This window comes from Capricornis sumatraensis, chromosome 22, assembly GCF_032405125.1.
Source record: "Capricornis sumatraensis isolate serow.1 chromosome 22, serow.2, whole genome shotgun sequence".
NCBI classification, from domain to species: domain Eukaryota; kingdom Metazoa; phylum Chordata; class Mammalia; order Artiodactyla; family Bovidae; genus Capricornis; species Capricornis sumatraensis.
The window spans coordinates 7,802,091-8,955,523 of NC_091090.1; the positions used below are offsets into that span (position 1 = coordinate 7,802,091).

Sequence of the window (1,153,433 nt, forward strand, 5' to 3'; positions counted from 1 at the left end):
GAGTAGCACTATTAGTAATAACCACAAGAATGAAAACAAAACCCAAATGCCTTTCAACAGCTGGCTGGGATAAATTGTGATAAAAACAATCAGAACTGGGATGAATCAAAATCATATGTCACCTGCCAGGATTCAGTGAAAAGAACACAGCATCACTTCTATGATAGTCCTGCTCAAGATTTATAACTATACTCTAAACATGCAGAAACAACAAATCTGAATCGAGAAAGATTCTACAAATACCTAGCCTGTAATGCTCAAAAATAGCGAAGTCACATAAGTAAAGGAGAAATTAAGAACCCCTTCCAGACGAAAGGAAACTAATGTGGCCTTAGCGAACAGTGCTTGCCATTTACATTAGATCTTTTTAAAATAAAGGACATGACTGGGTCAAGTAGTGAAAACTGAACGAGATCTGAGACGACAGCCGTGTACTGGCACTAAGCTTTTGTTTTGACAGCTAAACTTGTGATTATATGGCAAGACATCCTCATTTGTAGAAATTACATACTGAAGTACTGGGAATAATGAGATCTTACACTGAGAACTTACTCTCAAATGTTTAGGGGAAAAGTTACTGTTTCTTTACCTGTACCTTTTCTGTAAGTTTCTCATTGTTTCAAAATTCCAAAAATTTATTAACCTTTTTAAAAAGTATGTTGGAAGAAGAATGAATAACCAGGAAGGACAGCAGGAGAAACGAATTCAAAGTTCACATGCTATATTTCTTACCAAGAAAATACAAAGCTTAAGTGAAATTTGTTGGAAAAATTACTAACTTAAGAACTCATTGTTTTATCTTTAATCTCAGTACATTTAGATCTCCATATTCTATCCAGAAAGAAAAAATTTATAAAATTTGCAAATAATTGCCACATACCCTTCTGTGTACTTTAGATTATTGGGAAGATACACTGAACAGCAAATATACATGGTCTTTTAGCCCATTTTTATCAGCAAGGAAAATGTTTTTCAAAAGCTCCCCTCAACAACTTCTCATATTTTCAGTCAGAACTGCACTGTCTCACATGCACAATTTGGAAACGAGAAGGAAATAGCCATGATCAGTTCAAGGTGGCACCACAAGCTTCCTGAAATTCATGGTGGTATTTCTGGCTGTCATAGGGCTAGAAGGCCAGTATTGGCATTTAGTGGATGACAGCTAGAGATGCCCAATGCCCTAGAAATTATACACCTGCCTCACACAAAGAAGTGCTGCCCAGAATGTTGCGAGAGAGAGAGAGAGAGAGAGAAAGAACAAAACCAATCATAATAAAAGAAGAGGGGCAGCCAGTCAATAGGCAGACATCAGTGTCTCCAGAGAGACGTTCAGCTGTGAAAGGCACAGCCCTTATCTGTGAGCACATGATGATGCAGGCTAAGTCACAGTAGAAATTGCTAGTAAACCATCAAGAAACTACTTAAGGAGCTTCCTTGGTGACTCCTAGTGGTAAAGAATCTGCCTGCCAATGCAGGAGGCACAGGTTCAATCCCTGACCCTGGAAGAACCCACATGGGCCGGAGCAACTAAGCCAGTCCACCACAACTGCTGAGCTGATGCCTGAGTGGTCAGGAGCCGCAACCACTGAGCCCACACGCCAACAGCTGAAGCCTGCACACCCCAGAACCTGTGCTCCACAACAAGACACCGTGCAATGAGAAGCCCAGGCCCGACGACAAGAGAAAAGTCCACACAGCAATGAAGACCCAGCACAGCCAAAAACAAATGAATAAAATTATTTTATAAAACAGAAACTGTTTGAGAACACTAACTTTACTGACGACAAAACACACACACACAGATACACATAGGAGGAAGGAGAGGAAGAGCACCCAATACGCTATGTGATTTCATAAATGGCCTCATTTAATACAAAGTTAGTATTTTAGTGTTTCCAAATGCTGATATAGCTAAACTGTATATGTGCAGGTAACCCCAGGGTCAGGAAACAAAATCATTTATACCAGAAAACAATGTAAGTTTTAACTCAAAAGGAAAGGTTGGCATTTGCTTATATTATAATCAGTAAAGCTTAAAAAAAGTGACACAACATAACTTTGAAGCTATGTACTAAACAGTCAGTTCAGTTCAGTCGCTCACTCGTATCTGACTCTTTGAGACCCCATGGACTGCAAAACACCAGGCTGCCCTGTCCATCACCACCTCCCAGAGCTTGTTCAAACTCAAATCCATAGAGTCAGTGATGCCATCCAACCACCTCATCCCCTGTCATCCCCTTCTCCTCCAGCCTTCAATCTTTCCCAGCATCAGAGTCTTTTCCAATGAGTCAGTTCTCCACATCAGGTGACCAAAGTATTGGAGTTTCAACTTCAACATCAGTCCTTCCAATGAACATTCAGGACTGATTTCCTTGAGGATGGACTGGTTGAATTTCCTTGCAGTCCAAGGGACTCTCAAGAGTCTTCCCCAACACAACAGTTCAAAAGCATCAATTCCCCGGTGCTCAGGTTTCTTTATAGTCCAAGTCTCACATCCATATATCACCACTGGAAAAACCATAGCTTTGACTAGACGGACCTTTGTCAGTAAAGTAATGTCCCTGCTTTTTAATATGTTGGTCTAGGTTGGTCACAGTTTTTCTTCTAAGAAGCAAGCATCTTTTAATTTCATGGCTGCAGTTATCATCACCTGCAGTGATTTTGGAGCCCAAGAAAATAAAGCCCATCACAGTTTCCATTGTTTCCCCATTTATTCGCCATGAGGTGATGGGACCAGATGTCATGATCTTTGTTTTTTGAATGTTGAGTTTTAAGGCAGCTTTTTCACTCTCTTCTTTCACTTTCATCAAGAGGCTCTTTAGTTCTTCTTCGATTTCTTCCATAAGGGTGGTGTCATCTGCATATCTGAGCTTATTGTTATTTCTCCTGGCAATCTTCATTCCAGCTTGTGATTCATCCAGCCCAGCATTTCTCATGATGTACTCTGCATATAAGTTAAATAAGCAGGGTCACAATATACAGCCTTGACGTATTCCTTTCCCAATTTGGAACCAGTTGGTTGTTCCAAGTCCAGTTCTGTTGCTTCTTGACCTGCATATCGATTTCTCAGGAGACAGGGAAGGTAGTCTGGTATTCCCATCTCTTGAAGAATGTTTCACAATTGGTTGTGACCCACACAGTCAAAGGCTTTGGCATAGTCAATGAGGCAGAAGTATGTTTTTCTGGAACTCTCTTGCTTTTTCAATGATCCAATGAATGTTGGCAATTTGATCTCTGGTTCCTCTGCTTTTTCTAAATTCAGCTTCAACATCTGGAATCTGACAGTTCATGTACTGTTGAAGCCTGGCTTGGAGAATTTTGAGCATTACTTTGCTAGTGTGTGAGACAACAGTGACAGCATTTAACTTTGAAGTTATATACTAGACATTAAGCACTCAAAAAATACCCCAAAAAAGTACAAAAGAAAACCAGACTCAAATTAACAGACAATACCACTGAAAAATGTGTATATTTTTAAGATATGATCACTTAAGTGTCTGTTTTTAACAAGTCTCTTAAAAAGCACTGATTATGGTACTTATTTAACAATTTCACCCAGCAGTGTTAACCTAGCACTGCTTTTAGTAATTAAATATAAAGACTTTCTTCTACATTGCCCTCTACTGACACAAAATTCCAGTTTAGAACAGAAATCTATGGGTTTTATTTACCACAGGCACCACTAACTGTTAACGGACATACACAACATCCATCTCCAAGGGAAAAAAGGCACAACCTTGAAGAAACAGAGATTGCTCACAAAATTAGTCATCTCACCATCAACATTATCAGAAGAAAGAAAAAATGACAAGATTAACCATGAGTTGGACTGTGAAGAAAGCTGAGTGCCAAAGAACTGATGCTTTTGAACTATGGTGTTGGAGAAGACTCTTGAGAGTCCCTTTGGCTGCAATGAGATCAAACCAATCTATCCTAAAGGAAATCAGTCCTGAATATTCATTGGAAGGTCTGATGCTGAAGCTGAAACTCCAGTACTTTGGTCACCTCATGCAAAGAGTTGACTCACTGGAAAAGACCCTGATGCTGGAAGGGACTGCGGGCAGGAGAAGGGGACGACAGAGTATGAGATGGCTGGATGGCATCACTGACTTGATGGATGTGAGTTTGAGTGAACTCCGGGAGTTGGTGATGGACAGGGAGGCCTGGCGTGCTGCGACTCATGAGGTCGCAAAGAGTCAGACACGACTGAGCGACTGAACTGAACTGAGAAACAAATAAAAATCTACTCAAAGATTTAAATATAAGACATGACAACAAGAAACTCTTAGAATGGAACACAGGCAAAACATTCATTGACATAAACTGTACCACTGTTTTCAGTTTTTAGGTTAGTCTCCCAATGTCATACAAATAAAACTAAAAATAAACTAATGGGACCTAATCACCCTTATAAGCTTTAGCATAGTAAAGGAAACCATAAACAAAACAGAAACGCAACCAATGGACTGGCTGGGAGAAAATATCTGCAAATGATGCAATGAAGAAGGACTTAATTTCCAAAATATAAACAGCTCTTACCACTCAATAACAGTAACAAAAAAAAAAAAAAACAAATAACCCAATCAAAAAATGGGCAGACTATCCAAACAGACATTTCTCCAAAGAATACATACAGATAGCCAAGAGGCATATGAAAAGATGTTCAAAATCACTAATTACTAGACAAATGTGAATCAAAACTAGAGTGAGGTTATCACCTCAAATCAGTCAGAATAGCCATCATTGAAAAAGTCTAAAAAAACAACAAATGCTGAAGAGGGTGTGGAGAAAAGGGAATCATTCGTGGGAATGTAAGTTGGTACACCCACTATGAAAAACAGCACGGAGTTTCCTCAGAAAATTTAAAATAGCATTGCCTTATGATCCAGCAAACCCCCTCCTAGGTATATACCCAGAAAAAGATCTATCTTAATTCAAAAAGATCTATGCACCCCTATATTCATAGCATCACTTATTTATAGTAGCTTAGAGACAGAAACAACCTCAATGTTTACTGACAGATGAATGGATAAAGAAAATGTGCTATGCATATACAATGAAATACCACTCAGTCATTAAAAACATATATATGAAATAATGCCACTTGCAACAACATGGATGGCTGCTACAGATGAGAACGAAAAAGACAAATATCATGTGACATTATTTATATGTGGAATCTAAAACATAACACAAATGAACTTATCTAGGTCAAAGCCAAAGAATGTTCAAGTGAAAGTGAAAGTAAAGTCGCTCAGTCGTGTCCAACTCTTCGAGACCCCATGGACTATATCCTACCAGGGTCCTCTGTCCATGGAATTTTCCAGGCAAGAGTACTGGAGTGGGTTGCCATTTCCTTCTCCAGGGGATCTTCCCGACACAGGGATTGAACCCGGGTCTCCCGTACTGCAGGCAGACACTTTACCCTCTGAGCCACCAGGGAAGCCCACAATTGCACCCATTTCACATGCTAGCAAAGTAATGCTCAAAATCCTTCAAGCTAGGCTTCAACAATATGTGAACCAAGCACTTCCAGACGTTCAAGCTGGATTTAGAAAAGGCAGAGGAACAAGAGATCAAATTGCCAACCTCTGTTAAATCATAGGAAAAGCAAGAGAATTCCAGAAAAACATCTACGTCTGCCTCACTGACTATGCTAAAGCCTTTGAGTGTATGGATCACAACAAACTGAAAAATTCTTAAAGAGATAGGACTACCAGACGACCTTACCTGCTTCCTGGAAAATCTGTATTCAGAAGCAACAGTTAGAACCAGACATGGAAAAATGGACTGTTTCAAAACTGGGAACGGAGTACACCAAGATTGTATATTGTCACACTGCATATTTAACTTTTATGCCGAGTATATTATGTGAACTGCTGGGCTGGATGAATCCCAAGCTGGAATTAAGATTGCCAGGAGAAATATCAATAATCTCAGACATGCAGATGACACCACCCTTATGGCAGAAAGTAAAGAGGATAAATAGAAGGATAAATAGAACATCTTGAAGAAAGAGAAAAAGGAGAGTGAAAAAGCTGCCTTAAAACTCAACATTCAAAAAACAAAGATCATGGCATCCAGTCCCACAATTTCATGGTAAATAGATGGAGAAACAATGGAAACAGTGACAAACATTTTCTTGGGCTCCAAGTCACTGCAGACAGTGACTGCAGCCATGAAATTAAAAGACGCTTGCTCCTTCGAAGAAAAGCTGTGACAAACTTAGACAACATATTAAAAAGCAGACATCAGTTTGCCAACAAAAGTCCATATAATCATAGCTATGATTTTTCCAGTAGGGATGTATACATGTGAGAGTTGGACCATAAAGAAGGCTGAGCATCGAAGAATGGATGCTGCTGAACTGTGATGCTAAAGAAGACTCTTGAGAGTCCCTTGGACTGCAAGGAGATCAAACCAGTCAATCCTAAAGGAAATCAACTCTGAGTATTCATTAGAAGGACTGATGCTGAAGCTCCAAAATTTTTGTCACCTGATGCGAAGAGCTGACTCACTGGAAAAGACCCTGATGCTGGGAAAGACTGAGGGAAGGAGGAGAAGGGGATGACAGAGGATGAGATGGTTGAATGGCATCACCAACTCAATGGAAATTAATTTGAGCAAAGTTCAGGAGATAGTAAAGGACAGGGAAGCCTGGAATGCTGCAGTCCACAGGTTGCAAAGCGTTGGACAATACTGAGCAACTGAACAACAACAAATGAAACAGAAAGAGACTCACAGATATAGAGAATAGACTTGTGATCGCCAAGGAGGAGGGATGGATAGGGAGTTTGGGATTATCAGACACACACTATTACATATAGAATAGATAAATATCTAGGTCTTACTGTATAGCACAGGGAACTATAGTCAATATCCTGTGATCAACTACAATGGAAAGGAACAAAACAAAGAATATATATATGCATAACTGAGTCACTTTGCTGAAGAGCAAAATTAACAGAACACTGTAAATTAACTATACTTCAATAAAATAAATTCTTAAAAAAATTAAAACTTAGGAGTTCTATAAATAACACAAGCAATCTCAATATCATTATAATAATTATATTATTTCTTAAGAAGTACAGAACAAATCAATCGAGAGTATGTAATTGCAAACATGAACATATGGAAATGAAGTGAATATGGAAACTAAATACTTACAGCCAAAGCCTTAGACAGCTTGGTTCTAAACTCATTCAGGATGATCGCAACAATATCCTTGTGTGGTACATAAGCAAAGCCATTTTCCAAATAGACTTTCCTTCCTCGGAATAAATCCAAAGCTTCAGCAAAAGGGATCTGAATTCAGAGTGGAACATGGAAAATAAGTCATTACAAAATTCTCCTAAAACTTCGTCACTAAGGAATCTAAACAAAATGCCTCCTTTGAAAAAGTCATCAGTGCCAGCAGATCAAAAACAAACAACAAAAAAGCAAGATCAATTTGTACTCCCTGTGAGTAAACAACAGCATTAGGAAGGAGTGGCAGGCCAAAAAAGGTTTTGCTTCAGAGTAGATCTTTCAAAAATGAATAAGCCAAGTTAGAATGGATTATTTCTATTCTTATCAATTTACAAATTATAGTCACTAGAATTTCAAACTCTAAGCTCAAGCCCTCTAAGTACATCACACTGCCCTCATACAACATATTTTCTGCATCAAGTAGAATCCAATGTATATACAGTATGCTCAGTGCTAAAAACTGCTAGTAAGTAAAGTGGTTCCAAATTTCTTCATCTATGTTTCCACCCACTCTTTCTCCACAGGAATATATTAGAAAAGTTAATCTCAATACTAAGAAAAGGAAATAATAATAAATGTCCAGCTTTGCCTTTAAAATAATTATTTGCCAATAAACATTTTTTTTTAACTGAATATTATTCTACTTCAGTTCAGTTCAGTTCGGTCGCTCAGTCGTGTCCAACTCTTTGTGACCCCGTGAATCGCAGCACACCAGGACTCCCTGTTCATCACCAACTCCCACAGCCCACCCAAACTAATGTCCATTGAATCGGTGATGCCATCCAACCATCTCATCTTCTGTCATCCCCTTCTCCTTCTGCCCTTAATCTTTTCCAGCATCAGGGTCTTTTCAAATGAATCAGCTCTTCGCATCAGGTGGCCAAAGTACTAGAGTTTCAGCTTCAGCATCAGACCTTCCAACAAACACCCAGGACTGATCTCCTCTAGGATGGACTGGTTGGACCTCCTTGCAGTCCAAGGAGACTCTCAAGAGTCTTCTCCAAGACCACAGTTCAAAAGCATCAATTCTTCGGCACTCAGCTTTCTTCACAGTCCAACTCTCACATCCATACATGACCACTGGAAAAACCATAGCCTTGACAGACCTTTGCTGGCAAAGTAATATCTCTGCTTTTTAATATCCTGTCTAGGCTGGGCATAGCTTTTCTTCCAAGGAGCAAGCATCTTTTAATTTCACGGCTGCAATCACCATCTACAGTGATTTTGGAGCCCAAAAAATAAAGTCTCTCACTGTTTCCCCATCTATTTGCCATGAAGTGATGGGACCAGATGCCATGATCTTAGTTTTCTGAATGTTGAGCTTTAAGCCAACTTTTTCACTCTCCTCTTTCACCTTCATCAAGAGGCTCTTTAGTTCCTCTTCACTTTCTGCCATAAGGGTGGTGTCATCTGCATATCTGAGGTTATTGATATTTCTTCTGGCAATCTTGATTCCAGCTGGTGCTTCTTCCAGCCCAGCATTTCTCATGATGTACTCTGCACAGAAGTTAAATAAGCAGGGTGACAATATTCAGCCTTGACGTACTCCTTTTCCTATGTGGAACCAGTCTGTTGTTCCATGTCCAGTTCTAACTGTTGCTTCCTGATCTGCATACAGGTTTCTCAAGAGGTAGGTCAGGTGGTCTGGTATTCCCATCTCTTGAAGAATTTTCCACAATTTATTGTGATCCACACAGTCAAAAGCTTTGGCACAGTCAATAAAGCAGAGATAGATGTTTTTCTGGAATTCTCTTGCTTTTTCAATGATCCAGCAGATGTTGGCAATTTAATCTCTGGTTCCTCTACCTTTTCTAAAACCAGCTTGAAGATCTTTTTTGTACAATTCTTCTGTGTATTCTTGCCACCTCTCCTTAATATCTTCTGCTTCTGTCACGTCCATATCATTTCTGTCCTTTATTGAGCTAATCTTTCCATGAAATGTTCCCTTGGTATCTTTTAATTTTCTTGAAGAGATCTCTAGTCTTTCCCATTCTATTGTTTTCCTATTCTACTTACATTTTTTAAAGTCTTATAAACTGCCATAAAATTTTGAGATGAGCAGATTATGATAACAGTATTAATAAGTTGAAAAAAGTCATCCTTACTCTTCAATAGTTTTTCTACTTCTTAAAAATGAGGTAAAAAAATAGGTTAAAACAAAAAAAAAGAAAAGACTCCCCATATAACCTACTGGCTCAAGTTTTATGGAAGAGTTAAATGTATATGGCCATAATTCTTCAGTGTATTCAATGACACCACACAATAATCAGATCATGTGTTTTTGCAGAAAGTTTCTGATTAGTTTACACATTTCTACATCTACCATACAGTTCCTGCCCTGAAACCATTCACCGCTTGGTTGAAGCAACAAGGTGGACCCACGTGGCAGTCCCGCAGCCACAAAAAGCAGCAGTGACGCAGCTTCATGTGGGGTGACACAGGACACAAGGAGGCAGGAAGAGGGTTTAATTCCATAATCCTGGGAAGGACTGGAGCAGGAAGTCTGAACAGGTGGCTCCAGCAGAGGCTCTTTTCTCGTGAGACTGAGCCTTCAGTACATGTCATGACGCTTGCCAGGTCCAGAACACCGCTGAGGGGCAGAAACCCTGGGGGCTCTTTAGCATTGCTGCCCCGTGAGAAACGCATCCCCTGCCACCACCCTGCATGTGAGAGGCAAGACTGCACACAGGGAGGAGAGCTTGGCCGCAAGCAGTTCATCACCCAGGCAGGGCCCAGTGTTGCTGCAGTGCAGCCTTGAGCACAGCAGCGGGTAAAAACAACCTCCGAGCAGGAGGGGCGAGGCTGCGCCCCAGAGGCTTCACAAATGCACCAGTTAAGCAGCATGGACCCTCGGGAGTGCTCTAAAAGTGCACCTACCTTATAGACTGACTCCAGACCTGACGGAGCCCCACCCAAGCTGGGCGATGAAGCCACAATATCCTGTTCTCGGAGAGCCTTTTCTTCATCACTTATCTAGAAGGAAACATATGTCATTTAAAAATTAAAACTCTGCATTCAGTTTCAATAAAGTACTTCCTGTTCTAGCGAAGATTCTATACTTTTTTAAAACTCTTGAAACCCTGATATCTCAAATCATTCCTAATACAATTACTAGGTGATTTTATAATCATTAATGAAGCCAAAATATGGACGAAAACTCAAATTCAATACACTTTCAAATTCCTACTCTGCCAATTTCTGAGGACACATACCAAAAGAACAGTAGCAGAGAAACAGAAAGTATTATAGTATGAAACAAAAGAAATTATAATAAAAATTAAGGTAATACAGACAAAAAAATGAACATTACCTCAATGTGGAGTTATGTTAATTTATTAAAATACCTATTTGAACTAAGAGTGGAATTTTCTAGCCACATAAAACAATTTCAAATTTAAATAAAACACTAGTTTTTGTAAGAACAGCTACAGTCTACTATCGCTGACTAATTATGGCTTTGAAAAAAAATACTGATGGATACGACAAGATAAAAATTGTAAACTTCTATACAGAAAAAGAAAAGATCTACAAATGAAGATGAATTATAAATGATAAACTGTGGGAAATATTTGTATCATGTGACATCTGAGTTACTCTCAATAAACCCCAAGGTAGTAGGGCATAAATACTAATAACCCAAAAGTAAAACAAAGCCAAGATTCATATAACTGAAAATAATGAAAGTAAATTAAAATAATAATGTGACATTATTTTCTACCTATTAAAATGGAAAACATTAAAATCCACAGGGTTGGGACAATCCTTGTATACAGTACTTTGACAATACACATAAATAAGCTTTAAAATACACTGATGCTAACAATTTCACTTCTAGAATTAATCTTAATAAGAGAACAAATACACAAATTGGGAAATTTTCTTTCATCACAATGCTATTTATAATAATTTTTAAAAGCCTAAATGCCCAGAACAGGTGTTTGGTTAAAGTACAGTACAATGTGATATTTAAGCAAAGCAAATCATCCTATTCAGATCAGCTTCTCACAGAAATCAAAGAAAATACACTGACAGAAAATGTTAAAGCATCTTCTTTAAGGCAAAGAAGATTAGTACATAGAGTTGGGCCCTCTTAAGGTGGGCTATCATTAATAAGAGATGCTCCTGCTCTAACACTGCAGGTCATTAGAGAAATCCCAAGCACTGAACTTGTTTTAAGGTCATCCCTGATTCAAAGGCCCCAGACACCTGACAGAAGCTCAAATCCTCTGTGAGCAAAGGACATCAGCAGCATGCCTCAAAGGATTTCTGCAAACACATTTACAAATACTGTACCAAGCACACTGTATTTGACAACAAAGCAAACAGCAAAACATCACTTCATGAGCAAAAACAAAAAGATTCATAAAGTACATAGATAATAACTGTGTGAGGATTATAAAAGACAAGGATAATGATATCTGCATGAATGAGAAAGTGTAAAAAGTGACTTGACAAAGTGGCAGAGACAAAAACAGAGTATCAGACGGGTGGCCTAGTGCTAAAGACGCGGCACTTTCCCTGCCACGGCCTCGCATTCAACCCCTAGTCAGGGAACTGAGACCTGCAAACCTCACAGCGAGGCCAAAAAAAAATTATGAGAGAAAGAGAGGCTTTTATTTTGGCTAATTCTGGTGAAGCAACTTCAAAGCGATTCTACCACAACGGGTAGACTGTCTCTTCTCTCTTAAACCCAGGAGGAGTGAGGAAGGGGCACCAGAAGCTAATCAGTCTCGGTAAGGATCTTCAGCGCAGCATCCAGGGATCTCAGATTCTGGATGGAAATAAACAGTATCCTGTCCAGCTGCACCCACAGATTAATGAAAGGAGCAAATAAAAACCTTTCCAAACAAAGATACAATTCTCCTAAAGCTCAGTACACTCCTCCAAATACAATCTCTAGCACACAGAGAAAACAAACACACAAGGAAACAAGGCTCCATGAATGGAAACCAGATTGGTAAAACCAAAAGAAAACTGTAAGAACTGGAAAACAAAAAACAAAATTGGCTTTATTTACAGATTATATGAGTAGAATCCTTAGAAAATTCAGAAGAATCCACAAATAAATTATTAGACCTATTTACCTAATTAAGCAAGGTTTATAGATACAATGTCATATACAGAAAAACTAATTATATTTCTATCTGCCAAGAGCTAAGTTTAATAATGGATTTTTTTAAAAAACTATCATTTATAACATCTGTTAGATCACTGAAAAAGCAAGAGAGGTTCAGAAAAAAATCTACTTCTGCTTTATTGATTACACCAAAGCCCTTAACTGTATGGATCACAACAAACTGGAAAATTCTTCAGGAGATGGAAATACCAGATCACCTGACCTACCTCCTGAGAAATCTGTATGCAGGTCAAGAAGCAACAGGTAAAACTAGATATGGAACAACAGACTGGTTCCAAATCGGGAAAGGAGTATGAAAAGGCTGTATATTGTCACCCTGCTTATTTAACTTACATGGAGAGTACATCATGTGAAATACTGGGCTGAATGAAGCACAAGCTGGAATCAAGATTACCGGGAGAAACAGCAATAACCTCAGATAAGCATACGACCCTTATGGCTGAAAGAGAAAAACTAAAGAGTCTCTTGATGAAAGTGAAAGAGGAGAGCGAAAATGTTGGCTTAAAACTCACAATCAAAAAACTAAGATCATGGCATCTGGTCCCATCACTTCATGGCAAATAGATGGGGAAAAAAATGGAAACAGTGACAGACTTTATTTTGGGGGCTCCAAAATCACTGCAGATGGTGACTGCAGCCATGAAATTAAAAGACGCTTGTTCCTTGGAACAAAAGCTATGATCAACCCACACAGCATTTTAAAAAGCAGAGACATTACGTTGGCAACAAAGGTCCGTGTAGTCAAAGCTATGGTTTTTCCAGTAGTCATGTATGGATGTGAGAGCTGGAACTATAAAGAAAGTAGAGCACCAAAAAATTGATGCTTTTGAACTGTGGTGTTGCAAGAGACTCTTGAGAGTCCCTTAGACTACAAGGAGATCCAACCAGTCCATCCTAAAGGAAATCAGTCCTGAATATTCATTGGAAGGACTGATGCTAAAGCTGAAACTCCAATACTTTGGCCACCTGATGCGAAGAACTGATTCATTAGAAAAGACCCTGATGCTGGGAAAGACTGAAGTTGGGAGGAGAAGGGGATGACAGAAGATGAGATGGTTGGATGGCATTACCAACTCAAGGGACACAATTTTGAGTACTCTCCAGGAGTTGGTGATGGACAGGAAGGCCTGGCATGCTGCCGTCCATGGCATCGCAAAGAGTCGGACACGACTGAGCAACTAACTGAACTGAACCATTCATAACAAGATTAAAACTAGTAACAAAATAAATGTAACAAAGAGTATGTAAGGCCCCAGAAAAAAAACTATAAAACCTAACTGAAGAAAACCGGAGAAAACCTAAATAACAGACATATAAACATGCACCAGAATAAATAATACTATACCAATTCTCCTCAAATTAACCTGCAGATTCAATATGCTCTCAAGCAAAGTCACAATAGCTCATGTGTCTGTGTTGCTTCTAGAATATACAGGGACAGACAGTGCCAAGGAAAGTCAAAACAGAAAAATAACCAATAAAGTAAGAAACTGACAGGGGAGACATGGCAAAAGGGAACAAGAAATTTGTACATCTTCATGATAATCTTTCTTTATTAAGTGATTTCCAGTTTAAATACAAAAATACTTCAAATATGTGCAAAGAATACTTACTAATTTTAAATTATATAAAAAGTTAATATACATGCCTGTTCTTCCCATCATTAATGGGGATAATCATAAGCAACTCTATGGATTTTTTTTTTTTTTTTTGCCCAAATGGTTTTCACAGGATCTGGCAATACTAAAGTTGACACCAAATGTGTTAATCAATCATGTCTCTTTTACAATCACTTATTACAGCAGCAAAGAATTAGGGAACTCTGAACATACAGATGTTTATCATAATAATATCTGGGATTTTAACTGAACAAATTCCACAGCAATATAAGCACCACTAATACTTCACCACCACTAATCCGAAACTGGGAAAAGAGTATGTCAAGACTATATATTGTCATCCTCTTATTTAACTTATACAGAGTATGCCATGCAAAATGCCAGGCTGAAATCAAAATTGCCAGGAAAAACATCAATAACCTCAGATATGCAGATAACATGACCCTAATGGCAGAAAGTGAAGAGGAACTAAAGAGAGTCTTGATGCAGGTGAAAGAGGAGAGTGAAAAAGCTGGCTTAAAACTCAACATTCAAAAAACCAAGATCATGGCATCCAGTCCCATCTGGTCCCATCACTTCATGGCAAATAGATGGGGAAACAATGGAAACTGTGACAGATTTTATTTTCTTGGGTCCAAAATCACTGTGGGTGGTGACTGCAGCCATGATATTAAGATGCTTGCTCCTTGGAAGAAAAGCTACGACAAACCTAGTTAGTTAGTGTTAGTCGCTCAGTCGTGTCCAACTCTTTGCAACCCCTATGGATAGCAGTCCACAAGACTCCTCTCTCTGTCCATGAAATTCTACGGGCAAGAATACTGGAATGGGTTGCGATTCCCTTCTCCAGGGCATCTTCCTAATCCAGGGATCGAACCTGGGTCTCCTACACTGCAGGCGGATTCTCTGGTGTCTGAGCCACCAGAGAAGCCCAAAAGGCATGTTGCCTCCCCGTTGGGGAATCAAATCCCAGTCTCCTGAGTGACAGGCAAGGATACTCACCACTGTACTAACAAAAGCAGAGATATCACTTTGCTGACAAAGGTCCATACAGTAAAGCTATGGTTTTTACAGTAGTTATGTACAGAGTTGAACCATAAAGAAGGTTGAGCACCAAAGAGCTGCTGTTTTTGAACTATGGTGCTGGAAAAGACTCGAGAGTCCCTTGGACTGCAAGGAGATCAACCCAGTCAATCCTAAAGGAAATCAACCCTGAGTATTCACTGGAAGGACTGATGCTGAGGCTCCAAAACTTTGGTCACCTGAAGCGAAGAGCTGACTCATTGGAAAAGACCCTGCTGCTGGGAAAGATTGAAGGCAGGAGGAGAAGGAAGAGGATTAGATGGCTGGATGGCATCACCGACTCAATGGACATGAGTTTGAGCAAACTCTGGGAGGTAGTGAAGGACAGAGGAGCCTTGCATGCTATAGTCTGCGGGGTTACAAAGAGTTGGACATGACTTAGCAGTTGAACAACAAAGATGTTTTGCTTTAACTCAGGCATATAACTTGAATTGAGACTGGAGTCTCAGGAGTCTAACACTTTTCTGTACACTAATAACTATCAGAAAAAGAAATTAGGCAAATCCCATTTTGCATCAAAATAAAGATAATATCTGGAAATAAATTTAACCCATGAGGCTAAAGACCTGTACTCTGAAAACAGTAAGACAGTGATGAAAGAAAATGAAGACAATATAAGCAATTGGAAATACATTAGATGATCATGGAATGAAAGAATAAATATTATTAAAATGTTCATAATACTCCCAAAAATCTATAGTCAATGCAATCCCTATCAAAATACCAAATACCAAAAAATACCAAAATGCCAAGAATAGCATTTTTCACAGAACTAGAGCAGTCCTAAACAGTCCTAACTAGAATAAGCCCTAACATTTGTGTGGAGTCACAAAAGACCCCAAATAGCCAAAGCAATCTTGAGAAAGAAAAAAAAAATTGGAATGAATATCATGCTCCTGATTTCCAACTGTACTACAAAGCTACAGTAATCAAAATAATATGGTACTGCCACAAAAACAAACAGATCAGCAGAACAGAATTCAGAGTCCAGAAATAAGCCCACACTTTTCTGATCAATTAATTTACTACAAAGGAGCCAAGAATTTACAACAGGGGAAAGACAGTCTCTTCAATAAATGGTGTTGGGAAAACTGGACAACTACATACAAAAGAATGAAATGGCCATTTTCTAACACCACATAAAAAAAATAAACTGAAAATGGGTTAAAGACTTTAATGTAAGACCGGAAAGCATAAAACCCCTTACATTCCTATACACTGACAATGAAAGAAACAGAAAGATTAAGGAAACAACCCCATTCACCATTGCAAGAAAAAGAATAAAATACTTAGGAATAAATTTACCTAAATAAACAAAAGACCTATATATGCTGCTGCTATGTCGCTTCAGTCGTGTCCAACTCTGTGCAACCCCATAGATGGCAGCCCAACCAGGCTCCCACCATCCCTGGGATTCTCCAGGCAAGAACACTGGAGTGGGTTGCCATTTCCTTCTCCAGTGCATGAAAGTGAAAAGTGAAAGTGAAGTTGCTCAGTCGTGTCCAACTCTTAGCGACCCTATGGACTGCAGCCCACCAGGCTCCTCTGTCCATGGGATTTTCCAGGCAAGAGTACTGGAGTGGGGTGCCACTGCCTTCTCCAAGACCTATATATAGAAAACAATAAAATACTGGTGAAAAAAATCAAAGATTACACAATAGATGGAGAAATAAACTATTGTCATGGATTGGAAGACTCAATATAGTGAAAATGAGTATACTACCCAAAGCAATCGATACATTCAATGCAATCCCTGTCAAGATACCAAAGGTATTTCTCACAGAACTAGAACAAATAATTTCACAATTTGTATGGAAATACAAAAAACCTCCACTAGCCAAAACAATCTTGAGAAAGAAGAATGGAACTGGAGGAATTAACCTTCCAGACTTCAGACTGTACTACAAAGCTACCAAGACAGTATGATACTAGCACAAAAACAAAATATAGATCAATGGAACAGAATAAAAAGCCCAGAGATAAATTCACGCACCTATGGACACCTTATCTTCGACAAAGGAGGCAAAAATATACAATGGAGAAAAGACAATCTCTTTAACAAGTGGTGCTAGGGAAACTGTCAATCACCTGTAAAAGACTTTCTAACACCATACACAAAAATAAACTCAAAGTGGATTAAAGATCTAAATGTAAGACCAGAAACTATAAAACTCTCAAGAGGAAAACATAGGCAGAACACCAGCTGACATAAATCACTGCAAGATCCTCTATGACCCATCCCCCAGAGTAATGGAAATAAAAACAAAAATAAACAAATGGGACCTAATTAAATCTAAAAGCTTTTGCATAACAAAGAAAACTATAAGCAAGGGAGAAAAAAACAGCAAATGAAACAACTGACAAAGAATTAATCTCCAAAATACACAAGCAGCTCATGCAGCTCAATACCAGAAAAATAAACAACCAATCAAAAAATGGGCCAAAGAACTAAACAGGTATTTCTCCAAAGAAGACATATAGATGGCTAACAAACACATGAAAAGATGCTCAACATCACTTATTATGAGAAATGCAAATCAAAATCACAACAAGGTACTATCTCATGCGGGTCAGAATGGCTGCCATCAAGTCTACAAACAATAAATGCTGGAGAGGATGTGGAGAAAAGGGAACCCTCCTACACTGCTGGGAATGCAAACTAGTACAGCCACTATGAAGAAGAATGTGGAGGTTCCTTAAAAAACTGACAACAGAACTGCCTTATGACCCAGCAATCTCACTGATGGTCAAACACACCAAGGAGACCAGAACTGAGAGAGACACGTGTACCCCAATGTTCATCGCAGCACTGTTTACACTAGCTAGGACATGGAAGCAACCTAGATGTCCATCAGCAGATGAATGGATAAGGAAGCTGTGGTACATATACAAAATGGAGTGTTACTCAGCCATTAAAAACAATACATTTGAATCAGTTCTAATAAGGTGGATGAAACTGGAGCCTATTATATAAACTGAAGTAAGTTAGAAAGAAAAATATCAATACAGTATATTAACACATATATATGGAATTTAGAAAGACCCTATATGCAAGACAGCAAAAGAGACACAGAAGTAAAGAACAGATTTTTGGACTCTGTAAGAGAAGGCGAGGGTGGAACGATTTGAGAGAATATCATCGAAACATGTATATTACCATATGTGAAATAGATGATCAGTGCAAGTTCAATTCATGAAGCAGGGTACTCAAAGCTGGTGCACTGGGACAACCCAGGGGGATGAGGTGGGGAGGGAGGTGGAGGGGGTTTCAGGATGGGGGACACATGTACACCCGTGGCTAATTCATGTCGATGTATGGCAAAACCTACAATATTGTAAAGTAATTAGCCTCCAATTAAAATAAATTAATTAAAAAAAAAAAAAAACCTCCCAGAAGAAAACAAAGGCAGTATGCTCTCTGACATCAGTCTTGGCAATTTTTTTTGGATCTGTCATCCCAGGCAAAAAAGACAAAGGCAAACATGAGCATGTGGGACTACATCAAACCAAAAAGCTTGTACAGAACAAGAAAAACTATCAACAAAACAAAAAGGCTGCTTATTAAATGGGAGAAGACATTTGTAAGTTATAACTGATAAGGGATTAATATCCAAAATATATGAACAATTCATATAACTTAATGTCAAAAAACAACTTGATTAAAAACTGGGGGGACTTCCCTGGTGGTCCAGTGGCTAAGACTCTGTGCTCCCAATGCAGGGGGCTGGTGTTCAATCCCTCATCAGGGAACTAAATCCCACACGCTGTAACTAAGAGTTTGCATTACACAACTAAGACTGAGAGCAGCCAAACAAATAAACAGGTTTATAAAAAGAAAAACAAAACAAAAATGGGCAGACGAACCAAATAGATACCTCTTCCAAAGAAGACAAACAGATGGCCAACAGGCACATGAAAAGATGCTGAACATCATTACTCACCAGGGAAAGGCAAATTGAAACCAGAGATATTACTTCACACCTATCAGAAAGGTTATTATCAAAAACATGACAAATAATACACTGTTGGTGGAAACGCAAACTGGTACAGCCACTATGGAAAACAGTATGGAGATTCCTTAAAAAACTGAAAATAAACCTTTTGTAAAATACGTCAATTCTACTCATGGGTATTTATCCAAAGAAAACAAAAACACTAACTCAAAAGATATATGCACCCCCATGTTCAATGCAGCATTATTTACAACAGCCAAGATATGGAAGCAATCCAAGTGCCTACTGACAGACAAAAGGATAAAGAAGGTGTGGTGCACACATACATGATGGAATATTACTCAGCCATGAACAACATCTTTCTGCTGTGACAACATGGGTGGATCTAGAGTGAAATAAGTCAGAGAAAAACAAATACCATACGATCAAACCTATATGTGGAATCTAAAAACCGAAACAAGAGAACAAACACAGAACAGAAACAGACTCATCAATACAGAGAATGAACTAGTTTTTGCCAGAGGGGTGCAGAATAGGGCAAAGGGCAAATAGGTGAAGGTAATTAAAAGGTACAAACTTCTAGTTAAGTCATGACGATACCATGTACAGCATAGGGAATACAGTCAATACTACTGTAATGACTTCGTATGGTGACAGATGGTAAACAGACGCATAGTGGTGATCACTTTGTAGTGTACATAATGAATCATTATGCTATGTAACTGACACTAATATGACACTGTGAGTCAACTATGTTTCAAGTAAGTAAATAAATAAAGTGAAATGCTTCCTGAAAATAAATTGGTTTCTAAGAACTTGTCATTTAGGGGGGTGTACAAAATAAGTAATAAAGTTAGCTAGGCTATCACTACAGCACCTTACAATCAAGGTGTATTATGCCTCCCAAATTAACATCTTCCTGAAAAGAAGTATATAACAAATTGCTCTAAATAGAACTGCATTTCCAGAATGACTTACTTTTTTATTCCAGGGGTGCTCCACCTTCAGTCTGGTTAACTGTCAATCAGCAAAGACCCTGAACATTTGAGCCCTAAAGTTTTCTTTCCACCACTACTCACAATCCCCCACCTTAACCTCCATTTTCCACACCACAACTACCCACCAAATACTAAGTACTTGAATGTTTCAAAAGGTATACGGGGTAGTCGTATAATCTTTTCTCAGGCAAAAAATTACACAGGGCTCTAACAGTTTTGATAAAGTTATATTTCCCTATTTTATAATCATGCTGTTTTACATGCTTCTTAGTAGCAGAATTAAGGATTTGGGCTGTGGTATCTTTTTCTTTTTGGTATTCTTCATCAAACCATAGAATAGGGAGACCAGACTCCCTCTGCCAGCACTCCTGAAAGGGTCAGGAGTTTTGCTGCTGGAGCAGCAAACACCCCTACACTGAACAAGCAGGTGGTGGAGGCTGGCTATACAGACTGCCCTCTGCTCGCCCGTGCAGAGTCCCTCTCTGAGGGGGTTACACAGCCGCTACCTGCTGCACTCAGAAGCAGTCACCCGACTTGCCAGAGAACTATGAGCAGAAGTGACACATGTCACTCCCAAGCCAGCGCTGTCCAAATGTGTGATTAACCGGGTTCTCTCCTTCCTCCATCACAGCAACTGGTGAAGTTCCAAACAAAGACTGCTTAATCCACCTGAGTCACGGCACCCAAATGACACAGGGAAGGGCCACCACTGGCCCACAGGAGATGCAGAGCAGGAGCAAGAACCAAACCTTTGAGCGGTCCCTGAGGCCTGGGGTCACTGGCTAACACAGCACCACCTATCTTGACTGACCAGTCATCTCCCACCTCTCTGAATCACACATTTTCATCAGTAAATTATCTTGAGCACGTAATTCCAGTATGTTTATAAATTACATATACATATCACTGTACATTAGGTACTGAAAACATGCCCATCCACCCCCCTAAAATGTAAAAGGAATAATATTAAAAATGTATAAGTTGTATTACTTACATCCTTCCCACACTCTCAAATGATCATCTTGGCCACACCACTTTGAAACCACTAGGCCATTATCCTGGCTGCTAAAGCAAAGAGATAAACAAATGCTTTCCAGAGATTTATTCTATAAACTTTCAAGCATCAATATTCATTCATGTTAATAAACAGTTTGGCCAGTTTTCTCCTTGAATCCACACAGCTCTCTCAAGCCCTGGTCCTTAAACATGGCTATACCTCAGATTCGCAGTGGAGCTTTTCAAAATTACAGATCCTTCATACCATTTAGACCTACAGATGGAAGCACAGAGGTGTGTATTTCTTTAAAAGGTCCTTTAATGACTCTGTAACATACCACTAGTCTAAAACAGTAAGTACCAGGGAAGGAATCTTCTTTTTTAAAATAAATGTATCATGTTGTAGAAATAGTGCCATCAATTCTAGCATTTGATTATTTTGCATGTAGAATTCACTCATTCTGAAACACTGAGGACCTACAATGTACCAAGCACAATTTCCAGCAGATGGAATCTAGCTATTAAAGAAGCCAAAAAAAAAAAACCTACTGCTTTCAAGCAGCTTATATTTTAATGGGGTGACTCAGACAATAATAAACTATCAGGTTGTGATCGATGGTGAAAATAAAGCAAAGGGATGTGCTCCGGATGGGACAGATTTATACTTCAGCTGTGTAGTCAATTAAAGCCTCTCTGGAGAAGTGACAATTAATTGGAAACTTGAATGACAAGAGCATCCGAAGCAGAGGTAATAGCTCGTGCTGAAGTGATGGAGAGAAAGAAGCCTAGTGGGCGAGAGGAACGGGAGACCATGAAGCTAGGGCCGGAGTGGGGCAGACAGGGCCTGAAGCCAGGACAGGCCTTTGTGCTAACAACGGTGCACTGCGCTGAAATTTGAGGCAGAGGAAAGCTCAGATCTGACTTACCCCGAGATTTTACGCTTGCTCTGGTGCTGAATGGAGAAGGGATTGTGTTGTAAGGAACTGTACCGAGGGAGAAAGAGCTCTACCGGTAGCTGGCAATAGGGAAAAGATACAGGCCTCCAAGAGGGAAGCACATCAGGAAAAATACAAGTGGCCAGAGCTCAGGCATGTCTGCGAGGCAGCAGGGCTGACAGGCTGCAGATAGAGGGGTGGAGAGACAGACTCCCGGGTGTGGGCTTCAGCCATGGGACAGATGCGGACACCACTTACTGACTTATCTTTTTCTTGATCCGCATCCTCCACTACCATTTATATTCTGTCTCTATACATACTTATCACACGTGCCTTGTTGCAAGTCACCTCAAATCCTTTGAGGGAAGGGGCATGGCATCAGTCAGTTCAGTTCAGTCGCTCAGTCGTGTCCGATTCTTTGCAACCCCATGAATCGCAGCATGCCAGGCCTCCCTGTACATCACCATCTCCCGGAGTTTACCCAAACTCATGTCCATCAAGTCGGTGATGCCATCCAGCCATCTCATCTTCTGCCATCCCCTTCTCCTCCGGCCCCCAATCCCTCCCAGCATCAGAGCCTTTTCCAATGAGTCAACTCTTTGCATGAGGTGGCCAAAGTATTGGAGTTGCAGCTTTAGCATCAGTCCTTCCAATGAACACCCAGGACTGATCTCCTCTAGGATAGACTGGTTGGATCTCCTTGCAGTCCAAGGGACTCTCAAGAGTCTTCTCCAACACCACAGTTCAAAAGCATCAATTCTTCGGCGCTCAGCTTTCCTCACAGTCCAACTCTCACATCCATACATGACTACTGGAAAAACCATAGCCTTGACTAGACAGACCTTTGTTGGCAAAGTAATGTCTCTGCTTTTGAATATGCTATCTAGGTTGGTCATAACTTTCCTTCCAAGGAGTAATTTAATTTCATGGCTGCAATCACCAATAAATACAAATCAATGATTTCAAACACCTGTTTTTCTTAAAATGGAACATATCTATATAGCAGATAAAAAGTAATAATCTAACAATATTAAAACTTCTAGTTCTATTAATATTAAATATTAATATTTAGTATTATTTACTACAAAATTAATTTAAAATATTGATAGTAAAAACCTAACTGAAACAATAGGAAGACTGTTTAAAGTATCCTATATATAACAAAACAATTAGGAATCATTTATAATGAAGTTAACAATTTGTGGGAAAAGCAATTATCATGATGTTAATAGTTATCACTGTTTTTAATAAACATTGGTCCTACATGGATAGTAAACATTGTGATCTGTGGAGGGCATGCATTTCCCAAATGCCTTGTGACCTAATCATTACCCCTACTGTGGGGACTGAGGATGGTGGCAAACGCCTTGACTCTCCCACTGAGAGTTGCGATCTATTGGCCTCCCCGTGACTGGGCTGGCCTGGGGCTGCCTGCTCACCAGAGCACAGAACGGGGTGCCATGCCCCTCCAAGCTGCATCTCTGAGGGACTGATAGCTTCCATCTCCCGGAGTCCTGGGCCACCAGAAAAGAAATCCACCCCCTCATCTACAGGACGCCATGGAGAGGATCTCAGCACTGGCCAGCCTTCTAGAAGTCCTCACCCAGCACAAGGCATGTGTGAAGCTGTCCTGGACAACCTAGACCAGACTGGCTCATGGAGCCCACATGACACCATGTGAAGCAGAAGAAATCTGCTGGTGAGCCCAGTCTGAACCCCTGACCCTCAAAATTGTGAGATATAATAAAATGGAATTGTTTTAAAACAGTAGGGTTAGGCTGTGGTTTTAAGTTTTAATGTTAGTTTTCAGAATTGTTGTTTTAAGCTTGTTGACAAATGTTACATAGTTATAAATAACCAGGCTTCCCTGGTGGCTCAGATGGTAAAGAATCTGCCAGCAATGCTGGAAACCCTGGTTCAATCTCTGGGTTGGGAAGATCCTTTGGAGAAGGAAATGGCTACCCACTCCTGTATTCTTGCCTGGAAAAGCCCACGGACAGAGGGGCATGGCTGCTACAGTCCATGGGGTCGCAAAGAGTAGGACATGACCGAGCTACTAACCAGAACACTTATCTACCTAAAATAAAAGTTCATTTAAAACATTTTTTTTTACTTACAATCCAATTCTTATAAAATACTTCCTTCATTTAAATGTCCAGAAGAGAATCAAATAAAGGGAAGTATGAAAAAAATTGAACTGTTAATAACTGGTAAATCTCTAGGGGAAATCTCCACTTACAAATTATCTGTCATTCATTTATAGTTGCCCAAAACATATAAAGTTAGAAAAATGAATAATAATTTAATATCCTGACATTCTAATTAGTATGTTGATGTCTCAGTAACTTTGCCAACATGATCCATGTAAAAATCAATCATCTGGTTATTTCATTACTGCCCTCTTCTTTAATAGCATAGGCACATTTGGAATACACTAAAATTTATACCAAAAAGGAAAGATTAATCACTTATATTCAAGCACATTTCTTCTCTCCTAGAAAACAAGCCTCAAAAAGCTGGGTAATTTATACATGACTTCTTTAAGTATCCTAAATAAAAGAGCAGTCAGTCCTGAGTTGGGCATAACAAGCCTAGACACACACGCAAGCAGCTCAGTCTGAGAGGAAGTATCAGAAAGTATTCCACCCACCCCACCCCACCCAGCAACGCTCCCGCAGTACCTTCCAGGAGGGGACAGTGCCAACAGGTGACACGAAGAAAAGTAAGGTGCTACTTGTAAGCAGTGTGACTCAACCACAGCCAAAGCTTACGAAAGACAAGGAGACTCCACCAACAGCAACACTGGAAAGCGGCAGTGACTCACAGAGGAGAGGGTGCGTGCCCTCCCACCACTGCAGGACAGGCGCTCCTCGACGACCAGCGTGTCCCAAGCCTAGGGGGCGGGGGTGGGACACACACCCACGGGCGGCCGGGTGAGGGGTGGGACAGCCTCCCAATGGCCCAGGAGCGAGAAGTGTGCAGACGGAAGGAAGTATGTGCCACAGTAGAAGATAGGTGACAGGGGGTCCACTCCAGGCAACTCCAGGCACCTGCCTTCAGAGACCAGCATAGCGACCGCTCACTCCAACAGCTGCGGATACACCCAAAAGGCAGCAATGGCACCACTGGGCAGTGGCTTTGGCAGAGGTTTATGGATCATCACTAACAGGGCAGCCAGGCAGCTCTCACCATCAAACACTGAGGTTTATTATGAACAGCTTGATGCCACTGAAAGGCCAAAAACCCAGGAAGTCACATGGAACACGGAAGACGGAAGAAAGTCCTTCCCAGTTAATCAACCTCCATTAATTAATCTCGCTTGCTCTCTCTCTCACACACACACTCCACCCCAGATCTGAATTGAAAAGCAGGACTCAACAGTGGCCACTTTATGGGCTGAGTCACTCCTAGGCTGGTGCGGTCTAGGAAAATGCCAGTAAATATAGCAAAATATAAAGTAAAGTAACAATGAGTAAACAACACATTATGTAATAAATGATGCTGAGTACACAGAAAGCAATGCTAAGAAAAGTTATTTAAAAATTCACCTCTAATCCTGAGACCAAACATAAAAATACATCACAAAAGACAATGGGTTAAATATAAAAGTACTGAACCTTAGTGTAATAAGTGGCAGAGAAAAATCAGATTATATTATTCCACCTCAATTCAGTTCAGTTCAGTTACTCAGTCGTGTCTGACTCTTTGCAACCCCATGGACTGCAGCACGCCAGGCCTCCCTGTCCATCACCAACTCCCAAAGTTTATTCAAACTCATGTCCTTTGAGTCAGTGATGCCATCCAACCATCTCATCCTCTGTCATCCCCTTCTCCTCCCACCTTAAATCTTTCCCAGCACTGGGGTCTTTTCCAATGAGTCAGTTCTTCGCACCAGGCGGCCAAAGTATCTGAGTTTCAGCTTCAGCATCAGTCCTTCCAATGAACATTCAGGACTGATTTCCTATAGGATGGACTGGTTGGATCTCCTTGCAGTCCAAGGGACTCTCAAGAGTCTTCTCCAACACCACAGTTCAAAAGCATCAGTTCTTCAGCACTCAGCTTTCTTTATAATCCAACTCTCACATCCATACAAGACTACTGGAAAAACCATAGCCTTGACTAGATGGACCTTTGCTGGCAAAGAAATGTCTCTGCTTTTTAATATGCTGTCTGGGTTGATCATAGCTTTCCTTCCAAGGAGCAAGCATCTTTTAATTTCATGGCTGCAGTCACCATCTGCAGTGATTCTGGAGCCCGAGAAAATAAAGTCTGTCACTGTTTCCCCATCTATTTGCCATCCCCCAACCAACAGGCTAAAAAAGCCTGAGTCAGAAACCTAGAGCCAGAACTGAAACAGCTTTGACCAAAGTTCTCAATGAATCTCTTGCACAATTATCTTCACATAAGTCCCTTGTCCTTGCCCTTAGTACCCAAACTCAGGCCCTCCAGAGACCCCACCGTTCTCCCAGTCCCTCTCATCTCTTTCACTCGGTCCTCTACAAGGCTCCCACTTTTGGCATACCCACTCTGAGCTCACGCCAAAACATCTCCCACTGTGCCATCCTAATCAGCTACCTACTCCCTTCCCAGGGCTCCTGCTCCACCTAAGTCAACACAGACTTACCCTCCTCCCCCGACTCCAGCCAGCACCTCCACACATCACTCAAGGCCCCAAAAGCATCAGCCCTCCCCATGGAGACCCCCGTCCCAGTTCTCACAGGACTTAGGGTTTTTCAGGATGTGGGATTTTCAGGGCTAAAACCAGGAGAGACAGAATCCAAATCCAAACTTTGCTGACCCAGTATCAGCTCCCTTCTTGCCACTGTCCAAAGTGCCTCTCATATCCACATGAAGACCAGAACATTCCAGGTTCATAGTCCCAGCCCACTGCCCAACCACCCTCCACTTCAGCAGCCCAGAACCCACACACTCTCCCCAGCCGGATGCTTCATCCACCACTCACGGCCCATCGTCCCCACTCCACACAGTCCATGGGCCCATCAAAGCCTAGTTTATCCCAGGTCTTAAAACTCATCCTGGTTTCCATTTTCATCCCCCAGGTGCTCTGTTCTCCGATGATACCAGCCTATATGATTCCATGGCACCATGACTCTCATCACTTTGATTTTGCACGTATTTTCTAGATCTGAAATGTCCTTCCATACCCTGCTTTTCTACAGAAAAATGGCTATGCGGGTAACAGTATCTACACAGAGTTTCCCCCAATTTCATCAACAAGTTACTCTCTTTTCTGTGCTTGAACATGCAGTGTTACAGCATTTACACACTGTACCACAAGCACGTGTGTACCTTCCTCACCATAACACAAACCCAAGCAAAGATATAGGGGCTTTCCCTGTGGCTCAGCACTAAAGAATTCGTCTGCAATGCAGAAGACGCAGGAGATGCGTGTTCAATCCCTGGGTGGGGAAGATCCCCTGGAGGAGGGCATGGCAATGCACTCCAGTATTCTTGCTGGGAAAATCCCATGGACAGAGGCGCCTACTAGGCTACGGTCCATGGGGTCACAAAGAGGTGGACATGACTGAAGCAACTGAGCACACATACACAAGCAGAGATAAATGTGTTATATTCATTTTTATATTCCCAGCTTCTGTCATAATAACCTGGTAAAACGTTTACCTACTAGCATATACAAACTACAAGAAGTGACAATGTTCAAACAGAAAAAGAGAATAAACATTCTGTATAGTAAAACTTCAAATGACTAAAAATTTTTGAGAGCATATAATAAAATAATTCATCACATGATAAAAACAGATAACTCACACAAGAGGTCATAAGAATTCATAAAAAAGATGTTCAATTTTCACAGTAATCAAAGACTACTCAAGAGGTTACTACAGTAGACCAACGAGCAACAGTAAGGTAATCTAAGAATTAGGGCACTGTGATAGAAATGGAGGAAAAAGATAAGCAGTAAAAAAGACGGAAAGGAAACCCTCAGAAATGAAAGTCGAAGGGTCATGCTGGGTGAAAGCATGAGCAGTGCCTTATTAAAGTCCCGGTTTTCCTGACACAGTTGCTCCATATGAGCACGTGGACAGTTCAGCAAATTAAAGCAACAGCACCCTTAAGAGCGGTCCTCTCTGCACCCAGCCTGCACAGAGGCTGCTCAGTCCCCGCTGGGGGAGGCAGTGTTTACATTCCCAACAGCCAGGGAGCTAACAGAGGCTCCTGGCTCCAGCCCTGGGCCCTTAGTCAGTTTCTGATTTCTTAAGTTACTCAGATCTACTTCCCACTGAAAACAATGAAAAATACTGGATAAACCATTAAAAAATAAAGAAGGTGAAAGTGAAGTCACTCAGTCGTGTCCGACTCCTAGCCACCCCATGGACTGTAGCCTACCAGACTCCTCTGTCCATAGAATTTTCCAGGCAAGAGTACTGGAGTGGGTTGCCATTTCCTTCTCCAGGGGATCTTCCCAACCAGGGATGGAACCCGGGTCTCCCACACTGCAGGCAGACGCTTCAACATCTGAGCCATAAGAGCACTAAAAAAGTGACAGAACAAGGGAAACTGCCAAGCCAAATTTTGAGGACACCTGAAACCCAGGAGAACCAATGCTACTTTCGCCCTGAGGGCATTAGCCATCTGCTTCTGCTCAGAACCACAGCCTCAAGGAGCAAGGCTGCAAAAGTCAAAATTAACGCCAGAGGACCATGGCCTCCTGAAGGAGACCTTGACCCTCCCAAAGGAAGACACCCCAGGGGAAGAATGAACTAGCATGACTAACTGATCCTCCCCCAACAACTCGAGAATAAAGAGCAGGCTCTTGAGGCATCAGACAAAGAGGAGAAGAAAAAGGCAGGAACACAGTCCTGAGAAGCTGCGGCCACTCTAGGCAACATGCCACGCACGCAGCCAGAGGGCACACAGGCCCAGGGGAACAGTGCTAAGATGACTTAACAAGAGTCGCTGACTGGTGACACTCCGGGACTGTCAGAGGCCACACGCTGCCTCTCAGAGAACACACTCATCCTCAGAACACCCACAATCATGTACGGACAACAACCAGACATGGAAAACCAGGCTTATGGAAAGTAAGGCAGCACAAGTTAGAGATAAGCACAGCCTGTAACATTTAGAAAAGAGAACAACAAATCTTCAAATATCAGCAAGGAACAAGAATCTATAAAAACTAACAACATTTCTTTAGAAGAACTTCAAGAAACTACAATGGCCAAAATTTAAAACACAACGGAGGGACTCCCCTGATGGTCCAGCGGTTGGGAATTCGTCTGCCAAGGCAAGAGACAAGGATTCAATCCTCAGTCATGGAGCTAAGACCCTACATGCTGAGGGGCAACTAAGCCTGCAGGCTGAAACCACTGAGCCCACACACTGCAGAGGAAGTCATTGCCACAGTAATAGACCCACGTGATGCAACTAAAACCTGATGCAGTCAAATAAACAAACATTAAAAAAAACAAACACATGACAGCAAAACAGACAAAGCAGGACAGAGAGATAACAAACTGGGAAACTGTTCAGGAGAAATCGGTAATTCAGCAGAGATAACGATTTAGAAAAGGAAAAGGCAGATATGAGAATGAGATGTGAAGGACTGGCTAAGAAGGTCTCCAATACATTAACCGGAATCCCAGACAGAAAGGAGAAAGAATGACTGGAGGGAAATTTTAAATTAGTAAAGCCGACAATGTCCAGAATTAGTATTAGACCCCAATCTACAGATCCAAGAAACCTAGAGAAACTCTAACAGGATAAATTAAAGAATTTCACTCCTAGTCGAACTGAGAAAGTTTAAATTAAACAGAAACGAATCAAACAGTATTTTAAAAGCATACAATAAGTAGGCTGGTGATCTGACCCTCAAAGGAGTAACAGTTAGTCTACCAGCTGACTTCTCAGCAGGCAAAGAAGCCAGAAGACAGCAGTCATATATTTCCAATGTGCTAAAAGTATCTGCCAACAAAGAATTCTTCATCCAGCAAAAATATCCTTCAACAGAAAACAATGCAATCTCCTTTCTTGTTTTTGTTTGGACGAGAGGCATATTCATTCAAACAAAAGAATAATAATAAAGCCTAAAAAATTGTACTTTACCTCAAACTAGTACAACATGAGAACAGCTTAACATTTACGGGAAGATTAATATTTAATGCTTTCCTGTACATATCTTATACATACAATCACATATTTTCTATTATTATTAACTGGTTACTTACATAATTGTGTCATGGTTCTTCAACAGATCAGAAGACCCAAGGGTCAGGAACCATTTACAGGCTTCAGTGGGTGGCCCTCCTACATACTTACAATCACTGTGCCTAGTTTGAGAAATATTTACTGGCTGCTGACTTAGTCAATACTTCAGGACTGAATGCCTACCATCACAATTCATTTTCACCCAAATATATGTGGAATTTTATTTTAACAGTTTGACATAAAATATTAAATTAACAATTGCTCTGATTTTACATTATTATGCTTTATAATTAATAAATATTTTAAAGCAAAATTTTAATAAATGCCAAGAAGACTTCACAACTAAAGCAATCTGAAGTGTGTTCCCCTTCTCCAGTTTTCCTGTGAACTAAGTTAATAAAGTGTATGAAATTTGGAACTGTTTCTTTAATTCCAAACTATTTATTTCAAGCACCCAGTAAACTGGCAGAATGCCTATACCTTCACATGGCTTTCTATTACTGAACTTCAAATTTGCCACTTTATGACATCTCCTTATGTTATCTTCTGCAATAACCTTTTGGTGCTCAATTAAAGGCCTCTAAACTCAATCTTTGTTGAGGCTCCAACTGGCAAATGTTTCCCAAAAAAACACAAAGGAAAGTAATTTTCCTTCCCACTTTTACAATGTAGCCCAGTAGAAAATTGTTCAACTTTACTTAGTTCTATGTTTTTTCTTTTTTTAACTCTGCAACATTTTGGACATCTTCAAGGTCACTGGAAGAGAGGCAGCCAAACTCATACACAAAAGATAGGATAAGATGGAAGCTTTCCAATGTAACCAGCTAACAGTCAGATATGATAAGGCTTTACTTTTGTCTGCGGAGGAAATGATGAAGCTTGCTTACAGTCCGTACAGACTAGCAACAAAGTCATGTTCATTCAAGCAAATGGAGAATGAATAAAATAGGAGGAGAAAATAAGGTCAGAAAAAGAAACTGAGTTGTTATAAGCTGCTGCTGCTAAGTCCCTTCAGTCGTGTCTGACTCTGTGCAACCCCAGAGACGGCAGCCCACAAGGCTCCCCCATCCCTGGGATTCTCCAGGCAAGAACACTGGAGTATGTTGCCATTTCCTTCTCCAATGCATGAAAGTGAAAAGTGAAAGTAAAGTCACTCAGTCATGTCCAACTCTTTGTGACCCCATGGACTGCAGCCTACCAGGCTCCTCCATCCATGGGATTTTCCAGGCAAGAGTACTGGAGTGGGTTGCCATTGCCTTCTCCATGTTATAAGCTATGGGATATCAAATCTTAGAAATTCAGTAAAAACTAAGTTGTGCATGCTCAGTTGTGTTCAACTCTTTGTGACCCCATGCACACCAGGCTCCTCTGTCTTTGGGTTTTCTCAAGTAAGAATACTGTAGTATGCTGCCATTTCCTTCTCCAAGGGATCTTCCCAATCCAGGGATCGAACCCATATCTCCTGAGTCTCCTGCATTGCAGGCAGATTCCTTACCTCTTGAGCCACTAGGGCTTCCCTTTTGTAAGTTAGGTGTTATTACATGTATATGTTTATCATGTATTCTAAATTCAAGCAGACAGCAGAATGTGCTGTGCTGCGCTTAGCGGCTCAGTCATGTTCAACTCTTTGCGACCCCATGGTCTGTAGCCCGCCAGGCTCCTCTGTCCATGGGGATTCTCCAGGCAAGAATACTGGAGTGGGTTGCCATGCCTTCCTCCAGGGGATCTTCCCAACCCAGGGGTCAAACCCAGGTCTCCCAGATTGCAGGAGGATTCTTTTACCATCTGAGCCATCAGAGATGACCAAGAATACTGGAGTGGGTAGCCCATCCCTTCTCCAGAGGATCTTCCAACCCAGGAATCAAACTGGGGTCTCTTGCATTGCAGGTGGATTCTTTAGCAGCTGAGCTACCAGGGAAGCCCAGAACAGCAGGTACTTTTAGTGCCTGGGTGAAGGAAAAAGGAAGTGTTTACTCCAAGAGATGCTCAGACACATACGTTTGTAGCTGAAAATTTTAGAAATCAGCTTTATGGCTTTGAAAAAGGGGTTCTAATTGGTGACCCAATTCAACAACTTTCGTTCCTCAGAAAATTACCAGACATTTGAGGCTGCAGCGGGCATGGAAAACTCCCATCAGAGCTTCTCTGCCATCTCCTTTCTGCCTTCTTGTCTTTTAAGATTCAGATGAAATACCGTTAGCTCAGTGCTACCCTCCTAGATTAATCCAGCCCACAACAACACCCTCTTTACTGTTTCATAACTTTTACTGACAGCATCAGACATTTCACCTTGTTCTATCTCCTTAGAAGTCCCTTCTTCCTCTCCCCACTATAAACATGTTAATGCAAATCTTCCATCACACACTGCTGGATATATAAGCTCTTATTAAATACTGGTTACGAACTAATATAAAGGATTTCTAGGTAGGATGGACTCAGCAGTGAATTCTGGCAGCTAAAGGATTTATCTTACAAACAAGTTTGCCTTGCAAGCACATTTCTTAAAAACTGTGTGTGAATCTGAGGACCCTGGTAGGAAAGGAGCTGTGCAGTCAAGTCCTCTCAGTCCACCAGCTGACACTGACAGAGACGCAGACACGTGTTCCCCAGGATCTCCACACACGTGCCCGCAGACAGACGCTGCTCACCGTGATCGTGTCCAAGTCCTCCCCGGGTATCTCTCTTCCCAACTCACAGTTCATCCCTCATTACAGTCCTACAAGCACTCCATCTGGACTCAAGTACATGAAATACGGATTCAAACACAGGAAAAGCCGTAACACAACTAAAGAGCATGTGTATCTTCAGGAATATCCAGTCTCCAGCTCTCCAGGCTGCGACGCTGCAGCACACAGGAAGCACCCTGCCCACACTACCTGGGGAGCTCTTCTGGGCTCAGTCAGCTCACAGCCCTCCTTCTGTTCCTCCACGTCAGAGACATGAGGAAAGAGCTCCCGTCAGCCCTAAGGAGCCTGTGATACTAACATGATCCTCCCTGAAACAGATATTAATCTTGCAATACTGTAAGTACATATCTCATCCACACAGTGTCCCTCCAAAGCCTGAACTCCCTCAACTAAATGGAGCCATTTTCATTCTATATGTCCTCAAAATTGCAAGAGACAGAACACACTGAATTCATACCTTATATTGTTCTCTGTAATAAACCTGACACTGATCTTTTATTCAAAACATCGGTCACTTGGCTCCTTAACTGCACTTTCCTTGCTACTGTTAGTTTAAAATTACCCACAAAAAAGGCAAAATTATTAACTATTAACTCAACTTTATAGAAATAAAGAAGACAGTCTTTGAAACTTACAAGAGAATTTTATGCTATATTTCAGTCACTTTGTTTCCCACATTGAGTAGATTATTACAACCCCAAAGTGGTACAGCTTAAGGGATCCAGAGAACTAAGCAGCAAATTCAAACAGTTGTTTGTGTTTGCATTCATCTACAATTCTCTGGTTCCTTAAGCAAAGTGTTATAATGGCAGCAAATGTGTCTGTCAACATACAGAAAGAGGTTTTATTAGATCTCAACTGTCCTACTTCCCTGGAATTATGGAATAGTTTTTAAACACACTTTCAGTTTTTCAGAACGAGATAATTTCAATACATTTTCCACACAAAGTCTCCCTCTAATCCCAATTACATAATATGAAGAGCCAGACAAGGCATTAAAGGCTGAAAGAAAACAGGAAAGTAGCAGTTGTTGCAGTTCAGTCGCTCACTTATTTCCAACTCTTTGACGATCCCATGGCTGCAGCTGCAGTCTGCCAGGCTTCCCTGTCCTTCACCATTTCCCAGAGTTTGCCATCCAACCATCTCATCCTCTGTCATCCCCTTCTCCACCTGTCTCCAATCTTTCCCAGGATCAAGGTCTTTTCTAATGAGTCAGGTCTTCATATAAGGTGGCCAAAGTATTGGAGCTTCAGCTTCAGCAGCCATCCTTCCAGTGAATATTTGGGATCGATTTCCTTTAGGAATGACTGATTTGATCTCCTTGCAATCCAAGGAATTCTCAAGGAAACAGGAAAGTAAAAATCTACAACCATTTCAAAATAGGTACACAAAAATCAAGGAGCTGTTATAGTATGCTGTCTACAGTAACTTAGGGGTGCTTTCATCATTTATGAATGCCCCTTTCTATTTAACAAAGTGCTTTTAAATCCCCCACAGCACCTGAACAGTTCAGTTCAGTCGCTCAGTCGTGTCTGACTCTGCAACCCCATGGACTGCAACACGCCACGCTTCCCTGTATATCACCAACTCCAGGAGCTTACTCAAATTCATGTCCATTGGGTCCGTGATGCCATCCAACCATCTCACCCTCTGTCATCCCCTTCTCCTCCTGCCTTCATCTTCTCCAGCATCAGGATCTTTTCCAATGAGTCAGCTCTTCACATTAGGTGGCCAAAGTACTGGAGCTTCAGCTTCAGCTTCAACATCAGTCCTTCCAATGAATATTCAGGGTTGATCTCCTTTAGGATGTACTGATTTGAACTCCGTGCAGTCCAAAGGACTTTCAAGAGTCTTCTCCAACAACACAGTTCAAAAGCATCAATTCTTCAGCACTTAGGATTCTTAATGATCCAACTCTCACATCCATACATGATTACTGGAAAACACAAAGCTGTGACTAGATGGATGTTTTTCACCAAAGTAATGTCTCTGCTTTTAAATACTCTGTCTTGGTTTGTCATGGTTTTTCTTCTAAGGAGCAAGTGTCTTTTAATTTCATGGCTGTAGTCACCATCTGCAGTGATTTAGGACCCCAAGAAAATAAAGTCTGTCATTGTTTCCATTCTTTCCCCATCTGTTTGCCATGAACTGATGGAATCAGATGCCATGATTTTAGTTTTTTGAATGTTGAGTTTTAAGCCAACTTTTTTCACTCTCCTCTTTCACTTTCATCAAGAGGCTCTTTCGTTCTTCACTTTCTGCCATAAGAGTGGTGTCCTCTGCATATCTTAAGTTTTTGGTATTTCTCCCGGCAATCTTGATTCCAGTTTATGCTTCATCAAGTCAGGCATTTCACACGATGTACTCTACATATAAGTTAAATAAGTAGAGGGACAATATACAGCCTTGATATACGCCTTTCCAGATTTGGAACCAGTCCATTGTTCCAAGTCCTGCATAGAGATTTCTCAGGAAGCAGGTAAGGGTTCTGGTATTTCCACCTCTTGAAGAATTTTCCACAGTTTGTTGTGATCCACACAGTCAAAGGCTTTAATATAGTCAGTGAAGCAGAAGTACATGCTTTTCTGTAATTATCTTGCTTTTTCTATGATCCAACTGATATTGGCAATTTGATCTCTGGTTCCTCTGCATTTTATAAATCCAGCTTGAACATCTGGAAGTTCTCAATTCACATACTGTTGAAGCCTTGCTTCAACAGAGAATTTTGAGCATTACTTTGCTAGCACAGAAATGAGTGCAACTATTGTGGTAGTTCGCACATTCTTTGGCACTGCCTTGCTTTGGGACTGGAATGAAAACTGACCTTCTCAAGTCCTATGGCCACTGCTGTTTTCCAAATTTGCTGACATATTAAATGCAGCACTTTCACAGCCATCATCTTTTAGGAATTGATATAGCTCAATGGGGATCCCATCCCTTCCACTAGCTTTGTTTGCAGTGATGCTTCCTAAAGCCCACTTGACTTTGCACTCTAGGATGTCTGGCTCTAGGTGAGTGACCACACCACCGTGGATATCTGGGTCATGAAGATCTTTTTTGTACAGTTCTTCTGTGTATTCTTGCCACCTCTTCTTAATATCTTCTGCTTCTGTTAGGTCCATACCATTTCTGTCCTTTATTGTGCCCATCTTTGCATGAAGTGTTACCTTGATATCTCTAATTTTCTTGAAGAGATCTCTAGTCTTTCCCATTCTATTGTTTTCCTCTATATCTTTGCACTGATCAGTGCAGAAGGCTCTCTTATCTCTCCTTGCTATTCTTTGGAACTCTGCATTCAAGTGGGTATATCTTTCCTTTTCTCCTTTCCTTTTCACTTCTCTTCTCAGCTCTTTGTAAGGCCTCCTTAGACAACCATTTTGCCTTTTTGCATTTCTTTTTCTTGGGGATGGTTTTGATCACCACCTCCTGTAAAATGTTATGAACTTCCATCCAGAGTTCTTCAGGCACTCTGTCCTTCAGATCTAATCCCTTGAATCTATTTGTCACTTCCACTGTATCATCATAAGGGATTTGATTTAGGTCACACCTGAATGGTCTAGTGGTTTTCCCTACTTTCTTCAATTTAAGTCTGAATTTGGCAATAAGGAGTTCATGATCTGAGCCACAGTCGACTCCCAGTCTTGTTTTTGCTGACTGTATACAAGCTTCTCCATCCATAAAGAATAAAATCAATATGATTTTGATATTGACCATATGATGATGTTCATGTGTAGAGTTGTCTCTTGTATAGTTGGAAGAGTGTTTGCTATGACCAGTACACTCTCTTGGCAAAACTGTTAGCCTTTGCCCTACTTCATTTTGTACTCCAAGGCCAAACTGAACAGTACCCCGATATATCTCCTTGTTTACTACCTCTTGCTGTTGTTAAGTATCTAAGTTGTATCCAACCTCCACAATCTTTGGAAGTTTGCTCAAATTCATGTTCAATGAGTCAGTGATGCTATCTAACCATCTCATCCTCTGCTACCCACTTCTCCTTTGACTTGAATCTTCCTCAAAATCAGGGTCATTTCCAATCAATCAGCTCTTCACATCAGGTGGCCAAAGTATTATAGCTTCAGCATCAGGCCTTCCAATAAATATTCAGGCTCATTTCCTTTAGCCTTGATTGGTTTGATCTCCTTGCTATCCAAGGTACTCTCAAAAGTCTTTCCCAACACCACAATTTGAAGGCATCAATTCTTTGGCACTCAGCCTTCTTTATAGTTCAACTCTCACATCCGTACATGACCACTGGAAAAACCACAGATTTGACAATATGGACCTTTGTCAGCAAAGTGATATGTCTGTTAATACACTGTCTAGACTTCCAAGGAGCAAGTATCTTTTAATTTCATGGTTGCAGTCACCATCTGCAGTTATTTTGGAGCCCAAGAAAATAAAATCTGTCACTGATTCCACTTTTTCTAATTCTATATGTCATAAAATGATGGGACCTGATGCCCTGATATTGTTCTTCAAATGCTGATTTTTAAGCCAGCTTTCTCACTCTCCTCTTTCACCCTCATCAAGAGGCTCCTTAGTGCTTTTTCAGTTTCTGCCATTAGAGTGGTGTCATCTGCATATCTCAGGTTGCTGATATTTCTCCCGGCAATCTTGATTCTGGCTTGTGCTCCATCTAGTCCCACCTTTCCTATGATGTACTCTGTATATAAGTTAAATAAGCAGGGTGACAATATACAGCCTTCTCATACTTCTTTCCCTATTTGGAACCCATCTGTTGTTTCATGTCTGGTTAACAGTTGCCTCTTGACCCACATACAAGTTTCTCAGGAGTCAGATGAGACAGTCTGGTACTCCCATCTCTTTAAGAATTTTCAAGAGTGCTGTGATCCCCCACAGTCAAAGGCTTTAGTGTAGTCAATGAAGCACAAGTAGATGTTTCTTCTGAAATGTCCTTGCTTTCTCCATGATATAAAAAATGTCAGCAATTTGATCTCTGGTTCCTCTGTCTTTTCTAAATCCTGCTTGCACATCTGGAAATTCTCAGGTCACATACTCCTGAAGCCTAGATTGAAGGATTTTGAGCATAACCTTGGTAGCATGTGAAATAAGCACAACTGTAGTTTTGAACATTCTTTGGCATTGCCTTTCTTTGAGATGGGAATGATAATTGACCTTTTGCAGTCCTGTGGCCACTGCTCAGTTTTCCAAATTTGCTGACATATTGAGTGCATCACTTTAACAGCATCATCTTTTAGGATCTGAAATAGCTCAGCTGGAATTCCATCACCTCCACTAGCTTTATTCATAGTAATGCTTCCTAAGACCCACTTGACTTCACATTTCAGGATGCCCAGTTCTGTGTGAGTCACCACACCATCACGGTTTTGCAAGTCATTAAGATCTTTTTTGTACACTTCTGTGTACTCTTGCCACCTCTTTTAATCTCTACCGCTTCTGTTAGGTCCTTGCCATTTCTGTCCTTTATTGAACCCATCCTTGCACAAAATGTTCCCTTGATAGCTCCAATTTTCTTGTAGAGATCTCTAGTCCTACCCATTCTATTGTTTTCCTCTATTTATTTGCACTGTTCATTTAAGAAGGCCTTCTTCTCTCTCCTTGCTATTCTCTGGAACTCTGTATTCAGTTGGGTATGTTTCCCTTTCTCCCTTGCCTTTCACTTCTCTTCTTTCCTCAGCTATTTGTAAAACCTCCCAAGACAACCACTTTGCCTACCTGTACTTCTTTTCCTTTGGGGTGGATTTGGTCACTGCCTCCTGTACAATGTTACAAACCTTCATCTACAGTTCTTTAGGCACTCTGTCTACCAGATCTAATCCTTTGAATCTATTCATCACCTCCACTGTATAATGATAAGGGATTTGATTTAGGTCATACCTGAATAGCCTAGAGCTTTCTACTTTCTTCAATTTAAGCCTGAATTTTGGAATAAAGAGTTCATGATCTGAGCCATAGTCAGCTCCAGGTCTTGTTTTTGCTGACTGTATACAGCTTCTTTATCTTTCACTGCAAAGAACATAATCACCCTAATTTCGGTATTGACCATCTGGTGATGTCCATGTGTTGTTTCTTGGGTTGTTGGAAAGGGGTGTTTGCTATGACTTGGTGTTCTCTTGACAAAACTCTGTTAGCCTTTTCCCTGCTTCATTGTGTACTGCAAGGTCAAACCAGCTTGTGGGAGAGATCTGTCCTGAAACCAGCATGGCAGCTGCTAGTTTATGCTGGTTTCAGGACAGATCTCTCCCACAAGGTGGTCTCAGCACGTCTAGCTGGACATCTTACAGGGCATCTCAGAATGCAGGAGGCAGCAGCGGCCAGTTTGCAGGCCTTCCCTGGACACTGGCAGGGCACCATCACCCCCATATTCTATGGTTAAAGTCCCTGTGGTAACAAACCCTTTTATCCTATTAGATAATAGCTTGTTTTTAATCTTCTGGGAACTAGAATATAACTGAATTTTAAAGTAAGCTCTCCTTTCACCTTCTGAATTAAAATGTAAACAGTGCTCATGATCGGAATCATCTAATTATCTAACGCATACTTGCATGTATCCCTAACCCCTTACACTACACACAGAAAAGCAAGATTTGGACTGAAATCTGTGCTCCTCTGTCCATCGAATTCTCCAGGCAGAAATATTAAGAGCTGGTAGCCGTTCCATTCTCCAAGAGATCTTCCCTACCCAGGATCAAACCCAGGTCTCCTGCACTGCAGGTAGATTCTTTACGGTCTGAGCCACCCGAGAAGTCCATTCATTTTAATGAAACACTCATGTTTCACTTATCTAACTGAAGTTCTTATTATTTTTGTTATTTTACATGTACTTGTAGCCATCACTTTTTAATTGAAGCACAGTTGACTTACAATGTTGTGTTAACTTCTGCTCTACAGCAGTGACTCAGTTATACACATATTTTTTAATATTCTTTTCCATTATGGTTTATCATAGTATATTGAATATAGTTCTTTATGCTATACAGTAGGACCTTTGTTGTTTATTTATAAAAGCTTACATCTGCTATCCCCAACCTTCCACTCCATCCCTCCTGCTTGGCAACACACGTCTGTCCTCTATGTCTATGTCTGTTTCTGTTTCATAGGTAAGTTCATTTGTGTCGTATTTTATACTCTTCTTATAAGTGATATCATATGGTATTTGTTTTTCTCTTTCTGATTTACTTCACTTAGCATGACAATTTGAAGTTGCATCCACATTGCTACAAATGTAGGCATGATTTTTAAATGGTTCAAAGTGCTACTGTGGGAAATGATCCAATATTCTCTGTATACACCATCTTTTGGAGATCTTATGCAAAAGCTAGCATGGCAACTAAAAATAATAATAGGCGGAGATAACATTTATTATGTGCTTGCTACCTGCCAGGCACTGTTCTAAGGAGTTTCCACACAGTAACTTATCAAAGCTTCCCAACAGATGAGGTAGTGCTGTTACAGTTTCTGTTCTGCAGGCAAGGAGCCCACAGGAAAGGAGGAGGACCAGTAAAGTGGTGGCACCACAGTCAACCCTAGGAGGTGCAGCACTGAGGCCCAGGCCGAGCGACCTCAGACAACCCCACTGAACCAGCACCCCATCCTCAACCCTGGCACAGATCAAAGCAGGTTTCCTGTAGATACAAGTCCCCTTCCTAACACCCTAGGTCTCCACTAAAAAACCCCAAACATTCACTGTTACTCAGACTAGGAGTAATGCATTCTTTATCTTAGTTTCCCTAGTCTTACCCCTGAATCAGCAACAGACAATTGACCAGTCTACAAAGTGTCTTGTCCTGCTCTTCCTGGTTTAAAAAAAAAAAAGCTAGGAAGAATGCAAAGGCAGGGATCCAAATTCTTGCTCAGGTACTGAACCAAGATGCTCCCATGCCTCCTGCATTAACACTGGCCCGTACCTTTTGACTGTCTCCGGCCACATCTCTCGGCCTTGTCCCGGGGAGGATCTGGTCAGCTGTGAGGAGAGCCTGGCAGCCCTGCCTGTTTCACACCTGCCTGTCCCCATGCTTGGTTTGAAGGCACATGCAAGGATTATTACTGGCTCCCTTGTACTGACTCACAGCGGGAGGAAAAAGAGCCAGGAAAAAAATTAGAGACCCAAGAGACTAACAAAGTTAGGACTAGAGACTCTAATGAGTTCAGTAAGATAAACCAAAGTTCAACTCTTAAACCTTGGGAAAAATGAAATTCATAATGACATTATACACCAAGTCTTCAGCCCTGGGTTATGCTGCCCTGTATTACACTGGAAATTTACAGATAACCACTGGTATTTGTTATCCCTTAAGTTTATGTCTACATTAGTTTGACAAGTTGATTTTAAATAATGAAAGCTATCTTTGAAAGGTCCGTTTAGATTTTTGCAGATAATCCACATCTGTTTCTAATCAAACAGAGATGATTAGCAAATTAAACTCTTTAATTAGTATTTTGCATAATTCAGGCAAACTATGCTTCTTAGGTTTAAGAAGGTGAAACAGGGTGAGTTTATCAGTTAGATATTTCTTTAAATCTTTATTAATTATCTAATTTTACCACATAAACAGTAAAAATAAAAAAACACAAATCAAGACTTCTCTAGTGGTACAGTGGATAGGTATCTTCTTGCCTTGTAAGGGACACAGGCTCCATGCCTGATCCAGGAGGATTCCCACACAGTAGAGCAACTAAGCCTGTGTGCCACAATCCCTGAAGCCCACACACCCTGCAGTCTGTGGGCGATGAGAAGCCCATGCACGACTAGAGAGGAACCTCTACCTGCCACAACTAGAGAGCCTGCATGAACCAACGAAGACCCAGCGCAACCAAAAAATAAATAAATTAAAAATTAAAATTTTAAAAAAGTTTTTGAAGAATCTTTTTCAAAAAGAAATATAAATTAAGTTCAGCTTAGTTTGCTAAAACCTAGCACTTCACATTTGGGCTAATTCTATCATTTGGGGAGAATTTAACACAAGGCTCAGAAAAGAAGAAAAAATAAGTATTTTATTTCAGTTTTCTCTATCAACACCCCCAGAGGTCAACTTTACTTGAACTAGGTTCAAATAGCATTATTTTAAGAAAAAGGAAGGAGGAGAGAAGGAAGGAGGGGGTTTTCTTCCTTTCACTTTAGCCATTCAGTACTAGAGAACCCAAAGTCAATTTCACTAGGCATTCAATCACAGTTTTTTAAAGAAAAGCACTCAAAGTCAGTTTTCTTTGTTAGATGAAGAGAAGTTAGCAGACAATACAGTAGCAAAGCTGCCATCACAACACACCCAACTAGCCCATTGCTTTTACCTACAGCAACTATGTTCTCTAACACAAAGAGTTATGCGAGCTTTTAAAAAAATTATTTCCTCTTTTAACTGACCCAAAATACCCCAGTAGCTAACAAAAATAAGCCACTTGAATTTGATCAACAATAGTCACGTAATAAATCAAAAGCATGAACAGGATGTGGAGGAAGCATGTGTCATGTCTGACACACCGACTCCAGCTTTGGAGGAACATGTGGTCTTGGAGACAGCCCTGTGTGCTAGAATTAATCCTCTCACAACAAAAAAGGGTCAAGGAAATTCCAAAGTAGACTTTTCCCATGACTATAGATAACGACCTACTAAAAACTTCAAATAGATCATATCTTTATCCTGCCATAAATTCTACCCAAACCGCAGCTCTTCCTTCATGTATACACATGCCCGTGTGTCAGATACGGTGGTAAATAAAAAGAGGAGGAAAGAAATCATCCCAAGGTTATATTAAAAAGAGATACTAAATTGAGTTCTAATCCATATTAAAGAGTACACAGCAAACTACACAAAAAACAAAGACACGGTATAAAACAAACAAGAGGTTATCATCTCCAAATCCAAATTCCAATCCATCTGTACACAGATGCTTTGCATCTCTGAACACCCTGGATCTAGAAAACCCAAACAATAGCTCTGATATACACTAATCAACCGGACTACCAAAAATTGTTTTTTTACAGACTTACTCAGGTGGCAATATTTTTAATATAATTTACAGTGCTCTGCATCTAGAGGCCCTCAGAAAATATTAGTTATATATTAGTTAAATAGGAAATGGCAACCCACTCCAGTATTCTTGCCTGGAGAATCCCAGGGGTGGTGGAGCCTGGTAGGCTGCCATCTATGGGGTCGCACAGAGTCGGACAAGACTGAAGCGACTCAGCAGCAGTAGCAGCATCTAGAGGCCCTCAGAAAGTATTAGTTGGTTCACTGATTGGAAAAACTAAGTCTCTACTTCAAGGGCTGCTTTTTTAGGCATTTTATGGTAATCTCAATTAGACAGGCTTCCCTCCCTGGCGGCTCGGTGTTAAAGAATCCGCCTGCCAATGCAAGAAATGCAAGTTCGATCCCTGGATCAGGAAGATCCGCTGGAGAAGGAAATAGCAACCCACTCCAGTATTCTTGCTTGGAGAATGCCACAGAGGAGACCAGCAGGCTACAGTCCATGGGGTCACAAAGAGTGAGACACAACTTAATGACTAAACAACTCAATTAGACATGGAATCAACAGCCTAATTCAGAGCAACTAGAGCTCTGACGTGGCATGACACCCATCCAGCTGAAAAAGACTAATTTTTCTTAACCTCTAAAGTATCAAGAGGACAACTAAAATGCAAGCGTAAAAAGTTAAAACTCTAGATATGTACCTGACTCTTATGCATTTAATATTTAACAAAGCCCTCTAAGGCCATTTCTTACAATTAAGGCAGAAAGAAGAAACATACAAAATACCACAAAGCATGGACTTCATTTCCCTATCTGCTTCCCCTTTCCACTAAACAGACTGCTGGAAGTTAAAGCACAGTGCTTTGGCTCCCCCAAACGACACTTCCAGAGCACAACAATCCTGCCCCAGAGAAAAGAAAGCGACGCCACATCAAAGTGGGTTCCTGCAGTGCGTTTGCATTAGGAGAAACCTATGAAGCATTCGATTCAATTTTGGAACCATCATCTCGCATCTACCCCACTATCAACCTAATCAAAGAAAAATATATTCGACGAAGACTTTATCTCTAAGTCTCAAAAGGTGAAGGATATATCAAGAAGAAAACTGAAGGTGAAACTACTGTACTGAAGTTTGCGTCACAGAGGTATTAATGTTCAAGAAAAATGGGAGCTTTTTATAAAAACACCTTAAAGTGAACTGTGATTCCCTGGTGGCTCAGTGGTAAAGAATCTGCCAATGCAGGAGAAACAGGAGACACAGGTCCGATCCCTGGGTCGGGAAGATCCCTTTGAGGAGAAAATGGCAAACCACTCCAGTATTCTTGCCAGGAAAATCCCATGGACAAAGGAGCCTGGCGGGCTGCACTCTGTGGGGTCACAAAGAGTCGAACACAGCTGAGCACACAGCACACACCTATAAAGTGAATTATATACAGGTGACCCTTGGACAACAGGGTTTGAACTATGTGATTCCACTTATATGGGGGTTTTTTCCCAACCAATGTGTACTACATTCCACACAATCTACTGTTTGTTAAATCCAAGGATGGGGAGCTACAGCTGACTATAAAGTTACACGTGGATTTTGACGTGTAAAGAAAGGGGAGAGATGTCATCGCCCCGACCCCCATGTTGTTCAAGGGTCAACTGTAATTATCACAAAAATTAGTTCCACAATTATAACCAACTAGACCTTCAGAAACCAAATGCAACAGCTAATTAGATCACTTGCTTAATTTTAAACATTCAATACAACTTCTAAAGTTAGAAGTATTACTTAGTTTTGATTTATATATATAAACAAAGTACTTAATTAATGATAAGATAGCTAACCTTTAGTAAATATTTACTATGTACCAATAATTATGCCGCTTACACAGATAATTACATTTGGTTTCACAACAATCGTCCAAAGGCTATGACGTTCTAATGAGGCGCTGAAAGGTTAGGCAAGTTACCCAGGGACATGAATCCACCTTGAGATTACTCTTCCTAGGTCTTCTCACTCACACTCTCTCCCTCACCAATCTCCTTTTCCACCATTTCCAATATTACCGTTGCACGGTATTCTGATCATGGATTCCCATGATCTCTTGAACACATTTTGAACTGTCCACAGCCAATCCTGGTGCACCAGCTCTCACAGAAATATTTTCGTGACTGAAAGTACTAATACTTCAGTTCAGTTCAGTTGCTCAGTCGTGTCTGACTCTTTGCAACCCCATGAACTGCAGCATGCCAGGCCTCCCTGTCCATCACCAACTCCCAGAGTCCACCCAAATCCATGTCCACTGTGTCAGAGATGCCATCCAACCATTTCATCCTCTGTCGTCCCCTTCTCCTCCTGCCCTCAATCTTTCCCAGCATCAGGGTCTTTTCAAATGAGTCAGCTCTTCGCATCAGGTGGCCAAAGTACTGGAGTTTCAGCCTCAACATCAGTCCCTCCAATGAACACCCAGGACTGATCTCCTTCAGAATGGACTGGTCGGATCTCCTTGAAGTCCAAGGGACTCTCAAGAGTCTTCTCCAACACCACAGTTCAAAAGCATCAATTCTTCAGCGCTCAGCTTTCTTTACAGCTCAACTCTCACATCCATACATGACCTCTGGAAAAACCATAGCCTTGACCAGATGGATCTTTGTTGGCAAAGTAATGTGTCTGCTTTTTAATATGCTGTCTAGGTTGGTCATAACTTTCCTTCCAAGGAGCCAGCGTCTTTTAATTTCATGGCTGCAATCACCATCCACAGTGATTTTGGAGCCCAGAAAAATAAGGTCAGCCACTGTTTCCACATCTATTTGCCATGAAGTGATGGGACCAGATGCCATGATCTTAAGTTTTCTGAATGCTGAGCTTTAAGCCAACTTTTTCACTCTCCTTTTGACTTTTATCAAGTGATACTAATACTATCCTTCCCCAAAACGTCCTCCTATTTCCGTACTCCCAACCACCACTGACCTGACACTGTCCCTGCACTCCACCCCACAAAGCCTGGTCCCGTCCGCCCCTCAGAAGCCATCAGTCCTCACACCCCTGGGCAGCTCCTGTAACTGCCGGCCTTGCCCACTGCTCTCCACTGCCACAGCCTGGCTACAGGTCAGACTCTCAGCAGGCCTTCCGTGGGCCAGTCATTCACCCACAAACTCTTCTCTTTACTAACAAAGAAACTGGCGATATCCTAACAGAACCCCAGCAGAAGTCTCAACGGGCTATTACTTGGCAATCCCTTTTCTTTTTAACTTTTAATTTTAAAATAATTACAGACTCACAAGACATTGCAAAGGCAGGGCAGAGAGGCCCCGCAGGTCGCTGCCCAGAGCCCACAGTGACCCATCTCATCAGCTGCAGGCAGCACCTCAGGCAGGACAGGTGACTTCAGCAAACCAAGCACACTGCTCCGCCCTGGCGCCATGCCTATAGATCTGGAGGACAACCGCCACTGACACGAATCACTTTTACCCCAAGGGTCTCGGTGCTAATTAATCCATCCCATTAAGCCTTTAATAGACTAATTCTCATGTGTGGCTAACAGGCAGCTTCACTGTAAGATACACATCAGAATTATGTGGCGATCTAAATGACATTCAGTGAAGAGTGTGTGATATCTAGACCTCCAAAGGGGCAGGGTCTACGCCATGGTTAGCAAAGTGCGACAATGGAGCCACATCTGTGTCCCAGCTGCAAAGCGGAGGAGGAAGCCCCTCAACCCCCACAAGAAGGAGGAGCTGTTCCTGGAGCCAGAGAGGGGGGACCTAGACCTGCACCAGCCGGTGCTCAGAACGCAACTCCAGCAGCCACTGAGCCTCCACAGGAGCAGAGAGAAGAGACCACTCTAACCCCCATCCCCTTCCAAAGCATCACCCCAGTCTATCTTCAGGACCTGCAGACTGACAAGCTGAATGAATTTCACAACTCCGAGGTCCAAAGGCAACGTTCTCTCAATGGTTTATGATGCTTTGAATTCCTCTCTGATGCTGTTTACGCCCACTACCGTTATCATCATAAATTATAAATAAATTCTGAAAACATACAATTCTTCTTATGATTAACATTCCTCAAGACTAGTTTGTTGCTGTTTAGTCACTAAGTCATGTCCGACTCTTTGCAACCCGTGGACTGCAGCCGCCAGGCTCCTCTGTCCATGGGACTCCCAGGCAAGAACATCGGAGTGGGTTGCCACTTGCTCCTTCAGGGCATCTTCCTGATCCAAGGACTGAACCTGAGTCTCCCGCACTGGAAGGCAAATTCTGTACTTGTGAGCCACCAGGGAAGCCCCTCAAGATGGGCTACTTTAGGTCATAATCATAAGTTTATAATTTCTAGGAATTATTTCTACACTAAAGACCAGAAATCCCTATATGGATAGCACAATCCCAGGGAAAAGACACCTTCCTGTCTGTTCTATGAAACCAGCCCTCCAAGGGACAGATAGACCTGAATGTCCTGCCCCGGGCCTCCCCAAGGACCTCAGAGCAGCCCGAGTCCTCCCTGGGGATTGGACAGCCCGACGGGCAGAGCCCTGTGCTGCTGCGGGGGGCTCCTGAGAAGCAAGACTGAGGTGCTGCTCTTGGCTGCTTCCTTCACCTGCTATGCTCACAAGTCATGCGTGTCCTAAAAATAGGCAACACTGAGGGCTTAATTTAAGATTATTTTTTAAAAAAAAGGAAGACATCCAGATATAACTTTAGTTATGGGAACAGTGTACCTGGGATGACAGCTACTTTGGTTTTAGTGAGGTAGAAAAAGTATTTTTTTTCAAGTGGGGTAATGCCATAACCATTCAGCAGGTGGGACAGTGGTAAAGAATCTCCCTGCCAATGCTGCAGACCTGGGTTCAATCCCTGGGTCGGGAAGATCCTCTGGAGAAGAAAACGGCAACCCACTCCAGTGTTCTTGCCTGGGAAATCCTGTGGACAGAGGAGCCTTGGCAGCTACAGTCCATGGGGGGCAAAAGAGTCAGACATGACTGAGCGACTAAACAAAAACAATACTGGAACTAGGATTTTTTAAAAAAGGAAAGCAAAGTAATTTAAAAGAAAATAACTGACACAGATACCCGATGCGGCCTCACGCGCTGCTGACCCGCTCAGGAGTCAGAGGCCGTCTCCCGCCAGGAGCGCCGTGTGGCAGCCCCTCAGCAGCAGGCAGGGGGCCCTCAGACACTGCACGGAGGGGCTTCCTCCTCCTCCTGCCTGGGATTCAGGAACAGCGAGCGCACAGACACCATGAGGAGACATGTGGTGTGTATCTACAAACCATGCTTGATTCTAGATTCAGGTCATCAGAAACAGGTCTTCATGCTCCACAACAATATAAAAAAGAAACACAAAACAGTCAAGAAGATACAGGCAAGTCCCTGTGTGTGCAGAGCTGCCCAGAGCACTGCAGGCAACTCAACCACCCCTCACGGTCATGAATGTCCACACTTCTCCCAACCCACCCCTCACCATCACAGTTGCTCACACTTCTCCCAACACACCCCTCACTATCGCAACTGCTCACACTTCTCCCAATACACCGCTCATGGTCACAACTGCCCACACTTCTCCCAACACACTGCTCATGGTCACGACTGCTCACACTTCTCCCAACCCACCCCTCACAGTCACAACTGCCCACACTTCTCCCAATCCACCCCTCACGGTCACAACTGCCCACACTTCTCCCAACCCACCCCTCTTGGTCACAGCTGCCCACAGCCCCACAGAGGTGTCCAGAATATCCAGATGGGAACACGACCCCTGTAGTCCAGAACCCCAAAGCTGGACAAAGAATCTATCCTCCTAAAAATCTGAACAACCAGTAGCCTCCATAACTTCTCCTGACTGGTGCAATTCAGTTACTCCCATCCCAGTGTAAAATCTGCTCATGGATTGGGTTTACACTGATTTCTGAGTATTACATGAGTCTACTGTTGAACATGAACTAAAACATGCAACGTGAAAAAAGAAATGTTTTTTAAAACATTTCAGAGAAGAAAAGCCAAAAGCGTATGGAAAAGTCATGGGCTGGATAAACAGCACCTCCCCAGTGATGTTTTCCAAGAGGCAGCACACATATTATACAGGAAAAACCACTTATGGTACATTTATTAATAACACATTGGTTTCCATTTCTGCTCAAAACTGGCAGCTGAAATAAACATCTCAGTAAACTAATGTTACTGCTTTAATTTTCACTTTGGTATAAATCTCCAGCTCATATCTGTGTTTGTATATGTCTCTGATGGGTCATGTCAGCATCTATTCCATTTCACTGCCAGCAAAGGACTAACTGGAAAGAAATCTGCTCACATATTTAGTAACAAGCTTCATGATTTACACATTTCAAAAAACCCAGAGGTCTGACTTTTGGATTCCAATTCTGTCACTCAACTCTGGGGAGGTACCTAACCTGTCTGAGTTTCAGTTTCCTCGAGGAGCTGTTGTGAGGATTAAATTATATAAAGCATGGAAAGTGTACAGCTCAGTGCCTGCCACTCAGTAAACACATAACAAACGTTAGCTCTTAGTGACTGACTCTTTCCCTCTGCCTCCTTATACCACTGGGCAGAACAAACCTCAGTAAGTATCTGTCAACCCAGTGATCCACAAGTAGCCCTTCCCCAGGGAGCAAGGACCTGTGCAAGTTGTCCACAGCCCTCCAGGTTTTCCAGCGTGTGTGCAGAGGCCTCACTCCTTGGGTCAACTAAGGGAGCTGGGATTCATCCGGTCACCGGGCTCCAAACAGACGACAGAGAGAGTCTCGTGCCCACAGGCTGCATGGGTCTCAGACCTAGACAGCACGTGCTAACCAGAGAGGAACAGGGGAAGAGCCACCCAGCTGCTGGGTATCAGGGCTGAAGTATGGCAGGAGGAATCTGAGAGCCAGGAGATTCGCAATCGGGGCAGCCAGAGAGCAGATGGGGAGAAGCTCAGAATCTTAAGACCCGTGACAAGTCAGTGATGCCTCAAGGGGCAGTGGAAAGAGCGCAGGAGAAGGGACACACGGACACAGCCTGGGCTGCCGGGGTAACCGTCATCACTGCAACCACTTCCTGCCTCTGTACTCAGACCTAGCTGCTTGGTAACTGGGAGCACAATGGCTCTTTCCGCACTTTCATTAGCCCTCCACACTCCAGGTCCTGTTCTCATTCACAGATCAAGATAAGGTGACCTGACCTAGGCTCTAAACTAGTCCATGACATGACTTAAACTGAAAAGGATTAAACTTTCAGGGAGCTTGGGGGCAACAGGAAAAGGCTGGAGAGATTATGGAATGAAAAAATAACATGAACATTAAAAAACTACCTCTTTTGAAACACCTTCAGAAAACATGAGTAACACTTTGCAGTGTATATGCTTAACTATAGAAAATGTTAGAACACTAAAATGATATTTAGTAAAATTAATTTAATTCTTTTAAGAGCTTATTATTAACTTATATATATATAACATTATAAGACAATTAGGACATAGCTCTATATATGGGAAACTAGTTAATTTACAGTCATACATTCTTTTCAAGGGCAAAGTCACAGGCATGGACTCATCAACAATGAGAATACAAGGAACCCTAGACTCCTTGTAAAAGTCACAGGGAATTTTTTGTAAAAGATGACTTTCCTGGGACTTCGCTGGTGGTCCAGTGGTAAGGAATCCACCTGCCAGTACAGGGGACACAGTTCGATCCCTTGTCTAAGAAGATCCCACATGCCGCGGAGCAACTAAGCCCGTGTGCCGCAACTGCTGAGCCGGTGCTCTGGAGCCCAGGAATCGCAACTACTGAGCCCACGAGTTCCAGAACCTGTGCTCAGCGACAAGAGAAGCCACCACAACGAGAGACCCGCGCAGCACACCAAAGAGTAGCCCCTGCTGCCCACAACCAGAGAAAAGCCTCAGCAGCAATTAGGACCCAGCACAGTAAATAAATAAATAAAATTACAAAAAAAGAGAAGACTTTCCCAAGTTACTCAAGACTGCTTGTAACCCTATAGGCAATTCAACTCCAACATGCCTGCTTCACAATCTTGGAACATCCAACTTACTTTCACACCCAAAGGCAAATGTGCCCTTTCATCAGGTTATTAATCTTCTCCCACTCGTCCCCGTCAGGTTTGAAAGCCCACCAAGTACTGAGTGAGTCTAACCACTGCTGCCCCCTCCTCCAGGCCCCTCTCTACTCCCATCACAGGCAACGCCCCATCAGAAGTTCTGGGGAAGGCGTCCACGCTTTTCACACTTGTGTTTTTTAGTGTGTCCTGTTCTTACATCTGTGTGTCCTGTCTCAGCTGTATCATCACACTCACTACTGGCTAAAATTCATTCTGTGGCAAAAGGAAAGATCAAAGGTACACGTATTTCTCCATTTTGCAGATACCGCATTAAAATCATTTTGTCTTATTGGTAGGTTTATAATAACTTGTAAGTATGTCACAGAGGGTAAGGCATGAAGAGAGTCATGTACATCACACGAATGGCTTTTTCATATTTTAAGTAAGAGAAAAAAAGAGTTGACCACAGGATGGATGCACATTCCACAACAGCTTAAGCAACCTGAATGAGATCAACCAACAATACAATAAGGGCCAAAATGATCAGAAAACCATGTCTATTTCAAGGCCAACTTGCAAAAATCTAAGAAATAAGCATACGGAAGGGAACACCAAAAACTATCTTAAAATTCTACACACAAAACTATTAAATCAATATAAAATCAATGTTCCAATGCTAACTGCAAAAAAGCATTCAAAAGTCCTAATAAATTCGCATAACTGAGATTTTCAATAACAAATGACAAATTAAATTTCAATTCATGTTCATTGAAAAGAAGTTATCAGTCAAAAATGACATAAAATAACATCTACGATAGAAAAAATTCAGATTTCAAACTAAATTTGATAAGAAACAAATTATAAATGTTAGATTCAGCTATTTTAAAATAAGCAAAAATAAGCAATTCAAAGTTTTACACATACTTGTTTTCAGTGAGTCAGGCAATAAGGGTAACAACCACACTTGCTTTCTCTCAAAACCCTCACTCCCTGAACATATTTGGCAACTGACCAACACATGTTCTATTTAACATGAGGTAGAGTTTTCATCTGTGACACACAAAATCCTCTCCATCCTGGATACTCAGCCTCCGTTTCCCTGCCCTTCAGTACTATTCTCATGAAAAGCATCCTGCCATTAGCCAGTGGCATTTAAAATCAAATGAAAAATATGTGATTGTCCTGAGGTTTTTAAAAACATCAAGATAAATTATAAGCTGCTATTAGACTCTGAACTGCAGCAGCACAGGGACCCTTTGTCGGGGAGGCTGTCAGCTGTCAAAGCCTGACCTTTGCCTAACTGGTCAGCTGAAGAAGCGCTGAGAGAATCTGCTGCGCCTCCCCATTCACCTTCAATGTGACATGGGGTTGAGTCAATCAACTCCGCAATGAGAGGCCCAAAACAGTCCCAACTGACAGAAATGTCTATTCATTTCTTATCCTTCCCAGAAATTTCAGATTGAAAATCCAAGTTAGCTACATGTAAGTGTAAGAATGAAAAATATCAGCTTTTCCTTTTGAATACTTCATATTAAAGTTTTCTGTTGTGTGTCATGAAGATTCAAAATCTTCTAGACATTAGAAAAGAGTCAGATAACAAAGGACTGCTGGAGCCAGAAAGAGAACCAAGAGTCCTACATCTGGTAACTGCTCCATCCTCATCTCCTCCTATTTTTATCCAATAAAACTACATCAGCCATAGCAAAGTGCACAAAAACAAAATTTTAAATAAAAAACTATGCAACAAAATTATTTTTTGCATACATATTTCTCCACAAAAGCAAAAAGAATGCAATTTAATTATAACATCGCATCTCCTCTTAACATAAAAATGTCACTGCAGCATTAATGAAACAGAAAATGAAGAAATGCACACAAGCACAGCACACAAGCACCTGAAGTCCAGGCAGATACTGAGATGTGGCACAAGCGGCTATCCAGCTTCTGTGACACGAAAACCAAGAGGGCCTGTGGCTCTCCATCCTCTGCTGTTTCCTTCTGCCTCAACTTAGGCAAGAGTCTGTTATACACCAAGACCAGTTTATTGACGAATTCTAATAACTTTTCCCTACCCCTTGCTTTATCCTGAGTCTAAAAACATGGATCCTGAGCCTAAAAGCATCACTGACACCTGTTTTAACAAAGAGCAAGCCAAAATGCTAATCAAAGTGAGGAAAACAATAGAAATTAGGACTACAGGAATCGAGGGGCAAGCTCATCAACAGCACCAGAGTTCAAAGCCTTATCTGCCAGGAGGAGGTGCCAGGGAGGGCCCCAGGGGAAGGGGGAACAGGTCTCCACAAGGAGAGTGATGACAATCTGTCCCACGAGTGACTTTTCTCCAGGCCCCCTACAACACTTTCTCACTCCACATGCCATGCATCCTCACCAGCTACAAATACTTGATCACGTTTTACCTACAGTGTTTATTTCAAAAAGAAAACATGTAACACACTACACACCGCCATTCACAGTTCTGATAAACAGTGCTCTACCCCTCTGCCCCTCAGAGAACTAGCTCTAGCCTATCGACCCACCTAGAATCACTGAAATAGAAAAGCCAAACAGTCACCCAAGAAGCCAAAGCTGCTGTTGTTTTTAGAAACTGTATGGGACCCCTGTCCACCATGATGTACAAATGTAAATAATAATGCTCCCTTTAGCCAATCTTCCATTTTTATCCATATTTCTACATCTTACTTTAATGTATGTCTATTAAGATGTCCCTCAAATGGCATGGAGAATGAAACAGGAAATAAACAGTTATAGCAAACAGACTAGAAGCAACCAGAGTAGTATTAAAAACCAATCATGACTGGCAATAGACTTGTTAAATGTATATATTTCCTATAAATTACTGTTTCCTAAAATAAAGACCCAAAATAGATTTAATTGTTGTAAAACATACCAATCTAATAATCTCAAAATTCTCTAACATATATGCATTTGCTGCCTGTGAATCCTCCTTAATATCACTAGTGAACATACATGTTAGCCACAGTACTAAACACACCATATACTCTATCTCATTTAAACCTCATAAATCAGTGAAGTGGGAACTGTGATTATTCCCACTGTGAAGATGAGGAGACTGAAGTACACATTCAAAAATCACATAGCTAACTATCAAGTCTAGATTGGCTTTATGCTACATATAAACCAGCAAGTTCACCCATTACTGCTTAATGCAGGCTGACAGAAGACCCTTTGCAACCCCATACAGTCCATAGAATTCTCCAGGCCAGAATACTGGAGTGGGTAGCCTTTCTCTTCCTCAGGGGATCCTCCCAACCCAGAGATCGAACCCAGGTTTCCCACATTGCAGGCAGATTCTTTACCAGCTGAACCACCAGGGAAGCCAAGAATACTGGAGTGGGTAGCCAGTTCCTTCTGAAGGGGATCTCCCTGACCCAGGAATCAAACCAGGGTCTCCTGCATTGCAGGGGGACTCTCTACCAACTGAGCCATCAGGGAAGCCCCAACAGAAGGTACAGGCTCCTGCATTAGGGACACAGAACTTCTATTACTCACATCACAGGAAGGAGCACAAGAACCAGCATGTTTCTGTGGTTCTCCTCCCCCAAATTCCTCAACAGCATCATGACACAGCCCAGACGGATGCTTCAGTACAGTAAGCTTGCACTGCACCTGAGAAGCCCCAACTGTATGTAACAGAAAGACATTACCTCATCCCTGGAGGCTGCCTGCTAAAACACAGCTGTGAGGAATGGCCCAGGATCAGGACCCTGCATTCCCAACATACCCGGCAAGGTGTATAGGAGCAGAAGAGACCTGTGGAGGGAGGCTTTTGCCCAACACTGATACATGCTGGACTGTTAGGCACTATTAATAAAATACATTCCAAAAGTTTAACTTTATTCCCTAAATTTAAAACTGTAATAATTGAGATTGCTGACGCTTCTGGTTAAAAATGACAAACTGAACATAAATACTTTCAATTTACTTTTTCATATCTCAATCATAAACAAAAACAAAGAAACAATAACAAAATAATAATAAGGGACTTTAACACTCACTTAACATTAAAGGATGGACATGACTGAGCGACTAACACTTCCACTTCCACAAATCATCCAGATAGAAACTCATTAAGAAAACACTGGCCTTCAATAACACATATAAACAGATGAACTTAATATATAGAGAGCAATCCATCTAAAAGCAACAGAATACATTCTTTGCTGCTGCTGCTGCTGCTGCTGCTGCTAAGTCATGTCAGTCGTGTCGGACTCTGTGCGACCCCATAGACAGCAGCCCACCAGGCTCCCCTGTCCCTGGGATTCTCCAGCAAGAACACTGGAGTGGGCTGCCATGTCCTTCTCCAAGTGCACACAAAACACTCTCTAGGACAGATCACATGCTGAGCCAAAAAAGAGTTCCAAAAACATTACGAAGACTGAACTCATATCAAGCATCTTTTCTGACCACAACACTATGAGACTAGAAATCAACTACAAGAAAAAAATTACCAAAAGAAAAATACATGGAGTCTTAACAACATGCTACTGGACTTTCCTGGTGCTCCAGTGGTTAAGAATCCACCTGCCAATGTAGGGGACATGGATTTGATCCCTATCTGGGAGGATTCCACATGCCATGGGCCAACTAAACCCAAGCACCACAACCACTGAGCCACAACTACTGAGCCCAGACTGAAGCCCACGTGCCCAAGAGCCCAGGCTCGCAACTAAACAGCAGCTAGAGAAATCCCACCCCAACTAGAGAAATCCCGCCAACAGCTATGAGACCCAGTGCAGCCATAAACGAATACACACATACATAACAAATATTTTTAAATTAATTAAAAATATATGCTACTAAACAACCAATGGGCCCCTGAAGAAATCAAGAGGAAGTCAAATTACATGGAAACAGATGAAAGGGAAAGACAATAATCAATCAAAACTCTATGGGATGCAGCAAAAGCAGCTCTAAGAGGGAAGTTTACTGCAATATAAGCCTCAAGAAACAAGAAAGGGACTTCCTTGCTGGTCCAGTGATTAAGAATCTGCCTTCCAGTGCAGGGGATATGGGTTTGATCCCTGATTGGGGAACTAAGATCCCACATGCTGTGGGACAATGAAGCGCACGCACTGCAACTACTGAGCACACACACTCTACAGGCACACACCACACCAGAAAGCCTGTGCACTCTGGAGCCCACGTGCCACAGTGAGACAGGAGCCGGCACACAAAGAACCCACGTGCTGCAACTAACAGCAAACAGCCAAATACATAAATAAAAATTAACAAAAAAGAAGAAAAATCTCAAGCAATTTAACCTTACACCTAATGGAAGTAGAAAAAGAAAAAGAAAATTCTATTAGTAGAAAGACATAATAAAAATCAAAGCAAAAATAAATGAAATAGAGGCTAACTTAAAATCAGAGAAGATCAATGAAACTAAGAACTGGTTCCTTGAAAAGATAAACAAAACGGACAAAGCTTTAGCTAGACTCATCAAGATAGAAAGAGCAAACTCAAATAAAATATTAAGAGAAAAAGGAAAAGTTACAATGTCACCGAAACACAAAGGATCACAGGTGATTACTACAATCATACACCAATAAAATGGACAATGTAGAAAGAATGGACATATTTCTAAAAATGTACACTCTCCCAAGACTGAATCAGGAAGAATAGAAAAATGTGAACAGACCAATTATCAGCATTGAAACTGAAACACTCATCAAAAATCTCCCAGCAAACAAATGTCCAGGACCTGATGGCAACTCCGGTGGAGCATACCAAAGATTTAAAGACCTAAAATCCATCCTTCTCAAACTACTCCAAAAACTGAAGAGGAAGAAACACTTCCAAACTCATTCAATGAAGTCCACATTACTATAACAGCAAAACCAGACAAACACATCACACACACACAAAAAAAAAATCACTGATAAACACAGGTACAAACATCCTCAACAAAATACAAGCAAAACAAATTCTATCTCTTTGGTTAGAAATCTGGGCTCCCAACAAGTACCTAAGCTCAGAAAGATGCTTGTAGGATCAGACCCAGCCTTGTGTGGACTTCTGGCTACAGCTTTTGAACAGTAGTAGCTTTACATTGGGTTTCCCTGGTGGCTCAGTGGTTAAAGAATCCATCTGCCACTTCAGGTTCAATACCCTGGGTTGGAAAGATCCTCTGGAGAAGGAAATGGCAACCCTCTCCAGTATTCTTGCCTAGAGAATCCTAGGGATAGAGGAGCCTGGCAGTCCATGGGGTCGCAAACAGTCGGACACGACTGAGCAACTGAACAACAATAAAATGGGCTTCCCAGTTGGCACTAGTGGTAAAGAACCTGCCTGCCAATGCAGGAGATGTAAGAGACACAGGTTTGATCCATGGAACAGGAAGATCCCATGGAGGAGGGCGTGACAACCCACTCCAGTATTCTTGCCCGGAGAATCCCATGGACAGAGGAGCCTGGACTCCGGTGGGCTAAGGTCAACAGTGTCACAAAGAGTTAGACAGGAATGAAGGGACTTAGCACATGAACAACTATAAGCACCAGTTACATAACAGATGCAAAGGACAAATCTCCAGAAAACAGGAATTACCACAACTGACTCAAGAGGTAGAAAATCTGAATAAATCTGCAAGTAAAGAAAATGAATCAGCAATTTTAAAACACCCCACAAAGAGAAGCCTAGACCTAGAAAGATCACTGGTAAATTCTACCAAATGTTTAAAATTTAAGACCAATCTTTCACAACTTATTCCCAAAAATAGAAGAGGAAAAACCACTTCTCAATTCACTATATGAGACCAATATTACCCTAACTTTTACACTCTGCTCCTTCACTTTCATCAAGCGGCTCTTTAGTTCTTCGCTTTCTGCCAAAAGAGTGGTCTCATCTGCGTATCTGAGGTTATTGGTATTTCTCCCGGCAATCTTGATTCTGGCTTGTGCTTCATCCAGCCTGGCATTTTGCATGCTGTATTCTGCATATAAGTTAAATAAGCAAAGGGTACAGTTTGATATACTCCTTTCCCTATTTGGAACCAGTCCATTGTTCCATGTCCAGTTCTACCTGCTGCTTCTTGACATGCATAGAATTTCTCAGGAGGCAGCTAAGGTGGTCTGGTATTCCCATCTCTTGAAGAATTTTTTCAGTTTGCTGTGACCCACACAGTTAAAGGCCTTGGCATAGTCAATAAATCAGAAGTAAATGTTTTTCTGAAACTCCCTTGCTTTTCCTATGATCCAATAGATGTTGGCAATTTGATCTCTGGTTCCTCTGCCTTTTCTAAAACCAGCTTGAACATCTGAAGTTCTTAGTTCACATACTGTTAAAGCCTAGCCTGGAGAGTTTTGAGCATTACTTTACTAGCATGTGAGATGAGTACAATTGTGCGGTAGTTTGAACATTCTCTGGCATTGCCTTTCTTTGGGAGTGGAATGAAAACTGATCTTTTCCAGTCCTGTGGCCACTGCTGAGTTTTCCAAATTTGCTGACATATTAAGTGCAGCACTTTAACAGCATCATCTTTTAGGCTTTGAAATATCTCAACTGGAATTCCATCACCTCCACTAGCTTTGTTCATAGTGATGCTTCCAAAGGCCCACCTGATTTCGCACTCCAGGATGTCTGACTCAAGGTGAGTGATGACACAATTGTGGTTATCACAATATTAATATAATAAAGGACACAGCCCTATGATCATTTCAACAGGTGTAGAAAAAGCACAAAATCCCTTTCACAATGAAAATGCTCAGTAAAAATTATAAATCTTCTCAGTCTGTAAAGACTATCCACAAAAACCCCAGAGCCAACATCATATATCTTGGCAACAGACTGAACGCTTTCACCCTAAAATCAGGCACAAGACAAGTACTTCCACTACTGCCACTTCTATTCAACACTGTACTGGAGATGCTAGCTAACAATATAAGGCAAAAGTAAATACAAAGCATCCAGATTGAAAAGTAAGGATTATTTCTTTATAAGAGCCAATCTCCTAAGGAATCCGCTAAAAACTGTCAGAATAAATGATTTTGTAAGGGCGCAGCATACCAGATCAATATACAAAAATCAACTGCATTTCCATATGCTTGCAATGAACATTTCAAAAATGAAATAAGAAACTACATCTATAATGACAGTAAAGAATAAAATACTGAGGTATAAATAAGTACATAACTGTTAAAAAAAATTAAAGCTCTCAAGCAACAAAAAAAAATTCCCATGTTCATTGATCAGAAGACTTAATATTTAAGACAGCATGCATGCACGCTTATCTGCTCAGTCATGTCCGACTCTTTGCAATCCCCATGGACCCCACCAGGCTCCTCTGTCCATGGGATTTCCCAGGCAAGAATACTGGAATGGGTTGCCATTTCCTATCCTAAGGGATTAAGACGAGGAGATTAAGTATTGGGCAATACTGCCCAAGTGGATCTTCATAGACTTCATAATCCCAACCTGAACCCCAGCTCATTGGTAGAAACTAACAAGTTGATCCTAAAACTCATAAAATATAAATAACCCAGAATAGTGAAAATAACCTTGAAAAAGAAGAACAAAGTGAGAAAATGCACACTACTGAATCTGAAATCATATTACAAAACTAGAGGAATCAATATTTAAGACCACATAGTACTGACATAAGGAGAAACACGTGGGTGCTAAGTCACTCAGTCACGTTCGACTCTGCAACTCCACGGACCGCCAGGCTCCTGTCACACAGCACTAATAAAACTGAGTCCAGAAATAAACTAATTTATGGCCAAATGACTTTTGACAAGAGTGAAAAGACAATTTAAAGAGGAAAGAATAGCCATTTCAACAAATGATGGTAGGTCAACTGTATATCCACAAGCAAAACAATGAAGTTGGGCCCCTACTTTACACCATACACAGAAATCAACTTAAAATGTAAATAGACTAAACAGACCTAAAAAGGACAGAAACTATAAAACTCTTAGAGAAAACCATAGGCATAAATCTTCATGACCATCTGTTAGGCAAATCCTTCTTAAAGCCAACAACAAAAACATAAACAACAAAAGAAAAAGACAACTTACACTGCATCTGCATTAAAAACTTTCATGTTGCAAATGATCCTAACAAGAAAATGAAGTGACAAGGACTTCTGTGGTGACTCAGTGATAAAGAATTTGCCTGGCAATGCAGGGACATGGATCCAATCCCTGATCCCAGAAGATTCTACACGGCAAGGAGCAGCTAAGCCCGTGTGCTACAACTACTGAGACCCGCACTTGAGAGTCCACAAGCTGTGTCTGTGAGCCAACTACTGAGCCTGTGTGCCTCAAGCCCTGAAATCCACATGCCTAGAGCTTCTGCTCTGCAGCAAGAGAAGCCACTGTAACAAGAAACCCACACACTGCAATAATGAAGGGTAGTCCCTGCTCGCTGCAACTAGAGAAAGCCCACATACAGCCATGAAGACCAGTGCAACCATAAATAAATAATTTTTTTTTAAAAATGACAATCCTCAGAGTGAAAGAAAAAGATTTCTAATTCATAGAATTAGACCTTATAGTGGCTGTGTATTCAGAATATGTAAAGAATAGTTAACAATAAACCATAGAAAGACAGCTCAAATAAAAAATGGACCAAGGATACAAACAGACATTTCTCCAAACAAAATATACAAATAACCAATAAGAACATGAAAAGATGCTCAACCTCATCAGTCACTATGAAATCAGTCACAAATGAAAATCAAAACCACAATGAAGTATCACTTCACACCCACCGGAATGACTAAAATCAAAAAAAAGACAGAACCAACTGCTACAGAATGTAAAGAAACTAGAATCCTAACAAACTAGTGAGACGTACAACAATGCAGCCCCTCCAGAAAAGTTTGGGAGTCCTTCGAAAGTTTAAATATAGAATTACTCTATGACCTAACAATCCCACTCCTAGGTGTATATCTGAAACAAATAAAAAGATCTCCACACAAAAATGCGTATACAAATATTCACTGCAGCATTATTCATCACAGCTAAAATGATGAAATAATCCAATGTCCATCAACTACTGAAAAGAGAAATGACTGTAAAATGAATGAAGTGCTGATATATGCTACATATACAACATAGATGAAACCTGGAAATATTATGCTAAAAAGAAGCCAGTAACAAAAGACCACAAACTATATGAAATGTCCATTTATACAAAATGCCCAGAATAGGCAAATTCACAAAGACAGCAGATTAGTTGTTGCCAAGAGATGACAGAGTGACAAATTTAGAATGACGACTAGTGGGCACAGCTTTCTTTTTTAGGGTAATGAAAATGTTCTAAAATTAGATGGTGATCATTGCACAACTCTATGATCATACTAAAAAGCCAACAAATTGCACACTTTTAGAGTGAAGTTTAAGGTATGTAAACTCTATCTCACTAAAGCAATTATAAAAAAGTATACTTGTGATCTCACTTATCTGTGGGATCTAAGAGTCAAACTCAGAAGCAGAATAGGACAGAGGCTGCCAGGGATTGGGCAGCAGAGAAGAGGAGACCCTGGTGGAAGGGCGCAAACATCCAGCTACAGAAGTGGGCTCCAGAGATCGCATGATAGCCTGAGGCTGCAGCTGAGGGCCCTGCACTGTGCCCCTGAGAGCGGCTGTGAGCGGGCCTCAAGGGCCTCACCACCACCGCAACAGAATGGTGATTGTGTGAGACTGCTGAGCACCAAAGAACTGACACTTGTGGACCGTGGTGCTGGAGAAGACTCCTGAGACTCCCTTGGACTGCAAGGAGACCCAACCAGTCCATCCTAAAGGAGATCAGTCCTGGGTGTTCATTGGAAGGACTGATGGTGAAGGTGAAACTCCAATACTTTGGCCACCTGATGCAAAGAGCTGACTCACTGGAAAAGACCGATGCTGGGAAAGATTGACGGCAGGAGGAGAAGGGGACGGCAGAGGATGAGATGGTTGGATGGCACCACCGACTTGATAGACAACAGTTTGAGCAAGCTCCAGGAGTTGGTGAGGGACAGAGAAGCCTCATGTGCCGCAGTCCATGGGGTTACAAAGTCAGACACAACTGAGTGACTGAACTGAACTTAACTCACATAACATGCTATGTAAGGATCTGTTAACCATCTTTATAGCAGTAAACATTTCACAACATATATATGTATCAGATCATCACACTGTGTACCTTAAACTGACACAACATCAATATATCATCATATTTCAATAAAGCTGGGGGAAAAAAGACACACCATTAATACTATTTACATAAGACAGGAAGCCACACTGATTCTTGTTGCAGTGGGGCACATCCACTTCTCAGTAGGATAATTCCTTCACGTACTCCTATTTCTACTTTTTTACTTTATTTGGCCTGGAGTCACCCAAATACACACCACGTAATACTATTTACACAAAGTTCAAAGACAGGCAGAATCATTCATGATATTAAAAGTCAGGACAGTGATTATAAGAGGGAGATGGGGTGGTAAAGAAAGGAGACACAAGGCAACACCAGTTGACCGCAAGGTTCTCTTCCTTAACCTTCATGCTACTTCATGGAGCTAGACAGTTATGAGCTGTGCAGTTTTCTGTGTATGTTATACTTCAGTAAAAAAGTTTTTTTAAAAAAGAAACAAAAAATTCTACCTGACCTATTGAGACAATCTAGAATAAACACAATCTCAAAAATACTTCTCTATGACCTACTAAAACCATAATTTCAACAGCAAAAAGAAAAAAGCAACTATTTTTAATATGAGAGGATCAATGAACTATAACTGATATTAGCAGTAACAGACTTCACTCAAGATCAGAGTTCTAAGCTAAGCAGAAAGAGCATGGGGTTTGGGTGAGATGGTACTGGGACCAACACTTTTCTCTGTCTGAGCAGACGCTACAAGAAACCTCACGGGATTCTCCGAAGTGAGTGAAACTTTGGAAAGTGCCTTGCTCACAGATGACACACTAAATGTCCACCAAAGGTTTACGTATTACTCTTCACACATCTCCTTATCCCCAAAGCAGAAAGCCACACTGGTTCTTGCTGCAGTGGGCACATCCACGTCTCAGCAGGACAATTCCTTCACCTACTTCAATTTCTACTTTTTTACTTTATTTGGCCTGGAGTCACCCATTCTAACGCCCAAATACAGTCCTGACCATCCTACTGCCATCTGACTGCTCTAAGTTTCACAAAACAGAATTTTTCTTTCTTCCCACTGCAGCACAGGCCCACCTAAAAGACATAAATTCTGTTTCTATCCACAATAAGTATCCTTGCTAAAAATATACCCAACGTTTCTTCTTTCTTATATAATTCCTACATGTAACTCATTCAGATCTGTCTACAGAATTATACCTTACAACTACTCAGACATTTTGCTGACAAATGACTTCTAAAATAAAGTATTACCGACCCTAAACCTCATTGCTGGAAATAAGTGCTACCACTTTTCTGTTTTCTGTGGAATATTACAAGCTTTAAATTTTTGGCCTAGAAGATTCTGGTTAAAGATGAACTGTTATAAATTAAACCTTTTTGTGCTTTCATAAATCACATACTTAAAATAGTAACTAAACAAAAGTGATGCTCTGATACTAAGGAGCCCCTTTTCTTCTAGTCATCGAAGAGAAAGGTTCACTTTGTGTGAAGCCAAAGTGACTCATTCTTTCAGTCAAGTCTTCAGGAAGAAAATGTAAAGAGAACAAACTCCACATATTAACACCAGCACTGAAGGTCAAGGGAGGTGACACAATTGGAAAGACTATAAAAATATACTTACAGCCTCAAACTGTAAATGGCTATCCTTTAAGAAACTCTGAATTTTGTCCTTGGGTAAAATACTGAATCGAAATCGAAGGAGATCCATTTCTTGCTGAATAAACCAGCGCCTAAGATCTTCACTAAAACAGAGACAAGAAAACTGTAAGTGAAAAGTTTAAAGACAATTTTAAAAGTCCACTGATTATTAAATCCAAGACATTTCTATGAAACAACATTCAAATGTGAGCAATAGGCCAACAGACTGAAGTTCATTAACAGCATCAAGCTCTCTACTATGGTAAGAGTGTGAATACAGGTAACATGCCACAATCTCCCAGGACTGAGTAGAATATGGGGAAGAAGGATGTTTTGAACATAATTAAAAGAAATAAACACAAAGTCTAGCTGCATTATCATCAAATAACATAAAATAGTACACTTCGTTTAATCTAACTGCGAAGTATTTGTTTACATCAGAAAATGGAGTATCCCTCCTATTAATGCCAAAGAAACATCACAAGTTTTCAAAGGTAATTTTACCTCTGAATAGATTATGATCAGATAAACTCTGCAAAGTAAACTTTGCTTACAGCTTTAGAGTTTATAACTTCACAAAATTTAATAAGCATTAAGATACCTCAACTTTTTAAAAGTCAACATTTGTTACTGTTTAGTCGCTAAATTGTGTCCCACTCTTTTACAACCCCATGGACTACGGCCCACCAGGTTCCTCTCTCCATGGGATTTTCCAGGCAAGAATACTGGAGTGGGTTGCCATTTCTTTCTCCAGGGGATCTTCCCCACCCAGGGGTCAAACCCACATCTCCTACTCTGGCAGGAGGATTCTTTACCACTGAGCCACCAGAGAAGCCCCAGACGTCGATATAGAACATTAATTTATAAGACAGGTGGGCATTATTGTTGTTATAAAATAATTAAGCTACTCAATGTAAAATATGGTTTCTTTCCTCATTTGACTTTCACATTGTCAGCAATTCACTTATTGCATAAACTGCATAAACTGCATATGCTTTTTTAACAAAAGAAAAGCTCTAGGACCAAAGCTGGTCAATAATTTCTCAGTCATTATCTTGGGATAGTAAATAATTCAAGATTCCCATTTGATAAGCCTATTGCCAGAAAATAAACATAGTAACTATGTAAGTTAGCCAAAATAAATATAAGAAAAAAACACAGTAAAAAAAAAAAAAAAAGCAACCAACTCCTTCCTCTGGGTGGCACTACTGACTTCCATACAAATCAACCGCTGAAACCTGTGCAGATTCAAGTTAAGTGTTTGATTCCAGAATCCTTCTTCCTAATGAAATCACCTCTAATTTTAAATCCTAAATGAAGAATCCCTCCCATAAGGTAAAAAGTGTTTAAATAGGCAAAATCTGCAAAAATATTTTATTTTTTTAGTCAACAACTTGTTTCAAACAATTCGCTGCAACAGCGTTCAGCCCATGAACCACTGGTTTCTGATGTTATCCTGGGATTTCCTACGATGAGTACAATACCTGTCGGCCCTCCTGCACTAGTTTATAGCCCAAGATGTCAGATTTGTCTGTGGAAGATAAAGGTATACTCACGACTGGCAGTAAGCAAGGCGCAAAATAAAGTGAGAAATGTGATCTTTTCTTCGAGGTTCATATTCATCTTCCAAGCTTTCCTGAAAAACAATGGCAAATGAAGAAAATAAATGCAAAACAGTGAAAGGTGTAAAGAATTACTGAGTCAGCATAAGCCAATAGTGAAGCAGAAGTTCAACGACACAGATTTCATAATATGCTCCCCAGGATGAGCATCACTTTACTTAGGATGACAACTGGGTGAAACACAATTGAACACCACCACCTCCTGGGTTTGGATCCCACTGTTTTCTTCCTCTTCTAACTTTCCTTCTCGTCCAGCCTACACCCAGCCACTCACCTCTTCCACCACTTCTCAGATAAACCCTCAACTATTTTCATTTCAACCATTTGGCAAAACCTAGATTATAAACAAATCCATAGCTATACTCTGCAGTCCTGCTCCCAAAATGCTGAGAACTTCTGGGAAAAAAATATACAATTATAGGAATTTGGAACATTAAAAATTCACAGCCTCTATCCTCAACTGGTCACAAAGAGTCGGACATGACTGAGCAACTGAACAACAACAAACCTCAACTGGACCTTTATCAACACCCAGAAATCTTTTTTTTTAATATATATATCTTATTCAAGTATAGTTGACTTACAGCTTTTCAAGCGCACAGCAAGATGATTTAGTTACACAAATACACATATATTATTTTTGAAATTATTTTCCATCATATGTTATTATAAGATATTAACTATAGTGTCCTATGCTATACAGTAAACCTTTGTTGCTTCTTACATATCTACTAGAATCCAGCATTCTAGTCATAATAAGTCAAACACCAAGGAATCTTTCCTCAAGTTCAACACAGTCAGAGCAAACATGTCCTGAGCACTCCCAATGTACCAGGCACTGTTATAAGCATTTTTAATCCATTAATCCACATAATCCTTTGAAAGCCCCTATGAGGAGGGCACCACTATATCCCTATTTTAAAGATGAGGAAACTGACTTTGTTCCAGGTCACAAGCCTGTAAGCAGCAGAGCTGGGATCTGGCCCCATAACTATTCCTTCCCCCATCTCACAACAGCTGTTTTGATCTTCACTAGGTGGCCAGCGCTCCCCAATACACCATCGTTCCCTTCTCTCATCACAAGACCTCATCTACTTTACGGAAAGCAAAGGCCTCAGGCCGACTCCTCAGCCCAAACTCCTGCCACCGCGTGTGGTACTGCCTTCCCCACTATCCCTACTGACAGACCTCTCTCTCCTCCTACACACAGCTGATCCCACACAGAAACTCCGTAGCCCACCTGCTCCTGCCTCCTAAGGATCATGACTAATCCAAAGTTCTCCCAAAGTATCTACAATCGCCCTCTCTTCTCTTCCAGATCGTTCTGCTCAGCTTATAAATATGTTCAAATATATGCTGTAATGTGTACGTGTGTATCTTTTCCCTTCAAATTTTCCTATACTCAGACCTACCTCCCCGGTCTTCTCAGCTAAACATGTTAGAAGAGGAAATATTCCACATTCATCTCTCACCTTTCTCCTCCAAACACTACCACTGTTCCACCGCCTGTCTACAAGCCCAGATCTGCTGCACACCCTGCAGCCCTCAAGATAGCTCCACAAGCACCTCAGAGTTACAAGAACTAAACTGTCTTCTTTCTAGTAAGACTTGCCTCCTCTCTTGTATATCCCACGATCCACCCAGCTGTCATCACCAGAAACCCAAGCATCATTCAGAACTCTTCTGTCCCTCCTCCTTGTACTCAATCTCTATAATCTTATTATTCCATCTTCTCACTATCTCTTCAATCAGTCCTCTTCACTCCATTCAATTTACTTGTCATCTCCAAGCTCCTGATTGGTATTCCCATATTCATCTTCTCAAAATAAAAATGAGATCACATACATTGAGATTCGGTTCCAGCACTATCTCATCTGGGAAGCCCTCCCCAACCTGAGCTAATTCCCTGTACTTTTGGAGTTCCTGGTTGTTATTTAGTTGTTAAGTCATGTCCCACCCACTCTTTTGCAACCCCATGGACTGTAGCCCACCAGGCTCCTCTGTCCATGGGATTTCCCAGGCAAGAATACTGGAGTGAGGTGCCACTTCCATCTCCAGGGGATCTTCCCGACTCAGGGAGAGAATCCACAACTCCTGCGTTGGCAGGCAGATTTTTTACCACTGAGCCACCAGGACAGCAAAACAGAGTTCCTGGAACACATCAAATAACAGCATTTGTCACCTTGACTGCACAGGACACATCTGGCAATATCTGGAAACAGAGCCCAGAAGCCAGAGATGCCAGTGAGCCCCCTAAATGCACCATGGAATCATCAGGTCCCGCATGTTCACATTCCTAAGGTTGAGACACCCTGCCGCACTGGAGTTTGACTGTATGTCAATCATCCCTCGTGGTCGGTAGGTTCCTTCAGGAAGAGTTTTTTTTAAAGCCCTGTGCATAATACAAGACCTTTCCCATGGTCACTACCAGTACACACACAAACTGAAGGAACATCTCTGTCCCTCTTTTACTTACTCTGTAGGAAAATTTGAGTTTCCGAAGCTCAGCCTCCAGCTTACTCTGATACTGTTCAGTTCCCTTCATGTAGCTCACACCAAGATTCTCAACTGTTTTTAGCACTAGAAAAAATTTGAAAAACAGAAGAAGGGGGGTGGAAATGTATAAATGCAAGGTAATCTTAAAAAACTAAATCTAAGACAAATCTATGGATAGCAATTCCATACTTACTTTTTATGACAATACTAAAGCTTCATTTTCTGCAAGCAGATTACATGTTATATATGTTTATAAGAGAATAACCTCCAACCATGTGCAGAAAATAACCACATCCCACAGCACAACCTCATACCAGGGATTCTCAACTGAAAGGGAGAGAGGGATGGGGACAATCATGATGTACTGAGCATCACTGCTGAGGGATGCACAAGTGTGTCAGCGTGCGCATCCATCCCTCGTGCAGAGCCGGTTGTGAGGCGGGTGCTTCACCAACTCAGCACAGACTCTTCGGAAGATAGCCCGCCCCTTCCTGATGAAGCAGAGAAGACACAGCAGTAAAGAAGAAAACAAGCCACTCTGACTAGATGCTTCGCTCTGTCCAAAGGCTCCTGAAGCCCCTGTCAACTCTTCCTCAGATGAATTCTTCTTCCATTGGTAGGAAAAGAGAGATTAATTCAAGAATGAAAAACTTCTGAAATGAATCCTGAAGCCATGTCCAGCAGGGACTCCGTATTATGGTCTCCCAAACCAAACTCATTCTCTGCCCCTCAATCCTGCTCCTCTTCCTGCCACCCACCTCTAACAGCAGCATTTCTACCCACGAGATCAGCCACCCTGGAACTTCAGCCCTCCCCACCCAATCCCCTGTTCCTCACACCCAAGTAGTCATCAAACCCTGTCACTTACACCTCCTTGGTATCCCTTCCATGTCTCCCTTCCTGTCCCTGCCTCACCATCTCACCTCCAGGGTCAAACTGAAGGGACCCTTTTCAACCATTTAACCTCTGTGAGGCATCGCAGAACCCATGCTAAGCTTCCCAGAACCCATTCTCCCTGTCCTTTACTCTTTTATTCAGCAAACAGATAATACAGGTACTCTGTACTAGCAATTCTCACCCAGCTCCTCTAAGAATGACTAACAGTATCTCACCTCTACTTCTGATCTCGCCATCAGGATATGCTTTGGAATATAAACTCTGCAGGCAGTGCTATTGTTGCAGTTGACACAGAACTTCTTTCTTTCTTCCACCAACACATAGAAGACAAGCAGGCTCAAGAAAATCGCTACATCCTTCTTACACCCCAGTATCACATCATTCAGTTCAGTTCAGTCACTCAGTCGTGTCCGACTCTTGCGACCACATGAATCACAGCACACCCTCACAGCGCGCCAGGCCTCCCTGTCCATCACCAACTCCCGGAGTTCACTCAAACTCACGTCCATCGAGTCGGTGATGCCATCACAGCATTAGCGTGGTACCAAATGTCCTTGGTTACCCAAAGCTCTCCACTCACCCTGAACTTGCCACTTTCCCCTCCAGTGTTTCACGCTCTCTGGTGCTTCCAACTCTTCCTTCAGACCATTAGCTCAGCTTGCCAAAACCGCTCTCTTCCTCTCTATTGAGAAACAGCTACTCCTGCTTCAAGATCCAGGTCACATTTCAACTTTTCTTAAGAAGTTTTACTTAATCAGACTAGGTCAATCATTCCCATCTCTATGTCTCAATAACACCTCTACTAGAGCACTTAAAATACTAAACTATAATTACTGCTTTGAACATGTCTCCATGTATTAGAATACAGCTTCAACAAAGATGACAATTTCATTGCTCAGCTCAAAATCCCTATCGCCTAGAATAAAGTGGCACTCAATAAATATGCACAGTACATGGAAAAAATGAATGAACAGCAAAATCTCAACGAAAAACCTCAGCAAATATTAGTTTAAAGAAGGAAATAAATTACTCTAATTTATCTCTACAAGGTATAAGTGAGGTTCTCAGGAATACAAAAATTCAAATTCAAATCACTCACATTTCACTCTATCGATAGCCAACGTTTCAAATTCTGTCAAAGACACGTTTCCAGAAGGTGGCTGCAAGTAAAACTGAAGGCTATGTGGGTAGCAAGCATTCCTCTGGTCATCTGCCAACCTCGGTTTCCTCCGTTTTCCTCCAGAAAACTCCATCTTGTTACCCTGGAAGCAAGCACAAAAAACGGTGGGAAATGGAGTTAAAAACAAAAAATAACTCTACACACAAAGGAAAACATTCTGCCACCTTTTGCCACCAAAAGGTGGCAACTGATTCTGAAGAGCACGCACAACATGTTAAGAGTCGTGTCCCTATCTTCCAGACCTTCGACAACACCGCTGGAACCACGGTGCACAGGAGGTGGGGAGAGGTGAGCCCTGCGGAGACGCGGGCAGCGGTCCTGACTTCCCGCAACGTCCACAGCAGGGGACGCGGGCTGTTCTCCAGGCGTCTGCGCGCTCCGCCTTGAAGGCTCTGAGCTCTCCAGGGTCAGGCTGAGACTGCCCGAGGGCTGCGACCCCGAACTCGGAGGAAAGCGCGGGAGCTTCAGGCTAGGAACGCGACTCGGTGGGCTTCTTCCCTGACAACCCCTGAAAACTGATGGCTGTCTCTGAGGCGACGCACGTCGGAGCGTCCAGCGGCGCCGAGTGACACGCCGCCTCCGCGGTCCCTCAGCCAACGCGGTCTGTCAGCCCCGGCACCTGCCTGCGCCTAGACAAGCAACCAGGACGGACTCGCGCCCCCCGCGCCCGCCGCTCTCCCCATTCTCTAGGCTCGCACACCTCAACCCCAGGGTTACTGTTCTTCGCAAACCCCGGCGGCTCCTCTCACCTGCAACTACACCAAACACAAATAAACACAACGACGACAGCTTTCCTCAGGTGGCGGGAGAGTTCGAACGGGACCGGAAGCGGAAATGGCCGGACCGCGGAGCCCGCCCTCTCCCCAGGCCCGCCCAGCCCAGGCTTGCGCATGCTCAGTGGGGCACTCTGGGTGGGGCGGTCTCTGGATTTCTGTCGTAGGTATTGCACAATGTATCGTGGCCGTGATAAAGCGCTGGATTAAAGATCCAGTCTCTAGGGGTCTGGAAAAGGCAGCGGCACCCCACTCCAGTTCTCTTGTCTGGGGAATCCCATGGACGGAGGGGCCTGGTAGGCTTCAGTCCATAGGGTCGCTAAGAGTCGAACACGACTGGGCGACTTCACTTTCACTTTTCACTTTCATGCATTGGAGAAGGAAATGGCAACCCACTCCAGTGTCCTTGCCTGGAGAATCCCGGGGACGGGGGAGCCTGGTGGGCTGCCGTCTATGGGGTCGCACAGAGTCGGACATGACTGAAGCGACTTGTCAGCAGCAGCTCTAGGGGTTGGGTTCGAATCCCACCGCTGCCAGATGATTTTGGGTTTCCCTTGTGGCTCAGCGGGTAAAGAATCCGCCTGCAATGCAGGATACTAGGGTTCGATCCCTGGGTCGAGAAGGTCCACTGGAGAAGGGATAAGCTTCTCACTCCAGTGTTCTGGCCTGGAGAATCCCATGGACTGTGTAGTCTGTGGGTTCGCAAAGAGTCGCATACGACGGAGCGACTGTCACTGTCATTGCTGCACTACGTGTGCGTGGGTCTGAGCTGTCGGCGCCGGGTCAGCACCGGCTCCAGACTGGGACCCTGGGTGATAATCTCAGAGAGCCCGGCGAGCGGGAAGCCCGGATCACCGCTCACAGAGGCGGCGGCTAGGCGGCCTGCGTACCGCGGGTCAGCCCGCTTTTCTCCTGGTCTGCGAGCCCCTTCCGCACACTCGGTGCGCGGCGAGCGTCCGCAGGGGGACCTCCGTCGAGCCGGGACGCACACCTTGCGCGTGCGCACTCAGGAACGCTCGGCGTCTGCGGAAGGGGGGCGCGGGGCGGGGACCGGCGAGGGGCGCGGGGCGGGGACCGGCGAGGGGCGCGGGGCGGGGACCGGCGAGGGGCGCGGGGCGGGGACCGGCGAGGGGCGCGGGAGGCGACGGCCCCCACTGTGCGCGGCAGCGTTTCGGAACTGAGGCCGCCAGGTGGCGGGTCTCGCTCACAAAAGAGGCCTGTAGAAGTCCCTGTCAAGGTAGGAGGGGAGGAGCCGTCAAGACGTTCAAGGTTTCGGAAATGCAGACTGAGTTGAAACAGTGTCAAGCTTCAGAGCATCTGCCTAGCCTGGGCCAAACAGGGGTTGACCCTGACCTTGTACCAGAACGTGTTCTGAGGGACTAACATGTCAGTTCATTGTATTGCCATAACCCATTTAAAAGGCTCATTTGAAAAGACCCTGATGCTGGGAAAGATTGAAGGCGGGAGGAGAAGGGGAGGACAGAGGTTGGGTGACATCACCGACTCGATGGACATGAGTTTGGGCAAGCTCCGGGAGCTGGTGATGGACAGAGAGGCCTGGTATTCTGCAGTCCATGGGGTCACAAAGAGTCGGATACGACTGAGTGACTGAACTGAATCCATTTAAGGTTCTGTTCTGTTCAGTTGCTAAGTCGCTTCTGACTCTTTGTGACCCCGTGGACTGCAGCACACCAGGCTTCATTGTTCTTCACCATCTTCCAGAGTTTGCTCAAACTAATATCCACTGAGTCAATGATGCCATCCAACCATCTCAACCTATGTCATCCCTTCTGCTTTCAATCTTTCCCAGTATCAGGGTCTTTTCCAGTGAGTCAGCTCTTCCCATTAGGTGGTTAAAGTATTGGAGTATTCCATATTCAACATCAGTCCTTCCAATTAATATTCAGGGTTGATCTCCTTGCAGTCCAAGGGACTCTCAAGCCGTCTTCAGCACCACAAGTCAAAAGCATCAGTTCTTCAATGCCCAGCCATCTTTATAGTCCAACTCACACATCTGCACATGACTACTGGAAAAACCACAGCTTTGACCATATAGACCTTTGTTGAAAAAGTGTTGTCTCTGCTTTTTAACCCACTGTCTAGGTTTGTCATAGCTTTCCTTCCAAGAAGCAAGCATCCTTTAATTCCATTGCTGCAGTCTCTGTTATTAACCCACATTACAGATACGGATTGTACAACAGAGAAGTTGAGTCACTTCAAAGGTCACTTAGTAACTGGCAGAGCCAGGTTCAAAGTCTCAGAGACTAGCCAAGCACCACAGTGCTAACCACCAAACTACCAATTTCACTAATATGTCAGTTGTTACCGTTCAGTCATTAAAGGAAAGTGAAGTCGCTCAGTCGTGTCCGACTCTTTGCGACACCATGGACTGTAGCCTACCAGGCTCCTCTATCCATGGGATTTTCCAGGCAATAGTACTGGAGTGGATTGCCGTTTCCTTCTCCAGCAGATCTTCCCGACTCAGGGATGGAACCCAGGTCTCCCGCATTATAGACAGACGCTTTACCGTCTGAGCCACCAGGGAAGTCCATAAGTCCTGAAATTAACTTCAGTCGTTAAGTTGTGTCTAACTCTTTCACCACCCCATGAACCCATGAGCCTACCAGGCTCCTCTGTCCATGGGATTTTCTCAAAGGGATCTTCCCAATCCAGGGATCAAACATGTGTCACCTGCATTAGCTGGCATATTTCTTAACCACCAAGCCACCAGGGAAGCCCTGTGAGACGTTACACAGGCTTAAAAAAAATTTATTCGGGTTTACTTGCTACAGAGTTGTGTTACTGTCTGTTGTAGAGCAGAGTGAATACATATACATATGTCACCTCTTTGTCACCATAAAGCATTGAGTAGAGTTCCCTGTGCTGTACAGTAGTACGTTCTCACTGGTTATCTATTTTATACCCAGTAGCATATATATGTCAATCCCAGGCTCCAAATTCATCCCACTCTCCCTTCCCCTCTTAGTGTCTGTACCTTTGTTTTCTACATCTCTGTCAATTTCAGCTTTGCAGATAGGTTCATCTGTACCATTTTTCTAGATTCCACATGTATGTATTAATAGGTGATATTCATTCTTCTGACCTTATTCACTCTGTATGACACCCTCTAAGTCCATCCAAGTCTTTGCAACTGGCATAGTTTCAATTCTTTTTATGGCTGAAAGTATTAGTGTTAGTTGCTCAGTTGTGTCTGACTTTTTGCAACCCATGAACTGTAACCTGCCAGGCTCCTCTGTCCCTGGAATTCTCCAACCAAGTACACTGGAGTGGATTGCCCTTTCCTCCTACAGGGGATCTTTTCAACCCAGGGATCAAACACGGGTCTTCTGCACTGCAAGCAGATTCTTTACCGTGTCAGTCACCAGGGAAGCCTTTTTATGTCTCAGTAATACTGAGTCATACATATGGACTACATCTTCTTTATCCATTCCTCTGATGATGGACTTTCGGGTTGATGCCATGTCCTGGATATTGTAAATATATATGCTTTTGAACAATATTGACCGGGGAAAATGTTTAGGATGCTATGAAGTTAACAGAGCAGAATACATAAAACCATGTATGGATGGGTATGACAGTTGGACTGTAAAGAAAGCTGAGCGCTGAAGAATTGATGCTGTGGTTGGAGAAGATTCTTGAGAGTCCCTTGGACTGCAAGAAGATCAAACCGGTCCATCCTAAAGGAAATCAGTCCTTAATATTCATTGGAAGGACTGATGCTGAGGCTGAAACTCCAATACTTTGGCCACCTGATGCGAAGTACTGACTCATTAGAACAGGCCCTGATGCTGGCAAAGATTGAAGGAAGGCAGGAGAAGGGGACGACAGAGGATGAGATGGTTGGATAGCATCACCAACTCGATGGACATGAGTTTGAGTAATCTTCAGGAGTTGGTGTTGGACAGGGAAGCCTGGCATGCTACAGTCCATGGGTTCACAAAGAGTCGGACACAACCGAGCAACTGTACTGAACTGAACTGATGTATGCCATATGATTTCAAGATTGTAAGAACTTACCATTACAATTTTCTGCAGTGTTTCTCACTACTGTGAGTGGGCTGCCTTCTTCAACTCCCATTCTTATCTTACAATCCAGGCATATATTATGTGTTGCAATCAAAATTTGAGGTGCAAAACCATCCCTCTCTGCTATTGTTTTTATTTAACTTTTCTTGGCTTTGTCTTCAGCCTGGTTTTAAACTGGCCCTTTTTTAACTTAAACACAGGCAGTTTCTTTACCATCTGAGGAACCAGGGAAGGAGTGCTCACATCCCTATGATGTATGTCTGTGCTAAGTCACTTTATTCATTTCCAACTATTTTCCACCCTATGGACTGGAGCCCACCAGGTTCCTCTGTCCATGGGATTGTCCAGGCAAGACTCCTGGAAAGAGTTGCCCTGCGCACCCCCCCAGGGGATCTTCCCCATCCAGGGACCGAACCCATGTCTCTTATGTCTCCTGCATTGGCAGATGGGTTCTTTACCACCTGGGAAGCCCTTTCCTGTGATTGTTTTGGTGTGTCTGACTTTGTGACCCCATGGACTGCAGCACGCCAGGCCTCCCTGTCTATCACCAACTCCTGGAGTTTACCTAAACCTTGTCCATTGAGTCAGTGATGCCGTCCAACCATCTCATCCTCTGTCGTCCCCTTCTCTTCCTGCCTTCAATCTTTCCCAGCATCAGGGTCTTTTCAGATGAGTCAGCTCTTCACATCAGGTGGCCAAAGTATTGGAGCTTTTCTATGATAGATAATATTAAATACTTCTTTGGACAATTTAAAAATTGAGTTCAGTTCAGTCGCTCAGTTATGTCCGACTCTTTGTGACCCCATGAATTGCAGCACGCCAGGCCTCCCTGTCCATCACCAACTCCCAGAGTTCACTCAGATTCAGGTCCATTGAGTAGGTGATGCCATCCAGCCATCTCATCCTCTGTCGTCCCCTTTTCCTCCTGCCCCCAATCCCTCCCAGCATCAAAGTCTTTTCCAGTGAGTCAACTCTTCGCATGAGGTGGCCAAAGTACTGGAGTTTCAGCTTTAGCATCATTCCTTCCAAAGAAATCCCAGGGCTGATCTCCTTCAGAATGGACTGGTTGGATCTCCTTGCAGTCCAAGGGACTCTCAAGAGTCTTCTCCAACACCACAGTTCAGAAGCATCAATTCTTCGGTGCTCAGCCTTCTTCACAGTCCAACTCTCACATCCATACATGACTCCTGGAAAAACCATAGCCTTGACTAGACGGACTCATGTCAGCAAAGTATTGTCTCTGCTTTTGAATATGCTATCTAGGTTGGTCATAACTTTTCTTCCAAGGAGTAAGCGTCTTTTAATTTCATGGCTGCAGTCACCATCTGCAGTGATTTTGGAGCCCAAAAAAATAAAGTCTGACACTGTTTCCACTGTTTCCCCATCTATTTCCCATGAAGTAATGGGGCCGGATGCCATAATCTTCGTTTTCTGAATGTTGAGCTTTAAGCCAACTTTTTCACTCTCCTCTTTAACTTTCATCAAGAGGCTTTTTAGTTCCTCTTCACTTTCTGCCATAAGGGTGGCGTCATCTGCATATCTGAGGTTATTGATATTTCTCCCAGCAATCTTGATTCCAGCTTGTGCTTCTTCCAACCTGGCATTTCTCATGATGTACTCTGCATATAAGTTAAATAAACAGGGTGACAATATACGGCCTTGACGTACTCCTTTTCCTATATGGAACCAGTCTGTTGTTCCATGTCCAGTTCTAACTGTTGCTTCCTGACCTGCATACAGATTTCTCAAGAGGCAGATCAGGTGGTCTGGTATTCCCATCTCTTGAAGAATTTTCCACAATTTATTGTGATCCACACAGTCAAAGTCTTTGTCATAGTCAATAAAGCAGAAATAGATGTTTTTCTGGAACTCTCTTGCTTTTTCCATGATCCAGCAGATGTTGGCAATTTGATCTCTGGTTCCTCTGCCTTTTCTAAAATGAGCTTGAACATCAGGAAGTTCACAGTTCACATATTGCTGAAGCCTGGCTTGGAGAATTTTGAGCATTACTTTACTAGCATGTGAGATGAGTGCAATTGTGTGGTAGTTTGAGCATTCTATTTTTTTTTAATTAGTCTGTTGCAAACAGAAAAATGCTTACATTGTTGGTAACTAAGACACTGGCAGTGGAACGTTTTATGATATTTTTAAAGTTCTATTTTAATTTTATATGAAGTTCTCTATAAATTTTAATTCAAGAAACATGTGAAACCTTCCCACAGCATGGCCTCAAGATTCAATGACTTTCTTGCCTATATCTGGCCCCAGCCTCTGGAATGACCTACCAGCTCTTCTCCAAAGAAGGCCTGGAAGATCCTACCTGTGTCTTTTTGTGGTGACCTCCCCACTCTAGGAGCTCCAACCCTCCTCAATCAGTATTTCAGTCACCACCCCACTACCTGCCTCCATCCTCCTGAGCCTTTGCTTATGCTGCATGGTTTTCTCCTGGGTTATACCCCAGTACTTCCATGTCATATGATTTCTTCCCTAGTTCTATCCATCTACTCAGATAGCCTTCATCTTTGGGGATCATGAGCTACTGGGTGATTCGATGAATGTACTCCTCAGAAAAATGCACCTACATACTAGCTTTGTTAAGTCTTTCAAAAATGTTTGTGAACACATGTGTGGCTGACTGTGTAGCACCACCAGATTTTCAGCTCTTTTTGGACAGGCCACTTTTATTGTCTTTGTCTTCCCTAAACTGCCTGCAACATGTCTTTTAAATTAAAAGATGAGATAATAAATGTCATTTTAGGACCATTTCAGAGAGAGCTGGTTCATTTCAGTTCAGTCACTTAGTCGTGTCTGACTCTTTGCGACCCCACTGACTGCAGCACACCAGGCTTCCCTGTCCATCACCAACTCCCAGAGCTTGCTCAAACTCATGTCCATCAAGTCAGTGATGCCATCCAACCATATCATCCTCTGTCATCCCCTGCTCCTCCTGCCTTCAGTCTTTCCCAGCATCAGGGTCTTTTCCAAGGAGTCAGTTCTTTGCATCAGGTGACCAAAGTATTGGAGTTTCAACATCAGCACCAGTCCTTTCAATGAACATTCAGAACTGATTTCCTTTAGGACAGACTGGTTGGATCTCCTTGTAGTTCAAGGGACTCTCAAGAGTCTTCTCCAACACCATAGTTCAAAAGCATCAATTCTTTAGTGCTCAGCTTTCTTTATAGTCCAACTCTCACATCCATACATGACTACTGGAAAAACCATAGCTTTGACTAGATGGACCTTTGTTGGCAAAGTAATGTCTCTGCTTTTTAATATGCTGTCTAGGCTGGTCATGGCTTTCCTTCCAAGGAGCAAGCTTCTTAATTTCATGGCTGCAGTCACCATCTGCAGTGATTTTGGAGCCCAAGAAAATAAAGTCTGTCACTGTTTCTGTTGTTTCCCCATCTATTTGTCATGAAGTGATGGGACCAGATGCCATAATCTTGGTTTTCTGAGTGTTGGTTTTCAAGCCAGCTTTTTCACTCTCCTCTTTCACTTTCATCAAGATGCTCATTAGTTATTCTTTACTTTCTGCCACAAGAGTGGTGACATCTGCATATCTGAGGTTATTGATAGTTCTCCTGGCAATCTTGATTCCAGTTTGTGCTTCTTCCAGCCCAGCATTTCACATGATGTACTCTGTATATAAGTTAAATAAGCAGGGTAAAAATATACAGCCTTGACGTACTCCTTTCCCAATTTGGAACCATACACTGTCCATTTTTCCATGTCTGGTTTTAACTGTTGCTTCTTGACCTGCATACAGATTTCTCAGGAGGCAGGTAAAGTGGTCTGGTGTTCCAGTTTGTTGTGATCCACACAATCAAAGGCTTTAGCATAGTCAATGAAACAGAAGTAGAAGTCTTTCTGTAATACTCTTGCTTTTTCTATGATCCAAGAGATATTGGCAATTTGATCTCTGGTTCCTCTGCCTTTTCTAAATCCAGCTTGAACATCTGGAAGGTCTCAGTTCACAAACTGTTGAAGCCTAGCTTGGAGAATTTTGAGCATTACTTTGCTAGTGTGTGAAATGAGTGCAATTGTGTGATAGTTTGAATTCAGTGTTCTAAATGTTCAACATTTGAACATTGAAAAAAGAAAAGCATTGCCTTTCTTTGAGATTGGAATGAACACTGACCTCTTCCAGTCCTTTGGCCACTGCTGAGTTTTCCAAATTTCCAGTCATATTGAGTGCAGCTCTTTCACAGCATCATCTTTTAAGATTTGAAATAGCTCAACTGGAATTCCATCACCTCCACTAGCTTTGTTCGGAGTGATGCTTCCTAAGGACCACTTGACTTCACATTCCAGGATGTCTGGCCCTAGGTGAATGATCACACCATCACGATTATCTGGGTCATGAAGATCTTTTCTGTACAGGTCTTCTGTGTATTCTTGCCACCTCTTCTTAATATCTTCTGCTTCTGTTACATCCATACCGTTTCTGTCCTTTATTGTGCCCATCTTTGCATGAAATGTTCCCTTGGTATCTCTATAATAGCAAGGAGAGAAAAGAAACCCTTCCTCATTGATCAATGCAATGAAATAGATGAAAACAATAGAATGGGAAAGACTAAAGATCTCTTCAAGTAGAGATACAAAGAGAGAGCTGGAAAAGCATACAAACCTTAAAGTTAAACATGTCACATAAGAACTGCCTTTTTATTGTATTAAAGACCTGCTTTAAGCTTCGGAGTACAGAATAGCTTGTGTTCTTTCCAACTATTTTAGCATCTTTATTGCTTTCCCATGCCACAGTTTTGATCACCACTTCACTGTAAACAATGTTTTTGGCAATTACATTAGGAACCTATATATTACAGGACCAATAATACACAATAATGATACATTTCAGTTTGCTGTATCTGGTAAATCACTGTGAGTTCCTCCTGTGTTTATTTCACCAACAAAGTGGACTTACCCAATGCTTAGCTCTGGCAACCAAGGTGCATTTAAATTACAGATCTCAACCTCAAAGTCAGGGAGAGGAAGACACATATAAATGTATAACTTTTACTTCTACCAGACCATAACCATCTCTAAAACAGGGACCACTGTGTCATTCATCTTTATATCCCTGGTGACTGGCACTCAGTGGGCTCTCAACAAATATTTATTATCCTGAGCTGATGTCAAATATGAGAAATATCTGAAAATAAGTGATGGTTTCAGCTGAATGTTCAACAGATGTTTTGAATCAAATTGAATTCCAACCTATAAAACTTGAAGTCCTCATCTGAAAACTTTGTACACATTCCTTCCAGAATGATTTGGCTACCCCAGTTTAGTCTGTAATAAAGCACAGAGTACCTTCTCTAATGGAATTTCCATGAATCATCACTGCTTAATTCAGTGCCTGCCCTGGGCATTACCCAGCTGCCAAAAGACCATCCCACGGAGCTTCCACCCTTAGGTGACTCCAGTTCCAGGACTTTAGTCCTGTTGTATGTCATACTTACAGCAGAGATTTTAGTCACCATGCTTTGTAAATCAAAGAGGTTTCATTTTTATCCTGTGCAGTTTGTGTTGCCCTAAAAACTGAAGGCCTAGTAACTTTCTTTACCCAGTAAAGAAACACTGTAAACACTGGGTCCTTCCAGCTCCTCTTGCCATGTAAAGCAGAGGAATAGGAGGCATTCCCAGAAGGACAGCTGACCCATAAAAGCTGCTGCACACTTAGTCAGACACATGGTGTGAGGTCCAGGTCTGTAATTTCCGTGTATCTCGGCTGCCAATGCAGAGCAGTGTGTCACCCTACCCTTTCCACCCTGAGTCTGCCATCCTTTCCATCTTACTGCCCACCTCTGGGAAGAAACATAAAACCTGTCCTTTCTTCCTTTCTTTCAGATTGCTTTTATTAGTCAGCATCAAGAAGCAAAGAAACTAAAAAGAAAGCATATCTTGAAAGAAAGTACAATGCAAAAATCCTGAACAAAATACTAGCAAAGAGAATCCAAAACACAGTAAAAAGGATCATACACCATGATCAAGTAGGGTTTACTCCAGGGATGCAAGGATTCTTTGATGTATGCAAATCAATCAATGTTATGCACCATATAAACAAACTGAAAGATATAAACCATCCTATAATCTCAATAGATGCAGAAAGACTTTTGACAAAATTCAACACCCATTTATGATTAAAAAAAAATTCTCCAGAAACTGAGCATAGAAGGAATCTAACTCAACATAATACAGGCCATATATGACAAATCCACAGCAAACATTATCCTCAATGGTGAAAGCATCTCCTCTCACATCAGGAACAAGAAAAGGGTGCCCATTATCACCACAAATATTCAGCATAGTTTTGGAAGTCCTAGCCACAGCAATCAGAGAAGAAAAATAATTAAAAGTAATCCAGATAGTAAAAGTAAAACTCTTACTCCTTCAGATGACATGATACTATACATAAGTGAAAGTGAAGTCACTCAGTCGTGTCTGACTCTTTGCGACCCGTGGACTCTAGCCCACCAAGCTCCTCTGTCCATGGGATTCTCCAGGCAGGAATACTGGAGTGGGTTGCCATTTCCTTCTCCAGGGGATCTTTCCAACCCACGGATTGAACCCAGGTCTCCCACATTGCAGGCAGACACTTTAACCTCTGCACCACCAGGGAAGCCCTTAAATACATAGAAAACCCTAAAGATGGTATCAGAAGATTACTAGAGCTAATCAGTGAATTTAGTAAAGTTGGAGGATACAAAATTAATACATAGAAATTTCTGGCATTCCTATACATTAACAATGAAAAATCAGAAAGAGAAATTAGGGAAACAATCCCATTCACCACTGCAACAAAAAGAATAAAATACCTAGGAATAAACCTACCTAAGGAGACAAAACACTTGTACACAAAAACTATAAGATGCTGATGAAAGCAATTAAAGACACAAATAGATGGAGGGACAGATTATGTTCTTGGGTTGGAAGAATCAGTGTGAAAATGACTATACTATAACACACAAAGCATTCTATAGATTCAATGCAATCCCTATGAAATTACCAATGGCAGTTTTCACAGAACTAGAGCGAAAAAATCCACAATTTATGAGGAAACACAGAAGACTATATAAAGCCAAAGCAATCTGGAGAAAGAAAACTGGAGTTAGAGGAATCAACCTTCCTGACTTCAAACTATACTACAAAGCTAGAGTCATCAAGACAGTATGGTACTGGCACAAAAACAGAAATATAGATCAACAGAACAAGATAGGAAGCCCAGAGATAAAGCCACACATCTATAGGCACTTTATCCCTGACAAAGGAGGCAGGAATATACAATGGAGAAAAGACATGTTCTTCAATAAAGTGGTGCTGGGAAAATTGGACAGCTATGTGTAAAAGAATGAAATTAGAACACTTCCTAACATCATACACAAAGATAAACTCAAAATGAATTAAAGACCTCAATGTGAGTCCAGAAACTACAAAACTCTTAGGGGAAAACACAGGCAAATGCTCTTTGACATAAATCACAGCAAGATCCTCTTTGACCCACTTCCTAGAATAATGGAAACAAAAACAAAAATAAACAAGTGGGACCTAATTAAACTTAAAAGCTTCTGCTCAGCAAAGGAAACTATAAACAAGATAAAAAGACAACCCTCGGAATGGGAGAAAATAATTGCAAATGCAACTGACAAAGGATTAATCTTGTAAATATACAAGCAGGTTATGCAACTCAATACCAGAAAAACAAACAACCCAATCAAAAAGTGGGAGGAAGACCTAAACAAACATTTCTCCAAAAAAGACATACAGGTGTCCAACAAACAGGCAAAAAGATGCTCAACATCACTCATTATTAGAGAAATGCAAATCTAAACTACAGTGAGGAATCACCTCACACCAGTCAGAATGGCCACCATCAAAAAAAATCTATGAACAATAAATGCCAGAGAGGGTGTGGATAAAAGGGAACCTTCTTGCACTGTTGCTGCTGCTGCTAAGTCACTTCAGTCATGTTCGACTCTGTGCGACCCCATAGATGGCAGCCCACCAGGCTCCCTCGTCCCTGGGATTCTCCAGGCAAGAACACTGGAGTGGGTTGCCATTTCCTTCTCCAGTGCATGAAAGTGAAAAGTGAAAGTGAAGTCGCTCAGTCGTGTCCGACCCTCACCGACCCCATGGACTGCAGCCTACCAGGCTTCTCCATCCATGGGATCCTCCAAGCAAGAGTACTGAGTGGGGTGCCATTGCCTTCTCCGCTTGCACTGTTGGTGAGAATGTAAATTGATACAGCCACTATGGAGAACAGTATGGAGATTCCTTTAAAAACTAGGAGGGAAACTACCATATGACCTAGCAATCCTACTATTGAGCATATACCCAGAGAACACCATAACTGAAAAGGACACATGTAATCCGATGTTCACAGAAGCACTATTTACCATAGCTAGAACATGGAAAGTGAACATATTAGTCACTCAGTGGTGTCTGACTCTTTGCAATCCCATGGACTGTGGCCCACCAGTCTGCTCTGTCCATGGAACTCTCCAGGCAAGAAGACTGGAGTAGGTAGCTATTCCCTTCTCCAGAGGATCTTCCCAACCCAGGGATTGAACCTGGGTCTCTTGCATTGCATGCAGATTCTTTACCATCTAAGCCACTAGGGAAGCCCAAGTACATGGAAGCAACCTAGATATTCATCGACAGGTGAATGGATAAAGAAGTTGTGGTACATATATTCAAGGTAATATTATTCAGTCATAAAAAGAAATCCCTTTGAGTCAGTTCCAAGTGGATGAACCTGGAGCCTATCATAGAGAATGAAGTCAGTCAGAAAGAGAAAAACAAATTTTGTATATTAATACATATGTATGGAGGAGCCTGGAAGGCTGCAGTCCATGGGGTCGCTGAGGGTCGGACACAACCGAGCAACTTCACTTTCACTTTTCACTTTCATGCATTGGAGAAGGAAATGGCAACCCACTCCAGTGTTCTTGCCTGGAGAATCCCAGGGACGGGGAAGCCTAGTGGGCTGCCGTCTATGGGGTCGCACACAGTCGAACACGACTGAAGTGACTTAGCAGCAGCAGCAGCAGCATGGAATCTAAAAAATGACACTGATGAACCTGTTTGTAGGGTAGGAATAGAGAAGCAGACGTAGAGAACAGACTTTGGACATAGCAGGGGAAGGAGAGGGTGGGGTGCACTGAGAGAGGAGCACTGACACATACACGCTACCATGTGTGAGATGCGCTTCCAGGTGGCACAGTAGCAAGGAATCCGCTGGCCAATTAGGAGACAACGAGACGGGGTCGATCCTTGGGTCGAGAATATCCTCTGGAGCAGGAAGTGGCAACCCACTCCAGTATGCTCCCTGGAAAATCCCACAGACAGAGGAACCTGGTGGGCTACAGTCCATGGGGTCACAAACAGTCGAACATAGCTGAGCACACACGCTAGTGGTGGTGATGTAAATTAGCCTGCCGGTGGGGATTTGCAGTATAGGCTCAGGGAGTTCACCCAGGTATTCTGTGACAACCTAGAGGGGTGGGACGGGGTGGAGGCTGTGGGGGGCGGTTCAGTAGGGAGGGGGCATATGTATACTTACTGGCTGATTTATGTTGTATAGCAGAAACCAACACAATATTATAAACCAATTATCCTCCACTTAAAAATAAACTTTTAAAAATTCCACCTAGAAGAAAGAGCAAAAATAAAAAGAAAGTACAGAGAGGGTGGATCACCTTCCACATATCAACATTATGTGATTTGTTTCAGGAATACTAACAGAGCGTCTGCTAAGTACTAGGCAGTGTTTTCTCTGCTGGGGATACAAGAGTGATGAAACCACCTAAACTCTTGCCCTCATAAATGTTATAGTCTATGGGAAACAGAGACAATACACAAGAAAACTGTGCACATGACTGTGTTAAATAAGAACTGCTGAGCTGGAAATAGAGCAGAGGAACAGGACATTAACTTTTTGGAGGAGGCATTGAAATTTTAGAAAGGGCAGCCAGGAAAGGTTAGCTTAGAATATGATCACAAAGGAGAAACTAGAAAGAAAATAGGGATTTAGTCATGTGTATTTTTAGGAGAATAACAGTTTAGGCAGATAGAAGAGTTAGTATTTAAGACAATGTGATATTAGCATAGAAATAGACAATTCAGCCACTCAAACAGAATAGAGAACGCAGAAATGGGCCCATAGTTATAAAGAAGCCTGGTATCTGACAGGTCCACTGTACAACTCAGTGGAGAAAAGATGGGTGGTACTAAATGGTGCTGGAACGTTGGTTATGGGAGAAATTCTGCTTCCTACCTCCTCCCGTCCACAAAAATCAACTCCAGATAATTTAATGACAACTGTGAGCTGCAAAAATAAGAGTTCAGAACAAATATATAGATGTTCTTGATGTAGCAAAGAATTTCTTAAACAAATCATTAAGGAAAAGCACAAACGGGGACGGATGGTGGTGACGATCGCACAAAAACGTGAAGAAACAATGCCACTGAGTTGTACACTTTAAAATGGTAAATTTGACTGTGGACAGGCTGACGGCCATTATTCAAGAGCTGCTCCCAGCTTCTGTTAAAGTTGTCTGCTCAGGAAGACAGGAACTCTAGCTGAAATACAGAGGGCGGAGCCCCAACCGCCAACCCTGCGTGGACAGAGGTACCACTCAGGGCAGTCTCTAGCATCAGTTACAGGAACTTTGAGTGAACCTCTATGAGCGTCCCTCAATGCGGAGAAACTTTTCGTCTTTAACCTAGATGTTTTATCATCGGTGCTGTATAGATGGAGAAGTCTAGAGGCTACTGTAAAAATAAAACTGAAGACCAGAAGCAGGAGGCTTAAATCCAAAGCCTGAAAACATTAGAGAACTCTTGAATTCACGGAACATTAAGCAATAGGAGCTCATCAAATGCCTTCATACCTACACTGAAACCAAGCTCCACCCAAGGGCCAACAAGTTCCAAAACAAGACATACCGCTCAAATTCTCCAGCAACACAGGAACACTCCCCTGAGCTTCAATATATAGGCAGCTCAAAATTATTCCAAAACCTTTGATGTCTCATAACCCATTACTGGTCACTCCACTGCACTCCAGAGAGAAGAAACCCAGCTACACCCACCAGAACTCCAACACAAGCCTCCCTAACCAGGAAACCTTGACAAGCCACTGATAGAACCCCACCCACAGTGCGGAAGCTCCATAATAAAGGGAACTCCACAAATTACCAGAATATAAAAAGGCCACCCCAAATGCAGCAATATAACCAAGATGAAGAGACAGAGGAATACTCAGCAGGTAAAAGAACAGGAGAGTTGCCCACCAAACCAAACCAAAGAGGAAGAAGTAGGGAATCTACCTGAGAAGGAATTCCGAATATTGATAGTGAAAATGATCCAAAATCTTGAAATCAAAATGGAATCACAGATAAATAGCCTAGAGACAAGGATTGAGAAGATGCAAGAAAGGTTTAACAAGGACCTAGAAGAAATAAAAAAGAGTCAAAATATAATGAATAACGCAATAAATGAGATCAGAAACACTCTGGAGGCAACAAATAGTAGAATAACGGAGGCAGAAGATAGGATTAGTGAAATAGAAGATAGAATGGTAGAAATAAATGATTCAGAGAGGAAACAAGAAAAACGAATTAAAAGAAATGAGGACAATCTCAGAGACCTCCAGGACAATATGAAACGCTCCAACATTCGAATTATAGGAGTCCCAGAAGAAGAAGACAGAAAGAAAGATCATGAGAAAATCCTTGAGGAGATAATAGTTGAAAACTTCCCTAAAATGGGGAAGGAAATAATCTCCCAAGTCCAAGAAACACAGAGAGTTCCAAACAGGATAAACCCAAGGCGAAACACCCCAAGACACATATTAATCAAATTAACAAAGATCAAACACAAAGAACAAATATTAAAAGCAGCAAGGGAAAAACAACATATAACACACAAGGGGATTCCCATAAGGATAACAGCTGATCTTTCAATAGAAACTCTTCAGGCCAGGAGGGAATGGCAAGACATACTTAAAGTGATGAAAGACAATAACCTACAGCCCAGATTACTGTACCCAGCAAGGATCTCATTCAAATATGAAGGAGAAATCAAAAGCTTTACAGACAAGCAAAAGCTGAGAGAATTCAGCAACACCAAACCAGCTCTCCAACAAATTCTAAAGGATATTCTCTAGACAGGAAACACGAAAAGGGTGTATAAACCCGAACCCAAAACAATAAAGTAAATGGTAACTGGATCATACTTATCAATAATTACCTTAAACGTAAATGGGTTGAACGCCCCAACCAAAAGGCAAAGACTGGCCGAATGGATACAAAAACAAGACCCCTCTATATGCTGCTTACAAGAGACCCACCTCAAAACAAGGGACACATACAGACTGAAAGTGAAGGGCTGGAAAAAGATATACCACGCAAATAGAGACCAAAAGAAAGCAGGAGTGGCAATACTCATATCCGATAAAATAGACTTTAAAACAAAGGCTGTGAAAAGAGACAAAGAAGGCCACTACATAATGATCAAAGGATCAATCCAAGAAGAAGATATAACAATTATAAATATATATGCACCCAATATAGGAGCACCGCAATATGTAAGACAAATGCTAACAAGTATGAAAGGGGAAATCAACAATAACACAATAATAGTGGGAGACTTTAATACCCCACTCACACCTATGGACAGATCAACTAAACAGAAAATTAACAAAGAAACGCAAACTTTAAATGATACATTAGATCAGTTAGACCTAATTGATATCTATAGGACATTTCACCCCAAAACAACGAATTTCACCTTTTTTTCAAGTGCTCATGGAACCTTCTCCAGGATAGATCACATCCTGGGCCACAAATCTAAACTTGATAAATTCAAAAAAATCGAAATCATTCCAAGCATCTTTTCTGACCATAATGCATTAAGATTAGATCTCAATTACAGGAGAAAAACTACTAAAAATTCCAACATATGGAGGTTGAACAACACACTTCTGAATAACCAACAAATCACAGAAGAAATCAAAAAAGAAATCAAAATATGCATAGAAACTAATGAAAATGAAAACACAACAACCCAAAACCTGTGGGACACTATAAAAGCAGTGCTAAGAGGAAAGTTCATAGCAATACAGGCATACCTCAAGAAACAAGAAAAAAGTCAAATAAATAACCTAACTCTACAACTAAAGCAACTAGAAAAGGAAGAATTGGAGAACCCCAGAGTTAGTAGAAGGAAAGAAATCTTAAAAATTAGGGCAGAAATAAATGCTAAAGAAACAAAAGAGACCATAGCAAAAATCAACAAAGCCAAAAGCTGGTTCTTTGAAAGGATAAATAAAATTGACAAACCACTAGCCAGACTCATCAAGAAGCAAAGAGAGAAAAATCAAATCAATAAAATTAGAAATGAAAATGGAGAGATCACAACAGACAACACAGAAATACAAAGGATCATAAGAGACTACTATCAGCAGTTGTATGCCAATAAAATGGACAACGTGGAAGAAATGGACAAATTCTTAGAAAAGTACAATTTTCCAAAACTGAACCAGGAAGAAATAGAAAATCTTAACAGACCCATCACAAGCACGGAAATTGAAACTGTAATCAGAAATCTTCCAGCAAACAAAAGCCCAGGTCCAGACGGCTTCACAGCTGAATTCTACCAAAAATTTCGAGAAGAGCTAACACCTATCCTACTCAAACTCTTCCAGAAAATTGCAGAGGAAGGTAAACTTCCAAACTCATTCTATGAGGCCACCATCACCCTAATACCAAAACCTGACAAAGATGTCACAAAAAAAGAAAACTACAGGCCAATATCACTGATGAACATAGATGCAAAAATCCTCAACAAAATTCTAGCAATCAGAATCCAACAACACATTAAAAAGATCATACACCATGACCAAGTGGGCTTTATCCCAGGGATGCAAGGATTCTTCAATATCCGCAAATCAATCAATGTAATTCACCACATTAACAAATTGAAAAATAAAAACCATATGATTATCTCAATAGATGCAGAGAAGGCCTTTGACAAAATTCAACATCCATTTATGATAAAAACTCTCCAGAAAGCAGGAATAGAAGGAACATACCTCAACATAATAAAAGCTATATATGACAAACCCACAGCAAACATTATCCTCAATGGTGAAAAATTGAAAGCATTTCCCCTAAAGTCAGGAACAAGACAAGGGTGTCCACTTTCACCGCTACTATTCAACATAGTTCTGGAAGTTTTGGCCACAGCAATCAGAGCAGAAAAAGAAATCAAAGGAATCCAAATTGGAAAAGAAGAAGTAAAACTCTCACTGTTTGCAGACGACATGATCCTCTACATGGAAAACCCTAAAGACTCCACCAGAAAATTACTAGAGCTCATCAATGAATATAGTAAAGTTGCAGGATATAAAATCAACACACAGAAATCCCTTGCATTCCTATACACTAATAATGAGAAAGTAGAAAAAGAAATTAAGGAAACAATTCCATTCACCATTGCAATGAAAAGAATAAAATACTTAGGAATATATCTACCCAAAGAAACTAAAGACCTATATATAGAAAACTATAAAACACTGATGAAAGAAATCAAAGAGGACACTAATAGATGGAGAAATATACCATGCTCATGGATTGGAAGAATCAATATAGTGAAAATGAGTATACTACCCAAAGCAATTTACAAATTCAATGCAATCCCTATCAAGCTACCAGCCATATTTTTCACAGAACTAGAACAAATAATTTCAAGATTTGTATGGAAATACAAAAAACCTCGAATTGCCAAAGCAATCTTGAGAAAGAAGAATGGAACTGGAGGAATCAACTTGCCTGACTTCAGGCTATACTACAAAGCCACAGTCATCAAAACAGTATGGTACTGGCATAAAGACAGACACATAGATCAATGGAACAAAATAGAAAGCCCAGAGATAAATCCACACACATATGGACACCTTATCTTTGACAAAGGAGGCAAGAATATACAATGGAGTAAAGACAATCTCTTTAACAAGTGGTGCTGGGAAAACTGGTCAACCACTTGTAAAAGAATGAAACTAGATCACTTTCTAACACCGCACACAAAAATAAACTCAAAATGGATTAAAGATCTAAATGTAAGACCAGAAACTATAAAACTCCTAGAGGAGAACATAGGCAAAACACTCTCAGACATACATCACAGCAGGATCCTCTATGATCCACCTCCCAGAATTCTGGAAATAAAAGCAAAAATAAACAAATGGGATCTAATTAAAATTAAAAGCTTCTGCACAACAAAGGAAACTATAAGCAAGGTGAAAAGACAGCCTTCTGAATGGGAGAAAATAATAGCAAATGAAGCAACTGACAAACAACTAATCTCAAAAATATACAAGCAACTTATGCAGCTCAATTCCAGAAAAATAAACGACCCAATCAAAAAATGGGCCAAAGAACTAAATAGACATTTCTCCAAAGAAGACATACAGATGGCTAACAAACACATGAAAAGATGCTCAACATCACTCATTATCAGAGAAATGCAAATCAAAACCACAATGAGGTACCACTTCACACCAGTCAGAATGGCTGCGATCCAAAAATCTGCAAGCAATAAATGCTGGAGAGGGTGTGGAGAAAAGGGAACCCTCCTACACTGTTGGTGGGAATGCAAACTAGTACAGCCACTATGGAGAACAGTGTGGAGATTCCTTAAAAAATTGCAAATAGAACTACCTTATGACCCAGCAATCCCACTGCTGGGCATACACACCGAGGAAACCAGAATTGAAAGAGACACATGTACCCCAATGTTCATCGCAGCACTGTTTATAATAGCCAGGACATGGAAACAACCTAGATGTCCATCAGCAGATGAATGGATAAGAAAGCTGTGGTACATATACACAATGGAGTATTACTCAGCCATTAAAAAGAATACATTTGAATCAGTTCTGTTGAGATGGATGAAACTGGAGCCGATTATACAGAGTGAAGTAAGCCAGAAAGAAAAACACCAATACAGTATACTAACACATATATATGGAATTTAGAAAGATGGCAATGACGACCCTGTATGCAAGACAGGAAAAAAGACACAGCTGTGTATAACGGACTTTTGGACTCAGAGGGAGAGGGAGAGGGTGGGATGATTTTGGAGAATGGCATTCTATCATGTAAGAATTGAATTGCCAGTCTATGTCTGACGCAGGATACAGCATGCTTGGGGTTGGTGCATGGGGATGACTCACTGAGATGTTATGGGGAGGGAGGTGGGAGGGGGGTTCATGTTTGGGAACACATGCAAAAATTAAAGATTTTAAAATTAAAAAAAAAAAAAAAAAAATAAAAAATAAAATGGTAAATTTTATTCATTTAGCACAATTTCTTTTTAAAAAGCACAAGGTATAAAAAGAAACTTGATAATATTAACTACACTAAAAATTAAGAAATTTATTTTTTAAGTGTTATTGGAGCATAGTTGATTCACAATGTTGTGTTAGTCTCAGATGTACAGCAAAGTGAATCAGTTATACATATACACATTTCCACTTTTTTAGATTCCTTCCCCACACAGGCCATTACAAGGTACTGAGAAGAGCTCCCTGTGCTAGACAGCAGGCCCTTGTTAGTTACCTATTTTATATGTGTTGTGTGTATATGTCGATCTCAGTCTCCCAAATTATCCCTACCCTTCCTTTTCCCTCTGGTAACTATTTGTTTTTATATCTATGACTATTTTTGTTTTGTAAATAAGTTCAAGGAACTTAACTTTAAAAAGAACATAAACGTACATTTTTAAACCAACTGCAAGTTGGAAAAAGGAAATTGTCAGAAATAATTAACACAGAGTTAGTATCCAAATGTAATCAATAAGAGAAAGGCAAAAACACAGTAGAAAAGAGGGCAAAAAAAACCTTAAACAGATGCTTCACAACAAAGGAAACATAAATAACCAATAAAATATGAAAATATGTTCAACCACATTAGTAACTGGGGAAATGCAAATTAAAACCACAATGAGATAAATCTTGTATGCCCATCAGATGAACAAAAGTTTTCAAGTTTGAAAATATTGTGTGGCCAAGGAACTCATATACTGCCAGTAGAAGTATTAATTGATGAGACTACTTTGAGAACAATTTGACATCATCTGGCAAGTTTGACCGTTTGTCCCAGTATTGTAATTCGTATTGTAATTCTACTGTAAGTATATGCTCTGGAGAGATTTTTGTACATAGACATGAAAAAACATTGACAAGAATGTTTATATCAACATCAAGATATTAAAACATTGGGAGAGATAGATGAAGATGGCACAGAGAAAGATGAAGATGGCGGAGGGATAGGACAGGGAGACCACTTTCTCCCCCACAAATTCATTAAAAGAACATTTAAACGCTGAGTAAATTCCACAAAACAACTTCTGAATGCAGGCAGAGGACATCAGGCACCCAGGGAAGCAGCCCATTGTCTTCGAAAGGAGGTAGGAAAAAATATAAAAGACAAAAAAGGAGACAAAAGAGGTAGGGAGGGAGCTCTGTCCTGGGAAGGGAGTCTTAAAAAGAGAGAAGTTTCCAAACACCAGGAATACTCTCACTGCTGAGTCTGTGGCGAGCCTTGGAAGCACAGAGGGCAATATAACAGGGAGGAAAAATAAATAAATAATTAAACCCCACAGATTACGAGCCCAGCGGCAACTCCCCCAGCGGAGAAGCAGTGCAGACGCCTGCACCCGTCACTAGTAAGCCGGGTCTGGGCAAGGAGGTGTGGGCTGCATTGCTTAGAGTAAGGATCTGGCCTGAACACCCCGAGCGCAATCAGAGCGAGCTAACTTTGGCTAACAAACCAGACTGTGGGATAACTGCCACGCGAAAAGCCAGCCCTAACCTAAGACACCGCCAGGCCCGCGCACAGAACAAAGGACTGAACAGAGATAGCTGGTTGCAGACCATCCCCCTCCGGTGACAGGCATCCAGAGCCAGAAGGGGGCAATCGCAGCCCCAGAGAGACATTATCTACAAAACTGTAAGCAGGCTTCTTTGCTAATACCTAAGACTTCTTGGGGTTCTGGACGGTCAACATCCGCCTGAGAAGGTATACCGGTTGTACACCCAGAAAACTGAGCGGCAGGAATGGAGGAGGCGATAAGTCGCAGCAACCGCGCTTGCCAAACACCTCATCACTGAGCTGCTCGGACCTGGGAAGGGCACAAAACACAGGCCCAACCGACTGCACAAAATGCAGTCCGCCTCTGGGGACTACCCGAGTGCCTGAACCTGAGCAGCTTAGACCTGGGAGGTGCATGCAGCCCAGGGCCGGCCTTGGACGCTTCCCGGTGGAGCAACCTAGAGACTGAGCAGTGTGAGCAGGGAGGGTACACGTGCCATAAGTGGGGGCAGGCCCGGTGCGGCTGAGGCACTGCAAGCACACGCTAGTATTATTTGTTTGTGGCATCCCTCCCTCCCCACAGTGCAACTGAACAAGTGAGCCTGAAAAAATGTCCACCACCGCCCCCTTTGTGTCAGGGCAGAAATCAGACACTGAAGAGACCAGCAAACGGAAGAAGCTAAAACATAGGGAACCGCCTTGGAAGTGACAGGTGCAATAGATTAAAACCCTGTCGTTAGTACCGACTACACAGGAAGGGGCCTATAGATCTTGAGAAACATAAGCCGGACCAAGGAACTATCCGAAAATGAACTGACCTGAGAATACACACAACACCAGAGAAAGTCCTAGATATATTTTTACTATTTTTACTATCCTTTTTTTTTTATTTTTAAATTTTTACTCCTTTAATTTTCACTTTTATAACCTATTACTTTGCAAAAAAAAGACCCTATTTTTTAAAAGCAAACTTCATATACATATATTTTTAATAATTTTTGTAACTTTTTTTTTCTCTCTCTTTTTTTTCTTCTTTTCTTTAATATTGTCTTTTGAAATTCCAAACTCTACTCTAGATTTTTTATCTTTGCTTTTTGGTATTTGTTATCAATTGTGTACCTTTAAGAGCCCAATCTTCAGTACCCATTTTTATTTGGGAGCGAGATTACTGGCTGGAATGCTGTCTCCCTCTTCGGACTCTCCTTTTTCTCCACCAGGTAGTCTGTGTCTACTCCCTACCCCCTCTCTTCTCTACCCAACTCTGTGAATTTCTGTGTGTTCCAGATGGTAGAGAACACTTAGGGAACTGATTACTGGCTGGATCTGTCTCTCTCCTTTTGACACCCCCCTTTTATCCTCCTGGCCACCTCTGTCTCCTTCCTCCCTCTTCTCTTCTCTGTATAACTCTGTGAATATCTCTGAGTGGTCCAGTTGTGGAGCACACATAAGGAAGTGATTACTGGCTAGCTGGCTCTCTTCTCTATTGATTCCACCTCATCTCATTCAGGTCACCTCTAACACCCTCCTCCCTCTTCTCTTCTCCATGTAATGCTGTGAACCTCTCTGGGTGTCCCTCACTGTGGAGAAACTTTTCATCTTTAACCTAGATGTTTTATCAACGGTGCTGTATAGAAGGAAAAGTCTTGAGACTACTGTAAAAATAAGACTGAAAACCAGAAGCAGGAGGCTTAAGTCCAAACCCAGAGAACTCCTGACTCCAGGAAACATTAATTGACAGGAGGTCATCAAACGCCTCCATACCTACACTGAAACCAAGCACCACCCAAGGGCCAGCAAGTTCTAGAGCAAGACATACCACGCAAATTCTCCAGCAACACAGGAACACAGCCCTGAGCTCCAATATACAGGCTGCCCAAAGTTACTCCAAAACCAGTGACATCTCATAACTCATTATTAGACACTTCATTGCACTCCAGAGAAGAAATCCAGCTCCACCCACCAGAACACCGACACAAGCTTCCCTAACCAAGAAACCTTGACAAGCCACCTGTACAACCCCACCCACAGTGAGGAAACTCCACAATAAAAAGAACTCCACAAACTGCCAGAATACAGAAAGGACACCCCAAACTCAGCAATATAAACAACATGAAGAGACAGAGGAATACCCAGCAGGTAAAGGAACAGGATAAATGCCCACAAACCAAACAAAAGAGGAAGAGATGAGGAATCTACCTGATAAAGAATTCCGAATAATGATAATGAAAATGATCCAAAATCTTGAAACCAAAACGGAATCACAGATAAATAGCCTGGAGACAAGGATTGAGAAGATGCAAGAAAGATTTAACAAGGACCTAGAAGAAATAAAAAAAGAGTCAATATATAATGAATAATCCAATAAATGAGATGAAAAACACTCTGGAGGCAACAAATAGTAGAATAAATAGGCAGAAGATAGGATTAGTGAATTAGAAGATAGAATGGTAGAAATAAATGAATCAGAGAGGAAAAAAGAAAAATGAATTAAAAGAAATGAGGACAATCTCAGAGACCTCCAGGACAGTGTTAAGCTCCCCAACATTCGAATCATAGGAGTCCCAGAAGAAGAAGACAAAAAGAAAGACCATGAGAAAATACTTAATGAGATAATAGTTGAAAACTTCCCTAAAATGGGGAAGGAAATAATCACCCAAGTCCAAGAAACCCAGAGAGTCCCAAACAGGATAAACCCAAGGCAAAACACCCCAAGACACATATTAATCAAATTAACAAAGATCAAACACAAAGAACAAATATTAAAAGCAGCAAGGGGAAAACAATAAATAACACACAAGGGGATTCCCATACGGATATAACTGCAGATCTTTCAATAGAAACTCTTCAAGCCAGGGGGGAATGGCAAGACATACTTAAAGTGATGAAAGAAAATAACCTACAGCCCAGATTACAGTACCCAGCAAGGATCTCATTCAAATATGAAGCAGAAATCAAAAGCTTTACAGACAAACAAAAGCTGAGAGAATTCAGCAGCACCAAACCAGCTCTCCAAAAATGCTAAAGGATATTCTCTAGACAGGAAACACAAAAAGGGTGTATAAACTCGAACCCAAAACTGAAGGGTTAATAGGGTAGCAGAGATGTGCCTGCAAACGGGTCTCTCTGCTCAGGCTGAGCATCCTTACATACGAGGCGTTCTGCCAAAGAGTCTGGACACAGCCTTGAGTTTAACGGTCCCTTGCAAACGAGGAAGCATTCCCTTCTTGAGATAAGAAGGAGATGAGGGCTTTGGGAAGACTCTTCAGTAGACAGAGATTTCACTCCCCTTTGCTATACGATAACGTATGCACCTGCACTGTACTGAAAAGGCTTATTCTTACAGTCTGGAATTCTGCCTAAGGAGGGCTTTATAATAATAAATGGCAATTAGTTTGCCCCGTTGTTCCTCTGGCCAGAGTGGTGTCCTGTCTGTCTTTTGTATGTCTTGTATGTTTTATGTTATTTCACTCGTAATCTCCAGAAATCTCCTACACAAAACAATAAAGTAAATTACAATGGGATCATACTTATCAATAATTACCTTAAACCTAAATGGGTTTAATGCCCCAACCAAAAGATAAAGACTGGCTGAATGGATACAAAAACAAGACCCCTATATATGCTGTCTACAAGAGACCCACCTCAAAACAAGGGACACATACAGACTGAAAGTGAAGAGCTGGAAAAAGATCCATGCAAATAGAGACCAAAAGAAAGCAGGAGTAACAATACTCATATCAGATAAAATAGACTTTAAAACAAAGGCTGTGAAAAGAGACAAAGGACACTACATAATGATCAAAGGATCAATCCAAGAAGAAGCTATAACAATTATAAATATATATGCACCCAACATTGGAGCACCACAGTATGTAAGACAAATGCTAACAAGTATGAAAGGGGAAATTAACAATAACACAGTAATAGTGGGAGACTTTAATACCCCCGCTCACACCTATGGATAGATCAACTAAACAGAAAATTAACAAGGAAACACAAACTTTAAACGATACAATAGACCAGTTAGACTTAATTGATATCTATAGGACATTTCACCGCAAAACAATGAATTTCACCTTTTTCTCAAGTGCACATGGAACCTTCTCCAGGATAGATCACATCCTGGGCCATAAATCTAGCCTTGGTAAATTAAAAAACATTGAAATCATTCCAAGCATCTTTTCTGACCACAGTGCAGTAAGATTAGATCTTAATTACAGGAGAAAAACTATTAAAAATTCCAACATATGGAGGCTGAACAACACGCTTCTGAATAACCAACAAATCACAGAAGAAATCAAAAAAGAAATCAAAATATGCATAGAAATGAATGAAAATGAAAACACAACAACTGAAAACCTGCGGGACACTGTAAAAGCAGTGCTAAGGGAAAAGTTCATAGCAATACAGGCATACCTCAAGAAACAAGAAAAAAGTCAAATAAATAACCTAACTCTACACCTAAAACAACTAGAAAAGGAAGAAATGAAGAACCCCGGGGTTAGTAGAAGGAAAGAAATCTTAAAAATTAGGGCAGAAATAAATGCAAAAGAAACAAAAGAGACCATAGCAAAAAAAATCAACAAAGCCAAAAGCTTATTCTTTGAAAGGATAAATAAAATTGACAAACCATTAGCTAGACTCATCAAGAAACAAAGGGAGAAAAATCAAATCAGTAAAATTAGAAATGAAAATGGAGATATCACAACAGACAACACAGAAATACAAAGGATCATAAGAGACTACTATCAGCAATTATATGCCAATAAAATGGACAACGTGGAAGAAATGGACAAATTCTTAGAAAAGTACAACTTTCCAAAACTGAACCAGGAAGAAATAGAAAATCTTAACAGACCCATCACAAGCACGGAAATTGAAACTGTAATCAGAAATCTGCCAGCAAACAAAAGCCCAGGTCCAGATGGCTTCACAGCTGAATTCTACCAAAAATTTCGAGAAGAGCTAACATCTATCCTACTCAAACTCTTCCAGAAAATTGTAGAAGAAGGTAAACTTCCAAACTCATTCTATGAGGCCACCATCACCCTAATACCAAAACCTGATAAAGATGACACAAAAAAAGAAAACTACAGGCCAATATCACTGATGAACATAGATGCAAAAATCCTTAACAAAATTCTAGCAATCAGAATCCAACAACACATTAAAAAGGTCATACACCATGACCAAGTGGGCTTTATCCCAGGGATGCAAGGATTCTTCAATATCCACAAATCAATCAATGTAATATACCACATTAACAAATTAAAAAATAAAAACCATATGATTAACTCAATAGATGCAGAGAAAGCCTTTGACAAAATTCAACATCCATTTATGATAAAAACTCTCCAGAAAGCAGGAATAGAAGGAACATACCTCAACATAATAAAAGCTATATATGGCAAACCCACAGCAAACATTATCCCCAATGATGAAAAATTGAAAGCATTTCCCCTAAAGTCAGGAACAAGACAAGGGTGCCCACTTTCACCATTACTATTCAACATAGTTTTGGCCAGAGCAATCAGAGCAGAAAAAGAAATAAAAGGAATCCAAATTGGAAAAGAAGAAGTAAAACTCTCACTGTTTGCAGATGACATGATCCTCTACATAGAAAACCCTAAAGACTCCACCAGAAAATTACTAGAGCTAATCAATGAATATAGTAAATTTGCAGGATATAAAATCAACACACAGAAATTCCTTGCATTCCTATACACTAATAAAGAGAAAATAGAAAGAGAAATTAAGGAAACAATTCCATTCACCATTGCAACAAAAAGAATAAAATAGTTAGGAATATATCTACCTAAAGAAACTAAAGACCTATATATCAAAAACTATAAAACACTGGTGAAAGAAATCAAAGAGGGCACTAATAGATGGAGAAATGTATCATGTTCATGGATCAGAAGAATCAATATAGTGAAAATGAGTATACTACCCAAAGCAATTTATAGATTCAATGCAATCCTTATCAAGCTACCAACGGTATTTCTCACAGAGCTAGAACAAATAATTTCACAATGTGTATGGAAATATAAAAAACCTCAAATAGCCAAAGCAAACTTGAGACAGAAGAATGGAACTGGAGGAATCAACCTGCCTGACTTCAGGCTCTACTACAAAGCCACAGTCATTGAGACAGTATGGTACTGGCACAAAGACAAAAACATAGATCAATGGAACAAAATAGAAAGCCTAGAGATAAATCCACGTACCTATGGACACCTTATCTTTCACAAAGGAGGCAAGAATATTCAATGGATTAAAGATAATCTCTTTAACAAGTGGTGCTGGGAAAACTGGTCAACCACTTGTAAAAGAATGAAACTAGAACACTTTCTAACACCATACACAAAAATAAAATCAAAATGGATTAAAGATCTAAATGTAAGACCAGAAACTATAAAACTCCTAGAGGAGAACATAAGCAAAACACTCTCCAACATACATCACAGCAGGACCCTCTATGACCCACCTCCCAGAATATTGGAAATAAAAGCAAAAATTTAAAAATGGGACTTAATTAAACTGAAAAGCTTCTGCACAACAAAAGAAACTATAAGCAAGGTGAAAAGACAGCCTTCTGAATGGGAAAAAATAATAGCAAATGAAGCAACTGACAACTAATCTCAAAAATATACAAGCAACTCCTGCAGCTCAATTCCAGAAAAATAAATGACCCAATCAAAAAATGGGCCAAAGAACTAAATAGACATTTCTCCAAAGAAGACATACAGATGGCTAACAAACACATGAAAAGATGCTCAACATCACCCATTATCAGAGAAATGCAAATCAAAATCACAGTGAGGTACCATTTCACACCAGTCAGAATGGCTACGATCCAAAAGTCTACAAGCAATAAATGCTGGAGAGGGTGTGGAGAAAAGGGAGCCCTCTTACACTGTTGGTGGGAATGCAAACTAGTACAGCCACTATGGAGAACAGTGTGGAGATTCCTTAAAAAACTGGAAGTAGAACTGCCTTATGACCCAGAAATCCCACTTCTGGGCATACACACCGAGGAAACCAGAATTGAAAGAGACACGTGTACCCCAATGTGCATCGCAGCACTGTTTATCATAGCCAGGACATGGAAGCAACATAGATGTCCATCAGCAGATGAATGGATAAGAAAGCTGTGGTACATATACACAATGGAGTATTACTCAGCCATTAAAAAGAATACATTTGAATCAGTTCTAATGAGGTGGATGAAACTGGAGCTGATTATACAGAGTGAAGCAAGCCAGAAAGCACCAATACAGTATACTAACGCATATATATGGAATTTAGAAAGATGGTAACGATAAACCTGCATGCAAGACAACAAAAGAGACCCAGATGTATAGAACAGTCTTTTGGACTCTGTGGGAGAGGGCGAGGGTGGGATGATTTGGGAGAATAGCACTGAAACATGTATAATATCATATATGAAATGAATAGCCAGTCAAGTTCGATTCATGATACAGGATGCTTGGGGCTGTTGCACTGAGATGACCCAGAGGGATGGTACGGGGAGGGAGGAGAGGGGGGTTCAGGATGGGGAACACGTGTATACCTGTGGCGGATTCATGTAGATGCATGGCAAAACCAATACAATATTGTAAAGTAATTAACCTCCAATTAAAATAAATAAATTTATATTAAAAAATAAAATAAAATAAAACATTGGAAAGTTGCCATCATCAGGAAAATGGTAAATTAACTGTAGTCCATTCACACAGTGGAATATAAAATACAACTGAATGAACTACAATTAAACTCATAAGCACTGATGAATCCCAAAAAGATGGTATTAACTGAAAAAGCAGGTTGCAAGAGAATCCACACGTGCTGGGATCTTCCACAAGACCCCTCAGCCAGCTGGCTCATGTTCTCTCATGGTTTTTGTTTCTGGCTTCTGCGACTCGTCCCTCCTGCGCATTTTGCCTCCAGAAATTCTACAGGATGAGAACCAACAGAATGTGGGAAGGAGAGGAGACCCTGAGAAAACATACCTGCGCCCCTGGCTGCCTCCTCACAAGCCTGCCTGTGTCCCTAGGCCTGGCACTGCTCCTCGAGGTAACCGCCAGAAAGGACCTCCTCCTTCACCTTGCACGGCTCTGTGCGGTAACCGTGTTGACTTCACTGAAGCCCGGCTTGAGTGACAATGCACCCTCCGGATTCCCTTCTCCTACATCTTCGCAAACACTCTGTGCAAAAGCCATCTTTGAATCCACCTGTTCTGAGTGTGCCATCTGTCTCTTGCTGGACCCTGATGAATAAAAATCAGCATTAATATGAAAGCTTTTTTTTTTTAAAAAAAAGGGGGGGGGAATAATATATGCTTTAGGTGGGAATTGTCAAAAAAAGCAAGAGAAAAATTAATATCAAACTCAAGATACTAGTTAACTCTTGGAACAGGGAAAGGATGCACTGTTGTGGACACAGAGGTTTGAAGGTTCTCCTGTGGTTCTGGGATTTATGCTCAACAGTAGCTACGCGAGTTGAGTTTAGTTCAGTTCAGTCGCTCAGTCATATCTGACTCTTTGTGACCCAACGGAAGCAGCACAACACGCTTCCCTGTCCATCACCAGCTCCCAGAGCTTGCGCAAACTCATGTCCATTGAGTCGGTGATGCCGTCCAAACATCTCATCCTCTCCTTTTCCTCCTGCCTTCGATCTTTCCCAGCATCAGGCTCTTTTCCAACGAGTCAGTTCTCACATCAGGTGGCCAAAGTATTGGAAATTCACCTTCAGCATCAGTCCTTCCAATGAATATTCAGGAATGATTTCCTTTAGGATTGACTGGTTTGAAATCCTTGCAGTCCAAGGGGCTCTCAAGAGTCTTCTCTAGCACCATAGTTCAAAAGCAGCAATTCTGCAGCGCTCAGCTTTCCCTATAGTCCAACTCTGACATCCATACATGACTAGTGGAAAAACAATAGCTTTGACTAGATGGACCTTTGTGGGCAAAGTAATGTCTCTGCTTTTTAATATGCTGTCTAGGTTTGTCCTAGCTTTTCCTCCAAGGAGCAAGCATCTTTTAATTTCATGGCTGCAGTCACCATCTGCAGTGATTTTGGAGCCCAAGAAAATAAAGACTATCAGTTTCCATCGTTTCTCCATCTATTTACCATGAAGTCATGGGACCAGATGCCATGATCTTCATTTTTTGAATGTTGAGTTTTAAGCCAGCTTTTTCACTCTCCTCTTTCACTTTCATTAAGAGGCTATTTAGTTTTTCTTTGCTTTCTGCCGTAAGAGTAGTGTCATCTGAATATCTGAGGTTATTCATATTTCTCTCGACAATCTTGATTCTAGTTTGTGCTTCTTCTAGCCCGGCATTTCGCATAATGTACTCTGCATAGAAGTTAAATAGATTTAAGACACATAGATTCAAGGGATTAGATCTGATAGACAGAGTACCTAGAGAACTATGGACAGAGGATCAAGACCATCCCCAAGAAAAAGAAATCCAAAAAAGCAAAATTGTTGTCTGAGGAGGCCTTACAAAGAGCTGAGAAAAGAAGAGAACCTAAAGGCAAAAGAGAAAAGGAAAGATATACACATTTGAATGCAGAGTTCCAAAGAAGAGCAAGGAGAGATAAGAAAGCCTTCCTCAGTGATCAATGCAAACAAATAGAGGAAAACAATAGAATGGGAAAGACTAGAGATCTCTTCAAGAAAATTAGAGATACAAAGTGAACATTTCATGCAAAGATGGGCACAATAAAGGACAGAAACGGTATGGACCTAACAGAGGCAGAAGATATTAAGAAGAGGTGGCAAGAATACACAGAAGAACTATACAAAAAAGATCTTCATGACCCAGATAACCATAATAGTGTGGTCAACCAATTAGAGCCAGGCATCCTGGAGTGCAAAGTCGAGGGGGCCTTACGAAGCATCACTACAAACAAAGCTAGTGGAGGTGATGGAATTCCAGTTGAGCTGTTTCAAATTCTAAAAGATGATGCTGTGAAAGTGCTGCACTCAATATGCCAGCAAATTTGGAAAACTCAGCAGTGGCCACAGGACTGGAAAAGATCAGTTTTCATTCCAATTCCAAAGAAAGGCAATGCCAAAGAATGTTCAAACTACTGCACACTTGCACTCACCTCACACACTAGTAAAGTAATGCTCAAAATCGTCCATGCCAGGTTTCAATGGTACGTGAACTGAAAACTTCCAGATGTACAAGCTGGATTTAGAAAAGGCAGAGAAACCAGAGATCAAATTGCCAACATCCATTGGATCATACAAAAAGCAAGGGTGTTTCAGAAAAACATCTACTTCTGCTTTATTGACCATGCCAAAGCCTTTGACTGTGTGGATCACAACAAACTGTGGAAAATTCTTCAAGGGATGGGAATACCAGACCACCTGATCTGCCTCTTGAGAAATCTGTATGCAGGTCAGGAAGCAACAGTTAGAACTGGACATGGAAGAACAGACTGGTTCCAAACAGGAAAAGGAGTACATCAAGGCTGTATATTGTCACCCTGTTTATTTAACTTATATGCAGAGTACATCATGAGAAATGCCAGGTTGGAAGAAGCACAAGCTGGAATCAAGATTGCTGGGAGAAATATCAATAACCTCAGATATGCAAATGACACCACCCATATGGCAGAAAGTGAAGAAGAACTAAAGAGCCTCTTGATGAAAGTGAAAGAGGAGAGTGAAAATGTTGTCTTAAAACTCAACATTCAGAAAAGTAAGATCATGGCATCTGGTCCCATAACTTCATGGCAAATAGGTGGAGAAACGATGGAAACAGTGAGAGACTTTATTTTCTTGGGCTCCAAAATCACTGCAGATGGTGATTGCAGCCATGAAATTAAAAGATGCTTGCTCCTTGGAAGAAAAGCTATGACCAACCTAGACAAGATATTAAAAAGAAGAGACATTATTTTGCTGACAAAGGTCTGTCTAGTCAAAGCTATGGTTGATCCAGTAGTCACGTATGGATGTGAAAGTTGGACTGTAAAGAAAGCTGAGCACCAAAGAATTGATGCTTTTGAACTGTGGTGTTGGAGAAGACTCTTTAGAGCCCCTTGGACTGCATGGAGATTCAACCAGTCCATCCTAAAGGAAATCATTCCTGAATATTCATTGGAAGGACTGATGCTGAAGCTAAAGCTCCAATACTGTGACCACCTGATGCAAAGAGATGACTCATTGGAAAAGACCCTGATGCTGGGAAAGATTGAAGGCAGGAAGAGAAGGGGATGACAAAGGATAAAATGTTTGGATGGCATCACCAACTTCATGGACATGAGTTTGAGCAAGCTCTGGGAGTTGGTAATGGACAGGGAAGCCTGGCATCCTACAGTCCATGAGTCACAGAGTCGGACATGACAGTGACTGAACTGAACTGATAGAAGGTAAATAAACAGGGTGACAATACTTGACGTACTCCTTTCCCAATTTGGAACCAGTCCATTGTTCCCTCTCCAGTTCTAGCTGTTGCTTCTTGACATGCATATAGATTTCTCAGGAGGCAGGTAAGGTGATCTGGTATTCCCATCTCTTGAAGAATTTTCCACAGTTTATTGTGATCCACACAGTCAAAGGCTTTGGCATAGTCAATAAAGCAGAAATAGATGTTTTTCTGGAACTCTTTTGCTTTTTTTGATCTAATGCATATTGGCAATTTGGTCTCTGGTTCCTCTGCCTTTTGTAAACACAGCTTGAACATCTGGAAGTTCTCAGTTCACGTACTGTTGAAGGCTGGCTTGTTGAATTTTGAACACTACTTTGCTAGTGTGTGAGATGAGTCCAATTGTGGGGTAATTTGAACATTCTTTGGCCTTGCCTTTCTTTGGGATTAATATTCTTCTTCAAGCAGTAGGTAAATGTATAGTGGACATTTAAGAGGTACACAAGCGTTCCTCTTTAAATTCTTCTTCAAGAGGTAGGTATATGTACAGTGGACATTTTAAAAGAAAACACAGCAGGGACAGCCCAAGAAAGAAGAGAGCCCAGTCATTCTCCTTGTGGGACCGTACTGGGAAATCTGGGGAGTGATTTTCACTTCTGTCTCCTGTTCCCTCTACACCACACCTCATCCTCACTTCCTATCCTTCCAAAACCCTTCTCTCTTCTTAGATCCAAGATAGGGCTGACTAGTAGGAGGGACTGAGGTGTCAGAGCATAGACTACTGAAGTCTTGAGATGGGGGTTTCCTGCAGACAGCCATTCACAGCTGGGGTCCCCTGTCTCCCATCCCAGGGTCCTGGCACCAGGGCCTCACCGTGACAACACAGGTCTTCCTCCTGCCTACCTGTCTCCCTGTCTCTGAGCCGCTCCAGGGACCACATCCAGAGGCCCTTTCACTGAGAGTCACCAGCCTTGCCTCAACTGTCACCCTACTTGCCAGTGTAATTCACCACTTGCTATAATGACCTGGGAGGGGGATCACCTGGGCCCCCCAAGCAGCTCGTCCTACCGGACTCTCTCAGCACCTAGACACATCTGCAGGAGTGTAGGGGGAGGTAGATTACTGGTCTGACCCTCTCACTTAGGGTAGCATCATGTGGGCCGAGGACAGAATCCTTAATATGGGCCAAGGGTAGAGGGAAGAAACTTTGGATGGGAAATACGTGGTATCTAACCTAACACCTCAGCTTCGAGTTTATCTGCCTGGATAAGTGTGGGGGCTGGAGGGACATGGGTGTGAAATGAACCCACTGTGGACAAAGTATCCAAGAAAGCTGTTCATTTTTGGTGCTGTTTATGCAACTAGGAGACTAATAAAGAGAAAAAGATCTGACCTCAGTTTAGCCATGCCAAAGTATCTTCAATACTGCAATCTATGAGTTCCACTTACTATTATGGATGGTACATATGGACCATAACTTTAGGCATTTGATTGCTCTCTGTCAGATAATTTTTTAGCAGAATTTTTATTTTCTCACAGTCCTGATTATTCATGCCAGGTCAGAGCATTCAAAATTGATAAGAAATACCTGTATTAGTTCATCTTACAACCCAGTTTGAAGCCTAACAATTTAGTAGAATGTCCCTTATTGTTCTTTCTCTATTTAAATTTAAGCTGATTGGATTCACTAGGCTAGACCAGTCTACTTAGCATCATCTTTTGGTTTTAAAAGGAATGTAGTTGAAGGAAGGGAACTCCCCTCAGACACAATTTTGTTTTATGCTCTATAACTGATGGCATTTTCGATGTGTTGTCCATATAATTTGCTAAGCGGGAACGTCTAAAGTAAACCGGTTTTTTTACATGAATTCAGCTAGATCTTGGCGATATCCATTGTTTCTTGGATGTTTGTTCCTTGGGCCCAAACTCCTCTAAATATGTGAATTTTTAATATGAGACTGATGAGTAGACCGTGAGCTCCTCAAGGCCAAGTCGACCAGCTCCTGGCGCACAGCAGATTCCAGAGCATCTGCTGAACTGACATGAACTGTTCTGTATTTATCCCTGATTCCAGATGGGCTCTCGTATGCTTTATGATGTAATCCTTCACAGGATATGTGTTTTCACTCTAGACTTTGGCTTTCCCACTCAAATTCCTGATCAAAATATTTTCTCTCTGTTGGCTGATCTTTGGAAACCGAAGTAGGTGTAAATGTGATCATGTTGTTGTGCCAAGATTTCATTCCAACTTGACAGGCTGACTGATAACCACATCCAAAAGTTAGCATCCTCAGCTAGAATATGATTTTAACATTTCAGAAAATGGAAATGTAAAAATAAAATTTGCCTTTACACTGACTAATCTAAACACTTCGGGAGCAATGTTTAGGGTTATCCTGAGTACAGAGAAGAAATGGGCTTTCCTGACACACATATGACTTATCTCATCTGCATTTTCTTCTCTTTAAACAGAATCTGCCAGTCAAGGGCCCATGTGGTAAAAACTGCATCCATCTACAGGAAACATGGTTTTTTCCTTAGGAGGTTAATATTTCAGGGTTGACACCCTAGAAGGGGTGTGTACTCTGTGACCCAGAATGGGCTTCTCATCTACTGCTCTTTTTCCAGCCTCCCTGCCCAACAAGGCACCAGAAAGTGGCCCCAAATCAAAGTCTCCAGCTTCTTCCACAGGGACGTTCACCACCACCTCCTGCTCGCCCGACCCACCCCACATACTCAGGCCACACAGCAACGCCCAGAACCAAGGTCAGTCTTCCTCAGAGTACACTGATGAAGGAATTAGGTTCTTTTACCTTTTTTCCAGGAGAGTGATAGGAGCAGCTGTTTCCCTGGAAACTCAGTTTAATGACCTTCCCTGTGGGAATTCTCTGTCTGCTCTGTGGAGTTGATCCGAATTTTTTTTCTGTTGTGTTAGCTTCAGACTTTTCCAATTATATTTGTTTCCTGATAATCACAGTTTGGGCATCTGTGAGGCACATTATCACGTTCACAGCAATTTCATTTACGTGAGACCCAGGGTTTCTCAACTGAATTTCAGGGAACCTTTCATTCCAACCTTAATTTCCATTTTTTCTCTTCATTTTTTCCTTCCTTCTTTATGACAAGCTTTAAAGGAATTTTTAAAAAGCATATCCTGCATCAACAGGAAGCCTATGCTATTCCACATACGCCCTCAGCTTGGCCATTGCATGTGACACCAGTCCCACTGATGACGTGTGACCACCGGAAATGGCAATTGGGCCATGTGCTCAGCCCTCCATATCCACAGCTCTGCATCCCTGGATTCAGCCAACCGAGAAGGGGAAATATTGGGGAGGAAAACTTCCAGAAAGGTCCAAAGTGCAAAACCGAAATTTGTCACATGCTGGTAACATATTTACATAGCATTTACATGTATTAATTATTATAAATAATATAGAGATTATTTCAAGTACATGGGAGGATTGCATACGTTATATGCAAATATCACACTATTTTATACAAGGAACTTGAGTATGCTCAGACTTTGGTATCCACTGTGAGTCCAGGAACCAGCCATACATGGATACAGAGGGATGACTGTATCAGTAAGCATATCCAGCTGCTCGTAGATTATTAGCAGTTGATAAGTCAAAATTCCAGTAATCATCCTGCATCATCATTGTTCTGAATTCCAACAGTTATACAGACAAAACTAACTTCTGTCTTGCAGTCATAATTTGCAATTGTAAGACATTCTCATGAAAAAGCCTATAGTTTCTTAAGATATTCAGCAAGGTTTAGTTTGATAAGAAAAGAAAACAAGCCAGGGTAGAAAAGTCAGGTACTATGGAAAGCATGATAGAGATTAACTTAAACATGAAGAGGATTCATTGGTGCCAAATAAGATTTCACAGCAGTTGGAATAGAGATTTCTGGGGAGACACTTGGATTTTCAAAAGACACTTAGTGATTTCAAAGAACACACCCCATCCCTCCACCCAGTGCTCCATCAGTGTTGCAAGTAGAAGTATTGATCTGATTTATGGATCAATCTGCAGCAGTATATGCACAGTATGCAGAAAAGTAAACTAACAATGACATAATAAACTTATGGTTATCAAAGGAGAAGTGAGAGAGGAACAAATTAGGAGTTTGGTATTAACATAACTGTAACATAACTATAAAATAGTTAACCAACAAGGTCCTAGTCTATATCACAGGGAACGCCACTCAATACTTTGTAATAGTTCAAGAGGGAAAAGAATCCGAGAAAAATATATACACATATGTGTGTAATTGAGTTGCTGTGCTGTACATCCAAAACTAACACATTGTAAATCAAAAATACTTCGATTAAAAAAAGAGAGAGAAAGAAAAAGAAAAGTCAGGCTACAAAGAAGGATGTTAATTTTGTGGTACTTCTAAATTTTGCTCTCCTGAATTTTTCAGTGAACAATTATCTTCATTGGTCCTCCAATCAATTGTTGTGATTTTAAAAAATCATTTTTAAAAAATAAATAAGTAACCAACTACATTGATGACGATTCAGATGATGATCCACTGTGCTATCCTGCACCAGTCATCCAGTGCAGTGACCCCACAAGAGACTGACCCAGACTTGCCTGGGAGTGTCAGGTGTCTCTAAGGAGACTCCTGTGTCCGCAGTGGCCTGCTGCAGGGTTGGGGGCACTGAGTGGAGCAGTGCGTGAATGAGACCTTTTGGAAGGAGGTCGCCATTATCTTCATCACCTCCACCATAGTTTGGTCTCAGGTCAAACAACAGGGAGGGAACATAGCCCAGCCCATCAACAGAAGATTGGATTAAAGATTAACATGGCCCCACCCATCAAAAAAAGATCTTCAGGACCCAGATAATCACGATGGTGTGATTACTCACCTAGAGCCAGACATCCTGGAATGTGAAGTCAAGTGGACCTTAGAAAGCATCACTACGAACAAAGCTAGTGGAGGTGATGGAATTCCAGTTGAGCTGTTTCAAATCCTGAAAGATGATGCTATGAAAGTGCTGCACTCAATATGCCAGCAAATTTGGAAAACTCAGCAGTGGCCACAGGACTGGAAAAGGTCAGTTTTCATTCCAATTCCAAAGAAAGGCAATGCCAAAGAATGCTCAAACTACCGCACAATTGCACTCATCTCACATACTAGTAAAGTAATGCTCAAAATTCTCCAAGCCAGGCTTCAGCAGTACGTGAACCGTGAACTTCCTGATGTTCAAGCTGGTTTTAGAAAAGGCAGAGGAACCAGAGATCAAATTGCCAACATCCGCTGGATCATCGAAAAAGCAAGAGAGTTCCAGAAAAATATCTATTTCTGCTTTATTGACTATGCTAAAGCCTTTGACTGTGTGGATCACAATAAACTCTGGAAAATTCTTCAAGAGATGGGAATACCAGACCACCTGACCTGCCTCTTGAGAAATCTGTATGCAGGTCAGGAAGCAACAGTTAGAACTGGACATGGAACAACAGACTGATTCCAAATAGGAAAAGGAGTACATCAAGGCTGTATATTGTCACCCTGCTTATTTAACTTATATGCAGAGTACATCATGAGAAACGCTGGACTGGAAGAAACACAAGCTGGAATCAAGATTGCTGGGAGAAATATCAATAACCTCAGATATGCAGATGACACCACCCTTATGGCAGAAAGTGAAGAGAAACTAAAAAGCCTCTTGATGAAAGTGAAAGAGGAGAGTGAAAAAGTTGGCTTAAAGCTCAACATTCAGAAAATGAAGATCATGGCATCCGGTCCCATCACTTCATGGGAAATAGATGGGGAAACAGTGGAAACAGTGTCAGACTTTATTTTGGGGGGCTCCAAAATCACTGCAGATGCTGACTGCAGCCATGAAATTAAAAGACGCTTACTCCTTGGAAGAAAAGTTATGACCAACCTAGATAGCATATTCAAAAGCAGAGACATTACTTTGCCGACTAAGGTCTGTCTAGTCAAGGCTTTGGTTTTCCCAGTGGTCATGTATGGATGCGACAGTTGGACTGTGAAGAAGGTTGAGCACTGAAGAATTGATGCTTTTGAACTGTGGTGTTGGAGAAGACTCTTGAGAGTCCCTTGGACTGCAAGGAGATCCAACCAATCCATTCTGAAGGAGATCAGCCCTGGGATTTCTTTGGAAGGAATGATGCTAAAGCTGAAACTCCAATACTTTGACCACCTCATGCAAAGAGTTGACTCATTGGAAAAGACTCTGTTGCTGAGAGAGATTGGGGGCAGGAAGAGAAGGGGACGACAGAGGATGAGATGGCTGGATGGCATCACTGACTCGATGGATGTGAGTCTGAGTGAACTCCGGGAGTTGGTGATGGACAGAGAGGCCTGGCCTGCTGCGATTCATGGGATTGCAAAGAGTCAGACACGACTGAGCGACTGAACTGACTGAACTGACTGACCCATCAGAACGTATTGCTGAAGCCTGGCTTGGAGAATTTTGAGTTGGTGATGGACAAGGAGGCCTGGCGTGCTGCAATTCATGGGGTCACAAAGAGTCGGACACGACTGTGCAACTGAACTGAACTGAACTGAACCCATCAGAACAAGACCCTGTTTCCTCTTCAGTCAATCTCTCCCATCAGGAAGCTTCCATAATCCTCTTCTTCTTATCCATCAGAGGGCACAGAGAATGAAAACCACAATCACAGAAAACTAACCAATCTGATCACATGAACCACAGCCTTGTCTAACCCAATGAAACTATGAGCCATTCTGTGTAGGGCCACCCAAGATGGACGGGTCATAGTGGAGAGTTCAGACAAAATGTGGTCCACTGGAGAAAAGAATGGCAAACCACTTCAGTATTCTTGCCTTGAGAACCCCATTAACAGTATGGAAAGGCAAAAAGATATGACACTGAAAGATGAACTCCCAAGGTTGTTAGGTCCCCAATATGTTACTGGAGATCAGTGGAGAAATAACTCCAGAAAGTATGAAGAGACAAAGCTAAAGCAAAAACAACACCCAGCTGTGGATGTGACTGGTGATAGAAGTAAAGTCCGATGCTGTTAGAGCAATATTGCATAGGAACCTGGAATGTCAGGTCCATGAAGCAAGGCAAATTGGAAGTGGTCAAACAGGAGATGGCAAGAGTGAATATCGACACTTTAGGAATCAGCAAACTAAAATTGACTTGAATGGGTGAATTTAACTCAGATGACCATTACATCTACTACTCTGGGCAAGAATCCCTTAGAAGAAATGGAGTAGCCATCACAGTCAACAAAAGAGTCTGAAATCCGGTACTTGGATGCAATCTCAAAAATGACAGAATGATCTCTGTTCATTTCCAAGGCAAACCATTCAATATCACAGTAATCTAAGTCTATGTCCCAACCAGTAATGCTGAAGAAGCTGAAGTTGAACAGTTCTTTGAAGATCTATAACCTTCTAGAATTAACACCCAAAAAAGATGTCCTTTTCATTATAGGGGACTGGAATGCAAAAGTAGGAAGTAAAGAAATACCTGGAGTAACAGGCAAACTTACTGCCTTGGAGTACAGAATGAAGTAGGGCAAAGGCTAATAGAGTTTTGGCAAGAGAAAGCACTGGTCATAGCAAACACCCTCTTCCAACAACACAAGAGAAGACTACACATGGGCATCACCAGATGTTTAATACTGAAATCAGATTGACTGTATTCTTTACAGCAAAAGATGAAGAAGCTCTATACAGTCAGCAAAAACAAGACTGGGAGCAGACTGTGGCTCTGATCATGAACTCCTTATTGCCAAATTCAGACTTAAATTGAAGAAAGTAGAGAAATCCACTAACCATTCAGGTATGACCTAAATAAAATCCCTTACGATTATTCAGTGGAAGTAACAATAGACAGAGTGCCTGAAGAACTATGGATGGAGATTCATGACATTGTACAGGAGGCAGGAATCAAGACCATCCTCATGAAAAAGAAATGCATAAAGGTAAAATGGTTGTCTGAGGAGGCCTTACAAATAGCAGTGAAAAGAAGAGAACCTAAAGGCAAAGGAGGAAAGGAAAGTTATACCCATTTGAATGCAGAGTTCCAAAGAATAGCAAGGAGAGATAAGAAAGCCTTCCTCAGTGATCAATGCAAACAAATAGAGGAAAACAATAGAATGGGAAAGGCTAGAGATCTCTTCAAGAAAATTAGAGATACAAAGTGAACATTTCATGCAAAGATGGGCAAAATAAAGGACAGAAATGGTATGGACCTAACAGAGGCAGAAGCTATTAAGAATAAGTGGCAAGAATACACAGAAGAACTATACAAAAAGGATCTCCATGATGTAGATAACCATGATGGTGTGATCACTCACCTAGAGCCAGACATCCTGGAGTGCGAAGCCTACTGGGCCTTAGGAAGCATCACTACAAACAAAGCTAGTGGAGGTGATGGAATTCCAGTTGAGCTATTTCAAATCCTGAAAGATGATGCTATGAAAGTGCTGCACTCAATATATCAGCAAATTTGGAACACTCAACAATAGCCACAGGACTGGAAAAGGTCAGTTTTCATTCCAATCCCAAAGAAAGGTAATGCCAAAGCATGTCAAACTACCACACAATTGCACTCATCTCACACACTAGCAAAGTAATGCTCAAAATTCTCTAAGTCAGGCTTCAACAGTACGTGAACTGTGAACTTTCATATGTTCAAGCTGGATTTAGAAAAGGCAGAGGAACCAGAGATCAAATTGCCAATATGCATTGGGTCAAAAAAAGCAAGAGAGTTCCAGAAAAACATCTACTTCTGCTTTATTGACTATGCCAAAGCCTTTGACTGTGTGGATCACAACAAACTGTGGAAAATTCTGAGAGAAATGGGAATACCAGACCACCTGACCTGCCTCTTGAGAAATTGTATGCAGGTCAGGAAGCAACAGTTAGAACTGGACACGGAACAACAGACTGGTTCCAAATAGGAAAAGGAGTTCATCAAGGCTGTATATTGTCACCCTGCTTATTTAACTTATATGCAGAGTACATCATGTGAAATGCTGGGCTGGATGAAGCACAAACTGGAATCAAGATTGTTGGGAAAAATATCAACAACGTCAGATATGCAGATGACACCACCTTTATGGCAGAAATCAAAGAACTAAAGAGCCTCTAGATGAAAGTGAAAGAGGAGAGTGAAAAAGTTGGCTTAAAGCCCAACATTCAGAAAACTAAGATCATGGCATCTAGTCCCATCACTTCATGGCAAATAGATGGGGAAACAGTAGAAACAGTGACAGACATTAGTTTTGGGCTCCAAAATCACTGCAGATGGTGATTGCAGCCATGAAATTAAAAGACACTTGCTCCTTGGAACAAAAGCTATGACCAATCTATACAGCCTATTAAAAAGCAGAGACATTACTTTGTCAACAAAGGTCCGTGTAGTCAAGGCTATGGTTTTTCCAGTGGTCATGTATGGATGTGAGAGGTGGACTATAAAGAAAGCTGAGCACCAAAGAATTGATGCTTTTGAACTGTGGTGTTGGAGAAGACTCTCGAGAGCCCCTTGAACTGCTAGGAGATCCAACCTCCATCCTAAATGAGATCAGTCCTGGGTGTTCATTGGAAGGACTGATGTTGAAGCTGAAACTCCAGTACTTTGGCCACCTGATGTGAAGAGCTAACTCATTTGAAAAGACTCTGATGCTGGGAGGGATTGGGGGCAGGAGGAGAAGGGAACGACAGAGCATCGATGAGATGTTTGGATGGCATCACCAATTCAATGGACATGGGTTTGAGTAGAGTGTGGAACTGGTGATGGACAGGGATGCCTGGCGTGCTGCAGTCCATGTGGTTGCAAAGAGTCGGACACGAATGAGCGACTGAACTGAACTGAACTGAAAAAAGTGACTAAATCTTTCTGTCATTAACCTCAACATATACTCTTTAATTTTAGTAAAACATCTTCTAGCAAATCAAATTACTGTTGTTCATTCAAATTCTAGGCTTCCCAGGTGACACAGTGGTAAAGAATATGCCTGCCAATGCAGGAGACTGGATTTCAATTCCTGGGTTGGGAAGATCCCCTGGAGGAGGAAATAGCAACCTACCCCAGTGTTCTTGCCTGGAAAATCCCACGGACAGAGGAGCCTGGTCAGCTATAATCCACGGGGTCACAAAGAACTAGATACAACTGAGTAGTCTCAGGCAAAATTGGAATTCTGTCAGCTTTTCAATTTTGACATGTAAAGGTATTTAGGTTTGGGGAGATTTGTTAGCTACTCACATGGTTTCCCTGGTGGCTCAGATGGTAAAGGATCTGCCTGCCAGTGCAGGAGACGCACGTTTGATCCCTGGGTCATCCCCTGGAGAAGGGAATGGTTACCCACTCCATTATTCTTGCCTAGATAATTCCATGGACAGAGGAGCCTGGTGGGCTACAGACCTTAGGGTCGCAAAGAGTCAGACAGGACTGAGTGACTAATACACTCAAAGTAAAGTGAAAGTGAAGTCGCTCAGTCGTGTCCAACTCTTTGCGACCCCATGGACTGTAGCCTACCAGGCTCCTCTGTCCATGGGATTTGCCAGGCAATAGTCCTGGAGTGGATTGCCATATTCACAAATAAAAAACTTTTGTAACAAGAAAAAGGACATCAAAATGGTATATACTCAACTCTGGGTATCCTCGAAAATGTTGTTCCTCTTAAGGGCTTCTGTACCTTATCTGAGTTTGAGAGATGTAGTCTAATCGAAAATTAGATTACAGGAATACTTTTGATTTATGCTACTCAGGATAAATGCTTCCCACAGTGATTTAAAACAGTTTTCAACAAATTTAGAAATGTAAAATTAATTTAAATTTAAAATTTTTTTAATTTAAAAGTCAGTTATTACTTCCTACTCCAGAAATTATTGTATTGGAATTAAGGATAATGGATTTTATGACTGAGTTATTTCCAGAAAGTATTGGCTTAGGGATAGAAATACTGGGTCTTTGAAGTGTTTACTCTGTGGGAGATAAACAATGTGATTTAAAAGCACTCTTCATAATGGCTCAAGGTAGTTTAGAACATCCATTAACCCTAATGGATTTACAAAATATTAAAGTAGAAAAATGTGTTTTAACAGTCTTTGAAAAATAAACATAATACCTTGAGTCTTTGAGAAATAAACACAATACGTTCATTGCTAAGAAATTTTTTATCTTTACCTTTTAGTAATATATGAAAACCAAGAAACAATTTTCATATCTCTTTTGGACCCTAATTTTTAATATACTACTTAAAATTCAACAGCTACCTTGAAATCAACGAAATTCTGAGAAAACACTGTAAAGGCAAAATTTAATGATTAAAGGATGAACTAAGGTGGAATACTTAAAAATTCAAGAGCTAAATAACTTGAAATGAAAACTATATATACACATATGCACATAAATGGACTTCCTGGTGGTCCAGTGGTGATCTAGTTAAGACTGCATGCTCCCAATGCAGGAGACCCAGGTCTGACCCCTACTCAGGGAGCTAGATTCCACAGGGCTTCCCTGGTGGCTCTGACGGCACAGAATCTGCCTGCAGTGCAGGAGACCCCGGTTCAGTCCCTGGGTCAAGAAGACCCCCTGGAGAAGAGAATGGCTACCCACTCCAGTATTCTTGCCTGGAGAATTCCATGGACAGAGGAACTTGGCAAGCTACAGTCTGTGGTATTGAACAGAGTCAGACACAACTGAGCCACTAACACTTTCACTTTTCATACACACATATACACACACCCACATATATATATATAGAGAGAGAGAATACATATATAGTCTACTTTTATATATATTAAAAAGTAATTCTGCTTAAAATACTAAACTGCATAGTAACTAAATTATTTGGCAGATATTTGTATTTAAAGGTTGAGGTGTTTTGGGGTTTTTTTGCCCTTCAGGATGTTATAAAAGGCCCAGATGAGGCAATGTTGCATATTTGGTGTCTCAAATTTGGAAGTGAAATCAGTTCAGATTTGGAAGCAAGACTCTTGAGACCCCTAAGGGTGGAGGCTGAAGATTCTTTCTTAGTCATAGAAGGTTCTATCCCAGCCAGTAACTGGGAGTATCTTCTGAAATATCTGTCTTGAGTGGTTGCCATGGAGACAGCAAAGGTAAACAGAACCAGAATTGCATCAGGTTGCACTCTTTACTCATTCTTGTCTTTACAGAGAGATCAGACTCTGACTCACAGGCTTTCGCCACTTCATTCTAAGATCATTTCAAATCATCAGATATGACACTTCTAGGGCTGTTCTCCCATTCTTAAGACTACTGTACTAGACAATGATTTGAGCTCAGGGCCAACGGAAGTTTCAGCCCTGGCAGCAGAATTTGAAAGGAGAGGATAATGAAGCCCAGAAGAAAACGGGTCTTAACAATGGGTATCCTGTGCTTGAGATAGATAGACGTCATTTCTATCTCTTGTAACAGAAACCTTTAAGGGGTTAAAAAAAAAGAAACCCTAAAACATCACAAGGGCCTCCCTGATAGCTCAGTTGGTAAAGAATCCACCTGCAATGCAGGAGACCCAGGTTTGATTCCTGGGTCGGGAAGATCTGCTGGGGAAGGGATAAGCTACCCACTCCAGTATTCTTGGGCTTCCCTTGTGGCTCAGCTGGTAAAGGATCCGCCTGCAATGCGGGGAGTCCAGGGTTTGATCCCTGGGTTGGGAAGATCCCTGGAGAAGGGAAGGGCTACTCATGCCACATGCTTGAAACCAACTACTTTCTTTTCCAAATTCAGCTACTCTCACCAACAATGATATAATAGTAGGATGGCAAAGATAACTGGTGACCCTCCCTCCCTGTCCCCTTTTGATAAGAGGGAAATTCTTTTAATTGAGGTGCTTTAATACAGATCAGTACCTTGTACAAGTTGAGGCAGAGAGCAGCCATTAAGGGTCCCAGCAGCTGCTGCTGCCTCCAATATCTCAGCACAAGAGAGAAAGGGCTTCACAATTCCTAGGCTGCGGCTCCCTCTTCACCTCTTCCCTGTGGTCATCCCCAGCTATCCACAGGCAGTTGGAAGACGTCCAATTTTGCATCTCTGCTTGCAGATGAGGACTGTTGTTTCTAAAGGTAAGATCAGAACTGTGCTAGGAGGGAAGATGACAAGTTTAAACTGAGATTTATTCAGGAAACTAATACCTCTGAGAAATGTGCTCATTTATTGTCAACGTATCAAGAAACCAACAGCCTCTTTACTTGTATTGGAAGGAAGATCGAAATCAAACCATTAGATACACAGTAACTCACATGCAGGGGACCGGGGTCCATCTACTGCCCAGTCCCCAAACCCAGCACACAGAGGCCCAGCCACAGAGAACGGTCACAGTCACAGTGGGACCTGGGCACCTTTGTTGCCTTGCTTGCATCTGGACAAACCTGTCTGAACAACAAAATACAAAGAAACTGTAAAGGATGAAAAATAACTGCGTGAGTGTGCAGTTAGGGCAAATTCAGAGCAAAAGATGCATAGAGACCAAAAAACCCAACTACCACTTTTGAAAAGACCCAAGCAAAAGCTGGGTACTGTGCATGCCCCCTGCACCCAACACCACCAAAGGGGTGGGCAAACTACCTAAGCCACTCCTCCAGCCCCACCTGGACATATCCCTACCCTCACCCCATGTAAAGAACCAGCTTGCTCCCCCCACCTTAGGGAGCAAACAAACAGGCAAGGGAATCTATTCTCACTACCCACTGCTGCAGCAGAGGCCCAAATAAAGCCTTGTCTGAATTTCTTGTCCGGCATCTGGTCAATTTCTGTTGATTGGGGAAGGCCACAGTATGAGACCAGGACAAGAACCCAGGCCTTCTGATTCCAATCCCAGAGCAAGAACTCGTGTGAAGCAGAGTTGGCAGTGCCTGATGACAGACGGGAGAACAGGACAGGGAGGCTGGGCCTCTAGAGGGCAGAGTCCAGCTGATTCTAATTTGTTTGGTGTTGTTTTTTACCATTCCTGTATTTTATGATAAAATGCACTTTCTGAACATTGTTTTAATGCTTTCTGTACATTATCTTTAATTTCTATAGCAATGTATGAGTTTGAACTTGATGGTTATCTTACGTAAATGAGAATAGCTTAATAAAATGACAATGTTTACTGTTTAAAAGAAAATGCTTCTCATAATTTAGAAGGAGAGGAGAATGAAGAGAAATCCACTGCCTTGCAGGAAGGCCCAGTTTTGTCACTGCTAAAACTCTGTTCTCAGGGTAAGAGTCCACGCCTCTCGGGTCTGGTCCAGCCCTGCCTCCAGGGCCACCTCCCCGACAGCGGCAGGTGCCCAGCTTTCCCACAGCGGCTCCCATTCCTGTGTAGTTCTTAGGTCTTGTCATTCTCCCAGTACTGAGTGCCAGTCTGTAAACTGATATATATTTTACCTGATATTTACATTTAAACTTTTCACTTTGAAATAATTCAGGCTTGTTAAAAAGTACAAACCAGCACCAAAAACTGCCTATCAGCCTTCATCAACTGACCCCAAAGACATGGTCCCGCTGCCATTCGCCTTCTGCATCCAGGATCCCACATTCCACGCAGCTGTCCTGCTTCCTCGGTCTCCTTTACACTGGGAAGTTCCTGAGCCACTCCTTGTCCTTTGTGTCCTTGGTACTTCCGAGGAGGATTGGCCAATGACACTGTAGCTTGCCCAATTTTCCTTAAGATTGAATTCAAGTTGTACAATTTGGGCGGGATTATATCTTTCCACAAAAAATGTTGTGCCCACTGTTGTATTCTTTCCATCAAAATTACAGGTTATCTAATCAGGGTGTTGGAGAGGATGGTTTTGTTTTGGGGTCTGTTGGGGAATCAAAGAATAGATGGCACATTTGTGGGAAGGAATTGATGCATTCAGTTTTTAAATGAAGAGTCAAAGTGCCTGTGGACCTGCTCACAAGAGGATGAGCACCAGGATTCTGGCAAATAAAAATTGCCACTCAGAAGAGATGTAAAGCAAAGAGAGAAGCAGTCCTTCTGTTGTGTCTGCAAGATCTGTATTTTCTTTTATTGCCTCCATGCACTTTCTTTTTATTTCCCTAAAATCAGTCAGTTCATTAAGAACAAAGAACTGTAATTCTAACCATAGCATGCATGCCATAAATCAAATATGTAACTGGACTTTTCTCATGCCAGTTATTTCCTTTGACAGAAGAGAGATTTAGGACTCACACTATGATGCTGAAGAAAAGTGACAAGAGTGGACATCCTTGTCTTATTCTGATCTTAGAGGAAATGCTTCCAGCTTTTCACCATTGAGTATAATGCTGGTTGTAGGTTTGCCATATATGGCCTTTCTTATATTGAGGTATGTTCCCTCTATACTCTTTTTTGAGAACTTTTAATCATGAATGGATGTCAAATTTTGTAAAAGCTTTTTTTACATCTATTGAGATGATCATGTGGTTTTTATTATTCAGTTTCTTAATGTGATATACTATGTTGGTTGACTTGCCAGTGTTGAACCATCCCTGCATCCCTGCAATTAATCCCACTTGATTACGGTGTATGATACTTTTAAATTATTGTTGAATTCATCTGCTAACATTCTGTTGAGGATTTTTACATCTATATTCATCAATGATGTTGGCCTGTCATTTTCTTTTTCTGTGATGTCTTTGTCTGCTTTTGGTCCAGAGTAATGTCGTCCTCTTAGGATGAGTTTGGAAGCACTCCTGTTCAATTTTTGGAATAGTCTGAGAAGTCTATGTGTCAACTCTTTAAATGTCTTGGAGAACTCAGGAAGCTAGCTAGTCCTGGGCTTTTGTTTGTTGGGTGTTTTTTGATTGCTGATTCAATTTCAGCACTGGTAATCTGTCATATTTTCTGTTTCTTCTTGATTCAGTCTTAGGAGATGTCACTTTTCTAGGAATTTATCCATTTCTTCTAGCTTTTCAATTTTATTGGCATTTAATTGTAGTATTATCTGAGATCCTTTCTTTGTATTTCTGTGGTATCAATTGTATTTCTTCTCTTTCATTTCTGATTTTATTTATTTGGGCCCTCTCTCTTTCTTTCTTGTTGACTATGGTTCAATATTTATCAATTTGTTTCTCTTTTCAAAGAGCAAGTTTATAGCTCATTGTTCTATTCTACTGGGGCTTAGTCTCTATTTTATTTATTTCTGCTCTGATCTTTATGATTTCTTTCCCTTTACTAACCCTGGGTTTTGTTTGTTCCTTAAGGTATAAAAGTAGATTTTTTATTTGAAAAATGTTCTTGTTTCCAGAGGTAGACTTGTATCACTATTATATAAACTTTGCTCTTAGAACTGCTTTTGCTGTGTTCCATAGTTTTTGGAGCATTGTGTTTCCATTTTCATTTTTCACGAGGTATTTTTTTTATTTCCACTTTGATTTTTTTTTTTTTAGTGACTCGTTGGTTGTTTAGTAGCATGTTGTCTAGCCTCCATGTCTTTGTCTTTTTTTCCCAATTTTCTTCTTTAATTGAGGTCTAATTTAATGCTGTTGTGTTCAGAAAAGATGCCTGATACAATTTCAGTCTTCTTAAATTTTTTGAGACTTATTTTGTGACTTAGCATGCAGTCTATCCTAGAGAATGTCCTATGTGCACTTGAAGAGAATGTATATTCTGCTCTTTGGGAATGAAACATTCTATGTATATTTAATAATTCTGTCTACTCTGTTGGGGCATTTAAGGCCAGTGTATCCTTACTGATCTTCCATCTGGATGATCTGTCCATTGATGTAAGCAGAGTGTTAAAATCCTCCTCTACAATTACTGTTACTGTCTGCTAATATTTGCTTTATGGGTTCAGCTCTCCTTTTGTGAGGCACATAACAGTTACAACCGCTACAATCCCTTATTGGATCAATCCCTTTATCATTACGAGATGTCCTTCTATATCTCTTGTTACAGTCTTTGTTTTGGAGTCTGTTTTCTGTGATATAGATATTGCTACCCCTGCTTTCTTTTCATTCTCATTTGCATGGAATATCTTTTTTCCATCCCCTCACTTTTCAGTCTCTGTGTGTTTCTAGATCTGAAGTGAGTCTCTTGTAGGCAGGAAATATGTTGGTCTTGGGTTTTATCTATTCAGCCACTCAATATCTTTCAGTTGAAGCATTGGTCCATTTACATTTAAAGTGAATATTGATAGGTATGTGCTGATTGCTATTTTGTTAATTGTTTTCAGGTTGTTTTATAGTTCTTTTTTGTTTTTTTTCTTCCCCTTTTGCTGTCTTACCTTGTGATTCAGTGACTAGTGTTATATTCAGATTCCTTTTTCTTTTTTGATTGTGTATTTATTTGATAAATTTTTTGCTTTTTGGTTACCAAGACAAGTTATACATACATGTGATTATTTTATGTAGTTTATTTCAAATGCATTCTAATCATACTACATTTTTACTTTTCACCTCATGTTTAATGTCTTCAACATCATTTTTACATATTTTATTTTGTGCATCCTTTAAGCACTTATTGTGGATATAGATAATTTTACTACTTTTGTCTTTTAACCTTTCTACTAGCTTAATATTTTGTTAATCTACTATCTTTACTGGATGTTTTCCATTATCAATGGTATTTTTCCTTTCCAAACTTTTTTATTTCTAATTGTAATCTTTTCCTTTCCATTTACAGAAGTCCCTTTAACACATCTAGTAAAGCTAATTTAGTGGTGCAGAACTCCTTTGACTTTTGCTTTTTTGGGAAACTCTTAATTTCTCCTTAAAATCTAAATGATAAGACTATCAGAGTATAGAGTACCAGATAAGACTATCAGAGTATGCTGGGAAGAGTATCATTGGTTGTAGGTTGTTTTCCTTTCATCACTTTGACCATATCATACCACTCCCTCTGGCTGCAAAGTTTCTGCTGAAAAGTCAGCTTACAGTCTTATGGGAGTTCTCCTGTCTGTAACTGGTCTTTTCTCTTGCTGCCTTTAAGATTTTTCACTTTAATTTTTGTCATTTTAATTATAATGTGTCTTGGTGTGGATCTCTTTGAGTTTATCTTTTTTGGGAATCTCTATGCTTCCTGGACCTGAATGTTATTTCCTTTCCCAAGTTAGGGAATTTTCAGCTATTATTTCTTCAAATAAGTGATCTTCCCCTTATTCTATCTTTCTTTTCCTTCTGAGGTGCCTATAATGTGAATGTTAATATACCTGATGTTGTTTCAGAAGTCTCTTAAACTGCCCTTTTTTAAAAAAATTGTTTTTTCTTTTCTATTCTTACATGATTTCCACTGCTCTGTCTTCCAGATCATCAAACCATTCCTCTGTATCATCAAATCTACTGCTGATTCCTTCTGGTTATTTTTTTCTTTCAGTTACTGTATTCTTCAGCTCTGTTTGGTTCTTCTTTATAATTTCTAATTCTTTAATAAAGTTATTGCTGTGTTCATCTATTATTCTCCCAAGTTCAGTGAGCATCTTTATAATCATTACTTTAAACTCATTATGGATAACTTGCTTATCTCCACTTCATTTAACTCTTTTACTGAAGTTATGTCTTTTTTCTTTGTTTGAAGCCTATTTGTCTATCTTCTCATTTTGGCTAATCCTCTGTGTTTATTATATTAGGTGGGTTGGTTACATTTTTCAATTTTGGCCTTCTATAGGAGACGTCATACAGTGGCATTGTATAGGGGCCCAGCAGCATACTTCCCTCTGGCCACCAGAGCTATATGCTCTGTGGGTGCCCCTACTGGGCCCTGTTGTAGCAGGGCCAGCTATGTGAGAGAGCTGGTAAGGGGCTGGCCTCTGGCCCAGTAAGCTGGGAGACCATCTCTTGTGCTGTCCTGGAAGGTGGGGTGCTGGTGCCCTTCAGAGAATGGGACTGGTCTCTATTCAGCTGTCTCCACAGCTCTGTGGGAGCATGGGGCTGGTGCCGGCCTGCTGGTATGCAGAGCCAGGTCCCTGGTACTATTAGGCTGGAAGGAAAATTCCAAAACGGCATTTGACAGTGCCAGTGTTGTTTCAGTAGATCAAGCTCCCAAAATAGCTGTCACCAGCAACTCTGTCCCCAAGAGGAGTCCCAGCTGCCTCCTGCCTCTCCAGAAGGCTCTCCAAGATCAGCAAGTGAGTCTGAGAAGGCTCCTTTCATGCCATTGCTTCTCTGCTGGGACTGAGAACATGTCAGATTTTGGACATGCCCTTTAAGAGCAGACCCACTCCAGTATTCTTGCATGGAGATTCGGACACAACTGAGCAACTAACACTTTAAGAGCAGAACCTCTATTTCCTACAGCCCTCTGGTTCTCCCAACATAAGTCTTGCTGGTGTTTTTAAAGGCAAGTATTTTGTGACCACATCACCTCAATTAGGATCTTTATTCTGGGGAGCCTAAGGGAGGGTTTGGGACTTTTACTCCTTGGGGAGAACCACTGACAATTGTCAAATTGTACATCACATCCCATTTGTACATCACATTCCTGGAGTCGTCAGTCTTGATTAGACCAAATCTCCATCCCTCCTACCTCTCTCATTGTGGTTCCTTCTTTATTCCTTTTATTTGTGGAAAATACTTTCTGCTAGTCTAGTCATTCCATAAGTAGTTGCTCTGGAAGTAGTTGTAACTTTGGTGTGTCCATGGGAGGTGAGCTCAGGGTCTTCTTATTCCATCATCTTGGCCACCTCTGCCTCCATGTGTTTTTAATGGAAATATATAAATGTTTAAAGTTTATTTATATATGTACAATGTGTGCTTATATATGTATATTTATATATGTTATGTATATATATATATATATAGTCATACTATATAAATTCTTTTGAGTCTGCTTTTGCTCATTTAGCTACATATTATTACTTCATGGCAAATAGATGGAGAAACAACAGAAACAATGACAGACTTTATTTTCTTAGGCTCCAAAATCACCACAGATGGTGACTGCAGCCATGAAATTAAAAGATGCTTGCTCCTTAGAAGAAAAGCTAGGACAAACCTAGATACCATATTAAAAAGCATAGACATTACTTTACCAACAAAGGTCTGTGTAGTCTAAGCCATGGTTTTTCCAGTAGTCATGTATGGATGTGAGAGTTAGACCATAAAGAAAACTGAGTACTGAAGAATTGATGCTTTTGAACTGTGGTGTTGGAAAAGACTCTTGAGAGTCCCTTGGACTGCAAGGAGATCAAACCAGTCAATTGTAAAGGAAATCAGTCCTGAATATTCATTGGACGGACTGATGCTGAAGCTGACGCTCCAATACTTTGGCCACTGATGGGAAGAACTAACTCAGTGGAAAAGACCCTGATGCTGGGAAAGGTTGAAGGCAGGAGGAGAAGGGGATGATGAGAGGATGAGGTGGTTGGATGGCATCACCGACTCGATGCACCTGAGTTTGAGCAAGCTCCAGGAGTTGGGTGATGGACAGGGAGCCTGGCATGCTGCAGTCCATGGGGTCGCAAAGAGTCAGACATGACTGAGTGACTGAACTTACTGACCGTGGAACTAATACTAACAGGAACTCTCTTCCTATCAACAAGTGTAGTACTACATCATCATCTTTAATGACTCCGTGTTACTCCACTGCATAATTATACCATAATGTATTTAGCCAATTTCTTGTTAATGTTACATTAAATCACATCTAGATTTTCATTAGTACAAACTGCACTGCAACTAATATTCTCTTTTTTTTTTCTTTTTTATAATTATGGCATGCGAGCTCTTAATTGTGATATGTGGGATCTAGTTCCCCAGCCAGGGATCAAGCCCAGTCCCCCTGCATTGACAGCAGAGAGTCTTAACCATTAGACCAACAGGGAAGTCCCTTGCAATGAATATTCTCATGTATACATCATGTAGAATGGTGTAACCATTTCTTTGAATTGAAATTCCTGAGTCAAAGAATATGTATGTTTGACACTTTGATACTTTTGCCAAATTGTCTTCTTGAAATTGACTATCTATTAAAAATTACTAATTTGTTATATTTATAGGACATTTTAATATTTATAATTTAGTTGTATTCAATCTTTATTTTGTGTAATTTTTGGTTAAAATTGGCTTACATGTGGAAAAGTGAGATTGGGTGGGTAAGAGATAATGACAGGGGAGAATTTTTTTTTTACCTTATAGTTTGACAATCATTTTAACTACACATAACATAAATGTGTACATGTATTACTTGGGTAATTTAAAACAAGAAAATATTTAAAATCAGAATATCGACATCTTTAACTTTTGACAACACACATTTTAGCAGTTCGATTAATAAGTTTTGAGTGGTAAAGCCTCCAAGTGTATCTACCAAGAGTTAAAGGCTAAACTTGGCAATATTGCAGCAAAGTGCAGCTGGTTTATCTTATTTGACATCCAAACATTTAAGGGAAATCCATTTACCCACGGGCTTTATTATGTCCATTAGCTGAACTATTCTCCCAAATAGAAGTTTTACTTTTGGCTTCATTTGTATTTATCTTCAGGCTTTTCTTCTTGCAAAGGAAGTTTGCCCTGTGGCCTATTATCGTCATGAAATAAACTACCACAATTCTGTTTAAGCAGTCATTCATGGTGAGGGTGACCATATAATTTATTACCCAGATAAGTACATTTTTGAGAGTGAGGAGGGTGCTATAGTAATCATGCTAGGGAAACAAGTATAAACCAGAACATGTAAAGTGGATGAATAATCACCCTACTTATAAGGTTTTTCATCTTCTGTGATTTTATGACTTAGCTTTTAAAATTTTTTCAATATTTATTAAGAAACAACTAGGTGCTATAGGAGTCAGAAAGAATACATGACACATGATCTGAGTTCACAAAGAGGTTACCAGGTACCTGGGAAGACAGGACCAGTGGCAATAAAACGGCAATATGGGAAATTTCAGGAAGGCCAACGAACAAATAACCCCAGATAGTGATTTCTTAGTGCCTTACAAATTTTAATATATTTAATCTATTTTTCTTCATAAAGCTCAAGTGAAATTAAATACTATTATCTTCACTTCAAACCAGTCAATCCTAAAGGAAATCAATCCTGAATATTCACTGAAAGGACTGATGCTGAAGCTCCAATATTTTGGCCACCTGATGCCAAGAGCCAACTCATTGGAAAAGATTCTGATACTGGGAAAGATTGAGGGCAAGAGGAGAAAGGGGTGACAGAGGATGAGATGATTGGATGGCATCACCGACTTGATGGACATGAGTCTGAGCAAACTCCAGGAGATAGTGATGGACAGGGAGCCTGGCGTGCTGCAGTCCTTGGGGTCGCAAAGAGTCAGACATGACTTAGCAACTAAACAACAAATTTCACTTTAGAGTTGAGACCAGAAAAAATGTTATACCACTCTTCCAAAGATTCAAAGATAATAAAAGACTGAGGCTCAATCAAAAGTTCTAACGTGACCCTATGTGAATTGTCAGTGTCTGCCACCTGTATCTGTAGTAGGTTATAAGGAGAAGCACCTCGTTGGTTAGAAGCATCAGGGGGTAGTCAAATTAATTTAATATTCTATACCAGGGGTACCCAACCTACCATAGACTGGTACCTCCTGTCAAATCAACAGTGGCATTAGGTTAGAAATAAAGTGCACAATAAATGTAATGCATTTGCTGCCTGCTGCTGCTGCTACTGCTGCTAAGTCGCTTCAGTCATGTCCGACTCTGTGCGACCCCATAGACGGCAGCCCACCAGGCTCCCCCATCCCTGGGATTCTCCAGGAAAGAACGCTGGAGTAGGTTGCAATTTCCTTCTCCAATGCATGAAAGTGAAACCATCCTCACTCACCCTGGTCTGTGGAAAAATTGTCTTCCATGATACTAGTCCCTGGTGTCAAAAAGGTTGACAATTCCTGCTCTAAACTATAGCTGGTATAGAAAAAGAGCAGAAAGATCAGAACGAGCTTGAGACTCGGAATGGTAAGGACATACACCACAGTCAGGAGTAGAGGTCAAATGAGAAGTGAGCAAGAAGATGTGGACTTACATGTCCAGAGCCACAGATGGCCAGGCCACAGAGAAGGGAAGAAAGGGCGCCCCCTGCAGAGGTAACAACGTGAGCTAAAATGTGGTCTGACGGTGATCATTCCATGTGAGATGCACCCAGGGAACATCTGGGCGCGTGCCAAAAAAGAAATCGGAGGTGGAGACCTGTATATGAAGAGGAACGTGTGCGGACTGTTAAGTAAGGCTCAACACTGAGCTGGACTGGAACAACAGCAGTGTCAGTGACACAGAGGAAAAACGCACAGCACACATTTAGTGGTGATCAGAGGAGCTGAGAGCTGGAAAAGAGGCCTCAGGTATGTGTGCCTAGAGGGGGTTAGCAGGCGGCAGAAATACAGAGGTGCCCAGGGAATGCCAGCTCAGAGCCTGGGTGAAGGAAGTGTACTCTCTGCTTGGCTGCCCCACGAGTACTGCAGACTGAGCAGCTTAATAAAGGTAGTCCCTTACAGCTTTGAGGCAAGCAGTCCAAAATCAGGGTGTCACCTGCACTGGTTCCCCTGAGGTCTCTCTCCGCAGCTTGCAGAAAGCCGTCTCCCCTCTGTGCTTGCCTGAATCCTAATCTCCTCCTGTTACTGGGGCACCTAGTCATGGTAGATTAGAGCCCACCCGGGTGACCCCATTCTACCCCATTCACCTCTTCAAGAACCCCATCTCCAAACAGTCATAGTCTCAGGTACCAGGGGTTAGGACTTCAACTTCTGAATATGGAGGGGATGCAGCTCAGTCCATCACAGGAAGAGACTGAAAGAGGGGTTTTTCCCACTGTAATTCTTTTTGTAATTTGCATATTATAAATTAGATTACTAGATCTAATTATTGGGTCTAAACTATAAATTAGATTATTAATGTAGAACCAGTTAGGAAGCGGCTGGAGATCTCACAATTTACATACTGAAATGTATTACTAAAATATATTTGTAGAAGCTGTGGGCCTCCATGACTTCTCCAAGGGAAAGGGTGTAGAAATAATAAATTTAAATGAAAAAAATTATTTATCATGTAATAACTGGGTACTGTTCTGGGCACTGTGTAAAAATGAAGAGGACAAGAAATACACATATACACCACACACACACGCACACACACAGAACATGAAAATGGTCCTAAGAGAGAACAAAAAATGACAAAGCGTGTTTTTCAAAGGAAGAGCTCACAGTGGATGGTGAAGGTACAGAGGCCAGGGCTGGGCTCGGGGATGGCTGTTTACATCATGAGTGATGACTTTTGCCAGCACTAAATGCTTTGCTTGGACAATCTGTGAGGACAGTGATTTACCCCAGGACTTTAGAACAGATCGTAAATCATTCTGTACTGGCTTTGAGCAATGCCAGTAAGTGCTGGATCAGACTCTGGGTTTAAGCTGGTCAAGATCATGCAGAAACTCTGCTTTATTGCTTTTCTAAAATATAAGAAGCATAAACAGATGACTAATCAACATCTTAGCGAGTGAGCACTGCCCTGGAAGCCGTGCGCAGAGTTGTTTCTGCCAGGCCAGGCCGAGGGTCCCGGGGTGCCATCTGACCAGCAGCATGGCCCCCCCAGGCCAGGCCAAGGGTCCCGCGGCACCATCTGACCCCCCAGGCCTGCTTCTGCCCAGAATACTGCTCCTCCAGGCCCAGCCGGTGACCGCAGGAAAGCTCTGGCCAGGTGCAGCTGAGCCTCACAGGACTATAGGTCAGTGTTTCAGTTTAGTTACCAGTCACTTTAGAAATCTCAGGGGAAATGTGAGGGAAGGAACTAAAGACATTTGACAGAGATGAGAGTTAGAAAGTAAAATGCTAACTATAAGGACAGCTCAGTGAAGGACATACAGGAACTCTTGCACAGCCTTCAATAAATCTAAAACAATTTCACATTTTAAAGATTAATTAATTAATGTATTTATTTATTAAGGCCACACCCCACAGCTTGAGAGATCTTAGCTCCCCAACCAGGGATCAAACCCTGGTCCTCAGGAGTGAGAGTGCAGAGTCCTAACCACTGGACCACCAGGCAATTCCCATTTCTCATGTTATTCATAAAAAAGAATAGGAAGCAATAAAAATACCCAGGAATTAGTATTAAAAGAAAAATGTAGTTTTATATATAGATGACCACAAACATGCAAAAATTTCTACACCATATATACCAGAATACTAGCAATGGTGATTTCTGTGTGGTGAAATTAGAGCTGATTTATATTTTCTCTTGACTCCTTTCCCACCTCCACAGTTTCTCCAATGAGAATTTTTTAATTTTGTAAGATAAAATATAAAGTCTAAAGAAATAAGCCCCTTTGGAAAGCCCCCCTCCTCACTCAGGACCCCCACAACGCTGTGGAGAGCCACGGAGGCATCTGGTTCCTCCGCCAGCAGAAAAGGGGTTCAGGCTCCTGGGCTGCCCCTCTCTCTGCAGCCTCACCCTCCTCCTCCTTGTGGTCATCCTGAGCCACTCACAGGCCCTGGCCTGCCTCATGTGTGGGCAGGAGGCAGTTCACAAGGTGAAAAAGCCCTTTCCTCCACCTCTCTCGGTCTAAGAGACCTCCCTCAAGACTCAGCTGAGATCTCCCCTGAGACCCACTCAACCCAAGCATCACATGAAATGTCTCACCCGTTCATCTCTGAGCTCCTTGAAGACAGGCCTCTGTGTGACTTTACACTTTGGAGCTGAGCACAGAGGATATCAGGCCTCAGATTTTCTGTGAATGACATAAATTTCATTCACGATATTCATGAGTTTCCCTCTAGCCCACCCCACCCATTTCTCCTAAATTTCCCTATATGCAAAGGGAAACTTGCCTCAGTCTAGTCATAGAGTTCTCCAAAATGGGAATGACTACATCTTCCCTGGGGTAGATAAATCCAGCAGTCATAAATTCCTGGAAATTCTCCCAAGGGCACTGCACTTACTCACCCACAAAAGATTTCTGTGTTCAAAGTGCTGAGAGAAACTTCTCCAATAGTTCCCTCAGCTATTTTCCTGGAGCTTAAAAGCTAATTACCCTATCTGGGAACTGCAAAGAAGTGAAGCTGAGATTAACTTTTCCTCCCAGACCTACAAAATGCAGTTTCCAGACGTTTAAAAAAATAGAAAGAGAAAGAGAAACCAGTAAAGGAAACAATAAGATTTTCCAGCTCTAACGGGTGTTTTCTGCCTTCCTAAAGCCTTCTTGAACTCAAGTCCTTTTTAAGATGGGACTTAGAAACAGGATTTTTAAACCATTTTGGAAGCCTAATGTCTAGTACCGTGGCTTCAATGAGTTGGGCTTGGGTTTTCACAAACAACAATCCCTTTGAGCAGCAGAAAAAACACTACAGGTGGTCTCTGCTTATCGTTTCTAATGAATGCTTCAGGTCCTGCCCCTGGGCCATCCTGGGGCCCCAGCACATAACTGGCAAGTGGAAAGCATAAAAAATCATCAATAAATGCACACATAGAGAGTATTTTCTTATTTACTTCGTGCATCAATACAATTGTCACTCAGGGAGGGGAAAATACCCCCACAGAGCTCCAGAGCAACGTTGATGAAAAGAGTGGTTCCCGATCAGGTTCCTTTTCCTTCCCCAACTGCTGACACCCTTCCTTCCTGTCCGAGCTGAAGACACTCCCTCACCCACACCTCCTAAGAAAGCAAGAGCAAGGACACATCATCTCCATATTTTATAATAAATATATCACGTCTCTCTGAATGTCACAGATATTGATGTCATTTTGTTAATGAGACATTTTAAGACATAGCTGTTGGTGGTGCAGGGGATGTAAGAGATGTGGGTTCGATCCCTGGGTTGGGAAGATCCTCTGGAGAAGGGAACAGCTACCCACTCTAGGATTCTGCCCTGGAAAATTCCACGGGCTGTACAGTCCACAGGGTCTCAGAGTTAGACACAACTGAGCGACTCTGACTTTCACTTTGTCGCCCCTGGAGCCACAGCTACAGCAGCCCTGGCACCCCAGAGCCCACCCTCCGCAACAAGAGAGGGCACTGCCCTGAGAAGCTCACACCCCGGGACCAGAGCAGCCCCTGCTCTCCGCAGCTGCAGAAAGCCCTGGCAGCAACAAAGACCCAGGACAACCAAACATAAATAGAATAATTTTTTTTTAAAGAAGGTAAAAAGCCTGTATTCCGAAAACTGTAAGACACTGATAAATTGAAAATGATACAAATAAATGGAAAGATACACTTTCGGACTGGGAGAATTGATGTAATCGGGAAGGGTTAAATTTGACTCTTGAATTTGTTTCTCACCCTTGTGGAGTCATTTATGTTATAAAAGCATACATAATGACCTGCCTCAGGGAGCCCTACCCATCTCTGCATGACCCTCAACTAAAGTGTCTTTGTTTAGCTCACGGGGAGAAACCTGACCCTGCCCACCTGTGAATGACTGTGACATCCTTAAGTTTCTTGTGTAAAGAGCAGCACCGCTTATCAGCCTGGCTCAGAAAGTCATGTTTAGAAGGCCAGAATCACAGATAACTGTGACATCCTTGTTCATTGATGTGGCAGAAGATACTCCATTTCACATGACCTGTGAAATAAATGGCGGTAAGAAAATGAAACTGACACATCCCCCTGCCTAGGAGATATTTGCGAGAATTAAACAGTCTTTCTACTTTGTTTCCTCATCTCCCCCATCTCTGATCCATAAAAGATACTGACATCCAGGACCAGACAAGATGGTTATTTTGAGACACTAGTCTTCCAAATTCTCCGTCAGCTAGTTTTCTGAATCAAGTCATATTCCTTGCCTCAACACTTCATCTCTCAGATTTATTGGCCTATCAAGTGGTGAGCAGAGCAAGCTTGGACTTTATAACAATACTGTTGTCATTATATATGAAAGTTAGGAAAGTAAATCCTGAGTTCTCATTACAAAGAAAAAAGTATTTTTTCTATTTCTTTAATGTATCTATATAAGATGATGCATGTTCACTAAAGCTATTGTTGTCATCATCTCATGCTGTAAGTAAAATCATTATTTATATACCTTAAACTGATACAGTGCTGTACGTCAATTATGTCTCAGTCAAACTGGGGAGAGAGAGAGAAAGAGATGTCCTGAGCCATGGAGTAGAGTTCTGGTCTTCCCTGGTACACGCAGCTCACTTTACATATATGCTCCACAAGCAGAAGCTTTCATTGACCTTACACATATGCTACACAAGCAGACTCTTTTATCTACTTAATGAGTAACTGACTTAACTGTGGTGAGCCAAGGATGAAAGAGCAGATAACCAAGGAGGGTCTTGGAACGCAGGAATGGAAAACCCAGACCCTATCATCTTTCCCTCCCCCATGCTGTAACTATTAACGGAACAGCATCACCCTTCTCCCCTCCTACCCCACAGGGAGGTGGTGTCTGCCCTACTCTTCCCCCACCCAGTATACATGCCTCATCCAATCAGCAAACAGTGCGTAAGACCCCTACCCACTCCTTGTACCCTGGCTATAAAAGTGGACTAAGGACCCCTGTTCAATGTCGGATCTCCCTTGAGCTGGCCCACTGTTCTAACAGAGTCTCCCACTCTAATAAACTTTATTTCCCTCTCATTCTGCCTCATGTCTGGAAATTCTCTTCCAACGCTCGCATGGACCACGACATCAATTCCCACCATTTTTCTGCAAGACCATCAACTCTATTTCCAGGCAGAAGCACCCCCTCCACCTCTGAGTTCCGGGCTACCTAGTGCATCCCTCCAGCACCCTGCTTGCAAAGTATAAGTGCACACACGGTCCTCCCTTAGACAACTGTGAGCTTCTTGAAGGCAGGGACTCATCTCATCTCCCTGTGTGAACACACCATCTCTAAAGTGTTTGGTGCATATTTGCAGGATAAACCCATCTCCCTCCCTTCTTGGATGCCCAGATTGGAATTTCACAAGTTGGACACAGAACAAGTTCACCTGTGACACCTCAACCCTGTCAGGGTACATGCTTGGCTCTTTTGTTCACTGCTGTGTCCTGAAAGAGGGCAGGGCATGTACAGCTAATAAATCTTTAATACAAGTTGAATGCTTGAATCTGCTCAATTTGAAAAGGTGCCTTCTTACCGTTTCTATTGTGTCTTATTTCCTAGCAGTCACACACTCTGGCTGTAGACTCCTCCTCTTGGTGGTCCCTGTTTTCATACTGAGTCTCTGAGATGGTGACTTCTGGCCTAAACCATAAACCCCGTGGACCTCACTGGCTTGTGAGTTCCTGGTCCTGGTCCTTCCGAGTTGGTCTTCTTCCTTTTCTCTCCTCCCCTCTTAATGTCCTCCTCATCTTCCCGCATCACCTGTCCTCCACCTTCTTCTCCCCTGTTCTCCTTCTAGTTATTTGAGACATGCAAAAAAGTGTACAGTGTGTCTTAATGATCATGTCTCCACCCAACACTCAGCTCACAAATCAAGATTTACAGTTATAACCGAAGCCCCTGTATGCATCACCCCCAACATGCTTTCCCTTCATTAAAGTAGCCACTATCCATTATTTTTTTTACTACATATATGCATGTATATGGAGAAGGCAATGGCACCCCACTCCAGTCCTCTTGCCTGGAAAATCCCATGGACGGAGGAGCCTGGTGGGCTGCAGTCCATGGGATCGCTAAGAGTCAGACACGACTGAGCGACTTCCCTTTCACTTTTCACTTTCATGCACTGGAGAAGGAAATGGCAACCCACTCCAGTGTTCTTGCCTGGAGAATCCCAGGGACGGGGGAGCCTGGTGGGCTGCCGTCTATGGGGTCGCACAGAGTCGGACACGACTGAAGTGACTTAGCAGCAGCAGCAGCATGCATGTATATAATCAGTGTGTTTATATATAGAATTATTTCAGTTATTAAATTCCTGTTATATATAATAATACTCGCTCATTTTCAAGGGAAGCGTGCAGTCTAGTTCCTTCCTTGTCACTGCTGTAACTTGCACAAATGTATCACAGATCATCAGTTTGCTTTGTTACTAATTGATGTGTGGATTGTTTTCAGTTTTGCTATTAGGAGAACCAAGTCTATGGACATTTTAGTTACCCTTAGGAGGAGGTGAAGAGGAGTTCCAGATGGGGCCTTGGGGGAAAGTCCACTGGCTTCTTCACGAGGACTCAGAAAGAGCTGGCACCCTCCAGCCTCGTCAGACCCAGGAACCGGGGGCTCAGAGGAAGCTGTGCCAGGGTCATACTGACAGCGAGGACAAATGTGTTCAAGCTGCCATCTCTCCAAAATTCCAAGCCTCCGTATAAAACTTTGACTTTTCATGACACCAAAGCAAAGCCCTGCTGTGTGATGCTTCTCGAGCAGCTTGGCAGCTCAAGTGCAAGACTGGAGAATGCAAATATTTGGATTGACCCATGAGTTTGGGAGGAAAAAAAATTATTCTAAGATTGTGCCCTAGGTGTCCGAAACCATCCAGCAGGAACATCACAGAGAGAGGAGCAAGCCTGACCCCACGTTGCATCTGTTCCTTTAGCTCTATCCCTGTGCTCTGCTGCTGAACTCAGTATTGTGAGCCCTGCACCTTCTGTAAACGAATGTCGCTTGCAGCCTGGAATATACAGGAGAGCCCACTTTCAGGACTCTGACCTTTAAAAGTATAAGGCTTTCCCATTCATGTAGAGATAAAAAGTTTCAGATCAGAGAGTAACGCTTGTCTTGTGGAGGTTTACACCACAACCTGACCAGACCTACATGGAGAGCTGCAAGAACAAAGGTTTATTACATATCCTCCGGAGTCTGGCCAGCACCTAGAAGCCTGCAGCAACCAACCGTACCCGCTCCCCTTCTAGCATAAAAGAAGCCTGCATTCTAACTCGGTAAGATGGTTCTTTAGGACTCTAAACCACTATCTTCTCCACCTGAGGGCTTTCTGAATAAAGTTGCTTTTCCTTGCCCCAACACCTCCTCTCTCAATTTATTGGATTATGAAGGGCGAGCTGTACAAACTTAGACACAGTAACACCTTCTGCTTTTAACTGTAGTCTTGTTTTCTTGGTCCCACAAGTGGAATTTCATTATGCTTGCCTTTTTCTCTTTTTCTCTTTCATTGCATTTGACAGAATTACTGATCCACGACTTATCCACTTTGGAGATGAAATTGAAAGATTATGTACAAACGTGGAAAAACAACTTCTTAGTGGTGTTGGCAGCCAAAAGATATAATAAGTTAACATCCTCGTAAATGCTCAAGTACCTGGTGTATCAGAATTTTTCTTAAAGCTTAATAGAAAAATGTTGAATGAAAGTCCCTTTGCTACCAACGATGTTAATCTTGACTATGAGGTAGATTTTTTTTTCACCTTTTGTGTATAGACATTTTCATGTCGCATGATGTTTTAAAAGCCTTGATATTTTAAACACTCACTTGAGTTCAAAAGAATGCGTCCTCCCTTTGGTCCTAATGTAATATCCTTACTTCCCACTAGAGGGCAGTAACTGGCGCACCACCCGGCGGGCTCGGAGGGAAAGAGAGACGAGGCCGTTTCTTTGGACCCGGGAGGAAGATGGCGCCCTCCCAACCAGGAGACTGGGGGAGTGACAGCTTGCCTGATTCACAGACCCTTCCGCCCACCCCAACACTTTAATAACTTTCCCTGGGATCTTCTAAATCCATCTCGTGTAAACTGCAAAGCCAGAAACGAGAAGCGTCCTTCTTTTCAAGCCCAAACAGCAGCGCGCACACTAAGAGGATGGTTTCCGCTCCCACACGCCCAGCTCCTACGGCTCAGCGCCTCCCTCTGACTTCAGTCTCCCTTCATGGGTCTCTCACATCTTTCCCCGACAGAGTCCAATATAATCTGCCTTTCTGCATTTTCTGTCTGGGTTTCTCTTGTGTTTCCATTTCTAGCCTTTATTAATTTACAAGTTTTCTTACTGGATTATTTGTAATCACCTCTGGTTCCCTAAACTGATTCAAACAGCATATGTCAGCCTCCTTAAAGAAAGATGCTGGGGCTTCCGTGGTACTTAGGCATTAAAGAATCCACCTGCAATGCAGGAGACCTGGGTTCGATCCCTGGGGGGGAATAGCCCCTGAGAAAGGAAATGGCTACCCACTCCAGTATTCTTGCCTGGAGAATCCCATGGACAGAAGAGCGGGCTACAGTCCATGCAGTAGCAAAGAGCTGGACACAACTGAGCAACTAACACTTTTAAAGAGAGATGCTAATAATGAATAGTAGAAACAGTTAACAAAACAGGCGTTACTAGTATCAAATCAAAGGTAACTCAAAACAACCCACTAAAATAAGAATTTAAATTCTTAAGAAATAATTCTTAAAGGAAGGAATATTGAGGGCTTAGCACACGACAGTTATTTTACCAATTTACAGAATCATTAATGGCAGAAAACTTGGAAGCCATTTTACTCTTTTACTGTGGTATGAGAATCCCTCCTGATTTCCAGGTATTCTACCAATCTCTGCCTGAACACTTCCTGGGAGACAGAACAAGTTTGGTCTGGAATGAAGAAAGGAGCATGGGCTCCAACACAGACAGCTCAAGTCCGAATCCATGTGCTTGCTGTTACTAGCTTTGTGACCTTGGGTAGTATCAGAACCTCTGAAATGTCCTTTTTCTCATCTAATATAGTATAGTTTGATTGGGGTTGAGGAAAAAAGTAAAGGTCTCAATCTCCGAGACTATTCTAGAATCAAGTGAGCTAACACACTGCCCTTCACAAGTGGTCCGTTTCACTCTGAGACAATTCTGATGGCAACTGGTATTTGCCTCCCTGTGTTTTCCCCCATTGACCCTGTTTTTACCTGAATTTCTCTTTCCCAGAAGTTTTCTGAGTAGACAAAGACTTTAACCTCCAGCCAACCTCACACCTCCTGACCCCTCAACTTCATTCAGATGTCCCCCAGTCCCGGTTAGGACTCCACATCTCTGTCAGCCATCCTTCATAGCAACACTTCCCAAACTTCCTCACGTGGTACCACATGTGGAAAGTGATAAGATTTGAACAGTGCAGGGCTAGATGGATAAGGCTGCTCAACATTCTCAGGTTCCAGCACTGTCCCGGGGGACCCCAGTGGGGCCGGGCTCAGCTGACCTTGGCAGTGGCTGCTCACCAAGGCGCCCTGAGTGGCACTTCTCTTCTGGCAGCCTCACTTCCCCCTCCATGATCACATTAGCTGGTTTCACTTCCCAATGAGCTTTTTGCACCCAAATTCTTATTCCGTCCTAGTAAATAACGAGTACCCAAAGAACTGGCAAAATGAGAATAAAAATAATATCCAAGTAAAGTAAACCTTTGTGGACTTCCCTGGTGGTTCAAATGGCAAAGAATCTGCCTACATTGCAGAAGACCCAGGTTTGATCCCTGGGTCGGGGAGATCACTGGAGAAGGGAATGGCAACCCCCTCCAGTATTCTCGCTTGGATTCAATGGACAGAGGAGCTTGGTAGGCTACAGTCCATGGGGTCGCAAAGAGTCAGACACGACTGCGTGACTAAAACCCACAAAGTAAACCTTCGTGCATTAAATTCTTCTCCAAAGCATGTATCAACCATTAAGGTAAACAGTATCTTGATTAATTAATGAGGGTAATTGTTTAAATTCTACTTTGCATGTGGAGGTAATACATTCATTTTAAGAGCATTTCCAGACTCATACTGAGACATTATCTTTCATGGCTAAAGAACTAGGCTGCAAAAGATGTAATGACTTTCAAGGTCCCATCTTTAACAGTAAAAGTACTAATTGTTGTTATCGTTCAGTCCCTAAGTCCTGTCTGACTCTTTGAGACCCCATGGACTGTAGCATACCAGATTCCTCTGTCCTCTACCATCTCCTGAAATTTGCTCAAGTTCATGTCCATTGAATCAGTAATGCTATCTAACCATCTCATCCTCTGCCACTCCCTTCTCCTTTTGCTTTCAATCTTTCCCAGCATCAGGATCTTTTCCACTGGGTTGGCTATTCACATCAGGTAGCTAGAGTATTCAGAGAAGGAAATGGCACCCCACTCCAGTAGTCTTGTCTGGCAAATCGCATGGATGGAGCCTGGAAGGTTGCAGTCCATGGGGTCGCTAAGGCTCAGACACGACTGAGAGACTTCACTTTCACTTTTCATTTTCATGCATTGGGGAAGGAAATGGCAACCCATTCCAGTGTTCTTGCCTGGAGAATCCCAGGGACGAGGGAGCCTGGTAGGCTACCGTCTATGGGGTCGCACAGAGTCGGACACGACTGAAGCGACTTAGCAGCAGCAGCAGCTAGAGTATTAGAGCTTCATCTTCAGCATCAATCCTTCCAATGAATATTCAGGGTTGATTTCCTTTAGGATTAACTGGTTTGATCTCCTTGAAGTCCAAGGCATTCTCAAGAGTCTTCTCCAGCACCACAATTTGAAAGCATCAATTCTTCAGTGCTCACTCAGCCTTCCTTATGGACCAACTCTCATATCCGTACATGACTAATGGAAAAATCATAGCTTTGACTATACGGATCTTTGTTGCAAAGTGATGTTTCTGCTTATGCTGTCTAGGTTTGTAATAGCTTTCCTTCCAAGAAGCAAGCATCTTTTAACTTCATGGCTGCAGTCACTGTCCACAGTGATTTTGGAGCCCAGGAAAATAAAATCTGTCACTGTTTCTACTTTTTCCTCTTCTATTTGCCATGAAGTGATGGGACCAGATGCCATGATCTTAATTTTTGAATGTTGAGTTTTAAGCCAGCATTCTCACTCTTCTCTTTTGCCCTTATCTAGAGGCTCTTTAGTTCCTCTTCACTTTCTGCCATTAGAGTGGTATTGTCTGGATATCTGAGATTGTTGATATTTCTCCCAGCAATCTTGATTCCAGCTTGTGATCCACCCAGCCTGGCATTTCACATGATGTATTCTGCAAAGAAGTTAAATAAGCAGGGTGACAATATATAGACTTGTCATACTCTTTCAATTTGGAACCAGTATGTTGTTCCATGCACAGTTCTAACTACTGCTTCTTGACCCGCATACATGTTTCTCAGTACGCAGGTAATGTGGTCTGATATTCAAATTCCATCACCTCCATTAGCTTTGTTCGTAGTAATGCTTCCTAAGGCCCACTTGACTTCACATTCCCGGATGTCTGGCTCTAGGTGAGTGACCACATCGTGGTTATCCCAGTCATTAAGATCTTTTCTGTATAGTTCTCCTGTGTATTCTTGCCACCTCTAGTTAAGATTTATTGAGCATTTACTATATGCCAGAAATGCGTTAAATCCTTTGCATCATCCCACTAATCATCACAACAACCTTATATTGTTTAGAGGTCTTACTATACCTATTTCAAAGTTTTGAACTGGAAAATAGAAACTTTTCTATAAATAGGCAAGGTAAACTATTTTTACCCTACAAAATATTATTCTAATAAAGGCTACATACACAGGTGAAGTAAAGAGGAAGAAGGAGGCAGGTAAACTGATCATTCAACAGCCACAAATTATCCTTTTCTCTGGTAACTTATGAAGAACATTTTGCAGATGAATTATCCATGTGGTTGAATCAAATCTCCCCTACATATTGTACATTCAACTAAGTTTAGACTTCATCTTAAATGACCACTGAGGTCAGCCCAGTAATCAATAATGGCTGCAAAATTGTCAAGGTGATTATTTGATTTAGTAGAACTGAAAATTTGCATACTTTTAGAGCTGACATTATCGAAACTTAAGTAAAATGAGTTGTTTATTCTTGACTTAGTAAGACTTCTGGGTTTGTTTTCTAGATACAGAGATGGAATTTGCACCAAAATTCTAAATACAGAGAAACAGTCCTGAGCATATGGCCAAGTTTTCATGTCGAGATGCTTAAATACTTGTCTGCCCACATGAAACGGCTGTCATCTTCCATGAAGCCTTGGCTCCTTAGTTTATATATATTGACTCACATTACAGCTATTTTATATTTAAAGTAAAATGGAAATTTTGCTGCATTCTACTCAAAACCATGCAGGTTACAGATCTCGCTTTTGTTTCTGGGTGTCTCGTTTGTTCAAGCTTCTTAGAATAGCAGTCCCAAGCTTGGAAAATACTTAGGTTTCTGGATGTTCTTTTTTTTCCCTTATAATTTAAAAATCAAATTATCTGACTTCATTCTATTTCTGTAAGAGCAGGCAAAAAGCCTGTTCCCTATTAATGATGAGTTGACCACATTCTGACAGTATTTTAAACAGAGTTGGATGACATATTGGCAGGAAAAAGTCAATTGGGAAAAAAAAATGTACTCATATTCTGAAAATGAGTCAGTGTCTGGGAACCAATTGCATTCAACACAGAAGACTGGCTCTGAAGGAGCAAATTGAAAATGTGTCAAGAGAAGCTGCATATTAAATATATCTAGAGTTGTCAGGCAGGAAATTCTTTATAAAGAATTCTGTTGAATTGCAATGACATCAGTTTCTGGAGCATCTCTAGACTAAATTGGTAGATTTAAAAAAAACTAAAATACATTACTAAACACATTCATAACTTTCCCTAGAATGATTAGAGTCTGCATGCCTAAAATGTGTTCTGGTAAGTCACTGAGTGTCTATACTAAAACAAAATACATTAAAAACACACACATAAACACACTTTTTAGAGAAGCAAAATTATAATGGTGCATGCCAACATGCCAATCAAGCAACAGGGATATCACAGAAACTGTATATTAAACAACTAACTGGAAAAAGATATCCAAACCATCAAGATTTTTCCTCCATTTCAATCTAATAATAAAAGTCACACTATCCGTTCCCTCCCCAAAATAAAAGAGGAGGAAAGAACAGACAAGGTTAACATACAAAATGATACTGAAATGCTGTGAGACGGCCTGTTTGCTCAGGTGGTTCAGGAGAGAGGCCAAATCAGGTCTTCAGATTTAAGCTGCCTCCCCCTCCCCAGGTCACAGGCAGGCCCAGGACTATTGAGATTCTACTTGCTATGATGCATATGACATTGTGAGCATTTGTAGCGCTGTGAAGCTTACAAATTGCTTTCATAGACATTAATCATATTATCCTTATAACAATCCTATCAAGAAGGCAGGACATAGTTCACTATTACTGCTTCCCTTTCACAGAAGAGACCAGAATCCAAGTCTCTAGGCAGTTCAGTTTTCTCTCCTCCAACCATTCCTCAAGCTCAGCTCTTAAACTGTATGTACATCCTTAAAAGAGTTCAAGTGCTTTCACAAGCTTAGCTTGCCCCTTACCACACTGATATCAGAGGGACTGCATCTGTTTACCGATTTATTCAATGTCAAGAGAATGAGGCTGTTTCTGTCATTACACTCTGTGAAATAATGGGTTGATTAAGATGATGAGCACTCCAGAACCAATGCGAAAAAAAATCTATGATAAATCAGGAGACTGAAATAAACATGCATCTTTTCCCTGATGACAACAAGTTAGGAGGCCGGAAAACTAGCAAATGAAGCACCCCCAGCTTAGGTAGTGTCAGAAACCACACTAAAATGTCTCCAGGCACCGCCCCACCCAGCACTGCAGAAAATATCAAAATACTCCCATAGCAACTGTAACTAAGCCCATCATCAGAACATTGAAAACCGAAATGAAAAAAACCATCATGAACTGGGAACAAACAACGTTGTTTCCTGGTAGCATGAAGCCCCCTGTCCACTCCCAGAAAGAATAAATATTTAACCATCTGAGGCAGACTGTAACCAGCTATTTCAGCTGGCCAAAACCATCCTTCTAGTTTATATTCTTTTTCTTGGCTACAGTTCTCGGTTTATGGGATCTTAGTTCCCCAACCAGGCACTGAACCTGGACCACAGCAGTGAAAGTGCCAACTCTAACCAGTAGGCATCCAGGGAACTCCTTGATCTGTATTCTTTTAAGAAAAGAAATCAACCAAAGGGTTAAAAACACAAGAAAGTCAGAAATACATGTTCTAAGCATGTGGTAGCATGCTCTAGCCTGATGGATTGGTCCTGAGTCCGTAGGGGAGCCCAGTGACTTATTAACTAGTAACCCTACTATGGCCAGGTAGGTATTGTAGAAGACTCGGAAGTGGATCAGAAATAGATTCTGTCTTTGGAGTGTTCCCTGGTGGCTCAGATGGTAAAGAGTCTGCCTGCAATGCTGGAGACTCGGGTTCGATCCCTGTGTCGGGAAGATCCCCTGGAGAAGGAAATGACTACCCCACTCCAGTACTCTTGCCTGGAAAATCCCCTGGACAGAGAAGCCTGGCGGGCTACAGAGAATGTAACAAAAAGTCAGACACAACTGGGCGACTTCACTTTCTTCTTTGGAGTGTTCAGTGCTATAGGTAGAAATAAATTACTATAAAATAAGCTAGAATGTTATGGTTGTCAAAAGAGAAATAAGATTATTGCCATTTGATTTTAGATGATTGGAGGGTCTTATGGGTTGAATTGTGTCCCGCCTCCCCCCAAATATGTTAAAATCCTAACCCCTGGTACCTCAGAATATAACCTTATCTAGAAATAAGGTCTTTGCAAATACAATCAAGTTAAAGTGAGGTCACTGATATGGGTCTTAATCTGCTGTGACTGAAGGAGAAGAAAAGAAAAGCCGTGAGTGACAGAGACACAGGAAGAGGATGGAGGAGGCAAGAGCGGAGGGATGACGCCGTCAGCCAGGGAGCACCGAGAGCGGCAGAGACCAGCGGACGCCGGGGAGAGGCAAGGACGCACCAAACAGACAGGGAGAAGACAAATCGCTTACACAGCGATTTCAGACTTCCAGCCTCCAGACCTGTGGGAATAAATTTCTGTTGTTCTAAGCCACCCAGTTCTTGGTAAGTTGTTACTGCAGCCCTAGGAACCAAACACAGAGGGAGAGAACATTTCGTAGGAACAGATTATTGTAAGAAGTTCTTCTAAATGGAACCTTGAAAAACCTTGTTGCTGTTCAGTCGCTCAGTAGAGTCTGACTCTTTGCAACCCCATGGTCTGCAGCACACCAGCCTTCCCTGTCCTTCACCATCTCCCAGAACTTGCTCAAATTTGTGTCCATTGAGTGAGTGATGCCATCCAACCATCCCATCCTCTGTCGTCCCCTTCTCCTCCCGCCTTCAATCCTTCCCAGAATCAGGGTCTTTTCTAATGAGTTCTTCGCATCATGTGGCCAAAGTATTGGAGCTGGCAACATCTAAATGGCAGGAAATGGGATTTCCTATTTCTATGGTCATAGAGTCTACCATTATGAGGTCACACCATGTGCCAATATTGTACCAGGAATCATTTGTGCATCACTGGCTCGGCTCCAGCTTGTAAACAGAGGGCATCTAGACTCGCCTCCCTAGCTGACCTCCCACTTCACCCGCAGTGGTTGACATGCGTGGCAGCTTCAGTTTGGTAAATGGAAGAGGAAAGGCGGGGGGGGGGGGCGGGGGTTGTGGGGCTGAGGAGGGGGGAGAACAGTGGGGTGGCCGGCACAGTGTGCGTCTCCACGCAGCCCTGCCATGATACCCCTGAAGAAGACAGGATGAAAGCAAGGTCCAGAAGCTCTCTGACCTGTTTTGTTCTGATGTGAAACCAAGTGCAGGAGGCTCTGCACTCGGGGCTGAGACAGCTTTGAGGCAGTGGAGCCCGTTCCCTCCCCCAGCGTGAGGCCACACAGAGGAACACAAGGAGCAGGCTCTAGGGGAGTTGACCCTTGTGGGCCGTGTTCTCATGGTGGACGGTGACCCTGGAGACACTCCGGCCTTGACGAAGCTGCAGCCAGCGGCCTTGCGAGCAGATGGTAGGCATGTGGGAGATGGGCAGGAGCACAGAGCAGGGTGGAGGCCTTCAGGAGCGTCTGCACAGGCAGGGCGGCAAGAGAGTGTCTTCAGGAACTTCTAGAAATACCTGGAAATACTTTGAAGGGACTTCATTGCCTGCAACCAAGTATGACGAGATTCATGCCATAACAATTTGAATAGGAAGGGAATGTGAGACCTTGTTTGGTGATAGCAGGCGAAGGAGGCCCAGAACACATTGGTCAGGACAGATATTTCCCACTCGATTCACCCAAAACCCATCCCTGTCCCCCTTTTCAGGCCCGAAAACTGAAGCTCGGGAAGTTACATAACCTTCCCACCCTGTGACCCAGTCACCAAGTGACCGAACCAGAAATAAAACCGCATTTGGCTTCCTGTGCTCTTTCTATTGTCGCATGTTTGCTGATCCAGGCAGGGGGAGCGCAGGACACTTGCAAGGAGTTTGGAGAAGACTGCAGGAGGTCAGGACACCAGCCGGAGCTCTGGCAAGAAACAGAATGCAGCCCAAGGTGTTTGGGCGAAGAGAGGAGTAAAGGCACGTGGGCGCAGCTGTGCGCAGGATCAGGAGAAGCGTCGGGGATGGCCGGACGCGCAGAGCCCAGCAGCGGACAGGAACCAGGGCTGTCCCGGGGGTCCTCGTAGGACCTAGAGCCACAGCGGACAGGCCGCCAGCCTCACCCGTGACCTGGAGGCACACAGCCCTGCCGGGTGCGGCTGCGCAGCAGGGGGAGGGCGGACAAGGGTAATCCGACCTCTCCTCTCACTGCCCATCTGCCCCTGCCGCCTACCAGCTGTGCCCGCTGGGACCCCTGTGCCCGCTGGAAACCCACTGTCAGGGAGCCAGGAAAGACGGGAGGCGGGGATCAGAGCCTCCCCAGACCACCGAGAGGGCGGACGCATCCGTGGAGAGAACGGCGCTGAGGCACACGCTGGGCGGCCCCGCCCGGCCCTGTCTGGTGTCACGGGTGGGGGGCGCGGCTCTCCACCCCCAACCCCCGCCTCCTTCGCCCTCTGTTTTCTGTGTCAGTTCAGCTGGAGGCAGGCCCTGTCGGAGACGCTGGGGCAGGAGACTAGAAGCAGGGCATCTGCCCACTCTCCGGCTGCCTCGGGCACTGTCTGCAGAAGTGGCTGCCTCTCCTGTAGGCCCTGCTCTCGCAGCAAGAACCACCACGGCCCCAGTTTCTTCCTGGCAAGCCCGGTCCTTTCCCCTTAAGCTCTAGGGAGGGGCAGCAGGGTCTCCTTCCGATTGACCTCGAAGATGCCTCTCTGTCCCACTCCAGGCCTCTCTGAAATCTCCTGTGTAACAATTCCCTGACACGAAATTCTCTCTGTTTAAAATATCAAAAATATTTGCTGAACCCTGAATGAATGATGAGGCTTTACAAATAGCTGTGAAAAGAAGAGAAGCGAAAAGCAAAGCAGAAAAGGAAAGATATAAGCATCTGAATGCAGAGTTCCAAAGAATAGTAAGAAGAGATAAGAAAGCCTTCCTCAGCAATCAATGCAAAGAAATAGAGGAAAAGAACAGAATGGGAAAGACTAAAGATCTCTTTAAGAAAATCAGAGATACCAAGAGAATATTTCATGCAAAGATGGGCTCGATAAAGGACAGAAACGGTATGGACCTAACAGAAGCAGAAGATATTAAGAAGAGGTGGCAGGAATACACAGAAGAACTGTACAAAAAAGAGCTTCATGACCCAGATAATCACGATGGTGTGATCACTTATCTAGAGCTAGACGTCCTGGAATGTGAAGTCAAGTGGGCCTTAGGAAGCATCACTACGAACAAAACTAGTGGAGATGATGGAATTCCAGTTGAGCTGTTTCAAATCCTGAAAGATGGTGCTGTGAAAGTGCTGCACTCAATATGCCAGCACATTTGGAAAACTCAGCAGTGGCCACAGGACTGGAAAAGGTCAGTTTTCATTCCAATCCCCAAAGAAAGGCAACGCCAAAGAATCCTTAAACTACCGCACAATTGCACTCATCTCACACGCTAGTAAAGTAATGCTCAAAATTCTCCAAGCCAGGCTTCAGCAATACGTGAACCGAGAACTTCCTGATGTTCAAGCTGGTTTTAGAAAAGGCAGAGGAACCAGAAATCAAATTGCCAACATCCGCTGGATCATGGAAACAGCAAGAGAGTTCCAGAAAAGCATCTATTTCTGCTTTATTGACTAATACCAAAGCCTTTGACTGTGTGGATCACAATAAACTGTGGAAAATTCTTCAAGAGATGGGAATACCAGACCACATGACCTGCCTCTTGAGAAACCTAAATGCAGGTCAGGAAGCAACAGTTAGAACTGGACATGGAACAACAGACTGGTTCCAAATAGGAAAAGGAGTACGTCAAGGCTGTATATTGTCACCCTGCTTATTTAACTTATATGCAGAGTACATCATGAGAAACGCTGGGCTGGATGAAGCACAAGCTGGAATCAAGATTGCCCGGAGAAATATCAGTAACTTCAGATATGCTGCCATCTATGGGGTCACACAGAGTTGGACACGACTGAAGTGACTCAGCAGCAGCAGCAGCAGCAGATATGCAGATGACACCACCCTTATGGCAGAAAGTGAAGAGGAGCTAAAAAGCCTCTTGATGAAAGTGAAAGAGGAGAGCGAAAAAGTTGGCTTAAAGCTCAACATTCAGAAAACGAAGATCATGGCATCCGGTCCCATCACTTCATGGGAAATAGATGGGGACACAGTGGAAACAGTGTCAGACTTTATTTTGGGGGGCTCCAAAATCACTGCAGATGGTGATTGCAGCCATGAAATTAAAAGACGCTTACTCCTTGGAAGAAAAGTTATGACCAACCTAGATAGCATATTCAAAAGCAGAGACATTACTTTGCCAACAAAGGTCCATCTAGTCAAGGCTATGGTTTTCCCAGTGGTCATGTATGGATGTAAGAGTTGGACTGTGAAGAAAGTTGAGCACCGAAGAATGATGCTTTTGAACTGTGGTGTTGGAGAAGACTCTTGAGAGTCCCTTGGACTGCAAGGAGATCCAACCAGTCCATTCTAAAGGGGATCCGTCCTGGGTGTTCTTTGGAAGGGATGATGCTAAAGCTGAAACTCCAATACTTTGGCCACCTCATGCAAAGAGTTGACTCATTGGAAAAGACTCTGATGCTGGGAGGGATTAGGGGCAGGAGGAGAAGGGGACGACAGAGGATGAGATGGCTGGATGGCATCACATCACTGACTCGATGGACATGCGTTTGAGTGAACTCCGGGAGATGGTGATGGACAGGGAGGCCTGGCGTGCTGCAATTCATGGGGTCGCAAAGAGTCGGACACGACTGAGAGACTGAACTGAACTAAATGAATGACATAGAAAACTCACATCAGAAACCTCACCTTCCCAGCAAAGCAGGAAGAAAAGGAATGTAAGTGTGACTCGCAAACCATCACAGGGCCGAGCAGATGGCTTTCATGAGCCTATCTCTTGCTCTCAGCAGGAACCCCGCTTCCCGAAGCCCCAGGCTGCCCATCTGCTTTCTGGCCCAGCACGCCCTTCTGACCCCTGGGGTCACAAACAGCCATGTAAGAACTATGCTACCAGAATTCTTGGTTTTCTTGCTAAGTTGTCTTCCTGCTACAGTTGTGTTATCAATACCATCCCTGAATAGAGCAAATCGTCTTCTTTCTCTGTTCCTGCTTGTTTACCAGAGAAACACTACTCGGTCAAAAATCTCTTCTCTTGGGATGTTTTTCTGCTCTGTTCTCTGTATCCCACAGTCCTGCACCCATATCTTTCTCCAGAGTCCCTTAATCTGCTGAGATTCCTATCTGTTGATGCAAAGGAAATCTACTAAGAATCGAAGCCCCCAAATTGATGACAGTGTGCTGTAATTTCACACGCAGAATTATAAAAAAGTGGAATGGGTTTATAAAAATTAAGTAAATGCTAATACAGAAAACCGGGCATAGAAAAATCGATGTGATTAAAGTGATAGTCCACAAAATAGTTCCATGCCTTTTTTACTTTAGAATACCAAACTTCCACCTGCTACTGCTAAGTTGCTTCAGTCGTGTCCGACTCTGTGCGACCCCATAGACAGCAGCCCACCAGGCTCCCCCGTCCCTGGGATTCTCCAGGCAAGAACACTGGAGTGGGGTGCCATTGCCTTCTCCAATGCATGAAAGTGACAAGTCAAAGTGAAGTTGCTCAGTCGTGTCTGACTTAGCGACCCCATGGACTGCAGCCTACCAGGCTTCTCCGTCCGTGGGATTTTCCAGGCAAGAGTACTGGAGTGGGGTGCCATTGCCTTCTCCGACCATGCACTTGAAATTTAATTCAATTTACAAAGCTTCCATTTGCCCACGCTTCAGGACCACCTACCTTTGCAAACTGAGTTCCAGTTCTAGTCAAGGGTCCGAGCACATATTAGGACATTTCAGACAGTGTTCAGTTCAGTGTTTCTCTAACACACACTTTTGTTCTAAGCTGGGATGCGTTTAGTTGTTGAATGAGGAGGTGTGATTTGTAGGAAATCACCTTCTTGGTGCGATTCTTCCCACACTCCATCCATACCCTCTGGCACCGTCTTTGGAATTTCTCCAAAGGTTAGATGTGTGTGTGTGGTCGTTACTAAGAAGTACTCTTAGGAGCAGCACTTTTTACAGAATGAGAAAGCAAGATTGGATGGAGAGGAAAGGGGGCTCGGTTAGATGCAACTGAGGCTTCAGCCAGTCCCACGGGGAGCTCTGGAGCTCATGGCCCTTCAGAGATGTTCTGGGTTAAGGCAAGGTGTCAGGCCTTCACTTGCTCACATCTGACCCCGTCAGTGTGGATGGGCCGCCCGAGGCGGGCACTCAAGGGCAAGGCCGTGTCCTTTACCTGAGGGCCATGCCTGGCAGGCAGTGGGCTGGGGGACCAGGGGTAAGAGTGAGTTTATCTGGGAGCCGCCGTCAGCAAGCACTGCTCCCAGCTGCCCAGTAAATCAGAGCCTTCTTTCTGAGAAGGGTTCAGGACCCAGAGTACAGACAGGGAGAGGTGTGTCTTTCTTCTTGACACCGGGTTTGGGCTGGTGATTGGCCTTGCCCAGGGAACGGGGCAGAAGTGGACGTGCAGCACCAAGCGTCCGCCTTAGGAGAGCTCGCATGTTTCCATTCTCCTCCTCGTCCCGTCCAGGCGGCCCTGCTGCTCTCAGGCACGTGCGCGTCACCTTCGGCCGCAGCTCCCACAGCCACCCGGCCCAGCCCGGCGCAGACCCACCGACCCCCAGGGAGGCCCATCGCAGGCATCGGACAAGCGCTAGCTGTGTACAATGAGGTTTTTATGCTTTGACAGCAAGTGGCCAGGACAGACTCCGTCTCAGCCAACCTGGTCCAGCATCCAGTACTTGTGGCGGTTAAATCTATGTGTCATTGTGACCAGCTGTGGGTGCCCAGAGTCAGCGTGAATCCTGGGTGTGTCTGTTAGGGTATTTCCTGCTGAGACTCACACTGGAGTCAGTGGACTAACTTGCTCACCCCTCCGCAGCCCCCCCGTGTGAGTGGACAGCATCCACTGTGACCGCCCTGGATAGGGGAAGGCAGACGAAGGAGGAATTTGTTTTGTTCCCACCTCACTACTTGAGCTCACTACACCTCAAGACATCGCCCCCTATCTTCTCCTGCCCTTGGACTGCGGTTTGCACCATTAGATCCCCTGGCTCGCAGACCTTTGGACTTAGACTGAGTCACACCACTGACTCTACTGGGCTCCAGCGTGCAGAGAGCAGATACCACCTTCTTAGGGGGCTTCTCAGCCTCCACAAACCCTCATAAGAAATCTCCCCAGGGCAACTCAGAAGCACCTGATCACTGTGAGTTACAGTTCATATTCGCTTGCTTTTATTTCTAGTCGCAGGGATCCTGCCCCTGGAAGGCCCTGTGGGTGAAAGGGGCACAGAGGGCTCAGTCCCTGCTACCCTCCAGCTGCTGCGGCCTAGCCCTCTGCCCTCCACGTGTAGGTTCTGGCTGTGGACGAGCAGCTGGAGTTGGGTGCGGCAGTGCCCGTGGTCAGCTGGAGTGTCTGCTCATGGGTTCCTGATCCTTGAGCCAAAGACAGTGTCAGACGGAAGAAGCAAGGAGGAACGGGGGAGAGGGACCCTGTGCCTTGCCCCGTGGCTTCCAGCCTCTGGGACTTGCTTCACTTCGAGTCACGTTGTTCCCTGAGGCATCAGGAACAGCCCATGGGGCCTCACTGTGCAATCACTTCAAACGCTGCTGTGGCCAGGGAGACTGTGTTCCTGAAAATTCTACTGCCAGGTTTTGGCAATGTGCTTTGCTTTTTTCTCTTCCTTTTAAAGCTGACAAGGAGAGACAAAGTGCAGAAATAATGTTGACCAAATAAAGAGACTTTTTTTTAACCTCATTTGCGTCAGAAAATCCATTCCTAAATGAGCCATAACCAGATGAGACTCCACGTCCCCCGAGTCTTACAAGAGAAAGTTCTAATTGCAAATTTCATATTGTTATGTGCAGGAGATTCAAAGGCAGTTGAGACTTTGAAATTGTTCACGTCTCCAGTTCTGAAATCCTAACCATGGCACGCTATTCCTAATTATTAGGTTATTTCGTTTTAAACATGAGAGACACTGAGAGCCATCCCCCTTCACTCCCCAAATTCCTAAAACAGCCACTCGTTGTTTGTAATGGTGTTAGGAAAAAAACAGAAAAACAGTGCATTCCTGAGACATTACAAAAGGCCGACAGAAGCCGAGCAAGGGCAGCACACTGGGGAAGGATCGGGGGAGGGCTTCTCAGACGCCTACCCCGAGCCACCCCGCAGACGAGAACGGCCCCAGCACACGCAGCGTACAAACAAAAGCGAACAGTCCTCAGATCAGTGACAGCTCGCTCTGCGCCCGCCCCTCTCCTCGCGTTCAGTGTGTGCTTGTCCTTTATTCTCACGGTGGTGACCTCGCTATTACGTCCATTTTATAGATGAGAAGATCGAGAAACTAGACACAAAGAGGTGAAGCTACATCCCAAGACCCCCCAGCTAGAAAAGGATGGGGCTGGGATTCAAAGTCTCGCTCCAAGCTTGCGGTTTCAACCGTGAGTCGCCATGAGCGGTCTGTCACCAGTTAATGCACGTGGAGGGCAGGAGACGAGACGTAGGGTAGAAGGACTTGAGCTCATCTCCTCTTGTGAGCGCACCAAAATCACAGCTAACAGCTGAACAGCTATTGGAAAAAGGCTGGAACCTACCTAAACAGATCCTACATCCAAAGACAAAGAGGATACCACAACAAGACGGTAAGAGGGCCACACTCATGGCACAATAAAAAATTCATATAATAAAAAAATGAATATTTTATTCTGGTCCATGATATCTACACATGTGCTTTAAGTTCAAAATGCTCTTTCAAAGGTTTTTATCTACATCTTCCAAGGTCCTACTTACTTCCCTTTCAAGTAAAACTGATGCTCCAAGAAGATCCACCAAGCATCTGAGGTGACTGCACAGTTTGAGAAGTACTGGCCCAGGGTAGCTAACTTTCCCCCACAAAATAGAAATACCTTCATCGTAGCAGTCATAATTAATGTGTTCAATTCACCAGATATATAAGAAAGATTCGTTTCTTCCCCAAAGTCAAGGCAACTAATTCCAAAGGGCTATGGGCACAATGGAATCAAATAAAATAGATTAACAGTAACTTAGCAGAAGAAAGGAGGCAAACACGTGAGTTAGATGCTCACCATGGCTAAATTCAGCATAAACAGAGACTCGACATAAGGCAGAGCACCTTATAAGCAGAATATTTTTAGTTTGGACTGAGATTCAGGCCATGTAAGAAAGAGAGAGAGAGAGGAAGAAAGTGTGTGTGTATGTGTACGTGTGACTTTCTGTGTGTGTGTGTGTGTGTGTAAGAGGGAGAGAGAAATTTTGGAGAAGGAGCACAAAGTCTGCTTTTGCTCAGAAAGCCCATGCTATTTAGGCGGGGGAAAGGTACAAGATTCAGAGAAAATTCAATCCTGAGTGAGAACAGTGTGTGTAATACTAAGAGTGCAACTTACTTATCAGTCCTGCAACATCATCAATGACAAGATCCATTCAGGGGGCTTCCCTGGTGGTCCAGTGGCTGAGACTCCGCGCTCCCAATTCAGGGGGCTTGGGTTTGATTCCTGGTTGGGAACTAGATCCCACACTGCTACGACTAAGAAATTCCACGTGCAGCAGCTGAAGGTCCCGCAAGCTGCAGTGAAGATGAGAGATCCCAGGTGCCACAGCCAAGACCCGGCACGACCAAACAAGTAAATAAAACTTCTTTTTAAAAGATTCATTCACATTTCAAAGATCAAGAGCATTTCCTTAAATTTCATTTTGGAATTGATGAAATACAACCATTTATCAAAATCCCACTTGCGAAGTGAAGTTAATACACAGTACAGACTTGCAGGGTGGTGGTGGGGAAGAAATGAGGTAACATATGCCTAACACATGGTAGGTCCTCAGGAAACATAAGAAGTATTATTATTTTTACCCCTTTTTGCCAAAAGCAAGTTGATCTCCTTCTTCTTCAAATAATATTTTAATTTTTACTACAAAAGCTTAAGTTGCAAAAGGGGGCATTCCCCTCATTGCACAAATAAAAACATCATGCTGATGGATAAAACAAGGCACTATTTATCTTCCTCCCCAGATTTTTCAATCTTTACAGAACAAATATGTATATATAAGTATCTACACACACATAAACAGTAATAAATCACTTTTTAAAATGTATTCATTGACACACTCAGGGTATTTCACACTGTACTGCATAAAAGATAAAGTATCACATTAGAGAAGACACAACTCATTAATGCTCTTGTTAAAAGTGTTGGGTACTATGAGTGAAATGAATCTAAATTACAGCATTCTTAAAGAGCTTTAGAGACTAGCAGTGTCTCTCTTGTATTTGTGTCTTGAAAATTTTTCTGATCGTCCTAGATAGTCTTTCCCAGTTTTGCAAGTTCATGGATCTCTGTATTACGCTTATCATTTTTACGGGACACTGCGTATGGTGGGTTAACTATATTTATACCTTATCACCTCTTCTAGCACATTGAACAATAGTCATGATAGGCTGGAAAGGGCAGTGGAAAAATAAGATTGGAAATAAACGGAGAGTAATTCTAACAACCAGCCTTGGGCTCCAGGCCATATAGGGTTAGAAGAAGGGCGAGAAGGGCTGAATTTGTCCGAGACATGTCGACATCCATGGACCTTCAGGAATTAAAGTAGCAGGAAAACAGCAAGCTTAATGCCGTTAGATCTTCTGAGAGAGAGTGTGTGGGGTTACTGGGATGTCTGTGAAGCCCGGCCACAGGTTGGAGAATGGGTAGCAAAGGAAGCAGAGCATTCAGGCTGAAATAGCAAGGAATCTCATACTGGGTCTCAAAGTGTGGTTCCTGAGTTGCGTCACCTAGAAATCTGTTAAAAATGCCCATTCTAGGGGCTTTCCCTGGAGGTCCAGTGGTTAAAAAATCCACCTGCTAATGCAGGGGACATGGGTTCGATCCCTGGTCTGGGAAGATCCCACTTGTTGGAGCAACTAAGCCCTTGCGTCACAGCTGCTGAAGCCTGTGCACCCAGAGCCCATGCTCAGCAGCAAGAGAAGTCACCTTAGTGAGAAGCCGGGGCACCACAAGAGAAGGGTAGCCCCCACGCTCCCTGAGTGCAGCAACCAAGACCCAGCGCAGCCAAAAATAAGTAAACACATCTTTAAAAAAGAAAAGAGAGCTGGAGGAAAATATCTTCTCTAATTGAAGAGTCCACGCTGATTTCCCTGAAAAATATGCACATTCTAGGCTCCACCCCAGAGGGACAGAATCAGAAACTGAGGGCAAGGCTCAGAAATCAGTGTTTAGACAAGCCCTTGGAAAGATGCTGAGGTTTGCCAAAGTGTGACGGCCACTGGTCCCAAGGTGGCCGTGGGAGGACTGAAGGGCAAATTGGTACCACCAGCTGACCATCACACCATCTCGTGAGTCACCTGGGCAGCTTAAATTCCAATGAAAGCCAAGAACTGCAGGGAGCATCACAGAGAAAGTCTGCAGGGAGAGAGGAGATGGTCACAGTGGAAGGAGCTTCCAAAGGCAGCCTGAAGTGGACCCTCTGCTGTCCATCCTCAGCCGTCCATGATGGAAACTCGGGGCCAGTTGGACCACTAACTATGTGTCAGTGCTTTATAAAACGGCCAAACTTATACCTCGTAACTATATGTAATTTGTAACTATTAACCCCAGTGCAATTATAAAATCAGCAGGCCAAGCTCCCGGTCCACCAGGGCAGAAGGATGGGACATCGGTTTTTCAGATGAAACAGATAGAGCAACACAGACGGAAGACTGTTCAGCTTAGCCTCAGTCCAGCAGCACATCAACAAGCCTGAGTACCTAAGAAGCACCCAAGTTCATGGAGTGATTTATACTCAGAGATACAAATTCCTCCTGAACCACCACGGGGATCACCCCCAAACAGAACTAAATACGCCTCTCGTTGCTTCGGCCCTAATTACACAAGTTCCTTCATTGCTGTTCATGTCATCTGCATGTTGCTTCCTTAGGAAATTGAGGAGGAGTCCTGGAACGCAGACCATGGAGAGGGATGGGGTGGGGGCTGGCGCCTGCAGGGTGTATATAGTTGGACTCTCTCCACTCCTTGTGCATGACACTTTGCTCTCAGCTCTCTCTGCTTCTGAGACCCCGCACTGTACACTTTGGGAACTTCACCCTCTTCACCTTGTCTGAAACTCCCAATGTCTCCCTTCATTTACTGCCCTATTTCAAATAACTATTAGCCAAATACATTTCTTTCCTTCAATAAAATAGATCTCCTTTCTCATCAATACAACCCCCAGTGGGGGGTATTTTCACTTCTCTGGGAGTCCAGTGGCTAAGAACTCCCAATGCAGGGGACCAGGGTTCCCTCCCTGGTCAGGGAACTAGATCCCATCTGCCGCAACTAAAAGAGATCCCACATGCAGCAACTAAGGTCTGGAACAGCCAGATGAATAAATATTAAAACAAAACAAAACAAAATACAACCCCAGTGGACATGGCAGGAAGGTAGGATGGGGCATCCACAGTGAGGAACGTGGGGTCTGAGAACACCCGGAGCCTCACTGGGAATGTGCTGAAGGCGAGAGTTTGGAAATGTAGACAGACTTGGGTTCCAGAAGCAGATGAGCCAGGAATTAGCCGTGTGACCCTGGAATAGTGATAGTGTTACATGTTACAAGATAATGCATATAAATGTGCAGGGTTCTCAGTAGAGGGGAACCTCAGTAAATGGTAACTTGAGTTTGCCCTTCTTATGGATGAATGACACCATCCCACAGGCCAATTAAGAGACAATGCACAATACAGAATCAAGTGATAACTGAGTATTTGCTGCTTTTGATGAGCATAAAAATATTTCTGAGGAAGGAGATACTATGAAGTCTTCAAATAAGATTCAGTGAAAAATAGTTGTAAAAGAAGACATCCTCAAAGAAGATATGTCTTCTTTCTCAATGGGGAAGACAGGGAACTTTTAAAAGCTTAATTTTTTGGAGGACTTTTGGGTTTACAGCAAAACTGAAAGGTATAGAAATTTCCCATATATGCCTTGCCCCCACACATGCACAGCCTCTCCCATTATTAACATCACCCAGCAGAAGGATATACATGTATTTTTTTTTTTTTTATGGAGGATGAACCTACATTAATAACATCATAATTACCCAAAGTTTGTAGTTTACTATTGACTCTTGCTGTTGTACGTTCTGGGTTTCCCTGGTGGCTCAGATGGTAAAGGAATTTGCCTGCAATGCAGGAGACCCAAGAGACAAATGTTCTATCCCTGGGTCAGGAAGATCCCCTAGAGAAGGGAATGATAACCCACTCTGGTGTTCTTACCTGGAGAAGCCCATGGAGAGAAAAGCCTGGTGGGATACTACCCATGGGGTTGCAAAGAGTCAGACATGACTAAGCGACTAACCACGCACACACGTTGTATTTTCTACAAATTTGAACAAAACTGAAAGGCACATATCCATCATTAAAACATACAGAGTATTTTCACTGCCCTAAAATCTCCCTGTGTTCTATCTATTCCTCTCTCCCACTCCCACCCTGGCAACCACTGATCTTTTTATCATCTTCACAGCTTTGCCTTTTCCAGAATTCTTTATAGTTGGGTTTATACCATATACAACCTTTTCTAATTGGCTTCTTTCACTTAGTAATGTGCATTGAAGAGTCCTTCATGTTTTTTCATGACTTGATAGCTGACTTATTTTCGGTGCTGAATAACATTTCCACTGTCTGGATGAATCACACTCATCTACTGAAGGAAGGTTGCCTCCAAGTTTGTCAAGTATAGATAAAGCTTCTATAAACAACTACATGCATGTTTTTGTGTGAACAAAAGTTTTCAGCACCTTTGGGTAAATATCAAGGGCAAATACCTCGCAATTGGTGGATCATATAGTAAAAATATGTTTGGTTTTTATAAGAAACTGCCAAATTGTCTTCCAATGTGGCTAGACCAGTTCGCATTAACACCATCATGTTCTGCATTTTGGCCCTTCTAATAGTGAGTTGTGGTACTTCACTATTGTTTTAATTTGTGTTTGCGTTTCACTGATGATACACAATGTGAAGCTTTTCATATGCTTATTTGTCATGTGTATGTCATCTTTGGTGAGGTGTCTGTTAATGTCACTGGCCCATTTTCTAACTGGGTAGTTTGTTTTCTTATTGTCAATGTTTGAGTCCTTTTATATTTTAGATAACAATCTTTTATCAGATATGTCTTTTGCAAATCTTTTCTCCCAGTGTGTGGCTGAGTTTCTAATAATCTTGACAATCTCTTTCAGGAGCAGACATTTTTTTACTGTAATGAAGTCCAATTTCTCATTTTTTTTCCTTTCATGGATTATGTCTTTGGTGTTGTATTTAAAAAAATACCAGTTTACCTAAGATCATTTAGGTTTTCTCTTATATTTTCTTCTAGGAATCTGTTAGTTTTGCATTTCACATTTATTTCTATGATCCATCTTGAACTAATTTTTGTAAAGCTTGTAAGGCAAGATATGGAATTTTAAATGCTGAAGATTAATGCTAAGCAACTGTCAAACAAGGTTAAAAGCTGTTTGATTGGATAGATTGAGCTATGTAGGCATTGGGAACGACAGAATAATTAGTAAGGAAAGGACTTAACTAAGAACCTCTCCTTAGAGGAGATAAAGTTTAAAGGAAATTTTTAACTAGGATTTTGAGAAGAATGTTGACTAACTAGTGTAAATAACCTAGATTGTTCAGGCTCTAGAAAGCTGACAACATTTAAAATAAAGCTGGTGGGAAAGAAAAGGATTGGATGATTTTTCAACCATATGAAGAGCTATTATACAAAGTAAAAGTGGCTGTCTGAACAACACCCACTTTCATGGTATCTGCCCAGCTCCTTCCCCCTCCTGCGTCAATGGTTCCAATCCACGAAAGTGACCACCACACCTATGTTTGAAGGACTTAACCATCCCCCTCCTTGGCCTCAGTTGATGGGACCAAAGAAAGCATCTAATCCAAGCATTCAGATTCTCTCTTCTGGAAATCTGAACTTGGTCCAGCAGGAGAGTTAAAAGCCTGGTGGTGACTTACCCACTAAGCAGAAGTGACCCAAGCCACGAAATGACTGCCGGAGCAGAGCTCCCCGGCCAGCCCGCACTGGACTCTGAGCAGCAGGAAGCAGCGTGCCTCGCGTGAGGCCCCCAGGACTCGGGGATGTCTGCCGCAGCGTTTGCCCTGCTTGACAGTACAGAAAGCCAGACTGTCTCACCTTTAAATATTTCAAATCCTTTGAAAGCTTCTATTTGTTAATGAAAGTAAGATTTTTGAAAAATCTAATATATAGATGACCTGAAAGATGCATCAGAGGGAAAGGGAATTTGGCAACAGAGAAGAAACAGAAAACAAGATATGACGGAAAGAAGATTACAAAACATAAATCAAAATAACTAACTGCATTAATCATGTCTGTCTATAGCCTGTGTCTCTGATGCTTTGGCATCTGGGGTCTTTCTGACCCTGGGGAGCCTGGCCCTTCCAGGGCTAACTAGTTCCTAGAGATGGAGACGCCCAGCCAGTCAGCCCTCCTGTGTAAACCGAGGCGTCCAGACCCCACAGGGTGACTACCTGCTCTTCACCTGCCCTTATCACTCAAGGGCCAGGGACAGACAACTGGAGATGACCCTGGTGCCCCGGAGCCCACAGAAACCCCGCCCATGCGTCACCCTAAGCCCGCCGCCGCCCCACACCTTCCTCCCGCGGAGCCAGCGCTAAGGCTCCCGTCCTGTCCTCCCCTCCTCGCTCTGCCGCGACCGCCCTGGCGCTTCCCCGCAGGGCCCACACGGCCCAGCACGGCACGGGCGCCCCTGCTCTCCTAACTGCGTAGAGCAACCTCTCTCTTCAGTGGCAGTGCCCCTGACCTGTGCATCCTCACAGTGCCTGAGTAATAATAAAATTTATCCTGAAACCCCAATCAGGTATGATGAGTGAGAAGGAAACAGTCAAGTGCTACCTGACCTTCACCCTCTCCACCTGCCCACTGTCGTTAGTGGTTGCTCAGAACCTTGAACACGCTGAGCTGTCTCCTGCCTCAGTCCTTCCTGTTGCTTGAAATTTTCTTTTTTAGCATTACTACAAGCAAAGCTAGTGAAGGTGATGGAATGCCAGCTGAGATATTTAAAATCCTAAAGATGATGCTGTGAAAGTGCTGCACTCAATACGTCAGCAAATTTGGAAATCTCAGCAATGGCTACAGGACTGGAAAAGGTCAGTTTTCATTCCAGCCCCAAGGAAGGGCAGTGCCAAAGAATGTTCAAACTACTGTATAATTACACTCACTTCACATGCTAGCAAGTGAAAGTGTTAGTCATTCAGTCGTGTCTGACTCTTTGTACCCTATGGGCTATAACCCAACAGGCTCCTCTGCTCATGGAATTTTCCAGGCAAGAATACTGGAGTGGGTTGTCATTCTCTTCTCCAGGGGACCCTCCCAACCCAGGGATCAAACTCAGGTCTCCTGCACTGCAGGCAGATTCTTTACCAGCTGAGCCACCAGGGAAGTGCTACACAACTTGCTAGCCCAGTTATACTCAAAATCCTTCAAGCTAGGCTTCAGCAGTATGCGAACTGAGAGCTTCCAGATATAAAAGTGGGGTTTTGGAAAAGGCAGAGGAACCAGAGTTCAAATTGCCAACATTTGTTGGATCATAGAAAAAGCAAGAGAATTCCAGAAAAATGTCTACTTCTGCTTCATTGACTATTCTAAAGCCTTTGACTGTGTGGATCACAACAAACTATGGAAATTTCTTAGAGATGGGAGTAACACACCACCCTACCTATATCCTGAACTTTTTCTGTCACAGTATTTACCATAAATCACTATTTAAGCTGTGATTATAAACATCTGTAGGTATTTGTTTACTCACAGTCAGTGTCCCCCTGGGTGGTTAGTGTCATGAAGACAGCCACTCCTTTATACTAAGTCCCCAGCATCATACCTGACACTAGCAAATACTCCATAAATACTTGCTGAGAGGATGAATGAATTCCCAGACTTCTAACCTGAAACCCTGGAGAAATGATACACACTAACTGACCCAGTACTCACATGTTGAAGAAATAGCAATATTTGTAGAATCAAATAATTAAAGCCTTAGGGAATAAGAGTGAGTGAGTCAGGGAAGGTCAATGGTCAGGTGCCATGTCCAGGGCACAAGAGCAGTCTCCTGGGGCTTGTGCCCCAAACCGGCAGGCGAACCGCCCGCCACCATGATACTCCCACTGAAAGAAGAAAGATGGCTTTTAGATACTGATCTTCCTAAATCCAAGAAGGCCAAAAACTAGTCCAGGCAGGATGGAGTGACCTTAGGCGCTTCAGGCCTGTAGGTGAGCAACTCTCCCCTTTGGCAATGACCAAGACTCCACGTTAAAGCCTCTCCTGCAGGCTGTCAAGCCTAGGGCACCAGCTCATGGGTCTCCACAGCCTGTGGGCTCCCAGGCTTTGACCAGCACTTTGACCTGAAAGTCCGTTCTCTCACTAGAGAGCCTGTGTCCCCTCTTAGGAAGCCTCACCCTGCTCTGACCAGGGAGACTGGGGCTAGCCTTACTTCCAATATCCAATTACAAAAGGACTTCTTTCTTCCACAGCTGGCCTATTTTTCATAAGAGAGAAAACCTTCTCAGCAAATATGTGGGCAAAATATGATCTTTGCAGAAGCAAAGGAGGAAAGAAAAAGCTAGTTTAGATTTTCCTAGAATAGTTCACGTCTTATAAAATGTTCGCTGAAACCAGCGTGTCACATCCCAGATGCAAATGTTTTTGGAGAACAGTTTTTACAAATTTGTAGCGTCATAGTCCAGTCTTTCAAACTGACATTGTTTTATAACTGTCCTCTGCACGCTTGCATGCTTAGTCGCTCAGTCATGCCTGACTCTTAGTGACCCGTGGCCTGTAGCCCACCAGGCTCCTCTGTACATGGGATTGTTCAGGAAAGAATACTGGAGTGGGTTGCCATTTTCCTCCTCCAGGGGATCTTTCCAATCCAGGATCAAACCCATGAATCCTGTGTCTCCTGCACTGCAGGTGGATTCTATATCCACTGAGCCATTGGGTAAGTAAGCCTCAAATGTTCTCTGATCATTGTTCAAAGAGAACCGAGTCATTTCCCCAGTATATTAACATGGCTTCAATAATGTTGAGAAGGGGAATGGCAGAATAGATCTACAGAAATAACATGCTGAGAAAGTTGACACAGTGCCAGTCAGTGACTATCAGTGTTTTAGAGTAACAACTACTTAAAGGGATGAAGAGATACCACTAGCCCCGCTGTCAGGCACCATCTGAAATATCGCACTCCCTCTCAGATGGCTGTCAAATGAGAGCTAAAGGGTCACAAAGCTGAACCTAAAATTCTTAGCTAAGGACAATTAGGTAAGCTAATACGTGTGATTTATCTCTCTCCATGGAGAGCAAAATGAATTTGAAAATCTCTTTATAACCCAGAGAGTTGGCTTAGGTTCACACTGCTCCCACCATCTGTTCCCAGTATTAATTTGCCGAGTGACCTGCTGCCGTGTGTTCCCGGCCAGCTCTGCAGTCACAAGTCAAAGCCGCGTGGATTTACATTTGGACACATTTGGTCAAAGCCCGTGACATGCATGTTATATGATTTGGTTATGCCACTCAACAAGATTCTATATAATCCAAGATTTTATGTATATTCCTCACATAAAAGGAATGGTCTCATTCTGACCATTGGCATCTGTAACAGATTCAATTCTTTTTTTGGTTAAATTCAAAATTCCCAAGCAAAGGTTGAACGGCATGCTATGTTGACTAGTGTTATTGTACCTCCAGTCTTTTCTTTAAACTCACTATTCTCTAAGGATTTCAGAAATAATATCATGCTCACTCACTAGCTAGGGCTACAAATACATGCAGAGAGAGATTTTTTTGTTTGTTTGTTTTTTAAAGCTTAAATGGAGGCTTCCCTTGCTAGGCTAAATCCTTTGAGTTATACAGAAATCAGTTGCCAGAGGTTTCTAGGCCATGTCAAAAAAAAACTCCAAGATTCTTTAAATTACCACTTGAAAACTTTAGGATCCTAAATTACATATATATATGTTTTTAAATTAAAGTATAGTTGATTTATAATGCTGCGTTAATTTCTGCTATATAGCAGTGATTCGGTTATACATACACAGACATTTCTCGTCATATTCTTTTCTGTTATGGTTTATCACAGGATATTGAATGGTTCGCTAGTGCGGCGCTGTAGGACTTTGCTGTTTATCTGTTCCGTATATAACAACACCTGCTGAGCCCGCCTCCCACTCTGTCCCTCGCCCACCACTTGGCAGCCACCAGTCTGCTCTCTGTCTGCAAATCTATTTGGTAAATAAGTTCATTTGTGTCAAATTTTAGATTCCACATCTAGACTACATTTTAAGACATAATTTTGGTAGTCTTGTGAAACACTTTCTCACACAGACCACATAGAGAGAATTTCTGTTTTGTCTGCAGCAGCAGCAAATGTGAATTCATGCCATTTCAGTCGTATTTGCTATTTATCATTGGTTTCCTCGACATTTATCTGGTGCTCAAACTATACCAGAAATAATTTTTCCCTGAATAAGTCTAAATTATAACTTTGTCATTTATTTCACAACACTTTTTCTCTTCCTTGAAAGTTACTCCCTGATGGGTAATTATTAAGCACTTTTCAAATTCCTAACACTAGGTGTGGTATGAAACAGAGCCTTGAAATTTGACAAGCCCTAAAACTCATTACAATACATTCAGGGCAGAGAAGACTTCCACCCTCAACCAGCATCACCTCTGGATGTAAGGCTAGTTTCCCAGCAAAGTGGGAGAGGTCGTGGATACCCTGGCTCCATGTGATCAAGGAATTATGTCCGGAGATGTCAGCAGGACAGGCAGGAGCACGTGAGGACGGCAGCGGCCGAACTAGCAGGGGAGGGGATTGCAGGCGTGCTCCCTTGGTAGGCGTCTGCCCAGTGTAACAGAGCAGCACCCTGGGGGGCCTTCCCAGAGCAGAACACCCCCCCACACACACACCCCACCTCTTGTCTGTAGAAAAACGTTAGCCTCCAAATTCCAAGGAATGAATTTAATCAGAAAAGTGAGAAAATGCAGAAAGGAAAACGAACAAGACAAAATAATAATAGTTTAGCCATTAAACAAAATCAAGGACCTTTCATTTCTCCTCAGGGCTTCCCAGGCAGCACAGTGGTGAAGAATCTGCCTGCCAACGCAGGAGATGCAAGAGATGCGGGTTTGATCCTTGGGTTGGGAAGATCCCCTGAAAAAGGAAATAGAAACCCACTCCAGTGTTCTTGCTGGAAAATCCCATGGACAGAGGAACCTGGGGGGCTACAGTCCATGGGGTCACAAAGAGTGGGACACAATTGAGCAATAGCACCCATGCACTGCACGCAATGGCTGTAGATAATATTCTGAGCCATATCCTTGAGCTGTTTTGCAGATACTGAAACCCCCACCAAGTGGGAGATGTTAACAGCACGATGCTCACAAGCACATAGACCCTCAGGCTGGTTGGAACAGAAAGGTTGATGCTGTTGACTCCCAATTACCATGCCACCAACCAATCAGAAGAATGTCCACGAGTTGACCACACACCCAAACCCTCCTCCTCACCTCCGCATCTTTAAAAACCTTTCCCTGAAAGCCTCCAGGGAGTTCGGGCCTTTTGATTACTCGCTGCCAGAACTTCTTGCATGGGACCTGAAGCAAACACTTTCCTTCACCATGACCTGCTATCCGTGCACTGGCTTCACGCGTATGAATGAGCAGACCCCCGCCGGGCGGTGACCCCAGCACTCCTGCAGTGGTGAGCGCCCCTCAGCCTCTCCTTCCCATCCTCCCAGCACAGGCTCGATCCACAGAACAGGCTGAGTAAACGAACACCACCGCATCAGGCTTCACTACGCTCCTGGTCCTGAGCTGCGGCAACCCTGCCCTGCCTTCAGCTCCTGCCCTATCGTCAGAACAAGCATTACTTAGGTGGGCAGGTTGTTGGTAGGATCCGAGCCAGAAAGGAAGGAGCGGCTGCTTTTTCCTCCCGGCTGAAGCGTGTCTCAGTTGTATCTAACGAGCATCCCAGGACACGCAGGCACAGCGAAGGTAGAATGGTATTATCTCAAGTTTCACAGACATTTTCTTTTGGCCTCTGGAGGAAAGAAAATCTATGATTTCCTACTGTTTGTCACTTGAAGAAGTAAGTTATACAGGAATAGAAGGAATAGATGCCTTCGGAATAGAGACCAAGAAAACTTAGGCTGAAATACACTTCTAGACCCAAGACGGAGCTGTTCCTGCCGAGGGCCAGGTCAGCAAATCAAAACTTCAATAACCTTCTCTGTCCTATGTTCAGAGGAGCTGGCAGGCTACAATCCATATGGTTACAAAGAGTTAGACACGACTGAGTGACTAACACTATACGCTATAAGGATAAACAGACTTAGAAGTGATACAGGAAGTGAGCAACTCTTGACACAAAACCAGAGCTAGATTTTGATGTTTTCTCTGACTACCTTGACACTCTAAACAATCACCTGGCCTTTCTGCATAATTTGACAATTGTAATTATGGACTGAAAATGCAGTCTGTGTTTCAATACATTCTGTAAAACAGAAATAGTCAAGCCCTGCCTTTTATCAAGCACTCCAGGGCCACTCTTTCCCCACCCTACCCCCTCCATTTCCACCCTCTGGCACTCAGAGCCTTCACACCTGCAGGGACTCAGGACCTGATCGTTGTGTTTTTACTGAGTAATTGTTTGGTCCCTCGGAGCTCTGAGGTCCCAGCAGCTGTGTTAAACCAGGAACCTGGGCCACAGTCTCTCAGAGCTAGAGGAGAAGAATCAGGGCAATAATGTGCAAAACTGAAACCACGGAGAGCAGGACTGAGAGAGTGGAAACGGAGCTTTCTTGTGATTTCTGGAGCTTACTTGGATAACTGGTTACCAGGCCCCAGGCAAAGTGAGCTTACAGGTACGCTTTCAGAGGACCGATAGAACAGTCTGTAACAGGAGGTCGGCAGAGTGGGCTTCATGTGTGAGACTCAGGCTGTGCTCTCAGAAGGACTCACACTGTCTCGAAATTATTAATAATTTCCCCTTGAGCTTGTGCTTTGTAAGTGAGGTGCACAGGCGGGCTCAGGCCAGGAGCAAGGCCTGCACAGGAAGCCAAGCCACCCAGCGCCGGGTGACCTGGAGGGCACCTGTGTGCCCTGGGGCAGGCAGCCGGGGTGTGCGGGGTCCCAAGGTGATCGGAGACTGGCCTGGCAAAGGCTGGAGCAGCAGGGAGTGAGGAGGGCCTCCACTAGGGACAGTGCTGGAAGGATCACTGCCCGTCCATCCTCAGTGGGTCCCGGGGCGCTGCATCTGAACAGACATTGTATCAGCTCAGTGGGGCAGGAAACGCCCAAGCTCAGGCGGTAAACTCCGTAAATTTTGTCTTGGTAAACTTTTATTTTGCAGTATATTACAAAATAAACAAAATTATTATGCAATAAAAATATAGACTTAATAGACACTGCATTAAGCATTTTTAAGGGAGTTATTTCAATTCTTCAAGGAGTTTGGAATCTTTGGTTTTGAAAACTGCTACAGGCTTACAAATAGAAATTAAGTGCAAAGATTGTTCTATTCAGTGGTAAAGAATGCTATTGGATTCACCAGAAAGTTTGCTTGGGTTTTTCTGGAAGACATTATGGAAAAACCAGAGTGCAGTTTTTGGCCAACACAATGGCTTTGGATGAATGAATTGTTAAGGAAGATAACTTTAAAATTGCTTTTCCCTTGAAATTGAAGATACACAATGCCTGTATAAATGGGTCTACTGAATTTTATGAAAGTCATGAAGCCACTTTAGGTTCTTATAAGACCTCCACAGTTAAAGGAAATGTCAGAAGAAACATTAAAATGCCATCGTATGGAATACCATGTAGCCATAGAAATGAATGAAATAATGCCATCTGCAGCAACATGGACCTAGGGATTATCACACTAAGTCAAATAAGTCATAAAGAGGAAGGCAGATGTCATGTGATATCATTTATTGGTGGAAACTAAAATATGACGCAAATGAACATATCTCCAAAATAGAAACATATTCACAGCCATAGAGAACAGACCTATGGTTGCCAAGAGGAAGAGGAGGGGGTGGACTTGGAGTTTGGGATGAGCAGATGCCAACTGTTACACGTAGGACAGATGAACAAGGTCCTGCTGCACAGCACAGGGAACCATATTCAATACCCTGTGATAAACCATAATGGAAAAGAATATGAAAAAGAATATATATGTATATCTGAGTCACTTTGCTGTACAGTGGAAATTAATACATTTTAAATCGACTATATTTTAATAAAAAATTTAATGCCATATATACATTTTCATTGAAAATTAAATTTCCACTCGGGCTTACACAAAATGTATTGGTATGAAGAATTAAATCTTTCTAGAAAAATTGTTCCACAAGAAGCATGAGATTTACATGTGTCACAATTTATATTTCAAAATAATTAATCAGAAACATATCACACCCTTGTCACAGCTTATAAGATACTCTTAAGAGCTTCAGTAACAGCTGCATCAGCAGACCTCAAAAATTTTAACTATAAAAAAATCATGTGTGGTCTTGTATTTGCCAAACATGACTGATACTACTTTCTGTTATATCAGTTGAAAACGAAGTTGCTAAAAGTGTAAATTTGATGACCTAATAAGTTAATTTGCAGAAAGCCAAGACAGAAGTCTTACGATCATTCAAGATATTATATTATCATGTTGTTATTTATTGTAGTAATGAAAATTATGACATCAAAGACATTATTTTCAGTTTGAAAGTTATGTTGTTACTTAGGTGTCACTATTTCCCAGCTCATCTTTAGTAATAAAAACATTAAGAAAAAGCATTATATTTTAGCTCCTTTAGGGGCACTTTTCCCCTATTTTTTGAACAAGGGGCTCCACAGTGTAACTTTGCACTGGTCCCTTCCGATCATATAGCCAGCCTGAAGATAGGACTAAACCAAAGAACTGGCTGTCTAACAGTTTGATTTTCTGTATCACCCCAGAACTATGGGAGTAAATTTTTTTTCTTTTGAAAAGAGGTGGAACAGGAAAGCTTTCACAGTGTCTGTAAAGTTACATCATAAGAACCTGCTCTGGTTATTCATGATTTATTCCTAGTGACCTTATTCATCTGTATGGTTAAAAAAGAAAACAAACTAATATTCAAAATATAGAAAAATGATTCATTGAGACAATTATGCTTAGATTTCAGCAGCCATTGTCACATTTAGCTATTTTTATCCAAGAGTTTACTGAATGTCACCATGTCAAAGTCATGTGAAGTACAAAGAAAGATTTCTTTTTTTGTTTTTGTTTATTAGAGGGGTGTTTTGTCTGTCACACAGTGCAGCATGCAGTATCTTAGTTCCCCAGTCAGGGATCAAACCTGTGTCCCCCTGTGTTGGAAGCCAGACTCCTAACCATTGGACAAACAGGGAAGTCCCCAAAGTATAAAAAATATTTAAAAGGATGTGGAGGTCAAGCATTAGGATATGGCTTTGAGGCAGGAGACAGAGGGACTCCAAAGTAGGCATTTACAACTAGCCTGCTGTTCGCATTTCCTGAGACACGCGGGCTACAGGCATCTGCAATCTGCCTCTTGTCCTCCAACGTGGAAGTAACAACGGAAACGGTAAATAGCCAGGTTTTGTCTCCTATGGACACTTCAAGGTAACAGTCATGACGAGAATGAATGATTAAGGGATCTCTACTTCCTCCCTTCCTTGGGGCAGGGAGACACTACACGCTCCTTGGGGATCAAAAGCCAGAGGACAATGCCAGGCCCTAATGAGTTTTGCTTCTTTCCTCCCAGGCACCTTTGTGTTGAAATCCATCTTGGCTGAGGATACTCAGAACCAGCATAGGCTGGTTCCACGTGGCTGTTCACAAAAACAAAGAGGGTGGTGCCATGTTATACAAGGATCCGTTTCCTTTGCAAAGAATCTCTCTCTCTCTTTTAAAGTCAAGAAGAGCTAGCAGTGAGACACAATAATCTGTGACACTATCTGTGCGTCTAGGCTGTGCGCACCCAGGGGAGGGTCCAGAGACAAACCAGCCAGGGGGGCAAAGCAAGATGATTGGCCAGAGGGAAGACAGAGACCCAGAAAACTGCCCCCTATAAAGGATTTAAACTTCCTGAAGGCATGACTCTCGGGACTCTCTGGCAGAGTTCGCCCATGCATCTTTCTCCACGTACTCTGCTTTCCCAATAAATGTTTTACTTTTCTCTTTACCTTCCACCTTCTGGTCAGAATTCTTTCTTGTCAACGTAGTCAAGGTCTGGAGGACTTAGGCCCTAGCCACTGAACTCTGTCATAGACAGTTAGGACTCCTGGTCAGGGAACTAATATCCTGCTTCACACTCTTTGAGACCCTATGGACTGCAGCACACCAGGCTTCCCTGTCCTTCACTATCTCCTGGAGTTTGCTCAGATTTATGTCCATTGAGTTGGTGATGCTATTTAGCCAACTCATCATCTATCCCCTTCTCCTCCTGCCTTCAGTCTTTCCCAGCATCAGGGTCTTTTCTAGTGAGTCAGCTCTTCACATCAGGTGGCCAAAGTATTGGAACTTCAGCTTCAGCATCAGTCCTTCCAATGAACATGCAGGACTGATTACCTTTAGTTTGGTTTCTTTTGGTTTGATCTCCTTGCTCCAAGGGACTCTCAAGAGTCTTCTCCAGCCCTACAGTTCAAAGGCATCAATTCTTCAGTGCTGAGCCTTCTTTATGGTCCAACTCTCACATGACTACTAGAAAATCCATAGCTTTGACTATATGGACCTGTGTCAACAAAATGATGCCTTTGCTTTTTAATATGCTGCCTAGATTTGTCATAGCTTACCTTCCAAGGAGCAAGCATCTTTTCATTTCATGGGTGCAGTCACCATCTTCAGTGATTTTAAAGCCCAAGAAAATAAAGTCTCTCACTGTTTCCACTTTTCCCCATCTATTTGGCATGAAGTGATGGGACCAGATGCCATGATCTTAGTTTTTTTTAAAGTTGAGTTTTAAGCCAGCTTTTTCACTCTCCTCTGAGTCCTCTTAGACAAATACATCAGTGGTTTTTGTGTATTAAAGGAAAAAGAAATAAAAAAGACAAAATACTTCCTTACCTTTTCACACTAAACAAGAAGAAAAATCTATTTAAACAGTGTCATCTTCCCTCAGACTCCTGCCATGATGTTCAGAGATCATCCCTCAGTATCACCCTCCTGCCTAGAAAAGCGCACTCTTAATTGAATGTTTTGTATCATTGGTGAATAGAGTTCAGCTTTGGGCTGCAAGACAAAGGGGGAAATGTCACACAAAGCAGCATCATTCCCCAGGTTACTGAAAAGAGGTCCAGTCTATCCCAGTGTGTCCCTGATGCCCTGTGAACGAGGCCGCAGGCTGTCAGCATCTGCAGGTGCCTGCGAGGCAGGACACTGATGCGGGGCCTCTGCTGCTCCCTGAGTGATGGTCCTACTGAGGTACTGACCCTAGTCTAGAGAGCAATCGGGGTCAGTTCTCTTTTCACCAACATTTCCTCCTCATGAAGCCTTCTTCAAGTGACTTCAGGCTCCTGAGATGTGAGTCCAGGATGGCGGTTTCCTTTACGTGTTCTTTCTCTTGTCCGCAAGAACTGGACCCCATTCTCCACTTCTTCTCTATCCAGACGCGTTCCTGAGCTCCCCTTGCCCAGTTCTGTGACTTTAGCCTCGTCACCATGAGGACTCACGTTTCTCGCCCTCCATCTCTCCCCTGAACTCCAGACCCACATACCCAGCTGTCTATTCAGTGACTATTCAGGGCTTCCCTGGTGGCTCAGATGGTAGAGAATCCACCTGAAATGCGGGAGACTGGAGGAGGGCATGGCAACCCACTCAGGTATTCTTGCCTAGAGAATCCCACGGACGGGGGAGCCTGGTGGGCTGCAGTCCATGGGGCTGCAAAGAGTCAGACACAACTGAGCAACTAACCACACAGCACACTCAGTGACTCAACTTGAATTTCCATTAGGAATCTCCAGCCTAACACATGCACGTACATGTTCTGCCGGTTCTCCTGTGTGGGGTGGGAGACCCTGCCATTTACAAGGTAGAGCCCCTTCCTCTATAGAGGCTGCAAGTGCTGGGTTCCACTTTCCCAGCCTCTCGCTGCTGGAGTGTGAGCATGTGAACAAGGCTCTGCCAACCACATCCACCTGCGCCAGACTCTGAAGCCACAGCTAAGCACATGGAGAGGCCGTGTCCACAGGGGGCCCTTTCCAGGGACACGCTGTGGCAGCAGTGGCCACAGCTGGTCAGGACACTAACGTGAGCAACAGCAGCAGTGCTGAAGCTGCATCCGGTTCTGGGTCCTGATGAGATCAGCCGCGGGGGTCGCAGTGTCTACCCGGAAGGGAGAGTGTATCTTCACAACACCCGTTTCTGAACACGATTTAGGGATTGGTTTCTGGCTTTGTAGACTTGAGGCCTTGCTTCTTCATCCTCCCAGAGATTCTCAGAACTACTTAATGTTCATTTAATGAATTATTTTTCTTAAAGTATCTGTTGCTTACAGCTAGGAGTCCTGACTTCTAAAATATCTAAACTCAAGACAATTAATCCTCAAGGCAACAACTTCTTTTCCACTAAAAGTGCTGCTGCTGCTGCTAAGTCGCTTCCGTCGTGTCCGACTCTGTGCAACCCCATAGACGGCAGCCCACCAGGCTCCCTGGTCCCTGGGATTCTCCAGGCAAGAACACTGGAGTGGGTTGCCATTTCCTTCTCCAATGCATGAAAGTGAAAAGTCAAAGTGAAGTCGCTCAGTCGTGTCCGACTCTTAGCAACCCATGGACTACAGCCTACCAGGCTCCTCCATCCATGGGATTTTCCAGGCAAGAGTACTGGAGTGGGGTGCCATTGCCTTTTCCGTTAATTTTGCTCAGAAATTTAAATTTCTCTAATATTTTCTGTAACATTGTTAAGAAATTTAAAACAGTTGCAAGAAATAAGTCCAGTTAACCAGTTGTAACTAACACAGCAGTGCTAGTAATCCTAAAATATAAGGAAGTCCAGGCTCTGGTTATAAATTAGCATCCTTACGATAGATTTTAAACACTGACTTCATTGCAGGCTTCTTTTTCTTATATTTTTTAAACTTTATTTTTAATTGGAGGATAATTGCTTTACAATATTGTGTTGGTTTATGCAGTACAACAGCATAAATCAGCCCTAAGTATACATATAGTCTTTCCCTCTTGAACCTCCGTCCCACCCGCTTCCCATCTCATCCCTCTAGGTCATCACAGAGTACAGAGCTGAGCTCCCTGTGGGCAGCCTTCTATTAAAGAAAAAACTCCTATGTTGTACTGAAACTACGATATGATGTGATGACATGTTATATTCAAGCAGTTATTCATGAACACTGCTATAGCCAAGAGCAAGTAACCCTGTACAGCTTCTGTACCTCAATGGGTGAGGACGGAATTCTGACTGGTCCTCTGGGTGAATTTAATTTGCCTTCCAGTAAATTCCTCAACAGAGACGCTAAGGAGTAGGTCAGAGTGGTTTCAGCCAGGTCATATTTGAGGAAAGCTTATTCCACAATTGCTTTTCTGTTTTCACAAACTTACTTCTCAGTATTTACAAGATGTGAGCTGAATATGATTTTGGATTTTTACCAACTTGTTTCTCACACTAAAGCTGACCCATGGTGTCCTCAGGGTGAGTTCTTTGCAGGGCTCCAGGAGACCTCTGGCTGCAAGATTCCCAGAAGACTGTTAGGTGTGAGGTCCAGTTCTGGTTTATCATCCCTGCCTGCAGCCTCTCCTGACGGTAACTGGCAGCTGCAGCCCACTCACCGGTGAGCCACCCTGGGGGCGGGGGGCGGGGGGTAGGGTACCCGCGAGATGGCGGCAGCCCAGCCCCCTTCAGCATTGTTCACCACGTCTGCTGGAAAACTATGAATCCTTTCAACACAAAAGCACAGGTGCGCAGGTTGCATCTGCCCTTCCTCGAAAAGGCACGCTCCACTGCCCTCCCTCATTCAGTCGGCACAGGGCACACAGCAGTACCGCCCTCCCTGCGGGCACCCTCCACCTTTCTAAACCGTTTTGTTAGCACTCCCACAGCCTGGTTTAGAAGGGGGGACGCAGTGTCTGCCCCATCACGGAATAGTTCCCCTCTCACAGTGAAGCTCTTTCTCACCGGTGCTCGTCTTGACTGTCTTGACTCCACAGCCGCTCCGTCCCCTTCTCCTCCCCAGCCTTCTGCTCAGATGGGCTGGAGGGAAGGGAGGTAAGGTGTTGTCTTTGAGCCAATGCCTAGGAAGCCCAGAGGGCCCATATATCACAATATATCATAATTGTGATACATTTCATATATGATATTAAACATAATTTCATAATTCACTTATGAAGACTGTGGAAGTTTCTTCAGGGGGTGGGGTCCTTGGCATCTTTTGTCATAGTCAGTGATCCTGGAGAAACCTGCATCGTCCCATTCATCACCCGGTGCAGTTATTTCACTGAAGTGCCCCAACCACAAGTTGACTATGCTTGAGGGCAAACATGCCTTTTGGGCAACAAAATCCAATGTCATCATGGGACAATTTTAGTGGTAGAATCTATGTGTTTGCTTCCATAGCAGTGACTTCTGTTGAGGTAAAATGACCTTTCTAATTAGAATGTATTCTTTTTAAAATAAAATATTTCTTTTAGTTTTAGTTGTGGCGCGCAGGATCTTTGATCATTGTTGGGGAGTGCAGATCTTTCAGTTTTGGCATGCAAACTCTTAATTGCAGTATGTGGGATCTTGTTCCCCAACCAGGGATGGAACCTGGGCCCTCTCTGTTGAAAGTGCAGAGTCTTAGCCACTGGACAACCAGGGGTTATGTCTAGTATGTATTCTTATAGTATGTATTCAATAGTATGTATTCTTATTGATTCATTCGATAACCATTTGTGGAAAATCTACCCCTAACCAGGCACACTGCCAAACACTGGGTTTCAATTCTGAGCCAAAAATAGATGAGGTGCTTCTCTCTAGGGAACTTACAGTCTAGGGGGTGAGAATAATGAAATAAAAGAATCACACAAATACGTGTAAAATTCAAACAATAAACTTGTGGAAGAAAAGACTATAACTGAGAGGATTGGGGAAGCAGGGAAAGTGTTCTCAGGCGATCAAAGCAGTACTGTTTCCACATTATATTAACTGGATTCCAGTGACACAGAAAGAAATAGATTGTGAGCCTAAAGCTGAGTCAAGGCCTCATTCTGCCAACATCATTTGCCTTTTTCACTACCTGCATTTTAAGAAGCTATGTAATATTGATATTCAGGAAATGTGAAAATGTGAAATTATGAATTGTAAATTGAAGATGAGAGTGGGCTGACATTAGGAACCTTCTAAGATTCTCTCAGTTTTTTTTTCACAGGTGACCTGCCTTGGTATGTGGTATTGACATTTGATACCAGGTTGGTGCACAAGTAATACTATATTGATTGAGGATGTTAATGAAATTCCCCAAGCCATTTAAAACAAAATTTCTAGAAAGATCTTCTTTTCCATGCAAATTCATTCCTAAAACACAAAATTCAAACTAACTATGAGATGACATGTGATTATTCCATATACAAATCCAAGTCAGATCACATCATCACTTAATTATAATGTCAGAAACCTGGACTTTTCAGGGCTCCAAACAAAGCCTGGGTATCAACTTGGTTAAAAAAAAAAACAGGCACATGATATGTCACTAATCGTCCTCTGAGAAAATACACACCCTAAAATGTCATACAGTAAGAACTTTAAAATTGTTTCTACCATATTAGGACAAAAGCTTATGCTATGATTAACTGGCATGATTTCCCCTTTGACTTGGTAACCATCATGTTGGTTTGGGAAAACATGAAACAATTTAAGTCAATTGTAAGCTATTTGATTTTCATTTTGTAGGTACAGAACTATAATTTTTCAGTATCAAAATATTATTTTATATTATGATAATTCTCTCAAGGAATATTTATTGATAGATCCAAAAAACAAAGCATATCACTATTCTCTTTTCTTTTCAAATTTTTGTATTTGTTAACCCAGTTATTCTATTGACAGGAAATTACTAATGCTTTTAATAGAGGCTTTTAATGTATTTTGATATGAGGACAGTTTTTAGGTACTTTGATTTAGAGGTATAGAAGAAAGGAATCTTTATTTATTGATCTTATGTGTCAAGCAGCAGACATGAGTTGATCTTATATCATGTGTCAAGCAGCAGATATCAAAAAACATATTATATTTATTGATTTTATATTATGTGTCAAGCAGCGGACATTATATTGACCATGCCGCGGACATGGGTGCAATCCCTCCTCCAGGAAGATCTCACATGTCTGGGAGCAACACATCCTTGTGTGCCACAACTACTGAGCCTGGACTCTAGAGCCCACCAGCCGCAACTACTGAAGCCCGCACACCCAACAAAGAGGAGCCTCCACTCACCGCAGCGAGAGAAAGCCCACAGAAAAGCGAAAAAGACCCACCGCAGCCAAAATAAATTAATTAAAAAACTGTAGTCATGATAATCTCTGTCACTTTAGTTTATAAAGAAAATTTAATGTAATTTTCTTTATGAGTTTACATAATCATAGTTTTAAAAATTAAATAGCTGCACAAGTTTATCGTGAAAAATAATAAAGCAAAAAAAGTTCATATGCTCTCTTCCCAATTCTTGTTCCCAAAGCACTAGTGTTCAACCCTTTTCTGTTTCGTTTAGTATTTATAGCTGTATTTCTATATTTGGCCAATAACTTTTAAACAATTTTTCAGTTTTATATATCAACTTCCTGTTATAGAAGGTGAGAACGTGTTTCTCCTACACATTTATTGCCCCTACACCGACACATACTCACTTATATGTCTCCTTCTTTCTCTTAATGTGATGTATTATTGTCTCATCTTTGACTGAATCAGTAGTCAGTACCTGCATTGCTACGACTGTGAAACATTTTTTGATACTCAGCCATATATGATTATGTTTCCTTTCTTGTACAACTTTGTTTTTCTGGTGTTTGATCTGTCATTTGCTTAGTTTTCTGCATAGCTTGCATTAGTTTACCCTGAGCGCCCTTCTAGAACATGTCTTCTCTCACATCCTTTTCCAGCATGCTGCACCCTCCCTCAGTTCTGTCTCCTTGGAGACAGCCCTTCCTGCCTCTTCCTCTTCCACCAGTCGGGCTGTGCCTGTGCTCACGGCTCTGACCCGGGCTCTCCCTTCTCGCTCACCTGCGCTGGATCTCCATTTCCTGGAGCCCGCACACCCAACAAAGAGGAGCCTCCACTCACCGCAGCGAGAGAAAGCCCACGGAAAAGCGAAAAAGACCCACCGCAGCCAAAATAAATTAATTAAAAAATTGTAGTCATGATCATCTCTGTTGCTTTAGTTTACAAAGAAAATTTAATGTAATTTTCTGCATGTGCCCCTGCATGTGCCCCTTTCTTTGCTGACTCTTTCATTTTAATAAAGCATCGTCTCCATCAGCTTCCTGAACAAATGTGTATCAGTTCAGTTCAGTTCAGTTCAGTTCAGTTGCTCAGTCGTGTCCGACTCTGCGACCCCATGAATCGCAGCACGCCAGGCCTCCCTGTCCATCACCAACTCCCGGAGTTCACTCAGACTCACGTCCATCGAGTCAGTGATGCCATCCAACCATCTCATCCTCTGTTGTCCCCTTCTCCTCCTGCCCCCAATCCCTCCCAGCATCAGTCTTTTCCAATGAGTCAACTCTTCGCATGAGGTGGCCAAAGTACTGGAGTTTCAGCTTTAGCATCATTCCTTCCACAGAAATCCTACAGAAGATAATTTTTCTAGACCTTGTAATGTCTAAAAATGTTTAGACTTAAAAACAATGGGACCTAATCAAACTTACAAGCTTTTGTACAGCAAAGGAAATCATGTGCTCAGTCGTGTCCAACTCTTTGTGGGCCCATGGACTGTAGCTCACCAGGCTCCTCTGTCCATGGAATTTTCTAGGCAAGAATACTGGAGCAGTATTTCCTACTCCAGGGGATCTTCCTGACCCAGGGATCGAACCCACGTCTCTTGTGTCTCCTGCATTACAAGCAGATTCTTTACCACTGCACCACCTTTTTGCTTATGGGAACCCCATAAGCAAAACGAAAAGAAAATCTATGGACTGGGAGAAAATATTTTCAAATGATGCTGCTGACAAGAGCTTAATCTCCAAATTACACAAACAGCTCATATGACTCCATAACAAAATAACAAACAACCCATTTTGAGGGGAAAAATAGGAAGAAGATCTAAATAGATATTTTTCCAAAGACACACTGATAACCAAAAGGCACAGGAAAAAATGCTCAATGCCACTAATTATTAGAGAAATGCAAGTCAAAACTATAAAGAGTTCATACCCATCAGTATGGACATCATAAAAATTCTACAACTAACAAATGTTGGAGAGGGTGTGGAGAAAAGGGAACCCTCCTACACTGCTGGTGGGAATATAAATTGGTGCAGCCACTATGGAAAACAGTATGTAGGTTCATCAAAAAAACTAAAAATAGAGACTTCCCTGGTGGTCCAGTGGTTGAGAATCCATCTTGCAATGCAGGGGACACAGGCTCGATCCCTGGTCCAGGAAGATCCCACCTGCTGAGAAGCAGCTGAGCCTGTGCTACAGCTAGAGAGTCTAGTGCCCCACAAGGAGGATCCTACCCTTCAAAACGATGCCTGCACCCCTGTGTTCATAGCAGCACTATCTACAACAGCCAAGACACAGAAACAACCTAAGTGTCCGTCAACAGTGGAACAGACGAAGATGTGGTACATACATGTGTGTATACACGATGGAACACTACTCAGCCCTAAAAAGAATGAGTAATGCCATTTGCAGCAACATGGAGAGACCTAGAGAATTTCCAGGAATTCTTTCTTTGTTCTCATAAACTTCTTTTTTGTACTCATCTGGTCATTTCATGAATGTACTATTTTTTCCTTATATTTCTGTAGATCGAGTTGAGGTTTTTTATAACTTTTCCTCTCTCTTAGTTTCTGTTTTCTATAAGTTCTAGCTTAAATTTTTATTCTGTCTCTGTCACTGGTGTTGCAGACTTTTCTCTGTTTGGAATCCTTGTCTGTTCACTTCATCTAAGGGTGAAAGCGTTCAAGTCCAAGTTGAAGCTCTTTGTGCATGGGCAGGACATATTGACTGGTGGGCTTCACTACAGAGTGATCTGGCTGAGGGGAATTAGGAAAGACCCCCAATTAACAGGATGTTTAGGATGGTCTTTGGGCTTCTTAGAGTTGCAGAGAAAGTGTGTCCTATGTTTTGCTTGGAGGCTCTCAGTCTGTTTGCTTCTGATCTTGGAGTGGAATAAATCTATGGTTTCTCTCTTCACTACTAGACTTGCACTTGCTACTCTTGTTTTTGGTGTAGTGGCCTCACTCCAGGGCCTAGTGCTCGCTCTGGTTCACTTTTGTTAGAAAGCAAAGTTTCTGCTGAGGAGGGGAGGGGGGTTGAGCAGCCATGCCTGGTGGCAGGTAAGGGGGTGGGGGAACAGCCAAGGACAACTGGAGTGTCTAACTGCCTCTTATATAAACTCCCCAAATCCTCCTGCTTTACCTTCTTTTTCACTTTAAAATTTAGGTTTTATACTTATCCATATACTGTGAGGCCAACAGCTTAGGAAAAAACTGCCATGGAAAAGACAGCCTGTGATTCGCTTGTCCTGAGAGGAGGAGCAGGCCATATGCCTTAGAACCACATGGGGAAGCTCCAGGATTGGAGGGGAATGAGGGGAATGGGGAGCTGGGGGCAAGAGCCTTTATTGTGGTTTTCACGGGAGGCGTGGTGGGGCAGGGCGAGCAGGCTGAAGACTGGGCAGCTTGATTAATTTCAGCTCTGTGGCATCAGGGCTGTCCCTAGCCGCCCGGTACCTAGCCCTGGGGTATAGAAGACGTGGGGGTGATGTGGGCTCAGGATTGGTTGGTTTCCAGTTGAAAGGCACATCAAAAGGGATCTTTATCATCTCCAGGAATTGGCTGGTTCTGGGAGGTGCAGTCTCCTCATGAAGTAAGGCCCCAGACGTCAAAACATGGGAGTAAAAAGGTGTGCATAATGTACTTGGTATCACCAGTTCCCCAGCCTCTGAGAAGGACTCTCAAGATGGCTCCCTTCTAGATTTCGTCCACTGCTTGTTCACAGTTCTGCTTTCATCGATAAAAGATGATTATGACAAGTGAGGGTTACTCATCCGTCCATCTACTCTCCAGCTTCCAAAATCTTTTCCTGCTGTACCTCCATCATTCCGTTTGAATGGGAGAGATTTATGTCTTTTTAAAAAATCCTTTATGGTCATTTGAGTGGGATTTGGAGAGGCAGCAAAGGTGAGGGCTCAACCTACCGCCTTTAACTGGTCATCAAATACTACCTCTTAAACAAATGCTTTTTCCTTCTTACTTTGAAGGAATGGGGATATTTAACCACACCACTCCACTCCGCTCCACCCATTTCTGCCCAAAACAGAATATCAGTCCAGTTCAGTTCAGTTCAGTCGCTCAGTCGTGTCCGACTCTTTGTGACCCCATGAATCGCAGCACACCAGGCCTCCCTGTCCATCACCAACTCCCGGAGTTCACTCAGACTCATGTCCATTGAGTCAGTGATGCCATCCAGCCATCTTATCCTCTGTCGTCCCCTTCTCCTCCTGCCCCCAATCCCTCCCAGCATCAGAGTCTTTTCCAACGAGTCAACTCTTCGCATGAGGTGGCCAAAGTACTGGAGTTTCAGCTTCAGCATCATTCCCTCCAAACAGGATATACACAGGGCCATACAACTTACTTATCTTAAAATACTTGAAGAGCTAACATACAGAAGGAAGAGTGAGCTTATCCTGAGTACCTCCAGACCATATGTAGGAACAATGAATAAAAATTTTAGAGAGATTGTTCAGATAAACAAAAGAAAAAAATACATTATACACTCAGAAAATTTAAGGGACTTCTCTGCAGTCTAGCGGTTAAGATCCTGTGTTTCCATTGCAGGGGACACAAGTTCCATTCCTGGTCAGGGAGCTAAGATTCCACATGCTGCAACAAAGACCTGGTGCAGCCAAATAAATAATTTTTTTTAATGCATGTTTTAAATTTTTTTAATCAAAAAACAATAATAAAATTTAATCTGCTGCCTCATGAAATAAAGAACTTTGCATCATAGAACTCATGAAAATGCAGTAGGCAGAAATCTCTGACCCTAAAGATTCTTAATCCCATGGGTCTTCCTGTAACATCTCTTTTGTAGCACTTATAGTTGCTGTTTTCTCTTCAGGCTATGAGCTGTATACGAGCAAGAACTGTCTTTATTAATCACCCCTTTACCAGTTAGATTTAGCATGGGGCCTGATACATTGTAGGCGCTCTAAAGCAAACCAAAATTTACATAGCAGATTAAGAACTAGGACGATATTAAATGCATCATGATACTAGAAGAGGATTCTAGAAGAACTAGAATTAAGTAAAGATACTTAATTCAATGTGGGATGATAAGGGAGGACTTCCTAAGGGTGGTGGTGTTTAAATTAATTCTTAACATAAGAAGAGTTAGTAAGGCAAGGAAGGGAGGGAAGAGAATTCTAGGAGAAAAAACATCAGATCAACGTCACAGAGACATCAGATAACATGATGTATTCTGGGAACTTATTCCAAACAGCAGGGTAACCTGGAAGACATGGAGGGATTCAGAGAGAGAGGAGACCAGAGCACAAGACCAGGTAAACGTCATGCTAAGAATTTGACAATTATGTGCCGGAAAGAGTTGCTCCAGACTCTGAAGCAGAAAGTCTTACAGTTCAGTTTGGAAAGGTCATCCTGGCAGCGACCTGAAAGGTGCATGAGAGGCAGAGGCTAGAGGTACAGGAGCAAGTGGGAAGTAGACACCGGGACAAAACTCTAGAACGAGAACATAATTCAGCCAAGTTCTCTGATACCTGATAACAAGAATCACCCTTTCTCCAGCTTCCAAGAACATGTTCCCCATTTCTGTCTGGATCTTCCCAGAATGGGCTTCACTGTCACCGTACTCTTAGGTACCTTGTAAGAAGACTATGGCTGTTTCCACAGCCCTCCTGCTTTCTCTCTTGCCCGTTCATGTCAATGTACTTTCTCCAGCAGGAACTTCATGTTGCCAGAACTTTCTCTGCTCCTAGAAATTCATTCCTCAGGAAAGGAATTATGAGAAGCCCTACATGTCTTCCTTTGATCTGATCCCACATATACTGAGAGAAATTCCTCCACATTTGTAGCATATAGATGGTATTTTTCTTCATATTTCAGTATCAATTCCAGCTGTTTTAACTATCAAATGCTGTGTAATACACAGCGCCCAAATTTAGTAACTTAAAACAATAACTATTTCTTTGCTTGTGATTTTGCGACCTGGGCCGGCTCCATGGGCAGCTCCTGTCTCCTCTACGTGCCACTGAGGAGGCTGGTGAGACTCAGTCTGGGGGCCACGTCTAAGCTGGCCCTCAGCTGTCATGTGGGAGCTCAACAGGGCCGCAGAGGCCTTCATTCTCAGCCATGGGAACCCTCACTTGACTCAGACATTTCACTGCAGCATGGCTACTGAGTCTCAGAGATAAGGAGGAAAGGGAGCGGGGCTTACTCGTGCCTGCGCTCAGAGACCCCGAACCTCACTTCTCTGCGTTCCCCTGGACAAAGCATCTCCAGGCCCAAGTCAGACTCAAGAGGAGGAGATGTAAGCTCTCCTGCCTGAGGGAAGGATGTGCATGATGTACAGGGATGGGCAGAATTATTTGGAGGCATCTTCAGAGAGTATTTACTACTCAGGTTGCTCCTCAGTGTTATATTTCACTGGTCATATTACTAAAGCGGTGTCTCCCAGAAAAGAAGCACAACATTGCTTTTCTAATTTTTTTTACTGAAGTATAATTTACATTCAATGAAACAAACAGTCTTAAGTGTACAATTCAATGAGTTTTGGTGCATGTACACAGTTGTGTAACACGTACCCATGTCAAAGTACAGATTATGTTTCTCACTTTAGAACATTCTCCTGTGCTTTTTCCTTGTCAAGACATGTTTCCAGAGGGAACCACTCACTGTTCTGACTTTTTTCATCTTAGACTAGATTTCCCTGCTTTAGAACTTAAATGAAATTATAAAGCACCTATTCTGGTGTGCTAGACTTTTGTTCGTCATGAAATTTTTGAGACTCACTCATGTTGCTTTGTGTATTATTTTGCTCCTTTTAACTATGAGTAGTGTTTCATTTCATGAATATGCTTTAGTAACTATTCATTTGTTAGTGGCTACTTGAATTGTTTTCCCTTCGAAAGTCAGCTGCTCAGTCATGTCTGACTGTTTGTGACCCCATGGACTGCAGCCCCCCAGGATCCTTACTCTGTGGAATTCTCTAGGCAAGAATCCTGGAGTGGGTTGCCTTTCTTTTCTCCAAGGGATCTTTTCAACCCAGGGATTGAACCTGCTCTCTTGCTTTGCCGGTAGACTTCACCATTTGCGCCACCAAGGAAGCCCTTGATAGTACAAATAAAGTGGTTTTGAACATTCTTGTACAACTCATACACGTACTGTTTCCTTTCTTTTGGGTTAGGACTAGGAATTCACCTGGAAGTAAATTACTAAGTCATAGAGAGGACATTTCTTTAATTGTACAAGAAATTGTCAAACACTTTCCCAAAGTGGTTGAATAGAGTTCCAGTTGTTCCACATCTCTGTAAGTATTTGGTGTTGTCAGTCATTAATTGTAGCCATTCTGGAAGTGTGAGTGGGCTTCCCTGGCGGCTTATACGGTAAAGATTCATCTGCATGCAGGAGACTGAGGTTCGATCCCTGGGTTGGGAAGATCCCCTGGAGAAGGAAATGGCGACCCACTCCAGTACTCTTGCCTGGAGAATTCCATGGGCAGAGGAGCCTGATGGGCTACAGGTCACAGGGTCACAGAGCTGAACAGACTGAGCAATTAACACATGCTTAGAAGTGTGGTGGTTTGGGAACACATGTACACCCGTGGTGGATTCATGTTGATGTATGGCAAAACCAATACAGTATTGTCAAGTAAAATAAACTAAAAGAAAAGAAAAGTGTGGTGGTATCCTACTGTTGTATTAATTTTCATTTCCCTGATGACTAATCATGTTGAACGCATTTTCATGCATTTATTGCTCATTCATACACGTTTCCTTGTGAAGTGTCCATTAAAGTATTTTGCCCATGTTAAATACATTCACAGTGTTTCAGGTGTGCAATACAGTGATTCTGTTTTTAAACTATACTTCAATGAAAAATAAATTAGAAAGAAGAAACCCTGATCTCATAATTCGAGATGAAAAGTGGCCTAATTAGAACCCAAGTGTTGTAATTCCCCCAGAACTACTTCCACTACCCCAAGATCCTGCCGCCTTTCAAAGGGAAGTGCTGAGCACACCCCAAGCACAGATGGTGCTGGGTAGCCAGGCCCTGCACCTGGCTGTGGACAAACAAGGAAAACAAGTACAGACAAGGGAGCCTCCTCACCCAAGTCTAGTTCTCTGATTACATCTCAGCAACGCTTTTCTAACCTCCAGCAAAAAATCAGAGTCCCTCATAGACAATATCCATATTAATACCATCCAGTTAATACCCTAGGACCCTAATGTTACATCATCAAGAAAAAAAATAAAGTGTATTATTAAAAATCCTTATAATTCAAGAATAGACAGTCTCCATATCAAGTTACAAAATATGAGATGAAAGCATTCCTGTAACTATTTATCAATACATAAATCTACTTGTGCTGTTTGCCTTTTTATAAATGAGTTTTACACATTTTTGGAGAGAACTGACAAAACATAATATACGATTCCAATCACATACATAATATATCTCTCTAGTTAAGTCTTCTTTATCTCAGCAATAAGTATCACATATTTTAATTTAAAATGTTTGTTTATAATCTGCTCTAATTATTGTGATTTTTAATCTGTCTAAAAGTTCTGAGAGGAAATTTCAAGAGAGTATGATAAATTTTTCCCTACAATCTAAAAGAAGACACAGTAGCTTCATTACTATTTTAGAAGTAGAAACTTTGGAATAAAATTTTTTAATTAAAAGAAATGAAATATGTACACATTTAATAATAGTACAAAGGTAGAATTTGATGAGTTATGGAAGAGTTACACATGGTACAATACAAAAGTCAAGGAGAAAGCAAATTCAGCCTTTGATATTTCTTAACCAGTTAAAAATAATAGAAGCATACTTAAGCAAATCTGTCTTAAATATATGAAAAACTGAATTCTAAAAGATGTGAGAAATTGGGAAAATAAAAAAGATTCTTATGACAATTCTACATCCAAGATGGCATTCAACATGGATAAGAGTCCATTTTTTAATTTAATGTTTTCATATATAGAGACTGCTCTTCTTACTTCATTAGATGATTTCAGCATTTAGTAATCAACATCACCAAGCTTAGTCCTTCAGATTTGCACTTTCACTATAATTAAAAGTAGCTGGTCAGTAAGTAGACATTTCTTCAAAGAAGACAGACAGAGCCCAACAAACACATGAAAAGATGCTCATCATCGATAATTGTGAACACAACTTAGTGGCCAAACAACAGCAACAACAAAGTCAAAACTACAATGAGGTACCACCTCACACTAGTCAGAATGGCCATTGTTAAAAAGTCTACAGATAACAAATGTTAGAGAGAGCGTGGAGAAAAGGGAACCCTCTAATACTGTTGTAGGAATGCAAATTGGCGCAGTCATTATGGAAAACATTATGGAGTTCCCTCAAAAAGGTAAAAACAGAGTTGCCATATGATCCAGAAATTCCATTCCTGGGCACATACTCAGATAAAACTGTAAAGATAAAAAGTAGTCAAAAAGATACTGCAGGGAGGCAATGGCGACACAGACAGAGAGAAAAGACTTGTGGACACAGGCGAGGGAGGAGAGGGTGGGACAGATTGAAAGAGTATCATTGAAACATATATATACCATATGGAAAATTAGATAGCCAGTGGAAATTTCCTGTATGACACAGGGAGGGATGAGAAGGGGTAGGAGGTGGGAGGAGTTTCAAGAGGGAAGGGACACACGTATGCCTATGGCTGATTCACGCTGATATATGGCAGAAACCAATAAATATTGTAAAGCAATTATCTTCCAACTAAAAATAATTTTAAAAATTAAAACCAATAAATAAATAAATAAAATAGGCAGGCAGCATGGCACAGGCAACATAAGCAAAAATGTATACTCAGGCCATAGGGGAAAAAAAAAATCCTGACCTCCTCTCTTGCCAAGCAACAATTCCATAGAAAGTTTGTGTTCTAATGGTATAGGGAGTATTTAAAATTTTCATATCCCAGGTATGTTTTATTTTTTCACAGAATTGTAACCCTTTATTTCCTTCATAAGTGCTTCTTACATGGATAGAGGAGCCTATATATTTCATAAAACATTCTCAGCTCTAATAACTATTAACATAGTTAATAAGACACATACAATGTGATGAGCCCATAAGCATGTGCTGGGAAATAAAGCCAGACTTTCCCATCTCCAGTGTTATTCACACTTTCTTTAAGAATTACCTAGGAACTGTTAACAGTTTCCCTGGTCCTGGCCTGAGATTCTGACTTAGTGGGTAAAGGCTGAGCCCTGGAATTTGCATTTTTAATAAACACAGACATCATCCTAAAAAAAAAGATATATTGACCCCTATGTTCATAACACTATTCACGACAGCCAAAACATGGAAACAACCTAAAAGTTTATTGAAAGATGAATGGATAAAGATGTGGTATATATACACAATGGAACATTGTTGTTGTTGTTCAGTCACACAGTCATGTCTGACTTTCTGTGACTACATGGACTGCAGCACGCCAGACCTCCCTGTTCCTCAAAATTTGCCCAAGTTCATGTCCATTGCATCGGGGACACCATCCAGCCATTTCATGCTATGACGCCCTCTTCTCTTTCTGCCCTCCATCTTTCCCAGCATCACAGACTTCTCCAATGAGTCGTTTGTTCCATCAGGTGACCAAAATACCGGAGCTTCAGCTTCCTCATCAGTCCTCCCAATGAGTATTTAGGGTTGATTTCCCTTAAGATTGACTGGTTCATCTCCTTGCTGTCCCAGGGACTCTCAGGAGTCTTCTCCAGCACCACAGTTCAAAGGCGTCAGTTCTTTGGAGCTCTGACTTCTTCACAGTTCAGCTCTCACAAATATACATTACCACTGGCAAGACCATAGCCTTGACTATACAGACCTCTGTCGGCAGAGTAATGTCTGCTTTTCAACACGATGTCTAGGTTTATCTTAGCTTTCCTGCTGCGAAGCAATCGTTCTCTGATTTCATGACTGCAGTCACCATAAGCAGTGATTTTAGAGCCGAAGAAGAGGAAATCTGTCACCGCTTCCACCATTTCCCCCTTCTATCACATAGATAGGGAGTCCATAGGGTCGCAAAGAGTCAGACACAACTGAGCAAGCAGAGTACATACAAGCACCATGGAGCCAGATGCCATGACCTTATTTTTTTTTTAATATTTAGTTTTAAGCTGGCTCTTTCACTCTCCTCCTTCACTGTCATCAAGAGGCTCTTTAGCTCCTCTTCGCTTTCTGCCCACCTATCTTGATTCCAGCTTGTAATGCATCTGGCGCAGCGTTTCTCATGATGTGCTCAGCATATACATTAAACAAACAGAGAGACAGCAGACAGCTCTATTGTCCTCCGTTCTCAATCTTGAACCAATCAGTTGTTCCATACAGGGCTCTCACTGTTGCTTCTTGACCCGCATCCAGGTTTCTCAGGAAACAGGTAAGATGGTCTGGTGTTATCATCACTTTAAGAGCTTTCCACAGTTTATTATGATCCACACAGAAAAAGGCTTTAGTGTAGTCGATGAAACAGAGGTAGTTTTTTTTTAAATTTACAGTTTGATTTATAATTAGATTTATCCAACTGTATAAAAAGACAAAAAAGACAAATGAAATATTACTCAGCCATAAAAAATGAAATAATGCCATTTGCAGCAACATGGGTAGATCTAGAGATTTTTACACTAAGGAAAGTAAGTCAGACAGAGAAAGACAAACACCATATGATACCACTTATATGTGGAATCTAAAACATGACACAAATGAACATATCTACAATAACAGAAACAAACTCAGACATAGAGAACAGGCTGGTGGTTGCCAAAAGAGTTGGGGTGGTGAGGAGGGAAGGATTGGGAGTTTGAGACTGAGTTCAGTTCAGTTCAGTCGCTCAGTCGTGTCTGTCTCTTTGGGACACCATGGACTGCAGCACGCCAGGCATCCAAGTCCATCACCAACTCCCAGAGCTTGCTCAAACCCATGTCCATAGAGTTGGTGATGCCATACAACCATCTTATTCTCTGCCGTCCCCTTTTCCTCCTGCCTTCAATCTTTCCCAGCATCAAGGTCTTTTCTAGTGAGTCAGTTCTTCACATCAGGTGGCCAAAGTTTTGGAGCTTCAGCTTCAGCATCAGTCCTTCCAATGAATATTCAGGACTGATTTCCTTTAGGATTGGCTGGTTTGATCTCCTTGCAGTCCAAGGGACTCTCAAGAGTCTTTTCCAACACCACAGTTCAAAAGCATCAATTCTTCATAGCTCAGCTTTCTTTATGATCCAACTCTCACATCCATACATGACTACTGGAAAAACCATAGCTTTGACTAGACGGACCTTTGTCAGCAAAGTAATGTCTCTGCTTTTAAATATGCTGTCTAGGTTGGTAATAGTTTTTCTTCCTAGAAGCAAGTGTCTTTTTATTTCACGGCTGCAGTCACCATCTGCAGTGATTTTGGAGTCCAAGAAAATAAAGTCTGTCACTGTTTCCATTGTTTCCCCATCTATTTGCCATGAAGTGATAGGACCAGATGCCATGATCTTCATTATTTGAATGGTGAACTTTAAGCCAACTTTTTCACTCTCCTCTTTCCCTTTCATCAAGAGGATCTTTAGTTCCTCTTTGCTTTCTGCATATCTGAGGTTATTGATATTTCTCCCAGCAATCTTGATTCCAGCTTGTGCTTCATCCAGCTGGGCATTTCACATGATGTACCCTGCATATAAGTTAAATAAACAGGGTGACAATATACAGCCTTGATGTAGTACTTTACCAATTTGGAACCAGTCCATTGTTCCATGTCTGGTTCTAACTGTTGCTTCTTGACCTGCATACACATTTCTCAGGAGGCAGGTCAGGTGGTTTGGTATTCCCATCTCTTGAAGAATTTTCCACAGTTTGTTGTGATCCACACAGTTAAAGGCTCTGGCGTAGTCAACAAGGCAGCAGTAGATGTTTTTCTGGAACCTAAAAAGGTACTTATGACCAAACCTGTTATAAAGGATGTAGATTTATTCAAATAGACTCAATGACCTTAGGCAACGCACACCTCAGTGATTACTACAGTTGACTGTGTCAGAGGTGTTTCCCCAGGTTTTGCAAACTGTGCAAGCCTCTGACAAGTCTTGCGGTACTGTGGAAAGGGGAAGGAGCTCATAATTTAAAGACTGATATTAGCTATTTTAGGGTGTCCCCAGGTGGTGCAGTTGCAAAGAATCCTCTGGCCAATATAGGAGACACAAGAGACACACATGCAATCCCTGAGTAGGAAAGATCCCCTGCAGAAGGAAATGGCAACCACTCCAGTATTCTTGCCTGGGAAATCCCATGGACAGAGGAGACTAGCAGGCTATAGTCCAGGGAGTTGCAAGAGTTGGAACGACTTAGTGACTAAACCACCACCTATGACATTGGATATCTTACAACCCTAACAAGTGAGGGCTCAGATCAGAATTAATGTGATATGAAAAATAGAGCAAGATTTCCTGTTCCTGTAACAAAGCTGACTGAGCTGATCTCAGCCCTCCCACTGGGTATACATAAACTTGACAAGCTTAGATGAACAGACACAGCTAGATAAACTATAAACACACACACACTCAAGAACACATAGCCTAAATCAAGAGAAAGAAAAGGAACAATCCAGGACAGTGCCATTCCTGAGTCTCAAAACAGAGGTTTTAATAACTCCAAAGAATTGAAGATATGTTTTGGTCTTGGTGAAAGACAGAGTTGGAAGTGAGACACTTACATAAAGACAAGCTGCTAGAAGAGCCACCAAGCTGTGAAAAGAGAACTAGAAAAATTAGATCAAGTGAAATTTCAGAGAAGCAGCAAGGAAGCTTGTCATCCTCTAGGGTTCTGAATAGGCAAGACATTTCTCAAGAGTCAAACCCCAAATTTATACCATGTGTGGGTATGGTCTCTTAATTCATACTATCCATGTAATGTGGTAACTACAGCTGTGAATTTAACATAAATGCTAGTCCCAGATCCATGAATATTTTAAAACTCTGACTTTGGAAAAAGCAAACATCAAACGCAGATATTAAATCACTGTGCCGGGGCTCAGCCCCAGTCACATAGAAAACGCAGCCTCAGTGAAGATGAGTTCACATTCCTAAACTACAAATCACACAAAGACATATAATAAGGCAGAGTCATCAAGGGAAACAAAAAAGAGAATTAGAAATAATGGAAGAATCTAAAAGGGACTAATTAACTGTGTTCAAAATAATTACAGCAATGCAAAAAAGATTCAAAAGCATAAGGAATAAAATAATTTGACTACAGGGAAAAAAATAGAAATTTTAACATAGTAGTGGACATCTAAATTTTTTTTAAACATAGTCACTGTAATTACAAACTCATTGGACACATTTAAACTGTAATTGGAGAGATTAGTAAACTGAGAGATCATCCATCACACACAGTGAAGCCCTAAACACAAAAGATATGAAAAATATAAGACAGGGTTGACTTCATGCAGTAGGAGCTCCAGTTGAAGAAAATAAAATAGGTTAGAGGCAATATTTGAAGAGATAGGGCTGAGAATTTCCTAGAATTGAAGAAAGACATTATTACAGTAGCTCATCAGATATTGTAGGTAAAATAAAAACAACTCGTATTCAGACACTATACAACAGTAAAAATGAAGAAAAACTCTTAAATGCAACTAGAGGGGAAAAAAAGAGGTATGCCATTGGCATTTCTGGAAATGTGCTCAATCAGAGGTATTTCTGCACATTCCATTGCCATAGTGGCTTTCAAATATGAATACTACCATCTGGGACACTCCCACACTGCACGAGGTATCAGTGTAAAACTGCCATGGGTATCTCATCTTAGAGTTAATCTTCTGTTCATTCCCAAACGCTCCCCTTTGCCTGCCCAATCCATTTCTTTGTCCCTCTGGTTGATAGTAACTCAATTTTTAAAATAGCTTCAGTCATAAAATCCCAATCTCTGATCAATGTGGAAATGACTATGTTTGAGAGGAAAAAAATTCAGTTGTGAGCAAGGATTTGATTGTTACCATAAGTAGAACATTTCCCCACCACTGTATGTGGCTTAATAATTGTAAATCAAGGGAATGGACAACTCAATGAACTTGAATTCATAACTGACCATTAAAACAAATGGATTCCTATACCTAATCTACCTGCAGGGCACATCACCTAGGGCAGAGGGATGGTACGGGGAGGAAGGTGGGAGTGGGGCTCAGGATGGGGAACACATGTACACCCATGGCGGATTCACGTTGATGTATGGCAAAACCAATACAATATTGTAAAGTAATTAGCCTCCAATTAAAATAAATAAGTTTAAATTAAAAAAAATAAAATTAGGGTTGATCATATACTCCCCTACTTATTTGGTGATAACATTGAGAAGAATTTAAATGGAATGGGTGACAAAATGCTGAATGTGAATAAGGTCTTGAGAATGCATTAACTGTCAGATCATTAGTATGATGTCTAAACTAATATTCCAGTAGATGTACAAGGAAGACCATCACACTCTTATGTACCATCAATGAAGTCCTCAAAAATCAGAGTTGTCTAAACAATCCAGCCCTTTCAGAGATCTTTCAGTACATTAAGACCATTTCAACAAAAACAAATGTGTATATGAGAAAGACTTGGGCAGTGAAGGAGAATAAAGATTTTTATGTTCTAACAATTTCTTTATTAATAAGTGCCTTAAATCTAGAAGTGTATGGATGGTATAGTTAGCTCATGTGAGACAAAAACAATCTGTGAAAAACCAAAAAGGAATCTAGAGTGAACTGACTATTCCCTGACTCACACTGGTTAGCAGTTGTCATTAGCGTCTGTAGTGACCACTATCAGCAACGTGTTGTGATATTGTGATTTGTAATATGAAAACTATGTTTGGTCTTTTTCCTTCTTAGCTCCTGGGATAGACTTCCTAAGACCTTTGGAATTTCCTTCGGGATAAGAGCCTTAAAGGTGCTTTTTGTTATGTATAGGAGGTGACTTTTGGAAAATCCCAAAGTCACCTGAGGATGGGAGCTGGTTGCCAGGGGAATAAACCCAATAATTAGAGGGTAGGAACTCTCAGTTCCAGCCCCTGACCTCTGGGAGAGGAAGGGGGACTGAAGATTAAGTTCAATCACGTATGGCCAACGATCAAGTAAATTATGCCTATGTAATGAAGCCTCCATAAATCCCAAAAGGACCAGCCTGGAGAGCTGGTGACCACATGGAGATGCTGGGAGAGTAGGCTCTGATAGGCATGAAAGTTCCCCAACCATTCCCCATAGCTGGCCCTATGCGTTACTTCTATCTGGCTGGTCTGAGTTATACTCTTTTTTTAAAACATTTTTACTTTTTATTTTTGGTTGTGCTAATTCTTTGTTGCTGCACACGCTTTCTTTAGTCGTGGTGAGCAGGGGCTACTCTCTAGTTGTACTTCACAGGTTTCTCATTACAATGACTTCTCTTCTTTTGGAACACAGGCTCTAGGCTTGCAGTCTTCAGTATTTGCTGTGCACAGGCTTAGCTGCCCTGCGGCACGTGCGATCTTCCTGGACCAGGGATTGAACCTGTGTCTCCTGCACTGGCAGGTGGATTCTTAACCACTGGACCACCGGAAGTCCCTATATTCTTTTTATAATAAACCAATATCTAGTAAATAAAATATTTTTCTGAATTCCGTGAGCCACAATAGCAAATTAATTGCCCTCAAGGAGAGGGTGGTGGTTGATTAGAAACACAGGTGATAACCTGGACTTGTGATTCGCATCTGAAGTGGGGGTGGGAGGTGAAGAGGGCAGTCCTCCAGGACTGAGCCCCTAACCTGCAGAATCTGATGCCATCTCCAGGTGGATAATATCAGAACTGTATTGAATTGTAGGACAATCTAGCTGGTGTTTGAAAACTGCTTGCTGGCATGTGGAAAAAAATCAGAATTTCAGGGGATCATTCAAGAAGCCTGTGAGTCACTGTCGATGTTCCCTCTGTTCCTGCTCCATAGCTAAGTCCAGGAGATTCTACCTCCAAACTTAAAAACAAATAGATCCACTTTTCCGTATCAACCCTATTACCAGCTCAGCAAGCTTCCATCATTTCTCCCCTAGATCAGCCTCCCACTGGTCTATTTTTCTTCTACTCTATCCTTTCGTAGCAGCCAAAGTAATCTTCCAAGTGGATCTTCTTACCATCACACTAAACATCCTTCAAAGGCTTCCTAATATTCTTAATGTAATCCAAATTGCCTATGTGACCTACCAGGTCTGCACAATCTGGCCCCTGCCTCCCTCATGCCTTCGTTTCATACCACTTCGTTTTATACCACTCCTCCACACTGGCTCCCTTTCAATTCCTCAAACTCACCAGGTTATTTCCTGCTTTGGGCCATCGTGCTTGGTGATTTCTCTCTTTAATATCTTTTTCTGCCTATACTTTGCTCAGCTGACTCATTTACCTTACAGATAATAGACTGAATGCCACTTTGTCAGAAAGGCTTCTCTGGCTCCAATTTAATTTTATACATTTCTATTACACTGACTAATATTCTTCGTATGAGATATAGCCATAATGTCGGTCTCTCTTCCAAGACTATAAGCTTCAAGAGGGCACAAATCATATCCATCATTCAGTGATGTTTGTCCATCACTGAATACCCAATGCTCAGCACAGAATTTGGCACAATAAATTTTTTTTTTGAGTGAATGATCCTGTAAGGTAGATTATTCCATATTACAGGTGAGGATATTAAGATCCATTGTGAAACAAGGGGTCTGAGTAGAAAGTATTACATTTAAAAATTTTCCAGTATCATTTATTTGATTTTGTTGACTATTAGATGCTACCTGTTTAGACCAATACTGTGGCTTCCACTAAGCTTCTCATGAGGCTCATGATGCATTCACATGTGTTTACAGACCTGTGGTCTAAGTGGTAAAATTCTCAAGGATTTCTTAAGAATGTGTTCTAATTTTTCTTTGATGGTTTTCATTTCATTCATCTACAATTTGTGATCTCTGAAAAGTATTTAATTCATTAGAGTCAGATGCAGGAAAATGACTAGCAAAGATCAATAGACATTTTTCTTCTGGGTCAGGGAAGGTACTAGATTCAGACAATCATTAAATGACTTAAAAGTATGACTTTTCAGAATGTTTTCCCTAAAACAATTTTGTGCCCCTCATTTCTAGTCACAGTAGGTAAAATTTCCTTCCAAGCCCTTCAGATTAATTCTATTGCCATTTTTGCTAGAGCACAACTGCAGGACTTTTACGTAGGCTTTCCTTATCTCACTGAAAGGGCTTCCCAGGGGGAGCTAATGGTAAAGAACCCACCTGCCAAAGCAGGAGACATAAGAGACGTGGGTTCGATCCCTGGGTTGGGAAGATCCCCTGGAGGAGGAAATGGCAACCCACTCCAGTATTCTTGCCTGGAGAATCCCATGGAGACAGAAGACCTGCGTGGGTTACAGTCCATAGGGTCACAAAGAATTGGACACAACTGAAGAGACTTAACACGCAGGCATGCATCTCACTAAAGGGAGTATAAGAAGCTCTGCTGTGTCCTTGGGTACGGACTTGAGTTAAATAAAAGGTGGACTTTACTGCACTGAGAATGTCCAACAATTCTATGGAAGTGCAAAGCAGGGCAGGAGGTGGAGAAGAAAAATAATGATTTGGGGAGGATCTCCTTGAAGACGTTTTTCTCAAAAGAAGTTTCTCTCAAATTTGAATTTTCAGATTTATTCTCTGAGATTCACTAAGAATTTTTCTTTTCCCCTTTCAAAAAAAATGTGGTAAAAAGTACTTAACATTAAGTGTACAGTTCAGGGGTACGAGAAATAGTCACATGGTTGCACAACCACGATCATTATCCATTCCCAAGACTTCATCTTGCAAGAGTAAGACTGTACCCATTGAATACTACGGGTTCATTCTTACCTCCCTTCTGCCTCTGGCAACCATGATTCTACTTTGTGTTTCTATGAATTCGACTACTTTAGTTACTTTATATAAGTGGAATTATATTTGTATTTGTCCTGTTATGACTCAGCATGTCTTCAAGGTTCACCCACAGTATAGCATTTGTTAAGAATGTGCTTCCTTTTTATTAGTACTTTTTTTTTTTTTAAAAACTGCCGTACTGTTTTCCATAGTTGCTGCCCCATTTTACATTCCTATCAGAAAGCAGTGTGTCAGGGTTACGATTTCTCACCATTCTTGCCAACATTTGTTATTTTCTGACTTTTGTCTGTTTTATAATAGTCATCCTATGGGTGTGAAATAGTATCTCATTGTGGTTTTGATTTGCATTTCCCTAATGATTAGTGATATTGAGCCTCTTTCCCTTTAATTATTAGTCATTCGTATATCTTCTTTGAAGAAATGTCTATTCAAGTCATTTGTCCATTTCTTCAATGAGCTTTGTTTCTTCTTTTAAAGGGGGTGTCTATACTACTTAAGTTTACCAGACAATACTAACCAAATCCATCAGATAAGGTGGTTATCTGACATTAAATTTCTTGCAAATAATTACTATGTTTACAAGACTATACCAAAATTATAGCTAAAACAATTTGTAAATTTTTAAACTAAAAAATTTAAATTACTGCACCACATAATTCATATACATAAATATGTGCGTAAGTGTACAGTTTAGTAGATTTTCAGCAAATCATGTGTAACTAGCACCAAGATCAACCACCAGAGCCCATTAGAAGCCCCTCCCCCATTCACTAGCCTCTCCTCACCTAGGTAATCACTATCATAAATTTTAGCAGATTATTTTTCCTATTTTTGTGCTTTATAGAGATGGACTTACCCCTATGTCCTTTCTTGTCTGACATCTTATGCTCAACTTTATGTTTTTGCAGTTTATCCATGTTGTCGCCTGTAGTAGGTCATTCTTTTCATTGCTGAGAAGTATCCCATTATATGAACACTGTGAATGTATTACCTTATTCTATCTTTGATGGCCTTTTTGGTTATTTCCATTTGGGGTTATTAAAACAAATGCATCTGTCAACATTCTGATAACTGTTGGTGCCTTGTAAGCACACATTTCTCTTGGCTGTACACATAACCATGGAACTGCTGGGTCACAGGGTTGGCTTCTATAGTTTAGTTCAGTTCAGTCGCTCAGTCGTGTCCGACTCTGCAATCCCATGGACTGCAGCAGCCAGGCCTCCCAGTCCATCACCAACTCCCAGAGTTTGCTCAAACTCATGTCCGTTGAATCGGTGATGCCATCCAATCACCTCATCCTCTGTCATCCCCTTCTTCCGTCTTCAGTCTTTCCTAGCATCAGGGTCTTTTCAAATGAGTAAGCTCTTTGCATCAGGTGGCCAAAGTATTGGAGTTTTAGCTTCAGCATCAGTCCTTCCAATGAATATTTAGGACTGATTTCCTTTAGGATGGACTGGTTGGATCGCCTTGCAGTCCAAGGGACTCTCAAGAGTCTTCCCCAACACCACAGTTCAAAAGCATCGATTCTTCGGCGCTCAGCTTTCTTCACAGTCCAACTCTCACATCCATACATGACCACTGCAAAAACCATAGCCTTGGCTTCTATAGTACAGCGCCAAATTGTTTTCGAAAGTTGTTTTTTTTTTAGTACTTTATAGTCCAGCAGCATGAGGAATTCAGTTACTCCACATCCTCATCAGCACTTGGTATCCGTCTCCGTGAAGCAAAGTTTAGGTTGCTTTGGGGGCGAACCTCCGGATTTTGGTTTGGTTGTCTGAGTTATTAACCACCGCAGACTTCCACTTGGTCCAGCCACAGCGTGAGAACTCAGCGCGTTTCGACTTCGCTCCACGGTTTTGCTCTCCCTGCCCCTTTGAGGTCCTCTCAGGCGCGTCAGGTGCGCCCAGGGCGGCCGGTCCTGTGAAGACTCTGAAGCCCGCCCCCGGTGCAGCGGAAGCGCGTGCAGCGCCTTCCCGGCCGCCTCCTCGCGCGCCAGGTAGCGCCCCGCGCCCCAAGCGGCGGCCGGCTGGAGGGCGGGGCCCCGCGCGCGCGTGCGCACCGCGAGCCCGGCGCATGCTCTGAGCGCGGAGGGGCCGGGCTGAGCGGAGGCTGGGTCCCCGCTCCTGGCCCTTCCCGGCGAGGTACTTCGCGCCACCCGTTCCGAGTGCTGCTGCCAGTAAAGTTCCCGAAGCATCACAGTCACCCCTAAAGAGCGAAGAGGGCGCGAGCTGGCCGGACGCCCGGCCTGGGGCCGGCGCGCGCGGACGCGGCGAGGCGGCGGTTGCGCCGCGCCCCCGAGGAGCTGTGGCGCCGGGCGGCGGGCGGCACAGGGAGGGTGAGTAGCGGCTCGCGCCCGGGCCGGCGGCCGCTCTCCTCGCCCTCGCCGCGGCCCGGGACGCGCCCGCCGGGTCCTGCGCAGGGGCGCGGTGGGGCCTCCAGGCCGGGCGCTCGCTCCCACCCGGCCGCCGCGCGCACGCCTGGAGCCCGGGCCCGGGCTCGGCGGCGGCCTCCCCGCCCCTCCCCGCGCCGCCGTCTCCCCGCGCCCCGCGTCTCCCCGGCTCCCCGGTCTCCCCGCTCTCCCTTCTCCCCGCGCCCCGCCCCCGGCCCCGGCGTCTCCCCGCGCCCGGGTCTCTCCTCGCCCCCGTCTCCCTGGACGTGGCGGGCCGTTCAGTGCCGGTCGGGGCTGGCTGGGAAAGGGCCTGAGCCCACCCTGACTTCCAGACCGGGTCCAGGCAGCGGGCCCCTCCCTGCCCGGCCGCACCCTGCCCGGGGTGTTGCCGAGGCGCCCCTGGAATACGGAGGAGCCGGCTGCGCGCTCCCCTTGACACCGGGCGCCGCAGAGTCGCTTCCCATGGGGACGGGACCCTGAGGGTGTGACACGGGGACAGCTTCCCTGTCACGGCCCGGGCAAGTGACTTTACAGTCTGAGAAGGACTGTTTACGTCTCTAGATTTCATACAGGTCAGGATATCTTCCAGGTAACTTTAGTGAACCTGAGGTTTTCCGTGTTTAAGTATACTCATACATGTGTTGAAGTACAGGCAGTGATGGAAAAACCACTGTTTTGATCATTGAGTTAACTCTTCCTTTTTTTAATGTATTGGACTGCTGTTGATTGTAAAATTAAACTTGGGAATAGAACACATACACAGTGTTACTGTCAAGCATTTAAGGTATTATACTTACAATTATACTTTTCTAAGAACTTGATTGTGTTGGTTCTTTTTAGCCTGTAGAGAAGTGAGTGGCTGATAATCACAAGGGTCAGACTGCCTGTGTTAGGATCTGATTCAACTTATTTTTCTTTATATTTTATTCTTTTAAACATTATCATGTGGTAAAGTGGACTTTGTTGGGGAGTGTGCAGTTCTGTGAATTTTAGATTCATGTAACCACCATAATAATCAGAATATCACGCAGTCTTGTCGTCTCATAAGCTCCCCCTTACTCCAACCCCTGGCAATTACTGGTCTTCTCCAGAATGTCATGTAACTGGAATCATACAACATGCAAGCTTCTTTCACTCAGTATAATGCCTTTGAGATTCCTGCAAGTTGCTGCATGTATCAACGTATCCTTTTTTATTACTGAGTAGTATTTATTCTGGTGGATGGATATGCATTCACTGGAGGACGTTTGGATTGTTTCTAGTTTATGGTGACTATAGCTGCTGTAATCATTCCTATGCAGGTTTTTGTGTGAATGTAAGTTTTTGTTTCTCTAGGGTACTGCTAGGATTGGGGTTGTAGGATCAAATAAAGTATGTTTAACTCTATAAGAAACTGTCACACAGGTTTCTAGAGTGACTATCATTTTGCATTCTCACCGGCGAAATGTGAGAGTTCCAGTTGCTCCACTTCTTGTCTAGCACTTGGTGTGGTCAGATTTTTTAATTTAGCCATTCTGATAGGCATATCGTGGTAATGGCAACCCACTCCTGTATTCTTGCCTGGGAAATCTCATGGACAGAATGTGAGCCTGGTGCTCTGCAGTCTGTGGGGTCGCAAAGAGTAGGACGCAGCAGTGGACCCCAGTGTGTCTTTAACTAATGGCCAAAGCTGTTGAATATCTTTTTGTGTGCTTATTTGGCATATATAATCTTGGGTGAATATCTGGCCAAGACTTTTACCTATTTTTAAATTTGGTAGTTTCTTATGTTGACTTTTAAAGGTTCTTTATATGTTCTGGATACAAGTTGTTAGGTATATTGTGCAGCTATTTTCTTGCAGTCTATAACTTGTTTTATTGTTTTAACAGTATCTTTCACTGAGCTGATATTTTTAATTTTGATGAAATCTAATTTATCTATATTTCCTTTTGTACATCTTTTGGTAGCATGTCTAAGAACTTTGCCTAATCCCAGGTCAAGAAGGTTTTCACCTTCTAGATGTTAAAGTTTTACATTTAGATCTGTGATCTATTTTGAATTATTTATATAAGGTGTGAGATTTAGGGGAAGGTTTACTTTTTTGCATATGAATGTCCGGTTGCTCCATCACAGTTTGTTGAAAAGACTGCCTTGTCTCCATTTAATAGTTTTGCATTTTTGCCAAAAATCTATTGGCTGTATTTGCATGGGTCTATTTGTGGGCCCTCTGTTGTACTGGGCCTGTGCTGTGTATCACTCTTTTTTGATGAATGTAGCTTTATAGTGTCTTAAAATTGGGTGGTATGGTTTTCTCCAACTTTCAGTCAGTTCAGTCACTCAGTTGTGTCTGAATTTGATTCATATTAAAGAATTTCATTTTGAGAGGATGCTATTGTAAATATCATTTAAATTTTGGGGGGCTTCAAATTGTACCTTGGTAGGATATTAGAAATACAGTTCAGCGTTGTGTGTTACTCTTGTATCCTGTGTCCTTGGAAATTCACTTACTAGTTTCAGGATTGTTTGTTTGATTGCTTGGACAATCCATAGACAATCATGTCATCTGTGAATAGGGATAGTTTTTCCCCAGTCTGTAGGCACTTTGTGTATTTTTGTTGCTGTTGTTCTGTCTATGCCTAATGATAAACAGGAGTAGTGGAAATGAACATCCTTGCCTTGTTCTCACTCTAAGGGGGAAAGCAGTCTATCTTTCAGAATTAAGTATGATGTTAGCTGTAGGTTTTTCTGTGTGTTTTTTTTTTTTTTAATAGATGCCCTTTATCAGGCTGAAAAAGTCCCCTTCTCTTTCTAGTTAGCTGAGAAATTTTCTGACAAATGGATGTTGAATTATGTTAAATATTTCCTCTGCATTAGTTGATATGGTGATGGGGTTTTCCTTCTTTATTCTGTTAATGTGCTGGACTACATTGATTTTTTAATGTTGAAACAGCCTTGCATTCCCAAGTAAAGCCATTTGGTCCTGGTTATTCTTTTTATGCATTGCTGGATATGATTTACTCATATTTTGTTGAAGATTTTTGCATTATGTTCATGAGGGGCTGTCTGTCTAGTTTTTTTTGTGCTGTCTTTGTGTGGTACTGGTATCAAGATAATACTGGCTTTATAAAATAAGCTAGGGGATGTTTCCTCCTCTTCTATTTTCTGGGGGGATTGTGTATCATTCTTGAAAAGTTTGGTAGAATTCTTCAGTGAAATCACCTGAGTTTGGAGCTTTCTTTTTGAGTTTTTAAAGTTACAGGTTTTATTTTCCTAATAGTTATATCAATTTTATTGATTTCTTCTCTTTATTATTTCCATCCTTTTGCTTGCTTTGGGTTTATTTTGTACTTGTTTTTCCAGTTTTTTGAGGTGGGAGCTCAGGTTATTGCTTTGAGACTTTTCTTTTCTAAGGTAAGCATTTAGTGCTGTAAATTTTCTCTTTCAGCACTAAGTTAGTTGTGTCCCACAAATTTTTGACACATTGTATTTTTATTTCAATTCAGTTATTTTTAAAATTTCTCTTGAGCTTCTGCTTTGGCCCATGGATTGTTGAGAAATCTGTTTTTAGTTTCCAAATGCTTGGAGACTTTGCTGTTATCTTTCTGTTACTGACTTCTAGTTTGATTCCACTGTGGTCTCTTTATTTTAATTTTGTTGAGGGTTGTTTGATGGCCTAGACTATGTCCTATCTTAATACGTGTTCAGTGGGTACTTGAAGAGTGTTCTGCTGTTGTGTGGACAGCTCTATAAATGTCAATTATATTCTGATATTTTTATGGTGTTTTTAGAGTTTCATTTTGTTTTATCATGTTTTTTAGTATTTTTGAGTATTTCTTTGTGTAACTTGTTTAGCCGTGTAGATAATCTATCACAGTTTATTGGTGTCAGCATTTTACTAGCTCAAGCGAAGTATGGAAACCTTACCTCCCTTCACATTCTTTTGTCCTCTCCCATGTATAAATAATTGTCTTAAATGTTTTCTCTACGTATATTGAAAACCACATCGAACAGTATTATGATTTTTCTTTCAACTGTCAAATGTAACATAGAACATTCAAGAGGATAAGTCTTTCTGTATTTATCCATATTTTTGCTTCTGTCATCTTTCTTTTGTTCTGATATTTTAGGTTGTTTTAATAATTGAATTATGTCTGAGGCAGAGACCTAGTCCTTGTACTTTAACAAGTACTTTTAGATGCTTCTTAAATCATGCAAGTTTATGGAGCGCTAGGGCCAGTTACTGTGTCTCCATTAGGGACAAAGAAAGGAATGCTCTTCACATTTCAGACATGTTTTGTGTAGTGGTTGTATAAATGAATTTTTGGTTCAGGTAGCTAGAATATAATAGTTAAGTAGGTAGGAACTTAAATAGCATTAATAATTTTAAGAAATGTGAAAAGATTAGCCCTCTGTTCTAAGGGTCTAGACAGTTCATTCAGTCTAAAATGCAAACAGTACACGTACTACTACTTCCATTGTGTGAATAACTAGTCTGAAAGTAAAGAAAAAAAAGTATGATATAAGATTATGTGTAATGGATTCATTGTAACCTAAATACTAAAGGACTGTAACTTAAGGGCTGGATGCTATTACTTGGTTGCATAGTATTACACAAAACTCTTCTTTTGGGTGCGATCTAGGGATGTTAATTATCACCTGTGAGGATGATGAGCAGTTTCCTTAGACTTTGTATTTGTTTCCCATTTGGTGTTGACTGTCTATGGAGGATTTCTTATGGTATATGAAACTACCATTTTTTCAATGCTTAACTTCCACTGTGCTAAGTGCTTTATATGTATCGATCAACGATCCTGTGAGGTTAAATATCTTCAGAAAACTGAAGCTTGAAGAGGATAAGCAATAACTTCACGAAGTGCACAGACCAGTAAAAGGCAACTTTAAATCAGGCCTCAACTCTAAAGCCCATAGTCTTTATGGGCTAATCTTTGTGAAAGGCAGAATCTACTCATTTATCACTACCTGAAAGTCATACATTGTGCTGATTCAAAAGTGAATATTATTGTCTCTGTTTTCAAAGAATTTAAGTTAAATGAACAGAGTGGGGAGGGGGGCCCTTCATCATGGAAACAAATTCTTGGAATTCAGTTTGATTATTTCTTGATGAAATAATTATAGCTTATTTTTATGTCATGAAAAGAATAATTTCATTTTAAACCACAGGTTTGAGAGAGAAGATCTGATCACCTGGAATTAAAGTTGGCACAGAAACCTTTTCAACTCCAAAAATGTTGGAGGAAGACATGGAAGTGGCCATCAAGATGGTGGTTGTAGGAAATGGTGCAGTTGGAAAGTCAAGTATGATTCAGCGGTATTGCAAAGGCATTTTTACAAAAGACTACAAGAAAACCATTGGAGTTGATTTTTTGGAGCGACAAATCCAGTATGTACTTGGCCACTTTATCCTCTGGGTTTTGGTTTGTGAGCCATGTCCGACGACAGTGTCGGAACGCCGGTGACTGGTCACAGCACAAACACTAGGCGTCGGGTGGCAGCGACGTTCGGTCACTCACTCCTTTGTGTGTCTTCCCGTCCTTCTCCCCCCTCCTCCATCTCTCCCTGTCCTCTCTCATTTTTCTTCTTTTTTGCTACCCTTCTCCCTTTTTTCTACTTATATCTGTTTTATATTTATTGGTGGCACCTTGGGCACGTTTTAAACAGTCTTACTGATTTTTTGGTTGTGTTGGGTCTCAGTGTGGCGCAGGGACTCTGGTTGCAGCTCATGGGCTCAGTTGCTCCGTGGCTTGTGGCCCTTGGCTCCCTGACCAGAGTTGAGCCCTTGTCCCCTGTGCTGCAAGTCGGATTGCTAACCGCCAGGCCACAGGGACGGCCCATCGCGGGCGCTTCTTAAACAGAAAGCAGTGCTTGATTCTGCTGAGACTTCTGTCCACAGTTTTATTTGGAAGGAAAGTTACCTTTCACAGTAATTTTCATCTCTCATATATTAAGGGATCTGTTTGTATAATCTTCTCTTTTTAAAACTGGACAGGACTGTGTAGAAGCTAGAGAATTATAATTTATTTTTACTTTAAAGAAATAAGAGAAAGACTTGAGGGGATTAAATACGCCTGTGAAAAGGAAATCCAGTTCTAAAACACATCAAACTAACAATTTATGTCCTTAGTCCTGAGAACTTTTGAGGTCATTTTAAATTGTAGGAGACAAACTAAAATTTATCACAGAGAAATAAGTAACATTAAACAAATCTGACTTAACTGTCCCAGACATTAGCATCAGAGATAATTGTGTTCATTGTTTTTAAAATTGTTGAATTTATAATCTGTTTATCTTCTTTCTAAAAATACTTCTGTTTTTGCTTCCTTTCTTAGATGTCTTAAGAGGACTCATTTTAAATCTTGATGATGTTTATTTTTGTACTTGTTATCTGGACCCAATTAATATTCCAAGTATATAATTGATCCTCATTACTTGTAGATTCCATGTTAATATTTTAAGTATGCAGTTACTTCTCATTATTTGTGGACTTTATATGTTCAGATTCACTACTTGCTAAAATGTATTTGCAACCCTAGACTCGGGACCCCATTCATGGACATGCACAGAGCCTCGAAACATTTGCATCACCTGCACACACAGGTCTGGTTGAGGCTGAACGAGACGACCTCCACCTTTTTGTTTCATCTCTCATAAGTACATAAGTGGCCTTTTCATGTTCTGTTTTTGTGTGTTTTGTTGGTTTTGCTGTTTAGAGGCCTAGAACTGAAGTGCTGTCTGGTGAGTTGTGATGTGCCTCATGGGGAAGACACATGTGTTAGATAAGCTTCTTTCAAGTACCGGTAATAGTGCTGTTGGCCATGAGTTCAAAGTTGATGAATCTACAATATATATTAAATAAGATGTGTTTAAACAGAACAATGCAGAAAAAGAAGTTATATATTGATCGGTTGATACAGTAGTAACCAGGAGCTTGAAGGCCCCTTGCCGGGTATTTTCGCTCAGAGCGGTGGTTCAGGACTTGCGGACTGGCTGTTGGCAGTGGCTCTATAAAAGGACTGCTGCCTGTGAGTAAGACAGCAGGTGCGACAAAACAGTCAGTGTCTGCATTAAGGGGCCAGCGAGCAGTGAGCTGCTTCGTTCCCTCCCCCTCTCCCCCTTAGAGTGGGGCTACCGGAGGGGGCAGCTGACCTGAGGAAGCTTTCTCAGGACAGGCCAGGATCCTGTGGATACCAGCCTCCACAGACGCTCAGTTCCATGTACAAGATGGCATAGTATCTGCATTTAACCTACACACGTGCTCCCATAGACTTTCATTATCTCCACATCACTTATAACATCTAATACAAGGTAAATGCTGCGTGAGTAGTTGCACATGGCATGTTCAAGTTTTGCTTTTGGGAACTTTCTAGAGTTTTTCCCACATATTTTTAAAAAATAATTTTATTTATTTATGGCTGTTCTGGGTCTTTGTGCTGAGTGGGCTTTTTCTCTAGTTGCGGTGCGCTGGCTTCTCATTGAGGAGGCTTCTCATGTGCGGCACAGGCTCTAGGGCGTGACTTCAGTGGTTCTGGCGCGCGGGCTCGGAAGTTCCGGCTCCTGGTTCTGGAGCCACAGGCTCCATAGTGTGGCTCACAGGCTCGGTGGCTCTGCTGCCTGTGGGATCTCCCAGGATAAGGGATCGGACCCATGTCTTCTTTACCACTGAGCCGCCCAAGAAGCTCCTCCCAGTACATTGTGTGCGGTTGGTTGAATCTGCAGGTGTGGACCCTTCTGATGCTAGTCCTAGAGCCACCACTATCTGTGACTGTTGCTGAAGGAAGAAACACGACAGGTGACTCCAGATCGTGTAAAGTGACAGCGTTAGGGGGTGTCTTTCACCCTTTACTCTCACTGTGGCTAATGGTTTCAGCATTTAAAAGCACTTAAGACTTTTTCTGATTGAAGCCCACAATGTAGTTTTAATACCTCCAGATTTAGAAATAAAGACATTTCCTTTGCATATAAATTAAATTCATCTCTTGTTTCAGAGTTAATGATGAAGACGTCAGGCTCATGTTATGGGATACAGCAGGTCAGGAGGAGTTTGATGCGATAACCAAGGCCTACTATCGAGGTAAATTGTGGGTGTCTTTAGTCTGTTTGGATGTGTTCTTTTGGCTGAACAAAGAATTTTGCCTTTTTTGTTCCCCATAGAAAGATTTCTCTTTAAGAATATTTACTTTAATTCCAAAGTATTTTTTAAAACCCCAAGCCATTATTCTTATGAAGATCTTGTTGGGTGGTAAATAATGCTTTATACTATAGACTGTTTGTCTCCGCCTTAGAATTACATGACTCATACAGGCATTCCCAGACCTAGTAAGTCAGAAACTATGAAATGTCTTCTCTGACTCCAGGGAAGTGACTATATAGTCAGAGAATGGAAACTAAAAAAAAGGAAAACTCCAGCAAACAAAATGGCATTTTGTAATGACATTAATGTTTTAGTCTTAAAGCCTTTTCAGGGCTGCACAGATTCAGAGATGTATGAGGTACAAGTGAAAGGAAAGAGCTACCATGATAGGATCTAAGACTAAATTGTGGGCAGAATTCCTCTTTTTACCTACCTAGCTTTTTTCTCTAAATTCTCAGTATATAATGTATTCTTTTTGTGAGAAATAGGTTGGTTTATTTCTTTTTAAGCTTTTAACACTGTGATTTGTCAGTATTACTTTTTCACTAGTGTGGTTATTTTTTGAGAAAGTAATTACCATTATGTATTTCTAATAAGACAAAATTGTGTGAGTCTACAATTATCTCAAAGTTAAAAAAAGAACTGGTCAAATGTGAAAAATGATTTTATTTGTATATGAATAAAAAGGAGAAGATGTTGGAATTGTACAGTTAAGGAGATCATTTGGGTCCCTAATTTAAAGAAAAAGACCAGGTAGCTAAAAATATTTTAATTTCCACTGCAGTTGAGGTTATAACCCTTTTTCCAGTTTTTGCCATAAGACTGTGTTCATTATTATCTGTTAATTTTTTTAACTTGGCTCATCCAGTTTGTCACAGACTTCTTGTTTTAACTTGTTCAGTTTAGTTCAGTTGCTCAGTTGTGTCCAACTGTTTGACCCCATGGACTGCAGCACGCCAGGCTTTCCTGTCCATCACCAACTCCTGGAGTTTACTCAGACTCTTGTCCATTGAGTCGGTGATGCCATCCAACCATCTCATCCTCTGTCGTCTCCTTCTCCTCCTGCCTTCAACCTTTCACAGCATCAGGGTCTCTTCCAATGAGTCAGCTCTTGGCATCAGTTGGCCAAAGTGTTGGAGTTTCAGCTTCAACATCAGTCCTTCCAATGAACATTCAGGACTGATCTCCTTCAGAATGGACTGGTTGGATCTCCTTGCAGTCCAAGGGACTCTCAAGAGTCTTCTCCAACACCACAGTTCAAAAGCATCAGTTCTTTGGTGCTCAGCTTTCTTCATGGTCCAACACTCACATTCATCCATGACTACCGGAAAAACCATAGCTTTGACTAGACGGACCTTTGTTAGCAAAGTAATGTCTCTGCTTTTTAATGTGTTATATAGGTTTCTCATAGCTTTTCTTCCAAGGAGCAAATGTCTTTTAATTTCATGGCTGCAGTCACCACCTGCAGTGATTTTGGAGCCCAAGAAAATAAAATCTGTCACTATTTCCCTTGTTTCCCTATCTATTTGCCATGAAGTAATGGGACTGGATGCCATGATCTTCGTTTTTTGAATGTTGAGTTTTAAGCCAGCTTTTTCGCTCTCCTCTGTGACTTTCATCAAGAGGGTCTTTAGTTCCTCTTCCTGCCCTAAGGGTCATGTCATCTGCGTATCTGAGGTTATTGATATTTCTCTTGGCAATCTTGATTCCAGCTTGTGCTTCATCCAGCCCAGCATTTCTCATGATGTACTCTGCATATATCATCCATTCTCTTTCATATGTTTACAAAAGACATTCTTTGCCAGAAACTAAAAAGAGAGCACATAATTATTAGTATTTACCCCTTAACGGAAGGACTGATGCTGAAGCTGAAACTCCAATGGCCACTCTCACAGCCACTTCATGCGAAGAGTTGACTCATCGGAAAAGACCCTGATGCTGGGAGGGATTGGGGACAGGAGAAGGGGACGACCGAGGATGAGATGGATGGATGGCATCACCGACTTGATGCACATGAGTTTAAGTAAACTCCGGGAGTTGGTGATGGACAGGGAGGCCTGGTGTGCTGCAGTTCATGGGGTTGCAAAGAGTGGGACACGACTAAGCGACTGAACTGAACATCTTAATTTACTATGGGTGATATTCAAATTTCTTTTCTCTTTGTTTCAATTGGACTAGAAGGCTTTAAACAGATTTGATCTCCCTGTATTTAACATTTTAATTTAAAGCTATCATAAGTGTATAAATAGATCTGTTAAAAGCTTTTCTTAAAATGTAACTTTTTTTAGCCAACTCTGTTAAAATAGCAGAGGGTGGATACTGAGCCAGGTCTTAAGCCTTAGCTTTTTTCCCCCTCACATCCCTATTTGAATTAAGGAACAAATAGTAGCAACATTATGTCAGCTTGACATATTGGACATTCTTTTATGCTTTTTTTTGAGGCTCCATAAGAATGCTTTTGGCTACTGACAGCAGACAGTTGATTTCAGACTGACTTATTTACCGGTCTGTTGACTTGTCAGTGGGAGTAGCTTTCAGTTGCAATTTGTTGGGACGGTAGCCTCGCTAATCTCTGGGCTGGCACCCTCCCCACGTGGGGTTCCTCCTCATGTTGATTTTCCTCTAGGCTGCAAGGTTACAGTGCCTTGTTCACATCCTTGGGGACCCAAGGTTACTTCCCACAGCTGTGCATCAAAAGTCTGCAGCTTTTATCTGATCAGACCACCTTTGACCAGATTACAGTGAGAAGTCAGAGGAAGGTGATTAACCTAATCAGCTTGGTGCACATGTGGCCCCCCCCAGGGCAGATGGTAGGGTTGGCTGCCTAAACTGTAGGCTGCTGTTCAGAGAGGGAGAGGTATCAGAAGCAGGGACGCAGGATGACAGTTGGCACCAGGTAACATCTGCTTCTAGTGTAGATTCCAGTGATGATTTAATTAAGCAGAAATAAAGAGTAGGGAGAAAAGGTAAGATGGGCAGAATGAGTTCAGATGGAGATTCAGCAACTGAAACACTATGCCTTAAAAAATTATGACCTACTAACTTTCATTCTAAAAATGTATTATTCAAGATAACATAAAAATTATATTAAAAAAATTTATTATAATTCATTTAAAAGACCTATTACAGCAAGATTGTTGCTCCAAGAGATCATTATGTTCTTAAAATACTGGCTTAATTGCACAGTGAGGCATGGTGGAAACATGATTTCCTTGTCAGTAGGTTAAAACAGTGCAGATCATATTAGGAAGCCTTTAGCATCCCAGATGACTCCTCTTAAACTCTTAAGAAAGTCCACCCTTGGCAATAGGAACTATACTTAGAAAGTTGCATACAACATAAAAGAGATTTTCATTACAGTTTTTTACTGTGACTCGGTTCTCAGGGAAAAAAAGCTTCTGACTAAATATATGGAAATGAGGTTTTAGACTTAAGACCTGTTATTTCAGATTATGCACATAAATAGCTGAGCACTAAGAATTGATGGTTTTGAACCGTGGCGCTGGAGAAGACTCTTGAGAGTCCCTTGGACTGCAAGGAGATCCAGCCAGTCCATCCTGAAGGAAATCAGTCCTGAATGTTCATTGGCAGGCCTGATCTAAAGCTGAAACTCCAATACTTTGGCCACCTGATGCAAAGAGCCAACTCATTGAAAAAGACCCTGATGCTGGGAAAAATTTAAGGCAGGAGGAGAAGGGGACAACAGAGGATGAAGTGATTGGATGGTGTCACAAACTCAGTGGACATGAGTTTGAGCAAGCTCTGGGAGTTGGTAATGGATAGGGAAGCTTGGTGTGCTGCCGTACATGGGGTTGCAAAGAGTTGGACATGACTGAGCGACTATACTGAACTCACATAAGTAGAAGAAAACACTTATTTTCTTAAAAAACAACTTTATTTCACAAATATAAATGAATATAAATTGTTGGAAATTAAATAGCTCTGGACAAGAAACTGGTTGTAAGTTATAATTATAAACACAAGAATTAAGGAATAACAGAATTAGATTGCAAGTGTCAGGTTTGTTTTGAAGTTACATGAGCATAGAATCTGTGACAAATTGGTTCATTGAATAATTTGTGTGCTTTAGGTTATAAAGTGTCAAAAAGAATAGGGGCCAGCATTTTAAATCCTTAGTAATATCTATAATAGTGTTTTTAAAACCTTGTGAGTCTGACTGGGCTTTTCCAGTGTTCTCTAGAACAGTGTTTCTTCAACTTGCTGTGCACAGGAATCCCCTGAGGAGTTCGTTAAAATGCAGCCTGACTTCCCTAGATCTGCGGCTCCAAGAGCCTGCATTTCCACCGCCTCCCAGGTGACACTGATGCTGCTCATCAGGCACTCTGGACCAGCCTGCAGACCGTCTTGTAGTATCTGTCAGTGGTTTGAGGACAGAATTAACTCTGCATATTACGTATCTTGGAGAGTATTTTCTGAATTGTATTAAAATATGGTGACTTTTTTGGAATGATATTGTTAATGAGGAATAAATACTTGCTATTGGTGATCTTGTCATTGACACCAAAAATTTATTCAGAGCTCTGTATTCTGATCTGTGCATAAGTGGGGTAGTTTATTAACTGTTAGAAGTGATCCATTTATGTTATCTATGATGTTGAAGAAACTTTTCCAGTGCTCCAGTTTTTAGGGTAGGTAGTATTGAAGGTATGTTGAATAATAGGAAAATAAAGCTCTTTGTAAAATATATGGATAGAAGACATTAGCTGCCTTTCAGTGTCAACAACAGAGAAATTAAAACATTAACTTTTCCAAAGATGCTTAGCACTAACAGAGCTAGAGGCTGGAGGAAGAAAAAGAATGGAGAGCAGCATGGGGTCATTTTATTTTATCTTTTTATGTCATTTAAAAATTAAATATAGTTATAATTGATATATGGCAGAAAACAACACAGTATTAGAAAGCATTCCTCCTCCAATGAAAAATAGACACATTAAAAAAAATAGTTACAATTGTCATGCTGGAGAGGCATCGCTCCTGAAGGTAGGGAAATGCAGCTCCCTACCTCTGTGTCTCGCCTCCTCTTTATAGGAGGAGAAGGCCTTTCCTTGGCGATGCCCTCAGCTCGTGTCTCCTCTGGCCGCTCTCTCTGTAACGTTATGTTGGAGCATAGCTGGTTAACAGTGTCATGATGGCTTCAGATGAGTAGCAAAGGGCTTCAGCCATTCATGTGCATGTACCCATTCTCCCACAAGCTCACCTCCCATCCAGGCCAACTCCTGGTCACTCTTCAATAATTTTTCTCGGCTGCCTCAGTGATTTCTAGTCACAAACATGTCTCAATTTGGTAGTAGGAATAGCCAGATAATGTAAGTTAAATCTCTTTTTCTCTGGGACCAGCCTGTGGTCTGGGAGGGGAATGCCGATGGCTTCACTCCCAGCTCCTCCCGAGCGGGCCTGGCCCTGAGGCCCCTGGAGCAGGCACGGAGCAGGGTGGTGTGGTGCCGGGGCCTCTGTGTGCGGATGGTGGCAGGTGCTATTCTCTCTTGGACTTCATCCTGGCTTCCTCGGTGCTTCCTGGTCTTGGGGGACAAATGTGTCCTTGATTCTGTCAGCTGACTTCCTTTTTGTGGGAGTCAGCACTCCACTTCCATCTTACCTGGTGCCAGCTCCCAGTGCCCCGAAGTGGCCCTGCTGGACGTGGTTTGAAGTGGTCCTGCGCTGGCTTATGTCTTGGACGTGGCTCACCTCTGCCCATGTGAGACCCACGTGTGCTGTTGGTCCTGCTGTTGGTGGAGGCACAGTTACCCTGCAGATGCAGCTCTTGTCTGCTGGTCCCACCAGCCCATGCTTTCTCAGCTTGGATGCGGGCAGTGCTTCTATAAGGAAATCCTTCGAGAATCTCCTGCCTTTCCACTTCTCAATTTTTAAAAAATCCTTGAACAGCTTAAAGGAGTTCCAGACTTGTATAATAGGTTTGTAGGCATTTCTTTGTAAGTTTGGCAAATAATGATCTTCTCACACACATTTTGGAATCTGACATTTGTCATCTGTTTTGTCAGTGCCTCAGTCAGAATTCTGTAAGAGTCTTCTTTTTTTTTTTGGTTTTTTTTTTAGTATCTTTTAGAAAGGGCTTTTTTTGTTTATTTAGCTTTTTGGGTTTTCTGCAGTCATGAAATTAAAAGACGCTTGCTCCTTGGAAGGAAAGTTATGACCAACCTAGATAGCATATTGAAAAACAGAGACATTACTTTGCCAACAAAGGTCCGTCTAGTCAAGTCTATGATTTTTCCAGTAGTCATGTATGGATGTGAGAGTTGGACAGTGAAGAAAGCTGAGCGCAGAAGAATTGATGCTTTTGAACTGTGGTGTTGGAGAAGACTCTTGAGAGTTCCTTGGACTGCAAGGAGATCCAACCAGTCCATTCTGAAGGAGATCCGTCCTGGGTGTTCTTTGGAAGGAATGATGCTAAAGCTGAAATTCTAGTACTTTGGCCACCTCATGCGAAGAGTTGACTCATTGGAAAAGACTCTGATGCTGGGAGGGATTGGGGGCAGGAGGAGAAGGGGACAACAGAGGATGAGATGGCTGGATGGCATCACCGACTTGATAGACATGAGTTTGGGTGAACTCCGAAGTTGGTGATGGACAGGGAGGCCTGGCGTGCTGCGATTCATGGGGTCGCAAAGAGTCAGACACAACTGAGTGACTGAGCTGAACTGAAACTTAAATATCCATAATGCATCACAGTTTCATCTGTATGCATGGATAAAATATTCAGTTAGAGGGAGTTAAAATAACTAGTTGTCCCTATTTGTCAGGATTATCATAACTGCAGAAGTAATCTGGGTGGTCTTTTTTGTTTCTTCTTTTTCATTTTGATAGTATACTTAGGTAAAATGAGATGTTCACATAGCTTAAAAATGGGTAAATTCTAAACAGCTATACAAATATAAGGTGATTTTATTACAAATTAAAAAGTAAAAAGATGAAGTGGTCACAATATCCACTCTGAAGGCTTCTGTCAGGTGAACCTTCCTGCTTCAGATATTTGTGTCCCCTTTTTTTCTGGAATTACTCTTGCTATGATACTTCTTTCATTTGAGTTCAAGTTTTGTATTTTTGTAGGGCTATTCAGTTTGGTAGTTTCTCATTTAAAATTGGATATTTCTACTTTTCTCCTTTGGTTTGATAGTCACACATTCTTTTTATTCTTAGGGTGATTCCTTTTAGCTTAAGATTCCGTGTTGGGTTACAAACCGCCTCCACACACACACACACCCACCCCCCCCACACACGGGGTGGGTGTGGGGTGTAGAAGTGAGAAGCCAGGGAAGGAAGGAGAGCTACCCGCAGAGGGTGCAGTGATGAGCCGGTTACTGCTGCAGGCAGCTGGGTGTCCACCCTAGTTAGGTGCTGGGGAGACAAGCTGAGGTTTTTACCCCCCCGACTCCTCCCTAGGTGTCAAGGCCTCACGGGGTGCACTAAAGCAGGGGTCCTCTGAGGCCTGGGCAGACGAGCACCCCTGCAGCCTGTGCTGGAGGTGAGAGGGGGCACCCAGCTCTCCTGCGTCCACCTCCCTGTGGATTAATTGAGTCCAGGTCCCTCTTCCTCCTCCTCAGCGGGCACTGTGCCCCTTCCCAGTCCTGTGGGTTCTCTCCACACAGCCCCCCACTAAAGAATTTTGAGTTTTATGGACAGATTTTTATCCTTTGATCCTTGATTTTTTAAAAACAAAATTGTGCTTTCCTTAATCGTCCTTACTGCCCTTACCTCTGGCGCTGTCTGCTCAGATTTCTGTTGTTTGTTGGCTGCTTTTGTTTGTTTACATACTTCTCTGAATGTTTGTTTGTTTTTTGTGACTGAGACCTTGCATACTTGGAAATACCCTATTGGACCCTCAAATTTAAATGACACTTGATATAAAATTCTGTGTTTAAAGCTAACAATTTTATTAACATAGAATGGTTTCTTAAAGTATGAGTAAATAATGTTCTATTTATAGTTTAAGTAAATATGAGAGTTAAACATAAATTTATTGTCCAGTATGCTACTGTGATCGCTTCAGTTTCTTTCTCCTTCAATTCTGAGAAAGTCTCAGGGTGTGTCTTATCAGTCTGCCTGTCCCCTGAGTTTTGCACAACTGATTTATTCTTTGGTTTCAAGCCTGTTGTAGCGGAGGGAAGCATCTGCTTTTCAGCCATAGTGAACTGCCAGTTTTTCCTTCATTAATTGTTCTTTGGCTTTCTTCCAAATTCCCTCGGGATGAGCACCTCTGTTTTGGCCTCAGAGTGTCCTAGTAGCGCAGTGTTTGTGTCTGGCCTCTGAGTGGCAGGAAGGTCACACCTGAGGGACTTGGAAGGAAGGCGCAGCAGTGAGGAGTCCTCTGGCTCCAGCAGAGTCTTCTCTCGTCACCTGCTCTTGTTACCAGGCTGCCTGATTCCAGAGCTAATCGTTTGTCAAAACCCTCTTCCAGAAGATTGTTGCTTATTTTTAAAATTAGATATTACCAACCTAATATGATAGTTGATGATTAAAATATTGTCAGTGAGTATGATATGGGAATTAAGTTGAACAGGATGAAAAACTAAAACTTTCTTCCTCTCTGTCATATATAAATATTTTACTCTTGGCACTGCACTGATTGTGTTTTTTTTGACATGTAGATATATTATATTTATTATTTGTTTATTTTCATTTTCGTCTGCACGGGCCTTTGTCGCTGCACACGGGCTTTCTCTAGTTGGGAGAGTGGGTCTGCTCTCCCGTGCTGGGGCACTGGCTTCTCACTACTGTGGCCTCTCTCGTTGCAGAGCACAGACTCTTCATACGCGGGCTTCGGTAGCTGGAGCATGTGGGCTCAGTAGTGGCGGCTCATGGGCCCTAGAGCACACGGGCTTCAGTAGCTGGAGCACGTGGGCTCAGTGGGGGTGGCTCGTGGGCCCTAGAGCACGTGGGCTTCAGTAGCTGGAGCACGTGGGCTCAGTGGGGGCAGCTCGTGGGCCCTAGAGCATGCAGGCTTTAGTAGTTGTGGTACTTGAGCTTAGTTGGTCCTCGGCATATGGAGTCTTCCCTGACCAGGGATAGAACCCCTGTTCCCTGCATTGGCAGGCGGATTCTTACCCATTGTGCCACCAGGGAAGTCTGGCGTTGGTTCTTAAGTTGTGTTCTTTAGCATCATTGGTATTCTTCTAAAATAAAATAATACAGATTTTTTTGAAAGTAAATAGAATGAGAAAATTGTGCTTTTTCTTAAATCTGCACTGAAGGAAATTAAGAAAAAGGTGACAGGGATTAACAGGAAGAATTTGGCAACAGCCTGTTATTCATGCCTAGTTTACTGTTCTCTCTGGCTCTTATGGTATCATTAAACTATTAGTATTTTGTGGTATTTCACAAGGAATGTGTATAATTTTGAGGGCACCTTGACACTTGCACAAATTTGAGAACCACTGTTCTTGGTAAAAATTGGTTCTCTGAAATGGAAAATAGAGTTTATACGTTAAAAAATTAAGCAATGCTACAGAGTTCAACATTTACTTACATAAAAATCATTTTGAGTACATAAAAGTTGCCTGCACCCTGCATAGGACTGTTTCATTAATGTAAATAACATTTTTATTTTGTGACCTTACAGGAGCCCAGGCTTGTGTACTTGTATTTTCTACCACAGACAGGGAATCTTTTGAAGCCATTTCCAGTTGGAGAGAGAAAGTGGTGGCTGAAGTTGGAGACATACCAACTGCACTCGTACAGAACAAGATCGATCTCCTGGATGACTCTTGTATAAAGAAGTAAGATAGCTATTGTTGAGGGGGTGGTGGTAATTCTAGAAAGATAAAACCTATTTTATTTCTTTGCATAGACTTACAAAAGACAGGTTTATACTTAAAATTTTCTGTGAGCTATTGTGTGACTGGTTTGAGTTTTTAAAAGTTCACACTGAATCAAAAGTAAAGAAAATTAAAGGAATACATTTTGGAGACCCTTTTAGAGTTCTAGGTCCTTGCAACTCAATCCAACTCTGTGTGAAGTCAAATCTAGACAGAGTATGAGTGTTAACTCCCTATATTCTAGTATCTAGCCTAAGTATGTTGATGAATTTAAATAGGTAAGCAGTTCAGATTCACACTGTTTTGTGTACTCAGTGCCATTATGTTCACATGTGTGAACAGCATTTGGCATCCAGATAATTTCTCTCTGTAAGTATTAGTTTGTTGCATTATTGACGTTTTGCTGACTTTGAAAATAGTTGCCTGGTTCTTACCTTATTTTTTTTGGCATGTTCATTAGTCATCTGATGCTATGTAACAAATTAGCCCAAAACTTAGTGGTTTAAGACAACAAACATTATTTCATAGTTTTTGTGGGTCGGGAATTGGGGAGTGGCTTAGCTGGGTGGCTTCGTTGTGGGTGTTTCATGAGGTTGCTGTCAAGATGTTGCTGGGGCCTTGTGGTCACTGGAAGGCTTGACTGGGGCAGGGGGTCTGCTGTCAGGCTGGTGCCCTTGCTTGGCTCCAGGCAGGAGGCCTCCCTTGAGCTGGGAGTGTCCTTATGGCGTGGCAGCCTCTGTCCCAGGCATGTGATCCCAGAGAGGGAAAGGCAAAAAAGCCTCAGTGCCTCTTAGGGCGCTTATGAGGGAATCTGAGTCACACACTGTTGTGTTATTGATGACACAGACCAACTTGATTACAGGGAGGGGCAGTGTGGGCAGAGGAATCACTGGGAACCCTTTTAAAGAATCAGGAGCTGTAATGAAACTAGAATTAGGGGTCTTCTCTTGGAGACATTTGAACATACTGACTTTGGCTTAGGCAGCAAAGTAGTTTTGTAGCCAATAACAGTAAAATAGGTAATGCAGTTAAGACTCTTGGAGTGTAATTAAATTCAAGTGTTTTTAAAAATGGAAGAGGGAAAATTAAAGTATTAGATAAAGAAAAGTGATATTTAGCTATTCTAAGGCTAGAATTAATGACTTTATGGAAAAGTGTCTTTTACAATTACAGTGAGATGGCTGGTGTTTACCCTCCAAGAGCAATGACAACTGAAAATCCTCCTCAGGCACTACCCACCGTGGGCACTGACCCCTGCTCAGGCACTGATCCCCCCACCTCAGGCACTTACCCCACCTCGGGCACTCACCCCACCTCAGACACTGACACCCCCCCAGACACTGACCTCCCCGCCTCAGGCACTGACCCCCCACCTCAGGCACTGACCCCCCACCTCAGGCACTGACCCCTCCCTCGGGCACTGACCCCCCCTCAGGCACTCATCCCACCTCAGACACTGACCTCCCCCCTTCAGGTACTGACGACCCTGCCTCGGGTACTGACCCCCCACCTTGGGCACTGACCCCCCCACCTTGGGCACTTACCCCCCCTCCCTCAGGCACCGACCCCCACCTTGGGCACTGACCCCCCCCCCAGGCACCGACCCCCCACCTTGGGCACTGACCCCCGCCTCAGGCACTGACCCCTCCCCCTCGGGTACTGACCCCCCACCTTGGGCACTGACCCCCCCCTCCCTCGGGCACTGACCCCCCACCTTGGGCACCGACCCCTCCCCTTGGGCATTGACCCCTCCCCCTCGGGCACTGACCCCCCCTCAGGCACTGACCCCCCGCCTCAGGTACTGACCCCCCCCCTCCTTGAGCACTGACCTCCCCCTCCTCAGGCACTGACCCCCCTTAGGCACTGACCCCTCCTCAGGCTGTATGCAGTAAATGTAATAAAACAAGTGCTCAGAAAGTACCTTTACATGCATTTTTTTTTTTTAACTTGATGTGTAGTGAGGAAGCTGAGGCGCTGGCAAAAAAGTTGAAGTTGAGATTCTACAGGACTTCAGTGAAGGAGGATCTGAATGTCAGTGAAGGTAAAGTGCCTTCTTAACACTAATGGCAAGACGTTTGTTTTTTCTTCTTATGCCTTTTCTCTGTGTTGTTTGGAAATCATGTTTGTATTTTTAATGTTTTTATTTAGTTTTGCTTGCACCGGCCTTTGTTGCTGTGCAGGCTCTTTCTCTAGCTGTGAGGAGCAGGCTGCCCTCTGGCCGCGTTGGCACGGGCCATTGTGGAGGCTTGCCTCGTCGTGGAGCACTCTTGGGCGCCGGCTCAGCAGCTGTGACCACAGGCTTAGTTGCTCTGTGGCACGTGGAATCTCCCCCACCCAGGAATCCAGCTCGTGTCCCCTGAATTGGCAGGCGGGTTCTTACCCACTCTGCCACCAGATAAGTTCTAGAAGTCTTATTTGTAATGAGAATAGGATTTTTCTCATTGTTACATGTCACCAAGTAGTGTAAAGGCTTGATGCTGCTCTGGGTTTGAGTCCTCAGTTATTTACTAATGTCTTCGAATAGTTCTTATTCTACAGAAGAATTCCAGTGGGCTTTTGTTCTGTTCTTTATCTTCAAAAATACAGCTGACTGTGTGTGTGAGTGTGTATGTGTGTTTTTCAAGCGTACCTTCTAAAGTTGCTGCATTGTCCTGGAACATAGCAGTGGACGCCCACTAGGTAGTTACAGCAACCTTAACTTGTATTTCCTACTTTCTGGGATTGGAGAGAGATGATGGTTATTTTTCTCATTCTGGAATTGCTACTTATTTAGTTACATTGCAGCTTGATTGTTGCTTCAGTGTCCCAAGTAATACTTCTCACCTAAAGAAAGAGGCATCTTTTTAAGACTGAGTCAGATTAGTGTTGCTGAATATTAATCACTATTAAGGTATACTTAAAACTAAAGAGCCAATGACTATAGTGTTATTTTATTTCTTTACTAATAAAATGCCACTGTGTATTTATTAGTATTACCATCGTAATTAGGTATTACTGAGATAATTTTTAGAAGTTGAATTTTTTTCATGTCATTTGTATACTTCTAATTTTAAATTTGTTTCGTAAATATAAATATTATAATAAGTGATGTAAAATAACAGGTTTTACATGCATAGATTATACTGACCTGGCAAGGTTTCTGGTTTTGTTTTCATTCCAGTTTTTAAATATTTGGCTGAAAAATATCTTCAAAAGCTTAAACAACAAATAGCTGAGAATCCAGAATCAATGCATTCAAGTAGTAACAAAATTGGTAAGTACCCAGAATTTTAGCCCCATGTTTACCTGGCAAATTTATTTTCCATCCATTATCATATTTACTTGAAAAGATACAGTATGCTCATTTCTTTAAAGAAATGTGAGATTATTAGGAGTGTCAGCTCTCTTATTAAAGGTATATTGAGTTAAAAGATTGTTTACCTGAGGAATTTTCTAAAGGTCTCTCCTATTTGACTTGATAGCTGCCCTGTCTCGGCACCTTTTCCCTTTCCTGCTGCCTTGCTTAGTACCCAGCCTGGTTTTAGCATGCGATGCCAGCAGAGTGTTGTGCTCGCCAGGGAGCAGGGACCACCTGCCCGTGTCGTGACTTTGGACGGTGGATTTCTGGGAGGACAGGTACCAGTCCTGTCCTGAGGACCCTTGCCTGCACCTTCACCTACACATTCACACACGGCATTTTCTTGACCTGTTTTAACTTTTCTTCACCTTTTTTATTGCCTGTGTTCCTACTGTCAGACCCCGCACGTGCTCTGACCCATGCCCAGGCAGTAGTGCCAAGCTGCTGTCGTGTCTGGCCTCCTGGGCCCGCTCTGTCTCCTCCAGTCCGCTGAGTAGAACCTTTTGCTAGATTCTGGTTGTGGAACACATTCAGTGCAGGCTCACCGCATCCCAGCATTTGAAGGCTGTGTGGTCCATCCTTCCTGCGCAGCCTCACGCCATCACGTAGCTTGTTTACTGTTCCACTGAAGGCCCGCTGTTAATCTTGAGTCTTCTCTTTTGCTCATGTTGGCTCTTCCATCAAGAATGGCCTCCCCTTCCCATCTTCTGTCTGGAACTGTGCATCCTTCGAGGTCTGTGTCCAAAGCTCTTGACTCTGGCTGGAGCACGGCCTTCACTTCTCTTAAAGGAACAGAGACCTGAGTGCAGGGTGTGTCCAGGGCCCAGTCCCTTCTTCTGTCGTTTGTCCTTCTTACAAGTTAGATGTGTTGACCTTTCCTTTGAGCTGTCTGTGGGACCTCGCGTCTCTCTCATGACACCTAACGTCATGTCCTGCAGCATCACTGCACCCCTCAGAGTGTAAGCCTCTTGGGCAGGAACAGTCTTGGTGGTCATGGTATCGCCCAAAGTGTCTGTGGCAGAGTCTTGTGTATCATGGATGGTAAATAGCTCATGGATTGGAGATTACATTGTGGGACCCTCATAGTGCAAAATGAAAACTGTAACAGTTGAAAGTTTTTCTTTAGCTCATCCCTTTCGTCTGCTTATCACTTTGAGGATCTGCAGACCGTCTTGCCATTGTTTTAGGCTGGACAGAAACATCTGCCATCACTGCCAGCTCTTACATGTGTGGCATCTTCATTAATATGACATAAAACAAGACAGATGCTATTGAGGAAGTTCTGTGATGTGAAGTTAGTAAGTGAAGTTTTTAAAGTGATCATACAGATTTTAAATTTCAAAAACCGATTGTTACTGAAAAGAGGCAGAGGGATGTGCAGAGAGTGTTGCCTTTGGGCAGCAGAGGCAGGAAGGCCTCCATGCACTCTTGACCCCACATAGGCGTCCTGCAGCGCTGCGGGGCTCTGGGGGACTGGCGGGGAGAGACTTCACTTCCACCCTCCTGGTTCCTTTTGAACTTGAACTCTTAATTGTCTGTTAAAAATGGATGAAGTGAAAACAATAGCTTCATATTGTAAATACTTGCAAATGTCGCTAATTTACTAAGAAGCTGGGAGCACAGTCTTGAGTCGATGAGCCTGCAGTCCTTCAGTGTCAACATCTGTGTTGTCCCTCACTTTATCCAGGGGTCTTTAGCACGTCTGCTGGGAGTCACTTGGGTCAGAATTCAAGTACCCTCAATGGTGGAGATGTCATCAACCTCAGGCCCAACAGACAGAGGACCAAGAAAAACCGAAATCCTTTCAGCAGCTGTAGCATACCCTAACAGGCCTCAGGGAGGAGGAAATGGAATTACATTGTGCAGTAAGAAACGTCCAGCTATCACGGTATGTTACACGATGTTTTGCAGACTTTGCACCTAATTGGCTGAAAATTGACAGACTTAAACATTATTCTGCAGTGCTTTTCAGAATGGAGCAAGATCTCTGAAAAATTACTGCCCTGTGGACGCATTTTAATTTTTTTACATTAGACGAAGCTTCTCCTGTTATTGAAGGAACGATATAAGAAACATCAAAAACAGGTTTTGCTGAATTTGAAATGCAGAAACACATAAATGAAATGCCTAAATATATTGGTATAGATTTTAATATTAGGGGTCAAGGAAAGATAGCAGGAATTCTTTTTCTGAAATTGGTCATCTAGCTTTTCTGGGAAATAATGCTGACTCTTGAGTACTTAGAAGAATAATATTGAAAGGCGAGCGCTAATCTTGCCAGACTGCATTAGTGTGTACTTTACGATGTTACTTGTGCAGTGTCTGTATATGTGGAACATGGAGGTGTGTGCATGCAGATCCCTGGTTCTGGAGTAAAGGAAGGTATGTGCAGTGTTTAAGGAAACATGGAATCTAACTTGTTCATTCATGAAACCATGTACACACTTATGTGTATGTTCTAAGTTTTTATTTTCAAATGAGAAATTCCAGGTAGATACTTTGCAGAATGAGGTTGAATTTTAAAAGTGCTTTGTGCCAAAAATCTCATACCTAATTCTCAGTGCTTTACCAGAATTTATACTGTTGATAATCTCTTTTAAAAGCAGCTCTCCTCTCTAACAGGGTAGGTGAAAGAGGAGTGTAAATGCACCAGTGCTAGAGCCCCTCCCAGGTGGCACCGGTCACGGGATCTTGTCCACGTCCCTGCACGTGGGTGGCAGGCTCACGCTGGCAGATGCAGGACCCCTGCCCTGGGCAGCGAGGCCACCCCACACCCGGGGCCTTTTGCTGTTGACAACACAATTCTGAACTTTTAGGATTATACTAGCAATTTTTTTAAACATACAAGAGGTGATTTTTTTTGTCTTAAACCACATTACGGATTTTATAATGCCCTGCAACTCTAAAGCTTCTTTTTGTTTACACATTTTCGTATGTTTTTTTTCAGATTATAATTTTAAAATTTCTATAACCTTCAGTTTGTATAGAACTTTCTCAAGAGCTCTGTCAGCACCAAATACAAAGTAATTTAAGAAGTGATTTTAATATGTAATCTTGTGGCAGAGCATACATTTTGTGATTTGGACAGTAGCTTTCCAGTGCAGATAAATAATTGCATGAACTGTACTAAAACTGGTTATCATTCATCAATGACTTGTTTTTAACCCCTTGCAACATATACCTGGTCTTTACAGGATTTAAAAATATGTGAAAATAACTTTTCTTAGAAAGTGTGTCACGAAGTCATTTTTCATTATTTGTACTAAATGCATAATGTTTTATATATTCCTTTTATATGTTTTCTCTTTTTTTTAAGTCTGCCATCTGTACCACCCTCATCCCCCTGTCCAGATTAATGCTGAGAACAGAATAGAATTTTTTAGGGCATGTCTTTAAATGGTCAGGAGTGAATGTTTGCTTTTCATAATATTGAAATAATCTGGCATTATCTATTTCAAAGTAATATAAAATCTTTTATTTTTATGTCACCAGTTGTCACCACTCCCACTGCTGGCAGTGGGGTAGGTGTTGGGAGAAAACCCTGTTCCTGACGTTGGGTGCCCACTGGCAATTCATCTTCCCTTTTCTACTCTCTGGAAATACAGTCCCTTTAATTTTTGCACAAAATATATTTTTCAGCAAACAGTCTTTATAGCAGAAAAATCATAGTATATAAAATGTTGTAGTTCTATTTCACATTAATTAAATGTATGTGGGTAAAAGTTTGTTATTTTTCTATATAAAAAATGTAATCTCTGATGATGGTTGCAGTTCCCTTGATATCTGTAATATAATCTTATGTAGTTTTATTTTTTTAAGGAGAACTGGGATCTTTGTTACACGTTTGAATTTTTAATTTGCAATTCTGTGTTTTACCTAACCATAATTGGTTAATTTAAATAATTAAATAGGCCACAAAATCAGCCCCAAGTTACTTTCTCAGTTTGTAAAACCTTCAAAATTGACACTAAATTTTTTTTGCCAAGACCTTTAATTCTTTTAAATAACTACTAATTTCTGAACCGTGGCTGCTGAAGAAATAAGGCCCCAGGACACTGTGCATCTGTGCACTGATACGCTTTCCTACATCGTGGCTGGTCCTCAGCTGTGGTGTGGTTGCCTTGTCTCAGAATGCTCAGGATTCCTTTTCCTCTTACGTCTGCCTATTGAATTAATAGCATATGGAATAGCCCACATGAAGCAACAGAATTATATTAAATCAAGCTAAATGGTTTCCTTTTTATCTGCCCAAAGTTGACAACACTCATATACTTTTTCAAAACCAAGTGAAACTATCATTACCAAGAAGAGACCGTCCCACCGTGGCCTGAGGACACGCTGGTCTGGGTGTCCCCGGAGCTGGCAGTGCCATGCATGGGCAGGATCACTGAAGGGCCCCTCTGTGCCCGGAGTCCAGGCTGGGCTCTCCTCTGAGATCCTGGACTCGGCTGCAGTACCTGACATCCCATATTAAAGACTGTCAGATTCTTGCCTCCTTTTAAACACCTTTCAAATAGTTGACTGGTAACTTGCTGAGGTACTCCCGTCACTAGGGTGTTTTTCTGGAAACAAAATGAACTGATCGGTGAAAATCTGTCCCACATGCACTCATCTGGTGAACGAGGCAGTCCTGGGCTGAACTGGAGTGAATGGGAAGGGCAGGATTCCCAGACGCTGACAGTCTTTGAAAACTTGAGGAAAACCTGGTTGTCTGCTGAAAGATAAAGATGGAACAGAAAATCTTTTATCTCATAGTGAACCTGATGATAGCAAATGAGTTTGACAAATCAAGAGACTTTGCTACAGTTATCAGTAAGGATTAATGTCTCCCATGAGAAGAGATTTACGTAAGGTGGACTTGGGCTGGCATTGAAACTACCATGAATGTCCTCAGATTATAACTGCTTTTTATGAAAAGACATATAAATATGTAAAACCAGTCTGGAGCTTGAGTGTTTTTTTTTTCTTCCCAGTCTGAAGAAGTACCTGCCTTTTAATGAAAACTGAACGTGATGTATTCATTTTGAAGTATTTGGGGAAGGTAGTAGGCACTATCAGATAGTCTATAGTTGTGCTATTTATACAGATAGAATAATCAGTACACTGGTTATCCTTGTTAGCGAACAAAATGCAATCTAAATAAAAGTATTTCATATGTAGTATTAGGAAAAATGCTCAAATGCTGCAAAGTTTTCAGTGAAACAGCTACTTTTTAATTATTGAAGACATATAAATTGATATAACTCTCATACAAAAAAAACTTTGGAAACATACCAAGCCATGAAAATGCATACACCCTTTGACTCAGTAAAACCAGTTGCTAAGAATTTATATGAAGAAAATCGGAAACAAAAGAAGGGAAAAGCTTGGTGTGCATAAATCTGTTGCATTGATAAGCAACAAACTGGAAACCACCTAAACGTTCAGTAAGTGGAATGGGAGGCAAATTGTATAACTACACAGGATAGAGGCTTTTGAGAATTAAAAGCAAACTTTAAAATAGCATTTTTCTTTTTAAAGGCAAATTACAACATCATATTTCTCTAATGATTAAAACTTTAAAGAAATGATGCACTTTGAAACGGATGAAGGGGATGAAGTAGTTGTTCAGAGTGGCAACATCAGAGGCGGGGTCTCCCATCTGATGTCATGTTTTCATGTCTTACCAAGAAATGCATATTAGGAGTTGTGTAAGTCTTTAAGTTCAAAATAATTTGATATAGATGACTAAAAACCTGCTGAATGAAGGCGATGTGTTGTACCGAAGGTTCCTTCCCATCCCTCCAAGCTCACTGCCGCGCACTCAGCAGAGGCGCAGTCAGTCACTGTGTAGCTGCTTTATGAACAGGCTGTCTGGTCAGCCGAAAGCCCTGTGTGCCCATGTGTCTAGACAAAGTCCAGGAGAGGACCATAATGCTTCTGCCCCTAGCCAAGCACTTATTTCCCCACATGCTGTTATCCACAGAATAGTAAAATATAGATATATACGAGGTGCTAGATCCTAGTACAAGACAAGAATTCAATCTAAAAACTTCTAGAAAGGTAATCAAAATATTTCTAATTTTAATTGTTATTCACAAAACTAACAACACTGAGATATTTTGTTCTTCAGAAATAACTATCAGTATCAAATGAGTTATATATGACATACACAACCATTATCATTTAAGACAGTTCTTTATCGTTTTTACATGATTGTTTATAGGACTGTTAGGTCTGAACACTAGTTGAATCTGGCTTCAGCGTTCTGCTGCAGCGTTTTGGAAGCAGCCCCTTTAGAATGCTCCAGCAGCTTGATAGCCTTGTCAGAGTTTTCAATGTTCCTAAGCAGAGTCTCTAGTCGTCTCTTAATTTTCTTCTGATCCTCGAGAGCACAGCCGATCACAATGGACTGGAACTTTTGGTCCACCGGCCCCGCAGGCACCTCGGAGGAACACGCGCTGTACAGTGACATCAGGTGACTCCGGGCGTTTCCCAGGTCGTCCAGAAACTTGCTGACCACCTCATCGATGATCCGCGTGGCGTGCTTGAGGGACTCCTGCTGCTGGGGACTCCTAATTGTTTCTACTGAAACCTCCACAGTCAGGGTTCGTCCCATCAGACGGTTCGCAGTCAGATTTAGTTCTTCTCGTTCTCCTAATCATAAAAAGTTTGAAATATCAATCAATATGAGACACACCTACATCCATGTCAAGAACACTAAGGCATTTGTGTGTGGTTAAATCTAGCCTACGAGCACCTATACATTTCTTAAAGGTATATACTGTTAGCAATAAGATTAACTTAGGATGCCAGGGAAGACTGAGGGCAAGAGGAGAGAGGAGGGCGGCAGAGGATGAGACGGCTGGATGATATCACTGACTCAGTGGACAGGAGTCTGAGCACACTCAGGGAGATGGTGAAGGGCAGGGAGGCCTGGCGTGCTGCAGTCCATCGGGTCACAAGGAGTCAGACAGGACTGAGCGACGGAACAGCGTCAGTGGTGAAGAGGATCAGCCTGGACGCCAGGCGACTGCCGCGGTCGTCATGTCTGCAGAGGCTGGGGCAGGTGTGCTGGTCAGAGCAGGAAATGATGCCCTGCGTCTACACGACTATGTGCACTAGAGGCGGAAATGGTAACTTCTGCCTCTCTGAGCTTTTAGCTGAGACCCTGTAATAAGAGAGATTAACAAGCAAAAACAAAACCAGAACCTTATCGTGTAGCCCTCATGTATACATGGGAGACCCCCAGGGAAACTGAGTGACTCCTAGAGATGGCCCAGGCCTCCATCCTCAGGTGGAGATGGGGAGGGAGGCGAGTTTCGAGGGCCTCAGAAAGAGGACCACAGAGGTGAGGTTTTCATGGAGACCCCTCAGAAGCAGAGGTTTCCTTTAGGAAGTGTAAATGTACATTTCTCTTACAAAACTGTGACCTCAGCTATTTCCAGAGCTGCTCCTGTGCCTGTGGTTTCTCAAAAATGACCAGCCCCGATAATCCTTAGGGCAGAGGCATGTTTTGGGCAGCACATCCCGTGTCTGTGAGCACACCGTGCCCAGCTCTGGCGGAGGAAACAGAGCCAAGACCCTGGGAGAAAGGCTGGCCTGAAACGAGGCGCTGACCTCATCCTGTCTGACCAACTCGGCCTGTGGTCTGAGTCTCAGCCAGCACGAGGAGGGTGCTGGGTCATCCTCTCACTGTGCAGCTCTGCGTAACGCTTTCCAAGTTCACTGCTGGTTGGCCGGGGCGGGTAGCGGGCAACGCTGACCCACTGAGGCCGTGTGACGGTTTGGGTCCAGGCCTGGGCTCACCAGCCGGGGCTGCAGGGGCGCCTGACCCCCGTCACGCCTCACCCCGCCCGCTCGCGCCCCCGGCGGGCTCACCGTCGCTGATCTGCCGCATGTCCTGGCTGTTCTGGATGCTGTGGATCATCTCTAGGAGCACCTCCTTCTCCTGTTCCACGGCCGTGGCCGCCTCCCGCAGAGCCTCCACCCTGCGGGCGGGGACACAGTCAGCCACAGAAGCCTCGTGCGCCCCTTCTGCCTTTCCCTCCAGCGTAGCTGACAGGATGATCAGGGGCACGCCCCTAACGCTTCAGTCCTTTTTCTTTCTTATTCTGTACTTTTGTCCTTCTTCATCCACTTGCCCCGTGGCTCCTAGTTGCCTCCCTGCTCACAGGGCAAGCGTTCTGTTTAGTGCTTTTCTGTTTGTAGATAAACATCTGTACTTGTTTACTGTCCCTGCTTCTTCACTCAGCAGCATATTTCACTAAGACCCGCCGGGTTCCCTTGTCACCCAGCCCCCAGCTCCCCTCACCACCCGCCCGTGACTCCTGTCCCCTGAAGGCAGGCCCACCCCAGGGTGGCACAGCTGAGACCCCAGGGTGTGTCACCCTCTGGACTCCTCTCCAGAGCACCCGCACGGGGCGCCCCTGGGCCCCAGGAGCCCCGCCAGCACTCGCGTCCCCCAGTTGACAAGCGGGGTGTCAGCACTTAATCTGTGTTTCTTTCACTGCTGATAATTTTGGACCTCTCTGTATTCCTGTGAGCCTGCTCACAGCCTTTGCCTATTTTGCTCTTTCTTTTTTAAACTGGGGTTACTGTCCTCTTGGCTTATCTCCCATCCGACCCCATATAATCTGTGTCTGGGATGTCCTTCACTGAACACAGAGCCTTACTTTGAAGTGATCAGACCCATCTTTTTCTTGGTTTTGTTCCACCTTCTGGCTCACGCAGTGAATTTTTGTTTCAGGGTCCTCCCATCCCGAGGTCGGAACATACTTGCTTACATCTCCTATTAACTTACCCTCTCACTTTCCTCATACTCATGTCTTCATCCACTCATAATCCACCTCTGTTTATGATTAGATAAGGATTTTGTTTTTTCTCCAAATAGTGAACCATTTTCCCCAACACTATCCACCCTAAATCCATCTTTTCCTCAATGATTTGCAGACTGTCTGCCTCTGAAATCGATTCCTAAGCACCACTTGCCCCAACTCCACCCACCCCCCTCACCTAGACACACATTCACTTACTACACAGACACACAAACACAACCAGTGACTAAAAGATCGAGGCTGTGAAATCATCAGAGCAAGAGAAAACAGAACCCTGTGGGGTCCCCGCCCCATCCCAGCCACACCCAGGCCTCTTCCCCTACAGGCACCCACCTGTCACCCCCAAAATAGCACCAACACACTGTAAAGTCACAAGGTTTCGATTCTCGAGATACTAAATATATGCTGGACTCTGCTTGTGAGAGCAAGTAGAAGCACAGAGCTTGTAAGAACCTTGTGAGACAAATGTGGCTGGAAAGCACTCAGAACCGGGGGAACTCTACAGGACAGTGGCCACGCATCGGGTGGCCTTCCAGTCACACCTTCCACACAAGCAGACTCGGCCTGGGCCACACGAAGGCGGTGGGGTGAGCACGAACCAGAAACGCGCTACGAAAGTGACTCTAGGGTTGAGATGGCACACGAGTCACCGGTAAAGGAGGCCACAGTGGAAGAAGAGCTGGACTTCCCAGCACTCCTGAGTTTGTATTCAAATATAAGGTGACAAAGAGGATTGTTACTCGAAAGAAGTATAATAATAGTAATTTATAATAGTATGTTCATGGAATTGTAACAAGAAAATGGCTTGAAAGGAGACACTCCAAAAAAAAAATTTAATCTGTCATATAAAGATGTTTTGTCATTAAATGAAACCAAATATAGAGGAAATTGGATGGGACTTTTCTCCCAAGGTTAGAAATTGCCAGGCATTTTCCCTGTGAAAAACAGATTTTATTTTTCTAGACTTTTTAATATATGATTTTATGTAAGCAAAGATACAATCCCATTCTTCAGAACGTAGATCCCCAGGATCTGAGGATCTGCTTTCTGGCAGCGTGGCCCTCTCATCTGCTGCCCCTCACCTCCTGAACATTCTTTATCCCTGGCTCAGGTTCACTAGGTGGTCCTTTTTCAAAAGCCAGTCCTTTTGGCAGAACTGTTTCCTTAGCAGCTTCCTCCTTCCTCTCCCTGGAGGCATTCAAAACTACATCTGTCTAGTTTATATCACAGGCTTATCAGTTTTTTATTTTAAAAAGCTGGACCTGGGACTTCCTTGGTGGTTCAGTGGCTAAGACTCCAAGCTCCCAGTGCAGGGGGTCCAGGCTTGACTGCTGCCCAGGGAACCTGACCCCACACACTGCAACTGAAGATGCTGCGTGCTGCCATGAAGACCCGGTGTGACCAAACGAATATTTTCAAAAGCTGAACCTCTACTTAGTTTGCTTAAGTCATCTTGTTACTGTTTATCAGCTACTGGTCTTAATTCAGCTCACATGTGCTGTGTTCAGTCGCTTCAGCCGTGTGCAACTCTGTGATCCTATGGACTGTGGCCCACCAGGCTCCTCTGTCCATGGGATTCTTCAGGCAAGAACACGAGTGGGTTACTGTGCCCTCCTCCAGGGGATCTTCCCAACCCAGGGACTGAACCTGTGTCTCTTACCTCCCCTGCGTTGGCAGGTGGTTTTTTTTTTTTACCACTAGCAACACCTGGTAAGCCCTAAATTCAACTTATATATACATCTTTTTGTCTCTGTCCCGTGTGTTAGTTTTAGAACAGTTAGTTACTAAATATTCAAATATTTCCCACCCGCCCTTCCATGATTTCTCCTGGAACTTTGCCCACAAGAGCCTTAGCCCATTTCACTTTATCCTTCACCTTCTTAACACATCACTTGACAATGCTCCTTGGCAGAGGGGGCAGCTCTGTTTTTACTAGCGGATCCTGCAAGAGCTATGTGTCCAAATTGGGAAAGAACTGAACCTCACAGCAAGGCTGGCCTGGGCTGTGCTCCTGGAAAACTCTCTGCATGAGATCACAACTACGCTTTAACTACGGAGGAACTGTTCAGAATGTTCCGTGAGGACAAAATCGGGAGTGTGTGCCTCCTCGGCTGGTCTTGGCAGCCCGGGGACCAGGGGACGAGGTGCCGGGAGACAGACCCAGCAGGCGCCCCAGGCCGGGTGCGGGCCCGCTCCTCATACCAGCTCTGCTGCTGCGTCCTAGCTGAGTGACCTCGAGCAGTTGCTGACATTCTCTCTGCCTCAGTTTCCTCATTTATGACACAGGGATCATGAGACAGTAGGTGTGACTGAATGAAGTCAACGTGGTTAACTCACCAACTGACAGCACAGACTAAATTATGAGTTAACTGAGATACAGAACCACGAATATGTAGGGCTGACTCCTACACCATTTTCTAGGAAAAATCGGAGCATCCCTGGTTTCTGGTACCCAGGGGCCCTGGACCAATCCCTGCAGTCACCAAGGGGCCACCCCATGCAGCACGTGCCCAGAACTGGGGCCGTGAACACCAGCTTCCGGGTGTTCTTATGCACTCAGCACTATGAACTCAGGATTGTAAGTAACAAGGCTCCTAATCATCACCCAAACAGTAAGGAACCCTCACTGCTGAGACACTGGCGTTAAAACGGGCCGAGGCTCCAGGCTCAGGAGCTAGTCCTGAGCAGGACGGCCTCAGGCGGCCGCTCAGTCCCTCTGGACCTTTACTGCTGCTAAGGGAGGCAATGGATGTCCTCCTGCCTTGGAGGGTTTTGGAAGGTTCATATGATACCGTCTATGAGAAGTGACCTTTTAAATTACAGGCTCTGACACAGTATTAACTGGGGTGCTGTCTTCTGGCTCCGGGGGTCGGGTCAGCCCAGCAGGAAGCTCAGCTAAAGGAGCCAGGTCCCTGCTCCCTCCCTTGTTCCTTGGTGGCCCGGCGCCCAGAAGGCCGCTCTGCGGACACTTGTGAACAGCCAGCTCCCCGTCCCGTCCGTCCCCTGGGCTGCTCTCCACACCTCGTGGCCAAGCATCTTCACCACCAGCCGGAGCTTCAGGGCCACTCACACCCTGCAGAGATGGCATTCAATAGCCCCTGATCTAAACCCAGATCTAAGTGGAATTTTCACTGCTTTCAGTAAAATCATATACTATTCCTACACTTTGAAATATGACATAGTAACTCAAAAAATTCAGGCGTAAAGCATTAAGCTCTACAGCCACTCCTCCTGAGCTCTTTTAACTTCTCAAGCCTCAATTTCCAGCCTGGAGAATGAGGGTGACGTAATTTCCACAAAGGCACAGGACCTGTAGAGTCATGCTGGTTAACTAAAATACCTGTTAGAGGGTATCATTTATGAATTACATGATCACTGCTAAAATAGTAACAATCGTGAGCAAAGTGCTCAGAGCCACTGACAAATGGAAAAGTCAGAGGCCATTTGCACGGTCACGAAAACCCGTAGAGAGAGACATCACCTTTTTAGGAGGAAGCAAAAAAGGAGATCTAGTTTCGTGCTAACGCATTAGAAACAACTGGAGTTTCTTCAGCGATTTGTGAGATGCAGTCAAACATTTGAAAAACTTCAAACACCGTGGACACCAGTTCACATGGCAGGTCTGAAGCACTGAGCATAATTCTATTTTCGATTTCATGCGGAGAAAGTTTTGCTGAGACTAGCGCAGCAGAGGGACAGTAAGCACAGGCCTCCCGGTAGAGCCTGTGACTTTCAGTGTGCCTGCGACACTGCTTTATTAGCCACTCGTGACATGAAAGTAAATGACAGCTAGCACATGAATGTCTTGCTTTCTTTTTAAACTTGATCTTCTGGGCCTGGTTCTAGTTTCTAACAGCACAGTGCTCTCTTCCATGACCCAGCTGCTTTCATAAACTTCTCTATTTTTTACTTAACCTTCCAAAAGACTTAATTTTGTCAGCATCACTTTTTTTTAAAAGAAAGAAACAAAGCTCATCAGTCTAAAACTAGAAAAGTCCTTAAAATGAACAACTGAACACACATTTATCAGTCTCAGCTCAAAGGTTAATTCAGCAAGTGATTAACCACTTGTACACGGTAATCAGAATTCATTTCACATTAAGGAAGCCCTAGAACGTAATATTTCAAACAAGAAACTTCCTTTTAAAGATGAGCCCCTGCCCTGTGTGAGGTATCAATTCAAGTCTTAGAACAATGACTCGGCTTCAAGAAAGGAACTGTGTCCTGCCCGAGCCGAGAAGAAAACATCCTTTCTTTCCAACTAGGGAAGAGCCCCCCTGAAATGGCTGAGAACATGCCCTCAAAGTTCTTGAGACCAGAGATGCTCAGTCACTTGTTAACGCTGCTACATAAAATCATCCACAGGAGCTGCTCTGCCTGTTCCACCTGCTTCAGCTGGAGAAGGACCATTGTCACTCTCCGTGAAATCGTGGTGGTTAGCGTCTCATTTTCTGAGAAGACATTGTTTCTTTCAGTAATAATAAAAAGAACTATACAATAAATGATGAAAGTCAACATAAATATTAATAAATGATAATAAGTGCCTCATTTGGTTATTAATGTACTTTACTGGCAAACAGACCCCTTGTCCTGTTTTGAGATAAAGACACATATGCAGCCCTTCTTAAAATTTTGTCTTACATATATTCCTTTGCTCACTCAGAGTCTGGTAACTGTGGGAAAAATTACCTGTGGTTTTAGGGAGTTTTGGACGCCTTGGTAAGATTTTCCTGTAATTACACCTGCACACAAGTTACACAAACTTCAATGACAATAAGCAGTTATGGGAAGTACACAGAAGTCTTCATTCACTGTTAGAGAAAAAATTATTTCCCAAATTTCTTACACATTATTTAGGAATCCTATACAAGCCGGTGACTACATTTGTCACTAAGGAGTGTCCCCACACCGGTTTCTATAGGAATTGACAGCACAGCCTGGAAAGAATTTAGGGAAAGAGCCGGGGTGAGGCACTCTGTGCTCTGGGAAAACTGGCAAAACAGGCTCTCAGGTTTTCAGGAACTCAGATTCCTAAATCTTCTCAAATTCAGAAAAGCACTAAAAGCCTTAAGGGAGACAGCAGCTCCTTCTGACCGGTGGTAACCTCCGCGCGCCTGACCCCGGGCCCTGCTCCAAAGTCACATCCTCGCTGACCTCGGCCCGACCCTCGCCGCCAGGGCTTCCCTCTGCGCGCTGACCGCCGTGGACACCCCGACCGGGAGGGGACACGCCGACCGCAGTGACACCCCGACCGGGAGGGAGCGCTGCGGCTCGGGCTCTGGCGGCCGGGAAGGTGGGACGGCGCCCGGGTGAGGCCGAGCGCGGCTTGGGGAGACACCTGTCCGCTGCTCTCGGGCCTGAGGCCAGACGGATTTTTCCGTTTTGCAAAGGGCTCGGTCGCCCAGCACGGAAACCACTAACCGGCCCCGGCCCCAAAACCGCACGCGGCGGGGAGTGGGCTGGAAACACCTGGCCCCACGCGGAAGGTTCTGGAAGCTCCGCGGCGGCACGGCCGTCGTCTCGAGTCACGTCCCCCCTACCTCCTCTGTTCGGGGTCGCGCGGTCCCGGCGCTCGGGGCCGCCGAAGGGTGGGGGGCCGCCGCGCCGACCCAGCGCCGCGCTGCCCTCCGCTCCGCCCTCGCCCCCCGGTCCTCGCCCGCAGCTCCGTCCCCGCGCGGCCCCCGCCCCGCGCACCTGAGCTCCAGCTGGTCCAGGCTCTCGAGCAGGCGGCTGGAGCGATCGGCCATGGACGAGGAGCGGCAGAAGCGGCCCTCGTTGGCCTTGGCGCTGATCCTCGCCTGAGCCATCTGCGCCGGGCGGGCGGCCCGAGGTCACCGCCGTCCCCACGCGCCAACCGTCTACTCGGATGCGCTGCCCGCAAACCCGAAGTCGGGGGCCAGGGCACCCAGATAAGGGCGCGAGGGCTTGGCGGCCGGACTCCGACCGCGCGAGCTGCCTCGGGGGCGGCGCGGCGGGGCGGCTCCGCGTGGCGCCAGGCCCGGCCCCGCCCCGAGCACGCCCCGGGGCGAGGCCCGCGCCAACCACGCCGTCGCCCCGCCCCGACCCGCGGAGGCCCCGCCCCCAAGCATAGCCGGGGCGGAGCACGCGTGAGCCACACCCCCACCCAGGCTGGCCCGCGGGGCCCCGCCCTCGATCACGCCCCGGGGCGGGCTCGCGCCAGCCCCGCCCTCTCCCCGCTCCGGGGCCCTCCGCCGCGAGGAAGGGGTCCTTTGCGCAGCCGTGGTTCCCGGGCACCTTCCCGAGGTGAGAACTGGCGTCTGGACGCCAACAGGGAAGCCAACAGAGCAGAAGACAAAAAGCCGCCCTGTCCAGCTGCGTGTAGGGGTCAGGGTGAACCTCATCGTTTTCACACCCACTCTCATGAAAGCATTTGTAATGACTTCTCTGTTTAAAAGTTATTGGTTGGAATTCGAGAGAAATGATTGTTATTTAAGGCCGTTTCTAGCCCCATTTGTATAAACCTCCTGTTATGAGAAGACCATGGAGGCCGCTCGGCCACCGTGCAGGTCAGGGAGTAGCAGAGTGGTGGCGGGGCCGCAGCACACTAGGCCTTTGCTCGCGTTTCCTCGTGGCGCTCTGCCCAGCAGTACACGGAGGGGATGCACAGGGCACCGGGAAGGGGATAATAACAGTTCAAGGCTGGAGCCCAACCTTTAATCTGAGATCAAAGTCGAGGTACTTGAACAGAGAGGAGGCCCCTAAGGCTAGATCCCAGTTCCTCTGAACTCTTAAATACTAATTCACAACTGCTGTAGGGAGTCATCTGGCCTCATTCGACGTTTTACTGTATCATGACAAACCTGGAATCCTTAGACATTTTGTCAATGTGCTAGACTCTCTCACACCTCAGACTCCAACTCCAGAGAATACCCAGGCCCGTCTTCACTCCCCACTGGGCCAGCATCCCAGCCCTGCCCTCCCATCTGGTCTGGTGCTCTCTGCACCACTGTCTGTGCTCAGCTCAGCAGCTGCAGTGATCCAGAATAAGGCACAGCACATGACTCCTCAGAAACCTTCAGCGGCTCCTCACTTGTGAAATGAGTAAAAGCCAAGGCCTTCAGAAGAGGCCTCAGAGGACTCTCGTCGCCTGCTGCCTGCACTGGCCTTGCTTTGCATGTCTGGATAAGCTCACTCCCTACCTTCAGGCCTTTGCTCAAGTTCTCTAAGGACCCAGACCACTCTAGTACGAACAGCAAGCCCCGCCCCCGCCTCACCTCCACCGGTTCTCAGCTCATTCGGGCGGCTGTTTTCCTTCCTCATCTCAGCACCCCACCCCCCCAAGTGTGCCCCACTGCGGAGGTGAGGGCTTCCTTTTGCTCACTGATGTATTTCAAGTGCTTAGAATAGTCGCTAACAAATGTTAAGTACTCAATAAATACTTTGTGAGTGAAAGAATAAATGGTTTAAAAGAAATTTAAAAGAAAAAAAATTGATGGGAAAAAAGAAAGCTCTTTCAGTTGAGGGCTATGCTACTGGGTTTCTGGTTACCCTGCCCAAGGAGTCCAGGAGAGTCCTTGCACCTTGTTCTTGGGAGAGGTCTGAGTGGCCAAATGGTCAGGAGTCGGAAGAACGGATTGGGCTGGTAGGATACCAAGCATCCAAAAACAAACTCTTTAAGGAAGAAATTTTTATTTAAGACAGTCAACGATACCACGAACCCGACGCTGTCAGTACATTACCTATATGTCCTTTTTAAAATAAACACGGTCATTCATCATTTCTTTGACAAAAGCAGTTATTCAGGTATAAGGCGGCATCACAATAAAAATTTTAAAAGAAAAAAAAACCTATCAGTAAAATGAAAGACGAATAAAAGCAAACAAGCAAGCATCGTCAGAAACATTTACTCTTGATAATATTCCCCGTTACTTTATGTAACATCCACTCTCCTCCATGTGTCTAAATGAAGTTCAAATTACGACGCAAGCTGGTTTCATAATTATAAGAGGAACCAGAGATCAAACTGCCAACATCTGCTGGATCATCGAAAAAGCAAGATTTCCAGAAAAACATCTATTTCTGCTTTATTGACTATGCCAAAGCCTTTGACTGTGTGGACCACAATAAACTGTGGAAAATTCTGAAAGAGATGGGAATACCAGACCACCTGACCTGCCTCTTGAGAAATCTGTATGCAGGTCAGGAAGCAACAGTTAGAACTGGACACGGAACAACAGACTGGTTCCAAATAGGAAAAGGAGTACGTCAAGGCTGTATATTATCACCCTGCTTATTTAACTTATAAGCAGACTACATCACGAGAAATGCTGGGCTAGAAGCACAAGCTGGAATCAAGATTGCCGGGAGAAATGTCAATAACCTCAGATATGCAGATGACACCACCCTTATGGCAGAAAGTGAAGAGGAACTAAAAAGCCTCTTGATGAAAGAGGAGAGTGAAAAAGTTGGCTTAAAGCTCAACATTCAGAAAATATTCAGAAACATTCAGATCACGGCATCTGGTCCCATCATTTCATGGGAAATAGATGAGGAAACAGTGGAAACAGTGTCAAGACTTTATTTTTTGGGCTCCAAAATCACTGCAGATGGTGACTGCAGCCATGAAATTAAAAGACGCTTACTCCTTGGAAGAAAAGTTATGACCAACCTAGATAGCATATTCAAAAGCAGAGACATTACTTTGCTAACAAAGGTCCATCTAGTCAAGGCTATGGTTTTTCCAGTAGTCATGTATGGATGTGAGAGTTGGACTGTGAAGAAAGCTGAGCGCCGAAGAACTGATGCTTTTGAACTATGGTGTTGGAGAAGACTCCTGAGAGTCCCTTGGACTGCAAGGAGATCCAACCAGTCCATTCTAAAGATCAGCCCTGGGTGTTCCTTGGAAGGAATGATGCTAAAGGTGAAACTCCAGTACTTTGGCCATCTCATCCAAAGAGTTGACTCATTGGAAAAGACTCTGATGCTGGGAGGGATTGGGGACAGGAGGAAAAGGGGGCAACAGAGGATGAGATGGCTGGATGGCATCAGCGATTCGATGGACCTGAGTTTGAGTGAACTCCGGGAGTTGGCGATGGACAGGGAGGCCTGGCATGCTGCAAATTCATGGGGTTACAGAGTCGGACACGACTGAGAGACTGAACTGAACTGAAAAATGATTTTTAATTTTGTAATAAGTATAAATACAATCAGTAACAATTATTAAAACATTAAGCAACCCAAGGACCTTATTTTAAGGATCATGATGACTACCCCTTCCCCACTGTGTCACTCTGGACCATACACATCCGTGTGTCACAGCAACACAGCGCCCCCGCGTGGCGGGCGCCTCCAGCACAGCCGTCTCCTGGACACCCGTTCAGCTCCCACTGCTGAGCAGGTTCCCCAGACGTCTTTAAGGTCCAGCTCTGTAACCACCTCCCAAAACCTTAAACTACTCTAACAAATTAACAGTACAGTGTGCTCACTTTGGAAAAATGACTACGACATTCTCAAGCTATGACGTCTACTTAAAAAGCAAGCAGGGAAGACAGAACTGACAGTTTAAGAAAGAAGTAACACAAACTGGGGTTTCCAATGTGGACTGAAAAGACTATATAATAATAATAAAACAAGTCATACTATTTAACACTAAATTATCTAGTTGCAGAGAAAGACCAAAGTTCTAGCTATGATTTTTTTTTTTTGTCTTAAAGAAAAATTTGTATCTATAGAAAATTTTAAGTTTGGTAAATAATTACTACTCAAAATTTTTAGAGATGACATTTCTGGTCAAATAACATGAAGTATATTCACAAAGACTGTATGACAAGCCCCTTCTTAGTCTCCTAGTTATATAATATTTTTTATTATTCATCATGGGGCTTCAACATTTAAAAATTAAATATGTAATACCAATTGTAGGACATTGATATTTTAATGAATAACTAACATGAAGATACTTCCATATGAAATAAAAATTTTAAAGGGTTAAGATTACGCCTGAGTAGAATTTCAACATTATTTTCTAAAGAATACTATGTTTACACAAATATATATATATAAAAGGACTAATATTAAAAGTATGCCTAATTCTATGCAAATACTTTTACATCATTCCCTTTAAACAGTAAATAATACAAGTCATATGAAAGTCAAAGTAGGTAAAAAGAATGGAAAAAGTTTCTTTTTACTACTTTCAAAGAAATTAGGTTAGTTTTCTTTTTCATTCCAGCAATGTACAGCTCTAATTAAAGCAGGACTATACATCTGAGTGAAAACCACAAAGAACATTGGTGATAAAATTTTTCATCTGTTTTCACAATCAGTTTCCATTACTCTCTTCCAATGATCATAAAAAGACCTCAAAGATTATATATATTGGTGCCACATGAGAAGTAAAATTTACAGAAAAAATGAGCTATGATAGCTTTATTTATATTCATTTTCACTCTTAAAAAAATAAACTAGAATCATCTGTACAGTACAAATAAAATTAAAGAACCAATTCTATTTGGGAAACATATAAACAATAGTCAAGGGCTTCTTTATTTCTTTTTTTAAAATCCTTTTAACCTAAGTATATGAATTCAAGGTTACCTGGGAAACATGATACCAATATTAGAATATATGATTTGTATTTGCATTAATATATTCTGTTCCTCTATACATTTTTGCAAGTGGCACAAAAACACAAAGCAATATCAGAGTTTGAACATACAAAAGCAAAAACTGTGTGTTTTCAAATACATTTGTACTAGTAGATTTGTGGTCTCCTTTAGGAAACAAACTCAAGAATTCATCATCCTGAGTCTCTTCAAGGCCACTTGATGTTGTGTGGTAATACCTTTAGTTACATTTCCTCAAGACTTCTTCTAATAGCTTCTTCTAATTCCACATCTGCATTAAAAAAGAATTTTAACATTTAGGGCAGAAAACTGATAAAAATGTACTTAATGTAAGTCTCATCAACTACATCTGTATTTTCAGGAAGAAAAGCAAATACAACTTGGAGAAACTGAAGATAACTTGGCAGTTTCATCATAAAACTTGACTATTTTGAAATATGAGATATGATCTGGATACGATCTTAAACTGAATTATAATATATCTGAGCTAAATATGATAAGAAACTTATTAGTTACTTCCATTTAGGGACATAGAAAGACAACAAACTTCTAGAATGACTGACAGGTAATCACCAGACGTAACAGGGGAAAAAAGAGTATCTATTTCCAAAAAGATCTGAGTTAATACACATAAAACTTACCAGTGGAAAAAGAAAGGCAAAATCACAAAATGGCAAAACCTCAAAAGCTATTAAAATTTTAGTTTTAACTTTTCTAGTATCTAAGACAGAGAGTCAAATTCAAGGCTATTTAATATCTTCTGAGAAGCATTTAATATATATACATATGTACTCACTGAACAAATTTATTGAATGCCCACTGTATATCAGGCACAAAATACAACAGTGAACAAGACAGACATTCTTGGGTTCACTGGTCTTTTTCTCTATTTCCTGAGAATGATGCTAAAAACTCAAGAGGGTAATTAGGTGTCAGTTTCTTGGCCTCCACTAGCTTCTCACACCAGATTTATCTAATCCTGTCCAGTCCACGGTCTCCCGCAGTCTACTGAGTTCACAAGCACAATAATTCCTCTAATATGCAGCCACCTCTTCCTATAAGCTGGGGCACTAGTGTTATATCATTAGGAGTTTAGAACACTACAAACTACTCTACACTGTGTTAAAGCTAGATTCTAGCTCCAGTGCATTGCCCTAAGATGAATTCAAAGGGATGAAGAAATGTACAGAAAAGCCAAGCTGCTCTTAGCAAGCAAAGAAGAAAAGGGTGACAAGATTTGTTTTTATGAAAACTTATTACCAAGTTTTAGTAATTAAGAATGTGGTACCAGTGCAAGAGGGCTTCCCTGGTGACTGAGCAGTAAAGAATCCAACTGCCAATGCAGGGGATGCGGGTTCGATCCCTGGGTCGGGAAGATCCCCTTAAGAAGGAAATGGCAACCCGCTCTAGCATTCTTGCCTGGGAAATCTCAGTCCATTGGGTCGGGTACCAATGAGTTGGACACGACTTAGTGACTCAACTACAACAAACCAGTCCAAGAACTGGTGAACAGACCAAAGTGGCAGCACAGACAGCTCTATGAAAACCTGATCGATGACACAGGCAGCCTTGCAGAATGGTGGGGCAAGGTGGGGTTTTAAATACATGATGGAGAGACAACTGGTAGGCCATATGGAAAAAAAATAAATTTACCCCTACTTTATGGAATATACAAAAAATACATTTCAGATTTACTGTGTATTTACTGCATAAGAGCAGAGGTGAAACAAAACAACAAAGGACATGGGAATATGCGCAGCACCTTAGCGCAGGGAAAGACATTAAACAGAATTCAAAAAACAGTATGAAAAAGAATGGTACTTCGGAATGCATTAAAATTACTTGAATCCATCAAAAGTGAGAGTGTAAAAAGACAAGACATAAAGAGAAAATATTTGCAATACCCAGATCTTATACCTAGAAAGATTTTCAACCCAGAAAAATCAGTAAAAAGATGGTCAAAACTGTCAAGAAATCTACAAAGGCACTGGCAAAAGATGTCAAAAGGTCAAATAAACATTAATCACCAGAAAAATGTAAATTCAAACCACAAAAAAATGCCTATCACTAGGTAAAATTAAAAAGACCAGTAATTCAATGATTAGTGAAAATGTAGATCAACAGGAGCTCACATTCACTACTGGAATGAAAAAAACAATGGAACCACTTTTGTAAAAAACCTTGCCATAATCTACTAGAACTGAATGTCAGCAAGTCTCCACCTCAGTATATATTCCTAGAAATGTGGGAATTATTTCCAACAGCCAACCAAATGTCTGTAAGTGATACATGAATTATGTGTAAAATTATCATACAGGTACTGGAAATGAACAAACCAAAGCTACATGCTAACAATCAGATGAATCTGTAAAACAATGTTAACTAAAGGCATTCGGACCCAAAATATCAGTAATATAGACCACGACTCTGCTGTTCAATACGGTGCACACTGACTATATGCGGCTATTTGTGTTCTGAATAACTGAAATTAAGTGAGGGGGATGCTTCTAGGGAACTGACCACTGTGGGCTGAATTGTGGCCCCCTCAATATATGTTCTTACCCTGGTATGTGTCAATGTGACCTCATTTGGAAACAGGGTCTTTGTAGGTGTGACCAAGTTGAGGTCACTAGGGTGAGCCCTAATTCGGTATGACTGACGTCCTTACTGGAAGAAAATGCCACGTGAAAATGGACACACAGGTAGAAGATGGCCTCGTGATGATGGACGCAGAGACAGACAGATACGTCTACAAGCCAAGGAATGCCTACTGTTGGGTAAGGGAGTTAGAGAAGGCAAGGTTCAAAAAGACCCAGACCGGCACTTTACAGGAACAGATCACCTTTAATGAGGCGAGAAGGGGGAGCAGTCAGATTAGTGAGCTGCTGCACTAACCCAAGAAAAGAGTAAGTATACACTGGCATGTATGTGGAAATCTACCATTTTAAGGGGGCCTGTTCTTCTCCAGGGTTGTTCGGAGTAGTTATCTCTTAAACAGCTGCGGCAAGGAATTTTGGAGACTGGCCAGAGGCTGCACCGGCTGGGAGCTGGGAGTAATCAACCTAATGTCCATTTTTTCTTCTGGTGATAGAGTACTCTGTTTTGCATAGAATGGTGGGACCTGGAGGGGAGTTTTAACTCCAGGCTACCTTGAGCCATGCAACTTTCCTTCACCTACAGTTGACATTAACAACCAGAATCTGGGAGAGGGACCACGGCCCTACCAACAGCTTGACCTTGGATGGGTGAACTCAACAACTGTGAGACAATTTCTATTGTTGTGTTTTTGTTATTTTTTTAACTTTACAATATTGTATTGGTTTTGCCATACATCAACATGAATCTGCCACGGGTGTACACGTGTTTTGTTTTAAGCCACCTAGTTTGTAGTACTTAGATGAGCAGCCCCAGGAAATCAATCCACTGGTAATGCTCTTTTTTAATCTGAAAGATGGTCACCTGTTTTGAGATGTTTTGTACAATTTCTGTGTGTATTATATACACATATACACACAGAGAGAACCAAAAATCTGGAGGACCAGCATATAAGTTGGGGAAAAGGATCAGAGTTGAAGTGTTCCAGAGTGCTTTTATTGTTTCATGGAGGCAGACAATATGTACATACGCTTTAGTCTTTAAGTTACATATAAAAAATGTGATAAAATGCCAAGGTAACCACAGAAAGAACAGAAACAAATACACAGCATACACACCAACTTGAAAAAACAAAGAGAGGAAGCTAAGAGTGAAATAGCAGAAATAAATACAAAAACAATATCTACAGTGAACTTACGGGAATTAAACTTGCCAGCTAAAATGGATAAAAACGAAAGCAACTAAATGGTTCCACTTCCAGTAACAAGAGAGTAGCTTATACTGGGGAGAAGGCAATGGCACCCCACTCCAGTGCTCTTGCCTGGAAAATCCCATGGACGGAGGAGCCTGGTGGGCTGCCGTCTATGGGGTCGCTAAGAGTGGGACACGACTGAGAGACTTCACTCTCACTCTTCACTTTCATGCACTGGAGAGGAAATGGCCACCCACTCCAGTGTTCTTGCCTGGAGAATCCCAGGGATGGGGGGAGCCTGGTGGGCTGCCGTCTATGGGGTTGCACAGAGTCAGACACAACTGAAGCGACTGAGCAGTAGCAGCAGCTTATACTGGATTAGATCTCCCCTAGATAACAATTATAAACTATTTTAAGGCACTAAAGAACAACAAAAATCAGGTAGAAACAGGACAGAAGTTAATTACTGAAATAAATGAATTACCCAGGGCTAAATATGCAGCTTTACGCTTTGTTCCTCATTTGCCTACATCCCTGTGAAACTAGATGCAAACTGAGTCAGACAGATGACAGAGGGTGCGAAGGGGAGCTGGCGGCAGGAGGGTAGGAACAGCAGAAAGAGATCCCAGCAGAAATGAGAAAGCAACAGAAGAGGATCCTCCGAATCTACAAATCCTTGGCTGACTTCTGAACTCTGCATAACGAGAGAGGAACCAAGATTCTCGGTGAGCAACAGCAGTCGGAAAGCTAAAAGAAGCAAGTGACTGCTGCTTGTGGCAGAGAGAGAGTTTGGTGTCCGAGTCCAGCAAGTTAACTACCTACAAGAAAAAAAGAAATTCCTCAGAGGAAGTTAACAGAATTCTGAGAATCTATAATTTACATCACAAACATCCAGCATACATCAAAAATCATGTGACTTGCAAAGAAAGAAGAAATGAGACGCGCAGTCAAGAGGAAGAGCAGTCAAAAGAAACTGCCCCGCAAGATAATCAAGCTATTGGGATTAGCAGAAAAGAGATTTCAAGAAAAGTTAAAACTATTCAAGGACATAAGGTTGAGTGGATAAAAAATCTCAACAGAGAAATAAAAACTATTAAAAAGAAAACTAAGCAGAAACTCTACAACACATGAGAAAACACATGTTTGAAACTGAAAATTTACTAAGTCAGCTTAACACTGGAGGTGGCAGAAGGCTGAACAATAAACTTGAAGACTGGATAATAGAAGTGATCAAATATGAACAAAAGAGAGAAAAAATACTGGAAGAAAATGACAAACCTGTGGATAAATCTAAACCATCTAACATGCATAACTGGAGTTCCAAAAGAAAAGGAGACAGAAAGTGGGACAAAAAATTGTGAAGAAATAACTGGGGGAAACTTATAAACTTAGAGATAACATGAAGCTAAGAAAACTCCAAGCAGGATACAAAGACAGCTACATCTCGGGACATTATCAAAAACTGCTAAAATTCAAGGACAAAGAGGAAATATTAATAGCAGTAAGAGGGAAAAAATGACATATCTGCATATAGGGGAGCAATAATAGAAATTATGGTCATTTGTTATGACAAACAGAGGAGGCCAGCCACAAGACAAGAAAACGGAGTTCGAGCTCTAAAGTGCTGAAGAAAAAAACACTAGTTAACCAGAATTCTAAAGCCAGAGAAAATACACTTCAAAATTAAAGGGAAAATAAAGATACTTTCATAAATGAAACAGAATATTCAACACTAGCAAAACTGCATTACATTAATATAAAATAGGACAGGAAATTCTTTAAGCTGAAGAGAAAGGACATCAGATAGAAACTGTAATCTACTGGAAAGAATGAAAGGTCATTTGAAATGGTAACTATGTGGATAAATATTAAATAGTCTATATTTCTTCTTTTCTTTCTTTAAAACTCAAAGCAATGTTTAGAGCAAAAAGTAATATTTTCTTATAGTGTTTATAACAAAAGCAAAAAATATATATATTGTAACCTTTAGAGCAACCATAAAAAACTGGACAGATTGTCAGAGTAAATCAAAAAGTAAGATCAAACTGAGAGACGTAGTTTCAAATTCAGAATCAAGTTTAGAGACGTAGTTTCAAAATAAAGATATAAATAGACTGAAAGTAAAAGGATGGAAAAATATACACTGTGTAAATATTAAGCATAAGAAAGCTTGAGTAGCTATGTTAATATCAGACCAAAAAAATTTTATGATAAAAGATATTACCAGAGATAAAGAACAGTTCATAGTATCATAACGCTAAATAGATCAGTTCATTAGGAAGACACATCAGAAATGCGTATGCAACTAAAAACAGAACTGCAAAACACAAAATACAAAATGACAGAACTAAAGAGAAAAAATAAATCTACAATCCTTGATGAAGAAGCTCACTGTTACTACTGTGGTAACTGATAGGTTAACTAGACAAAAAAAAAAAAAAATCACTGAGGATGAAGATCTGGTATTATCAACCACCTTGACCTAACTGACATTGATAAAGTCCTTTACTCAAAAAACACAGAAATAATTCTTTTCAAGTGCATACAGAATATTCATCAAGATAGACCACAGGTTGAGCCATGTAAGTCTCAATAAAAATAAAAAGTTTTAAGTTTTACAGAGTATATTCTCTTACCACAACAAACTTATATTAGAAATAATAAGACGTTCAAATATTAATATTTGTAAGTTCAACAATATATCTAAAGAGTCAATAGATCAAAGGAGACAATATAAGGAAAATTAGAAAATATTTCAAACTGATAGCAAAAACATGAAAATTTGTGGAATACAGTCAGTTCAGTTACTCAGTCGTATCCAACTCTTTGTGACCCCATGGACTGCAGCACGCCAGGCTTCCCTGTCCATCACCAACTCCTGGAGTTTACTCAAACTCATGTCCATCGAGTTGGTGATGCCATGCAACCATCTCAGCCTCTGTTGTCCCCTGCTCCTCCTGCCTTCAATCTTTCCCAGCGTCAGGGTCTTTTCCAGTGAGTCAGTTCTTCACATCAGGTGGCCAAAGTATTGGAGCTTCAGCTTCACCATTAGTCCTTCCAATGAATATTCAGGACTGATTTCCTTTAGGATGGACTGGTTGGATCTCCTTGCAGTCCAACAGACTCTCAAGAGTCTTCTCCAACACCGCAGTTCAAAAGCATCTATTCTTCTGACACTCAGCTTTCTTTTAGTCCAACTCTCACATCCATCCATGACTACTGGAAAAACCATAGCTTTGACTAAATGGACCTTTGTTGGCAAAGTAATGTCTCTGCTTTTTAATATGCTGTCTAGGTTGTGGAACACAGTAAAAAGTAGAACGCTGACAAACTACAGTCTGTGGGCCAAATCCAGTCCACGAGTAACTTTTGTAAATTTCACTGTATACTTCACACTCCTTTGTTTATGTATTGAGAATGGCTGCTTTCATGCTTTCATTTTACAGAAAAAGCTTAAAGCTTGCTTATCCTGGCTTAGAGGGAAATAAATATCTTTAAATGTTTACATTTAAAAAACAAGAAAAAAAATTCAATCAACAGTCTAAGTGTCACATTAAAAAGCTATAAAAGATGACAAAATTTAAGCTCAAAGTAGAAGGAAGGAAATAATAAAGAGCAGAAAATGAAATGGAGAGCAGACCAAAAGGAGAGGAATTAACTAAAAACAGTTCACTCTTTGAAATGACCAAATAAACGGATAAACTTCAAGTCAGTGAAGAGGAAAACAAAAATTACCAATATTAGGGGGAAAATGAGATGATATCATCAGTGATCCTAAAGAAATAAAAAATATATAATAAAGGAATACTACTGTGAACAACTTTACACTGGTACATTTGACAATCAAGGTAAAATGGACAAATTTCTTGCAAAACATTATTCTCCAAAACTGACATGAAGAAAAAGAATAGGTCCTAGAGTGAATATTCAACAAATTAGTGGAACAGGTAGCTCCAAACACCCGTCCTTCCACATAAAACACTGAAATACATGCCTAAACTGTTGGGCAGAAACAACTTTCTCAAAAGTTTGGAAAATCCTCAAAGGGTCACAGCAACGAAGCAAACACTGAATCAAGACAAAGATCACACAAACACCAGTACGGGGACTGCCCTGGTGGTGAAGTGGATAGGAATCTACCTGCCAATGCAGGGGACACGGTTCCATCCCTGATCTAGGAAGATTCCACCCACCTCAGAGCAACTAAGCCCACGCATCACAACCACTGGGCCTGTACTCCACAGCAAGAGAAGCCAGCGCAACGAGAAGCCCGTACACAGCAATGAAGAGCAGGCCCTGCTCACTGCAACTCGAAAAAGCCCACACAAAAGCAACAGAGACCCAGTGCAGCCAAAAATAAATAAAATAATTTAAAAAAAAAAACACACAACAGGAAAGCCTAGTGGTATCTTCACTTGCCCTTCCCCGACCACCTCCCTATCCCTCCCTGCAGCAGCCCGTACTCCTAGTGTGGGACCCCCGTCCCTGGCTCCAGGCAGAGCAGAGCAGAAGTCACAACTTCTGAAGGCATCATCTATTTTACCAAGCTCAGGCCCCACACCGAGCAGAAAAGCAGTCTGCATGGCTCAGAAACACTGTGAGGCAGACAAAAAGCCCATGGCCTGGGATAAAAGATGACGGGTGAGACATACAATAGAACACCTGATATCTGGGAGGAAAAGCCATGAAGAGAATGTCCCTGGGAAATTAGGAGATTCAAAAGCGCCTCTGTGTCCTGGAGAGTTCAGAAACCAGGCACATAGCCAGTACAGGATGCATGCTCAGCAAATGCCCGAGAAGACACTGAGCCTTCACCACTGGCTGGTCTGCAGGCTCAGTGCACGCGTGCGTGCTAAGTCACTTCAGCTATGTTGGACTCTGGCCCGCCAGACTCCTCCATCCATAGGATTTCCCAGGCAAGAATACTGGAGGGAGTTGCCATTTCCTCCACCAGGGGATCTTCCCGACCTGGGCATGGAACCTGAGTCTCCTGTGGCTCCTGCAGTGCAGACAGATTCTTTACCACTGTGCCACCAGGCTCAGTGCACAGCTGGCTACATGTTGAAGGTGCTAGCACACAGCTGAAGCTCAGGAGAGATTGCTGTTTGCTCCTGGTATTCAAGGAAATCTCTGTCAAAACAACAGTTGAAAACAAGCTAAAGGAACAGAGACTTCAATGACCAAACATAACAAGGAATACAGTTTTTGCAAAAATAATCTGGAACTAAGCACATGGACAACTACAGCCTTTGACAATCACAAACAGCACACCAAGGGGAAGACAGAGAATCTGATTTCCAAAGTACTACATTATAATATTTGCACATCCAATTTTCATCAAAAACACAAATAATACAAAGAAACAGTAAAGTATACAAAGTGAAAAAAATTGAATTAAACTGTCCCTGAGGACACTTAGATACTGAATTTACTAAGCAAAGACTTTAAACCAACTGTCTTATGTTCTAAGACCTAGAGTAAACCATGAGCAAAACAGTAAAGGAAATTAGGAGCACAAGGTATGAACAAAATGAGACCGTCATAAAGAGGCGGGTGTCATGAAAGGCCACCAAATAGAAATTCTGGAGCTGAAAAGCACAGCTAAAATGAAAGAATTTGTTACAGGAGTTTAACAAAACTAAGCAAACAGAAAAAAGAATCAACAGATTTTTAAATGTTCCAAATTTGATAAAAGATATGAATCTACACATCCAAGAAGCCCAACAAACTCCAAACAGGAGAAACTCAAAGAGATTCATGTTGAAGACATGTTACAGTTACACTGTCAAAAGCCAAAGTCAACAGAAGCAGCAAGAGAAAAGCAACTCATCATGTGTAAGCCGTTTTTAATAAGATGAGCAGCTTATTTCTCATAAAAATCATGGAGGCCAGAAGACAGTGAGAGAACATATTTAAAACGCGGTAAGAGAAAACAAACAGAAATCTGTCAAGTAAGAATTCTATATCTAGAAAGAATGGAGAAGTAATCAAGACCTTCCCAGACAAAAACTAAAGGAATCTGTTACTAGCAAATCTGCCCTCCAAGAGATGCTAAGGGAATCCTTCAGGTTGAAATGATAAGAAATTTAGACAGTGATTCAAAGCTACATGAAAAAATACAGAACACTGACAGCAGATATGTCCTCGCTTTTCTCTGTTACGGCTAAGTCTGTATTTCCCTTATTCTCTTTTCTCTCTGCCTTTATTTCATTCTCTTTGAAAGAGAGGTAATATGACTAAGAAAGAACTCAGCAACAGGAGTTAGAAGGCCTATACTAAATCATGCTCCACTCATTTGGAGGCTATGAATCTGAAAGCAAATTACTAAATGTTTGGAAAACTAAGTTTTTATGAAAAATAGGGGAAATATTCTAACTCTTACAGGTTGTTAAAATTCACAGCAATTTTAAATGTGTTAAGTTTGTTTCATACACAATTCAAGTAAAAACTGAACACAGCAGTCTCTTCTTTCTCTATTCTTTAAACTGGCCACAGAGGGCTTCCCTGGTGGCTCAGGCGGTAAAGTGTCTGTCTACAATGCGGGAGACCTGGGTTCGAGCCCTGGGTCGGGAAGATCCCCTGGAGAAGGAAATGGCAGCCCAATCCAGTACTGTTGCCTGGAAAACCCCATGGACTGAGGAGCCTGGTAGGCGACAGTCCATGGGATCACAAAGAGTCAGACACGACTGACCACACTTTCACTTTCACAGAGTTATACTGTTTGACTGTTTATATTATAGTTTTACTATTTGTTATAATTGTATGACAACTGCTATTAGTTGAAGGAACTCTTAGGCAAACTGCTGACATTTACAGAAAGATGGTTTTACATTAGCAGCGACCCACATAATGCTGTCTTACTTCTTTTCCAGGGATTTGGGTCAGAATATCTCTATTGAACGTGTATACTTCAGAGCAGATCTTAGGTGCAGGCAAACAGTGAATAATGATAATAATCACCATTATGGGGAATTCCCTGGTTCCATGCTTTCACTACTAAAGGTGCGGGTTTGATCCCTGTTTGGGGAACTAAGATTCCCACAAGCAGCAGCAACCTATACACGTACTGCTTACCATGTGCCAGGTAAGGCAGGTATACTAGTATTTCTGTTTTTAAAACTGAGGAAGCTGACACACAGTGAAGTTAAGGGACTTGGACAATATTATATCCTCATAGAGAGCAAAGCTGAGACTAACCAGGATCTTTATAATGGGCTTGGGTAAAGACTCGTGATAGGGCTACAGAAAATAACAAAGATTGAGATAATCACAGTGGGGGGAGAGGAGGGAGGCGGCCACAAAAGAAACTGCCTTTTCCCAGGGCAAAAAGTCACAAGCAAACTGACCCTGCTTTTTACCACCGATTTGTCAGGCTTTTAAAATGCTGTGTTGAGAAGAGAAGGAATGAGAAGAGATCTGAGAAGTTTTAAACTCTGAGTTTTGCTATGAGGTTTGGGCCAGAACATCACTTTGCTTCCATGGTGCAGGGTTAACTCAATCACCCAATATTCTCCAGCCAAATGGTTTCTGTCTTAATTTCCTTTATCCAGTTATAGGGAGCTGGGTCCTAGCAGCCCTAACTTGTTTGTTAGAAGTTTATTTATTCAACAATCATTTAGTGCTTAAACCCTGTGCTAGGTGTTATTGAAATAAAGATAAGTAAAACAGGATCCTACTCCTTGACTGGCTCACAGTCTGGTGGACATGAGAAATACAAACACAAAAATGTTTAAACCCAGAGGAAGTCTAGAGATGGGAGCGGTTAGCTTTCTCTAAAGATGGAAGATCTAAGAGGCAGCGATCATACAAAACTGTCTACAATGTGGCAATTCAACCTAAGAGGATATTTGAGCTGGTTCTTGCTGGGTGAAAAGGAAGGGAAAGGAAAGCATTGGAGGCAAGTACAGAGGAGGCCACGGCTCAGTAACTTACAAGTGGACACTGTGTGCTTCTCATATTCATTTTACATAAAGCAGGAAATGAAAACACACATGACACCACTTTGATTTTTCTTGGAATTAGAGCATTATATCTCTGCTTCATAGGACAACTAATTAAAAGTTTAAAGTATCTTTACTTGAATCCACTAATGTAATACTTTTTCCAAACTAAGAAGTGATAAAAATGTAAAAACTATCAAAATCTCCCAGCCATAAAATGTATAACATAGATACAAAATGCTAGAAATTCTGATACATATTCAGTGATACAGATCTCAGATTTCCTGGGTTAGCTAGGAGCCCACAGGACTGTGGATGTTTCTCAAGTGTGGTTATTTAAAAGCTATAATTTTGTTTGGCATTTTCCATGGGATTAGTCATGGGTAGTAAGTGAAGACTGCGAAGTCTTAAGTACTTAGGTGCTCAGTGGTATTTCTCTTTTCGTGGACTTCATAAACAACTTAGCTGGCAGTTTCTGTTTAAAACTCACAAACGTTCTTTCATCTGTTTAACCTGTCATTACGTGGCTGCTTAGCACCGAGCCAGACCTCGCAAGACCATGTTGGGAAAACAAGCTGGTCAGAAAACTTGCTTCCAATTAAGTCACTGACTTACTGCCAATTTTGTTTACCTAATGAATTTTGAATATGAGAAAGATCAGTCTTCTCTGAATAGAATCTGCACTGAATAGAACCAATTCCTCTGCCAGACTCAATTCCCTGCCCCAAACAGCACAAAGTGCGCTCCCAGTCAGATCCACTGTATTCTAGAGCAGCGCCAGCACACAGAAGTGCAGCAGCAGGCCGTTCTGTGCGCCTGTTTTGCCACGTCTCCTTCCCTAAGTATACATTTCCACTCTCAAATCTCCACCAACAAACACCACGTTGGAACGTATATTGAGACTCCTACTGTGGCAATTCCCTGGGCGTCCAGTGGCTAAGACTCCACGCTTCCACTGCAGAGGGCATGGGTTCTATCCCTGGTGGAGGAACTAAGATCCCACATGCTGTGTGGCATGGCCAAAAAATTAAAAAAAAAAAAAAAAGACTCCTACTATTGTTCCTGAATGTCAAAGATGCCAATATGAGAGTTTCAACTTTCAGTAAGCTTATGTTCCAAAATCCTGTTGTTTCATTTCCTGCCCAGGATTATTAAAAAGCACAATTTGTTATGGAAAAACCACAGTAAAAGCTGGGACTTACACCACAACCAAACAGTGGCAGTTGGTAAATGATTTGATGTGAAGTAATATAAAAAGTTCTCTTAAACCTATGAAGGGAAACATAAGTAATTTATAGAAAAAAATCTTGTAATATCCAGATATAAGTGCTTGCTTTCTTAGTTCCACTGCATAACTTTTAATATTTTTAATTTAATACTATTTAAATAAAAATTAGGAAACCAAAATCCCTTCTTAGCCCCAGGAGAGCAACCTTTTTCTGCAAAGGGTCAAAAAATAATTATTCTAGGTTTGGCTGCGGGATGGGGCAGGATCTATACCATCTGTGTCACAACTGCTGTTCTCGCGGTGAGAAAGCAACAGCACAGCCCACACTCACACAAGAGTGCGGATGGGCTCCAGCAAAACCACACTCATCCTGGCCCCTAAATCACCTTACACAAGGAAACGCGAACTACCCTTTAAATGAAAGAACAGCTCTAAAACACAGAACAAAACACAGTGGGAGGAGGGGGATGAAGGGAGGAAGAAGTTAAAAAACATAGAATCAAGTAGGTGAAGGGTTAACTCCATCAGGTTACCTTCTGTGGATCTGAATTCTTCTCCCACTGAAGCACTTTTTATACCCAGGTTATCATCACTGTCACATTCTGTAAGGAAGAATCAATAAACGCAAATGTACTTCTGAAAAAGTTACTGTGCCATTAATTTACGTACTCTAAAATGGTATGACTTTCAACGACTCCTCCCATACCCAAGCTTCCTAATTACAATCCATTAGTATTACACATCTTTCCCTAGTTTTTTAAAAGAATGATTACCAAATACTACTACTTAAATCAAGAAAAAATAAAAATGAATGAAACAGGTAATTCACTTTTAGCTCTATATGCAAAAGATTATTTGAAAAGGTTTTTTTGTATGTTTAGGAAATAAGTTCCAGTATTTTTTTAAAAACTGTAAATTTTAAAAAGCTAATTTATTTGGACCCAGCAAATAAACTCCAAGTTTCATTTGCATTAAATCATCTTTAAAAGATTTTTTAGAGGTGACAGAAAAAATTCTCCTTTAGTTTGAAAATCATAAGCATTTATCTCAGTTGATATCTTATATGCTTACTAATGAGAGACCTAAGGCTTTAAAATAATGAATGACATGACTGTCAAAAGCCACTTAAAACTTGAACATGGTACCATCAGGGACCTGGCTTTCACTTTCACTATATTTAAATCAATTTCTATCAGAGTGACTGAATCAGGGTTTAAATAACTGAATACAAATCATATGGACGTATATATGAAAATATGTAAAATCCTAAAATATACATTTAAAGTTAATCAATTTACCATAGTCTACAAATAGAAACCACTGTATAACTCTTATATTCCTTTAGTGCAAAAATTTATTATGTCATCTTTTGCTATTCCAGCAAAAACAATGTTTTTTTCTACAATATATTATATACACTTACTACTTCAAATATTTCAAGCTCTGTCTTAGTGAAATAAAACATTATATTTACAGTTTGAAGAACAGAAAAATTAATTCTTCAAATATTAGGAACAAAGAAAATGCCCAAGCTTTCTGTTATTATAATTCAAAGTCAAGGCCAGTCAAAAGCAGCGTGTTGTAACTGGTCTAAATAACCCATCACTGCAGTGAAGGCCTATGCAGTCCTGAGGGCTATGAGTTTGACACTAGGTTGTAAACATTTTTAAAGTTTTCTTTTGCCTCAATCAGCACCACCCATAGAACAGAGAAAATCATGAATAATTTTTTCTGTCTTCAGTACCTTGCATAGAATTAACTGTATCATATGGAAAGAGGCAGACAGACGCTCAGAACTAGGTCTAACAGCTATTTCACGTAATGCCTATTCGACAGTGCATGCCACTGCTTCAGTCACCTGCACTTTCACAGCAGGGGTAAACTCATGTGCTCAGTTTTTAAGATGGCTTTAGAAACCTATGTAACTGGTACCAACCTCCATCCAATTCATTTCAAAATGAAGACACAAACCAAAAAAATACAACAAAGTCCCAGGGTCATAAACCAGATGGCCACAGACAGTGTTCAGATTCAACAAAAACCATCTTGAAACATATTATGTTTTAAAGAGACTTTACTAAAGTCTTTAAACAGTAAACAGACTTAAAGTCTGTTTTCAATTTAAATTCAGTAATTATAACAGCCTATACTCTAGTTCACCCTTGTATTACTGAAGAAAAATATTCTAGGAAAGTTCAAACTTTATATAAAATTCAAAGAAAGATGTTTAATTACTGAAGAACTATAAACACCTGAATACACAAACTGTTTTTAAAGAGAAAATCTTACATAAAGCAAATCAGTACTCTTGAACCAACCTATAAGATAATGTCAAGTTCTTTACACAAACAGATCTTTAAGAGCTTATATAAAAGCAAGTAGCAGTTATTTTATCTTACAAAGAGCGTGACAACCAGGAGCAACATCACACAGTGCAAATAAAAATGCTGCTGACATGGTTCCTTTAACTCAGGCCGCCCTCACAAATGGTGACTGCATTCTACAGTCGAAAGAAAGAAAACAGGGCTTCCTAGTTTACTTACAAAAGATCCTAGGGAACTTACAATGACAAGTTGGCTATGTTTGACAAACAATCAGCTTACTTTTTAAAGGACCAGAATGGACAATCAAATCTTTTTATCTTCTACAAAAAGAAAAAGCATCTTCCTGTCACTATTTTAAGCACTCATAGTTGGTATCTACACATACTCTGCGAAGTCATTAGACTGCAGCAGAGCGTCTCTCATCTTCATTCTTGAAGGACGTGGTAAGAGCCAACAACGCACACTAGATTCTCTAACATAAAGTCGCGGCTTTGCATCAATGAAAACCTCAGTCTTCGCAGATGATGGCTGCCTGGCCCCACGCAGCTATTTCAACGTTTCTGGGCCTCTGTTCCGTCATGTACAAAAGGGGGCGACCTAACATATCCCACCTCACAGCGATGCAAGGAGGATTAAATAACACATGGAAGAAGTTCTTTGAATGTTATAAACATCTTCAACACTACAAATACAAAAAACACCTAGCACGGCAGCTGGCACACAGTAGGTCCTCAGTAGCAAGATTAGTTCCCTTTTTCTTCTTTAAAACAACACTGAAGTGACAAGTGATGTCTGCATCTCTGAGATATGAGGCTTGAGTTAGAATGAACACATATTCGTGAATAAAATGTGAAAGGTTTAAAAAAAGAAAAAGCCTACCAGGCTCCCCTGACAAGGATCTCTAGAAAGCATCCATGTATCTTGGTAAACTTTTAAAAAGTGAATGTCAGTACAATATAAAACAGAACTAAAAGAAGGATAAGGGGGCCATGGGTGTCAACTCAGGACAGGTCAGTATCGTTACATGTCTCCACAGGGATATACATATACTGCAATCAAAGTGCTGCTGCTGGAGCCCTGATGCACAGGACACTGAGTCTACAGGGCAGAAACCATGACACATTCAAACCTTAATCTTAACTTAAAGGCTCATCCTGCTACAGAGAGTAACCAATTTATCCCAAACAGTACCCACAGTAACATTGAGCACCTGTGAGAGCGTGCGGGGTACACGCCGACATTTGTGCACCGAGAGATGCTTCTCAGTTCTAATGCATATTAAATACCATTTCTTAACAAAAACTATTATTATTCTTAAGGCCATTTGTTAGGAAAGGTGAAGGAATAAAGTTACTCACAAAAATCACTGGTCTTTGATAGTTATAAAGTTTATTACCAGGCCCCTTTCACAGTCTTCCATGAAGGGGGAAAAAAAAAAAACTGTCTTAAATCAAACTGAATCTGAACATACTATGATTCAGTATAACACTGTTTGAAATTTCAGAGTTATAAAAGCATCTTTGAATTCAGACCTAAATGAAATATGTAACTTAAAGGCTATACTTCTTTGGCCACTTAATTTTAATAATTTTCACTACTTTTAAAATGCATTGGCTATAGCACTTGAAAAGATGCTCATTTGGAAAATGGAAATGAAGACCCAAATGAGATACCACTGTGTACCCATTAGGATGGTTATTATCAAAAACAAAAATCAGAAAATAACAATTGTTGGCAAGGATGTAGAGAAACTGAAGCCTTCATGACCTATCGGTGGGAATGTAAAATATTAGTGTCCATGTGGAAAACAGTACGGAGGTTTCTCAAAAAATTAGAAATAGAGTTACCATGTTACCTAGCAATCACACTTCTGGGCATATACTCACAGAAACTGATCGGAGGGTCTGGAAGAGATGCCTGCCCCCACGCTTACAGCAACACGACTCACGACAGCTAAAGCATGAACACGCACCAAGTGTCTACCAATGGGTAAATGGACAGCAAAAGGGGGCACAGACATACAACGGAGCACTACTCAGCCTTAAAAAGGACCCTCTGACACAGGCTATAACATGAGCAAAACCTGAGAAAACGTTTTTCTCAGTGAAATAATAAGCCAGTCACAAAATAGAAAGGCTGCATGATTTCACTTACAGGACACACTCAGGGTAGTCCCATTCATAGACAGGAGACAGGATGCTGGCTCCCCATGGGCTGGGGGAAGGACAGTGGGGAGTTTCTGTTTATTGGGCGTGGGGTTTCAGTTGTCAAGATGAAAGGAGTTCTGGGGATGGATGGTGGTGATGGCCACACAACAATGTGAATGCAGTTAACACCACACAACAGGTTTCCCAGGTGGTTCAGTGGTAAAGAATCTGCCTTCAATGCAGATCTGGGTTCGATCCCTGGGATGGGACGATCCCGTGGAGAAGGAAATGGAAACTCATTCTATTTGCTTGAAAAATCCCATGAACAGAGGAACCTGGCAGGCTACAGTCCATGGGGTCACAAAGAGTCGGACGTGACTGAGTGACTTCATACAAACACACCACGCAACTGGACATTTCAGAATAGTTAGCATGGTAAATCTTATGTGTGAAAGTGTTAGTTGCTCAGTCATGTCCAACTCTGAAACCCCACAGACTGTAGCCCCCCAGGCTCCTCTGTCCATGGAATTCTCCAGCAAGAATACTAGAGTGGGTAACCATTCCCTTCTCCAGGGGATCTTCCCAACCCAGGGATCGAACCTGGGTTTCCTACATTGCAGGTGGGTTCTTTACCATCTGAGTCATCAGGGAAGCCCAAGAGCATGTATATTTTAGTACAATTAAAAAAAATAAAACAATGGAGAGAAAATCTAAAAATATATATAGTGGCTGGGAATCATGTTTCCTTTCTATGGTAGTAATAATTAATAATACCTGCTATTTACTGAGCACCTTTCTCGGCTTCCCTGATAGCTCAGCTGGTAAAGAATCCACCTGCAATGCAGGAGACTCTGGTTCGACTTCTGGGTTGGGAAGATCTGCTCGAGAAGGGATAGGCTACCCGCTCCAGTATTCTCGGGCTTCCCTTGTGGCTCAGCTGGTAAAGAATCTGCCTGCAATGCAGGAGACCTGGGTTCGATCCCTGGGTTGGGAAGATCTGCTGGGACGGGAAAGGCTACCCACTCCAGTATTCTTGCCTCAAGAATTCAATGGACTATAAAGCCCAGAGGGGTGCAAAGAGTTGGACTCTAGACACTATACATGTCACTAATTCTTAAAGACTTATAGATATGAAAGTGAGACTCACAAAAAGTTGAATATCTTTGCCTGAAATCACACTACTAGGAAGCAGCCACCTTAGCATTTGAACAAATGCCCATGCCCTTCTTTATACACTGCATTGCCTCTGTTTATCACAAAAATTCAAAATAAAGTACACATGTGCCCCCAAAGAGCAGTAAGTTCAAATGAGCACTGACTATGAATAAATGATTTTAAAAATACGCAGAGTATAAGAAATATTCATAAAAGAACTTCAGTATATAACAATAACCTACACCTTACCTCTAACCCTAACATACCCATTTATATGCAGCTTTCACTCCAAATAAAGTTGAAAAAAAGGCAAAATCATTACAGCTCTCAATACCAAAGCAACGCTCCCAAGAGCAGCAGGAGGAAGACAAGGGGGTTGGCCTGGGTGGCAAAGGTAAAAATTAAATATTTTATGAAATATTACATAGATGTTTTTAAGGATCGGGGAAGGGATGATAAAAGAATGGAAGAAAAAAGTGGTTAAAAAAAGTTACGGACACAGGGAATTCTACTCAATACTCAGTAATGCCCTATATGGGAAAAGAATCTAAAAAAGAGGGTTTACAGGTATATGCATAACTGACTCACTTGGCTGTACACCTGAAAACTAACACAACATTGTAAATCAACTATACGCCAATAAAAATTTTAATTAAAATTTTTTAAAAAAGAAAGAAAAGGAAAAAAAGGCCACAAACAGAAAAAGCAAGTGAATGAAAACAAAAACTACAGAATAGGAAGATAACATTCAGTACTACAATATGACATAAATAAGCAAAATAGAGTTGACTTTCCTTTAAAGAGCACGAGTGTGCCAGCAGCTCAATGGTTCCTAACTTTGAATTTATCCATTGCAATGAGTGACCAGAGCAAAGTTCTTCAGAACAGATCTTCAATCAAAATGCAGCTCTACATATATGAAATGAAGAAATTAGCAAGGAGGAGGGCATACTTGGGAAATGTAAAGGCAAATAATAAACATTCCAAGAAGTAGTCAGTTTCTCACTGAAGTCATTCATCAATATCTTTAAACTCTTTTCATGGCTGCAACTTATTAGGATATTTAAAAACTATTCCTTTATTTTCTCCTACCCACATTTACTTCAGAAATTAAAAAAACAAAAACAAAACCATCTGGGTCCCTAGAATTATACCCTTTCCTAAATATTGGTTAGTTAAACTGGCCACCAGCATGCCCATTCACTGAACAATTTCAGAAAGGCAGAGAGAGTGCAGGACAGGGGCTCCTAGTCCTTCAAGGTAATCAAAATCGCTCAGGGCTTCGTTCTGTCACTGTCAACCTCCTAAATGCTTTTTTTGGGGGGGGGCGGGTATTGCCATATTTACTGCTTTCTGGTTTCTCCTATAAGCACTTTGCTTTCTGAAAAACTGAAGATAAATTTAGAATTTCGAAAACAAAATGAAGATCCAGATTCTGAGCTTTACAAGACTCTAATAGCATATTTCAAACCACTAAATATACGAACATAAATTTTATCCTTTAGATGAAAAAGGGCTCCAGAAAAATCACGAATTCATTCTCCTTCTAATACACTCAAAATGAAAGCAGATAAGGAATGAAACACAACAAGCATGAGCGCGGGGCAGTTTAGTAAGCAGGCGCAGGGCGAGAGTGGGCAGCAGTTTATTGGCTTCTCTCAGCAGTGAAGTCTCCTCCTTTTGGGCGGTTTGCCCCGAGGCTGCAGCTGCATACCTTTGGTGGTGTCAGATATGCTATTTAACAAGGCACACATCATATCTCCCTCTAAGTGGTGAGGGTTGAGTATATGTGCTGGCCTCTGAGTCTTCTTAAACTGATTCTCTAGCTCCAGAAAACCTTGATCTCCTGAGAGGATGGTGAAAGGAATCTGCTTGGGCAGCTGTTCATCTAGACGGCCAGCCTAAGTTGGAACAAATGGCACACGTCAAATCAGCATCTGTGCTTCCAATCAAGTTACAGCTGTTTCAGAATGAACACCTACCTAGAAAGGCGTATTTCGCATGTCCCCTTGCTCCCATTAAAGTATGATATAAAGATCTCATTCATAAATAAAATATATTAATACCATATTTTAAAAATGTAAAGTGCTGTCAACTTTAAGATAAACTGTTTAATGTGCCACTAAGAGAGAAAGAAAAAAAGAGGAGGCCCCCATATAAAGGCGGAACAGTAGTAACAGGGCTAAAGTAAGCAAAGTCACAGTAGAGCAAGCAAGCTCAACCTTAAAACTGGCTAGATGGAAAAAGAAATTATCTTGTGGTTTAAAATATAAGCAGCAATCAACAAGTCTACAGAGTAAATTCATGTTATCAGTGTGACACAGAAAAGCTTAAGCAGAAAATTTAATTTAAACTGGGTCTCAAGTGGGTCATTTCTCCAGGCAACTAGCTGAGACAGAAGCAAATGCAGATTTCACCTGGGCCAACAGTGACTGTCACAGGGCCTGCTCATTTCAGAGATGTTAAATGTGGAAGCGCCTCATGCGTCAGAGAGTGACGCCGCCTGATCATTTATTCTACAAACAGGTAAGGCTCTCCTACGCACAGCCGAGGGCTGGCTGGAACCGGGGATGAAGCAGTAAGCACGTGCTACACGTTCCTGCTCCCAACGGTCTCAAGTAGAACTTGATGCAAAAGGTTTTATGCAAAAGACCCAGCACTAGAAAGGAACCTACAGTGTCATTACGATGTAAGTGGGAAGATTAATCAGATGGGTCCTAGAGTCACAGAAGATTCTGAATAAAGCAATGACTCACATGCATACATATGGCAAAGTCGGCAGCATCTTTTCTCTTGCTGCAGCGAGGATGCAGGAAGAAGCAGCCGATGCGGTTCAGGTAGTTGTAGACCTTACAGTGGGCCGGGGGCTTCCAGTTGGTGTTCCCCCCTGTCGTGTTTAGAACAATAAACAACACTGTTGTTTACAACAGGCACACACGAGGAGTCAAACAAAAGAAGCCAGAACAGAAGAACAGACGTAACTGAAAACTCCATAAGGAAAAACAAATACTAGGATAAAAATGTTTCTGGAAATAAAGTACCAGAGTAGAAGGCAGAATAGGCAGTTCCAGCACAGGGTGCTGCTGAAACCTCAGGAAAGCAGACAACTGCTCCAAACCTGACTAGTAAGCAGAAGACTCACAGGGACGTTCAGCAGAACCACAGTAATGTGTGTGAAATTCTTTGGTGTTGTTCTACATGAATGTATGCACTAGTGGATTTTTTACAAGTATGTTAAGGCTGCTCGCTGAATTAAAAGAGTTGTCAATCAGGAAAGCTGGACTTACTAAAAGCCTTATCCAGGTCAGTGGGTTTCTATCTTAAATCCTAATCCTCTTCTTTGTATACAGTTTCCTATCAAATGTGGCAAATGCACCATATTCCATTCTACTGTGCTTTAACACTATTTTTTATTACAAATTGAAGGTCCGTGGCAACTTTGCCTTGACTGGGCTTATCAATGTCATTTATCCAACAGCATTTGCTAACTTGCTGTCACATTTCAATGATGTTCATGATATTTCGCACTTTTCCATGATTATTATATTGTCATGGTGATCACTGATGTTACCACTGTAATTGCTTGGGTACACCACAAACCATGCCCATACAAGACAGCAAACTTAACTAATAAATGTTCTGTACATTCTGATCACTCCGCCAACTTGCCCTTTACTGCCTTTCTGCCCTTTTGGGCACCCTACACCTTGAGACACAATATTGAAGGTAGGCCAATTAATAACCCCACAATGGCCTCTAAGTGTTCTAGTGAAATGAAGAGTCTCAATTTCTCAAATTAAACCAAAAGCTAGCAATGATTAAGCTCAGTGAGAAAGGAAGGTCCAAAGACTAGACAGGCTTAAAGGCAGGCCTGTAGCTAGATGACCATCATATGATGACCATTGTATCTACTACTGTGGGCAAGAATCCCTCAGAAGAAATGGAGTAGCCATCATAGTCAATGAAAGAGTCCGAAATGCAGTACTTGGATGCAATTTCAAAAATGAAAGAATGATCTCTGTTTCCAAGGCAAACCATTCAATATCACAGTAATTAAAGTCTATGCCCCGACCAGTAATGCTGAAGAAGCTGAACGGTTCTATGAAGACCTACAAGACATTCTAGAACTAACACCCAAAACACATGTCCTCTTCATTATAGGGGACTGGAATACAAAAGTAGGAAGTCAAGAAACACCTGGCGTAACATGCAAATTTGGCCTTGGAGTACAGAATGAAGCAGGGCAAAGGCTAAGAGAGTTGCCAAGGGAACACACTGGTCATAGCAAAAACCCTCTCCCAACAACACAAGAGAAGACTCTATACATGGACATCACCAGATGGTCAATACCGAAATCAGATTGATTGTATTCTTTGCAGCCACAGATAGAGAAATTCTATATGGTCAGCAAAAACAAGACCCGGAGCTCACTGTGGCCCAGATCATGAACACCTTATTGCCAAATTCAGACTTAAATGGAAGAAAGTAGGGGAAACCACTAGACCATCCAGGTATGACCTAAATCAAATCCCTTACAATTATACACTGGAAGTGACAAATAGATTCAGGGGATTAGATATGATAGTCAGAGTGCCTGAAGAACTATGGATGGTGGTTCGTGACATTGTACAGGAGGCAGGGATCAAGATCATCCCCAAGGAAAAGAAATGCAAAAAGGCAAAAGGGTTGTTGGAGGAGGCCTTACAAATAGCTATGAATAGAAGAGAAGCAAAAAGCAAAGGAGAAAAGGAAAGCTATAACCATTTGAACACAGAGTTCCAAAGAATAGCTAGGAGAGAGAAGACAGCCTTCCTCAGTGCTCCATGCAAAGAAATAGAGGAAAACAACAGAATGGGCAAGTCGGGAGATGTCTTCAAGAAAATCAGAGAAACCAAGGGAACATTTCATGCAAAGATGAGCTCAATAAAGGACAGAAACGGTATGGACCTAACAGAAGCAGAAGATATTAAGAAGAGGTGGCAAGAATACACAGAAGAACTATACAAAAAAGATCTCCACGACCCAGATAATCACGATGGTATGATCACTCACCTAGAGCCAGACATCCTGGAATGCGAAGTCAAGTGGGCCTTAGGAAGCATTACTACGAACAAAACTAGTGGAGGTGATGGAATTCCAGTTGAGCTATTTCAAATCCTAAAAGATGATGCTGTGAAAGTGCTGCACTCAACATGCCAGCAAACTTGGAAAATTCAGCAGTGGCCACAGGACTAGAAAAGGCCAGTTTTTATTCCAATCCCAAAGAAAGGCAATGCTAAAGAATGTTCAAACTACCACACAATTGCACTCATCTCACATGCTCAAAATTCTCCAAGCCAGGCTTTAACAGTACATGAACCGTGAATTTCCAGATGTTCAAGCTGGATTTAGAAAAGGTATAGGAACCAGTGATCAAACTGCCAACATCTGCTGGATCACTGAAAAGCCAAGAGAGTTCCAGAAAAACATCTGTTTCTGCTTTATTGACTATGCGAAAGCCTTTGACTGTGTGGATCACAACACACTGTGGAAAATTCTTCAAGAGCTGGGAATACCAGACCACCTGACCTGCCTCTTGAGAAATCTGTATGCAGGTAAAGAAGCAACAGTTAAGAGCTGGACACGGAACAACGGACTGGTTCCAAATCGGGAAAGCAGTACATCAAGGGTGTATATTGTCACCCTGCTTATTTAACATATGCAGAGTGTATCATGCAAACTGATGACAAGCTGGAATAAAAATTACCAGGAGAAATATCAATAACCTCAGATATGCAGATGACATCACCCTTATGGCAGAAAGCGAAGAACTAAAGAGCCTCTTGATTAGAGTGAAAAAGCTGGCTTAAAACTCAACATTCAAAAAACTAAGATCATGGTATCTGGTCCCATCACTTCATGGCAGACAGATAGGGAAATAATGGAAACAGTGAGAAACTTTATTTTCTTGGGCTCTAAAATCACTGTACATGGTAACTGCAGCCATGAAATTAAAAGACTCTTGCTCCTTGGAAGAAAATCTATGACCAACCTAGGCAGCATAGTGAAAAGCAGAGACATTATTTTGCTGACAAAGGTCTTTCTAGTCAGAGCTATGGTTTTTCCAGTAGTCAAGTCTGAATGTGAGAGTTCAGCCATAAGGAAAGCTGAGCACTGAAGAACTGATGCTTTTGAACTGTGGTGCTGGAGAAGACTCTTGAGAGTCCCTTGGACTATAAGGAGATCAAACCAGTCAGTTGAAAAAGGAAATCAGTCCTAAATATTCATTGGAAGGACTGATGCTGAAGCTGAAACTCCGGTACTTTGGCTACCTAATGCGAAGGGCTGACTCACTGGAAAAGACCCTGATGCTGGCAAAAACTGAAGGTGAGAGGAGAATGGTTGGATGGCATCTGAAGTGTTACACTGAATGTCATGCTGTTTAAGTGCTCTGAAAACAGAGGATGAGATGGGTGGATGGCATCACTGACTAGATGGATGTGAGTTTAAGCAAGCTCCAGGAGTTGTTGCTGGACAGGGAAGCCTGGTGTGCTGCAGGCCATGTGGTCAAAAAGAGTTGAACACGATGGAGCAACTCAACTGAACTGAGGCCCCACATCACGCTTTTCAGCTGGGGATCAGGCAAGCAGACAGGTAATCCCCAGAGACTCTGACTTTGAAAGCCAGTGAGATTTGAAATTCCACAGGACTGAGAGAAACAGAGACTCTGTTCTTGGAGGGCAAAAACAAAACCGTGTGTCCACCAGGACCCAGGGGAAGGAGCAGTAACCCCACAGGAAATGGAGTCAGACCTACCTTGAGTGTTTCAGGATCTCCTATAGAAGGCAAGGGTTGGGAGTGGCCTGCCATGGGGAAAGGGGTCCTGGTAGACGCATCTTGGTGTAAGTTCTCCTACAGGCTGTGATTAGCCCTACCATAGAACCTACAGACTCTAGGACTGGGTGACTCAGGTCAAACAACTAACAGGGAGGGAGTGCAGCCCCGCCCATCAGCAGACAATTGGATTAAAGTTTTCCTGAGTATGGCCCTGCCCATCAGAGTAAGACCCAGTTTTCCCCACAGCCAGTCCCTTCCATCAAGAAGCCTGTACAAACCTCTTATCCTCATTCACCACAGGGCAGACAGAAGAAACAAGAACTACAATCCTGCAATCCCCAAGAAGAAAACCGCAATCACAGAAAGCTAACCAAATGAAAAGAAACAGGATTATATACCAGATGAAGGAGCAAGATAAATCCCCCAAAAACAACTAAATGAACTGGAGATAGGCAACCTTCCAGAAAAAGAATTCAGAATAATAATAGCAAAGATGATCTAGGATCCTGGAAAAAGAATGGGGAAGAGGCAATGAATGTTTACCGAAGACCTAGAAGAATTAAAGAACTAACAGAAATGGACAGTACACTCAGTTCAGTTCCATCACTCAGTTGTGTCCAACTCTTTGCAACCCCATGGACTGCAGCACACCAGGCTTCCCTGTCCATCACCAACTCCTGGAGCTTGCTCAAATTTCAATCCATTGAGTTGGTAACGCCATCCAACCATCTCCTCACTAGAAGGAATCAATAGCAGAATAACTGTGGCAGAAGAATGGATAAGTGATCTGGAAGATAGAATGGCAGAAATCATGCTGCAAAATAGAATATAGAAGAAAGAATGAAAAGAAATGAAGAGAGACTAAGAGGCCTCTGGGACAACATTAACCACACCAATATTCTCATAATAGGGGTCCCAGAAGGGGAGAGAGAGAGAAAGAGAGAAAGGACCCAAGGAAATATTTGAAAAGATAACAGCTGGAAACTTTCCCAACATGAGAAAGGAAACAGTCAACCATGTCCAGGAGGTGCAGAGTACCAGGCAGGATATACTAAGGAGAAACACACTGAAACACACAGTAATCAAACTGACAAAAATTAAAGACAAAGATAAAATATTAAAAGCAACAAGGGAAAAAGGAAAAATAGCATGAAAGGGAAATCCCACAAGGTTACCAGCTGATTTTTCAACAGAAACTCTACAAGCCAGAAGGGAATGGCATGATATAGTCCAAGTGATGAAAGGGAAGCAGCAACAACCAAGAATGGTAATAGGATCATACATATCATTAATTACCTAAAATTTAAATGCACCAAGCAAAAGACATAAGACTGGCTGGGTGGCTACAAAAACAAGGCTCATACACATGTTATCTACACGCAACCCACCTCAGATCTAGGGACACTTACAGACTGAAAGTAAGAGGATAGGAGAAGGTATTTCACACAAATGGAAATGATAAGAAAGATGGAGCAGCATTACTCATATCACACTAAATAAACTTACAAAGACCGTTATAAGAGACAGAGAAGGACACTACACAATGATCAAGGATTCAATCCAAGAAGAAGATACAACAATTATAAATATATATACACCCAACACAGGACCACCTCAATGCGCAAGGCAAATATTAATGAACATAAAGGGAAAAATCGACAGGAACACAGTATTAGTGGGGGACTTAATACTCTACTTTCATCTAATGGAGAGACCATCTGGACAGAAAATTAATGAGGAAATAGAGGCCTTAAATGACACTTTAGACAAGTTGGACTTAATTGATATTTATAGAATATTCCAACAGACTGCACATTCTTATCAAGCATACACAGAACATTCTCCAGGACTGACCACATGCTGGGCTATAAGGTGACCCTTGGTAAATTTTGGAAAATTGAAATCGTATCAAGCATCTTTTATGATCACAATACTATGAGATTAGAAATAAACTCTAAGAAACATAAACATGTGGCAGTTAAGTGATATGCTATTAAACAACCATTGGATCACTAAAGAAATCAAAGAGGAAATTAAAATACCTAGAAACAAATGAAAACAAAAGCACAACGGTCCAAAGCCTATGAGATGCAGCAAAAGCAGTTAGTTCTAGGAGGGAAGCTTACAGCAATGCAATCTTTACCTCAAGAAACAAGAAAAGTCTCAAACAGACAACTTAACCTTACATCTAAAACAACTAGAAAAAGAAAACCTAAAGAGAAAAACAAAGAAAACCTAAGCCTTACAAAAGGAAGGAAATCATAAAGATCTAAGCAAAAATAAATGAAATAGAAACAAATAAAACAATCGCAAAGATCAATGAATCTAAAAGCTGGGTCTTTGAAAAGATAAAAATTGAAAAACCTTTAGCTAGACTCATCAAGAAAAAAAGAGAGAGGACTCAACTCAATAAAATCAAACCTGGAAAAGGAAAATTTACAACTGACTCCACAGAAATGTCAAGGGTCATAAGAGACTACTATGAAGAACTGCATGCCAATAAAATGGACAGCCTGGTAGAAATGGACAAATTCTTAGAAAGGTACAGTCTCGCTAGACTGAACCAGGAAGAAATAGAAAATATGAGCAAGCCAATCACAAGCACTGAAATTGAAACCATGATTAAAAACCTCCCAATAAACAAAACTCCAGGACCTGACAGCTTCACAGGCAAATTTTATCATTTAGAGAAGAGTTAACACCTATCCTTCTGAAACTTGTTTCAAAAAACTGGAGAGGAAGGAAAACGTCAAAACTCATTTTATGAGGCCACCATCACCCTGATACCAAAAGCAGACAAAGATACCACAAGAAAATTACAGAATTACAGGCCAGTACCACTGATGATTTCCTAGTGCTTTCCTAGTGGCTCAGTGGTAAAGAATCTGCCTGCAAATGCAGGAAATTCAAGTTCAATTTCTGGGTCGGGAAGATCCCCTGCAGAAGGAAATAGCCACTTATTCCAGTATTCATGCCTGGAGAATCCTATGGACAGCGATGCCTGGCAGGCATCTTGCGTCCATGTGGATGCAAGAGTCAGACACGACTTAGTGGCTAAACAATAACAAAGCCACTGATGAACACAGATGCAAAAATTCTCAACAGAATACTACCAATCCAACAGTATATTAAAAAGATCATAATGATGATCAAGTGGGATTCATCCCAGGGATGCAAGGCATCCACCAATCAATCCATGTGACACATCGTATCAGCAAACTGAAGAATAAAAACCATACAATCATCTCAACAGACTAAAAAGCTTTTGACACAGTTCATCACTCATGAATGAGGAAAAACTCTCCAGACAGGGGGCAAAGAGGGTACACAGAACACAGTAGTGTAACTGCCCAATGGTGTCCAACTCTTTGCAACCCTATGGACTGCAGCCTGCCAGGCTCCTTAACATAATAAAGGCCATACATGACAAATGTACAGCTAACATCATACTCAATGGTGAAAAGCTGAAAACATTCACTCTAAGATCAGGAACAAGACAATGATGCTCACTCTGGCCACTTTTATTCAACACAGTTTTGGAAGTCTCAGCTATAGCAATCAGTGAGAAAAAGAAGCAAAAGGACTCTAAATTGGAAAAGAAGAAGTTAAACTGTCACTGTTTGCAGATGACCTGATACTAAATATAGCAATTCCATTTACCATAACATCAAAGAAAAAAAAACAAACAAACCTAGGAATAAACCTACCCAAGGAAACAAAAGACATGTACTCTAAAAACTATTAAGATGCTGATGAAAGAAATCAAAGAACACATAAACAAACGGAAAGATATACCATGCTTGCAGATTGAAAGAATCAGTACTGACTCAAAAATGACTATACTAGCCAAAGCAACCTACAGATTCAATGCAATCCCTATCAATGACATTTTTTCACAGAACTAGAACAGAAAATCTCAAAATGTGTATGGAGAGACAAAAGACTCTGAATAGTCAAATCAATCCTGAAAAAGAAAAATGGAGCTTGGAGGAATCAGGCGCCCTGACTTTACAATAGCAAAGCAATTCAGTATTCTTGCCTAGAGAACCCTAGGAAAAGTATGAAAAGGTAAAAAGATTTGACACTGGAAGATAAACCATGCAGGTTGATAGGTGTCCAATACGCTACTGGGGAAGAACAGAGAAACAGCTCCAGACAGAATGAAGGGCTGAGTCAAAGTGGAAATGACACCCAGTTGAGGATGTGTATGATGGTGAAAGTAAAGACCAATGCTATAAAGAACAATACTGAATAGGAACCTGGAATGTTAAGTCAATGAATCCAGGTAAACTGGACGTGGTCAAATAAGAGTGACTATTAACATTTTAGAGATCAATGTACTAAAATGGATGGGAATGGACAAATTTAAGTCAAATGACCATTATATCTACTACTGTGGGCAAGAATCCCTTAGAAGAAATGGAGTAGCCCTCATAGTAAACAAAAGAATTCGAAATGAAGTACTGGGTACAGTCTTAAAAACAACAGAATGATCTCTTGGTTCATTTCCAAGGCAAACCATTCAACATTTTAGTAATCCAAGTAACACAGTAATCCAATGACTAATGCTGAAGAAGCTGAAGTCACACAATTCTATGAAGAACTACAAGACCTTATAGATCTAACACCAAAAAAAGATATCTTTTTTATCACAGGGGATTGGAATGCAGAAGTAGGAAGTCAAGGGATACCTGGAGTAACAGGCAAGTTTGGCCTTGGAAGCAAGGCAATAACTAACAGAATGTTGCCAAGAGAACACATTGGTCATAGCAAATGCCCTCTTCCAACAATACCAGAGATGATTCTACACATGGACATCACCAGATGGTCAATACAGAAATTAGACTGATTATATTCTTTGCTGCCAAAGATGGAAAAGCTCTAAACAGGCAGCAAAAACAAAGATGAGGAGCTGACTACTGCTTAGATCATGAGCTCCTTACTGCAAAATTCAGGGTTAAATTGAAGAAAGTAACAAAATTAGTCCATTCAGGTATGACCTAAATGAAATTTCTTATGATTATATGGTGGAACTGAAAATTCAAGAAATTAGACCTTATAGAAGAGTGTCTGAAGAACTATAGATGGAGGTTCATAACATGGTACAAAAGGTTCTTAACATGGTACCAAAACCATCCCAAAGAAAAAGAAATGCAAGAGGGTAAAACGGTTATCTGACAAGGCCGTACAAATGCTGAGAAAAGAAGACAAGCAAAAGGCAAAGGAGAAAGGGAAAGAAACATCCAACTGAATGCAGACTTCCAAAGACTAGAAAGGAGGATAAAAGAGTGTTCTTAAGGGAATAATGCAAAGAAATAGAAGAAAACAATACAAGGGGAAAGACTAGAGATCTTTTCAAGAAAATTAGAGATAGCAAGGGAACATTTCATGCAAAGATGGGCTCAACAGAGGACAGAAACAGCAAGAAACGAACAGAAGCAGAAGAGATTAAGAAGAGGTAGCAAAAATACAGAACTGGGAAAAAAAAGTCTTAAGGACTTAGATAACCATGATGGTGTGGTCACTTACATACAGTCAGACATCCTGAAGTGTGAAGTCAAATAGGCCTTAGGAAGCATTAACTATGAACAAAGCTAATTGAGGTGACAGAATTCCAGCTGAGCTATTTCAAATACTAAAAGATGATGCTGTTAAAGCACTCTACCCAATATGCCAGCAAATTTAGAAAACTCAGCAGTGGCCACAGAATTGGAAAAGGTCAGTTTTCATTCCAATCCCAAAGAAGGGCAATGGCAAAGAATGTTCAAACTACCGCACAACTTCGCTCATTTCACATGAGGGCAATATAATGCTCAAAATTCTTCAAGCAAGGCTTCAGCAGTACATTAACTGAGAACTTCCAGATGTACAAACTGGATATAAAAAAGGCAGAGAAACCAGAGAGCAAATTGCAAATATCCACTGGATCACAGATGAAGCAAGAGAATTCCAGAAAAACATCTACTTCTACTTCAGCCTATGACTGTACGGATCACAAGAAACTGTGAAAAGTTCTTCAAGAGACGGGAGTACCAGAACACCTTACCTACCTCCTGAGAAACCTGTAAGGCAGGTCAAGAAGCAACAGTTAGAACTGGACATGGGACAAACGACTGGTTCAAAATTGGGAAAGGAGTATGATAAGTCTGTATATTGTCACTCTGCTTATTTATCTTATATGCAGAGTTCAGTTCAATTGCTCAGTTGTGTCAGACTCTTTGCAACCTATTAGACTGCAGGACGCCAGGCCTCCCTGTCCATCACCAACTCCCAGAGTTTACCCAAACTCATGTCCATTGAGTCGGTGATGCCATCCAACCATCTCATCCTCTGTCATCCCTTCTCTTTCTGCCTTCAATCTTTCCCAGCATCAGGGTCTTTTCCAATGAGTCAGCTGTTCGCATGAGGTGGCCAAAGTATTGGAGTTTCAGCTTCAACATCAGTCCTTCCAATGAACATTCAGGACTGATCTCCTTTAGGATGGACTGGTTGGATCTCCTTGAAGTCCAAGGGACTATCAAGGGTCATCTCCAGCACCACAGTTCAAAACCATCAATTCTTCAGCGCTCAGCCTTCTTTACAGTCCAACACTCACATTCATACATGACCACTGGAAAAACCATAGCCTTGACTAGATAGACTTTTGCTGACAAAGTAATGTCTCTGCTTTTTAATATACTATCTAGGTTGGCCGTAACTTTCAAGAAGGAAGCATCTTTTAATTTCATGGCTGCAATCACCATCTGCAGTGATTTTGCAGCCCCAAAAACTAGAGTCAGCCACTGCTTCCACTGTTTCCCCATCTATCTGCCATGAAGTGATAGAACCGGATGCCATGATCTTAGCTTTCTGAACGCTGAACTTTAAGCCAACTCTTCACTCTCCTCTTTCACTTTCATCAAGTGGTTTTTTAGTTCTTCTTTACTTTCTGTCCTATGGGTGGTGTCATCTGCATATCTGAGGTTACTGATATTTTTCCCAGCAATTTTGATTCCAGCTTGGGCTTCACCCAGCCCAGCGTTTCTCATGATGTACTCTGCATATAAGGTAAACAAGCAGGGTGACAATATACAGCCTTGACATACTCCTTTTCCTATTTGGAACCAGTCTGTTGTTCCATGTCCAGTTCTAACTGTTGCTTCCTGACCTGCATATAGGTTTCTCAAGAGGCAGGTCAGGTGGTCTGGTATTCCCATCTCTTGAAGAATTTTCCAGTTTATTGTGATCCACACAGTCAAAGGCTTTGGCATAGTCAATAAAGCAGAAACACATGTTTTTCTGGAACTCTCTTGGTTTTTCGATGATCCAGCGGATGTCGGCAATTTGATCTCTGGTTCCTCTGCCTTTCTAAAACTAGCTTGAACATCTGGAACTTCATGGTTCATGTATTGCTGAAGCCTGGCTTGGAGAATTTTGAGCATTACTTTACTAGTGTGTGAGATGAATGCAATTGTGTGGTAGTTTGAATATTCTTTAGCATTGCCTTTCTTTGGGATTTGACCTTTTCCAGTCCTGTGGCCACTGCTGAGTTTTCCAAATTTCTGGCATATTGAGTGCAGCACTTTAACAGCATCATCTTTTAGGATTTGAAATAGCTCAACTGGAATTCCATCACCTCCACTAGCTTTGTTCACAGTGATGCTTTCTAAGGCCCACTTGACTTCACATTCCAGGATGTCGGGCTCTAGGTGAGTGATCATACCATCGTGATTATCTGGGTGATGAAGATCTTTTTTGTATAGTTCTGTGTATTCTTGCCACCTCTTTTTAATATCTTCTGCTTCTGTTAGGTCCATACCGTTTCTGTCCTTTATTGAGCTCATCTTTGCATGAAATGTTCCCTTGGTATCTCTGATTTTCTTGAAGCCATCTCTCAACTTGCCCATTCTATTGTTTTCCTCTCTTTCTTTGCATGGAGCACTGAGGAAGGCTTTATCTCCCCTTGCTATTCTTTGGAACTGTGCATTCAAATGGGTATAGCTTTTCTTTTCTCCTTTGCTTTTTGCTTCTCTTCTATTCACAGCTATTTGTAAGGCCTCCTCCAACAACCCTTTTGCCTTTTTGCATTTCTGTTCTTTGGGGATGATCTTCATCCCTGCCTCTGTCTAATGTCACAAACCTCCATCCATAGTTCTTCAGGCATTCTGCCTATCATATCTAATCCCTTGAATCTATTTGTCACTTCCACTGTATAATTGTAAGGGATCTGACTTAGGTCATACCTGAATTATCTAATGGTTTTCCCTACTTTCTTCAATTTAGGTCTGAATTTGGCAATAAGGAGTTTATGATCTGAGCCACAGTGAGCTCCGGGTCTTGTTTTTGCTGACCATATAGAGCTTCTCCATCTTTGGCTGCAAAGAATATAATCTATCTGATTTCAGTGTTGGCCATCTGGTGATGTCCATGTGTAGAGTCTTCTCTTGTGTTGTTGGGAAAGGGTATTTCCTATGACACGTGTATTCTCTTGGCAAAACTCTCTTAGCCTTTGCCCTGCTTCATTCTGTACTCGAAGGCCTCATTTGCCTGTTACTCTAGGTGTTTCTTAACTTCCTATTTTTGCATTCCAGTCCCCTGTAATGAAGAGGACATGGTTTTTGGGTGTTAGTTCTAGAATGCCTTGTAGGTCTTCATAGAGCCATTCAACTTCAGTTTCTTCAGCATTACTGGTCGGGGCATAGACTTGGATTACTGTGATACTGAATAGTTTGCCTTGGAAGCGAACAGAGATCATTCTGTAGTTGTTGAGACTGCAACCAGTACTCCATTTTGGACTCTTCTGTTGACTATGATGGCTACTTCATTTTTTCTAAGGGATTCTTGCCCAGAGTAGTAGATATAATATGCAGAGTACATCATGCATAATGCCAGGCTGGATGAATCACAAGCCGGAATCAAGATCACAGGAAGAAATATCAACAACCTCAGATATGCAGATGATACCACCCTAATGGCAAAAAGTGAAAAAGAACTAGAGAGACTCTTGATGACAGTGAGAGGAGAGTGAAAAAAGCTGGCTTAAAACCCAGCATACAGAAAACTAAGATCATAGCATCCAGTCCTATCACTTCATGGCAAACAGATGGAGTAAAAATGGAAACTGTGACAGATATTTTTTCTTAAGCTCCAAAATCACTGTGAATGGTGACTACAGCCATGAAATTAAAAGACATTTGCTCCTTGGAAGAAAAGCTATGACAGACCTAGACAGCATATTAAAAAACAGTGACATCACTCTGCTGGCAAAGGTCCATCTAGTCAAAGCTATGGTTTGTTCCAGTAGTCATGTATGGATGTGAGAGCTGGGCCACAAAGAAGGCCAAGTGCCAAAGTATTGATGCTTTCTAATGTGGTGTTGGAGAAGACTCTCGAGAGTCGCTTGGATAGTGAGGAGATTGAACCAGTCCATCCTAAAGGAAATCAACCCTAAATATTCATTGGAAGGACTGATGCTGAAGCTGAAGCTCCAATACTTTGGGCATCTGATATGAAGCATCAACTCATTGGAAAAGACCCTGATGCTGGGAAAGATTGGTGGAGTGGGGAGAAGGGGACAACAGAGGATGAGATGGTTGGGTGGCATCATCAACTCAATGGACATGAGTTTGAGCAAACTCTGAAAGATACTGAAGGACAGGAAAACCTGGTGTGCTGCAGTCCCTGGGGTTGCCAACAGTTGGACATGACTGAGCAACTGAACAACAATGCAGTTACAGTCAACAAAGCAGTATGGTAGTGGCATCAATATAGAAATATAGATCAACGGAACAGGACAGAAAACCCAGAAACAGGCCCAAACAGTTAAGGCCAGCTAATCCATGACAAAGTAGGCAAGTTTACACAACGGTGGAAAGACAGTCTCTTCAACAAATGGTGCTGGGAAAAGAAGACAGCAACATGCAAAAAAATTAAATTAGCTCATTCCTTAATTCCATATGCAAAAATAAGCTCAAAATGGATTAAAGCCCTTAATGTGAGACAAGACTATATAAACTCTTAGAGGAAAACATAGGCAGAACATGCTCTAACATAAATTACAGCAGCATCTTTTTTGATACATCTCTCAGAATAATGAAATAAAAACAAAAATAAACAAATGGGACCTACTTAAAAACTTTTGCACAGCAAAGCAAACAATAAACAAAATGAAAGATAACCCAGAAAATGGGAGAAAATATTTGCAAATGATGTGACTGATAGGGATTAGTCTCCAAAATTTATATTTTATGACACTTAACAGCATCAAAACAAATAACCCACTCAAACAATGGGCAGAGACTGGAACATACATTTCTCCAATGAGGACATACAGATACACCTATGAACAGATGTTCAGCATCTCTAAGTATTAGAGAAATGCAAATGAAAACTACAATGAGGTATCCTCTCACACCAGTCAGAACAGTTATCTTCAAAAAACCCACCAGCAACAACTGCTGGAACGAGTGTGGTGGAAAGGGAACCCTGTTATACTCTTGGCTGCAATGTAAATTGGTACAGCCAGTATGGAGAACGGTATGGAGGTTCCTGAAAACACTGAACAGAGCTACCATATGACCCTGCAATCCCACTCCTGGGCATACAGCTGGAGAAAAATGCGATCCGAAAGGAGACACGCACCCCTGTCCTTCACTCACTGCAGCACTGTTTACAATAGCCAAGACATGAAAGCAACCTAAACCTCAATCAACAGATGAACAGATAAACAAGAAGTGGTACATATATACAATGGTGTATTACTCAGCCATTAAAAAGAGTGAAATAATGCCATTTGCAGCAACATGGATGGACCTAAGGAATGTCATACTGAGAGAAGTCTGTCAGACAGAGAAGGAGAAATATTGTATGACATCCCTTACATGTGGAATCTAAAAAGAACTGATACAAAGGAATTTACTTACAAAACAGAAAGAGACTCATTGAGTTAGAAAATGAACTTATGGTTGCCAGGGGAAAGGGATAGTTAGGGACTTTGGGAAGGCCATGTACAAACTGCTATTTAAAATGGATAACCACAAGGAACTATTGTATAGCACACGGAACACTGCTCAATATTGTGTGTGCCAGCCAGGAAGGGAGGTCGTCTCGGGGGAGAATGGATACATGTATATGTACGGCTGAGTCGCTTTGCTGTTCACCTGAAAGTACCACAACATTGTTAATTGGCTATACACCAAAACAAAATTAAAAATTTTAAATTAAAAAAAAAAACTCATGATTGGGAAGATGTGAAGAGGTCAAAATACCAACAGCAACAGGAGTTTGGAAGAAGTTGATTCCAACTTTCACGGATGACTTTGAGGGGTTCAAGAACTCAGTAGAAAACGGAACTGCAAATGTGGTGGAAAGAGCAAGAGAACTAGAATTAGGAGTAGAGCATGAAGATGTGACTGAACTGCTGCAATCTCAAGATAAACCTTTAATGGATGATGAGCAAGGAAAGTGGTTTCTTGAGAAGGAATCTACCCTAGTGAAGATGCTGTGATGACTGTTGACATGACAAGTAAGGATTTGAAATATTACATAAACTTAGTTGATAAAACAGCAGCAGGGTTTGAGAGGATCGATTCCAGTTTTGAAAGAAGTTCTACTGTGGGTAAAACGCTATCACAAAGTACTGCAGACTACAAAGAAGTCAATGCAGCAAACTTGACTGCTGTCTCATTTTAAGAAACTGCCATAGTCGTCCCAACCTTCAGCAACCACCACCCAGATCAGTCAACAGCCATCAACATGAAGGCAAGATACCACCCCCGCCAGCTGAAAGATTATGACTCACTGAAGGCTAAGGTAATAGTTAGCATTTTATAGCAATAAGATGTCTTTCAATTAAGACATATTTTAAGACATAATGTTCTTGCCGACTTAATAGACTAAAGTACAGTGTAAACATGACTTTTGTATGCATAGAGAAACAAAAAAATTCGTGTGACTTGCATTGGTCTGGAATTGAAACTTCAGTTATCTACTGGGTATGCCTATACGCAAGAGGCTCACTGTACTAAATTTCAGTTAATCAAAGAGAAGTCTCTCTCCCAGGTTTGGTCAATGGCTTATAAAGAGATTTAGTGTACGGCCAAACCAACCTGAATGTACCCGATCTCATGTCATCTCTGAAGCTGAGCCTGGTTAGTACCTGAATGGGAGATTTATACAAAGATGCACATTTATAAACAGTAAGGAAAAACTGAAGAGGCAGTTATGTAGAAAACACAGTAATTCTGTAGCTACAAGGTCCAAGTTCAAAAGCTAACTCTATTATTTTATTTTTATACTTGGCAAAAAAAAAAAAAAACTTCTCAGCCTAATTCCTTATATTTAAAGGGAGAAAATTATAATAATCAGTAAGCATGGGCTCCCCTGGTGGTTTCAGGTGGTAAAGAATTCGCCTGCACTGCAGGAGAACCAGGTACAATTCCTGGGTCAGGAAAATCCCCTGGAGAAGGGAAATGGCTACCCACTCCAGTATTCTTACTTGGAGAATTCCACAGACAGAGGAGCCTGGCTGGTTATAGTCCATCAGGTCACAAAGAATCAAAAACGACTGTGTGACTATTTTTCTTTTTAAAAAAAAAAACCACAGTACCTGGCATACTGTGGGTATTGAATAAAAAGGCTCTTTCAATCTGTAGCTACAGATTTATAAACTGTGGGTCCACCAAAAAGAGGTAACACCTATCACAGAAAAATGCAAGGAGAAAAATATTCTAGTACTGTAACTATAATGCAAGGTGACAAAATTTCAATTTTGTTTCTATCTCCTATTCAAAAAGGTTCAAGAAGAGTCCTTTTAAAGCAAAACATATTCTAAGGCGTGTGTAGGGAGTGGGAGACGTTGCCTCAAATGTTTTTCTTATTGCCATACCTTGAAAGCCCCAAATAAATGTTCCTTGGTTAAGATGCCCTGGTAGGTGACCAAAAAAGTTGGACCAGTTATCGAAGTCAACGAAGACTATGTGAGTCATAGTTCGCAGGTAATCCAAGTCTGGGAGCTCAACAAGCTCTTCATCTGAGAAAAAAGAAACATTGACAGGAATTTGAGAAGAATTAGCTAAAAACTTTTCAACTTGTCAACTTAACATTAATCTTGCATGTTTTTTTTTTACTTCTATCTAAGGCATGTTGTGAAATCCAAATGACACAGTATATTTAGATAAAAATATTTTGAATATTTCAGAAATGACTGTCCTTTCTACAAATATGTGCCACTGATCCTGGCTTTCTTAAAAAGTCATTGATAAAGGGAATTTTTTATTTTTTAATTAGTGTACTGGAAGATCTAAAAGACCAGGCTTTAAGGCTAAGTAACAACTAAAACTTGAACCATTCATCAAAATAAACTTTAGTGGTTACTTGCTAAGAACTTTCTTGCTACCAGGAGTCTGTTCTTTTCCTAACCTAGACTGATCTATCGCCACGCCTCTGGCTCTATGCTATGCCCTGGAGTGCAGACACGAGACAGCCCACCCGCTGCTCCTAGGCGCCTCCCTCCAGAGACACATCTCCGCTCTCCCAGGGCCTCTCCGCCCTGACCCTCTCCGGCTCTTATTCTCCCTCCTCTTCCCTCCTGTCACACCTCTCTACTTTGACAGGGCCTTACAGTTTCTAGTGGTAGCAATGAAAACCCTGAATGTTTAAACTCTTTTTAAAACAGACAGCTTCTACTCCACCTAATAAAGACTGCCTCAGAAAGAGCCTGCCATTCTTTCTCATTTCTAAACCATGTATTTTCTTATCTCTCTTCTTAAAATACTCAGTAATTTAGGTTTAGATATGACAGTGACCTCCTGTCAAACACAGACCAACACAAATTCCCCAAAAAGAACAGAACAGAACATAAAACAGTATGGCCACAGTTTCACTGTTGTTAGAAGAAGAGTTGAATGGGGCTGGAGAACATCATTTAATCAACATAAAACAAATGCCTAATGGTGATGACAAGAGCTACCTGTGCTACAGAGCAAGTCTAAAAATTCAGTAGTTCTTAACAATACTTTACTAGCCGAAACTTTTACATATCCTCATTTTTCCACTCAACACTGCATAATTTACAGTCAATTTTTATTTAAAAGAATATATAATTAAAGTTATACTCAAAAGGAAACAATCGTACTTCTAAACAAAATAAAAACATTGCACTCTTGTAGAGTTCTTCAATTTTATCATAGAAGGAAAGTCTACGGTAATCCACACCTCAGTATTCTGCCTGGTTTCTTGTTTCCACTTAACAACTAATTTCTAATTGCTATTTTAACTCTAAGTAAAAGCTTTTCTTCCAAAAAGGAATAAGGAAAATAAATTCTCAAGTGACCTTTAAGATTTCTCAGAGAATAAGGCCAAAATAGAAACAAAAAGAAATCACTGACTTATCCTTTTACTGAATTTTAGTCTAAATGATAGTAACGTGCAGTGTACTTTCAAATCTGACTTTCAGAAAGACCATCCATTTTCCTTATCTTTCAAAATTCCCAAGTCTTTTGGAAAAGAAAATAAAACGTTATCTAAAATACCTATTAGTGTAACAGGTATTCTTTGTCCCCCCAGGTTGAGAGGGCAGTTGGGAAGCATCGGGAGGGAACACGGATCTCTGTACCCGCTGCAGAAATGATTACCCCGTCTCACCCAACCCCGAGCGGGCTGCCCCCTGGCGCGCGCCTATCAATCACCAGCACGTGGGACGCCACGCGTCAGGGCTGGTTACCTGCCGTACCTGCGCTCTGGCCGCTGAGCTCCGTCTCTGTGGCTCTCTCCGGTTCTGCAGTCTGCAGCCCGCCTGCGGTCTGTCCGGGCTTTCTCTCTGCCCGGGCGGGTGGTGGGCTCTTGGGCTCTGCCGAAAGGCGGGCCCCCGCCGGCCCCCGCAGCGAGCAGTGCTTCCTGTGGAAGTGCTGCTGCGCGCTCTCGGGGTCCTGGAAGGCCTTGGTGCACGTGCCGCACTTGATGAGGCCCCGCGGCGGGGCCTCCAGGTCCGCGTGCGCCTGGCGCACGTGCGTGTGCAGGTCACCGAGGCTCTGAGTTGTGGCTGAGCAAACGCCGCAGCGGAACCACAGGCGGCCCTGGCCCAGCAGGGTCTGCAGACAGCGGCCGTGGTCCTCCCGCCTGTTGACTTTGCAGAGGTAGCTCTCGCGGCAGCCGCAGGTCAGCAGATTACCCGTCTCTATTACGGGAAAATCACTCTCCGTTTTAATGGAAGGTTCCCTTTTTTCTGACACAAATACATAGTCTGTACTGTGGTGCTCCTTATAATGAGTCAAAAATGCATCTTCCACTTTAAAACTCAGATCGCAAAGCCCGCAGAAGTACTTCATCTTCACCTCATTGTCGTGCTCATCCTGGCAATGTCGTTGCAGTGTTTCCATCTTGTGAAAAGTCTTTTTGCAACGGGTGCAGCTGTACCTGTGAAACTGGTGACTTGTTAAAGACATGCAGTGTTGCTTTACGCATTCTTGGGAGTCAAACATATCTTCACAAATTCGGCATTGCCATTTACCCCTCAGAGGACTGTTTGCTGGGGAGTGATCAACAATAGTAATAGCTGAAGGATTCTCAGCAGTCAGATCACTCACCAGCGCTGTAGAGGATGATGGCAAAGTGTCACCTGCCACCTCATTCGTCTCATAAAAATACCTGTGTCCGCTGTGAAACTCAGTCACATGGGCCATTATAGCCTCTTTCCTCCTCAACTCCTTTTTGCATGTCCGACACCAGAAAAGAAAGTTATTTAAATGTGCCCCTCCATGAATGCGGCTCATGTGTAAACGGATGACTCCCAAATCTTCACAAACCTTCCCACAGACCACACACTTGTAACACATTGTGTTTGCTGAGAAAACATGCTTTTCTACTGCATCTTCACTGGGGAAGCGTTGATGGCATTCACAAAACCAGGTTTTAACAAGTGACTTTTCCTTCTGAAAACAAACCACACCCCCAAGGCTTTTAACTCCTAAATTCATCTTCTTTTTTGGAACAGTGCTACAATCCTGTGAGCTAGATTCTTGAGAGGACATATTTCTTTTCAGTGATGAAAATTTTGACTCATCTTGCAACAGGTCCAAGTCAGAAGGAGGTTTGTTCCCTTCACTGCTGTGGCAATAAAGTAAGATTGATTCTTCCATTGAGTTAATGAGTCGGACTTTGTGTCCTGAATTCTGTTTGTGATTCCAGGTACCGGTTTCATCCACAAAGACATGGTTGCAATGTGGACAGTAACCTCTCAGGAGGAATTTCTCTGCCACCTGAGCAATGCTCTTCTCAGCTAGAGCTACAGGACCGGCATTTCGACAACGAACTCTAAATTGGATAAAAAGATAAACTTGTAAGTATTTCTAAATGCAGTATCTCTGCTTTTTATTGTAGTAATTATTAAGTAAACGTGTACATAGCACTAAAGATTGTTTTTCAACAAAGAGGCAGATGATATAATAATATCCTATCTACCTGAACATTACCTACATTTTGTCTGATTTTAATCCATATACCAAAGGATAAAACTAGAATCAAAAAAAAAAATTTTTTTTTAATCCAGACAAATTTTAGAAAAGTAGAAACAATGTAAAATGCACTGATAGGAATGTTATGAGACAAGCAGGTAACCAACTTCTCTATGGTACAGAGGAACACGACAGTGACATTCTCAACAACCTGGTACCTGTTCTTTAAGAATGGACTCATTTTAGGTCAGGAGCATGCCATACTCATGGTTGCTTTTACACTAAAAAGTGTCCGACATCACTGTTCATCAGGGAAATCCAGATTAAAACCAAATGAGACTCTCCAAAGAACAACTAAAATGAAACAAGACTGGCAACAGCAAACCTTGGCAAGGATGTAGAGAAAATGACACTCCAGCTGGGAGAAACATGCACCAGTGCACACTGGGAAAATGTCCAGTAGACTTATAAAACTAAATACACATCTACTCTTTCATCTCGCAATTCCAATCCTAGATATTTATCCAAGAGAAATGAAAACATATGTCTATAAAATGATTTGTATAAGATGCACATAATAGCTTTATTCACAACAGCTAAAAACGGAAAAAAATCCAAAGGTCCATCAACATGAGGATGAATAAGCAAACTGTGCTGTATTACTCACAAATAAAAAAGAACAATGAACTAAACAATATGGATGAACTGTACAGATGCTATGACAGACACAAAAGAGTGCATACTATACATGATTCCATTTACATAAAGATCTAGAGGAGATACATCAACGTAAGGTAGAAAACATATCCGAACAGACTGCCTGGGGATGAGAGGGTGGGAGATGACCAGGAAGGAAGGATGGGTTGACAGCTGTATCCACTCTACAAATCATAAAGGTTAAGGGGGCAGAGGGCTAGGAATGAAAAACACATGAAAAAAATCAGAACGGTTAAGATTTGTAAACTTCAATAAATTGAAACAATACGTCAGAAACAAAGAACTATAAACAATCATTAAGTGTGATAAGGCACATAAAGATGTATAAGAATGGTGGTGTTGAGCATTATCAAAGTTGGGAGATGGATGAGAATTGATGCTTTTGAACTGTGGTGTTGGAGGAGACTCTTGAGAGTCCCTTGGACTGCAAGGAGATCCAACCAGTCCATTCTGAAGGAGATAAGCCCTGGGATTTCTTTGGAAGGAATGATGCTAAAGCTGAAACTCCAGTACTTTGGCCACCTCATGCGAAGAGTTGACTCATTGGAAAAGACTCTGATGCTGGGAGGGATTAGAGGCAGGAGAAGGGGATGACAGAGGATGAGATGGCTGGATGGCATCACTGACTCGAAGGATGTGAGTCTCAGTGAAGTCTAGGAGTTGGTGATGGACAGGGAGGCCTGGCGTGCTGCAATTCATGGGGTCGCAAAGAGTCGGACACGACTGAGCAACTGAACTGAACTGAACTGACACTAGTCTGTTGACGTGCATATAGTGAAATTTTCCATGAAATAATTAAGAATAAAAATCCTGGCAGGATGAGGATTTGAACTCATGAACTCAAGAAATACAAGTCAGAACTAGAACTGTTAACATCAGTAATTATACCAAGTTTATACAGAGTAATTATACTCAGCTGCCTGATTTTTAGAGAATGTATTTTACTTGAAAGTTTGTGAAAACAACTGTTCTAAGTAAACAAATGCAACTGTATCACTTAGTAGATACGAACTTTTAATGCATTTTAAAGAAATAAGGAGGGGGGAGACCTAAGAGAGCATCAAATGCAAACTACAGTCTTTGAATTATGAATCCAACAAACCAAATGTAAAAAACGTCATGAAGTGACCAGGGAAAATTTGATAACTGATCAGATATTTGATGATATTAAAATACTAGTTTTTTAGGTATCACAGTATTACAGTTATTTTTCTTAAAAAAAAAAAAAAGAAAGAATGCTTATCATCCATAGGTATATCCTGGAGTATTTACAGATAAAATATCAAGATTTGCTTCAAAAGTAAGAACTTGCAGGGATGAAAGTGTCATGTAGTGACAACTACTGAAGCCTGGTGACAGGTGTATTAGAGCTTATTATACTCATTACTTTTGTATATTGCTTGATAATTTTCATTGTAAAGACAAAAATACCACACTCGATTATTTGATCAATTTGGCCTTTGATTGACATGCAATTTTTCACATGTTTGTCATACTTTCCATGCTAGCTGACTCAAAGCCAACATTCTGTGTTAACCCTCTCCTCCCACAGGCACAGCCCTCAGCAACCCATACAAGACTTACAACTGTCAGCTTGTTTAACGTCTACAGCAGTATCAATGAATCCACTTTCCTCATACCTCTCCTCTTATTATGGTAAATCTGGGTAACGTCCAGGCAAATATCCATTCTCATTTTAAAGGAGAGAAACACAGAATATAAAACTATTTGTTGAATCCCCCTGTTGGTGAAGAGCCTTTTGGGCAGGACCAGTACAAACCTGAAATGGGCAGTAAGCTCCATGTGGGAACGTAGGGTCTGGTGGCAGGCCACACACTTAACTTGAAATGGGACATCTTTGCACAGAGAGATCAAAAGTTTCTTTGCAAAAGATGGAAATGATATTGGCTGTGCCACTGCCTTGTCATCTGAAAGACAAAATGAACTATAACTTGCAAAGATTCGAGTGGAGTGACCCGGCCTTCCTCCCTTCTGCCTTTCTCAACATCCGGTTAGTAAGTGAAAGAAGATAATTATTTATGTGATAAAAATCTAAGAAAAGTCATTTTCTAGCTTCAATTAAGTGTGATGGATGCTGAACTCATGCTCAAACTAAAATCTGAGTTTAAATGCAGGCAAACACCCAACTTCCCAATGGATACACAAAAACATTATTGTGCATAAATGTTTTCTTCCCAAGTTTGTCTTCATTCCTCAAAGTAAACCTTACTCTTAGGTACAGATAAATATTAAGAATCTTTTTTGAAAAAGAAAAACTGAGATAAACATATTTCACTTTCACGGTTCTCAAAATTAATGTGAAAATAAGTTATCTCAAGAATTATCTGAGATGTATAGTAAATCGTCAAAGGTTAAGGGAGTTTACTAATTTTCATCAGAAGAGAATATGAACATACCACCCAGTTTAAAACTCTGATGGAAATGATTCTTTCCAGACATGTGCTTCAAACACTCATCCTTGCTGCTAAAAAGGAGGAAGCAATTTGGACACGCAAAACACTGAATAATCTGAGGAAGAAGGTTGTTTTTATGTCCATCATCTGCAGCTTCCTAAAATACAAGGCAAAGCTATATTATAGACAACTAAAATCAATATTCAGTTTAAGTCAACTTTCAAAATAACCTATTTATTATACATTTGGAATATTTTGTATCAGTTTTTAACATGAAAACTTTTCTTCCCTGTGAACTGTGGAATTGTTTTATCATAAATAAGGTCCCATATATGAATTTTTAAATTTTTTCCTTAAAAACAAATTGTTTCCATCTTTCTGTGACAATAAAGATAAAAGTATGTTTGCTTTCTAGACATTTTTATATATATGCAATATTATATAAATGCATAAGTATTTTCATATCACATATATGTTTTATGTTTTGCTTTGCCCACTATGCAATATAACCTATGTTTACAAATATGTATTCCATAAATTTCTCCATGTTGGTCATTTATAAAAAATATACAAGGGGAACTGCCATTGTTTTACCAAATATTGTCCTCTTACAGATCTTCTGCCTCTCAGTTTTCTTATTCCATAATACCTAACAGAAACCCCTAAAAATCAACTGGTGTCACTCTAGTTCATTCTCTGTAATGACCACAAACTACTTCATGGTGTGGCTCTACTAAGATTTAGCCAACTATTCATTTTCAGGCTTTTTTTTTTTTTGCCACTACAATGATTTTGTAAACATATTTATAAAAATATATTGTTGACTACATATCCTTATTATATACTGCTTTCCCCTCATTATCAGGAGTGGCCCTACTGGGTTAAAAGTTTTTGGTAATTAAAAGATATTGTGTAACTGCTGCTCAAAAAGATTCCATCAATTCAGGTTCCCTAGCACCAAATGAGTCTGGTACAGGCGATTATGGACCTTATTTTTGTGTCTGCAGTCTTACGGACATGTGCTGTGTTAACCTGCCTTTCCTGTCTACTTGTGCTATGAGCTTTCATTCATATAATTCTCTGTGTTGCTTACTCCATTCCAGTCTCAAGTTTTATTTTTTCCCCTCTGGTCAACCTGTATCCATTCTCTGTTATCAAAACTAACTCTGTCTCATCCTCCATCTTTAAAATATTTTTCATCAAACACCTATCTATTAAGTTTGTATATGGTCACCTTAAAATTCTGATAGTCAAATGGGCATGCCTTTTGTAGTGTCCAGGTTTCCAAACCTGGTTAAGAGCTTCCTCTGTTTATTTTTGTTTTTATTTCCATTATTCTAGGAGGTGGGTCATAGAGGATCTTGCTGTAATTTACGTCAAAGAGTATTCTGCCTACGTTTTCCTCTAAAAGTTTTCTTGATTCTGGCCTTACATTTAGATCTTTAAACCATTTTGAGTTTATTTTTGTGTATGGTGTGAGAAAGTGTTCCAGTTTCATTTTTTTACAGGTGGCTGACCAGTTCTCCCAGCACCACTTGTCCTTTCTCCATTGTATATTCTTGCCTCCTTTGTCAAAGATAAGGTACCCATAGGTGCATGGATTTATTTCCAGGCTTTCTATCTTGCTCCATTGGTCTATATTTGTTTTTGTGCCAGTACCATACTGTCTTGATGACTGCAGCTTTGTAGTACAGTTTGAAGGCAGAAAAGTTGGTTCCTCCAGCTCCATTCTTCTTTTTCAAGATTGCTCTGGCTGTTCATCAAAACTTTACAAATTATAAACACTGGATAGGGTGTAGAGAAAAGGGAACCTTCTTATACTGTTGGTGGGAATGCAAATTGATAAAGCCACTATGGAGAACAGCATGCTGCTGCTGCTGCTGCTGCTAAGTCGCTTCAGTCGTGTCCGACTCTGTGCGACCCCACAGACGGCAGCCCACCAGGCTCCCCCGTCCCTGGGATTCTCCAGGCAAGAACACTGGAGTGGGTTGCCATTTTCTTCTCCAATGCATGAAAGTGAAAAGTGAAAGTGAAGTCACTCAGTCGTGTCCAACTCTTAGCAACCCCATGGACTGCGGCCTACCAGGCTCTTCCGTCCATGGGATTTTCCAGGCAAGGTACTGGAGTGGGGTGCCATTGTCTTCTCCGGAGAACAGCATGAAGATTCCTTAAAAAAAAAAAAAAAAAGCTAGGCATAAAACTGCCATCAGTTAAGTTTAGTCGCTCAGTTGTGTCTAACTCTTTGCAACCCCATGAACCACAGCACGCCAGGCTTCCCTGTCCATCACCAACTCCCGGAGCTTACTCAAACTCATGTCCATTGAGTTGGTGATGCCATCCAACCATCTCATCCTCTGTTGTCCCCTTCTCTTCCTGACTTCAATCTTTCCAGCATCAGGATCTTTTCCAATGAGTCAACTCTTCGCATGAGGTGGCCAAAGTACTGGAATTTCAGCTTCAGCATCAGTCCTTTCAATGAATATTCAGAACTGATTTCCTTTAAGATTGGCTGGTTGGACCTCCTTGCAGTCCCAGGGGGCTCTCAAGAGTCTTCTCCAACACCACAGTGTTGGTGAAGTTCAAAAGCAGTTCAAAAGTTCAATTCCAACAGTTCAAAAGCGTCAATTCTAAAGCATTCAGCTTTCTTTATGGTCCAACTCTCACATCCATACATGACTACTGGAAAAACCATAGCTTTAAATAGATGGACCTTTGTCAGCAAAGTAATGTCTCTGCTTTTTAATATGCTGTCTAGGTTTGTCATACCTTTTCTTCGAAGGAGCAAGTATCTTTTAATTTCATGGCTGCAGTCACCACCTGCAGTGATTTTGGAGCCCCAAAACACAAAGTCTGTCACTGTTGCCATTTTTTCCCCATCTGTTTGCCATGAAGTGATGGGACCAGATACCATGATCTCAGTTTTCTGAATGTTCAGTTTAAAGACAAATTTTTCACTCTCCTCTTTCACTTTCATCCAGAGGGTCTTTAGCTCTTCTTCATTTTCTGCCATAAGGGTGGTGTCATCTGCATATCTGAGGTTATTGATATTTCTCCTGGCAATCTTGATTCCAGCTTGTGCTTCTTCCAGTCCAGCATTTCTCATGATGTACTCTGCATATAAGTTAAATAAGCAGGGTGACAATATACAGCCTTGACGTACTCCTTTCCCAATTTGGGACCATATTGTTCCATGTCCAGTTCTAACTGTTGCTTCCTGACCTGCATACAGATTTCTCAGGAGGCAGGTCAGGTGGTCTGGTATTCCCATCTCTCTAAGAATTTTCCACAGTGTGTTGTGATCCACACAGTCAAAGGCTTTGGCACAGTCAATAAAACATAAGCAGATGTTTTTCTTTGGAACTCTCTTGCTTTTTTGATGATCCAACGGATGATGGCAATTTGATTTCTGGTTCCTCTGACTTTTCTAAATCCAGCTTGAACATCTGGAATTTCACGGTTCACATACTGTTGAAGTCTGGCTTGGAGAATTTTAAACATTACTTTGCTAGCATGTGAAATGAATGCAATTGTGTGGAAGTTTGAACATTCTTTGGCATTGCCTTTCTTTGGGATTGGAATGAAAACTGACCTTTTCTAGGCCTTTGGCTGGAAACTACCACATGACCCAATAATCCCACTCCTAGGCATATATCTCAAGGAAACAGTAATTGAAAAAGACACACGTATCCCAGTGTTCACCACAGCACTATTTACAATAGCTAGGCAATGGTAGCAACCTAGATGTCCACTGGCAGATGAATGGATAAGGAATACTACCCAGCTATAAAAAGGAACATGTGTGAGTTAATTCTAATGACGTGGATGAACCTAGAGCCTATATTACACAGCATGAAGTAAGTCAGAAAGAAAAAAACCTGTATATACTAACACGTTTATATGGAATCTAGGAAGATGGTACTGATGCTCTATTTGTAGAGCAGCAAAGGAGACGCAGATGTAAAGAACAGAGTTTTGGACACAGCGGGGGAAGGAGAGGGTGGCATGGTTTGAGAGCGTAGCACTGAAACATATATATTACCATATGTAAAACAGAGAGCTAGCGGGATCTGCTGCTGAGAACCTAGAGAGGCAGGGGTGGGATACTGTGGGAGGTGAGAAGGAAGTCCAAGAAGGAGGGAACATACGTATACCTATGGCTGATTCATGTTGATATATGGCAGAAACCATCACTATATTGTAAAGCAATTATCCTCCAACTAAAAATAAAAATTTAGAAAAAGAATATCATGATCCCCACAAAAATAAAAATTTTAAAAAGAGCCTCCTCTATCCCAAAATTGGAAGTATTTTTCAGTGTATATTTATATGTGTATGTATATGTACGTGTGCTTGTATATAAATATAATTTAACTTGTTAATGGTCTTTAGAGTAATAGCCTTAAAAGTTGTATTGTGTCTTCCTAAGTTTCTATCATTAAGTATACACAATAGTTTGTGTAGTTGCTTATAAGATGCAACAGGAGGGGGGACAGGAAATTCACATTCATACTAAGTACATTATGGTTCAAATGTGCTTTTCCAGTTAATCTACAATAACCCATGAAGTACTATTTTCATTATTTACTAATGAGAAAGCTAAAGTTTAGGTAAGTCAACAAAATCAGCACCACCCTTTCAGCTGCACCCTCAGAAGACAGAGGGCTGCCATTCACCCAGCTTCACAGCTTTGGTGGGAAATCCTGTGCTCTTTTCGTTACTCTTCACCCACTTTATTTTGGTGACAGCCGTGTAAAAGATAACCCCTAGTCTGACTTTCTACATTCTGATTAGAAGGTTCCAAACAAGAGCACTAAAAGTATTTACTAACTTATACACATAACTTACCAATTTACACAATGGTCCCTACTTGAAGAACTCTAAGAAAATAAGCTGTAGTTCAAATGTGAGCTATAACTGAATTCAAAACAAGCTTGTTTAAATTGTTTGCTCAATAGAATAAAATTGTGATTCCACATAAAATTTTATGGGAATATACCTAATTGCAAAGGTATAGCATATTTGCAAATATCTTCCAAAAACCAGGAGAAGGAATGGGAAATATGATGTCCAGTAAGTTAAAAGTACTCAAACCCTTTTACCACTGTATTTCCAGTCATACTAAATCAAAATACACCATAGAAATTAGAACCACAACAAGATACCACATCACAGACACCCCTAGGATGGGTATTTTATAGACAGATAATAGTCCTGGCAAGGCTGTGAAGAAATGGGAGCCATAGGAAGGCAAGCTGACACACTGCGCTGGGTAACAGTTTGCAGTTCTTTAAAAACTTAAGCATAATAACTGAATGGCCCAACAATTAGCTCATTAGAGAACTGAAAACATATGACCACACAAAGACTTGTACATTTGTTTCTGTCAACATTATTCACAACAGTCAAAAGTGCAAATAACCCACGTGTCCACCAGCTGAACTGACAAACAAAAGTGGCATATGTTCACACAATGGAATCTTATTTGGCAATAAAAAGGATGAAGTATTGACACAAGCTACAACATGGACGAGCCTTGAAAACACTGGGAGGTAACGTCTGTTCACCCACAAGTGACGCTGAAGCACCCTTGGGCTTACAACACGTCCACCACCACCCCCTGCACCAAGAGGGAGAAAGGCAGCAAGCTACCTGGGGACAGACCCACTAGCCTGAATGTCAAAAAAAAAGGCTAACCACTTGCTGCTCAAAGTGTGACCCAAAGACTAGAAGCACTGCCATTACTCAGAAGTTTGTTAGAAATCCTGACTCTAAGGCACAACATTAACCTGCACTTTAAATGACTGGTGTGCATTAAGATTTGAGAGGCACCAGTCCAGACAGAAGACACTGGAGACAAAAAGAGAAGGGCAGAAAGTCAAAAATAAATTATGAACAGTTTCACAGTTCACTGAAGAACATCATCTTTATGAAACAGAATGCACAGCTAAGCAATCTTCTAGCGACCTCTTCTGGTTGATTCATGATACGCAATGACAGCCCCATGCACGCTAGCTCATTTTGAGTCCTTGTGACGGACACTCCAAAGAATAAGCAATAAAAAGTCTTTATTAAATACTGTATGGCAGGCCCTAAGTGCTTTATAACATGTTATGCTTTCTCTCAACAATTCTGGATGAAAGTGTAATGACTTCACTTTAGAGATAAAGAACTAAGCTCACAGATGTGCCGTAACTTGGTGAGAACACACAGTTAATAAACCTGATATGGAATCCAGGCTTTGACACCAAAGACTTTGCTGTTTCACCATACTGCCTCCGGGAAGGCTGAACATTACAAACTTACTTCCCAGAGAGATGGCGAAAGGGAGGGCAAAAGAGCATGGAACGAGCAACTCCTAGAAAGAACAGAAAACTAATGAAATTCGGGAAAACTCAAATGAGAGTGAGTATTCATTAATTTTAAAGGTTAAAATGCCTATTCAGATTTATTAAAGGAAAAGGATAAACATACTTACAGCATGGAATTAAAAAAAAAAAACATGTCCTGAAGGAGTTCTAGTTCTGAAAAGGGTAGAATACTAACAACTCAGTGCAAACGATTCACAACTGTGTGATGAAGTTGCACCTTTTCCCCTTCTCTCCCCCCACCTGGATCAGGACACTCAACAGGTCTACCATTTCTTTCTTCATGGTGTCTTCTGGGTCCACTTTAAGGTCTTTATTCTAAATACCCTTATCTAAGTAAACTCTTCTCTCATCTCAAACCTGCATTACTGCCAAAGTCACCTAAACTGGTCTCTTTGTCCGTACCTTTGACTCCACCCTCAACACGGGTGCCATTCCAATACTACTCGGTCTCTGGTGTCCACCCCCTCCCCTTAAAAGGAGAAGGACTTCGGTTCTAGAATTAAAGCACTCTAACTCTGAAGACATAAGCATTCTTCTCATCAGGTCACATCCTACAGTGGTGCCAGGACCTGCCCAATATCAAGTTTAAATCCTGTAGCTGTGCAGTCCAGTTATGACTTGAGTTGGGATCCCCAGGACCACCCCCAGGGCTAGGGGTTTGGCTGGGACTTACAGAACTTGGGGGAAGGCTATACTCATGGCTATAATTTATTAGAGCAAAAGGAAACCAAGCGGAAAGGCACACTGGGCAGAGTCCAGAGGAACTAGCTTTAAGATTCCAAAGATCCTCTCCATGGAGACAAACAACACACTTGACAATTAACACCACCTTAAAGACTCAGTGCCTGCCATGCGTGATTCAAGTCAAGCCAGGGCAAAAACCACCACAATACTGTAAAAATGATCCACAAACTGCAGTACAATTATGCCAAAGAAATTCCTGCACTGTTAAGAAAGGGCTAGGACCCACAACAGATTCTCCAGCCCGGGGATCTGGCAAAGGGACTAAGAACCCGCAGGGAATTTGACTTTGGAGGCCAGTGGGGTTTGACTACACAACTTACACGGGACTAGGGAAACAGACTCTTGGAGGGTACAAACAGAACTTGTGCACACCAGGACCCAGGAGAAAGGAGCACTGACCCAGCAGGAGACGGACCCAGACGTGCCTGCAAGTGTCCAGGAGTCTCCGGCGGAGGTGTGGGTCGGCGGTGGCCTACTGCAGGGTCAGTGGCGCTGAATACAACAGAGCATGCACAAGACGAGGCAGAGGAACCAGAGCTCAAACTGCCAACACCCGCTGGGTCGTCGAAAACCCAGGACTTCCAAAAACACATCTATTTCTGCTTTATTGACAACACCAAAGCCTTTGCGTGGATCACAATAAAATGGAGAATTCTTCAGGAGATGAGAATACCAGACCACCTGATCTGCCTCTTGAAAAATCTGTACGCAGGTCAGGAAGCACAATTAGAACTGGACATGGAACAACAGACTGGTTCCAAATAGGGAAAGGAATATGTCAAGGCTGTATATTGTCACCTTGCTTATCTAACTTATATGCAGAGTACATCGTGAGAAACGCTGGACTGGAGGAAGCACAAGCTGGAATCAAGATTGCCGGGAGAAATATCAATAACCTCAGATATGCAGATGACACCACTCTTATGGCAGAAAATGAAGAAGAACTAAACAGCCTCTTGATGAAAGTGAAAGAGAGTTAAAAAGTTGGCTTAAAGCTCAACCTTCAGAAAACGAACATCATGGCATCCGGTCCCATCACTTCATGACAAATAGATGGGGAAACAGTGGAAACAGTGTCAGACTTTATTTTTTGGGGCTCCAAAATCACTGCAGATGATGACTGCAGCCATGAAATTAAAAGATGCTTGCTCCATGGAAGAAAAGTTATGAGCAAACTAGACAGCATATTAAAAAGCAGAGACATTACTTTGCCAACAAAGATCTGTCTAGTCAAAGCTATGATTTTTTCCAGTAGCCATATATGGATGTGAGAGTTGGACTATAAAGAAAGCTGAGCACCAAAGAATTGATACTTTTGAACTGTGGTGTTGGAGAAAACTCTTGAGAGTCCCTTGGACTGCAAGGAGATCCAACCAGACCATTCTAAAGGAAATCAGTTCTGAATATTCATTGGAAGGACTGACGCTGAAGCTGAACCTCCAATACTTTGGCTACCTGATGCGAAGAATTGACTCACTGGAAAAGATTCTGATGCTGGGAAAGACTGAAGGCAGGAAGAGAAGGGGACAACAGAGGATGAGATGATTGGACGGCATCACCAACTCAATGGACATGAGTTTGAGCAAGCTCTGGAAGTTGGTGATGGACAGGAAAGCCTGGCGTGCTGCAGTCCATGGGGTTGCAAAGAGTCTGAGTGACTGAACTGACTGAGGGCAAAAATTACCATAATATTGTAAGGAAATTATCCTCAAATTAAAATTAATTAGTTGATTTTTGAAAAGAGTTCAAATTTTTAAATAAGAGTTCAAAAAAAAAAAAAAAAGACTCAGTGCCCAGGGAGTTAGGTCATACCCGCCTAGTACAGACCAAAATGCTATAACCCCACATGGAAAGCAAGTGTTCAGCATAAACCACACCACCTGCACCTACAGTTCAGGCACAAAGAGCCACTCATCAGAGACTCTTTGGGAAACTGCCAATTTCAAGTTCCCAGACAGCTCGGTGCCAGCCTCACAAGCAAGTCCATCTAGGGATGGAAGTCTCGGGCCTGCTGTGTACCCTGCTCTCTGCACCGGCCCTATTCCCTACCTGCTGTTCTCTGCAGGCTCCTTTCCACACCTTGTCCTTTCCATCTATCTGAATCCAAGCCTGGAAGACCACTTCTCCTCCGCAGGGCTCTGCCAACTTTTCCAGCTTCTTCTGTCCCCTTCCTCTGAACCTGTTTCCTCTGACGATTACCATTATGGCTTATTCATTCTAGAACACATGGATTCCCCTCATACTACAGCCACTCGTCAGGGGTCAACAACACACAGGCTCCCCAAAACTAACGATGGAGCAGACAGCAAACTGACTGCCAGGAGGCACGTCTACTCTAGGAACAGAGAACTCAATGAGAGACAGCTGAGAGCACGAGTCTCCACTCTGTGTGAACCTACACAGGATCCAGGGCATTACTGACATGACTTTCAAGAACAGGTCACAGACTAGTGAATTCTGAAAATATGGCTTAAAGAAAAACCTTACTAGTCTTTGCACATTAGCGTTTTACTATTTCAAAACCTAATATTTACTCAGCAAATACCTGAAGTATCAATCTTTTCATAGGTTTTTAGCTACAAGGGTATTTAAGGTGTTATTGTTTATAATGACAGAAAACTTTAAACTAATACATCTAATAGGAAATTAAAAGAGAGGCTTCTCAGGTGGCTCAGCGGGAAAGAATCCACACTGTCAATGCAGGAGACACAGGTTTGATCCCTGATCCAAGAAGATCCCACATGCCGCAGAGTAACTCACCCAGTGGCCAGCTACAGCGACAGAGCCTGTGCTCTAGGACCCGGGATCACAGTCACTCAGCCCATGCTCTGCAATTCCTGAAGCCCCTGCACCCAAGGGCCCATGCTTTGTAGCAAGTGAAGCACCACAGTGAGAAGCCCGCACGCTACAGAAAACCCACACAGCAACGAAGACCAGCACAGCCAATCACTAATAAATAAGTAAATAAATTATAGTCATACAGAATGCCATTCACTTATTTTAAATGTACATACTGATTCAACATTTAAACATTTATGCTTACAACACACTGCTTTTTTAAATTATGAAATAATTTAGATACCTTATCTTATATAAAAATATTTATGTATGGAGAAATAACAGAAATATATATATAAATGTTAATAATGCTTATCTCTATGGTGACATTAGAGTGATTTCCCAGTGGTTGCCATGGGGGAGAGGGGGTGGAGATGGGATGGATTGGGAGTTTAAGGTTAGTAAATGCAAACTATAATGTTTAGAATAGATAAACAAGGTCCTACTGAATAGCACAGGGAACTATATTCAATATACTGTGATAAACAATAATGGAAAAGAATATGCAAAAAAATGTCTATATATGTATAACTAAATACTCTGCTGCACAACAGACATTAACACAACACTGTAAATAACTATACTTTAATAAATTTTTTTTAAAGGGGGTTTCTTATTTTCTTTCTTTTTGTTAGTATTTTAAAACTTTTCCAGAGTGAAAATATCACACAATTAACATTTTGTAACATAAATAAGTGAGATACCTGCTAATAACATCAAAACACATATTACAGGGCTCTTTACTACACTGAATTTGCTAATAGTATGAATCAATCTCATGTCCCTTGAGATTTCACACAATGTGAGTCATGTAACACAACCTTTTAAATACCTGATCTCCTAATACCAGCACTGATAAAGGATCATCACTGACTACATGGCTCTGACATGTCAACCAGCACTGAACAGCAGTGTCCTTAAGAATACCATTCTGATTATCAAGAGATTTACTCACAGAACATCTTGAACAAAGTAAGTCAATTTCATAGAGCAATTCAATAAAAAGAGTTTCAATGATAATCTTTAGGACTGTTAGCTTCCAGCTATCAGGGTTAACTGCCCACAATAACATTCCAAATCATTTCATTTATCACAGACAATCACAGTTTTGATCCTTATGTGCATCACTATGGACTGCAAGCTTAAGAACAGCAAGAAAACACCCCACAGATCTCTAGAAAAAGAATACCTATTCTTACCTTAGGACATGTTCTTACCTTAGCAAAAAGGTGATCCCTATACTGTTGCTGAGTAACAAAATTTTTATAACATACTACACAAGCAAAGGAGCTGATGAAAGGTCCATGCAGTGTAATTGTTGGATCACATGGAGAGTGGTCGAACCTACTTGGCAAAACAGAGGTAAAATTAGAAAATCTGACATATTCTAGAGGCAGCACTAAGTTGCTTCATTTGTTAAGTTAGACACACATATTCAAGTGTTTACACTTCTTCTACTGAAGTATTAAATAATGTTCTTTATATTCAAGAAATATCAAGTGGTTCTTGTATACCATGCTATCTCTTGAAACAGTGACCAACAGCTTAAAATTTCAAAAAAGTACTCAAGATACAATAAAATGGATTTAAGCATATTTCACCAAATTGGTAAACTGCCAGTCTGAAAACTGTACAGCCATTATCCATTTCTTCTTGCAAGGAACAAAATAAAACTCAGAAATAATTGTAAATGAATCACTAGAATAATAATGTAATGTCAAGCTTTCTGGTACACACCTATTTCCTAAAAATGGCTTTTAATCCTTTTAATGTCATTTTAATCATTTAACAAATTTGTGTCATTGAAAACTGCCTCAAAGACTTTTTAAAAATTAAAAACACTTAAAATACAGTTATCTGTAGAATACTGAACCCCTCTCCAGAAGGCTCTCACAGCAGGGTCAGGCATAAGCAGGGTGAGACATCTGGAGAGGGTCGAGAGCCCCAAACTCTCAACTCCCCTCTTCAAACTATAAAAAGGGGAGACTACGAAGGTAAGGACTATTTAACTCCTTTAATATTGCCTTCTCTTGATATTTACTTTCTCAAGCTCTACTATTCAAAATTCAGTAAATCATGGCTCTCATAAATAGAACATTTATTATTAACTTTGCTACACCTGGTTTGCCTTTAGCATTTACTTTGCAATGACATATTATCTTTCTTTGGGCTAGCCCACATATCTGTAAATGCTCTGTGTCTCTTAAAATTTGCTAACGGACTGAATTTCTGTAAAACTGATCCAAATGTACATCAATGCAAAGAGTCTGGTCAGAATTTTATGAAACATATTAGGACTGAATATCACTAGAATAATCTGACTTCAAGCCTCCTAGGAAGCCTAAGAAATGTAAATTACCGTAGGAGTTTGGAATATAAAGCTACAATCACAATGGCAGAGGTGCCTCACGCTCTCAGTTCACCTTCAGCACCCACTGTTCTGAACATCACACTTACCTTTTCAAATGTCCTAAGAGAAGGTGCCCATTATCAAATTCCTTGTTACAGTGCATTATGGGACATGAAATTGGTTTCCCAGATGCTCGAATTTGGCTTCCTCTTCGGAATGAACCTTTTGTTCCAGAATTAACTGTGCCTGTTTTGAGTCCTGTATCATCAGAATATAAACTCTTAAGTTCCTATTTCAGGTAACTGTCCTTTAGAGTGGTAATCAAAAGTATGAAAAAACAACAGAAAAACACTGCTGCTGCTGCTGCTGCTAAGTCACTTCAGTCGTGTCCAACTCTGTGCGACCCCATAGACGGCAGCCCACTAGGCTCCCCCGTCCCTGGGATTCTCCAGGCAAGAACACTGGAGTGGGATGCCATTTCCTTCTCCAATGCATGAAAGTGAAAAGTGAAAGTAAAGTCGCTCCGTTGTGTCCGACTCTTATCGACCCCATGGACTGCAGCCTACCAGGCTCCTTCGTCCATGGGATTTTCCAGGCAAGAGTACTGGAGTGGGGTGCCATCGCCTTCTGGGCAGCATCAAATGGGTGATGCTACTAGTAATTAAGTGCTTACAAACTTTCTTATAAAAGATATAACAACCTACAAATAAATAGCTATTTGGGACAAGGAAAGCCATTAAGATCTCCAAGTAATATTATCTTGAGGAAAAGAACTGTTCCCGTAAGTTCAACAGCCGAGAAATGTCAAAGATGGACTATATCACTGTACCTGCCTCCCTTCTGTTCATTTATATAAGCTGACAAAGATTTTTTCTTCTAATTCTTATTTTCTCTTTTAAGTATCTTACACACATTATAAGGTTCAGTTATACAAGCTGTAACTGAGACGGGACGGGAATGGGGAGGACAAGGAGAATGCCTTCACCAGTCCTTTTATCTGGTGAAGATTATCCCTTTCCATCATAATCTTGGTCTTACAGTCACACAACTTTCCAGCCTCAGCCAAATTCTGTTTCCAGGCAAACTCCCAATGCATGTTGTACAGTGAAAAATTTAGAGTTAAGTTCTATAAACAAAGAATTTAAAAAGTGCTAGGAGGATTCTGATATATAGTTTGATTATTATTATTTCTTATAACTTGTTTCACTCAAATACTTTGAATACTTCATATAACAAAAAATTGTGTATTTATCTTTATGGCAATTTCTACCAAGTCCTTAAGCATTTAACTGGAATAAAATGTTATACCTTTAACATCATCTAGTTAAGATCCCCAAATGGTTATCTATGTTGAAGGTTTCAATGCTCTTCTGTTTATGGAAGAAATGGCTCTATTAAATGCTGTCAAAATGCTTATAAATGTGTTCTATCAATAAAAAAGGACTAACAGCATTAATCATATTCAAAGAAAAATTAATGACAATACACCTTTTTTTGCTTTCATTTTTTAATGCAGTCAGAATTAAGAGTAATTTTTACTGTCCATCCACATCCCAGGTGTTGCCTTTACTTAGCCATAGAGGTTCTGGATAAAAATTAAAGTGGAGAAAGCAATCAATTAGAAGAAAATAAGCTTTATCCAGGGAAAGGCAAAATACAGAGAGATTTAAACAGCTCTTTTCCTTAAATAGTATAGCGTGTTGTTTTTAAATGACTATTCAAATGTGCGGAAACTGGTCTAACTATAAATATCTATAAAAAAGTTGGATTTCCAAAGCTTGAATAATTATAATGTCCTTACACTACTTCTAATCAAAGAACTGAATTATAATGGCTGGATACTTTGGAATAGATTGAATGGAGTCCCTTAATGCTATTGAGAAGTAGAATCTCACTTTTTATAATTGACAGCAAAAAGACATCTCTGTTTTCCCCAGCTCTCCGCTCCTCAAAGAAATGGCACCACAGCAAGTACAGCCCAGTGCTAAAGCCGCTATGCCAGCAAGAGCCCCCTAACTCTTCAGTGCTACAGTGTGGCAGGGACCAAGCAAGAAGATAGAACCACCACATAAAAAGAATGTAACTAATTGGTGTGACCTGAAGTGATCTACAGTACCACATCTTGACAAGAATTATAAAGACAGCGAACTGAGTCATCTGTTCCCACTTGATCCATTCAGAAAAATATATACTCAGATGTTCATGAATTCAATTTACAGTGAATTAAAATATTCTGAAACTCCAGTACTTTGGCCACCTCATGTGAAGAGTTGACTCACTGGAAAAGACTCTGATGCTGGGAGGGACTGGGGGCAGAAGGAGAAGGGGACGACAGAGGATGAGATGGCTGGATGGCATCACCGACTCAATGGATGTGAGTTTGAGTGAACTCCGGGAGATGGTGATGGACAGAGAGGCCTGGCGTGCTGCGATTCATGGGGTCACAAAGAGTCGAACACAAGTGAGCGACTGAACTGATCTGAACTGAACTGAAAATATTCTGACAACCTGAAAGCCAGAGATTAGGCTTAAAGGGATATATTACTGACCCAGCAATCATTCTAGACAAGACTTGAAAGTGTTAGATTCATATGAGAGAAACAATTTTACAAGAGATCTTGTAAGCCTTGTAGTTCTACACCATTTTTGTATCAAAATCTTCCCAGATCTACAGATACCCTCTAGAAGTGAGGCCCAAACGTGTATTTAAGACTCCCAAGTGATTCTGATATAGCTAAAGACAGCAATTTTCAAGTAAACTTTTCTAAAGTAGGTTTGGAATACCAAACAATTCTTTTGTTTAGTTGAATGACAGTCACATTTGGAACATGATTCTAGGCTTCCTTTCTGTGTTCATATGCAAATACTCATTGCCCACTCTGGTATAATATTCAACCAACACTTATTGGACATTTCTGTGCAGAGCCTTCTTCTTAGGCACTGACACTAAAAAAATTAATTAGGCTTAGCCTCTGTCCCCATAACATATAAATCTAGTAAAAGACACAGATATGTAAACATATCAATCCAACACAACAGGGTAAAAACTATAGGCAAAAAATGAATAAAACACTGTAGCATCAAAGACAACTGGGCAATCAAACTTAGGCAGACTAAAAAACCTAGCACCCTCTAGTACTGAATGTAGTACTTACTTGCCTGTGGCTAACCACATAGGCAAGTAAGAAAAAAGTTAAAGGTATTTAAGAGGGAGGATAGGGCAAGGGGGCAGTTTGCCAGGCACAAACATACTGGGAGATAAGAAATGCAGTGTCAGGGAGTAGCCAAGTGTCAAAATACCTACAAATTATTGGAATTATTTTAAAAGTGGCAATTTTATTCTGTTCAAAGAAAAGCGCTCTGAAAACTACAGAACAAGATATCCAGGTTCAAAGTTGAGCACTGCATACAAAGATTATTTCTAAGACTTTTTGCAACTAAACTTTTGGCTGGATTAAATCCACAGCTAAGGTTTCTGTGAGTAACCCAAGCCTCTAAGAGCTCAGTGGGTCTTGTACAAGACAGGCTAGAAAAGCTGCCATGATGGGACTATCCTGAAAGTGTTAGTTGCTCAGTCATGTCTGACTCTTTGCAACCCCATGGACTGTAGCCCACCAGGCTCCACTTTCCATGGGATTCTCCAAGCAAGAATACTGGAGAGGGTTGCCATTCCCTATCCAAGGGATCTTCCCAACCCAGGGATAGAATCCAAGTCTCCCACATTGCAGGCAGATTCTTTACTGTCTGAACCACCAGGGAACCCCAAGGGACTGTCCTACTGACTCAAAAATTTTACTAAATTATCTGGTGGAAGGAAAATGCTCCACAGTAATTCTTCCAGGAATCTCAGGTCTGTAGAGTTATTAATGAAGAAGCTACCCACTGCTTTAGATGAGCCTCCAATGTCAACCCTTCCAACAAAATATCTACACAGGTTCCATGGACAAATAAATAAGTAAATGCTAATCATTTCTATCTCAGCTTAAATTCCATTTCCTTACAGAATCCTGACCTCAAATAACCTGTTACACACCTTCACATAGTACTATTTCATGTAGGACACACATGAATGAATAAATGAGCAATATCTAATCAGCTCAAGGATTACTTTTATTCAAAATACACTTTTGCCAAAATAGGAAGACAACTGGTAGGTATAGCAGGCCTCCAGTTAAGTAAATTTCAATACTTTATATACTTACTAGCAACTGAACAAACAGACACAATGCCTTAGGGCTTCAGGGAAGCCTCTGATCTCTAAAGAATACCTGGCATTTTTAACCACTGGTCCACACACAGTCTGGCTGCTTCTGTATCAGAATGTCCTCGAATAAATTCCAGTTCTTGTAACCCATGAGCATGCTGAAAATCGATTTTTTCCTAAAGATATTAAGAAAAAAATCAATTAAACTGTGATTACTAATCTTGTTTCCTTAAGAAAATGATTTTGTCACAACAGTGATCAGAAAATACTGATTATCCTTTATACCTGTAACTCCAAGTCTAGAACTCTATCCTAAGGAGCTAAGTCAAACCAAAGTTTCCTGCTCTAAATGAGATGTTGATCCCAATGTCATCTATATTTGCACAAAGTTTGCAACAACTTAATCTCCAACAACAGGGTACTGTTTAAGTAACTTATGGTGTGTACATTTCATGAAAGTCATTAGAAACACTAACCAAACTTTTCAATGAATTAGGAATATACTTTTGATATCAAGTATGTTACCAAATAGTATTAAATGAATAGGGTCAAATATAAGCAAAGATTATTTCAAGCGATATGTAACTCTGCCTGCAGAGAGGGAAAAAGGCAGACAATAAATATGATAAAAGTCAATGGTTATCTCTGGAATGGAAATACGAATGATTATTTTCATCCTTACATTTTAAAACACTTTTTTTAAATGTTCCACATGTAGTCTGAAGTATATAGAAGCCTATTAAATATTTGTTCAATGAACAGTGTAAGAGCAAACCCTCATTAGTACTTAACATGTACCAGTACAAAACATCTACTCCATCTAGATCAAAGATTTTTTCCATAAAGGGCCACAGGATAAATATTTAAGGCTCTGCAGCCCATACAGTCTCTTTTGCAACTACTCAACTCTGCTGCTGTAGCACAAAAACAGCCATAGATAATATGTAAACAAATGGGCATGGCTATGTTCCAATAAAACTTTATTTACAAGAACAGGCAGTGGGCCAGTGCCAACTACTAAACTAGATGCTTTAGACTTTTACAGTCTCTAAATCTTTCTGGTTATGTTACTGATGAATCTATTTGCATACTCTAATCATGCTGTATCTATAGGTTGGTACAAAAGTAATTGTGGTTTCAGACCATGAATTTTAAATCATTATAATTAGGCTCAACACATCTTTATTAATCAAAATAGGAACGATTACAATCAACACATTTTTGCCAACAAGAAATGTTTATTCCTATAGCGTAAAAATCCATGCTTTGGGATTCAACAAATTCTAGGGAAACATTTTCTGCCTCTTGCTGTTGTGGAAGTGTTTTCGCTGCAAAAAGTTGTTGAGATGCTTGAAGAAAGTGGTAGTCGGTTGGTGAGACATCAGGTGAATATGGTGGATGAGGCAAAACTTTGTAGCCCAATTAGTTCAACTTTTGAAGTGTTGGTTGTGCAATGTATAGTCCAATGTTGTCATGGAGAAGAACTGGACCCCTTTCTGTTGACCAATGCTGGTGCCAGGCACTGCAGTTTTCAGTGCATCTCATTGATTTGCTAAGCATACTTCTAAGATGGAAGGTTTCACTGGGATTGAGAAAGCTGTAGTGGATCAGACTGGCAGCAGACTACCAAATAGTGATCATGACATTTTTTTGGTGCAAGCTGGACTTTGGGAAGTGCTTTGGAGCTGCTTCTCAGCCCAACCACTAAGCTGGTCGTCACTGGTTGTCATAAAAATCCACTTTTCATTGCATGTCATAATCCAATCCAGAAGTGATTCATTGTTATTGCACAGAATAAGGGAAGACACTTCAAAGCAACAATATTTTTTATTTGGTCAGCTCACGAGGCACCCACTTTATTGAGCTTTTCCACCTCTCCAATTTGCTTCAAATGCTGAACGACCATAAAACTGTCCATGTTGAGCTCTTCAGCAACTTGTGTAGTTGTAAGAGGATTAGCTTCAATAAAGGCTCTCAGTTGGTCACTGTCAACTTTCGTTGGCTGGCCACTACACTCCTCATCTTCAAGGCTCTGGTCTTCTCTGCAAAACTTCTTGAATCAGCACTGCACTATACGTTCGTTAGCAGTTCCTGGGCCAACTGCGTTGTCGATGTTGCAAGTTGTCTCTGCTGCTTAATGAACCGTTTGAACTCGAGTAAGAAAATCGCCTGAATTTGCTTTTAGTCTAATATCATTTTCCAGTCTAAATACATATAAAATAAACAGTAAGATATCAGAAAAAAAATATAGCAGGAAATGTGCATTAAAATGATGCATAACATAACCACATTTGTTTAAGAATGTATTTCAATATCAAATGGCAAAGTTCAACAATGCAAAACTGCAATTACTTTTGCACCAACCTAATAACAATTAACACTTATTAACCACTTACCATGTGCCAGGCACTATTCTTAAAGCATCTTAGATCTTATTTTCTCAATAACTCTGTAAGATGGGTACCAGTATGGTTCCCATTTTATAATGGGAAAACTGAGGCATAGGAAGTTCAAATAAATTGCACAAGGACAAATAACAATGCCAGGATTTAAACTTTCATTCTGTAATCTGATTCTAGAACTCATGCACTTAACCAGTATACCATACTATATCTCAAAAAGGTTTTTATATCCTTAAAAAGAAATAACAAAGCCACAAACGCTAGATTTGCAAGAAACAGACCTGGATACTGAATGACCTTGTTAGCAATGCAACAGGATCTTCTATCAGCACAGTTAAGAGGGGGGCAGGCAGATTCAAGATTGTAATCAGAAAAAAAATCAGCTACACAACACTGTTCTAAGTATAGCCATAGAGTACTAATTCTCCAAAGATGCTCATATGCATTATATAGCTATTCCTATGCATGTTAGGGGCACATTCCCTCTTGTGAGTCATTTTAACTCCTGGAATATCAACAAGCAAAGCTGGTAACTGGTCAACTAGTCAAGCACAACACATTATCTCCGAAAGTGATTTATTCAATGAAGATTTTAATAGATAAAAAAAAAAAATTTCTGTCTAAAAAGATGGACAATACACTTTAACAGTGAGACATCAAAAATCAAAAGGCCTAGACGAAAAAAAAAATTTCTGTCTAAAAAGATGGACAATACACTTTAACAGTGAGACATCAAAAATCAAAAGGCCTAGACAAGCTGGAAGACGTTTTCTACTATCTTCTGTAGTCAGAGTTAACACCTACTACAATTCTTCAAGAATTAGTTTTATTATCTTTCTAGGTAGTTTATTTTGTTTTTTGTTTTCTGTCATCTATCAATAGTTTTTTTTTAATAAGCTATATATAAAGGAGAACCAAATTTTCAAAACATCATGAATGCATAGCAAGCAAGGAGCTACAGAACCTGTGTGAGTCACTTTCTCTCTTAGAAAGAAATCTAGAAAAATGCATTCTTTAAAATTGGCTAAGTAAGAATTTCAGTTTTAAAAAACTTTCTCCAACAACAAGCTAAAGTCTTTAATACAATGGATGAACGTTTGCAAAGGTAAAAGCTGAAACTATCCTTGAGAAAAACCCTTACTGTCATACCAACTACTCTGAACTCATCACAAAAGCAGTGAGCATCACTGAGGAAATGGGTGGAAAAAGAGGATATCTTGATAACCACTCCTCTCTCAGAGACTTTCCCCATACACACACACTTAATGTAATTTGCGGAAAGAAGCTTCCTTAAAAATGAATAGTGTCTCTGCCAGGAAAGAAATAATCTGTTTTTTTTTAAAAAAAAAAATCACTAATGTATTAAGCATTTTAAACATACAATTAGAATACTATCCTCTAGTTTAATTGGCATTACATTATAAAATATTAATAAAAGTCCCCAAACAAAGGTACTTCTAAATTCAAAGATTAAGGTATTTTACATTAGATTAAGGAGATACTAAAACAAAGGTGACAGAAATATATAAATTCCTTTATAGTAACCAACGGAACAAGGAAGCAAAAACATACATGGTAAAATTATGCTGTGATTTGTACTTCCATTTTTAAACTCCCAAGAGGAAGTTTTTTTACCCAATTGGCCAACATTTTACTCTAATAGACATCTGGCAGTATTGGGAGAGTTCTCTAAGGTAATTTCATTTGGTAACCTTCTATAAAGCAAGTCAAAGTTTGAAATGGTTTATATCATGCAAGATTCTAAATCAGGCTTCATCTTCTACTGCCGTAATTCAATAATCGAAGGAAGAGGATGAAGTGAAAGTGGTCTGGCTCTACTGCGTTTCAAATAACCTTTCAACAGCTTGTATCTACAGAAGCCCTGATAAACTGTGATAAAGTAACTAGAAGCTTATATAATCCCATGAATTTAAATTCCCAAAATAAAGTCCACTCAAGTCTATTTTTTTTTTTTTTTGGTCTGTATACCTATATGATCAAAATCCAACAAACAAAAACAGATATAAAGAGCCATCATGAACCACTACTAAATCATGAGCAGATTTCATGCTGAGCTTGTATCCGATTACGCATCTTTTGATTATATAAGTATCTATTTAACTTTCTTACAAACAATTCTATAATCTGGTAAAACATCAATGAAAGCAGCCACATACCCTGAATGCCCTATTCTTTTCTTCTTTCTGCTGTTTCTCCACTTCAACATGGCGGGCTAGGCGTGCCAGAGTCAAGGCGACTTTATCCTTCTGATGGTCAATATGGTCTTTATGCTTATCCTATAATTGAAAACAATTTTCATTCCTTTTAGCTAACAAAATTAGCTTTGGGATTACATATATCCATTTACCGAAGAGTTACTAAAGAACCATTTACAGAATTTCCCTGGCGGTCCAATGGTTAAGACTCTGTGCTTCCACTGCAGGGGGCATGGGTTTGATCCCCAGTCAGGAAGCTAAGATTCCACATGCCATGTAGTGCAGCCAAAAAACTAAAAAGAACCACTTACTTTTTTAAATTTAATTTTTATTTTCTATTGGGGCACAGGTGATTTACAATGTTGTGTTTCAGGTATACAACAAAGTGATTCATTTATACATATACATATATCCATTCTTTACAGATTCTTTTTCCATATAGGTTGTTATAGAATACCGAGTTCCCTGTGTTACACAGCAGCTCCTTGTTGATTAAGGAACTATTTACTCTTATCAAATTTCTAAGAACTTGTCTTGTTTATGTGTAAATTGTGGTAGTCTGCAGGACAGCTAATCACCCACCAGCACCTTTGATTTTCACAAAGTTACATAGCCTATCAATCATCCTTATATCCTTCTCTTTTTAGGTTTATTCATTTATTTTTTGGCTGCGGTGGGTCTCTGTTGCTGCACATGGGCTTTCTCTAGCTGCAGCAAGTGGAGGCTACTCTTACTGAGGACAGGCTCTAAGGCGCGGGGGCTTCAGCAGTCACAGCACACAGCCTCCATAGTTGCAGCTCGGTGGCTCTAGAGTGCGGGCCGCAGCAGGTGTGGCCCATGGGCTTAGCTGCTCTGTGCCATGTGGGATCTTCCTGGAACAGTGTCCCCTGCATTCCAAGGTGGATTCTTAAACCACTGGACTACTAGAGAAGTCCCATCTTTATTTCCTTTATAACCATCTGGATACTGAAAAGTTTGGCTCTGCTTTGCTCTTAGCCTGTAAGGTAATTTTGAGCCATTAGTCCACCCACTAAAAGGTCTGACAGTGCAAACACTCTTGGCTCTGGATTTTTAGCAATTCCTGGACAGTATGTATATAAGAGAAATTACTGATTAAAAAGAAATGATCTAATTTCTGTTTTCTGGCCCAACATACAAGGAAGAAGCTTAGAAACAGCCACTCAATTATAACAAGTAAAAAGCTTGAATGAACTGTGAAGTCAACTGAGTGGAGCAGAAACCCATGCATGGAAAGCTCAATGGGACCAGTGCTGGTGTGGGGACCTGGCCTGGAACTGACCAGGCACTGGAAGCTCAGTGTGGGCAAGTTTTAACCTGACTTAAATGCCAGAGGAACTCAGTCATGGGAGGGCCTCACCCTCTCGTGAGGCCCTTCAGAAGCTTTACCAGGTCCTCAGTGACAACTGAAGAAAAATCCCATCATGTTTCCAGTGGGGGGAGAAAAAAGTGAGTATTTTGAAATATGTCAAGAGCATTAAGTTCTTATTGATGTGTGCCTTTCAGAGAAGCTACTTCATGAGAAACTCCAACCTGAGAGACAGGAAACAGCCATCCTCCCAGGAGAGCGGAAGGCCTGGGAAGCCCCGACACGGTTCCAGCCCAGGGTCGCAAGCTCTCCGCGGCTGAGACCAGTCACAGAGCACGACCCTTCTGTTTACTGCAGCTCCTTTACCTAGGACAGCATGTCCACTTTCAAAATGAAAACTGCAAGCATACCAAAGGGCAGAAATACAATTTGAAGAGCAAGCAAAGAATGGCAGAGCTGGTACGGATGTTGGAATTATCAGACCAGGAATTTAAAACTACCAAGATTACTATGCTGAGAGCCCTAATGGAAAAAGCAGGCAACATGCAAGAACAGATGTGTAATGTAGAGACAGAAATCCTAAAAGAGAACCAAAAAGAAATCAGCCATCAAAACACCACAACACAAGTGAACAGTGCTCACCACACACTGCACACCACAAAAGAAAAAAATCTCTGAGCCTGAGAGTATGTCAACAGAAACTTCCAAAACTGGAAGACAGCGGAAAAAAGATGGAGAAAGAAAACATATATATATATATATAAGAACTGTTGGGCTTCCCTGGTGGCTCAGGTGGTAAAGAATCCCCCTGCAATGCAGGAGACCTGAGTTCAATCCCTGGGTTGGGAAGATGGCCTGGAGAAGGGCATGGCAACCCACTCCAGTATTCTTGCCTGCAGAACCCCCATGGACAGAGGAGCCTGGTAGACTACTATCCATGGGATCACAAATAGTCATGACTGAGTGACACAGTTCATGGGGTCGCAAAGAGTTGGACACAACTGAGCAACTAAGCACAGCACACACACAAGAACTGTTACGAAAGATATAGCAAATGCATAATAGGAATGCCAGGAGAAAGAAAAAGGAACAGAGGAAACATCTGAAGCAATAACAACAATTTCCCCAAATTAATAGCAGACACCAAATCAGAAATCAAGGAAGAAATAAAACCTTACTTTGCGGATGACATGCTTTTCCTAAGAAAAAAACATGCAAACAAACCAAACAGTAGTTAGGGGTGAAGTAACTCACTACGAACAAAGCTAGTGGAGGTGATGGAATTACAGTGGAGCTATTTCAAATCCTGAAAGATGATGCTGTGAAAGTGCTGCACTCAATATGCCAGCACATTTGGAAAACTCAGCAGTGGCCACAGGACTGGAAAACTTCCGTTTTCATTCCAATTCCAAAGAAAGGCAATGCCAAAGAATGCTCAAACTATCACACAATTGCACTCATCTCACATGCTAGTAAAGTAATGCTCAAAATTCTCCAAGCCAGCCTTCAGCAATACGTGAACCGTGAACTTCCTGATGTTCAAGCTGGTTTTAGAAAAGGCAGAGGAACCAGAGATCAAATTGCCAACATCTGCTGGATCATCAAAAAAGCAAGAGGGTTCCAGAAAAACATCTATTTCTACTCTTTTGACTATGCCAAAACCTTTGACTGTGTGGATCACAATAAACTGTGGAAAATTCTGAAAGAGATGGGAATACCAGACCACCTGACCTGTCTCTTGAGAAACCTATATGCAGGTCAGGAAGCAACAGTTAGAACTGGACATGGAACAACAGACTGGTTCCAAATAGGAAAAGGAGTACATCAAGACTGCATATTGCCACCCTGCTTATTTAACTTATATGCAGAGTACATCATGAGAAACGCTGGGCTGGAAGAAGCACAAGCTAGAATCAAGACTGCCGGGAGAAATATCAATAACCTCAGATATGCAGATGACACCACCCTTATGGCAGAAAATGAAGAAGAACTAAAGAGCCTCTTGATGAAAGCGAAAGAGGAGAGTGAAAAAGTTGGCTTAAAGCTCAATATTCAGAAAACGAAGATCATGGCATTTGCTCCCATCACTTCATGGAAAATAGATGGGGAAACAGTGGAAACAGTGTCAGACTTTATTTTGGAGGGCTCAAAAATCACTGCAGATGATGACTGCAACCATGAAATTAAAAGACGTTTACTCCTTGGAAGAAAGGTTATGACCAACCTAAATAGCATATTGAAAAGCAGAGACATTACTTTGCCAACAAAGGTCCGTCTAGTCAAGGCTACGGTTTTTCCGGTGGTCATGTATGGATGTGAGAGTTGGACTGTGAAGAAAGCTGAGCGCCGAAGAATTGATGCTTTTGAACTGTGGTGTTGGAGAAGACTCTTGATAGTCCCTTGGACCACCACGACATCCAACCAGTCCATTCTGAATGAGATCAGCCCTGGGATTTCTTTGGAAGGAATGCTGCTAAAGCTGAAACTCCAGTACTTTGGCCACCTCATGCAAAGATTTGGAAAAGACTCTGATGCTGGAAGAGATTGCGGGCAAGAGGAGAGGGGGACGACACAGGATGAGATGGCTGGATGGCATCACCAACTCGATGGACGTGAGTTTGAGTGAACTTTGGGCGTTGGTGATGGACAGGCAGGCCTGGAGTGCTGCAATTCATGGGGTTGCAAAGAGTCAGACATGACTGAGTGACTGAACTGAACTGAACTGACTGAACCTGTGTAATGAGACATTTACAGCAGTTTTATTCATAACCTTAGAAGCAACCAAGCACCTTCAATAGGTAAATGGATAACTGTATATATCCAGATGATGGAGTATTATTCACTGCTAAAAAGAAATACTCAGTGGAAGGACTGATGCTGAAGCTCCAATACTTTGGCTACCTGATGCAAAAAGCTGACTCATTAGAAAAGACACTGATCCTGGGAAAGACTGAAGGCCAGAGGAGAAGGGGACGACAGAGGACAATGGCCTCAGCATCACTGGTTGGATGGCATCACTGACTCAATGGACATGAGTTTGAACAAGCTCCAGGAGACGGTGAAGGACAGGGAAGCCTGGCGTGCTACAGTCCATGGGGTTACAAACAGTCGAACATAACTGAGCGACTGAACAACAAAAAGGAAATGAGCTACCAAATCTTTAAAAGACATGGAAGAACACCTAAATACATATTCCTAAATGAAAGTAGCCAATCTGGAAACACTACATACTGTATGGTTCCAACTATACGGCATCCTGGAAAAGGCAAATCTATAGTGACAATTAAAAAAAAAAAAAAAATCAGTGGTTGCCGGGGGAACAGCAGAAGGAGGGATGAACTGGTAGAGTACAGAGGATTTTTAGGGTAGAAAATCTATTCAGCGTATACAGGTAGGTATCTTACTACATTTGTTCAAACTCATAGAATGTGTAACTCCAAGAGTTAACCCTAATGTAAACGATGGACTTTGGGTGATAATGTGTCAACAGGCTCACTGATTATTCCAGATGTACCACTATGTTGGGGGAAGTTGACAGTGAGGGAAGCTATACATTGTGGACAGAGGTATATGGGAAGTCTCCTCCTCTTTTCTTGCTGTGAATCTAAAATAAAAGTTTTCTTAAAAAATAAACTCTATTAAAAATGTTTTCTACCAGAAAGATTGGTTTAGTAAGATATTAATTACACACGTACAAACCAAAGTTTATCTAAAGTGGGATTGAGCTGCATCAAGCAAACCAAGGAGTGGGTGTGATTCCGTAGGCACACAGGAGTTCCACTGAAGTGAACACATATAACAAGACTGACTGGGGTTTCTGTGAAGGCTGCATTTCTGCAATAAAGAGTGTTCACAGGATCACTCTGGTTGGGAGTCATCCCAATGGCCATATCACTGCACCAGATAGTAGGTGGCATCCTACCAACTTCAAAATGTCCTTTTACAAGTCAGAGGACAATGCAAGGGGTGTGGGCTGGATCTCTGGTCAGAGAGCTAAAATCCCACAGGCCTCATGACCAAAAGCCCAAAACATAAACAACAGAAGCAATACTGTAACAAATTCAACAAAGACTATAAAAATGGTCCACATTAAAAAAATCTTTCAAAAAAGCAAGCAAGCAGAAAAGCAGATCTGGGAGATACTCTGTTAGGAGTAGATGAAAAGAAATGCTAGCTAGAGAAAGGAAGAACTTCAACTTTGAAATCTTTGCATTTAAAAATGATAAAACCAAAGTACTTTAAACAAAAATGTTTTCTCTTAAAGGGTAAAGAAACAGACCATGTGCAGCAGGGTGATATTCACTTGATACTTTTCTACCACAAACTTGGGTTTGGGGATCAACGTTGTTGGTTAAAGCCACGCATGAATGGGTTATCTACGAACACCCACTCTCTCCGGAAAGCCAAGTCCCAGGGATCTCCGTGGTTAGTGATCCAAGATGAGAGCTGGCCTCAGATCTCACTTAATCCCACAACAGAGGGAATGCTGATATTAAAATGCATGCTAGGAAATTCACCGATTAGGTCAGAGAAGGCCTTATTTGGGACAGAAGTTTTAACAGGTAATCCAAAGGTTCAATAGGTTCAGAAATAAGTTTTAAATAATCAGAACTCAGGAGGGAGAAACTTACTGCAGGCCACCTTGTTGGTGACCCAACCGCAGAACCCAAGCTTCAGGATCATCAGGCACACGGGCAGAAATTGAATTAGTTTTAGGCTAGATGAAAATGTCTTAAAGGTTTCCTGTAGAACTAAGATGAATAGGGACTAATATACTCTTCAGTTTGGGAATTTCCACCATTCCATTAGTGCCACAATGCTTGGAATTTAAGGTGAACTCACAAAATTCCAGGACTCTTCCTAGGCTAGATTTGGCATTCTCCTCAAAATCCTATAGTCTAAAGAAGTGTTTAGGCCCTTGGAGATTTTTCTAAGATAGGTCAGACTTTCAGATATGTAACTTCTCAAACTAGAACTGGAACTGGCTCTGGTAAGAACAATGTGCTTCATGTTTCATTTAGAAAGTTATTCACAGCTGTAGATTCTCTTCTTGAAGCACTTGCTGTGATTACCCTGGATTAACTTCTGTATTAAATACTACTACAAAGTAACACTGGAGAAGGCAATGGCACCCCACTCCAGTACTCTTGCCTGGAAAATCCCATGGACGGAGGAGCCTGGTGGGCTGTGGTCCATGGGGTCACTAAGAGTCGGATACGACTGAGTGACTTCACTTTCACTTTTCACTTTCATGCATTGGAGAAGGAAACGGCAACCCATTCCAGTGTTCTTGCCTGGAGAATCCTAGGGACGGGGGACCCTGGTGGGCTGCCGTCTATAGGGTCGCAGAGTCGGACACACCTGAAGCGACTTAGCAGCAGCAGCAGCACAGAGTAACATTGGAGTCCACAATGATAGCAAATTATCAGCAAGAAAGTGTATCCATTGTGTTATTTGCAGGGAGATGCACAGGAAAGAAAAGTCCTATGAAATATACTGGGGAGGGAGGGTCTCTACATGCTCATATATAAATATATATATTTTTGGCTGTGCCACATGGCACACAGGATCTGTTTCTAGGGATTGAACCTGTGCCCCTGAAGTGGTAGCGGGGCATCTTAACCACTGGACCACCAGGAAAGTCCCTGTTTGTCAATACCTTACATCTGAGTCAGTTTTTCTTCCATACCTACCCCGTCCCACTGGGGAAGCTGTGTAGGGTCCTAACAGAATTAAGAAAGTTTCAACACCAGAAAAAGCAGATTCTAGTTAGTCCCTATGAAAAATTTTTTTAAAGTAAAATGGTTTTAAGTGAGAACCAGAGGTATGATTCCAATGACATAGTCTGACATACAAATCCGTGGAGGAGCTGGAAGGTTACAGAATGAGGACCACACCGAGGAAGGAAGAAAGACTGCTGCAGAGCCTCGGAAGCCAGGTTCCCGTGGCCTGCCCCTGCAGCCCGTCGACATTCACCCCTGGACACTAGGAGATCTCTCACACACAAAGCAAATCTGAGTTGTGTCCTAGAAATGGCAGCAGACTAAGGATACTGGTTAAATCTGAGTGCACATATCCACAAAAGATAAGCCTATACAGGAGACAGTAAGCAAGAATTCTTCTGCTCTAAAGGATAATGTTTATCTTTTAATGGAGTTTGGTAGTTACCATCAAAATTCCAAGTCTAAAAACATACAGCCTGGGCAGGACAGGAGGAAGGCTTTCTCCTGACATCTGATCTGCAGTAGTGGGGTTCAGTGGTGGGTGTCCTAACTCGGGCAAGAGCGAGGGAGGGAGCAAAGCCTGACAGCGGGGTCCCTCATTCTGCCACGTCCCTCCTCTCTCTTCTGGCTAACAGAGTACAGGGGCTTCCCAGGTGCCACAGTGGTAAAGGGGCTGCCTGTCAGTGCAAGAGGTGCAAGAGACACAGGGTGGTCCCCGGGCCAGGAAGGTACCCTGGAGTAGGAAACGGCAATCTGCTCCAGTATTCTTGCCTAAAAAATTCCATGGACAGAGAAGCTTGGTAAGCTACAGTCTGTGCGGTCACAAAGAGCTGGACAGGACTGAGCACATTTTGTCAAGTAAGGGCATTTTCAAAAGGGAACTAGTATCAATTTGTGTCTTTATTTTATAAGAATGAAGACACAAATTCAAGCTAATACTTCAAAACCTCCCTCAGAAGTCTCCTTACTGAATAAACTTAACCTTGTGAAAAACTAGCTACACTGTCCTGATCTTTCTTTTTGCTACAGATGAATACACTGCTTCAAACTTGAAATCAGTTCAAATGAACTTGAAATCAGTTCTGACCATGAACTCATAACTTTTATGAACTTAGCTCATAAAAGATCATCATGTCCAATGAGAATTCCAAAATTTAGGCAAAAATTTTACCGAAGAAATTAATACTTTCATATACTAATCAGTTTAATGAGCTAACAAAAATTTCCTGGTAACTTAAAATTTCTAGCGTTGCTATGAAACTGTGACCTGCTATATGAACCGCAAAACCATTAACCATGCGAATGACGCGGCACAATAATCCCACCTAGAAGCTCTAACATACATGTTCAATGTCTTTCTTATCACCTGTATTTGTTTTAAAATGAAAACGATCCTATTTTTGGTAAAAATACTTAGAAGCAACCAAATCTAGAAAGCTAAAAATCAAAATGTTAACAGTATTTATTTCTGTCTAGAGGGACTTTTTCCTTTTCTAAACTGTTTTCAAATATTTCTACATCAGAATATGCAATAAAACTGTTAACGTAATGAACAACAAAAAGTGTTGAAGACTGCAACCTTCTGTTTGGAAATGCAATGCATGCATGCATGCATGCAAAGTCGTTTCAGTCGTGTCCGACTCTGTGCGACCCTATGGACAGCAGCCCACCAGGATCCTCTCCACGGGATTCTCTAGGCAAGAATACTGGAGTGGGTGGCCATTTCCTTCCCCAGGGGAAATGCAATGGATTTGGTTTAGATCACTACTTTTTACCTTTTAAAAATATAAGTTTAACATCTATCCTTCACAAAAGCAGGTGGAAATTTTGTCTCTAAAAGGAACATAATCTTCTTAGTAAATTGTATTTAACTTTTCCCCTCCAGGTTTCTTTTCGTCTCTAGAAGTACAATGACTGCATTACATTATTGCCCAAACATAACAGAAACACATTAATCAGGAATTAGGGCGAGTCATTCTCAGTTCAACAGGCTGAACAGAATTCCTCAAACAATGCCTTACTTCACACAAACTCCAATTTCAAAGCCTGCTTCTCATTGATCAATCCTTCAAAGTTTGGGTCCATGGTTTGGTCTCATGAGCTTTATACTCCCAGACTAAGTTCTGTTTACCAGAATCCCCTTGTACCTAGCTTGTACCTGAAGCTATACTCCCAAATAACATCTTGAAAAGCAACAATTTTTCTCAAGAATGTTATATTCAAATACAGAGCAGAAGAAATAAACACAGCAAAGCAGTACAATATTTATTTACCAACTCCAGCAGCAAAGCTTTAAACCCAAGAAACAATCCTGTTGTACAAAGCAACTTCCTTCCCACCCCCAAACTACTGTTTACAAAGTACATGGAACATACGCCTTATATGAACAAGTTTTAAAACACATACAGATACACCATATTCTGTAAAGTACTACTTGGTGAAGAAGGCCGTACTATCAAACCGGTTCAATAAGCTTCTTCCTACCTTGTCTTTTGGTTAATCACCAGTATCTGTATTTATAAAATTCCCCTCCCAGGAAGAATGACTGATTCTCTTTTGATACAGGACCCACCCCCCAAACCCCCCAAAACCACCGCGGAACTTAGGAGAGTTTTTAAGCATCTCCCACTATGAAGTTGTAACAAAGCAAAAGGGAGTTAACAGTGCTTCAGTCCTGAGGGCCACTGCTCTACCTCTGGTGCTCTACTGAAAAGGAAGAACTGAGGAGAGGAGAGAAAAGGTCAAAGAGGCAACCAGAACAAGCAAAGAAATCCAAAGCAGAGGAAAAGACAGAAAGGAAGCTGACAGAGCGTCCTCCAGCTACTGCTGGAGACGCCACGGGCACAGGGCTCAGCCCCTGCTTCAACACAAGACCTCGAACCGCCAGCGAAGCTACATTCTGAACAAGTGCACTCCCTCCCCAAGCGCACCCTCAGGCCATCTGCAGGCCAGGGCACAGGGAGCGAGCCACACGGGGGCTGCAGCCCGCAGCTGGCCCCGCAGGCGCCAGCCAGCATGGACAGGGCGGCCTCCCCAGGGGCAGCTCCCGGCTCATCCCCGTCGCCGCTCGCCGTCAGCGACGGAGCCCTCGTGGGCGAGTGCTGCACTGTCTGAGAGCCTCCCTTCGGCTCAGTCTAAGGGAGAAAAGGAATTAAATGTCCATAGTGACAAACTTCCTGACAGACTACCTCGATGACCTTATTAAGTAACAGCTATACATGTTAGTACACTTTGAACACGTAAGAACCAATACATTCTCATGGGGAATTTATCCTTTCTTCAACCCGATCTCAACTGTGCCCAATAAGGCGGTTCTCCGCGGTTCTGAAAGCAGAGACGCCGTGTGCCCCGCACTGCGCCCACAACGGGCGCCTTCACCTGACGCCTGGCTCCTGCTCCTCCACTGGCCCCACTCACTCTTCTCTAGTCACATTCCAGCCTCAGCTCGAGCATCTGGTAAAGAAAAGCTTCCTTGGGCCCTCCAGACAGCCCTCTCTTTTGCCCCAGTCTCACCACAGGCACTCCTCTAACAGGACAATTACATTGTGTTGGCATTTCCTTCTCTTCTGAAGAGAATATACCATTTCTTATTAATTCACAGTATCCACAGACCTTCCTCAGGGTCTGCCTGCATATAACAGGTATTGAAGATGTTTACAAATAAAAAGATTGTTTCCATCAGAGACACAAAAAGACAAAATACCATTCATCAAAAATTATATACATATACATACACATCCTCGCTCTTCACTCTACATTCTTTTTAATTTTTTTCTTATTGTCGATTATGTCATTTCTTAGCTTGCACTTATGAGACTGTTTTACTTTAAATACATCTCTCAATACCTTAATCCATTGTTGGACTTGTATAATATGCAGCTTAATATTTCAGCCTTAAAAAACTATAAAGAGGGACGCATGATGTGATGACATGAACTATTACATACTATTAAATACACCTTCAAGAGAATCTGTATCAATACTATCCCACGGTTATGAGAAATCTATAAATGTTGGCAAAAACACTAAAGAAACGCAATTGGTATCAGGCTGTGAAGTTTCCGAAGTACTTCTAGGCATGATTATCTCATTTGAGAGTAGGAAATCTGAGTCTCAGAGAATAAGTGACTTACTAATATTCACACCAAGGTCTCTGGACTTCAAACACTACGTGCCTAACATCATTCCACCATCTTTCATTAAGCCAATATCCTCAAGACACTAGTTTTTAAAAAATTTAAGTGTGTGTCTGAGACAAAATGAGTATAACAAATTAAAAAGGTACAACAAAGAAAAAAACAGAACCATGGTGGAGATGATCAGTGCTGACAATGAATAGGCTACAAATAAGGAATCCACGAAACAGAAGACAACACATTCAGAACAATCTCAGCAAAACCTCAGTGTGAGCATGACTGTCCACTATGACCAAGGTTTCTGATTACGTAAATGAAATAACCAGGAATTAGTTAATGAAGACATCAAGTTATAAGGGATGACAGTACAGCCATAAACACAAAATCCAGGGAAGGAGAAGGCTAGTTGTTTGACAAATTAGCTTCTCAGGGAGGTTAAGACTTAAAGTGGTGCTCTGAAAACCGACGGAGGCCACCGAGCACAATGCTGAGTAGAGACTTTAAGAACAGAACAGAAGCGAGAAGCTCAGCTCCTCCACCTGAGCAAGCTGTTTACCGTTCAGTTCCCCTTTCTCACCTGCAAAATAAGGGTGCATTTCTGCCTCAAGAGTCCCCCGTGGCCAGCACAGTGCCTAGTACACAGAAGCTCTGCTGAACGAGGTTTCCCCTCTACTTCCTTCCCAGGCAGGGAGACAACACTTTAGACCCAATACTATCAAGGGGCTTCCAACATCTGTCAAATACTTTTGTCAAAAGTTAAAGAAAATAGGAGTTGATATAAGCCATTAGACAAAGCAACATACATCCAGCTGTGCTAATAATCTAAATGAGACTAATCACAAATTATCTGTGTTCTACCCAAGGCAGAAGGGAATGGGCTACATACTTGAAAGCAAGAAGCTTATTGTGATTAAATGTTTGTTTTTTTAATGGAACTGAAAATTTAAAACTGTGTTTAGTGACTTGGAAAATGTCTTTTTCCCCATCACCCACACCACTGTTGCCTCACTAAATAAAAGCAGTATAGATAAATGGATCAAACATGACTCTTCTAGCACGTCAAGGAAGTGTGAAACACAGGCATTACAGATAAGAGCAAGAGTTAACAAGAGGTCTAACTGTAGCCCTTAAAACTGAATGCTGTGATAGAGCCACTTTTATGGGTAATGAAAGAAAACAGAAAGCACAGGATAGCTCATGGGAAAAAAACAGCTATGAAATTCTTACAAAGGGACCATCAACAGAACCTAGAAGATAACACTTGAAGCATTTAAGGTCAAAGAATTTTTTTTTAATTACCAGATAAAATGTGTTTACAATAACTTCCACCAAGAAACATACTATGCAGGAATATTAGAAAACACAATGCAACTTGAGAGATCTCCAAAGTCCTAAAAAAAACTACAGACAACCTGAGAACTCTTACTGAATTGACAAGGCATCAGAAAATCCAACAGATCACTTGAAATAGACAGTTACCATGACAAAACCAGTACAGCGTTTACGACCTAGAGAAAACTGATTAAGATATGGTATTAAATATGTCAGGGCTTCCCTACTGGTTCAGCGGTAAAGAATCCACCTGCCAATGTAGGAGTCTCAGGTTTACCCATGGGTTGGGAACATCCCCTGGAGAAGGAAATGGCCCAGACAGAGGAGCCTGGACAGAAGATCCCAATGGACAGAGGAGCCTGGCAGGCTACAGTCCATGGGGCTGCAAAGAGTCAGACACTTGGTGACTCAACACACACACACACAGTACATGTGAGAGGGGTACTATAAGTTCATGGTGATAAACTTAAAATTTCTGTTAAGAGAGAAAAGATGCAACTGACCACAAATTACATATAGCAATTCATGTGTGTGAAGACTATACAAAAATGAGAAAATAGTACTATCAGGAAAAAAGAAGGCATTAAAAACTGAGGAAATCCAATAGCCAAAGAGTAGGATGACACTGAATTGGCTACTTTTATTTTTTTAAGAAAAGGACATTTTTAAGAGAGAACTAGAAAACCTCTTAAAATAATGCTGAAGGCATTGCATTTAATCATATAAAACCACATGAAAATCCTGGTTAGTATAGACTGGCAGAATAAAAAATATAATCTACATCAAGAGATTAAGGAAGATAAGACATGCTTTTAAGAAGAGGTTTACATAAAGAGGAAGAAAAGATCAATACAAAGAATAACTGAGATGCTAACATCAAAAGGACATGTTTGGCCTGTGATCACTTCCCAATATATCACACCAGAAACTCAAATAATCTCCAGTAATATCTCAATAGCACCAAACACTGCTACAAAAAAGGTTTTCATTCCTATAAAGTCAAGCAGATGAAAAGAAAAGTAGTACAAAAATACCACCCCACTAATCAATACTAGAAAAAAAGACTTAATAAAACAATATTCTCAGCACTCATCCAGGAACAGAAATTCCACATCATATTTTTACAGTTTACAAAACTAGTTCTATCTGGAAAAACAACTAAGTGGGTAATGACAGGCAGGAGAGGCATATACTTATCTGACAGTCAATTATGGGACTAGCCACTAAAAATGGCGAATTTCAAAAGATAAGGAAACCTGAACAGTGCAAGTCTCAGCAAAACATGCCTCACGCCATTAAAAAAAAAAGTTTTCAGTTATTGCAGTCTTTAAACTATTTCTGCAAAGATCTAATCCTTAATTTCTAACCTTCACCAGAATCCCAGTCAATTAAGTGTATCCTCAAGAATACTGAATGTGGCATTTAATTTTTGTTCATCCATGTCATTTAATTCTGTATCCAAGTTTATAGCTAAAAGAGATTCTGGACTGTGCTGATTCCAACCTCCTGTTTACAGTACCTGAGAGGTTATCCTGGATGGAGCAGGCCTTTAAGGACATTATCAATCAGGACACTTAGGCATCATTCAGTAAATTAGTATAATGGTAATGTAACGTAATGTAATATACTAAATAGTACCCAAGTAGCCTGAGTTTATGCTCTCCTCAAAATGTCATTTTGAGAGCTAGGTAAATAAATGTAATTATACATAAAGAAACTGTCACACAGTAAATAATAATAAGTTTAAATGCAATTACACTGATAAGCTGTCACACAGTCTGAAAAAAAAAGACAGTGTCAACAAATATACTATAGTTTCCAAATATCTTTGTTTCTTATTACCAAGTAACACACCCACTTACAAATGAGCTGTGTTACTATGGCTATGAACAAGGTTAGACATAAGACAAATGCTTCAATCAGAAACAGAAAAGAAAGCTGCCTCAGTGCCCAGAAAACTGAGCCAATCACTAGTAACTAAAATAGCTACCACTAAGTTATTTAAATAAAGGCGGGGGGACATACTCTACAAGTCCTTCTGAAATGCATCAACAGTGCTGTAATGAAAATAAAGTAACATTCAGAAGGAGAGTACCCTTAGATAGTGCAATTGTACAGATGAGACATAAACTACAAGATAAAAAAATCACTATACAGAATTCACATAAATATCACCAGCAACATATGCAAGACATTAAAATGTTGTTTTAAACAATAGTGTAAAATTTAAAAAGGCACTTCATATAACAATGAATGGAAACAGTATTTCTGTGTACACACAGTAAACACAAGAAATCTTAGTTTCCACATACATTTTACATCTAGTCAAACAATAACGTTTTAAAGAAGGATCATTAGATGCATCCCTTTTAGGAACACCACATCACTCAACCTGTGATGATTACGAAGCCTCCTAGAAAACCCAGCGACGTTCAAATATCAGAGGCTGGCCTGATGGAGGATCTTGGCTTTGCACACGGCAGACGTGACCTGAAAACCTGTTATCTGACTAATTACGAGTTCCAAATACTATTGCGACTGTTTCCCTAGACCAAGTCCCCATTTTTAGTTTTATAACACCATCATTCAAGTATGCCAGAGGAGGACTTTAAAATAGCAATAATAAAAAAACAGGTCAAGGATTTGCTTCTTCTGCAGTCAATCGCATCACCTACAACCACACCTGCTCCCACTCTACTGCGCTCTGCTCCATCCCCACGCAATGGCTGCACCCTTCAGAAGTCAGCTACCTGACCACTAATTTGATGATTTCTCAATACTTTTTCATTAGCGAAGACCTATGGAGGTCCTTGGGCATATGAATCAGAGAGTGGGAAAGAAATGCTACTTATCTTGTTGCTATGGAGCACCAAACATAACGCAGAAGGAAGACAAAAGAAATGCTGCTCTATGAGCAGCAGGGAAAGGAGGAATACCCCAGAGTGAACAGTTAACTCTACTCCAAGGTACACTTAAACTGGGTACAATGGTAAATTTTACATTGTGTCCTTTATTAAACACCATTAAAAGTAAAAAGTTTCAAAGGAAGAGCAGGTTAGGTGAAAATGCCAGAGCAGTCTGAGAGTCAGGTCTTCAAGCACCATTAATTCTGGTTTGAATTTTGAAAAATTAAGAGTTCTCAAAAATCATCAAATTTGTGACCCAGCACCTAATTCAGGGAAGGGATGGAGAGAAATGGAGAAGTGGGAGCAGTGTGAAGAAGCCTCAGCTAACTGGGAATACCTCGGGCAGCCATCCCGGAGTGTCAAGGTCTCTCTCTCTCTCTCAAGTTCCCATGGCTATCCTTTCACAGAAGAAACTAGAAGGTCATGGCAAGGGCACGTGAGGCCGCTGAGCTAGTGGGCCAAATATCGTGACCTATTATCATCTTCGTGTGATTTCTTAGGCCTTTGGTTCTTTCAGCCAGTTATCAGTGCTCTTCTAGGGTTCAGTTTGAAAGACAGCTTCTTTGAGCATGGGCCTCAAACAGCGTTAGTAAAACTTGGTGAAAAGTACAGAAAAATTAAAGGTAAATGTTAACTCTAGATATGCCCTGACCAAATTTGCCAAGAGGAGACTATCAAGACTGCAACTTAAGCTTCATCTACCAATAGGACAAACAGAATCAATTATAAATTATCCCTGAAATTATCTAACAAAATAAAGTAGCTTCCAAGTAGGGATATATGCATCTTTGACTGCTACAGCACACACAAGGAAAGGAAGAAAAAGCAGACAAAAAGTGTGCTGAAGGTGGTTATGACGAGGAGAGAGGATGGCCTTCCAATAAGCCATTAAAAAGCGGAACACCAGGAAAACATCAGGCACCACTACGCAGGCAAGAAACAGAAACCACATAAATGCGAAAACGGTGTCAGAGTCCACAAACAGTGAACCCAAAATACTATGGTCAAGCACATGGAAAAAAATGCAGATGCTTAACAAACCAAGAAATTATAAAATTATCAGTCTGTTGATAAAATTTTTTTCTATTTGGCCAAGCAAATAATATTGGATGATGTATTCAGACCCCTCCAATTTGGCATCTTCTCCATCTCTGAAGTCACGCTGTGAAGACAAGGGTCTTAAGGGCTGGGACACCACACAGCCACTGCCTCAAGATAAAAATACTACAGGATGTTTAGCTTAGGTATCTGCTGTCAGTTCCACTCTGATGGAGCAACAGTACCTCGAAGAGCTGGGAACAAAAATATAAGTTGTCTCTCATGGTAGAGTGTGACTAGGTTAAGGGACTGAAAAACCAAGAACACATCACTTAAGTCTTGACTTCAGACTTTCAAGAAATTGTTAATGGAATCTAGAAAGGGAAGTGTGTGAAATGTACTCTTTACTACATCCACAGTTACACTCTGAATCTGAAGGATTTCTCAGTAAAATCTAGACTGATAGCATCCCTTTATTACAATCAGAGGACCAGACTGTCAGGCATGTTTGGAATTCTTGCTCTTTCAAGAGTTCAGATTTTGCATGCTGAGACGGTGTAAAATCCTTGATTTCCAGGGCACTAATATGCAGTCTCTCTCTCTTTTTTTGTATTTAGAGCTTGATGAATCATCAAGCTCAAAGTTTAGAAAGCAGTCAAGGTCACCTTGGTGAAATGTCCAGATTATCCTGCGAGAACAGCATGATCAGGTCTCACAGCTTGTTGATGCTTGACAGACTTGGGAATGACAACTGCAGGTAATTCTGTGTAGCTCTGGGTGGTGAAGACAGTTACTGTGAAAGTTTCCAAGGATATCACAGCAAAGTCTTCCTCCAGCTGGTGTCCACGGCCGATCTAGGACATCCAGCCACACCACCCGTAGGGAATGGATTTGGCAAATTTTGATTTGAATTCCAGTTCTTGACATATAGCTTCAAGGCTGATTCTGAATCTTACAGAGACTGACAGCAGTATGGACACTCGGTGAGCTGATCACCCTGATACAGAGAGATTAAAACCGATTTGCAGTTTTGTGGACAAAAAGATCTTTTGTGACGATCTGACAAATGGAAGCCTAAACTAGGAAGCGCTGATGACCTAAAAATGAATGATCTGCCTCTGGTGTTAGAGATAATGGTAGGTTATTTTCAGATCCAAAATCTGCTCGCCATCAGTTTATCAGTGAGAGTTTTCTGAGGGGGAAGAAATCTTTATATTTTTCCTTAATCATAAAAGGATTTGGATTCCTGAGGACCCACTTCTAGACTTATCTTGGACTAGAAATAATGCGTAAACCTTTGTTCAATCCAACTGAAAGTCTCTACTGCTCACTTGGCCAAGAAAGCGTGAGTCTCTGTATTATGTACTTCATTCCCAAAGTCTAGAACTCAGTGTCAGCTGTGATCATCCCAGACACGTGTTCAGTGTCCTGTGGGGGAGGGGGCATCGTGCATGGCTGCACGGCAGACCGTGAATGGGTCACTAATTCTTGTACCCATGGCGTTCCGGAGAGTCTGCCCTTTTTCTGTGTCTATAGGGGTGGTTGCGAGGTCTGTACCAGTCCCCTCGGGAGTACCCACGACTGTGGCAATGTGCTTTCTGGTCGTGACTATAGAAGTATCGATGCTGGCTATAGTATTTACTGTGGTCTTTATAGTCATTTTCTTTCACACTGTTTTCTTCTGCAACAACAGCATTCACATCTTGTCCAAAGAGGCAAGTACCATCAAAGGGCAAGTGTGAGATCTTCTCCTGGGTCTTTTTTGTGAGGGATGTGAGCCGAAGCCAAGCCTGCCTTCTGTAGTCTATTGCCATCGCCATAACTCTGACCACAGAGTCCATTATGTCCCTGGTAGTACACAGCTGCCAGAGGCCTGCATCCATGCCATCAGATATGATACATCTTGCCTTTCCACGATCAAACTCGGGGTCATGGACCAGGTCCTCCATGTCTTCCCAGAGTTTACGCTGATACTGCGTCATGTAGGCCATGTAGCTGGCAGCTCGGGCCGCAATGGAAGCAGCATGGTAGAACCTGCAGCCCATGACCTCCATCTCCTTTGAGGTGGAATCCAGGGGCGACGTGGTGCCTCCTCTCCTGCTGTGCTCTAGCGCTTCGACGATGGGGCCTCCTGCTGGGGGATTTGGCTGGAAAGGAGAGGTATCCTTAGCCACAGGATACACCCTGTGTCCCATGAAAGAAGAAGGATGGCAATCAGCAGGGTCTTTGAAAACCTCCGCAGTGGCAATTCTCAGAAGAGGATGCAACGGAGGGACCAAGCGCTTCTTGGAGGTCACACAGTCAGGCTTGCCCTCGCACGGTTCTGCTTCTGACTGCAAGGTGACTCTCTTGATAACACCTCTCTGTTCCATTCTTTTCAATAGCCCTGTGAAGCTGGACTGACTGGGGTCAGCTGGCTGCCCTTTGTCGTCGGCCGAGGGGGACTTGCACTCCGCCTCTTCTTCAACTGCAGATAAGTGCTCTTCTCTGGAGGTGGAGATGTCCCAAGGAACCGAGGAGGCCTCACCTGTGCGGGAATGATGAAATCGGAAGCAGCTCCTGGACTGCAGGTCACGTATCACTCGGGACATCTCAGCCACCTGTGTCTGGAGATAGAGGAGGGCATCCCGCCCGTGCTGGGAAGCTGGAGACTCTACGGGCAAACCCTCCTTGACCTCTGAGGAGGCCATAGACTCTTGGGGGACCAGGAGTGGAGATGGAGGCAGACTCTGGTAATTCTGTGATGGCTCAAGTGTCTCTGTCTCAGAGATCTTAATATCTGAATTACTGTGATCATTTCTCTGGGTCTCCAATGGGTTCTCAACAGAAGAAGGGTGAGAAACCATCCTTTGAGGACTGCTGGCGCAGCGCCCAGAGGAGGAGCTGCTGTCTCCACTGGGAGGAGAAGCACTGCAGCCAGAGCACATTTCTGGGCGACGACTCTCTGAGGCTGGCGCCTTAGACTCAGGCATTCTCTGGGTTATCCACGTGAACAAGAGAACCAAGGAAGAAAGAAAATATGCTTTTAATATGTTAACTTTCAAGTGCAGAGATGCATGTCCAGTAAGTAGAACTCAACTTTTTAAATTATTATAATTAACAATGAAACATACAATCCACTTCAGGTCAGCAACGGGATCACAGAAGTCAAATCCACAAGTTTCATTACCCCAAAAGCCCAATACCAACTATTGGCATTAACCTGGCACTCTATGAAAAAAGAGCAAAAACAAGCCCAGTTCAAGGGGCACCATCCTAGCCTGCTGCTTATTTCCATGTTAGAATAAGAGGTAACAAGACTGCTGATGAAAATAGTTTTTTTTTTAAATCCCACTGAACATGTGTAAGGCAACAAGCAGAAGTTAACAATGGCAGAGAGAACGTGGAAAAGTTCCACTGAAGAGAAAAAAAAATATTTCTAAAAGTCCCCCATTGCAGAGACACTTTTAGGTCCCTTTAAAAATTCTCATTCACTGACCATAAATAACGAAATTTTCCAGGTGGGCAGTTCTCCTCTACAGTTTGTAGTTTTCAGGAGCTTTGTAACCTTATTGCATCCTCACAACAACCCTGTGAGGTAGGTTATTATTCTTATGTGATAAAGAAACTAAAGTTAAAAGGCTACTGATCGAAATTCACAGAATAATAAGGAGCTAAGCGGGAACTAAAACCTAGGTATTTTGATTGTGAGTCCCAGTCCCAATCCCTTATATATCATAGGCCACCCTGAACACATAGCCAGGAGTCCTCTAATCCATCAAGGAAACAGTCCAATAATAGAAATTCGGGCTAAGACAAAAGCAAGACAAGACTGATACAAACGGCTCAGTTACTTTGGCTCTCAGAGTAAGGGAAGGATTAGTTTAAGGGTCAAACACACAGCCAAGAAAACGACAGTTCAGAGAAAACCCCAAATATTAGGGGAAGAGGCGGTTAGAGGGACGATGCCTGAATGACCCAGCAGCCTTCCCCACACTCCATTTCTAAAGGAGCTTCTCACAGCCTTTCTTCCAAACAGAATAAATTTTGTGTGGCCACGTGGTTCTGGAAGAAAAGGATCCAGTTCTATAGGGCATCTGAGGAAAGACAGGAAAGAAAAAGGGTGCCAAAGGCTTGCGGTTTTATTCCATTTCCCTTTCATCAGATACCACCTTCAAGACTTAGGATGCTCCTGTGTCATATAATACTTTCACATCCTCGCTCAAAGTAGAGGAACAAAGCTGGAAGCAGATCTTCCAGGCTAAGGACTCCCTGGACTACCTCTCAGGGCTAGTCCAACAGAAATGGGCCGTTTCCTAGAGCACAACAGCACCTAAACATTGACTTGATGACTCCCTTTAGAGGACGTCTCTGAACTATGAAAAGCAAAGAAACGCAAGTTAAATGTACTCACCTCACGTTGAGAGGTGCTGGGCTCATCATCATCACTGCTGACCAGGTCAATGTATTCTAGAACAGGTCTCAACGGTCCTTCCTAGAAAAGAACGAACAAACTAACAAATCATGCAGAGCTACTCAAGCTAAATTAGCATTTAAGGCAATCCTTTTTGTTGATGTTGGGACTGACAGGTGAGAACTCTTCTGAAGAGGAACCCTTATGGGTGGTACAAAATAATCAGAACAAATGTAGAGGAAAATCCTCAGAGTCCATGACTAATAAATAATAAAACCTGAAAGAGCCCAAGCCACGAAGGGTATCGGGACTGTGCTGACTCCTTGGGGAGAGGATTAGTAACACAGGAACAGTGCTGCAAGAACACAGATACTCTAAGCCAATGCTTTTCAGATGAGATGGGGATCTTTGACTAGAAGCTGGGCTGTATCTCAGCCCCCTGCAGTTGAGCATCAAACCTGGCTCTCCTTCATCTTTTCTTTCCATCCACTCTGACTCTACCATAGACCAAGTCTTGAACATGAAACTTAAAAGCCTAGATCTTATTCTGTAGGCAAAAGGCAATCAATAAATACTAAGATGGGAATAACATCAAGCACACAGAGAAGTATGGCAGCAAGAAAAGCAGGAGCAGGATAATTTATCAGTCCACAACATAATAATGCAAAACTAAACAGCAGAGATGGCAAAAGTAACAGAAGGGCTTTTTTTGTGGCTCAGACAGTAAAGAATCTGCCCACAATGCAGGAGATGCAGGTTCAATCCCTGGGTCGGGAAGAACCCTTGGAGAAGGAAATGGCAACCCACTCCAGTACTCTTGTCTAGAGAACTACATGGACAGAGGAGCCTGGCAGGCTATAGTCCAAGGACTCACAAAGAGTTGGACATGACTAAGCGACTATACTTTCACTTTCATGGTGCATATACAAAAGGATACAAAGGTGAGGTGGAAACAAACGCCAAAAACTAATCAACTATAAAAAACAGAAGTCAAACAATAACAAGAAGTCAGAGCTATCTCTAAGATTTCAAGCTTGAATGACTAAACAACAGTCACATAAAAGGTATACATCTGGCATATGGAGATGGAAGGCTGGCATTCTTCTGGCCATAATGGGCTGATGTACAACTGGCAGACAGAGGCAACTGGCAGACAGCTGGAAAGGCAGGCCTCTAATCTGGGTACAGGAACATTACTGAAAATGCAGAGTGGAAAGCTGCTCCCCTAGAAAATTATTAGCTCTAGAACTAAACTGGAACTATGATATTACCAAGGAGAGCAAAGACAAAGAAGAAATTCGAGGAGGTTCTTGAGGAAATGATGGAATTTTAAGATTTAAGAAGAGCTAAGTAAGTAATCAGAGATCTAGGAATAATCAGGAATGCACAAATCCAAAGAACCTAAAGACAGAGAAAACCTCAATGAAGAGGTATCAGTGCAGATGTGGCCAAAAATATTGAGCATCAAAAAAAAAAAAAAAGAGCCACAGAATTTAGCAACAAGGAGATTTTAAAATGTCTTTCAGGGAGCAACCTTCAAGAAAGCAGTGAGCATACAAGTCAGACTACAACATTAAGCAGAAAATGAGAAGCAAAGGCCAAGAGTGATTATTCTTTCAAAAAGTCTATGTTGAAAAAAAGAGAAAGGAGCACAGGGGAGATTAGGGCTGGGGAAAGATTTCTCAGGTTGGGAAAGATGGCTGTTGGGAAGCCAAAGTGATATGTTCAGTGGAAAAACTAACAGAAAAAGACCTGGGGTCAGGAGACAGAGGATAACGTCTAGGTAAAATCCTCTCTCTGAGACATGGCATCCAGTCCTACAGACAGCTTGCTTCTCTCCCAGGCTTCCATCCCTCCCCAAGCAGGAAAGCGCTTTCCCTGCAGGAGGGTGAAAGTGAAAAGTTGCTCAGTTGTGTCCAATCTTTGCAACCCCAAACACTATACAGTCCAATTCTCCAGGCCAGAATACTGGAGTGGGTAGCCTTTCCCTTCTCCAGGGGATCTTCCCAACCCAGAGATAGAATCCAGGTCTCCCGCTTTCCAGGCAGATTCTTTACCAACTAAGCCACAGAGAGGTGATTCAGCTGCTAAGATAAAACCAGACAGCAAAACTGGGCAGGGGGTCACATGATAAAGTAATCAGGATTTCTGCCTAAACCATAAAAATGGATATTTAAAAAAAGAGGGTAAGAAGAATATTCTCCTCTGGGATCACAGAGGTGAATCACCTACTTTAAGACCCAAACCTGCCACTTGTCATAAGACTGTCAAAGTCATACAGTCGAGCCAAGAAGGTAGTGGAGGAGAAAAACTATACTAGCTTGCTCTCCTCAAGAAATGTACGTCAGGAACTTGATTACATGCCCACTGAGACAGCACACCAAGAAAGTTCCTGAGCTACCAGAAACCAGGAACACCCAGAGGCTGGGGCAGAGCTTCCACAAAGGGAAAGCAGGTAGAGAAAAAAGGGAGATGACAGGCTAACAGGGCACAAAGCACAATGGGATACACAGAAAACACCACCATCGGGACAATGGCCACAAATGATGAAAAAGTAGCTGCAGAAACAGAAAGAAAGGCAGGAATAAGGAGAGATCAGAGCAGCAGGAATAAGGAGAGAGCAGAGCAGCAGAAATGGCCCCACTGGGGTCAGCCACAATGCTGATGCAAGCCCACTCCTGAACTACTCAACGATAACGACTTAGGATTCCCAGCAGAATAAACAATCAGGATTGAGGCCCATAAATGAGAAAAAGCAGGGGTCATTTATTCATTCACTCAAAGAGTGTTACAGAGTTGTAAGTGACAGACGGGTAGAAGAAGACAGCATGTGTCTGAGACCCCAAAAGGAAGAGGCTGAGCGGAAGAAACAGAAGGTAACTATCCCAAAGGAAAATACTACTTACAAACACTCTACACTCCAGCTAATTTTTACAGTGGATATGGACAAGCTTCCATCATAATGAACCTAAGGAATCAAAACCCTTTGGCACTCCATTTATTTTCACTCTAATGGGGAACATCTGTCACTGAGCCTCATACAGGCAATGGTGCTAAACTTTTCACTTGCACTGTTCCATTCAATCCCCCACTACTTGGGTTTTACACCATGTAACAAAGGAGAAAACTAAGTGAGGCCCCCCTGATTCTGTAATCACAACGCTGGCTGTGTGGCCACACCAACTCTGAGCCAGTCCAAAGTATACACGCTACTTTTAAATCAATACTTATTTCCTAAGCTTCTAAGATAAGCTACTTTCGCCTTTAATATGAGCAAAAAGACTATCTGCTCTTGTTCCCAACTCTGAATAACTCATAAAACTGACCAAAAGATAAGTTATTAATTCTCCCCAAACAGTAATGTTTATAATACCAATATTAAGAAAAGGTAATTTCTTATTATGTTTACAATGTCTGCTTATATCAGAAAGTATAAACGTGTGTGGTTCTCCAATCACAAGGTATTTTTTTTCTTAAATTTGTTCCATCTATCAACTCTTTCCCGACAATACAGTAACAAAGTCAAAGAATTCTATTCCAAGGCCAAACAATTTAGGGGCAGGAGCACAGGCAGAAGCAAAACAGTTGAGGAACATGGTTTAATATTCTAAGGTTTAAAAAATATTTTTAAAGAAATAAAAAGCTTTCATCCTTAATTTCTTTTCTATTTCTTTAATTTTGTACCTGTATGAGATGATGTTGCTAGTTAGTCGCTAAGTCCTGTCCAACTCGTTTGCAACCCCCTGACTGTAGCCCACAAGACTCCTCTGCCCATGGGATTTCCCAGGCAAGAATACTGGAGTGAGTTGCCATTTCCTTCTCCAAAAAAGCTTTCATCTTGTTAATTAGAAAACTGATTCTCATACAGTGCCAACACCAACTACCTACTAACTGAAAAGTGACATCAACATACTAAAATACAGTCTACAGAAAAGGCAGACAGTCTACTTCAGTCTAAAACAAACAACATGAATTTAAGCACAGATGCAAAAATCTAATCTGAAACCCTAAATACCTGATATATTTTCCCACACAAAGGAAAGTTCCAGACGTAATGAACTTCTACAGTCCTGCCTGATTCAAACATTTCAAATGATTCCCAAATGCCTACTTTAATTCAAATTTAGTCCACAATTCAAAATCTATACTATCTGTCCCACTGCCCCTCTCCCATTAAAAAAAAAAAAAATTTATCCTCCAGAACTAAGCATAATTGTTTTCTCATTTTGATGACTTGTTTCATCTCAAAATACCCTTTTAAACACATACAAACACAAAATGCTCCCTGTGCAAAAGTAACAAACTGAAAATCATGTCTTTTTTTAATAGCACACTGTCTTTTTTGCACCATGTACTTTTTATAAAAGAACTCTCTCCTACAACTATTTACAAAGTCCTCCTCCCTATCTCATCTCTCACACTGAAACATTGACACTTATGAGTAGGATTTATTTCCAGTTAATCTCTGCAGCTCTAAAGTACTTCATTCAGGACTTGACATATTACGAGCTTCAACATTTATTGAGCTAGTTACAACCCCAAGACACTCAGCCAAAAACCACCCTCACTATTTGTCCAAGACCCCTTGAAATAATTTATGAAAATATACCTGGGTTTTCTTCCCTATTTCCACATGTTCAATGATTCCACATTATACCAATCATCTTGGCTGAAGCCTAAACCTCACATGCTGTTACCAACATTGTAACAGGCTGCCTCAGCAGTTCTGATACCTTCTTATTTAAAGTATATCTTTTATCTGTGAAAGATCATGTCATCAGCCCTAAGTTAACATGGTTCTCTGGGAGAAAATTAACTAACATATCTGCAGTTTCAAAGGATGCAGAGAATAAAGATGATGGCTGAAAAAGGGAAAGGAAATATCACTAAATTAGAGAGAAAATTAGAGTAAAAAACCTAAATGAAAAGTGTGTATGGTAACATCTGGGCTTCCCTCATAGCTCAGTTGGTAAAGAATCTGCCTGCAATGCAAGAGACCGGGGTTCGATCCCTGGGTCAGGAAGATCCCTGGAGAAGGAAATGGCAACCCACTCCAGTAGTCCTGTCTAGAGAATCCCACAGACAGAAGAGCCTGGCAGGCTACAGTCAACGGGGTAGCAAGAGTCCAAGAGTCGGACACGACTTAGCGACTAAACCACCACCTTATGATAACATTCTGTCTCCTGAGTTAAGGGCTGTTTACACAGGTGTGCTGGCTCTGAAAAAATCAGAGGGTACAGTTACGAACTGTGCAATTCTCTGTATGTGTATTTCAATAAAATTTAAATGAAAGGGCTCATTTTTGCACCTCCACATCTATAGCCTTCCTCTCCTTCAGCATGCTAAGTTTAGTTTTGAACTCTGCATTTTCCAAACCCCCAAAGACTACTGTGCTACTAGGCGGACACACACGGATTAAAGATGGGAGAGTTAGACAAAGAATGAACTGATAAATCTAAACCAGAGTAAATCAAGAAGAAACATCACAGTGCACTTTTTGTATCTGAAAAAATCTTAAGCACAGAACTGGTCATTATCTTTATTGAACAAGCAATATCCAGAACTGTCAAATATAAGATTGGGTTACAGAGTGAAGTAAAAGATTCTGTTTCTAACGTGTTTTTATTGTCACTGAAGTTTTATCACCAAAAAGGCAGACGGAATGTTTGTAATAGGTTTCTTCTGGTACTGTAATTGCATTAATACATGTAAGTCACTTCTCCATTTGGAACTAGCAAACCTTTGAACTTATATTTGGAAAGAGAGATGAATACAAAATGTATCAGCTTGAACACAATTACATTGGTTGTATATTTTCTATTCTGGATACAAAGATAAAACAGATCCTCTACATTTAAAGTAATACTTAAAAGAATATTCAACTTCAGAGTAACACAAGCTTATAGTAGGTACTAACAAGCTACAATTCTCCATTCAACCGAGTACCTATATATATATATATATATATATATATATATATATATATATATATATTTAAATCTTATTTTTGTAGAGTCCATCTGTGACTCTCAAAGTAAGCCCTATAGTTCATGAGGAAGTGTGTCCCTCTTTAATTTCCACAAAATGCCAAAGTAAATATTCTCCATTCATAAATTTTGCCATATTCAGGGAGAACCTGAAACATTTATCCTAAAGAGCCAAACAAACTTCAGAGTTCAATTTCTTCTACCACCATCCCCCAAAACTTAAAAAATTTAAAATGAAAAGGACAGCATACCACATAGATGGGCAAAGGCAAAAAAAAAGCCAAGAAATGGTCTTGTGAAAGACTCCTAAACAAACCCACTGAAACACAACAGCAGATCATCACAATGGTCTAACGTTGGGGTACATAGAGGACACTGTTCAATAACCAATCTTTCAAAACTAAAACTGCCCAAGAACCAAAATACACAAATACACATCCGACAGGGAATTAAAGAAAAACTGCATGCATGCATGCTTAGTCGCTTCAGTCATGTCCCACTCTGCAGCCCTATGGACCATGGCCTGCCAGGCTCTTCTGTCCATGGGATTCTCCAGGCAAGAACACTGGAGTGGGTTGCCATTTCCTTCTCCAAAAGAAAGATTATATACCTTCAATAACAAAACTTCAACTAACTGCAGAATTCAAAAAGAATCCTTTACAGTACAATTCTCCAGCTAACAAGGATACTAAAATACTACTTTAAGCAGAATCTTTATGAAACTTTAACAGTTTGAGGTGGAAATTATCCCCAAATATATCACAGCACCTCCTTCGGTTATTGGAACCAATGTTTTTCTAACTGTGTTCAGAGCTTCCTATACCCCTGCACCAACATGAAGACTCCTGGGCCCTACCTACAAATTCTGATTCCATAGGTCTGGAGTGGGGAGCAGGACTCTGCACACTTCCACTCACTAATGCTTGAAAACTCTGTCAGAAGGGGATAAATACAGAAAGATACAGGATGCTCCTGTGATGCAGGCCCCTCACTGTGAACCTGGCCTGCGGGACTGTGATGTAACAGGGTGACCTCAGAGCTCAGTCAGGTCTTCAGGGCACCTGTTCCCACTCTACAGAGACACATAGGCTCTGATGCTGACCTCCTGCAGCCCGCCTCCTTCCCCATCACTAGCAGCCCCTTCTCCCTAACCTGGGGGCCATCTTTCAGAAGTTACTCTGGTCTCAATTCAAACACAGTCTTAAAGACCAGAACCCTGTGCACACCAGCGGCTCCGTGTGCAAAGGAGAGGGGGAGGCGGGATCCAGGCTCCAACAGGCCCACAGACCACAGTCTCTGCGATGGCTACACTCTCTGCCATGGCTAAGGGGGCGGCTGAGACCTCTTTCTGGGCAAAGGCTCTACTCCTGTGTCTTGCTACACAGTGTCCAGTCTAATACCCGCTCCTGTGCCCTGCTCCACAGTGTCTCGTCTGATACCCGCTCCTGCGCCCTGCTCCACGCTGTCCACTCTGATACCTGGTCCTGTGCCCTGCTCCAGTTACCACTCTGATACCCACTCCTGTGCCCTGTTCCATGGTGTCCAGTCTGATACCCACTCCTGTGCCCTGCTCCACGCTGTCCACTCTGATACCCGCTCCTGTGCCCTGCTCCACAGTGTCTCGTCTGATACCCGCTCCTGCGCCCTGCTCCACGCTGTCCACTCTGATACCTGGTCCTGTGCCCTGCTCCAGTTACCACTCTGATACCCACTCCTGTACCCTGTTCCATGGTGTCCAGTCTGATTCCCACTCCTGTGCCCTACTCCACACTGTCCAGTCGGGATGAGACGTCCACACGTTTCCTGGACGATGAGTGAACAGGCGAGGGAAATCACATCGCGGCTTGTCCTGCACAATCTCTGACTCGGAAAAACCCAAATACCGCTGCTACTTACACTCACAAACTGGATGTCATCTTCGTTTTCCTCCACGGTTGATTCGGACGCCTCAGGCCCAGCTGGAGGGATACATTCTATTATCTATAAAATAAGCCAAAACACGGTTATCCAGACAGCCACGGCTCTCAGGAGGCGATTTTTCCAAAAGGAATGAAAAGGCAGAGCTCTCGAGGAGACCGCCCGGAGACCCAGCCCCCGCGACCCGCCGGAGAACAGCGCTGGCGCTGGGGACCGCAGGCCCCCGCCGGCCCCTTCTCCCGAGGAAGGAAGCCTGCCCGCAGGGCCAACGGGCCTCGGAACCCGCGCAGCGCCCGGGCCCAGCCCCGGCCCCGGGGCCAGGCCGGGCGGCCATTGTTGCCCCCGGCCCACGCCCCTTGGCCCCCAGGCTTCGGACCCAAGGGGCATCGGCCCCCGGGCCCAGTCCACACCCTCTGAGCCCGCAGCACACCCGGCCCAGCCCGCGACTCACCTCAGACCCTGGGTCTCCCATCTCCGCTACCGCCCGCCTCCCGGCACCCACGCTGCGGTCTCCGCGGCCGCCTCCCCCGCCTGGCGGGCCGTCAGCCCCGCGCCGCCGTGACCCGCTCCCGCGTGACCGCTGAGCCGCCGACTACGCCGCCGGGCCGCCGACGCCGCGGGCGTAAAGAGATGCACGCCGCTTCCCGGGAAGAGGAGCCCGCTAGGCCCGCGACGCCCAGCCTCCCTCGCGCCGCCCTGGCTTCCCGCCCCCCCGCCGCCGCAAAGACCGCTGGGAACTGTAGTTCGGGCCAACTTCCCCCGCCGCAAGGGCTGCTGGGAAATGTAGTTCCTCCCACACATAAACCTCCCGAAGAGGCAGTGGAACAGCGCGGGGAAAAGACCCTAACCGTTGGAGGGGAAAAGATCCCTCGGCGCTCCTTGATGCTGACGTCACTGCCGCTCGCCCGGCGGAGGACTGGCTGCGTCCTGTTTCACAGGGAAGGAGAGCGACGAGGATGGAGAGCAGGGCATAGGCGTGGGTTCTGTGCGGTTGTGGAAGCGAAGCTCACTGATAAGTCTTAACCTTCGAGGCTGAGTGTTAATGCAGCACTAATTTTTCAGTAGTTTTTTCTTCGACGGGTCGGAAATCTGGCTGTTTAGCTGAAGACTAAGATCAGAATAGAAATCTGAGGGAGCCTTACCCTGATAACGTGTTCACCATGTCAGCCACCACTCAGCCTGTATTGACGCACCTGAGGAGGAAGGCTAGGGTTGACCTGAAGAAAACTGGCAAGGCTGGAGAACCCTGACTCAGTACGTCTAGGAGCCGAGGTCCGGCCAACTGTATCTTTGGGCCCTAGACCAGTGATACTATATCGAACTTTTAAAGATGTTCCTAGGTAGTAGATTAGTGAAATAGACTAGTTGACTGTTTTCCAGTGTTCACACTCAAAAAAACCTGTACAATAGTCCACTTATGTTCAGATATGTGTTCTCATTTTCTTCACTTATAGCCTTACCAAAAAGACCCACTCGAAGGTTTTGAAAAGAATTTAAGTCGGAAAATTCTTTTAAAACTTAGGCGCCTTTGTTGCCTGTCTGCATGCATGCCCAACATCTGCTTACCTGTTACTGGCAGTAATTATTGCTTAATTTTATACTTCCCGCATTTCCACCATGAGTTTATGAGTTCAGTTGCTTTTATACTTCGTAAGTTTGAGAATTTGTAGAGGCAAGTTGAAAATGAGAGATCTGCTTGCTGTGTTTCTCAAAAGTTGTATGTGAAGTAAATATTTCTAAAATTTTTAAATGTCTACACAAAACTTAGAATTCTTCTAATGTGCTTTGGAGAGTTCAGTGGAAAATTCACTTTAACTGTAGGTAGGAGTTAATGGGTAAAATTTGGAAAATAAGAACCCAAGTATGAGCATAACTCTTCAATTCTTTTCATTCCAAGGATTTATCATGAGGACATAATTTAATCTGTAGGAAAACTGTCAGGCAAAATTTATTTACCACAAATTTGTAATAGCAGAAATCGGAAAACATCTAAATGTCTATTGACTGGGAATGGAATGGTTAAACTTTGGCATGTACTTGGCTCAGAAGTTAAAGAACCTGCCTGCAATGCAGGATACCTGGGTTCCATCCCTGGGTTCTGAAGATCCCCAGGAGAAGGGAATGGCTACCCACCCCCAGTATTCTTGTTTGGAGAATTCCAATGGATAGAAGAGCCTAGCTGGCTAAGTCAATGAAGTCACAAAGAGTCTGACGGAAGGAACTGAGCCACTAACAATTTCACTTTTACCAACATAAGAATGGGACAGGCTGGGACCCTTTGTTGCAGTGCTGCAGTGCTTGCAGCTCGACATGCTTCTCTTCCAGCAACAGAATACAAAAAAACTAAATGGGACTAAAAATGCAAGCACAGGTAGGACAAATTCTGAACAAAAGAGACCAAGAAATTCAACTGTTACTTCTGAAGAGCCCAGAGCCAAAGCAGGATACTGTACATGCCCCCTGCACACAGCACCACTTGGGTGGGCAAACCACCTAAGCCACCCCTCCAGCCTGACCTCTGGACTCACCCCTGCCCTTGAAACTGTACAAACCCCTGTGTCCTTGTCTTTTGAAGCAAAATGCTGACTCAAGAGTTAGTGATTGGGAAATGTGAAGATGTAGAAACAAAGAATAGGTGTTGTGCTAAGGAACTGGTAACAATTTAGACTATAATTCCGCCACATAGCATAGTTACTGAACTCCCAGTTTCCTGAAGGATATAAAGACCTGATACATATTCCTAGATTGTTTTTACAGGAAGCAGCCTCCACCCCCAGATAAAAATTGCTGACCACAAGAACATAGATCCTGAACTGGCTGAAACAAAATTGGAGATGCTTGAAACTTCACCTTGGTGCCAACCAATCCAAGAACTAGCCTTGAGCTGATCACTTCCTTCTCCTTAAACACTGAGACTTCTCACTACTTCTCCCGCAGTGGGGTGGGGGAAAGATGGTTCAACACAGTCTTGAAGGCCTTAGCTCATTGTGGCCCCTTTTGCCTGGCAAAGCAATAAAAGCTACCCTTTTCTACTGCACCCAAAACTGTCTCTATGTTTCTCTCTGGCACCAATGAACAGAGGCTGAGTTCTGGCAACAGAATTTTGGGGTGTCATCTGGGATTGACTGGTGGGCAGGTGGCCCTGTGGGGCTGCTAGGCTTGATTGGACTGAGTTTTTCTCCAAGCCAGGCTCCTGGCGGGGTGGGGGTGGGGGGGACGTGGGGGGGACAGAGGGTGGTTGGGAGACTCCTCTGGAGGCCAAATGGCCAGGCATTCCCCCACCACAGGGCCATGTCCCAATCATATCCAGACTGCCATTTTGGTAGTTGGTGTATGGGGCAGGGATGGAAGATAGGAGAGAGGCTTCCCTAGCAGCTGCCAAAGCTACCTTTCCCTTGAGGACATCCTCCTCTCCTGCCCACAACAGTCCTGACTTCCTACTGAGAAAATATTCTGAGGAAGGAGAAAAGTAGCACTTTGGATGTCATGACACCTCTGGCAGCACTTTGGTAAGTCCTCCGGCATACACTCTGAGGCCACTTGACCTTGTCTGTTTGGCGAACCTTATATTCCCTTTGGAGGATTTTTTTCATCCTGTTTGTAAGGCGCCACTTGGACTAAGGCCATAGGCTTAGGGGGACTTGGAAGCCAATTTAAGCCTTGGGCTACTTGAGTTTTGCTTTTTTTTTTTTTGCTTTGTGGCTTCTGTTTGGCTGGCAAGGATTTGGTTTCCTTTGGTTTTGCCAGTGAGTATATAGTAATAATTTGACTCAACATGAGAAGTGCTCCTTGAATTTCATCTGATAGACCCCCTAGAAAATTTCTGCAGACTGAAATTATAATTATAATTATACACTTATAAATAAGGAAAAAATAATTTAACATCATGTGGTCACAATATTCTTTAGGCTCCGGAAAAATCAGTTGAGATGAAACTGTTTTGAAATTCCAAAACTTGTTCTTTTTGCATGTGCAGTTAGAGAAAGCTAGCTTGATACAACACATTTTTTCAGAACACTAACTCTCAAGAGAATAAAAACATTCTCAGAAGAAAACTGGAAGTCAACTCTTATCATGTCCTTGAAGTACAAATACAGCCCAGTTTTCCTGGGACGTCAGCCTTGGGATACTTATTAGAACTTCAAGCCAAGAGGGGAAAACAATTTTAAATCAAATATGTAAATTTGACTATTCTGTTATTTATAAACTAATAAATTTAACTACAACGCCTGATAAAAATATTAAAAAATGAAATGAGATCTCTGTCTGGATATATGTATCTCTCAGTATGTTTCTTTGTCTTTGGATAATATTGCTGAGGTTAATGTGTAAATGAGCTCTACTTAATTGGCTTAAAGAAAAGTAAGTGCTTACAAATGAAACAAATCTAAATTTACCTACTTGTGTCTTCTTGAAAGAGAGAAACTAAGGATGCTTGCATTTATTAAACATGTCTTGTGCCACTTTGAGAAAAGAATTTATGCTTTTGGAAAATGCATGTTTTAGAGGTTACAGAACATGTTCTTAAGTTTGCTAATCAGAGAATGCCCATATGACAAACAGTTCACAATTGCTTTCTTCTTGTTTCTCACTAGAGAGAGGGGTTTTTTTTTTAAGTGTTAAAAATGACAACACATAATTAAAGCTACCAAAATGATAAGGGAAACATTTCAATATGTAAAGGAAGCAGGAAGTGAAGTGAAAGTCACTTAGTTGTGTCCGATTCTTTGAGACCCCATGGACTATACATTCCATGGAATTCTCCAGGCTACTGGAGTGGGTAGCCTTTCCCTTCTCCAGGGGATCTTCCTGACCCAGGAATTGAACCTAGGTCTCCCGCATTTCAGGCGGTTTCTTTACCAACTGAGCCATCAGGGAAGCCCATGGAAGCAGGAGACGGCTGCAAAAGAAGGTATGAGGAACAGAATTACATTTTAATGGAAAAGGAAATAAATCTGACTTACAGGTGGCTGTTTCTGAATGGACAATAAAATAAGGGATACAGAGAGTGATAAAAAGTTTTGTGGAAAGTGGACCCCAAGAAAAGTATTTTGAACATGATACAAGTTTTCTTAAGATATTGAACCACCTTTGATAACAGACTGTAAGTTTCTTTACCTCTTAAGTGATCTCTTCTACATTTACCTTTGAAATCTTTCACTGTTACTTTGGCTGAATGAGTAACTACAGTTTCACAATAACCTATGATCCTGTCTCACTGAATGTTCTAAACTCTATATTTTTTGATGAAACTTCCTAAGACCAAATTCTAATAAAGTTCGTTTGACCTCTAGCTAACTTTGGGGTGCTTCAGTGGCATCCCAATCTGCTCAGTCACTCAGTTGTGTCTGACCCTTTGTGGCCCTATGAACTATAGCCAACCAAGTCCCTTTATCCATGGAATTTTCCCAGCGAGAATATTATAATGGGTTGCCACTTACTACCCCAGGCGATCTTTGACCCAGGGATTGAACTTGTGTCTTTTGCGTCTCCTGCATTGGCAGAACTGGCAGGTGGGTTCTTTACCACTAACACCACATCAGAAGGCCCTAGGCCTCTCAAAGATAGATTTTAAACTAATTAGGTTCATTTGGTATGTTAAAAGGCTTCCCTGATAGCTCAGTTAGTAAACAGTCCACCTGCAATGCAGGAGACCCTTGTTCGATTCCTGGGTCAGGAAGATCCCCTAGAGAAGTGATAGGAAGGTACGTGGGAAGTGAAGTGAAGTGAAGTGAAGTCACTCAGTCGTGTCCAACTCTTTGCGACCCCATGGACTGTAGCCTACCAGCCTCCTCCCTCCATGGGATTCTCCAGGCAAGAGTACTGGAGTGGGTTGCCATTTCCTTCTCCAGGGGATCTTCCTGACCCAAGGATCTAACCCAGGTCTCCCTCATTCCAGGCAGACGCTTTAACCTCTGAGCCACCAGGGAAGCCCTAGGTACATGGGAAGTACTGTCAAATAAGTAATAAATCTTCTCAGGTAATACTGTATGGTAAATGTTGCCAATACAGATAATCTAGAAATTGTACAGAATTCATAAAGATCTTCGGAGAAGGCAATGGCAACCCACTCCAGTACTCTTGCCTGGAAAATCCCATGGACGGAGGAGCCTGGTAGGCTGCAGTCCACGGGGTCACAAAGAGTCGGACAAGACTGAGCGACTTCACTTTCACTTTTCATTTTCATGCCTTGGAGAAGGAAACGGCAACCCACTCCAGTGTTCTTGCCTGGAGAATCCCAGGGACGGGGGAGCCTGGTGGGCTGCCGTCTATGGGGTCGCACAGAGTTGGACACGACTGAAGCGACTTAGCAGCAGCAGCAGCATAAAGATCTTGTATGTCCTGGTAAAATGTTTTTAGTCATAATTCTAGTTACTGTCTTAAAGTGTTACATGTCACAGCAGTAACCAAGTTACTTTTGTCAATTGCATTGTAGTCAGATTTTATGTATGTCTTCTCGAGCCTTTCTGTCATTATAGATTGCTATTGTTTCACTCTGATGCCTTAGAAAAATACTACCTCTTCAAGATTTATAGAAAGGACTTTCTAAGATTAAATTAAAATTAACTAGATAAACAAATTTTGTTATTAACAGTAAGCTAGCATCACATTGGAATTTGGTTTTCTCTGTTAAGAATACAAAATTTTCTTGGAATATAACTTTTGATAACAGACTATGTAAATTTCTTTGGCTTTAAATGATCTATATTTTTAAAAAATATTTTGTTACTTTGATAAAGTAAATGAGTACCATTTCACAATGATTTATGAGTATTATGACACATATAAATAAAGTTCATTCTGCTTCCACAAATAATGATGGTCAGACTTTTGCTATCCTGATGTCCTTAAAACATGACAACAGTCTACTCCTAAATCAGTGAATTTTAAATGAATAGACGCTAGCTATAACTTAAAAAAAATCAAGGCTTTGAGAAATCCAAGATGGTGGCTTAGCTTTTCCTGGCTCCCTAATAAACCTCAGTTTCTATTTGATGGATTAAAGCCTTCCCTGGCTACAGGGCTGATGCTTTCACAGTGAAAAGGAAAAGGTTACAAAATATGATTCCCACCTGGAATATAGGTTCTACAATCCAGTGATCAAGACAACCACTTCACTGGACAAATCATACAAACATTAACAAAAACTTTACAAACCTCTTGAAATTATCACTGTCACTATCATCCTTAATCATGAGACAAGGTTGACAAAACTAATAGGAAAAAAAACTGGACTCAAATGGAACAAAGATTAACTATATGGGATTAAATGGACAGTTAAATATGATTATAATTTTTATGACTTGTCTGACATACTACTGGCTTCTAATCTTTGTTTTTCAGATGTTGAAAAGCCCTTTTCTACAAGCTACTTATAATTGACAACAATTTAGTAATGTACCCCTCTGGGTAAAATTAAAATATTTTCCTTTTCTGTCTATCTGGTTCCTCCAGAAATTGGAGACTCTTGAGTTCTGAGCAAACTTATGAACCTAATGAAATGGATTGTCTCTTGACATGTACAAGATTCTAGATATTCTGGATATCTAAAAAAGAGATATCACAGGCAAAATCTGAAGGCAAGCCATGGGCATGGCTTTCTTGGCCTTGAGAGGCCTTTTAAAAGTTTACTCTGAAGATCCTAATGAAAGGCTCCAGTGCAGCAGCCAACTTAGAAGAGCCCATATGAGCAATTATATGAATAATCAGGCCACGTTTGTTGAAACCAGACTTATTTTGAACGAATAAGCGTTAATTTGGCTGGATTTAGCAGAAAGGAGAAGGAAATGGCAACTCACTTCAGTATTCTTGCCTGGAAGATCCCATGGACAGAGAAGCCTGGCAGGCTACAGTCCACAGGGTCACAAAGAGTTGGACACAACTGACTGGCTTCACTTCAGTAGAAAGAATGATCTAGAGAGGAAAATTATGTCTCATAATACTCCATAATATCCATAGTATACCTTCATGGATATTAAAGTTTTCTATCTACTGAGGCTTAGTATTTATTATCTATGTCCAAGATGGTTCCTTGGTGCTCTGTTACATTATTATAAAGCTTAGTTGAATTAGCAGAATAATATTCTAAGCTTTTCTAAATGTGATCGTAATAATCTATATTTGAATAAAGATCAGATCTCCTGTGAACTACAACTAAGAGACTAGACACACTGAAAAAGACAACATTTAAAGGATGGTCTCCAAACTAGATAAAAGAACGCATATCAAGTACTCTTAACTAGCGCATGTGCAACAAAGCTGGAGGGAACTGACCCTTGAATTCACATTTCCCATTCAAGAAGGGCCTCTGCACTGGACTGTCTAGACAACAATGGAATACAGGCATGAAATACTGAGAGAGTCAATTCCTAGGCAGGTTGATAAGAAGTCCAGGGGTCGCCAAGGAGAGAGGGATTTGGGATTCTCAAGGAGAAGACAGGGGTCTGGAATTCTCAAGGAGGATGAAAGGACAAATGTCTTGTTTTTTCTTTTTCTCTCTACATTCCTTAGTCTTAGCCACATGAAACAGTTTTTTTCTTTACACTTGGAACTGATGTCTATACAACAAACAACTCAGTTTAAACTCTGTACTAGGGATTATATAAAAACAATGTATCCTGCCTGAGCAGTTTCTCCTTCCTGAAAACCTTCTGACTAATCCTGGTATCTCAGAATGTATATTATGGGAGTAGGTCTGGTTCAGTTCAGTTCAGTTCAGTCGATCAGTCGTGTGTGACTCTTTGCAGTCCCATGGACTGCAGCACACTAGGCCTCCCTGTCCATCACCAACTCCCGGAGATTATGCAAACTCATGTCCATTGAGTCCATGATGCCATCCAACCATCTCATCCTCTGTTGTCCCCTTCTGCTCCCGCCTTCAATCTTTGCCAGCATCAGGGTCTTTTTCAAATGAGTCAGTTCCTTGCATCAGGTGGCCAAAGTATTGGAGTTTCAGCTTCAGCATCAGTCCTTCCAATGAATATTTAGGACTGATTTCCTATAGGATGGACTGGTTGGATCTCCTTGTAGTCCAAGGAACTCTCAAGAGTCTTCTGCAACACCACAGTTCAAAAGCATTGATTCTTTGGCACTGAGCTTTCTTTATATTCCAACTCTCACATCCATAAATGACTACTGGAAAAATCATAGCTTTGTCTAGATGGACCTCTGTTGCTAAAGTAATGTTTCTGCTTTTTAATAAGCTGTTTAGGTTGGTCATAGTTTTTCTTCCAAGGGACAAATGTCTTTTAATTTCATGGCTGCAGTCACCATCTGCAGTGATTTTGGAGCCCAAGAAAATAAACTGTTACTTTCCACTGTTTCCCCATATATTTGCCATAAAGTAATGGGACAGGATGCCATGATCTTAGTCTTCTGAATGTTGAGTTAAGTCACCTTTTTAACTCTCCTCTTTCACTTTCATCAAGAGGCTCTTTAGTTCTTCTTTGCTTTCTGCCATAAGGGTGGTGTCATCTCAATATCTGAGGTTACTGATATTTCTCCCGGCAATCTTGATTTCAGCTTGTGCTTCATCCAGCCCAGTATTTTGCATTATGCATATAAGTTAAATAAGCAGGGTAACAATATACAGCCTTGAAGTACTCCTTTCCAGATTTGAAACCAGTCTGTTGTTTCAAGTCCAGTTCTAACTGTTGCTTCCTGACCTGCATACAGATTTCTCAGGAGGCAGGTCAGGTGCTCTGGTATTCCCATCTCTTCAAGAATTTTCCAGTTTGTTGTGATCCACACAAAGGCTTTGGCATAGTCAACAGAGCAGAAGCAGATGTTTTTCTGGAACTCTCTTGCTTTTTCAATGATCCAGTGGATGTTGGCAATTTGATTTCTGGTTCATCTGCCTTTTCTAAATCCAGCTTGAACATCTGGAAGTTCACAGTTCACATACTGTTGAAGCCTGGCTTGGAGAATTTTGAGCATTACTTTACTAGTGTGTGAGATGAGTTCAATTGTGCACTAGTTTGAACATTATTGGCACTACCTTTCTTTGGGATTGGAATGAAAACTGACCTTTTCCAGTCCTGTGGCCACTGCTGAGTTTTCCAAATTTCTGGCATATTGAGTGCAGCACTTTAACAACATCTCCTTTAGGATCTGAAATAGCTCAACTGGAATTCCATCACCATCACCTTTCTAGCTTTGTTCAGAGTGATGCTTTCTAAGGCCCACTTGACTTCACATTCCAGGATGTCTGGCTCTAGGTGAGTGATCATACCATCGTGATTATCTGGGTTGTGAAGATCTTTTTTCTGTATAGTTCTTCCGTTTATTCTTGCCACCTCTTCTCAGTATTTTCTACTTCTGTTAGGTCTATACCATTTCTGTCCTTTATTGTGCCCATCTTTGCAAGAAATGTTCCCTTGGTATCTCTTATTGTCTTGAAGAGATCTCTAGTCTTTCCCATCCTATTGTTTTCCTCTATTTTTTTTGCATTGATCACTGAAGAAAGCTTTCTTATCTCTGCTTGCTATTCTTTAGAACTCTACATTCAAATGGGTATGTTTTTTCTTTTCTCCTTTGCCTTTCTCTTCTCTTCTTTTCTCAGTCATTTGTATGGCCACTTCAGACAACCATTATGCTGTTTTGCATTTCTTTTTCTTGGGGATGGTCTTGGTCCCTGCCTCCTATACAATGTCACGAACCTCCATCCATAGTTCTTCAGGCACTCTATCAGATCTAATCCCTTGAATCTACTTGTCATATCCACTGTATAATTGCAAGGGATTTGATATAGGTCATACCTGAATGGTCTAGTGGTTTCCCCTACTTTCTTCAGTTTAAATCTTAATTTGGCAATAAGGAGTTCATGATCTGAGCCAGTCAGCTCCAGGTCTTGTTTTTGCTGACCATATAGAACTTCTCTATCTATGGCTGCAAAGAATATAATCAATCTGATTTCAGTATTGACCATCTGGTGATGTCCATGTGTAGAGTCTTCTCTTGTGTTGTTGGAAGAGGGTGTTTGCTATGACCAGTGTGTTCTCTTTGCAAAACTCTGTCAGCCTTTGCCGTGCTTCGTTTTGTACTCCAAGGCCAAATTTGTCTGTTACTCCAGGTATTTCTTGACTTCCTACGTTTGCATTCCAGTCGCATATAACGAAGAGGACATCTCTTTTGGGTGTAGTTCTAGAAGGCCTTGTAGGTCTACATAGACCCATTCAACTTCAGCTTCTTCAGCATTACTGGTTGAGGCATAGACTTGGATTACTATGATAGTGAATGGTTTGCCTTGAGATCATTCAGTCATTTTGAGATTGCATCCAAGTACTGCATTTTGGTCTCTTTTATTATGAGGCTTCTCCATTTCTTCTAAGGGATTTTTGCCCACAGTAGTAGGTATAATGGTCATCTGAGTTAAATTTACCCATTCAAGTCCATTTTAGTTCACTGATTCCTAAAATGCTGACTTTCACTCTTGCCATTTCCTGTTTGACCTCTTCCAATTTGCCTTGATTCATGGGCGTAACATTCCAAGTTCCTATGCAATATTGCTCTTTACAGCATCAGACTTTACTTTCATCACCAGTCACATCCACAACTGGGTGTTGCTTTTGCTTTGGCTCCGTCTCTTCATTCTTACTGGAGTTATTTCTCCACTCTTCTCCAGTAGCACATTGGGCACCTACTGACCTGGGGAATTCATCGTTCAGTCTCCTATATTTTTGCCTTTTCATATTGTTCATGGGGTTCTCAAGGCAATACTGAAGTGGCTTGCCATTCCCTTCTCCAGTGGACCACATTTTGTCAGAAACGTGGGTTTGGTAGGATCTTTCTATTATTAACTTCTAATCCTGTTATCCTAAAATGTAAATTGTGGGAGTGGGTCTGGTAAAATTTTCACAAACTTGAAACTTTCTTTTGATTTATTGTAGTAACTAATTAAAAAGTATATAATTCCCTTGCTAAAGACTAGCAAGCAGGGCACTCTCTGTCCCCCTTCTGATGTCTATGTCAGCTTTCTCTGTCCCTTTTTCATACTTTAATAAAACTCTCCCATATAAAAGATCTTGAGTGATCAAGCCTGGTCCCCTGGTCCCAAATTCTTCTTTTGGAGATCACGAATCCAATACCATTCACTGTAAGCTATCAATTTCTGGACCAGGCCTGTAAAAACCTGAAAGCTCAAACATTCGCTCAGTGATGTCTGACTCTTTGTGAATCCATGGACTGTAGCCCGCTAGGCTTCTCTGTCCATGGAATTCTTCCTGCAGGAATACTGGAGTGGGTAGCCATTCCCTTCTCCAGGGGACTTTCCTGACCCAGGGACTAAACCTAGGTCTCCCTCATTTCAGGAGGATTCTTTACCACCTGAGCCACCAGGGAGGCAGGCCTATAAGAACCATCCAACTATTCAAGTACACTGTTTACCAAATGTTTTTCTTTCTATAAAAATGGAAAGCTATGTTTTTCTTCTAACCATAATTTTGACCCAAATGATCAGGGTAAAAAAAAAAATTCTCTAGTGAAGTTCTCACAGAATATAACTATTCATGACATGTATCACTGTTTGTTTTAAGTGGATTGCTTAAAGCACATGTACAATGCTTGTGTGACCAGGTCTATGAAGAGCTACAACACCTTCTAGAACTAACACCAAAAACTATGTCCTTTTCATCATAGGGTATTGGAATACAAAAGCAGGAAGTCAAGAGATTTCTGGAGTAACAGGCAAGTTTGGACTTGGAGTACAAAATGAAGCAGGGTAAAGGTTAACAGAGTTTTGTCAAGAGAACACACTGGTCACAGTAAACACCCTTTTCCAAAAACATAAGAGATGACTTTACACATGGACATCACCAGCTAGTCAATACTAAAATCAAACTGATTATGTTCTTTGCAGTCAAAGATGGAGAAGCTCTATACAGTCAATTAAAAAAAGACCTGGAGCTGACTGTGGCACAGGTCATGAACTCCTTACTGCAAAATTCAGGCTTCAATTGAATAAAGTAAGGAAAATCACTAGGCCATGCAGCTATGACCTGAATCAAATACCTTATAATTATACAGTTGTATTGTGTTAGTTGGGCTTCCCTGGTGGCTCAGAGGTTAAAGCGTCTCTGCCTCCAATGCAGGAGACCTGGGCTTGATCCCTAGGTTGGGAAGACCCCCTGGAGAAGGAAATGGCAACCCACTCCAGTACTCTTGCCTAGGGAATCCCATGGACAGAGGAGCCTGGTAGGCTACAGTCCACGGGGTCGCAGAGTCGGACACGACTGAGCGACTTCACTTTCACTTTCACTTTCATTGTGTTAGTTGCTCAGTCATGTCTGACTCTTTGTGACCCCATGGACTGTAGTCCACCAGGCTCCCCGTCCATGGAATTCTCCAGGCAAGAATATCAGAGTAGATTGCCATTCCCTTCTCCAGGGGCTCTTCCTGACCCAGGGATCTAACCCAGGGCTCCTGCATTGCAGGCAAATTGGATCAGATCTGGTAGACAGAGTGCCTGAAGCAGGATGGACAGAGGTTCATAACATTGTACAGGAGGCAGTGACCAAAACCATCTCACAGAAAAAAGAAATGCAAGAAGGCAAAGTGGTTGTCTCAGGAGGTTTTACAAATAGCTGAGGAAAGAAGAAAAGTGAAAGGCAAGGGAGAAAGGGAAAGATATACCCAACTGAATGCAGAGTTCGAGAGAATAGCAAGGAGATAAGAAGGCCTTATTAAATGCACAATGCAAGAAAATAGAGGAAAACAATAACATGGGTAGGACTAGAGATCTCTTCAAGAAAACTAGAGCTATCAAGGTAACATTTCATGCAAGGATGAACATGATAAAGGACAGAAATGGCAAGGACCTAACGGAAGTAGAAGATACTAAGAGGTGGCAAGAATATACAGAAGAACTGTACAAAAAAAGTCTTAACAACCCAGATAACCACAATGGTGTGGTGACTCATCAAGAGCCAGACATCCTGGAGTATGAAGTCAAGTGGGCCTTAGGAAGGATTATGGTGAACAAAGCTAGTGGAAACGATTGAATTCCAGCTGAGCTAATAAAGATGATCAATATGTCAGCAAATTTATAAAGTTCAACACTGGCCATGGGACTGGAAAAAGTCAGTTTTCATTGTAATCCCAAAGAAGGGTAATATCAAAGAATGTTCAAACGATTGTACAATTGTGCTCATTTCACATGCTAGCAAGGTAATGCTCAAAATCCTTCATCCTAGGCTTCAGCAGTATGTGAAACAAGAACTTTCAGATGTACAAGCTGGGTTTTGAAGAGACAGAGGAAACAGAGATCAAATTTCCAACATTCATTGGGTCTTAGAGAAAGCAAGAGAATTCCAGAAAAAAACATCTACTCTGATTTCTTGACTACAATCAAGCTGCTGGCTCTGTGGATAACAACAAGCTGTAGAAAATTCTTAAAAGAGATGGGAATACCAGACCACCTTCTCTGTCTCCTGAGAAACTTGTATGCTGGTCAAGAAACAATAAAGTTAGAACTGGACATGGATCAATGAACTGGTTCAAAATCAGGAAAGGAGTATGACAAGGCTGTATATTGTCACCATTTATTTAACTTTTATACAGAGTACATCATGGGAAATGCCAGGATGGATGAATCACAAGCTGGAATCAAGTTTGCTGGGAGAAATATCAACAAACTCTGATAGGCCAATGACAGTACTCTAATGGCAGAAAGGGAAGAGGAACTAAAGAGCCTCTTGATAAAGAGTGAAAGAGGAAAGGGGAAAAGCTGGCTTGAAACTCAACATTTAAAAACTAAGATCATGGCATCTGGTCCCATCACTTCATGGCATATTGAAGGGGGAAAAGTAGAAGCAGTGACAGATTTTTTCTTGGGCTCCAAAATTTCTGCAGTGACTGCAGCCCTGAAAATAAAAGGTGCTTGCTCCTTGGAAGGAAAGCTAGGACAAATCTAGACAGCATATTAAAAAGCAGAGACATCGCTTTGCCAACCAAGGTCTGAACAGTCAAATCTACGGTTTTTCTTGTAGTCATATATGGATGTGAGAGCTGGACCATAAAAAAGGCAGAGCACTGAAGAACTGATGGCTTTCAAATTGTGGTGCAGGAGAAGACTCTTGAGAGTCTCTTGGACAGCAAGGAGGTCAAACCAGCCAATTCTAAAGGAATTCAACCCTGTATATTCATTGGAATGACTGATGCTGAAGCTCCAGTACTTTGGCCACCAGATGCAAAGTGCCAACTCATTGGAAAAGACTTATGCTAGGAAAGACTGCAGTCAACGGAGGAGGGAGCAGCAGAGGACAAAATGGCTAGATAGCATCACTGACTCAATGGACATGAATTTAAACAAACTCCGGGAGATAGTGGAGTACAGAGGAACCTGGTGTGCTACAGTCCATGGGGTCACAAAGAGTAGGACACAATTCAGTGATGAAACAACAACGGTGACAATTCCAATGAAAATTTTAAAGGTATTTAAAGGGAAGAGGGATTAGGCAAGACTGATCATAAAACTTATTGGGGTTTAAAAAACTTATGAAAATTGTCAAAACATTGTTAAAAAAAATTTTTAGCTGTAATTATCAGGTATTATAATCTCTAGTAATTAGGACATTAAAATGGCAGAATTAAGGCATAAATTCATTTCATTTCTCTCCCACTTTTTTTCTGAAATGAATATTTAAAAAATAAGTCCATAAAGACAGCAACAGAGGAGACTTTCTTTTGTCATCATCGTGTTGGGAATGTAGAATGACTACTTTATGCCAGGTAATCTGTTATGCATCTTACACACATAACTTCATTTGATCCATATAAACTAATGGTGTATTATCTGGTATCATCTCCATGAGCCATTTGAAAAACCTTTGTGAGAAATGAAATAGAGTAGTAACTGATTTCACAGGATAGAGGAAACAAACCAGCTTGCCCCAGAAAACCCAGGAGGGACTCAGAACTGACACCAGGTTGTAACAGATGATGGAGATAAGGTTCCATGTAACAAAGAGAGCTTGAAAGACTGCATAAAGGGGCCCTAAATCCCTTCTCCTACACGTCTCCACATCTCTATTCACAAGATATTCTCGGCAGTAAGTGAAAAGGAGACATCCAGGGCCCAGGACACCATGAGTAAGAGCTAAAGAGAATTCAATGAAAGTCTTGTTTGGGGAACACTGTCACTTCCAGCCCCTTTCCCCTGTCATGTGTGCAAAGTATTATCACTAGGAGAACCACAGGCTCCTCTGGAGAACAAATCAGTACCAATCAAAGGAGTCAGTCTCAGATTAAGGATAATCAGGATAATCCCCCCCAGAGATTGCTTTCTACCAAGGGACTCAACATTTAGATATGTAAAAACATCCAAGGATCAAATACTAAGACCCTTGAGAGGAAAGGTAAATCTAAGATAGCAAGAAAAAAAGAGAGGGGGAATCCTGGCTGAAAATGGGGCTTCCCTGGTAGCTCAGATGGTAAAGAATCTGCCTGCAATGCAGGAGACCCAGGTTTGATTCCTGGGTCAGGAAGATGCCCTGGAGAAGGGAATGGCTACCCACTCCAGTATTCTTGCCTGCAGAATTCCACAGACAGAGGAGCCTGGTGAGCTACAGCCCATGGGGTCTCAAAGAGTTGGACATGACTGAGTGACTAACACACTGACTGAAACAGATACTACCCAGAAAATAATATTAAAAAATTTTTTTTCTAGAGGGCATCCAGCAATAAACACTGTATTTTATTGGAAATGAAACAAGAGAACAAGAAACAGGTCTCCAAAATTAGAATTTTGACAGTTGAAATTAAATATTCAATAGATGTCTGGAAGTTATATAGCCAAGGAAATGTCCCAGAAATGGAAAAAAAAAAGAAGGTTGGGAGACACACACACAAAACTGCAGAGAGAGATAAAATGAAGGAAGGGTGGGAGAATATACATAGGATTTGTACAAAAAGTAATAAATTTTCCCAGAATTCAGGGATATAAGTATCCAGATTGAAGGGTCCATCATATACCCAGCACAATAAATTTAAAAAGATAAACAACAGGCACATTTCCATCCAATTCTAGACTATCAGAGACAAAGAAGATTACAAGAGCCCTAAGGAGTATGAGGAGATAGGCTGTAAGGAAAAGAAGGTGAACCGGAGTTGCACTACACATCTGAATAGCAATTGCTATTGATATCTTAACAATATTGAGTATTGCTATCCATGAACCTGGAATATCTCTCCATTTACTTAGATCTTGATTCCCTTCTTCAGAATTTTGTTTTCCTCATATAGACTTTACACATCTTTTGTTAGATTTATACCTAAATATTTCTGTAGACAACATATAGTTAGATCTTACTTTTTTAATCTACTCAATAATCTCTTTTAATTACCATATTTTGACCATTCACATTTAAAAAGTGACTACCGGGGCAATTCCCTGGACTTCCCTGGTGGCTCAGATGGTAAAGCGTCTGTCTACAACGCGGGAGACCTGGGTTCAACCCCTGGGTTGGGAAGATCCCCTGGAGAAGGAAATGGCAATCCACTCCAGTACTATTGCCTGGAAAATCCCATGGACAGAGGAGCCTGGTAGGCTACAGTACATGGGGTTGCAAAGAGTCGGACACGACGACTGAGCAACTTCACTTTCACTTTCACAGTGGTTAGGACTCTACACTTCCATAGCAGGGAACCAAGGATCGATCCCTAGTTGAAGAAGTAGGATCCCAAAAGCTACGTGGCATGGTCAAATAAAAACTTTAATAAATAAATAAAATGACTATTGGTCTAGACGGATTAACATATACTACATCTGTTACCTTGTTCTTTTTTCCTTCTTTTGTTTTTGTTTTCCACTCTTTACCTGCCTTTTCTGGTTTTACTTGAGCATTTTATATGATCCTATTTTCTCTTCTCTCTTAGCATATCAATTATATTTTTTAAAAACTTTCAGTGGTTTTTCCAGTGCTTGCAACATATATTCACAACAAATTTAAGTAACACAATATTGCTTTCTGCTTACTCTTATTTTTCACTTACTGTATTTTCTTTCAGATGTTCCAAGATTCTCCTTTAATGGTTTACAGAACTTCCTTTAAACATTCATTTTAGCATTGGTCTGTAGATGACAAATTTCCTTAGTTTTCCTTCATTTGAAAATGTTTTGGGTTCTCCTTCATTCCTGAAGGATATTTTCACCATATAGTCTATGTTGACAGTTCTTTCAGTATCTGAAAACTGTGCCACTTCCTTCTGGTCTCTTCTGTTATTCAAATTATCTTCCTCTATATGTAAGGTGCCTTTCCTCAAAGCTTTCCAGACTTATCTTTATTTTCCAAAGTCGGACTCTATACAGTTGGTATGGATCGCTTTGGATTTATCTTCTTTAAATTCACTTGGCTTCTTGAATTGAGGTTTGTCTTTGCTCAGAGGGGGAAGTTTTCAGAAAATGTATCTTCAAATACTTTTCTAGCCTTGCCCTCCTCCTTTCCTTCTGGTTCCCTGGTGACATGAACACCAAACTCTGTTACAGCCCCAGAGGTCCCTGTAGCTGGATCGTTTTTTTCCCAGGTCTGTTTCCTCTCTTTGTTCAGTTTGTGTAGCTTGTATTGTTTTACTTTTAGATTCACAGATTCCTTCCTCTGTTCCATCCATTCTTCTCCTGAATCAATTCAGGGTTTTTATTTTGGTTATTATACTTTCCATTATTGAAGTTTTCATTTGGATCTTCTTTCGGTTCAGTTCAGTCACTCAGTTGTGTCCAACTCTTTGCGACCCCATGAATCACAGCATGCCAGGCCTCCCTGTCCATCACCAACTTCTGGAGTTCATCCAGACTCATGTGCATCATGTTGGTGATGCCATCCAGCCATCTCATCCTCCGTCATCCCGTTCTCCTCCTGCCCCCAACCCCTCCCAGCATCAGGGTCTTTTCCAATGAGTTGACTCTTCACATGAGATAGGTTCTTTACATCTTCCATTTCTGAGACTTACTCTTTTTGTTATACATTCTATGTTTTTGTTCCAAATTCAAAAGCATGTTCTTAACTGCCCATTGAAGCATTTAATGACAACTGCTTTAAAATCTGTATAATTCTAGCATCTATGGCAACTCAGTTGGTATCTATTCTTTTTGCACTTGAGATAGTTTGGGTTCTAGGAATGACATGTGACTTTATTATTGAAACAGATACAACTGGTTATTATGTTATGAGACCTTAGATCTTAAACTTTCCACAGATACCAATTTAGGAGCAGGAAGGGGGATGTGGTTTGTTGCCTAGTTACTCCCAGGTAGTGAAGTAGTCCAGGCTTCCTAGTTATCTTCTGTTAATACCTGAAATTGAGGAAGAGGCTTAATGCTGAGCAAAGGTAAAAGTCATGACTCTCCATTAGGCCTCCTCTGATATCAATGCAGTGAGGTGGGATTCAGGTCAGTGGTACTTTCTTACAAACTGGCAGAGATGAAGTCTAGGCTCTCCATATGGCCTTTGGTGATTTGGATGAAGCTACCATGTTTTCTGTGGTAGTGGGCAGAAGCAGAGAGGTTACTGTATAAAGAAAAATAGTTTCTGTCTTACTAGCTTGCTCTTCCCTGATCCTTTGACTAGAGAGGGCAGGCTTTCTGCAGGGTTTTTCTGTCTGCAACCACTGGCATTTCCAGGTTACTGGCTTCTTCAGTTCCAAGCCTGGGATATATGAGGCAAAAACTCAGTGGTTCTAAGATGTTTTTGTTTGTTTTCCACATTATCAGTTGCTATTAAAAATGGTAAGTATAAAAATCTTGTTGAAAATTCTAAACCATGAACATCACTACAACATTAAACAAATAGGAAATATTTCCAACTAATTTTTAAGACTACCTCAATTTCTCTTCAAAGTAAACATGAAAGGTTAATTAAGGCATAAAAACTATATGTCTGAAATTTAAAACTGAAGAGTATCTTATTTCCCTTAAAAGTTCACTGGGAAATAGGAATATTTAGAGATGTAAACAACTCATAAAAATGAACTGACATATAGGAAACACCCAAAACTAAGCAAACATTTACTGAGATTCTATTATTATGTGATAGACATTGCTAATCACCAGTGCCCAACTCTTTCCCAGAAACTCACTACCTAGTTGGAGGAGGTAGTGCGGAGACAAAAAATTGAACTCTTATAAGGGAAGCAGAAAGATTGAAGACAGTAGGAAACTAGCAAAGAATTTTCAGCAGGGGAGAAAAATGGTAAATCACATTCCTCCCCCGCTTGCCTACCTTTATTACTGAAGCAGGAAATGTAAAAGCTCACATTCTAAGCCTCAACTGCAATGAAGGATGGCCACATTCATACACTTCTGGCCAGTGAAATGCAAACCCACTTGAAAAGGCTTCTGGCAAAGCTCTTAATTTTTTGATATCCAGGGTTTGTTCCAGCCTGGCCTTCTTGCCTTCAATCCAGCATGTACAAAACTGTGCCAGTCATCCTGTAACCCTAAAAGGCCAAAAGCATCCCAGATAACACAGTAATGACACTATCGAGCTACTCAACCAAAGCCTGCAGCCCTCTCCAGATTTGTTATTCAAAATAAGTCCATTCAAGTGATTTAAGTTAGGTTTTCCGTTATCTGAATATCTTCTTGACCAATAAAAGTTTTAAGAATAAATGTATATTTCAGAATGGCCATTCCTGAGTTATTATGGAGGATGGATTGGAAGGAGCAAGAATGACACAAGGAGACTTAAAGAAAATATTTTTATTTTTAAATCCACACAGAAAAATTTCTGTTCATCTTTTTTAAAAGAATTGATTTGCCTTCAGAGCAAAAGCACATCAGTTTACAAACTACATTTGTCCAAATTAAGTAAATTCAATAAATCTTATGTCAATTCAGTATTATTAATACTGAATTCAGTGTTAGTGGGTAAATTGAAAAGCAACTCTAAATTGATCAAAAATAACATTAAAGTTTTTTCTTGTAGTAGTTTTTATAGTAAATTTATATAACTGTCAAAGTTAAAATCTGACCCATACTGATTCCTATTAGAAATATGTGTGAAGTTACCTGATTTTTAAAGTTTCAATTTCAAAATAAATTCTAGTACTTGTCTAGGTAGCAGAAATGGGCTTTTCCCCATATTTGGAGTTTCAAATTTAGATCATTCATATGCTATGTAATACTGGGCGCAAAACTGCCATTTTCTCTAATTACTAATCAAGTATTTGTCTAGCATTTCTGTTGTTGCAGGAAAATCTTGAACTGGTGTTAATGGTATAGTAAGTTTCTTTCACAATTCAACCAACTGGCAGAGATCACTAAATTTACTGTATTTTAATTTGTTCAGCAATCCTCCTATAAGCTGACATTGATTCACAGCACTTAACACCTAACAACTGTACTCATGACATCTCTCAGAGAAACCATTTCAGAAAACTGAGCCCAAATACTTTCAAACTGTATCAAACAGTGGAACAAAGAAATAGGGAAACACTAGACTCATTTAAAAATCCCAGTGAAATCTGACATTGACCTAACCTAGCTGGAACACCAGTTATTGTGACAAAAAGTTTTTTTTTTTTTCTCATCTAGCTGAAATTCTTTTGATAATTAATTAAAATATAGCTATATACATTTGACTTCTCAGGCCATGAAGTGAAGTTATTTCATAAGCTTTTAAGCCTGATGAGACAAAAGGTACTCCAAGTGTTCATTGGACAGCAACTCTTCCGTTACGTAACTCATCTAAAGCTAAAGAAAAGTACTTGTAATTTTTCAAGTATTTCTGTATTCCACAAGCAACGTTTGGTGACAACTAAAGACTGTACTTTTTTTCAAGATATTTTCAGGCTTTAACTCATAAATTTCTAACAATTTCTATAACTGCAATAATTAATATTACTACCTATCTATGTAAAGCTAGTTCTTTTTCATGCAAGAATTCAAGCTGTTTCATATCTGGCCAAATTTAACATACTCAATCCTTTAAAAATTTTTTGTTAGAAATTTCACTGAGATTTCAGGTGCCTAAATTTCAATTCTTTTTTGACCTTTGAAAGGTAACTTCATTCATTCATTCATTCATTCATTCATTATGCATTTTCTGGAACTGTCTCAATATTGTCGACTTTACTGTCTTATTTTTTGTAAAATTATAGCTTGTTTTTCTCTGCTGTAACAAACTGCAATCATCATTCACTGTGATAGTGCCACAGACCTTCCTCCAGTCTTTCTGTTTACTGTCCTAGGTGCAGTACTAGCTTCTGCAGCTCTGCTTGTTCTTTTTCAGCATGCCTTCATTTTAAAATAAAAATTGTTCGTATTCATGTCTAAAATAGAAAAATAATCAAGCACCTTATTTTAATCACCAACTCTGATTTACAAAAGTAATCACTATAATTTCTTTTGTCAACCTAAAATATTCAGATAAACACACTATGTTACGTTGATTCAAAGGAAAAAATACACTGAATACATACACTGACACTAACTCAGTGATGTTTATATGTAATACCAGACTTAGCACACTCTAACAATCACCTTTTAAGCAAGATAACAAACTTAAAATGTATTTTTTAAAAAACAAGTGAGTTCAATAAAATATTTTACACTATTTTCCTTTTTATATTTAGTTAAAATTAAATATTTGCTTCCTTAGTCCTACTCATTTCGAATGTTAATAGGCATATGTTGCTAGTGGTTACCATATTTGATAACATAGATAGGGAAATAAGAAAGACAAAAGCCACATGGATTGTAGTTTTTATTCTATCTCTTTTATTTGCTATAACTTTCAGGGTTTAGAAGTAATCTGGGTTATATTACTCTATTATATCCTTACTAAATGTAAAACAAAGCAAAAGTGGAATCATTGGATGTTCTTATAGAGTCCATGAAATACATATTCAGCCTACTCTAGCAGACATGGGCCAACCTCTAAAAACCCACTGCTCCTAAAAACAATCACCGCTCCTAAAAACAATCTATTTGGAGAATGCCTTTAAACAGCAATATATGGATAAAAGTTTAACAACTGACTTTCAAAATAAAAATTTATGTATATATAGTGTGCAGAACACATAACTTACAAATAACAAATCATACACAATCCTATTTCTGGCGAGCTTGCAGGATCTTTGTTTCCCTACCAGGGACTGAACCAAGGCCACAGCAGTGAAAGCACCGAGTCCTAACTACTGGACCACAAGGGAATTCCAACACAGTACCCTTTATTGTAAGTTCCAGAGAGCCAGCGGATTCTCATAAGCTCTTGTTGACTTTTGCTGAACTCTCATATCTATAGCTAACCTGTGGTTGCAGTTTGACCAGGATTTTACAAAGGCAGTTGCATCCCAACCAGCTAATTCTTTTTCCAACAAATTTACTGTTATTAAATCGGATATATGACCTATAGTTAAACTGTTTCTCACCCTTGTACAAATTATGTTCATTAAATGGAAACCTCTTTCAGCTTCAGCACTACTTCAGCAGTACTGACTACAATGGTGCTATTAGCTTTAGGAACTGAAATATTATTTGACTTTATATTATTATTTACAAATTCCCCAAAATCATTCAAATCAACTTCAAATTTTAAAATTTCACACAAATAATTTTTTTTCACCAGTTATCCATGGTGAAGTTATATCTTTATAAGGCCATGTAGAAGGTTCTAGCAAATTAAAATAATTCAAAATACTTTCATCATGCTTCCTGTTCGATAAAAGACATAAGTTCATGTGTTGAATTATATTTTCTAGTAACATGTTCCTAGGAAGGGCATTAAATTTATTATTTCTACTAAATGGAATATCTTTAAATTTACCTGATTTAATCAAACTTTCGATTTGAGATTCATGCTTTCCAGTACCAATTTTTAAATTTTCCAAGGTTTTTATTGTGCATTCGATCAATTTTTGTGCTTTCTGAATGTTAGTTGAGCTTGACTGTAGTGCAGTTAAAAGTAGTCAAAATTCTTCAAGAATGTCAATCATTAAAGCAAGGTTTTACAAGAAATTGGAATGTTAGCTAACCTTTGCCAAACCAGAATGCAAATGAGAGAAATGCAAATATATACAGGATATGCATGCCACACAGCAGTAGCAGGTTGTAGACTACAAGCTGCCTACTTGGGTCCCTTTACCTGGCCAATTTTAAGAATTTCAACTTCAAGATCTTTAGGTACATTCCCTAAAAGCTTGTGTTGATTTTTATTCGGTGGATGATAATTGGAACAACTTTTATCAAGAAGTATTTTTAAATGATTCACTTGTTTTATTTCAGATATTGAATCATCAAGTGACAAATGCAACTGATGGTTTAAACAGTTCCAAATAATAATTTCAGGAAAATTTTCTAACAACTTTGTGGCTACTCCGGACTTTCTACCCAGCATTATATTAGCACCATCAGGACAAAATGCAATTAAATTTGCTTTCAAATATTCATTAGTGAAGCCACAATCATTTAAAGTGCTCAATAACGTATTGAAAATACATCCTGCTGTGGCTGACACCAGTTCCTTTAAAGTAACAAACAACATAACTGGTGCAGGAGCTGACTATACTGTGTACTGGACATAAATCACGAGGATCCTCTTCTTTGAAACCGCGGATGCCTCATCAACTATAACACAGATTTTGGCCTTCTCTTCTATAATATCCTTAAATATTGTCATCTTCATTTCTTTTGCGACACGCTCTGCTATTCTCACCCCATTTCTTCTTGTAATTCTACAGCCTCTGCAATATCAGACAAAGGTCTATTATATTTTACTAAACTATAAACCGTCTTGAAAACTTTTACAGTAGCATCAATATTTTTATTACATTATTTATGCACTAAATTAGAAACTGAGTCATTAATTGATTCCTTTAACAAATCCTGAATGTTACCATGGGCTTTAGAAACATCATGCTGCTTAATTTTTTTTCACAGAGAAGCCTATCTAGTAGTTGTATAACTGCCATTAGGGGTTACCAAATATGCAATCCACTCCTTGGACATGTGGACATGATCTTCTGCTTTTAATCCCAAATGCTGAACTGTTGAGTAATCCTTACATCCTAATTTACCTTCTTTTATTTCAAGCCATTTGTACTGTTCTGTAAACATAACCACTTGTTTTTCTTTCCAACAATCTGGAAGCACAAGATTATCCATTTTTTTCCTTTGATGAAGATGATGGCTTTTCTTCAATGATTGGTTGTTCAGCATATTTGAAATCCAATTCCTTTGACTTAGACAACCCACAACAGTTCTTATTACTATCGCTACTTTCTGTATCTGTTTTCACCTTCTTCGCATTTAAAAAATGCAAAAAATCACCCTGTCATTTTGTCATCTTAGGGAACAAAATCTGAAAAATAATTTTACAAATATAAGTAAAATTTATGATAACACTTTTAGGGTTAATGCAAAAAGTTCTGTTAATGATTTCTTAATTTTAGGAATAAAATTTAATCCGAATACTTACCTTGATTTTCAGTTTGTGCCTATAACTTCAATGACTTGCAATTTCTTGAAAAATCCACTATCAGTTTTTTAAATTATATTGCCAATAATAATGTCACAAAATCTGACTTAATTTTTGATTATCACCCAATTCAACATAAAAGTTGCTCATATATTATACAAGTAAAGACAGTTCTAGTGTGAAGAATGGTTGATATTTTCATGTACATGATTAAGAAGAAAGTTAAAAAATATACATATCAGAACTCCACTCATTCATCAATGATACATCAACATTTTTGTTGAATCAATGAAGAGTTTTCAAATACTGCAAGATTTCCTCAATTTTTCGTACAGAATAGCATCTAGTAGTTAGAGACATATCACATTTTTAAGCTTAATCCATATTAAGATTTTACCTATCACTTTCTTCAGTTTAGACAATCAGCAAATAATAAACCAACCCCTGCTGTGCAGTCTGTCAACTACCTCGCTGTAAATACTCCCATCATCCTTCAGGAGCACACCATTATACAGTGTTTCTACCACACAGTACAACAGACACAAATAACCTCAAGTGTGTAGACATTAGGATATAGAGAGGTTTGCATATCTATTACCTTAAATGTAATGATAACCTATTTTCTTTTAAATTTTTATACACTTGAACTTTTTAATTGAAGTACAGTTGATTTACAATGTTGTGTTAGCTTCTGGCTTACAGCAAATTGATTCAGTTATATATATTCTTTTCCATTATAGGTTATTACAATACACAATAGGACCTTGTTGTTTATCTTCTTTTTATATAGCAGTGAACTGTGGTGTTGGAGAAGACTCTTGAGAGTCCCTTGGACTGCAAGGAGATCCAACCAGTCCATTCTGAAGGAGATCAGCCTTGGGATTTCTTTGAAGGCACTGATGCTGAAGCTGAAACTCTAGTACTTTGGCCACCTCATGCAAAGAGTTGACTCATTGGAAAAGACTTTGATGCTGGGAGGGATTGGGGGCAGGAGGAGAAGGGGAAGACAGAGGATGAGATGGCTGGATGGCATCACTGACTCAATGGATGTGAGTCTGAGTGAGCTCTGGGAGTTGGTGATGGACACGGAGGCCTGACGTGCTGCGATTCATTGGGTCGCAAAGAGTCGGACACGACTGAGCAACTGAACTGAACTGAACTGAACTGAACTTGTATCTGCTAATTCCAAACTCCTAATTCATCCCTCTCTCCTCTCTCCCTTCCGTTAACTGTAAGCTTGTTTTCTATCTCTGTAAGTCTATTTCTGTCTTGTAAATAAGTTCATTTGTATCATATTTTAGATTCCATATGTAAGTAATATCATCCTTGTCTTGTGCTTGTCTTTCTGACTTATTTCACTTAGTATGATAATCTCTAGGTCTATCCATGTTGATGCAAATGGCATTACTTCATTCTTTTTTATGGCTGAGTTATACTTGAAGTTTTAATAATATCTATGTTTAACAATCGGCTCAAATTTAACAATCGATTCTTGCAAGCCAGTTCAAGCCATATCCAGAACATACTGCACTTAATGACAGAATTGAAGAAACATAAACATACTTACATCACTACCATAGGTTCTAGGCTCTTTATCATCACCACAGATCAGCTCAGTGTATTCAAGAACAGGTATTGATGGTCTCTCCTAAAAAGGAAGTCAGCAAACTTACAAGTCATGAACAATCATTGAAACCACATATACATTTACAATCACTGGGGTTTTTTGGTTGGAATTAACAAGAATTCCTATGAAGAAGAGGCCTCATAGGTGGCACAAAATAATCAGAAACAGAAGCAGCAGGGGTAAAGATTCAGAGAAGACCAATAACGCAAAATGATAAAACCCGAAAAGAGCCTAAATATACAGAGAGGGGAAAAAGCCATGTACTCCTTGGAAATAGGGAAATAGTCCAAGGATAATGTTAAAAATACAGATATCATGGTATAGTATTTTATAACTGGGATGGTTATCAATAATCTTTTAGATCTCTAAGCTCAAAATCATGGAGTTCTTTGATAGTTTGGCTTCATCCTCTTTATCCTTATGAAATCAAATATCAAATTTCCTCAATCCTTTCCTTACACACATACTACCTTCAATATCAATAAGGCCTTAAATACCCCAGTCAAAATCTAGATTTTATTCTACAGGCAAAGGAATCAAGTTAGTAGTGTTGAGATGGGAACCACATTAGAGGTGTGTTTCAGGAAGATTAGTAGAGTATGAAATGGGGGATGATTAGTTAAGATAACCAATCCAGACAGACAGTAATGTAGTACTAATGTAGAGTGAGGGCAAGGAGAACAGTGAGCCAGCTGGTGGCCTCTTCTGTAGTACACTGAACTTCAGAAAAATTACGCCAAAGATACCGGTGCTCTCTGTACTCCCCAATTTTCATCATTCCTTTCTTTCAGCATATCGTGTTTCAGTTCAGTTCAATCGCTCAGTTGTGTCCGACTCTTTGAGACACCATGGACGGCAGCACGCCAGGCTTCCCTGTCCATCACCAACTCCCAGAGCTTGGTCAAACTCATGTCCATCGAGTCAGTGATGCCATCCAACCATGTCATCCTCTGTTGTCCCCTTCTCCTCCTGCCTTCAATCTTTCCCAGCATCAGGATCTTTTCCAAGAAGTCAGATTTTTGCATCAGGTGGCCAAAGTATAGGAGTTGCAGCTTTAGCATCAATCCTTCCAATGAATATTCAGGACTGATTTCCTTTAGGATTGACTGGTTTGATCTCCTTGCAGTTCAAGGGGCTCTCAAGAGTTTTCTCCAGCACCACAGTTCAAAAGCATCAATAAACAATATTGTGTTTAGTTTGGTGTTTACATATACGGCAATATACAGAGAGGATGCTATGCCATAATGCAAACTGATGGCTGGAAAATTAGATTTATATGAAAAAACTAGGAAACCTAAACCAGAAAACATCAAGTAGTAACATTCTTCTTGATAAAAGATATAAAAAGAATGCAAAATTTTTTGTATCTGAGAACACTCAAGCAGAGAGTTGTACCCAGTAGCATTTCATCTTTGCTGGATGGTACTATAAAAAATATAGTAATAAACACATCCTAATGGAACCCAGCATAGGATGGGGTGAGAGGAAAGTAAATTATGATCTGAATGTAGCTTAAAATAGAATTGAATTATAATTTTTCTGTGGCACCATTTAAATGCAACAGGAATATTTTTACTAGATTCTTCTCATATTGCAATTCCACTCAGAGCATATAATTCACTTCTTATGGAGCTGTCAAATTTTAATCCTCTATTTGTAAACAAGGCTATTTCTATTTATAAGAGGTTCTATCAGGTTGGATATACACTCCTCTGGATGCAAAGATACAAAAAATTCTCTACATTTAAAATAAATTTAAATTGAGTTCTAAACCTCAGCTGAACACAAGTGGATATGTTAACTGTCAGAATTTGTAATATAATTATGCATTTAAACCTCAGAGTATGACACTAAAATTGTACCTATTTATTTTTCCAAATCAATTTTATAGAGTCTTACTGTATTTCTCAAAAGTAAAACACATAACATAAACACTTAAATTACACCTATCTAGAGGTGCACAAAATACCATGAACCTGCCCTGAGGGACTGTGATGTAACAGGGTGACCTCAGAGCTCAGTCAGGTCTTCAGGGCACTTGCCCCCACTCTACAGAGACACACAGGCTCTGATGCTGACCTCCTGCAGCCCGCCTCCTTCCCTATCACTAGCAGCCCCTTCTCCCTAACCTGGAGGCCATCTTTCAGAAGTTACTCTGGTCTCAATTCAAACACAGTCTTAGGAGACCAGAACCCTGTGCACACCAGCGGCTCCATGTGCAAAGGAGATGGGGAGGCGGGATCCAGGCTCCAACAGGCCCACAGACCACAGTCTCTGCGATGGCTAAGGAAGCGGCTGAGACCTCTCTCTGGGCAAACACTCTACTCCTGTGTCCTTCTCCACGGTGTCCACCCTGACATCCGCTCCTGCGCCCTGCTCCACGGTGTCCACCCTGATACCCGCTCCTGCGCCCTGCTCCACGGTGTCCACCCTGATACCCGCTCCTGCGCCCTGCTCCACGGTGTCCACCCTGATACCCGCTCCTGCGCCCTGCTCCACGGTGTCCAGTCGGGATGAGACGTCCACACGTTTGCTGAACGATGAGTGAACAGGCGAGGGAAATCACATCGCGGCTTGTCCCGCACAATCTCTTACTCGGAAAAACCCAAATACCGCTGCTACTTACACTCACAAACTGGATGTCATCTTCGTTTTCCTCCACGGTTGATTCGGACGCCTAAGGCCCAGCTGGAAGGGACACATTCTATTATCTATAAAGTAAGCCAAAACACGGTTATCCAGACAGCCACGGCTCGCAGGAGGCAATTTTTCCAAAGGGAATGAAAAGGCAGAGCTCTCGAGGAGACCGCCCAAGAGCCCCAGTCCCCGCGAAGGAAGCCTGCCCGCGGGGCCAACGGGCCTCGGAACCCGCGCCGCACCCCCGGCTCCGCAGTCCCCCGGAGCCCAGGATCCCCAGGACCATAGAGCCCCCAAGTCCCAGGTCCCGCCCAGCACCTGCCGGACTCTGCACAAGGCCGGGCCCAGCCCACCACGCATTTCCGACCCTGCGTCTCCCGTCTCCCGAATCGTCACTGCCACCACAGCAGAAAAGACCGCTAGCCGCGCCTGGCAGAGGCCGCCCGCTAGGGTAGCGGCGCCCAGCCTCCCTTACACAGCGCCCGCCTCCTCTCCCGCCTTCAGGGCCTCTGGGAACTGTAGTCCGCTCGGCCAGCCTCGCCGCAAAGGCTACTGGGAAATGTAGTTCCGATCGCGACACCGCTCCGCGTGCGGAGTGGCGCGAACAAGGAGCTACGAGGCTTGCCCTCCTCCTAAAGACTGTGCTATTCAAGTAAAATCATAAGAGATCTTTCTTTCCCAGCACCCCCTCTCTCTTTCTCTCTCTTTTTTAAACCAAAACTATCGTCTAGATACTTTCTAGTGAAATAGTGTCCAGGATTTTGTTTATAATTGGTTGTTAAGTCGCTCAATCCTGTCTGACTCTTTGCAGCCCCATGGACTGCGGCCTGCCAGGCTTCCCTGTCCTTCACCATCTCCCGGAATTTGCTCAAGCTCATGTCCATTGAGTCGGTAATGCCGTCCAACCATCTCATCCTCTGTCGTTCCTTTCTCCTCCTGCCTTCAATCCTTCCCAGCATCAGGATCTTTTCCAATGATGAGTCACTTCTTCCCATCAGGTGGCTGAAGTATTGGAGTTTCAGCTTCACCATCAGTCCTTCCAATGAATATTCAGGACTGATTTCCTTTAGGATGGACTGGTTGGATCTTCTTGCAGTCCAAGGGACTCTCAGGGATCTTCTCCAATACCACAGTTAGAAAGCATCAATTCTTCATTGGCTCAGCCTTCTTTATGGCCCAACTCTCACATCCAAACAACTGTAAATAGATAAAATGTGTGAAAACCAGTATTAACTGAGAACATGCAGAACTTTTTCTCCTTTCCCATCAGTCTGTAGTCTGACAAACCTGTATCGTCACAGAATCACGTTTATGATCTGATTCTGGCTTTCAGTAAGCAAGGTCATACAGTGGCAGAACCATGGGGCATCTCAGGGGATATGAATGTCATTATTATGAGATTTTAGGGAAGAGTGTAGGGAGGTGAAATGTTGGTGAATCAGTGTTCTCATAGGGTCACAGTCAACTTTAGGGCCATGTGTAAAGGGTTCAATATTAGGTCTGGGTTGCAAAGGGTCTTGCCAACTTGGGAACTTCAAGTTAATATAGATACTTGATACATATATATATACTTAATATAGATCATTTGATGTGTCCAGAAACTCCTGCGCTGGACATGAGATAGGCTGGTTCTTTGTGTTAAAGAGACCAACCAACAGAAGGGTATTTCACTCTTCCTGATACACTTTCAAAGAACAAAGTGTCTCCTACTCTGATTTTAGAGAACAAAGTTTCTCTTTGAGCAGGTAAAAAGCGCTATTTATCAAAGCCACTTTGACTTTCTGCAGTGTTTCTTTGGGAGAAATCTTGTCCCTTGTTAATGTTTCAGCTGACTTTATGTACACGAGTTATTTTTGCCCAGCAGACATTTAATTTCTTGTGGGAGATCTCTTCTGCCGGTATAAATGAGAACATGACATAGCTGGTATTAGATTCAACTGTTTTGTTTTTTTTTCTTTCTTTTTCACAAACTGCACAAAGAGTGCACAAAAAGTACAGGTGTATTTGTTCCAACTGAATTTGAGGCTTGTAGAGGAAAGTTGAGAACAGACAGGATGACCTCCACAATGACCTCCCCAAAAGCTACCGGTCAAGTAACCGTTTCTAAATCCCTTAAATGTCTAGGAGAGATTTGCATTTAAAAGGTTTTCCTAATGTTCTAATAAACATTCAGTAGAAATGTACTGTGATAGTTTGCTGGCGGAGGTGGGCGGTGGGGGGTGGGGGGGGTTAGTGGGGGACAGGGGTGAGGGGTGGTGGGGGGATAGTTCAGTTAAGCTCTTGGAAAACAACAGCCAAGTGTATGTCTAGAGCCCACATGGGCTCATGGCCTTCAGCTTGGTATTTGTTGAGGGGATAGTCTTTTCCATTTAGGATACTCAGGTGGCACTCACGGTAAAGAACCCACCTGCCCATGCAGGAGATGTAAGAGATGTGGTTTGGATTGTAAGGGGTTGGCAAGATCCCCTGGAGGAGGAAATGGCAACCCACTCCAGTATTCTTCCCCGGAGAATCCCATGGAGAGAGGAGCCTTGTAGGCTACAGCTCATGGAAGGGCAAAGAGCCAGACACAATGGAGCAACTAAGCACAGCACAGCGTAGCTATGACTAACAGTGCTGAGCATCTTTTTATGAGCTCCTTTGCCATTTGCTTTTCTAGTGGCTCAGATGGTAAAGAATCTGCCTGCAATGTGGGAGACCTGGGTTTGATCCCTGCGTTGGGAAGATCCCCTGAAGAAGGGAATGGCTACCCACTCCAGTGTTCTTGGGGCTTCCTAGGTGATTCAGTGGTAAAAGAATCCACCTGCCACTGCAAGAGATGCAGGAGACATGGGTTTGATCCCTGAGTCAGGAAGATCCCCTGGAGAAGGAAATGGCAATCCATTCCACTGTTCTTGCCTGGGAAATCTCTTGGACAGAGGTTCCTGGCAGGCTACAGTCCTTGGGATTGCAAAAGAGTCAGACATTATTTAGTGAATAAACAACAACACCAAGTATCTTCATTGATAGTCTCTGTTAAGACCTTCTGTTCATTATTTAAATGGGTTTATTTTCTTTTTTTAAAAAAATATATATTGTATTGAAGTATAGTTGACTTATAATGTTTCAGGTACACAGTAAGGTGATTCAGATATACAAATACACGTTATTATTTTTGAAATTGTTTTACATCATAAACCTATGATGTACAAGATATTGGCTATAGTTCCCTGTGCTGTATAGTAAACCTTTGTTGCTTGTTGAACATTTATTTTTTAAGTAGAAATCTAGCATTCTATTCATAGTAAGTCAAACAAATGGAATCAAAATGTCATAAACTTTTTAGTTAGGCAAAATTAATGTTTTCTAAAATATCTATTGCTGGGAAAGATTGAAGGTGGAAGAAGAAGGGGATGACAGAGGATGAGATGGTTGGATGGCATCACCAACTCAATGGACATGAGTTTGAATAAACTCCGGAAGTTGGTGATGTACAGGGAGGCCTGGTGTGCTGCAGTCCATGGGGTTGCAAAGAGTCACACACGACTCAACAACTGAACTGAACTGAACTGAACCGAAAATATGTATTATACATACATATATAGGTATACAAAATCTTTTCTACTACACTTGATAAAGAATTGAGAAAGAACAGCCAAAAAAAAAAAGATGAGATGCAGAAATTGAAGAGCATAAACTAAATGAAATGGGAGCACTGACTATGAAATGGAAAAAGTGAAACAAACCAGACAAAAATAAAAGATCATCATATAGTCCAGTTGTTCTTAAATGAGAAAAAAAAATCAATATCTTAGCATTTGTATTTTTCAAAAAATTTCAAAAAAAAATTTTTTTAATTTCAAAATGTGATATGCATCTGGATTTAAAAAAGTGATTATAGGTTTTTCTATTAGCTCCTAGTTTTGGTGAAAGGGAGTTCTATTATTTTCTGTTGAACAATCATGATACAATGGTATTAAGCAGTAATATTTACATAATCACAAGACTAAAAGATGTTTATTGATTTTCACAATCAACACAATCAATAACCAGGCAAAAAATAAAAATTACAATTGCAAGCCATAATGGGAACATGATTAACTTAACAATATAAAATAATTACATACAATTGGGGGGTGGGGAGTCAAGCACAGTGATGTGGTAAGTGGAAGTGCATAAATGCACATGTTTTCATGCACCCAGTCAGTCTATCTTGTTTGGTTGGTGTATTTAAACTATTTACATTTAAGTTAATGATTGATATGTATGATCGTATGACCATTTTTCTTAATTATTTTGACTTTATTTTCTGTAGGTCTCTTCCTTCTCTTGTGTTGCCAGTCTAGAGAAGTTCCTTTAGCATTTGCTGTAAAGCTGGTTTGGTGGTGCTGAATTCTCTTAACATTTGTTTGTCTGGAAAGGTTTGATTTCTCCATCAAATCTGAAGGAGAGTCTTGTTAGGTAGCGTATTCTTGGATGTAGATTCTTCCCTTTCTTAACTTTAAATATATCATGCCATTCCCTTCTGGCTTGTAGAGTTTCTGCTGAGATGCCTGATGGGAGTTCCCTTGTATGTTATTTGTCATTTTCCCCTTGTTGCTTTTAATATTTTATCTCCATCTTTAATTTTTGTCAGTTTGATTACTATGTGTCTCAGTGTGTTATGGGTTTATCCTGCCTGGAACTGTCTGTTTTTCCCGAACTTGGTTGACTATTTCCTTTCCCATGTTGGGGAAGTTTTTAGCTATTATCTCTTCAAATATTTTCTCAGGTCCTTTTTCTTTCCTCCTTCTGGGACCCCTGTAATGAGAATGTTGGTGCGTTTAATGTTGTCCCAGAGGTCTCTTAGGCAGTCTTCATTTCTTTTCAATTTTTTCTCTATATTCTGTTCTGTGGCAGTGATTTCCACCATTCTGTCCTCCCAGTCATTTATCCATTCTTCTTCCTCAATCATTCTGCTATTGATGCCTTCTAGTGTATTATTCATCTCTGTGTGTTTCTTCTTTAGTTCTTCTAGGTCTTTGGTAAACATTTCTTGCCTCCGTTCTTTTCCCGAGATCCTGGATCATTTTCACTATCGTTATTCTGAATCGTTTTTCTGGAAAGTGCCTATCTCCACTTATTTAGTTGTCTGGTTTTACCTTGTCCCTTCCCTTCACCTGGAACATAACTTTCTGCTTTCTCATTGTGATTAACTCTTTGCAATACATTTTTGTTTTAGCTTCTGTGAGACTGTACTTCTTGCTGCTTCTGTCTGCCCTTTGATGGATGAGGCTAAGAGTCTTGTGTAAGCTTCTTGATTGGAGGGACTGGTGATGGGAAAAACTGGATCTTGCTGTGGTGGACAGGGCCTTCCTCAGTTCAGTTCAGTTCAGTCACTCAGTTGTGTTTGACTCTGTGTAACCCATGGACTGCAGCACACCAGGCTTCTCTGTCCATCACCAACTCCCGGAGTTTACTCAAACTCATGTCCATTGAGTCGGTGATGCCATCAACCATCTCATCCTCTGTCATCCCCTGCTGCTCCTGCCTTCAATCTTTCCCAGCATCAGGGTCTTTTCCAGTGAGTCAGTTCTTCGTGTCAGGTGGCCAAAGTATTGGAGTTTCAGCTTCAGCATCAGTCCTTCCAATGAATATTCAGGACTGATTTCCTTTAGGATGGACTGGTTGGATCTCCTTGCAGTCCAACGGACTCTCAAGAGTCTTCTCAAACATCACAGTTCAAAAGCATCAATTCTTTGGTGCTCAGCTTTCTTTATAGTCCAACTCACACATCCATACATGACTACTGGAAAAATCATACCTTTGACTGTATGGACCTTTGTCAGCACAGTAATGTCTCTGCTTTTTAATAAGCTGTCTAGGTTGGTCATAACTTTTCTTTCAAGAAGCAAGTGTCTTTTAATTTCATGGCTGCAGTCACCATCTGCAGTGATTTTGGAGCCCAAGAAAATAATCTGTCACTGTTTCCCCATCTATTTGCCATGAAGTGATGGGACCAGATACCATGATCTTAGTTTTCTGAATGTTGAGTTTTAAGTCAACTTTTTCACTCTCCTCTTTCCCTTTCATCATGAGGGTCTTTAGCTCTTCTTCACTTTCTGCCATAAGGGTGGTGTCATCTGCTTATCTGAGGTTATTGACATTTCTCCCAGCAATCTTGATTCCAGCTTGTGCTTCATCCAGCTCGGCATTTCACATGATGTACTCTGAATTATATAAGTGATGCATAGAAGTTAAATAAGCAGGGTGACAATATACAGCCTCAACGTACTCCTTTCCCTATTTGAAACTGGTCTGTTGTTCCCTGTTCGGTTCTAACTGTTGCTTCTTGACCTGCATACAGATTTCTCAGGAGGCAGATCAGGTGGTCTGGTATTCTCATCTGTTCAAGAATTTTCCACAGTTTGTTGTGATCCACACAGTCAAAGCCTTTGGCATAGTCAATGAAACAGAAGTAGACATTTTTCTGGAAGTCTCTTGCTTTTTCGATGATCCAACGGATATTGTCAATTTGATCTCTGGTTCCTCTGCCTTTTCTAAATCCAGCTTGAACAAAGCTTTAATCCAGTTATCTGCTGATGGATGGTACTGTAGCTCTCCCTCCCTGGTAGTTGTTTGGTCTGAGGCGACCCAGCCATGGGGTCTATGGTAGGGTTAATGGCAAACTCCAAGAGGATTTTCACCAAGGGGGACCTTCCAGTGCCCCAGTCCCTGTGGTAAGGCCCTACTGACCCACACTTCCAGAGGAGGCCCTCCTACACTAGCAGGTAGCCTTGGTTCAGTCTCCTGTGGGGTCACTGCTCCTATTCTCTGGGTCTCGGTGCATGCTAAGTTTTGTTTGTGCCCTCTAAAACTGGAGTCTTGCTTCCCCCTGTCCTCTGGAAGTCCTATAATAAAATCCTGCTGGCCCTTGAGGCCAGATTCCCTTGGGATTCCCAGTCTGTTTGTCAGATCCCCAGGCTGGGAAGCCTGACATGGTGTTCAGAACCTTCACAACAGTGTAAGAAGGTTATTACTTTTAGTATTTAGTATTACTGTTCGCCAGTCTGTGGGTCACCCACCTGGTGAGTATGGGATTTGATTTTATCATGGTTGTGCCCCTCCTACCATCTTGCTGCAGCTTCTTCTTTGCCTTTGGATATGGGGTATCATTTTTGGTGGGTTCCAGTGTCCTCCTGTCAATGGTTTTTCAACAGCTAGTTGCAGTTTTGGTGCTCTTGGAGGAGGAGATGAGCACACATATTTCTACTCCGCCATCTTGAGCCCTAAATGGATTATTTATTTTCTTGTCGAATATTGAGAATTGCTTAATTTATTCAGGTAAAAGTCCTTAACAGATATGTGATTTGCAAATATTTTCTCCCAGTCTGTGGCTTTTCTTTCCATTTTTCTTAAAGTTGTCTTTCAAAGAGAAGTTCTTACATTTGATGAAGTCTAATTTATCAAATTTTTCTTTTGGCGGTGTATTTAAGAAATCTTTGCCTCAGCTCAGTTCAGTCACTCAGTCATGTCTGACTCTTTGCAACTCCATGGGCTGCAGCACTCTAGGATTCCCTATCCATCATCAATTTCCAGAGCTTGCTCAAACTCATGTCCATTGAATTGGTGATACCATCCAACCATCTCATCCTCCGTCATCCCCTTCTCCTCCTGCCTCAATCTTTCCCAGCATCAGGGTGTTTTCCAATCTTTGCCTAAGAAGTTACACATATTCTCATTTGTTTTATTATGGAAATTTTAGAATTAGGTTTTAATTTTATGTCTGTGATACACTTAGAATTCATTTCTGTGTATGGTGTGGGATATGATATGGATATGCCATTGTTCCAGGACCAGTTGTTGAAAAGAATAATTTTCATTTGAATTGTCTTTGCACTTTGTCCAATACCAATTGTCCATATTCATGTGGGTCTATTTCTGAACTTTGAATTATATTCTGTTGGTGAAATTTGTCTATTTTGATACCCAGTACCACACTATCTTCTTGATTACTGTAGTTTTGCAATGTCTTGAAATCAAGTAATGTTGATCTCTCAGCTTTATCTTCTTTTTCTAACTGTTATAGATGTTAAACTTATCTCAGCAACATTTTGTAGCTTTCACTGTGAGATGTTTCATATATCTTGTTAAGTTAATTGCTAAGTATTTCATATTTTTGTGCTATTATAACTGGTATGATTTTTCAAATTTAAATTTCTGATTGTTCATTGTTATTGCATGTAAAACTTATTTTTCTTTATCTCTATTGAGCTATAATTGACAAACAAAAATTGTGTACATTTAGGTGTTCAACACGATGTTTTGATATTATTAAACATTGTGAAAAGATTCCCACAAACTAATCAACACGTGTGAGGTGAGAACACTTAAGATCCACTCTTAGCAAATTTCAAGTATGCAAAACATTATTGTTAACTAGAGTCATCTATACATTAGCCACCTATCTATACATTAAGTCTCCAGGACTTATTCATCTTATAATTGGAAGTTTGTACCCTTTGACAAACATCCCCTCGTTCTCCCCACACCCACAGCCCATGGAAACAACCATTTTGCTCTGTTTCAATAAGTCAATTTTTTTTAGATTCTGCATGAGATCATATGCTATTTGTCCTTCTGTGTTTGGCTTATTTCACTTAGCATAATGTCCTCCAGGTTCATCCACACTGCTGTAAAATGGCAGGATTTTACAACAGGATTTTGGCAGGATTTCCTTCTTTTCTAAAGTGGGATAGTATTCCACTGTATGTGTGTGTGTGCGCTCAGTCGTGTCTGACTCTTTGTGACCCTATGGACTGTAGTCCACCAGGCTCCTCAGTCCATGGTATTCTCCAGGCAAGAACACTGGAGTGGATTGCCATTTCCCCCTCCAGCGGATCTTCCCAACCCAGGGATCAAGGCTGCATCCTCTGCGTTCCCTGCATTGCAAGTGATCTTTCCCACTGAGCCACCGGGGAAGCCCATTGCACTGTGTATCTATACTGTATTGTCTTTATCCAGTCTTCTGCCACCAGATGCTTGGGTTGTTTCCATGTCCTGGTTATTGCAACAATGGTGCAATGGACACAGGAGTTCATATATCTCTTTGAGATATAGATTTTATTTCTTTTTATTTTTTATTTATATTACCCAGGAGACACATGCTAAATCATATTGTAGTTCTATTTTTAATCACCATACTGTTTTCTATAGTGACTGTACCAATTTACATTCCCATCAACAATGTACAAGAATTCCCTTTTCTCTGCACACTTGCCAGAGCGCTTATTATCTCTCTCTCTCTCTTTTTTTTTTTTTTATAATACTTATCTTAACAGGAATGAAGAGATATCTCCTTGTGGTTTTGCCTTTCATTTCTGTGATGATTAATGACACTGAGCACCTTATCATATAACTGCTGGTCATTTGTACGTCTTCTTTGGAAAAATATCTATCTGTTCATTTTTAAATTGAGTTATTTGTTTTTTGCTATTGAATTGTAAGAATTCCATATATATTTGGGTAGTAATCTCTCTTAAAAGAGATTTGGTATGTGGTTTGTGAATATTTTATTCCATTTTGCAGGTTGATTTTGGTTTGTAGATTGTTTCCTTTGCTGTGTCAGAAACTTTTTAGTTTGATGCAGTCTACTTATTTATTTTTGTTTTTGATGTCTGTGCTTCTGGTGTTGTATCCAGAAAAATCATTGCAAAGGCCATTGTCAATGAGCTTTTCCCCTACATTTTCTTCTACTAGTTTTGCAGTTCCAGGCTTTAATTTAGTTTGAATTAATTTTTGTTTATGAAGTAAGATAAGGGCCCAATTTTATTTTTCACATGTGAATAGCCAGTTTTCCCAATGCTATATATTGAAGAGACTGTTATTTCTCCATTGTGTGTTCTTGGTGCCCATGCCAAAAATTAGATGTCTGTATATGGGGTGATTTTATTTCTAGGTTTTCTATACTGTTCTGTTTGTCTATTTTTATGCCAGTGTCTGTTTTTATGCCAGTACTATACTGTTTTGATTACTATAGCTTTGTAATATAACTTTAAATCAGGAATTGTGATGTCTTCAACTTTTGTTTTTGTTTCTCATGATTTCTTTGGCTACTCAGGAGTTTTGTGGTAACATAAAAATTGTCCTATTTCTTGAAAATGCCATTGGGATTTTGATAGAGATTACGGTTGAATCTGTAGATCATTTAATGTAGTTTGGAAATTTTAACAGTATTATTCTTATAATCTATGAAGAGACCAGTAGGGGTGTCCCATTTGTCGGGGTCTACATGTGAGGTGTCCCACTCCACTGGTTGGCAGGCCTCCTGGGGGAGCCTGTCAATCAGTGGGATCCTTGGCCTTTTGTTCAGTTTAAGCCTTCATTGCTTGTGATTCTTATCTCTCTTCCCTGCACCACAGCCTCTCCCCTATTCAGCCATGCCAAATACCTTGGTATTCTGGAAGGGCAAGAAAGAAGTGGGCCTCTTAACCAGCATTCAGCATGACTTATTGGGGCCAGCTCATTCACTATCTCTCTCTTACCCATATGGGAGAAATCATGGGTCAAGGAGGTTTCTCTTGGCACTAAGCTATGCCACTTTGGGGCGTGGTGATGTGAGTAAAGTGAAACTGTTTTTACCATCTTCAGTCTGTCTATTCTTGTACTTCTTTTGTTCAATGGTGTGCTGGAACTTCTTTGCTGGACCTGGGGGCTCTCATCCAGAATGAAAATACAGGAAAGATACTCTCATCCATGGATGAAAATGATGATCAGTTCAGTTCAGTTGCTCAGTTGTACCTGACTCTGTGTGACCCCATGTACTGCAGCAATCTAGGCTTCCCTGTTCATCACCAATTCCAGGATCCTACTCAAACACATGTCCATCACATTGGTGATGCCATTCAACCATCTCATTTTCTGTCGTCCCCTTCTCCTCCTGACTTCAATCTTTCTCAGCACCAGGGTCTTTTCCAATAGATCAGTTCTTCACATCAGAAGGCCAAGTATTGGAGTTTCTGCTTCAGCATCAGTCCTTCCAATGAATATTCAGGACTGATTTATTTTAGGATGGACTGGTTGTGAAGAAGAAATTCATAGGGCCTGGACTCCATCTTTGGCCTGTTCATGCTGATCATGCTCGGCCACCTTTCCAATGGATTCTGAACTCTTTGTTTAGTGCCTATGAAAACAACAACAGAAGGATAAGATCCCCTCCAGACAGGGGAACCTTGAAGATAGTATCTAGGTTACTCATCACCTAAGAGAAAACATACACTAATCACCCCTTCCTCCAGACAGGCCATAAATTTTTTTGTATCTATCTGAGTGTAACCTCAGGTTAATTCATTATTGGCTAATTGTTTGACTGTTTGAGCACATGAGCACATAGCATGTGAATGATGGGGTTATTGGGATTGTATTTTCCTTGGTTTATATAAGTCTCAAGGAATTTGGAGTGGTGGGTTTAGACAGGTACACATGGGGTATAAAAGATTTTCACAAATGCTGCTCGGGGTCCTTGGCTAACAGGAGACTCTGCCTTGGGTCCACGGTGTAATAAACTGCACTCCACTATCTGCATTGTCCTTCTGAGTGAGTTTGTTTCCCGGAACGCGTGGCTACAACAGTTGGATCTCCTTGAAGTCCAAGGGACTCTGAAGAGTCTTCTCCAACACCACAGTTCAAAAGTATCAATTCTTTGGTGCTCAGCTTTCTTTATAGTCTAACTCTCACATCCACATAAGACTATTGGAAAAATTATACCTTTGATTATATGGACCTTCGTCAGCAACGTAATGTCTCTGCTTTTTACTATGCTGTCTAGGTTGAGCATAACTTTCTTCCAAGGAGCAAACGTCTTCTAATTTCATGGCTGCAGTCACCATCTGCAGTGATTTTGGAGCCCCCAAAAATAAAGTCTGACACTGTTTCCATTGTTTCCACATCTATTTGCCATCAAGTGATGGGACCAGATACCATAATCTTAGTTTTCTGAATGTTGAGCTTTAAGTCAACTTTTTAACTCTCCTCTTTCATTTTCATCAAGAGGCTCTTTAGTTATTCTTTGCTTTCTGCTATAAAGGTAGTGTCATCTGCATATCTGAGGTTATTGACATTTCTCTTGGCAATCTTGATTCCAGCTTGTGCTTCATACAGACCGGCATTTCGCATGATGTACTCTTCATGTAAGTTAAATACACAGGGTGACAATATACAGCCTTGATGTACTCCTTTTCCTATTTGGAACCAGTCTGTTGTTCCATGTTCAGTTCTAACTGTTGCTTCTTGACCTGCATACAGATTTTTCAAGAAGCAGGTCACGTGGTCTGGTATTCCCATCTCTTTAAGAATTTTCTGCAGTTTGTTGTGATCCACACAGTCAATTTCTTTGGCCTAGTCAATAAAGCAAAAGCAGACATTTTTCTGGAGCTCTCTTGTTTTTTCACTGATCCAGTAGATGTTGGCAATTTGAACTCTAGTTCCTCTGCTTTTTCTAAATCCAGATTGAACATCTGGAAGTTCATGATTCACATACTGTTGAAGCCTGGCTTGGAGGATTTTGAGGATTACTTTGTTAACATGTGAGATGAGTACAATTGTGAGGTAGTTTGAACATTTTTTGGCATTGCCTTTCTTTGGGATTGGAATGAAAACTGACATTTTCCAGTCCTGTGGCCACTGCTGAGTTTTCCAAATTTAAAGTGCAGCACTTTCACAGCATCATCTTTCAGGATTTGAAATAGCTCAACTGGAATTCCATCACCTCCACTAGCTTTGTTCGTAGTGATCCTTCCTAAGGCCCACTTGACTTTGCATTCCAGGATGTCTGGCTCTAGGTGAGTGATCACACCATCATGGTTATCTGGGTCCTGAACATCTTTTTTGTATAGTTCTTCTGTGTATTCTTGCCACCTCTTCTTAATATCTTCTGCTTCTGTTAGGTCCATACCATTTCTGTCCTTTATCGGGCCCATTTTTGAATGAAATGTTCCCTTGGTATCTCTTATTGTCTTGAAGAGAGCTCTAGTCTTTCCCATTCTACTGCTTTCTTTTATTTCTTTGCTTTGATCACTGAGGAAGGCTTTCTTATCTCCCTGTGCTATTCTTTGCAACTCTGCGTTGATACGGGTATATCTTTCCTTTTCTCCTTTCACTTCCCTTCTTTTCTCAGCTAATTGTAAGCCCTCCTCAGACAGCCATTTTGCCTTTTTGCATTTCTTTCCCTTGGGGATAGTCTTGATCCCTGCCTCCTGTACAATGTCACGAACCACCATCCATAGTTCTTCAGGGATGTAATCCCTTGATTTATTTGTCACTTTCATTGTATAATAGTAAGGGATTTGATTTAGGTCATACCTGAATAGTCTAGAGGGTTTCTCTACTTTCTTCAATTTAAGTCTGAATATGGCAATAAGAAGTTCATGATCTGAGCCACAGTCAGCTCCTGGTCTTGTTTTTGCTGACTGTATAGAGCTTCTCCATCTTTGGGTGCAAAGAATATAATCAATCTGATTTCAGTATTGACCATCTGGTGATGTCCATGTGTAGAGTCTTCTCTTATTTTGTTGGAAGAAGGTGTTTGCTATGACCAGCGTGTTCTCTTGGCAAAACTATGTTAGCCTTTGACCTGCTTTGTTTTATACTCCAAGGCCAAATTTGCCTGTTACTCCAGGTGTTTCTTGAATTCCTGCTTTTGCCTTCCAGTCCCCTATAATGAAGAGGACATCTGTTTTGGGTGTTAATTCTAGAATGTCTTGTAGGTCTTCACAGAACCGTTTAACCTCAGCTTCTTCAGCATTACTGGTTGGGGCATAGACTTGGATTGCTGTGATATTGAATTGTTTGCCTTGGAAATGAACAGAGATCATTCTGTCATTTTGAGATTGCATCCAAGTACTGCATTTCTGACTCTTTTGTTAACTATGATGGCTACTCCATTTCTTCTAAGGGATTCTTGCCCACAGTAGTGGATATAATGGTCATCTGAGTTAAACTCACCCATTCCAATCCATTTTAGTTCACTGATTCCTAAAATGTCAACATTCACCCTTGCCATCTCCTGTTTGACCACTTCCAATTTGCCTTGCTTCATGGACCTAACATTCCAGGTTCCTATGCAATATTGCTCTTTACACATCAGACTTTACTTTCATCACCATTGGCATCCACAACTGGGTGTTATTTTTGCTTTGGCTCTGTCTCCTCATTCTTTCTGGAGTTATTTCTCCACTGATCTCCAGTAGCATATTGGGCACCTACTGACCTGGGGAATTCATCTTTCAGTGTCCTATCTTTTTGCCTTTTCATACTGTTCATGGGGTTGTCAAGGCAAGAATACTGAAGTGGTTTGCTATTCCCTTCTCCAGTGGACCATGTTTTATCAGAAAATGATGATAGTAAATTTCTATTCTGCTATCTTGCTGACCCAACAGCTGAAATACAATTGACTTCTGTAAGTTGACCTTATATCTTGCATCTTTGCTGAACTCACTTTTTAGTTTCTACTTTTTAGTTATTTTTGAACACTCCATTTGATCATCTGCATAGATAAACCTGTTGTCTGTGGATAAAGACAATCTTTCTGCTTCTTTTCTATTCTGAATGACTTTTAGTTCTTTCCTTGGCTTACTGTACTAGATAGACGCTCCAACATAATCTTGACTATATGTAGTGAGAATAAACATTCTTGATTTGTTCTTTCTTTAGAGAGAAAGCAGTCTGTCTTCCATTATGAAATATAGTGTTAGCTGTAGCTTTCAACTGCTTTGTTAATTTTCACATTTGGAACTTCCTGCAACATGTTGACTTTTTGACCCTCTATTTGAGTATGACAAGGTTAACAGGAGCACTGATATTTGTTATTGCCCCCCAGGACGATTAGCCCTTGCCAGGCTCCCCTCCCCTCCCCTCCCCACAGTGACCAGGGTCCAAAGAATGAACATGGACATACACTTCCAGTGGATGGTCTATCAGGTGACCACACACTTGAAACCCAGAGAGCAAACAATGACATCGCAGATATTGAATTTAGAAAAAAAATTCACCTCAGCTCTTATTTGACAAGCATAAATAATCATTAAATATATGAAGCTTTTCAGTTTTTTAGTTTTTTTAAATCTTTTTTAAAAGTCTACAAATAATAAATGCTGAAGAGGGTGTGAAGAAAAGGGAACCCTCCTACACTGTTGATGGAAATGTAAATTGGTGCAGCCACTAGGGAGAACAGTATTGAGATTCCTCAAAAAACTAAAATTAGAGTTACCATCGGATCCAGCAATTCCACTTCTGGGCATATATCCAGACAGAACTATGATTTGAAAAGATACAAACACAAGCAACCCTATGTTATGTAAAAAAACTATCAGCCTAGAAAATTATATTCTCCCTGGATTTTTCACATTAATAAGAAACAAGCAAATGGTTTTTATATTTTCAATGAAATTTATTCATATTTAGTTAAAAGTAGCAAATGTCAACCTAAGTTATTTTCTTAAGAATATTTATTTTGTACAATCACATTGTTATCAAGCAACCGTTATGGAATGCTCCCGGGTCCATAGTACTGAACTTGTAACTATCTTATGCATCCTCCTCTCCAAGTCTGAGCATGGCCTTTTGTGCTGAAGAAGCATGGCTTGACACTGCACAATTGTCACTTGTGACAACCTGATGTCAAATGAGAAATCTGTTGATAAAGAATATTTTATCTTTCATTCATTTACAAAATGGTATTTGTGTATGTGGCTAATTACTAAACCCATTTTTATTTTCTCCTCTGAAACTATGAAAACAAATCAGTTAAAACTAAGCAATGTAGCAGTATAACCAACCAAAAACAAAGGCTTTTATCTTATATACAATGTTTTAGGTGATATTGATGCTTTATATTACATACATGCATTTAATATACTTTATGCAATAAAAATAAGGATGTAAACAGACAAACATAAAAAAGATCTTTTTAAAAAGTTGATGCATGTTTTAACAATCAAAAATTTGGATTTATTTCTTTTTCAGGAATACAGTGGAATAGTTTATATTAAAATGAAAAGGTCTTCCTGTTCTTATTTTCTCAGATTCTTATTTTATAAATTTTATGTAATCTTATTGCTAAAATACTAGTAGTTCATTAGGTATGATGATCAGATTTTAGGCTGATTTTGTTGCTCTCATGTTTGTGAACATTGATTTTTTTCACTGTTTACTTTTCCAAACATGTGCTTATACTAAAGATCCAAAAGCTAAAATGGAGAGTCATTGGCAATAATAAATGAACAGGGATTGATCAGGACAATGATGAACCTTAGGGGTTAAAGTTTTTGTTGTTATGGTAAGAGCTCAGATTATCCTGTTGGATTAGCTGTACAGGGAAGCACTTTGGGGCAGGAAAGCGCATATCTCCAAGAAACTATACTGCATGCTCGTGGGCCTGCTAGAAACTCTCTGGTTTGATGCATCACTGGTACTGAGGGTGGCGTCTACATGCAGCTTCTTCGTGAGCTTGTGCTCCAGTAGGACGGCCAGCGATGTCCTCTCGGCCTGTCCTTGCGCCTGTCCCTGTGCTCACTGCCAGGGAGGCAGCAGAGTCTCCAGCAAGAGCCAGTATTAGACTTACAACTGAAGGCGCTCTTGTTTCAGGAACCTAGGATACCTATAAGAAGCAAGTAAAAAAAAGAAGAGCATATTTATGTGAGAGTTCTTATAGTATTTTTATTTTTAACAGTTGTTAGGTTTTTGTTTTTTTGTTTTTTAAATAAGCTTCTCTGATAGCTCAGTGGCAAAGGAATTATTTCATGATCTACTCTGAAGAATTCCTGCATAGGTAACAACTAAAATATTTAACATATATTTTTAATTTCAAATGACTTTTTAAAAAAACTTGAACACACAAAGGAAAATTAACAATCCCCACATACCCATATTAGAAAATTATCTACAGTTCTGTTTGTCACTCTTCAGTAACACTCGCTGAGTGTTTAAATATTAGGAAATTTCCCAAACCTACCTTACCTCTTTCATAGATATATGAGATTATATATATGTATATATATAAATGTCTCACATCTTCTTTGCCCATTCATCTGTCAGTGAACATTTAGGCTTCTTCCAAGCTTGGCTGCTGTAAATAATGCTTCTATCAACACAGGGGTACATACATCTTTTCTAATTACTGTTTTTGTTTTTCTTGGAAAAATACCCAGAAGTGGAATTGCTGGCTCATATGGTAGTTTTATTTTTTTTTATTTTTTATTTTTAGTTGTCACTTAAAACCTCCAAGTGAATCTCCTTTATTTGTTCATCCATGGCATGGCTGGTGGAGGTACCCTTTCTGTCAGAATAGTTTTTGTAAGAATCAGCATATTAAGTAATTTCTTGTTTCTCTTTTCTGTATTTCCCCAATACTCTTTTTTTTTTTTAACCTCCATACTGTTTCCCACAGAGGGTGTACCAATTTATCAGTCCATCAACAGTACATGAGGGTTCTCTTTTCTCCACATCCTTGCCAACACTTGTTATTTGCTGTATTTTTGATAATAGCCATTCTGACAGGTGTGAGATGGTATCTCATTGTGGTTTTGATTTGCATTTCCCTGATGATTTGTGACGCTGAGCATCTTTTGATGTGCCTCTTAGCCATCTGTATGTCTTCTTTGGGAAAATGTCTATTCAGGTCCTCTATGCATTTTTTAATGGGGCTGTTTGTTTTTTTGATGTTCAATTGTATGGGTTCTCTGTCTTTTGGATATTAACTCCTATGGAGTATATTATTTACAAATATCTTCTCCCATTCAGTAGGGTGACCTTTTGTCTTATTTATAGTTTCTTTCATTATTCTTTTTTCTTTGTTTCTTTTTTTCCTTTGCTCTTCTTTTGCTCTCTTCTCTCTGGTTTGTTGACTATATTTAGAGTTACGTTTGGATCCCTTTCTCTTTTGTGGGGAAATGTATTATGGATTTGTGTTTTTAGTTACCATAAGGTTTATATGAGCGTGCTCAGTCGCTTCAGTCGTATCCAGCTCTTTGTGACCCCATAGACTGTAGCCTTGGAGAAGGCAATGGCACCCCACTCCAGTACTCTTGCCTGGGGTGAGACATTTAAATATATACATATATATAATCTCATATATCTATGAAATCCCCGGTAGGCTGCAGTCCATGGGGTTGCGAAGAGTCAGACACGACTGAGCGACTTCACTTTCACTGTTCACTTTCATGCCTTGGAGAAGGAAATGGCAACCCACTCCAGTATTCTTGCCTGGAAAATCCCATGGGGGAGGAGCCCGGTAGGCTGCAGTCCATGGGGTTGCGAAGAGTCGGACACGACTGAGCGACTTCACTTTCACTGTTCACTTTCATGCCTTGGAGAAGGAAATGGCAACCCACTCCAGTGTTCTTGCCTGGAGAATCCCAGGGACGGGGGAGCTTGGTGGGCTGCCGTCTATGGGGTCGCACAGAGTTGGACACGACTGAAGCGACTTAGCAGCAGCAGCAGCAGCAGACTGTAGCCTGCCAGGCTCTTCTGTCCATGGAATCTCCCAGGCAAGAATACTGGAGTGGGTTGCCATGCCCTCCTCTAGGGGATCTTCCCAACCCAAAGATTGATCCCATGTCTCTTGCATTGCAGGCAGGTTCTTTATCCACTGAGCTATCTGGGAAGCCCGAGGTCTATATATGGCAACCTACATATACAGATAATTTTTTTAAGTTGATAATCTCCTAAATTCAAACACATTCTAACAATCCTACATTTTTACTTCCTCCCCAGAGCGTGTTATGTTTTTTACATCATATTTATGTCTTTGTATTTTGTGTACTCCTTAACTATTCAATATGGATGATTTTGTCTTTTAACTTTCATACTAGCATTATAAGTGGTGGGTATACTACCTTTACTGTCTGTTTGCTCTTACTGGTGAGTTTCTTTTTCCTTGTGAAATTTTATCTTTCTTGTTTTTCTAGAAATATAATTCTATTTTCTGTTTTTTTTTTTTTTTTTTGGAGTTTCTGGTTTTTCTTTTTCACTTAGAGAAGTCCCTTTAGAAGAACTACTTCAGTATTCTGGCTGTGAGAACCCCATGTACAGTATGAAAAAGCAAAAAGATATGACACTGGAAGATGAGTCTTTCAGATCAGAATATGCTACAGAGGAAGAGAGAAGGTCAATTACTAATAGCTCCAGAAAGAATGAAGTGAAGCAGTTGGGTTAAACTGGAAACGACACTCAGTTGTGGATGTGTCTGGTGGTGAAAGTAAAGTTTGATGCTGTAAAGAACAATATTGCATAGGAACCTGGAATGTTAGGTCCATGAATCAAAGTAAATTGGATGTGATGAAGCAGGAGATGGTATGAGTGAATATTGATGTTTTCAGAATCAGTGAACTAAAATGGACAGGAATGAGTGAATTTAACTCAGATGACCATTATGTCTACTATTGTGGGCAAGAATCCAGTGGACTAAATGTAGTAGCCCTCATAGCCAACTAAAGAATAAAAAATGCAGCACTTAAGTTCAATCTCAAAAATGACAGAATGTACTTGGTTCATTTCCAAGGCAACTGATTCAGCATCACAGTAATCCAAGTCTATGCCTCAACCAGTAATGCAAAAGAAGGTGAAGTTGACTGGTTCTGTGAAGACCTACAACACCTTCTAGAAGTAACATCAAAAAAGATGCCCTTTTCATCACTGGGGATTGGAATGCAAAAGTAGGAAATCAAGAGATACCTGCAGTAACAGACAAGTTTGACCTTGGAGTACAACAGGAACCAGGTCAAAGGCTCACAGAGTTTTGTCTGTGGAACAAAGAAGAGAAGTGAAAGGTGAAGGAGAAAGGGAAAGACATACCCACTGAATGCTTCCAGAGAATAGTGAGACAAGAAAGCTTTCTTAAATGAACAGTGCAAAGAAATAAAAGACAGTAGAATGAGAAAGTCTAGAGATCTCTTCAAGAGAACTGGAGATATAAAGGAACTGTTTCATGCAAGAAAATGAACAATATAGGGCAGAAATAGTAAAGCCCTAGTAGAAGCAGGAGAGATTAAGAAGAGGTGGCAAGAATACACAGAACTATACAAAAAAGGTCTTGGAGAACAAGATGGCAGGGGAGGAGGTGGACACGGAGTACATCTCTCTTCACGGATACATCAGGAATACACCTTCACACACAGAAATGCATAAAGACCACCAGCTGAGAGTGGACAGGAGTATCTGACCAGTGGAAAAGAATATATAGAACCATGCAAAACTTGTCAGGATGAAGGAACTAGGGGGGAAAACAGGAGTGTTACTAGGTCTGGACCTGCCTTCAGTGGGTGGTGGAACTGAAGCAGGGGTCTGATCCCCACATCAGGGCAATTGTCTGAGTCAGAGGAAAAACATTTAAGGCTGAGAGTGAAACAGTTGATCTGTATCAGCCTAAATGGAATAAGAATCAGACAGTCCTTGCTGCAGCCATACATACCCTGGACAGGGACACAGGTCCCTTACTTAGAAGGCGCAGTGGCTGGAAGCTGGAGCTTAGGGATTGTGGAGCAACCCCAGGGGAGAGACGGCCAGAGAGGATGTGAGGGAGGAGATTGTGGTGGGAAATGCCTGTGAAGGAAAGCCAGGCAGCCATGGAAGCAAGGCGATACTGCTGAGTCACACGTAGGGAGTGGAGCCATCACCATAGCCTCTCTCTCCCCCACACGTCGGCATTGGCAGCTGATCAATAGACAGGATGGCCCATCAAGTGCCTGATGCACGGAACTAGAGTTAAGACTCCACCCAGGGTGCCCCTTTAAGTGCCTGACATGCTGATCTCCAGAGTAGGACCCTAGTGTGGGGGGGGGGGGGCCCCTATGTGCCTGACACTCAGAACAACATAGAAGGACCCCAGGCAAGGGAACCCTCTAAGTGCCTGAATGGGCGGAGCTATGGAGAAAGACTAGCCAAAGAGGCCTTCTGATTGCTAGCTACTAGCATTGGAGAAGGCAATGGCAACCCACTCCAGTGTTCTTGCCTGGAGAATCCCAGGGACGGCGGGGCCTGGTGGGCTGCTGTCTTGGGGTCGCACAGAGTCGGACAGGACTGAAGCGACTTAGCAGCAGAGGCTCAAAAAGAGACTGATAGCACCATAACTCCTGAGGCTGAGGCAGTCCATGTCCCTGCACACTTGGCGCCACCAGGGTTCCCGCGACCCAAGTAGCTGCACCACCTTCACACTCAACCCTCACTGGGGCAGAGCTGCCACAGGCGAAGAAAAGCCTATGCACATGGGGTCACTTCAGTTGTGTCCAACTCTTTGCAACCGTGTGGACTGTGCCTGCCAGGCTTCTCTGTCAGGGGGGTTCTTCAGGCAAGAATACTGCAGTGTACTGGCCAATACTGGTTGCCATTCCCTTCTAGAGCACTATATTTCTTGCTGCCCTAGCCGCCAACCCCACTGAGTACTGTTGCTGCCAGAACCCCTGAGACTGAAGCAGCTGTGCCACCTCTACACCTGACCCTCACAGGGGCAGACCCAAGTCCTCCAGGGCAGCCTCAGGAGCGAACCCCAGTGGACGACCCACATGCAGAGGTGGAAATAAAACCACAGTTGAAACCCAGGGGCAGTGTGGCTAAGGAAGAAGACCCAAAACCTCCCCACCAGCTGTACAAGCTGCAGATTAAATCCACACAATCAACTAGGCAGACCCTGTGTCTATGGAATAGATAAAAGGACCTTGAGAACTCCCACAAAAGAAAATGCACTAGTTCTGATAGCTGTGGACATTGGAGGCAAGAAGATACAAGAGTGGGACCAGATTAGAATCTGAGCAGCCCCCACATCAGGTCCAGAGATCAGCACAGTGTTGTAGGGCATCCTAGGGAGGTGAGGTGGACTGTGACTCCCTGACAGCAGTAACTCAAGAAAAACATTTGTTACAAGGAGATCAACCCTGGGATTTCTCTGGAAGGAATGATGCTAAAGCTGAAGCTCCAATACTTTGGCCACCTCATGCAAAGAGTTGACTCACTGGAAAAGACTCTGATGCTGGGAGGGATTGGGGGCAGGAGGAGAAGGGGACGACTGAGGATGAGATGGCTGGATGGCATCACGGACTCGATGTATGTGAGTCTGAGTGAACTCCGGGAGTTGGTGATGGACAGGGAGGCCTGGCGTGCTGCGGTTCATGGGGTCGCAAAGAGTCGGACATGACTGAGCGAGTGAACTGAACTGAACTGAACATTTGCTCTGTGGTTCTTTTGGATGTTCTTTCTTTTTCTTTTTTCCCCTCTTTCCTGCCTCCTCTGTTGTAGTTGATGATTTTATTGGCACTATGAAAGCTAATCAAGCTTTTGAGTTATTTTCTTTCAATCACGGTTTTTATTGTTGTTATAAACCTCTGCTTCTACATTGGGCCTTTGCAATTCTGTGGAGTTTTTCTTTATTTTATGTTTTTTCTTTCCTTTTCTTCTTTTTTTCTTTCCTCTTCTTTTTTTAAATTTTAATTTTTTAACCTATTATTATTCTTTCTACATTTATTCCTGTTTGCTTTTTCCAATCTGTTCTTTCCCCCTTGCAGTTAATCTTTAATGTATATGAATCTTCATCTACCTCTATTTAACTTCAAATATTTATTCTTTGTTTTTCTCCTTTACTTTCCTCTCAATATATTTGCTAGTTTTGTTTTCTTTGCTTTAATCCTCAACTGGCACCTTGCTCTAGTTTTGTTTTCCAGTTTGTGCTTTAGTTAGTTTTGTTCCTAACTGGTAGATATAATTTTTGGTTTCCTTTGTTCGCCAGGTCAATCTATCGTATTCCACTTTTGTTGGACTGTTCTCATTTTGCCTATGGGTGTATATGTATATTCCACTATTTTAATTATTTTGCTTGATTTTGTAACTGCCATTTGTCTGGGGTTCATCTTTGGTTCCTTGTTTTTGGGTATTTGTTTTAATCTCACTTAATGCCATAACAAACCACTTCTGGAATCTTCATTCCTGACCAGAGATCAAGCCCTGAGCTGTTGGAGTGGGGGCGCTGACTCCAAGACCCCAGACCATCAGAGAACTAATCCTCAGTTCAGTTCAGTCACTCAGTCATGTACGACTCTTTGTGACCCCATGAATCGCAGCACGCCAGGCCTCCCCATCCACCACCATCCCCCAGAGTTCACTCAGACTCACGTCCATCAAGTCGGTGATGCCATCCAGCCATCTCATCCTTGGTCGTTCCCTTTTCCTCCTGTCCCCAATCCCTCCTAGCATCAGAGTCTTTTCCAATGAGTCAACTCTTCGCATGAGGTGGCCAAAGTATTGGAGTTTCAGCTTTAGCAGGATTCCTTCCAAAGAACACCCAGGGCTGATCTCCTTTAGAATGGACTGGTTGGATCTCCTTGCAGTCCAAGGGACTCTCAAGAGTCTTCTCCAACACCACAGTTCAAAAGCATCAGTTCTTCAGCGCTCAGCTTTCTTCACAGTCCAACTCTCACATCCATACATGACTACTGGAAAAACCATAGCCTTGACTAGATGGACCTTTGTTGACAAAGCAATGTCTCTGCTTTGAATATGCTATTTAGGTTGGTCATAACTTTCCTTCCAAGGGGTAAGCGTCTTTTAATTTCATGGCTGCAGTCACCATCTGCAGTGATTTTGGAGCCCCAAAAATAAAGTCTGACACTGTTTCCACTGTTTCCCCATCTATTTCCCATGAAGTGATGGGACCAGATGCCATGATCTTTGTTTTCTGAATGTTGAGCTTTAAGCCAACTTTTTCACTCTCCTCTTTCACTTTCATCAAGAGGCTTTTTAGTTCCTCTTTACTTTCTGCCATAACGGTGGTGTCATCTGCATATCTGAGGTTATTGTTATTTCTCCCAGCAATCTTGATTCCAGCTTGTGTTTCTTCCAGCCCAGCATTTCTCATGATGTACTCTGCATATAAGGTAAATAAGCAGGGTGACAATATACAGCCTTGACGTACTCCTTTTCCTATTTGGAACCAGTCTGTTGTTCCATGTCCTGTTCTAACTGTTGCTTCCTAACCTGCATATAGGTTTCTTAAGAGGCAGGTCAGGTGGTCTGGTATTCCCATCTCTTTCAGAATTTTCCACAGTTGATTGTGATCCACACAGTCAAAGGCTTTGGCATAGTCAATAAAGCAGAAATAGATGTTTTTCTGGAACCCTCTTGCTTTTTCCATGATCCAGCAGATGTTGGCAATTGGACCTCTGGTTCCTCTGCCTTTTCTAAAACCAGCTTGAACATCTGGAAGTTCATGGTTCATGTATTGCTGAAGCCTGGCTTGGAGAATTTTGAGCATTACTTTACTAGCATGTGAGATGAGTGCAATTGTGTGGTAGTTTGAGCATTCTTTGGCATTGCCTTTCTTTGGGATTGGAATGAAAACTGACATTTTCCAGTCCTGTGGCCACTGCTGAGTTTTCCAAATTTGCTGGCATGTTGAGTGAAGCACTTTCACAGCATCATCTTTCAGGATTTGAAATAGCTCAACTGGATTTCCATCACCTCCACTAGTTTTGTTCATAGTGATGCTTCCTAAGGCCCACTTGACTTCACATTCCAGGATGTCTGGCTCTAGGTGAGTGATCATACCATCGTGATTATCCGGGTCATGAAGATCTTTTTTGTATAGTTCTTCTGTGTATTCTTGCCACCTCTTCTTAATGTCTTCTGCTTCTGTTAGGTCCATACCATTTCTGTCCTTTATTGAGCCCATCTTTGCATGAAATGTTCCCTTAGTATCTCTAATTTTCTTGAAGAGATCTCTAGTCTTTCCCATTCTGTTGTTTTCCTCTATTTCTTTGCATTGATTGCTGAGGAAGGCTTTCTTATCTCTTCTTGCTATTCTTTGGAACTCTGCATTCAGATGCTTATATCTTTCCTTTTCTCCTTTGTTTTTCACTTCTCTTCTTTTCACAGCTATTTGTAAGGCCTCCCCAGACAGCCATTTTGCTTTTTTGCTTTTCTTTTCCATGAGGATGGTCTTGATCCCTGACTCTTGTACAATGTCATGAACCTCAGTCCATACTTCATCAGGAACTCTATCTGTCAGATCTAGTCCCTTAAATCTATTTCTCAGTTTCACTGTATAATCATAAGGGATTTGATTAAGGTCATACCTGAATGGTCTAGTGGTTTTCCCTACTTTCTTCAATTTAAGTCTGAATTTGGCAATAAGGAGCTCATGATCGGAGCCACAGTCAGCTCCTGGTCTTGTTTTTGTTGACTGTATAGCGCTTCTCCATCTTTGGCTGCAAAGGATATAATCAATCTGATTTCAGTGTTGACCATCTGGTGATGTCCATGTGTAGAGTATACCTATGGCTTTTTGAATTCATGTTGAAGTTTGACAGAAAACAACAAAATTCTGTAAAGCAATTATTCTTCAATGAAAAAAGAAGTAAACTAAAATACAAACCAAAAAACAACACAAAAAATAAATAAATAAACTATAGTGATGTATAACATGAAACAGTAGATTGCAATTAAAGGTAATAATGTAGATATACTAACTCACAAGTGGGAGTAGTTTTACATGTTTTTAAGAAAAGCTGTAGTCAACCAGAAAAAAAAAAAAAAGGTCTTAATGACCTGGATAACCACAATGATGTGGTTACTCACCTAGAGCCAAACATCCTGGAGTGTGAAGTCAAATGGGCCTTAGGAAGCAGTACTAAGAATAAAGCTAGTGGAGGTGATGGAATTCCAGTTATTTCAAATCCTAAAAGATGATTCTGTTAAAGTGCTGCCCTCCATAAGACAGCAAATTTGGAAAGCTTAATAGTGGTCACAGTACTAGAAAAGGTCAGTTTTCATTCCAATCACAAAAAAGGGCAATGCTCTCTTTTAGAATTTTCCAACTAGGGTACAATTGCATTCATTTTACATGTTAGTAAGGTTATGTTCAATATCCTTCAAGTTAGGCTTCAGGAGTATGTGATCCAAGAACTTCTAGATGTCCAAGTTGGTTTTCAAAGAGGCAGAGGAACTAGAGATCAAATTTTAAACATTCGTTGGATCACAGAATGGAATCGTTGGATCACAATGGAATTCATTGGGTCACAATGGAATTCCAGGAAATTTGGAATCTATTTCTGCTTTATTGACTATGCTAAAGCCTTTCACTGTGTGGATCACAAGAAACTGGAAAATTCTTAAAGAGAGGGGAATACCAGAACACATTATCTGCCTCCTGAGAAACCTGTATGCGGGTCAAGAAGCAACAGTTAATGGGACATGGAACAATGGACTAGTTCAAAATTGGGAAAAAAGTATGAGAAGGCTGTGTATTGTCACCCTGCTTATTTAACTTCTTTGCAGTGTACATCATATAAAATGCCAGGCTGGAAGAATTATAAGCTGGAATCAAGATTGCCAGTAGATATATCAACAACCTCAGATATGCAAATGACATAATGGCAGAAAGTGAAGAGGAACTAAGAGTGTGGCACTTGCCTGGTAAACTATCTCTCCTCCAAATGTCAATGAGAGCCTTGATGGGTGGACTATTTTGATTTAGGTTTCTGGTTTTTATCACTTTGACTATACTGTGCCACTCCTTTCTGGCCTGCATAGTTTCTGTTGAAAAGTTGGCTGACAGTGGAATGGAAGTTCCCTTGCTTACGTTTCCATCCACAATCTGGAGAAGTAGACTTATGTAGGAGACACGCTGTGGGTACCAGTAGCGCACGCCTCTTATGTGCTCTCACGGTGCCCCATGTAGGGTGAGTGGGCCCTCCTGTCGTGGTGGGGCATGCTGTGGGCATGCTGGTATATGGGACTCTCCCTTGTCCAGTTGGCTGCCAGGCCCTGCCGCCTGCAGAAGCTACTGGCTCCTGGTGGAAGGGGCCACATCCTGGCATAGGTGGCTGCCAGGCCTGCGGAGCCCTGGGATTTATGCTGAGCCACTGGGCAAGGCAGGATCCTGGTGAACTGGCTGCAGGCTTAGGGTAATCCAGGACAGGCTCTGTGGGGCCCAGTGGATCCTGAGGCTTGTGCCAGTCCACTGGTGTGAGGTGTGGTCTTGGCATGCTGGTTGTGGGTCCAGGGCTCCCAGTGCTGGTTCTGGCCTTGGGGGTACCAGGGCTTCTGCCAGCCTGCTAGAGGGTGGGGCCAGGTCCCTGTTCAGCCTGAGGGATCCCGGGACTAGTGGTGACTGGCTGGTGGGTGGGTAAGTCCTGGAGCTAACAGGCTAGAGAGAGGGCTCCAAAATGGTGCTTGCCAGCACCAGTGTCCTTGTGGTAGAATGAGCTCCCCAAAGTGGCTGCCACCAGTGTCTCTGTTTCTAGGGAAAATCCCATTGCCTCCTGCTGGTCCAGGAGGCTGTCCAAGGGCAGCAAGTGAGTCTGACCCAGGCTTCTTTCAGATTGTTGCTTCTGAACTGGGACTTACAGTGTGTGAGATTCTGCGCGTGCCCTGTTTGAGTGGGGTCTCTATTTCCTACAGGCCCCTAGCTCTCCTGAATGCAAGCTGCACCTTCAAAGGCAGATATTCTGGGGGCTTGTCTTCCTGGTGCCAGGACCCCCACAGCTGGGAAGCTTGATATGGGTCTTGGACCCGTCACTCCCTGGGGAGAACCTCTGCGATTGTGACTATCCTCCTGTTTGTTGGCTACTTTCTTGGGTCTTGACTATACCATGCCTCCACCCCTCCTACCCTTCTTGTTGTGGTTCCTTCTTCGTATCTTTAGTTGTAGAAGAGCTTTTCTGCTAGTCTTCAGGTCATTCCTATTGATAGACGGTCTGCAAACAGGTTGAATCTTGGTGTGCCCCTGGGAGGAGGTATGCTCAGGGTCTTCCTACTCTACCATCCTGGTGACCAGGAAATCATTTATGTCAGGCTTTCTCAGCCTTGGGCTTCCCTCATAGCTCAGTTGGTAAAGAATCTGCCTGCAGTGCAGGAGACCCCGGTTTGATTCCTGGGTTGGGAAGATACCTTGGAGAAAGGATTGGCTATCCACTCTAGTATTCTTGGGCTTCTTTTGTGGCTCAGCTGGGAAAGAATCTGCCTGCAATGGGACAAGCCTGGGTTTGATCCCTGGGTTGGGAAGATCCCCTGGAGAAGGCAAAGGCTACCCACTCCAGTATTCTGGCCTGGAGAATTCCATGGACTGTACAGTCCATGGGGTTGCAAAGAGTCGGACATGACTGGGCAACTTTCACTTTCACTTTCTCAACTTAGGCAGAATTGACAGTTGGACTGGGTAATTCTTTGTTATGAGGGCTGTCTTGTATATTGTTGGATGTATAGCAGCATCCCTGGCGCCTCTCTAACCCAAATGCCTCCAAGACATTTTCACACACCCCCTTTCAGGGGCAGGGGACAAAATCCCTCCCACCTTGTTTGAGCACTGCTGTATTAGATCACCTTTAAGTTACATGCACATGTAATATTATGGTAGAGATTATATACACTGCAGCAGCTGTGGACATTTCAGAAGGCTGTTTGACCACAGAGGAATGTTACAGAGGTGATAGTCTAATATTCTGTAATCCTTATAGATAAAATTTTCTATAGCTCTTGTAAGCAAAAAGCAAAGCAATGGAGAAAGTTCAGAAAGATTGGCAACATGAAGCTCTAGGCAGAGTGAGAGGGGCAGAAAACTCACAGAAATGAGAAGGAGTGGACTCAAAGTGGCAGGATGGGCTTAGCTCTTATTCTTACAAGGATGAGTCTGAGCTGGGAAATGGTTGTCTTCTCAAATCCAAGCTGGGGGCCACTGGGAGCTCAGTCCTGCATGGGGGGCACAGTCTACCAGAGCCCCGGTAGGCCTGCTGGGTTTCCTGGATATATTGGAATTCATAGAAATCTACGTGGTTTTGCAGTATCTACTGCTTTTACTGCAGTAATGTGAGAACAATGATTTTTCCAAAGAATACTTTTGAAGGCACACTGAGGAGGAGTATGGTTTGCCTGAATAAATGCAGTCACTTTAGGTTCCTACTCGTTAAATGAGCAAAAAGAGAAAAGTGTAGCAGTGTTCCACCAGGTGGTGCTGTATCTGACTCATTCATCAGGCGCGGCTGAATCAGGTCTTCTGTGACCGTCTTTCCCAGTGTATTTTCTCGGTCCTTTTGAAATAATTGGATTGAGTCTATACTTCAAATGAAACGTATCTGCCAATTAAACAAAAATCCCATTCTACTGTTTATCTCTACTTCTGATTCAAAATATATGCATTTCTATTCCAAGCATCTTGGCACCCAAGCTCAGGTGCACAGGCACCAGAGTTTTCTGCATTCATGACAAAAGATTTCTTCTTCCCTTCAGTTTCAATTAATGTCATCATCGGGTGATTTTATGACTGGCAAGTGCAAGCCAAACTGATAGAAAAACATTTTAACCTTAATTTCTTCAATATTCTGCTGTTATCAGATATGAGTTTCATGCCTACCCTCAGCAGGAAGAAGTTAGGATATGAAAATGCTTTGCAGAGCTCTGAGACACAATTACGTGCTCCAAAAGAGAGCCCTATGACTTGGAGGTCTGGTAACATGACCCGTAGATGGGGATCCTGTCCATGATACGACTGAGTAGCTTCATGTCAAAAAAGAAGTCCATATTTTGAATATCGTGGGATTAACCATAATGAAAAGAATACGAAAAAGAATATATATATGTGAATCACTTTGGTCTACAGTAGAAACTAACATTATAAATCAACTGTACTTCAATAAAATAAGTTAAAAAAAAAAACCCAAGAAGTTCCAAGGGCTCTTTTAAGCAATTAGCTCTTAACTGGGTGGTTGTGAGATTCACCATCTACTGAAATTTTTAATCCCTGGGGGAGGAAAAGGATACCAGTATCTTTACCTTTTATAAATTCTTCAGGTAGGTCTGCCAGCATGTATGAGCCAAGGGTAAGAATTCCCCTGCAGCTGTCATAAGTAGGTTTTTTGGTCATTTTGTTTTGTTATAGGAAGAGAGACTATTGTTGACCCTCAGCAGAGGTAGCCTTAACTGTATAGCAAGATAGTAAGGGACGCTCCAGAAGGATGAGGTGGTAGTCACTGATGGATGGGGGAATCACTGTATTACCCTCATATCCACATCCATTTAAAACACAGTCAGAAGAAAAAGACAAATGACATGGTCTCAAGGTGACGAAGGTCTCAAGGTCTCAGGCAGAGAGCAGACAAAGTGGAAGCCAAGGGCAGAAGTAAAGAAAATGGAAGGAAAGGCAGCCCTCACTTGCTTATCATATACCTCTGTTTAAAAGTTATTAAAAGCATAACAGTGCACACGCGTCATGCATTTTCCGTCAAAATAATGAAGAGGAAGAGTGAGGACAGGCGAAAAGGCCACGACTTTCAGTTAGTGAAGCAAACACAATTCCACATCACAGTGGAAGGCCTAGGGCAAGGCCTGATCATAAAGTGAATTTCCTTTAGAACTCACTAAAAACAAATAGTTCTTCCTTTGAGTATTTTAATACAAATATATTGGTAAAAATACTTATTGAACAAATGCAAACTGTACCAACTGACTGAAAGATTTAGAGACACTGGGAAGCAGGATGGGCTGGTAGAGGAGACCCTCAACCAGCGGTTTGTTCTCTAGTCAGTGTCGTAAGTGCGGCCCCAGTGATGGACCTCAGGGACCTCCCCAGGGTCTGTACCCGCCTTATTCCAGAGAAGCACTTCCTAAATTGTCATGTGTCTTCCCCCTGGCTCCCTTCTGGCTCCACCCATAGTTAAGATGTGAAGAAAAATAAAACTTCCTCAGTGAAATGCACTTGGGAAACACTGTACACAGTATGCCCTTGTTAGAGATTTCTGCTGCACTCAGGCATGTTTAAAGGGCATCAGAATATTTGAGAGGCTCTGGGAGACGAGAATCTGTGTACCTGACCCAGCATTTCCCAAGTTTATATCCCCTTCCCTGTCTTTGCTTCACCCCAGAAATACTCATCAGCTTCGCACAGCCAACTGGTCTCCTCCAGCAGACGGTTTGGGAAAGGCTGTCTCACGGGTACAGGTATTGCATCTTCTTGCCACACTGAAAGGATTACAAAGATTGACAAGACTTACCAAGAAGTTCTACTTAATATCCTGAGAGTTCAGAGGTTTGCTTAAATTTGGCTTCTTGGTACAGTTGTTTAGCTTTTGCCCTATCATTCTCCTGATTGACACGTCATCTGTGTTGGGAAATAATTGCTTTGTGATTCCTGTAACAACAACAACAAAACACAGAAAAACACTTTATCAGATGGGAGTAGAGTCACAAAAACAAAGAACAAACCAGTGGTTACCAGTGGGGAGTGGGGGAGTAGGGGAGGGGCGATGTTGGGCTGGGAGGATAAGAGGTTCAAAGATTATGCATAAAGTAAGTTATATGGGCTTCCCTTGTGGCTCAGCTGGTAGAGAATCTGCCTCCAATGCAGGAGACCCTGCTTTGAATCCTGAGTCAGGACGATCCCCTGGAGAAGGGATAGGCTATCCACTCCAGTATTCTTGGGCTGCCCTGGTGGCTCAGCTGGTAAAGAATCCACCCGAAATGCGGGAGACCTGAGCTCAATCCCTGAGTTGGGAAGATTCCCTGGAGAGGAGATAGGCTATCCACTCCAGCATTTTGGCCTGGAGAAAACAATCCATGAGGTTGCAAAGAAGTCCGAAATGGCTGAGCAACTTTCTCTTTCACGTTCATTGTACAACCCGGGAAATAGAGCCAAAATTTTATAATAACTGTAAATAGAGTATAAACATTAAAAACTGTGAAACACTATATTGCATGTGTGCATGCTCAGTCACTGAGCCGTGTCCGACTCTTTTTTTACCCCATGGACTATAGCCGGCCAGGCTCCTCTGTCCATAGGATTCTCCAGGCAAGAACACTGGAGTGGGTTGCCAGTGGGAGATCTTCCCCACCCAGGGACTGAACCTATGTTCCCTTGCATTGGCAGGTGGAGTCTTTACCACTGAGCCACCTGGGAAGCCCCGAAATACTATACTGTACACCTGTAATTTATACTTGAATAAAAATAAGTAAATTAATTAAAACCCCACATTATCGGGCCTTTGCGTATTAAGATATGAACTGAGATAAAACACCAAGCACCCTAATTTTTGCCTCCATTTTGAAAAAGCAGCTCAAACACCCGTGAGATATTTAAACAGACTACATAGGCAGATTTTCCAAAGCAAAGCAAGAGATAACTAGTTCTATATCATAAACTGAGAACATATGTATGAGTCTTCCTACGGTACCACCCAGCTTTACCCTTGTTGCTTGTTCTGCGTACCACGTGCCCTTGACCCAAAATGCTGAGAATTTATTTTTACCCGTTCCCAGCATCAGCTGAAACAAGCAGATTCTGACTATTTTCCAACTAAGAAATGAAGTGCTATCAAAATACAGAGAGCTGGGATTCAGTGAGTACTTAAAATTGTTACTTGATAACCTAGATTATTATTTTAAGGAGATTAACTTAAAAACTGTAGGTAGGATGGTTACATTAACCTTCATTTTTCTGAATGAAAGATAAGGGATATTTCTAACCAAAATAAGAAAAAGAATACAAGATATGAATAGTTACTAAAATTTTGTTGGAGTGAATCTTGAAACTTTACTCTTCTAAAGCTATGAATTGTATGAATTCAAATTTTTCAGTGATATAGAATTCATTTTTATTTTAATAACCACTTGAAATTTTTTAAACTAATTAATTTGGGGCCATGCTGGGTTCTTGTTGCTGCTCATCAGCTTTCTCTAGCCATGGCGGCGCACAGTGTCTTTCTCAGTAGTTGTGGTGCTTGGGCTTAGATATTCCTCGACATGTGGGATCTTCCCGGACCAGGGATCGAACCTGTGTCCTCTGCATTGGCAGGCAGATTCTTAACCACTGGACCACCAAGGAAGTCCCATTAACCACTTTTAATGTAAGGCTGTTCCACAAAATTCACCATGTATCATAAGAGGTTTCGGCTTCCCTGAGATATTTCTCTCATAGAAAAATAAATTTGAAGAAAAAAAGGTAATGAAAGAACAGCTAAATGTTGAATGGTAAACTAATTTCAGATTCATGTGAGACAATATAATGCAATCATATCACCTATAATTTCTTGAACTTCATTCTGATTCATAGCTGGTTTCACGGCCTTGTCCCTTGAAGTAGAGGATTTTGCCCCCGTCAGGCTGTGTGTGGCCATGTATTCATTTGTGTAAAGCACTTGCATTAAATCATTAATGAACTTCTGAGGCTTGCTCTTGTTGCAACGTGCAATCTGCCATTTTTCAATCTTGAACTAAAAAATTAAAAATAATAATTGAAATAACTGAAAATGGAAAGGAATATCTGAAGAAATATATTATTCATTGAATTAATACAGACCAGAAAACAAAATCAACATTCTTTAAGGTGATGCCCATATATTTAATATATATTAATATATATATATATATATCAGGGGTTAGAGTTAGATGTTTTTTGAGATAGATTCCCAATATTTATGAGGTATTTGTTCCGGAGTGTATTCAAATTCTTGTCATGTAATCTGGATTTGGTGCTTTAAGGATTATTCCACCCTCAACTGTTCCTACTGAACAGAATAATGGCCCACGGACAATAACCACATCATCATCCCTGAAACCTGTGAGTGTGTCACCTTATATGGGAAAATCAGCATTGCAGGAGTCATTAAAGGACCTTGAGATGGGGAAAGTTGGAGAGTATGCTGGGTTATTCAGAAAGGCCCAATCTAATTATGAGACATTTTTAAATTTTACCTTTTTTACACTTAAAATTCATGTACTTTATTGCCAGTATGAATATATATTTACATACACACATACATATATAGTTTTATGTGTATAAATATATACACACACTTAGCAGTGTCTGGTACATAATAAGCACACAATAAGTGTTTAATAATAATAAAGAAAATGGCTAACATCTATTGAGGGCTCACATGAGCCCTCTGAACGCAGAAGAGCGGGCAAGAAAGAAGACACAGAGGAAGGAGGGACTCGAAGAGTGAGAGGGGTTTGCCTGCTCTGACTGGCTTTGAAGATGGTGGGAGAAGACCACGAATCAGGGCATGGGGGAACATCCTTCAGTTTACAGCTGACAAGAAAACAGGGAGCTCAGCCGTAGCGCCACAAGAAATTGAATTCCAGAACCCACAGGGCAGGAAACAGCCTTCCCCTGAGCCTCTAGAAAGGAAAGAACTAGCCAGCACCTTGGGTTTATAGCATTTGAGTTTGTAATATTATAAATCACTCAGTTTGTGGGATCCTGTTATATCGCAGGAGGAAACTGGTACACTAAGATTCAAGTATTCTGAATGCTAGATTGTGAGCATTTACAGTTATTAGTTGCTCTTGAAGGCATATTTTCCCAGGCTGATTCTAACAAACTTGTATTTTTAGCTTCTGTTTCTTGATTAAGAGAATTTGGTAGAGAAGACAAAGAATTGTGTTCAGCCAGCATGTACAGGCTGAAATTCACCTGGTCTCAATAATACAGTTTTATAACCTTTAATGCATAGTTGTCCTCCCTGGTTTAAGAATTTTCTAGTTTAATACCTTCATCATTGTTCACCATTTACTTTCTAAACTGGATATTTGCTTCACAGATATTAGATTTACTGTAAAAAAATTGTTCTGTGTCATCAGAATATTGTGATTGACCTAAAATTCCATAAAGTGATCTGATAAGACAACGACTATGTTGTTCTGTGGTTTTCATTTTGCCTGTAACTGCACCCCAGAGAAAGATGGGACAGTCTTCCCACTAACCTGTTTCTCATCCGTCTGATGGTCTTCCTCAGCTTTCACGGAGATGGGTGAACCGGAGTCAGAGTTAGAATTACTGCACGTAGAAGCAAAAGAATCTGGTGAGGAGTTATTCGCTGCTCTCCAGAGGGTGGATGCGGATGTGGACAGGGTTCCTCCACCCTTGAGCACTGCCTCTGCCATACCGACCAGTTCCTCAAACTGAGTGACGGCCTGCGGTAACACTAAAATGGCGAGAACGATGTTTTTTATTGTGTGTCTATGCATAAAAGTATATAGAACAAACTGTTAACACTTGCTACATCTGGAAAATAAACATGGTAAGAACAGTGATTGGAACACATTTACTTTTTATTTTTCAATAATTTAATAATTGCTGAATAATAGTAGATCAGTGTTAAATCATTTGGTTGTTGTATCCAAATATATATGCATTACTTTGTAACTTAAAAAATGCTTTTAGAAGTTGATTCTTTTTCTAATTGCTAATGGTATTTATTACTTGAAGGTGCTTAATCTCTTGTTTGGAGACATTACTGATTGCATCACCTTCCATCAGGCCAGTTTAAGTGATAAGATTAAATAAATCGGTTTCTCACTAAATCTTCTATAATCTTAGTGTATGATTTGCCAGGGAGTCAAATGACATCAAATTATTAAAAACTTATGGTCACAATTCAAATCTATGTGTTCACATATAACAGATGGATTTTGGTAGTCAACTTGAATGTTCTCTTTGTTCCTTTTTTAAAATGGAAACTCACACATTCATAGGTTTCATGCCTCCATGTAAAATGGTCTTCTCTGTTGTTATATCTAGTTTGTTTCGTAAGGACAAATAACACTTTGTTGGAGTTGGAAGACACTTTGAACCCTGTCTAATTCAACTCCTCACTCTGTGGTTGGGGGTAATGGCTGGTAGAGAAGCGAAAAGACTGGAACTTTTTTGTATTTTTCTAAGCATATTATTGAGCTACACAATCTTTAGAATTATAGATGATTACTGAACATCAGATATAGTGATGATATGTCCAAATCAATACATTTAATACTATGTTAATCTGCTGTTGGACATCTAGGTTGCTTCCATGTCCTGGCTATTGTAAGCAGTGCTGTGATGAACACTGGGGTACACGTGTCTCTTTCAGTTCTGGTTTCCTTGGTGTGTGTGCCCAGCAGTAGGATTGCTGGGTCATAAGGCAGTTCTATTTCCAGTTTTTTAAGGAATCTCCACACTGTTCTCCATAGTGGCTGTACTAGTTTGCATTCCCACCAACCGTGTAAGAGGATTCCCTTTTCTCCACACCCTCTCCAGCATTTATTGCTTGTAGACTTTTGGATTGCAGCCATTCTGACTGGTGTGAAGTGGTACCTCATTGTGGTTTTGATTTGCATTTCTCTGATAATGAGTGATGTTGAGCATCTTTTCATGTGTTTGTTAGCCATCTGTATGTCTTCTTTGGAGAAATGTCTATTTAGTTCTTTGGCCCATTTTTTGATTGGGTCATTTATTTTTCTGGAATTGAGCTGCAGGAGTTGCTTGTATATTTTTGAGAGTAGTTGTTTGTCAGTTGCTTCATTTGCTATTATTTCCTCACATTCCGAAGGCTGGGACATGGAAGCAACCTAGATGTCCATCAGCAGGTGAATGGATAAGGAAGCTGTGTTACCTATACACAATGGAGTATTACTCAGCCATTAAAAAGAATACATTTGAATCAGTTCTAATGAGGTGGATGAAACTGGAGCCAATTATACAGAGCGAAGTAAGCCAGAAAGAAAAACACCAATACGGTATACTAACACATATATATGGAATTTAGAAAGATGGTAACGATAACCCTGTATGCGAGACAGCAAAAGAGACACAGATGTATAGAACAGTCTTTTGGACTCTGTGGGAGAGGGATAGGGTGGGATGATTTGGGAGAATGGCATTGAAACATGTATAATATCATATAAGAAAAGAATCGCCAGTCTAGGTTCGATGCAGGATACAGGATGCTTGGGGCTGGTGCACTGGGATGACACAGAGAGATGGTATGGGGAGGGAGGTGGGAGGGGGGTTCAGGATTGGGAACACGTGTACACCGGGGCAGATTCATGTTGATGTGTGGCAAAACCAATACAGTATTGTAAAGTAAAATAAAATTTTAAAAAATACTATGTTAATAGAAAAATAATAGAAAAAGACCTGCTAAAGAAGAAAATCTTATTCTATATTTTTCAATTAACATTTGCTAAGCACCTCTCATGTGATAGCCAGTTGCTCTATCAGCAGTTATTTATTGAGCACTTAATAATATCAGACATTTAGCTAGTTTTTACTCTGCAGCAGGTGCTATTTTGGGAACTTCACTATGTTCATTCCTTTACTCCTCATTGCAATTCTCTGAGAAAGGCATTAATATAATATTATCACTACCTGTAATTTATAGATGAGGAGAATGAGGCAATGAGAGATTAATTAACCCATCAGGGTCTACTCAGTGAAAAGAAGAGCCAGCATTCAAATTAGGACTCTGCCAATCCCCTGCTGTAAACTACAATGTTACACCAACTCAACATTTGCTCACCACTCTGTTGGGTGCAAGGAATGAAACCGGGAGCAAAACTAGATGTGGTCCTAGCCTTTTGGAACTGGGACAGGTGGGGAGCACTCTTTACCTAACAGTGCTGTGTGTAAGCATTTGGCCTGCTCAGAAAGAAATCTGATCACCAGCCCTAAACCCCACCCACCACCCCCCAGTTTCTCGGAAGGAATCTCTATACCCTTGAATTTCTTCAACAATATCAGGAGTGTCACGGTGAGCCCCTCAGAACACATCTGACTTATGTTTATGCTAAGGCGTTTCTCAGGGTGGGGACAATCATACAGCCTAGTCTTAGGGCAGAAGCTGGCGATGGCCAGAAAGCCAGAAAGACCTAGAGCCTGAGTTCAACCCTGTGAGCTGTCAATCAATCAATTATGCTTACATAATGAACCTTCAGTTAAAAACTGTGGATGCCCAAGCTCGGAGAGCTTCCTGGGTGGACAATCCTCTGTGTGTATTGTTGTTAACATGTAAAGACTAGGAGGTAATGGATCCTGAGGACAGAAATTTTTCACTTGGAAACTGATCAGACCCTGCCCTATAGGTCTCTTCCAACTTTGGCTAGTTCTAATTTGTATTCTTTCCTTGTAATAAGTATAACCATGAGTATCACAGGTTTTGGTGAATTTAATGTCTTTAGCAAATTACTGAGCCTGAGAGTGGTTTTCGAAAACCCCTAAATTTGCAGTTGGTATCAGGTGTCTCAGAGAAGGCGATGGCACCCCATTCCAGTACTCTTGCCTGGAAAATCCCATGGACGGAGAAGCCTGGTAGGCTGCAGTCCATGGGGTTGCTGAGAGTTGGACGCGACTCAATGACTTCACTTTCATGCATTGGAGAAGGAAATGGCAACCCACTCCAGTCTTCTTGCTTGGAGAATCCCAGGGACAGCGGAGCCTGGTGGGCTGCCGTCTATGGGGTCGCACAGAGTCGGACACGACTGAAGCAACTTAGCATCAGGTGTCTTAGCAGACTTGGCCATCTAGAAGACAGTGCACTTAACTTTGTGATTTGGGTAATTCAAGGTGCATGCAAAGAAATGAAAAACTGCAGTTGTTAAGACCACTGAGGAGAGCCAAGTCGCCTCTCCTCTAAGGGAACGGGCACAGAGGGCTTCTCTGGGGCAGTCAAGAGTTACCTGAGAGCTGCGGGCTGAGCAGGAATTAAATACCTGCAGTTCACCAGGAGCATAGGAAACACAAAAACACAAGTTCTGTATTTAAGGAACTGCAAGAAGGCCAAAGCTAGACTGTAAGGAGAAAAAGGGAATTTCGTATAAAGTGGGTTTTAGAAAACATTCACTGTTTTTTCTAATAATGAAAGCTGTACATGTTCCTCAGAAGATGTCCTTCTTGCCAATTCTATTTCTGTATCTTTGTCATACATTTTCTTTTGTATAATTAGGACTTGCTACATCCACAGCATTGTATCATGGTTTTTTTTTTTTTCAATTAAGACCATACATTGAGTATTTTACCTATTTTATTAAATCTTGGAAAATATGACCTTTTGAGGTATAATTTGCTTGCATCAAAGGCAAGATCTTACATAAATTCTGAACAGGATATAAGTAGGTATAGGGGGATGAGTTTGACAGAAGGATAAACCCAATTAGCACACACTAATATGCTCATAGAATGTTTCTGTCTGCCCAGAAAGTTGCCTCATGTTCTTTCCAAATTAATTCCTGGACTCACCTCAAAAGCAACGACTAATGTGACTTCTTTACCTGTTCTAGAATTCCATGTAAATGGATACAAGTGGTATATTCTCCTTTTTTTGGTCTGATTTTTGTTCTGCATAACGTTTTGTGATTCATTCATGTTGTGCCAGTTATTCATTCTTTTTTTTAGGAGGATGAATATTATTTATTTTTTATTGAATTATACTTTATTTATTTATTTATTGAAGTATAGTTGATTGACTTGAGAGTTCCTTGGACTGCAAGGAGATCAAGCCAGTCAATCTTAAAGGAAATCAACCCTGAATATTCAATGGAAGGACTGATGCTGAAGCTGAAGCTCCAATACTTTGGCCACCTTATGTGAAGAGCCAACTCATTGGAAATGACCTTCATGCTGGGAAAGATTGAGGGCAAAAAGAGGAGAGGGCAACAGAGGATGAGATGGTTGGATAGCATTACCAACTAAATGGGCATGAATTTGAGCAAATTCCAGGAGACAGTGAAGGACAGGGAAGCCTGGCATGCTGCAGTCTATGGGGTCACAAAGAGTAGGACACGACTTGGTGGCTGAGCAACATCAACAAATAGTTGATTTACTATGTTTCAGTTATATAGCAAAGTGATTCAGTTATATATATATACACACACACACATACACACACATATATTCATTCTTTTCCAATTAAACATACACTTTAATGATTTCCTAATATTTCAAGGTATCGATTCCTAACAATAGGCTCAGAGGTATGAATGTTTCTAAGACTCAGTCAATATTGTTGAATGGCTCTCCAGAATCTTCCAACTTACATGCCCACTAGTAAGGTACCAAGTCAGCCATGTCACTGCACTATCAATAAGAGATGTTCATTATTAACAATGATCTTCACTCTTTTGATAGCTAAAATTTTAGAATAGATTTGCGGACATGGTGGGGGTTGGGGAGGAGAGGGTGAGATGTATGGAAAGAGTAACATGGAAACTTACATTCCCATATGTAAAATAGATAACCAACAGGAATTTGCTATATGGCTCAGAGAACTCAAACAGGGGCTCTGTATCAACCTAGAGGGGTGGGATGGAGAGGTAGATGGAAGGCAGCTTCAAAAGGGAGGGGATATTAAAATTTAAAAAATAAATAAATAAATAAATTCCACAAAAAAAAAAAAAAAGGGAGGGGATATGTGTATACCTATGGCTGATTCGTGTTGAGGTTTGACAGAAAACAACAAAACTCTGTAAAGCAATTATCCTTCAATAAAAAATTAATTAATTAAAAAATTTTAGTACAACTTAAGTTGCAATTATTTTATTATTGTGAAGTTAAATATTTATTGATTGATTATTTGAACTTATCCTATGAGATAGCTATTAGACCAAGGAATGTTAGTACTTTTTCTATTTTATAATGTGCTAGACGGCTTTTGTAAAGTGCTTATAGGAGTGCCTACTGCACTATAAGCAGAATGTATTAGCTTTGCTTTTATTATTAATTTCCTTCCGTCTTAAGAACTTTAAACTTTAATTTTTCATCAGTTACAATTATTTTTCTTGGAGTGTTTATTTTAATTTTAGTATGTTTTATAAGCAGACACATATTTTAAGTTTTTATTTTAGTTAAAAGTAGAAGTCTTTTCCCTAACATACTATTTATTTGTTTAGAAAGCCATTCAGATCAATTAAATATTCACTCACATATTTCATACAGTCTAAACATCTTTCCACTAGTAAGCTTTCTTTCTCCCTGTATATATATTTTTTCTAATCTTTAATGGAAATGTTTAAACGCACATACACAAAATAGTAAACTCTCATGTACTCCATGCCCCAGTTCCAACTCATGGCCAACCTTATTACACCTGTACCTCCGTCTTCTTTCTCCTCACCTGCAAAATTACTTCAAGCAAATCACAGCCATCATTTTATTTTATCTGTAAATATTTTCGTGTATATCACCGAAGGTCAGAAATTAAAAAAAACATATATATATAAAACCATAACACAATTGTTACAACCAGAAATACTTAGCAATAGTTTTTGAATATCATTAAAAAACAAACTAGCAAATGATCAGATTTCTCCTTGTTGTTGTCTTTGTTGTTTTCAGTTTGTTTGAATCAGAATCCAAATAAAGTCCACATATTACAATTTGTTGGGCTTCCAAAGTGGTGCAGTGGTAAAGAATCTGCCTGCCAATACAGGAGATGCAGGAGACACCGGTTGGCTCTTTAGGTCAGAAAGATCCCCTGGAGTAGGAAATGGCAACCCACTCCAGTATGCTAGCCTGGAGAATTCCATGGGTAGAGGAGCCTGGAGGGCTACATTCCTTGGTGTTGCACAGTTGGACACAGCTAAGCACACACGCTAATACAATCCATTGCTGTCTCTTACAAACTATGCTTTTCCTTTCCCTCTTCTAGTTTTTCCCTTGTGACTTATAGTTGTTTTTCGTTGTTGTTCAGTCGCTCAGTTGAATCTGACTCTTTGCCACCACATGGACTGCAGCACACCAGGCTGTTAGTTGAAGAAACTGAGTCCTTCGACCTGTAGGGTTTCCCACAGTCTGGATTTTGCTGATCGCACCCTTAAGAGAGTGTTTCACATATTCTTTTGTTCCTTGTACTTGGTGTAAATTGGTAGTTAGATCTAAAGGCTTGGAAGTTTAAAAATACTTCCAGCAGAGGGCATTGAATGCATGATAACCTTTTGTTGTAATATTAGCAGTCAATGGTTTTTCCTGTGGTCATGTATGGATGTGAGAGTTGGACTGTGAAGAAAGCTGAGAGCTGAAGAACTGATGTGTTTGAACTGTGGTGTTGGAGAAGACTCTTGAGAGTCCCTTGGACTGCAAGGAGATCCAGCCAGTCCATTCTGAAGGAGATCTGTCTTGGGATTTCTTTGGAAGGAATGATGCTAAAGCTGAAACTCCAGTACTTTGGCCGCCTCATGCGAAGAGTTGACTCATTGGGAAAGACTCTGTTGCTAGGAGAGATTGGGGGCAGGAGGAGAAGGGGACAACAGAGGATGAGACAGCTGGATGGCATCACCGACTCGGTGGTGATGAACTCCGGGAGTTGGTGATGGACAGGGAGGCCTGGCGTGCTGCGATTCATGGGGTTGCAAAGAGTTGGATACAACTGAGCAACTGAACTGTACTGAACTGAATGATCACTGCCTAGATTCATTAAATTACAAAGGGTTATGAAATGGTGATATCCTAATTCTTTTCTTCTTCATTTAGCTAAAATTCTTCCACCAAGGGAAACTTTCTCTCATCAACTATTTGGTTACCCTGAGGTTAATTTCTATAATAATGGCAGGATAAACACTTGATTTTTCAGTCTATATATGCCAGTTTTCAAAACAATGAGTTGGTTCTTTCAGATGGTCATTAAGTTTTCTCTCTTTTGAATGAACTCATGCATGTAAACACACATGAAAACCAATTGCCACAGTCATTATTATTGATGCTTCAATGATAATTTTTGGCCAGTAGGAACCTCTTCCAGTTGACGTGTTCACATGGTCTTTGCTGACCTCCTTCTTTCCCAATAGGACAACATTTTCATCTGCATTTCCCTTCAACGCTCCTGACAAGGCTCATCTTGTCCATTTCCTGGGCAAGTTCTGGAATCAGCTGTTTCTCCAGGGAACCCCAGCTCCTTTTAGTGGGAAACAGTATTTCGAGACCATAACCCAGGTGCTAGAAGCGCTCTTTGCTATTGGTTTCTTGTTTCTAGGTCTCTTCAGTGAATATTATTAGAAAATATGCATTATTAATTTTCAAAAATAAAATTCATCTTGTGTTGAAACTCATTCAAATTCAGAAAATGAAGTTTTAAGTTAAACTGTACGGTTATGTTTTTAGTATGCCATATGGTGTGAAACGAGAGCCTAACTTAAACCTGCCCCTCCCCCAACACTGGAATGTCAGTTTGCCCAGCATCCTTTGTTGAATAATTCATCCTTATCCTAAACGGCTTGCAGGACTCACTACGTAGTAAATTGCCAGGCTCACTATGAAATGAAAATGCAGGACTCCTTGTTCAAAGCTTCTTCAGAATTTGAATCTGATGACAGCAACACCTTTAACAAGCATGTGGGGCTTTCGTATGAGCAGAGCCCTGTGTGGCTGTGCTGGTTGCCGTACAGCAAGAAGCAAACACTCTATGCTCTTGCCTTGCCAGCCTGTGCTCTGAATGCGTTGCATGTCACCCAGGGCAGTCCTTTCATCATTTCCATTTATCTCACACTCAACTACCCAGCTAGTAGGTGGCAGAGCCAGGGTTTGAACCCAGATGGCTTGATCCCTCTAAACCATGCCCGTGTGCCCTAGTGGCTCTGGGGCATTTCTTCTCTGTGTGGCAGGCATTATCTGGGAGTGTGTGTTCTGTTCCGTTGATCTGCTCCCTCCTGTCCTAGCAAGTTGCTTGGAATTATCAGAACCACATGGTTTCATGTTGACAGTATGCCCTCAGATTCTTTTTCAGAATATTCTTACTTGGTTTTGCCTATTAATCCTTTCAGGTTAACTTTAGAATAATTATTGTCAAATTATCCCAAAGATAAAAACCCAAAACAAAGCAATTATTGACACTTTGACTGGGATTCTATTCCATTTTGACTGGGATGCCATTGAACTGGCATCTTCTCATCTATGAATTTGAGGTCTTTCTATTCAGATTTTGTATTTTTTTTGTTTATCTGTGGCCACACTGAGTCTTTGTTGCTGCATGCGGGCTTTCTCTAGTCGTGGAGGGCGGGAGCTCCTCTCCAGCTGTGGTGTGAAGGCTTCTCCTGTTGCAGAGCATAGGTTCTGGACTGCAGGCTCGTTAACTGTGGTGCACCAGCCTTGTTGTCCCGAGGTATGCGGGATCTTCCTAGTCCAGGGATCGAACCTGCGTCCACTGCATTAGCAGGAGGCTTCTTAACCACTGGGCCATCAGGGAAGTGCAGATGTGTGTATTTCTCTGTTGAGGTTTTAATTTCCCATCATAGATCCTACACATTCTGTGCCCAGTTGCTAGCTGTGTCTGACTCTTTGTGACCCTATGGACTGTAGCCCTCCAGGCTCCTCTGTCCATGGGATTTCCCAGGCAAGAATCCTGGAGCAGGTTGCCATTTCCTCCTCCAGGGGATCTTCATCTTCCCAACCCAGGGACTGAAACTGTGCCTGTGTCTCCTGCATCTCCTGCATTGGCAGGCGGACTCTTTACCACTGAGCCACCGGGGAAGCCAGCACACTTCTTGTTAGGGTAACTAGTAGATATTTTATAGCTATTTGTAATTAATATGTGCAGATTCTTTTTATTTTTTAGGGATATAACCAGCCGTTTCTGATCTTTAAGAAAATTACTGTTAGATTTGGGCTACCTATTATGTACTAGCATTTATTTTTTAAATACAATAGGCTTATAATGAAAAATAGGAGTCCTCTGCCCTACTGCTGGGAGAAGGCAATGGCACCCCACTCCAGTACTCTTGCTTGGAAAATCCCATGGATGGAGGAGCCTGGTAGGCTGCAGTCCATGGGGTCACTAAGAGTCGGACACGACTGAGCGACTTCCCTTTCACTTTTCACTTTCATGCATTGGAGAAGGAAATGGCAACCCACTCCAGTGTTCTTGCCTGGAGAATCGCGGGGACGGGGGAGCCTGGTGGGCTGCCGTCTCTGGTGTCTCCCAGAGTCGGACACGACTGAAGCAACTTAGCAGCAGCAGCAGCCCTACTGCTACCACTCTGGATTACCTAGTGCTTTAGAGGGAGAATTTCTAATTCATTGACCTGTTTCTCTGGTCATTACCATTACAGTCTTTAATAATAAGAATAAGCATAACCAACTACTCTTTTATTTTTTTCAGATTCGTACAATTGTTTACTGACTTTCGACTATGTCATCTCTCAGTTTCACATTTCTCTCAGTCATCTCTCTCCTGGAACCCCCTCCACCTCTGAACCAGCTGCTTCCGGCCCACTGTGGAGCTGTTCCCCTGGAATGTCCCCTCACTATTAGTCTGGGGCTACTCTCTGTCCCTCTCCTGAACTGGACTACCATTTTCAGATTGACTTTCTAGATTCACTGTCTCATTTAGAGGAACACACCCTCCCTTAATTTTTGAAAAAGGAAGCGCAGGAAGAACACTGAGCCGTTGTAAGTATGGCAGTATCATTATTCTGTGCTCACAATTGGTTGATGGTTTCACTGGGTATAGAAGTCTAGGTTTAAATCATTTCTCCTCAGAATGTTAAAGGCATTGCTCAACTGCCTTGGAACTTCCAGTGTTGCTCGTGAAAAGTCCAACATCATCTGACCCCCATGTCCTAGCAGGTAGCACGCTTGCTCCCTCTGAAAGCTTCTGGATCTTCCCTTCCTAGTGTTCTGAAACTTCACATTATTGTGCCTTAAATAAGCCTTTTGGCTTTTGGTGGCATCTTTCAGTCTAGAATTTTATGTCTTTCAGTTCTAGAAGTGTACTGTATTTGTTTTTAAGATAATTTCTCCCTTTTCTCTCTCCTCTCTATCAGGACCTCTTTTCTTTGGATGTTTGACCTCCTGGACTCATTCTCTGTTTTTCCTAATCTCTTTTATTTCCCTTTTCTTATCTCCTTGTTGCGATATCTATAAGACTTTCTTAACTTTCACTTCCAGACATTTTATTGATGTCTTTGACTGTTCCTTCCTTAAACCACCCGTTTCACAGAGCCTCCCTCTGCTCCCAGCATTTTCTCTGTTTCCTGTGACCTCACTTTCCCCCTTTGTTTCCATCTCTGCATTACATGTTAGGGGAGTTCCCCCAGTGATCACACCCTTTCCCTCAACTGTGCCCAGTGTCCCTGAGTTCATGGCTTTGGATCAGCCTCTCCTAAGAGAGCACACCCATCCTTTGCTGCGGGAAGGGTGGAAGTTGCCAGCTGCACAGGAAAAATGTGAGACTTTGGGTCCTAAAGGGTTTTGAGGAAGTTTTTCAATGACTCCTCCAGTTTTCACACTATCAGGACTAACATAATCCCTTTCTCAAGCACAATTCTAAGCCTTCTGTGGTTCTCAGCTGTGATGTGGCTTATTTCCTTTGCCTTCCTCTTCCTCCGTCCCCTGCCTGTACCTCCCCCCCGCATCACAGACACCGAGCTTTCAGATTTCTCCAGATGGACTCAGTTACCACTCTTCCATCTGCTCTCAGCTTCTCAAATTCTATCGGCATCTTTTATCTGCTGTGGTCTCCTTTTGAGTTTGCTTGGTCCTTGTGGTTTTATGCATTTTAAGTTTCTTTTTCATAGGATTTCAAGAAAAGAGGGAGATTCACACATTTAACTAAAGCTTTGTTAAAAATCAGAAACAAAGGGAGACCAGCCTTGAAAATTCCCCAAGCAGACAAAACCAGTTAATCACACAAACAAGGCTTAATTTAGCTTGTTTTGCAAGACTTAACTTGTCCTGGGCCATTTTTTGTTTTCATCTCTGAAAAATCATAAACAAAACTTGAACTGCTTCCCAAGGTTGATATCAGGCAACCACTGACCAATTCCCTGCCATTAAAAACAATTCTAATATTATAACCAATATTATAAAGAAGTGTAAACAGTCACTGCTTTCTCACTATACAAGCTGCTTTATAAAAGTATACCCCTGAGCCTCATTCCATATTCTGATTTGAGTGCTCCTGATTAGCAAACTGTCTTTTTGATGTGAGCACAATAAACTTTTAATGATTACTACTTCAGTGATCCATTGGTTTTACTTTGCCTATGTCTGAAACTTTGACAGCTTTCTGCTATATTTAAATGAACCTCGGCAAAACTTAATTGAGTTTTCCTTCTTTACTGACATCTCTTTAGTTAATAGAGTTGAGTTTTCAGCTAAGGCATTATTTTTCCTGGGTATATATTCACCCTTTACACGTAGTAACAATTTAATAGCTTTCTGTACAGAAGAGATATCACTTCTTTCCTTCTCTATCTTATTGTGCTGGTTAGTTGTGGTTCACAAGATCTGTTTCAAATGTTTAACGTGCACACAGAGCCCACACATCTGCCATCCTGAATGTCTAGAATGGCATATATGTTCTGCCCTATTTCTTAGTTAGTAGGCTTTATAGACAGAAAAACTGATTCTTAGTTCAAAGAATACCGCTGAGCAAAAGATGACTAACCACCATGCACTCTTCTCTCAGATCCCTTTCTTACTTGGATTATACATGAAATTTCAACTTTTTGATATCGTCCCACTTCCCAACTATAGATTCACAAGGAGACCTACTATGACCCACATTATTTTAAAACACACACGCTCTCTCTCAAATCCCCATCCTCTTTGACCACCTATTTTTTTCCCATAGCTTTTTCCACTAGCTAACATAGCATGTAATTTATTTAATCACTATTTTTCATGATCTTGATTGCTTGCCTCACTGGAATGTGAGTTTCACGAGAGCAGGGATCTTTTGCTATTTTGTTCACTGGGTTTTCCTAGGTACTTACAGCAGTGCCTGATATATAGAGGACTTTATAAATACTGGTTGAATGAAGAAATGCATGCATGAATACTGCGGTGGCAGTTGGCAGTTCCTGACTCTTCCTCTTCGCCTGAAGCCCAGCCAATAGCCAATTTTACTTTGGTTTCCAGGAGTACATTCCAGTGTTGCACATGTGGGGGCAGACAATATTAAATATGGAATAGAGGATTTAGGGTTGCAAATATCAAAGAGGAAACAAAGCAAGGGAGGGGATAAAAAGCGTTGTGAGGGAAGAGGGGCTGATAGTCTAAATGGAGAGAGTAAGTCAGGGCAAAAATGAATTTAGAGTGAAGTCTTGAAGCATGTGGGGGTGCAAACCACACGGATATCTGGGGAAGTAACATCCCAGGCCAAGGAGAAAGTTGGTACAGAGGCCCTGAGGTCAGATCACCTCTGATGTATTCAGAGGGAAAACAAGCGGTCCAGGCTGGGTTGAATCACAAAGAAGGAGGGGGAGAGAGTAGAAAACAAGGCTAGAAAGGTAGGTGGCGGGGAGGTGCCTGGATCCTGAAAGGATTCTAGGTCATAAAGCTGACCTTGGTTCTTCCCCCTGTGAGGTGGACATGCACCAAAGAGTTTTCAGAGAGGAACGGCATGAGCTGGCCTCCAAGCAGCAGGGTTGTAACTGCTGCGTATTGAGAGGGGACTGCACAGGAGCATGAGCAAAAGTGCAAGACCAGGGAGAAAGCCGCCGTGAGAGCCGGGGGAGAGAAGCTGGTGATCTGGACTAGTCTAAACCACAGATATTCTGAAGGGGAAGTTGGTAGGATTTGAGAAGAGACTGAGTGTAGGATGTCAAAGCACAAGAGAGCATCGTGATTTTTGACTTGAGAAACTTTAACCACGCAGTTAGCCTTAACCAAGACAAGGAAGAAGGAAATACAGAGAAGGTGGAGGGGAAGGCTGGGCACACGGATGGGACAGCCGGACCTGAGATACCTGCCAGTCATGTAAATACAGCCAGACAGAGTCGGGAGCTAAAGGGAGAAGTCCAGGCCAGAGGTACGTCTGAGAATCACAGTTACTGTTGAATTTAACGCCATAGAATTGGACATGAGCCCCTGTGGAATGCACGCAGACAGCAAAGAAAGGAGTCCAAGGGCTGAGCCTGGGCATCCTTAGATATTTGGAGGGTAAAATGATGAAATGAGGCAGACACACAGACCAGGGTGGAAAGCTCAGCAGCACATGAGGAAACAGGTGTCCTCGAAGCCAAGGGAGGAGAGGAAGCCAAGGCGTCAAAAGTAGCAGGCACTTAATGGGACCCTTCAGAAATGACCTTTGGGGTCAGCAATATGGAATATTGTGGGCTGAACTGTGTATCCCCCAAAAGGAGATGCTGAAGTCTAACCTCCAAAATCTCAGAGTGTGACCCTATTTGGAAATAGGGTCTTACAGATATAATCAAGTTAAAATGAGGTAGGCCTTAATCCAAAATGACTGACATCCTTATAAAAAGGAAAACTGCAAAAATCTCACCAGGAAAAACCATCAGTTATAAAAATGCAATATTTAAGATGTACAAAATAAAGAGAGAATAGCTTGGTGGTGGAATAAATATCTTATTTCCGTTCACATCTCCCTGTTTCTACTTAAAACTAAGAAGCCTTCAACTTAACCAATAACTGTAGGAAGGCATCTGAGCCATCCCACTGTGTCGATCTAGCTCACGACATTTCTGCCTCCCAGAATACTGCAAGATCGTCTTCTTTATTTCCATGGCCACAGCCCTGTGCGAGGCTGCCATCCTGCTAGGATGAGGACTGGAACACCTTTCTGAGTGGTTCTCCCCACTTTCCTTTCTGCGCTCCTTGCACTCATTCTGTACACAGCAGCCAGAGGGATGTATTTTCAAAACACACTATGTGTTTACTGTTTTATGTTGGAAAGAATGCTTTCCAACACAGAATATAATTCAGCTGTAAAAATAGTGCCTGATGCCTAACTACAAATGGGAAACATAACTAAAAAAATAAACACCTAAACATAATATGCTAACAGGTTCTGCCAAAAAGGCATTATACCAGGGGAGTTTTAATTTTCTTGGGCCTCACTTTCTCCTTTGTAAGTCTTCAATGGAATGGGATTATTTTCCACTCCTCCCAATTCTAAATCTGAAATTTAATATATGGAATCTTTAATTCCAGTGATTCTATAAGGGATCACCACAGGCCCCGTTTTCTAGCGCTTCATTAGCAGAGGGGAACGAGATAAGTACATCGTGAACACATTAATCTATCTCTTGTCTAACTGATCTTTTCTGTCTAGGCCTATATTAAATGCTCAGTAAATATTTGTTGTACATTATTAAATGAATACAACATTTGGTATTTTTTAGGAATAATCTAAAATTTTCTAAGCAATAAACTGAGGATTTGATAGAGTGTATCCATGTTAAATTGTGTAATCATAGATTTTCTTAAAATGTAGTTTTTAAGTTTTTCTCTAAGGCACTGATTTTTTCATTCTTGACAACTGATTTAAATACTTTCCATTCATCAAGTATTTTTCTTTTTATCTAAAAATGTCAATTTTCTCCAGGTTTACCTTGCAGCATGACCAAAGACTGTCGAAGGCGGCTGTTTTCTTTCCGGATGTTTGTTAGTTTTTGTTTCAGCCTTTTTATTTTTGTGCACAATTCCTCCTTTGACAGTTCTGCTAGAGGCTCTTCATCCTCACTGGAGCTTTCACCAGGCAGAAAGGCATTTCCCGAATATGGGTCTCTCTAAAATACAAGGCAGGCACAACAAAAGCATCAAGGCAGCTTTGTGGTTTATCCTGTGTTCTGGATGCTGCTGGGACTTAATCAGACCTACAGGCTCCTGCTCTCCCAGGAGGGAGCTGGGTCCTTGCAAGTGATCTAGCCTCAGCCTGGTCCTCCACCAGGCAGGGGAGCTCAGAGTAGGGGAGGACATCAAAGCTTCACACACACGTCTTTCTCAAAACAGTCATCAGGATTCTGACTTTCAGCTTAATGTCAGTGAAAAACACAAAGTAGAAAAATAGAATAAAAGAACAGAAACAACCAGAGTGCTATTCAGATCTTCATAACTCATCCACATCCTCCATTTTTCTCCCATTGTCTCATCCTCAGCCTCTCTGTTGAGACTAAGCCATGAGGCCAATTTGGGAGTTTATTCCACCAGAGAAAGGAGAGAGATTTACCCAGAACAAAGCACTGATGTTTACCTTTTAGTTTAAAAGATATTTTTTGAGGACAGCGGGACAACAGTCTGAAATGTGTACACTTGAGCTGTAAAACCTAGGCTGTGTAGAGAAAGAGAAAAATTTCTCAAGTTATAAAGCTTATCTTTATATTTATATAAATCTAAATCTGGGAAATTACAACAGAATAGAATTTATAAAGGTCCAAACCTAGAAGCCTGGAGTATGTTTATAAAAATAAACTTCAAAGGAGAAGAGATAGAGGCACGTGTACACCTGAAACTGACACAGCACTGTCAATCAGCTACACTACAATACATTTTATAGAGAGAGAGATAAAGGCATGGCATCAAGAAAGCTCCTGCTGGACAGGAGGGGAAGAGACTTCCTGGGGCCGGGTTGAGGAGCAAGAGGGATTAGGGACAAGAAAGACAGAAACATTCGTGTCTGCTCTTCCTGCCCTGACCTTTGTGGGAATGGAGGTGGATCACCGGGGTCAGGGTAGATGCCAGAAACCTCCAGATGAATGAAGGCAGTCTAGGCAGCAGGGTCGGCTCCAGGCTTCTCAGCGCACCATAAACGCCTTAAATAGGCTCCCTGTCCAGCACCATCAGGGCAACACAGTGCCCTTCTGGGCCCCAGATCAGAAATGGCCAAAAGGGGTGTGTGGCCAGGTGAACCAGAGACAGTGTCCAGACCCCTCGGAAATCAGGCAAAGCAGCTGGAGAATCCGAATGGTCCCTGTGTCCTGGTCAGGAACTGGGTACGTGCTGGGGGAACAGGGGAACAGAGAGGCTACAGTGACAGAACCTTACAGAAGATGGCAGTGGGTTCCAGCACGGCAAACATCAGTAGACAGTGCCAACAGGCCCCCCAGGGGGCTGAAGGGACCCCTGTGCCTCAGCAATCACAGTACGGACACCCAGGAACCACAAAGAAGACTCGAGCCCGGGTGGAAGAGCAGTCGCCCCTCCGCAGACGCTGCGTGATGTAGACGAGTCCTCAAAACTTGAATCATTTCTTAGAAAAAAACAGGAAGCGGAGGAGGGTGAGAGTCTAGTCTCACTGAGACTTAAATCATACCAATATCTCAAAGGGACTTTTAAACCCCGGAAGACTCTAACTGTAATTTCACTGTCAATGGACAAGTTCAAATTTCCCATCCCCCCACTTCCTTGTCAATCAGGGAAGGAGAATTGAAAGCCAGGTAGGATCAGTTATAGGAAATACAATTTTGTTTTTGTATGATTGATAATGTATACATTTAACCTCACTCCTTATTTTACGAATATACAAATCTATATATGTGTATATATTTCATTATTCCATATATGTATGTGACATATATTATATATATATATATATATATACTGGTAATAAAAGTGACTATTGTCCTATGTGGGCAAGTAGTTAATGTATACACAGTAGATGCATACATTTTAAATTAAAAGATGATAGATTTGGTTAAATAGAAATGAAATATTTTTGAAAAAAAACTGAAGGATGCCTATTGAGATCATAATTCTATGCAGAGCAATTGGAAAAAAAAGCAGAATACATGATCTAGTTCTTACAGCAATTTCATACAAGAGAGAAATAAAATCAAGCTAAAGCGAATCCATTTGTAAACATCATTGGAAGACAAAGTTAATAGACAATAGATTTAGCTGCTGCTGCTGCTAAGCCGCTTCACTCGTGTCTGACTCTGTGTGACCCATAGAGGGCAGCCCATCAGGCTCCTCCATCCCTGGGATTCTCCAGGCAAGAACTCTGGAGTGGGTTGCCATTTCCTCTCCAATGCATGAAAGTGAAAGGTGAAAGTGAAAAGTGAAAGTGAAGTCGCTTAGTCGTGTCTGACTCTTCTCGACCCCATGGATTTTAGCCCACCAGGCTCCTCCGTCCATGGGATTTTCCAGGCAAGAGTACTGGAGTGGGGTACCATTGCCTTCTCTATGATAGATCTAGAGAAGATATCTAAAACCTACAACAGATAAGGTATACGTACCAATCAACAAGAAGAGAACAGGAATCCCTGCAGAATATGTGAAGAAACCCAGCAGAAAGTATAAAAACTCAGTAGAGGTAGGGGCAGTGATGGAGCCTGCTGGCTATCTCCAGGCCTTTGTTCTCCTGCTTCTCTAAATATTACTGTAGGTTTTTAGCGCAGCAGGTGGGTGTCAGCTAGATTACATTTTCCAGACTCCGGGGCATCTCAGTGTGGCTTTGTGACTAAGCTTCCACCAATCAACAGGAGTAGAAACCATGTGTATCATCACTGGGTCATGACCTTAGGAGCAACGGGCATGTTTTATCCTGCCTCAATTTTCCTTTTTCTACTGGCAAAGAGAGAGGCGTGAGGGTAGGTGCTGAACCCGCCACCTTGACCCAGATGCCAAGGCTGTGTGTTCAGGAAGGTAGATAGAGAAGATAAGAGGGATCCTCAACATTGTGGAGCTGCCATAGCAACCAGGGCTCTGCTTCCTGTTGTGTGAAAGGGAAATAAACTATCTTTATACACCACTGTGACGTTTGGCTCTTTGTTACAGCTTTTGCAACATGCATCCTAATGTAGATTCTATAAACTAGAAGCCAGATATCCAAAAAGTGACATATGTTTCAACTACTTAGAGGTCAGGCTGTGAGCAAAAAGAGCACAGGTATAACGTGTTGGAAGGTCATTGACTCTTGTTAGGCCTCAGTGATGACACAGTTTATACACGGTCACCTGCAATGCCTTGGGAGGCAGACCATGTGCTTGTTGAGCCTGGAAAGAGAATGTCTGTGTGCATCAGTGACTTCCTGTCGGTGCTAGCTGGTTTGCAGAAACGGAAGACTTTCTTCATCCATTGACACTGAGAATGCAGTCCCATGTTAAATCTTCAAGGCTTGAAAAAAAAATGATGTCTATATCTAAATTGCAGGAGGTAAGCCTGTGACCTCAAGGCTTTCTCAAGAGCTTCTGTTTAAGTGCTCCCTGCCAGACACTGAAATCCATCCCGAAAGTAAACCTTGGCTTCAGAGCATTACCCTCAAGGCTTTAGTTTCACATGGGAATTAACTCACTGCCAAAAGTTGGAGAGAAAAGAGGCTGGGCAGCCGTAATAAAAGAGGAGAGTTTTCAGGCTTATTTAGGACCAAATAAGATGTGTGGCAGTAGTTAGTTGCAAGGAAACCAAATAGAAAGAGTTTGATCAGCTGTTAAAGTTTTTGAGAGACACAACTTGCAAAAGAAACTATAACACTGGCCTGCTAAAGCAGGTGAACTGTTTTATCCTCAAGGAACCTCTGGACCCCCATACCTGCACTAGCAAATTGAAACGAGATATCATTTTCTCCCCTCACTTACCAAATACATGCAATAAGGACATAAATGCTGTGTTGGCTGCTACTGCTGCTAAGTCACTTCCGTCGTGTCCGACTCTGCGACCCCAGAGACGGCAGCCCGTCAGGCTCCCCCATCCCTGGGATTCTCCAGGCAAGAATACTGGAGTGGGTTGCCAGTTCCTTCTCCAATGCATGAAAGTGAAAAGTCAAAGTGAAGACGCTTAGTCGTGTCCGACTCTTAGCGACCCCATGGACTGCAGCCTACCAGGCTCCTCCGTCCATGGGATTTTCCAGGCAAGAGTACTGGAGTGGGGTGCCATTGCCTTCTCCAACTAATTCACTAGTTTAGTATGCAATAAAATAACAGAGGCTTTGAATAAGTTAAGCTGGCTAGTAACAACTAATCAGTTTTCTTCAGTGATCACTGTTCTTCTACATAGGCAGGATAATTAATTCACGGATGGTCTTTCTGGTCTATCTTCAACTATTCTCACACTACATAATCAATTAGGGACATCTTTTTACAGATATATGAAGAGAACACAGGTAGCTTTACGGAAGGTGAGTTTGTTAAATCTATTTGTTGTGACAGGGAACTTCTGACACAAAAATTGCTCACTGCACACTGAACCCTGGAGAAGTGATGAAACAAGACAGCTGATGTTAGGAGGTATATGGGAGTGGGGTAGGGTGAGAAGTCATGGATAAATTAAAAACTGGCAAGTATCTGCTGAAGCAGAGCCACTTTTTAGGGGGCATAAGAAAAACTGATAAGTCACCATTTTGGTCTCTTTAGAGAAATCCATTTGTTGTTAAGAACTTAAGACCATTTACTACCATTCATCCCTCAAAATGCAGTAGTCACACTATTTCCAGAAGGATCCTAAAAACTGTAGTGCAAAAGGAATCTAAGAAAAGAAATAATTACAAAACTATCAACATTTATCAAAGAAATGTGCTCAAAACAGTGACTTTTACAAAAAATGTGAATTTGCTTTAAATGAAAAAAGAATTCTGTCTTTGAAAGATCAAAGACTCATTTCACAGATAACTTATACTGCGTTAATGACTTGATTAACAGTGTACAAATAAGGGTCACAGACTTTTTTAATTAGGTCTAAGCAATCAATATAAATACTGATGGGGGAGTGTTTTGTATCCCAAACTCCAATATTCCAGCTTTGTGTCCTGTCCTGTTATTATAACTTGTAAAAATCTTAACAACACAGTGATTCAAGTTTTTGTAACTTCAATGATGTGTTAGAGAACAATGCATCTTGATTTGAAGAATTTATTGTATCCGAAGGCCGGAACAGTACTTGATCATGATGATTAAATATATAAAATGATAAGTGATTCCTCAGGGTGTCAAATGTCTTATTTTTTAGTTCTGAAGTGGCATCCATGTCTTTAAACTCCCCTGCAATATGAACTATACCATAACAGGTAACTGCAAAGGCCAGAAGTGTCTGAAGAACTTTATCTATTGGCAGTGATTCATCTTCCTTTTCTGTTAATTGCCTATAAGAACGATGCTGTGCAGTGGAAAAGGCCGCATGGGCTAGGGCAAAGAGGCCAATGCCCACCAGCTCCTTCCATAGCAGGGAAGCACAAACACGGAACCCCTGAGGCGCTGCTGCTGGGCAAGCGGACCAACGCACACCTTCTGGAAAGTAATTTCATTGTCATATGAAAGCAATTATCCCAGAGATGTTCTCACGCTGTTTCGTAAAAGGACATGTATATGGACATATACTTTGTCATTGTTTGTAGTACTAAGATGCCGGAGGAAATCTAAGTCTTCATCGTTGGAGGAAAGCACATGTGAAATAATGAATGCTATGCTTTGTTAGACACAATGAATCATGTATAATAGCAGTATAGACAGAAGTTAGAAGCAGCACTGATTGAAAAATCAGAAACAGACTGAGGTGTATATTATGATACCAGCATACTACTAAGTGATGTGCAAGACGATGGAGCCATAATGTACAGTACAGCGTGATTTGTAGAAAGAAGACTGGAAACAAGCCATATCCATGCTAGGGGCCTGGATAAGTGAAAAAGGGTACATACGCCCAGGGGGTGCTGATGTACAGAAGAGAAAGTTCTTTATGCACTAATAGAAAGATCTGCAAAATATGCTAAATAAAAAAAGCAAAGTACAAAGCAGCCTATCTAGTAAGTTACTCTTTGTGCAGAAGAGGGGATAAGAATATCTACATTCAGTTTGCTCTATTTTAACAAAGAAACACTGGGATGATAAACAAGAAAGCCAAACATGCGGTTCTCTGAGATGGGGGCTGGGGAGTAGGGAACAGGATGGGTAGGAGATGTTTTACAGGCACACACACACACACACACACACACACACACGCACACACACACTATATATATATATATATATATAATATGATATATATATAATGATCATACTATACATTATATATATACTATATACTATATATACACTATATAATTCTTAGCCTTTTGATTTTTTAATTACCCAAAGGTGCTTCATTTAATTTTTATTTTATTTTAAAAATCTAAAATTTTATATTGGCGTATAGTTGATTAACAGTATTTCATTAATTTCTGGTGAAAAAGGCTTCATTTTAAATTTAGGTTCCTGACTCTGTGCTTGTGCCTCCAACACTTTTACAAGGATTTTCTGTCCCTCTATAAGGAAAGAATGTGTAATCCAGTCACGGACACACTTGGCAGACACAGACCCACCATATGCCCAGCTGAGATATTTCATTTCAGAAAACCTTGTAGGATCTTTTGGTCTCACAGAGCCAACTTCTCAAAGTCAGCCTGGGCACATTCCACACGTGGATTTTGGTACTTCCCCAAACTTCTGGGTTTAAAGGTAAACAATTCTATTGCCAGGGGTTCAAGTCAGTCTAGCTTTGTTAGAGGCTGTGCTGTAGGGCAGCCTAGGACCGACATGTGCCACATGCCGGACTATTCTCGATGCCTCTAGACACCATTCCCAGGGACTAAAAACATATTCTAAACCATAAGAAAAATTAAAAATATATATACACATAAACACTTCATGCATTACAAAGACACACAAAAAGGCACAGAATAAACACATGGATAGTTTGTCGAAAGTGTAGGAGGAGAATACAAGTAGGGAACGCAGATCAGAAAGGAATAAATGAATGAATTCAAACAAGAAAGGGGCCCTGACTACAAACAGCAGTCAAAAAAGAAAAGCAGCCAGTAAATTTTAGAAGACGTGTTCCAATTTCTCCAGTGGTTTGGGGAAGAAAAAAACATTTTTGATGGTTTGCTAATCTTTAATATACCAGGATATCAAGGAAAGTTTGAACAATGCATAATTGGCCACACTTCAATAGAAGTACGTAAGATGTCTTTTGAGTATGTTTCTAATTCAACTTGTTCAATAATAAAAAGATAACATGAAATTTTACTCCTTCAGTTGAATAAAGAATTAAAGGGAAGAATAAATTGAGACAAGAGGGGGAAATGCAGCAGTCAATTGAGAAAGGAGTTGTGGAGTCGCGGTGGACCCCTAGCAGCAGCACACCCACCTGGGCTTTGTCTGGGTCACTGTTCACATTCTCTGACTCCATCGGCTCCATCCTTTTCCTCTTTCCTTTTCTGAGAGCTTGGGAATCAGTGGTTTCCTCTGTTTGAAAGATTTTCTGCATTTTTCTTAGTTACCAAAGGTTTTGTGAAATTGTGGGAGGAGGGAAAGCCCATGAGATGGGGATATTCTGTTAATATTTTGCCCTAAAATGAAAAACAAGAGAAAAACATGGTTTGAAAAGATCCATGCATGCCTGTGTTTATTGCAGCACTGTTTATGACAGCTAAGACACGGAAGCAATCTAAATGTCACCAACAAAGGAATGGATAAAGGAGGTATGGTACATGTATACAACAGACCACTTCAGTTCAGCTCAGTCACTCAGTCGTGTCCGACTCTTTGCGACCCCATGAATCGCAGCACGCCAGGCTTCCCTGTCCATCACCAACTCCCGGAGATCACCCAGACTCACGTCCATCGAGTCAGTATGGTCATCCAGCCATCTCATCCTCTGTCGTCCCCTTCTCCTCCTGCCCCCAATCCCTCCCAGCATCAGAGTCTTTTCCAATGAGTCAACTCTTCACATGAGGTGGCCAAAGTACTGGAGTTTCAGCTTTAGCATCATTCCTTCCAAAGAACACCCAGGGCTGATCTCCTTCAGAATGGACTGGTTGGATCTCCTTGCAGTCCAGGGGACTCTCAAGAGTCTTCTCCAACACCACAGTTCAAAAGCATCAATTCTTCGGCGCTCTGCCTTCTTCACAGTCCAACTCTCACATCCATACATGACCACAGGAAAAACCATAGCCTTGACTAGACGGACCTTAGTAGGCAAAGTAATGTCTCTGCTTTTGAATATGCTATCTAGGTTGATCATAACTTTTCTTCCAAGGAGCAAGCGTCTTTTAATTTCAGGGCTGCAGTCACCATCTGCAGTGATTTTGGAGCCCCAAAAAATAAAGTCTGACACTGTTTCCACTGTTTCCCCATCTATTTCCCATGAAGTGATGGGACCAGATGCCATGATCTTCGTTTTCTGAATGTTGAGCTTTAAGCCAACTTTTTCACTCTCCTCTTTCACTTTCATCAGGAGGCTTTTTAGTTCCTCTTCACTTTCTGCCATAACGGTGGTATCATCTGCATATCTGAGGTTATTGATATTTCTCCCGGCAATCTTGATTCTAGCTTGTGTTTCTTCCAGTCCAGTGTTTCTCATGATGCACTCTGCATATAAGTTAAATAAGCAGGGTGACAATATACAGCCTTGACGTACTCCTTTTCCTATTTGGAACCAGTCTGTTGTTCCATGTCCAGTTCTAACTGTTGCTTCCTGACCTGCATATAGGTTTCTCAAGAGACAGGTCAGGTGGTCTGGTATTCCCATCTCTTTCAGAATTTTCCACAGTTTTTTTGTGATCCACACAGTCAAAGGCTTTGGCATAGTCAATGAAGTAGAAATAGATGTTTTTCTGGAACTCTCTTGCTTTTTCCATGATCCAGCGGATATTGGCAATTTGATCTCTGGTTCCTCTGCCTTTTCTAAAACCAGCTTGAACATCAGGAAGTTCACGGTTCACGTATTGCTGAAGGCTGGCTTGGAGAATTTTGAGCATTACTTTACTAGCATGTGAGATGAGTGCAATTGTGCGGTAGTTTGAGCATTCTTTGCCTTTCTTTGGAATTGGAATGAAAACGGAAGTTTTCCAGTCCTGTGGCCACTGCTGAGTTTTCCAAATTTGCTGGCAACTAGTCAGCCATAAAAAAGAACAAAACAATGCCATTTGCACCAACATGGATGGACCCAGAGATTATCACACTAAGTGAAGTAACATAGAGGAACACAAATATATGATATCCATTATATGTGGAATCTAAAAAGAAAATATACAGATGAACTTATTTAAAAACCAGAAACAGACTCACAACCTTAGAGAATGAACTTGCGGTTTCCAGGGAGGAAGTGAGAGAGGGTAGATTGGGAGTTTGAGATTGACATGTACACACTGCTTGCTATGTTTAAAATAAAATACCTTTCCATAAAAAACAAATAAACAAAAAAAAAATGAAAGTATATGTAGGTATGTATAAAATTGTAACATTTTTCTATCTTTATTAGACTGTTGAATAAAGTTAATAAAATCTAAAAAAGTAGGGATATTTTGAGATGTTTGGTCATATATGAAATAAAAAAGAAAAAGCAAAGGGATACATAATATGTTTGTAACTGTATGTTTCATAAAGGCACTAGCCACATAAGTGAACTACTTTACTCATACTTCCTGTCCTTCTTCTCCCATGAGCCTATTTAGGACACGCTTCCACTTGATTCAAAATCATGAGGATGTCATGTTTCCAATATGTGGGATGCAGGAAGTTGTCACATATAAAATTAAATAGTATAATTTTTTCCCCATCTTTACAAGTTTTTTCTTGTCAGTTATGAGGAGTCTAAGTAGAAAGATTACAAAATGATGCAAATGAGGACGGAAGTTATAGACCTTTAGAAAAAAGACATTAAAGATAGCAGATCTCATCAGGACCAAAATATTCCAAGGGAGATCAATAATGGCCTAGAAATTGGTCCTTTTTTTTTTTTTTCTGAAACCTCTAAAGTTTTGAGATGGAATATCTTCTTTGGTATAAACTTAAGCATAGTACTATAAAGAATGAGGGCAAATTTCAAAGGTAATAGACTTCATAAAAATTTTAAGGGAGAATCATTTTTTCAAAACCTGATAAAGCTGATGATAGTGCTTAAGTTGAATAGAGTGGAAATGATCAAATCTGTCTTTTACTGTCTCTGGATGATTCAGCACATTTGATCCGAGAATCCTTTTTACTTGCAAATGTTGGTTTGTTTTTACGAAAAGATATATAATTTATATAGTTGATGGCTCAGCAGGTCAAGAATCTGTCTGCAATGCAGGAGACATAGGAGACACGAGTTTGGGTCAGGAAGATTCCCTGGAGAAGGAAATGGCAACCCCCTCCAGTGTTCTTGCCTGAAAATCCCATGGACAGAGGAGCCTGGTGAGCTACAGTCCATGGGGTTGCAAAGAGTTGTACACGACTGAGGGACTAAGTATGCTCGCGATAAAACTTTACAGAAGAGACTGATCTCAAAGGGACTGTTAAACAGAAGGTAACTATGCTCCTTACCAAATTACACCAAGCACTCCTTTTAGAAAATATGGATCTTTTATCTATTTTCAGAGAAATTAATTATTCTCTACTCCAAGCATAAAATTATATTTGGGATGTTCTTTCCAAGACTGTTTGGTTTGACTTTTTGAAAATTTACTTTAAGTTTTTAAATGCATGAATAGTGTTTCAGCTAACACATGGGACTAGACTATCATATCTTACAAACATCAGAGACCTTACCTAGTATCAAGTTTTGTTAATAATTTCAAAGATACAAGCAATCAAAAGGCACGGGCAAGAAACTAACACAACATTGTAAAGCAATTATACTCCAATTTAAAAAAAGGCACAGGCAGAATGGGGAGAAATTCAGGACTTTCTGCTGGTTTTGTAGGTCCTTCCTTCTAGAATAACAGGTAAGACCTCTGAGAGTTGGGGGTCAGCTCACACAGTGGGTGTGTTTAGGTTGTGACACACCTCCGTTTTATACCTCAGAGCTGTGTAGCTTGCATGACCTTCTCTAGGGAGTTGTAAATCCACAGATCCTAAGTGTGTTTGCCATAAGCAATCTTAAATCAGTGATATATAATTATTTAGAGAGGATTCTGTCAACAAAGTCTCCACTTTGTTGGAGATGAATGGAAAATCTCATTCATCTGGTCACTCAGAGCAAGGTCAACACACGTTTTCTGCGAAGGGTCAGGTAGTATATTTTTTAGGCTTTGCAGGCCAAGAGGCAAAATCAAGGATATTATGTGGGTACTTATAAGTAAGAAAGAACATAAATCTTCAAAACTTTTCATTCATGAATTTGAAATGTTATTGCTGTTCATTCACTAAGTTGTATTTGACTCTTTGCAACTCCAGCCAGGTTCCTCTGTCGTCCATTATCTCCCGGAACGTGCTCAAATTTATGTTCATTGAGGTGATGCTCTCTAAAACCATCTCATCCTCTGCCACCCCCTTCTCCTTTTTCTTCAATATTTCCCAGCATCAGGGTCTTCTCCAGTGAGTTGGCTCTTTGCGTCAGGTGGCCAAAGTATTGGAACTTCAGCATCAGTCCTTCTAATGAATATTCAGGGTTGAGTTCCTTTAGGATTGACTGATTACAGCTCCCTTCAGTGCAAGGAACTCTCGAGTCTTCTCCAGCACCACAATTCAAAAGCATCAGTTCTTTGGCACTCAGCATTTTTTATGGTCCGGCTCTCACATCCGTATCTGACTACTGGAAAAACCATAGCTTTGACTTTATGGACCTTCATTGACAAAGCGGTATCTCTGCTTTTTAATATGCTGTCTATGTTTGTCATAGTTTTCCTTCCAAGGAGCAAGCATCTTTTAATTTCATGGCTGCAGTCACCATCTGCAGTGATTTTGAAGCCCAGGAAATTAAAATCTGTCACTGCTTCCACTTTTTCCTCCTTTTATTTGCCGTGAAGTTATGGGACTGGATGCCATGATCTTAATTTTTCTGATGTTGAGTTTCAAGCCAGCTTTTTCACTCTCCTCTTTCACCCTCATCAAGAGGCTCTTTAGTTCCTCTTTACTTTCTGCCATCAGGGTGGTATCATCTACATATCTGAAGTAGTTGATATTTCTCTCGGCAATGTTGATTCTAACTTACGATTCATCCAGCATGGCATTTCTCATGATGTACTCCGCATATTTGAAACCAAACTGATAATAATTGAGTATAATTTTTTTGTAACACAGGCCTAGGGAGAATGGAATTTTTAAAAATCTTGTTTAATTAGTGTTCAATGTTTTCCCTTTTCTTTTTCTTTCTTTCCCTTTTCCTTTTCAAAATTAAAGTCAAATGCTCACTTGCTAATGCTGACGTGTTATGAGAGTTTATATAAATTTTGTGATCTTGGGTTAGGCAATGATTTCATAGAGATGAACAAAAACATTATTTTCACAAATGATACCATCAAGAAAGTAAAAAGAAAACTTACACAATGGAAGGAAATATTTGAAAACAGATCTCATGAGGGACTTGAATACAGGATATCTAAAAACTTTTACAATACAATAATAAAAAGATGAATGAGCCAGCTTTTTTTAAACAAGGGATAATTAACGAAAGTTATTATTTTCAAACAAAAAAATAAATCCTTTGTTTAAAAAAGGATTTAAACAGACATTATTTCAATGAACATAAACAACGAATAACCCAGTGTTATTAACCACTACACAAACGCTCATAAAAATTACAATAAGATGCCTCTTCATATCCACTGAGGTGGCTATAACCAAAAAAGACGAAAAACAAAAAGTTTTGGTACTGATGTGGAGAAAGTGGAATCCCACTCTTGCTGGTGGGATTATAAAAATAGGGCATGCATTTTGGAAAACAGTCTGGCAGTTCTTCCAAAAGTTAAATACTGCATCACCATATGATACATCAGTTTCTCTCCTAAGTATATCTCCAGCAGAAGTGAAAGCATACATCAAAACAAAAATTTGTACTCAAATGTTCACAGCAGTATTAGCCATAACAGCTAAAAAGTGGAAAAACCCAAAGTTTATCAACTTCTGACTAGATGAATAAAAGTAAGTACATTCCTACTGTAAAATATGATTCAGCAATAAGAAGAAGTGAAGTTCTAATACATGCTACAACATAAATGAGCCTTGGAAACCTTATGCTAAGTTGAAGACATCAGTCTCAAAAGATCGCACATTGTATGATTACATTTGTAAGAAATGTCAAGAATTGTCAAATTTCTAGAAACAAAAATACATTAATGGTTTCCTAGAGGTGAAAGATTGGTGGATGGGGAAAGGAATCCCTGTTGATGGGTTTCTTTTAAAAAAGACAAAAATATGTTTAAAAATTAAAAAAAAATGTTTTTGGCCAAGCCATGTGACATGTGGAATCTTAGTTCCCCAACGAGAGACCCATAACCCCTGCCTGAAGCAGAGTCTTAACCAATGGACCACAAGGGAGGCCCCAAAGATATTTTTAAAAAATTGGATTGTGGTGGTTGTTGCACAAACCCTGTGAATAAAACAAATAATAATAAAAATAAAACTCCACATTGAACTGTGTACTTCAAATGGGTGAACAGCATTTAAATAATAATTCAATATAGCTATGTAAAAAAATACATATATATAATAGGTTCAAACATTTTCTTCAAAATATCTTCTGATTAAAAATAAAATGAATAACTGTAGGCTTTAAATAACTTATATTTTCACAAGTTTTATAAATTTTTCCAACAAATCTTTTTTGGCTTCACACACAGTTTGAACCACCATCAACCGCATCACATCTTAGTAGATTCCACATCAGGTTGTACTGAATCGATGTTTTCTCAACTTCTTAGGAATTATTCTCTCCCACAGTAGTTTCACAAAGACTATTTATAATGGCTAATTTATCAGTCACTTTAAACTCAGCAATTACTCCCCAAATAAACAAGAACAACTAAGCAATATCAGTAATATCTGTTGATTCATCATGAGCCAAGAAACACGCAGTCACTTGCTATGTATTTTAATTACATTGCTCCTGATGTCCTCATTCCTTTGAGTAACTGTTTCTGCTGAAAAACTAAGAGTCTTAAGTGTATTTGTTTTTTTTTCTGGGCACGTGCCTTTAGCTACTGCAAAAAGGGATGACTTCATTAACTGTCACTAAGGGCTTTCCTTGCTAACAAACTGACCACCCAGAAACTTACTCTAGTCACAGACTCCTTTTCATTCCTCATTTTTGTGAAAAAATTCTGCTGTGATATTTTACTTTAAATTTTCAAGGAGAATTCCCTGGCAATCCAGTGGTTAGGACTTCAGGCTCTTATTGCCAAGGTCCTGGGTTCAATCCCTGGTCAGGAAACTAAGATCCCACAAGCCGCAGGGCATGGCCCAAAGTAAAAATAAATACATTTTCTAATTGTTGTGACTTGCTGTCCGGTGAGCTGGAAATACTGTGATGAGTGCTGAGTTTGGTAATGTGTTTTTTTATAGCACAGCTATAGTGTCTTGTATAATACACACAATGCTTTGCCATCTAATTTGGTAACAAAATAACCCACATGCCACTCTGCTTCAGAAGCCGTGAGTCCAGAGTTCTCTTTCTTTTTAGCTTTGGCGTGACTGGCATGCATCGATAGTAAGAAAATAAAACGCAGTGTCATACAGTGGTATGACAATGTGCATGACATTAAAACACTGTCCAGTCATCGCAACGGCACTGCACTGAGCGGGCTGCCCCATGAGGCCTCTGTCACAACTACTCAGCTGTGCCCTTGCAGCACGAAAACACATGGGCAATCTGTACACACAACAGTGTGGATGTGCTCCAAGAAAAGTTTACGGACACCGAAACTTCAATTTTATACAGTTCTCACATATCATGATACGATATTCTCACATTATTTTTTCATGACTTGAAACTGTAAAAAATTGCTCTTAGTTTACAGGCTGTACAGACACAAAAGGCAGGCAGAGGGGCAGCAGTTTGCTGAGCCCTGACCTAGGGGCTCAGTTATCACACTGAAATGGAGTTTCGCTGTGTCACATGCTTCCTTTTCTTTCATCTTCATTTCTTTTCCTGGTGAGCAAAACAACTGCTTGAACCTTTTTCTCTCCGTGCCTTACTTCACTGCACATTATTACTAAAATATTTAGGACGGTACTTGAGAGACATAATTTAGAGCCTGTAATCTGGTCCCATCACTTCATGGCAAATAGATGGGGTAACAGTGGAAACAGTGTCAGAATTTATTTTTTTGGGCTCCAAAATCACTGCAGATGTTGATTGCAGCCATGAAGTTAAAAGATGCTTGCTCCTTGGAAGGAAAGTTATGATCAACCTAGATAGCATATTCAAAAGCAGAGACATTACTTTTCCAACAAAGGTCCATCTAGTCAAGGCTATGGTTTTTCCAGTGGTCACGTATGGATGTGAGAGTCGGACTGTGAAGAAGGCTGAGCGCTGAAGAATTGATGCTTTTGAACTGTGGTGTTGGAGAAGACTCTTGAGAGTCCCTTGGATGGCAAGGAGATCCAACCAGTCCATCCTAAAGGAGATCAGTCCTGGGTGTTCTTTGGAAGGAATGATGCTAAAGCTGAAACTCCGATACTTTGGCCACCTCATGTGAAGAGCTGACTCATTGGAAAAGACTCTGATGCTGGAAGAGATTGCGGGCAGGAGGAGAAGGGGACGACAGAGGATGAGATGGCTGGATGGCATCACCAACTCAATGGAGATGAGTTTGGGTCAACTCCGGGAGTTGGTGATGGACAGGGAGGCCTGGCATGCTGCAATTCATGGGGTTGCAAAGAGTTGGACACAACTGAGCGACTGAACTGAAATGAATTGAAGATGCCAGGCAAATAATGACAACATATTTCTAAATATCCAGTGCTGGTTTAATGCTCTCTGTGAAATGGGCTACCAGTCTGAGCTCTGCCTCTGGCAAGGTGGGACATGGGGGTAGGAGACGTCCATATTATTTTTTAAACTATATATATACTGGAGGAAGTTTCTCCTAGTTTCCCTACACCCAGCTGCTATGGTCAGAATGGGTGCCTCCCCAAATCCATATGTTGAAATCCTCACCCTCATTGGTGATGGTATCAGGTGGCGGAGCTTTGGGGAGATGATGAGGTCATCAAGGGGGGGGGGAAGAGGAGGGGGGAGGGGAGAGGCCTCATGAATGGATTAGTTCCCTTGTTAGAAAGGCTTCCAGGGGATCCCTAGCCTTCTGCCGGGGGAGGACACAGTGAGGAATTGGCAGTCTGCAGCTGGAAGAGGGGCTTCACCAGCACCCTACCACACTGGCACCTGATCCAGGACCCCAGCCTCCAGAACTATGAGAGGAACACTTCAGTTGTTTATGAGCTACTCAATGTCTGGTATTTTTCTATAGTAGCTTGAACAAAGAAAGCCACCAGCCTCATCTTTTGCACTGAAGTCTCTCTGTTGCTCCTGACCTGGGTGCTAAATGGCCCAGTCTCCAACTCTTCTGTAATGAGACAGTGAGACCACCTCATTTTTATCCTGATGTGTTCAGCAAGATGTTTACAGCAGAGCAGTAATAGCGTGGAAATCAGAGGCTGGGAGCAGTGGAAGACAACCTTCACCTGCTTCCACAATGTCACCTGTCCCCTCTAATGTCTACAGAAAGCCTGTAGCCACATAGAGAACAAACTTGTGGTTGCCAAGGGGGTAGGGGGATGGAACGATAGGGAGTCTGGGATTAGCAGATTTAAACTATTATGTATAGGATGGATAAATAAGGTCCTACTGTATAGCACAGGGAAGTATATTCAATATCCTGTGATAAACCATAATAGAAAAAAATACGAAAAAGAATACATGTGTATAACTGAGTCACTTTGCTGTGCAGCAGAAATTAACCTTGTAAATCAACTATACTTCAATTAAAAAAAGCTTATAGCCGTGTGTGTGTGTGTGTGTGTGCGTAGGACCATCTGAAAGTCTGCGCAAGAGAGTATATGCAAAACTCAGAAGGACTCCGGATAAGTTTTCCCATGGTTATAGGGCCTCCAAAATCTTTTCTAAGGAATACCTGTCTTTGTGAGTATTATTTTCCTTGGCTATTCCTCTGTTATCACTTGTCCCTTCACTCTACCCTCTGATATTTATGTGCTTTTCCCAATTTATCAGAAACACAAGTGCAGAGTCACGCCTAAAGAAGAGTAAGAAACAATGAAACGTTCTATATTAGGATAGTTGTTAAGCCATGTAAACCATCTTCCACTTCACATTTTTTTTTTGATTCATGTGGAATATTCTATCCGTCTTGAAAGTTGACTGCAAGATGAGATCACTATAATTTTAATAATTTTAGACAAATTTTAAAAATTCATAAAATGTAATCATTCTGATGCAGGAATTAATGCCTATGCATAAAAATCAGGAGTGATTCAACTTTCAAATATTAATCTATCTTATTGATTGCAACATAAAGGACAAGCTAATTTCTCTTTGAAATATCTGCCCCATTCTCTGGTGGCTCAGTTGGTAAAGAATCCACCTGCAATGCGGGAGACCTGGGTTCAATCCCTGGGTTGGGAAAATCCCCTGGAGGAGGGCATGGCAACCCATTCCAGTATTCTTGCCTGCAGAATCCCATGGACAGCCCTGGTGGGCTACAGTCCATGGGGTCACAAAGAGTCGGATACGACCGAGTGACTAAGCACGTACCCTATATTAATGTCGTATACTAATGAAATTCAGTGTATACCAATTGCCAATGTCTCTATTAATTTTGTACTTTAATAATCTTAAAAGTTTAGATCTGAACATAATTAATCTGCTGAGTCACATATTTCAGATAATTTACTTAATCAATTGTAACAAAAAAGTAGGTGCCCCTTCACCTACTGTCAGTAATTTTCTGGCTCTAATATTCTTTCACACGCTGTTAAAGCAGTATTCCATTCCGTAATGAGGAAGCCCAGCACGCAGAGTCCTGAGCCCTGTGAGTGAGGGCAAGAGGTGAACAGCGATCAGGCCAGCCAGCTTCTGGGGCCCCAAGACCCAGACCACCGCGGTGGGGGGGCACTAACTGTGAGCCAAGTGGATTCCTGCTTCACTGCAGATGGACCCCAAACGAAACTGCGCCAAGAGCAGTGCACAGAGGGACCAGAAACACTCTGGAAATGGCATTGTCTCATGTCCGCTCCTGTGTGGAATGTGTGAATGTCAAACCACAAAACCTTCCACAGCCTGCCGCGTCGGTAGGGAACCTGGAGGAGATGGAGCCACCAGACCCAGAGACGAGGACCCCTGGACGCTGGACTTGCCCACTGGGGTGAGGAAGTCCCGTAATGAAACAAAGGGCCTCTTCGTGAAGTGGGGGAATGTGATCCCAGGGACAGGTCACAGGACCTAGCGTCCTGGGAGACGAGGGGCAGGGGAGCGGGGCTCACAGGCACGCCATGGGGAGGGGAAGGCAGAGGAGTGGGAGGACGGCGCTGAGCTCCTGGGGACGGAGGGCGGTCTTCCACACCACGTGCGGGGACCTTCCTGACCCAGGGGTCAAACCCGTGTCTGCTACATCTCGTGCACGGCAGGCAGATTCTTTACCTACGGAGCCACCTGGAAAGCCCATTCCACACCTCAGGCAGGGTTATCCTGGTGGGATTCAGGGCCCCAGTTCCCAGACCTTTAGGGAACACTGGGTATTGAAAAGCCTCACCGCTGTGGCTTAAGCAGGATACAGGGGGAGTGGCTGCTAAATTCACTAGGATGTCTAGGAGTGGTTTCTGGGAGCCTAATACTAAGTCCTTGCCTCGCTCTTTTTAAAAATTTTTCTTATTTTTAGTTTTTGGCCACACAAAGTGGCACGTGGGATTTTAGTTCCCCGACTAGGGATGGAACCCCAGCCCTCCACAGTGGAGAGGGAGTCTTGAGCACTGGACTGTCAGGGAAGTCCGCCTACCTCTCTGTTGAGCTTTAAGATTTTATGGAGATCCTTGCAGACTCTGAGCTGAAGACTAAATTCCAGGACCAGTGTTTCTGGCTCAGAATGGGCTTCTGCCTTCAAACATCTAGACGTCTGTAGAGTGGGCCTGGATAGTTTAATACAGGTTTCCCCCTCTCAGGGTTGAAGCTGACATCCCAATAAAAGTTACTGAAGGAGCCTTTTAGTCCCTCTTAAAACTCATTTAAAGTTGCGGGAGGACAAGGAAGCTCAGGGCACACTGTCTCTGGCAAGCTGTTCCCTTGCACTGGGGAAACGTCCCTGGGCTTGTTTAGTTACAGCCGAGAGCTTCCTCAGTTCATCCTAGTCTGAAGATGCTTCAGACCCTTTCCCCCGTCTGGGATGCGGTGGTCACTGACGTGATGTGATGCTGCTGGAGGAGAGAATGATTTGATGCTGCAGAAGCCTTGGTATATCTGTGTGGCTGTGTATGGTTTCTGAGGATGCTCTTTTTGGTAATAACTCCTTAAGAACCTGGTGAAAACTGTGGATCATGTCCCTCTAAAGAGATGCACAGTTTTACATATAATTTCAGGTCCCTAGAATCCTGTTTGTGAATCCCAGGTTTAAGACTCCTACAGCACAGATAAGACCAGCAAGAACACACTTTAGAGTTTTGGCTTTCATCTTTGAAATATAAATTTTACTATATCCTAATTTAGTGAGTTTGCTATTTGTTTTCCTATTTTACTCCAAAAAGTATTTTGGAACCACAAAGTCATGTTAAGATATATTTTTTCTTTCTGTTCCTAGATCCATGGGATGCCATTATACCTGGATAATTTCAATAACATCTGGAACTGTATGTTATTGAAATATCTTTTACTAATTCTCAGTTACTCATTCTCTTTTCCTGGGTACACATGCTACTTCTGTTCTCTTAGTGACATCCTTTCAGGCTACCAGCACATTGATGCATTAGTATACAAATCTGTTACCACAAAATAGGTAATGGAAAAGTCCTACAGAAACTGTTGTAAGAAATGGAGATCCTTTAGTTAATAAATATTGCTGTTATTTTATTAAGACAACCTGGGATTTAATCCATAAACGTTAGCTAATCAAGAATTTATTCATCTCGTAACCTATTTGCTTTGCTTTTTGTTTAGTTTAGTTGCTCAGTCCTGTCCAACTGTTCTGTGACTCCATGGACTGCAGCCCACCAGGCCTCTCTGTCCATGGGATTTCCCAGGCAAGAACACGGGAGTGGGTTGCCATTTCCTTCTCCAGGGGATCTTCCCAACCCAAAGGCTGAACTCGAAATCTCCTGAGTCTCCTGCATTGGCAGGCAGATTCTTTATCGTGGAGCCACCTGGGTGGGCTTCGACTATAAACCACTTGCTTACCTTGCTTTTTTTCCCTTAAGAATGTTGAAATGCTTGTAATGAATATGACAACTCTTATCTTGGATCTAGAAGGCAATGACTTCTGCTTTCAAACTTGCTTTGTATACGTTGCCCATTCTTAGAAATGGTAGAAGTAGTCCACACTATCTGAACAATAATGAACAAGTTTGGGCAGTGATTTATAACTCTGAGAGCTTTATAATTTGATTTATGAACAGCTCTCACATCTTCCATTGGCAGTTCATACAACTATGAGTAAATTTTCCAGCCAAATGACTCAGTATTTTGCTGCATGACTAATCCCACACTCAGTGTGGAAACTATAGAAATGAAGTCTATTTGCTTCTGGATAATAAATGATTACTTTCCAAAAACCGTCTGCAAAGCATTACAGAGGAGATGAATTCAATTATATTGATGTTTTTAAACTTTCAAAGTCAGCAGACTTTTTCGAGAAGTCTGTAGCATTCACAAAAAAAAGAACAAACCCCTCCCCGCCTCAAGAATGATTATGAATTTTGCCACCGCTAGGACAACAAATCTGAATCCGGCTCTAAAATTTCTAAAACATAAAAGAACAATTTGGGATGATGTCATATAAGATACTTTCTCTTATTAATGATGGCCTTTGTTTTTCAAATTTTTATTATGGTAAAATAAAGATCTTTTATAGGACATATTTGCTATAAATAATATTTGATATTTATTGCAAAGAATAATTCTTTTACCTTCAAATGCAAAATTTTAAAAGAGAATAGTGATCCATTCATATGATGGCGCCCCTGATTCTGGTGGCTGGAAAATGCCTCCTGGATTACATTAGATGCTGTAGTGATGCTCCCAAATGATGTGGCTCCTTGGACTTTCAATCCAAGGGCATGTATACGGTTGGTACAGGCCCTGGTCTCAGACTGTCATGAAAACCACTTGGGAATGAACAAGCATACAACCTTTCTCAGATTTCTCCCAATTCTTTTCACACCACCAATTTCTGAGAGTAAAGAAGTTCAATCAAGAAGGTATGATTTCAAGTAACTTATTGCTAGACTCATTCTCACCTAAATTTTTTGTTTTCCGGGGTAACATTCCAGTGGAATATCTCTGCCTGATTACCAATCAGGTCATCCGCTCACTTCCACCGAAGTTTGTAATAAACGCTTACAAATAGCCTCAGCGATATTCCAAGGTATTCTTTCTCTTTCCCTAAAAATCCTTCTTCTATCTGAACGTTAGTAGCCAGGGCCGGTGGGGAGGGCTTGGGGTAGGGAGCCACCACAACCAGTCAGGGCCAGTTTTAACTCTGTAGAGTCAGAGGCAGCCTGAGAGCAGAAACAACACGTCTGGGAGACTCAGGGAGCCTGAGGCCAAGTAGCTGAACCACAAAACACATGGGAGAGGTGGTCGTCTTCTCCCCTCCCTTCAACTCACAATTTCTCTTCCACTATTGGCTCCTTCTCCCAAGTTGTATCCTATTCTGACGAGAGCACAATTATTGGGCTTTACTCGCATTTCTGCCCATGCATTCTAGAGCTAAATTTCTCCAAAGATTGTAGACATCGCTCTTGCCTCTTCTCCACATCCTAGTCCCTCTCCAACCCCCTCCCGTCTGGTTTCAGCCTCTTCCAGTGTGATGAACCGATTCCCGGAGGGTGTGCAGAGGGCTCTTCACCACGGGTCCTCTGTGCTCTGACTCCTTACTCCGGATGTGCACCTGTCCTGAGAAGCCCCTGAACAGGAAGCACTTCCTGCTCTCATTTCCCAGCCCTCAAGGGGTTAGACGTCTCCAAAGTTCTGAATCTATTTTTTTTTTCACTTTCTGCACAAAGTGTAAAGATTTTCTTTTTAAAATTATTATTATTATGTGTAACAGGCAAAATTATTTCATTCAATAAATTTTTAAGGAATTTCACGTCTTCTGATTCTTTGCACTACCAATCACCATAGTTCTCGAAAGTCAGAATCTTCAAGATAACCCTTTCAAAAAGAAGTTTTGCTCAATCCACAGCTGTCATGTCAGTCTGTCCACAATTCTTTTAGTTAGCTTCTTTGTTCTCCAATGGAATATGGACACACTTCAAAGTTCCTCACCTGTAATCTTTGGGATCCAATTTCCTCAAGCAATTTACCATGTTTAGGGTCAGGAGATGGATGTGCATGGTTCTGAATTTTAGACACTCTCTGTGAATGCATGAAGTTCAGATCATATTCACTCCTAAGCGATCACACACTAGAACAGTACAGATCATTGGGATATAACAATATCTATGATAAAAAATTTGATCATTAAGTTTTTCATAGTTTACTTGGCAGTTCTGACTTACAGTTCTTTACCACAGATCTAATACATAGTTCTATGATTAAAGGAAACCATAGTTACTCTATGAGGCATTTCCAGAAATGTAGGTTTACAAAAAAGCCCCATCAGGATAAACCTCAACAGATTTCAGTTCTTTCCACACTTTCTCTTCCTTTTTAATTCTGTCCACCTGCGTGACTTCAACTATAACTGATGTGTGCGGTTCCCACCCTTCTCTGCTTCTGATTCCCCAGCAGGGTTTCCGTGGGTAATTTCACATGGATGACTTTCTGACAACTTGGCTCCTCAGTGGGTCCGAACTTCAGTTTGTCTTTTCTGCCTTCACAACTGTTCCTTCCTCTGAGCCCCAAACCTGAGTCATCTACAATCCCTGTCTTCTCCTCAACTGGTCACCACACAGCTTAGGTGAAGACACTACTTGATGTTTCTTTCTGATGCACACATGGGGAATTCGTGCCATTCCTACCTTTAGGGAGATACTGTAGATGTTTCTGTCACCTTATTAAGCCCCTTACTACGTTTATCTTTGGGAGCAGAATGACTCCTTGATGAGGGTTCCTGGGGAGGGACTGGGACCACTATTGGCAGGGCTGGTGTAGGAAAGGTCCCTCTCACAGATGGTCCTGTCTCTTGCTCACTTGTGCTGCAGGCCACGTGGACTGGAGGGTGTCAGGCTCTTTTGAGCCCCTGGTCTTCAGGTGAGAAGCAGTACAGGTAGGGTTCCTTCCTGCCTTAGTGTTGGGAAGGACTATACTTCATTTGTGACTGGGCGGGTCAGCAGAGTTAGGGAGAAAAGGGATAAGATGCTTCATCTTGGCTCTGAGTCTAAGACAGGCTCTTAATTTCCTTTTGAATCCTTGTATGCGTTCTCAATTTGGTTGAAAATCTAAAGGGAAAAAGGGCTGCAGGATGTATCATCTACATCCCTAATACCAAATTCTCTTCACTAATTTTCACAACTTCACTGTCTTGGGTGACAGTGCTAACTCACTATCATAAAAATTAAAAAATTATATATACTTTTCCATCTTGATTTTTCATTCCAAGGTATGAAAGACCTTCCTCCTCCATTGCTACCTGCAGACTTTAAATTTGTGATTTTGCTATAATATCAATTATTCTTTATTAATAAAAACCTACTGGAAAGAATAGGTATGAATTCTACTAAATTAACTTCCAAAAGGATTGATTGGCTGATTTAATATTTATTGAATTCCACAATGCATTAGCATTGCACAACCACACAGAAAGAAGCAATTAATAACATGCCATCATTTGGAGAGGGGATAATAAATTAGCAACAAAGATGCCAGAAAATAACAATAGAACCTAAATACTAAATTCTTTCAACGATTTGGTTAGCTTATTATTAGTATCCTTGAGATTTTGATGCAAAGAACAAAAATGAACAGCTCTAAAACGAAGTATCTATAATCAACTGCAGGGCAGTAAAGTATTTGCCTGCCAAAAGAGATAAATGATGTTCTTGTGTGCACTTGAAACTTACAAATGGCTGCAGTAAGACTCAGGATGATAACAGTTGTGCTCAAGTTATAGCTCAGAAAACTAAAATTGCTATTTAGTTGCTTTTTGTTGTTATAAATGTACAGTTTGGGGCAAACTGGTTACTATGCTGAGTTTGTGCTCTTAGGCATGTTTCAAGGAGAGTTGGGCCATTTCTTCTCACTCAGAAATTCTCCTCAATAAGAAGGATAAAGTAAAGATGACCTTCCTATCTTCTGTGAGATATTTCTCCCAATGTTTGCAAAAGGTTAATTCAGTTTTGTTGTTGCTTTAAATTACTCCATTGTGCCTCTGCGAAGCAAAGGGATATGGAATTCTTTCTTTTCTGGTGTGCCCCTCAGGGCAGGCTCCCAGACTTTTCCTCAATGACCCCTGCACAGTGGATGGGAATGTGGTGTCTCACTGCAGTGGCTGCAGAATCAGGAAACCTTTGAGCTACCTGCACAGATACTGTGCTACCTGTCAGCCCAAGAGCCTGGGACCTTGCTGGTAAGCCCATCCTGCAGGCACTCTGATCCACCATTCTCACTTTATACAACCACTGCAAGCAAGGTCCATCTTCAAACCAGAACATGTTGTTTTAAGAAACAAGATGTTCATAAGAAACTCAACCCCATGTTTCCCGTGGTGATGAATCGCATTTAAGACATGCGCTAGGCAATGCCTTTTTGAGTGTCCCATAACGCTTAGATATGATGATGGTTAAAGGCCTTAAGAACATCAAGAGTTAATCCTTTATGCAGAGCTGAACAGTAGATTACGTATAGTTAGAAAACTATACGGATTTTGATATCCTACAAGCAAGTAACAAAACAAGAATTGCCATCAATTCTTTAACTGCTTTCCATAATTTTACAAAATTACACGATTTTTTCAGCCTCTTAAATGTTTTTCACCTTAGTAGTTAGCAGAAACTCCACACATGTAGTAATGGGTTACCTTGTCATTCTAATTGCTGTTTCATTATTCAAGTAAATAAAACAAGCAAAACCCAGCCCCGCACGAACAAACCAGCCCCGGCTAGGGGGCAGCAGCCAGAGGCGCAAAACCGGCCGGCCGAGGTCGCTGTTGTCATTGGTTCCGACCCCGGTGCCCGGCGGCCGCTGCGGCGCCCTCTCCGCGCCTCCTGCGTCCGCACTGCGCCAGCGGCCCCGGGACAACCTCCAACTGCAGGATCCTTTTTGCTGATGACGAAGGAAGGGGAGCGGGCAAGATGGAGAGGAGTGTGTGCCTTTTGAGTGTGACAGATCACTATTTCCTCCCTCTCCCTACAAAATCTCTCCTCCGAGCATTTACAAGTCAACCTCCAGCTTCTCCATCTGCCGGTTCCATAAACTGAAATTGCTTCTCCCTCCAGCTGCACTAAAGGAGGCGAGGTTCTAGGGTCAACGAATGGACGGATAGAAGGGGATGGCAAGTGCCCACTTCTCGGCTGCCAAACTGTGCCAAGTTAGGGGTGGTCGGGGTCACGTCTGCAGACCCGAGCTGGGGCGCGCGTCCAGTTCAGGGGGGGCCGGAGAGGTAGTGGGCCCCCTGTTCCGGGGAACCCCGAATCCCAGGGAGGCCCTGACTGGGGCTCACGCGTGGTCGTGCAGGAACTCCCCCCTCCCGCAAGCAATCGCTCACCCGGCTGCATCCTCCGAAGCCCCAGCCGCGCGGGTCGGGGCGCGGTGAGGTGGGAGGCGGGGGCAGCACTGCCCGGAGGCTCCCGCCGGCGCCCTGCGGTCTACCCCCGGCTCCCGGGCGCCCCCTGTCGCTGGACTCCCCAGCGATCCGGCCGCGCGTGGCCAGGGAGGCGGCAGCCCCGGCGCTAGGGAGCGAAGGGGCGCCCGGCCGGAGCCCCGCGGACGGCGCGGACCGGCCGGCGGCCCGGCGGGAGGGCGCAGGGCGCTCAGGCCGGGGCGCAGCCGGGGGCCGCCGGAGCCGCCGCAGCCATGTCCGCGCGCGCCGCCGCAGCCAGGCCGTGATGTCATCCGCGGGCCCCCGCCGCGGCGCCCCGCGCCCGCCCCCCGCGCCCCGCGCCCGCCCCGCCCTACGAGCTCCGGCTTCGGGATGCTGCGGCCGCGGCGGCCGCGGGGCGATGCGCGGGGTCCGGGCGGGGCCGGCGCGGCCCGCGGGGCGGGCCCTCCCCCTCCCCCCGCGCCGCGTCTGCGGCGGGGCTGCGCCCGGGGGCTGCGCGCGGGGCGGGGCGGGGGCGCCCGCGGGGGGCGGGGGCGGCTCCCCGCCGCCGAGTGCCCGCCGGGCCGTCGTCTGCTGAGTCATGGGCAGCGCTGCCCGCAGCCCGGGCTCATTCGCACAGCGCGGCGGGCGCGGGTGCGCAGCCATTGGGCCGGCGCGGGGCCGCGAGCGCCGGGCATGACGCTCTGAGCCGCGCTCGCCGCGCCGCGTGCGCCCCGCGCGGGTGCCTGTGCCGCCGCCCTCCGGTCCCGCCGCCCGCCGGCCGGCCGCGCCGCGCCCGCACCATGATCGCCGCCGCGTTCCTCGTCCTGCTGAGACCCTATAGCATCCAATGTGCCCTCTTCCTCCTGCTGCTTCTGCTGGGCACCATCGCCACCATCGTCTTTTTCTGCTGCTGGCACCGCAGGCTCCAGAAGGGGAGGCATCCCATGAAATCGGTCTTTTCGGGTCGTTCAAGGAGCCGAGGTGAGGCGCGTCGCGGCGGGCTTCTTCGGGGCCGGGGGCACCGCTCGGCGGGTCTGGAGAGGGGAACGCGGCTCGCTCCCTCCGCGCCGCTGCCCTCACCGCGTCCTCGCTCTCCCTCCCCCGGCCCGGTGCGCTTCGGTGTTTCAAGCCCTGGCCGCCTCCTCCGGTCCGCCGGGTCGTGGTGCCCGCGGCGCGCGCGGCCCCGGGAGAGGGGAGGCGGCGGACGCTCGGGCTCGGCGCCTGAGCCCGGGGTGACCGAGCCGAGTCCAGGCTGCGGCAGCCGCCTCCACCCGCGCCCCCCGGCGCCGGAGCCTGGGGCAGGGAGACTTCGGGGCGCCCTAACTCCCCCAAAACTTTCCCTGAAACTTCTAAACTGATGGCCTAGCAGCCAGCCCGCCCTGCGGGCTGTCCCCACTGCGTTCAAGGCGTCCGGAACGCGCCTTCCGGCCCCCGGCCCCCCAGGTAAGTCGTCGGTGACTTGGCAGGTGAAGAACAAGGAGTTAATTGAAGTCTCGTTTTTCTCTTTTTTTTCCTCCCCCAGATGCTGTTCTGAGATCTCACCACTTTCGTTCCGAGGTAATTTATTTAGCGCGCACGCTCAAGGTCAGAAGAAGTTCTCTTTCCCGGGTACCAGTATTAATCATAGGCGTGTTCAGAAGCCAGCAAGGGAGGGTGTTGAATTGCGAGCCCACAGCCCCTAAGCCAAAAGGAACATGTTTGCTTTGAAGCGACTCCCCAGCATGAGTTCCCCGGGAGTGGTTTTGGCAGAGTTCTTGTGTTGTGGAGCCGCTGTGCTGGAAGGGGAGAGACAGCCCCTAAAAGCGGCCTGACCTCAGGAATGCAGCCTTGCGGTGGCTGTCAGCTTCCTTGACCATCTGGCAGTGGCCGGAAGCTTTCTGGGTGCAGTCAGCCAGCCGCCGCTGTTCACTTGGGTATCCGACCGCACTGGGAGCTTTTAGGGAGTTAGCGCAGGGCAATTTGATCGGTGTGCATTGCCATTTAGACTTGCAAGTTTGTATTCCTGTTCAGCCAGAAAGCGCTCCATGTTTTACTAGGGACGTCTGATGACTTTCGCAAAGTGATGATGATAGTGATCCGGCTTTACCCTCAAAAGGTGAACCACCCATCCCTCCTTAAACGGGTGACCTGGCTGCACTGATTCAGTGGAACTGTGGTAGCGCTAGGTCTGCTGGAGACAGAGCAAAACCGAGAAGCGCAAGCTCTCCCGACGCAGCGTTTCTTGATGAGTTTCCAGGCCAACCCCCACTTAAGCCCACATGATTCCCCTTCTTTCCCGGGGAGTTTCCCACAGCTAGGAGGTTGCTGGTAGCAATGGGTGAGTGGCTTGGTCATCTTAGCAAAGACTTCATAGTTAAACACCCTCCATCGGCTTGCTATGTACCTGAGAAGTTATTTCACATTTCATTTCCCTTGTTAATCCGGTGTTTTGTCGCACCCTGGATATTTGACTGGACTCTGGTTGCTTGAAAGCTTTGACTGTATTACTCTAACACCCTTATAATGCTGCTCGATGAGGAATTATGCGTCGTGTCCTGGTGGGTGAGAACTCTGGGCTCAATTTAGGACTGTAAAGAGAATAAAATAACCAATCAGATAATCAGAGGTTCCAATGCTAACTAATTGTGTGGTGCTGGGAGACTCAACTTCTCAGACCCTCAGTTTCCCTTCCTGTAAAATGGGGCTAATAGTATCTTACCGGGCTGTAAGGGGAGGGCAGGGTTTACCAGTAATCATGTTTTTTAAAAAAACCCATTTATGGGAATTCCCTTGTGGCCCAGTGATTAGGACTCTGCCCTTCCATTGCAGGGGCCCTGGATTCAGGGAACTAGAATCCCAGAAGCTGTGCAGTGAGGCAAAAAAAAAAAAAAAAGGAAAGAAAACCAGAAACAAAAGCCCATTTAGTTTATAATAGCTATTCAGTACCTGATAGGTATCATTACATTTTGTAAAATTGAATTAAAAATGTGTAAAAATAAAAGATTTGTCTGCAAATCTTAAAGTCTTTATTAGATTAATTAATTCAAAGTTATCTGAAACAACATAAACTGTGTCTATTATAAACCAACCATTTTTGAATATCTGATTAATAGAATAACCCATCTAGAAGTGAAAAAAAAAATCAAGCACAGTCAAGATATGAACAAAATTTACAATTTTGATTTTAAAAAGAGATTACCAGTCCAATACACATCCATGCTGGAACCAGAATTAAAATTCTGTTATAGGTTGTTAGATCAACCATCAAGTGTTTCAGAGAAAAGTGCAGACAGAGAAAATGAGATAGGACTACGTTTTGTTTAGTTATCTGTCAGTTAAGTATTTATCCTAAACTTGCCTTTGGTTAGGAAAGCTGAGAGTGACTGTTTAGCACCATAGTTCATTTCACAAGATCCCCTGTACAGACTGACGTCCTGTGTGTGCTTCATATTTGCCTAATCTGCTGGGTTGTGAGCATCTTGACGGCTTGGACCAAGTCTCTCATTTAGGGCTGTATCCCCATTGCCTGTTGTGTAAAGAATATTTATCAAATGAGTGAAAATCCCTCAGTGAGTGCCTGTTTCCATAACTGGGCAAATACAACTCAGAATTGGGCTGAAGAGAAAAATTTTTTTGCACTTTCTCCGGACAGTGCTCAGAATTCAGCATTTGCTAAATCCCAGCTCTTATTTTATCTTTCTGGATGTTAAAATATTGCTCTGGAGTTTGTACTGAAAATGTAAATCACTAATTACAGGAAAATGGATTTGGTTAGAATTTTTTTCTCAGAAAGTTCAGTGCCATGTTAGTGTCATTTGTTGACAGCTGTGCTCTTGTTCGTACCAAGGTCTTGTGCTAAACTACTCAAAGTCATGTGATAAGTGAACATCCTTAGACTGCTCCAGGAGAATGTCTGTTTCATCACTGTTTCATGTTCACTACAAATAAAACATTTTCCCCTAAGGAAAACAGGGGTGGATTTTTTTTTCCCCTTCTCCCTTTCAAAACGCCATTTCCTGCAGAATTTTCTCCGTGGGAAATACCTCTGAAGTTTTTGGATTCTAGCAAATTAGAAAACCAGAACTTGGGTTGCTTTTTAGCAGTAGCTGATGCAAAATAAGTATCAAATAAAACGATTTTGTTTTCTTACAAGTTATAGTCCTGTCGAGTATTCTTATCCCAGTCTCAGTCTGTGGGTAAGTCACTCAGCGTTTCTCTAGTGGTCAAATGAGGGAAGTGGGTTTAAGATCTGCTGGTGTATCTGGAAATGTGAAAGAGATTTGGGGATGCCTTCGAACATAGGAGAAGTTCAGTTAGCACTTGGCTGCTTTACTTGGTGGAGGATATCGCTTCTGTTTTCCATACGTCCAGAAAGGAGTTCAACTGGACAGGAAATTTCAGGATGTTTCTTCCCAGGTAGGGAGAGAAATACTTTTCCCAGGGGGGAGACTTTGTCATCAGGACCCAGCATGCTTTGGGGAAGTTTTGCAGCAGGAAAAAAAAAAAAAAATCCACATCTCTCATCTGAGTGGCTGCAGCTGTTTAGTTCTAAGTGAATAATCAGGCTTCCCTGGTGGCTCAGATGGTAAAAGTGTCTGCCTACAGTGTGGGAGACCCAGGTTCGATTCCTGGGTCAGGAAGATCCCCTGGAGAAAGAAATGGCAACCCACTCCAGTACTTTTGCCTGGAAAATTCCATGGTTGGAGGAGCCTGGTGGGCTACAGTCCATGGGATTGCAGAGTCGGACATGACTGAGCAACTTCACTTTCACAAGTGAATAATCAACATCTCATCTCAGTCTCTCCCTCATAAAGCTAGAAGTAATTGATACAGATATTTATATTTGGCAACTACTAACAGTCCCCTTTCGGAGAAGGCAATGGCACCCCACTCCTGTACTCTTGCCTGGAAAATCCCATGGATGGAGGAGCCTGGAAGGCTGCAGTCCATGGGGTCACCAAGAGTCGGACATGACTGAGTGACTTCACTTTCACTTTTCGCTTGCATGGATTGGAGAAGGAAATGGCAACCCACTCCAGTGTTCTTGTCTGGAGAATCCCACGGACGGGGGAGCCTGGTAGGAGGCTGTCTATGGGGTCACACAGAGTCGGACACGACTGAAGTGACTTAGCTGCAGCAGCAGCAGCAGCAACAATCCCTTTTTATTTTCACACACTTGCAAACTCATCTTTACTGGCTTAGGAGTTCCCTAAATTTTAATGATAGCTTATGAGAATGTGAAATTATTAACCACCCAACAAGGGCTCAACCCCAATTCTCTAACAGATAAAAAGGAGCTCAGATAACTAGAAATATGCACTTTGTATGTGAAATTAAAGAACTTGTGCTGTGTGATACATATATATATAGTGATTGATATATATATGTATATAAAATACATTGATGAGGAGAAGTGATTTCATATTGATGTGAGACAGTCTGGAAACCAAGTGCTCATTCTGGGTCTGTAAGAAGGATACTTTTCCTGAGGACTTATAAGATTTGATGCTGTGACTTTACACAATGCCTGTTACCCTAGACACCTGTTATGAGGACCAGACAATGACAATCTTGGTTTTAAGGAAATCTCAGAAAGTGATATGGGTAATTGAGGTACCATTAGATTACAAGAAAGAGCCTTGGGAGCCCTTCAGGAGAGTGGAGACAATTACATATAAGGCCCTTGAGAATACCCAGTGTGGACACTGGAACATGATCCCTATTCATCAGCTCAGTGGAATAAGGGCAGCCTTGTTTGATATCAGGAAAAGCAAAAGTGCGCTTTGTGTCCATCAGGACTGAGTAAATAACTTCACTTCCCGTTTCAGGGAAAAGGAACCACTGTGTGATTTTTAACTGTGTCATTCACATTCCAGAGAATCATGTGCCCAGAATTCTCAGTGAAAGAGAGAAGCTCAGTGGAGTGAATTTTTAGTGGCCATTTGATGAAGCTGTCAAGGCACATGCCTTAGATTTTCCCAGGGACTCTCCGCATTACCTTCCCCTAGATGAGTAGGTGGTCGACACAGACTCTCTTGGCCTCATCATGTTCCCAGAGCCTCTCTGCTTCAAACCATGGAAGCATGTTCAGTGGAGTAACTGTGGTTCACAGCTTCTCCTGGAATCTGCATCTTCCATTAAGAATTACCAATCTCAGGACTTCCCTGGCGGTCCACTGGCTAAGATTCTGAGCTTCCAGTGCATAGGACCAGGGTTCGATTCCTCACCGGGGGACTAGATCCCATGTGCTGCAACTAAAGATCCTGTGTGCTGCAGCTGAGACCCAAAGAAAAAAGAGTGTTACTCATTTAGTGAATTAGAGAAAATGATAGTTTATTATTTAGTTTTCTTTTGCAATTAATTTATCTTTATAAACAAATTCCTTGCTAGGAGTTAAATTCTAGGTCTAAGTCAGTTTATGCTAATTAAAACAATCAAGTTGAACTCGACACATGATATTGGGTTCATTTTGCTTCACTCAGTTATTTTAAAAACAGACATTTATTTTTTCATCACCTACAGGGTATAATATTAGATGGTAGGAATAACAAAGGGTCTGAGGTATAACCCTTGCCCTTAATGATAACTTTTCAGGTCACTCCCAATAGCAGTGCTGAAATTTTGCAGTTACTGGTTGGGTTCCCGTAACTGAAGTGCTGTGCGCTTTCCAGCTATGAATCACAAATGTGATGGAAGCATCAGAGGCCAAGCTGTGCAAGTACAGCGAGTACATTCATGAAAAAGACAAATTCATCCCATCCACCAGGTCACCACTAGCATAGAAGTCACCCTTACTTCAGCTCTGTGGTGACAGAGGATGCTGAGAGCTAAAGAAGAAGAAGAAAAGAAAGAAAAAATACCTACTGTTTTTTCTTGCATCCAAACCTATTAAATCCAATCTAGAAGAAAGCTTTTTCAGAGAAGTCTGAAATCTTTGTCTAAACTTAAAGGTTAAGAGCTTAATTTTTGAGACTGCAGTTACAGCATAGAACCAGGCAGATAACAAGCAGTGGTTTAATGAGACTACAGGAATAAGAGTTTAGAGTCTTGGTTTGGGTTCCAGCTCTGCCACTAACTGTGCCATCTTAGTCTAGTCTCTCAGGGGCTCTGACACAGACCTGCTGTTCCCACTGGTAACATGAAGATGATATCTGAGTAAACACGCCCTGTTTTTGCTATGTGCAAAAAAAGCATCCTGCTAAAAAAGGCATCATGTAAAGCACAATTCTAAGAATTTAAAGCAGGGAAAGGTAAAATAATTAGCATGAGCATGAAGTAACAGATTATTATAAAAGGGATGGTTGGAGTAATTCTGATGATGTGATGCTTCTGGCTGGGGTGATCAGAGAAGCCTTCCAGGAGGAGGTGATGTTACTGTTGCAGCATGCAGGCTGAGTAGTATCCAGCTAGACAGAGAGGGACTCAGAGCAAACCCCCAAGCCAGCAGAACCACTTAAGAATAGGGAACAATTTAGGAAACACATTTGTTTTTAGATAGCTCAGAACATGTCCATGTGATTAGAAGGTAGGGGTCTTGAGATCACATCACGGAATGTCGAACTGGAAACATAAGTAGGTACCAGCTATAATAAAAATTATTTTTGAGTACCACTCAGTAGCTGACAAAGGCTTTCACAGAACATTATTTGAGCATCTTAGGAGGACACCTGCTCTGAACTCTCAAGAGAAGCAAAGAGTTTTTATTTCTTTTCTAGCAACTACAGCTAAACAGCCCATTTACTCTTTTTACTGTGTCACGGAGTGTGGAGAGTTGTGGCCTCGGCTCTCAGGTCTGGGACTGTGACTGGCCGGGGACTGTCCTGGTCACCTGAAAGCTGTGTTCTTGCAGGACATTGCATATTTCAGGTCTCGCTCTCAAGCATCATGGGGTTATTCTTGACCACGGACACCGTGTGTGTCGAGGGATTTGCAGGCAATTTATTATGTACAAGGCCATGTGATATATTACAGTTTTAAAAAATATATGAAATATGTCTCTGCTTTTAAACTTCTTCCTTGAAGAAAATCCCCCTCCCATAATAATCTGAATGTCTATTTCCTCCTCAGATCCTCAAGCCTAGCCCTTCACCCTCAGCCAGTGACTTCTGTCTCCTAACTCTGAAGACATCAGTGCCACCAAGTAATAGCACTTGAAACTTCTTGCCCCTGCATATTAACTGGCATCGTAATCTTCCCTCCCACCCATTCGTCCGCCTCCTTATGGGCGCTTTATGCTTATGCCGTGAATTCCTTGTCTTCTGTCTCTTGGGGGAGTTGACTCCGCTGTTTTGTCTTCTCTTGCTCCCTGTTTGCTGGCGCCTGCTCCTGACATATAAACATCATAGGTGCGTCCTTTCAAAAACAACGCAAACCTCCCTATTCCGCTAGCTCTTCTCTTGGCAAGAAAAGTTCCCTGTGAAAGGTTCTTTATCTGCCACCTCCCATTCCTTCAGTTCAGTTCAGTTGCTCAGTCATGTGTCCAACTCTTTCTGACCCCATGGACTGCAGTGCACCAGGCTTCCCTGTTCATCACTAACTCCTGGAGCTTCCTCAAACTCATGTCCATCAAGTCGTTGATGCCATCCAACCATCTCATCCTCTGTCACCCCCTTCTCCTTCCGCCTTCAATCTTTCCCAGCATCAGGATCTTTTTCAGTGAGTCCGTTGTTTGCATCAGGTGGCCAAAGTATTTGGAGTTTCAGCTTCAGCATCAGTCCTGCCAATGAATATTCAGGACTGATTTCCTTTGGATTGACTGGTTTGATCTTTCTTTCAGTCCAAAGAACTCTCAGAGTCTTCTCCAACACCACAGTTCAGAAGCATCAGTTCTTTACTGCTCAGCTTTCTATATAGTCCAACTCTCATATCCATACATGACTACTGGAAAACCATAGTTGTGACTAGATGGACCTTTGTTTTTGGCAAAGCAATGTCTCTGCTTTTTAAATACGCTGTCTAGGTTGGTGATAGCTTTTCTTCCAAGGAGCAAGCGTCTTTTAATTTTGTGGCTGCAGTCACCATCTGCACTGATTTGGAGCCCCCAAAAATAAAGTCTCTCACTGTTTCCATGCTCTTACTTATTTCTTGACTTAGTAGAAACTACTTCTGCTGCTGCAGCTTGAAACCACTCACCCTTTGCTCAGCCATGAGTTCCATATTGTTACATTTGGTATTTCTGTATTAGGTTTAATCAACCTATCTTGCATTGGACTTTGTTGACAACTGATCCCTTCTTTTAAAAAAATATTTATTTGTTTGTTTATTATTTATTTATTTGGTTTCTCTGGGTCTTAGTTGCCGCATGTGGGATCCAGCTCCCTGACCAAGGATTGGACCCAGGCCTCCCACTTTGGGAGCTTGAAGTCCCAGCCTCTGGACCACCGTGGAAGTCCCAACACCAATCCCTCCTTGAAACTCTTCCCCCCTTTTTTTTCTGGCCACGGCTCCCTCTGTTCCTATCTTAGACCCTCTTTTTCCTTATGTTGATATTCCCAAGTTATTCCCTTTCTCCTAATGTTTAAAATAACTTTGTTGAGATAAAATTCACATACTATATAGTTCACCCATTCAGTGATTTTTAGTGTGTTTATAATGTTGTGCAACCATCACACAATTTAATTGAAAACATTTTCATTATCCCCCCCAAGAAAGTCCATACCAGTTAGCAGTCACTCCACGTTCCTCTCCCACCTTCACACCCAGCCGTAGGCAACCACTTACCTGGTTTTGTCTAAATCGATTGGCTGGACCTCATTTTTACTCATCCTGTTCAGACTGTGCTTGTACTCACATATTTCCTGTTTTAGTTCCTTTTCACAGAATGAAAGTGAAAGGTGGTCAGTCGTGTCTGACTCTTTGCAGCTCTATAGTCCATGGAACTCTCCAGGCCAGAATACTGGAGTGGGTAGCCTTTCCCCTCTCCAGGGGATCTTTCCAACCCAGAGATCGAACCCAGGTCTCCTGCTTTGCGGGCGGATTCTTTACCAGCTGAGCTACAAGGGAAGCCCAAGAAGACTGGAGAGGGTAGCCGATCCCTTCTCCAGCAGGTCTTCCTGACCCAGGAATCAAACCAGGGTCTTCTGCACTGCAGGTGGATTCTTTACCAACTGAGCTATCAGGGAAGCCCCTTCGCCGAATGGCTACTTTGAAATCTCTATGTCAAATTCAGGCTTCACGCCTGACCTCCAGATGCAAAGAGTCGACCCTTTTTCTCCATTCTCACGTAGGTGCCCCGCAGGGATCTCAGACAGTGTGCCCCTGTTGTGGAGAGTGGCACACCCTCACCCCTGCTGCTGCAGTTGCCCAAACTAGAAATCTAGAAGCTGTACAGACCCCCTCATCCATCCTATCCCGTCCTGCCTTCCTTACCGTCCTCCTGATGGTTACCTTGCTTCAGACCCTATAACAAGCCTCCAGGCAAGTCTCCCTAACTCCCCACTCCCAGTCCATATACACTGATTTAGTAAAGAACATCTAAAATACAGATTAAGTCTTAAAACTTCCTGGTCAGGGAGCCGTTCTGGTCTTAGTGATCCCAGCATAAGATGGGTTATTAATAACCACAGATTTCTGTGGACTTCCCTGGAGACCCAGTGGTTAAGACTCTGTGCTTCCAGTACAGGGGAGCTTGCGTTTGATCCCTGGTTGGGGGACTAAGACCCTGCATGCTTCATGGTGTGGCCAAAAAATAAATCAACAGCTAAGAAAAAAAGTAAAAACAACAAGGATTTCTGTTCTCTCACAGCAAGAAGTCTAGAGATGCTGCTGGCTTTGGTGCAGCAGTCCCGCTTGTTATCGTTGGGGTGATTCGAATGGTCCTGGCCTTTCCTTCATGGTTGCAGGATGGTTGCACCATTCTAGACATCATGCCCGAATTCAAGGAAGGAAGTGAGGGAAAAGGCAGAGCCAGTCAAGGAAAGATATTCATTAGGAAATCAAAATCTTTGCCGGATGGATGCCTTTCCAGTTAGATTTCTTCTTATGCTTCATTGGTTAGAACTGTGTCACAAGCTTACCTCTCACTGCAGAGGAAGTTTTGACTATGAGCTTTCATTTTTCTTGGCTTCCTGGTAGATGTAGGCAGTAAGAAAAGGTTGGATAGGCCATATTCCTCCCCTGCTTAAAATCTTTCAGTGGCTTTCCCATTTGTTCTGGTAATAAAGTTAGACCTTTTTAATGTGATATCAGAGGGATCCCTATGCTGATGTCCTGGCGACAGTTCTAGTTCTCCAGACTGTGACTTTTTGGATTACTGTTTTTGATCATGTTAGTTCCAACAGAGAAAGCCCTTCTTTGTCTTCCTTTTCTTTCTTTGCACACCCACTCCTAACTAAAGCAGAAATACTCAGGCACCGAAAGACAAACTTTGCTCTTCCTTCAAACTCAGTTCATAAGCTGTCTTCAGGAACCTTTCTTAACTCCCTTGTAATAATAATAATAGTTCAGTTTTTAAAATTTGTCTCTCTTAAAAGGTTGTGAGTATCTTGAAGATAGACTAAATCCCTGGTTTTTAGCTCTGTAAATGTTTAATGAAGGAATGAATGTATTTGATGTTTTCTAAAGTCAGTTTAGTTTTCAGTTCTCATGGATGCTAACTTTCAAAATATTCCCATATCCTTGTTTTATTTTTCATTTTTTTTATTTCGGGCATACTCATAACCCCTGATGGTTACCTTAGTTGCACCTTAGTTAACATCCTGTGTTTGCTTTGAAAATATGCAGATTCAGACACTTAAAAAATATATATATATATATAAGGATAATTGCTATACAGAATTTTGTTGTTTTCTGTCAAACCTCAACATGTATCCGCCATAGGTATATGTATATCCCCTCCCTTTTGAAAGTCCCTCCCATCTTTCTCCCATCTCACCCCTCTGGGTTGATACAGCGCCCCTGTTTGAGTTTTCCTGAGCCATACAGCAAATTCCCGTTGGTTATCTGTTTCACGTATGGTAATGCACGTTTCCATGCTACTCACCCTCTCCTCCCCTCTCCCCGTGTCCGTAAGGCTGTTCTCTGTGTGTTTCTCCACTGCTGCCCTGCAAATAAATTCTTCAGTACCATTTTTCTAGATGCTGTATATATGCATTAGTATGCGATATTTATTTTCTCTTTCTGACTTACTTCAGTCTGTATAATAGGCTCTAGGTTCATCCACCTCATTAGAACTGACTCAAATGCGTTCCTTTTTATGGCTCAATAATATTCCATTGTGTATATGTACCACAACTTCTTTATCCATTCATCTGTCGATGGGCATCTAGGTTGCTTCCATGTTCTAGCTATTGTAAATAGCGCTGCAATGAACAATGGGATGTGTCTTTTTCAATTTTGGTTTCCTCAGGGTGTATGCCTAAGAGTGGGATTGCTGAGTCATATGGTGGTTTTATTCCTGGTATTTTAAGGAATCTCCATACCGTCTTCCATAGTGGCTGTATCAATTTACATTCCCACCAACTGTGCAAGAGCGTTCCCTTTTGTCCACACCCTCTCCAGCATTTATTGTTTGTAGACTTTTTGATGATGGCCATTCTGACTGGTGTGAGGTGATGCCTCATTGTAATTTTTATTAGCCTTTCTCTAATAATGAGGGATGTTGAGCATCTTTTCATGTGTTTGTTAGCCATCTGTATGTCTTCTTTGGAGAAATGTCTGTTTAGGTCTTTCTCCCACTTTTTGATTGGGTTGTTTGTTTTTCTGGTATTGAGTTGTATGAGCTGCTTGTCTATTTTGGAAATTAATCCTTTGTCAGTTGTTTCATCTGCTGTTATTTTCTCCCATTCTGAGGGTTGTCTTTTCACCTTGCTTAAAGTTTCCTTTGCTGTGCAAAAGCTTTTACGTTTAATCAGGTCCCACTTATTTACTTTTGTTTTTATTTCTGTTACTCTAGGAGGTGGGTCATAGAGGATCTTGCTTTGATTTATGTCATCGGGTGTTCTGCCTTTGTTTTCCTCCAAGAGTTTCTGGTCTTACATTTAGGTCTTTAATCCATTTAGAGTTTATCTTTGTGTATGGTGTTAGGAAGTGTTCTAATTTCATTCTTTTGCATGTAGCTGTCCAGTTTCCCCAGCACCATTTATTGAACAGGCTGTCTTTGCCCCGTTGTATATTCTTGCCTCCTTTGTCGAAATAAGGTACCCACAGGTGCATGGGTTTATTTCTGGGCTTTCTCTCTTGTTTCATTGGTCTGTATTTCTGTTTTTGTGCTGGTACCATACTGTCTTGATGACTGTCGTTTTGTAGTATAATCTGAAGTCAGGAAGGTTGATTCCTTCAGCTCCATTCTTCTTTCTCAAGACTGCTTTAGCTCTTTGGGGTCTCTTGTGTTTCCATATGAATTGTGAAATTTTTTGTCTAGTTCTGTGAAAAATTCCATTGGTAATTTGATAGGGATTGCATTGAATCTGTAGATTGTGTTTGGTAGTATAGTCTTTTTCACAATATTGATTCTTCCTACCCAGGATCATGGTATATTTCTCCATCTGTCTTCTTTGATTTCTTTCACCAGTGTCATATAATTTTCTGTGTACAGTTCTTTTGTCTCCTTAGGTAAGTTTATTCCTAGATATTTAATTCTTTTTGATGTAATGGTGAATGGGATTGATTCCTTAATTTCTCTTTCTGATTTTTTCATTGTTAGTATAGAGAAATACAGTTGATTTCTGTCTACTAATTTTGTATCCTGCAACTTTGCTAAATTCACTGATTAGCTCTACTAATTTTCTGATAGTATCTTTATGGTTTTCTATATACAGTATCGTGTCATCTGCCAACAGTGAGATCTTTACTTCTTCTTTTCCAATCTATATTCCTTTTATTTCTTTTTGTTCTCTGATTGCTGTTGCTAGGACTTCCAGAACCATGTTGAATAATAGTGGTGAAAGTGGACACCCTTGTCTTGTTCCTGATCTTAGGAGTAATGCTTTCAGTTTTTCACCACTGAGAATAATGTTTGCTGTAGGCTTCTCATATATGGCCTCTATGATGTTGAGGTAGTTTCCTTCTGTGCTCACTTTTTTGAAGAGTTTCCATCATAAATGGGTGTTGAATTTTATCAAAGGCTTTTTCTGCATGTCTTGAGATTATCATGTTGTCTTTATCTTTCAATTGGTTAATATTGGTATATCACATTGATTGATTTGCATATATTGAAGAATCCTTGCATCCCTGGAATAAGCTGATCATGGTGTATGAGCTTTTTTACTGTGTTGTTGAATTCTGTTTTCTAAAATTTTATTGAGGATTTTTGCAGCTATGTTTATCAGTGATGCTGGCCTGTAGTTTTCTTTTTTGTTGTTGTGCTTGTCTGGTTTTGGTATCAGGGTGATGGTGGCCTCATAGAATGAGTTTGGAAGTGTTCCTTCCTCTGCAATTTTTTGAAAGAGTTTTAGAAGCATAGGCATTAGCTCTTGTGTAAATCTTTGACAGAATTCCCCTGTGGAACCATCTGGTCCTGGGCTTTTGTTTTTTGGGAGATTTTTGATCACAGCTTCAATTTCAGTGCTTATAACTGGGTTTTTCATAATTTCTGGTTCAATCTCGGAAGATTGAACTTTTCTAAGAATCTGTCCGTTTCTTCCAGATTATCCATTTTATCGCCCCAGAGTTGTTCAGAACAGTCTCTTATGATCCTTTGTATTTCTCCATCGTCTGTTGCAACCTCTCCTTTTTCACTTTTGATTTTGTTGATTTGATTTTTCTCTTTTTTCCCTTGATGATTCTGGCTAAAGGTTTGTCCATTTTGTTTATCTTCTCAAAGAACCCGCTTTTAGTTTTATTAATCTTTACTATTGTTTCTTCCATTTCTTTTTCACTTACTTCTGCTCTGATCTTTGTGATTTCTTTCCTTCTGCTAATTTTTTTTTCTCTTCTTTTTCCAGTCGTTTTAGGTGTAAAGTTAGGCTGTCTATTCGATGTTTTTCTTGTTTCTTGAAGTAGGATTGCTATAAACTTCCCTCTTAGAACTGCTTTTGCTGCAACCCGTAGGTTTTGGGTTGTTGTGTTTTCATTTTCATTTGTTTCTAGAAGTTTTTTGATTTCTTCAGTAACCTGTTGGTTATTTAGACACGTATGGTTAATCTCCATGTGTTTGTGTTTCTTACAGTTTTTTTTCTTGTAATTGATATCTAGTCTCATAGCGCTGTGGTCAGAAAAGATGCTTGATACAATTTCAATTTTCTTAAATTTACTGAGGTTTGGTTTGTGACCTGAGATGTGGTCTATCCTGGAGAATGTTTCATGCACATTTGAGAAGAAGGTGTATTCTTCTGCATTTGGATGGAATGTCCTGAAGATATCAGTGATATCCATCTCATCTACAGGTGCTTTTTAAAGTGAGTTGAAAATATTTCCCAACATTTTTGTATATTATTGAAGAGATTTTTTACTTTGAGGTGAGAATTTTGAACAAAAGCTTTAATATTTAATGTGTGTGTGTGTGTGCTTAGTCGGGTCTGCCTCTTTGCCACCTCATAGACTAGCCCACCAGATTCCTCTGTCCATGGAACTCTCCAGGCAAGAATACTGAAGTGGGTTGCCATTTCCCATTCCAGGGGATCTTCCCCACCCAGGGATCAAACCCATGTCTCCATCTCCTTGATTAGTAGGCAGATTCTTTACCACTAAGCCTACTGGGAAGCCTAATATTTAACGTTGCTTCAATTTATAATCTGAAACATCAACATAAATGTACTTTGAATTATCTTGTAAATATTTCCCTTATCACCAGTTTTGGTTTCCCAGTTGCAGTACCTCATCTTATGTTTTCTTCGCAATCAAATTGGTGTCAAGTGGTGTTGCTTTAACTGTCATGATCTTAAGTGAAAACACCAGGGCAATTTTAATGCATGCTTTATGCATTCATGCCAGGTGAACGCCAAGTAATGTGCTGTGGTTATCTTCGTTCAGCTAGTTTTAAGAAGCGTGGTGGTAAATTTAAATAAAAAAGGTCAGAAATGCCTAATACCAAGGTAAATATAAAATAAAATTTTATTCTTTGTAATTTGTTTTGTTTAACTGAAGGATGATTGCTTTACAGAATTGTGTTGGATTCTGCCATACATCAACATCAATCAGTCATAGGTCCCCTTCCTCTTGAACCTCCCTCCCACTTCCCTCCCTGTTCCACTCCTCTAGGCTATTACAGAGCACAGCTTTGAGTTCCCTGAGTCATACAGCAAATTCCCGTTGGCTGTCTCTTTTACATACGGTGATGTAAGTTTCCATGTTTCTATCTCCATACGTCCCTTCCTCTCCTTCCTCCGCCGCTGTATCCATAAGTCTATTCTCTAGGTCTGTGTCTCCATTGCTGCCCTGCAAATAATTTCATCAGTACCATCTTTCTAGTAAAACTGTAAAACATCTGATTGTTTAAAGCACAAATGATAACATTGTGGGATTTGTAATGTATACAAAGATTTGACAGCTCTAGTGTAGAGAAGTACAGGGGAGTCAATGGGCTCCCCATATGATTGCAGGGTTTCTACATTTTATATGAAGTGGTGTATTAACTCTAAATACTAAATAGAATGAAAAGTTAAAGATGAACATTTTAATTGTCAGAGAAACCAGTAAAAAATAACGCACAGCCAAAAGATAAACCAAAATTTAATTCTAAAAAAATATCCAAATGATCTGTAGAAGGAAGGGACAAAGGAAGAAAAAACAGAGAAGACAGAATGAAAATAAGATGATAGACCTCAACCCAATCATATCAATTATTATATTAGATTGAAAGAGAACAGATGGAAAAATGTAAATGATATAAATGATAATCAGAAGAAGATTGGAGTGGCTCAGACAAAAGAGATGTCGAGGCAAACGGTATTAACAGAGATTAAAAAGGATGTTTCTTTTTTAATGATTAAAAGACTAAATGTTCAGGAAGATGTAATCATAAATGTATGCATGGAGTAAGCATTGTCAAAATTAAAGGGAGAAGCAAACAGTGTTGGAATCACAGCTGATGATTTCAACATCCTTCTCTCAGCAATCAGTATAGTATCCAAATAGAAAATCAGTAAAAATATATGCAATCTTAATAATGCCTTCAACTGTCTTGACCTAATTGATATTTATAGAACACCATGCCCACATGGCTCATTCCCAAAGACAGACTGTATTCTAGGCCATAAATCGGTTCACAGTACAAAGTAATTTAAATTTAAAAGGATTGAAATCATATATAGTATATTCTCTGATCATAACACAATTAAACTAGGAATCAATAACGATAATATCTCTGTGAAAAACCTCCCATATTTGGAAGCTAAATAACATGCTTTAGAAAATTCATTCATCAAAAAGGAAACCATAAGGAAAATTAGGAAATATTTAGAAGTGAATGGTAATGAAACACAGTTTCTCAAAACTGTGGGATGCAGCCAAAGCAGTGCTGGGAGGAAAGCCTGTAGCTTTTACTGCCTGTGGTCTACAATCTAACAGTCAACTTTTAGAAGCTATGGGATTAAAAAAAGGAAAAGTAAATGCAAAATAAGTAGAAGGAAGGACATGGTAAAAATCAGAGTAGACACTGATGAAGTAAACAAAAGACATACAGCAGAGAAAATTAACAGAAGCAAGATTGTTTTTTAAAAGTATTTTAAAATTGAAATATATTCTACAATTTTTTGTTAGTTTCAGGTAGATGGCAAAGTGATTCAGTTATATATACGTGTCTATTCCTTTTTAGATTCTTTCCTGTTAGAGATTATTACAAGATATTGTATATAGTTCCCTGTGCTTCATGGTAGATCCTGGTTGTGTATCTATTTCATATATGGTAGAGTGTATATATTAAGGTTGGTTTTTTGAAAAGATCAACAAAGTTTATAAATATCAAGCTAGACTGATCTCAAAAAATGACAAATCACTGATAAAACACATGGAAGAAACATTTTAACAATAGAAACCACAGACATTAAGAGGAAAGGAGAGTATTTTGTACAACTTTATGCCAAGAAATTTGACGACTTAGATGAAATGGACAAATATCTTAGAGCTGTCTAATTATTCACCATGTCTTAGAACTACTCTAACTGCCAGATCCTAAGTTCTGAAATCTCTCTCTCTGACCGCATCCCTGCCTGTCTCTGCATCTCATCATGAGCTCTTAATGAGTTTCTTGCTTCTCTAGGTTCAGCCTGCCACCACTTCCTGGTCTAACTGCACTTGCCTTTCTGCCTAGTATAGACTCCTAATCAGTTGTGTAGAGAAGCTTTTACTATTGTTCTCGCTTTGGTCGTTCAGTTCCTCTGCCACAGTGACTTGACAGTTACCAGATCTGAGTCAGTGTCTTTGCTTTGCTTTTCTTATGCCCAGGAGGCCTGGCCTGACTGGACAGCATCATAAAACCCAGCCATTTGTTATGTTATCCAGCAACCAGGTTTGCTCCTAGAGAGTATCAGCTAGCTTCTGCTTTGTGACAGTGAACAACAATAGTTCGACTGTTAACTATTTAGCTCACAAGTCTGAGAATTGGCAGTTTGAGCTGTGCCCAGCTGGCCAGTGGTTCTGGTCTGAGTCAGGCTTGGCTCATCACAGCCAGCCCCAGCCACATGTTGGCTTCAATTGATGAGCTTCTGGCTGACTCACAGTTTGCCTGTACGTGGTTTGTCCCCTTCCATCAGGCCACCCGGGTTGGTTCACCCGTGGTTGGTTAGATTCAGATTCTCAAAGCAGCAAGAGTGGGAGTGCATGAGGCCTTTGGGGGCCTGTCTAGGCTCTCAGCTCATATGTGGCCTCTGCCCATACATTGTTTTGACCAAAGCAAGTTATACGAAGTAGGGGAAATAGAGTCCTGGTGGGAGAAGGAGAATCATGTGGTTGCCATTTCTGTAATCTTGTGGCTAATCTTTTGATTTATGTCTAGTTTGCTGCTGTCTGCTATTCCTTAGCACTCATTTTATGGTTTTTCTGTTGTTTTCCCTGGGTAGTCTTTTCTAATGCCTTTGTTTACATCCATATAAAAATTACTTCCACCTGAAAAATTTTTAAGCCTAACAATTTCAACAACGTGGGTGGCTATATGTTCCAGTTTTAGAATATTTTCCATTACCCTAGAAAGATTTCTCATGTCTATTTGCCATTGATCCCTGTTCCTACCACTAATCTGCAAAACTGCAAATCTGCTCTTTTCTGGACATTATATATAAGTGGAAGCTTAAATACGTAGTCTTCTGCATCTGGCTTCTTTCATGAATATTAATGTTTTTGAGGTTCATCCACGTTGTATCATGTATCAGCAGTTTGTTCATTTTTATTGCTGAATTGTATTTTAGTCTGTGAATATACCATACTTCATTTATCCGTTCAACAGTTGATGGACATTTTATTTTTCTCCAATTTTTAGCTGTTATAAATAATACTGCTGAATATTTGCTTGGAATCTTTGTGTGGACATACATTTCCACTCGTCTTGAGTTGATGCCTGGGAGTTGAATTCCTAGCTTATGTGATAAGTGTCTGTTTAATTTTTAAAGGAAATTATTAAACTCTTTCCCAAAGTGACTGTACAGTTTAACATTCTCATCGGCAGCGTATGAGGGTTCCAGTTCCTCCACATCCTTGGCAAGCTTGTTGTCTTTCTGATTATAGCTCTTCTGGTGGGTCTGAAGTGGTATTGCTGTAGTTTTCGTTTTGCCTTTCCCTAATGACTAATGATCTTTGAGATGTTTTTTGTGTGCTTGTTAGCAGTTCAGATATCTTCTTTAGTGAAACGTTCAGATCTTTTCCCGTCTTTATTTTACTTTTTGCTTTATTGAAATACTGCATTTATTTCACACGTATATTTTCGTCTTTCCACCATTTTAGTTTGTCTGATCACCATGACTACTGTGTCCTGTCACAGCCGTCCATATATTCTTAAGACTGAGCAAATGGTAGAGTTCCATTTTTAAAAATAAAATGGGCAATTTGGACAATGCGTTCTTGGCAGTGAACCTGGGTAGCATTTATCAGACACAGTAGGGGAAGTTTTCACCCTGCATTATAAAAAGTACAACCAGATATCAACTGGGACAGAAATGAAATAAGATGGAAAGTTCTGACAAAAGATTTAAATTGTTTTCTTAAAGAGATTTCCTCAACTGCAGGAAATCTTGAGTAGTTTTCAGGTCAGTCATCTGGAGCAATTCTTCACATAATCGATGATTTTGGTTTCCACTTTGGGAGATAACCACCATTTTCTATACTCGCTTGCATTTTTTTAATGTCTTCTACAGAACAGGTCCTTTCTGTGTCTTAGGAGTTTTCTCCCCCCTCCCTTTTTTTTTTTTTTTTTAAATGTTCTTGACATCTTGATCTTGGTAGTGATGGTTTGAGTCTCTTCCATTCTCGTTTGATTTCTGTGCAATTTTTGCTTTAGTATCTCATATAGACTTCTTAAACATTTTCTTTATTGGAGTCTAGTTGATACACAGTGTTGTGTTACTTTCTGCTGTAGCGCACAGTGAAGGAGTGATGCATCGTAAAGATTTCTTTACTGGAGCTTTCAGCTTGTAACAATCATCATCATCACCTTCATCCGCATCGAGTTTTGCTTTTTGCTGTGGAGCCTTGTTGCCACTTCCAGGGGCAGGTTGCTCTCCAGGGATACTTAGGGGTTTCCAGCATCTTCGTCTTCCTCCACTGCAGCCATGTGCTGCCCACCAATACGCACAGACCTGCACCGCCATTCACCTGCGAGACCCCAGGCGTTGTCATTTCAAAGTCCTCAAGGCAAACTGTTGATTAGAAAGATATTTCTCAAAGTCGCCAGTGTTGCTTTACTTGGGCTGACTTTATCATTCGTTGCCTCTGCTTCAATAATGTGCAAAACCATCTTTTGCCCTGGCCCCTCCACTGATTGTTTTCAAAGATACCTGCTCACTTTCATCACACTTCATGACCAGGACAGTTCTGTGGCCTCTGGGTGGCTTTCTGTGGACTGTGGCTCACTCGTAGGTGGGAGAGAAGGCAGAGAAAGAGAAATGACTTCTCTTCCAGGGAACAGCTGTACAAGATGGGATCCTACCAGAGCTAATCTCTGCCCATTTTAAAATTGTTTCTCTGTCTTCCTCTTGAGTTGTAAGAGTTCTTTATATATTCTGGTTCCAAGTCCTTTAATAGACACATAATTTGCAAATGTTTTCTTACACTGTGTGGTTTGTCATTTCGTTTACCTAATGGTATCTTTTTAAATGCAAAAGTTTAAAATTTTTAGGAAGTTATTTTATCAGTTATTTTCCTTTCTTATCATGCTTTTGATGTCATATCTCAGAACCCTACCTCACCCAAAGTCATGAAAATTTTTTTTTTTTTTCTTCTAGAAATTTACAGTTCTGGTTCTTACATGTAGACCATGATCCATTTTGAGTTTTTCTCTGTTTTCTGAGTTTGTGAATTATTGGTATTGACTATTTAAATATTTGATAGGGTTCAAAGTGAAGCCATTTGAGGCTGATGTTTTCTTTGTGGGAATATTTTTAAGATATCAATTCTGCTGCTGCTGCTAAGTCACTTCAGTCGTGTCTGACTCTGTGCGACCCCATAGATGGCAGCCCACCAGGCTCCGCCGTCCCTGGGATTCTCCAGGCAAGAACACTGGAGTGGGTTGCCATCTCCTTCTCCAATGCATGAAAGTGAAAAGTCAAAGTGAAGTCACTCAGTCGTGTCCGACTCTTCGCAACCCCATGGACTGCAGCCTACCAGGCTCCTCCATCCATGGGATTTTCCAGGCAAGAGTACAGGAGTGGGGTGCCATTGCCTTCTCCAAAGATATCAATTTAAAATTTAAGTATTCAGATTTTAAACTTTATATACATGCCTGTTAAGATATTCTATTTTTTCTTGAGTCAGTTTGATAATTTGTGTCTTTCTAAAAATTTGTTCATTTTATCTAAACTGTCTGATTTGTTGGCCTACTAATAGGCCAACAAATCTTTTACTGCTTTTAATTTCTGTAGGGTTGTTAATACTTTCAGATTCCTTTCATTCAGTTGGAGTTTGTTCTCCTGTTCTGTTGCACACTTTTGTCACTATTCTTGTGTCCAGGGCCAAGTGGGAGGAAGAGAGAGAAAGAGTAAGATGGGAGTTTGTCCCACTTTCTTGGGATCAGAGAGGAAGGTTTCCTTCCTAAGAGTTCTAATTCCTATTCCCCTGGGACTTCTAATGTTACTGGATTAGCAGTGACTTCTAATGTCACTGCTCATGGGATTGGTTGAAAGCTGAGGCTAAGAGACCTCAGAGAAGAAAAAGATGGGGGATGTCTGCACTCTGTCTGAGTCTTAAGGATTCCCTCCCTCACTCAGAAGCCAGGATGAGGGGGCGTTTCCTGGAACTGTCTCTGCTTCAGAGTCAGTACCAGCTCTGGGTTTCAAGCTGGCCTGCTGAGTTGCATTCAGCCTGGGGATGCTGGAGGTCAAACGCAGCAAAGCCATCACTGGTTTGGTGGTACTTGGAATTCTGGCCTTTCTGCTTCAGGCTTCTCTCTACTCTTTCCTATTCAGAATCCTCAGAAGTGGCTCAGTGCATCCTGTCCAAGTGTGTATCTGTGCTCAGTGGCGGGTATACGCTTATTCTAATTTATTGTAACCAGAACCACAGCCTGTTTTTAATCAGTCTATCTCCCTTTCACCTTAAACCCATTGCTTTCCTTCTTTAATTTATTTACTTTTTGGAAAATTTCATTGTATTTTGCCATCTGATAAGATGATGCTGCTAGGTGGGGGCTTCCCTGGTGGCTCACCGGCAGGCAGATATGCCAGTGCGGGAGACATGGGTTCAGTCCCTGGTCCGGGAAGATCCCCCATGCTGTGAAGCATCTGAGCCCATGGGCCACAGCTATTGAGCCTGTGCTCGAGAGCCCAGAAGCCATAACTACTGAGCCCATGGGCTGCAGCTGCTGAAGGCCGAATGCCCTAGAGCCTGGGCTCTGCAACAGGAGAAGCCAGCGCAGTGAGAAGCCTGAGCGCTGCGACTAAGGAAAAACCTGCACAGCAATGAAGACCTGGCACAGCCATCAAAAAAAAGATGATGCTGGTAGAGATGTGTTTTGCTACATATAACCCATGCAGTACTGAAGAGTCCACCTCTTTCATCATTATGCAGATTTTTTTAGGAATCTAAGTTCAATACACTGTCTTTTGGAAGAAAAAAATTCTTTTCGTTTAGTCTCATCATTCTCCAGATTTTCTGGATTTCTTTCTAATTCTTGAAAACCAAATAGGTTGAGATTAAAGAACCACATACAGATTTTATTTACAAAGAGAAGAGAACTCTCACATTAAGAAGTAATTTAGCATTAAACTGTTACTTTTAAATAACTAGCTGATTGATTCTGGAGAATCATTCATGAATCCCAATAGGTAAATTCCTGACCTGACCCCCTGCACAGTGGCTGCAAGGACGAGGCAGTAGGAGTCTGTGAGTATTTCCAAGTCACCTAGACTCTAGCTCTCTTGTTTTGAAAGCTGCTCTAGGGTGTCCTGAAGAAATTACAGATATATATGGGGAGATATAGATGTGGGCTTCCCTGGTGGCTCAGACGGTAAAGCATCTGCCTGCAATGTAGGAGGCCTGGGTTCAATCCCTGGGTCGGGAAGATCTCCTGGAGAAGGAAATGACAATGCACTCCAGTACTCGCTGTCTGGAAAATTCCATGGATGAAGGAGTCTGGTAGGCTGCAGTCCATGGGATTGCAAAGACTGAGCAACTTCACTGGTTCACTGGTATGTGGAGATTTGGTGTAATTTTCCAATTTAAAAAAATGACATAGTCACCAACAGAAACTTAAAATTTTTCCAAGTAAAATAATAATAATGAAATCCAGCTAGTTCCTGCTGCTCTGAAATCCTTCTACAGGATCTTAGCCCATGGTCGGAGGCATTCTGAGAATCTGATGAAAGCTGTGGTCCACATCTTGAGAAAAATTGGAGATGCACAGACATAGTTTTGCACATACTTTTAAATGCTTGCAGGAGCTGTCTTCATGCTCATCTTTGGAAACCAGATATGACCAGATATCCTTGCCTGTTAGGATTGTCCTGGGCAGTGCCTTGGCAGGTTGAACTTAGATGTGAGATGTTGTGGAAAACCTCCTGTAAATTACCTGTGAAACTTGGAGAAGTAGTATCGCAGAGTCCTCAGTCCCTAGCCTACAACTTGAAATTCCAGCTCAGATCTTTTTCCTTCAGTACGGAGGCAGGAGGTACCCTTCAGGCTGGTGTGGTTGCTCCAAGTTTGTTGGAACTTGTGAAGTGTGTGTTCTGGAGTATATAGGGCTACAAAAGCTCCCCGAGGAGAGATTTCCCAGCCCCCCTTCAAATGCGGCTGTCACAGGGCCCGTGAGAGTGGGGAGGGTGCTGGCCAAGCAGAGGGGTGGGGAGAGTGCTGACTCAGGCACTGAAGACCTACTGGCAGGCATGTTCCTCAGCTTACCTTGGGTGAGTCACTTAGTACTGCTGTGAACCCCTTTCTCTTTAGGTAAAGTGGAAATAGCAGTACCTGTTCTGTCATTTTATAGGACTTTGTGAGAATTAGTGACAATAATATATGTGATTTTTAAAATATGCAAGTGTCTCAAAGTGGAAAGGACACATAGCATAATAGCTATGACAAAATGGCACTGTCGTTATTCACCATGCATTTATTCATTAGTAAATACATCTCATCTAATACTCACAGGGCATCTTTAACTTCCCTGTGCTCCTGGTTTGGAATATAGTTCTTCTGTCTTTCAAATAGGCCTTCCCTTGTGGCTCAGCAATAAAGAATCCACCTGTTAATTCAGGAGACGTGGGTTTGACTCCTGGGTCAGGAAGATCCCCTGGAGAAGGAAATGGCAATCCACTCCAGTATTCTTGCCTGGGAAATCCCATGGACAGAGGAGCCTGGTGGGCTACAGCTCATGAGCTTGCCAAGAGTCAGGCACAACTTAGCGACTGAAAGAGCAGCAGTATCTCTCAAATACTTTCTAGAATCTCTTCATATGTAGAAAAGAGAATAAAAGGAAGTTTGGTAGTACAGAATAAGGAAGTCAACTAATTTGTATACTGTTTACATTGGAAAGATCAGTAATTACATAGTTTATCGTGGCTTTTAAAATGATAGTCAAAGGGAGTAGGATGAGTTTCAGCTTTCCTGAAGCTAGTGAGATCTGATCCTGTCCCGTTCCCTGTCCTGGAGATGACCTAGTTACGGGGGCGAATGATAGCTGCCCTTTTCCTCAGCGTGCCCCGTCTTTACAGATGTCTATCTCTTTTAATCATCCCTTGCCTGAGGTTCAGGGGCTCCCCGAGTTGAAATTCCAGCCCTGGCTCTTTAACCTGCAGAGTCTGTGCTCACAGCTCCTGAGAAGCCGGGAAGTGGGGCTGAATTACAGCGAGCTCAATTGGCATTTGCCCTTCCTGGGGTTCATAGGGGTCAGTGTTAATTAACATTCTTTAACCTTGAAGGCTCAGAATAACCTTCGAGCTTACTCTTCAAGACCTAGAGACAGTGGTAAATAAAATCTCACCCATCTGAAAGCAGGATGAAAACTAGGATGGAAGCAGGTTCTAACTTTTAGGAAGTGATCATTTTGCTGTACACCTGAAACTCACACAACATTGTAAATCAGCTATACTCCAAAATAAAATAAAAATTAGGGCAACTTTCCTGGTGGTCCAGTGCTTAAGGCCCCATGCTTCCAGGGCACGGGATACCCAGTTCCATTCCCGGTCAGGGAGCTAAGATCTCATATGCTGTGTGGTGTGAACTGAAATTAAAACAAAACCCCAAAAAAGTAAGGTTCTGTGAGTTCCACTTTTTAATTTTGAAATCCTTAAAGAAATGAATTTCCATTGCTTTTATCTATTTTTGAGAGCTTTCCCCAAACATGTTGGGTTTACATTTCTGAGTTATTAGGTGATACGAAGCAAAAGATGATATTAATGTGCAAATACAGTGCATTTTCTCCTTTATTGTTAGAAAGGAAAAAGTGCTGGTGTTTCCATAGATGCAGGCAGTGTTGTGTCTGTAGGCTGAATCCCCCATCAATCTGGGCCTGCTGGTTACATTACCAACGTGGCAGAATAGAAGAAACCCAAGGCTGAATTTTAAGTAACATTCCTGGTTGTTTAGAGTCTCTTAAAAATGTTCAGAATACCTAGCTGTATGTCTGAGTCATCTGCTGTACTGGGTGGGAGGTAAAATTGGGGAATTTTGGCTGGCTACTGCTATGTTACAATTTCTCTAGAAACCTTAAGAAAATAATGGTCTTGAGCATGCCTTGAGCTGTTCTCAGGGAAACTATGGCAACGGGCCTTTTAATTAAAGCTGAAGTAGTGTGTGTGGCTTAGAAAACAGAGATGCTGCCAGTTGATAGGAAGAGTGTACGAGAATAATCCAGACAACTGAAAAAAAGAATTTCATCTTAGATATATTTGGTAATTCTTTGTTCTGTATATTGTTCAAAGAAATGATAGGGAAACTCTTTTAGTGGATATCAGTATTTGACGTTAGAATGTTATGTATATATTTAAAGAGAATATAGTTTCCTGATTATGGTTTTAAGATTAATGTTCCAATTAATTTATAATTCTTGAGTACACATTAACTGACAGTTGGAAGACCAACCTGGAGGGCGGCCAACCTAGGGTGGGTCACAGAATGGATGTTATTTCCATTTTGATACTAGAGACTGTTAACATGTCCTGGTGAAATGCACCAGTGGGTTGGTGGGCAACAAATTAGTAAACGGTTCCTCTCTTGAGCTGAACCGTTGACAGCCTACATGCTAGAATTTATTATGAAGGCACAGCATACCAAAAAGTAACCTAAAAAGCAGAAACTAAACAGAAAAGCAAAAGTTGCCGCTCTTCTCGGGTCCAAGTACCTGTTGTGTACCAACACCCAGTGATGGAGAGATCTGATCATCCTCTTTGTCCGAGGGAATGTGAGCGTATGCCTGTCGTGGTGGTCCTTCCCTTTTGCTCTTGGAACGCACCTGTTTGGGGGGTGAGTTGTGTAGTCCCTTGGTGAGGGCAGTCGCTGCAGAGGTGAGGAGCGCCTGATGAAATAGAGTCGCAGGGACGGACGTAGAGCCGGGACATGGACGGGACCGCTCCCGCAGCAGTCTGTTATCTGGGCTCTTGGCCTGCGGTTCCAGGCCGCCTCGTGCTCTCCTGTCGGCCGAGTTAGCTGCCTAGAGTCAGATGGGACCCCCCCGCCCCCCTCTCCGTCTGCCTGTGGGATCGGTCGTGGTTTCTCAGCCTCAGCTGGGCACACAGCCTGAGCTCAGCCGTGGCCCAGCCGCCCCCGTCCCCCGCCTGCCACATAGGTGGTTCCGTGGTAGAATTCTCACCTCCCATCCTGCTGCGTTTTCATGCTATTGCCAGAGCTGGAATTCTGCCGCTCTTTTATTTGTGTGTTTGGTAATTCCTCTGTGTGTGTGTGTGTGTGTGTGTGTGTGTGTGTGAACCCGCTTCAGTCGTTCCTTTTCCTACTTCAAAAGGAGAATGAAGCCTCACCTCTTCTGTCCCTTTATCTCGCAATCCTTCCTTAACCCTCCCGGGGCTGGATGAGGGCACCAGGTGTGGGGACCAACGCATCTGTCTCCCAAGGCAGGTGCCACGCACCTTTCCTCTTGTCTCTCTGTAGCCTTGTGTGGCATCTGGCGTGGGATGCGTCTTTCCTCGCTGTGTGTTGAATATTTGATGTTTGGTAAATATTTGATGGACCAATGAATGGGATTAAGTGGATAAGATCATTGGAGTCACTGGTGCCTGTGTGAGAAAACACAGTAGTTGAAGTTCGGTTTTCCTGTTTTCCGTCTTGTCCCTCATCTTCCTGCTGCTCTGGGTACCACTGCCCTCAGGCTGGTTTTCGGGCTTCCCAGAACACTTTTCTCTGGGTATTACAGGCTTGCCTTGTCCCTGAGTGCCTTGAACTCCTACAATACTCTTTCCTTTCCAGATTTTCACTCTTGGTTCCAATCAGAATGCCATTTCCATACTGAAGGATGCAGCTAGACACAATTAAAGGATAATCATGTGGACCTAATTCATCCCAGGTTATAAAAGACTGATGGGGAGACCCCAAGGAGACACTGAGATTTGGATTCCACAGTACACGGGGTTGCAGGTTTCTGACTGGGTGCATTGCCTTCCACTTCCTGCAGAATATTAATGCCGTCTCTACACAGGTTTTCATGCCGGGATTTGGATTATGTCATTCAGTCATGACAAAGGAATATTTTGAGAGCTGTCTTGCTTGCAGCCCGTTTCAGCAAAATTACTGTCTTTGTTCAGCAGCACTTGTGCAGTTATTTGAATACTTTATTGCTTTTTTGTATCTTTTTAAAAAAACATAAATGACTGAACATTGGAAAAATAACTACCTATGCTGGTAATGGGAAATTAAATCTCACACAGTTAATGCACTTCATAGAAAAATGTACAAAATCATCAGGTGAGGCCAAAGAGTCAACTCTGCCTCAAATGGATACTTATGGAATTGAAGCCCATCTCTAGTCTTTCATTATGTGGAGAAAGAAAGCCAAAGTCAGGGACGTGTCTGGAATTCTGAAACTCTGTCCCTGAGGGTTCTCTGCAGAAGGGGAGCTCTTGGTAAGGGTTTTTAAAATAATATTTCCAATAACATGTATTTATTTTGTTGTGTTTTTATTTACTTATTTATTGGAGTATAAGTGTTTACGATATTGTGTTAGATTCTGGTGTATAGGAAAGGGAATCAGACGCATGTATTTAGGTCACCACAGAGCACTGAGTAGAGTTCTCTGTGCTATTCAGTAAGTTCTCGTTAGTTACCTATCTTATATATAGCATCAGTAGTGTGTATATGTCAATAAGAAGCTCACAAATCATCCCACCCCTTCTTTCCCCCGTTGGTGTCTATACATTTGTTCTCTACATCTGTGTCTCTATTTCTGTTTTGCAAATAAGTTTATCTTTACCATTTTTCTAGATTCCATATATATATATATTTAATATATGATATTTGTTTTTCTCTTTCTGACTTACTTCACCCTGTATGACAGTCTCTAGGTCCATTACTAAGGATCCTTATCTTACAGTTTCTGGGCTTGAAGCCTAAATCTGTTACGTGAGTTTTGCACATTTAATTTCTTTTGTGCTTTCACAGGCACATTTTGTACAGAGGAGGGGCTGCTTGTCAAAGGGAAAGAAGATGTGCCTAGGTTTCCTTCAAGCTGCCCGTTTTTCAGTGTTACTAACTTTTGCTTTAAACCCTTCAGCTTCCCTGGTAGTTCAGTGCTAAAGAATCTGCCTGCCAATGCAGGAGACAAGAGTTTGATCCCTGGGTTGGGAAGATCCCCTGGAGGAGGAAATGGCAACCCACTCCAGTGTTCTTGCCTGAGAAATCCCATGGACAGAGGAGCCTGGCGGGCTACAGTCCATGGGGTTGCAAAGAGTCGGACATGACTTAACCACGACAGTGTCCCATGGTAGGTATGTACCACGTTTCCTTTATCTGTTCATCTGTTACGAACGTTTAGGTTGTATCCACATCTAGGCTATTGGAAATAGTATTGCCATGAGCACTGGGTTGCGTGTTAAGTCACTTCAGTCGTGTCTGACTCTGTGACCCCATGGACTGTAGCCCACCAGCTCTGCTGTCCATGGGATTCTGCAGGCCAGAATACTGGAGGGGGTAGCCTTTCCCTTCTCCAGGGGATCTTCCCTACCTAGGGATCGAACCCAGGTCTCCTGCACTGCAGGAGGATTCTTTACTGTCTGAGCCACCAGGGAAGCCCAGAAGATTGGGGTACATGTATCTTTTTAAATTATAGTTTTGTCTGGATATATGCCCAGGAATGGGATTGCTGAATCATGTGGTAGTTCTGTTTTTATTTTTTTAAGGACCTTTCATACTATTCTCCATAGTGCCTGTACCAACTTACATTCCCACCAATAGTGTGGGAGGGTTCTCTTTTCTTCACACCCTCTCCAGCGTTTGTTATTTGTAGGTTTTTAATGATGGCCATTCTGACCGATGTTAGGTGATACCTCATTGTAGTTCTGATTCATATTTCTTTAATAATTACCGGTGTTGAGCTGCTTTTCATGTGTCTTTTGGCCAATTTTTATGTCTCCTTTGGAAAAATGTCTATTTAGATGTTTCTGTGCATTTTTTCATTGGGTTTTCATTGGGTTGTGTTTTCATTGAGTTGTATAAGCTGTTTGTATATTTTGGAAATTAAGCTCTTGTTAGTCGAGAAATGCTTGCATTTTAAGAGGCCAATCATGCATGTAATCACGACAGAATCGTCTTCCGTCACGGATGTAGACATGTGCACAGTTGGTGCCCCCGGCTTCTCTGTTAGGTTCTCCGGGCGCACTCGATCTGCGGTGATGCATAAATGCACCAGGTAGGGGAGAGTCCATGGACTCCGTTAATAAACTTTCCACTCGGGAACCTTAGCAGGTCCCCAGCCTTCTTTAAAACACGCCCATCAGGGTCACCATGTGGCTCCCTTGCAGTAAGTCCAGGAAAAGATGAAATGACACCTTGTCAAGTTTCTGATCTCAGCTCTAGCCTCGTGGCTCATCAGTTACGTTCACCCTCTCCGGCCGCAGGCCTTCCCTCGGCTCTGGCTCGTTTTTGACCTTGTGGCCCTGGCCCCCTGCCCCCTCCCCGTTGCTGACTGCCTCCTCCTCTGCCCTGCACTGTCTCCTGAGCATGAGTCCTGTTTCTCACCACATCCCTCGCTTCACATTTGTGTCTCCTCTGGACTGAGTGCTTCTGGGCAGCGCTCTGTGTCTCAGCACTTTTGTTTCCAGGGCTCACAGTGCTGCTGCACATAGGAGGCCTCAAAAATCTCAGTTGGATGATTGAATAAATGAAATCCAAGTAACGTGGACATAAAGAAAGATGGATGGCAAATGGTTGAATGGACCCCAATCGGGCTTCAGTACCATGTGCCAGATGCTAAAAGTGTTTTTAAAAATAATTCACTTGAAACAGTATGAAAGCAACCATAATGTTTTCATTCAGAGGGAATTGAATTTATATTCAATATGTTTACATTGAAGATGCTTTCCTGGCAACACACATTTAAAATCTGCTTATTGGTAGATGTACATCAAAATAAGTCAGGAAAACAGCTTTCAAAATTTAGAGCCCCTGGTGGTTTTATAATAATTCACCTTTCGTATCAGGAAATTTGTGTTTTTATTTCTTGCTTCAGGGAATGATGGCAGGAGATGTAAGGGGCTCAAAGGGAGTAATACGAACCCTAAGAATAGATCTTTGGGGAGACTGGCTGACCTGAATGGTCAGGATTAAACTGAGGGGTTTGCAGGAAATCAGAGCTCTTTCCATGATGCCTCCACCTGCAAAGTGTAAATATAAATAGAACATGGGATTAGGTTTTGCTTGAATGTGTTCCCATCGTGAGCTGCTGGAAAATTTTTAATTAGCAGCCTGTGTTTGGATGACAAAGGGAGGAATTTCGAATTCTTTCGACCCACTTTAGCTGCAGAAATTATTCTGGGCCATTGAAACACTGTTATCCTTGCCTACCCCTCCACTGATGCTGGGTATCCTGCCCAGGGTACCCCTCCGTGTGTTCTTTATTCTTACTCTCTAGGTAGCTATTTTGTGTGCCAGTTTTTTTTTTTTTTTTTACTGATTTACTTAATTATGTTTAGTCATGCTGAATCTTATGGGGACACTTTTGAAGAAGATTTGCACACGTGTCTATGCTTATTATTGAATTGCATTAATATTCAGAACTAATATTCATAAAGAGTTTAGCATCACTGCCAAGTGAAGGAAAATTTTTTGATGCTGACAGGATAGATTTGATGATTTTATAACCTGGCTTCAGAAGTGTTTTTCCATTTCATTTTACCAACTGTGATAGGGGAGGCTAATTCTTACCTGCAGGTCAGTTTGAGTGCTTCTTTCTACCCCCAGAGCTGGTTTCTGTCTTCTTTTGGTGGTGGTGGGTGTGCTGTGGGTATAGGATGGAGCCCGGGGGAGGTTGATCTTGTTTCTCCAGATAAGCAGTGGCCTCCCCGCTCCCCAGGAAATAGAGTGGGAACGCCTACTGCCTCCTGTCCTTGACATCGGTGCACATTGAATCCCAGGAAGATCCAGCAAGGCTTTAGCTGCATGTTCCAGAATGCTCAGCATTGGGGGTGAGGGGAGGAGGACCCACGCTCCGTCAAGGACCAGCCCGGCCCTGCCACCCAGGCCTTTGGACCTCTTTGTCCCGTGTGGTTGTTTGTTTTTCTTGCTGGCTGTGCTGCCGGCATGGGGGATCTTAGTTCCCCAACCAGGGGTCACACCCACAGCCCTACTGTGGCAGCTCAGAGTCTGGGCCTCTGGACTGCCAGGGAAGTCCTCGGTCTCTGATTCTTGAGCTCTTCTCTTGTTTGCTGGTCAGCCTGCATCCTCAGCACAGGCGTTTCCTCCTCCTGTGTCTCTGTCCTAGACGTCCCCCCGCGCCATCCTCACTCACCCCAGGCCCAGGCATCCTGTGAAGGGCCGTGCTCCTCTCCTCGCTCTGAGAAGGGCAGGCCGAGCTGTCAAGGACTTGTGACTGCTGTCCTTGCCAGGCTCTGCAGGGTCTGGATGAGAAAGTCACACTCTTCCTGCTTAATGCTGATGTGACTTTATCTTTTTCTGACCTGTTGGCCCAGCATTACTCTGCCAAGAAAGCTTGTTAAATTAGACAGCCATTAGGGTGCCCATATGAATTATTCTTGATCCCTGTGAGAAAAAGCACATACAAATATGTCAGCCAATTCATCTGTGATACACATTTTACACTCATTTTTATAGTTAGGACTATGATTTTTCCTCAGAGTTCATCCTTCCTTTTTCTCTGTAATATAAACGCTGCAGTTATAAACGGGCATATGGTGAACCGCAGGAGCCTCCATTTCTCAGCCTGTCCTGCAGTTTCAAAAATTCTGGCCAGTTGGGTGTAAGCGGAAGTGATGCACGCACATGCCTGGAGAGAGAGCTGCTTGTCTCCGCCGGTATCTTCCTTTCCCCTGTTCGGAAAGGAATGGCCAGGTTCAGCCATGAGGATGTGGTGTGCCTGCGGGCAAGGCAGGGCAGTGACGGGCTAGGACCCTGGTCCTCAGGTGAGCTCATGGGCAGAGCCATCTGTCAGCCGCAAGAACTAGCCACAGAGAAGGTGAATTTCTATTTGTTTATATCACCGTATTTTTGGGTTTTTGTTACAGGAAAAGGCTTGTATTTTCCTGTGCTTTTCAGATCATTATAATGTAGGATAAAGAGTATATTCTTATTGTTTTTACAAAAATCTTTATGTGTTTCTGTGTTTTATAAGGGCCTTCGCAGGTCGCGCTAGTGTAAAGAATACGCCTGCCAATGGAGACGACGTAAGAGGTGTGGATTAGATCCCTGGGTCGGGAAGATCCCCTGGAGGAGGGCATGGCAACCCGCTCCAGTATTCTTGCCTGGAGAATCCCATGGACGGGAGCCTGGCGGGCTACATGCAGTCCATGGGGTTGCCAAGAGTCGGACATGACTGAAGCGACTTAGCAGACACCCATGTTTTTATAAGAGTATTAATGACCACGCTGATGAAAGTAGCACAGAGCAGGTGGTTCAGATGTGTGTCCAAGTATATGTAGAGGTTTAGTAGATGATAAAAACACCGTTTTGAGTCAAAAAGGATGAATTGAGAGTTGTTGAGGTTGGGTGATGGCTACTTAGGGTTCTTTGTACTCATGTTACCAACCTGAGTCCTTGGACTCTAATAGAAATTGATGAAGCTAGATGAGAAATTCAGGCAAGGCCTTATTGGGGTTCGTGCTGCAGCGGGAGGGAGGGAAAACAAGTCAGAGGTGCCGTTTCTTGCTCCCTGTGGCGGGGCAGGCTGGTCCCTTAAATGGGGTTTTGGTGGGGCCTGTGGCATGAGTGGCATCATTGGTGTGGCTTCGGTGGTCTGCCCTCCCCCTTGGTGGTACAGGGATCATGCTCCTAGCACCTCAGAAGTGCCAGCTGGTTGGTAGTCTTTTTGTATCTTATTGTTCATGAATTGTCCCAGCTGGGCATGGGTGCAGTTATTTTTAGTCCCTTCTAGTTTCATTGTCGGAGAAGGCAATGGCACCCCACTCCAGTACTCTTGCCTGGAAAATCCCATAGATGGTGGAGCCTGGAAGGCTGCAGGCCACGGGGTCGCTGAGGGTCGGACACGAGTGAGCGACTTCACTTTCACTTTTCACTTTCATGCATTAGAGAAGGAAATGGCAACCCACTCCCGTGTTTTTGCCTGGAGAATCCCGGAGACGGGAGAGCCTGGTGGGCTGCTGTCTGTGGGGTCGCACAGAGTTGGACACGACTGAAGCGACTCAGCAGCAGCAGCAGCAGCTTCATTGTATCTGTTGTCTGAGGGGACATTGGACCAGGTGCAAGTGCAAGTGGTCAAGTAGAGGGTCCCAGGACCCAGCCTGTCTCACTTCTACTTTGTTCTGTATATTTTGAAATTTTCTACAAAAAAAAAAATTTAGAAAATTGAAAATAAACTCTTTGAAGAAAGGATAGGTCAATGGACAATATTATCCACTTGGGAGGAAGTAAAATTAGCCTATACTTCACACTACAGTCAAAAAATGATTTCAGATAGATTAAAAATGTGCGTGTCATTTCCGGGTGGATTGTAACTGTGCCCTTAAAGGAGTTAAGGACTAGAAGAGGATACAGGGGACATTTTGTAATCTTGCAAGTTGGGAGGAACTTTCTAGGAAAAAAACTTAGAAGTCAAAAAGGCAAGGGAGGGGTAAATTAGGAGGTTGGGATTAAAATATACACAGCTGTAGATAAAATAGATAACCAACAAAGACTTACTATATAGCACAGGAAACTATTCTCATTATCTTCTAATGACTTAAAATGGAAGAGAATGTAAGAAAAGAATACGTATTGTTGTGTATATGTGTGACTGAATCACTTTGCTGTTAGTTCCTGAAACCAAAACAACATGGTAGATCAATTATATTTCAATAAAAATTATTAAAAAGTCATAAAGAAAAAGATGGGCAGATTTGAATAAAGAATTACAGATTTCTGTACAATAAAATTAAAAGACAGTTTGCAACTTAGGCAAACATACTTGCTCTATATTTAGGAAATAATTGTATTCATATTCTATAAAAAGCTTCCACAAAAGCAATATGGCACATACATACAGTTCACCGAAAAGTGAGTAGAGGAGAGACTTTCCTGGTGGTCCAGTGGTTGAGATTGTGCCTTCAAAGCGCAAGGGATCAGAGAGCTGGGATCCCCCATGCCTCTTGGCCAAAAAGGCAAAACATAGACCAGAAGCCATATTGTAACAAATTCAATAAAGACCTTAAAATTAAAAAAAAAAAGACTAAAGGATATGAACTGATAATTCAAAGCAGAAAACAAACAAACAAAAAGACTGATAAAAATATGAAGATATTTCCAGCCTTACTAATAAAAAGTACAAATCAAGACTGTTTTTTTTGCCCCATCAGACTGGCAACAAATAAGACTGATACTCTCCCGTTGCTGATGGGGACAGGAGGAAACAGGGCTTTCAGAGCGTTGCTAGAAATGTGATCGGTTCAACATTTTTAGAGACAAATGTGGTAGTATCTTTATTTAATTTATTTATTTGGCTGCACCGGGCCTTAGTTGCAGTACTGGGGATCTTTGATCTTTGTTTCTTTAATTGCAAAATGTGTGATCTTGTTCCCTTACCAGGGATTTAACTATGGTATGGCATACCAATATACTGGAGAATTCTTCAATTGTTAAAAAGGATGTACATCTGAAATGCTATCTCTATGATTGTTAGATAAAAAGAACAAAGAGCAACCCAATATGTATAACAAGATCCTGTTTTGTTAAAAATTATTATATATTATTCTGTAAATATATGTGTAAGCATAGGGAAAAAATCAGAATGCTATTTACTGACTTCCCAGGTATTACTCTGGAGAGGTGTTTCGAGGTACAGAACAGGAACTTTCATTAAGTTATATACTTTAAAGAGGGTAGTGCACTCTTTGGGGAGGGTTTAAGTTTCTAATTTGTTCTTTTCTGCAAATTTTAGACAAGTAGATCTTTATAAAAGAAAAAAAAACCCCAAGCTTAATGAGAGTGGACTTTGTGCTAAGTTCAGATAGGAACAGTGAAGGATACAGAGGAAAAAGAAGCTTGTTTCTGCTCTCAGGCCCACGAATACATTTGAAATGAGCCAGACTGTGATAAATGCTGTTAAAAAAAAAAAACAACCAAAAAAACGAAAAGGCCACATTGAAATAAACACCACTTCCATTAGTCTACTAGGGAAGACAATAAGATCATATGATCTAGGTTAAAAAGTTCATAGCTCTTGTCCCAATAACTGCCAGAGAGAGTAACAAAATCTCTTTAACGCTTTTAGCTAGTGTTCAATAACATCATCTCAGGACAAAGAGCCCAAGGTGACTTCTAATGCAGAGCTTTTGCTGGTGTCCGTGAGATGCGGGCCAAAGGCGGAGCAGAAACGCACAGTAAGCGAAGCTGCCACCACCCCCAGACTGGGCCAGTTCACGTGTCTCGGTCTGATGAGCTGTGTTTGTTTGGCCCTTGATCCTTTTAGCTCCCTTCTGCTTGTCTCTCTCTTTACTTAGTATCAATTATCCGAAGACATGAGGTCATGAAAACATTTCTTTTTTCTTCTTGTTGATAAGTGTGTCTTCAGAGTAAGCCGACTTTGAGAGAAAATGTGCTTCCAGAAAGGCCTTTAAGACTTGAACACAGACCAAATGCACCTTTGGTTCCTTTCTTTCGGGGAAAGGTTCCGCCTTCAGACTCTGAGTGGGAATGCCCACTGAATTCCCAGTGCGGGCTGGTGATACTTCCGAGATGTTTCTGGTCTCAGCTCCGTGTGCCGGAAGCTCCTGCCCTTCGAGGCGCTGCCCAGGGCTTGGTGCTGAGCTTGGCAAGTGTCGGTCCCCCGCTCTGGGCTGGGTCTCAGTGAATGGCTTCCACACTGGCCTGTGCTTGTGCTGGAGCTCACCTCTGGGATATGAAAGCCCGCCCTGAGCTCCGGTCCAGAAGCTGGAATAGCTCTTGTTACCGTTGTATTGGGTTGGCCAAAAAGTTCATTCTGGTTTTCCTGTACCATCTCACGGGAAGCCTGAAGAAGCTTTTTGGGCAGCCCAATGCTTTGGTAGCAGTATTTGATATTCGAAATATTTAACCATGAGGAGAAAATAGGCTCTGATCCATCAGAACAGGTGCCGAATGAAAGGCTGATGCCTTTAGGTTGCTCGAAGCTGGGGGGGCAGTTCAGGAGCTCAGCATGGGGAGGAGGTGAGCAGCCCTGAGGACACCTGGGGTCTCGGGGCTGCTCTGCTCTCACCCTGCCTGAGCCGATCCTCGGGTGCCCTGACACACCTGCACGCCTGGCCAGAGGCTCCCCGGCTGCTCCCACCCGCGGGGTCTTGCCTGTGCGGACGCGTGACCCCTGGCAGGCCTGGCTCGCCCCTCCCCATCACCTCTCTGCCCCCTGAACCAGTGAGGCCCCATTTGTCTCGAGCCTGACTTGCCCCAAGGCATCGTTCCATCGGCCTCCGTGTAGGAATCTCTCAGAAACAATATCTTGTTGGGACTACGCTAGACTGTGAGACTGGGCTCTGACTTGAGGAGAGCTTGTTGGCGACCCTGTTGATGAGCTGTAGCTGTAAGGTTAATCACCATTCTCCCTTTGTGTGGAGTGTTAGCTGTCCCGCTTGCATATATGTCTCTTATTTTGTCCTCTTGGTCATGTCCACTGCCCTCTACTGTGACTTGTTTCTTCCTTTTTCAAAAATGTGATTTATTTGGCTGTGTTGGGGCTTAGTTGCAGCATTTGGGCTCTCTCTAGTTGCTTCACAGTGTGTGGGATCTTAGTTCCCTGATCAGGGATGGAGCCCAGTCCCTTGCATAAGGCGGATTCTTAACCACTGGACCACCGGGGAAGTCCCTTGAGTTGCTTCTGCTGTGCTGTCTGATACATTGCCTTTAGTCTCTTAAAGACTCTGATTTTGTAACGAGTATTGAAGGTGCTTAAGGATGCCCTTGTAAAGACTTGGTGACCCCTTGCTAGGACTTTGCTGTGGCTTGTTGCAAACAGGCACATGCTCCTGTTTTCCTCTTATCTCCTTTCTTGCTTTCCCTGTCTGTCTTCTACTTGCTGTGGCCTGCCTGTCTGTCCTGCGCCCCTCTGGGCTGTCCCTGCGCTGCTTCTTTCTTAGGCCTGAGGTTTGTGGCTTCTGCTTTGTGCAGCCATCACTTTGGGTGTCTTGATGTTTGGATGCTGTTTGGCGTCTTAGCAACTGGGAAGTTTATACACGCCATAATACAAGCTTCCATGTTTTCTGTTATCTGGTTTTTTGTCCCGAAAAGGACAGTGCCTCTGGCACATCCCTGTTTTAAACTGTGACTCCTTATTTGTAGACATGGTGGCTAGTTACTGTCTGTGAGTGGGCAGCTCAGAAAAGGCTAGCTGCAAGCCGACCATGCTCTTATTTAGAGAATCATCTGTGAGACCCCTGGGCCTGTAATCACGAAGGCTGGGTTATGATTTCCTGGTTGATCTGCTATTTATAGAGCCTGTCACTGCGCATGACTGTCTGTGCCCGGAGCTGTGGTTGCAGGGAGCAGATGGCACTGAATCTGCTCCGCCTTCACGCGCCCTCCTTAACTTCGCTCCGGACCTCTGTCTGTCTCTGCCTCACCTCCCCAGTGCCCGCTGCTTCTCTGCCCTGACACTCCCGTGTTTGATGTTTATACTGCCTGGCGTTTTGTTGTTACTGTTATTTTTTTGTACTGATGGATTTGCTGTCCCCTGGAATCTCCTTATTGCTGATTCTTTGCTGTCATGGAATGTTGAATATGGCGCATCAGTTATTGATGGTGCTGCTTAGGAAATCAGACTTCATGTTTGTTGTAGGTCAGTTTCCCTGCAGAAACAGAGAAACTTTTAGAGGGCAGTTATGTGCCAGGGGAATTGACGGGGGGGAGGGGGCCCTGGGGAAGAGTGCTTAGAGGGAAGGGAGAAGCAGGCTCCTGCAGGGGGAGAAGCTACAACATGAGGCATGTGCAGCAGTGGTCCCAGCCGGCCCCACAGACTGTTCTGGAGCTGAGAGGCCCGGCAGAGTTGTTTCTGCTTGAGGCCAGCACGTGTGCTTTCTGCGGACCAGCGCTGGCCCCGGGGAGGGCTGTGATGCCGGCCCCGGGAAGGGCTGTGACGCTGGCCCCGGGGTGGGGGGACTGTGATGCCGGCCCCGGGGGGTGCTGTGATGCTGGCCCAGGCAGCCAGTGCTTAGGCTGAGGGGAATTCCCACACAAGGGTTCAGCTAAAAGTCAGGCTGCCCACGGTCCTAGCAGCTGGTTCTTGAAGGTGGCATTTGGGTGGTGCCCACATGGCATCCACTCATATACCCTTTCTCTAGTTTTATATAAGTAGGTGAAATTTCTATCCTCTTTTGCTCTTATTTCAACCTGCAGGCAATGTGGGTTCCATACTCTTGAGTCTCCTGAAGGTTAAGCATATTTATATTCTTTTTACGGTTCATTTTTGTAAAAACAAACAAACCATGTTGATGAATTCCATTGAAGAAAAAAGTGAGTGCAGGCCAGTTTCGCAGAGCAATACTCACCTTACTGGATAGCCACTGACCATAAAATTCACTGTTGCTCTGTGCTCATGGTTTTATCTTGAAAAACCCAAGCAGGAAGTGGAAAGGGTAAAAGGATGAAACCTGTTGTGTCAAAAGCCATGGAGCTCATAAATTTGTGCAGACCTTTTGCTTGGTAGTTACAGTCAAGTATTAAACAATCATCAGGGAATAGGCATATTCCTTACTAGAAAATAATGCAAGTGCATCCTTCAATGGTGTCACCTGTGTGTTTGATGAAACAGTGTAGCAGATGTTGTTTAATCTGCTTGTGAAACAGCAGACACAAACAGATGGAGAAGAGGCTGCCAGCAGGGTATTATTAGCCTGACCTGTATATTTCACAGACCAGGTTGTTGGTTCAGAGCACAGATCAGCCAACCAAAATACCAAGTCAGGATTACTTCTCAGTCTACGGTAGAAGCAAGTGCCCAAGGCCCTGCGGGACACTGTAGAGCAGGGGTTGGCAGAGATTTTCTGTAATGAGCCACCTCGTAGAGATTTTTGACTTTGCAGGATGTGTGAACTCTTGTTGCAGCTACTCAACTGTGCTCCCTTCTAGTGCAGAAGAAGCCATAGGCAATGAAGGGAAATGGGCATGCTGGCATTCCAGTAAAACTTTGCAAAAATAGATAGTGGGTCAGACTTGGCCTGAGGGTTACAGTTTGCTGACCCCTGATGGAGAGGGCAGGTCTGGTTGTCAGAGGCCTGGGGCTTCCTTGGTGGCTCAAATGGTCAAGAACCTGCCTGCGATGTGAGTAAACCCAGGTTTGATCCCTGGTTGGGAAGATCTCCTGGAGATCTGGAAGATCTCCTGGAGTATTCCTGGGGCTTCCTTGGTAGAGCAGATACTTGCTAAGTCTTGGGCAAGATTCTAAGTGTCTATTTTATGTTTTTTAAATTATTTATTTATTTATTTATTTAATTTGGATCTTTGTTGCTACTCTCTAGTTGTGGGGCATGGGCTTTCCATTGCAGCGGCTTTTCCTGTGGAGTACTGGCTCTAGAGCTCCAATTCAGAAGTTGTGGCACACGGACTTACTGGCCTTGTGGCACGTGGAGTCTTCCTAGACCAGGGATTGAACCTGTGTCCCCTGCATTGGCAGGCAAATTCTTAACCACTGGACCATCACGGAAGCCCAAGTGTCTGTATTTTAAATCTGTAAAATTGCATGAAAATATTTACCTCCTAGGAATGCTATAAGAAATAATGATATAAGGCAGGAATAGTATTTGGCACGTGGGAAATGTTTGATGACTAGAAATTGCTATTATTAATGCTAATTAATTCTAAAGAGAGTTGGATGTAATTAGCCAGCTGAACAGGGTTGGAAAAATGTTGGATAAATGGGCTCAAATTAAATTTGGCTGTGTAACCAGACATGTGCAGGCAACTCTTTTTGTCTCGGTTTGTCTGAGGCCCCATGAGTTGCTGCTGGGGAGGCTCACGCTGCCAGACAGGACTCCCAGAGGAGGGGGTGACTAGAGAGCAGTTTGTGACCAGCTCTGTGGCCGAACCGCTGTGCTCACGGACACCTGTGATGTAATAACCTTCATAGGTTATTACAAGATACTGAGTAAAGTTTCCTGTGCTATACTGTAGGGCCTTGTTGGTTCTCTGTTTTATATATAGTAATGTTGTTCTTGTTGTTCAGTTGTTAAGTTGTGTCTGACTCTTTGAGATCCCATGGACTGTGTTCTCTCTGCCTGGGCACGTGGTCTAGCTAAGTTTGCAGCCTCCCTCGATGGCTGTGTCAGTGGGTTCTGGTTGACGAGCTGTGAGAAGGGACCGGTGCTGTCTGCAGGCTAGGCCCGTGGATTCCCTGCACACATGGTCCTGGTTTTTTCTCCATCAACTGGCACCCTGGAGAGGATGTGGGGCGCCTCCTGGGCTGCAAGGTGGAAGGTGCCTGGTGCTCCGCGTGAATGTCTGGAGCAGAGCGGCTCTCCCCCTGCTGGCTGTGTGTGACTGGGCCCCGAGCGGGGCAGAAGTCACTGGTTTTCAGTTTGAGATTGTGGTGTTGCCTGCTGCAGTGGTGAGCCTGTGCGGAATAGATCACTGGTTTTCAGTTTGAGATTGTGGTGTTGCCTGCTGCAGTGGTGAGCTTGTGCTGACATTCAGAGTCTCCCGTCCTCAGGGCTAGGCTGTGTGGATAGAGGCTGGGTATCCAGGGTTGAGAGGTTGGGGAAGTGCTGTTAAGAACTTTCTGTGATAACGGAAATGTTTTGCCTGCATCACCCAGTACAGCATCTGCGTGTGCCCTTGAGCTCTGGGAATGTGGCTAGCATGTCTGAGGAACTGAATTTTCAGTTTGATTTTAATTAATTGTCATCTGAATGCATATATATATATATACCGTGCTGAGTCGCTTCAGTCGTGTCCGACTCTTCGTGATCCTATGGACTGTAGCCTGCCAGGCTCCTCTGTCCGTGGCTTCTCCAGGCGAGAACACTGGAGTGGGTTGCTGTGCCCACCTCCAGGGGGTCTTTCTGACCCAGGGGTTGAACCCGCATCTCTTTGGTTTCCTGCACTGGCAGGCAGGTTCTTTACCACTAGCGCCACCTGGGATGCCCATACGTCTGCTTGTTGTTGTTGAGCCACTCAGTTCTGTCCAACGCTGTGACCCCGTGGACTGCAGCATGCCACGCTTCACTTTCCTTCACTATCTCCTAGAGTTTGCTCAGATTCATGTCCAATATATGTGTATATATTCTTTTTCAGGTTCTTTTCCTTCCTTTATAGGTTATTACAAAATACTGAGTAAAGTTTCCTGTGCTATACTGTAGGGCCTTGTTGGTTCTCTATTTTATATATAGTAAGTTGTTCTTGTTGTTCAGTTGTTGTGTCTGACTCTTTGAGATCCCATGGACTGCAGTACACCAGGCTCTTCTGTTCGCCACTATCTCCCAGTGTTTGCTCAAATTCATGTTGGTGATGCTGCGTAACCATCTCATCCTCTGCTGCTCCCTGCTTTTGCCTTCAATCTTTCCCAGCATCAGAATCTTTTCTAATGAGTTGGCTCTTCGTATCAGGTGGCCAAAGTATTGGAGCTTCAGCTTTAGCAATGGTCCTTCCAGTGCGTATTCAGGGTTGATAATAGTGCATGTATGTTAAACCCAAATTCCTAATATATTTGTCCCCCTTCTTTACCCTTTGATAACTGTAAATTTGTTTTCTGTGTCTGTGAGCCTTTTTCTGTTTTGTAAATAAGTTCATTAGTAGCTTTTTTTTTTCCCCAGAAAAAGAATATATATATGGGTTGCTCAGTGGGTAAAGAATCCACCAGCAATGCAGGAGACACAGGAGATGTGGGTTCAACTTCTGGGTCTGGAAGATCCCCTGAAGGAGAGCATGGTAAGCCGATACTCCACTATTCTCACCTGGAGAATTCCATAGACAGAGGAGCCTGGAGGGCTGCAGTCCATAGGATCACAGAGTCAGACAGGACTGAAGCAACTGAGCATACACGTGTGTGTGTATATATATATATATACATATTCAGAAAAGATTATACATATGTATGTATACTGAATCACTGTGCTTTACACCTGAAACTGACCAGCATTGTAAATCAACTGTGTGTATCTATGCTCCTTCCCTCAGTTGTGTCCAGATCTTTGCGACCCCATGGACTGTAGCCCACCAGGCTCCTCTCTCCATGGAATTTTCCGGGGAAAAAATCTAGAGTGGGTTACCATGCCCTCCTCCAGGGGATTTTCCCAACTATACTTCAGTTTAAAAATGTGTATATATCTAAAGCCTAACATTTATTTATTTAAAACAGATTGACTACTCTTTCCTTTATTATTTTTAGTACGCTTCTCTTTTTGGCTGCACCACACAGCCTGTGGGAATCTTAGTTCCCTGGCCAGGGATAGAACCTGTGCCCGCTATGTCAGAAGCCTGGAGTCTTTACTGGACCACCAGGGAGGTCCCTAGAGCCTAGAAGTTGAATGCGCATCATCTTCTGTGGCCAGTGGCTCCCCTGCTGGGAGCTCAGGGTTAGAGGCTGGGGAGTTCTGAGCAGGGCTCTGGGTCCGCGCCAGGCTGTCTGAAGCTTAGTGAGCAACTGAAGGAGACCACTGGGGAGCTGAGGTGAGTCCTCAGGGCCGGTGTGCCAAGGCTGGTGCCAGACCGTGGGTGACGACTGCAAAGAGCCAAGGACTGTGGCTGGCTGAGTGCCCCGGCAGGGGAGCGGGTAGAGGAGGGATGCAGAGTGAGTTGGGGCGAAGCATGTGTATTTCCTGTGGATTTCTTGGGGGAGAGCCTGCAGTCAGTTTAAACTCGTCCAAGAGGAAGCCGAGAGGAGTGGAATGACCTTACTGGAATAGTACTGTTTTTCACTGTTAGTGGCTAGAGTACTTTTAAATCATCTGAGAACAACCAGAGCAATTATAGGCTCTACCCCACACTGGACGTAGGTTGAGAAAAACTGACCCTGGATGGTGGAGTTGAAGGACAGCGGGAGGGCCAGTCTAGTTGGCTTTCTGCATGGATCCTGTGGTCCTGGCTTAGGTTAATCTAACAGTTATAATTAAAAAGCACTTTAAGCTCCTTGCAGGAGATGATGCTCCATCTCAAGTAGCTTCAACCTTCAAATCTCCTTTTATCCTTTTTCCCCTCCCCTAGCCCCACCGTGGTGGACGTGTTTTCTGTCTTAGGCTCACTTGGACGCAGAATCAGAGACCTGCTGTATTTGAGGGCGTGTTGTAAGGATATATGTGTAATTTCGTGGAATTTAAGAAGCAGGCCTATGAGGGAGTTTGGCTTCACAGAGATGAGAGTTGTGGTTGTGGGGGTTGCTGTACGGAAATGGCGGAGGTGTGACTCAGACCCACTCCAGCGGCTGCTGCCTCTCCTTTGCTGCCCGCTGGTTTTCATTCCTCACTGCGGTTTCTGTACTTTCACCCTCAGCCTGTAAGAGGGCCACATAGCTTCCATCAGGCCTTCGGAAACTGAGTCTGCAGACCCGCAACCCTGGGATTCCCTGGGAGCTTGTTAGAAATTCAGAATCTCAGGTCCTACCGTCTGCATTTTATTAAGAATCCTAGGCTGTGCATTTTGAGTACAGTTTGAGAAGGACTGGCTACAGAATGATTTTTTTTTTTTCAGTTTCAAGTTCTGTTCTAAGTGGTCCAAGCTCTTAATGTCTCTCTATCATACTTGAGACTCTGCCCTGGCATCGTGACCCAGGGTTCAGAGCACACACCCCCAGGCAGCAGGAGCTGTGGGTGGGGCATATGTCCAAAAGGGAATGATTGGCATCAGTACAAAACTGCATTTCAGTTGGAATTCATTCACAATTTGAAAAAAAACATCAAGGCTGTCTGCTCATTAGAGATTCTGATCGGCAGGAATAAATTACCAGTTGATATACTATTAGTAAATATTAAAGAAACACAGTTATATTAGTAAGTGAGCCTTTGTCTAACATAAATGTATAATTCCTTAGATTTTGCAAAGATTAAAAAAAGACTTTCTGCTGTCATCATACCTCTAGGACCAGTGATCTATACCAACTAATGATTAATTAATAGGAAATAAGGTTTTTAAAAAGTAATACGCTGACCTGCTTACTCCTTGTCGGGGAATAAGTTCTCTATGAAGCCAGAAAGGTACGCTGTTTTCCCATTCAGCTGACAGAGTGGCTTTCATGGGCATTCTTTTCATGTGGGGTTATTAAATCCACAAAGGGAGGAATCGCTTTGATCTGGAGGGCCCTGCTGCTCACGGCACGGGGGGAACAGTGTTATTCTGTCCCAAGTACTCACCAGCCACACAGCAAGGGGCAGGAGCTGGTGTGGGTTAATGCAGGGATTGTCAGACTGCAGTCACAGGCGGGCAGCGGCAGCGTCACCTGAGGACACATTAGAAAATTCTCAGGCTGCATCCCAGAGCTGCTGAACCGGAAGCTCCGGACTGGGCCCAGCAATCAGTGTTTTAGTCCTCTTTCCTGGAGGTTTCTGTTGCTTGATAAAGTTTGAGAACCACTGACTGGGTCATGCAAACTCCTATACCAAGTGCTCACTTCAGTGTATGATGGTTCAACGACTCAAACAAATAGACGTGTATTTGTTGCTCATTTAAAGGTGCAGGTGGGTGAACAGGCTGCCAGAGTGGGCAGCCTCTGTGCAGTTATTCAGGGACTCAGGGTGATGAAGGTGCTGCCGTCTTTATTATGTGACTTTCAAGGCTGTCTGGAGGTCATCCCAGCCGAAAGAGACGAGCATGGAGAAAGGGCAGAGGGATGAGTCCCTGGGCTGGGTCCAGAAGTGGGACACGTTACTTGTGTCCGTAGTCTGTTGGCTAGAGCTCAGTCACGTGGCCCTGCTGGCCTGCAGGGAGGCTGTGAAATCTCGTCTAGCTTGTGCTGAGGGGAAAGAGGCAAACGTGGATTTTGGTGAGCAGCTCGCAGTATCTTTATGAACGTTTCCGAGGTTCTTTCTCTGTATCATTCTGGACTTATTTTATGCCAGAAACTTCTTTGACAGTCTCATCAGAGCTCATGGACTGATTCTCAGAATGTTTTTAAATGCATAAAATAATAAGTAGAATACAAAGGAAATAAATTATATTGAAATATAATTATAAATTGTTGAAAAATGTTCACCTAGAATTGCCAAAGAGGAAAAGGAACAAAGCTGGAAGCATAACCTTCTAGACTTTAGACAGTAGTACAAAGCCACAGTAACCGAAAACAGCGTGCTGTTGGTACAAAAACAGACACATGAATTGACAGAACAGAATAGAGAGCCCCAGAATAAACCTACATACCTCTGTCAATTAATCTTTGACAAAGGAGGCAAGAATATACAACTGAGCAAAGACAATCTCTTCAGCAAGTTGTGCTGGGAAAATTGGACAGCTGCAAGTAAATGAATGAAGTTAGAGCACTCCCTCACACCACACACAAAAATAAACTCAAAATGGCTTAAAGACTCAAACACAAGGTGTTGCTGCTGTTGTTCAGCCACTCAGTCATGTCCAGCGCTTTTGAAACCCCAAGAACTGCCAGGCTCCTCTGTCTGTGGGATTCTCCAGGCAAGCATACTGGAGTGGGTTGCCATTTCCTTCTCCAGGGGATCTTTCCAGCCCAGGGATCAAACCTGCGTCTCCTGCTTGGCAGGTGGATTCTTCACTGATCTACCTGGGAAACCCAAACATAAGATATGAAACCATTAAACTCCTAGAAGAGGTTAGAGGCAAAACACTCTTGGGCATAAATCGTACCAGTGTTTGCTTAGGTCAGTGTCCCAAGGCGATAGAAATAAAAGCAAAGTTAAACAGTGAGAGGGAAACCATAAACAAAATGAAAGGACAGCCTACAGCCTGGGACAAAATATTTGCAAACGATGTGACTAAAGACTCCAAAGAAGACATACAAATGGCCAACGGGCACGTGAAAAGATGCTCAACAGCACTAATTATTATGGAAATGTAAATCAGAATTGCAGTGTGGTATCACCTCACACTGGTCAGAATGGCCATCATCAAAAAGTGTACAAATAACAAATGCTGGAAAGGGTGTGGAAAAAAGGGAACCCTACACTCTTGATAGGAATGTAAACTGGTGCGGCCGCTATGGAGAACAGTACAGAGGCTTGTTAAAAACTGTAAGTAGAGTTGCCGTGTGATCCAGCATTCCCATTCCTGGGCATATATCCAGAAAAGACGAAAGCTCTACTTTGAAAAGATGCACGCGCTCCAGCATTCACAGCAGCACTGATTATAATAGCCAACACATGGAAGCAACCTAGAGGTTCATTGACAGATGAGTGGATAAAGAAGTTGTGGTACATATATACAATAGAATATTACTCAGCCATAATGAATGAAATATTGCCATTTGAAGCAACATGGATGGATCTAGAGATGACCATACTAAGTGAAGTAAGTCAGAGAAAGACAAATATTATATGATATCACTTATATGTGGAATCTAAAAATAGTACAAACGAACTTATTTACAGAACAGAAAGAGATTCACAGACGCAGGAAACAAATTTACAGTTACCAAAGGGGAAGGGGTGAGAGAGGGATAAACTAGGGTATGGGATTGACAGATTCACATTACCATATATAAAACAGATAAACAATAAAGTTTTACTGTATAGCACAGGAAACCATATTCAGTAACTTGCAGTAAATTATATATACTTCAATACCTTGTAGTAAATTATAATGGAAAATAATTGAAAAATAATATAGATATATACATATATCTGTAAAGCTGAATTGCTTTGCTGTACACTTGAAACCAATGCAGATAGTGTAAATCAATTATGCTTCAGTAAAAAACATTCTTGACAGAACAATAAGTGCACTTCTTTATTAATGCAGTCCATGGGGTCGCAAAGCGTTGGACACGACTGGTGACTAAATTGAACTGAACTGAACTGATCAGTGCATTAGATGACAAGATCTAGAGGCACGTTCACCAACTACTGTGATTTTGAAGTAGCAATGAATGAATATAAATGGTACTTCTAGATATCTGCAGCCCCTATAATTCAGTATTCAAATATCTGTGATTTCTTTTGGTGGCAGAGATTTTGGCCATAGGGAGATTTCTTAATCCTGGTAAGCCTCAGTTTGCTTGTCTCAGTGGGTATACTAGGCTTAGCATCTAAATGGTGCTTAGTAAGTTATTGCTTTCTCCTCTTTTTATCAGTCTACACAAACAGCCTGGTTAAGTCTGAGTGTTTAGCACAAGAGGAAAATAGCTAGCCATGTGCGTGCATCAGGCGTTTCGTTTGCAGGCTGTGGGATCCGAGTCTGACTTAAACTGAAAGTGTGTATGTGTATGTGCTGTGCTCATTTGTGTCTGACTCTCTGTGACCCTGTGGACTGCAGCCCGTCAGGCTCCTCTGTCCTTGGAATTTTCCAGGCAGGACTAAGGGAGTGCAGTGTCATCTCCTACTGAAAGGGAATTTAATACAAATATATGGTAGAAAGAAAGATTAGAACAGACAGCATTAGGAGCTTCAGAAGGTCGTTGGTGTGGCCACTGGATGAATGAATTCCTTCTGCTATGTTCGGTCTTTCCCTCCCTCCATTCAGTACTCAGTGTCCAAACAGTGGGACTTCGGTGGACTGACTCTCAGCCTCGAGCTCCCCCAGGAACTGTGCCAGGTTATTAAGAGAGGAGATGCTGGGTTGTCTTTGGAGCTCCAGGGCTTAGCTGCGTATCAGGACTGCAAGTCTGAGAGGGTGCTGACTCAAAGGGTGCTGATAACATGGGGTGGCCTGTAGACATGGAAGCAGCCTAAATGTCTGTTGACAGAGGAATGGATAAAAAAGGTGTGTACATACACACAATGGAATATTACTCAGCCGTAAGAAAGAATGAAATAACGCCATTTGCAGCCACATGGGTGGACCTAGAGATTATCATACTAAGTAAGTCAGAAAGACAAATATCATATGATATGACTTATTTGTGGAATCTGAAAAAATGGTACAAATGAATTTATTTACTAAACAGAACTAGAGTCATAGATGTAGAAAATAAACTTATTGTTACCAAAGGGAAAAGGAGGGGAGGGATAAATTAGTAGTTTGGGATTAACACATACACACTACTATAAATAAAATGGGTAATCTACAAGGACCTATTGTTTAGTGCAGGGAACTATACTCGAACACTTTGTGATTACCTATATGGGAAAGGAATCTGAAAAAGAATATATGTGGGCATATGCATGCTAAGTCGCTTCAGTTGTGTCTGACTCTTTGTGATCCCATGGGCTGTAGCCTGCCAGCCTCCCCTGTCCATGGAATTCTCCAGGCAAGAACACTGGAGTGGGTTGCCATTTCCTTCTCCAATGCATGAAAGTGAAAAGTGAAAGTGAAGTCGCTCAGTCATGTCCGACTCTTCTCGACCCCATGGACTGCAGGCTAGCAGGCTCCTCTGTGCTTGGGATTTTCCAGGCAAGAGTACTGGAGTGGGTTGCCATTGCCTTTTCTGGACTTAGCAGATAAACCACCATTTATAGTAAAATTATGGAATCACTGTGCTGTGCACCGAAAACAGACACATTTTAAATCAGCTATGCTTCAATAAAGAAAATAATTTAAAAAAAATTTAAAATAGGGTGCCCTAAAAATGACAGAAGTCCATTACTGAGAGACTGCCAAGTGCCTCCCACCTCCTGGTTGAAGGGCATGTTCAGTTCAGTTCAGTTGCTCAGTCGTGTCTGACTCTTTGCGACCCCATGACCTGCAGCACGCCAGGCCTCCCTGTCCATCACCAACTCCCGGAGTTTACTCAAACCCATGTCCATTGAGTCGGTGATGCCGTCCAATCATCTCATCTTCTGTTGTCCTCTTATCTTCCCGCCTTCAATCTTTCCCAGCAGCAGGATCTTTTCCAATGAGTCAGCTCTTCGCATCATGTGGCCAAAGTGTTGGAGCTTCAGCTTCAGCATCAGTCCTTGAAGGGCATGAGGGCAAGATCGAATGCCTGGAGGGAGAGATAGACTTCACACTGATGCCATCAAAGCCTGTTAACACCTGCGAGAGCTTATAGCACCACCTGCTGTTGCAAAAGGAAATGTCCTTTTGTTAAAAGTCATGACTTAGGGACTTCCGGGAGAAGGCAATGGCACCCCACTCCAGTACTCTTGCCTGGAAAATCCCATGGACGGAGGAGCCTGGTGGGCTGCAGTCCATGGGGTCGCTAAGAGTCAGACACGACTGAGCGACTTCACTTTCACTTTTCACTCTCATGCATTGGAGAAGGAAATGGCAACCCACTCCAGTGTTCTTGCCTGGAGAATCCCACGGACAGGGGAGCCTGGTGGGCTGCCGTCTGTGGGGTTGCACAGAGTTGGACACGGCTGAAGTGACTTAGCAGCAGCAGCAGCAGGGACTTCCTGTTGGCACGGTGGATAAGAGTCTGCCTGCCAACGCAGGGGACATGGGTTCGATCCCTGGCCCTGGAAGATTCCACGTGCTGTGGATCAGCTTTGTCCGTGCCCCGAAACTACTGAACCTGTGCGCTGCAGCTGCTGACCGGCGGGCTCCTGGAGTCTGTGCTTATAGCAGGAGAAGCCAGCAGTGAGAAGCCCCCACTCCCCGCAACTAGAGAAAGACCGCAAAGCACGCCAGACCCAGCTCTGCCCAAAATAAATAAAATTGTTTTCAAAAGTCATGGCGTATTTTTTGATAGTGTTTAGAATGAGCACGTGCAGGAAACACCAGTGCTCTGCATTGCCTTAGGGAAATGAGGAAGCTGCCTGCTCAGTGATGACTCTGTGCCGTTTGCAGTGTTTGTGGTCATAGTTCTGAGCGGCAGGTGAGTTGGCACCTCGGGATCCAGGAAGTGGGCCTGTAGTAATGAAGGGGGTAATGCATCGGCTGCGTAGGCTGATATGTGTACTGTTCCATGAGGCTCACGTGGACCACCTCCTTTAAACACTGTCTGACCCCCGTGAGAGGCGAGTATTGTATGCATTCGGCAGAAGAAGAATCTGAGGCTTTGAGAAGTAGCGATCTGTGAGCTCCGAGATTGTACGCCTAGAAGTGGGAGAGCTGGGGTTCCAGCCCAGATAGTTCTGACTCTCAGGAGAGTGAGCGCCTGGGATGCTCTGGAGCGAAGAGCTCTCCTGATGAGCAGGGAGGGAGGAGCCTCCGTGTGTCTGTCAGCGAGGCACACCTGCAGTGTGACTCCTTTTCCTTTTCGTATTGGATTAATAACGCCTTAGTCTTTAAGAATACCTTTTATTTACACAAGCAATTTGCCTAATGATCACAGGTGACCCGTATGTTTTGCTGTATACCAGGCACTGAGCACTTTACATTTGTTTATTCTTCTTAACAAATCTGTGAATTAAGTAGTGCTTTTAAGCTCCATTTTACAAATGAGGATGTGGCTAAGCAGCTCTTCAGGATCACAGAGGTAGGAAGTGACAGAGGCCGTCATGAGCCCAGATAGCCTGGCTGCTGTCTGTGTCCTGCCCTGTAGTGCTTGTAAAGAGTTATTTTAAAATAGTGCACGTGTATTTGGATATGAGAGAAATCACAGAGGCTTATGTGATGGTGCTCAGAGCTTCACAGATGTGAAGGTGGAATGAAAATTGAAGGAGTTAAGAAAAGACTGATTTAAACAGTTTCTAATTTTTATGTAAGCAATGCTTGACCATCTTCTTGGGCATACTTGGCAAAGTTCCTCTAGAGTAGATAGAGGGGTGTGGATTTACTGGATTACTATTCTCCAGAATGACTACTAATATATTTTTTTTTTATCACTTTAAGCAAGTTTTATGTGGTTTTATTTCTAGAATTTGTAAGGCCTTTGAGGCCTTCTATTGGTAATAATAGAAAAGAAAGTGAAGTCGCTTAGTCGTGTCCGACTCTTTGCGACCCCATGGACTGTAGCCTACGAGGCTCCTTCGTCCATGGGATTTTCCAGGCAAGAATACTGGAGTTGGTTGCCATTCGCTTCTCCAGGGCATCTTCCCGACCCAGGGATTGAACTCCGGTTTCCCACATTGTAGGCAGACGCTTCCATCTGAGCCACCAAGGAAGTCTATTGGTAATAGTAGAAGTTTAAGTAAAATTTGGTTACTGATTCCTCCTAAGAGCATGAGAGGAAGAGACTCTGCGTTCTTACCCAAGAAGCAGGCTTGGGTCAGTCCACTGGGACAGGAGCTAGGAAGTTGTCACTGTTCATTCCATCAGTGCACCCATTTCTGGAAATCGGTGCCACCTAGTGGAGACTGCACCCCTCAGCCGTCCTCATAGTGCGCGCATGGAGGGGACCATCCAGGAACCCGTGTATTTAGACAGCAGCCTGGCTCGGCCAGCGTCTGGGCTCCCCCCTCTCCATTCTTTTCGCGGCACCTGCTGTGCAGCCTGGTGGTGCGTGGGACCTTAGGCACCTCCTGGGCCCGGTGGGGACTGTGGAGGCACCCCTCAGCCCGCACACAGAGGAGGGGGGCATCAGGCCCCTGTGTTTGCTGTGAGAAGTGCGTGCCCAAACTGCGTTTCCTCCTGCTTGTTTTTCCGTTGACCTCCGAGCGCCTGTGCATGTCACCTGGACTTCTGTCCTTTCCCGTCACCCTGGCCTGGTGTGCAGGGCCCCCCTGTCAGTGCCTCCGCGGCTCCCTGCACGTGGCTCTGCAGTGTCCACGGGGCCTCTCACCCCTGCTCCCCTGAAATCCATGCTCTCTCTTTTCCATGCCTTCCCTGAAGTCTAAGTGTCTGTATGTCTTCTAAACTTCAGAAGACCCACAGTCTCCAACGAGCCCTCCGTGGAGCCTTGGACGCCTCGTCTGCCCTCACTTCCCACTAGACTTCTGAGTGTGGCTGTGCTCTGACCCTGGCAGGCCATCCTTTTGCTGCATAAACACACCATCCATCCAGACATCCCTTACCCCTCTGTTCTTCCCTCTTGCTCCCGTGCCTGGAGCATAGACCCTATATGCTCTGCACGTGCCGCTGGCCCCACTGAGCTCAGCTTCATCCATTTATCCTCGTGTGGGATTTGCTGGCCCCACGTGCCCTCTGCTGCCCCCCATCACCTGTCCCAGTCTGCTCGTGAACTCTGCGGCTGGCTTCTGCTCTGCGGCAAAACACTGGCCGTGCCAGGACAGGCATCATTTTATGGAATTCTGTGGTGTTTTCCAAAACAGATGCACATTCCCAGATGCACAACGGAGCTTGTTTCCATGTCCAGCGAGTTGTCCTTATACTTACCTTACTTAAAAGAGAAGGGAAATTAACCTTTTGTTCAGCGCCTGCTGTTTGCCAGATGCTGTGCTTAGAATTTTAACATCCATTGAAATTGAAGTGAAAGTCGCACGGTCGTGTCCAACCCTTTGTGACCCCATTGACTATACAGTCCATGGAATTCTCCAGGCCAGAATACTGGAGTGGGGAGCCTTTCCCTTCTCCAGGGGATCTTCCCGACCCAGGGATCGAACCCAGGTCTCCCGCATTGCAGGCGGACTCTTCACCAGCTGAGCCACCAGGGAAGCCCTTTAGCATCTGTTACCTTCTGGAAAACCCTGTGAGAGAAAGCAGAGACAGACACAGACTAGAGAACAAATGCATGGATACCAGGGGGGAAAGAGGGTGGGGGTAATTGGGAGATTGAGGTGGATACGTACAGGCTGCTGGTGCGTGTGTAAAATAGATAAGTGATGGGAACAGTATATAGCACGGGGAACTCTACTCAGGTGTTCTGTGGGGACCTAAATGGGAAGGAAATTAAAAAAGGGGATATATGTATACATAGGGCTGAGTCACTTTGCTGTACAGCAGAAAATTACATTATAAGCAACTATACACTTCAATAAAAATTAATTAGAAAAAAATAATAACATTCTATGCATGTAGTAAAATAAAGGGTAAAACAACAACAACAACAACAACCAAAAGCCTTTGAGGAGAACGTTACCCATTTGTTAGACTAGAAAAGTTAGGTCATTAATATTTAATAAATGTGTAGCTATAATGAGCAGCATTTGCACCCCGGCCCATCTGACCTCCAAAGCCACACTACACCGTCCTTCGCCCAGTTAGGTTTAGGTCTTCACTTGAAGGTGTTGCTTGGTGATGCCTTGGAATCCTGGCCTTCCTTCCTGAGGGGAGGCAGAGGGCCCTTTCTCTGGGGTGCTGCTGGGTCCTGACCCTCCCCATCATCACGGAGCCCCCTTCTTCACACTTAGTCTGACTGTGTACACAGAAGTAGAGCAGTGTGTCTCCCTACTCTTTTTATAAAAACTGGAATTTCTGGGTAAAAAACAGTTTTTTTTTTAATGTATTGAAGTGTAGTCGATTTATAATGTATTAATTTCTGCTGTACAGCCAAGTGACTCAGTTGTACATACATCTATTCTTTTTCATATTCTTTTCCACGATTGTTTATCGCAGGATATTGAGTCTAGTTCCCTGCGCTTTATTCGGTAGGACTCTGTTGTTTATTAAAAGCGTCTCTCAATGGAGAATAACTCTGGACCCGGAACCCGGGTCTTGCCCGGCGTCGGGCTCCCTGTGGGCGGGCCGAGGGCCCCTGCGGGGCTGGTGGCTTTGGCGCCGCCTGCACCGCGAGCCCCAGGGAACAGCGCAGCCGGCCGGCACCAACCTGCGTGTGTCCGCTTGTGTCTCCTGCTCAGGGATTCCGATCCAGCCCCCGGCACCTCCGCAGACGCGCCGCCGCGGCCGCCCGGCTGGAGGACGTGAAGCCCGCCGCGGAGGCCCCGGCGCAGAGCGAGCAGGACGGCGCGGCGAGGCGGCGGCGGCTCCGCAGGGGCGCGCGCGTCCCGCCCGAGTTCTACCAGAGCGTGCAGAGCGCCGCTGCCCGCAGACCGGTGAGTGGGGCCGGGCGTGCCGGGAGTGTCAGGTGCGGTGTCGCCCGGAGCGGTCCTTAGTCCTCACACATGGTCCGGTCGACCTGAAGTGTTCAGCGAATCTCTGATCGTCCGGCCAGCGGCGCTGAGCTCGGCTGTGTCAGTGTGGAGTGCGGTTTCCCGGGAAGTGCTGGTCGCTGGCGGGAGGGGAGACTGAAAACGAGAATCCTGACCCTGAGCGCGGGGTCCACAGCCCGGATGGGGCCACAGGGTCCCCCCGCCGAGGCCTGGCCGTGGTGAGGGCTGGGCCGGGGACCAGGGGCCTCCGCAAAGTGGCCTCGGAGTTGGGAGGCCTGGGCGGAGGGCTGACCCCTCCTCTGCAGCTCCTGTTGGGGCGATGCTGGGGTGCTGCGTCCTCTGGCGTGGCCTTTCTGTTGCTCCCACGGGGCCATGCTCTCCTTTTCTAGGGAGTACCCTGGGTCTCTGTCAGCCAGACTGGACAGTTAGCTGGGAAGTCACCTGGACAGTTACCTGGGAAGCGTGGGGCACACCTGGAAGCCGGTCTCCCCTCCTCACCTCCTGAGCTTGCTGTTCCACGTGCTCTGATTTTCTCTCTTGGTTGGGGCTCTCACCCAGGAACGTGTTGCCAGGCTTGTAACAGTAAAGAATTTGGGGCTTAGAAGCTGACATTTTTAAAAACTTGTAGAGAGTATTTCATGACTTCAGTAACCTTGCATTGCTTCAGCTTTGAGACAAGTTTTCCTGTGGGTCACTTCTGTGTCGTGGGGGCCCATGGTCGTTGTGACCCGAGGGGAGCTGGCAAGATCTGATGTGATGTTATGTCCCTGTGAGTTGTGAAAACAGCCCTGCTGTTCATTCAGTGGGATGACTGTGTAGCAAATGTATGTGGAGTTTGCTCCCAGGCCAGCGACAGTGACAAGAAGCTGAATTCCTTTACAGAAAAGGTCGTGTTTAACCACCTGTAAGATAAACACATATTTAGAGTCTTCCTTTTATGCTTAGATAAAGCAAAGGCTAAGCAGAATTCGGTGTCTACACAGAGCAAAATGAAATAGGAAAACTCATCCATTCAACAAAAGCTTTTCTACACAGGAAATAAGGGGTACACAGACATATATTAACAACAAACATTACTGACGGCTTATTTGTGGCCCAGGCATTGTTCTACGTGACTCACTTAACAAGCCTCTGAGGTGGAGGCTGGTGTTAGCCCTGTTTTCTGGATTATAAAATAGAGCCCCAGAGAGGATCATAACTTGCCTGAGTTCACCCAGGGGCTGGGGCAGTGCCAGGGTTTGGGTCTGGGCTGTGGGCTTTGGAGCCCCAGCACCTCTCTGCAAGCTGCTGCCCTCCTGCTTCCTGGGCCTCCTGGCCCCGTCGATGGACAGACGCTCACAAATAAGCAGGGCGGGTCCGCGTTAGTGAAGTGCTGCCTTGGACCGTGCACTAGCACGAGGGAACGTTGTGCAGAACCAGACGTGTGTGCAGAGAAGCAGATGCCTGCGATGTCCTGAGAGGGGAGTCGAGCAGGTGGGCTGCGTCCCTGATGAGGAGGGCAGCGTCCCTGATGAGGAGGGCAGCATCCCTGATGAGGAGGGCAGCGTCCCTGATGAGGAGGGCAGCGTCTCTGATGAGGAGGGCAAACACAGAAGCCAGGACGCCCGATGGTGTGGCAGGCTCGGGGCAGCTCAGTGATGCTGGGAGATGAGACCAGGGTCTGGCTGGGCGTTAGGGGGCATCTTTTGCTAAACAGCGGGGCTTATCTTCTGCGACGTGGCCCTGTTGAAGGTAGGGCTCTCCAGCTTGGTTTTCCTGCTCTGAATCTAGCTAATTCTGCCTTTCGATTTTCCCACGTGGATGGTGAAATAAGTCGGCATCACCGCGCCTTTACTCTCCCCTGAGCCCTGTGCCCGACTGCCATGGGCGGTCAGACGTCCCGACGCCTGGAGAGTCTGTCCTGGGTCACCTCACCTTGCTCTCTGTTTGCCTGGGGACTTCCAGCCCACCTTGACCACTGACTCGTCGTCAGGCGACCCGCTCAGGAAAGTCTTTTCTGATCCTTCCCATGAGAGTGAGGTGCTTTGCCCAGATGTTGAGCAGAGCAGTTACTCAGGTGAGAAAGACAGGTTCTATACTGAGACAGACGCACGTTTGCCTTCCACTCCATGGACCTGGCAGGAAGCAGTTTTCACACTAAGAGGTTCATGTAAGGCCTGCCCAGAAGTGTGAGTTGGGCTGCGATGGTCCAGCCAGCTTCCTGTGGAGCCTGTCTACTGCTTACCCACCACTCCTGGCCTGCAGGGGCGGCAGCAGGCAGTCGTCTTGCTGGGTCCCAGTGGGAAGGCTGGCTTCCAGGAGCCGTGCCTGAGGGCTGCAGCCTGCCAGAGCCCGCTGAGTCAGGATGAGGGCGGGGGTGGGGGAGGGGGGCAGGTGCGCCCGCTTTTCCATGACCCGACCCAGCAGGATGCCAGAGGGCAGGGGGCGTGAGTGATGCGGATCTCAGAGCTCAGCACCTGAGGACAAGGCAGGGCAGGGATGAGCAGTGTGGCGGGCAGACAGGGACCCTGGAGGGCAAAGAACACACGTGATCATCTTTACCCAGCTGTCCAACTCCTGGAGACCCAGCTTTCTTATTGTGGAGTCATCATAGCAACAGTGGCCTCCCTGACGGGTGAGGATGAACTGACGTGTGGAGGTGATGGCCTGCTTGGCATCAACACTCAGAACATAGTGATACCTTCATTTTCTTTCCTCCCAGGCCTTGTCTTTCCTGGGGGCCGAATCGTCTGATCTAGAATGTCTCCTGGTAAATGGCACCTGATGCATTTTACTGAATAAACAGATGAGTAATGTACACACAGGACACAGCATACGCCCTATAGGATCCGGACAACAGAGAGGGGTTTTTTTCCCTTTTATCTCCCAAATGGGGTGGTCAGGGAGCAACTACTTCAAGAGACAGGACTGAGTTGGGCTAAAGTACACGTAGGAATCGGACAGGCAGCAGAGGTGAGGTCTGGGATGGTGCTGAGACCCATTTGGCTGGATGTGGAGGTTTATGAGAAATGTACAGGATAAAGCTGGAAATAGAGAGGGGGCCATGATACCACTGCATTGAAACTGCATCTTCTGTGCGTCATGGAGGCCCTGGAGGAGGTGAGCTGTCATCAGGAACCGAACTGGAGCAGGGTAGGCCCGAGGGCCACAGGGCAGGGCAGCGGTCCCAGGGGTCTGGCGCCTGGTGTTTGGGACCTGAACGTGGGCTTCGCCAGTTGCTCTGTGCCGCCATCTGGTGGTGACTTCCAGTGGGAACGCTGCGGGTGGCCTTTGCCCTCTTCAGCAGGATTTGTTGAGAGGCAGTGGGGTTGGAGGGCAGGAAGGGGCGGTGGGGGCTGTCCTGTTGTAAGCAAGCGAGAAGGATATTGCAGGAACTTTCTGTGCGCAGGTGAAGCTCACCTCCTCCATCCGTGTGCGTCTCCTCAGGGTCGTTCTGGAGACTGAAGTTTGTCGGAGCTGGTAGCACAGCCTTGCTGACATTTCTTTGCATGCTGTACAGGTCGTGAGCACCAGCCTTTGGTCCCCCTCTGGGCGGGGTTGGGTCCAGCCCGTGGGCCGCTGGGCGCCGCCTCTTCTCCCGGAGCCCCGAGCCGGCCTCTTCTCCGGCGGGCACAGCGGGGCTGGCCGCGCGGGCGGTGGCTCAGGACTCAGTGTTACTGCGGTGCCCTGAGGGCAGCTCTGATGAGGGCCTGGAGCGGGAATAAAGTACATCAGCTGTGCTGACTCGGGATTGTGTGAATGACTCTACGGGAAGCACTGCAGGCCTTTCTGGCGGCAGTCTGAGTGAGCAACGGGCCCATGAGTCTACAGGACTGACGACGGATGTTGCTGTCAGGAGGTGACTCAGAAAACATGACGGTGCAGTTTCAGCCAGGAAGCGCCTGAGCTGTGGGCAGTGCATTATATTTCAGCGTCTTAGCGGCTCCGACCTGTTTACTTGTTCTGTGTATAGCCTTTATACTCCATTGTGGCTGTGAGAATTTGTAACAGAGATCACTAATATAAATGAAGTTAATAATGTGATTTTTTTTTTTCCCTGCTCTTTTGGGGAAATGAGATGATTCTAAGAGTGAGTAAGCTAAACATCTATCCTGATTTTCTCTCTCCGGTCTTTGGACTTATCCTGTACACGAAGACATGTTGCTGGAACATTTAGGAATTTTTACCACCTTGAAGCAGAAAAGATAACTAGATCCAGATCTCCCTTGCTTCTCTAGTATTTTGACTTTGCAGAGCCTTTTGAGCTCTGACTCCTAGAGCTGAAACATCCCATCCTACCGTCCCCAGGGTGGGTGCCGTGTCACCGCACACTCGCTCCCTCCCGCCCTGGGAGCACGTGGCTCTGTGCATTCCCTGCCTTCCGCCTTTTACCTTCCCAGTGTTCTCTGGCGCAGGCGCTCACTTTCCAGAGGAGGAAGCTTGTCAAGGTCACTCGCCTGGGGGATGACAGAACGAAGTCGTAAGCCCAGGAGTTCCTACCAGAGCACGTGGAATACAGAGGTTCAGACGATCCCATATCTGGGGCTAGAAGTTCATCCTCATGGATGGATCATAGTTTCATCACGTTAAGTCTCGGTTTTCCTACATGTGTAGATGTTTTTTAACTTTTGCATCCATCAGTACCCATTTTTAAATGGCGTTGAGCAGCACAGAGAAGCCCTGAACCTCCTTCTGGCCGCGCTTCTCGGTGAGCGTGGCCTCGGTGGGCAGAGGACCGGGGAAACAACAGGAGTGTTTCTGCCCTCACGTGAGCCTCTTAACATAGAACACACAGAGGGGTCAGAACTTGAGAGCACCCACAGATAACCAGGTGCCCTGACTCTGACGCTGTTATGCTTTACGGGTCCCAGTTCTGTGCACGTTTCAACCTCATCGCGGGCATTTCCTTGACTCAGAGCCTCTGACTCTTTTTCAGTGGCGGTGAAGGACTCTGAGTAAAAACTACCAGCACCTCCAGGCACCGACCAAGCAGTCACCCACTCCCCCTGCTGGCAAAAATAAGGCTTCTGTCCTTCACTCTGGGGCCCCTGTCCTGAGTACCTGGATAATCAAGCTTGGTACTTTTTAAAAAAGTTTACTGAAGTATGTTGATTCAGTGTTGTGTTAGTTTCTGCGTTACAGTGAGGTGATTCATATGTACTTGATTCGTAGGTACAGTAAGGTGATTCAGATGTATGCCCGAACATACTCAGGACTGGGACACAGACCCTTGGAGGGCACAAACAAAACCTTGTGCACACCAGGACCCAGGAGAAAGGAGCAGTGACCGGCAGGAGACTGACCCAGACTTGCCTGTGAGTGCACAGGGGTCTCCAGCAGAGGCGTGGGCTGGAGGTGGCCTGCTGCAGGGTCAGGGCACTGAGTGCAGCAGTGCGTGCATGGGACCTTTTGAAGGAGGTCACCAGTATCTTAATTCAGTTCAGTTCAGTCGCTCAGTCCTGTCCGACTCTGCGACCCCATGGACTGCTGCACGCCAGGCCTCCCTGTCCATCACCAACTACTGGAGTTTACTCAAACTGATGTCCATTGAGTCTGTGATGCCATCCAACCATCTAATCCTCTGTGATCCCCTTCTCCTCCCACCTTCAATCAGTCCCAGCATCAGGGTCTTTTCCAGTGAGTCAGTTTTTTGCATCAGGTGGCCAAAGTATTGGAGTTTCAGCTTTAGCATCACTCCTTCCAATGAATATTCAGGACTAATTTCCTTTTGGTTGGATCTCCTTGCAGTCCAAGGGACTCTCAAGAGTCTTTTCCAACACCACAGTTCAAAAGCATCAATTCTTAGGGACTCAGCTATCTTCATAGTCCAACTCTCACATCCATACATGACTACTGGAAAAACCATAGCTTTGACTAGATGGACCTTTGTTGGCAGAGTAATGTCTCTGCTTTTTAATATGCTATCTAGAGGAGAAGGGGACAACAGAGGATGAGATGGCTGGATGGCATCACTGACTCGATGGACGAGAGTCTGAGTGAACTCCGGGAGTTGGTGATGGACAGGGAGGCCTGGTGTGCTGCAACTCATGGGGTCGCAAAGGGTCGGACACGACTGAGCTACTGAACTGAACTCAACTGAGGTTTGTCATAGGTTTTCTTCCAAGGAGCAAGTGTCTTTTAATTTCATGGCTGCAGTCACCATCTGCAGTGATTTTGGAGCCCCCCAAAATAAAGTCTGTCACTGTTTCCATTGTTTCCCCATCTATTTGCCATGAAGTGATGGGACTGGATGCCGTGATCTGAGTTCTCTGAATGTTGAGCTTTAAGCCAACTTTTTCACTCTCCTCTTTCACTTTCATCAAGAGGCTTTTTAGTTCCTCTTCACTTTCTGCCATAAGGGTGGTGTCATCTGCATATCTGAGGTTATTGATATTTCTCCCAGCAATCTTGATTCCAGCTTATGCTTCCTCCAGCCCAGTGTTTCTCATGATGTACTCTGCATAGAAGCTAATTAAGCAGGGTGACAGTATACAGCCTTGATGTATTCTTTTCCCTATTTGGAACCACTCTGTTGTTCCATGTACAGTTCTAACTGTTCTTGACCTGCATACAGATTTCTCAGGAGGAAGGTCAGGTGGTCTGGTATTCCCATCTCTTTCAGAATTTTCCACAGTTTGTTGAGATCCACACAGTCAAAGGCTTTGGCATAGTCAATAAAGCAGAAATAGATGTTTTTGTGGAACTCTCTTGTTTTTTCTATGATCCACCGGATGTTGGCAATTTGATCTCTGGTTCCTCTGCCTTTTCTAAATCCAGCTTGAACATCTGGAAGTTCACGGTTCATGTATTGCTGAAGCCTGGCTTGGAGAATTTTGAAGATTACCTTACTAGCGTGTGAGATGAGTGCAATTGTGTGGTAGTTTGGGCATTCTTTGGCATTGCCTTTCTTTGGGATTGGAATGAAAACTGACCTTTTCCAGTCCTGTGGCTATGCTGAGTTGTCCAAATTTGCTGGCATATTGAGTGCAGCACTTTCACAGTATCATCTTTTAGGATTTGAAATAGCTCAATGGGAATTCCATCACCTCCACTAGCTTTGTTCGTAGGGATGCTTCCTAAGGCCCACTTGACTTCACATTCCAGGATGTCTGGCTCTAGGTGAGTGATCACACCATCATGATTATCCGGGTTGTGAAGATCTTTTTTGTACAGTTCTTCTGTGTATTCTTGCCACTTCTTCTTAATATCTTCTGCTTCTGTTTCTGTCCTTTATCGAGCCCATCTTTGCAAGAAATGTTTCCCTGGTATCTCTAATTTTCTTGAAGAGATCTCTAGTCTTTTCCATTCTATTGTTTTCCTCTATTTCTTGGCACTGATCACTGAGGAAGGCTTTCTTATCTCTCCTTGCTATTGTTTGGAACTCTGCATTCAAATGGGTATATCTTTCCTTTTCTTCTTTGCCTTTCACTTCTCTTCTTTTCTCAGCTATTTGTAAAGCCTCCTCAGACAACCATTTTGTCTTTTTGCATTTATTTTTCTTGGGGATGGTCTTGATCCCTGCCTCCTGTACAATGTCATGAAACACCATCCATAGTTCTTCAGGCACTCTGTCTATCAGTTGTAATCCCTTGATCTATTTGTCACTTTCACTGTATAATCATAAGGGATTTGATTTAGGTCATACCTGAATGGTCTAGTGGTTTTCCCTACTTTCTTCAATTTAAGTCTGAATTTGGCAATAAGGAGTTCATGATCTGAGCCACAGTCAGCTCTTGGTCTTGTTTTGCTGACTCTATAGAGCTTCTCCATCTTTGGCTGCAAAAAGTATAATCAATCTGATTTCAGTGTTGACCATCTAGTGATGTCCATGTGTGGAGTCTTCTCTTGTGTTGTTAGAAGACGGTGTTTGCTATGACTAGTGTATTTTCTTAACAAAACTCTGTTAGCCTTTGCCCTGCTTCATTCTGTACTCCAAGGCCTAACTTGTCTGTTACTCCATGTATTTCTTGACTTCCTACATTTGCATTCCAGTCCCCTGTGATGAAAAGGACATCTTTTTTGGGTGTTAGTTCCAGAAGATCTTGTAGGTCTTCATAGAACCATTCAATTTCAGCTTCTTCAACATTACTGGTTGGGGCATAGACTTGGATTACTGTGATATTGAATGGTTTGCCTCGGAAATGAACAGAGATCATTCTGTCATTTTTGAGACTGCACCCAAGTACTGCATTTCAGACCTAAGTACTGCATTTTGGACCCAAGTACTGCATTTGACTATGAGGGCTATTCCATTTCTTCTAAGGGATTCTTGCCCACAGTAGTGATAAAATGGTCATCTGAGTTAAATTCAGCCATTCCGGTCCATTTTAGTTCACTGATTCCTAGAATGTCCATGTTCACTCTCGTCATCTCCTGTTTGACCTCTTCCAATTTACCTTGATTCGTGGACCTAACATTCCAAGTTCCTATGCAACATTGCTCTTTCCAGCATCGGACTTTACTTCCTTCACCAGTCACATCTACAACTGGGTGTTGTTTTGCTTTGGCTCCGTCTCTTCATTCTTTCTGGAGTTATTTCTTTACTCTTGTCCAGTAGCACATTGGGCACCTACAGACCTGGGGAGTTCGTCTTTCCGTCTCCTATCTGTTTGCCTTTTCATGTTGTTCATGGGGTTCTCAAGGCAAGAATGCCGAAGTGGTTTGCCATTCCCTTCTCCAGTGGACCACATTCTGGCAGACCTCTCCACCATGACCCGTTCATCTTGGGGCCCTACATGGCATGGTTCATAGTTTCATTGAGTTAGACAAGGCTGTGGTCCATGTGATCAATTTGATTAATTTTCTGTGATTGTGGTTTTCATTCTCTGCCCTCTGAGGGATAAGCATAAGAGGCTTATGGAAGCTTCCTGATGAGAGAAGCTGACTGTGGGGGAAACTGGGTATTGTTATGACTGGGTGACACCATGCTCAGTAAATCTTTAATCTAATGTTTGGAGATGGGCTGTGTTCCCTCCCTGTTGTTTGACCTGAGGCCAAACTCAAGGGGATAGATCTGATAGACAGAGTCCCCGAAGAACTATGGACAGAGGTTTGTGACATTGTACAAGAGGCAGTGATTAAGATCATCCCCAAGAAAAATACATGCAAAAAGACAAAATGGTTGTCTGAGGGGGTCTTATAAATAGCTGTGAAAAGAAGAGAAACTAAAGGCAAAGAAGAAAAGGAAAGATATACCCATTTGAATGCAGAGTTCCAAACAATAGCAAGGAGAGATAAGAAAGCCTTCCTCAGTGATCAGTGCCAAGAAATAGAGGAAAACAATAGAATGGGAAAGACTAGAGATCTCTTCAAGAAAATTAGAGATACCAGGGAAACATTTCTTGCAAAGAGGGGCACAGTAAAGGACAGAAATGGTATGGACCTAATGGAAGCAGAAGATATTAAGAAGAAGTGGCAAGAATACACAGAAGAACTGTACAAAAAGATCTTCATGACACAGATAATCATGATGGTGTGATCACTCACCTAGAGCCAGACATCCTGGAATGTGAAGTCAAGTGGGCCTTAGGAAGCATCCCTACGAACAAAGCTAGTGGAAGTGATGGAATTCCCATTGAGCTATTTCAAATCCTAAAAGATGATACTGTGAAAGTGCTGCACTCAATATGCCAGCAAATTTGGACAACTCAGCATAGCCACAGGACTGGAAAAGGTCAGTTTTCATTCCAATCCCAAAGAAAGGCAATGCCAAAGAATGCTCAAACTACTGCACAATTGCACTCATCTCACACGCTAAGTTAAGTTAAGTTAAGTCACTCAGTCGTGTCCGACTCTTTGTGACCCCATGGACTGTAGCCCACCAGGTTCCTCCATCCATGGGATTCTGTAGGCAAGAATACTGGAGTGGGTTGCCATTTCCTTCTCCAGGGGATCTTCCTGACCCAGGGATCAAACCCAGGTCTCCCGTAGTGGAGGCAGATGCTTTAACCTCTCAGCCACCAGGGAAGTCCCATCTCACATGCTAGCAAAGTAATACTTAAAATTCTCCCAGCCAGGCTTCAACAGTACATGAACCATGACCTTCCAGATGTTCAAGCTGGATTTAGAAAAGGCAGAGGAATCAGAGTTCAAGTTGCCGACATCTGTGAATCATTTGTTCATACGTACATATATGTACATTTACATGTATGTATTCTTTTCATATTCTTTTTCATTCTGTTTCATCCCCTCATGTTGAATATGGTTCCCAGTGTTATAGGACCTTGTTGTTCGTCCATCCTGTATGTGATCGTCTGCGTCTGCTAATCCCAGACTCCCAGTCCACCTCTCCAGCACCCTCCCCTGTTTGGCAGCCACAAGTCTGTTCTTTATGTCTCCGAGTCTGAGTCTTGGCTTCTGTTTTGTAGATAAGTTCATTTTTGTCGTATTGTGTCATATTTTAGATTCCGCATATAGGTGAGATGATGATATTTGTCTTTCTCTTTCTTGGCTACTTTACTTAGTATGATCATCTCTGGGTCCATTCATTTTACTGTGCATGGCGTTATTTCATTCTTTTTTATGACTGAGCAGTATTCCATTGTATATATGTACCACTTCTTTATCCGTTCATCTGTTGATGGACGCTTGGGTTGTTTCCATGTTCTTAGCTTGGTACTTTTGACTCAGGTTGGAGGACAGGCAGGCTTAGCACAGATGGCTGGTGGTCTTGATTTCTGAAAGACGAATACTGGGGAAGAAGCGTTTTGGTTTGAGGGGTAGAAATCAAATTTCCAGTTTGGATATGTTAAGTCTGAAATACCTACTAGATTTCCTAGGGTTTAGACTTCATGAAGTCATTAGTATCAATACGTGGATGCTATCAAAGCCATGAGACTGGGTAGGATGGCCCGGGAAGTGAATACTGATGGAGAAGAGAGCGGAGGTCTGAGCTGGGGGGTCCTCCGTAGCCAAGAGGTCGGGAAGAGCGTGGAGGTTCCTTTAACTTCAACACCTCCCTCTGAATTATAGATGCAGAGAGCAGAGAGGTGGTTAGCAGAGGTGGGGAGTAGGGGCAGGGAAAATGCAGTTTAAAACAACACATATCTGAATACTCTTTTGTTTTCAGTGACACAGGAAACCAAACCCTTGAATATACCAAAAAAAAAAAAAGAAGGAAAGGAAAAAAATTACAGATGCCTTAGGCAGAGGTGGGTCCAGAGCTCTTGACTTGCACTGAAGGATGTGTGTATCTGACCCAGAAAAGGCGTCTCAGGTAGAACCTGGAAAGGATTTCCCAGGCAGGCGGGTTTCCCCTCCCCGCCCGGTCCTCTCCTACCGGAACACTTCCTTGAGCTCCCTCGCTTCTTCCTTCTCTTGCTGGATCTTGTTTTCAGGTTTTGGGGAAATTTACAGTTCTTTTCTTTGCAGCTTAGGTCATTATAAGGGTGCAAGGTGTTTTGGAACATTGCATAGTTTTTATTTTAAGTTAATATTAACAGGATTTTAGGTCATCTTTGTAGTTGGGAGCTCGCTGCTGTGTAGCAAAGACTAACCAGACCTCTGTGATCTCACTGAGAATGTAGGATGTTTCTCTCTCCCTTTCCTGCTTGGGGACTACGGAGCTCTTGCCTTTTCCTCTCCTTTCCTTGTGTGGAGCCCCCTGTAGCTTTATTTGCATAACCTCAGGACACGGCCCTTTGTAGGGAAGGCTTACTTACAGCTCACACCTTCCCTTGGCTTAATTAATTGGCAGACACAGAGCTCCTAAAGGAAATGTTTGTTTCCTTTTCCTCTTTGGCGTTCTAGAGAATGCATTGAATAAATAAAGTCAAATTTCTTCTGCTGACTGCTTCAGAAGGAATTTGTGGACTAATATCCATTCAGCTTACCGAGTCTTTGCTCACTGCTACCCCTTACAGGCCCCTACCAAATATTTCATTTATTATAAATTTACTGTCAGTAAGTGTAAGAATAATTGGTCCCCAGGAGCTTGCAGGGTAGGTGGTAATATAAATGAATGGTGCTGATATAGATAAAGTTTAATTTCTCAAGCAGCTCATGAAACCAGGATGAGCTTGGTGAAGGGATTCATGTGCTCTGCTTGGGGACGAATAAGCACATTCTTCTAACTCACTATTCTTTTTGACATCAGTATTTTGATGGCAGCAAGGCCTGTTCTGTTCACCTTGTACTCAGCATCATCTCTTGTCTTAAAAAGTTTAAATTCTTTAAGTTCCAGGCAAAGAGAGCTTATAGAAATTTTAAAAATTAGAAATCTTTTATTATTATTTAAAAAATATTTATGTATTATTCTGGCTTAGTTGCAGCAGGTGGGATCTTTTTCTGTGGCACATGAACCCTGTAGTTGCAGTACTTGGGCTCAGTAGTTGAGGTACTTGGACTCATTAGTTGTGGTACTTGGGCTCAACAGTTGTGTTGGACAGGCTTAGCTGCTCCGGCGCATGTGGGATCTTTGTTCTCCAACCAGGGTTGACCTCCGTCCCCCACATTGCAAGGCAGATTTTTAACCATTGGTCTACCTGGGAAGTCCCTATTTTTTATTTTCTAAATTATTTTCTTTAGTCTTCCTTTTCCAGGAAAATTTTAGATAGCCACTTGTGCCTTTACAGTTTTCATGGACAGTGGTGGATCAAAGATCTGAAAAGACAGTGTCTTCAGAGACGGTCTAGTTGATCCAGTTCAGTCCAGTTCAGTCGCTCAGTCGTGTCCAACTCTTTGCGACCCCATGAATTGCAGCACGCCAGGCCTCCCTGTCCATCACCAACTCCCGGAATTCACCCAAACTCATGTCCATCGAGTCAGTGATGCCATCCATCCATCTCATCCTCTGTCGGCCCCTTCTCCTCCTTCCCCCAATCCCTCCCAGCATCAGAGTCTTTCCCAATGAGTCAACTCTTCGCATGAGGTGGCCAAAGTACTGGAGTTTCAGCTTCATCATCAGTCCTAACAATTAACACCCAGGGCTGATCTCCTTTAGGATGGACTGGTTGGATCTCCTTGCAGTCCAAGGGACTCTCAAGAGTCTTCTCCAACACCACAGTTCAAAAACATCAATTGTTTGGCACTCAGCTTTCTTCACAGTCCAACTCTCACATCCATACATGACCACTGAAAAAACCATAGCCTTGACTAGATGGACTTTTGTTGGCAAAGTAATGTCTCTGCTTTTGAATATGCTATGTAGGTTGGTCATAACTTTTCTTCCAAGAAGTAAGCATTTTTTAATTTCATGGCTGCAATCACCATTTGCAGTGATTTTCGAGCCCCCCAGAATAAAGTCTGACACTGTTTCCACTGTTTCCCCATCTATTTCCCATGAAGTATTGGGACCGGATGCCATGATTTTAGTTTTCTGAATGTTTAACTTTAGGCCAACTTTTTCACTCTCCTCTTTTACTTTCATCAAGAGGCTCTTTAGTTTCTCTTCATTTTCTGCCATAAGGGTGGTGTCATCTGCATATCTGAGGTTATTGATATTTCTCCTGGAAATCTTGATTCCAGCTTATGCTTCCTCCAGCCCAGTGTTTCTCATGATGTACTCTGCATATAAGGTAAATAAGCAGGGTGACAATATACAGCTGTGATGTACTCCTTTTCTTATTTGGAACCAGTCTGTTGTTCCATGTCCAGTTCTAACTGTTGCTTCCTGACCTGCATATAGGTTTCTCAAGAGGCAGGTCAGGTGGTCTGGTATTCCCATCTCTTTCAGAATTTTCCAGTTTATTTTGATCCACACAGTCAAAGGCTTTGGCATAGTCAATAAAGCAGAAATAGATGTTTTTCTGGAACTCTCTTGTTTTTTTGATGACCCAGCAGATGTTGGCAATTTGATATCTGGTTCCTCTGCCTTTTCTAAATCCGCCTTGAACGTCAGGAAGTTCATGGTTCACGTATTGCTGAAGCCTGGCTTAGAGAATTTTGAGCATTACTTTACTAGTGTGTGAGATGAGTGCAATTGTATGGTAGTTTGACCATTCTTTGTCTTTGCCTTTCTTTGGAATTGGAATGAAAACTGACCTTTTCCAGTCGTGTGGCCACTGCTGAGTTTTCCTAATTTACTGGCATATTGAGTGCAGCACTTTCACAGCATCATCTTTCAGGATTTGAAATAACTGAACTGGAATTCCATCACCTCCACTAGCTTTGTTCATAGTGATGCTTTCTAAGGCCCACTTGACTTCACATTCCAGGATGTCTGGCTGTAGATGAGTGATCACACCATCCTGATTATCTGGGTCAGGAAGATCTTCTGTGTATTCTTGCCACCTCTTCTTAATATCTTCTGCTTCTGTTAGGTCCATACCATTTCTGTCCTTTATCGAGCCCATCTTTGCATGAAATGTTCTCTTAGTATCTCTAATTTTCTTGAAGAGATCTTTAGTCTTTCCCATTCTGTTGTTTTCCTCTGTTTCTTTGCATTGATTGCTGAGGAAGGCTTTCTTATCTCTCCTTGCTATTCTTTGGAACTCTGCATTCAGATGGGTATATCTTTCCTTTTCTCTGCTTTTTGCTTCTCTTCTTTTCACTGCTATTTATATGGCCTCCTCAGACAGCCATTTTGCTTTTTTGCATTTCTTTTTCTTGGGAATGGTCTTGATCCCTGTCTCCTGTACAGTGTCACAAACCTCTGTCCATAGTTCATCAGGCACTCTTTCTATCAGATCTAGTGCCTTACATCTATTTCTCACTTCCACTGTATAATCATAAGGGATTTGATTTAGGTCATACCTGAATGGTCTAGTTGGAGAAGGCAATGGCACCCCACTCCAGTACTCTTGCCTGGAAAATCCCATGGACGGAGGAGCCTGGTAGACTACAGTCCATGGGGCTGCGAAGAGTTGGACATGACTGAGCGACTTCACTTTCACTTTCATGCACTGGAGAAGGAAATGGCCACCCATTCCAGTGTTCTTGCCTGGAGAATCCCAGGGATGGGGAGCCTGATGGGCTGCTGTCTATGGGGTCGCACAGATTTGGACACGACTGAAGCGACTTAGCAGCAGCAGCAGAATGGTCTAGTGATTTTCACTACTTTCTTCATTTTAAGACTAAATTTGGCAATAAGGAGTTCATGATCTGAGCCACAGTCAGCTCCTGGTCTTATTTTTGCTGACTCTATAGAGCTTCTCCATCTTTGGCTGCAAAGAATATAATCAGTCTGATTTTGGTGTTGCCCATCTGGTGATGTCCATGTGTAGAGTCTTCTCTTGTGTTGTTGGAAGAGGGTATTTGCTATGACCAGTGTGTTCCCTTGGCAAAACTCTATTAGCCTTTGCCCTGTTTCATTCTGTAGTCCAAGGCCAAATTTGCCTGTTACTCCAGATGTTTCTTACTTCTCACTTTTGCATCCCAGTCCCCTATAATGAAAAGGACATCTTTTTTGGGTGTTAGTCCTAAAAGGTCTTGTAGGTCTTCATAGAACCGTTCTTCTTCTTCAGCGTTACTGGTTGGGGCATAGGCTTGGATTGCCATGATATTGAATGGTTTGCCTTGGAGATGAACAGAGATCATTCTGTTGTTTTTGAGACTGCATCTAAGTACTGCATTTCAGACTCTTTTGTTGACCATGATGGCTACTCCATTTCTTCTGAGGGATTCCTGCCCACAGTAGTAGATATAATGGTCATCTGAGTTAAATTCACCCATTCCAGACCATTTTAGTTCACTGGTTCCTAGAATGTCGACGTTCACTCTTGCCATCTCCTGTTTGACCACTTCCAATTTGCCCTGATTCATGGACCTGACATTCCAGGTTCCTATGCAACATTGCTGTTTACAGCATCGGACCTTGCTTCTATCACCAGTCACATCCACAACTGGGTGGTGTTTTTGCTTTGGCTGCATCCCTACATTCTTTCTGGAGTTATTTCTGCACTGATCTCCTGTAGCTTATTGGGCACCTACTGACCTGGGGAGTTCCTCTTTCAGTATCCTATCATTTTGCCTTTTCATGCTGTTCATGGGGTTCTCAAGGCAAGAACACTGAAGTGGTTTGCCATTCCCTTCTCCAGTGGACCACATTCTGTCAGACCTCTCCACCATGACCCGCCCATCCTGGGTGGCCCCACATGGCATGGCTTAGTTTCGTTGAGTTAGACAAGGCTGTGGTCCTAGTGTGATCAGATTGGCTAGTTTTCTGTGATTATGGTTTCAGTGTGTCTGCCCTCTGATGCCCTTTTGCAACACCTACCGTCTTACTTGGGTTTCTCTTACCTTGAACGTGTTTGATCTCTTCATGGCTGCTCCAGCAAAGCGTAGCCGCTGCTCCGTACCTTGGATGAAGGGTATCTCCTCACGGCCGCGCCTCCTGACCTTGAACATGGAGTAGCTCCTCTCGGCCCTCCTGCGCCTGCGCAGTCACTGCTTGTTGGACATGGGGTTGTTCCTCTCGGCCACCACCCCTGACCTCGGGCGTGGGCCATAGCCAAACCAAACTTAGTTTGTGCCTTGGGAGAGGAGAGGTCAGATCTGGAAATGACAGTGATGTTTCAGGAGAACTACTGCTTTGCAGTAACACTTGTGAATGACGAATGCGGCCTGCAGAGCAGAGGGTGTTGCAGTCATCAAGCCGTGCACATTTTGATGGTGAGCCCTGAGGGAACTCGCGGTGGAGACAGGGTGCTCACCATCAACTGTCAGCCGCTGCAGCCCGCTGCCCCCTGCAGCAGCGCCTCTGAGGAGACTGGGGGGGAGGATGGCAGGATGCTGGCCCCAGGTAGCTGAGGTGCAGATCAAAGGTATGATGTCAGTGAGCCCGGACTCCTGCACCTTCCCACGCATAGCAAAGCGCTAAATTCGTTAACTTGAGATGTCTGGCTTTCTTTAATTAGCAGTCACCTTTTGCTGTTCTGTGTAGCTGGTCTTTATTGCAGAAACTTCTGGATATCCCGGCCTCTCCCTTGCTTCTTCAGGGCAGTCCCTACGCTGTTGTGTCCTGGCCTTATGTCCTCAGTTCTGTCCGCTGAGTTGTAACACAGCTCTCAGCATTCAGGTTTGTGCTTTTTTTTTTTTCCTCCACACTTAGTGTTTTTAAAAGTGTGTTCGTATTAATGAATATGTCACTGAATCTTCACAAGCAGTTTTTACCTTGGGTGGACCCCCAGTCTGACAGCTCTGAGTCTCAGAGTTAGGACTGACCCAGGTTGTCAGTCTAGATTGAAGTGTTTCTGACATCCCTTGTCCTTGCCATCTGTTAGGGAGCGCTTCAGCTCCGAGAACACTTGGGGAGTCAGCTGAGGAATTTCACCTAGGCGTCACTATTGTAGATTCCAGTAGACTGGAGGAATTACGCATTTCTTATCCTGACTCACCCTGGAAGAGTAACTGTGTGTCTTGAGAGCGTGCTCATAGCCTGCTTTATCTGTGTGGCCACCCCAGGGTACCAGTGTGTGGGCAAGTCTGCTCTCGTCCAGTATTCCCAGTTCCATGCGGCAGCCTGCACACTTCCTGCTCAGCTTTCATGTGGCTCATCAGCCCTGGTGCTGGGGAATATCCCCGACCTGTCATCACTGACCCCGACTCCATGCAGCTCAGATCCCTCTGATGGATGAAGACCAGGGACCTCAGTTAACCTCGTGTTAAAATGCACTTTAAGTACTCTCGTGTACTGTTTCTGGGGATGTGAAACAGTGCGACTGCTCTGGAAAACAGTATGGCAGTTCCTCGAAAAATGAGAAATGGAAATCGTAAGGTCCAGCAATCCCACTTCTGGATGTATTTGCTGTTGTTTAGTCTCTAAGCTGTGCCTGACTCTTTTGCAACCCCATGGACTGTAGCCCACCAGGCTCCTCTGTCCATGGAATTTCCCAGGCAAGAATACTGGAGTTGGTTGCCATTTCCTTGTCCAGGGAATTTTCTCCACCCAGGGATCAAACCCGGGTCTCTTGCATTGCCAGGTGGTTTCTTTACCATTGAGCCACCAGGCATGTGTACCCAGAAGAGCTGAAAGCAAGGTCTCGAAGGGATGTTTGTGTGCTGGTGTTGACAGTAGTGTGACTTATACTATCCTAAAGGTAGAAGCACCCAAGCTGTCCTTCTATGGATTAATATATAAACAAAATATGATGTGTACAAACCATGAAATATTATTCACCCTTAATGAGGAAGGAAAGTCTGACCTGCTGCAACATGGATGGACCCTGAGGACATTATGCTAAGTGAAATGACAGTCACCAAAGGACAAATACTGTGCGATTCCACTTCTGTGAGGTTCCTAGAGTAGCAGAATCACAGAGAAAGAAAGTAGAATGGTGGTAGCTGGGGGTGAAGGGAGGAGGATGTGGGGAGTGTTTGATGAGTGTGGCATTTTAATTTTCAAAACTAAAACAGTTTGGAGATTGGGTGCTCAGCAAGGTGACTGGGCTTAGTAATGCTGAACTTTGAAAGGCTGAGATCATAGAGTTGGGACTTCCCAGTGGTCCAGTGGTAAGAATCTGCTTTGCAGTGCGGGGGATGCAGATTTGACCCCTGGTTCAGAAACTAAGATCCTATATGCCAACAGCAACTAAACCCAAACACCACCACTGCTGAGCCTACAACCCAACTAGAGAGTCTGTGTGCCGCAAGGGAAGATCCCACGTGCTGCAGCTAAGGCCTAACACAGCCAGATATACATATATTTAAACAAGTGATTCAGTTCAGTTCAGTCGCTCAGTCATGTCCGACTCTTTGCGACCCCATGAATCACAGCACACCAGGCCTCCCTGTCCATCACCAACTCCTGGAGTTTACTCAAACTCATGTCCATCGAGTCAGTGATGCCATCCAGCCATCTCATCTTCTGTCGTCCCCTTCTCCTCTTGCCCCTAATCCCTCCCAGCATTAGGGTCTTTTCCAGTGAGTCAACTCTTCACATGAGGTGGCCAAAGTACTGGAGTTTCAGCTTCAGCATCAGTCCTTCCAATGAACATTCAGGACTGATCTCCTTCAGAATGGACTGGTTGGATCTCCTTGCAGTCCAAGGGACTCTCAAGAGTCTTCTCCAACACCACAGTTCAAAAGCATTAATTGTTCAGCGCTCAGCTTTCTTCACAGTCCAACTCTCATATCCATACATGACTATGGGAAAAACCATAGCCTTGACTAGATGGACTTTTGTTGGCAAAGTAATGTCTGCTTTTCAATATGTTGTCTAGGTTGGTCATAACTTTCCTTCCAAGGAGTAAGTGTCTTTTAATTTCATGGCTGCAATCACCATCCGCAGTGATTTTGGAGCCCCAAAAAATAAAGTCAGCCACTGTTTTCATTGTTTCCCCATCTATTTGCCATGAAGTGATGGGACCGGATGCCATGATGTTAGTTTTCTGAATGTTGAGCTTTAAGCCAACTTTTTCACTCTCCTCTTTCACTTTCATCAAGAGACTTTTTAGTTCTTCATTTTCTGCCATAAGGGTGGTGTTATCTGCATATCTGAGGTTATTGATATTTCTCCCAGCAATCTTGATTCCAGCTTGTGTTTCTTCCAGCCCAGCGTTTCTCATGATGTACTCTGCATAGAAGTTAAATAAGCGGGGTGATTATATACAGCCTTGATTTACTCCTTTTCCTATTTGGAACCAGTCTGTTGTTCCATGTCCAGTTCTAACTGTTGCTTCCTGACCTGCATACAGATTTCTCAAGAGGCAGGTCAGGTGGTCTGGTATTCCCATCTCTTTCAGAATTTTCCACAGTTTGTTGAGATCCATACAGTCAAAGGCTTTGGCATCATCAATAAAGCAGAAATAGATGTTTTTCTGGAACTCTTGTTTTTTTGATGATCCAGCAGATGTTGGCAATTTGATCTCTGGTTCCTCTACCTTTTCTAAAACCAGCTTGAACATCTGGAAGTTCACGGTTCATGTATTGCTGAAGCCTGGCTTAGAGAATTTTGAGCATTACTTTACTAGCATGTGAGATGAGTGCAATTGTGCAGTAGTTTGAGCATTCTTTGGCATTGCCTTTCTTTGGGATTGGAATGAAAACTGACCTTTTCCAGGTGATAGAGTTTATCTTTTATGTATTTTATCGCAATTAAAAGGAAATTGGGTTTAAGCAGCAGCTGCAGGCAGAAGAATCACAATAAAGGTTCACGAAAGAAGGGCCCAAGTGATAAGAACATCAGAGAAGATACATTTCGCTTATTTTAAATAAAACAACGATGGGGTATGAGAGGCACAAGGTAAATAAGAGGTAATTACAAGTTTCAGATGCTGAGAAGGCCCTGACTTAACTAACTGAAGGACGTGTGCTTGTACAGCTGATGTGGTCACGACTGTGGATTGAATGTCATGAGGCAAGAGAAGCTGTTTAGAAACTCCTTAGAATGTAATGTCTTAGTTCAGGTTTTAAGGGCTATTGTATAACACGTTTGCGTGAATTAAAATGTTACACTCTGCAATAAGCAAGTTTGATCTAAAACAATGTAAATTTGGATTGCAAGTCAAAATGTTGTATTAAATATTTTATGATGGATTTTTTTTCTTGGGTCAGAAAGCTTCAGAAATTTTATTTAGCAAATAGATATGTTGATTTTTTCAGAGCCAGGATTTTCAGTTGGGAGAGAGAAGAAATGCAGGTGTGAAGTTGGAGAAATTAAATAAATCCCTTTAATCCCAAAATTTAATTGGAAATATCAGTTTGAACTTACAGTGAGTTTTTCTTATTAAAAAAAAAAAAAAGTTTCCTGGCTCTACCCACTGGATAGGACTGGAAACAGTGACCAATCCAGCAGAAATAGCCTGTATTATGATATCTTAATGTCATTTCTTTTAAAAACTTAATTCATTTTTAAACGTGAAGTCTAGTTGAATCACAAGGTTATATTAGTTTCAGGCATATTGTATAGTGATTCAGTATTTTTGCAGATTATTGTAGGTTATTACACGATAATGGCTATCATTCCCTGTGTCATTTCCTTTTTAACTGGTGGATTTTTATTTATTTATTTTTAGGAATTGTTGGGGTGGGGGTGCTGTGCCGCACGTCGTGTGCGATCTTAGTTCCCTGACCAGGGGTTGAAGTCATGCCCCCTGCAGTGGAAGTGCAGAGTCCTAACCACTCTTAAATTTTATGATTTCTTTGGCTTCACTGTGTCTTGGTTGCCACATGCAGAATCTCTAGTTGTGGCATGCGGGATCTAGCTCCCTAACCGGGGGTTGAACCTTGCCTCCTGCCTTGGGAGCATGGAGTTGTAACCGCTGGACCACCAGGCAAGCCTGTGTCGTTTCAAGCTCAGGCTGTGTCCAACTATGTCAGACTCAGACTGGCTCAGGTTCTGAGGCAGCGCTTGGGGGCTCTGCAGTGTAAACGATGCATCGAGGGGGAGCGCCCAGGGGGACAGGCTGAGTGGGTGCAGGTGGGGCGGGGGGCCGGCTCCGGCCCTGGTCGCAGCAGCGTGGTGTCCCCTGGAAGCCAGCCTGCTGCCTTACTTGGGTTAGTCCCAGGTCTTGGTGTGAGGAGCCCAGGGCAGCCCAGGAGAGTGCTGTGAGGAAGGGCCTCCGTGCGTCGCTGGGCTCGAGGGCTGGGTGGAAGGACAGGCTGAGGGCGCTCAGCAGCACTTGGAGAAACGGCTAATTCCGGGTCTGCAACGAGAAAGGAAGGATGAGCCCAGTACAGCTTTTTTTTTATTTTTTATTTTTTTGCCTTTTATCTTCAATTCCTTATTTTTTGAAATTTCAAACTTATAAGTTCAAGAGCAATAACTCTGAACACTATAATCTTCATCTGGATCGTCAGTATTTTGCCATTTGATTTCTCTGTACACACATGGGGAAGTGGCAAACATCATAACTCTTCATTCCGAAACACTTTAAATTTGTGTCACCTAAGAACCAGGACTTTCTCTTACGTATTACAGGACAGTTATCAAATTCAGGAACTTTACCATTGATTCGGTACTGTTGTCTAACATGTATCCATGTTCAGATTTGCCAGTTGTCCCAATATTGGCCTTGTTTTTTCCAGCCAGGATCTCACTGTGCATCTAGTTGTCACTGGATCGACCTCCTTTAATATACACCTGTGTGAAAGTCTCTCAGTCATGTCCAGCTCTTGCGACCCCATGGACTGTAGCCCGCCAGGCTCCTCTGTCCATGGGATTCTCCAGGCAAGAACACTGGAGTGGGTTGCCGTTCCCTTCTCCAGGAGATCTTCGCAACCCAGGGATCAAACCCAAGCCTACCACATTGCAGGTGGATTCTTTACCGTCTGAGCCACCAGAGAGACATGCCTGATATACACAATGGCTACCAAGTCTGAAACCTTAGGAGAGTATGTGATATGTGGTTTATTAGTATTACATTAAAATGCATGTGAAGTATTAGTACCTGTTTCCAGACTTCACAAAGCTTGGTACATCTTGTCAAACCACAAGACAAGAAAGCATCAAAGATGACTGTAATCTTGTCAAAATAACCAGGAGAGGTTCTTTGGAGATTCAGTACTGTATCGAATCAGTGTTAAACTTGGAGAGGCTCCTGCTTGCCTGGTCAATGAGGATAATGATCACAGTAGATTGAGTCACATTAGTGTATCTAAAATCCATGATATATGATATTAAAAAACAAACAAACCCTTATTGCTGACCTTTGGAGAATGCTAAGTGAACTGACTCACTTTTCCGGAAAATAGTAAAGGGGAAGAATTAAGCATTGTCATGTCTTTGCTGTAAGAATTATTCTACACAATAATCGTATGGTTGTGGGGGGAAGGACTGATGGAATTAGGTGTCACCACTTTGCAGACAGTAATGAGCGGTGACCTAGAGGCTGGTCATCAGTGATACTGACCCTGAGGAGAGACCTCAGGTGCCTGCTGATGAAAGGACCAGCGCCGCTTTGGATCAGACAGGCTTGCACAGAGCATGTGGTGGAGCTGTGTGTCAGGTGATATACTGAAGATGGAGTCAGCAAAATCCAGACTCTGGGGAGCTTTGGGGGCAAGCACTGCAATTTCCTCAACAAATAAATTGTAAGACATAAAAAGTGGGAGGGATAATCTACAGATTAAAAGTGATTTAAGAGACCTATCCACCAAATGTAAGATGTAAGCCTTGTTTGAATAAACAAATCAAATGAAAAGAAGACCCTTGAGAAAACGAATGACTGATGAGATATTTGATGGTATTAAGAAACATATGAATATTTACATTGATGAACATATTAATATTTACATCATTATCTTTTAGAGATTTATACTATTGATATAATAGTTAGTCATGAAATAATAAGATCCCTGGAGTTTGCTTCAGAATAATCCAGTAGGGGGAGGAGGGGCTCTCATCCCAACGATGCTGATCAAGAGATGGTGATTGTTGAAGCTGGGTGTAGACAGATGGTAGCTCTTTATATTTCTATTATAAGTATAAGCTCGAAACTTTTCACAATGAAAAACAAGTTAAAAAACCAAACGTCTTTATTCAAAGTTTACTTTGTTAACACTTTGCTTCATCTAGTCCCTCTTCTGGATTTTGTTTTCCATAGAGCCTAAATTTTTGTTAATATCGTTTCCAGATTTTGAATATTTACTTAAATTTTTAAAATTATAGTTGATTTTAATCTTGTATTAGTTTGCAGTGGGGAGCATAGTGATTCAGTTATACATATTATATACATATTCTTTTTCATATTCAGATATTTAGTATTAAAATGTTTTCAGAAAGACAGAAGGGAGCTACATTCCCATGGCTATCCTTTCATTTTTCCTCTTAACAAAGGACAGTTTGCTCATTAGTTGGCTTTTCACTTGGAGCATTTTATGAAGCCGTATTGGTGAATGGCGGAGAAGACGATGGCACACCACTCCAGTACTCTTGCCTGAAAAATCCCATGGACGGAGGAGCCTGGTAGGCTGCGGTCCATGGGGTCGCGAAGAGTCGGACATGACTGAATGACTTCCCTTTCACTTTTCACTTTCATGCATTGGAGAAGGAAATGGCAACCCACTCCAGTGTTCTTGCCTGGAGAACCCCAGGGATGGGGGAGCCTAGTGGGCTGCCGTCTATGGGGTCGGACAGAGTCGGACACAACTAAAGTGACTTAGCAGCAGCAGCAGCAGCAGCAGCCTTGGTGAATGGTGGGGAAAAGTGTGCTTATTATTTAAAATTTAAACAGATACTGTAAAACAGATGAGTCAGTTATATAGGCATATTCTTTAATTGTCATGTCTAAAAGCTGATTTCTCCCTGAGACTGCTTTTCTGCTTCTTTGTAGATTTATTGATGAAACTGGAATTATTACTGAAACAAAACTGACCTGAAGGCAGTGTGCCATCACATGGCATGGCTTTGTCTTGCTGAAACTCAAATGAGACCTAATCTTACAGTCTTTTCATAGTAACGGAGTTCTTCCATTTCAGCATTACTTTACTCCAGCAAATTGCACTTTACATCTTCTCCCAGAGATGATGAAATTTTGATGAGAGCTGAAATATGAGTTGCCTAATCGATGGGCGTTAATAATATTGACCTCACATTCCATTATGTGACTGGGCTCAGGAGATGGTTTTCCGGAGGAATGTTATTGCTTTCATTCTGCTGCTCATACTTGTGTTTCTCTGTTACTGAATAGGGCCATGAGCTGATGGCCGACACGTTTCCAGTTCGGTTTAAAGCTGACTTAAGACTGCTTGAAACTCTTACTAGCTGGGGTGCTTTAGAATTGTCTGTGAATTTTGTTTAGCCCTATTAGAAATGGGCGTGGATAATTGAGAACGGACTATAATTTTTAGCTGCTTTGCCACCGTTTACCTTTACTAATCTGGACAGCTAAGCATGGATCTTTAAGAAGCAATGGAGTCCTTACAGGATGTGTGCTCTCATGCAGTTAGCTGTTAACAACTTGTAGGTGCAGAAAAGTAATTCTTTTTAAACAGGCAGCATAAGTGCTGAAAATGAGCTCCTTTTTCTTAGTTGTCAGAGTAAGACAACTCACAGAGTAAGACAACTCAGTTGTCACATTTCCCTTGAACTATGATTATAACCAGTTGTGACAATTCACTCTCAGCCTTTCCTCCTCGTGCGTTCCCAGAAGGTTAAACATTATTGAGCATCAGCCTTTGTCTCAAGAGATCAGAAGGACAAAAATTATCCATTCAAACTGAACATAAACTTTCAAGTGGGTTTCAACATGCTCATTGAACTCTTGGGAGTTTTCGAGAAGAGATGTCAGGAAAGTCATTCATTGTTGGCACCTTTTCCATCCTTTTATCTGATGCTTTTTTGTCGTTTTGAAACAGAAGATTAGTCTCCCATTTATTTAATAAAGTGTGAACCAAACTTTATTTCTTCCACTGATGGCAAATTACAGGAATTGGTGAATACCACCAATAAAAAAAAATCATGAGAATTAGATATCTGATTGTTGATCTGCTTTTGAGATACTTAGGTAGTATCACCAACTCAATGGACGTGAATTTGAGCAAACCCCAGGAGATGGCAAAGGACAGGGAGCTGGCCTGACAGGGGTTGGCGCTCTGCAGCCCACCGGCTAGCAGAGAGTCGGACACAACTTAGCGACTGAACAGCAGCAACTCTCTGTTCTCAGGAGTAAAAGACTGAGTATGGTTGGAGAGTTTTAGAATTCTGTGGCCCATAGCCTGCTCCTAAACCCTGAATGCTTCCTTTTTTAATATAAAAATAAACTGTTGGACCTGAAGGTGGAGACACAGCGGGGTGATGAGTCAGCTTGGTGTCAGGCATTGTGATTCTTCTGGGAGGTACTTAGTGTTTGCTCTCTATTCCTGGTTATTTTCACTCGTTCTTTTTTATCTCCCTGGGTGTATGTAACTTTGAGTGAGAGAGTATTTTATATTGCTTGGTGCTGTATGAGTATGTTATTAGCTGATATTAAAAAAATTAATTATTTGAATTGGAGGATGATTGCTTTACAGTATCGTGGTGGTTTTTGCCATACATCAGCATGAATCAGCCACAGGTATACATGTGTCCCCCCCCATCCTGAACCCCCCTCCCACCTCCCTCCCCACCCTATCCCTCTAGGTTGTCCCGGAGCACCAGCTTTTGTTTTATGGAGTGAAGAAAGAGAAAGACAAATACTGTATATTAATGCATATATATAGACTTTAGATAGATGGTACCGACAGTCCTACCTCTAGGCCAGCAAGGGAGACACAGGCGTAAAGATCAGACTTTTGGACTCCATGGGGGAGGCGAGGGGGGGATGATTGGAGAGAAGGAGGCGAGGGCGGAATGACTGGCGAGAATAGCATTGAAACATGTAAGTTACCATGTGTAAAACAGATAGCCAGTGCGAATTAGCTGACATTTTATCTTTAAAATGCTTATTTGTTTGGTCGCTCATGGGCCATCCCTTGCGTCGCGTGGGCGCTGTCCATGTGTTGCAGGCACTCTCGAGCTGTGGCTCTGGAGCACACAGGCTCACCTGCAGAGCCTGGGCTTAGTTGCTCCCAGGCGTGTGGGATCTTAGTTCCCTGACCAGAGATCAAGCACGTCCTTTGCATTGCAAGGTGAATTCTTAACGACTGGACCACCAGGGAAGGTCCTATTAGCTGATATTTAAGAATCTCTCACTATTTGTGGAGCCAGGTAAGTTGAAAACCAGAAGAGCACTGATTTCTTAGAGACATACGAAAGCAGTCTTTACAAGTCATTGCTTCATTGTAGTCTTATCGCTCCCCTGACTTTAATAATGAGAATGGGAACTATATTCAATCCTGTGACAAACTATGATGGAAAAGAATATGAAAAAGAATATATATGTGTGACCGAGTCATTTTGCTATGTAGCGGAAATTAACACAACGTTATAAATCAACTCTACTTTAATAAAATTCTGAGAGGAATGATGTCCCCTTAGAGGCAGACTGGGCTTTGTATTCTAAGCCTCTGCCCTTGGGAATTGTGGAATTTCAATAAATTTTTAATAATGAACCTCTGATCTCCGTTTTTTCCCTGAGTAGTTGTTGCTGAGTCATCATGGAGTAAGAGAAAGCTGTGAGGTGAGAAATCAGGGAGAGGAGGAGTGGAGAAAAGGGAGCTCATAGGCTCAGTTATTCTGGTGAAAAGCCAAGTTCGGCTGTGGTTTATATTGATATATCCAAAAGCGCCTTTCTTGACACCTTTTTGAAATTCATCTGTTCATCCTGGGGGCAGAAGTTTGAACACTTGTGTGTCGTATACTACAACTGCACCTGGTTTATAAGCAGGCTGGGGCCAGTTTCCTTTTTCTTAAGACAAGCTTCTCTGCAGTGTGAGCAGTCTGACGGAGAGGCGGACAGTGTGTTTTCTGGAGCCACCCGCCTGTGTGAGCTTCAGCTCTGGATTTAGCACGCCTAGCTCAGGGCCAGGGGTGCTGTGACTCTGTCTGCTTCCAGTGGGCTTGATTCCTCAGCTGTAGACGGGCAGCTGTGACTTCATCGTGTTCCTGTGAGCCTCATCTTTTCATTGTGCTCGGAAAGTGCTTGGCACATAGCATGGACTCCTGGGTGTGGATAGAGCTCCAGCTGGATAGGATCCTGGGGTCACAGAGGTGGGTGACATGACGGACCTCAGGTCTCGTGGACCTCGGACAAAGCTGTTACAACGTAGTAGGGTAGGGGTGTTCTAAGACAGCATCAGACACTTAGCTCCCAATAGGAAGGTCAGTGAAGAGATGAAGAGGATCAGCAGATGATGACGGAGGGTGGCCCAGCATCACCGTACAGCAGGCCTGGAGGCAGGCAGCTGAGATGGAGTAGGAGGGCAGATGGCTCCAGGAAAGACTTCTCCAGGAACGAAACTGGGGCAGATTTGACCATAGGGAAAATGAATGTCGAGAGGAGCTTTTTGCAGGTGTCAGAAATCAGAGATTTAAATGAAGACAATAGGAAGAGATGAGGCAATTATTAACTCTGACAAAAATGAAATTTTGATTATGCAAGGAAGTCTAATCATGATATGCTGCCTGACTCAGCAGTGAATAGTATTAGCATGAAATTAACCATGAAATCACTAGATATGGCTTTAAGCAAAAGTTATGTAACGATGGTATAATCTTTGTCTACCATAATTGGAATTCAGTAGATAATATCTAAAATCGAAGAATATAGGGATACTACCATATGCATATTGTTTAGAACTATAGAGACGAATGCCGTAAAAACCAAAGAGTTGAAGCTGGTTGCAGATAGGAAGAGGGGGAGGAGAGCTACAGAACACTATTTTTGTGTGCAATCTGTTTATTGATTAGGGTGGGAAGAGAAATCAGATTTATTCTTTTTCACCAATCTCTCTTTCTGCTCCCGAGAAAACACTCAAGACAGATTCCACAACTTTTCTGGTCACTCTTAGATAATGCAAAGTGTTACTGAGTCCAGGCTCATGTTACTCACCACGTGACAGGCCAATAAATCAAGAAACAAGTTGTTGGGGACAAGGAATAGCAGCTTTATTGAAAAGTCAGCAGGCTAAGAAGATGGTGAACTCATGTCCCAAAGAACCGTCCTGCCTGAGTTAGAATTCAGGCTTGTATACTCAAATGGGTGGGGTCAAACATTCCCTGGTTCTGGTCAGTCTCCTGAGGGGATGTGTTAATTTCTTCCTTCCTGCGGTCATTCACAGGTGGGCCTGGTCAGGATGTTTCCTGTGAGCTAAACAAAGGTATTTTTGCTTAATGCTTATTACCTTGGAGGCAGAGCTCCCAGAGTGGGCCGCCGTGTATAATTTAAGTTTATAGACACATCCCTTTAGTGATTAACTGGTAATAGAACAAAAAGGTTCTTTCCTATTGCAGGAGTCCTAGGATCACTTTCAAGCATTAAAGATTTGAGCCTAGACAAATCTTTGAGTGTAACAATATTGAGTGTAACAAATATTGAGTGTAACAATATAATGCAGTCTGGTCTTGTGTGTTATCAAAGCTTCAGATCCAGTGCTCCTCTCGTCACTCAGCTTGAGCCAGATTCAGGTGGAAGTGGCAAAGGACATAACTGGCTTCCTGTCTCTGCTTTCTCCGTTTTCTCCGTTACCCACCAGCTGTTGCTTCCGAAGGCTCTAGCGTCAGCCCAGGGAGAGAAGGCTGGGGGTGTGGGCTTTGCCCAGCACGTGGCTGGTTCATCGTCGGCGCCCTGCGAGTGGGTTGCAGTTCTCTTCATGAGAGAAAAGCCCTTCCCTGCTCGGCCCCCGTTTCCATCTCCTTGATCCCTTCCTCCAGCCACAGAATCCCCTTGGAGACGGCTCCTCTGAGTAGAAGTCTAAGCTCCCCCTGTCTCGGGCCCAGTTCAGGTTCCCCAAAGCCTGTGCCTTTGCTGCCGTGCAGGGCCCAGGAAGGTGATGTGAGATGCTGGACGTACCTGTAGCTGCAGATGTAGCCTGTGACTTTCAGACTCAGTGGAGGCAGAACCTTCTAGTTGAACTTACTCTCTTCTGTGCTGTAGTGTTTCTAGGCTTAAATGCCCAGGTTAGCTAAACATTTCAAATTCTTTATATCTATAAATTTTAAAAAATATATATTATGTTTTATAAAATGAACCAAGTCCCCATGTTTGACGTTAATTTAGAAAATCCAGATAACTTAAAGAACTCTATAATAGGCCTTTCCGGGTGGTCCGGTGGTTAAGAATCTGCCTTGCAATGCAGGGGACACTGGTTCCATGCCTGGTCTGGGGAGGTCCCACATGCCGTGGGGCAGCTCAGCCTGTGTGCTGAGCCCACATGTCACCACTGCTGAAGCCACGTGCCTAGAGCCTGTGCCCCGGACAAGAGAAGCCGCCACAACGGGAAGCCTGCGCACCCCAGCTAGAGACAGGCTGTGTGCGGCACAGACCCGCCAGAGCCAATAAATAAACAAGTCTTAAAAAAGCCTCTATCATAATGGGAGTACTAAGCAGACAACACAGATGTCTTCAATTTATTTCTAGGATACATGTAATCACTGTGATTCCAGGCAAACTTATCTTGTTAGTAGAACTGAAGAATCAGGAAGTCTGAGGTGTAGACGTTTCAGGATCCTAGGGAAGTGAAAAATGGCTTCTGAAATGAGAATGCTGCTTTTTATAAGCCAAAGACTATCACTATTTCCTGTTTTTAGATCCGCCTAAAATCTGGGGACTCCACTAGCTCCAGAGTTAACCATCAATAAGGGAAACCGTCTAAGAATAGAAGTTGTGAAGACACAGATACCTTTCACACTGACAGCATGTTCAGTGGTGCTCACTGATGCTCATGACGGGAGCTGGCATTCCGTCAGCACTTCCAGGCGCTGCGCTCACTTCGTCCCGGCAGCAGCCCTAGGAGGTGGATTCTCTCTGCAGACTAGGAAACCGAAGCTCAGAGCAGGTCCTGGGCTGACCCACAGTCACGTGGCAGGTGGGTGGTGAGGCTGGGCAAGGGGCCGCTGCTGCCAGCCCCCAGGGCTCTGTCTGACCTCGGTCTCCGATCCTCCCCAGTGAGCTTGCCGAGGGTGGTTCCACTTCTGCTGTGTGGTTCGAAAGTTCACTGTGGATTGTGGGGGATGCTGTGAACCTCTTTTTCCAAGACAAGCTTCAGGGCAAATCTGGCAGGCGATGACTGTGGGAGCGGGGAGGAGAGACCGGCGTTTACTGAGCCCTTCCTGAGTGTTGGGCAGGCCAGGTGCTTTTGCAGATCCCACGCACTGTTTCTCTTTCCATTTCACAAATGCTGAGTGAGCCCCTGCTATGGGCTTGTCACTGGGTCAGGAGCTGGTGAGCGAACTGAGAAGAAAACACAGCCCCTGTGCTCACGGAGCATGTTTTGGAGAGAGCACACAGATTCTTGTGGACTGAACAACGTGTCAGGTGGTGACGGGTGCTGTCGGGGAATTGAAGCAGGTTGGCGGCGTCGGGGGGCGGGCGGGAGTTTAAGGGATGGGAGGAGGGGGCGATATTACAGTGTCCGGTTGTTTGGAAAGAACTTCTCTAAAAAGATGCCGTTTGGACGTCCTTGGTGGTCCGGCAGTTAAGACTCTGCGCTTCCACTGCAGGGTGTGCTGGTTCAATCCCTAGTCGGGGAAATGAGATCTTGCACACATGCTGCTGGGTGTGGCCAAACAAGACAAAACACAACAAACAAACATTTGAGCAGAAAGCTGGAGGCTGACATTGAGGCCTTGTGGCCAGAGCACAGGCTTTGGGGTCACTCCGAGGGCAGCGGGGCATCGCTGGTGGGTCTGAGGACGGGCAGGCTGCACTCTGGCTGCTGCTTTTAGAGGTTCAGCCCGGCTTCTGTGTGGGGAATGGACTGTAGAGGGGCTTGGGGTAAGAACGTCGAGGCTCTCATTTTTGCAGTGCCTACTATGTGCTACACGCGTGTCCCCGCTGACCCTTTCAGTAATCTGGTTGAATTCAGTCATTAGCCAAGATAGGACCGGAAAGCTCCCAGTGGCTTGGAAGTTTGCCCCAGGCTGCGCAGCTCTGACCATAGGGCTCTGTCCAGTTGACTGTGTTGGCATAGCTCTTTAAAATGATCACTGTCCTTCATCTATTCCTTCTTTTGCTCGGCTTGGTCCTCGGGGCCTTGGACCATATATTCCTCTTCTGGAACAACTCTGGGAGGTAGGTGCTGTTCCCAATCATAGATGAGGAATCCAGGGTTCACAGAAGCTGTGACTCAAGACGTGTCACGAGGCCACGTGGCCAGTAAACGCCTGAACTGGTGGTGAAAGCCCTGATCTGTGGGCCTCCTGCTTTATTATAGCGAGGCAGAGAATTCACGAGACTGGGAACAGCTTTACTCTTTTTCAGCTTTCTGCCTTTTCTCCGTGGCTTTGATTGCTCTCAGGTGACCTGTGCCATTCTGTTTTGGGGAGCCTGCATTACTACCAGCTTAGGGGGCCTTTATGTGTTTTCTTAGCCCTCCTGTAGGAGCCTGCGGTTTGCAGGCCTGTCACAGCGAGAACACTGCCGAGTGAGGCCCTCGTAGGAGGATCTCAGACGCTGTGGCACCAGGCTTGGAAGCAGATCTTCTGATTCTGTCACACCGCCGGGCAGATCAGGTTTTCCCTGGAGAGGCAGCACGGCGGGGAGAAGGCGAGGCCGTCTGTCTTGGGCTCAGCAGAGTGGGAGCGAGAGCCCGAGCCCTGAGCTAAGGGAGCAGAGGACAGGACAGTCACATCTGAATTATGAGCTTGAACCCCAGGCAGTGGTTCTCTTTAGCTGCGATCCGAATTACGGCCAGCCCACGGTTCTGTTAGTACTCCTTTGGGACCTTGAATCTCTGTCTCTGTGAGTCAGCATGGCTCTAGGGGAAATGATGAGGCAGATGGAGTTTGTTTTACCTCTTAAGAGCCTCTGTGTTACCGCTTCCTTTTATCAAAATATCCTTCAGGATGTACGCTCATGCCCTTATTCACACTAACGGGTAAATGACTGATATCACTTACTGTTTCCTGTATGGGAGAAACTAGATTAGAAATAAAAAAGCTTTAAACTAAAATAATGAATCTTTATTTTATAAATAGTCTTTAGAGTTACCATATGATCCAGCAATCCCACTCCTGGGCATATATTTGGTGAAAACTGTAATTTGAAAGAGACATTCCCCCCAGCGTTCATTGTAGCACTGTTTACATTAGCCAAGACATGGGAGCAACCCAAAGGTCCATTAGCAGATGAATGGATAAAGAAGATGTGGTACGCATATACAAAGGAGTACAACTCAGCCATAAAAGAGAAGGAAATAATGCTGTTCGCAGCAGCATGAGGGGCCTGGAGATTATCGTACTAAGTGCAGTAAGTCAGACGGAGGAAAATAAGTATCATATGATACCACTTATCTGTGGAGTCTAAAAAGATGATACACATTGATTTATTTACAAGACAGAAATAGAATTACAGACATAGAAAACAAGCTTAGGGTTCCCAAAGGAGAAAGAGGGCGAGGAATAAATTAGGAGTTTGAGATTAGCAGATACACATTATTAAATATAAGGTAGATAACCAATGAGGACCTATTGGATAGCACAGGTAACTGTACTCAATATCTTGCAAAAATCTGTAAGAGAAAAGAACCTGAAAAAGAATATGTTTGTGTTATATAACTGAATCACTTTGCTGTATCCCTGAACCTAACACAACATTGTAAATCAGCTACACTTCAGTTAAAAAAAAGAATGAATGTTAATTGCTGGAATTTTAGGCATCAGTGTGAAAGGAGGTGAAAAGTTTTTTCAAGTCCTAAAAACGATACACTTTTTGTAATCTGTCATCGTTGCCATTCTAAGTACTTTTGTCTGGTTTTCACTTTATGTTTTCCTTGTAGGATGCTGTAAGAATGCATTGAGTATCGTGTGTCAGGTAGGCACTGTACTAGACGCTTTACACACATTATCTCATTTTAATAGTGTCTGACATCCAAGGAAGTGGGTGTGAGTCACTGCGTTAAGAATATGGGCAAGTCAGAGAGGTGAAATGACTTTCTCGGGGCAGTTTGCGTGGTGAGATCTGGTGAAGGTCCTGCTTGGTCTTCTCTCCTGTGAAACTGTGAAATGTGAATTATTTGAGGTGTTTCTACTTCCCTAACATGCAGTAAATGTGAGTCCACTTAGGTTTCCCCAGAGAAACAGAACCCATGGAACACACACACACAGATTTATTTTCCAACATCTCTAGGACAGTTGGCAGCCTGGAAATTCAGGTTAAGAGTTGACATTGCAGCTTTGAGTCTGAATTTCATGGGCCATCAGGTTGAAAACTCATGTTGGGTTTCTGTATTGATTCTTAAGGAAAATTCCTTCTTTTTTGAGAAAATTTGCTCTTTGCTCTTAAGGCCTTCAACTGCTTGGATGAGGCCCACCCACACCGTGGAGGTGCTTTGCTTGAAATCACATCTGAAGAATCTTCACAGTGGCGTCTAGACTGGCATTTTGCCAAAAACTCTGTGCCATGGCCTAGCTGAGTTGACACGTAAAATTAGCCATCATACTAATAAATGGTTAATTTATTAATGCGGTGGTTTTCACTGAATAAATTTTTTTAAGGTAGCTGAATTCCTTACCTGCTCACTTTTCAGCTGGTTCTGGTGCTCTGGACACAGACCCAGGACCAGTTCAGGAGGAAGTGCAGTGGCCCCCAGGGAATGGCTCTTCACTTATTCCATGGCGCGTGTGTGTTTCTGGTAGCAGTCATCATATTGTTTTCTGAACACGGATATCCATTTAGAAAAGTTCTTGGTCTTATGTTATTGTTGGAGGAAGTGCTCAGACTGACTGGGAAAGCACCAGATGAGAAGGAGAGAAGGAAAAAACCCTTAAGCAGGCTTTCACGGTCAGGAGTTGCAGCTGGGCAGGGGAGGAAGGTGGGGCTGGAGTTCATACTGATCCCAAGTGTGCAGCGTGACCAAGGGGGACTTGAAGAGAGAGCTGTGCGGTCAGCTCTGCAAAAGCGGGAATGGATTTGTCTTATAAGCGCAGGGAAAAGAGTTTACCTGTTTTCTTGTTATAGACAAGTCAGAAAAACAGGAGTATTGATATTATTTTTAAAATTTTATTGAAGTCTAGTTGATTTACAATGTTGTGTTGGCTTTTGCTATGCAGCAAAGTGACTCAGTTATACCTAAATTTATTGTTTTTCATCTTCTTTCTCATTAGTGGTTTATCACAGGATATTGAATACAGTTCCCTGTGCTCTGCCGCAGGACCTTGTTGTTCATCCTTCCTATATATACTGGTTTGCATCTGCTAACCCCAAACTCCCGATCCTTTCCACCTCCACCTCCCTCCCCCTTGGCAGCTCCGAGTCTGTTCTCTATGTCTGTGAGTCCCGTTCTGTTTCATCTGTGTCATATTTCACATTCCATATATAAGTGGTTATCACGTGGTATCTGTCTTTCTGACTTGCTTCGCTTGGTGTGATCATCTCTAGGTCCATGCATGTTGCTGCAGATGGCATTATCCCGTCCCTTTTGATGGCTGGCTAGCATTCCATCGCATAAATGGACTGTATCTGTCTCCTTTAGCCGTTCCTCCATTGATGGAATTTTAGGTTGCTTCCATGTCTTGGCGATTGTGAATAGTACTGCTGTCTGTCTTTTTCCTAAAACCTTAACCTCAATAGATTTAGGTTGGTGGAAGATAAAAACCAGGTTCATGTGCAGGCTATTTCTGCTTCCTGTTTGGATACCTAACCTCCCCTAGGGATAAAGCAGGGAAGATTCTCTGATTACCGATTCTCTCTCTGAAAGAGAGATCTGTTACAAACCAGAGGATACCACGTAGGGGCCTTGGACCATGGGGTGGTTCTGCAAGGATCTCAAGTGCTCTGGGGCTGGGATTGGCAGCAGATCTTTGGGAAAACTCAGATGTCAGTGAAGAGCATTTGAAATCTACTTTGCACTGCAATTGGACTGGGTTGCCAGCAGCGTGAAGCATCCTGGTTGGGCCGCTTCCAGAGACGCGGCTGTGGCAGGGGCCCTCCTTGCGTTGGGCTCTGCTTGCTGGTCCCAGTCCGGTGGGGCCCACAGCACACAGTTACCTTCCCTGAATATGTGGAGCCGTGGAGCCAGCCCTGTCTTCCTCAGGAGGCAGAAGCCAGACACTGCAAGCTTCATGGACTTGGCTTCACTTCAATGATAAAAGCTATTTTTTTTAACGAAAAACTAATTCTTCCACCTAATTGCAGTAGTAACTGAAGTGAGAGAATGGCTGTGTATAAGCTGTTATCTAGAGTCTCATTAATGAAGACAGGTAATGAAATGAAGGTGTAAAGACAGCCTTGCTTGTGTTTCAACAGAAAAGAATTGCTTTTTTTTTTCTAAAACGTGTTTGTCTAAATTTTCGTTGTTTTCTACAACAGTGAAGACAGTGAATTTAAAAGGATAAAGCAATTGATTTTAAAAGGAATAAAGGCGAAGTGCACTGGAAAGATATAAGGGTATCTCAAAGACCTGAGGGTTGGTCAGCGAGGATGGGAAGCACAGATGTGAGGCTGATGTGGACTGCCTCCTGAGAGCAGCTCCTAATGTGGCCTAGTTCCAGGCACTTCAAGCCTCCTGAGAGCAGCTCCTAATGTGGCCTAGTTCCAGGCACTTCCAGCCTCTCTTTGTTGGTTCACTGTTTCCTGGAATGACAGTCATACAGGTTCACCTGGACTTAGTCCCTGCCCAGATTACACAGACATCTCTCTTGTCCCCCCCCCCCCCCGCCCCCACCTTCGTGTTAGTTACCTTACTTTCCATTTTGGAGGAAGATATGATCAGCCAGGGATGTGACTGGGTAACATCAAGTGATGCTCAGGTTCCTGAGTGCTCTCTACGTGTTGGTCTCTGAGCTCAGCGCTTTTCAAGTATCCCTCATCCGGCCCCTGCAGCCCCGTGTCTCGTATACTGTTGTGTCTCCTACTTCTCAGATGAGCAAACCAAAGCCCAGAGAGGCCCAACAGTTTCTCAGGTCCTAAAGGTTCTCCCTGACATCCAGTCTTTAGCAGGTCAGTTCAGCTCACTTCAGTTGCTCAGTTGTGTCCAACTCTTTGCAGTCCCCTGAACTGCAGCATGCCAGGCCTCCCTGTTCATCACCAACTACTGTAGTACTCAAACTCATGTCCATTGAGTCGGCGATGCCATCCAGCCATCTCATCCTCTGTCATCCCCTTCTCCTCCCACCTTCAATCTTTCCCAGCATCAGGGTCTTTTCCAATGAGTCAGTTCTTCTCATCAGGGGGCCAAAGTATTGGAGGTTAAGCTTCTGCATCAGTCCTTCCAATGAATATTCAGGATAAATTTCCTTTAGGATGGACTGGTTGGATCTCCTTGCAGTCCAAGGGACTCTCAAGAGTCTTCTCCAACACCACGGTTCAAAAGCATCAATTCTTCGGCATTCAGCTTTCTTTATACTCCAACTCTCACATCCATACCTGACTACTGGAAAAACCATAGCCTTGACTAGACGGACCTTTGTTGGCAAAGTAATATCTCTGTTTTTAAATATACTTTCTAGGTTTGTCATAGGTTTTCTTCCAAGGAGCCAGCGTCTTTTAATTTCATGGGTGCATTCACCACGTGCAGTGATTTTAGAGCCCAAGAAAATAAATTCTGTCTCTATTTCCATTGTTTCTCCATCTATTTGCCATGAAATGATGGGACCAGATGTCATGATCTTTATTTTTTGAATCGACATTGGAACTAGTCTGTTGTTCCATGTCTGGTTCTAACTGTTGCTTCTTGACCTGTGTACAGATTTCTCAGGAGCCAGGTAAGGTGGTCAGGTATTCCCATCTCTTCAAGAATTTTCCACAGTTTGTTGTGATCCACACAGTCAAAGCCTTTGGCATAGTCAATAAAGCAGAAATAGATGTTTTTCTGGAACTCTCTTGCTTTTTGATGATCCAACAGATCTTGGCAATTTGATCTCTGGTTCCTCTGCCTGTTCTTAATCCTGCTTAAACATCTGGAAGTTCCCAATTTATGTACTGTTGAAAACTCACTTGGAGAATTTTGAGCATTTTTGATAGCATGTGAGATGAGTGCAATTGTACAGTAGTTTGAACATTCTTTGGCATTACTTTTCTTTGGGATTGGAATGAAAACTGACCTTTTCCAGTCCTGTGGCCACTGACATATTGAGTGCAGAGCTTTAAAAGCAGCATCTTTTAGGATTTGAAATAGCTCAACTGGAATTCCATCACCTCCACTAGCTTTGTTCATAGTGATGCTTTCTAAGGCCCACTTGACATCACATTCCAGGATGTCTGGCTCTAGGTGAGTGATCACACCATCGTGATAATCTGGGTCATGAAGGTCTTTTTTGTACAGTTCTTCTGTGTATTCTTGCCACCTTTTCTTAATATCTTCTGCTTCTGTTAGGTCCATACCGTTTCTGTCCTTTATTGTGCCCCCCCACCCCCCCGCTTTGCATGAAATGTTTCCCTGGTATCTCTAATTTTCTTGAAGAGATCTCTAGTCTTTCCCATTCTGGTGTTTTCCTCTCTTTCTTGGCACTGATCACTGAGGAAGGCTTTCTTATCTCTCCTTGCTATTGTTTGGGACTCTGCATTCAAATGGGTATATCTTTCCTTTTCTCCTTTGCCTTTCATTTCTCTTCTTTTCTCAGCTATTTGTAAAGCCTCCTCAGACAGCCATTTTGTCTTTTTGCGTTTCTTTTTCTTGGGGATGGTCTTGATCACTGCCTCTTGTACAGTGTTCTTCAGGCACTCTGTCTATCAGATCTTATTCCTTGAATCTGTTTCTCACTTCCACTGTATGATTGTAAGGGATTTGATTTAGGTCATACCTGAATGGTCTTTGCATTGATCGCTGAGGAAGGCTTTCTTATCTCTTCTTGGTATTCTTTGGAACTCTGCATTCAGATGCTTGTATCTTTCCTTTTCTCCTTTGCTTTTCGTTTCTCTTCTTTTCACAGCTATTTGTAAGCCCTCCTCAGACAGCCATTTTGCTTTTTTGCATTTCTTTTCCATGGGGATGGTCTTGATCCCTGCCTCCTGTACAGTGTCACGAATCTCCGTCCATAGTTCACCAGGCACTCTATCTATCAGATCTAGTCCCTTAAATCTATTTCTCACTTCTACTATATAATCATAAGGGATTTGATTTAGGTCATACCTGAGTGGTCTAGCGGTTTTCCCTACTGTCTTCTATTTAAGTCTGAATTTGGCAATAAGGAGTTCATGATCTGAGTCACAGTCACCTCCTGGTCTTGTTTTTGCTGACTGTATAGAGCTTCTCCATCTTTGACTGCAAAGAATATAATTAATCTGATTTTGGTATTGACCATCCAGTGATGTCCATGTGTAGAGTCTTCTCTTGTGTTGTTGGAAGAGGGTGTTTGCAATGACCAATAAGTTCTGTTGGCAAAACTCTGTTAGCCTTTGCCCTGTTTCACTTATACTCCAAGGCCAAACTTGTCTGTTACTTCAGGTATCTCTTGAACTTACATACGTTTGCATTCCAGTCCCCTGTGATGAAAACATCATGTACATCTTTTAGCTTCATAACTAACAGCGTGGATGGTAGTTGGGGTTTGGTCTCTGCAAACATCCTGTGCTAATACCTTAGGATTCCACATGCATGATCGTACCCATGTCTTCTTTCCAACAGAAAGCCTCCCACAACCTAGAGTGGGGTGGGAGGAACATGTAGGGAGCAGGACTGACCAGGGGAAGGATTAAGAGCAAAACCAGTGGGCTCAGCAGTGTGATGGGGGCGAGGTCCAGCTCGGTTCACAGTGAGCACGGGCCAGCTCTTCCTGCATCCTGCAGCAGAGTCTGGTTCCCAGGGCTCTTGGGGACGGAGCAGAATGGGAGCAGCAGGGGCATCAGTGGGAATGTAGCAGCACTCTTTCTGTTTGGCACTAGTGAACTGACGTCTTTAATTGCCCTCTTTGTTTTATTTTGTCTTCTCTTTCCTTCCCTTCTCCTTAATTTTTAAATGTCCCCCTTTTATTGATTACCATCATACCTACATCCCTGCCTCTGTCATTCTTAATCTCTGCATGCCGCAATGTCTTTCTTGCCTTAATTTATGGCAGGGCCCTATAGTCAGATGCCTGCAGGGGATAAAGAGACTAGTAAGCTCTGTGTTAGCTTGGAAAGCACGGGTTCTTTCTAGAAAGGGGAAACTATCTCTAGGATGAATGATCCACATCTGCATTTTCATGTAAGATTCCCAATTTTAAATGTTTGCCAATAATTTTTAAAAGTGGCCGACCAAAGACATGGACACAACCTAAATGTCCATTGATAGATGAATGGATAATGAAGCTGTGATACTTATGTGTGTTTGTGTGTGTGTATATATATATATATATATATATGTATATATACATATGCTGTGCTGTGCTTAATCCCTCAGTTGTGTCCAACTCTTTGTGACCCCATGGACTGTAGCCTGCCAGGCTCCTCTGTCCATGGGGATTCTGCAGGAAAGAATACTGGAGTGGGTAGCCTTTCCCTTCTCCAGGGGATCTTCCCATCCCAGGGACTGAACCCAGGTCTTCTACATTGCAGGCGGATTCTGTACCATCTGAGTCACCAGGGAAGCCGCTGGCGTGTGTAGCCTATCCCTTCTCAGGGGAACTTCCCAACCCATGAATCAAACCGGGGCCTCTTGCATTGCAGGCAGATTCTTTACCAGCTGAGCTACCCCGGAAGCCCATATATATCTACCTAGATATATAGCTATAATAGAATACTGCACAGCCATAAAAAGCGATGAGATGATGCCATGTCCAGCAACATGGATGGACCTAGAGATGATCACACTAAGTGCAGGAAGTCAGACAGAGCAAGACCGACACCATATGGTATCACTTATACGTGGGATCTAAAACAGGACACAAGTGAGCTTGGCTGTCTATGAAAGAGACTCGCAGACACAGAGCGCAGACGTGTGGTTGCCAAGGGCTGGGAGTTTGGCATTAGCAGACTCCGACTATCACATGCAGAATGGGTAAGCAACGAGGCCCTACAGTATGGCACAGGAAACTGTATTCAGTATGCTGTGATGAAGCGCAATGGAAAAGGAAATGGAGAAGGTCTGCATATGGATATCCGAGTCACTGTGCTAGACGGTAGAAATTAATGCCACACTGTAAATCAACTATATTTCAATAACATAAACTTAAAAAGTGGGCAGGGGAACACAGTGCGTCTACAGCAGGGGTCCCCAGTCCATGGGCCCTTAGGAACCGAGCCGCACAGCAGGCTAAGTGGCGGCGAGTGAGCGAGGCCCGTCTGTATCTGCAGCCGCTCCACAGCGCTCACATTCCCCCAGAGCGCCACCTCCTGCCAGATCAGTGGCGGCATAACAGACGTGATGTGCTTGAATCATCCCGAAACCGTCCCCTCCCCCTGGGCTGTGGAGAAAGCTCTTCCACAGAACCGGTCCCTGGTACCAAAAAGGCTGGGGACCGCTGCTCTACGGGCGAGCCCTGTCAGCATTGCCAGTCTGGGGCGATACTGTCGGAGGAAGGCAGGGGGCTGGAGCAGTAAAGCTCCATCCTGCCTTCCACAGGGACCACAGGTGCATCAGACCCTTTCTCCTGCTTGACTTTGTGCTGTAAACCATGTTTTTACACACGTATTTATATTGTCCCACTGGAAGACTTATTTCACAGCCTAATACATGAAGATAAAATGATGGTATTTAAAAGTGGGCTCTCTTAATCACCCTTACTCTCCTGGTTGGATGTCAGGCTCTTCCAAAGCAGAAGCTTATGGGTGCTTAAGATACATTTTTAATTGATTGGTATAAATAAGCACCCATTCAAAATATAAAATTAAGTATTCTCTAGGTACAGAGCTGTTTTCAGTAGGCTTTGTCTTCTTAATGTGTTTCTGTGTCGTGGAACTATTTTCAGAGTTGTGTTTTACTTTTCTTTGAGGCAGATTTTTAAAAATTCCCTTCCTTAGTTTGCAAAGCCGCACAAATGCAAACTGGTTTGTAGACGCTCAAATGCAAACTCATTCTTTTTTTCTTTTTCATATTCTTTTCCATTATGGTTTATTACAGGACATTGAGTATAGTTCCCTGTACCATGTAGTGGGACCTTGTTATTTATCCATCCTGTGTATAATTGTTTGCATCTGCTAACCCCAGAGTCTCAGTTTCTCTCTCTCCCAGCCCCTCCCACTAGGCCATCCCAAGCCTGTTCTCTGCGTCTGTGCGTCTGTTTCTGTTTTGTAGATAAGCCCATCTGTGTCACATTGTTTTTAAAATGCTCATTTATTTGGTCTTCCCACGGCACGCAGGGTCTAGTCCTCTGACTAGAGATCGAATCTGGCCTGGGCCCCCTGCCTTGGGAGTGAGGCATCTTAGCCCCTGGATCACACTGGGGAGGCCCTGTGTCATATTTTAGATTCTGCAAACTAGTTCTCAGTGTCTCTATTTCTGTAATTTTAATGTGATTTCATTGAGGTGGTTGACATGCAAAAAATTTTGTGGTATTTTTGCAATTTTCAAACAATAAATTTCAAATTAGTTTCAGACGGTTTTGATACTTCCCATGGTCTTTCTTTTATTTATCTGTGTGGGAAGAGGATTTATGGAGGTGTGAGAACACCGCGGGCCTGAGAATCTTGGGGTTGGAAGAACATGGAGTTGGTGTGAGGTTGTCCTCAGTGAAGGCCTGGTCTCTTGGGTAGGAGGGAGCTCCCTGACTCCCAAAGCTGTCTTTACCTGAGCAGTCGTATTTTTTGGAATATTTTTTCATCATTGTGGACTGACACCTGTCTCCTGGTCATTTCTGTGCTTTGGACTGAAGTAAATACAGAGCAAGTCTAATCCTTTTGGGCTCTCCAAATCCATGGTAAGAGAGTTGAGGGCTGTGAGAGTGTTCTGTGTTCCTCTGAGGCCTGGGACCACATAAGGGCACTTTGGTATTCAAAAGACCCAGGTGGAATTCCAGCTCCACCTTGGACTGAGAGAACGCCTATGGGCAAGTGATTTAACCTCCCTAATCGTACTTCCTTACTGGGTTACTGTGAGGATTAAATTGGACAGTGAGTAAAAATAAAAATGCTCAGTCCAGCCCCTGACCTCAGTCACTGAATAAGCGATGCAGAGAGTGAGAACTTGCTGGTTAAATTGAAAGGAAGGGAGTCTTGCAGAATGCCTGAGAGCTGAGCCAAGACAGCCTAGACCTGAGGCTAGGCTCTTCAGGAAATGAGTCTGGTGCTTACCTCGTAGAGCATCCCTCAGAGCTACAGAAGGCGTTGGGGAGCACTTCTCCTGCCTGTATCCCATCAGTGAGGCTGGTTGCCCTGGAAACCTAACACCGAGGACCACTGTGACCGGAGCACAGTCTTACAAGCTGGAGAGAGTTTGTGTCCTGAATCTCAGTGTCCTTCTTTCAGAGGCTGGTGAACTGGGCTTCTCCACTTGGAAGGAAACCTTGGACTTCCTTCACTTTCTGCCCCAAATCTCCTCCCTGAACTGGATCTAAGAACCTTCCAGCTCCACCTCCCTCTGATGCCCTTCCACCCCACTCGCTCTCCTCTAGCTTCACCCTGCTTTCCTCCTGGTTTACAGTTCCTGGAAATCTCTCCTGAAAGGAGAGCGTGAAAGCCAACCTAGGCCCTACCAAACCAGAAGTCTCCCCGCTTACTATTTAAAGGTAGCTTCCAGTTAAGAGGCTGATGAGGAGTCATTTATTCAATGAGCAAGTACCTGCATTGTTCAACTAGTTTGGGAAACATTTTAAACTAAGACAAGCACACAGCCCCCAAAGTTTTCTGTAAGTCATTTTGTCTTCAGCGGGTTAAACACATTTTCCAACATTTTCTGTTTTCTTCCACACCTATTTCTTCGTGGTAGAGATGGTTTTCCTTGAGATTTCTAAAATCAGATAATGTGCCCTTGCTTTTGGACTTATTTCCAAATAGAAAACTAGTATGGAAGAATAGTCTTGGGCCAGATCAAGTATTTTTATATACTGTGTAAGAAGTTAGTATTTAGTATTTGCACTTACCTAATCAACAGAGTTTTAAACAAAACTGGATCTTCACTTATTCTAAATTTTGTTTTTTTGGTGGGAGTTTATATAAAATATATAAAAATTATGTGATACTGCACCAATTTTGTGCTCGCTGGATTGTGTATTAAGTGAATAACACCGAGGCGCCTTTTAAATATCTTTCTACCTGTTGGAAAGATTTAACTGTGACTGGGACAGAGGCAGAGAGATCTGGGGTCCCTTTGACGTCGGCATTGTTTCGGTTCTTCTCCAAGTGTCTATGAGATGCTCTGGGGGACCTGGGTTTGATCCCTGGGTTGGGCAGATCCCCTGGAGGAGGGCATGGCAACCCACTCCAGTATCCTTGCCTGGAGTATCCCATGGACAGAGAAACCTGACAGATTACAGTCCGTGGGGTTGCAGAGTGGGACACGACTGAGCGACTTTCACAAGAGCAATTACTTAGTTAGGTTCTGTCACCGAGGACATAAACCCAGGGGATCTGATCTTGTGAGAACAGGCCTAGACTAAGCAACACACACAGACACACAGACACACACAGACACACAGACACACACACAGACACACCCACACACACACCATAAAAGGCCTTGCTTACCCAGCCCTTCGTTTTGAAAATATTCAAATTTACAGCAAAGTTGGGAGAGCAGTACAGTGAAGACTCACTGTAAAGCTGTTGCCACGTTAACTGATTCCCGTTTATAGGGAAACAGCTGAGAACAAGTGCGGACAGCATGAGTTTAGGTAAGGATGCTTTTCTGCGACCAGCATACCATCTGCACACCTCAGAAAATTGACAGCAGTTTCCCAGAATCAGCTAATAAACGGTTGGTGATCCAGGTTCACATTCTCCCCGTTGTCCCTAACATGTCTTTTTAGCTTAAAGAGAAATTCAGACTCCCACCGAGGCTCATAACTGTGTTGTTAGGCTTCCACTGTCTTTTGAAATTTAGCAGAGTCCCCGCTTTGGGTAGTGTGTGTGTTCTGTGACATTGACCTTTTTCCTCTTTGAAAGAGTCCAGGATAAAATTATCTTCGAATATCCCTCAATCTGAATTTGTCTAATTGATTCCTCACAGGCTTTTTATTTTCTTGTTAAATTTTTGGAACTGTCCTTACTGCAGTGTGCCAACGTCTCAGGTGTGAACGTTTGTGAGGGGCCACGTGCCCGCCTCTGGGCCTCGGGCCGCCTGGCTGTGTCTCGGGGTCCAATCTCCGCACTGATTTCTTGCTGCCCTCAGAGAACGCTGGGCAGAGGCAGCTTCCTGGCACCTTCCTCCAGATGCGGTGCTTAGGCTGGGCGGCTTCCAGGGTCGGCAGCTCCATTGTGCTAGCCCAGGTCCCCCACCGGGGTTTCAATTAGAGCGGCTATTGTTTAGTTCCCCTGCTAAAAATGCCGCATTATGTCACTATGCTGGCTTTAGGAGATGGGGTTGTTTTTGCACTGTGGGAGTGAATTGGTGATTAGGAAGGTCCCTTTGCACTTTCGGAGATCTAATCCAGCTGCTCAGACCGCCTTCCCAAGGAGGCTGTGCTGAGACACAGTGCGTGGGTCTCTGTCCCTCACAGCCTAGCGGTTTGTTGTTGGTCGCAGAGATCCACTATCAGACCAGAGGACTCTCACAGTCCTTTATTTAAGGAAAGAAGGCCAAATATTAAACCATGATGACCCAGGCCGGCTTTGTCTTTACTCTCCTAATTACCTTTCTTCACTTCTGAATACTGCTCATTCTTCCCCCCCCCACCCCCTTTTTTGGTTTTCAACACGCAGGCCAAATGGGGTTGACAGTTGATGTAACTTGAAGTTTGTGTGTGTTTGCTTATGGGCTCTGGTCTGAGGAGAGGTTTCCATGGATGCTTTTAGAGGTGTCCATGAGCCCCAGACAGTTAAAATCACTGGGTTAAATGCTTGTTTCTTCCTACAGCCTTTGATATTTTCTCTGACCCTTGATATAGTATCTTCTCCTTTTCAGTAATTTTTTTGTATGCTATTTGTTTTACATTAAAAATTATAAGGAATAAAATTAAATTCATTCATAGTATTAGTCATCGCCCAGAGATATCTGCTGTTTACACTCTGGTAGATAGTTACCTATCTGCCTATTTATCTATAAATCATCTATCTTTCTATTCATTTCCACACATACACACACACACATACACACACAGACACACAGACTTTTTTTAAAATAGGAATCATTCTATATGCACCCTTCCCACTTTGCTAATGTAGATCAATAACATTTTTGTTTAATTGCTGCAAAGTAGTCCATTGTATGGGTACACTGTCATTTATTTAATGAATTCCCTATAGACAGATATTTATATTTTAACAGGAATCAAACCTTAGGCAACAGGAGCAGAGCAGGAGGAACTGGGGTCTTTTGCTGGTCCCAAGAGTTCTCTTCCTTTGTCTGAACTTTAAGACCCACATCGAAGGCGAGGCCTGGACTTTCGGTCAGAGAACACGTTTGCTTTTTCCAAGAGAAAGGAGTGTACCCCTAGCTCTTTCCTTTAACCCCCATGACAGAGATGTGAAGTGGCTGCTGCTGCTGCTGAGTCACTTCAGTCGTGTCCAACTCTGTGCGACCCGATAGATGGCAGCCCACTAGGCTCCTCTGTCCCTGGGATTCTCCAGGCAAGAACACTGGAGTGGGTTGCCACTTCCTTCTCCAATGCATGAACGTGAAAAGTGAAAGTGAAGTTGCTCAGTCGTGCCTGACTCTTAGCGACCCCATGGACTGCAGCCTACCAGGCTCCTCGGTCCATGGGATTTTCCAGGCAAGAATGCTGGAGTGGGGTGCCATTGCCTTCTCCGTGTGAAGTGGCAAATCATTTCAGATTAGTAAAGAATAGTTTTGGAGGGTCAGTCGACTTCAAAGCAGCTTCATTTTAATCCGTTCTCAGGAAGAAGAATATATATATATGTACGTATGTATAACTGGATCACTTTGCTGTACATCTGAAACTAACACAACATTGTAAATCAACTATACTTCAATTTGTTGTTCAGTCGCTAAGTCTTGTCCGACTCTTTGCAACGCCATGGACTGTAGCAGGCCAGGCTTTTTGGTCCTTCACCATTTCCCAGAGTTTGCTCAAATTCATGTCCATTGAGTCATTGATGCTATATAACCATCTCATCGGAGAAGATGGTGGCAACCCACTCCAGTGTTCTTGCCTGGAGAATCCCAGGGACGGCAGAGCCTGGTGGGCTGCCGTCTATGGGGTTGCACAGAGTTGGACACCACCAAAGCGACTTAGCAGCAGCAGCAGCAGCAGCAGCAACCATCTCATCCTCTGCTGCCCCCTTCTCTTTTTGCCTTCAATCTTTCCCAGCATCAGGGTGTTTTCCAATGAGTCTGCTCTTTGCATCAGGTGGCCAAAGTATTGGAGCTTCAGCTTCAGCATCAGTCCTTCCAATGAATATTCATGGTTGATTTCCTTTAGGATTGACGGGTTTGATCTCCTTGCAGTCCAAGGGACTCTCAAGAATCTTCTCCAACACCATAATTCAAAAGCATCAACTATTCAGTGCTCAGCCTTCTTTATGGTCCAACTCTCACATCTGTACAGGGCTGCTGGAAAAACCATAGCCTTGATTGTACAGACCTTTGTTGGCCAAGTGATGTCTTTGCTTTTTAATATGCTCTTTAGGTTTGTCATAGGTTTCCTTCCAAGGAGCATGTGTCTTTTAATTTCAGGGCTGCAGTCACCGTCTGCAGTGATTTTGGAGCCCAAGAGAATCTGTCACTGCTTCTACTTTTTCTGCTTCTATTTGTCACAAAGTGATGGGACCAGATGCCATGATCTTAGTTTTAAGCCAGCTTTTTCACTCTCTTCTTTCACCTCATCAAATATTTTAAAAAATGAAAAAGAAACAGAAAAACAGTTATCAATGGTTCATCCAGTTTGCCTGATACTAGGAAAGGAGAGGTGAGTGATGGAATTTTCAGCCTCCCACCTGAAACGCTTGATTTAGAAAGTCTGCTTTATTCACTAGCATGGATGCCACTGACATTAGAAGGAATGCAAATTTATTAAGATTTGAAATATATTTTCCCCAAATTTGAAGACAGAAACCATAGACAACCTTCATTCATTAAAATAAAAGCATTCATTTAATCACACACTTGTAACCTAAAAGACTACATTCAGTAGCCCTTACAAAGTGACCAATTTAGTCTCTATCTTGTTGGCAGCTAAAGAGCCAACAGCAAACACCACCAATTAAAATAGAAAATTCAAATTCAATAAAGCAGCCAGATAAGGCTAAAAAGATATAGAAAAAAATTTCTGTACTGTTGAGTGCATATGTCTAAAATTTAAAAAGTGAATTAAAAGGTCATTCTCAGAATATGAAGCATGTAAATGATAAAAAAAAATCTGTTCTCAATTTTCAAGGTTCACATGGGCCTAATTTTGTATAGTTTACCTTATATTTAAAAACTGTCCATGAAGATTGTTGCGGGGAAAAACCAAATGCTTTGATGGTTAGCACTCGAGTCCTGTAGCCTGGGAGAGAGTTCGCTGTGTACAAGCCAGCGTGCTTTCCCCCTGTCTGCGTGTGTATTTCCATGTGCTGTGTTGAAGGAGGTGCTGCCGATTGCCTTGTCTTCCTTTCTCTTTTACCGTTCACCAAAGACACGTCCAGATTAGAGGCTGTACCAGTCAAACACCCTTGGGTCCAGGGTCGTAAATGATCCCATCTGGCTGGGTGATGAGTGGTGTTTATGTCATGGCATAAATCATGTTTTGCTCTTCCATTAGCTGAGACTCTAATTGTTAGAAAAATTTACTTCATCTACAAAAATCAATAATCAGAGTTTTTGGATGGAGGCAGTCCTTTAACCGTCTATTCCCCACGTCTGTCTCTAAACAATCAAATGACTACTCTCACTTGGAGTAGTCATTTGGAGTGCATGAAACAACAAGAAATAGAAGCTCACAGATAAAAGATGACCTTTCGTAAGGACAGGTAGGAAGCCAGTTTAAGGAAGACAGAAGGCAACCAAGGAAACCTGTTACCCTTTTGAAAGTCTTTAAGAATGTCATCCTTTTTCACAGACCTACCCAGCATCACAGCCTTATAGAGCTCAAGACGAATTTTCAGAAAAAACATGGAAAATAAAGTAGGTTGATGGTAGCATCCTGTGACTGACTTAATGCCTCCTCACAACTCTGTGGATTCCAGTGAATACAGAAAATCAGTGGTATTTATTTATTTGCCTAGTACACGATTTCCCGGAGAAGGCAAGGGCACCCCACTCCACTATTCTTGCCTGGAAAATCCCATGGACCGAGGAGCCTGGTGGGCTGCAGTCCATGGGGTCGCTGAGGGTCAGACACAACTGAGCGACTTCACTTTCACTTTTCACTTTCATGCATTGGAGAAGGAAATGGCAACCCACTCCAGTGTTCTTGCCTAGAGAATCCCAGGGATGGGGGAGCCTGGTGGGCTGCCGTCTATGGAGTTACACAAAGTCGTACACGACTGAAGCAACTTAGCAGCAGCAGCAGCAGTACACGATTTCCACTAAGAAAACACTCAGGGCGTCACACGCAATAAATTGATAATTAGCCAAAGCGATTCGTTTCATGTAAAATGGAAAACTGCCTTTGAGGGGAAAGAGTAAAGCCAAAGATAAATATTAGACACTTTGCAGGAAATAGTACGTTTGCTTTTAAAATGGTGTTGGTCACTAGGTGTGCATCAGGACCTCACGTCGGTCATGCCTGACTAGGCGCAGGCCAGGTCCTGATTCACTTCTGGTTTATCCCGCATGCTTTGGGAGGTTGTCACACAGCCTGTTTTTTTTTTTTCCTCCCGTGGATGCTTTATCTTGTTTGTAAGCCTATTCTCCGCACAGTTAGCCTCTTTTCATGGTAAATGAGTGGCTCACTAAATTATCACAAACTTAACCCAACTAAAAGAGGCTAATGACCTGTGCCTTTTCCCTGCGGGGCAAACAGAGCTGGACACGCCCTGCGCCCGGCTCCGCTCCTGGAGGGAGAACCGAGCTCAGGCGGTGCACGCTGATCCAACCGCGTCTCCGGTTTCCCCCTGTGATGACGGGGCGGGCCGGGCCGGGGAGCTCTTGCCCCTCCCCTCCGCATCCCTCCGTCTCCATCGCTGGCAGCTGTTCGTCTGCTCGAAGTTTATATGATCTCGAGAGCTCTAAACCCAGTTCAGACGTTTGTTTACTGGCGCTGCCTTTGGCTTCTGCAAACAGCCTTTTGTGCCCTCCAGGTCTGCAGAAAAGGCTCTTCTCAGAATCAGCCCCTCCTCCCTCCTTCCTCCAGAAGAGTCTGGGAACTAGCTTCAAACTCAGGAAAAAAAATGAACTGAAAAGGACGAGGGGCTCAAACCTGGTCGGAGGGGAGACTGGGAGGGGAAGCGGAAAGGAGTCAGGACTCAGCATCCTGCGTTTGTGCTTTGTGTTTGCAACTTGGAGCGAGTTGCATTAATGAATTAAGCAGCAGCTCGTAATGGAAAATCTCGGTCCCGGCCTGGTGGGGGAGCCAGATACTATAGATTTGTAACAGGAAGGCTGTGGATTCTGGCTTCATTGTTGGGCCAGTCATCTGTGAGCTGGTGGCCGAACCACAGGCCACACACTTGGGTGCCCATCTTCCTGGAACCGGAGCTGCCCAGGCCTTGTGGCTGGGGTTGGAGCCGGGGCCCAGAGAAGATGGTGAGCACTGGGGTCGGCCCTGGGACGCGTCCCCCCGCCGCGCGGAGGAGGGTGCGGGACGGCGGACTCCCTTTGGGGGCAGGGAGGGGGCTGCTGAAATGGACGAGCTGACGCGAGTGCCTGCCGTTGATGCTTTCCTCTGTGTCATCCCCTGTAGAGCTCCGGGAACGCGTCCTATCGCTGCTCCATGTCTTCCTCTGCGGATTTTTCCGACGAAGATGATTTCAGCCAGAAATCTGGCTCTGCATCTCCAGCTCCTGGAGACACCTTACCCTGGAATTTGCCTAAACATGAGCGATCGAAAAGAAAGATCCACGGGGGCTCGGTGCTGGACCCCGCGGAGAGGGCAGTGCTTAGGATCGCAGGTAAGAGCCAGCGGCAGGGGGGCCTGGCTGGGGGCTGCAGAGAGGTGGAAATTCACCCACCGGCTCCCCGGGGTCCCTGTCTGGCCGGGAGCTGAGGCTTAAGGTGGGGGAGGAGGATGACCATGTTTACTTTCTGTCCCGATTTTATCGAAGGAGCAATTGGCCCTGTCTGCTAGTGACTAAGCTGTTTGGCCCTGTCGTCTGGTTGGAGGAACCGATATCTTTGAAACCAAGAGGATATTTACAGGCATCTGCACTGAAGTTTCCTATTTATGTGCAGTCGCCACCGTGACAGTCTGAAAGTATTAATTCAGTGTTTCACAGTGTGTTTGCTGGAAGCTTCCTTTCTCTGTTTGCCTGGGAGCTTCAAGCCACCAGATTTATCAGGGGGCTAGATTCCTGGGTTCTGGTACCCAAGATTGCGTAGGGCTCTCTACAGTTTTTTTTTCTTAAGCATAGCGTCTCTATTAGCATCATGTGTTCATAGCAGCCCCTCCCTTTGGTGCTTTTGAGGGTTTAGCCATCACGCATCCCTGATTAATTAATACATGGGAGGGACCCGTGTTTCTCTTCTGTTACCTGGTGTTCCCTTGCACTGCCTGTAGGTCCCAGAAGGGATGGCTTGTTTTACTCAGCTGCAAGCTGAGCCTTCTGTGGAAATCTATCCCCCAGCCTGCAGTGCCCGTGTGGTTTGTGTATATACGAGCTACGCTTTTTGAGATGGTTGTTACCTAATTTTTTTCTCAGAAACGGCAGTGGGGTAGGTTGGGGTGTGTCCCGGGGAGGCTCTCTTGAAAGGCCAAAGGCGAGGTGCTTACCAGAGTTGATTTTTACTGTGGATTGGGCCTTTTCCCCCTCCCTCTCTCCCTCCCAGGCCCCTGCCCACTCAGTTTCTCTTGCTTCCCACCATCATGCAGAGCTGGGACTTGCCTACCTTCTAGGGGGCTGCAGGGGACTAGCTCAGATCCTGGCCACCGTGGCAGCTGAGAGTCCCCCGAGGGTCCCCCCAGTGGGATTTTCTGATTACGGGAAAAATAAACAGCGCCCAGCCAGCCATTCTCTCATCTGGGTTTCTGGGGCAACAGCCTTGAGCTTCTTCTGGCTTCTTTTGTGAGATGCTGGCTGGTCTCACCCAGGCCTTTGACGTGGAGGGTGGAGGCAGGCAGGGCAGGGAGGATGGAGACAGTTTGGGAGCCAAGGGAGAGTGAGCAGGGCGGCTGGGGGGGTCGCAGAGGGCTGAGTGGGCACCAGAGAGTCTGGTCACCAAGGCCGGATTCCCTGCCTGGTCATGACACCCCCAGGGGGCGGAGGAGACAGTGCCGGAACCAGGGTACCAGATACTTGTCTCGGCAGAAAGGGAAGACGGTGACAGGTGGTGCTCTGTGGCAAGCCTGCGTCTCCAAAGCAGGATGCCTGGATGGCGGAAGGTGCTCCTGGGCTGAGAGTTTTGATGGACGTGGCAGAGATGGGCATTTTGCTTTTGGTATTGAAGGAGGGGCTAGGGGAGAAGGACGGGCACCTGTTTGTCGGGGGAGGAGATTACATAAACTACTAGACAGGCAGCCAGCTGCGGCTGGCGGTAGTAGCAGGCGGTGTGTATGCCCGGTGGGGAATGGAGGACCTGGGGCTTCTGATGGGGTGCAGTGGAAAAGTGGGCGCTGGGGTCAGGGGAGTCTCAGCTCTGTGAGGGCGAGGCCACACCTTACTTACTGTAAAGGGTTTGCTATGAAATTAGCGGTAGTTGCTGCACTGGAGACCTCCAAGGTACAGACTTTTAAGATTACATTAGTTCTTCAAAAATAGAACAAAAGAAAATAAAACAACAGACAGAATAAGCGGCTCTAGTATGGATGTGTACTAATGACCATGTTTAAAATAAACACTGGTAAATTGGCTATTGCACACAAATCACATCCATGCTTACACACAGAGGGGTCTGTCTATAAACAGCTGTTTCATCATCATGTGGCTAAACTATGAAGTTCACGTATATTATGTGTTAAATTTGCCACACAGCATCCAGGATGAGGGTAAGGGGTCGGGTCATCTGAGGGGATGTGGTACAGTGGAGAGCTGGAAAACATATCATTCAGGTTTCAGCTTCTCATTTTATTAGGCATTTTCGTACTTGGCCTGAAACCTAACCTGTCTGTGAAGTTCATCCCTAGACAGGGCAAGGGTCAGAAAGGGTGTGGGGATGTCCACTGTGTTTATTATTTAGTAATAAAGGAATTGAAAGTTGAACACGGTTATTTATGTTTAAGGTTGTAAAAATAGAACGGAATGAGGAAATGTCTCGAGTGGAGAAGACCATATGGTTTTGGGGATCCCGTTAGTCACTCACGTTCAATACATGTTTATTACGCTTCTGGGACAACATGAAGGTGTGCAGTCGGTTCTGCCTTGAAAGCAGTGCTAACTTCACACTCGAGTGAGTCACAGCACGGTGAGAGGCCAGCTGTGACCGCTCTGAGGGCCTGGATGAGGAGCACCCAGAAGGAGAGTCTGATTACCCCAGACCAAGAGGAGGCTGGCAGCTTCCTGAAGGGCTGCTGTGGGGCTCGCTGTGGGAGGGGAGGTTTCATGAGTCTGATGGACTGGTGCGAGCTGGAAGGCACTTCCGCGGTGTGGAGCTGCAAACACTCAGCAGGGAGGTGGGTTCAGGTGGAAACTGCAAGTCATCTGTGCAGCTGAAGCCTGGGATTTGTAGGGAAGAGTGGGAACCGTTAGGATGTTTTGGAGCAATTCTGCGGAGACTGGACTATTTAGCTGTCAATGGTGCAGAATCACTTTAAGATGTAAAAAGCAGTGCGATGAGATAATCAGATGTTCATTTCCTGGCGATGGTGTCACATGTCTGATACTTCATAATTTTAAAAGTGATTCTGCATTTATCGCAGTGTCTTCATGTAAAAATCTGAGCCTGTCATGCCATATATGCTCTCCTGATCTCTCAGGGGTCAAGGTGATAATGACATGGTAACATGGAAGGAAAGGGGCTTTGTTTTCTTTAACATCGTACCAGGCAGATCTGCTGTTTTTACCTGCAGGATATCGCAAGCTGGGTTTTTCAGTCTTGAGGTGCTTGTGAAGGTACATGGTTGGTTAGTGACGATGCTATTTTAAACTATGGATATTTGTCCCATGTGAATTCTTTGAAGTGAAGAATTGAAAGATCTTGGCAGAGTTAGACTTTGGATTTTAATTCCTCCTCTATGACAAACCGGTTGTGTTTTCTTGGACAATTTACTGAACGTTTACTTCTTACCTTCATTTTGTCTATCCAAGGACCGTGCCTATGGGGATTAAAGTAGTAAATGCAAAGCATTTTGGAGATTCCCTGACACATGGTAAATGCTCTGTGAGTGAGGGCTCACTGATGGCCCTGTGCTCTTATAGGCACCTGATGAAAAGCTAAAGTGAGAGTCTCCCAGTCATGTCCGACTCTGTATATACAGTCCATGGAATTCTCCAGGTCAAAATACTGGAGTGGATAGCCTTTCCTTTCTCTAGGGGATCTTCCCAACCCAGGGATTGAACCCAGGTCTCTCACATGGCAAGCGGATATTTTAGCAACTGAGCCACAAGGGAAAGCCCATAGGTTATCTCATTCAGGTTTCTTGACAATTTTGTGAAGTAGGCACTGTTATTTTCAGGGCTTCCCAGGTGGCACAGTGGTAAAGAATCCACCTGCCAATGCAGGAGACCCAAAAGACACGGGCTCGATCCCTGGGTCGGGAAGATCCCCTGGAGTAGGAAATGGCAATCCACTCCAGTATTCTTGCCTGAAACATTCCATGGACAGAGGAGCCTGGAGGGTTACTTTGCATTGGATTGCAAAGAGTTGGACACGACCAAGTGACTGAGCACACACACTCTTATTTTCTCCATTTTTTTCAGGCCATAAATCTGCCAAAAGAGGAGAGACTCTTCCCGAGGTTCTAGGAAGTGGTGGAGCTGGGATCTGAATTCAGGCCATCTTGACTTGAGGGACCAGGCTCTAAACTGCTGTGTCTTTGCCGCTTCCTTGTGGAATACACTAAATGAACCTTAAATGAACAGTTAAAAATCACTTGAGTGTACAGTGATTATATTCACAAAACTGGGTGCTTGCGAAAGTCGCTTAGTCGAGTCCGACTCTTTGTGACCCCATGGACTATACAGTCCATGGAATTCTCCAGGCCAGAATACTGGGGTGGGTAGCCTTTCCCTTCTTCAGGGGATCTTCCCAACCCAGGGATCAAACCCAGGTCTCCCGCGTTGTGGGCGGATTCTTCACCAGCTGAGCCACCAGGGAAGCCCAGGAATACTGGAGCGGGTATCTGTCCCTTCGCCAGTAGATCTTCTGGACCCAGGAGTTGAACCGGGGTCTCCTGCATTGCAGGCAGATTCTTTACCAGCTGAGCTATCAGGGAAGCTACTGGGTGTCAATTTCTGATTAAGGCATTGACCTTACTCATTGTGGAGAGACAAGACAGTTAAAATTTTTTTTAATTGAAGTAAAATTGATTTACAATGTTGTGTTAATTTCTGCTATACAGCAGCAGTGATTCAGTTATATATATATGTATATATACTTTTTTTTCATATTTTTCCATCATGGTTATCACAGGATACTGAATATAGTTCCCTGTGCTGTACAGTAGGACCTGGTTGTTTACCCATCATATATATAATAGTTTGCATCTGCTCATCCCAAGCTCCCATGCCATTCCTCCCCCAAGCCTGTACCCCCTGGCAGCCACAACTCTGTTCTCTATGTCCATGAGAGACGGGAGAGTTCCGAGAGATTTATTTGTACATATGTGATTTGTAAATGGAATGACTCTTAGGGATCGAATTGCTAACCCTTTCAGTTCTAGGTGTCCCATATGGTCCATGCTTGTTGCTTCATGAACTAATATGCACATAAATGCATGTCAAGTTGCAAGAAAACTCTAGTGATCAAGTGGGATGTGAGATCAAACTCAGGTCAGAGGTCAGGATAGAATAGAGAATAGAATAGAGAATAGAATAGAATAGAGAAGTGTGGTCTTGTTCTGTTTGGGGTCACAAAAATAGGCCAACTAATGCGAAGTAAAGCTTTCCAATTCTAACTTAAGGAAGTTTTATCCAGAGTATACAGTGTTCTCAAGACTGCTCATTCCCATGTAACAAATCATGGAAAATGGTCCAGATTCACATCACTAAAAAAGAAAAAAAGACTCATCAAGGACAAAAGGTCAGTACTCATGAAAGAAGAAATAGGGAGGGGAGATGTGGCCAGAGTCATCAGTCAGAGGCAACAATAAAGTGGCTCATCTGATAACAATAACAGCGAACACGGACAATGTTGACATGTCACAAGTTTGTGATATGATGATATGATATGATGAACTTTATGATATGATTATCCTGATGAAGACAGGCTAAGTCACTTGGCCCCATCGGGGTGATCCGCGGCGGGGAGGAGCGGGTGGCGGAGCCTGGTGTCTCTGGCGGCGCAGCGGCGCGGCCAGGCTCTGGGGGGCGGCAGGGAGGGGCCGCCGGCTGGGCCGGGGGCGCGCAGGCGCAGGCGGCCCCCGAGGCGCGGACCCCGGCTCCCCCGCCCGTGCGTCCCGCGTTGCCGCGGGGCCCGGCCCTTCCGCGCGGCCGGCCGGTCCCGGAGGCTCCCCCGGTCTCTCCCGGAGCCCCGCGGGGGTTGCGAGCGCGGGAGGCGCGATCCACGGCTTTGTTTCCCAGGCACCTGTTGTAGGTCCCAAATAGAAACCTCGCCCCTGGGATCCGGGCAGCGGCCCGCGCCCGGGGAGGGCGGGCCGGGGAGGGGCCGGGCGCTGCCCGCCGGAGGCCGCCGCCCGCCCGCCCTCTCGCCCGCCCCCTCCCCGCGCTCCCCCTCCCGGGCGCGGGCGCGCGTCTGCGGCGCGGCCGCCAGGAAATGCCGCAGATGCGCCGCGGAGCACCGCGGGCGGAGGCAGCAGCGCGCGCGTCCTCCCGGCCCCGAGCGGGCGCGCAGAGCCGGGCCCGGGCGGCCGCCGCCTCAGCTGCCGAGGGTGCAGGCGCCCGCCGCCCCGGGCTCCCCAGCGCCGCGTGGCGCCGCGCGCCGCCGCCGGGCTCGCCTGCACGGACCGTCGCTGAGTCCCCGGGGCGTCTCCCCGGCTGACCCCCTGTGCGCCCCGGCGCTCACCCCGGCCTGCCCTCCCCTCGCGTTTCCGTGCCCGCGGCTGCCCCTCGCTGACTGCGGTCCTGTCCAGGTTTCGAGCGGGAGAGGGGGCTCGGCCGGTCCCCGCTGAGATAAACCTGGGCATGGCGGGGTACCTCTCTCCGGCCGCTTACCTGTGCGTGGACGAGCAGGAGTACCTCCAGGCCTACGAGGATGTCCTGGAGAGGTACAAAGGTATGTCGCCCCCCCATCCCCCCGCCTGGGCGGGGCGCAGACCTGCGGGGTGACCGTCTCCTTTGCTTGAGAGGAGCCACTGCTGCTTGGGCACAAGAAAACAGGTGTCTGGACCAGTCCTGGGACTGAACCTGGTCTTTTGGGGACGGGATTCCGTATCCCACCGCAGGGAGGGTGGCCGAGTGGGCGATGCCCGGAAGACACTGTCGGATGGGCAGTACAGTGCGGGGGAGGGGTTTGGTTTCCAAGAAGCACCTTGCGTTTTTCTCCTTTGTAAAAGCTCTTAAGCACTACGCATAATCATCCTTCTTGCTGGGAGGGTGGTTACCGGTTCCTTCTCCGTGGGATTACTAAGGCATTGCTGCCCTTGCTTGATATGGAGTATTGGTTAACCCTTAAAAAAGGTTCTTGGCTTCTTAAATAAATGGACTGTTTCACCACTGAGAGCATCACCAAATCGTTTTTCTTAAAATGATTTTATTTGAAAAGTTTATGGTTCGTGACTATATTAAATCTATTCCTACGTATCGTAAAGGTTACTTGATAGTGTGATGGATGAAAGAGTTTCGTCACAGTCTGTTGTAAATTTAAAGGTAAAGGAGTATATTTTGAGATATTTTTCTGCCTGTCCTTTATGTTAGGGAAATTCTGTGATAAATAGTATTGACATTTTAGCATTATGTTTATTTTGACTTTATAGGTAAATGAGAGGTTAGATTAAAGAACACTTTCCCATCTTAAAGGGTCTTTTAGTCTCTGGACATTGTCTTTCAGAATGTCCAGGCGGTCTCCTAACTGTGGCTCCACCTAAGCGCTCCACACCCAGGGATGGCTAAAAGCCTTAATATATTAATGGTGAATCGGGGCCTGTTTCATCGGTTGGTTTCAAGTGGTCTTGCTTCTTTTGAATATTTGCTTTGATCTTAAGAAACTCAATTTCTGTAAATTGAATGGGGATTATATGGTTTAAGATGCATGTATCACTAGAAGTCTATTAGTAGAAAGTAGAAATATAGAATACTGAACTGAATAAATTCCAAGCACCGCCCCCCAAGCTCAAAATCTACCCATGAACATGTTTCATCTCCTTCTAGAACATATTTTATTTTTGACATTCCTTTAATGCATGTAGAATTCTGTATACAGGACAATCAGAATTCCTTTGTGCCAAGGCTCTATTGTATGATACTACCACTGAGCAAGTGCTATGATATTTTAGGCTAAAGCACATTCGTAGCATCTGTATATGCGTTCACGTCCAGTACACTCATGTTTACATATATACTTCCATTGAAAAAATAAGATTTTAATCAGTTGTTCCAGAACCTTAAAAATGAGAGATATTGCAATATACTAATAAACATGAGTTTGAGTGAACTCCAGAAGATGGTGATGGACAGGGAGGCCTGGCGTGCTGTGATTCATGGGGTCGCAAAGAGTCGGACACGACTGAGCGACTGAACTGAACTGAATAAACCTTATGGAACAGGTACACCTGTGTTCTTTAAGGTCAGAAAGAAACAGTCTGAAAGCTTGAAAGTAAATACCTTTTTTACTTTTGAAAAAAAAAAAAGATAGCTGTATGAATTTTTGTCCCATCAAGTTTTACCTTGGTGACACGTGGGTAATTGCAGATGACTTGGAACACAGAAATAACTGAGGTGTTGATTTGACTTGCCTTGAGGAAGTGGACATTCTGTAAAAGATGGTTTTTATTTGCCTTTGAAAGTAAAAGGAAATAGAAGATCCTGCAGGTCATTGCCGATTTCGCTTTATCTCATTTTTTTATAGCCTAATAATCAGTATGGAACTTTACACATCCACTTTTTCAAACTTGTAGTCCCGAATTTCCTGAAAAAGCAGAGGTTGTTTCCTTCATCTTTGTGGTGTTAAAATGCATAAGTCATCAGTTTGTCCTCGGCTTTATAGATGTTCTGTGTTTCGTCTGGTCTTAGAAAGAAAAGTAAGAGTATTGGCCAGTGTGCTATGTGGAAAGCTAGAGACCTGGAAAATGCATTGTTTCCCGATGTGTTTTGAAGCCGGTTATGATTTCCCATCAGTATCCAATTCGATGACTTCATTACAGAGCTTATTATCCCGATGACTTGCTGTGGGGGCTGATCTAATCAGAAAAGAATTGTAGGCTGTGAATAGGGAGTGTCAGCTCACTCAACTTTCAAAGTACAGTTGTTCCATTTTCTGAAATCGTGCATTGTTCAAAACATTTTCCATTCCCATTCGAACTTGAGAGCTTATTTCGATTTTCATTTCTGACCAAGTTCCTTGATTCCAGGGTGACTTTGCGTTTGGCTGGAGTGTTATCAGGTTGCCAAGTGATCATATGCCCCAGCTGTTGAACGTGTGGGTCAGCTGTAACAAATTCAGAATTTGTCTGTTGACAGAAATGGAGAATTACAGTAATGTATAACGTTAGCAATTATGACTATTAGGTTTAGAAGTTGAGAGTTGAGTCCTCAGATGGCTTTGGAAGAACTTCAAACCTAGCCTTCTGGATCAGAACAAGAATAGCGGCAAGTGAGTGAGCCCTAATTATTTATGGTGTAGTCTATTCTTGGGTCTTGCTTTGGTCCTTACTTTTGAGTGAAAAGAGGCAACTGTCTGCTGAATTAGAATAACACAGAAAGGGCTATTTGCTGCAGAGAAGGGTGCAGTGTTCTGATTCATATTCCAGTGCCTTTACTTATAAAATGTATTTGTTGCTAGGATGTTCAGGGCATCTGATTAAAAAAAAAAAAATCTCATTACTTCAGCAGATTGCCAGAGGCAGGGTGAATAAAAGCGTTTATTTACAAATAAAATATATTTCTTTATTATTGTTTATACTAGAAATAGCCTATATCAGTGACTTTCTTTAATATCTTATGGTGAATTATCCAGTGTATTTATCATTGGAAAAGACTCTGATGCTTGGAGGGATTGGGGGCAGGAGGAAAAGGGGACAACAGAGGATGAGATGGCTGGATGGCATCACCAACTCGATGGACGTGAGTTTGAGTGAACTCCGGGAGATGTGATGGACAGGGAGGCCTGGTGTGCTGCAATTCATAGGGTCGCAAAGAGTCGGACATGACTGAGTGACTGAACTGAACTGAACTGATAAAACATTTTTAGTAGGTTAGCATAAAAGATGCACAACATCCCTCTTGTCTTCCTTGTCAGTATAAGGAAACCAACTGACATACTGTTTTTAGAATTAATTTCTGTATATTATTATATTACTAGTATTAGCTGTCACTGTGAAATTCTGTTGTTTGAGTCTGTGATGGGAAGATTTTCTTTTCTCAACACATTGTTAATTTTTAAAATTGATATTAAGTGTGAAAATGAGAGCGCTAATGTGAATCCAATGAATTTTATTCTATACATTTTACACTTAATGGACAAGGAAGGTAAATTATTTTGGTCCAAGAAAATGAGTATTTTTCCATTGACCTGGAAATTAATCAGTTATCCCCAAATAACTATAACAAGGGTTTCTTATTATTCTCTATGAAAGCTGAGTGGCAGATTTCTTACTTATGTATGACTGTGTATCTGTGTGTATGCTACTGCTGCTGCTAAGTCGCTTCAGTCGTGTCCGACTCTGTGCGACCCCAGAGACGGCAGCCCACCAGGCCCCTTTGTCCCTGGGATTCTCCAGGCAAGAACACTGGAGTGGGTTGCCATTTCCTTCGCCAGTGCATGAAAGTGAAAAGTAAAAGTGAAGTCGCTCAGTCGTGTCTGACTCTTAGCGACCCCATGGACTGTAGCCTACCAGGCCCTTCTGTCCATGGGATTTTCCAGGCAAGAGTACTGGAGTGGGTTGCCATTTCCTTCTCCAATTTGTGTATATAGATCATGAAAAAACCCTCTTTGATTAAAAAAGAAGACAGAAGTTTCTGTTTTCCATGAAAACGCTGAGGAGTTGCGTTAATCCTTTTTTCACATTAAGGCCCCGTGATTCTGCTTTTGTGCATGGTGACAAAAGGAAGTGAGAACTATTCCAGCTGTAATTTTCATTTTCAGTTCACTTTTAAGGCAGACATAGATACATGGATGGTCAAAATCCTATCTTTTACTGTGTAAATTAACTTTGGTGCTGGCTGAATTGGAAGCTGGAGTGTAAAGATTTCAGAGAACTTTGCCCCCTTCAATCTCTGTGACCTCAGTGGTTTTCAGCTGGCTTCAGGATTCTGCAAAATCTTGACTTCAGATTTCATCTCCTCTTCGAGATTCATAGTCAGTTGTGTAGTGAGTGATCGTTAATAGGGCTTCATCATGATTGGGAAGAACCCTGGAGAAGGAAATGGCAACCCACTCCAGTGTTCTTGTCTGGGAAATCCCATGGACTGAAGAGTCTGGAGGGCTACAGTCCATGGGGTCACAAAGTGTCAGATATGGCTGAGTGACTGAGCACAGCCCACCATGCTAGTGCTGTTTGTAGCTAGGTATGATAGTATTAGCCTGGGCCTTTTCTTTTCTTTTAAAAAATGAAATAGGTTTGACTAGTGATGAGCGTTAGTTAAGATTGTGTTTGGATGTCTGTAGCAAAAAACAGGTTGATGATGTTTTCTTTTTCTCAGGGACTGGGAGGGCTGTGGGGAACCTCTATTTGCCACTAGGACTCAGACTTCTGTGTTGCTTCTTGGCCATCATGTGGGTGGTCTCTCGTTACAAGATGGCTGCTGCTCTTCCAGCCTTTGCATCTCAATTCCAGATGGGAGAAAGGAAAGTATTAGAGGAAGCACCCTGACTGAAACTGCCCACCCTGACCAGGCACCATAATAACTATTTACATGCGTTATTTTAAACAGGAGGTCCTGGTAAGGAAAATGGAACTAATAAGCCACCACTAAAATAGAAGTTTGGAATTAACATATACATACTACTCGACATAAAATAGGTAGCCAACAAGGACCTATTGTGTAGCACCAGGAACTGTACTCAATATCTTGGTTACCTATTTTATATATAGTAGTATGGAAATGTTAATCCCAAGCTCCTACTTTATCTCCTCGCTTTCCCTTTTGGTAACCCTGTTTGTTTTCTCTGTTTGTGAGTCTGTCTTATAAATTAAAGTTCACTTCATCTGTTTTTAAGATGCCGCATATTAGAGATAGCTTACGATATTTGTCTTTCTCTGTCTGGCTTGTTCACTTAATACGATAATATCTAGGTTCATCAGTGTTGCTGCAGCTAGCATTATTTCTTTTTTATGGCTGAGTAATATTTCACTGTATGGTCTATCCCTTTAATGTAATTATATTTGTCACAGTTTTCTGCTCGACTCTCTTTTCATTCAGAAGAGGAAGCAAATAGTCCTCCTGGGGTTGGGTATTGGGGAAAACTCTGTCCTTCAGGTCAGGTGGGATTTTCCGTGGACAGAGGCTGAAGGTGGCAGGGAGGGGAGCCTCAGGGGCAGGGTCTGCGGGGCATTTCTGTTGCATTAGCAGAACCACAGAACTCATTTGGAGAGTTTGGCTGAATGGGATGGGGTAGAGGTTATGGGAAGATGCATCTGGCTAAATATGGACCAGGTTGAAGAGAGCCTGGCATGCCATAGCCAGGACCAGATTTGGGGTTTCTTCTCTAGGCAGGGAACTCTCATGATCTTTCCCAGGGTGTTAGATCAGTTTCAGGAAGATACCTCTGGTAACAGTGTGGAGGCTGAATGGGAGGGGAGCCTCAGGAAGTCACCGAAAGATTGAGGTGTTTGGATGGAAGGCTTTTTCAATAGGAGCTTACTTCAGAAACTTACAGCGTGGCTGATGGTTGGCTGTATGTGTGGGGACAGGATGGGGTGCAACGACTTTGTTGTTGAAGTTACAGTTGAAGATACTTGGGGTCTTTTTAATTTGTAAAAAATTTCTTACAGTGTGTGTTCATTACAAAACATAGTTTGAAGTTTTAAAAATTCATTTAAAGCTGCTGTTAAATAGACCTTTGCCTTAGCTGTAGATGGATGGAATCCAGTAAATTCAGTAAATGATGCAAAAAGCTGACTCAATGGAAAAGACCCTGATGCTGGGAAAGATTGAGGGCAGGAGGAAAGGAGGGTGACAGAGGATGAGATGGTTGGATGGCATCACCGACTCAATGGACATGAGTTTTGCACAAGCTCTGGGAGATGGTGAAGGACAGGGAAGGCTGGCCTGCTGCAGTCCATGGGGCTGCACAGAGTCGGACACAACTGAGCTACTGAACAACAACACAAATAAATATTTATCAAAAAGAGAAAATACTGTTTTGCAATAGTCTTTTTCCTCTTTTTTAAAAAGGGGTGTAGTTGACATAACATTAGAAAAAAGTTCTTAATATTAATCATTGTTAGGGCTTCCCGGGGGTCCTCGGGGTAAGGAACCACTGCAGGAGACATGAGAGACCTGGGTTTGACCCCTGGGTCAGGAAGATCCCCTGGAGGAGGGCACGGCAACCCACGCCAGTATTCTTGCCTGGAGAATCCCGTGGACAGAGGAGCATGGCAGGCGACGGTCCGCAGGATTGCAAAGAGTTGGACGTGACTGCAGTGACTCAGCACACGTGCACTTATATGACGGGCACAGTGTAGTGCACTGCAAATGAGTTATCTCTCATTTCTGAATCTCATATCTATTTACCTACTGCTGTTTCACCAATATGAACATTGAGGCTTCGAGAAGTTAGTTTTCCTGAAATATATAGCCAAAACTGGTAGCAATGACATTTGAACATCAAGTGTATATTTGATATAAACTGTGTATTTTGAGTTTCATAATATTGACCAGGAAATGTTGCAGAAACAGTATTTTTAAGCATATTTAAAAAATTATGATTATGATTTTATTACTAGATCTTTCTGAAGTGTTTTAAATGGATACATGAAATTAAAAGTAATAGTTTAAAAATTCATAGAGATTTAGTTCAAATATTAAATAGACTTTGGAGCTTGAACCTGTTGTATCTTAGCTGGATTATATATTCTAGTGGGTAGATATCCATGAAAATAAAATAGAATTTTAGTATGAGCATTTCCAGTGTGTATTTAGGTTGAGATTTTTGAAAAGAGTTATGTTTTGTAAATGTCACTGATGAATGTGGCTGCCTTGATACATGCCTGAGATGTTTCCTGGAAAGAATCGTCAAAGGGAGCTGACAAAGTCCTGATTTTTCTCTAGTGGGTGAAAATATTTCCCAGTGAATCCTGATATTAAAGACATTATACAAAGATACCATTGTCCCAGTGAATTAAAAACATTCCCCTATTTTCAGTGGTACAGTTCTCCATGCTGGCCGTGCCAGTGGGACCGTTTGTCTTCGTGATGCTGGGCATGAAGCAGAGCTATTCGGTGGCTTATTTTACCCTCCTGAAGGGAGAGAGGCAGACCTCCCTCACGCTCCACCTCACTAGGTTAAAAACTGAGCTGAAAGTCGCTCAGTCACGTCCGACTCTGCGCTCCAGGTCAGAATACTGGAGTGGGCAGCCTTTCCCTTCTCCAGGGGATCTTCCCAACCCAGGGATCGAACCCAGGTCTCCCGCACTGCAGGCGGATTCTTTACCAGCTGAGCCACCAGGGAAGCCCTGTTTTGTTAATAAAGGTGGGATAAAACGGCATATGAGTATTTTGGGCAGTAGAGATTACATAGTCACTGAATGAGGCAGGCCTTAGAATGCAAGTCCTCTGACTCTGCCTAGGGCAGTGGCCATGGAAAACAATTCTTTTCTTTTTTTAGGGAAGTTTGGGTTTTATGGAAAAATTGAGCAGAGAGTACCGAGTTCTCCTGGGCTCCCTCCCCTCCCCGCAGTTCCCCCTTTTGATATCTTGCATTGGCGTGGTGCATTTGTTTAACTGATGAACCAGTGTTGGTACATTAGTATTAGCTAAGATCCAGTTTGCGTGTGTGACACTGCACAGCTCCTTCTGGGCTCTCTCCCGTTTCAGTGGTCTGTGTGTCTGCTTTTGTGCCCCTATCACACTGTTTTGGTTACCGTAGCTTTGTATGTGGTCTCAAGTCAGGGAGCCTGATTCTTTCAGCTGTATTCTTCCTTCTCAGGATTGTTTTGGCTCTTCAGGGTCTTTTGTTTTTCCATACAAATTTTAAAATTATTTGTTCCAGTTCTGTGAAAAATGCCGTCAGTGTTTTGATAGGGGTTGCATTGATGTAGTTTGCCCTGGGTAGTATGCTCACTTGTAACAGATTGAACCCAGGTCTCCCACATTACAGGCGGATTCCTTACCAGCTGAGCCGCAAGGGAAGCCCTTCTTTCACTTGGTAATGTGCATTTACGGTTCCTCCTTGTCTCCTCCTGGCTTGATAGATCACATCTTTTTACTATTGAATAGTATTCCATTGTATGAATTTACGTTTGTTTATTCATTCACCTTTTGAAGGACCTCTTGGTTGCTTTCAACTTCCACCAATTTGGAGTAAAGAAAGTGAAAGTGAAGTCGCTCAGTCGTGTCTGACTCTTTGTGACCCCATGGACTGGAGCCCACCAGGCTCTGCCATCCATGGGATTTTCCAGGCAAGAGTACTGGAGTTGGTTGCCATTTCCTTCTCCAGGAGATCCCGACCTGGGTCGTCTTCGTGACCTAGGGATGGAACCCAGGTCTCCCGCATTGTAGGCAGACACGTTACTGTCTGAGCCACCAGGGAAGTCATTTGGGTAAATACCTGGGAGTGTGACTGCTGGATCATAGGTAAGCCTGTGTTTACCCTTTAAGAAATCGCTGAACTCGCTTCCAAAGTGGTTGCACCATTTTTCGTTTCCACCAGCAGTGAATGAGAGTTCCTGTTGAATGAGAGTTCTTGTCGCTCCACACCCTCCTCAGCATTTGGTGTTGACAGTGTTTTGGATTTTAGCCATTCTGATAGGGTGTGGTAGCATTGAATTGGTTTAATTTGCACTTCCCTAGTGACATGTGGTGTGGAGTATCTTTTCATATGTGCGTTTGCATTTATGTATCTCCTTTGGTGAATTGTCTGGTCAGATCTTTTTGCCTTTTGTTTTCTTCCTGTTGAATTTTGAGTCCTTTGTATCTTTCAGATATCAGTCCTTTATCACACATCCTTCACGAATGATTAATAATCTTTTTTTAAAGTTTACTTAAATTTCAATTTCATTGTTTATTTTGAAATTTTAATTGTATTTCAAAATTTAACTTAAGAGATTTGAATATTTTATTTTTAATTTTATATTAAAGTATAGTCGATTTATTACTACAATGTTGTGTTACTTTCAGGCATTCCGCAAAATGAGTCAGTTATACATGTACATATATTCATTCTTTGTCAGATGCTTTCCCCATAGAAGTTATTACAGAATACTGAGTAGGGTCTCTGTTACACAGTAGGTCCTTGTTCATTCTCTATTTTATATATAGTAGTGTGTATATGTTGTTGCTGAGTCGCTCAGTTGTGTCTGACTCTTTGTGACCCCGTGGACTGCAGCACGCCAGGCTTCCCTGTCCTTCACAATCTTTCAGAGCTTACTCAAAATCATGCCCATTGAGTCGGTGATGCCATCCAACCATCTCATCCTCTGTCATCCCCTTCTCCTCCTGCCTTCAATCTTTGCCAGCATCAGGGTCAGTTCTTTGCATCGGGTGGCCAAGTATTGGAGCTTCAGCATCAGTCCTTCCAATGAATATTCAGGACTGATTTCCTTTAGGATTGGCTGGTTTGATCTTCTTGCAGTCCAAGGGACTCTCAAGAGTCTTCTCCAGCACCACAGATCAAAAGCATCAATTCTTCGGCACTCAGCCTTCTTTATGGTCCAGCTCTCACATCCATACATGACTATTGGAAAAACCATAACTTTGACTCTCCTGACCTTTGTTGGCAAAGTAATGTCTTTGCTTTTTAATATGTTGTCTAGGTTTGCCATAGTTTTTCTCCCAAGGAGCAAGCATCTTTTAATTTCTGCAGATGGCTGCAGTCATCATTTGCAGTGGGAGCCCCCCAAAATAAAGTCTGTCACTGTTTCCATTGTTTCCCCACCTATTTGCCGTGAAGTCATGGGACCGGATGCCATGACCTTTGATTTTTGAATGTTGAGTTTTAATACAGCTTTTTCACTCTCTTCTGTAACCTTCCTGAAGAGGCACTTCAGTTCCTCTTTGTTTTCTGCCATAAGGGTGGTTTCATCTGCATACCTGAAATTACTGATATTTCTCCTGGCAGTCTTGATTCCAGCTTGTGCTTCATCCAGACTGGCATTTTGCATGATGTCCTCTGCATATAAGTTAAATAAGCAGGGTGGACGTATTCTTTTCCCAATTTGCAGCCAGTCTGTTTTTCCATGTCTGGTTCTAACTTGCTTCCTGACTTGCATACAGGTTTCTCGGGAGGCAGGTCAGGTGGTCTGGTATTCCCATCTCTTTCAGAATTTTCCACAGTTTGTTGTGATCCACACAGTTAAAGGCTTTAGTGTCATCAGTGAAGCAGAAGTAGATGTTTTTCTGGAACTCTCTTGCTTTTTCAGTGATCCAGCAGATGTTGGCAATTTGATCTCTGGTTCCTTTGCCTTTTCTAAATCCAGCTTGAACATCTGAGAGTCCTCGGTTCATGTACTGTTGAAGCCTAGCTTGTAGAATTTTGAGCATTACTTTGCTAACATGTGAAATGAGTGCAACTGTGCAGTCGCTTGAACATTGTTTATGTACATGATAGTAATCCTTTTACGTTACCTCCTTTTGACACTTTTGAACCACTGCTTATTATAGATACTATTTGAATAAACAGGGCCCTGGGCATTTTCTTTCCCAGGGGCACAGTATTTGTAAGTACTGTTTTGTTTTGCAGATGGACAGCATGTGGATCTTCTGGGGGCTTGCATGGGGTAGCTCAGAGTTCAGCAATCTGACAGTTTGCTTTGGTGAATCTGCATATACTGCTGCTACGGTTCAGGTACCCTGCTGGCTGGCAGCTATGATGCGTTATAACACTTGAGTCTAAAATTAGTTGGACTGTTCTATTTTAAGGGTAGGCTGACATTAGTAGTTCATGTCCTGCAAAACATGTGAAAGTTAAACTCTTAGGGTATTGCGTTACTTCTTTTAAAATGTAATCAGAAGTAGGGCTAAATAGATAGTTGATATAATTGACTGGAGAATTTTTGTGATGGTGATCTGATTGTAGCCTGAGTATCGTGCTGTGCACATAGATAATGTCTAAAAGCACGGAAGTTTTACTGTTATGACTTAGAATTAAGCAGCAGGTAAACGATCGTGTTTGAGTTTTAAAACCATGAGTTATGAGCTAAAACAGGATTACCTGATTTTTCTTTCAGCGTAGTTTTGGAAGAGCTACCACCTATCAATATTTATGAATGCTGGAAACTACTGGCTGCCTTCGCTTGGAAAAAAATATTTGGTTGTTCATTTTGTGATCTTTGTAATAACTTTATTTTCATGACAGAAACTAGAGAATATTGACAATACTTAGTAGATAAAAAGCCAAGTGGTTGAAATTCAGAGTTTTGATTTTGCATCAGTTCAGTTCAGTTCAGTCGCTCAGTACAGATTTTATTTAAATAAATAACTTTATGATCTTCCTGAGGAAGGGCTTATGGTTTTGAAGGCAATCGTAGTGTTATTTATTTTTTTTGTAGTGTTATTTGACTGTGCCTTTCACACAGTCTCAGGAGCTCGAACAAGTTAGCTGCTACAGATAGCATAGTCTTCATACTTTTCTTTGAACAAAACGGATGGATTGAAGAATTCTGAATTACAGAAAACAAAATGCAAAGGTGCTTTCTGTTCTTCGTGGAAAAAGAGATGTATTTAATGTTATAAAAGTTTTCTCATTTAGAAAACTATAGAAATTCAGATCTGTGCTTTAGTAGAGTTAAAATGATAAACAGGATAAAATACTTTTGTAACTAGCGTTTCATTGAAAGGTGTCAAGCTGCATTATTCCCAACCTTATCTTTCTGTATTTCTCATTGGAAGTTAGTTGATTCCATGCTCAGATGCGCAGATCACCTGGTCACTTACACCCTCCTGGAGCCTCCGTCATGTGTTCTAATCAGGATCCTTGGGAAGGCTGGGGAGAGAGGACACTTGGGGGCAGGAGAAATTTTTCTTCACCAAATTGAAATATGTGGTTTAATTCTTTTTTTTTTGTCCTTTATTTTATTATTTTTTAAATTAATTTATTTTAATTGGAGGCCAATTACTTTACAGTATTGTAGTGGTTTTGCCATACACTGACATGACTCAGCCGTGGGTGTACATCTGTTCCCCATCCTGACCCCCCCTCCCGCCTCCCTCCCCACCGCATCCCTCAGGGTCAGCCCAGTGCACCAGCCCTGAGCACCCTGTCTCATGCATCTAAGTGCTTGTTGATCTTGCACTTAGAAATGTGCAGAGGAGCGGGGGCCTGTGGAAGGAAGAGGGACGCAGGCTGTGGGCTGTAGCCTCTGGAAGAGTAGAGAGTGAGGCCAGCGGGCCCGCTCCACGGGGGTGTCAGTGAGCCCTCAGGGATGACCCGTCCAGGCCTCGAATGTTCTCAGGGGCGGGAGGGGCTCAGGGGCAGGGCTGGCATCTGAGGGAGGCGGTCTGGGGAGGAGGCTCTGCGCTGTGGGTGAGGATGGGCGGTGTTGGTGGAGGGTTTGCCTTGTCCTCTGCACAGTCTGACCTTGTATTTCACTCTTTGCCCTGTGGGAAGAGTATTATCATAATCACTTAATCAATCCTTTAAACAGGAGCAATTTTATTTGTGGATAATCAGTGTTAAGCTGTAAACTTTATCCTCTGTTTTTAAGAACTCTGCTAATACCATGGATATACTATCAAATCTTAGGCTTCAGTTGTGAGAAATAACTTGTAGACCTGGCTCAACAAATGCCAAGGTTGAAGCAGTCTTGCCATTTGAGAAAGGCCTGTGTTGCTGTGAACTTCCTTCTAAGGACTGCTTTTTCTGCGTTCACAGATCTTGTCCAGTGGTGTCGTTGTTGAATGAGAGTCTTGACGTAGTGTAGGAAATTCAGAGATCGATGATCCTAACTCCTTGCATATTGATTGTGCTTTTATAAACAGGTTACAGTTTCATTCTTACGCCTCCTCTCTGAGACAAGTAACCAAGAGTCAGTTCCCTCAGAAGCTGGTCTCCCATGCCTGCACTGATGGGTGGCTGCCTGGAGTTCTGGCAGCGAGTCCACAGAGGCCTCTCCTCTTGGTAGCTGAGGTCTGTCTTTATACGCATTCACCGCTGTTACCGTATAGACTGGAAGCTATGTATGTGACGAGAGGTGAACAGTCACAGTTTAAATCAACAGCTATTTAATAAGTCCTGGGATTATTGGTAGAGGTCTATATTTAGAAAGTAGATAAATACAGTTTCCTTTTTGTGTAATGTTGTTTTGGGCTATCCTTAACCTGTAAACTTCAGTGAAACATTCTATTGCTGGCTATTGGGAATTTAGGTATTGGAGAGAAAAACTCCATTATCTTTTATTTCTGTTGTTAACTGAAGCAGCTTTTAAAATTATAGGGTTTTATGTTTAGACAAGAAAACTATCCCAATGACTAAAAGTATAATTTCTGTATTACTCAGTGGAAAAACAGGAACTATGTCTGTGTAAATTTTGGGGGAATGTGAGAAGAAAAATCTATGATACAAAGTAGGTAGCATTTTTGGAAAATAAATGTGCAAAATATGTATAAAAGATCTATAGTTCCATTATCCAAATACACTAATTAATATTCTGACATATTTTCTCTTCTTTTCCTTTTCTCTTTTCTCCTTTATATATAACATTTAAAAATTTGGACCATGTACGTAAAATTCTATATCCTGCTTCTGTCCAACTCTTCACGACCCCATGGTCTGCAGCGTGCCAGGCTTCCCTGGCCTTCAGTATCTCCTGGAATTTACTCAGATTTAGGTCCATTGAGTTGGTGATGCTGTCTAAGCATCTCATCCTCTGTACCCCCTTCTCCTTTTGCTTTCAACCTTTCCCAGCATCATGCTGCTGCTGCTGCTGCTAAGTCGCTTCAGTCGTGTCCGACTCTGTGTGACCCCATAGACGGCAGCCCACCAGGCTCCCCCGTCCCTGGGATTCTCCAGGCAAGAACACTGGAGTGGGTTGCCATTTCCTTCTCCAGTGCGTGAAAGTGAAAAGTGAAAGTGAATTCGCTCAGTCGTGTCTGACCCTCAGCGACCCCATGGACCGCAGCCTTCCAGGCTCCTCCGTCCGTGGGATTTTTCCAGGCAGGAGTACTGGAGTGGGGTGCCATTGCCTTCTCCGTCCCAGCATCATGGCTTTTGCCAATAAGTCGGCTCCTTGCAGTCCAAGGTATTCTGAAGAATCTTGTCCAGCTCAGCCATTCGGTGGAAGTCAGTTCCTTGGTGCCCAGTCTTCATTATGGTCCAACTCTTACGTCCATACACGGCCACTGGAAAAACCATAGCTTTGACTGTATGGACCTTTGTTGGCAAAGTAATGGCTCTGCTTTGTAATATACTGTCTAGGTTTGTCATAGCTTTCCTTCCAAGGAGTAAGTGTCTTTTAATCTCATGGCTGCAGTCACCATACACAGTGATTTTGGAGCCCCCCAAAATAAAGTGTCTCACTGCTGCTGCCTTTTCCCCACCATGAAGTGATGGGACCAGATGCTGTGATCTTAGTTTTCTGAGTGTTGAGTTTTAAGCCAGCTTTTTTACTCTCTTCTTTCACAGCGAGAGGGCTGTTTAGTTCCTCTTCACTTTCTGCCGTTAGAGTGGTATCATCTGCATATCTGAGGTTGTTGATATTTCTTCTGATTCCAGATTGTGATTCATCCAGCATTTCTCATGACCTGCTTATCCAATTAATATATCAGGATATTTTCTAAATGCCATTAAATATTGAGGTTGGCCAAAAAGTTCATTTGGGTTTTTCTGTACCATCTTATGGAAAAACCCAAAAGAACTTTTTGGCCAACCCAGTATTGTTTCAAAGTGTTTTTAATGACTGATGCATGCATTCTGTTATGTATAGTGATAAACAGCGTTGTGACACCATCTAAGCAATTTTGTGTCTTGATAGATTTAGTTAATATTATTATGTTGGTATATTTTTGATCTAATTACAAGCTTCAGAAATACGTTTTCAAGATAAGAAAGAAATCTTATGGATTATATAAGCTGTTAATGGTTAACTGGTTATAAGATACTACCTAGTTCATGACTGAGTAGATGCTTGAGTTATATATCCGATTAAAATTTTCTAATTGGTCTGAAGTCTCGAAATTCCACAATAAATTAAGCAATGATGAATAATCTAGCGACCGGATTTCCCTTCCTGGCTCGCAGTGCTAACTAGCTAGTCTTGCATTGGCTTATAAATTAAAGGAATGATTGCCTCATCATCCTGTAGTACTTACTGCAATGAATTAATTCATTGTTTATTCATTTAGAAAACATTTATTGAGTATTTATTTATTTATTGAGTATTTATTTGTTGAGTATTTCTTGTGTGCCAGCAAGTACAATATGTTAGATCACTAGGGTGACCAATATATGAAAAACAGTTACCTTTATTTTACTTGTCGAGTTGTGGATGCATTTATTTATTCTTTTTTTTGGTCCAGTATTTAACTTTATTATATTTACATTTTGTGTCACTTGACTCTGCTATGATGGTCTGTCTGGTTACCCTTGGCATCACTCTCTGACCCAGTTTCCATTTATTGTTTTTGGCATATACTTTATGTTTTATTTGAGATGATCACCATATTCATAGTTTTAATTTCTTTATGAAACTACAATTGATTCCTTTTGAAAATGCCTTTGTTCTGTGCTTAGCTGTTCTCTCGTGTCCGACTCTGTGTGATTCCATGGACTGTAGCCTCCTGCCAGGCTCCTCTGTGCGTGGGGACTCTCCAGGCAAGAATACTGGAATGGGTTGCGGTGCGGTCCTCCAGAGGATCTTCCCAGCCCAGGGATTGACCCCAGGTCTCCCGCATTGCAGGTGGATTCTTTACCATCTCAGCCGCCAGGGAAAATGACTTTAGGATTTTTGATATAGGCTGTAATCCTTGATTGCATTTGCCTTTTATTATTCATGCTGGTCTTCAAGATTGCCCCCTTTGTTAGTGGTACTGAATTAAGCAGTACTTGGGAGGGACGGGACTTATTTATAACACTGATTGAAGTAAAACTTTGGAAGAAATTCCTAATTTAAAACCTTTTCCCACTTTCTTCACACGAGTTATGTTATGTAAACTTGGTGCCTTCAAGTGTGAACAGATGATCTATATTGATCAGTGAAAAGAATTGTCATTCTGCATCTGACCCCGAGTCTGCCCCCTTGCTGGCCCATCTTTGAGAATTACCGTTGCTTGTGGTTGATACAGAGAAACAGTGAGTGCACTGATTTCTGGACTTTCATTTTATAATTGAGAAAACTGAAGTCCAGGGAAGGGGAGTCAGCAGAGGGAAGACCAAGATCTGCACTGAGGTCTCTTGACCCTGCGTCCCCACACGCCTCCCGCTCCTTTACGGCTTGTCAGTGGGTACAAGGGGTGCTTCCATGGGCTAGGTACGAGCCACTTCAGGAAAAAGCCCTGGCTTACGAGAGGATTAGTGAGGAAATTAATGTAGAAGAAACGAGTGGAAAAAGTGAAGCGACAGGGCGTCGTGTGACATGTCCTGCGGTGAGAAGACTGCTGAGTTGTCAGCGTTGTGTTTGATGTTTATGGACTTTGGGGGCCAGTGGGATGTCAGTGAACTTACATGGCGAGCAGCAGGCTCATCACTGTTCCGGGGCTTAATATGAATTGGATCCATAAACCCAGACAAAATAGTCCCCCATTCTGAAACATTCAGTGACGTTGGGCTGCAGCGTTTGGCCGGTGTGTGGATTCCCAGCTGCTTTCTGATTGACTAGGATCCAGGCCCCCGGCAGGCGGGCTGGGCCAGTGGCCATTCCCGTTCCCTTCCCCATGGCTGCCTTCTGGGGTGAGACTCTGGGGCTGTCCCCTGTGCTGTGGGTCAGGGTGGACACAGGGCATGCTGCTTCCTGACCTGTTTCCAGTCTGCCTCCAGAGTGCGAGTGGCAGGGAAGGGATGGGATGTTGGGGTCTCCTCACACCCCGGAGGGGCGTGTGCCCTGTGTGGGAGGTGTGCGCTGGCGGGAAGGGGCCAGGAAGAGGAGAGGCAGCTCGGGGGTTGGAGGTGAGCTGTGGCCCGACTCCGCTGCCCGTCTTTGGTTCTTCGTGCTTCCGTTCGTTTGCCCAGCACCCTCCGAGCTCAGGTTTGCTTCTTCTGTCTGGTCCAGGCTCCTCAGCCTCCCTGTGACAGCAGCAGGTGAGTATGTGGTTGGAGGGATGTGATTTGGAAAGTGCGTTTCCGTAGCAACATGCCTGATTTATGTATTTATTAAACTTTATTTTTTGAAGATCCAGTTATTTAATTATTCTAGATTGACTTCAAAATGTCAATGTATGTTGTACAGCAATAATGTTATTGTTTTACCATTTTTGCAATTAAAAATAGAGCCTTGTATGACCAGGGGTTATCTAATCTTTATTTAAACAAGATTTTAAAGAGGAAATGTGTTATACATTTGGTTTTTTTTTTTTTTTTTTTTGGAATTTACAAGTAAATTTCTATAGTAAAATTTTCATTGGCAAATACTTGGGAGTAGGTCTCTGGGGAAATTTAAAGGATTTTGGAAAATGTTAGTATTTTTTTAAGGTTAGTGACCACTTTTATTCCTGCTCTCATCCTCTAAAAGCGTTTAGTGTGACATCCAGGACTGGCAAAGATGTGGGAAAATAGTACTCCATACATTGCTTCTGACATGTGATTTCCTAACCATCTTTGGGGAAAGGAGGTTGCTGCTGAAGGAACATCTACTCTGACCCACTAAAATTCCAGAATCTTCCTTACAGGTAGAATTCAAGATGTTTATGGTATTGTTTATAATGGCAGAATACTCTAAACAGCCTGAATGACTATCAATAGGGGATAGCTGAGTAAATTTATATGCTTCTGTACCTTGAAATGTTAAGAAACTATTAAAAAATATGAGTTAGATGTCTCATTATTGACCCATAACATTTCCCCAGTGTTTTAAGAAAAATGAAAAGGCAGAAGATTAGTGTGTATGGCATTTTTATAAAACAAGAAAAATTCTGTGTTGAAGCATAGGGAGAGAGATGCAGGTTAGACACTGAGCTTAATGTGGTTAACTCCGGGGGGTAAGGTTTTTTTCAGTCTTGGCATTTGACATTTTGAAAAGTATCTTATTTCTTCTTTCATAAATTTAGATGCCACCACAAATAAAGTAGAACATTCATACGGAGAAAATTATGAAATACTTGCACAAATGTGATGAAGCAGTACTGGCTTTTGAGAATAACTTTCACCGTGTGACTCTGATGAGTATGATTTATAAGTTGTGGGTATTAAGTGACACTGACTTAGTGGACCGACCATCTGGCACTCTCATGAACAATTTACGGACCTATGGTTTGTGTGGTCCCTATAGCTCAAGTGGCTCATTATGACCTCAGCCACCATTCTTCACGTCTGATTTGATCAGTCGCTTGTCGAGAGAGTCCAGTGGGGCGTGAAGGTGCTGACTCAAAGAGTTAGGCAGATGGAACCCTGGTCCCTAAGGAGTGCTGTCCTGAGTCACGGTTCTGTTTGTTTTCTGATCTGGCTTCATTTTTTACTCATTTATTTAACAGATTATCTGAAAGTGTATTGAGTGCCCATGACATACACAAAGATGAAAAAAAAGTGGCGTTACTTTTTAGGAGATCTGTCTGTTGGGGGAAATCAGCGACATGAATAAGGAACAGTTAAGATGGTGTGCATTCAGTGTGAATAAAGTATCCTAGGAGTAACTTCCTGACACTCTTTACCTAATTAAGTCAACCTGTCTTGTATCTCTTAACTTCTTTCATAAAGTTTTTTTCTCTGACAAGTAGGAAGAAAGAAATTATAGGAGAGCCTGCTTATAGTATCAACTTTGTCTTTTTCTGTGTGTTGGAATATTAATATAACATAACTCAGGGTTAGAGGGGAGTGCCTACTACTGATAGGTCATATAGAAATACAGGAGGGGGACTGAGGAAAATGAATTGCATATTTGTTTATAGGATCATAAAATAAGGGAATATTGAGTGATTCTGACAAGTTGGGAAGCTACAGAAAATACTTTTAAGACTTTTAAATATTTCCAGTGCTTATCATGGTACTTTTTGTTGTTATTATTTAGTTGTTAAGTCATGTCCCACTCTTGGGACCCCCGTGGACTGTAGCCTGCCAGGCTCTTCTGTCCATGGGATTTCCCAGGCAAGAATACTGGAGTGGGTTGCCAGTTCCTTCTTCAGGGCATCTTCCCAACTCAGGGATTGAACCTGAGTGTCTCCTGCATTGCAGGCAGGTTCTTTCACTGAGCCACCAGGGAAGCCCATCGTGGTACTTGGCATATTGCAAATGGTTAATAGTTATTTTGCTTTTTTTTAAATGATTGAATGAATTTCTGTTGAGGATTTTGGGCTGTGTGGTTTTCTGAATTTCGGGTTTCCCTGGCGGTCCAGTGGTTGAGATTCCACACTTCCAGTGCAAGGGGCACGGGTTCAGTCCCTGTTGGAGGAAGTAAGATCCTACATGCTGTGTTACAAAAAGTAAAAATTAAAAAGAACAAAGTGTACAACTTGAAAAGTTTTGAGTAGATTTAAAAAAGATTTTCTGAATTCAGTTTCTTAATAAGGCTAAACAGAACGACTCTGTCTTAAGCTTCACCAGTACTTTCTTTTTCAGTGTCTAATCTGTTACTAATGTCCTCCAGTATATTCTTCATCTCTAGCAGGTGAATTTGGGTCTTTTTACACTTCTTTTGTGTCTTGTCTGTTTCTCTTTAACATGCTTACACTTTTCCTCAGTCTGTTTGGACATGCATAGTGTACTGATAATGGTTCTTTTAATATCCTGGCCTCCTATTTCTACTTTTGGCATCATTTTTTGGGTCTGTTCCTTTGATTACTATTTCTCCCTATTTTCCAGCTTCATTGCATGCCCGGTAATTTTTTGTATAGATGCCAAACATTCTTGATTTTAGTTAGTTGGGTGCTGAATTTCTAAAATGTTTTTTAATGTTTTTGTTTGCCAAGTATTAGAAGAGACCGACCCTTCTAAGTTTTGCTTTTTAAACTTGGCTGGGTAGAACCTTGTCAGCCTTAGGCTGGGGCTTGTCTTCCTGTAAGCGAGGTGACACCTTTCTGTATTCTGCATCTTTCTGCTCGTCCTCTTCCTGGCTCTGGCAGTTTCCTAACATGTGTATACACGCCTTGGGTGAACACAGCTCCTCACATGGCTCCAGACTTGGCCTTTGTGCAGCTCGTGCCTGTTCCCCCCAGTGAAGTTTCTGGTGGTCTTGAGTTCCTCAGGTGAGCCGTCTTCTCCTCTGGTGGAGACCACCCTCCCTCCTTGACCCTGCTCTCCCCTCCACAGCTGTACTGAGGCCTGGAAACTCACTCCAGGCAGGCAGCTGGGCTGGTAGGGCTCATTTGGTTGGTTTCCATTTTCTCAGGAATCACTGTTGTCCATGTTTTGTCTGATGTCCAAAGACATAAATACATTTTGTGCCTCCTTTTAGAGAGAAATAGTTGCGTCAAGTGGCAGAGTACATCCAGTTCCTGTTCCTTCATCGTGTCCGGAGGTGGCAGGCCCTCCTTTTCTCTTTAAAGGAGAGACTTTCCTGGTGGTCCAGTGGTTAAGAATCCACCTTGTAATGCAGGGGGTGTGGGTTTGGTCCCTGGTTGGGGAACTGAGACCCCACGTGCCAGGGAGCATCTAAGCCCACGTGCCGCAGCTGCTGAAGCCTGTGCCACAGCTAGAGAGTCTGTGTGCCACACAGAAAGACCCCGTGTCGTGCAGCGAAGATCCTGCATGCTGCAACCGAGGCCTGACCCAGCCAGATAAATAAGTAAACTTAAAAAACAAGGCTTATGTGCGTGCAAATCGTGCATAAAGTTACCAGTGACAGCTAGATGGACTGTAGCAGTACAGACTCGAAACCCTCAGAGTCCTTCCTGTGTCGCTCATCTGTAAGTTTACTACCTTCCTTCTGTTCGATGGGCGCCCTGGACTTGGCTGGTGGACGTACGGAAAAGAAAACCCATGGTCCCGGTTCACGCGTTGCCTTTGTGTTAGTATTTATTTAGCCCTGAGACGTGAGCGTTGTTGTACAGCAGAGAATGAAGACGTGACACACAGGTTTCTATATTCTCACGTTAATGTAAGTGTTTCTGTTTGTGTGATATTAAACTTGAGTCAGTTTAATAAAACTATGTTCTCATAGTCGGGCAGGGAGAGGGGAAAGATTCTTTTATTCATTTTTGTAGTGACAGCACATTTATTCTGAAAAACAGAGCAGAATCGTAGAGCTGAGATGGCCTAGTTTAGCAGAATTGTACTCAGAGATTAAACTCTTTGAACTGGGTAGAACCAGAGTTAGAGCTGGAGCCCAGGAATTCTGATTTCGGCTTCAATGCTTTCCCGCTTAGTCATGCTGTCTATGTACTTGGAGCTCCCAGGTGCAGGCGCGGTATTTCTCTTCCTCCGCACGCCCCGTGCGTCTTAGGGCCCAGCAGGCAGTGTTGTTGTAGACTTTGTTCTGTGCTGTGCAAACTGCCATACTTTTGGCCTGAATTAGAACATTTAGTTGGTCCCTCTGAACACATTATTCCTGTGTGTACTGTTTTAACACAGGCATGCACTGAGCAGTTAGAAGGCAGTTGAGTACTTGACCTTTTTTTGAAAGTGAGTATTTGTGTTTCAGCCAGAGTGACTGTGGGCTCGTTTGATATTGACTTGAGTTGCTAAGTAATGTCAGAAGGTCGAACAATTTTAAGAGATGTGAGGACTGTATCTGATGACAGTTTGGCACTGGGCTTTTACCTCCTTAAGGTGGCCTTCATATGCAAATGTGGCAAATTAGCCCTGTTATTTTTAAAGAATAATGAATCTACCTGGCTTTGGCAAAGCAGAAAAGACAAGGCTGGTGCAGTTACACACTAGGGTATGCGGTTCTTCGGGGACACAGTTTTGAAAAGGAACCTGAACTTGGCCATCACATACACACTACCACGTAGGGACAAGGAGACTAGAGATAACTTACATTTTGATTTGTTACCCTTTCTTTTTCTCCTGTGAAAAAGGAAGAGATTGAAGGTGATTTATTATGATAAATCTATAACAATGGGCATTAGTGTGCTGGTAAGTTTTTGATCACCAGTTCTTCTAGGATAAAAGCCATGATTTGTAGCATTCGTGCCTTTCCAAGGTGTAAGTTCAGCTACACCTTAAGCTGGGACTTCCCTGGTGGTCCAGTGGTTAGGAATCTGCCTTGCAGTGCAGGGGACATGGGTTCGATCTCTGGTCAGGGAGGTAAGCTCCCACATACCATGGAGCAAATAAGTCTGTGTGCCACAACCTGAGGGTCTGTACTTCACAACAAAATATCTTTTGGGTTTCCCTGATAGCTCAGTTGGTAAAGAATCTGTCTGCAGTGCAGGAGACCCCGCTTTGATTCCTGGGTCAGGAAGATCCATTAGAGAAGGAATAGGCTACCCACTCCAGATTCTTGAACTTCCCTTGTGGCTCAGCTGGTAAAGAATCCGCCTGCAATGCGGGAGACCTGGGTTCAGTCCTGGGTTGGAAAGATCCCCTGGAGAAGGGAACGGCTACCCACTCCAGTATTCTGGCCTGGAGAGTTCCATGGACTGTGTATTAGTCCATGAGATTGCAGAGAGTCAGACGCTCACTTTCAAGGGCGACTTTCACTTTCAAGGTGTAAACACTTTTGGTACGGTCGATTTCTGCGTACCAGTTTGGATGCAGAGTTGGAGACAGAGGTGCAGGGTCTCATCATGACCTGGTCTCCACCATGCACGTGCCGTAGGCATAAGCAGTGAAACAGTGATGTCATTAGTAAGTGGCAAGTTGTATTTATTGTCTTGATTTTTAGTGTAATTCATTTAATTATAGTTTCAGGTAATTTAATTTTTAAAGAAAAAGCTGTTGTTAACAGCTAGCTTACAAAATTCTAGAAATTCAGCACTTCATTCAAGCTTGTCTTCCACTGAAAATAGGTGGCATTTATTTAGTTTGTATTATCTGCCTGGGGTAGTCTATTTTGTGTGAGTTATGTCACCTTCTGATTAACCCTTTGAAATAGGTGCTTAGATAATCTCCATTGCACAGGTGGTAAAGTTGAGCATACAGAGATGTAGTAATTGCCCAGGTCACAGTTTAGGGGTGGCTGAGCTGGGATTCAGAACCAGGCCCCCTGTTCCCAGAGCCTGTGATCTTAACCCCCTTGCAGTATTACCTCTTGGGGTTTAAGATATTCTTTTAAAATTTTTTTAAAAAAAGGTTAAAAAATTTATATATTTGGCAGCTCCACGTCTTAGTTGCAGCCTGTGAACTCTTAGTTGAGGCATGTGCCATATTAGTTCCCTGACTGGGGATCAAACCCAGGCCCTCTTAATTGGAAGCATGGCGTCTTAGCCACTGGACCACCAGGGATGTCCCTAAAGGTATTGTTGAATGTGAGTAACTATAATAGTAGTAACTGTAGTAACTATAGTAAATTTTGAGTTAAAACTACTTATGCTTCAGAATTATTTAATGATTTGTTTAGCAATTGTTTAGATTTTATTTGAATTTTCATTTATGATAAAGAGTTGTCGCTGTTGTTCAGTTGCTTAGTCGTGTCTGACTCTTTGCGACCCCATGGACTGCAGCATGCCAGGCTTCCTTGTCCTTCACCATCTCTCAGAGCTTGCTCACACTCATGTCATCGAGTCGATGATGCCATCCAACCATCTCGTCCTCTGTCATCCCCTTGTCTTGCCTCAATCTTTCCCAGCATCAGGGTCTCAGGGTCTTTGCCAGTGAGTTGGCTCTTCCCATCAGATGGTGAAAGTATTGGAACTTCAGCTTCAGCCTCAGTCCTTCCAGTGAATATTGAGGATTGATTTCCTTCAGGATTGACTGGTTGGATCTCCTTGCTGTCCAAAGGACTCTCAGGAGTCTTCTCCAACACCACAGTTCAGAAGCATCAGTTCTTTGGTACTCAGCCTTGTTTATAGTCCAACTCTCACATCCATACCTGACTACTGGAAAAATCATAGCTTTGACTGTATGAAGTATTCACGTAAATCAAGAGGACTCTCTCCGGTAGAAAAACAGCCTGGAGACTTCAATATGGGTGGGGACGGTGTCCCTTCTCTTCACTGTGGTGTCCGTTCCGGCCTTGCAGAGGGCCTGATCCACAGCAGGACTACATGAAGGCCATTTTATTCCTGTAAATTGTTGACATGTCTTAGTGAAGCATATGTAGATTTCTTGACTTTTTCCTTATGTATTTTCTAACGTTGCCTTAATTAAAGAATTAAAATTTTTCAAGAAAGTTTTTCTGGTTGTATTGTTAGAGACATTTTATTCCCTGTGTTCAAACAAGGATGATGAAACCTAATCAGGTTTTTCGTATTATAATTAGGAAGCGGTGTATGCCATTTAATGTCATTTCTGTACATAAAGTTGATGATCCTAAATTTGAGAATTATGGAATTGCTGTATAATTTCTAGCACCTTCAGGTTGCAGTGATGTTTAATACACTGAGCTGCTTATCTACAAACTTTTGTGAAGGTTGCTTAGTGAACTCTGAACCATGCAGAGACTGATTTTCACTGTGTGTCTTTTCCCAGCTTCCATGTCTGTCTTCTCTCTGGGAGATGTGATTTTGGCCATCTGAGAACTCACAGGGACTTCTGAAGGATGTTGTGAATTACCTTGAGATGTGATGAAATGAATCAGAGTGGTGCTTTTGGTGCTGATAGCTAAAATTTGGAGATTAGGAACTAGGAGTTTTTTGAGTTGGTTTGAAGGAGGTGTTCAGGTGATGTTACTAGGTCACCAGGTGATGTTAATAGGCTTGTCATCTTTTGATGTGGGGAGTCAGGGACTTGCTGAAGATAGAAAAGGCAGGAAGGGAAGGAGGAAGAAAAAGGGACGCATGTTGAATGAAGATGACCCAGGGTCAGATCCAGCCTAAGTGGGTACATGCATTATGTTTAAAGGGAAAGCTATCCTATTCAGCAGGAGGTGGCAGGGGGTGGGTTCCTTTAAACAAATAAACAATTTACTGAAAAGAAATCATCTTTTGTCTCTCTGGACCTACATATCAGAGCCCTTGAAACTCAAGGGTCTGGACCCTTGCCTGTATTCCAAAAACCTCCCAAATAAGGTTGGTCAGATTATCAAGTTCTTTTGTTTTTAACTGAAATTATATTTATTTATTCTGAGTTTTATGTTGATTAACATTTCTGATTGACTAATCGAAAAGAAAACTTCTCTATTAAATGTAACTGATTTTGGAGATGGTGAAGGGTGGGGCACAGAGTGAAGTGGGTGTTAAGCGCTGCAGAGACTGATGGCTGTCCTCTGCTCTGAGTCACTTCTGCCACAGACCAGCCCCCCTGTCACAGGGTAGCACTGTGCTTCACTTGGGCGCCTGTTCTTTGCTGAGCCCCCAGGAGGCAGAAACCTCCCCTTTCACCCTTGCTCCTCCTCCCTCTTGGCTGTCCCATAGCACTGGTTCTTGTTAAAAAACAAAAAGGGGTCGTTTGCTCCAGGAGGAGCTGCTCTCACAAATTACCACCAGCTCAGCAGCTTATGTAACACAAGTTTATTATCGTACAGCTCTGATGGTCAGAGTCCAGCGTGGATCTCGTGGCGCTAAAATCAAGGCCTCAGCAGCGCTGCTTCTTGGGGGCATTGTAGGGAGAATCCGGCTCCTCGCCTTTCCTGCCTTCGGGAAGCTGCCCACCTTGCTGGGCCAGTGGCCGGACCACCCCCACCTCCTCATCCTTGTCACACCTCCCCTCCCTCTGCGAGGCCTGGAATGACGGTGTGTGCTCCCGGGTACCCGGAGGCTGCTTCGCTGTCTCTGGACCTTTAGCTTAATGACATTCACAAAGTCTCTTTTCCATGGATGGTAACATATTTACAGATTCTATAGATTAGAGGGTGGATATCATTGGGGAACTAGGTTTTTACCTGCCACAGAAATTTTTAGAATTTTCTGATAAAATACCAGGTCACGTAACTTCTCTTATATTAATTGATCATAATGGAGACCAGGAGCTTCCCTGGTGGGTCAGACAGTAAAGAATCAGCCCTGCAATACAGGAGACCCAGGTTCTAATCCCTGGATCAGGAAGATCCGCTGGAGAAGGGAATGGCTACCCATTCCAATATTCTTGCCTGGAGAAAAGGAAACCAGAGACGGTGACCACTAACCTTTAGAAAAATCATCGTGATTTCCTTTAACACGTAAAAATGATTAAATTTTGAAAAGTATGACAAATTTAGCTAATTTTCATTGTGCTGTTCTAAGTTAAAATGGGGGAAATAGTCAAAGAAAACATGTCTTGATATCTAGAGTTTAGTGATAAAATGCTAACGCTATTGAAAAAAAATCCATCCCACAGTATCCCATCAGAAGTCTTATTTTCACAAATTGCTTTTTAAATATACAGATGTGTATATATAAATAACATCTTTCATCTTCATCTGAAAAGGAAAATAAAATTGTCCTTAGATGCTCTTGGAAAGGCTATGCTATTTTCTCAGTTGCTTTAAGTTGCCTTTAGAGCTCCTTAAATCCTTCGTCATCCAAGAAAGGAAATGATGAGATCAGTCAGATTACCTGAGAGAAACTGTCTTTAAAGGGGGAAATACCATATATTTATGGTATATATGAGGAGAGCATGGCAACCCACTCCAGTATTCTTGCCTGGAGAATCCTCATGGACAGAGGCGTCTGCGGGGCTACAGTCCAGAGAGTCACAGTGTGTGTCTTTGCAACCCCGTGGACTGTAGCTCACTGGTCTCACTGTCAATGGGGATTCTCCAGGCAAGAATCCTGGAGTGGGTTGCCATTTCCTTCTCCAGGGGATCTTCCCAACCCAGGGATCGAACCTGTGTCTCCTGTGTTTCCTGCATTGCAGGCAGATTATTTACCACTGAACCACTGGGGAAGCCCATATATATGATGTGGGCTTGTATATACATATATATGTATTTTCAGGCTCTTTTCCCATGTAGGTTGTTACAAAATACTGAGTATACCTCAGAAACATTTTTTTAGACCTCTCTTTTTTTTTTTCCAGTTCTGCCCCAATATCTATTTCCTTGTACTTTTTTAAGAGTTTAAAACAGCACCTGTTTGTTATCTCGCAGTTTGCATGGGTCAGGCATCTGGACGTTGCTTGGCAGGTGAGTTCTCTGCCCAGGATCTCATTGGCCGCGCTTGTGCTCAGTTTTTAGGGCATATCACAATGTGATATCCACCTTGAGCAGAGACTACAGAGATCTCTGGTGGAGAGAATTCGAAGACGAAATATGAACATTTTTGCTAACAAGCTGTATTTTATATACTGTGAGAAGACCTTGAAAAGTAGCCAAAAGGCAGAAAAATGGTCTACTTGGAGCCATTCTTCCTTCTGCTTTGAGAATATTTCTGGAAATACGGCATTTGAGATGAAGGGGGACGTAGACTAACGGCCGGGGGACTTGGAGGCTTGTCGAGTGTTTCCTGCCCACCCACCTGCTGGAGCCCTCCCGCGGATGGGGACTCCTCTGGGCCTGTCGATTTTACAGGGGAGGCTCGATAATCAGGACGCTCGGCAGCCGGAACGATGGTTAGTGGAGGCCAGGCCTGCAGTGACGCTTAGGGGATGCGGACAAGGGTCCTCCACGCGCTGCGGCTCCTGGGGCTCTGCCGACCCGCCCTGGGTCTGTCTGTGGAGGCCGCCTCCTCGCCATGGGAGGCGAGGGTGTGTCTTGGGCTGCAGAGATGCAGCTCTCACTGTCCTGCTGAAGGAGCTGCTTTTCATGTTTGTTTGGTTTTATGCGATGCCAAAAAGTACCAGATAGACAATTTCTGAGGTTCATGAAATTTTCATCCATTCATTACCACTTCACTTCTTGTGACTAAAGGTGATAAAAACTGGAGTGAAGTCCGCAGGCAATTTTAGGAAGAAAGGATTGAGCCTGATACGTTGAGGAGTCTGGGAGAGTGGTCCGTTTAGGGCGTTCATTTCTCTCCTCTAAAGGTGCCCTTGTGGTCAAAACTCAGTAATTTTGTAACTTCACATCATTTTTGGAACGTAACAGGAATACTGGTAAACAAATACATGAAACCTTGCAGCTGTACTTTGCCTCTGACTATTTTTGTTCAGTAATATTCTGATTGAGCAATTCAGCTTCTTAAGATAGCATGAGATACCTTGACCAAAATATGCCTCCAGAATCAGCCTTGGAGTCCTCCTGGGCTCTGGCTGATGGCCGGTTGGTTTCCCTGTGTTCAGGGTTTGCTTTGGGCGGTTGTGTACATGGTCAGTTAGGTTTTCTTTGTCGCAGAGCACAGCTGTGGGTGTTGTTGACAAATGCTGTTGGGGAAACTGCTGCTGAGCGGCGCTGGCGGGGAGGTGGCGGTGAAGCGCTTCCTTGCTCCGTCATGGACTGAGGAGGTCGGATCCTGCTCGGAAGGGCTGTTGGTGGCAGGTGCTGCGTCTGTCCCCAGGATGGTCCCTGCTCGTTTTTAATACAGTGACAGCCCCAGATAGCAGCGTTCTGTCATTCCCTGTGGAAGGATTTTGATCAAAGAGTACCTTTTGCTTCTTGTTTATTTAGTGAGACACAGTGTCGTATTTCACATAGAAGTACTGTATGATGGTAAAAATAAAATTTAAAGTCAAATAGCTCATTTTCTTTGCTCATTTTTCAGAGATGTGGATTTTGTACTTTAAAAATGAAGTCATGTACAAGTTTCCCTGTATTCACTTACATCTGCATAATAAATGTAATAATAAATTATAATGAGTAATTTCATTTGTATGTTGGTGCCATCAAAATTATATTCATGTTCTTAATTATTTTCTGTTTGGGAATCAGCCTGAGTTAGTGATACAAAAAGCATGTTTAGACACGATAATTTAAAAAAATGACTAATAGAAGAGAATGATTTCATTTATAGTTGAGATTGGCTGTTGGGGGATAAAAGCTGAAATATTTTTAGTGTTTGTAGTTTGTTAGGCTTTAAGTAGCATAAGAATTAAATGTATTAAAATAGGGTTTAAAAAATATTTGCTTCATAACTGAACAGCTCAAATGAAATAAATATATTTGTATCTAGATTGTCTGTGCCATCGCTTCAGTCGTGTCTGACTCTTTGCAACCCTCTGGACTGTAGCCTGCCAGGCTCCTCCGTCCATGGGACTCTCCAGGCAAGAACACTGGAGTGGGTTGCCATTTCCTACACCAGGGGATCTTCCCGACCCAGGGATCAAACCAGCATCTCTTATTTCTCCAGCATTAGCAAGAGGGTTCTTTACCACGAATGCCACCTGGGAAGCTCTGGAGGCTGTTTAAATATATGTTATTCTGAGGTTTGAAGATACTCAAGCATGTTCTAACTGTTTCAGTTCAGTGTTTCACAGAAGAATTTGAGGTCTTTGAAGAAGTCCTACATTTAAAACATTAGTCACTTTATTTAGCATAAGCGTTTTAGAAGATTAAAGGTTATTTTTGACAAATAGATATTGGTTTAGACTTGCCCTTTGGAAAATTTTGCCCCTTATCAACCTTCCATCAGGGTATTTTCTCCTTTTGTGGAATATGGTTGTATGTTTTGGGGTTGCATTTTCTTGTATTTTTAAACTTTTTCCTGAAAAAAATTTTAGACTTATTAGTAAATTCTTATCTTAATTAGAATTAATTACAATCTACTTTTTAAAGCAGATGAAGGATTTGAGTATTTCTTTTTAATTATTTTATATTAATTGACATATAATTTATTTATAGTATCATCTAAGGATTATATTTGTAAAAATGTAATCTTACTTTTTCTCCCTTCTTGAATCACAGCCTTTTCTTGGCAAAGGGGCTTGTGTAACTGATTGAAGCTATGAGTGATGTCATGCGCCCAGGATAGACGGATCATAGTGAAGAGTTCTGACAAAACATGGTCCAGTGGAGGAGGAGATGGCAACCCGCTCCAGTATTCTTGCCTGGAGAACCCCAGGAACAGTATGAAAAGTCAAAAAGATAGGGCAGGAAGATGAGCACTTCAGGTTGGAAGGAGTCCAGTGTGGTCCTAGGGAAGAGCGGAGGGCAGCTACTAATTGCTCCAGAAAGAAGGAAGCGGCTGGGCCACAGCCGAAAGGATGCTCATCTGTGAAAGTACCTGATGGTGAAAGTAAAGTCCGATGCTGTAAAGATCAGTATTTCATAGGAACCTGGAATGTTAGGTCCATCTATCAAGGTACATTGGAGGTGGTCAATCAGGAGATGGCAAGATTGAACATTGATATCTTAGAAATTAGTGACATCTTAGAAATCAGTGAACTAAAATGGACAGGAACAGGCAAAGTTAATTCAGATGGCCATTATATCTGTTATTGTGGGCAAGAATCCAGTAGAAGAAATGGAGTACCCCTCATAGTCAACAAAAGAGTTTGAAATATAGTATTTGGGTGCAGCCTCAAAAATGACAGAATGATCTTGGTTCATTTCTAAGTCAGTTCAGTTGCTCAGTTGTGTCTGACTCTTTGCGACCCCATGGACTGCAGCATGCCAGGCTTCCCTGTCCATCACCAACTCCCAGAGCTTACTCAAACTCATGTCCGTCGCGTCCGTGATGCCGTCCAACTATCTCATCCTCTTTTGTGCCCTTCTCCTTCCGCCTCCAATCTTTCCCCGCATCAGGGTGTTTTCCAATGAGTCAGTTCTTTACATCAGGTGGCCAAAGTATTGGAGTTTCAGCTTCAGCATCCATCCTTCCAGTGAATATTCAGGAGTGATTTCCTTTAGGATTGACAGGTTGGATCTCCTTGTAGTCCAAGGGACTCTCGAGTCTTCTCTAACACCCCAGTTCAAAAGCATCAATTCTTCGGCGCTCTGCTTTCTTTATAGTCCAACTTGTTTTTCCATTAAACATCTCAGTAATCCAAGTCTGTGCCCCCAACACTGATGCTGAAGAAGCTGAAGTTGACCATTTCTTTGAAGACCTACAAGACTTTCTAGAACTAACACCAAGAAATGTCCTTTTCATTATAGGGGACTGAAATGCAAAAGTAGGAAGTCAAGAGAGAGATACTTGGAATAACAGGCAAGTTTAGCCTTGGAGTACAAAATGAAGCAGGGCAAAGGCTAACAGTTTTGCCAAGAGAACACACTGGTCATAGCAAATACCCGTTTCCAACAACCCAAGAGATGGCTCTACATGTGAGCATCACCAGATGGTCAATACTGAAACCAGATTGATTTTGTTCTTTGCAGCTGATGATGGAGAACCTTTATACAGTCAACAAAAATAAGACCTGGAGCTGACTGTGGCTCAGCAGCAACGTGGATGCAACTAGAGATGATCATCCTGAGTGAAATGTCAGAAAGAGAAAGACAAATACCATATGATACCACTTATATGTGGAATCTAAAATAGGAGAAAAATGAACTTATCTGCAAAACAGAAACACACTCACATAGAGAACAAACTTGTGGTTGCTAAGGGGGAGGGGGTTGGGAAGGATGGATTGGAAGTCTGGGATTAGCAGATGCAAACTAGTCTATATGGGATGGATAAACACCAGGGTGCTGCTGCACAGCACAGCAAACTGTATTCAGTATCCTGTGATAAACTATAATGGAGAAGAGTATAAGAAAAGAGAATGAATATGTATCTGTAACTGAGTCAGCAGAAATTAACACAATATTATAAATCAACTACCATCAAAAAAAATGAAAAAAATGTAGAGTCAACATACCTGAAATTATCCAGATTTTGCTCTTTGCTTGCTATGGAGCCGTGAACACATCATTTAACCTTTTTTCAGTGTAGTGTGTTTGGTGAGTAGATTGTATTAGGTTAACCTCTAATGTTCCTTCCTGCTTTAGCATTGCAGTGATTCCATATTTCAGAACGGGGTTTACGAATCATGGTGCTAGTGGTAAACAACCTGCCTACCTATGCAGGTTAGACCTAAGAGCTGAAGGTTCGATCCCTGGGCCGGGAAGATCTCCTGGAGGAGGGCTTGGCAACCCACTCCAGTATTCTTGCCTGGAGAATCCCATGGACAGAGGAGCCTGGCAGTCTGCAGTCCACAGGGTCACACAAGAGTCAGATGCAACTGAAGTGACTTAGCATACACAGGTTCTTAAAAGATAGGAAAACAGAATTTTTTAAACATAGGATACACGAACTTTTACCCATCATCGAACAAGAAACTCCTTAAGAATTAAGATGTTTAGAATGGAATGTATAATGAGTAACTAACATTATGATCTCAGTGTATTACTAATGAAATGCCATGATGCCTGGTGGGGCTGATCTTGTACAGAAAAATGATATTAATATAATACCTAAAATGTGCTCTTTTAGCTGTTTACTAAAAGTACAGGTTGTCGTTCTTTTATTTTCTCTAACCTAACACAGTATGTACTCTTGGGAGGCAAACATATACTGTAAGAAAGTGAAGTAATACTAATCAGTAAGCATGTCATGTTGACAGTTCCTAAAAGTTTGCAAAATTTAAATGGTTCATGGAATTTCTAATGTGAAAGTGAAGCAGAGAATAGATTTTTAAGAGTTTCTTTTAGTTAAAACTCTTTAAAATATGATTTCTTTTTGGTGTTTTTTTAAACATATGTTTGTTTATTTGCTTTTGACTCTGCTGGGTGGGTCTTTGTTGCTGGAAGCAGACTGGTGGCAGTGAGCGGGGTTACTCCGAGTTGCTTGCCTGGGCTTTTCACCGGGGTGGGTTCTCTCGTTGCAAGGCGCGGCCTCTAGGGCGCGCGGGCCTCAGCGTTCCCGGCCTGGGGCCTCAGTGTTCCTGGCGGTGGGCTCGAGTGCAGGCGCAGTAGCGCGGGTGGTGGAGCTGCGCCGCGGCGTGTGTCATCTTCTTGGTGTTCCTTGCGTTGCAAGGCAGACTCTTAACCACTGGATCACCGGGGAAGCTGTTTAATGGGGTTTCTTAGTTCAAGGTGGTAGGTATCACCGAAGCTCTATGTTGGCACAGGGCCAGTCGTCCGTGGAACTTTCTCTGTAATCTCACCAGCTGTCCATGTGAAAGGTGGGCATTAACTAAATGTTTGCTGACACCCGCCAACAGTCCATTTGTATCTTAATCGTCTGCAGTTTTTCTTTGCAGTGGGGCTGTGAGGGATGGTATTTTAAAGGCTGTAGTTTGTTGGGTTTCTAATGTTTTACTGCGTGATCAGTTAGTTATAAGGTGGCAATATTTACACATTTATTTATGCTACCACCCAGAGGGCTAGGCTTGGAAACTGTTGTTAATAGAGTCCTGAAGGGTTAGTGTACCTCATTTCAGACAGCCCCCTAACTCTGGAGAAGATGCCAGAACCCTCTAGAAGTTAGCTTTGCCCAGGGAGGGGCAGTGCAGGGCCATGCTGTGGGGCTGCCCCATTCCTCACATGCTTGTAATGGGGAGACCACCTTGGAATTTGGGGTGGGGTGGCGTCCTGGAGCCAGGAGGGAGGGCAGACCGCAGCAAGTCCTGGGGCAAAAGGTGGATTAGTATCTGCCAGGAGAGGGTTTTGGGAGGAGTGACCCATAGTGGGTGGAGGTGGTCCTCACACCATCCCCCATCCCAGCTGTTGCCATGGTGCCCAGCTGCTGAGTGACTGACAGCCTCGGAGTCAGTGGGTGATGGCGGTGCAGCCCGGGAGGACCTACTTCAGACAGTCCAGCGTGTGCCATCGTGTTGGGCCTCGTGTAATACATTTGCCATCTGACCGTTATTCGCAAATTATTGAGATCCTCATCACTGACTAATAACCACAGACTGCTAGCAGGTGGTAGAACATGTTTTCCAGTGTCTATTATTAGATGGTGCTTCATCTGCTAATTATAAAAATATCAGTGGTTTATTGTTTTTATCCTCTCAATTAAGGCTGACTAAGGGAAAGCAAGGTAGACTGTTTCTTACTGTCTATGGGAAAATCAGTTTAATTTGGATATCAGTTAGCAAACAGCAGTATTTCATGCTGATTCTAAGTAATTTCCTTTATTACAGAAATGTTGGTTAGACTCAGTTGTGTGTAATCTCATTTTAATTTAGAAAGTGATCACAAAATATTAGATAAATGGTAGAGCATTTTTTTCCTTTTTATCCATGATGTTTTTCTTTATAATTATGGGAAACATAATTTGAGGGTTTTTCCCTCCACTCTGTCAGATTTAGTTAATTTATGATTATGATTTTCTTTGTTTTCATCTCATACCATTCATTTCTCATGCCCTTGCTTTGTTCCCATATATGTTGGAGTAGCAAGTGTAATTCTTGCAACAGATCTAAGCAAACTTTTTGTATCTTTGAAAAAAAAACAGGCCTGGGAAAATTCAGTTGATTTCTTACATAGAGTATAGGGTTTCAAAAGTACTGTTTGTTACAATTTAAAAATAGGTGTGTGTGTGTGTGTGTGTGTGTGTGTGTGTGTGTGTGTATATATATATATATATATATATATATATAAAGAGAGACTTCACTAGAGTTTGGGTGGTGGCCTGGCAGTCCGTGGGGTGTAGCTTGGGTGTAGTCCTCATAGCCCAGGGTCTCGGTTTAGCTTTGTGGGTGTGCGACATGAACCTTGTTAATGCTCCCTGCCCAGGGAGACTGACTTGTTCTGGGTGGGTGAGCTCTCAGGACACTGACATGTGAGCCAGAATGTCGGTTTATTAATATATGGTGAAAAGAATGCCGCTGCCAGTTGTACTGGACTTCCGTAATGGATTTTCCCCATCAGAAGAGCTCCAGGAGAGCCATGCTGTGTGTGAAAATGGAAAGTGCGTAGATATGTTGAAGAGCAGAATTTTTGATTTTGATTGTCTTGTTTGTCATTGTTTTCTCTTGTGGTTCATCTTTTGACGTCATATTTAAGAAGTCTTTGCCTAACTTAAGATCATAAAGATTCTCACCCATATTTTTCTCTGGAAGTTTTGTAATTTTGTCTCTTAAATTTAGGACCGTGGTCTATTTTGAATTGATTAAAAAAATCATTTTGTTCAGATATAGTTGATTTACAATGTTGTAGTTAATTTCTGCTATATACCTAAGTGACTCAGCTATACATATGTATATTCTCTTCATTTTGATTTAATTTTTGTATATGGTACTGGGTCTATATGTTGGTTCTAGCACCATTTGTTGAAAAGGTCTTTTCCCCACTGAGTGACCTTGGGCATCTTTGTTAAGGATACATTGATGACAGGTGGTTGGGTCTTTCTGGTCTATTCTTTTCCATTGATCCATGTGTTTTATTTAAAGCCACATCATTTTGATGAGTCTAGGTTTAAGTATTGAAATTAGGGAGCACAAGTCCTACAGTTTTGTTCTTTTACAAAATCGTTTTGGCTTTTCTATTCCTTTCTGCTAAGTCGCTTCAGTCGTGTCCGACTCCGTGCGACCCCAGAGATGGCAGCCTACCAGGCTCTTCTGTCCCTGGGATTCTCCAGGCAAGAACACTGGAGTGGGTTGCCATTTCCTTCTCCAATTCCTTTCTATTTCTGTATAATTTTTTATATCAGCTTATTCATTTTCATAAGAAATTGTGGTTATATTTAGTCTCTAGGTCACTTGTGGCAAATTCAGCCTTAGCAGTGTGAGCCCCTGAATCAGTGAATACAGTGTTTGTTTAGGTCTCCTCTAATTTCTCTCACCAGTCTTTACAGGGGTAGTGTCTTCATGGGTAGCAGAGCATAGCCTGTGAGGTCTGACCTGGGTTCGGATCATGCCTCTGTAGTGACCATGTGATGACCTGGGGCACATCTGTACGGTGGGGACAGGGCCTCATGGCTCCCTGCAGACGGTAGCTGCAGTGGCGTGTGTGGAGCGCGGAGCTCAGCGTGGAGTGGACGGTGACTGTCCCCCTCGCTGCCCGGTCGTCCTTACTGCCGGCCGGTGGCAGCCTGGGGCGGCCGGCTCTCCCGCTGCGCCGGCCCAGCCCCCGCGGGTCGGGGGCACCTCGCCGGCCCCTCCTGGCCACGTGGGGGCAGCCACTGCACATGCCCCCTCTTCTGGCTCTCTGCCCCCCGACCTTCTCCAGGGGCCCCGCGGTGTCTTGTCTCTTCTCGTATTCACACCGCTGATTAGACCGCCGCTCTCCTTTGCATTCCGTCCATCTTTTCCTGATTTTCCAGCCTTGCTCTCTTCTTTTTGGCCTGGAAGATGTTGCCCTGAGTGTTCTCCTGTGTCAGGTGTGTGATGAGCTCTCCTACTGCGTGTTTGTTGGATGAGTCTCACTTGTGGGGTTTGGGGGCTCCCTCACTCCCCATCTCCTCAGCCTCCTTTTGAGTGTTTTGTAGATTGCATAATAGTTTATGTTGATTAGGACAGCATTATTTTTTAAAACAAAATCCACATTTTACTTAGGTTGAAATAAAGCATACAAAATTTATTTTCTTCACCAAAAATAAAAGCAGTATTTGCTGTATTATTCCTAGATAAAACACTTACTTTTGTAGGTTTTCTAGATTTTGCTTGTAAATCAAAATGAGACAGTAGATATAGTCATGGAAAAACACAGAGAAAACAGAGAAATCAGTTGTCAGTATCCACGGCCTCTGATCCTTTCTTGACCTTGAGACTGAAGCGTCCAACATATGCCCGTCCAAAAGTGTGTGAAGATGTAGGCTCAGTAAAGGGATGTCACCAGCGACAGGCAGGTGTGAGACAGCAGCGGCTGGCTCGTCCATTCAGACTTCATCTAATAAAGACAAAAATTACACCGAAATCCTTGTTTGGCGAGCTCACGCGTCTCTTACAGTCTGATAATTTTCTCAACTGTCCCTTACAGATTTTTAACAGCATACTTAAAACTGCCGCTCCAAGGTCAGTCATGAATTCCATTGTAATGTTTTGTGAAATAAATTCCTTCCTCCCATACCTCCTCAAAATTTATTTCTTCAAAGAGCTGATAGCTCAGTACCTGACACTTGGAGTCATAGCGACAGCCATTATATCTGAAATGGCCTAACTAAAGCAGTTCCACAGTGCCATTAGCAGAGATCACACAGAAGTGCAACGTGGAGACTCTCACTGCTGTCTTCTGGAAGAACAGTTACCCTTCAAAGCATGGGATTTCAAACAGGCCGTCTACGCGGCAGATTGTCAGGACGTCCCTGGTGGCCCAGTGGTTGGGGAGCCACAGGGGAGTGCTGGGCCGGGGGTCGATCCCTGGCCAGGGCTCTGAGACCGCACGTGCTGCAGCAGTTGGGCCTGCACACCACAAACTCCAGAGTCCACGTGCCCCGGTGAGAAATCCACACGGCACAGCAGAGACCCTGTGTGCACAGGTAAGAGCTGGTGTAGCCAAGTAAGTAAATAAATGTTAAAAAACCCAGGCAGATTATCAATGACTAATGTACTCAGTGGGGGGCCTGCAGGTCAAGATGCTCAGTGATGAAGCGGCCTACGTACACCTTACAGCTTTTCTAGAAGATATTTTTCAAATTTCATACAGAGTTTTTTCAAATATCAAATACAAGAGAAAACCTGTGTTAAAAGTTTCTTTGTTAAGTATTTTCAGTGGCTTCTCAGTTATGTGTAGGAACCTCTGACTTGCTTTTGTAGAGCAAGCATAAATACAGATCTCCTGTTAAATTCAAATCATATTTCATGTCAGAATGTATGTTAAGCAAAGCCACGTTACTGGACATTTGGTCTGTCAGAATGTTCCTCGGGGGTGCCTTCAGACGCTTTCACCCACTTTCACAGCATTCATTCTCAACCTTCATCATAGGAAGAATACACCAGACCTTTAGCAATGCATAAACTTCAGGAAAATCGTGGATGGAAGTTCTTTATCTTTCCCTCTGTGTTTCCACTTGATTCTCCAACAATGCAGCCGAGCAGAGAGCATGTCAGGATTAGGTAAATCCCTTCTGTACATGTCAGCATGGGGCTCTTCCGGTGTATTGAATTTGAGCTGTCTCATGATACAGGGTGGACTTCCCTGGTAGCTCAGCTGGTAAAGAATCCTGCAATGCAGGAGACCCCGGTTCGATCCCCTGGGTCTGGAAGGTCCCCTGGAAAAGGGATAGGCTGCCCACTCCAGTATTCTTCCCTGGAGAATCCCTGTGGACAGAGGAGCCCGGTGGAATTGCCTGGAGTCATACACAACCTCACGACCAAGCACAGCACATGATTCAGGGCACCAGAGATGAGCACTGAAGAACGTGGGGAAGCTGTTCTGAGAATATATCTTTCAGTTCCTGACTAATGTGTTCCATTGTTGGAAGACCTGGAGCTTCGTTATAGTAACTCTCAGAGCTTAGCTGAGATTTCAGATCACTGTGCTGAGCTCTCCTGCTCCGTTTCCCTGGGAATTTCATCTGAATATCAATATATATACTTAAAAATTTTTGGCTCCCCTGTGTGGTGTGCAGGTTCCTAGTTCCCCAAGCAGCATTTACCTCATACTCCTACATTGAGAGCATGAAGTCTTAACCCCTGGACCACCAGGGAAGTCCCAGCATATTTTAAGCATTTATACAGGATATGTATTTGTACACTTTCCCATTTATGAGGAAGTAGGGGACAGCAGGGTGAGATATTTGTGTTTTTTTTTCTTCTTACATGTTTTAAAGAGGTGAGTGGTGCTGTAGAAAATGATCTGACGTGGTCTCAGTCCGCTTGTAGTTTTCATGTTCCTTCCGGTTGTTCGGATGCAGGATGCTAGTTGCTTGGGAGGTAGACCCTGCCCTCCTGCCCACCCTGGAGGGCCTTTCGCTGGTGGCATTCTCCCTCCCAGGGACCCCAGGGCAAGGGGGAGGATTTGGGGCTCCTTTTTCACATCTGCCTGTGTGCACATACTCAGGAAGAGTGTTCTGTGTTCAGCACAAGATATTCTACTTTTTTCTGAATCATCAAGTACTATTATGTTTTGTTCAGTAGCAATTTTATTTATTTATTTAATTGAACTATAGTTGATTTACAGTGTTACGTTAGTTTCAGGTGTACAGCAAGGTGAATCAATTATGCACACACGTGTGTGTGTGTGTATGTATATGTTTATCTTTTTCGGATTGTTGATTTCATTAGAGGTTTTTACAAGATGCTGAATATAGTTCCCTGTGCTATATGGTAGGTCCTTGTGGATTATCTGTTTTATATATAGCAGCGTGTATCTGTTAATCTCATACTCCTAATTTCTCTCTCTCCCCTTTGCCCCTTTGGTAACTGTAAGTTTGTTCTCTGTGTCTGTGAGTCTGTTTCTGTTATCATAAATAAGTTCATTTGTATCGTATTTTCGATTCCAATATAGGTGATATCATATGATACTTGTCTTTCTCTGTCTGATTTTTCAGTATTTATTTTAGAACAAAATATGCTGCTCCCTAACCATGTAATCCTGGGGAAGCATGTATTCCATCTCTGTCTGCTTTCTTGGCTTATATTTTGAAGATTACATTGAGTGAGACTCTCAGAACAGCCCTGGAACATGGCCGGTTCTCAGTAAATGCTGGCAGCCTATTTTATTCTGGTTCTTTGAAGAAGGGCATCCTATATTTGCTCCATTCAGTGAAAATCATTTAGCCTTATGTTTCATTCTTTAATCATCCTGCCTACATAGGAAGTGCTGAGTTATTTTTCTTTTTAAATGTGAATGTCCTTGTTTGTACTTACGAGTTGGAATCACTCCTGCAGTAGCTTAGAGACAGTCTTTTGACTCGATGGTTTTATTATTTTCCAATACTAGGTCATGTCAAGTTCAGTTTTATTTATTAAAATATCACGGAAATTTTGGATTGGCCAAAATGTTTGTTTGGGTTTCCATAAGCCATAATGGAAAAATCCAAACAAACTTTTTGGCCAACTCAATATATTCAAATATTGACTCTGATTTTCCAAAGATCCTGTGTTTTACCTTGTTTCTACATAAACTCACTGAGTTACAAGGAAGGTATTTGATTTGCTCATGACTGCAAAGGAAATTGCAACTCCCGGCTTCTCGTTTGTTTCTCTTGTCCCAGATGATTCTGTTTCCTTAGAAACTGCCTGATACTCAGGATTTATGCATCGTGGATCAAGTAAGCTTAAGCGCTCACTCAGCTATTTGAAACTTGTTTTAAAGACTTCAGAAATAATCTGAAGTGATTTTAATGACTAGGTGCTCACTTATGAGTAAGTATACATTTATTTAAAGAATTAAAATAAAAATACGAAATGATAGATCTGGGAATGATCTTTATTCCTCAAACCCCTCCAGATTTTGTACTCCAGGAGGAAGTTTGATGAAAAGTAGTTCAGAGGGGTCAATATCATTTCTGGACTTCCCTGGTGGCTCAGTGGGTGAAGAATCTGCCTGCAGTGCAGGAGTCCCAAGTTCGATCCCTCGGTCAGGAAGATCCTCTGCAGAAGGGAATGGCTACCCACTCCAGTAATCTTGCCTGGAGAATTCCGTGGACAGAGGAGCCTGGTGGGCTCCAGTCCATGGGGTCACAAAGAGTCGGACACGACTAAGTAATACACACAATATCGTTTCCATATTTTTTGCCAGTTAATTCAAAATCAGGTGAGCAGTTTCAGCTTGAAATGATAGATATGGCTAACTTAGTCTGATGACCACCCAGAGATGATGACAGAAAGTTCTTTCAGGATTGTGACACTTGAATGAAAGTTAAAACACTGCTGGGGAAAATATTCCACAAAGAAAAAGAAAAAAGAAATATGGAGCATTAAGGCAGAAACCAAAATTCCATTTTCACATGCAAAAAGACATCAGCAAAAGTAGCAGATTCTACTTTTTATGAATCAGTCATGGGGGAAAAGTGTTCTTATTTGTAAAGGATTACCAGCTGTTACTATTATCAGATTTAGAAGCTTTAAGAAGGTCCGTGGAGGATCAGAGTTTGGTTTAATACAGGCATGCCCATCTCCCCTGTGAACATGTATGTGATGGATTACTCCTTGTGGTCACTGGGGCTCACCTCTTCTGTGATACGGTCCTAGAGAAAGGAACTGTTACAGTGGAATTCTGTGTCTCACCTTTGCAAACTTTAATTGCCGAAAGAGACTGAGATATATTAAAAAAGTCCCAGGAGATTGGGGAGTTTTTAGAATAACCAGTGCAATATTTTATGTTTCTTCCTTCTTTTTAGTTTTGTATCACTGAGAAACTTCAGCAGTGCCAAAACGTTTGTCTCTGTGTACCTAGGGTCATAACTACCTTAAAGATATCTTTTTTTTTTTAACATTAAAAAAATCTTACATTAGTGACCCCCCTTTTCAGAACTGGATTTCAAAGGCGTTGCCATAGTCTATTCAAGCTAAAAGATTGTCTAAATCCTACAGATTGCTGGATGACCGATGATCTGTCTGATGACCATCCTTCAGTCCTTAAGTTCAGAACTAATTGTAGTTAGAGCCCTTGCCCTCCCTTGCTACTTAGTTATTCAGTATGTACTCACAGTACAGACTGTATCTGATAGCTTGGCTTCATGAATGCAACCTGTATTTTAATGACATGTTGATATTCATGCAGTGAAGAGAGTGACTGCATTGTAATAATGTGAAGGACTGAGTTCGGTCATGTGGAGAGTCAGGGAGTTTGGGTCATGGCCTTTGACCTCTGTTATTCGCATTCATGTGATGGGAAACTGCCTCCATGCCCAGCGCCGTGATGCCCACACTGGGGAGTTAGTTGCACAGCAGTCATACCTGTGCAGCCAGGTTTCCCGTGACCCCAGAAATCCCGGTGTGCTGCGTCCTGCTGAGGTGAAGTGTTGGTCCGTCAGCCATGCCCCACTCTGGGTGGCCCCATGGATGGAAGCCCTCCAGGCTCCTCTGTCCGTGCAGTTCTGCAGGCAGGAACACTGGAGTGCGTTGCCATTCCCTTCATGGGATCTTCCCGACCCAGGGATCGGACCCCGGCCTCCTGCCTTTGCAGGCAGATTCTTTACCATGTGAGCCACCAGGGAAGCCCATTGCATCCTGGGGAATGTCCTAAATCTTTTCCAGAGGACAGTGACATCTTAGAATGTTCTAAAGGTCTCCACACTGTTAGTCAGCATTTGAGCTCTTGCTGTTAGGATGGGTGTTAACTTGCGGGTCAGCTTGGTCTGCTTGTAAGAGTCACATCAGGGAATGGATTGGCATTTCCTTCTGGTTTTCTCCCTTTGAAAGGGAGTTCTGCCTCTGATCGTCAGGGAAACACTTGGTAGATGTTTGATAATTTTGTGCTGAAATTCCATAGAAGCTGCTTATACTCAGATTATTTAATTCAAGGCGATCCTATACATTTTAATTTAAGACGATTCTGTAAATTCTCCCCTATTACATTTTGCAGTGTCCTGAACACTTAAGAGAAGGTGCCTAAGAATAGTGCTTCCCAAGTGGTGCAGTTGTAAAGAGTCCGCCTGGCAACGCAGGAAGTGTGGGTTCGCTCCCTAGGTCGGGAAGATCCCCTGGAGGAGGAAATGGCAACTCACTCCAGTATTCTTGCCTGGAGAATCCCATGGACAGAGGAACCTGGTGGGCTGCAGTCCATGGGGTCACAAAAAGAGTCGGATACCACTGAGAGACGGAGCACTCACACATGTCACTATTACAGCGAATAAGGAAGGGAAAATAAAAGACACTTCCCCTGGAAAAGAAAGGAAAGTGTCCACTAAGATTGCAGCGTGTATTTGAAAAGTGTTTCGAAAGGGAATAGACTGTTTTCCAGCAGCTAATGTCATTGCCCAGTGTTCTTGAGGTAGCGGGGGATCCGCCGTAGTATTTAAAGAGGACCAGAGTTTATGATTTGGCTCTGGCTGTTTGCTTCTCTAGATTGTGTGGTTCATATCCACTTACAGGATTTTTGTGAGAAGGAAATGGGATGGTACAGTGCAAACAGACCCCCCCAGATGGCCACTCTCATTGCATAGATGTTCATGCCCGGTACAGTGGAGTATTTTGGATCATTTGTTAGCATTGTGCTATACTGCATGATATGGCATCTGGTCCCATCACTTCATGGCAAATAGATGGGGAAACAGTGGAAACAGTGTCAGACTTTATTTTTGGGGGCTCCAAAATCACCGCAGATGGTGACTGCAGTCATGAAATTAACAGACGCTTACTCCTTGGAAGATAAGTTATGACCAACCTAGATAGCATATTGAAAAGCAGAGACATTACTTTTCCAACAAAGGTCTGTCTAGTCAAGGTATGGTTTTTCCAGTGGTCATGTATGGATGTGAGAGTTGGACTGTGAAGAAGGCTGAGTGCAGAAGAGTTGATGCTTTTGAACTGTGGTGTTGGAGAAGACTCTTGAGAGTCCCTTGGACTGCAAGGAGATCCAACCAGTCCATTCTGAAGGAGATCAGCCCTGGGATTTCTTTGGAAGGAATGATGCTAAAGCTGAAACTCGAGTACTTTGGCCACCTCATGTGAAGAGTTGACTCATTGGAAAAGACTCTGATGCTTAGAGGGATTGAGGGCAGGAGGAGGAGGGGATGACCGAGGATGAGATGGCTGGATGGCATCCCTGACTCGATGGACGTGAGTCTGAGTGAACTCCGGGAGTTGGTGATGGACAGGGAGGCCTGGCGTGCTGTGATGCATGGGGTCGCAAAGAGTCGGACACGACTGAGTGACTGAACGGAACTGAACTGATACTGTATGATATTTCTATGTTCTGGACCTTCTTAAATATAATGATTTTCTTCTTTTCAAATTGAATTTTGACCTTTTCAAGAGTCTGGAATTCGCTGAAGACAGGGAATTTTCCAGCACTTCATGAATGGTGTTGTTTATGTTGGATTGGCTGAGAGCCAGGTGGCAAACACCATTGAAAAGGAGACATAAATTTTCCCCTTTACAACAGGCCGAATGGTGACCTTTGCCTGCCCTTGGCCGTGGATATCAATGGTTGTAATGTGTGTAGAGCAGGGGAAAGGTCTTGCTGCTCGACGTAAGGCCATGGTTCTCTGAGATGCATTGGTATGTTCCCATGAGCTCATGTTTGACCTAAAAGGTGTCTTTGTCCTGAGGTCCTTAGGATCTAGCTAGTCGTAGAGAATCAATATTTGGTACAATTCCCAGTGGTTAAATTTTATGAGAATATACTGAGTTTGTAAAAAAAAACAAAAACAAACAAAAAACTAGTGGTATTAAAGCCCAAACAAAAATATTTATTGAACTCTTCTTACGTGTTACACTTTGTTAAAGTTATCATTGTTACAGAGTTGATTGTTACCAAATTTAAAAGGTTGATTTAATTAATGTAGCATTGCAAGTCAACTATGATAGAGTAAAATTAAAAAGAATAAAAGATTGGTTTAAGTTTTTTCCTTAAGAGTTTTAAGTGTAATTGAACCCATAAAGTAAAGATATTTTTTTCTCATTGTCCATGGAGATGAGAAAATGTCATTCTATTTATAGAATTGTATTTTAAAATTTAAATATAGTTCTCATTGTGTAATTCGTGTCATAATTCATTCTTCTTATAATGCTTGGTTTTCAAACCCATTTTCTGACTGTTCCCTAAATGTAAACATAAGAAGATTGATGAAAAAACAATCAAGAAGTAGAAATAGAAGTGGATATTAAGGATTAGAAATCAGCTTCAGTTTTTCCCTTAAGATTTATTATGTGACATGTATCAGGAAGATTATAACATTTAGTTAAGTTTTATCGTTTCTCCAGACTTAAATTTTTTTAGTTAGAGTTTCTCAGAAATTTCATTATATATAAGTCCTCTATGCATGCACCAAGTCTGATTTCTCCATGGTATAATAAAGGTGAAGTTGCATGATCTGGGGGAAAAGGAGGGTTTTAATTCTTTTCTGAATATTTTATAAAAAAAGATATTCCTGATCCTTGTCTAGCTTGTGAATAATGCATATAAACAAACACTCCCAGTAGGAAAACAGAGTTTATAGGGCCCTTTCATAACATAAGCTTGTTAGTTTTCCTCAAAAAACGAGATTGCTCATCTTACAGCAAGGGACTCAGAGGTTAAATTTGTTTTATTTGTTTTGGTTCAACAGTTAGGATTGCTTGAACAAATTTCTCATGAGTATAAGCGAGAAACAGCCCTTGGCCCTGGCAAGATGTGTAAATGCGCTGTTAAACGCATCACTGTCCTCTGGATGGGATCCTGGAACAAGAAGAGGGCATTAATGGAAATACCACTGAAATCCAAGTGAAGTCTGGAGTTTCATTTTTAAAAAAGTATATAAAGAGTTAAAAATTTGGTGGTGGGGGCACAGAACACAAGACAAAAAAATGTGACGGGCAGCTGAACAGATGAAAATATCACATGTGTGCAAGTAAGTATAAGACTTTTTAAAAAATTGTGCTGTTGCTTTTAGTAGGGAAACTGGTAATAACCTAAGCGCCCGTCAGTGTTATAGTGGATAAATATCAGGTTGTGTGATTGGGCAGTGAGAGCCACATATCAGTTAGAAAAATGAGCTGGTATTGTGTCAGCATAGTTAATTCTAAAGTTAATGTCAGTAAATAAAGCAAGTTACCAAAAAAAAGCCTTTTTGAATATTTGAAAAACACTTTATTTAAACATTATATGCACATCGTTACAAAATCTAACAGGAAAGAAGATTCATAATGAAAATGCATAGTTTCACCTCCACTTCTTCACTCTTCCTGTCCCTAAAAGCCTTCGGGAATCATGCCTTGGTTTTTCTGGTGGTGCCTTCCAGGTCTCTAAAGAAGATATTTATGTTGCTATTTTTATGACTAGACTAACTGTAGACATCTGTTAAATTCCTGTTAGGATAGATGCAGAGTTACCATGCTTATAGCATGCCTTTTTTGTGACTCTGGTTTTGGGTTGACTTGTGGAGTCTGTCCATGCGTTGTCCACTGGGCTCGCAGGAGGGTGAGCATCTGTCTTGCCCTCCCTCCTCGCACCCCCACCCTGCCCTCTGCTCCTGCCGGCAGACACGGCCCACCTCTTCCCTTGTCCTCTTGAGCTGATCATGGCATTCATTTCTATTTTGTGTTCACAGATCAGTATTTTGTGTTCACAGTGTTGTGACTTAGTAAATGCTGCTCGCAGCTGATGCACAGAATAAATGTGATGACTTTCTCTTCCTTGACAACCTTTTGCATTTCCTGGAGTCAGGAGTCATGTTGTTTTTTGCTCGATTTTCTATGTACTCACCACACATCCATCCCCAGATTGTTGCCCAGTTGTTAGGATTTTTCTCCCAGTACAGTGTTTCTCCCCTGAGAAAGGGGTAGGGAGGATACATTCTGTGAGACCTCAGTGGTCTGGAGGCTTTTGTTATGTGCTTACACGTAGTTAATGATCTCCAGGTTGGAAGTTAATTTTCTCTCACAGTTTTGAAAGTCTGATCTCTTGTCTTTGAGCGTTCACTGTTGCTGTTAAGAACTCTCAAAATCTTTCTCCCTCTTTGTCTCTCTCTCTCTTTTTTTTTTTTCCTGGGCAGTTTTAGGACAGTGATTCTCAATCCTGGCTCCAGTTTAAAGTTGTCTGGGAGCTTTGACTAAATCCTAGTATGAGAGATTCTGAAATAATTGGTCTGGATTGGAGCCCAAACAGGTATTTCTGGAAAGGTCCTTGGTAGTTCTGATTTGCAGCCAGAGTTGAGAACCCGTTTCAGGCTCTTTTTTTGTCTAGGTACAGTGGCTTTTCATGACGCACTGTAATGGGGGTCTCTTCTCCATTAGGGTAGGTGCTTGGCGTCCTAATAGTCTGTAAATTTATGACCTTTAAATTTGGGAGGTTTTTATTTTCTTCCTTCAAGTTTCACTGTTCTATTATTTGCAGGTCCTGTGCTTCCATCTTCCCTTTTTTTGTGCTTAGACGCTCAGTTGTGTCTGACTCTTTGTGACTCCATGGACTGTAGCCCACCAGGCTCCTCTGTCCATGGGATTCTCCAGGCAAGAGTACTGGAGTGGGTTGCCATTCCCTCCTCCAGGGGATCTTCCCGACCCAGGAATCGAATCCTGGTCTCCCTCATTGCAGACAGATTCTTCACTGTCTGAGCCACCAGGGAAGCTCTCCATTTTCTGTAATTTGCTCTTTTTTTGTTTTGGTTTCTGAGTGATTTCCTCAGTTTGATCTTACAGCGTTTCCATTGAGTTTTTCTTCTTTACTATATTTTTATTTTCCAGAAATTTATGTTCTTGGTTCTGAATATTCTACTTTATGGACTTCTTTCTCTCCCATCTTTATTGACATCACAGTAGTTGACATATACCATTGTGTAAGTTTTAATGTGATGATTTGATACATGTATATGGTGAAAAGATTACCACAACAAGGTTAGTTAACACATCTATCACCTCGCATAGGTACCTTTTTTTTTTTGCGATCAGTTCAGTTCAGTTCAGTCGCTCAGTTGTGTCCGACTGTTTGCGACCCCATGAATCGCAGCACGCCAGGCCTCCCTGTCCATCACCAACTCCCGGAGTTCACTCAGACTCAACGTCCATCGAGTCAGGGATGCCATCCAGCCATCTCATCCTGGGTCGTCCCCTTCTCTTCCTGCCCCCAATCCCTCTCAGCATCAGAGTCTTTTCCAATGAGTCAACTCTTCGCATGAGGTGGCCAAAGTATTGGAGTTTCAGCTTTAGCATCATTCCTTCCAAAGAAATCCCAGGGCTGATCTCCTTCAGAATGGACTGGTTGGATCTCCTTGCAGTCCAAGGGACTCTCAAGAGTCTTCTCCAACACCACAGTTCAAAAGCATTAATTCTTCAGTGCTCAGCTTTCTTCACAGTCCAACTCTCACATCCATACATGACCACTGGAAAAACCATAGCCTTGACTAGACAGACCTTAGTCGGCAAAGTAATGTCTCTGCTTTTGAATATACTATCTAGGTTGGTCATAACTTTTCTTCCAAGGAGTAAGCGTCTTTTAATTTCCTGGCTGCAGTCACCATCTGCACTGATTTTGGAGCCCCCCCCAAATAAAGTCTGACACTGTTTCCACTGTTTCCCCATCTATTTCCCATGGAGTGATGGGACCAGATGCCATGATCTTTGTTTTCTAAATGTTGAGCTTCAAGCCAACTTTTTCACTCTCCTCTTTTACTTTCCTCAAGAGGGTTTTTAGTTCCTCTTCACTTTCTGCCATAAGGGTGGTGTCATCTGCATATCTGAGGTTATTGATATTTCTCCCGGCAATCTTGATTCCAGCTTGTGTTTCTTCCAGTCCAGCGTTTCTCATGATGTACTCTGCAAAGAAGTTAAATAAGCAGGGTGACAATATACAGCCTTGACATACTCCTTTTCCTATTTGGAACCAGTCTGTTGTTCCATGTCCAATTCTAACTGTTGCTTCCTGGCCTGCATAGATTTCTCAAGAGGCAGGTCAGGTGGTCTGGTATTCCCATCTCTTTCAGGATTTTCCACAGTTTCTTGTGATCCACACAGTCAAAGGCTTTGGCATAGTCAATAAAGCAGAAATAGATGTTTTTCTGGAACTCTCTTGCTTTTTCCATGATGCAGCAGATGTTGGCTATTTGATCTCTGGTTCCTCTGCCCTGGTTCCTCTGCCTTTTCTAAAACCAACAACATTTAAAATTTATTTTCTTAGTGGGAAGAATGGAGTGGGAGTTTGGGATTAGCAGATGCAAGCTATTATACATAGAATGGATGAACAACAAAGTCCTACTGTATAGCAGAGGGAACTCTATTCAGTATCCTATGGTAAACCATAATGAAAAAGAATGAAATGAAAAAATATAAAAAGAATGTATATGTAGGTATAATTGAATCACTTTGCTGTACAGCAGAAATTAATACAATAATATAAATCAAGGATGCTTCAACAAAATAAATTTAAAGAGATTTGCTCTCCTAGCACCTTTCAGGGATGTGGTGTGGGTTTGTTGACTGTAGCCACTGTGCTCTACGTTGGATCCCCAGAACTTCCTCATCTTATAACTAAAGCTGTTCCTTTTGACTAGAATCTCCCCATCTCTTCCACCCCTGTCAGCCATCAGTCTGATCTCTGTTTCTGTGAGTTTTTTTTTTTTAAAGATTCCACGTGTAAGTGAGATCACACAGTAGTTTCTCCCTGTCCGACTTATTTTAATGCTCTCAAGGTTCATCCGTGTTGTGGCAAATGGCACGATTTCCTTCTTTTTATGGTTGAATAATATCCCATTGTATAAATGGATATCCCGTTTTCTTCATTCATGGATGCTTGGATTATTTCCACATTTTGGCAAATGGCACGATTTCCTCCTTTTATGGTTGGATAATATTCCAGTGGAGGTCACGTTCTCTTTCTTCATTCATGGACACTTGGACTGTTTCCACATCGTGGCTGTTGGGAGTAATACTGCCGTGAACACGTTAGTGCAGACGTCTCTTCAGGACAGAGATGTCGGTCTCTTCAGCTGTGTGCACAGAAGAGGGCTTGATGCGTCGTGTGGCGGCTCCACTTCAGGTTTTCGAGAAACCTCCACACTGTTCTCATGGAGGCTGCACCAGTTTGCACTCCCACCAGCAGTGCAGGAGGGGCCCCTTTTCTCCACATCTGTAGTAGTACTTGATATCTCTTACCTCGTTGACAGTGGCCATTCTGGCAGGTGTGGTCTCATATCTCGTCGAGGTTTGGTTTGTGATTCCCTGCTGATTGGTGGTGGTGAGCATCTTTCCTTGTGCCTCTTGGTGTGGATGGCCTCCTGCTTTTATCTGTCCTCTCTGAGGATGTCAGTAACTTTCTGTTAAGTTTCCATCTCCCTTCCCAGTTCTCTTTCCTCTAAGTTTGTTTTAAAAAATCCATCATCTGTATCAGTGCCCGCCTTCCCTGTTGGAGGCTTTCCCCAGCGCTCTTAGCGGCTTGCCTGCTCACGTTGAAAAGCTGACATGGGCTCTGTGTGTGTGGTCGACACGGCAGCTTTAGCCTTTGCTCTGAGATCTGGCTGGGCCATTGCATCAGAGGGGCGTGGGGAGTCCCTGCTGTCATTGTCTTTAGGGCCTTTTCTCCTGGGCCGCTCAGCTTCCTCAGAGAGTATGGTGTTCAGCTCCAGCTGAGGGAGCTGAGTTGGGCGGAAGGTGGGAGGATGTCCAAATTGAAAAAAATTTATTATATATTGGAGCATGGTTGATTGACAGTGTTGTGTTAGCTTCAGGGGTACAGCAAAGTGACTCAGTTACATATCCCTGTGTCCACTCTTTTTCAGATTCTTTCCCGTATAGGTTATTACAGAATATTGAGCAGAGTTCCCTGTGCTATTCGGTAGGTCCTTGTTGATTATGCACTGTATATCTAGTAGGGTAGAAATGTTAATCCCAGCTCCCAATTTATCCCGCCCCTCGATCTTTCCCTTTGTTTTCTGTGTCTGTGAGTCTGTTTGTAAATAAGTTCAATTGTACCATTTTTAAAACTTCCGCATGGAAGTGACATCACATGCTTGGCTTCCTGTGACTTGCTTCGCTTAGTGTGATCTTCGGGTCCAAGAGAGGGTCCAGTTTTCGTGTGGCCTCAGTCCCCACCGCCTTTGGCATCCGTGTCTCCAAGACGAGAGACCCTGCCTCTCTCTCACTGTCTGCTTTGCTGGTCAGGGGGTCATGGAGGGCGGGGCGGCCGCCCCCTCCAGAGCTGCTGGTCCGTCAGCTCTGGGGGGCGTCCAGCGGGGTTTCGGATGCGCACCGGGATGCTCTGCTACTGCCTGGGGCTCTGGCTCGTCATCCCTCGGGTCAGGCGCCACCAGTTCTTTTGCTCTTTGGCTCCCAAATCTTGTCTTTTTTTTTTTTTTAAGTATTGAGGTACAGTTGATTTCACAGTATGCTGTTAATCTCTGCTGTGAGCACAGTGACTCAGGTAGATATACATTCTTTTTCTTACTCTTTCCCTTTACGATTTGTCACGGGATACTGAACGTAGTTCCCGAATCCTATTCGCAGCAAGGCCTTTTCCTTTCTCCCTGTTTGTGGGAGGAGATCCTAAAATTGGATCCCCTCACTGGTCAGTGCAGTGGCTTTCAGGAGAGGAGACGTGAGCTCAGAGTTCCGCTGCCCTGTTTGATCACAGCCGAATCCTGGGATTGTGAGAAGTGAAAGCTAGAGGATAAAAGGCCTCAGGTGGCCCTCGAGGCTCCGCGTGGCGACCCCGCCCTCTCAGCAGCCCTCCTGCTGGGCTCCGTGGTGTCCAAGTGTCTGCACCGACCTCACAGGGCCTTGTGTTTGCTGTTTTTTCCCTGTAGATCTGGCTGCCACTCGTTGGACTGAAGAGTTAAATTTGGAAAAGTTATTTAAACTCTTCTGCTGCAGTACAGGTTGACAGCCGGTATTAAAATAAAACGTTGAGTTTAGAAACCCTAAAAATGCTGTGTTGGTTTTCACCGAAAGAGCTGGTGTGTGTGTGCTAAGTCACTTCAGTTGTGTCTGAGTCTTTGTGACCCTATGGGCTATAGCCAGTGAGGCTCCCCTGTCCGTGGGATTCTCCAGGCAAGAATACTGGAGTGGGTTGCCCTGCCCTTCTCCAGGGGACCTTCCCAACCCAGGGGACCCGCATCTGCTGTGTCTCCTGCACTGGCAGGCGGGTTCTCTGCCACTAGCGCCGTCTGCATCTTCTCCTGAAATCACTCACTGCCTGTATCGGCATCTTAAACATTCCCGTTTTCTCAGTGTCAGGACTACCTCACCCAGGTGTCACAAAGAAAAGTTAGAAATCACAGCTCATGTGGGTTCTTTGATTAGACGTTTGAAATAGAAACTCTGTGATGTTTCATTTTAAGACCTTTTTCTTCCTCTGAAGGATTGATAACAGCATCTTAAGGAACTTTTACTAGAAATAGTTTTGAGGGTAAGTTTTTGTCACGACTTACGTGTCAGGGACAATGTGTACATTCTTCACTGCATATTCATTTAAATTGAAAAAAGCAGTCTGAAATTAGGCCATATTTGCTAAAGAAAAGCTAGATTTTTAACGTTTAGATGAACCAGGAACTTCCATTTTTTTGGTGAATATTTTTCTCCTCTTCAAAAGCATGTGGCTGTTTTGGTTGTTACAGTTCTCTTTGGGTAGGTTGCTTTTCTTGTATTTTATTTGCAAAAACTTAAAATCTGTAGAAAAGCTGAAAGAAGGATTAAGTGAATACTTTGTATACCATAGGTTCAATGTTAATGATTATTAACATTTTGGCGCCTTTGTACACTGTTTATTGTTAATTTTTTCTGAACCATTAAACATTGTACATTAGACACTTGGTCCCTAAATAATCACATATGTCCTCAGAATATGGAATTTCTCTTATATAATCAGCATACTGTCTTCATCCCTAAGCAGATGTCTATAATAATAGGCATTCTTCCCTCGTTTTTCCCAACTTTTCACTCCCACCCTCCCCTAGGCCCCTAGGACCTCATGATTCAGACAAGGATTGCATGTCGCGTTTGATTGGCATATATCTCTGGTCTCGTTTATTCTAGAAAAGACCCCTCCTTGCCAGTTGCCCTAAGGAATGCCCTGCAATCTGGATTATTTTGATCCTCGCTTGATTCATTGCTACTGTAGAAACAGTGGTTGTTTCTTCCTCATTTATTAGCCGGCGTTCTTCTGTCCAGAAGACCGTCCACCCCTCTCCCTGCCTTTCTTTTCTAAACGTCACTGTTGACTGACTCATGGATTCTTTTTTTTACTCAGTGTGTTAGAACCCATTACCACTGCTATTCTTTCTGATGCTTAAATTGTCCCAGGTTTGGCTAGTCAGAGCCCTTGCAGCCACCTTCTGTGTGTTTTTTTTTTACCATGTTCTTATCAATCTTGAGGCATCCCTGTTTTCTGGCACAAGATATTTCCAGTTCACCTTGTGCTTTCTCTGCCCCAGATCTCAAATCAGGTATCTGAAGAGTCCTGGTTTATTTCGCTGGGGATGTGTTCTTGGAAGCTGAGATCTGGGAGCTAGATGCCTTTATTGTTATCTGGTTACCCCTGCTCTTAGAGCCTTTTAATGGAAGTAGCTAGGAAATAGATGCCTGTTTTCTTTTTTCTTTGGAGATTTCTTGTTTTTATAGACCCAGGAAATTATAGCTTACGTAGAAGGATTTTATTCTTTCAAAACTAAAAAAAATTTTTTTTAATTGGAGGATGATTGTTTTATAATGTTGTGTTGATTTCTGCCGTATAACTGCACGAATTCGTCATAATCATGTGTATATCCCCTCCCTCCCTGTAAGTCGTCACAGAGCGGGCTGGGCCCCCCGTGTTGCAGAGGAGCTTCCCACCAGCGACCTGCTTCACACATGGAAGTGTATGTCAGGGCTGCTGTCTCAGCTTGTCCTAATCTCTCCTTCCCTCGCTGTGACCCAAGCCCCTTCCCTATCTGCGTCTCTGTCTCTCCCCTGCAAATGTTCGTCAGTACTGTTTTTCTAGATTCCATACATATGTGTTAATATATGATATTTGTTTTTCTCCTTCTGACTTACTTCACTCTGCATAGCAGGCTCAGGTTGATGCCCCTCACTAGCACTGACTCAGATTCGTTCCATTTTACGGCTGAGTAGTATTCCACTGTATACCTGTGGTACATCTTTATCCATTCATGTTGATGGCCATCTAGCTGGCTTTCATGTCCTGGGTGTTATAAATAGTGCTGAGGCCTGTTTTCAAGTCATATTTATTAGTGATGCTCATGATTTGAATCTGATATCATGGGCTTCTTTTTTACCTTCTTCTGTTGTAACCTTTTGGTTCCTACCAGCATTTGTATATAACCTAATTGCTCTTTCCTACAGTATACATGGAACAGCACCCGTTAAACTACATCTTATCCTGATCGGTCTCATTTGGTATCAGAGTCTGGAGGCTCTCCCAGGCTGCCTACTGGAAATAGATGAAAGGATGAAGGATTTAATGTAGGCATAAATGGTGGCCCAGATCTAAGGCAGCTTTGAGAATCAGCTGCTTGCGTCCCCCTGCTGTCTTGGCCTTGTTAATGTTACATTTTCATTCCAGGTGTCTCTGCTCCTTGTCTCCCCACTTCAACCTTCCCCAGTGTGGAGGAATTTTCCAGGCTGATCATTTACCCTCTGTTCAGCCGCACTCCTTTTGGGCGGGGTCTTTGGTATTGTTGGTCATTGTTTGGTATTGTTTGGTATTACAGGGCAGAGAGATTTCTTTTGTGGAAAGGGTCTGGCTGCTTTCTTTTGTTTGACCATTGTAATCACTGGACGTTCTCAGGTTTAATGGACTAGTACAAACTGGCTTTTATTTTTCTTAGAATGGCTGTAGACTGTTTCATCCAGAAGTGTGGTTAATGGTGTATTTTCAGTTCATGAGTAATTTCAAAAATCAGGTAGTAACATGTGTTTAATTTCCAGCTTGCCAACCAGCAAGCTGTAGTCTCTTTCTGAACAAATCAAAGTCATTATACAGGGCAAATATATTTAGCTACTGATGACATCTTAGAGAGCGCCCAAAAGGAGGGAAACGATATGTTTTTTTCCCCCCTCTAGATTTCTGAATGAGAAGAAAAAGTAAGCTGCCCAAAGTCTGTCAACTTGATATTTTAAGAAGAATAATGTTTTTTAAAGAAAATCTATGGTAGGTGTTGTTAGTGACTGAGAATTAACAAGCCAGTTTGTAAAATAGTGAATAAAATAGTGAACAGAACATAAACTTTCAACTTAACAGACTTAAGTTTGAAATTGACTTGTTCAAACTTTGTGACATTGAGTAGTTGGCGAATGCAGTCTTGAGCCTCAGTTTCCCTTTTGTAAAAGGGGCATTATAACACCCACTATCTCCCAGAGTTCAGTTCAGTTCAGTCATGTCCTACTGTTTATGACCCCATGGACTGCAGCACGCTAGGCCTCCCTGTCCATCACCAACTCCCGGAGCTTGCTCAAACTTGTGTCCATCAAGTCGGTGATGCCATCCAGCCATCTCATCCTCTGTCGTCCCCTTCTCCTCCTGCCTTCAGTCTTTCCCAACATCAGGGACTTTTTCCAGTGAGTCAGTTCTTCACATCATGGGGCCAAAGTATTGGAGGTTCAGCTTCAGCATCAGTCCTTCCAATGAATATTCAAGACTGATTTCCTTTAGGATGGACTGGTTGGATCTCCTTGCAGTCCAAGGGACTCTCAAGAGTCTTCTCCAACACCATAGTTCAAAAGCATCAATTCTTTGGTGCTCAGCTTTCTTTATGGTCCAACTCTCACATACATACATGACCACTGGAAAAACCACAGCTTTGACTAGATGGACCTTTGTTGGCGAAGTAACGTCTCTGCTTTTTAATATGCTGTCTAGGTTGGTCATAGGTTTTCTTTCAAGGAAGCAAGCGTCTTTCAATTTCATGGCTGCAGTCACCATCTTCAGTGACTTTGGAGCCCAAGAAAATAAAGTCTGTCACTGTTTCCATTGTTTCCCCATCTATTTTGTCATGAAGTGATGGGACCAGATGCCATGATCTTAGTTTTTTGAATGTTGAGCTTTAAGCCAGCTTTTTCACTGTTCTCTTTCACTTTCATCACCATAAGTGAGAAATCATAGAGGGTTAGACACACACAAAAATACCTTTTAGCTTTACTTTCTGATAAGTCAGGAGTCCTAGCTCTGGAGAAATAAAGGATCTGCAGTGAAGCCATGGTCGGGAAGGGTGACAGCGGGCCCGTCTCTAAGAGGTGGGGTCTGCACCCCAGGGGGTGGCCGTGAGTATGGTGGGGGTGCTGCTTCCGGGGCTGGAGGGGGTGGCTGGGGGCCTGGGGCCCCGAACCTCGTCTGGGCAGGTGAGGTGGGCTCCCATTCCCGCAGGTGGTCCTGGCCTCCATGCTCCATGTGGGAGCCCAGGGCCTGCGCGCTGGGGAGGGCGCACTTCCTCATCCCAGCCCTACCCAGGGGAGATAACAGTTGTTAATTTTTCTTGGCCTAGTGTATGATTTCTTCCCAGTACACTCACTAGTGGCACACTCTGGTCTAGCCAGTAAGTGGAAGTCGTGGAAGGTGTCAGGGGGAATTCTTCACCCTCCTTCCTGGAATGATCGGAGTTCTTTGCGCCAAGGACTTCTGCGTAGAGTCTCACTGTGCTGAAGAACACTTGTAAACAGTCACCATGTTTTATACGGCAGTACCACTCACAGTCACAGAGAGGGGGAAGCAAGCGAGTGTCCGCTGATGGCAGAATGGATAAACAAAATGTGGTCTGTACAGGCAGTGGGGATATGACCAGCTTTAGTAAGGGAGGAAGTTCTACACCTGGGACAACATGGATAGACCTTGAGGACATTATGCTGGGAGAAGTAAGCTAGTCACAGAATAAGAGTCCACTTACAGGTGGCCTGACGGAGGAGCCTGGTAGGCTGCAGTCCATGGGGTCGCTAAGAGTCGGACACGACTTCACTTTCACTTTTCACTTTCATGCATTGGAGAAGGAAATGACAACCCACTCCAGTGTTCTTGCCTGGAGAATCCCAGGGACGGGGGAGCCTGGTGGGCTGCCGTCTATGAGGTCGCACAGAGTCGGACATGACTGAAGTGACTTGGCATCAGAGTAGTCAAATGCACAGAAACAGAATGTAGAAAGGTCCTTACCAGGGATGGTGGGCCTGGTGGGGCTGGGGGCAGGAATGGAGGTGTCATTTAACAAGTGAAGTTTCTGTTATGTGGGGGGAAAAGGTTCTGGAGACTGGCTGCATAGCAGTGTGAGCACATTTAGCACTAATGAGCCATAGCCTAAAAAATGGTCAAGATGGTAAATTCTGTGTTACAGATTTTTTTACTGCAATAAAAAGCACAATAGTTTACAAGATACTGTTTGTATAATAGACATTTATGTATATATAAACATATGCTAACATTTATGTCTATGTATGGTTATTATATACACATATTTAAAAATTTACTGCAGACTTACATGTATTTCATATTGCGCTGTTTCAGTGTTTCTAAAAGATAAAAGAGTAAAAGATACACAGACTAAAAGTGATACAGTCTTTCCACAGGACAATGTACATATTCATGTTAACTGAGATTTCGCTTCCAAGAATTTGTTACAAGGAAAAAATTGTGCATAAAGGTTTAACAAGGGTATTAGTTTACAGCCCTGTTTATAATAATAATGAAAAGTTGGAAGCAATTCTGATGGCTCAGTTTTAGAGAATTGGTTAGATTGTGGTGCATCCATCATTTTATTGAAGTAGAGATGCAGCTCTCTGTTGGCTGTCCAGCTCTCTATTGGTTGTGGGGATAAAGCTTGACTGAAGAACACCTTGATTGTGTTAACACTTGAAAAAGTTTATGTTCTGTGTATAAACGGCAGAACTCAGGTTCTTTTAACTCCACATACTGTGCTGTAGCCACTGTGACAGAGGAATTCTCTCTTCTTAAAGTCTTCATTTCAGTTTTAAGTTTTTTCTTAATTGATTTGTTTAGTTGTATCTTTGCTGCGCTGTGTCTGTTACTATGTGTGGGCTTTCTCTGGTTGCGGCGCGTGGGGGCAGCTCTCCAGCTCTGGTGCGCGGACTCTGGACCTCAGGAGCTGGGGTGCAGGAGCCTCGCTGCTCCGTGGCCTATGGTGTCTTCCTGGACAAGGGATTGAACCCGTGTGCCCTGCACTGGCAGGTGGCTTCTTAACCCCTCGACCACCAGGGAAATCGCAGAGGGGGGGCCTCTTGATAATGCAAAGTATTCTAGCCCTTTTTTCAAAAGTTGGATGCCAACTAATAGAAGAATATTATATACAACTCTATATTTCATAAACTTTTGCTCCTCAAAATATTTGATGAAGAAAAACTTAGTAGCATCTTTATGACTGTTCTAATTAAATTTAAATGTTATAAATAACATCTAAGATGTATATGTCAGGAAAGTTGCCTTTCTTTTCTAATATTCATTTTATCAAGTTAACATTACTCACCCATACAGAGAAAATCATAAACAATTCCATGTTAGAACCTCTTTATAACCATGCTTCTTCTTCCTTTTTTTTTTTAATCTGGCATTTATTTGGTCTTTAATAACCTTCAGATAAGATGATCAAAATGCCCGTGAGTAATTAGTCTGCTTCTCTGTGAGCTCTGAGTTTCATTCTGAAGAGATGGGAGTCTAATTTTATCTTTTGTGGTGTATGTTACAGTGTTTCATATTTTTCCATGCTAACTTTGATGAGAATTGCAACCAGTCTTAAATGATGAAATACTTAAGCTCATAAAATACCTAAGCTATTTTGTATCAATTTGTGCAGTGTCTAGGAATGCAAAGCATTTAGTCTAGTTTGTTTTGGAGAAGACTGACCTTCTACCTCAAGTCTTGATTTAAGTGACCTTGGTTAAATTACTATATCTCTCTGAGCATCAGTTTACTCATCTTGAATCTAACTTTTGTGAACAGAGCATTGTTATACCTCGGGTGCCTTTATCTTAGGCACGTTCACTGTTGGAGCCCAGATGCCCGATCCGTTGCACCGTCCCTGCTCTGAGAGCTGGAGCACCCTCAGGCCTCACTTATAAATGGGAGGGGTCACTGTGCGCACTGCAGAGAGCTGTCGTGAGGTGGGTGTGAGTCACCGCTTCTAGACTTCTTGGAAGAATGCCTGGTTCATGGTAACTCAATCATGCAAGAATGTTGCTTTTATCATAGTTCTGAGTCTTCGATGGTGCTTTACAATTTAAAATTTTCAGTGTTTCAGTGAGTAAGAACTTGCCAACTAGTTATTGTTGTTCAGTCGCGTCCAACTCTTTGCGACTTCATGGACTGCAGCACGCCAGGCTGCCCTGTCCTTCAGCATCTCCTGAAGTTTGCTCAAATACATGTCCATTGAGTTGGATGGATGGTTAAGTCTACCCAACCATCTCATCCTTTGTCGTCCTTTCTCCTCCTTCAATCTTTCCCAGCATCATTGTCTTTTCAAATGAGTTGGCTCTTAGCGTTAGGTGTCGAAAGTAGTGGAGCTTCAGCATCAGTCTTTCCAATGAACACCCAGGACTGATCTCCTTTAGGATGGGCTGGTTTGATCTCCTTGCTGTCCAAGGAACTCTCAAGAGTCTTCTCCAACACCACAGTTCAAAAGCATCAGTTCTTCAGCACTCAGCCTTTTTTATTGTCCAGCTCTCACATCCATAGCTGACTACTAGAAAAACCATAGCTTTGACTATGCGGCCCTTTGCCAGCAAAGTAACATCTCTGCTTTTTAATGGGTTTCCTAGATTTGTCACAGCTCTTCTTCCAAGGAGGAAGTGTCTTTTAATTTCATGGCTGCAGTCCCATCTGCAGTGATTTTGGAGCCCAGGAAAATAAAGTCTGTCACTATTTTCATTGTTTCCCCATCCATTTGCCATGAAGTGATGGGACCGGATGCTGTATATATATATGAAAGTGAAAGTTGCTGAGTCATGTCCAAGTCTTTGCAACCCCATGGACTAAATACAATCTGTGGAATCTCAGAATAATGGAGTGGGTAGCCTTTCTTCAGGGAATCTTCCCAACCCAGGGATTGAACCCAGGTCTATTCTTGATCATCTGAGCTACCAGGGAAGCCCATACAAAAGCCAAAAGACCTACTGTGTGCTGACTTCTGTGTGTATGGCAAGCCCTGAAGTTCCAGATTATTCCTTCTCTTGGTATCACGCTCCAGGCATCCCAGTCCTAGAACATTTTTAACCCAAGATGTACCTAAGAATAGTAAAGACTTCGCAGGTGGTCCTGGTGGTAAAGAACGCAGCTGCCAATGCAGGAGACATAGGAAGTGTGGGTTCAATCCCTGGGTTGGGAAGATCCGCTAGAGTAGCAAATAGCAGCCCACTCCAGTATCTTTGCCTGGAGAATCCCTCGGACAGAGGAGCCTGATGGGCCAGAGTCCATGGGGTCGCGAAGAGTTGGACACGACTGAAGCAGCTTAGCATGCATCGGTAGGCCACCAGATGTGTAATCCTTTTTTGATTTTTTAAAAAATTGACATATAGTTGATTTACAGTGTTGTATTAATTTCTTCTGTACAGCAACACGAGTCAGTTATATTCATATATGTGTATTTTGTTTTTCTGCAGTCCTTTTGTTGTATTCCTGCCTCGGTTCTGCACAATAAGACCCTGGACAGTTTTGTTTTCCTTTCGTTCTGATTCATGGTGTTGTTTAGAGGAGGCAGAGAGAAAGGAAAGACCCTGGGTCCATGGAATCAACCACTTCTCACACTGACTCAGTCCTTGCGCTTTGACATCTGTGGCATAAATTGGCCACTGTGAAATCCTGAGCCAAGGAACGTGCGTATTTAAAGGGCTAGACTTTCACGTGCATTTGAAAATATTCTTCGTGATACCTAACAGGATGCAGCAAAATGGTGATTTTTTTTCCCCGCTGCCTAGTGGGGGAGATGCTTCTTCCCACGCCTGATGTTTACTTCTGGGGGTGGAGACGCCCTGTTCAGGGGGCAGAGGCCGAGGCCTCAGGCTGACTGGTGAGTTTCTGATGAGAAGCGGCCCCCTGGCTGCAAGTGCTCAGGGACCCCACCCCCACCCCAGGGGTACCTACTGCCTGTGGCAGGGGGGTCAGTCTGTTGAGCTGGGGGTGGTCAGTGTCCCCAGCTTGGGCTCCTGTTTGCCTTCTCCCTCCTCCCCTCGTATCCGTCCATCTGCAGTATTGCTGTTAGTGCTCATCTGTTTTATTCCACTTCTGAATTGGTTTAAAGTCTGGACAAGGGTTTCCTAGTTGCTGGCTCTCCTGAAGACATGGGTGCCTTGCTTTCTTAGGCCTTACGTTTCTCAGTTGAATTCCCTGCCAGTGACAGTTTGTGTAGAGAAACCACAGTTCATTCAGGTTAAGTATTGGGGGCCATTGCCGGGGAAAACAATCAGCAGTAAAGGTGCATGCTTACCTCTGCTTGGAGATGATCAGGGTTCCTTCTTATTTTAAAATATATATTTGTTATTTATTTGACTGTACCAGGTCTTACTTGCAGCAGGTGGGATCTAGTTCCCTGCCAGGCATCGAACCTGGGCCCCCTGCATTGGGAGCACAGAGTCTTAGCCACTGGACCACCAGGGAAGGCCTTCATTCTCAATTTCTAGTAACTTATTGTGTGAAGCAAAAGGACCCTGTGTGTGCACATTAGTATTTGCCTGGATGTTCTGCTGCCCTAACTGTTAGCATTTCAGATGAAGCTGTCACGGTGTCTATAACCTCGAAACTTACTTTCCTCCAGGTCTTGATTTGACTCTGACCTTTGAAGAGACCATTTGTTTTTGTAATGCTATTCAAAATAAAATGAATGCTATTCAAAATAAAATCTCTGGATGTGATAAAGGGGATTTAGTGAGCAAGAAAGGTTTTCGAAAGATTTTCAAAATAAAATTGAATAGCTTAGGGTACTTTGCTGGTGGTCCAGTGGTTAAGAATCTGCCTTCCAGTGTGGGGATGCGGGAACTGGGACCCGGTATACTGAGGGGCAGCCAAGCCTGCACGCCCTAACAAAGACCCAGGGCAGACCCCCTCCTCCCCCCTAAAAAAAAGAACAACTTCGATACTAACCGACGACTTTAGTACAAAGTCTTAGTATAATGCTTATGTTCAGAGCCCTCTTTTTCACTCAGAAAATTAAAAGCCATTAACTGCTGGGAGGTCCTTCAGGAGCTGTGTGTCTGTATGCCTTTGACGCGCGCCCCTGCCTTGTTCTTTGAGCACTTTCTTTAGTTCTGATGTTACTGAATGTTCTAGGCTTATTTTGTATCTTCCCTGCCCCACCCTTTGAATCATCCATTTCTCCCAGGAGCCTTGGCGCCGTTTTTTGAAGACAGTTTGAGAAACTAAGACCTCAGCATTGGGCCTTTGAAATCTTCCATTTTAAGAGTGGTTCTGGTATTTTGGAATCATGTAAAATGTTAGACTGGCTTTCAGTTAATAGGTGTAATAGTTCCTGGCACCCATTATATGGATAATTGTGATGGTTACAGTTTTGTTTAGAGGTAAGAATGAGGCATTTGAGGTTAAATAACAAAGCAGTTTATATCACCGATGGGATGCAGGGATGCCCCGGCTGTGTGAAGTGGGCAGTGCCCAGAGGCACTGAGAGAGGCTGGGGAGGCTTCCTTGTTGGGGGTAACTGTTGACTAGTCCCAGCCCAGCTCAGCTATCACTTTCTTTAAAATTGAAATATAGATGATTTCCAATGTTGTGTTACTTTTTGCTGTACAGCAATGAGGCAGTTACGCGTGTGTGTATATGCATATGTGTACCCACATTCTTAGTATGCTCTTTCCAGCGTAGCTTCCTGTAGCGTCCTGAGCATAGCTCCCTGCGCTGCACGGTAGGCCCTTGCCCGTCACCGTCCTGTATGCAGTAGTTTGCATCTGCTAACGTGGACTCCATCCCTCCCCCTGCCGACCACAAGGTGGTCCTCTGTGTCTTTGTGTGTGTTTCTGAGTCCCAAATAGGTGCATCTGTGTCGTGGTTTAGAGTCTCCATGTGGGTGATGTGTGTATCTTTCTCTTTCTAACTTGACTCAGTATGATCATCTTCAGTTGCATCCGCGTTGCTGCAGGTGGCCTTGTTCCATTCCTTTTTATGACCGAGTAATATTTCGCTGTCTGTACCACATCTTTATCCGTCTCTTTGTCAACGAACATTCAGGTTGTCTCTGTCTTGATTACTGTAAGGTTGTTAATAGTGCTGCAGTGGACTTTGGGGTTTCATGTATCTTTTCGAATTAGTTTTGTCTGGATATATGCCCAGGAGTGGGATTGCCGGCTCCTATGATAGCTCTATTTTCAGTTTTTTGAGGGGCCTCTGTACTGTTCTCCATGGTGGCTGCACCAGTGTACATCCCCACCAGCAGTGTCGGAGGATTGCCTCTTCTCCCCACCCTCTCCAGCGTTTGTTGTTTGTAGATTTTTCAGTGATTGCCATTCTGCCCAGTGTGAGGTGCCTCATTGTAGTTGTGATTCAGCTGTAATCGCTTCTTTCTTTCCTTCCTGAAAGAGCTCCATTGTTGCTGCATCTGTGACCCTCAGCACTGATCCCACTGTTTGCATCTCCCCGTTCCTAAGAATCTGTGAGCTTTTTGAGGTCAGGGATTGTGTCTCGTCTTTGTGTAATCTTTAGAACACAGTACAGTAAATGAGGACGTCTGCATGTTCTGGTTATGAATGCGCTGAATTCAGAGTATCATACAAACAATATCACAGAATCATTCCTGAACAATATTTGTTGTTGTCGTTCAGTTGTCTGCCCGCCTGTATCTGACTCTGTGACCCCGTGGACGGCAGCCTGCCTGGTTCCCCAGTTCTTCACCATCTCCCTGAGTTTGCTCAAACCTATGTCCGTTGAGTTGGTGATGCCATCCAACCATCTCATCCTCTGTTGCCCTCTTCTCCTCCTGCCCTCAATCTTTCCCAGCATCAGCATCTTTTCCAATGAGTTGGCTCTCTTATCAGGTGGCCAGAGTATTGGAGCTTCAGCATCAGTCCTTCCAGTGAATATGCTGGGTTGATTTCCTTTAGGATTGACTGGTTTGATCTTGCTGTCCAAGAGACTCTCAAGAGTCTTCTCTAGCACCACAGTTCAAAAGTATCAGTTCTTTGATACTCAGCCTTCTTTATAGTCCAAGGGTCTCGTCAGTACATGACTATTGGAAAAACCATGGCTTTGCCCTTATGGACCTTTGTAGGCAAAGTGATGTCTCTGCTTTTTAATACCCTAAATTTGTCATAGCTTTTCTTCCAAGGAGCAAGTGTCTTTTAATTTCATGGCTGCAGTCACCGTCTGCAGTGATTTTGGTGCCCAAGAAAAGAATATACAGGTTTTGGAGCCCAAGGAAAAAAAAAACCTGAACAAGGTACAGGTTTCACTCAGGTTTGAAAAGCTGAGTGAATATGCCAAGTTCAAATGCAAGTTCAAGATGGCGGTGAGAGTCACTGACCTGATCTGAGGTTGATGATTGTGTTAATGTCCTCACGGTTCTCTGCTGCAGGACTTCAGAAGATGGCTCGGAGTCAGGAGGCTTTGCTGGAGGAAGTGACATTTTGTTTGGTTTTACTTTTTTAGTTTCTAAACATTTTATTGGAGTATAGTTTATGTATAGTGTTGTATTTCAGGTGTACAGCAGAATGAATCCGTCATGCATATAATATATTCATTTTCTAAAAAGATTCTTCTCTTGTACGCTATCACAGAGTACTGAGTAGAGTTCCCTGGCCTATAGAGTAGGTCACTGTTGAGTATGTATATGTCTTCGATATAACAGTGTGTATCCTTTCTAAGCTCCTGATTTATCTCCTCCCCTCTTTTCCCCCTTTGGTACCTATAAGTTTGCTTTCTATAAGTCCATTTCCGTTTTGTAAAAGAGTTCATTTGTATCATTTTTAAAAAGTAGATGCTACATATGAGTGATAAGTATGATATTTGTCTTTCTTTGACCGACTTCACCGAGTCTGGCTTGGTTTTAAACATGTACGGGGTGTGGATGGGCCGTGGACCAGAACTTTGGGAGTGGGAGGTGCAGGGTTCTTCCAGGGAGAGTTGGGAGGTCCGTCTGCTGACATAGGACATTCAGAAGGAGACCAGAGTGCTGAGGGGTAAGCAGGGGTCCTGGGAAGAGGTGTGTCAAAGCTTGCAGAGTGACTGTCTCAGTTAGGCAGCTGGTAGTTTGGAGATTGTGAGCAGGGGAATGTGGATGAGAGAAAAATTTGAGAAAGAGTCATCCAGGGTAGAGACTGGGAACTGGTAGCTCACAGGCTGAATAAGGGAGCGTATCTCGTTAACTGCTGTAAAATTTTAAACCAATATTTAGAAGTTGGGAAATTTTATTTAAAAATTCAGAGTTTACACTCCTCTTGAACAGGCCGCCCAGTGATCCTGGGCCCACGTGGTCCATGGTGACAGCTGGCAGAAGCTGAGCGGGAGACGCCCCCGAACCTGGCCTCACCCTGTCGGCGTGAACGTGGCCCACCTCCCCACGGCCATCGACCGTGCCTGCATGTCTCCTGTGTACGTTTGAGCTTGGGGTCCTTGGTTCAGAGGTGTGTAGAAGGCAGCCTTTTGTGTGTTGGGTGCAGGCTTTTGTGGCGTTTGTAGCAGTGAGATACAGGGGAGCCAGGTCTGGGCGGGGGAGAGGAAGTGAAGGTGTGTGTGTGGGGTGGTTATACTGGACGACCCTGGAAGAAAAGCTCAGGGGTGACCAAGCGCTTGTAAGGCCCAGGAGATAGCTGTACCGGTTATCTGATCTCCTGTATAATAGAACGTTTTTGTTGAAGTGTAGTTGATTTACAGTGATGTTTTGGTTTCAAGTATACAGTGGTGTGATTCAGTTTCATATATACATATATATATAGTATACCTATTATTTATATGCCTTCCTTGCTGGCTCAGCAGTAAAGAATCTGCCTGCAATACAGGAGACTTGGGTTTGATCCCTGGCAACCCACTCCAGTGTTCTTGCCTGGGAAACCCCATGGACAAAAGAGCCTGGTGGGCTACAGTCCATGGGGTCACAAAAGTCGGACACAACTTGGTGACTAATATATATCTACATATTTATGTAGATATATATTCTTTTCCAGAATTTGTATGTCTGTATCTATATTCTTTTCCAGAGTTTTTTCCATTATAGATTATTGCCGGGGTCCAGCCCCTGTGGATCCACGGAATTCGAAGAGGGGACGGAGTAGGAGAGGAAAAACTTATTTATTTAGAAAAATGAAGAGAGATTAGGAAAAAATAGTGTAATAGGAAAAGTTAGTGGAGAAAAGATGCTGAATAACTTGGTTTACGTGGAAAACCTATCAAGTTCCAAGACAAGGAACTTGCACCATCTACGTTAGGCCACTGGCGCCCACTTGAATGGCGGAGGGTGCCCCGCCTTGGGCTCCCTCTCACATGGGTCTTAGAAGCCAGGGCAAGTAAGTCGACTTGGAGAGCCTCCACGCCCCAGGTGGGAATTCAGCCTGAAAAGGAGAGAGAGAGAGAGAGAGAGAGAGAAGAGAGAGAGAGAGAGAGATTCGACACAGGGGAAACCAGTCTATCCAGTGACTGGCCCATCCTTTATTGTCCGGAAAAGCCTGTTATACTTTTGGTTGTACATAGAGATCAATGTGGAGAAGGCAATGGCACCCCACTCCAGTACTCTTGCCTGGAAAATCCCATGGATGGAGAAGCCTGGTAGGCTGCAGTCCATGGGGTCACTGAGGGTCGGACACAACTGAGCGACTTCACTTTGACTTTTCACTTGCATGGATTGGAGAAGGAAATGGCAACCCACTCCAGTGTTCTTGCCTGGAGAATCCCAGGGACGGGGGAGCCTGGTGGGCTGCCGTCTATGGGGTCGCACAGAGTCGGACATGACTGAAGTGACTTAGCAGCAGCAGAGATCAATGGATAATACAAAATTATGCAGCGTCAGCAGCCCTGACTCTTATCGAGACCAGGTTTTCTGTCTGCATACCTAGCTGTATACACAAGTCTTAGGTGATTTACATCATCTTCTGGCCAGAAGGCCAATTAACATTTTACGGCCCTTTTCTGATAAGGGTAATAGTGTTGTTCTTCCCAAAGTCTGGTGCCACTCTGAGAAAGCACTAAATAAATTTACATTCTTACATAGCAAGGACACAACAATTTATAACAAAGAAAGAGGAGTACAGTGATTTATAACAAAGAGAAAATTCATTAACTCAAAAAGTCTAGTGTTGCTAACATCAAAACTACTATATTCCTATTTCTGTATCCCATTTACATTGATTAATATCCTCCCAGGTGCCTAAAAGATAAAGGATATGGAGGCCTGGCGGTAAACATTAACTCAACAATCAAACTAATTTTTAGCTCTAAAAGGCTCTATATCTTTAAGATGTTTTAAGCTTTGTGCCTCTCACGGTTGGGGGGCTGTAAACAATCACAAGTTGTAAAAGTCTCTAACTGTCAGGCAAGTTAGAGAGCCACCAGAGGGGTTTGAGCTGAAACGTTCCTTTCATATGCAGACCAGTTGGAGCTCTAAGTGAACTTTTTCCAGAGAAAGGTGATCGGGGATAGCCCCCTGTAATGTCAGAAGAGTGCAGTGTAGCAGACAGTAAACAGATTTTGGTTTCGGGGTAGATGCTCAGCAGAGGACCCCTTGAGACCTGTCTCGCCTTGCCCGTCAGGTCTCTCCGCATGACCTTGTCCTGGGTGGGATCTCCCGTGCTGGCTCCTGGCAGATTATTAGAAGATACTGAATATATTTCCATGTGCTGAATGGTCCTTGTTGGGTTATCTGTTTTATAGATAGTCATGTGTATGTTTTAACCCTGAACTCCTAGTTTATTCCTTCCCTGACCTTTCCCTTTTGGTAACTATAAGTTTCTTTTCTGTGTCTGTGGGTTTGTTTCTCTTTTGTAGAGAAGTTCATTTGCATCATTTTTTAAGATTCCATGTATAAGTGATATCAAATGGTATCTGTCTTTCCCCATCTGACTTCCTTAGTGGGATCATCTCTAGATCCGTCCGTGGTGCTGCAGTGTTCTGCATAACAGATCACTCAACACCCTAGAAGCTTTGAACGGTCACTCTCTACTGTCTCACCAGGAGTCTGGGGGTAGCTTGGCTGGGAGCCTGTGGTCCGGGTCTCCAGGCTCTGGGTGCTCTGGGTCTCTGCCCCCAGGCCTCAGTGCTCATCTGTCCCTGGAGGCCTCAGTGCTCGCCTGTCCCCGGAGGCCTCAGTGCTCACTTGTCCCCGGGAGCCTCCGTGCTCGCCTGTCCAGAAGCTGCAGGTGCTCGCCTGTCCCCGGGAGCCTCCGTGCTCACCTGTCCAGAAGCTGCAGGTGCTTGCCTGTCCCCGGGAGCCTCCGTGCTCACCTGTCCGGAAGCTCCAGGTGCTCGCCTGTCCGGAAGCTGCAGGTGCTCCCAGCGGGGCCACCGGAGACTGAGGCGGAGGGTGGTGGGGGAGAGAGTGGACCCTGCAGGGGGCCCCTGTTGTCTATGCTCTGACCCCAGAGAGACGTGTCGTTTCTGGTTTGTGTAGGTGATCCCACGATGGAAGAGACTGCATGGATGTGAACCCCAGAAACGGGGACTACGGGGGTGACCCCGAGAGGTACTGTATAGGGGCGGCCACTGCAGTGGCTGAGAGACCACACGCCTTGGCTGTGCCTTCTGGCACTCTGGCCCCTGTCTGTGTTGCCAGCGTGGTCCCCCAGGACAGAATTATTCGTGATTCTGATTGTTCTGTTCCAGTGACTCATTGTTCACTTGTGATATCCTCATGGAATGAAAATTGAAACAGCTTTGGAGTTTTAAAGAGCATGTTGTTCATTCTCTTAATTTTATAGTCCTTTAGACTTGAGAGGCTACAAGGAAGTGCCTTGATCAGCGTCAGGAGGCTGCTGAGGGAGTCGTGGACGAGGCAGGGCTGCGGAGGGTCGGTCCAGCCATGCCTCCCAGCCTGCGGGCCCCAGCACACGGAGCGTCATTGTGTAAAAACGGCATCGCAAGCAACTTCTCATGATTCAGCTGTTAAATTAATTAAGTCTTCTGTGAAATTTATTTTCCCTGCTGTAAAAGAATTCAGATGTTATACTGAAAATTTACCCAGCGTCTCTTAATATATACATCTGACATTTGGTTTTACCAAAGGATTAAGTGCTTATAGAACAGAAGTTGGCTAAACGTCTAAAATTATGCTATTTAAATGCTGAGATTTGGATGGCTCAGCTCTCTTCACCTGGCCCAGTGCTTATGTTTAAAATAGCCTGACCCACGGTATGAGGTGCAACTTTTCCCTGCTTCCTTTGTGATTTCCCTTTCAGAATGCATTTTATTAGTCATGTTGGTATTCCTTTCTCGCTGGAATATTTCTCGCTTTATGTGTAAGTCATTGCCCCATGCGTTTGCCGGCCAGAGCAGGAGCCTCGTGAGTCTGACATAATCTTGCAGTGGGGTTTCTCTCCAGGTTTGAAGTTTTTAAGCTGAGGTTAAAAGGTCATACCCTCCTTAAGAATGTAGGTAAAATTTTGTGTTTGTTTTAACCTTCTGTGTGCACTTGGAAGAAAGCCCACTGAATTTATCAGATTCTTGGGGAAACCTACGATCTCCAGCTATTAATGACCCTCGGCGTTTAATGTAATTTTGTTCTCTAGTTGTGATGGATCTTGTTGTTTTGCGTGTGTAGTTTGTGTGCAGATATTTCTACATTTCTGAAAATAGAGTCTCAGCACTTTTCCCATAAAAACTCAAAACCAAAACACGTACTTGAGTATTTTGACCCGTAGTTTTTGTAGTTCTTTGATGATTATTTATATATTTAGAATTGCTAGAAATAACAATTTTTGCAATTTAATGTTTTTAGATGTTTTACTTCTCTAGGTTCAAAAAATTCTAGCGTCTCCTTAAATGACACCACATTTTTTAACTATGACATTACAGATGCAGCCACAGCGTCAGTTGAACAACTGCTCTTTGCAGACAATTTTAGTCACATAGCTGGTGTGAGGATTAGTGTTTGTCTAAACTGGGGCCCCATGGAAGAGAATTTCTGAGCTTCTAAAATAATACCCAGTTTTCCTAGGTAATGTTTATCATTCTCTTCCCTTTTGAAGAGACTTTATTATCTAACAGGAATGCTGTTAAGATCTCTCCTGGTAATTGTATGGCCAGAGTCCTTTTAAAAGTTAAATTATTCTGGGATGTGGTAGCTCTAAGGCTGTGTGCATATAGTCCAGAGAGATTTTATAAACAGAGCGTTCCTTTCTCTAGCTCCTACCTTACTCCTCAATAATTCAGTTTCCTGGCTGGTTATTTCTTTGTTTCCATGTTTAAAGATGGCAGGTTTTACCCAGAGCCCCACTTTAAGGGTGTAGCAAAAACTAGTGTGGGTAGCAGTCTAGTTCACCTTTTCAAATCCTCATTACGTCGCAGGACTCAGTAGATAGAGGAACGCACCCTGCCGTCAGAGCGTGTCCCATCAGCAGTGGACCCGGCTCTGGGGAGATGCAGGGAATGAAACAAGGCATCTCACACTCTGGGTTTTAATTTATTGACTGGCTTTGAAATTAGGAGCAGTTATGGTCTTTTGGGGTTAAATTAGGCTGATTTCTACCTTAACCACTAAGTTGTGTTTGTTTTATTCTTTAAAAATTTTTATCAGAGTATAGTTGATTTATAATGTTGAGTTAATTTCAGGTGTATAGCAAAGTGATCCAGTTACACACACACATGAATCTGCTCTTTTTCAGATTCTTTTCCTGTGTAAGTTAGAGAATATAGAGTTCTCTGTGCTGTATAGTAGGTCACTGTTGGTTATCTGTCTTATAGCTGTGTGTTATGGTTATTGTATTGCTACCTCTGACAGCTTGAAGGTGACATATAGCACAAAAATTTATCATACTTTTCGTGTAACACCGAGACCACACAGTGTTGGGGTCTAACAGTCCAGGTGCGGAAATCCTGGCTCTGCCAGTTTTAAGTTGAAACTTTTCATTGCTGAACTTTTCTGCACCTCATGTTTGCAGACGTACACTTCCTGGTTACTGTGGCGCCCTCTGACTCCTTCACCTGCTCTTATGGAGTCTGACTTGGGTGGGCGTCAGTGAGATCATCAGACACCTGGAAAGTTACGGCTGGAGTAGGTACTGTGACGGGCAGATCGGTGCGTGCAGAGACGACAGATGTGGTGGGGTTTGGTGGAGGGAAGTCAGCGAAGGAATGTCGAAAAGGAACTCTCTTGCTTGAAGTTGTGTAATAGTTGTGTTGCCTGCCTTTCTCCTGGCTTTTGTTATTTTATTTTCCACTTTTAGATCCCTTATCTGTGTATTTCATCGGAACTCCGTTTTAGAAGTGGGTGGGAAGTGGATAACAAGGTAAATGAGAGTAAGCATTTTGAGGGCAGGGATAATTTTTTAAATGAATAGGCTTTTAGAGTAGTTTTAAGTTCACAGGAGAGTTGGGCATAAGGTCCAGAGGGTTCCCACATACCCTATTCTCCCCCACAGTTTTCCTTATTGTTCAGTGAACATTTTGTATTAGTGTGGCATATTGATTTTACTTGATGAACCAATATGGATATGTTATGGTTAAGCACAATCAATAGTTTAAGTGTTGCAAAGCTCTTTGGGGTCTGACGAATGCCCTAAAATCCCCTGTCCTCCACCTGTTTACACCTCTCTTCCTCCCTGCCCTCATTGGCTTTTTTTTGTCTCAATAGGTCTGCCTTTTCCAGAACGTTCCATAGTTGGAACCATGTAGCTCTTTCAAATTGGCTTTGTTTGCGTCCTTGTCTTCCTGTGGCTTGGTAGCTCACTTTTTCTTTCTTAAAAAAACATTGATTCATTTATTTGGCTGCACCAGCTCTTAGTCATGGCTTGCAGAGTCTTGACTTGTGGCACGGGGGGGTCTCTTAATAGTTCCCTGACCAGGGATTGAACCTGGGCCCCCTGCATTGGGAGGACAGAGTCTTAGCCACTGGACCACCAGGGAAGTCCCTCATTTTTTCTTCTTTTTATTTTCTTAGCATCTAAAATAAAAAAAAGAATAAAGTTTAACCCTGTTCACTCACTTTCTTCTTATTGCAGAGTAATACTCCGTTGGATGGGTGTTTATTCATTGACCTGCTGAAGGACATCCTGGTTGCTTTTGATTTTTGTCGAGTCTGAATGAAGCTGCTATAAACCTTCGTGTGCACGCTGGATGTGGACCTGAGTGTTCAGTTCATTTGAGTGAATACTTACGAGCATGGTTTATGGTTTGCGTGGTGAGCGAGTTTAGCTTGGTGAGAAACTGCTGACCTGTCTTCCAGAGTGCCTCTGCTTTTTGTCTTTCTGTCAGCGACCACTGAGGATTTCTGTTGGTTGACGCTCTTCGCAGCACTTGGGGTTGCCTGGTGTTTTGGATTTGGCTCTTGGAAGAGGTGTGCAGGGATAGTTCACTGTCCTGCTTTGCCGTTTCCTGATGACACGCGACCTGGAGCATCCTTTCACGTGCTTGGCTTACTTGCCATCTGTACATCTCCTTCGGAGAGGTGTCTGTTCAGACCTTTTACTACTTTTCAGCTGGGTTGTTTGCTTAGTTCTTGTTGAGCTTTAAGAGTCTCTCGTCTATTTTGCATAAAAGGCCTTTTTCAAATGCATATTTTGCAAATGTTTTCTCTCATTCTGTGCCTTGTCCTTGCCTTCTCTTTCTTGTATCTTCTGCTGAGCAGAAGTTTTTGATTTTAATGAAGTCCAACTTATTGCTTTTCTCTTTCAGGGACTGTGTTATTTATAAAGTCATCATTTATTTATAAACTTACTTATTACAAAGTCATCCACCCAACAGTCGCCTAGATTTATTCTATGTTATCATCTAGAAGTTTTATAGTTTTACATTAGGCCTATGATCCATTTTCAGTTAATTTTTGTGAGACATCTGTGCCTAGATTCACTTGTTGTGCCTGTGAGTGTCCAGTTGTCCCAGCACCATTTGTTGCAAAGACTATCCTTTCTCTGCTGGGTTGTCTCTGCTGCTTTGTCAAGATCTGTGTTGTTCTATTTCCGGGCTCCCTGTTCATTTCCATTGACCTGCTTGTCTGCTTCCTCACCACCACCTCGCCGTCTTGACGATGTCAGTCCTTCAGCCTTGTTCTTTTTCAGGATTATGTCGGCTGTTCTGGGCTGGAATGATTTTTCATATCTGAAGAATAAGCCCTTGCAGACTTCCCCGGTGGTCCAGCGGTTAAGAATCTGCCTTCCAGTGCAGGCCATGTGGTTCTGTCCCCGTTTGGGGGACTAAGATTCCCTGTGCCACGGGGCAGCCAAGCCTGTGTGCCCCAACTGGAGAGCTGGCACCCTGCAAGACACACCAGCGTGGCCAAAGGAAAAATCAGCACTCGCTAAACGCTCTTTGTTAAGTACCAGTTTTTCAATATGGCAGCTGTGGTGATCTTTTAAAACTCAAGTCTGATCTGTTACTCTGCCCAAGTGCCGCCTCTGTTTTCCCATTGCAGTGAGGGTCACATGGAAAGTCCTGAGCTGGGCTGCTTTCCTGGCTTTGAGTGTCTTCCCCCCGAGGTCTGCCGGGCTGATGCTCCTCTGTCTATTTCAGGTCCTGTTCACATGCAACCTTCCCACCAAGGATCCTGTGGTCATTTTATCTGCAATCTCAGCTTGCCCCCCTCTCTCTCCTTTAAACTCTATACTCTCTCAGCCTCTCTTAGCCTGCTCTTTTCTTCATAACTGTCATCACCTTCAAAACCCTTTGTACTTACTTATTTGTTATGTTTATTTTATCATTTATTCTCTCTCTTTGCTTAGAATTTAATTCCAAATAGCAGTTCAGTCGCTCAGTCGTGTCCGACTCTTTGTGACTCTATGAATCGCAGCACGCCAGGCCTCCCTGTCCGTCACCATCTCCTGGAGTTCACTCAGACTCACATCCTTCGAGTCAGTGATGCCATCCAGCCATCTCATCCTGGGTCGTCCCCTTCTCCTCCTGCCCCCAATCCCTCCCAGCATCAGAGTCTTTTCCAATGAGTCAACTCTTCGCATGAGGTGGCCAAAGTACTGGAGCTTCAGTTTTAGCATCATTCCTTCCAAAGAAATCCCAGGGTTGATTTCCTTCAGAATGGACTGGTTGGATCTCCTTGCAGTCCAAGGGACTCTCAAGAGTCTTCTCCAACACCACAGTTCAAAAGCATCAATTCTTCGGCGCTCAGCCTTCTTCACAGTCCAACTCTTACATCCATACATGACCACAGGAAAAACCATAGCCTTGACTAGACGGACCTTAGTCGGCAAAGTAATGTCTCTGCTTTTCAATATACTATCTAGGTTGGTCATAACTTTTCTTCCAAGGAGTAAGCGTCTTTTAATTTCCTGGCTGCAGTCACCATCTGCAGTGATTTTGGAGCCCCCCCCCAAATAAAGTCTGACACTGTTTCCACTGTTTCCCCATCTATTTCCCATGAAGTGTTGGGACCAGATGCCATGATCTTCATTTTCTGAATGTTGAGCTTTAAGCCAAATAGCAGAGTTCTTTGTTTTGTTGGCTAATGTGTCTTCAGCAGATAAAACATTGTAGGTTTTCAATACATTTCATTTAAAAAAAATGAATGAGTGAGTGAATGATAAACGGTACCGTGCAGAGTGTTAGTTATGTGGAAGGAGGCGGAGTGCCAGTTGGTTCAGTCCCACCTGATCCTTAAAGTCAGGACCGTGTAAGACCAAGTCAAAATCTAAGCCAAACCAAGATTAATGTTTGACAGAATGTATTGATTTCTGACATCGTGCAACTGCATGTGGTGGTAGTGGGTCTTCCTGACTGTGTAACTTATGAGTAGCTTAGTAGCAGCAGCTGAGTCGAAATAGAAGCAGAACCACTGATTGGTTAGACTTTCTAAACGCAAGTCGCCCACTGTGTGTCTCAGCAAAGAGAACTGGGATTTCCCTGAGTGTAAGGACGATGAGAAATGCGGCAATGACGGGGAAAGGCCTGTGCGTCTGAAATGAGAGACTTCAGACTTTAGAAAGTTCATGGTGCTGTCTTCCAGAGCAACACCATAGCCAGGACTTCAGAGCAGATCGGTTTACCCACCTGGGGATCCTGTTACCTGGGCTGGTAGGTACTTGGCATGTAGTAGGCGTCAAATGAGTGTGAAAAGAATGAATATTACAGGAGGCAATTCATTGTCAGTGACATTGAGGATCTGGGCATCATGGCATTTGCCTTTGTTGTGATTTATTTATCTATAAAAAGAGATATTTTTCTACCTTGAAGAAGTAAGTTGCCTTTGACTTAAAAGTCTCAGGTGAGTACGTTTTCAGCAAGTGTGAAATGGTGCTCCAGTTAGTGAATCTTCGAATGCAAGGCTTCACTTCTGCAGTGCTCCTGATTGGCAGGTTCTGGTGCTGGGAAGTTGTGGTGTGTGTGCCCAGCTGAGCAGGACAAGCAGCTAGGCTCAGATTTTCTCTGCGCACAAGCAGCTCACGAAAAACAGCAGATCCCAAACCAAATTTAGTAAGTTCTGAGAGGAACTGTTTCAGGTGTTTTCATTCTGTTTTGTTGAAGTGTAGCTGATTTACAGTGCTGTTTTAATTTCTGCTGTGCAGCAAAGTGGCTCAGTTTTACAGAAACACGTTCTTTTTCCTATTTTTTTTCATGTTGGTTCCTCAGTTCAGTTCAGTTGCTCAGTCGTGTCCGATTCTCTGCAGCCACGTCGACTGCAGCACGCCAGGCCCCCCTGTCCATCACCAGCTCCCGGAGTTCACTCAGACTCATGTCTGTCAAGTCGGTGATGCCATCCTACCGTCTCATCCTCTGTCGTCCCCTTCTCCTCCTGCCCCCAATCCCTCCCAGCATCAGGGTCTTTTCAAATGAGTCAGCTTTTTGCATCCGGTGGCCAAAGTAGTGGAGCTTCAGCTTCAACATCAGTCCTTCCAGTGAACACCCAGGACTGATCTCCTTGAGGATTGACTAGTTGGATCTCCTTGCAGTCCAAGGGACTCTCAAGAGTCCTCTCCAACACCACAGTTCAAAGGCATCAATTCTTTGGTGCTCAGCTTTCTTCATGGTCCAACTCTCACATCCATACATGACCACAGGAAAAACCATAGCTTTGACTAGACCTTTGTTGGCAAAGAAATGTCTCTGCTTTTTAATATGCTGTCTAGGTTGGTCATAGCTTTTCTTCCGAGGAGCAAGTGTCTTTTAATTTCATGGCTGCAGTCACCATCTGCAGTGATTTTGGAGCCCAAAAAAATAAAGTCTGACACTGTTTCCACTGTTTCCCCATCTATTTGGCATGAAGTGATGGGACTGGATGCCATGTTCTTAGGTTTTTGAATGTTGAGTTTTAAGCCAGCTTTTTCACTCTCCTCTTTCACTTTTGTCAAGAGGCCCTTTAGTTCCTCTTCACTTTCTGTTTTAAGGGTGGTGTCATCTGTGTTTCTGAGGTCATTGATATTTCTCCCAGCAATCTTGATTCCAGCGTGTGCTTCATCCAGCCCGGGATTTTGCATGATATACTCGTCATAGAAGTTAAATAAGCAGAGTGACAATATACAACCTTGGCCTACTTCTTTCCCGGTTTGGAACTAGTCTGTTGCATGTCTGGTTCTAACTGTTGCTTCATAACCTGCATACACATTTCTCAGGGGGCAGATCAGGTAGTCTGGTATTCCCATCTCGAAGAATTTTCCACAGTTTGTTGTGATCTACACAGTCAAAGGCTTTGGCGTAATCAGTAAAGCAGAAGTAGATGTTTTTCTGGAACTGTCTTTTTTGATCATCCATTGGGTGTTGTCAATTTGATCTCTGGTTCCTTTGCCTTTTCTAAATACAGCTTGAACATCTGGAAGTTCACAGTTCACATACTGTTGAAGCCTGGCTTGGAGAATTTTGAGAATTATCTTGCTAGCATGTGTGATGAGTGCAATTGTGCAGTCATTTGAACATTTCTTTGGCATTGCCCTTCTTTGGGATTGGAATGAAAACTGACCTTTTCCAGTCCTGTGGCCACTGCTGAATTTTCCAAATTTGCTGGCATATTGAGTGGAGCGCTTTCACAGTATCATCTTTTAGGATTTGAAATAGCTCAACTGGAGTTCCATCACCTCCACTAGCTTTGTTCGTAGTGATGCTTCCTAAGGCCCACTTGACTTCACATTCCAGGATGTCTGGCTCTAGGTGAGTGATGACACCATTGTGGTTATCTGAGTATTTTCCTGTGTATTCTTGCTACCTCTTCTTAATATCTTCTGCTTCTGTTGGGTCCATACCATTTCTGTCCTTTACTGAGCCCATCTTTGCATGAAATGTTCCCTTGGTATCTCTGATTTTCTTGAAGAGATCTCTAGTCTTTCCCATTCCGTTGTTTTCCTCTGTTTCTTTGTGTTGATCACTGAGGAAGGCTTTCTTAGCTCTCCTTGCTGTTCTTTGGGACTCTGCACTCAGATGGTTGGTTTTTCCCAGTATAAAACATTTGGCTCCCTGTACTCTACAGCAGGACCCTGTTACCCATCCTGTATGTACCAGTTTGCATGGACTAATCCCAGACTCTGAGTCCTTCCCTGCACCACCCCCGTCCCCCTTGACAACCACAAATCTGTTCTCTGTATCTGGCAGGTGTTTTTAAGTGATCAGTTTAAGTGTTTTTCTTTGAATGGACAGATGCCTTTTTCCCTGCTGAAGAAAGTCGACGTTGCTGTTGGTTGCCAGGGATCAGGAATTAAAGTCTCACTCAGACCCCAAGGGTCTTCTTCCAGACACTGGTAGTTTCTGTAACTGGGGTCTGTCTAGTGGTGCCTCCAAACACCATCAGGTCTCAGAATGCGTCCTTCTCCACCCCTGCGGCTCTGCTCTCGAGGCTGGCTGACTTCTGCTCCCCTTACACCTCTGCCTCGACTCAGTCCTCAGTTTGCGTGTCACCCTTCTGCACATCCCTTGATGCCACAGCCTTTCCCTTGATGCCCTGGCATAGGTCTCTGGCCTGTATTCTTTCTGCCAGATGGTTGGTTGGGATTCACAAGCTTTTCTTGGAAGTCGTAAGTCTTGCCTAATTTCTTCCTGCAGTGACATCTTTCTATAATTCTAGGATGGTGGTTGAAGAGAACACTCGCATTTCGGTGATGCGATGCATTAAGTGATGGCATTTTGGTGTCCATATCTGTTCATATCTGTGAAGTGGAGACTATATTTTAAACCCAAAGTGGAGGAGGTGTGAGGTGGCAAAGGAGGTGTGAGGTGGCAAAGGCGGTGGAGACCTTTGGAAAGTCTCATGTCAGTGAAGGTGGGCGCTTCCCCCCCGACCTGAGGAGCTTTGGGTAAGGCCGTGGGGTGTCCGGGTCATGGGGTCTCCGTGGTGTGGACCCCAGCTGCCTGCACATGGTGAGCCAGGCTCTGCCCCTCCCGCGTCCGGGGCCGGCGGTCACGTGCGTTTTTGCTGGATCTGAATTTGTCGTCTTCTGCTTCTTCCCTTGCCCCACTTCTCCCCTAACATCCTTCCTTCCTCCTTGCTGTCCCAATTTTCTTCCCTTTTTTTTTTAACCAAATATTTGGATATCTCCTCTCTGCTGGAGAGTGTGCTTGCTGGGAGTATGAAGCTGGATGAAACAGGGTCCTTGGCCTCAAACGGCTGGGAGCCGTGGGGCGGCTGGCTGGGAAGCAGAGACCTGAGCCTGTGGCCCGGGACCCCAGACCATGGTGCCGGGGAGCAAGGCAGGCCCCGCCTGTGGTGGCACCGAAGGCAGGGGACAGTGACCCGAGTGGGTGTCTGGCCAGAAGACACGCTATTGCTGTTAACAGTGGTCTGATTGGAAATAGTCTTGAAAAGGTGCTGTTTGCTTTGCTCCTGCTGACTTGCATTTTTCAGTGTAGCCACTGGGGGGCGCAGGTCAGTTGGGCTGTTATTTTCAGAGAGGCTCCTGGAACCTGCCTGCAGTGTGGGAGACCTGGGTTCGATCCCTGGGTTGGGAAGATCCCCTGGAGAAGGGAAAGGCTGCCCATCACAGTATTCTGGCCTGGAGAATTCCACGGACTGTATGGTCCACGGGGTCGCAAAGAGTCTCAGACATGACTGAGTGACTTTCACTTTGAGTCTCCTGTCCAGGCAGGAGTGGTCAGACCAGGACTGTGTCCTTGTGTCTTTGCAGGGCACCTGGGACCGCGTGTGTGTGTGTGTGTGTGTGTTTGTGTGTGTGTGTAAGTATGTGTGTGCATTTGTGCTCGTGCTGGAAAAAGTTTTGCCTTTAAGGAGCAGGTGGTTAGACGGGTGGGCGACTTCCTATTATTGAACTGTAGTCACTGTCAGTTCAGGTGGATTATTATTAATTTGTGTATTTATAGTGCTCAGTTACATTAGAGAGGAGCTTCCATGATAATAACGAAAATATCCTCAAACCTTAGGTTTGTACTTACTCTGAGTACATTCTGGAACGGTGAACAGTGTAGGTGATAGAGAATGAGAGTTCCTCGTGAGATTAGACCATGTGTCTTGAGGGAAATGGTAGTTTACAACGTGACCCCTTTAAGGCCTTCTCTCTCTCTTTCTCAATTTATTGATCGTAGAGAAAATCTGGGACATGTTGACTTGATCCAGGCAGAGAGAAGAGGCACTTTGACATAATTAGGTAAATGATCAGAGAGCTGAGGCCTGAAATAATGTTTTTGTGAATATGACTGGAATATTTAAGGACAAAATTAGAACACATGGCCACAGGTGCCGGCCATGTGCCAAATTCCTAAGGATAAACAAGATGGAACTACTTTCTGTGAAGGTGTTACTCTCACAGATTTGTTTTACGCATGGTACGGGACATAGTAGGCATTAAAATAAGTCCCTGTTGAACAAATACAATAATCAAGAAAAAAAATCAACCTGTTTTTTTTCCTTACTGTCTTGTTAAGCAAACATTTTTGAATGAGTGACCTTGAAAGAAGGGAGTCTGAGGAGTTAAGGCAGGGTTCCTGTCTTCAAAGAGGTATGATTGGGAGAGAGACACGCACAGAGGATGTTGGGGGAGGTGGTATGAGCTGTGAGCAGAGGAGACTGCGAGCAGGGCTTTCAAAGGTGGCTCTGGTCCCGGAGCCTGGAGGAGCTGCTTTTAAAGTCCGTTTTCTGCTGGGCGGTCTTTGCCGGGGCAGGGTAGGCCCTCAGACCACACAAGACGGCCCCTAAAACTGCTGCTCCCTTTCGAGCTCTGTGAGCCTGTTTGAAAGTTTCCACGCCATGGCCTTAGGTTGACATTTGTGTCCTGAGGAGGCAGAAGATAGGGAAACTAATAGAAATTGCTTTTGGGGGTTTCAGATGCTCGGCTGTGAGGTCCATTAAGTAATCGTCAGTGAGTACTGAAAGCAAAAGCTGTAGTCAGTTCATATGTAAGTCAAGCTCCTGTATACAGTTATTTGCTAAAAGTGATTATGATGTAAGACTTTGTTTCTTGAAGTGTCAGTGAGAACCCAGTTAATCCTTTTCCAAGTTGTTGGAAGGAATTTTAAGTGCTGTTATGAGAGTTCAAGCTTGCTTTTTTCATGGATTTTTTTTTTTTTAACCTAAGATGCCAGGATCCCTGCTCATGCTTGTATGAATCTTTGAAGGTGAAGTGTAGGTATCTTGTATTTTTCAGTAGTTGCACAAGTAACTTCTCCAGCTTTATGGAGGCGTAATTGACTGGTACCTTGGTGTGGTGTGAATTGAAGGTGCGCTTCATGCTGATGGATCCTCTTGTGTGTTGCATGGTTGAAGGCATTTGGTACCAGGGTGGCTCTGACTGCAGCAAGTAGTATATTTGCCCCCAACTCTTGTCTGTAGGACAGCAGTGAGATTTCATTTCCTGGACCCTATGCCTCCTTCCAGGGCATCTTGTGATCAGCTCCTGGCAGCTGCATTCAGTCTACAGGTGCAGTTGGGATTCCCTGTTAGTAATTAGCCAGAGAGAAGGCATTAAAAGAGTGTATTGCCATTAAGGCCCACGTTGACTTCTGATCTCATCCTGCCTCCAAGAAACCTTGGGATTTATGGAAATCTCTTTAATTTCTTAAATGTAAGTTTAATCTCTTAAACTCTTCTTTAATAATTTTTTTTTCTGTTGTATCATTTTGTCATTTTATGTCATTTTAGTAGGTTTGTAATATTACAATAGAGAATGATCTTAACATTTGGACCGTGCAGATGAAGGGATATATGGGAATTCTTCATGTGACTTTTATGACTTCTTTTTGGTAAGTCTGAAATTTCAAAATTGAAAGCTAAAATAAATAAAAGCTGCATTTTAACATCAATAAGTAGATTTGTAATACACAATGTACTTTTTCATGCATTAAGCTGGATTTTACTTGAATTTAGGGAATGATTCTGTCACTTTTCCTGTGTAAGAAATTAAGACACTTACCTCATGAAAGTCCTTTTTCTGCAGTCTTGTTTGAAAGTGTCGTCTTGCTATAGTCAAAATCCCATTTAAAGCATGAACTAGTCTATATGTTTGTTTCTGTAAAAAACGTGTTTATAGAGAACTAAGTATACCGTTTTTTTTTTCTTTTTGTAATAGCTTTTTTGAGATAAACAGTTTGCATACCATACAATTCACCTGTTTAACATGTACAATTCAGTGGTTTTTACATTATTCATCAAATTGAGCAACCAATACTATTATCACATATAGAATATCTTTATCACCCCCAAAAGAAACCCTGAACTCCAGAAGGGTTGATCCTTCAATGAAACGCTGTTGCTATGATGGAAAGACCAGGGATGCAGGAAGGATGTGATTGACAGATGACATCTGAATGAGGCACACTGTATGTAGGAGAACCATCCTTCAATTTCACTAGTATTATTGGAACCATTACAGCTCTTTGATTCTTTTTTCCTTAAAAAGGTAGTTACAGGAACTTCCTCGTGGTCCAGTGCTGAGGACTCTGAGCTTCCAAACAGGGGCGTGGGCTCTGTCCCTGGTCATCAGGGAACTAAGATCCCACAGCATCTCCAAAAAAGGTAGTTATACTGTGTGCTGTGTTGGTATTTGCCTAGTGGGTAGATTTCAGACTAATCCATATCCAAATTCTGTGTCTGCAGGGTATGTTTAAATTTTCATGTAAAGGTTCTGAATTGATATGCCCTAGTCTGTTGGAGTCGGGTTTGTTTTGAGTCCATCTGTCACGGCTCAGAGGACCATCTTTACGTATCTTTGTGCGGTGGTCTTCAGTGAACTCCCACCTTCTTGTGGATTGGAGCCCATGGGGTGGCAGGGGCCCGCGTGACCCGTCCATCAGCTCAGCTTCTGCCTTCCTTCTTCTCACCTTTTCTTCCTCCACTTTCTCCAGTGACTCAGTCACTGAAGTTGTGGTAGCTTTTTGGTTGAGCCATTTGGATAAATAGCCATAAATTGCTTTATTTCTTAATAAAGATCTTAAACCTTATTTAAATACCAGGCTTCCCTGGTGGCACAGCTGGTAAAGAGTCCGCCTGCAGTGTGAGAGACCTGGGTTCGATCCCTGGGTTGGAAAGGTCCCCTGGAGGAGGGAACAGCTACCCACTCCAGTATTCTGGCCTGGAGAATCCCATGGACTGTGTAGTCCATGGAGAGTGTAGTAATTTAAGTCATTGTAATTCTGTTTAAGAAAGCAGGTGGAAACGTTTCAAAGCCATAGTGCATATGTTTCTGATATATAGGGCCTATTGTCTGCCTATAAAAACAGGGTCACTTCTTCCTTTGAGGGTCTCCTCCTGCGCAGAATAAAAGGGGTTGGCTAATCACTTATCCTGCGGTGGCTGATGAAGTGGTTTTGTAGACTTTCGTCACTGTACTCATCAGCCCATCAGCAGTGCCCATGGAGGCCCGGGAAATTCTCCTTTGTCTCTTTGCTAACTTAGCACGGCAGAGATGGTCTTTTAGCATCTGGAAATAAAGGAATCTCCCATCATTTTGGGGCTTTGAAAACTGTGTAGCGTGTAAATTGCTGTGCAAAGTCATCACTTTCAGTTTGGAAAGCAACATAAGTTTGTTGCAATAAACCAATCAAGACACAGTTGTTTCGCTCTCTGTACCATGCTTTCCCTGTGATAACTGGTGCAAATGGTTTATTTACACTCTCCCTTCAGTTTCTCATAAAATGTATGAACCATGCATTCACACTTTTTAATTTCTGCACACACACATACATACAATTTATATCATAAGTTTTTTTGAGAAACAAGATCACACTCTCTGCAGAGTGTTCTTTTTTTAACTTACCACTTGAAGGAGGAAGGAAAAACCAACATATTATTTTTGTTAAAAGGCGAAAAATCTTTTTGCTTTTTTCAAGTTTTGTCGAATTTTCCCTTAGCAATTAGCATCTGGCTTACCAGAAAGATTTGCTAACTGTAAACCAAAGAATATATACCAGAACCAAAAAAGCTAAAGTATAAGAGAAATTTAGACCAGTGTATCCACTTTCTTGACTAACTGTGGTCAGAACGGGGCATTTTTCCTCTCTGCTACACTTTTCTCATGATTCCCCTGACTCAAAGCGTGGCTCATCAGAACCTAGACGTTGGGGAATACAAACCTGCCCTCCGTATCTCCTTCCCCTCTTGGTCCACTGGCCACCCAGTCCCAGAAGAGTCTAAGGAACCCACTTAGTATTTTGAAAACTTGAAATAGAGAATAAGAACCAAGCATTTACTTGTATGAACTATGCCTATACCTCAGGGAAAACATATTTAAGGAATGGAAGATTCTTTTTATAGAGATAATTTTGCTTCCGTAGACTTGAGTTCCAAGGTGTGATGCAGTCTAGGCTGCTGACTTAAACAGACGATCAGGCTTTATGTGCTTAAATCTCACCAGTGGACTTTATCCAGCTTCCAGTTTCCTGGAAACATTAGGGATATTCTAAATGACACTGTGGGAATGCAGTGCTCAGAGGTCACCTTTGGGAGACCCTGGGACAAAGGATCCCGTTACTTCAGCAGATAAGTTGCGAGGAAGTGAAGGTGGGGAGAGACCCTGGTGGCTGAGGGAGGTACCCGCACTGCAGGGCGTTGGTTCACGGGGGAGGAGCCGAAAAGACGCTTGCAGGTGGTCTGCGGAATCAGCACACTGTATTTCATGGTATTAAGGAAATCCTTACTGTTAGAGACAAGTGCCGAACGGTTTCTGGATGAAGTAACGTGCTTTCTGAGAGTTATTGACACAATTTCTGGGAGAAAGACTGGGTGGGATTTGATGGACCAGGGGTGTCTCTGTGTTGATAATTTTTAAAAAAAACTTGTTTTTAATTGGAGGATCATTGCTTTACAATGTTGTGTTGGTTTCCGCTGTACAACAGTGTGAATCAGCCGTAAGTATACATGTATCCCCTCGTTTTTAAAGCTCCCCGCCCACCTCCTGTTTGTCGTTGATTCATCTGACTGTGTCAGGTCTTACTTGCGGCACATGGGATCTTCCTTGGGTCATGCAGGGTGGCGCCTGGATTCTCTAGTTGGGGCTCAGTAGCTGTGGCTCAGGGGCTCAGTTGCTCTGCAGCTTGTGGGATCTTAGTCCCGAACCAGAGATCGAACCTGCATCCCCTGCATTGCAAGGTGGATTCTTAACCACTGACTTCTTAACCAGGGAAGTCCCTGTTGATAATTGGTGAAGCTGATGATATGTATATGCATCCATATGTAGCAGCTCATTTTACTCTTCCCAGTACTTTTTTTTTAGGTTTTTCTGTAGTAAAAAGCTCTTTAAAAACAGTTTTTTTGTGGGTAGCTAAATGCATAGCCATCTTGCAGGTGAGATCTCCTTTAAATTAGGTAATAAAGCTCCTTTAAATGATGTTTCACGGACTACAAACACAACTCTTAAAATTTTTTAAATTTAATTAAAAATTTTTTTTAGTTTTTATTTTGGATTCTAGTTGATTTACAATGTTTTGTTTGTTTCAAGTGTATAGCGGAGTGATGCAGTTATACAGGTATCCATTCCTTTTCAAGTTGTTCTTCAGTTTAGGTGAGCAGAGTTCCCTGTGCTGTTCACTCAGTAGGCCCTTATTGGTTGTTTTATGTAGAGTGGTGTGTATATGTTAATCCCAGACTCCCAGTTTATCCCCCTCAGTAGTGGGGGTGTTAGTCATTCAGTGAGCCATTCCCGTCTCAGCTGCTGTGTGTAGGTGGTCGCTTGGGATGAGTCCCGACCAGAGGCGTGCTGGTCCTAGTCGGCCGCCTTGCTGTCTCTGTTCTGTCCAGCAGAAGGCACCGTGGGCGCCTTGAGGACTGCGCCCGTCTGCGGGTGACACAGTGTTCTGTTGGCCTGGCCGTGATGGACAGACGAAGGCGCTGGAGAGGATGCCGTGTGTGGCTTTTTCTTGGGAGTGTGTATACTATACACAGTGTGTACACACTAGACACGGTGTGTACACACTATACCTGGTGTGTACATACAGTGTGTACACTGTGTACACACTATGCATGGTGTGTACACTATACACTGCGTACACACTATACCCGGTGTACACACTGTACATGGTGTGTACACGCACAGTATGTACAGTGTACACTATATACAGAGTGTACACACTATACACATTGTGTACACTATGCGGTGTGTACATACACAGTGTGTACAGTATACACACTACACAGTGTACACACTATACACGCTGTGTACACTATACACTGTGTGCCCTCTGTTTGCAGCAGCTCCCCAGATGGTCTGATTCTGTCAAAGAGAACCTGCGATTTTCTGTTTGACTAAATATTGTGTATATTCTCCATTTGTTAAAATCCAAGCACAGTTGGATGTAGCCTTTTGGAAGCTAAACGAACTTCTGTGATCTGGGAAGGAAGCTGTGATGAGTTCTGGCAGTGTGTGTGGTCATTATAGTGACCAGGTGGTCCATGAATTGGCGAGGAGCCAGTGGACACAGGTCGGGTGTGGTACAGTCTTGGCCTCCGTTGGTGCTCGTTCCATCTTGCAGACCTGAGTCTGCAAGGCTCAGGGACAGTAAAGTCACTTCCCCAGGTCACACAGCTGGTAGGTTGTGGAACCTGATTTTAACTCCATTTTCGACACCCGTATTTTGTGAATTCTACATTCATAGATTTCGATATTAAAGTATTCTTCTCTAGGGAAGTATTTCAGAGTCACGTGTGGTTTTGAATTTATTTTTTTACGCTCTTATTTAGTTTATCTTTGGCTGCATCGAGGGCTAGCTGTGATGCGTGGGCTCTCTGTCTCGGTGCAGAGGCTGAAGGGCCCTGCCGCTCGTGGGGTCTGAGTTCTTCACAGAGGCTGAAATCCCCATGCCCTGCACTGGAAGGCAGGTTCTTACCCCTGGACTGCCAGGGATTCCGCCTTGAATGTGTTTTGAGATGATCAGACTTCCAGTTTCCTGTGAAACTACCTCTCAGAGTTTCTTGTTTTGCAGAAGCATAAAGAAACCGGTGCTCCTTTTACGTGCTGTGCTTTGTTTGGGTTTGAGGAGGTAAAAGTTCTCTTGTCCATTAATTGTTTAAAAAAGAAGGGTGTGTCCAGTGTGTACTAAATGATAGAGTGACGCGGTTCTGTGACTCTGTTGGGTTTGTGGGGTTTGCTCTGCTCGAGTACATAGCTGACAGGGAGGCGGAGCAGTGGCTGCTTCCTTTGGTCACGGTGGGGTCTCTGGGGAAGGTAGCCACGATGAGGGGCCTGCGGGGCCCCCACAGTTGCATTCGCGTCTGGAGCTCTCTGTTTTCAGGCTGCAGGTTCTGGGCTGTGTCGACGTCCTCATCGTCTGGGCTCAGAAGCCCTCTGCACCAAACCAGAAAGGTCGGCACGGGGATGGAAGGATTGTTCTCTGCTGGGAGTTCCTGATGTTCATAGACACTCGTGGATGAAGAAGATATGCAGTCGTTGATAATATAAAATGCATTGTAGACACAGAGTCGTCCTAGTTACCGTAAAGGTGGCTGAGTTCCGTGTTGGAGTGTTGTCACCCAGCCCCAGGGGTGGGGACAGAGACCTTTGCCGTCTCCTTGCTTCCTTTCAGAGGTTGTCAGCCTCTTGTGGTTCTGACATGTTTGCCCACCACAGCTGATCCCGGCTGTCTGGACCAAGGATGGACAGAAAGACACCGCCCTCCTCCTGAAGGACATGCCACAGAAGTAGCACAGTCACTTCTGCTGATGTCGGGTGGGCGAGAACGTAGCCGGAACACGCCACGTGGAGCTCAGGGGAGCCGCGAGGGCGAACTCGCTGCTGGTGACCAAGCCCCCAGCTAAAAATTAAGGGGGCCATTTCTTTGGGAGGGAAGGGTGTGTGAAGAGTTGTGCTGATTATACTAAACTCCTTTATTTTAATTGAAGTGTAGTTGGTTTACAATATTGTGTTTATTTCTGCTGTGCAGGAAAGTGATCCAGTTATTTTTTTTTTTCCTTTATGGTTTATCACAAGATACTGAATGTAGTTCCCTGGGCTCTATAGTAGGACCAAGGTTTTGTCCATTCCTTATGTAATCCTTTGCATCTGTTAACCCCAAACCCTGAGCCCACCCACATACCACCCCCCAGCCCCCATTCTGTTCCCGTGTCTGAGTGTCTGCCTCACGCCCCGCCCGCCCCCACAGCCCCCACAGGTCTGTTCTGTCTGTGTGTCTGTTTCGGAGATCGGCTCTTTGTGTCTTAGTTTAGATTCCACCTATAAGTGATATCTTATAGGTGTTCGCTTTCTCTTTCTGACTTATTTCACTTATATACTGAATTCTTTGCTTGGTACTTTGTAAATAGTGTCTTTTTCTTTCCTAGGAGATTTTCGATTTCAAGGAGTTCTCAGTAGCAGATTTGCTGGAAAACTGAATTTTGGGTAGGATTAGAATTAGCCAATAATAATGCTATATTGCAAGTGAAAACAAAATAAGAAGGACTTAAAAGGAATGTCGTTTACTTCTGTCTAATGTGGAACCCAGGCTGGCTCCGCACCGATACTGGTAGTACCACTGTCAATAGCCCAGACTTAGGAGGCTGCCTTCTGGTTCGGGATGTTGCTTGAACTTCATCCGTCAGATCCGCCAAGAGAAAGGAAGGAAGAAAGAGGGACGAAAGGGATACAGCGGAGCCAGGCATCTTTCATTGAAAATTCCTAGAAGTTGCCACAGCACACTTTTGCTTTCATTTCATTGATCAGAACACCGGCATTTGGCTATGCCTGTGAAGCAGGGCTAGAAAGTGTGTTTCTTCCCCCCCAAGCAACAATGAGACTCATCAAAATCAGAGTTTCTGTTACTAAGGAAGAGAATTACCAGCAGGCTCTGCTGCTGCTGCTGCTGCTAAGTTGCTTCAGTCATGTCCGACTGTGTGTGACCCCGTAGCCTGCAGCCCACCAGGCTCCCCCGTCCCTGGGATTCTCCAGGCAAGAACACTGAAGTGCGTTGCCATTTTCTTCTCCAGTGCATGAAAGTGAAGTCGCTCAGTTGTGTCCGACTCTTAGCGACACCATGGACTGTAGCCCACCAGGCTCCTCTGTCCATGAGATTCTCCAGGCAAGAGTACTGGAGAGGGTTGCCCTTGCTACATGCTGTCAATTTGGGAAGAACAGTCTAATCTACCTGCCTGACGTGCTGCAACATGGAAAATGATTAGAAAACATCTTACTGCTTTACAGTTATGTTCACGAGAGGCTGTCAGCTATTTCTCCCCTCCCACTCCTTATAAACACTTGGGTTTGCAGGGACGTCTGATGTTTATGGCTCACGGCTGTGTACAGACAGTCACTGTCTTAGGTCAACCCCCAGAGCCTTTCCCATTTTCCAGTGGATGCCTGGTAGCCCTGTCTGTCACTGTCCTGCAGCGCTTCAAAGTTGCATTGTTTGAGGTTCTGCTTTTCTGAAAGTGGACACTTTTTTTTTTCCCTACTTTGCTCCCTAGAAGGATTTCCCCCCTTTGTTTTAGAATAGAAACAGTCTGAATGCATATTTTAACTGTTTCTGGCTCAAGACTGAAGTAGTTGTGAGACATTGATTCTAACCTAGACCATGTACAGTGACTGCAGAATTTTTATCTTGACTTGTTGTTGTCTGTAAAAAGTGACTTTGCCTGTGTAGCAAGGTGGAAAGATTTGTTACAATTAAACTTGGAAATGCAAAGAAAATATTTTCTGTTGAAAGGGCAGCCTCTGACACAATTGGTGGGAATGGGAGTCGGTGCAGTCCTGCATTGCGGGCAGACGCTTTACCGTCTGAGCCACCAGGGAAGCCCACAGAGGTTCCTCAGAAAACCAAAAACAGAGCTACTGTCTGACCCAGCGACCTCACCCCTGAGTGCCTAGCTGGACAAAACCATAATTCAGAAAGATCCATGCACCCCTGTGTTCATAGCAGCACTATTCACAGTACCCAGGATGTAGAAACAACCTAAGTGGCCGTCGACAGATGAATGGATGAGAAAGATGCGTGTACACACACACTAGAATATTACTCAGCCATGAAAAAGAGTGAATGGATGAGGAAGATGTGTGTACACACACACTAGAATATTACTCAGCCATGAAAAAGAGTGAATGGATGAGAAAGATGCGTGTACACACACACTAGAATATTACTCAGCCATGAAAAAGAGTGAATGGATGAGGAAAATGCGTGTACACACACACTAGAATATTACTCAGCCATGAAAAAGAATGGAATAACGCCTCTTGCAGCAACATGGATGCAACTAGATGGTATCATGCTAAGTGAAGTAACTCAGAAAGAGAAAGACGAAGACCCTATATCCCTTAACATGTGGAATCTGAAATTGGACACAGATGAACTTACCCGTGAAACAGAAACAGAGCTCGTAGACAGAGCAGACTGGGGGTTGCCAAGGAGGAGGGGTAGGTGGGGAGGGAGGGACTGGGAGTTTGGGGTTAGCAGATGGAAGCTATGATACATAGAATGGATAAACAGCAAGGTCCTACTGTATAGCACGAAGAGCTATATTCAGTTCTTTGATAAACCATAGTGGAAAAGAACATTAAAAAAATAAGGGTGGAAGTTGTTTGTTTCCTTCTCCAGCTTCTCTGGTATCTTCGGTGAGCCCAGCCTCTGCCTGGTAGAGGAAATGCGCACAGTTGTGCCTGCCCCAGGCGCAGTGTGAAAGCCTCTGTGGTCCCGCGTCCCCCGGTCCAGCCGCTGCCCGCCCCACCCGGCCTCCAGCTCTGGGGAGAGGCGCTGACCCCCGCAGCGTGCTCATCCCCCTCAGTGCCCCCGGCTCCCCCGGCACCTCTGCCCTGCCCGATGCCTGTCCCTGGCGTGCTGCCGGCTGCTGATTCCAAGTCAGTCACATGGACTTGGGGCTCGTGTGGCTCAGGCCGTGTCCTTCCTTCCTTGACTGTCCCTGTGGTCCTGCAGCCCCTGCGAGGTCTGCCCAGGTGACCTGCTCCGCCGCCTCGTTCAGAGCCCCAGGGGACCTCTGGCCGGGCTTGCAGGCCCTGCCGTGTTCAGTCTGTGCCGGGAAGGACCAAGGTGACGGGAGGGGAGGCCGGGAGCCGCCTTGTGCCTCCACACCCTGGAGCCGCCTTCTGCCTCCACGCCCCAGAGCTGCCTTCTGCCTCCAGGCCACTTCTCACCTCCTGCTCCCCTCACTGGTGCCTGGGCAGGGGCCATCCTCTGACCCTTGGTCCGGCCCCTGGCTCCTTCCTCTCCCAGTCTGCCCTTCTGAAGCCTACACCGCATTCCCATAGCTGGTCCTGTGGCTTTGATGTCAGATTGAAAGGGTGTCTTTTCTTCCCTAGAGGAGCCTTCCATGAACTCCTGATGAGGGAAAGGAATAAAGCAATTTGTAAATTTCTCTCTAGATAGTAGCCTGGCTAGCAGAGTTACATGGGTCTGCTGAACAGTCCCAGTGTATCAGTTGAAATGACTCTCCATCTTGTAGTAACATTTCTGTGATTTTTTTAGGGTGATGATCTCTTTGTGCCTAGAGGCAAAGGAGAACCGATGAGTACTTTTCAGAATGCTATTTTATGACACTTGATTTTATGGTGTATGAAAATTTCAGTGTTCCTCTTTAAAAAAGTTTTGTTGGCGTGTAGTTGATCTACAGTGTTGCGTTAATTTCTGTTGTACAGCAAAGCGGCTCAGTACATGTACACATATGTGTCTTCCTTTTCACGTTCTTTTCCATTATGGTCTGTCGTAGGCTGTTCATCTGTGCTCTAAGGTAGTCCTTGCTGTCCATCCATCCTATATGTAAGAATTTGCATCTGCTCATCTCAGCCCCCAGCTTCCCTGGCAGTGCAGTGATTGGGACTCAGCACTTTCACTGCTTTGGCCCCCAGTTCAGCCCCTGGTTAGGGAACTAAGATCTCACAAGCCGCTTGGCAAGACCCCCCCCAAAAAAAACAAGGAAAAAGTCCAAATCAAACTTCCAGGCCTTCCCCCTCCCCACCCCTTCGGCAGCCAACCTCCAGGCTGGTCTTTACATCTTCTGTTTTGTAGACATGTTCATTTGTGTCTTACGTTCCATGTATAAACGATGCCGTGTTGTAACTCTCTTTCTCTCGCTGATTATTTCACTTGGTGTGATCATCTCTAGGTACATCCATGTTGCTGCCAATGGCATGGTTTTGTTCTTTTTGTTTTTATGGCTGAGTAGTATTACCTTGAGTTTCTATTTATATGCCACACTGTCTTTATCCGTCCATCTGTTCAAGGACATTTAGGTTGTTTCTGTGTCTTGACTGTTGTGAATAGTACTGCTGTGAACCTAGCTGTGCCTGTATCTTTCTGAATTACAGTTTTGCTCTTGGGCAGACTTTGCAGCTGAAAAAAATAGTCATTGGTTAATATGCCCAGGAGGGGACTTGCTAGATCATGTGGTAATTCTGTTTTTAGTTTTTAAAGGACCCTCCATGCAGTTTCCCCATAGCGGTTGCACCGCTTTACATTCCCACCAGTAGTGGAAGAGGATTCTCTTTTCTCCATACCGTCTGCAGCATTTACTAAAATTTCATTGTTCTTAAACTTTTCATTCTCTAAGTCAGCCTCTTTCCTGGTAGTTTTAGCAAGAATACGGGGTTTGGTGATCCAGAGATGGGTAAAGCCGATGACTGGCCAGGTGGGGTTGGATAAGTCACTCTTATCTGTTGGGGTCTCAGTGATTCCATCTTTAACTGTGAGTCTGTAGCTACCTCACAAAGTCGGGGTGTGTATAACATGGGGGAGCCATGTGCCAGGACATCTGGGGTGCAAGTGGCCCCACTCAAGCTTGTTCCTAGCACCTGTCTGCCCAGGGGTCCATCTGCCCCGGTTCCCACAGGCCTTCACAGGTGCTGGGGATGACGCCGGCCGTCCTGCGTCTGATTCCCCTCCTACTTACTGTCAGTCAGTTCAGTTCAGTCGCTCAGTCATGTCCCACTTTTTCCAACTCCATGGACTGCAGCATGCCGGGCCTCCCTGTCACTCACCAACTCCCGGAGTTTACTCAGACTCATCGCCATTGAGTCTGTGATGCCATCCAACCATCTCATCCTCTGTCGTCCCCTTCTCCTCCTGCCTACTTACGGTAGGCTTCCCATTCTCTGTCCAGGTTTTGCTTTATTTCCTCCGTAGACACGAAGTACCTTGATGTTTTGCACACTCATATCACACCCTGCACTTTTCCTGTATCAAAAGCTCCTGTTAACCTCTCCTTCACACTTGCTTATTTAATGCTTTGGGGGATATTTTCTGTAGCTCTTGGGCAGACTTTGCAGCTGAAAAAAATAGGCATTGGTTAATATTACCAGAAATTAGTGAACTAAAAAGTCTGATCTCATCATGTATACTTTATAATCTTATTTCTTATCTGATCCTTTCAGATTCTGAAAAGTACCCAGACTCTAAATAACTTGTAACTAGCTGAAATTATTCAGGGCTTGTAAAATCAAGAACATATGTCTTAATTTAAATGCTTTTCCCACATACAGTTTTGACTGAGAAGTATTTTTAGATTTAAGAAATTTATCTTAGAACTATGAAGTCATTTCATTTATCACACTAAAATATTTATGGCTCAGAATTATTTTTTGACAGTTCATTTGTGGAACTCCAGAAACGAACTAATATATGTGACATTTCAATTTTGGTGGCCATGTTTACATAGCTCTTGGGTCTTCTCAAGGGCTGAATCCTCAGTTATTATAATTAAGCCATCTTAGATTTCACATATATTTAGCTAGTGAATATTCATGAGGCGCGGGAGAGGATAAAGGAGATGGTCTATGTTCAGTTAGTTGAGCACATATACACTTAAGGCCTGTTCTGGATGAACTGCTAAAGTAAATTAAGTCTGGATCTCTCAGCAAAGAGACAGACCCCAGAAAGAATGAGTCATGCAGTCACATAGACCCTATCTAAGGAATAGAATTAAAAAATCGTATAGCTGTAGAGGATAAACCAGTGGTGGGAGAGAGAAGTGGGGAGGCTTAAGAAAGGGGTAGGACATGAAGGGTTACAAACTATTGTGTATCGGCAGATAAGCAACAAGGATATATGGTGCAGCCCAGTGAATGTTGCCAGTATTTTACAATAACAATAAATGGAATATAACCTTTAAAAATTGTGCATCAACTATGTTGTATACCTGTAACTTGAATAATCCAGTTCATCAGCAATACCTCAAAAAAGCTATCAATTAAAAAAAAAAGAAAAAATTGTATGAAGTTAGACAAAAATCTGCCTTTACTATGAAAGTCAGTATATTTTGCTTATACTTTAAAAAGGTCAGCCTCTACAAAATAAGCTTTGTATTTCTTCTGTTGAATTAATGAATTTCCTTTAAAAATCTTCTGTTGAATTAATGAATTTCCTTTAAAAAGTTTTACTTTATATGAAGTTACAGTACGTCCACCAGAGGTCCCTTGGAGGGTATATATCACCATTTAATACTTTATTTTTCATTCCTATTGCGAAAAGGCACAGGAAGTTGTGGTTGTTTATAAATTTCATTATCAGTAGAAGTGGATTTCTAAGAAGGTTCATGTAGACAGAAAGTTATGTTCTCAGAAGCATTTCTGTGGTCTTTGTTGTAGGCTGCGCTTTGGAGCGGTGGGCATGTGAGTGGCTGTGTGGTTGCACTGCACCTGGAGCCGGGTGATCAGCCTCGTTTTCATGGCGGCGGGAGCCTGTGATCAGGGTCACGCCGCGTGCCGTAGCCATGGTTCAGGCTCTCTGGTTACTCCAGACCTCATGCTGTTCACTTGCGATCACTCTTTTTGTTATCTCCCTAAAAATCCTCTCCAGGGAAAATGGGTTAACTTACTTCACAAATGGGTTCAAAAACTCACTACTGGACGTAGATGTGCAGCTTCTGAAGCTGCGAGAGGCTAGCAGAGGCCCTGCAGGGTGCCTGATGATGGTGGTATGTGGACCCCAGGCCCCGTTTGAGACAAGTGCATGTAAATTGACCCCGGCACCAAGAGGGGTTCCTGTTTTATGCTAAGCATTCTTCTGTTTGCGTGGCTTTCATGATACATTTCCAGTCTTTCTTCAAGTCTTTGAAACGGGTGGTATTTTCTCCCTTTTACAGATGAAGAAAATAAATTTTAGGGAGTTTTATTAACTTGCTGCAGCCTATGGACTTCCCAGGTGGCACACTGCTAAAGAATCCACCTGCCAATGCAGGAGACACGGGTTCAGTCCCTGGGTGGGGAAGATCCCCTGGCGAAGGAAATGGCAACCCCCTCCAGTATTCTTGCCTGGGAAATCCGTGGACAGTGGAGCCTGGCGGACTACAGCCCGAGGGGTGGCAGAGAGTCAGACACGACTGAGCGACTGAGCACGCACACAGGGTTATTAGCAAGAGGGGGGTATGAGGCCGGGTCTTTCTGCCTTCAGAATTGATGTGCTTTGAAACCACCTTGCTGAAGCTGGGAGGAACCTGAAGTTACGCTCACCGCCCTTCGTGCCATCCTCACAGAGCTGCGGCTCCTTAGGTCGCCTGTCTTTATAGGCCTGTCCTCCTGGCCCAGTCGTCTGGGTCTCTTCCACACACATCTGTACTGATCCACGCCTGACATCACACCCTTGGTTCTCCATATTTTGCCTTTTCTGCGATCTCTCTTCTTTGCGAACCAGTTGTACTCGGTATCTCCTTGCCCCATATATTAAAAACACAGACAAATATAAATCAAAGAGATGAAGCAAAACAGATGAAACTCAGCCTTGTTTGCAGTAGTGCAGATCGCTGCGACACTGTTGGAAAGTGCCAGCATCCATCTGCGGGTGAGTGAATAAGCAAACTGGGGCATCCAGACGGTGAAACACCGCTCCGTCATCCTAGGGAACAGATTACGAGTACATGGCGGCGACACGGATGAATCTGAAAAACGTTAGGCTGGCGGTGCTCTGGGGCCCGCGCTCCACAGTAGAAGCCTCCGCCCCAGAGGCCCAGCTCTGCAAGTGCGGAGTAGCTTCCGTTCAGCCCAACTGGAGAGAAGCCGTGGGCGGCAGTGAAGGCCCAGTACAGCCAAAAAAAAAAAAAAGAAACCACCCCAGAAATGAGCGGCTGGGCACTTCCGGGTGGTCCCGTGGTTAAGAGTCTGCCCTGCAGCGGGGGCTGTGGGTCAGTCCTTGTTGGAAGCTGAGCTTCCACCGCCGCAGACCAGCTCTGCCCCCGCTGCGACTGGAGAGTCCCTGTGTCGCAGTGAAGATCCCGCGTGACACGGCGAGGGTGCCGTGTGACAGCTGAGACCTGGCAGCCAAGTAAATAAACAAGTACTTTTTAAAAATTGAGCCTTGATCATTAAAAGGAAATGTTAGCCTGAGTGGAAGAAGCTACACTCAACTTGATGCTCTTTATATGAAATTTCAGAACCTGTGAAACTATTAAGATCAAAATCACATTGCCTTTGGGAGGGGTGTGGGGTGGACTGCAAGGGGCGCAGAAGTGGTGGAAATATTTTCTGTCTTGTTTTGGGTGCCGGGCATCCTATCAGACAGTTTTTGAAACTCTCTTAACTGAACACTGTATATATTTTATTTTGTTTAAAAAGTAAAATAAAATAAGGCTATGGTTCTTTTGCATAATTTGTGGCATTGTCATGCAGTTTTGCCGGTTCTGGCTTCTGGTCTCTTTTCCCACTGGACGGAAGCAGGTATAGGACATGACATTTTGTAGGCATCCATGCCTGGCACTTCGTGATATTGGGGAGGAAGAAATATTTCTCTACCTTTCTAGGTTCTGCCTGGTCCAAGAATTAAATTGATAGGAAACAGGTTAACAGGAGAAAATTAAACAAAAGTTTAATAACATGTATGCATGGGTCCTTTAAATTCCATCTGCAGCTGAAGACAAAAGAGGATATGGAGGTGGGGGCTTGGGACTTTAAAGGCAAGAACAGGAGTTTACAAGAAGAGGGAAAAACAAAGGTTTGGTGAGTGAACATTTGCTGGGCCAGGCAGAGGAAGTGGGACACAGCGTGGACTCTGCCCCAGGCCCTGTTCCCTGACCACACGTAGCCGTATTCCTTGCAGATAACTAGAGATAGCTCTGTTCTGGGAACAGGCCCTTCTATCTAAATTCTTCAGTCAGCTAGGGGGAAGGTCAAAGTTTCTTCCTGAGTCTTTTGGGCATTGACTGTTGTCAGCTGGACAGAATCCATAGGCCAGAGAGGCCTTTTGGGTTGGCAGATTTTGTCCCTTTATGGTGAGTTCTCCAGATACTGTTGAATGCATGGAATACTACCTTCTGAAATACCTGGTCCATTAGAAAAAAAGAGTGTGTTTGGAATAGTGGGGGCTGAGGAGGATGTTTAACGTGGTCTTTAAGTGCCTGGAAATCTAAGCTTCATCGAATATGCAGATAAGCATTTATGAATTTAGTTACAGAGATTTGCCTATAAAAAAGTAAAGACTGAGTTTGTATACTTTTAGTGGTGTGCTTTGAATTTTTTAGCCTCTAGATGTCAGGTGGTGCCTGCAGTTTAAACTAGCATCACTTCTCTGACGTCTCCCCCTTGTTTTGGGAGTAGCTTTGGGCTGGAGCAGGCCTCTGAGTCACATCTCGGACCTTAGGGCTGTGAAGGTACTTCACTGCTGGAAGAAATCTGAGTTTACTGATTCCCTTTCAGCAGCCAGGCAGAGACGCTGAACACTCAGTGGAGTTTTGGGTAGTGAGCCACGTGGTGGTGCCCTGTACTCTGGGGGAGCCAGAAGCTTGTCTCCTGGGAAGAACTCCCCACTTAAAGGCCGGCTTTAAATGTTTGCCTGAGTCTGGTGTTTCACTCCCAGGCATCCGTGTTTACGATGATACCAGGAGCAGTCAGGAATGGAAGGCATAAGACATTTTGTACAAATTGAGGGGTTCTCAGCAAAACTCCCACAAGAATGCCTGCTATACAACTTTTCCTTCCAACTGTAAAAAATATATTTCTTGAGGAAAAATGGGAAGAAAATACTGATGTTGTAACTGGCATTTTCATGTCCTGGAAACTGCACTGTCTGTTTAACGAAAGCATGATCATTTTGTTCCCATGCTGGAACTGAGTTGCTCACTTTTCTGTCCTTGGATATTGAAATTATTTCACATTTTTCTGTTAATAGGTAATAATTAATAAGAGCTTCATAAATTTTAAGTACCAGGCAAGGATTATATCTAGTGTTTTTTTTTCCATTGATAATTATACAGTATGAAGCAAAGAAGTTGTAATTATCTTAAAATTTTATGGCCAGAAATTTTTAGAGCCACACGTAATAAACAGGGGAGCATGTATGGAAGGAAGAATGGGTTCTTTTTTAAAAAATTAATTTATTTTTTAACTGCACTGTATGGCTTGCAGGACCAAGAATTGAACCTGGGTGCCGCAGGGAAAGCTCTGGGTCCTAACCATCAGACTGCCAGAGAAGTCCTTTCATTTTTCTATTGAAGTAGAGTTGATTCACAATGTCGTGTTGGTTTCAGGTATATTTAATGTTGAGATGACTGTTTCCTTGTATAAATCTCGGTCTGGGCTTTGGATTTTCTGTCGCTGTATTCCAGAGGCAGTGTGACCTCAGGGGTCAAGAGTATGGGTGGTGAGCCCATCTGCTGTGGCTGATCCCAGATTCTCTCTACTAATGCAATCAGTAGGAAAGAGAAAATAAGCTATGAAGTTTAGATTAAAAATCTTACATGTTAGACAGAAATATTTCCTCTATATTGATTGTCTTCTACAATATTGTATAAGAATATCCTTGTAAATTTTCAAGTTAATATTCTTACACAATATTCACTTGAGATATTGTACATATTCAGGGAGAAAGGGGGACAGGAGAGAGGCAGGTCCCTTACCTTTACTGACTCGCCCTATTCCCTTCTGACTTGACGCAGTAACGTCCTGGTGCTTAGTCTCCTCCACTGTGAGGGTGGAGAATAGCAGATCTCCAGGGTGAAATAGCGAATGCTTAGGGCAGGGCGTGGCTCGGGAGGTGCTGTATTAATGTCAGGCATTGTACTTACTAAGTCAGAACACATAGCACTGTGAGCATTATAAAGGCTCCTGTGCCCCTGTCGCCAGCTTTCCAAAGATGCCATCAGCACCACCTCAGGGTGCCCGTTTTCCCACACAGAGCCAACTGTTAGCAAAACTTCCTTGAGAGCATCTTCTACCACTGGCATGTGATCCTTCAGGTTCTCTGTGTTCTTTGAGCCCTGACTTCCATTACATAATGTATCATTAATAAGTGTGCTTTGACTTTCATCTTACATGTTTTTCTTCTTTTTGGAGGCCAGGAAAGGCATGTTGTGTTCTTATAAAGACTGGTGGGGAGGGGTCATGGGATTGGAACGTTTGGAACCACTCTTCTAATAGTATATGATAGAGGTGCGTAGAGTCTTTAGAAACTCTGGGAAGCGACTCTGAGGATCCACTTTTTCGAAACTTGCCTTGGTTTTCAAGGAAAAAAAGCTGGTTGACAAGGCAAGAGTTCTGTAGGAAGTGGAGGCATGGAAGTGGTCAACCCAAGGTGATGCTCTGGTGGATAACCTGGGGAGAAGCTCTTTGGTCCTCTGACTTCAGTCAGAGCTGTTTTCCCTCCTTGTTATCTGGGGTGTTCTGAGTGAGCTCTGGTTGGGAGAAGGCAGCCCTGGCTAACGCGGGTTTGAAGATCTCCACACAAGAGACGTAAGTCCCAGGGGGCACGCTCCTGGCTCCCCAGATGCTCAGTCATCTGCCCGCCTCTCTTGCAGCGATCCTGGGAGGGCCTGTGGGGGCGTTTGGTGGGGGTGATGGGGGTGATTATCATGGTGGGGGTGATGGGGTGGGGACAGTGATGGGGTGATGGGGGTGGTGGTAGTGATGGGGGTAGGGTAGGGGTGATGGTGGGGCGGTAGCTGGTGGCTGTGGTGGGGTGATGGAGGTGGGGATAGTGATGGGGATGGTAGTTGGTGGCTGGGGTGGGGTGATGGAGGTGGGGATAGTGATGGGGTGGGGTGATGGGGGTGGAATAGTAGTGATGGGGGTGGGGGTGATGGTGGGGCGGTAGCTGGTGGCTGTGGTGGGGTGATGGGGATGGTAGCTGGTGGCTGTGGTGGGGTGATGGAGGTGGGGATAGTGATGGGGTGGGGTGATGGGGGTGGAATAGTAGTGATGGGGGTGGGGGTGATGGGGTGGTAGCTGGTGGCTGTGGTGGGGTGATGGAGGTGGGGATAGTGATGGGGTGGGGTGATGGGGGTGGAATAGTAGTGATGGGGGTAGGCGTGATGGTGGGGCGGTAGCTGGTGGCTGTGGTGGGGTGATGGGGATGGTAGCTGGTGGCTGGGGTGGGGTGATGGAGGTGGGGATAGTGATGGGGGTGGGGGTGATGGGGATGGTAGCTGGTGGCTGGGGTGGGGTGATGGGGTGGGGACAGTGTAGGGGGGGTAGGGGGGAAACAGTAGTGAGTGTGGTGGTTATGGTGGTCGTGATGGGGTGGTGGGTCATGGCAGAGCCCTTCTGGGGTGGGTTGAGTCACCTGGCTTGTGGCTCCTGAAGTGAACAGGCATGCTTCCTGATTCTGTAACTAAGACAGGTACCCTCACAAGCTGTAAGCTACCCTGAAATTAAAGCCCTGTCTCTCTGTGAAACAAGCCTCTGTTGACGTTTTCTCAGTGGCTTGGGGTCTTGTTTTTGGTGATCTCCACCTTCTTAGCCTGCCGCTGACTCCCTCTGGGTCTAGCTCAGCTCTTACAGGAGGGAAAGTACGCGTGAGTCACCCTGTAATTCCACAACCCTGGGCGAGTGTAACACAGATAGAGACCTGTGCAGACTCTGCCCTGCGTGGTGCCTCAGAACAGCAGCGGTCACGTACCTTCCAGCAGTGCAGCTGCACCTGGAAGGTTCTTGGTGTTCTCGCGTCCCTGTGTTTTTTAGGATGCTCAGGGGGAGAAGGTGGATTAAAAGCAGATGCTGGCAGTTTTATATCCTTGGCCAATTCTTGGCCAGTCGTGAGAACAGATACCAGCGAAGTCTTCCGAGCAGAACCCACCACTGCCCTTTGGTTTCCAGCCGCCGAGCCTGTGGATCCTGTCCCGGGTCCGCCGCTGCCGCCCTGACAGCGAGCACGCGGCGGAGGCTGGCGGGGCGGGAGGCCCGGGAGGGCGTCTGCGGGCGGCCTTCCTGCGGCTATTGTTCCGGGTTAGCCCTGCCTCAGCTTGCGGAGCACGTTCCCCCAGCCCCGCCTCGGGATTCCCGACAACCTGGGCGGAACCAGACTGCGTTTTGTTCCACGGCGATTACACTTGGGGGGTGATTGCTGAATATTTCTGTTATGGGTTCTCCTTTCAGGGTCTCTAAAGACTGATCACTGCGTATCCCAGCCTGGGCGCCGCCCTCTGAGGAGGCGTCGCCAGCTGCTCCGCCCTTCTCCCCCAGCCTCCAGCCCTCCCCGCTCCCCATCCTCCCCCACGCCTCCCCCATCTTCCATCCCCCTCCCTCCATCCTCTCTCCCCCCAGCCTTCAGCTCTCCCCTCCCTCCATCCCCTCTCCCCCAGCCTCCAGCCGCCCTGCTCCCCATTCTCCCCCACCCCTCCCCCATCTTCCATCCCCATCCCCCCTCCCTCCATCCCCTCCCCCTCCCCTCCCCCTCCCCCTCTATCCCCCATCCCCCTCCCTCCATCCCCTCTCCCCCAGCCTCCAGCCGCCCCGCTCCCCATCCTCCCCCACCCCTCCCCCATCTTCCATCCCCATCCCCCCTCCCTCCATCCCCTCCCCCTCCCCTCCCCCTCCCCCTCTATCCCCCATCCCCCTCCCTCCATCCCCTCTCCCCCAGCCTCCAGCCGCCCCGCTCCCCATCCTCCCCCACCCCTCCCCCATCTTCCATCCCCATCCCCCCTCCCTCCATCCCCTCTCCCTTCCCTCCCCCTCCCCCTCTATCCCCCATCCCCCTCCCTCCATCCCCTCTCCCCCAGCCTCCAGCCGCCCCGCTCCCCATCCTCCCCCACCCCTCCCCCATCTTCCATCCCCATCCCCCCTCCCTCCATCCCCTCTCCCTTCCCTCCCCCTCCCCTCCCCCTCCCCCTCTATCCCCCATCCCCCTCCCTCCATCCCCTCTCCCCCAGCCTCCAGCCCTCCCCGCTCCCCATCCTCCCCCACCCCTCCCCTCCCCCATCTTCCATCCCCATCCCCCTCCCTCCATCCCCTCTCCCTTCCCCTCCCCCTCTATCCCCCTACCTCCTCCCTCCATCCCCTCTCCCCCAGCCTCCAAGCTGCCCCGCTCCCCATTCTCCCCCACCCCTCCCCCATCTTCCATCCCCCTCCCCCTCCCTCCATCTCCTCTCCCCCAGCCTCCAGCCGCCCTGCTCCCCATCCTCCCCCTCCCCTCCCCTCCCCCATCTTCCCTCCCCATCCCCCCCTTGCCCTCCCCCGCTCAGTACCAGCAGCCTGAAAGCAGGTGCCCGCAGTGCAGGTGTCTCTCCATGTTCAGACCCCGGTGGGATGCGCGTGCCCGTGTCTGTCTTTTGTCTGTGTCTTCTCTAGAGAGAGTTGTTCACTCACTAAGTCCTGTCCGACTCTCTGGAGACCCCATGGGCTGTACCCAGCCAGGCTCCTCCGTCCGTGTCCATGGGATTCTCCAGGCAAGGAGACTGGAGTGGGGCGCTGTTTCCTTCTCCAGGGGGTCTTCCTACCCAGGGACCCAGCCTATGTCTCCTGCAGAGTATTCGATACATAAATAAATAAAAAACATGAAACACTTTTTTCCTCACAGTTGTTAATAGTCCTACACAGCACATCTTTCTTGTAAAAGATAGAAACACTCCCTCTAGAAAGATGCAAAGTGAAATGTGAAATTTACCAGCACCAACCCCCCTCTAGTTTCAGCCCCTTTGATGAAATGGCTCTTTTTCAATTTGGTGTATATTCCCTCTCTCTATATATATATATAATTTTGCGTTTTTTCCACTTAACTGTATATCTTGTAATCCTTTTATGTCATGTTGTACACGTTTTCCCTTGTTAGTATTCTAGAAAGTGGATGAGGTATGATTCATTCATCTAGTTTCCTACTGACTGACACTTAAGTGGTTTCGTGTATTTTGCTACAGTAAACATCTTTGTATGCTGATCATATATATACAAATATTTCTTTAGATTTACTACAGGTAGAATTGTTCATGCAGAAAGTTGTTTTCATTTGTAATGCATCCTGGCAAATTGCCCTCATAATTTTTTTTGCCATTGCACATATGGAGCTGTCTGCCTCTGCTTTAGTTACTGCCATTCTTATAAAATTTATGCTGGTATGAAATATTTATGCTGGTATGAAACGTATCTTCATGTACGTTTCTTGATTGGAAGGCTGGGGGAGCCTTTCCCTGAATCTTTTTCATTTCTTCTTTGAATTGTGTGCTGACATCATTTGTAGTCGGGGAGGGACTGTCTTTTTATCTTATTGATTACTAATGGGATTTTTCATCTACTTTGGATATTCTTGGTGTGTATTATATATATAGCATATATTTTCTTTGTCATTTTTAAAATTTCATTTATAGCGTCTGTTGTATCAGGGCTTCATCAGATTTGTCAGCCATTGATATGTTCATTTTTAAAGTGAAAGTGAAGTCGCTCAGTCGTGTCCGACTCTTTGCGACCCCATGGACTGTAGCCTATCAGGCTCCTCTGTCCATGGGATTTTCCAGGCAAGAGTGCTGGAGTGGATTGCCATTTCCTTCTCCAGGGGATCTTCCCAACCCAGGAACTGAACCCGGGTCTCCCACGTTGAAGGCAGACGCTTTACCGTCTGAGCCACCAGGGGCTCCTTGTTCATTTTTGGGGGAGTGTAACTAGTTTTGAAACCCTCTTCCTACCCAGCTATTTAAAAACATACTTTTTAATACTTCTAAATGGTTTGTTTTAATTTTTTCTCACTCTCCTTTCTGGTATTGTATAGCTTCCTCATATACTGTCAGGGAGGATACATCTGAGGATTTTGTTATGCTGTGTGTCTGAGGTACATTGTCAGCACCATCTCCTTTTTAAGCTGTCTTCATTTCCTTGGGAGAAAGTTTAAGGATTTCTGAAAGAGTCAAGAGCTTCTCTATGAAGACAGTCGTTTAGGTGTGCCTCCTTCTGAAGTGTGGCTTTTAACCATATTTAGATCTAGCAATAAACTGTAGATCATGCTCTGACCACAGAGGACCTGGGATTGAAAATAATGCCAATTTCATTTCGATTCAGATCTTAACAAATAATAGTTATAAAAAACACTCAGAAAAATCATCAGCATTGGGAATTCAAGTGGATAAAAGCAGTGATGATGTAAGGAGAGCCCCAGAGTTTTCATGCTGTCATTTCTTGTAGACGAGGAAGAATTCTGTTTAAGCAAAGAAGAATTGAGCTTGAGAATGAAGAAAAGAGAACCTCTTTCCCCCAGAGTGTTAAACTGCGTGCATCACGCAGAGCACGAGATGTGCTGTGACTGGAAGTGAGGACCGCAGGCTCCTCGGTGGGGGACCAGCTGTGGGCTTGGAGTCAGTGGGGCTGTGAGGTTGTGGCTAAGCTGAGGAGTTACTGGGAAATAACACTGGTCCACTTTCATCCATGGAGTCCTGGGATAGTTTGCAATCTTATTCTTTCTAATGATGAATAAATCAATGGTGTGATTTTGGTGGAATTGTCCTGAAAAGAGTCTTGCTTTTAACAAAGTGGGTTGGGGGAAAGTGTGGCTAGGGCTCCGAGATGTCCAGTTTCTTCCTCTCCATCTGTGGTCCCCTGGAGGCGGGGCACACAGACCGATGGACCAGCTGGAAATTGGATGTCAGCTGTGCTCATGGGGACATCATGATGCTTCTGTTATTGGGGAAGAGTTTTCAACCAAAATGGGATTGTGGCTTCAATCCCCAGTCGCAGTGTCTTTGGTCGCGACCCCTGTGGGTGAAGGTCCTGACAGGTGGGCGGGGCTGCTGTTACTGGGATGAAGCCCAGGGCCCGAGTGATGGGGGGCGAAGCTCACGGCGGGGTTGGGGGCTCGTAGGGGCTGTGGCATCAGGTCTGACTCCTGCCCTGCCCATCCCTGCCCACCCGAGCTTCCTGGTCACAGCCTGTCAGTCTCAGGAGCTGGTTGTCTCACTAATCCCAGCTGTTTCTTCCAGCTAGTTTTCCTTCTTCTGTAACAAATCTTACAGCTTCCCCCCACTGCTTGCACCGTCTTGAATGGCAGAGGTGCTTCCTGGCAGGAGCAGGGAAATTCCCTAGACCCCCTTTTCCTCTGCCTCCCGTCTTCCCTCACATGGACTCCACACTTCATCTTGTCTTTTCCCTCTGCTCCCCTTCCATCTACCTGTCCCTTCTCTCTCTCTGTTTGGATAGAGCCTTTTGCCAGGTGGCTCCTAGTCTTCCAAAATTCACACCTGACCGTTATCAGTAAATGCAGAGATCTCATCCTTGTCCTAAATTCCAATGTGACCCTCTGGGAAGCCCTCCTGAGTATCCTTCCTCCACCCTCTAGATTCACTGCAGAAGGTGAATTCCTTTTTTTTGTGTATCCCCACCACTGAAGATCTGGCCAAGCCTCACCTTTTCCTTTCTGTTACTTTATTTTTTAAAAGCTGGCATTTTGTTTTCTGAGTATGGAATGATAATATTGCAATACGCTTTTGCAAATTGCATCTTCTCCCCACCCTCTGCCCTTGGTGGCTGTGTGATCCTGGGCAAATGTTTAAGCTCTAAGTGCTTCAGATCCTGCTGTGAGTGGGTGGCATGACCCCATGACGGATTTTGTTCGCATGCCTGGCAGTCTATCTGTGTTACATGTCTGTAGGTAAAAATAGTACCTGGCACATGGCAGGCACTCCCTGAGTGTTTGCTAGCATCATCACACTCTTTCACGAAAGTAAGTAGGCTGAGGCTTTTTGGTAGTGGTGTTTGGGGCTCTAAAACAGACAATTGGAATGGAAGAGAAAGTGAAGGATACTTTAAACTTTTGTAGCAGATGATATAATTTTGTCACAATCTATTTAGAGTAGACTCAGCAATCATACTTGAACATTTCAAAGCGCATTCACAGCCACTGTTCACCTGGCTTTGTCTTTCCCCTTGGCTTGGTCAAAGAGGCAGGTTCCCTGTTGCCAAATGTTTGTTGTTTGGAATTACTGTTTGCACAGTTTCTATTCAAGCAGGTCTGTTTGCCTAATGTCTCAGACAAACACAGTTGTGCTGAGGACACTTGGTCTGGTGTTTCTTTAGAACAAAGGTCTCATTTCTTGACATTTTTCTTCATGCTTGAAAGTGAAGTCCTTTTAAATTGGAGACTCCTTGTTTTTCCTGCATTATTAGATTGGGGCTTCTGTCATTTGATGACACAGAAAAGAAGTGGGTTTTGGCATCCGATTTCAGGTCCCATTTAGGCTATGAAATCTCAGGCTAGTTTCTTAATCTCCCCAACCTTGTTTGTGACATCATTAAAATGTGGAAGTACCATCCAGCTCCAAGAATCATGGTGAGATTGCCGTGGAAATGTGTGAAGGTACAGAAAGAAATAGCTGATGGTGGCATTTCCCCTGAAGGACTTGTGTCCAGCCTGTAAAGCTCAGCTGCCTATGTAAATCACCTTCATGGTGTGCGTGTCAGAGATGAGTTAAACTAGTTGAGCTGGTTGTTTTTTTCTTTATTTATTAATCCCGGGGGAATCCTGCCTCTGGGGTGTTAGAGGAGGGAATGTGATGAGCTGGTGCAGCAGTGAAATCTAACATCTGATTGGTTTGCCCAGTTGCAGAAAAAGTTAGGCAAGCACAACTTTCTTTTCGAGGGACTTCATTTGAACGGCTCTAAGGGTCAAAGGAGAAAGATGATTTAGTTTCCTTTTAGTAAGAGTTGTCTGCGTCCCGGGCAAAACAGTGGCGGAGGCAGGCTTTGGTCGTGTTTGTTTAAAAGAGGGAGTTGACTGTGAGTGGGAGTGTCTAGTCAGTGTTTTCCCTCCTGTCCAGAAACTTGCCAGGACTCTGACACATGAGTGCTGGTACGGAAAGCTTAGGGAGCTGCCGGACAGATTTCCCGTGGAAGGATGGGCCAGGTCCTGAGGGACGGTGGAGACTGGAACTCGAGGCTGGTGGCGCTGATGTGCTGCATGGGTCAGTAGCCACCTGTCTGCTGGCCTCCGCGCTGCAGGGTCGGGGGGTGGGGTGTGCAGGGCCCGATGGGTCCCACGGCGGGGCTGTGCTAGGCTTCGGGGCTCCTCTCAGAGTCTGGGCGGGCTTCCATGACCACTCCTGCGGCTCTCTGGACAGGACTTCCCCCTTGTTGTTGGACCTAGGGCGCGCATTGAGATAATCCTATAGTTATTTTACGGGTGATACAAAGTGGTTTAGCTTTGATTGGATTTTACCAAAGACCAGACAGTGTAAGTTGTAATAATCGGTACTCTTTTTCTACTTTTCATTTCTTCAAACTCTGCTATTGTTTGCCTTCTTTGTCATTGTGGAATGTTCAGCCACGTTGTACTTTACGAGGTGATCATAAATGTATGTTTTCATTTAAGACGTACTCTCTAAATGAAGTACTTTTCCAATAGAGGAATGTTTTAAAGCTCCATTCAGAAAAATAGTTTGTAAAACAAGCAGAATCAGTTAATAACTCAAGAGAGTCTTTTGCTTTGTGTTGCCTTAGCAACGTTGCCCTAAATATAAACCTCAGCGTTAGACCTCCGTCGCTGAAGTGAAAGAAAGAGCCATTACGAAACTTATAATTGGAAAATTAGATGGTGTCATCTTGAATACTCCCTCTTGAAACAATGTGTGTGGAAAGTGGTAGATCACTGTCTGCCCAGACTTCAGTTATTCCCGGGTTGTAAGTTGCTTTCTAAAAGAAAGTAGAGGCCCTGAGTCCACATTAACTCTTTCCTCGTTACCGTAGCATCCTGGGAGCCTTTGAGGGTAAAAGACCCTCCTTTGGTGTACTTGAAGAGGGCTCATCCAGGGTTGAAGTGAAGTCACTCAGTTGTGTCCGACTCTTTGAGACCCCGTGGACTGTAGTCCACTCAGGCTTCTCTGTCCATGGGACTCTCCAGGCAAGAATACTGGAGTAGGTTGCCATTTCCTTCTCCAGGGGATCTTCCCAACCCAGGGATCAAACTTGGGTCTCCTGCATTGCAGGCAGACACTTTATCCTCTGAGCCACCAGGGAAGCCCATTACCATGGCTTAAAAGGTTAGGTTATTATTGTTAGAAAACAGTATCAGAATCTATGAATCATGTGTTATTTAGTTCAGGTTAGTCTTCGTGCCTTACCCGCTACTTGAGCTGTGGACCATAATCCCCAGCTACTATCTCAGTATTGACCTGCTAAATGTCTAACACCCACCTTACATTTTCAGTAGTGCTTTTGAGCTACTATCAACCACAACAAAATGTCAGTGATCAAAAGACCTTTATATGGTTGTATTATGTGAATAAGTCTCATTATTTGATCATTTGATGTAATCAGCTTTCTTGATCTGTCACGTGGCTAAGAAATTAACCAATATGTGAGTAGTTTTTAAGAACTTGTGTTCTGTTCTTCATGTTCCTTAAAATATAGGACTGATTTTTATTAATTTAAGAAAATATATATATTTAGAAGGAAACATCAGAATTTAATAATCATTAAATATCATATAATTAGATTGCTTCTAATTTTTCATTGTAAAGTATGCAATTAACATATCAATGCATATGGCTTTCCATGACCCAAGACACATATTTTTTATTTTTAAATTTATTTTTTTGAAATGTAGTTGATGTATAATATGTTAATTTCTGCTCTATAGCAGAGTGATTCAGTTACATGTATATATATATATGTTCTTTTAAAAAAGCGTATTTTCTTAATCGTTATGTACTAAAAGGAGTTTGTATGATACACATCATGTGTTAGATTTAATGGGACAGGGTAAATTTGTTAGAGTTCATATTATTATGGTGGTTTAGTCTCTAAGTCATGTCTGACTCCTGCAGCCCTATGGACAGTAGCCCTCCAGGCTCCTCTGTCCACGGGATTTCCCAGGCAAGAATACTGGAGTGGGTAGCCATTCCCTTCTCCAGGGGATCTTCTTGACTCAGGGATCAAAGTTGGTCTCCTGCATTTAAGATAGATTCTTTACTGACTGAGCTACAAGGGAAGCCCTCATATTATGTGATGATTCAATAAATTGATAGAAGTTTGGTAGATAGTTATAGGAATGCTTTCATCTTATTTTTTTGTAGCTTTATATGGAAGCTGTCTATTCTTGAATTATAAGGATTTTTAAAATGTAGTTTCTCTAAAAAATGTTATTTTTGACCGCACTGGGTCTTCATTGCTGTGCCTGGGATTGCTCTAGTAGTGGCAAGCGGGGGCCCTCATCATTCTGGCGGGCGGGCTTCTCAATGTGGTGGCTTCTCTGGTGGTGGCGCACGGGCTCCGGGGCACAGATTCAGCAGTGGTGGCGCACGGGCTCCGGGGCGCAGGTTCAGCGGTGGTGGCGCACGGGCTCTGGGCACCTGGGCTGCGGTGGTGGCGCACGGGCTCTGGAGCTCAGGTTCAGCAGCGGTGGCGCACGGGCTTAGTTGCTCCCCCCAACCCCCACCCCACAATGTGGAACCCTCCTGGATCAGGGATGGAACCATGTCCCCTGCACAGGCAGGCAGGTTCTTAACCCCTGGGCCACCAGGGGAGTCCAGATTATAAGGCTCTGGAATGAATGGTCTGCTGCAGGTTTCTGCCCTGACGCTCGGCATTAGGCCCTGGATCCCTAGCTGGATGGTTGTTAATATGGGGGCTGCCTGGGTAGGGCTCCCCAGCCTGCACTCTGTTTTCCTCGCTGGAGGTGAGAGAAGCATTGCTGAGGTGTGACAGGAGCCCTAGACTTCGGTGAGCAGGTGCCCTCGTTTGCGCTTGTCCGAAGTCCACACCCAAGGCTTCCCTGTGCTGGGGGCTGCTCAGCACTCCCCAGGCGGCGGGATCTCGAGGGAGTGGGAGCAGTTCTGGGGGAATCACAACACTTGGGTTCTAACTGCTGCTACTGCTAAGTCGCTTCAGTCATGTCTGACTCTGTGCGACCCCATAGACAAGCAGCTCACCAGGCTCCTCCATCCCTGGGATTCTCCAGGCAAGAACACTGGAGTGGGTTGCCATTTCCTTCTCCCATGCATGAAAGTGAAAAGTGCAAGTGAAGTTGCTCAGTCGTGTCCGACTCTTCGTGACCGCATGGACTGCAGCCTACCAGGCTCCTCCATCTGTGGGATTTTCCAGGCAAGAGTACTGGAGTGGGTTGCCATTGCCTTCTCCGTGTGTTCTTACTAGGCCTCTTTTAATCTGAAATTATGAGATCAGTGTTTCTTCTAATTTACTTTTTATTGAAGTATAGTTAAAAAACTGAATCACTGTGCTGCATACCTGACCAGCTAATACAGCGTTGTGAATGTGTTGAGTTGACCAGAAAGTTCATTTGGTTTCCATGGTTCTCGTAGCACTTAGTTGTCAGCGGACATACTTAAAATATCTAAATCAAGCATTGAAAATCATTCACACTTGTGTATGTGCATACACACAGATGCGCGCGCGCACACACACACACACACACACACACACACCACCTCTTCTTTATTCATTCATCTGTCAGTGGACGCTTCCATGTCTTGGCTGTTGTAAACAGTGCTGCTATGAACACTGGGGTTCTCTTCAAATTATGTTTTTCTCTAGATGTATGTCCAGGAGTGGGATTTGCTGGGTCATATGGTCTCCAATACTTTGGCCACCTGATGCAAAGAACTGATTTATCGAAAAGACCCTGATGCTAGGAAAGATTGAAGGTGGGAGGAGAAGGGACAACAGAGGATGAGGTGGTTGGATGGCATCACCGACTCAGTGGACATGAGTTTGAGTAAACTCCGGGAGTTGGGGATGCATAGGGAGGCCTGGCGTGCTGTTACTCCTTTGTTCTTGCCTTACCTGCTAGTTAGTTGCTAAGTGCTAAGTTGCTTCAGTCCCGTCTGACTCTTTGCGACCCTATGGACTGTAGCCCACCAGGCTCCTCTGTCCACGGGATTCTCCAGGCGAGAATACTGGAGTGGGTTGCCATGCCCTCCTCCAGGGGATTTTCCACCCAGGGAATGAACCGGCATCTTTTATGTCTCCTGCATTGGCAGGCAGGTTCTTTACCACTAGCACCACCTGGGAAGCTACTTAGGTTCTTTTTGATTGCTTTAGAAATAGCAAGGCTGAAAGATATTTATAATATCACCATTGCTTCAAGAGATGTAATAATAATAGTGATATATACCACCATATCTCAGAATATAGGGGATTATACCTTGTTATCCTGAGAAGGATTGTCCTTTGAGAAACGTAATTAATTCACATCACGGGCATATGTTTGTTGAGTGCACAAAAGCTTCATGGTCTCTGTTATGGGGTAGATAAAGATGACTAAGGTCTGGGTCGTGCCCCAGGGGACTCACAGGGGAATTCATAAATATTTTGTGGATGGTGATATTGGTTAACAATTATTGATGCAGTTGGTCTTGACAGAGTAGTTATATACACAGTGCCTGCGGTTCTTATGTTGGGGATCAGGCCAGTTTGTTTTTTTGTGTGTGGACCACATGGCACGTGGGGTCCTGGTTCCCCAACCAGGGACCCAGCCCTCACCCCTGTGGAAGCTTGGAGTCTTAACCACTCTCTTGATTGCCCAGGAAGTCCCAAGGCAAGTTTAATAATTTTAGCATAAATTCTAAGCATTTATATTCAGATTCAGCAACCTTCTGTCTCCTTGGTCAGCTTTTCTAGTCTTTAACACCCAGTGTGAAGTTAAGGATGAGACTAGGGGATTCACTGGTGATCTGCTGGTTGGGATGCCACACTCACCGCAGGGGGTACTGCTTCAGTCTCTGGTTGGCAGAAATGGGATCCCTCGTGCCGCAGCCCAAAAAGTTAGACTAGAGATTTGCTCACTGGAAGGGAATGTATTATTGACAGTACCCAGCGATAGTCTCTGTTCAGATGTCTTTCTGGTTCCCCCTGACGTTGATAGGAAGTGGGAAGGGTTTCCAGGGGAAACTTTGGGGAACAAATGCTTGTAAAACATGAGAGAGACTATGTGATCTGCCCCCTTCTGTTCTTGATGGCATTAAAGGGTAAGAGAGCTGCCCCCTTCCATTCTTGATGGCATTAAAGGGTAAGAGAGCTCGAAGTAACATGCCATCACTAGGTAACTTGCAAAGACTCGGATCTGAACAAACCTTTGGATTGCTTTACTAAAATTTATTTATTCATTTCCTTATCATTGAACATTTTTTTTTTTTCAAAACTTTTGTCTTGAAATAGTTACACTGATTTATATTGTCACAGATACATTTTGTGCACAACCATCATTCTAGTTGTAGGATAAATTCTAGAAGTGGGCTTGCTGGGATACATCGTCTATATTTTTAAGGCTTTTTATATTTATTGGCAAATTGTCCACTCTCCAGCAGAAATGTTTGTGATGGTGGGAATGTGCTTTATCTGTATTGTTTAGTGTTAGCCAGTGCACACTTGAGTTGTGACTGGGTAATCAAAGAACTGAATTGTTCATTTTATTTTGTTTTAATTAAATTCAGAATTTAATAGCCATATATGTGACTCGTGACTAGAGTATTGACAGTGAAGTTCTAGAGGATTTAAACCAAAGTACATTTCCAACAGCAACGTGTATGTGTGTATATACACACCCACAGTGTGTATATATATATATATGTATATTGTAGGGGGCGACAGAGGAAGAGATGGTTAATAGCATCACTGACTCAATGACCATGAATTTGAACAAATTCTGGGAGGTATTGGGGGACAGAGGAGCCTGACATGCTGCAGTTCATGGGATTGCAACGAATCAGACTTGACTGAGCAACTGAGCAACAATATGTACACATATATGCTGCTGCTAAGTCACTTCAGTCGTGTCCGACTCTGTGCGACCCCACCGGCGGCAGCCCACCAGGCTCCGCTGTCCCTGGGATTCTCCAGGCAAGAACACTGGAGTGGGTTGCCATTTCCTTCTCCAGTGCATGAAAGTGAAAAGTGAAAGTGAAGTTGCTCAGTCGTGTCCGACTCAGCGACCCCATGGACTGTAGCCCACCAGGCTCCTCCATCCATGGGATTTTCCAGGCAAGATTACTGGAGTGGGGTGCCATTGCCCTCTCCGATACACATATATACATATACGCATATGTGTGCGTGCATAGTTGCTCAGTTGTGTCCGACTCTTTAAGACACTATAGACTGTAGCCCCCCAGGTGGCTCTGTCCATGGGATTTCCCAGGCAAGAATACTGGAGTGAGTAGCCATTCCCTTCTCCAGGGGATCTTCTCAACCCAGGGACTGAACCCGTGTCTTCTGGGTCTCCTGCACTGTAGGCAGAGTCTTTACTGCTGAGCCACTGGGGAAGCTCCACTGTTCCTTGGTCATTATGAATTTATTTTTTCATGAAATCTTGGCAACTTGATAGGTAAAAAAGCTTATTTTTATGACTTAATTTTATTATTTTATGTATTTTTATGTTATATACATTTATATATATAACTATTTATATATATTGCTATTTTATTATTATTATTTGCTAGTGAGGTTGAGTACCTGTGGGCATTTTTCATTTTAAAAATTAATTTTATTAATTTCATTTCGTAAATGTTAATCATCTTCATTGTTTGCCTTTTTTGCCCAGTTATACTTTATGATACTCATCTTTTTCTTTTTTATTTGTGTTTTTTTGTGTTAATAGTAACTAAGATATTTTTCCCAGTTGACATATACAAGATTTTTTGTTTATGTAAATTAGTGTAAAGCATATAAATACTTTTCATACGTAGGACAACCATTTTCTTTTTTAAAAAATTTTGTAGGATTATAGTTGATTTGCAGTGTTGTGTTGGAGACGGCAATGGCAACCCACTTCAGTACTCTTGCCTAGAGAATCCCAGGGATGGGAGAGCCTGGTGGGCTGCCATCTCTGGGGTCACACAGAGTCGGACACGACTGAAGCGACTTCACTTTGACTTTTCACTTTCATGCATCGGAGAAGGAAATGGCAACCCACTCCAGTATTCTTGCCTAGAGAATCCCAGGGATGGGAGAGCCTGGTGGGCTGCCATTTCTCGGGTCACACAGAGTCGGACACGACTGAAGCGACTTCACTTTGACTTTTCACTTTCATGCATCGGAGAAGGAAATGGCAACCCACTCCAGTACTCTTGCCTAGAGAATCCCAGGGATGGGAGAGCCTGGTGGGCTGCCATCTCTGGGGTCACACAGAGTCGGACACAACTGAAGCGACCTTGCAGCAGCAGCAGTGTTCCATTGTATGTATGTATTGCATCTTTATCCAGTCATCTGTTAGTGGACATTCAGATTGTTTTCACGTCTTGGCTGTTGTAAACGGTGCTGCTCTGAAGATTGTGGTGCGTGCGTCTTTTGGAATTATGGTGTTCTTGGATCTGTGCCCAGGAGTGGGATTGTAGGATCCTATGGTTGCCCTGTTTTTAGGCAAGCATTTTCAGAGACACTTTCCTTCTGTTAAAGTAGTTTATGGGGACTCAGGGATGAAGAAAGAGGAGGGAAAGAGATGAAGAGAGTGAGGCCTATTCAGGGATGAAGAATGAGGAGGGAAAGAGATGGAGAGAGTGAGGCCTGTTTGCCCCCAAGGAAGGGATGGAGAGGTGGACCAGTGAGAGGAAAGGAAAGAGGACCACAGCGGGGAGAGGAAGAGCCATCCCCGGATGCAGAGAGAGGAGGAGGGAACAGCAGGGCGAGGATTCCTGCCTTGGGGCGGGACAGGGAGCCGTGTGGCTACCAGCCTCCTCTCTAGGCCTTGGAGACCAGGGTTCTCTTTGAAATGATAACTTGATGAGCCAGAGTGTTCTAGTGCTTTCCCTCCTAAATCGTAAGACCTCCCTCGTTGTTCTCTGAACCATGTCTAGAAACCAGGACAGCATCACCCTCCATGCCAAGGATCTAGTGAGGTGTTCCGTTGTTACCAGGTGGTTCAACACAGGGAATCCAACAGAGAAGCCGCTTGGTTTGTAATTCAAGCTAGAGGACGTGAGTTCAGTCATGCCTTTCAACTTTACGTGTTTGCGAAATAATCCTCGACAAATCTTCTAACTGCTGGAGGTCTTGGTTTCCTCTTCTGTGAGATGGAAATGACCCTACCTTTCGTGGTCTTGAAGACCAAATGGGATGTAATCTGTGACCAAGTGCTTTGGGAAGTTCATGCAAGGGCTTGCCCGAAGCTGGTGGTGATGGAGGGGTGAGAGGGCTTCCTGGTGGTGGTGGCTGTTGGGGGAGGGGTGATGCAGCAGAGGTCAGTGCTGGCAGACGCCGCATTAGGAAGCGGTCTCTCAAACCTCAGGATGCCAAAACTTAGCAAGAAAATTCAAGTGCACTAAAGAGTACCTTTTGAACATCTTACTTTTCTTTATTTGCATAATGATAATGAAGGTCTCCTCTTCCTGGATTTTTACCAACCTTCTTTTCTATCTTTTCTCCCCCTTGCAGATGAACGGGACAAAGTTCAAAAGAAAACATTTACAAAATGGATAAATCAGCATCTCATGAAGGTCAGTGTGCATTTCTTTTGCATCTTGGGATGGTTTTGCAGACTTTAATTTATTGTACAGTACTTTAGTATATGGCTCTGAAGAAAAACCTTTCCGTGTCAGCTGCAGAATTTCAGTTCTACAGTATTTCACGTTCATTTCAGGCATCTGTTGTTACTTGGTGTGTGGCCTGCAGGTCCTGATGGGGGTTGGAGACGAGTGCCCAGTGATGGTGGTGCGGTCTGTGACCTCAGTCCAACCTCTTATTATTAGACTCTCAAAAATCTCCGCAGGTTACATGTTAGGGCATTAAAAACTGCAGTTTTTAAAAACTTTTTTTTCCTTTCAAGATTGCAGGCAAGTTCTGGTGTCAGGTTTATGTGGATGGTGGAGAGTTCAGTTCAGTTCAGTTCAGTTCAGTCACTCAGTCGTGTCTGACTCTTTGCGACCTCATGAATCGCAGCACGCCAGGCCTCCCTGTCCATCACCAACTCCAGGAGTTCACTCAGACTCACGTCCATCGAGTCAGTGATGCCATCCAGCCATCTCATCCTCTGTTGTCCCCTTCTCCTCCTGTCCCCAATCCCTCCCAGCATCAGAGTCTTTTCCAATGAGTCAACTCTTCGCATGAGGTGGCCAAAGTACTGGAGTTTCAACTTTAGCATCATTCCTTCCAAAGAAATCCCAGGGCTGATCTCCCTCAGAATGGACTGGTTGGATCTCCTTGCAGTCCAAGAGACTCTCAAGAGTCTTCTCCAACACCACAGTTCAAAAGCATCAATTCTTCAGCGCTCAGCCTTCTTCACAGTCCAACTCTCACATCCATACATGACCACAGGAAAAACCATAGCCTTGACTAGACAGACCTTAGTTGGCAAAGTAATGTCTCTGCTTTTGAATATGCTATCTAGGTTGGTCATAACTTTTCTTCCAAGGAGTAAGCGTCTTTTAATTTCATGGCTGCAATCACCATCTGCAGTGATAAAGACGGGTTATAGACAGAAGTCTAGACTCAGTTTTCTTGTACTTAATGTGAACCAGAAGTTGATGCTTATTCTGCATTTCTCTGTGAAACAGTTAATAGTTATGTTTCTTAATTAATATTTGTTTGTGTTCTGTGGGTCACTTTGAGAATCTGTTGTAGGCTCTCCCCAGAAATACACATGTGCACCACACGTGCATACACTTTCTTGGCATTATTGGGTCCCACCAATCCAGTAATTCTATAAATGTCATCACCGACTCGATGGCCGTGAGTTTAAGTGAACTCCAGGAGATGGTGATGGACAGGGAGGCCTGGCGTGCTGCAATTCATGGGGTCGCAAAGAGTCGGACACAACTGAGCGACTGAACTGAACTGAACTGAAGGACCCCATGGGATTTCACAGTTAACTTAGTCCCCTTTTTTCGCTTTTTAATGGCCAATCCTGAAGTTAGAGGGAGGTAGTATTTTAAGTCTGTTGTTTGGAACTTGGAGAGAGTTTTCTCACATAGAAACATTATGGTAAAAGTGGTTATATTCTTAGGCTGTCCTGGAGATCCTATTTAAAGCATCATGTAGCCTAGGGAGATGGTGCCCATACTATAATCACATCTAATAACCGTTTATAAAAGTGATGCATATTTCATGGGGTATGTCAGATGACGTGAGAAGTTTTAGTTCTCTCTCTCATCACCCGTGGACAGAATCTTTTCCCAAATCTGACACGCCCTTCAGGTGAGCCATGTCATCCACTCCCCGCATCTGAGGGTCAGTTTGTGGGTGTTTCTGTTACTGCTGGGATTTCTGTCCCTCATCCTCTGATGTGTTGGTCAGAGGTCTGCTGTTTGAGGCTTTCCTGGGGAAGTGTGCTGTGACTTCTATGGAGAGCATCACGCCAGCAGTCTGCCTGCCCTCCTCCTGGCTTCTGTGTCCTCCTGTGTGTCCCGTGCCTCCCGTGGGAGCGGACCCTGCGCAGGCTGGAGTAGAGCGGGGCTGCTGTGCGGGCTGGGCTGCGGGATGTCGGAGCTGAAGACTCTGACGAGACTTTTCAGTTTCTGAGATGAGTCCAGGGGAAGTGAGGTTCTGGATGAAAAGATGCCCCTTTGGTGGCTGCTGGTCTGCCAGTCTGTTTTCAAAAAAATTTTTATTGAAGTATAATTGATTTACAATGTGTTGATTTCTGCTGTATAGCAAAGTGACTGAGTTATACAGATATGTACATTTTCTTCTCTGGTGGCTCAGTGGTAAAGAATCCACCTGCAGTGCAGAACCTGGGTTCGATCCCTGGGTTGGGAAGATCCCGTGGAGAAGGAAATGGCAACCCACTCCAGTGTTCTTGTCTGGAGAGTCCCATGGGCAGAGGAGCCTGACAATCCACGGAGTCACAAAAGAATCAGACATGACTTTGCAACTAAACAACAACACACATTTTCTTCAGATTCTTTTCCTTTCTGGTTTATCAGAGGACACTGATCACGGTTCCCTGTGCCATGCAGTGGGACCCTGTCTACCCATCCTGTGTGTAACTGTTTGCATCTGCCAACCCCACACACCCGCTCCATCTCTCCCGTTCCCTCTTCCCTTGGCAACCACAGTCTGTTTTCTGTGACTGTGAATCTGTTTCTGTTTCATAGATATGTTCACTTGTGTCATAGTTTATTTATTGTTTAGTTTAAAAAATTTTAATTGGAGGCTAGTTGCTTTCAACGTTGTGTTGGTTTCGGCCATACAGCAGTGTGAATCAGCCACAAGTATATACGTGTGTGTGTATCTACAAGTATATATCCCCCTCTTAAGCCTCCTTCCCAGCCCCCTGATCCCACCCCTCTCGGGTGTGTCATATTTCAGATTCCTTCTATGTGGTATCATGTGATATTTGTCTTTTTCTTTCTGACTTAGCTCAGTTAGTGTGATAATTTCCAGATCCATCCACAGTGCTGCCGATGGCATCTCTCGCTCTCGGATGGTTGAGTAGTATTTCATTGTATGTGTGTACCGCATCTTTATCTTTTTTTCTGTTGATGGGCATTTAGATTATTTCTATGTCTTGTCTATTGTGAATAGTCCTGCTAAGAATATAGATGTGCGTGTATCTTTTTGGATTACAGTTTTGTCCATATCAATGCCCAGGAGTGGGATTGTAGGATTATGTGGCAGCTCTATTTTTAGTTTTTTGAAGAACCTCCCCGCTCTTCTTCCTAGTGTCTGCACCAGGTTACAGTCCCACCAGCATTGCAGGAGGGCTCCCTTTTCTCCCCAGCCTCTTCAGTGTTTGTTATTTGTAGGCGTTTCAGTGGTGGCCATCTGACTGGCGTGAGGTGGTACCTTGTGGTGGTTTTGATTTGCATTTCTCTGATAACCAGTGGTGTGGAGCATCTCTCCACGTGCTTGTCTGGCCTGGCAGTCTGTGTGACTGTGGCTATTGGTGGGGGGGTGGTGGGGGAGGGATACAGAGGGTTGCCCATGTCCCTGGAGTGTAAGCCCCATAGTGCTGACAGTCAAGGATAGAAACTCACGAGGATGACCCCGTGGGAACGCCGTGCTGGCCTGCGACGGATGCTAGTGGGGACCCACTGTCTGCTGGATGTGTTGGGCTGGACCACTCATCTGATGAGCATCTTGTAAACTGGATGAATAAGTTTAAGGAAAGTGCCTTTGCTAAAAATTCAAAACGCTAGTTGAGCTGTTTGAGGACAAGGCTGCATCGTCCACTCCTAGGGTGCATCCTGGTCCCTTGCGTGGATAACGCACACGCGTGCTTAAATCACTTAACCCTCCAACAACCCTCCAAAGGTGGTTTGATTTAGTGGTTATGCACACATAGCCTTCAGAGTCAGATGGCAAGGGTGCCCATCTCGATTTATGTGGAGTAAGTGATGTCTTTTTTTTTTTTTAATAAAATAACACATCTCAAAGATATAAGGCTTCTGCTGTAACCCAGTAAGAATTAGGAAAATAATAATTTTACACACAATAGCCATTTGATAGATGCCAGTCCAACTGGTTAGGGTTATAATCAAAGTAGCGTATTTGTTTCTTGATGTAGGTCAGAGTTTAAAATTTACTCTTATTAAAAAATTGCACATTAAAATTTCTGACACAAAACTCAAATGTGTGAGAACATAATTTTATAATATTTTATTATTCTTTTCTGTTTGGAAGTTAGAGCATTACCTTCAACTGGGAAAGGTGATTGCATATCCCCAGATGTGGGGCAGCAGGCTGTTCAAGTTTGTGTGGTGAGTTGGCCAGAGAAAGGCCAGCCTTGGTGTCTTCTCTTGTGTGTTTCACCCAAGGGATGACAGAGGAGTGTAAGACACTTCTGCTATCAGAGATCATTTGGTCACAACCCAGTTCACAGGAAATGGAAAATAAGTGTGTGGATTTTAGGTTAAAATATCAATATTAGAAATATTTCTTCTGTGTTGATTTTCTTGTGCTCTTGCCTTGAAATGCTGAACATATTCAGGAGAAACAGGGATGGAAGGGAAGTGAGTCTCCTACCTTTCTTGCCTCACCGCGTTCCTTTTTAGTGGATGGAAAGTATGTGATTTGAAGAGTTTTTCATAAAAGTAATCATGCTAAAAATGTGAAGGGAAAGGGTGACCAGGAGTCAACAGAATGAAGGAGTAATTGATGGGTAAGGAGAGAAAAAAGTGGGAATAAAATCGTTTCGAAGGCGTTTGAGTCATTCTGTGTGTGCACTTTCTCTGCTTTGTCTGACAGTGGCCCTCCTTAAACCTGGGGGCAGGGCGAGGAAAGTGGGGGACAGAGGAGGAGAGAGAGAAGTGGGGCGTTTCGCCGAGTGAGAGGGGCAGGGCGCCCCGGCCTGGGAGCTGTGTGCTGGGACTGTGCGCTCAGGGGCCTGGGGGGCTGACTCACACCACGGGGTGCTCCCCATCTTTTGAAAGAATTCTTAAAACTTTTGCTCTGTGTTGTTATTTTATGTGTTTACTTTAATGTAATTTTATGCAATTATTTTACCCCAGTTGTGGCTCCAAGAAGACTGTTCCTGGTAGTTCTGCTGCTTCAGGCAGTGAGGTGATTGAGAGCTTAGACCCAGGACAGATCTTCACGGGATTTTCCGTTTCATTTGATAAGTATTTTGTCTTGAAAAGAGAGTGGTCTCCTGCAAAGCTGTCAGCCTGTGACGCGTAAGGCAGACGACCCTGTGTGACTGACTGACGCTGCTCTGGCCCTCCTCCCTGGGCGGTGGGAGTGGTGGGCTGGTGGGGGGCTTGATGCGATCGCCCGGGTGAGCAGGCGGCGGCGTCTGGCCGGTGGGCAGCCCGCAGCGAGGGCCCGAAGGGGAGGCTGGTGTGTGCGGCCGATCAGACAGAGAAGCAGGGCTGGGACGCCCGGGCACTGCCTGCCTCGTCCGCGTCTCCTCTCGACCGCAAGCGCTCCCCTCTTAGTTCATCTGGTTTAGAAAGAGCCGGGGCTGGGGGTCAGAATCCATGGAGGAGACAGATGGGCTGGCTTGCCTTGGAGCCCGGCGGGGACGCTTGGCTCCAGACTCAGAGTCTAAGGCTCGCTCATCTCCTTAAAAGAGTCCCCTCCCCACACGCCCCTCCCCATCCGTGGTTGCTCTTGGGGCCCAAGGCCGCTTCTCCCTCCTTTTCCGTCTTCTTGCACACACTCCCCTCTTAGAAAGGGGCCGGTGGACTCTGTGTACCTGCGCTTGGGTTCTCACGTCTCACGTCTTCGTCCCCGATCTCACGGTCGGGAGCAGTCAGCCGCGCTGGTCCCGCCGCGTCAGCAGGGATGCGGGCAGCGTGACCTGGCCGCGCGCCCACCCCGCCCGGAGCGCCTCGGTGCACCGACGCTCCCGCGGCTGTTAGACTGTTGACTTTCCCCCACCTTATAGTTTCAGCTATTTGCTAATTAATCCTCGTGACTCAGGAAGTCAGGATTTATCCGGCTCTAAACTAGTGTATACCCAGTGCCCAGGGGAAGCTTCTGGCAAGGTCGATTTTTCAAAGTTGATTTGACTGAGAAAAGTAAACACCGTGGGCTTAGGTTACTGTTATATCCAAGTGTGTAAACATTGTTTCCTTAAAATACTTGGTTAGGATTTTTTTTTTCATATAGCTTTCTCTCTAGAAAAAATGACTATAGCCTTATTTTATGTTGGAGCTAAAATGACATTTGTTTAAATAGTTTGCTTAATTAAAACTTATGTTTGTTGGTGTGCAGACGTCTCTGGCTTTTTTCCAAGTGTATCTAAATTTTAGTGCTCTGGTATTTCAGTTGTATGACTAAGCCTGTCCTTAAACTGATTGTTCTAGCAAGAATGTTTTCCTTTTGGGTCCTCATTCTTCAGAATATATTTAAGAATATATCCCAGTTAACGCATTCATCTGCTACCTCTACATGTCTCTTCACACACGGAATATACTGGATTATTTTCTTTGCAGATTATGATCTCTGTATAAAACTATAGTTAAAGTAACAATTATGTATTATTCTTTAGCATAATTTAAATTGTAGTGGTAAAACATGAGCTGGGTGTTATTGAAAATACCTGTGACTTCAGTTAGCTAAATTTTACTGAGAGAGTTGTTCCAAAATATCAAATTGATGACCTTCTATTATTTACAGTATTTATTTTTGCCCATTCTGCCAATGGGACTTTATATACTAGAGGGTCTTGCTGCTGCTGCTAAGTTGCTTCAGTCATGTCCGACTCTGTACGACCCCATAGATGGCAGCCCACCAGGCTCCCCCATCCCTGGGAGTCTCCAGGCAAGAACACTGGAGTGGGTTGCCATTTCCTTCTCCATTTCCTCCTCTTCTCCTAGAGGGCCTTAGGTCACTGTTTACTTTTTGTTATTCTTGATCACATGCGGTTCTGTCTTTCTGTCTAGAACTTCATGAGCATATGTGTGGCACCCAGATCTCTAAGTCCTGATGATATAGCTTTTGCCTTGCTCTGAGGACACAAGAGGCAAGGGATCCTTTTATTTCCTGAACCATTTGAAAGACTAGAAGATTCCTTTTTGACTCATTATTTGCCTGGACCCAGAATTAGAACTTGTGCTGTGACTGAGAGGCTGTATTGAAGAGGAATAATTTAAGGTGAAGAACAATTTTTGGAAGCTTAGAGTCTGGGGAATTCATGTAGTGTGCTTCCCTTGTGTTGGATTCATCTAACTAACCGTTTATGGTGGAATTATGTTCTTCGGCACTGGTTGACTGTGCTGTGAACTTTTTCCTTAACATCGTGTCGTCGGATGTTTGGTCTAAGCCTTACTTTGTGTGTGTGCTCAGTCATATCCGGCTCCTTGTGACCCCGTGGACTGTAGCCCGCCAGGCTCCACTGTCCATGGAATTCTCCAGGCAAGAACACTGGAGTGGGTTGTCATTCCCTACTCTAGGGGATCTTCCCCACCCAGGGATCAAACCTGCATCTCCTGCACTGTCAGGCAGATTCTTTACTACTGAGCCACCTGGGAAGCCCGAGTTTTACTTTATTGACACATAAATGCATTTGGAGAGGAAAAGGCCCTGGATTCCAGTACTGAACTATTCCCTCCTAGTAACCTGCGTGGTTACCACCTAGGAGACAGCCCGCTAAGGATCACACTTTAATCTCTGTTCTGTCTTGTCTTGGGAAAGCTTGATTTACTCACGGCAGAGATATTCTTTGCACATATTGTAAAGGCAACAACTTCATGGCTCCACCAAATCAATCACACTATTTTTTATTGATTTGGTGGCTGGAAGGAAATGTAGACCCCTAAGCTGAGAATACGGTGATAACTTTTAGGGAATAGGTATAAAGCTCTATTTGCTCTGTGTTCTCAGCCATCACATACTTCTCGAGTAATTTTACCATCTGTGGGCACAGATGCGAGAGGAGAATTTTTAAAGCATCGACTTTATAAAGGACTAAAGACAAATGCTTTTTCTGAAACTATAATGCGAGTATTGGTTCTTAAAATCTGCAAATAAGGTTTTTTTTTCAAGACCTTAGACTTACATGAGTGGTCCTTAAACTTCAGCTACATCAGAGTCTCTTGGAGGGCTTGTTACAGTAGATGGTTGGGCTTCAGCCCAGGGCTTCTTATTTAGTAGATCTGGGAGGGACCTGAAACTCTTCCATTCTAATAAGTTCCAGGAAGTTAGGTTTTCAACAAAAAGCTGTTGCTGCTGAGTCGGGGCCACACTATGAGAGAGCACCTGTCATAGAGAAAATGATAAATATTATAATGGACCATCAGATTCATTTGATATGACCAACAAATATTATAAGCAGGTTTAAAAAATAACTGTAGCTACTGCATATCTATTATAAGCTGTATTTATTAATAATGAATTAAATATTAATTAATACTTATAATATTAATCCTATTACTACTACTAGTAGTAGTTCAGTTCAGTTCAGTCACTCAGTCGTGTCCGACTCTTTGCGACCCCGTGAACTGCAGCACGCCAGGCCTCCCTGTCCATCACCAAATCCTGGAGTTCACTCAGACTCACATCCATTGAGTCAGTGATGCCATCCAGCCATCTCATCCTCTGTCGTCCCCTTCTCCTCCTGCCCCCAATCCCTCCCAGCATCAGAGTCTTTTCCAATGAGTCAACTCTTCGCATGACGTGGCCAAAGTACTGGAGTTTCAGCTTTAGCATCATTCCTTCCAAAGAAATCCCAGGGCTAATCTCCTTCAGAATGGACTGGTTGGATCTCCGTGCAGTCCAAGGGACTCTCAAGAGTCTTCCCCAACACCACAGTTCAAAAGCATCAATTCTTCAGTGCTCAGCCTTCTTCACAGTCCAACTCTCACATCCATACATGACCACAGGAAAAACCATAGCCTTGACTAGATGGACCTTAGTCAGCAAAGTAATGTCTCTGCTTTTGAATATGCTACCTAGGTTGGTCATAGTAATAGCTGCTAATATTATTTGGAGCAAACAACATGCCAGGATTTGTCACTTTTGTGTGTTAATGTCTACTTCTCATAATAATTCTTATGGATAGGACCTATTCTTTTTTTTAAAAAAAAATTTATTTTATTGAAGTATAGTTGATTTTGGAGAAGGAAATGGCAGTCCATTCCAGTACTATTGCCTGGAAAATCTCATGGACAGAGGAGCCTGGTAGGATACAATCCATGGGGTCGCAAAGAGTTGGACACAACTGAGCGACTTCACTTTCCTTTCCTTCCCTTATAGTTGATTTACAATGATATGCTAATTTTTCTTGTAGGGCAGTGTGATTCAGTTTTTTATGTATGTGTGTGTGTCTTCCCTGGTGGTTTCCCTGGTGGTTCAGCTGGTCAGGAATCTTTCTGCGATGTGGGAGACCTGGGTTCGCTCCCGGGGTTAGGAAGATCCCCCAGAGAAGGGAAAGGCTCCCCACTCCAGTAGCCACATCAGTAGCCGGAGAGTGCCCTGGGCTGTACAGCCCACAGGGTCGCAAAGAGTTGACACGGCTGAGCGACTTCCACTTCACATGTGTATGTGTCTCACATTTTTTTCACGTTCTTTTCCATTGTGATTTGTCACAGGTTACTGAAGATAGCTCCCTATGCTGGGCAGCAGGCATGTCCTCTGATGCTGTGTGACTAGCTTACGTCTGCTAACCCCAACCTCCCTCTCCTCCCCCCTAGCTTCCCCCACACCTTAGCAGCCACAGGTCTGCTTTCTGTCTGTGAGTCTGCTTCTGTTTTGTAGAAAAGTGCATTTATGTTGTAGTTTAGATTCCACATGTAAGCAGTGTCGTACAATATTTGTCTTTCTCTGTGTGACTTACTTCTCTCAGGATGATCATCTCCAGGTTCATCCATGTGGCTGCAGATGGCATTGTTCCCTTCTGTTTTGCGGATGAGTAACATTCCACTGTGTGTTAGGTGCCACACCTTCTTCCATCCTGACTGTTCTGAATCCCTGTGTTACAGGTGTTGAAACTGATGCCCAGGGAGGTTGCATAATTTCCTCAGGTCGTGAAGCTGGTAGATCTCAGGCTGCATGTGGAAAAGAGGCTAAGAGAGATCACGCAGGCTGGAGACCTGTCTAGGGAGGAAGTGAGGGTCACACGCCAGTCTGCCTGACTCCAGACATTGTGCCCTCTCTGCTGCACGAAGGGTGAATCCAGTGAGCAGAGCTGAAGGGGGAAGTGAACTCACCTTTGGACCCTGGTCTAATAGCTTTACAAATGCGATGTGATGTTTGAGTTATTTCTGTGTGGTGTAAGAGACGTGTACCTAGTAGAGGAAGGGTTAAATGGTGGGGGGGGGGGGATAGACTCAAAGGGTAGAGTTTAGAAGCAAATCATGTTTTTTTAAATGCAAAAAATAGTTGATTTGGTAACCTTCACCATTTCAAGACAGTAAGAGAGGACACAGATGAGTATGATGTGGTTTCATATAGGTGGTCGTAGTTTGGGACTGAGAAATTCTGAATATCTTCTCATCATGAAGAATAGTGATTTCTTTGGGTAAATTCCTCATCAGTAAAGTGAAAGTTGCTCAGTTGTTTCTGACTCTTTGTGACCCCATGGACTATACAGTCCCTGGATTTCTCCAGGTCAGAATACTAGAGTGGGTAGCCTTTCCCTTCTCCAGGGGATCTTCCCAACCCAGGGATCGAACCCAGGTCTCCCACATTGCAGGCGGACTCTTTACCAGCTGAGCCACAAGGGAAGCCCCTCACCAATTAAAAAGGTCCAAGATAACACTGTTTACTTTCAACAGGGCTGTATCTGAAATACAGTTTAGAAAGTACTGGTTTTTTCTTTTCAATTAATTTATTTTAATGAGAGGCTAATTACTTTACAATATTGTGGTGGTTTTTGCCACACATTGACATGAATCCGCCATGGGGGTACATGTGTCCCCATCCTGAGCCCCCCTCTCACCTCCCTCCCCATCCCATCCCTCAGGGTCATCCCAGTGCACCAGCCCTGAGCACCCTGTCTCAGTTGAACCTGGACTGGCGATTCATTTCACATATGATAATATACATGTTTCAATGCCATTCTCCCAAATCATCCCACCCTTGCCCTCTCCCACAGAGTCCAAAAGTCTGTTCTTTACATCTTGTGTCTCTTTCACTGTCTCACATATAGGGTCATCGTTACCATCTTTCTAAATTCCATATGCATTCGTTAATACACTGTATTGGTGTTTTTCTTTCTGACTTACTTCACTCTGATAGGCTCCAGTTTTAATGCAGCTTACTGCTTTGCTGGAGACATTAAATACATTTGTCAGAAGATCCCTTGGAGAAGGGAATGGCTGGCTACCCACTCTAGTATTCTTGCCTAGAGAACAGCTTAGATAGAGGAGTCTGGCAGGCTGTAGTCCATGGGATTGCAAGAGTTGGACATGACGGAGTGACTTACACTTTAACTGCTACCTCTTTTGTTTCAAAACCCTTACCTGTTAAGCCTGGCAGCACAGGATGACGTGGGGTCTAGGAGATTTGGGGTGGCTCTGAGTGTCAGGCGCACTCTGAGTGTGCCAGGACAGGGGTGCTGGCTTCAGCGGGGCTCAGAGGAAGGGTGGGCCAGGGCTGGGCGGGGCCGTGAGTCTTGAGCCTGATGCACTGGACGCTGGGTTTGCTGGGAGGAGATCAGGTGTAGAGAAACGGCGAAGCAGCACCCGAGGCTAACACAGCATCATCAGTCAGCTGTATCTCAATAAAAAAAGAGATGGTGAGGACAGATAAGAGGCAGATGGGATGGGTCAGCCAAGGATGTTGTTGGAAGTGCCTGAGGACAAGAGCAACGTGGTGTAACTGGCATTCTGAAGTCATGTAACTGCCATTGGGAGAGCCTCGAATGCATACGCAGGCATTAAGGAGCTACAGGTGACGGCATTGTGAACTCTGTGATGGGGCTGCCTTCCCCTGGTGGCTCCATGTTTGCTGAGTGAGGGAACCTACAGAGGGGACTGCGGGGCCTCTGTCTTAGTTCTTAGTTCTTCCCCTTGTTTTATAGCTGGTACCCAGATGGGGTTGTGGAAGGCCTGCTGATCAGATTATAGGTTGAAGGAACACTCTGTGTAGTAAATAGATCAAGAATGCTGGACCTCTGGTCTCATCAGAAAGAGAACTTAACAGTGAAAATGTAAAGTTCTGCTCAAAGACTGAAGATTTCCCTGTAGGATTTAGAAGGTGCAGAAGGTCTGGTGGGCAGCAGTTCCTGTCATCGGAGCTGGGGGTTCCAATGACCTCAGACTGACAGCAGTGGTGCGCCTGCACGCAGGCTGTGTTAGCAGAGCTCAGTGTGTGCTTGGCACCCAACATCCAGGGTGTTTGTTCAGGTCCTGACTGTGTATAAAGGGGCAGTCAAAAGGAAAGTGACTGCAGGAAGCAACCATGATGGTGAGCATCTAGAAACATCTCTTGGATGAGGGATGATGGGGACAATTGAGAGGAGACTTTGAGAAAAGAGGATTATGGAGAAACGTGATGGGTGTTTTCAGATATTGGTCAGGGTAGTCATATAAGCTACAGTTTAGGATTTATTTGATCCAAAGATCGATGGATACTTTATAGTTTTAAGATGTAAGCTCAATATAAAACCTCTCTGTAAACATCCACAGTGCCCAGTAATAGGTGGTCACTTAAGCGTATTTTGATCTAAGGGTATATTCTTAGTTTCCAGTGGCTGCTATAACCAATTACACAGGCTTGGTGACTTAGGACAGTGATCTCTATGCAGTCACAGTTCTGGGGGCTAGAAGTCTGGACTCAGTTTTTCTGGGCGGAAATCACTGTGGTAGCAAGGCTGTGCTCCCTTCAGAACCTCTTGGGGAGAATGCTGTCCCTGGTTCTTTCAGCATCTGGGGACACAAGCATTGCCTTTCCCATGGCCACATGCTGCCTCCTGGTCCATGTGTTAGGACCCCCGGGCATCTCTTTTATAAGGGTGTTAGAGACTGGATTTCGAGCCCATGGGCATAATCCAGGATAATCTTACCACCACAGACTTTTAACACACCTGCAAAGATTCTTTTCCAAATAAGGTAACATTCAGTTTCCAGAGATTCGGCCCTGATATCTTTGGGGCCACCATCAATCATCCTCTTATATGTGAACCAATAAAACTGCCTCATGTGAAGTCAGCTAAGGCTTCATGGGATAGCCACTCCCCAGCCATTCCAAATTTCCACCGAAATCCTGTGGGGATGTAGGTAGGGTCTATCAGAGGTGGGACAGAAATGGTTCATGTGTTGGTAGGACGGTGAACTAGGTGGTGATGCATTTGCTTTCCAAGAGCAAGACTATATAGTCATGTCATTCGTTTATGATAAGCTTTGTGAAGCAGTAATTAATAGGGATAGAGCAGAGACTTATTTTTATATTTTTTAATTGTTGGAAATAATTTTATGCTTTAACAAGTTGTAAAAATAGTACAAGGAGCCCTGTTATGTATGCTCATTACTCACATTGACTCTTGGTAGCACTTCCCCTGTTTGCTGTATCATGACTGTAATACCGTGTGTGGAACAGGGGTTTATAGAGAATGGAAGATCAATTAACAGTAAAATGTATTTTGAACTTCAAACTGTTTTATGGCAAGAAGATAAGCCCTTTTCTGAGATTTTAGTGCTTGTTGATACAGTAATGAACGATCTTTTCACATTAAGAACATCACAGCTTGACTGAGTAATTCATCAGATGACTTTAGTTCTGTCTTGTGGTCAATTATAATTTTTCTTGATTTCCTTATTGTTGATAATAGTATTACTTCTGCTTCCAACACTGCCATTTTGAATGCCTAGGCTGGGCCACAAGCTGGACGGGCTGTGTAACGTGGGTTGTCCGGTTGAGCCCTTGTTCAGCCAGTGACATTCTGGAGGCTCAGTAATGACATGACCTGACCAGCGTGGATGGGCTGAAACGTGGCGGAATCCTTGGTCCTTCTCGTTCTCCAGGAGGGCTCCGCCGTCTTGGCCCGTCTTGCCTGAGCAGAGCCACAGGGCTGAAGAGCGGTCGTGAGGAGCAGACGCGGCCGCAGGGGAAAGGCGCGGTGCTGAGGCGCAGCTCTCGTTTCTAGCACATGTGCTGCCGAAGCGAGCACAGCGCTCGTCTCTTTCTGCGTGACTTCTAGTCTTTGCTGTGATGCTTCTGCCATAAATTTTTATGTGCATTCTTCTCTAATCAATATGCTTTACAAGCATTTAGAGACACAGATAAAAACATATGAGAAAGCCAAGTAGCGCTCCCGGAGGCCGGGGTTTCGCTGGAGGAGGGCGCTGACTAAGGCCTTTTCGAAGGAGAGGAAAAGGCGGCTTGCTCAGTGGTGCTGACAGCCCCGTCGGGCCGCACACGCTTCCCGGCAGCGCGGGTCCCGCCCTTCCGTCGTGGGTAGACCCCGCAGCAGCTTTGCTGCGTCGTCTGTTCTGGACTCCAGGCTGCAGCCCAGCCCAGCCCAGCGCCGTGCCTGACACGCTGCTTCTGTCAGGGCCCTGAGGAATCTGTTGCTTCCTGAGTGAGCCTGAAAAGCAGATGACGCTTTCGCCCGTGTTTGTGATACATACCCCTGACTACTGTGATGGAGGATGAAAAGCGTCACTTTCTGGGAAGTGAGGTAAAAGTCCGGAAGGAAAGGGGGTCCGTGATGACTCCTTCCTGTGAAGGCTGAGGAGCCCCGCTGCATTATGGGTACAGAACGCGAGGCGCCGGGTCAGGCAGGAGGAGACGCCATGCGGATGCTCTGCGTTCTTCCACAGCCCAGTGCAGAGCCTCCGTTCACGTCAGGGGCAGGAAGTTTACTCTTATTCAGAACTGACATTAATGTATTTATCTAGCGTTAAATATGTACAAGTAAATAAAACAATATAATAGAAATAAAAAGAACCAACCTGAATACTCTTTGGAAAGACCTATGCTGAAGCTGAAGCTCCAAGACTTTGGCCACCTGATGTGAACAGCTGACTCTTTGGAAAAGACCCTGACGCTGGGAAAGATTGAGGGCAGGAGGAGAAGGGGACGGCAGAGGATGAGATGATTGGGTGGTATCACGAACTTGGGCAAACTCCAGGAGATGGTGAGGGACAGGGAAGCCTGGCCTGCTGCAGTCCATGGGGTCGTAAAGAGTCGGACACGACTTGATGACTGAACAACAGTAAAAATTACGTACATATAAATAGATGAATAAGTAAACTTTGTCCAACTTACCTACTGTTATTTCCCTCAGCTCAAATTGTAGAAGAATATTGATTGAAGCCAGCTTTTCCTCACTGGGGAATTTTCTAATAGTTTCCTGACAATATTAGTAGATTCTTTGCAGCCTTATTGCTTATGAAGAAGAAATCTTTCCCTTCTACCTTTCTAGGTTCCTAGCTGGGCTGTAAAACAAAAGACTGATAAATAAGAGAAAAGCATACAAATTAATAAGAACTTTGTATAATTAGGAGCCTTCGAGGGGAAATGACCTGAAGAAAGGGTTAACCTGAGTGCTTTTTAACACCAGGCTTGGTGGGGAGTGGAGGGTCATGGGGAAACGTGGCAAAACAGAAGGGCGTGAGCCAAGGGTAATAAACTTAAGAAGTTCAGGAAGTCCTGTCTGTTCAGATTCCTCTCACCTGCAGAGAGAAGGATGCTTCTTTGCTCCAGGTGCAGAGTGAGCACCTCCCCCCTGAGGGTCTCATGACGTGCTTGGGGGTGGGTGGTGGCAGCGCCCTTCCAGCACCCGCTGTCTCCTAGCTCCTTTGGCTGGAAACGTCCAGTCTGCCCAGGGGCCGTGTCTGGGGTTGTGCGTCCTGAGCCCTGTCTTGCAGGTGTGGTTAGGTTTCACATCCCTTAGGATCTTACAGAAAACCCCCTTTCCAGGCACTGTCAGGTTGGCTGTGCTGCAAACCCGAACGGAAATTCAGAAACTGGTTTTAAAAGGAGCTGATGAGGAAGACAAGCAGGGGGAGGCAGAAGCCAGTGATGAAGAGGGGGGTGTGCCCTGCCGGTGGAGAACTTGACCTTGAGAGCGGTCAGTGTGTCAGGGGCCAGGGATGAGTCATGCTGGACTTGCCATGGAGTTTGGAAGCAGTTGCCTGCATAGTCGTGTCTGACGCTTTGCAACCCCATGGATCGCAGCATGCTAGGCCTCCCTGTCCATCACCAACTCCTAAAGCTTGCTCAGACTCATGTCCATTGAGTCAGTGATGCCATACAACCATCTCATCCTCTGTAGAAGTAGATGTTTTTTCTGGAACTCTCCTGCTTTTTTGATGATCTCTGGTTCCTCTGGCTTTTCTAAATCCAGCTTGAACATCTGGAAGTTCACGGTTCATGTACTGTTGAAGCCTGGGTTGGAGAACTTTGAGGTTTACTTTGCTAGCTTGTGAGATGAGTGCAGTTGTGCAGTAGTTTGAACATTCTTTGGCATTGCCTTTCTTTGGGATTGGAATGAAAACTGACCATTTTCAGTGATCAATGCAAAGAAATAGAGGAAGACAATAGAATGAGAAAGACGAGAGATCTCTTCAAGGAAATTAGAGATACCAAGGGAACATTTCATGCAAAGATGGGCTCAATAAAGGACAGAAATGGTATGGACCTAACAGAAGCAGAAGATATTAAAAAGAGGTAGCAAGAATACACAGAAAAACTATACAAAAAAGATCTTTATGTCCCAGATAACCACGATGGTGTGATCACTCACCTAGAGCCAGACATCCTGGAATGCGAAGTCAGGTGGGCCTTAGGAAGCATCACTGCAAACAAAGCTAGTAGAGGTGATGGAATTCCAGTTGAGCTATTTTAAATCCTAAAAGATGATCTTAATGTGATATAGAAGAAATGTCTGTGTGAAGAAGGAGAGATCAATGACCTCAGAGTGAAGCTGTTGAAGCTGGGAGGACCACTGTGTACATCTAAAAATACTGAACTGAACACTAATGGCCTGAGCTGTGGATTCACAGTGCTGACATAGTCTAATAATGATGGCTTAAAGAATTTCTTTTTTTCCCTTCTTCCAGTTTCATTGAGATATAATTGACATACAGCACTGTATAAGTCTAGGCTTTGCAGTGTAATGACCTGACTTACATGCATTACAAAATGATGACCACAGTAAGTTTAGTGAGCCTTCATTACCTCATATAGATGCAAAATTAAAAGAGAAAAAATTTTCTCGTATGGAAAGTCTTAGGATTTACTTTCTTAAATTTCATATATAACTTATAGCAGTGTTAATTACCTTCAGTTTGGTTCAGTCGCTCAGTCATGTCCAACTCTTTGTGACTCCATGGACTGCAGCACGCCAGGCCTTCCTGTCCATTACCATCACCAACCCCTGGAATTTACCCAAACTCATGTCAATTGAGTCAGTGATGCCACCCAAAAGTATAAATCTCATCCTCTGTCGTCCTCTTCTCCTCCCACCTTCAATCTTTCCCAGCATCAGGGTCTTTTCAGATGAGTCCGCTCTTCGCATCAGGTGGCCAGAGTATTGGAGTTTCAGCTTCAGCATCAGTGCAGGACTGATTTCCTTTAGGACTAACTGGTTGGATCTCCTTGCAGTCCAAAGGACTGTGAAGAGTCTTCTCCGACACCACAGTTCAAAAGCATCAATTCTTTGGCGCTCGGCTTTCTTTATGGTCCAACTCTCACATCCATATATGACTACTAGAAAAACCATAACCTTGATGAGATGGACCTCCTGTCTAGGCTGGTCATTACTTTTCTTCCAAGGAGTAAGCGTCTTTTAATTTCATGACTGCGGTCACTGTCTGCAGTGATTTTGGAGCCCAAAAAAATAAAGTCTGTCACTGTTTCCACTGTATCTCCATCTATTTGCCATTTAGTGATGGGACCAGATGCCATGATCTTAGTTTTCTGAATGTTGAGCTCTAAGCCAACTTTTTCACTCTTCTCTTTCACTTTCATAAAGGAGCTCTTTAGTTCTACTTCACTTCCTGCCATAAGGGTGGTATCATCTGCATATCTGAGGTTATTATATTTCTCCATGCAATCTTGAATCCAGCTTGTGCTTCATCCAGCCCAGTGTTTCTCAGGATGTACTCTGCATATAAATTAAATAAGCAGAGTGACAATATACAGCCTTGACATAGTCCTTTTCCTATTTGGAACCAGTCTGTTGTTCCATGTCCAGTTCTAAGTGTTACTTCCTGACCTGCATACAGGTTTCTCAAGAGGCAGGTCAGGTATTCCCATCTCTTTAAGAATTGTCCACAGTTAATTGTTAATTACACAGTTAATTTTCCACATGTTAATTAACTTAATCATGTTGTCTATCACATGCCTAGTACTTATTTGAGAGTTTTGTTTATGTGCTTATAGGTTCAATTCAGTGCAGGTTATTAGCTGTTAATTTCATCTGTTGGGATCTACACATACATTAAAGCTACACCACCCTAAGTGATCATGAAAAGTATAAAACTGTGGAGTTGAACCTAAGTTTAAAGATGTGCAAATTTGGTCAGATAGTACACATTCTGAAAGGCTCTGTGTCCTTGGTTGTACATGAGTTATTTACGTTTACCTGGCTAGTGTGCTCAGTTGCTTTATGATCTGGAAAGCACAAATATCCAAACAGATCTCTCTGGTGATTTCCCTGAGTCTTTGCGTGCTCTTGTCACTTAAACAGTTGCTCACAAATGATGTGTTGGAAGGAGTTTTCATGTCAGAGGTCCAGTTTATATCCCACGAGTCTGTGTGAATGTTTAGACTTTTCACTTGGGGTGTGTTCGTGTCCGATGTCCATGTCTTTATTGATGATTTCTTGGCTGCGCTCGGGCTCCGTTGGCTGTGCGTGGGCTTCCTCTAGTTGCAGCGAGGCCGGTCTGCCCTTGCTCTGGTGCTCGGGCTTCTCACTGCGGGGGCTCCTCCTGGGAAGTGCGTGGGCTCTGCTGGTAGCAGCACACAGGCTTGGTGGCTGCCGCTCCCGGGCTCCGGGGCATGGGGCAGGAGCTGCGATGCTCCGGTTTAGTTGCTCTGCAGTGGGTAGAATCTTCCCGGGTCAGGGATTGAACCTATCCGTGTTCCCTGCATTGGCTGGAGGTACCACTAAGAAGTCCAGATGTCCTTTTTTTTAATTTAAAAATTTTTTATTTTTTAAAAAATTTGTTGACATATAGTTGATTTATGATGTGTTTCTGCTCTATAGCAAAGAGATTCAGTTATGCATATATATATATCCTTTCCCTTATGGTCTGTCCCAGGATATTGAATATAGTTCCCTGTGCTAGCTACACAGTAGGGAACAGTGTTTATCCATCCTGTATATGATAGCTTTCATACGATGCCCACTTCTGACAACTTTTTGTTACCAATTTTTCTATTTTCATGAAGAAAAATGTTTCACAAATGAAAGTAGCAAAAATCTACCTAGTTCTAGGATTTTTCCGGCAGGATATCTGTGATGTGGTATACGGGAAATGCGCAGCACTGCTGAAGTGCTGTTGCTTAATATTTATGCACAATATTGAGATGCATTTATGAGGGAGAATCAATAGCTAAAATTAATGTCAGAACATCTACCAACCTAATATGGACAAGACTATGTTTTTATTATAATTGCTTCCTTACAATGCATTTTATTCATTCACTGCCAGAATTTTCAGATTCCATTGGAATGAAAGCAAAATTGAGCCAGGAATATGGTAACATTTAAATTGCATGTCCATTGTAGGGGTATGGGAACCCTACAGATTTGTTGGCAACCCACATGCCTTATATTAGAAGTTTTTTACATTATTTTGTGACTTTCTTACCTGTTTAAAGAATTTCTTATCAAAATTGTTCAAGTGTTCTTGTTTGTGATTTAAAAAAAAACTCTCTCGGGAAATATACTGCTGCTGCTGCTGCTAAGTCACTTCAGTCGTGTCCGACTCTGTGCGACCCCAGAGATGGCAGCCCACCCGGCTCCCCTGTCCCTGGGATTCTCCAGGCAAGAACACTGGAGTGGGTTGCCATTTCCTTCAATACATGAAAGTGAAAAGTGAAAGGGAAGTCGCTCAGTCGTGTCTGACTCTTCGCGACTCCACGGACTGCAGCCCACCAGGCTTCTCCGTCCATGGGATTTTCCAGGCAAGGGTACTGGGGTGGGGTGCCATCGCCTTCTCCCGGGAAATATACTACTCATTTTCAAATAAAATTTAGAGACACCATGGCGTTGGTGGTCGGATTGTGTTTTGATACAGCACGTGTGCACAGTCCCTCACATGTGAGTGGGGCTGTTTGTCCATCATTTTTAGAGAATCGCATTTCCCCAGGTGGTTGAAGTGGGTGGCAGGCTGCTCTTCTCAGACCGGCCCCGGAGATGCAATCTAGTGGATATCTTGATGGATGGCTGTTAAGAGCTTAAGTCCTGAGGTCGAGGAGCCCTCCTAACACACCAGAGCAGCCCCTCGCCAGGCCCACAGAGGTGTAGGTTTCAAGCCTCCTTGGGCTTCTCTGTTTATTTCGGAGACTCCCTTGCCCCTTTTCCCCAGGGGCGCCTGGGTGAGCGGGTCCTCCTGACTCTCTCTGTTTCATCCTGGAGTCCCAGGGCAGCTGGTCTTGGCGAGGGTTGGGGCAGGCCCTCGTGGGGAGATGATGAGCACCAGATTCTCCGCAGTCTGTAAGGAGTGCAGCACTCAGCCATTGTGCTGGGGAAGAACGCCTGGGGTGAGTGGGTATGAAGGCAGCCTGGAAGTAAGCTAGGCTTGCCTGGAGCCTGTCCTGGCGGGCAGTCTCTGTGAGCTAGTCCTGCCTTTTTCAGCATCTCCCCTCACTGCGCCCTAGAGCCCGGAGGAGGTGCTTCCTTTTTTTTTTTTTTTGATTTATAAAACTCCCTCCCAAATCTAAATTGAAGTATAGTTGATTTACAATATCATTAAGTTTTAGGTATACAGTCAACAATTCTCTTATATATCTGTACATATGTTTGTGTGTGTGTGTGCACGCGCATGTATTTATATATACTTCAGTTCAGTTCAGTCGCTCAGTTGTGTCTGACTCTTTGCATATATATATATATATGGCTTCCCGGCTGGCTTAAGACCGTAAAGAATCCGCCTGCAATGCAAGAAACCCAGGTTTGATCCCTGGGTCAGGAAGATCCCCTGGAGAATGGAATGGCTACCCATTCCAGTATTCTGGGAGAATTGCATGGATAGAGGAGACTGGTAGGCTACACCCCATGGAGTCACAAAGATTTGGGCAGAACAGAGCAACTAACATATATATGTGTTGTGTATATAATATAGGTTAACCTTGAGCTGTTCTAAGCCTTTGTTTTCTCATCTGGAAAGCACAGAGAGTAGTGCCCTCTTTAGAAATCTTTCAGATCAGCAAAAGCTCCAGGTTCGTCCTCCAGTCTTCCGTAGCCGTGGCAGTGGGTCATGATGGTTGCATTTTTATGGTTTATGCCATAGTGCTGCCTATGAGAAGAGGAGTATCGCATTGGGTATTGCATACTGAGGAGAGGAGATGGCCCATCTGAGAAGGGGCTGTGGTTTTCTGTTGCAGTGCCCGATGCCAGTTAGACGGTGAACTCCAAATCAAGGAGTGTGTTTCCCATGGTCTGGCTGAAGCCCGCACCGTGTCCCCTCCCGTGGGTATGGCAGTTTGAGATGAGATGCTGGGATTATTTGTGTGCCGTCACATCCCTGGTTGCGTTTAGCCCGGATAAAATAATCCACATAGCAGCAACCTGGTAGAGCCATAAACACGAGATGGCATTTCAACCTGCCTGAGCAGAGAGAATCTGGCACTTGTATTTCCGATAAGAGCATTAACAGCCTTCTAGTACTTGAAAAAACAAAGCAAAGAAAGCTCCAAAATCAGTAATACTTACTGAGTTCTTGAAGAATAGTGTAAAAACTATTTCTTAGAGCTGAGTACAGTTATACCAGGAAGATATAATATAGGTGCCCTGACAAGTTCTGTAAGTAGAGATGTGTCCTATAGATCTGTGTCCAAGTTAATGATCTTCAGGGTTATCTTTTTTTTAATCTCACAATTTGTCTCACATTGTTGCCAGATGTTTTAAGCATCTCATTATGCGTAAGCTTAAAAAACTAAAGAAGCCCTATTTGCAGACACTTTGATTTTACTTGAGCATCGTGCATGCCTGCGTGCATGTTAAGTTGCTTCAGTTGAGTCCAGATCGTTGCGACATCATGGACTGTGTCAAGACCAACAACTCTTTATGACACCATAGCCCACCAGGCTCCTCTGTCCCTGGGATTCTCCTGGCTAGAATACTAGACTGAGTTGCTATTTCCTCCTCCGGGGAGCTTCCCCACCCAGGGACTGAACCAGTTATCTTGTCTCCTGGGTCGGCAGGCGGGGTCTTTACCACTAGCGCCACTTGGGAAGCCCTGCTGGAGCGTTGTATGTAACAGCAAGTTTTAAAAAATTGACGTATAGTTGAGATCCCTGGGTCGGGAAGTCCCCTGGAAAAGGAAATGGCAACCCACTCCAGTATTCTTGCCTGGAGAATCCCATGGACAGAGGAGCTTGGTAGGCTACAGTCCACGGGGTCACAAAGAGTCGGACGCAACTGAGTGACTTCACTTTCACTTCAGTTGTATAACATAGTGGCTCACAGTTGTTAAAGTCACAGTTGTAGTTATTCTAAAATATTGGCTGTATTCCCTGTGTTGTACAGTATATCCTTGTAGCTTCTTCATTTTCTGCTGCTGCTGCTGCTAAGTCGCTTCAGTCGTGTCCGCCTCTGTGCGACCCCATAGACGGCAGCCCACCAGGCTCCCCCGTCCCAGGGATTCTCCAGGCAAGAACACTGGAGTGGGTTGCCATTTCCTTCTCCAATGCAAGAAAGTGAAAAGAGAAAATGAAGTCGCTCAGTCGTGTCCGACTCTTAGCGACCCCATGGACTGCAGCCCACCAGGCTCCTCCGCCCATGGGATTTCCCAGGCAAGAGTACTAGAGTGGGGTGCCATTGCCTTCTCTGTCTTCATTTTCTACATGTTAATAATAGTTTGTACCTCTTAATCGCCTACCCTTATCTTGCCTTCTCTCCTTGCCTCTCCCTACTGGTCACCATTAGTTTGTTCTCTTTATCTGTGAGTCTGTAACAGAAGTTTTATTGTTTCTTCTCATTTGTTAAATTCCAAACTTTTGGTTTGTGGATTTAATTTCTGATGAAGACTTTTCGTAATGATTTTAAAATTAAGTTTCCTGAGTTGACAGGATCAAATAAAAACGTATGTGTGTGTGTGTGTGTGTGTGTGTGTGTGTATATTTTTTTTTTTTGGCAAGGAAAAGCATTTTTAAAAGCAGGTTCCCAGGAACACCAGTGCTGTGAGATGCCTTGGGGTGAGGTGGGGGTGGCAGGGAAGGCTTCCTTTGCCAAAAGAGTTTGGAAAGCAGCCTTCCCAGATTGGAGAGATTTATGGTACACATTAGCATATTAAAGACTGAATTTCTGTGGAAAAGAACCCTGTTTAATCCATTGTTTCACAAAATCACTTGGTCATGGATTCTTTTTTTTTTATCAAAGAATATCTATTAACATCCCTTTGAGAAATCCTGCAGGAGAGTTTTAGAAATGACTGTTTTTAAGCAAGTCTAATTAATTTTGTGTTAATTTGAATCCCAGATTTGGACAGGATCTAGTTGATTTGGTTGTCCTTGCAGGGATGTTTTCTCACAGCCTTTCTTGTGGGTCACTGGCTTTCTAATTCACGGCTAATTCACACTTTCAGTCTACTTGAGTTGTAACTGAGCCAGAATCTGCTCATTGTAACTCCCACCCTCAGATCTTGGGTCAGCACCCCCTCACCGCCCCCCAGCATGGTATTAAACATATATGTCAGCTCTTAAATATGTGAAGAATTAATGTTGTCCCTTTCGTAAAAGTTTTCTTGTCAAAAAGTTTTAAGAACACTTAAAGCTTCTGTCGGAGAAGGCAATGGCACCCCACTCCAGTACTCTTGCCTGGAAAATCCCATGGATGGAGGAGCCTGGAAGGCTGCAGTCCATGGGGTCGCTGAGGGTCGGACACGACTGAGCGACTTCACTTTCACTTTTCACTTTCATGCATTGGAGAAGGAAACGGCAACCCCCTCCAGTGTTCTTGCCTGGAGAATTCCAGGGACCGGGGAGCCTGGTGGGCTGCCGTCTATGGGGTTGCACAAAGTCGGACACGACTGAAGTGACTTAGCAGTAGCAGTCAAGCTTCTGTTGACTAAAAAAATATGTACAACCTAAAAGTTTTATTCGGTGGGGATGTTGGACTTGAGCCCAGGAGACAGGACCTCAGGTGACCCGGGAAAAGTGGACTCCGAGGGGCAGGAGAGGAGCCAGGCTGCATACAGGTTTGCAGCAAGGGCGGAGAAAATCTCTCACATGAAGAGATTTAGCAGTTTTCTATGTATGGGAAGATGTTAGTGGCCCGCTTGCTGAAATTATTTCTTTCCTATGCATCTGGCCCTCTGGGGCCAATCCTGCTTTCTTTATTTTTCACTTGTTTCTTCCTTGTTTACCGTTGGGGAATGTGGTGGATGGCGCCTCTCACACCCCCCCAGCTCCTCATCTCTTAGCTGATGGCTTCTGAATAGCTGGCTTTGTTTCACCTGGGCTCAGAAATTTGCATTTGGAAAAGTCTTGTTTATTGGTAGAGCGTAAAGCAGAAAATACTTCATTTCACACTTTCATAGCCTTCATTTCATGTGATGATTCCATTTTTACACCGCGTATTTATTTTTCTAGCATGTTCTCTTTGTGTTCTTACCTGTGTTAAGACTTGAGTTGAAGGCAGACCATGAGTTGAAGGAAAGTCAGTCAGGTCATCACAGCTGTGCAGCAGGAGCTTGGGCCCAGGTTATCCACTTTGTGCTCAGCACCTTCCAAGTTATCTCTGACCTTCCACCTCCCTACCTTTGTACGTGTTGAGCTGTTTCCCTGTTTACTTACCTTTAAGGGTTTTTTTCTTTGTTGCAGAATAGCCCCTTTTATCGTAACTACTTTCCAGTTTTTCTACAAAGAGCAAATATTGCTTTTATTTTCAGAAAAGAACAAGATAATGTTATTTTATAATACCTTAGTCTTTTTCATTCTGAATTTGCTTTGGGAAGGGAAGGCAGTTGGATCATTCACCTCTTTCACAGGAATGACCTGATAATACCAAATGTGCTGCTAATCCCCAGAGTATTTGTGTTTCAGATGTCTTGGTGGTGATGCTGGTGGGAGAGGTCTTCAAATATGGCCAGAGGGCCAAGCCAGGCCACAGCCTGTCTTTTTTGTACAGACCATGGGTTAAGAATTATTTTTACAGTTTTTAAAGAATTAGAGACAAATCAAAAGAAGAATATTATTTGGGGGCATATGAAAGTTATATGAAATTCAACATTCAGTGTCCATAAATAATTATGCGGAACCCAGGCATGCCCATTCATTTGTGTGTTCTTGTACCACGTGGCCCTTAAAGCCAAAAATATTTCCCACCTGGCTCTTCACAGAAAATGTTTGTGGAGCTCTATATCCGGGTGAGGTCTTGTGTATATTTAGGGTAAGCCTTTGTGTGAACTCACTTTGCTCTGAATCTCTTTGTGAAGATGGCTTTCTTTTCCTACATGTAAGATCTGCTGTGGTTCAGTGAATGAAATTTTTATGCCATAGCTGCATTGACCTGAGCCAAACAGATGGCCAGATACTTCTCCAGCAAAGATGGTTTATTCAAGAGCAGGAGAGAATTGCAGTACGGGGTCTGCAGCCAAGGGGAATCACAGGAACGTTCAGGCATGGCAAGGGAGGGGACCGCTACAGTGGGGAGGGGAGGTGAGTGGGCTGCGCTTAACACAGACCTCGTGGCTTTTCATTGGCCGAGCCCTGGCTGGCTCGGAAGGTGGGTCTTCTGCTGGGCTCATCACAGGCTGCGAAAGCGCCCCCTGCTGGTCACCTGACTCTGTTTAATTGAGGTTTTTAAAAATTTTGTTACTTTTTTACAGCTGCCTTTCTGAATGTGCTTCCTTCTTCGATTTATTTTAAAAAAAATGGCATTTGAAATGGCCAACTAAGTACATTGCTTCATTTTTTAAGCAAGATTTTCTTTCTGTGATAACCCTTTTTGAATGAGATTGAGTCAAGAAAGAGATACCTGCTTCAAGTAAGAGTTCAGTAAGTCGTGCTGATGGAAAACTGAGGAATTGTGATCCCTGTCCTTCAAATTGGATCTGTTGCCCAGCTGCATCACTGGGTGGCCCTTTCAGTATGGCTGTTCCATTTGCTTTTTGCTTTTTTAATATAGATCTCCTTTTTTGTTTAGGTGAAAGTGGCTGGCATTGCCAATTTTTCTAGACTCGTTAGTATTATAATTAGTCCTTTGGTTTAATTACGAATTGATTACTTTGGAAACTATTTTTAATAAATACAAATCATAAATCCTTTTAAGTGTATTTTCATTGCGTGTACCTCCAGATTGGAACGGCCTGACTTCCTGTCTTATATTCTGGGCACTGTTCTTATTCTTAATTCCTGGTGAATTCTGATGAGTGTAGTAAACAAAACTGCCACTCAGTAACTCAAAGGGCGTGTGAGTGATATAGTTTTAGCTCTCATACAGTATTTAGGTCTCTAATCCATTTGGAAGAAAAGGTTTGAATGAATCCTTTTGCATGATGAATATTAGTTTTTCAACATCATTTGTTGAAAAGATTCAACACTGAATTGCTTTTGTTCTTTTGTGAAAAACCAATTGTTAGGACTTCCCTGGAGGTCCATTGGTTAAGACTCTAGGCTTCCAGTGCAGGAGGCGCAGGTTCAATCCTTGCTTGGGGAATTAAGATTCCACATGCTGTGTGTGGTATGGTGGGGAAAAATAAAATAAAAAACAATTGTCCGCAAATATGTGTCTATTTCTGGACTCTGTTGGGTTCCATTGATCTATATGTCAATTTTTAAAAATAGCATTTTAAAAAAGATTCTTGATTAAGTCCTAAGACTTGGTTTACCTGAACTCCATTCTGGCAGTCACTTCCCAGGTCAGTTTGGATGGGTCAGGGAGAACACTTAGAGGATTTGGTGCAGGAGTGGAGGTTTCCCTCTCTGTGTTGGTCATTGAGCAGCATTATTTAGTTCCAGCTGTATGAGAGGACACAGTGCCAGGTACCAATTGGAACAGATGCCCTGGTGGGCCCTGCAGGAGAGACAGATCCCCTCTGGGACGTGGGCGATGGAGTTCATGATTCTGTGTCCTGAGTTTCTCTTTTCTTCTCCATCACCAGGCAGGCACTCAGGAGCCCACAGCTGAGGGCATGGCTAAGGTCACAGGCAAAGTACAGATGGCCCATCTTTTATTTATTGAACAGAACTTCTTTGTCTGCTGTATGAAGGGTACTGTGCGAGGCACGAAGCATTTATAATGAGGACCTAAGACTGTGTCCTCTTAAGGGGCTTCCGCTTGTGCTATCATGTACGTAAAATTCTTCTTGAAGGAAAAGGATGGTCGGTGGTGTCCTGGTATAAGCCAGGGACTACGGGAGGGCAAAGGAGGGATGCTTTCATGATTTGGGTGACCCTGGAGTTTGACCTTGAAGGAAGAGTAAGATTCAATAGCCAGAGGAGTGGGGACAGAACAGCATTTCGGGTAGAAAGAATACCTCAAGTGCAAGCAGAGACCGCCACTGTGCAGCCGACATTCCTTCCCAGCTCTCTCAGCCCTCGGGGTTGGGAGTGCAGCTGTCCCACCCGGGCGCTGGGGCGCGTGTGTGCTGAACCGCACCGCAGCTGTGTCCCCACTTCACCTTTGCACACATGGCCCCTGAGTTCCAAGGTGGTCTCTTATCTGTCTAAAAGAGAGGATGTTCAGAACAGGGACTGGAAGAAAAATAAGACCCGCTTAGATGTTAGGCTTTAGTAAACAGATTTTAGGCGGCATACGTCGGCATCGCCTCTGGTTCTGGTCATGAACGCCTGCGAGGACTAACTGTCGAACGTCCGTGGTCCACAGGTCTCTGCTGAGCAGATTGAAATCTGGAAATTTGGTAGAATTGCAGTGTCATTTAGGAGGTGATCCCTTTTTTTTAAAAAAATTGACATATATTGGATTTACACTGTTAACTTCTGTACAGCAAAATTATTCAGCTATATATCTGTATGTATCTGTATATACTGTGTATCTCTACATATCTGTATTCCACAAAAAGAATACACATGCACACACACACAGACACTTTTCCACATTCTCTTCCTTTATGGTGTATAGGATGTTGAATACGCTTCTTTGTGCTATACAGTAGGACCTTGTTGTTGTCCAGCCTGTGTATAATAGCTTACATCTGCTAAGCCCAGCCTGCTGCTCCATCCCTGGGAGGTGATCACTTTGAAAAAATTGATGCCAGCTTTTTCAGCTAGAATCTTCCCACAGAAGGTATAATTCTGTGGCAGAGATTCATTTCAACAACAGCGTATACAACATCTGTTAAAATTTTTCTCTGTTAGTGATGGATAAACCAGTATTTATGATTCTGCCCACACATTTGGGTCTGGGGGCCTTGGAGTTCCATCTGGATTGAAGGAGATGCTTTAACAGGGCACAGCTTTCAGCGTGGTTGGGGGCAGAAGCAGTGGGATCGCGTGACCTGGGGGCGTCTTTAAAAATAGTCTCCGTGTTCATCTCCCTGTGGCGGTTGCCTTGTCATCATCCCGGCTGCTTCAGGGGTTTAATGAAGAGGATGCAACCAGTTGTTCAGTTGTTTACTCGGAAGGACTCGAGGACCTGGGCTTAGAAGAAGGGTAAATCAGTTGCATGTGGCGTATCAGAGAGCATCGCGCTGTTTTAAAGGGCTCAGAACCTTAACATGCGCTCCTGAGAGACCCTGAGATTTTCTAGTCTTTAAGACTTAAAAAGACATGAAGCCACAGCTCGTGTCGCCCCTCTCTTGGAAGCACAGTGCTCCGAACGGCACACGGAGAATGCCCATGCCGGTGTGACCCAGGGCGGCCCTCCTGGCTGGCTCCCTGCCCAGAACGGTACCCACAGCCCCGGCCATGCCACCTGCAGAGGGACCTGCCGCCTCCCATTCCTGAGCCTCGTCACCGGGCACCATCCCAGCCGGTGGCACAGCCTCGCTCATCGTACTCTGCAAAGGAGGCGAAGTGACTCCTTGAGGGCTCAGTGGGGCCTTTGCTAAATGTCCCCTGAGGTTGTGGTTCTTTTTGCTGTAAACAGTTGTCCTAAAAGGAATTTTATTTTATGTATTTAAACAAATTTAAATTGAAGTGTAGTTGATTGACAGTATCATGTTAGTTTCAAGTGTACAGCACAGTGATTCAGTATATATATAAATTATATATATATAATACATATCTATATACTTTCAGATTCTTTTCCCTTACAGGTTATTACAAGATACCGAGTAGAGTTCCCTGTGCTATATACAGTAGGACCTTGTTTATTGTCTTTTTTTTTTTTTTTTTTTGGCCAAGAGGCATGTGAAATCTTAGTTCTCTGACCAGGGATCAAACCCGTGCCCCCTGTATTGTAAGGTGAAATATTGACCACTGGACTGCCAGACAAGTCCAGTTATCTGTTTTATATATAGTAGTACTCTTGCCTGGAAAATCCCATGGACGGAGGAGCCTGGTGTGCTGCAGTCCATGGAGTCGCTAAGAGTCGGACACGACTGAGCGACTTCACTTTCACTTTTCACTTTCCTGCATTGGAGAAGGAAATGGCAACCCACTCCAGTGTTCTTGCCTGGAGAATCCCAGGGACGGAGGAGCCTGGTAGCTGCCGTCTATGGGGTTGCAGAGTTGGACACGACTGAAGCGACTTGGCAGCAGCAGCAGTGTGTATATATTAATACCAACCTCCTACTTTGTCCCCCAACTCCCCTTTCCGCTTTGGTAACCATAAGTTTGTTTTGTATGTCTGTGAGTCTCTTTATGTTTTATAAATAAATTCATTTGTATTTTTTTTTTTACATTCCACATATATTTGTCTTTGTCTGACTGACTTAGTATGATAATGTCTAGGTTCCTTCGTGTCGCTGCAGATGGCCTTGTTTCATCCTCTTTATGACTGAGTAGTATTCCATCGCATATGTGTACCACATCTTATCCGTTCATCTGTCCGTGTACACTTAGATAGTCATGTCTTGGCTACTGTAAATAGTGCTGCAATGGACACAGGGTTGCATGCATCTTTTCAAATGATGATTTTTTTCCCCAGATACATGCCCAGGAGTGAGATTGCAGGGTCATATGGTAGCTCTATTTTTAGTTTTTTAAGAAACCTTCACACTGTTCTCCATAGTGGCTGTTGCCAGTTTACATTCCCAGCAGTGTGGGAGGGTTCCTGTAAAAGGTATTTTAAATGGTGCCAAAAGGAGAGAGGGCAGCTCCTATTCGGGACAAGTGTCCACTTCACTGTTGAATTACTGTGCAACAGGCTGGGCTCTGACAGCCGGTCAGGCGTTTGACACAAGCCCCAGAGGAGATGATTCAGCTCAGAAGTATTCAGTAAGCAGGGGCCATAGCAAGACTTTTCATTAGAACTGCCAAGTCGTTGGAGGTTCTGTCCGTCTCCCTGACCCCTCTCTTGGACTCTGCTCTCTCCACCCAGCAACTGCCCAAGGCCTTCCTGTTCTTTCTCACTTTCAAAGCTCTTCTCTGGACCCCTGGGTGCCCCAGGGTGCCTCCCTTCCACACCCAGCCCCCATGGTTACTCCATCTAATCACTAACGGTGGTCAAAGCTTCTTTGAAATTGATAACAGACAGGTGTTAAGAAGAATATCAGTGTGATAAAGTGACTTGGAATTTGGAGGCAATGACCGATTGTTTCTTTATCCAAGGAGCTGTCTTATTTTTATCTGGGGACTGGTTGTATTTACTTGAGTTCATCTCCAGTTTCTAATAGTTAATTTGACCTAACTTACATTATTACCTTACCAGAGAATCATTAAGTGGGGGTTTATGGAGGAAATACACATTTCTTGAACTAGTTGTAAGTTTTGGTCATGTCTGTAACTTAAATTTAAAATGAAAGTTAAAATAAAAAAAAATATTTTAGGTACTTCTGTGATGTCCAGTGGTTAAGACACCTCCAATGCAAGGGACACGGGTTCAGTCCCTGGTTAGGGAACTAAGATCCCATGTACTGTGACATGGCCAAAAAAAAAAAAAGAGTACTTCTAGATAAAGTTGGGCAAGAAAAGGAAAAAAAAAAGTTAAACATTTTTTACATGATTTCTATTGAAAAACATGTGCAATTCTGTTTTAGAACTTTTCCAGTAAAAGCTAGAATTTGAGAAAACAGTGGAATTTGTTAAAAATGTTGGTGATAAAGGGAATAGGACTTTGACAGTGGAGTGTGGGCTCCGTATGTCAGATCGGCTCATTTCGTGTGTTTAGGACTTGGCACGTATGAGCTCACGTTGTGCGTTGCTTTAATAATAATATTCTGCAGAGCAGTCGCTATCTTGTTACAGGCAGTAACAAGCAGTCTTGTTACATCACTGTAGTCACAGGCTTACATCTGTATCAATTTCATTTCCCTGACCAGCTCATTGATTATTCTTTGTCAGTGCTGAGTGACTCTGGCACCTGCTTTCCTTTTGCCCAGACTGTAAGAAGGTGAACGGGAAAGAGATGAGTGTCAAAATGCAGGTAATTGGTGTCTTCCCATTTCCTGATGTTATTATTGAAAACTGTCCTTGATTTCTTGAAGTGATAAATGGTTTAAAGAAAGACATGGGTCAGGTATGAGCCAGGTGGGCACTGGATAAATTGAAAGGAGAGACCCACATCGTCTGGCCAGGCATCCCTGCCTTTGACCCTCAGTGACTGTCCTGCACCTAACCCCCACCCTTACCCCACCACCCCTTGTAAAGCTCACACGGAATGGATGATACTAATGTCTTTGTGAACTAGGGCTCCTTTGTTTGACGTTGTAGTACGGAGACTCTTTAGAATACATCCTTAATGAAAACCAACCCCCAGACAGTGGGCAGATACACAATGCTAATATGTAGAGTAATTGACTTCTGAATTTTATTTTTCTCCTTCAATTACATTATTTATAATTGTTCAGCACCAAGACGTAATACAGTTCTGCAGCCCACAAAAGATCTGCAGACCAAGGGGAAGACCCATGCAAAAACAGAGTTTTATCTGTCTTTCTGTTGTAAAAGGGAAGAACTGGAAGGAAAAGGAGACCCAAATCAGACCAAACTAAACCAGAACCAGCCACCCAAACCCCAAACAAATTATTACAGAAAATAATTTCATCCTTTAAAATTTCTAAAAGTTAAAATCTTCTTTTATAAATGTTCCTATGACAATGGTAAAACTATACAGAAGAAAATATAAGAAGTACCTGGGTTAAAACCATAATCGAAATGCTCCCAAATCTTAACGTGTTTATCAGTAAGAAAGATGACTTTACTTACCGACCTATAGTTCTACCTCGTAATGAAAGACTAGAGAAGACCATTTGTTTTTGTTTGTTTTTTTTTTTTAAATTGGTTGTCGATTGTCCATCTGAAAGCTTAAAAGAGAAGTCTTCTTTGTCTGAGAACTAATCTTGTCCTTTATGGAGTAGACAGATTATTTGTACTACTTGGGGCCAACAACTGAGTTGTTTGAAACGCTTCCTTATTTTATTCATTAATACCTTAAGATGTATGATGAATATCTTTATTTTATGGTTAGAAACCAGTGACGGAGATAATTATGAGTGGCCCTAATGCCGACCTAACATGCTGCCTAGAGAAAAGCACGACCACCTTTTTATTACATCAGATAATGATATTTTCCCTTTAGATTTCCCTGAACCAGATGAGAATTTACGGTAATTTAGGAAGAGTCTGAGCTGTGGGTTTATTTCTTCACCATTCTTGAAGAAATAGTACTGACATAAGTTTGTAATAAACAACCATTCAGAAAAGGGACCTACCGAAGCAAATGCAGTGTTTTAAAGCATTTCTGTGCATTTTTGAAGCATCAATTTACTTATCAATAATTGATGTAGTAACTTATTGGCAGGTTATTTTTATTTTTGAGGTAGGACTTGTAAGGAGCTCACCCCCAAGAATGTGGTTATATTTTTCCTGAATGCATTTGTTCAGAATCAAAAAATTGCTTTGACTAACATCTTCATTCGTAGTTTCTCCTGAAGCTGAGTCTCCCATTTCTTTCCACCCAAGGCTGCAAGGTGCTCTGTCTTGGGGCAAGCCTTTATTATTTATGTGTCTTTCTAAAGATAGGGGTTGTTTGCCAGAGTAGCATGTCCTTCAGCTTTAGGACTGCCCTAAGAGGGGCCTGGCCATCCTTGCCTGTGGTCTGTTCCTTGCTGCTGGGGTGGGAGGCATCCCCTTTCGCTGGGCTCACAGGGAGTGTGTGGCCCCCACCAGCGACCTTTCCTGCATCCTTGCCTATCGACTGGACCTTCAGCAGCTCTTTCTGGGTTTGCTCAGGATAGGATGGGAGCTTTCATGTTGCTCAGAGAAGGTGTGTCCTCATTCTGCTTGGGTCTCAGCGGCTGGCTCTGCTCAGGGCAGGCTGTCCGTACCCAGGAGGAGGTCAGGCCCCCATGCCCTGCCCCTGCGCCCCATCCCCACTCCTGTCTCCTTGGCGTCCCGGACGCTGTCCTTCCCTGGAGCTGGGAGCTCCCTCATCTGGCTCCCTGTTCTGGTTCTTTCCTCCAGGTGGGACACTCCCATCTTTGGGGGAGGCCTTCTCAGACTCCCGCAGTTTCTGTCCTCCCAGCCTGTGGGCCTCAAGAGGTGGCGTGCGCTCTTTATCCACCTCTGCACCCTTCGCCTCAGTTCAGGGGCTTCCCTGGTGGTCCAGGGGTTGAGAATCCACCTCCAGTGCAGGGGTGTGGGTTTGGTCCCTGGTCGGAGAACTAAGACCCCAGACTCCATGGAGCGTCTCAGCCCTCCTGCCGCAGCTACTGAGTCTGTGACTTAGAGAGCCTACCTCATGCAGTGAAGAACCACTTTTTATTTTTGTGGCCCCAGAATAAAAGCAAGGTGGTACCTTGGTGTATGAGGAATGCTTAATAAATATTTGCTGACACGAACTGCAGCTCTACAGTAGCGCTAAGGATAAATATGGGAAGTGAGATTTTTGTCTAGACTGACATCAACCACTAAAAGTCAGACTTTTGAAAAAGGCATCCTTAAGCATAACATAAGCAACTGTGTTTATATGTCTGAAGGTCAACCCGATCTTCAAACTTGAATTTGATTTAGCCCATGTGAAATCAAGCAATTACAAGCTAAAGTAAAAATTCCAGAGTGCTATTTTGAGCAGTTAAGCCATTTCAATGGTGAAGGCCTGGCATAGTCTACCCTGTTCTCTATCGGAAATAAAATGGGAATATTTATGTGTCATCAGCAGGACCTTGTTCAGGGTCTCACCCCACCCACTTCTCTATTTCCCTTCCTTAGGAAAACTCCTCCTGAGCAGAAGATGAGCGCCCTCTAGGGGTGAGCTTGTAGGTGCAATGCAGGACCGCATTTTAAGAAAGCCTGCAAAATTCTGGGAGAATCCCATAGGATTCAAAAAACACAGAAAAAGATGCTTCATCCCTGTTATGTAATTCCAGTTATATAATTTAACCCCAGAGTGTCCCAGAGTGCTTTCAACTTGCTCATCATTTCCTCGAGCACTATTTATTCAGACAGCTTTCTGTCCCACAGGGAGAGAATATCCAAAATGAGAAGAAAGAATGGTTCATTAAACAGTGAAAGTGGAAGGTTGAAACTCTGGCAGTTCGCAGTCATCTGTGAAGGAAAGTTGCTAGGCCACGTGTCTATGACTCAGACATTGGACCAAATAAAAGGCTTTTCTGTGGCAGCTGAACTGTTTCCTTCTTTTTCACCCCTGATTGATCCCGTGACTGGGTATTTCTCTAGGATCCCAGTTGCTTTCACTCACTTCACCCCATTGCCACTCCTTCCTCATAATACTATACTTTTTATTTTCCATAATGCTGATATTTAATTTTTAGTTGGCATTCTTTTTCTATCTCATTTGTTTTGTGGTGAGGAAAATGAGCCGTTAACTTATAAAGCACTTAGACAGGGTTGGGTCTGTTTATATATTTTTGTTTATTATTGTTAATAATGGTGCATTTGTTTTATATGGAGTTATGAAGATGAAAATAATGGTATCTTACATTTAGGTAGCATTTTTCATATACAGTATTTCTCTGGAACCTTGGAATGACCCCCTGAGACAAGAAAAATAAGCAGTATTCCATGATAAATAATGACTCAGCATGTTTTCAAGCATTACAGAAGCTGAGTTAATCTGTTTCTGTATTTCTTCCTAAAATTCTTAGCAGCTTTCCATTTTACATATTTTCTCTTTTAAGTTGACAGTGATTTTTTAAAAAATGATGACAGTTTTATTTTCAGGTCACAGAATTCTTGTTCTCTAGTTTGAACTCGAGGCCTTCTGTTTTCGGTCTTTTATTTTGCAGGTGAGAACACGGAGGCCTCGAGAGGTTGGGCAACTGGTTCATGAGGCCTGCAGCAGAGGCATGGCTGAAATCCTTTTTCCCGTGTAATATGTTTTCTCTTTCCCTTACTTGGTTTTGCTTGGCTTAATCTTCTTCTTTAAACATGCCTAATTTAATTTTTTTTATTGGTGCATGAATGTGGTTGTGGAAAGGACCCCTTGTGGTGGAAAGTTTCCCTCATGTCCATAGTTGGATTCAGTCTGGCAGAACAAGTTGTGAAATTGCTTTCATGTGTGTGTTTAGAATCATACCTCATCTTTTAAAAAATTGATTTCTAATTGATTTTTTAATTAATTGATCTTTTAAATTTTAATTGAAGTAAATCTACTGATCTACAACATTTTGTTAATTGCTGCTGTATGGCAAGTAATTCAGTTATACACCCACACACACACACACAGTTTTAAAAAATATCCTCTTCCATTATGGCTTAAAAAATATCCTTTTCCATTATGGCTTATCACAAGGTATTGAATATAGTTCCCTGAGCTGTGCAGAAGGCCCTTGTTTATCCATGCTGTGTATTAAAGCCTGCCTCTGCTAGCCCCAGCCTTCCACTCCATCTATCCCCCATGCCCCTGCCCCTTGGCAACCACCGGTCTGTTCTTGGTGTCTGTGATTCTGCTTCTGTTTCTGAAAGTGAAAGTTTCTCAGTTGTGTCTGACTCTTTGCGACCCCATGGACTGTGGCCTACGAGGTTCCCGCATCCATGGAATTTTCCAGGCAAGAATACTGGAGTGGGTTGCCATTTCCTTCTCCAGGGGATCTTCCCTATCCAGGGATCGAACCCGGGTCTCCTGCCTCCGAGGCAGAGTTTTTACTGTCTGAGCAACCAGGAAGCCGTGTTTCATAGATCGGTGCGTTGGTGTCATATTTTAGACTCCACATGTGAGTGGTGTCCTGTGGCCTTTGTCTCTCTTTTTCCGACTTACTTCGCTTAGTGTGATCATCTCTAGGCCCATCCATGTTGCTGCAGATGGCATTATTTCATTCTTGTTAATGGCTGAGTAGTATTCCTTTGTATATATGTACGACATCGTTTTCCATTCATCTGTCGATGGACATTTAGGCTGTTTCCATCTCTTGGCTATTGATCACACCTCATCATTAACTGTCCTGGAGTGAGAAAGACAGCATAAGTGTATCTGGATTGAACTGTGGCTCTGGCAGGCATGGATGTGCACAGGGGACCAAGAGCGTGTGGCTTTCTTAACTTTGTTCGTTCCTGCCCGGGCCGGGGCATCCTTACTGTGTGCTTGTTTCCACTGTCCCTTCTGAAGATGTCAGACCTGCATGATAGAGTTGTCTATTTTGAGATTCGACAGCTGCCTCAGGGTCAAGAGATGCATAATATTGTTTATATAACTGTGGTCTCTCCTGTTCCTGCTCAGGCTCTCAAGAATTAGTCTACTCTCTGATTACACGGGAGATACTCAGAGGAGTATATTGATTTAGATGTACACATATGCATGAAATTCACAGGCTTAGCTCTTCTGCCTTGGTTTTTTTGTTGTTGTTGTTAATTGAAGTATAATTGACAGATAATATTATATTGGTTTCAGGTATATGACATCATGATTTGATATTTGTATATGTTACAAGATGATCAAAAATTCTAGTTATAATACCATTCATCACCAGACAGAGTTAACTTTCAGGATTTGGTTTCTTGGCAGCTTTCAAATACGTGATACAATACTGTTGACTACGGTCACCCTGCTGCACACTGCACCCCCATGTCTCATTTATGACTGGAAGTTTGTTTCCTGTGATCTGTTTCTCCTGTTTCACCCACTCCCCAGCTCCAACCCTTCCTTGGCAACCACCATTCTCTTCTCTGTATCTATGATTTTTGTTTTGTTTGCTCACTTGTTGTTTTTAGATTCCACTTATAAGTGAAATCATACAGTATTTGTTCTCTGTCTGACTTATTTCACTTAGTCTAATTCCCTCAAGGTCTCTGTTGTTGCAAACGGCAAGATTGTGTTTTTAGTGGCTGAGTAATACTCCACTGTGTGTGTGTCGTCTTTGTCCATTCGTCCACCCTTGGACATCTTGTTTTTAAGTGGGCCCTTAGCCTTACATTCAAGCTCATGGCTTGGAATGAGACCACGTCAGTTCTTACAGGGCTGTGATGTGTAACTAGAAAGCTGAGTATTAGCACTCATTTCACATGTTTGCTTGTCTGCACATGTGTGTGTTATGTATATCATAGATTTCTTCCTGAGAAGATCCTTGGAAATTGGCTCATCTCTGAAATGTTATTGAGTATTTCCGGGGAATGTCATTTAATGCCATTTATTTAACAGAAGGTAAATATTTAATGGAAGGAATGCTCTCTTTGTAACTTATTTAGGTATTTATAGATTTTCTAAATAGGACTGTCTGAAATGTGTTATGATGTGCTCCTTTTTTTTTTTTTTTTTAGAAAAATGAAGCATTTTTAAGCTTGCTTTTACCGTTATATAATTATCTTGTGACACCAAAGAGTCAGCTGATATTCCTTGGGTATTGGGAAATCAAAATAAAAATGTCAGCTTGTGAAAATGGGAACACTTGGTTAAAAATAATCTGACTGTTTCAGTTTTGCTGGTCATTTTATAGGTACTATTGGCATTAGTAGTTACTTAGAGCTATTAGGCCTGAGTGTAATGCTTACATTACTTGTCATTAATGGTGCATAGATGGGTAAATGAATATTAGTTGAATATTAAAAAGTACTGTGACTTAGGCAGAAAGTCCCCAAACACTAGTCATAGGAGCTGATACATTTGATATGGAACTCTTAAGGGAATTTTATTCTTCACTAATTACAAAGGTTTTCTGACAGTCAATCATACTGTGAAGCATGTAGTCAGTTAAGTTAATAAAATTTAGTAGTATTAATTTTTTTTTAATTGAAAGATTTAAAAATTGGAGTATTGACTCATGGACATGAGTTTGAGCAAACTCCGGGGAACAGTGAAGGACAGGGAAGCCTGGCATGGTGCAGTCCATGGGGTCGCAGAGTCGGACACGACTGAGCAGCCGAGTTAACGACAACTGCTTAAGATGTCCCGGTAGTTTCAGCTTTACAGTGAAGTGAATCGGCTAGATGTATACATGCAGCCCCTCTTTTTTTTGGATTTCCTTCCCATTTAGGTCACTGCGGAGCAACATTTAGTGGTATTTAAGCTGCTTTTTTAGACCCGAAAATCTTAACCATCAAAGGCTTGCTTCCAGTTTACATTAGGCCCTTTCTTCCTGGTTGCTCTGGAGTCAGAAAGTTTTGACCATACTTTGGATCTGTTTCTTTCTGCTGTTTAGTCACATGACACTTTGCACGTGCACAGAAGTTTGGCTCCTGCGTGTAAACCTCCAGAGTGTGTGTTCACGCAGACAGGGGGCCCGCAGGCCTGTGGCCACGTGCTGTGGGGGATGCTGGTCTCTGCCTCTGTGGACCCCGTCCTCAGCTCGCGAAGTAGCGCAGGCCAGCATCACCTCAGGGGAGCAGGTTGGGGTGGGGACAGCCACGCTCGCGACCTGCTCTGACTGTGTCTGTCCGGCCGAAACTGACAGCGGGCTGGTGTGTGCCAGGGGTGTCCCTCTGTGGGAAGAGCAGAGCTTTGGGGCAGTTTTGGGTGGTTTGAGCTATAAACTAAGAAACTTAAACCAGCCTTGTTAGCTGTCAGTTACTGTGAGTGTGGTTATGCGATTTATCCCCCAGGAGGGATAAATCACTGGTTGGGTTTAACATACACACACTACTATATATAAAATAGATAATCGGCAAGGACATACAGGGAACTCTACTCAGTACTCTGCAATAACCTACTGGGAAAAGACTGAAAAAGAATCAATATATGTATATATATAACTGAACCATTTTGCTGTGTACCTGAAACAAGAACAACGTTGTAAATTAACTGTAGTCCAATAGAAACTTTAGAAAGAAGCTATTCAAAAAGAAAAGAAAACTCTCCACCACAGGAAGATTTATGCTGTGCAGAGAAATTTTGAATAGAGGCCTTATAACCTCACATATATTTTTAAAAACTTTCGATTTTGAGATAATCATAGATTCACAGGAATTTTCAGAAGTAGTACCTAGAGTCTCATGGACCTTTTACCCAGGCTACATCTCTGGATTTTTAACATGTGTGCCTCTGGCATCTTGACTTTTGCGACGCAGAGGTCAGGAAGACCAACTCAGGGCTGGGGGGCTAAACACTCACCTTGTTAAGGTGTCCCTGGTTGCTGTCTCAGGAATCGTGATTCAGGTCAGGGCCTGCATAACACACTGCATGAATGGACACACAGGGAATGTTTTCTCCTCGTCCACTTTCTTGTCCGGATATTAAGGATAATCCGAGTTCTATAACCAAATATTTTAAATTGTGTTTTTGTGCGTAGGTTCGAAAACACGTGAACGATCTCTATGAAGACTTGAGAGACGGACACAATTTGATCTCTCTTTTAGAGGTTCTTTCAGGAGACACCTTGGTAAGTTTTAAATTTCATAATTTATTTGGAGGAACGTGTGATCCTTTTTGCATATGACCTAGTATGTTTTCGGCACAAACTGTTCAGATTTTTGCAGCATCCGTCTTGTGAGCTGCTATGAATTCTGCTTGAAAAAAGAGTTCTGGTTAGATTCGAAAGCATTTTCAGACTTTAAATAGTGTGCATTTGGGAGATGGAAACACTTTGATGACCTTGCTTATGTAATCAGTTCTGTAATTAAAATACTACTGCTGTTCTTCCTTTTACCTTGGTTTTTTTTTTTTTAATGCTTAGCAGAATTTGGATGCATAATATAACCCCCTATTAAAAGACTCACCACTAGCAAGGAAATAAGCACCGCTTTCTGACAGATGGTCTAACCCCCTCCACAGGTGTCATCTCCTTTTCTGTGAACACCCCCCCCCCTCGGTTACCCGGTCCCTTCATTATGTTCTGTTCATGCTCTTCTTTTCATTTCTGGTCTGTCTTGTGTACTTGCTGTCCTGTCTTCTGTCTGTTATATTCATTAGCCAAGGGAGCGAGATTTTTTGAAGACCTTACGGTTGGTGAGTGCCTCAGAAGCATGCGAATATGAACAGCATGAGGATGTGGAGGATGAGGATAAGGGGGTAGGTGTCGCCCCCGTAACTCGACTAACCTAGCCGGTACAGTGCGGTGAGCGCTAACGCCATAGAGTAACCCACGGCTTCTGGCTCCTGTTTAGAGAATGGTGCAAAGGCCCCAAGACCCGCAGGGAGGTGGATGTGTGTGGACCAACAGATTGGACAACGGACATATTTTCTCTTTAAATGTATTTCTGTATCTCTATGCACTGCATGGTATTTGAACATATGTGCTTAAACTGTAGGATGGCATCTGAGCTAATGAAGTTTATATACCTTTCGTGTAAGTGTGAAGGTTTACAATTACAACCAGCCTGCTAATTTTTATGCATATCAGTTCCACTTTTGAAATTGATATTTCAGACATAACTGCTCATTGGTTTAATGGAAGGAACGTATGGACATTTATTTTATATTTAAGACTATGCTTTAAGGCATGCCTATTGGCAGTCGGTATTAGATAGACATTCTCTGCCTGCCTTATCTGTCTCACTTTATTTGGGGAGGATGTTTTAAATGCCAGGGTCCTGACAGAGCTGTCTCACCCCTGAGAGCCTCAGTCAGCTGAGCTTACCTCTGCAAGACAGATGCGTTTCTTTGGTCATCAGATCCCCAGAGCCCCCTGTTTTCATTGGAACGTGTGCTTTGTGGGTACAGTGGGGATTCATCACCATCATTCTTATATGGGGTTATTTCCCCAGCCTGTGGTCCGCCGTCTGTTTAATTCTGCTGCCTTTGGCTTCAGCAACCTAGTCACGTTTCAGCTCAGCTCTCAGTTTTCTTTTTTTTCCCTTTGGAAGATTTTATGTGGTCCGTTATCAGCTCCATCCTTTGTATTTTTGTTGAACATTTTCTCAGCTCTGTTTCCTTATGTTTTCCTTCTGCTGACTTGTAACGTTTCTTAAGGGAAACGGCATCAGGGAAAAGAATTACGGTTTGTCAGTTTCCCTGACACAGGACGTCATCACGTCCATCCCCAGGCAGTGTCAGACAATTAAAGTCCAACTGATTGTGTGCAGAAACGAAAATAAAGAGGAAATATATTACATGGCTTTAATTGCTTTTCTCTCTCCTGTATCATGGCTAAGTAAACCTTGACTGCCTTTCTCCTCCTTAGTGGTTTTTATACTAACTGCATGCTACTTTACCTCATTTTCACTAACATGCCATACATGTATAATAAAAAACCCTCTTGAGTTAGAGTTTATTAAGAAGGTAAATGGGGAATGGTATTTAATTCTTTGCGTGCATCCGAGGCTAAATAATTGTAGGCTAGACTTGTAGTATAGTGAATATGAGATGTCTGTATATTCTGTGGCGCTTTCTCTTTTCCTTTTGCTTAAATAAAATATTCATAGTGAAGGATCTGTTTAAATAAAACATATTCAGAAAAATCCCTAGTTTACACTGAATCTCAGGTAATTCAAAAAAATTCAAATATCATTAAAAATTTAATGGATTTCCCCAAACAGTAAATTTTTGACAGTATGACGAGCATACAGTGTATTTATATAGTATATTCAGTATATTTAGCATGGTCAGTGGTGTCAGAAAATATGATGTTTTTTATACCCTGCATTTTTCTCTTCTTAGCCCAGAGAGAAGGGTCGGATGCGTTTTCACAGACTCCAGAATGTACAAATTGCCCTTGACTATTTGAAAAGACGCCAGGTATGATGTTTGAATTTCAAATCTGTAACCGTATAATACGACACACGTGTGACTGAACAGGGAACGAACAGGTTAAATTTGACTTTGAGTTAATCATTAACATTTAATATGATTTGATAATGATTTAATAATCATTAACAGAGGTTCTCTGGTGGCTCAGAGTGTAAAGAGTCTACCTGCCATGCAGAGACCTGGGTTCAGTACCTGGATCGGGAAGATCCCCTGGAGTAGGAAATGGCAACCCACTCCAGTATTCTTGCCTGGAAAATTCCATGGTTGGAGGAGCTTGGCGGGCTACAGTCCATGGGGTTGCAAAGAGTCGGATACATGTGAGCGACTTCACTTTCATAACAGTAAACTTCTGCTTTTGTGAGACTGATATTTTTAAATATTTTTAAACGTTTGTTCCAAAGAAAAGGAAATTAATCATAGGTGTAAGCCCAGACGAATTATAAGTGGCTACATTACTATCTGAATAACAGCTACTGATTTTCCTTCTGTTGGAATTGGAATGCTTTTGCCTGGGAACTTAACGACATTTTAGTAGCAACAGAATGTTAAGAATGTCAAAGAACAGTTATTAGTGGTGGGGAGAGAATATGTTTTATACTTACTTTGTAAAATTGCCTTTTTTAAAATAAAAGATAGTTTATATAATACTTGTATGTTTATTTTTAAAATGTAATAGTGAGGAGGCAGAAGCTCATATTTTATCAGCAGATACAACTGGATGATTTAGAAGCGGTTGAAAATAAAACAGTTCTGACAGCAGCCCCCAACTCGCTTGAGGTTTCAGAAGAAATCGTGGGAGAAAAATGAACACTGAATTGGATTTGATCTTGATTGGGTACCACTGTGATTAACATAGTATCAGCCAAGTAATTGGTAGCTTTCAGTTAGGAAAAAAAAGGAGGAGACAGCGAAACTCAGGAGAATTGAAAGTGACTAAAAACTGAGAAATCAAAGGTGGCAACAATTTTGCTTTTTTATGGAGAGGGAAAAAAGAGAAGAGAGGGTAAGGAAGAGAAGGAGACGCTGTTGTTGGTCCTTCATTTGGTTTGTTATGAACATCACAGTGCTTTTAGTTATTGCTGCTAAGTGGCTTCAGTTGTGTCTGACTCTGTGCGACCCCATAGACGGCAGCCCACCAGGCTCCCCCGTCCCTGGGAGTCTCCAGGCAAGAACACTGGAGTGGGTTGCCATTTCCTTCTCCAATGCATGAAAGTGAAAATTGAAAGTGAAGTCGCTCAGTCGTGTCCGACTCTTAGCGACCCCATGAACTGCAGCCCACCAGGCTCCTCCGCCCGTGGGGTTTTCCAGGCAAGAGTACTGGAGTGGGTTGCCATTGCCTTCTCCACTTTTAGTTGCTAAATTCTAGCAAATACTCAGTGCTTATCTTTTAAGTGTTATTGATATGCCTTACTAGTCTTAATTCTAGTGGGAGTTTCCAGAAGATTAATGGTTAATTGTGTCTCCTTGTCGAAATATTTTTGGTAGTGATTTGTCCAGGAAGTAAAATGTTAGGTATCATTCATGATATTTACTTAGTTTTCCAGGAAGTGTTAGTTATCATTATTGCATGAATTTATCTGAATACATAATTTGACAGTTGATAAGCTTTACATCTGGTTATTATTGACATATTATTTTTAAAGTTTTGAATAGTCTGCTAAATGTCCAGTGACTTACATGGTTACTTATCCTGGTAGCAGTCTGTGGTAGACAAATGGAATAATAATGTTAGATTTCTTTTTTACACTCTTTGTGATAGAAGTGTGATAAAACTGTTAAAATTATTTGATGGTTCAGAATAGTTTCCTACTTAATTGTAAAATAACGCTTATTTTCAAAAGACAATATTATTTCTAATAAGTATTTAGGACTTCTCACTTGAACTGTGATTTTGTTTTGACAAGTGTACTTTTAGTACTTGCTGTAGAAAACAAAGCCAAATGTTTATGTTTATTTTGGCTTTGTTGTTCCTCGGTAATTTGCAGCCTCTGTAAGATGCAGCCTAGGGGTAAAACAGTATTTTAAAGGATTATTGGTATTAAAATTATTCAAGCTTCTTTTATATCTAATTTAGAATCATTTATGTAGGTAAAAATAACTCATGGGCTGGTTGAAAAGCATTTTGTTTTCTCTTTTCACAAAACAGGTGAAATTAGTGAATATTAGAAATGATGACATAACAGATGGAAATCCCAAATTGACTTTGGGATTAATATGGACAATAATTTTGCACTTTCAGGTAAGCCCAGTTTTCTTAATTGTCGTTTCTTTTAACCTCATTGATGGTTTTCAAGTGGTTCATGTGAAGGGTGAATTATGCATTCACATCCAACAGGGGAAAATAAATTTCAGACTTTGTTTCTCTTTTAATTTAGTTTTTTATTTTATATTGATGTATAGTTAATTTACAGTGTTGTGTTAGTTTCCGGGGTATAGCAGATTGATTCATAGGCATGTACGTATATCCATTCTTTTTCAGATTGTTTTCTCATATAGATTATTACAGAATTTTGAGTAGAGTTTCCTGTGCTATACAGTAGGTCCTTGCTGATTATTTATTTTATGTTTGGTAGTATGTATCTATTAATCCTAGACTGCTTATTTATCTGTCCCCCCCTTTCCCCTTTGGTAACCACAAATTTGTTTTTGAAGTCTATGCCTCTGATTCTGTTTCGTAAATAAGCTCATTTGTATCAGTTTTTTTTTTTCAGATGTTACATATAAATGATATGATATTCGGACTTTGTTTCCTAAACAATATATTTGTATTGTTCCCCTCAGTAACATGCTGCTTATGGACTTGGCACCCTTTTTCCTGTTGTTGAGAAGCTTAGAATGTTTTTAGAACAGTGCTTGTAATCTCAAGAGTTGGAAGACAGAGATTCCCTTTTATTGAATGTAGACCTGTTTCTTGGTTTATTGGCCAACATTACCTGATTTAGAATCATAAAAATGTTGACAGTCCTGGCCATCTGCAGTTTCTGAATGTGCCCGCTTTCTCCTGGTGCTATAGACACTAGGTGGCAGTGTCGTTCTAACAAAGAGATTCCCTGCATTCGCGCCATCCGTGTTTCCTGTGGAGTGTACTTTCTCAAACGAGATAGAAGGAGAGTAAAGGCATATTTATTACTATGAATTATTATCTAATTACCAGTGCCCTTTATCTAATTAAAAGGCTGCTTTTGATCCTTTGGTTTTTGTAAAATGATACATTAAAAAAATAATCTTCATTTGGTTTAAGGTGAGTCCTACTGTTGGCGCTTGCTTTGGTTTATCGATCCCTCGGGACAGTGTCGTGGAGTGTCGTGTTGGTGGGCACACGGCACGTCCACTCATTGATGGCTGTGTGGCAGGCCTTGGACGAGGAAGACACGGCTTGCCGGCTTAGAGAGGAGCTGTGGTTTTGACCACATCTTGGGAAGAAGAAGACTTATTTCTAATATTTAAAAACTTTTAGTGGGCTACAGGGTTTGTAGGGGAGTGGTGGAAATAATGTAACTGGGGCTCATTGGGGAACAGGCTGAATCTGGCACATACGGACAGCTATGGGAAGTAGAGCCCTGCAGGTTCCAGGACTCGGGTAGGCACTAGAGCACAGAGCAGGGGACCCCGGGACCAGGAGACCAGGTGACTGGGGCCAGCTGGCCAGCCGATAGAGCAGCTGATACAGACATATTAGGCAGATGTCCGCTCAGCGGGGCTTGATGACTGGGAGCTGGAGTCAGGGACCCTCATCACTAGAGCCCCATCCTTAGGGGACCTGGGGTTTGGGGCCTGGCTCCAGACCCGAAAGCTTGTTACTGGAACAGGTGAAGTCTAACTAGAAGGGGCCATAAAGCAGAATTCATATGGAGTTGCTCAGCAACTTTCCCAGGGATCCAGAACTTGAGGGTTGAAACTGCAGGAGACTGCAGGAGACCTTTGGAAACAGTCCATTGTTACCGACAGCTGATGACACAGGCTATGTCTGGATTTTGCATGTCAGAGTCGGGGCTCACCCAGCCTCTGGAGGGAGGCACAGCTGAGTGTCATCGTCAGCTCTTTAATCTGTGGCCGTGAAGACGTTGAGCAAGTCACCCAACCGTCCTGCACCTGAAAAATGATGTTTTAGAACTCTATATGGACTCCAGTAAAATCAACAAATGACCGCAGGCCGCAGTCAAGGAGATGAGTGGAGAGGGGGAGGTGTTGCCCTCAGAACGGGGTGTTAAAGGCCAGGACTTGGGTATGGAAGAAAAGGTGAATCCAGGGTGGTGTTTGGGGGGAGACAGGATGGACTTGGGGGGTTGGTTAAAGATGCCACTGAGCTGTTAAACCCGGAAGGTAAAAAGCCAGCGGACAGCTCGGGGAGGTGGAGGTGAGGGGAGAGGGAAAGGCCATAGCATTGGTGGGCTTGACGTGTGTCGGGGGCGGGGGTCCCCCGGCTTGTGTCTGCCAAGCAGCTGGAGATGCGGGCGGAGCGGAGCCTGGGAGTCAGAGGTGCCGCCGATAAACCTGGGGGTCTCCAGAAGGCGAGGGTCCTGAGTCTGTCAGAGAGGAGGGGCCGGTGGAGAAGAGCAGAGAGAGAGGACAGAAGTTTGGGGGAACCATCCACCTGGGGACACAGAAGGAGCGGGGGGCCTGGCCCACAGCCGGCTGGCATCAGTGACTGCCTGCTTTCCCTCCAGCACCTTCCCGGTCCTGCAGCGCCCCCTCGTCCTTCTCTTTATTTATATTGAGAAGGATTGGTCACCCCGGATTATAGTCAGTTTTACCAGAATTCTCCTAAGAGAGAGAAACGTGGACTTCATTTCTTGTTGTAGCTGCAAGAAAATGCAGCATTGACGGAGCCAGGGGAAGAGAATGTCAAGAGAAGGGAACGGTGGGCAGCGTGGAATGCCCCCAGAGGGCCTGACAGAGTTAGCAGTGAGTGCAGTGGGTAGTTTTGTCTGGGAAGACCCCGGGGGTTTGGGGGAAGGTCCGTTCAAGTTCCTGAGAGCAGAAAGTAACAGACTGAAATGTAAGTGGTCGGAAATTAGAGGCAATTTGTTTAGACCCTAAGTTGAGGGAAATGGAAAGCAAAGAATCGTTAAAGAAAGAATTATATATTAAGTGTCTCTGGAAGAGAGAAGTTCAGTTCAGTTCAGTTCAGTCGCTCAGTCGTGTCTGACTCTTTGCGACCCCATGAATCGAAGCACGCCAGGCCTCGCTGTCCATCACCAACTCCCAGAGTTCACTCAGACTCACGTCCATCAAGTCAGTGATGCCATCCAGCCATCTCATCTTCTGTCATCCCCTTCTCCTCCTGCCCCAATCCCTCCCAGCATCAGAGTCTTTTCCAATGAGTCAACTCTTCACATGAGGTAGCCAAAGTACTAGAGTTTCAGCTTCAGCATCATTCCTTCCAAAGAAATCCCAGGTTGGATCTTCTTGCAGTCCAAGGGACTCTCAAGAGTCTTCTCCAACACCACAGTTCAAAAGCATCAATTCTTCAGCGCTCAGCCTTCTACACAGTCCAACTCTCACATCCATACATGACCACAGGAAAAACCATAGCCTTGACTAGACAGACCTTAGTCGGCAAAGTAATGTCTCTGCTTTTGAATATGCTCTCTAGGTTGGTCATAACTTTTCTTCCAAGGAGTAAGCGTCTTTTAATTTCATGGCTGCAATCACCATCTGCAGTGATTTTGGAGACCCCAAAATTAAAGTCTGACACTGTTTCCACTGTTTCCCCATCTGTTTCCCATGGAGTGATGGGACTGGATGCCATGATCTTCGTTTTCTGAATGTTGAGCTTTAAGCCAACTTTTTCACTCTCCACTTTCACTTTCATCAAGAGGCTTTGAGAAGAGGACCAGCCAAAAAAGTACCAACATAAGTTTTGTTTCTTTCTTTGAATTTATTTTTTATATAAATATAGTTGATTTGTAATATGTTAATTTCTGCTATACCCCAAATGTTTCAGTTTTACACACACACAGACACACACACACAGTATTTTCCATATTCTTTTCCATTATGGTTTATCACAGGATGCTGAATATGGTTCCGTGTGCTATACAGTAGGACCTTGTTTATCCATTCTATATACAATAGTTAATGCATGTGCTAATCCCAGACTCCCAAGACTTTTACTTTTAATATGATCCTGTGGCATATTTTATGAAATCCAGTGTATTTTAGGACCTGCATTACAAGATATTATGACTGTTAGATTATCACCAGTATTTTAAAATTAGATCAAGGTTTATTTAAAATGGAGCATTTCAATGTTTTGTATAGAATAGAAATGTTCCTTTTTATTTAAGGAAATACTTTTAATCCTATGATAATTTAAGATTAGAATGATTTTTTATGCCAAGACAGAAGGCTATTTATAGCAGTGGTAATCATCCTCACTCAACATGACTGGGACATTTTTCTCCTCTATACTTTACATAAATAAGGGAAGTGATTTCAGAAGACCAATTTATTTATTGATTTAAAAATTTTTATTTGAGCATCACAAATTGACTGTCTGTTATAGCTGGGCAGTCTGAAGGTTAAGTGTTGCCAGTACAGTAATCTTGTGTGAGATACCCGATGCTAGGTCCAGAGATACTATGTGACCGACTAGGGTTCTTGGCCTCCTTAATCAATGGCAGTTGGTGAGAGGCCAGATAAGAAATTCAGGCAGGGCTTTCTGGGGGCTCCTGGCTGCAGCATGGAAAGTGAGAACAGGTTCCCTGCTCTGTCCCTGAGGTGGGATGAGCGCCTTCCTCACGTGGGGTCAGGGTGGGGGCCTGACCGGGGCTTGGGCTGGAGGCGTGGCTCAGGTGGTGTGCCCACCCCTTTGGTGGTGGTGTGTGCAGGGGGCATGCGCAATACCCTGCTTTTGCTCTGGGCTCTTCAAAAGTGGCAATTGGATTTTTTGGTCTCTCTGTATCTTTTGCCCAGAATTTGCCCCAGCTGTGTGCATGCAGTCAGTTTTAGTCCCGTACGGTTTCTTTGTACTTTGTTGCTGCAGGAGAGGGTTGTTCAGGTGCAAGTATTGCAACAAAGGGTCCCAGATCCCAGTCGTCTCACCAAGATGATGGAAGTGTATTGCTCTGTTGGGAGAACGTTTGTAATACTGACTATAATCTGGGCTGTTGAATCTGTCACAGTATACATAAAAGTAGGGATGTAGAGGAGGGTGTGTTCGGGTGGGATCAGGAAGGTCTTAGAGAATAGAGGAAATTGGCCCTGATGTTGTAGACAGGCTTTGCAAGGTGAATGCCAGCTAACCAGGCAGAGACTGCAGTGGAGCCGTTTCCAGTGGGGGACAGCAGTGTGCAGTGGCCTGAAGAGGGGCAGCTTCTGGGTTTGGTGGGGCTGGAAGGAAGTGCAAGTCGGTGGTTGTACCTTTGTTATGTTAGTGCTCATGCCAGCCATTGACTTCTAAGTTCTCTTGAAAAACGTCCCAGTGCCAATGAAGACATTGAGAATAAATTAAAAGCAAACCAGCCGGAAGCTTTATTTTTACCAGCTTGTCTTCTAGGATATAATTCTTTTTTCTGATAGAGATTGTTTAATTTCCTCTTGAAATGATTAAGGAAAACCTCACCGTGCACGTCTGTTATTGACAATTATCAGGCACATTGCTAACTTGACTATTTAATCGAATAGCTTCGTTTAGAAAAATATGAGTTCCATTTTTGGATCAGTCTAAAGACAATCTAGAGAAAGTCAGTTACCAATTTTTTTTTATTAGTCAGCTGATTTTAACTTTTGTGTAAGACTAGTCATATGATACTAATTTCCTTTTTACCATATCAGTGACTCAGTCTTAGAAAGAGGCACACCTTGGGTCATCAGGCTCCGTTCTGATTTATTATTTATACAGCACAGCCATGGTAAAACTGCATAATATTTAACTAGGGTACAAGTATAAAAGTTCCATGTAAAGTTCAACTGCCTTAAGTCATGTGTAAGAACACACAGGTGTTTCTTTTGGCTAAGTGTTTCAAGCTTGAAATCATAAAATTTATCAAGCTACTCATATGAAAATCCTAATGATCATAGAAAGAGAAATGGCTTGGAAATTTGTCATATGAAAAATATGACAAGCTATTTAAAGGGATTGATTTTAGAAATGATTTGACTAGAATGTTTTAGGAATTTAGCATGTATTATCTCTCCTTCAGCTGTGGATCACTCTGTTTTTGTTCTTTTGGTTTTTTGCGTGTGTGTGGTTGCTGTTTTTAAATTAGTCTTAATAAAGTTTATAGAGGTTTCTGAGCCTAGTTTTTGGGGCAAGTGCCAACATTTGTTTGTGTTTCTTAAGTAAAAAAGTTGTACAGTCAGGAGTCTCTGAAACTAAATCTGAAAGGCACTTTGGAACTGAGTTTGAAAGGCACTTTGCTAAACGTCTCCTGACTGGTATTTGCTTTCTGTTTGCGCTCAGATTTTTTGCATCGCCAGTCGTTCCAAAGGTTAGAGCAGACTTGGGTAGTATAACTACATTTCAGAAAACCGAAAGGAAAGCGAGGGTCAGAATGTTTTTATGCAACAAGGCTAAGGGTTTGCCTTGAAAGCTCATCAGCATGTCATTTGACAGTGAGCAGTGATGTTTGTCTAAGAGGATTGCTGGCCAGAAATAAGCCACGGCGTCTAATGAGACCCAGGGCTGGCTGGGCAGGATGCCACGGCGTTTCTTGCGGGTGCCTTTCTCATGAGCAAGATGGCCTCACACTGAAAAGGATGGTCACAAAGTCTGAGGAGTTAGGCTGCGTGGAGATCTGAGGAAGCGCCGGCTTTTGAAATGAGGGACTCTGTGCAGCTGTGAGTTTCTGCAAATCAAATGGGGAATGTCTGTGGATGTGTGCGAGCCGAGAAAGAAGAACAGTATCTGGATCCTGCCAAAGCTCCTCTGAGACCTGAAAAGTACTCTGCTGGAAGAAGAAAATACTTTAGACGGGACCTGACTAAGAAAGCAGCAGATGACTTAGAGTCAGGAGGGCCTCGGCTTGATGATGAGGGGAAGAGAAGCGCCCGCCCGCTCTCCAGGGGACAGGCAGCCCCCCGGGCCCGGGGGCTGGCGCAGGAGGTGGGGGCCAGCCCTGGCCTCACTCTGCAGGCCGGGGTCCAGCCCCAGACGGCGAGTGGTCAGCATCACCCGGGGGGCCCTTCTCAACATCAGGAAACCCAAGTCAGAGTCAGCAAACCAGAGGAGAGGGTTTCAGAAAAAGACAGCACCCCCTACCATGCAAAGAGGAAGGACCACTTTGATGATGTCAACACAAGAAAAAGAACATTCCAGAGAAAAACGGGTGGCTTTTCTTCGCGAAAGGCAGCCAGCTTAAGTTCTATTCACTGTGGTACAGAGAGATCACTTGAAAATGGTGGGTTTTCTGAAGAGCCATCAAAAAATGACAGCAGTATTCAAGAAAAGCAAAACACGGAAAGACCTTGCCTTCAGGAAGCACACCATTTCCAGTTTGGAAAAAAGAGATGTCCTTCCCTCTGTGATAATACGTCCTTCCCTTCCAAGGACACAGAGGAGGTAAGTACAGCCGGATCCTGAGTTCACCGTGTAAGTAAGGACTCCAGGCGCACATAGCTGCTGGAGGTTCTGCAGCTTGTCCTTTGTGGATGCTCTCTTTACGGTCATCTCTGTGAAAGCTCTTGATGCATTTCACTAGGTTGGATTTTGATTTTATTTTTTGTGATGCATTCTTTAATCATGACTTTATTTTAAAGCCTTTACATTTTTATTGTTATTGGAAGACTTGGCACGTCTTTTGAATTTCTGCAGTTAATGTTTCCTGTTTTTTCCAATGGAATAGCCTTGGCAAACAACAGTTAAATAAAAAAGACAATTTTGACAAGACGGATGTAAGGAGGAGACACTGCAGTGATCAGTCAGTCTGGACTTGCTGATCCATAAGTTTGACTGCTGATACAAAAGGCAAATTCCAGTTCTCTGTGTCCATACATAGGGACACTCACATAACTGCTTTCAATTCCATGTGTGTTTGTGTGTTGGGGGCAGCAGGCACAGATAAAACTGACCAAATCTGTTCTCTCTGATACATGAGTTCCTCTCCAGCCAAGTCTAAAATCAGAACTCACTTGGACAGCGGGTCATAGGAATTTGCTTATGACTCAGACTGCCAGGAAGTTGCGATCTTTATTCCTAACACAGATATTTAGCATTAGACAAAGTTACTTCTCTGGGATTTTTACTTGTCTTTAAAATGTAAAATATTGATATACTTGCCTGAGAAGCCCATCACCCAAGCAATGTCCTATACATGTGAGTAGTTGACAGTTGATGAGTTTTTCTTTAAGTTGATGACTTTGCCTTTTAAGAAAAAAATCCAGAAATAAGAGGTAAATGTGATATGAAACATTTGTGGCAAAGTCATCGTGTTGTTGGGCAGAGATTCTTTGCCCAGGGACCAGATGCAGCTTTATTCGGGCCAGTGTGCGTGGTCGTCATCGGCTTTCGTTGGCCCTCCTGAAGCTGGTTCCTGTTTGCATCCACCCCCATCCTTGTCAGTGTTATGTCACGCTTTCTGTTCACATTTTACACTGGTTACATTGAAAAAGAAAGCATCCGGTCTAGTCCATTATCCGTGTAGGTCTGACATGGAGGTCAGTGTGAAAGAAAGCTGCTTGGTTGCTATGTGTTTATGAACGTAACCACTTGGCTTTGCTCACATATGTTTTCCATCTGGTTTTTGTTTTGCTTTTTTATTTGCACAATTTGGCTTCAAGGAAGCCTTACATGTTTTGATGAGTGGAAACTTAAAATCTGTTTCTTAAGTGGTACATAAGCCTTTCCCCCCCCTTGAGTTATCTTCATGCCAAGGACTTTAGCCCTTCTTTATACTTTGTGTAGCTAATGATTTTTGAAACTTCAATGGAAAATACATGTGAAAATAGGTCATAAACCTGTCAACCATATTTGTTAAATAGTTGTGGTATGGAGGTACTTAACAAAAGGCTCACATCTATGGGAATGCCAAATGGAATAAATAGTCTTATTTTTTCACTTTTTAAACAGTTTTTATTTTATACTGGAGTGTAGTTGATTGACAATGTTGTGTTCATTTCAAATGTACAGCAAAGTGGTTCAGTTATGCATATACCTATAACCATTTTTTTTTCAGATTCTTTCCCTAAGTTTATTACAGAATATTGATCCCCTGGAGAAGGGAATGGCTACCCACTCCAGTATTCTTGCCTGGGAAATCCCATGGACAGAGGAGCCTGATGGGCTGCAGTCCCTGGGGTTGCAAAGAGTCATGCACAGCTGAGTGACTGACACTTCCACTTTCTCACAGAATGTTGGGTAGAGTTCTCTGTGCTATATAGCAGGTCTGTGTTAATTATCTGTTATATATATATACTAGTGTGTGTATGTTAATCCCAGTTCATAATTTATTCTCCCCCTGCTCCCTTTCCCCTTTGGTAACCATAAATTTGTTGTCGAAGTATCTGAGTCTGTTTCTGTTTTATAAACAAATTCATTTGTATGGTTTTTTTAGCTTCCACATAGAAGTGCAGTCATGGGTTTGTCTGACTTACTGCGCTTAATATAGTAATCTCTAGGTCCACACGTGTTTCTGCAATGGCATTACTTTGCTCTTTTTATGTGAGTACTATTACATATATGCGTGTGTGTGTATTCGCCACATCCTGTTTACCCATCTGCCTGTTGGTGGGTGCTTAGGCTGTCCCCATGTCTCGGCCGTTGTGAACAGTGTTGCAGTGAACACTGGGGTGCCTGTATCTTTCCGCATTATGGTTTTCTCTGGATATATCCCCAGGCTTGGGATCCCTGGATCATATGGTAGCTCTGTATTTAGTTTTTAAAGTGAAAGTGAAAGTGAAGTCGCTCAGTCGTGTCCAACTCTTTGCAACCCGTGGACTATAGCCCACCAAGCTCCTCCATCCATGGGATTCTCCAGGCAAGAATACTGGAGTGGGTTGCCATTTCCTTCTCCAAATGAACCTCCATTTAAAGGAACCTCCGTTCCATGTTCTCCATGGTGTCTGTACCAATTTACATCCCCCCCACAGTGCAGGAGGGCTCCCTTTTCTCCACACTGTCTCCAGCATGTGTTTGTGGACTTTTTAATGCAGGCTAGTCCTTATTTTGGGCTTCCCTGGTGGCTCAGAGGTTAAAGCCTCTGCCTGCAATGAGGGAGACCTGGGTTCGATTCCTGGGTCGGGAAGATCCCCTGGAGAAGGAAATGGCAGCCCACTCCAGTATTCTTGCCTGGAGAATCCCATGGACGGAGGAGCCTGGTGGGCTACAGTCCATGGGGTCACAAAGAGTTGGACACGACTGAGCGACTTCACTTCACTTCACTTCACTCCAGTCCTTATTTTATCTGAGGATTTTGACGTCTCACTTTGCTGTGGTCCAGATAAAGACGGTTCTGTGGCAGACTGAATCAGACCAACAGCTTGCTGCTCTTTGTCACTGTGTCCTTCCCAGAACCTTGGAGGTGGACTCTGCTTAATTATCTTTGGTTAGAACTGTGCATGGCTCTTTATTTTGTATTGGATTCTCCATTTTCCATTTCAGAATTGGATGGACATGAGAGCTCTCAGCCCCTTCAGTGTCCTATTAGCCAGCATTTGTTTGCAAGACATAGTCCCTTCAAAATCTTTTTCATTTCTTCTCTATTTGAGCCATTTTTACACTCAGTTATGTGTAAGGATTGGGCTCAGTGATGTTTGAGTTAATCTCCAAACGCAATAGTGCACAATTCTTTGAAGTTTTCTTCAGCTTAGAGTTACTTTAGGCCTCTGCCTTGAACTTCCTCGTTCCTGTGATATTTGTCATTCTTGCTCTAGGTGGCCAGCCGACCTCCCCTTTAATCCTTGCCCCATCAGCTGACCTTGGGTGGTCTTCCAGGCTCTGGGGCTCTGAGAAGGGGGTTCAGCTGACCCTCCTTGGGCACGTACTGGATGTAAATGTCATAGTACGTTATAGCTTTGCTAGGGTAAGGAGGTATAAGTGAAAACAGAAGTATCGCAGAGTCGCATATTGCTTTGGAAGCGGAAAACGCTTTCAGACTCATTGTCTTTTGATCATTCTTAAGAACTGTATTAAATAGAACTGTATTAAATAGGTGAAACACATAGTTCCTCTTTTCTGGAACTAAGAAATGGAAACTTGGGTTAAATAAGATCCTTAAGGCAGCGCAGTAGATGGGAGTAGCTGAGTTAAATGATGGCTTAGCATCCCACATGAACTGTCAAGACTTGTAAAGGAGATGCTGTGAGCTTGGGGCAGAGGTTGATGTTTCTAAGCGCTGATGTTCATTGGGGAGGGTGAGTGTTACCCACAGAGGTGGCCAGGGCGTAGCACGTTTAGGCGCAGGGTGTGATGAGCTCAGGGGTCCCTTCTTTGTCTGACGCGCATGCTCCCTGGACTTGTGACGAGGAGCTTGCTGTTGCCCTTGAGCTGTTCCCACAAAGCTTTCTTCCTCCTTGAGTTTCACAAGTCCCATTTCTTCACAATCTTGTGATGCTGATCTCCACAAAGGTGGTTATTTTCTGTCTTTATGGGTTGTTGTTGTTCTAACTGACCACACATAAATGTTACCTAACGAGCTCTTAAGCAATAAGCTGTGGGACTTCCCTGATGACCCAGTGGCTAAGACTCTGCTCCCAGTGCAGGGGACCCAAGTTCCATCCCCGGTCAGAGAACTATATCCTACATGCCGCAAGCAAGAGTTTGCGTGTTCCAGCTGCACAATCCTGCATGCTGCAACTGCAATCCAGTGCAGCCACATAAATTAAAAAAAAAAAAAGTACGTATATAGGTGGCTGGGTGTCAACTCCAGTGATCCTAATACACTGGATCACTGCGGGCTGGTGATTTCGACAGTCAAGACTGTGGCCAGGACACTCATTTCGTTTCATGTTCTCAAGTGGTCCTTGGGGTGGTGGAGTCATCCCCAGATGAAGCCTTACCCTGGATTTAACGGAATGACAGTATCTTCTGGTGGAATGTGAGAACACTGCATATGTTTCAGGCACCCTCTCATGCATTTCATGAAAACCACATTAAATTCTGAAAACCAGCATCACCCTCGTTTTCCCCTCATCATGTGTTTTCTGACAAGCGGTGTGGATCACGGGCCCAGAGGCAGGAGGTGTGAGTTCCCACCAGGCCTTGCTGCCAGAGAGCCGGGTGCCTTGGATGCCTCCTGCATTTCTCCAGGTCTCGGCTCCCCTTTCCAGAAAGGGAGGATGTGGGGCTGATTGATAACACGACTATTAATAGGCATGGTGTTTGTGGAGCCCTGCTGCATGCTCGGCACCCCACGGGGCTGTTCAAGCATCATGAGATGGTTCTGTCGTTCGCTCCAGTTACGGATGAGGACGTGGAGCCTCGGGAGACGTGACTTGCTCAGGCCTCTCTGCCGGGGTGAGGGAGGGCTTGGGTCTCGCCGGGAACTGTCTCCAGCCGAGCTCAGAGCCGCTGCCACTTCCCCACCTTCCCCCGTGTGCATCTCTTTCAGTTCCTGCGAATCTGCAGATTCTGCACACCCTTGTGCTGTTTTCACCCCTCCATCCCGCCCCCTCTGCTTTGATTTCTCTACCATTTATTCTGCACCTGTTATACGTGGAACCAACACCAACACATCCCATCGTTTCTTCATTACAGATGTTGGGGGTGTGGCTGTAAGCTTAGATGCCCTGGCGGTTTTGGGGATCCAGACCATGGATTTCATGGTACTCTCTGTATGTTCAGGGGACACATTCCAAGGCTCCCAGTGGACACCTGAAACTGGAGAGTACTCAACCCTCTCTGTATACACTGTACTTTTGCTGTACTTAAATACTTAGTTCAGTTCAGTCACTCAGTCGTGTCCGACTCTTTGCGACCCCATGAAGCTCAGCATGCCAGGCTTCCCTGTCCATCACCAACTCCTGGAGTTCACTCAGACTCATGTCCGTCGAGTCGGTGACACCATCCAGCCATCTCATCCTCTGTCGTCCCCTTCTCCTCCTGCCTTCAATCTTTCCCAGCGTCAGGGTCTTTACCAATGAGTCAGCTCTTCACATCAGGTGGTCAAACCACAATAGTCAGTCTGATAACCAAGAACCATTTATGAAGTGACTAGCACGGTGATTCCTCTTAGGGGTGGGACGGACTTGGACAGGGCACGATTTTGTCTCACTACTCAGAACGTGGTGCCATTTAAGACTTAAGAATTGTTTATTTCTCAAAGTTTCCGTTAATATTTTCGGATGTGCTAGACTGGGATCATTGAAATAACAGCAAAACTGTGGATCAAGGGAGAATGTTGTCATTTTGACATCCCACCCTGTCATACAGCCATGTAAACTAGTTCAGACTGACCTCTTTTCACCTTCCTTTTCTTTTCATCCTTTGGTGAATTGCAGTGAATAGGGCAGTGGTGTGCAGGGAAAAGCCAAGGAGGGAAGGATGGGGAGGGGTGTGCATAGTGTACAAGTGACATTATCAGCATCTGAGTAAAGAGGGGTTGGATATTTTATTAATTGACTTCCCATTGTATCAGAACAATGTAATTCAGAAACACCTCAAGTTTCAGTTCAGTTCAGTTCAGTTGCTCAGTCGTGTCCGACTCTTTACGACCCCATGGACTGCAGCACGCCAGGCCTCAATGCCCATCACCAACTTCTGGAGCTTGGTCAAACTCATGTCCGTTGAGTCGATGATGCCATCCAGCCATCTCATCCTCTGTCGTCCCCTTCTCCTCCTGCCTTCAATCTTTCCCAGCATCAGGCTCTTTTCCAGTGAGTCAGTTTTTCACATCAGGTGGCTGAAGTATTGGAGTTTCAGTGTCAGTATTAGTCCTTCCAGTGAATATTCAGGACTGATCTCCTTTAGAATGCACTGGTTGGATCTCCTTGCAGTCCAAGGGACTCTCAAGAGAGAGTCTTCTCCAGCACCACAGTTCAAAAGCATCAATTCTTCGGTGCTCAGCTTTCTTTATAGTCCAGCTGTCACATCCATACATGACCACTGGAAAAACCATGAAGTGAAGTGGTTCAGTTGTGTCTGACTCTTTGCAACCCCATGGACTGTAGCCTACGAGGCTCCTCTGTCCATGGGATTTTCCAGGTAAGAGCACTGGAGTGGGTTGCCATTTCCTTCTCCAGGGGATCTTCCTGACCCAGGGGTCAAACCCGGGTCTCCCGCATTGTAGGCAGATGCTTTACCGTCTGAGGCACCAAGGAAGCCCATGGAAAAACCATAGCTTTGACTAGACCGACCTTTGTCAGTAGAGTAATGTCTCTGCTTTTTAATATACTGTCTAGGTTGGTCATAATTTTTCTTCCAAGGAGCAAGCGTCTTTTAATTTCATGGCTGTAGTCACCATTTACAGTGGTTTTTCAAGCCCAAGAAAATAAAGTCTGACACTGTTTCCCCATCTATTTGCCATGAAGTGATGGGACCGGATGCCATGATCTAGTTTTCTGAATTGAGCTTTAAGCCAGCTTCTTCACTCTCCTCTTTTACTTTCATCAAGAGACTTTTGAGTTCCTCTTCACTTTCTGCCATAAGGGTGGTGTCATCTGCATATCTGAGGTTATTGATGTTTCTCCTGGCAATCTTGATTCCAGCTTGTGCTTCATCCTATCTGCCTCACTGAAATGTAATATTTATTCAGAAGTTTTTTCTTTAACCAAGTCTATGAATCTTAAGCTACAAAATTGTATGTAGAATCAAGGACTAGGATAAATTCTACGTATTTCTCCTTTTCTGTAGTAGCTTTGCTCTATAGATTTTTAAAAGTTAATTTATTTTTTAATTGGAGGATAATTGCTTTACAGTATTGTGTTGGTTTCTGCCATACAGCAGTGCGAATCAGCCATAAATATATATACACACACACACACACACATATGTATATTCCTTCCGTCTTGAGCCTCCCTCCCCCTTCCCACCTCACCCCTGCAGGGTGTCGGAGTACCAGGCTGAACTCCCCATGTTACGTGGCAGCTTCTCGCCAGCCATCTGTTCTACACATGGTAGTGTATATGTGTCGGGGTTGCTCTCTCAGTCCGTGCCCCCCTCTCCTTCCCCTGCAAGTCCCTTCTCTGTGTCTGTGACTCTGTTCCTGTCCTGCAGATAGGTTCATCAGTGCCATTTTTCTAGATCTTAAAGGTCATTTCATTTACAGTTGACTTAACTCATTTCTTTCTGAAACATTTCATCTTTTTAAATGAAAATGCATTTATGGGTATTTTTTTTTCTAGTCTTCATTTGGATTTCATAACCAGTTTGTGAAAATTTAGTTCTAAAATAATTGCACAGAATGTGGCTGTGTATCAGCGTTAAAATGCTACTGTCTTTTCTATTAAATGAAGGACATGTCAAAGTTTCAGATTCTTTGCTGTACAAGAGAAATAGTTAAATCTACGTTAACTTCTCCTGTATTTGAATAAGAAATAAATGAGCATTTGCTCAAGGTGACCCTTAATGTAGAGCATCAGCACTTGAATTTTATCAGCTTTTATTTTGCTTTAATCCTCTATTTACCTCTTCCTTTTAGGGAGGCAGTTTTTTAACGAGAAGCAATTTTCAAAATACATGTGCCTTCTTTGCAGTTAAGAATATTTAGTGAAGCCTTTTCACACATTTTTGAAACTTGGAAGCAGGCACTAAAAATGTGTTGATTACATTGGTTTCTGCCAAAACAGTTGAAACATCGTTGAAGAGATTGTCTCTGAAAGCAAACATCCTGGCTTGGAAATATTTGTGTCTTTTGGCACATTCTGTATGGAATTTGCTTTTGCCTAACTAGAGTGTCCAGCAGTGTGAGTAAAAAATTGTCAGGAATAACCCTTAGTCTGGTGCAGTCACTTCTGCTCACGTGGGCAGGCACCGTTCTGAACCGTGTGTGCGTGCGTGCGTGCGTGCGTGCGTGCGTGCGTGCGTGTACATCTTGATGAGAGGAAACCAAGGCCCAGGAAGCCATGGGGTTGGGGATGGAATACAGGTCACTGCCCTCCGTGGCTCTGCAGTACCTTTCCTCCCAAGGATCAGCTTTCAGTCTTGAAATCATTGTGTTAACAGAGGTGGAAGCATCCTGAGATCACCTTTTCCAACCTCCTGCTTTCCTCCTTGGTAATACCTGAACTCTCTCAATTAGAGTGTAAACTCTCTCAATTAGATTTTAGCACAAATACATGAAGGAATTGAAATTCTTTGGATGGCGCTCGTGTCCAGCTCTCTGAACCAGTAGGGATTTGGGTTCTGCAGGGAGGAACCTTTGACAGCTACCTTTCCCACACCCACTGTGTCAGCTTTTGCTTCTGTAAAATGAGCTGGTTTCTCAGTGGATAAAACTCTTCGCGAAATGCTGTGGAGTGTCACTGTTGATTTGGTGTAGCAGAGGAAAGGGGACTTAGCTCTTGAGTCAGAAGACTTAAATGTTTTCTCTAATTAAAATTTTTTGAATTGAAGTCTAGTTGATTTACACGGTTGTGTTAATTTCTGCTGTATAGCAGAGTGATTCAGTTATGTATATACATGTATGTGTGTGTGTGTATGTATCTATGCACACATTCTTTTTTATGTTCTTTTGCGTTATAGTCTATCACAGGATACTGAATATAGTCCCTGTATAGTGCTGTGCGGGAGGACCTTGTTTATCCCTCCCATGTATGATAGCTTACATCTGCTATTCCCCGCCCCCACCTTCAAAACCACAAGGTTCTCTCTGTGGGTCTGTTATGTTCCATAGATGTGTCCATTTGTGTCATATTTCAGAGTCCACATGTAAGTATTGCCACGTGGCATTTGTCTTTCTGAGGTGTTTCACTTAGTGTGATAATCTCTAGTTGCCTCCACGTTGCTGCTGCTGCTAAGTCGCTTCAGTCATGTCTGACTCTGTGCGACCCCATAGACGGCAGCCCACCAGGCTCCCATGTTGCTGCAGATGGCGTTATTTTGTTCTTTCTTGTGGCTGAAAAACATTCCGTTGTATATACGTGCCACATCGTCTTTATCTGTTCATCTGTTGACGGGCATTCAGGTTTTCTCCGTGCCTTGGCTATTTTGGACAGTGCTGCTATGAACAGAGGGGTATGTGTATCTTTTTGAGTTACAGTTTTGCCTGGATATATGCCTAGGGGTGAGATTGCTGGATCATACCCTAATTCTATTTTTAGTGGTTTGAGAAGCCTCCATACTGTTTTTTATAGTGGCTGCAACAACTTACGTTCTCACCAGCGCTGTAGGAGGGCTCCCTTCTCTCTACAGCCTCTCCAGCATTTGTTCTCTGTAGGTTTTTTAGTGATGGCCACGTGACCAGTGTGAGTATAGTCTAGTGTTAGTCGCTCAGTTGTGTCCGACTCTTTGTGACCCCATGGGCTGTAGCCCCCCAGGCTGCTCTGTCCACCGGGTTCTCCAGGCAAGAACACTGGAGTGGATTGCCATTTCCTTCTCCACCTTGACCCTTAAGCCTTACCACAGTCGAGTGGAGACATCTCCCCAGCACTGAGAGTGAGCACGCACCGGGGTTCCTGACCCGGAGGAAAGGTCAGTCCGAGTTGGCAGGATAGCTGTCTGTTCTAAATGTGAAGTAGAGAGTTCACTCACTCTCCTCTTGCAGGTCCTGAGCTGGAATTTAGGAGCCTCAGGTCCATGCCTCGGGCCCTCCCAGCCGGTCTGCTGAGACCCTGGACACATCCTGGAGCCTCCGGTGTCCTCAGCTTGTTCACCAGTGAAACCAGGGGCTGACAGCAGGCTCCGTGATCTTCCAGTTAGAGTTCCCTAGATTCCTTAGTCCTTTCCTAAAGTCATAGCTTCTCTGAGTTACATTTCTTAGTCCTCTCAGCCTCGGAGATGTTGCCTTTCTGCTGTTACATGTCTGATTGTTTAACCTTTTCATAAATTCTTTTTTAAAAATTTAAAAATTGCATTTGCCTTGGATAGAATTAAATATGATAAAACTGTGAATAGTCGCCTGGGGAGTGTGTGAGTCAGCTTTGGAAATTGGCCCTTGGTGTGCCCTCCCTTCCCACATGCCAGAACTATGACGGCATAGTGGTAAAAAGCGGGTGTGGCTGCCGCCCAGTTTTCTCGTGGCGTTTGACTTTGCTCAGAGGACTGAGGCTGGCAGCCTCAGCTGACCAGCACGGGAGGCTTGGCCCTCCACACCTGCCCCCCGTCCGCAGGGAGGGAAGTCGGAGTGAGCTCTCCGAAGGGGTTTCGGCTTCTTTTCTTGCATTGAAAAGACATTTCAAGACTGTATCCTGGGTTAAGTTTATGACACTGTTTTACAGAAACGAGATGACACTTGGGTAGCGTTGGGCTCTCGCTGAGTAATCTCCAGGCCTGGGTTCGCTGCCGGGCACTCCTAGACAGTGGCTGGGGGTGTGGCAGTTATTGCGAAGTGACCTTAGTTGGAAATCTTTTATTTCCTAAGGTGACAAGGGTTACACAGTAGGCTAAAACTCATTCATCCCCAGTGCAAACATGACACTTCTTCTGATGCTTCCCCCTCCGCCCTACGTTCCTCCCCTCCCTCCATTCCCCCTCCTTCCTCCATTCCCCTTCCCTCCTCCCCTCCCCCTCCCTCCATTCCCTGGCCTCCCCTCCCCCTCCTCCCCGCCTCCCCTCCTCCCCTCCCCCTCCCTCCCTTCCCCCTCCCCCTCCTCCCCTCCCCCTCCTCCCCTCCCCCTCCTCCCCTCCCCCTCCCTCCCCTCCCCCTCCTCCCCGCCTCCCCCTCCTCCCCGCCTCCCCTCCTCCCCTCCCCCTCCTCCCCTCCTCCCCTCCCCCTCCTCCCCTCCCCCTCTTCCTCTCGTCCCTCTCCTCCCCTCCCTCCATTCCCCCTCCCTCTCCTCCCCCTCCCTCCCTTCCCCCTCCCGGTCCCCTCTCTCCCTTCCCGCAGGTCTCCCGCCCCTTCCTCATGAAGGTAACTGAGCACTTGAGTCTGTGTTGAGCGGGGGTATGGGAGGCGGGGATGCTCCAGGGGAGAAGCAGCCTGAGCAGAGCCCCTGTGGAGAGAGGGCGTCTGATGGCGTGTGGTTTGACCGTGGAACAGAAGGAGAATGGTCTGGGCCTGGGCAGACCGGCCAAGACTGACGCGGACGGATGTGTCCGTGGGGTGAGGGGCGGGTGCGGTGCGCGGAGCCTGTTTAGGAGACTCACTCACCGGACACGGGTCGGTTCCAGAGGCGGGAGGCTCTCCTGGGCCCGGGGTGGTTTCGGTCTGTCGTGGCTGTGTCTTAGGAGGGGTTGATGCTGACACGGGAACCTGGAGTTGGTGGTCTTGACTAAAGGCAGTTGCTTCTGCTCCCCACAGTCCCGGGGCAGCCGGCGCCGCCCGGTCCGCTGCTGTCTCTGCAGGGCTCGGGAAGCGCGCAGGTGCGCAGCTTTGGCAGCGCTGACCGTCGCGCACAGACCGTCTCCTCTCCCGCTCCTGTGAGCAGAGTCACGAGCGCGGACCCCCTCCTTCTGTCTGCTCATCCCTTCTTACTTTCCATGGAATGACTGGGACAGAAGCCGAGACCCAACAGGCTGAGGAGTAAAGATAAAGGTTACAAAGCGCAGAGTCGTTTCTCCAGGTGCTTTACCAACAAGAGAGAGAGGTGGTGCTGCTGCTAAGTCGCTTCAGTCCTGTCCGACTCTGTGCGACCCCATAGACGGCAGCCCACCAGGCTCCGCTGTCCCTGGGACTCTCCAGGCAAGAACACTGGAGTGGGTTGCCATTTCCTTCTCCAGTGCATGAAAGTGAAAAGTGCAAGTGAAGACGCTCAGGCGTATCTGACTGGCGACCCCATGGACTGTGGCCTACCAGGCTCCTCCATCCATGGGATTTTCTAGGCAAGAGTACTGGAGTGGGGTGCCATCGCCTTCTCCAGGTGATGCTGAGTACAGAGGAAACCGGGTTTATGAAGGCTATTCGTTTTTACTCATTTTAGGACGGAAGAGACTTGGGCGTTGTACATACTGAGAGCAACCACCCAGAGGGGAGCTCCTCACAGAGACCCAGGATGACAGGCCAGGGCCCTTATGTGTCTCTCTTTTCTCTGTGAAGATGACGAAAGGTGATGCCAGACACGGTGGGGGAGCGGGCGGGGCAGGCGCTTCACCACATGGTGAAGAGCTGACAGAAGTTCTCAGAGGGGTAGGAAGACCGGCCATACGCTGAGGAGAAAAGGCGTGTTTCCTGGAGCCCCCGGCTGAGATTAGAGCTGGGGTTCGAGGAGGCGGTGGTCCACGTGGGACGCGGACATCCCCACAGAGGAGACAGACCGCCTAGATCGGGGCTCAGGCCGTCTGGGTGGCTGCCGGGTGAGGAAGTTGAGGACAGCGGGTGAAGTGAGGGGTCACATGGTGGAGACAGAGGGAGGAGGCGGCGAAGCCAGCGGAGGGCTCAGAGACAGGGCAGAGTCTGGCCGGTGCAGGATTGCACAGTGTTGCTGGGCCTCTGGTCGGTCCAGCTGGAGCTGGGGAGCGAAAGTGCTGGAAAAATGGCCATTGCTGTCGGAAGCCACAGAATTGCAGGCTCAAGCGAACAAGATCCAGCTGAGGGTATGTGACCGGTCGGCATGGCGAGAAGGCTGAGGCCTGTGAGGATGGGTCCCTGGATGCAGGCGGGGCCCCCTAGCGGACACTAGATGCTGGGAGCGTGGGTCGTCTTGAGGACAGGAAGTAGATGGTGGCACAGAGTGACCAGATGTGCGAAGGCGAGGCCTTTGTGCCGCAGATAATGATCTGAGAGCTGCTGCTTTCCACCACTGGGGAAGGTGGGAAGCGTGCCCTGCTCGTGTGCCTGCTGGTGTCCAGGACTTAATGTGCTGCGGGGCGTGGCGGCAGGGGCTGGGGTTCAATGGAAAGGCCGAAGCAGGGTGCTGGAGGTGAGCAGATTTTGTTTCCTGCAGAGTAGATGCTTCTGGAAAGTTGGGAGTGGAGGCACACTGGGTCCGGGGAGATGAAGCAGAGGTGAGGGAAGGTCCGAGAGGCTCCTTGGGAGGAAGCACGTGCCCTCGGTGGCAGCCGGCAGTGACTCGGGTGAGAGTCATGCAGGCTTCCAGCATCCAGAAGGAGCTCTGGTCTGAAACATCTTGCTTGTGTTGGATGCTGGCTGGCAGGTCGCTGGTGAGAGGCCTGAAGCAACAAGTACTGCTCATCAAGTGGTGGGAGAAGCTGACATTTGTAGAGTTTTCTACCTGCAGGCCCTGTGCTGAGCACTTAATGTAGATCATCTTGCCTAAACTTTAGAAAGATGTTATTATATCATCATTTATGTTTTAAAAATAAGGAAGATGGGTTTTAGGGAGATGACGTGAATAGCTCTAGGTCATTTCTTTTAATTGAAGTAGAGTTAATTTACAGTGCTGCCTCAATTTCTAATATATAGCAAAGTGATTCATTTATACATATATGTATATATCCTTTTTAGTATTCTTTTCCAGTGCAGATTACTACAAGATATTATATAGAAACCTCTGTAAGTCCTTGTTATTTAACTCTTTTATGTACAGTATCATGTATATGTTAATGCTAAGCTAATTTATTGCTCCCCCCACGTTGCCCCTTGGGTGACCATACATCTGTTTTTTAAGTCTGTGAGTCTTTTTCTAGTTTCTAAATAAATTCGTTTGTATCACTTTTTAAGAGTCCACATATCAGTGATACCATATGATGTTTGTCTTTCTCTGTCTTCACTTAGTTTGGTCATCTCTAGATCTGCCCACGTTAAGTAGCTCTGGGTCTTAATCCTGTTAGCAGCTGCACTTGGGACTTGAACCCAGACAGCAGGAGCTGAAACCTTCTGTGATCCCTGTGTGCCTCCAGGATTTGGAGGAAGAGGCCTGGTTCCTTCCTAGAATCCCACCTGGCCTGTCCTTGATGGGAGGAGTCAGGTTGTTCTGCCGATTTTACATTAGGAGTCGTGAGTGGCAAGTTCAGATTTACAGTGTTTAGCATTTGGTTTATTTTTCTTTTTAATTTTTTTGCTCCATATCATAGTTAGATATACCTAGATACATATAAAAGTTAGATATACCTAGGTAGGCAATGGTGAGTGATAACAGTATATCTAAAAATGCTTTAACTTCCGAGTGGGAATAATAGCTAACTGGAAATTGAAGGAGTAGGTGAAAGGCTTATTAGTGGTCTTTGATATGTTAAAATTTGCTTCATAACATATTTGAATATACCCCTTAAAACTATAGCTTTTAAACTAGTGTCTGCATGTGCAGTGGTCTGATAGAGTGTATGTGAGTGTAACATGCTACAACAAGTTTGGGAACTTTTAGGAACTCATTTAATAGAATATATTATTTTCTCCTGGTTGGTGTTTAGCCATTTTCAGGCCTGGTAACTGTTCTTCCTTAATATCTTTCCCTGGATGTGCTGGGCAGCAGTGTAGCCTGTTAAACTTACCCCGTGGTTGAAATGTGTTGACCCTCCTTGTTAATAGGCAGTTACCTTTGGCACTGGACTGGACTGGAACATTCTTGACCCTGCAGAAATCAGTCCCTGCCTCTACCCAGCTATTGCCCTTTTTTTATACTGCTATAAATACCACCCTGTGTCCTCAGGTCTTGCAGAAACAGCTAGTTTTGCATGTACATGCAAAACTTTTTAAAAACTTTATTGAAGTGTACACAGTGTTGTGTTCATGTCTGCTTTACAGCGGGGCAGCTTAGTTACACGTTTGTGTCTACAGTCTTCTTCATATTCTTTTCCATTCTGGTTGATGGCAGGATCCTGGTTCTGGTTCCCTGTGCCGTGCAGCAGGACCTTGTTGGTCTCCACCCTGTGTGTAACAGCTTGCATCTGTCAGTCCTGCTCGCCCACGCCCCTCTCCCACTCCCCTCCCCCTGGCAGCCACACGCCTGCTCTCTGTGTCCGGGAGTGTATTTCTGTTCGTCTCTGTCATATTTTAGGTTCCACGTAAACGTGCCAGTGTGATCATCTCCAGGTCCGTCCATGGTGTTGTGAGTGGCATTGCTCCATTCCTTTGTATGACGGAGTAATATTCCAGTGAACCCGTGCACCGCATCGTTATCCGTTCATCTTTCTAGGCTAAAGGGCTTCTCTAGTCCGGGTTGTTAGCTTTCTGCTGTCAGTTGCCTGCCTGCCTGTGTGAACCTCTGCCTCTGTGTCGTTTTTACAGTGTCTTAGCCTCTCAGACCGCAGACTGAAGGGAGTCTTAAATGGTCCCTGCTCCTGCCTGCTCTCTCCCGTTTTATAGAAGAGGATGCTGGCTCACAGGCCTGAAAGGATGTCCCTGAGTGAGGGGACTGGTGGCCAGCTCTCGAGGCTGGGTCAGACTTGAGGGGTTTTCCTTCCCGTGTAGGATGACCCCCCCTGCCGCCCCACTGCCTTCCTTTCCATCTGACCCTGGTTGGCCGCCTGTCCTGACCCCCCCCGGCTTGGAGGACGTCCCTGAGTGAGGGGACCGGTGGCCAGCTCTCGAGGCCGGGTCGGACTTGAGGGGTTTTCCTTCCTGTGTAGGATGACACCCCCGCCCCACCGCCCTCCTTTCCATCTGACCCTGGTCGGCCACCTGTCCTGACCCCCCCCGGCTTGGAGGACGTCCCTGAGTGAGGGGACCGGTGGCCAGCTCTCGAGGCCGGGTCGGACTTGAGGGGTTTTCCTTCCCGTGTAGGATGACACCCCCGCCCCACCGCCCTCCTTTCCATCTGACCCTGGTCGGCCACCTGTCCTGACCCCCTGGCTTGGCATCACCACTGACTGAGGGAACAGCTGTCTGCTGGTTTTAATCCTGGCTGGGGAGTCACTGTCTGACCCCTGCCAGAGTCACTTGGTGCCTTAACGTCATTATCAGCAGGTTAAATAGAACCCTTATCAAAGGGCCATGAGCAAATGGAGATCATGTGAACTGGTGACTATTTTATTATCATTCAGTGGAAGAGATGGAAAAAAAAAATAAGGCAAACAAAGTATAGGGAAAAATTATTTGATGAAAATTTCTCATTGGGTAAACTGAATGAAGCTTCATGAGAAAGTCAGAAAGACTTCTGGCCAAATAATTAAGCAGTGTGGTTAGTTGGAGAAGGGGCTGTTCTCCTTTTCTTTACACAGAATACCTGCTGGATCAGATTCTTCTCTGAAGATGGGTAACGTAGATTGATTTGTAGGTTCTACTGTGACCCATTTGAACTTGGAAAAACATGTGCTTAAGTTGTTTAAACAGATCTGATTAGTAAAAAGGAATGGAGACTTTTTAGCGCTGGGACATTTTGGTATGAAAAAAAATGAGATGGTTGGGTTAAATCCTCCTTTTCTGTTAATCTCTTTGAAACTCAGGTTCCCTCGATGGAGATGGGGGAAACATTGTCATCTTACAAGTGAGAGAAGGATTAAGTAAAAAGTACTTGGCACATAGTAGGCTCTTAATCTGTGTTAGCTTCCTTCCTTCCTAATGGTTTTCCATTCTCTGTTCCGTTTAGATATCTGATATCCATGTTACTGGTGAGTCAGAAGACATGTCAGCGAAAGAGAGACTGTTACTGTGGACGCAGCAGGCCACGGAGGGTTATGCCGGGATTCGGTGTGAAAATTTCACCACCTGCTGGAGAGATGGGAAATTATTTAATGCCATCATTCATAAATACAGGTATGAAATTTGAGTTTTCCCACCCTTTGATAAATCTAAGTGTTTCTTTCATTTCCAATTTTTTTTTTAACAGCAACTACCTTGGCATTTATTAGTTGTCAGAAAGCTTCACAGTCGGTTTTGTGATCAGAAAATAAAGCAAGATTTCAGTTTGTTTTCTCTGCAAAATTGTTGAATTTCTGAAACATAAAGGATCATTTGCTTTCTTAAAAGGTTAGCATTGCCACATGGTATTCCCGAGATCTGACCTCAAAAGCTTCTCAAGTTTTACCATCCACAGAATCTTTATTTGTAACTGAGACCCATCTGTTTTCCATCTAAAGCTTTTTCAGCAGTTTATAGCAAAGTGCGAGAAGTTGAACCAAAACAGCCATCGGGAGCTTACCTTTATAATACCCTTATCAACCTTTAGAAACACTTGATTCTGCCCAAAGTGTCTTAAAACCCAAGAATACTGGAGTGGGCAGCCAATCCCTTTTCCAGTGGATCTTCCCGACCCAGGAATCGAACTGGGGTTTTCTGCATTGCAGATGGATTCTTTACCAACTGAACTATCAGGGAAGCCCCTTGATTCTGCAAAGGTATCTTCATTATTGTTTGGAGCTGGTAGCAGAGAGGAGCAAGCTTGTTTATTTCCAGGAAAAGCACAAGCTTATCATTATCTTTGAGCTGTTTTGAGAAAGCTTGTACACTTGAAGTAAGCTTCAAATCCTCTCAGCAAAAACCTCTAGTTGATGAATTAAATCTTGGTAAGTTTTTAGTGACCCCTAGTAAATAAATACAGAAAATATGCCATACTGGACGAGTTCCATCCATATCGAACAATCTCATTCTCCTGATCCTCCCGCTTCTCAGTCTTTGAATTGGCATTGCTCGTCTCGCAGAGGTTAGCAAACCCAGCTTGAGGACAAGCTTGCTCTCTTGGCTTGCTCCTCGGAGTCAGGCGTGTCTGGCTTTAGTGATCTCAGGTTTGCCCTGTTCTTCACTGGCTTTGGAAATGAAAGAGAGCCATACTTCTCCCCTCGTTTTCCTTCAAACGCGTCACTGATTTCTCTCAGCAGTGTTGACATGTCACTGCTTTGGGATTCCCAGGCTTCACAGAATACATCTAGATTTTCTTTAATGATTTTACTAGATGGATGCAACGTCAGAGGTTCAGCAGTGGAAATGATCTGTTGGCCAGTCAACCTGAAATGTCTCCTCTGCATGTAGACAGGTCATTTCAAGAGGTTCTGTCCCACATATGTGCCTCAACAATTGACAGGTCTTTGAGAAAACATTTTTATAGTTCAGCATTCTCATTCTTCGCCGTATATAGCATCATTTTATAGTTAATAAAGAAAATAAACCAGGGCTTCCTTCCCTGGTGGCTCTGTGGTAAAGAGTCCATCTGCCAATGCAGGAGGCATGGGTTCAAACTGGGAGCAACTGAACCCGTGGGCTACAGCTACTGAGCCCACGCTCCGGAGCCCGGGGGCCACAACCACCAAGCCCACGTGCTGCAGCTGCCAAGGCCGTGTGCCTGGAGCCCGTGCTCCGCAGCTGCCGAAGGCCATGAGCCTGGAGCCCGTGCTCCGCAGCTGCCGAAGGCCATGCACCCAGGAGCCTGTGGTCCGCAGCTGCCGAAGGCCATGCACCCCCGTGCTCCGCAGCTGCCGAAGGCCGTGCGCCCAGGAACCCATGGTCCGCAGTTGCCGAAGGCCGAGCACCCAGAGCCCGTGCTCCGCAGCTGCCGAAGGCCGTGGGCCCAGAGCCCGTGCCTCCGCAACAGGAGAAGCCACTGAAATGAACAGGCTGCGTCGCACACCTGGATAAAAGCTCACACGCAGCACAAAGACCCAGCACAGCCAGAATAAATACATAAATATAGATAAAGTGATCAGGAAAGAAAACATTACAACCTATGCAAATAAATTTGTACATTAATGAGAAGATTATTATTATACCATCCTGGTTCCCAACAGATTCTCTAGGATAGCAAAGCTGGAACAAGTAAGGGTTTAGCATATTCCCTGTTGTTTCTGCGTCCCATCTGAACAGTGTAAAATGGTCGCAGAATATTAGAACCAGGGGAATCCTGAGACTCTCCTGCTGGTCCAGTGGTTAGGACTCCGTGCTGCTGATGCAGAAGCTCAGGTTCAGTCCCAGGTCAGGAAACGAAGATGCCACCAGCAGGAATCCTGATAGACTTCGTTGTGCCCACATATTTTATGTATGAAGAAATGTGGCTCAGAGAAGGACTTACCGAAGATCTCTCAGCTAAACTGTGTCAATTACCACAAGCTACACATTCTTTCTGACAACAAACAACACTTCTATCAATTAACACACCTTTTACTGCAGAGACGCCTGGATTAGGCAAGACTGATATAATGAGTAAAGAGTATGTATCAGTGAAAATGATATCTTGAGCCTTAAATGGTGCATGTGCATGGTAAAACACTAGAAAATATGACAAGTGAAAAAAAATCACATTTCCGCTATCCAGAGATCATCACTCAGACACACAGAGCTATGGTATGTGGTATGACTTTGAGTTTTGTCAGTGACTTAGCGGACAGTAAGCTCTGATATGTAGACTCTACAAGTGGAGGACCGAGATTGTGTACTTAGAGCATTGATGATTAGTGAGGTCAGGGTTCAGACGAAGCCTTGTCAGTTTCTATGTCACAGCCTTCTTACCTAGTAACTCCAGTGCACAGGTGGGTTTAATGATGGCCAACTTTGGGGTGGCAAACAGTTTCCTGGTGAGAATTGCTGGAGCTGAATTAACACTGACATAGCACCTACTAAGGGCAAGGCACTATGCTGAGCAGCTTACTTATGTTCATTCACTCAGTCCTGACAACATCCGTAAGAATGTTGTCCTCCCTGGTTACACACGGAAACCAAGACCAGAATACATACTTGCTTCAAGTCACACAACCAGCGAGTGTTGGGGTAGGGATCCAAACCCCAGTGCCCAGCTGCTGTTCTTGTTCTTACAAGGCACACCTCTGTTGCCTTATAAGAAGTGAAATCCACAGAAATTCCTTATTGAAAATAATGTCATTCTTGATTTCAGTTATTTTTCTCAGTTTTGCAAGGAGTTTGTCATGCTTTTGAAGAGCTGAGTATCTTCCTGTGAGAGTAAGTCCAAACTCTTAACTCACTGAACTGACAGAGTTACTTGGCCATGAAAGAATTATTATATGAAACAGTTAATGTCTTGCTAACTTGCTGCCTGTGAGGCATTCTGTTAGAGGCTTCCTCTGTGTTGCATTCATACCTTCCTCGAGCTCTGGGAGGAAGCCCACATTACAGATGGGCACCCATAGGTTTGCCAAGGTCATAGTGCTGCCGAGATGCAGAGTCTGAGCATTATTCGTTTTGAACTTTTGTTTCGGCAGAGTAATCATTTTAGAACGTTGCTTAGCTTTAGCTTTTTTTTCCTTTAACTTCTTGTTTGATTGAAGTATAGTTGATTTACAGTGTTGCCTTAGTTTCTGGTGTAAAGTGATTCAGCAACCTATGTGTCTGTTCTTTTTCAGATTCTTTTCCCTTTAGGTTGTTAGAAAGAATTGAGGATAGTTCTCTGTGTTATACAGCAGGGCCTTGTTGGTTGTCTCTTTTGTGTGCAGCAGTGTGTTTAGCCTTAACTTGGAACTTGATTCCCTTCTGTGTGTATTTTTCCCTTACTAGAATCCATGGTAAAAATACCATCTGATTTAAATGGTTACAAGATTTTTTCGTTGCTGAAATGTCAAGTTATTCTGTGCCTAGAATATTACTGTGGTTTCTTTAACGAGAAGAAATCTTTCATCTGTAGAACTGTATTTTTTCAAATCCTTGGGCCTTTCTTTTTTCTTAAAAAATAGTTGAGTACCTTTTCCCTAGTCCATGTAATCATTAATCAGATGGTGTTGATTTATACATGGTTTTCATTGTTGATTGTCGTGATTTACTCAAGACAAAAGAGACACAGTTATAAACAATTAAAAAATCACTGTTTGATTTTTGGCTATTGGGCAAAAGTAATCACACTTATAGAGTTGTGTTTTAACAGTTGTTTTCCCCTTGATAATTATCCTCTTAAATTTTGTGATGTATTTATTTGGATTCGCTGTGGAAACACACCCATTTAATTGGGCTTTTTGAGTTACAAATTTTATTATTTGCATGGATTTTATTTGACTTCTGTAATAAAAATTATCTGAAGTGGCACATGGGTTGGGTTTCTTCTCAGATACCAAGCCTAATCTTATAGATTCTTTTGTTGAGAAGGACCTTAGGTGGGAGTGAGGGTTTTGCAGGAATCGACCTCCTGATCAGGGCAGTGGGTGGAGAGAGGGGTGTGGAACCCTGATGTGGCAGGGGCGCCTGGAGAGAGTGCAGATTTCTTTGGAGCTGAGAAGGCAATAGGTAGTATCCATCAAATAAGAGTAGATTAGTATTATTTGACATACTGATTTAGTAAGGTTTTTGTGTATAACTGTCCCCTTGTATCCACGGGGGGTTATCCCACAGATAACAAAATCTGTGAACGCTCACACTATGCAGTGTTTGTATATAACCTCGTGCATCCTCTGTATATTTTGAATCATCTCTAAGATACTTCTAAAACCCAATACAATGGAAATGCTATGAAGATAGTGGCCAGCACACAGCAAAACTCATTTTGCTTTTTGGAACTTTCTAGAATATTTTTTCAAATATTTTTGATCTGTGGTTAGTTGAATTTGAGGATGCAGAAACCACAGATACAGAGGGCTAACTGTATATAATATCGTCTAAAGATTCCAAAATCGGACCTGAAATGAGGAGAGTGATAACATTGTTTAGCTTCCATAAGCATGTGAATAATATCAGTAGTTGTGAGTCAAGCACTTTAATTTGAATTGTCTAGCATATTGCTATTAGTGTCACTCATAGAATATGATTTTTAAAAGTGGAGAGTGTGCTTTTTAACCCTGGTAAGCAGTACTTTAATAACATTTCACTTATTCCTAAAGTTCCATAGAAATTTAATTTTCTAAAATTCTGTTTCTTGAAACAGAATTATATGAAATAAGTAATAATAAGTAATATTATTAAATTAAATAAAAACAAAGACAAATTTATATAATAAGACTGATTTATAGTTTTTAGGAAATAAAAGTATTTTATAAAAGTGAAAAGAAAGTAAATATCATATGGTGGGTACCCAAGAATTAGATGCAGGATGTTGAACAGATACTAATTTCTGTCCTGCCTATTTTTTAGTATTTAGTATTTTAGTAATAATAGCTTAAAAAATTATCACAATCCTGTGAAATAGATGGTACTGTTTCCACTGTTATCTATTTATTAAATTATCAAATTGTTAAATTATTAAACTGAGGCTCAAAAGGTAACTCATATGCTTCACATCAGATACCCTTTTACTAATGGACGTGTTTGCTCTGGATTCTCAAGTGCTCATATACTTCTCTGTAAATACTTAGGTAATTTCCAGTAGGCAGACTAAATACCAAGAAATGGAACTGTTGGCCAGAGTAGTTGTGGTAGTGTGTCCTTAAAGACTAAAGATGTGAAAATTCTCAATGGATTTCAGAAATTGTTAACCCAAAACTGGGTTTGCCTTTTGGTGGGTGTCAAGGCAAAAGACACAACCGAACCAAGATGGGGAGATGGAAGGATTTATCATTACTTGCTGCAAGTAAGGAGAACACTGAGGATCTTTCTAGAAGCAGCCTAGACAGCATAACTGGGGAAATTTTAAATTAAGGGTACTTGCATATGCATGGAGGCACTTGGGCAGTCAACTGATTGAAGTTTCTAGGGTCAGAAAAAGTCAACCGATCCTTTAGATTTTAGTTTATCAGTTGGTTGAGCATTTTAGGCTAATCTTTACCATTGAAATGGAACTGGGAGTCTTTATAACTAGTATCTTTGCTATTGTTACTTATCTTACTGGATGACAGAGTTTCTATGTTCTTTTGTTCCCATAAGATCCTTAATTTCTGAGATGGGCAAGCATGGCTTAGATCACAAGATGGCTTAGGGCAAAAATGGGTTCTCTTATGCCAAGAAAGCCTTGCCTGGTTCTCTTTCTCTGGGAACACCTACCCTATCTGCTTACAAAATGACCAAATAAATAGTACCATATATAACTGCCAACTAAGATCTTGGTCTCTTGTAAGGAATTAATGAGGACAGCATTAATTGTTTAATCTAGAATCAGCCATCTCTGAAAACAGCATCAACAACTATCATATAGCGAGGAGAATTTAGATAATAAGAGAACATTAAAACATTCCAGTAAGAGCAAAGTCACAGTGAACTGTTCTGTAGTTTCATTGTGTCCCTGGGATCCTAAAGGGTGGCGGGCCTAGATGGTGCGGTGGGTACTGATGCCCAAACTCAGCCTCTGTGTGCCCATTCTGGATTGGATCTGGGAGACAGAGTTTTGGGTGAAGAGAAAATAATAGTTTTATATCTTTGCCTGCAAAGGGGGTCACAGTGGGCTTGTGCCTCTCAAAACTGTCTGCCCTGCCATGGAGGATTGGTGGAAAGTTTTACAGCGGTGGTTAAAGGGGGTTGCTGATAAGATAAGGGTGTGTGCAGGGCCTCTGTTCCTTTAATCTGATCTCAGGTAATCTTTTGATGATCTTCTCTGGTTCATTTAATTTGGCCTTAGGTGGTTTTCTGTGGAATGAAAAATGCTGACATCTTTGTTGGGGGCTTTAGTTCTGTAAAGAGCTCAAAGATACTGTTAGTGTATCCCTCGAGGGGAACCAGAACCCTGTCTCAAGGCTGCACTGTTGTATCCTGGCTGCTCCTCACTGGTCTCTGCATCCCCTCGCTTCCCCGATTCAGTTCAGTCACTCAGTTGTGTCCGACTCTTTGCGACCCCATGAATCACAGCACTCCAGGCCTCCCTGTCCATCACCAACTCCCCAGAGTTTGCTCAAACTCATGTCCTTTGAGTCGGTGATGCCATCCAGCCATCTCATCCTCTGTCGCCCCCTTCTCCCGCCTTCAATCTTTCCCAGCATCAGGGTCTTTTCTAGTGAGTCAGCTCTTTGCATCAAGTGGCCAAAGTATTGGAGCTTCAGCTTCAGCATCAGTCCTTCCAGTGAATATTCAGGACTGATTTCCTTTAGGATGGACTGGTTCGATCTCCTTGCCATTTAAGGGACTCTCAAGAGTCTTCTCCAACACCACAGTTCAAAAGCATCAACTCTTTAGCGTTCAACTTTCTTTACGGTCCAACTCTCACATCCATACATGACTACTGGAAAAACCATAGCTTTGACTAGATGGACCTTTTTCAGCAAAGTAATGTCGCTGTTTTTTAATATGCTGTCTAGGTTTGTCATTGCTTTTCTTCCAAGGAGCAAGCATCTTTTAATTTCATGGCTTCATCTGCAGTGATTTTGGAGCCCAAGAAAATAAAGTCTGTCACTGTTTCCACTGTTTCCCCATCTATTTGTCATGAAGTGATGGAACCAGATGCCATGATCTTTAGTTTTTGACTGTTGAGTTTTAAGCCAGCTGTTTGTGTTTTTTTTTTTTTTTTTTTTTTTTAATTCATTTCTGCCCTTTGGGACTCAGGGAAGGTCGGAGAAGCTAGAGTCTGTTCCCTACAAGCAAGAAACAGGGAACAGAAAGGTTTCTGTGCTCAGGAGCCCTTCAGGGCCCTGCTTGATTTCAGTAGTAAGGGTGATAAAGTAATATGATTCAGAGATTACAGTGGTTGGTTCTGTGGGTTCTATTTAAATAAGTCACTAATAACATTGTTTTCATGTTACTTCTGTCAGGAATCTGTCCCTAATTCCTTCTAGGAACATTCATTTGTTCAGTTTTCAATGCAAAGGGGGTTCAGATAATAAAAATACCATATGTCTATAGTAGGTCCTGCTTGTTCTGTTTGTATAGTTTAATTTATCATGAAAGCATGTTAAGATCTTTTTACCAACACTCAACTGGTCAGAGATCTTAGCCTTACCATTGGCCGTCACAAGTCACCTTTCATTTGAAAGAACAAAGCAGACTTTGATTTGATGGACTTAAATCAGAAGGATGTCACAAGAGCATTTGCAGAGTAAGGAGCTTGAAAGCAAGAGAGGATGAAGTAGCATGGACTGAGAATAGCCACGGGATTCCAGGAGTGTCTCTTAGATAGTGGATTGATGTCACCAAGAGTTAAGACAGGGAAGTGAAATCCCTGACAGTGTGTGTGTCCTTGAGAGGCAGGTGTCCCAGCAGGGAGGTTAACAGAGACTTCTGTGTACTCAGGTACAGGAAAATGGACTTTTTTCTTGCTGAAAAATAACACTCTGATTCCAGCTCGAATTCAGCCCCCAGCTTGTCTGACTTTATCAGTCTCTGCCCTGAAACGCCGATGAAAGCCAAGTTCCAACTCAGCAGCGTCAAGCATCCCTCAGCGTGAAGACATGTCTCTGTGGCAGGCAGAGACACGAACGGGTGCCCGCGGGCCAGAACGAGCAGCACAGACTGCGCAGCGGGTGAGCTCAGGCGGCCACGTGAAGAGATGCTGATGAGTGCGTCAGGACTGAACTGCTGCAGGGGTTTCGCCGAGAGATAATTTCAGGGCTCTAGTTCCGGCTTGTCCTCCTTTTGTTCGTGATTTCTCCCATTCTTGTGTTTAACTCTTCTCCTTGGCCCCCCGCATTCTTTTCACAAGCGTGTTTTAAATCTGTTACCCATGTACAAGTCAATATTGTTGAAACAGGTTGTGTTTAAGAAGCATGCCATTTAAGTTTATTTATTTTTTTTTAACTAGGCAGCCAGGAATTTTTCACTCATCTGAGTGTAGAGATGGGTAGCAGTGATTTTGTTCATTTTTTACATTTGAACTTAAACTTTAATAGGACCATCATCCTGCTGCATTCTATGAACTGTTGAAAGGGGCTGCAATTGGGAAGGCTGGGCTGTGAGGCTGTGCTCTAGTCACCTCTTTTAACGGGACCTGGAGGCTGTGATTCAGCCTCATACCTGGAGTCGGTCACACCTTACCAGCTAAACTGGACTGGACTGGTTTATACTGGGAGGAGGCCCTTGAGGGTTTGAAATGTTCCCATAGGAAATTGGATTAGTTTAACTAGAAGATTCCTTTCTCTCAGAACCTGGTCTGCCCTCAGGCTGCAGATCCAGAAATAGCAGGATGTGTGTGTGTGTGTGTGTGTGTGTGTGTACACGCACAGGTAAGGTTTGTGTGGCCACAGGCTAGGCGTAGCATAGAGTAAGCCCTGATGGTTGTTCATTGTTTTTTAAAGTCACAAACGTGTGAGTTTGTGAGGCAAAATCAAATGTCTTATTTCCCTTACCAGGTAAACTTACAACACTTTGAACTCTGAGAGTATATGTGGGTGACTGGTATACATTATCATATTTTAAAATCTGTAGGGAGCTCACATGCATGGTTTGTAACACCTCCGTACCCAAGCGAGGTATGTGAGTTAGTGTCTACTTCCAGGGAATGTTTTTAGTGTTCGTCTGTGTATTTCTACATGTAGCTTTGGGACTTTAGTTAGCATGTAAATATTAATATTTATAGGAGTATGTGCTTATATTACCTTTTTTTCTGTGTTCCTGGCCCTCTTGCCAAGATTAATTTACAGAAATGCACTATCGCACTAAGCCTTCCGTTATTCTATGAAATAGGTCCTTGTATCTAGGAAGTAAGCACAGTCCCAGTTCTCCTAGTTGCATTTTGGAGTCAGAAAACTGAAAAAGTTATACAACCGTAATAGGAAGATGTCTCCCCTGGCTGGCCTGACCCTGAAAGCAGGCTGGGTTCACAAGACGTTGAACACAGCTGATCATGTGTGCCCTTGCACTGTTGATGGACGTTGTTTATTGCTCCTGAAACATACTGCACTGAACTTCGTATGTGCCTCTGTGCAGACGTTTGAATACGCCTGTAGGATAAGTTCCTAGAAGTAGAATCTGTGGGCCATTTAAATTGTAGGGCTTCTGCCTGCATTGTCTACGAGCCGCACTGACCGGCACCCCCTCCTTGTGCTGTTTGCGCTACGTGTCGCCTTTGAGAAAGAACCGTTTGCTTCCTTGTTCGTTGCGTCCTAGCAGATCCAGCCCCCTTTCATGTTCTTAGCTTTCTTTTCAAATTGACCCCTTTGTTCATACAGTTAATTTTCTTCAGCTTTTAAACTCCGTGCCGGAGCTGACTTGGCAGGCCTGCCTGTCCCTCTGTCTGGCGTACAAGCTGTTAGTCTAAACACGTATGTGTTGAGTTTAAGGGGAGAAATGACTGAGTGAGTGAGGACATTTCTGAATGATGTGATCATGTAAGACGTTGGGATACTAGTGGGAAGGGAGGGGTGTCTTGAGATAACAGATGAAACTGTGCCTGTCTGGTGAGACTTAGGAGGCGCGTCACAGATGTCGTATTCCTTCCCTCCTCCAGGCCGCTGCCAGCCCCCTGATAACAGGCTGTGACTGGGGGACTCGGGAGAGGACGGCTTTGCTGGAGGAACCCCTCCTGTCTGTGGAGCTGGCACAGCCCTTCTTCACCACTTCCCCTCCGCTCTCCCTGACCTCCTCCACCTCGAGACTCCTCCTGGCGCTCTCCAGCCTTCACCTCTGTTCTGTTGCAAGGCCACTTTTAGTCTGGCTTTTTGATAGGTTCATATTGTCATGCTCCTCTCCGATAGGAGCAGTTTAATACTTTCTCCCAGAGTAAATAAATTGATTCATCGCCATCCCCCCTTTCTGCGGGGAAGGGCAGCAGTATTCATCCCCTGGATTTATTTCCAGTTTACTGTTGTAAGTTCACTTTAATATGGAGACTGAAGAAGTTATTCCTCTCTCAAGATCAGTACTATTTTTTGTATTTAGTGAAGTCTGTGAGGGGTTAATTGTTCTCTGTGAATGAAGAGTCTTATACCAGACCACCTAACCTGCCTCTTGAGAAATCTGTATGCAGGTCAGGAAGCAACAGTTAGAACTGAACATGGAACAACAGACTGATTCTGAGTCGGGAAAGGAGTACATCAAGGCTGTATATTGTCACCCTGCTTATTTAACTTATATGCAGACTACATCATGAGAAACACTGGACTGGAAGAAACACAAGCTGGAATCAAGATTGCTGGGAGAAATATCAATAACCTCAGATATGCAGATGACACCACCCTTATGGCAGAAAGTGAAGAGGAACTAAAAAGCCTCTTGATGAAAGTGAAAGTGGAGAGTGAAAAAGTTGGCTTAAAGCTCAACATTCAGAATATGAAGATCATGGCATCCGGTCCCATCATTTCATGGGAAATAGATGGGGAAACAGTGGAAACAGTGTCAGACGTTATTTGGGGGGACTCCAAAATCACTGCAGATGGTGACTGCAGCCATGAAATTAAAAGACGCTTACTCCTTGGAAGAAAAGTTATGACCAACCTAGATAGCATATTCAAAAGCAGAGACATTACTTTGCCAACTAAGGTCCATCTAGTCAAGGCTATGGTTTTTCCTGTGGTCATGTATGGATGTGAGAGTTGGACTGGGAAGAAGGCAGAGCGCCGAAGAATTGATGCTTTTGAACTGTGGTGTTGGAGAAGACTCTTGAGAGTCCCTTGGACTGCAAGGAGATCCAACCAGTCCATTCTGAAGGAGATCAGCCCTGGGATTTCTTTTGAAGGAATGATGCTGAAGCTGAAGCTCCAGTACTTTGGCCACCTCATGCAAAGAGTTGACTCACTGGAAAAGACTCTGATGCTGGGAGGGATTGGGGGCAGGAGGAGAAGGGCACAACCCAGGATGAGATGGCTGGATGGCATCACGGACTCGATGGATGTGAGTCTGAGTGAACTCCGGGAGATGGTGATGGACAGGGAGGCCTGGCGTGCTGCGATTCATGGGGTCGCAAAGAGTTGGACAGGACTGAGCGACTGAACTGAACTGACGTCTCCTGTTAGATTCTAATCTTGAAGTCCTGACAAAGCTTGCTGTGAACTATAGTGCTTCCCCTTCTTTGCTCTCTGCTGTGTTGGTAGGGGAGAGTTACTTCGTAGGAAAAAAACAAGCAGACTATTGAGAGTGAATTCAGGCATTTCATTGTGAGATGAGGGAAAGTCACCTTTATAGCTTGTCGCTGCCTTGGGGCTCCTGGCCTTGTTCCTTTAACAGTGTGTACCCAAATATGAGCATCAGGGACTGTCTGCACCCAGTTACACAACAGTGGGGCGGGAGGGTCTCCTGCACGTTCGCAGTTACTGTTGGGGCAGGGCAAGGACCATATTACAGGTTTCCCCCCACTTCATAAGGGGCGGGGGCCAGGGTGAGATGCTTTTCCCCAGTAAGAACAGTAAGAATTTGCTAGTCTGAACGTGATTTGGTCCACGTGGTCATCTTCAGGAGTCTATTACGGTGACTGTCCTGCTGTCAGAGGCTAAGCGGGGAGTCATCGGTGCATACTCGTGCGTGTGGTGTGTCTGAGAGCGGATGTGAACTGACGCAGGCAGCTTTATGCATCTGCGTGTGAGGCGGTGTGCCATGTGCTGGACCCCGAGGTTGGGCTGGGACTGGCGTCAGGTGAGGGGAGTGGGTCCCTCCTCCCTGACCCTGCAGGGCCTTCCTCTCCCCCGCCCCCCTCCCCTCTCCTCCCTCCTTCTTTCTTTCTTTCTCTCTCTGTCTCCCCTCCCTCCTTCTTCCCTTTCTTTCTCTTTCTCTCTGTCTCCCCTTCCATCCTTCTTTCCTTTCTTTCTCTCTCTCTCTTTCTCTTTCTTTCTCTTTCTCTCTGTCTCCCCTCCCTCCTTCTTTCCTTTCTTTCTCTTTCTCTCTCTTTCTTTCTTTCTCTTTCTCTCTCTCTGTCTCCCCTTCCATCCTTCTTTCCTTTCTTTTACTGTCTCTCTCTGTCTGTCTCCTCCTTCCTCCTTGTTTCCTTTCTTTTTTCTGTTTCTCTTTCTCTCTCTCTGTCTTCCCCTCCCTCCTCCTTTCCTTTCTTTTACTCTCTTTCTCTGTCTGTCTTCCCCCTTCCTCCTTGTTTCCTTTCTCTCTCTCTCTCTTTCTCTCTCTCTGTCTCCCCCTCTCTCCTTCTTTCCTTTCTTTCACTCTCTTTCTTTCTCTCTCTTTCTCTCTCTGTCTCCCCCTCTCCTTCTTTCTTTCTTTCTCTCTCTGTTTCCCCCTCCCTCCTCCTTTCCTTTCTTTCTCTCTCTCTTTCTCTCTCTCTGTCTCCCCTCCCTCCTTCTTTCCTTTCTTTCTCTCTCTCTGTCTCCCCCTTCCTCCTTCCCTCTTTTCTTGTACAGAATCTTGTTGACTTCTTTTCGTGCCACTGAGCACACACCACTTTCCCAGAGAACCTGACCTGTCTGATCCCAGCCCTCAGCTTGCTCGGGGGCTGTGCCCAGCACAGAAGCAGAGGAGAGAGGGGGACTGAAGGGCGGGTTCCCAGCCTCGCAGCCCCAGGCGTCCTGTGCCTGTTCATCTGCTCCTCTCGCTGTCGCCACCTGGCCTTCCTCGCTCCTGCTTTCAGAGGATTTTGAAGCCAGCAAGTGGAGAGTTTTCCTGTTGGCTCTCCAAGGAGCAAACCCACCTTCCTCTGCCTACCTCTTGCCATCTCTGCCCCCGTTTGCCAGGTGCCCTCTCGCCGCCTGTCTGGGCCTGTCCCTCGTACCCTGTGTCCACTACTGCCCCAGAACCCTTCTTTCCCATTCTAGTAAATGTCTCTCAGTGGGTCTCTCTCACTCTCCAAGTGGGCGTGGCTTGTGGGATCTGACAGAATGTGGTCCAATGGAGAAGGGAATGGCAAGCCACTTCAGTATTCTTGCCTTGAGAACCCCATGAACAGTAGGAAAAGGCAAAATGATAGGATACCAAAAGAGGAACTCCCCAGGTCATTAGGTGCCCAGTATGCTACTGGAGATCAGTGGAGAAATAACTCCAGAAAGAATGAAGGGATGGAGCCAAAGCAAAAATGATACCCAGCTGTGGATGTGACTGGTGATAGAAGCAAGATCCAATGCTGTAAAGAGCAACATTGCATAGGAACCTGGACTGTCAGGTCCATGAATCAAGGCAAATTGGAAGTGGTCAGACAAGAGATGGCAAGGGTGAACGTTGACATTCTAGGAATCAGCAAATTAAAATGGACTGGAATGGGCGAATTTACCTCAGATGACCATTATATCTACTACTGCGGGCAGGAATCCCTCAGAAGAAATGGAGTAGCCATCATGGTCAACAAAAGAGTCTGAAATGCAGTACTTGGATGCAACCTCAAAAATGACAGAATGATCTCTGTTCGTTTCCAAGGCAAACCATTCAATATCACAGTTATCCAAGTCTGTGCCCCAACAAGTAACACTGAAGAAACTGAAGTTGAACGGTTTTATGAAGACCTACAAGATCTTCTAGAACTAACACCCAAAAATGATGTCCTTTTCATTATACGGGACTGGAATGCAAAAGTAGGAAGTCAAGAAACACCTGGAGTGACAGGCAAATTTGGCCTTGGAATGTGGAATGAAGCAGGGCAAAGACTAATAGAGTTTTGCCAAGAAAATGCACTGGTCATAGCAAACACCCTCTTCCAACAACACAAGAGAAGACTCTATAGAAGGTCAACACCGAAATCAGATTGATTATATTCTTTGCAGCCAAAGATGGAGAAGCTCTATACAGTCAACAAAAACAAGACCAGGAGCTGACTGTGGCTCAGATCGTGAACTCCTTATTGCCAAATTCAGACTTAAATTGAAGAAAGTAGGGAAAACTGCTAGACCATGCAGGTATGACCAAATCAAATCCCTTATGATTATACGTGGAAGTGAGAAATAGATTTAAGGGCCTAGATCTGCTAGATAGAGTGCCTGATGAACTATGGAATGAGGTTCGTGACATTGTACAGGAGACAGGGATCAAGACCATCCCCATGGAAAAGAAATGCAAAAAGGCAAAATGGCTGTCTGGGGAGGCCTTACAAATAGCTGTGAAAAGAAGAGAGGCAAAAAGCAAAGGAGAAAAGGAAAGATATAAGCATCTTAATGCAGAGTTCCAAAGAATAGCAAGAAGAGATAAGAATGCCTTCTTCAGCAATCAATGCAAAGAAATAGAGGAAAAGAACAGAATGGGAAAGACTAGAGATCTCTTCAAGAAAATTAGAGTTACCAAGGGAACATTTCATGCAAAGATGGGGTTGATAAAGGACAGAAATGGTCTGGACCTAACAGAAGCAGAAGACATTAAGAAGAGGTAGCAAGGATACACGGAAGAATGGTACAAAAAAGATCTTCACGACCAAGATAATCATGATGATGTGATCACTAATCTAGACCCAGACATCTTGGAATGTGAAGTCAAGTGGGCCTTAGAAAGCATCACTACGAACAAAGCTAGCGGAGGTGATGGAATTCCAATTGAGCTGTTTCAAATCCTGAAAGATGATGCTGTGAAAGTGCTGCACTCAATATGCCAGCAAATTTGGAAAACTCAGCAGTGGCCACAGGACTGGAAAAGGTCAGTTTTCATTCCAATCCCAAAGAAAGGCAATGCCAAAGAATGCTCAAACTACTGCATAATTGCACTCATCTCACATGCTAGTAAAGTAATGCTCAAAATTCTCCAAGGCAGGCTTCAGCAATACGTGAACCGTGAACTCCCTGATGTTCAAGCTGGTTTTAGAAAAGGCAGAGGAGCCAGAGATCAAATTGCCAACATCCACTGGATCATTGAAAAAGCAAGAGAGTTCCTGAAAAACATCTATTTCTACTTTATTGACTATGCCAAAGCCTTTGACTGTGTGGATCACAATCAACTGTGGAAAATTCTGAAAGAGATGGGAATACCAGACCACCTAACCTGCCTCTTGAGAAATCTGTATGCAGGTCAGGAAGCAACAGTTAGAACTGGACATGGACCAACAGACTGGTTCCAAATAGGAAAAGGAGTACGTCAAGGCTGTATATTGTCACCCTGCTTATTTAACTTATATGCAGAGTACATCATGAGAAATGCAGGGTTGGAAGAAACACAAGCTAGAATCAAGATTGCCGGGAGAAATATCAATAACCTCAGATATGCAGATGACACCACCCTTATGGCAGAAAGTGAAGAGGAGCTAAAGAGCCTCTTGATGAAAGTAAAAGAGGAGAGTGAAAAAGTTGGCTTAAAGCTCAACATTCAGAATATGAAGATCATGGCATCTGGTGCCATCACTTCATGGGAAATAGATGGGAAAACAGTGGAAACAGTGTCAGACTTTATTTTTTTGGGCTCCAAAATCACTGCAGATGGTGACTGCAGCCATGAAATTAAAAGACGCTTACTCCTTGGAAGGAAAGTTATGACCAACTTAGATAACATATTGAAAAGCAGAGACATTACTTTGGTGAATAAGGTCTGTCTAGTCAAGGCTATGGTTTTTCCTGTGGTCACGTATGGATGGATGTGAGAGTTGGACTGTGTAGAAGGCTGAGCGCTGAAGAATTGATGCTTTTGAACTGTGGTGTTGGAGAAGACTCTAGAGCGTCCCTTGGACTGCAAGGAGATCCAGCCAGTCCATTCTGAAGGAGATCAGCCCTGGGATTTCTTTTGAAGGAATGATGCTGAAGCTGAAGCTCCAGTACTTTGGCCACCTCATGCAAAGAGTTGACTCATTGGAAAAGACTCTGATGCTGGGAGGGATTGATGGCTGAATGGCATCACGGACTCGATGGACGTGAGTCTGAGTGAACTCCAGGAGATGGTGATGGACAGGGAGGCCTGGCGTGCTGCGATTCATGGGGTCGCAAAGAGTTGGACACGACTGAGCGACTGAACTGAACTGAACTGAACTGTGGAATCTTAGTTCTCTGACCAGGGATTAATCCACATCCCTGCAATGGAAGCACCACGCCCTAATTACTGGACCCCTGGGGAGGTCTCTGTCATGGGACGTTAAATGTGCTGAAACCTCTTCATCCCTAAATCAGCAAACAATTTAAAAACTTCCCTTAATCTCTAGCTTTTGTTCTGTGCACTGCCTTAACCTCCTTACAGGCTAGATTTCTCAGAAGCGTCGTCTGCACTCTCTCTTTATTTCTTCCCCCCATCCTTACTCCTCAGCCGACTCGGAACCTGGCTCCTGGCCCCTCAAACCACCAGAACCACTTCTCCTAGCGTCACGAGGCATTTCAGGATGACTGTGGACGCGTCCAGTGCACGCATCCCAGGCCTCGTCTTACCTGCCAGTGTTGGACTCTGCTGACCGTCCTTTTTCGTGAATGGCCCTTTTTTTCTTCCAGCCCCACTTGCCCTGGGCTTCCTCGTGTTTCCAGGGCTTGTTTGCGGCGCCCTTTCCGCACCCAGCCTCCTGGAGGCTGGTGGACGTGGGGATCTCAGGGCAGCCTGTCTCCTTTCTCCTTCCTCCCTTTGACCCCTGTCCCTGCGTCCAGCCCTGGTCCCATAAGTGGCTGGGAAAGCTAAGCTCCGTGCCGTGCCCTTCTCACACCGCCCGGTTCGCCACGTTTCCCTGCAGCTACGTCCTTCTGCGAGTCTCCCGCGCCTCGCCCTGGATTCTGTGAGAGGACTGGCTCCCTTTTACATTTCTTCTCCACCTGACCTGGAGCTGATGTCTCTTAATCCTCCTAATGCATTTGAATGGTTTTCCATAGTTGTTGGGAAAACGTTCAAAGTCCCGTGAGAAGTTCATGAGATTCAGCATTACCTTGGCTCCTGTCCTTCATCCCGCCGTCCCCCGCGTGTCCCTGCTGCTGGCTCCTGAGCTGAGCTGGTCCCCGGGCCCAGGCTCCCCTGACAGTGCAGGCCCTGCTCCCCGCCCCACGCCTGCCTCTCTCACCAGGTGTTCTCCCGGTTGCCCCCCAGCTCCCTTCAGGGTTTTCAGCTCTCCATACACAGTCCTATACCTTTAAAAAATTTTTTTCTTTTTTTTTTGCTGAAGTATGGTTGACTTACAGTGTTGTTTTGATTGCTGCTGTACAGCACACTGCTTCAGTTTCATATATCTGCAGATACTCCCTTTTTCCATATTCTTTTCCCTTATTGTTCATCATAGGATATTGAATATAGTGCCCTGTGTCATACAGTGGGACCTTGTTGTTTATCCGTCTTCTATATACTAGTGTGTTTTGAAAAATGGCTGGAAGACCTGAATAAACATTTCTCCAAAGAAGACATACAGACTGCCAATAGGCACATGAAAGGATGCTCAACATCACCAGTTGTGCAGAGAAATGCAAGTCAGTGTCCTTCATTCTTAACGCCTCACTCATCAGCCAGGCTCATGGTAGATGCTTATTAAATATTGAGTGAATGAATGAACTGCTAGTTTGTTGCCAGGGGAGGATTATTTGTGATTAGCACACCAAAGCCCCACATTCTGCCTTCTCTGATTGCATCATGTCACATGGTTTCTATTCCCATAAGAACTTCTTAGTAACCTGTACACGTGGCTCTGTGTACTTAGTTTCCCAAGTAGCTTCATAGGATCTTCTCTCGAGACTTGAGGCAAATCAGTGGGGTTCCTCAGACCGTATGCAGCAGCCCCAGAGTCTCCCTCCACCCTGCACACATTTCCAGATGCTCTCTCAGGATAACTGAAATTATAGGTGATTCTTGGTGATTCTCAGTGTTCGTTCTTTACAGAAAGGAGGTGAGACACAGGTGTCTGGATGTGCGGTCAAAGTCCAAGGAAGTTAGGACTAAGTCACAAGACAACTGAATCACAGCCCTCTGACTTTTTTCTACCTCGGTATAGCCCATTTTTCTCAAATATGTGAAAATTTGTCTTTAATAATTTTTGGAAACTTTTAAAAGCACTGGCAAAACATACTGTTGGCCATCAGTATCCATCCAGAGGTAATGGGATCTGCAGATGCAACCACCTGGTGATCTAAAATATTAGATTGGTGCAAAAGTAATTATTGTTTCAGACCCTGAATTTTAAATCATTTTAATTAAGCTCAAACACATCTTTTTTAGTCAAAATAGGTACCGTTACAATCAAGTCATTTTTGCCAGGGAGAAAGAAGTTTATTTCTGTAGCATAAAAATCTGTGCTTCAGGATTCGATGAACTCTTGGAAAGCATTTTCTGCCTCCTGCTCGTTGTGAAAGCTTTTTCCTTGAAAAATGGTGTTGAGGTGCTTGAAGAAGTTGGTGAGAGGTCAGGTGAATATGGCAGATGAGGCAAAACTTCATAGCCCAGTTCATTCAGGTTTTGAAGCACTGGTTGTGCAGTGTGTGGTTGGGTGTTGTTGCAGAGAGTTGGGCCCACTCTGCTGCCCAGTGCTGGCTCAGCTGTTTGAGTTTTCTGTGCATCTCATTGGTTTGTTGAGCATGCGTCTCTTAGGTAATGGTTCGCTGGCATTTGGAAAGTTGTAGTGGGTCAGACCGGCAGCAGACCACCGAACAGTGACCGTGCCTCCTCTTTTGGTGCAAGCTTGGCTTTGGAAAGTGCTTTGGAGTTTCTTCTCGGTCCAGCCACTGAGCTGGTTGTCACTGGTTGTTGTATAAAATCTGCTTTTCATTGCACATCACAATCCAATTGAGAAATGGTTCATTGTCGTTGTGTAGAATAAGAGAATACAAACTTCACAATGATATATTTTTTTTGATTTGCAGTCAGCTCGTGAGGCACCCACTCACCGAGCTTTTTCACCTTTCCCGTTGGCTTCATTGCCAAACGACTGTAGAATGGTTGATGTTGGGTTCTTGGGCAGCTTCTCGTGTCGTTGTAGAAGGATCAGCTTTGATGATCCTCTCAGTTGTTGTCAGCTTCCAGTGGCCAGCCACTGAACCTCCTCATCTTCAAGGCACTTGTTTCCTTCTCAAAGCTTCTTGAACCACCCTGCGTTGTATGTTCGCTAACAGTTCCTGGGCCACATGCACTGTTGATGTTGTGAGCTGTCTCCACCGCTTTATGACCCATTTTGAACTCGAATAAGAAAATTGCTTGAGTTTGCTTTTTGTCTAACATCATTTCCATAGTCTAAAATACACATAAAATAAACAGCAAGTAATGATTCATTAGCAGAAAACATAAACCAAGAAATGTGTGTTAAAATGATATATAGCACAACCACATTTCTTTAAGAATGTATTCCAGTATCAAGTGGCAAAAGTTCAACAATGCAAAGCCAGAATTACTTTTGTACCAACCTAAAGCTGCAGAGTCCAGGGTTGACTGAACCCACTGATACAGAGTGGCCTGTGCGTGGAGGGTCATAAGAGACTTGAGCATCAGGGGACTTGTGTCCCTGTGGGTCCAGGACTGATCCACCGCGGATGCTGAGGGGCCGTGTTCGTGTAACAGAAAAAAATTGTTTACTTATTTGGCTGCTCTGGGTCTTAGTTGCACTGCTAGGATCTTCTGTCTTTGCTGTGGAATGCAGGTTTTAGTTGCAGCATGAGAGAGCTTGTTCCCTGACCAGGGATTGAAACCAGGCCCCCTGCATTGGGAGCACAGGGTTGTAGCCACTGGACCACCAGGGAAGTCCCCTTAACCATTTTTAGTGTACGGTTTACTGGGATTAAACACATTCACAGTGTTATACAAACATCACCACCACGCATCTGCAGAACTGTTTTCATCTTGCAAAACTCAAGCTCTGTGCCCATTAAGCAGTAACTTTCCCTCCCCCTCCCCCTAGACCTTGCAACCACGGATCTTTCTATTTCTTTTTTTTTTCCAACTGAGAAAGAAAACTGTTGCTCAGTGTCCTGTCAGATAATCAGATATCTCCAACCACGAGGTTTATTTCAGTGGTTTTGATTTTATTTAAAAACATCTGTTAAGAATCGTGGACATAGAGAACAGAATGTTGGTTGTCAGAGGGGAGGAGGTGGCAGAGGGAAGGACTGGGAGTTTGGAGTCCGCAAAGGTAAACTGTCACCTGCAGGATGGGTAGGCAGCAAGGCCCTACTGCTGGCACAGCAAGGCCCTACTGCTGGCCCTAACTGTATTTAGTACCCTATGATAAACCGTAATGGAAAAGATAATATTAAAAAAAAGAAGGCATACATATGAATAACTGAATCATTTTGCTCTGCAGCTGAAACACAGCATTGTTAATCAATTATACTCCTATAAAATAAAAAGTCAAAAAATAAAAGCTAAAACTAGAAAACTTAGAAGAAATCATAAAAGAAAAACTTCATGACATTGGGTTAGGCAGTGATCTTGCATATGTTACCAAAAGCATGGGTAACTAAGAAGAAAATATGAGAACTGGACTACATGAAAGCAAAAACTTCTGTGCATCAGAAAACAGTATCAACAGTGTGAAAAAGCAGCCTACAGAATGGGAGAATATATTTGTAAATCATACATGTGAAAGTGATTTAATATCTAAAATATATACAGTCTTACAATTTAACAAAGAAAAATCAAACAACTCAGTTTTAAAATTGGTGAAGGACTTGGTTAGGTGCTATCCAGAGAAGATGCACAGATGGCCTGTCAGTACATGAAAAGATGGTCAGCATCATAAATCATTCAGTTCAGTTCAGTCGCTCAGTCGTGTCCGACTCTTTGCGACCCCATGGACTGCAGCACGCCAGGCCTCCCTGTCCATCACCAACTCCTGGAGTTTACTCAAACTTATGTCCATCGAGTCAGTGATGCCATCCAACCATCTCATCCTCTGTCGTCCCCTTCTCTTCCTGCGTTCAATCTTTCCCGGCATCAGGGTCTTTTCAAATGAGTCCACTCTTAACATCAGGTGGCCAAAGTATTGGAGTTTCAGCTTGAATATCACTCAGGACTGATGTCCTTTACGATGGACTGGTTGGGTTTCCTTGCAGTCCAAGGGACTCTCAAGAGTCTTTTCCAAAACTGCAGTTCAAAAGCATCAATTCTTCGGCGCTCAGCTTTCTTTATAATCCAACTCTGACATCTGTACATGACTACTGGAAAAATCATAGCCTTGATGAGATGGACTTCAGTGGCAAAGTAATATCTCTGCTTTCTAATATGCTGTCTACGTTTGTCATAACTTTCCTTCCAAGGAGCAAGCGTCTTTTAATTTCATGGCTACAGTAACCATCTGCAGTGATTTTTGGAGCCCCCCAAATAAAGTCAGCCACTGATTTCACTATTTCCCCATCTATTTGCCATGAAGTGATGGGACCGGATCCATGATCTTCGTTTTCTGAATGTTGAGCTTTAAGCCAACTTTTTCACTCTCTTCTTTCACTTTCATCAAGAGACTCTTTAGTTCCTCTTCATTTTCTGCCATAAGGGTGGTGTCATCTGCATATCTGAGGTCATTGATATTTCTCCCGGCAATCTTGATTCCAGCTTGTGCTTCCTCCAGTCCAGCGTTTCTCATGATGTGCTCTGCATAGAAGTTAAATAAGCAGAGTGACAATATAGAGCCTTGATGTACTCCTTTCCCTATTTGGAACCAGTCTGTTGTTCCATGTCCAATTCTGACTGTTGCTTCCTGACCTGCATACAGATTTCTCAAGAGGCAGGTCAGTTGGTTTGGTATTTACATCTCTTTCAGAACTTTCCACAGTTTGTGGTGATTGACACAGTCAAAGGCTTTGGCATAGTCAATAAAGCAGAAATAGATGTTTTTCTGGAACTCTTTTGCTTTTTCGATTATCCATTGGTTGTTGGCAGTTTGATCTCTGGTTCCTCTGCCTTTTCTAAAACTAGCTTGAACATCTGGAATTTCACTGTTTACATATTGCTGAAGCCTGGCTTGGAGAATTTTAAGCATTACTTTGCTAGTGTGTGAGGTGAGTGCAATTGTGCAGTAGTTTGAGCATTCTTTGCACTGCCTTTCTTTGGGATTGAAATGAAAATTGACCTTTTCCAGTCCTGTGGCCACTGCTGAGTTTTCCAAATTTGCTGGCATACTGAGTGCAGCACTGTCACAGCATCATCTTTCAGGATTTGAAACAGCTCCCCTGGAATTCCATCACCTCCACTAGCTTTGTTCATAGTGATGCTTCCTAAGGCCCACTTGACTTCACATTCCAGGATGTCTGGCTCTAGGTGAGTGGTCACACCATCATGGTTATCTGGGTCGTGAAGATCTTTTTTGTACCATTCTTCCGTGTATCCTTGCCACCTCTTCTTAATGTCTTCTGCTTCTGTTAGGTCCAGACCATTTCTGTCCTTTATCGAGCCCATCTTTGCATGAAATGTTCCCTTGGTATCTCTAATTTTCTTGAAGAGATCTCTAGTCTTTCCCATTCTATTGTTTTCCTCTATTTGCACTAATCACTGAGGAAGGCTTTATCTCTTCTTGCTGTTCTTTGGAACTCTGCATTCAGATGCTTATACCTTTCCTTTTCTCCTTTGCTTTTTGCTTCTCTTCTTTTCAGAGCTATTTGTAAGGCCTCCCCAGACAGCCATTTTGCTTTTTTGCATTTCTTTTTCTTGGGGATGTTCTTGATCCCTGTCTCCTGTACAATGTCAGAAAATTGTCCATAGTTCATCAGGCAGTCTGTCTATCAGATCTAATCCCTTAAATCTATTTCTCACTTCCACTGTATAATTGTAAGGGATTTGATTTAGGTCATACCTGAATGGTCTAGTGGCTTTCCCTACTTTCTTCAGTTTCAGTCTGAATTTGGCAATAAGGAGTTCATGATCTGAGCCACAGTCAGCTCCTGGTCTTGTTTTTGCTGACTGTATAGAGCTTCTCCATCTTTGGCTGCAAAGAATATAATCAATCTGATTTCGATGTTAGCCATCTGGTGATGTCCATGTGTAGAGGCTTCTCTTGTTGTTGTTGGAAGAGGGTGTTTGCTATAACCAGTGTATTTTCTTGGCAAAACTCTTATTAGCCCTTGCCCTGCTTCATTCTGTACTCCAAGGCCAAATTTGCATGTTACTCCAGGTGTTTCTTGACTTCCTACTTTGGCATTCCAGTCCCCTATAATGAAAAAGACATCTTTTTTAGGTGTTAGTTCTAAAAGGTCCTGTAGGTCTTCATAGAACCGTTCGATTTCAGCTTCTTCAGCGTTACTGGTCAGGGATAGACTTGGATTACCGTGATATTTTATGGAAACATTTTATGGAAACGAACAGAGATCATTCTGTCGTTTTTGAGATTGCATCCAGGTATTGCATTTTTGACTCTTTTGTTGATCGTGATGGCTACTCCATTTCTTCTAAGGAATTCCTGCCCACAGTAGTAGATGTAATGGTCATCTGAGTTAAATTCACCCATTCCAGTCCATTTTAGTTCGCTGATTCCTAGAATGTCGACGTTCACTCTTGCCATCTCCTGTTTGACCAGTTCCAGTTTGCCTTGATTCATGGACCTGACATTCCAGGTTCCTATGCAATATTGCTCTTTACAGCATTGGACCTTGCTTCTATCACCAGTCACATCCACAACTGGGTGTTTTTTTTTGCTTTGGCTCCATCCCTTCATTCTTTCTGGAGTTATTTCTCTACTGATTTCCAGTAGCATATTGGGCACCTACCGGCCTGGGGAGTTCATCTTTCAGTGTCTTATCTTTTTGCATGTTCATGCTGCACATTGGGTTCTCAAGGCAAGAATACTGAAGTGGTTTGCCATTCCCTTCTCCAGTGGACCACATTCTGTCAGACCTCTCCACCGTAACCTGTCTGTCTTGGGTGGCCCCAAGCTTGTACATTTGGAGATTCTTAGTTCAGGTACTGTTCTCGGTTCATGTGGTGTTGAAGGCTGGCTTGAAGCTTTTTGAGCGTTCCCTTGGTGGCACGTGAAATGAGCTTGATTGTATGGTAGCTTGAGCGTTCCTTGGTATTGCCTTTCTTTGGCTTGTGTCTGTTTCGTAGCTAGAGATAGGTTCGTTCGTGTCGTGCTTTAGATTCTCCACATAGGTGATATCATATGGTGCTTTTCTTTCCCTTCTGGCTGACTTCACTGAATATGATATTCTCTAGGTCCTGCCAGTTGCTGCAAATGGCATTATGTTGTTCCTTTTTGTGGTTGAGTAGAGTTCTCTAGTATATGTATACCACATCTTTTTTTATCCACTCATCTGCTGGTGAATATTTAGGTTGTAACAGACTTCATAAATTTAAATCATTTCTTTCTGTAACTTGAAAAAAGTGCTGATTTGGACTTTGACTATTGATAGTTCTTAGATACGTCCTGTCCACATCCTTTCAGTTTTGGTTCAGGATTTGGTCACCTGTGTCTGTACTAACGTATTCTTCTCTTAACTGACTTGTATCTGTGCCCCTCTGGGAGTTCCCATGGCAGTTTCTAAGGACTTTCTTCCCAGGTGTTTGACTTTGCTTCATGCTCCTCTTGGTAGGGCTTATTGTTGTTTGACATGGTAAAACATGAAAGCCTAATCTCCAGCCATTTATGACACTTAAGTCACAGTTTTCTTGTAGAATTCTATCTAATTCTTATGTGAGAGAATATATTGATAAAGTACTTGAGGACTGCAGAGTAATTTGGAGGCGTCTATACTAAAAAATTTCTTATATAATTTTAATGTTCTACTAGTTTGGCTATCAATGTGAGTGGTGAAATCTTTATATATATATATGTATGTATGTATGTATGTATGTATATATATGCCTCTCTCTATATAAATGCCATGCATATATATGTGTATATGCCTATAAGTTAGTCATTCAGTCTTGTCTGACTCTTTGTGACCCTGTGGACTATAGCCCATCAGGCTCCCTGTCCATGGGATTCTCCAGGCAAGAATATTAGAGTGGGTAGCCATTCCTTTCTCCAGGACATCTTCTTGATCCAAGAATTATACCTGTCTCCTGCATTACAAACAGATTCTTTACCATCTGAGCCACCAGGCAAGCCCATATGTGCCTCTGGGTGTACATATATCTGTTTTGTCCGGGAAGAATACTTTTAATTTGGGTGTTGTATGAAAGATAAGCATTACTTTTATCCAAGATTGTTTTGTGTTATGACAATAGCCATTTTGCTTGGTACCTTTTTGTCCTGTGTTTTTGAGACAAAGGCAGTAAGCATGCATAGACGTGGCTTCGGCCTGACTTTCAACTTCCTCATATGGCCTCTCTTGGTTTTATACATCTAGTGTGAAAAATGTATGTGATCATCTCCCGTTTTTTATTTCTTTGTAAGCGCTTTCTATTAATTTAGTGGGGAAAAAAGTGGGATGTAAAGGTGTGCTTTAAAAAGCTGCTGTCCATGATGAAGGAGTCATTCAGAAAAGATGACATCATCTTAGAATAATAATACAAGTAAGACTTAGATGGCTTTTATGGCTTTCATCCCATTTGAAAAACTGGTATAATTTTAGGTGGCAGAGGATTACATCATATAATTTTGAATGGTTTTCAGAAAACAGGGAAATTAGACTGGTTAATACTCAGTGCGGAGTAGGCAATGGCACCCCACTCCAGTGATGTAAGCTATGGCAGGAACACAGTTGCTTACAGTATAATATAGTGTTTGCTTAGTGAAACCTAAAATGAGAATAAAATTTCCTGTAAAAATTCCACAAAAGGGGATGTTACAGTGAAATGAAGCCTTTAGAATGAAAAGAAAAATCTTGCATATGTGGGAACTAGCTACGTTTTTAAGGGTTATATGATCCCAGTGAAGCTGTGAAGGAAAAGGAAGGTGGGTCCCAGCATGTGCAGCTTCTGGAAGCTCCAGACAAACAGGAGAAGCAGAATGGGAAGCTGCAGAGGGGCCCCACGGAAGGTAGAATTCCGACAACACTCAGGCTGCTCCGTCTCCAGAGTGGTTTTAGAACACTTTTTGCTTCATTAAGGTTTGTTCACTGGAGTCCTAACAGAGGAAACCCCCTGCAGCTTTTGTTTCATGAAAGGGTTAAGTATCAGGAAAACAGAGGCAGCTTATCCCAGATTGATGTATTACACAGCCGCTTTTGTGCTCAAACAACTCTGTCATTCTGAAGGAGTGCTTTGTTCTCTCAGTGGAGAGCTGGATTCTTCAATGACTGGATTCATTCTCCGGGATTACTCAGTGTTTACTCTATTTGCTAATGGCAGGCTTTGCTTGACAACATGCCCTTTCTTGTTGGGAGACTTGGCAAACTCAGAAACACTGGCTTTTCTTTCTTCAAAATGTCTGAACTTTGTGGATGCAAAGCAGTTTTTTGAACTTCCGAGATTTTTGTCTCGACTGTTATGCACACCTGTTTAGTAATCTTGAAGTTATCAGACTCTTCCAACTACACATTTGTGAATAGAAAGTGTTACTTTTTTAGAGGTGATGTCGTTTACCTGTATTGTCAGTGGATTCATTGTTTGTATAATCAATGTGAGATACCTTTCTAGTGATCATATTGGTGGCAATGTGAAAAGCATTGAAGAATTTCCAAATAATTCCCAGGAAATCCATAGGTAGGTAGGTACATTTCAAGGTTATGAACACTTTGAAAGTGCAGTAAAACAGTGAGTAGATAACTTTGGAGGTCTGCTTTCTTAATAGATAAACATAAGCGTCCTGATTGCTGTCTCCCTTCCTGAAGTTAGTGGTATGTTTCTGTCCTGTAATCTGTTTTCTCGCTCTGTTCAGAATAACTACATCTCAGCCTCCTGTCCTACCTCTGAACACTCCCACCCTTCTGCAGACCCCAGAGGGTGATTTTGAGGGAGACAGGATGCCCTTGGAGGCTGGAATGAGAGCCTTTCCTTAGAAGCTGAGAAACAGGTTCCTAGAGATTTGGGGGTCGGTACTGCTCTTTTTGATGGCTTTACTGTTTCCATATTTGTTTCTACATTCTTTAAATGATTTTGAGAGGAAAGTTTCCTGACTGGCTTCTGGCCTTAGTTAAGTTTCTGGCTACAGTGTTTTACACTTAGTATTCAAGGAATATTTGGGAAGTCTTAAAAAATCCTATGTCGATAGAGCTGGCTTTAAGTAATCTCTGTGGTTTATAGCATCCTGGGTGGGTGGGTCGGTGTGTGTGTGTGTGTGTGATGTATGTTTGAGAAGAGAGTGTGTGTGTGTGTGATGTATGTTTATGAAGAGTGTGTGTGTGTGTGTGAGAGAGAGAGAGAGATGTATGTTTGTGAAGAGTGTGTGTGTGTGAGAGAGAGAGATGTATGTTTGTGGAGAGTGTGTGTGTGAGAGAGAGAGAGAGATGTATGTTTGTGGAGAGTGTGTGTGTGAGAGAGAGAGAGAGATGTATGTTTGTGAAGAGTGTGTGTGTGAGAGAGAGAGAGATGTATGTTTGTGGAGAGTGTGTGTGTGTGAGAGAGAGAGATGTATGTTTGTGGAGAGTGTGTGTGTGTGTGAGAGAGAGGTATGTTTGTGGAGAGTGTGTGTGAGAGAGAGAGAGATGTATGTTTGTGGAGAGTGTGTGTGTGTGTGAGAGAGAGAGGTATGTTTGTGGAGAGTGTGTGTGTGAGAGAGAGAGATGTATGTTTGTGGAGAGTGTGTGTGTGTGTGTGAGAGAGAGAGGTATGTTTGTGGAGAGTGTGTGTGTGAGAGAGAGAGATGTATGTTTGTGGAGAGTGTGTGTGTGTGTGAGAGAGAGAGGTATGTTTGTGGAGAGTGTGTGTGTGAGAGAGAGAGAGGTATGTTTGTGGAGAGTGTGTGTATGTGAGAGAGAGAGATTTATGTTTGTGGAGAGTGTGTGTGTGAGAGAGAGAGAGGTATGTTTGTGGAGAGTGTGTGTGTGTGTGAGAGAGAGGTATGTTTGTGGAGAGTGTGTGTGTGAGAGAGAGAGGTATGTTTGTGGAGAGTGTGTGTGTGTGAGAGAGAGATGTGTGTGTGTGTTTGTGGAGATATAAGCTGGTGCTTGTTTTAGTCTTCTGTGATTCTGTGTAATAACCAACCTACTTATCTTATCTGTGATATTTATTGAGTGTCTTCAATATGTATACCCCTGTTTATCTCAGGAGAAGGATAAAATACAAGTCTGTTAAAATCACGTGGCTCTTGTTATCTTGGAATTAGCTGGTTGGGAGAAACGAGATGCGCCTGCACTTTGAACAGTAAATTTGGAGGGCAAAGAAGTATATGACTCTTCCAGGTGCCAGATTAATTGTCACAGGCTCAGGAGCAGGACTTCCTGGCGTCTCAGATGGTAGAGAACTCACCTACTGTGCAGGAATTGTGGGTTCAATGCATGGGTCAGGAAGATCCCCTGGAGGAGAGCATGGCAGCCCGCTCCAGTATTCCTGCCGGGAGAATCCCATGGACAGGGGAGCCTGGCAGGCTACAGTCCACAGGGTTGCAAAGAGTTGGACAGGACTGGGCAACTAAGCACGCTGGAGTTCAGGGACCCAAGGGGGAAATGAGGGCTGGAAAGGTGAGTGAGGGCCCCGGAGGAAGTGGGGCTGAATGTCTGCTCCCAGGATGGGGAGACCTGTGCAGGAGGGCTGTGACCAGAAAGGGTGTTCTGCGTGGTGGTACCCTGAGGGTAACAGTGCACGGGGCCTGAGCTCTTTGGGAGGAACACTGAGAAGTTGCCAGTTGGATTAGAAGGATACGTTGAGGTAATGGGGCTTAAATAGATTGAATGCAACAGATACTCATATATGGTCTCATCTTGGGCAAGTTGTGGATTTTGCTGAAATTTTATACATGAAAGTTGTTACATTTTTCTGCATTTGCTTTTGGCTCACAAAAGTTTCTGAGAGAAATGAGTGTTGACTGAAAAACTGAACAATCTAAAAGATGAGAGTTACATTTGGTGAACAAAACTGAGGCCTCAGTCCTAGGACACAGCCTCTCAGACGGCTCTGAGGGACGGCTCTGAAGAGGCCAGGGGGAGGCCAGGATGTATGGGGGCTTTGCAACAGAGATCAGGTAGTCGGAACATCAGAAGACTACCTGATTAACTAGAGAAAACAAGATCTCTCAAGTTAATGAATTGAGCGCTTTTCTGTGTATGGGAAGGTGCAGGCCTCTGAGCTCCTCGAGCTTGTTTCTTTGATCTGTGCCTCAGGTGCCCAGGGCCAGGATCCCGTGCTTTCTCACCCTGATGTGAGTTTGATGATGGTTTGATGGTTTCGGGGCTGGTGGTTTGAAACTCAGGTGTTTTCATCCTGAGTTCCCTCAGGGCTCATGGTCCAGGCGGCTGTATTGTGATGGCTTGGTGGCTGCAGCACCCTTTGTTTACCAGTACGGCAGGAGGCGTTCTTAGTTCACAGGAGCAGTGTTAAAGATTAGATTGAAAAACTCTGTATTTCCACACACGTTTAGTATTAAGATTTGCAGGAGTTGTTATGTCAGTAAGTACACATGTAAATTTCATATTGAATTGGCAAGTGAGAAACCTCATTAATACAGCATATGTTTTTTCCTAGGCCGGACCTGATAGACATGAATACTGTTGCTGTTCAAAGCAACCTTGCAAATTTAGAGCATGCTTTCTATGTAGCAGAAAAAATCGGTGTTATAAGACTTCTGGATCCTGAAGGTGAGTGATTGTCTTGACCAGATGTTGATGGGCTGGAAGGTCTGAGCTAAAGTAATTGATCAGCATTTTGAAATAATTCATGTTGCTGCTTTTAGATGTTGATGTCTCCTCACCTGATGAAAAGTCAGTAATAACTTATGTATCATCTCTCTATGACGCATTTCCCAAAGTCCCTGAAGGTGGTGAAGGCATCGGGGCAAATGTGAGTATTGATTTTTCCATTCTGAAGTTGATAACTCAGAATTGACTGAATTCTCTGAGAGTGCTTTTTGCAGTCATATTTTTTGTTAATATGACTTAAAAGAAATTGAAGTATAGTAGATTTACAATGTTCTGTTAATTTATGCTGTAGAGCAAAGTGATTCAGTTATCCAGATATTTGCGTTCTTTTTAAAATGTTCTTTTTCATTATAGTTTATCATAGGGTATTGAATATAGTTCTGCTAATTCCAGCCTCCCAGTCGCTACCTCCCCCAAGCTTCTACCCCTTGGCACCCATCAGTCTGTTCTCTATGTTTGTGATTCTCTTTGTTTCATAGATAAGTTCATTTTTGTCATATTTTAGATTACGATACCATTCATATTATATGGTAATTGTCTTTCTCTGTCTTAACTTCATTTAGTACTATAACCTCTGGGTCTATCCATGTTGCTACACATTGCATTATTTTATTCTTTATATGGTCAGGTAATATTCCATTGTATATATGTACCATATCTTCTTTAAAAAACAAAAAAAATTTTGTCTTTAGTCTCACACGAACAGCAACGGGATCCATTCTTCCCCAAACTCCCCTCCCATCCAGGCTGCCACATGACATTGAGCAGAGTTCCACGTGCTGTATAGTAGGTCCTTGTTGGTATCCGTTTTAAATATAGCAGTGTGTACCTGTCCATCCCAGACTCCCTAATTATCCCTTTCCCCATCCTCCCCTGCCAGCAATCATAAGTTCGTCTTCTAAGTCCGTGAGTTTCTCTGTTTTGTAAGTAAGTTCCTTTGTATCATTTCTCTTTAGATTCCACATATAAGGGATGCCATACAATATTTCTCCTTCTCTGTCTGACTTCCTTCGCTCAGTATTGACCATCTCTGGGTCCATCCGTGTTGCTGCAGAAGGCATTATTGCACTCTTTCTCTTGACTGAGTAGTATTCCTTTGTATATACGTACACATTTCTTTATCTGTTCATCTGTTGATTAACATTCAGGTTGTTTCCATGTTGTGGCTGTTGTGAGGAGTGCTGCTATGAGCATAGAGGTGCATGGATCATTTTGAATGAGAATTCTGTCTGGGTGTATGCCCAGGAGTAGCATTGCTGGATCATACGGTAATTGTATTTTTAGTTTTCTGAAGAGCCTCCGTACTGTTCTCCATGGTGGCTGTAACATTCCCACCAACAGTCTAAAAGGGTTCCCTTCTCTCTGCACCCTCTCCAGCATTTATTGTTTGTTGACTTTTTAATGATGTCTCTTCTGATCAGTGTGAAGTGATGCCTCATTATGCTTTTGACTTGCATTTCTCTAATAATTGGTGATGTTCAGCATCTTTTCACGTGCCTATTGACCATGTGTATGTTCTCTTTGGAGAAATGTCTATTTAGAGCTTCTGCCCACTTTGCAATTCAGTTGTTTTTGTGTTGTTGAGTTGTACGGGTTTACAGTCTTTTAATGTCAAATATTTTTTAATGGATTTGAGTTAATAGGCTACTCAATAAATTGATACTATATGTATTTTAATGGTACCATTCCACCATTACAATTCAAGTATAACTCAGAAACATTTCATTTAAGTAGGTTATTCAGAGTTGCATGTCATTTTGGAAATGAAAACTGGAACCACTCAGTTGAGAGATTTTTTTTTTCGTCTTTTTTAATGTGCTGCTGTTTAACAGCCACCCAGTTTGCTATCCTTCTCTCTGTAGAGACTGTCTCACTTCTGAAATCACTTTCAAGTTTATAGACTTAGATGATCCCAGGAAGTAAGGTCGCTCTGTGTTGTGTTCTGATTTGAAGGTGAGGCCCAGAGGAGGGTGATTGGGTTTTGCCAGACTAACAGGGCTTCTCTGTAGCAGGGCAGGGTCTCTGACACGTGGCTCTGGGTTCTTGGTTTAGTCCTGTGCTTCCGGAAGCCTGCAGTGTATTTTCGCCGTGCGTGTCATGCTGGCCCTGCTGACGAGCGCTGTGCTTCTCTGGGGGACAGGACCCCCGCCCCACATGTGCTGTGCTCTTGGGGGACCCCCTCTCCCTGGCCTCTCCACTCCTGCAGCTGCTGCCTTTATTCTGTCTCACCTTGAAGATTTGGGAGCTCTCTGGTCTCTTGTGTCGCCTCCGTGTGCTCTGGTTTAGGCTTGTTCCTCTTCGCTCCTCTGTGCTCTGTCTTGAAGGCTGGTCCTCGAGCAACTTGCTGCCATGCTCACCCTTCGCTCCAGTGTCCGCTGTGACTCAGTCTGGAGCTGCCTGTGGCCGCTCCGCGCTCCTCCCCACGGCCTGCACGCAGCTCCTCACTCCCACCCCTTTTCCGGGATGAGGATGTGAGCTTGCTTGTGGCCTTGCCGGCTCCTCTGATTTTCTTCTACCATCATCTCTGCACACTGTCGGCATATTAACTTGGAAACCTTCCACGGCTCCATGCGGCTTGCAAGGCTCAACGCGGTCTAGATGTGCTGACCTCCACGGCTCTGCACGTGTCAGTTCTTCCCAGCAGCAGTCCCCACGTGAGCTGTTGGCGGTGGCCAGGGTGTTCCTGTCTGAGTCCATGCCCCCGTCCCACGCGTCGCCTGTCTGTCCCTCCCGCCCCCCACTCACAGTTCCTGCATACTGCGTAGCCACCCAGGGATGGCCTCTCCCAAGAGGCCTTCAGGTGATGCTTTCCAGGCACATCTGTGCTCACCTCACTTTTTATCTTGATGCCTCGCATAAACTGCCTGCTTTTGTTATTTCAACACTTCTTCAGTACTGCTTTTCATTTTGCATAACTGTTTATATTATGACTCTCTCTTGCCTCCTCGTCTAGACAGAAAACTCTTTGATAAAAGGGATCATCTCTTAAAGTATTACATTTTTATTACAGCGCTTAGCACAGTGCTTTGAACATCATAAGCACTTCCTCAAATGCTTAATTGAAGAAAACAGTTGACAGTCTTCCAGTCTCCTTCATTTAAAAATAAAAGTTTGCTTAAGAAGTATTGAATCGTTCCCACCATGTACATTTCCTGTAGGTTTCGTTCCTGTCAAGTTTCCTGTGTATTAGGTAGTTCTGTGAGTTTCAGATATCAGGTAAACTTAGAAAGGCTAGCAGAGAAGGTAGCTCACCTGGCTTTCGCAGGCCATTACTCTCTCTTGACTGCCTGGGAAACACTCCAAATTGATCATGGTGTTTTTTTCTGCTACATTTCAATGCAGCCTCAGAAGCCTTCTTAACATGGTGCCTCAGTCACCCTGGATCCTTGGATCAGAGTTGGCGTTCCTTAGGCGAGTCTTAGTGGTCAACTGTTGATAGCATGTTTTTAGAGCTGTTTAAGTGGACAGAATTGAGACTGGAAGGGAATGAAGAAAACCTTGAACTGGTCCTGTCGGGCTTAAAGACCCGCAGATCCACACAGTGACCTCTGGCCAGACTATGTTAGACATGAATGCTGCCATCTGCAGATACAGACCTTCTTTGCCATCTTCTCCTTGTAGGATGTCGAAGTCAAGTGGATTGAATACCAGAATATGGTCAACTACCTCGTCCAGTGGATCAGACACCACGTGGCCACTATGTCGGAGAGAACATTTCCTAATAATCCTGTAGAACTCAAGGTCTGTGTCCCTACAGAAGTTAAGTAGGGTTAAGTTTGTTACTAAACCTTTAAAAAAATGCTGAAATGGTTCTGTCATTTCAGAAACTGAAGAAAAATTACCCTTGGCAAGGTACCAGTCAGCAAGCAAATTATTTATTTATCCATCTTCTGTTTTATACAGAGGAAATGGAAGTCGACACCAATACTTAAAACATCAGAGCAACAACATCTTAAATTTATAGTCCCTTCACTTTGCATTGTTGAGAGTTAATATGGGAGGGTCTCTGGGAATGACACTGCTGTGTTATTTTTGGAACCTGGGAGACACCTGGAGCTAGCAGGTGGCTGGGACAGGAGCTGTGTGGGAAGCCTGTGGAATACAGGGGTGGCCGGGTGTGTGCCTGTGGTCACATCCTGTTAGAAACGGCCTCAGAGGCTTCTGTGATACAAGACGTACATTCAGTGTTTCACCACGAATTTGGAAGGACGTACCCGATTCCCGGGGTAAGTGAGTTCCTGGTTTAGTAGAACAGGTGCTGCTGCCTAAGAAACTGGGTCCATCTCTTTGTCAGAGACGTCACAGAGGTATTAAAAGATGGTGTAGTTGTATAAACATCGAAAATAAGTTGACTCTTCTTGTACCTTGGGATTTGCCATCGCAGAGTGGTGGACTTTATTTCAAGAAATGGCTCATGTGAATATGAACAACAAAGTCTAATTCCTTGAACTGTAGACATTGTTTTCCTGATCGGAATTTCAAGAATGGTTCTAATCCAGGAGGGGCCCTGTTCACATGAGCAGTTGCATCCACGCATCTGGACACAACGTCTGTGGAACAGCTTTTACTCACGCCAGCATGGGGAGTTTGTCCTTGGCACCAGGCTCCTTGGCGCGTGTCCATGTGATGCTCCTTTGGGTCTTTCTGAAGCAGTTTTGTGTGATGTCTCCCAGTGTGGATGGTAGCCGCTCCTGGCAGGAAAGCATTCCTCCCCCTCCCATGACCACATCTACTGTGAACAGCGTCAACACACAATGGCATGCTGTGGTTATTCACCGATGGACATCCTAAAATGTTGCACTTTGGGGTTAGCCAACTTCTAGATTTGAAGTTCTACTTATTTTCAAATAGATTCATTGTCCAGACATTTGAGTAAATTCATGCTGGTTTCTGATTAGTGCAGATGCTTAAATTATTGAAGAAAGTTGACTACACAGATTACTTGCTGGTGCCTGGGATAAGACAGGATATAGGAAAAAAATACATCATGGGGAAATACTAAATATTAGGTTTGCCAAAGAGTTTATTTGGGTTTTTCTCAAAGGAACTTTTTGGCCAACTGAATAATTTTCTTAGTCAGCAAAACATTAAATGGAATCCTTCAGAGAAATGTGTCTTCTTGAACACTTTCATGGACTTGTTTTAAAGCAGCATGAATTAGGATGAAATAATCAGTGTACACTTACTAAATGTGGAGCTATTTTATCAACATAATTTTTAGAAGCTCCTTGTTAATAAACATAATAAACATATATTTAAGAGACTCTCAAATTACTATCTGTAAGTTAGATAGTAATTGAATTATATGGCTCAAACTTTTATAATACTAGCAGGACCCAGTAGCATCTTTTTCACTTGTAAGATCTGCTTAATTTGGCCATGGGACATTGAAAGTAAACTTTAGTCCTGTCTATCTGATGAGAATTCTGTTTTTCAAGGATAGACCATGAAATAGAGGAGGATGCTTCCCACCCCGTTTTATGAGAATTGCATCAGATGATTTTTCCAAAATGTAAAAGCTAAAGTACAGCATTTGCAAAGTGTATCTTTTAAAGGATGTGTCTTCTTATTTGGATGATGAGATCCTTAGTAGAGTTGTGGTTCCCTGGCGGCTCAGCTGGTAAAGAATCCACCTGCATTGTGGAGACCTGGGTTCGATCCCTGGGTCGGGAAGATCCTCTGGAGAAGGGAAAGGCTACCCATTCCAGGATTCTGGCTGGAGATGCCCATGGACACAGGAGCCTGACAGGCTACAGTCCACGGGGTCGCAAAGAGTCAGACACGACTGAGCAGCTAACAGACACTGTTGTGGTTTTCATTATGCAGATGCCTGGGCAGCATATGTTGAATCGGGCTCACAGCCCTAATTGCATCCTCTTCAGATCCCTTAGGTCCTGTTTACCAGCTGTCTGAGAACTGGCATCCTTGATTGTCTCATTTTATGAAGGAATGCCTCCCCGGGTGGGACAGTGGTAAAGCATCTGCCTACCAATGCAGGAGATGCAAGAGATGTGAGCTTGATCTCTGGGTCAGGAAGATCCCTTGGAGTAGGAAATGGCAACCCACTCCAGTATTCTTGCCTGGAAAATTCCACAGACAGAGGTGCTTGGTGGTGCAGTCCATGGGGTCTCAAAGAGTTGGACATAGCTGAGTACGCATGCCACGCCACCCAGGGCAGGTGAGAGAACAGAAAGCAAGAAGTCGTGACATTATGTGATAATGAAAACAGATTTTTGAAGTTCAGCTCTTTATTTTCCCTTTCATTTTAGGCACTTTACAATCAGTATTTACAGTTTAAAGAAACAGAAATTCCACCAAAGGAGACAGAAAAATCAAAAATTAAACGCTTATATAAATTATTAGAGGTAAGAAAAAATTTGCTTTGAATTGGCAAATGTCTCCTTTTAAAAAATTTTATTGATGTAGTTGATTTATTATAGTGTGTCAATTTCTGCTGCTCAGCATGGTAACTCAGTTATATACCTCAGTTATGTAGTATTTACTGTGCTGTGCAGTAGGACCTGCTGTTTGTCCATTCTCTGTATAATATTCTTTGTATCTGCTAATCCCAAACTCAGTCCTTCCCTTCCCCCTTCTCCAACCCCTCCCCTTTGTCAACCACAAGTTTGCTCTCTGTGTCTGTGATTCCGTTTCGTAGATAAGCTTTTTTGTGTCATCTTTTAGAGTCCATCTGTAAGTGATATTATATGGTATCAAATGTAATCTTTATTAAAAGTCTGTCTTGATTTAAGAAGCGTGATTTTTAATGTCTTTGCTTCACATCACCTTTTTGTGCTGTTTTCTCTAGATTTGGATAGAGTTTGGACGCATCAAACTCCTTCAAGGTTATCACCCAAATGACATAGAAAAGGAGTGGGGAAAGCTCATCATCGCCATGCTGGAGAGGGAGAAGGCTCTTCGTCCCGAAGTTGAAAGGTTGGGGGCATTCTCTGCCCTGGGTGTCCAGTGAGGGGGTCCACTTGTGGTGCAGAAACAGCTCAAGATTTGGAGACATGCCAGGCTGGACCAACATTAGCCTTTTCCATTTGCTTGTTTGCGTGACCTTGGCTAAGTCTTTCTGATTCTCCCATTTTATCTAGAAACTCTTCCAAGAGGTTTGAGGAAGGAATCAGGGAAGTAATGTTGGAGGAGGGACCTGGGTTGGTGTATGCAGTCGCATCTCATATGGCGGTTACAGATTTAACAGTCAGGAGGACTCGTGAGAATTTCTCCAGCTTTTAAGTCACCAGAAGCTCATCCATACATAACATAGGTTAACTGTGAGCTTACCTATGTTTTGGGCTACAGCCTTCTCCCCGTGGGCAGTGAACCCTCTGTTTAAAGAAGGGCAGTGAGGCAGCACCCAGAGGACGTGTGATCGCTGGTTCAGTCCTGCCCTGCCTGTGGGCCCAAAACCATCCCTAAGCTTCCTCCTTTCTCTCCTGCCTCACCAGGCGCCCCAGAAGGTCGCCTTGGTCCTCAGGAGGGGTTTGTTGGACGATCCTTCCTTTCCAGCCTGAGCTGTGCTGCGTGGGGCTCGTGGTCCGAGTCCCTGAGGCCGGCCTTCTAGTCCTCGGCGAGCCACGCCGGCCGCCTCTCAGGAGCACTGGCCTGCCCGTTTCCCAGCCTCTGCGTTTGTGAGATCTCGGCACTGTCTTTTCCTGTGGCTGGGTCATCTGGTTCATCCTCTCCTTACTCCTGATCTTCCTCTGATCTCAGCTCCAGTATGATTTCCCCCAGAAACTTTGCGAAGTCTCCCAGGCTGGTTCAGGTGTTTCAGTGTTGACCCTCCTGTTCCACGTGGTCCTCCTTCATAGACTCATCTCGGTGGTAATTTATACATTTCTCTGCGATTGCTTGAATGAGGACTGCCGGTTCCACAGAGTGAGCGTGCAGACAGATTCCTGTGTTTGTGGTTCTTTGTACTGCCCACAACACTGGCTCTGCTACCCAGAGGCCCTCAATATACTGATGTTCTCTGCACCCACTCCTAACTTCCACGTGGAAGAAGTGTAAACTAATGCATTGAAGATCAGAGGGTGGGTCTGATTTGTCAGGCCTTTATGACATCATTGATGACACGCTTGTTAAAGCAGACTATTATGTCTGCATAAATGGATCCTTTTGAACCGGAACAAGTGCAAAATACCCAGGATGGACCTTGTAGGGAGGAGATGATTCTGGGTGGTTCAAATGAAATGCTCAGCTTCTAATCTGATGGAAGGATAGAAAAGGTGCCAGAGAAAGGGGGCAGAGTTGATTTTAGTCGTCAGAATAGCAGCTGGATTTCAATTTATGTAAATAAAGAATGCTGTGGTTAAGAGTTCAAGGTCTAGGAGCCAGTCAATCCTGGATGAATTATTAGCTCAGTGTTCATGCCATGTAATCTTAGACTCACTATCCTCTCTAAACTTCAGTTTCCTCTTGTAAGTAGGATGTAATAGTAGGAACCATATTTGGTGGTTCTGAGTATGTCTATAAAATGGTTAGTTAATTTCCTGGCACCTAACAATTGCTTCAGAAATGTTAGGTGCTGGCTGCTATTATTATTTTCTGCTTTTCTGTTTAGTAACTATATTTGACATGGCACTCTCAAATTCCCTTCTAAAAAGGACAGTGTCTTCTCTAGTTGGGGAAGCAGCAGTTTGGCTTTGCAGTGTTGGGGATAGGAAAATATTTAGCATGGCTGATTCAATGCCTTCATTTTTCTTGAAGCAACAAGTTTTTTGGCATGAACTCTGTATTGCAAAATAATAGCTCTGTGGCATGGGAGTGTGTAAAAGGCAAATGAGAAAGAGCCAATGATCTTAGGCCAGGTAATAACCTGTAGAAAGGAAAAACAAGCACAGACAAATTAAATCTCCAAGCATCACACTGATACTCTTCTTAGCACTTTGGCTTTCAAAAATAAAAAGTAACTTTTTAGTGAGAGTAGACCTAACGTTCCTGGGGGCGGTTCCTGGGGGCAAAAAAGGTACCTGGGCAATTTTCCAGTTAATGTAACCTAATCAACAAACTCTGTGGTGGTTAAAAAGGAAAGGTGCTTTGCTTCTTGTCAAAGTTGTTTGTAGGTGTTTGTATATACCAGTTTTTTAACCCTGTGTTGTTCAGTACTGAGCTGGTTTTTCCAAAATGCTAGGAGGAGGCTCTGATTGGCTGTTTGTGTTCTTTTAGCTGATGACTGGTATTGCCAGAGTAACCTGATTGTACTTTGGCTTCGGCGAAACATCAGAGTTGTTTTTGAGTTGGTGGCAAGTGAATGACTCTTGGTGAAAATATTTGGCAAGTCTTGTCCAGTGACACCCCATCAGCCTGCCTTGTCGGTACATGCAGGGCTTTAGTGTAGGCTACAAAAAAAAAAAAAAGGCAGACCGTAGCTAGCAAACCCATGGCTCTAGGCGGGATTCTTTTGAATAGCTATCAGCGTATTATTTGCTGCGTGTTGAATATGCATGTTGGGGCATATTTAAGGAGCCATTAAAAGCGGTAACAGGCAGTCGCCTCTTTTCACCATTAGAAGCAGCACTTTCTGCAGACTGGGTACTTTCTAGTCATCTTTTAATGGTGGAAGAAAAAAACATCCTTGCGAGACAAAAATGCACAGCAGTAGTTATAGTTACCGGAGCAGTGATTCTGTGTTTAGTAACACGACCAGCACTCGCACTAGTCTTGACTCAAATGAGAACTTCCTCTCGGTTCATTGTGGGCCAACCCTGATCAACTCCTGTATTAGCTTTGGCAATGAATCCTTTGATGGACACAGGTATGGAGTCCTTGGTGTGGGACTGTGGGCTTTCTTTTGGCGGGCCGCGTTTTTCAGGGGCGGCTAGCTCTCTGACTTCGGAAGGAGAGACTTTGTTTTGTTTTGTTTCTTCTTTTAGGTTGGAGATGTTGCAGCAGATTGCTAACCGAGTTCAGAGGGGCAGTGTCATCTGTGAAGACAAACTGTTGCTTGCCCGAAATGCTCTCCAGTCTGTAAGTTCATTTCAGGAGCTGTTGGAATTGCTGTAGAGGGGTCGGTATATTCAGATGAAATAAAATCTTGTATGCTTCCCAGGTGGCTCAGACGGTAAAGGATCTGCCTGCAGTGTAGGAGACATGAGTTTGATCCCTGGGTTGGGAAGAGCTCCTGGAGAAGGGAATGGTACCCCGCTCCAGTGTTCTTGCCTGGAGAATTCCCTGGATAGAGGAGCCTGATGGGCTACAGTCCATGGGGTCCCAAAGAGTCAGACACGACTGAGCGACTTAACGCTTTCACTTTCATGGCATGTGGGGTCTAGTTCCCTGACCGCAGATCCAGCCCATGCCCCCTTCAGTGGGCACTCCGAGTCCTGACTGCTGGGCCACCAGGGAAGTCCCTGAGGCTAGATTTGAAACGTGTTTGATTAGTTAATGTAGAATTAATATTTGAATTGTTTGAAAATACAGGATTCTAAAAGGTTGGAATCCGGGCTGCAGTTTCAGAATGAGGCGGAGATTGCTGGATATATCCTTGAATGTGAGAACCTTTTACGCCAGCATGTAATTGATGTACAGATTCTTATTGATGGAAAGTACTACCAGGCAGACCAGCTGGTACAGAGGTAAGGGTGCTCAGCCAGCCGTGTCCTCCTCTGTGACTGTTCGTGGCCCCTCATTAAGAATGCAGAGCGTGGCAATTTTATGAAATCTTCGCCAAGCTCTTTCTTGTTGACAATGTGTATCACATTAATGGTGTCATATTTTGGTGTGTTTAGTAGGTTTTGTGCTTCAAAGATAAATAATAGAAAAAAATTTTATGATACATGTAGTATTTAACCCTGTAGTAACTAACCTACAGTTGAAATATTCATGTGTGATATTTGAAAAAGGGACAATAATGAGAAGATTATCTTTAAGTCAACTTATCAGTTTTGTGTTTATCTTATGAAAATGCTCATAACAAAATATTGGGAAATATGTATATAAAATTGTGTCTCTGAGAAGTGGATTTGGGGATAGGAATGGAACATTTCTGGTTGTATATAATATATATTATGTAAATATCTAAATATGTGAGATATATATATAAGGCAAAAACTATGAATGATGCTTCAAATGAGTAATTCTGCTTTTAGAAATCGATAATAATTCTAAATATAGAAAGTAACTAAATAAATATAGGGGAGAAAGTGTCCATGCCAAAAATTTGGAATCCTGTGTGTCAAATAATAGAATGAGCATATACTATGATAGTGTTGTAATTGTGTTCAGTGTAAATTACAGTTGTAAAGATCATATGATAATATAGAATACTTATAGTACAACATTGAGTGAAAAAATTGTGATGTAAATTTTTATCAGTGTGACTGTAATGACATTTTAAAATAGACTTTATTTATTTGAGCAACTTAGATTTATAAAAAATTGAGTGGACAGTGTAGAGTTCCCATAACACCCCTTCAAAGCCTCTTGCCCTGTTATTAACATCTTGCACTAGTGTGATACTTTTGTTATGGCTGATGAGCCAATATTGATCATTTTGGTAATTAGAGTCCCTAGTTTTAGGGTCAGCCTTTGTGAAAAATACCTCCTACATTATAACTTACGCATTTTGATTTTCTTTTCAGGGTTGCAAAACTGCGCGATGACATCATGGCCTTGCGGAACGAATGTTCCTCAGTGTACAGCAAAGGCCGCGTGCTGACGACGGAGCAGACGAAGCTCATGATATCAGGAATCTCTCAGAGTTTAAACTCAGGATTTGCACAGACCTTACACCCCAGCGTGAACTCAGGACTGACTCAGGGTCTCACACCTTCCCTGACCCCATCTAGCGTGACCTCGGGCCTGTCGTCAGGGCTGACTTCCCGCCTGACCCCGTCTGCCACTCCTGCCTATACACCTGGCTTCCCATCAGGGTTAGTTCCAAATTTCGGCTCAGGAGGGGAGACAAGCTCCCTGCAGACTCTGAAGCTGATGCAGATCCGAAAGCCCCTTCTCAAGTCGTCTCTGTTGGACCAGAATTTAACAGAAGAGGAAATCAACATGAAATTTGTTCAGGACCTTTTGAATTGGGTGGATGAGATGCAGGTAAAAATATTTACTTTTACCTGAGTTTCAGGCCTTATTGCTACCAGTTTTTTTTTTTTTTAAACCTCATATCTTCCTATTTAAAGGTGCAGCTGGACCGCACTGAATGGGGATCAGATTTGCCAAGTGTTGAAAGCCATTTAGAAAATCATAAAAATGTCCACCGAGCTATTGAAGAATTTGAATCTAGCCTTAAAGAAGCTAAGATCAGTGAGGTATGTGAATTTAAAGTCTGTACGTATATATTTCATCCCAGCTTCTGCTTTGCTCTTTCTGTTAAGACCCTGTTGTCACAGGATACAAGATACATTGCCAGTGAACCAGAATTTCTTAAGATTCCTAACCTGCCGTCTTTTTGTCCCATGTTATAGATCCAGATGACAGCACCTCTTAAACTAACTTATGCAGAAAAGTTACACAGATTAGAGAACCAGTATGCAAAACTCTTGGTAAGTTTTTTTTTAACTTTCCGGAAACTTCCCTTTATATGGCAAAGACATGATTCTTACCATGATTCTCCTTATAAAGAATACATCCAGGAATCAAGAGCGGCACCTTGACACACTCCACAATTTTGTAACTCGTGCAACAAATGAACTTATTTGGTTGAATGAAAAAGAAGAGGAGGAAGTTGCTTACGACTGGAGTGAAAGAAACACCAACATAGCCCGGAAGAGAGACTACCACGCTGTGAGTGCAGCTTCTGTGGCTGAATGTTACCCGTGCCTCTCAGGTTTTATCCTTTCCTAACGTATTTATTTCAATTAGGAATTGATGAGAGAACTTGATCAAAAGGAGGAAACTATTAAGTCAGTTCAAGAGATAGCAGAGCAGCTGCTTCTGGAAAATCACCCAGCCCGGTTAACCATTGAGGTGAGTCAGGAAGTGTAATATGGATATTTGAATATTACCTTTCAGATTCTTTTATTGTTTGTGGATACATAGAAAAATGCAAACGGTCAAGCTTTTACTACAACCTGGCTCAAAAACAACACTTCTGACAAATCATACTGATGTGCCTTCAGTTCTGCGTGAGGTGTATCACCCATTTGTGTCAACCCCTGTGGCCAAAGAGATGCAGGACAGTAACTCTGAAGGACCTTGGCTTGTCAGGCTTTGAAGTTAGTTTCTTCCTGACCATGTGATGTTGCATGAGGTTGTAACCTTGCTGGGTCCCATTCACTTACCTAACATGGGGGGAAGTTGCTCCTAACTGTAGAGTTGTGTGAGGAGGAGAAAAATGCTGCTTAGTTCAGTTCTTGATACATAGTAGGCTCTCAAGAAGTCCTAGTTATTATTATTTCATTTACTAATCCTGTCCATGATCTGGCTCTGAGAGGAATGTCCTCAGGGTGTAACACACATTTCAGACCCAGAAGGGGAGGGCTGACCTGGAGTTTATCAGGCCGCCCGTAAGGTGCAGGTGGGGTGGGGGGGTGTTTAATTTTTAGGCCTGATACATGCTAGAGTTAGTGACTTTCTAAATGTGCTGGAGGTTATGTAAGAGGGGGAGAAGTATCGAATGTGGACAGTTGTGTATTTCCAGAGGAAGAAAAATGAAACTGTGCTTACCATGAATGGGATGTGCGGTTGAGGAAAGGGATCTGAGAATCTTTGTTCCCTAAAATAATTTGTCATGACACAAAAGATTCATGAAATTCTAGACCTCATCTGGAGGTCTGGGGAATGTTACAGTGGCCCTTCTTTAATGTAAAACTGTGGTTTTCCTCCCCAGGAAATGCCGCGTAGAAATGTTAAGGACCTAGAAGGGTGGGGGTGGGGGTGGGGGTGGGGCACTAGGGAAAGGAGATTACAATCATGACGGGTCTGGAAATATGTTTATACTATGGTCAACTAAAAGTGGGGTAGCGAGAAGTGACAGCTGCTAGGAAGTGCGATTACAGGTTGAGACTTTTGATGGGAATGGGTGAAATGGATGTGACCCTGATTACCTTTAGGTAGAGCTGTTAGTCTAATTAAGAGGCTGTGGAAGAATAAAATTAAGCCTTAGTCATCTTTATGGTTCTTCAGGCCCATCTAAGGTATTGTAGGCGATGGATAGTAGTTAATTATCAACACTATTTTGTATTTTATGAGGAAAAGAAGCTAATAATCTAACAATGCACAGTGTGTATTTTATAGCCAATTTACTCTAAATAGCTTAATTGGAGGGAGCACGCAACGTGATCAGGAAGTATTGCCAGATTTCCACGGTTGCCTTGTATGTTCCATCCAGAAAGCTGCCTGGACCGAGCTCAGCAGCCTGTTTCTCCCTCCAGGAGGGACCATCTTACGAAAGACAGTGGTTAGAGCAGCTAGGCCGCCCTCTTCTGGAAGCCAGGGAGCTGCACCTTAAATAGGAAAGGGTGTTTCCTGTTTCCCTGTAAGTAGGTGCCTTTCCTACAGTATATTTGCTCTCATGAAAGAGGCACCTTGTACTGAATAGAGATTCAAGTAAAAAACATTTGAAATAAAACTTCCTAAATTATCTCTGATATGATCCCATAATTACACTGATAAGGGATTATATAAGCTTCTCCACCCTTCCCAAATAGTCCCGATAAAACAGATCAGCTTCACTCCTGCCAAGAGCTTCAAGACTAGTTTTGGAAGCAAAGACCAGGGAAAAAACTACACACCGTGTACTTTGGTGTCAGAAGGGGGATTTTATTATCCAATAATACAAAAATTCAGAAAACAGACAGAGGAAAATGGAGTGAAGGGGGTGTATCAGGATTCTGCACAGGAAAGTGTTGGATAGCTTGCATCCATCTTAAGTGTTAAAGAAGTCTGCCTGGAAAAACAGCCCCAGAGTTAGCATTTTTCATATATATGACAAGAAAAACAAGTCAAGAAACTGAAAATTTGAAAGAAATTAGACTGATTGAAAAATGTATGCAAGACAGCAAAAGAGACACAGATGTATAGAACAGTCTTTTGGACTCTGTGGGAGAGGGAGAGGGTGGGATGATTTGGGAGAATGGCATTGAAACATGTAAATTATCATATGTGAAACAAATTGCCAGTTCAGGTTCGATGCATGAGACAGGGTGCTCAGGGCTGGTGCACTGGGATGACCCAGAGGGATGGGATGGGGAGGGAGTTGGGAGGGAGGTTCAGGATGGGGAACACATGTACGCTCGTGACGGATTTATGTCAATGTATGGCAAAACCAATACAATGTTGTAAAGTAATTAGCCTCCAATTAAAATAAATAAGTTTATATTAAAAAAAAAAAGAAAAATGTATGTTTAAACTTTTAGGACTGGCTTTGTACAGGTGAGGATGTTTAACTTAGCGGGACATTTCATGTCCCTGAGTCTCAAGTCTCTGTTAAAGGCGTCTCATCACCTGTGTAGACCGTCGTCTTTTAACCCTGAGAAGCCTGGGTGTGTCTTGCTGTGCAGATAGCAGCAGTGACTGTGTTTTCTCTGGCAGGCCTACCGCGCGGCAATGCAGACGCAGTGGAGCTGGATCCTGCAGCTCTGCCAGTGTGTGGAGCAGCACGTGAAGGAGAACGGTGCTTATTTCGAGGTATGGAACGGTCACCGTGTCGGCGGGTGGTACTGCGATTTCAGCTGAGTTACAGGAACCATTTCCATGGTGTAATGTTGGGATGCATGTATGTCTGATTGGGGGGGAAAGACACAAAAATGTCTTCATTGTAGGATAGAAGGGTTATATATATGTCCTTTAGGATAAATGGAAGCATTTTAGTAAAAAGAAATACTTTAAAAACCACTTAAAATGTCAGAAAATCTTAACTTTGTCCGTGCTTCTCTGTTTGAGAAACAATTTTACTAGGGGGAGCTTTTTTTCTGTTTTTCAGAAGTTTTAAAATATTCTTGCAATCTCACCCCCGCTTAACAACTGTTTGGGCTTCCCCAGTAGCTCAGCTGGTAAAGAGTCCGCCTGCAATGCAGGAGACTGTGGTTTGATTCCTGAATCAGGAAGATCCACTGGAGAAGGGACAGGCTACCCACTCCAGCTTTCTCGGGCTTCCCTGGCTCAGCTGGTGAAGAATCCACCTGCAATGCGGGAAACCTAGGTTCAGTCCTTGTTTTGGGAAGATCCCTTGGAGAAGGGAAAGGCTACCCACTTCAGTATTCTAGCCTGGAGAATTCCATGGATAGAAGAGCCTGCCAGGCTATAGAACATGGGGTCGTAAAGAGTCAGACATGACTGAGTGACTTTCACTTTCATTTAACAACTGTTTAAGTGTTTATAGATGTTCTAAAGTGAAATAGATGTTCAATCAAAGTAATACAGGGCCACGACCACAATATAGACATAAACTTTGTTATATAGATGTATTATTTTTCATATTCTTTTCCATGGTGGTTTATCACAGGATACTGAATACGGTTCCCTCTGCTAATACCAGTAGGACCTTGGTGTTTATCCTCCTGGTGTATGATAGTTTGCATCCGCTAACCCCCGAGTCCTAGTCCTTCTCTCACCTCTCCTCCCCCTGGGAAACCACAGGTTTGTTCTCTGGACACTTAGCATTCACTCATCATCATCCAAGTTCAAGAGTTGGTGTTTGGTTAAGGGAAGGGCTCTGGAGAAGGAAGTCTTGAGGTCTCCTTCTGTTCCCATGTAGGAGGGGTAAACACACGGCTCTGGTACTCAGACCTCACAACTGGGGGCTTTGCTGACGTTTCATACACTTGAACTGCCAGTTTTCATCTTTTGCTAGTTTTTCAATGATGCCAAAGAAGCCACAGATTACTTGAGGAATCTAAAAGATGCCATCCAGCGGAAGTACAGCTGTGACAGGTCCAGCAGCATCCACAAACTGGAGGACCTCGTTCAGGAGTCAATGGTACGAGCAGGAAGACCCCCGGGCTTCGTCAGTGATGCAGAGTGGGGCTAGATGCGTGCCTTGTTGTATTTCTGTGTGTGGAGCTTCGCATTTTATTGGTACTCTTGGTGTCTCCGCCTCACTCAAGCATTTAAACACTCAGTTTTAGCATTTCTTTTCTTTTTGGCAACACAGCAGGAGTATTGTTTGATGTGATTGCCTTAGTATTTTAAAATGCTCTTACAGTGTTTTGTGTGTGAGTATGTGTGTTTAGTCATTTATTCCATAAAGACTTGTCGGTATTTCTATATCCTAGACACTATTTTTAGTGCTGGGACTGAACACAGCAGACAAGAACCCTGCCAGGGGTAGGATGCAATAAACATGATAAATTAGTACAGTACAATATATGTAGTCTGTTAGATAGTGGTAAATGTGAAGGAGGAAAGAAAGCAACCAGACAACAATGGGGAGAGCGGGTGGCGAGGGGCTGACGGTTCCGACGGAAGACTCTTCTGGGGAAGCTGCATTTGTGCACAGCCCTAAAAGAACAGAGAGTACTACAAGCTGTTTGCTTCTAAAACCCTTCTGATTTATTCCTCAGGAAGAGAAAGAAGAGCTCCTGCAGTATAAAAGTACAGTGGCGAGCCTGATGGGGAGAGCAAAAACAGTAGTTCAGTTGAAGCCCAGAAATCCTGACTGTCCACTCAAAACTTCTCTTCCGATCAAAGCCATCTGTGACTACAGACAAATTGAGGTACTTTAACTCCTAGAAATACACCTGTTTCTGGCATTATTCATATATTTAAAAAACAAGGTCATATTGCTCACTAGTGGTAAAGTTTTCCACTTTAAAAAGACAAAAAAATACCCAAGATTGGGTGTGGAAAGAGACACATACCACAGTGACCACATCTGGTTGTTCTGTTCTTCTTTTAAAACCAGATAACCATTTTCAAAGACGATGAATGCGTTTTGGCAAACAACTCTCATCGTGCTAAGTGGAAGGTCATCAGCCCCACTGGGAATGAGGCCATGGTCCCTTCTGTGTGCTTCACCGTCCCTCCTCCAAACAAAGAGGCGGTTGACTTTGCAAACAGGTTTGTGTGCATTAGCTCCAGATGTAGGGCTGGCTTTGGGGGTCTCTGAAGGTTAAAGAGACAGTCAGTGCTTTGGCAAGGCTAATAGAATATGGGTTTGAGCAAACTCCCAGAGGTAGTGAAGGACAGGAAAGCCTGGCATGCTGCAGTCCATGAGGTTGCAAAGAGTCAGATAAGACTTAGCTACTGAACAATGACGGCACTGGATCAGAAGGGCCTAGAGCTAGTAAACCTGGGATATGTCTCAAACACAGAAACCGTCGCACGTGTTGGTGGGGAGTGGGAGGGCTGAATCTGAGTTTTCTTCCATGTGTTTCAGAATTGAGCAGCAGTATCAGAATGTCCTGACCCTTTGGCACGAGTCTCACATAAACATGAAGAGTGTGGTCTCCTGGCACTATCTCATCAATGAGATCGACAGAATCCGAGCGAGCAATGTGGCTTCAGTAAGTGCAGATCTGCACGTCCACCCAGCCTGTCCCAAGGTGCAGGCTCTTGTGATGAGGAGTGGCCTTTGTATTTTCCCTTGAGTAGGATGAGGTCCAGCAGATCCATGATAAAAGTCATGTATTCACTGAATATCTGTTACATGCCTGTTTTATATGAGGTACTTTCTAAGAATTGGGGATCTGGAAAGCCCATACTTCATTCAGGAGAATGAAATTTTCACTAGTATTTGGGCATATAGACATGGGTGTAGTTTGATTCATTTATGAAGTTCTATAGTCTTGTTTTCCCTTGTCTTTTAGAACCTAAAGTTGTGAATGAAGAAAAAATCAATTTCCAATGATTTTCTATTTAAGACTATTTAATATAAACTCATGTCCCATGAGACCCACTTGAGATCAGTCCTATTGAAATTTCACCCTTAATACTATAATGGACCTTTGGTCTTCTTTAGATAAAGACCATGTTGCCTGGTGAACATCAGCAAGTTCTGAGTAATCTGCAATCCCGTTTTGAAGATTTTCTTGAAGATAGCCAGGAATCCCAAATATTTTCAGGCGCAGATATAACACAACTGGAAAAGGAGGTTAATGTGTGCAAGCAGTATTATCAAGAACTTCTTAAATCTGCAGAAAGAGGTAAAGCGTGGGGATCCCTGCCTTTTTTTCTCCCTGGGTGTTTAGTCCAGGCTCTTTTCTGTTATCATTGGGACTCTCAGTCTTTGGTGTATTATGTCACTCAACCTGTAATAGATAGAGACAGTTACTGAAGCATTAGATGGATGTTTGAGGTAGGAAGATTCAAGAAGGAATTCATTTTTTTCCAAATGATTAAGTAGTAAAAAGCTGCCAACCAAGTTGTATGACAGTGAATTCTTAATGCATCTACTTTTAACCATTTTCACTAGTTTGCAGTGTAATGTTCAGAATAATATTTTAGTTTCAGACAAGTTTCAATTACTTTTTCATATGTCAAACTTGGATTTTTTAAAGAATATTTTTTTTTAAGAGAAGTTTTAGATTCACAGCAAAATTGAAAGCAAAGGGCAGAGGTTTCCTATAACCAAACCTGGATTTTATATAGGGGTTGAAGGAAAAGATTTTGTCTTGTTAATGTTTATAAAATATAAATTTTATTCCAAATTCTTGACATCCATAAAACTTAGAGACCAAAAGAACTTTAGTAGTAATACTCTAATTTTTTTTAAACATTATTCTTATAACTAATCTGCTACTAATATATTTCACATCTTTGTGAAAACAAAACAAACCAATGTATTACTTTCCTCAGACATCTTAAGTCAGATGTTGGTACTTTAAGTGGCATTAGAGAAGTTGTGTGAACTCTTTGTAAATTGTAAGGTCCACAGTTTCAAGGTTTATATCCTTGGTGTGGGTTTGTGGTGATAACTGGTAACATTAGTCTGACTAGCTATGTCTCAGTAATGCTAAAATTGCCTTATTAAATCACGAACAAGAACATCCAAATGACAGAAAAGGAGGTATTTTCTAAACATGTTTACTCTCACAGAGGAGCAAGAGGAATCGGCTTACAATCTCTACATCTCTGAAGTTCGAAACCTCAGGCTTCGGCTGGAGAGCTGTGAGGACCGTCTCATTAGACAGATCCGCACCCCGCTGGAGAGAGACGACCTGCATGAGAGCGTGTTCAGGATCTCGGAGCAGGAGGTAAGGCTGCGAGCGCGTGGGCCGAGGTCAGCACAGGTGGGGTCTCGGCGACCTTCACCGCTGACCCTGCGACCTCTCAGGTGCTCTCTGCCGGGGCCACCTTGTGAGCTCTGACTACGTTCATGGCTGATGGCAGACAGGGATCTGTGGTTCAGCTCTGCCTCTCACCGGGTGAACGCGGAGCACTGCGTCCTCGCCGTTTACAGGGAGGCTGCAGGGCCGCTCTGTCGGGCACTTGGTGACAATAAGCCCTGAACTAGGTGTTTGGGCCTGAGGGCTGTGCGGTGAGGGAAAGACTGACGGTAAAAGTGAACGGCCTCGGCTTCGTTTCTTTGGTAAAGAAAAAATAAAAATACGTAAATGTTTTGCAGCTAGAGATGGTCATACAGGTGAAGTAAGTCAGAAAGAGAGAAAGGCAGACACCATATGATTTTGCTTATGTATGGAATCCAAAATAGGACACAAATGAGCTTATCTACGAAACAGATACAGACTCACAGACACAGAAAATGGACTTGTGGTTGCCCGGCGGGGGATGGGGTGGGAGTTCTGGATTAGCAAATGCAAACTGTAGGATGTATACAGTGGATAAAGAGCAGGGGCCTGCTGCACAGCACAGGAAACTGTCTTCAACATCCTGTGATAAACCATAATGGAAAAGAATATGAACAAAGAATGTATATATGTGTGTAACTGAATCACTTTGATGTACAGCATAAATGAGCATGACATTGTAAATCAACTATGCTGCAATTTGGAAAAAGAATATGTGTTTACCTCAAGAGTAATAATGGGAAATGTGCGTTTTTAAAGTGTTTGAAGAAAGAGGCCCTGTCTAATCGTTATGTTTGTTCTTTGTTTTGTAGAAACTAAAGAAAGAACTGGAGCGACTTAAAGATGATTTGGCCACGATCACAAGTAAATGTGAAGACTTTTTCAGTCAAGCGCCTGCGTCTGCCTCCACACCCGCCTTGCGGTCTGAGCTCAGCGTGGTTGTCCAGAGCATGAACCATGTCTATTCCATGTCGTCCACCTACATAGAGAAGTATGGAACCACTGCCTTAATAGAAATCATCTAAACTGACTTCATACAGCTGCCATTTATATACAGATGCTGTTTAGCTAAAAATATTAATTTTTAAGAATATAAAAAATTATTTTCTTTTCTTCATTTATTTTTATTTTTAGCTGCGCCAGTTGGTGTTAGCGGTAAAGAACCCACCTGCCAATGCAGGAGACATAAGAGATGTGGGTTTGATTCCTGGGTTGGGCCAATCCCCTGGAAGAGGGCATGGCAACCCACTCCAATGTTCTTGCCTGGAGAATCCCATGGACAGAGGGCCTGATTGGCTACTGTCCATCGGGTCGTAAAGAGTCAGACACAACTGAAGCAACTTTGCACGCACGCGTGGATTTGCTTTCTGCATGTGGGCCTTCTCTAGTTCAGCCAGTGGAGGCTACTCTTTGTTGTGGTGTGTGGGTTTCTCGCTGCGGTGGCTTCTCTTGTTGGGGAGCACAGATTCTAGGCGCGTGGGCATCGCTAGTTGTGGCTCAGGGGCTTAGTGGCTCCACATCTTCCTGGACCAGGGATCAAGCCCATATCCCCTGCAATGGCAGGTGGGTTCTTACCCCCTGTACCACCAGCGAAATCCCTCAAGTTTTTTTCCTTAGTAACAAATACGCTAAATATTTCTGTGGATTTATGATGCTTCTTCATGCTGAAAGGGAATGGGCTTCAGAGACGAAAGCATTAATGGCCTTCCCACATGTTCCCTGTAGTTTTGGTAGCTCAGCTGTTACAGTCTATTGAACTTACCTTCCAGTCTTGGTCTAAACTAGGTTTGAAAGAAGCCCCTCTTCTGTTGGAATCTTCTGCTGAAGGCAACTTGGGGGCATGGTGTGGATTCTATTAGATAGTTAGTGGGATGTTAATCTTTTTAAAAAATTTATATTGAAATATGGTTGATTTACAAGGTTGTGTTAATTTCTGCTGTATAGCAAAGTGATTGTTATATATAGATATATTTTCTGTATCCTTTTCCATTATAGTTTATTACAAGGTATTGAATACAGTGCCCTGTGCTGTACAAAAGGATCTTGTTGTCCATCCAGCCTGTAGTGATAGCTTGCATCCGCTGACCCCAGACCCCCACTCCACCCTTCTCCCGGTGCCCCCTCCGCCTCCACAGGTCTGTTCTCTGTGCCTGTGAGTCAGCTTCTGTTTCACAGATACGTTCCTTGGTGTCGTATTTTAGATTTCACATATAGGTGCTAATCATGCGGCATCTGTCTTTCTCTTCCTGACTGACCTAGCGGGGTGTGAATGTTGTAGTATAAACCGTCATCGTGCCGGCGACGGAGCACTGTGTCACCCAGCCTCATGGTGCATCAAGCCTGTATTGCGGGAAAAGAAACACTTAACAGAAGGGGTGTTGTTTAATTATCTTTTTCAGGTTGAAAACGGTCAACTTGGTGTTAAAAAACACTCAAGCTGCAGAAGCCCTTGTAAAACTCTACGAAACTAAATTGTGTGAAGAGGAAGCAGTTATAGCTGACAAGAATAACATTGAGAATCTAATAAGTACTTTAAAGGTATGCATCTCACTGCTGGCAGTTTTTTAAGACTGTGCTCTAACAGTATTTCTCAGACATCAAGCATTAAATATCTGAACTTGAATATCTCTCTATTCATTCCATATCTTTTCTCTGTAATACTATGACTTACTATTAATAGGTATGTTGATTCATTTTTAGTTTGAGATGAGTTCTTTTCATTTGGAGTTTTTATCTTTTTGACAGTAGATTTTTATACTCTGTTCATGTTGGCAGCAAGAGGAGTTGAAACTTAAAAGTAAATTGTTTGTAATTAGATGCCGTTGCAAAAAGAGGCAGTTATTTTAAGAAATTAAAGAGGTGAATAGACTAGTTAATCTAAGAAGGAAAAGGACTGATAGTTGTACTTGTATGTTTCTGTCCTTCCACTTATAAAGCCCTGAGGAAAGATATTGTAAAACAGTTGTGAAAAGTTGTTTCAGTGATTTTTAATGCACCTATTCATTTTTAAACAATGGGATCAGTAGATAAATAAAAAATAAACAATGAAAAAGACTTATTGAGTTGGCAGACTTACTTATGGAATATATTTTATTTTATTGATGTGCAAAATCTATTAGGCTGAACTTTATATATAATATTTTTATTTTTCTTAGGTCAAAGTACAGCCAAATATGACAATTTTATAAGGTTCAACCTAATGTAATATTTTGTATATGAAATATATTCTTTCCATTGTCTGATTTTATGTCAGTCATTTGTAAATGAGTTTTAAATTAGGCAAATGAAGTGTTTACCTGGTGAGCACCTTACACATTTTTATAACTGTAAATTGTTCCGTTTTAGCAATGGAGATCTGAAGTGGATGAAAAGAGAGAGGTCTTCCATGAGCTGGAGGATGAGCTGCAGAGAGCAAAGACCATCAGTGATGAGATGTTTAAAACCTACAAAGAGCGTGACCTTGACTTTGATTGGCACAAAGAAAAAGCAGATCAGTTGGTTGAGAGATGGCAGAATGTTCATGTTCAGATTGACAATAGGTTAGTAGCCTTTTCATTCAGTTTTAGCTCAGATTTAATCTCTATATTCTGGGTAAAGTCTAAATGTATTAGGCTTTTTACCTCCATATATAATTCTTTCCATAGAACAGTTACCTTTTTTATAGGATTGCCTTGAGCAAGATACTTAACTTCCAAATGAGTACTTTTAGGTTAATCTACTTGAATTTTCTGAAGGAAAAAACAATGCAGTTCTCTAGTTATTGCAAACTGGTAATATCCAAATAACCATGACTTAGTAATAGGAGCGTGAATCATGCATTTCCTAGGGTGGGATGCAGTATCTATAGTAGGCAAGAAAGGTAAAAGAAACTGAAATGGCCTGATGTTCATTTTAGCCAAAGATAAAAGAAAGTCAAGATCATTTGCCCATTGACTGAAATTAAGAAGTGAAAGGGAATGGGATAGTTTTGGGGACGAAATGGAATAGTGTTCTTTTTCATTCATTTTTTATGTTTTTATTAATGTAGCTAAAATGCTTCTGTAATATAATGCCATGTGTGACAAATACGTTATTTTTAAATACATAGTAGCTAATCTCTAAAATACATGATCTGTAGGTTTAATGTAGTGGTTTTATACTCATAGAAACTGGATGTTCAATTACAGCTCCTGAAACCTATCCTCTGAGTTCATGTTGAACCATTCATTGCAACCAGGGCATGATTTCAGAAGTGAAACTGTCATTGCTACAAGCTTTGGGTCTTCAGGACTTGCTGATTGATGATTAGTGTAGTTAAGTTTCCAGTTTTCCTGCTTTTTAGCTTTAGTCTCTTGGGTTTGCCCCTAGAACAATCAGTACTAATAAACTGCACAAGTCCTGGAGAAAAGTAATTTGTATTCAACCCACAGCAGTGCAGGGGCCCTAGGAAATTGGCCTAGGGTGCTTCAGCCTTGAATTCTGGACACTCCCCTGTGGTTGCACTTAGGACAGTTAGTTTGTCCCTTCCTTCTTTTCTACATGTTCCAACTCCCTATTGGTTGCTCTTGAAAACTGGCTATTCTGTTGTCATCCTCTTAGGTTACGGGACTTGGAAGGCATTGGCAAGTCACTGAAGTACTACAGAGACACATATCACCTGTTGGATGATTGGATCCAGCAAGTTGAAACTACTCAGAGGAAGATTCAAGAAAATCAGCCTGAAAATAGTAAAACCCTGGCGACACAGCTGAATCAACAGAAGGTGTGCAAACAGAGCTCCTCATGGTTGTGTCTGCGTTTAGTCACTCATGACCTTGAACTTCCTTTCTCTTGTTAAGACAGTAGGTCAGCAACTATTTCAAGGAAGACAGGAATAAATCATAAATGTTAAAAATCTGCTCTCAGACCTATGTACATTACTTCTTTGATTTATTGGAGGTCAATTTTGAAACCATAAGGAATAAGAAAGTTTCATGTTGGGACAGTTCAAGTGTCTAATGATCATTGAGGTTAGATTAGGACCCTACATTTTAAAAAATGATTAGTTGTAGAAAATTAAACAGCCACATTTGACAGAGTTAAATGCTTTGAGATTTTTGTTCCATCTTGAGGGGCCAGTAATTTCTAGCTCTCTTTAGGTCAAGATTAGGATTAAGGAGCAAAGGGTTTCAGGCCTACTTGTGGATAATTCCCACGGAGTTTATTAATTTCTGCTTTGTCAACCCCATGAGGGGGTGTCACGTAGTGGCTTGAACTTGAATGTTTGAACTTCACCCATAAGGCAGATGACATTAAGTGCAGTGGGGTAGAGGGAATTCTCTGGCAGTGCAGTGGTTAGGAATCTCTGCTTTCATTGCCGAGGACATGGGTTCAATCCCTGGTATGGGAACTAAGATCCCACAAGCCAAGCAGTGCAGCCAGATAAATTGATTGATTGATAAAAGCTGTGCTTAAAAGTAAAATAGGGTAGAGAGCTGTAGTCTTAAGTGATGTAGGTATTTCTTAGTGCCTGAGCTCTCAAGTTGTTGGACAGCATAGAATTCCTTGTTGCTTTTCTGCTAACCTGTGTGCATTTATAGATGCTGGTTTCTGAAATAGAAATGAAACAGAGCAAAATGGACGAGTGTCAGAAGTACGCAGAACAGTACTCCACTGCAGTGAAGGTGAGAAGGCTAGTTCCTTGCATCAGATTTCACGTTCAGGTGTTCGGGGGGTGTTTCCACAGTGCTCTTTTGAAGCCTTCATGGGTCATTCAGTCTGTGTTGAAAAGTGAAACAGAGAATATTCACTGTCACTTACTGTTAATTCTTCATGGAAACCTGAGTCATGTGACAACCCCTGGTTCTTTACTTCTCTCTCCGTGTCACACACATGCACAGCTTGCCCACACCCCCATGTACACCAGGAGAAAATGCAGCTCTGTCATCTCCCTCTTTCTGCTTCACTTACCTGTTCCTTCCCTTACCCCTTCAAGTATTGCTGGAACACCCACCATTAGTCTGGGTTAGGGTTCCATGTGAGTATTGCTGCCGTATTCCATGGAAGTATTGATGGAGTGTCCCTGGAAATATTGCTGGAGTATCCATGCAAATATTGCTGTGACATTCCATGGAAGAACATCTCCCTTAGGGATGGTTCCCATGTGCTCTGAGTTGCCTGCCACATCTCGGCTCTGACCATTTGGATCTGCAGTCCCATGTTTTATCTAGAAGGAGGGGAGACTGAAAATAACTGGTATGCTGCTCCTAAATGTGTCCATGAGCTCCTAAAGGGACTTAGGAACTTTCCTGACCACCCTAAATGTTTCTGATTTTAATTACCACCTTGGAAACATCTCAGGATTGGATTGATTCCTGAAAATGTGTTTTTGCAATATTTTTATTTAAAGTCATTCAGTGAAACTAGATTCCGTTTCTCTGCATCAAAGATCGCTATAGAATGAAGTGTTAGTGCTTTGCCATGATTAATCTTACTGATTTCTTCATGCAGGACTACGAATTACAAACGATGACCTACCGGGCTATGGTGGATTCACAGCAAAAGTCTCCAGTGAAACGACGGAGAATGCAGAGCTCAGCAGATCTCGTCATTCAGGAGGTGGTAACCGTCTAGAGACAGGGAGCATGCAAATCAGAGAAACAGCACTCTAGCAGTTTTACATCTATATATTTGTATTTTACATCTATATATTTATATTATGGTGAAATATACATAGTAGAAAATTCACCATCTTAATCATTTTTACGTGTAGAATTAATTTAGTGACATTCAATACCTTTGAAATGTTGTACAACCTTGATCACAATCCAAGTCCAGAGCAGTCCATCATTCCGAGTAGCTGCTCTTTACCTATAACAATACATTTTATTAAGAGTTTTAAGAAGCTCTTTGAAAATCCTCATTCAAAATGAATGAATTGCAGAGAATACTAAATGCCTGTCACGATTACATTTAGAGGAGGAAGGTCATTACTGTGGTTTGCACAGCAGTGATCTTGCTCCTATGTGGTTATCTTTAGTAGGAGTCATGAGCTTCCCTGCCCCAAAGCCTAATTAATGTTTTAATTGTTACTTGGTGCTTGTTCAACTCATTTAGGGCAAATGGAAATTATGTTTCTATCATTTTTTTTTTTCTTTACTTGTAGTTCATGGACCTAAGGACCCGATACACGGCTCTGGTCACCCTCATGACACAATATATTAAATTTGCTGGGGACTCACTGAAGAGACTGGAGGAGGAGGAGGTAACCATTAACCATGGGCAGGTCACTGGCAAGGAGCCATGAGGTGGCTTCGTGATAAACTCACATGGTTGAGATCTGATGTATAAGTGATTAGTTATAAAATTACAGTGAAAAACAGTAGAGGCCTGGGATTTTTTGGTTTGTTATTGAGATTCTCTCAAATGGAAAAGCATTGCAAAAAAAGAAACAACCATTTTGGGGAACAAAAGAAAAACATTTTTATTTTCTCTCTAGGACTCTATCTAATATGAGAGGGTTAATGTCATAAATGGCTCTGTTTACATTATGGACTGTAGGCAGTTTAGCAGATTTTTTTCCAGTTTTCTTTGAAGTATAGTTACTACTGTTATGATGTCTGCAGAAATATTACATAAACAAATTTGTTTTATAGCTTTTAAATTAATTTACATCTTCAAGGATTTAAAACAGAAACACCATTAAGTTAAAGTAGCAGGTATTTATGCAAAATGGTAACGCTTTTTAAGAATTGAGGTGTTTTGTTTTTATTTTTGTCAAAAAGATATGGTATATATTAAAAAGAGTACGTGTATTTAATAATATATTCAGAAACAGAATAGGGAGTTATTCATGAAAGTTTGTTTTCATAAGAGGCTATTGTATCTAATTTTGAAGGTATTATGCTGTGCTCTGTTATCTTGATATACTTTCTATTCTTGACCTCAGAACAGACAAAAATAGTAAATTGAATGCTACAATAAACAAACTGTGGGGCATTGGCCATTTAAATTAGACCATTGTTGAAATTCTGAAGGTGATTGTACTTAGTATAACTCCATTCATATAATGGGAGAACCAAAATGGTAGCAAATGTCCAAGATGTTGCTTTCTTAGTTTTTAAAAAAAGTGTGACTACTTTTATGAACTATTTCTGTCTGTTCAGAGTTACTAGCACTAACATAGCTATTTGCAAGTCTTTATAACTAACTTCCTTTGGGCTTAGAAAGGAGAACCAGAGTATTTTTACATCCAAATAATTGGCATACACTTCTCACCTATGAAAGGTCCACAATTTTTTTTACATTTTTAGTTTTTAAGAGATATTCCATTTTAAATGGTAGGCAGATCTTTTAAATTGTATATTTAGTAGTTAAATGTAAAATGAAATAAGTTAAGGCTTTTATTTATTACTATGTATGTCTGATTGTACACATATGAGCCACTTTGCTCAATTTATCTGATGGGGTAGAGTACCAGAAGTTAATAGACCCAAAAGATATTTCAAAAAGCCTGAAATATATCTAAATTATGCGTGTCATCCTTTGAAATGTTAAAGATTTATATTGAATTGAAAGTCAAAATAATATAGTTTATGGAAGTCTGTGAAAGGACTATTATAATTTAAAATAGATTTTTAAATTCTTTATTAAAAATTCACCACTTAAGGTCTTAATAATGGAGTATCTTATAAAAGATACATAGCTCAATTTTCAGATTCCACAAAGAAGTGTTTCTGAAACTGGGTCTCTAAGACCCACATGCGAAGTCTTGGTCAGAGAGCAGAATTTTCCATAATAAACATGGAATCAAAAAGGGAGCCATGTTAATTTCAAAGATAATACCAAATTAGCTACAGAAATATTAGTAGGGTATCTGTAATGGATATTTAATGGATAAAGAGATTTTTCTAGTCTGTGTTGACAGCAGAATATATTAACTGCTGAGATTAAAAGACAGCATGTCTCCTTGGGAAAAATTTAAATAAAAGTTCAAGTTATTTTATGTGAATAAGTTTGAGATACACAAGAGAGCAAATCAGTAATAGAACTAAATGACTCTAGTAATTTTTCTGATCTTTGCTTAAAAAAGTTATAGTTATCTAGGCAACATGAGATTAGCAGTCACTTAAATGATTCCAAGACACTGAGAGTTTAACTTTTATTTTTTTTCTGAGAGAATTTTCATTTTTTTTTAACCTCAGACTATGACCAAGAAAAAAAAGAAAGGGACTCAAAATTTCTTCACAACAGCTAAGTTTGAAAGGAAATTTGATGAGAAATTGAGAAAGACCCTTTTAGAAGTTGTCTACTCAAAAGATTAATATATGGAATACTTTTAATGTCTAAGCAGATAAAATGCTTCAGTGTCATTAAGAGTTGACCCTGATAATAAACAGAGCACTAAATATTACGGACTGTGATGAGATTTGTTTTCATATGAATTCTTATTAAAAATCATATTTAGGTTAGCAAAGGAAACAACCAAAATTCTCATCAAAATTATTGGCAATCATGAGAGGATGCAAAATAAGATGTGTGGTCTGTAATACAAATCAAATTCTTAAGATTTACTAAGGCTTTTCAATGAAAATAAGACCTGCTATTTAGAATAATTTCCCTCCTTCTGTTTAAGTTACTTCTAACTATGATGATTTTTAGCTGAGAATACAACACTAATAAGCTTATGATATTAATAAAGAGAAGTTAAATGTGATTGTAAACTAGTTGTGATCACATTGTTCTATAGTCAAGTATATTCCTCCCAGCTGAGATCGATTCTGTAATCAATAGCGTGAACAAATTTTCTTAATTGGAGCTGAGTTCCTAAGTATACTTTTATAAGCATTTATATTTAACACATATCTTTATGTTTGAGGAGTATCTGAAGGTACTTGTCAAGGTGGATTCATATGGGCCATGTCATTAATGACAGCAGCAAAGTCTGTGAGTATATGAAGCACGTCTTTTCTAAAGCCACCAGGACTATGGCTGCCTTTGCATTAGCAATTCTGATTATTGTAAGTATCATAGTCGGGCAAATATAAATTAGTGAGGAATTAGATTTTAGAAAATTACACATTTTTATATAATTTCCTCCTTCTTCCTGTTAAGTATTGTTTCCTCAATTGGCTCTTAGTTCCAAAGTTCTATATCTTCTTTCTTTTAGATATCATTTTTAATTTCTTCTGGGCTAGAAACTGAAGACTGAATTTTCTAATGTCGTTCAGTTCCTATATGTTGTATGTTCTTAGCTGGTAGGACTAGGTTGTGTGTGAGAGTGAAAGAGGACTGCTGTGAGAATTGTGGTTCCGACTTTGTCATCCACCTGTTTTGCATGGGTTTTCAAAATTACTGACGTTTTCTAGACCTCAGTGTCCTCATCTGAGGTGAGAGTCAGGCTGTAAGGTTCCTTCTTGCTGTAAAATCCTGAGCTAGCAGATTTTAAAAGCAAAATGATTCCTAAGAGGCAAAAAAGAAAAACAAAGATTCCTTGGCTTAGAAAGGCTGACACACAGGGTCTGTGGTTTCCCCCAACTGCTTCCCCTGAAGCCCCTTCTCTGGTGGCGGTGGCGGGGCTCGGGCTGCCTTGGGTCTCCCTCCGGGTTGTCGGTCCTTTGGCGAAAGCGGCTCCGGAGGCCTGCAGTCGGGCTGGGGCGGCGCGGGTCTGACCCTTCTGAACGTCTCTCGTAGATGCAGAGGCGTCAGGAGGCTTCAGAGCAAGGGGTGTACTCAGACCTGCTCCAGCGGCAGGAGGCGACCGTGCGGGAGAACCGCCAACTCGCGGGGAAGATCACGGAGCTGGAGAGAGTGCTGGCCGAGCTCGAGAGGCAGAAGTCCCGGGCGGAGCAGGAGCTCCCGAGAGTCCGGGAGGCGGCGGAGGACGCACTGAGGAGGCAGCGCAGGGACGCGGCGGACATCGCGCTGCAGAAGGTGCGCGCGGAGAGCGAGGCCGAGCGGTACCGCCGGGAGCTGCAGGCGGTGGAGCGCGACCTGCGCGGCTTCCGGGAGCAGCTGGCGGAGCACAGCGCCGCCCAGAGGGCGCTGGAGGAGCGCCTGACCAGGAAGGACTGCAGCCTCCAGGAGCTCGAGCGGCAGAGGGGTGAGCTCATGGCGGAGCTGAGGAGGAAGAAGGCCCACGAAGCTGAGCTCCTGGAACTAATGGAGCGGATGGAGAAAGACCTCACGTTCCAGAAGCAGGCGGCAGAGAAGCAGCTGGAGGAAAAGCAGAAAATCGACTCGGAAGCCCGAAGAACAGTAACAGAAATGCAGCATCCGTGCAGAGAAAGTGCGCACCCAGTTTGTCCGAGCGCTGAGGCAAAGGACCTGAAGGAGCAGGTGGGCGACCTGATGACGGCCAACAGGAGGGCCGAGCAGGACGTGAGGAAGCTGAAGTGTGAACTCGGCGCCCTGCAGCTCGAAAAGACCTCCTCGGAGGAGAAGGCCCGCTCGCTCAAAGAGAAACTGGATGAGACCAACAGGGCCCTGAGGTGCCTGAAGCTGGAACTGGAAAGGAAGGACCAGGCCGAAGAGGGGTACACGCGGCAGCTCCAGGAGCTGGGCAGGCAGCTGAGCCAGACCTCGGGGAGGGCTGCGGAGGTCAGGCAGGAGGCTGCCGACCTCACGAGGATGAAGCACAGCTATGAGCTGGAACTGGAGTCGCTGCAGCAGGAGCAGGGCAAGCTCCAGAGGGAGGGGGACCGGATCAGCAGGACACAGGCTGCCGCCGAGAGGAGCATGCAGCATCTGAACTCACAGGTTACTTCTCCACAGGATAGCAAGGTGTCCTCTAGGGAAAGAGCATGGTCCTGCCAGAGAACGTCAGATAACCTGAAAGAGCAGTTTGAGAAAAGTCAGGTACAGTTGCTTCAGAATATTCAAGCCGAAAAGGAGAATAACGAGAAAATCCAAAAGCTGAAAGAGGAATTGGAGAGAAGTAACGAGCGTGCGGACAAGCTCAGGCACAAGGTGGAAGAACTCACCAGGCAGAATAACCAAACCAAGTTAACAATGCAGAGAATTCAGGCAGAATCGGCAGACGTGGTCTTAGAGAAACAAGCCATCCAGCAAAGATGTGAAACACTGAAACTCCAGGCGGATGGTTTCAAAGACCAGCTTCGGACCACCACCGAGCACTTGCACAAACAGACCAAAACAGAACAGGAATTCCAAAGGAGGATCAAATGCCTGGAAGAAGACCTGGCCCAGAGTCAGCATTTAGTGAATGAATTCAAGCAGAAGTGTGACCAGCAAGACCGCATCATCCAGAACACAGAGAAGGAGGTGCGAAGTCTGAGCGCGGAGCTGAGCGCATCCAAAGAGGAAAAGCGCCTTGGGGAGCAGACAGTGCAGATGCAGCGGGCACAGGTGCAGGACCTGAACAACAGGCTGAAGAAGGTGCAAGATGAACTGCACTTAAAGACCCTAGAGGAGCAGGTGACCCACAGGAAGATGGTTCTGTTTCAGGAAGAGTCTGAGAAATTCAAGCGTTCTGCTGAGGAGTTTCGGAAGAAGATGGAAAAATTGATGGACTCCAAAGATATCACAGAACATGATATTTCGGGCATCCAGCTGGACTTCGTGTCTCTGCAGCAGGAAAACAGCAGGGCTCAAGAGAACGCCAGGCTCTGTGAGACAAACATCCAAGAACTTGAGAGGCAGCTTCAGCAGTATCGCCAGCAGATGCACCAAGGGCAGGATGGGCAGGCCCATCACTACCAGAAGTGTCGGAAGTTGGAGGATGAGCTGGTGGCCCAGAAGCAGGAGGTGGAAAACCTGAAGCAAAAGATGGACCAGCAGATAAAGGAGCACGAGCATCAGTTAGTGGTGCTCCAGTGTGAAATCCAGAAAAAGAACACAGCCATCAAGCCAGGCCCTGAGATGGCAGGGAAAGAGGGTCCGGGCCCCAGGGACCTCCCCTCCACTTCCCCCTTGGCTGGGGCCCCTCTGCAGAGGTGGACTCAGGAACCACAGCCCTCGGGGGAAAGATGGCAGCGTTGGGGTGCGGAGCATGTACAGAAGGAGGTCCAGGGCAGGCCATCAGGGGCTCCAGTTGAGAAAGAGAAAACCCAGCAGTGCTACTCTGAATACTTTTCTCAAACAAGCACCGAGTTACAGATAACTTTTGACGAGACAAACCCCATTGCAAGACTGTCAGAAATTGAGAAGCTAAGAGATCAAGCTCTGTATAATTCCAGACCTGCCATCAGGTGTCAAGATGACAAGTGTGAAATAGACCTGGTGACGCTTCTGGCGCCCTTTGAGGTATTCCCTGGGTTCTGGGACCTTACCAGTTACCCTCTGTCAAGTTTTCGCTCGTTTGCTGTCTCTGCTAGGCTATATATTTTTAGCCATATTGAATGTGATTGGCTCCTCATGGTTCCGACATCATGCTATCATTTTCTAGTGATTTACCTAAATCTTTATTACAAACCATAGTCTTTAGTTTTTAAGTGCTTAAGATGAAAAACACAGATGGCATGGCTATCCTGTTGGTATCAACAGGGATTCTATTCTGAAAAATTTGACCCTAAAGAGAACTAGAAAAAGCAAGCAGTTTTAATTTCTAACTCATTCTGTGGACAGGTTTCAGCTCCCGTCTTTTTCAGATATACCATTTTAATACTTAATAGTCATCTAAAGTTTAAACTTCAGACTCTCAAAATAGCATTCCTTATTCATGAACCCTCTGGGGCTTAATAGTTTTCTTCTCTTATGTAATCTTTGTTATTCTAGGAATTATATTTGGATTAGGAGTGGGTGACGTGAGAACGTTCTTTAGATGACTTTTAACATCTTGTAAATTCCCATTACAGATAGCTAAGAGCAAGCAGTGTGCTATGCGTGCGGATGTCACAGCATTAAAGCAAGAGAAGAATCCAGTCCCTGGCAGTGAAGAATGGATGCTCGAAGGGTGCAGGGCAGCGGGTGGGCTCAAGAGAGATTTTTTAAACAAAAACTCAGAACCAGAGACCTTTCAGAACTTTGATGGCGATCACGCATGCTTGGTCAGGGATGATGAGTTTCAGTTCCAAGGGCTCCGGCACACCGTGACGGCCAGGCAGTTGGTTGAGGCTAAGCTTCTGGACATGAAAACAATTGAGCAGCTGCGACTTGGTCTTAAGACCATTGAAGAAGTTCAGAAAACTCTGAGCAAGTTTTTGACAAAAGCCACTTCCATCGCAGGGCTTTACCTGGAATCCACAAAAGAAAAGATTTCCTTTTCCTCAGCTGCTAAGAAAATCATCATTGACAAGATGATGGCTTTAGCATTTTTAGAAGCTCAGGCGGCCACAGGTTTCATAATTGACCCCCTTTCAGGGCAGACCTATTCTGTTGAGGATGCAGTCCTTAAAGGTGTAGTTGACCCTGAATTTAAAATCAGGCTCCTTGAGGCAGAGAAGGCAGCCCTGGGCTATCCATGTTCCTCTAAGGTGCTGTCAGTGTTTCAGGCCATGGAAAATAGAATGGTTGACAGACAGAGGGGCAAACATATATTGGAGGTGCAGATCGCCAGTGGGGGCGTCATCGACCCCACGAGGGGCATTCGGGTTCCCCCAGAAATTGCCCTGCAGCAAGGACTGCTAAATAACGCCATCCTGCAGTTTTTACATGAGCCCTCCAGCAATAGCCGCGTCTTCCCTAATCCCAATAACAAGCAAGCACTGTATTACTCGGAATTGCTGCGCATGTGTGTCTTTGATGTAGACAGCCAGTGCTTTCTGTTTCCATTTGGGGAGAAGAACATTTCCAATCTCAACGTAGCGAAAACTCACAGGATTGCTGTTGTAGATACTAGGACGGGAGCAGAGCTGACTGCCTACGAGGCTTTCCAGAGAACCCTGATCGAGAAAAGTACATACCTGGAGCTGTCAGGGCAGCAGTATCAGTGGAAGGAAGCCACGTTTTATGAGTCCTATGGGCAGCCTTGTCGCATGCTGACTGATGCTAAGACCGGATTACAGTTCAGTATCAGCGAGGCCATAGAGCAGGGAACCCTCGACAAAGCCACCATCAAAAAGTATCAGGAAGGCCTCCTCACGCTCACAGAACTTGCCGATTCCTTGCTGAGCCGGTTGGTCCCCAAGAAGGATGTGCACAGTCCTATTGCGGGTTACTGGCTGACATCCAGCGGGGAGAGGATCTCTGTGCTGAAGGCCTCCCGTCGGAACCTGGTCGATCGGATCACCGCCCTCCGATGCCTTGAAGCCCAAGTCAGCACCGGGGGCATCATCAACCCGCTGACTGGCAAGAGGTACCGGGTGGCCGAGGCCTTGCACAGAGGCCTGGTGGACGAGGGCTTTGCTCAGCAGCTGCGGCAGTGTGAGCTAGTAGTCACAGGGGTCAGCCACCCTGTCACCAACAAAGTGATGTCCGTGGTGGAAACTGTGGGTGCAAACATCATCAGTAAGGACATGGGAATCCGATGTCTAGAATTTCAGTACCTGACAGGGGGGCTGATAGAGCCCCAGGCTCAGTCCCGCTTGTCCATTGAAGAAGCTCTGCAAGTAGGGATTATAGATGTCTCCATTGCTACGAAGCTCAAAGATCAAAAGTCCTATGTCAGAAACATCCTCTGTCCCCAGACAAAAAGAAAGCTGACATACAAAGAAGCCTTAGAAAAAGCCGATTTTGATTTCCACACAGGACTTAAACTCCTAGAAGTATCTGAACCCTTGATGACAGGAATTTCTAGCCTCTATTATTCTTCGTAACAGGGCATGTTCACATAAGCAGGCTTACGGGAAATGCTGTATGAGTTCACATTGCTGTGGCCACGCTTGATGATATGATCCACACCCTAGTCACTGTGTCACACGCTGCAAGCACCATCAGTTTCTTGAGGGCTGGAAACCCTGACTGCTCAGGAGAGAGAATACTTTTCATTTATAAATTTTTTTTAAAAAATAAAGTTTTATTGGAACACAGACACACTCTTGTGTACATACTGTCTGTGGCTTACTTTGGGGCACAAGGACAGAGTTGAGTAGTTCTGACAGTGACTGTATGGCTCCCAGAGCCTGAAATACTTGTCCTCTGGTCCTTTACACAACACAGTTGCTGTCTCCTGATCTGGAAGAAATTTGCATCGCTCCTCTAGACTAAATGTCAGGTTACTTGGATTTTAGACTCCAATCTGCCCGAGAGAGAATGTTTAAAATTGAAAATAACTAAAGATTTACTGCTGTTGATAATGGTTCCATTTAGTTTTGAGATTAGTTTTTTGAACTCCTGCCCACAATAAAATAAAAGTATTTTACTTGAAATATGAGACAAGCTTGAGAAACATCAGTGAGTTTCCAGCATCCTTACTTCAGAATTCTGCATCCCTGATGGGTTCCCATTTGTTCAAGGATTCATTACACTCACCGAAAGAACACTTCAAAAGCACCATGAAATCCAAGGGGAAATGTGTATTTGTTCCCATATCCATGAAGCTGTGGTGGTTCAGATCGCCTTGAAAAATACATGTTTGTAGTTTTTCTGTATGTTGTAATCTACTTTACGTATAATATGTTTACCACCATCTCCCATTTCTTGTTACAACTTTGTAATTAAAAGCAGCATTGTGAGCGGTTTACCTGCTGCAGGAGGGGGAAGGTTTTTCTTAGTTCTGTGTATTTTTTTTGTCTTGTAGACTTTATTTTTTCTTAGATTTTTCTGTCTAGAGAATTCTGATTGTAATGCTAATGCAAAGGCAGCGATTCAAAGAGCTTCGAGTGCTTCATGAATAAAGTTAAGTTTTTAAATATGTCATGTTAATAGACCAGCTGGGAGGTTAGATTGATCATTCAAGAGTGTTTGTCACCGTTTGCTTTGCTACCCTAAACTTTTTGGAAGTACATCTGCCATGTGATGTGTTGAATGTGGTTAAGTGAATGAATAAAAATATCTCAGTAACCTGTGTGTGACGAAAAAAATATTTTTACATCCTTGTTTTCTGTGAAGTGATTAATAGCTTGGTCATTTACTACAATATATCTTTTTTTTTTTTTAATCACACCCGTCAGAAGTCACTGGAAGAAGAAAAGAAAGAGCATGTTGAAAAAGCCAGAGAATTACAAAAATGGGTATCAAATATCAGCAAGACATTGAGAGATGGAGAGAAGGCTGGAAAGTCTTCCTTTTCTAAGCAAAAGGTATTCACCGAGATGCTGGTTTACTAATAATAACAGTGATAAGAATTTACTGAGTCTATATAGTCCATCTAAAAAATACTTTTAATTCTTTAGTTTTCCCCTTTCTTTGGGCAACTGTAAATGAAGGTTCAGTAACTTGCCCAAGGAAGCACAGTAGGTGGCAGAAGACGCGCTCTCTGCTCCAAATTCTGAACTTCGTCAGTACTAATCTCACTATTAGTCAGCCAGTATGTGGTCCGGGTCCTCCTCACAGTGAGCTCTGCTTCTTGGTCTTTGTGATTAGCACTGCTGGAGAGCAGAGTCACTCTCTTTTGTGCCCTGAGTACACCCACGCACTCTTGTGTCATAAAGAGATGCAGGTTCCTTCTTACAATGTGAACAACAAGTTTCAAGAAGAACAAAACACAAACCAAGACGACAGCATGAGGATTGAAATTAGTTGTGCTTTTCTGGATCTTTTCTATTTCTTAAGAAAGACTTCTGCCCTCCACCAGGAATTCTAGGTTCCTTCCCTCTCCTAATGAAGCCTTCAGTTCTGTGGGCTAAACTTGTCTACTTGGCATTGGTTGACTGGCTACCTCTCGTGAGATGTTGCTGCTCCGAGGTGTCCGTTGGAATGCCCCACCTGATGCTCCCAGGGGACTGGATTAAATTAAGCAGGGTTACTGTTGCTGGCGATAGCATTGGAATTGCTGGTTTATTTTTAAAAAATAAACCTCTGCTAAGTTAAGCAGCACTTTTCTGGGGTATGTTTCCTATAGTGCCCTTCTGACCTGTGGAAATCACAGAGGTGCTCAGTAGCTTTTTACCTTCAAGCTCTGCATCAACACACACTTTTCATCACTTGAAACAGACATTGTTGGCATGATCTAATAGTGGAGAACTTCAGTATCTTGTCAAATTTCACCTGTGGTGCAAGGCAGGTGTGCCATCTCTGAGGTTCCCCCGGAGAGGTTTATAAACCTGAGTATTTGCTTGAATTCTCATTCAGTTGAAATCAAGCCAGCTTAGCTCATAGTCTAGCAAACTGCATTTTATAGAGTATGGAGGAAATAAGTTGGGAAACACAATTACATTGAGTGTTTTAAACATAAAGCCTTCAAAGTGAATGTGAATATTTAGTTTAAAACATCTTAATTTCCCCCCTGTTAAACAGGAAGAAAATTAAAATAGGGACACAGACCTTAGCAAGGATTTCTTGGTGGAGAACAAGTTTCTTCTGAGGAATGTGGTTTGTAAACCCTTGGTATTTCCTCATTCTGTGGTTATGAGTGCTCCAAAATTTTATAGATCAGTTTCAGGTTTACACCTGGCAGACATAAGGATAGATACTTTTCCAGTGCAGATAGTGGCCTCAGTTACAAATCTTGAATTGCTCTTGGTCTCTCTAGTAAAGGAAACTTCAGGTAATTTGATGTCAATAATAAGTGTCTTTCAAAAAATTAGTGTGGCCTCATGCTTTCCTATAACCACAAAAAAATAGACTTTAAATTGATTCTCAATAGCATATGTCTGGGGAATATATATGTTTTCATTGTCTCATCCCTTAAAAGAATGGTAATTACTTTCTGACATCGCTGTTTAGTCACTAAGTGGTATCCGATTCTTCTGCCACCCGTGGGCCATAGCCTACCAGCCTCCACTTGTCCATAGGATTTAGGGCTTCAGAAATGATACACTTCTGAATTAGGAGAAAGTAATACAAGGGCTTGCTTTTCCCAAACAGGTCAGTTTTATTTCTCTGACGGTCACTGGCGACTTTTGCCAACAAATGTCTTAATAATAGAAATTATTTAACCTTGTTCTGCAGATCTAGAGAGAAATACTTCCACTGTGTTTTTTCCAAAGGAACGCTGTATCCATCTCTGTGAGGATGGTGATGTTCCAGTGCTGAGCGTCTGTGCCTCCTTCGTTCGTGCTTGGGCTGGGGCGGATGCAAGAATCTTACCATGCTGTATTGTTATTTCCTCGTGGAAATAATGGCCTTAGGATTAGAGGGAGGGGCTTCATTCATTGTGCATTCTCAGTGACGTATTCATCTTATCCAGACCTGCAGACTGGGAATAACTCATGGTATTGACTCGGGTCACCTGAAAATAGACCCGTCGTGTGGGTGTTGATGGAAACTGGGATCAGGTTTTTAAAAAGACTGTTGTCTAGCCTTTGTGAGGGAAGAGCCTGAGTGTGCTTTCTTTCCCTTGCAGATTTCCAGTGAGGAAATTTCAGTCAAGAAGGAACAGTTATCTGAAGCACTACAAGGCATGCAGCTCTTTCTGGCTAAACATGGAGACAAGTATGTTGGTTTTAATTAAGCCTTTTATTCACAGTAGCAAAGTGGTCTTCAAAATGCTCAGCAAAGTAGAGGATGTTAAATTTTAGTGGAGAGTTTAAAAATGGAACTCAGTCACAAGTTTAGTTAATAACCTATGATTATAAAGTGATTTAATTGTCACTTTTCTTGACTCTCAGTCTTTACCAAAATTCTGAAATATACTTATTATCTCCATATATTGCTGATGAAAAAAAAACAGGCTCAGAGTTAAGGATGAGTTGCTAGTTAGTTGTAAAGATTCCAAGCCAAGTCCTGATTCTAAGTAGTACTTACTCTCTAAGACCTGCTTTTTGGAAAATATGTATAAATGTGTTCCTTATTTCCTTAGCTGAGACCTTTGGCAATGAGATTTCTAATGGTTTGGTCCTTGTTTTGAAGCCTTTCATATATTTTAGCCTCAGGAAGGGATGGAATGTACCCTTTTCTTAAACCCTTCTTTGGCTGTCATCAGAATTAATCTAGAATGATTTTGTACCTTAGTGATTTGGGTTAATTTCCTTATGAATTTCATTTTTATTCATCTTTCTGCTTGAACAAGCTTCATCTTGAATCATGACACATTACTTGTCCCTTTTCCGTGTTGGAACTAACAACGGGATCTTTCCCTCTGTTCAGTTTAGTTCAGTCGCTCAGTCATGTCTGACTCTTTGCGACCCCATGAATCGCAGCACGCCAGGCCTCCCTGTCCATCACCAACTCCCAGAGTTCACTCAGACTCACGTCCATCGAGTCAGTGATGCCATCCAGCCATCTCATCCTCTGTTGTCCCCTCCTCCTCCTGCCCCCAGTCCCTCCCAGCATCAGGGTCTTTTCCAGTGAATCAACTCTTCGCATGAGGTGGACAAAGTATTGGAATTTCAGCATCAGTCCTTCCAGTGAACACCCAGGACTGATCTCCTTCAGAATGGACTGGTTAGATCTCCTTGCAGTCCAAGGGACTCTCAAGAGTCTTCTCCAACACCGCAGTTCAAAAGCATTAATTCTTCGGTGCTCAGCTTTCTTCACAGTCCAACTCTTCACGTCCATATATGACCACTAGAAAAACTATAGCCTTATCTAGACGGACCTTTGTTGGCAAAGCAATGTCTCTGCTTTTCAATATGCTATCTAGGTTGGTTATAACTTTCCTTCCAAGGAGTAAGTGTCTTTTAATTTCATGGCTGCAGTCACCATCTGCAGTGATTTTGGAGCCCCAAAATATAAAGTCAGCCACTGTTTCCACTATTTCCCCATCTATTTCCCATGAAGTGATGGGACCGGATGCCATGATCTTCGTTTTCTGAATGTTGAGCTTTAAGCCAACTTTTTCACTCTCTTCTTTCACTCTCATCAAGAGGCTTTTTAGTTCCTCTTCACTTTCTGCCATAAGGGTGGTGTCATCTGCATATCTGAGGTTATTGATATTTCTCCCAGCAGTCTTGATTCCAGCTTGTGCTTCTTCCAGCCCAGTGTTTCTCATGATGTAGTCTGCATATAAGTTAAATAAGCAGGGTGACAATATACAGCCTTGATGTACCCCTTTTCCTATTTGGAACCAGTCTGTTGCTCCTTGTCCAGTTCTAACTATTGCTTCCTGACCTTCATATAGGTTTCTCAAGAGGCAGGCCAGGTAGTCTGGTATTCCCATCTCTTTCAGAATTTTCCACAGTTGATTGTGATCCACATAGTCAAAGGCTTTGGCATAGTCAATAAAGCAGAAATAGATGTTTTTCTGGAATTCTCTTGCTTTTTTGATAATGCAGCGGATGTTGGCAATTTGATCTCTGGTTCCTCTGCCTTTTCGAAAACCAGGGTAAACATCCGGAAGTTCACGGTTCACCTGTTGCAGTAGCCTGGCTTGCAGAATTTTGAGCATTACTTTAGTAGCATGAGATGAGTGCAATTGTGCAGTAGTTGGAGCATTCTTTGGCATTGCCTTTCTTTGGGATTGGAATGAAAACTGACCTTTTCCAGTCCTGTGGCCACTGCTGATTCTTCCAAATTTGCTGGCATATTGAGTGCAACACTTTCACAGCATCATCTTTCAGGATTTGAAATAGCTCCACTGGAATTCCATCACCTCCGCTAGCTTTGTTCGTAGTGATGCTTTCTAAGGCCCACTTGACTTCACGTTCCAGGATGTCTGGCTCTAGATGAGTGATCACACCATTGTGATTATCTGGGTCGTGAAGATCTTTTTTGTACAGTTCTTCTGTGTATTCTTGCCACCTCTTCTTAATATCTTCTGCTTCTGTTAGGTCCATACCATTTCTGTCCTTTATCAAGCCCATCTTTGCATGAAATGTTCCCTTGGTATCTCTAATTTTCTTGAAGAGGTCTCTAGTCTTTCCCATTCTGTTATTTTCCTCTATTTCTTTGGATTGATCACTGAGGAAGGCTTTCTTATCTCTTCTTACTATTCTTTGGAACTCTGCATTCAAATGGGAATATCTTTCCTTTTCCCTCTGTTAGAAAACAGCGATTGTTGTTTTAGAAGTTTGCATATGCTAGAGAGATGCTGCGGAGAAGGCAATGGCAACCCACTCCAGTACTCTTGCCTGGAAAATCCCATGGACGGAGGAGCCTGGTGGGCTGCGGTCCATGGGGTCACTAAGAGTCGGGTATGACTGAGTGACTTCACTTTCACTTTTCACTTTCATGCATTGGAGAAGGAAATGGCAACCCACTCCAGTGTTCTTGCCTGGAGAATCCCAGGGACAGCGGAGCCTGGTGGGCTGCCCTCAATGGGGTCGCACAGAGTTAGACACAACTGAAGCGACTTAGCAGCAGCAGAGAGATGCTGATATATTATTAGTCTATACTGTTGGCTTTGTTTCTTTATAAAGGCCATCCTTAATTTACATATATAGCCACTCTAGACCTGAGCCATCTGTGTATGAGACTATGTTATTTTATATTATAGTATTGATATATTATTGATTTTTACATTATATTTTATGAGCCAATACTAATTTAGAAAAGTATTTTTCTTTATGAAATCATTGCACCTAGTATGTCATAATTATCACTTGCAGACTTATATTCTTCATTTCCTACTTTCTGGTTATTTTAGAATGACAGATGAAGAAAGAAATGAATTGGAAAAACAAGTGAAAACTCTCCAAGAAAGTTACAATTTATTCTTTAGTGAATCTCTGAAGCAACTGCAACAGTCACAAACCTTAGGAGACACAAAGGTAGAGGAGAAGGTAATGTTACTTATTTAGAACGCGAGGCTGTTTCAAGACTCTCAGTCTAACCGCATGGTTGTAGAAATATATGTCAATGACAAAGAAATGATCTTGAGTTGTGTATGTGGAAGAAACATGGGTGGGGTTTGTGTAAGTACTTGGAGATTTCCATGTTGGTTATTAAATGCACCCTTTCACCTGCTATCATCAGTTTCTGTGACATCTTAATCTCTGCCTTGCATGGTAAAAGAAAAGAATCATTCATTTTTCTAACTCTTCTCTTTCAAAGTCATTCTGCTGCTGCTATAGTAGGTATTTTAATATATAAATGTGATGATATAAAATAGTCTATGAGTCATCTCTAAAGGTGCCACTGGAATATTAAGGGGTTTGTCTGCCTTTCAGAGATAGTCAGGAGATTTGTTTGAGAAATATTGGGCCATATGTCTTAGTAAGGATCCTCTAGCATCTTCAAAATATAACAAAAATTACTTACAATTTGGCCTATGCTTGAACTTGCAAGACTTGACAAAACTCAATATTCAACACAATATTCAGAATTCAAAAAGTTATTTTTATATTCAATTCTCTTACTCCCTGGAGTACTTTGCACACTATTTGTCGCATTTTGAGGGTACATAGCAGTTTTTTCTGGCTTGTGGGTTTTTGGCTGTCTGAAGAAGTCCGTATGCTGTAAACATCAATAGCATGGGGGTTTGAAACTCTCCCATGTCAGGAGACTAATCTTATTGGGTTGCAGAGAGCATGGTTTGCCTTTCAGGTGTGTGTCCTGTCTCCTCACCCTCATCTTTTTCATGTCCTCACTAACCTGTTGATGTCCACAATATGAAGTTTTCAATTCACAGATGCATGTCGTTTTCAAAGCTTTATCACATCCTGTGCTCTCGATAGATCACTGACTTAGATCACTTGTGCATTTGAGCTGCCTAACACTCACAGCCTTGCCACACCTCGGTAAGTAGAGGATTTTTATGCTAAAGTGTCTTTTTTTATTTAAAAAAAAAAAAGCTGCAAACTAAATTTCTTGACGCTCTGCTCACTCTGTGTCAGCCACTGAGACTTTTGCACTTTCCTTTCAGCTGGATAAAGTCATCGCAGGCACCGTCGATCAGAGCACAGGGGAAGTCCTTTCTGTCTTTCAGTCAGTGCTGAGAGGCCTCCTTGATTATGACACGGGGATTCGGTTGCTTGAGACCCAGCTCGTGATTTCTGGGCTCATTTCACCAGAATTAAGAACATGCTTTAACCTCAAAGATGCCCAGAGTCACGGCCTTATCGATGAGCAAGTTCTGAGCCAACTCCAAGAACTCGATGAAATGAAGGAGATTATCTCTGCTGTGTCATCCACCAGGATTCCGGTGCTGGATGCCCTGGCTGAAGGTGTCATCTCAGAGCCCATGGCCATCAGAGTGCTCGAGATCCTGCTTTCCACAGGCTCGCTGGTTATTCCAGCCACAGGAGAACAGCTGACCTTGCAGAAGGCTTTCCAGCAGCACCTGGTTTCCTCAGCCTTATTTTCTAAAATCCTGGAAAGGCAGAGTCTGTGCAAAGACCTTATCGACCCCTCCACCTCTGAGAAGGTGTCTTTAATAGATATCATGCAAAGAAGTGTTTTGCAGGAAGACTCAGGGATGCGGCTTCTGCCTGTGAGGCCGCAGGAAGGAGGCAGAATAACATTGAAATGTGGCCGAAATGTGAGCATTTTAAGGGCAGCACACGAAGGCCTCATAGACCGTGAGACCATGTTCAGGTTACTGGGCGCCCAGCTGCTTTCAGGAGGTCTGATCAATTCCAAGTCTGGTCGGAGGCTGACTGTCGAAGAAGCTGTGGCAGAGGGGGTGATGGACAGAGACACTGCGAACAGCATCCTCACCTACCAGGTGGAGACAGGAGGAATCATCCGCTGCAACCCCGCCAAGCGTCTGACTGTCGACGAGGCAGTCCAGTGTAATCTGATCCCGTCCAGCAGTGCCCTTCTGGTCCTTGAGGCTCAGCGAGGCTATGTGGGCCTCATCTGGCCTCACTCTGGAGAAATCTTCCCCACATCCTCTTCTCTGCAGCAGGAGTTGATCACCAACGAATTGGCCTCCAAGATCCTGGAAGGGAGGCAGAAAATCGCTGCTCTTTATATCCCAGAAACTTGTCAAGTCATTGATTTGGAGGTTGCCACGCAACTCGGAATTATAGATAATCACACAGCATCGATTTTAAAAAGTATAACACTGCCCGATAAAATGCCAAACTTGGGAGATTTAGAAGCTTGTAAAAATGCCAGAAGATGGCTCTCTTTTTGTAAATTCCAACCATCTATGATCCATGATTATAGGCTAGATGAGGATGCTTTTGATGGAGAAGAGCCAGTGGCAACTCAGAGCTCAGAACAAACTAAAAAATTGTTCCTTTCTTATTTGATGATAAATAGCTATATGGATGCAAACACAGGGCAGAGGCTTTTGCTATATGATGGAGACTTGAATGAGGCTGTTGGGATGCTCCTGGAAGGCTGTGGTGCAGAAATTGACAAGGACACACCCATCGAAGAATGTTTTGATGTCTTAAGACTCCCTGGTGGATCTCTGAATAACACTGCAAGTAGAGAAATGGGTGAAAGTCCAGCTTCACCAAGTAGTTGTGATAAATGTCATCAGAGAGAACCTGAACATAAAGAAACCCCTGAAAATAGCATAGACGAAGAGTTTCAGGAATTGGAAACTAATGTTATCAGGAGTGAATTTTGGCTGTCGGAAAACCTGGCAGATGTAATCGCAACTGATCTCAAAGTTAAGAAATCACCCAGTGTGTATGTTCCCAGTTCCAGATCACACTTTACACAGCTTGGACTTGCTGATGTTAGCCTGCCCAGACAAGACTCTGAAAATAGACTTGAAAATGGTGAAAATCAAAGTCAACTAGAAACAGAGGAACATGCAGATGAATGTAATCATTCTAAAAACCTTCAGAACTTTGCAAGTGATTTGATAACAAATCCTATGATTAAATCAAAAACTAGTAGAGCCTATGATTTAAATGAAACAGAAAATGAAGATAATATTAGCAGGGATTCAACTCTCTTTGACTATTCCCCCAGGCTGAGTGCCTTGTTAAGTCATGATAAACTGAGGACCGAGCAGGGAAGTTTTCACGATGTACACGGTACAGACAGTAATGGAAAGAAATGTGAAACCTCTACATTGCCGTTCAGTGACCAAACTGAGTCATCAGGTCAAAGGATAAGAGAAAAATTTCAAGACCAGTTTCTGGGAATTGCAGCTATTAACATCAGTTTAAAGGGAGAACAGGCTGAAGAGAAATCTTTTAATGTTGGTTGTAGTAACCCTCAGGTAGAGTGTCAGAGTGATGAATTTAGTTCAGATACTTGCGGTGAAGATGGAAACGCGCTTGCTACTTCTCAGCAGGAACCCGAAGATGAGCAAAGTGAGTCCACAGTGGAAAGGTCCTCAGGTGCCCCGACTGCAAGGGCTGGTGGTCATTGTGTTGGCCTGGCTCCCACCCATACCCCATCTCTTGAAGGAACTGTCGGCGCCGGTGCTGGCGACTATGAAACGTCCCTGCTGGACGACCGGCACGGTGACACAGACACAGACACAGACAGCGACGCTGACTTCTATGACACACCCTTGTTTGAAGACGACGACCACGATTCCCTGCTCCTTGAAGGTGACGACCGTGATTGTCTGCAGCCCGAGGACTATGACTCGCTGCCAGAGGAAGACGACTGGGCCGCTCCTCCTGGAGAGGTTTTCTATGATGTTTCTAAAGAGGATGAACATGCTGTGGGGACCCAGGCAGGGCTGGCTGGTAGCTTAGGTGTGAGGGGAGAAGCACACTCTCCGCAGGATTTTCTCATAGGTGCTGAGAAGGCAGAGTTCGGTTCTGGTGAAGAAATCCAGTTAAATTCACTTGGGTCCTATGAAGTGAGTGGACCATTGATGGAAAGTGTATCAGAAAAGGACAGCACAGATGACCTTGAAGATGATGAGTCTGACTCATTGACTGATTATGAAACTGAGGGAGGAAAAGAGAACTTCAGGACGGCGGTAGAATCTGAGGACGCTGGCTGCTGGGAAGGGAGAGAAAAAGACTGTGTGACTGGACAAGGATTTGAATCTGCTCCTGATCGTTTAGATTCTGTGCAAAGCAAAGACAGTTACGAGGATTCTGTGTCTGGCCATAAGGAGCAGGATGATGATGGTGGCGCTGATGCTGGAGACTGCGCGGGAGGGGAGGGCGCGGAGCACGTGGGCCATGGTGCTGCTGCGGCCGTGGTCATCCCCGGGTGTGTTGCCACTGCTCCTGAAATGGAAAACAGCCGTGCAAGTCAAAGGAACAATAAAACGATTCTCCCGACTCAAAAGCACCATCATAATTCTTCAGAAAAACAGCAGTGTGTGAATGTTTTACGGCCAGAATCAAGTAGTAAAAGTAGCTTAGGTCCTGAAATAAACCGCTTTCTGGAAGATACAGATGAGGTTGTTGGAAAAAGCATAGGAGATCTGTTGAATCATGAGATGGTCCTTCAGGATGAATTACTGCCTATCATGAAAGACACCCAATCAGAAAACACCTTTAGCCCTGTTGGTGCCTTACCTAATACTAGTGCCAGTTCAGCCTCTGAACTCGAGGGCCACCTAAAGAACACAGGGCTTGAGCTGATTCAGCCGGGATCTGCTGACTCTGTGAAAGGTGGAAATCCGTGTTGTGAGAATGTGACACTTCGTGGTGACTCCTCTTCTGATAGAATCATTTGTTCTGAGCCCAGTTTAACAGGAACACCTGCCGAGGAGAGCCATTTGTCATTCACAGTGTCTGTAGCTGATAACGATCCTCCAGGCAGTGGAAGGGATCTAATTAAAAGGAGAGCTGACAAAAGCAATATACAAATAGAAGATGAAGCAACAGTTCCTAAACTGTGTGCAGGTAAAGAAGTTCTCATAGAAGGTCCCTTAGACGATAGTAGATATCCTAAACTTTTGCCCAGTAAAAGTACAAGGGAGAGTCTTGATTTAGCTAATAGTCTGTTTCCAGTCCCACAAACCACACACAGTGAAGAACGCAGTCAGGAAGGAAGCCCTAAAAACACAACAGCAGCTCTTAAAGATGAACCACAGAACCTACCAACAGCAGTTAGTAGAAGTCCCGTTCAGTTTGAGAATCTGGAAGAAATATTTGACTCACCAGTTTCCCAAGTGATCAGTGATGGCACGACTTCAGACAGGACCTTGTCGGAAGGGTTTACAAGGATTGAGACAGATCCACTCACCGATGGGCCTGGAGATGAGCTTGATCTGTTCACTTACTTAAAGCATTGTGCTAAAGATGTAAAAGCAAAGGGTGTACTGAAACCAGGTGAAGATACCCCAAGCTGTATTCCAGTCGCTTCCCCTCACAGGAAAGAGCATTTACAGTTAGGAGTTAATAGTGCAGACGAGCAGGCAGCTCTTGCCCAAGAAGACTCACCTGCAAAGGAGATGGGCCAACAGAAAGACCTTGCTGCTGAAGAAAGCAGATCAGGAATCCCCAAGTTCACACCAGCAGGAGATGAAAGCACACCTTCAGGCTTCCCTCTTGGAAATGCGGAAGGCCTTGGAAAACACATGGATTTTGTGCTGTCAGACCTCTGTGCAGATGGAGGAAGAAATAACTCCAGTAAGGGTTTAAGCACTGACTGCTCATCCTTAGAAATTAACAGCGAGAAAGAGGTGATTGAGCAGCAGAAAGGGCAAGAACCAGCCCCGTCTCCAGGAGCCCAGGGCAGCGAGGTGCAGGTCGCTGAACTATCTCAGGTCCTGGTAGAGGATTTCACAGACACCTTAAAAGGTAATTTGAAAGAAGGTCGTGTGACTCCTCAAGAGCTTGGAAAACCTTCAGCCTGTGCAGATGCTAACACTCTAATTCAGACCTTAATGAAAAGAGTTAGCTCATCACAGTTGGTGGATGAAACATTTAGTGTGCCCAGCGACTCTAACACCAGTGGCTGTGGCATTTCCCGCCCCAAAAACTCACCAGAATTAAAAGCAGAGAACAGAGAGGATCCGCTCTGCACTGCAAACCTCAAGTCTGAATTGCTCCTCGATATACTTAAGCAAAATCAGTATAGCCAGAAAGTTATAGGAGCTTTTGAACTGATGAAAGAATTAACTCAGATGCAGTGTGATCTTGAGGAAAAGGGTGGGACATCTGAACTTCTTCCTCTGCAGCTTGAAGATGTATTCTGCAAGCTGCTTCCTGATGGATATTCGGAGAAGGGAGGACAGCGTAGAGACTTGAATCAGAAATCACCTACAGCTCCTGAGGTGCTGGATGAGGAGCCACACATTCTTGAAGAATTCAACAGCAAGGGAGGAAACCCCTGTTCCCTAAATTTACAAAGTGTGAAAGAGAGTGGCCCAGAAAACTCTCCTGTCTGTGCACCAGCTTTGTCAAGAGATGGGAGGCTGAAGGAGCTGTGTGCTGCATCCCCAGGCCATTTGGAATGTATTTCAGAGTCAGAAGACTTGGCTTCTGGAGACAGCTCGACGGAGCGAGTAAGTGGACTTTCCATTTTATAAGCAAGTAGCTACGTGGAGCATTTGGGAATAATCACATATATTTTATTTGCTTGAAAAATCTGCACAGAGCCGATTGAATGAAATGTCCACGTTTATCTTCAGTTTTCCAAGGAGCTACAGCAGTGTTTACAGCACAGATCAAAGATGTGCGAGTATTTGGCTTTGCTTCAAGACATGAAGCCCCCCTTCGGCAGCCAGGACTCCCAGGATGGCAGTCTAGAAGCTTTGAGAGACCAGCTGAAACAGTTGGAGGTAAGAGTCATCTGCTGATGGTTATGGAGGGTGGTCAGCTAATGTTAATTTGGAAAATTAAGAAAAGTACTTGTCTATTTTGAGTGTTAGTTATACTTGTGTTTCTCACTAAATAGATACGAGATACGTATTTTTTTCTGCAGACATTTGAATTGGGATTGGCTCCAATTGGTGTGATTTTAAGAAAAGACATGACCCTGGCGGAGGAATTTGTAAAGTCTGTGCCGGGTGACTTCCCCAGGGGACCCCTCGAGGACCTGAGTGTGAGCCTCCAGAGCCTGCAGACGGCCGTCTCATCCCTCCAGGCCGCGTCTTCAGAAAGAATGAACCACATCACGCTGGCGATTGATTCCGAGGTGGTAGGTACCGGTGTGTCTCGCACTAAGTCACATCTAGCCTTTGGGAGAAAATTGAGGGTTTGAAAATTTAGTCATAAGACGAAATATTTGTTCTTAATTTGTTAAGCCCTTAATACAGGATCATTATTTGTAGGAATTTAAAATGTGGGGAAAGATAAAAATGAACGTGAAATTTTTATTTTCTAGTCTAAACTAGCCGTTTCCCATGAAGAGTTTCTGCATAAACTTCAGTCATTCTCACGTTGGATATTGGAGACAAGCAAATCTGTGAAGGATGTGGAGATCATGACAGTTAGAGATGCTGAACTCATAAAACAAAGCTTGGAGTTTCTCAAGGCAAGTATCAAAATCAATAAGATAAAGTGTGTGTGTGTGTTAGTCACTCAGTTGTGTCCAGCTGTTTGAGATCCCATGGACTTCTCTGGCAGGCTCCTTTGTCCATGGGATTCTCCAGGCAAGAATACTGGAGTGGGTTCCCATTCCCTCCTCCAGGGAATCTTCCAGACCCAGGGATTGAACCCAAGTCTCATATGTCTCGCATTGGCAGCCGGGTTCTTTACCACTAGCGCCACCTACGGAGAGGGCAATGGAACCCCACTCCAGTACTCTTGCCTGGAAAATCCCATGGATGGAGGAGCCTGGAAGGCTGCAGTCCATGAGGTCGCTGAGGGTCAGACACGACTGAGCGACTTCACTTTCACTTTTCACTTTCATGCATTGGAGAAGGAAATGGCAACCCACTCCAGTGTTCTTGCCTGGAGAATCCCAGGAACAGGGGAACCTGGTGGGCTGCCGTCTATGGGGTCGCACAAAGTTGGACACGACTGAAGCGACTTAGCAGCAGCAGCGCCACCTGGGAAGCCCCCATATTTTGTAATAAGTGTTACTGTTGATAGAAACTTTCTATTATGGCTTAACTTGCTGTTCGTAACTAGTGCTACTTTGTTCACAGAATGTGTTGAAAGACCTCGGACACACCAAGATGCAGCTGGAGAGCGCCGCCTTTGACGTGCAGTTCTTCATCTCTGAACACGCCCAAGATCTGTCTCCCACCCAAAGCAGACAGCTATTAAGGCTCTTAAACACAACTCAGAAGGGTTTCCTTGACATGCAGGACTCAGTAACTGCCCAGGTGGAACATTTAGAGGCTCAGTTACAGCTAGAACAAGATCTCGATCTTCAGAAGGTCTGCCTTTATTTGTGGAGTCGAAATTCTTGGCTTTATGCTTCAGTGCGAAACCTGTAATGTAGACCCCCAGGGGCTGTGGGCAGGCAAAGACAGGAAGGGTTTTCTGGAATGGCAGTGAATGGACAGGGTATGATGTAGCAAATCCACAATATATAAAGGTATTTTTGGTCCTAAGAAGGCTTTTAATTTTCATGACTCCCTCAGACTACTGCTTTTAGGGGAGAGTTGTAATTTTTTTTCCCTAGGAGGAAGAAATGTGTATGCACTGAGAAATGTCCAGGGATAAATTGATGAACATATGGAGAGCGAAGGTTAAGGGTGGCCCAGCAGGATGGGACTGGGCTCTGGAGCCAGGCTGCCTGAGCTTGCTCCCTGTTTACAGCACTCACCCACTGTGGGGACCCAGGGCAAGTCACTGAACCAGTTTTCTCACTGGGAGATTGGAGACTGTAGCAGTGCTTACCCAGTAGTATCGTGGGCATCAGTGGAAGGAAGAATTGAAACTCTTAGGACCTTTCCTGGCATGCGTCAGGCTCCTAGTCAGCCTGACCCATGGCTGTGAACAGGTAGAGTGAATTTAATAGGAAGACGAAAGATGCAAGCGCTGGCTCGATTAATCTCTCAGGATGATGTGATGGATTGTTTGGGGTGGTCCATTCAGTAGGAACAGTGCGTAGAGGTGGGGACAGAATTGGCCCCAGTGATAAAGGCACAAGCCCTCGTGCAAAGCTCCTTCGATCTCCTCTGGAAGCACAAGCGTGGTCTCCAGCATGATGTCCTGTCTACACATAACGAATATATGCTCACAGGCTGATCACAGCTAACTTCTGTTTTGATATCCTTTTGCAGAATTAATTGTGTGTGTCGCAGGTTTCAAGAGCTTCAGAAAATGGGATGTTTCTTCCGGTCGGTCGGAAGCTCCACCTCTTACACATATGTGTGGCCAGTGTTCTGTTGAGCGGTGTCATCGAAGCGTGGCCTTCCCCCCCGCTGCATGAGCCACGCTCTCGCGTTCTGTGTCACTTGCTCAGTGTGCACCCCACTGCTATCGTGTTTACAGCATACGTAGGGACGCTTATGTAGACGAAACTTGCAAAATGTGTTGTGGTAAACAGCTATGATGGCAGTGAGCTAGGGACCAGTTCACGAAGCTGTGGTTTTCCTTCCTTCAGCTGGTGGCCGAGCGTCAGCAGGAGTACAAAGAGAAACTGCAGGGCATTTGCGACCTTCTCACCCAAACCGAAAACCGCCTCATCGGTCACCAGGAAGCCTTCGTGATTGGAGACGGCACGGCTGAATTAAAGAAGTACCAGTCCAAGCAAGAGGTAGAATCCAGCTTTGCGTTCGTGGGTCGAGTCTGTGTTGAGTTGGATTACTGGTATTTGGAAAGCAGTTGGGGCTACTGGAAAGTAGTCATCCCTTTACCTTTTCAGAGGCAGGGTGCACCCAAGGCACCCCTAGATCTGAACTTGAAACTTTATACTAAAAGTTGTTTTTCAAACTCCAGCAAGCCAGGGAATTTTCTTGACTCTGTTTTGGTGAGATGTTGAATGGAGGAGACATATATATAGGAAGTTTGATAGGTGGGAGAAAACCTTGTATGATGAGTTAGAATCTGGATCCACTGAAGACCAGTCACTCACAAATCAGGAGACACGTCCATGAGTTTGGGTTCTTGGTCTTTCTTAGGTTCATTTTTTTCCTTTCATTGTTCTCTGAGATTTTTTTTCTTTTCCTTCAAGGAACAAGCAATAGTAACAGATAAAGAAAGCTTTATTTTGGTGTCAGGAGAAGGAACATTCTCTTCGCTGTGAGATAGTTCCTGGTTCTGCTCCCAGACTCTGTGTTACCAGATTTGTAACTCAAGCTCTCAGAGCCTCGCTGACTTTGTTGCTCACACTTCCACTGCTGCGTTACTGTCAGAATTAAATATTATATGTCAGGGGACCAGCAGTTAATGCCGTATAGTAGTGGCTCAGTGAAAAGTATCTCTTTTTAAAATATATATATTTATTTATTTATTTATTTTAAAGTATAGTTGATTACAGTAGTATATTAGCTTCAGACGCAGAACACAGTGACTCAACATTTAACAGATTACACTCCATTTAAAATTAATATGTTGGCTATATTCCCTGTGCTGTACAATATATTTTTATATTTTATGTATTCTATACATAGTATTCATAGATTGGAAGAATTAACATTGTAAACATTGTCCATACCACCCAAAGAAATCTATAGATTCGGTGTGATCCCTATCAGAGTACCCATGACATTTTTCACAGAACTACAGCAAATAATCCTAAAGTTTATTTGGAACTACAAAAGACCTTGAATAGCCAAAGCAATCTTGAAAAAGAACAAAGCTAGAGATATCTTGCTTCTGGATTTCAAACTGTCCTGCAAAGCTATTGCCATAAAACGAGATGGCGTTGGCACAAAACAGACACAGAAATCAATGGGACAGAATAGAGTCTCGAAATAGACCCACACACTTACAGTCAATTAGTTATGACGAAGGAGGCAAGAATATACAAGGAGAAAAAGCCTCTTCACTTGGTGATGCTGGGACAACTAAACACTGTCTCTTTCAATTCAGATACTTCCCAGAAAAATTTGGGGAGCCTTAAATCATAATTTAAGGAAAATAACATGAGGACTTAAACATAGTACAATTTCAGTTCAGTTCAGTCGCTCAGTCGTGTCCGACTCTTTGCAACCCCATGAATCGCAGCACACCAGGCCTCCCTGTCCATCACCAACTCCCGGAGTTCACTCAAACTCACGTCCATCGAGTCAGTGATGCCATCCAGCCATCTCATCCTCCATCGTCCCCTTCTCCTCCTGCCCCCAGTCCTTCCCAGTGTAGAGAATGAAATTATTATGGGTGAAAAAAGGAGGAAGAATTACATAGAGAAATCTAATGAGAGGAAAGCTGTATTAGTTGAGAGATCTTACTCTGAGCTTCCTAGCAGCCAGGGCAAAGAAGCAAACATTATATTTTATAGAACTCTGGCATTTAGAAGAAAAAATTGTCTTTATTTGGAAATTATCTTAGGAACCACTTAGCTCATAATTTAGGGAATTATTTGTTTTTATTCTGAGCAGTAGATAGATGTTAAAGAATTAATGTTTTAAACAATTGATAATATTAACATGTATTTTAAAACTTTTATTATGTACTCACATAATGTAAACAAATCTGATGTGTACAAATTTGTAAAGATTATATACTAAATATTTGTTTTCAGTGTTTTACAAACCACATCCATTTATTAACCATGCAAATCTTATACCTTTCTTTAATGTTCTTTGAGGTTTCAAATTGCATTAAATATTATGATTTAAATAAAACCATTCAGATGAACATGGTATTGATATGCTTTTTCAACCTGTATGCCTTGTATGTGTTCTCCTCTGCGCACACCTACCCCCACTTTCAGAATGATGGTTTTGAAAGAATTAAATAGGTTTACTAATTTACTAAATTTTTTTTTTCTTCTGTGTTAAAAGGAATTACAGAAGGATATGCAAGGAAGTGCGCAGGCATTGGCAGAAATAGTGAAAAACACAGAGAATTTCTTAAAAGAGAGTGGTGAAAAGCTGTCACGAGAAGATAAGGCTGTGATTGAACAGAAACTGAATGAAGCTAAGATGAAGTGTGAGCAGCTGACTGTAAAGGCGGAACAGTCAAAGAAAGAGCTGGACAAGGTTGTGACGACAGCAATCCGAGAGGAAACGGAAAAGGTCCTTATTCAGATGTGTGGTGCCCGCTCCTGCGGCTTTGTTGAGAATGACGAGGCTCTCCGGGGCCTTTATGTGTTACCTGCTGTCAGGAGGTCAAAGCAATGATTAGCACAGAGACTAGAATTTTGGGTTTTCATGTATGTAATTGACCAGATTTGAAGAATAGGCCTTGCTGAACTTAAATTTTTTTAAAATCAAAGTTGATGTGCGATATTTTAGAAGTTGCAGGTGTACAGCATAGTGGCTCACAGCCTTTAAAGGTTATATTCAATATGTAGTGATTATATAATATTGGCTGTATTCCCTGTGCTGGACCATATATCCTTGTAGCTTTTTTTTGGCCTCGCAGCTTGCACAGTTCTCTGATAAGGCATCAAACCTGTGTCCTCGGCAGTGAAAGTATCGAGTCCTAACCTCTGGACTGCCGGGGGATTCCCTTCTTGTGGCTTAATTTCTTTTACATATAGTAGTGTGTAGGCTTTGTTGGACTTAAAAAAAAAAAATCTAAGTGGGATTGTGGAAATTTCTACTTGTGAGATGTGTGAGGTCTCATCAGTTATAATTTTGGAATGTATTTTAAGAACAATGGAAACTTCAGAGTAACTACCAGTTGGCTGTAAGACTTAATTTCATCATGTTGAGTTTTCAGCATGGGTCTGGTTTGTTTCCCCACTCTGATTTTTTAGTGATCTTACTATTTGCTTTCGGAATATCTAAATACCCATGCCTCGGCCCATGTTCAAGGTTACCTATTGTGACCTTTCCTGCCCAGGTTGTGGCTGCGAAGCAGCTGGAAGAGAGCAAAACCAAAATCGAAAACCTCTTGGACTGGTTGGCAAATGTCGACAGAGACTCAGGACGGGCAGCGATGGAGCCGAAACAGATCATTGAGCAGAACGGGACGCACTTTCAAGAGGGTGATAGCAAGTCGATGATGGGAGAAGAGGACGAATTTAATGGTAACCTGTTGGACACGGATGTTGACGGGCATGTCGGGACCACCGAGGAGAACCTGAACCAGCAGTACCAGAAGATGAAGGTGCGTTGTTTCAAACAGGATATTGTTAGAGTCTCTTTTGGGGTCTATAAAGATAGGAAGAACTTAGCACGAGAGTTGTCCCTTCAAAGTTTAGGGACCCTTGAGAGTAAAGTCCTTTTTTTCTAGGCTCATCATGTCAGAATAAGTTGTGCTGAGAATTGTAAACAAGTCAAAAGCAATGAGAACTACCTCATTAGATGTGGGGTTCTTCTCTGTAAAGCAGAGTTGTAAGGAATTAACAGCAATAACAATAATAGCATTCATAGAGCGGTGACAGTGGTCCAGGCAAGCTTCAGAGCTCTTCCCAGCTTGACTCATCCCTTTGTCCCTTTCGTCCTCTCCACCACTCTGTAAAATGAGAATATAATTATAGTAGTGATGAGGTTATTATTGTTAATATTATTACTCTTCTCATTTTACAGATGGGGAAGGCTTCCCTGGTGGCTCCGTGGTAAAGAATCCACCTGCCAGTGCAGGAGACCTGGCTTTGATCCCTGGGTCGGGACAGTCCCCTGGAGAAGGAAATGGCAACCCCCTCCAGTATTCCTGGAATACTTGGGAATGCTTGGGAAATCCCATGGACACAGTAACCTGGCTTCTGTAGTCCATGGGGTTGCGAAAGAGTTGGACACACAGGAGAGGGAGATTTGTGGCAAGACTTAGGGGAGATGGGGGTTGCCAGGCAACTTAGCTACTGAACAGCAACAGATGGGAAAAGTAACTTACAGGATGAGCTGGCTCGGCCAGGTCACGATGCTAGCGAGGGATGGAGTTTGGGTTTAAGCCTAGGCTGTGAGGCCCTCTGCTGAATTCCAGTGTGTGCCTGCTGTGTCCTCTTGCGTTCATGTGCGTCCTCTGCAGACCTCAGCTTGGCTGTTTTGGTGAAGGTGCTGTGGAGGAGAGGAGTGAAAGCTCACTGCATGAAGGAAGTCAGAGCTGATGTGAATGCTGTTCCAGGAGCCAAGGGGGCGTTTGAAAGCTGTTTTTAGAGAGTGTTTGTTTGGCTTTTGGTGGGTTTCAGAAACGTTTGTGGTTCTGCTGTTTGCCTCTGAGCCTTTGTCTTTGGCGTCTTGGGAACAGAGTGCTCTCTGAGAAGCTTTGCTGTTACAGGAATTAGAAAGTAAACCAGAAGAAGAGTGGGGGTGTTCATTACATCACAATTTCAAGAGGTTATTTCAAAACCTGACTGTAATTGCCTCTTAAAATGAAAAATGCAATGATTTCCTAAAGGAACCTTGTGAGTCAGTTACAGAGGAGTCAGGAAAGGGTAGGAACTCTACCCAAGGAGTGAAAAATACCAGGGTGGGCCAGACACACAGGTGCTGCTCAGGAAACCCTTGTTTTTGGCCACAGTACGACGTTTGTCCTTCTGCACGTCTTACTGCTGAGAAGATGGGAATCTGAGGAACTTCAGAAATTCCTGCTCTCCTGGCAGAGCGGAGAGATGGCCCAGAGGCTCGGGAACGCAGGGCTCTGGGGCTAGCTCTCTCTCTGTGCCACGCGTCCTGGGCTCGGTGCTTCCCCACCTGCAGCCTTTCTCGCCTCATCTGTCAGAGGGAAGGACGGACCGGGTGACCTATAGGTATAATTACACCTGTCCAACCTACCAGACGGAGGCGTCCTGTGACTGTAACTCACGTGTGGAAGACATCACTTGTGGGAGAAAAGTCACTGAGAGAGAAGTCCTTGCATATGTCTGCCACGCGGCAGGTGTTGTTACAGGCGGTGGGGACCAGGACTGGTGAGCCTGTTCTCTGCTGATGTCTGGGATCAGACTTTTCAGAACGAGCTGCCCCACAGCTCCTCGGCCCTGTTCATTTGATGGCTGGCGTGATCTTTTCTCAGCCCCTGGGTGCCAGCTCTTTTGTCAGTCATGAGCAGAATGAATCCCATCCTGGTGCTTGCCTGCGGGGCAGAGGATGACTAGGTAGGCAGTAACCATCTGCATTCTGTGGGTGCTGGGAGGCCGACTTCCTACTGAGTTGAGTTGGGTATGGGTGGGTGAGTGTGGGGTCGGGGCCCTCCTTCAGGGTTAATAGGATCATCAGAGAAGGGCCAGACAGGAGAGGGAGATTTGTGGCAAGACTTAGGGGAGATGGGGGTTGCCAGGCAAGTATTTGGGGGTAGAGCTGGAGCCAGACAGGAGAGCAGCTGGAGAAAGGGGTCTCAGCGTGCCCGTGGGTGGGGGTGGGTAGAGGTGGAGGCCAGGTGCCTGGTCGGGGCTGGGACAGTCAGGTCCCAGAGGGGGTTTGGAAGTGGTTAGGATCAGACGTCTGGCTTCAAGTAAGCCATCACAAGAAATGCAGAAATGGCCCCAAAGGATGGTTACACGTTTTAAAAATTGAAGTATAGTTGATTTACAGTGTTGGGTTAGTTTCTGTGGTACAGCAAAGTGATCTAGTTATACGTATGTATACACTTTATACAGTAGTGTCTTTTTCATTATGCTTTTTACTACATTTTAATGGCATGATGGGGTGGATGGAAGAAGCTGCTTATGGCTGGAGAGGAAGGGCTCCTGGCCTCCTGAGGCCTGCGCAGCTGCCCTGAGGGCCCAGGGCGGGTAGCTGTGCACACCTGTGACCCACCTGCCCCTCACCTGTGACCTGCTTTGTGCACCGCCTCCAGGGTGGACTTGGATCCCTGGGTGTGCCAGGCTCTGCGGGCAGTGTTCTTCCCGTGTGGCTTCCTGTGGTCCTTTCAGCGTATCTGTGACTGTGGGGTATTGTCCTCTTTCCACTTTGGAGACCAGGCCTCCGCCAGCCCAGGAGCAGCTCCAAGATGCTCCTATATTGTACATGCTCCTCTGACTTCTCTTGAGCTTCTCCAAATGTGTATTGTTCTTGCTTACTGCTTATCTTCATGGGTTTTTTTTTTTTTTTGATGCTTTCAAATTATAGATTCTTTTTTCCTATTATTTTTTTCGAGATCATTTCGTAAGCAAACATCATACTTCCTTGATCAATAATCAGGTGAAGATGCTCCCCATCCCTTTAGGGGCTCATGAGGAAGGGACCAGCCGACCTAGAGCAGGTGGTGGGTGCTTGTTTTCAAGTTGGAAGAGTAATTTGTGCCGTTCCTCCCCAAACTTCTCAAAACGGTACTTGTTCTGTGTGCTTGCCTAAGTCCTTTCCAGAGAAGACTGGAAATCCTAAGATGAGGTGAGCGTGCTCCTCCTGTGGGGAAGCTCATCAGTGGAGGAGACGCTGGGCGCCCGGGGCGGTGTGGCGGGAGGGGGGGGTGAGCGTTCCGCGCGCGCAGACCCCGCGCCCTGACCCCGCCGCTCTCGCAGGCGCAGCACGCGGAGCTCGCGGCCCAGCACCAGGCGGTCCTCGCAGCCACGCAGGCGGCCCAGGCCTTGCTGGAGACGCAGGGCCACCACCTGTGCCCGGAGGAGAAGGAGAAGCTGCAGAGGAACGTGACGGAGCTGAAGGCTCACTTCGAAAGCGCGCTGGCCGCGTCGGAGACGGCGGTGCGCCGGACGCGCTCCCTGCAGGAGGAGCTGCAGAAGTTCGACGCCGACTGCGGCGAGTTTGAGCAGTGGCTGCAGCAGGCAGAGCAGGACCTGCAGAACCTGGAGGCCGGCGCGGACGACCTCAGCGGGCTGACGGCCAAGCTCAAGCGGCAGAAGAGCTTCTCGGAAGACGTCATTTCGCACAAGGGAGACTTGAGGTACATCACCATCGCTGGCAACAGGGTGCTGGAGGCAGCCAAGTCGTGCAGCGGCAGAGAGGGAGGCGGCCGGGCTGATCGGGACCAGGTGGACACCTCTGCCGCCCACAGAGAAGTGCAGGGCCGGCTGGACCGCGCCACCGAGCGCTTCAGGGCCCTCTACACGAAGGTAGGTGCAGTGTTTAAAACTGACGTCTAATTGATTTGCAAGGTCAGGTTAATTCCTGCTGTACGGCAGAGTGACTCAGTGGTACACGCGCGTCCATTCTCTCTCATATTCTTTCCATTACGGTTCATCACAGACGTTGAATATAGTCCCCAGTCCTATGTGGTTTATCCTCTCTGCGTAAGATAGCTCACCTCTGCTAATCCCAGACTCCAAACCTTTCCCTCCCTCTGGGTGCGCGGGAGGGAAAGGTTAGGAGTCTGGGATTATGTCTGTGACTCTGTGTCTATGACTCTGCTTTTGTTTCTCAGGCAACTTTGCGTCATATTTTAGATTCCGCATACAAGTGATATCATATGACATTGGTCTTTCTCTTCCTGACTGACTTCACTGGTCATCTCTAGCTCCCTCCATGTTGCTGCAGATGGCATTATTTCATTCCTTTTCAGGCTGAGTAATATTCCACTGTATACATAGACCACACCTTCTTTAACTGTTAGTCTCTGTCCACGGACACTTACGTAGTTTCCGTGTCTTGGCCATCGTGAATAGCACTGCTATGAACATAGCGGTTGGAGTGCTTATCTGGATGTTATGCCCAGGAGTGGTATTGTTAGATTAGGTGGTAGCTCTATTTTTAGTTTTTTGAGGCAACTTCCTACTGTTCTCCATAGTGGCTGCACCAGTTTACATTCCCACCAACAGTGTAGGAGGGTTTCGTTTTCTCCACACCCTCTCCAGCTTTTATTATTTGTAGACTTTTTGATGATGGCCATTATGCCTGGTGCCAGGTGGTAACCTCGTAATATTAATTTGCATTTCGCTTAATATTTAGTGATGTTGAGCATCTCCTCATGTGCCTCTTGGCCATCTGTATGTCTTCTTTGGATAAATGTCTATTTAGTCCTCCCCATTTTTCAGTTGGTGTTTGTTTTGTTATTGAGTTACGTGAGCAGTCTATATGTTTTAGAATTTAAGCCCTTGTTGGTTTCATCATTTGCCAATATTTTCTCTGATTCCATCGGTATTCACTTTGTTTTATGATTTCATTTTCTGTGCAATAAGGTTATTTCATTTTTAACTTTTTAATCTGTACCTATAGTTTTCACTCTGTCCTGTTAATTTTAGTTTTGGAATTAGAAGCAAGAAATTTGAAAGCTGAAGCAGGGAAAATAAGGCATTTTCATCTTGCTTCCATCAGTCCTATTCATCTGCTTTACTTCTACAATACATATTTAAAAATTAAGAATGTAAAGTTATATACTTAGTTCATGTGTGGTTTCCAGGCAGCCCTGACTATAAAATTCTGTACTACCCATTTTGACCAGCAGGTGGTGTGTGTATTTTGGTTCTAAGCAGAGTACTTTGGCAAAGGAGAAAAGGAATGATACAACCATTTGAATGCAGAGTTCCAAAGAATAGCAAGGGGAGATAAGAAAGCCTTCCTCAGTGATCAGTCCAAAGAAATAGAGGAAAATAACAGAATGGGAAAGACTAGAGATTTCTTCAAGAAAATTAGAGATACCAAGGGAACATTTCATGCAAAGATGGGCACAATAAAGGACAGTAATGGTATGAACCTAACAGAAGCAGAAGATATTAAGAAGAGGTGGCAAGAATACACAGAACTATACAAAAAGATCTTCACCACCCAGATAATCACGATGGTGTGATCACTCACCTAGAGCCAGACATCCTGGAATGTGAAGTCAAGTGGGCCTTAGGAAGCATCGCTGTGAACAAAGCTAGTGGAGGTGATGGAATTCCAGTTGAGCTATTTCAAATCCTACAGAATGATGCTGTGAAAGTGCTGCACTCAATATGCCAGCAAATTCAGAAAACTCAGCAGTGGCCACAAGACTGGAAAAGGTCAGTTTTCATTCCAGTCCCAAAGAAAGGCAATGCCAAAGAATGCTCAAACTACCGCACAATTGCACTCATCTCACACGCTAGTGAAGTAATGCTCAAAATTCTTCAAGCCAGGCTTCAACAGTATGTGAACTGTGAACTTCCAGATATTCAAGCTGGATTTAGAAAAGGCAGAGGAACCAGAGATCAAATTGCCAACATCCGCTGGATCATCAAAAAAGCGAGAGAGTTCCAGAAAAACATCTACTTCTGCTTTATTCACTTTGCCAAAGCCTTTGTGTGGGCCGCAACCAACTGTGGAAAATTCTGCAAGAGATGGGAATACCGTACCACCTAACCTGCCTCCTGAGAAATCTGTATGCAGGTCAAGAAGCAACAGTTAGAACTGGACATGGAACAACAGACTGGTTCCAAATAGGAAAATCAGTACACCAAGGCTGTATTTTGTCATCCTGCTTATTTAACTTCTATGCAGAGTACATCATGAGAAATGCTGGGCTGGAAGAAGCGCAAGGTGGAATCAAGATTGCCGGGAGAAATAGCAATAACCTCAGATATGCAGATGACACCACCTTTATGGCCAAAAGCACAGAAGAACTAAAGAGGCTCTTGATGAAAGTGAAAGAGGAGAGTGAAAAATTTGGCTTAAAACTCAGCATTCAGAAAATTAAAATCATGGCATCTGGTCTCATGATTTCATGGCAAATAGATGAAGAAACAATGGAAACTTTATTTTTGGGGCTCCAACATCAGTGCAGATGGTGACTGCAGCCATGAAATTAAAAGACGCTTGTTCCTCGAAAGAAAAGTTATGGCCAACCTGCTGCTGCTGCTGCTAAGTCGCTTCAGTTGTGTCCGACTGTGTGTTAACCTGTAGACGGCAGCCCACCAGGCTCCTCCGTCCCTGGGATTCTCCAGGCAAGAACACTGGAGTGGGTTGCCATTTCCTTCTCCAGTGCATGAAAGTGAAAAGTGAAAGTGAAGTGGCTCAGTTGTGTGCGACCCTCAGCAAGCCCGTGGACTGCAGCCTTCCAGGTTCCTCTGCCCATGGGATTTTCCAGGCAAGAGTACTGGAGTGGGTTGCCATTGCCTTCTCCGTATGACCAACCTAGACAGCATATTAAAAAGCAGAGACATTACTTTGCCAACAAAGGTCCGTCTAGTCAAAGCTATAGTTTTTCCAGTAGTCATGTATGGATGTGAGATTTGGACCATAAAAAAAGTTGAGCGCCGAGAATTGATGCTTTTGAAGTGTGGTGTTGGAGAAAATTCTTCCGAGTCCCTTGGACTGCAAGGAGATCTAACCAGTCCATCCTAAAGGAGATCAGTCCTGGGTGTTCATTGGAAGAACTAATGCTGAAGCTGAAACTCTAATACTTTGGCCACTTGATGCAAAGAGCTGACTCATTTGAAAAGACCCTGATGCTGGGAAAGATTGAAGGCGGGAGAAGAAGGGGACGACAGAGGAAGAGATGTTTGGATGGCATCCCCAACTCAGTGGACATGAGTTTGAGTAAACTCCAGGAGTTGGTGACGGACAGGGAGGCCTGGCATGCTGCAGTCCATCGGGTGGCAAAGAGTCAAACACGACTGAGCAAATGAAATATGAACTGTAACTATAGAGTGCTTTGCAGCCTCAAACTTGAGAAAGGAATCTTCATCTGTTAAAATTCACTTCACAAGTGTTTGCTTTACACATATATTTGATTAGTATTATTTTAATACTGAGTGGCTAAGAGACAGTTTCCATTTCTATTATTCTTGTGGACCAGTAAGAGAATTTTGTTTAAAAACAGCGAAAGAAATAAAACAGAGAAAACATGTCCCAGTTGAGAGCATAAGCTGAACGGGCTGACCAGGCTGCCCCCATGGCTTGTGGAGCATCGTTGGCTGTTGGCCTTTTCTTTCTCCTGGTCTGGATTCTTCCCTCCTCGTGTTGATCAGTCTTGTGCAGCATAGAGACGTGATCCATGAAGCACGGAGACCATCCCTCTGTCTGATGTACACTCTACGCCTGGTGTGTCAACTCTGTGAGACGAGCCCCTCTGATGACTGACACCTAGGGTCCTCAGTCTGGCTGAAGACTCAGCCCTGAATGGTTTTGAACTGGCATAAATATAATCTGTCTCCTTGTGTTTATGGTGACTTTCTGAGTGGTTAGAGGAAGCATCTGCATATAAAGGAGAAACTCTTTGCTCTGTAGGTTTTGCTCACTGTGGTTGAAGTCTGGTGTCTTACAGGTGGCATGTCTCCTAGGTCCTGAAGATTGTGTACAGAAGTAGCAGATTTTGATTCCCACTCTTCCTTTGTTTGATTCTCAGTGCAATGTCCTTGGGAATAACCTCAAAGACCTGGTGGATAAATACCAGCACTACGAGGACGCCTCGTGCGGGCTTCTTTCTGGGCTCCAGGCCTGCGAGGCCACAGCCAGCAGACACTTATCCGAGCCCATTGCCGTGGACCCTAAAAACTTGCAGCGTCAGCTGGAAGAGATGAAGGTAAGAGAAACGAGAGGGAGGGAGAGATCCAGCCCCGCGGTAGTCCCACAGGAAACCTTGCTTTCCCCCGACTTGTGTGATCCTGCCCGCAGGGCAAGGGAAGAGAGTCTAGGAAGGTGTGCGTGTCCCTCCATGGGCCTCCTGACTTGGTCTTCCGATGTCTGTCCATTTCTCTTTCTTCTGCTCTGGTTTAGCTGGTCTGACACTGCTGTCATGGTTGATATCCCCCACCTCCTCCTGCCCAGACACAGCTTATACTCCAGTCCTGCCTGGACCAGCTGTGGTCTGCTCTGACTTGTTTTGTTTGTCATCTTTCTCCTTCGTTGGCTCTGACGTCCGCAGGACTGACCCTTGGTCTACTTTGCTCACTGCTGCATGCCGGGGCCCCCGTGGGTCCTCGATGAGCGTCCACGAATGGATGGGGGCCAGGGGACAGTCACTGTCACACTCCACGTGGCCTCCTGTTGAGTTGCCCTCTGATTCACAGAGGTGCACACTTCAGTTGTCACCTCGCCCGCTTCTCGGAGAAGCCGCCTGCCCTTCTGAATGTGCAGGGTTGCTGGGGGACTGTGTAATTGTGGGGTCTCAGCCACACCCCCAGTGGCCCAGAGAGTCCAGCCCATTTCGTACATTTCAGGTATATTTTCAAATCCGCATGTAAGGGGAGAGAACTTTTGAAAAATGTTCTTCTCCTTTCATGCGACCAGTAATTCTGATTTTGAGGGATGTCCCTGGTGGTCCAGTGGTTAAGATTTCATGCTTCCACTGCAGGAGGCACAGGTGGATGGCAGGCCAGGAGACTAGTATCCCACACGCCAGGCCATGAGACCTAAAAAGGAAGAAAAACAATTTGAGTTTGTATGTTTCATTTCTAAAACCTATTCTGTGTTTCCTTCTAACAGGTGAATAGCAATAGATTATTCTCAGCTTGATAGAAAGTGAGCATTAGTGCCAGTGAAACCACCGCCCTTCAGATTTGGTTGCATCTGTTCGTTACAGAGTCGGAAATCACTGTGCTGTTAACGAGAGAAGCAGGTCCTCTACTGACTTTACTGACCATTAGGTATTGTGTGAGGCCAGTGTCTTTTGGCAGGAGGAGTGCTGTGTCGTTCCCTGGGGTAAAGTGTGGCAGCTTAAAGCTAAGCAGAGACGGGAGGGCCTGGGGCTAGAGGGCAGGCCCCCGGAAGGGGCTGACCCAGCGCTACCTGTGGCCCGAGCCAGGCCAGCCCCACAGGATGTAGCTTCCCCATGTCAGGGGTAACATTCTCAGTCCTGAGGCTCGTGTGCGCGCGCGTGTGTGTGTGTGTGTGTGTGTGCGCGTGTGTGTGTGTTTCTCTCTTGCCCACAAGCCCGAGAACAGATCCATCAAAATGAAGTTTTCAGTCCCCGCTGGATGACAGGTCCAAGGACAGTGTATGCTGGCAGAGGAGATGTTGTGACTTAAAGGCCATTATTTTAATAGGAAATGTCAGGAGCTGATGGTTATTAAGATTGCCGGTATTTCATTTAATTAGGAAGTTAGGTATTTTTAGCATTGGAAACTATATGAAACAGAAATACATTTTTAGTTAGGTCTATACTAACAAACTGATTACATCCTGTATAAAAGTAGTGTTAATATAACTAAAGGAAAAAAAAGTGAAATGGACGCTATGGCTTTTTAATGAAATAGAAACGTGGATTAATTCTAAAACCTGAAGACTTCCTTGGTTCGTACAGAGGAAGAAGACTCCTCTTAAGGCAGCCAAAGAAATGGAAAGAGAGAGGAATGTCTCCAAGGAGAACGAATTCCAATTAAGCCACAGCATCATTTTAGAAATTAATTGTGTGATTAAGAGTTTTTCCTGGCACGTGGCGATGTGTTCCTCACCAGTGATCTCAACAGGTAGTGAGGATGCGTTTTCATGAGGACTAAGGAGTCTCCCTTTCTTGCCTTTTACCAACAACGTCTTGCAATCATTTGTCTTTTAACAATAATACAGACACCTGACTACTACAAAATAATCAGTCTTTTCTACATTTTCAATACTAACTTCTACTTATATTCTGTTGTGTGATGAATACAATTTGGGGCACCCAGTGGGTTCATTTGAAATCTTTTAGGCCAATAGCACACTGTTAGTAGTGTTATTTTTCAAATCACCATTGGCTGTCCTGTAGGTAGTCTGATACCACTGGGCTAGAATGCTGCTTTTCAAAGTCAGTGGACAAAATGAGATTTTTAGTTCCACGTGAAGCATAGAAAGACAAGACCCTGGGACCCAGGTAGAGGCCTGGGTTTGGAGCCAGGCATGGGGCCGTGTCCCATGGATGGCGTCGACCTTCCCTGCTTGCTCTGATCTCGGGAAGGGTGATGCGTGCACGGAGACTTTTGTGAGCTGGACAGCTGCCCGTGGCTTTGTAAACTTCACTCTTTTCTGGCCCAGGCTGGAAGCCAAGGTCGTCATCCTGCGTTGTTCCCTGTCACGGATGCTGCTTTCGTGTCTTAATTTAATCGAAGTCCATTAAAGCAGTATATGGCGCCCATTGGATGCTTCAGTTCGCAGTTTCGTAGCATTATGAACTGCTACCGTGGCTAAATCAAAAGCTGGTAACATGTTGTTTAGCCACTAAGTCGGCTCCGACTCTTTGTGACCCCAGCGACTGCAGCCTGCCAGGCAGCCCTGTCCTTCACGGTCTGCTGTCTGAGGGGCTCTCAAAGTATTCTCCAGCACCACAGTTCAAAAGCAGCAATTCTTAGGCACTCAGCCTTCTTTATGATCCAGTTCTCACATCCATATGTGACTACTGGAAAAGCCATAGCTTTCACCTTATGGACCTTTGACAGCAAAGTGATGTCTCTGCTTTTTAATACGCTGTCTAGGTTTGTCATAGCTTTTCTTCTGAGAAGCAAGAAATGCTTGCTTGCATTAAGAAATTAAATGCTTGCTTTAATTTCATGGCTGCAGTCACCATCCAGAGTGATTTTGGAGCCCAGGAAAATAAAATCTGTCACTGTTTCCACTTTTCCCTCTTCCATTTGCCATAAAGTGATAGGACCTACCTTGTTAGGGACTGAAACCTATTGACTGTCTTGAACATAATTATGAAGAGAAAAGGTGTGGATGTTTTGAAGAGAAAGGTAAAGAAGAGATGCTTTTTTGTAATCTGTTTTTCAAGTTTTAGGATGGTCGGTAGGGCCATCGTTGGTATAGGATATTTTTATAAAACCATGATCACTTTTTCATGAATTCATTCATTCAGAGACATTTATATGCTAGGTCAGCTATTAGGTTTTGTGAAGACAAAAGGTGTTAAAACCCTGTCTCTGACTTTGGGGAACTCACATTCTAAAGAATACTCTTTTTGGAGGTACCTTTAAACTTGCTTCATTTCCTATAAACCTGTGTGAAGTGAATAAGCTGTCTGTGTGGCTTAGATTTCAGTCCATTTTAGGTGAAGTTCCTGTTTTGAGAAATTTCTTACCGTTAATGGCAACTAAACCTGTGGAAGAATTTCCCAAAATGACCCTTTGGATGCGGGTTCTTTGGTCTCTTAGATCACCTGTAGGATCTGGTACTCAGATCACAGGTCCCAAGCTGGCCCTTTTTTTGTTGAACCTTTGGACATATGTGCAGCAACTTGTGTATTATCACAGCTTCTTGGATATGGGAGTTAATTGAGGAGATTTTTGCCATCGGCTTTAGGCATTTGATTTTTGTTGTTGTTGCTGGAGGCTAAAATAGAGGAGCTTTTAAAACGTTACACCTTATATCTTCATTTATTTGCTTATTCATTTACTCATTTATTCCAGAAACTTCCATCAGTGCTATGTGACCAGCGCTGGGTGGGGCAGTAGTACCGGAACTTGGATAGTATCAATTCCTAGTTCACACGGAGGTTCCAGTTTGATAGAAGAGACAGATCAATGCAGTGATATTCACAGGGCAAATCTGGGAGCTCCTCGGGGCAGTGTCCCAGGCTGGGGTGGGAAGAGACAGGGAGGCCCCCAGGCTGAATGTTCAAGGTTAGAGCCAAGCTCAGGGTTGCCTGCCAAGGTCAGTGCGTAGAGATGCTGGGGCCTTGGGTCCAGGAAGAGTGAATCTTTGAGGGATAGCTGTGTCATGGGCCACACCTGGGACCGGAGGTGGATAAAGATGAAACTGAAGATAGAACTAAGGAATAGATTTCCGTGGGCCATGGACAGAAAGTTCCAGTATCCCCCTTATTCTGAAGCATGAGGAACCCATGAACGATTTTCAGAGCTGAGTCATGAAGCCGGGTGTGTGTCTTCCATCAAACGCACTGGGGACTGTATTGGGGAAGAGACTGGAGGGAGAGCATGTGGTTAGGAGGCTTTTTCCAGTGAAGTGAGAGATCATCCTCCTGTGGTTCGAAAATACAGAGCAGGAGCCCGAGTTTAAACAAAGGTGAAGCAGCTGAAATCGTCAGGGCTTGCTGCCTGGTTTGCAGATGGGAAGGAGCAGGGAGACACCACCTGGGGACCGTGCAGCCCGGGAGCAGGCCCGGAGCCGCCCCTTCCCCAGACCCGGCCCAGCCCACCCCACGGGAGTTCTCCCCGCCCAGCTTTCCTTACTCACCTTTGGCACTCACCACTTCCTGCCTTAGACCAGAGGATCCAGTGGCTGAGCTTTGTATCTGTGTGATCTTTGTATCTTTCATAATACAGCAAGCTTTTTTGAAATTGGTCTGATGTTAAATAACTTCTGTTTCATTGATGGAAATGAATATGACTCAGCATTGAGTCAGGATGTGCTGAGAACCCTTAACTATCTCCTTACCTGGGGTCTGAAATGGCCCCAGAGGATTTTTGTTGTTTGTTTCTCGTTTGTCTTTGTTTTCTGGAGGTTTTGGGGAACTCGGCCTGAGGGTGGAGTGTCTGAGGATCAGGACTGAGGCTGTTTATCGTGAGCAGATGCTGAGGGTTTATTCCAGGACTGAATGAATCTGGATGATCCCAAGTGGCTGCTGGTTCCTAGTGCCGCTTTATACCTGGCCTGATTCTCAGAGTTCTGGTGTCAGTTTCTGCTGATGGCAAATCTCTGGCCGATTTCGCTTTGTCTTACCGTGCACCTTTTTTTCATGCTGCAAATCTGTTATTCAGTCCTACTGAGTGTAATTGAGGCATTTGATTCTCCAGGCTCTGCAGGGACAGATATCAAGTCAGCAGGTGGCTGTAGAGAAACTGAAGAAAACAGCTGAGGTGTTGTTAGACTCCAGGGCATCTCTCCTTCCCGCCAAGAATGACATCCAGAAAACGCTGGGTAAGTAAGTGTGCGATGTCCTCGCCTCTGGTCTCGTGGGCGTGTTCTAAACAAAGGTCTCCTAATAGACTTGGAGGCATCGCTCCCTAGTACATTCCCGTTACTTTCACTCTGGAACAGCTCCTCCCAGTCTGAGCGAAGACCCGCTCTCCGTGGCAGGTGTGTTAGCGTCTTGGGAGTGGGGACTGGTTGTGTGGTTTGCAAAGAACATACTTAAGTTTTAATTTAGACAATATAGCAAAACTTTAAAAAAACTTTTATAGTTGATTAACAGTACTTTGTTAGTTTAAGGGGTACAGCAAAATGATTGAGTTATACATGTATCTATACTCTTTTTCAAATTCTTTTCTGATAGGTTAGTTATTACAGAATACTGAGTAGAGGTCCTAGGGCTGTACAGCAGGTCCATGTGACTGTGTACTTTCTCTACGGCAGTGTGTACTTTCTTGATCCCAAACTCAGTTTATTCCAGCCCTTAGCATTTCCCGTTTAGTGATGTTTGTATTGTATGTCTGTTTCTGTTTTGTGAACAAGTTCATTTGTGTCAGTATTTTCAGGTTCCGCATATAAATGATATCATGTATCTGTCACTCTCCGTCTGACTTGGCTCACTGTGATAATCTCTAGGTCCATCCGGGTGGGTGCAGATGGCATTCCCCTGTTCTTTTTATGGCCGAGTAATCTTCCATCATATGTGTGTATTGATGCTATGTCTTCTTTAGCCGTTCATCTGCTGATGGACATTTAGGTTGTCCCCATGTCTCGGCTAACATAAGTAGTCCTGCTCTGCACATTGGGGTGCATGTATCTTTTCGAATTATGGTTTTCTCTGGATATATACTCAGGAATGGGATCGTTGGATCGTACGGTAACTCTATTTTTAGTTTTTTTTTGGGAACTATTCTCCCCAGTGACTGCACCAAATTATATTTCCACCAACAATGTATGAGGGTTTCCTTTTCTCCACACCCTTGCCAGTGTTTTATTGTTTGTGGACTTTTTGTTGATAACCATTCTGACCAGTGTGAGGTGATAACTTCATTGTAGTTTTGATTTATATTTCTCTAATAATTAGTGACGTTGAGCATCTTTTCATGTGATTTTTGGCCATCTGTATGTCTTCTTTAGGGGAATGTCTATTTAGATCTGCCCATTTTTTTACTGAGTTGCTGTTTTTCTGATATTGAGCTGCAGAAACTTTGTATTTTGGAGATGAATCCCTTGTCAGTTGCTTCATTTGCAAATATTTCGTCCAATTCTGTGGGTTGTCTTTTTACTTTGTTGATGGTTTCCTTTGCTGTGCAAAAGCTTTTAAGTTTAATTAGCTTCCATTTGTTTATTTTTGTTTTGTTTCTGTTACTGTAGGAGGTGGATCCAAAAAGACACTGTTGCGATTTATTTCACAGGCTCTGCCTGTGTTTTCTTCTTAGAGTTTTATTGTATCCAGCCTCACATTTAGGTTTTTTTAAAAAATTCTATTTTATATTTTAGTTGATTAAAAAAGAAATAATGTGCAGAAATCAGAGAAAGTAGACCCCAGCAAGATTCTTTTGGTTGTTGGGATTGGGCTGAGCTAGATTTTCAACGTACGGCCAGGAGCAGAAGCTTGAGAAGTCTTGTCAGAGTAGGGGCTCAGTGATATGAGATTGAAATGTTCCCGCTTCTCCTCTCCTGGGGTCTTTCGTGGTCCTGGAAACTCTGTTCAGTTGTAGTGATCCTTGTGCATCCTCTCACAGTAGATGGTGACTTTCTTGAGGACCGAGCTGTTATGCTACCCTTGGTATCTACTCACAGTGTTTAGTTTAACTGCACAGTAGATTATCGGTTAACGTCACTTATTGTCACTGTAGTTTTTGTTTTGACTTTGCTGCTTTTCCTGTATTTAATGTGCTGTTTGACATTATTGAGTATTTCTTGGTGTGACAATTTCTTGGTGTTCAAGGTGGATTTAGAAAAGGTAGAGGAACCAGAGATCAAATTGCCAACATCCTTTGGATCATAGAAAAAACAAGAGACTTCCAGAAAAACATTTTTGCTTTATTGACTACACCAAAGCCTTTGACTGTGTGGATCACAACAAACTGGAAAATTCTTTAAGAGATGGGAATACCAGACACCTGACCTTTCTCCTGAGAAATCTGTATGCAGGTCAAGAAGCAACAGTTAGAACTGGACCTGGAACAACAGACTGGTTCTAAATAGGGAAGGGAGTATGTCAAGGCTGTATATTGTCACCCTGCTTATTTAACTTATATGCAGTGTGCATCATGTGAAATGCCAGGCTGGATGAAGCACAAGCTGGAATCAAGATTGCAGGGAGAAATATCAATAACCTCAGATTTGCAGATGACACCACCCTTATGGAAGAAAGTGAAGAACTAAAGAGCTTCTTGATGAAAGTGAAAGAGAAGAGTGAAAAAGTTGGCTTAAAACTCAACATTCAGAAAACGAAGATCATGGCATCTGGTCCTGTCACTTCATGGCAAATAGATGGGGAAACAATGGAAACAGTGACAGACTTTGTTTTCGGGGGCTCCAAAATCACTCCAGATGGTGACTGCAGCCGTAAAATTAAAAGATGCTTGCTCCTTGGAAGAAAAGCTATAACTAACCTAGACAGCATATTAAAAAGCAGAGACATTACTTTGCCAACAAAGGTCCGTCTAGTCAAAGCTATAGTTTTTCCAGTAGTCATGTGTGGATGTGAGGGTCGGACCATGAGGAAAGCTGAGCGCCGAAGAATTGATGCTTTTGAACTGTGGTGTAGGAGAAGACTCTTGAGAGTCCCTTGGGCTGCAAAGAGATCAAACCAGTCCATCCTAAAGGAAATCAGTCCTGGATATTCATTGGAAAGACTGATGCTGAAGCCGAAGCTCCAATACTTTGGTCACCTATGCAAAGAACTGACTCATTGGAAAAGACCCTGATGCTGGGAAAGATTGAAGGCAGGAGGAGAAGGGGATGACAGAGGATGAGATGTTTGGATGGCATCACCGACTCAATGACCATGAGTTTGAGCAAGCTCTGGGAGTTGGTGATGGACAGGGAAGCCTGGCATGGTCCACAAAGCTGCAAAGAGTCGGACATGACTGAGCAATTGAACTGAATTGGTGTGAAAGAAAAATCCTAACACAGCAAGTGATTAACAGACCTTTCACTGCAACAGAGCTGGCATTAAAATATGAGTTGAAATTTTAGGTAAAGAGAAGGATGAAGCTTTGCTCTGCTAAAATCACTCTGTCTACTTAATATTCCCTATACGGGAATGGAATCTAAAAAAACAGTGGGGGTGTGTATGTGTTAGTCACCCACTAGGGAGGCCCAATATATACATATATATTTATGTATATATATGGATAACTGATACACTTTGCTGTACTGCGGAAAGAACACAACATTGTAAATCAACTATACTCCAATAAAAATGAATTTAAAAAATAAAACCACTCTGTAGAAGAGACACCTTTTTCATTTTTACAGCCATTCAGAATCTTTAAAAAAAAATTTTTTTTCAGATGACTTATTTCCAGCTGTATACAATATGCTTCTTCTAACTTACAAGAAGAAAGGCTTCATCTTATTTATGATTTTGTATTTAAAGAAGCAAGAACCCTGGAGGCAAAATATCAGTAATAATGACCATAACGTCTGCATCGTTTCAAGAAAATGTGAAAGAAATATATGAGATTTTATACTTCTTCTGTTACAGTATTTCTTTCATGGATTTAAGCAATGCTGTCGTGCAGCTTCTTTTTTTATCAGCTTTTTAAATTGCAGTGTAGTTGAATTGCGGTGTTTTAATTTCCGCTGCACAGCAGTGGTTCAGTTGTACCTGTATATGCGTTCTTTTATAATGTTCTTTTCCTTTGTGGTTTATCACAGGATATTGAGCACAGTTCCCTGTGCCATGCAGCAGGACCTTGCTGTTTATCCATCCTGTGTACAAAACCTTACGTCTGCTAACCGCCCCCGACTCCATCCTCCCCGACCCCCACTCACTTGGTTGCCACCAGTTTGTTCTCGAGAGACAGTCACAATCTCCTGATCACACATTTTGCCGTGTAGTTTTCAGCATGTGTGTATAGATAACTCAGAGATGCATGTGTATTTATAAATTTCAGATGTTACTATCTTAACATATTATGTGCATTATGGTTATAAGACACAAAAAATGTAATATGTTAAAGTATAAGATCAGAATATGAGTGGAAGTTACAACATGTTGCTCCTCTGTCCCAGGCACTGGTTACTTTGGTGCTGAAAGGACTTGGGTGCAGGGACTTGGGGGAGAAAAAAGACTATTATGTGTAATTCCGTGACTTGAAGAAGTACTTTGACATTTTCCCCGTTGTTAAGTGTACACAATTCACTTGCATTTGTTTAAAAATATATGTTACATTATTTAACATATGTTACATTGTTTTAAGAGTAAAACTTCTGTCTGGCATGGTTTTCTAGGAATATGTGAAAATATATTTAAGATAAAAGGAGTTTCTCTAAGATATAGTTGACTTCTAAGAGAACCAACCACTTTAAAAAGTAACATTCTAAAAGTAAATTTTGTTTGTACATTTTTCTAGCATAATTTTTAGTTACTAAAATTAAGAATTTAGTGATAATATCTTATTACTAAGTCCCAAAGTAAACTACACATTGATTAAAAAAATTTTTAATTGACATATAGTTGATTTACAATGTTGTGTGTGCTAAGTTTCTTAAAATAGTGACCTTACTTGGGAAATCACTTACCACGGCTAAACAGACAGGATGGTGCCCTGGGGAGGCTGCCCATGTGAGAAACGGCTCACCTGCCAGTTGTGGCCTGCAGTTCGGGTGACCTGCTCTGTGACTTTCACAGAATCATGAGCTTGAACCTGCTCCTGTCTGCCCTGGGCGCCTTGGTGCATATCAAAGACTGTGCCCTCCCCACCCCCTTCCCAGGGCCTTCTTAGTGTTTTCATAAAAGGAGCATGACTGACTCTCTCATTCATCCCGGCCTGACGTCTCAGTCAGGTGAACACTTGTCAAACTGTTTTCTCATGATGTAATATTAGAGCAAACAAAAATTATACGGAATATGTTCTGTGGGCCAAACATAAGGTATCAGATGATGGCAGTCAGAAATCATTACAATTTTTTGCAGATTCTTGGACAGTAAGTGATAATTGATGATTATTTTCCAGAGACACAGGTTGTGGGGAGGAAAGGAGAGAGGAATATAGTAAAAACCATTGTTCTTTAAATTTCTCATTGGTCTGCAATATAGAATATAGGATGTTAAAATGTAGAGCTTTATTTACAAATGAAAACTAGCCAGAAAGTTTTTTTTTTAAGCATCTCAAGTCTTCAGAATGGAAACTAATCTCATCTGATAGCTCAGCCTGTTAACTCTTTTTTTTCTTCCCTTTTGGTCTGCTGTTAAATTTATCAAAGAAATTCAGTGTTAACCTTAGAAGTGTAATCTCAGCCTCTTTCATTTAATGTGGATTTTCATTGTTGTCTGTTTTCTGTTAACATCTGCCTTTGCCACCTTCCATGCATTTGAATACTTTGCTGGGTGACAGAGCCTAAATGTGTGTGTGTGTGTGAGAGACAGCAAGAGAGACAGAGATTGAACTGATTTTTTTGTGTAAAGGTGAATTCTGAATAAATCCTTGGAAGTGTGCGTTTTCCCTTGGAATTGGCTCTGTGCAGCCGTCGCCTTCCCCACGTAGTTATGAGGTGTGGCTACTGTGAAATGTCACATTGAGAAACCACCATGTACTCCAACGATTGGCTGTCTGGAACTCGTTCATTTCTCTGGGACAGTTCAAATGTTTACACATCCCCAAATCTCTTTTCAAATCCAGACGATGTACAGTCATGTACACTAGTCAAACATCCCCAGCTTTTTATTTTCCACTGGGATCTTTGCTTTCTGTTTTCAGGTTTTGTTGGTGCTCTGATGGTGCAAATATGAATTTGCTACTTAAATCTTTTCTTCTTCCAGTTCTAGTGTGGGATTTTGTGATTCTCCTTAGCATATTCTGGAAAGGAATGGGGCAGAGAGCTGTTAGTGGTTGACGTTCCCTGATTCTTTTGGACCAGATGACATTGTCGGGAGGTACGATGACCTGTCCGCGTCTGTCAGTGAGCGGAACGAGAAGCTGCAGATGACGCTGACCCGCTCGCTGAGCGTGCAGGATGGCCTGGACGAGATGCTGCTCTGGATGGCGGGGGTGGAGCGCTGCCTGCAGGAGCCGTGCCAGCTGCCCTTGAGTTCCACCGCGCTGCAGGATGTCATCAGTAAAAGCATCGTAAGTGACTTCAAACAAGTAGACCGCTATCCAGTGGGGAAAAAACAGTATCTCAGGTTATTTAAAAAGTGTGGATGCTTTCATGCTCTGCCCGTCTCAAAGCCTCACTCATCCTCACTACACATTTTCATCCCTAAAATTAATATATCCGGGATTTCCCATGTGCAGACATAGAATCTATATATAAAGTGTTAGTATAGCATTATTTGCTCTTTTATATATATATCCTCCTCAACATATAGTCTTGAGTTGTAAGCCTCATTCTAGAGGGCAGAAAGCACAACCCTCTAATTTTCTTTAGGGAAAAACAGACTTATTTTTCCTGGGAACTTGAACCTGTATACTGTTGGGTTCTCTGGCTAAAATAGCACTTGATATTGGGTATATTCAAAATAATTGTAGGAAAGTTACTAAGAGGGTAGATCTTAAAAGTTTTTATCACAACAAAAAAAATTGTAACTAGGTGTGGTGATGGACGTTTCCTAGACTTATTGTGGTGATCACTTAGCGATATTTCCAACTATCGAATCTTCATGTTATTTGCACATGTGTCTGGCTTTTTGAGACCCATTGGATTGGAGCCCACCAGGCTCCTCTGTCCATGGGAGTTTTCAGACAAGAATACTGGGTTGCCATTTCCTTCTCCAGGGGATCTTCCTGACCCAGGGATTGAACCCACATCTCCCGTGACCCCTGCACTGCAGGCGGATTCTTTAGCTGCTGGGGCATCGGGGGAGCCCCATTATGTTGTCCAGCTGAAACTGACTTACTGTTTAACATTATTGTAACATAATGTTATATATATATATATATATATATGTCAGTTATATCTCAGTTAAAAATTATATTGAAAAAAGTGTAATGATGCTTCAAAGATGGGTAGATTTAAGATGAATTTAAGGCATAAAGAGATGTTTCCTGAGTATAGCAGCGTGGAAAGTAGTGCCTGCACGGTCACGTGTGCGAAGGAGCCCAGGGGCTGCTTGTACCTTCCCTGAGCGTCGCTCGTGGCAGAGGGCGTCTCACACGCCGGGCCCTGTTTGTTCGCCCGGCTTCAGCCTGCTGCCCAGGAGTTAATCAGATCAGTCTTGTCTGGCCTTTGGAAACCCAGCAGCGTGGCTAATCCCTGGGCTGCCGGAGATCCCGGGGTCACAGAGTGGCAGCCACCTGCCGCGTCTCCAGGGCAGCTGGCCAGCTGCCTGCAGGCTCCGTGGTTGGCCGGGGTGGGCCTGGGGGTGTGGTGGGCTGGGGCTGGGGGACCCCCTCAGTTGGTCTGTCACTCCCGTTAGCTTCCTTAGTCACAGGTGGCTCAAGCTTCTGTTGTTACGAATAGTAATCTTCACAATTCTGTGACATTGTAAACATCAGTCTGTGACGCACGTGGTCTCTGGTTCATTTCAGATGCTGGAGCAGGACATTGCAGGGCGGCAGAGCAGCATAAACGCCATGAATGAGAAAGTGAAGAGGTTCACGGAAACCACAGACCCGTCCACCGCGTCCTCGCTACAGGCCCGCATGAAGGACTTAGCCTTCCGGTTTTCAGAAGCAAGTCACAAACACAAAGAAAAACTTGCCCAAATGGAGAAGCTCAAAACCAAAGTGGAGCGGTTTGAGAACCTCTCCGAAAAGCTCCAGACGTTCTTAGAAGCCAAAACCCAGGCTCTCACTGAGGCAGATGTACCTGGGAAAGATGTTACTGAGCTGTCTCAGTTTATGCAGGTATGTCTTCTGTGGAACTCACAAGGCTGATCAAGTATATCAGCAGCCAAGACAAACTCATACATTTACGGGCAGAATTAATGATTAACAGGCATCATTTAAATTGCTGATGGATTGGAAAAGATCCGTGCTTTTCTCCTTTAAAAACTTTGGAGCCCATCTCCTCCTTGAGGCCTCTGCTCATTGCCCAGAAGTGAACCCCATCTCTCACTTTCTGTGTATCATAGATACTGCTACTGCTGCTAAGTCGCTTCAGTCATGTCCAACTCTGTGCGACCCCAGAGACAGCAGCCCACCAGGCTCCCCCGTCCCTGGGATTCTCCAGGCAAGAACGCTGGAGTGGGTTGCCATTTCCTTCCTATTCCAGAACTCAGATTAGAACGTAGAGTGCATTTTTAAATTGAAGTTTACCATGTTCTCTTTCAGACAGCCTACCTGCATGTTGGTTTACACTTAGATCGTAGGCAGGATCGTTCTGTGACATTCTGAGTAGGGTCGTTTGCGTCCATACCTGCAACTTGGTGGAGTGCCCTTTGAAGATCGGGCAACATCCTATACATTTTTTTATTTTTCTTACTGAAGTCTAGTTGATTTACAGTGTTGTGTTAATTTCTGCTGGACAGCAAACTTAGTCAGTTCTGTGTATGTGTGTGTATGTATTGTTGTTGTTCAGCCACCCAGTCAGATCTGACTCTTTGCAGCCCCATGACTACAGCACGCCAGGCCTCCCTGTCCCTCACCATCTCCCAAAGTATGCCCAAGTTCATGTCCATTGCATGAGTGATGCCATCCAGCCATCTCGTCCTCTGATGCCCTCTTCCCCTTCTGCCCTCAATCTGTCCCAGCATCAGGGACTTTTCCAGTGAGTCAGCTGTTCGCATCAGATGACCAAAATACGGGAGCTTCAACTTGAGCATCAATCCCTCCAACGAGTGTTCAAGGTTGATCTCCCTTAAGATTGACTGGTTTGATCTCCTTGCAGCCGAAGAGACACTCAGTCGTCATCTCCAGCACCGTAGTTCGAAGGCATCAATTCTTTGGAGCTCTGACTGCTTTATGATCCAGCTCTCACAACTGTACGTGACCACTGGGAAGACCAAAGCCTTGACTATACAGACCTTTTTGGCAGAGTAATGTCTCTGCTTTCCAGTACACTCTCTAGGTTTGTCATAGCTTTCCTGCCAGAAAGCAAGCATTTTCTGACTTCATGGCTGCAGTCACTATCTGCAGTGATTTTAGAGCCCAAGAAGAGAAAATCTGTTACTCCTTCCACGTTTTTCCCCTCTATTTGCCATGAAGTGATGGGGCTGGATGCCATGATCTTAGTTTTTTGAATGTTGAGCTTTAAGCCAACTTTTTTGCTCTCTTCCTTCACCCTCATCAAGAGCTTCTTCAGTTCCTTTTCACTTTCCTCCATTAGAGTAGTATCATCTGTGTATCTGAGGTTGTTGATGTTTCTCCTGCCTGTCTTGATTCCAGCTTGTAACACATCCAGCCCAGCGTTTCTCCTGATGTGCTCAGCGTATAAATTAAATGAACACGGTGACTATGGAGAGCCCAGTTGCACTCCTTTCTTAATCTTGAACCAGCCAGCTCTTTCATACAGGGTTCTAAGTGTTGCTACTTGACCTGCGTACAGATTTCTCTGGAGACAGGTCAGGTGGTCTGGTATTCCCATCTCTTTAAGAGCTTTCTATAGTTTATTATGATCCATACAGTCAAATTCTTTGGCCTAATCAGTGAAACAGAGGTAGGTGTTTCTCTGGAATTCCCTTGCTTTCTCTATGATCCAGCAAATGTTGGCAATTTGATCTCTGGCCCCTCTTCCTTTTCTAAACCCAGCTTGGACATCTAGAAGTTCTTGGTTCACACAATGCCAAAACTTAGCATGTAAGATTTTAAGCATGATCTTACTAACATGTGAGATGAGTGCAGTTGTCTGATGGTTAGCACATTCTTTAGTATTCTTCTTGGGAATTGGGATGAGGATTGACCTTTTCCAGTCCTGTGGTCACTGCCGGGTCTTCCAGAGTTGCTGACATATTGAATGCAACAACTTGATGGCATCATCCTTCAGGTTTTGAACAGTTTTACTAGAATTCTGTTGCATCCACTAGCTTTGATAATAGCAGTGCTTCCTAAGGCCCACGTGGCTTCACTCTTCAGAATGTCTGGCTCTGGGTGGCTGACCACACCATCGTGGTCATCCAGTTCATTTGGGTCTTTTTTACACAGTTTTTCTGTGTATTCTTTCCATCTCTTCTTGATCTCTTCAGTGTCTGCTAGGCCTCTACCCTTTATGTCCTTTATTGTGCACATCTTTGGACAAAATGATCCCTTGGTATCTCCAGTTCTCCTGAAGAGATCCCTAGTGTTTCCGCTTCTGCGGTTTTCTTCTAGTTTTATACACGGATCATTGAAGAAGGCCTTCTTGTCTCTCCGTGCTGTTCTTTGGAAATCCGCGTTTAGTTGGATATACCTTTGCCTTTCTCCCTTGCTTTTCACTTCTCTTCTCCCTTTTGCTATTTGTGAGGCCTCCTGTGATAACCACGTCACCTTCCTGCTTTTCTTTTTCTTTGGGATGGTTTTGTTTGCTGCCTCCTGTACAATGTCACGGACCTCCGACCATAGTTCTTCAGGCACAGTGGTTACAAGTTCTGATCCCTTGAATCTGTTCATTACCTCTGCTGCATATTCATAGGGGGTTTGATTTAAGTCATACCTGGCTGGCCTAGCGGTTTTCCCCACTTTCTTTAGTTTAAGCCTGAATTTTGCTGTGAGAAGCTGTGGATACGAGCCACAGTCAGCTCCAGGTCTTATTTTGCTGACTGTTTACTGCTGCTCCATCTTTGGCTATTAAGAATATAACCGGTTTGATTTCAGTATTGGCCATTTGGTGATGTCCATGTGTAACGTCATCTCTCATGTTGTTGTAAAAGGGTGTTTGTGTATATATACAAACATGTATGTTCTTTTCCATATTCTTTTCCTTCGTGGTTTGTCATCAGGTACTGAGTACAGTTCTCTGTGCTGCACAGTAGGACCCTGTTTGTCCTTCTGCACCCAAGAGTCTACCTCTGCTGATCTCAGACCCCCACCCCACCCTTCTCTAACCCCTCCCCTTTGACAGCCACTGGTCTGTTCTCTGTGTCTGCAGCAACATCTCATGTTGATGTTTTGTAGGAATCAACATCTGAATTGCTAGAACGCAAGAAAGATCTGGAAGTTTTGCAGAATCTCTTGAAGGAGATCTCCAGCCATGGCTTGCCAGGGGATAAGGCTCTGGTTTTTGAAAAAACAAATAATTTGTCAAAGAAATTCAAGGAAATGGAGGACACTGTCAAAGAAAAGTAAGCGCCACTTAAGAAACTGACTTTTATTCCACTTGATCCTAGTTGAAAGGCATGATGTTTATTTGCTTACACAGATGCCTGGAACAGTTTTGGAAACTTGAGAATAAGCATAGGGCTACTTTATAAGTACTTCTGTGTTGCTAATTCTTTTGCTGTTAAAATGAAGTGTATTTTTGTTAAATTATTTAGGAGGGAAAGTGAATTTTTCTTACATGAAAGTAGAAAGCATTATGTGAGGAACATGGTGGTGGTAGTGTTTCACTGAAAGTAGTCTCAACTTGCTTTAGTCTAAAACTAAAACCTTCAGCAAAAACCTTGAAATAACCTTGAAAGATAGCCAGTGGCCATGGCTTTCTAGACTCAGTTCAGAAACTATGCATCAATCCAATATAGTTCTGGATGCCTTTTTTTTTAAAAAGTAGTTTGGTTTTTAAGGAGTTGTAGATCAGACATGATTCCATGAAAAGACAAGATAACATACAAAAGTGAACCTAAATTAAGGTAAAGAACTGCATAGGGTGAGCCTTGTGACTGAGCTTTTATTGAATATACTGTTGATCTCTTGCTACTTTAAAATATATATCTGGTTTTGCCAGAGTTCATACAGAAGCCGCCCCCCCCTCCCCTGCCAAAGATAGAAAGTAACCATTTCTCTTTCAGCTCTTTTTATTTCTTTAGAATTCTCTACCTGAAACCTTTGCGTGCTGTGGGAACTACTCACAGAGCTATCGTTGCCATCCCATTTAGTTCACATTGCACAGAAGAAATAATCTTGGTTTCCCTGGGTAAATCTAGGTGGTTTTTTCTGTCAAATGGACCCAGTGGTAAAACCGCAAGGTCCTCAGTGATTACTTTAGCAGCCGCGGACTCTGCCGATGATCCACACCCCTGCACGTGGGCACACACGATCCACAAAGTATCCAGGGGCCAAATCCAGTTGCCAGACCCCTCCTCAGAGCTCTGCATGTGCCAGGCGGGTGCCCTCCATCTCTGCTGCTGCGTGTCCGGGGACATCTGTGTACAGCTCACCGTGGAACTTTCTGAGTACCTGTGGGGGAGGCATCCATTAAAATTCAGCATCACTAGGTTTCACCTTGTGTTTTAGAAACTCAGTCCTGTCCTCTCTAAAGACCCAATTTGTTGTTCAGTTGCCAAGTCATGTCCAGTTCTTCCCGACCCCATGGACTGCAGCATGCCAGGCTTCCTTGTTCCTCACCATCTCCTGGCATTTGTCTAAGTTCATGTCCATTGAAGACCAGTTTACCTGCCCACTAAATTGACAGCAGAGGATGAGATGGCTGGATGGCATCACCCACTCGATGGACATGAGTTTGAGCAAGCTCTGGGAGTTGGTGATGGACAGGGAGGCCTGGTGTGCTGCAGGCCATGGGGTCACAGGGTCGGACACCACTGAGTTAATGAACTGAACTGGACTGGACTGGACTGTAATGCATCATAAACACCACGGGGTGGCGCTGTGCTTCCCTCACGTCGGTGACTGGTGTTTCCCTTCTGGGTCTCAGCCTGCTGGCGTTTAGCACCATATAAAGCAGACAGATCAAAGCACACTGACTCTAAATCATGTTAAAGATGTTTATATGGCCTTTAGAGTTTGTGTAGCACTGTAGAGAGCTGTTCCATATGGGTTACAGACATCATAACTGTTCTGTCTTGCTCTACGGACGCCACTGAGAACAGACAAGGGCTTCACTGATCTCACTTGCCACCTAGGAAATCTTTCCTCCTGTATCTGAGGGTTGGCACGTGCATGGGCGAAGACTTTTTTTTTCTTAATGTTAAATCTGATATAGGAGTAATAATTTGTTTAATAGTTATGAGTCCTTTGGGGTATCTCCCTTTGTGGCTTAAATTTGTCAATGATGTTTGTGATCTAGAAAAGAAGCAGTGTCTTCTTGTCAAGAACAGATGAGTACCTTTCAAGTCCTGGTTAAATCATTAAAGTCATGGATAAAAGAAACCACAGAAAGAGTTCCCGTTGTGCAGCCTTCTTTTGGTGCAGAAGATTTGCAGAAATCTTTGGAAGAAACCAAGGTGAATCACTGTCCGTATTTGATACCAAGTTCTCGTTTGCTGGTGTCAGGAATGGCAGGTTTCCTTTTCATAGGAATAGGAATAGGGACAGAGGCTTCCTATTCATGTTAGATCTTCACGAATATACAGTGTATTCTGGTGAAATTTGTAAACCATGACATGGGTTTAACCGAACCTTTTAAAGGACACAGACTTGCAGTCAATTTGCTTTTTTAGAGAGACGCATTAGTGAGTTGCTAAGTGGTCCAAGTTGCTTTCGCCCCATGTCTCTACTTAGTGTCAGTTATTTTTTATACTGTTTCTCATCATGTTAATAAGAGATGCTTTTCTTCAATTCTGCATTTTGCCCTAGTTTGGACATAATCAGTCCAACCAGTATCTGAAGATAGAAGTTATTGTCATCTGACTCAGGTCTAAAACTTAGGACCAGTATGGCAAGATTTCTACTCCAAATTTGTGGAGTTGTGTATTTTTTAAAAGTCACTGAAGTTTTTACGTTATTGTTGTTTGCTTTTGAGTGATATTTATCTAGTGCCTTTCTGTGATTTCACTATTTTTATTCTTTTTGTGATAGCTTTAGGTATGTATAATTTGAGTAGATATCCATAAGTATTTTGATTATTCGTCATTTATGTGCTTTATATAAAAATACAGGTGTTTCTACTTTGAATCTTATTATTTAACATATGTATGTTTATTGTTTTTCTTTTGTCCTTATATTTATTCCAACTGTTTATTGTATATTTGAAGCTCACCATGTAGTCTAATTTTTCTTTTTAAAATTTTGTTGGGTTGCTTGGATCTCCTTTGTTATGTACTATTTAAAGTTAAAAAGTGTATGTTCTATTTATTGATTCCAATGCTGGAAGAAAATAATAAGATGAGGTTTAGATATTAAAAAAAATCATTGAAATTTTGATGATTAAAATTCACTATTAAGTGGAATTCTGAATTTACATTTTTAAGAACAGTTTCTAGTACATTTCTTCTTGTAGCTTGGCCATTGCCTAGTATAGTTTGCACACTTACAGTTGACAGTTACTTTGGAACTCAGGGCAGCTGGGGCTGGCCCAGCTTCCACTGTGGCTGGGAGAAGTCAGGATGGACCCAACCCCGCTCCTCACTACCAACAGTATTAACAGTCACCTGGGCTGTTGAAACGAATAGAGATGCTGTTCTTCTCTTCCACCCGCTCTCCCATAAGTCAGAAGCCACAGTCGTCACTGTTCTAAGATATGTTTAAGACCCTGAATTATAATGTGTAACTTGGAAAAGATTACTAAGACTGGAAAATAATGTATTTTTATATCTCAAGAAATTACAAGAGAAGTGGAGCTTAAAAACACCGGAGATTCAGAAAGTCAGCAACAGCGGGAACTCACTATGTAACTTGATCAGTGCTGTAACCACCCCCGCGAAGGCCATAGCAGCAGTTAAGTCAGGTATGTGTGTTGTTTACATTTGTGGGAAAAGAATTGGGTCCACCCATGTTTATGTCCTGTGTTTATGTTATTTCTTTTAATTAATGCATGAAATAACCTCAAAAATACAAAGGGAAAGTGACAAGAAATAGGACATGTCTAAACACACTGAATGCTGCCACAGAAAAGTGTCTGTTCTGTTCAAATTTCAGATATCTTGGGTTTCACTACGATTTAAAATGTAGCCAAATTCATCTGTAAGAATAAGGAGCATTATATTGGGAAAGGGGAAAGATTGCAGTTTGTTTGTTTTTACCTTCATTGGTGGAAATGTAGAAATTCTACTTGAAATATTTGATAAAGAAATGTGTCTGGTCTCCTGGGAAAGAAGGAAGTAAGGGGAGAAAACAGGTTTGCCTTTTTTTTTTTTGGTCAAGTGGACCTCTCTTAATTTATTCCCATCTGCTTTATTCTTTTATTCCCAAAGAAAACAGTCCTGTCTTATGTTAGCCAGCTTGTCTGAATCACAGTCTTATCATGCTTCTCAACAGAAGGGGAGAGTCTTATATAAATAAGGGTTCTAAAATTTAAGTTGTAAATAGGGTTTTAAGTTTAAAGCATATTTATATTGTTGTCACTATCAGGTTTGAAATAATCCAAGAGTAGACTGCAGGCAGATCTCGCATCTTTATTCTGAGAGTGTCTGAGGATCCTCTGTGGTTTATCTGCTCTTTCCACCCCCGACTGTCCCCATTGTGAGGCTGGCGTTCAACTGGGCCTCTTTCCCTACACTGTTTATTCTGCTCTATTAATCCCATTTCAGGCAATACTCACAGTATGTGTGTGATGATCGCTTCTTTCTCTCCTAATCAGATTTCCTGAAGTGTCAGGGTTTTGGTTGTTTTTTTTTTTTAAAGGGAAGGAATTCTGTGGTGTTTTATATTAGTTCTTCATGTCCTCTTTGTATTTGTAATAAGCAAAAAACATTTTTTTCCCTGCTCTTTAACAACTCCCAAGCATGGTAGGAATTAGTCCTGAGTGTCTACAGGGCATTTTCACTTCCATTTGCAATGCCATGGTGTGTGATTTCTGTTTTCAGGGGATAACACTTAGATTAAGATTCGGACATGTAAGTGTTTTCGTTCAGGTTTGTTCTCGTGTGTGTAGTTGGGGGAAATGTGTTTTGGAGAGAGAGCCAAGGTGTACTTGTATGAGAAAGTCTTAATTGATCTTTTTAAGAATATTTTGATTATAAAAAAGATACCGATGCTAGATGTTTATAGAATTAAAGAGAAATAATTACTACCACTCACCGAGCCGTTCCTATTTCTAGGCAGTAGGGTGCCTGTCTTTAATTCCCACTGGGGTTTCGTGAGCCAGGTCTTCCTCTCCCCAGCAGCAGGGAGGGCTGGATGCGTCTGTGCAGACTCACGGGGTCATCAGTGGGCTGGTTGAAGCTCAGGTGAGACGGACAGCAGGGCCCAGTGCCCCAGCCCCTGTGCCTCCTGTCCCTGTGTTGATTCAGTGTGGTTTCTTTTACTTCTGACTTTTCCTTCATGTCTTCTTACAGTATTCCGCCTTCAGTAAACCCATGAAAAGACTGTCACTGCAGCAGACAGTTTCAGTTCCTTACATTGAGGTGGATGTTCTTCTGTCCGTCAGGCATTTATGCTTCAAGCCATACACACTGTAACCAGCTACTGTGCTTCAGTGACTGTATCACTAAAATAACTTCAGCATTAAAGCAATTATCACCCCCAAATTATCTTTTCAGTTGAGTTCAGTCGCTCAGTCGTGTCTGACTCTTTGCAACCCCATGAATCTCAGCATGCCAGGCCTCCCTGTCCATCACCAACTCCCGGAGTTCACTCAAACTCACTTCCATAGAGTCGATGATGCCATCCAGCCATCTCATCCTCTGTCGTCCCCTTCTCCTCCCAGCATCAGAGTCTTTTCCAATGAGTCAACTCTTCTCATGAGGTGGCCAAAGTACTGGAGTTTCAGCTTTAGCTTCATTCCTTCCAAAGAACACCCAGGACTGATCTCCTTTAGGATGGACTGGTTGGATCTCCTTGCAGTCCAAGGGACTCTCAAGAGTCTTCTCCAACACCACAGTTCAAAAGCATCAATCAAATTGTCTTAAAGATTAATAGTTAATGATTAATTTATCAGTAATCTAAAGTTTCTGAAACTGTGGAGTTTAAATTGATCATGTTATTTTATACAGAAGAGAGGGCATAGCTTGATCTTTTAAACCTTCATTTGATTTTGAAATTGAATCAGTATTTTAAATTTTAAAACATAATAACATTTTAAAATAATTACTGTTTATGAGGTTTGCTTTAATGCCACCTGGGCTTCCCTTGATGGCTCAGATGGTAAAGAATCTGCCTGCAATGCAGGAAAGTTTGATCCCTGGGTTGGGAAGATTCCCTGAAGAAGGGAATAGCAACCCACTCCAGTATTCTTGCCTGGAGAATTCCATGGACAGAGGAGCCTGACAGGCTACAGTCCATGGGGTTGCAAAGAGTCTGACGTGACTGAGCGACTTTTTTTTTTTTAATGCCACTTGCCATTAATACACATGTAATATGACAGAAGTCTATGATGACTGCAGTTTTAATATTTTTGCAGGTGGCGTAATGTTAAATGGTGAAGGAACAGCCACAGATACTCAGGAAATTTTGGCAAATAAAGGTAAATAATAACTTTAAACGGTTCTTGATTAAATAACTTGTTTTGTTTTGTTTTGTTTTGAGAAAGAGAAAATCTTTTTAGGGACAAAAAGTAGTTACATCAAAATTTCAGACTTTGAATTAAAATGATATAAGAATAATCATGTTCTCCATAAATAACATTTATATAACATTCTATGCAGTTTCATCCATTTGAAGGTAAAATCTGGTCATTCAGTTTGGCATTTGGTTTATGTTTCCTTCTTTTGGCTTAATTTGAGGTATTTTCTCACTTGGGATAACACTATTTGAGCTATTTTTAAATTTGATGCCTGAGGAATTAATATGTAACATTTCATGGTTTGGGTAGTTTATTCCATGTGAAATATCTATCTCATTTCATCAGTATTAGGCAGTGTCCCTAATGCATTGGTCTTGAAGTAGCACTGTAAGATGATAGTGACATTTTAGTTCTAAAAACTCTATGACTTTTATCATAGTAGATTTAATCTTGACCACATGTCAGGTTGGCCAAAATACTTCGGTCGGGTTTTTCAGTAACGTCCTATGGAAGAACCCTAACAAGCTTTTGACCAACCTAATAGAGGGAAATAGCACATAAAACCAGTTTTTATTTCTGGAGCTCTAAATACCCTGAAAATGTGTGTGTTAATTTTTTTCTTACGTTTAGGCTTAACATCCATTAAAAAGGATATGACCGACATAAGCCATGGCTATGAAGATCTTGGCCTCTTGCTTAAGGACAAAATAGGTGAGCTGAGCACCAAGCTCTCCAGACTGCAGAAGGCTCAGGAGGAGTCCAGCGCCATGATGAAGTGGCTGCAGGCCATGAGCAGCACTGCCACGAAGTGGCATCAGGCTCCGACACCTGTGGACACGGAGGCTGTGAAAAGCCAAGTCGAACAGAACAAGGTATTGTCCGCGGGTCCGTTTACGGGAGACCCGAGGGAGCGATCAGTGCCCAGAATGCGCCCTCGGGCTCACGAGCAGGGTCTGGCTTCCCGCTCTGTAACCATCAGCAAGTCGTGGGCCAGCTTTGTTGAACGTGCCTTTCTGTAGAGATGGATCCTAACAGTCACTTGTTTTTACCCACAGACGTTATAAAGATGAGTGAGCTGTTGGGTGCAAGCAACTTTGACTTTGCAGCTCAAGTCTGGGATTTTAGCCAGTCCTTATTGGAAAAGATGTACTTAAGGCCTAGGTGTATTAGGAGTCTGTTCTGTCCAGTATAAAATAGGGGAGTGCACGCTTTCCCTTTCTTTAATAGACAGTGTTTCTTTCTACAGCTGTCAGGATGAGTTGACAGGATTAGCTGAAAAATGGTTCTATACGCTAGTGGTGCTGGCAGAAATGTCTCCAGATGACTGACTTATCTTTGAGCTCTATAATGTGTTATCCAGAAAGCTGCTCATTCACTAGTAGAGTCTCAAATCTTACAGCCTCTCTCGAGACTGATTTTCTGGTTAATTACAGTCTTAGCGGTGTCATCTTTCTTTTTCCAAAGGGATTTGAGAATATATGAAATTGTTCCCAGGTGGTGGGGTGAGCTCTCTAGCATTCTTCTTTGGGATTCTTTCCTCAGCTAGCTGAAGAATAGTTGCAAAGAGGAAAAGAAAATGTAATTGACTCCTGAATCCGGTCCTCACTCACTTCAACCTCTGACTGTGGATATTTCCCCCTATTTTGGTCGTGTTAAAGAAAAAAGCGCTCTTATAATTGTGTCTTTGTCTGTTGATGTTGACACGCTTTAATGCAGTTACTTTTTTTATTTCCTCGTCAGTTGTTTGAGGCAGAACTGAAGCAGAATGTGAACAAAGTGCAGGAGTTGAAGGACAAGCTGACGGAGCTGCTGGAGGAGAACCCGGACACGCCGGAGGCCCCCAGGTGGAAGCAGATGCTGGCGGAAATAGGTACGTTACCACTAACACCAGAGGCCTCCAGCAGAGGCCCAGGCATTTTTTAAAAAATCATAATGTTTATTAGAAAACATCTATCCGACAGTCCCCCTGACTTTGAGATCTGCTTCCACGTTTCAGAATCTGTTTTTGCAATTTCAGAAGTGTCATTTCATGTTGTATGGGGCTGGGCCTTGGCATATCTTTTGTTTTTCTCACTAAACACAGTAACGAAATTTATGTTTACAAAGAAGGTAGATACTGGTTACTAGAGTGCTGTGCACTGAGCCACGTGTTTTCCTTATGGTCTTTTTTTTTTTTTAAGCTAGATTTTGGGTGCTTCTAATTTTTTATGCTTTGTTATATTTTAGAGAGTCCTTTTAGTTTATTTGTCTGGAAAAGATGGGTGCCCTTTTCTGCCACGGAGTTCCCTGTGGGACCCTGCCAGTCTCTGCTTCGTGCTCCCGGGCCCTTGCCTGACAGGCCTGTGGAGGCCGCTCCCCACAGGGTCGGGGCTTTGCTCTTCCTGAAGAGCGCTGTGAACGTTCCCACCCTGTCCCTGGGTTCCTCAGAGACGCAGAATTTCCTCCACAGTCCCTGTTGTCATATCACCCCCTTTCCTTATTGTGATGATACTGAAATGAGCGTAAGGCAGTGAGTCATTCTCTGTACGTCATAGTGCTGTTTGGAGAATTCAGTGAATCAGTGTGTGTGCAGCTCAAACAGTGGCACATAGTGAATGTGTTTACTCGTCACAAACATCATTTCACTCTCGGCTGTTCCATTATATTTAGCTAAACCTTGTCCTTTCTTTAGGGTTAGATATGCTGTGGTGAACTTAGACGTCTCGAAGTATGTTTCAGTTTAATAGGAGTCATCCTTACATGTGCAGTTGATTTACTTTGTTGTACACCTGAAACTGACATAACGTTGTAAATCAAGTCTGCTGCTGCTGCGAAGTTGCTTCAGTCATATCCGACTCTGTGCGACCCCATAGACTGCAGCCCACCAGGCTCCCCCATCCCTGGGATTCTCCAGGCAAGAACACTGGAGTGGGTTACCATTTCCTCCTCCAGTGCATGAAAGTGAAAAGTGAAAGTGAAGTCGCTCAGTTGTGTCTGACCCTCAGCGACCCCATGGACTGCCGCCTACCAGACTCCTCCGTCCATGGGATTTTCCAGGCAGGAGTACTGGAGTGGGTTGCCATTGCCTTCTCTGAAATCAACTGCTGCAATAAAAAAAGAGGCATCCTAAAAGATCTTAAAGTTGAAAGGTTTATTTTGCTAGAAACTCTTGTTGCCTTATAATTAATTAGGCCCTATTTAAGTGACTATCGCCTAGAATATCAGAATTACCTGGGAGAATATTATCAAAGCATTTTAAAATAAGCATTTCCTCACCTGGGAGTGAGGAATGTATATTTCAAAAAGCTTCCTGATAAGATCTTGATATTTCTTCTTCATTTATTGTTTACTTGCATCCTTTAGCTGTCAGATTGTGACTGACTAGAACAGGCCGCGTGGAATGATGTCGTTTAGGAAGGTTTCGGGGGTTGGGTTATAGGAAAAGCAGCTCTGTGGTACATTATGCTGGCTAAAAAGCAGTCTGTCACAGCTCATCACAGCTTCCATGACTGTGCAGTGATTGGTGTTCAAGGATGGTCAGTAACTTGGCTCCAGGGAGCCTGCTGTCCTCCAGGCGGGGGTGGCAGGCAGGCATCCTAGCAGGGCGTGAGACCCAGTGGGTCCTGAAGGCAGGATGGAGCCTGTAGGCAGACGGGCCCGCATGCACCCGCCCAGTTTGGATGAGGGTATGAGGCCATCGGTGCAGACGAGAGGAGGACAGACCCCCTGGGGTGAGCAGACAAGGCCAGTTTTGGGGCACCTCTGCAGGTCAAGCAAAGGTGGTTAGATTTTGCCATCTGCATGGTGGTGGGTGACGTATTGAGAGGTTTGAGCCCAGGAGTGACGTGTTCAGTGATGTCTAAGGGAGATTATTTAAGAACAAGTTCGCTGGAGCTGAGGGTCATGGATGGCGGTGGAGTTGGGTAGACGACTGCTGGTTTGGGTGTGCACGTGACATGCTTGTGGCAGCAAGAGCTAAGCATCCCAGGGCCATGTTAGAAGCTCACCTTCAGGCCTCACTCAGACCTGCTCCTCAGTCCCTGCGGGTGGGCCCAGTCCTGTGTGAGCAGCAGGGGTCTCTGACATAGCTCCAGTTTGAGAACCACTGGTCTAGGTGAAACAGGGTTGGAACCCACGTAGCGTTCGGATATTGGGACTGGAAGAACTGGCTTTAAGGTTTGGTGATCGAGGACATAGGAGTGTCATTTAACTATTTCATCTCACGATGTATGAGAGAAGAACCTTCAAGAAAAATCTAAAAGCTGGAAAAATCTACCGGTTCAGATAGGAATTTCATAGCTTTCTTTTTTCCCCAATGTTAAGTTTAAAGGGTTGGTGAGATTTCTTGGTGTTACTTCCGAGCAGCGGGCTGCTGGTTCGCATAGAAGGGCATGGTTGGCCGTGGGTATACGTACTTGGGGATCACTTACCTCGAACTGGTCATTGAAGGTTTGCTATTAAAGAAAAGGATACATGTTCATTGTTCTAGTAGGTCAGTTCTAGGTGAATAAACAAACTCTATAGGACTTCTAGAAGGAGTGAGGTTTCTTAGGAGTATCCCATAATTTATGACGTCTTCCAAAATCAGATTCAAATTCATTTTTCTTATACTTCAACTGACGTACAACCCTCAGGACCATAAAATTTGTATTGTTAAACGTAATGAACCCTTAGGTTAGGCTTTTTAATAGACTATATAGGGAGAGTCATGAGGGTGGAATGATGGCCATTGGGGATCCTTTTGAGTTGTTTATGTAATCTTCATTAAGATACAGTTGTGTTAAATGTACAAAAACCAAACCTCTGTTGCGTCCTTTATCATTTTTTTTGTTTTTTAGATTCTAAGTGGCAAGAACTCAATCAATTGACAGTTGATAGACAACAAAAGCTGGAAGAATCCTCAAATAATCTAACCCAGTTCCAGACTGTGGAGGCTCAGTTAAAACAGTGGCTTGTGGAAAAAGAACTGATGGTCAGTGTCCTTGGGCCCTTGTCAATCGACCCGAATATGCTGAACACACAGAGGCAGCAAGTGCAGGTGAGTCTCTGTGACTTAACAAGATGGATGTTTTCAAGAGAAATACGTTAGCGTTGGACAGTGTGTGCTCTCCCTGCCTGGGCGGGCATCTGTGATGTATCACACGCCCGTGAGGTGCTAGTGTGATGCTGATGGGGACCTCAGAGGAGCAAAGCGCTGGAGCATCCCTGAGTGGTCCACGGAGCCCATGGATGGTCACTGACTGTCTCATTCATATTGTGGTTTGTACAGACCCCTGTTAAAGAGGACCTTCTTTGAAGTAGTAATGTGATTGCATGAGCAATAGCATTTTTATGAGAAGCTAGTATATTGTTTAGACATGACTCCTTTGGAGTTTGATTCATTTTGATTGTGGTAGTAGATAAGGAAACTTAGAAAGGTCATGCAAAACAGCCCCGAGCTGGGGAGGAGGAGAAAGAAGGGAGGCAGAGAGGGAACCTTGAAACCCACAAGGTTACTTAGACTCATCTGATTAGGAGCAGATAAATCCGCACGGGGAAAAACTGATAAAATGTGAGTCAGACATGACCACAGGAGTGCCGGCGAACGGAGCAAGGACCAGACCCGGGCTCAGGGAGTGCGGCCCATGCCCGTCGGAGCTGCGGATCTGGGCCCGGCAATGATCAGGGGTGTGGAGGTGCAGATGGCGCAAATGTGGGGTCTCCGGGAGCTCCTTTCGGTGCGGGGGATGGTTTTAGTGCGGGGATGCTGATCCCTGCTCTGAAAATACAAATCAGTCCAGGCAGCTGAGTCACATGCTGTTCTCGGCTTGTATGTTCTTCACCTGAATAGGCTGGAAGCAAAAGAGGTAAAGAAATATTTGAGAAGAAATAATTGTCCATGGTCTCCCAGAGATAGACAAAATATTACATTAAGAGGACAATTTGGAGATTATCCGTTTTACAGGGAAAACCTCTGTGAGCCTGCACACTTGGAACAATGTGATTTATTGGCTAAATCTTTACAAAAAAGCCTACACATCAATCTTGGGTTTAAAAAGCAATCTCTGTAAATCAATGCACCATGAGTCGGTATAGCCTGATACTGTTATCACTGTGCCTTTTTTTTTTTTTTTTTTTGGTGTAAAATGTTATAGAGCATTCAAAAAATTCCTATGAAAAGAAAAGTACAAGTAGGAAAAGTCAAATTTGGTGCTAGGGTGTGTGAACTTGTCTAAACTCAGTGTTTCCCTTTGTGTGTGAGAACTTGTACATGAATTTCTCTTCCTTCTCCCCAGACTAGTGAAAATATTTATTTATTTTTTCCTCCCCCTTTGGGGGATGTTATTTTAGACCAAGTGTTATCTCTGTGAGGCAGCACTGCCCTTTGGGTTTAGTTTACGATAACCACACTGTCTTTGAAATAAAAGCTAGGAAAGCGGTAACAAAAGCAAAAATAAAAGCTAGACAATTAACTATCATTTCTGCGCAGAAACATAAAGCCGTGTTCCCTGTGACTCGTTCTCCAGTCATCTGTGTGCTTAGTTACCCTCGCTCGCTCTCTCTCTCAGATTCTCCTGCAGGAGTTCGACACCAGGAAGCCGCAGTACGAGCAGCTGACTGCGGCCGGCCGGTGCATCCTGCAGAGACCTGGGGAGCACCCGTCACTCCACGGGACTGTGAAGGAGCAGCTGGCGGCCGTGACCCAGAAATGGGACAGCCTCACGGGCCAGCTGAGGGACCGGTGTGACCGCATCGACCAGGCCGTTGGGAAAAGCACCCAGTATCAAAGCCTGCTGAGAAGCCTGTCCGAGAAGCTGGCTGACCTGGACAATCAGCTCAGCAGCAGCGTGGACGGCAGTGCACACCCTGACGCCATGAGCCAGCAGCTGGAAACGGCCCAGAAGTTGAAGCAGGCGGTGGAGCAGGAGGGGAAGCGGATCAGAGCGGCGCAGGCCCTGGGCGACGACCTGGCGGCCCTGGTCCGAGAAGAGTACCTGAGAGCCGAGCTCACTCGGCAGCTGGAAGGCGTCTTAAAATCGTTCAAGGATCTGGAGCAGAAAGCAGGTGTGTGTGTCTTCTGTGAATGCATGTATGTCCTAGAAAGAGGGATCCGTGAACAAGCCAAGCTGTTAGGTAGATCAGGCCCCTGCAGAGAACCTGCCGCTAGTGAGAAGTGTGTGCGAGGAGGCAGTCTCGGGCACGCGGAGGGCGGATCCCGGCCGACGTGCAGGTGCCAGGGGGATCCGGTGTGGGCACAGGCCGCCGCACAGCTGGCCTGGGAAAATCTCAGGTGCCCCCGACTGGTTTTCACAGACTCACAGAGCGCGAGGGTAGATTTGAGACCGCCAAGGGGAGAGGGATAGGGGAGTCTTGGTGAGGGAGTTTGAGGCCAGCAGATGCATACTATTTAAAAAAAATTTTTTTTTGTTGTTGAAGTTTAGTTAATTACAGTGTTGTGTTAACTTTGGGGTTGTGCAGCGAGTGATTCAGTTATGCGTGTGTGCTCCGTCTTCGACTCTGTGATCCCACAGGCTGGTAGCCTGCCAGGCTCCTCTGTCCATGGGATTTTCTTGGCAAGAACACTGGAGTGTGTTGCCATGCCCTCCTCTAGGGGATCTTCCTGACCCAGCGATCGAACTCATGTCTCCCAAGTCTTCTGCCTTGGCAGGCGGATTCCCCTGAGCTACCTAGGAAGCCTGTGATTCGGTTTTATACACACACACACACACACATATACACATTCTTTTTAAATATTCTTTTCCATTATGGTTGATCATAGGATATAACGTAGAATGAATAAACAACAGAGTTCTGCTCTGTAGCAGAGGGAACTGTATTCAGTGTCCTGGGATAAACCATAATGGTAAGGAATGTGAAAAAGAATGTGTGTATATGTAAAACTGAATTACTTTGCTCTGCAGCAGAAGTTAACACAACTTCATAAATCACCTATACTTCATTTTAAAGAAAATAGTGAAAACAATAGAAAAATTGAGTTTTAAAAGTGTAGACATTTATGCTATGCCACAGTTTTGTTTCATCGGGAGAGGAGATGAACAGTTATCAAAAAGGCTTGGTGTCATTTTCTTGCCCGCAGTTAGTTCATCTGGCTCTGTCATGGGAGCCTCTCCCGAGAGACACATGGGAGAGAGCCACCCTGCCCGTTCCTTTCTCGCCCGCCGCAGTGTTTCTGGGCCGAGAGGGGCCAGGCAGAGGGGAGCGCGCGGGCTTCTGTGTGTGTCGTTTGCAGAGGAACACTCGACACCCGGGTTATGTTTGTTAATAATGGATTGGATTTGTTTACTGATCAGAGCAACCATTTCAGGCTTGCTCCTTGATTCTGGTGTGATGTGGGTAGCAGATCGTCACGACCTGTGACGATCGCAGTGGTGATGACTCTCATCAGGAGCCCTGTTCCATCACTGGCGTTCAGCTCAGTGCATGCAGGGTCCCCTCACTCCCCAGACAGCTTCTGTCAGTGCTGCTGGCTCAGACTTGGGGAAATGAGACCTTGGGCTTCAGTCATTCGCCCCGGGCCCTGCAGCACATAACAGGCTGTTTGAAACCCAGAACCCTGTAGTCCTCGCAGACTGCCTTATTTTGCCCAAGTGATGGGTAAAAATTACACAGGTGGGGACTTTCCTGGTGGTTCAGTGGTTAGGTTCCTCACTCCCAATGCAGGGGACACAGGTTCAGTCCCTAGTCCAGGGACTGAGATCCTGCATGCTGCAGCGGGGGGAAAATCACAGAGGTCAGAAGTTACAACTGATAAGGGGTGAATTGTTTATCAGCATCACCCGGAGCTCTGAGCAGTAGTCACGTCTCTGCCCTGGGATAGAGGTGGCTGGGGCATCTGGCCGCAAAGCTCTCTCGTCTTCTTGTAGAGCCCGTCTCTTGCCCTCCCAACCCACTCTTTGTGCGTAATATCGGTGCTAGTAGCCTTTGTGTTTAGGTTATTCTGTGTTTCTATTTGGTGGTTTTTCCCTTGGCTTTTCACAGGTTCATTCAACATTTTGATGTAAAATAAACCTGTCTGATTTCATTTTTTAGAGACCCATGTCGAGCACCTTCAGTCAGCCTGTGCCAGCTCTCACCAATTTCAGCAGATGTCTAGAGATTTCCAGGCTTGGCTGGATGCTAAGAAGGAAGAACAAAACAAGTCTCCCCCGATATCCGCCAAAGTCGAGGTCTTGGAGTCATTAGTGAAAGATCAGAAAGACTTCAGGAAAACGCTGACCGCCCAGTCTCACCTTTATGAGAAAACCATTGCGGAAGGCGAAAACCTGTTACTAAAAACCCAAGGGTCTGAGAAGGTAGCCTTGCAGTCACAGCTGAACACTATCAAAACCAGCTGGGATGGACTGCAGAAGCAGGTGAAGGACCGGGAAGACAGGGTGAAGGACACGCTGGAGAGAGCCCTCAAGTATAAAGAGCACGTGGACACGCTCAGGCCGTGGATAGACAGATGTCAAGCCAGCCTGGAGGAAATCAAGTGTAGCTTGGATCCCACTGAGACGGAGAATGCCCTCGCCCAGCTGAAGGCTCTGCAGAAGGAGATGGACCAGCATTTCGGGCTGGTGGAACAGCTGAGCAGTGCAGCCGGCAGCCTCCTCGGCGTCTGTGAGGCGGACCAGGAGGTGGTGGCAGAGGAGAGGGAGCACCTGCTCCGGAAGGTGGACACGGTCACTGAGCAGGTGCACAGGAAGAAATTCTCCCTTGAGAACATGGCCCAGAAATTTAAAGAGTTCCAGGAAGTTTCCAAAGAAGCTCAGCGGCAGCTTCAGGGTGCAAAGGACCAGCTCGCGGTGCACGACTCCCTGGGGCCCCAGGCTCACAGCAGCAAGTCCCTGACCATGTTGCAGACCCAGCAGAAGGCCCTCCAGACCTTGAAGTCGCAGGTGGATCTGGCCCAGGGGCTGGCCCGGGACCTCGTGGCGGAGGCCTCCGACTCCAAGGGCACCTCCGAGGTACTGCTCCAGGCAGAGACCTTAGCGCAGGAGCACGGCGCCCTCAGCCAGCAGGTGGACGACAGGTGCCAATTCTTAGAAACCAAGCTCCAGGGCATTGGCCATTTCCAGAACACCATCCGAGAGATGTTTTCTCAGTTTGCGGAGTTTGATGATGAGCTGGACGGCATGCCCCCAGTTGGGAGAGACACGGAGACACTGCAGATGCAGAAGGAAGCCATCAGAGCCTTCCTGGAGAAGCTGGACACGCTCATCACAAACAACGCCAACGCCAATAAGACCTGCAAGATGATGCTGGCCACGGAGGAAGCCTCTCCCGACCTCGTCGGCATCAAGCGGGACCTGGAGGCTTTAAGCAAACAGTGCAACAAGCTCTGGGACCGCGCACAAGCCAGGAAAGAGCAGGTCGAAGGGACCATTGTGCGCCTTGAGGAATTCTACAGCAAACTCCAGGAGTTTTCCACTCTCCTCCAGAAGGCTGAGGAGCTTGAGGAGTCTCAAGGCCCCGTTGGCATGGAAACAGAGACAATTAATCAACAGCTCGATGTGTTCAAGGTAGGGAGTGCTTCCTTTGTATTCTGCGTTTTGGTTATTCAGAGACGGGAATAGAGACTTCCTCGTAGCCCAGTGGTTAAGACTCTGTGCTTCCGCTGCAGGGGGCACAGGTTTGATCCCTGGTCAGGGAACTGAAATCCCACATATCTTACACTGTGACCAAAAAATAATAGTAATAATAAAAAAGAAAACTTCCATTAAAAAAAAAAAGACTGGTTGACAGATAAGGAGGTGGCCTGTTTTGTAGCATCTTCAGGTAGGATCACCAGGCAGTATTGGAGCTCAAATGAGCATCCGTGTAGGGGGTATCTGGGCAGGGCGGGTGGGTCCTTCTTCTTCTGCTTTGGCCTCTTGTGGGATAAGGCTTGAGATGACCTAGGAAGTCACAGGGTGCTTGGAAAGCTGGTGTCTATTTTTTTAAAGTTTTTATTCATTTGCATTTGGCTCTGCTGGGTCTTCGTTGCCCTGCGGGCACTTTCCCTACTTGCGGGGCTGCTCTCCACAGGCGGTGCGCAGGCGTCCCATCGTGGTGGCTGCTCTGGTTTCGGAGCGCAGGCTCCAGGTGCCCAGCACTGGGCCCCCCCTGCCTGCTGGCGCACAGGCCCGAGGGCCGTGGCACCCAGGCTTAGCTGCTGCATGGCGTGTGTGAGCTCCTGGGCTGGGGACTGAACCCTGTCTCCTGCGTCGGCAGGCTGCTGCCTTGCCGCTGATCCTCCAGGGAAGCCGGCGTTGGTTTCTGACGTCACTCACGGCTCCCGCATCTCGACCGCGGAGACCAGTGCCTCCGCCCATCACGAGTGTTTGCCCTTCGTGCTTGTGTCCTTGCATTTTCTCTCGTGGCGAATTAGTCTCTTCCTCCTCTTTTCCTTTTCATGGTCGTCTTCTCCTTTTTAGCTTAGTTTTTTCCCCAAGTTCCTCTTTTAGAAGCAGAGTTCCCTTTTGTAATCCTGGGTCTATAAAACTTAAGATTTTGGGCTCATGCCCCAGACTATTGGGAGTAAATTATTTCTGATGGGATTATGAGCACCCTGGGACTGAGTACAGGTGGGGCTTCCCTTGTGGCTCAGCTAGTAAAGAATCTGCCTGTAATGCAGGAGACCCTGGTTTGATCCCTGGGTTGGGAAGATCCCCTGAAGAAGGGAAAGGCTACCCACTCCAGTATTCTGGCCTGGAGAATTCCATGGACTGTATAGTCCAAAGGGTCACAAAGAGTCAGACACGACTGATTGACTTTCAGTTTACACTTTGGGCTGTACACATGGGGCTGAGTACATGTGGGGCTGTACACTTGGGCTGAGTACATGTGGGGCTGTACACTTGGGCTGAGTACACGTGGGGCTGTACACTTGGAGTGAATACACATTTCTCACTAGCAGCGGCAGTGATGCCTGACGATGGGAATGCGGGGAGAGGGTGGTGAGGTCAGTGCCAGGGTCCGGGTCAGTGATGTGGCCTTGATCAGGGTGTCCTGCACAGAATCCCGTCTGGATGGGGACAGAGGGAAGGTCCTGGCTGCCCAGCCTTCGCTGCTCAGGACTGACAGGAGCCTGTGGAGTGGCTGGGGGACCATCCACGAGGTTCATTCTGCTTTGCAGTAAAGGCCGGTGTGACGCTGAGTCCCGCCGCCAGCCCATGAAACATCAGATAGGATCAAATACAAACAGAATTTGCAAACCTAGAAATCATTTCCCGGGAGAAACGCATATAAATCAAATAGACTTCAAAATTCCCTGCTACTGTACTTGGCAATGCCCTTCCTTTGCTTCTCTTTCATGACATTGTTTTTAGGTGACTGAATTTTGAAAAGTAACTTCAAAGTAGCTTCTTTTTCTTCTTTGTTACTAACATGATTATCTGCTGTTTATGCAGTGCCTTTGAAGCCCCGTCCCTGCAGGGCTTAAAAGCCTGCGGTTCTGAATTTGGGTCTCGATTCTGGAGGTGGAAGGAGCGGCCTCACTGTTGACTTAACTCCCTTCATTTCTCTGTCACACTGTCATACTTGTGGTTTGAAAAATAAAGGTTTCATATAGGAGAATTCTGTATTAGAAAAACAAAATGCTGTGGCCATTGCAACTTGGAAGACTGGGTGGAGGCTCTGAGGAGTGAGTCTCTGGGATTTTTGTGGAGCCCAGCAAGCAAGGCTGGATGCTCACACGACAGTGATCAGAGGGTCTCTGCCCTGCTGCAGGTTGGCTCTGTTCACGGCCTTCATGAAGTAGTCCCTGTTCCCTAGATTTTCTGTGCCTTTGTGTAGGAAAAAAAAGAGCAGGCCTCATCTCTTCTCACTACTTCAACTATCTGTAAGAAAAAAAAAATCACTATTTCTTTGAAAGTATTTTGCAAACTGAAAAGCACTAAATAAGCATCGTTTCCATTCATGGATATGGAGATTGTTTGACTGTGAAGAAAAACAAAGGGATCATGTCTTCTGAAATAAGCCACTTGACATGCTGTATCTGTTTTCTGATTACTTTGGAAGGAGTTGACTGCTTTTAATGAAATTCAGTAATAATAATATCAGGACACACCTTCAGTGTCTCGAAAAACCCAGTGATTGAAATAAAAGTTTCCAAGGAGACAGTTATCTTCATTTGGTATGCCAGTGACATTGGTAAAAAAGAACAAGAACGTTATGGTAAATAAAGATAGTAGCTTACACAGTCACTAACTCTGTTTTCTGTGTGTGTGTTACACGCGAATGTGCTGAAAAATAACCATTACAACAGTTAACATTATTGTGGGCTTCTATGTGTCAAGCATAACACTTGGAGAGGGAAATTGCAACCCACTCCAGTATTCTTGCCTGGAAAATCCCGTGGATGGAGGAACCTGGTGGGCTACAGTCCAGTTCAGTTCAGTCACTCAGTCGTGTCTGACTCTTCGTGACCCCATGGACCACAGCACGCCAGGCCTTCCTGTCCATCACCAACTCCCAGTGTTTACTCAAACTCAGGTCCATTGAGTCGGTGATGCCCTCCAACCATCTCATCCTCTGCCATCCCCTTCTCCTCCTGCCTTCAATATTTCCCGTCATCAGGGTCTTTTCAAATGAGTCAGCTCTTCGCATCAGGTGGCCAAAGTATTGGAGTTTCAGCTTCAACATCAGTCCTTCCAGTGAACATTCAGGACTGATTTCCTTTAGGAGGGACTGGTTGGATGTCCTTGGCGTCCAAGGGACTCTCAAGAGTCTTCTCCAACACCACAGTTCAAAAGCATCAATTCTTCGGTGCTCAGCTTTCTTCATAGTCCAGCTCTCATATCCATACATGACTACTGGAAAAACCATAGCCTTGATGAGATGGACCTTTGTTCGTAATGTCTCTGCTTTTTCATATGCTGTCTAGGTTGGTCATAACTTTCCTTCCAAGGAGTAAGCATCTTTTAATTTCATGGCTGCAGTCACCATCTGCAGTCCATGGGGTTGCAAAGAGTTGGACACGACTGAGCAAACACTAGACTGTCTTTAATCCAGTTGACAGTCTTGAGAGCTGGGTCCTTTTATTATTTGCATGTTATTGTAAGAAAGCTGAGACCAGGGAGGGGAAGTGACATTCCCAGGGTCACATAGGTGGGAAGTGTTAGAGAGGGCCTGGATGTTTTGTGAATATAGTGCAGTGTTTTGGTCAACTTTATTCATCACATTGCACATCTTACATCTTTTCTGGGAAACTTTCAAATCATCTTTGCTGTAGACTGATTTGGGTGGCTTGAATAACCATCCATTGTTGTCATTTATGTTTGTTTTCCTGATTTTTTTAAATTCAAGTATGGTTGATTTACAATATCATGTTAGTTTTAGGTGTACAGCCAGAGATTCAGTTATACATATATATATATGTATATTTATTGTTTAATCCCTCTCTCCCCCATATACATTTGTATATAAATTTTCAGATTCTTTTCCCTTATTGGTTAAGAATCTTCCGTATAGTTCCCTGTGCTGTACGGTAGGTCCTTGTTGGTTATCTCTTTTATGTAGAGTAGTGTGTATATCTGGTAATCCCGACTTCCTAGTTTATCCCCACCCCACCTTTTCCCTTGGGAAACCAAAAACCTGTTTCTCTGTCTGTGAGTCTCTGTTTTGCAGATAAGTGCATTTGTCTTTTTTTTTTTTTTAGGGTTATCATTTGAGATTTTTCTCTATCTGACTGACTTCACTCAGTATGACAGTCTTTATCGCCATCCGTGTTCCTGCAGGTGGCCTTATTTCATTCTTTTATATGGCTGAGCATTCCATTCTGTATCTGTGTCACATCTGGTTCAGCCATTCGTGTGTCAATCAATCATTGCTTTTCTTAATCCGGAACACCAGGAACACTTAGAGAATATGTTAGGGACACAGGTCTGTAGATGCGACGATGAGGACGACGATGAGAACAGTTAGCCTCCAGCAGCACTGCTTCTGAAAGGGAGCCAAACATGTCCTTGCTTAGTAATTATATCTTTCTTGGTCATAGTTGTAAATTAACTCAGATCTCAATCTAACTTTTGCTGGGCTTTAAGCTTTGGTTGAACATGAGTTTTAACATAATATTTTAGGAAGATTTAAAAATTGTCTTCAGTGGAATAATGTGTATGGAGTTAAAAAAAAAAACACTAGAAGTTTGCTATAATTTCTGAAAATGAATCAGAAAAGCACCACAGTACTGGACCTATTTCCATTATAGACTTTGGAATACAATGCAGTTTGTCATTACTCTACCAGGGAGCTTTAGTTTAACCTAATGTCATGGGGAAAAATCTTTCAACGGTTTTTCATGGCATAGAATAAGCTGCCCTCTGAGTCGTTCTGAAGCTTCATAGCTATTCCCCAGTTGCCCAGTAGGGATGCCTTATATTCACTGGGGGCATAATGGATTATATAAACTAGATAAGATGGAGTTTTAGGGTTCCATTCTTTTTCCCCCTAAAATTTAACCTTAGAAATAGCCGTTAATATCCTTGAAAGGATAAAGTTAATTCATATTTAATAAAACCCAAATGTAATGATTGAAAATAAAAACTGTTCAGAACCAAGAGTGTTAATTCACTGTCAGTGAAAGTATTCCAAGTTGCTGAAAAGAGATTGGTACTACCTTTTGGGTTACTTTAGCTATATTTTAAAATAATTTGAATCATTTTCCTGTTTCTAAATATTAGTCATTGGACTAAAATGTTTAAAGACTGATGTATTTTCTACTACTATTGATAACCCAGAGTACCGTGTTATTACATTAAAATCTGTGTACACTATCATACATTCCCAGACAAAAAGAAAAGGTCCCTTTGGTGTTCCCTATCACTGTCTCCTGTTGAAGATTCTCAGCTCAAGACTGTCTTCAAATCAAAACTACCTTATCAAATAGAATATTAAGGTTTTCATGTTTTTACTGTTTCAAAGACATACCATCTCTATACACGGAATATACACCAGCCTTCCTATGATGTCACCAACAGCCAATCAGATCTTCTGATCATCGTGAAGTAATTATTATAAGCACACTGAATTGATTTAATCTCAGTGAAGAGCAAAGAAACTTGATGTTTCAGTGAACACATATAGTCACATTCCAGCTAAATAATGACCTTCCCCAGCTCCATCTGGGCCATGGTAGAAAGCCTTACCCACAACCTGTTCCTGGTTTTTCCGGCCACTCTGTGGCTGCCCCAGTTTGTCACTGTTTGTTCCCACAAATGAACAAATCACTGGTACACGTCTCTCTGAACCAAAAATTTCTTAAAGCAGAGAATTTTTAAGCCAGTACTTAAGTTTCACGTTTGAAGAACTCATTAACAAAAGAAACCACTTGTTACACACAAGTACACAAAAACAGTTTCATTTTTTCCTAGATTATTTGGCTTAATCTTGATGTACAGTCGTTAAAAGAACAGAAATAGGAGCAGTGCTGTTGTTCAGTCACTCAGTTGTGTCCGAGTCTCTGTGACCCCATGGCCCGCAGCACACCAGGCTTCCCTGTCCTTCACCATATCCCTGACTGTGCTCAAACTCATGTCCATTGACTCAGTGATGCCATCCAGCCATCTCATCCTCTGTTGTCCCCTTCTCCTCCTGCCTTCAATCTTTCCCAGCATGAGGGTCTTTTCCAATGAGTCAGCTCTTTGCATCAGGTGGCCAAAGTATTGGAGCTTCAGCATCAGTCCTTCCAATGAATATTCAGGGTTGATTTCCTTTAGGATTGACTGGTTTGATCTCCTTGCAGTCCAAGGGACTCTCAAGAGTCTTTTTCCAACACCACGGTTTGAAGCATTTCTTCAGCGCTCAGCCCTCTTTATGGTCTAACTCTCACATCCTTACTTGACTATTGGAAAAACCATAGCTTTGACTGTACCGACCTTTGTCAGCAAAGTAATGTCTCTGCTTTTTAATACACTGTCTAGGTTGGTCACAGCTTTTCTACCAAGGAGCAAGCATCTTTTAATTTCATGCTGCAGTCACCGTCTGCAGTGATTTTGAGCCCAAGAAGGAAGTAATAGCATATACATCACCAGATCGGGCCAGCCACCTGCATCCAGATGAAACGGTGCTGGAAAGTCCCTTGTGGACAGCAGTCTGGAATCCCAGTTGGGGAAGGATCCCGGGCAGTGTGTCCACCCCGTGGGCAAGACTTCAGATTGAAGTTTTGTGGACTGCTGCTTGTAATCACAGGCTGCAAAGTGATGTCATCATCAGTTGGCACACAAAAGTCTCTCTCTGGTTTAATTTTTACAATGCTGTTTGGTTCACCTAGTGAGTCAGAAGACTTCTTACACCCTGGGGGATTGGCCAGGCCCTCAGGGGCTTAAGAGATTCCAGGACATATCCTTTCTTATCCACAGTGCTGTGCTTGTAAGGCAGGCATGGAAGCCAGGGTTGGAGGCAGGTCAGAGGCTGGCTCTTGCTTCCAGAGCCTGAAGACTTCCTCCATTTTAATTTTCCTGACAGCCAAGTTGAAACCGGATACAAAAACCAGAACACATGTAACTGTGCCGTGATGAATGTTCTCGGGCACAGGGGAAGGCACTGGGCACCCAGCATCCTCCTGTGAATGCTGGGGGACCTAAGATGACAGGTGTCATGAAGCTGGCGCAGCCGGGTTATTTGATCCTATTTGTAAAGAGTACTGCTAAGAAAACATCACTTTCCAAGTATCCTATTAAGATGTTTATTAAATGATCCTGAAACAATAATGTCACCATATTTTTCAAGGTAAAAGTAAACTGTCCAAAGAATGCTTTAATAGTGGTTTTTAAGTGGTCCATATTGTTCCATTGAGATCAATGACAAATTGTTCTCTGTTTTGTTGAGAACGGGAGAAAATTCAATAAAACTTTCTCAGAAGTGGTTTTTCATGGGGGGAAATAGTCCTACTTGCCTGGATTTTTGTTAATAAGCCTGTATTAGTAGGCAGATTTCACAGCACCTTCCTCTGGTATTTTTAAAGGTGACTGTTTCCACTATAGAAACTGTCCCTTGATGCACGGGCTGTATCAGCTGGTCCCGTTTATTCAGTCAGCTGTGTCAGAGTGGCTTTAAGATGTTAGGAAGAAGAAATCTCAGCTGTGCTGGCAAGCGAGAAGGCCCACGGACGCAGAGGCCGCGCCTTGCCGCGGGGATGGTGCTGCCGTGGGGCAGGGTTCCGCCATGCGTGCCAGCGGAGCAGGTGGGCCTTCATGCTTTGAAAGGCTGTGCTCCTGGGAGCATGGCCTGCGGGCTCTCTTTCTGTGTCTGTTTCTAACTGATGCCATGCTCTGGGTGTCCTGTGGCCTCCTAACTCCTGTGGCTTCACTGAAGACCCAGGAGTTAAACACAGAAAACAAACTTACAGTTACCATTACTTCTGGAACTAACACAGTATTGTAAACATTGTAAATCAGCTATACTTCAATTACAAAAGAAAGGTCAAGGAGTCAAAGTAGGTCATTCTCAACACCGTTCCCGCCAGTGATTTTATACCAGGGGACTTTTTGGTGGTTTATTGTTATCTGGATAAATTAGTATCTTAATTTTAAAGTGGTTCCCGCTCCCCACCCCTGCAAAGTGCCGGGCTGTAACATCTCTTGTCATTATCATGGGCTTTCCTTAGATAAAAGGAGATAATTTATTTTACTCACATGGGAAGTTGCTTAAAGGTGTGGGTGTCCATGTGTGTGAGAGATGGGAACAGAGAGAGAGAGGAATTTGCTTTGCTGTTATGAAATGATGTAGGTTTCTTGATAAGAAAATCTGATGAGTTAATGTTTTTTAAACATTCATCTAGGTCTCGATTCATGCATTAAAAAATAGCCTCAGTTGGTAAATGCTGTTAAGATAGCGCACAGGAAGCTAAGGAGTGCACGTTTAAAGGCCCTACCTAATGTTCAAGATAAATATCCATCAAGAATAAGTTTCATTACTTGTTTGCTTTTGTCACGGGGTCTGAATATCCTTCTTTCCTTCAAATGTAAAGTGTATTAAACTGAAATAAATAGTTACTGCATAGTCATCTAATGGAGTTTCCCCGGTGACTTAGCAGTAAGAATCTGCCTGTGCAGGAGCAACAGGAGACGCAGGTTCGATCCCTGGGTCTGGAAGCTCCCCTGGAGGAGGGCATGGCAGCCCACTGCGGTTTTCTTGCCTGGAGAATCGCATGGACAGAGGAGTCTGGTGGGCTACAGTCCACAGAGTCGCAAAGAAAGAGTCAGACACAACTGAAGCAACTTAGCACGCACGCACGCACACATTCATCTGATGACTATTCTTGAAGATCCTTTATCCATCCAGGTAAAGAAGTTATCACTTTAAAACCTGAGAACATAAGATGCTTTTGGTTTTCCTTAGCAAAAAGCGTATCTGTTTTAGAAAGAATAATAGAAATTGTTGTCTGTAAGGCCTAGGTTTGTACTTAAAGCAAAAAACCCCACACATCTCTTGTCTGGCTTCTGATTCATATTTCAGGAGCTACCAGGCCAGGAAGATAAGTTCATCAGCTTTTATGGATAATATTGCATTCACTCACAAACGTTGTCCACTTAACTGCACTTGAATTTCCTAATATTTCTAGCCTTTCAGCTCTAAAAACTCCATGTTTCAGTTGATAAAATTAGCCTTTTATCTTTTCTAAGACATGGATGATTGTATGATACTTTGTGGTAAGATTCTTCAGAAACTTTCTTTTCTGATTTTAGAAATATAAAATGAGAAAGTGGTACTATCTTGCTTATAATTCAACTAGTGTTTGTGTACTTTTCCGAAATTATCTACCTTTGGAAAGTATTTTAACTGGATCACATCAAGTAGGCTGTGTAGACTTGCCTTTCGAGACCAGTTTAACATTGCGATTTCTGAATACTTTTGACTGCTTTTCGGAAGAGCTTTGCTCATTTATTCATTGTATATTTCTTATATGTATAATGGTTAGTATTTAACACAGTTCAATACATCTTTATTTTATTAATACTAACTTTAGAGAGCATCACATTGAAAAGTAGCTGTATAAATCGAATTTAGGAAGAAACAATCAACCAGTCGTGTCCTGCTCTAAATGTGAGTTCTCTTAAGTTACCCAGATAGATCTTTGGAATCTGATTTCAAGTAACAAAGATAAATATACAAGTTGTTGTCATCAATACCAATATAATGTTAAGAGTACAAATATCAAATGGAACCTGAATGTGCCAGGATCATCTTTTGTAGAGTTAGTTGAAATCAGCTTAATAAAATAGGAACTCAGTTATTAAATAAATGGTGCACTGTTAAATATAATCCATCAGAGGAGATTTCTCCATCGCACTTCCTGCTTCCCGGCTGTGCCCCACACACTTTCTCATCCAGACTCTCCACCTCACTGTCAGGCACACGGGGTGGGGGTCCCGCCTCTCTGGGCACCTGCACTTTGCCAGGGTTTCCTGTGCTGCTTGGCAGATAGTGGGGCCTGTTTGATGAATGACTGAAATAATGAATGAATTATTTGTGTAGCTTTAAAAGTGTACTCTTCATCTCAAATGCAAGGTTGCTGTCCTTAGCTTTATAGAGAGCTGGAAGACCAGATTAGAACTGAATTCATGATTTAGAGTTAGAGCCTATGGGGCCTGGAAGTAGGGCCATTGTTTCTTAGGAAAAGTTCTGTGAGCACCTCTGGTCCACACCCCGTGGAAGCTTTCTTATTCACATAGCCACGAGTGGGTAGCTTCCCAGGAGCTACTTGCGTAAGGAAGGTCGTGGCAGCTGGCAGTCAGTCCCTCCGTCTCTGCTGATTGTGGCCTGATGCCCGACTCATTGTTCAAACACGGTAACTGTGGGCGGGTTTTCTTTGTCTTATTATCCAGGCAGCAGAACAGCCTGTGTGCTCAGATAGAATCAAGTGCTTGCTGAGATATTTCACTTCTTGACCGTGAAGAGTGGGCTTTGATATTATTATGTTGATGGGTAGTGTATTATGTATATTATCCCTTATAGTTGGCTATGTATATATTTTTTCCAACTTAATACGAGTTGCATCTAATAAGTGTTGAATGAGTATGTTGCCTATAGAGTTCTGGTTATGGAGAGACTTTTTTTTTTTAAGATTCAGTTCTTAACGTTTATAAAAAATCATTTTGGAATCATTTTCTGATGAAAGGTACAAAAGGCCCCTCCCACATCTCTTCTGTTACATTATCAGAGAAGTTTACTGTTGTTTTTACTAGACCTGTCTTCACTTGGGGCCAGCACAGTTTTATTTATGTTCGAAAGATTATTTTGTGAGTTTGAGGAAAGAAAATCTGCCCTCTATCTGCTATTCTGGCATGATTGCTTATTTCATAAAATAAAGAATGGATAGATCTTAGTTTACTTAAATGAAACTGTGAAATTTTCTCCCTGCGCCAAAGGCTAAGGTTTGGCTTGCTGTGTTAATTTTCAAACAGTATTATTTAAAGAGTGTTTGTTCAGTGGATAAAACGCCCTGGCTGTGATTTTGTTAACGAAATATCCAGAGTCGCTTAACCACCCTTGATCTTAGCCCAAGCCTTGCAGTAACCTCGAGAGGCATGCATAGTTATTAGTAACGGCTCATATCCACGTCCGTGGTGCCCAGGGCTCCATACCCTAAGGAGTGGTTTCCTCCGGAGAACAACAGTTCAACTTGAACTTGGGCTTTTAAAAAGAACGACAGGAGGTCCAACTTGAAAGTGATGCGCGCTCTACATCGCGTACCCGAAGGGGGTGTCTGAAGACTTGATCTGTGCCTTCATCTGCGAGTCCGCCGCAGCGGCGCCCCTAGAGTGGTTCCCGGTGGGCGGGTTAGCCCGACTCCCCGTTTCTCTCCCCGGGGTGGGGTGGGGCGCGGTTCCCGCGGGGCCCGCTGTCCGCGCGGAGGTGGCCCCCGCCCCGCCGGCCGGCCGCGCCCCCGCGCCCGCCGCGCGCCCCCGGGCCGGGTCTGGTTCGCGCTGATGTCACCGCCCGGCGGTTGCCTCCCGCCGCCCGCCTCTGGGCACCTCCCCCTGAAAGGCTTGCGGGCGCCCGGCCGGCGGAGGCCGGAGTCCGGGGCACATGCCCGCCGAGCCGGGTCTCGGGAGCGCGTAGCGGCGGAGCGGGCCCCGGGCCTCGGCGAGGGGCGCGCGGCAGATGCGCCCCTGGAGCGCCCAGGCTCGGGACGCCCGCCCGCCCGCCCGCCACCCCGCCGTGCGGCTGCCCAGCCTCCGAGGAAGCGCGGGGCTCCTCTCCACTGCGGGGGCCTCAGGTGGAATCAGCTGTTTTAAGGAAGATCAGATAAGACTCTGACAATGACTTTTTTTTCCCTCTAAGTGGAGTTTATACTACACCATGCTGTCTATTTACTTCGAATGGTTGCTAGACTGTGCCGGCCTGGCCTTCCAAAAGCCTATTTTTTTCCTCTTTGGATAATTCTCAATAGCCTCGAAGACGCTTAATATGGGAAGAGCCTGTCTTTCGAATCAGGATTATTTATAGCTACTCCCAAAAAGAGTAAAAGAAAATTTGAACTTTCTTACAGTGTGTTAGACTTATTTTTCTCTGAAGACTTGATCTGTGCCTTCATCGGAATAGTCCGTGGTCTCTTAAGTCTCCAAGTGTTTTTAAATTTCTGAACCTTGGTTTATTTATAAGAGATGGAGTTTTGCAAGCTGTGTTTAAGTGGATTACAATTAACCAGAGCTCTGCTGAAATTGACACTCTGCGGATAAAGATGCTTGCTCCTGGGGAAATTGTAATCTGGAAATCTCAGATGCAGAATTAGAATAAAAAGGGAAATGGACCGACAATGGAATGTTCTGAGTGTTTGAGCCACTGATAAATGTATTATTTGTTTTTTTTTTTCTGTGTTTTGGAGTATGTGAAAGGGAACTTCCAGAGGCTGGGGAGGAGACTTCTGTTCTCTGCTGTTGGATGCACTTTATTTTTGAGAGTCATTCTCACACAACCAGGTAAAGGGAAGTTTGCACGTGGACTGGTGCCCTGCTGCTGGCCTTCAGCCCCTCATCTGTGATGCATCTTTGGGCTGGAGGCACTTTATAGTTCTGTTCAGAAGTGTGCTTTTCTGGAACATACCTGGCCTTATTTCCCACTTTCTGCGTCAAGAGCTGCACTGTTTGTTGTAAAGGGCTCCGCGATGGGGAAGCCGCTGAGCAGACCAGACTGTTTACGTCAGAATCCGCCTTGCGTGGGGAAGGGTGAGGAGGAGGAGGACCTCAACATCGAGGACTGCTACGTCCCCCAGCGCTCTATCTACGACACGGTTAGGCTGAATGAGCAGATTGACTCGGGTTCCAAGGGCAGCCTGTCTTCCAGGCACTTCACAGACCGGACTTTACCCTACAGTCACCGAACACTGGATGTCAGCTCTTTGTGCTCCAACGGTCCCCTTGCTTCTTCCAGTGCCTTCGAGCTGAGAGGCCGTGAAGCCCACAAGCTCGATGAAAAGATGATCTTTGATGCCCTCAAACTCAATAGCGACGTCATTCGGAGCACAGGCTTACCCAAAGCCAAATCCCATGCGGAAAAGAAAGAGCATAGACGGTCGTGGCGAATGTTCGTCCCGGCCAGTTTTGTGGATTATGCAAACAAAAGTGAAAGCTCTTTTGTTGAACCTGCTGATCTGTCAGATGCTGTTGCCAAGGCTGGCAAGTGCAGAGGGGCTACCAGCTCTCTCACGTCGGAGGAGGACGACTCTGGCTTGTGCAGCCCTCCAGCGGAGAGGGAGGAAAAGCAGCGTCTTTTCCCCGGAGACCCGTCCCAAATCAGAAGCCTGTCTTCTGTGGAAGATGCTCACACCGCAGAGCAATACAGACCCTTTTTTTCTGTTAATTCCATCAGCGAGCAGAAGATCCCCTTGCTTTCATGCAGAAGCACCCACCTTGATGACAACTTCAAGATGATTTTACATGATGCTTTTCCACCAGAGGAAGCGAAACCTGTCCACGGTCAAAGGGAAATCCGTGGTGAAAACAGCTGCCTGCAGGATGACGGCAGAGAGAGCACTCTTAAGGGTGGTTCATTCATTCTGCCAAGAGAGGGAGAAAACAAGTGCATTTCTAACCCCAGAGAAGAAGGAAGAACCTACGGATCAGGAGAATTCCAAAGCACCGCCCAAAAGAGGGAATTTGTGGGAGACTCTCCCGAGGAGCTGGCTGTCTCTCTCACAGATCTGGGGGGAAATGTCGTCGATTGGGGTGGCACGAGTTTAGTGGAAAATCTGACGTTATTGACACAGTACGATTCAGAAGAATCCAGCGTAGCATCCCAAGATGATGTGGAGGCTCCTCTTTCTGTCCAGGAGATGGAGGCGACCTGTGAGCCCTGCTCCTCACAATTCAGAGCGGTAAGAAAGCAGGCCACTCCCCGGAAAACAGGAGCCCAGGCAGGAACCTTGGACCCTGTCTGTAATGGCTTTCACTCTGCTCAGGTAATTAACAGGGATGGGAAATTTGCCATCAAGTGGTCACCGGCGTCTCTGACACTGGTGTCAGTCCCGTCCTGTCTTTGGCTGGGATGCAGTAGGTGGGGGCAAGGGGTGGTTGACTGGTACCCAGCCAGATGGCAGACATTGATCCATCGATCACTGCAAGCTAATTAGGGATGGTTCCTGAGGAGCATGATCACTGCCAGCTGGTTGCGTTCCTGCTCCTGGTGGTAGGATGGTGGCCCCGTTCCTCTTCGTTTGAATGCCCCCCTTCCACTGTGAATTCATGTTAAGCTTAGGCTTCTCCACAAATTGTGGTTTAAGGTCCTGCCACTTAAGGGCAGTTATATGGGATTTATTAAGCTTGAAGGGGCTTAGGAAGGAGCAAGCACAGTGTTCCATTGTTGTGGTCTGAGAAGTGCTCTCCTCAAGCCGAGGACTCTCTACGCGTGCTGAAAGTGTTCTCTCTGCAGCTCTGCATTCGGGGAGAAGCAGTTGTGCTGCCTTCTGCAGTCCGCGCAGCCCGCCTTCCCTTGTGCTAAGTGCTGAGTGAAGGGTGCAGCCTTGTCATAGGGAGACATCGGTTGTCAAGCCTGTAATTTTTTTCTCCCCACTTAGATTAAAGTTCAGCTATTTTGGTCCTTTTCCTAAGCTCTTCTGGTAAACTTTGCCTCAGAGGTAATTTTACTTTATTTTAAGCTTCTCTTGTGTTTATATGCTTGAGGGTTAGCCTTAGGGAGAGTCTCTCTTCCTAGGTATTTTGTTACTGAGAGATAAGGCTTTTGGATGCTATCAGTCTGTGAAATAATTGATCTAATTAGCCATGCCCTTTCCTTGCATTGAATGGTGTGCTAGTTAGAAAGCTTAGCAGAGTGTTTATTTGCTTACTATAAAGGATTTTGCAGTTTATTTGTAGAAAGTAATTAAACTCTTAGGAGTATATAGATTCTTTAGTAGTTTTTTTTTTTTTTAACCCTTAGTGAATCTTGGGAAGCACTTTTGAAAATTACTACAGCCTCAACCAGAACTATGCTGATAGACAACCCTGAAATTCATTTCTTTCAAACCAAGACCAGAAGTTAAGACAATTTACTGAAACATTTTTATTAGTTTTGTTGTTTTTTTGCTCTGAAAACTAGCTATGGGGGAGAATAAAACTTTTCCCTCAATCCTTATGTACCAGACAAGTTCCGGGAATTAAAAATGTAACTTGTTTTCCTCCCCCTCTTTTTTTTTTTTTTTTTTGGTAAGTAGTAAAACATATCTCCAGCTTTTCCTAGAAATAGTAACTTGGAAAGTGGTATAGAAAAAGAAGTAGGATCATACGGCGGAATTCTGTTTTCAACTAATTTGCAGTGTTTCTATTGACATTAGGTACACTAATGCCTTTTAAAAATTATGAAAAATTTTATGTATTTGTCCCAGTTATTTGGGGAACTCCTATAATTCTTTGTGTGTAATTGACTTTTTATATTGAGTATTGTTCTATAGAAACAGTTAGCTAGTGTGGAAACTCAGAAAATGGGCTTTTTGCTGAAAGGGGACTTTTAGAAGAGGTGATTGTGCATTTTTTGTTTGCTCTTCTTTAATGTACTCATTCATACTATAGCCCAGACATATGCTGGCGTGGGCCAAAGTCAGGGGAGTTTGGCAGCCTCTATATCTTTCAAAATTATTTTCCATGCTGTGCCTATAGTTTTTTCTCAACTCCTATTTTGATATTTGCTTTTATTGTGTTTTCCTATATTCTGTTTAACTATTCATTCACTTGGACTGTTATATTTATGTCGTATAATGACTCAGCACCCCAAACCTTGTTTTCCCTTAATCTCCAGCTGAAGCTTTCCTCCCTTCGTTAAATGAGTTTATTGTCCTCGTGACACCTTCAAGCCCTATATTAAAAGCATTGGTGTTATCTATGAAAGAGTTGATGTACAGTATTATCTGTTGAGGAATGATCATCACCCACCCCAAGATAGCAATACAGTTTTCTATACTGGCTCCATATTACAAGCTAGGTACTGTGGTAGACCCAGGAAATAGAGCAGCTCTAAGGAAAACAAATTGGTGTTTTCATGGAACTTACATTTTACTCTTTAACACATTAGTTAGATACTTTGCCGGTTGCAGGCAGTGCGGCCTATAAGTTGGGTGGGCTGGAGGGTTGGCCGGGAGGTGCTGGAAAGCCGCCGACAGTGCAGGCAGGGCCCACAGGGGGGAAGAGTGGCCGTGCAAGCCACGTGTGCTGGGATCCGGTGGGGAGGCCTCTGTGCCTCTTGCACGCCCGTTGGCGTCTTGGCAGAGGCTGAGAGGCTTAGGGGCTGGACGTGTCGGCATCCATGCTGATGCAGCGCTTGCCTGCCTCTTTATGCCGTCTGTGTCCCCGTGTGTGGCCCCTCTGGCTCAGCTCATCTTCTTGTCAGTGACCCCCATTTCCAGTTGAGGCTCCAGTGTCATTTGCCAGCTAGCAGCAGGCCTCCTTAGAAGAGCCCATAAGGATTCTTGTCCGGGAAGGCCCATCTTACCATCTTGCTACTTGGCATTTTCTGTACTTTTTCTTTTCTTTCTTTTTTGCTCTTTAAAAAGTTATTTTATTGAAGTATAGTTGAGTATAATGTTGTGTTGATTTCTACTCTACAGGAAAGTGACTCAGTTATATAGGTACACTTTTTCATATTCTTGTCCATTAGGGTTTATCACAGGATACTGACTATGCTTCCCTGTGATACACAGTAGGACTTTTGTTGTTATCCATCTTACTTTTTATTTGTTGTTAATTGAGGATCATTGCTGGATTGTGTTGGTTTCTGCCGTCCGTCAGCATGGATCAGCCATAGGTACACACGCGTCCCCTCCTGTGCTTCCCTCCCATCCCCTGACCACCCCTCCAGGTTGTCACAGAGCCTCGGTTTGAATTGAAGCATAGTTGACTTACAGTGGGTGATTTCTATCGTGCAGCAGAGTGACTCACGGATACATATAGGTGTACATGTTGGTTTTTTTCTGTTCTTTTTCGTTATGGAATGGATGTTGAGAAGGGTTGCATGTGCTGTACAGCAGGACTCGGTTGTTTATTCATCCTGTGGGTAATAGCTTGCATCTTCTGACTCTGAAGTCCCAGTCTGCCCTTCTCACCTCGGCAACCACGAGTCCATGCTCTGTGTCTGTGAGTCTGTTTCTGCTTTGTAAATACATTCATTTGTGTCATATTTTAGATTCTATGTGTGAGTGATATCATACCGTATTTATCATTCTCTTTCTGACTTTCTTAGTATAATAATTGCTAGTTGCATTCATGTTGCTGCAAATGACATTAAAAAAAAAGAATGAAATAATGCCACTCTAAACCTTTTTTTTACTAGTTAAATTGGAGTGATAGGCGATTCCTAGTGCTGTGATAATGAAGCGATAGAGAAGACATGTCCACTCTTGTTTTCGTTTTATAGGTAATCTGATGAAATGCAGCTAGAATATCATTCCTGAATTTTTCTTAGTGGTTATGATAATATTATGAATTTATGTTTAGTGTTTTACTAGTATTTGTAAGACAGGCTAGGCAACAACACATGATTTAGGCAACCAGGATTATCTTCATCTGTAATAATCCATACCAGCTGATTGAACAGATGTTTGTATTTGGTGACTGTTAGGTACACTAATTCAGAGAATTATTGTTCTTTCAAACGTAGGTGTTCCAGAAGGAAGAGATTGAACCCCTGCAGGTGAGGCATCAGGATGTGAACTGGCTGGGGCAGGGCCTCATCCAGAGTGCCGGCAAGGGCGCCAGCACCGAGGCCCTGGAGCGCGACCTGGACGACGCCGGCGCACGCTGGAAGACCCTCAACGAGAAGGTGGGGTGGCGCTCCCTCCGGGTCCTTCCTGCAGATTGTTCGCCAGCATTTGCTGGGACCCCCAGTCCTGTGTCCGCTAGCCAGCCTCCCTGCCCTGCCTGCTCCTTGGCTGCCCTGTGACCTGTGGCCCATCCCAGGTGTCCCCAGGGGTGGGGGCGCAGATGCAGGCAGCGAGCCGGGTGAGGCGGGCCCTGTCTGGACCGTGGCCAGGTCCTCTGCCCTGGGCTGGGACCGTGCACACACCTCCGAGGGCATGGGGGCTGCTTGGCGCCTCAGATTAGTGCCACCCAGGAGCCTGGGCTCCCCGCTGCCAAATGGCCTCCTTATTTTCCAGAGAACTTGGAAATCTCACTTTTTATGTGAAACCTAATTTTCATTCATCAGCAACTCATTCCGCACTGTGTAACAGGTCCCACAGTGCAGCCGTGTGTCTGTCCGCCCTGGACTGAGGGTTTGCACCTCACTGTAGATCGCTGAGTCCAAATGTCATGGGATGAAATGAAGATTCCCCCCTTTTCCCAAATGTGCGTGACAGAAAACACTGGAAAGTAACGCTGATAGCTGAAGGATATGATGCTGAAACACAACAGCAGCTCTTTATGTGACAGAAATGATCAGAAAAGGGTTTTGGGATGGCAGGGCTCGTCTGATGCTGGAGGGAATTGTTTTTGGAGTTTTTCCTGCTCTGAAATCTTCCTTGGTGGCCAGATCTCAAGACAGCGTTTATCCTTCTTTAGAGTCTGATTCACAGTATAGTGCTACTCACACAAACGGGGATGCAGGTCAGGTATAAATATATTCTATGGTACTTAAACTGTCTTGCCAAGCACTTGTTCAGTCCAAAAAGAAAAGACCTTTGAGGGGGCGATAGGGTATCTCTGTGTGGGACACAGAGACTCCATTTACTGGAGGACAAAGGCCCTGTCTTGTTAAGAAAAGCCTCTATAGAGCTTGGAGCTCACAGAATTTAATTGGATACTTCATAGTTATTTTGTGTGGGTGAATGTAATTCTGATTGTCTCTATTAAATAACTTTTTTTTTTTAATCTTAGTCTTAAAAAAAATTATTATCCTTGATTTTCAGTGTAGGGAATAATGGAACCCCATGGATAATGGTAAAAATGAAAAAGGCACTGTTTCTTTCAGTAACCTTAAAATATTTGAACCGTTCTTTGCTAATCATCGGTGTATTGGATACATCCAAAATCCGAGAGTCCTCCCCTTTGGCATTGACGAGTTGAGAGTAACCTTATCTTAGGCTGACTTGCTGATGAGCTCGTCTCCTTTCTGTCTCTATCCTGCCCACGAGCAGTGCCTTGAGTAAGTTTTAAACGAGAAGGAAGAGAGAATCTGTGGTCAGTGGGCGGGGTGGGCTGGCGGGCATGTGCGGGTTCTCCGAGCGTGGTGGTAACTGAGGCCCTGGCTATGCAGGTGGCCCAGCGGGCAGCCCAGCTGCAGGAGGCCCTGCTGCACTGCGGGCGCTTTCAGGACGCCCTGGAGTCCCTGCTCGGCTGGATGGGGGACACCGAGGAGCTCGTGGCCAATCAGAAAGCCCCGTCCGCCGAGTTCAAGGTGGTGAAGGCCCAGATACAGGAGCAGAAGGTGAGTTAGCGGAGCGCGCATCCTGTTTCCGGTTACACCTTAATAACGAGAGTAAACGTTTACCCTGTGACTCTGTCTGTATTTATAGGATGTCTTCATTAACCAGTAATCCATGTTCTAGACCTTGTTTTGTTAGTCATTCAACAAATATTTGTCCACCATCTGCCACAGGTCAGTCATCCTTGCAGGTGCCGGAGCTATACCGTCAAATAAAAAACATAGAAGTTCCTCATCAAGTTTAAGTGTTAGTGGGAAGGGAAGAACAGGGAGAGAGAGACAGAAAACAAAAGTAAGCAATTAGTATTAACCTTGGCCGCTGATAAATAAAGCCGGGTGGGAGCTAAGAACTGGGAAGAGAGAGGGTAGAGCTGGGGACAGTAAGTGCTAACTGGAGAGGGGACGTGTACAATTCTTTTGAAAAATAGTGCACTCAAGGGCGACCTCACTCAGTGAAAGGATGACTTCGAACAGAGATGTCACAGTTCTTTGATGTGCTGGCTTGGTGCACATGCAGTTGTCTGTTGTATGAGGTCAGTGGGGGCAGTTTATTATGGTTCAGCCTGTACTGACGAGGCAGAGAGTTGATCCCTGCATTCAGAACTGGGCTCTTGTGTCTTTTGACGCTGCACATACAGGATCCAGTTGGAAAGACACTCCTTAGAGGGATGCTGACTCCTTAGGGCCACACCTACAACTTCTGTGGTCTTGGGAAGCATTAATGACCTGTCCAGTATTGATCTGTGTCGTCCACGGCTTGAAATGACGCATGGCAGTGGGGGGCTCCTGGAATACAGTGCATTGATAAGGTTTACCTTTAAGAAGACAACACTCTTAAAAAAAGGAATGGATTCAGAGGCTTGGTTGGGTTTTGGCATCCAATACTACTCTCTCTGAAAATTCTTTGAAGACTTTAGTATCTTGACAAATTAACTAATTAGAAATAGATTTAGAGGTAAGGAATAAAGAAACATAAGAGGAAACACATTGCATTTGTTTGGTTTCTGAAAAAAATTGATACATATAATATGTAATAAAATATGTGTAATTTCTATAATGTAATAAATATAAATATATAATATGGTGTTGAATAAAATGACTATTACCATTCATGATTTAATTTAAACCTTTAGTATTTACCCAGAGTTAATGAACAAGGCTTAGCCAACGAAACCTGTCTGTCGATTTTGCTCTTAGTTGCTAGAAGCTATTCATTAAAGTTTACTGAAAGTAATCCATTTAATTGTTCCCTTTACTGCCTAAACCACCTGTTGTACTTTGATTTTATGATCTCTGACCTGTGTCAAGAGAGGACGTCTCTTCCCCTTCTCTTGGGCCCTGTTCCTCTCCCCTCCTATGTGGTGGTCTCTCTTAAATTGCTGTTAAGCTTCTTGTTTTGTATTGGAGCATAGCTGATTCACAGCGTAGTGATGGTCTCAGGTGGACGGCAAGGGAACTCAGCCATACACACGCATGCATCCGTTTTCTGCCAAACCCCCCTCCCATCCAGGCTGCCGCGTAACACGGAGCAGAGTGGGCTTGGCGGCGAAGTGGCAGTGGTAGGATACCCTCCCGGCGGCGTGTTGTCCCTGGGTGCCTGTCCGTGGCCTTGGTCCTCCAGGGTCAGTCAGGGGCAGCTTCAGGCAGCAGTGGTGTTCAGCGTTCCGTGTGCCGTGCCTTGCTCACCACTCTGCACGTGGGGCCTGGGGATGGCACTTTTTACTGAAATGCTTGTTTCATTTAAGTGGAGGAAGGGAATCCTGATTTTTGGCACCCCATGTCAAACACTCCCAGGCTTCTTGAAATGAAGAACTGGACATTTTTTTTCTGCTGCTCAGTCCTGAAATGTTAGTCTTCTTTTGCCCACTTTGAAGGCTTCTGACATGTTTCACTCTCTGGTCATTGTGGAAATGCTACTTAAAGGCTCTAGTTTTTATCCTCATAAAGAATTTTAGGAGCTATCCTACCTCCCCAAAGCAGCCAGGAGCCTCTGGTTTCAGCCTCATTGACTTGTGAACTGGTCTGAGTCTCAGCTTCCCTTCTGTGGTAGATTATTTAACATGGGAAAAGGTTTTTGAAAATAGTGATGATTTATAATGATCTTTTCTGTCTCAGTGGGACAGATCATTCTTGAGTGTTAGGGCATTCCCATTTCGTTATAGTAATGAGGATTTTGCATGTCCAGTGCAGTGATGTTTCCTGAGTAGCAGCACCCTTCTACCCCATTATCTTGTATTAAAAAGTTGAGAATGAATGGTTTAGTGGCCTTAATATTCATTTTATTTTCTGCGAAAAGCCTTTACCACAGTGTCTAACACAGTAGTAATGAATCATTAAATAGGATGAGGTTTTTGAAAAAGCTCTGCTTCTCAAATCCTTTTGTATGTGAATCCATGCAAAATTATTTTTGTCACATGTCAAAAGCATGCTAGAAAGCATATGTTTATACAGTTATTCCTTTGTTTCCTTTCCATTTATTTATTGTTTTCTCATTTACTATTTTTTCCTAAGCTTCTCCAAAGATTGCTGGATGACCGCAAATCTACTGTGGAGGTGATCAAACGGGAAGGAGAGAAAATCGCTGCCACGGCAGAACCTCCGGATAAAGTGAAGATTTTGAAACAGCTGAGTCTGCTGGATAGCCGATGGGAGGCGCTACTTAGTAAGGCTGAAACGAGGTAATGTAAATGCTGCCAGGGTTTGGGAAGAGCGGCAGTGGCTTTTGTACTGATTTCTCGTATTTTGGTCCTACTTTATTTCCAAATTGCTCTTTGCCTGTGTTTGTCACGTATGTGAACATAGAGGGCAGGGGTGGTGGTACTTCTCAGTCCTCCACCGGGGATGTCTTGTAGTGCCCAGATCTTTCCCAACTCTTGTTTGTTTGTTTTTGTGTTTCTTTTTGTTTGTTTGTTTGGCTGCGACCTGTCTCAGGTTCGGCACACAGGACCTTTTGCTGAGGTGCACTGGCTCTCTAGCTGCATCGCGTGGGCCTAGTAGGCAGTCGCAGTGTGCAGGCTTAGGCGCTCTGCAGCGTCTGGGGTCTTTGTTCCCCGACCAGGGATCAAACCCATGTCCCCTACATTACAGGGTGGATTCTTACCTCCTGGACCACCACGAAAGTCCCTATTACAACTCTTTAAGAACAGTGTTTCCCTCGCAGGGTCCTTTATTCATTCATTTGTAACACAGTTATTGCCTGCCTGCCACGCATCAGGCAGGGCCAGGTGTTCCAGGGTGTGCTTGTCAGATCGTCCCTACCCTCAGGGAGGACCGTAGCAGGGTTTGGTGGCCACTGAAGAGCAGGGACAAATGTGATGGCTCAGAGTGAAACCTGCACATGGGGCCATGGTAGCAGAGAGTCGGAAGAACCCGGCCTGGGGTGGGGAGGTGACAGGCAACCTCAGTTTTTTTTTCTATTTTTGTTTCTAATTAAGTTTTGACTGTCTAATAATATTTTTTAAATGGTGCCCTCAGTTTCTTAATTTTATTTTATTTTTGGCCACACCCTGCGACATGTGGGGTCTTAGTTCCCAAGCCAGGGATCAAAGCCACACCCCTGCAGTGGAAGCGCTGAGAGTGTGAAGGCTTAGCGGCTGGACCCGCAGGGATGTCCCGAGTTCTGGTTTAAGGCGGAGTGGGAGGTGTCTGGGATGTGAGGCTGGTGGAAGGTGCCGTGGCGTTTACCTTACCAAGGTGAGGCGCTGGAGCGTGGCTCCATTGGGCTTCACTGTATTTCTTTTTTTTATTTTTTATTTTATTAAAGTATACTTGATTTATGATGTTGTTTTCATTTCTGCTGTGTAGCAAAGTGACTCAGTTGTACACATGTGTGTGTATGTGAATATATATATATATATATATACGTACATATATATACGAATGTGGTCTTCCCTGGTGGCTCAGACGATAAAGCATCTGCCTGCAATTCAGGAGACCTGAGTTCAGTCCCTGGGTCAGGAAGATCCCCTGGAGAAGGAAATGGCAACCCACTCTAGTACTCTTGCCTAGAAAATTCCATGGACGGAGGAGCCTGGTAGGCTGCAGTCCATGGGATCTCAAAGAGTCGTACACAGCTGAGCAACTTCACTTCATATAAGAATGTATATGGACATTTTTTTAAAAATATTCTTCCCCGTTTTGGTTTACCATTTGTCTTGGGATATGGAGTATAGTTCCTTCTCATTCTCTCTGTTAACGCTGCACTGAGCCATGTCAAGTCATTGCGACACTGAAGTGTATACTGGTTGGGTTGGAAACAGATGACCTGCTGAACAGAATGAGTGTCTCCACCCATTCCTACCTTCCTTGGAACTCTTAATAGGATAGTGCAGAGAAGGGTTTGTCTAATCTTGAATTCCAGAGTGGAAGGAAGCGTTGTTCTAGGACAAGCGAGTGAGGGGCTCCCGAGGAGGCTGGAAATTTCACATTCCCTTTAGCATGTATCAGTAGGTTATTCCTTCTATGTAGCGTGCTGGAGTTACTATTACTGCCATGGGAGAGGTGCTGAGTACTATTTAAAATAAACGAAAGCCAATACCTCTGCTTTCCTCCCAGGACTGTCCTTTTCCTTAGCCATCCTCACAGGGGTATTGAGTGGAGGGATTGTGGTCATATTGTGATTCACACGCCAATTAATAGATCCCCTTACAATTTAAAATCACAGCCAATTAAACCTAGTCTCAGACGTTATTTCCATTCATTCTAGGGGATTAGATACTATTTAATAGAATTTAGAAAGAAGAGTCATAGATAGTGATCATCCAGAAGTTAAAAATAATATAGTGATTTATTCATTTTTTTTAAGGTGAAATGTGTTTCAACTGAAAGTTTTAAAAATATATACATATGTGGTTTGTGATAAAAAGATACAGAAATTGTTAGGTTGGCCAAAAAGTTCATTTGGGTTTTCCAGTGAGATCTTATGGAAAAACCCTCACAAACCTTTTGGCCAACTCAGTACATTCAGCAGCATGTGCCAATTTTTCATAATTCACTTTGTTCCCAAAGAACATCCGTGTCTCAAATCAGGTCGTTTCCTAAGAATTAAACATGATGACAGGTCAGGACAGCAGCTCTTGGTCCCAGCAGAAATGACTTGCAGAACTGGATACTGAATCAGGTTCTCCGCATACAGACCAGCACAATCACTTGCCCTCAGTGCAAACCAAGGACCGCTCAAGCAGGTTTTAACTTACACGGCACCTTTTCAGTGGAGGAAACATGAGTCTACTAAAAGCATTTCAAACTCTGTTTTGTAAAAGTCAGAGAAATAGTTCTTCTCTTTCATGATATTTTTAGTCCATAAAATAATAACTGTTGCTTCTGGGAAACAGACCTGACAGTATACTTTTTACAGGAGGAGAGGAATTACTGGTAATTCCAGTGCAGGGGATGCTTTATTTTGCAAAACTTGAATCTAATCTTGACCATTTGACTAACACAGTCTCAATAACTGGTGCTCTGGCTGAATTTAACTAATTTGTAAAGCATAGAATATATGTTCAGTACATGTTACCTATTATTATCATTATTATAGCTGCTATTGTTATTATAACATCACTAAGATTATAACTATTATTATTGTAAGAATTACGATGAGTTAAGACTTTCAAAAGATTCAGGTTCTTGAGGTTGGTCTTTGTTCAGTTTTAAAAATTAAAGGAGCATTTGATAGAACTATTACTTAAAAAAAAGATTTATAGATTTTTCTTTTATTTTTTCCACCATGCTGAGTGGCTTGAGGGACCTTAGTTCCCCAACCAGAGATTGAACCCTGGCAGGGAATAGAACTATTTTAAACTGTCCTCTCAGTGTAAGAGGTTTTAATTTTCACCTTAGACGTTTTCTACAAAAAGTGTTGGGAGCGGAGTGCAGGAGCACGAGTGAAGCGTTCTGTTGACAGCTTCCCACATTCCTCATCCCCGAATGACCTTCCTGTTGGCGCGTTTTCAGGAGCCGTCAGCTGGAAGGTATCTCCGTGGTAGCGCAGCAGTTTCACGAAACCTTGGAGCCTCTGAACGAGTGGCTGTCGACCACAGAGAAGAGGCTGGCGAACTGCGAGCCCGTTGGAACCCAGGCGTCCAAGCTGGAGGGGCAGATCGAGCAACACAAAGTAAGGCCCCCGCCGCGCGCGCGGGACCCAGTCGCCCCTTTCCTCGGTGGCTTTATGACATGCGTTTGAGTTAGCCGCTATTGTGTGTTGCCTCAGTTCAACCTGACACCCGTTTCATGTGTCATCTTTGGGTTCGATTTATGTTGTCGTTTTTATTTGTCCATTCTTTCTGTTTCCCTTTTTTAAACCTTGTTTAGGCCTTAGAAGATGACATCCTGCATCACAATAAGCATTTACACCAGGCCGTTAGCGTTGGCCAGGCTTTAAAGGTTTTGAGCTCCAGGGAGGATAAAGATACAGTGCAGAGTAAACTAGACTCCTTCCAAGTGTGGTACGTTGAGATTCAAGAGAAGAGCCACAGCAGGTCTGAGCTCCTGCAGCAGGCTCTGTGTAACGCTAAGATTTTTGGGGAAGATGAAGTGGAGCTGATGAACTGGCTGAGTGAAGCGCATGACAAGCTGAGGCGGCTCTCGGTCCAGGACTCCAGCCCCGAGGGGCTGTGGACACAGCAGGCTGAGCTGCGGGTATTTTGATTTATTTTATTTTTTCATTTCAGTTGACCTTATTTTCTCAGTTCTCTTTATTTCTGTATTATTTTATGTTTGCTATGATTTAGGTTAATTCCTGTACTCAAAAAAGACATTGCCTTTGTATACAATGACCTTTTTTTAAGTTGAAGTATAGTTGATTCACAGTGTTGTGTTAGGTTTACGTGTACCATAAACCAATTCAGTTATATATATATATTATTTTTCAGACTCTTTCTCATCTAAGTTATTGTAAAATATTGAGTATCATTCCCTGTACTATACAGTAGGTCCTTGCTGTTTATCCATTTTATATAGAGCGTGTTCTATTCAATTAAATCACATGTAATGTAAGAAGAGGTTCAGTTTATCCAATAACAGATTGTTCATTTTTCATCTTATTATTTCATCATTGTGTACAAAGGCCCACAATTGACCAGTACTCCAGTCTTTCCACGTAGCTCATTTTCTGAGTAGGGGAGAGAATTACGATAGATGGACTGAGACACGGGCACAGTGCTGAAACAAGGAGAGGTGAATGCGAGGACAGTGAGGAATATTTGAAAATGTGAGGTGTTTACTCAAAAAAGTGAAGCCTAGTTAACATCCTCTTAAGATTAGCTGATAACAGGATGGTACCTGTATTTTAGGTTCTGCAAGAGGACATCCGGCTTAGAAAACAAAATGTAGACCAGGCGCTGCTGAATGGCCTGGAGCTACTTAAACGGACAACAGGTGAGACGCCTTTCAGATCGTCATTCCACGAGCACTGTGCATGGCTTTCAAAATAGTTGAGAGATGCGGCAGAACACAGAGCACTTGAGAATTTTGGGGCCAGTCCAAGACTTCGTTCTGGAGAACACTTTGAAGGCCGATCAAGGGGATTTTGGACTATGATTTCACTTTTTTCTCATGATCTCACTGAGTTTTTAATGGAAGTTCTGTGTATTACTCATAACACTGAGCACTGGTCAGAGAATCGCGTGGCAGAGTGAAATTAGCTTTCCGCTTGTGGAAGGCAGTTGCTGTAGATGCAGAGCAGTTGTAGACAGTTTTGTAAAATTGTAAGGGCGGTGGTATTTGGTGGCACATAGTGTGACTGTGCCCAGGCTTCCTTTCTCTATGCTTGAACTCACCAAGAAAATAAATGCTGACTCGTTTTTAGTAATCCCTTTGGCTGTAAGAACATCTCACTGTATCTGTATTCAGCTCAGCACATGTGTGGTGGGGGCAGGTACTGTTCATTATGCATGGGAGGAATTTGATATCATAGCTACAGCCTTGCACTGGGAACCTGAAGCCCAGGATGCAATTTCTCTGTGTGTCTGAAAATTCCATAGAGGCAGGTGAAGATCTGTCAGAACAGTGCAGATGAGTTTAACACACAAATGGATTATACATTGGAGGAGGAAATGGCAACCCACTCCAGTATTCTTGCCTGGAGAATCCCGTGGACAGAGAACTCTGGCAGGCTGCAGTCCACGGCATTGCAAGAGTCCAAGAGTCGGACGTGACTTAGCAACTAAACTACCACCACCCAGGCTGGACATACACATGTGTATGCCTGTGATAGGCACCATTCTAAATACTTTGCAAGTATAAACTAATTGAATTTTTATCACAACCTTATGAAGTAGGTTCTGTTCTTGTAATAAGTACTCGGAGGCACAGAGAGGTCAGGTACCTTGTACAAGGTAATGAGTCACAAACTCAGCATTTGAACCCAGGTGCTTTTTAACCTTAAACACGGAAAGACCATACAGATAGACGCAAGGTGGTGCTTTTTACAAGACAGGAGGTGCTGTAGTCCTTGACAGTTTTTGTATTTGGATTCGCAGAGCTGTTGACATCGACCAGAAATCCCCAGAAAGATTCAAACCTAGGAAAGGACTTTTCTTGGGTCAGAACTTCTTAAGAAAAGTGTCTCCTCTCCCCCACTTCCCAAAATCTCATCAGCGTAGCATCACTTCTGAAGAAGTCTGCTTCCTCTTTCATGAGATATAACATGCCTTTGAAATTCTAGGTGACGAGGTTTTAATCATTCAAGATAAACTGGAAGCCATTAAAGCAAGATACCAGGACATCACTAAGCTGAGCGCAGACGTTGCAAAGACCCTGGAGCAGGCGCTGCAGCTTGCACGGCGGCTGCAGTCCACCCACGAGGGGCTGTGCGCCTGGCTGGACAAGGTGGAAGTCGAGCTGCTCTCGTACGAAACGCAGGTTCTGAAGGGAGAGGCTGCCAGCCAAGCACACGCGAGGCAAAAAGTACGCTCTGACATACATTCTTTGTGTCTGCTTGTTATCTCTCAAGGGAGGCCTAGTCACTCAGGGGCAAAGTGATGTTTATCACATGTCACTACTAATGTGTTCAAGGACGCCTGTGTGGGCATGGACCCAACAGAAACTGGCCACGGACCAGCTGTGTGAACTTTTAGGAGCCCAGACAAAAAAAAAGCATCTTGTCGTTTGTCCTTCGAACCTTGTGGTGGGAGTATACTTTATTATGCATAAAAACAGGAAAAAAAAAGGGGCAATGATCAGTGTTTCAGAGACACACATAATTTGGTCGGGATAGTCACACATTTATAAGGTCAATGCATGGCATGAGGTGACTTTCCTAATCATGTTGCAAAAATTGGTATTCTCCTACACTGAGTGTCTTTCTTCTCAGGGTGGCCAGCCTCCATTTTCATCATCTCTGAAATATGACCACACGTGGGTTCAGGGAGTTAGGGAGGCTAGGTTAACTGAGCCTGTGATGATTCAACAGGGATGATTTAAAGCCAGTGTGTCCTCCTTTAGAGGGTCACTCGATTCTGGTCTAGACTTTCCTCTTTGGTTTTCTGGTACCTGATTACTTTTTTATATTAATTTTTATGAGAGTATGGTTGCTGTGCAGTGTTGTCTTCATTTCTATTGTGTAACACAGTGAGGCAGCCGTGCGCACACACGTATCTGCCGGGTTTTGGATTTCCTTCCCTTTCGGATCACCACAGAGCACTGATGGAGCTCCCTGAGGCTCTCGTCAGTTATCTGTTCTGGTTCCCGATTGCTTTGAGGTTACCAGCCAGCAAAGAACAATCCATATTAACTTGCTGGGTTTGGGTTCCCAATTTCTAAACACTGATATTACGTTTCAAAGCTCAAATCGTGCCGTGTTGAGAAGGGGGTTGTCCTTTTGAGCTCCTTAGGGAACGGTTTCCCCTGTGTGAAATACCTGTGGTGTACAGAACGTAACTGCGGCCAAGGGATCCCACCCGGCCTGTTGCCCGTGAAGGGCTGTGGCCCCGAGGGCAGTAGAAGGGGAAGCTCGCTCAGCCGTGGCGTGACCCCCAGGCCCGTGTCTCTCGGCTTGTGTCCCCAGGAGCTGAAGAAGGAAGCCAAGAGCTACAAAGCCGTGCTGGGCTCGCTGAACGAGGTGAGTGCCGCCCTGCTGGAGCTGGTGCCCTGGAGGGCGAGGGAAGGCCTGGAGCGGACGGTGGCCGAGGACAACGACCGCTTCCGCCTGGTGAGCGACGCCGTGGCGCAGCGGGTGGAGGCCATCGACGCGGCGCTCCTCCGGGCCCAGCAGGTAGGCGGGCATGTGCCTCCCAGAGCCTCTCCTCCCAGTGGCCTTCCCACCCACCACTCACGCTTCCAGAGCCATAGGAGGGTCTGAGAGGGTCAGCGGGCTTGGGCAGGCGTGTGCGCGCTGGGTGGGGCCCAGCTCTGCATCGCTGGGAGCCGTCTGCCCTCTGGTTTCCGGCCTCATCCCCCTGTCGGCCAGTGGAAGGAACAGCCCCGCTCCCCTGCTCCCCACACAGAAGGCCTTTTGTCTCCACGTGTGCAGGCTGCTCATGCTGATTTCAGGCCCTGGCTAGGTCAAATCTGTGTGTGTGTAATTATTATTATTATTTTTTTGAGTTATCATGTAAGTCACTATTAACGTTCCTTGACATACATGGCAAAAAAAGGCTGAGTTCTTTCTTAAAAGGAAACTGCTGTGTTGGTGATGTCGTGTTTTGTTTTGTTTTTTCTGGAGATGACTGAAAGGGGAAAAAATGATTGTTTCTGACCTGTCTGCAACTCACACAGAGCCTCTGGGTTCCAGAGAGTTTCATAGGCCCCACCCCTTAGCCACAGCTGGGTCAGAAGACTCTGGGCAACCAGGGGGGTCTTGGATCCAGAAGCTTGTGAGACATGTTTGGATTAACTTGTATTGAGATCTCTGGATATTTACATTAAGTCATCAGCCTTTTGTTGCAGGCTTTCTCTGGTGGGGTTAGTGCGGTTTTGAAGTGTACTGCAGAGTGGGGCTCAGGAAGGTGGGTGACTCAGCCTTACTCATCCAGGCCAAAAGCAAGACACACTAACCAAGCAGACTGTGCTGAAGCATCCAGAATCCATTCTCTCAGGTTGCTGTACAAGTGCAGTTTGTCTAGTTCTAAAGCGTGGCCCCTCACCCCTCATTTGAGTGCTGTGCTCTGGAATCAACAGGGCCGCCCGAATACGGTATTAGCAAAAGGCCTGCCTGAGATATTTTTTGCAAGGGAGACCTTCGTGCTTGAGGAATGCATTTGCATGGCTCTGTTTTCAAACTTGGGAGGAATTTGTATGCCTCATTATCATAGGGAAATAAGCATGTTTACTTGTGAGGTTATTCAACTATTTGAAAAGAGTCGGATTATTTTTTTCACCAAAATTTCTTCTGACCTTTCCGAGTTGGCACTGAAGACTTCTCTAAATAGCAAGACAAATATTCTCTCCTCTGGGGAATAGGGCTCTCTTGAGAAGCGGATCGTGGTTGGCTTGTTCAGTGAAGGACGATGGTAATGAGGGTGTAACCAAACTAAGGTTTGGCTGCTTGCCTCTCATAACCCCAGTAATTCGAGAGGCAAATGTCAGGAGAGAGGAAACGTGCTTTAACTATAAGAGTGGGCTGTCTGGGGGAAAGGGAGACTCGTGTCCAGAGACCAATTCCAAAGATTCTGCTCAGCCAGGATGATTTCTAAAGGAAAAAATTGGGGTGCGAATCTCTGAATCCCGGAGGCAGGAGGGTGCTTCTGCCTCTGTCTGCATTGAGTGCAGGTGGCTGGCTCTCTCTTGAGACATTATCTTGCTGTGATCTCTGGCAGGATTGCTTAGGGGGCTAGTGGGATAGAGGGCTAGTCATTTTTAACTGCTTGCTTCATCATTCTTACTCCTTCTAATCCAGGAAAGGAACCAGCAGGTTAGGCAAGGCATGATGTGCGTTCAGGAGGGCCTAAGCCAGGAGTCGGTTTGAATTGCTTAGTGATCTCATTCGGTTCTTTTAAGGATAGAGGGAAATATAAATGGGAAACAGGAAAGGGGCAAAGAGCTGCTCTAAAGCACAGGTGACAGGCTGAGCGCCTTGCTGGCTTATAAGCTCTGCTGAGTGCCATGGTCATTAAACTGGAGTCCAGTTCTGTTCAAGGTTTTTGCAAATACTTTCCACAAGTTGATCTGTGTTTTCTAGATCCAAAACATATATCCTGTAGGAAAATAACAATTAATGGGTTTTTTACCAGATAAAGTCATTCCTTATTGAAAGTTTCAAGACTTTGTGAAAGGGTGCGAGAAAAACTCACAGAAGCAAGATCGTGCAAACACTGTGGTCTGAATCCTTCAAGCCTTGCTTGTGAGAGAGAGGGAAGGTGTTGGATAAAGTACCTCACTGCCACTAGATTGTAGCTAATATCAGTGCCATTGGTCTGTTAATATCTCCTGGTTGTTCGTGTGTATTTATTCTGTATGTATATGTGCATTCCTTTGAAATGCCTGCAAATCTGTCCAGTGAAATACCTCCAGTATTAAAGAAAACCAATAAGTGAAGTGAAGTCGCTCAGTCATGTCCAACTCTTTGCGCCCCATGGACTGTAGCCTACCAGGCTCCTCTGTCCATGGGATTTTCCAGGCAATAGATTGCCATTTCCTTCTCCAGAGGATCTTCCTGACCCAGGGATGGAACCCGGGTCTCCCACATTGTAGACAGACGCTTTACCGTCTGAGCCACCAGGGACGTCAAGAAAACCAATAAAATGTACTTTTTTGTTCTTGTTCAGTTGCTAAGTCGTGTCCAACTCTCTTTGACCCCATGGACCGCAGCATGCCATGCTCCCCTGTCCTTCACTATCTGTGCGTTTTCTCAGATTCGTGTCTGTTGAGTCAGTGATGCCATGCAACCATGTCATCCTCTTCTGCCCCTTCTCCTTTTGTTTTCAATCTTTCCCAGCTATCATGGTCTTTTTCCAGTGAGTCAGCTCTTCACATCATGTGGCCAAAGTATTGGAGCTTCAGCTTCAGCATCAGTCCTTCCAGTGAATATTCAGGGTTGATTTTCTTAAGGGTTGACTGGTTTGATATCCTTGCAGTCCAAGGGGCTCTCAAGAGTCTTCTCCAACACCATAATTCGAAAGTATCAATTCTCTGGTGCTCAGACTTAAAAATTCACTGAAGCCAATTAAAAAGAGAGAAATTAGAAGAGAAATACTTTTCCAGTAAGGCTGAGATGCACTGTTTAGAGCTGGTGTGTGGTGAGGTGACCTGCCTCTGGTGTGTAGTGGAGTTGTAATCAGGACTTAGTCCAGATCTCATCCTGCTCCACTCTGGTGCCTCTTTACAGATCAGGTAGAGAGGAAAAGTCCTAAACGGTGATCCATTTTTTCCTAACCTCCCTCCATAATCTGAAGGAAGGCACTGTTATTGCTACAAAGTAGAAATAGGAGGATATTTCCAGAAAGGGCCGTGAGCCGTGGGCATCCATGCTGAAAGGATCAAGAAAGCTCTCACTCCGGGCAAGTTTAAGAACACATCCATGCCTGCCTTTCTGGTCTGACAGATTTACTTTTGCATTCAAAAGAATAGCTTCTGAACTCATTATTTCCAAGTTTAGAAAAGCCCTAATATGTCATTGAAATTATTTTATAACCTTGCCCAATTGTAAATGTTTGGAATTAGGATCAGAATACAGTTTGATACTAAAATGCTTGTTTTCTGTTTATCCAGTCATAATACATCCATGAAATACAAAAGGAATGGTGCAAAAAGAAAAGAATCCCACTTGGACAGGAGCCGCAAGTTTTGTACATGCTATTTTATGCTGTATAAACAGGCACCTCCCACTGTTTCTTCTGTGTCTGAACCATGGACATGATCTGGCCGCATCCATCTTTCTCTGTACACCTTTAGTCACATGCAGCTTGTTTCATTAACAGCTACTCCCTCCTGGGTCCCTCCCCCAACATATCCTACCCATGAGTGACCGCGTGAGGGTATGGGCCTTGAAAATGACTTGGTAAATTTTACATTTATAAATTTAATGCTGTGTCCCCAAATAACCTAAGTTCAGCTAGACTGAAAATAACTGAAGGGGCTGTTTTCCAAGCAGATTTCTCATTAAGATGTTTTAGTCTTTTGACATTAAAATGGTTTACATGCAGACCTGCCTCCTTGATACCGTTATAAGCTACACTTTGGAATGCCGCAGCTTTAGGGAAGTTGTGAATGGTCAGGTCACCATCTCAGGTTATATTCATCTGCGTGGAAGACGCCAGGGAGACGTGGCAAAGGGCTGAGGTCTAAAGAGAAGTGGGAAGAGAGTGTCCAGATACCTTCTCATTAGCATGTACTTCGAATCCACCCAGTACACTCAAAATACTCCTGATGTTATATGGTTAGGTTTTTCATGTTAATGCTGTTATATTACGTAGCAGTTTTGAAAAGATCTTTCATTGAGTTTTGAGAACATAGTGCCAAGAGCCTTACATAAATTTGAGTGACGTTTATTATTATTTTGGAAGTAATAGAACAGCCTCAATTATGGATGAATGCAGTGAGCATGGTGTCCGTTTGTTGTGACCGGTTAATAAGCCCCTGAATCTGACTCAGCAAATTTGCAAGCATCAATATTCTGAAGAGGATTTTTTAGTCGGGCCCATTCATAAGTTTTAGGAAAAATCTGAGTAGAATAAGTCAGCTTGTTAAGTAGTAAGAATAATCTTTATATAAAAGCAAAACAGCTACCTCCTTCTCACCAAGGCCTACAGTTAGAAACTGTAGGTATTTCAGCATGTTAAACCCACACAACGCAATGTATCTTTGTTGCTTTCTTTCTCATTCTGCTCTTTGAATTAAATGAGCCACTTGGAAATGGGGAAATGCATTTTGCTTCGAAGATGTAGACTTTACTGCCTGAGTTCAGGTCACTGTGATTATTTAAACCCCGGAATGTTTGTGTTCACTTCACTAGCCGCTTATAAATGTACAGTTATCAGAAGGTGCTAAGGTGTGTATCTCACAGGGTCTGGGTATCCCAGGCACTCTCTGGCAGTTCTGATTGCCTGGCTTGTTCTATTGGGCCATCATAAGCCCCCCAGTATAAAGGCGTATGGGTACAATTAAAATAAACAGCTCACTGGGTCATTAGGGATCTGCCTGGGAGAAAAATAACACCTGTTAATTTCTTTTAAAGAACTAGAACTAGCCTCCCCCACGGAAGTGAGATTTGTTTAGACCTTCCAGGTGTTGGGGTAGGAAAATATGGGCTGGGTTATGAATAATGGGAAGGAGAATGGAAGGAAATGCTAATGGAAAGAACGCGCTAAGACCCTCTCGGAGTAAGGTGTCCTGAAGGTTAAGACCTGCTTACCACTTAAGTCTCTTAAACCTCTGCTTCCGCTCAAGTGAGACTTTCTGGCGAAATCCAAAAACAATTTGTCAGAGATGGGAGAGACACTTAAATAGTAAGTAAAATCTCACCGCTTAATGACTGTTGTGGTATTTGAGCCAGTTTTGGTGAAATCCCATGAATAATGTGAGTTCTTAAGCCGAGACCGTCCACAGGCACAGGGGCGTACCAGGGCGACTGCGATGTGGGCTCGGGTCAGACCACAATGGTGCGAATCTCAGACCCGCATTTACAAGCCGGGTAACCTCTGGTGAGTCAGTCAGTCTCTCTCTGCCTTGGCTTTCTCAGCTGCAAATGAGATTAGTGGTGGTACCCACTGGATTTAGTGGCTGTCAGGATAAAAGGAGGGAGTCTTGAATGTTCAAGCACTTAGAACAGTGTGTTCAGTAGAATGTTGGTCGTTACTGTTTTACAGAGTGTTTTTCAGGAACATTTAGAGATTAACCAATTAAAATGTCTTTTACCAACTTGTAGGAAGTTTCTAAAATACTAGTTCAACAAGGAATTAGTGTAGTTGGGGTTGATGGTTGGACTCCACAGATGATGCTTATTAGACCTTTTCCCAGAATGCAGTTAAGGACGCTAACATTCTCTACAATTCATTTGAAGTCTTTTTTTTTTTTTTTTTGCTATTTACATGGGCAGTAAGCAAATTTATTAAAATTTGGTGTAGGGAGCTTTCTGTTTATGTTACTCAGCAAGTAAAATAAGCCACATTTATGGTCTGTTAAGGAATTCTCACATTAAGTAGCTATTTGAAAGAGTCCCAGATCTAAATAAAATGCCTTGCTTGACTGTAAATTGCCTCATGCAGACCCTGCGGCTATCCCTTTTGTTGTTGGATAATAAATATTTTCTAACTTAATAAAAAAAAATTCAAAAGACAGAAAGGAAATTTCTGCTTGAAGTCTTGTTTTCTTTTAGCAGAGCAAATATTTGCCTTGGTTAAAGAAACAGTGTTTGAGTTTCAGCTTTCCATTTTGGCAACTTGGGTATCATCATACTGTTTTTCATTGGTTGCTTTTTTTTTTTTTTTCCTTAGGAAAGGGAGACTTAGTGTTAAACTAATATTAACACTAACAGTCCGACTTTCTTTATTAGGACTGTCATATAAATACTAAAAATAGCCTGAACGCAAGCAAAAGGGTTGGGGCATCACTCTATTTTTTCAAGGACTAGTAGAAGAAAAAACTAAATTTTGTTTGTTTTGCAGCATTGGCACTCAGGTGGAAAGGCCTGAACTGTTTCTTCTCAGTTACGTGCCAAGTGCACCACACAGTAGAGCTGTGCCCAGAAGTTTCATCACATGCAGTTTCAAAGCCAATGATCCGGACTCTTCCACTTGTCTCGTGATGATTTCTTTTTCCACATCTGAAGCTGCTGAGTTAGTTGATGAAACTTTTTTTTCCTCTTCACATTGATCCACAATTGCTAATGAGTAGTTCCAGTTGAAACTAAGTCATGTCGCAACAATTACTGAACCAGATGAATTCAGATAGAATTTTTCAGATGCCTTATCAAGATTCCTTCTGGAGTCCACATTGTTCTGGCTTGTCCCCATAGCAGCAAAAGTGATGAATTAGTGAGCAGAACACTTAACCAATACCACTGCGTGCAGATCACAAGGCGGCTTCAAAAAACAATGCATGATGTTATGGGAAACTTAGAAAGGAGAAAGGCTTCTGCTTGAGTTTATAAATGTGCAGAGTCATTTTAGAAGTCTAAGTCCCCTGCATACGGACAACCCACATACAAATGAGTTACATTCCAAGAGCTCTTTCTTCAGTCCCAATTTGTTCATAAATCCAGCAAAGTTAGCCTGCATACCCAATTGGCAGTGTAGTACTGTAGTGTAATAGGTTTACAATACTTTTCACACAAACAATACCTAAAAAACAAACACACAAAAAATAAGAAAACGTTTTTGATCTTACAGTATAGTGCTTTGAAAAGTGTGGTCGTGGTGGTGGTTTAGTCAGTAAGTCGTGTCCTACTCTTGCGACCCCATGGACTGTAGCCTGCCAGGCTCCTCTGCGCATGGGATTCTCCAGGCAAGAATGCTGGACTGGGTTGCCGTTTCCTTCTCCAGCAAAGTATAGTAGCACAGTACAGTAGCTGGCATACAGGGGCTGGCCTCAAGTGAAGAGGCAACAAGAGTTACTCCCTAGAGGAGGGAGAGGAGGTGGGAGATGGTGGAGCTGAAGGATCGTCCCCATGGGAGACGGAGGGCAAGCTGCAGTTTCTCTCATGCCTCATGCTGATGGAGCAGGTTCTGCTTCCTTGTTGGAACCAGATGCGCGTTTGCACCTTTGAAAGTTCGCACCTTGAAGGTTGCTGTGGGGAAGACTTACTGTAATTGCCCTTGTGGGGGAGCTCACCTACTCTGAGCACTCAAGTTCTGTGTATTTCTGTCTGGAACAACTTGGCCTGTCCGTGATCCTGTCGGGCGTGTGGCACTTGGCAGGACCCCGAGGGCCGTGTGTCTCAGCCTCCCACATGACGGGTGACTGCCGCCCATATGCCAGAGGAGCCTCAGAGTAGCCTGACTTTGCATCCTTTTTGGTTAGATGTTGGTTTAGATTCAGATTTTGTTCAGGTAGCATTTCTAGAAATTGTTAAGTAAAGGTCTATCAAACCATATCTTCCCTTTCATATCCTTTGGCTGTCAATATTTAAAGGTAAATGTCAAAAAATACTGCTGTTGTTGGGTCACTAAATCATGTCTGACTCTGCGACCGTGTGGACTGTAGCACGCCAGGCTTCTCTGTCCTTCCACCTTCTGGAGCTTGCTCAAACTCATGTCCATTGAGTCGGTGATGCCTTCCAACCATCTCATCCTTTATCCTCCCCTTCTCCTCCTGCCTTCAGTCTTTCCCAGCATCAGGGTCTTTGCCAATGAGTCTGCTCTTCACATCAAATGGCCAAAGTAGTGGAGCTTCAGCATCAGTCCTTCCAATGAATATTCAGGACCGATTTCCTTTAGGATTGACTGGTTTGATCTCCTTGTAGACCCATGACTCTGAAGAGTCTTCTCCAGCACCACAATTATAAAGCATCAGTTCTTCAGCGTGCAGCCTTCTTTATGGTCCAGCTGTCACATCTGTACATGACCACTGGAAAAACCATAGCTTTGACTCTATGGACGTTTGTCAGGAAAGTAATGTCTCAGATTTTTAATATGCTGTCTAGGTTTGTCATAGCTTTTCTTCCAATGAGCAAGTGCATTTTCTGGTTTGGTCCCATATTTTAATGATTATCTTTTTTTTTTTTTTCTATCTAAACTTGTTGACTAAGAGAAATTAACTTTCAAATAGCTTCAGTACTTATTTACTCATTCATGACCTGGCAAAGGTGAAAACAAGTGGTAGAAAAAAATCTTGATAAAGAACAATTCAGTAATAATATTATTAAGGCTTTTTTTTATCTATCTAATGGTGACTTTTTCTTTGTGAGATTGGAGCCATCACAGTGACTCATTCGGTACTATCTTACTTGCACCAGGCTATACTGGCAGGTAATTACATGCCCCAGGTTGATGAGTGGAAGGCCAGACTCTGGTTGTGGGAACAGGAATCAGTACATCCAGGACAACTTGGCAGCATAGATTGAAAAGAGAAAATGCACATAGGACTTGATGAGAGGTTACCCACAGAGAGGTTTTTTGTTTTGTTAATTAACTTGTTTTAAGATCATTGTAGCTTCACGTGCAGTTGTAAGATGTAATTAATGTAGAGTCCCCCTCATAATGTTTCTTCAGTTTTCCCAATGGGAGACCATCTTGCAAAATTATGCTCCGGTGTCGCAAGCAGGAAGCTGACACAGAACGTTTCCATCAGGACGCAGGGCACGTCCATCGCAGAGACCCTCACGCCGCCCCGTTAACAGCTGCATTTGCCCCTCCTATCTCTGCCTCCTCCTCAATCCTAGCCAAAGTCTGGCCTCCACTTCTATAACTTTACCGCTTTAAGAATGTTTGAGTACCTTTCGGCCACGAGGTTTCCCCCCTCTCCTCTCCACAGTGGCCTGAATTTTAGGTCTTTTCTTACAGTTCCTTCCTCAGGCCCTGGGCTCTGTTAGTTTCCTTCTCTCTATTCTCTGTCATTTGGGCTGGGTAATTGCTGCCATCCTGTCTTCCGTTTCAGTGACTCTTTCCTCTGTCCTGTTCCTTGATCTCATCCTCTGAGCTGTTATTGTAGTTGTTATATTTTTAAGTTCTAAAAATCTCCATTTGGTTCTTCTAGGTGTATTCTGTGTCTTTTACGGATTTTACCTTTTGTTGCCGAGGCCTTCTGATTTTTCCCTCGCTTCCACTGCCTATGAGACTGCTCCCCGTGTGTCTTTATCACAGCTGCTCTAAGCTCTGTCAGATACTTCTGAGGTCATCTGGGGACCAGCCTCTGCTCATGATCATCCGTTCCGTCTTGGTTCCTCGCGGTTCTTGGTGCCCTGTGTCTTGGACCTCAGATCGTCCTTCTCCTTTGGGGGGTGATTCTCAGCACCTCTCTGGCTGAGATGGCGGGGATGCCGCCCGGAGGAAGGAGAAGTCCATGGATCCCAGGGAACTTGCTAAGCTTAGGTGCCCCCTAAGCTGGGGGTGCCTCTCATTGCTTGGTGGGGCTGGGAGCTCCCCGGCACTGTGGGCAAGGGGCCACCTCCCCACTGAGTGCTGTGCAGATCCTGACTGTGACAGGCCTCCCCTGACACTACTCCCCGAGGAGAGGAGGAGAGCCCACCCAAGCCTCCGGGTCTGCAAGTCCAGGCTCCCCACGGGACTGCCCAGTGCTTCCCACTGACCCAGGGGCAGAGGCCTGTGCTCGCTCGGGGAATTGAAAGGACCTGCCCCTGCTGGGCTGACGTCATCCTGGCAGGGGTGCCGGGCCCAGCCCAGGGGGTGGACCTCTGGGCTCCCTGTTCAGCCCTTGTTGGCAGGAGGGTAGGGAGCCCAGGGCTTTGTTCTCTGGTGTTTGGTTGGAGCAGAACGCTTATTGCCTAGACGCTTTCTGTCTTGCAAGGCTTCCCCTTTCCTGCACCTTTGACTAGAGAGAGGCTTTCCTGGGGGCCTTGTCTGGCCTCTGGGTGCTTCTGAGGGGCAGTTTCTCCAGTATCCCGTCCAGGGTATGGGAGCAAAAGAAAACCCAGGGCACTGGCCTCTGTGGTGTTCCTGGGGTCCGAGACTCAAAGCAGTTCTGCTTCCCTCTCTCCCGGATCCTCCTCGCGTGTGCTCTGTATGATGCCCGGGCTCTGAGATTGAGGTTGGGTGAAAAGTATGTCTTCTCCACCCTCCTGTGAATCTGCAGAGTGTTGCCTTGTGTCTTAAGAGCATGGGTTATCTTCCAGTTTAGTTTCTTACCTCCACCCATACCCCCCTCCACTTATTATCCCCCGACCCCAAACTGGGTTTCCAGGTGCTCTTGAAAAATTAGGGGCTTCCCTGGTGGCTCAGATGGTAAAGAATCTGCCTGCAATGCAGGAGACCTGGGTTCGATCCCTGGGAAGATCCCCTGGGGAAGGAAATGGCAATCCACTCCAGTACTCTGGCCTGGAGAATTCCATGGACAGGGGAACCTGGCTGCAATCCACGGGCTTATAAAGAGTCGGACACGGCTGAGCCACTGACACTTGAAAAATTGGAGGTTCTGGCAGTACTGGACTTGAAAATCGCAACATCCGTCCCTTTCACTCTTTCTGCCGAGGTGTTGTTAATTACCATTTGTAGTCTGCACTGTGCTGACTGGTATCGCTTGCCTGCTGTATTTGTTCATGATAACTGGAAGGCATGGGGTGTATCTGGTACAAGATTTAGAAAGTGTTCACACTCTTTGACTTAGAAGTCACCTTCTAGGAATCAACTCTAAGGGACTACTTAGAGGTGCCAACGGAAATTTATTTACATTACAAAGATATCCATTACAGCATTGTTTGTGTAACATCAGACAAATGCAGAGAACCTAAGTGAAAATATCCAAGGATGCTGGGATACAATGATGGTATTTTAAAAATCACACTTTTGACATGGGAAAGGTTCACCATAAATGAAAAAGAATGAGATTGCTTATACGGTATTATCCCAGCACTTTCTAATTTTTAACTGCTGAAAGCAAATTCACTGAAATAACGATAGTATTGACTTCAGCTTTTGATTTTCTTCTATGTATTTTTTCTGTACTTTGCAGATTTAGACCATAAATTATTCTTGTGATCAGGAAAAGAAAAATCTCTTAAAATATTTAAGAAGGCTTTGGAAAATGTACTCTGCTGATATTAAATGAGAGGCAAAATATGATGCATGAGATATTTGGGGTATACTCTCATGCATGGAAAGTATTACATGGAAATGTATATACTTTCCACAAGCAGTAAATAAATGGGACTATATCATTCTTTTTGCTAGGAATTGCAGACTTTGATAGCAGAATGTTACCTGCGTATCATATTAAAGTGATACAATGAAGGATGAAGTGATGTAAAGATGGTGTCTAACCGCTCTTATAGCTGCTTAATTTGTATAGTATTGTAAAGAAAATCCTTATATCACCACCAGGGAGAAGGCAGCAGTGTGAGCTGTCCTCAAATCATTACCATGTTATGGATTCAGCACATTTTAAGAGGTTGTGTTTAATTTCTCTGTGGAAAGTTCTCCTTTCTCTTTATAACATAAGTCATTCTCATGGATCATTTCCGGTTGCCGTGAAGAGACAGGCCCAGATTTTGCATTTATGTGATAGGGATATTTGAAAGACATGTAGGTAGATATTTCTCTGGCACCAGTTACAGGAACTTGCTGACCTGATTATTTATCTTTTGTTTAGTTTGACCAAGCGGCCGATGCCGAGTTAGCCTGGATTAATGAAACAGAGAAGAAATTGACGTCTCTGGGTGACATCAGGCTTGAGCAAGACCAGACCTCCGCTCAGCTGCAGGTTCAAAAGGTGAAGACACACATCTCCAGTCACATCTGCATGGTTGGTCAGCGTGCTCCGAGGGGAGGCACTTGCATGATGGAGTGTAACTTAGTCATTTTAACCGCTTTGCCTTATTGCTTTTGTTTTAATCATATGCTCTCTTTAAAAAAAAAAATTTTTTATTTTGGTAAATACAGACATTCACCATGGAGATTTTGCGACACAAGGACATTATTGATGAGCTTGTTAAATCTGGACATAAAATCATGAGCACGTGCAGTGAAGAGGAGAAGCAGCCTGTGAAGGTAGTCTCGCCCGTGTGACTGGTGTGAGGCCCGTGAGCAGACAGGCTGTGGGGGGCTGTCACTCTGAGAAAAGCCCTTTTCCTTTGTCCACAGCTGCTGTTTAAACAGCTAAATCGTTAGTTTTAAATAAAACATTTTTCAATCTTACAAAATAACAGTGAAAAGAATACTCCTTTAGGGAATCACCCTGGGGATAATCTCTTTTAATAGACAGAAAAGCTATTAAGGTTTGAATCCTTGAGTAACTGGGACCCATTAAGCATCCAATTAATGTTTGCTGTATTATCATTGCTATTATCAGAGTAAATTGTTATTCTATACGTCAACTGTTGTTTATAGGCTTCAGGAACATTGGGTCCTCTGGAGTCGAAACAAAACCTGAAATATGTAGTTCTCTCTAGCTTAAACCCATTCTGCATAAAGTTACAGTAATCCATATAGAAAAAAAGGAGTGGAGTCATTAAGGAAGTATTCAGTTTATGTAGTTTTAACGATCTTTACATTGGTGGGAAAGCAGCCTCAAATAAAAATGTTTAGTTCAATTCATAGTCAGACCTCTGAGCAGCATAAAGAAATTAATGCTTCTCATAGGAAAATAGCCCATGGCAGAAAAACATATATGTTATACAAATGTCTATGGCTAAGATACCATTGAAAAGACGGTGCATTAGTTTTAAGGTATACCATAGGCAAGTAATATAATGCACAGTGTGTGTGTTGATATTTTTTCTCTTTTATTTAAATACTCCACAGTGGCACTTGCTTTTAATATGATCTTTATTATTTCTGCAAAAAATCTTATGTGAAAAATATAGATGATCATGGAAGAATCTCTTCGTTATTCTGTGGTTTATTAGGTTATGGTTGTGCTTTGCCTTTTGCTATTGGATTATAGTGAATTTATACCATAATCAAGATCGCTGTGACCACCCCATCAAATCAGTATGCAGCATAATGTTCTCCTTTGCTTCTCAATCTATGTAATTAATTTTCCTGACTAGGAGTTCCTGTTAGAATTTCATTTGTGAAAGACAGTCCTTGTATTTTAACAGAATGTAGTGTCCGTGTTGGACTTGCCAGGGAGCTCAGTGTTAAAGAATCCACCTGCCAGTGCAGGAGACTTGGATTTGATCCTTGGGTTAGATAGATCCCTGGGAGGAGGAAACGGCAACCTACTCCAGAATTCTTGTCTGGAACATCCCATGGACCGCAAAGCCTGACAGGCTACATACAGCCCATGGGGTTACAAGAGTCAGACGTGACTGAGCAACTGGGCTTGGACTCGGCGTCCGTGTTGCCAGACCCTTCTCTCATATGGAAGACCTGGAAGAAATTGTGTTTGGGAAGCTCAGTCTCTTAGTTAGAAAAGCTTGAGGCTTTTTATTTATTTTGGGGGTGGTTTGTTACCTAATATTTTTTGAGACGTCCCCCATGTTATCAAGCCCCCTGATTTTTGATGACTGCATAGAAATTCATGAGTATAGGAACATATACTCGTTTCTCACCCTAATCTCCAGTCGGTGTACTTTTAAGACGTTTAACACATTTTTGCTATTTTATACATGAAATTTTTTTTATTGTAGTAAAAGCGCAGCATTTGCATACAGCATTTTCAGCCTTGTAAAGGAGGGACTTCCTGCCTTATGCAACAACATAGGAAGGCCTTTCTTTAAGATGAGCTTCTCTACATAGACACTTAAACTAGCTGCTGTTGATCAGTCACTTACCATGCATTTATTCATGGAGTGCTTACTCTGTTCCAGGTAAATAGTGCTGAACAAGCACTCTGGAGTATGTGTATGTGGTCCTTGGCCTGCCTGACTGGGTAAACACATTTTATCTTCTGATCTTCTAGAAAAAACTGGACACGGTGCTGAAGAACTATGACACCATCTGCCAGGTAAACTCAGAGAGGTGCCTGCAGCTGGAGCGGGCACAGTCCCTGGTGAACCAGTTCTGGGAGACGTACGAGGAGCTCTGGCCGTGGCTGACGGACACGCAGAGGGCCATCACTCAGCTGCCCGCCCCTGCCCTGGGGTATGAGACCCTGAGGCAGCAGCAGGAGGAGCACCGGGTGAGCCCAGGGCCGGGGCGGGCGCGGGGGTCCCGGGGAAGGAACCGCAGCTGCCAGGGGGCTCCTGAGGCACACGCCTTCCGAGGTGGGGAAGGGCCTGCCCTGCTGGGTCCGGTGTGCTCCGTCTGCTCACCTCTGAGCTCCACACAGCTGTCCCGGTCTGCGGTAGGCAGACTCGCACGGGCAAACACCCTGTGCACGTCATCGCGACACCGTCACAACTCTCTGCACAGGAGTGGTGGCTCAGTGACAAAGAATCCGCCTGCCAGGGCAGGAGACACAAGAGACGCAGGTGTGGTCCTTGGGTCAGGAAGACCCTGCAAGTGAGAAACGGCAACCTGCTCCAGTATTCCTGCCTGGAAAATTCCAGGGACCGAGGAGCGTGGCGGGCTGCAGTCCGTGAATGAGGTCACACAGAGTTGGACACAGCTGCGCGCGCAGGCTCCACGCCACACCACTACATGCAGTGCACACTGAGTGCGCAGTGAGACCCCCTCGCAAAGCGTCAGGGAAATAAGCTTTCGAGTCCTTTCAGCGAGCTGATCAGGTCGAACTGCTTTCAGTGTACCCTAATTGGACTAAGTTTTATACTTCATAGTGGTTGGAGGCATCTGAATGAATGTAAGCAGAAGAAATATGTGGAAGCAGCCTCACACAGACAAGGCTGTTGAGCTTGGAGAAAATAGATGCTGTAACAAACATGTCAACGTTGTGAAATTCTATGAAAAGGGGAAAACTGCTGAAGTTTAAAGACCAGTTGTCCCCCTCTTTTTTTTTTTAACCTTTTGTGCATAGAAATCTTTTGAAGTTCTCTGCTCCTGTAAGTTTACATGAGCAAAGGAGAGAGTATTTTTCTATCTACAAATAAATCTTATTTTAGACATACAAAAAGGCATCATGAAGCCCTCGTTTCTGCAGTCACAGAAATGTTGATTAGCTTAAAATTTTGCAAGGGTTTGAGTGAGAAGATTCAAGACTGTTGGAAGAAAGTCTAGAATTCTTATTACTTATGATCTTGTGAACCTTAGTTGCTCTCCCAGATCTGTATAAGATGTACTCCAAAACTACTACTATTCCAAGTCATTGAGTGTGTGCACGAGTATGAAGTTTAACTCGGTTTATTACATCATCGTTTGAAGTAACGTGCTTATTAGTCTTATTGTTTACTCTTTAAATGTGTTGGCATTGGAAAGGATCTTTTAAGTATTTGTTTAGAAGAGCTTTAGAGGACACTTTAGTGCAAAATGGAAACTTTATGGCATTCTATCTAAATTGTTCAGTGGGAGAAAGACTTACAAACTATGTATAGTTAATTTTAGTAGAAAGGTTATGTTTGGCAGAAATCCTCATGCCTTGCCACCTAATGATTTTTAAGATAAAATATTTCAAGAAAAATATTTCATGGGTCTCTTCTACTCTGAGGTGAGATTTGAGTAGCTGATTTTCAGCATAACATCAAATGGGTCGAAAAGAATCATTACTGAACGGAAAATTTTTAAATTGAGTTAATTTTCCTTTTCGGCATAATCTTTCAGTTCTCAAAACAAATATAAGATTTGTATGGAGAAAGAGGAATTCAAAACTTTGTAGCCAAATCTTCAAAATTGTTCAAACTAAATTGTTCAGAATATTTGCAGCATCGTTCTGCAACTTCATAGCGTCCACGTCGCCATCCTGGGGAACGTCTTTTCGTTCATTCTAGCCAGGAATGAAAAATGTCCCCGAGAGCCATGTTATAAGTAAGTGGTAGTTACCTTGAAGTCACATTAAGTATCTCCTGCATGAGTGGGCTCTGAGGATGGTTGCCAAGAATCGTTTTGTTGCGTATAAAGCAGAAGGCCTCTCCTGCCAAGCCTTTTCTCCACGCACACACATACAAGCAGCTGTCCTGTGGCTGTTTTCCTGTCTGTCGTGGAGTAGTCTTAAGAAGGCTCATCTGACAGCTTCCCAGCAAAGGTGTTTGGTCTTGATGCTACACAGGTGGGGCTTCCCTGATAGCTCAGGTGGTAAAGAATCCACCTGCAATGCAGGAGACCCCAGTTCAATTCTTGGGTTGGAAAGATCCGCTGGAGAAGGGATAGGCTACCCATTCCAGTGTTCTTCGGCTTCCCTTGGGCTCAGCTGGTAAAGAATCTGCCTGCAATGCGGGAGACCTAAGTTCGATCCCTGGGTTGGGAAGATCCCCTGGACAAGGGAAAAGTTACCCACTCCAGTATTCTGGCCTGGAGAATTCCATAGACTGTATAGTCCATGGGGTCAGTTGCACAGAGTTGGACATGACTAAGCAACGTGCACTGCACAGGTGACAGCCACTTAAGAGTCCAGGCCACTCAAGAGCTCTCAGCAGAGGTTTCTCACTTTACTGAGAGTCCCTTGATACTCATAGTATGAGCTGCTTTTTCATACATGCCCGCTGGGATGTTGGAGCCAAAACTTGGGTGACATGTTTCTTCTGCATGAGACTATATAGTAGCTGATCTTACCATCATCACCTCCGTTCTGTAAAACAGGATGAATTTATCAAATAATGTAGAACAAAATGAGGAAATCCCTGCCTGGACTGCCCAGGGACTGTGCCTAGTGTGTTAGACCGATCAGACCTTCCTTCTTTTTATATTTTTAAAGCTGATTTTTTTCTTCTTATTTTGCTCTTTTCCAAAAGAATTTTGAGACCACCTTCAGAAAAACTTCAAAAATAGAGATATTGCACTGGGGTTTATTCATGATGTACTGAACCGTTTTCTCAACCACTTTGTAAAGAATTTGCATGACTGATCTTAGTAGCCACTTTTAAAAAAATCATTTATTTTTAATTGAAGGATAGGTGCTTTACAATATTGCATTGGTTTCTGCCATACATCAGCATGAATCAGCCATAGGTATACACGTGTCCCCTCCCTCTGAAGCCTCCCTTTCACCTCCCACTCCGTCCTATTCCTCGAGATTGTCACAGAGCCCCAAGTTGAGTTCCCTGAGTCAAAGGGCAAATTCCCACTGGCTGTCTGTTTACATGTGATAGTGTATGCGTTTCCATGCTGCTCTCTCCATTCGTCCCACTCTGTCCTCCCCCCAAACCCCCTGTGTCCGCAGTCTGTTCTCTAGGTCTGCCTCTTAACTGCTGCCCTGCAAATAGGTTCATCAGTACCGTCTTCCTAGATTCCATGTATATGCGCTAATAGGCGATAATTGTTTTTCTCTTTCTGACTTACTTCACTGTGTATAATAGACTCTGGGTTCATCCACCTCATTAGCACTGACTCAAACGCACTCCTTAGTGGCCACTTTTAAAATAAAAGTCCATCCGTGTGGCTGTCCTGGTGGACGGTAATTTCCTGATGGAAATTAAAATATTTGCAGAGAAAGATCTCTAGTTTTCCTCTAGACTGTCTTTCCTGAGTGTAATTTCTCTCAGAGGAACTTTTACCAGGGGCTGGATAGCAGCGTGCAGGCACACCTTCGGCTGAGGATGAGAAGCTGCTGGTTGGGGAAACTCAAGAATAACGGGGTGAAACAGGGCACCTCGGTGCCATAGGAGGCCGGACCTGGAGAAGGCTGTGGGCAGTCACAGGAGGCCCTGGACTCTGGAGAGACTCACGATCCCCAGTGGAGCCACCTCCCCAGAAGGAATGGGGCTCCACCTGGATTCCACTCCCCTCATTAGATTCGCTATCGTATTTCTTGATTAGATGATATTATGCAGAATACTCATATGTCACGTGTTTTCTCTTAAGTACACCTTACAGTCAATACTCAGTATACAGCTGTGTTTTCGATAGATGGGTTGATTACCCTTGCAGCCGTGAACATTTAAAAATAAGTGCCAATAGATTTGTTAATATACGTGAATATCATACAGATCACATGTATACGTCGAATAGACTCACAGATAGAGAATGTAATGTATATGGACACTTTGTTGGTTTACGTACAATATAATGACAATGCCTTGTGCACTGTATTACGCATAATATAGATACATATATGCCATATATCCATTCTATTCCATATTATATTCATATAATGAGAGTGCCTCACTTATCTGTCATATTTTCTCTCAGCATCATCTCCACCTTCTACTGAGCTTCTTTTCCCTTCTTCTCCCTCCCTCTCCCTTCCATCCTAACTTCTAAATAATTTTCATATGTATCACGAATGTGTAGAAAGGAATACTGAGAATTACCGCTTGGTCTCTGTAGGTTGGGACATAGTGAGTTCATAATCCTTTTATGTAATAGGACCCTCGGCTAATACTCTTGTTAGAACGTACTGCTCTTAGTAGAAAAGTCGTAATGAATCGGGAGTAGGTGCTTCACTCATCCAGAAGTTTCGCGTGTGTCCTGAGAGGGGCTTGACGCGACCAGACTGTTGTTTAATCTTTGTGTCAGGGGCATCTCTTCCTGGCAGAGGGCTGCTCGTTCAGAGCCTTGTGATGGGAGGGTGTGTGTTTGGAGTTCCGTGCCAGCTGGATGCACTGAGAACGTTGACAGCTGTATGGTGGAGGTGCGCCTCTGAGATACTGAAATGCCGTTTGCTTTGTTGTAGCAACTGCGAGAGTTGATAGCCGAACACAAGCCTCATATAGATAAGATGAACAAAACTGGGCCGCAGCTATTGGAGCTGAGCCCGAGGGAAGGCTTTTCTATCCAAGAGAAGTACGTGGCTGCGGACACCCTCTACAGTCAGATTAAAGAAGATGTCAGAAAGCGAGCTGTGGCCCTGGATGAAGCCATCTCTCAGTCAACTCAGGTGAGGCTTTGCGCCCCGAGTGCGACGGGCTCTCCCACAGCAGCGCTTGCGAGGATGGTCTCCGGGTCTCCTAATTCAGCTCCAGCTGAAATTGTTTCATCGCATTAACTCTTGAGTATTGATGTTTTAGTCTCAGAGGTGATACTTGCCTGCGTCCAGTCCTTACGTTTCTCTGCCTGCTTGTATATAAGTAAGGCATAATTTTCAGTGACTTAAGAAACATTCAGTTGTCCAGACATCTAAATAAGTGTCCATCTAGAGTGGAATTCCATGTTTGCCGTTGGAAGAGATAAAAGAAAGTGTGATTATCATTATTAATAAATCACCCCCAAGACAGCAATAAGATGACTATGAATGATAGGCTGAAGAAGAAGAAAGAAAAGTTGAAAAAATTTATTTTGAAAATATCTTTTTCAAGACGTCTATTTGTGGTTACCTGCAAATTTTCCATTTTGAAGGCTTGGTGTTTATTTTTAGATACACTGGTCCATTTCCTGTAATCCTGCCTGACAATTCATTTAATGTTGAGGATCGTGTGAAATCTGTTAATATAAACGAACAAATGTTTATAACTTTGCTTCATTGTCTGCGGTATCTGCAAGTGGAAATTTAAAATTCTTTCATGGATCTCATTATGGGTTTGACCATGAATTAAATGCAAGGTTCCATCACATCTTCTGTTTTGAACATTTTTTAGTTCAGAACACTTGTAACTTAAGTAATCCCTTTCATCTCATCAGACCTGCCCATGAATTTCACAGTAATAATGTAACTTTCTGAGGATGCCAAAATAATCAGTAAAGTGAATGATGGTCTGTCACTGTTGATAGACAGACACCCAGATTATTGAACTGATTTTCAAAATTATTGTTATTTTGATTGTGGTAATATGCAGCAGTTGTCAGATGCCGCTGCCAGGTGGCCTGGTTGTATATTAACAGACGCCATTTCTAAATGAATTTATTTCCAAGCAGCAGTCCTGTGCCCATAGCAGTGTGACTCAGAGAGGTGTACATAAGCTATGATTCCAGGCATAGCTTCCCTCACCAGCTGGATGGAGCTCTCTTTGGATGTGTTCACAGAGGGGCCCAGGTTTGGTTCCTGGCCATGGCCTTAAGCAGGAGTGTGGTCGCTTGAACCCCACCCGTGGTGTCTTTCCCCTGTAAGCAGCCCCTGTGCTTGACCCGCAGTTCCATGACAAGATCGACCAGATCCTGGAGAGCCTGGAGCGTGTGGTGGAGCGGCTGCGGCAGCCGCCGTCCATCTCGGCGGAGGTGGAGAAGATCAGGGAGCAGGTCAGCGAGAACAAGAACGTGGCGGTGGACATGGAGAAGCTGCAGCCCCTGTACGAGACCCTCAGGCAGCGGGGCGAGGAGATGATCGCGCGGTCCCAGGGCACGGACAAGGACATATCTGCCAGAGGTGAGCCGTTTGGCGACGGGACCTCTGGATGTTACTCTTAGAATGATTCTGGGTGTCCCCTGACAGCCCAGGTGCATATCGACACACTGGAGTTTAGGAAAAAAGTATCACAGATGGGGCCTGTTTGGGGTGGAAGGGCTGTGCACACCAGTCCCTGGTTACTGTCTTCCTGTGTCTGTGAAATCAGTCCAGTAAATACAGCGTGCATCATGGTACAAAAACCATGTGGTCTCCAGGCCCTTTAAATCAGGTGATTAGAGCATAATGCTAATAAGACCAAACCTAGGGATAGCTGGTCCTCGTTACTGACTGCATTAACTAATGTAACGGGTACCCGATCCCACGGCCACAGAAATGGCCACCAGGGTCCTAAGCTGACACCTTAAAGGTCTGGGCTGGGGTTGAAAGGAAGAGCTTGTGCAGAGGTCAATGGAAATTCACGGTAAGGGGTTGCTAGAAGGGAACTCAAAATACGTGTCCTACTTCGTTACATTCCAGGGATTGCGTGGACATCTCTATTCTTGATTTGGAGAGCAAAAAGAATAGACTAAACCTTTTTTGGAAGTAAGGCCAGCCTCGGTAAACTCGGGTCTCCCCTGGGCTCTGGTGCCTCTGAGCATTGTCCTGTATCAGGAAGACTTGGTTCCTAAGGAACAGGACACCCTCATGAATTGCATTTGTCTGTAAAGGCCACTGGGCCCAGGGATACCCACTAGATGGGCTCAACCCACATTTGGCCCAGGTTTAGATCCTTGGCAGACAGAATTGTGATTCCTGTGTGAGCTAGAAAGTTGTGCTTTTGTTGATAAAAAGGTGTGTCTTCCCGATACTGTTCTGCTTGTAGCTGTTCAGGATAAGCTCGACCAGATGGTGTTCATCTGGGAGAACATCCACGTGCTGGTGGAGGAGCGGGAGGCCAAGCTGCTGGATGTGATGGAGCTGGCAGAGAAGTTCTGGTGTGATCACCTGTCCCTGGTGGTCACCACTAAAGACACGCAGGACTTCATCCGCGACCTGGAGGACCCCGGCATTGACCCCTCCGTGGTGAAGCAGCAGCAGGAAGCGGCGGAGGTGAGCCGAGTCTCCCTTAAAGTTAAGGGGACAAGGCGTAGCAGCATGAGTGCTGGGTTCCTTTAGTGTAAATATCTGGAATTATGCTGTTAAGACGGCTACTTGACTCTGAAAGTGGAATGCACAGGAGTGGAGTAGGGGCCAGAGTCCCCTGCAGGTTTCCCTTGGGGAATGTGTATTTAGAAAGTTTCTCTCCATCCCCACCGCTTCTGCCTCACTGCTGGGCCTTGTGATGTCCTTTATGTCTACGAAAGGAATCCGAGCGGCAGCCCCGCCTGCAGTCTCTCTCCTTCCAGCCTCTAAGCTTGCTGCCCATCGTCCTCTAGTCCCACTCTTGCCGTCCTGCTGGTTCGGAGCCCTCGGAGGATTGCATCCATTACCCAGGATCCAGGTTACCTGGAACATGGGATCGGCCCTTTCCACCCCAGCCTAGCCCAGGCCTGTGTTTCCAAAGCCACTTTTTTCTCCTCTCCTTTCCCCAGCTCCTTCTCCAAAGCAGCTACGCTCCTTTTAGCGTCTGCATTTTGCACATTTTGTTTGCTCGCCCTGGGGTGCCTCTCCTGACACACCTCTGGCGACTCACTCAGACTCCGAGGCTCAGGTGGATTGTCACCCTCCGCCCTCTTGTATACTCAGCTGAGTCAGTCTGTTCCCATAGCACGCGCATCACTCACAAGACTGCAGTCGGCGGTACCTCTGTCTTTTCTGGTGGACTTGGAGCCCCTTCTCCCTGCGTCTCCGATGCCTGGTTTGGGGCTTGGTTCATCCATGGTCAATAAATGGATCTTAAATGAATAAATGTAGTTAACCAAAAAAATGAAAGCAAAGGTAGAATACTGCATATCTTTTTTTTAAAAACAAGTATTTGTTTTATTTTTTAATTAATTTAATTGGAGGATAGTTACTTTATGGTATTGTGATGGTTTTGCCATACATCAACATGAATTGGCATTTCTGTCATAGGTGTCGTTTTCTTTTTGTACTTTACATGTCCTAGGGTAAAACTGAAAATCCAGAGTTATTTTGCTAACTAAGCAAATACATTAATTTGTGTGACATCTTTAAGGTTATGTGATACTTATGTCTGTTTTAAGTGTGCATTGCCAAACTCACTGGTTTAAAAGACAGAACGTATTTTTATGCCTTTCAGTACTGTTGATATTATTTTTTTAAAAAACTTATTCTGGTATGTGTTATGTGGAATTATTTCCTAAATACTGTCTTTATAATAAGGACTTGACATGTGTTCCTTCAGAGGACACTTGTTCTCGGTTTTTCTGTTCTCTTGTTGAAAAAGTTTAGTGCAGAGACTTAGAAAACAGGTGGAAGAAAATAAAAATTGATTCTCACCCCGTCTCCTAGAGACAACTGTCATCAATGTCTGTGTGCATTTTTTTGGTTTCACTGTGGTTTGGCTTAAAATACTAAAGGCTGCCGTTTCTTATTCCAGGTCATAAGGGAGGAGATAGATGGATTGCAGGAAGAGCTGGACATGGTTATTAACCTCGGTTCTGAACTCATTGCTGCGTGTGGGGAGCCTGACAAGCCCATTGTCAAAAAAAGTATAGATGAGGTACAGCCCCCATGTTTCCTAGCTTATCAGATGGTTTTTAAAAGTATTTTGCTAATTAAAGCATGTTTGATAGTAGTTGAAAATTTACTATATGACACTGAAAGAGTTCTAATATTTACATTGTAGCTAAATTCAGCATGGGATTCTCTCAACAAAGCTTGGAAAGATCGGGTAGACAGACTTGAGGAGGCGATGCAGGCTGCCGTTCAGTACCAGGATGGGCTGCAGGTAAGGCTTGCAGCGTCTGCTGGAGGGGAGGGTTCAGATTAAATGATGCTCACAAATTCACACGTTGGTGTTGCCTCGTAGCTGCAGGTGTGATACAGTCAACTCACCTGCTTCAATTCATGCTGTGTCTTTTCAAAGAGATTTCTGACACTGGAGATACATACAGATATATAGACACCCCCTTTACACACATTCAGTGACATTTACTTTGAAAAACATATTTTAACTTTTAAAGGTGAAAGTCACAGTATTTTTCATAAATGTCTCAACACCAGACAGTGAAGTGGAGCTGAGTCTGAGTTCTGTCCTGGAGTTGAGTGGAGTAAGATGAAAGGGGTAAACACTATCTAAAAATATCACCAAGTGTATGTAGCTCAAGTCAGACATAAAGAAATTTGATTTGAAGCCAGTGTTCCTGGTGAACTAAAATAGATTTCTATTTTATTAGGTCATAATCAGTCATGTAAAAAGTGTTTTCTTCTTTTCTGTGTATATAATCCCTTTTAATGGTTGTTTTTCACATCCCTCGCAGGTTCTCATTCAGTTCACTAACCAGTTTTTTAGTTTATTCTTTAATATTAAAAATTCTCCTGTCAGTTGAGGCCAACTCAGGGACATTTCTCTCCCCACTTTGCTTAACGTTGTTCCATTTCCTGACAGGGTGGCAGGAGTTGAAGCCTTCATCCAACCATGTGGGAAAGGCCTCTCTAAATATTTCCATAACACTAAGAGAATATTATTTGTAAAGCTCAGATGAGGACATCTTTTCCCTTTGACTAGGCGACTTCATTTCTAAATTTATAAAAATAAATATCACAAGCCCAGCTTTATGCCAGCTGAGAAGTGTTTTGAACCTTGTAAATATATTTTTAAAAATTCACTACAAGTGACACCTTATTATAATTCTCCTGCCTTTCTTTTTAAACCAGTGTGATCAATTATTGGTTGGGTATCAGCAGCCAGTAACCTGTCAGGGTCCAGCTCCGTCTGCGAGGCCAGCGGGTGATTCTCACATCTGTTTGGCGGGTCCCTGGGACTCTGTCTCTCTCTGGGCTGGAGATGGCACTGCCATCAATAGCCCCGGGTGGGGGGGGGGGAGCGGGGGTTAGGTCCCAGCTGGACACGGAGGCTTACTCTCATCACTACTGATAGAAACACAAGGCCCTTCAGAGGTCCCACTGATCCTAGATCAATAGCATCACCTTGGGGATGAAGGACAGTGATGGACTGAACTGTAGCTCAGTGTCCAAAGCTGCAGACACTCACTCCAGAGGTTTCAAGGCTTGCTTGTTAACTAAAACACATTTTGTTTCCCGAGTTGTTGCTTTAAGCTCTCTGGGCTTGTTCCAAAGTTTTTCCCTCCTGACTGTATGGCCTGGCAACTTCATTAAGTGGCACAATAATTTTGTATAGTCAGTACCTAAAGAAAAAGTAAGTAGAGCCTTTTTAGAATGTTTATATTGTATAAAAATAATAAGAATTATAGGAGATTTTGCAGGTTTTTTTGCAGTTAATAATACTGGTCTTAATAATTATATGTGTAGGATTTTAATGCTAATCTAAATAATACATAAGAGTTTACTTGAGATAAATTGATTCAAGGGCCTAGCAGTCAACTTCTTGATTATTTGAATCAACAGATGGGTTTGAATTTTTTTTTTTTTCACTATATTTATGCAGTCTGCCTTTCAGGCAGACATAAAAGAGGACAGAATTTTATTCTGTGTGGTAACTTTATAAAACTTTTTTCAAATAGACTTTTCTTGAAAGTTCTGGATATTCTAAGATTCTATTCAAGGTAGAATTCCTTCTTCAAATTTGGATACAAAAATGGAGATTTCATCCATTTCATATCTGGAATAACTGTTCCAGTATATTGCCACTTACTTTTTTTATAAAACAGGCTCATTGTCTAATATCTTTATAGATTTATGGATGTACTTCTCTCTCACACTTGAGGTGGTATAGCAGTTTCCGTATACTGTTACAATAATGTGACCTTGTGTGTTTTTCAGGCGTTATTTGACTGGGTAGATATTGCAGGTGGCAAATTGGCTTCCATGTCTCCAATTGGAACGGATCTTGAAACCGTCAAGCAGCAGATTGAGGAGCTGAAGGTATGGTAAGGGCTGAGAAATCCACCAGGCACGTTGCGTTCTTAGGTTCTTGATTCGTGGAATGCTTTGTGCAGATTTCTCTGTGTTACATGATTGAAGTGCTTCATTTTGATTATGTAACTGGTTCAATATAGTGCCTGCACATAATCAGGTGCGTTTAAGTGCTCATTCAATAAAGGATACAAAATACTAGTAGTATTTCTTACCAAGTCAATATCGGTTTATTATAGAAAAATTCAAAAATGCAGATAAGCAAACTGAAATGTTATGGACCAAGTGGCAAGCACTCTTAAATTTGATTTATAGCCTTACAGATGTCCTCATGTTGAGAGTAGGATGAGGTATGCGTGTGTGTGTGTGTGTTTTACATATTACCTATGTATACTATACTGTTGGGCTTTCCTGGTGGCTCAGACTGTAAAGAATCCGCCTGCAGTGCTGGAGACCTGGGTTTGATCCCTGGGTCAGGACGATCCACTGGAGAAAGGAATGGCTACCCACTCCAGTATTCGTGCCTGGAAATTCCCATGGACAGAAGAGCCTGGCATGGCAGGCAACAGTCCGTGGAATCAGAAAGAGTCGCACACGACTGAGCAACTAACACTTTGACACACTAAACTGTAAAGATTTTAGAACTGAATTATTCCGTAGCATGCTGTGTCATGGATACATACACTGGCTTCCCTGATGGCTCAGCGGGTAAAGAATCCGCCTGCAGTGCAGGAGACACAGGGTCAGGAAGATGCATGGGTCAGGAAGATCCCCTGGAGAAGGAAGTGGCCATGACCACCAGTATTCTTGCCCGGAGAATGCCATGGACAGAGGGGCCTGGCGGGCAGGCTGCAGTCCATGGGGTCACAAAGAGTTTGACACAACCGAGTGAGCGTGCGCGTGCACACACACACAGACACACACACACGCATATACAGCAACGCTTCTGTTTTCTTCCTTGTTCAGAATAATTCGGTTAGTCTAATAGGCTGAAGGAGGATCCTGTGGGTGGATGGGATCACAGTTTCCCCAAATGTTTGTTCTCTAGATGTTTGTTGTTTCCCATCTGCTTTCCTCTGTCATCTTTTTTTCCTTTGTGGCTCTTGATCTCCAGCTGTGAAAGTGGCTGGGCTGTTTCCTCCAAATTCCTCTGCTCATGCTCCTTTATCAAAGTAGGGGCAGCATTTCCTCCCGGGGTTTAAGTCTTCCTCCGCAGAGGCATCAAGCCCCTTTCCATCAGCTTCTACATTTTCACATAAAGTTACTATCTGGCTTTAGAAGTGTAGTGTTTTCCTCTTTGAGTGTGGTATAGAATATTTTGGTCAGAAAAAAAATTGTTTCTTTTTGAGAACTTTACTCTTACCATCATTGTTAGATGGTGTTTTTTTTTTTTTTTCACTCTGTCTACTCCTGTAGTAAACACATGATATCCTTTATATACAATTACAGATGTGGAGGGTTTGTGCATTTTACATGTATCTCAGTGGTTTCCATATAGCAAACTAGGTGGGGTGGTTGCCTTGAAATCAGGTATCTGAAATTGCACCCCCTTTAATCCACTTACCAGCCAAGTGGTGTTACCTAACTGCTCTCACTTCTGTGTCCCCAGCTTAGTTGAGGATAAAGTGATTTTCTTTAGAAGTTTATTGAGAACACCTTGACTCTAGCAAATGTTCACTGTGCTTTTGTTTTTAATTATTATTTTGCTTGAAAAAAAAATGAAGTGACTGTTTAGCTCATTAATCATTTACTATTTAATTATTTACTATTAGAGATTAAGCTCAATACTTTATGAAAGGACGGTTTCCTATTAACAAGTAACCCCTGGCTAACTTATATTAGTTGGCAAAGCTAGGATGATTACATACATGTCATTAAGCACCAGGAGAGAGGAATGTTATTCTGAGTCAGCACTGGTTGAGCCATAGGATAAATAAATATTAGTAAGCACAGCATGGCAGGGAATTCCCTGGCAGTCCAGTGGTTAGGACTTAGCAACACTCTTGGCCAGGGCCTGGGCTTGATACCTGATTGGGAAACTCAGATCCCACAAGCTACGTAGCATGGCCAAAGAGAAAAAGAATTAAAAAGAAAAAAAAAAAAAAAAAAACAGAACAGCATAGCTACAGAAAACATACAATGTTCAGAGAATGCAAGACGTATGTATGCTTTGAGCAGGAAGTTAAGTTTGTTAGAGATTTTTTTCCTGGGTTTCATATATGCCAATATATATATTTTGTTTTATTCTTTCCTATAGCTTTGAAACATTTATTAAATATATATAATCAGACACTGAAAGTTCATTGTTGAAATTTGTTTGCTCTTTATTGTGGAGACAGAAGTGAAATAGCAAAACTATAAAAACATTGTTTCATCAGGAAAAGTTGAATAATGAAAAAAGATTTCTTTTTTATATTAATTGTTATTTTATATTGTAGTGCAGTTGATTTACAATGTTGTATTGGTTTCAGGTGTGAGAAAATTTCCTTTTATCTATGCCTTTTTTAAAATCAGTGGACCCTGTATTAGATTTTATTCCTCTTCAGCCCACCCCAATATGAAGTATGAATTAGAATAAAGATCTAATATAGAATTTTGGTTTAAAGTTAGTGATGTGTGGCAAATTTTCCTTATATGTCTCTTTTTTAAAAAACAGCAATTTAAGTCAGAGGCTTATCAACAGCAGATAGAAATGGAGAGGCTGAACCATCAGGCAGAGCTTCTGCTGAAGAAAGTAACAGAAGAAAGTGACAAGCACACTGTTCAGGACCCGCTGATGGAGCTGAAGTTGATATGGGACAGTCTGGATGAGAGAATCATCAACAGACAGGTAAATACCAATTTCAAGGTCATATATTAATATAAAATAACTATTAAAAAGTAAAATAAGGTGTTCCTGGATACAAACTTTGAAAACCACTACATTTGCCTGTTTCCTTAGAATTTTTCCTGCTTTTCACGCCATTAAAAAATTTTTTTTTCAAACTTAAAGTGTAGGAGGATATGTGATTGGGTTCATTGGCTTTGCCTGTAAACCTCTGCAGTATGAAGCAATCATTTGTTCACTCGTGTTTTATAAACGTGGGCCGTCTGTCCTGTTGGACATGTGAGTTGATCGTCTTCTGCCCCTCTGTCTGCAGCACAAGCTGGAGGGCGCCCTGTTAGCGCTGGGGCAGTTCCAGCATGCGCTGGACGAGCTGCTGGCCTGGCTCACGCACACCGAGGGCTTGCTCAGCGAACAGAAGCCTGTTGGAGGAGACCCCAAGGCCATCGAAATCGAACTCGCCAAGCATCACGTATGTGGCTGTTAACCGCACTGTTTTCTTCTCTCTGCATTTCTAGGGTCACCAGATGTTTCTGCTCTGTTTCTTTTTTAGGCATTTTATGGTTTTGACCCAAGATTCTCTTTGACATCTGCAACATAAGCACATTCCTTAAAAGATGATAGGCAAAATGTTTTTCTCATTGGTCAAGGTGGTTATTCTCCAAAATAGCAAGAATGGGGGATTTCTGTCTAAATTTTAGGAGGGCTGCGTGACCAACACTGGAGGGTTTAAATTTCTGATTATCCCTGTCCTTGGATGACATAGTTGGACAAGTAGTTGAGAACAGCCTGGCGAGCCACAGCTCTCTTGCCGGCTGTTGTGTGTTCCTTCCGGTCACCCTTCCCTTCTCGCGGCTCCACTGCTGCGTTTAGGCTTGTTGCCTGTTTCTGTCGGTATCTCTCTAATCACGTTGGAGCTTATCCTTGTGTTCTTTCTCTTACTTTTCACTGGCTTCTTGTGTCTCTCTGTCTTTTTTCTTTCCAAGTTAGCTTTTTAAAAGTGTTTGTTATGTTGAGGAGAGTTTTTACATGTCCTGTGCTTGATTGGAAGCTTATAAATGGAACATGTTTGTCTTGAGATATATGCAGAAGAGTTTCATATTTTTGTCATCTTTGTGACACCGGTTAATAATTCCTAGTGGAAAATTCCGTCCATCTTAGTCAAGTCATGAGGTTTAATGAATAAAAGTTATGCCCTGTAGAGTTGATCCTGACATTCAGCAGGCTCTCATAGAACTTTTAACATTCACATTATGTGGTATCTTATCCTGCATGTTCTCTTTGATTATCATATGGAAACATTTGATTATTTTACATATTAACACCATTTTAAAATAATAGGTTTCTAGCACTTTAAGATCATGATATACAGTTTTTGATTATTCTTGCCTAATTCCTTTTCCTTCATGTGTTTCCCTACAGTAATTGTTCCCTAGTGTAAATTTGTCTTCTGTTTTTACCCCGTTCTATCTATGTTTACCATCATTACCCACCCATGTCCGATTAAGCAGTTAGAACTAACTTCACATCATCAATATTTGTCCTCATTTAACCTCTATATTATACCTTTGCAGTCAGTGGCTCTGCATGTAGACAGAATGTTTCTTCTCACGATGTGAGTTTATAGCATTTACTTTGTCACAAACTTAGCCATTATCCTAAAACTCACATACATCAGTGACAGGAACATTGTAGAAGGTGGTAGAGATGGGAACATGAGGCACCCTGGCCCAGTTATTTTGCAGGGATGAGTTAGGAACCTTTAGTTTCCTTTAGTTAGGGATGTTTTCTCCTTGCATTGTTAAAAATTTTGTTAATTTTATTGGCGTGTCATTGATTTACAATGTGGTGTATAATTTCGCCGTATAGCAAAGTGACTCAGTTATAAATATGTATGTGTCTATCCCTTTCATGTCTTTTCCATTGGTTTGTCACAGAATAGTGAATATCGCTCCCTGCACTGTACCGTAGCACCTTGTTGTTGATCCGTCCTCCATACACTAGTTTGTGTCTGCTAATCCCAGACTCCCAATCCTTCCTTTCCCCCTCTCCTTCCGTTTCTAAAGGTCACAGTTCAAGGATTCAGAATTGCCAGCAGTTTTGGGAGAAAAGGACGGAATATTCTCCTCTCTGTCCTGCTTTGTGCTCTGGTTCCTAGGCTGTGGCTTACATAGCGGGACTCTGAACACTTATAAGAATGACTTTTATAGAATTATCATTTGCTTTTACTATGAAAATATTGAGCTCTTACCTTTTGAAAGTGTTTCCTACTGTTACCATATCAAAGTACCTGCTGCTTATAAAGATCACTCCTTACTCAGCTGACTGTATAGCTTTCGAAAAACCCTCCCTCACCAGATGCCCCAGAACCTGAGTAAATGGAGTCAGAGGAACAGTCATCACAGGTGGTTCATGCCCTTGGCTGAAATCCTCCTGGTCTGGGGTTCCCAGGGTGGGACATCCCACCCAGGATAACACACGGTGCTCCTTTTCTTTGCAACACACATCTGAGTGTAGAGAAGGATTGTCACAGACTTTTGCTAACAATAGAGGAAGATTTCTTCTGGTTTCCAAAAACATAGCATAGTCTTCAAGAAAGGAAGCTATTCCTGAGGTGTTATTTGTTCTTTAAAATTCTTTTCAGAATTCTTCTAAAATTCTTTTAGCCTTGCAGTTGCTTTCTGCACTTACCACTCTTGTCCATGTTAATGCAGCTAAGTATCATTAATCTGTCCTTACATTCCCACCAGATAATAGAGTAGCAAGGTTTTATGCACTGGGGTCTGTCATGGGCATTTTATGTGTGTATTTTCTAGTAAGAGAACAACTGAATGGAATGCTGGGCTCATGCATTCTCAGTAGATGGTGAAATCTCTTTCCCTTTAATAGTAGAGCCTCCTGGGGTTCCTTTCAACTTAAGAGTTAATTCTGGCACCCTTAAAACCTGAGATGATAAAATAATATTCTGTGATCATCATTTGTTTACTTTTTAAGAGTACTAACTGTAAGACATGGGAATATATTCATTTTATATTCAAATATATATCAGTACATTAATATATGTTTGAAATTGTTTACCCAAGACATGAAAATTAAGTTCAAGTAGAATGAGCTTGAATCAAATGAATATTTTTAAGTCTTTTAACTATAATCTCTAGATAATGTCATCAGTTGCAAAGCTATTCTAATGGGAAGCACTAGCAGTGTTCCCAGCATAATCATTTCAGGGGATGTTGGTAGATTGAAGATAATACTTATCAAAGCTGCAAAGCTAAGGGGAAAGAAATCCACCATTTTAAAAAGTTCACAGTATTAAAATTCTGTGTATATGATGTTTTAATTTCAAAAGGTTTCCTAACCAGGAAATAAAACAATTGCGTTAGAAGCGATAATAGTATATTACAAACTAGCAAACATAGTAAGTGTTATTGGAATATTTTCAGGTGCTCCAAAATGATGTATTAGCTCATCAATCCACTGTGGAAGCCGTGAATAAAGCAGGAAATGACCTAATTGAATCAAGTGCAGGAGAAGAAGCGAGCAGCCTTCAGAACAAGCTGGAGGTTTTGAATCAACGCTGGCAAAATGTTTTGGAAAAAACAGAACAGAGGAAGCAGCAGCTGGATGCTGCCTTGCGCCAGGTGAATAAGGGACTAAATCCTGAAACTTCCCGTAATCTTCTAGATCAAGATGGCATGGCCTTCTTGGATTGGTTTTCAGACCCCTGTTTAGTTTTTATACCTTGGGGAGAGGGGTGAAAATAAGTGGGATAAAGGTGCAGAGCTGAAGAAGACGCAGCTTTGTAGCTCTTAGCCTGGTGGTCTGATCTCCTGACGAGGAAGGGCAGGTGGTCCAGAGGTCCCTGCCGTTGTTCAGAATGCATGGCAAGGCTTAGCAGGCTGCTTAAGCTTCGTTTTTGGCTTCAAAGTGACCATATTTGGCACCTGTCTTGCACCTCTCTTCTCACTCCAGGCCAAAGGGTTCCATGGTGAAATTGAGGATCTGCAGCAGTGGTTGACCGACACCGAGCGGCATCTGTTAGCATCCAAGCCTCTGGGAGGTTTACCAGAAACAGCCAGGGAGCAGCTCAATGCCCACTTGGTAACTCTGTTGTTTCCTCCAGCTCTGGCCTCAGACTAAGAAATTGACCATTTTGTATAGGCCTTGGTGGTAAATAAACCGTAGGTGAAGGTTTAAAGACTATCCAGTTCTGTAGCAGAAATGTCAGTGGTTGACACACTGTTGATTGAACGTTGATTGAATTTTTAAAGTCAGAATCTCTGTTTTAAAGTGTAGTGTGTCAATACATGAAAAAGAGGATTTAGAAGCCTAGGCATTTTTTTTAGAAGCAAATCTTCCCCCCCAAAAAGGATAAACTTTTATGGATAGTAATAGGGTAAATTTTAAACTGTGGTTCCTTGAGTGAAAAGAAAAATCCCAAAAGGGATCAGAATGACCTGAAAAAGTATTGCTCATGCTCACTGAGTCTCAGAGAAGGCTGATGTGTTCTTGTCCTGTGAAGACAGAGCGACTTACTTGCTCCTTTTAACGTTGGTGGGGCTGTGCCTTCAACCTCACACCCGCCAGCTTTGGACAAGAGGACACTTGTTTTTCACTGTCTGCCCCTGAGCAGTGCCTCTTACCTGTGGGCTGTTCCCACTCAGACTCTGTAGCCCTGTCTCTCTTAAGGATAAGGAAGAAAAATAATGGAACTCGAGATTCTGACTTTCTATCATGGCAGTATGGGAAAATTTGACTGTCTCTGATCTATTGACGTTGCCTATTCATTTCCCATCATAATTCTACTCCAAAAGTTGTAAGAGAAAGCAGTGTGTTGCAGGTGTTGGAAACGAACCCTCTAATTTTTATATTTATGAATTTGCATCGGAAATCTTTTTTAATATTCTAATGCTTACAGTTAGCATCTTAAGAAATTAAAGCAGAAGTACTTAAGGGTTTGGCAAAAGGAATGGTCCATTGTATGTGAAAGTCTGTCCTCTTTAGTAATTCTCATGTTACTGTAAAATCCTACTAATAAAGCTGCACTTATTGCGGATAATTTTGCATTTGATGATGTGGAGAGGAAGTGCCATCCTGTAGGTTTTGTGAAGAAATACAGCAGAGGTAACATTTGTTACACAGTAGCTGTGAGCAGTTAAAATGAATCCTGTTAGTCCAGTAGAGGATTTTCTAGAGTCTGTTTTCCTTGTTTTAGAAAATTATTATGTATGTGGTTTTGTCGTTAATATGTTGGGTTTTGGGTGCCACAAGGGACTCATTTGTTCACTGAAAAAGTAATTGACTAACTTGGGAGTGCTTGTCTTTTCCACAAATCTGTCCGTCTTCCAGTTATCTCCTTACTTCCCAAGAAGTACCTGCATAGCTGTTACAGTCCAACAAGTATAAGTTTAATGAATTCTTGAGCAAACATGCTTGAGATGATTGTCTAATAACAGCTATTTTTTAAATGTTAATTTAGAAGAATGTAAAGAAAAGGTTGGAAAGCAAAGGACTTATCTTTAGAATATTTAAAAAAAAATCACATATCATCATGTCTGGTTTGGGTAGGATATTTAAAATGAATTTGCTGATATAATTTGCTAGATTATAGAATTCCATGGTTTAAGGAATTCTAAAGAGTTACTGATTTTCCTAATACTGTTTCAGTCATGTTCTTTTGAGTTTGTTCTCTTACACATGAAGGAAACTAGAAAACTTGTGCTGTTACTATTTCCTGAGATTCAGCAATATTTAGAAGCTTTGCTTTGATTAGATGATATTGTAAATATGTTTAGAGGGGGATTTTTGTAAATATGTTTAGAGAGGAACTTTTTAAGGTTTAAGAAATTACAAAGTTTTGAGGCAATAAAGTTCTAAAATTAGTAGTAACTGTTGCACATCCTTACGAATATACTAAAACACTGACTTCTAGACTTTAAAAAGTGATTTTTATGGACTGTATCTCAGTTTTTAGGATTATAAAATTGAAAGTGTTAGATAGTATATAATTTTTCAGTGAGAGCTATGGTTTGACTTACATTAAATCAAATCAATGGAATAGAACTGGTCTTACTTTTTACATGAATGTTACTATTGCTTCATTGATCTTCAGTTCTGAATCCATTTAAGGAGTTTTTTTTTTTTCTCTGTAGAAGATACACACTGCATTCTAGTTGAAAACTGTTAAAATGTGATACGAGAGAGGAATATTATATCCACAGGGCCACAAGTCTGGCTTCTGTGATTTCAAAGTCTGAATCACCGCCTTTTGTCTTACTGTACTGGGTCTTTCCTTCTATCCACTGTAAGTCTTCTGAGCATAGAATTAGGTTATACAAAAGATACCATAGTTGTCTCACGTCCCAGGGAGAGACTTAGAGAACCCATTGTACAGAGAGGAAATTGAGGCTCTCTGAGGTTACGTTACTCGCCCAGGGTCACAGAGCTGATTGGTTACTGCACTCTGTGACCTTCTGCAGTAGCTTTTAAAACATCGACATACGTGCGACAGAGTGATAACAGTGGCACCATTTCTAGGGTTTCTTGGTAGAAACGGTATGACTGCAGGTTTCGGTGTTCTTTCAATATAGCAGAAACTTCGAGTGTCAGGGTTATTTGTGAGCTGGATGGATTGATAATGTGGAAAAAGAACTCAGGTTTTGTTCTCTTAAAAGTGATGTAATTTGGGGGAATATCTCCATTTAGGAAATCTGTGCTGCCTTTGATGTTAAAGAAGAAACATACAAGAATCTGATGCAGAAAGGCCAGCAGATGCTTGCAAGATGCCCCAAATCAGCAGAGACAAATATTGACCAAGACATAAATAACTTGAAAGAAAAGTGGGAATCGGTGGAAACGAAGCTCAATGAAAGGAAAGTATGTGCCTTGATGAATACTGTGGAATGAATGTCTCCATTTCATTGCATGAGACTGACCTTATCTTTGAGTAAAATGTCAGTGCAACTTTTAATGACTCGTGTTTAAATATTCTTCATATGCGTTTGGACATTAATGGGTTCTGAAAATAGTATTCTGTCTTAACATAGGAGAGCAGAGTTGAAGGAACCTATTCAGACGCAGATAGAGAAAGGTATATCATAGATGAAGTGTTACTAGATATGGTTTACAACAGCCTGTGAACCACTCTGAGTGGTTAAATAATTTTAATCACACTTATTAAGCCAAAGGCAGGCTGTGTGTAGGTTTGGGGTGGGGGGAGGGAGACCAAGAAAATGAAATGAATTGTATATATAAAAATAAGCACTTACGCAATGAAAATCTTTGAGAGGGAATTAAAAATATTAATCATCTAAAAATGGTAGGCTTGGAATAGTAGATCATGTGCCTTCACCAACGGAGCATAACGTATATATATTTCATAGTATTTTGATCCCCAAAATGAATCGTATGCATGTCAAATTTTCCTTTTCTAGTTCTGTTTTGTAATTATGCTCTGTTGCTGATTGTTCCCAAGCCATAATTTTAGTGTATATAAATTCTTTTTTACCTGCACTGCGATGCTTCTCACTCTACTTGAAGGGACTTGGTTAGCCAGCATTCAAAACCTGTCTGGGAGAGATGCAGAAATACAGCGTGGATGGAAAGGGGATCTGTCAGAGTGTGGTCACACTGGGGGAGAGCGCCTTGAATACCACAGAATGCTCACTGATCCGTCTTTGCAGGTTAAACTGGAAGAGGCTCTCACCTTGGCCATGGAGTTCCACAACTCCCTCCAGGACTTCATCAACTGGCTCACCCAGGCAGAGCAGACCCTCAACATGGCTTCCCGGCCCAGCCTGATCTTGGACACTGTCTTGTTTCAAATCGATGAACACAAGGTAAGCTGCAGCCCTGATGTACGGCACTCACCTTTCAGACGTTTTTAGACATCAGGCTGTTTTAATGGGAAAAGCATACTTTTGGTGGTTTGACTACTGTCTTTTGTCCTTTGAGACCAGCTCCTCATCCCAGAAGCATTTCAAGATCCATTTTTCCTTACCATGCTTTTTTTTTTTTTTTGGAAAGGTCTTTGCCAATGAAGTCAATTCTCACCGAGAACAGATCATAGAGCTGGACAAAACTGGAACCCACCTGAAATATTTCAGTCAGAAGCAAGATGTCGTTCTCATTAAGAATCTGCTTATCAGTGTACAGAGTCGCTGGGAGAAAGTGGTCCAGCGCTTAGTGGAGAGAGGAAGATCTTTGGATGAAGCAAGGAAGAGGGCCAAGCAGGTAAACCTCTGTAAAGATCCTCTGAACTCGGCAGTGACTCGGTTAGGTTATTAAATATATGTTATGTTATTAAAGTCCTTTTATGGCAGACTGTGCCTTGTGTAGCTGTCGTGGCCTGGGGCCAAGGTGTTTATTTCCTGCAAGGAGCGTGGCCTGAGTCTGGAGGATGACTTCACTTTCTGAGCTGGCAGCAGCCCCAAGCCCTGGGGATCAGCCTTGGAGGGACTGATCTTAGCTTGATCTCACTGATGGACCCTTATCATCAGGGCTTGAAAAGACCCTCCATAGTTCTGTTGTTGGTTCTCTTTGCTTTCTTTGTCCTTCCAGCCTCCATTCGCATATTCAGAGTGAGGCAGTCTATTACACTGCTATGGCTGTGTAGCTCCAAAACCAGGCTTTCTCCCCACAGGCCCCCGCGCAGCTTTCTGAAGGCGTGCTCTGGGTCTGAGCTGCTCCCAGGGTCCTCTTCTCCTCTCTCAGTTCGTGCACTTGTTGGCAAGCCTTCCTTTGCTCTCTGGTTGGATACCGCTCCATCCGACTTTGAAATGAACTGTTTGAATCTTGGGGCGGGGGGAGCTGGTTTTTTAATCTAAAGAATCTCACAAGGAGCTTTTCTTCCTTCCTTCATCTGTCATTAATACTCTTTTCTAGACTGAATGCTGAAAAGTACAGTGATACATTTCTCTACTCCAGGGAAGAAGGAAGATGCACCCCCCCCCCCCCCCGACTTGGCATATAGCTTTGATTTTTAGCTAGGAACTTCTTGGAATAACATCTTTATCATGACTCTTTCTAACCCATTCATTTGCATTTGTCTGGCATTGGTGTTGGGCTTGGTTATTTGGGGAGCGAGGTTCAGTTGGGCAGTGCAGTAGATGACCTGGGAGTCCAGTGTTGGAGCGTTTCAAGCAGTCAGCATGACATGTTTAAAGGCTTGAGAAATGACAAATTGCACTGTGATAGGATTACAGGCCGCGTGTCTCATTTTGAGTGGGAAGTGTGGTGTGTTCCATGTTATAAGTGCGTCTCTGGAATGGAATCAGCCTGGATGTTTTTGTAGGACAGCACTCAGGCCAGACCTGCCGTGTCTCCTCCCGCCTGTGCAGCTCCGTCGGCTGCACTGGAGGCAGTCTGAGTTAGGAACGTCTGATCACCAAAGCCTTTTGGATATCAGTTGCCGATCGGCCACTGTCTTCCACCTTTCTCTATTGAGTCCATCTTATTTTCTCAATTTGTTCAGTTAAACATGTAAGGATACTGTTCTCCATGCAGAGGGATGTTGTTTCTTCTATTTGAGTGACTTCAAAACAGTTTTGAGAGCAGAACCAGCCTCAGAACGTGTGCGTTTATGTCCTCGTACTTACTGCTCAGTTGTTACAGGCTGTGCTCTCTGCAGATGGCCCGGCACCATCGTCAGCTGTTTATTTATTTATTCTGATATCTCAGGTTTGGCTCAGATCTTGGCTGCAGTTCTCTGACTTGGGCAATCTGTGTGGCTGTTCTGGCCTCTCTGTTTTCATTGCTGAGTTGATTACCCCTGGGGGAGGGGCCTGGGGAGAGGTCTCTAACGAGACGGTCTCCACTGGACCTTTGCCGCCTTGCCATTTTCTGCTCTCGCTGTGCTTGTTGTCAGAAGTCTTTTTGTTATTTCACTGTTCATGTTCTTTGATAGAAAGCAGACTTTATTTTGATTGCTCAAGTTTTTGCTATGTTTCTGTTTCCTTGAGTTCCTTAGAAGAAATAATTTGTAACCAATTTCCCAGTTTGGTATCCAGAAACAGTACCAGCTGAAATCACATATTGGATTGGCCAAAAAGTCCATTCGAGTTTTTCCATACCATCGCACGGAAAAACCCAAACGAACTTTTTGGCCAACTCAGTGTATATAGCACCAGAATAGTTCAAGGTTGAAGACAGAGAGAATTGTGTTTTGCTAGAACTCAGGTACGGTGGGCACTCTTAGATATAAAACCAACATGGGAGGCTCAGGCATTGATGGGAGGGTTCAGAGAGCAACAAGAAAGACATGGGAGGCTCAGGCATTGATGGGAGGGTTCAGAGAGCAACAAGAAAGACATTGAACTGTCTTTGCATTAAATAGGAATGTAATGGCCCCTTTTTGTTAAAAATGAATGTACAAACTTTATCCTTTTTGTACCTCTCTCTTATCATAGGAATTAAACACCTGAGAAGTAAACCCAGATCTGTCAGGAGACAACAGCAGACGCTTGCATTATTATTGTTTTTTATTGTTTTATTGAAGTGTAGTTGATTTACAATGTTGTGGTTAATTTCTGCTGTGCAGCATTGTGACTCAGTTATACAAATATATATTCTTTTTCATTATGGATTATCACAGGATATTGAACAGAGTTCCCTGTGCTGTGCAGCAGAACCTTATTGTTTATCCATCCCATACGTAATAGTTTGCATCCGCTAATCCCAGACTCGCCAATTCTTCCCTTCCTCGCCCTCCCCCTGAGCAGCCACAAGTCTGTTCTCTGTCTGTGAATCTGTTTTGTTCTGTAGAATGTTCGTTTATGTCATATTGTAGATTCCAATCAGAACAGCATTCAGAAAGCCAAATGAAAAAAAAAAAAGCAATATGAGAGACCTGTGGGATAACATAAAGCATGCCGGTCTATGCTTATGTTAGTTATTAAGCAAAAGAAGGGGTGGGCGTTCTGCCTGATCTCCCTGCCTGCCCCAGGCCCTACTTCTGTTTCTGTTAAAGCTGACTTTGTTTGAATGAGTTGTAACAAAGTGGCCGTGGGGCGTGACCACAGAAGCATTAATGAGGTTTTGCAATCTGCTGATGAAAATATTCCTTCCTCTTCTTCTTCAGGAAAAACTTTGAATGAATAATTTCTTACGTTTCTATAACTATTAGTTTTTGTTTAAAAATGTATTCGATTTCAGAAGTGAGTGTGCCCGACTGGACAAAGGTGTGAATTTCTTTTACAGTTCCACGACGCTTGGAGCAAGCTTATGGAGTGGCTGGAAGAGTCAGAAAAGTCTCTGGATTCTGAACTGGAAATCGCCAACGACCCAGACAAAATCAAAACGCAGCTGGCACAGCATAAGGTGGGTGGGCAGCTAACGAAAGCACATTGTGTCATTGTAAGTCTCAAGGTCACTTTGAAATTCTTATCTGATTGTGTGTTTATTCATCACAAGAGAAGAAAGCCTGTCCAATGTGGACTCATACTAAATTTAAAACCACTTGCCCTTCATGTTGGTCAAAGGGCCGTAGCATCTTTACTCTCCAAGAATCATTCCATTATGATTCCAGGATTAACTGTTAAAAGAAAACACACAAGATTAAAACCAGACTTTTTCACTATCTGAAATAATACATGGAGGATTTCCAGAGGTTGAACCTTGGTACCTCAGTTTATCACAACTGCCTTGTCTTGTCATTTCTCTCATAGCCATGCAGAAGATAATTGTGTACTGAAAAGAATGTAGGTTTTGCTATATAGATTGCTTTCAACAGTGCAGTGGGGAAAATTGGTTGCCTCATCCTAAATTGGTATTATTGTACATGTGTGTGAAATTTCACCCTTGTCTTCAAAGAGACATGGTCACCGGCTTCCTTGTACAGACAAGAAGATACGGAAACACTGTTTTTTGTATTTTCTAAAATATATATTCCAATCACATGCCATTCAAAGACCACTTCCCCATTCTCCCCAGCACTTTTTACTTTGGGTCTTTCTATATATAACTGTTTGTAACGTGATCATCAGCCCTCAGGGTGAGGATGTGTGTTGAAGGAGCTTGTTCCTTCAATGGGTTTGTAATTTTAGGTTTTACATGTAAATCATTGCTTGGAACATGATAATTTTTTAAAGGCTGTAAGGAATTGGTTGATGTAAGTTTTATCATCATCATGAAGTTCTAGCCATCATGTTTATCCAGGCTGGTGGCTCCATCCATGGGTGTTACTGACTACAGGGGTCGGGATGCTGGGATCACGGGGGCCCTTTTTTAGGCTGGATGAGGGGTCGCGAGTGGCTTGTCCTGCTGGCCCCTCTGCATCTTCCCAAGAGCTGCCCCTCCAGCACTGGCAGCCCAGAGACAGGGACCAGCACCCTCCCTGCCCTTCTCAGAGGAGACCACCTGATATGAACGTAAGCATAGACGTAGGATTATGAACTCTGTTGAAAGCATGTTGCATATTTAACGTAGGAAGTCCTGGGCATACAAATGTGTGCAGAACTCTATTAGATTCTCTTTCCTAGTCTGACCTGTGATCGTCACCCTTCCTCTGAGATAAGGATACGAGATACATTAAGCCAGTTTTAAAAGAAGTCTTTTCTCTTTATCATTTGGGTATGTTTAAAAACTTTGACTCTGTCCTATATTCAGCTATAACATTTGTTATGTATCTGCTGTGTGAAGAGATAAACACACATGTCAATACCATGGTTCTAAAGCTAGCGTTCTATTGTGAATAACAGAAAACAAACTACAAAAATAGATAGTGGAATGAGTATGTGTGTGTGTGTGCTAAGCTGCTTCCGTGTCTGACTCTGTGTGACCCCATGGACTGTAGTCTGCCAGGCCCCTTTGTCCATGGGATTCTCCAGGCATGAATACTGGGATGGGCTGCCATTCCCTTCTCCAGGGGATCTTCCTGACTCAGGGATAGAAGCTGGGTCTCCTACGTTGCCTGCACTGGCGGGCAGGTTCTTTACCACTGGTGCCACCTGGGAAACTTATTGCCAAAAACAGTCATTCTCGACTTTAAGTCGTAATTGCCCAGAGTATTAGCTACCTTTTCCTGTCCAAACTGTCTTGGGTCTCTCGAAAGGTTATTAGCAATTCCATTTTATCATCACTGTTTATATTGTTTGCAGTTTATATCTACATGCAGTTTATACATTCAGGATTGGTTTTGCTTGGAAACTGTTCTTGTGTTAACGGTAGGCGCTCTGAAAGACACTTGGATTCTGCGAAAAGTTAATCCTTCCGTTTGAAAGTGTAAAGGCTCTGCTCTCCCCGGGCGTGTTCCCATGTGTGCACACTGCAGCACCTGACTCAATGATGGCCCGTGTCTCCGCTTATTTATTGGGGATTTTCACTGTCTCTTACCTATTTGTGGATTGGTCCCGAGTAGACACACACACTGTTTTCTTGTTGAACACATAGGAGTTTCAGAAATCCCTCGGAGCCAAGCATTCTGTGTACGACACCACCAATAGGACCGGGCGTTCCCTGAAGGAGAAGACCACCCTGGCTGACGACAACCTGAAGCTGGACGACATGCTGAGTGAGCTCCGGGACAAGTGGGACACCATCTGCGGGAAGTCGGTGGAGAGGTGAGACGCGCCCGACAGCGGCCGCTCCCCGTGCTGGACCCTGGCAGGCTCCAGTCCTAGTGCCTTGCAGGGAGGGCTGGGGCCCCTGAGTACATGCCTCCTGTGCCTGGAAAGCACCTGCTCACCCTGGAGGCTTTGCTGTCCATTACTGTTTGTCTCTAAGTGCTCAGTTCATTCAAAACGACCTCCCCCTCTGAGCCTCCCACCATCCCTTCCGTGGGACCGGCCCCCAGGTCTGCCATCGTCCTCCTCATGCTCATCCCCACATCCCAGCAGACCTGTGTCCTTAGAGCCGAAGTGGGCTCTTGGGGCCTCCGTGCCCATAGCCTTAGGGGCCAGCTCTCGGGTGTAGACCAGGACACGGGCTCCTCACTGTGCTCAGCAGCGTCCTCCCAGCCTGGCCCCACCGCCCCTTCCTGTCTCCTGCCTCCTCCTCCTCACATATCAGCCAGAAAAACCCAAAACTTCAAGTAAGTTTTAAGTACCTGAGAAAGTAAAATAGCAGTAGCAGAGTTTGTGCACGCACGTGTGCTGGGTCGCTTACTCGTGTCCGACTCTGTGCGACCCCGTGGACTGCAGCCCAGCAGGCTCCTCTGTCCATGGATTCTCCAGGCACCAGTACCGGCGTGGGCTGCCATCTCCTCCTCTCGGGGATCTTCCCGAGCCAGGGATCACTTCTGTGCCTCTTGTGTCTCCTGCATTGGCAGGCAGGTTCACGTTGCTTATAAACGCTTTCAGCTTTCTCGTCCATAGTTAGTCTAATTGGTTTTGTCAGTGTCAAGATTAAACAGCATATTATATATTTCACTCTAAGGAGCTTCATCATGTTTTTTATGGTTAGTTTTTTTAAAAAAATCTTTAAAATCGTCTCCAGTCTCAGAAGGTTACAACTTTTTGCAATGTCCTCTAAGTGATTTCACAGCAGTTTATAAGGCATTCTTGCAGAGACAGAAAGTCCCAGCAATGAACAGGCACGTGAGTGGCAGGCGTTAGCAGTGGGGACACGGTGATCACAGAGCCAGCCTGAGGGGCTTTGGGGTGATAGACTGTGTCCTGATTGCGATGATGTTACGTGAATACAGACATGTTAAAATCCATGGAACTGTACCCCTGCAGACTCAAACATACTGCGTGACTCCTGAAAATATACATTTTTTAATGGAAAAGGCATATTTTTATGACAAAAGCAAAGGGTCCGTGATTTCCAGAGGTGATGATGAGGGACATTTCCTGGAATAGATGCCATGTATTTAAGGGATAAAAAAGAAAATTTGAGAGAAACTTTGTTATTTTCTAGGAAAGCAGAGAAACCACAGTGAATCCTAATAATGCTCCTTTTCCCTTGAGGTCTGCCCAGCCTTCACAGATGGATTTTAGATGTTCCGTTCTTAGAGGGTGGCTTTTTTGTTGCCCAGATTGATTTTTTTTTCCGTTTTTCCCGCCAGACAAAACAAATTGGAGGAAGCCCTCTTATTCTCTGGGCAATTCACAGACGCCCTGCAGGCCCTCATTGACTGGCTCTACAGGGTCGAGCCCCAGCTGGCTGAGGACCAGCCTGTCCACGGAGACATCGATCTGGTGATGAATCTGATCGATAATCACAAGGTATGATTATCTGGGACATGTTATTTTACCTCGTCTGATTATTCTGAATATAGAGGGAACTGTAATTATTTCATTGAGCCTTTTAAGATCTAGAGACTGTGTGTCATGCTGCGTCATAGTCTTTGATATTGAAATATGTATGCCTTTGAGCAGAATCAGGAAGTCCACTTTAGAAGCTGTGCAGGAAAATTGCTTTAGTATCAGTGAAATACTTTGGTTTTACATTTCCACATCTGAAACCTTGCTAGAATTTGGGAAGTGATTTCATTGTCTGCCACTCTAAAAAGTATTTTAAGAATGTTTTATTATCTTTTGTTAATGCATTTAAGTAATTGTGTGATGCAATTTAAAATCACGCACGTGATGGCCTGGAGCTATGTCGTTGCTGAAATACTACGTTTGTGACATGAGCTGCATCACAGATCGGCCTCTCTGTTTTCAGAAACCGTGTTAGCCTTGCCCCTGGACCTGTAGCAGTTTATGAGACAACCGCGTGAGCCATCAGGGATTTGATTACTACTTTAAGAAAACTGGTTTCCTTGCAGTCTCCTGATAGCTATGCTAAACTGTTGTAGAAGTCAGAGGTGATATTTGAGACTCCCACTGATACTGAGTGTGAGGTCTTCAGTTAGGATCAAATGCTATTAAAACTTAAAGAATCTTGAAAACAACCTGAGGCCTGGTACTCTTGTGGGGCTGTTAGGCTCACGCACAGTTATAACACTCCACTTGAATTCATATAGAAGTCTCTATAATTTTGCAGTTCAGAAACTTTATTTAATTTTAAATGTTCTCTTTACACCTTCCTGGTTATGCTATTTTGATCTTACCTGTTAGTTTTAAAATAACTGGTGTTTTGCATATTTATTTGCCTTTTTCTCATTCCATGATCACATTATATTCATAGAAGGGAATTTGTTGGGTTTGAACATGAGCAGGAATTAAGAGAATAGATGAAGAGCATCAATCAGGTCTACTAACATGTTAAAAGCTTTAAATTGTGTTGCTTTGCCTATACTGAGACAAATGTTTTGTGGGTGATTAATGCAGTCTTTCTCATCCCCTGGCACTCATTCAGAGAGTAATGAATAATGTAATGTTACTTTGTACATAAATGCCGTTTTTATAAGCTCACTGTCTAAATATTTACTCCCCTAGGCACTTGCCAGGTTTTTTCTATACTAAAGGTCAACAAGAATGAATTAATCATTCAGCATTAGTAATACAATTGAAAGGCCCAATAAGAAGTTAACGTATGCAGAGTGCATTGAAAGGTCTACTCAGAACCGTTGGACCACTCCTATCACAAATGGAAGCATCAGAGCCTGTACCTTGGATCTGTGTGTGTGTGTGTGTGTGTGTTTATCTACGGGTACACCTCATTTAACACTGTCAGTGTGAAGTCAGCAAAGAACTCATCACACTGTTTTTGGATTATTTTCAACGGGCTCGCTTTTGGGAATGATCCAAGTATCAGACGAGAAACTCATGGATAGAGTCAAAAGGATAAAATGTGCTTGATAGTGTTCGTTTGTGATGACTTTTTAGAAAAATAAGTTGATTTTAGTTTATAAAGGAAGTTGGTTATTTGAAAGGTCTGGTTGCAGACAGACAGACTCTTAGGGTCAGAAACGGGTTCATTCTGTGGCCAAAGAAGTCATTTTAACCCCTGGCAAATCAGAGCTCACCAGACCTAGGCGAGAAAGAAGAATAAAAAGCTTTTCCTTCAAGGTGACAGATGAGGGGTCGAGCTTCTAAAACCTGTCCTCACGAGTTAGTGCCCAGGGTGCTGTGAAAGATGCGACAGAGGATTGTTAGAGGGAAAAAGGCCGCGTGCCAGCCCCTGCAGGGCTCCCCGCCCTCCTCCTCGAGTCAGTCTCCCGGGGCGCGTTTGCTGGTGGAGAGCAGTCTGGTGGCCAGCACAGGGTGCCGGAGTCCACAGCAGCTGGAACACCCTTACAAAGAATCACAGAGACAGTCTGGCGCATTTTGTTTTCTGGACTTTTTTTTTTTTTTTGCCTCACCACGGAATCTTAGTTCCCCAACCAGGGATCGAACCCTTGCCCCTGCAGTGGAAGCCCAAAGTCTTAGCCACTGGACTGCCAGGGAAGGCCTGAATTTGATGCATTGATGCATGAGATTGAAATAAAGAGGGTGGCCACCAGTATTTAAGTCCAACCTATCATTTAAGAAGGAACATTCACTCAGGAAGGCATTACAAGGTTGATCAAATTGACAGGAGTGGTGTGACTTGTCTTATTTTCTGAAATTCTGCAGAAGACCCGAGTCGTTAAAGCGTAGGTGCTGGAGAGCCACGTATGATGCTAGGTGCACGTGCCTGTTTCGTATAGTATGCATCCCTCTTTGGGCTTGGCAATTCAAAGTTTGTTTTAACAAATTTGCTCCCAGGTCTTCCAGAAGGAGCTGGGGAAGAGGACCAGCAGTGTGCAGGCGCTGAAGCGCTCGGCCCGGGAGCTCATAGAGGGCAGCCAGGACGACTCCTCCTGGGTCAGGGTCCAGGTGCAGGAGCTGAGTACACGCTGGGAGACCGTGTGTGCCCTGTCCATCTCCAAGCAGAGCCGCCTCGAGGCTGCCCTGCGCCAGGTAAAGGCCTGCGCTCGCACCGCCAGCGGTGCCCCTCTTATCTAGGCTGGGTTATTCAAGGGAGGAAGTTCTTAGAGCATCCTTCCATGCCTTCTCCCACCTACCATCTCCTCTCTGAAGAATTTCAGTGACTCACAGAGTGAGGTTTTCTAATCTTTCCACAAACTGCTGGTGGAACCCTTTTTCAGCAAAAACGTTAAGATGGGCTGCTGTTCCCTGCAAATCAGATGGTTAAAATGGTGAACTGTTCTTCCTTATAGGCATTTCCAACAGATTTTCCTACATTTGTAAAATTCAGCACCATGTGTCTTTCTCTTTTTCCTGGGAATCATGGATATAATGAATCAGTTTAAGACTTGGTTTTTTTTTTTTTTTTTCATGGAGAGGAAGACAGTGCTACTAACAAACGTATTTGCGAATCTCTTTCGGGCACACGTGCACCCTTAGGCGGAGGAGTTTCACTCGGTGGTCCACGCCCTCCTGGAGTGGCTGGCGGAAGCCGAGCAGACGCTTCGTTTCCATGGGGTTCTCCCAGACGATGAGGATGCTCTCCGGACTCTCATCGACCAGCATAAAGTGAGTTACATGCATGCTCAGTGAAAAATAAGTGTGAAAGCCAAACAAAATAGAGAAAGTGAATTCATGATTGCAAATACCAGCTGCGTGAGTATCTTCCTTTCTGAGAACTGGTATAAGATCTGGTACGTTTTTAGAATTTATCTGCATCTTCCATCCTTTCCTAGGTATTTCCACATGCACCCACCCACATGGATGTGTGGCTGTCTTTATTATGCCTTCTTCATAGAAGGTGGATCTTTTAAGACTAGTTACTCAAAGGGGACCCTCCTACACCGTTGGTGGGAGTGTGAGTTGGTGCAGCCACTATGGAGAACAGTGTGGAGGTACCTCATAAAACTGAACACAGAGCCACCATATGATCCAGGAAGCCTCCTCCTGGGCATATGTCCAGATAAAACTGTAATTCAAAACGACACATGCACCCCTATGTTCATAGCAGCACTGTCCACAATAGCCAAGGTGTGGAAGCAGCCCAAATGTCCACTGACAAACGAATGGGTGAAGACGATGTGGTACATGAATATATATATACAGTGGAGTGTTACGCAGCCACGAAGAAGAAGGAAATAACACCATTATGCAGGAACATGGGTGGACCTAGGAATGCTCATACTAAATGAAGTCAGACAGAGAAAGACAAATATCATATGATACCACTTATTTGTGGAATCTAGAATATGATGCAAGTGAACTTACCTGCAAAACAGTCTCATGGGCATAGAGAACAGGCTTCTGGTTTCCGTGGAAAGCAGGGGGCTGGGGAGAGGTGGGTTGGACGTTTATAGGATGGATGAACCACAGGGTCCTGTTGTACAGCACAGGGAAGTATATTCAGTATCCTGGGATAATCCATAATGGAACAGAATATAGAAATATGTATCTGTATAGCTGAGTCACTTTGTTGTACAGCAGAAATTAACACAATATTGTAAATCAAGTATACTTCACTATAAAAAATAAATTAAAAAATAAAGCTAGTCACTCCTGTTTTTCTGTCTCCAGGAAGCACATTTTTTCTAGGGAGCTATTTGGCTCCTGAGCAAAACTGGTCAATTTTGATGCACTTAGATACACATTTGAAAGATGAAATGTCCTTACTGAGCCGTATAACATTTATAAAATTATGCCATTAGGATTATAAATTAATAATTTTTACCTTTGTAAGCAAGACAAGTAGTTTAATAACTGGTCTTGGAATTTTATTTTTAAGCCTCTGCAATTCTGTTCTTAATCAAGAGCTACTTTAAATTCTTTTGCAAAGTAACTTATATTGCAAATTATAGATTAAAATGGTTTATGTAAGTAGACATACTATTAAATAATTAACCAAATAAAATTCTGACCAGAGTTTTCAGGTCAAGATTTTTCCTGTGGTAATACATAGGACTTGCAAAACCCTTGTGAGAGTGGTCCAGAGAGCTCTTCAACAGATAATTTTTTAACCTTTGATTCTAAAAATGAGGAATTTGCAGTGCTGATAGTGTTATATTGTTCCCCCTGGGATATAGTGTTCATTAATTGTCTTGAAATTAAGTATCTTAAGGGTTTTTTCTATGTTTAAATTACAGTACAATTGATTTACAGTGTTGTATTAATTTTACATATAAATGTGTACATTGTATAATTTACATATACACACACACACACACACATACGTACAGTCTTGTTTATATTCTTTTGCATTACGGGTCATCCCAGGATACTGAATATAATTCCCGGTGCTACACGATAGGACCTTGCTGTTTCCTGTCCTATGTATAGAAGCCTACCTCGCTGACCTCAGCTTCCCACTCCGTCCCTCGCCCAGCCCCCTCCCTCTTGGCACCCGCAAGTGTGCTGTGTGTCTGTGAGTTTGTTTCTGTTTCATAAGTAAGCTCTTTTGTGTCACAGCTGAGGTTCCCCATGTTAGTGGCATCGTGTGGTACTGGTCTTTCTCTGACTTCTCTTAGTATGATCGTCTCTGGGTGCATCCATGTCACTGCAGAGGGTTCGATCTCACTCTTTGTCTGTCTGAGTGATGTTCCATTGAATATGTGTGCCACGTCCTCTGTTCCCCCGTCTGTTGATGGACAGCATCTGTTGGTGGACATCGAGGTGGCTTCCTTGTCTTGGTTATTGTGCATATGCTGCTGTGAACACAGGGGTGCATGGATCTTTGTGAATTAGAGTTTGGTGTGGGTATATTCCCAAGTGTAGGATTGCTGGATCATATGGTAATTCTATTTTTAGTTTCTGAAGAACTTCCATCCTGTTCACGATAGTGGCTACCAACTGGATTCCCACCAACAGTGTAGGAAGGTTCCCTTTTCCCCTCACTCTCCAGCATTTGTCATTTGTAGACTTTTTAGTGATGGCCATTCTAACCAGTGTGAGGTGGTACCTCATTGTAGTTTTGATTTGCATTTCTCTCATAATTAGTGATGTTGGGCATCTTTTCATGTGCCTGTTGCCTATTTCAATGTATTGATACTGTTAGTGTCAGCATTTCCTGCGAATTGTAAAGGATCTTTTTAATAACCATTGAGTAACCTTGTGTTTGTTGGAAACACATCATTAATTCCAGTGTAGACTGGATGACATCATGTGTGGTGACTTCTTATTTTCATCACTGTACTCACTGTCTCAGTGATGGTTTGCCTACCCTGTAGCAATGAAATATTGCCTCGTTATTTGTAAAAGGGATGTGAGCTTGTATAACCTTATCTGGAGGAAACAAATGCTGCCTTCACTTTTTCAAGTTGAAGCTAGACTATATAAGTAGGAAAATGACATCACGTTTGCTATCCTTTTTTGACTCAGTTCAGTATTTTGAAAATCTGCTTTGTGCTACCATGTGCTGACCGTCAGCTGCATTGGGCTCCGCTGGCGTGCTGGGGTTAGGGTGTCAGAGTGTCTCTCCTGAAGCCCCGGGTTCATACGTGCCCTGCAGAATGACGCCTCCTGTGGTATCACCACCTTCACAGCGGGACCAGGAAGCCATCAGAAACACGGGAGGCAGGCAGCCAGGTTGCGGTAGTGGTTTTAACAACAGATTCCTTTTGAATATTTTTAAATTAGCATACAATTACATGCAGTGTTATAAATGTAATAGTATTTTACAGTAACATTGTTCTTTATTTTCCATTTCCTTTGTTTCCCTTCACACATTCACCAATAGAAGGCAAACAGAATCCTTAACTTCTTGGACTAGAGCCCTCTCGGTAGAATCCAGTTTCTAAATTGGCAAGGTTTCCCACGTGACCACAAGCCACCAAGCAGCGCCCAGACGGGCCTGGAGGAGCCCGGGACGCTGTGTTGGCTGGCACCTGGCCCACACCGTTCCGTGGGGCCTGGTTTGCAGTGTGGGAGTGGTTAAACGTGCACGATTGGGTCAGCTCCCCTCTGGAAAGGCACAGCTGCTCTTAACCTCTGCTTTTCTCTCTTCCTAGTAAAGTTCGCTTTCTTTCACTTTTAAGCGAAAATTAAAATATTTTTAAAGTAGATCCTGATATTTGAAAAGTGGGTCATTAAAGTCTGTGAGTCTGTTTCTGTTTTGTAAATAAGTTCATTTGTTTATGGTTACCAAGGGGAAAGGGTGGGTGGAAGGACACATTAGGAGTCTCGGGGTAACATGCGCACACTCCTGTGTATAAAGGAGGTACTCAACAAGGACCCACTGTACAGTCCAGGGAACTCCGCTCAGGACTCTGTAGCGACCTTTATGGGGAAACAATGTGAAAAAGAATGGGTACATGTATATATATAACTGAATCATTTTGCTGTGCACCAGAATCCAATACAGTATTGTCAGTCAGCTGTACCCCAGTGTAAACTGAAAGTTACAGTAGGTCATGTCAGCGGAGTGACTGAACCTGGACTCCCCCAGCATTTATTCAGCCATAGAGACACAGAATTGAAAAGTCACTCTGTTGGTCTTATGCACCTTAACATCCAGTAGCTGTGCATGTAAATGGATTATTTTATCAGAGCAAAATGCCAGCATAGGACGCATCAGACAGCCACTTTGGAGGTTCGAAAGGAAAGGTCACTGCCCGTAATTGGAGATGACCCCCTGGTTGCCGGGCGTGGGTAACACCGGTGCCATCCATCCCCTCCCACTCTTGTCAGGGCAGGAATTGTTCTTGGTGTGGGGTCCAGGTAGATCAGAGGGGTCAGTGGGTGTTTGAAATTCAGTGCAGGGTTCCGGAGGCATGTCACATTTTTTAGGGCCAAGATTCTCATCTTTCAGCCCCACTTTCTGAGTTCTGTGATACATGAATCTATGGGTACAGTTCTGATGGCCAAAAGTAAAGCATGTGAGATACTTGTAAGCAGATTGGTTTGACTGCCTCCAGACCTGTTGAGGTTTGGGCATCCTGCCGAAGCTGAGGATGGCTGTCTTTCCTGGACTTTGAGATGGGTGCTTCTCCCAGAGCCCAGCCCTGTCAGACCGCTTGCTCCAGCCTCTCGGGCCTGCTTCCTGCCTGGGTGCTGGGGTTTCTCTCCTGCAGCCCAGACCTTCCCAGTTCCCGGCCAGCCCACTCTCTTCCTTGGCACTTTTTGGATACGCATTCCTGTCATTCCTGGCACAGTGAATGCTGCTTTAAACACTAACCTCCTTGTCTTGTTTGCTAGAACATTTTATTTTTTTTTAATCCATATTGTTTCTGTCTCTGGTTTAGGCCCAGTCCCAATTCTCCTCTCTATGACTGTAATAATTATATTCAAATTTAGGAACGTGTTTTTTTGTATCATGTGTTTGTAAAGCATGAGATAGTATCCTGCAGTTGGATTTTGAGAGTGGGTTAGAAGATGCTTTTTCCAATTTCTGTGCCTCCCCTCTCAGTTCCTCATCAGTGAACGATTTCCAGCTGTGAATAAATCCATTTAAGTTCTTGCTTGCTGGTTTAGCTCTGTGAGTCCAGTGGGCACTGCCTGAGTTTTGGTTTCAGCCTGCGCACCTTTGTTTCTGCTGCAGGAGTTCATGAAGAGACTGGAGGAGAAGCGTGCCGCCCTCAACAAAGCCACCAGCATGGGGGACTCCATCCTGGCCATCTGCCACCCCGACTCCATCACCACCATTAAGCACTGGATAACCATCATCCGGGCCAGATTTGAGGAGGTGAGTGCGCCGCAGGCCGTGTGTAGGGCAGCAGGAGCTGTGAGAGTCAGGGTGAGGGGCTCTGCACACTTGGGCAGTTGATGATGCCTTTAAGGCTGTGGGAACCTGGAGGCTTGCATTCTTTATGAGACCATTCCTCTGGGTATTACCTGTCTCTGCCACCCACTTTTCTTGAAGAAGTTACAGGCATTCTGCAGCTATGTCCCTGAAACATGAAAAGGCAAATACTTGGTTCACTGTAGAACTTTCTGTCCAATTCTACTTCATAGCTGCAGAATAGGTTTTTCAGAGCCATCTATGCTTATGGAAAGAATTGCACATGCAAGTGAATTAGTTTTGTATTTAAGATCTTAGCTATTTTTATTTCCACCTTGTGCTCCGTGGAGTTAGCACGCATGATCCTTCAGGGGATGTCAGTTCAAACTTAAATTGGAAGGCGAAGGGAAGCCTGGGTGATTGATGGCCATCATCCCTTCTGAGGGTGACCAAATGTTGTAAAGGGTTCCCGTATCCTCCACCAGCTGGGTCTCGGGACCATTGATGGAATCTTGAAAGACTAGAAGAGTTACGGGTCTAGCCCAGGGTGATCCTGATACATGTTTCAATTTTGTGTACTTAACACCCATGAAATCGTGCCCTAAGATGGAAGGGAGTGGGAGCAAGGTCTGTTTGTCCATCAGGTGCTGGCCTGGGCTAAGCAGCACCAGCAGAGATTGGCCAGCGCCCTGGCTGGGCTCATCGCAAAGCAGGAGCTGCTGGAAGCCCTGCTGGCCTGGCTGCAGTGGGCTGAAACCACGCTGAGCGACAGGGACAAGGAGGTCATCCCCCAGGAGATTGAAGAGGTGAAAGCCCTCATCGCGGAGCACCAGGTAACAGACGTCCCCCCAGCCCGCCTCCTCGGGCCTTCTCAGAGGAAGGCCGTGTGCTTATTTCACTTCCTCAGCCCCTCCCTGCTGGGTCTGGCTCCACCCCGGCCCTGGAGCTCCTCTCACTTTGCTGGGGTCTCCCACCCTTTGCGGACGCTCCTTCCTCTTGGCCCCATCAGGGTGCCCCCCTCAGATGGGCTCTCCCTACCAGCCACCCCCTGTTCCCTTAGCGCGCAGCTCTCCCTGCGTTTCGTCCCCAGGCCCGCCCCTCCCCTCGTGCACCCCCATAGCCGCCTCCCCTCTCTCGCTCACTGGTCCACGTTTGCACCGTCTACTGTCTGCTCTCAGCATCTCACAGGAAGCCCGCCAGTCCTTCAGACACATCTCATCTCAGTGGGAACATACGGTCTCACTCAAAAAAGTTCCAGGTTAAGGTTCGGAAATGATGGGCATCGCACTCACCTACTGTTTGCTCATTCATTTCCTTAATATGCATTTATGAAGATCACTGAGTGTCAGATTACTTGGCTAAGCAATTAACAGCGCAATTGTATTTTAACAGAAGTGTAAGATTTCAGTGCCTGTGCGGCCCTGAAGCATCTCTGGCATCTGCAGTGTTAAAAGTGATCAGTGTTCTGCAGGGTGATGGACATTCTGAAAACGTGCTTCTTCGCTTTTCTCACTTTCGTCTGCTTCCTCCTTTTCCCATCATTTTTACCAGGCTCTACCTTTGCCACAGGTTTCGTATACAGGGACACATGGTCAGTCATGATCGTAAGTCCAAGGAAATGAGACAAATGGCAAGTTAGTCAGACCTTTTAAATATAAACTTGAGCCTGGAGGGCCCTCACTGGTACAGCCCATTTATTAATAGGGATATTTGAGATGTTTCCACATTTAATGTGAATGCTTTCTGTCACTGTATATCAAAGACATCTTAAACATTTCAGATATGTAGGTGAGATGTGTCCCTAGACAGCCCAGCTGACTCGTTGCTGAGCAAACAGATACTCACTTTGAGATTCTTCAGGGAGAGCCTGGACGCTTGGTCCTGGCCGGTCACAGACAGGTTTTGTTCCTCATACTGCTGCTCCCAGGGTGTCTTCAGACGAAAACAAATTGCTTTTGGAACACTGTACTTACTACCTATAACACCTTGTAGTCTTTAGAAGTAAGTAAATGCTGTATTATGGTGGTTAGATTTTTTCCCCCTATATAAAACATGCTATTTTGTTCTTTTTCCAGAAATTGTAGTGTGGTCTTTTTATCCTCTTTTGAATTCATTTCTAAAGATAGCGTTCACTGATGAACTTGTATTTCGCTGGTATCACTGCTTTCTTTCAGACCTTCATGGAGGAAATGACCAGAAAGCAGCCTGACGTGGACAAAGTCACCAAGACCTACAAGAGGAGGGCAGCAGACCCTTCCTCCTTGCAGTCCCACATCCCTGTCTTGGATAAGGGGCGAGCAGGACGTAAGCGCAGCCGTTTCTTTAAAACAAGGATGGTTATACAAGAAAGTTAACTTCCTTTTATTTTGAGTTATGGCTTGACATTGGGACTTCCCTGGTGGCTCAGATGGTAAAGCGTCTGCCTACAATGCGGGAGACCCGGGTTCAGTCCCTGGGTCGGGAACATCTCCTGGAGTAGGAAATGGCACCCCACTCCAGTACTCTTGCCTGGAAAATCCCACGGACAGAGAAGCCTGGTAGTTTACAGTCCATGGGGTCACAGAGAGTCGGACACAACTGAGCGACTTCACTTTCCTCTCACTTGGACATTTTGGAGGCACAGGTGATTCTACACGAGCTCTCAGTAACAAAAAGTTTTCTTGAAAGAAAACATGGGCTACGTATTATTTATCTTAAAATAAATAATATTTATTATTTTAAAACTTATTTTAAGCCACTTATTTTAAAATAAAGAAAAAGGTAAATCTAGGTTTCTGTGTGTAACCTTATTTGATCTTTAAGATTAGCCAGAAGAAATTAAAAAGATTTGCAACAAGAACAGAAACCATCACCTCCTTTGAAATGACTCATTCTGCTTCTAGTATGTAAATAACCTTCAAGTGGAATGGAACAGGAATGACCGTGACCTAACTATTCACTAGTAACCAGTAATCTGATTGATTTTGCTCATGGCCATATGACTTCAGGCTCTACTTACTGACTTCCCAGCCTGTCTTGACCCAACAAAATGACATTAAATTCAGTAATAGCTTGGATAAGATTTAGAAGATGCACAATTTATACCAATTTGTGATTTTCTGAATGATGTCTTAGTAAAAAAAAAAAATGGTTTTGGGTCTGCCATGGTAAGAAAGTGGTTGGGGACTCTGCACAGACTCTTGGCTGTTTTGTGCCGCACACCTCCCCCCAGCAGCTGGATCATGCAACCTGGGACGTGTTATCTAAACCTTTTCTGAACCTCAGTTTTCTCACCTGTAAAAGGGGAGGATTATAACCTTCTTGGGCTATGGTGAGGATTTGGTTTAACTGCTGTATGTGAAGTGTTTAGCGTACTTCCTGGACTATTGTTAAATGCTCATTAAATATTAGCTATTGATATCTCTGTACAGCCCCATGGGGGTTAGGAAATCTAGGCAAATCTCAGCTTGGACACTACCTTCCTATGTAAGCTGAGGCCAGTGATGTGTTTTTCCAGATCACATTGAGCCATTTAGTTAGGTGAGGAAGCTCTGTGACATTATAGAAGCCTGTAAGTGATGGAAAGAGGGAGGAAGCTTGAAGAGGGTGTTAAGTTGGGATGTGAGCCAGTGTTGGGGGCTCAGCCTCAGCAGGAAGTGGGCCTGGAGGAAGGCCGGGCTGCCTCACACTGGGTGGTCGGGTTGGGGCTGTTGGGTGTCTCACTGACTGCGGCGCCCCTGGCACCACCTGCCTGCACCTGCCATCCTCGGGGCCTTAGCCTCTCAGTCACAGCCAGGCTGCTGGAACCGAGTCACAGACAGCAGTGCCCTGATTAAGTAGCAAAGAGGAAGGTGGCAGGGTGCTTCTTTGGAACTCAAGTGGCACAGAATTTAGGTTGAAAAGTGTTTGAAGTGTCAGTGTAATGAGAGAGCGTTCTAGTACTTCAGGGCTCTTTGTCAAGATACGTTAAAATGCCTCTGTCTCTGAACAGCATGTGAGCCCTGTTAAGTAAAACGCATTTGGACCCTGATACTGCACTTCACTTCAATCAGAATTTCTCCTGATGACAGTCAGTAGTGAACTTGATTCACTCTGAATGAGGAGCAGGAGAGGTCAGACCTTAACGCCTTCCAAACCCCTGGAGACTTTGCCATCCTAATCAAGTTGTGTTTTAACAGGTAAACGGCTCCCAGCCTCAAGCTTCTATCCCTCTGGATCACAGACGCAAATTGAAACCAAAAATCCCAGGGTCAACTTACTGGTGAGCAAGTGGCAGCAAGTCTGGCTTCTTGCCTTAGAGAGAAGAAGGAAGCTTAACGACGCCTTGGACAGACTGGAGGAGGTGAGGAGGCTCGTGTTTGGCTCCATATGGGTATTTGCCCCCATTCACACAGTGCCAAAATCTTGATTTTTTTCTGACATTTCTGGTAATAAACTCTTGATGTCAGAGTGCATATTTTATTAATATCTCTAAAATTAATGCTGCAAGTGTGACTGTTTCTTCGGGGGGGAAAACCCCTGATAGATGGGCTTTGGATTTAAGGGATCAAAGTCAAAAACAGATACGTTGTAACATAATCAAAAAGTTGCCGCCTTAGGAAAAGGTCTGGTTTGACATGTTTGCTGGCACCATCACCTAGCAACTGTAATCATTTATAATGCAGATCTTTTAATTATACATACTCTGATCTGAGGCTGTTAGAGTTTCAGATTCTGGAGTTGGTGAATGTTTAAAAGGTAGGAGTTGAGAGCACCTGGTGGCCGAGAGCTCGAAGGGTTAAATGGGTCCTGCTGAGCTGGGCCTGCTCCCCAGGGGCACAGAGAATGACTTTGCTGTTACCAAGAAAATTCCTGTTTGACGTTTTGAGTTTTGTTTCTTCTGGAAAGTAAAGAACAGAACAGTGGCAGTAATGAAATAAACTTTACAGGGTAAGCATTGAGGCCCCCTTTGCAAGATGATGTCTCTCCCGGAAAGAACGAGGTGTGTGTATTGTCTAGGTGATGATCAAAAATAGCGTTGATCATATTGTTTAAGATAGAATTCTTGCTATCTAGAGCAGCAGTCCCCAGCCTTTCTGGCACCGGGAATCAATTTCGTGGAAGGGGATGTTTCCACAGACTGGGGTTGGGGGTGGTTTCAGAATGATTTAAGCACGTTGTTACATTTATTGTGCACTTGATTTCTGTTATTATTGCATAAGCTCTACCTTAGCTCATCAAGCAGTAGATAGATCCCAGAGATTGGGGGACCCTTGAATCCAGAGGATCATTAAAAATAATGGTAATTCATATCATGTAAGATACAATTTTTTTTTCTAGAGGATCGTTAGAAATCACACTCACATTGTATAAGACGTAATTTGAGCACAGTAGTCACTCCGCAAAATGCCTCTTGCCCTTTTCAGCTTAGAGAATTTGCCAACTTTGACTTTGATGTCTGGCGCAAAAAGTACATGCGCTGGATGAACCACAAGAAATCTCGAGTGATGGACTTTTTCAGGAGGATCGATAAAGATCAAGATGGGAAAATAACCCGGCAAGAGTTTATTGATGGAATCCTTTCCTCAAGTAAGTCCCATGTGAGATGGCCAGAATGAATGTAGTTTTTTTAAGAAAATGAGCACAGTTTAAGTTTTGGAGCCAGGAATCTTGTGTTACTTATAAGTAATTAGCATCACCTTTAAATTTGGCTTTGAAATCATTGCCCTCAAAAAACCAAAAAACTGATCTTGGTTAAAATGTATGGCTTTGGAGGCAGGCACACTTACTAATTGTGTCACCACAGATGAACTGGCGGTGGGTAACCAGGATAATAATTCTTAATTCTCAGATGGTGTTGCCTGGCATAAAATGGGCTGTCAGTAAATGCAAGGCAGTCCCTGTTTTTTGTTGTAGTCCACATTCTAATCTGATATTGTCATTAGTAGGAAATTACAAGGCTATAAAAATTCTTAAAGTACGTGCCCCCTTCTTGTTGATAGATTAGTTTCATCCTCTGTTTGTGATTTCTCTGGCAGAGGTTACCGGAAACCATTCTCAAAGTAAGTTTCACGTAAATTATTCCGTAAGTGGTACTTGAACCATATGAAGTTTGCTAATCCTAAATAGTTTTTAGCCTAGAAAAAGAGCCACTTCAAAGGATTCAGATAGTAAATGAGGGTGAATTTAGGCCACATATATAGTGATTGTGCTTAGGTTACATAAATCAGGTTTTTCTCTTTTTAAAGATTTTATTATATTTGATCATGCTAATCATTTAACTGGCCACACTACAATTCAGATGTACAACCAAGAATGTCTCTCAAGGCAGAATTAACAAGTTAATGCTACTTACTCTTTTTTTAAGACTTAAACCTTTGGGGGGACTTCCTGGTGGTTCATTGGCTAAAACTCTGCACCTCCACTGCAGTGGTCATAGATTCCATTCCTGGTCAGGGAACTAAGATTCTCTGAACGACCCACATGAGGAGGCAAAAACAAAAACAAAGAAACCCACACAAATCTTGTTTGTAAAATTTTATTATAAGTGGAAGGTCTTATCAACTTTCATTGGGAGTGGAGCGTACTGAGAATATCTTAATTATTAGTTGTATGTGGAATCTAAACAAAGTTGAACTCACAGAAACAGGGCAGGAAAGTGTTTGGCTGGGAGTTGGGGGAGAGGCTGGTATGAGGGTACAAATTTCCAGATATAAAACTAATAAAGGCCTGAAAATGTAATGTATGACTATGGTTTATATATATATATATGTATGTATGTTTGGTTATATATGTATAACATATATGTATATATGACATGGTGACTATGATTGATAACATGTAGAGATTGGAATTTGCTGAAAGAGTAAAACTTACTCTTACCCAAAAAAAAGTGCAAAAGATAAATGTGTTAGGTGATGGATGTGTTAACTAGATGAGAGGAATCCCTCCACAGTGTACATATATCACATTATTATGGTTGCATCTTAAATATCTTGCAGTTTCATTTGTCAGTGATTGCCTCAATAACGCTACTTAACTATTGTTTTGAAACTGTGAAGAGTTCCCTACCAGCCGCCTGGAGATGAGTGCGGTTGCAGACATCTTCGACAGAGATGGAGACGGATACATCGACTACTATGAATTTGTAGCTGCCCTTCACCCAAATAAGGATGCGTACAAACCCATCACTGATGCTGACAAAATCGAAGATGAGGTACTGCTTACCTTTATACCGCTTGCAGCAGTCACCTCATGTTCTTCCCAGAGGCCCTGCACAATTGATGTTGCTGCTTTATTCCCACGTTCCTTTGTCGCATAAAGGTTCTAAGGGTGCCTCGATGTAGTATTAACATTAGAGTGACTGTTTTATCATTGCTCTTGGCAGGTGACAAGGCAGGTGGCTAAGTGCAAATGTGCAAAACGATTCCAGGTTGAACAGATTGGAGATAACAAATACAGGGTAAGTTTCCAAAATAGCTGTGAGGTCTGCTTAAAGGATGAGAATTAAAAGTGATCTGCATTGCTTCCCGGGAATGCTAATGACCTATTTTTACCATCTATCAAAGGGTACTGGTATGTGAAATTCCAGCTTTTATAACTTTAAATGATATGAAGATAGCTTGTTGTATATTAGGACATATCTTTGACATGTACAGGATGTCCATTCAAGGCGAAAAATATTGAGAGGAAAACACATCTTGTATATTTAGGTTGCTTAATATTACTTTATAATCTATTTTATTATGATTAGAGGTAAGTTGTCATACTTTCAGTAACAAAACTATTCCAAGACAGGAAACAAAATTAAAATGTTGAATTGTTTTTATAAATGTGATAAGAGGCAGTTTGTCCTCTGATGCAGAAATTTTTTTTTTAATTTAAATCTCAATAATTCAGTTCACCTTCTTTCAAAACAATTACTTGAAAGCACTTGTGACTTAGTCACACTTTATCATTTTTCTCCCTCTTTTTTTGAAGCATCTCTTATTTGCAGTAGCTAGATAGGAAATGTGCTGGGTTTCCCTCCTATAGTCTGTTACTTACAAATAAAACATTATTCATTTTGTTTTTGTATTTCCGCATTGAAAAACATTCATCTCTTGGGCTGGCCAAAAAGTTTGTTCCCATTTTTCCACACAATGGCACAGAAAAACCCAAATGAACTTTTTTAGCCAACCCAGTATACATTTGAATTTTTACCTTAAATTTGAAACCCAAAGACTTTCCAAAAACCTTGCATAGAAAATTTTCTGATTATTTGGTTTGAAGTTGGGAAAAATGGGTACCTGCACATCTCTAAACTAGATACTAATCCAGAATCCCAAAGTGTGAGAGAGAGTGAGTGAGTGAGTGAGTGTGTGTGTGTGTGTTTTCTGGAGTCATATGAAAAGTTTCCTATTGAACTAATTGTGTCTTTCTTCCATTTTTCATTTTTTTTTATCAGTTCTTCCTGGGAAATCAGGTATAAACCAGTGGAATGTATTCTCCAGTTCCCAATGGTTTTTTAACTTTAATTCATAGTCATTAAAGCTTGCCCTGGCCCGTCTTTCCCATGCTGTCCCCCTAGCAGCTACAGTGTTGGTTGGCGTGGTGTTTCTGTCAACGCTATAAGGGTCCTTGATCCGGGACTCCTTTCTGCTTTGTGTCTCACATGAGGAGATTGCCTTCAAGCAAACCAGATAATCAGCCGTAGTTTGGCTAGGCGCAGCGTTGCAGTGCAGCTTTCAGCCCTGTCTTTGATCATCCTGCTTCCCACCTGTCATATGCAACTACTCATCACAGCACAAACTTGACTGTGCACAGTCTCCGTGTGGTCTTGTTGGTGCTTGGCCGTTGAGGAGGAGGTTGCTCTGAGGAGGGCAGTGAGAATAGGGCCAGCCTCTGGCAGTGACCTGGGAGGACAGCTCAGAGTGGTCAGCATGGCACTCGGCCTCGGTGATGGTTTTCTCCAGAGCAGCCGTCATCCGTGTGCCCTGATTCATCGAGTTAGGGCTTTGCGTTCTGAGTAAAGTGTCGCTCTGATGGTCTTAAATGATATGCATCCCTGTGAGGAACGGTTTCTCTTGTGCCTTGCACGAAATCCTAGCTGTGCTTATGCCATTTTGCCCTCAGATTTAAGTCGGAATAGACTGACCAAGATGAGAATTTATAACTAGAGACAAGAGAAGTCATATTTTGGTTTAAACAAGGAAAGTTTGTTTTTTCAACTCTGTGCTTTTGAAAACAGTCATGCTATTTGTGATACCTGACCATCTGTGTGTGCTGAGTTGCTTCAGCAGTGTCTGACTCGCTGCCACCTCGTAGACGACAGCCCAGCAGGCTCCTCTGTCCGTGGGATTCTCCCGGCAAGGATGCTGCAGTGCACTGCCATGCCCTCCTCCAGAATATCTGGCCATATCTGTAGATGTTACTCTGTTCCTCAGTTTCTAAGTCAGATTAGATCTTAAGTTTCAAATGACCAAGTATCATTTACTGCAAGCAAATTATTTTTTCAAATAAAATTCTTAAGTCATTTTGCATAGATGTTTTGAAACCTTCCATTAGTTTGCATAAGAAGTTACTTTCCCTTTCTTGTTATTTTCTAAGTAATCGTGACAGCATCTTTTATTTTTGGAAAGGATGAAATGACCCCAAAGGTTTAAGTCACTGAAAATACAAACAACAACATTATGTATTTTTTCCTTCAATTTAGCTGTTGAAAAAATCAGGGAAATTCTAAAGACAATGGTACCTGTCAGAGAATGCCATCTCAAAATTTAAATTTATTCATATTTAGTATGATGGAAATAAATTGAACTATCATCCCTATAAAATAAATATATTATTTATATGTGATATAAATATTTATCTATATCCTTAAAGCTTGTTTTCAATGTAATCTTGGACCAAAAGTGTATGGTCTGATTATCTGGTTCCTTAAGGGTAATTTTCTTTGAATCCCCTCCTTTCCCTTTGCTTATTAGCAGCACCAATTTTTTTCTAACAAATTAAATATGTATTTTGATTTTTAAATTTTAATTTACAGTTCATGAGCAGGTTCAGTTACAGGAGAGTTGAAATCTCAAGGCTTAAAAACCATTTTAGAAAAAGCAATGTAAAAAGGTTTGATGTGACTGCCTGAGTCCCACTGGTACATTTTACATGCTGTCTGGATCCTTCTGAGTTTCAGGGTCTGGGATGGTTGGCTTTGTTCTAGTGTTCTCTTCCTGAAACTCAGCGTTAAAATTTATGAAAAGCAGCCAATTGTTTCTACTTCAGGTTTTCCTATTTATCTTTCATGAGCCCAGACAAATAGTCACAATTGTATGTTCCCTGCCTTAAAAAGAAGCTCTTTATGTCAACTTGACTGTTCATTTTGCTATGGTATCTTGCCAGGTTGGCAACCATGAAATTCAGTCTGGTGGTTTTTTTAAGTTGGTCATGAGCTTGTTAGAAATGATTTAAGGGTATAAAATCATTTCTCATGGGCTTTCATAGTAAATAAACCTTTTGATCAGAAACTGCCTGCAGTCTACATGTGTATTCAAGAGCTGAAGAATCTGTAGCATATCTGAGTGAGCGGAGATCCACTGAAAGAGCAGGAAAAGACAAATGCTCCTCAGTGTCAGCAATTTTGATGCACGCAGCTTTAAGGAAGCCTTTTAGATTGGAAAGCTGTATCATTCCTGATGTGTCAGTGTCTGTCCAAATATGACAGCAGTCTAAAATGGCATGGCAATCCAGCCTTTAACAAATTAGCCTACCAGATCATTAGTGATGCAGAAATTTTATTTAACTGTGACATTTTCATTAGTCACGATCATTTATTGTCTCTTTCGTGAAGTCAGAACTGCTTAGAGAAAGCAGATGAGATTATAAACATTTCTGCCACAAATTTCCAACAGCTTTAGGTGTAAGAGGAAGTTTTCATGAAGAAGAATCAGAGTTTATTAAATTTTCTTTAGGATCATGTTACCTCCTGGGAGCCCCAGGAGACTGGATCAGTGGTTATTTTCATGGCTGTGTTTAATCTCTAGAAACATTCTTCAGTTACTTCTTTACTAATGTTATTTCTGTCGTAAGAAAGAAAAATCATTTTTAGAAGAAAGCTTCAGGATTACACGTGATAACCTTCGTCATCTTTTTTTCACCCTATTTCCTCTGGGCTAAATCAGCATGCAGCCGTCTAACGCAGATCATGACAAACCCCTCTCTGAGATTTTACTAATCGCTGCGAACTAAGCAAGAAGTTAGAGTTGGTTGCTTATAGCAGATCGCACTTCCTGCCTTGGTTGAGATTTACTCTGGACAATTAGAGGGTCTTCTTTCTTCCCCTTCCCAGTTTGGAGACTCCCAGCAACTCCGGCTCGTCCGCATCCTGCGCAGCACCGTGATGGTTCGCGTTGGAGGTGGATGGATGGCGCTCGATGAGTTCCTAGTGAAAAACGACCCTTGCAGGGGTAAGGAGACGCTTACCGTCAGGGTAGTCACTCTGTGCAAGTATGTCCATCTTGTGTTATTTTCCAGCATCAAAAACATACTGGGTGTACACCTGAAACTATCACAGCATTGTTAATCAACTATGCTCCAATATATCAAAACTTGATATATTCTCCCAATATATAAAGTCAAACGTTTTTTTTAAAAGTTAGCTAAAAATAACTTACTGAGGCTCATTTTGGTCATATATTATTGGGTTGGCTAAAAAGTTCTCCTGGGTTTGCCCATACGACATTATGGAAAAACCCAAACGAACTTTTTGGCCAGCCCAATATGATGAATGTTCACGTTGGTCTGTCAGCCTGAAGTTCCCAAAGAACTTGGGGCAATCATGTAAACTGTGTTCCTCGCTCTTTTTTTTTTTCTTTCTTTTCCTTTTTTTCCACTTCTGGATAGCTAGGAGACTGGGGGATGGGAAACACTAGAATGTATTTTTCTGTATGAGACACCCCCCATCTGCCGTTTTCAAAATGAGCGATTCTTCCAGCCAAGGACAGGATTTCCTCTGTCATTGAAAAGCAAAGTGAGAGGAAAGAAAATCGAGTGATGAAGATTGAAGATAGTGTATCGAAGTTTGAAAGCAAAAGTGTTTCTGAAATTAGGGGGAGGTGAGGAAAGCAGCACTGAAAAAAATTTTTAAACAATAAGCTCCTGATTTGACTCTGAGTTTTGAAGTTACAGATCAGCGCCCTAAGAAGATGCACACGCTCAGGCTGGTAGGACTGGGCTCAGGCGGCCAGGCGGCGGGGCCCCCTGCTGGCCACCGTGGGTGATTGCGCCTAAAGGAGTGAGGCGAAAGCAAAGGCGCCTTTTGTTGTGTATTTTGGAAACTGCAGCCTACGGTAGCACAGCTCCGCTTATGAAACAAGGGAGAAGGCAGAGTGCTCTGGGCGGTTGCCTGAGAAAGGCAGCCTGACCGGGGCGCGGTCTTCCAGGTGCGGGTTTCCTCCCGAGTCAGCCCTGTGCGTGCTCCTCTTCTAAACTGTGCACCAAGGCCCGGCCTGAGCAGCCTTGGCGTAGTCAACCAGTGTGCTGTGTTCCTTCTTCTGCTAACAGTTCTCTTGAATGTGATTGGTATCCTGTGTCATTTCTTCTAGTTCATCATCATGGGAGTAAAATGTTACGCTCGGAATCAAACTCTTCAATCACTACTACTCAGCCTACTATAGGTTGGCGACCCCTCTCTTTGCCTCTCCCCCCTCTGACCTCTCCTCTTTCCTCCTTTGACATTCTTGCTTTCGTTGTTTGTTTTCAAATAACGCGCTTCATCCATCATGTATGGCTTAACTCACATCCAACTGAGCTGGTGCTTCCAAATTGAAACTCTCGACATTGGACGCCCTTCCAGTGTTGCAGACGCAGGGGTTGCGTCCGTGATCAAACACAGGCCAGTGCCCTACACGCGAGGCTCTGGCGGCGCCTCAAGAGCACGTGCACATGTGTTGGTCTGAGTATTGAATCATGGATGACCTCCCAGATCCTGGGGTCTGGCGTTTGTTATTTTGCATGTTGTAAAACCAGGTTTTTAAGGCATAAAATAAAAATACCAGCCGCCTTCTTGAAAGTGAAAAACCCTAAAGGTTATGTGTTGTCATCATGATTAATAACCCATCTCTCATTCTGTATAACTGTTCAATTAATCCTGATGGTGAAATATTGCTCTCAATCTCCTGACCTCAGTAGTAGCTACAAAAGCCATAGTCCCTGCCTCCCTGGTCCCCCTGGGGTGGGGATGGCATAGGGAAACACTGCAGGCATCAGTAGCGGGTGGATTAACAGTATTTGAGCATGAGCTTGTCATTTTCATGCTGACTCTCTCTTTAATAGTGGTTCCTCTTGCTGGTGTCTAGTGTTAGAATAAACACACTTTTATTTTTTTCTTCCCCCAACTTACTTGTATCCAAAAGGAATGCATTGTAAAGGAATGCATTTGACTTTTTGTGATGCTGAGTTGGAGTTGGCATGGCAAAAAGGTGTTCTTGCAATCCTCCACGTGGTCTGTGGTGCCCGGTGGCGATTTTTCCCCACACATGACTGAGCCCCTCTTTTTTTTTTTTTTCCCTTCCTCTTTTGTGTGTGTGCCTTGTCACCTGTTCCACCATCCAGCTAAAGGAAGGACGAACATGGAGCTGCGTGAGAAGTTCATCTTGGCGGATGGAGCCACTCAGGGCATGGCTGCCTTCCGGCCGCGGGGCCGGAGATCCAGGCCCTCGTCCCGGGCGGCCTCACCCAACCGGTCCACGTCCGTGTCCAGCCAGGCCGGCCAGGCCGCCTCCCCGCAGGTCCCTGCCAGCAGCACACCCAAGGTAGGACGCGTTTTCTTCTCCTCCACACTCCCCGTCTAAAGCAGCAGTCCCAGCCTCTGGGATCTAATGTCTGATGTTCTGCAGTGAAGCTGCTGTAATCATAAATAGGAATAGAGTACGCAATTCATGCAGTGCTCTTGAGTCATTCCTAGACCAGTCCCTGGTGCCAGAAACGGTTGGGGAATGCTGTGCTAGAGTCTGCTTTTCCGTGTTTGGGGTTCCTAGAATTTGCAGGACCAGCTTTCTCCAGATGTGTCCCTTGTCACAATATGGAAGGTGCAGGATTAAATGTGTGTGTGTGTGTGTGTGTATTTTTTTGTGTGTGTATGCCTTTGCCTTGTGGCCCATATAGAGACAGTCTGTTTGGAGACTTTCATACCTTTTAGACTGGTCTTTTTAAAGCTTCATTCATGTTTTTGGTGTGTATGATTTGCCATCAGACCTTTCCGTTTGTTTTTAATGATGATCATTCTTACTGCAAAATGAGTGGCTGTGAATCTCTCTTTCCATGGCTTTGCTTTTTATCTTCCATCCTTCACGTTTGATTTGCCATTGTTCCATACAGATTCTCCATCCTTTAACACGCAATTATGGTAAACCCTGGTTGACAAACAGCAAGGTGTCAACTCCCTGTAAACCAGCTGAGTGCCCTGACTTTCCCGTGTCATCTCCAGAGGTATCGTAAGGCCCCAGATTCCAGCCTAACAGCTGCCTTTAACTGACTATCACCCACTAGCCCTGCCGCACCTTCTCCTTGATAACTGCGCTTTTGACAATACTGTGTCTTTTTAAAGACTTCTGTGTAATAAGTCTCAACCCAGCATTTCTAGGCAGACACGAGAGTAAGGGGTCGACAGGAAAGATGGCTTGTAGCTCCTTAACCTTGCCACCGCTGCGGGCTCTTGATCGCTTTTGCTTTTTGCTCTCTTGCTCGTTCTTACTTTTGCTTTTCTCCCCTGGGAGAGTGAAGTACAGGAGACTATACCCAGACCTGAGTCCAGTTTCTTTTCAAGCTGATGGTATCCTTCTGCTTCTAGACATAGTTTCGGCAGGAAGTACTGTAATCCTTTTTGGGAGAGAGTGAAAGGCAGTGTTATTTGCAAGAGAATCACTTAAAAGAATGTGGATTGAGTGTTCTCTCTGGACAAGGTCCTTCTGACTGTCTGGTATGTTTACTTCTGTCCAAGAACACTGGGTGGTTGAGACAGCCTTTTAGTCATCAGTGCAGGAGGGCAGGGGCTCAGGCAGACACAGAGTTCTCTCTCTTTCTCAAAAGGTGTGTATCCTTGTTAGACTTAATGATTTTTAGTCAGTGTGCTCTTTTTTAAATGACATGCTCTATGGGGATAAGATATTTAGGTGATATAAGATTTGCCAAGATTAACTCCTATATCAGATCATTTATTTATGTTCAACTGGAAGTCAACCATATGTCTTTTAAAGAAACTTCTCTTTAAAATGATAACCATAGGTGTGTATTTGAGCAGATTCACAAGAATTGGGTGGGGGAGAATCTCTAAATAACTCTTCCTGAAACAAAGGAGGTATTTCATATTAAAGGCAAGGACTCTTGGATGCAAGTAAGTTAGTACCTCTCGAAAGCCTTTTATGCTTTTCCAAAACTCTTACTTACGTATTATTTAACCCTCACACCCATAATGAGAGGCAGGCAGGGGAAATATTGCCCTCCTGAGATCGGAACGATGTAAATGGAAATTGCTGATGGAGGTAGAATCGGGCACAAACCAGTCCTCTTCCCCCAGCGCCTCGACCCTCTCCCTTCCCCTGAGTGAGCGATGGGGTTTCGTAACACATGTTCTGTCTCAAGGTGTCACTTCTGATGGACCTGTTGTGGCCAGAACTGAAAGCAGAGGAGGGAACCTTACGTGAAACGTTTGTTTTAAATATTTAGGGCTATGCTACTCCGTTAGTTCAAGTTTTTAAAAAGTGGGAACTCCCCCACACACACCAAATTAAAGTCTTTAGGTAATAGAAAAGTAGGTATGATTTCAAGTAGCCTCATGAGACAAAACAACAGTATTCTTCCGTGGAGGGGTCTTTCAGAGGACGGAGTAGCTTTGTGATCATAAAATCAAGCGCATCAAGGCACCTGATGAGTGCTTTTGGTGTTCCGGGGGCAGGAACTGTCACCTCGCAGAAATGGTTCATCAGCTGCGAGTCCTCACTCTCTCGCGCGTTGCTGAGATTCTAAGTTAGGGATTTAGCTGGAGCAGAGCTGTCAGACTTCATTTGGGGAAGTTACTGCCCTCCTCTTTCATCATTGTGAAAAAGTGATTAGGTAAGTGTGAGGATTGTTTGTGGTTAGATGTGTGATAATATTTTGAACACTCAAGTAATCTATGAATTCTGTTTACATTCTATACTTAAATGTATAGAGAGTATGTAAATTTGTTATGAATATCACTAATATTAACAAATTGCAAGTCTGATGTATCAGGAGGTCTTACATATGCTTTATTAAGCATTTAAAAGTATTTGATAAAGGAAAATTAATTTTAAAAAGCACATATAATTATATAGATTTATTTCCTCCAGACAGCTCCCTGACTGTGAGCTCATTGAGGAATGTGATATCCTTATACTTCTCAGGAGATTTGTTTTTTCTTTTTTTAATTTTGGGAGAATTTTCAAAATGTTGTAGTGATGAAGAAAAAGTGCAGTGATTTAGACTTATAAAAATTTCATAGTTGTGACGATTTGAATGCTTGTAAGAATTTTAAGAGAATCATCCCAAAATGTTGCCTAGGTATCTTGTGTGTAAGGACCGTAGAAGGTGATAGGGCCAAGAGATAAAAGTGACGTCTTACAAATTAATAAAATGTCACTTTGGGGGGCCATTTTGTTTGTTTAAATGATGGCTGTCTAAGCATTTCTTATTTTCTTTCTGTTCTGTTTATTTCTGTCTTGGTCCCTAAAAGCCTTGCAAGCAGCAGATAATCCAAACACAGTTTTTCAGAGCCCCATCTTCTCTCTGTACCATGCCATCACCATCCTCTTTTTTTGGCTGAACTCTGAACCCTGTGGTATTCACTGACTATCTGAGAAATACTAACATACTCACAGTTTGTTGCCTCCGTTTTCATACCTTCTCTCCGACGTGGACTCCTCTCCTTCTGAGGGTTCCCTCTGAATGCTGGGAGAGAACAAGAAGTTAGTAGGTGGGACCCGAGTGCCTTGTTTAGCCGGTAGGCTGTCCCCTCCACCTCCCAAGTGTCAGCGGAGGGTCCCCACAGCCTGCGAAGTGGTTTCGGTGGAGGATCACGGGACAAACGCAGTGTCTGAAGTGTCTTTTCCCTGATTAACCACAGGGGACGCCAATACAGGGAAGCAAGCTCCGACTTCCGGGATACTTGTCAGGGAAGGGCTTCCACTCCGGGGAGGACAGCGGCTTGATCACCACCGCAGCTGCCAGAGTGCGGACCCAGTTTGCTGGTGAGTCTGGGGTGTTTCCTCCCTGATGTGACCTAAAGGTGAGAGGCCCGTTTCTTCCTAGTCAGGGAAGATGAACTGATGCTGCCACGTGCTTCTGAAATGACAGGTGGTCCCAGTCATCCATTTAAGGTAGGGGATCAATGAGCCAGGGGAATAAGGGACTCAAAAATTCCCTTTCAGAAAGCACCAGAGAAAGATGAGAGAGTGACTGTGAAATCAAGGAAAAGCTACAACAGGATGTACCCCTTGAGGCCAGAAGGTCTGGCCTCCTTTGCTCCTTGATAATTGCACTGGGCTCTGTTTTGGGTGGTTGGAAAAGCCCAGCCACTCTGGTTCTGACCCTAGGGTCCTGAGCACAGCAAGCCTCAGTTCAGTTCAGTCACTCAGGCGTGTCCAACTCTTTGCGACCCCATGAACCACAGCATGTCAGGCCTCCCTGTCCATCACCAACTCCCGGAGTTTACTTAAACTCAGGTCTGTTGAGTCAGTGATGCCATCCAACCATCTCATCCTCTGTTGTCCCCTTCTCCTCCTGCCTTCAATCTTTCCCAGCCTCAGGGTTTTTCCAATAAATCAGTTCTTCGCATCAGGTGGCCAGACTGTTGGAGTTTGACATCAACATCAGTCCTTCCAATGAACACTCAGGACTGATCTCCTTTAGGATGGACTGGTTGGATTTCCTTGTGGTTCAAGGGACTCAAGAGTCTTTTCCAACACCACAGTTCAAAAGCAGCAATTCTTTGGCGCTCAGCTTTCTTTATAGCAAGGCGGAAGCTTCTTTAAACAAAGCTTTTGTCTTCCGTTCCCCTCTGCTTTGAATCCCTTATCTGCAGGTAAGACTTGTGCCAGGTGCGTGCTGTGCATTTGCACTGCACACGTCCCTAGGGCAGACCTGCCACACTTCGGAAAAAACAGTCTCTAGTTCAGCACGTCTAATCCGTCCATCTGTGTCCAGTCAGTGGAATTCCTGTTTAAGTGGGATGGCCCCCAACCTCCACTTTCTGTATGTATCCAGCTTTTTGTATATTTTATCCACTGACGGGTCGCAGCAAGGCCATAAAACCCACAGGTATTGCCTGGGCACCTCCTGGGTGTCCAGCAGACTAGCTGAGATTGAATGTGGTGTTGAGCTTCGAGAACCGGTGGCAGTGGGGCGCAGAGGGCAGGATGACCTGTCTATGCCCTCTCTCTCCTCAGATCCCAGGAGGACGCCGAGCCGACCCGGGAGCCGGGCCGGCAGCAAAGCCGGCAGCCGGGCCAGCAGCCGCCGCGGCAGTGACGCCTCGGACTTCGACATCTCGGAGATCCAGTCCGCGTGCTCCGACGTGGAGACTGTCCCCCCCGTACACAGGCCTACACCCCGAGCAGGTTCTCGGCCGCCTGGAGCCAAGCCTTCCAAAATCCCCACGCCCCAGAGGAAGTCACCTGCCAGCAAATTGGACAAGTCCTCCAAGAGATAGTGCAGTTGGTTCTGCCGTGACCCTTCCTGAAGCCTTTACTATTTAAGTCTGAAAGATGTAACATATGATGTAGATAGAGATTATTGTGAAATATTGCAAGAGGTGAGTCTAAAATTCTGCAGCTGGCCTTATCTGTGTATTTGTCTTTTTCTTCCCTCTGTATGATTTTGGGTCAGATAGTCTGGGGTTGGACTCACACCCTCTGTGAGGCGGGAGAGAGTGTTTGACAGGCACAGAGGTTCCTCCATTGAGCACACGGCACCTGAAGGTAAGTCCACAGCCCCCCGGCAGCCAGCCCTCCGCTGGGCGCTGACGTGAAGGATACCTCATGACATGCCCCTGCTTCTCTGGAAACCCCGAGAAGCCAAAAGACACCCCCAGGGATCTGTTCCGAGATGATGTCAGTGTAAACTGCAAGATTGGGGGCAGAGAGACAGACACACCCGCCACGGTTCTCATCCTCCTACCTGACAGAGAGCTCACAGGAGGCTCCTTTCTGCGCCTTCCCGTGCTCTGAGACTCCCAGACTCTTGTGCGTTTCTGCGCCCATGGCTTCACCCGAGGCCAGGGGCCACCCGGACCTGAGACCTAGTATCCTGTAAGAGTATCATCATAAAATGCATTCATCTAAATGTGAGGCTTTCTTTTGCTTGAGTGGACAGTAGCACCTGTACCATTGAACTCATTTTGTATCCAAGCAAGTTTGCTTGCAGAAAAGCTATGAAATAAAATATGTCCCTTAACTACATTGCTATGGAATTAATTTTTTTCCCCAGGGAAAAAAAACAAATCGGTGTATTTTTTTATGAGCAAATATCCATTTGGAGTGACCAAAAGAGACTTAAAAATGGGTTTATTTTGATTTTCTCATCTGAAATAATCATGTTCTGGTATTATATCTATATTTAATAAATATATACCTTTTAATTTATTATGTATACTCACATACTATAGAAAGATATTATTATAGTATGCATTTAATAAAACATATTCACTTGAACATATGGAATAACTGATTCTTTAAAGTGAATTTTTTCCATTTATTTGTTTTAGATAAATGTTACATGGATGATCTCTCTTGAGTTAACAGTGTGATAGGCTGAGTTTGGGGGACAGAAACACAAGGATATAATATATAATGAACAAATGATAAAAATTAACAGTCATTCTACTTTTAATTCAAAAGTACCAACCATGTGCCAGCCTCTCTTGGTGACATTGAGCCTACAGGGTCCCCAGCCCTCTTCTCTTTAAAAGGGGAAAAGTTAATAAATCACTAAAAGATATGAATTGAAAGCAGGGAATGTATGACAAGGTAATGTAGTTATATCCTTTTAGCCTGGGTACATTTAAGAATCAAATGGTAGAGTTTTATTAAAAATGGCATCAAATATGATTAGAAGGACAGCAGATGGTTCCTTTGGAACCATGACCAGTTATGACTTCTCTCGTGACATTGTCAATTTATTTCACCAAGTGGCAGTGGTGGCGGTCAGGTTCAAGGTGATAATCATGTTTTCCTCACATGGCCTTTATCATGGAGGACCTAGAGTCTCCACGGACAGAAATTCAGTACCACTTTCAAGGGACAAAAACTTTCTCATGGGCCTCAAGTGTGTGCCTTTGATGGGAAGCATAGTTCTAACCTAAGAGATCATGTGTTATAATTCACGCATTTGATTGTAAAAATGTCATCTGAGAAGGCAGTTGAAGTTGTTGCTCCTTTGATGCTTTGAATATGCTGACATGCCCAGAGGCAAATTTAAGAACATAATTTTATCTCAGCTTATTTGAATGCTGCCCCTGTTAAAGAGCTAGGGATTTTGCCTTTTTGTAGCAGAAAAATACACTTGGGGGGAAAGGTAAGTGGTTTAAAATATTCCTGAGAGTCTTTGGGAGCTGTTCGCAGTTACTAGCAGCAGCCTTGTGGGGAACGTTTCACTCTCTGATGTCTGATGTTTATTTCCTCTTGAATGCTCGTTTTCTGGAGCCTCATCCTGACTTCTGAGGTCCTCCTGTAATCTGTCCTCCTCCTCCCCCCTATGTACATTGCCTTCTCTTTTCCTCTTCTTTTTGTCTCTTTGTATTCTTTCCTTCTTCTTATTTAAAAAACACGACATGGGAATGACTCGCAGCACTAAAAATCAATGTAAAGATTGGGTCTGTTAAAGATAAATAGAGGCCTATTAAGAACTTTGAAAGACCTACAAAACAGAGACAGACTCACGGACATAGAGAACACATTGGTGGTTGCCGTGGGGGTGGGGGTGGGAAGGGAAGGACTGGGAATATGGGGTTAACAGATGCAAACTATTATACATAGGATGGATAAACAACAAGGTCCCACTACATAGTACAGTGAGCTATATTCAGTATCCTGGGATAAACCATAGTGGAGAAGAATATGACTATAAAACAGAACCAGTGCACTGTACAGCAGAAATTAACACACCATCGTAAATGAACTGTACTTCAATAAAATTTTTTTATTAAGAGTTTATTTGAGCAAAATCCAATTCTAATCTGGCAGCCACCAACCAGAAGTGATTAGGAGTGTTCCACCAGCTGGAGAAAAAAAGCAAGGAAATCGTCGCCTGGCCGCCGCTCAGAGCCCCACTGACTTCCTCTCATTGGCTGTTTGATCTCGTAACCTTGGTGTTATGGACTTGATTTGCAGGACCGCCTGTCTTTTGGTTCACTTTCAGTGCCTTCTACAGATGTCAGGATAGAGGAATTGACCCTAGGGAAAGGGACATGCCTTTTGAGCAGGAAGGACTGGAAAAAATAAGGTGGTTAGCGTGGGAACTTACACAGTGCTATACATCAGTTATGTCTCAGTAAAACCAGACGGGAGAGAAGTTGAGCGAGTTAAGTTAGCTAACTACGCTGACTGACTGCTCTCAGCAAATTTGAAGTAACGGTGTCTTGCTTAATGAAAGGGCCATAGGTTACGATGTTTCAAGGTTATGAGCCAAAGAGTTTTGAAATAGTTGAGACCAGGGCAGGTCTGCAGTTACCCGGATCTACAGAGTGCAGCCTGCTGTAGGAATGCAGGGTTAATTGAAAGTTAAGAGCTGACAAAATGTTTACAGACAAGTAAAAGCTAGAAGAATTCAGCACCACCAAACCAACTGTATAACAAATGCTAAATGAACTTTTCTAGGTGGAAAGGAAAAGGCCACAACTAGAAACAAGAAAATTACAAAATGGGAAAGCTCACCAGTAAAGGCAAGCATATAGTAAAAGCAGGAAATCATCAACACACAAATATATCAAAACCAGGAATCATGAGAGGAGGAGCGTACAAAGGCATGATGCTTGAAATTGAGAGAGCAACTTAAACCAAATTTTACATATACACCAAATTATATATATATGTATTTGTGTCTGTATATACACACATACATACATACTGCTATATCAAAACCTTGCGGTAATCAAACCAAAAATCTACAATAGATACACAAAAAAGAAAAATAACCCAAACACAACATTAAAGATAATTATCAAATCACAAGAGAAGAGAACAAAAGAGGAAGGGAAGATAAAAAGACCTACAAAAATATACAAAGCAAGAAAACAACAACATGGCAACTATATATATAGGTAATTACATTAAATGTAGAGAGATTAAATGCCCCAACCCAAAAAACATAGACTGCCTGAATTGATTTTTTTTTTTTTAATGAGACCCATATGTATGGTGTCTACAAGAGATCCACTTCAGATTTAGGAACACCTGCAGACCGAAAGTGAGGGGATGGAAAAAGTTATTCCATGCGAATGGAAATCAAAAGGAAACTGGAGTAGCAATACTCATATCAGATAAAACGATTTAAAGACTGCTAAAGAGACAAGGACATGACATTATTATCAAGGGATCAACCCAAGAAGAATACATAATAATTGTGAATATATATGCACCAATATAGGAGCACCTCAATACTTAAGACAAATACATGAAAGGAAATATTGACATTACCACAGTAATACTGGGGGACTTTAACCCCTCACATCAATAGATCAGGCAGAAAATGAGGAAACAGGCTTTGAATGATACATTAGACCATATAGGCTTAATTAACATTCATAGAGCATTCCATCTGAAAGCGGCAGAATACACACTTTTCAAGTGCATATGGAACATTTTCCAGGATAGAGCACATGCTGGAACACAGTTCAGTTCAGTCGCTCAGTCGTGTCCGACTCTTTGCCACCCCATGAATCACAGCACGCCAGGCCTCCCTGTCCATCACCAACTCCTGGAGTTCACTCAAACTCATGTCCATCAAGTCAGTGATGCCATCCAGCCATCTCACTCTCCGTCATCCCCTTCTCCTCTTGCCTTCTATCTTTCCCAACATCAGGGTCTTTTCAAATGAGTCAGTTCTTCGCATCAGGTGGCCAAAGTATTGGGGTTTCAGCTTCAGTCCTTCCAAAGAATATTCAGTTTCCTTTAGTATGGACTCATTGGATTTCCTTGCAGTCCAAGGGACTCTCCAGGATCTCCAACACCACAGTTCAAAAGCATCAATCATTGTGATGCAACAAGTTAACAAACTGAAGAACAAAAAATATGGTCATATTAATAGATGCAGAAAAATACTGCAGGCAGCCAGATGCCAATTAACTGAACAGTCTAGAAGAAATGGAAAAATTCTAAAGTATGATCACCTAAGACTGAACTAGAAAGAAATAGAAAATATACCTAGATCAGTTACAAATATTGAAACTGAATCTATGATTTATAAACTCCCAACAGATGAAAGCCTAGGACCAGATAGCTTCACAGGAGAATTCTATCAAACGTTAAAAGAAGAATTAATGCCAATCCTTCTGAAACTATTCCCAAAAATTGCAGAGTAAGGAATACTTCCAAACTCTTTACATGATAACAAACATCACCCTGATAACAAGACAAAGGTATCACCAAAAAAAAAATTATAGGCCAATCTCACTGATGAACATAGACACGAAATTCCTCAACAAAATACTAGGAAACCAAATCCAGCAGTACATTAAAAGGATCAAACACCATGATCAAATGGGGCTTATTTCAGAGATGGAAGGATTTTTCAACACCAAATTCAGCAATCTGTGATGAAACAACAAACTGAAGAACAAAAAAATGGTCATATTAATAGAGTCAGAAAAAGATTTTCATAAAATTCAACATCTATTATAACAAAAACTCTCCAGAAAGGGGATATAAAGGGAACATACTTCAGCATTATAAAGGCTTATATGAAAAGTCCGCAGTTAACATCATACTCAATGGTGAAAAGGTGAAAGCATTTCCTTTAAAATCAGGACCAGTACATGGATATCCACTCTTGTCACTTTTATTCAACATGGTTTTGGAAGTCCTAGCTTTGGCCCTCAGAGAAGAAAAAGAAAGAAATGTTATCCCAGTTGGAAAGGAAGAAGCAAAACTGTGAGTATTTGCAGACAACATGATACTATACATAGAAAATCTTAAAAGACACTACCCGAAAACTGGAGCTCATCCATGAATCTGCTAAAGTTATGATACAAAATTAATACACAGAAACCTCTTGTATTTCTATATGCTAACAACAAAAGATCAGAAATGAGAAATTAAATAAACAATCTAACTAAGGAGATAAAAGACCTGTACGATGGAAACTAAGATGCTGATGAAAGAAATGGAAGATGACTAATGGAAAGATACACCATGTTCTTGGCCTGGAAGAATTCACACTGTCAAAATGACTATACTACCCAACGTAATCTACAGGTTCAATGCAATCCCTATCGAAATGCCAATGGCATTTCTTGATAGAACAAGATCAAAAATTGCTTTAATTTATAAGGAAACATAAAAGACCTCAAATACCCAAAGCAGTCTTGAGAAAGAAAAACAGAGTGGGAGGAATAAGGATCCCTGACTTCACACAGTACTATAAAGCCACAGTAATCAAACAGTATGGCACCAGCACAAAGACAAACATAAATCAATGGAACACAATAGAACGTCCAGAAATAAGTTCACACACCGTTAGTAAAATAATCCATAATGAAGGAGATAAGAATATGCAATGGAGAAAAGACAGTCTCTTCAAAAAGTGGTGCTGGGAAAACTGGACAGCTACATGTAAAAGAATGAAATCAGAACATTCTCTAACACCATGCCCCCCAAAAAACTCAAAATGGATAAAAGACTTAAATGTAAACCAGACATTATAGAAGTGCTAGAGGAATACATAGGCAGAATACCCTTTGGCATAAATTGCAGCATTATCTTTTTGGATCTGTCTCCTAGAGTAGTGAAAACAAACAAATGGGATCTAATTAAACTTAAAATCTTTTTGCACAGTAAAGGAAACCATAAAACAGACAACCTCTGGACTGGTGGAAAATATTTGTAAGTGAAGCATCTGACAAGGAATTAATCTCCAAAATATACAGAGTTCATGCAACTTAATATCAAAGAAACAAAAAAATATATAGAAGGTCTAAATAGACATTTCTCCAAAGAAGATACACAGATGACCAAAGGCACGGAAAAGATTCTCAGCATCACTAATTATTAGAGAAGTGCAGATCAGAAACTACAATGGGGTGTCATCTCATACTAGTCAGAATGACAATCATCAAAAGTCTACAAATAATAAATGCTGGAGAGGGTGTGGGGAAAAGGGAACCCTCCTACACTGTTGGTGGGCATGTAAGTTGATATTACAGTATAGAGAGCAGTATGGAGATTTCTAAAAAAAAAAAAACTACCATATGACCCTGCAACCCCACTTCTAGACATATATTTGGAGAAAATTATAATTTGAAAAGATATATGCATCGTAATGTTTATTGCACCACTATTTACAATACCCAAGACATGCAAGCAGCCTAGATGTCCATCAACAGATGAATGGATCAAGATGTTTAACAGTCCATATATACAATGGACTGTTGTAAAAAAGAATGAAATATTGCCATTTGCAACAACATGGATGGAACTAAACATTATCATACCAAGTGAAGGCAGAAAGAGAAAGACAAATATATGATTTCGCTTATATGTGGCATCTGAAAAAAAAAGATACAAATGAACTTATTTTCAGAATAGAGACTCGCAACATAGAAAACAAATTTGTTCTTACGAAAGGGGAAGGGGGAGAGACAAAAGAGTTTGGGATTAACATATACACACTACATTATATAAAATAGGTAACCAACAAGGACCTACTGTATAGCACAAGAAGCTATACTCAATACTTCGTAATAACCTATAAGGGAAGAGAATCTGAAGAAGAATATATGTATATATGTACATATATATATAACTGAATCACCATGCTGTACAACTGAAACTAACATTGTATTATAAATCAACTAGAGGTCAATGAAAACAAAATAATAAAAAACTTTACCCAAAAGAAAAATCCAGTACTGAATGTGTTCTTTGGTGATTTCCATGAAATATCTAAGGAAAAGTGAATATCAAATTTACAAAAATCATCCAAAAAAAATAAAAAAGGAATGAACACAGTTCATTTTATGAGGAATCACCTTGATACCAAAATCAAAGGCATTATAAGAAAGGAAAACTGTATATTAATACCAATATCACTCATGAATATGGATCCAATAATCCTTAAAAGTAGCAAATCAAATACCACAATATATGATAAAAATAGTACATCATGACTGTCACAGACTGACTGGTGTCCTCCCCATCCTACCCTGGCCAAACTCTTAAGGTGAAGCTCTAAGCTGCAATATGACTATAGTGAGAGACAAGGCCTTTAAAGAGATAACTGAGGTTAAATGAGGTCATAAAAATGGGCCCTAATCCTAAGGACTGGTGTTCTTGCACCAAGAAGGAGGGAGACCTGAGACTTCTCTCACTGAAGGTCCACAGAGGAAAGACTGTGAGAACTCATCAAGGAGGGCCTTCTGCAAGCCAGGAGAGATCTCACCAGAAACCAGCCCTAATAGCAACTTTAGATTGTTGTTCAGTTGCCCAGTTGTGTCCAGCTCTTTGCGACCCCATGGACTGCAAGCACGCCAGGCCTCCCTGTCCCTCAACATTGCCTGAAATTTGTCCAAGTTCATGTCAATTGCATTGATGATGCTAATCCAGCCATCTCATCCTCTGACACCCTCTTCTTCTTCCCTCAGTCTTTCCCAGCATCAGGGACTTTTCCAATGAGTCAGCTGTTTGCATCAGATGACCAAAATACTGGAGCTTCAGCTTCAGCATCAGTGCTTCCAATGAGTAATCAGGGTTGATCTCCCTTAAGATGGACTGGTTGGATCTCCTTGAAGTCCAAGGGACTCTCAGGAGTCTTCTCCAGCACCGCAGTTAGAAGGCATCAGTTCTTTGGTGCTCTGCCTTCTTTACAGTCCAGCTCTCACAACAGTATGTGACCACTGGAAAGACCAAAGCCTTGACTAAGCAGACCCTTGTCGGCAGAGTAATATCTCTGCTTTTCAACACATTGTCTAGGTTCGTCATAACTTTCCTGCTGAGAAGCAATCACCTTCTGATTTCATGGCTGCTGTCACCTTCCACAGTGATTTTAGAGCCCAAGAAGAGGAAATATGTTACTGCTTCCGTGTTTTCCCCTTCTATTTGCCATGAAGTAATGGGGCCGGATGCCATGATCTTAGTTTTTTTTATATTTAGTTTTAAGCTGGCTCTTTCACTCTCCTTCACCCTCATCAAGAGGCTCTTTGTTCCTCTTCGCTTTCTGCCGTATCTGAGGTTGTTGAAGTTTCTCCTGCTTATCTTGATTCCAGCCTGTAACTCATCCAGTCCGACATTTCTCATGATGTGCTCAGTGTATACGTTAAACAAACAGGGTGACAGCGGACAGCTCTATTGTGCCCCGTTCTCAGTCCTGAACCAGTCAGCTGTTCCATACAGGGCTCTAACTGTTGCTTCCTGACCCGCATCCAGGTTTCTCAGGAGATGGGTAAGATGCTCTGGTTTTCCCATCTCTTTAAGAGCTTCCCTCAGTTTGTTATGATCCACACAGTCAAAGGCTTTAGTGGAGTCAACGACACAGAGGTAGATGTTTCTCTGGAATTCGCTTGCTTTCTCTATGATCCAGCAAATGTTGGCAGTTTGATCTCTGGTTCCTCTGCCTTTTCTAAACCCAGCTTAGACGTCTGGAAGTTCTTGATTTGCATAATGCTGAAGCCTAGCATGCAAGATTTGGATTATAGCCTCTAAAATGTGAGAAAATAAATTTCTGTTTTTTAAGCCATCCAATCTGTGGTATCCTGGTATGGCAGCTCTAGAAGGCTAATACAGTGACCAAATGTAAGAGTTTATCCCAGGAATGTGAGGTTGTATTAACACTAGAAAGCTAAGCATGTTTTTCCATTATATTAACTGACTAAAAAAAAAAAAAGACAAATCATATGAAAACCTCAGCAGATGCAGAAATAGCCTTTGATGATCTTCAGATGCCGCTCATGAGAAAAAAAAAAGTTTCAGTAAACTCGGAGTAGAAGGGAACTTTCTTAACTTGATAAAGAAGAGCTAACATTGTATTTACCAGTGGAAGACTAACTGCTTTCCCTCAAGGTCAGAAATGAGGCAGAGATATTTTCTCTCATCACTCCCATTCAACATCTTAGTAGAAGCTAAGTGCACTACAGTAAGGCCAGTAAAAGAAAGAAAGATTTACAGATTGGCAAAGAGGAATGAGATTATTTTAATTCTCAGATTACACCATTGTCCACATAGAATATCCTAAGGAATTTACAAAAAAAGCTACAGATGACTTTAGCAAGGTCACTATATATAAAGTCAGTATAATCAGTTGTATTTCCACATAGTAATAATGAATTGGAAGCTGAAAATAAAAATTATAATAGCAAAATCCCCAAAATACTTGCAGATACATTTAACAAAACATATGCAAATTTGTACACAAACTACAAAATGTTGAGAAAAATTAAAAACAATTTAAAGGGTACTATATTTATTGGTCAGAAGAGTTAATATTGTTAAGATGTCAATTATCCTCCAATTAATCTATAAATTGAGTGTAATCTCAAGCCAAATTCCAGAAGATTTTGAGAAAATTAATGGTTATCTTTAAAATAAAAAAAAAGTTGGAGTGTTTTCTTAGTCAGACTCAAAAGGATAAGCAAGGGGTTGGAGCTGTAGGAAGAAGCAGAATCAGGTTTTAGGGTACCTAGAGGAAAAGGCTTGGGAAGAAGATATGCTGTGGATGGGAGTTTGGATCAACTTGGTGGAAGGCTAGAGCAGTAGGGATGAGAGCACAGGAAGAGATGTATGGATGTATGACCAAGAGGGACTTACATTGGGGGCATTGTCCAAGGGTGACTCTCGGCAGCCTCAGCATTTAAAAATTAGTCTCAGCTGTTCCAAGTCTATATTGATTTCCATTGTGCCTGTAGTATAATCTCCATGGAGAAAGCAATAATAATCTCCTAGGTCCAGGGACAGGGAGGAAGAGCCTGCATTTCAGCTAGAATTGGTTGTGCTTCAGAGCTCCAATTAGGTTGATGTGTGTGTGTATGTGTGCAGCTCTAGCCTTTCAAGAAGACAGAAGTCTCAGAAAATTTGTATGTTGATATATACCCATTAGACCTGGCTATGGACATGAGTTAAAAATATAGAAACGTGGATGGACCTAGAATCTGTCAGGCAGAGTGAAGTAAGTCAGAAAGAGAAAAACAAATACCATTTATTAATGCATACATGTAGAATCTAGGAAAAATGGCACAGATGAAGCTAGTTCCGGGGCAGGAATAGAGATGCAGATGGGCAGAACAAACATGTGGGCACAGCAGGGGAAGCTGGGGTGGGATGGATCAGGAGATTAGCATTGACATATGCGTACTACGTGTGCAACATAGTGGGAAGCTGCTGTATTAACACCGGGGCTCAGCTCGGCACTGTGATGGCACTCTAGGTTGGTGGAATGGGGGGCAACGGGGGGAGGTCTAAGAGGGAGAGTACACACACACACACACACACACACACACACACACACACACACACACACATACAGATGATGCACTTCATTGTACAGCAGAAAATAACAAAACTTTTTAAAGCAACTATAGCCCAAAGAAAAAATGCATTACCATAAAGACTACATTTCAGAAACAAGGACCAAGTAGGTAGAAAAATACACATAGTTATGGTTTTAATTGCTAGTGTAGAAAATATTGTTTCAAAAGTAACCAGTCAGTGGACATATGTCTGGTCAACAATTGAGTTATAAAATACCTGTTTGAGAACTGACCAGTGAATCTGTGGGAACAGAATCAGTCTGAAGCAATCAATGTCTTGAGAAATAAAGCATAAACTTTACAATGCCATTTCTGATCATGGATTAATTTAGAATTGCTTCTCCTGGGTAAACTTTTGCTCTTTCAGGTACTTGGTTACGCCCAGATTGATTTTTTTTTAAAGTCACTTTTGGTTTAAAAAGCTCTTTACGCAAATATATATCTTATATGAGGTTCCCAACCAGTCACTGAAATAGTAGATAAGTATTATTTTAATTTTATGAATAATTTAAACAAAGCTAGAGAGGCTGTTATTTGTCCAGCCTCACACAGCTAAAAATGACCCAGTAGATAAATATTTTCCTGCCAAGGCCAGTCATCATCCGACTACCTCACCATTACACCAGGGCCTCTGCATTCCTGTCTAAGATAGTGACTTCACAAGGAAAGCATGGTCACGGGCTCCTGGGAACCGCACGCCTGCACTGTCCAGAGCCACAGGCTGCGTCCTGAGATAGTTTTAGATTCTTCTTTGGAGTGTTGGAAATGAATTGAGTTCTGTAACTAGATTCATTTTCCATTATTTCATGTCTCATCAAATATTCCAGTTCCAAGAAAGTCGTGGCCTTTTAAAACCGGTCACTGAGTAAGATGGTCTGCTTGAAAGCAGTTAATCTATAACACCATTTTCTCTCTGACTGTCACAAGATGAGTCGTGAGTTCTGTACAGCGGCTTCGTCACTTAGCTACCAGAGTCGTGATTCCTCCTGCTGCTAGATGGGTATCCTGAATGACTTCCTTGAGTTAGGCTTCTGAATATCCTATTTCTTGCTTAAATTCATTGATAAAATATGTGGGTAAATGTTGGAATTTTTCACTGACTATGTCATGGGGTACCATTTTCAAAAATTTATTTTAGGCATGGAGACATATATGTGAGCTAACCAAAAAAGTTTACTAAAAATATAGAAGGAAAGGTATATTTCTTTTCCTGCTTCATTTTCGGTCAGTTTGACTATTTTACAAAGTGGTCCAAGGCATTTACCCTTTTTTTAAAATAAATGCTATGAGTCTTCTGCCTCCACGCTGTGAACTGAAGTTCATAGATAAAAATAACCTTTTTTTTCCTAGAAAGCTAGAGCCTTAAAAAAAAAAAATGGTTATCTCAGGTCTTAGTTGTGGCAAGCAAGACCTTTGTCGTGTCGCTCGAGATCCTTCGTTGCTGGAACAGACGCCCTAGCCCTGCACCTGGGCTCTGCGGCGCGCAGCCTGGGTTGCTGTGGTGTGCGGGCTTAGCTGCTCCGCTGCACGTGGGATCCTAGTTCACCAACCAGCGACCGAGCCTGTGTCCCCTGCACTGCACGGTAGACCCGTAACCACTGGACCACCTGTCCCCCAAGGCATTTGTTTTGATTCTATCACTCAAATATATTTCCAATCATGTTAGTACGTTCATGTGTGTGTTCCCCTGCTTACTCTTACTCTCGCACAGTATCTTTTAAGTGTCAGTGTCAGAATCCCTTGATTTTGTCAAATCATGTTCCAAAGGTAGTTAATTTAGTGAAGAACTTTACTTAGAACCTTCCTTTGATTTATTATACTGACTGCATTTGGGGAGGGGGATATTTTATATGGGCTTCCCTCATAGGTCTGTTGGTAAAGAATCTGCCTGCAATGCAGGAGACCCAGGTTCCATCCCTGGGATGGGAAGATCCCCTGGAGAAGGAAATGGCAACCCACTCCAGTATTATTACCTGCAGAATCCCATGGATAGAGGAGCCTGGCAGTCTACAGTCCATGGGGTCATAAGAATTGGACATGACTTAGCAACTAAACAACCAACCATATTTTATACATTCAATGATATATTTCATTATCCAGTTTCTGATTATAATTCTACACTTGCTAATTGTAGAAAATGTAGTAGATACATAAAAGTATAAAGAGGAGTTCACTTATTATACCACTCAGTTCAGTTCAGTTCAGTTCAGTTCAGTTCATTTCATTTGCTCAGTCATGTCTGACTCTTTGTGGCCCCATGGACTGCAGCAAGCCAGCCCTCCCTGTCCATCACCAAATCCTGGAGTTTACCCAAACTCATGTCCATCGAGTCGGTGATGCCATCCAACCATCTCATCCTCTGTCATCCCCTTCTCCTCCCACCTTCAATCTTTCCCAGCATCAGGGTCTTTTCAAATGAGTCAACTCTTCGCATGAGGTGGCCAAAGTATTTGTGTTTCAGCTTCAACATCAGTCCTTCCAAGTGAACACTCAGGACTAATCTCCTTTAGGATGGACTGGTTTGATCTCCTTGCTGTCCAAGGGACTCTCAAGAGTCTTCTCCAACACCACAGTTCAAAAGCATCAGTTCTTCAGCACTCAGCTTTCTTCACAGTCCAACTCTCACATCCATACATGACTGCTGGAAAAACCATAGCCTTGACTAGACAGACCTTTGTAGCCAAAGTAATGTCTCTGCTTTTCAGTATGTTGTCTAAGAGGTTTGGCTCATTGGGTATTTGCTCAATTAATGAAGGAGGGAGCCTTAATTTGGTCATAACTTTCCTGCCAAGGAGTAAGCATCTTTTGATTTCATGGCTGTAGTCACCATCTTCAGTGATTTTGGAGCCCCCCAAAATAAAGTTAGCCATTGTTTCCACTGTTTCCCCATCTATTTGCCATAATCTTAGTTTTCTGAATGTTGAGCTTTAAACCAACATTTTCACTCTCCTCTTTTCACTTTCCTCAAGAGGCTTTTTAGTTCTTCTTCACTCCACCTTCCCTGGTAGCTCAGACAGTAAAGTGTCTGCCTACAATGTGGGAGACCCAGGTTCAATCCCTGGGTTGGGAAGATCCCCTGGAGATCGAAATGGCAACCCACTCCAGTACTCTTGCCTGGAAAATCGCATGGACTGAGGAGCCTGGTAGGCTACAGTCCATGGGGTCGCAAAGAGTCAGACACGACTGAGCGACTTCACTTTACTTCACTTCACTTTCTGCCATAAGGGTGGTGTCACCTGCGTATCTGAGGTTATTGATATTTCTCCTGGCAATCTTGATTTTAGCCTGTGCTTCATCCAGCCAGTGTTTATCATGACATACTCTGCATATAAGTTAAATAAGCAGGGTGACAATATATGGCCTTGACATACTCCTTTTCCTATTTGGAACCAGTCTGTTGTTCCATGTCCAGTTCTAACTGTTGCTTCCTGACCAGCATACAGATTTCTCAAGAGGCAGGTCAGGTAGTTTGGTATAGCCATCTCTTTCAGAATTTTCCACAGTTTATGGTGATCCACACAGTCAAAGGCTTTGGCATAGTCAATAAAGGAGAAATAGATGTTTTTCAGGAACTCCTGCTTTTTCAATGATCCAGTGGATGTTGGCAATTTGATCTCTGGTTCCTCTGCCTTTTCCAAAACCAGCTTGAACATCTGGAAGTTCACATATTGTTGAACCTTGGCTTGGAGAATTTTGAGCATTACTTTAGTAGCGTGAGATGAGTGCAATTGTGCAGTAGTTTGAGCATTCTTTGGCATTGCCTTTTTTTGGGATTGGAATGAAAACTGACCTTTTCCAGTCCAGTGGCCTCTGCTGAGTTTTTGAAATTTGCTGACATATTGAGTGCAACACTTTCACAGCATCATCTTTTGGGATTTGAAATAGCTTAACTGGAATTCCATTACCTCCACTAGCTTTGTTTGTAGTGATGCTTCCTAAGGCCCATTTGACTTCACATTCCAGGATGTCTGGCTCTAGGTGAGTGATCACACCATCGTGATTATCTTGGTTGTGAAGATCTTTTTTGTATAGTTCTTCTGTGTATTGTTGCCACTTCTTCTTAATATCTTCTGCTTCTGTTAGGTCCGTACCATTTCTGTCTTTTTTCGAGCCCATCTTTGCATGAAATATTCCCTTGGTATCTCTAATTTTCTTGAAGAGATCTCTAGTCTTTCCCATTCTGTTCTTTTTCTCTATTTCTTTGCATTGATCACTGAGGAAGGCTTTCTTATTGCTCCTTGATATTCCTTGGAAATCTGCATTCAAATGGAAATATCTTTCCTTTTCTCCTTTGCTTTTTGCTTCTCTTCTTTTCACAGCTATTTGTAAGGCCTCCTCCGACAGCCATTTTGCTTTTTTGCATTTCTTTTCCATGGGGATGGTCTTGATCCCTGTGTCTTGTACAATAGCACGAACCTCCATCCATAGTTCATCAGGCACTCTATCTATTAGAGTGCCTAATAGATTTAAATCTATTTCTCACTTCCACTGTATAATCGTAAAGGATTTAATTTAGGTCATACCTGAATGGTCTAGTGGTGATTTTCCCTACTTTCTTAATTTAAGTTTGAGTTTGGCAATAAGGAGTTCGTTATCTGAGCCACAGTCAGCTCCTGGTCTTGTTTTTTTTCTGACTGTATAGAGCTTCTCCATCTTTGAATGCAAAGAATATAATCAATCTGATTTTGGTGTTGACCACCTGGTGATGTCCATGTGTAGAGGCTTATCTTGTGCTGTTGTCAGAGGTTGTTTGCTATGACCAGAGCGTTCTCTTGGCAAAACTCTATTAGCCTTTGCCCTGTTTCATTCTGTACTCCAAGGCCAAATTTGCCTGTTACTCCAGGTGTTTCTTGACTTCCTACTTTTGCATTCCCGTCCCCTATAATGAAAAGGACATCTTTTTTGAGTGTTAGTTCTAAAAGGTCTTGTAGGCCTTCATAGAACTGTTTGACTTCAACTTCTTCAGCATTACTGGTCAGGGCATAGACCTGGATTACCGTGATACTGAACGGTTTTCCTTGGAAATGAACAAAGATCATTCTGTTGTTTTTGAGATTGCATCCAAGTACTACATTTCGGACTCTTTTGTTGACCATGATGGCTACTCCATTCCTTCTAAGGGATTCCTGCCCACAGAAGTAGATATAATGGTCATCTGAGTTAAATTCACCCATTCCAGTTCATTTTAGTTCACTGATTCCTGAAATGTCGATGTTCTCTCTTGCCATCTCCTGTTTGACCACTTCCAATTTACCTTGATTCACAGACTTAACATTCCAGGTTCCCATGCAGAATTGCTCTTTACAGCACTGGACCTTGCTTCCATCACCAGTCACATCCACAACCGTGTATTGTTTTTGCTTTGGCTCCGTGTCTTCATTCTTTCTGGAAGTATTTCTCTATTGATCTCCAGTAGCATATTGGGCACCTACCAACCTGGGGAGTTCATCTTTCAGTGTCCTTTTTGCCTTTTCATGCTGTTCCTGGGGTTCTCAAGGCAAGAATACTGAAGTGGTTTGCCATTCCCTTCTCCAGCGGACCACATTTTGTCAGAACATTCCACCATGACCTGTCTATCTTGGGTGGCCCTACACGGCATGGCTCTATTTGGAATAAATCACTGATAATGAGGAATGTATGTTATTGAAAATTTCTGATGTCATATTGTACTTCAATTTTTGCATCTCCAATTATTTATTTTAAGTTTAAAAGGCCAAAGAAATTGTAAGTTATCCAGTTATTTTAGTCTTTAAAACTAGAAATAGGGTGCTTCTTATACTGCTTTTTACTGCTAGAAAATCGTTGCCCAAGAACTTGGTGATTTCAAGAAACTTATCCTGTAGTTTGTCTGGACAGGAATTCAGGCAAAGCTTGTCTGTCTGGGTCTTCTGCTTCAGGGTCTCCTACAAGGCTGCAGCCAGAGTTCCACCTGGGGCCACTGTCGTCTGTGTCTTAGTTCATTTGAGGCAGGATCTACTTTTTGGTTCACTCCTTGGTTGACTGGTTGTCTAGATTCCATTTCTCATGGGTTCTTGGACTCAGGGCCTCAGTTCCTTGCTAGCTGTCAGCTGGAGACCACCCTCAGTCCCTTGTCACACAGGCCCCTGCAGGATGGCAGCTTACTTCATCAAGCTGGACAAACCAAGACAGCAGTAGTTTCCAGAGTCACAGTCTCCCAAACTGAAGCTCAGAAATTATGTCCTCTCATTTTAGCCATATTCTCCTAGTTAGGAGAACATCGCCAGGTCCAGCCTACATTCAAAAGAAGGGAGTTAACAGGCTTGAACAAGAAAGAAATAGAAAACATGAACAGAACAATCACAACTACTAAAATTGAAACTGTGATTTGAAAACTTCCAACAAACAAAATCCAAGACCAGATGGCTTCACAGACAAGTTTTATCAAACATTTAGAGAACAGTTAATACCTATCCTTCTGAAACTCTTCCCAAAAATTGCAGAGAAAGGAATACTCCCAAGCTCATTCTATGAGGTCACCCTCACCTTGGTACCAAAACCAGACAGAGATGTCACATAAAAAAGAAAATTACAGGCCCATATCACTGATGAATACAGATACAAAATCCTCAACACAATACTTACAAATGGAATCCAACAACACATTAAAAGGATCATAAACCATGACCAAGTGGATTTTTCCCAGAGATACAAAAATTCTTCAGTATATGCAAATCAATCAATGTGATACACTACATGAACAAACTGAAGAAAAAAACTGTATGATAATCTCAATAGATGCAGAAAAGTCTTTTGACAAAATTCAATATTCATTTATGATAAAAAAAAAAAAAACTTTCCAGAAAGAGGGCATAAAGGGAACCTACCTCAACATAGTACAGGTTATGTAACAAACCCATAGCAAACACCATTTCATTCTCAACTGTGAAAACCAAAAGCATTACCTGGAAGATCAGGAATGAGGCAAGGTTGTCCACTCTTGTCACTCTTATTTAACGAAGTGTTTAAAATCCTAGCCATGGCAATCAGAGAAGAAAAAAGAAATAAAAGAAATCCAAATTTGAAAAGAAGAAATAAAATGGTCACTGTTTGCAGATGACATGATACTATACATTGAAAATCCTAAAAACACTATTAGAAAACTACTAGAGCTCATCAATGAATTTGGTAAAGTTGTAGGATACAAAATTAATATGCAGAAATATCTTGCATTCCTGTACACTAACAACAAAAGATCAGAAAGAGAAATTAGGGAAATAATCTCATTTATTTATTCAAAAAGAATAAATACCCAGGAATAAACCTACCTAAGGAGGCAAAAGACTTACACTTAGAAAACTATAAGATAATGTTGAAAGAAATAAAAGATGATACAAACAGATGGAGAGATATACCATATTCTTTCATTGGAAGAATCAATATTGTGCAAATGACTGTACTGTTCAAACAATCTACAGATTTAATGCAATACCTATCAAAATACCAGTGGCATCTTTCACACAAGAGGAACAAAAAATTTTACAATTTATATGGAGGCACAAAAGACCATGAGTAGCAAAAGCAATCTTGAGACAGAAAACCAGCTGGAGGAATCAGACTCCCTGACTTCAGACTATACTGCAAAATAATCAAAACAGTATGTTACTGGCACAATAACAGAAACAGAGATTAATAGAACAGGATAGAAACCCCAGAGAAAACCCAGGCACCTATAGTAACCTAATGGATGACATGGGAAGCAAAAATATAAAATGGAGAAAGGACAGTCTCTTCAATAAGTGGTGCTGGAAAAACTGGACAACTACACATAAAAGAATGAAATTAGAGCACACTCTGACACAGACACAGAAATAAACTCAAAATGGATTAAAGACAAATTTAAGGCTGGATAGTTTAAAACTCTTAGAGGAAAACATAGGCAGAACACTCTCTGACATAAATCGCAGCAAGATCTTTTTTGATCCACCTCCTATAGTAATGAAAAATAAAAACATAAATAAAGGGAGCCTAATTAAATTTAAAGTCTTCTGCACAGGGAAGGACACCATACACAGAATGAAAAGACGACACTTAGAATGGGAGAAAACGTTTACAAATGAAGCAACAAAAAAGGGATTAATCTCCAAAGTATACAAAAAGCTCATATAGCTCAATATTTAAAAAAAAAAAACCCAATCAAAAAATGGGAGGATGATCTAAATGAATATTTCTCCAAAGAAGACAATAAATGGCCAAAATGCACATGAAAAGATGTTCAACATCACTAATTATCAGAGAAATGCAAACCAAAATTACAGTGAAATATTGCTTTGCATCAGTCAGAATGGCCATCATCAAAAAATCTACAAATAATAAATGCTGGAGAAAAATGAACTCTTGTACACTGTTTGTAACAATATAAATTGGTACAGCCACTATGTAAAACAGTTTGGAGTTTCCTCAAAAAAACTAAAAATAGAGCTACCATATGATCCAGCAATCCTACTTACCTGGGCATATATCTAAACAAAACAATAATTCAAAAAGACATACACCCCAATGTTCACAGTAGTCAAGGTATGGAAACAACCTAAATGTCCATCAAGAGACGAATGGATAAAGACGATGTGGTATATATATATACATAATCCACAATGGAATGCTACTCAGCCAAAAAAAAGAATGAAATAATGTCTTTGCAGCAACATAGATGGGCCTAGCTGTTGTCATACTGAATGAAGTAAGTCAGACAGAGAAAGACACATATCATCTAATACCACTTAAATGTAGAATCTTTAAAAATAGTACAAATGAACTTATTTACAAAACAGAAATAGAGTCAAAGATTTGGAAAACAAACTTATAGTTACTGATGGGGGAGGAGGAAGGGATAAATCGGGATATTGGGATTGCCATATGCATACTACTATATATAAAGCAGGTAACCAACACAAATCTACTGCACAGCACAGGGAACTCAGTACCCTTTAATGACCTATATGGGAAAAGCATCTTAAAAAGAGTGGAGGTTTGTCTATGTTTAACTGAACCACTTTGCTGTACCCGTGAAACTAATAGAACATTGTAAATCAACTATACTCCAGTAAAAACTTTAAAAATAAAAATTATGGCTTTCCTATGAAAAAACAAAATTTAATGACCGGTTCAATGCAATCTAGATAGGAAAAGGAATGTTTCTTGAAAACTTTACTGAAGAGTTGCTTATACTGGGATATGAGCAACAAAAACATCCAAAACAGGTTAGAGTACGAATAGGCATCAATGACCCCATAAAAAGAACCAGAGAGATGTGCAGGGAAGTTAATGAACAGCGTTCTACAAATATGGTGAGAGGATGCATGGAGGAGTAATGAGAACCACCTTACCCCTTCTTGGTTAAGCGCTGCCCTGCCTCATCCTCCGCCTCTGACTCCCACTGTTTGTGATGCTGGACCCGACAAGTTGCTGGTATTTGGAAACATTGGATTCTCTCTGCTGGGGACACCCAGATTCCATGACCGGGAAGAAGCGCTTGTGATCATTGGCACCCAAGTGGGCCTCTGTTGACCTAGGAGCTCCCAGGAATTAACTAACCAGTCAGGCTTAATCTCATTCACTTTTTCTTCCAAAGGATTCCCACATATACAGCACACACATTTTAAAGGCCTCTTGTGAAGCAGAGGAATCAAGTGTGGTTGCAAATAAAACGTGCCTCTAGGGCCTTCTCCCTTGTACCAAGTCCTCTGCAGTCTGACATCTGGTTTGTGCTGGTGAGAGCACATTCATATTCAGAGGAACTGCTTCATAGGGTTTCCTAGAAAACACCTTGTAAGCAGGCACTGCTTTGTGGACTTTGAACCAAAGTTTATCCAAAAATTTTTATGTATAATGAAGCAACACTAGCTGGAGATTTTTGTAGCAGCTGTGAGGCAGCTTGCCTATGAATTATTGTTAAAAGTCCATAAACAATCAAGATAGCACTTTTCATACCATGTAAGGACATTGGCTTTCAGGGGCCAGAGTGGTTTTTCCTGTTTTCATTACTTCTAGAGAAAAGCCAAAAGCTATTGGCGCCATTTTGGAGTTCTTGACTGCCCCCACACACTGTGGACAGTCCCGAAAGGATGGCAGGAATCAGACATTCCTGCAGGTTTCTGTGTGCCAGGAACCATGTTTTTTCCATTCTCATCCAATCCTTTGGGGGAGCAGTTATCCCAAACTGCTGGTTAGGAATTTAATGAGGCCAAGGCTCTGAGAATTACATGACCAAGGTCACTAGCTATTAAGTAGAGGGATTCATATTTTCCAGCCCAGTTCTGGCTGAATAAAACCTGTGGTCTTTCTGTGACAGGTATCATGTTGTGTCAGCCACTAGTTTTCAGATTTATTTTTTTTGTGTGACCTGGCCCACATCTTATTCATCAGTTTCTTTTCTTATTTGCTCCTAATTTGAGTGCTTTAGAAAATTAAAAGTCCTGAAAATATATTCTTCCCCATCCTGCTTCTCCCACCACCACCACCAACAACAACAAAAGAGTGAGATAAAGCACATATTTTAAAAAATAGAACTCACCTACTTTGCACAAACATTCCTTCCCTGACAGTTACATATGGGGAAAGATCAGAAAGACAGAGGCAGAAGCATTTAAGATGCCAATTGGGAAGCACCCAGAAATGTGGCTCTTTAACATTGTGAATTTAAGTCAAACCGCACAACTGATTTGTGCTCAGCTTTGCAGGGAAATCCTTGGCTTTAGAGGATAATATGTAAACACTGTTTAGGATTAGGCTGAAATATGGTTCTAAGTGGGTGGAGGGGTGCATCTTCTGTGCCAAGAATCAGTGATCTTGGCTTTGAGTTCTCTCCTATCTCTTTGGCATGTGGTGCTTGGGTCTCTTAAGATGGAAGACTGCTTTTGGAGTAATCCTCCAGACAGAAAGCTGCTCCTAATCTGGATATATGGCTATAAATGTGAGAACTACAACATTATATCACATGCACCTACCAACAGGTTTGTGGGAAAATACTAGGAAAGAACTGAGGCCAGAGGTAGATGCCCCACCATCACCTCCCACCCAGGGTAAAGCAACTGGAGATTCACTCCCAGCGGACTGAAACTCCAAGACAAGACTAGCAGAGCAATTAAGGGAAGAGGCTGGGCCCTGCCCAGACCATGTATTTCTCATCTCAAAGTCAGGAGACCTCTCCGACCACACATGCACAGAGAGGATCCTTGGAAATCAAAGGGGAGTGATGTCAAGGGATGCTCTACCTATAGGCCTCTTCAGTAGAATCCATCTCGGCCAAGAGGTGCATGTATACACGTGGGAAGATCCTGAGATATACCAAATATGGACTGTGAACCAGGCAAATCAGCATGACTGACCAAAGGAAACCTAGCAGAAATGCCCCATAAAAGTAATTCAAACTGCCAGGGGGTCACAGCTCAGAGACTCCCCTTCAAGTCTGCCCGTGGGTCTCTCCACACATACTGTACTCCTTTTCCTCTAAATATATACTTCACCTGCTTCACTACTTTTTGACTTTGTGGAAATTCTCTTCTGCAAAGCTGGAGGGCCAGGGCCCTTGTCACTGACCACTGGATTAGTGGTTAGGATGTGGCCCTTTCCCTTCTGCGACCTGGCCTCAGGCTCTGGCTGGGAACCCAAGCCCTGCTCCAAGCCACTGCTGGTCAAGGCCACCTGAGATCAGAACGACCACCTGATCCTACTACGTGTTCTAGAATAAATGTTTGAAAATGCGAAATAAATCTTACCTATTTTTCCTGCTCAGAATCCTGCAAAGACCTTTGATCTTTGTCAGTTACCTCCCGGTCATGACCTCCCTGTGAGGTAGATACCCTAGACTGATTACTCATCTAGTCGAACTCGTTGTCTGGTAATTGACGTCACCAAACAGTTGCTGGTGAGAACTGCCCCCGATACAGTCCAATACTACAGATCTACCCGGGAGGTGGAGGGAGCGGTCTCTTTTAGTTTTTAAACCTGAGTTGTTTTTCAAAGCTTGAGTTTCTACATCATGGAGGGTCTAAAAAACAAATAGAAGGTAGATGAAGATGTAGAGGGGTGCAAAAACAACCCTTCCATGCAAGACTGATGACTTAATGTACAATCAGAAATTTCAACAAGTTTTATAAACGGGAATGAGAAAGCCAAATTTAGGATATAAGATAGTTTTTTTCTCTTACTTATGCTATGGATAAATTTGAGTTGACAGCTAGTGGTAGTCAGCTGATGATGCGTAAATGACCTTGAACTGCATTAATAGAAATGCAGTGCCCAGCGCAGAGGAGTTGGAGGAGTCCTGCTCCACCGTGGTACCTCATTATGAGATGTGGGCACCCTGCCACTTCCGCAAGTGAGGGGCCAGCATGCATCTCAGAACCTCATCGGAAATGGACATCATAATGTGGAAAAATGAGATTTTATGTTGTGTTTTAATGGAAATGCCTGCAAGTAAGTTATTCCAAGGAAATTGATTTTTGCAAGAGAAACTGCACAGCTTATATACTGCTTACTTTAACTGTAACAAGTTAGTGAAATCATAATTAACAGGTTATGTATCACAAGTTTGATGAAATACTCTCTGAAACTTTTAAGTAAAATAACGAATAATTTTCTGACAGCTAATATTTTCTCTCTTAAAACAAACATACTCACAAGGTTACAGTTACTATAGTTGAGAAATGATTATTAAAACCTCCGAATATTATAGGAATGTTCCTTATACTTTTAAGACAAAAGGCTTAGGAATGTGACTCCATGAAGGTTAGAGACAGAATGTATCTAGAGTAATCAGCAAGTAAACATTCTCTAATCATTTCTCTAATATTCTTTTTTATCCCCTAAGAAAGAGAAAGTAGCAAGCTTGGTATTTCACCTTTATGAAAACATTCTTTTCTAGATTTCCATTATCATTCAGAATTGTAGAATTGTGACCCTTTTAATTGAATGACATAACATTCTGAAAAACCACCACTGGGTAGAAGATAGATCTTTATTTCATCATGAGAAACAACTCTTTATCCATTACCAAAGGTGGCTATCTTGGTAGTAGAGGCACCAAATAAAATACAGGACACCAGCTACGTTTAAATAATGATGAAAAATTATAGCATAAGTAAGTTCCAAACATTGCATTAGGCATTCTTATACTAAATATCATTCATTGTTTATCTGGAATTCAAATTTAATCCTGTGTTCTTATTTGTTAAATCTGGCTACCTATTTGGAAACAGGTGCTATGATTAAAAACACTAATGATCACATGGAGTTGTGTTATCGAGGGTCCTAGAGTCAGACTGTACAGTAGGGATTGTATGAAGAGTGGGGTCCGAATTTCATCTTCATAGACATCTCCTTTGAGTTCAGAGCTGGGCTAGGTGTTGGGGTGGGGGTGAAGAGCAAATGACTCTACATGACTCTAAATGACAAGTTCATGGCTTTGAGGGAACAGTGGCTTTTTATGATCTTCCCAATTTCTTTGTTTCTTTTTCCTTTGGCAGCATCAACTTACAGCTGTCCAACCACTAGCACAGAGGGGACAGTGGAAAGTGCAAAATAAAAAAAATACTTGCTTCTTATTAATATTTCTTAACCCGTGTTGGTGGTGGGGATCCTTGGGAACACATCTACCTGGAGGATTGTGTTCCCACAAGGAGTTCTGGAATTTTCATAACCAAGGAGCAGTGTGTCCAATATATTTTTCTGTTCTGTTCCCCAAAGATTGTGGCATAAGAACAATTCTTCCTAGAGAAGGGGACTAGGATAAGTAACTTCTGGCAGACCCTCCAAATCACACAAGAAGATAAGTTAAAAGTTGGCCCTACTTTGAAGTTGATGAATCCATTGCTTTGGAAACATTTCTTAATGTTTCTGAAGAAAACTCTTTAGAAGGATTCTTGCTTAATGGATGCTTTACAGGACATAGTATTAATGATCTGTTGCCTGAAATCCGAAAGTTGCTCCATGCTGATAATTGACAAACAATGAAAAGTTCAACTAAGGCTCTTTTCAAATTTGGTTTCCCATGCAGGGTGATCTGTTTACTGGAGACTGTTGTTAAGACTATAAAAACAACTGGGTCTGGGTGCTAGGACAGAGCGCAGGATTCCCAAGGCATGAAGATCCAGTTGTACATATGCTTTATTGCTGTAGATGTGTTTTTATGTTACAACAATGAAGAAAACAATACCTGCAGAGAGCTGGGGCCAGAACCATGATGTCTTCAGTGAGCCAAAAACACCCAATTATATGAAATGTTTTCATTATTTTGGGGCTCACTTGTAGCTCAGCTGGTAAAGAATCTGCCTGCAATGCAGGAGACCCCGGTTTGATTCTTGGGACAGGAAGATCTGCAGGAGAAGGGATAAGCTACTCACTCCAGAATTCTTGGGCTTCCCTGGTGGCTCAGACAATAAAGAATCTGCCTGCAATGTGAGAGACCTGGGTTCGATTCCTGGGTTGGGAAGATCCCCTGGAGAAGGGAATGGTTACCCACTATAGTACTTTGACCTCGAGATCCAAGGAATCTGGCAGGCTACAGTCCATGGGGTCGCAAAGAGTTGGACATGACTGAGCAACTTTCACTCGCTTTTTCACTATTTTAACTGGTGTAAACCTGCTTTCCTTAATTTTTTTTCTGGCTTTCCTTTAAAATAAGACCCTGTTAATGTTCCCTACCCAGATCAAAACTGAAAAAGTCTGACAATATGAGAGAGAATTTCAAAAATATATATACTTTCAGTTTAGCCAAAGATGGAAGACTAGAAGGATTAAGCTCACCTCCTCTCAAAAGTGTACCAAAATCACACCTAACAGTTGAACCACCATCAATAAAAAAGACTAGAACCTATCAATAAAGATATTCTACATCCAAAGACATAGAGAAGAAACCATAATGAGGAGGGCCACACTCACAGTATAACCAATTCCCAGGTCCCCATGTGGGTGACCCACAAACTGGAGAATAAATATATTGCAGAACTTCTCATACAGGTGTGAGAGTTCTGAGCCCATGTGAGGCTCCCCAGGCTGGGGGGTCTGGCATCTAGAGGAGAAGGCCCCAGGTAATTTGGCTCTGAAGGCAGTGGGTTTGACTGGAGGGGCTCTGCAGATGGAAGGAAACTGAGACTCTGCTCTTAGAGGGCACACACCAGCTCTCATGCACACTGAAACCAGGGGCAGGAGCAGTGACGACACTGGGGTCTGTGTCAGGCCTACCTGCTCGTCTTGCAGTTTCCCCTGGGAAGACAGGGTGTGGATGTGGCTCACTCTGGGGACAAGGATGCTACTGATTAAAGATACTGGGGAGTATTCATTGGCTTGGGCTCTCTTGGAGTCTGGCGTTTTGGTACCAAGACTTGGCTCCACCCAACAGCCTATAGGGTCCAGTGCTGGGACAATTCAGGCCAAACAATTGACAGGTAGGAACACAGCTCTATTCATCATCATACAGGCTGCTTAAAGTGTTCCTGAAGCCACAGCTACCTCAAGACTTTCCCCATGACCCAGCACAGCTCACTGTGCCAACACCCAGCTCCATAATAACTGAAATGAAAAACACACTAGAAGAAATTAGTAGCAGAATAAATGAGGCAGAAGAATAAATAAATGAGCTGGAAGACAGAGTTGTAGAAATTACTACCATGAAAAAGAATAAAGGAAAAGGGATCTCTGAGATAATGTCAAATGCACCAACATTCACATTATAAGGGTCCCAGTAGGAGAAGAGAGAGAGAAAGGGCCTGAGAAGATAATTGAAGATAAAATAGCTGAAATTTCCCTCCACATGTGAAAGGAAGCAGTCACTCAGGTTCAGGAAGTACTGAGAGTCCCATATAGGATTAATCCAAGGGGCAACATGCTCAGACACATAATAATCAACTGACAAAAACTATAGATAATAGAGAAAATGTTAAAAACAATAAGGGAGAAACAAAAAATAATATTCAAGAGAATTCTCATAAGGTTATCAGAAACACTACAGGCCAGAAGGGAAAGGAATGATGTATTTAAAGTGAAGAAAAGAGAAAACCTACAACCAAGAATACTCTACCTAGCAAGACTTTCATACAGATTTGATGGAGAAATAAAAAACTTTACAGGCAAGCAAAAGATAAAGAAGTTCAGTACCACCAAACCAGCTTTACAACAAATGCTAAGGGAATTTCTCTAGACAGGAAAGAAAAGCCCAGAACTAGCAATAAGAAAATTGCAAAATGGAAAATCTTACTGATAAAGGCAAACACACAGTAAAGGTAGGAAGTTATCCACACACAAATGCAATATCAAAACCCAGTAATCATGAGTGGAGAAGAATACAAATATGGGATATTTGAAATTTATTTGCAATTAAGAGATCAGCAACTTAAGACAATCACATGTATATATATGGACGGCTATATCAAAACCTCATGATAACCACATACCAAAAATCTATAATAGATATACACACGAAAAGAAAAACGAATCCAAATGCAATATTAAAGGTAAACATCAAATCAAGCAATTAGAAGGAGAAAAAAAGAAAAGGAAGAAAAAAGACCTAAAAAAAATCTGAATCAATTAACAAAATGGCAATAAGAATGTACATATTGATAATTAATTTAACTGTAAATGGATTGAATGGTCCAACTGAAAGACACATAACTGGCTGAATATGTACAAAGACGTGTGCATATATTGTCTGAAAGAGAACCACTTCAGATCTAGGGACACATACAGACTGAAAGTGAAAGAATGGAAAAAAATATTCCATGCCAACTGAGATCAGAAGAAAGCTGGAGTAGTAGTACTCATATCAGGCAAAATAGACTTTAAAATAAAGACTGTTACCAAAGACAAAGAAGGACACATAATGATCAAGAGATCAATCCAAGAAGAAGATAAAGCAAGTGATGGATGCACCCAACACAGGAGCATCTGAGACAAACATTAATAGACATAAAAGGAGAACTTGACACTAACAAAATAGTAGTGGAGGATTTTAACACCCCACTTACACCAATGGACAGACAATCCCCCAGAAAATAAATAAGGAATCAGATCTTAAATGATGCATTAGACCAGATAGATTTAATCGATATTTGTAGAGCATTCCATCTGATAGCAGCAGAAAATGCATTCATTTCAAGTGCACATGAAACAATTCTCCAGGATAGATCACACACTGGGCCACAAAACAAACTTCAGTAAATTTAAGAAATCTGAAATCAAATCAAGCAATGCTATGAGACTAGAAATCAACTACAAGGAATAAAGCACTGCAAAAAAAAACACCTATGAACATGTGGAGGCTAAACAATATGCTACTAAAACAACCAATGGATCACTGAAGAAATCAAAGAGGAAATGAAAAAAAAAAAAACCTAGAAACAAATGAAAATGAAACAGGATAAAACCTATTGGGCTCAACAAAAGCAGGTCTAAGAAGGAAGTTTATAGGGATAAAAGCGTATCTCAGAAAGCAAGAAAAGGCTCAGATAAAAAACCTAACCTTGCATCTAAATCAATTAGAAAAAGAACAAGCAAAACACAAAATTAGTAGAAGGAAAGAAACCATAAAAATCAGACAGAAATAAAGGAAATCAAGACTAAGAAAGCAACAAAAAAGATCAGTATAACTAAAAGCTGGTTCTTTGAGAAGATAAGCAAAATTGATAAACCTTTAGCCAGAATCATCAAGAAAAGAAGAGAGAGGACGCAAATCAATAAAATTAAGAATGAGAAAGGAAAAGCTGCAACTAACACCACAGAAACACAAGGGAACATTATAGACTACTGAAGGCAACATGTGCCAACAAAACAGACAAACTATAAGAAATGGACAAACTCTGAGAAAGGTACAGTCTCCCAAGACTGAGCCAGGAAGAAACAGAAAATATCAACAGACCAATCAACAACTACTGAAACTGAAACTGTAGTTTTGAACCACCCAACAAACAAAAGTCCAAGACTACATGTCTTCACAGGCAAATTTTATCAAACACTTAGAGAAGAGTTAACACATATACTTGTTAAACTCTTCCAAAAATTTGCAGAGGAAGAAACTCTTTGAAACACATTCCATGGGGCCATCATCACCCTGATACCAAAACCAGACAAACTTTTCACAACAACAGAAGATTACAGGCCAGTATTGCTGATGAAGATAGATGTAAAAATCATCAACAAAATATTAGCTAACCAAATCCAACAATACATTAAAATGATCACACACCATGATCAAGTTGGATTTTTCCCAGGGATGTAAGGTTTTTTAATATACACAAATTGGTTAGTATGCCATATCACACTGACAGATCAAAGAATAAAAACCATATGATTATCAATAGATGCAGAAAAAGCTTTTGACAAAATTCAAAACCTATTTATAATAAAAATTCTCCAGAAAGTGGGCATAGAGGGACCTACCTTAACATAATGAAGGTCATATATGAAAAACCCAAAGCTAACATCACACCCAATGGTGAAAAACTGAAAACATTTTCTCTAAGATCAGGAACAAGATAAGGATGTCCACTCTCACCACTTTTATTCAGTATAGTCTTGGAAGTCCTAGCCATGGCCATCAGAGAAGAAAAAAGAAATAAAATGATTCAAATTGGAAAAAGAGAAGTAAAACTGTCACTGTGTGTAGATGACATGATACTATACATAGCAAATCCAGAAAACTACTAGAGTTCAAAAATGAATTTCATAAAGTTGCAGGATAAAAAATTAATATACAGGAAAGTCTTGCATTTCTATACACTAAGAATGAAAAATCGGAAAGGAAAATTCTGATTTACCATCACATCAAAAAGAATAATATGCCTAGGAATAAAACTACTAAGAGGCAAAAGACCTGTACTCTGAAAACTGTAAGACACTGATGAAAAAAATCCAAGATGACAGAAATACATGGGAAGATATATCATGTTCTTAGGTTGGAAGAATCAATATTGTCAAAATGACTATACTACACAAGGGAATCCACAGATTCAATGCAATCCCTATCAAAATATCAGTGGCACTTTTCATAGAACTAGAAAAAAAATTTTAATATGTATGGAAACAAACGATTCTGGATAGCCAATATAATCTTCTTTAAAAATATTATTTTTAATTGAAGGATAATTGCTTTACAATGTTGTTTTGGTTTCTGCCATACATCAACATGAGCCAAGACAATCTTGATAAAGAAAAATGGAACAGAAGAATCAGGCTCCCTGACTTCAGACTATAGTACAAAGCTACAGTCATTAAAACAGTATGGTACTTGCACAATAGCAGAAATATAGATCAGTGGGACACAATAGAAAGCCCAAGATAAACCCATGCAACTATGGCACCTAATCTATGACAAAGGAGGGAAGAATATATAGTGGAGGAAAGACAATCTCTTCAAAAAATGGTCCTGGGAAAACTGGACAGCAATCTGTAAATGACCAAAATTAGAACACTCCCTAACACCATATCCACACAAAAACATTCCAAATGGATTAAATACTTAAATGTAAAACTGGACAGTCTAAAAGTCTTAGAGGAAAACAAGCAGAATATTCTCTTCATAAACTGCAGCAATATCTTCTTGGATCTGTCTCCTAGAGTAGTGGAAATAAAAACAAAAATAAATAAATGGGACCTAATTAAACTTAAAAGCCTTTGATAGCAAAAGAAACCATAAACAAAGAGAAAAGACAACCCACAGAATGGGAGAGAATATTTGCAAATGATGAAATAGACAAGGAATTAATCTTCAAAATATACAAACAGCTCATACAGCATTGTTTCTTAACTTTAAAAATATCTTTATTTTAATAGTCAATATATTTACATGATTCAAAAGTTAAAACTATAAAAAGATGAACATGAGAAATCTCAGTCCCACTGCCCCTCATCCCATTTTATCAGTTTCCCATTTATTCCTCTAATGGTTCTTGATATAGCTGTGTTCATGTGTCTATCTATCTATATTTGTGTATATACAAACCATGACATAAAGGAGATTATCCTAAAATGAATCCCACTTTCTTAAAAATATTTATATATGATATAAACTGTACTACCTCTCTCTTTTTTTACCTAAAAATATGTGTTTATATGTATACATTTAATGGGACAAAATACACATAACAGAATTTATTTACAATGAAAAAGTTCTGACCTATGCATTTTAAAAATGGTTAATTATGGCACCCCACTCCAGTACTCTTGCCTGGAAAATCCCATGCGCAGAGGAGCCTGGTAGGCTGCAGTCCATGGGGTTGCTGAGAGTCAGACCTGACTGAGCGACTTCACTTTCACTTTTCACTTTCGTGCATTGGAGAAGGAAATGGCAACCGACTCCAGTGTTCTTGCCTGGAGAATCCCAGGGACGGGGAGCCTGGTAGGAGGCCATCTATGGGGTTGCACAGAGTCAGACATGACTGAAGTGACTTAGCAGTGACTTAGCAATTATAGTCACATTGTTGGGCAATTTCCAGAAGTCTTTTCATCTTGCAAAACTGAAACTCTGTATCAAATAAAATTGGTACAGAATTAAATTCCATACCCTTCCTCCAGTCAGTTCAGTCACTCACTCATGTCCTACTCTTTGCTACCCCAAGGACTGAATCATGCCAGGCCTCCCTGTACATCACCAACACCCGGAGCTTACTCAAACTTGTGTCCGTCAAGTCAGTGATGCCATCCAACCATTTCATCCTCTATTGTCCCCTTCTCCTCCTGCCTTCAATCTTTCCCAGCATCAGGGTCTTTTCCAGTGAGTCAGTTCTTCACATCAGGTGGCCAAAGTATTGAAGTTTCAGTTTCAGCATTAGTCCTTCCAATGAATATTCAGGAGTGATCTCTTTTAGGATGGACTGGTTGGATCTCCTTGCTGTCTAAGAGGCCCTCAAGAGTCTTCTCCAACAACACAGTTCAAAAGCATCAATTCTTCAGTGCTCAGCTCTCTTTATAGTCCAACTGTCACATCCATACATGACCACTGGAAAAACCATACCTTTGACTAGATGGACCTTTGGTGCCAAAGTAATGTCTCTCCTTTTGAATATGCTATCTAGGTTGGTCATAGCTTTTCTTCCAAGGAGCAAGTGTCTGTTTATTTCATGGCTGCAGTCACCATCTGCGGTGATTTTGGAGCTCAAAAAAATAAAGTCTCTCACTGTTTCCACTGTTTCCCCATCTATTTGCCATGAAGTGGTGGGACCGGATGCCATGATCTTAGTTTTCTGAATGTTGAGCTTTTTTTTTTTTTTCTGAAAGTGTCAGCTTTTTCACTCTCCTCTTTCAATTTCATCATGAGGCTCTTTAGCTCTTCTTCACTTTCTGCCATAAGAGTGGTGTCATCTGCATATCTGAGGTTATTGATATTTCTCCCAGAAATCTTGATTCCAGCTTGTGCTTCACCCAGCCTGGCATTTTGCATGATGTGCTCTGCATATAAGTTTAAGCAGGGTGACAATATATAGCCTTGACATAGTCCTTTCCCGATTTGGAACCAGTCTGTTGTTCCATGTCCAGTTCTAACTGTTGCTTGCTGACGTGCATACAGGTTTCTCAGGAGGCAGGTCAGGTGGTCTGGTATTCCCATCTCTTGAAGAATTTTCCACAGTTTGTGGACTGTGATTCACACAGTCAAAGGCTTTGGCATAGTCAGTAAAGCAGAAGTAGATGTTTTTCTAGAACTTTCTTGCTTTTTCGATGATCCAACAGATTTTGGCAATTTGGTCTTTTGTTCCTCTGTCTTTGCTAAATCCAGTTTGAACATCTGGAAGTTCATGGTTCACGTACTGTTGAAGCCTGGCTTGGAGAGTTTTGAGCATTACTTTACTTGCGTCTGAGATGAGTGCAATTGTGTGGTAGTTTGAGCATTCTTTGGCACTGCCTTTCTTTGGGGTTGGAATGAAAACTGACCTTTTCCAGTCCTGTGGCCACTGCTGAGTTTTCCTAATTTGCTGGCATATTGAGTGCAGCACTTTCACAGCATCATCTTTCAGGATTTGAAATAGCTCAACTGGAATTCTGTCACCTCCACTAGCTTTGTTCGTAGTGATATTTCCTAAGGCCTACTTTCCTTTGTGTTCTAGAATATCTGGCTCTAGGTGAGTGATCACACTATCGCAGTTATCTGTGTCGTGAAGATCTTTTTTGTATCATTCTTCCCCCAATCCCTGGCTGCCTCCATTCTACTTTGCTTCCGTAAGTTTGACTACTCTGGTTACTCTGGATACCTCATAAGTATAAGTGGAATTACAATATTTGTCTTTTTGTGACTAGTTTATTTCACTTAGCATACTGTCCACAAGGCTCATCCATGTCGTAGTTTATGTCAGAATTTCCTTCTTTTTTCAGGCTGAATAATATTCCACTGTATGTATAGGCCACATTTTGTTTATCCATTCATCCACCAGTGAACAGCTGGGTTGCTTCCATTTTGTGGCTCTTGTCAGTAATGCTGCTATAAAAAGGGATATAAAGATATTTTTCTGGGATTCTATTTTCAATTCCTTTTGAGTCAATACTCAGAAGTTGCATTCCTAGATCATATGGTAGTTCTGCTTTTAATTTTTTGAGGAAATTTTATACTGTGTTCTGTAGTGGTTACACCTTTTTATTCCATTCTTTAGTGCATAAGGATTACAATTCCTCCTCATTCTTGCCAACACCTGCTATTTTCTGTTGTTTTTTTGTTTTGCTTTTGATAATAGCCATCCTAGTTGGTGTGAGGTGATTTCTCATTGCAGTTTTAACTTGTGTTTCCCTGAAGCTTAGTGATCTTGAACATCTCTTCATGTGCTTGTTGGCCATTTTGACCCAGCCTGTGACTACTCCAGGCCTTGAATAGCTTACCAGCCTCAGTGGCAACAGAAACATATGGCCCCCTTCTTCAGGTTACGTCTTTCTCTGCACAAGTGGGGTATCCCATTGTGTTTCATTTCCCCACTCCTTTCTCCTTTACAATCCTCATCTTCACCTAAGGTTAGCTCTTATCCTTATACTGGCTGTAAAGACGCTTTTGAGGAAGGAGAGATCAGGAAGCAGAATAAGGATACATCAAGAATACATCAACATGTTGACAAATTCTCACTCCATTTCAACCCACCTCACACCACACCCTTAGAAATGATCTGAGGCTTCTATCCCAACAACTGGGGGGCAGACCTGGTCCCTAGCAGGGCTGTAACACCCACAGAGCAAAGAGGAGGCACTGCTCAACCTCCAGTGCAGTTTCTGATCATAACACCAATCATACTTCCTATTAAGGGGAGATGGGCCTGCATATCCTGCTGAAATACATGGCAGGCATTCATGCTAAAAACAGCCCTTGCACCAAAAATATTAAGCTTACATGGGCTAGACAGGAAGGCTCCCAGATAAAAACAACCCTTCAAGACCATAGTAGATAACAGTTTCTTTGTAATTTATACAGTCAGAGAAATATAAGTAAAATGAAGTAACCGAGGAGCCACTCCCAATTAGAATAACAAGAGAAGTCTCCTGAAAGAACAAACAATGAAACAGACCTCTCCAGTCTACCAGATCATGAGTTCAAAAGGGAGATGGTAAAAATACTGAAGGAAATAAAAGAGGTTATCAGTACAAATGCAGATCACTATAGCAAGGAACTGGAAATTATCAAGAGAAGCCAATTAAAATTAGAAAATTCACATGCTGAGACAATCACCAAGCTAAAGGCAATAAATAACAAAAGGCAGAAGAATGCATGAGTGAACTCCCAGAATAGAACACAGGCAAAACATTCTCCAACAGAAGTTATAGCAGTTTCCTTAGGTTGGTCTCCCAAGGCAATAGACATAACAACAAAAATAATCAAATGGGACCTAATCAAACTTGTAAGCTTTGGTACAGCAAAGGAAACCATAAACAAAATGAAAGGACAGCCTATGGGCTGGGAGAAAATATTTCCAAACTATGCGACTGACAAGGGCTTAGTTTCCTAATTATACAAGCAGCTGATACAACTCAACATCAGAAAAGCAAATAATCCAATCAAAAAATGAGCAGAAGATCTAAACTGACATTTCTCCAAAGGAGCTATCCAGATGGCCAACATGTCCATGAAAAGATGCTCAACATCACTAATTATTAGAGAAATGCAAACCAAAACTACAATGAGGTACCGCCTCACACTGGTTAGAATGGCCATAATTTAAAAAACTACAAATAACAAATGCTGGAGAGGGTGTGGAGAAAAGGAAACCCTCTTGCACTGTGGGTGGGAATGTAAGCTGGGGCAGCCACTTTGGAAAACAGTGTGGAGGTTCCTTAAAAAGCTAAACAAAATTACCATATGATCCAGCAACCCCACTCCTGAGCATACATCTGGATGAAACTAATTTAAAAAGATACATGTGCCCCTATGTTCATAATAGCACTTTTCACAATAACTGATACATGGAAACACCCTAAATGTTTATCCACAGATGAATGGATTAAAAAGTGGTACATGTATACAATGGAATATTACTCAGCCCTAAAGAAGAAGGAAATAATGTCATTTGCAGCAACATGAAAGGATTTAGAGATTCTCATTCTAAGTGAACTTAGAAAGAGAAAAACAAATGTCATATAACATCATTTGTATGCAGAATCTAAAGTAGGACACAAATGAACTTATTTACCAAACAGAAAAAACAGATAGATGTAGAAAACAAACTTATGTACTAAAGGATAAAGAGGGTAGGGATAAATTAGGACTTTGGAATTAGCAATCTCAAACTGCTGTATGTCGTCACTAAGTCGTGTCCGACTCTTTGCAACCCCATGGACTGCAACATGCCAGGCCTCCCTGTCCCTCACCACCTCTTGGAGTTTGCCCAAGTTCATGCCCGTTGAATTGGTGATGCCATCTAACCATCTCATCCTCTGTCAACCCTCTTTTCCCTCTGCCTTCAATCTTTCCCAGCATCAGGGTCTTTTCCAATGAGTCAGCTCTTCTCATCAGGTGGCCAAAGTATTGGAGTTTCAACTTCAGCATCAGTCCTTCCAATGAGTATTCAGGGTTGATTTTCTTTAGGATTGACTGGTTTGATCTCCTTGCAGTCCAAGGGACTCTCAAGAGTCTTCTCCAGCACCACAGTTCAAAAGCATCCATTCTTTGGCATTCAGCTTTCTTTATGGTCCAACTCTCACTTCTATACATGACTGTGGGAAAGACCATAGCTTTGATTATATGGATCTTTGTCAGAAAAATGATGTCTCTGCTTTTTAATACACCATCTAGGTTTGTCATAGCTTTCCTTTCAAGAAGCAATTGTCTTCTAATTTTATGGCTGCAGTCACCATCCGCAGTGATTTTAGAGCCCAAAAAGCGAAAATCTGTCACTGCTTCCAACTTTTCCCCTTCTATTTGCTATGAAGTGATGGAACTGGATGCCATGATCTTAGCTATTTTAATACTGAGTTTTAAGCAGGCTTTTTCACTCTCATCTTTGACAAAACATGGTCCACTGGAGAAGGGAATGGCAAACCACTGCAGTATTCTTGCCATGAGGACCCCATGAATAGTATTAAAAAAGGCAAAAATGGCTATATGCAAAAATAGATAAACAATAAAATCCTACTGAAATGCATAGGGTACTATAGTCAATATCCTATATTGAATATATGTAATTTTTCTTTCCATCACAGTTCATTATATGTGTGTGCTGTGTGCTGTGTGCTGTGCTTAGTTGCTCAGTCGTGTCCAACTCTTTCTGATCCCATGGACTGTAGCCCGCCAGGCTCCTCTGTCCATGGGATTCTTCAGGCAAGAATACAGGAGTGGGTTGCCATGACCTCCTCCAGGGGCTCTTCCCAACCCAGGGATCGAACCCAGGTCTCCCACATTGCAGGTGGATTCTTTACTGTCTGAGCCACCAGGGAAGCCCAAGGACAATGGAGTGGGTAGTCCATCCCTTCTCTGGGAAACTTCCTGACCCAGGAATTGAACTGGGGTCTCCTGCATTGCAGGTGGATTCTTTACATATATATATATGGTAGAGTATTGGAAGTCAACTAAACTTCAATTTAAAAAAAAAGAGGTTGTCGTCATTACTTTAACTCCTCACACTCTGCTTGACAGCCTTCTCCAGGTTCTGCATTATGTAGCACCACCATGGAGAGATGAAGTCAGTAAATTATGTGTCTCCTGAAAAGCTCCATGATTTGAATGCTCCTGAGCACTGAGAGATTTCTTCTTCAGGGCTGGATAATTTTATTACCTGCTGCTTGCAGGGGTCTGCCTGGTCTCATCTGAACCTGGGCAGGTTCCCTTTTAGATGATCAATACTTCCACCCAGAGTTTCTTGCACTCTGAAACTCACTTAATAATGCTGGAAATAATATGTCCTGTTCTTTTCAATCTGTCTTTCTCCATCCTGCCTACATCAGCGGTTCTCAATTTTGGCTGCAACTTGGGATCCACTGGAGAGATTTTTAAAGACAGGTTTAAAGACTGAAGTTCCACCCACAGTGGTTTTTACTTAGTTGGTCCATTTGTAGCCTGGGCATTGAGATTCTAATGGGGTTGAGAGCTTCCCACCTAAATTTTTGGAACAGTTGATTTACATTCTTAATGAACGGTATTAATAAACCCTCATAACACCCCATCTCTCAATAGCATCCTACCATGGGCTCTCTGGGGAGCCACTTGTGGCTCTTGGAGGTCTGATCTGCCAAATAGCTTCTGCATCCTGGGCTTCTTCTGTGATTTACTCACGAGTCCCTTTCCTAATTCCAGCTGTAAAAGGAGTGTGTTTCTTTTGATCTTTCATCTCTCTAGCCAGTCAGGAACAGAGTAGAAGAAAATATCTTTTCTACCCCACCTTGAACTGTTTCCACAGGTAGGAATACATACTGGCAAATATGAGGTTCAAGTCTTATTAGAAAAACCTCTGGGGCCTGGTTTCTATGATTCTAAAACCCGATTGAAATTGACTTATTTCTAAGTATATTCAGCTGGCAGCTTCTACAGTAAAGGCACATGAGCCGCTGGAAAGGCAAGACACTTTGAGTCTAGCAGAAAAAAAGGGAGACTCTTTGGCGGCACTCCACAGGCCTGCACGCCCTGCAGTTGCCCAGTCTTGAGACCAAAGAAAAAGCCAAGAGCCAGCCAGGGACATCACTGGTTAATACGCAGGATGTTGGTTCGGGAGCAACGTGTCCATTGAGTGTGACAGCTGGAGGGGACGAGTGGCCACATCTGTGCTTCTGGGGGAGGAGGGGGCTTCCCGGTGTTGGGAGAATTCACACCAGGTGGGCTCATCTGTTATCCTGGACACCTGCGGCTGGGGAAGGGGGTGAGCACACAGGCAGCTACTAACTGTGCCCCATAATGAAGAGGGCTGAGGGCCACGTGAGGGAAGCAGGGACTGGCTGAGTATGCCGAGAGCAAGAGGACAGCCACATTCAGCGGAAGAAGACAGGCAACCGGGATGCTTCGGAGCTCAGTCAATTTCCCCCTGAGTGGAGACTCCAGAATTCTTACTTAGATCAGTTCCCATGATTGTTATCAGGTGTACCACCTCTAAAAGCAGCACACTAAGTATTTTTTTCTTGGTATTCATAGGGGTCTGTGTGGACCGCTTACTGATAGGGGCAGCAAGGGGGCCTTCCCTCTGCATTCGAAGGTGCCGCTGTCTTTGCTTTAAGTCCCATTCGAAGGTGAAAGCTGTCTTTGCTTTAAGCCCCAACAGCAGCCCTGGCCCGTGCTGTTTGGGCCATGCAAGGACAGAAGGTGTGATAGACACGCCTCAAGGTAACAGGCTCTCTGGCCAGAGCTCTCCCAGGAGTCAGACGTCAGTGTGGCTTAGCCAAAAGCTGCAGTTCGTCAAGACGCAATTAACCTGCCGGCGGAGCCCTTTCATCCCCTCTCTCTGGAAGGAGCAGAGGATTGTTTGGTCTCTGCCATGTCTTTGACGCCCTTGTCTTGGTCGACTCGGGGGCTATAACAAACTACCACGGACTTGGAGGCTGAAGTCACAGACCCTGTGTGTCTCAGGTTTGAAGTCTGGGAAGTCCAAGATCAAGGTGCCGGCAGGTTAGTTCTTGGTGAGGGCTCACCTTCTGGTCTGTACGTGACTGTCTTCTCCTTGTATCCTCACCTGGTGCAGGGCAGAGGATCAAGCTCTCTCAGGTCTCTTCTTTCAAGGACACTAATCTCATCTTGGGGGCTCTGCCCTCATGACCGTAGCACCTCCCAAAGGCCCCACCATCATGCTGGGATTAGGGTTTCAACACGTGAATCTGGGGAGGACACAGAGGCATCCCTGGTGGCTCACCTGGTAAAGAATCTGCCTGGATTGCGGGAGACCTGGGTTTGATCCCCGGGTTGGGAAGATCCCTGGAGAAGGGAAAGGCCACCCACTGCAGTATCCTGGCCTGCTCTGGAATCCATTATCACTTCACCCGATGGACACCCATCAGGTCAGGTGTCACACTGAGCTGCTGCCTCCAGCCGAGCTTCCTCCCAGGTCTAAGTGCTGGGCATGGCGCTGCAGAGCCTGCGCCATTTCAGTGACTCAGCCCAGTCCCTGACTTCACCCTGACTTCATCCTGCTGTGGGCGCACTTGCCCATGCCCAGCTTTGTGGTGCTGAAGAGCATCCCAGAAAGAAGCAAGGCTTTAGGGTTCAAGTTCAAATTATGCTCTGACATCTGCTTGCTATGATAGAACTTCTCAAATCTCCTTTCCTTAGGTGTAAAAATGATTCATGTCAGTGTATAGAAAAAACCACTACAATATTGTACAGTAATCAGCCTCCAATTATAGTAAATAATTAAATTTTAAAAATTGAGAAACATCAGAAATTACCCATAGGGTTGCTATGAGGTTCAATGAGATAGTTCATATAAAGTTGTTGGCACAATGCCTGATATATTATCAGTAAATGCAATAAAAATATTTAATAGAATGTTTAAGTCACAAGGACATTCAGTTCAGTTCAGTTCAGTTGCTCAGTCATGTCCGACTCTTTGGATCCCATGAACCATAGCATGCCAGGCCTCCCTGTGCATCACCAGCTCCCGGAGTTTACCCAAAGCCACGTAAATCAAGTCTGTGATGCCATCCAGCCATCTCATCCTCCGTCATCCCCTTCTCCTCCCACCCTCAATCTTTCCCAGCATCAGGGTCTTTTCCAATGAGTCAGGTCTTCGCATCAGGTGGCCAATGTATTGGAGTGTCAGCTTCAGCATCAGTCCTTCCAATGAATATTCAGGACTGATTTCCTTTAGGATGGACTGGTTGGATCTCCTTGCAGTCCAAGGGACTCTCAAGAGTCTTCTCCAATACCACAGTTCAAAAGCATCAGTTCTTCAGTGCTCAGCTTTCTTTATAGTCCAACTCTCACATCCATACATGACCACTGGAAAAACCATAGCCTTGACTAGACAGACCTTTGTTGACAAAGTAATATCTCTGCTTTTTAATATGCCGTCTAGGTTGGTCATAACTTTCCTTCCAAGGAGTAAGTGTCTTTTAATTTCACGGCTTCAATCACCATCTGCAGTGATTTTGGAGCCCCCCAAAATAAAATCTCTCACTGTTTCCCCATCTATTTCCTATGAAGTGGTTGGACTGGATGCCATGATCTTAGTTTTCTGAGTGTTGAGTTTTAAACCAACTTTTTCACTCTCCTCTTTCATTTTCATCAAGAGGCTTTTTAGTTCCTCTTCACTTTCTGCCGTAAGGGTGGTGTCATCTGCATATCTGAGGTTATTGATATTTCTCCCAGCAATCTTGATTCCAGCTTGTGCTTCTTCCAGCCCATGATGTACTTTCTCATGGTATACTCTGCATAGAAGTTAAATAAGCAGGGTGACAATATACAGCCTTGACGGACTCCTTTTCCTATTTGGAACCAGTCTGTTTTTCCATGTCCAGTTCTAACTGTTGCTTCCTGACCTGCATACAGGTTTCTCAAGAGGCAGGTCAGGTGGTCTGGTATTCCCATCTCTTTCAGAATTTTCCACAGTTGATTGTGATCTGCACAGTCAAAGGCTTTGGCATAATCAATAAATCAAAAATAGATGTTTTTCTGGAGTTCTCTTGCTTTTTCGATGATGTTAGCAATTGGATCTCTGGTTCCTCTGCCTTTTCCAAAACCAGCTTGGACATCATGGAAGTTCATGGTTCACATATTGCTGAAGTCTGGCTTGGAGAATTTTGAGCATTACTTTACTAGCATGTGAGATGAGTGCAATTGTGTGGCAGTTTGAGCATTCTTTGGCATTGCCTTGCTTTGGGATTGGAATGAAAACTGACCTTTTCCAGTCCCATGGCCACTGCTGAGTTTTCCAAATTTGCTGGCATATTGAGTGCAGCACTTTCACAGCATCATCTTTCAGGATCTTAAACAACTCAACTGGAATTCCATCACCTCCACTAGCTTTGTTCGTAGTGATGCTTTCTAAGGCCCACTTGACTTCACATTCCAGGATGTCTGGCTCTAGGTGAGTAATCACACTGTCGTGATTATCTGGGTCATGAAGATCTTTTTTGTACAGTCCTTCTGTGTATTCTTGCCACCTCTTCTTAATATCTTCTGCTTCTGTTAGGTCCATACCATTTCTGTCCTTTATTAACTCCATCTTTGCATGAAATGTTCCCTTGATATCTCTAATTTTCTTGAATAGGTCTCTAGTCTTCCCCATTTTATTGGTTTCCTCTATTTCTTTGCATTGCCATTTTATTTTTGTCTTTATTAACAGTGATTGAATCCATGTCCTAATAGATGAGTCATTTGATCTCATTGGCTTGTGACTTTGGTATCCCTTGGCTCAAAAGAAATATTCCTTTTTATATAAAATAGCATTTATTTCTTAAAGTTAACATGTGCATAATAGGAAACAAACAAAAAAACACAAGAAGCAAAAAGCAAAGTCATCTATGATCACAAGCAGTTGACCGTTTGATATGTCCTTCTAGATTTCAGTTGTATATTTTCACAACTAAGTGTCCATTTTTATGTAATTAAGATCATACGGTATGTAGCATGCTTTTTCCCACACATCATGAATGTTTAACATTTCAAAGTCCCAAAGCTATGAGTATTTTGATAACCAGGAATACACTATACCAACTCAATCTGGAAGGAAAAAATGTAATCATGCGTTTCTTGGTGACAAAAATTTCAGAAAAGACAAAATTGGCACTAGGTCTCTAGATAAAGAATCATAAGTAAAATACTACATTCCCTTAATGTTCAATCAAAACTGAGATGCAAAGCAACAGGGTACACAAAGTATAATGCTTCTAAGAGGATTCATTGTCTGATATAAACTGTTCAAGTATTAGCAAGGAGGTATGTCTCCATAGAATTACTTAACAATACATTCCTATAGTACAGCCAAGAGATGCACACACGTCAATGGTTATCATCAAAATAGAAACATGAACACGTCCAAAACAGCCCTCCCTTTATATGTCCTTCTGCCCCTCTGCTGCCAACCTAATGATCAAGTCCTGATGGTTTAACACTTCCATGTCCAAGAGTCCCATCACTTCATGGGAAACAGATGGGGAAACAGTGGAAACAGTGTCAGACTTTATTTTTTGGGGCTCCAAAATCACTGCAGATGGTGACTGCAGCCATGAAATTAACAGACACTTACTCCTTGGAAGGAAAGCTATGACCAACCTAGATAGTATATTGAAAATGCATAAATATTACTTTGCCAACAGAGGTCTGTCTAGTCAAGGCTATGGTTTTTCCACTGGTCATATATGGATGTGAGAGTTGGACTGTGAAGAAGGCTGAGCACTGAAGAGTTGATGCTTTTGAACTGTGGTGTTGGAGAAGATTCTTGAAAGTCCCTTGGACTGCAAGGAGATCCAACCAGTCCATCCTAAAGGAGATCAGTTCTGGGTGTTCATTGGAAGGACTGATGCTGAAGCTGAAACTCCAGTACTTTGGCCACCTCATGCGAAGAGTTGACTCATTGGAAAAGACCCTAATACTGGGAGGGAATGGGGGCAGGACGAGAAGGGGATGGAGGAGAAGGGGATGACAGAGGATGAGATGGCTGGATTGCATCACCGACTCGATGGACATGAGTTTGAGTGAACTCCCGGAGTTGGTGATAGACAGGGAGGCCTTGTGTGCTGTGGTTCACGGGGTTACAAGGAGTAGGACACGATTGAGCAACTGAACTGAACTGAACTGAACTGCTAAGTCACTTCAGTCGTGTTCGACTCTGTGTGACCCCATAGACAGCAGCCCACCAGGCTCCCCCGTCCCTGGGATTCTCCAGGCAAGAACACTGGAGTGGGTTGCCATTTCCTTCTCCAATGCACGAAAGTGAAAAGTGAAAGGGAAGTCGCTCAGTCGTGTCCAACTCTTTGCGACCCCATGGACTGCAGCCCACCAGGCTCCTCTAACCCATGGGATTTTCCAGGCAAGAGTACTGGAGTGGGGTGCCAACTGGCATTTCTAAATATCTAGATGGAATAGATGTTTCAAATAAGGACTTAATTTGTCCATTATGTATGGGTGCAGTCTTGAATAAATTGCAACAGCGTAACATTTAAAATCTGAAAGTGTCTTCAAAATATGATCACTCTAGCCCAGGACCAACCCCCTTCCCTCCTCTCCCTCCTCACCCAATACTCCTTTTAAGAGCAGCTGCTCATCATTGTCCAGCTGACTCACAGTTCTAGTTTCTGTTTTCACATTTGGATTGCACAGGCTTGCGTGAGCTGCGTTGAGCCCTGCCCCCAGGCCACAGGTGTGGAGCCTTACACAGGCTGCAGCTGTGGATCTCAAACCAAGGCCACCTCTGAAGCTGAGTGAGCCCCTTTGCAGCCGTTGCCAAAGCCCCACTGTGATCATCACTAGCAAGCCTCCTGACTCCCAGTTAGGCACAGATGCCCACTCCAGTAAACACCCTATAGTGGCCCAACCAATCACCTAACGTCAACCTCCTAGCAGACATTGTCTTTGTCTTGAGGCTATAAAAATTGGCTACTAACCCAAGAAAACTGTCGCCGCCATGGTCTGTCAGGAGGTCAGCCGACTGCGCTGGCAGTGCCCACATTATCTCTGCTCTTTGTTCTTAATAAGCTCACTCCCTTCTGAAATGCTCCATATCTGGAAATTCTTTTCTGACCCTTGCTCAGACTGCCCCAACAAGCTGTTTTCCTTGGTCCAATTGTGTGTGGCCCAGGGCTTGGGGTGGAGGGGAAGAGGGTGAGGGCAGCCTTCTGTCCAAGGACTGTCTATACGCCCGTGAGGAGACAGTGTCTTCAATACGTGGTGCTGGGAGAACAGGACAGCTACATATGAAAAAATGAAATTAGAATATTTTTAATTTCATGCACGAAAATAAGCTCAAAATGGATTAAAGACATAAATGTTAGACCGGACACTATAAAACTCTTAGAGGAAAACATGGGCAAAACACTCTCTGACAAAAATTGCAGGAATATTTTTTTTCAATCTGTCTCCTAGAGTAATGGAAATAAAAACAAAAGTAAACAAATGGAACCTAATTAAATTAAAAACCTTTTTGCACAGCAAAGGAAACCATAAACAAAATGAAAAGCAACCCTCCGGTTAAGAGAAAATATTTGAAAATGATGTGACCCTCAAGGGGTTAGTCTCCAAAATTTACAAACAGCCCATGCAGCTCAATATCATCAAAGTGAACAATTCAATCAAAAAAAGACAGAAGACCTAAATAGGCATTTTCCAGAGAAGACACACAGATGTCCAAGAAACACACGAGCAAATGTTCAACATCACTAATTATTAGAGAAATGCAAATCAAAAATACAATGAGATATCATCTCACACCAGTAAAAATGACTATCATCAAAAAAATCCACAAACAATAAATGCTGGAAAGCATGTGAAGAGAAGGGAACCCGCCTACACTGTTGGTTGGAATGTAAAAATTATGGAGAACAGTGTAATTTCCTTAAAAAACTGAAAATAAAACTACCATATGATCCCAGAATCCCACTTCTGGACATATTCTGGAGAAAAAATGTGATCCAAAAGGATACATGCACCTCAGTGTTCACTGTAGCACTGTTAACATTAACCAAGACATGGAAGCGACCTAAATGTCCTTTGGCAGAGGGATGGATAAAGACGCGGTGCATATACACAATGGAATATTAGCCATAAAAAGAATGAAATAATGCAACACAAATGTCCAGAAAACAAGCTTTTGTTGGTTTTTGAAAAAACTTTCTAGGCTCAGTCAGGCATCAGAAAAGAGTCAAAAGAAACCTCCAGAACCCTCTACTTTTGTAGGACTGCACAATTATCACTGAATAAAGTAAAATGAAAGTTGCTCAGTTGTGTCCGACTCTTTGCAACCCCATGGACTATACAGTTCATGGGATTCTCCAGGCCAGAATACTGGAGTGGGTAGCCTTTCCCTTCTCCAGATCTTCCCAACCCAAGGATTGAACCCAGGTTTCCTGCACTGCAGGTGGATTCTTTACCAGCTGAGCTATGAGGGAAGGCTCCCCACCCTCTGCTTTTTTCTAACACCTAAAGTAACCCGAATTAGCCAGAAAACCCAATATAGTCAGGCATTTTGTACTCTGGGAAATTTAGGTTATTCAAATTTTGCTGTCTATGAAAGATTTTTTAGCTGTCACATTGCCAAAATGCTTTGATGATAATATAATTACTTGTGTACGTGAGGCACATTTAGCTCCCATCAAGAGTCATATCCTACTTAAACTCCAGATCAATATCGAAGTGATACAAACCAGGGTTCTTGGCCCTCCCCAGTCAATAGAAATTGACTAGAGACCAGATAAGAAATTCAGGCAAAGCTCTATTAGGGTTCTTCTGCTGGCTGCAGGAGACAATGAAAACCAGGAACCCCGCCTTGCTTGCTTCTGGAGAGCGTGTGAGCTCATCCCTTATACGAGGAAAGGGCAGGGTGTGTCCAGCAGTCAGGCTGGAGGGATGGCTTAGGTGTTTGCCTGCCCCAACTCTGTGGTATTGAGTACATACTTTTGCTCCTGACACCCATGGCTCATGGCTCTTCAGGAATGGAAGTCAGGGATTTTTTCTTTTTTGTCTTTTTGTATCTTTTGGTCCAGAATTTGCCCCAACTGCATACACAGAGTTGTTTTCAGTCCTATATCATTTCTCTGTATTTTGTATCTCCAGGAGAGGTGTGTTCATTTGTAAGCTTTGCTGCACTGTAGCACCGAGTGCCAGGTCTCAGACTCTCTAAGGACAGTGTGGGATTATTAGGGATACAGTCCCTGAGACACTTCTTTTCTAGCAGAGAAGCCATTTCACGTCCACCAAGCCTATTCAGTAGCATTTCCAGAAGTGTGTTCTGTAGACCATTGGGACCTCCAGGATAAGAGGATTTCCATTGTAAGATAAATTTGGAAAATATACTGCAAGTTAGAGTTTCCTCTTGGAGACTCACAGTGTTATACATAATGAAGGCTCTGGGACATCCTGCTGAAATGAAACATCTCACACCTGTTGAACATTGTTTAGTTCTGAGTTTCCCCCAAAGTTCACATTTTGGAAAATGCTGTGTACACATATGTACTAACATCCGAAAGGAGAGCTGGAGTGATGAAGCTGTGAATAGAACCATAGGGAACAGAAGTCCGAGTAGCACAGTTAGAGATGAGGTTGTTCAAAAGGGCAACATTTTCCTGCTTTTAAGCTGTGAAGGGTTGCAGACACTTATAAATAGAGCAAAAGAAGTGAAGAGAAATGTATTAACCTTTACCACCAGAGTTACGCCCATGCCTAACAACACAGCGATTTGTATTATACTTGGTCATTTATAAGGCAATTATGTTCATTTATAAACTTAATTTATGCTGCAGTTTACGGGATCACAGGGAGTCGGACACGACTTAGCAACTGAACAACAACAACCTATTAACCTCATGATATAAAGTGTCACTCCATTTTTAAAATGAGGGAGATGACTGTCTGAGTGGTTGGATCTAAGACATGAGGACACATAGCAAGGATGTCAGGCAAAAGGGCGATCTTCAAATCAGTTAGGAGAGGGCCAATACACAATAGGTCACTGAGCATTCTAAAATATCGGTAGTAGAAGAGCACACTCGCCTTCAGTGTCACCTGGCATTTGACAAGTTTTTTGCCTGCAAGACCATTTAAAAGTTATTTTTCCCATATTAATTTCCTATCAACTTTCTCCAAAATGCACTTTGAGATGGCGGTTCCTTCTCAGGAACATTGCTTTCTTACTGTGATCATGGAAACAGCCCTCACACAGGTCATGGCCTGTTCAGTTCTGTTCAGTCGCTCAGTCGTGTCCGACTCTGTGACCCCATGAATCCCAGCACGCCAGGCCTCCCTGTCCATCACCAACTCCCAGAGTTCACCCAGACTCACGTCCATTGAGTCCGTGACGCCATCCAGCCATCTCATCCTCTGTCCTCCCCTTCTCCTCCTGCCCCCAATCCCTCCCAGCATCAGAGTCTTTTCCAATGAGTCAACTCTTCGCATCAGGTGGCCAAAGTACTGGAGTTTCAGCTTCAGCATCATTCCCTCCAAAGAAATCCCTGGGCTGATCTCCTTCAGAATGGACTGGTTGGATCTCCTTGCAGTCCAAGGGGACTCTCAAGAGTCTTCTCCAACACCACAGTTCAAAACCATCAATTTTTTGACGCTCAGCCTTCTTCACAGTCCAACTCTCACATCCATACATGACCACTGGAAAAACCATAGCCTTGACTAGACAGACCTCAGTCGGCAAAGTAATGTCTCTGTTTTTGAATATGCTATCTAGGTTGGTCATAACTTTTCTTCCAAGGAGTAAGCGTCTTTAATTTCATGGCTGCAGTCACCATCTGCAGTCATTTTGGAGCCCCCCAAAATAAAGTCTGACATTGTTTCCACTGTTTCCCCATCTATTTCCCATGAAGTGATGGGACCAGATGCCATGATCTTCATTTTCTGAGTGTTGAGCTTTAAGCCAACTTTTTCACTCTCCTCTTTCACTTTCATCAAGAGGCTCTTTAGTTCCTCTTCACTTTCTGCCATAAGGGTGGTGTCATCTGCATATCTGAGGTTATTGATATTTCTCCCGGCAATCTTGATTCCAGCTTGTGCTTCTTCCAGCTCAGCATTTCTCATGATGTACTCTGCATATAAGTTAAATAAGCAGGGTGACAATATACAGCCTTGACGTACTCCTTTTCCTATTTGGAACCAGTCTGTTGTTCCATGTCCAGTTCTAACTGTTGTTTCCTGACCTGCATAGAGATTTCTCAAGAGGCAGGTCAGGTGGTCTGGTATTCCCATCTCTTTCAGAATTGTCCACAGTTGATTGTGATCCACATAGTCAAAGGCTTTGGCATAGTCAATAAGCAGAAATAGATGTTTTTCAGGAACTCCTGCTTTTTCCATGATCCAGCAGATGTTGGTAATTTGATCTCTGGTTCCTCTGCCTTTTCTAAAACCAGCTGGAACATCTGGAAAGTTCATGGTTCACATATTGCTGAAGCCTGGCTTGGAGAATTTTGAGCATTACTTTACTAGCATGTGAGATGAGTGCAGTTGTGTGGTAGTTTGAGCATTCTTTGGCATTGCCTTTCTTTGGGATTGAAATGAAAACTGACCTTTTCCAGTCCTGTGGCCACTGCTGAGTTTTCCAAATTTGCTGGCATATTGAGTGCAGCACTTTCACAGCATCATCTTTCAGGATTTGAAATAGCTCAACTGGAATTCCATCACCTCCACTAGCTTTGTTCATAGAGATGCTTTCTAAGGCCCACTTGACTTCACATTCCAGCTTGTTAGACCACATTATATAGAAATATACAAGAATTTCTGGAACTGGATTAAAGGTTGTCTTTGTGGTTTATATAAAGAACGTCCTTGCTAAGTAATTAGTATCAGTCGGATCTCCCTTCCGACTGCCATTTGCCCAAATGATTCCGGTGTGACTTAGCTCATAGAAGTTTCTGTTGTACATCCTTTCCAAAAACTGAGCCAGGCTGAAGCCTACCATGGGTTGCTTCAAGTATTTGGAATCTTATATACCTTCAGAAAAATAAGTGGGAAGCATGGGCCAAACTTTAAAAACGAATATTCCAGATGAAAATAAAGATAACCATACCCAGATGTTAATTCGGTGAATTCATCTCATGTGATGCCATTGCAATAGCGAATTCCAAGTGTTTGGTGGGCTTCACGTCTTCCTGACTCCCGTTAAAAGTCACATGCCCTTTGTTGGGGAGGAGCTGCTGTTTTCAGGCGCCATACTTAATTAGATTGGTCTCCAAGCAGACTATGAGAAGTCCTTATGAACACACTGAAGGATGACTCCAGGAAAGAAGCCTACCAGTGTACCGTGCAAATGCAAAACAGCAAGGCATACGAGCCATAAGCCAAACCCTGAAAGTGTTCGGGGGGAGAAAAAGTTTACGCTACTTAACTTTTTCGTGATTCAAACTTTCCTTTAATTTCTTTTTATTCTAAGTGACTAACCAAACAGAATAGTGGTAATTTGTAAGAAATGTTTACAAGTTTGATCTTTTAAGTACTTTTTTTAAGCTTTATTGAGATATAATTGACATATAACATTGTGAAAGTTTAAGGTGTATAACATGCTGATTTGACACACACATATAAATTACATGTATACATTATAGTCTTCCCGGTGGTTGTGAGAATGGGACCATAAAGACAGCTGAGCACCAAAGAATTGATGATTTTGAACTGTGTCCCTGGAGAAGACTCTTGAGAGTCACTTGAACAGCAAGGAGATCAATCCAGTCAGTCTTCAGAGAAATCAACCCTGAATATTCATTGGAAGGACTGATGCTGAAGCTGAAACTCCAATACTTTGGTCCCTTGATGGGAAGAGCCAAGTCATTGGAAAAGACCCTGATGTGGAAAAAGATTCAGGGCAGGAGGAGAAGGGGGTGGCAGAGGATAAGATGATTGGATGGCATCACTGACTCAATGGACATGAGTTTGAGCAAACTCCTGGAGATAGTGAAGGACAGGGAAGCCTGGCATGCTGCAGTCCATGGGGTCTCAGAGAGTCAGACAGGACTGGGCAACTGAACAACAGCATACATTATGAAACACCTCATCATCTCACACGATCGCCATTTTCCCCACAGTGGAAACATTTAGGGTTTTCCAGCGGCAGAGTGGTAAAGAATCTGCCTGTCAATACAAGAGATGCAGGTTCGATCCCTGGGTTGGGAAGATTCCATGGAGGAAGAAATGGTGACATACTCCAGTATTTTTGCCTGGAGAATCCCATGGACAGAGGGGCCTGGCAGCTACAGTCCATGGGGTTGCAGCAACTAAGCACGAGCAGGAGCAGCCTAATATTATTAGCTGCAGTGACTGTATTTTACCCTGAGGTCCATGGAACTTATTCATTTTAAATAAAGGATGTAAGTTTATACTTTTTGTCCAAAACATCTACATTTTCCTAATTTTTCAGTCCTTTTTTGCCAATTTCTCAACCACCATTTTGTTCTCTGTATGTTGTTGCTGTTCAGTCGCTAAGTCATATCTGACTCTTTGTGACCCCATGGACTAGAGCCTGCCAGTCTTCCCTGTCCTTCACTATCTTCTGGATTTTGCTCAGACTCATGTCCACTGAGTCAGTGATGCCATCCAACTATCTCATCCTCTGTCTTTCCCTTCTCCTCCCGCCTTCAATCTTTCCCAGCATCATAGCCAATAGTAGATTCTTCACATCAGCTGGCCAAAGAATTGGAGCTTCAGCTTTAGTATCAGTTCTTCCAGTGAATATTCAGGACTGATCTCCTTTAGGATGGACTGGTTGGATCTCCTTGCAGTCCAAGGGACTCTCAAGAGTCTTCACCAACACCACAGTTCAAAAGCATCATTTGTTTGGTGCTCAGCTTCGCTTTGGCAACCCACTCCAGTGTTCTTGCCTGGAGAATCCCAGGGACAGAAGAGCCTGGTAGGAGGCAGTCTATGGGGTCGCAGAGAGTCAGACATGACTGAAGCAACTTAGCAGCAGCAGCAGCAGCTTTGCTTATGGTCCAACTCTCATTTAAGTACATGACCACTAAAAAAACCATATATGGACGTTTGTTGGCAAAGTGAAGTCTCTGCTTCTTAGTATGCTGTCTAGGTTAGTCATAGCTTTTCTCTCATTCTGTTTGTATGAGTTCAGTGATTTTTTTAATTCCATGTATAAGAAATTGTATAGTACTTGTCTTTTTGTGTCTGTCACTTAGTATATATATTGTCACAAATGAGGAAATTCTCTTTCCTCATGGCTGTGTGTCTTCTGTATCAGTCCATCCTTTGACAGATACTTACAAAGTTTCCATGTCTTGGCTACTCTGAATAATGCTTTGGTGAGTGCAGAAATCGCTGAGATAGAAATTTTACTTCCTTTTGATCTATACCTAGAAGTGGGATTGCTCCATCATATGGTAGTTCAGTTGTTACTTTTCTGAGGAACTGCTATACTGATTTTCATAGAAGTTGTACCAATTTACATTCCTACAAATAGTACATAAGAATTCTCTTTTCTCCACATCCTCACCAGCATGTGCTATCTCTTGCTTTTTGGATAGTAGTCATTCCAGCAGGTGTGAGGTGATATCTCGTTGTAGCTTTGCTCTGCATTCCCCTAAGGATTCATGGTGTTTAGCAGCTTTCACATGCCTGTTGGCCACTTGTATGTCTTCCTCGGAGACAGGTTTCCTCAAGTCCTCTGCTAATTTCTTAATCAGGTTGTTTTTTTTTTTTTTTTTTGCTACTGAGTTGTTTGATTTTCTTATATATTTTGGATATTAACCCCTTATCAGATACATGATTTTCAAGGTATTTTTAAAATAAATTTTAGGATGTTTTTCTATTTCTATGTAAACTTCCAATGGAATTTGATAGGGATTACATTGAATTTGTAGACCACTTTTGACAGTATGCACAGTTTAGTAATATTAATTTTTCCAATTCATGAATATGGAATATCTTTTTCTTTGTTTGTGTCTTCTTCAATTTCTTTTATCAAACTATCTACAGTTTTTGTCTATAGTTTTTTGGTTAAATTTATTTCTAAGTATTTTATTGCTTTGGATACTATTGTACATGGGGTTTTTTTCTTTATTTCTTTTTCATAAAGTTCAGTGGTAGTGTATAAAAATGCAACTGATTTCATATGTTTATTTTATACCTTGGAGCTTAATTTGTTTACTGGTCTTGCCGGGTTTTTTTGGTGGAATCATTAGGACTTTGTGTGCACAAGATCATTTTATCAGCAGAGACAATTTTACTTCTTCCTTTCCGATTCTGATTTGTGTGCTCTGGAAGCTGCAGGGGTCCTGGCTGTCAGCTTGTACTTCTGTGACTGCAGGAGCTCCCCAGGAGAGTGGACACGGTAGTAGAGGCCGGGGTCAGGGGTCGGGGTCAGACCAGGGGCGCACAGCTGGGGAGATGAGCGTCTAGCTCATGCATGATGGCAGAGCCAGCCGTAAGCGCTGTGAGCTTGTTTAGCAGCCTGAAGTTTCAGAAGCCAGGCATGGTGCTTCTGGTGGGGGCCCTGCAGCCCTGAAGATTCAGGAGCCAGGCATGGTGCTCCTGGTGGGGGCCCTGGAGGCAGGAGTGGTGCAGGGAATGAGAAGCAGTTCAGTGGCTGGCGTCCGCTAAGGTAGATACTTGCAGGATGGACACCCATTGAAATCTGCAGGGGCGGGAGGATCTGCAGCAACTATATGGCTGTTGCTTTCTTTGGTGGTGAAAACGGCTGTGCTTCTCTGTGGAGCAGGTCACTGGAGACTGTGGTTGCTTCCTGTGAGGCTGATAATGGTAGCCCTGCTCGCTCTCATTCTTAGCATCGCCATTTCAGCTTTGCTTGTCTCAAGATGGGGTGCAACCCAAGGTAGTTCCTTGAAAGCCTGGAGAAGCCGCTCCATCTCCCTGCTTGCGCTGTCCCCACGAGGGGAACTCTTTGTAGCTGGGGAGCTCCCTCTGGGTGCTGAGCAGCGCTGATTTGGGGTGGGGTGATGCAGGAAAAATGACTCCGTTCTCCCTAGCTCTTCCTTCCTTTCACATGCAGTTATTTTCAGGTGTTTTGTTCCTCTGTGTTGCTGAGGTGCCTCAAGTGGACCCTGACCTCTCCTGGACCTGCTTCTGCCTGCGGATAGCTATCTCACTGTTACTCACTGTCAGAGGCCAGATGCTGAGGTCTACGACGGTGCCATCCTGGTGATGTTACCACCTAAATATTTAAAAATAAAAATCCATAGACTTGTCATTTCTCCTGTTTTCTTAGCTTTGTCTTCCCTTCATAGCTGACAAAGATAGAATGGCACTTTGTTATAAAGTCCCTCAGTTTTTGTGGACTTCAGGTGTTTTAAACCTAAAATGAGTGGATTGGACCAGAAGCGTTTAAAGCCCCTTCATTTCATAATTTTAGTGTAGTTTGTGGCCACGATGGGGACTGGATAAATACTTGCTGAATGACTCTGGATATTCAGTCACAGATTCTGACCTCTACTAAGCACAATAGTTCTGCCATCCAGCAGACCCAGGTTAATGCCATGGCTGTACAATTAAAAAAAAATTATTGATTTTTAATTGAAAGATAACTGCTTTATAATATTGTATTGGTTTCTGCATATCAACAGGAATCAACAATAGGTATACAGCTGTCTCCTCCCTCTTGAACCTCCCTCCCACCTCGCATCCCATCCCACCCTTCTAGGCTGTTACAGAGCCCTGGTTTGAGCTTCCTGAGTCATACAGTAAATTATCAGTTCTAACCCCTTGAACAAATTCCAGTAGTTTTCCACTAGTCAAGTATGGATGTGAGAGTTGGACCATAGAGAAGGCTGAGCACTGAAGAACTGATGCTTTTGAACTGTGGTGTTGGAGAAGACTCTTGAGAGTCCCTTGGACTGCAAGGAGATCCAACCAGTCAATCCTAAAGGAAATCAGTCCTGAATATTCATTGAAAGGACTGATGCTGAAGCTGAAGCCCCAACACTTTGGCCTCCTGATGTGAAGAATTTACTCATTGGAAAGACCCTGATGCTGGGAAAGATTGAGGGCAGGAGAAGGGGACGACAGAGGATGAGATGGTTGGGTGGCATCACTGACTCGATGGACATGAGTTTGAGTAGGATCTGGGAGTTGGTGATGGACAGGGAGGCCTGGCATGCTGCTGTCCATGGGGTCATAAAGAGGTGGACATGACTGAGCAACTGAACAATAAAATCTATTTTACATATGATAATGCATATGTTTCTATGTTGCTCTCTCCATTTGCCCCACTCTCTCCTTCCTCCCCCACCCCCCCGTCCATAAGTCCTTTCTTTATGTTTGCATTGCTTTTGCTGCCCTGCAAATAGGTTTATCAGTCCCATTTTTCTAGATTCCATATATATGAGTTAATATACAATATTTGTTTTACTCTTTCTAGCTTACTTTAGTCTGTATAATAGGCTCTACATTCACCCACCTCATCAGGACTGACTCAAATGTGTTCCTTTATGGCTGAGTAATAGTCCATTGTATATATGTCCCACTCTTTCTTTATCCACTCATCTATCAATGGACATTAGGTTGCTTCCATGTCCTAGCTACTGTAAATAGTGCTGCAATGAACTTTGGAGTACCCGTGTCTTTCTGAATTACGGTTTTCTCGGGGAATATGTCCAGGAGAGGGATTGTTGAGTCATATGATAGTTTTATTCCTAGTTTTGTAAGGAATTTCCATACTGTCTTCTACAGTGGCTGTATGAATTTACATTCTCACCAACAGTTCAAGAGAGTTCCCTTTTCCCACACCTTCTCCAACATTTATTCTTTGTAGATTTTTTTGTGATGGCCATTCTGACCAGTTTGAGGTAATATCTCATTGCAGCTTTGATTTGCATTTCTCTAATAGTGAGCTCTGTTGAGATTCCTTTCAAGTGTTTGTTAGCTATCTGTGTGTCTTCTTTGATGGCTCCACAATTTATTAGTTCTGAGCAAATTTTCCCCTTCAAGTCTTTGTGGCAATGTGTATTATGCATTAAAAATGTGCACACCACTGTGCTAATAGAGGATAAGCTGAGGCAGCTTCCAGAGCCCTCAGTGCACTGCTCCACCCAGAGCAAGCATACAACAAAGAGTTAAAGCTGTTATCATGTTCAGTTCAGTTCAGTTCAGTTCAGTCGCTCAGTCGTGTCCGACTCTTTGCGACCCCATGAATCGCAGCACGCCAGGCCTCCATGTCCATCACCAACTCCCGGAGTTCACTCAGACTCATGTCCATTGAGTCCGTGATGCCATCCAGCCATCTCATCCTCTGTCGTCCCCTTCTCCTCCTGCCCCCAATCCCTCCCAGCATCAGAGTCTTTTCCAATGAGCCAACTCTTTGCATGAGGTGGCCAAAGTACTGGAGTTTCAGCTTTAGCGTCATTCCTTCCAAAGAAATCCCAGGGTTGATCTCCTTCAGAATGGAATGGTTGGATCTCCTTGAAGTCCAAGGGACTCTCAAGGGTCTTCTCCAACACCACAGTTAAAAAGCATCAATTCTTCGGTTCTCAGCCTTCTTCACAGTCCAACTCTCACATCTATACACGACCACTGGAAAAACCATAGCCTTGACTAGACAGACCTTAGTCGGCAAAGTAATGTCTCTGCTTTTCATAATGCTATCTAGGTTGGTCATAGCTTTTCTTCCAAGGAGTAAGCGGCTGTGAATTTCATGGCTGCAATCACCATCTGCAGTGATTTTGGAGCCCAGAAAAATAAAGTCTGACACTGTTTCCCCATTTATTTCCCATGAAGTGATGGGACCAGATGCCATGATCTTCGTTTTCTGAATGTTGAGCTTTAAGCCAATTTTTTCACTCTCCTCTTTCACTTTCATCTAGAGGCTTTTGAGCTCCTCTTCACTTTCTGCCATAAGGGTGGTGTCATCTGCATATCTGAGGTTATTGATATTTCTCCTGGCAATTTTGATTCCAGCTTGTGTTTCTTCCAGTCCAGCGTTCCTCATGATGTACTCTGCATATAAGTTAAATAAGCAGGGTGACAATATATGGCCTTGACGTACTCCTTTTCCTATTTGGAACCAGTCTGTTGTTCCATGTCCAGTTCTAACTGTTGTTTCCTGACCTGCATATAGGTTTCTCAAGAGGCAGGTCAGGTGGTCTGGTATTCCCATTTCTTTCAGATTTCCACAGTTTCTTGTGATCCACACAGTCAAAGGCTTTGGCATAGTCAATAAAGCAGAAATAGATGTTTTTCTGGAACTCTTTTGCTTTTTCCATGATCCAGCAGATGTTGGTAATTTGATCTCTGGTTCCTCTGCCTTTTCTAAAACCAGCTTGAACATCAGGGAGTTCACGGTTCACGTTTTGCTGAAGCCTGGTCTGGAGAATTTTGAGCATTACTTTACTAGTGTGTGAGATGAGTGCAATTGTGCAGTAGTTTGAGCATTCTTTGGCATTACCTTTCTTTGGGATTGGAATGAAAACTGACCTTTTCCAGTGCTGTGGCCACTGCTGAGTTTTCCAAATTTGCTGGCCTATTGAGTGCAGCACTTTCACAGCATCATCTCTTGGGATTTGAAACAGCCCAACTGGAATTCCATCACCTCCACTAGCTTTGTTTGTAGGGATGCTTTCTAAGGCCCACTTGACTTCACATTCCAGGATGTCTGGCTCTAGTTTAGTGATCACACCATCATGATTATCTGGCTCTTGAAGATCTTTTTTGTACAGTTCTTCCGTGTATTCTTGCCACCTCTTCTTAATATCTTCTACTTCTGTTAGGTCCAGACCATTTCTGTCCTTTATTGAGCCCATCTTTGCATGAAATGTTCCCTTGGTATCTCTAATTTTCTTGAAGAGATCTCTAGTCTTTCCCATTCTGTTCTTTTCCTCTATTTCTTTGCATTGATCACTGAAGAAGGCTTTCTTATATCTTCTTGCTATTCTCTGGAACTCTGCATTCAGATGCTTATATCTTTCCCTTTCTCCTTTGCTTTTTGCCTCTCTTCTTTTCACAGCTATTTGTAAGGCCTTCCCAGACAGCCATTTTGCTTTTTTGCATTTCTTTTCCATGGGGATGGTCTTGATCCCTGTCTCCTGTACAATGTCACAAAGCTCTTTCCATAGTTCATCAGGCACTCTATCTATTAGATCTAGGCCCTTAAATCTATTTCTCACTTCCACTGCATAATCATAAGGGATTTGATTTAGGTCATACCTGAATGGTCTAGCAGTTTTCCCTACTTTCTTCAATTTGAGTCTGAATTTGGTAATAAGGAGTTTATGATCTGAGCCACAGTCAGCTCCTGGTCTTGTTTTTGTTGACTGTATAGAGCTTCTCCATCTTTGGCTGCAAAGAATATAATCAATCTGATTTCGGTGTTGACCATCTGGTGATGTCCATGTGTAGAGTCTTCTCTTGTGTTATTGGAAGAGGGTGTTTACTATGACCAATGTGTTTTCTTGGCAAAACTCTATTAATCTTTGCCCTGTTTCATTCTGCATTTCAAGGCCAAATATGCCTGTTACTCCAGGTGTTTCTTAACTTCCTACTTTTGCATTCCAGTCCCCTATAATGAAAAGGACATCTTGTTTGGGTGTTAGTTCTAAAAGGTCTTGTCGGTCTTCGTAAAACCGTTCAACTTCAGTTTCTTCAGCGTTACTGGTTGGGGCATAGACTTGGATAACTGTGATATTGAATGGTTTGCCTTGGAGACGAACAGAGATCATTCTGTCATTTTTGAGATTGCATCCAAGTACTGCATTTCGTTATCATGTTACTAGGTGCTTAACAGAAAGATTATCTCTAGCAGCTCTGTGGGAATTCTCTGGAAGTCTTGCGAGAACAATTCCATTTAAGGGCACTTTTCTGCCTCACACGGCACCATTACCCTGGGGGATATGTTAGGGATGTCAAAACATTCTAACATCTTCATATTTGTGGTACCTAGCAAATCACTTGCTTCATTATGACAGTTCCCAAGTTCCTCATCTCTACCTCAGCTTCTCCATCTTAACCCAATGTCTTTGCCCCCTATTACCTGGTCAACTCCTGTGCATCCCGTCTTGCCAGCTTTGTATCCTGCCCCTTCCTAATCATGGCAACTACACTGTCTCCCAGCTCTGTCTCTGAATGTGAGCTGCTTGACCATATGATTTTGACTATATTACCTAAGTCCTTATTGCCAAATTCAGACTTAAACTGAAAAAGTAGGGAAAACCACTAGACCATTCAGGTATAACCTAAATCAAATCACTTATACAGTGGAAGTGACAAATAGATTCAAGGGATTATATCTAATAGACAGTATGCCTGAAGAACTATGGACGGAGGTTTGTGACATTGTACAGGAGGCAGTGATCAAGACCATCCCCAAGAAAAAGAAATGAAAAAAGGAAAAATGGTTATCTGAGGAGGCCTTACAAATAGCTGTGAAAAGAAGAGAAGTGAAAAGCAAAGGGGAAAAGGAAAGATGTACCCATTTGAATGCAGTTTCAAAGAATAGCAAGGAGAGATAAGAAAGCCCTCCTCAGTGATCAGTGCAAAGAAATAGAGGGAAACAATAGAGTGGGAAAGACTAGAGATCTCTTCAAGAAGATTAGAGATACCAATATAAGGGAATATTTCATGCAAAGATGGGCACAATAAAGGACAGAAATGGTATGGACCTAACGGAAACAGAAGATATTAAGAAGAGGTGGCAAGAATACACAGAAGAACTATACAAAAAGGATCTTCAAGAGCCAGATAATCACTATGGTGTGATCACTCACCTAGAACCAGACATCCTGAAATTTGAAGTCTAGTGGGCCTTAGAAAGCATCACTACAAACAAAGTTAGGGGAGGCGATGGAATTCCAGTTGAGCTATCTCAAATCCCAAGAGATGATGCTGTGAAAGTGCTGCACTCAATATGCTAGCAAATTCAGAAAACTCAGCAGTGGCCACAGGACTGGAAAAGGTAGGTTTTCTTTCCGATCCCTAAGAAAGGCAATGCCAAAGAATGCTCAAACTACTGTACAATTGCACTCATCTCACATGCTAGCAAACTACAGTTCAAAATTCTCCAAGCCAGGCTTCAACAGTACATTAAATGTGAACTTCCAGACGTTCAAGCTGGATTTAGAAAAGACATATGAACCAGAGATCAAATTGCCAACATCCTTTGGATCATCAAAAAAGTGAGAGGAAAACATCACTTTTGTTTTATTGACTATGCCAAAGCCTTTGACTGTGTGGATCACAACAAACTGTGGAAAATTCTTCAAGAGATGGGAATATAAGACCACCTGATCTGTCTCCTGTGAAATCTGTAAGCAGGTCAAGAAGCAATAGTTAGAACTGGACATGGAACAACAGACTGGTTTTAATTTGGGAAAGGAGTACATCAAAGTTGTATATTGTCACCCTGCTTATTTAACTTATATGCAGAGTACATCATGAGAAATGCTGGACTGGAAGAAGCACAAGCTGGAATCAAGATTGCTGGAAAAAATATCAATAACCTCAGATATGCAGATGACACCACCCTTATGGCAGAAAATGATTAAGAACTCAAAAGCCTCTTGATGAAAGTGAAAGAGGAGAGTGAAAAAGTTGGCTTAAAGCTCAACATTCAGAAAACGAAGATCATGGGATCCGGTTCCATCACTTCATGGCCAACAGATAGAGAAACAATGAAAACAGTGTCAGAATTTATTTTTTGGGGCTCCAAAATCACTGCAGATTATGACTACAGCCATGAAATTAAAAGACACTTGCTGCATGGACGAAAAGTTATGACCAACCTAGAGAGCATACTAAAAAGCAGAGACATTACTTTGCCAACAAAGGTCCATCTAGTCAAAGCTATGGTTTTTCCAATGGTCATGTATGGATGTGAGAGTTGGACTATAAAGAAAGCTGAGCACCAAAGAACTGATGCTTTTGAACCATGGTGTTGGAGAAAACTCTTGAGAGTCCCTTGGACAGCAAGGAGATCAAACCAATCAATCCAAAAGGAAAACAGTCCTGAATATCCATTGGAAGGACTGATGCTTAAGCTGAAACTCCAATACTTTGGCCACTTGATGTGAAGAACTGACTCATTTGAAAAGACCCTGGTGCTAGGAAAGATTGAGGGCAAGAGGAGAAGGGGACTACAGAGGATGAGATGGTTGGATGGCATCACAGTTGTGATGGACATGAGTTTGAGTAAGTTCCAGGAGTTGGTGATGGACAGGGAGGCCTGGCATGCTGCAGTCCATGGGGTCACAAAGAGTCAGACATGACTGAGTGACTAAACTGACTGACTATATCCCAAACACTTAAGCACATAATAGATGTACAACAAATATTTGTTAATTAAACAGATATATAGTGTATGCATAGAGACTTCCCTGGCAATCCAGTTACTAAAGCTCCATACTCTCCATACAGGGGGCCTGGGTTCAATCCTTGGTCTGAGAACTAGATCCCACAGGTTGCAATTAATGGTTCCTCATGCTTCAAAGCAGATTGAAGATCCTGCATGCTGCAACTAAGACCTGGTGCAGCCAAATAAACACACATTTTAAAAAATGATTAAAAATAGTTTAAAAGACTAAGGGTAGCTCAGATAGTAAAGAATCTGCCTGCCAATACAGGAGACCTATCTCCTGAGAAACCTGTATGCAGGTCAAGAAACAACAGTTAAAACTGAACATGAAATAACAGGCTGGTTCAAAATTGGGAAAGGAGTACAACAAAGCTTATATTGTCACCCTGCTTATTTAAGTTCTATGCAGAGTACATCGTGTGAAATGCCAGGCTGGATGAAACACAGGCCAGAATCAAGATTGCCAGGAGACATATCAACAACCTCAGATATGCAGATGATACTGCTCTAACGACAGAAAGTTAAGAATGAATAACAAGTTTCTTGATGAGAGTGAAAAAGTTGGCCTAAAACTCAACATTCAACAAACTAAGATCATGGCATCCAGCCCCATCACTGCATGGTAAATAGATGCAGAAAAAGTAGAAACAGTGGCAGATTTTATTTTCTTGGACCCCAAAATCACTGTGGATGGTGATTGCAACCACAAAATTAAAAGACACTTGTTCCTTGAAAGAAAAGCTGTGCAAACCTAGACAGTGTATTAAAAAGCAGAGACATCACTTTGCCGACTAAGGTCTATAGAGTTAAAGCTATGGTTTTTCCAGTAGTCATGTATGGATGTAGAGTTGGACAATAAAGAAGGCTGAGTGCTGAAGAATTGATGTTTTCAAATTGTGGTGCTGGAGAAGACTCTTGAGAGTCCCTTGGATAGCAAGGAAATCAAACCAGTCAATCCTAACAGAAATTTTTCCTGTAGGAAAATTTTCTGGATTTTCACTGAAAGGAATAATAGCAATCTTAAGTGTAATCTTTTAGAAAACAGATGAATAGGGAACACTTCTCAAGTTACTTTATGAAGATAGTGTAACAATGAAACCACAAGCTGTCAAAATAAAGAGAAGAAAGAAAACTACAAGCCAATATAATTCATGAAAAGTGAAAGTGAAAGTGCTTAATTGTGTCCGACTCTTTGTGACCACGTGGACTGTTTGTAGCCTACCAGGCTCCTCCACCCATGGGATTTTCCAGACAAGAATACTGAAGTGGGTTGCCATTTCCTTCTCCAGGGGATCTTCCCAACCCAGGGTTCAAACCTGGGTCTCCCTCATTGCAGGCAGACTCCTTACTGTCTAACCACCAGGGAGGCCAGAACATAATTCATAAACATAGAGAAAAAACCCTAAACAGAATATTATCAAATGAGACCTGTATCATGACCATTATTCAAGAGAATAATTGTCAGCACATGCTAAGGGAGGAGGCAGCAGGCTTCTACAACAAACAGCTCTTGCATCAAAAATATTAAACTCACAAAAGCTACACAGGGATGCTCCCACATAAAAATAGCCCTCCAAGACCACAGTGTGCTGTGCTGTGTGCTTAGTCACTCGGTCGTGATGACTCTTGCGACCTCGTAGGCTGTAGCCCGCCAGGCTCCTCTGTCCATGGGATTCTCCAGGCAAGAATATTGGAGTGAGTTGCCCTTTCCTTCTCCAGGGGATCTTCCTGACTCAGGAATCGAACCTGGGTTTCCTGCACTGCAGGCAGACTCTTTACTGACTGAGCTATGAGGGAAGCCCCAAGACTACAGTAGATAAGCATTTCTCTTAAACTCATAGAGTAAGAGAAATGAAAGCACAACGAAGAAGCAGAGGAGACACTCTCCACTGAAAGACCAAGAAAATTCCCCTGAAGGAACAATGAAACAGACTTCATCAGTCTAATAAATACTGAGTTCAAAAAGGAGATAATGAAAATACCAAAGGAATTTAAAAAGGCTGACAGAAATGCAGATTATTATAAAAAGGAACTAGAAACTACAAAGAGGAGCTGAGAAAAATTAGAGAATTCATTTGCTGAGATGAAAGTGGAGTTAAGGCAATGACTAGCAGAATGAACAATACAGGAGAATAAATAAGTGATCTGGAAGACAGAATGATAGCAATCACCCAACAGGTCAACAAAGAGAAAGCCAAACTAAAAAAAAAAAAAAAAAAGGCAACGTAAGAGACCTATGGGATAATATAAAGTGGGCGAATACACACATAATAGAGAGCCTGTTGGGTGAAGAAGGAAAAAAGTGGATCAAAAATGTATTTAAAGAAATTATGGCTGAAGAATTCCCAAACCTAAAGAAGGAAACAGATATCCAGGAACAGAAAGACAAAAGGTCCCAAACAAGATGAACCCAACAGATCTATAGCAAGACATATCATAATTAGCATGGCAAAAGTTAAAGATAGAGCGTTTTCAAGGCAGCAAGAGAAAAAGAGTTATATACAAAGGAACCCTCATAATGCTATCAGCTGATTTCTCTACAGAAATGTTGTAGCAGGGCACATTAACATACAGAAATCAGTTGCACTTCTTTATATTAATAATGAAATATCAAAAAGGGAATGTAAAAAAAAATCTTTTAAAAACACATCCCCTCCAAAATACTCAGAAATTAATCTGACCAAGGAGGTGAAAGATTTATTGAGAAATACAAACACTAATAAAGAAAATTGAAGATGATTCAAAGAAATGGAAAGATATCCCATGCTCTTGGGTTGGAAGAATGAATGTTGTTGAAATGGCCACAATACCCCAAACAATCTATAGATTTAATGTGATTCCCATCAAATCACTGTTGACATTTTCCATAGAACTGAAATAAATCATCCTAAAATTGATATTGAATCATAAAATACCCAGAAATGCCAAAGCTATTCTCAGGAAAAAGAACAAAGCAGAAGTAATAACCCTCCCAGACTTTGAAGCTACACTAATCAAAACAGCATTGTACTGGCACAAAAACAGATGTATGAATCAATGGAACAGAACAGAGTGCCCAGAAATAAACCCATACAGCTTCAGTGAACTAGTCTTCAACAAAGCAGTCAAGAATACACCACAGAGAAAAGACAGTATCTTCAATAATTGGTGTTGTGAAACTTGGACAGCTGTATGCAAATCAGTGAAGTTAGAACACTCCCTCACAACATACACAAAAATAAACTCAAAACAGCTTTAAGTTTCAAACATGAGATGATACCATCCAACTCCTAGAAAAGATTATGGGCAAAATATTCTCTGACATAAATTGTACCAATGTTTTCTTAGGTCAGTCTTCAAAAACAATAGAAATTTTAAAAAATGTCACCTAATCAAACTTATAAGCTTCTGCACAGCAAAGGAATCCATAAACAAAATGAAATGACAGCCTACAGACTGGGAGAAAACATTTCCAAACGATGTGACTAACATGGGCTTAGTTTCCAAAATATGAGAACAGTTCATACACCTCAACAACAAACAACCCAAACAAGTTCAAACAACCCAATTAAAAAAACTGTCAGAAGACCTATTATAAACACATATTTCTCCAAAGAAGACATACAAATGGCCAATAGGCACTTGAGAAGATGCTTAAAATGTTAATTATTAGAGAAATTCAAATTAAAACTGTAATGAGATACCACCTCACACCAGCAGAATGCCCATCATCAGGAAGTCTACAAATAACAAATGCTGGAGAGTATGTGAAGAAAGAGAACCCTCCTACACTGTTGTTGGGAATGTAAGTTGGAATGACCACTATGGAAAACAATATGGAGGTTCCTTAAAAAACTAACAATAGAATTAACATATGATCCAGGAATCCAACTCCTGGGCATATATCTAGCAACACTATAATTCAAAAAGACTCATGAACCCTTATGTTCATAGCAGCACTACTCACAATAGTCAAAACATGGGAACAACCTACATGTCTATCAACAGATGAATGGATAAAGAAGTGGCACACACATATATATACACAATGGGACAATATTCAGCCATAAGAAGAGTGAAAGAATAAAATAATGTCATTTACAGCAGCATGGATAGGCCTAGATATTATCATACTAAGTGAAGTAAGTCAGAAAGACAAATACCATGTGACATCACTTATATGTGGAATCTAAAGTGACGTGAATGTGAAAGTCACTCAGTCGTGTCTGACTCTTTGCGACCCCATGGGCTATACAGTCCATGGAATTCTCCAGGCCAGAATACTGGGGTAAGTAGCCTTTCCCTTCTCCAGGGGATCTTCCCAACCCAGGGACCAAACACAGGTCTCCCACGTAAGAGGCAGATTCTTTACCAGCTGAGCCACAAGGGAAGCCCATGGAATCTAAAATAGGACACAAATGAACTTATCTATGAAACAGAATAGAAAAGTTTGACTTATCTTTGACCATGTAGATCACAACAAACTGTGGAAAATTCTTCAGGAGATGGGAATACCAACCAGACCACCTGACCTGCCTCCTGAGAAATCTGTATACATGTCAAGAAGCAACAGTTAGAAATGGACATGGAACAACAGACTGGTTCCAAATTGGGAAAGAAGTACATCAAGGCTGTTTATTGTCACCCTGCTTATTTAACTTCTATGCAGAGTACATCACACAAAATGTCAGGTTGGATGAAGCACAAGCTGGAATCAAGATTGCTGGGAGAAATATCAATAACCTCAGATATGCAAATGACACCACACGTATGACAGAAAGTAAAGAAGAACTAAAAAGCCTCCTGATGAAAGTGAAAGAGGAGAGTGAAAAAGTTGGCTTAAAAGTCAACACTCAGAAAACTAAGATCATGGCATCTGGTCCTATCACTTTATGGCACATAGATGGGGAAACAATGAAAACACTGAGAGACTTTATTCTTTGGGGCTCCAAAATCAGTGCAGATGGTGACAGTAGCCATGAAATTAAAAGACATTTGCTCCTTGGAAGAAAAGTTATGACCAACCTAGACAGCATATTAAAAAGGAGAAATGGAAAAAGATGGTGGAGGAGTAGGCGACATGGAATACATCTCTCTCCACGGATACATCAAGAATACACCTTCAGACACAGAAGTGCATGCAGAACACCAGCTGAGAGCAGAGAGGAGTACCTGACCAGTGGAAAAGAATATATAGACCTACGCAAAACTTGAGATCAAGCCCTGAGCCTTTGGAGTGGGAGCACTGACTCCAAGACACTAGACTACCAGAGAACTAACCCTATGGGGTATCAAATAGTGAGAACTCACACTATGGAAATCACTGGAATACAAGACCCAGCATCACCCAACCACCAATAGCACCCTGTGCAAGATGCCTCATCTACACAACAACAACAATAAAACCTCAATCATCAGCAGACAGGATTACCACCTCGCTTTGCCTTGCCCATCAGAGGAAAACAAACAAACAAACAAACAAAAACTCAGCACAAATCTCACCCTATAAGAAGCTTACAGAAAGCGCTGGGCCAACCTTAGAGAGCAGAAACCAAATGGAAGAAATAATTCAGCCTTGAAGCCTGGGAAAAGGAGACCTCAAACAAGATAAGTTAAAAAAATAATGAAAAGGTAGAGAAATACTACACAAATGAAGGAATAAACTAGAAACACAGAAGTCCAAATAAATGAAGAGGAAATAGGCAAACTACCTGAAAAAGAATTTAGAATAATGATAGTAAAGATGATCAAAAACCTTGAAAACAAAATGGAGAAAATGCAAAAATCAACTAACAAAGACCTAGAAGAATTAAAGAATAAACATGCAGAGACAAACACAATTACTGAAATTAAAAAGACTCTAGAAGGAATCAATAGCAGAATATCTGAATCAGAAGAATGAATCAGTGAGCTGGAAGATAAAATGGTGAAAATAACTTTTGAAGAGCAGAATGAAGTAAAAAGAACCAAAAGAAATGAGGATAGTCTTAGAGACCTCTGGGACAATATCAAACAAACCAACATTTGAATTATAAGGGTCCCAGAATAAGAAGGGAAAAAGAAAGGGTATGAGAAAAGTTTTGTAGAGATTATAGTTGAAAATTCCCCAACATGGAAAAGGAAATAGTCAATCAAGTCCAAGAAGCACAAAGAGTCCCATACAGGATACACCCAAGGAGAAACACGCCAAGACACATACTAATCAAACTAGCAAAGACTAAACACAAAGAAAAATATCAAGAGCAGCAAGGGAGAAGCAATGAGTAACATACAAGGGAGACCCCATATGCTTAATAGCTTATCTTTCAGCAGAAATTCTGCAGGCCAGAAGAGAATGGCAGGATATATTTAAAGTACTGATAGAAAAAAATCTACAACCAAGATTACTGTACCTGGCAAGGATCTCATTCTAAATTGATGGAGAAATAAAAAGCTTTTCAGACAAGCAAAAGTTAAGAGAATTCAGTATCACCAAACCAGCTTTACAACAAATGTTAAAAGGACTTATATAGTCAAGAAACACAAGAGAAGAAAAAAGATCTACAAAATCAACCCCAAACAGTTAAGAAAATAGCAATAAGAACATATATATCAATAATTACTTTAAATGTAAATGGTTTAAATGCTCCAACCAAAAGACACAGACTGGCTGAATGGATAAAAAAACAAGACCCATACATACGCTGTCTACAAGAAACCCACTTCAGACCTCAAGACACATATAGACTGAAAGTGAGAGGATGGGAAAATATATTCCATGCAAATGGGAAGCAAAAGAAAGCTGGAATAGCAATCCTCATATCAGACAAAATAGACCTTAAAATCAAGAGATTACAAGAGATAAGGAAGGACTCTACATAATGACCAAGGGATCAATCCAAGAGGAAGACATAACAACTGTAAATATCTATGCACCCAACATAGGAGCACCTCAGTACATAAGACAAACACTAACAGACATAAAAGGAGAAATTGACAGTAACACAGTAATAGTAGGAGACTTTAACACCCCACTCACACCAATGGACAGAACATCAAAATAGAAAATTAATAAGGAAACACAAGTCTTAAATGATGCATTAGGTGAGATGGATCTCATTGATATCTTCAGGACATTCCATCCAAATGAAGAAGACTATACCTTCTTCTCAAGTGCACATGGAACATTCTCCAGGATAGACCACATCTTGGGTCACAAATCAAACTTGAGTAAATTTAATAAAATTAAAATCATATCAAGCATCTTCTCTGATCACAATGCTATAAGATTAGATATCAATTACAAGAAAAATACTGTAAGAAACACAAACACATGGAGATTAAACAACACATTTCTAAAGAACCAACAGATTAATGAAGGAATCAAAAGGGAAATTTAAAAATTTCTAGAAACAAATGACCATGAAAACATGACAACTCAAAACCTATGGGATGCAGCAAAAGCAGTTCTAAGAGGGAAGTTTATAGCAATACAATCCTACCTCAAGAAACAAGAAAATCAGTGAATAGACAGCCTAACGTTACAACTAAAACAACCAGAAAAAGAAAAACAACAACAACAAAAAAACCAACCCAAAATTAGTAGGAGGAAAGAAATCATAAAGTGCCGGGGGCCAGCGTGAGGAACTCCGCCCATGGCAAAGATCATGAGGAAGGAGGCTTGGCATACGCAAAGGCGGGATCAAGCCTCAGGAAACCCCCTGTTCCCGAGCATCTAACCCCAAAACCAGAGTCTGTTTTATGCTCTCACCTACACCTCTGACTTTACGGGGGGCTCTCCCCCATAACCGTTTCTCTCAGAGAAGGAGTAAACGTGCAGCTCCAAGGCAATAAAAATTCCTGGGCGTGACAAGAGGGTTTCAGCTTACGGACTCCTCTGAAGGTGATCTAGCCCACCTGTATAGGTTTGTCTGGCCACATGTGATTATTTACAGCCTCCCAACCTGAGAGGCATGAGATGTTTTAGACTTACTAAAGGCAAAGTCTTTTGGGGAGTTAGAAATTATTAGTATAATGGGTTGGTTAGGAATTATATTGGTGAAGGGTTTTTCATTTGTTGTGTCAATAATTGCTGCTAATTCCCTGCTCTGGGTGGGACAAGGGTGTCTCAGGTCTAACCTTTCTGCTGACAGAGTAGCTTGTGTGACAGGATTATCCATACTCCTGCCACATGATTGTTTACTACCTCTCAACCATAAACAGCACAGAGAGTTTTGGAGTATTTTGAGAGTCTTAATTAGCATAGGGCTTTTTCTTCTTGTTGAGTCAATGATTGCCTCCATATCCTTAGGCACTTGGGAATATATTAATCAATATATTTGGACTACAGAAAAGGAAATATAGTACTTTGATGTTAGCAATACTAGACTTTTTGAGTTAATGGATTTTCTCTTTTGTAATAGATCACTGTGCTTTGTTATAAATCACTGTGTCCTTGCTATGTAAAAATGTAACTTTATCATATCTTAAGACTAAATAGATCTTAAGGGGAGCATTGGTGAAAGGATTTTCATTTGTTGGGCTGATGTTTGCTGCTAAATCTCCATGTTCCCTACACTTATAATGAATATAACTAGCATATAGGAAGAAATAAGTATTAACCTTTAAGATTAATCATGTTAGCCTTGGGTTAAATAAATTCCTTTCTTGATTGTAACTCACTACACCCTCACCCTATAGGAATGTAACTTTATTTGGAGGGTGGTGCCTGGTTTAAGAAAAAACACCCTTGGAAGAAATAAGTTTTTTGGTTATCAGAAAGAAAGGATCATAAAATGTCAGCAGGTCTCACTCATGGCCAGAAGATGATGTACCTTTTTTTATACATTTATGTGAAGCACCTGATTTTGATAAAGGTCAGGACTGCTGACTCCCACGTGATTCTGTATTCATCCCTATGTGTAACAAAAGGTATATAAGCAAACCCAAGAATAAAGAAATCGGATCAGTTTCCAGAAAGACTGATTCCCCCATGTCGCTTCTTTCTTGCTCCCATTTTTCTGGCTCAAAAGCCCAGGACTAGATGTCTTCAAAGAAGAATTCTATCAAATATTTAGAGAAGAGCCAATGCCTATCCTTCTAAAACTCTTTCAAAAAATTTCAGAGGAAGGAACACTTCCAAACTCATTCTACAAGGCCACCATTGCTCTGATACCAAAAACCAGACAAAGACAACACACAGAAAAGAAAACTACAGGCCAATATCACTGATGAACATAGATGCAAAAATCTTCAACAAAATTTTAACAAACAGAGTTCAGCAACACATCAAAAAGCTCATACACCATGACCAAGTTGGGTTTATTACAGGAATGCAAGGATTCTTCTATATATGCAAATCAATCAATGGGATACACCATATTAACAAACTGAAAGATAAAAACCATATGATAATCTCAATAGATGCAGAAAAAGCCTTTGACAAAATCCAGCACCCATTTACGATTAAAACTCTTCAAAAAATGGGCATAGAAGTAACCTACCTCAACATAGTAAAGGCCATATTATAGGCCATATAAGCCTACAACAAACATTATTTTCAATGGTGAAAAACTGAAAGCATCCCCCTAAGATCAGGAACAAGACAAGGGTGTACAGTTTCATCACTATTATTCAACATAGTTCTAGAAGTCTTAGCTACAGCGATCAGAGAAGTAAAAGAACTAAAAGGAATCCAAGTCGGAAAAGAAGAAGTAAAGCTCTCACTGTTTGCAGATGACATGATACTATACATAGAAAACCCTAAAGATAGTATCAGAAAATTACTAGAGCTTATCAGTGAACTTAGCAAAGTTGCAGGATACAAAATTAATACACAGAAATCACTTGCATTTCTATATACTAACAATGAAAAATCAGAAAGAGAAATTAAGGAATCAATCCCATTCACCATTGCAACAAAAAGAATTAAATATCCAGGAATAAACTTACCTAAGGAGACAAAAGAACTGTACACAGAAAATTATAAGACACTGATGAAAGAAATCAAAGATGACATAAACAGATGGAGAGATATTCCATGTTCCTGGTTAAGAAGAATCAATATTGTGAAAATGACTATACTACCAAATGCAATCAATGTGATCCCTATCAAATTACCAGTGGCATTTTTCACAGAACTAGAACAAAAATTTTCACAGTTCATATGGAAACACAAAAGGCCCCGAATAGCCAAAGCAGTCTTGAGAAAGAAGAATGGAGCTGGAGGAATCAACCTTCCTGACTTCAGATTATACTACAAAGCTACAGTCATCAAGACAGTATGGTACTGACATAAAAACAGAAATACAGACCAATGAAACAAGATAGAAAGCCCAGAAATAAACCCATGTACCTATGGATACCTTATTTTTGACAAATGAGGCAAGAATATATAATGGGGCAAAGACAGCCTCTTCAATAAATGGTGCTGGGAAAACTGGACAACTACATGTAAAGTAATGAAATTAGAACACTTCCTAACACCACACACAAAGATAAACTCTAAATGGATTAAAGACCTAAATGTAAGACCAGAAACTAGAAAACTCTCGGAGGAAAACATAGGCAGAACACCCGATGACATAAGTTAAAGCAAGACCCTCTATGACCTACCTCCTAGAGTAATGGAAATACAAACAAAAGTAAACTAGTGGGACCTGATTAAACTTAAAAGCTGTTGCACAGCAAAAGAAACTCTAAGCAAGGTGAAAAGACAACTTTTAGAATGGGAGAAAATAATAGCAAACAAAACAACTGACAAAGGATTAATTTCCAAAATATAAAGCAGTTCATACAACTCACTACCAGAAAAAACAAACAACCCAGTCAAAGAGTGGGGAATAGACCTAAACAGACATTTCTCCAAAGAAGACATACAAACACATGAAAAGATGCTCAACATTGCTCATTACTGCTGCTGCTAAGTTGCTCCAGTCGTGTCTGACTCTGTGCAACCCCATAGACGGCAGCCCACCAGGCTCCCCCGTCCCTGGGATCCTTCAGGCAAGAATACTGGAGTGGGCTGCCATTTCCTTCTTCAATTGCTCATTACTTGAGAAATGCAAATCAGAACTGCAATGAGATATCACCTCACAATGGCCAGAATGGCCATCATAACAAAGTCTACAAACAATAAATGCTGGAGAGGGTGTGGAGAAAAGGGAACACTCTTGCACTGTTGATGGGAATGTACATTGATACAGCCACTATTGAAGATGGTATGGAGACTCCTTAAAAAACTAGGAATAAAACCACCATATGACCCAGCAATCCCACTCCTAGGCATATACACTGAGGAAACCAGGTTTGAAAAAGGTACATGTCTCCCATTGTTCACTGCAGCACTATTTACAATAGCTAGAACATGGAAGCAACCTAGATGCCCATCGACAGATAAATGGATAAAGAAGTTGTGGTACATATACACAATGGAATATTATTCAGCCATAAAAAGGAATGCATTTGAGTCAGATCTGGTGAGGTGGATGAACCTAGAACTTATCATTCAGAGTGAAGTGAGTCAGAAGGAGAAAGATAAGTATCGTGTTCTAATGTACATATGCAGAATCTAGAAAAATGGTTCTGAAGAATTTATTTACAGGGCAGCAATGGAGAAACAGACTCAGAGAATAGACTTGTCAACATGGGGAGAGGAGAGGAGAGGGTGAGATGTGTGGAAACTTACATTACCACATGTAAAATAGATAGTGAGAATTTGCTGTGTGGCTCAGGAAACTCAAACAGGGGCTCTGTATCAACCTAGAGGGGTGGGATAGGGAGGGAGATGGGAGGGTGGTTCAAAAGGAAGGGGATATGTGTATACCTATTGCTGATTCATGTTGAGGTTTGACAGAAAACAACAAAACTCTGTAAAGCAAGTCTCCTTCAATAAAAAATTAAATAAAAAAAAAAATAGCAGAGACAATACTTTGCTGACAAAGGTCCATCTAGTCAAAGCTATGGTTTTTCCAGTAGTCATGTATGGATGTGAGAGTTGGACTATAAAGAAAGCTGAGCACTGAAGAATTGATGCTTTTGAAATGTGGTGTTGGAGAAGACTTTTGAGAGTCCCTTGGACTGCAAGGAGATCCAACCAGTCCATCCTCAAGGAAATCAGTCCTGAATGTTCATTGGAAGGACTGATGCTGAACTGAAACTCCAATACTTTGGCCACCTCTTGTGAAGAGCTGATTCATTTGGAAAGTTCCTCATGCTGGGAAAGATCAAAGATAGGAGAAGGGGATGATGGAGGATGAGATGGTTGGATGGCATCACCGACTCGATGGACATGAGTTTGAGTAAACTCTGGGAGTTGGTGAGGGAAAGGGAAGCCTAGCCTGCTGCAGTGCATGGGGTCGCAAAGAGTCAGACACAACTGAGCGACTGAACAGAACTGATGAAACAGGAACAGAACTGATGAAACAGAAACAGACTCATGGACATAAAGAACAGACTTATGGTTGCCAAGGGGATGTGGGGTGGGGAAAGAATGGATTGGGAGTTTGGGGTTAGCAGATGTAAATGATCATATATACGCTGGATAAACAACAAGGTCCAACTTTACAGCACGGAGAACTATTGTTCATTACCTTGTGATAAACAAAAGTGGAAAGATTTTTTTTTTAATTTAAAAAAAGAAAACAAAGGACCTAGCACAGGGTCTTTAAGCAGCATTAATTATGACAATTCTACAACAGGGCCTGGGTTGGAAAAGAAAAGAAATTATAAGCATTCTGGAGGAGATGATGCCAGCTTGGCACTGAAGGAGCTGGTGGTGACAGGAAGCCAGATGACTCTTACTTGATAAAATGCAATACGTTGAGTAGCCTGTGTCAGGCACTGCCACACTCAGGGAATTAAGTAAGTAGGATCCAGGCCCTGCCCTCAAGGAACCCACATTTCAGTAGAGGAGACAGACCTGTCAATTAAAAATGATGATGCTGTAGGTCCTTCTGCCTCTCCGTCTGTGAGCGCCATGTGGACATAAACACAGGAAGGCCGGGTGGATTCAGGAGAGGCCTGGGACATGCGCACCTTTGAGCTGACTTTTAAATGTAATTTGCACGAGGCTGAGCTGTCATACGGCTCAGTCATTGGGGGAGGGCGAACATTAGAAAAAAAAAAGACCATCAACAAAAGATGACAAAAAGAAATGGAAATCTTTCCCACCAAAGATTATCCCCAAACACCAAGTTGTTTCAATTTTTGTTTTAGAAAAGCGAACAAGGGAGAGAGGTGGAGGGGCTTGTGGCACTTTTATAAACCACAGGGAGGTTTCTTTAAGCTTCTTCTCCCTCTTTGTGTTCACATCCAGGTTCTCTACTAGTTCACTTTCCTGAGTCCAAACTCGTCATAAACCCACATGATGCAGGCTCTTGCCTCCTCTACCTGTCCAGCTCAGCCCTTGTCACATGGGCTGGTTTCACTTCCCCAAAGTCTTCCACTGGCTTTGTTTCTCATTGTTGCTGTAGGTGTAGTATCATCAACAGCCCAGAGCTGATCAAGCCGGTCAGCATCTCTCCTAGTCGGGAAGGCGGGCAATGAGAACGGAAGGATGACCTAGAATTCTGCTTAGAGGCACAGACAGAGGCCACAGATATGCATTGACTAACGGTTTGCGTGTGTGTGTTTGCTTACTTTGCAATTAATTTATTTTTTATTGGAATATAATTGCATTGCAATGTTGTATTCGTTTCTGCTATACAACAGGAACCAGCCATATGTACACATGTATTTCCTCCCTGAGTCTCCCCTCTCCCTCATTCCACCATCTAGGTCATTAAGGGTGCCAAGCTGAGCCCCTTGTGCTATACAGTGGCTTCCCACTAGCTGTCTGTTTTATACATGACAGTGTGTATATGTCAATCCCAATGTCCCAGATTGTCTCACCCTCCTCTCCCCTTCTGGGTCCACGTGCCCCTTCTCTAGTCCTGCCTTGTAAATAGGTGCACAGTGGGAATGTAAATTGATACAGCCACTATGGAGAACAGTATGGAGGATCCTTAAAAAACTCAAAATAGAACTACCGTATGACCCAGATGTCCCACGCCTGGGCACATACCCTGAGAGAACCATAATTCAAGAAGACACATGTACCCCACTGTTCACAGCAGCACTGTTTACATAACCAAGACGTGGAAACAATCTAAATGTCCACCATCAGACGAATGATACAGAGGACGTGGTACATAGACACAATGGCATACGGTACACTCAGCCATAAAAAGGAACGAAGCTGGGTCATTTGTAGTGATGTGGACGTATGGAACTGGAGTCTGGCACACAGAGTGAAGCAAGTCAGAAAGAGAAATACAAAAGTCATATATTAACGCATATGTAAAGAATCTGGAAAAATTGACTAATGATTTTTGATACTGTTTTAAAGAATGATTGAGTGAATATTAAAAGAGAGAAATTTGAATTTTCCATGTTAGCTACCTTCCACAGCACAAAGGAGCCACCTGCCTTTGCTTGAACTGTAAGATATTACAAGCACTTTGGTTTGTTTTTGCATTGATAGTGTCCTCTGGTCAGAGATGACCAGGGGTCCACCTGCAGTGGAAGAAATTTTGCGTCTATCAGTTTATTCCAGTGAGAGCACCTTCACTCCATGGGGAACTGTGGGGGCATCTCAGTAGTGGGGGGGGGGGACTGAAAGGACTTATTACAGGATTTAGGCTGGAGGCAGGTGATTTTGGTGAGAGTTCAAGGAAGCTGGGTTTTATCCTGGGTCAGACACCACAGGAAGCAGATGTCACTCTGATTGGGTGGAACTCTCTTTAGGAGGCACAGAAGTATGTCTCTCGATGCTTCCTCTACTTTTTTTCTGGCCCCTTGGTGCAGAAACCCAAGGTCTGAAAACAGCAGAGGAAAGTCTGTTAACTCATTTGTTGTTGGCAAGCTTCCTAGATAATCCTCATTTCAACTCGAGTTCTGTAACTAGACTGTTATACAGAGTTATTTTTTTAGTCCCAGTGAGGCTTGTCCCACAATGAAGCCTTTCCTATTTTAATTTTTATGGAGTCTTTTCTAATTTTTAAAAGCCATCCCAGAAAGTGATAGATGCTCTTCTAGGCTTGGCCAGTTTGCCTCCAGACTCAATTTCATGGCTTGCTGGGTAAATTTGTGGTCAGTGGGACAGGAAATGAATTGCTGTAGCTGGCTATGACTGCTCTGCCACCTTGGGCACAGTGACCTGGCTTAATGTTCCATGGAGATCATTTTCCTCTGTCATCTGTGCACGTCTCCTTGTGAGTTAAATATTTGTGAAAATCCCCTTTGGCAGTTACTCTATTTGTTTGTGATACAGATTCTTTAAACACCAGACCTCTAGCCTCATCTCCTCACCATATGGTCGTTCTTTAAGAAAAATACACATTAGACTTTCCACAAATAGCCTGTAATGGGTGGTGTGCACTGAACAATTCCTGACCTCCTCCTGAACTTGACGACCAGCATGACTGCGGGCCTTTGCCAAGGCTGCCGCGCCCGGCTCTGTTATTCTGTGACTTGGGGCTGCTGGGAGACAGTGACTCTCAAGGAGGGTTCAGTGCATGTCACCTGTGTCCCTAGAGGGTCATCAGTCAGACACAGTTCTCCTAAGGTTTCAGAGCCTTCCTCGCACAGACGGGTGGACTTCCAGACAGAGGGCAATGGAGTCTCTCAACTTTTGTCTATGCTTTTATCATTAGTAGGGCGCTAAATGCTTTTGCAACTTTAGAATAACAGACTAAGAAGATTTCATAGTTCTCTTATCATTAGACTTTTGACCAATAAATCTACCTCATGTGATCTTTCTGGCCTTGGAGCAAGATTCCTTTCCAAAACTGTAAAGACTGCAGTTGCAACCAGGTCCTTGATTGAGAGGCTGTGGGTCCGAGTGCCTTGGCACATGCGCTTGGCTCTCTAGGGTCCTCTGGGTTTTGTAACTAAAGCCAGACCTTATCTAGCATCCAGCTTTCAGGGAAATAGAAACAGCCTCCAAGCAGTGGAAGGAGGAGCAGGGTGAGGCTTCAGTGCTCTGAGGCCTCTGATGGCCCTTCCAGAGTGAAGGCGAGAAACTGAACCGACTGTGGTCAGATCTCAGAAACAAATGGAATGTTGACCCTCAGTCTGCCTTTGAGGAGTGGACCATTGAGGGCCATTTCAGGAGGCCAGCCGATGCTCTACCAGCCCCAAGGAAGCTGTAGCACTGCTCTCACAGTCATTTCCACTGCAGACTCCTCCCAGAGCCGGCTGTGCACAAGGGAATTCTCCCAGTAGACTTTGTGGGGGGGTGGTTGTAGCCCAGAGGGCGTCTGCACGTGTGTGCATGCGCTGTCCTTGGCACACCCCATGAACACCTTTGTGCTGAGCCTCGAAAAGGATGCCTTTATTTTATTTTATTTTTTTTAAATTAAAAGGATGCCTTTAAATGAAAATGTTCCCAAAGGTTCCCAAAAGTTCCTTTATGTGATCTAGCAAGGTCAGTCTAAAAAGTCATCCTGCTAACTAACCGTGCCTCTATCACACTGGGTAAATGTTCTATTAATTAAAGCAAACCCGGGAGAACAGCACTTGTTCCAAATCAGCAGTTCTGACATAGTGGATGCATCCACGGGGAGAGAAGTGTCCTAACGTAAGTTGATTGTTTTAGATGACTGATTTGAACTGACTCAGGTTTTCCTCTGAAATGAGGATGCTTACTTTTTCTTTCAAGGGCTTCCCAGGTGGCTCAGCCCTAAAGAATCTGCCTGCCAATGCAGGAGACGTGAAGATCCTCTGGAGAGGGAAATGGCAGCTCACTCCACTGTTTTTGCCTGGGAAATTCCATGGACAGAGGAGCCTGGTGTCCATGGGGTTGCGAAGAGTTGTGCATGACTTGACGCCTAAGCAGCAATAGCAGCAGTGTCTGTCCATTCTCCCTCCCAAGCTGTTCATGTCCCCACAGATCCTCCTCAGAGAGAATCTAGCACCTGTGCCTGAAAAGACTCACAAGTGTCAGGAGTCATGGAGCTGCCCGGCTTCCTCCTTGTTTCCTTCTGAGGACATGCGTCTAGTGAGTTAGAGAAAAGTGAAAGCCTCAGATGAGTCTCAAAGCCTGCATATCTGTTACTGGAGCGTCCCTTAGCCTGGTTCTCGGCTCCCCAGGGGAAAACTTCATCCTCCCCAGGCCTGTCTGTTGCTGTGACCTTGGGCTTCCCCCATCAAAGGAGTGGCCTGGGTCCAGTGTTTCCAGAACACAGTTGTTGCATTTCTAAAGGACTAACGGATACTAGATTCATTCTTGTCATTGAAGTGTGCTCTAGGCGGCATGGATACACTGGTGTTGGCTGGCTAATTCCAGAACAGACTGGATAGGATGAGCCCCTGGAAAGGCCAAGGCCCTCTCCAATCAGCAACCAGCTTTGCATCTTAGGCAAGTTGCCTTTCTAGGTCTCAGCTTCCTCAAGCTTAAATCTGGTGAAATAATAGCAACAGGTAACATTTATTGAATGCTTACTCCTTGCTTACTGTCCTAAGCATAGCATCATCTGTTAACTCACAGAAACGTGACAACAAACTTCACTTTGCTTCTCTGAGGTGTGTGTGTGTGTGTGTTTAGTCTGGAAAATTTAGATAATTTTATTGACATATTATGAAAACAAGTGTAATATGCTCATAATGAATCTGTGTGTGATGAATGGGTGTGAGAAATACTGTGATGGTCCTTACTTTTCACTGGATTTATGGTGAACGGAAAATCTGCTTTTTTACTTAAGGAATACTTCAAAGGAGCTTGACTTCTTCCTTTAATGAATTAATAAGCTTTCCCCATACTGTTGAGCAGTAACCTATCTCCATGTATTAGTTTTTGGGTCTTGCTTCTTCAAAAAGTTGTTTAAACCTAACTGGAAATATGCAAAACAGTCATCTTGTGTTTGAGGAGGTAAGTGACAGGAGGACAGTGATTTTGTCCTTTTCTTTTCCCGCTGCTGGGCTCCCAGAGTTTAGAACAGTGTCTGGCACACTGAAGGCAATGAGTGCTTATTGAATGAATGAATGAATGAATGGGACAGCAGACAGGAATGCACACCCTATCTTTGTAGAACTGTTCTAAGTAGAGCTGCAAGAAGCTTAAGCTTGTTGTTTTTTATCAAATGAATGAACGCAAATGAAACGGTGAATGTTCTTCAACAAATGAATGCCTGTTAAAGGATCTTGAACACTGTACAACGCTGCAGAAATAGAGTGTCACTTTTATTTCCTGCTGGGTAAGAGATTGGGGGAAAAACGGAGTTCTATAGGGAACAATATCAAGCTTTCTAAGTTTGTTCTGAGTTTATTTAAGGAAAATGCATGTAAGCAATAATCAGAGCACTGTATTCTATTTGAAATTTGAAAAGGGTCCAGGAAGTAAAATGTAAGGAAAATCTGGCTTCTCTGATCATTTGCTGAGTGTGTGGCAGATGTCTTTGTAATTCAGCATAATTGTTTTTCCACCCAAAGCCAATGCTAATCTTTTAACAGCTTCTTACCACATTAGAGTCTGTCTTTCACTTTTTCAATTCCATCTGAAGAGTCAGTTTCATCTGTTTGAAAGAAAGCCGAATGACACCCAGATGCTCCAGGATGTGCAGGGAGAGAGTTAGGTCACAGTCTTCTGTTCCCAACATGATGCCTTGAACCCCAGCAACTAGCGGAAACCCGTGACATCCTGACGCCACTTTTGACTGCTGGGGCCCTACTGTATGGTTTTTTAAAGATTGATTTTATTGAAGTAGTTTACAACATTTCATTAATTTCTTCTGTACAGCAAAGTGATTCAGCTATACATAAATTAATATATACAGGTTTTTGTATTCCTTCCCATTATGGTTTAGCATATGGTATTGAATATAGCTTCCTGTGCTATACAGTGGGGCCTCTTTGTTTGCCCATTCTATACATAATGGTTTGTGAGGCTTGTTGCCAGTGCCAAGTTGGTCCAGCTCTCTGTAGACACCCCTACCACGTTCAGTAGTGCATTTAAAGAAGCATAAATTATAGATTTTAATGCTGATGATATACAACTGGTGATTAAGTTGTTTATTGCCCTTTTCTGTTGGTGATTTTAAAATGTGATTTATTTAAAATGAAATTTCTCAAGGAAACTTTATGAAATTCTCTTTCTAGAAGAGAATTCTTATTTTTGTTATATTTGTTTTTTTTTTCTTTGCAAATTTATACCTCCTTACTTTATCCTTAATTCTATGACTTCTGGATCGTTCTTTCATTAAAAGAATTATTGTCACTTTTTTTTTCTTTAAACCCCCCAACATTAATGAAAGTAATTGAAATGCTTATTGCCCACAAGTTCACTCTGTAGGGATGCTACTTGAAATCATTAGTAATTATTATAACTTAGTTCCCCAACTTTCCCCAGTGATATATCTTGAGGGTTTTTTTTTTTTTTTCCAGGAAATCTGGCCCTATTTCAGATGATGTCATAGGAAGTTTTATGAGTGTTCTGGCCTAGGGATGTTTTTCCTTTCCGTTTATTTAACCACTTATTATACCCCGAGGATGAGAATTGTGAGGCTATTAGCAAAGAACAGAGCAAAAATCAAAGAGGAATATCCCAGGGGTAGAAGTCCTGTGGGTCTACCCTCTGAATATGTTAGGCTGCTGGCTGCTGAAAAGACCATCAAACCCCAGCCCAATTGGCTTGAACAACAAGGAGATTCATTAATTTACACTAGAAGATATCCTGAGGGAGGGTGGGTTTGGGGCACTGTTTGTTAGGCTCTGACTTTGCTTCTCTGTGACCTTCTTGGCACCACCTCCACCGAGGGTAACAAGAGGCTACCAACCCTAGGCATCACCTCCAGACATGACTCAGAGAAAATGTGGGTGCTTTTTCCTGTATGTCTTTTGAAAAGCCTGCCTTTCCCATGCAAACCTCAGCAGTCCTCCCTTATGAGTGGCTGCAGCCGCATAAACCAATCAATGACAAGGTGATGGGATCGCTGTGGAAGGTTGGCTAAGGCTTTGGCTTTTGGAGGAAGCAGGTTATCCAGGTAAAATTGGGGTTTAGTGTAGGCAACCAAGAACTTCAGCTGTGCCTTTGGAGGACAATCTAGGGAAGACTTTTGAAAGAGAAGAAATTTAAATGGAGTTCTTGACTTCTTCCAGGTGTGTGTGTGAAGGGGGTGGGCTCCAAAAGGCATGAATCAGTCTCTTAAACATTTGAAGTTAGGAGCATTAGGCAGGACACTAAAACCTTGGGATTATATAGCTAAAGGAAATGTATTTCTTGCCCTTGCTATCCAGAGATTTCTAACGCTAAAAGGTTTGATTGCCTCAATGCATCTTCCAGTTAGCAAACCAGTGAATAAGGGAAGTAGAGAAAGAGCTTTGGAGGTGCTGATGATATTAGAGCTTCTGCATGAGTGGAAGATTTCATTTATTTTTCCAATCACCCTTCCCCACTATTTACAAGGCTTTGTTAAATTATCCTGTTTTGGGTACTGAGATGTCAGTTGAGAGGTGACTGATGGAATTAAAAATGCTCTTTTGCGTTACCCCTGATTAAGGGTACGTGGGCTGGGGAGGTGGGTGGAGAGCTGTACTGGCTGGGTTCTGACCTCTAATTCTGAAAGTCCTGGTGATTACAGGGTGGCTCACAGCCCTCTCCTCTAAACAGTTTACAGAGGTCACCTCTTAAGTGCTCAACCATTTGACATGTCTTTTATCATATCCTTATGACTCACTGCTTATGATTAATATATGCCTCTTCCGATTTTATTCTTACTTCTTAGTTTTTAATTCCTTTGGGAGTTTTCCCACATTTAGGAAAACCAGTAAGGGAAGCCTCTTAACTAATCGTAAATAAATATTCCTGCTGACAAGGGCTTTTATTGGAAAAAGCAGAGGAACTGAGAGGGCTTTGATGAAATTCATTGGACTGTAGGCCCAAATATAGAAAAGTAGTGCTTTCTGGGACAGTTTTTCATCTTTATCAAAAAATAATTGGAGAGGAGAGGGTAGCTTTTTAAGTGACCAGTTCTAGAAAGGCTAAAAAATAAAAGAATTTTCTTCAGTGTTGTGTGAGTGTCTGGCAAAATCTTACTTAATTTCTTTCTTTTAGGTAGGGATGCCTGCCAACATGCAAAAAAAGAGTGACTTAAATATTCTTCTGCATTTTATAACTGATGTTATTTGGCATTCTTTGAGTTTGGCAGAGGCTCTAAGTGAATTATAGATCACCAAAGGGAACAATTGGTATAAAGTCTTGCTCTACAGCCAATTTATGTGCAACTGCAAAAGCTCACTGATTCAAAGCCACTCTGGACTAGAACTCCACCTAACACTTCTTAATTTAGTGGAGTTTTTTTGGTCTGTGTGTGTCTTCTTTAATATATCTCACAACCGTAACATAGATACCAGCAAATGACTCAAAATCTGTAAAAAATGCTTTTCTGGCCATTTTTTTGCCTCCATAATGTTTGAAGACTTTCTTATGCTAAGTCCAAACATTCATGTACCAGATTCCATGGGGCCCTAATCATTTTTAATGTGAAAAGAATTTGGTTTTGGTTTCTTTCATCTTTTGTGGTCAAAGTGGATCCAGAGATGAAACCATGGACCAACACTTTCCAACTCAACAGCAGTACTAATGGAGAGGAAACCTGTAGATTTGTGTGATCTGATGTCCAAAGTAAGGTGAATTGTTTTCCTTCACTCTTGAAAGGAAGAGAACTATTTGATATGTGAGAGGAAAAGTGTCCTCAGGGCTCAAAACTGCTGAGGGCAGGAAATAATTTTAGAGCCTCATTTATTAGAGAAAAGCTCCCAGAGCCTCGGTCTGAGGCCAATCTCTACTTTCATCATCACCTTGGACTCTCCTCATCTCTCTTCTGATAGGACCACCTTCCTGAAGGAGTTAGACTTTTCATTATCTTGGTTTGCTTCCTGATTTTTCTATAACATATTTTTGGATAACATTCCAAGGAAGGTTGCATGTGTAATAAATGTCTGGAGGTTTTGCACGTTCAAAATGTTCTAATTCTGCCCTCACAATTGACTGATAGTTGGTTTATCATAGAATTTCAGGTTTAAAATGATATTGTTTCAGAATTTTTGAAAATATCTAAACAACAGTACTTCACTGATGAAAAGTTAATTGAGCAGACATGAAAGTACTGTGCAGACTAAGTTTCCAAATTACATATAGACAGGTATTAGTAGCGTCTTGGTAAAATAGCAAGTGAAATATCATGAACAAAAAAGTTTTTTAAAAAAAATCTAGGCAGTAATTCAATGGCATAAAGATTGTAGGTTCCCCCACCCTCATAAAAATTACTAAGTGTTAATTTCTGCTGAGTAGTAATTTTATTCAAACCTCAGAATGCTTAGTTTATGGTGATAATTTACAAATTGATGTTTTAAAATAGTTTTCTCTAGTGTAACTAACAAATGTCAAAATAATTTAAAAACTGACCTTCTGTGTAATGTACTGGAGTCATGGAATACGTCTTCTTGCTAAGAATATGCATAATAGCTCAAATATAAGCTATAATAGACTTTCTAAAAATGACACCACCCTTATGGCAAAAAGTGAAGAGGAACTAAAAAGCCTCTTGATGAAAGTGAAAGAGGAGAGGGAAAAAGTTGGCTTAAAGCTCAACATTCAGAAAACGAAGATCATGGCATCTGGTCCCACCACTTCATGGGAAATAGATGGGGAAACAGTAGAAACAGTGTCAGACTTTATTTTTTTGTGCTCCAAAATCACTGCAGATGGTGATTGCAGCCATGAAATTAAAACACGCATACTCCTTGGAAGAAAAGTTATGACCAACCTAGATAGAATATTGAAAAGCAGAGACATTACTTTGCCAACAAAGGTCCATCTAGTCAAGGCTATGATTTTTCCAGTGGTCATGTATGGATGTGAGAGTTGGACTGTGAAGAAAGCTGAGTACCGAAGAATTGATGCTTTTGAACTGCGGTGTTGGAGAAGACTCTTGAGAGTCCCTTCGACTGCAAGGAGATCCAACCAGTCCATTCTGAAGGAGATCAGCCCTGGAATTTCTTTGGAGGGACTGATGATGAAGCTGAAACTCCAGTACTTTGGCCACCTCATGCGAAGAGTTGACTCATTGGAAAAGACTTTGATGCTAGAAGGGATTGGGGGCAGGAGGAGAAGGGGACGAGCGAGGATGAGATGGCTGGATGGCATCACTGACTCGACGGACGTGAGTCTGAGTGAACCCCGGGAGTTGGTGATGGACAGGGAGGCCTGGCATGCTGTGATTCATGGGGTCACAAAGAGTTGGACACGACTGAGCAACTGAACTGAACTGAACTGAACTGAACTACCCTCTTTCCCTCTTGGTAACCATAATTTTTTTTTCTATGTCTGTGAATCTATTTCTGTTTTGTAAATTAGTTCATTTGTATCATTGTTTTAGATTTCATATATAAAAGATATGTGATATTTGTCTTTGTCTGACTTAATGAATTTTTTTCTTGATGTAATTCAATTGTTTGAATCCTCTGGGATCTTCCCTGGTGGCTCAGATCATAAAGGATCTGCCTGCAATGTCGGAGACCCACGTTCAGACTCTGGGTTGGGAAAATCCCCTGGAGAAGGGAATGGCAACCCACTCTAGTATTCTTGCCTGGGGAATCCCTTGCACAGAGGAGCTTTGTGGGCTACAGACCATGGGGTTGCAAAGAACTGGACATGACTGAACGACTAACACGTTCACTTTTTGAATCAATAATTTGCTAGTTAGATCTATTGACCTCAAATTCATTATTTACGATACTGTCTGAGCGGTTATTGAAAACCAATTTCAGCATTCATGGTTAAATAAGAAGAAAAGTGAAAAGAAATTTATAGCACAATTGAAAAATGTAACAATGATGAATAATGTTAAAGTACTTTTTTAGACAGAAGATACTTTTATTTTTCATCTCCAGAGAGATGATATGGGGAGGGAGGTGGGAGGGGGGTTCAGGATTGGGAACTCATGTACACCCGTGGCGGATTCATGTCAATGTATGGCAAAACCAATACAGTATTGTAAAGTAAAATAAAAAAAAATTAAAAAAAAAGATGAAAGCAAAATTTAATTCCATAGGAACTGTTAAAAGGATGGACATTCTTCCAATGACCACATGAACAACAACCTTCCTGCTCTGGCAGTTTCCTTACATGGGTGGTCACAACACAGTTATCTCCATTTTCTCCCTGTGTTTGTTTCTGCGTCTGTGCCTGCATTCATGGAACTCATGTGCATTCATTTCTTTCAGTGAAGCTCGGTCTTTATTCATGTCTTCACTTTTTTCTTATTTTTTTTTAAAGCCTTTCAGAGTAAAAGTTTTCAAATGGAAAGTCCTTGGCTAGTCCCTCGAGCTCTGTGGGTGAGCAATGAGTGCTGTGCTCAGCCACCGTCATATTGTCTGGGAGTCTTCATGCCCACAAAGCCCCATAGAGAGCAATGACTTCTAACTCCTCGACATTCATGTCCATCTACAGAAATTGGGTCCTACCACAAAAGTTAAGATCTAAGACTTGAGAGAGCCCAGTCTGATCTTTAAACTCTTCATCTGATTCTTCTGGGTATTGATAAAATTTGATGCTACGTTTTCCATTTTTATCAAGAATGTATTTCTTCAATGGCTCTCATTTTATCAATGAGGTTGTCAACTTATGCAATTACAAGTACAGAGTTCATGCTATTATCTTCATAGACTTAGCTTCACAGAATTTAAGTTCATGTTCAAAAGATGAAGTAGTGTAAAACAACAATGCGTCATGTTCTCTGTGACATGACTGTCTGTTCTAAACATGTTCATTACGCAGATATCATTTGAACTTCTCATCAGTGTAATACATGCTTGACTATATTACCATATCTTACTGTAACCATTGCTGTAAGTCACAGTTTGATCCCTCCTTTAATCTTAGCTCTTTTAAGCCTCGATTTGGAAAGCTTTTCAGCTTTCTCTGTTCTATGCAAAATTATTTTGAATTGGAGATCAGTCAAGAGTAGTCTGTGAACATGGACTTTTAATCATTAGTACAGACTTGATTGGGAACATTTGCAAATGCAAGATAGCCAAGTATTTCTAGATTAGTAAGTAAACCTGCAGCCTACTTGAACATTTTTTAATAGGTCTGGTCAATCAACAGACAAGTCAGAGTGCATGCTAAAAAATGAGCCACAGACCCCCCTGACATCTGTGATCATGCCTTCAAAAATATTAAAATAACAGCTTAATTGAGATATAATTCACACATCCATTTAAAGTACACAATCAAATGGTTTTAGTATATTCACAGGGTTGTACAGTCATGACCACTATCTGATTCCTGAATATTTTCATTACCTTTAAGAGAAACCTTAAGTCACAATCATTTGCCACTTGTCCCAGCCCCTAGCAAACATAACTCATCCTTACATTTGTATGAATTTGCCTGTTCTGGATGTTTCATGTAAATGGATTAATAAAATATGTACTTTTTTGTGACTGATTTCTTTCACTTAGCATAATGTTTCAAGATTTATTCATATTGTAATATTAATAATACTTTCCTTTTTGGCTAAATAATATTCCATTATAAGGATATAGCAATTTTGTTTATTCATTTATCAGTTAATAGACATTTGAGTTGTTTTCACTTTTGGTTGATTACAAATAATGCTGCTATGAACATTAAAGTCCATGTTTCTATGGGGATATATGTTTTCAGCTCTGAAATTTCAGGTCATGTAGCTCCATGTTTAACAGTTTGAGGAACCGCCAAACTGTTTTCCAAAGAGTTTTACCATTTTGCAATCATGGCAATAATACGTGTAGGTTGCTCCTTTTCCACAGCTTTGCTAGCACTTTTTATGGTCTATCTTTTTTGTTACAGCTATCCTAGTGGATATGAAGCCTTCACAGGTGGCTCAGTGGTAAAAGAATTCTCCTGCCAATGCAGGAGACACAGGAGATGCAGGTTCGATCCTTGGATTGGGATGTTTCCTTGGAGAAGAAAAGGGCAACCCACCCCAGTATTCTTGCCTGGAAAATCCAATGGACAAAGGAGCCTGGAGGGCTACAGTCCGTGGGGTCGCAAAGAGTAGGGCGTGACTGAGCATGCAGTGGATATTAAGTGGTGTCTCAGTGTGGTTGGATTTGCATCCCCTAATGACTAATGATTTGGGCATCTTTTCACATGCTGACTTCCAAATTTGTACATCTTCTTTGGAAAAAGTTTTTTAGCCTGTTTAAATTCTTTGCTAGTGTTTTAATTGGGTTATTTGTCCTCATGTTGTTGAATTGTGAAAGTTCTTTTTATATTTTGGGTACAAGTCTCTTATCAGTTTATGATTAGCAGATATTTTCCCCATTCCGTGAGTCGTTTTCTCAGAATTTCGAAGACAATTTTTCATTGTCTTCTAGGGTCAAATTCACTATTTAGGAATCCAGTGCCATTGTAATTCTTCTTTTTATGGATTGAATTTTTGTAATTCTTTATCCTTTTTATGTGATCTGTTCTCTCCCTCTCTTAGCTTCTAGGACTTTTATTTTGTCTCTTATATATACATATTTCTTGATAATGTACATTAATGATGTCAATAAAAAAATCCATTCCATTTGGAGATAGCTATTTTTATTACAGTAATTTCCAAATATATGCAAAAATAAAGAGAATAGCATAATGAATGCTGACATGCAATCATGTCAGCATTTTTAATCATACAGATTAAACAATTACAACATTTTTCCTGTTTTGTTTTTTCCATCTCGTTTGTTTAAATTTTTTTCTGGAATATTTTAAGGGTAATGCAAGACATCTATTATTTCACCATCAGTTCTTCAATATGTGTCTCTAAGAGATGAGTTTTCTTTGAACATATTTATGATGTCATTATTACCTCTATAAAAATAAATAATAATGCTTTGATGTTACCCAACTTTCCATTCATATTCACATTCCTTCTATTGATCAAAATTTTTAATAGTTTATCCCATCATTCTCCTATTGATAAACATCTGGATTGTTTTCGGTCTTTTAATACTACAAATAACTCTAAAATAAATATCCTTGTGCTTACGGCATTTGGCATATTTGCAAGTATCTCTTATGAATAGAGCCTTAGAGTAGGACTGCTTGGTCTAATGGTAAATGTACATATATTTTGTTGGCTGAAGCCCAACATCTTTACATGAGTGCTGTGTAATTTTGTATTTGCTTGGTGCAAAAATTATTCTGAAAACATGTGTCCTTCTGGGAAATGAATTCTTTATTTGATCATCTTCTCCTTCCAATATCTCGTTTTCTGGAATCCCCAGTATTTGATATTTTCCTTTCTTTTTAAATTTTCTTATTTGTTCTCCTATTTTCTATCTTTTTTTGCTTTTTCTTCTATTTTGGGGAGAATTTACTTTACTGAATCTTCACATTAGTCTAATAGATTTTAGTTGCAATGTCATATTTTAATTTTCAAGAGATTTTGGTTTTTTTTCTGGATGCTCTTTTTTGGTCTTATTTGGGGGATTGTACTCAATTTCAATCCATCATTTTCATTCAACAAATATTTATTGAGCACCATTAGTTATGTCCCAGGTATTTTTCTAGGCATAAACAGTGACAGACTTTATTATTGGGGGCGCTCCAAAATCACTGCAGATGGTGACTGCAGCCATAAAATTAGAAGATGCTTGCTCCTTAGAAGAAAAGCTATGACCAACCTAGACAGCATAAAAAAGCAGAGACATTACTTTGCCAACAAAGGATGGTTTTTCCAGCAGTCATGTATGGATGTGAGAGTTGGACTATAAAGAAGGCTGAGCACTGAAAAATTGTTGCTTTTGAACTGTGGTGTTGGAGAAGACTCTTGAGAGTCTCTTGGACTGCAAGGAGATCAAACCAATCAATCCTAAAGGAAATAAGTCCTGAATATTCATTGGAAGAACTGATGCTAAAGCTGAAGCTCTAATTACTTTGGCCACCTGATGCGAAGAGCTGACTCATTGGAAAAGACCCTGATGCTGGGAAAGATTGAAGGCAGGAGGAGAAGGGGATGACAGAGGATGAGATGGTTGGATGGCATCAGTGATGCAATGGACATGAGTTTGAGTAAGCTCCAGGAGTTGGCGATGGACAGGGAAGCCTGGTGTGCTGCCGTCTATGGTGTCACAAAAAGTCAGACGTGACTGAGTGACTGAACTAACTTACTATTATTCTAGGCACTAGGGAATTGGCAGAAAATAAAAAGATGAAATCTCTTTAAAAGGTTCACAATCAAAAACATGTTCAGTGGGTCAATTAGGTAGAGATGAGTCTGATGAAAAAAGCAGAGTCAAAGAAGTCTGAGAAGGACTGCAAGAGGGGTAGTCAGGCTTCAAAGGCAAGGTGAAACTCGTGAACAGAATAGAAAGAAGTAAAGGTGTAATAGGCATATTGGGGAAGAACTTTTCAGGCCGAGGAAACTGAAAGCACAAAAGTTTTGAGATGGGGACTTGAGAAGTTTAGGGAAAATCAAGGAGAAGAGTGAGGGTGGACTCGGATGAGCAAGGGGGCGAGTGATCAGAGGTGAAGTCAGATGAGGATCACAGGTGTGAAATCATGGAGGATTTTGAGTATAGGGAAAGTATAGTTTGACTTGCACTTTAAAAATATTGCTCTGAGCAGTCTTGCGGTTGCCAAGGAGGAGGGGCGTTAGGGGTGGGATGAAGTCGGGGTTTGAGATTAGCAGGTGCAGCCTATTATATACAGGACGGATAAACAGGGTCCTAGCGCATAGCACAGGAGACTATATTCAGTATCCTGTGATAAGCCATAATGGGAAAGAATCTGAGAAAGAATGCATATGTGTATATATATGTGTGCGTGCATGCTAGGCTCTTCAGTCAAGTTCTACTTTATTCAACCCCATGGACTGTAGCCTGCCAGGCTCCTCTGTCCATAAGAAAAGAATACGGGATTGGGTGGTCATTTCTTTCTCCAGATTCCTTCTCTGAATCACTGCGCTGTACACCTGAAACTTATACAACATTGTAAACCAACTATACTTCAATTTAAAAAAAATTTAAAGAAATTAAAATACAATATTTCTCTGGCTGCCTGGTGGAGAATGGATGACACAAGGGCAATGGTGAAATAGGAGGATAGTAGGGAAGCGGTTGCAATAGTACAAGTTAGTAACTTGAACCTGATGTAGATGGTAACTTGAACCCAAGTAATAGATCAAGAAGTGGCCAGATTCTGAACATATTTCAAAAGAAGCACTGACAAGAGTTGTTGAGGAAATTGAGGGCTCAAGAAAGAAGCTGAGATTTTAGGACAAAGCCCAGGCAAAGAATCATTGCCATTTACTGAGACACGGACAATATAGGAAGAGCTAGGTTGGGAGGGAAATAAAAAATTTGGTTTTAGTCATGTGAAGTTTGAGATACATATGAGAGATCCAGGTTCATTCACTTATAAAGAAGACAATGGATAGGTGAGTCTGTATTTCAGAGGAGAGGTCTGAACTAGAGATATAAGTTAGGAATGATCAATAACCAAGCCATTTAGGGAGGAGCAAAGAAAAGAGCTCCAAGGACTGAGCCCTGGACACTCCAGCTTTCAGAAATTGGGAAGGTGAGGAAGAATCAGCAAAGAGAGACTGATGAGGAATGGTTGGCAAATAGGAGGAAAACTAACAGAGTCCTAGAAACAAAGAGAAGAGGGTGTTGCGCAAAGAGGAAGGGATTGACTGTCAACGCCGCTATTAGATGTGAGGAGTAACATGAGGACTGAGAACTATTTCACTGACAACAGAAACACCTGTACTGATTGTCACGAGGGCCAGAATCTAATTGCAGCGGATTCTGGGGGAACGAAGAGCAGGAATTGGGCACAACTAGTATAGAAACCCCTTTGTAGGTTTTGCTAAAAGGGTGGCAGGATGAGGCTGTAACACCTAGGGATACCTACAAGTTCAAGCATGATTGTGCCTCCTTGTTCTTTTCCCTCTGCCACCAGCCTTTTTAATTTGCAGGAAAATTGATGACATGGCATAGAAAGGGCAGTTGTAGCACAGATGTTCTTGAGTAGGTGGGGGTGTAATTTGTAAACACTGAAGGAGTTGGCCAGGAGTGAAGCTAGGACCACTCATCCACTTTTCGTGGGAGCAAAGGCAGAGTGGATGGCGTAGATGCAGGTAGACCAGGAGAACCGGTGGTAATGGCATGCACATGCTTTCTTCAGACTATATCTGTTTGATTAAATAAGAAGCAAGGACATCGACTGAGGATAAGCATAGGGATGGAGATGTTGAAGGTTAGGGGAGCAGGGTTTATTGAAGCACAGTTGATTTACAATGTTGCATTAGTATATAGTGTATAGTACAGTGATTCAGTTATATACATATATTCATATTCTTTTCCATTAGGTATCACAGGATACTGAACAAAGGTCCCTGTGCTATACAATAGGACCTTAGTGTTTAACCATCCTGCATAGTTTGCATCTGCTCATCCCAAACTCCAGGTCCTTCCTTCCCCCAACTCCCTCACCCTTGGCAACTACAAGTCTATTGTCTATGTCTGAGTCTGTTTCTGTTTTGTAGATAATTTCACTTGTCCCCTATTTTAGATTCCACATATAAGTGATATCATATGGTATTTGTCTTTCTCTATTTTACTTCACCTTGTACAATAATCTCTAGATTCATTCATGTTGCTGTAAATAGCATCATTTCATTCATTTTGTGGCTGCACAATACTCTGCTGTATGTATGTACCACATCCTCTTTATCCATGCATCTGTTGATGGACATTTAAGTTGTTTTCATGTCTTGTTCATAGTGCTGCTATGAGGAACATCCAAACTGTTTTCTATAGTAGCTGCACCAGTTTGCATTCCCACCAACAGTGTACAAGGGTTCAAAAAGGCGTAAAATGTTAATCTAGGAGATTAGAACTGGAAAGGAAGAAGGAAGGAAGAACTGATCCTGCAAATCAGCACTAAAGACCCACATGGGGTTCAGTTCAGTTCATTTCAGTCACTCAATCGTGTCCAACTCTTTGTGACACCATGAACTGCAGCACGCCAGACCTCCCTGTCCATCACCAACTCCCAGAGTCTACCCAAACCCATGTCCATCGAGTTGGTGATGCCATCCAACTGTCTCATCCTCTGTTGTTCCCTTCTCCTCCTGCCCCCAATCCCTCCCAGCATCAGAGTCTTTTCCAATGAGTCAACTCTTCACATAAGGTGGCCAAAGTACTGGAGTTTCAGCTTTAGCATCATTCCTTCCAAAGAAATCCCAGGGCTGAACTCCTTCAGAATGGGCTGGTTGGATCTCCTTGCAGTCCAAGGGACTCTCAAGGGTCTTCTCCAACACCACAGTTCAAAAGCATCAGTTCTTTGGCACTCAGCCTTCTTCACAGTCCAAGTCTCACATCCATACATGACCACAAGAAAAACCATAGCCGTGACTAGACGGACCTTTGTTGGCAAAGTAATGTCTCTGCTTTTTAACACGCTGTCTAGATTGGTCATAACTTTCCTTCCAAGGAGTTAGCATATTTTAATTTCATGGCTGCAATCACCATCTGCAGTGATTTTGGAGCCCAGAAAAATAAAGTCAGCCACTGTTTCCCCATCTATTTCCCATGAAGTGATGGGACTGGATGCCATGATCTTAGTTTTCTGAATGTTGAGCTTTAAGCCAACTTTTTCACTCTCCTCTTTCACTTTCATCACGAGGCTCTTTGGTTCCTCTTCACTTTCTGCCATAAGGGTGGTGTCATCTGCATATCTGAGGTTATTGATATTTCTGCCGGCAATCTTGATTCCAGCTTGTGCTTCTTCCAGCCCAGCGTTTCTCATGATGTACTCTGCATAGAAGTTAAACAAGCAGGGTGACAATATATGGCCTTGACGTACTCCTTTTCCTATTTGGAACCAGTCTGTTGTTCTGCTAGGAGCCAGCGTTAGGAACTCCACACATGGCAAAGGTCATGAGGTACGAGGCTTCGGCATATGCAAAGGCGGGATCGAGCCTCAGGAAACCCCCTGTTCCCGAGCATATACCCCCAAAATCAAAGTCTACCTACTTTACTGTTTCATGCTCTCACCTACACCTCTGACTTTATGGGGGGCTGTTCCCCACCGGTTCTTTCGGAGAAGGAGTAAACGTGCAGCTCCAGTCAATAAAAATTCCTGGGCGTGACAAGGGTGTCTCAGGTCAAACCTCTCTGCTGGCAGACTAGCTTGTGTGACAGGATTATCCACACTCCTGCCACTACGCACATGCTTGTTTACTACCTCTCAACCATAAACAGCACAGAGAGTTTGGAGTATTTTGAAAATCTTAATTAGCATAGGGCTTTTCTCATTGTTGAGTCAATGATTGCCACCAGGCCTCCATATCCTTAGGCACCTGGGAATATATTAACGTATTTGGAATATAAAAAAGGAAATATAGTAGTTTTTGAAGTTAGCAATACTAGACTTTTTGAGTTAATGAATTTTCTCTTTTGCTATAGATTGCTGTACTTTGTTATAAATCACTGTGTCCTTGCTATGTAAAAATGTAACTTTATCACTATCACAGGCACAGGAGGGCCTAGAGGAGCTATCCCACGTTGAAGGTCAGGAACAGCAGCGGTAAGGAGATGCCTCTCGTCCAAGGTAAGGAGCAGCGACTGTGCCTTGCTAGAGCAGTTGTGAAGAGATACCCCACGCCCAAGGTAAGAGAAACCCAAGTAAGATGGTAGGTGTTGCAAGAGGGCATCAGAGGGCAGACACACAGAAACCATACTCACAGAAAACTAGTCAATCTAATCACACTAGGATCACAGCCTTGTTTAACTCAATGAAACCAAGCCATGCCTGCGGGGCAACCCAAGACAGGCAGGTTATGGTGGAGAGGTCTGACAGAATGTGGTCCACTGGAGAAGGGAATGGCAAGCCACTTCAGTATTCTTGCCTTGAGAACCCCATGAACAGTATGAAAAGGCAAAATGATAGGATACCAAAAGAGGAACTCCCCAGGTCATTAGGTACCCAATATGCTACTGGAAATCAGTGGAGAAATAACTCCAGAAAGAATGAAGGGATGGAGCCAAAGCAAAAACAATACCCAGTTGTGGATGTGACTGGTGATAGAAGCAAGATCCAATGCTGTAAAGAGCAATATTGCATAGGGACCTGGAATGTCAGGTCCATGAATCAAGGCAAATTGGAAGTGGTCAAACAAGAGATGGCAAGGGTGAACATCGACATTCTAGGAATCAGTGACCTAAAATGGACTGGAATGGGTGAATTTAACTCAGATGACCATTACATCTACTACTGCGGGCAGGAATCCCTCAGAAGAAATGGAGTAGCCATCATGGTCAACAAAAGAGTCTGAAATGCAGTAGTTGGATGCAATCTCAAAAATGACAGAATGATCTCTGTTTGTCTCCAAGGCAAACCATTCAATATCACAGTTATCCAAGTCTATGCCCCAACCAGTAATGCTGAAGAAGCTGAAGTTCAACAGTTTTATGAAGACCTACAACATCTTTTAGAACTAACACCCCCACAAGATATCCTTTTCATTATAGGGGACTGGAATGCAAAAGTAGGAAATCAAGAAACACCTGGAGTAACAGGCAAATTTGGCCTTGGAATGCAGAATGAAGCAGGGGAAAGACTAATAGAATTTTGCCAAGAAAATGCATTGGTCATAGCAAACACCCTCTTCCAACAACACAAGAGAAGACTCTACACATGGACATCACCAGATGGTTAACACTGAAATCAGATTGATTATATTCTTTGCAGCCAAAGATGGAGAAGCTCTATACAGTCAACAAAAACAAGACTGGGAGCTGACTGTGGCTCAGATCATGAACTCCTTCTTGCCAAATTCAGACTCAAATTGAAGAAAGTAGGGAAAACTGCTAGACCATTCAGGTGTGACCTAAATCAAATCCCTTATGATTATACAGTGGAAGTGAGAAATAGATTTAAGGGCCTAGATCTGATAGATAGAGTGCCTGATGAACTATGCAATGAGGTTCGTGACATTGTACAGAGACAGGGATCAAGACCATCCCCATGGAAAAGAAATGCAAAAAAGCAAAATGGCTGTCTGGGGTGTCCTTACAAATAGCTGTGAAAAGCAAAGGAGGAAAGGAAAGATATAAGCATCTGAATGCAGAGTTCCAAAGAATAGCAAGAAGAGATAAGAAAGCCTTCTTCAGTGACCAATGCAAAGAAATAGATGAAAAGAACAGAATGGAAAAGACTAGAGATCTCTTCAAGAAAATTAGAGATACCAAGGGAACACTTCATGCAAAGATGGGCTCGATAAAGGACAGAAATGGTCTGGACCTAACAGAAGCAGAAGATATTAAGAAGAGGTGGCAAGAATACACGGAAGAACTATACAAAAAAGATCTTCACAACCCAGATAATCATGATGATGTGATCACTAATCTAGAACCAGACATCTTGGAATGTGAAGTCAAGTGGGCCTTAGAAAGCATCACTGCAAACAAAGCTAGTGGAGGTGATGGAATTCCAGTTGAGCTGTTTCAAATCCTGAAAGATGATGCTGTGAAAGTGCTGCACTCAATATGCCAGCAAATTTGGAAAACTCAGCGGTGGCCACAGGACTGGAAAAGGTCAGTTTTCATTCCAATCCCAAAGCAAGGCAATGCCAAAGAATGCTCAAACTGCCACACAATTGCACTCATCTCACATGCTAGTAAAGTAATGCTCAAAATTCTCCAAGCCAGGCTTCAGCAATACATGAACCGTGAACTCCCTGATGTTCAAGCTGGTTTTAGAAAAGGCAGAGGAACCAAAGATCAAATTGCCAACATCTGTTGGATCATGGAAAAAGCAAGAGCGATCCAGAAAAACATCTATTTCTGCTTTATTGACTATGCCAAAGCCTTTGACTGTGTGGATCACAAGAAACTGTGGAAAATTCTGGAAGAGATGGGAATACCAGACCACTTAACCTGACTCTTGAGAAATCTGTATGCAGGTCAGGAAGGAACAGTTAGAACTGGACATGGAACAACAGACTGGTTCCAAATAGGAAAAGGAGTCCATCAAGGAGTCCATCAAGGAGTCCATCACCCTGCTTATTTAACTTCTATGCAGAGTACATCATGAGAAACGCTGGACTGGAAGAAACACAAGCTGGAATCAAGATTGCTGGGAGAAATATCAGTAACCTCAGATATGCAGATGACACCACCCTTATGGCAGAAAGTGAAGAGGAACTAAAAACCCTGTTGATGAAAGTGAAAGAGGAGAGTGAAAAAGTTAGCTTAAAGCTCAACACTCAGAAAACGAAGACCATGGCATCTGGTCCCATCACTTCATGGGAAATAGATGGGGAAACAGTGGAAAAAGTGTCATACTTTATTTTTCTGGGCTCCAAAATCACTGAAGATGGTGACTGCAGTCATGAAATTCACAGACGCTTACTCCATTGGAAGAAAAGTTATGACCAACCTAGATAACATATTCAAAAACAGAGATATTACTTTGCCAACAAAGGTCCATCTAGTCAAGGCTATGGTTTTTCCTGTGGTCATGTATGGATGTGAGAGTTGGACTGTGAAGAAGGCTGAGCACCAAAGAATTGATGCTTTTGAACTGTGGTGTTGGAGAAGACTCTTGAGAGTCCCTTGGACTGCAAGGAGATCCAACCAGTCCATTCTGAAGGAGTTCAGCCCTGGGATTTCTTTGGAAGGAATGATGCTAAAGCTGAAGCTCCAGTACTTTGGCCACCTCATGCGAAGAGTTGACTCATTGGAAAAGACTCTGATGCTGGGAAGGATTGGGGGCAGGAGGAGAAGGGGACGACAGAGGATGAGATGGCTGGATGGCATCACGGACTTGATGGACATGAGTCTGAGTGAACTCCAGGAGTGGTGATGGACATGGAGGCCTGGTGTGCTGCAGTTCATGGGATCCCAAAGAGTTGGACACGACTGAGTGACTGAACTGAACTGAATCACTATCTTAAGACTAAATAGATCTTAAGGGGAACATTGGTGAAGGGTTTTCATTTGTTGGGCTGATATTTGTTGCTAAATCTCCATATTCCCTTTCCTGATAATGAATATAACTAGCATATAGGAGAAATAAGTATTAACCTTTAAGATTAATCATGTTAACCTTAGGCTAAGTAAATTCCTTTCTTAATTGTAACCCACTACACCCTCACCCTATAGGAATGCAACTTTATCTGGTACCTTCGGAGGGTGACGCCTGGTTTAAGAAAAAACACCCTTGGAAAAAATAAGTTTTCTGGTTAACTGACCATTATCAGAAAGAGAGGGTTGTAACATGTCAGCAGGCCTCATGGCCAGAAGATGAAGTAAAACCCCTAAGACCTTTTTTATACGTTTATGTGAAGCACCTGATTTTGATAAAGGTCAGGACTGCTGACCCCTTCGTGACTTTAAAATTTCCATTTGTCTCTATGTGTAACAAAAGGTATATAAGCAAACCTAAAAAATAAAGAAATCAGATCAGTTTCTGGAAAGACTGATTTCCCCGTGTCGTTCTTTCTTGTTCCCTGCTTTTCTGGCTGAATTCCCATCTGGAGTGTGGGTGCTCACCAAACCTGCTAATTTTGCCCTGCCATTTAAATTCCATGTGAGACAGAGCCCAAGGCGGGGCACCCTCCGATATTCAAATGGGCACCGGTGGCCTACTTAGGTGGTGCAAGCTTCTTGTCTCGAAGCTTTATTGGTATCCCATGTAAACCAAGTTATTCAGCGTCTTTTTCTCCACTAATTTTCGTACTACACTATTTCTTTCTAATTTCCCTCTATATCTTTAATTAAGCAATTAATTCCTAGGACGCTGACTCCGTCCCCACTTTGAATTACCCTGGATCCACCTGGGCTGGACCCCGGTATTGTTCCATGTCCAGTTCTAACTGTTGCTTCCTGACCTGCATATAGGTTTCTCAAGAGGCAGGTCAGGTGGTCTGGTATTCCCATCTCTTCCAGAATTTTCCACTGTTTCTTGTGATCCACACAGTCAAAGGCTTTGGCATAGTCAATAAAGCAGAAATAGATGTTTTTCTGAAACTCTCTTGCTTTTTCCATGATCCAGCAGATGTTGGCAATTTGATCTTTGGTTCCTCTGCCTTTTCTAAAACCAGCTTGGACATCTGGAAGTTCATGGTTCATGTATTGCTGAAGCCTGGCTTGGAGAATTTTGAGCATTACTTTACTAGCATGTGAGATGAGTGCAATTGTGTGGCAGTTTGAGCATTCTTTGGCATTGCCCTTCTTTGGGATTGGAATGAAAACTGACCTTTTCCAGTCCTGTGGCCACCGCTGAGTTTTCCAAATTTGCTGGCATATTGAGTGCAGCACTTTCACAGCATCATCTTTCAGGATTTGAAACAGCTCAACTGGAATTCCATCACCTCCACTAGCTTTGTTCATAGTGATGCTTCCTTAGGCCCACTTCCACATTCACATGGGGTTACTGATCACAAATTTAAAGAAGGCCAGTCAGCATGGCTGTCTAGTGTCCTGCCAGCCACACTGAACTGTGTTGGTGCATGTGTGCTGTGGGTGGAACTGGGGTCTGGCAGAGCTGGGCATGGAACAGAGTCATCATGAAGGGCCCAGCAGGGGTGCTGAGGAAAGGGTTGCTGGAGAAGGGAGACACAAGGAATCGCACAGCCAGTGTTTTGGGAAAATCTTCTCCCTATTGACATGCCACATGCAACAGCTGGTTCAGGGTTACAGGAACAAGCAACAAGCCAGGTGGTAACATTTTTGTGGAATGAGGGCAAGTGACCCCGAGGAAGTTTAGTAAAGGTGATGGCTGATGTCGCACGCACTTGAGCTTCAGAGGAACTTCAGAGGGAGGGCAGATGGAAATGGTGAACTGGCCCCTGGAGCAGCGGGGGCGGGAGAGAGATGGACGCTATGTGCACTGGGCACATGGGAAGCCATGGCTATGCGAGAAGCTAGGTGCCTCGGAGATCAGAAAGGGAAGGGACTTTGCAGAAAAGAAATTGAGGATGTCGGAGTTCTGCTGGTGATGGAGTTTGTATCCTGTATTCCAGAGGTCAGCGTGGAAGTTCAGGGATAGGAAACCAACAGTAGTTGGGCAGTTTAAGGGAATTCAGAGCTGCTGGGTGAGGCTCTGGTCTGGTTCATCTCAGTGACCGAGGGGTACAGGTTCAGGCCTGAGGGTACAGAGCATCGGGGTGGGAGAGTTCCTGTCATAAGCACGAGAGCTGTGGGGTCCCCTATGGTGCCCGGAAGGCGGTGCCATGGGGGGTGTGGCATCCCCCCAGGGCAGAACGTTCTCACAGGGAGCACAGGACACTCCAAAGGGCTCCTGCTCTCTCAAGCTGGCCGCGGTGCTCGGGCCAGGGACAGGTGACCCCTGGGGGGCGGGGCGGAGGCTCCTTCCGCCTCTGGGTAGAAGGATGTCTTCCTGTCTCCACAAGGATGTCATTTAGAGTACGCCTTGTTGTTACTGTTGATTTGTTTGTGTTCCCTCCACTGTGATCTTCAAGGTTCCTTTTTCCTGTTGGTTCTGAACTCTCTCTGTAGGACCCGTGGCAAGAGTACCTGTATGCATCTGTGTATGCCTGCTCGGTTGCTCAGTTGTGTCCAACTCTTCGCAACCCCATGGACTGCAGCCTTCCAGGCTCCTCTGTCCATGGAATTCTCCAGGCAAGAGAACTGGAGTGGGTTGCCATTTCCTTCTCCAGGGGATCTTCCCAACCCAGGAACTGAACGCTCATCTCCTGCTTTGGCAGGCTGATTCTTTACCAATGAGCCACCAGGGAAGCCCAGGGTGGGGAGCACAAACTACATCTCTATAAACATAAAAAGCATAAACAGAGCTAACAAATTGCTAAGAAAATACATTCCAGGCTTGTGGTTGCCGAGAGGGAATGGTGTGGGGGAGGGATGGATTGGGGGTTAGAGGTTGGCAGATGCAAACTATTCTAACAGGCTACATTCACTCTCCTATGATAAGTCAAAATGGGAAAGACTATATATATGCATATAACTGAGTCACTTTGCAGAAGGGAAAGTATAGCATTGTACAGCAGAAGGGAAGCCCACATTGTAAATCAACTACACTTCAATAAAATAAATTGAAAAAATATGTTTTTTCTTCTATTTGACAACTGTACCTTCATAATGGGTTTTCCTCATAGCTCAGTTGGTAAAGAATCTGCCTGCAATGCAGGAGACCCCAGTTCGTTTTCTGGGTCGGGAAGATTCCCTGGAGAAGGGAAAGGCTATCCACTCCAGTATTCTGGCCTGGAGAATTCCACGGACTGTATAGTCCATGGGGTTGCAAAGAGTCAGACATGACTGAGTAACTTTCACTCACTTTACTTCACTTTCATAATAACTGGGAAATCCAGGCTCAAATTTAGGGTAGTAGTCATATTAACACAACGGTACCCAATCAACACATACCCTTTAAACACACACAATGTTAATTACATTGCATGTGAAAATCAGGTTCAGGATTCTTGAGGGCAAGTGCTCTGGGGCCTCACTTTTCTGTCTGTCTCCTTCAGCCCCACCAGAGCCGAGGCCTCCGACTTTGAGTGCTGTAGGGCAGCCTTCAGGCTACTCGGAATTGGAAGGCAGGTCTTGATGTCTGTCTATTTCTCTGCCTAACTTTTAAAAATTGGAGTATAATTGCTTTACAAGGTTTTGTTAGTTTCTGCTGTACAATAATGCAAATCGGCTATAAGTATACATGTATCTCCATGTTCTTAAGCCTCCCTCCCCAACCCTCTTCCAGCCCTCTAGGTTAGCACAGAGCACCAAGCTGAGTGCCCTGGGTTACAGGTCAGGTTCCCACTAGCTGTCTGTTTTATCCATGGTAGTGTATACGTGTCTGCTGCTGCTAAGTCGCTTCAGTTGTGCCCGACTCTGTGCGACCTTATGGACAGCAGCCCACCAGTTTCCTCTGTCCACGGGATTCTCCAGGCAAGAACACCGGAGTGGGTTGCCATTTCCTTCTCCCAGTGTATACATGTCACCGTTTCTCTCTTCATCCAGTCCTCTGTCCCCATGTCCGCTCTCCACGTCTGCATCTCTATTGCCCTGAAAATAGGTTCATTATTACCATTTTTCTAGATTCCATATACGTGTTAATATACGATTCTCTGCCTAACTTCTGTCAGACTCTTCTGCTTTTTTCCCCACCTAAACAACTCTCAGAGCCCTTAACTTTCATCTGCGCTGTTTGATTTCCTTGCTTCTGGATCCCACAGCCCTTGCTGCCCTGGCTTTCACCTTTCACAAATTTTACGCATCTGCTTCCCAGCTTCCAAGATCTTTTTTGCTGTCATCTCTTCTGTGATTCTCTTTGTACTACTGAGTTTATGCTTATATTTTTCTTAATGTCATTTTAGTGGGCTTTTGGAAGATAGATGAGATAAATATGTTGCCTTAACTTTAGCTGGAGTTATTAACCCTTCTTGGGGTGCATGATGACTGCAGTGTGCTACTGCACTGGTGTGTGTGATGACAGCAGATAGTCTGAAAAGAGAAACATGCTCTATATTTCAACACTGCAGATTTTCAAATGTTTTTCACTCACCTAGTTTCTTGACTAAATCATTTGGTTTGTGTAAGCACAGTAGTTGAGTAAGAGGACTGAGAGTCTGATCTTATTTGGAGGGATACTTGATTCTTCAAACTAGGGAGCTTAGTAGTTATTTATTTCATGTACTTCCCACATATTCTGGCAATCAGCTTGATTTTTCCATGGGAAAGACCCCTCCGTACTCTCTGTTCAAGTGTTGGATGGGCTTGGATACAGCAGCTACAAATGGCCCAAGTGTTTGATAGACAGACTTTATCCTGTGGCCACAGGAGTTGGTTCAGGGATGAGCACATAATCCAAACCAGTCTAATGTGGCACCGTCCAGAACTTTTGTTGGAACTCTTCAGGAAGAAATGAGCTTTCTCACTGTAGTCACGAGGCTGGCTGGGAGGCTGTAAGGCCAAAGGTGCTGGTGACTATCCTGAGCCCACGTAGGCAAATTCCTTTGCAAGAATAAAGGAAAGGAGAGAAAGAGATTGAGACTGAGACCTAGAAATGCTGCTTGTTGCTGGAGCATCTGGGTCATCATTGCCTGAAAATCTGCCCTTGGATTTTCTGGTTATTTGAACCAGTGAGTTTTCACTTGCTTAAATTAGTTTGTGTTGGTTTTCTGCTTTGTGCAACCACAGGGATTATAGCTAAAGTAGAGTATATACAAAGCCTTGTGTGTGTGTGTGTGTGTGTGTGTGTGTGTGATGCACATAAACAGAATTCCAAGAAATCATTGCTGTTTCTGTTTCTCTTAAGTGTAAATATAATGCCATTGTACTTGTAGAAATGTTAAGCTAAATCACTTATGTGAATATTGACTTTTCATGTGTGAAAAGCACTAGAAAGCAGGATGCTAGAGGTATGATTCTTTGATAAAGTTCTTTTCAGAGTCTTTGGGGGATGATTTCATCTAACGCTAATGGCTCACATGGGGATTTCAGAGTATAAGAAAAACTCAACAGTACATGATTCCACCAGATGTAGGATAAGGGAATAACTTTAGAATTTAAATAATAAGAAATGCCTCTGGAGTGCTTCTTATGTTTCAGTATATGCAAATTAGATTTTTATATGATGTATCTCATAATATGGTCAACAATGGAGCAAAATTGAAATTTAATTGAAAACAGAGCTAGAGGAAAGCTGGGACTGGAAAGCATAATCTCTAGTTCCAACAAAAGCCATTTATACTGCATGTCAAGACTAGTCCACACTTTCAAACTCGGTTAGAAATAGACCAATAGAATGGAATTTATTCCGAAGAGTGGAAGCAGATTGAGAGGCACAGGGTAAAATATTATTTATTTGGCAATTATTCATACATAAATAATAGAAGTTGTTATGCATAATTAAAAAACAGCAAAGTAGTTAATAGGGAAAGGAATAAAATAGTGCTAGATTGAGAAGAACAACTGATATGAAATACTATCAGAATAGACATCATTTTAACATGGATCTTGTTGTTTTTAATTACATTTTCTGCAGGTTTTCCATTAGATATCAGCCAGAATCATAATCCAAGAAAACATAACACTGAAACCTTATTACAGGATTATAGAGAGCTTCCTCTTTCCCCACACCTCACTACTGTCTTAATTATATTATATTATTATAATGTATTACTATATTATTAAAGTCCATTACAATAGTTTCTTTTACCCAGTATATCATGTTAGGCTATGAACAAAAAGTTACAAGACATACTAAAAGGCAAAAACACAGTTTAAAGAGATAGAATAAGCATCAGAACCAGAGTCAGATAGGGCAGAAATGTTAGAATGATCACACTGGGGTTCCAAAACAACGACGATTAATATGCTGAGCTCCAATGAATAAAGTAGACAGCACATAAGAACAAAAGGGCGATATAAGAAGAGAGATGAGAATTCTAAGCAAAAAAAGAAATGATAGAGATAACAAACACTGTGGAATGAAGAATGCCTTCAGTGGGATCTTAGTAGACTGGTCTTAGCTGAGGGAAGACTCTCTGAGTTGGAGGATGTCTCAGTAGAATGTCCCAAGACCCCAAAAGCAAATAAACCAGAGATTGGGAAAAAATAGAACAGAAACTCCTAGAAGGACAGAACAACAACAAAACGTTTAATAAAAGAATAATAGGAGTACCAGAAGGAGAAGAGGACGGAGTGGGAGAATAGTTGAAACAGTGATGACCAGGAATTTCTCCAAATTAATGTTCGACACCAAACTACAGATCTAGAAAGCTTCAGTTCAGTTCAGTCTCTCAGTCGTGTCCACTCTTTGCGACCCCATGAATTGCAGCATGCCGGCCTCCCTGTCCATCACCAACTCCCGGAGTTCACTCAGACTCACGTCCGTCGAGTCAGTGATGCCATCCAGCCATCTCATCTTCTGTCGTCCCCTTCTCCTCCTGCCCCCAATCCCTCCCAGCATCAAAGTCTTTTCCAATGAGTCAACTCTTCGCATGAGGTGGCCAAGGTACTAGAGAACATCAAATAGGGTAAATGCAGAAACAAACTAACGAATACCCCAAACCTACAAGTACGCACATATTTCAAACTACAGAAAATTGAAGGGTAAGGAAAACTCCTGAAAGAAGCCAGAGAGGAAAAACACTTTTACCTGTAGAGTAGCACAGATAAGAATGACATCTGATTTCTCAGAAACCAGGCAAGCAAGAAGAAACTGGTACAAAATTATTTAAATGGTTGAGAGAAACCCCTTCCCACCCAACCTAGAATTCAGTACCCTGTGAAGTCATCATTCAAAAGTGAATCAGAAGCAAAGACTTTCTCAGAAAAACAAAAGTTGATGGAATTTATCACCAGTAGACTTGTTTTGCAAGAAATGTTAAAAGTTCTTTTAGAGAGAAGGAAAACATTGTAGGTCAGAAACTTAAATTTATACAAAGTAAGAAAGAACATCAAAGAAGGAATAAGTGAAAGTAAACTATAAAACTTACTTTTATTTTTAAATGATCTTATAGTTAACAGTTTCTTTTCCCAATATAATAGCAAGGAAACCAAAAGCTGGTGCTGTGAAAAGACCAATTAGATTGATCTAGTCTGCCTAACTAAGAAAATAAAGTGACAGCACAAATTGCCAATGCCAGAAATGAAAGATGCACATCACTAGAGATCCTGCAAACACTAAAAGATTAATGAAGAAACACCATGAACAAGACTATGCTCACAATTTTAATAACCTAAAGAGATCAATTCCTTGAATAATCAATTCTTGCCAGAATTCACACAGGAAGAAATAAGCCATCTGAACAGACTTATATATATATGTGTGGGTATACATATATATAAAATAGTGAAGTGAAGTGAAGTGAAGTCGCTCAGTTGTGTCCGACTCTTTGCGACCCCGTGGACTGTAGCCTATCAGGCTCCTCTGTCCATGGGATTTTCCAAGCAAGAGTGCTGGAGTGGATTGCCATTTCCTTCTCCAGGGGACTTTCCCAACCCAGGAATCAAACCCGGGTCTCCCGCATTTCGGGCAGACGTTTTACCATGGGAGCCATAAATTGATTAAATAGTCAACAGCCTTCTAAAACAGAAAGATACCAGTTTTAATTGGATTAATTATAAATTAATTTTTAAACATTACAAATTTAATTTGTAAATTCTACAAAATATTTAGGGAAGAAATTATACCAATTCTCTACAATATTTTTCAGAGGACAGAAGCAGAAGGTGTACTCCTTAAGGCATATTTGTGAAGGCAGCATGATCCTGTTATCAAAACCACATAAAGGCGCTAAGAGAAGAAAACCATAGACTAGATGCAAATTTCCTAAATAAAATATTCACAAATCAAATCCAACAATGTATACAAAGAATTACATACAGAGCCAAGTGGGATTTATCACAGATATGCAAGGCTAGTTCAACACTTAAAAATCAACTTATTTAATCTGTCACAGCAACAGGCTAAAGAAGAAAATTCACATGATCATATCATAAGAATTAGAAAGAGTATGTGACAAAATCCAACACCTATTCATGATAAAAACTCTTCAGTAAACTTGAACTTGAACTTCCTCAACTTGATTTAAAAAATCTATAGAAAGGCTTACAGCTAATGTTATAATTAAAGGAGAGAAACTCAAAACTTTCGACATCACACTGAATGTGCAGTTTTTCAGTTGCTAAGTTGTGTCTGACTCTTTGCGACCCCATGAACTGCAGCACCCCAGGCTTCCCTGTCCTTCACTATCTCCTGGAGTTTGCTCAAACTCAAGCTAATGCTATAAGATAATAAAAGGAGTTCAGTTGAGCTCAGTTGCTCAGTTGTGTATGAGTCTTTGTGACCTCAAGGACTGCAGCACTCTAGGCTTCCCTGTCCATCACCAACTCCTGGAGCTTGCTCAAACTCATGTCCATCGTGTCAGTGATGCCATCCAACAATTTCATCCTCTGTCATCCCCTTCTCCTCTTGCCGTCAATGTTTCCCAGCATCAGGGTTTTTCCCAATGAGTCAGTTCTTTGCATCAGGTGACCAAATTATTGGAGTTTCAGCTTCAGTATCAGTCCTTCCAATGAATATTCAGGACTGATTTCCTTTAGGACTGATTGATTTGATCTCCTTGCAGTCCAAGAGATTCTCAAGAGTCTTTTCCAACACCACAGTTCAAAAGCATCAAAATAAAAGGAAATGAAAGGCAAATAGATTAGGAAGAAAGAAATGAAACTGTTTGTTTGCAGATGACATGATTGACTATGGAGAAAATCTGACAGAGCTAGCAAAAAATCTCATAAGTTATTATAGCAAGTTTTTGGGATACAAGGTTAACATTACAAAAGTCAATATTGTTCCTATATATTAGCAAAGATCAAATGGAATTTGAAATTAAAAACACACTGCCTAAAAACACCACAATACCATTTCCACTGCTGTGCTGTGCTTAGTCGCTCACTCATGTCCAACTCTTTGTGAATCCCATGGACTGTAGCCCACCAGGCTCCTCTGTCCATGGGGATTCTCCAGGCAAGAATACTGGAATGAGTTGCCATGCCCTCCTCCAGGGGATTTTCCCAACACAGGGATTGAACCTAGGTCTCCCCCATTGCAGGCAGATTCTTTACCATCTGAGCCACTGGGGAAGCCCAAGAATACTGGAGTGGGTAGCCTATTCCTTACCCAGAGGGAACTTCCTGACCCAGGAATCAAACTGGGGTCTTCTGCATTGCTCGTGGATTCTTTACCAGCTGAGCTACCTGGGAAGCCCACCATTTACATTAGCACTCCAAAATAGAAAATCCTTAGGTACAAATCTAACAAGATCTATATGAGTAAAATTACAAAACTCTGATGAAATAAATCAGAAATAAATAAATGAATATATATGCCATGTCCATGAAGAGGAAAACTCAATACTATCAAAGTATAAGTTCCTTCAAACTTGATCTATGGATTCAAAGTCTTCTCAATCAAAACTCCAGCAAATTATTATGCGAAGATCAATAAACTGATTCTAAAGTTTATGTGGATAGGCAAAAGACTCAGAATAGCCAACACAATATTAACAGATTAAGAACAGAGTTGGAGGACTGACTTTAAACCTTACTATAAAGCTAAAATTAACACAACAGTGTGGTACTGACAAAAGAACAGACAGATAGATTACTGTAAGGGAATACATTACATCAATGTATTCCATTACACTGACGTATTCCATTAAAGCACAGAAGGAGACCTACACAAATGCTGTCGACTTATATTTGGCAAAGGAATGAAGGCACTTACACTGGAGAAAGGTAGTCTTTTCAGCAAATGGAGCTGGAACAACTGGACATGACATGAGCGTAGGCACAGACGAGACATTCTCCATAAAAACTAGCTCAAAATGGGCCACAGACCTAAGTGTATGATGGAAAAATATAAGCCTTTTAGACGATGACAGAAAATATGGATGATCATCAATTTGGCACAGACTTTCTAGACACAGTACCAAAGGTGTGGTCCAGGGAAGAAATAATCGATAAGCTGAATTTCATTAAAAGTAAAAGTATTTGTTTTGCAAAAAGATACTGTCAAGAGAATGAAAGCACAGGCCACACTAAGAAAAAATATTTTCCAAAGACACATCTGATAAAGGACTGTTATCCAAAATATACAAAGAACTTCTAAAAGTCAACAATTAAAAAACAAACAATCTGACTAAAAAATGGGCCAAAGAACTCATCAAAGAAGACATACAAATGGCAAATAAATATATTAAAAAGACACTCCATATCCTGTATCATTGGAGGAATGCAAATTAAAATGAAAAGGAGAGATAACAGCCCATCTATAAAAATGGGTAAAATCCAGAACACTGACAACACCAAGTGCTGGTGAGAATGTGGAGCAGCAGGAACTCTTATCAATTGCTGGTGGAAATGCAAAGTGATACAGTCACTTCAGAAGAGAGTTTCTCAAAAAAACCCCACAAAACACCCCTGAAAAATTGGCTTGTCATCTGATCCAGCAATCATGTTCCTTGGTACACAATCATATTCATACAAAAATCTGCACACAGATGTTAAAACATCTTTATTCATGGAGTTATCTCTATGATAGAGTAAATTGTTTATATATCTGACGTTGAGTGAAATTGGTTAAATAAATTATGATGCAACTCTTAAAATGATGCTGGTAAATTAGTCACTGATGTAGGAAAATACTCATGACTTGCTAAGTTGATTCCAACAAGTACGCACACTGCAGAAGGTATGCGTTTTCTTTAATAGGTGTATTCAAGAACAAGACGGTCTTTACTATCACACAGTAGGAACAGGTGGTCAGTGTTGAAAGATTTTTACAACCTTTCTCAGAAATGACTCATGCTTCCCTATTTATTATTATTTAGACAGGTTGAGATGGTTGGACGGCATCACCTACTCAATGGGCATGAGTTTGAGTAAACTCCAGGAGTTGGTGATGGATGGAGAGGCCTGGCATGCTGCAGTCCATGGGGTCACAAACAGCTGGATACGACTGAGTGACTGAACTGAACTGAACTGATGCAGGTATTCATTCAATTGCTAAGTTCCCTGGGGTTTTAAAAAAGTGCTTAGAAACTCTTTGACACTCCTCTGAGAAGATGGATTCCAGTTTGCCCTCTTGTGTTTGTGGGCTGGTTTTAGAGACTTGATTCCAACAAGTGGAATGTGGTGGAAGTAATGGTGTGTGTTTCCAAGGCTAAATCATAAAAGGTGACATTGTGTCTCCCTAAAACTCCAGGCAGTAGAGAGGCCTTGGGAATCCTAAGTTGACATGGAAGATGTCTAACCCATCAAAAGCTGCCATGCTGGAGACACCATGGGGGAATAGCAAATAGAAAACAAGAGGTGCCTGGGGACACCCAGCTCTCCACCCCCAGGTCTTAGTCTTCCAGCCTAGGCACTGGGTAGGCAGGGCACGTGGCCTTCAGATGATTCTACCCCAATCCTTTGAGCCATCCCGGCTGGTGCTGAGTGGAGCACAGACAAGCTATCCCCTTCAAACCCTGCCCAAATTGCAGATCTGTGACCAAATACTGATGTTTTCAAAGCTATTAAATTTGTATGTGGTTTGTTATGCAGACTTAGAAACTGGAACAAACCCATACCTGCCAGGCAGGTCACAAACATGTGAACAAATGTACAAAGATCGGTCTCTTTCTATCTCTCATGAAAAATTCTACAAGTACACAAAACAAAAACCTGTTTGCAGGATTATATTTGGTATGGAAATATGCAGGATTTTTGGCTATTCCCTTGTGATTTTCTTCAATCTACAGATTATCTGAAATTGGTAATGTAGTTATTACTTCTATCATTAGAGACAGTCAACAAATGAATAGATGAATAAATAATAACAGGGGAAGATGAATTACTTCTGAAAAGGCTGTGATAACTTTTTAACACTAACCACCTGCTTACGAGGTGACACAGTATAGCCCATCTTATCCTTTTAATGGGCTTATTATACTGGACATCCTCAGTGACAGTCACAGTCTGAGCTCTCTGGCTTCACAGAGGTGCATCTAAGATTAGGAACCACAACCTGGGAGAAGAAAGACACAGCTCCAGGTGGCCTCCTAGTACCTTGCATCTGGTGAAGCTGCCATTAAACCTATTTCCATCAATGTTCCTCTGTTATGGAAAAAAACATAGCTGGACTGACTCTGGGCTCTGGGTATTTATAATCATGATATTTATCCATCATATAAAGACTCATGGAAGAGAGAAGTCTGCAGCACTCAGACAGGGGTCTTTTTTATACCAGCACAAGCTGATCACTGATCAAAATTGCCTTCTCCAACATATCAGTGCCAGCTACGCACATTTCAGATGCCCTTCACATAGATGGGAAAATATAAAAAGTGTATATTCTTGGCTACTTGGGCTGTAATAGTGTAGAGTGTCTGGTTGGTGAAGACATTTGCTTTCTATTAAATAAGACAGTCAAACATGTTGGGGAAGCTGCTTCTAGTAAAAAGTAACTAACATTTTCATCCCCAGGAAAAGATGTCATGGTCCCAAGGGGTCTCAAAGCATTGGGCAGTGGTCATAGTAACCCGTGAAAATGTGTTGTGCATCATTACTGTGTGAGGATGAGGGCAAAATGTACAGAAACGAAAGTATGGAATTTATCTTTGCTTTCAGAATTCTGGAACAGGTCTATTTTAATAATGTTTGAGGCAAGGGTGAGCTGGTTTCCCAGCACAGTTATAAATAGCTGGTTCGTCCAAGTTTGAGCTGCCAAAGGTCTTCGACATCCTCTGAGCAGTTGTGCCATCCTCTCCACGTCACAGCAATTTCTTCCCCTTTCATTTTCTTACATTATGAAGATGTTGGCTGCAGTGTGATTCCATGTGCTCTGGAGAACAACAGCATTCACTTATTTAGTGGCTACTATGTGCCAGACCATGGGGTCGTGAAAAGTCGGACACGACTGAGCGACTTCTCTTTCACTTTTCACTTTCATACATTGGAGAAGGAAATGGCAACCCACTCCAGTGTTCTTGCCTGGAGAATCCCAAGGACGGCAGAGCCTGGTGGGCTGCCATCTATGGGGTCGTACAAAGTCGGACACGACTGAAGCGACTTAGCAGCAGCAGCAGCATGTGCCAGACACTAAGTGTCTTGTGCATATTAAATCCTTACTTAATTCCTCTAATACCCTTGTGAGGTAGAAAACACCATTATCTCCATTTTATAGATGAAAAAACTAAAGCAAAGAGATTGCCTGGAAAATCCCAGGGACAGAGGAGCCTGGTAGGCTGCAGTCCCTGGGGTTGCTAAGAGTCAGACATGGCTGAGCAACTTCACTATCACTTTTCTCTTTCATGCATTGGAGAAGGAAATGGCAACCCACTCCAGTATTCTTGCCTGGAGAATCCCAGGGACAGGGGAGCCTGGTGGGCTGCCGTCTATGGGGTCGCACAGAGTCAGACATGACTGAAGTGACTTAGCAGCAGCAGCAGCAGCAGCAGCAGCAGCAAGACCACTCAGCTAGTATGCAGCAGAGCTAGGATTATAAAGACAGAAATGATAAATATTCTATCATATTTTCAGCCCTTATTATATAACAAGCTCTGTGCTAAACACTTTAGCTGTGTTAAGAAAAATTACCCCAAACTTGGAAATAAGGCAAAATGATGATCACATGTCTTTTCATGCTGGAATATTGTCTAATAGGACCACCCAAAGATCTTGTCTCTCTATTATTTCAGCTCCAGTGGAATTAGATGCAACTTGTAGCAGATGGATACATTTCAAATAATTTTTGGATGGCAGAAATACAAATAATTTCTATAGAAAAGATAAACCCAAATATTAAGTTTTATTGCTCTAAAGGATGTAACAAGTTAAAAATAATTTAGCGATCTTATGCCAGCACTTTCTTTCATTTATTATGTGTACCAGTCTTTCCCGTATGTCTTTGAACCATCTTTGTGACTCTGCTGGTTTCCTCACTAGTGAGTTAAATAATCCTTTGTCTCACATTCAGTGTAGGTTTGGAAGATAGTCATGCCTTTAGCAGTTAGGGAATTATACAATTTAATTGCCACAAAATCAAACAAAGTTGATTATGTGTTTTTCTCTGTTTTATAAAGACACTGAGGATTGAAGAGGCCAAATAGTGAGTTCAAATTTTACCTTAATAAGGAAAGGAGCTGGGACACAGACCTAGGGCTGCCTGACTCTACAGACCATGTTTGAATCTATGTGTTCAGTTTCTTGTTTCTGAGTCATTGGTGGCAGGGGCTTGTTCTATTCATTTACATAAAAGAGCCTGCCATCATAGATACTTGGTAAATGTTTGTGCCAAAATAAATTCCAGAAATAATCTTTAGCCTTGATGGAATAAAATAAGATATAAAAATTTTAAAAATAGGGAAATCACCCAACTCCAAATATGTCTAAAACTATTGCTTTGAAACTCTCATATCTGCTGATGGCTTCAAATGTTCTGTCAGACCTTTCTTTAAGGTTATTTGGAGTTAGAAACATTAGTCATATTTAAGATAATGTTAATTTTGAGTTCCTATTAAGAGTATGATCTATCTTATCACTAAGTCCCAGCTTGGAGTCCTTTCTCTTGACTCCAGTGTAGTAACTATCTCTGTACTGGAAAATGAGGTGTTTTCTTTTTATTTCCCTTGTTTGGAATTTCCTACTGGTCTTTCTTAAGTGTTTTTGAACACATAAGTAGTTACCTATTGTATTACTGTTCTCAGATTGTAAACAAATCCCTAGGTGATGCTTATATACACATTCAATAACTGGTTGGTTAAAACTCTGAAGAGCCTGGGTGACAGTCCTTCATTTTCTGGGCACATTACTGCTCAAGTCTGTGCTTTAGTTTTCTCATTTATTTAAAACATGAGTACTGGCATTTGCCTTACAGACAGTGGATGATTGTAGCTTCAATCCAGTGATGCTGAACAAACTTCCATGAAAGTTGGTAAGACAGGGTTCTGAAATCTATCAAGAACAATGTACCTGGGAGGCAGACTTAGGCCACCTCTGGATGGCAGAATTGAATTGCTGGGTTTTGGAAAAGGAATTAGCAGGAACTGATGAATTATTCTTATAGGAATCCAGCAACATATTTTGGCTGCTGAGGAAAAAGTAAATCAGCAGACTAGACTCTAAATCAATAGAGATCATGCAATCTGAAGAACAGGGGAAAAAAAGATGAAACATGAACAGATTTTCAAAAAAATGTAGGGCACCATAAATGCATTAAAATATGTGCAATATGAATAACAACAAAAAAAGAGGATAGAGAAGAGGCAAAAAATAAAGAATAATGACTGAAAAGTTCCCAGTTTGATTAAAATAAAACATTAACATACTCTTTAAAAAGCTCAGTGAACTCCATGAAGATTAAACACAAAGATATCCACAGTCAGGCATATCATAGTCAAACAAACAGAAAGAGAAAAATATTGAAAGCAGCAAGAAAAACAACTCTACATATTGAAGCAAACTTCAATAAAGTTAACAGCTGACTTTTTGTCAGAGACAGCGGAGTCCAGAGGAAAGTGGAATAGTATATTCAATGTTCTTGAAAAAACATTTCAATCAAGAACCCTATATCCAGCAAAATGTCTTTCAAAAATGAAGGCACAGTGATTTCCAGATAAACAAAAACTGGGCTAATTCAGTGCTAGAATACTTAGATTACAAGAAATACTAAAGGAAATGCTTGATGCTGAAAAGAAATTAACCCAGAGAGTCATTTGATTTCACATAGAAAAACAAGGTATGCGGTAAAGGTAAGTACCTAAATAGCTATAAAAGAAAGTAAAATTATATGTTTCTTTTCCTAATTGATTCAAAAATTGCTTAGAACAATATCTATGAAACAAATTTTCAGTATAGTTGAAACAGCTTTCTACTGAAAGAAGTTGCCATCTAGGACTTTCATAGATAGAAGTCATTGCCTGGCTTCATAGCTTCAAAGGACAGGTTGATTATCTTGTTAGAGGCCTTTAAGTTGAAGCCAGTGTTCATTTACCATTCTGAAAATATTACGATCCTCAAGAATTATTCTAACTTTGCGTGTGCTCTATAAATGGGACAACAAGACCTAGAGGACAGTAATTTGTTTGCATGGTTTACTGAATGTTTTAAACCCATTATTGAGACCTACTGCTTAGAAAGATTTCTTTAAAAATATTACTGCTCATTGACAATGCACCTGATTACCTAGGAGATCTAATGGAGATGTACAAGGAGATTTATATTGTTTTCATGTTTGCTCATGCAACATTCATTCTGCAGCCCATGAATCAGGGAGCAATTTTGATTTTCAATTATTGCTGTTTAAGAAATGCATTCTGTAAGGCTATAGCTGCCATAGAGGGTGATTCCTGTGATGAATCTGAAACAAACAGATTAAAAAACTTCTGGAGAGGATTCTAGATGCCACTACAAACATTTCTAAGAATTCTAGATGCCATTATGAAAATTTTTGATTCATTGAAAAAGGCAAAAATATCAACAAATGATAACAGGAGTTTAGGAGAAATTGATTCTAATCTTCTTCTATGACTTTGAGGGGTTCAAGACTTCAGTGGAGGAAGTAACTGCAGATATGGTGGAAATTTTCAAAGAACTAGAATTAGAAGTGGAGCCTGAAGATATGTCTGCAATCTCAAGATAGAAATTAGACAGATGAGGAGTTGCTTCTTATGGATGAGCAAAAGAAATGTTGTGTTTTTTTTTTTTTTTACAATAGTGAAAATACTGTGAGGATTGTTGAAATGACAACAAGGATTTAGAATATTACATAGAAGTAGCAGATAAAGCAGCTGCAGGTTTTGAGAGGATTTGCTCCAATATTGAAAAAATTTCTATCATGGGTAAAATACTATCAAACAAAACAGCAAGGCCTGCTACAGAGAAATCAGTTATGAAAGAGAGCCAACTGATGTGGCAAACTTCACTGTTGTCTCATTTTAAGGAATTGACACAGCCACCCCAAATTTCAGCAACCACCACGTCAAGGCAGCACCTTCCACCAGCAAAAAAGATTATGATGTGCTGAAGGCTCAGATAAGGGTTAGCAATTTTCAGCAATAAGGTATTTTAAAATTAAGGTATGCCCATTGTATCAATTTGGAGGTGATGGTATTCCAGTTGAGCTATTTAAAATCCTAAAAGATGATGCTGTGAAAGCACTGCACTCGATATGCCAGCAAATTTGGAAAACTCCGCAGTGGCAACAGGACTGGAAAAGGTCAGTTTTCATTCCAATCCCAAAGAAAGGCAATGCCAAAGAATGTTCAAACTGCCGCATAATTGCACTCATCTCGCATGCTGGCAAAGTAATGCTCTAAATTCTCCAAGCCAGGCTTCAACAGTACGTGAATCAGGAACTTCCAGATGTTCAAGCAGGATTTAGAAAAGGCAAAGGAACAAGAGATCAAATTGCCAACATCTGTTGGATCATGGAAAAAGCAATAGAATTCCAGAAAAACATCTACTTCTGCTTTATCAACTACACAAAAGTCTGACTGTGTGGATCACAACAAACTGTGGAAAATTTTTCAAGAGATGGGAATACCAGACTACCTAACCTGCCTCCTGAGAAATCTATATGCAGGTCAGGAAGCAACAGTCAGAACCAGGCGTGGAACAATGGACTGGTTCCAAATTGGGAAAGGAGTACGTCAAGGCTGTATATTGTTACTCTGATTATTTAACTTATATGCAGAGTACATCATGCAAAATGTCAGGCTGGATGAAACACAAGCTGGAGTCAAGACTGCCAGGAGAACAATAACCTCAGATATGCAGATGACATCACATTTATGGCAGAAAGCGAAGAGGAACTGAAGAGCCTCTTGTTGAAAGTGAAAGAGGAGAGTGAAAAATCTGGCTTGAAACCCAACCTTCAAAAAACAAAGACCATGGCATCCAGTCCCATCACTTCATGGCAAATAGATGGGAAAACAATGGAAACAGTGAGAGACTTTATTTTCTTGGGCTCAAAAATCACTGCAGATGGTGACTGCATCCATGAAATTAAAAGACATTTGTTGTCTTTGGAAGAAAGCTTGGAAGAAAAGCTATGACTAACCTAGACAGCATATCAGAAAGCAGAGACATGATTTTGCCAACAAAAGTCCATCTAGTCAAAGCTATGGTTTTTCCAGTAGTCATGTATGGATGTGAGAGTTGAACCATAGAATAGCTGAGTGCCAAAGAAATGATGCTTTTGAACTGTGGTGTTGGAGAGACTCTTGAGAGTCCCTTGGACTACAAAGAGATCAAACCAATTGATCCTAAAGGAAATCAATCCTGAATATTCATTGGAAGGACTGATGCTGAAGCTGAAGCTCCAATACTTCAGCCACCTGATGCGAAGAACTGACTCAATGGAAAAGAGCCTGATGCTGGGAAAGATTGAAGGCAGGAGAAGGGGATGACAGAGGATGAGATGGTTGGATGGCATCACCGACTCTATGGACATTAGTTTGAGTAAACTTTGGGAGTTGGTGATGTACAGGGAGGCCTGGCGTGCTGCGATCCATGGGGTTGCAAAGAGTCAGACACGACTGAGCAACTGAACTGAACTGATGCACATTATTGTTTTAGACAAAATACTTTAGACACTTAATAGACTACAGTATAGTATAAACAAAACTTGTATAAGCTTTGGGAAACTAGAAAATTCCTGTGACTTTCTTTTCTGTGATTTCACTTTATTGTAGTAGTCTGGAACTAAACCAGTGATTTCTTTAAAGAATGTCTCTATGTCAATAATAATGTTAAATACAAAGGAATAAAACAATCCAATTGAAAGGTAGTAATTGTCATAGAGGTAAAAGGAAAAAGAGCCAACTATCTGCTGTCTGAAAGAGACATGCTTTAGAGTCAAAAAAACAAATAGGGACTTTCATGGTGGTCCAGTGGTTAAGACTTTGCCTTCCAGTGCAGGGGGTGTGGGTTCAATCCCTGGCTGCAAAGCTAAGATCTCACATGCCTCATGATTAAAAAACCAGGGTATACAGGGTGCTCGGGGCTGGTGCACTGGGATGACCCAGAGGGATGGGATGGGGAAGGAGGTGGAAGGGGGGTTTAGGATGGGGAACACATGTACACTCGTGGTGGATTCATGTCAATGTATGGCAAAACCACTACAATATTGTAAAGTAATTAGCCTCCAAAAAATATATATATATATAAACAATAGAAGCAATATTGTAACAAATTGAATAAAGACTTAAAAAATGGTCCACATCAAAAAAATCTTAAAAGAAATACCTAAGTTGAAATAAAAGGATGGTGTATACTTTTTGGACACCAAAGATGTGTTATTTCTCACGCCAGTTCTCCAATTCTCTCACACTAACTGGATGTCCTATTGAATCCTATCTGAAGTTAGCATCTACCTACCTGAAGTTAGTATCTTCTCCTAGAAGTTAAAGGATTTATTCCTAAAGGCTGCTTCTACTTCAAACACCAGCCACAAGTGGGGTTCTCAAGCAACCCATACTTCTGGCCAGATGACAACAAATTTGAAGTTTCCACTGACCAGTACCCCCCACCATCTCAGTTTCAATAATTTACTAGAATAACTCATAAAAGCCCTCTATTCACTATTATAGTTTATTATAAAGGGCATCAGTGAACTGCCACATCTTCAAAAAAGTAGACAGAGGAGGGTCTGGAAGTGTCCCAAGCAGGAGAGTCTCTGCCTCCATGAAGACAAAGGGTATGTGGATGTATTCACCAACTCAGAGGTTCTTCAAACTCTGTCACTTAGGAGTTTTATGGGCATTCCATTATGTATGCGCAACTGATTAGATCACGGGCATGCATGATTGAACCATCTCCGGCTCCAATCGTCTCCCCAGGGGTTGGGGTTTGGGCTGAAATTCCTAGCCCTCTACTCATATGGTTGGTTTTCTGGCATCCAGCCGCCATTCTGAAGCCATTCTCCCCTTCCCTCACCAATTTGAATGATTCAGATTGATTGATTCAGCATTAGCCATTCAACATACAGAAGGTTAAGTTACAAGGGTTTTCAGAGCTCTGTTCTAGGGACCAAATAACTATCTTTATTTTATTTTAATATACAAAGACCAAATATTTATTTTTAATTATGGCACAGATGGAAAAAGATATTTAACGCAAGCAGCAATCATAAGAGAACTGGAGTTATCTATACTAAGAAGAGGCAAAACAGAGTTTAAAACAAAATGTGGCTAGATAGAGACAAAGGACAATTTATACTGTAAAGAAAAGTTGGTGGATGGGAAGAAAGGGAGGGTCAGAAGTTGGGATGCTTGCTTACCCTTCTAGCAACTTGTTTACCCTTCATGAACTTGGCTGGCCCAAGTATGAGCAGGACATGTTAGGATAAAAATGTTCCAGATACATGGGCTGGGGAAGGCACGATCAGGAAGAAGCTAGTGCCTCTAATTCCTTTCCTCACAAACCTCACAGTTAAACCTTTAGCTTTCATCCTGGCCTCCCTGTGAACCCTCAGTGGAGACAATTTCCTGAATATGCTGAGTCCCAGAAAAATGTACATATTATATCTTGTTAGGAATAAGATTGAGAGAATATAAACTACTTGGTAGGATGGTAATTCAATTTAATGGTTGAATGGAATTGTGTGCCTTGAAGATGACTAAGCTAAGAAAAAGGAATTGAATGATTGTGAGTGAACTGGAGAAAAGCACTTGAGAAGATGAAAGATATTTTAATACAGCTTATAGAGGGTAAAATGTCTTTCATTTTTTTGGTATCTTAATAATATAGCAATAATAAAACCAAAGGATGCATCGACTGTTCAAAAAAAGTGTTTTATAGTGACTGGTTGGGTTTTAGTCCTTAATGTTATATATAATATTATATCATGTGTTCACTATCGCACTATCAAATGAAATTGACTCAGCATTAACACAGATGATAGATTTATCATGTCTGTGTTTTTTAAAAGTAAGTGTACTTCTTTCTTGTTAAAATTATACCGTAAAAAATTTATTTTTGAATTAGATTCATTGTTAAATTGTGACGAGAAGATGATATAAAGAACAATTTTCTAGTGATTCATTTACAGCTTTGAAGAAGCGTTCATATGGAAATTGTATGGCTCCAATCAAGTCAGGTGTAAGGTAAACTTGGAAGAGTGACAACTTTGGCATTCTTCTGTAATAATGGAGAAAAACAGAACCCAAGTCAAAGAAATTGTACATTAAAAAATCTTTGACTACTAATGTAACTACTAATGTAACCTTGACCTTTCTTATCAGGGAATTATGCTACTTTAAAATAAAACTTTAATGCGTTTAATTAGGAATTGGAGCATTGACTTATTCCCATTGTGCAGACTTTGAAAAATAATTCCCATTGGCATTCATATTCCTGTTTTGATAGGGGGTAGGCTGAATCAGGGTGACAAATTTTTGGCACTGACTGGTGGGATGTAAGTAAAACATAATGACTGATAATTTAGAGGTTACATTGGTTTAAATTAATTGCTTCATTAATTAGGAATTAATTTTAAATAAATTGCTTCCATTTAAATCATGTCTCAGCTCTCCCTGCAGTGACAGGGGCTCATTCTCAGAAGCAGTTAATATGTGAGTGCAACATCAATTTTATGGAACCCTGAGTAAATTTCACTTGATAAGCCTTTTTGATATTTGAGGCAGAGTACATCTGAGAAAGAACTTCAGAACTGGTGCATCCAGGCAGCCCGGCCCCACTCTCCCCTCTTACAGATGAGGTTGGGGGGCTATTTGAGTCTCCTTCCCTTTAATTTCCACATGAAATTGTCCTGAAATTCTGACCATTTTACTTTCTGATTTTTTCTCTAATTTGTGCCCTCTTGTATTTCCCCACTCCCATGGTTTATTCATGGCTTCATCAGATTTAAGCTGTAAATCTGTTCTTCTTGCTTTCTTTTCACTTCTCTTAAAATCTCTTTTACCACCCCCAAATTCAGTTATTTAAAAAACAAATCTTGAAGAGACTCAGCATCATCAGTCATTAAGGACAATGCAAATCAAAACCACAATAACACCTCACACCCGTCAGGCACACACACCCCAACAAAAACAGAGAAGAACAAGTGCTGATGAAGATGAGGGGAAATTGTGACCCTCGTACATTATTGGCAGGGAAGTCAAACGGTGAAGCTGCTTGCAAAACAGGTTGGTGGATTCTTCAAAAGTTGAGCACAGAGTTAAGATATGACTCAGCAATTCTGGTCCTGAGGGTGTACTCCAAAGAACTAAAAACAGGCACTCAGACAAACACAAATGTTCATAGCGCCACTGTTCACATTAAAGGGGAAACATTCTAAATGCTCATAAAAAGACAAATAGACAAAATGTGGCATATCCATACAACGGGATATTTCTTATCCATAAAAATCAAGGAAGTAATGATACATATTACAACATGCATAAATCTCAAAAACATGCTAAGTGAAAGAAGTCAGACACTAAACATCACTTACTGGATGATTCCATTTATATGCAATATTCAGGATAGGTAAATTTATAGACACAGAAGTAAGGTTAGTGGTTGCCAAGGCTGGGGCAGGGGCAGTGACCACTTGATGGATACAGAGTTTTCTTTTTAGGTGTTTCAAGCACTCTGGAACTTGATATCCATGGTGGTTGAACAACATTGTGAGCATACTAAATGCCAATGAATTGTGCACCTTAAAATGGCAATTTCATGTACAGTAATTTTCCGTTCAGTTCAGTTCAGTCGCTCAGTCGTGTCTGACTCTTTGCGACCCCATGAATCGCAGCATGCCAGGCCTCCCTAGCCATCACCAACTCCTGGAGTTTACTCAGATTCATGTCCATCGGGTCAGTGATGCCATCCAGCCATCTCATCCTCTGTCGTCCCTTTCTCCTCTTAAAAAGTACTGTTAAGTGTATGAGGGAGGCAGAAAATGTCACAGTGGTGCTGTGTGAGAAGGACTTGACTCACCTTTTCTGGCAATGAAGACAGAGGAAGGGATCATGTGCACAAGAAGCTGGAAAAGGCAAGCAAGTGGATTCTCCTCTAGAAATTCCAGAAGAAACTCAGCCTTGCCAAACCCTGACTTTAGCCCGTGAGACCTCAGTCAGACTTGTGACCTGCAGACCTGCAAGATATGACATTTGTGTTGTTTAAGCTGCTTAAAAAAACCCCTCAAATCTTAGCATATAACTTTTTGCCCCAAAGGTATTCCAAGTTACTTTATCGCCCTTAGGAGACTTCATCATGGAGGTAAGAGCACAGGGGTTGCTGACCCCTCCAGGAGCCTCAGACATCCCCTGTCTTGCTAGTTCTGTTCCTCAGGGGCTACCCTTCCAACATCTGGGCTTAGACAGACTGAGTGAAGACTGCTCTCCGCTCCCCTGGCCATGTTAAATTCTTTTCCTTGGTGCCCCTTAGGGTCTGGGATGTGGTTTTCCTTGCAGTTGACCCTGAGCTGATTATGTGCAGCTTGAGATCAAAGACATATCTTTAAGCCCCAAGACCTACACTGCACTCTCCCCAAATTCCTGCAGAGAGTAGTGCTTATAAATATTTGTTGAATGCATCAGTAGACAAAATTTAGTTCAGAGAGGTGAAGTAACCTATAGGAGACTATTAAGAGCTGGGAGTGAGTCTTCTTTCCAGGCTGATGCTTTTATGAGCTGCCTAATAACAAGTCAGTAAGAAAAACTTGCCTGCAGTTGTATCAGATATTTCTACTCAGGATGTGCTTTGTGTGGACCAGGATACTCTAAGGAAGTATTACTTATTCTCTTCGCATGTTCCCTTTCCCTGTTGTTCTACAAGGGTCACCAAGCCCTCAGACATTCTTTTGGCTTTGAGAACGTTTTTCTAATTGGGCCGGAAGCAGAAGTTGTCAGTGAGATATCTGTCTTCCTGGCTTTTGTTTTTCTAAACCCTCAGCTTTGACAGGTTTATGCTGAGCTCTTTTAAGGACAATCTGAGGAAGAGATTTTTTTCCTTTAGATCAAGGGAGAGAAGCGGGGGTTCAAGTGGTGGTTGCACTTAGGCTCTGCACCCACTCATGATGCAGACGCAAAGAGCAAAGAGATGCTGTTTAAGGAAGTAGGTGGGCAGGCCAATGAGGACGTCAGGGCACCATGAGAAACTGGCCATCAGGAGGTCCTGACCTTTCGATCTTGGAGTAACCATATGCTAAGAGGAAGGATGGATGAACAACAGATTGGCAGGAAAGGGCTTGTAACTGTATTTCATCTAATCTAAGTGAAAGCATTTTAGAATGGGTATTTCTTGCATCTTTGAATTTGCGGACTAAGATCCATACTTACATGTGGATAAATGGAATAAAAGTATGAAGTTATGGGGAAGTGGTCAAAAAGTCCCTTACGTTCTAACAAGAAGACCTGTTTGGGGACTTCCCTGAAAGTCAAGTGAAGACTCCACGCTTCCACTCCAGGGGGTGGGGAATGGATTCTTGGTACCCCGCGTCTGAGATCAGGGGCAGCCAGGAGAAGCCACAAGCCACCTTGCGCCTGAGGCCAGGGGCGGTGACCTTGAGGAGCCACCCTGAGCCCGAGGCCAGGGGCAGCAGATGGGAGGAGCCACCCACGCTCGAGGCCAGGGCCGGTGGTCAGGAGGAGCAATCCAAGGAATGGTGGCTGCACAGGCAAAGGAGGGCCTAGAGGAGCTATCCCACGTTGAAGGTCAGGAACGGTGGTGGTAAGGAGATACCCCTCGTCCAAGGTAAGGAGCAGCGGCTGTGCTTTGCTGGAGCAGCCGTGAAGAGATATGCCACGCCAAGGTAAGAGAAACCCAAGTAAGATGGTAGGTGTTGCAAGAGGGCATCAGAGGGCAGACACACTGAAACCATACTCACAGAAAACTAGTCGGTCTAATCACACTAGGACCACAGCCTAGTCTAACTCAATGAAACCAAGCCGTGCCTGCAGGGCAACCCAAGACGGGCGGGTCATGGTGGAGAGGTCTGACAGAATGTGGTCCACTGGAGAAGGGAATGGCAAGCCACTTCAGTATTCTTGCCTTGAGAACCCCATGAACAGTATGAAAAGGCAAAATGATAGGATATCAAAAGAGGAACTCCCCAGGTCATTAGGTGCCCAATATGCTACTGGAGATCAGTGGAGAAATAACTCCAGAAAGAATGTAGGGATGGAGCCAAAGCAAAAACAATACCCAGTTGTGGATGTGACTGGTGATAGAAGCAAGATCCGATGCTGTAAGAGCAATATTGCATAGGAACCTGGAATGTCAGGTCCATGAATCAAGGCAAATTGGAAGTGGTCAAACAAGAGATGGCAAGGGTGAACGTTGACATTCTAGGAATCAGTGACCTAAAATGGACTGGAATGGGTGAATTTAAATCAGATGACCATTACATCTACTACTGCAAGCAGGAATCCCTCAGAAGAAATGGAGTAGCCATCATGGTCAACAAAAGAGTCCGAACTGCAGTAGTTGGGTGCAATCTCAAAAACGACAGAATGATCTCTGTTTGTCTCCAAGGCAAACCATTCAATATCACAGTTATCCAAGTCTATGCCCCAACCAGTAACACTAAAGAAACTGAAGTTGAATGGTTTTATGAAGACCTACAAGATCTTTTAGAACTAACACCCAAAAAAAGATGTCCTTTTCATTATAGGGGACTGGAATGCAAAAGTAGGAAGTCAAGAAACACCTGGAGTAACAGGCAAATTTGGCCTTGGAATGCGGAATGAAGCAGGGCAAAGACTAATAGAGTTTTGCCAAGAAAATGCACTGGTCATAGCAAACACCCTCTTCCAAGAACACAAGAGAAGACTCTACACATGGACATCACCAGATGGTCAACACCAAAATCAGATTGATTATATTCTTTGCAGCCAAAGATGAAGAAGCTCTACAGAGTCAAAAAAAACAAGGCCGGGAGCTGACTGTGGCTCAGATCATGAGCTCCTTATTGCGAAATTCAGACTGAAATTGAAGAAAGTAGGCAAAACCGCTAGACCATTCAGGTATGACCTAAATCAAATCCCTTATGATTATACAGTGGAAGTGAGAAATAGATTTAAGGGTCTAGATCTGATAGATAGAATGCCTGATGAACTATGGACGGAGATTCATGACATTGTACAGGAGACAGACATCAAGAACATCCCCATGGGAAAAAAATGCAAAAAAGCAAAATGGCTGTCTGGGGAGGCCTTACAAATAGCTGTGAAAAAAAGAGAGGGAAAAAGCAAAGGAGGAAAGGAAAGATATAAGCATCTGGATGCAGAGTTCCAAAGAATAGCAAGAAGAGATAAGAAAGCCTTCCTCAGTGATCAATGCAAAGAAATAGAGGAAAAGAACAGAATGGGAAAGACTAGAGGTCTCTTCAAGAAAATTAGAGACACCAAGGGAACACTTCATGCAAAGATGGGCTCGATAAAGGACAGAAATGGTCTGGACCTAACAGAAGCAGAAGATATTAAGAAGAGGTGGCAAGAATACACAGAAGAACTGTACAAAAAAGATCTTCATGACCCAGATAATCATGATGATGTGATCACTAATCTAGAGCCAGACATCTTGGAATGTGAAGTCAAATGGGCCTTAGAAAGCATCACTACAAACAAAGCTAGTGGAGGTGATGGAATTCCAGTTGAGCTGTTTCAAATCCTGAAAGATGATGCTGTGAAAGTGTTGCACTCAATATGCCAGCAAATTTGGAAAACTCAGCAGTGGCCACAGGACTGGAAAAGGTCAGTTTTCATTCCAATTCCAAAGAAAGGCAATGCCAAAGAATGCTCAAACTACCACACAATTGCACTCATCTCACATGCTAGTAAAGTAATGCTCAAAATTCTCCAAGCCAGGCTTCAGCAATATGTGAACCGTGAACTCCCTGATGTTCAAGCTGGTTTTAGAAAAGGCAGAGGAACCAGAGATCCAATTGCCAACATCCGCTGGATCATGGAAAAAGCAAGAGAGTTCCAGAAAAACATCTATTTCTGCTTTATTGACTATGCCAAAGCCTTTGACTGTGTGGATCACAAGAAACTGTGGAAAATTCTGAAAGAGATGGGAATACCAGACCATCTAACCTGCCTCTTGAGAAATCTGTATGCAGGTCAGGAAGCAACAGTTAGAACTGGACATGGACCAACAGACTGGTTCCAAATAGGAAAAGGAGTAGGTCAAGGCTGTATATTGTCACCCTGCTTATTTAACTTATATGCAGATTACATCATGAGAAACACTGGGCTGGAAGAAGTACAAGCTGGAATCAAGATTGCCGGGAGAAATAGCAATAACCTCAGTTATGCAGATCATACCACCCTTATGGCAGAAAGTGAAGAAGAACTAAAAAGCCTCTTGATGAAAGTGAAAGGGGAGAGTGAAAAAGTTAGCTTAAAGCTCGACATTCAGAAAACGAAGATCATGGCATCTGGTCCCATTACTTCATGGGAAATAGATGGGGAAACAGTACAAACAGTGTCAGACTTTATTTTGGGGGGCTCCAAAATCACTGCAGATGGTGATTGCAGCCATGAAATTAAAAGACGCTTACTCCTTGGAAGAGAAGTTATGACCAACCTAGATAGCATATTGAAAAGCAGAGACATTACTTTGCGACTAAGGTCCGTCTAGTCAAGGCTATGGTTTTTCCGGTGGTCATGTATGGATGTGAGAGTCGGACTGTGAAGAAGGCTGAGCGCCGAAGAATTGATGCTTTTGAACTGTGGTGTTGGAGAAGACTCTTGAGAGTCCCTTGGACTGCAAGGAGATCCAACCAGTCCATTCTGAAGGAGATCAACCCTGGGATTTCTTTGGAAGGAATGATGCTAAAGCTGAAGCTCCAGTACTTTGGCCACCTCACGCGAAGAGTTGACTCACTGGAAAAGACTCTGATGCTGGGAGGGTTGGGGTCAGGAGGTGAAGGGGATGACAGAAGATGAGATGGTTGGATGGCATCACCGACTCTATGGACATGAGTCTGAGTGAACTCCGGGAATTGGTGATGGACAGGGAGGCCTGGCGTGCTGCAATTCGTGGGGTCGCAGAGTCGGACAGGACCAAGTGACTGAACTGAACTGAACTGAAGGGAACTAAGACCCTTGTGCCGTGTGGTGTAGCCAACAAGAAAAGAAAAGAAAAAAAACCTGCTTCAACTTTTGAAATGATACCATTTTAACTCTTTAAAGATTTTGATGATCCTAATGTTACTGATGGAGGCAACAGTGTATCTGGAAGCCTGGTTGAATAGGAAGCCAAAGGCCTGGACTGTTCCCAGGAGCAGAGACCAGAAGGCTGTAGTTGGCCTGCGGTGGTGACTCTTTGGGGGGTGCTTTTTGGCCCTTTCCTCTGACAATCTCTGGAATAAGCACAGGGTTGGGCCCTTATCAAAATCTGCTCGAGGATCTTGAGCCAATTATCAAGACTCTCTGCCTCTGGATACCTGGGTTAGGACAGTGGGGAAAGCATGTGACAATGCAGCAGGGAGGAATTGGTCAAACCAGCATCATCTATGTGAACAAAGCTCCAAGGAACAGTAAAGGGAGGAAGAAGAGGAGAACGTTGCTAGAAAGGTTAGGATTGAGGGTGCTATCTGAGCTGGGGCTGGTGGGGAAACTTGTGGCTGACAGCTTACAGTGATGATTCATGATCTCTGAAGATTTAGCCTCAGGATCAGGAGCTAGGCTCAATCACTCAAGAGCTTTTGGGTAGCAGAGTTTTATTAAAGTGGAAAAGGAACAGAGAAAGCTTCTGACATGGACATCAGAAGGGGGACAGAGTGACCCCTTGCTAGTCTTAGCAAGGGAGCTAGATACTTTTTCAGTTGGTTATTACAGTAAATTAAAAGAATGTCTCAAAGTTGTAAAGAGACCAGACCCACTCCCATAATATACATTTTAAGATGATAGGATTAGTCAGAAGGTTCTCAAGAAGGAGAAACATGCCCTCAAGCAGGATGCATTGTTGTTATATAAACATTGGTACAGAGTTTAAGCAAAAACGTATCCTTGAGCAAGATGAGTTGTTTTGTTGTGCAATCATCAGTTCTGGGCTTAAAGGAAAAGAGTTGGTCTTTTTCTCCTTGAACTCCAAATCCTTATCTCCTTCTCCAGAGCCCCAAACCCCTTTCTCCTCCTCAGGGACCCTGGACTTCTTATCAACCTGACTAAGGATAGACTCTTTCATGACCACACCCAGGCACTTCAGAGCCAACATGGTATCAGCAGCCCCTGAGCCAAGCAGGGGCTGAGCCCTAGAAGGCTTGGGCTGCCACAGCAAAACATCGCAGGCTAAGGGCTTTGGTTGGATCATCGAAAAAGCAAGAGTGTTCCAGAAAAACATCTATTTCTGCTTTATTGACTATGCCAAAGCCTTTGACTGTGTGGATCACAAGAAACTGTGGAAAATTCTGAAAGAGATGGGAATACCAGACCACCTGACCTGCCTCTTGAGAAATCTGTATGTAGGTCAGGAAGCAACAGTTAGAACTGGACATGGAACAACAGACTGGTTGCAAATAGGAAAAGGAGTATGTCAAGGCTGTATATTGTCACCCTGCTTATTTAACTTATATGCAGATTACATCATGAGAAACACTGGACTGGAAGAAGCACAAGCTGGAATCAAGATTGCCAGGAAAAATAGCAGTAACCTCAGTTATGCAGATCATACCACCCTTATGGCAGAAAGTGAAGAAGAACTAAAAAGCCTCTTGATGAAAGTGAAACAAGAGGGTGAAAAAGTTGGCTTAAAGCTCAACATTCAGAAATCGAAGATCATGGCATCCAGCCCCATCACTTCATGGGAAATAGATGGGGAAACAGTGGAAATAGTGTGAGATTTTATTTTGGGGGGCTCCAAAATCACTGCAGATGGTAATTGCAGCCATGAAATTAAAAGACACTCCTTGGAAGGAAAGTTATGACCAATCTAGAGAGCATATTCAAAAGTAGAGACATTACTTTGCCAACAAAGGTCCGTCTAGTCAAGGCTATGGTTTTTCCTGTGGTCATGTATGGATGTGAGAGTTGGACTATAAAGAAAGCTGAGCACGAAAGAACTGATGCTTTTGAACTGTGGTGTTGGAGAAGACTGTTGAGAGTCCCTTGGACTGCAAGAAGATCCAACCAGTCCATCCTAAAGGAGACCAGTCCTGGGTGTTCATTGGAAGAACTGATGCTGAAGCTGAAACTCTAATACTTTGGCCACCTCATGCAAAGAGTTGACTCATTGGGAAAGATTCTGATGCTGGGAGGGATTAGGGGCAGGAGGAGGAGGTGATGACAGAGAATGAGATGGCTGGATGGCATCACCGACTCTATGGACATGGGTTTGGGAGGACTTCAGGAGTCGGTGATGGACAGGGAGGCCTGGCATGCTGCAATTCATGGGGTTGCAAAGAGTCGGACACGACTGAGCGACTGAACTGAACTGAACTGAATTAGAAGGGAAAGAAAATGAAAGTGAAAGTCGCTTAGTCATGTTTGACTCTTTGTGACCAGATGGGCTATACAGTCCATAGAATTCTCCAGGCCAAAATTCTCCAGAATACTGGAGTGGGTAGCCGTTCCCTTCTCCAGGAGATCTTCCCAACCCAGTGTTCAAACCCAGGTCTCCTGCATTGCAAGCAGATTCTTTACCAGCTGAACCACCAAGGAAGCCCAAGAGCAGGCAGATTCTTTACTATCTGAGCTACCAGGGGAATTAGAGGGGAGGACTTGAGCATTCCAAATGCATACCCAGGGCACAAAAATTCACAAACATGGGGATTACTCCACCAACATACCAAGAACCCAGTGATACTAAATCATACATGATGAAGTTCACCAACTCTGACAGATGGGGCTTATTATCCCAGTTGTGGTACTTGACTGCTGGTCAAACTGGATGATTTTGTTAGTCTCCTTTCTACAGCTCTGTATCCATATCATCAGGACTAATTTGCAGGTAGGTCACAGATTCATATCTTTTGCTGAAGTCAAGTTATTGGCCAAGTTGACCATGGGCCAGGGGAAGGCTTGTACAGTCCACCGTGTTCAGTTCAGTTTAGTCGCTCAGTCATGTCCGACTCTTTGCAACCCCATGAATCGTAGCACTCCAGGCCTCCCTGTCCATCACCAACTGCAGGAGTTCACTCAAACTCACGTCCATTGAGTCAGTGATCCCATCCAGCCATCTCATCCTCTGTCGTCCCCTTCTCCTCCTGCCTCCAATCCCTCCCAGCATCAGGGTCTTTTCCAATGAGTCAACTCTTCACATGAGGTGGCCTAAGTACTGGAGTTTCAGCTTAACATCATTCCTTCCAAAGAACACCCAGGGCTAATCTCCTTTAGAAGGGACTGTTTGGATCTCCTTGCAGTCCAAGGGACTCTCAAGAGTCTTCTCTAACATCACAGTTCAAAAGTATCAATTCTTCGGCTTTCAGCTTTCTTCACAGTCCAACTCTCACATCCTACATGACCACTGGAAAAACCATAGCCTTGACTAGATCGACCTGTGTTGGCAAAGTAATGTCTCTGCTTTTGAATATGCTATCTAGGTTGGTCATAACTTTTCTTCCAAGGAGTATGCATCTTTTAATTTCATGGCTGCAATTACCATCTTCAGTGATTTTGGAGCCCCCAGAAATAAAGTCAGCAACTGTTTCCACTGTTTCTCCATCTATTTCCCATGAAGTGATGGGACCAGATGCCATGCTCTTCGTTTTCTGAATGCTGAGCTTTAAGCCAGCTTTTTCACTCTCCTCTTTCACTTTCATCAAGAGGCTTTTTAGTTCTTCTTCACTTTCTGCCATAAGGGTGGTATGATCTGCATAACTGAGGTTATTGCTATTTCTCCCGGCAATCTTGATTCCAGCTTGTACTTCTTCCAGCCCAGTGTTTCTCATGATGTAATCTGCATATAAGTTAAATAAGCAGGGTGACAATATACAGCCTTGACATACTCCTTTTCCTATTTGCAACCAGTCTGTTGTTCCATGTCCAGTTCTAACTGTTGCTTCCTGACCTGCATACAGATTTCTCAAGAGGTAGATCAGGTGGTCAGGTATTCACATCTCTTTCAGAATTTTCCAGTTTCTTGTGATCCACATAGTCAAAGGCTTTGGCATAGTCAATAAAGCAGAAATAGATGTTTTTCTGGAACTCTCTTGCTTTTTCCATGATCCAGCAGATGTTGGCAATTTGATCTCTGGTTCCTCTGCCTTTCTAAACCAGTTTGAACATCTGAAAGTTCATGGTTCATGTATTGTTGAAGCCTGACTTGGAAAATGTTGAGCATTACTTTACTAGTGTGTGAGATGAGTGCAATTGTGCAGTAGTTTGAGCATTCGTTGGCATTGCCTTTCTTTGGGACTGAAATGAAAACTGACCTTTTCCAGTCCTGTGGCCACTGCTGAGTTTTCCAGATTTGCTGGCATATTGAGTGCAGCACTTTCACATCATCATCTTTCAGGATTCAAAATAGGTCAACTGGAATTCAATCACCTCCACTAGCTTTGTTTGTAGTGATGCTTCCTGAGGCCCCCTTGATTTCATATTCCGGGATGTCTGGCTCTAGGTGAGTGATCACACCATCATGATTATCTGAGTCGTGAAGATCTTTTTTGTGCAGTTCTTCTGTGTATTCTTGCCACCTCTTCTTAATATCTTCTGCTTCTGTTAGGTCCATGCCATTTCTGTCCTTATTGTGCCCATTTTGCATGAAGTGTTCCCTTGCTATCTCAAATTTTCCTGAAGAGATCTCTAGTCTTTTCTATTCTGTTGTTTTCCTCTGTTTCTTTGCATTGATCACTGCGGAAGGCTTTCTTATCTCTCCTTGCTGTTCTTTGGCACTCAGCATTCAAATGGGTATATCTTTCCTTTTCTCCTTTGCTTTTCATTTCCCGTCTTTTCACAGCTATTTGTACGGCCTCCTCAGACAGCCATTTTGCTTTTTTGCATTTCTTTTTCTTGGGGATGGTCTTGATTTCTGTCTCCTGTACAATGGCATGAACCTCCATCCATAGTTCATCAGGCACTCTGTCTGTCAGATCTAGTCCCTTAAATCTATTTCTTACTTCCACTGTATAGTCATAAGGGATTTGATTTAGGTCATACCTGAACGGTCTAGTGGTTTCCCCTACTTTCTTCAATTTAAGTCTGAATTTGGCAAGAAGGAGTTCATGATCTGAGCCACAGTCAGCCCCTGGTCTTGTTTTTGCTGACTGTATAGAGCTTCTCCATCTTTGGCTGCAAAGAATATAATCAATCTGATTTTGGTGTTGACCATCTGGTGATGTCCATGTGTAGAGTCTTCTCTTGTGTTGTTCGAAGAGGGTGTTTGCTATGACCAGTGTGTTCTTTGGCAGAATTCTATTAGCCTTTGCCCTTCTTCATTCCGTATTCCAGGGCCAAATTTGCCTATTACTCCAGGAATCTCTTGCCCTCCTACTTTTGCATTCCAATCCCCTATAATGAAAAGGACCTCTTTTTTTGGGTGTTAGTTCTAAGAGATCTTGTAGGTCTTCTGAGAATTGTTCAACTTCAGCTTCTTCAGCGTTACTGGTTGGGGCATAGGCTTGGATTACCATGATATTGAATGGTTTACCTTTGAAACGAACAGAGATCATTCTGTCGTTTTTGAGATTGCATCCAAGTACTGCATTTCAGACTCTCTTGTTGACCTGATGGCTACTCCATTTCTTCTAAGGGATTCTTGCCCACAGTAGTAGATATAATGGTCATCTGAGTTAAATTCACCCATTCTGGTCCATTTTAGTTTGCGGATTCCTATAATGTCGATGTTCACTCTTGCCATCTCCTGTTTGACTGCTTCCAATTTGCCTTGATTCATGGACCTAACATTCCAGGTTCCTATACAATATTGCTCTTTATAGCATCAGACCTTGCTTCTATCACCAGTCACATCCACAACTGTGTGTTGTTTTTGCTTTGGCTCCATCCCTTCATTCTTTCTGGAGTTATTTCTCCACTGTAGCATATTGTACACCTACCGACCTGGGGAATTCATCTTTCAGTGTACTATCTTTTTGCCTTTTCATACTGTTCATGGGTTTCTTAAGGCAAGAATGCTGAAGTGGTTTGCCATTCCCTTCTCCAGTGGACCACATTCTGTCAGACCTCTCCACCATGACCCGCCCATCTGGGGTGGCCCCAGGGAAGGGCTTGGTTTCATTGAGTTAGACAAGCTGTGGTCCATGTTATCAGATTGGCTGGTTGTCTGTGATTGTGGTTTCAGTCTGTCTGCCCTCTGATGCCCTCTTTCAGTGCCTACCGTCTTCCTTGGGTTTCTCCTGACCTTGGCATGGGTTAGCTCCTCTCGGCCGCTGCCCCTGACCTTGGGCATGAAGTAGCTCCTCTCAGCCGCTTGTGTTAAGAGTGTTATTATTGGTGTCTGAATATCAGCCACCAACTGAGATTTGACAAGCTGAGGTCCTGGAAGTGTGACTTCCAATTTGGAGTCATTTGTCACTTGCAACTTCATTAAAATACAACTTGTAGACTCTCTTAGTTGATAATTGACAAAATACTCCTCATTTTGCCAGAAACTAGGTCTCCATTCTTTTGGAGGATGATGCTTACCCAAAGCAACATTTGTAGCTTATGTTGGGATAAATGTGATGCCAACAATGTTCCTACTGATAATTACATAGAAATGGAAGTGAAAGCCTCATTTATTTCATGCTTGTAACTGAGGCCATAAACTCATGCTGTCCCCAAATAAATATTTGAAGGGCAAAGTGAAATAGTACCCTGGGAGTCTAATTGCTTCTCTTTGAAGTAACTGTCATATAATCTCTCTTTACCTCTCTATCGGCTTGTTTCTGTTTGGGCAAAGATCTGCAGACCAGATGACAGGTAATGCCTGGAGTCAGGTGTTTATTACACTCATTCCTTTTCCCCTTCTAATTAAATTGCAATAGCCAGAGGCCTATGGTAACTTCATAAACTTGCCCACATAAAAATAAAAACATCCTTGCAAAAAAAATTAGAAAATGGAAAGATGGATAACAAGCTAGACACAATTACCACAACTTATATCATAAAGAGCTAATTTCTCAAATGGTTGCATTATTCAAGAAAGTTCTGTTCTAAAAAGCCACTGTGAACACTCACTGTCTTAGCAAATCTTGAGCCATTGCTCCTGAGGAAACACAAGGGTTGTTTCTGGAAAGCTATCAGTCACAACTTTTTTGTCAGCCAATCATATACATAACCTAATATTTTATGTGTTTTTGTTTGAAGACAACTTTAACATACTCACAGCCAATAGCACTATAAGCCATGCTTGAATGAAGCTTATCAAACATATAAATTTTATTCATAAGGCACTTCATAGCCATCTTGCTCTTAGGAACACTAGACAGACTTCAGCCGTGTAAGTGGGGGGCCATTTTAAATAGCCAAATCACCAACTAAAAACCACAAAAATAGTCTACTTATTAAGTAGACCATGAAAAGGACATTTTTTATTGTATGAGAGCTGAAACAAGAGGGCAGGGCACAGCATTGCTTGACCTCAGCTGTCCATGTTGGGTGACTCAGATTTTTTCCCCTGTCTGTGAACAACCACAAAAGCAAGAGTGGGCATTTGGGGATTACAAAAAATTTTTAACAAAGGAGCAAATTCTTCAATCTGGAATCTGTGAAGAGTGAGATCTATTGTATATATAAGCAATTTATAAAACTCAATAAGAAAAAGACTAAATGCCTAATAGAAAATGGGCAAAGGCAGTGGAGAGACAGACCTGAGTCGGGCACATGCCTGACTCCTAACTATGTGAAAAGATGTTCAATATCCCTCATACAAGAAGAAATGCAAATTAAGCTAAAATGACATTGAGATGCCATTCGTAAAACTATCAGATTAGTGAAGATAGAAAATGCTGTTAAAGTGTTGTGTTAGAGAGATTGTAAGGATATAGGCATTCTCATATTTTGCCTGTGGGTGTAAAATGATATGATATTAAATACTAGGCCACTTGCTCCTTCCCCTAGCATTCCCATTTCCAGCAATTCAGTTCATAGATATATTTGTGTGTGTGCAAAATGACATACATACAACATTTTTCATTGCAGTATTGGTTATAAAGGTAAATATCTTGATAACAATCTAAATGTCTATCAATAACTCTCTGGTTAAAGAATGATGATACATAAAGAGTATGAAATATAATTCAGCTTTAAAAAAGAATGAGAAACTCGTGGAGATATAGTGAATTTAAAAGGTATGCAGCATGTTAGCACTGTGTGTGCGTGTGTGTGTGTTTACAGTCTCAATGGCATTCTTCTAATTTCCATTTCACTGTATTTTAGTCAGGGTTATATACAGCATTACATGATCACAGGTGGGTACAGTGAGGATACTGAGCCTTTCCCCATCCCTTTCTCCTCCAAACTTAAAGATTTAAATTTTATGAATGTAAATTTCTAGGCAGGAGAGTAGGACGGAGAAAAGGTAAGAGACTGATGAGTATGAACAATCTTGCCTTAGCCTACCTATCTATTTATTGTCTATATTAATCTATATCTTATCTATATTTAATTATCTCTTCCCGAAGTAGATACCACACACTCCTCCCCCTGGGTCTTCGATTACAAAAAAATCTAAGTCATGCATCATCATCCTCTTTTAGACTAGCTCCAGGGTAGCTACCCCTACTTTTTTTTTTCTCCTGTAACTATTCAAAATCTCCCAAGGCCCTATCCTATTCCAGTGGATTACATCAAATATCCTTTCTTCCTAATTTATTGATAAAACTGAGGCCATAAGATACACAATGTCTCTACTTGGTCTTGCTCTCTGAAAGATCGGTCTACTTGGCCTCGAAGGACGAAATGCTCTCTCTCTGCTGGTGTATTCCCCTTTGCATATGAAGAGTCACCTGTTTCTCTTACAAAGAAAAACTCTCTCGTCTTCCCCTCCTGGTTACTCTTGTATCTACTACTCTGTCTTCCTTTCTCATCTAAGATGCCTGAACCCCGGTCTCTGCAGCCGACCTCTCTCTCCTCCCTGTCCTCCTCCCTAAGGGAGTCGCAGGCTGCCCAGGTCCACAGTCCCGCTCTTTGGAAACAAAGGTAATGTGTGTTTCATCAGATGCTGCAGTCAGTGGGATAGTTTCAAGCATTATCTGAAAAGATTTCTTCTTCGAGGCACTATTAACCAGTCCGTTCTTCCCTCCTGAAGTCTCCCCTTCAGCCACAGGGGCCGCTCAGGCCACCGGTTCCCTCCTACTTCTTGTCTGCCCCCTGTTGGCCACCATTTTCCCTTTTATGCGTTGAATACTGTTCAGGGGAACACACCAGCTCTCCTCCGCAGTTCTCATCTTTTTTTTTTTTACCCCCTTTGGAAATCATCTTTTTGAGGCATAATTTTTATATAATACTCAGTATCCTCTTAAAGTCTGTATTTCAAAGGATTCTAACAGATGTCTGCACTCATGAACCCACTGCTACCACCCAGATGCAGAAGCATTACGACCAGTGTTTCCAGCTGCTGCCTTTTCCTTCCTCTGACCCATGACTCCAACAAACTCTGAAACTCGTGTTTGGTCACTACTGATGTTAGCGATTTCTAGGATTTTATATCAATATGGTCATATGCTATGTGTTTTTTTTGTTGCTGGCTACTTTCACCCAGTAAAAAAAATATTGATTTATAATGTTTTTGAGTATCAGTAGTTGGTTCCTTTTTATTGTGGAGAACTTCTTCATTGTATGGATATGTCACAGTTTGCGTCTCCATTAATCTCTGAATGGACATTTATGTTTTCTAAACCCTGCTGTGATATTTCTTCATCAAATCTTGTTCTTCAGTGCCATTTGCTAATTGTTTCATTCATCTTTTGTCATTTGCTATACTACTTGGATATGTAGTTTATATGCTAGCAGAAAACAAAAATAAGAATAAAAGTATATAAGGGACATGTATAATTTCTTAGGATTAAAATTTTTATTTGTTAATGATTTCAGGAATACCTTGTTTTATAGCACTTTGCTTTACTGCACTTCACAGTTAATTGTGTTTTCTACAAATTGAAGGTTTAGGGCAACCCTGTGTTAGGTAAGTTAATCTATGCCATGTTTCCAACAGCATTTGCTCAGTTTGTGTCTCTGTGTCACATTCTGGTAATTTGCAAAATATTTTAAACTTTTTCATTATTATATTTGTCATGGTGATCTGTGACTTTTGCCATTACTACTTCAACTCACTGAAGGCTTAGATGATGTTTAGCACTTTTTAGCAGTAACATACTTTTTAATTATGCCATGTACATTGTTTTTTTTAGGCAAAATGCTATTACACACTTCATAGACTACAGTGTAGTATAAACAAATTTTATATGCACCAGGGGAAACCTAAAAATTTTGGTAACATACTTTACTGTGATATTCACTTTACTGAGGTGGTCTGGAATAAACCACACTATCTCCAAGGTATGCCTGTATTTTCCAAAGGAAATTGCCTTTAATTCAGAAAATGTAATCTTTTCCTCCAGAGGACACTTTTATCTCTGGGTCATTTGGTCACTCTGATGGCTGTGAGCAACAATGAAGATTTCTGTAGAAATACATGCTGACATGAAAGTAAACCAGAGCCTCCAACAAAGTGCTTCCTTGACTGGAAGACATTTACTGGAATTTCAGTTATAAAAGTTAATATATAAAGTGTAGTGTATTCTTTGTTAGTCACATGAAATGTAAGCTTTTTGAGACTTTCATTAGTTTTTTTTAAGTGACAATCATCTCTTTTCACCCTGTTGTGTTTCCTAAACAACCTTGTCTATTTTCCTAGCTTTATTAACTCCTGACCTGTGAATAACTCCTAAACCTCATCACTGATGGTGAATTGTTTTGTCCTCTCTGACATCCACATCAGGTGCAATAGAGGAACACGTCTGCAATGAATACAGCGCAGCTAACACCCTCAGTCCCATCCTGCTTCCTCTTTTCCTGTCTTTGAATTTATCCGTTTGCTTCATTCTCTCCATGACCACTCACTCCAATGTGGTCCATCATCAAGTCTTTTACAGGATGTTCTGACTTTGCATCAGTCTTGGTCCCAGGGGGAAACTGATGACTTGCTCACACGGTGTAATTCAGGGGTATAAAACCACCGTGTAAAGGAGTTGTTTGCAAAGTGTGGACATGGTTCAGGAAAACCAACAGGGCTGGAGCTGGGCACAGCGGGGAGCCCTTCCTGCCCAGTCCCGGAGGGCACGTGGCATGCCCCATCCCATACAACCCCCCAGCTCTTTTCTCAGTTTGCTCCTAAATCCTACTCGGCTTTCTTTCCCTAGTGTCGCCCACAGGTGGAACCCACTGGAAGCCAGCAGACAGAGGCAGCCCAGGCTTCTTGGTTGGGGAAGCAAAGTGGAGAAGCTGCGAGCAAAGCTGGAGAGGCAGACGGAAAACATCCAGCGTGGACCCTTCCTGCGGGGCGGGCTCAGCTGTTACTATTTACATTAGGGTTTTGCTGACCTTGATGTAATTAGTGCACACTGCCTTTCTCACTCTTTAACATGCTTTCTATCATATTTCCTTCAGCTCTGGCTTTCTCTCACTTTCCTTCTAAACTGGCTGTCTGCCTCCAGCTGGCCTGAATTTCCCAAGAGTTTTGCCTTCCTGTCAAACTCCACCTGGCTTGTGGCGGGGTTCCTGCTCTCTGAGGGTACGGTGACACCACGTGATGGTTGAAGCTGTGGATTTCTCTCGGCAAAGATGGGCTTTCTGGCAAACTTCCACTCAGGGGGTCCTCTTCTCATAAGACACTCAGAATCTCCCTACATTCTAGGTGAACTGAAATAAGTAGATAATCAGGAAAAAGTGAGGCTGTGTTTTCCTAGTAATGTCCAGGTGTGATTGAACATCTTCAATACAAACGTTCATAGATTTGGAGATAAGAAACCTTTTACCTTATTTTGAGAAATTCCATACACAAGAGCCCTTCTGTTTATCCTATTTCTTTTTTCTGGGACCCAGAGGCAGGAAACTCTTAGCATATTTCTTGGTTTCTTCACTTTAAGGCATCCTATTTTGCTCTTCTTGAGGAGGCAGAACTAACAAACATGACCTCTTCTTTCAATTCTTTGCAGTCTCATATTTGTGAGTTTTTAAAGATTAGTGAGTAATGAGGGAAAATTCTATGGAAAAGGAGTGTTTATCACACAGCCATTTCCTTGGAGAAATCTCACCTCCTCCATCCACAAGGTCCTTGTCAAGCTGTCCTTCATGAGTGCCACGGTCATCTCCCCCAGCTGGGACAATCCCAAAGTCTCATCCTTCTATGACGTGACTGGGAGAGGGTGGCATATGACCCCCAAAGGAGCTGTGAGGTCCTTGCCTGTATTGATAGACCTTCTTAGAGGAGAGAAGTTTCTTTTCATCTGAGGTTGTTCAGCTGGGTGGATGTGACCTTGGGGCAGCTGCTTGCAATCAAGTTATTATTTGTGAGCAATGGAAACCCACTCTGGATGCCTTAAGCAGAAAAGACATTTAGGAAAATGTCACTGGTATTAAAAGGAATCTCTAGGATGGCTGGAGAATCAAGTACCATTGTTAACAACTGTGTGTATGGCCTCCAGTTACGCCCCAGGAGGGGTCTCCTGAGGACACCATTGCCACTGAGCACCAACACCCCCAGTGGGCGGAGCTGATGGGTGCACAGGACCCCAGAGACCACCAGGAACATGAGCTCCTCAGGGAGAAGCCCCCTCCATGTTCCTGCTCTTCTTTCTTTCCTCTTGCGTTGCTTTTTCTGCATCTAGTTCGAAGTAAGTGTAGGATGGCTTTGTCTGGTTGCTGTCACTTCGGTTACATGTCTGAGCTCCAGCTGCAAAGGTGTTTGGGAAATGAAACAGCTGACATCGTCAGCTCCTGCAGTGGGAGGGCGCATGCCCTGTGGAGACGTAGGACGTGGGAAAGTCCCTAAACTGAGAGGCGTTCCAGATGCTGTGGAATGAAAGTCATGGGAGAAGAGGTCTGCAGAACTCAGCCTAGGTAGAGAGGGAAGAAGAGCCAAGAAACGGAGAGACAGACAAAAACCAGACAATGTGATTGAAGCCTCTGAATCTAGATGTGCCTCAGCCTTAAAAAAAGCAACAAAAACCCTGGCCTATTTATGTTAGCTGATGAATTCTTCTTCTGGCCTAAATTATAAACTTGCTTTTGAGTTGAGCATCTGTCACTAGTCAACAAGAGCCTCCTGCCTTATATGGTGCTGCTTTCATATTGGTGGTGAAATCATATTCTTGCTTCTTTATTGGGGCATTTTCCACCGAGTTTTCTCTGCCAGTGCCTTGTGAATGCACTTGATTTCTTGGCCATTGGGCAGGCCCAGGGGAGGATGGAAACCACCTTGCCCACCAGCCTCCTGGGGGTGGGGGGCTCTGCCTCATCCCACCCAGGCTACCTCCCATACAACCCCCAGATTTTTTCTCGCTTGGCTCTTGTCTCCTGGAGCTGCCCCTGGAGGCTGTCTGCTAACTGCATTGTTGGGAGACTGAGTATTCCTTGAAGAAAGCTCCAGCAGCACCTCCTTGGGGTGGGGGTGGGGGAGGGGGCAGCACATGAACTGTGGGTATCCTTGCTGCCTTGTGAGGACACTTGACCCAACAGTGACTCCAGTGCAGAAGGGAGCAGACCCTTGGTGAGATGGAAGAAGAACATTAAGGTCATTGTTTGAGGCCCTGGATCCAGCCATGCTTGAAATCCATCCTTGAGCTCTTCTGTTGCATTAGCCAATGAAGTCTTTCCTTTTCCTTAAATGTATATATATATATTCTCAGCCAGTGAACCTGTGAGAGCCATGCTCTGTATCCAGCTGTGGCATCAAGATGTCTGGTTCATCTCTAAATTGTTTGGGTTTGTTTAGAGAACTGTTTGTAAGCACAAGACCAGGAGTCATATCCTTTCCCTTCAGGAACTGGTGTATCTGGACCCCCTGGAACTAGTTTCCAGGTTATTAGGTCAAGTCTTCTTCCTTGGCTCTTGTTTCATCTTAGCAAAGAATTGAAACAGCAGTCCAGTTACAGTTCAGGCAGGCAGGGTTTACTGGACATGCGACAAGCAGCGCACTCTCAAGGTGTGAGAGCAGACCAGCCCCCAAGAGGGTCCTGTCCCAGCGTTGGCTTCCCTCTTTTATGCCCCTTGTTCCCTCCCTTGAGTGAGTTTCCGGGGCCTATACTCTTCCTGGGTCTGGTTCGTGATGCCCAAGACCAATCAGGGAAGGGAGTATGTTTCCCACTAGAGGTTCTCACTCCCCTCTGCGGCTTCCTCTTTTTCATGGGCTTTTTTTTCCTAGTCACCACTTCCTCTGATCACCATCTTGGACCCTGTTTCCCTAGTCTAACTATCGAACAGGGTGTAGGGTGCACCCCAAAGATTTATCCTCTGGAGAAGTGCATCTTAGAAGTACGCCCTCAGTCCCCAGGGAAGAGCCCTTGTTACTGATCCTCCTGAATCCTCTGGTCCCTCCACTTCATAGGCTTACCCTGGTCACAAGAGGCTCATCCCAGCTTCATGGAGCAGGGATGAGGCATGAGGACTGGGCACCCTTTTGGGGATGAGGCCTCAGGTGTGTTGGTCCAGGAGAAGCAGATGAGAGGTAAAGGAATTTAGAGAACAAAAGGGGTGAAGTCTAATATCTCCTTGGCCTCCTAGAATGTATGCCTTCCTCCTAGGTGCCTGAGACATTCTGTGGAGGGTCTGGCTCCCTCGTCTGATCTCACTGGGAGGCTGGACTCCAGCCGGTCTGGGGTTTCTGAGAACCAGCACCTCTATCTCAACTGTCCTTTCCTAGGGAACTGTGATAAATTTCAAGGCTGCCAAGACCTGGTGAATGGACAGATGAGGAAAGGACTTGGTACATCAAAGCTGGGCTGACCTCTGTTCACCTGCTCAACCCTGAGGCACCAGAGCTGTGGCACGTCTGTCAGCTGATGAGACCTTGTCATTAGGAAGCAGCAGGTGGGCTGTGATGCTCTGAGATGCAGCTCTGCTTAGTCACTAGTCATGTTCGACCCTTTGCAACCACATGGACTGTAGCCTGTCAGGCTCCTCTGTCCATGGGGATTCTCCAGGCAAGAGTACTGGAGTGGGTTGCCATGCCCTTCTTCAAGGAGATGCTGCTGAGCCAAAGCCAAATGACTCTTAAGCAACCCCTTAGCATGTTGCTGAGTCCAAGTACACTCTACTCACTGCATGACAGGCCAATAAGTCTGTAGACAAGGTATTGAGGCAAGGAAAAATGACTTTATTTGAAAAACCAGCAGACTGAGAAGGGCAGAATAATGTCTCAAAATAATCATCTTATTGGGGTCTGGATGCCAGGTTCTTTTATAGAACATGGTGGGTGCTGAAGATGTTCAGTTCAGTTCAGTTCAGTCACTCAGTCGTGTCCGACTCTTTGTGACCCCATGGACTGCAGCACACCAGGCTTCCCTGTCCATCGCCAACTCCTGGAGTTTACTCAAACTCATGTCCATCGAGTCCATGATGCCATCCAACCATCTCATCCTCTGTCATCCCCTTCTCCTGCCTTCATTCTTTCCCAGCATCAGAGTCTTTTCCAATGAGTCAGTTCTTTGCATCAGGGGGCCAAAGTATTGGAGTTTCAGCTTCAGCATCAGTCCTTCCAATGAATATTCACAACTGATTTCCTTGAGGATTGACTGTTTTGGTCTCCTTGCAGTCCAAGGGACTCTCAAGAGTCTTCTCCAATGCTACAGTTCAAAAGCATCGATTCTTCAGTGCTCAGATTTCTTTATAACCCAACTCTCACATCCATACGTGACTACTGGAAAGACCATAGCTTTGACTAGATGGACCTTTGTTGGCAAAGTAGCGTCTCTGCTTTTTAGTATGTTATCTACACTGATCACAGTTTTTCTTCCAAGGAGCAAACATCTTTTAATTTCATGGCTGCAGTCACCATCTGCAGTGATTTTGGAGCTCAAAAAAATAGTCTGTCACTGTTTCCATTGTTTCCCCATCTATTTGCCATGAAGTCATGGGACCAGATGTTAGTTTTCTGAATGTTGAGTTGTAAGTCAACTTTTTCACTCTCCTCTTTCATTTTCATCATTCTGCTATAAGCATGGTATCATCTGTGTATCTGAGGTTATTGATATTTCTCCTGGCAGTCTTGATTCCAGCTTGTGCTTCATCCAGCCCGGCACTTTGCATGATGTACTCTGCATATAAGTTAAATAAGCAGGGTGACAATATACAGCCTTGATGTACTCCTTTCCCTATTTGGAACCTCTGTTGTTGCATGTCCAGTTCTAACTGTTGCTTCTTGACCTGCATACAGATTTCTCAGGAGCAGGTCAGGCGGTCTGGTATTCCCATCTCCTGAAGAATTTTCCACAGTTTGTTGTGATCGTCACAGTTAAAGGCTGTGGAAGTAAAGTAATGTAAAATAGATAGCTAATGGGAAGTTGCTGCGTAGGGAGCTCAACCCTGTACTTTGTGATACTCTGGAGCAGTGGGACGGGGTGAGGAGGAGGTTCAGGAGGGAGGGGACGTATGTATACTGGTGGCTGATTTGTGTTGTTGTTTGGAGGAAGCCAATGCAATATTGTGAGGCAATCATCCTCCAACTAAAAATGAATTTTTTTTAAAAGGCCATTAATCTTGCAATTATCTCCTGGAATAGCCAGCCTTAGGGAGGGGATGTGTTGATTTCTTCTTCCTTGAAGCCATTCACAGGTAGACAGAGTCAAGATGTTTCCCTGAATAAAGGCACTTTGGTTTAACATTCAGGCAGGGCAGGGTTCCCTGAGGCAGGACATTATGTATATTTAGGAGATCCACCAAGTCCATCCTAAAGAATGGAAGAAGTCAGTCCTGAATGTTCACTGGAAGGACTGATGTTGAAGCTGAAATTCCAATACTTTGGCCACCTGATACGAAGAGCTGACTCATTTGAAAAGACCCTGATGCTGGAAAAAATCCAAGGCTAAAGGAAAAGGGGACAAGAGAGGATGAGATGGTTGGATGGCATCACCGACTCAATGGACATGGGTTTGGGTGGATTCTGGGAGTTGGTGATAGACAGAGAGGCTTGGCGTGCTGCAGTCCATGGGGTCACAAAGAGTCGGACATGACTGAGTGACTGAACTAAACTGAACTGAACTGGTATTCTTTCAGTGAACAAAAGCAAGTAAAGGTTAAAACAGACAGATCCAACAAGGAGTCAGATTTTGTTCTTCCCTGTAACAAGCACAGGGGATTCTGCTTCACACACTGTAACAAACTAAACTGGGGCGGGGGGCAGATATATGTATGTGTGTAACTGAATCACTGCTGTACACCTGAAACTACCACAATATTGTTAATCAACTACACTCCAGTACACAGTAAAATAAAAATAAAATGACATCCCTTATCTCACCCCACCTCAGCACCCACACACATTTCACTCTGAATCTTCTCTCTGCTTTTGGATTAGCAGTGCATCTACTGAGTAAATAGCAGATAACGAAGAACTGAGTGATGATATGTTTTTCACTTTTCAAACAGGGAAATGGCATTTAACTTCTCCCAGAGCTTCCAGACTGGGCTATCACACTTGTTGGCTGCCTTTCCCTTTGAACCTGGAGATTTTTCAGCAGAGGTTGTGGTTAGCAGGTGGTATGGATCCCGCGAGAAGTGAAAGCAGGTTCTGAAAATGACCTTTCCATTCTTTAGAGCATTTCCTTTCCCCATAAGATTTATAGATTAATCTGATTAGGAATATGTAAATCAGCTGTCTCCTTCCTCTCTTTTTCATTTGTTGCTCTGCAAAACCCGTCCTTCCTCTGGAAATGGGAGAAACTGATGTAATTGTTCTCTGCTGAGGACAATGCAGGGTTCCAGGCTCCTTGCCAGGTACGTTTCCTGCCAGGCCCACTCCTTCACTCTGTTTAATTATGAGCGATTGTTTGGGCTACGATGTGAAGAAATATTAGAGAATGGAAAAAAAAGAGGAGCAGAGTTCAGAATATCCTGCTGTAACTGATTCATGATTTGGCAAGAACCCTTCACTAGATTTTATGCTTTAGCCTTGTGATGGGATCCCAGGGAGCAACCTTGCCATATAAGCACATAAAGCCCAATTCTCCAGTTTATTTTGAAAAGGGCCAAGAAGAAGCATTTGAAAAATGCAGGAATAGCATCAGCCAGCCACAGGGTGAAGCTCTGTTTTAGTCACGGGCAGTGCCCTCCTCTGAGGGACCAAGGTTATTTTAAACTGGATGTTCGCACCGCCTATATTTAGCTGGTGTGTCGCATTAGTGCTTAGTTTTCATATATCTGACATATCTCCCGTTTTGCAGGAGGCCCTAGTTTGCTCTCATGGGGCGTGCTCAGAGAGGGACATGGAGCTGAGCCCTGGGAGGCAGGTGAGGACAGAGGCTTTTATCCCAGGTCTGGGTCTGAATCCAGCAGCCCCATCGCGGAAGCATTAGGCGACCCCTGGTAGGAGAGGGGCTGAGAGCGAGACAGTTTGAGTCCAGAAGATGAAGGGCATTTATTTTTTCTGTTTTTTGATTAATAAAGTGAAAGACTGTGGATGAAAAGTGCCACCTGTCGTATCAGTAAACAAGGGACGTTGCAGCCCATCAAGCCTTCACATTACAATCACCCCGATGGTGAACCCCGAGGGAACTCAAGATGGAAAGAGGGTGTTCACATGGAACATCAGCCACTTGCAGCCACTACCCCCCCACCCAGGGGTGCACCTGAGGAGACAGGATGAGAAAGCTGTGATTCTGGCCCCAGACAGCTGAGGTCCATACCAAAGGAGTGATTTCAGGGCACCCAAACTCTTGTATCTTCCCATACCAAGAAAAGCATTAAATTCCTTAATTTGAGATGTCTGGTTTTCTTTAATCAACAGTGATCTCTTGATGTTCTGTCTATCTGGTCTTTGTTGCAAAACCTCCATCTATCCTGGCTCCCCACTTACCTCTTAGGAGCAATCCTTTAGAACTATCCAAGATGCTATGTCCCAGGCTCAGGTTCTCAGAAACTCTGCCAGAGAAAACGGAATTCTCAGTTTTTAGGTTTGCATTTTTTTTGGTTGGTTTGTTTTCGGGTTGACAAGACAAATACAGAAAAGCATAATAAGAAATTTAAAATTGCCTGATCCCCCACTGCCTAGAGATAACACCTGTGAATCTTCAAGGTTTTTTCTGTGCATATATTTGTGAATAATTCTGAAGATTCAACTAAGCTGTTTTGTTTTCAATTGAAACATATCATGAGCATCTCCTTTACTATTAATTCAAAGGAAACAGGTCTTAGTGACTGGGTGTGATTGCATTTAGCAACGTTACAAGCATTCTGAATATTAGAAGGTTTTGTGTAAATATATGTTGTGGTTCTTTTAATTGTGTTTATTTGAATATCATTGAGGTTGAGCACTGGTTTTCATACTTAGGACCATTTGTAATTGATTAGAAATATATCTGTCAAATATATTAGCACATATTTTGCCCTTGTTTGCCTTCTTATTTTGTTCAGGGTTCTTATTTTTTAAGGTAGGAAGATTTGCAACCATTTGTGGTCACATACATCATTTTTTTTCTTTACCTTTTCTTTTGCTTTTATGCCCCCCAAAATCCCTGGGCCCCCAAGAGCATGCACGTTTCACCTTCTTTCCCAGCTTTTCCACAGACATAGTTTTACATTCAAGTCCCTCTTACATCTGGAATTTGTTTTGCTGTGTGATGTCAGGAACACTTTGAATTGTCCTTGCACCTGTGGAATATTCTTTTCTGTCTTGAATTGACTTATATCTATTCTTACACCTGGGCCACAGTGATTGAATTTCTTATAACTTTGTAAAATGCCTGCATATCTGAGGGGAAGTATTCCCTCTGTTTTGCTATTGTTTGGGAAACTGTTTGGCTGTTTATGCCTGTTGAGTTTCTTTTGATAAATTTTAGAATCATTTGGTCAAATGTCCTCTGGAAAATTTTCCTCTTCAGGAACATAATGTTTCTCTCCATTCATTATATTCTTCCTTGATATTTTTGTAATTTTTCTCACCCTTATCTCAAGACAGGTAGTCTGGGTGGGGGGCGGAACAAAAACAAATAAAAATTAATTTAGTGTTAAAAAAAATCAGCTTTGGGTGTATATAGAATGCAATAGCTGATGTTGAGATATTTGAGCTGAATATAGCAAAGCAGGAGTTTTACAAGATATTTTGCCAAATATGTCAAACATGATCAGATATTTAAAGCCTTCTATAATTTAATGTGTTTACTGGAAAATTTTAATAAGCTTTCCCCTTATTGTGCAGAGAGTACAGAGAAAAACAGAGAGCGAGCTGGGCAGTCAGGGAAGAAAAGGAAATTTATTAAAGAGAAAATGAGGGGGTGACTGGCCTTTAAGAAGAACCAGTGTCCTCCCTTTCTGATGGGGTCTTTCTTATACTCTGATAATGAAAAATTCTCTGAAGGGATGGTTAATTTTTAGCGTTTAGCTGAGTCCTGCAGTCATATAGCTGGAGGTCTGGAATCTGGTGATCTCGTAGCCTTGAGAAGGTAGACACCAGCAGGAAAACAGAATGTTGCTTGGGCAAGTTGGTCGGTCTTAAGGGTTACTGTGACTTTATCCTTTGTTTACGAGGTCAAAGTAATAAGCCATTTAAACAATGGGCCCCATGTAGGCCCCATCGCTTATGACCTTACATATCCAATCAGAAAATGAAACTAATCATTTTGTTAACTGATTATCCCTTCTTTACAAACCCATCAATGATTAAAATAACTTTTTTTAGCTTAAATGAATGTATTCAATTCAATCAAAATGTCTAGTTAATAAAGATGACCAAAGTAGTTGTTTCTGGATGGTCAGCTCATCATTCTGGATTTATAATTAGTGCTTGTTTGCATTGACTTCTAAGTAACTTGAATTCAACCTGGTTTGCTTCCAAAGATGGAAGAAAATACTGTGTTGCCCATTCTACAGACACTGTCAGTAAGGAATGAAGAAGATTTATATCAGAGGCCTTATGTTGGCTTGCTTCTACCCAAACAGTTACAGGTAAATGAAATGAATAGCAAACCAGCACATATTTGGAGAATATTGTAGAGGATGAGAATTAGGCACCACTGTGAATTTGTCTTCCTCAGCATTGTTGCGGATAGGAACAGGAAATGCCCCAGGTGACACTTGCTGACAGGAGATTAATGGTAGGAAGTGACCTTGAAGCTTGTTTCCAAGAAATACAAGCAAACTTTCCCTGGCAGCTGAAGGCAGATCATTCTGAACCAAAGGGAGGTGTGAATAAATTTTAATGGGAATAAGAAGAGAGTGTGGAGTGAGGTTCCCTGTGTGACTACTTGCAATTTTAATCAGGTGACAAAATGGTCACTACCCTGCACCTTAACCAAGAGTCCTTTCAGTCACAGAAAAAGCAAACCACTTAGTATTTAGCTTTTTCCACTGTCATGAGTCAAGATGTATCAATGTGCATTTCATCTAAAATCATTATAAAAATGACATTTGATCTCTTTGTGATGAATCTACATACATACAGGACATCGCTTTAAAGTCTATAGATGCAGAGATTTAAAATTTGATTTTTGTCTACTCCATGAATCATAGATTATAGATAAACAAATGAGGGAATAATTGTCAAGGGTAACAGTCTTCTAGAATAGTTTATTTATCTTAATGTTTAAAGTGAAAGTGAAGTCGCTCAGTCATGTTCAACTGTTTGCGACCCCATGGACTGTAGCCTACCAGGCTCCTCTGTCCATGGGATTTTCCAGGCGATAGTACTGAAGTGGATTGCCATTTCCTTCTCCAGGGGATCTTTATTTATAAAATATGAAAATATAAACTCTGTACATCCCACCCCAAGCCTCCCCTTGTTGAGTCATAGGAGAGATTGTTGAGAAGTTTCTGACTAGAGTGTTGAGATTAGTGCAAATTTAAAATGCTCCATCTCACTGAACAGTGTTTTAACCGAAGGAATTGTACTCAAATGTTCGTGGGTGTTTATGAGGCATCTTTGAGAATTATGTCACTCCCAACTAGTAGAAAATGGGGTGAATGGGCCTACACAGTGAGGATCTTCATCCTCTCACATGGCGGGTCCGGAGGCAGACGCTCCAAGCAGAGCAGTCTTTGGCTTCATCCTCTGGAGTCGTCCTTTCTGCTCTGGCCTCATTGTGTTGGGAGGGGTTGGCCATCTCCCCTTGCTGTCTCAGAGCATCATTTCCAGACATGAAATTATCCTGTGGAAAAATGTGACTGCTTTCTCTTATTTCTGTTTTTTGAGAAGGTGGAAAATTTTTCCACAAGTCCCCAGAAGACTTGCCCTCACATCTCATTGGCCGGGTCTGGTCCACGTGCCCACTCCTAAATGAATCACTCATAAGGGAAGTAATGTGACCACTCTGGGTTTAGACTAATCAAGGATTTACATTCTGAATTACATGGGGCTGAACAAGCAAACAAAATTAGGGTTATACCAACAGGAAAGAAGGAAGGGGCTGTTGACTGAACCACTAGGAATAGAGAGTGAGTTCCCATTTACCACACATGCAGGATAACTAGGGAATAATGGCATTTTAAATCAGCTCTAAATATTTTAATATTGATTTAAGTAAAAAAGGAACTCTATTAAAGTTACATGTTTCTGATGTGCCATTAACTTTTGTATTTACTTGGAAGATCACAGAGACCTTATGTCTTCTTGAAATGTTTAGCTGCCAATCTAAGTGTATCTTGGAGAAATTATGATTTTTGTTAAATTAAGGTAGAATATATACGAGTGCATTTCTAGTAGTACAAAGAACACCCCCAAGCTCTAGAATCACCACTAGTCCATTGTGGTTGATCAGTTCTCCTTCTAAAAATGAATTGGCCCAGTGGCAAGGAAACTTCTTAGAAACGATTGCTTCTTCGGTTGCTAAGTTTACATGCTCTTTTTCTTGCCATGAAACAATTTTCCACTCATGGTACTGTGAGACAGTCATCTGGAAGAAACCTGCATTTGTCCCTCTGAGAGGTGCTGGCCTCAAGTTCAAACCGAATCCCATCAACCTAATTGCTCCTGCCACATGGCCTCAGGAGTGAAGAATTCCCCCTTTGTTTGCAACCTGACAGAGCAGCAGGGCTCCCAAGATGTATGGCTCACAAGAGAAGAGAGAAATCCTACCGCACACTGCATCCTCCTCCTGGTTTAGTTGCTTTTCTGACTCCGCTTGGTTCTGCATTTGGATGTTGATGTGTTTTACAAAACGTATTTCAAGTGGGAGCAGCCCAGTCTCACTCCTGATCTGCAGCTTCTGAACATTGACATGATCTCAACCACCAGACAGTCGTCAGATTTTCCTGCTGTAAGACTTGGCCTTCAAAGCCGAGGGCCTGCCCCTGCGCGGGCCCAGAGGTCTCCCTGGTTTGCAGAGGGAGGTGCTGGGAGGAAAGAGGCTGCACAGGCTCAGCCCTGGAAGGCTGGGCTGCACTCAAGATCTTGCCTCTGAGCCAGACTGTCTCACCTTTCAGTGCTTTTGCATTTTCATGTTTCCTCTCATTGCACCTTTCCTACCTTTCATCCTTTTTTTAAAAAAATCCCTTTTTGTTCTATCCCAATGTCATCTCAGAACAGGAATCCAATAAACTCAACATACAAGGATAAATGCTACAAGGTTAGAGACACATTCGCATTCATCCTTCCCTTGCATTTTCAAGTGAGACAAATCTCTAAGTCAAAGGATGCATGTCTAATTGTGACATTTTAGTCTTCAATAAAAGTCAGTAAGAAAAGGTTTTCTTTCTTTCTTTTTTTTTCTCTCTTTTGAGGGATTGGAAATTTTCCTAGGACCTTGAAATCCTCCTGTTAGGGGAAGCACACTGATTGAAACTGCCCATCCTGGCCAGGTACCATAGTAACCATTTGCATGAGTTGTTTTATGACAGGAGATCCTGATAAGGGATAGGGAACTAATAAGCCACCACCATCTGGAAGAGTTCGGGAGAGGTTTAAAGGAGACACTGCGTGTCCATCCATTTCCCAGAATCCCTCTTGCTAGCATCGATCTTGGCTGAGCAATGCGTGTGCCCCCAGGAAAGACTCTGAATTAGAATGATTGGTCAAAGACCACCCAGAAACTAATCCCATCACCATAAAACCCGACATTGCGAGCCACGCGGCAGAGGAGTTCTCCTCGGGTTCCTTACCCTATTGCTCTCCACCCGGGTGCCCTTTCCCAATAAAATCTCTTGCTTTGTCAGCACATGTATCTCCTCGGACAATTCATTTCCTAGTGTTAGACAAGAGCCCAGTTTTGGGCCCTGGAAGGGGTCCGCCTTCCTGCAACAGCCCCATATACTGGGATGGTTCCTAGTAAGAGAGAAGGGGCTTTGGTAAAGTGAAAACAGACTGGGAAAGAAATGATTATTACAGATGATATAAAGGTTCAGAGTCCAAGTCTCAGATCAACGAAACAGCTCTGCACCCTACCCACCTGTGAGGCTTTGACAAGTGAGAACCATGTTGGAAATCACGGGCTATGACCTTGAGTGGTCCTCCGGCTTTATTAGCAAACCGGACTATTGGGGATAAATTTTACATTAGGAATATCTTAGAAAATCCTAAACACTGTATTCATGTTCTACCTACAGTCAAAGCAGCGGGGAGGCAGCTTATATTAAGGAAGATGTGCAAGTATAAACAATGGAATGTTGCTCAGCCATAAAAAGACTGAAATAATGCCATTTGTGGCAATATGTGTGGACCTAGAGATAATCATATTAAATGAAATGTCAGACAGTGAAAAACAAATATCATATGATATCACTTAAACGTGGAATCTAAAAAAATGGTGCAAATGAACTTATTTACAAATGAGAAATAGACTCACAGATAGAAAGCAAACTTATGGTTAGGAGGGGGGCAGGGATAAATTAGGAGTTTAAGATTAACATACACACACTACTGTATATAAAATAGACAACAAGGACCTACTGTGAAACTGCACTGAAAACTGTACTCAACATCTTGTAATAACTTATAATGGAAGAGAATGTTAAAAATAATATATATTTGTATATACATTTATATATATATGTTTAGGGTTTTCCTGGTGATTCATTGGTAATGAATCTGCCTGCAGTGCAGGAGATGTGAGTTCGGTCCCTGGATGGGGAAGATCCTCTGGAGTAGAAAATGGCAATCCACGCCAGTATTCTTGCCAGGAAAATCCCATGGACAGAGGAGCCTAGAAGTTCTATGGGGTCACAGAGTCAAACACAACTGAAGCGAGTGAGCACACACATATGTTTCTAACTGAGTCACTTTGCTGTACTCATGAAGCTAACACAATTTTTTAAGTCAACTATATTTTGACAAAATTAAAAAAAAAACTCAAGCAATAAAATAATGAAACCATTAAAACAAGAGAAATAAAATGATTTAAGAACCAAGAATTTATAGGGTAAGGATATGCCAGAAAATTATTTACGTTAAACTATTCTTTGGAGCATAAAACTTAGTTCTGACCTCAGAATCAAAAAGCAGGTGTGAGGTACCCAGTTCTCATGATCTTCCTTGATCATCCATAAGGAGAAAGAAACCTAGCTTTCGACTCAGGAAGGAATATGTCATGTCGGACTTTATTTGGGGAACAGTGGAAATACACAAGAAAAAATAATTTATTCCTGGAGAGTCCTTTTGGTCAAATGTGGATAGCTACTTAAAATTATTAGAGATTTGAGCAGTTTGGGGACAGAGAATGTTGTGGTGAGCTGTAATTGTTTTTTCCTGATAAATTTGACTCCTGACTGTTTAGGATTCCTGAGATTAAAGGAGGCAACTGAATCTATTTTAAAAACCTGAAAAAGTGTTTTCTGGAGCATTATCCAGGAGCAAGCTTACGGAGATGACCCAGGCCCCTTGGCATCCTCTCTTGGGGAAGGTGCTTTACACAATTCCCCTCCTCCCCGTGCCACCCCGGGGTGGGGCATTGGCTGTTCAAGCATTCAGTTTGCCAGTGACTCAAAGACGAAAATGGAATCAAATACTTTCTTGAAACTTGTATAGTCCTTGTATAAGCCTGAAAAAGGTGCCCAATAACAGCTGTGATGAATGATTGTGCCTTGGGCATGAGACAGCAGACCACTTGAATTTCCGAGTCTTTTTTTTCCTGGACTCTTTAAAGAGATAACATCTAGCAACTTGGGTAGAATAAATTCAGAGCCGCTTTTGCTGTGTAATCTTTACCCAGGGAAAAGCAAATTGTAGCCCCAAAGCCGTCCAAGAGAAACTGAGAGGCAGCGGGCTCAGCTGTCTGAGAACCAGGCAGGGCTCGTGGTGGGAAAGCGGGGAAGCACACAGCCCTCCCAGCAGCTGCCCTGGGATTCAGATGGCTTTGCTCTGCATGGAGATAAGTTAGATTTATAGGAGGGGTCTCCCCAAAGAGTGTAAAACACAATCCCTTCTCCTGGTCAAACAGGAGAGTCATTCATCTGTTAACAATATCCAGGAGAAAATGGCCCTTGAAGATGGTATCTGGGCAAAAGCATTATGTGCCGGTGAAAGGAGCTCCGTGTTCCCATGGAGGCGGAGGAGTCACTGGGACTTCTAATTCTCTTTTCTGAAAGGTCGCTGCTTAGAATTTCTCGTTTACAGTATCTAACTTGGCTACTTCTGCCAGGATCCTTTAGTACTGTCTCAATGGTTCCCTTTGCCAGTTTGAAAGAATTTCACCTTTAATGAGGGTCCGGGACCCTGAAGGACTCATCATCGCCAATTCAGGAGACAACTGGGAGAGACAGGAGCTTTGTCAAAGATGTAGGTGCTTGCTCTTTCCATTCTCGTGAAACCATACAGCCTCATTATGCTCATAATGCATTTATCTTGGCCGCTGACTGAGGGAATGCTTGCTGATTATATCAGCCATCAACTCATGTTCAGTATAAGCTCTGAGTGAGGCCAGGTCAGTCCAGCTCAAATGATCTGCCCTGGTCAGTAATTATTTTCCTTTTGATCTAATTATTCTGACTTGTCAGTTACTAGGATATGGCCATTTCTTTTAACAGCACCACCCTAGAAGATGGGATTTTTTATTTTTGTTTTTGACTATGCCATGTAGCGTATGAGATGTTAGCTCTCCCACCAGGGGTCAAACCCACGCCCCCTGCAGTGGAAGTATAGAGTCTTAACTATTAGACCACCAGGGAGTTCCCTGGGCATTGCTTTTAAATCAGAGGTTCTCAGATTCTTGCTCTAGTTCTCAATCCTGGGAAGGCAAAATGCCCTCAAGGGGTGTGGAAATGTGTGGGTGCATTTTGGATTGTCCCAATCAGATTTTAGTAGGCAGAGGTCAAGGATGCTAATAACCCTGAAACCTGTAATACAGACCTCTACAAGCAAGAACCGTATCACCAGAATGTCCCTGATAAGAAATACTGCCTGATATCTATCTTTCAGAACCAGGTTGGGTCCTCCTAGGGTCCACTTAAGTCCATGCTAACCAAATATCCTGAAATTCACAACCAGTTCTTATAGCCACAGGTGACCAACTTCAAAATATCTCTCAGACTGAACTGTGATACAACAGGGGTCACCTTGTATTAAGCCAAAAATACATATACTGAAGTCTCTAATATTTGCTAGTGGTGTGACTTACACCAGCTGTCTTAACATCTGAAGCCCTGATGTCTAGGTCAGTAAAATGAAGCTATAAAAGCCCATCTTGTGCAGCTATGAGCATTAAAACAGATGATCAGTGTTTGATCACGTGGTGCTAATTGTGCCTATATGGCCTAGGCTCCTGCTCTCTGGGACCCTGACTTAGAAAAAGAGGCCGAAGCCTGTCTCCAGAAGATCAAGGATCTCTTGAAGCACGCATTCATTTATTAGTTTAGGGAAGACACTCTGTCTCTCCATTCAAGCCTGCACAAAACATGAAATAATTCTCCAGGGAATTACTGCTGGTCTATTCTCCTCTGGCGGTCGGTCCTGCCTGGCCCTGGTGGAGATTCAGGGCAGAGAAATTTCAGAGGAAAAGGGAGAGAGACAGAGTTTATCTTTAAATTGACAAACTACCTCATTCATTTTATTTAAAATTGCGAAGTGATAACCCAATTCTTGTACTAACCCTGGTGGCTCAGAGGATAAAGAATCTACCTGCAATGCAGGAAACCCAGATTTGATTGCTGGGTTGGGAAAATGCCCTGGAGAAGGAAGTGGCAACCCACTCCAGTATTCTGGCCTGGAGAATCGCATGGACAGAGGAGCCTGGGAAGGCTACAGTCCATGGGGTCGCAAAGAGTTGGACGAGAATTTCATTCATTTTTTTACCCATTTCTTGTAGAAAATTTAGAAAACAGACAAAAGCAAAAAGAAGAACATTTAAGGCACTTACAGGCCCACAGAGGGAGAACCATGAAAAACATTTTGGTGAATTTCCTTCACATGTTACTACTGACATGTAGGTTAAAAAAAAAAAAAGACTAGCATGACACTTGAGACGCTTTTTTCAAGTGACACAGAGCTGCTTGCAAGACTCTGTCCTTCCAGTTGGGCTGAATTTGCCTCTGTTTGGTCATCTGGTGAGCTGGAGGGTTCTCTGGGTAGTGTGAGCTGGTGGGCGGTGCAGGGGTTGGGGCAGAGGGGACGGGGCATGCATTTCCAGGGGAAAGTGCTTGCTGTGTGCCCTTGACCTGGAGACCTGGTTCACATCCGCCTGGGGACCGGGAAGGCGGCTGTTCCTGATGGGATGCCAAAGGGCCAGGGAGCCAGAGGAAAAGCTTATGTCTGTTTGAAAACAATGCCCAGGGCCCTCCTGCAAGAACCACAGGCCCCTGCTATGCTTCCTGGCTCAGGCTTCAAGACAGCTGGGACTTTCAGAGCCTTCAAAAATATATTATGGTCTTTGTTTTATTTATGCTGGGGCAAAGCGCAGGCACGCACGTGCGCACACACACACATGCACACAAGACATGAAAATCACTCCCACGAAAAAGAACTGCTATTCCTTTTTAAATTTTTGTGACTTCGTCTTTTGTTCTTAATTCAAAATGACATGTCTCTGGTGATGAACATTGTCAACACTGAGGTGTCCTTACTTATTTGTAAAAAAAAGTGTGATCCTTCTGTTTGCAGCTTCTTTTTCTCTCTGTAACAAACTCCTATGAACACTTTACCCCAAGCACTAGGTGATCCACATCATTTCCAATGGATGCTTGGTTATCCACTGACTCTGTGTGTGTGTGTGTGCTAAGTCACTTCAGTCGTGTGCGACTCTTTGCAACCCCATGGGCTGTAGCCTGCCAGGTTCCTCTGTCCATGGGGTTTTCCAGGCAAGCATACTGGAGTGGGTTGCCCTGCCCTCCTCCAGGGGATCTTCCAACCCAGGGATCGAACCTGCGGCTCATTTGTTTCCTGTATTGATAGGCAGGTTCTTTATCTCTTTTGCTACCTGGGAAGCCCCGTCCACTGAATATATCAGAATAATGGAAAAGAACTTCATATCATTGGACATTTTGCTTATTTACAACTTTGGACTTGTTTTCAAACAATGTTTGTCATGTTAAAAATAAAGTTAAGCAAATAATTCTGTAACCTGCACACAAAATCATGATTAATAAACGCCCTGGTCATTCATGTGTGAGACAGAGCACAGACTAGGAGGAACTCCAGAGATGGACACGCCTCTGGCTCTGCTTCTGAGGGATGTAGTTCAATCTAACCCTCTTTTTTACTGTAGGACATTGAGAGCAAAGCTAAACTACCTGTTCCAATTACAAGCAAATACAAACTGCAGGTGTCTGACTTCCTGTCTTGTACCCTTGATCTGTTTAGTGTTCAAATTCAGTAGTCTCAGATGTAAAAATTAAAATAATAACAGAAGAAAGTGGAGGTTGCTGCCAATAATTCCTGTATTCTATCTATCTGAGGCCTATAGAAATATGTTTTTGCTATTCAAATATATTTCCATTTATTTCTGAGGAATGGTGTCTTGAAAAGTCACCATGGGTATTTATCTGTTCTCTTCAACTCATGCCATTTTAATTTTAAGCCTTTTCCAATGCCTTTTATATTCGTGCAGCCAAGTTTTGGCCAAGACACTTTTCACCTGTGTGTTGCCTGGTCTTGTCTTCTGCTATTTCATTTTGTTTCTGTGACCTCTGCTGTCACCTCACCTCAGTTAGTGCTCAGGTTCAGAACACTTACTGTGTCAGGCAGTTCTTTTTTAATTTAGTAAAGGGTCATTTTCCATGTCTGTCATCTGGCTTGCAATAATCTCGAGCATATCCCTAACTTTGTTGCCTGCCGCCTCTGTTCTCCCTGACATTGTGGTGTGAACCCTGCTGCTTCCTGCCACTGTGACATCAAAGTGGCCCACGTGTTTCCCTGTGTGACCTGCGAAGGATGCTGGCTGGATGCAGGAGGCAACAGCTTCCTGCCTTCTGCACACATCACTGGTGTCTGTGAGGACCTCTAGTTCCAGGAGGGTGACCTAGAATCCTATGAAAACATCAACACTGCAACACCCCCACCTGTCATTCTTTTTAGGATAATTGACAAGCATTCTTTTGTTTAAGTGATTTATTGCAGTCAAAATAAAATTATTTCTCGGTGGTTTTCTGAGCAAATTACATCTCAGTAGCTTTCTGTTTGTCTATTTTCAGTGACTTTATATTCAGAAAGGATCACTGATTAGATTAAGGAAGAGTTCCACTTTCCTTGATGCGGGATTCGGATAGGACTTCCAAGTGCTGACAATTCTTTGTCTTGCTTCTCAGACTCACATAATGGAACATCCATCTTGCAAAGTATCTCTCTGCCAAAATCACCAGGTTTAATTTAATAGGCTGCTTGATTGGGACTGGGAGCCTTTATCTTTCATCTTGAGTAATATGTCAATTCCAAGCACTATGGAAAAATGGGACATGACTCAGGAAGAAAAATTTGAGCACGTGCTCAGACATAGTTTTTAGAAAAATCAATGACAAGTGTTCTAATACCTCGTATTTTTAGATTATAAAGAGTAACTTTATTGATTAATATCAATAAGCCTTTTAAAAGACTTACAAAACAAGAAAGCAGAAAAATAAACACTGATTCCAGGAACTCATTTGATGAATCCAGATTATGTATTATGAGGTGCTTTGCTGTCCCCTCGTGGTTGATTGTCTCCATAACACAGACCTGGCTCAGTGGCTTTTCCAACTAGTTTTCAGAAAATATTATCAGGAAAATTCTCCCACAGAGCAATTTTGATACATTCTATGATAAACTTTGGCAGAAAATTATATTTTGGAATTGATAATCAATTAAAATTCTTCTCAAAGTCTATCAAAATTTTAATAAAATTATTCATAGGTACATGCATGCTAAGTTGCTTCAGTCATGTCTGACTCTGCAACCCTGTGAACTATAACCCACCAGGCTTCTCTGTCTATGGGATTCTCCAGGCAAGAATATTGGAGTGGGTTGGCATGCCCATCTCCAGGGGATCTTCCCAATCCAGGGATTGAAGCCTTATATCTCCTGCATTGGCAGACAGGTTCTTTACCACTAGCACCACCTGGGAAGTAACTTTAATATTGAAAGAAAATAAAATGTGCTTTGCTTTAGGTAAACATCCGTTGTAGAACTATTTTGTCATTCAGATGGGAAAACACTCTACATTGCCCTGTTTGTATAAAATAGACCTTCTCCACATGTTTCCATTTGGCCATAACAGGTATTTTCATGCAATTTAAAATAATATTAATAAATATCATTTCTTTCCCCAGAATATTTGGAGATTTTAGATATTTTCTTTTCTTCTTTAATTTATATACGTTGAGTATCTTTCCTGACGTGGGACTATGTTTGGGGGAATTTTATACTCAGATGTTGTTCTTTTTTTTCTAATTCCCTGAAATTTCAGTGAGATGAAACCAAAAGTGCTAATGCTTAACAACATACCAGGCTGAGTCACGGGTGTGTAAGAGCTGCACAGGGTTAGAACTGCTTTGGTTTTTGTTCTGCTGCTCTGCCTGCCTCCTGATGCTGTGTGGTCCCTACCACGTAGACCAGATAACCAGGGAGAGAGGGTAAGGGAGAATGTGGTTCAAATACCCTTTGGAGTCATCATGACTTGAGGGTTCAAGTTCAATAATGAAATCAATAGCTTTGAAAGGACATGAACGTGTAAGTTGTAATATATATCATCTGTGCCACACTTGATTTGGGGGATTTTTTTACATAATAAATGTGCAGATGGTCTTTAAGTTTTGCCCCTAGATTCAGCCAGGTTTGACAGCTGTGGACCCCTCACAGCAGCCACCGCGACGGTTTGCTGAGAGTCGACCGGGTTCTGAGGCACTGTCGTGGCCGCCCCTGTATTCTGTTTCTTCAAATCAAAGATAAAGATGATATAAACCATCATTTTATGTGTCACCAAGAAAGAGACAAATGCGCAATTCAAGCATTACTAAATGTATTATTATCACATAGAGTTTTTGCTGTGTAAATGTTGAAAGAGTTGTTTTGAACTTAGCTGAACATTGAGTCATTTCGCTCTTGTGTACATCTAAGAAGGAAAATACAATCAAATTCCGTGGGATAAGGAGTTTCTAAAAGTTTTATTTTCTTTGCTTTTTGCATTCAGAGTTCATTTTCATTGAGTCACCTTTTACTCTGAGTAACTGAGGTTCTTGCTTCTCTCTCTGATACTGTCTTCTGTACCTTTGAGCATGTGGATGACTCAGCATTTTTTGGAGAGGGTTCCTTATGACGCCTGGAAATTCCTTCCATGATGATGACACCTATTTAGCGAGGTTTGGCGTGGTGCTTTCTTAAGTGTCGGCAGAAGGTGATCAGAGAAGAGCTGGGACCCACATTCCTTTCTCAGATGGTTCTGAGGTGGTCTTTTAACTGGAGATTGAGTTACCAGTTATGCCACCAGGGTTAACAGCAAATCTGTGTGTGGACGGGCAATGCCCGCTGGATTGTGGCTGCTCCCTCCCTGCTGGTGACCTAAGATACTGTAGATCGTTTCCATTCTGAGATGCTCAGACATGGGGAAATCTTGCTTTTCCAAATCAGTAACATATGATTTAGTACCCTTCGGTCCTTATTATACCCCTATGAGGTAGGGATTGTTTTCTCTGATTTACTGATCAATATGTGAAGCTAGAGCCCTGAAGGAAGATTTAAGAACTCATAAAACAGACTTTATAAGAAGGATAGTTGCCTTGAAGTAACCAGAAGAAATGAAAAGTAGTTGGATCAGTTCACCCCATCTGATGTCAGGTACCCTGTTTACAAAGAGACACGCTTATTGTGAGTGACATGTTCAGAGGGCCCAGAAAATTTTCACACCATCCTTCAGAAATTGTGAAATCTCTGATAAAAAATAAGCAGCCTTTGATTGCGATTCTGAAAGGCAAATAAAGAGGTGTTCCATAAGATTTTCCCACCGAAGCCTGAAATAAAATCATCAAAGTTGCCATGACTGCTTCTGGATCATGTTTGGTTCATAACAGAACTCTTCACAACAGCCAAGACATGGACGCAGCCTAAATGTCCAGTGACAGATGAATGGATAAAGACGATGTCGTACATATATACAGTGGAATATTACTCAGCCTTAAAAAAGAATGAAACGCTTTGCAGGAACATGGAATGACCTAGAGATTGTCCTTCTAAGTGAAGTAAGAGAAGGACAGAACTCAGAATGAGAAAGACAAATATCATATGTTATCACTTACATGTGGAATCCAAAATACAACACAAATTAACTTACCTATGAAACAGAAACAGACCCACAGACATAGAGAGCACACTGATGGTTACCAAGGGGGTGGTGGGGTAGAGGTGGGTCGAGAGTTTGAGGTTAGCATATGCAAGCTATTATATACAGAATGGATAAATAGCAAGGCCTTGCCACATAGCACAGGGAACTATATTCATTATCCTGTGATAAATCAAAACGGAAAAAAATATATTTACACATCTGTGTATTATATATACTAATATATATGCATAAGTATATAAATGAATCACTGTTCTGTACAGCAGGTATTAACACAACAATGTAAATCAACTATACTGCAACAAAATTTAAAAAAGAAGTGGTTCATAGTAGGACTTGGTGCCTTAGGAAACCATCCCACTGAAATAAGAACGTGTCAACACATTTCCTGATGTGGTTCCAAGGTACTGCCTGAGGAGTGCTAGCTGCTAACCTCTGGTCTCGAAGGATACCTTTTATGAGGAAATTGCATTATTACTCCACAAAGCAGTTGTTTTATATGGGCACATTCTATGCAGCTCAGCCCTTGCTTCTCATTGTGAAGACTCGTATAGAAGTAATATGTCTTTATTCCCTGGGGGACACTGGCGGTGTTTGTGGGCAATTTTGATTTTCACGGTGGTGGTGCTGGTGGTGCTGTTGCCCTCTAGTGGACAGAGAACAAGATACTGCCGACTGCCCCCCTGTAACCAAGTAGGACCCCATGGGGCCTTCCGAGGACAGACCCCTCCCCCATGACCTCGGCTTGCCCCTTGTTTGCAGAAAAGCTGTAGCCTCCCAGGCCTCCTCTAAGTCACAAAAGCCTGGCTTAAGAATCAGTGATGGAAAGGATGTGAACATGTAGTAACAAAAACGACAGTTGGGACAGAAGAACCGGTAAGAATTTAAACAGTCAGTCAGCCATACGGCAGTCACAGAATCTTTAGCTCCCGCTGAAAGTACCGAGGATCAGATGCACGTTTCCTGAGTTGCTTTATAAATCCTAAAACCCTCACCAAATGGAAGAAATTAACTAACTGATGACCATGAACCCGTAGCCCCCAGACCTACTGGAGCCTGAGGATCAGTAATGTTGATGGCCCTGAGACCTCACCACTGATTGTTCAGAGAATTGTGCATAAGCTGATCACACACTCTGGGATGCCCTCTCCCTCGCCTGGCCTTTGAAAATACTTTCCTGAAACCCACTGGGGAGTTCAGGTCATTAGAGCATGAACTGCCCGTTCTCCTTGATGGGCCAAACTTTTCTCTGCTTATTGTGTGTTGGGTGTACGAACTTGGGTTGAACAACACTGTAAGTCACAAATCAGCCTCACAACACAGAAATGTCAAGCAGCCAATGCAGATGGCGCTGAGGCTGAGATTCCCTGGTCCTGCCCCTAATGGTCTGTTAGCTTCCCTTCTGGAAGCCCTCCCGGCACCTCTCCCGTGGCTCCTAGCACTGTCTGCATGGAGAAAACACAGCCTGAAGTCACTACACTTCCTTACCTATCTCCACCTCGTCCTTCAAGCTCCTTGAAGACAGGACTGTGGTTTGGTTTGATCACTATTGTGTCCTCACACACTGGCTCTCTTAGGTAAAATAAAGAATCCCAGGAAATGAAAAACCCAACTTCAGCCAGGTCAGGGATAGAGCTAGGGTTCAGGGTGTTGACTGAAGAAAAGAAGCACAATCTCAAAGTTGAGAACTATGCTTTATTCGGGACCTTATTCAGGACTATAGGCTGGGTACAGCCTCTCAGAGCTCTGAGGGGCTGGTCCAAAGAGGTAAGAGAGGAGCCAAGATATGCAAGTTTTTTGCTGGGGAAAAAAAAATCCCATATAGTCAAATGTCAAAGATTACAATCACACAAAAAACCAATTATTTCAAGTTAATGATTTCAATGACTTTCTGTATATGGGAAGATGCAAGAATCTGGGCTTATTGAAATGATTCCTTAGATGTATGCCTTAATTATCTAGGGCTAGTATCCTCTTTTTCTCAAGTCAGCTCATGTACAAAATGAGAGGGTTCCTCCCTCAGATTTTAGCCACACTCTCCAGCTCCCAGCTCCCAGCTCCCCGCTGACTGTTTTTTTCTATTCAGAAAGATGAGATTTTCTCAATTTTATTTTCCTGTGGATTATGCAGTTGTAAGTGACTGGGCCAACCCTCAGGAGGGACTGCAAAAGACAAGAGAAATGATAGAATGACATAAATTTCTCCCATCCTCATTTCAGAATATTTTTTCCTGTATTTTTCTTAGCATCAGTCACTGCACTACAAAAATACTTATGAAGTGGATCACTTTCTTTTGCAGTGGTCTTCAGTGAATACAATAAACCCCCAAGGGAATTTAGGACAGCTTCCAAAGTTGCATCACACATCAGCTCTCTATGTAGAACTGGGCAGCTGGCTCTTCGTGTAGAATCTGTGATCCCTGCTACGATATCAGCTGCACACCTGTGCTGTCATGGATGCATCTCTGCCAGGTGGTGTGTGGTTAATTGGGCGCAGGGTGGGTATTGTGTGTTAGCTGCTTGTTTGTATCTGACTCTTTGCAACTCTATGGACTGTAGCCCACCAGGCTCCTCTTTTCATGGAATTCTCCAGGCAAGAGTACTGGAGTGAGTAGCCATTCCTTTCTCCAGGGGATCTTCCCAATCCAGGGACCAAACTCGGTCTCCTGCATAGCAGGCAGATTCTTTACCATCTGAGCCACCAGTAGGGACAGGGTGGATATTAGGTAAATATTTTTTGAATGTTGAAGTAATGAATTTCAGTTCCATAGCCACTTAAAGTTTGACTACAGAAAATTATTATTGTTGTTGTTGTACAGTTGCTAAGTTGTATCAGACTCTTTGCGACCCTATGGACTGCAGCATTCCAGGCTCCTCAGTGCTATACCATCTCCCAGAGTTTGCTCAAGTGATGCTATCTAACCATCTCATCCTCTGCTGCCCACTTCTTTTTCTGTCTTTAATCTTTTGCCGCATCAGGATTTTTTCCAATGAGTTGGCTCTTTGCATCTGGTGGCCAAAGTATTGGAACTTCAGCTTCAGTATCAGTCCTTCCAATGAACATTCAGAGTTGATTTCCTTTAGGATTGACTGGCTTGATCTCCTTGCAGTCCAAGGGACACTCAAGAGTTTCTCCAGCACCACAATTCAAAAGCATCAATTCTTCAGTGTTCAGTTGATGCGATGGTCCAACTCTCACGTTGGGACCTGACCACTGGAAAATCCATAGTTTTGACTATACAGACTTCTGTGGGCCAAGTGATGTCTCTGCTTTTTAATATGCTATCTAGGTTTGTCATAGCTTTCCTTTCAGGGAGCAAGCGTCTTTTAATTTCCTGGCTGCAGTTACTGTCCCTAGTGACTGTGGAGCCCCAGAAAATAAAATCTGCCACTCCTTCCACTTTGTCCCCTTCTATTTGCCATGAAGTGATGGGACCAGGTTCCATGATCTTACTTTTTTATGTTGAGTTTCAAGTCAGTTTCTTCACTCTCCTCTTTTACCCTCTTCAAGAGACTCTTTAGTTTCCCTTCAATTTGCCATAGAGGGGTATTATCTGTATATCTGAGGTTGCTGATATTTCTCCTGGCAATCTGGATTCCAGTTTGTGATTTATCCAGTCTGGTATACTGCATGATGTACTCGGCATATAAGTTAAATAATCAGGGTGAGAATATACAATCTTGACGTACTCCTTTATCAACTTGGAACCAGTCAGTTGCTCCATGTCCACTGCTCACTCTTACTTCTTGACCTGCATACAGGTTTCTCAGGAGACAAGTAAGGTGGCCCCATCTCTTTAAGAATTTCCCACAGTTTGTTGGGATCCACACAGTCAAAGACTTTAGGGCAGTCAATGAAGCAGAAGTAGATGTTTTTCTGGAATTCCCTTGCTTTCTATATGATCCAGCGAATGTTGGCAACTTGATCTCTGGTTCCTCTGCCTTTTCCAAACCAAACTTGTACATCTGGAAGTTTTTAAAGCCTAGCTTGAAGCCATTTTGATCATTACCTTGCTAGCATGTGAAATGAGCACAATTGTGTGGTAGTTTGAGCACACTTTGTCATTGCCCTTTTTTGGGATTAGAACGAAAACTGACCTTTTCCAGTTTTCTGGCCACTGCTGAGTTTTCCAAATTTGATGGCATATTGAGTGCAGCACTTTCACAGCATCATCTTTCAGGATTTGAAATAACTCAACTGGAATTCCATTACCTCTACTAACTTTGTTTGTTGTAATGCTGCCTAATTTCCTCTTGACTTCATACTTCAGGATGTCTCACTCTAGATGAGTGACCACACCTTTGTGATTATGTTGATCATTAAGACTCTTTTAGTATAGTTCTTCCGTGTATTCTTGACACTTCTTCTTCATCACTTCTGCTTCTGTTAGATCCTTACCATTTCTGTCCTTTTAATGCCCATCCTTGCATGAAATCTTTCCTTGATATTTCTAGTCTTTCCCATACAGTTGTTTTCCTCCATTTCTTTGCATTGCTCATTTAAGAAGTCCTTCTTATCTCTCCTTGCTATTCTCTGGAACTCTGCATTCAGTTGAATATATCTTTCCCTTTCTGTCTTGCCTTTCACTTCTCTTCTTTGCTCAATTATTTGTAAAACTTCTCAGACAACCAATTTGCCTTCTTGCATTTCTTTTTCTTTGGGATAGTTTTGGTCACTGCCTTCTGTAAAATGTTAAGAACCTCCATCCATAGTTCTTCCAACACTCTAGAAGATCTAATCCCTTAAATCTATTCATCACCTCTACTATATAATCATAAAGGATTTGATTTAGATCATACCTGAATAGCCTAGTCTAGTGGTTTTTCTTACTTCCTTCAATTTAAGCTTGAATTTTGTAGTGTGGAGCTGATGATCTGAACCACAGTCAGCTCCAGGTCTTGTTTTTGCTGACTATATAGAGCTTCTCCATCTTCAGTTGCAAAGAATATCATCAATCTGGTTTCGATATTGACTGTCTTCATGGATTACAGGCTTGTTGTGGCAAAGGGGCTTGCATAACTCCGTAAAGCTAAGAGCCATGCGATGCAGGGCCACCCAAGACAGACAGGTCATAGTGAAGAGTTCTGACAAAACGTGATCCACTGCAGAAGGGTATGGCAAACTGCTCCAGTGTGCTTGCCGCAGGAACCCCACAAGCTGTACAAAAAGGCAAAGAGATATGAACACCAGCGAACGAGTTCCCCAGGTTGGAAGGGGTCCAATATGCTACTGGAGAAAAGCAGTGAACAGTTACTAATAGCTGCAGAAAGAATGAAGCAGCTAGGCCAAAGCAGAAATTATGCTTGGTTGTGGATGTGTCTGGTGGTGAAAGTAAAGTCTGCTCCTGTAAAGAACAATATTGCATAGGAACCTGGAATGTTAGGTCCATGAATCAGGGTAAACTGGATGTAGTCAAGCAGGAGATGGTGAGAGTGAACACTGACATCTTAGGAATCAGTGAACTAAAATGGACTGGAATGGGCAAATTTACTTCAGATGGCCATTATGTCTATTACTGTGGGCAAGGATCCCTTAGCAGAAATGGAGTAGCCATCACAGTCAACAAAAGAGTCTAAAATGCAATACTTAGGTGCAGTCTCAAAAATGACAGAATGATCTCGGTTTGTTTCCAAGGCAAACCATTCATCACAGTAAACCAAGACGACGCTCCAACCACTAAGGCTAAGAAGCTGAAGTTAACCAGTTCTATGAAAAGCTACAAGACCTTCTAGAAATAACACCCCCAAAAGGTGTCCTTTTCACCATAGGGGATTGGAATGCAGAAGTTGGAAGTCAAGAGATACCGGGACTAATAGGCAAGTTTGGCCTTGGAGTACAAAATGAAGCAGGACAAAGGGTAGCAGAGTTTTGTCAAGAGAACACACTACTCATAGCAAACACTGTTTTCCAACAACACAAGAGACAACTCTACACATGGACATCACCAAACGGTCAATACTGAAACCAGATTATTATTATTGTTGTTAAGTACTCTGCTTTGATGCAGTCTATTTATTATGAAAGGTTGTCTAACATATGTTTCATGGCCAATATCGCACTGTGTCATTAAAAAAAATTTTTATTTTATATTGAAATATGGTTGATTTATAATGTTGCATTAGTTCCAGGTATACAATTCAGAGATTCAGATACACACACACATTTATATATAAATATATACATATATATATATATATATATATATATATATACATATATATATCTAGAAAGAGAGAGAGAGAAATAGCTATACTTTTACAGATTCCTTTCCCATATAGGTTATTATAGAATATTGAGTGTAGTTCCATGTGCTATTCAATAGGTCCTTGTTATCTATTTTATATATAGCAGTGTGTGTATATTAATACCAAACTCCTAATTTATCTGTCCCTCACCCCACTTTCCCCTTTGATAACCATAAGTATGTTTTCAATGTCTGTGACTCTGTTTCTGACTATAGAAAATTATATTTCCAAAGCTTTAAAATTTATTAATAAATTAATATGACATTAAGCAAGTATGTCTGTTGTCCAAGAAAGAAATCTGGACCCAGGTGGGCTCTGGCTAGATGTCCCAGATGTGAGGACAAAGCAGGAATACCCCTGCCCCCACCGCCCCCCCCCCCACCATCTGGCCCCGTGCCAGCCTCTCTGGTCTAGGCTACTAACTTGTAGAAAGTGAGCCCACCTGGGGGGAACTCTGAATACAGTTCTGGTCCATGTCCAGTCATGTTTACAATCTCTTCTTCTAGATGTTAATTGAGCATATCTGGGGGAGAGCTTTGAGATCTTTAAGCCCTTTGAGAAAGGTCCAGAAGACAAACTGAAATGAAACATCAGCATGTTCTTGTTGGGCAGTGTTTCCCTGAAATGTTTCTGGCTTCTTTCTCTGTTTGTCCATTCAGTACCCGTTGCTCAGTGTCTGTTTTGTGAGAGGCAGCCTGTAGCACACTGTGAGCAATAAAAACAAGCACTTCTTGAGAAACCTATGGTCACTGCTCCGTGGCCAGCTGATGTTCTGCCAGCCAAGCGCTCTTGCGGGCTGACGGCCCTTACTCCATCTCCGTGGCCGGCCCTTCTCAGGACCCTCCCACCTGTCTGTATGTTCATCGCATGTCTTATCCCTGCTAGGCTGGGGGTGGGCCAGGGGCTCCTGGGCACCCCGTCCAGCCCCCCAGTCCACAGTGGAGCAGAAGTGCATTCAGGACCTAGCAGGCCAGTCTGACTTCCTCTCTTGATGATTCTGAATTGGGACCAAGTTCTGAATTGGCGAGGCTTCCGTGCCCATGTGTCCTCAGATGGGGAATTGCCATTTTGAGCAGACTTTGAGGGCCGGTGGCTGAGTAGTAAGGGAAGTGTCTTGTCTACACGGTGGAAAGAAAGAAGAGAAGGAAGAGAGGACCTGAGGAAAGAGTCCAAGTTGGTCCCGAGAGATGGAGAGAGTCCTCCTTAGTTCCCGGTGTCACCCCAGCCAGTCCCCGATTCCTGAAGACATCTAATTCCTTACGATAAAATGCCTGTTAGTGCCAACTTGAGTGGATTTCTGGGTTGTTTAACAATGAAATGCTTCTTGATTAGAATGGAAAAAAAAATGGAAAAAAAAAGCACAAAATGAAATACAAGCTAAATCGAAATATAAACAATAATGTAAAATATGATGGGTTAATTGAGAAGATGGCATATTAATTTTACACTTCAGCTAAATGATCACTATGCTCCCCCTCTCCACATTTCTAAATATGAAAGTTAAAAAACTGTCCTGGACTTCCATGGTGGCTCACTAGCAAAGAATCTGCCTGTCAATGCAGGGGACACATGTTCCATCCCTAGTACAGGAAGATTTCACGAGACTCAGAGCAACTAAGCCCGTGTGCCACAGCTACTAAAGTGCACACACCTAGAGTCCGTGATCTGCAACATGAGAAGGCACTGCGGTGAGAACCTCGTGTACCACAGCTAGAGAGGAGCCCCACTCACCACAACCAAAGAAGGCCTGTGCAGCTAAAATAAATAAAAAAAAATTGTGTCCTGAAATTTTCAGTTATTTTATATCTGGTTGATGATTGAAAATTTTAATCCTATCCAAGAATATCTTTTGGCACTTTGAGGATAACCCTTAGCATCTCCAATTTCTTTGGTCAAAAACCATTTGCTGGCAAGAATGCAACTTGAGATAATTATGGCTTTAGGCACTGAGTTATTTTTCTGAAGGTTATTTTGATTTATGATGACTCGGCTGCTCAGTCTCCGTGGTTAACTTTGGTGGGGGACTGGTCTTCGTGGATTACCAAGCTCTGTCTTCAAAAAGCATGAAATTCAAGGCACTATAGTTCCTTTTCTTACCTCAATCCATTTTACTCTCTCTGGGTATTTAATATTAAGGTTCTCAACAGGAGAGTTCCTGTCTTACTAAAAGGGTAATTATCAAGGCAATGGATTATTGTCTAAGGCTTGTTTTTTCAGTGCTCTAGCCAAGGATTAGAAATATAGTGTTTTTAATTTCTTTTCTTCAGACTAGATTCCTTGATCTTTTCTCTGCTGCAGGGCACTTTTTTCTCCTGAAGGAACACTATAAATGAAAACTCTTATTTGCCTTTCCTCTCTTAGTGATAGAGGCATGGGTGTGTGTGTTGGTTACTTGCCAGGAGCCAGACTGAGGAACTCCGCCCATGGCAAAGGTCATGAGGAAGGAGGCTTGGCATACGCAAAGGCGGGATCAAGCCTCAGGAAACACCCTGTTCCCGAGCATGTACCCCCAAAACCAGAGTCTGTTTTATGCTCTCACCTACACCTCTGACTTTACAGGGGGTTCTCCTCCATCACCATTTCTCTCGGAGAAGGAGTTAACTTGCAGCTCCAAGTCAATAAAAATTCCTGGGCATGACAAGAGTGTTTCAACTTACGAACTCGTCTGAAGGTTATCTAGCCCGCCTGTACAGGTTTGTCTGGCCACATGTGATTGTTTACAGCCTCCCAACCTGAGAGGCACAAGATGTTTTAGACTTACTAAAGGCAAATTCTTTTTGGGAATTAGAAATTATTAGTATAGTGGTTTGGTTAGGAATTATATTGGTGAAGGGTTTTTCATTTGTTGTGCCAATAATTGCTGCTAATTCCCTGCCCTGGGTGTGACAAGGGTGTCTCAGGTCAAACCTCTCTGCTGACAGACTAGCTTGTGTGACAGGATTATCCATACTACCCACATGATTGTTTACTACCTCTCAACCATAAACAGCACAGAGAGTTTGGAGTATTTTGAGAATCTTAATTAGCATAGGGCTTTTCTCATTGTTGAGTCAATGATTGCCACCAGGCCTCCATATCCTTAGGCACCCCAGTTCAGTTCAGTTCAATCGCTCAGTCGCTCAGTCATGTCCGACTCTTTGCGACCCCATGAATCACAGCAAGCCAGGCCTCCCTGTTCATCACCATCTCCCGGAGTTCACCCAGACTCATGTCCATCAAGTCCGTGATGCCATCCAGCCATCTCATCCTTGGTCGTCCCCTTCCCCTCCTGCCCCCAATCCCTCCCAGCATCAGACACTTTTCCAATGAGTCAACTCTTCGCATGAGGTGGCCAAAGTACTGGAGTTTCAGCTTTAGCATCATTCCTTCCAAAGAAATCCCAGGGCTGATCTCCTTCAGAATGGACTGGTTGGATCTCCTTGCAGTCCAAGGGACTCTCAAGGGTCTTCTCCAACACCACAGTTCAAAACCATCAATTCTTCGGTGTTCAGCCTTCTTCACAGTCCAACTTTCACATCCATACATGACCACTGGAAAAACCACAGCCTTGACTAGACGGACCTTAGTCGGCTAAGTAATGTCTCTGCTTTTGAATATGCTATCTAGGTTGGTCATAATTTTTCTTCCAAGGAGTAAGCATCTTTTAATTTCATGGCTGCAGTCACCATCTGCAGTGATTTTGGAGCCCCCCAAAATAAAGTCTGACACTGTTTCCACTGTTTCCCCATCTATTTCCCATGAAGTGATGGGACTGGATGCCATGGTCTTTGTTTTCTGAGTGTTGAGCTTTAAGCCAACTTTTTCACTCTCCTCTTTCACTTTCATCAAGAGGCTTTTTAGCTCCTCTTCACTTTCTGCCATAAGGGTGATGTCATCTGTATATCTGAGGTTATTGATATTTCTCCGGGCAGTCTTGATTCCAGCTTGTGTTTCTTCCAGTCCAGCGTTTCTCATGATGTGCTCTGCATAGAAGTTAAATAAGCAGGGTGACAATATACAGCCTTGACGTACTCCTTTTCCTATTTGGAACCAGTCTGTTGTTCCATGTCCAGTTCTAACTGTTCCATGTCCTGACCTGCATACAGATTTCTCAAGAGGCAGGTTAGGTGGTCTGGTATTCCCATCTATATTAATCAATGTATTTGGAATATAGAAAAGGAAATATAGTAGTTTTAAAGGTTAGCAATACTAGACTTTTTGAGTTAATGAATTTTCTCTTTTGTAATAGATCACTGTACTTTGTTATAAATCACTGTGTCCTTGCTATGTAAAAATGTAACTTTATCACTATCTTAAGACTAAATAGATCTTAAAGGGAACATTGGTGAAGTGTTTTCATTTGTTGGGCTAATGTTTGCTGCTAAATCTCCATATTCCCTGCTCTTATAATGAATATAACTAGCATATAGGAGAAATAAGTATTAACCTTTAAGATCAATCATGTTAACCTTGGGTTAAATAAATTCCTTTCTTGATTGTAACTCACTACACCCTCACTCTATAGGAATGCAACTTTATTTGGAGGGTGGTGCCTGGTTTAAGAAAAAACACCCTTGGAAAAAATAAGTTTTTTGGTTATCAGAAAGGAAAGGTCATAAATGTCAGCAGGCCTCATGGCCAGAAGATGATGTAAAACCCCTAAGACCTTTTTTTATGTAAAGCACCTGATTTTGATAAAGGTCAGGACTGCTGACCCCCGCGTGACTCTGTATTCATCCCTATGTGTAACAAAAGGTATATAAGCAAACCTAAAAATAAAAAATTCAGATCAGTTTCCAGAAAGACTGATTCCCCCATGTCGTTCTTTCTTGCTCCCCGTTTTTCTGGCTGAATTCCCATCTGGAGCATGTGTGCACGCCACGTCTGCTTACTTGTCCTGGCTTTCAAGCCAACGCAAGAAGGAGCCCAAGGAGGGGCAGCTTCCAATATTCAAGTGGTGCCGGTGGCCCAATGTCGATGGTGCAAATTCCTTGTCTTGGAATTTTATTGGTATCCCACGTAAACCAAGTTATTCAGCCTCTTTTTCTCTCCTCCTATTTTCTGGCTGAATTCCCATCTGGTGCATGGGTGCTCACCAAGCCTGCTAATTTTGCCTGGGCTTCTAAGATCGGACCGGGGTTGGGGGGGTGCCTCAGTGCCTCCTCCCCTTCGGGAGAACGGGAAGATGCCTGCGGCCTGCTTAGGTGGTGATTGGTATTCTATGTAAACCAAGTTATTCAGCCTCTTTTTCTCTGCTAATTTTCTAATTCCTCTCTATCTGTAATTAAATAAGTTATTTCCAAGGACGCCAATTCTGTCCCCACCTTCGAATCACCCTGGATCCACCAGGGCTGGACCCCAGCAGTTACTCAGTCATGTCTGACTTTTTTCGACCCATGGACTATAGCTCTCCAGGCTCCTCTGTCCATGGAATTCTCCAGGCAAGAATACTGGAGTGGGTTGCCATTCTCTTCTCCAGGGGATCTTCCTGACCCAGGGATTGAACCCGGGACTCCTGCACTGCAGGCAGATTCTTTACATCTGTGCCACCAGGGAAGCCCCGAGGCATGGGTAGAATTTTGCAATTGACCTAACCAGTCTAAACTTTTATTTATTTATTTTTGGCTGTGCTTGGTCTTCAAACGTCTGCATGGGCTTTTTGGATCAGGAATCAAACCTGGTGTGGGATTTCTAGCTCCTAAGTGGTTCACAGGGGAATCCCGAGCCCTGTAGGGCATACTTGTACTCAGTGTGCTGCGTGATATTTCAATCCAGGAATGGAACCAAGTGCCTGGGGCAGAAGGAGGCACCTCAGGCCCGTCACCCCTCAGCTTGGTGTATCCAGGGCATCTGAGTTGTCCAAGGTTGTATAAAGAAGTAGGTGGTAGATAAAGAAAACAGTCCTACTCATTTTTCACCCAAACGCTTGGGCTAAATTATTGAAATATAAATCAAAGTGTTGAAAAGTAAATGGTGCTGGATAAAAACACACATGGTGCTCAAATCTGCCCAGAGTTGACTCAGTCAGTCAGAGAGAAGACGGAGGGTAGACGTGAGCCACAGAAAAATGTGTTTTCACCAAAAGGCCCCCAGGCCTCTTCTGACTGTTTCTCTCTCCCTTGGAAAGTTTTAGATGACATTATGTTACCATAACATTTTTCCAAAACTCTCCTCCTGGAATTGATTTGTTTAAAGACACACTGGTTCCTTTAAAATCAAAACTAAGCTGTCAAAATACATCCTAATGGCATTATTTGGAGGCAAGATTGGTGACCTCAGTGGCCCTGGAAGATGCAGGATCAGGCCTGTGCAGGCTCTCAGTCCTGGGGAAATTTGCTCCTCTTCATCGAGGTGCTGTGGGGATAGTGTTGGGTTCAACATCACAGATGTGTGAGTTCAGAACCCAACTCTGCTTTTTCTTTTCAAGGTGATCTTGGGAAACTTGCTTCGTCTTTCAGAGCCTTTGTTTCTTTGTCTGCCCAAAGGATGACAGATTGGGCTGTGAAGAGTAAACTGGGTCAAATATAAGTGTCTGGCATATGGGAGACTTTCCACAAATTAGTGCTTATTGTTATCATAGGATTGCAAAAGACCACCCATCAAATAGCAGCACTGGTCACGGGCTTCAGGTCACGAGACTGGGCGTGTTGGCACTTTTCTTCCTCTCTCTGCTCCCTCCTCAAGTGCTATCAGCCTCAGTTCAGGCATTTTGTCTCCCTTGTTACTTTATAAGGTGCTTAAAGGAAGAGCCCTTTGCAGTTCGCTGTGCACCCTGGAGAAGGGCCAGCCCAGTGACTTATACAGGGAGACAGCTAATGCTTGTTAACTTGGAAGATTTCTTTAAGGATACTGATGTTTCGCGACTTCCCCTGCTGGTCCAGTGATTGACTCCAGGCTTCCATTGTAGGGGGTGGAGGTTTAATCTCTGGTCAGGAACTAAGATCCCACGTGTCATGTGGTGCGGCCAAAAAAAAAAAAAAAAAAAAGAAACCTAAGTGTTTTATTAGAAAAATATATAGTATGAATATGCTTTAGCACACTTTAGAGTGCATTCAATTGGTTTTAGAAAAGGCAGAAGAACCAGATATCAAATTGCCAACATCCACTGGATCATCGAAAAAGCAAGAAAGTTCCAGAAAAATATCTATTTCTGCTTTATTGACTATGCCAAAGCCTTTGACTGTGTGGATCACAAGAAACTGTGGAAAATTCTGAAAGAAATGGGAATACCAGACCACCTGACCTGCCTCTTGAGAAACCTATATGCACGTCAGGAAGCAACAGTTAGCACTGGACATGGAACGACTGAGTTGTTCCAAATAGGAAAGGAGTACATCAAGGCTGTATGTTGTCACCCTGCTTATTTAACTTCTATGCAGAGTACATCATGAGAAACTCTGGACTGGAAGAAGCACAAGCTGGAATCAAGATTGCTGGGAGAAATATCAATAATCTTAGATACGCAGATGACACTACCCTTATGGCAGAAAGTGAAGAGGAGCTAAAAAGCCTCTTGATGAAAGTGAAAGTGGAGAGTGAAAAAGTTGGCTTAAAGCTCGACATTCAGAAAAATAAGATCATGGCATCTGGTCCCATCACTCCATGGGAAATAGATGGGGAAACAGTGGAATCAGTGTCAGACTTTACTTCTTGGGCTCCAAAATCACTGCAGATGGTAATGTAGCCATGAAGTTAACAGATGCTTACTCTTTGGAAGAAAAGTTATGACCAACCTAGATAGCAGAGACATTACTTTGCCAACAAAGGTCCATCTAGACAAGGCTATGGTTTTTCCTGTGGTCATGTATGCACGTGAGAGTTGGACTGTGAAGAAAGCTGAGCACCGAAGAATTGATGCTTTTGAACTGTGGTGTTGGAGAAGACCCTTGAGAGTCCCTTGGACTGCAAGGAGATCCAACCAGTCCATTCTGAAGGAGATCAGCCCTGGTTGTTCTTTGAAAGGAATGATGCTAAAGCTGAAACTCCAGTACTTTGGCCACTTCATGAGAAGAGTTGACTCATTGGAGAAGACTGTGATGCTGGGAGGGACTGGGGGCAGGAGGAGAAGGGGACGACCAAGGATGAGATGGCTGGATGGCATCACCGACTCGATGGACATGAGTCTGAGTGAACTCCGGGAGTTGGTGATGGACAGGGAGGCCTGGTGTGCTGCGATTCATGGGGTCACAAAGAATTGGACACGACTGAGCGACTGAACTGAACTGAACTGAACAACTTATTAGCTTATGATTGTTGTTCATTGTTGTTCAGTCACTAAGTGGTATCCAACTTTTTGTGACGCCAGGAACGGCAGCACACTGGGCTTCCGTGTCCTTCACCAACTCCCAGAGCTTGCTCAAACTCACATCCATTGAATCGGTGATGCCATCCAACCATCTCATCCTGTGTTGTTCCCTTCTCCTCTTGCCCTCGATCTTTCCCAGCATCAGGGTCTTTTCCAGTTAGTCAGCTCTTCACATCAGGTGGCCAAAGTATTGGAGCTTCAGCTTCAGCATCAGTCCCTCCAATGAGTATTCAGGGCTGATTTCCTTTAGGATTGATATCAATTTTTTTATGGTATCAACTTTTTATTAACACCAGACAGCATCTCCTGCTCTCTTGGGGAGAAGATACACTTCAACAGAGGCTTCACTGGGGGAGGGAAAATGGTAGCATTTAGGACCAGCACTAACCCTGGGTCTTAGTTATCTACTGTTGTGTAAAAGCCTCCCCCCAATCCAGTGGCATAACACAGTAACAAATCATTCATTATCCCTCACGACAGTGAGAGCTGAGAGTTTGAGAGCAGTTTGGTTGCATGGTTCAGACCTGAGACTCTTATGAAGTTGCTGTTAAGTGTCACAGGTGGCTTGCCATCATCTGAAAGCTGGGCCCAGGGTGAGGTTCCACTTTCAAGGTGCTCACGGCTGTCAGCTTAGTCATGGCTCTCAGTGGGAGAGGCAGGGGCTAGTTCCACTCCATGTGGCTTCTCCCCAGGGCTGCTTAAGTGCCCTCATATCAAGGTGACTGGCTTCCCAGAGTGAGAATTTCAAGGAACCAGGCAGAAGCTGCAATGCTTTCATGATCCAGCCTTGGAAGTCATGCCATCAGTTCAGTTCAGTCGCTCAGTCTTGTCCGACTCTTTGCGGCCCCATGGACTACAGCATGCCAGGCCTCCCTGTCTATCACCAACTCCCAGAGTTTACCCAGACTCATGTCCATTGAGTCAGTGATGCCATCCAACCATCTCATCCTCTGCTTTCCCTTCTCCTGCCTTCAATCTTTCCCAGAATCAGGTTCTTTTCAAATGAGTCAGTTCTTCGCGTCAGGTGACCAAAGTATAGGAGTTTCAGCTTTAGCATCAGTCCTTCCAATGAACATTCAGGACTGATTTCCTTTAGAATGGACTGGTTGGATCTCCTTGCAGTCCAAGGGACTCTCAAGAGTCTTCTCCAACACCACAGTTCAAAAGCATCAATTCTTTCATGTTCAGCTTTCTTTATAGTCCAGCTCTCACATCCATACATGACTACTGGAAAAACCTTAACTTTGACTAGATGAACATTTGTTGGCAAAGTAATGTCTCTGCCTTTTAATATGCTGTCTAGGTTGGTCATAACTTTTCTTCCCAGGAGCAAGCGTCTTTTAATTTCACATTCTATGGGTCACAGTGTGAAAGCCACTGACCCAAGGTCTTGGATACCAGGAAGTGAGGATCACTGAAGCCAGTTGGGAGGTGGGCATCAGATGTTGGCACAAGAATTAGGTAGATCCCAGTCCATACACTTCCAGCACAGTGGTGGGCTCTTCTACGCTTGATTCCACCTGGAGGACTAATGGGTTGTACAACTGCAGAGGCTTAGTTGGCATCTGAGTTTGTGTACCCTCTTGAACTGTGTGAAAAAGCAGCCCACTGCAGAGCCTTTAAAACATCAGCTTTGGAGGGGCTTCTGGACTGGAAGAAAGAGGCTAGAAATTTAAACAGCAAAGGACAACATTAAAAATAGGGTTTAGAGGAACAGGCTTCCTAAAGGAGGAATTTTTTTTGTTCTTGGCTGTATCCCAAGAGTCAAAACAGTACCTGGCGTCTGGTGATATTCAAAAAATATGTGTGGGATAAATGAATGGGTTTGAAATTTGCTTAACAAATAATCTCTAGTACAACTTACTATAAACAAACTATAGGATTCTTAGTCTGTTATGTAAATATACATATGATAACACATTGTTAATCATTAATGTTAAGAAAAGCTTGTTTTGTAGTTAGATGAATATTACTTAACATTTTACTTAAGTATCTGAAGAATTTAGTTTTATGAACATTTTTACATGGCATTTTCTCTTGAAACATTCCTTTTTCTTATTTGTATAGCACAGCCAAGAAAGAAAATAGAAAAAATTGTAATTGGAATTAGTTGGAAACACTAGTTCTGGAAACAGAATTTCATGTTTTCATTATAATAGTAAGTTTTAAGAAATGATCACTATTATGGTGGCTCAGATGGGAAAGAGTTCACCTGCAAGCAGGATAACCAGATTCAATCTCTGGGCCAGGAAGATCCCTTGGAGAAGGGAATGGCAACCCACTCCAGTATTCTTGCCTGGAGAATTCCATGGACAGAGGAACCTGGCAGGCTATAGTCCATGCAGTCACAAAGAGTCAGACATAACTGAGTGACTAACACACACATCACTATTATATGATGGCTGGCACACTGTGCATTGATGAAATACACAATAAAAACATTGAACTCAGTTGTTCCATGCCAATGAGTACAGAAAAAATAATTTTTTATGTCTATAATATTAAGTAATGTATTTTGCTTGAAAAATTTGAGCTACAAAATTAAAATGTAGGAGAACTTTGACAGCAAATTTGAACTCTGAAATTGGAGTTACTCTTCATTATGAAAACTGGCTGAAATCAACAGTCCAATGTGAGTGTCTCTCATTGGTTGTTATTGTGAAGTTGACTTTGCTCCTGAATCAGAGAGAAGCACCTGAGGTGGGCCAAGGCCACCTTACCTCCATCCCAGCAAAGGAGTTAAGAGTTGCAGGCAAAAGCAGGTGAACAAAAAGAGAAGGGACAGAATGTAGTCAAAGATAGAGTTAAGCATCAGCGTTTAAATTGTGATGGAAGCTGATGGTTATTGCTTCCATATGCAAGCAAAGTACAATTTTTCAAAGCTTGGCATTAATTGTAATCAGGGGTTCTGGAGGTTATTAGCATGTCAGACTAAGAAGGCACTTGATTCTTGCCTGGCACCAGTGACCCTCCACTCCTCAAGACAGAAAGCATTATAGAACTCCCAGAATTGTAGATCTCAAAGATCAGATGCAGACATCTAGTGACTTTAACTAAAGTGCCTTCCCTGTCTCTCTGGGTGGCCCTGATGATGGTTACTTTCAAAGGAAATCCTTCCCTTCAGCCTTGGAGATGCTCCCTAGGTGAGTCTACAGAAGGGCAAGTGTCACTTTCCTGTGGTCTTGAGAAGCCATCCCAGTTGCCAGCTCTAGGCTAGACTGTCTGCCGTGGGTCCCACAGTCCCAGGCTTCAGGAGAACCTCTTTCCTGCTGAGGAACTGATTGGGATCCCAGGAAGGTTATAATTGGAAACATTCTCCAGGATTCCTGGTTCACATGTACAGAGAGTTGAAAATAGTAATCCCAGGGGTGCAGACCTCTCAGTGTGGTGTGTTGGCAAAATTATGTCAGTGGAGGAAAGGAGATTCAGATCACTGTTCCACTGCTCTCATTAACTTGCAGGAGGTTTGATTTTACAAAGTATCATTTTTTTAATTTTAATTTTTTTAAATTTATTTATTTCTATTTTTTAAGAAGTTTTACATTGCAGTATAGTTGATTTACAATATTGTGTTAGTTTCAGGTTTGCACCAAAGTGATACGATTATACATATATCTACTCTGTATCAGGTTATTTTCCCACTTAGGTTATTACAGTGTATTGAGCGCAGTTCCTCGTGCTATACAGTAGGTCTTTGTTGATTATCTATTTTATATATGTGTGTGTGCTAAGTTGCTTCAGTTGTGTTCGATTTTGCGACCCTATGGACTGTAGCCCTCCAGGCTCTTCTGTCCATGGGATTCTCCAGGCAAGAATACAGGAGTGGGTTGCCGTGACCACCTCTAGGGGATCTTCCCCACCCAGGGATCGAAACCGTGTCTCTTAAGTCTCCTGCATTGGCAGGCAGGTTCTTTACCATTAGTTTATATATAGTAATGCATATATGTTGATCCCAAACTCTTAATTTATCCCTCCCCCCACTTTCTCCTTTGGTAACCATAGCATTTTCTATGTCTGTGAGTCTCTGTTTTGTATATAAGCTCATTTGTATCTTTTTTTAGATTCCGCATATAAGTGATATCATATGATATTTGTCTGACTCATGCAAAGTTCCTGTGTCTCCATTTCTTTTTTCACTAAAAGGAGACAGCAATGTTAATTTTAAGTTTCTATTTTCTACCTACAGTATATACTGCCAAGCCACACTGGAGTGTTTTCCCATCTGTAAAATGATACATATGCTGGATGGCAAAAATCTTATTGTTGCTATTGTTGTGTAGTTGCTAAGTAAATTCTTATACATGTGAAATATTTTATAGAGGGAAACACAAGGTGTGTGCACTGATTTTATCTTGTTGGTGTGGTATCCAAGTGGTCAGCTCACCAGTGAGTTAGCTTAACCCTCTCCTCCCAGGATTCCTCTGCTTGCTTCCATGAAGCAGTTGACTGCAGGGTTGCGTGGCTGAGTTTCATCCTCAGGTCAATGGGATTAATAATACAGATGTTAGGATAAGTTGAAGTAAAATAACCAACACTGAGGTGGTCTAGATGGAGCTCAATTCTGGCAGAAGGAAGGGGGAACAAGAAAGTTACACTAGACAAAAAACAAAACAAACAAACAAAAAAACCGGCAGGGTCTATCAGAGGGTTACCTCACTGGAGCTGATGGAGTGATTTCTGATTGACTGGTTTAAGATTCCATTTTTGGGAGAACCAAAACTGTAATTAAGTCTCAGTTTGTCGGCCTTGGGCATAGCATAAGTGACTCCATTTTGGGCCTGTTGTCTTATTTTTAATAGAACCCTTCCATCCTCTAGCCTTGCAGGGTAGAAGCAAGGGCTGGAAGATCTTGGAACATCTCAGACCTTCAATCAGTAGTTGTAGCTGTTATTGTTATTGTTAGTTTTTAATTTCAAAAGTTTTACTCAAAAATGTGTGAACTATATAGCACATTACATATTACATTGATTTGGGCAAAAAAAGTCCACTCTGGCTTTTCCATAATATATTATGGGGAAACCCTAATGAAGTGTTTGGCCAACGCAATATTACACACAGTCATTTAGGATAGAATTGGGCAAAATACATGCTTAAAGTACATGAAATGTGAGATAGTGTTATGTGCACCGTCAAGTTTTCACATAAATGTTAATACTATGCTATTTCTATTATTAATTCAGTAGAGCCCTGGAGAAACTCATCCTAAATAACAAAGAGGTTCGCTGCCCAGGACATTTTGCAAACTGTGGATGCCCAGTACTGCCACATCCACTCATGATTGTTCTTGCTGGGTCAAGAAAAACACCCAGGAATGTTTAAGAAATATTTGTTAAGCATGCTTGAGAGAGACGATGAAATGAAACAAACCTCTTGAAAAAGCTCAGATCAAACTCAGAACAGTTCCACGAAACAGTTAAGGAAGCAGGGGAGGATGCCTGGAGACTTAAATATGGAAAAAGGCACAGAGATATACACACAGAAACATCCAAACAAAGCAACGGCTTAGTTTTGCTGAAATAATTGGATGAAAAATGATCTATCCATTGTTTCGGACTAGACAGAACCAAATGACTGGCTTGACAGACTTCTTTCTCCCGCCTCGACCAGCCTACTGGCACTGAGCAGATGCAGCGTCAGTCACAGGGAGATCACTTTACAGATGCTTTTACTGGTTCTACTAACAATAATGGCAGTAACTTGAATCTACAGGACTCCTTACAAAGTATCTTCACACGAGTGATCTCATTTGGTTGAGACTGATCTCAAGTTGTGTTTTTCAGTAATTCACTGTTATATAGCCTTGAGGGGGAAAATGGGCAAAGTCAATGTAAACAATCCCCAAGGCTTCTTCAGGGCTCTGGGGGAAAAAAATCTTTAATAGAATATTTTCCTCTTATGTTTATCCTTCTGCTATTTTAATTTCTTAAAATCTCACACAGGGAATCGTGTTCACATAGATTTATATAAGAAAAGTGGAAAAAATTTTGTATCTTTCTGCATAACTAGAGAATCTGACGGCCTGGGTGGGAATTCAGCCTTTATCCCTTTCTGGATGTGGGAGTTTGGGTGAGTTACTTAGTTGCCTTGTGCCTCAGAGTTTTCATTTTAGAATAATATGAATTAAAATGAATTCATGGTAAGAAATTCCCTGGTGGTCCAATGGTTAAGACTTTACAGTCTCACTGATGGGTCTAGGTTGGATCCCTGGTCAGGGAACTAAGATAACGAGTGCTGTGTGGCACAGTTAAGAAAGACAGAAAGAATTCACATGCATATATTCCTGCTTCTTTTGGATTTCCTTTCCATTCGGAAAAACTGATCTGTAAAGTATAAAGTTTATACTTCATATAGGTTTTATGAAGTGTATATATACACAGTATGAATTCCCTGAGCTATAAAGTAGGTTCTCGTTAGTTAATCTATTCGACACACAGTGTCAGTGGTGTATATGCGTCAACCCCAGTCTCCTGATTCATCCCATCCCTGCCACCCTGCGTATCCATACACTTTTCTCTACATCTGTGTCTTTATTTCTGTTTTGTAAAGACAATCTAAACCATCTTTCTAGATTCTACATATATGCATTAATATACAATCGTTGTTTTTCTCTTTCTGACTTACTTCACTTTGTATGACAGTCTCTTGGTCCATCCACATGTCTACGAATGTTCATTGCAGCACTGTTTACAGTAGCCAGGATGTGGAAGTAATCTAAGTGTCCATCAGCAAAGAAATGGATAAAGAAGATGTGATAAGCGGCCGCGACGGCTGGCGAACTCAGCGTGGCGGAGGGGAGCTACCCCACGTACGAGGTCAGGGGCAGCGGCCGAGAGTGCCAGGCTGTGACAGAGCAGGAACGGCTGAGAGGAGCCACCCCATTCTGAGGTCAGGGGCAACAGTCTGGAGGAGCCACCCCGTGTTCGAGGCCAGGGTGGGGGCTGAGAGCAGCCACCCTGCGACAGAGGCCAGGGGCGGCGGCCGGGAAGATCAACCACGTCCAAGGAGCAGTGGCTTCACTGGCGAAGGAGGGCCTAGAGGAGCTTTCCCACATTGAAGGTCGGGAAGGGTGGCAGTGAGGAGATACCCTTCATCTAAGGTAAGGAGCAGCAGCTGCACTTTGCTGGAGCAGCCGTAAAGAGATACCCCATGCCCAAGGTAAGAGAAACCCAAGTAAGATGGTAGGTGTTGCAAGAGGGCATCAGAGGGCAGACACACTGAAACCATACTCACAGAAAACTAGTCAATCTAATCACACTAGGACCACAGCCTTGTCTAACTCAATGAAACCAAGCCATGCCTGTTGGGCAACCCAAGACTGGCGGGTCATGGTGGAGAGGTCTGACAGAATGTGGTCCACTGGAGAAGGGAATGGCAAGCCACTTCAGTATTCTTGCCTTGAGAACCCCATGAACAGTATGAAAAGGCAAAATAATAGGATATTGAACGAGGAACTCCCCAAGTTAGTAGGTGCACAATATGCTACTGGAGATTAGTGGAGAAATAACTCCAGAAAGAATGAAGGAATGGAGCCAAAGCAAAAACAATACCCAGCTGTGGATGTGACTAGTGATAGAAGCAAGGTCCAATGCTGTAAAGAGCAATATTGCATAGGAACCTGGAATGTCAGGTCCATGAATCAAGGCAAATTGGAAGTGGTCAAACAAGAGATGGCAAGAGTGAACGTCGACATTCTAGGAATCAGCAAACTAAAATAGACTGGAATGGGTGAATTTAACCCAGATGACCATTATATCTACTGCTGCGGGCAGGAATCCATCAGAAGAAATGGAGTAGCCATCATGGTCAACAAGAGAGTCTGAAATGCAGTACTTGGATGCAATCTCAAAAACGACAGGATGATCTCTGTTCCTTTCCAAGGCAAACCATTCAATATCACAGTAATCCAGGTCTATGCCCCAACCAGTAATGCTGAAGAAGCTGAATTTGAACAGTTCTATGAAGACCTACAAGACCCTTTAGAACTAACGTCCAAAAAGGATGTCCTTTTCATTATAGGGGACTGGAATGCAACAGTAGGAAGTCAAGAAACACCTGGAGTAACAGGCAAATTTGGCCTTAAAATGCAGAATGAAGCAGGGCAAAGACTAATAGAATTTTGCCAAGAAAATGGCAAACACCCTCTTCCAACAACACAAGAGAAGACTCTACACATGGACATCACCGGATGGTCAACACTGAAATCAGATTGATTATATTCTTTGCAGCCAAAGGTGGAGAAGCTCTATACAGTCAGCAAAAACAAGACCGGGAGCTGACTGTGGCTCAGATCATGAACTCCTTCTTGACAAATTCAGACTTAAATTGAAGAAAGTAGGAAAACCGCTAGACCATTCACATATGACCTAAATCAAATCCCTTATGATTACACAGTGGAAGTGAGAAATAGATTTAGAGGAGAAGATCTGATAGATAGAGTGCCTGATGAACTATGGACTGAGGTTTGTGACATTGTACGGGAGACAGGGATCAAGACCATCCCCATGAAAAAGAAATGCAAAAAAAAAAAAAAAATGGCTGTCTGGGGAGGCCTTACAAATAGCTGTGAAAAGAAGAGAGGCGAAAAGCAAAGGAGAAAAGGAAAGATATAAGCATCTGAATGCAGAATTCCAAAGAATAGCAAGAAGAGATAAGAAAGCCTTCTTCAGCGATCAATGCAAAGAAATAGAGGAAAACAACAGAATGGGAAAGTCTAGAGATCTCTTCAAGAAAATTAGAGATACCAAGGGAACATTTCATGCAAAGATGGGCTCGATAAAGGACAGAAAAGGTCTGGACCTAACAGAAGTAGAAGATATTAAGAAGAGGTGGCAAGAATACACAGAAGAACTGTACAAAAAGATCTTCATGGCCTGGATAATCACGATGGTGTGATCACTCATCTAGAGCCAGACATCCTGGAATGTGAAGTCAAGTGGGCCTTGGAAAGCATCACTATGAACAAAGCTAGTGGACGTGATGGAATTCCAGTTGAGCTGTTTCAAATCCTGAAAGATGATGCTGTGAAAGTGCTGCACTCAATATGCCAGCAAATTTGGAACTCAGAAGTGGCCACAGCACTAGAAAAGGTCAGTTTTCATTCCAATCCCAAAGAAAGGCAATGCCAAAGAATGCTCAAACTACTGCACAATTGCACTCATCTCACACGCTAGTAAAGTAATGCTCAAAATTCTCCAAGCCAGGCTTCAACAATATGTGAACCGTGAACTTCCTGATGTTCAAGCTGGTTTTAGAAAAGGCAGAGGAACCAGAGATCAAATTGTCAACATCCACTGGATCATGGAAAAAGCAAGAGAGTTCCAGAAAAACATCTATTTCTGCTTTATTGACTATGCCAAAGACTTTGACTGTGTGGATCACAATAAACTGTGGAAAATTCTGAGAGAGATGGGAATACCAGACCACCTGATCTGTCTCTTGAGAAATCTGTATGCAGGTCAGGAAGCAACAGTTAGAACTGGACATGGAACAACAGACTGGTTCCAAATAGAAAAAGGAGTACGTCAAGGCTGTATATTGTCACCCTGCTTGTTTAACTTCTATGCAGAGTACATCATGAGAAACGCTGGGCTGGAAGAAACACAAGCTGGAATCAAGATTGCCGGGAGAAATATCAATAACCTCAGATATGCAGATGACACCACCCTTATGGCAGAAAGGGAAGAGGAACTAAAAAGCCTCTTGATGAAAGTCAAAGTGGAGAGTGAAAAAGTTGGCTTAAAGCTCAACATTCAGAAAATGAAGATCATGGCATCCGGTCCCATCACTTCATGGGAAATAGATGGGGAAACAGTGGAATCAGTGTCAGACTTTATTTTTCTGGGCTCCAAAATCAGTGCAGATGGTGACTACGGCCATGAAATTAAAAGACGCTTACTCCTTGGAAGCAAAGTTATGACCAACCTAGAGAGCATATTCAAAAGCAGAGACAATACTTTGCCGACAAAATTCCGTCTAGTCAAGGCTATGGTTTTTCCTGTGGTCATGTATGGATGTTAGAGTTGGACTGTGAAGAAGGCTGAGCGCCAAAGAATTGATGCTTTTGAACTGTGGTGTTGGAGAAGACTCTTGAGAGTCCCTTGGACTGCAAGGAGATCCAACCAGTCCATTCTGAAGGAGATCAGCCCTGGGATTTCTTTGGAAGGAATGATGCTAAAGCTGAAACTCCAGTACTTTGGCCACCTCATGCGAAGAGTTGACTGATTGGAAAAGCCTCTGATGCTGGGAGGGATTGGGGGCAGGAGGAGAAGGGGACGACAGAGGATGAGATGGCTGGATGGCATCACTGACTCGATGCATGTGAGTCTGAGTGAACTCCGGGAGTTGGTGATGGACAGGGAGGCCTGGTGTGGTGCAATTCATGGGGTCACAAAGAGTCGGACACGACTGAGCAACTGAACTGAACTGAACTGATATATATATATATATATATATATACACACACACACAGAGGAATATTACTCAGCCTTAGATGGGAACAAAATGGAGTCATTTGTAAAGAATACACTTCAGCGGCATCAGAAGCAGCCAGAGAGTGAGTCAGTCAGCAGAGGGAGCAGAGAGCTTGTATTTCTAACGTTCCTCAGGTGGGACTGAAGCACGTTAAGAACTAATTATGTGATGCAAGTGCCCATCAGAGGACCTAAGAGCATTTGATGCTAGCTCTCATCCCCTCTTGCCTGGAAAATCCCATGGATGGAGGAGCCTGGTGGGCTGCAATCCATGGCGTGACAAAGTCAAACACGACTGAGGGACTTCACTTTCACTTTTCAGTTCCATGCATTGGAGAAGGAAATGGCAACCCACTGCAGCATTCTTGCTTGGAGAATCCCAGGGATGTCGGAGCCTGGTGGGCTGCCGTCTATGGGGTCACACAGAGTTGGACACGACTGAAGCGACTTAGCAGCAACAGCAGCAGCAGCTATCATCCCCGGAGAAGGCAAAATGGCACCCCACTCCAGTACTCTTGCCTGGAAAGTCCCATGGACGGAGGAGCCTGGTGGGCTGCTGTCTATGCAGTCGCACAGAGTCGAACATGACTGAAGCGATTTAGCAGCAGCAGCAGCAGCAGCTATTGTCCCTGCTGCCCTCATCACCGTCATCACTGTCATCATCATCTAATAGACAATGGAAGGAATCAACAACCAGGCAGTCTCTAAACTCTGTGGTTAAGATGAAATTGTTATTTTATTCTTAGGACTCCAGAATGGAGGCATCTTTCAGCATTCCTGAGCAATTTGGAACAGACTGGACCAGGTATCCTGGCAGACATCATTATGGGCAGCTCACCTGGCTTATCCATAAAGCTGTGGAAATAAACTAAGACCAACCAAATGAGAAAAGTGAAGCTGGTTTATTCTGATCTCACGGTAGCAAAGGAGTCAGCCACCAACATTTTGGCAGAGACTCAAGGGCAGACAGAGGAGTTATCGTGCTTCAGGGTGGGAATAGGGGAAGGCTTCAGCTGTGCCCTGGTTGGAGGCTGGGGCAAGGGGAAGCTGTAGGCAGGCTTGCTAGACGCAAGGCATCCTGTGTGATTGGTTACGGTGTGTATTTGTCTTTCTTTGGTTGGTCCGGGATTGAAAGCTATCAGTTCTTAAATAAGTCTGGGCCATTTGGGGCTGGTTGTTACCAAAGTTATTGTTTGGCTTCCTGCATTGTCCCTAGCGATAGCAGTCTGGGTTTTCCTGCAGGTTTGACTCAGGGCAGGCTGGTTTCCTGGGCTGCTGATTGTAGATAACGTGTTTGGCCTCCCAGGCAGCTGGCTGCAGGCTGTGGGTCAACATTCAAGTTGAGATTTATCTAAAGGGCTGGTTGTTTTCCATTTTATCTTCAGCAGAAGATGCTGAGACACTTTGCAGGGAGAAGAGGTCCTGACCGCACTGACTTGTGATCCAACCCATGTGGGGCTTGAGATCTTTATTACAACTCTCAGACGGGTTCATTTCTGAGTCAGTTACTGGCGAGCCTGGTTGGCGCTACTCTGTACCAGGAAATGACCCACTCTTGGCACACCAGCAAATCACGGCTGAGCCTATGAAACTGAGGAATAGATTCTATCATTTACTAAATGATAAGCTGATGCTGCATGACAAGCTTCTTGTTGGCCATGCAGACATTCTTCCAAGGGCAGCAACTCAACTTCATTGTAGGTTCTCTTTAACTCACAATTTTCTTGCTCTGTACAGCTCCCTGAAGCCACCGAATCAAGGTCTAGAAGTAATAAGGCTGACTGTAACTCAAAATTATTATGTTTTCCTTGAGTATCAGGTTAATAGGTTAAAAAAATGTTTTACGTGTGGTGTTTCACTTTGTCTCCTTACATAGCAATAGTATTGCTATGTATTGCTATGAGATCAACAGTTTTATCACTCATTTCCTATGAATGCAAGGGTGAGTTTCTCCACATTAACCAACGATTCCAGGAACCACAGCTGGGTTGTGGTCAATCCTGACCCAGTCTACCTGGAGAGAGCATCATATCCAAAAGTGAGGGGCTTAGTCCTACAAGACTGCTTTGCCACAGCCACTTCTGTGGCCAGTTGAAAGCCCAGGTTGTTACCTGAGCTTCTCACGCACCAACTACAGATTCTCAGCCCCTCCTTGGAATTCGAATGCCCATTCAAAGTCCAGATTGTTACTTGTACTTCTGACTGACTGTAAATCAGAGGGTCCCATGACCCTTTCATGGGGGTGATCATTTTGCTAGAGCACTTCCCAGAACTCAAACATTTTACTTATTGGATTACTGGTTTATTGTAAATGCTTATAACTCCAGAACAGTCAGATAACAGAGATGCACAAGGCACGGTGTGGGGAAAAGGTTCAGAGATTGCATGTCCTCTCCAGGTGCCCATGTGGCAATCAACCAGAAGCTCCCAAGCCCCATCCTCCTGGGGTTTTATGGAGGCTTCATTGCATAGGCATGATTGATTAAATCATTGGCCTTTGGCAAATGACCCAACATCCTGCCCGCTTCTCCTCCATGGAGGTCGGGGAGGGGACTATAAAGTGCCAGCCCTCTAATCACATTGTTGCTTCTTCTGGCAACCAGCCCCCATCCTTAGGTGCCTCCTCAAAGTCACATAACAAAAACATCTATGTCACTCTCATCTCAAGGATTTAGGAGCTTTATGCAAGAAATATGGATGGGGACCAAAGATGCAGTTCTTGTCTTAATCATAGTGTCACAGGTGGGTAATATGTTTATCATGCTGTCTTGGTGACCTGCTGACAGGTCCAGTTGTCTTGCTCTATCTCACTGTGTGCATCGTTCACTGACCCCATGGAAGACGAGGTGCAAGTGGGGAAGCTGAAAGAAAACTCAAGGAGCCTTAGGAGCTGCAGATGCGTTTATTCTCTCCTGGCTGATGCAGCAGCCACAGAGCAGACACGCTGTATCCTCTCCACTCACGGCTGACCCAACGGACACAGCCGTTAAGCAGCAGTAAATGCCACTCCTTTTCAGGTGGAGCTCATATACCCTCGCCCCGCACAGTAGCCTCTGACCAAGTGGGTAGCTCATGATGAGCATATGCAGGGCTACAAAGTGATCCCAGCTATTACACAGTCATTATTTACAACACGTGGGGCAAGAGAGCCTCTACACACCATCTTGGCTAATTTTACTCTCTCTCGACTTCCCGGGTGGCTCAGATGGTAAAGCGTCTGTCTACAATGCGGGAGACCTGGGTTCGATCCCTGGGTCGCGAAGATCCCCTGGAGGAGGAAATGGCAATCCACTTCAGTACTATTGCCTGGAAAATTCCACGAACAGAGGAGCCTGGTAGGCTACAGTCCATGCGGTCGCAAAGAGTCGGATACGACCGAGCGACTTCACTTCACTACACATAATGTTCCTACTGTTCATGGGGTTCTCAGGGCAAGAATACTGAAGTGGTCTGCCATTCCCTTCTCCAGTGGACCACGCTTTGTCAGAACTCTCCACCATGACCCGTCCCTCTTGGGTGGCCCTACATGGCGTGGCTCACAGTTTCACTGAGTTAGACCAGGCTGTGATCCAAGTGATCAGTTTGATTAGTTTACTGTGATTGTGGTTTTCATTGTGTCAGCCCTCTGATGAATAAGGATAGGAGGCTTATGGAAGCTTCCTGATGGGAGAGACTGACTGAGGGGGAAACTGGCTCTTGTTCTGATGGACAGGGCCATGCTCAGTAAATCTTTAATCCAATTTTCTGTTGACGGGCAGGGCTCTGTCACCTCCCTGTTGTTTGGCCTGAGACCAAACTATGGTGGAGGTGATGAAGATAATGGCGACCTTCTTCAAAAAGTCTCACATGTGCCCTGCTGCACTCAGTGTTCCGGACCCTGCAGCAGTCCACCGCCAACCCACGCCTCTGCGGGAGACCTGGGTTCGATCCCTGTGTTGGGAAGATCCCCTGGAGGAGGAAATGGCAATCCACTCCAGTACTATTGCCTGGAAAATTCCACGGACAGAGGAGCCTGGTAGGCTACAGTCCATACACTCTTGGACACTCACAGCAAGTCTGAGTCAGTCTCCTGCAGGGTCACTGCTCCTTTCTCCTGGGTTCTGGTGCACACATGGTTTTGTTTTGCCCTCCAAGAGTTTGCTTTCCTGGTCCTGTGGAAGTTCTGTAATCAAATCCCACTTGCCTCCAAAGTCAAGTTCCCTACGGGTTCTCAGTCCCTTTGGCAGATCCCTAGGTTGGGAAATCTGTTTTGGGCCCTAGAACTTAACAGTGTGAGAATTTCTTTGGTATAATTGTTCTACAGTTTATGGGTCATCTGTTCGGCAGCTCTATGGTGGGGTTAATGGCAACCTCCTCCAAGAGGGCTTATGCCACAGGCTGGGTGACCCAGGTAGCTGCATCCAGAGCCCCTGCCCCTGCAACCAGCCCCTGCTGACCTGTACCTCTGAAGGAGATTAAAGTCTGGCTCAGTTTCTGTGGGGTCCCTGGATCCTGGCGTGACAATGTTTTGTTTGAACCCTCCGAGCGTCTCTGGCAGGTATGGGGTTTGATTCCAAATGCAACTTTGCCCCTCCTGCCATCTTGCTGGGGCTTTTCCTTTGCCCTTGGATGTGGGGTATCTTTTTTTGGTGGGATCCAACATTCTCCTGTCAATGGTTATTCAGCAGTGAGTTGTAATTGTGGAGTTCACGTATGAGAAGATGATGCTGGGGAAGTGTTGCATTCAGTATGCCAGCAAATTTGGAAAACTCAGCAGTGGCCACAGGACTGGGAAAAGTCAGTTTTCATTCCAATCTCAAAGAAGGGCAATCTCAAAGGATGCTCAAACTACCGCACAATTGCGCTCATCTCATATGCTAGCAAAGTAATGCTCAAAATTCTCCAAGCCAGGCTTCAACAGTATGTGAATTATGAACTTCCAGATATTCAAGTTGGATTTAGACAAGGCAGAGGAACCAGAGATCAAATTGCCAACATCCGGTGGATCATAGGAAAAGCAAGAGAGTTCCAGAAAACATCTATTTCTGCTTTATAGGCCAAAGCCTTTGACTTTGTAGATCACCACACACTGTGGAAAATTCTTCAAGAGAAGGTCAGAGAAATTTGTATGCAGGTCAGGAAGCAACAGTTAGAACTGGACATCGAACAACAGACTGGTTCCAAATATGGAAAGGAGTACATCAAAGCTGTATATCGTCACCCTGCTTATTTTAACTTATATACAGAGTACATCATGCGAAATGCTGAATTGGATGAAGCACAAGCTGGGATCAAGATTGCTGGCAGAAATATCAATAACCTCAGATATGCAGATGATACCACCCTTATGGAAGAAAGTGAAGAGGAACTAAACAATTTCTTAATGAAAGTGAAACAGGAGAGTGAAAAAGCTGGCTTAAAACTCAACATTCAAAAAACAAGCATCATGGCATCCAGTCTCATCACTTCATGGCAAATAGATGGGGAGACAATGGAAACAGTGGCTGACTTTATTTTTTTGGGCTCCAAAATCACTGCAGATGGTAACTGCAGTCATGAAATTAAAAGACCCTTGCTCCTTGGAAGAAAAGCTATGACAAACCTAGATAGCATATTAAAAAGCAGAGGCATTACTTTGCTGACAAAGGTCTGTCTAGTCAAAGCTATGGTTTTTCCAGTAGTTATGTATGAGTGTGAGAGTTGGACTATAAAGAAAGCTGAGCCCTGAAGAATTGATGCTTTTGAACTGTGGTGTTGAAGAAAATTCTTGAGAGTCCCTTGGACTGCAAGGAGACCCAGCCAGTCCATCCTCAAGGAAATCAGTCCCGAATAGTTATTGGAAGGACTGATGCTGAAGCTGAAACTCTGATACTTTGGCTACCTGATGTGAAGAACTGACTCACTGGAAAAGACCCTGATGCTGGGAAAGATTGAAGGCAGGAGGAGAAGGGGATGACAGAGGATGAGATGGCTGGATGGCATCACTGACTCAATGGACATGAGTTTGTGTAAGCTCCAGGAGTTGGTGATGGACAGGGAAACCTGGCGTGCTGCAGTCCTTGGGATTGCAAAGAGTTGGTTTCAACTGAGAGACTGAACTGAACTGAACTACACATGCTAATGAGTTTCCTAGTTAGCCAGGCTGAGATTATTTAAACTCTTAGCGTTCACAAATGATGGAAATGCTGCTGAGGCAATGGTGGCAGGACTTCGAGACCCATGTTCTAAGAGAGAAAAAGGATTAGAAATGTGAGTAATTCTGCAAACAATAGAGAAGATCCAAATTTGATCGTGTAGAGAAAGGGCCGTTCTCAGTAAGCAACTTCCTGTATATTCCCTCTTACTGCAGTCCTTTGAGGTCTGATGACTCTGCTGAAACTGGGCTCTCGGAGTATGGTGATGCTTCTCTGGCACTTTTAAAAAATGTTTGGAGCCAGAAATGGCAACCCGCTCCAGTATTCTTGCCTGGAAAATTCCATGGACAGAAGGAGCCTGGTGGGCGGGCTACAGTCCATGGGGTTGCAAACAGTTGGACACGACTGAGCAATTGAGCACGCATGTACTGAGAAGCTAACTCACAGCCGGGAATCGTGACAGTGAAGAATTTGTAAATGGAGTTTACATCTGAATGTTGTCAGGATTCATAGACATAAGTAGCTTCTCTTCTCCTGGGTTGCCTTTACTTCCTTCATTTAAAATCTCTCTGTATTGTTTGGCACTGGGGACCAAGCAGCCTTCTGGAAGCTCTCCACCGTTGGCTTTCATGTTCTTGGCTGGTTGCCTTTTATTTGTTTTGCTTTCCCCTCTGCTTTCTTTATTCCGTAGCAGTGGGTACACAGCAGGATCTGCTCCAAGTTCTCAGTTCCATGTTGCACTCACTAACTCCTTTTCCGTTTGCATGATTGTAAATGAAGTCTTTCAGATCTCCACTCCCAAATCGACATTTTACATCCCATCCTGTCAACACTCCAAGCACAGGTGTCTCTTTCTCCCGTTACACCTACCATGTGGAGCCAAGAGGAAGGGAAGAGGCTGGAGGCTCAGGAAGCAAATCACTTGATTGATAGAGGAAGGTCCTTGACAAATTGAGAAGAGTTGGGACTTACAATATGAATGGAGAGATTACCACTGGACAAGAGGAAGTTCCACTTTTCACCCAGATGAAGATGGAAGAAGACCAGGGAGACTTGAGGATGTGTTTGTTAAGTGTGAGGAGGGGGTTGAAGTTGTGAGATCTTGTACCGGAAAGCTTCCTTTTTCAGTGAATTCTGAGCCAAAGCCTTCTGATACTGAGGATAAAGGTGACAGGAGATAAAGTTTGAAAAGAGAGGGAGACTTACACCTTAATTGTCAAAGTCTACAAGAATTTCTGAGCACAAATATCAGTGTGGCCAAAAAGTTCCTTTGGGTTTTTCTAAAACAGTTTGTGAAAAACTCAAATGAATTTTTTGGCCAACACAATAGTTATCTAAATAACTATTGATTTTTTCATACCATGACTATATTTTTGTGATGACTTTTGGTTACAGTTAATGTTTAGTTTATAATGTAAAGTTGCTCTGGGAAATAGCATTTGATTTAATGCCAGTAAATCATTAAAAAAAAATTGGCTTTGATTACAAGATACCATTCATGGTCTTTTATATTTTTGTTCCAGTTTATCTCTCTAAGATTATTTTTGATAACTTTTCAACATCTTGTCTTTACCATAGGGTCTATTCCTTTTCCCCCCAAGTGCCTTTCTGTCTTTACAATTCACATACATAGTTTCCTGGGTAGAATTCACTAATCCATGAGCTAATTTATATACATTTCACTCACTCAAAAATGGCAATTTAGTACCTGCAGCGTGCCAAACATCCAACCGGTGGAAAGACTGGAAACGATAATAGATGGTGCCTAATCCTGGGGAATTCACATTATATCAGGTGATGGAAGTAAATGAATAGCGTACAGTGAACACCCTGGGTGGCAGGTAACTGAGATTTTATCTATGTTTTAAAGAATAAGCAGGCACTTTCCTAGCAGACAGAGTGTGGCTGGGGAAGTTTACTGAGGAGAAGGCCTACTGGTCAAAGGTCAGTAGCGTGAAACCCTCAGGTGTGTGGAGAGCGCCGTGGGGGGTGGACGTGCAGGGCGGGGAGCCCGGGAGGACACAGAAGAGGAGGCCCTGCTGTGGAGGCTCCTGCGGGAAGAGGGAACCAGACACTGCGGGAACAGCATGGCCTGGAGGGAGGCTCGGGAGTCTGTGGACTGGACCCGGAGATCTAGAACAGAGGAGCCTGAGGTCTGGTGGCGGAGTGGCCGTTGCGAGTTCAGATTGGAGGCTGGCAAAGCTGCTCTGTGAAAGGCCAGGCAGACAGCACTCTTGAACTTGTGGGGCCCACCCGGGCTCCTGTCGCGACCCCCTGCCGTGTGTGTGCGGTCAAGGCAGGCGCCGACAGTTCATAAGCTGTTCATAAATGGACAGGGCTGTGTTCGATTACATGTGAGGGGCGGAGGTGAAGCATAGAGTGTCTTAAGCAAGTTATATGAGTTCCAGTTGAGAGACTAGCTGATTGTGACACCATTAGTGACATAGAAAACAGCAAGATGCAAGCTATCATATATCGGATGGATAAACAAGGCCCTGCTATAGAGCACAGTATGTTCAGTATCCTGTGATAAACCACAATGGAAACAATTTGAGTAAGAATATGTATATGGGTATATATGTATGAATTGCTTTGTTCAGAAATTAACACAACAATGGAAATCAACTGTTTTTATAAAAGAAACTCACCAAGGAGAAGGAACAGGTTTTTGTGGAAGAGCCATCACTTGTTCTTAAATGCTTTTGGAATATGTGACTCGATTTGAATTCATTTAGCTCTTAAGGGCTATATATATATTTTTTTTAATTGTAAAATATCTTCAAGAAATAATAGGTTAGGTAAACAACAAAGTAATATATAGCAAGGCTTTTATGTAAAGTTATGTTATATATTAAATTTTAAGTAAAACACTTGAAATAATTAAAATATATATACAAAGGTGAGAGGATTGAAATAGGAGTATACTATCTCAAGATTCTTACATGATTTAAGTGGTATATCATTTGAAAATAGATAGTAATAAGTTAAAGGAGTACACTATAAACACTACAGCAATGACTCAAATAATTTAAAAAGCATTTAGCTAATCAACAACATAAAGGAAAATCAAACAACAGGAAAAAGACAAGACAGAAATGAAAAACAGGTGGAACAAAGAGGACATAATAATTCTAAAAGTTTGTGTACCTAACAGAGCTTCAAAATACAACCGATAGAACTGCAGAAAATTTAATACCTATTTCTTAATAATTGATAGTACAGATAGACAGAAATGGATAGAAGTTTTGAATAAGACTGTCAACTAGATCAGAATGACATGTATAGGATACTCTATCGAACAATAGCAGGATACATATTATTTTCAAGTGCACATAGAACATTTGACAATATAGATTGTATCATGAGTCATGAAAGAAGTCTCAATAAATTTAAAAGCATTTGAATCATTCAAAGTATGTTATCTAACTGCAATAGAATTAAATTATAAATCAATAACATGATAGCTCTCAAAAATCCCTAAATATTTAGAAATGAAATGACATACTTTAAATAACTCGTTGGTCAAAATAATAAAACTAATTAAACAGCATTTTGAACTAATTGAAAATAAAAACAGTATATCAAAATTCACGTGATGCTGCCAAAACAGTACTTTGTGGTGAATTTCATAGCACTAAGTACATATACTAGAAAAGAAGGAAAGTCTGAAGTCTGTGACCTCAGTTTCTACCTTAAGAAATTAAGAGAAGAGAAAAGCAAATCCACATTAAGTAAAAATAGGGAATAATAAATGTCAGAGTAGAAATCAATGAAATAGAAAACTAAACAATGAAGAAAAGTGAATGAAAACCAAAACCAGTTCACTGAGAAGTTGAATAAAGTTGATGAAATTTTAGCCACACTGATCAAGATAAACAGAAAGCAGATACATATGACTCATGTTAAAAATAAGAGCTGTGACAGCCCTATAGAAGCTACAGAGTACAGATATCAAAAGGATAATAAAGAGATGTTATGGACAATTTTATTCCAATGTATTCAACAACTTGGATGAAACGAACAGTTTCTCTGAAGTTTCCAATAAAGATCACTCAAGAAGAAATAGATACCCTGACTAGCCTTATTATATCTTCAAAATCATTGAATTTATAGTTAAAAACCTACTACATTGAAAACTTCAGGTCTAAGTAGTTTCACAAATGAATCCTAGAAAAATTTAAGGCAGAAATAATACCTAATTATACCCAATCTTTCTGAGAATGCAGAAGAGGGTTAAAATATTCCAAATTATTCATTCACCCAACTCAACCAGAATTACCCTGATACCAAAACCAGATGAAGATGTAATAAGAAAAGAAAACTACAAACTAAAATTCCTTATAGACATAGAAGTAAACATTTATGCAAAATTTATCAAATTAAATGCAACAACTTACAAAAAGGAAAATGTATCACTACTATATGGTTCAACATTAGAAAACCAATCAATGTTATTTGCCAAATTATTAAACTAAAAAAGGAAAATCAAGTTATCCTCTCAGACACAGAAAAAAGTATTTGAAAATATTTAACATCCATTCCTGGCAAAAATGTTCAAAACATAGGAATAGAATTAAATTCTCTGAATCTGACAAGCTGCATCTAACAAAAAAAAAAAAAAAAAAAGAACAACAACAACAACAAAAACCAAAAACAGATAATATAATATTAAGTAGAGAAAGATTGATTGACCCAAAGATCAGTCATAAGCCAAAGATCAGTCATAAGCCACTTTCACTACTTTATTCAAAATTGGATTGTTCAATTTTGGACTGAATAAAAAAAAAGATCTAGATTGGAACCACAAGCCTGTTCTCTATGTCTGTGAATCTGTTTCTGTTTTTTAGATAGGTTCATTTTTCATTTTTAAAGTACTTTTAAGTAGTCATTAAAGTTAAAGAAACTTGAAATGGCAGTAGATGCATGTTATTTAGTCATGGATAATAGCTCTCATAGTTGAGCCTAGTACTTTGTGCCTGATGCTATTAATATTATGAGCAATTTGTAGATAGATGTTACACTGGGATGACCCAGAGAGATGGTATGGGGAGGGAGGTGGGAGGGGGGTTCAGGACTGGGAACTTGTGTACACCCATGGTGGATTCATGTTGATGTATGGCAAAACCAATACAATATTGTAAAGTAAAATAAAGTAAAATTAAAAAACAAATAGGATATTAAAAAAAAAAGATGAGAAAGCTGATATTAGAGCGG

General features: G+C 42.8%; 7 protein-coding genes, 1 long non-coding RNA gene, 2 other non-coding genes and 3 pseudogenes across 20 annotated transcripts; 2 read left to right on the plus strand and 11 right to left on the minus strand.

Annotated features, from left to right (window-relative positions):
* Positions 1-63,577: 63,577 nt before the first annotated feature.
* On the minus strand, positions 63,578-70,619 carry PRIM2 (DNA primase subunit 2). Its single transcript, XM_068960594.1, has 5 exons — positions 70,557-70,619; positions 69,727-69,889; positions 67,711-67,814; positions 65,169-65,248; positions 63,578-63,716 (listed from the first exon to the last, which is right to left on the minus strand). Exons 2-5 carry the CDS (start codon positions 69,878-69,880, stop codon positions 63,578-63,580), a joined length of 477 nt encoding a protein of 158 aa, XP_068816695.1. The 5' UTR covers positions 69,881-69,889; positions 70,557-70,619.
* Positions 70,620-200,075: 129,456 nt separating this feature from the next.
* On the plus strand, positions 200,076-220,981 carry RAB23 (RAB23, member RAS oncogene family). The gene is made up of 6 exons (XM_068994339.1): positions 200,076-200,230; positions 202,833-202,918; positions 212,574-212,730; positions 214,728-214,810; positions 215,930-216,022; positions 217,794-220,981. The coding sequence occupies exons 1-6, from the start codon at positions 200,076-200,078 to the stop codon at positions 217,931-217,933; spliced, it is 714 nt and encodes a 237-aa protein (XP_068850440.1). The 3' UTR covers positions 217,934-220,981.
* A 369-nt stretch (positions 220,982-221,350) lies between these two features.
* On the minus strand, positions 221,351-230,863 carry BAG2 (BAG cochaperone 2). The gene is made up of 3 exons (XM_068960803.1): positions 230,617-230,863; positions 223,967-224,076; positions 221,351-222,742 (listed from the first exon to the last, which is right to left on the minus strand). The coding sequence occupies exons 1-3, from the start codon at positions 230,727-230,729 to the stop codon at positions 222,330-222,332; spliced, it is 636 nt and encodes a 211-aa protein (XP_068816904.1). The 5' UTR covers positions 230,730-230,863; the 3' UTR covers positions 221,351-222,329.
* Positions 230,864-234,169: 3,306 nt separating this feature from the next.
* ZNF451 (zinc finger protein 451) lies at positions 234,170-330,819 on the minus strand. Of its 2 annotated transcripts, XM_068960661.1 has the most exons (15): positions 330,799-330,819; positions 330,327-330,410; positions 322,444-322,524; positions 301,550-301,669; positions 297,035-297,146; positions 292,874-293,024; positions 291,634-291,760; positions 280,470-280,623; positions 279,833-279,980; positions 275,616-277,195; positions 273,771-273,914; positions 256,846-256,976; positions 255,804-255,990; positions 248,997-249,065; positions 234,170-235,779 (listed from the first exon to the last, which is right to left on the minus strand). In XM_068960661.1, exons 1-15 carry the CDS (start codon positions 330,817-330,819, stop codon positions 235,733-235,735), a joined length of 3,156 nt encoding a protein of 1,051 aa, XP_068816762.1. In that variant the 3' UTR covers positions 234,170-235,732. The 2 variants fall into 2 exon arrangements, with proteins under 2 accessions (XP_068816762.1, XP_068816763.1); XM_068960662.1 differs by lacking the exons at positions 234,170-235,779; positions 248,997-249,065; positions 255,804-255,990; ... (7 more) ...; positions 297,035-297,146; positions 301,550-301,669 and adding an exon at positions 319,532-321,025.
* A 22,284-nt stretch (positions 330,820-353,103) lies between these two features.
* On the minus strand, positions 353,104-355,621 carry KIAA1586 (KIAA1586 ortholog). Its single transcript, XM_068960608.1, is given in 6 exon segments — positions 353,104-353,764; positions 353,767-353,885; positions 353,887-354,352; positions 354,355-354,990; positions 354,993-355,446; positions 355,448-355,621. Coding segments are annotated over 6 exon segments (2,106 nt in total). The 3' UTR covers positions 353,104-353,507.
* A 1,710-nt stretch (positions 355,622-357,331) lies between these two features.
* Positions 357,332-360,446, minus strand: LOC138069351 (uncharacterized). The gene is made up of 3 exons (XR_011144078.1): positions 360,336-360,446; positions 360,007-360,091; positions 357,332-357,401 (listed from the first exon to the last, which is right to left on the minus strand). It is a non-coding gene; the product is annotated as an uncharacterized lncRNA (long non-coding RNA).
* Positions 360,447-391,006: 30,560 nt separating this feature from the next.
* On the minus strand, positions 391,007-417,666 carry BEND6 (BEN domain containing 6). The gene is made up of 5 exons (XM_068961158.1): positions 417,547-417,666; positions 410,042-410,219; positions 394,707-394,927; positions 393,019-393,211; positions 391,007-391,134 (listed from the first exon to the last, which is right to left on the minus strand). The coding sequence occupies exons 1-5, from the start codon at positions 417,664-417,666 to the stop codon at positions 391,007-391,009; spliced, it is 840 nt and encodes a 279-aa protein (XP_068817259.1).
* On the minus strand, positions 415,201-416,024 carry LOC138069624 (ER membrane protein complex subunit 5 pseudogene; annotated as a pseudogene).
* On the minus strand, positions 416,538-417,050 carry LOC138069625 (large ribosomal subunit protein eL34 pseudogene; annotated as a pseudogene).
* Positions 417,667-432,807: 15,141 nt separating the features above from the next.
* LOC138069832 (small nucleolar RNA SNORA18) lies at positions 432,808-432,935 on the minus strand. The gene has a single exon (XR_011144102.1). It is a non-coding gene; the product is annotated as a small nucleolar RNA SNORA18 (small nucleolar RNA).
* A 3,865-nt stretch (positions 432,936-436,800) lies between these two features.
* On the plus strand, positions 436,801-959,426 carry DST (dystonin). Of its 10 annotated transcripts, XM_068960482.1 has the most exons (104): positions 436,801-436,981; positions 437,523-437,557; positions 490,756-490,950; positions 541,172-541,379; positions 662,014-662,075; positions 701,820-701,909; positions 702,440-702,538; positions 704,126-704,203; positions 706,362-706,454; positions 730,616-730,782; positions 760,957-761,069; positions 761,165-761,271; positions 764,751-764,870; positions 767,399-767,494; positions 767,938-768,065; positions 771,011-771,104; positions 771,558-771,712; positions 772,718-773,180; positions 773,267-773,395; positions 773,552-773,629; positions 773,709-773,870; positions 773,949-774,053; positions 776,619-776,714; positions 777,880-778,005; positions 778,589-778,741; positions 778,930-779,084; positions 779,404-779,530; positions 779,986-780,169; positions 781,062-781,219; positions 782,086-782,264; positions 783,673-783,811; positions 784,619-784,812; positions 785,852-786,014; positions 786,832-786,915; positions 787,742-787,849; positions 788,397-788,495; positions 798,241-798,369; positions 800,574-800,662; positions 803,754-803,889; positions 804,972-810,437; positions 810,564-810,713; positions 810,857-811,072; positions 811,259-811,408; positions 812,025-812,258; positions 813,434-813,586; positions 815,778-816,011; positions 816,784-817,050; positions 820,343-820,891; positions 825,079-825,255; positions 830,396-830,519; positions 836,607-836,815; positions 838,217-838,534; positions 841,718-841,884; positions 843,783-843,939; positions 845,255-845,381; positions 847,995-848,057; positions 848,727-848,968; positions 849,837-849,966; positions 852,914-853,113; positions 854,624-855,119; positions 857,106-858,577; positions 876,123-876,284; positions 877,716-877,886; positions 880,395-880,561; positions 883,836-883,995; positions 884,193-884,519; positions 885,173-885,257; positions 886,546-886,787; positions 887,887-888,093; positions 900,018-900,137; positions 900,308-900,415; positions 902,271-902,489; positions 907,032-907,235; positions 908,426-908,657; positions 909,502-909,728; positions 911,179-911,301; positions 911,428-911,529; positions 913,545-913,646; positions 916,294-916,467; positions 916,778-916,933; positions 919,905-920,102; positions 920,434-920,562; positions 923,167-923,337; positions 924,144-924,299; positions 924,487-924,693; positions 927,658-927,777; positions 929,848-930,017; positions 931,463-931,622; positions 934,032-934,226; positions 934,674-934,802; positions 939,763-939,906; positions 940,587-940,775; positions 942,117-942,246; positions 944,100-944,263; positions 945,327-945,489; positions 946,962-947,116; positions 947,288-947,362; positions 948,347-948,364; positions 951,224-951,341; positions 952,479-952,550; positions 953,488-953,687; positions 954,253-954,363; positions 957,017-957,140; positions 958,338-959,426. In XM_068960482.1, the coding sequence occupies exons 1-104, from the start codon at positions 436,801-436,803 to the stop codon at positions 958,598-958,600; spliced, it is 23,427 nt and encodes a 7,808-aa protein (XP_068816583.1). In that variant the 3' UTR covers positions 958,601-959,426. The 10 variants fall into 10 exon arrangements, with proteins under 10 accessions (XP_068816583.1, XP_068816584.1, XP_068816585.1 ...); XM_068960483.1 differs by lacking the exon at positions 952,479-952,550 and having other exon boundaries at positions 437,523-437,584; XM_068960484.1 differs by lacking the exon at positions 952,479-952,550.
* On the minus strand, positions 456,049-456,864 carry LOC138069626 (nucleophosmin pseudogene; annotated as a pseudogene).
* On the minus strand, positions 619,051-619,123 carry TRNAG-CCC (transfer RNA glycine (anticodon CCC)). The gene has a single exon. It is a non-coding gene; the product is annotated as a tRNA-Gly (tRNA).
* Positions 959,427-1,153,433: the final 194,007 nt, after the last annotated feature.

What these genes read in the sequence shown, in the direction of transcription:
- PRIM2 (XM_068960594.1), bottom strand. Translation starts at nt 69,880, where the DNA reads ATGGAGTTTTCTGGAGGAAAACGGAGGAAACCGAGGTTGGCAGATGAC. An exon ending in GGCTATCGATAGAGTGAAAT is followed by an intron (nt 67,815 to 69,726) that starts GTGAGTGATTTG and finishes AATTTTTTCTAG; the next exon opens with TGCTAAAAACAGTTGAGAAT. An exon ending in CGCCTTGCTTACTGCCAGTC is followed by an intron (nt 63,717 to 65,168) that starts GTGAGTATACCT and finishes TCTCTGTTTTAG; the next exon opens with TGAAGATCTTAGGCGCTGGT.
- RAB23 (XM_068994339.1), top strand. Translation starts at nt 200,076, where the DNA reads ATGTTGGAGGAAGACATGGAAGTGGCCATCAAGATGGTGGTTGTAGGA. An exon ending in TTTTTGGAGCGACAAATCCA is followed by an intron (nt 200,231 to 202,832) that starts GTATGTACTTGG and finishes CTCTTGTTTCAG; the next exon opens with AGTTAATGATGAAGACGTCA. An exon ending in TTCAAGTAGTAACAAAATTG is followed by an intron (nt 216,023 to 217,793) that starts GTAAGTACCCAG and finishes CACTTTATCCAG; the next exon opens with GGGTCTTTAGCACGTCTGCT.
- BAG2 (XM_068960803.1), bottom strand. Translation starts at nt 230,729, where the DNA reads ATGGCTCAGGCGAGGATCAGCGCCAAGGCCAACGAGGGCCGCTTCTGC. An exon ending in CTGGACCAGCTGGAGCTCAG is followed by an intron (nt 224,077 to 230,616) that starts GTGCGCGGGGCG and finishes CCCCGCCCGCAG; the next exon opens with GGTGGAGGCTCTGCGGGAGG. An exon ending in CATGCGGCAGATCAGCGACG is followed by an intron (nt 222,743 to 223,966) that starts GTGAGCCCGCCG and finishes TTTTATGATTAG; the next exon opens with GAGAACGAGAAGAACTAAAT.
- ZNF451 (XM_068960661.1), bottom strand. Translation starts at nt 330,819, where the DNA reads ATGGGAGACCCAGGGTCTGAG. An exon ending in AAAAGAATAGGGCATTCAGG is followed by an intron (nt 297,147 to 301,549) that starts GTATGTGGCTGC and finishes TAATATCTTTAG; the next exon opens with GAAAAAATCGATTTTCAGCA. An exon ending in GCTCAGCGGCCAGAGCGCAG is followed by an intron (nt 273,915 to 275,615) that starts GTACGGCAGGTA and finishes CTTTTTTCTCAG; the next exon opens with ATGAAGAGCTTGTTGAGCTC.
- BEND6 (XM_068961158.1), bottom strand. Translation starts at nt 417,666, where the DNA reads ATGCAGAAAATCTTTCAAACAGAGGAAACCACTGATTCCCAAGCTCTC. An exon ending in ATCAGACGGATGAGAAACAG is followed by an intron (nt 393,212 to 394,706) that starts GTTAGTGGGAAG and finishes TTAATTTTTTAG; the next exon opens with TTCAAGATTGAAAAATGGCA. An exon ending in TGAAGTTCAAGAAATTATAG is followed by an intron (nt 391,135 to 393,018) that starts GTGATATGATTG and finishes TTGTTGTTACAG; the next exon opens with GAATCACAAAGCAATTATTT.
- DST (XM_068960482.1), top strand. Translation starts at nt 436,801, where the DNA reads ATGATCGCCGCCGCGTTCCTCGTCCTGCTGAGACCCTATAGCATCCAA. An exon ending in TCCGAGAGGAAACGGAAAAG is followed by an intron (nt 816,012 to 816,783) that starts GTCCTTATTCAG and finishes TTTCCTGCCCAG; the next exon opens with GTTGTGGCTGCGAAGCAGCT. An exon ending in TGATGGAATCCTTTCCTCAA is followed by an intron (nt 945,490 to 946,961) that starts GTAAGTCCCATG and finishes GAAACTGTGAAG; the next exon opens with AGTTCCCTACCAGCCGCCTG.